The following is a 992,531-nucleotide window of genomic DNA, read 5'->3' as shown; positions in this document are numbered from 1 at the left end:
TATATCAATCTTGTAAATATAGGAAACTGGCGTGATCTAAGAATAAGTAGACATGATTTATTAAAAATAAAAATATTAAAATTTTATATTTTGCACATCCATTGCGGGTATTAACCAATCTATCTATGTTGATAACGATGCCCTTATATACTTTGACAATAAACTCTGTTATGTCAACTGTTCATATCTATAGGCGACTGTTACCACTTTCAATCATATTGGCCGTTAGCTTGTTCGTTATTCTAAATGCATAAAAAAAAAATAGATTTAAATATCTTTGCAAATTTCAATTTTTTTATTTCTTCGACTAATCTACCAGATGCTAAACTCCGATTAATATCTGTATTATCATAATAGTATAATTTTTTTATTTCAATTTTAATATAAAATATAAATATATATGTTAATATGGATTATTTAACACCGGAAGGTGTTCTCTACCAATCAAATATTGGGTAAACACATAAATGGGTTTTCGGTGAGTCAATAAGTTATAGAATTAGGTAATAAATCATAATTACGTGATGCATTTTAGAGAGTAGGCAAATATATTTGTTATTAACGTGTAGAATTATCAACATTCAAGTTATAACCTCAATTATTAAAAGGTAATGTGACAGTTATTGTAAGTTTTTAAAAAAAAAATTAAACTTGATGATTTTGTATGGAACCCCCTGATTTCCACCACCGTACAACCCGCCACAAGCTAAATTTTCATCCCAATCATCTGGACGAGTGGCGGTCTTCCACCATGCGTTTTTCAACGTGCACTTTCTTCCACGCTAAACCATTCTTTGGAATCAACTTCCAGCAGCAGTATTTTCGAACCGATAAGACAAGATAACCTTCGTAGTTAACCGGTTTCATTTATTATATACAGATATATTCCTTTTTAAAAGGGCGGCGGTAGTCACTTACCATCAGGTGAGCCGCATGCTCGTTTGCCCCCTGTGTTGTAAAAAAAAGTGTTTCTATAGATAGATAAACTTTTTATTTGAGCCATTTATGACACACGTAAATTTACAAATGAGTTTATACAGTCAAATTATTTACACTTTTCATATATACTTTTGGGTCTCAGAAGACTGTCTTATGGTCAGGTCCAATTATTCATTTGTTTACATTTCCATTAGATTTTTTTTTAATAGTTCTAAATAGTAATGCTGGTACAATCAAAATTTTAATGTTGTTAAACTGTAAAACTTTTTATTACGAAACTCTTTATAAAATTATCTGTATCGATCACGTCCTTTTGCATCTAAATTGAATGAAACGAGCTCTCACTCGCCATAAAGGGAACGTTACACAATTACGCAATTTCCGTTTGATGGTTCGTGTGAATTGGATTTATAAGGTAAATATGATAAAGGCCCATTCAGATGAAATCTACGAAGCGACACGCTGTATTCTCAAGTTGTGAGCAGTGTCAATGGAATTTAGACGATTTTGGAAGCCTTTTCTTATACGGTCGATGTATCTTTTTTGCTTTTAAAATACTAGGTTGCTTACATTGGTTTTAGAGTTAAAATGAAGGAATAAATATCAAATCCAATACTTGAATAAATATTTTTTAAAAGCGCTCTGGTATTGTAATGATAGTAGAATAGCAAGAAAATAAATTCAAATATTAGTTGCCACACTTGGCAAGTGGGTTAGCAGCCGCAGTTAGACTTTGCTGATGTTTTAAGAGGGACGCTGCTGCCTTTCCCTTAGCCAGTTCTTACGATGCGCACAGGAATGAAAGAAGTGGCCCATTCTATGTCGGGAGCACACGTTAAATTTTAATTGAATAAATATGTAAATACTTTTATAAATATACAAAAGTAATGATTTATTATATAAATATCAAACTATTTTGTTAGCTCTGAGTACAAATACCAGTGAACAATAAATTTAACAAACAAGTATTGCACAATTACTGCACTCGTTTGGTATTTGCGTGGGCGGAATTCTTTGATATTATCAGTTTAAAGTCACTTTCATATTTCTAATAAATGTTTTTTGTGATTCTTGAATTCTCTTACACTATTCGTGTAGTCGAATATAGTAGGAGATTTCAAGAACGCCCAATTGCAAGAAATAAAGACTCAATACAGAATATTCTGACTCAAAAATGTGAAAACAGGGGACAAAGAAGACATTATTCCCCGTGGGTTAGCTCATGTTTTGCATTCTAATAAACTAGTAGAATTTTATTGTTTCTTTCTCTTGTTTTACGACTTATCTTACTGAATTGGATAATTTTTGGATAAATTAATAATAGATATTACAGATTACACTAAAATTTATTTACACTAAAATTTCCTCATGAAATTAGATATAGCCCAAGCATTGGGATTTTCATATCACGTCTGAAGAATTATTACCTCTCATAATGCTGATGTACGTACTTATTATATTTGTGTAATATATATAATATATATCTATCTATTTATATGTATTTACTTATATATATTTTTATTTATTTATTTATACCTATCGACCTTTTCAATTGTAAAGACATTTTATTTATTTATTTTTAACCTTTAAATTGATCGGTACACATGTATGACTGTAACTACTAATGAACTGTCACTTTTCTCATATTGGGTTTGCTGGAAGAAATCTCTATTGGAGATAAGCTCGCCTTTGTGCACTATTATGTTTGTTTTTACATTTTAATAACCTTTTGTGTACAATAAAGAATAAAATTTATTATTTTTAATTAATAATGATAATAAATTAAGGTTCTTATATGAAACTCTAAGCTCTATATCAATATAGCCTTGGCAGGAACTGCACAAGTGCATATGGGTGTGCATTATGGGTACGCTTCGCAATATGGTATGTACACGTTGATCGTTGCAAAAACTCGATAAATAATGGTTGTTTAACAACAGCCACTTTGATGTTTGCTAATCGAAAATGCTAAGGCAATAATAATAATTTAACATAACATAACACATTTTCCTGGTATAGAGACCAGAGACACTTACTGTGAATCAATATGTAATCTATATGTATCTTGTAATTGTATCTATATATTTTTATTGAATAAATTATTATTATTAAAAAAAATTTGTTCTGCAAATTGCTAATATAAAATGAACCTACATTCATTAAACTTTAGATTTATTATTTAAATTAAAAATGTATCTGATACCAGCTTGGTGATACCAGATTACGTCAAAGAGAATATGGTAGCTTCGATCTTTGTTTTATAAGTGTGGAAAGACCTCTGCAGAAGTTCAGTTCAATAGCGTATGATAGCGTTGTTTTTCTGTATTAAAATAACATGAACTTCAAATTTTTATAAGCACATTCTTCAGGCCATCGTGAATCATATTTTTTTATTAATGGATGAAAATGACTATTAAATGGTAAATAGAAATTGGCAATTAAGAGCACACTGATTTGCCTGCATATATCGGACATACTCAAATCAAATTATGAATTTTTGATTAACATAAGTTTTATTTCAGATGGGATCCAAAACGGCGAATCACACCTACGGAAGCTTCAAGACATGAATTCGTCACGGGGTGCGCGTTGGGGACTTCTCCTGCGGGAGTACTAGCTTTACCTCGCCTAGCGCCACCCAGGCCCACTCGGAGCGCGTTGCTGCATTCGCAGTCAGCTGGCGATGTGGCCGCCATGTTGGGTAGGGCGTGACCTCGTGACATTTGAGCTAGAGTTGGTTCCGGCGGGTTATACCATAGATAATCATTTGTTTTTTTTTTTTAATTTAAATTAGGCAAAAGAGTTTCAATACATAGATATTATTACGACCAATATTTCAACTGGGAATCAAAGAGGCGCTATTAAGTCTACCCAGATCAGTTTCACATCATCAAACTAGTAAAAGATCTCGCTATGACATAACTAGATGTTTTAAACATTAGCGTTTAAATTTTTACGACTGATGAAGACCAATTCTAGATTCCATTATCATATCTACTACATAACAGCCATCCATTGTTTTAAACCGAGCCATCATTACTCAATATGCTGAGCTATATTAATCAAGATATAACAGAGGTATAAATCTGTTATGCACTACTTACAGCGACGCATTGACTATTGCCTAGTTTGCGATTACTTTTTAAACTATTACGAAAATTCGATCTTGAATTATATCAAGATTAGTTATTTGCGTGGAATATTATTGCTATTTAATTATATATATAAATATATTGGATTGGAAATAATATATCGGATATTAGCCATCAGACGTAAATTTCATTCTTGTAATGTATATCGGTATTGAAATAAAAAAAACAAAAATTGTTGACAATACTGACAAAAAGTGTTCCATTTCGTTTACTAATTGCATTAAAACTAAATTCGGTTGATTTTTAAATGTCTATTAAATTACGTATTTACATGTTGCAATGTTTTTGTAATTGGAAACGTGGATTTTTTTTTTATTTTTATTCATTTCAACTACGCATTCAAAGCGTGAAATAGAAAATCTTATTCCTTTTTTAAATTTCAGTGCCAAATTGGAAATTGTGAATTGTTGACTGACAGTGAACTGTGCGAATGTAAAACTAAATGTGGAAAAGTAGAACTACTGTATAGATTTTAGATAATGACGTATATCTTAAAAATTGCATTAATCTTGATTATAATATAGTACAAGATGGTATACGTCTCATTATATCATATCACTGTGAAATTAGGAATATCAGACATAGATATGACATTAGTCATATTTAAAATTACTATTAAACACCTACGAGGCGTTTCACATGATAAACGTCATCATTTATCTCTATTTTAGTGCCTGCATATACGCTATAATAATTGATTTTATTGTTTTAACAGAAAAATAGCTTATTTTATCAACAAGCGTAAATGTAGGTATTTATAAATGATTTACAAATAGTTTGCCCATTGCCATATTTATACGTTATCGTAGCACGGCACGGCACAATAAGAAACGATTTTATCGTCACGATACAATAGAAAAACATTATTTTCACACAATAACACATATTATATCGCAACGATAAAATCGCGCCGTGCCACGCCAAATTATAATACCTCTTTTGTTTACCTACAATACCGTATATTTAATTCAAATGAGTAACTTTAAAGAACACATAAGTTACTGGTCGTGTTAAAAATTAATATATACCTAGTATCATTGTCTTTGGTAAACTAAGTTGTCATGTATGAATTAAATATTAAAAATGATTTTTTTTTTTTGTTTTTGGTAGATGACAAGAACATATTAAAAAAGTCAAATTCCAGACAAATTATCTTACTAAAGACTAGGCAGCATGGTCTCCGACCTTAGCCTATTCCATAACGTACTAAACGTACTAAAAAAAATTAAATAAGTCAACGTGAAATAATGAATTTCAATGACAAAAAATGTGTACCTACAACTACATATACATTTATATCTATATTTTTAATTAAGTAGCAAATGTTTTGTCTTATTACAGGTTGATAATTGCCTAATTATGAAATATTGTTATTGAGAATTATGTAGTACAATATTTCATTTTCTCAATCGCTCGAGTTAATTGAATCGTGAAATACGTTTCCATCTACAACGTTCTAGAATAAAAGATAGGGTACAATAGACAAATTTGGGTATTTAGATTAAAAAGGTGTTAGTAAATGTACTTATATTATGTAGAATTTTGTAAAATCTTTAGATGAAATGTTTCTGTGGCTCATATTACGACGCACTGGAACTAGTTCCATTTTTCTATGAGTACATACATACATACATATCTGTCACGCCTGTCTCCCATTAGGGTAGGCAGAAACAATGGAACGCCAAATGCTTCGATTCAAACAAACCTCTTTCACTTAATCCACATTCATCAATCTTTTCATACACGCTCGCCGGTTAGGGGTACTTTTAATTTGGCCTTTCTTCAGCACGTCGCCTATTTGATCGACATACGTCCGTCTAGGGCGGCCCCTACCGACTTCTCCATTCGTTCTTGCTCGATAAATCTCTTTCGTAATTCTTCTTTCATCCATCCTCTCCAAATGACCAAACCAACGCAAATATTGCGAATGTTGAATGTCTATGAGTACAATCCTACAATTTAGAATTTTTGTTTATTGGCAATAAATATAAATATTTTTTTTTTTATATTGCAATTTTTTTACACTACAAAACTAGTTCTCGTGCATTGTAAAATGAATCATATTCGTTGCTTTAATATATGTATATTAGGACTCTCACACTGTCATGATGTTAGAAGTACTTAGATAATAAAACGTGTAAATGTTTAAACAAAGTAAAAACTAATTATTAATGTAATAGATTTGTTGCATGATAGAAATATCGATATTTACAAAAATAAGGGACCGATATAACCCGAAGGATCGGCATGCTGTAGTAGCGATCGGCCGACCATAGCTTGGCTTGAACCGATTAACGTGTTGAAGGTTGATGATCCCTCACCAGATGGAGTGACGACCGATACTTTAAAATATTTTAAATATTTAAACCTACATTTGGGAATTGTAAGTTATTAATAGGTTGATATATAAACATACTTCCCGATGTCTCAATCTAATGGACTCAAATTTCATACCTAGATCTCTCCGCTGTCCGAACTGAATGCATTCCCAGTTATAGCATAGAAAAAACTAGAAAAAAAAAGAATTGCAGAGTCAATGAATGCATAATGGATCAGGACCATTTATTGTAGCCATTTCCAAGGAATCCGTTGCTTTAATTATATTTTTTTTAATTTTTTAAGACACTATCTATCGTCTATGGTTAGAGTGAGAGGTCCGTAAAAATAGGTCAATACAGTGTTTACAATAACATGTCATAGACATTTATAGAGTAGGTATAATTAAAAAATTCTATTATTTTTCCAAAACTTTAACAGATCTAAATTGAATATATTTTTTTGTTTTAAATTGTTTTGTACTATATTAGATATAATAATTAACTTATTACTACCTATGGGTAGACTGTCGTCATAAAAAGATGTACTTAATCTAATGTTCAATTAGGTAAGATTCAATGCTTTAATAAAATGGTTAAATAATTCAAATGGTAGTTACATTATTTATATCTCAAACTTATATTATATAGATAGAGTCTCTCCGTAGAAATGCTTGGAGAAAAGTAAGTCAACTTTTTCATACAATTTGGCGTGATAAATAGTTATGAGTGATTCCTTTATAACTTCTATACTTATTTTGTCTTATAATTTTTGCATCTTTTTAATGCGTAAAAACTCTTTATTTATTAAACAATTAAATATAGATACGTCAAGATACATTGTGTGCGTAAGTATAAATAAAACGAGCTAGCTAATTTAACAATTAGCTGACAAAAAGTTGACTTGGTTTTGAGACTCAATATTCTATCTATATAATCTAAGATTTCAAAGTACTTGTTTTTGATAGCAAGTCACAATATTTCTTTAATAAATACCAAAGTAATACTTAAATAAAATTATCGAAAAACAATCAACTATTATATATAATAAGAGTTTTTTGTCATGTAGATTCTTTTAGTAATAATCAAAAGGATAGGTATTAGAATTTGTACTCAAATAAATAATTTAATTTTACGTAACAAACATTTTACAGATGGTACATATTATGATATTATTAATGTTTTCCAAATATCTTAGTTCTAATCTTAAGGTTTAACAACTCCACTTGAGTGATACGTAAATAAATATTAAACATAATTTAATAAATATACTTGGTTACCTCATAATACGGGCTACGTATTTATATGGAGTAACCAGGTATATTATTCATTTAAAATTTTTCCTGATCATTCAATGCCCCATTATTAAAGTAATTATTTTAAATTTATAATAATATATACGTACACGTGTATATTTAAAATCAATATAAATCAGTCTCTTGCGATTACTTGATCACTAATACACTCCCTAGCTTAATAGTGGTCAAGAGTGTGACTTCATACAAAATTCACTACATGAGTCTTGAATACCTCCGTAGAGGCATATTAATTTTGTTGTCAAGCAACTTACTTGTTACTCGCATGTTTCAAGTAAGATACGCCAGTGAAATTACTGTATACTGTGACTCATGATTTACCACGTCACAAGAGATAGCGAAATGCAAGATTTCTCTGGCTTTACAAGTATTTATAGATGTGGTAATCGATTATGACCAGGTGGATCTTACCTTAGTAGAAAAAAAGTGGGCATTTAAATACTCATTTAGTATAGTTAAGTAAATAAATGTTCATTTTATAACACATTAGTGTATATCAACATACACAAAAACATGTAATACACATCCATAAAACATGTACATGTTTGAATCGACTTCAAACAGAACAGAGTTTTTTAATTCGATTGTATATTTTTTATGTTTGTTTTCCATAAATCCATTAATTATAAACCAATTTGGAAAATTCTTTTTTCATCTTGAACTTACAATACCATAGAAATTTTATCAAAATCGCTTCCACAGAAGTTTAGTTTTTAAAACAAAATAACCGGTTATGCCACAATTGAAATCAAATTTCTTTGCAGAACACGATTTCAATTATAGCTATATAGGTGAAATGTTATTACATGTTTTATTACTTACATGTTTCATCATGATATTACATGTTTCTTTGTTTCTTTCTATCAACAAACATGTACCTAATATACGTTTTAAACAGCAGACTTGTATTTTGGTGGTAGGAGGATTTATAACACGAGTACGTAAATTTACAATTTTATCAACGAAATACAAAATAAACTCAAGTGAGAACACTATTCGACTGCAAAATGGTCTAAGATTGTGTACATAATTTTATTGTTTCGTAGATTATAAATAGGCCAAGCCAAACTGTGAATTGACGTAAGGGTTCAGTATAGTGTTAATGTATAATTTATTAGTGAACTATATTTGTGATTCTCATAAGACTAGCTTTAGAAAATGATTGTTAAACCTCAATATATAAGTATTTATCATATATGTATTAAATAAATGTTTGTTTCGATTGAATCGTCATATTAAAGTTCTTCCAAGTGATCCTGTATTGTTTTCATCATCATCCCCAGATCATCAATCACCAAGGGGAGACTTTGTGCAAAAGTCGATTGCTTGGGTACCTCTGTCCCATTCGTGTTTCTACCGTGAAGCAGTTGTGTTTGCATGGCTGTGTTTCGGTGTGAAGGGTGGGCGCGGGCGTGAATTTACAGGGTACAGAGGAATAACACCCGAGTCCGCAGGAATGGCAACACATGGGGGGTATCATGGGCGAAACATTATACTCTGTTATGTCCATGGTACTGCTCATGTCTATCTATAGGCGACAGTTACTACTTTCCATCAGGTGAGCCGTCAGCTTGTTTGCCATTCTAAGTTGTATAAAAAAATATCATATCAGCCCTTAACCCATTGCTGAACATAAGCCTCATTCTTGGTGATTTTTGCTAGTAGTTGCCATGGTTGGCAGACGGATTCGCAAATGCAGTTAGGATTTAAAGATGTTTTAAAAGGCATACAGCTGCCCATCTTTCGCCCTCTTAATCGCCTTTTACGACACCAAGGAAAAGAAAGGGCAGGTTCGGTCGATGCCAGGACCATACAGCCATTATCGTGTCATACTGATATCTATTATAAAGGAATATTTTCAATTATAATTCAAAAGCATTACTATGTATATAGTTTAGAATGGCAGTACGAAATTTATTATTTACATAATACCAACTTACTTAAACATTATCTATAATTTCCTATACAAACATAATCGAAGTATATTAACGTAAGTATCTAACCTATTTAGTATTTCAACATAACAAATTCCAAGCAATACGACTCTGTAATGTCAAAAAACCACAATAAATAAGGTTGCCACCTATAAGTTTTAATGTAACAATAATCTACATAATGACAATCATTTGGATAAATGCTGTGGTTGAATAAAGACACGGTCAGTATCGTGTTGTGGCCATTTTGTGTTTCTGTGGCACACGCATGAAAAAAAAATTGTTACTAATTGTATGCATTCTGATTTTGAATTTGTTTTTTTTTTTTTTTTTTTTGTAAATGTATCTTTTTTCTTTTTTCACTTTGCATTTGTGTCTTTTGTTGTTTGTGTGTGTAAGTAATGCAAATAAATTATTTATCTACCTATCTATCTATCTATAGTAACCCTCAGTACAATGACACAATTAATATGATATGAAACAATGAGTGGGTAGAAGAAAATACTTCTGCCTCCGAAATGGAGATATGACATCAGTCTTCTCGTGACCACGCCTCGTGTAACCCGTTTTGAGAGTCATCAAAGTGAACGAATGCATTAATTTCAATCTCTTATAAAATATAAAACATATGACGCAAAAGTGTTAAATTTAATATTTTATATATTTGAAAAATTTACATAAACTATCTTGCTCTAGTTTTTACACAACTAACTACAATTTTTTTTTTTTAAAGAATATTCATAAGTTTTTAGAATGAGATCTATATAACATGATTCCGGAAAAAAGTAAATAATCTAAGGTAAAATGGCTAGTAGTTATCAGTAATTATTATTCTACAATTTATATTTTTTTTTTTTTATTTAAAGAATATTCATAAGTTTTTAGAATGAGATCTAAGAATATAACATGATTCCAAAGGAAAAAAGTAAATAATCGTAAGGTAAAATGGCAGACTCTCGCTACGACTTTTAGAGCTGTAGAAAAAGTTATCAGTAATTATTATTCGGACTTGCATCATGGGAGTACCCAGATATCTAGTCTATTTGTTATATTAAAGATATCTCGATGTTTATACCTAATATTTTTTATTAAAAAAGTGGCTTCAATAGTAATAAAATAAATTTAGAATCGACATTTTATTTTATACAACTTAGAATGGCAAACAAGCTGACGGCCCACCTGACGGAAAGTGGTAACCGTCGCCTATAGACATGAACAGTAGCATGGGCATAACAGAGTATACTGTTTCGCCCATGATACCCCCATGCGTTGCCATTCTTGAGGACTCAGGTGTTATTCCTATGTACCCTGTAAATTCAAGTGAACATGAAAGTAAATGTACCATTTTCAAAATTTAGAATTGGTGTAGAATTGGTGTAAATATTGAAAAAAAGTTGAGTTAAACCTAAAAAATGAAAAGAGGGGACCCTGGTATTATTATTTTCATTATTATTTATTAACTAGCTTTTACTCCAGACTTTGTCCTTCAGAGTAACTCGTTAAGCAGTTAAAGCGCTATAAAGTGATAAACAAAAGCACTTTTACATTTATACATAAGGATATACAAAGGTATCGATTGACAGCCCTAGCTTCAAAAGCGACTTACTTCCTTGTTGAAATAGGCCCCGATGCGGTACCAAACCACAATGGGACGATGCTATCAACTGTTATTCAACTTGTCGTGGGCTTTTTCACACAACTAAAAAGGTTTCTTGAGGTGAATTGCTCGTTTACTATAAAATATATTTATTGTAATTAAAAATTTAATACTTTAAAAGTACTAATAAAATATGAAATATAATATATACTTCAATATTATTGTTATCGTAACTGAAAAAAATAAAAAAAATATCAGAAATGAGCTAAATATTCTAATTTTATACTTACAAAGTATTCATTTTTAAAACTATATGATTTGCATCGATTTATTAATAATTAACTTAGAGCCTTTGAAATGTGGTGCTGGAGAAGGATGGAGAAAATTAGCTGGTGATATCGAATTAGCAATGAGGAGGTCCTGCTTAGAGTTAAGGAAAAGAGACAAATTATTAGAACTATTGAGGACAGAAGGGGAAATATGTTGGGACACTTGATACGACACGATAAACTTATGAACATTATAGAAGAAGGTAAAATAGAAGGAAGGAGGGGAAAAGGGAGACCGAAGCTAGTTATATCAGGCAGATCAAGGAAGGAGTTGGTGTCGTGTCGTATCAAGAGGTGAAGAGACTCGCTGAAAATTGTAGTGAGAGGCAAGAGTTCCACAGACAAGAGCGCAGCTCTTAAATAGGATAGATAGATTAATAATTACTTAATGTTGTAAAAAAATTGCTCGAATCAGATTATATGTATAGATAGAGTGTCTCCATACAAATGCTTTGAGAAAAGTGGGTCAACTTTTTCATACAATTTTCCTTAATAAATAGATATAAGTGATTTCTTTATAACTTCTATATTTATTTTGTTATATAAATTCTGCATCTTTTTATAAACCGCAAAAACTCATTGTATTTATTAAATAATTAAATATAGATACGTCAAGGTACATTGTGTGCGTAAGTGTATAGAACACTAATAAAAAAACAAGTCAGCTAATTTGACAATTAGCTTTTTTTATATCCTACCTTTACGTGCTGATGATGAATTAAAATGTCGTTCATCTGTGTACTAAATTTTACTCAAATCTGTTCAGCAGTTTAAACATGATAGAGTAACAAACGTAATTTAAAAATTAATAAGATCTATTCTGTATATTATTATATGGTCCCGTGTGGTTCCGCCATAGAACAGGCTACCTCTTTTCCTGTGGGTGCCGTAAGAGGCGACTAAGGGAATACGAGGGATGGGCAACAGCGTCTCTCTTAAAACATCTCTAATGCCGAACTGTTGAAAAATTTTGAAAATCCGCCTGCCAAACGTGGCAACTACTATCAAAACCCCCCAATTGGGAGGCTTATTTTCAGCATTGGACAGTTAAAAGTTGTTATGTTAATAATTCTGTATATTTAGCGTTCACCCGAAGAGACCTTTTTATCATACAATGGAAATTGTATCTGACTGTAATTAAGTACTAATTGTCACTTGTTCAACGAATGCCGTAATTTAATTGGGTGTTGTGAAGCCATCGTTCTGCTATTCCAGTCACCTGTTTGTCTGTCTGTTGAAATATCTTCGTTTGCGTATGATGTTTAATAGTTACGCAAAATTAGGCTCAACGGGAATATAATGGAGACCTTTGTTAACACTTCGAGAAGAATAAACATCTTAGTTTTAGTTTTGCTTGGGCACCTCTGTCCCATTCGTGTTTCTACCGTGAAGCAGTTGTGTTTGCATGGCTGTGTTTCGGTTTTAAGGGTGGGATATGGCGTGAATTTACAGGGTACAGAGGAATAACACCTGAGTTCTCAGGAATGGCAACGCATGCGGGGTATCATGGGCGAAACAGTATACTCTGTTATGTCCATGGTACTGCTCGTGTCTATAGGCGACGATTACCACTTTCCATCAGGTGGGCCGCAAGCTTGTTTGCCATTCTAAGTTGTATAAAAAATGAGCAAAATTTTGTTAACAAACTAACTAATAAATTTTATAACTTAATAAATTTTATGTATATATATTTTCCCCGACAAACCAATGTTACATTTACCACAACTGCAACAGTCGATACCCACCGACCGTCTGATTAGAGGTTACAATCGTGACTGTATCATTTTTATTCCATTTTTAAAACGCTTAACTCCTCTTAAACAATTTTACAATGTCCACACATCGAATTGGAACATTCGTGAATATGTCATAACACATACTTTGTGATTGTTTTCTAAAAATAGTTATAATTCAATCTCGTGTGGGCATCCATCGCGGTTGCTAAATACAGAGAACGGATTTTTGATATTTCAAAACGCTACAGTTGCTTTTACTTTAGGATAGTGTTGAGAAAGAACCGATATTGTATTACATCGATTTCGTATTCGATTACGTGAAACTAAATATCGATACGGCCGACGGTTAGCAGCTCGTCGAGATAAGTACCTGACATAATATGTCTAAATTATGCCTATTATACTCTTCATCAGGTCTTTAACCAATGCGTGTTGCCAGTGAAGACTTACGGAAACGAAACGCGGTCCACGATTGCTCGTATGCAAAAGGTACAAGTGACTCAGCGGGCTATGGAAAGGGCTATGCTCGTAGTCTCTTTGCGTGATAGAATCCGAAACGAGGATATCCGAAAAAGAACCAAAATAACCGATATAACCCGAAGGATAAGCAAGCTGACGTAGCAATGGACTGGTCACATAACTCGAAGAACCGACAACCGATGGGGAAGAAAGGTTCTTGAGTGGCAACGGGTAAACGCAGTGTAGGACGACCCCTCACTAAATGGAGTGAGGACCTGAAATGCGTTGCAGGGATTCAATGGATGCAGGTGGCTCAGGACCGTTCTTTATGGCAGTCTATGGGATAGGCTTATGTCCAGCGGTGGACGGATAATGGCTGAAATGATCATACTCATCATCATCATCATTTGAGTAGTTAAATGTCCACTGCTAAACATAGGCTTACCCCATAAAGGAGGGGTTTTGTCAGTACTTGCCACGTTTCGCAGGCGAGTTGTAAACCGTAGTTTGGCTTTTAGTGATGTTTTAAAAGGGACGCTGCTGCCCATCCTTCGACCATTAAGTTCCCTTCGCCTCTTACGACACCCACGGGAAAGGAAGGGATGGTCCATTCTATGCCTAGAGCATACGGCAACACTATTATACTATTCTGTGTCAATGGAAACTTAATAAAAATGTAACCAATTTTTCTGGAACTTATCGTAGAAACACTCTTTAAATTAGTAACAAATAGAGATATCCGATCAATTAATAGCTTTTTGAACTGCACTGCTGTTGGACATCAGCAGTTTGTCTTAGCTCTCTTTATTAACTTTTTAATTAAGTTCTATTGATTGAAACAAAAAAATTGTTAATTGACTTTTCGGATTTTTATAGAATTCTCGCTATAATAAGTAAATAATAATATTATAATCGTCATATAAAAAGTATTTTAAACTTTAGAGTAACGTACTTTCGTTCGTTACATATTTATGTTACGTATACGTCCCTGTTTTGAAGAAAAAAAATCCACATAAGAAAATAATCACTTCTGATTTGGATCACGTGTGCGTGTGCGTGTGCATGCGCGTGCGCGTGTCCGTGTGCGTGCGTGTGCACCTGCGCGTGCGCGTGTGCGTGTGCATGTGTGTGTGTGTATGTTTTATATACGAACTTTTTTTTACAATGAGCCCAATAAGTCAAATACTTAATCGAATAAAGAATAATGCCACAATCTGATTTAACGGTAATATATTTCGAAACTAACTGCCTATCTTTTATCAAAACTCGCTCTTGTTATCAATTTGGACTACCTATTTATTGTACTTATAATGACTGATTAAAATTAATTGTCATAAATAATTGCTATAGAATAATTTATTGTCTATGCTATAGATAAAAAAAAAACATTAATTTTAATTCGTTCATTTTAAATTTCGAAACGCTCGTGCGCTCTGTCAAACTTTCAATGGCCAGTGACACGTTACATTATCAAGATGTGCCATGTTGTTATGGGCATATCAAGAACTGTTTCTTGTTCTTGTAGCTTAACATGACACGACTTGACAACCCTGATGACCATTAGTCGAAAAATTGGACTGGAGATTAGGATTATGAAGTAAGGGTATGTCCAAACTGTGAATTGTCACCTTCCAGCATTTTATCGGATGATTTTTTCCCACGTATTTAATATAATCATAGATTAAGCTTGCACGATTTTTGTTCACCTTGCATGTTGCTATAGGTATTTTATTATTATTCATTATTATCTAGACGGAATTTAGTGATTCTTATATACTCTATGGTTTCATGTTTTAAAAATACGTTGTAAACTGTCAATCAATAATTTAATTATTGGCAAACGCGCTGCTTTTCAAAACTATTATAATAAGGTCATCATTATTCATCGGTCATCACATTCATAGGTCATCATTATCATTGCGAATCTTCATTTCAGGTTTCTAATACAATTGAAAAATGCATATATTATAATTTTAGATTATATAAATAGAGCATCGAGCCTGAAAAATAATACAACTTTTTGTCAGCTAATTGTCAAATTAACTGACTTGTTTTTTTATCAGTATTCTTTATATTTATATATAAAATATATCTAGAACGTATTACTTAATAAATAAAATTACGCATTAAAAAAATGCAAAAATTATAAGACAAAATAAATATATAGAATTTATAAAGGACTCACTCACAACCATATTTATCACGCAAAATGGTATGAAAAAGTTGATCCGTTTTCCTCGAAGCATTTCTATGGAGATACTCTATCTATATACTCTAAGATTAGCTACAATGTATACAAAAATTTTAAGCTAATATGCACAGATGTATGTATATTTATAATATCTCAGTGATCTCAAAGAAATTTTTTATCGTTAAATAATTAATTTTTTTTTTTTAATTTTTTTAATTACTTGTTCTTGATATTATAATGATGTTAATTAAAGAACATCTTATATTTGAAGTAGGTTGAAATTGCTTTAGTTTAGTCACATAATTTTATAACAATATTATGTTATTTCTTAGATTTTATTATCTAATTCATTCATTTATTGATTACCTTACTATTAACGTACTTAATGTAAATAATTAACAAATAATCTCAATACTGTGACAATTTTTTACTAAGGCAATACATACTTTCTTTTATATTACGAGCATTTTCTGAAAAAGAATCAAATAAATTCTTTTTTATATAAAGCAGATTGTAGATATATAACTAATTGGATTTATAATATTTTACATACGGGATAAAAAAAAATGCCGCGAAAAATCAAGCGGTGAAAAACCATAAAGTGCAGGTCGACCTCCTCGCGGTTCTCCCTGGAAAGTATCATGGCTAATTCCTGATGAATTCATCATGATGGGCTAACTGGCCTGTTTTCATTCTCATCTATCACCCTTCACTGGTGCTCCGCCAGCGTATCCCGTTAGCGCAGGCGGGGCTACCAAACCTTTTTCACCCATCAAAAAAAAACCATAAAGTGCATAGACCCTAATAGAGTTTAAAAATCACTCAACTGTAAGTGATTGATTGAGATGACCGGATCTCTAACGTCGGGTCAAGGACTTTTTTACAAAGTGACAGTTCACAAGTAAATGCTCTTTTGTAATATTTTCTTAACATTTCAAAAGATTACTTACCTTTGTGAGAATTAGGAATAATTATATGTAGCAACAATATGCATATATAGATTCGGATGCGTGGGTTTAGTATTAACAAAGATACGCGAAACGGTAGATCAAAATTAATTGTGTGGGTGTATGTGCAAATACGAATTTTCAAGTACTTTGGCCGTATCATCCGGAATGAAAACTGTATGGAACGTCTAATTGTCCAAGGAGCGGTACAACGCAAACGTTCTCGAGGTAGATCACCAACGCGATGGACTGACCTCACCAAAACGGTCACACAGCAGTCTATTGTGGAATGCTCTCGCTCGGCTGTGAGCAGAAGATGGAGACGCATTGCGAGGACCTCAATCGCGAAGGAGGGCCTCATCGACGATCCACTATCATTATAAAAACCATGACCACTATGTCAAGAGTGTACGAAGAGATGATAATAAAACAAAATTTCCTGCAATTCGAAACGCGCACGCAATCATGTCCGTTCCCCAAGTTCTAAAAAACAAATCCGCCATGTAAGGTCCTCTTTTCTTATTTGCATTAATAGGCTTCAACAAAATCTATCCATCTATACCAGAGGGAGACTTTGAACAAAAGATGTTTGTTTAGGCACCTCTGTCCCATTCGTGTTTCAACCGTAAAGCAGTTGTGTTTGCACGGCTGTGTTTCGATTTGAAGGGTGGGATATGGCAGTGAATTTATAGGGTCCAGAGGAATAAAACCTGAGTTCTCAGGAATGGCAACGCATGGGGGGGTATCTTGGGCGAAACAGTATACTCTGTTATGTCCATGGTACTGTTCATGTCTATAGGCGACGGTTACCACTTTCTATCAGGTGGGCCGTCAGCTTGTTTGCCATTATAAGTTGTATCAAACAAAAATGTTTGTATGTATTTTACAGTATCGACTGAAGAAAATCGAATGAAATTTGGTACACGGGTAGATTAAATCCTAACTTAACAAATAGGTTACTTCATATACTGATTCCTGCGGCTTTCCCTGCGGAGAACTAGTTGATAATACAAATAAGGGACTACTCACATTTATTCAGCTATTCATTCGTGTTTCGCTGAACGATTTTGGTCACACATATACAGCCATATCAGCCGCGTACGGTGTCGTAAGAATGAGAAAAAAATCAAATCTGAAACAATACAGGCCGCAACTTGTCGACAAGGAGTCACGAAACAATCCTGTAAAGAGCTGTTTCGCCGCGTTCAACGGTGAATGCGGCGGAACAGCGCTGAACGCTCTCTATAGCATTTGCATGAAAATCGTCGTTTTCTATGGACAAAAGCTGAATAGAGCTGAATAAGTGTGAGTGGTCCCTAAATAGAGTTACTATCTAAAACAAACCCAACCGTTCGGTCACGAAATTAATTTGCTTATATTTGTAAAGGATTGTTTTTAAATATGTATGAAAACTAGGATAAAAGTATAACGAAAACAAAATAAATATACCTATTCACTTTCATATTACCTAAGTATGAGATTAATTCCGTCATATGAAAAACAGAAATTGACTTATTAAATAATTAGATTCCTATTGAAAACATAATGAGAGTAGAGATGGGCAATCCACCTGGGTGGGTTTAAAGTCTGGTGGGTAAAAACCGGGTGTTTTGGGTTTATTGTTTAAACCCCATAAACACCCAAATTTTTGGGTGTTTATGATTTTGTACTTCATCATCGTCATCTCAGCCGCAAGACGTCCACTATACTGGACATAGACAATATTATTATGCAGCCTACAGAATAAAAAACTTTTAATTTGATTTTGAGTTTATTAAGAAAGAGATGAAAGTAAAATGTAAAACTACAGTCAATCACTGTCAGATTCAGAGTTATTACAAGCGATGAATTGTATAGGTTCGATAGGCTCTATTTCGTCTAAACTGTTATGTTCATTTACTCGCTCAAAAGCTTCTAAGGTATTTTCTTCATTAAACTGAATGTCCTCGCATTCAGCTTTATGTTTAAGATTCCAGTTATAACAAATGAATGAAATTTTTTCAGTTCTTTCAGTTGTAAGTCGATTTCTTTTGTTATTATGTATGTAGCCTTGGATACTAAAGGAACGCTCAGTGGCTGCCGAAGTACAGGGAGCTGATAGAATACGAATCGCTACTTTGCTTAACTCAGTGGAACCACAAATACCTTTCCACCATATTAGGGGCTCAATGCTATCTAATGAGCTCCATACAAATCCTCCGGCCCAAAAGTTTTCTTTAGCTTTATAACACGCCAAATCTGCCATTACATTTGACAAACTTAAGTGTTGGCTTAAATTGTAGATAAACTCCATACCCTTAAGTTCTTCCTCTTGAGTAAGTTCGACTCCTAGAGTCCTGGGGTCTAGAATATATGCTGCAAAATGTATTGGCCTCATTGCCATATTGCATCTTGAAGATACTGATGTTAGAATCTGCTGTTTGCTTTCTTCGCTCAATGTCGAAATCTCATTTAATGCAAAACGTATCTTAGCTTGTACATCTCTAAATGTAATGTATGTGCGATGCAAACGATTCTGGTCGCTCTCTAAGTAAAATATGCTTTCAGTGACTGGTTCCAAAATACTTATACATTCCCCTGTCTTCGTCCAGAAATCATCACTTAGAATTAAATCTTTAATATCTCTTGAAATTACCACATCTTCTCTAACTGTTAATATTTGCAAAGCTATCTTATTTGCTTTCAAACTTTTTAACGAAGTAACATGACTTCCCCATCTTGTAGCACAAGGCAATTTTAGTGTTTGTGTAGAATCTTCACCCTGCCTTGATTTTATCAACAAGGAACTTAATCGTTGACTCCTTTTAACAGTTTTTATTATATTTATGGCTTGCATAATAAACACAGTTACTTCTTGTATCTTTACAATATCTTGGCACAACAAGTTAAGTTGGATATGTGCACAGCAACCGAGAGGAACAACATGTGGATATTTGAGTTTTGTTAATTCGAATGCCTTTTGTATATTTCTAGCGTTATCGCCAATAAGTACAAGAAACTTATTTGCTCCATACACTTTCATTACTTTTTCAACTTCTTGGCTAAGGTATTCACTAGTGTGAGGATTACTTTCTGTATTCAAACTTTTAACGTATGCAGGTTGAGGTTTTGATATAAGAAAGTTTATTATTCCTTCATTTCTTAAATTAGACCAGCCATCGCACTGAAGGTGTAAGTAACTACAAGCATTTAGTTCCTCATTTAACTCAAAACGCATTTCTCTATATATTTTATCTAAGTATTTTGTCGCTAAAGCTTTACGTGAAGGTATTTTAAATTTTGGTTGCAATTTTTCGAAAAATTGTATCCATAAAGGATGTTGCACCATCGATAATGGCGTCCCTGTTACAAATATAGCTCTTGCTAATTCTGTTTTTATATGATCATCGGTGTCTTGAAACTCAGCATTTATTGTAGTATTAGCAGACGACGAGGGGCTTATAAAAGAATCATTTGTCTCTATCTCTGACAGTCCAGACATTTTGGTTTTGGACGAGCTATCTTTTATAAGTTTCATAGAGTCTTTTAATGTTTCTGGAGATTTTGGACAAGTGATAAGATGTTGAAGCATTTTGGCAGCATTACTGAATTTGTAGACCTTATTACAAAGCTTGCAAGAAACAGACTTGTTTGGTAAAGTACGGTAGTGCTCCCATATGCGTAAATCTTTAGGTCTCCCCATTGAACCTAAAAAAATGAACGATGATTAGTTGGTCTGACGAAAATTCAACAATAGAGTGCCTATTTTTTTACAATGATTATTTCTTGTTATTTACAATAAATTTATTAAAAAAATAATAAAATAAATACAAAAAACCTTTGTAAAATTACATCTCCTCGGAGGATTAAACGCAGACGCTAGTTTATTATCGTATTGTTCTGTATTTTTCTCAGCAACTTCTTTAATTCGATTAGGTACTTACGCATATTATGTTAAAAATAAATATCTAGTACACATCTTAGGCTATCCACCATTATTATCCAATGACGACTCTCAGCTAACTATGCACTATCATCCAAAATAAACGTGTATGGAAAATTTTATCCCAGTCGGTTGAGGATTGAGGATAATTGCATCAACATACGAACATACCTACATACTTTTATTTACATAACGCAAGCTAAATAAAAGCTTGTAATAATACATCTAATTTTAAGTTAAAATTGTTAAGTGATCATGATATAATTGTATCATTCAAAAATCCACTTACCTTTAATTATTTCTTGTTAAGTATAAATATTATTTCAAATCTGCTCCCTTAATATGCACTTTTTTACTGCTTTTCCTACCTAACACGTTACCAGGAAGTCACGTTACCAGAGTCAGAGTAATAGTGAACACGTTTGACAGTGATTGTCGTCGCCTCATATTCAGCGTCGACGAATAGGGGGATCCCCAGTCATAATGTATTGCATGCGTGGCGGTCTTACTTCAAATCCATAAACAAAGAGATAATTACAGAACTCGATACTAGATGGCGCTGTTTTTGTTTGAAGAAAGTTTGCGGTTTAGCCCGCATAGATTTCATCAATGACTTCCACAAAGAACAACATTTCTGTTTTTTCTAAGTCCGTATCTCTTCCGTATATTTCATAAGATATAAGCTTGGGCTACATTGTTATGCAACGTGATTTTGTCGCTGTCTTGCTAGCAGGGTTGACAGATATACGATTTAAATCGTACTCATACTATTATTTGTCTATTTTTTAATGTACGATCGTAAAGATTATGATCGTAATTCGCACAAAAACATACGACTTTTTGGTTACCTGGCAACATTTTTATTATGAAACGAACATGCTCAGATCATCAGTCACATGCAACAATTTATTGGGGATTTCCCCTTCACATCTGGCAGTCCTGCTTGCTAGAATATAGGTAAGTCAGCCACAGTTACTGACGATCGATATTTAAAGGGTATTGTTTTTGTGCTAAATATTTCATAAAAACGTTATTTAATACTTTGTGGATTATTAATTTAGTTGATAATCACTGGAAGTAAAATGGATGCTAATTTGAGAGATCAAGATCTTCGTATAAAACAGTTAATAAAAGAAAATCTACGTAAGTACTCTTTTTATACCTAGGTAGGTAAGGTATAATAAACACAAAAGGTACTTAGATCGCGTGTGTTCGAAGCATTTATTCTAATAAATTTAATTTAAAATTGTAGAAAGAAAAAAATGTCTGCCAAGCCGTAGCCGAAGCCGATCTCCAAATATATTTGGCGATAGTGAGACCCAGTGTCCAGATGATTTACCCAGCGTCGTCGCAACAAAGAAAAAAACGAGGATAAAGTAAAAGAAAATTTACTGAAAGAAGAAACAAACTGTTCTAAATGCTTAATTTATGGAGAAGAGGATAAAAGAAATGAGTATTTCGGACTGTTATTGGCTCAAGAATTTAAATATATACGGCCATGTGTGCGAACGAGGTGTTATGAAGAAATTTTAAAGTATCTACGGGAAGCAAAAGGCCAACATGTTGATCAACTGCAACATGAAAACACTGAAAATTAATTACTTTCATTTTATTATATATAGATTTTTAAAATTTCCTGAAATATTATTAGTTAACGTTTTATTTAATATTGTAGAATTGATCAATACAATTTATAAAAATAATTTATTGGTATTACTTACATATTTTCAAAAAAATACGTAAAAACCTATTTTTTTGGGTGATTATGGGAGTTTATGGGTGTTTATTGGGTTTTTACCAAAGCACCGGGTTTAAACCCGGTGCTTTGCCCATCTGTAAATGAGAGCTCTTAGTAATTTGACATGAAATAATTACGTAACATATTACAAAATAGGTACAAAATACTAAGTACGAAAATTGTCGCCTATTGCTTTATTCCAGTATCTTATAGTTATACAAGATATACAGTATCCCTGGTCAATTGATTATTTATTTATTTATTTTTAGAAAAACATACAGCTGAATGGCAATCAATACATAGTCAAATGATATCTATGTTTTTTTTTTATGGATGAAAATGGTATGGTAACCCCGCCTGCGCTAACGGGATATGCTGGCGGAGCACCAGTGAAGGGTGATAGATGAGAATGAAAACAGGCCAGTTAGCCTATCATGATGAATTCATCAGGAATTAACCATGATAGTTTCCCGGGAGAACCGCCAGGAGGTCGACCTAGTTGGGTATATTGCTAGCAATGGGATTCTCAGTCTCCATTACTAACAATCCCTTTCCCCCCAAATGATATCTATGTTGAGCCATGAATAGTTTTCACATTTGCCTAATTACACAATTAATCGGATTTTTTTTTATACAACTTAAAATGGCAAACAAGTTGACCGCCTATAAACATGAGCAGTACCATAGACATAACAGAGTATACTGTTTTGCCCATAATACCCCCATGCGTTGCCATTCCTGAGGACTCAGATGTTATTCCTCTGTACCCTGTAAATTCACGCCATATCGCACCCTTTAAACCAAAACACAGCTATGCAAACACAACTGCTTCACGGTTGAAACACGAATGGGACAGAGGCACCCAAGCAATCGACTTTTGTACAAAGTCTCCCTCTGGTAAAAGTATATAGTACAGTATGCAAAAATGAATATATATTTTCAAATTTTGATGAGGCGCACCTTTTACCTTATTTTATAATAACAAAATAAAAGCAATATAAAGCCAAACAACATTATTAAAATAGTCAATTTAGTACAGCAGTTATTAGAATTATATAATTTCGCTACCATTACTATGTGTACGACTGCCAACACTAGAAGACTGATTACTATTATTATTACTAGAAGTTCCATAACCTTTCATTAGCCATCAATGGGCGTATGGAATACTCATGCTGTCCGTGCACCCCATTCATTTCTATCTCGTACATCTAGAGTCGTGGAATGAGCTCCCGTCTTCAGTTTTCCCTTTACAATATATTGTAATGGGGGGAAAGAGATTGTTAGCAATGGAGTTTCACAGCCCCATTGTTAGCAATATGCCCTATTAGGTCGACATCCATGTGGTTCCCCCTGGAAATCATCGTGAACAATTCTTGTTGAGTTCGTCATGATGGGCTAACTGACCTGCTTCATCCACACTTATCATCCTTCACTGGTAACCCGTCGGTGTATACCGATAGCGCGGGTGGGGTTACCATTCCATTCTCATCCATTAAAAATATATATATATATATATATATATATATATATATATTGTAATATGGGTAATTTCAAAAGGTCAACAAAGCGATTCCTTTTGTTGCACATGCTCATGGACGATGGTAGCCGCTTTCCATCAGGTGAACTGTCTGTTCGTTTGTCTCGTTAACAATAAAATAACTCCACCACCATTCCATCCACGCACGTTTTACGACACGGGTTTCACTTCTAAACTAGTGTTAACCGTTCAGAGCGTCCAAAATGTGAATGACTCATTTTAAAATATTTATAGAGCATCCTACACATTGTAGCTATCAATACAAAAATGCTGTGTCATGTTACAACAAGCTATAATTATATATATAATTATAGCTCGTTATATTATATTATAATTTATATATATAATTTATAAAATAACTAATTAACTACAATTACCATTTTCCATCAGATAAGCTGTCAGCTTGTCTGCCATTTTATGTTACATCCGATAAAAAAATATGATTTTTAGTTTAAAACTAGGTAGTTTATGCTAATGATGCGTTTGGCCTTGGCAGAAAGATTTAAAACACTGCTACCTTATTGCCTAAGTTTACAAAATTGTTTTCGTTAAAAAAAATAAGTATTGCATTTTTTTACTTATTTCAATGTTTTCTCATTTTAAAATCTTTAGTTTATTTCTATAATATTTTCTTTTTATAAACATCCCATATTTTACCAGAGGGAGACTTTGTACAAAAGTCGATTGCTTGGGTACCTCTGTCCCATTCGTGTTTCTACCGTGAAGCAGTTGTATTTGCATGGCTGTGTTTCGGTTTGAAGGGTGGGATATGGCGTGGATTTTCTGGGTATAGAGGAATAACACCTGAGTCCTTAGGAATGGCAACGCATGGGGGGTATCATGGGCGAAACAGTATACTCTGTTATGTCCATGGTACTGCTCATGTCTATAGGCGACGGTTACCACTTTCCATCAGGTTGGCCATCAGCTTGTTTGCCATTCTAAGTTACATAAAAAAACAATCAATATTATGCCATATTATTGGCAAATAACTTCACTTTAATAAACAACTTAGCTTACACTGAAAAATTTCTTAATTTAAAATTTGTAGATTTTTTATGCAATTTATGGAAATAAAGTAAATTTCACACGATATAGTGCAAACATTTAGTGCAATTTCTAATAAATTGTACGTTCGTTTATTGGCAAACGAGGTAATCGTATAAATAAGATTTATTTGTATACGATGAAATAAAGAGTTAATGACTTTATAATAGCTTTTAAAATGTTCTATTAGGTAACATTTACCAATATTATAAATGTGAAAGTCGGTATGTTTGTTACCTGTTTACGCTTTAAAAAATCTATCGTCACAAAATTTTGTTTATATTTTACGTACTATTTGGGACACGTTTAGCTTACACGTACTATTTGCGATTAAGAAGGATATAAGCAAATTTCTATTCCTGATAATTTAAAACAAAACAAATTTAGTTTTAACGGATATCATCGTTTTTTAATAATTATGTAATCAATGTTTTTGTTCCAAATAAAGAATTAATATTTTTTTTTATTTTTACCTAAATTCTCATCTCCCCTCTTAAGGAGAGGGGATGGCAAACTAACCCCCGGCAGAAGCACAGTCGGCCGGCGTTCAGGGCCCCAGGGAGAGAAACCGGCGTACGATGCGGGCAGTATCTAAGTATCTATTATATTTTTATTATGATTCTACACTAACAGATATCACTTTTTTCAATGGAATTAAAAAAAAAACGAGGTCCTTAATTCATCTGTGTTTTTTTTTATGTTTGTTACCTCATAACATGATTGTAATATGCCAATTTAAATTATTTTTTAAGAATATATTAGACCATAGAATTTTAATTAGCAGTTCAGTAGTTTAGTTTTGAAATTAAAATAATTAGTTTTATCACAATTGAAGTCGCTTTTTTTTTTCAGAACAGAGTCTTAAATTTCTTTAGATTTCTTTTTAGTTATTTTTTAAGAAACATACCAAGACATTACGCTAATATTAACCCTTAAATACCTGAAGTTTCAAATTCGATACCGGAGTTATAAATCAATCAATCGCATTGGGCGCCTACAATCGATTTTATTTTAATATTTGACTGTTTACATGTTACCAAATGTTTTTTTTTTTTTTTCAAAATAAATATATAAAAATATCGTTTTAATTTTTTTTACTATTTTTCCCCATTAGTAAACACAGTAAAGGGTACACTTATATTTTTTTAATTTGATTTAAAAAATCAGGCTTTTAAAAGTAAAAAAAAAAACAATACCTCTAATATATACTGATTTAAACATTGTTGTATTTAGAAATGACATTTCTGAAAAAAAAGGTACCTCTTTTTAATTTTTTTCTCTCTCAACGGTTGAATGAACTTTGAATGGAATTAATGAATGAGTATTCTATTGTATTACACAGTTTACACGTATGGCGTTAAGTAATCACGACCTACGCATGCTGAGTTGTATGGGACTTTATCACGGGCCCGTCATGTCCATCCGTCACTTTCTACAGCGACCTTGATGGTGAAAGCTTGGGAACAATCCGCGAAATGACGCGACCTCACCGCGTATGACGTGGAGGTAGACATTCCGTGCACATTACATAAACAAAATATATACTGTTGTATGTATGTGCGTATTTGATGTGTTTACCTTGTACCTTATATAAATTATATCAATTTTTTTTTTATACAACTTAGAATGGCGAACAAGCTGACGGCCCACCTGATGGAAAGTGGTAACCGTCGCCTATAGATATGAGCAGTACCATGGACATAACAGAGTATACTGTTTCGCCCATGATACCCCCCATGCGTTGCCATTCCTGAGGACTCAGGTGTTATTCCTCTGTACCCTATAAGTTCACGCCATATCCCACCCTTCAAACCGAAACACAGCCATGCAAACACAACTGCCTCACGGTTGAAACACGAATGGGACAGAGGTACCCAAGCAATAGACTTTTGTACAAAGTCTCCCTCTGGTAAATCATAGTCCTTTATCATAAAATAAACTTTAACACAGTGGAGGGAAGGGATTGTTAATAATGCGGATTACCAGTCCCATTGCTAGCAATATAGGGTATATTGCTAACAATGAGACCGGTAAACGACGGCTGGTATGGGGCAAGTCGACACTCTATCGAAAAGGTCGACTTTCACGTGGTTCCCCTTGGAAACCAACGTATTGAATTCCAGGTGTATTTATCTCGATGGACTTACTGATTTGCCTTATCATTCTCACCTATCATCACTCAGTGGTGCCCCGTCGGCATATCCCGTTAGCGCAGGTGAGATTAACATTCCATTATAATTCATTAAAAAACATATATACTTTACGTGAATACATTAAATAAATATTACTTACGAATACAAATATATATCACAATCAAGTTCAAACTCGTGGCGGCGTGGTGGGCCGGGTCGATGTGCTCCCTCTAATATGGTTGAGGGCAATGATGGCTGGCTCATCCGTCATACTCGTGAACGGGCGCTTGTGGGGACTGGTCTGTTTGGGTTACAAACACTGATTAGACTATTTGCTTTTGCAATAGCATATGCTAGTGGTCACTCAATTCTCCCATATTTGAATTTAAAAATGAATCTGTATTATTGTAAACATGTATAAAATTTATTTGAAAAGAGTACGAGCCGAGTTTCTTGTCAGTTCTTCTCAACTCGAAATCATTCTCATTCAATCAATCGATCATTCAATCATGAACTGACGGTAGATTTGACATATCATAAGAGCCTGCAAAAGACCTATAGAAATAAAGATATTTTGAATTTGAAATTTGCATTTTATAAAAACTATATGAAATATTTTATTGATAACTTTATTATATTATTATTGTGGTATTTTTACGTTACTCATTCTATTACATATTAACTTTTTAATTCGTCAGTGACCACTCTACAAGCTTCTTTGTTTTTCGTTTACACGAAGGAAAGAGAAGAATTCATGCGCCACTTTAACTTAAATAAAAATAATGTTGATCTTATTCAATCTATTAGCTGAAATTAAACCAGAAATTTTTGAACATCTCTGTAAACTATTGATGCCCATTAATTCTTCTCTTTCCGTGTCTAGGGAAAGTAGATAAAGTTTTATTTGAGAAATCAGTTCAGGGTACAATAGAGCTGATGTACCTGAAGCCCTTAAAACAATAAAAAAAAAATTGTTTATCAACTGATGTTCGAAAATAGAATAAATAATTAGTCATAGTAATTAGTCGCTAATTGTGTGCTTGTCAAACCAAACGAGCAGTCTCAATCGATGTGTCACAACAAATTCGGCCTATTACAAAGCTAGTTCCGTTTTGTTAAAACTGTGTCGTATCCGACACTCGGCCTGATTCATGCTCGCGTTGCACAATACCAAAGAGCTTGTCATCTGAACATCTCTGCTTATTGCTTACTAGCTCTATCCCGCGGCCCCGCCCGCGTGAATTAGTAAACGAAGTATTCTATGTTCTAAGTTTTTTTATACAACTTAGAATGGCAAACAAATACTACGGCCCACCTGATGGAAATTGGTACATTGTATTATTTTGTATATAGATATTGTTTTATTACCATGGACATAACAGTATTGTTATAATGTTTCGCCCATGATACCTCCCATGCGGATGCCATTCCTGAGGACTCAGATGTTATTCCTCTGTAAATTCACGCCATATCCCACCCTTCAAACCGAAACACAGCCATACAAATACGACTGTTTCACGGTTAAAACACGAATGGGACAGAGGTACCTAAGCAATCGACTTTTGTACAAAGTCTCTCTCTGGTATGTAGAGGGAAGCTTATGTTCACCAGTGGACAGTTAATACGATACGATGTTAATTTTATATCTTTTTCATATTTATCTCCAAGGAAGTTTCGTTCGATCGTTCGTTTAAAATATTTAAATTTGGAACTCATTACTCCAGTTGCATGGTTTTGATTTTGTCAACTGTTTATTATTCAAGCCTCAATAGAGGTGAAATTTCCCTTATACTAAATTTAAATTTTCGACCAATTAACCAACGGCGACGTAAACAAACGATCAAACTTTAAAATTACCTAAGAAAGCGGCCGCCGTCGCGCCGCTTCGAAATTTTTAATCACAAAAATTATTCATCGGCATAATAAAAATCAACAAACGTTCCACAATATGGCTAAACGCATAGATTTTAATGGGTGAAAATGAAATGGTAACCCCGCCTGCGCTATCGGTTTACGCTGGCGAGGCGCCAGTGAGAGACAATGGGTGAGGACGAAAGCAGGCCAGTTTTTTGTTAATGGATGATAATGGAATGGTAGCCTTGCCTGCGGTATCAGTATACATTGACGGGACACCAGTGAGGGATGATAAGTGAATATGAAACAGATCAGTTGGCCCATAATGATGAATCCATAAAAAAAAACAATCAAGAGGGGTTTTCAGGGGAAACCGCGTGTAGGTCGACCTGATAAGGTATATTGTTAGTTAGGCCTCTAGTTCCATTACTAACAATCCCTTTCCCCCTAAAGCAAGCCAGTTAGTCCATCGTGACGAATTCCGTTTCTAGGGGGAAGAACGTAAAAATGGACTTGATAAGGTATATTGCTGAGACTGAGCTATTTGACCTATCATTATTTGAACAAACACTCTTTTTACATAGATGTAGTATAACTAGTATAATAACTTGTATAATAACTTGTTCATGGATAGAGCCAGATGAAGTCAAAACTGTTACTTTTTTTATGCATTTTGTTTTTTTTTATATATGTTTTATTTTTTGTACATGTATCTTTTTTTATCTTTTTTCACTGTACATTTATGTCTATTGTTATTTGTGTGCTGTAAGTAATGCAAATAAATTATCTATCTTTCTATCTAAGTATACTTTTAGTTGCGTACACCTACACCGACTAGGCGGCTTAGTATACCTAAGATTTATTATTACCATATCATATAAGCCTTAAACTGTTCACTGTTGAACATAAGAATAGAATAGAATAGAATAGAATAGAAATCATTTATTCAAATAAACTTACATTGAGATATTTTGAAAACGTCCCATTACATTTTCTCTTAAGTCGCCTTTGGGGGGTTTTGAGAAAGGTAGTCATTCGTTTGGGACCATACTGTATTGACGTATATTATTATATATAATTATAAAAATATAAGTTTTTCCCCCATCTATCATGGTTAATTCCTGATGAATTCATCAGGTCGCCTCATTCTCATCGACACCCACACTGGTGCTCCGCCAGTGTATCCGTTAGCCAGGCTATACTACGTTTATATATATCAAAAAAAATATAAGTTTTATATTATACTACAAACTATGTTTTTTTTTTATAGACTGTAAATGGCAATTAATATGAACTAAATTAGCCACTCACTGACTACTACGGTACAGGCCTGCAAGCCTAGTGTAGTAATCACTGTATAATAAATTGTGTACCCTATTTTTAGCTACAATAAAGTTTATTATTATTAGTTTATTTTATAATGATTGTTGAAAAATGACTAATCGTAATTATTATTTATCACAATTATTTTTATTAAAGATAACATAGCATTAATTAATTAGAAAGTCTACAAATGTAATAACAAAAAAAAAATAACGAATTTTAAATCATTCGTAGATATGTTGGTAAGGACACATTCGAAAAAGTAAAAGCAGACCAGAAATGACTAGACCAGTCCATAGAGACCGTCATATAAAATGTTGCAACTCTGTGGTGTTCCATAACACTGGTCTAATCAGATCCGCATAGGTACGTTGATTAAATGTCATACTTTTCGCAATTTTTGTAGTCATTTCACGATATTGCTAAAATATAATCTAATTTATGAAACACGTAAACCATTACTTTATTGTACTATAAAATAAACGATTATTAGAAGCTGGTTGTAAAGTTGTGCAAACACTAAAAGCCTATATCCTATATTAGCTTTGTAATAAACGCAGATAGAGAATGCACAGACGCTATTCTTAATCTATGTCAATAGATATTGACGTAAGTTTAATTGTTAATGTACAAAATACATAAGACTTAATAGATTCACTTAATAGACTTCATAAGTACTGTTAAAATATTTCGAATAACTCTTTTAATAAGTCAATCCAATCTGTTTTATTTGGCATATTTAGTAAATTATCTTAATATGTCTATTTTCAAAATTAATCATTAAATAATAAGGCAGAGAGTAAAATAATATTAGAAACATTTTTTTTTATACAACTTAGAATGGCAAACAAGCTGACGGCCCACCTGATGGAAAGTGGTAACCGTCGCCTGTAGACAGGAGCAGTACCATGGACGTAACAGAGTATACTGTTTCGCCCATGATACTCCCCATGCGTTTCCATTCCTGAGAACTCAGGTGTTATTCCTCTGTACCCAGTAAATTCACGCCATATCCCACCCTTCAAACCGAAACACAGCCATGCAAACACAACTGCTTCACGGTAGAAACACGAATGGGACAGAGGTACCCAAGCAATCGACTTTTGTACAAAGTCTCCCTCTGGTGAATGTTTATTTTAAAATTAATCATTAAATAATAAGGCAGAGAGTAAAATGATATTAGACGCTAATTTCAGACTAAAAATTGACATAAAACTGACAAAAATTACACTTGCGACATCTATATGAAATAAGTCTACCATTATGCTACATAATAAGATTTGTCGATGATTCCACGCTACTAAGTGATATCGAACTCTTGCAACAAAACCTCACCTTGTCGTTTTGTATCCACTAGCATCAATATACCCTATTAAGTTGATCTCCATCGTTTTTACAATTCTGGAGATCTCGTCACGATGACCCGAGTTCAACCTGTCATCATTTATTGGTATCCCACCAGCCGCTATAGTATACCAATAGCGCAAAAGACGTTACCTTTCCATATTCATCCCATAAAAAGATTCCTATGTTTTCTACCAAGTTCATATTGGATTCTATGAAGAATTGTTTGAGATACGTAACACTCCTGGTATTTTAGAACTATAATAATCGTTTACCAATGGATAAATTGTATGATAGTTTGGCATCATTATGGCAAAAAAAATATAATAAATCAGTTAGGACTTTTATTTATGATAAAGTATAGTAAACACCTCTTCCTTTCCCGTAGATGTCGTAAATCTAAGTCAATTATTTGGAGAGATGGATGAACAAAAGTTACGAAATTACTATTCAAACATAAAAACGTACAGAACCGTAAATATAAATATTCAACATTTTATTTATGATAAAAATAAAAATTTCCTTTCCCGTCATGTCGAAATAATGCGAGAAATAGGCTTAAAAAGCTTGTCCTAAAGCCATTTATAGATCAATTTTCCAAGCGTGGCAATCAATTCTACAGAGGCTTATTTCACAACGGACATAAAAAACTGTTCAACCATAATACAAACTTTAACCATTTGGAGAGATCAATGAGAAACTAAGGAAAAATATTCAACACAACTTTTATTTATGAGATTTGAAGAGTTGTACGTAAATTACGTATTCAACACAATATTTGTGTTTTATTTGAGATGTCAAGTAGGCGATAATAATTTGTGAATTTGGAGAGATGGATGAGAAACTAGATATAATTAAAACACAACTTTTATTATATCCAAACGTAAGTTGTACGTAAATTACGTATTCAACACAACTTTTATTTATGATAAAGTATAGTAAACACCTCTTCCTTTCCCGTAGATGTCGTAAGAGGCGACTAAGGAAATGCGAGAAATAGGCTTAAAAAGCTTAGGCTTCTCTAAAGCCTAACTGCAGTTGCCAATCCGCCTACCAAGCGTGGCAACTACTGGCAAAACCCTCCTAGGGAGAGGCTTATGTTCAGCAGTGGACAGTAAAAAACTGATATCATGATGATAATAGTAAACTCCGTGTGGTGACAGTCAATAATATATTTTATTTTTCAAGGCTAGAATTACGTAATGATATGACGTCATAGCGGGATGCTAAGGAAAAAAAAAATAAACAGTCGAAATAAACAATTTTTCCATAACTTAAGCATTATAAAAATGTAGACTTAAGATTTTTTTTCTCCTTAAAAGAAAAGTAATCTATGGTCAGTAGAAGCAACAGGTCTTTGAAATTTCATAATCCCATAGATATTTGGGGTAATTATGATGCTAGATTGCATTTAAATTTTATTTTTTGTCTACAAAAAAGTTGTTTTTTCAATTCATTTCTAATCATATGTCAGAGAAGCATGGATTGAAAGATGGTGCAGTGACAATTATCGAAAAGGAATGTTGCTTTGGTTTGGCCATTTGGAGAGATGGATGAGAAAAGAATTACGAAAGAGATTTATCCAGCACGAAGGAAATGTCGGTAGGGGTAGACCTAAAAGGAAGTATGTTAACCAAATAGGCAATGTTTTGAAGAAGGGCCAAATTTAATGTAACTGGCAAGCGTGTATGAAAAGATAGATGAATATGGAGGAAGTAAAAAGGTCTGCGTTAATCGAAGATTTAGCGTTCCATTGTTTTTGTCTACCCCAATGGGAGACAAACGTGACAGATATGTTTATACAATGATATTATTATCATTGTATAAATTGTGGTGAATTATTTATATTGTATGTTTCATTAATTAATGAAATATATTATTTATGCATCATTTATGTAAGTATGTAATACATACATAATAATTTTATCTTTGACTGTTAAATTGGTTACACAGGTTACACTCTGGGTTTGTTGTACGCGTCTGTGTAGCCTAACTTCAGGCTGCAGTCAGTCTGCTGCTAAAAATCAGTGCTTTGCTTTTAAGCAAAACCATCACTGAGCTGTAGCCTGTTTGGGTCACTGCGACACACATGGCGAAACCATATTTTCGTATTTTATCTTTTGTTTTATATTAAAAAAAAGTGTTAATAATTTGATTGTATTATAAAACTCATTTGTAAATTTACGTGTGTCATAAATGGCTCAAATAAAAAGTTTCTCTATCTATCATTTGTTTCTTCTGTAAGTTGGCATAATATTTATAATATTATTCCTAAACACACTTATAAATACATAAACTATAATTCGTAGTCTAGTTAGAGATTTCAAAATTAAATAAAATAAATTGACTTTTAAAACTTAACTTTTTAGTTTGTTTCTTAAAGTAAAAAGACATAACGACCACCTGCAGTGTGTAAAATTAGATACCTAGTCAATTGTAACAATAACGTTGAGCGAACTGAAATTTAGTAATGCTACACAATTGGATTTCTACCTTCCAATATAAAATTTAATCCTATTTTACTCTCTCGCGTATTGACAAGATAAATTTAATTTAATAATATTTAGATTATTAATGTTATGTAATTGTATTGTATGTCCGATGTATGGGTAGGCTGCGTAAATTTTCTTTATCAGGTTATGAACAATTTACGTATGATTATAATGTACAGCTCACAATAAACATTTATTCTATTCTATTCTACTTAAAAACTTCTTCAATCTCAACGCAAAAGAATAACGAATCTGGTTTTACATTTGCATTCATTAAAAAACAATGATTGTATGCAAGTACTACCTATACGATTCTCCTTTCTCATCACATAAACATTAGCAAAAACTGTAGTCTATGCAAAAAGCAGGCAATACAATGAGCGCTGACTAACGATGGACGAAGATAACCCCGGGGCGTTGCAACACTTATTCTAGCGCTTTAAATGGTGTAAAACGATTGTTATAGCCCCAATTAGGCACTGTGAGACATATACCACTATTCTTTTCACTAGCCCATGGCACAATCTCCTGCTTTTCTGGCTATTGTGTTCATGGTACGTTAGGAACATTTCAAAACATCACAGATATCTCGCTTGATTAATGACATTACTATAATATTTCCACTATGGCCGGGTTTGCAAAAGGGTTGCGGACGGACGTTGATGAAATTTTTTGCTTATTATCCGCCATTTTGAAACCATAGACAAAGAGCTGTTTGTTAGGTGGCTGATTTTGTTATCCGAGATCCGAAATTTAAAATAGGAATCGTGATTGTTATTGAATTGGAGACATTAAGCGTAACGAAATGTTTTATAAGTACCTTGTTAAATATAGCGCCATTAATTTATTTGTATCTTCAAAATGAATGTTTTAATTTGATTGTAATTAAATTTATGATGTCAGAATTAATATGAAAATTCACAATAATTCTTATATCCTAAATTTAGTTTTTAGTCGTCAATACCTAATATAGTACATGTTTTAACTATCACACAAATTCATAACATTTTCGCTAAATTAATAAATTAAAATTTTAAAACTGGTGGGATTGGTATTTCAGAATCGACACAAATGACTTATTTCTTATGAATAGTTTTGTGTGATTCATCTGGATAGGTAATGATCACTAACCATATCAATGGTGAAAAAGCAGTTATGTGAGGTGCCTCGGCATGAAGGGTAAGATAGCTAGGGCAATATTTATAAGAGAATCAAATAAAAAAGATAAATGTTTATTTTATTATAAAATATCTAATAATTACAATAAAAAAAATAGGCATATACATATAAAGGCAAGTAAGAATATAGCAATGTGTTACATGTTCAGAAAAGTATAAGAATGGTAACGTCTTAATCCTTATATTATCACCAACCCACGAGGAGTGCCTGCCTTCGGCGGAGTAGCAAATCTAATTAACTTCAGTGTCAAACAAACACACAACCTGTTTATTATTAAACTGTTGCCAAATCCTGAGCATGCCAGCAACACCGGATATGTAATTTGTAGTTGTGTGTATTAATATTATATTTAAGAAACCCCAAAAAAATTATAACCCTGTGCTATAGAAAAATCACACTTCGTAATTTAAGCATTATTGGGATCAAATTCTAGTAACCATTTTAAGTTATTCTAAGGTTTAAGAACGAAGTGGCAAAGGGCCAGAGACACATCATCAATAATACCAAACTTTGACTCTGTAATACAAAATAGATGTATCATATTTATTATATAGCACCAATTTGAGTGCTAATAACTTTATCTCCATTTTCTAACCGACCTAAAACCGTAAATTCATTATCTACATTTTTATGTAATATTTAATTAACATCCCGCAATTACCACAGTGTATATTATGCTATAAATCGTTCTCATCTTCTTGAGTATCCTTTCGAAACATCGAGTAGGGGCGCCGCGTCCGGAGTAGGGGTGGTAAAACGGAAAGTCGACGGCCGCTCGCGGTACTGCCGCTTGGACTGTCGTCGCGTTAGCCCACTACCACGCGATTTAAAAAAAAAGCTCATCGTTGTTTATGGTCAATTTTAAATTTGGAAACTAGTGAGGTGCAAGTGCTCTGGATTGATTCGTGTAAAGTGCGAGGAGCTTTTTGTTGAACTGTGGTGTGTTGTGTGTGATGGTACTCAGCCGCTCTATTCGTTGAGAGTGCAGCATGAGGGGTACAGTTTGTCAGTTTCTGCTGTTGGCGCATGCGGTCTGTGCCATCACAGGACCTAGGGTGAGTGTAATTATTATATCTTTTAATATTTGTCATAATTATATATTTATTATATTCATTATATAATTTTGAAATTAGTAAATTTAATAAAATTTATAACAAGACATTTAAAATACATGTGTAGAAAGATAAGAAAATTTAATGTAAATAAAATATATATGTAATAAATATAAAAAAATATTACGTGTATTTAAAAAAATTACGTGAATATAAAAATGAGATATTTATGATCACTATACCTAATTATACATTGTACAATTATTGTCAGGGAAATACTTATATAAAAAATAATTATTAAAACTTAATATTCCACAAAACTGATAACAATACCATATAATTAATTATTTAAGGGATCATTTTAATCCTAAAACTCAGCAAAGTATGTACGAAATTTTATAAAACGAAAAAGTGCCTACAATTTTCTCATTTTAAACATTGTACGAGTACCTACTTTTTCTAAATTGTCGCAACGGAGAATCGATCGCGAGATCTCATGTCACGCAACATACTTGTACACGCGTTAGGCAGAGGCAACAATTAACTACAACATATATATCGATAATTGCAATTACTTTTTCTTTTTTCTTTATCTCTGTTGTACATCTCTTTGTTTTTTGTCTTTTAAAAAAAATAGAAATCTCTGAAAACATCACTACATTCTATAAAAAAAAAAACAAATTGTCTATGCTATTAAGCATAAATATTACCTTATAATGAAGCTGTTATATAGGTATTTGGTATTTTTAGTAAGTAAACTAAATATATATAAAATACTAATTTTATATTATATTACAAAATATTTTTAAATGAAGTGCAGTCGAGTTTGATGCCATGTCTCGACTAAATCTATATTTGGCTGTTGACTGTTGGTTAAATTAACATAAGAATCTGTAATGGCCTGATACTAGTAAGCATGACCAACTTTTACTCGCGACTTCATCCATTTTAACGGGGTTCACTGATAGGGACAAAAGAAGTCTTTATCCTTCTTCATCCCTTATAGTATGTGTATAACAAATTTCATAGTGATTGGTTAAGCCGTTAACTTGTTAAAAAGACAACAAACAAACTCACTTTCACATTTATAATATTAGTAAAGATAGTAAGGCTGGCCATATTTTTATTCGAAATTATTATCTGCCACAACCGCTGTGTGGTCCCGGCATAGAATGGGCCAATCTTTTCTTTCCCGTGGATGTCGTAAGAGATGACTAAGGGCACTTAACAGTCGAGGGATAGACAGCAGCGTCCCTATTAAAACATCACCAAAACCTTGCCAACTCGCCTGCCAAGCGTGGCAACTACTGACAAAACCCCCTAACAGATGATGTTTATATTCTGCAGTGAAAAGTTAACAGCTGATATGGTATGGTTTGATATATTTACCATAAATTAGATTTTTAATACAAATATTTTACCTAACCCCTATAAGAAGATGTAGCTCTCTACGGTACACAAACCGATAGCTTACCATAATATAAGTTTCCCTACTTTTAGAAAAACTCCCAGACCACATAAAGTACAAAGTCTATTCCCCTAGTTCCCTCTTGCGATATCCTGACAATTAAAAAGGAATAAGTCTGATTAAAATAGTTAGTATATATTTATGTTAATAGAAATTATATTTTTAAATTTATTATTACATTTAGCATATTTTTTTAATTAATATAATTATTTGCAAGTAGCTATACATTCAGTATTGTTAAATACCATTACATAATACAAACACTGCAAGCTCTCAGACTGTTATGTCAACCACGAGCGAGAGAGCGTCATATCCGAACACCCGCCATTTTATTTATACACCATTTATAAGCTGAAAGCAAATGGAATAAAAAGTAGTATTTTAACTTTATAATTATATCATTATATTTAATAAGATATAATTATAATGAAATAATGATACTATGCTTAATGTAGAATTAATTCGTAATTTCCGTTAAATTTATCGCTATGTTTTTTTTTTTAGTATTATGTAAATAATATATAATATAAAAAAATATAAATATAAAGTACGTAATAATTTCAAAAAAGTAGAAAATTAATTTGTAATTTAAAATACAACGTTAATATTGTTAAAAATAAGAGTAAGAGATAAGTGAGTGAACTTTGAAATTCTGTCCAAAAATTATAAAAAAATTATATATATATAATTATCTTACCATTTCGTAAACTAAAACGTAAAAGTAGTATTTTAACTTTTTAATTATATCATTATATTTAATAAGATATAATTATAATGAAATAATGATATTATGCTTAATGTAGAATTAATTCATAATTTCCGTTAAATTTATCGCTGTTTTTTTAGTATTATGTAAATAATATATAATATAAAAAATATAAATATAAAGTACCTAATAATTTTAAAAAATGGTCAATTTATTTCTAACGTAAAATATTATAACATGAAATATAATAGTAAGATATAAGTTAGTGAACTTTGAAATTCTGTCCAAAAAATATAAAATATGGGGTATTTTTACCATTTCGTAAACTAAAACGCATAGACAAACGTAAGATTTTTTTTTTATAATTATAATCAATGCTAACTCTGTAATAGATAACTTTTATTTTCGTGTAAATAGTCTTTTTATTTATATATTATATATACATATTTATTTATTTACCAGAGGGAGACTTTGTATAAAAGTCGTTTGCTTGGGTACCTCTGTTCCATTTGTGTTTCAACCGTGAAGCGGTTGTGTTTGCATGGCTGTGTTTCAGTTTGAAGGGTAGGATATGGCGTGAATTTACATGGTACAGAGGAATAACACCTGAGTCCTCAAGAATGGCAACGCATGGAGGGTATCATAGGCGAAACAGTATACTCTGTTATGTCCATGGTACTGCTCATGTCTATAAGCAATGGTTACCACTTTCCATCAGGTTGGCCGTCAGCTTGTTTGCCATTCTAAGTTGTATAAAAAAAACATTTGTCAATATTACTTACTAATTATACTTTCACACTTTCGTTTCGACTTTACAGTCATACTGTGTACAAGTATGTGCGTCGCCAACAGTTGGTTGAAAAGTCATTTTTTCGGACAGTTCTCAACAGTGGATAGTCCTTCTAGATATATACCTATATTGGCATTGTGGTCCCGGCATAGAATATGCGACCGTGGGTGTCGTAAAAGCCGCCTAAGAAAGGACGAAGGATGGACAGCAGCGTCTCTCTTAAAACATCTCTAAAGCCTAACTGCAGTTGCCAAGCGTGGCAATTATTGGCAAAACCCCCAAGGGGGCGTCTTTTTTTTTAATGGGCGATAATGGAATAGTAGCTCCGCCTGCGCTAACAGTATACACTGGCGGGGCACCAGTAAGGGATGATAGGTAAGGATGAAAGCAGGTCAGTTGGCCCATAGTGATGAATTCATAAAAAAATAATCAAGATGGTTTGCAGGGGGCACCGCGTGGAGGTCGACCTGATAAGTAATATTGTTAGCAATGGGGCAATATTATATTGTTAATATATTGTCAGCAATAGTCCTATTACTAACAATCCCTTTCCCCCCAATTGTAAGTCTTATGTTCAGCAGTGAACAGTGAAAAGCAGATACGGTGATGATGATGATATAACCTATATAGATTATTGACTTTTATTTTGGAAAAATTAAAACAAAATCGGATCGAATGTCATCAAAATTTGTTTAGCACCTTAAAATAAATTCAGTAAAATACACATGTATTTTTATTATTACGAAGAACAACATATTATAAGAACTAAACCTTAAAACTATGTTTAAAACTAAATTTTTTATTTAATAGCTCACCAAACTCTGAATTTAGATAGATAGATAATTTAATGGACGAACATCTTATATATATACACACAGACATACTTACAATCAACGTGCCTATTTAATTAACCTTGCTCTGTTGATACTTTTTTCCAAACTAATTAACCAGCAGTTGTATTCTTTTATTGCTTATTTACCACACGGTTACATAATTAAGAGATTAATTAAATTACAGAATTTACACTGTATATAAATAATTTAATTGTGACATTCGTAAAATCCTTCCCAGTGTTATAAAACAATCAACAATGGCGTCAGAATCCAGTTGATTTAGTCATAAACCATTCATAGACAATATCACAGATCTTTTTTTTCTGTAATAATTAAAAAAAAATCTCCTTGGTCTATGGTGTCACCTATTATGCATTAAACAAGAGTTTCAATTACTCGCAGTGTAGGGTCACATTTTTCGAGCTTTACAAGGCTAGACCGTATTTGATACGTACAAAATGTGTTAAGAATTGATCTATTGATTTTTTAAAATAATTGAACAATTTTCATTGTTTCTGATTGATTAATTATTTAAAAAGTTGCCATATAGTCCCGTCGTAGAATGGACCACCACTTCCTTTTCCGTGAGTGTCGTAAGAGGTGACTAAGGAAACTTAATAGTCAAGTAATGGGTAGCAACTACTAAACTATCACCAAAAACTTAACTTTTTTTTTTATAAAACTTAGCATGGCAAACAAGCTGACGGCCCACCTGATGGAAAGTGGTAACCATCGCCTATAGACATGAGCAGTACCATGGACATAACAGAGTATACTGTTTCGCCCATGATACCCCATGCGTTGCCATTCCTGAGGACTCAAGTGTTATTCCTCTGTACCCAGTAAATTCACGCCATATCCCATCCCTTCAAACTGAAACACAGCCATGCAAACACAACTACATAACTGCAGTTGCCACTCTGCTTGCCAAGCGTGGCATCTACTGGCAAAACCTTCCTTATTGGGGAGATTTATGATCAAACAGACAGAAAGTAATAAACGATTAAAAAATTACGTTACTTCTTTTATGTATTTTCATTTTTTTTTGTATATATATTTTTTTATTTCTTTTTTTAGATATGTGTCAATATCTGATGTTATTAGTGTGTTGTAAGAGATGCAAATAAATTATATATTTATTTATCTATGTAAAGTACTCTGTTAGCGAATTAAAACCTCTAGAATTTTTTTTTATAACATAAGGAACAAACAAAGATACAGCCCACCTGTTGGTAAGTGATTACCGCCGCCCATAGACAATCGCAATATTAGAGAAATTGCAGGCGCGTGGCCTACCATTTATAAAGGAATATTCTCTGCTTGATGGTTTCATTGTCGCATCTATTCTGCTGCTGAGAATATGTTCCGTACTTTGATAATGCGTATATGTGACACTTAAATGTGCCACTAACAAAAAAAATTGTGTTTATCTATATCTTGTTTTTGAATTTTGAAATACTGTTTTTATTAAATTTTCACTAATACTTTAAGCAGTTAGATCAATTTTGAAGTAACCAGAAATATTGGAAATTATTATTTTTTTAGATAGATAGATAGATACTCTTTATTGTTTCCTCCAAAAGATTACAACAGTAAACCTGCTATAAATATAAACAATTACAAGAAATAATCACAATGAGAAAACAATGGGCGACCTTATCGCTAAGAGCGATCTCTTCCAGGCAGCCTTTGGAGGGAAAGGAGTAACTATAAACTGTTTTAATTGGAGGATTGATTATTATTAATTGACAGTTACCTTTTTTTTTATTTAATGAATGAATGGAATTGTAAACCGGTCAGCGCTATCGATATATACTAGCGGTGCACCATCAAGAGATGATTAGGTGAGGGCGAAACTAAATCAGTTGATCCATCGCAACGAATTCAACTAGAATTAGCCGCGATGGCTTTCAAGGAGACCCATTTAGAAATCGGTCTAATAATATATATTGCTAGCAATGTGAATTTTAGATCTTATATACTAATAATCCCTTTCCCCCTTACGATTATCTTTGGCGATATATCGGCTCAATCAATCCACACGAAATTTATCATTATTTAACTTTACATTATTTCTTACACGTAACATGAGGAATGGAGAAGAAGGCTACTCTAGGCTACTCTTTATCCCAACCAGTGAATATATCCTAGACAGGAAGACGAAGTCGCGGATCACAGGTAGTAATGAAAATAAAAGAGATACACAACTTTGTCACATTGTTGGAGCATCACGTATAACACCCGAGTCCTCAGGAATGGCAACGCATGGGGGGTATCATGGGCGAAACAGTATACTCTGTTATGTCCATGGTACTGCTCATGTCTATAGGCGACGGTTACCACTTTCCATCAGGTGGGCCGTCAGCTTGTTTGCCATTCTAAGTTGTATAAAAAAAATCACGTGAAATCTCTCAATTATCGTGTTGGATATCATGTCGATATATTAGAATTGAAAGTTGGTCATTACAGTCTAATTAGAAGCGTCGCGGTAACGTAGCGCAATATAATTATGATGAACAAGTCTTAATCACCATTTTTATCGTATTTTTAAATGATGATCAAAAATATAACTAACTCATAAAAGTACACTATTATCAGAATAGCCGGTCTAGCAGTTCCTTCAAGAAAACTCAACTACCAGCTGACTGAATTCCCATAATGGGCGTAAATACGACCATTACCAAACCAGACACCAGCTGTCCCAATGGTGTACTGCAAGGTCACTTATATATATATATATATATATATATATATATATATATATATATATATATATATATATATATATATATACAGTGTCACACGATATACTGGCTGCGTGCCATGTGTCCTTAGTCCTCACGCCCTAGAGAGATAGATAAACTACTTATTTATTAAGAGATACACAAAAAAATATAATATAATATATATATATATATATATATATATATATATATATATATATATATATATAGGGGGAGGACGGATTGTTAATAATGGGGATTAGTAGCCCCACCCTGTCAGGTCGATCGCAGTTTCCCCCTGGAAACTGCCGTAGTTAATTCTTATTGAATTCGTCACGATGGGCCGACTGACCTGCTTTCATCCTCACCTATCATCTCTCACTGGTGCCCCGCCAGCGTATACCGATAACATAAGCGGTATTACCATACCATTTTCACCAATAAAAAAAGCTATTTATATAGAAAAAATACATATATTACACCCACAAGAGGCTCGGACAGTACATTTGAGATATTCGTGAAGGCACATAAAGTTCTCTTCACTTTTTTAATAGACTCTCATACATAATTTTCACGTTATTTAAAGCAAGCCAATTGCGGCCATTATCTAAATAAATTGTTCTTATGCCATTCATATTTACATTTTCCATTCGTTTGAATAACGACGCGTTACATCTCTATTCAAATATTGTGGAAACAAATTAAGTGGGTGTCCCCCATAAGAATAGCATATTTTCGAACATAACAAATTTTATTTATTTATTACATCCACTGGGTGAGCCTTACAGTCTTCCAATACGCTCACCCAGGAAAGCATGAGTACAATAACGTACAAAGAGGAATATTACACAAAAATTTTAAACAAAAAATAATACAAAAATACTCAACTGAAACAAAAAAACGTGTGAACACAAATACTCTGTGGTCACTTGACGAATTTATTGTTATTATTATAAAATAAAAAATTGTACTTACTCTATCACAAAAAACAAAAGTATTATAATAAATATCTGACCGGTTAAATTTAATTAAAACTAATAAATAATAATTTAATATTTTTTTAAATATTCCTCTCCATCCTAAGGTTAAGGTAAAAGAGTCAGTGGATGCAGGTGGCTCAGGACCGTTCTTTATGGCAGTCTTTGGGGGAGGCTTATGTTCAGCAGTGGACGGATAATGGTTGAAATGATGACGAATGATCCTACAGTTGCCTGGAAAAGATCGCTTTTTAGCGATAAGGCCGCCCATCGTTGCCTCTTTATTATGTTTTTATGTAATTAAATATCCATTTTATTTACACACATATTGTTAAAATTTATAATCTGTGACATTCTTTGAATGGAAAAATAAAGTGTTTCCATTCATTCAATAACTAATAAGAAACACCTGAGTCCTCAGGAATGGCAACGTATGCGGGGTATCATGGGCGTAACAGTATACTCTGTTATGTCCATGGTCCTGCTCATGTCTATAGGCGACGGTTACCACTTTCCATCAGGTGGGCTGTCAGCTTGTTTGCCATTCTAAGTTGTATAAAAAAAAATTAACTGTGTTTTTATTATAATTTGCATGATTTTAATACATAATTTATAAACTGACTAGATACTACGCATCTTAAAATTAAGAGTGTTTTGATGTCTAATAATTATAATACAGTTGTATTTAAATTAAAGATATTCGATATAAAACACTAGTTTACTTAAGAACTCGTGCATGGGGGATATCATGGGCGAAACAGTATACTCTGTTATGTCCATGGTACTGCTCATGTCTATAGGCGACGGTTACCACTTTCCATCAGGTGAACCGTCAGCTTGTTTGCCATTCTAAGTTGTATAAAAAGAGAACTAAAATATGTTTTTTCATGTAGTAGGATTCTTATTAACGTAACACTAAAACTGGCAATTAATGCTCCTCTCCATTCAGGATTTCCAGGAATAGATCTCTTACAGAGTTAAGCTCCAAATCCAAAGTAGAAAAGAGCATCAATGTCTGCTGATAGAGCGATGCACAATTTTTATACATATTACAAATATATTATTACAATATAATTATAAATAAACAATAATTAGGCTATATTAAATTTATTGATATTCTTGCTATTCTTATGGCGTGCCCCCTCTTAACAGAGCGGACATCTCGAATATGTGTTTATGTAAGAGCAAATTATGCGAGTCGCGGATGTAATGAATAAACATGCGCCTTGAACTTAAACAATGGCCGCGCTAGAAAGTTGAAGTGTTTGACGCGTAGAGATCTGTAGCAAACTAGCCGCCCCGCCCCGGCATCACACACCCGTACTTTTTTCCATATGATATTTCATTTTCTTTTAAACAAAATTTAACAACAAAAAAGAATTAGCACCCGTACTGAAGTGATGCGTGTGAACAGACATTTGGCAATTGATTTTTTTTTAACCTGTTTATAAATTTATTTACAAGAAGAAATAATAACAAAATATTACTTAATCCAATATAACATTAAATATTTAAAAATATATATATTTAAAGATAAAAAATTTCTTTGAATCACTGTGATGCGTACTTGTAAACAGACATTTGGCGATTGATCTAAAAGATATGGATTTTTATTTACTATATATTAGGCTTGGGGGGGGGGGGGGGGGGGGGGGGACTACCAGTCCCATTTCTAGCAATGTTTTGTCAGGTTGATCTCCACGTGGTCCCCTCTGGAAACCATCATACCGAATTCTATATGTATTCATCACGATGTGCTAACTGACCTGCCTTTTTCTACCTAATTCTCACCTATTATCCCTCACTGGTACCCCGCCAGCATATTCCACATGCGCGAGCGGGGTTATTATTCCATTTTTTTTTTGGTCGATGAAAATGGTATGGTAACCCCGCCTGCGCTAACGGGATACGCTGACGGAGCACTAGTGAAGGGTGATCGATGAAAATGAAAACAGGCCAGTAAGCCCATCATGATGAATTCATCAGGAATTAACCATGATACTTTCTAGGGGAACCACGAGGAGGTCGACCTGGTTGGGTATATTGTAACTCGCATTGGACTCGTTTTACCGTTAACTGTCCACTGCTGAACATAAGCCGCCCGCTTTAGGTAGTTTTGTCATTAACATAGTGTTACAAGCAACTGCCATACTTGGTAGGCGGGTTAGCGACTGCCGTTAGGCTTTGGTGATGTTTTATAAGGGACACTGCTTTCCCACTCTCGAGCATTAATTTCTTTTAAAATTGTGTACTCGCCTCTAACGACACCCACGGGAAAGGAAGGGGTAGCCTATTCTATGCTTAGACCACACAGTGATATAAATATAGATATAAATAAATACAAATATAGAAGAATGAAATGCATCTTATATGAAATCAACAAATAGGACGTATGCACCGAGTGAGATGCGCAGACGCAGCCGAGGGGTGAAAGTAGGTATTGTTCGCCGACGCACGCAAGCCGACAATCACCGAGTATTATCGACCATAGCTAAAATGTTTTACGCGATAACCATAAACAAATACTACGCGATTATCATTCTAGAAAAACACTGTGTGAAATATGTCAGTAGGTGAGTAATTGCATTTTAAAGTGATACTTAGTCCATCGCTGTCATGAGCTCAACTAAAAATAGTGAGTTGATTGATTAATTGATTATTTGGGATTCTAATTTGGATATATACATCCCAAATACTCCTATATTGGGGGGAAGGATTGTCAGTAATGCGCACTATATACCAGTAATACCAGAGGGAGACTTTGTACAAAAGTCGATTGCTTGGGTACTTTTGTCCGATTCGTGTTTCAACCGTGAAGCAGTTGTGTTTGCGTGGCTGTGTTTCGGTTTGAAGGGTGTGATATGGCGTGAATTTACTGGGTACAGAGGAATAACACCTGAGTCCTCAGGAATGGCAATGCATGGGGGGTATCATTGGCGAAACAGTATACTCTGTTATGTCCATGGTACTGCTCATGCCTATAGGCGACGGTTACCACTTTCCATCAAGTGGGCCGTCAGCTTGTTTACCATTCTAAGTAGTATAAAAAAAAACTACCAGTCCCATTGCTATTAATATATCCCTGTCGGGTCCCCTCTGGAAACAATCGTGCTGAATTCCAGGTGTATTCATCACGATAGGCTGACTTGCCTTTTCATTCTCATCTATCATTCCTCACTAGAGACCCGCCAGCGTATGCCTTAAATGCATTTTTAAATCGATTTGGAGAATTATTTTTTATCTGAAAGAACATACTTTCAGATTGATCTTATATAAATTTTATCATAACCGGTTCAGCAGTTCTTTTTTATTGAACTTTGTGTTGTTTTTTTATAAATCAAAATTTTAAATTACTAAGTTAGTTCAGCACAGCACGACGTAGAATTTGAAATCTCTATCTGTAGGTTGATTATTGAAAAAATGTTAATTTTTTTACTCTATCAAAGTATTCTAATTGTATTTGTACCTATTTGTTTTGTGTTGATTGACTATGCATGTATAGAAATGAAACTGTGTATTTTATGTAACCAACATATGTATATTAATATGATCGCTGTGCCCTTCCAGGGCTCATGTTAATACTGTACCTCTAATGCTTAAGACCTATATTAATACAACATACAAATGCAGGAGGGAAAGGGATTGTTAGTATTGGAGACTAAAAATCTCATTGCTAGCAATATACTTAACCAGGTCGACATCCACGCGGTTCCCCCTGGAAACATGGTTAATTCCTGATGAATTCATCATGATGGGCAAACTGGCCTGTTTTCATTCTCATCTATCACCCTTCACTGGCGCTCCGCCAGCGTATCCCGTTAGCGCAGGCGGAGTTACCAATCCATTTTCATGCAACAAAAAAAAAAACATGAAAATGCAATAAATGATTGAATTGAATTAAAAAAAAAACAATATTTAAGTCTATTTGTAATGATTTCAACTCCGTATTTCAATTGTTAAGCTATTACAATGTTGTTTATTAGTGAATATTGAAATCCAATGAAAATTAATCCAACATAAATAGGTACTTACAAAATAGAACGACACTCATTGTCCGATATTGAATGGCACTCGATCAGCTGTTTCGTAAACATCAGCGATGACGGTGAACTTCCACAAATTGTTTGAGCAATTTGTACTGTGGTTACGTTGATTCGCGACTGACTCTTGGCTTGGCCACAACAGAATATCAGTGTTTTGCTCTTTTGAGGGCAAAGCAATAAACTGAGTTGTGACCATTTTGTGTTACTACGGCAATAATATATTTTACTGTTTTGTTGCTTTTTTATTTTCAGTCTTTTATATCTTTTACTGTGTGACCATTTGTGTGTTAAATTATCTATGGCTTTTTTACACGAATGAAGGAAAGGAAAAAAAGTGAAATTGTTGATTTATATATTTTGCTTTTTTTTTTCACTGTCATATCCCACCCTTCAAACTGAAACACAGCCATGTAAACACAACTGCTTTTTTATTTTCATTCTTTTATATCTTTTACTGTGTATTATGTGTAAGTACAAAATGGGTTACGTTGTACCTAATACTATTGTTTAAATTAGCAACAAATAGATTTCATTTGTTATACATAAATACTTGTTCTACTTAAGTAGACCGTGCTCAATCCACGGTCACTTTCTGCCATCATACAGCTCACCACTTCAAGGAGTTCTTAAAAAAAAAACAAAGTATAAAAAACTAAATAACAAAATTAAAAAACATACTTAAGTATTTACTTATATTTGTTGTTAGTTGCAAAAAACTGATGGATCCAGTAGATCGTAAATAAATTATCTATTTTTTTTACATTACATTTTCATACAACTTACAATGGCAAATATATCAAATGATCAAATCCACCTGATGGAAAGTGGTAACCGTTTTTAAATATAACGTACAGAGTCTTTCTTACATTATGGTTTATATTTTAATTAATTTTTAATACATTACTTCTTTTATTACATTTTTTGTCATTTAAATATTCAATAACTGTATAATAGTATTTTTCTAAGAGAAAGTGAAATAACTTTGATTTAAATCTCTCTATCGGAAGATCCTTTATTTCTGAAGGTAACTTATTATTAAAATTAATCATTATATCAGCCTTTAACTGTCCACTGCTGCCTCCCCTTTGGTGGGTTTTAGTAGCCGCCGCGCTTAACAGGCAATTAGGCTTTAAAGATGTTTTAAAAGGGAAGCTGCCGCCCATCCCTCGCCTTCCCTTAGTCGACTCTTACGACACCCACGAAAAAGGAAGGGGTGGCCTATTCTATACCGGGACCACAGGACTATATATATATATATATATATATATATATATATATATATATATATATATATATATATATATATATACTATAAGTGTTGTCTAACACTTTCACCGGTATTATGTCGATTTGTGTGCAAAATATTCAACTCGACTCGTACACTTATTCGATAGTAAATTGCATCAGAAAAGCAAACACGTAAACGAATTATGTCATACGATTCGCACACGTCTTAAACGAGAAAAGAATATTTACATACGAGAATAGGTGTGAAAGTATTCTTGCACAGCGATGACGGGAGTTACATTAATATTCATAATGTAAACTTGTTTTAATTTTGCTTACAATTACTAGTATTATATCACTTTTTTTTTATACAACTTAAAATGGCGAACTAGCTGACGGCCCACCTGATGGAAAGTGGTAACCGTCGCCTATAAACATGAGCAGTACCATGGACATAACAGAGTATACTGTTTTGCCCATGATACCCCCCATGCGTTGCCATTCCTGAGGACTCTGGTGTTATTCCTCTGTACCCTGTAAATTCACGCCATATCTCACCCTTCAAACCGAAACACAGCCATGCAAACACAACTGCTTCACGGTTGAAACACGAATGGGACAGAGGTACCCAAGCAATCGACTTTTGTACAAAGTCTCCCTCTGGTGATTTATATAGCATTTGCGGTTTTTAATATTATTTCACGTCAAATAGTATTACTTAATACGCAGCTGTTTATTTTTACCCGAAGGAGAAATTACTATATGGGCAATTTTGGCCCTCCGAACAAAAATGTTATTAACCGCCTATTTTCAAAAGTCAGTCGTCCTAATTTTGCTGCTTCTCATTTTTGCCGTTCTGTACATTTGTCCATATTACTAACTTTCAACCTAAAATAATCTCACTATATTCCAGAATAACGGCCGTATGGTTCCGATATAGAATAAACCAATCTTTCCATTCCCATGGTTGTCGTAAGACCCGAAAAAAAAAATTTTATAAATTTAAAAATTGTTAAGACAGGTAAATTAACAATAAAATAATTAAAAACGATGTTTTTATTTTTTTTATTTTTTTATTTATGGCAACAAACAGTCATTTATAAAAATATTAATACAAAAATACATTAAAGTTTTGCAACAATCGACCTACAATACCAATGACAGTATTTTAAATATACCTATGTGTTTAATTTACAACAAAAAATTATAACCCTTCACTTTTCTAAAAAAAAAAAGAAAGTACTTATAAACGGGTACAACATGTTTGGATCTATACGGCACTTAAGAAAGTTTTCCTAATGTTTTTAATTCATAATTACAAACGTACCTATCTAAGCAATTTGGCGCCCAACTAGACTCGATTATAGCCCCGCTCGTCACTATCGAAGGAGAGGCAAAAGCAACCGGTACAAACAGCTTTCGGTTTCGACCGCGCACATAACGGTTACATTGTGGCAAAGGTCAGTGATTCCTGCCGTCATCAGAGATCGCACTTATGCTATTCATGTATTACTCTCACAGCTGTTTATGTCACGATTAGATAATTTTTGTTATACTTAGAACATGCATAACCAGTCACGACACTTTAATGTTTTTTTTTTTTATACTGACATTTTATCTTCGAATCTAATTCTAGTTTTATATTTATTAATTAGTTACTATAATAAATATGTTTTTATTAGTATAATTTAAGTTTTTCTGTCTAAAAATGTATTAACATATGTATAGGTTATTTTAGTATTTATTTTAATAAGATACTTTTGATAAACTATTTTTGAAAAAAAAAGTATGTTTTAAATCTAGCTAAATTCATGTTCTTTTAGTCGTAAAATTTTTGGAGCTCTGTTACGCGATTATCATTGACATCGTCATTTTTTTATCATTTAAGCCGTTAACTGTCCACTGCTGAACATAAGCCTTCCCCATGAGAGATGTTTTGCCAGTAATGACCACGTTTGACAGGGGGGTTGGCAATCGCAATTAGGGCTTTAGAGATGTCTTAAGTATCATTGACATATTTTAGATTTTACACCAGGATATTATCTTTAAAAAAGGCTTATGTATACTCTAAGACATATCTTTGCGCCCTGAAACCTTCACTCGTGATCCTGGAGTGGCCATAAACAATTTTGGGGTGGTCATACTCGCGCTTCCTTCTTAAATATTCTGTTTGAAAAAGAATGTAGTCTTTTCTCTCCACATAGTCTATATCTGATATAATAAAACCGTATTTAAAAGGTGGCTGTACATAAAAAATAAATAAAGGTAAAAAATTATACTATTTTTGGCTGTCTGTATATATTTTAATATAATAACTACCGGTTTAACTTTCGTGTAATTAGATCGAGAAAGTTCGACTAGTTTAACGTAAGTTAAACCGGTAGTTGCTACATAAAAATATAATGTCTGTCGATAGGTTAATTTCGGCATCACACAAAAAAACTACTACACGAATTTGGATGCGGTTTTCACAGGTGTGTCCTTGAATATCCAAAATACAATCTGAATGTTTTATCTTAAAATCCACGGAGGTAAGGTAGACTTCCAGAGGGAGACTTTGTAATACGAATACTTTTTTATAGGAATAACATCTGAGTCCTCAGGAATGGCAACGCATGGGGGGTATCATGGGCGAAACAGTATACACTCTGTTATGTCCATGGTACTGCTCATGTCTATATGCGACGGTTACCACTTTTCATCAGGTGATCCGCCATCTTGTTTGCCATTCTAAGTTGTATAAAAAAAAATATATAAAAAAAAGTATTTGATACAAAAATCACTTTTGTGTTTATCGTACATTTCTAATACAGAAAATTCAACAATGGCGGGCTACGTGTGATGTTTTATAATTATATGTCGTTTCCACAAATGATGAAAGTCACTTTCGATAGTCACCATGTTTATTAATGTTATTGCCTGTAAACATGTAGGTGTAGGTAGGTAGTGCCGCTTACAAATTGTCTACATTTATCGCTAGACATCACAATTCTTACTTACTTATTTATAAAAATGTTGTCAAATAATGTTGAGAATTTAATTTGGCTCATTGTTAAAACGACAACAAAAGGACTTAAAATATTTGCTTTTTATATACAAAAAAGCACTTAAAACTAGTTTTAAAGATTAAATTAAGCTACTCTATGAATTGGTCAAAGATTTTGTAATTCCTTAATCTTAGAAGTTGGCACTGAAAACTTTAAATACGTTATACCAAGTCTATGCTTAAAACATAGAGAAAAGGATTAGTTTGTGATCACGTGACCTACAGCTATAAAAATTTTTAAAAGTATGTAATAAACTTTTATTTATTATGTAATTTAGTAATATGTACCGTATGCAATTCAATAATAAAGTGACTAGAAATAGAGAAGAGTTCCCAAGAAATTCAAAGATCATACATTAAACATGTTATGTTACTAATATAATAAAATTGTAATCGACGATATCTAGATAAATAGAGATATTTAATGTCTTAATAAGACTTTTATTTAAGAAATAATACACGGAGAGTCATCTATATATTATTTCCAGCATCACACAAAACCTACGCAACAAATTCGATGCAATTTTCATACTTGTGTTTCTGAAGTTCTAACTTAAAATATGATGTATGTTTCATCTTGACATGTCTAAGGATAAACAACATAGAAGACCAAAGAGAGACTTTGTACTTAAATCGATTCCTTAGGTACCTTTGTCCCATTCGTGTTTCAACTGTAAAGCAGTTGTGTTTGCATGGCTGTGTTTCGGTTTGAAGGGTGGGATATGGCGTGAATTTACTGGGTACAGAGGAATAACACCTGAGTCCTCAGGAATGGCAACGCATGGGGGTTTTAGTATTTGAGAAATCCACGTACAGTAGTAAGAGAAAAGGCTAGTTTGTACATAAAAATAATAATGATAATTTTCCACTCCACAAAACCAGACTGCCAACGCATTATAATTGCTGGCATCAAAGGTACCTCACTCATAACTAGGTGGCATTTGCATTGTTTTGAATCGTCTTCTCATGTTCTTAAATTAAAATGACAGAGAGAGCACGATGACAATGCTACGATATTATCACTAGTCTTATTTTATCTTTTTTTATTACATTTTTTCACCTGTTTATTTCACATTCGCGCCAAAACAAGCACGGTTGACATTTTTTTTTTCTAAATGAATTTTCTCGAGGCTTTGACATCTCACATTGAATGTTTCTGACATCTGCACATTTATAACTCTAGCGTGATGTGAACTAATAAACAGTTAATTATGTGTTATTGAGACGTATAAATCAACTTCAAATTAGCTGTTATGGCTAAAATATTTTCATTATAATTCTATTCATTGAGTTATGGCGGTGAAATTACAGAGTACAGAGGCATAATAAAACCGTAGGTCTCAGGAATGCTACATATGGATTAACGTATGAGGTGCGGGGTAGTATTATGAAAGTTGCAATGTGTTTCATGATATCCACAGTCCTATCAATATTTATAGGGGACGGTTACCACTTTCCATCAATTGAACCTATAGGTTCTATAGGTTCTTTTCATTCTAAATTGTGCATATACTGTGACGGCCATAGTATGGCTTGTACATTATTATTCTTTGTCTACAGTGTTTTTTTTTTATGGATGATAATGGAATGGTAACCCCGCCTGCGTTAACGGTATACGCTGGAGAGGTACCAGTGAGGGTTGATAAATGAGAATGAAAAGGTCTGTTAGGTCAATGTAATGAATACACTTGGAATTCAGCACGATGGTTTCCAGGGGGGACCTCGTGGAGGTTGACCTGACAGGGTATATTGCTAGCAATGGGACTAGTAGTCCGCATTTCTAAGAATCCCTTCCCACCAGCACTACGGTATTACGCCTCCGAACCCTGTAACTTCACTGCCATATCCCACTCTTTAAACCGATACATAGCCATGCAAGTACAACTGCTTAGCGGCAGAAACACGAGTGAGACAGTGGTAGAAAAACGACTTTCATACAAAGACCACCTTCAATAAGGTTGTTAAAACATAAACGGAAATGGAGTATTCAATTTTTTAAACTATTTATAATAACTGTTGGCGCATATCAAACACCTCGGATGAAGATCGTACGCATCAGTAAGAAGAAAGCGCATTCCTGCGCCGGCGCAAACGAGATCTCCAATACTATGACGCTACCGTACATCATGGCGGTATACAATGCTGTTATGTTCAATTACTTATTGGAATCGTTGAAAGAAATTATGTGTCTGTTGTTTCTAATTGAGCTTGTTCATAAAACATCTCGTGTTTGAAGTAAAATTATAATACAATTTTGTTGTCTCTAAGCAATAGTCTAAAGAGTACATTAAGGTATATATATATTTTTTTATTATTTCATTTGATAAATATTTAAAAGTAAAAAATTAGGCACAAGAAGTACGCAATTGATGTTTACTTTCATTATCATATCGGTCTTTAACCGTCAAAATCAAATGTTCTGTTCCTTTCTAAATTCGCTTGAGTTAGGTGTTTTTATTGCTACTGTCGTTTCCCCGTTTTGTTCTTGGCAAAATACCCTAATATCGGGGTGAACGCCACCAAAGAGAGAAAAAAAAATGTTCTATCACATTTGAAGTCGGGTATTTTATGGGCACAATCTTTAATTATAATATTATACTTCGTTATAATGATGGCCCAGTTTACATTTTTACAGTCATCAAGTCAAAATTACATACAGAGATAACTAAATTATTAGTAATGGGGTCTAACTAAAAACCAGAGAGAGACTTTGTACAAAAGTCGATTGCTTGGACACCTCTGTCTCATTTGCGTTTCAACCGTGAAGCAGTTGTGTTTGCATGGCTGTGTATCGGTTTGAAGGGTGGGATATGGCGTGAATTTACTGGGTACAGAGGAATAACACCTGAGTCCTCAGGAATAGCAACGCATGGGGAGTATCATGTGCGAAACAGAATACTCTGTTATGTCCATGGTACTGCTCATGTCTATAGGCGACGGTTACCACTTTCTATCAGATGGGGCGTCAGGTTGTTTGCCATTCTAAGTTGTATAAAAAAAAACCACTGCTATCAATACATCCTATCAGATCGACCTCCACATGGATCCCCCTGGAAACCATCGTGGTTAATTCTAATAGTATTTGTCACGATGGGCTAACTGACCTGCTTTCATAGTCACCTACCATCCCTCACTGGGGTCCTGCCAGCGTATATCGATAGTGCGGACAGAGTTAGCATTCCATTATCACTAATTAAAAAAAATACTAAATTATTAGAGTCTACTATTCTTGCGGAACCCTAAAATGCATCCAAACCACCATATAATACAAATTCCATTAAAAAAGATGCAATATACATCTCTATTACTTGCATTATAATCAAACTTAATATTTTCACTTATTGACGAAACCTCAACACTTGTTTGCGAAATACGTCATTTGCTTGTGTCTGTCTGCTTCATAAATAGCCATTTCCCTTTTAATTCATACTTCTCTTACGTAAGTGTCGAAAGGAATTAACGCAATTGTATTTTATTATTGAAAAGTGCTTCCCGTTATATGAAGTAACAAAAGAGTCGGTACCTCTTAACTTTCAACTTAAAGTCGATTAAGTAACTTATCTTCGGTTAGAAACTTAGGGTTATTATGAAATGACATATTACTTCCATTAGTTTTGTATATATTAACTTTAAAGTTAGCACTTAAGTTATATGGTAATCGGTAAACTATGGCATTTAATTTATTTCATATTGGCACATTCCCATTTGATTAACAAATCTTTAATCACCAGAGGGAGACTTTGTACAAAAGTCGATTGCTTGGGTACCTCTGTCCTATTCGTGTTTCAACCGTGAAGCAGTTGTGTTTGCATGGCTGTGTTTCGGTTTGAAGGGTGGGATATTGCGTGAATTTACTGGGTACAGAGGAATAACACCTGATTCCTCAGGAATGGCAATGCATGGGGGGTATCATGGGCGAAACAGTATACTCTGTTATGTCCATGGTACTGCTCATGTCTATAGACGACGGTTACCACTTTCCATCAGGTGGGCCGTCAGCTTGTTTGCCATTCTAAGTTGTATAAAAAAAAAAAAGTATTTACATTCGCTTTAATTCATGAAAATATCAAATGTATTATAAATCTATTTTAGGTATTGAAGTGTCTTTTTCTTTTATGCTACATTCCCAATTTGAAAGACAGAGACAAAACAGTTCAATGGCTAATATAGATTTTAGTCTTTATGAATAAAAGGGTTTAATAATACTACTAGTAAAGTATATAGGGAGTCACTGGATGATGGTGGCTCAGGACCGTTCCTTATGGCAGTCTATGGGAAAGAACTATGTATAGCAGTAGACAAATAATGACTTTTTTATGCTACTTAGAATGGCAAACAAGCTGACGGCCCACCTGATGGACAGCGGTTACCATCACCTATAGACATGAGCAGTACCGTGGACATAACAGAGTATACTGTTTCGCCCATGATACCCCTCATGCGTTGCCATTCCTGAGGACTCGGGTGTTATTCCTCTGTACTCTGTAAATTCACTGCCATATCGCATCCTTCAAATCGGAACACAGCCATGCAAACACAACTGCTTCACGGTTGAAATACGAATAGGACAGAGGTTCTCAAGCAAACGACTTTTGTACAAAGTCTCCCTCTGGTAATGGACTGGGATGATGGCGATGATAGTATTATATTATCTGTGCTAGTACTTATATCTATGTTGATGCTCAATATTCATCACTTTCCACCAAAATCTGATGAACCAAGAAGACTTATGATTGTTATTGTATTCCCTTGTCTCTTTCTGTTACGCGAGGTTGGCTTTCGTAATCATACAGCCATATGTCTTTCACTAATCATCATCTTCCTACCCTTATCCCAATCATTTGGGGTCAGCATAATATGATTTTACCATATTACAAAAAGATTTGGTTTTTAGTTTTACGACCGGCCACCTGCCTGACGTCAACCCTCTTTTATTTCTTTCACTAATATGCATCACTATTCATTAGACTGAACTCTTTTATATCCTGGAGATTTGACATCCAGATGGTTTTATAATATTATGAATAATACGCATTGGTTATATGTATTTTAGTCAGCTGTATTAAAAAAATCAATTGCTCATTACAATTTTTATCTGATAATTACTTTTGTAATCGATGGTTATTTTTTTTTATTTTTTTATATATTTTTATCTATTGTATTGTAAAATCTCTATTGTACATAATTTACATTGGACACATTATTAAATCGTTTTTTAATATACAATAGCGGACTTGTCATAGGATAACTATTACAGTCAATCTTTGAGAAGCTGAAAGAAACTAATGAATGTTTAAGGATAAACATCATACCGCTAGTTATTTATTGTTCATTTTTTTAATTGTTAAAATAGTTAAATGTAAAAACTCTTATGAGTCTTTTTCCCTTGTTACAGTCAGAAAATGAGTACGATAGAAGAAGACAAGTATCACTGGGCCATCCAGGTTTCAGTGAACATCAAACGAGATTTGGCTTGAATTCGCCGCTGCAGAACTTCCAGTCGCAAGGCTCTCTACTCAGCAGCCCATCACCGAGTCCACTTCAGTTCCCTCAACCGATCTTCTCACAGCCCCAACCGCAGCCATCATTCGTGCCTCCACAATTCAACAATATTCTGCCCAATCCTGCCATTCCGACAAATGTTGGCATCCAAAATAATCTGCCCTTACCGAATAATAACGCGTTCCAATTCTCTCAACCACCAGTCAATCCACCTACTCTTCAGAACAACTTCCCTCCGTCGAATTTGAGACCACTACAGCAAAACCAAAATGTACTTCCGCAACCAGCTCCTACTTTGCCTACTTTCCAAAATAACGGGCCTCCCATTGCCCAAAATGCACCTTCTTTCAATCACAATGCTCCTAGTAATACAGTAAATATACAGCCAAGACCAACGCAGCCAGCTTTTCTACCAACAGTTCCAGAATCACAAAACCAGCCAATTTTCAATCACCCGAATCCTATAACTATTCAACCTGCACCTAATCTAGCCCCACAAAACTTAAATTTAAACAATGCACAAATCCCTTTCCAATCTAATTTAGGTCAAGCGCCGCTCTTCTCAAATGGACAGTCATCTCAAATACAAAATTTCTTTGAGCAACAGTCTAAAGAAAACCTTGAGAAACTAAAAGAGCTTCAAGAGAGACAAAGAATAATTCAAAAGCATCAGGAATTTGTACAAAAACAGCAACAGAAACAGCAAGAGAAAGTAGAGAAATTACATGAAGAGTTCTTAAGTAAACAAGCAACAAAAACTATACCAACTGTTTCAACGACAGAAAACTATCAGAATTTCTACACCCGTAGCCAAGATAAACATCGACCAATCTTACCTCATGAGACAGATTTATTTAGAAAAGCTTTGGAAATTTATGAAAAGGAGCATCCAACAACTACAACTACCACTACTACAACGACCACCACGACTACACCCGCACCGACACCTAGGTACAAACCTAGACAGAAGCCAAAGCCCAGAAATCCTCCACAAGATAGAAAAAAGCAACAACTCTACAATGAAATTAAGAATTTACTTGAAGAAAGCGAGACAAAAGGTTTTGATGATAGTTTAAGAGCAAAAAGTGTAGCTCTTTTACAGAAACCAGACATTCTCAAACAGTTAAAAGTAGCATTAGCAGAGAATCCCGAAGACTTTAACGAAAAGAACTTTACGTCACGGGAAATCTCTTTAAATGGTCAAAAATTTGAAGTGATTAGAACCACTAATCCTAATTTGATTCCAAAAGGAGCAATAACTGCAGACAGCCCAGCTAACTTGGCACAAATTGTAGCTAATACCCAAGCACCACAGAAAGAAAGTCGTATTTCTTTCGAAGATTTGACAAAAGGTGTATTGCCTCCTGGAGCAAACTTTGAGCTCATTAAACAATCCGATAATGGCAAACTTGAGGAAGTCTCCAAAATACCCAACACACTTCAAAATAAAAAGAAAGTTACATTTGTTTTCTTAGAAGAGCAAGACGATGGCTCTTTTAAAGTTAAAGGCGTTAAAGCTAATGGTCAACAAACAGAAGAAGGACCCGAAGTGGAAAATATTCTAAATAAAATAAAGAAAGGTGAAATACAGTTGCCTGGAAAACTATCAAATAGTATTTTAACTTCCACTACAGCTAATCCTACGACAGAAGCGAATGACTATGTAGCTGAACCATCTCATCTTCCTTCGAGTTACTCTAGTTTTATCACAACATCTAGCCACGGAACAATAGGTCATAATCTTGTATCACATACAACGCCAACTCCGAACACTTATCGAAGTAGTGTAAGCCAATCTACGAGACCCACTCAACCTCAAACACAGACATTCGCACCATCGACTCGAACAGTATCTACGACTGAAAGATATATCGCCAAATCGACTTCTCCTACCTACGATTTTACAGCGAATAGAAATAGTCACAGTTCATCATCACTTTCTACACCCTCATCTTCCTTCCCGAGCTCAACGTTTTCGAGTATCATCAGTACAACGCCGGCTTATCGACATAATACTCCAGAAGACCTTGTGGTAATAGGATCCAGTGTGGTTCCACCAACAGTGGAAATAACCAACGCACCTTTGAACTACGGAAGGCAAATCAATCCTGGACTTGTCGAAATCTTAAAAGAGAACGGCTTATTTGCGACTGCTAAATACTTGCGTCAATCTGGATTAGACACGATTCTGAACGAGACTGGGCCGTATACGATTTTTGCACCGACCGATAAAGCGTTCAGAACGTTATTGGTCCAACTTGGCGGTCCCGATAGAGCCGAAGAGAAATTCCGTGATAATCCACGTCTGCTCAGTGGCGTAAGTAAATTAATCTAAAATTTATAACAACAAAATTACATCTGTCTGTAACAAACTAAATAAACCTACAGTTTTCAAGTTCAATTATTAAAATTTAAAGTAATATTGCCCCTTTTTTTTTTGTTTATTTTGCTCATAGTCCAATAAATTTCATACCCCCGCTCATTTAATTTTAGTTTTCATATTTCAAATACACCAATGAAGCACTAAATAGCACAACGTGTTACGAAAATTAATGACCTATGAATAAAAGCTAAATAAAAAATAATCAGCATCTCATATTCCTTTTAGCTGCTCCTCCATCACGTGATTCCCGGTGCGTTCGATATCGCATCCCTACAAGACGAGATGACTGGGGTATCTCTGGCAGGAACCCAACTGCGTGTCAACCAGTACGATATGCATGACGTGGAGTGGAATGAGGTGCGAGTGACCACAATCAACGGTGCCAGGGTCTTGGAAGACAAGAAAGACATTCACATACCGCAGGTATACTATTTTGAACTCGAATTTTCTTTTCCAATCTAGGTACTATGCAAGTTTAATTTCATAACTGCAGTAGTTTAGGCTCAATTATTTATATATATATATATATTTTTTTACTGAAAGCTAATTGAATCGTAACCCTTCTATATAGAAACTGTTGGTTTACGCTGATCGGGGTAAGTCATGATAAGAGAGGATGAAATCAAATCAGCTGACCCATTGTACCGATATCAAGTAAATTTCATCTTGATAGTCTTCAAGATTGATGACGTAAATCTTGACCTGATAGAATATAATAACAATCAATGGAGTCACTAGCTTCCGTTACTAACAATCCTCTCTCTCTCTCTAATATTTAGATCTCATCAGCTGGCAACATTATAAGGAAGTAATAAATTTATATACTTCTTTGGTCTAAGTGAAGACCATACATACATAGATGTATCAATTTTTTAATGTTTACTATTCCAGGGCATAGCTCACGCAGTAGACCGGGTGATGTTCCCGCTGCCAGTCGGCGATCTCGTGCAGACACTGCAGGCAGACAGAGATAGGAGGTTCACAACGTTCCTGAAGGCAATACACGCGAGTGGATTCGCTGACACGCTTGCAGGTACATCAAATTTTTTAATAAATTTTATATAGAAAAAAATACTTTTAGATAATAGAAGTTATGTATATTTAGTTAGATTCTACGGTTTTTTTTAATGGATGACAATGACCCCGCTTGCGCTAACGGTATACACTGGCGGGGCACCAGTGAGGAATAATAGGTGAGATGAAAAGTTAAGTCAGTTAGCCCACTGTGAAGAAAACGCCAGGAATTCAGCACGATGGTTTCCAGGGGAACCACGTGGAGCCTCAACCTAACAGAATAAATAGCTAACTATGGAACTGGTAGTCTGCATTACTAACAATTCCTTCCCCCCAGATTCTATGGATAGGTTAGGTATTTATAATTTTTAGCGATTTTAGAGACTTTCTTAACAGATCAGTGCTAACCGTCACTGCCTTCATGTAAATTAAGACTTGCTAGTTCTTAACTTAAAAATTTATACCGATTTCAAGTTTGAATTGAAAAGAAGGGATTGTTAATAATCGAAACTATCAGTTTCATTGCTAGCAATATACAACACCTCATATTTACCGCCAATCGTGTTCTCCTGGAGATCATCATGATTAATTCCTGATGAATTCGTCACGATGAGCCGACTTTATCTTCAGATATTCTTTTAATGGGTGATAATGGAATGGTAACCTCGCCTACGCTAACGGTATAATGCTAATGGGGTACCAGTGAGGGATGATAGGTGAGGATGAAAGCAAGTCAATTGACTCTTCTTGATAAATTTGTGAAGAAAGAACCACGACAGTTTCGACTTAATTGTCATGTAAATTGACCGAAGAGGTTATATTGCAAGCAATGAGGCTGTTAAACCCCATTACTAACAATTCCTTTCTCCCCTATTCTCGTTTATTATCCCTTACTGGTACCTACCACACCATCAGAAAACACTGACTCAGACGCAGTTACCATTCCATAAAAAATATCAACTTTAAAGTTTATAATTGTCCCTTTATAAATGCATTTTTTTTTTGTACATTACAGAAAGCAAAACCTACACAATTTTCGCGCCAACGGACGCGGCGTTCGCGCGCCTACAACCGACCGAACTGTCACGGTACTCAGAGAAAGCGGCAGCGCGCGCACTCGTTGCTAGACATGTTCTGCCAGGCACGTTGTACAGTGCCGGCATGAGGTATTACCAACTGAGGAACTCCATGGAGGATGCCAAGCCGCTGACGTTGCAGAAGAACGCCGGTGAGTTCATGGTTACGTAAACGAAGTATATATATATACAATACTATCGATATATATATATACGAATTTGTAAATATATCTTTTCGGATAAAAAAAGAACTTTCCAAATCGGTTAAGATCGTTGCCTGGTTCCTTATACATAGAGTATCCTAATTTTAGAACCCGACCATTAGTCCGACTGTTTGATAAAAAAATAAATAAAACAAATCTTTAGAGACAAAATCTTTATTTCGCAGGTCGCATCAAAGTGAACAATGCACAAGTGATAACCCACAACATACCTGCAACAAACGGCGTCATCCACGCCATAGACAATATCCTGTGAAGTGCGCCCGCGCATCCACTCCCGCCAAATTAGCTTCAGTGAAGCTTTCAATTGTCTATTCTTCGAAATTATATTCTTATAACTTTTGTAAACAGAATTTGCAATGAGCGACGCTTTAATTTTATTTTTTAAAAATATAATAAGATTGTAAATATAAATTTTAGACTAAGAAATTAATTTATATACATGTTAATGTTTTTGTAAATAAATCTAATAATATTATTATACATTTGTTTTCTTTTTGAATATTCACCAATAATTAAAAAACTACCGCCGCTATTAAAATTGTTTATAGTACCTAAATCGCCCGCAAAATTTGTCCCGTAAAAAAATAGGAATAAACAAAAAAAAAAGAAGGAACAGAATAAGTGGTTTGACTTTGAAATATAAACAAGCAGACATGGATGACTGGCTGTATGGATTTTGCTCTTCGCCTGTCCATTTTGGACGAATTTTAAAAATACAACAACAGACATTCGTGTCTCTACCGTGAAGCAGTTGTTTGCATGGCTGTTTCGGTTTGAAGGGTGGGATGGATATGGTGTGAATTTACTGGGTACAGAGGAATAACACCCGAGTCCTCAGGAATGGCAACGCATGGGGAGTATCATGGACGAAACAGTATACTCTGTTATGTCCATGGTACTGCTCATGTCTATAGGCGACGGTTCCACTTTCCATTAGGTGGGCCGTCAGCTTGTTTGCCATTCTAAGTTGTTTAAAAAAAAAGAAATGGCTACTTTTAGATGGTAGATGAATATAGGCCATGACATGAGAGTATGGATGAATGGCAACAGAAAAAAAAACATTTATTCCTCAATTTAAAATTTATTAATAATCACACACACAACAATAAAGTTAAGTACACTTCTACACCATGGAGCGTCACGAACACACCATATCTCAGTGATTCTCAACCTTTTTTTTGTTGCGGCACATATTTAACGATTTCAAAATTTGGCGGCAAACAAAGAAAAAGATAAAAATTATTTACTTACTACAACACACTGCATAAATAGTTTATAACAAAAATTTTAAATATTGGCAAAATTTGGCGGCACACTTTTAAAATTTGGCGGCACACAAAAGTGACACAGTGGTTGAGAATCACTGCCATATCTATTCCAGTCTTAAAACTTATTAAATCGCTTACTTATAATGTATCCCGTGTAATATTTTCACCTGACTCGACTTCAGATTGCAAACTAGCAATCAATGCACGGTTATTTCGCGATCAATTGCTAATTGTCAAAAATAATCGTTTTACGTTACACGATTGTTTCCTTATTCTTTCTTATGACAATTAGAGCCACTAGCGTTCATGTCACAATAAAAAAAGACAAAATATCAATTTTTAATTATTAAGTCGCCAATAACAAGGAATTACATAGAAGGAATGATAAAATAAAAACTGTAAATCGTGTGGCCTCGTTTCTTCTTATGCAAATATAGTTAGTAAAAAGAGGACAAAAGATATACCATCAGTTGCTATTTTTCTCAATTCATAGCAGGCTAGTGTATAGAAAATTTTATAAGACCATATAATCCTACCAAATTTAGATACAGCCTGCTTGCATACTTTCTACATAAACTGTGTCGAATATATGATCTAGTAATGTAGAATTTGTTACTGACATAATTCTGATACCTTTAATCGGATAAATAAGAATGCTTATATATAATTATAAAATATTTGCGACACAGTTTTATATTTCTGCGGAAATCATCAGTTTTCAATAATATTGTATTAGGGGGGAAAGGATTGTTAGCAATGGAGTTTGACAGCCACATTGCTAGCAATATACCTTATTAGGTCGACCTTCACGTGGTTCCCCCTGGAAACCATCGTGAACAATTCTTTTTAAATTCGTCACGATGGGCTAACTGACCTGATTCATCCTCACCTATCATCCCTCACTGGTCCCCCGCCGGTGTATACCGATAGCGCGGGATAACCGTTACCATTCCATTATCATCCATTTAAAAAAAAATTTTATTAAATGTTTTTTTTTCCATATAAAGAATTATTATATTATAACTTAAAGATGTTTAATCTAATCTGCTTATGTTATCACTAACTCACAGTATTGTCTTGAATAGGCTGACAGTATTTTTGTCCAAAGTAAGGTAGAATAATGTAATTTTAGAATGATCTCACCGAGTTAGCGTTCGACAGATTGGATAATGTAAATTTTCTTTATTTGAGCTGTCTAAATGTTTAGTTAACAAAATTTAGCTCATGTGGGAATTCCTTCATACTACGCCGTGGAGTAATGTTATACAGTAAATAACTAAATCAAATTATTCCAATAATTTAGTCAAGTGACCAGTAATTTAGCAGCTCAACCAATGATGTAGTTAGGTAACAAAGGCCCTGACTGAGGCAAAAAATAAACCAGCCTAAGAATACAGGGGAGTTCCCCGCAAGTTTCAACAAAGATGTCTAAGACTTGTTGGGAATTCCCCTGTATTTTTTTTTCAAATGAGTTGCCATTATTAGAGTCCTGGAATTTGATTTATTTATATTCCGAAGTAAATTTACAGGATATAGAGGAATAACACTTGAGTCCTCAGGAATGGCGACGCATGGAGTTCATGGGCGAAACAGTATACTCTGTTATGCCCATGGTATTGTTCATGTCTATAGGCGACGGTTACCACTTTCTATCAGGTGGGCCGTCAACTTGTTTGCCACTCTAAGTTGCATAAAAAAAAGAACGCGCTGTGAGACTATTCGCTTCAGCGAATCAGAGTCTAAGGCTTATTAATTCATGTTATAACGCGTTCAATATCATTAAAATAAACATAGTGTAAATAAACAAAGTTTTTATTGTCTGTGGACTCTGTCTGATTGCCATTAAAAATAATTAAATTTAAAACATTCCGGTATTAAATATAATGACTAATTAATTCTTCTTTAATCTCATCTCAATCAGTAAACCTTAAACTGTACATTACCGCTAAGATTTAGAGTTCATTTTAGCCAGCATCATTCTTAAATGCGCTATTTCCTCGTCTTTAGCGGCCAACTCTTCTTTCAGCGACTTTATGGTGTCATCTTTGTTCTCTGATAAATGCTTGAGCTCTTCTAGCAGTTGGGGAGTATCTAGCCTCTTGCTGGGTCGCCTCTGGACCAGTTTGCCGATGATGTGAGCTATCTTCGGATAGTTGGCAGTGAGGTGTGCCGGTATTTGACCCTTGCGCAGGTCGGTGATGGTTTTCACTCGCTCCATGTCCGTACTAAAGGGTTCCACCATCTCGAGAAGTATTATTCCAAGGCTGTACATGTCACTCTGTAAAAAAAAAATTGAAATTTTGTTATTAATTTTCCAAAATGTCTCTCTGTAGTCAGCTACAGTGAAATTACTGGAGGGTTAACAACATAATGCTCACGAATTCACAAATGGGAACGCGTGAGGGAAACTATGGGTATAGTAATGTATTTTGCATTGTCTCTAATGACCAATAGACGCCGTTTATCACTTCCATCAGGTGAGCCGTAAGCTTCTTTACCATTCTAAGTTTTTAAAAAAAAAACCTACATTATATAACATATTACAATTACAATTTTAATCAATTAAGGTTATACTTATTTTTTGTTAATATCTTTACTCACTTGAAGATAGATAGATAGATGTATAATGGCGTGAATTTACTAGGAATAGAGGAATAACACCCGAGTCCTCAGGAATGGCAACGCATGGGGGTATCATGGGTGAAACAGTATACTCTGTTATGTCCATGGTACTGCACATGTCTATAGGCGACGATTACCACTTTCCATCAGGTGGGCCGTCAGCTTGTTTGCCATTCTAAGTTGTATAAAAAAAAAATATTTGCATTACTTACAGCACACAAATAACAAACATACACAGTAAATAGAGATAAAGAAATGCATAATACAAAAAAAAAAAGCAAAATATATAAAACAAGTAATAATAACTGAAGATTATTTTAATGTAAAATTTTAAGGACAAGTTTTAAATTAAACATTTTTACGCCATAAGGATGAATACCAAGATTCTGTTTTTAAATCAATAAAAACTTCTAATGTACGCGTATCCCTGTATACAAACAGATAGCCATTCATTCATTCAATATTTATCAATTAGTCAATGCTAAAATGTGAAACGAGTTTAAAAGCTTCTTTGAGAAATAAGTAGAATTATTTAATTGAAATTAAAATTAAGTTAATATTTATTTGTCAAAAACACTTTTAAATTGATGATTTGTACCAATTATACACTAGGCATGCAAAACTGTCGTGTAATTCAGAAATGCAATTAAGCCATGATGGTATATTAAGTGCTTGGCTGACAATTATGTCAGCTAATTCAGATTTGCAGTTGAAATATCATAATTAGAAATAGTTACATAAGGAAACTGTCTACATATACAAGCTACATAATGGCATATAATTTATATCCACTTTACCTTAGGATTACACTGGCCTTCCAGTTGTTCGGGGGCAGCATACAACTGCGTGCCTAGCGCCATCCCTCTATGAGACTGCTGCAATGGACACGCCAGACCAAAATCTCCCAGAAGCACTCTCAACTCAGTTGCGCTTTCTACCACGAAAATATTGCTAGGCTTAATGTCATGGTGAATAATCCCTCTGGAATGTATGTAATGCAATCCGCATACAAGCTGGGTGAACATCTCAATGAGCTTATCAATATGACTCCAAGAGGCTGGGTAACCAACGTCGGGGGATAACGGGGACTCCGAGTCGGAAAGGTACGAGAAATCTTCAGAATTCTTTCTCGAAAGTACCATTTGATTGTTGCGAAAATCCAACCACTGCTTCAGTGTTTGCGGGCAGAAAGTCATCTGGATGTACAACGTGGCCCATTTCAGGTTGACACGTGAGCAGTTTTCGAACTCCTTACTAGAATACAGTTTGCATACAGCATTCTCCTCGACTCCTGGATAATCGTCTTCACTGTCAGTGTCATCGATTTCGTCCGAAGAATTGTTGTTGTCCTCCAAACTGTTTGAATTCCTGAAAGATATAACAAAGTCCGAATAACTCTTCTTTGTTGTTAATTCTTTAGAGTTGTGAGTCTTGAACGACGATAAGGTCTTGGGATGGGCCGCCGACGACTTCGTTGGCATTACAGACAGTTCACTGTCACTGTCGGTGTCCATGCACAGCTTGTTTGCTTCCTTGATCGGCTGTATCAATGGCTCGAGCCATGCAGCTTTGTAATTCACGATATTGGGGTGATTGAGGCTGGCCAGTGTCTTAACTTCAGCTAAATGATTCATTATAGAGTTTACGTCGCAAGATTTTATATAGACCTTCTTCACAGCGTACTCTACTCCATCTAGCCTGTGCCTGGCCTTGAATACGCAACCAAAACCACCTCCCGCTATGAAGAATAACTCCTCAAACTCCCTGTGGTAACGAGACCACTCTAATGCCGACGGTTGCATGATTGGCCAAGAAGCAGGTATGCTTATCGGTATTTCTGATTCGTTTGTGACTGTCACCAGCTGATAGAGGGCCCTCTGGTACTGACTCCTCATGACCTCAAACTCTCCCATGGAATAGGAATTATCAATGAGATTCATGCTGTGCAATTTTTCACAGATAGTGTTATACAGCTGGTTGGCCCTCATTTGATCCTTCTCCAGTAGTGAACACAGCTGTTTAACCAGGGACTGCACCAAAAGGCTAATTGGTGTAGTGACAGTTGAGTTGAACACATCAATTTGTTGCCTGCTGTGATCGAATATGGAGTCATTGTGGCTGTTATATGAAACACCTGAAAAAATACATAATTTATAGATGTTATTTACTTTCGTCTGGTCTCACTCAACAAACATGATTGAATGTTATTTATTCAGGTTAATAGTAGCCGTAAACAAAACTATATATCTTAGAATTTTCTTAAATTTAAGAATTTATTTAGAATCTTTTTAAATTTATTTATTAAACTTTAATACACCTAGATATGGGTAAATGGCGCATTTAACACCATATGGCATTATCTACCAGTCGTTCGTAGACAGGAATAACAGAAAATATAATTGACAGTGCAACATAATGAATAATGTTGAATTCAAAAGTTATCCTACTGTTTGTTTGTTTATTTATTATTATTATTATTTTAATTTAGACTTTATTTAAACTGAGTTTAATTTAATTGCTTTCTATTTGTATAACTATTTTTTTATTTTGTTTTTGTTCCTTTTCTTCGTGTTTTGTGCGCTACTGTGTGGGTTACATGCTTCTTCAATTAAATTATTTCTTTCTTTCCATGTCATTTTCACCCATTAAAAAAAAGAAAACTGTATCCTTACATTTTTTAACTGGTCTACTTATTTCCTATTATATAATGCAAATAAAGTTTACTCATTCATTCATTTATTAAAATATATATAAATAAAATCTGTATTTTGTTAAGTCACATGCACTTAAGTTAAGTCACATACAACTGTATGCACATGACTTTTTGTATTTATATCTATATCAGTAAGAAAAACATCAAATATTTTAGATAACATTGTTTTGTTTATAATTTCAAAACCTAATTAAAAACAGATAGGCATTTAGTTAATAAATTTTATTTTATTGAAATAGGTATTTTTTTTTATGGGTGAAAATGGTATGGTAGCCCCGCCTGCGCTAACGGAATACGCTGGTGGAGCACCAGTGAAGGGTGATAGATGAAAATGAAAACAGGCCAGTTAGCCCATCATGATGAATTCATCAGGAATTAACCATGATACTTTCCAGGGGGAACTGCGAGGAGGTCGACCTGGTTTGGTATATTGCTAGCAATGGGATTCTTAGTGTCCATTACTAACAATCCCTTTCCCCCCTGAAATAGGTATTAACTACACTGAAGTACTGTTTCATCATAATTGTTTCAGCCGACAACTGTCCACTGTTGAACATAAGCCTTAAATTATGAGGGGAGATGCCACACTTGGCAAGAGGGTTGGTTATTTGAATAGAATGATTTATGACAGCAAGCAGATGGTGATCAATCTTCAGAGTGTTTGCAGTCACACAAATATTAATGATAGCGGAATTAAATGAAATAATTCTAATCAGATAACCAATGACAAATTATAAGCAAATTATGCCAATCAAAGTCAATTACATGCAATGAACATACATAAATAATTATAAAACCATGCAATTCTCCCTTAATAATTCTTACCATCTTTCCTTAATATTATAAATGTGAAAGTGAGTTTGTTTGTTACCTTTTAGCCAATCGTAACCAATTATGAAATTTAATATATACATACTATATGAAGAATCTAGTTTTCATTCCAGTCAGTAAACAATACAAACATACAGATCTTCTTTTTAAGATAAAGGTGTAAAAAAGCTAGTGCAAAATAAAATTAAACAAGAGAAGGATTTTTTTTTATTTATATATAGGTATTACAAACAGACTAAAAATATAATCTGTATCTTCAATAAGTGAAGTAACGTGTGGTTACTTGACTTCCTTGCAACATTAACAGTCTGCACTACCGATACAAAATAAATCTTACAGCACAGGGAATAAGAGTGAATGTAGTAAAATAATGTTGTGCTAGAAGTTTCTGCACACATGGCAACTGTGGTTTGGCTAACCACAAAACGTTAAGTTATTATAAAACAAAATTATATTTTCATACACTGTTTTGCTTTTGTATCAAATATAAAAAGAATTTAATTTTAAAATAAGTATATAGGTAGGTGGGATACAGCGTGAATTTACAGGGTACAGAGGAATGACAACTAAGTAAAAAAAAGAAAAATTATAATAGTGCATGTGGTGTTACACACAAGACTTTTACATTAGGCAAAATTATTTTTTGTGTTATTAAGTTGCATGTAAAATGTAAAAGTTATATGTGAACCTTATTAAATAAATAAATAAAAATAAGTCCTCAGGAATGGCAACGCATGGGGGGTATCATAGGCGAAACAGTATACTCTGTTATGTCCATGGTACTGCTTTTGTCTATAGGCGACGGTTACTACTTTCCATCAGGTGGGCTATCAGCTTGTTTGCCATTCTAAGTTGCATAAAAAAAAACTGATTGGGATATGATCACTGATTGAGATAAAAAATAGTCTATATCTTTCTCTATCCTTTATAGTATTTTTTTTTACAGATACACTGGCGGAGCACCAGTAAAGGGTATGTGTGAATGTGAATGTGAAAGGGACTCCATTTTCCGCACTTAGCCTCTCATTTGGGCGATTGAACCAGTAAAGGGTAATTGAAGAGAGAGATGAAAATTAAAACAGGCCAGTTAGCGCATCATGATAAATTCATCAAAATTAACCACGATGGGTTCCAGGGGGAACCGTGTGGAGTTTGACCTGGCTGGGTATATATACTAGCATTGGGATTCTCAGTCTCCATTACTAACAATCCCTTTCCCCCAGTGTATACCATTAAAGCAGGAGAGGTTACCATTCCATTATCATCCATTACAAAACTAACCTATCTGGGCACTTTTCTAATAGATGAAGATTTGCTCTGTGCTTAAGTGAATTAGTAAGTAGTATTGTCTGGTTATAATTATAATAGTAGATAACTTGTTTAGATTTTATGGGATTGACATGTTAAAAAACAAAAATCCCAAATTAAATGTAGATTAAAAAAAAAAAGAGGAAGATGGAATGGTGCACCCGCCTATACTAACGGTATACAATAACATTGGCATTGGCATTTCATTTTCACCCATTAAAAAAATCATACAAAGTATTTTAATGCAGCTCCCTCTGGTAAATGGTCCTATATAAGGGAGCTGATGTAAGGACATTGCATATTTATAATTAGCAAAGACAGATAATTATATGAAGCACTTGACAAAATTATGGTACTGGATTTTCTATGATAACCTGTAAATAAGGAAATCTATTATGTTGAATTTAAGAGGCGAATAAACTATTTATATACATGGAATAGAATAAACATTAAATCATTAATGAAACATTACCTAAATCAAAAGAAGTAACCGTCTCGAGAGCCTCCCATTTGTCCTTCTTCTGTTTCTCCATTGTGTCCTTTCTAATCTTGCTGACGACGATGTTGAAGCCAAGATCTCACTTCACTAAAGTCTATACAGACCATTTTCAAGCAAACACTATCGCGTATTTGCTATGTTTTAGAGAAGTAGGCATTGTTGAAAATACTATTTAGAAAATATAAATAAATAAAAATTATGAAATCAGTGACGATGATTGACCGTTGGTTCCAATAGTGTTGTGAATAGTAATCAATTAGTCGATTGAAATTATTCGATTAGGATCTTAAAAATGGTATAAAACATTCATTGTGTAATTAATTAAGAAAACAAAGAAAATATAAGATTATATATACATTCTCATATTTTAATTACATATATCTTTCATGTATTCTATAATTTATTGTTTACCTAAAACTACAGGTTGCTTTATAATGTTTTTGTTCTAAATTTGATTACTAGGTATTCTGTTTCATATAATTTGTTTCACTTATATATTACAACATATTTTAATATAATAATTATCCGTTTAATTTACGTGCAATTAGATCGAGTAAGCTTATTTAGTTTTGTGATCAATTCGTATTCCTTAGTCATGACTGACTGCCGTAGTATACGTACAATGCTTACAGTGTTGCCCTTTAACTCGACTTTCTTATTGACTATTGATAAAACGCGGAGAACAAACTTACAAACGCTAAGCGGGCCGAGATACGCAATCAGATTCACACACACATCACAATCGTTCATGAATAAGAATCCCAAATTGACCACAAAACTAGTTGAGCTTTCTCGGTGTAATTACTCATTAGTTAAATCGGTAGTTATTACATTAAAATATAATGTGTGCTTACGAAACTTTTAATCATGAAATAACAACACATGGGAAAGGAGATTGACTCCTGAAACGTAGGTTTTCATACAGGCCTAGGAAATTAAAGACTTTATATTTATTTGTGTCACTAAGTGAAAATAGGGGTGACTATTGCTATGAACATCAAAATCAAAGAAACATATTCTGATTAATCCTTTAATTATCACCTACCATATTATAATTTAGAGTAAAGTCTACTAATGGATAATGTTCACATGTTTTGAAAACTAATACATAACATGATAAATACCGGTAGCAGGGTACAAAACAAATTACTAATGTATGACATCATTATATATATATTTTATTTTTTTTATGGGTGAAAATGGTATGGTAACCCCGCCTGCACTAACAGTATATAAGGGTAATAGATGAGAATGAAAACAGCCCAGTTAGCCCATCATGATGAATTCATCAAGAATTAACCATGATAGTTTCCAGAGGGAACCGCGAGGAGGTCGACCTGGTTGGGTATGTTGCTAGCAATGAGATTCTCAGTCTCCATTACTAACAATCCCTTTCCCCCCGGCATCATTATATTGAAAAATAATAAAATGCAATCGAAACGATCGCATAGGTGTCTCCTGCCTACCTACGTCAATGTCATTATATTCTTTTTGTCAAATGTTAATGTCGAAAAAAGCGCGGGAAACGTTTAAAAAAGCGGGAGTGTTTTTTGATCTTCTTTAAATTAATTTTATATTTAATTATATAAGGATTAGTCTTTTTTATATATTGTGTATTAGATTGTATATTTAATTGTATATTTTGTAGTAATAGTGTTTGTTGCTGTAAATATTGGTAAGTAAATTACCTATATTAACATTATGGATCCACCTATAGACCCTGGGGGGACAACCCCCCAGGTGTCTGCAAATATAACTATTCCATTCAATAATAGTTTTGATATATTGGGTAAATCTAGTATGGACACAGATGGTTCTAGCGTTGCAAGTTCTAAACGTAAGCGAGTACGTGGTGAACGTCGCATTTGCAAACATTGCAATAAAAAACGAAGGAGGCACACCAAGGGTCTTGAATCTAAAATTAAAGATAGTGATTGTCAATGTATTGAAGATGAGAATCAAACTCAAGTATCAATACCAGTTGTAAACAATACCGAGTCTGTTAAACCTGCTTCTCCACCCAGTACTTTAAGCAGAACTTTGTACAATGCCGAGGATATAGCACCTTATGTCGTTCATGTACAAAAAAATGAAACACATCCTAATGATAACACTACATTACATCCTATTGCATTTGGTCGCTTTTTACACACTAATAAGATAAATAATATAGTGAATGGTAGCCTCAAAAGAATAGGAAGAAACCGTTTATCGCTTTCTTTCTCAAATTTTGAAAATGCAAATGCATTTTTAAATAATAGTAACTTAGAGACACATAATTTTAAGGCATTTATACCTTCTTTCCATGTAACCCGTATGGGAATTGTGAGGGGTATTCCTAAAGATTGGACAGAAGAGGAAGTAATCCAAAATATATCAGTACCGATAGGTTGTGGGAAAATTCTAAAAACCAGAAGAATAAAGAAAAAGACAATTAATGAAGGACAACCAAGTTTTATTAATACTGAAACCATTGTTATTACTTTTGATGGACAAATATTGCCAAAAAGAGTATTTATGTTTTACACATCATTAACTGTAGATTTGTACATTTACCCTACTATCCAATGCTATAACTGCTGTAGGTTCGGACATGTCAAGATGCAGTGTCGTTCAAATCCTCGGTGTTATAAATGCAGGCAAAATCATACAGGTGATAAATGTGAAGTAGATGAGGAAAATGTTTCTTGTATCTTGTGTAATGGTTCTCATTCAGCAATTAGTAAAAAATGTCCTGAATATGCACGTCAGAAAGCCATTAAAGAAACAATGGCCCATAGTTGTGTTTCTTATGCTGAAGCATCAAAATTTCATCCTCCAACTTCTAAACTATATTCAGATGTATTAACATCATCATCTCCTTCCAATAAATCTCATTTTCAATCTTCTTTCCTTAAAGAGAAATCATCATTACCACATATACAATCATCATATAAAAAAACAGTTACACTTAAACCACGCTCTCCTCAAAAAATACAACAAGGATATGATCGTTCTGCCCATGAAGCCATAGTTAAGGAATATAATATTCCTGCTCCCTCTAATGGTTGTGCATTATCATCAAATAATATTGACAATAATCAATCCATCATTGATATTATTCTCATGCTTATTAAAGTGTTATCGCAATCGAAAATGATACAAACAACTTTACCACCGTCCAACGATGCCATGTACAATGTATTTTCTCAATTATTAACTTCTCACAATGGATTACAAAGTCCAAATAATTCAGTGGAACTGTCGTAGCATAACAAATAAGAAATCAGACTTATTTTATTTGATTAATAAATATAATCCTTTTATAATAGCTCTACAAGAGACTTGGTTAAAGCCAGGATATCCTTTTAGGATTTCAGGCTTTACAAGTCTCCGTGATGATAGAGCTGACGGATATGGCGGTGTTGCCATATTGGTCAAAAACTCCTTCTTTTTTTCTTCTTTTTCGCTTCCTGTATATAGCGGCATTAATGCAGCTGCTATAATTATAAATGGTATCTGTTTTGTTACTTTATATATTCCTGATCCTACATGCCAAATATATTCACAACTAGAACAATTATTTTCAATTTTACCTAAACCTTTTCTCGTAATGGGCGATTTTAATGCTCAGCACCAATCGTGGGGCAGTTCTACTTCTAATTTTTATGGTGGAAAACTCCTGACGATAATTGACACTTACAACTTATGTATTATTAACTCAGATGTACCGACACGTAGAACTGCACCGAATGAAGGGTTTAGTGCTCCTGATATTTCAATATGTTCTTCTGATTTAGCTTCTTCACTGTCGTGGTATCCTCATTCCTCTACCTTCGGAAGCGATCACTTTCCCCTCATTCTTTCTTTTCCAATTTCCATTCCCTCAAGTCGAAAGAGTGGTCCTCGACTTAAATATAATTTATCAAATGTAGACTGGAATATTTACAAACAATATTTAGATAATAAAATATCGGAGTTACCTATTGTTTACCATGGAAATGAACATCATTGTTGTAATGACTTGATAATTAATATGAAGGAGGTTGCTGATTTATTATTTCCTGTTAAAAATAGTGCTTCAGGGAAAATTCCCTCCCCACCTTGGTGGGACAAAGATTGTACGGAAGCAATTAAAAATCGTAAAGAGGCTGAAAAAAATTATAATAATTACATGACATCAGAAAATTTTGAAATTTACACCGCAGTTTCACGTTCTACTCGAAAACTACTGAAAAAACAGAAGTTGGAAGGTTGGAGAAGATTTTGTTCTTCTATCTGTCCAGAAGTTAATTCATCAGTCGTTTGGAATAATATTAAAAGATTCAGATCTGCCTTTAGTGATCATACATCACGTTCTGCACTCGATTTAACTTTAGCGAATAAATTTTTAGATCGCCTTGCTCCTAGTTATGTGCCGGAATGCCTTTACAATATTTCTCTATCCGTCTCTGACGAATTATCCGAACTTGAGTCTCCTTTTACTCTTGTAGAACTTAAAGGTGTTCTAGCTTGTATTAAAGACTCTGCACCGGGAGAAGACGGTATACCGTATTCCTTTTTAAAAATGCTAGCGATGCGACATTAATTTACTTTTTAAATATAATTAATTCCATAATTATTTCGGGAAATATACCTACTTCATGGAAGTCTCAGATTATTATACCATTTCTAAAGCCTCATAAACCACCTTCTGAACCATCTTCATACCGTCCTGTTGCACTTTCCTCTGTCTTACTAAAGCTAGCTGAACATTTAGTGAAGAACCGTCTAGAATGGTTTTTAGAAAGTAATAACTTACTATCCCCGAACCAGTTTGGTTTTAGGAAAGGTAAGAGCACCTTAGATAATGTGAGCATTCTTATTTCAGATATTCATATAGCTTTCTCACAAAATTTGTCAATCCTCTCAGCCTTTTTAGATATAAATTCTGCCTATGATAATGTAATAATTTCTATTTTAAAAACTAAATTACAAGCTTTAAATGTACCGGTAATGCTTTCTAATTTCATTATTAATATTTTATCACAAAGAACAATACATATGGATCTAGATGAAGATACCAAATTATCTAGAACAGTATGGAAAGGCCTTCCACAAGGATCTGTTCTCAGTCCAATTTTATTCAACATATACACATACGATCTAGAATCATTCCTTGATAAATCCGTAAAAATTTTACAATATGCTGATGATCTCTTATTATATTTTATTGCGAAGTCCATAGAATCTGCTTCTGCCAAATTATCTGATTCATTAGATTTGTTAAAAACGTGGTTAGATGCAAATGGTCTTAATCTTTCTGTAACCAAGAGTAGTGTAGTTTTGTTTTCAAGAATGAGATCACCGCAACAAATTAAGGTGCTTTATGATAACTCATACATTCCTATAAAGACTGAAATTAAATTTTTAGGTATCGTGCTAGATAATAAATTAACAGGTCTGTCCCACTGTAATTATATTTCCACGAAATGTGAGCGTAACCTTAACATTCTTAGGTGCCTTGCTGGAGTTTGGTGGGGAGCACATCCCGTTTCACTAAAACTTGCTTATAATGGTCTTATAAGGAGTGTCATTGATTATGGAACTTTTTTGTTAGCTCCAGGAAGTTCATTTGCTTTTAAGAAATTGGATTTAATTCAATCAAAGGCCTTGAGGATTATCTCTGGAGCAATGAAATCAAGTCCAATCAATGCTTTACAGCTCGAAGTCGGTGATCCACCTTTGGTTTTAAGAAGGCAATATCTATCTGATCGCTTCTTTTTTCGTTGTTTACAATTATCTGATCATCCGCTTATTCAAAAGTTATCTCAACTACATATCTTTATTTCGTCTTCATCTTATTGGAAACATAAAAAACCTCCATGTTTAATACAAAGTTATGAAAAATATAAATCCATAGAGTCTCCCACTTTTACATCGTCCTGTTTTCCCATTTATAAATGCTCATATCAATCTTTAGTTTTATCTCCTAATATTAAATATGATTTTGGGTTATCAAAAAATGATTCAGAATTGAATGCCAAATTTATGTTTATAACTGACATTGAATGGAATGAATGGCACTACATCTTTACTGATGCATCAAAACCAGACAATAGCGGTTGTGTAGGTGTGGGTGTGTTTCATTCACAATTTAATATCGTTCAAAAAATTAAACTTCCACCGGAGTCTTCAGTTTTTACCGGGGAATGTTATGGTATTTTAAAAGCTGTAGAATATATACTTTTAATGAAATTACATAAGGCAATAGTTTTCACTGACTCTATGAGCTCTTTGCAAGCTCTAGCCAAATATCCGTTTAAATCAAAACCAGTTTATCCCATTATTTGTGACATAAGACAAAGTCTTTATCTTTGCATGTTGAGAGGTTATTCCGTTTCTTTTGTCTGGTTACCAGGACACAGTGGTATTAGCGGCAATGACAAAGCTGACCTTATTGCAAGAGAGGCTGTAACTTGTGGTGATATGTATCCGTATCATAATTACTGTAGTGACCTAGCTTGTCTCCCAAAAATATATTTAAGGTATGCCTGGAAGGAATATTGGGAAAAAACAAGTACAATAAAAGGAAGATTTTATCGCCTTATACAACCCGATATTCCTTTCAAACCATGGTTCTGTAAATTAAAGCTTGGAAAGACCGCAACAACTATTATAACTCGTATGCGTCTAGGTCACGTATGCACACCTTCTCATTTATACAAGCTTGGTATTGTACAAAGTTCGTCGTGTAATTGCGGTGCTGAAGTGGCGGACTTGAATCATATATTCTTCTCATGTTCTAAATTTGACCACACCTCCCTTTTTAATCATCTCCGATCCATCCGTGTTCCATTCCCAACTTCTATTCTTACTCTACTTTCTTCCAATGATTCTATTATCTATAAAATACTATCTCCATATATATATGATAACAATATTAAGATTTAGTTATATTACATGAATATATTTATAGTTGCATCAATTGCTTTTCCTATATATTTATAAGTATATTCTCATATGTACAAGTATATCCTTCATATCCTATAAATATCCTAGACCTAATCCTTATCCTTTCTAAATTCGTTTGTGTTAGGTATTTTTATTACTATTATCGTTTCCCCGTTTTGTTCTTGGCAAAATACCCTAATATCGGGGTGAACGCCACAAAAAAAGAAAAAAAAAAAAAAAAAAAAAAAAATGTTAATGTCAAAAAGTTGTCAAGTAGTCATTAGAATTTGTATTTACAATTTTATATGAAAAATAGCACATAAACATTTGTGGAAGTTTCATAATAATACTTTATTTCGTTTTGAAAATATAATCTCCATTATGAACCTGTTACCCAAAACTCACAAGGAATTCAGTGAAAAAGACTATTGGAATAAATTCTTCAAAAAGCGTGGCGCTAAAGCTTTTGAATGGTAGGTTAGAACTTTTATATTTTCTATAAATAACCTAAACATGTAAACAGAACATGATCATTTATTTTTTAAGGTACGGCGAATATCTAGAGCTGTGTGCACACATTCATAAATACATAAAACCGAAGGATGCTGTTCTTATCACGGGATGCGGTAATTCAAGCCTCAGCGCCGATCTGTACGACGTGGGATACTCAAATATAATAAATATAGACGTTTCAGAGGTCGTCATAAAGCAAATGACCTCAATAAATTCACACAGAACAGGAATGAAATTTGTTTGTATGGATGCTACGGACATGTCATTTGAAAATGACAAATTTAACGCGGTTCTTGATAAAGGAACGTTGGACGCTTTAATGCCAGATGATGGTGATGAAACCCAAAAGAGAATTGATAAATATTTTGCAGAAATAAAGAGAGTCTTGAAGCTTGGTGGTCGTTATGTCTGTATATCATTGCTACAAAGTCATATATTGGATAAATTGTTATCAACATTCTGTGACAAATCATGGATGTTCCGAATTGTTCGGTGCCACGAGGCCGAGGAGAAGAATGCAGAGAGCGGTGATGGTACAACATTACCAGTTTTCATTGTTATCGCTACAAAATTTAAAGAAATGCCACAACAAGTAAGTCTAGAATTGTTTCAAAATTTCACTTTAATTTTGTTATTGCATTTATCATAATGTTGATAATCAATAAATATCTCTGACTACCCTATTAGGGTTTATAGTCGTTATAAAGGAGATGTTTAAGAAACAATAATATGCAGGTTCTTAATAAGATCAATAGATGCCTTAATAATAATTTTTAAATGTAAATGTGTCTATCTATGTGTTTGTAATGGCATCACACAAAAACTACTGCACCAATTTGGATGTGATTATCACAGTTGTATTCTTGAAAGTCCAAATTAAGAACTGGTATCTGTTTAATTTTGATGTGATATCTAGAAGTGATTTATTTCTAGTTTTTATTATACACAAAAATTTATTAATTTATTAAAAGTTTAGTTTATTTATTATACACAAAAAAATATTTATTTATTAAAAGTTTAGTTTATTTATTATACACTAAAAATTATACTGTTGTAATTTATTTTGAATAATACAATAGGTAATATTAACTCTGTAAAAGATTTTTCCGCAAACCCTGATTGAAAAGAAGCATTCGTTACTAGTGTGCGTACAATAAGAAAAGAATATTTAAATTGAACAAAAAACCAATGACTTTAATTGATGTTTCTGCTTTTGGAGTCCACATGTATGCAGTAGCTGTTAAAAAGCTAGTATCTATATCTAGTGAAAGCAGATTGTTCTAGCTTAAAGCTCTTTTTCTAGTCATTTTGTTGAGTAAATCATTATTGTTCTATCCCTCATACTTTTGTTTAGATACTGGAAGTGTGCATGGCAGGTGAGAAGATGTTGAGGCTGAGCAGACCCGAGGAGGTGAGAGAATATGTGAAATCAGCACAAGATGCCGCTTTTGTCACCAATGGACTAGCGAAAACAAATCTAGATGATGATAATGAGGTAATCATAAACTGAGATAAGTATGCTAGTTTAATAGCTTTTACTTGTGACTTTGTCTATGCGGTAAAGATAAAAAGTAGCCTATATATATAATATAGTATGTTTATTACCATTTTTCATAGTATCTGTTTTTTTTTTTTTGGTGGGGGAAAATGGTGTGGTAACACCGCCTGCCCTAACGGGATACGCTGACGGAGCACCAGTGAAGGGTGATAGATGAGAATGAAAACAGGCCAGTTAGCAAGAAAAACTTCGACAATGAGTTCATTCCATAACCTGAGCATTCGTGGCAGGAAACATCTTTGAAACCGTGCTGTAAGGCAAACTGTACGATGGTTGAAAGTGGCCGTGGCCATCATATTTAGTAGAGGGAGACTTTGTACAAAAATAGTTTGCTTGGGTACCTCTATCCCATTCGTGTTTCTACCGTGAAGCAGTTGTGTTTCCATGGCTGTGTTTCTGTTTGAAGGGTGGGATATGTCAGTGAATTTAAAGTACAGAGTAACAACACCTTAGTCCTCAGGAATGGCAACGCATGGGGGTATGTCCATGATACTGCTCATGCCTATAGGCGACGGTTACCACTTGGTATCATGTGGGTCGTCAACTTGATTGCCATTCTAAGTTGCATAAAAAAATATATTGGACAATTCCTCGTCAGCATAATTCATTGTATAAACGGTAGAACACGCAGAGTGACGCAATATGTCTCCAAAGACTTGCCAAAGCTTTGGATGGAGTTACAATTGTATTACATTAGTAAGGTGTGATGGTATCTTGCACAGGTGTCATTGGACCTATACAAACCGGGCGAGGAGCTGCCGCGGTACACATTGTATGTGGTTGACCAGAAGGGGTCTCAGGCTGTCAACAAGTATGCAGTATTCATTGTGCCACAGGGCAGGTGAGTCATATTATCTATACTATATTATAAGAGAGTAAGAGGTGAAAGGTCGTGAATGTCTAAATATTGACGTCGTAAGCATAGAAATAATAGAACCAATTACTTGTCAAAATGAGGGTGGTAGGCCCGTATCCACTTCTTCCTCTTCCGTTCTCGCAATTTCGAATATGGATATGTCAAACTCACACGCATATAAACTCATACGCACACACGCACACACGCACACAAGCACACAAGCACACACGCACACACGCACGCACGCACGCACGCACGCACGCACACACACGTCTCTCTAGCTACACGTAATCAATAGTATGTACATTCACAAAATATTATTGTGTATTTACCACATTTTGTATTTTTTGTATTTATTTTTTTGTGTTTATTTTTATTTTTTGTTGTTCCTTATCATGATGGCAGTTAGTAATATATTACTGATGTTTGTTTCTGAGGAGGGGGGCCTGGTGATCTAAGATACAGGCAGCTCGCTGCCCAATTTAGACGCCAGTCTCCCACAACTGTGTGTACATTTATATTATTGTTGCCAATTAGTGTATAATATGGTTGTGGTGGAATAAAAAAAAAAAATCCGCTGACATACAAAACCAAAGATGGATACAGGCTGCTGATTGCAGACTTTCAAAATTGGCCGTACCTACGTTGAATCAACGACTATCAACACGTTTATTACATCTAGATAGAAAAAACCTCAAAATAATAATAGGGACAATAACGGGCCATTGTCCATTAAACAAACATTTATACACAATAGGAGCCACAGACAGCCCTCTATGTCGAGGCCGTTTCGACGCCGAAGAAACGGCTGCTCACGTAATCCTGGAATGTGAGACTGTGGCCCATCAACGTTCAGAAATTCTCGGAACGGTGAGGTCGCTCCGTGAGGCATGTGAAGAACCCAGGAAGCTTCTGCGCTTCTGGGCAGAGCTAGGTTGGCTGTACTAGCCACGAGTCACACGCACAACGGCCCAAATGAGAGGCTAAGCGCGGAAAATAGAGTCTTTTTCACATTGTTCATTTGTCTTGTCAAAGGCAGTTAGTTTGGTCTGTCAAATGTCTTAGTGGCCAGCGAGAAAATCGGTTGAACAGGTTTCAACAGGAGGATTGTTTGTTTATTTGTTTGCTTGTAACACTTTATTGTACTATTTTTCTTTCTAGTATTTTTTTTTATACAACTTTGAATGGCAAACAAGCTGACGGCCCACCTGATGGAAAGTGGTAACAGTTGCCTATGAAAAAGAAATAGTTCTTAATTCAAATATAGTTCTTCTATTGTTTTGCAGTTGTCTAAAATTTGTATCGAATATACGTTGATACGGAAATAATTCTTTGTTGTATTATTTCGTAAAATCACAGCCTATAGACATGAGTAGTACCATGGACATAACAGAGAGAACATACTGTTTCGCCCATGATACCCCCCATGCGTTGCCATTCCTGAGGACTCAGATGTTATTCCTCTGTACCCAGTAAATTCACGCCATATCCCACCCTTCAAACCGAAACACAACCATGCAAACACAACTGCTTCATGGTTAAAACACGAATGAGAGAAGAGTATGCTCTTTAAAAAATCATCTTGTGTATAGGTAATTGTGTAGCGCATTGGCTGTTAGATGTAACATGTTGGCCTGCAGGTTTGCTTGTTGTAGTGAAGAATTTTCCCCCTGGAAACCATCATGGTTAATTATTGATAAGTTCGTCATGATAGGCTATGACCTGCTTCATACTCACTTATCATCACTCACTGGTACCTCGCCAGTGTATACCGAAAGCGCAGGCGGGGTTGCCATTTCATTGTCATCCATTAAAAAAATAGCTACATTGCTAGCAATATAGCCTATCAGGTCGACCTTGGCTTTGATTTCTCTTGAAAAATCATCATGGTTAATGTACACACAATCCAGCACTGAACTATGGACGAGCGCCCTCTGGTATCGAAATAAAACAAACCGGTGATGTTGGATCATTGTACATGGGAAACTTTTTTATTCAATTATAATACATGTATCTAGTCTAGATAACAAATAAAATTATAGCGCCGTCTAACTTTTTGACAGCGCCATCTGTTATTAACCTTAGGTACTAAACAATTTGATTACAAACTTATACAGACGATAGGTTAAACTGCTTTAGCTCACTTATCATCTCTCACCGATAACGTAGGCAGTCCATTAGAGTATGTCCCAATTCCATTTTCACCCACCAAAAAAAAAAAAAAAAAGAACCAATGAAAGTGTAGTTCTGAAATCTTGAAAAGCAGTGTGTCGTTATGTCAACAACGCGAGCGTATCGTAGTTGTTGTGTCAACACGCAAACAAACAAAAATAGACGTACCATTTATAGATTTAGATAAAAACACGATTTTATCTTGATTACGGGATTCATCGTGAAGCGTGGGTTTTATATAGGAATGAAAATAACACGTAAACAACGCGAATGTGTTTACAAAACATGTTTAATAAAAATTATAATTAAGTCTCCGGCATTGACGTAAATCCGCGAACGAGTTGTAAAATGGGATTATAAAAAATTTCCCTTTGTGTAAGCATTTTTTTAATGCCCATTATCATGGACATTTCTTATATTGATATCACCCGGTCGAAGCCGGGGCGGGTCGCTAGTGTATAGTATACAGTTTTGATAGTTTAAGATCGAACTAGACTTTACGCCAACTATACGCGAAATACGAAGGAAATTTTGTCCCCGGATATATGTCTCAGTTATAACGGCCGTGATTCGATTCATTCGATTCGTGAGCCTGAACTTGCCTTCGTGCTTATCGATCCTGCGCCATAAGCGTTCGGGGCTACTCATGATTAAGGGTCCCAAACGGTCCTTAAACTACACATAGCCACTTATTCATAAAAACGTCAAACCTCTTATAAACCTATTTTAATTATTGAACAGTGTTGTCTCTTTCTTTTGTGCTCAATTCTTAATTTGAAAGAAAGTGACAAAACAGTGTAATAGTTAAAAGGTAAGTTTCTAGAAGGTATTACTTTTAATGAATAAGCGAGTTAGTCATTACGTTTATTTTTAATATAATATTTACATGCAAAACTTTTGGCCAAAATAAAAGCCCATTATCTGCATAAGTTCTAAAATACACTCGCATTGCATCCGCTCACTTTAGTTGGTCTATTTTTAAATCGCTTCAAAATGGAAGAGTTCTATTTAACAGTTTTTTTTTTCGTTTGATATCTTATTCCATCATTAATTCTGCGTAAAACAATATAAATTTTCCATAAGGTCAAAGCTGTTCTCGTAGGACCTACTAGCGGATGGTCACGTATGCTGTTGTGTATGTTTTGCAACAACGCCTCCAGAGTTTGGATGCCTGCCCATGATCACAACTGCGCCCGTAAAAGCACCAAACACCTCGCAGTCGATGGACGGACGGACACGCGGTTATTAGTGCAAATTATATTTTACATTTTTATTCGCAATTCGAAATTGGAAAAAAAAATATAATACCTATTTACATTGTTATTTGAAAATCGAATTTGGGAAAAATAAATTGTCTATATTATTATTTGAAAATCGAATTCAGAAAATATATTACGTACATTCTTATTTGAAAACGAATTTGGGAAAAATATTTATACAGGTAGGTATTTTTTTTTATTTATTTGAGTAGATTTTTCTTTTACTTGATTTTTTTTTTACATTAGTGGTTTCTAAAAGTAAAAACTCTTTTACACAATTGCAGCCTATATAAATTATCGAATAATAGAAGTGTTGTAAAATTTAAAAAAGTTATTTTGAATACGAACCGAAGTTAATTTGATACTATAATCAGTATTTTTTTTTTGTATACATACTTTTTTTATACGGTAATGATAACAAACAAGCGTACAACTCTGACAAATTAATTATTACTTGCAACGTGTGGATCTCTGTAGCACTAAATCAGTGTTTCTGTTTTTTTTTTTTAATATATTTTTTTATGAACATTTAAAAGTTAGAACAAACAATACACATTGGGGAGGAAGGGATTGTTAGTGTAGGTATTTAACAGGCCCATTGCTAGCATATATCTAGCTATCTGGTCGACCTCCACGCGGTTCCCCCTGAAAACCGTTCGTGGTTAATTCCCATGGAATTCTTCACACTGACCTGCTTTCATCCTCACCTATCATCTCTCACTGGTGCTCCACCGGTGTATACCGATATCGCAAACTGAGTTACCATTCTATTATTATTCATTAAAAAAAAAATCATTGAACATTTACAAAATTTCATTAAAATACGTTGAGCCGTTTCGGAGATTAGCGTCACCCAGAATCTTTATATATTAAGACTAGCTTTTTTTTATATGAAAAAGTTGGCAAGCAAGCGTACGGCCCGTCTGATAATAAATAGTTACTGTAGCCTAGGCTGGGACGCCTGCAACACTATATACTAGTTACATATCGCAGCTTTTCTTGCGTAAGTTTTTACTTCATGTTGCAAGTGTGAAAATGAGTTTGTTTATTTGTTTGTTACTCATTAAACTACTTATGTTTAATAATGGCCATAGAGTTTTTATAAAACTTTTTTGAAAGTCAAATTATAAAAAAAAATCATAAAAAAGACTCGTGTTTAACTTCTTAATAAAGAAAACACTTGTTTAATGTCCTCCGTTTTATTCATGTTTATGTTTTTTTTTTTTAATATGTATTTAGTTTTGAGGCCATGTTTGCCGCATGTAAATTCAAATTCAAATTCAAATTCAAAAATCATTTATTCATGTAGGACATTTTAGCCGCTTATGAACGTCAAATTTTTACATTATAATTTTATATTTACCCTACCGTCCAGTTCGGTATATAGATCCAATTGAGAAGAACTGGCAAGAAACTCAATTGAATTACTTTTTTTTTAAAGCCAGTTTATTTACAATGTATATTTATATAGGTGTCTATGTCTAACATTAAATGAAAATTCAGTGCATGAACAACTATTGCCATGCACACTCGTCATTCAAGTAATCGTTTAGTGAGTAATAGGCTTTGCTCAGTAAATATGATTTAACAGATGTTTTGAATTTATTTAAGGGTAATTCCAACATATCCTTTGGTATCTTATTGTAAATTTTTATACCTATTCCCATAAAAGACCTATTAACTTTTTCTAAACGATACTTGGGGACAGCAAGTTTGTCTTTAAATCTAGTATTAATATTATGAATATTGCTGTTTTTTGGAAATAAGTCAAGATTTTTATGAACATATAGAATATTTGAATATATAAATTGAGAAGCAACGGTGAGAATATTTGCCTCTTTGAATTTCTCTCTTAATGAGTCACGACTCTTCATACAGTAGATCGCTCGAACGGCACGTTTTTGTAATATGAATATATTCTTAATATCTGCCGCTTTTCCCCATAGTAATATTCCATAAGAGAGTAAACTATGAAAATAACTAAAATAGACTAATCTAGCAGTATCAGTATCAGTGTACTGTCTAACTTTACGCACGGCAAAAGCTGCTGAACTTAGTTTCGCTGCAAGGCTTTGAATTTGTGCACCCCATTGTATTTTATTATCTAGTGTGATTCCTAGAAAGACAGTAGATTCTATAAATTCGAGAGATTCGTCATTTAATTTAATATTGCAATTAGTATTGAAACTTTTAGATAGAAATTAACACATTTTGTTTTTTTAGCGTTTAACATAAGATTGTTAGTTGTAAACCAGTGCAGGAGACGCCGCAAAGCACTATTTACATCGTCATAATTATTAGTCATTCTATTAACTTTAAAAATCAATGAAGTATCGTCTGCAAACAATACTATGCCGCATCTATCCTGCATGGCATATGGGAGATCATTAATGTAAACTAGGAATAAAAATGGACCGAGAATAGATCCTTGAGGTACACCCATTTGCACAAGTGACCCGTCAGACGTAGCGTTGCTAATCTTCACTTTCTGTATTCTATCAGATAGATAAGATTTTATTAAATTTAAAGCATTGTCTTTGACGCCATAAAAAGCAAGTTTTTTTAGCAATGTATTATGATCAACGCAATCAAAAGCCTTAGAAAGCTCACAAAAAACACCTATCACATCCATTTTAGTTTCCCATGCAGCAAATACGTGTCTAAGCAACTCTGCACCTGCGTCTGTAGTTGAACGACCTTTGGAAAAACCTGTACTTTATATACAATATACTTTACATAAATAGAATAAATAATTTTATTCCGTTCACGTGGACGAAGCCGCAGGCTATATATATATATATATATATATATATATATATATATATATATATATATATATATATATATATATATATATATATAAAAAAAATAAAAAAAAACACATCTGGCAACCCTGGCTTTATACTACAACGCAATGCATCGTACGCGAACATAAACACGCCAGTGCATCTGTACTTATTATATTTAGACCATTCATATTAGACGTATTAGAAAACGTAAATATTGTGTTTGGTAAAATAACACTGGCTATTTTGATCTTGTTTTTGTTGAAATCTTTCATAAAATTCGATTACCTATCTCGTCTAAACCTTACACGAAATCTACGTGTGTAATCTACGTTTTTTTATATAACTTAGAATGGCAAACAAGCTGCCGGCCCACCTGATGGAAAGTGGTAACCGTCGCCTATAGACATGAGCAGTACCATGGACATAACAGAGTGTACTGTTTCGCCCATGATACCCCCCATGCGTTGCCATTCCTGAGGACTCAGGTGTTATTCCTCTGTACCCTGTAAATTCACTGCCATATGCCCACCCTTCAAACCGAAACACAGCCATGCAAACACAACTGCTTCACGGTTGAAACACGAATGGGACAGAGGTATCTAAGCAAACGACTTTTGTACAAAGTCTCCCTCTGGTTATTTTATTTATTTTGTCTTATAATTTCTGCATCTTTTTGCGTAACATTCATTCTATTTATTAAATAATACGTCAAGATACATTTTATGCGTAAGTATAATATAGAACACTGACAAAAAAAGAGGTAATTTGACAATTGTCTTATAAAAAGTTGATCCGTTTTTGAGGTTCGAGGCCCTATTTATATAATCTAAGGTCGGGACCTACACAGCTAAAGTGTTTGTAATGTAATGTATTTAAATTAAGTAGATATCATAATTCCGTATTCGCAGAGAATCCGAGTGGTTGTTCGGTACACCAGCCGGGCGGCGGCAGCTGCAGGACTCGGCGCGCTTCGGCCGTCTCGTGGTGGCCGTGCTGCGGAGGGGCCACCGCTTCGACAGCCTCGACGCCGTCAAGGACGAGTTGGCGCACTCCGCCAAGATGCTCATACCGTACGGCTTCGTTGGACAGGTACGAGCGACGACCGCGAGTATAGGCGTTATGGGGGGGGGGATTTGATAGATGAAAATGGTGTGGTAACCCCGCCTGCGCTAACGGGATACGCTGGCGGAGCACCAGTGAAGGGTGATAGATGAGAATGAAAACAGGCCAGTTAGCCCATCATGATGAATTCATCAGGAATTAACCATGATAGTTTCCAGGGGGAACCGCGAAGAGGTCGATCTGGTTGGGTATATTGCTAGCAATGGGATTCTCAGTCTCCATTACTTAACAATCCCTTTCCCTGCTAAGGGGAGGGGATACCCACCCCAGGACTTCTCAGCGTCGCAGAAAATGCCTAACATGACATATACAGCCTTTTTTTATTATTATTAAAATGATCTTAATACGTCAATGATTATGGTTAATTTTCAGCCGACTTCAAAAAAGGAGGAGATTCTCAATTCGGTTGTTTTTTTTAGTTTATTATCTCATAACTCCGTCAGTTATAAACGGGTATGGATTTTTTTTCTATCTAAATGGTGAATTATTTTTAGTAAGTTGACTGAATCAATTCAGGTTTAGGTTTTGTTTTTTTTTACAAAAAGCCGCCTTCAATTGTGGCAAAATAAATTATTTTTAATTTAAATACTAAACTATTTTGACTGACTTTGAAAAAAAAATCTATGGGACCAAATTGTATATCCATTTAAATAAAAAAAAAAAAATTATGAGGTAACAAATATAAAAAAATATTATCGAATATTTTTTATGTATATTTTATATATTTATTATCGAATATATAATAACGATATATTAATGTCGTTATTTTTATATATATTTCTATTATCGAATTTAGAAGCTCCTTTTTGAAGTCGGGTTGTCCCCCTCCCCAATCCGACTTCAAAAAGAAGAGGTTTGGTTTTTATTTTTCTGTCCATCTTTTATTTTGTAATTCTGTCATTGTATATATGTATCTTTATGTATTCCTACCGATGTAGACGAGATAAAAGAGAACTTGAATATAAAGCATTTTAATTATTTACCTGTTAAGAGAAACCACGGTGGCGGTCCTCCACCGTGCGTTTTTCAAGGCACTTTCTTCCACGCACAACCATTCTTTGGAATCAACTTCCAGCAGCAGTATTACCAAACCGATACGACAACATAACCTTCAAGAAAAGAGCATATTCCTTTTTAAAAGGCCGGCAGCACACCTGCAATGCCGCTGGTGTTGTGGGTGATCATGGGCGGCGGTAGTCACTTACCATCAGGTGAGCCGCATGCTCGTTTGCCCCCTGTGTTGTCAAAAAAAATTAAAAATACTTATTTTGATCGAATCCTGTTTGATAATATATAATTCTGTCGCCTTCAGATCCCGTTCGTGTCGCTGGGCAGCGACGTGGGGCGACGCGTGAGGGTGCACGAGGGCCGCTCGGCCGTCTCCGGCGACTTCGTGGTGGAGGACGTGGACGTGGAGGGCGCCACGCACCGCCGGCTCGTGTTCCTCGACAACCAGTTCCTGGTGCAGTCCGAGGCCAAGTTGAAGACGAGTGAGTTGTCGTGGTTTATTGTTGGACCTTTTATAAATAACGTTAGATAGGAGGGAAAGGGATTGTTAGTAAAGGGGTCAAATAGCCCCATTACTAGCAATATACTCTGTCAGGTCGACCTCCACGTGGTTCCTCCTGGAAACCATCGTGGCTAATTCTAGTTGAATTCGTCAGGATGGGGGCTCACTGACCTGCTTTCATCCTCATCAGTCATCTATCACTGGTGCCCCGCCATATCATTATCACCCATTAAAAAAAACTGACCCATTGCTAGCAATACACCCATCAGGTCGACCTCCACGCGGTTTCTCCTGGAAACCATCGTGGTTAATTCTAGTGGAATTCGTCACGATGTAGCCCATCATGACGAATTCTACTAGAATGCTATCTGAATCGTGACGAATTCCACTAGCACTGATCTGCTTTTATCGTCACCTACCATCACTCCATGGTGTCCCGCCAGCGTATACCGATAGCGCAAGCGGGATTACCATTCCATTATCATCCACTAAAAAAAATAACATTAGACATATCACCTAACGCCATCTAGTGCTAAATTAAGTACAACTTGTACTATGAGTCCTTTTTTTATGCAATTTAGAATGACACGGCGCACACGACTTACCTGATAGAAAGTGGTAACCGTCGCCTATAGACATAAGCAGTACCATGGACATAACACAGAGAGAACAACGACTTTCTGCTTTCATAGTGTCCTATCTTTTACCGCTATACCACGTCAATGTATACCAGTTGTGCAGATAGGGTTACCATTCCATTATCATCCATTGTAAAAATAAGGTGGAAATTTTCAATTTTCAGGGAGTAATGACACAATACTTACTGTGGATGACACAGTATCAGTTGCTTTGACACAGTATTCTTTGACGTATACGGCGAAATCTTTTTTATAATTATTTATAACGTATTTTTAATTTATAGCATTACAGTATTAAAGATTTATGTGAAGTGGAGGCGTCTAACACTCTTTTCTCTCTATCTACCGCGTTATTTCGTCTAGTCATATTATGGGCGAAAGAGAGAACGAGACAGCATCATTCGCCGTCTTTTTCAGTCTTTTTTTTTTTACAACACAGGGGGCAAACGAGCATGCGGCTCACCTGATGGTAAGTGACTACCGCCGCCCATGGTCACCCACAACACCTACGGCATTGCAGGCGCGCTGCCGGCCTTTTAAAAAGGAATATGCTCTTTTCTTGAAGGTTATGTTGTCGTATCGGTTCGGAAATACTGCTGCTGGAAGTTGATTCCAAAGAGTGGTTGTGCGTGGAAGAAAGTGCCTTGAAAAACGCACGGTGGAGGACCGCCACTCGTCTTATGCGTGAGCTAACGAAAACGTATCTACCAATCAGATATGTTTTGTCTAAAGAGTCTTAAATGTTTACTTGATTTTAATTCTAGTAAAAAAGAAGAACAAACCAAGAACGGTGGTAGACTTCGGCCACATATCGTTCTACCACTCGTTCATGTGTGTGGGCGTGCAGCTCTCGCGGGGCCCCTCCACCAGGGTGGCGGTCCTCGGGCTGGGCGGCGGCAGCCTCTGCATGTTCCTCAGGAAGTGCTTCGATGGCCTCAAGGTCACCGCGGTGGATATAGATCCTACTATGCTGGACGTAGCCAGGAATCACTTCGAGTTGACCACGGATGAAGATCTGCAAGTCCAAATCAAGGATGGCCTGGACTTTTTGAAGGACGAAGCCGTGGCTGGTCAGTTTATTTTCCTTATTGAACTGTTTGTATATATCATCATAGTCGTAGAATACTGACGGATCTGACGAATATTACATATAAAGATCCGTCAGTATTCTACGACTATGACGATATATGTGGTAAAAATAATGGATGCGTGGTAACATAGAGATCAACTCTAAACGAGGCATCTTCAGATAAATATTGATAGATAGATCACTGATCGAAGTCTAGTTTTAACATTAGTATCGCAAAACGTGCGTGGACTGAATAGCGGTCGGAGATTGATGGTTAATATGGTAGGTAGGGAAGGGGGAGATATACAACTTGTTTTTGTTTTTTTTATACAACTTAGAATGGCAAACAAGCTGACGGCCCACCTGATGGAAAGTGGTAACCGTCGCCTATAGACATGAGCAGTACCATGGACATAACAGAGTGTACTGTTTTGCCCATAACACCCCCCATGCGTTGCCATTCCTGAGGACTCAGGTGTTATTTCTCTGTACCCTGTAAATTCACGGTTGAAACACGAATGGGACAGAGGTGTCCAAGCAATCGACTTTTGTACAAAGTCTCCCTCTGGTAAACTTACTTGTGGTAATAGGAAGGAATTGTTTACTAACATGCGGACTACCAGTCTCATTGCTAGCAATATAGGTTGACTTCCATGTGCCCCCCCCCGCCCCGCTGGAAATTACCGTGCTGAAATCCAGGTGTATTCATCACGATGGGCTAACTGACCTGCTTTTTCATCCTCACCTATAATCCCTCACTGGTGTCCCGCCAGCGTATACCGTTAGCTCAGACAGAGATACCATTCTATTATCATCCATTAAAAGATAGAGCTTTGTACAAAAGTTGATTGCTTGGATACCTCTGCCAGCCTGAGATCCATACGATATTGAAATTCCTTGTTTATTTCATCATCACCGTTCCAGCCATTATCCGTCCACTGTTGGACATAGATTGCTATAACGAACGGTACGGAGCCACCTACATCCACGAACTCCGTGCAATGCATTTAAGGTCGTCACTCCATCTAGTGGGGCGTCGTCCTACATTGCGTTTGCCCGTACGGGGTCGCCACTCAAGAACCTTTTTTTCTCCGTCGTTTATCGGTTCTTCGAACTGTGACCAGCCTATTGCCACTTCGGCTCGCTTATCCTTGTTTCTTGCTTACTTGCAGGCAATCAGTACGAGGCGGTGATGTTTGATATGGACAGCAAAGACCGCACGCTCGGCCTCTCGTGTCCGCCGAAGCAGTTCCTCGAAGAGCACGTGCTGGACAATGTTAAGAGCATACTGACAAAAGATGGTATTTTCTTGTTGTATAAATTTTTTTAATCGACTTTAAAATGGTGGTTCTCAATTAGCTATATTTTTAAGTTTCATCATCATCATCATCACCATATCAGCCTTTAACAACCTACTGTTGAACATAAGCCTCTCCCTTGGGGGGTTTTCTAGTATTTGCCACGCTTGGCAGGCGGATTGGCAACCGCAGTTAAGACTTTGACGATGTTTTAAAAGGGGCGCTGCTGCCTATCCCTCACCTTCAAATATGAATAATTTTCCCCGTTTTTGCAATATTTTTCACTAATGCTTCGCTCCTATTGATAGCAACGTGATGCTATATAGTCTAAAACCTTCCTCGATAAATGGACTACCCGACACAAAAAGTTTTTTTTTTAATTCGAACCACTAGTTCCTGAGATTAGCGCGTTCAAACAAACAAACTTTTCAGCTTTATAATATTACTCGTAGTATAGAGGGGAAAAAGAATTGTTAGCAATAGAGTTTGACAGCCCCATTGCTAGCAATATTAAGTCGACCTCCACGTGGTTCTCCCTGGAAACCATCGTGAACAATTCGCGTTGAATTCGTCACGATGAGCTAACTGACCTACTTCATTCTCACCTATCATCCTTCACTGGTGCCCCGCCGGTGTATACCGATAGCGCGGGTGGGGTTACCATTCCATTATCATCCATTAAAAAAAATTAGTATAGATGATTTGCATGCATACTGCAGCACCTGTCTTCAATCGACGATTTTATATCCATCTATTAAAAAGCAAATTTTCTGTAATACTTCAATTAAACCTTATTGCATGATTTATGTTTTAATTCGCTGTCAAAGTATTTAAATACTAACCTTTTACTCGCTGATGCCCTAGTTCGTATAAGCTATATAACATTTAAAATGGGTTAAGGTATTTTCTGAATCTATTACAAACAAAAAAAAATTCCTTAATGTAAGTAAGTTTTGATGGTTCAGAAATATTGCAAAAATACTGCAATTTTTTTTTCATGTAACTTAGAATGACAGACGGCCCACCTGATGGAAAGTGGTAACCCTAGCTTATACACATGAGCAGTACTATGGACATAACAGAGTATACTGTTTCGCCTATGATACCCCCATGCGTTACTATTCCTGAGGACTCGGGTGTTATTCCTCTGTACCCTGTAAATTCACTGCCATATCCTACGCTTTAAATCGAAATACAGACATGCAAACACAACTGCTTCACGGTAAACACGAATGGGACAGAGGTGTCCGAGCAAACGACTTTTGTACAAAGTCTCCCTCTGGTAAAGTTAAAGCCATTATTGTTAATACTACCAAATGAGGGGTAGGCGTCATATATATATGTATTTATTATTATATTTGTTATCTTCACGCAAAATCTTTTATGGAGTAGGTAGAGTGAATTTGTGATTAATATTAAAATTCGAAATATTATTCTCATTCAATTTTCATTCTATTTTCAGGTAATTTTATACTGAATCTAGTGTGCAGGGACAAGTGTCTCCAAGAGTCCATACTTGAAACCCTAAAACAACACTTCACACATCTGGTGACGGTAAAATTGTATGAAGAGGTGAATGAAATAGTTATCGCCACGAATTCCAAGAGAGCATACTCTATGGACCATTTTGAGGAAGCCATCAAGAATCTCAACACGACAGCTAGAGAGAAGAGGCTAGTGGATGTCAGATGTGTTGATTTGAAAGACTTTATGCAGTCAGTCACTGTGATGTCATAGAAAATAAATTGTCTCCTAGTTCATAATGCACCTCATTGGCGTATTTAAAAAAATCCAGAGTGAGTTGACCTTGTAGACGAATGTTAAGCGAATCCATTAATGGTATTGTTTTATTATTATTTTTAAAATTTTTGAAAAATTCACATCTCTTAAGGAGAGGAGATGGCAAACTAACTCCCGGCAGAAGCACAGTCGGCCCGGGTTCAGGGCCCCAAGGAGAGAAACCGGCGTACAATGCGGGCAGAATCTAAGAGCACCGCTTTCTGCATCTTTCCCGGGAGTGAGCCGCCTCGGAATCCCAACCGTCTGAGATGTTGTTCCAGACTGGTTGGGATAAAACCATTCACCGACATAACGATTGGAATTATTTCGGCGGATGTCACCCCCCACATTTCGGTCACCTCGTGAGCCAGGTCGAGATATTTTCTCTTTTTCTCAGTTATTATTATTGAAAAACTAGATTTTTCAAACAGAATGATGTCACTGTGACATTTTCCACCTCTTTTGTGAGCCCTTTTTTAAAAAATCGCTGCTTTTCCTATCAATGATTATTATTATATTATTATTATTGAAAAACTACGCTTTTTATCTCCTCAGGATATAGTGTGTTTTCCAAAGGAGATATATTGTTTATGTATCAGTGGGCTACAGCCACACATTCAGTGCTGCGGCGTTTCTTTAAAATGGAATCATTATCAATAGCAAGTTCATGAGTTGGAATGAGACATCGGATGTTGCTATCTTTTTCTAGATCAGGGATTTAGAAACTCGTCTAGAGGGTAAGGTTTTGTAAAAAAGCACATTATAAACACAAAATTAAAAACTTTACCAGAGGGAGACTTTGTACAAAAGTTGATTGCTTGGATATCTGTCTCATTCATGTTTCAACCACAAACAGTTGTGTTTGCTGGCTGTGTTTCTTTAAAATGGAATCATTACTCGGAGGATAACAAGTTCATGAGTCCTCAGGAATGGCAACGACATGGGATGATATCTTTTTCGAAACAGTATACTCTGTTATGAAACTCATCTAGAGGCGATGGTTACCACTTTCCAAAAGGTGGGCCGTCATTATAAATTCAAAAAAAAAAACTTAGCTCGCAACTTGGGGTGGGAATGATTCTCCCCTTAAATACGCCTATAGTGTACATAGATATATTTAATATCTGTATAATATTATGTAAAAAATATTTTTATTGAATATAAATTGGTTCAATCAGCAGCCACACTCTTGAATCTAATATTGGTATCAACCCAATCTATTGCCAATGACAATTTTGTACTACACTCGTGAAACTACAATTAAAAATTAAGTTAGACTTGGGATCGGTTTGCAATAGTTTGCATTGGCCAGTTGCACTAATATGAATCTATCAGAACAACATGGAACCACTATGTCGCTAGTGTTGCAATTTGAGAGCGTGAAACGTTACAATTCTAATATCAATTTATTGTAATTTATTTCAAGAGTAACGCCACAGTACTTATTGTAAATTGCGTTCGAATATATAGTTTGTTTTCTATAGAACTTCTACATACATACATACATATCTGTCACGCCTGTCTCCCATTTCTATAGAACTTCTTTTAGAGAGTAATCAAGCGTTGTTGCAATTATTACAGAAACACCTTTGAAATTAAATTAGTAACAAATTGAAATGATCAATTAATCAAATTTTGGACCGACTTCTTGAAGAAGCAGGTTCTTAATTCGGGTATAAAATGGTTTGTTCTTATTGTGCTATTTGGATTTTTTTTTTTATTAAAATCAGTTTAGTAGTCCTTTCTGAATTAATATGACTAGTTTTGGCGCAACTGACGTTGTTTTTTTTTTGTAGAACATAATTATATTTGTACCAAAATTAGATATAAGCACTTTTCTATGAGTGGTGTTTAATTGTTCGTTTGTTTAAATATTTATTAAATTCTATTGAAATAGACTATACATAAATTCTTTTTAAAAAAAAAAAGGGAACAAAGATATTTTGTTTGAGAATATTGTTTCAATTTTGGAGAGAGATACAGAATCGACCTACACCTATTGATTTTGACAGCTTATTCTAATAATGTGATAATTCCATACAATTGAATGCGATATACAGTGATATCGTTAAAGGAAATGTTATGTGAAATCTCTGATCTCAAGAGAAAGTACTTTCTCTAGAGGTCATAGATATACCTCAGTATTTTCTGATATTGTTTAAGTTTTAAAATTGTATATTTTTGTACATACTTTTATGTTACTGTGATAAAATGAAATGAAACAAGAGAATAAATGTAATGCATTTAATGCCGTTTCTTTGTTTACCGAACATCCTCGAGACTAGCACTCGCATCCATCCACATTTATTGTCACACGCGCCTCCCCGGTCGCAGCCGGCACACGTATCACACCCGAGCAAACGTCACCGCATAAAATCAAATATAACAATCAATTAGGCTTCCTAATTTATCACAATTGGCACCTATAGAAAAGTCTAACAACAATACAAAATATGTTTAAACAATAATTTAAATGGTACAGTTAATATTCGCAGGGAAATAAATTACAATAGCTATTATCCGTTTACGCCACGCGCCACTAATAATACATAATTGCATATAATTCATTAAAACTAATAAAGTCCTCAAAACACTTTCCTCAGCATATTTTTCAAGCTTTTCTTCTTCTTGCTGCCGCCACTTTCGTTGTCTTGTTGGCCGTTTTGTGAGATTTCCGTGGACTCGGACCACAGGCTTCCAGTTGGGGACTCCGAGGCGGCCTTTTTGCTCATTTTCCCATTGAAAATTGGCTCCAAATTTCTCACGACCGGACTGGGCGTGCTTCTGCTGCTCTGTCTACTAAACGTTTTGAGAAAAGCCGGCGACGACAGCCGTCTCGTCTTCATCGTTTTCGTTTTCAAACTATTAAAGAATGATCCATTCGTTTTTGGTAACTCCTTTTTTGGTGGATTTGTGGCTGTACTCTCGTTGAACACTTTCGGTTCCGTTACAGGAGCGAAGAACTCGTCTTCATCCAGCGCTATGGGATTGTCTTGCAGTTTTCTAATGCTGTCTTGTCTGCCCCAGTTCGCTTTGGGGTCTTCTGCATTTCGGTGTATTATTGATGTTTTCCTTCTTCTATTCTTCCTAGCTACTTGCCATTCTCCGTCAAACTCGTCCACATCTTCTGCAGACTGGCGTGCTATCTGTAACGCCTCTTCGCTTGGCCTTCGCTTCTTCGCCGATGGCGTTGCGTGACCACTGACACCCTCTACAGATTTTCTTCTAAACTTGTCCTGTTTCTTTTTGGTTTTCTTCATGATTGGCACGAGTATCTGTTCCGGTTTACGTCTCCTTTTCATGTAGTAGAAGGCTCCAGTCATTATTAGACATTGGAATATGATAAACTTGAAGAACGTCACATTGCCAAACCAGCTGTCCCTGTCTTCCATGAGCGTGTTTAATGCCGACGCCATCTGTGTGAGTTGCTCCTGCAAGCTTGTCATCTGTTCTAGATACTTTTGTTCTCTCTCGTTGCTCTTTCGTCTTTCTTCGCTCATCTGCGCGACCGTCTTCTCGAAGGTCTTTTGCATTTCTTCGACCTGTTTCTTATATCGCCTGCTCAACTCTTCAAGATATTGCCCCGAAAGTGACATATTTCGCTCTAATGTCTGCAATAAAAAAAAAACAACAAAAAAATTAATGACAATCAAATGTTGATGAAACTTATTTCACTTCCATTTTCATTAATTTTACAAAAAAATCAGGCGTCTTGGTCAATTATATTTTAAAATATGACGACATACTAAAAGAATTTCAATAAAATATCAAAAATATTGACTTTGCATTGCTAAATTTCAAGTAAGAGATAAAAATGCTAAGATAAATACATAGTTACGAGGTCACAAATTAGATATAAGTTTGTCAATGACTTACAAACTTGGGCAATATTAAAATGTTTACCTCTATCCCATACGTGTTTCTCACGTGCAGCAGCTGTTTGGATGACTGTTTCGGCTTGAAGGGTAGGGTATGGCTGTGAATTTATAGGTTATGCCACACTTGGCAAGCGGATTGGCGCAATAAGGCTTTAGAGATGTTTTAAAAAGAACGCTGCTGTCAATCCTTCGCCCTCCCTCAGTTGCCTCTTACGACACCCACGGGAAAGTAGGGGTGGTCTATTCTATGCCGAAACCACAGAGTGTACCTACATAATAATTTAAAAAAATATTCTATCAAATACACACCTTAACCCTGTTTGACAACCGCAGGAATACTGATTCTTTCTGTAATGTAGCCTGAGCCTGGTTCTGATTCTGCGTAGTCTGACCTGCAGGCGTTGGATCGACTGCCATTTGGTCAAGTTCTGACATGAAATTATCGCTGTCAATCAAAATTTGATCATTTATATCATCACCGACATTTGGAAGTATATCCTTACTTCTTTCTGTGACAGACTCCACCTTACCGTTTTTTTCATTTTTTATAACAGCATCTTTGCTTTCATTCTCTACATTTACATCAGTAGATTTATCCGCTTCCGCTATAACAGTTTCTGTTGGTTGCTCTGAAATAACATCATCCACAACAGGTGTAGGTTCCTCTGCTTTCTCTTCCAATTTATCATTATCCCCTTTGGGTAATTCTATAGTTTTTGGATTATTGTCAATATTCTGTTCTGAACTAATCGGTTTTTCTTCTGACGGTAAGGTGTCGTTAATATCTTTATTTTCAGTAGAACTATTATCCTTACTGGGGACCAATTTAACTTCTTGTTCAGAATTTGTTTCACTGTTCACATTTTGTGGTGATTCGTCAATAGTTGCATTACTTGTAGCGTTTAATTCACTTTCAAAACTCGTATTTAATACAACCTTTTTTTCTTTAATAGCTAATATATTACACAGTGCAGCTAAATACTTTTTAGGAAATAAAGCGTTCATGTATGCGACGCGTTCTTCACTAAATTCAATAGTCTTTGTACTTTTAAAATCTAAACCGAAGAGTTGGCAAATTCCTGTACACTTTAAAGTCTCCCGTAGGAACACTTGGCGTACTAAACTGACTAACTTGTCCGAACTACAACTAATCAGTTCATACACTTCATTGTAAAGCGTCTCACTGCAATTATCACATACAATTATATGGCTGGGAGAACAACACCGTTTGTACATCTTGTCTGTTGATGTGTCGTTGTGTTCAGAAGACATATTTTTAGGAACTTCCGTTTTGACTAACGCTTGTGCGGCTTTCTTCATTATAGACATGACAGCGTCTCTCGCAGAGCCGAATAAATTTTTTGAAGGCTCCGTTTCCGCGGCAGGTAAGTCGGGAACGTCTATTATTTCATCGTCTTCGTCTTCATCAATGTGAGCTATATGTTGTGAACTTTCCTTCTCCAATACTTCGAATTCTGATGTGCCGTAAACTTTGAACAACGAAATAGGACAATAATGTTCGGAACCGTGATGCGATAACATTTCTACCTTGATGAATTTCCCAAACAAATGCGGGTATAAATCAAAACTTTGCACGTCTCTCATATCTTTGGCGGTAAACTGACCGACGCTGGCCCATTCCCTGGTTGGGAACCGATCGCTAAAATACACAGCGATGTCTTTGGGAGTAGAGGAGAACAACTCGAAATTAGCAATTTCTATTTTCTGAGCCTGAACAGCTTCGCAGAGCTCTACCACGAACCAAATGCGACTGTTGCACGTATTGAGCATATATTCATCTCTATTGGGAGATAAAATGGAACTGGCCGAACCAGCTTCTGGATTTACAGCTACAATTTTAGCGCCACAAACCAGCGAAGCATAATTTTTCGATCGTAATTTCGTGCTTTTACTACTAAAATTTGTATTACTATGACTAGGTTGACTCGAGTGATTGAGTACTGTGTCTTTTTTCTCAGCTTCTGCGAGCTGCTTCTGTGCCCATTCTGAGAAAGATGGGATATCTTCTTGTGGCGTCTCTGGTTTCACTGGAATGTTTTCAATGGCCTTTGGTTCATCTTGTTGAGATTCTGTTGAGCTTTCATCTGTTGACAAAGGTGTGGTAGTTTGAAATGCATCATCTGTTTGTCTCATTTCGTGCATAGATTTTGATTTGATTACAGGCCACTGCTCGGCGCCATCTTTCCCATCGTCTGTCTTGCTAATCTTTTCCTCCTCTACTGCATCCTTATCCACAATAATAAACGACTTCGTATCATTGTGTTGATCGGAATCGTTGACGAACAAAAGTTCGTCGGGATTCTTAAGTTCCAATTTGGCATTCTCTCCTAGAGAGATGAGAACGGGAGGTTGCCCGGTGTCAGGTAACCTGAAACAATTAAAATGCAAAATAAATAATAGCTTCGGATAAAAAAAAAACTTCTGATTTCTGAGTTAAATTTGTTAAAATGATGACAACTGCATACATTTACACTCTTACCCATACCTTTTATAAGTGATATAGTTACAAAATTATTCGAGTTTATTAAATTATTTGAGAAATATGTCGGAAATTACTCCTATTTATATTTTTAATGCCTTTATTATTTCGTAATGATCATACTATTTAATTGAACTATTAATTTTACATATATTTTCATTATTTCACAAGTATGAGGAAATTAACCAGTCATCACAAACGTTAGAAATACCTTCTAATTGTAACAATCTACATTAGACAGATATTTAAGAAACAACAAAAAATAAAGCCATTACAATCGGTTTTACATCGAAAACGTCAGAACCAACATTCCGTGGGATGAGAAGGATGCCGTGGACAAATTAAAATGTTTGTAATCGTGGCCAGTACTGCCTAGTCACTATCAACTATTGCGACACATCGTCGGGAAGGCCGATACCAATCAAGCATAACGCTTGTAATGAGTATAACTCGTAGATAGTAAATGAACATACCTAAAATACGTAAAAATATAATAACATAACTTGTTTTGACATAGATCCTCGTATTCTATTTGGTCGTTTTATTAGTAAAATTAATAAACAACTATAAGAAGCACAAACATCCAGATTTTCGAGCCGACAATGTGAGTATTTAGTGCCAAATGTTATAACCATTTCGATAATTGAAAGTTGATTTTGAAGACCCTAAAATGAGGGCTACGTAGAAAATCCTATCCGAACACTTTTCGGGAGTTCCAAATAAAGACGTGAAATTATTATATTATCTAATCATGTAAATAAATCTTAGACATATCTTCAAACATACCGGATAAAAATGGTAAATATGTACTTAATGAGTGCACTGTGATCATCTTAATGTATCCGAATTCTGAAATAATTACATTTTTATTGTTTAACCATGAAAGTCTACGAATGTCAATGGCCGTGTTACGTGTAAAACATATTAGATACCTATACATTCAGACGAAAAATGTTACGTCACATTTGGCACGTATGATGCTTGCGTAGGTTACAAGTATTCGAGATATGAATTTGCAGGAGAAAGATATATTAAAGATATAATGGAGGAATGGGGCGTGGAATGAAACTGACCTAAATAAGTAGCAAATGAAACTACCTACAGATACATTTGTATTAGGGCACGTATGGGAAGGAAAAAAGAAGGACGAATAAAATAAAAAAATTCATTTGTCGCTTATCTAGATTGTTCTCTAAAATATATCCAAAAAGGCAAACATTTTAAACACCATAAAACCTTATAAAGTTGTAAAGCGTATTAGTCATCCGTAACTGGTAGTACAGGCAGAAGGTCTGGGATCGTCGAAGACCAAGCCCTCTCAGGATAATGGAAAAACCAAGAGTGTCAGCGCAGCTTCTAGGCGAGAGGAGCAGTAGCTCTAAGCGCCAGATGACAAAGAGCGCCAAAAAGCCAAATACGAAAAACAATTTCCAACGCAAATAAATTTTGATAGCGCCTTTTGCGATGTCGGTATTTGCAATAAAAGTAGATTTTTTAAAGTTTGGAAATTATTATTTATTTAACATAAAACCCAAGTACAATTTGCGTGAAGTGACCAAAGGGCGCCGAAAGACAATCTTACGTTACCCTGATCAAGAGCTAGGGCCAGCGTAGAATGATACCTGCATAAAAGGATGCTTACGTGTAAAATATCTTGGTGAGTCCTTGGTGGCCACCGTACGACAGCAACTGACATATCAGCAACGCCGCCAGCAGCGCCCGCGGCGGCGACATTCTGCACACGCCGCCGCCGCATTGGCGACGCACCGATACACCTATCACGGCACAACAACGCTCGGACCACGCAAAACTCCCCTCACGTTACCTTTTCATACGCGTCGCACGTCACTGACCTTCACTTTTGACACTGTATGCGAACGCACTTTTTAGCGGGAACTCAACTGTCACAGTTTGACAGCTCGCTATTTTAAAACAATTCCAATTTCAAAATATTTGGTTTTATTTATACAACTGATATTTCTCGTAATAGAACGCTACAGCTACCTGAATAAAATTGTCTTCAATTTGCGTATATTGCGGGCGAAGTTCCAAAAACAAGATGCGCTGTGCACTGAGACGCTAACAATGATTGGTGGATGAAACTTTGGCGCCTTAGCAGCGTCACAAAAACAATGCTGGACAATGATCTCAATAGGATATTGAGTCAATTGTAGCGAGTAAATTGAACATACACTGTGATTGTGATAGAGCGAATAGTTAATTGGAGGTTCAATAAGGGTAAACGTCATTGTTCTGCATAACAGAGGGAGACAAAAGTCGTTTGCTCTGTACCATTCGTGTTTCAACCGTAAAGCTGTTGTGTTTGCATGGCTGTGTTTTGGTTTGAAGGGTGGGATATGGCGTGACTTTATAGGGTACTGAGGAATAACACCTGAGTCCTCAGGAATGGCAACGCATGGAGGTATCATGGGCGAAACAGTATACTCTGTTATGTCCATGGCACTGTTCATGTCTATAGGCGACGGTTACCACTTTCCATCAGATGGGCCGTCAGCTTGTTTGCCATTCTAAGTTGTATAAAAAATATAATATCAATAAACTCAAAAACTACTCAACTGATTTTAAAAATTCTTTCACTTATAAAAAGCTTGATTATCAGCGAGTAATATGGGCTTAATATTATTTTTGAAAATTTTATCTACTCGTGTGAATCCGGGCGCGATCACTAGTCGTTAAATATAGAAAATAATTGTCTATTGCTATACCATAGATCACCCTCGTATACTACCACAATATTAAAACTCAAACAAAAAATACCGGATTGTTGTTTTATTACACAAATAAAGCTATTAAGATTTGATATAATTTAGATTTTATTTTAATATGTTTTCGTATTTTTAATTTTAACGTATTCATAAAACATAATAATATGCCACGCGGATTTCCGCGTATTTTTTCTGTTCTATATCCAAAACAAATTTCGTATTACAAGTACGTATTGAGTTAATTTAATCTTTGGAACTAAGGGTGGGTACAATATATAGTAATATGTATATATTGTGGTTACAATATCTATACATATATTGCCCTAGTAACAGATATATTAACTATCGGTTATCCAATATACAGTATAGAAAATAACAACTCGCAATGAATATAAATATCTCAATATAATAGGTCATAATAACTCAGTATATAGATAATAGATTTTACCCGGAGACTTTATACAAAAGTCGATTGCTTGGGTACCTCTGTCCCATTCGTGTTTCTACCGTGAAGCAGTTGTGTTTGCATGACTGTGTTTCGGTTTGAAGGGTGGGAGATATGGCGTGAATTTACAGGGTACAGAGGAATAACACCTGAGTCCACAGGAATGGCAACGCATGGGGGTACCATGGGTAAAACAGTATACTCTGTTATGTCCATGGTACTGCTCATGTCTATAGGCGACGGTTACAACTTTCCATCAGGTGGGCCGTCAGCTTGTTTGCCATTCTAAGTTGTATAAAAAAACCCATTCCTATTTGTAACTACAGTTTTTATTTGATGATTTATGCCACTTAAAAATTCTATCAGAGCGACTTCAAAAAAAGCGACATTAAAAATGTGAAATCGCGTGATGTTTGTATTAAGTAAATATGCTTCCAATGTATTTTACTCTATATATTTTTTTATAATTAATCTATTTTGCAATCCACAGGATTTCCCACGTATTAGTTCCATTCTCTCAGAATTACAAATAATTGTATTTTATGCAGAGCAAAAATCTACCTGTGCAGCTCATAATTCAAAATTATCAATGAAACTTGTCTTAGGAAAATAAATTGTTCAAATAGAGACTGTGAGACAGATTAGATAGATACTGTTTTACTGTTTATTGTAGTATTATTGCTAGATCTCGTAAACTTAGTTGATAAAAATAATAACGTTAAAATGCCAATATGGCGCGTCAGTTTGAAGAGCATGCGTAACGGAACGCGCTGACGTTTACACGCGTCGTACTTTTTTTTTGATGGATGATAATGGAATGGTAACCGCCCACGCTATCGGTATACACTGGCGGGGCACCAGTGAGGGGTGATAGGTGAGGATGAATAGGCAGGTCAGTAAGCCCATCGTGACGAATTCAATGTTAAATTGGTCATGATGGTTTCTAGGAGGAACCGCGTGGAGGTCGACCTGATAATGTAAATTGATAGCGATGGGGACTAACCTCCTCATTACTGGGGGAAAGGGATTATTGGCAATGGAGTTTGATAGCCCCATTACTAGCAATATGCCTTATTAGGTCGACCTCCACATGGTTCCCCCTGGAAACCATCGTGAACAATTCTTGTCGAATTCGTCACGATGGGCTAACTGACCTACTCCATCCTCACCTATCATCCTTCACTGGTGCCCCGCCGGTGTATACCGATAGCGCGGGTGGGGTTACCATTCCATTATCATCCATTAAAAAAACCTCCTCATTACTAGCAATCCCTTCCCCCCACGCGTCATACTTTACGATGATTGTTAAAAATAATCAACTGTAGTCTTACATATATATTTATAAACAATTGATAATGTTATTATTTATTTATTTATTTACACTTTATTGCACCAAGTAAAAAGAGAAATAACAAATACAGTAAATATTAATGAGAAGTGATACAAAAGGCGGCCTTATCGCTAAGCAATCTCTTCCAGACAACCTTTGGGTAGAGGACATTGAGAAAAAGACAAAGAGTAGGTGGCGCACTATTATATAAATATTATCATATACAAACATATATAGATACATACATACATATATACACATACATATATAATATATACACATTTAAATATATACATAACTGTTCGCGACATTATTTGTATATATGTAATCGTAATTTATAGTTGTTAAGTCCCTAGTTAATCGTTTCTGTATTCTGTTATTTTATATAGATTTTACATAGATTTAAGATAGTGTAAGTTAAATAAAGTATTTCTTTGTGTGTTGTCATTATTACCTACGAATAGAAATAGAAATTGTAACAATAAATAGAATTAAGAAATTGTAAATTGCAATAAATAGACGCTATAGAGTACCGATCTGAAGAGACACGCGTCTCGTTCTTTCTCGCCCCGTCCCGCTCGCGCAGATTCGCTAACGCGAGTTGGAAACGTTATCATGCGAGCGGGCGGGTATAAAGATAGGCCGCCTCTCGTCGAGCGGCATTCGCTTCCGGGCAGCGACACACTACACTTGAGAAGAAATAGGACAAGAAGAAAAAATACTCTCTTCAGACGGTACCGGAGGCTTCAGAATAGTAATCCCTGTGTTTCACTCCAGCCTGAACCAACGCCCCTACAGTCCACGCTCACCGAACGGCAGTCCACACCGTTCATCGTGGTCCTTCGAGAAGCCGGATTGCTGGAGGAACACCGTTGGTACATCGAGAAGCCGGATCGCTGGAGGAAGACCATTCTGAAGCCGGATCGCTGAAATGCCGACTACGAGAAACATGAAGTCGTCGCAACAAAAAGTCGCCGTCACCGAAGCCACAACGTCCGCCGCCACGTCGACTACGGCCGCCGGAACGCTGTCCGTCGCTGCCACGCCGTCCGTTGCTGCCACCACGTCGTCTGCGGCTGTCAGAATGCCTTCTGTCGCTGCCACGTCGTCTACCGCCGCCACCACATCGACTGCGAACACGTCCGGCGATACGACGACCACAGGAGCCACGGAGACTACCGAAGCCACAGGAACGACAGAGGAGACAGCAAGGAAGAAGGAACCGAAGCACGGCACGGCACGCACGGTTCGCACCACGGCCTCGCAGAAGAAGAAGGCTCTGGCCAAGGCACGGGAGGAGCTACTTCGAAAGGAGGTGGAATTGGCTGCTGCACGTGTCGCCGCCCTGGAAGCCGAATCAGAGGACGACGAGGAAATAGAAGACGACGACGCTACCGTCAGAAGAGAACGAACGTCGGATTGGGTTCATCGAAGCACGCTAGCACTCACGATGGAGCCGCATGTACCAGAGATAGAAGAAGTCACCGGCAAGCGTCAGGGGTTCGTCCCATCGAGACCCGTTGAAGAGGATTCGAGAGCGCCGCCGCCACAGCCGAGCAGCGACGCACTTCACCGGGACCACGCACGCCACGTTGACCCACATGCCGCCATTCCTACGATAGCAGCAGCGATGCAGTCGATGAAGAAAGAAGAACCGGTGCTGAAGGTGGGCATCGATTGTAATGAGTTTGCGATCGCCATGCAGATGGCCGCTCGCAACATACTGCCCTCCACAGCGTCAAGAGTCACCGAGTTGCCAGTCTTCAATGGATCGTCGAGCGAGTGGTTACCATGGAAGATGGCCTATGAAGAGAGCGCAAGTCAACTCACAGAACAAGAGAACCTAGCAAGACTGCGCAGAAGCTTGAAGGGGGCCGCAAAGGACGCGGCACGCTCCCTATTCGTCGGGTCTACGACCGCAGAAGAAGTAATGAAGATGTTAGCCGCGAGGTTCGGCCGCCCTGGAGCACTCGTCACAGCCGAACTGAACAAACTCCGCGCGCTACCACGACTCTCGGACAACGCAAGAGACGTCTGCCTCTTCGCAAGCAAGGTGCAGAACGTCGTCGCCACGATACGAGCGCTGAACAAGAGTCACTACCTCTACAATGAAGAAATAGTGAGAAACGTCACAGAGAAGATGCCGTCGGTACTACGCTTCAAGTACTACGATTTCGCCAACGACCAACCGGAGGGACAACCGGACCTCATAACACTCTCTCAGTTCCTGCAAAGGACCGCCGCACGATGTGGAAACTTCGCCCCCGCCGAGGAGATACCGTCCGAAGACCGGCGGGAGTCCGCTCCTAGGAAGACGGCGAAGACATACACGACGCAGGAGAAACCCGCTACACCACCGTGCCCGATGTGTCGACGAGAGGGACACGCTCCATCGGACTGCAAGACGATGAAGGAAGCGGACACATCGGCGAGATGGGAGCTAGCGAAGACTCATAGGCTGTGTTTCCGTTGCCTCAAAGTGAGAAGATTTCGCCACGCCTGCAAGAGCAAGAGATGTGGAGTAGATGAGTGCACGCAGACTCATCACCCTCTGCTGCACACCACGCGACAACAGCCGGAGAATGAAGTAACAACACACGTCGTCGAGGACGTCCGCCGCAGTCACCGCATCGGCAAGGGAAAACGACAAGATCGCGTTCCTGAAGATCCTGCCGATACGAGTCACCGGTCCCACGGGAACGTGCGACACCTACGCGCTACTGGACGACGGGTCGACTTGCACCATCATCGAGACGACGGTGGCGGAGCGAATCGGTGCTACGGGTCCCCCGCACCATTCTACATGGAAGGTGTGGCCGGGGCACGGATCAACGCAGCTCAATCGACGCGTGTTCACTTCAAGATCCGCGGGCGGAATTCACAAGAATACACAATGGGGGCACGGACGATGGACAGACTGCAGTTATCACCGCAGTCGGTACCACGCAGCGTCATCAAGGGCTGTCCACATCTGCGGGACATAGAGAGGGAGTTGGTCTATGAAGAGGGCAAACCGACGGTACTGCTGGGGCAAGACAACTGGCACCTACTGCTGGCCCACGAAGTTAGAAGAGGATCCGACACGCAGCCGGTCGCATCACTCACCGACCTGGGATGGGTACTGCACGGTACGAGTCGCGGCAGGACAAGACAGCAGGTGCTCAGAATCAGCCACATAGTGACGACACATGAAGAGGAACAATCGATGGAAGAAATGATGAAGCAACATTTCGCGCTCGAATCGCTGGGAATCGCACCGAAGAGGTCTTACAATGAAGAGGAACGTCGCGCCCTACGCATTTTAGAGGAGAAAACTCGTCCGTTACCGGCGGGAGGATACGAGACGGGGTTACTATGGAAGAAGGACGACCCTGTGCCGCCGGACAACTACGAATCGGCAATGCGACGTCTCCAACTGGTCGAAAGGAAACTCGACAAGAATGAAGAAATTAAGAAGAGGTATGAACAACAAATGGACACGCTACTCAAGAACGGGTATGCCGAAGTCGCCCCGCCACGGAGTTCCCAACGGGTGTGGTACCTGCCACACTTCGCCGTCATCAACCCGCAGAAACCGGGGAAACTGCGGATCGTGCACGACGCAGCAGCCAAGACGAAGGGCATCAGTTTGAACGACATGCTGCTGCCGGGCCCCGACTTACTTCAATCGCTACCGGGGGTCCTCATGCGGTTCCGGCAACGACGGGTGGCAGTCACGGCGGACATAAAGGACATGTTCATGCGGGTCACCATACGGGAAGAAGATAGGGACATGCAACGGTTCCTGTGGCGAGGAGATCGACGAGAGGGTCCACCTGTGGAATATAGGATGAAGAGTGTCATATTCGTCACCGTGTACAGCGATCTACGTCAAGAACAAGAACGCAGAACAGTACAAGGAAGAGTTCCCGGAGGCAGCAACGGCGGTGGTCATGAACCACTACGTCGACGACTACCTCGCCAGCTTCGACACGGAAGAGCAAGCCGTACGCGTCTCAAGACAGGTCGCACAGATCCACGGTCGAGCCAACTACTGTCTCCAACGGTGGGCGTCGAACTCGCATCAAGTGCGCGCCGCGTTCTCCGACACCGGCGGGGACAGCGTGGTACAACTCGACGCGGAGAAGATACTGGGGATGGTATGGCGACCTTCTGAAGACACCTTAGGCTTCAACTTCAACGGACACAAGCTTCCGCCACAGATAGCCAGCGGGGAACAGACGCCGACGAAGAGGGAAGCGCTACGAGCGATCATGTCACTGTTCGATCCATTGGGCCTCGCCACTCCCATCACCATACAGGCGAAGAAGATATTGCAGGAGACGTGGCGTACCGGTATCGACTGGGACACCGAGCTGCAACCACGGGAAGCGGACGCCTGGCGGAGCTGGATGGACCACGTGTGACGGCTGTCCGCGCTGGAGGTGCCGCGGTGCTACCCGGAGGTAGCCACGGCCGATACAGCGGAGCTGCATACATTCGTCGACGCCAGCTCGGACGCGTACGCCTGTGCCGTGTACTGGCGGGCCGTAAGCGCGACCGGCGAGGTCCACGTGTCGCTGATCGCGGCAAAGGGACGAGTGGCCCCACTCAGCAAGGTGACCACGATACCGCGACTGGAGCTGCAAGCGGCCGTCCTCGGGTGTCGCCTATCGCGCACGGCAGTCGAAGAACACGACCTGAAGCCCGCTCGCCGAGTATACTGGTCGGACTCACGCACCGTGCTCGCATGGCTACGCACCGGTCCTCGCGCATACAAGCCGTTCGTCGCGCATAGAGTCGCCGAGATCGTCGAAGAAACGAAGACGAACGAGTGGAGATGGATACCGACGCGGCACAACGTAGCAGACGACGCCACACGCGACCCACCGACGGACTTCGGCTCGCAGCATAGATGGTTCCGTGGGCCGGACTTCCTGTACCTCCCCGAAGAGCAGTGGCCGCGTGAAGATAGTACGAGCGACGATAGTCAAGCGGAAACGGGAGAAGAACGCGTACACAAGCTACAGAACGCGACGCAGTTGTCTATAGCATTACCCGATCCGTCACGTTTTTCTAATTGGTTAAAACTTGTTCGCAGTTCAGCACGGGTATTGCAGTTCATCGACCTCCTGCGACCGACCAGTCAACGCTGTACCGCTATCCGAAAGAGAAACAAGAAGAAAGAGAGCGCCGACCCCACTTGGACCCGCACGAAGAAAGTCGATAGAGAGAAGACGAAGATGAAAATCAAGAACAGCAATAGTCCATCTGTGTGTTTCATCCCCATAGACACACACTACCTAGATCGCGCGCGACGGCTATGGATTCGCGCGATACAACAAGAGGCGTTCGGCGACGAAATCGCAGCATTGAAACATGGGAAACAGCTGCCGTCATCCAGTCGACTCATACAGCTGTCAGTCGTCATAGACAACGACGACATTCTGCGACTTCGATCGAGAATAGCAGCCGCCGCCGATTTGTCAGCCGAGCAACGAGAGCCCCCATCGTCGACGGAAACCACACCTGGGTGCGCCTATACATCGCATGGGTGCATCGGAAACTTCACCACGGCGGCTTCGAGATCACCACGAACGAGGTGCGACAACACTTGTGGGTGTTGCGCCTACGACACGCCGTCCGCAGTGAACTGAAGAGGTGTCAGCTGTGCCGCCTACGAAGAGCAAGACCGGCGCAGCCGTCAACGGGCAACCATCCACAGAGCAGGCTGGCGCATCATCAACGACCGTTCACGTTCACCGGCCTAGACTACTTCGGGCCTATGACCGTGACAGTGGGCCGCACTCACCAGAAACGATACGGAGTGCTCTTCACCTGCCTAACGACGCGCGCAGTCCACCTAGAAATCGCCGGCAGCCTCAGCACGGACTCCGCCATAATGGCCCTGCGGCGCTTCATAAGCCGCAGAGGGTGTCCCACTGAGCTATGGTCCGACCAAGGCACCAACCTCAAAGGTGCTGACGTCGAACTGAAGAAAGCAGCCGAGGAAGCCATCCAAGAAGAGTCATCAGTCCATTTCATCCGGTGGCGCTACATTCCCCCGAGCGCACCCTTCATGGGAGGTGCGTGGGAACGGCTGGTGCGTAGTGTGAAGACCGCACTAGCCGCTACGTTGAACGAGCGGGCCCCCAAGGAAGAGGTCCTCCACACTCTGCTGGTCGAGGTCGAGCACACCCTCAATAGTCGACCGCTAACCCACGTGTCAACATCGGCAGACGACGACAGCGCCCTAACCCCCAATCACTTCATATTGGGCGGTCCATCGCGCGTCCCACTGCCAGGCAGCTTCACAGAGAGCGACGCGGCGGGACACAAGGAGTGGCGTGCCAGCCAGAGGCTAGCTGACTGCTTCTGGAACCGGTGGGTGAAGGAGTACCTACCCGAGTTGCAACACCGGCGGGAGCCCCGAGCTACACACGGAGCCATCAAAATGGACGACCTGGTCCTGATAGCTGATGGGACCTTGCCTCGCAACACGTGGCCGCGAGGCGTGGTGGTGGCGACCTACCCTGGACCAGACGGCGAGATCCGAGCAGTCGACGTGCGGACGAACAAGGGCATCCTACGGCGACCCACTAAGAAGCTGATCATACTGCCCACATCGACATCGAGCGACGCGAACACGAGTTAACTCCAGCTACGAGAGCTGCGGCGGGAGATTATGTTCGCGACATTATTTGTATATATGTAATCGTAATTTATAGTTGTTAAGTCCCTAGTTAATCGTTTCTGTATTCTGTTATTTTATATAGATTTTACATAGATTTAAGATAGTGTAAGTTAAATAAAGTATTTCTTTGTGTGTTGTCATTATTACCTACGAATAGAAATAGAAATTGTAACAATAAATAGAATTAAGAAATTGTAAATTGCAATAAATAGACGCTATAGAGTACCGATCTGAAGAGACACGCGTCTCGTTCTTTCTCGCCCCGTCCCGCTCGCGCAGATTCGCTAACGCGAGTTGGAAACGTTATCATGCGAGCGGGCGGGTATAAAGATAGGCCGCCTCTCGTCGAGCGGCATTCGCTTCCGGGCAGCGACACACTACACTCGAGAAGAAATAGGACAAGAAGAAAAAATACTCTCTTCAGACGGTACCGGAGGCTTCAGAATAGTAATCCCTGTGTTTCACTCCAGCCTGAACCAACGCCCCTACAGTCCACGCTCACCGAACGGCAGTCCACACCGTTCAATAACATACATACATACATACACATACATACATAATACATATTATCTATATTTTAAAATAGTCTGCACTTTAATAATGAATAATAAACCGATAAATCAATGCATCAATGAACATTTTACGTTTATTATCGCAAATTTGTTTACATTTCTTTATATATATATATTATTTAATATTACATACATAGCGTGAATTTACTGGGTACAGAGGAATAACACCTGAGTCCTCAGGAATGGCAACGCATGGGAGGTATCATGGGCGGAACAGTACACTCTGTTATGTCCATGGTACTGCTCATGTTTATAGGCGACGGTTGCCACTTTCCATCAGGTGGGCCGTCAGTTTGTTTGCCATTCTAAGTAGTATAAAAAAAAATACATTTCATTACGAACTGATCAATGTATAAATATGACAACGGTGCCTTATATTAAAAAAAAATTAATATGAACCACAGTTTCCCAACCATTATTTTGGCTACAGCTCACTTTGCCAATGTGTTTTTTTTTTTTCTTGAAGCCCTTATTTTAAATTTACTAACCACATTTGCAAGATATATTAGACTATATTTCCTTTACCTATGCCCCCTTTCGGCATCTCAATTATGAATAATCTCATATTTCGTGCCTTATTTTTCACCGAGTCGACCTTCATGCGATCCCTACTGGAAACCATCATAGTAAACTTGTCATCTATCATCAAATACATTCTAGCGAAAAGCTATTTCGTCATATAATAATTCGCATAAACTCCAAACATTCCTATGCCGCGGTACCGGACGCAGGATTACAGTGCACTGCGATCAAAACTCGTTATTCCAGTCGGATATTTTTATGTTCTACAGCAGACTGGCTCGAAGTCTGCTCCATGTTGCTGCGAACAGTGTACCTATTGTAAATACATAAATAAATCACAAAAAGATTGTAAATCATAGTAAATCAAGGCAACAGTTCTGATCTTCGTGTTAAAACTTATTAAAAATACAAAGAGCCAACACTATTTTTATCTTTTAAATATCGTAAGAAACGGCTTGGAAACAATTCACTACTCGTATATATTTCACACTAGTGAGATCACCAAGAGAAGAAAAGTTTGATTAAATCCTGTACTAAAACCAACTACTTCCTATTCTTAATTACTTACCACATATATATTCCTGACTATCCATCCAGCTAGAGACTACGCTCAAGAAAGTTAACGGGTTTTTATAGTGAAGATTCTGATGCCATGACAGACAGAGGACGACTCGCTACCATCTGGTGGATTCGACAACCCAGAACAGATTCCTGACGCCGCAAAAGTGGGGAAGCCGACTCCGTATAAAATGAGAAATAGTTAAGGACAAGACTTTGATGTTGATATAAACATTACAGTATAAAAGATAGTTAAAATAATGTATAACAATTGTAAACTGTCATTTAAGAGTTCTATGTAGAACTAATGGCCTGTGAGCTAAATATCGTTCAAAATAAAAATAATGAAAGGTCTATCTACTGATTCCAAACCAATGATTTTTGAAAATTCGTGTATCTATGTGTATTATTTTTCGTGTATTATTTTATTATGATTATGTGTAAGTATATTTTTATTTAAATTTATCTTTAGCCTTTTTTTCTTCCTTTTTAGTCTGAATCTTATTTTTCTGTTACGCCTTGACCAAACAATTTTAATGATTCCTCTCCATCCTAAGGTTACCTGGAAGAGATCGCTGTTTAACGATAAAGCCGCCCATTGCTGTCTCTTGCTTTTATGTAATTAAGTTTATGTAATTAACAAATAAAAAAAAAAAACTGCCTCTTAAATTTTGTCACAATTGAAAAAGCATTTTTTATTCTTGAACAAATACTGCTTGTCATTTGACAAACAAATCGACAGCTCCCACCAAAATAAACCCGGAATTCAATTAGAAACACAAGCGATGACAAAATCAAGAACACGAAGCTGACAATTCCCAAATTACATATGATGGTCATCACCTGGTTAACAATGATAAAAACTCTTAGCATTAGCAAATTAGTACATGCCATGTGGTCCCGGCATAGAATGGGCACCCCTTCCATTACAGCGAGTGTCGTAAGGGACTAAGGGAGGACAAGAGATGGGCAGCAGCGTCCCTCTTAAAATATCTTTAAAGCCTGCGGTTTTTTTTTTTCAATGGATGACAATGGAATAATGACCCAGCCTGTGCTATCGGTATACACTGGCGGGGCACCAGTGAGGGATGATTGGTGAGAATGAAAAGACAGGTCAGTTAGCCCACTGTGATGAGTACACCTGTAATTCAGCACAATGGTTACTAGAGAGGACCACATGGAGCTCGACTTGACAGGGTATATTGCTAGCAATGGGGGATAAACTACCCATTACTAACAATCTCTTCCCCCCGCCTAACTGCGGTTGCCAACTCATCTACCAAGCGTGGCAACTACTGGCAAAACTCCCCAAGGAGAAGGCTTATGTTCAGCAGTGGACGTTTGACAACTGATATTTATTTTATTCCATTTTTTTATACAACTTAGAATGGCAAACTAGCTGACGGCCCACCTGATGGAAAGTGGTAACCGTCGCCTATAGATATGAGCAGTACCATGGACATAACAGAGTATACTGTTTCGCCCATGATACCCCCCCATGCGTTGCCATTCCTGAGGAATTAGGTGTTATTCCTCTGTACCCGGTAAATTCACGCCATATCCCACCCTTCAAACCGAAACACAACCATGCAAACACAACTGCTACACGGTTGAAACACGAATGGGACTGAGGTACCCAAGCATTCGACTTTAATATAATAATATTCCATATAATGATATTTAAAAAATAAATTAGTAAAGTTATTTACGGAACAGTACTAGTAATCTGGCTGTAAAGCGTAACGGTAACGTGTGTGAATCACTGAACGATTTAATTAGTAAGCGAGGTCGTTGCTTCACTGACCAACTCCAGTGTAGGTCAGTCACTCATTGGAATATGTTCCATAATAGTTACATAATGTAAGGATAGATCCTCGGAATAAAGATCAACCCCAACAATTGGTGAATCCTTAAAAGTTCTTATGCTTATTAACTTAAAACTTACAACTACTGCTCATGTCTATAGGCGACTGTTACCACTTTCCATCAGGTGGGCCGTCAGCTTGTTTGTCATTCTAAGTTGTATAAAAAAAATGCTCATAGATAATAATGACCTGAACAAACACGTGTCTACTTTAGCTTACTTGATGGAGGTTTTTTTTTTTTGATGGGTGAAAATAGTATGGTAACCCCGCCTGCGATAACGGGATACGCTGGCGGAGCACCAGTGAAGGGTGATAGATGAGAATGAAAACAGGCCAGTTAGCCCATCATGATGAATTCATCAGGAATTAACCATGATACTTTCCAGGAGGAACCGCGAGGAGGTCGACCTGGTTGGGTATATTGCTAGCAATGGGATTCTCAGTCTCCATCACTGACAATCCCTTTCCCCCCACTTGATGGAGGTTTGTATGCACTATATATATACATATAATACGTACAATATAAAATATTCCTTGTGTTTTTATAGATGTCACAATTGTTTCTACCAAAGCGTATGCATAAACATATCATGTTATGCGATGTTTAATTTGATGTGACCGAGGGTAATGACACACATAAATTATGGCTGACAGGTATAAATATATAAGAAGACAAAATACTGGGCCGACCTCAAATAACATTGCTGCAAGGTCATGACGATAATCTGAATGTAACAAAAGTAGAGATTTTTTTGTCCGTTTGTCCAATTACACGGATGCTTCTAGCTAGTTGGAAGTTAACAAAATTTGGCATGGATCCCATACAGATTCTGTGACAAACAATAGATCGATCGAAGCAGTTCTCAAACATTACTATTATGGTTAACATACCTAATATTTGTTTAATGTAACACCTACTAAATTTCATATTTTCATTTCATATGGAATTATAATCGATTACCCACGTGTATTGTGTATGTTTGTAATTTGTGTACTGTAAGTAATGTAAATAAATTCTCTATCTATCTACCCGTATTCAAAAGCTACAAGTTACTCAGCTGGCTATGGAGATGGCTTATTTTTTGATGGGTGAAAATGGTATGGTAACCCCGCCTGCGCTAACGGGATACGCTGGCGGAGCACCAATGAAGGGTGATCGCTGAGAATGAAAACAGGCCAATTAGCCCATCATGATGAATTCATCAGGAATTAACCATGATAGTTTCCAGGGGGAACCGCGAGGGCTATGTAGAGGGCTATGCTCGGAGTCTCTTTGCGTTACAGAATTCGAAACGAGGATATCCGCAAAAGAACCAAAATAACCGATATATCCCGAAGGATAAGCAAGCTGAAATGGCAATGGACTGGTCACATAGCTCGAAGAACCGACAACCGATGGGGAAGAAAGGTTCTTGAGTGGCGACCACGTATAGGTAAACGCAGTGTAGGACGATCACCCACTAGATGGAGTGACGACTTGAAATGCGTTGCAGGGATTCAGTGGATGCAGGTGGCTCAGAACTGTTCTTTATGGCAGTCTATGGGGGAGGCTTATCTCCAGCAGTGGACGGATAATGGCTGAAATAATGATGGAATGCAGGAAATAGGTTACTGTTTATGTCGGTCAATTATAATGTCACGGTAATGCAGACGTAAAAGGCACTAAATAATTTTCTTTTTTATACCACGGAGATGGCAAATAAGTATCTAATGGTAATATAACTATCTGATGGTAAACAGTTACTGTAACCCATGGACGCCTGCAGCACTATAGGTATCACGGGCGCGTTGCCGACCCTGAAGAAACCTTAATATAACCTACTGGGTACAGAGGAATAACACCTGAGTCCTCAGGAATGGCAACGCATGGGGGGTATCATGGGCGAAACAGTACACTCTGTTATGTCCATGGTACTGCTCATGTCTATAGGCGACGGTTACCACTTTCCATCAGGTGGGCCATCAGCTTGTTTGCCATTCTAAGTAGTAAAAAAAAACCTTTTTGAAAACCCCATACTGTTGTCTCTAGATTTATAAATAAAATGATAGTTTATAAAAAATCACCAATTACAAGATTAAATCAATTTTATATGTTTGAGAGAAAACACGATTTAAAAAATCCATTTTTGTCTTGGCCTTTCTACACACTCTAGATGTTTACGATTAAAGGTAAAATTGAAAGCAAAGAATGTTTTTCAATTAGTGAATGTAAATTTTTATGTTGTTAGCAAATCGGCCGCTCCCTAAATACCGACTATGTATGGTTAAATATTTATGCTGTCGCATAAAATGCCAGCGTGCAAACTGGGGGACAAGTCATATCGTAGCGATTCATTATGAAAGGACAGGACAGCTTTCTATTTGTAGCTCTGGAGCAACGGCCGTGGTGGGCGGGCGAGTGGCATACTGGGCCGCGCCGTGCTATGCCTTTGAAGGTATGAGTTGAGACTTCATTATTCTACTATTTTTTTTAATTTTTCACAAAAATACAGTATTACAGAAAGTATGTTACATTAGCATTCAGAAACCACGTAGGTTTATATTAATTTAAATTAAATTATATAAATAATAAATTAATTTATTTTAATACAACTTAGAATGGCAAACAAGCTGACGGCCCATCGGAAAGTGGTAACCGTCGCCTATAGACATGAGCAGTACCATGGACATAACAGAGTATACTGTTTCGCCCATGGTACCCCCATGCGTTGCCATTCCCGAGGACTCAGGTGTTATTTCTCTGTACCCAGTAAATTCGCGCCATATCCCACCCTTCAAACCGAAACACAGCCATGCAAACACAACTGCTTCACGGTAGAAACACGAATGGGACAGAGGTACCCAAGCAATCGACTTTTGTACAAAGTCGAAATAACTCGTTTTGCCACAATTGAAGCTGGATTTTTTTTTTTGTGGGACGCAATCTTAAATATATATTATATTTAAAACTTAACAGTATGTTTATATAATTCCCGTTGTGCGTGTATGTATATCCCTAATGATGTTACATGATTACGTCGCCAATTTGTAATTGGGTAATGTTAAAGCCTGACATATTAAATTTACATGTCATCTTTTTTTATTTTCATTTTTTTCTACCCGATGTAATATATAACAAAATTTTGTAGTTGCACAAATGAACTCTCTCTGTATAAATATTTTTCTTTAATAATATAAAACTACTTCTAACTGCTTTCGAGTTTTTATTCGCTCCACATGTCTTAAAAGACAGGTAATAGTGAAGGTAATAGTATCGATTTGTAGAAAAATATTTGATTTTTGAGTGGAAATTAAAAAGAGCGGCTGGCATCTCTGATCACACACTTGCTATATCAGAAGCAATAAGTTTGCCGACCATCGTGATAAACATCGTGAAAAACAGTGTCCAGTAAATATTTCACTGAACTAGGTGTTATCTTACTAAAGTCATATCACTGGTTATTTGATTAGAATTATATTATTTAATTCCGCTACCAGTTTCTTTTTTTTTTTATGGGTGAAAATGGTATGGTAACCCCGCCTGCGCTAATGGTATACGCTTGCGGAGCACCAGTGAAGGGTGATCGATGAGAATGAAAACAGGCTAGTTAGCCCATCATGATGAATTCATCAGGAATTAACCATGATAGTTTCCAGGGAGAACCGCGAGGAGGTGGAGGAGGGATTCTCAGTCTCTATTACTAACAATCCCTTTCCCCCCTCCGCTACCATTAGTATGCGTGCTAGTGATAACAATCGATGATTGACTATTATTATTATTACCAAAAGTTCTACAACCTTCAGCAATTGATACATTAATAGATTGCTTAGAGGGGGGAAAGGGATTGTTAGGAATGGAGATTGACACCCCTATTGTTAGCAATATACCCTATTAGGTCGACCTCCATGTGGTCCCCCCTGGAAACCATCGTGAACAATTCTTGTTGAATTCGTCACGTTGGGCTAACTGACCTGCTTCATCCTCATCTATCATCCTTCACTGGTGCCCCGCCGGTGTATACCGATAGCGCGGGTGGCAGGGTATAATACCATTCCATTATGAAGAAAGAAAGAAAGAAAGAAAACATTTATTGACAACAACAAAAAGTTACATACATTATGAATTAAAAAAAAAAAAACTTTACATTTATTATTGCCAACATGGTCACCACTCAGCATGTGCTGCAGCAATTTAATTGCTACAGCGCTGATATTCTGTGGTGCCCATACGTGACATTACGAACGACGACAGCAAACATATATATACACACATACACATATATATACATATATATACACATACACACACATACATACATATATACACATACACATATATATATATATATATATATACATATACATACATACACACACATATATATATACACACACATATATATACATACACATACACATACATATACATACATACATACACTTAACTGACAAGATATACCCATATAGATATGTACAACAATAATACAATAACAATACAACAACACTATACTATACAATGAAACAGCAAAGTTATGCAATCACAAGGAGTTACATGCTTTTTGTAGATTTAAATAATAGTTTTTAGCATATTTTTTAAAAGTATAAGTTGTTTTTAAATTTCGTATGGGAGGCGGGAGGTCATTCCAGATCTTGGAAGCTGCATATTTGAACCCTCTCTGAAAACTTGCAGTTCTATGTCGTGGTACCTTTAAACGTATAGAAGCTACTCTTAAATTATATATACTATGCTCTTGCGCCCACGATAATTTATCGTAAAGGTATTGAGGTTTACCTGTATTTATTATATTAAACACTAAACATGCAAGATGCAACTTCCTACGTGAAAACATTTTCATGATACCGGCATTGTTTAAGAAAGGAGTAACGTGATGGCGCGGAGGAATGTGATAGCAAAACCGGGCACATGCATTTTGTACTCTCTGGATCAGTCGTTCAGTTCTAGACAACAAGCAGGGGCCATACACTACATCACCATAGTTTAATTTGGATAAGACAAGAGCCTCACACAACTTTTCCCTAGTAGACACAGTTAGATATTTCCGAAATCGATATAGCAACTTAAGACGATAGAAACAGACTTTCACCGTTTGCATAATATATGTTTCAAAACGAAGATGAGGATCAATGACTAATCCTAAATTACGTGCTTCTTTTAATTGATCAATAGGTTTATTATTGATTTTAATACATGGTTTATGTCTTTCTATATCAGCTATCAACTTTTTTGTCCCAACAACCACAAACTTACATTTATTAGGATTAAGCATCAAACAATTTTTATCGGACCAACTGGAGATACGATCCAAATTTTCATTTAGTTTTTTAATGGCACATGCTATGTTACAGGGGTCAAAATGAATATAAATCTGGAAGTCGTATCACCCATTAAAAAAGGAATGGATTGCTTAGCAGTAAAACCTTAGTAAAGCCTTTTGCACTACACTATACTTATCGAAAATCCTTCAATAAATCCTGTAACTTTGGTGCACACTGTATAGTATTAAATAAAAAAAAAAAATTAATTAATTTTAATGTAATATCTACCGGTTAACTTAAGTATAAGTATAAATCGAGAGAGAGAGCTCGACTAGTTTCGGGAACAATTCGAGACCCTTAATCATGAGCGGCTGTGATGCGAGCGTGAACCTAACCAGTTGTTATTGCATTAACTAATTTAATTTAATTTAATGTCTAGTAATTTAACTCCATATCTTTCCCTTCAACCCGAAACACAGCGTACTAGCCATACTGCATATCGTCAGATTTCCTTAATCATTCACAAGGTAAATAATATATTTTTCCTCTCTTTCCCTCTACTGTAATACAGAGTGTTATTTTTAAGTGTATACAAAAAAAATCACACGAATAAATTCACAGATTAAGTTATATAATTTATCTTTATAGTATAACAAACACGGGTCAAGGTTTTTTATTTATATATGTACCTGCAAACACACCTACCGACTTATTTATATATAGATATAGACATTATCAGTACGAGTGTCATTGACCAACTGTACGTTTGTTTACGTTATATGCAATCATATTACTATAGTGAATTTACTGGGTACAGAGGAATAACAGGTGGGCCGTCAGCTTGTTTGCCATTCTAAGTTGTATAAAAAAAAAGTTAATAATAAAAAAAAAACAAAGCATTTATATTGTAACTAAATTATAGATTAATATTTTTTGTATGAAACTTACTCGTGGTGGGGAGGAAGGGATCGTTAGTAATGCGAACTATCAATCCCATTACTAGCAATATACCCTATCAGGTCGACCTCCACGTGGTCTTCTCTGGAAACCATCGTGTTGAATTCCAGGTGTACTCATCACGACGAGCTAACTAATTTGTCTTTTCGTCCTCAGCTGTCACCTCTCAGTGCCCCGTCAGTGTATAACGGTAACACAGGCGGAGTTACCATTCCATTATCATCCATGACGACGTATGTCTGTCATGTACGTAGATATACATTTTTTTTTCACAATTTTTATATTATTAGGAATATATCTAGTATAAAATAAAAAAAAAAATACCGTGTAGTCCCGGCATAGAATGGATCACCTATTTTTTCCCGTGGATATCGTGAGAGGTGAACTAAGGGAACGTAATGGTTAAAACATCAAAACCTAACTGCGGCTGCTAACCCAAGTAAGGCGGGGGGAAAAGGATTGTTAGTAATGGAGACTGAGAATCCCATTGCTAGCAATATATCCAACCAGGTCGACGTCCTCGCGGTTCTCCCTGGAAACTATCATGGTTAATTCCTGATGAGTTCATCATGATGGGTTAACTGACCTGTTTTTATTCTCATCTATCACCCTTCACTGGTGCTAGCGTATCCCGTTAGCACAGGCGGGGTTACCATACCATTTTCACCCATCGAAAAAAAAAACCCAAGTAAGGCAAGCGTGAAAACCTCCATTATATATATATATATAAAACAAAAAATTCGAACAACTAGGAAGAACTTATTCCTTCTTTCTCGATTAAAGAATCCATTTGCGTTCAGAACTAAAATACTCCTGTGGCGAGCATTAATAGTACCCAATACGGAACACAGGAGTCGAACCCACGGCCCGCCTACCGCCGCAGTGCCGTGGGCGAAATATAACGAACCGGGCGGCCAATGACAAGACAACGGCAATAACACTATATTTACCGACTATTGTCTCATACCAGCTAGTGATGTATCGAATCAATTTTTTCAGTATTCGAATACCTTGTACTAATTAGAAAAATAATCGAATCCAGACGCCAGTTTGAGGACTCGGATGAGTGCCTACTACTTTTTCTTTGTTATTAACAGTTAAGGGAATAATAAAACAGAAAAAAAAAACATTTTACAAAAACGTAACTAGAATTCGAATACCGTAAATATTCGAAACCTTTATCCAAATTTTATACATTAAAGTTGATTTACATATTTAGGCGCCATTTCTTATCGTTTACTTATTCGGTAGTTTCATGAAATTAGTTTCCTGGCTCTTCATAAATTAAATTTATAATAATTTAGACTTCAATCTATAAGAGAAATTTAGTTTATATTGGTCCTTACAATAAATATTTCGGTGTGGTATCAACTGAAATTTCAATTTTAGAGATAGGATTTAAAATATGCGTCCCTTGAATCGATCCCATTGTATACTCGAGTACCTACAAAGCATTCGAATCAGGGGGCCTTCCATGAAATGAAATTCCGAAGTTTCGGACTCAGTTTCGTGTTTTCGTTCATATCTAAATCGGCCCAGTAAATAGAGCTTAACATTTCGTTCCTCATAAATTCTACCATAAAAGTCCAAAGGAATAATTTTTTTATATTTTTAAACGGTAAGTATTATGTAATTTTAAAATCAAATTTGTGTTTCGTTTGGGCTCGAAATTTCGGAAAACATTTCATGGTAGACTCTCTGTACTCGAATCAGCCAGACTCGGTACAACACTATTACCAGCCGGTGGCGTAAGCGTGACTATCCACCATCCGCGGCGCGGTCCGCAACTAAGTTAATTAAATTGATACATTACACTGCCATTACTTGTGTATTGAGTTTGAATTGAAAATGAGATTTATTATCGACTTGTCTATCGCGTGGGACCGTAAATGATTATATTGAAAAATAACAACCATTAAATTCTAATTTTAAATCGTCTTTATTCAAACAGACTTGTTTACAATTTTTTTAAATATTTTTTATGCGACTTAGAATAGCAAACAAGCTGTCGGCCCACCTGATGGAAAGTTGTAACCGTCGCCTATAGATATGAGCAGTACTATGGATATAAGAGAGTATACTGTTTCGTCCATGATACCCCCCTGCATTGCCATTTCTGAGGACTCAAGTGTTATACCTCTGTACTCTGTAAATTCACTGCCATATCCCACCCTTCAAACCAAAACATAGCCATGCAAACACAACTGATTCACGGTAGAAAGACGAATGGGACAGAGATGCCAAGCAAACGACTTATACAGTCTCCCGTCTGGTAACTGTGTGGTTTACTTTGCGTTTATTTTTCAAAGCGCAAATTGAATTTTATTTTGCCTCTGCATGAGAGATTAATTCAACTACATTGTAAGGTAATTGAACCTGTGACTCATAAAAACAACTAAATTTCTCTTCTAAAAATACGCCTTCTAAAAAAACTCAAATCCATTAGGAGCCATTACCGCCTATGTCTAGAAAAGAAAACAATTCCCGTCTATTGCCTATTCAGATTTTAACTATCACTAAAATTAATAAAGTGAAATTACAAAACGCAGTAAAAGCAAACTTTCGCTGCGGATGATCAAACTAAACGCAACTATTGTTCGGAGACATTTATGAGTTCTGGGGGTCTACTACAAAATTAAATTCCGAATTTTCAGAATCAATTTCTGTGTTTCTGTTCATACCAAAATTAATACACTATCAATCCATAGAGCTCATCACATTAACATTTCGTTCATTATACATCCTACCATAAAATTCCAAAGGAACGAATATAATATTTTTAATTGTATTACGTAATTTTAACATGAAATTTGTGGAAACACAAATTTCATGTTAAAATTAAATGAGAGAAATCTCGGCCCTGAAATTTTGAAATACATTTCATGATCATGATTATTTCATTTCATCATAGATTCGAGATTTATTATCAGAAGCCAATACCGATGAGATGATATTACGACTGTTGCAAAAGAATAATATAATTTAAATATAAATAATAATTGACCTGACCTTGAGACAGTCTGGTGAATCAAACATTGAATCAATGAATTGACTGACATAGTCAATTCATTGATTCAATATTTGATTTGTAACTAATTTTATCTTAGTAATGTAATAAATTGGCTGTGTTGTCCCGGCAGAGAATAGACCATCCCTTCCTTTCTCGTGGGTGTCGTAAGAGGTAACTAAGGGAAGGCGAGAGGTGGGCAGCAGCATCCCTCGTGAAACATCTCGAAAGCCTAATTGCGGTTGCCAATCCGTCTCTCAAACTTGGCAATTACTGGTAAAACTCCCCCAAGGTGGAGGCTTATGTCCAGCAGTGGACAGTTAAAAACCGATATTATGATGATGAATGTAGCAAAATTTTTACTAAACGATGTCAATACATGAGAATAATTAAAGTAAAATAATTTTTGAGGTCTTAATAAAGCAAACAGATGGCAAAATATTAATTTTTCGAAATTTTGTCTATCCATGCGGGCATCAACCTTTTTAAAAAGCCGGCAGCACACCTGCAATGCCGCTGGTGTTGTGGGTGATCATGGGCGGCGGTAGTAACTCACCATCAGGTGAGCCACATGCTCGTTTGCCCCCTGTGTTGTAAAAAAAAAAATAAAAATAAAAGAACCACCAAATACGATTCGGTTTTCATAATAGTGTTCCTGAATGATTTCCTAGTTATGAAGCAAACGCGTACAAAGAAGCGGACATAAATTAGTTTATAATATTTGCTGTGATAATTTCAACAAAAATTGATTAATATTTTCTATTAAAGCAAAGTATACTAGAGTGAAGGGTAATTCACTCTTATATCAAGAGCGTCTAGGCCACTTTCGTCGTACACGAAGGCCAGTGACGTGTCTTCCAAAACACGAAGCGAGTGGCGATCGTTTTTAAATGTTCCAAATATGAATTTAAAATTTTTAATCATTTGAACTAGATTCGATGTTAGGAACCCAAGATCCTCCATTAGGGGTGTTGACCACAGCGCAGCGTCTGATGCTGAGGTGGCGATCCACTTCATTAAACCATACAATAATCCCCTTAACAGTAGATGTCGTGAGATCATTTTAGTATAAAATATTGAAATGTTTACTGTCTTTTCCTATGATTTTTTTTTTCTATTCCAATTGAGGAGTAAAGATAGTAAAAAAAAAAACTTCTATAGGGACGTGTGGGTTTTCGATTTTTAAAAGACTTCTTTGAGTTCCTCACCTGTCGTAAGTTTGATAACATAAGAGCAGTCTTAATTTTTTAAGCTGTCACTCTGAATAGATAGGTGGTACAGTCAAACCACTCTCGTATGCTCTTCAGTCAGGAATGCCGCCTATTCCCGCTACTTCTAGACTCCCAAGAAGAGCAATATATCTTTATTTTTGTGTGTAGGTCCGTTATGCAATATCTTCGCCAATTCTGAATTAATTTTGACAACTCTTGCTCTTCTGTGACAAATTCATTTTGCCACAATTTGAATTAGCTATATTTTGCTAAATCCTAAATTATTTACAAATCTAAATCTATGTGTCTTCACGAATGTGCGTCGGCCATGTACTAATTAACTTACAGCGTTCGTAAACCTAAATAAATAAATAATGTGATATCACTGACCTGATTACAAAATGAGAGTTTTGGGATGAGTCATTGGCCTAAATTATGTTAACACATTTCTCGACTTATTCCGAATCATCATCATATCTATTCATTGCTGAACATAGGCCTTTCCCATAGTTTGCCGTTAGGCTTTGAAGATGTTTTAAAAGGGATCCTGCTGCCCATCCCTCTGACCGGACAATCCGCGATTTCCGCGTGCAGTATCTAGTTACTAGTTTAATTTTATGCATAACGCGATTTCGACGTGTTCGCATTTTTTATGTTTATTAATGTTGTTATCTCGCGATTTTTTAGTAGATTAATTTTGTTTCTCAGAATATCGCTAGATGGCTAAATACTTGTACTACTATTGGTTTTCAAAGCGATGCGTGAAAATGAAACGAAAAAAAAACGCGGTCAGATGGTTAAGTTCCCTTAGTCACCTCTTTCTACACCCACGAAAAAGGAAGGGATGGTCCATTCTATGCCGGGACCACACAACATGTTACTATACATAATTTAATAAAATTGTTACTGGACGATGTCTGCACATGTAAGGTAATTTAAAAAAGTAAGTGGTTTTAATAGGAGTAATAGAAGCCAAGCAATAATTTTTAAAAATTTTGTCTGTCCGTTTGTTCTGGTATCGAGCAAAAATTATTGCACCAAATTGAATGCGGTTTTCACTGTTGTGTTCCTGAATTAAGTGGGTAATTTAAAAACTGGTGTTTGTTTTATTTTGATATACCATCTAAGTGGGCAAAAACTTAATTTCAATACTTCAGTAGGGTTGGTAAATTATTCTTAAATATTTTGTTTCAATATTATTTTTTTTTAATTTAAAATTCGTAATCACACTATCTCATTTATATCCAATCCCAATTAATTAGTCACACATGAATCACGAATTGATAGATTAATTAGATTATTTTGTTTTCAATAGACAATGATTGTCGATTTTTTAATCTAATTGTCATCAATAATAATAAATGTATAATTTTTAGATAATATTTTTTTTACAGTATTTTGATCACAGTATATGACTAAACTGTAATCAAAATAAATTACAACCTCATTATTTTAAAAACTAAAAATCTTTTATTTTTTAATATAATAATATATAACATTCCTAGCATCGATATAAAAATCAAATGTTTTCTCAAAGTGACAACCCTATTAATATTCCGCAGAAGCCAACGTGCGGCGGTTACATTTTGCGTGCATTCAACCTGGCATGAATAAATAAAGAACCATATTAGAGTGTTCGGAGGTCGTTAATATCTCACGACCTCAATACAGTTGTTTTCAATGACTTAAAATGTTCCTTTTAAAATAATTTTATCCGTTGGCACTTTTATAATAGTGTACACTTTAAATAACAGTAAAGTAACATTTACTGCAAAATAAGTATTTCTTATGGGGGTTAAGCAGTCACCAAATTGTACATATTGTAATAAAATAGGAGAACCTTTACATTTTCTGGTGGAATGTTTTTTATTTCTGATGGGTGATAATGGTATGGTAATCCCGCCTGCGCTAACGGGATACGCTTGCGGAGCACCAGTGAAAGGTGATAGATGAGAATGAAAACAGGCCAGTTAGCCTATCATGATGAATTCGTCAGGAATGAACCATGATAGTTTCCAAGGGGAACTGCGAGGAGGTAGACCTGGTTGGTTGCTAGCAATAGGATTCTCAGTCTCCATTACTAATAATCCCTTTCCCCCCAGTGGAATATGGTTAGAATTGTAATCTGAGACAGAGAATTCTGAGGGATATACCATTATATAACGGTAACGTCAATGTCATCCTTAGTCGATCTGGCAGTCGCAATGCCGTCTATATCTGTGGGTAAAGATGTCCCTGACGACTTGACAAACCTAACATTCAGACATTCCTTATGAGGCTGGCATAGTCACCTATGTATACTGAAGCCTCAATAAAAATTAAAATAAAAAAAAAATTAAGTATTTCACCTAAACATTAAACCATTTTCGGTGCTATACACACCTACCTGAGCTCTATGTCTTTTGTTAAACGATGATAATTAAAAAAAAAAATTCACTAATCGAATTCCCGCCACGCAGATACTAGTCCTTACTCTATGCCCCGTCACTATGGCTTATGAAACTTGTTAACTTTTATCATAACGCCCACCGCGTCGTGACGTTGTCGAACGTCAGCACATGTTACGCTCGGGTTTTCATACATAGAAGGAAAATCAGTAAATATGCTCACTAATGTATTATTAACAGGTCATTGAAAATAATGTTTCATGTCGGCAGTCACGTAAACAAGTCAAAACTAGCGACATCTGTCGCTAGTTAAAAATATTCACATTTAGAACGTGGAATCTCGTGTTTACAAATACATTTTGCCTCGGAGCAAGCAATTTTTTCTCAGAAAATATAAAAGTCATCTCCCATCGTAATATGTGTGAGACCAACACAAGAGTGAAACCTATCGGTTACGGAGGGAGGAGGGGGGGTGGGGGTGTTTGTAATGTGGAGTACCAAATCAATTGCTAGCAATATACTCTGTCAGATCGATCTTCATGTGGTCCTACCTGGAAATCATCGTGATGTATTCATCACAATGGGCTAACGGACCTTCCTTTTCATTTTCACTTTTTATCCCTTACTAGTACTCCGCCAGCGTTTACCGTTAGCACAGGCAGGGTTACCATTCCATTATCATCCATTAAAAATCTATTAATTGCAAAATTGTGTAATCGTGTAATATGAATCAATAAAAAATATCAGACTATATCAGAATACAGTCCCGAAACTAGTCGAACTTTCTCGACTACTTTCGGGACACGAAAGTTAATTCGGTTGTTATTAAAATATCGGACGAACTGGGGGCTTCATTTTGTGTGTTGCTTAATAAACATACGAGTTAGGAAAATGCATATCAGTCTCAATTAGACCTACTCATTTCTCTCGGAAGAAAGTTGTTTGGATTTATGGTTTATTCACTACAGGGTCGATTCCTATAATTCTAAAAATGGTACTCTCTAAATAACATATATATTTACCAGAGGAAGACTTTGTACAAGTCGTTTGCTTGGCATCTCTGTCCCATTTGTGTTTCTACCGTGGAGCAGTTGTATTTGCATGGCTGTGTTTCGATTTGAAGGGAGAAATAATTTATATGCATTTAATGAATATGGCAGTGAATTTACAGGGTACAGAGAAATAACAACTGAATGCTCAGGAATGGCAACGCATGGGGGGTTTCATGGGCGAAACAGTATACTCTGTTATGTCCATGTTACTGCTCATGTCTATAGGCGACGGTTACCACTTTCCATCAGGTGAGCCGTCAGCTTGTTTGCCATTCTAAGTTGTATAAAAAAAATTAAACAGTAATACCAAAATATACAGTTATTTACTGAGTATTTGTAATAGTTATGTATAACAACACGAGTCAATTCTGAAGCACTACTTTTATCTCTGACTCAAAAATTGAAAAAATATTTAATACTATAGCGAAATCTTTATACTGAGGATCAATATACACTAATTATAATAAATTAATATTTTTTTAGTAAAATTTCATCATAACTATTTAGGATTTAATTCTCGATCGTCCATACTATAACAACTATATTAAACATACATACATACATACATATCTGTCACGCCTGCCTCCCATTAGGGTAGGCAGAAACAATGGAACGCCAAATGCTTCGATTCAAACAAACTGACAACAAACAACTATATTAAACAACCTGATAAAAATTGTAATTCTAAAGAACTTTACTTCAGAACAGACTACACTTTCGAAATAATTTATATGCATTTAATGAAGGTTAGAATAGATAAATGTTATAATTTTTACATATATATTTACACGTTATCTACTGTTCTTGGGACTAAATGCGGGCTTATTTTAAACAAACCGCGATAAAGCCACTTTAATTGAGTTAAACTGATGATTACCGCCTATTTCCTGCTATTGTGCTTAAATTACATATTATACAAGATGGAGTTCGTGAACTCTCTTACTAGTTGCGTATGTAGTTACTACTTAAGAGACTACATTGTAGCCCAGTACATGATTGAGCATTGATGTAGCTTTTTAACACATTACCAAAAGAAAGGAGGGTAATGTGTTTATATTATATTTTTATGTCTATGGTTTTTTAGCGAAATGTTATAGCCTAAATTTTAATAAATGATAAATATTATAAAATTGTTTTCTTAGAGTTATATAATTATTAAAATAAACAAGTGCTCATAAACTGTAACGTGTAGATTGTGTTCCATAAAGAAAAAACATGATTTTTAATTGTTGCAAAATCAGTTATATTACTCTCTTTATAAAACCCAAAATAATAAACCGATTTTGATGTGACTTTTATAGAACGAATCTGAAAATAATTTTTTTATTTTGCAAAAACATTGAACAGTAAATTTTTGGAAGTTTCAAATCATCTTTATTCAAATAGACTTTTTTACAAGCACTTTTTAATCGTCTTTTCTTTAAATCTACTGCAGGGTTCAGAAAGTTGTTATCTGTTGAGAAGAGCCCGCAAGAGACTCAACAGTTACTCTTTTAAATCTCTGTTAACATTATGTGTATTTACTTAAATGTATTACGGCTAAAATTACATGGTCGTTAAAAGCCCATGCATGATCGACTAACACCATGCACATTTGTCATTCAAGTAATTCTTCAGTGTGTAATAGGCTTTGTTCAATAAGTTTTTTTAATAACAGTTTTAAAATTAGTAAAAAGCAAATCCGATTGTTACATAATCAGACATTACCAGCTGAATGGATTTCAATAAACCATAGAGCTCTGAATTTCATCATTCTGTTTGTATTAGTAAAGATAAAGATAAATTTATTTGCGCACATGTGTACATAGTAAGTGCAAAGACATACTTGTTGTTCATTGTAGCATTTGTATAGTTGTAACATGTTTTGCTAACATTAGCGTGCAAAATATTATTTCAAGAACAGTGGCAAGTAATATTATCCTGGCAATAAATAATCCGTGGGATAAATAACAATCGAAATCGACACGAATAAAGTCGGCAAAAGCTAATTACCCACAAATTCATAGAAGGCGTCGAGGCCAAGAACATTGATTTAAATCTACGAGTACGTCTGTGGTCTTGGCCTAGCCTTCTAGCCGATTTAATTTTACAACTAATACACCGGTGATTATAAGCATCGTTAACAAGCGACAGTAGAATCGCATGCACTACTTTGAATTTAGTTCCGCGAAATGTGAAATTTTTAGCCTAATGCCTTTGGTCGATATTTACAGAGCGAAAAGATGGGGCCATTTCGTTTAAATAAAAAGATTTAAGGGACTATGATAAACATATCTAAAAATGTTATCTTTACGGCCACCAAAGGGCACGTGTTACATGTGTCCATAGACTACGGAAGAGAGTATATCCGCCTTAGTACATACATACACACATAGATTGTGTTAAAAAAAAAAAAAACGACTTTAATTTTGGCAAAACCAGTTATTTTTCTTAAAAACTAAATAATTGAATACATTTTGATTGAATATCTTTTCAGATAAAAAAAAATATATGTAAATCGATTTATAACCGACGGCGTTTTGAGGTAACAAACATATAAAAAAAATTGTAATCGAATTGAGAACTTCCTTCCTTTTTAAAGTTGGTTGAAAAATAATTTAAAACACTGTCCATTGACACAGTTTATGATTAATAAATGATTAAATATTCTTTAATAGTATATATCTATTTTTTATTTTTATATCAACCCTTAACTGTCCACTGCTGAACATAGGCCTCCCCCATAAGGAGGAATTTGGCAGTAGTTGCCACGCTTGACAAGTGTGTTTGCAACCGCAGTTAGTCTTGATGATGTTTCAAGAGGGACGCTGCTGCCCATCCCTGGATCATTAAGTTCCCATAGTTCCCTAACGACACCTACGGGAAAGGAAGGGGTGGCATATTCTATACCGAGACCACGCCTCAAACGGTATTCACTGCCTTGTAATGGACAGATAGTTTATTTTTTTCATGAGCGTACTAGTCTAATTATATTCGTAATACAGTCAATTAATTCGAAGCAAGTCATGCCATATAATGTCAACAGTCGTGAGGGCATTGTATCCAAATAAGTATATAATTATTTTGTACATAAATTAATTTGAACAGAATAGTTGACTTTTGCGGAATCATCTCAGCAAATAACTACATTCCGAGCCCAGCGTAAGAATCGTAAGAGTTTGTAAATAAGTCTTGCAATAAAAATGATCTCTAATGTATTTTATTAATACATTTTAGATAGATTAGACAATGATTCAAAACCCATTCGTGTTTCTACCGTGAAGCAGTTGTTTGCATGGCTGTGTTTCGGTTTGAAGGGTGGGATATGGCGTGAATTTACTGGGTACAGAGGAATAACATTTGAGTCCTCAGGAATGGCAACGCATGGTAAGTATCATAGGCGAAACAGTATACTCTGTTATGTCCATGGTACTGCTCATGTCTATAGGCGACGGTTACCACTTTCCATCAGGTAGGCCGTCAGCTTGTTTGCCATTCTAAGTTGCATAAAAATGCTTCAAAATAGACTTTACAGTATCTCTTATGGTTAAATTTTTTTCTTGTGAGATTACATCATGGTAACGACCATCAACCTGTGTTAATTCTAAAATATATATACGGTCCCGTATTTTAATTATTATACTTAGTTAATAAAAAACATATATATATATTTATATGTCATATATGTGTAAGTATATTTGTTATTTATATATATTTATTCGTTTATATATGTATTTTTAGTACGTATGTATATTAATAATTAGTAGTACCGCATTCGAGTATTCTGACACTTCCCTATGGTTGACTGGGAGAGAATGCTTTTAGCATTAAGTCCGCCATGTACACATATTTGTACTAATGAATAAATAAATAAAAAAAATAAAAAAACAAATAAATAATTAAGTGAAAGAAAAATATACCATATTATGGTATCCTAAATTGGCATATGTACTTATTTCAAATGCCCAAAACATCTTTGTGAGTTTTGAGATAAACACATTATTTGTGACAAATGGCGTTCGTGAATTCTCATATTTCTATTTCAGTGCACAAATTATGAAAATATATTTTTCTAGGAAATATCGAAAATTTAGAATATTATTTTTCGCTTTGGCATTATTATTTCATAAATAAAAGACTCATTTAGGTCTAATATAGTATTATCACAATCACAGCGCTGAGCGATACGCAATGCAGTAAGTTAAAGCGGAATTTACTGTATGAAAAACTAAACAAAATACGCATATTGAAGAATATCAATCCTAACACTATATTACCACAATGTAACCAAGGAAAGAATCACAGCCAGATCCACAACCAAATAGAAGCAACTTGTATTCCGAAATGACGAGCACAAATTCAAAATAAGACTGTTAACACCGTAAAACACTTCGATATCCTGACAAAAACAAAACTGGATTTTCTTTCAAAAATAAAAATATAACATTTACGATCACGTATGCTAATAAAATTCGTCGTCAATGACACACGTCCAGTCCGCGCGGTGTCATGCGCTATACTGAATTATTTACCGATGCAAGTACACCGCTTGCTCGAGAGCGAAATTGTTTTCCGAACACTGTCCCTACCGTTTCGAATTAGACTTTGCGACTTTAAAATTACAGTCAAACTTACGATAACAAGGTTAGATTTTTCGCTAAACTAAGCAAACAGGTTCGCAGCTAGAAATCCACAATTCGCTGGAGAAGTTTACTTGTTAGTCTGTAGTAAGTTGACCGATAGTAACATGTGCCTACTGTAATGTAGAACGATTATACTAAGGTAATATTATGGCTAAAAACACTGTGAGTTAATACAAAAATGTTGTATCGGGACGAATCAATAGCAAGAGATGTCGCCATGATTGATTTAATATCGTATGAATAATGGAAGAGATAAATTTCTGTGCAGCAGTCCGTGAATCGATACTGAATTATAAATATCGGAAACCAATCACAGTTCCTCATCTCTTAATCCTTTTGCAATTAGCCGATATAAATATTTGAAAATCGAATCACTGTATAGAATGGTACCTAATACAATTCAATGAATACAAACTCAGAACTGCCAGCGATTACACAGCAATGCGTGATCATAATGTATACACATACATCGATGTAAACGATAAGACCATGTTATAAATTGATTTGTCACATACATGGAATACTAGAACATTCTTTTGACGCAAATTTTTATTTATTCAAATGTTCTTGAAGAGTTGAAATTTGATTGTCCAGTCCAATGAGTCTATTCAAAGTGAAAAGCGTAGTAGATAGATCTGATATTGTATATGGACAAACTATATTCCAAGCCGTTAGTGTAGTTGTGCATGAGTGACGTTAATAGTCTGTGGACTTGGGATTTTTTACAAACGAATGCGTCTATAACGATAATTGAACTCGGCGACGTGACAATATAAATAAATAGCGAGAATGAAACACGCGAGTGACTTATATTTGGATGAACGCAGAAATAATATTTACTTATTGAATTAACAAATTCTATATAGGTTCTTTTAGACTACCGCGTTGACAACAAAAAACAAGATCTGACGACCGATGGTATTGATTTACTATATTAATTTTATATATTTTCACCAAAATATAAATAAAATTTGTTGGCAACTGAGAAATTAGTGTTTCAAAATATTGTTAAGCATTATTTGGCACACGGCAAAGACCAAAGTTAAGACTACACGGTCTGGACATAGAATGAGCCACCTTCCTTTCCCGTGGGTATCACAAGAGGCGACTAAGGGAACTTACAGATAGGATGGACAACAACGTCCCTCTTAAAACATCACCTAACGCCTAACTGCAGTTGCCCACTCGCTTACCAAGCATGGCAAGTACTGACAAAACCCCCCAAGTGGGAAGTTTATGTTCAGCAGTGGACAGTTAACGGATTGTACAAATTTTGCACATACCAGATATAAACATCACAGATTATTCTCCTGGAAGACATCCAGTACTAGATTTGAAATGAATTCTATACCCGCCCTTGGCCTTTTGTTTTTCTTTGCCAAATTTACATCCAAAATCCAATGCAGTAGTGCTGCAGCAATAACGTCATAAACAACTCTCGCATTATCGCATGCTATAATAACATATTTTGAAGCGTACATTATAAATTATAACGTAATAAAAAGTGAAGATGTTAACATTCATCACACGTAACCAGTTATGTGAATAAACAATACTGATAGGTCGAATCCAGTAAACATAGTGGGTACAACAGTGCAAATGTTATATGTAATGCAAAATTACATTTTAACTGCGCCAGTCTTTCAAACTTTCGAATGTAATAAGCAAAACGTGAATATCTGTGCAGCCGGGGAATATATCAGCAGTCAACACCTAATGATAGGAAACAATGCTTTATGTAAGCGGTCACATGGCCTGACCTGCACTGTCTGGTTGCCATTAAAACTAGCTATAAAAGGAATCACTTAATGTCTAATGAATATTGTAGTTAACAATTTTATCGATGATCTTTTTACCGTGAGTGAAAAGCCTGTTATAATTAATCTGAAGTGAGAAGTTGATTTAAATGAAGAACGCGATGAATGATTAGTAAATTTTACGTCTTCCTAATTTAAAATCGTTCATACTGAAGTCTAGCATTGTATGGTAATGACGTCTGAATTATACATTAAATCCCACAAAAAACAGACTTCAATCCTTCCTTCTTTTTGAAGTCGGTTGATAACAAAAATTGAGTGTTGTACGTCGTGTATTTAAATTTTCTAAATAAAATAGTAACGTTAAATAATTTACAACATTTCGTACTTAACGATATCTCCCCCATGTCGTTAATTTCCATCACAATCCATAAGTAATCCCACATTTGGGAGAACACTATTTACAACAACAAAGCACTGTGAATTATCTAAGGATTTTCAATATATCTGAGTGATCATTTAAAAAGGTGATTCTCCCTTGGTCTAAAACGTTAATTGCAAAACTTAAATCTACCACATAAATGTACCAAAAAAATTTAGCAGCTAATTATTGCACTGCACAATCTAAAAAAGCACTTGCTCTCCTATAGAAAGTTAGTCGTTTATACACTCAACAGATTTTACTAAAATCGAAAGTCTGCAGTGATCGATCAACTAACTGGTCGGCAAACTCCCCTAGGAAAATTCCTAGCTACGACAATGTAGATGGCCTTTTTCACGTGTAGACTTAAAATATGGAAATTCTTGGAAAAGGAGACTATATTAGAATCCATGCTGATAATGTTAAATAGTTTCTCTAAGGTAAAAATAAATTGTAAATTGTAAGAAGATATGTTAACCTTATCAAACATGCAAGGTTACAAGATGGTAGATATTCAAAGAGCCCGAGAGTGATCTGATATAGTCTGCGGATCGGAAGGTCAGATAATCCATATCTCTTGTATCCCTGAGGTTAGATAATGAGATAAGAGCATCATTCAGATTATTCAGGAATAAGGCTACATTTTAATTTATTAATAGCATACTAGTGCATGTGGGTACAGTAGATGTAGTATGAAGAACTACGATAGAATTTTTAGGAAATCCTTGATCAAAATTATGAAAGTGAGTTTGTTTGTTAGCTTTTGATGCCTCAACGGCTCGACCAACGAAATTTGATCTACACCTATTATTGGGAATGTAGAGACATAGGTCATTATTTATTCCGGTCAGTAAAGATAATCCCGTCATGTGGGCAAAGTTGCGGGTAAAAGCTAGTAAACTCATAAATAATAATATAAATTGAGTTCATTGATGATATATCAAACTCCATACCAGTGCAAATATTTACTAGAAAAATGTTCCCACGCTCAAACATGTTATCCCATCCGTAAATTTAATAAATTCAGTAAAAGTTCAACATTTCGAGATTAAAACGGGTTTCTTGCAGTTTGCAGATCGACATGTAGAGTAAATAAATACAGCTATCTTGTAAGGATACCGTCTCGCGACGGTTTCCTGCGCTCAGTGAGCATCTAGGTTGCAGTTTATCCCACTCAGTGAATATGTCGTCTCTACTGCTTTAATGAGGTTTTTTTTATGGTCGTAACTTATATTCTGAGGTTTCGTTAATAACAGTGAAAAGTGTTATACCATAAAATTCTGCAGGTAAGTCTTTAGGCCATGTGTTTTACGTCACATGTTTTACGGCAGCAAAGTTCTATGAATCAATAACTTATTTTTCTTAAGTAGGTAGTTTAACTGATCACACACACACACATTTTACCAGAGGGAGACTTTGTACGAAAGTCGATTGCGTGGGTACCTCTGTCCCATTCGTGTTTCAACCGTGAAGCAGTTGTGTTTGCATGGCTGTGTTTCGGTTTGAAGGGTGGGATATGGCGTGAATTTACTGGGTACAGAGGAATAACACCTGAGTCCTCAGGAATGGCAACGCATGGGGGTATCATGGGCGAAACAGTATACTCTGTTATGTCCATGGTACTGCTCATGTCTATAGGCGACGGTTACCACTTTCCATCAGGTGGGCCGTCAGCTTGTTTGCCATTCTAAGTTGTATAAAAAAAAAAAAAAACACAACTTTATGGTAAAGAAGTATCTAATGCGGTACAAATATGAGAGACGCCGTCACGACCATTTATGATGTCTTGGGTATTGTCATCTTGACAGCTTGCAAGTGTATTTTTTCATTTTAGTTTTTCTAGTTTATTACTACTGAAGTAACTCATACAGTAAACCGTCGGGTCTCAAAAAAAAGAAATAAAATTATCTTTGTAATAAACTAAGAATGCCATAAAATAATTCCTTATTGTTTTACCTATTGAAATAGAAACATCTAGAAGCAAATAGTAAATAGGACACCAGTAGTTCCGTACACTATTACACTTTTGTAATATTAAATGTCAGAGTGTTGTTTTAATCTCGTGTTTGACATTTTACGCCACTCGATATAATTAGAACAGTATTAATTAAAATTTCAATTTATCATCATGATTGACGCCGTCAATTCGACACAAAATTTTCCAAGAAGTTTCAGAATTTAGGCACATTATTCAACGCCTTAAAATGACGTATCTGACGAGATTGAGAAACACTCACATATTATAATCGACATTTTAGCAAATACTTGAAGCAGTCGAATTGGGAATCAAAATCAAAATTAATTAACTTCAAATGGATATTACCTTATATTTAATAGAATCAGCAGGATAACATTCGGCGGCAATGACTCAACTTTTTAGTCAGTGCCCAAAGAATCCCGTTTGTACACGAGTATATATAAGTTTGCGGACTCCTACGTGAACCATATAGTAGTAGCGTATACCGATAGTGTAGGCGGGGTTACCATTTCATTTGCATCCATTAAAAAAAGTGCAACGCAACCGTTGAGAGTAGAACATTCTCTTTTCGGGTGGTCGTATTCATGGCCAGTATGCCCTGATCATTTAAGGACGGTATGGTAGTATGTCGTACTATTACAATAAAAAAAAATGGGATTAAATTGAAACCACATTGAATAGACTTAAAAAAGACGTGACATTTATTCTATGAAGTTGTGTAATAATTTAAGGATTTGCTACATTAAAAAAAACTTTAATCATAGCCAAAACATTTATTTTAAAAACTAGTAAACTGATTTTGATAAAAAATTCTATAGAACCTCTCTATAAGTATATACTTTTAAATAAAAAAAAATAAATTCCCAAATCGCTTATTAAATGACGAAGTTATGAGGTAACAAACATAAAATACTACAATCGAATTGCCAACTTCCATTTTTTTGATTTCGGTGTAAAATCACACTGTCGGTTCGTCTTGAGATCGGAAATCTTGTAGGATTTTAAATTCTAACCCAAACGTTCCGGTTATTACAATAGGTACACTATCGTACAACTTACGTTCCGGGTTCATATAACCGGGCAGTAAATATATTACAGTCATTGGTCAAAGCGTTCGCAAAATTATTGTTATTATACATCACATTATTTCCCTGATCATGATAAAGTCGAACGAGTGGGTAGTAAATCACTAATCTATTATGTACTAGCTATCTAGATGTATATCGTTGTGGCATTCATTATTTAGCTTTCGAATTTCTAATGGCTGCACACTGTGACATGTCATATTTTATTGAAAATTAACTACTGCAGTATATGGTGGGTACCGTATTGATTTTATAATAATAAATATTTCTTATGTTCCTGTTTCATGTTTGTAATATCAATTTGTCTAAAAAATGCTCTCTTTTTTTATTTCAGAGTTTCTTCTTGTCGGTGCAACTAATTCATTCATTTTCTTTCAACCAGATCCCATGTTTTGTCTTTGACTTCTCAAAAAAATGCAACGGCAGAATTTCTTATCCGTTTTTCTCAGCTAAAATTGCATTCTAAACTGAGCGGTATTTTAATAAAATTACTTATAATTAAGTTTAATTTCAATTTATTATTATTGAAAAAAAAATTGCATCTCTCATTTTAAGGATATACAAATAATATAAGGGGAGATGGCAAACAAACTCCAGGCAAAAACACAGTAGACCAGAGTTCAGGGCCCCAGAGAGAAACCGGTGTACTATGCAGGTACTATCCAAGAACATCACTTTCTGCATCTTTCCTGGGAGTGAGGTGTCTCGGAATATCAACCATCTGAGTTCTTGTTTCAGACTGATTGAGATAAAAACCGTTCACCGACAGAACGATCGGGTTGATTTCAATGGATGTAACTCCCCACATTTAGGTTACCTCGTGAGTCACGTTGAGATATTTCTTCTTCTTTGCTTTGAGTTTCACGAGGTCTATACAGTTTTCAAGTTCGGAAGTTTGTAAAGTTCTTCCACGTTTTTCATCCAACAAAATTCTATCAGGAACGAGAAGTTTTGTACATTGTTGTGTTATAATCTGCATCGGCCTCAGGCGGCGGGCCACGTTACTCCAAGCCACGTGCAACAACACGGGTGCAATCACGGGGCTTCTATCTTATTAAACTAGTAAAACAATTGTTACAAGTAGATTAAATTCTACAAAAAATAATACGAACTACCAGAAGGAGACTTTGTACAAAAGTCGTTTGCTTGGGTACCTCTGTCCCATTCGTGTTTCAACTGTAAAGCAGTTGTGTTTGTATGGCTGTGTTTCGGTTTGAAGGGTGGGATATGGCGTGAATTTACATGGTACAGAGGAATAACATCTGAGTCCTCAGGAATGGCAACGCATGGGGGGTATCATGGGCGAAACTGTGTACTCTGTTATGTCCATGGTACTGTTCATGTCTATAAGTGACGATTACCACTTTCCATCAGGTGGGTCGTCAGCTTGTTTGCGATTCTAAGTTGTATAAAAAAAAGAACTTCGATCGCAGCAAAACCGGTTATTTTGATTTAAGAACATAATTACTGAATCAATTTTAATGATATTTCTATGGGACCATTTGCAAATAATTTTAAATAAAAAAAATATCTAAATTGGTTTATAAATGAAAGAGTTCTTAAATAACAAATATAAAATAATTAAAGATTGTGTCCCTCAAAAAAAAAACGGACATATAACGTGACAAAAAAGTTATTTTGATCTAAAAACCGATTTAAATAACACTTCTATGCGACCAATCTGTAAGTATATTTTTTCCAAATTATTTCAAATCGATTTAGAACTGACGGAGGCACGTGGTAATAAACATAAAAAAATACAACCGAATTGAGACTTGATGTCCATTAAAAAAAGACTAGAAAATTTAAAATAAGCCTTCATCATCATCATTATTTCAGCTGTTAATTGGCCATTGTTGATCATAGACTGTAAGGAGTTCCTTAGAGCAAAGTCCCAAGTCATCTACATCGAATACTACATTCAACATATTTAAGATCGTGCTCGTGGGTGTGAGTAAATACAAAATATTTTTCCAAATTTAAATCTAAAACTATACAAAATGTTAATTGAAATCAATTTTAAAATCAACTATATGTTTATAGTTTATTCTCTCTGATTATTATCTCTTAGAGCATTAATTCTCGAATTTTCTACTTTCCATACAGTTCTGTATCCATGGTTGATAAAGTTCAGTATCTGCTGACGTAAATATATGTTTATCTGCTGACACGTGAAAAATTATAAAAGCTTGCACATGGACATATAACAATACACCATAATGAGGTATTGTTATTTATGAATAACTATTGACATTCATTATCATTATTTCAGCCGTTAATTATCTGCTTTCTGTAGACTGCCATAAGGAACGGTCTCGAGCCATTTGCATCCAAAAACTATAATTGCGTAACATTGCTATATATATTATAGCAAAATACTGCATCAGGTCGACGTACACGCTATCTCCTCATTATAGTTCAAACCAGTGTGCTTTATTCCCGGAGAATTCGTCAAAAAGGAGCCTACTTACTTATCTCCAACCTGACCTATAATCTCTCACCCTCAACTTACTGAAGCATACAAAAAGTGCGGAAACAATTCCCAATCTGTTTTCATCTCTAAAAAATTACTTCCTACAATACAATAGAAGAAGTCATCGCTTGATCTAGTGAGTATTGACAATTTTAATGATGAACCATTCAGTTCTTTATTGAATATCATCCCTTAAAGATCTTTCCTTGGCTCGCTATTGTATGCACGCAAGGATTTCCAAACGCATTGTGTAAATGGGTATTTATACAATGCGTTTGGAAATCCTTTTCTTACTTTTTTTGAACTATCTGATTGAATACAAATTTACGTTACAAATAAACTATTACCTTTAACACTAACAGCTATTTAACCTAATTTCGCTGATAGGTAATAAGTTTGAATCTATTACAGTTAATCCCAGTGTCAATTAATTAAACAAATCGAGTTCAATTATATAAATATTTACATAATACTACGTATGCAGCCATTTTAATTTCTGTAACCTTTGTTAGTTCAGATCTTGATTATACACAAGTGTCTGTGAAAGTTATTGATATATTAATTAATTATAGTATGGATATTATCAATATCATTATTGACGTAGGGGTTGCTATAGTTGTCATATATAGCAGGCGGATTGGCAACCGCAGTTAGGCTTTGGAGATATAGTCACCTTTAACGACATTGGTGTCGTCAGAAAGGAACGTCAAAAGATCCAGCAATATATTTTTTTTTAAATAAGAAAAAACATTAAATGTTTTGCCTGCACCAGAATACAAAGCAAACAGCACAATTAAACTCTCATTCAAAAATATTACATTCATTGACATTTGCTGTCTGGTTTTAAGCGCAAACATATTTACTGTATGTAATTAATAACATGTCGAAGTCTTGTTAGTATCTGACGAAATGTACATTAAATATTACGTATCCACTTTAGATCTATCACAATTTCGTCAGCGAATACTGTTTTTTACACCAACAAAATTATGCTCAACTTATCTATAGTATTCATATGTGAAGACTTCCAAGACATTCCTAAACAAGGTACTGCAAATCGCAGTTTGGGCGCGAAACGGATTTTTTTTAATGGGTGATAATGAAATGGTCACGCCTGCGCTATCGGTATACACTGGCGGGGCACCAGTGAGTGATGATAGGTGATGATGAAAATAGGTCAGTTAGCCCATCGTGACGAATTCCACTAGAATTAACCACGATGGTTTCCAGGGGGAACCACGTGTAGGTCGATCTGATAGGGTGTATAGCTAGCAATAGACGCCAAACGGTTAACACTGAGCTCCGAGCAACGATCTAATAATTTGCCTGAAGATACCTCTTTTAAAGGTGAAACACGTAATGCAAAACGGGCTTGAACAAAATAGCAGTGGGAGATTGATGGCTAAAATGGAAGATTTTGGAACTTGTGGTATTAATAGTGGTGGTCAAACTTCGAGTGTTGGCAGTAACACATACTAATGGTAGCGGAATTAAATAAAATAATTCTATTAAAAAAGCAGTGATTTGGACTTCCGCAAGATAACACCTAGTTAACAGTAAAACATTTGCGTATTACTTAACTGAAAGATAAGTTACTGTCTACATGTAGCTATCACCTCCATAAATTTAAACACGTATCCTATATCTTTAATTCTTTATTCTGTGTATACGAGGTTCAATACTGAGTCCAAAATTGTGTATGCTTTTTTCATGCAACTTAGGATGGCAAACACGCTGACGGCCGTACCATGGAGATAACGGAGTATAACTGTTTCACTCATGATATTTGCTAATGCGTTGCCATTCCTGAGGACTCAGGTGTTATTCCTTTGTACCCAGTAAATTCACTGCCATATCTCACCCTTCAAACCGAAACACTGCCATGCAAATACAATAGCTTCACGGTAGAAACACAAATGGGACAGAGATGCCCATGCAAACGCCTTTTGTATAGTCTCCCTCTGGTACATATTACATTTTCACATATTATCACATGTTATGTACAATAATTTTATGTATATCGCCCTTATAATGTTAAACAGTTTTTTTACTATTTTATATTTTTTTGTGTATCTCTTAATGTAAATAAAGTGTTTATCTATCTCTCTAGGGCGTGAGGACTAAGGACACATGGCACGCAGCCAGTATATCGATCAGCTGGTGACCTTGCGAGTACACCATTGGGACAGCTGGTGTCTGGTTTGGTAATCGACGTGTTTACGCCTTATGGGAATTCAGTCAGCTGGTAGTTGCTGTGATATATATATTGAGAAGTTGCTATAATTAGCATCACTTTAAAGCAGTGTTCTACTATAGAAGCTGAACATTTTCACCAAAGTACTATGGGTAGAAGAACGACAAAATTTTCCCCATAACATGACTAGTTGTAGTATTAAATTACCATGGGAGACTTAACAGCATAATTATCTCTGCCTGCGTTTATTCATTGATGGACATAGGTCTTCTCCAATGTCTTCCACCACTTAAATAATTAAGCCAATGTCAAAGGAGAGAGTACTGCTCCCTAACCAGTCCCTAACGTCCTTCAACGCAACTGGCGTGATTAGTGTCTTACATTAATTACTATAATTCCATTGCTAAATAAACTAGAAAAAGTACGAATGCAAGTAGCTTTTCCAAGAATCCGTGAATATGATAAATTTATTAGTATAAAAATATGTATACAATTCGTTGTATCAGTTACAGTGGAAAGATTATTTTGAAGAACAGAATGGTTTTTTTTCAAAAAAGCAGAATCTTTCATCGTGACAAAATTATTATAGGACCAACACTAGAGCACGGAGTTTACTCCAATGTTGCCAAAATAATTATCAAAATCGGTTTAGTATTAGTGAACATATGACATAACGCGGAATTCACTTAAAACCCATAACATACCAAACATTTTTTCTTTCACATTTCACGGTCTCAATTTGAGTGAAAAGGAGTGCATACTTGAACTAAAAGTATTTCATTAGACGTCATTATGTCAGTGGTCTCTAGTAGACCACATATTGCAAAAAGAGCACACCGCAGATGGACAGGCGGACAAACAATTATGGATAGATAACGAAAACATGCATACACATAATGGAGAATTTGGACAAGTGTCCCCATTCGATGCTGAGAAAACAAACAACATATTAACATGTAGATAGGCGTTAAGTTAATTTACAATGCAAAATAACGTCTGTAATATGTCTTTAGATATTATTGAACTACAATAACAGCTAGATAGAGAGAGACAGAAGATACAAATGTTACGATAACACATTTTGCTACAAAAAAAAATTGCTAACACACACAAATAATATTTATTGTTATGTTAATTTATATAAATAGGTAAATTAAATTTTTTGAACAAATTATGTTCGCCACCACGGCACTCGAACGCTTTCTGTTTTTACCTAATGGACAGCTAGTAGAGAATGCCATACGTTTATTACGTTACGACGTAAACATTTATGTATTTGTTGTAATGTTTTATGTATTTGTTGTTAAGCGTGTTGAGTCTCCCTTCCGAGAAATAGGTATTGGCGACCCGCACTCATGCGAAAGATAAAGGAGTTAAGGGGCCGCCTGAAAATCAGCGCTATATAGGTACATCTCGCTGGAGCTGTACATATATAGTAACAGCTGAGGCGGCTCCTATTACCAGCAACATTGTTTTTTTTTTCTTTTTATTGTTTTAATTTTTTATTTTCTTATTACTGGTAATAAAGGTTATCTATCTATCTATCTAACATTGTTATTTTACGCCGTTAACTGTCAACCGCTGAATATAGCCTCCCTTATAAGGGGGGTTTTGTCAGTAGTTGCCACGCTTGGCAGGCGGGTTGGAAACCGCTGTTTGGCTTTTGGTGTTGTTTTAAGAGATACGCTGTTCCCTCCACCATAAGCTTTAGTCGTCTCATACGAAAAAAAAAATAAAAAAATCGAGGAACGACTCAATATTTTGTAGATACCTTATGTTGAATAAACAAATTTATATATAACGCGGAATTGTGCAATTATATATAGATTTTGCTCCGCAAAAAACAATGTTTCGCTCCACGAAGAAAAAAGGCAACTGTAATCGTCACAATACAATACAATCTTACCAGAGGGAGAGTTTGTACAAAAGTCAATTGCTTGGGTACCTCTGTCCCATTCGTGTTTCAACCGTGAAGCAGTTGTGTTTGCATGGCTGTGTTTCGGTTTGAAGGGTGGGATATGGCGTGAATTTACTGGGTACAGAGGAATAACACCTGAGTCCTCAGGAATGGCAACGCATGGGGGGTATCATGGGCGAAACAGTATACTCTGTTATGTCGATGGTATCGCTCATGTCTATAGGCGGCTGTTACCACTTTCCATGAGGTGGACCGTCAGCTTGTTTGCCATTCTAAGTTGTATAAAAAAAATACTAGTATAAAACCAACGTGGGTTTACTATCTATGAGTAGTCGAATCCTAAATCGATAGGGTATTAAACCGAGGTAATAATTGTAAAAAATTCAAATGAAATGAAAATTGAAAAAAATTATAAAAGATTCAGAAATAGAGACATAATCGCGTACGAAAATCACCAAAAAACAGACTAATTCAAATTCTTCTTTTTGCATGTATATATATATATATATATATATATATATATATATATATATAACAAACTATAAAACGCTATATTTAAAAAAAAAAACTTTCGGAACTGTTTCCCTCCAAATCGAGTGTCGATTCTGTTCAAACAAATATCATTGACCGGCTTGAGCCACATCACTGAATTAAGAATATTAAAAAAAAAAAATGAACAAAATAATTACGCTGTAATAGTATAATTACGCAATGATTCATTATCATCGGAGATCGTGCAAGTGAAAGCTCTGATGATCGTCACTGACGAGTTGGTGCTTACTAAGATTAATGATTCGGAAATGCATAATGAATATGATGATTAGAACAGTTTGTCGACTCTCGTCATGAGTGCCGACTGTAATTGGTATATTACGGCAATTTTATTGGTCCATTATAATTTATAATATAATTAAATTAGATTGTATTACACCATAAGAATTGATTGGATTGCCGTGTGGTCCTGGCATAGAATGGGACACTCCTCCTTCTCCCTTGGATGTTGTTAGATGCGAGTAGCGTCCCTCTTAAAACATTGATATCTATGATAGACAAGCAAAACACAAAGTCTACCCCAGCTTGGATCAAAATGATAAAGTGGTCATTAATGATGGCGGTCAACGTCGTTTAATGAAGGTGGTGCAACAAGCAAAGGCGCCAAAGTCGTACATTTTAGAAGACGAGACTGGACGTATGTTTAGACGTAATCGTCGTCATATAGTTTGCAGGCGGCGCAAAGGTAAGGCACAAGCTACAGTCACAGGTACGAATAATACAGTGGAAAGGCCGGGGACTCCTGCATCCAGCACCACAGGCTGTGACGTAGAGGCGAGTACTTGTACAAAAGAAAACGCCATACAGACGTATACGCTGGCGAGGCACCAGTGAGAGATGATAGTTGACGATGAAAGCAGGTCAGTTGGCCTATCGTGATGAATTGTACTAGAATTAATCACGATGGTTTCCAGGGAGAACCGTGAGTAGGGCGACCTGATAGGGTATATTGCTAGCAATGGGGCAGTTAGAGCACATTACTAGCAATCCCTTTCCCCCCTGGTCCTGGTATTATAGAACGGGGTACTCCTTCCTTACGCGTGGATGTCGTAATAGGCTAAAGAGAAGAGAAGTAAGGGAATTTCATGCTCGAGGGATGGAGAGCAGCGTCTCTCTTAAAACATCACTAAAAGCCTAATTGCTGTTGCCAAGACGTTTGCCAAGCGTGGCAACTACTAGTAAAGCCCCCAACAGGGAGAGGCCTATGTTTGGCAGTGGACTTTTAACGGCTGATAACATGATGATGACACCATAAAAATAAACGAAGTGGAAGCAACAACCATCTGCTTTTTGTAAATACTGCAATGTCACCAAAACAAATATTATCTTCGGGCCCTGTATAAGTTGGTTTTTCTTTTAATGGATTGGTTACCCCGTCTGCGCTATCGATATACGCTGGCGGGGCACCAGTGAAGGATAACAGGTGAGGATGAGGCCTGTTTCGAATGAATTGAGACGACGAGGTTGGTAGAGACGTATATATCAGCTGACTTGTAACTAACTCTCAAATGACAATATTAACGGATTAAAATAATGTTATATAGTAAATATAAATGAAAAAATCAGGACATAAATGGTGGGGCGACACATAAACCTAGTACGTGCAGTGCTAAATCAACAATTATTAAACCTCTTAATAAATAAACAATTTCCTTACTGCGCTGCACGTGTAAACACAGATACGGCTCTATAAGATCAGTTGACACATCGTGATCAATTTATCAAAAAATAACCACAATAGTTTCAAGGGGGTGATTTGTCCTATGGGGTACGCGTATATTGCTAGTAATGGGCATATTAAATTTTATTACTAACAATCCCTTTCCTTTTTAGGATTGTCACAACTACACGCCGAGAACAAGAAGCGAGCTCTCACTGCAATATTCGTTGCTTGCAAGCCCTGAATAATTTAGTGCTTCAGAAGTGACCTACGACGCATTAGACATAAAGAATCTAGGGGGTGTTAATTTCTTTTAAACATAATATCTTTCCTAATTTTTACTCTATCACTACACAAAAAAAATGATAATACCAATGCACTAAGGTCATCAGCGAGCACTTTAAAGCGCAGCGCTTGTAGATTAGATAATTCTAATCTACGTATCAACGGCGCCCTCTATTGGCATTACAATCAAAATTATCAGTAGTTTGATTTTGTAGCAAACATATTGCGTCAATGAATTTTTATATTTATACAATTATAGTATAAATAATCGTCATACAAGCCTATAAGGCAATTACGCCCTTAATGGCGTAATCGAAGGTCGAACGTTTTACTTAGTTGTAGGAAGGATTACGTTGTGTTATAAAATTTAATCGGATAACTACAGTTATTCACATACAAATTTGTTAATTGATCTACATATCTAATTATGAGTGATTTGATGGTAAATGCGAAACACTTATATGATCATCTAATGTATTATTCATATTATTTATATCCGTGTATTATTTATGTATTTACGTTCTCTGAATTTACATATTTAAGATTTTGTTTCTCAAATAAAATACAGACTTCAACGCGGTAAAGTTAATATTACGAGGAATGGACACTATCGATTTAAAAAGAAAATCGGCGAAGACGCCTACTTGTAATATTTACACAAAAAAAACAAAACAGATAAATTGAGAACTTACTTCAGTAAAAGTTGTTTAGAAAATGTAGAAGTGTATATATAGGTCGGACGTCGAAGAGGCGATTTAGGAGGGCGAGGGATGGTCAGCAGCGTCCCTCTTAAACATCTGTCAAAGCCTAACTGCGGTTGCCAACCTGACTGCCAAGCATGACAACTACTGACAAAACTCCCCTTATGGAAAAGGCTTATATCCGTCAGTGAACAGTTAACGACTAAAATAATAATAATAATAACATAAAAAAAAACTATATTTTACATATGAGAAATATTTGTACGTACGCAATTCCGGGAAACTGATTCTAGAAGTAAAATGTATTAATTACTAATGAATGTATTTTATAGTAAACACTTCCCACTTATCAACATATGCAGGAGGTATAAATATTTACTTTCTAGATTCCACCGTGTGAGCGATAATTATAAGACAAGCTAAAATTATGGACAATCGTAAAAGGAATCGTAACGAGCCGGCCAACTCGGTAAACATCCGTCAAGACCTGGATCATTATAGTGATCAATCTAAATCATACGAATTAACGATCGCAAGTGAGCGTTTCATTACGGAAAATGGTACTCGGAGAGCGTTCTTATCGAAGTCTTGCAACTTCTGTATTAACGGTCAATTTTCAAAAATAGTTAAACTACTTTCGAGACTCTTGAACGTAAATTTGAAGAATAAATTTTTTAAGCCTTTTATTAATCGAATAATAAACATACATGATCCATAAAACAATTTCAAAGGAAAAGTAGAAAAACTCATAGATGTCTCTACAGAATAAAAAAAATCTATGCAGAACTGGCAGTATAATGGCGTAACACAATAACAAAAAAAAAACTACAGACAAAATGATAACCTTCCTTTGAAAGTCACTTTAAAATAAATGTTATCTACATACATCAAATGTTGAAAATGCAAAGGAACAACTTGATTGTAAAGCGTAGTAAGTCCGTGGTCAAATTTAAAACATTAAATACAAAAATATTAAAATAACGTAATCAGTAGATTTGATTAACAAAAAAAAAGTAGCTGTATTTAATAGAGAAATTTTATAGTAAGAAAAGCAAATATTAAACCGAGAATGACTTTGACGAGGAAACATTAACGAGCTTCTAATAATCATTAAAAATCTAATAATGCAAATATTATGAGATATGCAATTATGCAATGCTGAATCATGGTACCTACTTTCTTTTGTGTGCATTAACAATGATAATTGCATTTTGACAAGTCTACAATACATTACTGACGAGGTTAGTTCTATCAGTTAGGTGAGAGTTAATTAGGTAACACCTGATCAAGGTGTATAGATGTCTGGAGATAGCAAGACTGCCAATCATAACGGAGTAATACAAAAGAAAGTGCTAGGAAAGAATTTAAGAAACACACTTCTTATAGTCTACATTTCTTAATCAGCTTAGTAGGAATGGTAGGATAGATGTATGACAAATATAAGTGGAAGATCCTTTTTATGCAACCTAGTCTAAGTGACCTCTGAGAGTAATTTGTACTAAATATTAGGTAACCGCACTCTTAGTCCCCAAGATTTGGCCTGGTTTGGGAACTTATGGTAATGCAGACTTTTTCTGTTTCAATAATATATTGTAAAAGTAACGCATTTTGATAATTATCAAGTAGTATTTATTTAATATAAACTTGAATGTATATTTATATAATCATACTGCGCAGTAGTTATCCATTGCATGTGTTATGAATTGTAAGTCAATATGGATATTTTTTTATTTTAAAAAAAAAAAACATAGATATATATTTTTTTATTAATTGGGCAATGTGGTCCAAATATGAGGATCGCTATCACAGCAATTTGTTGACAATCACCATTTCGACAGTCTATAATGTACAAGTATTTTTTCACGACCTACTTAAATAACGCCATGTTATAAAAAGGAAGATAAATATTCACGATCTAACAAACTGACACGAAGGTATCTTATAAAATACACAAACAAAATATATGCTCAAAATGTCGATCGTTGAGGCCGATCCCGAAATGAAATTTCCTAAACTTACCTCGTAAACAAAATTTCTAATTTGACCAATTTAAAGTAGTCCCACTCGATTCTAATATAAATTTAGTTCATACTAATTCTGATAATTAAGATTTAGCTGTAAAACCAAATTAGAATCTTTAAGATGGGAAATAATAACGGTACCTTACTCCTACTGGGCATTTTATACTACAAGTTCAAATGTGCTAGTTTTTAGCAAATTTTTTTTCATACAGACTGGCCAGTACGTTTCATATTTCAACGTGATTATTGTAATCGTTGAAGCGTCAAAAAGTAACATAGATACAAATTCACTTTCACAGTTTATATTATAAGTTACACTCAGACAATAGACAATTATTAAATTAACTACAGTGGCACACATACGAAAAGAAAACATTATGTCATTTCTTTTATGTATATATACTTTTTTCTCTTTTATGTATGTATGTCTATCAGTCTGGTCTTATTATATATATATATATATATATATATATATATATATATATATATATATATATATATATATATATATATATTTGTGTGCTGTGAGTAGTGCAAATTCTAATTTCAAATTATCGGCACCAAAGACTAGAAACAAATTGGTCATATAACTTTTTACTACTTACAAGATCATAAAATAAAGCAATATTTCTCGGCGACTATGGCTTACGAGAAATTTATATTGCAAAATAGATGGAACTTTTAATTACAATGGATATTATCTTGTTTGGTCCACGATCGGCAGACACAATGAAGACCAAAGAATCAATTTCGCTTGTTGTATAATGAAAGAGAAACGGTCACTCCTCGCGATAAGAGCAAAGACAACTGTTTTAATTGTAATACTTTTATGTAACTTTGATTTAAAGATTTACTACGTTCAATATTATATATGTAGTCATAGACAATTTTAAAAGTTACTTAGAATTATAGACTAGATATACAATTTCATGCTTAAAATTTATTACATAGTCATTAAAACATAATTATTGGCATAACCGGTTTAGAAATATTAAAATTGATTATATATTGTAAATGTTATCGTGTTTATACAGTAAATATAATTTTAGTGAAAGTTTATATTTTAATTATGACTTTTCTTTAAGGTAGTCTTTACACGTGGTTTCGTCCGTGTTATATTTTTGATGAACTGCGATAAAAAGCAGCCTATATCCTTCTTTATCTCAAATGCCACGTCTATACCAAACTTCAAGAGGATTTATTAGACCGTTAAGGTGCAATTTTTATGTGTAAAAAAAAAAAAAACAAAATAATTTTACATTTATATAATTCCTCAGATTTGTCTATTCTAGATTGTCATTCTTTTCCCATGGGTGTCGTAAGAGGCGTCTAAAGGAACTTAATGGTAAAGGAATAGGCAACAGCGTTCCTCTTAAAACATCACTAAAATTGAACTGCGGTTGCCAACCCGTTTGCTAAGCGTGGCGACTACTAACAAAACTCTCATTATGGGGAATACTTATGTTCACCAATGAACAGTTATTTTTTTTTATAGAACTTAGAATGGCAAACAAGCTGACGGCCCACCTGATGGAAAATGTTAACAGTCGCCTATAGACATGAGCAGTACCATAGACACGAGCAGTACCATGGACATAACAGAGTATACTGTTTCGCCCTTGATAGCCCCCATGCGTTGCCATTCCTGAGGACTCAGGTGTTATTGCTCTGTACCCTGTAAATTCACGCCATATCCCACCTTTCAAACCGAAACACAGCCATGCAAACACAACTGCTTCACGGTTGAAACACGAATGGACAGAGGTACTCAAGCAATCGACTTTTGTACAGTCTCCCTCTGGTAAAACAGTTAACGGCCGATATGATGATGAATGTACCGAATAATGAGCGATTTCTCTAATAATCTTTTAATTGACGATAATAATTTGACTTTATATATTAACGATTAAAATAATCGAAATATTACTGAATAAATCAGAACAAATATTACGACTAACAATGTGTACGGTAAAAATCGATTTAATATGACAAATCGATTGATACATTTGTAAAGTGGAAAATTAGTTAGTATTTATTATTGGAAATACAATTCGATCCTTCGTATGGTAGTAGCACATTTTTATACCAGACTAAATATCGAATAAAGGAAGGTAGACTTGGAACAAATGTGCGTTCCAGCTCCGCAATTGGATACAAATTCTTTGGAGCGGTAGGTATTACGATAGAACTGTGGACAACTGTCTTTTACTCGTGATTCTAACGTGAATTGTACATAAGTGTACGTGAAGTGAACGTGATTCTTTGAAGGGTTGATTATGGCATTCAAATTATGGGATACGGAGACTTTAATTTTTTTTTATACCACAAAGGTGGCAACCAAGCGTATAGTAAACGGTCACTGTGGCGTATGGACGCCTCCAACACTGGGGGTGTCATGTGCACCTTGCCATACTGTAGTCTCTAGAAAAAAACCTCGGCAACCTCGAAAATTTCTCTGAAACCGCATTGTACGTGATCATTTAGGTTCAAGCGTGTGAGAATAAATTACCTGTCGATGGCAAGCGGTGCCATGTTTTTTTTTTAATGGGTGATAATGGAATGGTAGCCTCGCCTGCGCTATCGGTATACACCGGCGGGGCACCCGTGAGGGATGATGGGTAAGGATGAAAGCAGGTCAGTTAGCCCACCGTGACGAATTCCACAACAATTAACCACGATGGTTTCCAGGAGGAACCGCGTGGAGGTCGACCTGATAAGGTGTATTGCTAGCAATGGATCAATTAGACCCCATTACTAACAATCCCTTTCCCCCAGCTATGCGATGATAGGAATAGGTTGCTACTATTCCTTACAAAAAACTTCTTGAAAATGAGAGCGTCACCGTATATTCTGTGATATCAATGGGTCACATCCATAGGCAATGGTGTTTTTTAACGGATGATAATGGAATAGTATATCCCTTTAGATCGACTTCCTCTCTGGAAATCATCGTAAATTATTTTTGATAAATTCATCACGACAGGCCAACTGACCTCCTTCATCTTCACTTATCACCTCTCACTAATGCCAGTGTATACCACAGCGAGTGATGATAGTTGAGAATGAAAGCAGGTCAGATGGCCCATTGTGATAAAGGAACCGCTTGGAGATCAACCGGATAGAGTATACTGCTAGCAATGGAGCTATTAGATTCCCATTAATTAACTCCCCCCCCCTCCCCCCACAGGCGTATCACTAGCCATCAAACGGGCCTTTTGATTCCCATTCTAAATTATACAAAATCTTATGTCCAGCATTCTAGTGCAACGCGGAATCATCAAATATTTTATTAACGAAATATCGTAAAAAAAAAACATGGCAGTCATAAACCGTCAGAGAATTAATTTTTCACTGAAGTTTTTTGTATCTTTTTCGCGTACTTTTTTACGACTCCTCACGATGAGGAAAGGAATTTTTCTCTTAGCACGTGACGCCATAGATGCACATAGAGATAGACGAGGCAATAAATTCAATTTATAAAAAAAACTCAGAAGTAGCAGTTAAACTTGCATAAACTTGCATCGATGTTACGAAAGATATTTACACGTATTGATGACAGCAAACCCCTTTCCGCAATAAATTCCTTCGAATATACCATGCAGACAAAAAATTCTGAATTGAAATTAAGGTGGAGTAAATTGGACTATTATTTATATAGATATTTGGACAAGAATTGCTAGCAATAGAGACCATTGGAGGCAGTTGGAGGAGGCCTATGCTAATAAGCAGCAATTAAATATATAATTAGTTATAAAAAAAATGTTGTCTGAATAAAGGCTTATATTATTATTAAATTGGACTATAGTATTTAATTGAAGGTAGAATAGTATACAGGCAAAATTACTTTCAATTTTTATACATATATTCCTTTTAATTTGGCAAGAAGCAATGTCATGTAGCACAAGTACATGAAAAAAAAATACGAAAACTGTAAATTCTCAAAAAAAATTAAACCTGATGATTTTGTACGGATCCCTGGTTACGCGAGTCCGACTCGCACTTGGCCGGCTTTTATTTTATTTTTTATTAGAAAGACCGAGCACGTATTCTGATGTTAGCTGAAACGTATTAAGAGAAAAATGTGTAATAGTAACATATAAACAACAATTATGACATTTGTTTGTCCGTTTACGAAACAAATGTGATATGAACGCATAGCTACTTTCCAATATTAATATTTCAGCTTATAACATTTCACTGGTTAGTGTAAATTGTGATCTGAAAGGTTCATGAGAAAGTTAGACATACACTAAAGCAATGTCTACTTTCAAATAATTAGTTTGAAAGAAGGTGAAACGATTAGAGCTGACACATAATGAAATCGTTAAAAATGTCCAAGCGAAAAATCTATTCAATACACGACGGACGAGAATTTTCGGTACGGCATATAAATTATATACCCGTATTATCTATCAAATAAGTTTATCTTTATTTTATTATGGACTATATGTTGATGTAATTGGTAAAATTAAACAATGTGGTTAAAAGAAAATAACTGAAATCAAGAAAACTACAGAAGACAGACTCGACAGTAAGAAAGAGCAATGACTAATATAAAAACCAAAAGGTATAAAAAATTATAAAAATAAAATACCTAAAAAACTAAGGAGTTTGTAACAATACTAAATAAATACTTTAATATTCTTTAATGTGTACTGATAATTTCAACTCGAGAGACAGAAGTTTTTATATCGAAAAGAAAAAATGGAGCCAGTAGATGGCGGTAGAAAAAAAGACAACATTTTCAAGTCAGCTAGCGATAATATAAAATAAAAATGGACTAAAATAACTACATCGAATACATAATCCTGAATAATATTATAAATGTGACAGTAAATGACTTAACTAATCATTATAAAATTTGATATACACGTGCTATAAAAGAGGAAAGAGAATATAAGCTACTTTTTATCCCGTCAGTAAACATACCCCGGTCAAGCAGACGGAGTCGCAGGTAAAAGCTAGTAGAGTGTAAATAAATAACATAAATCGGATCGTCCCTAAATTCCATTCCACCGCGCTACAAATTTAAACAGACCTTACAAATCGAAACAGCGCACGTTAACTTGATATACGAGATCGCATCGTTTTAAGACGTAACTTATGCAGGTGCCAGTGAAATGAATTGCAAAAAGCCCCTCTATTTATTCTTCCATGTGGTGAGTGCCAATGAGGATGCATCACCATGATACAAGACCAAGGGTTCTCAAACTGTTGTGGTAGCAGATGAAGAATTTTACGGATGGCAGATGAAGATTAGCCCTTAAAATGTAAAAACCGTTTTCAGTGGCGATTTTGAAGAGAAGTTATAAGCTCGGAAAATAACTGAAAATATGTTTCGAACGCTGTTAATGTCACCCACTACATATTTCACCATATCGACAAATAGTTGAAAAGGGATAGATTTGTTAAAAGTATAACGAGAATGAAAGAAATGGTTAGTGTTTGCCATTGGTGCGGAAATACGCGAAAGTGTATGCAAATGTAACAGTGGTGCTAATTAGTGTTATCTCCAGCATAGCTGGTACTCTTTTCGCAATTTTGGGTAAGAATTTTTCTGTTCGCAAAGTTTTAGGGAAATAAATTCTTCGAGATATTTTTGAAAAAAACGATGCATGTAAAATGCGTAGAGGTATATAAGTAGTAAAACTAGAATGAAGGTTTTACCACCTTGCTTTGGAATCAATTTCCAGCAGCAGTATTTCCGAACGGATACGACATCGTAAACTTCAAGAAAAGAGCATATTCCTTTTTAAAAGACAGCTGTTGTTTGGATTGTTTATTTATTTTTTTATTTGAAAATTACTAATTTTGGTATTGTGGGTGCTCATTGGTACAGTGCTTACATGTTCGTTTGCTCCCTGTGTTATAAAAATGTATTATAAAAAGTAACAAAACTGAGAAAGGGATAAGAGAAGGTGAGAGTATGCAGGCTAGTAATTTATAATAGGTTTACTAATGTAATATTTTAAAAGAAACAATAAAGAGGATCTGTCTAAAAGTGAAAACAGATGGAATGCTTTTTTCCGTTGTTCGTTTTGTGGTAAATGATAAAACATACTACAAAATTATACAACATTTTGATAGGATAAAAGTCTTGATAATCATATCGATTTTTAGGAAAAAATATTTGATGTTTAGGGTAAAATCAAAATTCGCATCTGGCAATGCTCGTCATTTACTAGCTTAGTTTATTTTCGTTTTTGTTTAGCAACATTGTATGTATATCAATAATTAGTAGTACCGCATTCGAGTATTCTGACTTCCCTATAGTTGACTGGGAGAGAATGCTTTTAGCATTAAGTCCGTCATGTACACCTATTTGTACTAATGAATAAATAAATAAATAAACAAAACATTATAAAACAGTGTGTAAATTGATGAATTCTATTGCAAGTTAACTGAATCACGCAGTTTTACCTGTGGTCTTATATTGATAATGAATAGCCTAAAACCTTCCTCAGGAAATAAGCTATTAAAAGCAAAATAAATCTTTAATTAGCGCTTTCAAATTTTTCCGCTTTATATATTAGCATAGATTATTTCTCCAAAATTCACTTTTGGCATTATGGGATAGTTCTTTTGGACTCTCAATACGGTAGCTACTTCGCAGATGTCTTGCTAATAGGCATGGGTAATATGGATACCGATCCGATATCTATATATTGGGATCCTATATATGGATATTGATGGGGGGGAATAAAGGTATCCACGTATTTTGAAATTGCCCATATTGATCGGAGATCTATTTTCGAATATGTTAAAAGTGAGTTATCAGGTGGGCCGTCAGCTTGTTTGCCATTCTAAGTTGTATAAAAAAAAAAATCTATAATTATTTTTTTGACAACAGAATTTATTCGTTATTGGACCAGTATATAGATATTGTTACATATTAGCCAGCCCTACTTGCTAAACCCTGAGCCTTCCATAGTCCAGTTTGAGTATGTCTGCGCTGCCATCTATGGTGTGGAGTGTAGTTTTATGTTAAACAACGTCATTAAAACTCCAGACTTGTGGTGCATGAGCACAGAGCACAGATAGTTCATTGAGAAAGCGTTATATTTATTACTCTATCTCGAGCTTAGCCAACTGGCCACCTAGGGAGAGGTAATTTGAAATTGTTACTGTCAAACTTGCCAGTCATATCTGCTTGGATAATATGACGTTAACGGGATTAACTAACGAGCTACGACGCTGTCGTAAATTCACCGCGCAAAGGCATCCTTACTTTCTTAGTATTTCTAAGTAGCTTTCATCCGCGGTCTTGCTCGCTTTCTTTCTAATATTCTAACATTTTTTATTTTTATACAACTTAGAATGGCAAACAAGCTTACGGCCCACCTGATGGAAAGTGGTAACAGTCGCCTATAGATATGAACAGTACCATGGAAATAACAGAGTATACTGTATCGCCCATGATACCCCCATGCGTCGCCATTCCTGAGGACTCAGGTGTTATTCCTCCGTACCCAGTAAATTCACGCCATATCCCACCCTTCAAACCGAAACACAGCCATGCAAACACAACTGCTTTACGGTTGAAACACGAACGGGACAGAGGTACCCAAGCAATCGACTTTTGTAGTCTCCCTCTGGTCTCCATATGTATGTATGAATAAATAATGACGTCACACGTGCCAGTAACCTATCCTTAGATTTTAAACTAACTTTTTTATGTATTTTTAATGTCATTGACAAACACGCAGACAGAGCAATTGTAGAGTTTCACATTTATATAATGTTGGTACTGCTTATGTATTATAATTGAATTATAATAAATTATGGATTACTTATATAAATTCTAACCGGCATTCTGGACGAGATTATAGGAGTGGGGCACCGCGGGAATTTAACGTAACCGGTATAAGTTAAAGTTAACTGTAAACTTGAGTGATAAATATCTACTTCTCAGATATCAATAGGCTGGATGTATATTGTAAAACGTAAGTTGATGTTATCATTTACATTTTAACCGATTTCAAAAAGAAGGAGGTCCTTGGTACGGTTGTATTTTTTTTTAACAATTTGGAAATTTATCTTTTTATCTAAAAAGATATAATTACAGATTGGTGGCACAGAAATTCTATGAAAATCGGCTCAGTAATTTAGTTTTTAAATCAAGATAACTGATTTTGTTACAATTACCAGAGGGAGACTTTGTACAAAAGTCGATTGCTTGGATACCTCTGTACCATTCGTGTTTCTACCGTGAAGCAGTTGTGTTTGCATGGCTGTGTTGTATAAAAAGTTGTATAAAAAAAAATTAAACTAGTTTTTTTTTTGTGGATTGTGGAATACAATTATAAATTATATTAAATACATATTTGATAATTACTATATTACTATTATAACAGTCTTTAACTCTTAAGAGCCTGATTTTTTAAATCAAATTAAAAAATATATAAGTGTACCCTTTACTGTGTTTACTAATAGGGAAATATTGTAAAAAAATCAAAACAATATTGTTATATATTTATTTTGAAAAAAAAACATTTGGTAACATGTAAACAGCCAAATATTAAAATAAAATCGATTGTAGGCGCTCAATGAGATTGATAACTCCGGTATCAAATTTAAAACTTCACGTATTTAAGAGTTAACTGTCCACTACTGAACATAAGCCTCCCCCTTGGGGGGTTTTACCACATAACCGCAGTTAGGCTTTGGTGATTTTAAAGTGGAACGCTGCCGCTCATTCCTCGATCATTAAATTCCCTTAGTAGCCTCTTACGAGACCCATGGACAGGGAAGGGGGTAGTCCATTCTATGCCAGGACCACAAGGCAAGTATATCCTTTACGTAAAAAGTAATTTTCCAAATCGGTTTAAAACTTACGGAGTTATGAGGTAAAAAAAAAACAAAAAATCAAATCTTCTTTTTGAAGTAGATAGAAAATTGATATAATTAAATGATTGTTTTTAAAACCTCTGAGAGAAATTATTGAATTCCATTTACTAAACTAAAGAAACTAAAAGAAAAATAAACGAGACGCAAGCAGCGCGAACTCGATCCATTTCGCAAACTCGCGGCGCATCGACGACGATTGTCAACAAAAAAGACTAAGTGTAATGGAATCGTGATAAAAACTCGAGAAATTCTTACAAGGAACGCAGTTGAAATCGAAAACAAGAGGAAAAACTGTCGAGTACATACATCGAGTGTTTATTCGAATGTTAAAAAACCACAGAGCAAATAATCAAGAGTCGGCACTGCTGTCTGATGATAATAGAGATATGAAACTGAAAAATAAATCTGTGTAACCATGTACAAATAACAAGACAATAAATCAGACAAGACAAGATATAAAAAATAATGTAGTACAAGTAAGGTAATCGATAGTTATCATAATAGCTGCTACTTTTAACTGAGTTCTCAATTTGGTTGTATTTTTTAAATATTTTTTTACCTCATAATTCCGTTATTTATAAAACGACTCACGTCTTCTCTCGCGTAAACTAGTAATTAAAGTATCCTATGTGCTAAATTTCATTCTAATTCGTTCAGTAGTCTTTGCATTCAAGAGTAATAAATATCCATCCATCAATCATTTTTGCATTAATAATATTAATAGGATTTGGAAAATTCTTTCAGAATAATCCCACAGAAATTTTATTAAAATCGGTTCAGTTGTTTAGATTTTAAAGCAAAACTGATTTGTCCACGATTCAAGTCAGTATTTTTTTATTGAACAAAATATTTAAAAAAAAATTATATATAATAAAGTTTTCAAACTCAATTGGTTGCATAAATTTCATACAAACGTTTTTTGTTCGAAGTAACTCGGGCCTGGTTAACACTACAAAGTGGCCGCTACTAAGATTTATTAACGGTGCAGTGCTGCATATCGTTTCACTTTCAAAGTCTTGTTCGATTCGATACGTGAAACTCGAACAAGTGAGAGACGGTGGCTTGACACTGTTGTGGGTAAACTGGACATGACAGGAGTAATCGATACAATGTACAATCGGCACAAACTTTTTTTTTTAATTTATCAAGACTGATTGACAAGCAATTAGTTTAAATCGGCGTAAAAACATAAGTGAATTGGTAAAATACGTAAATACCAAATATTTGAAACTAGAATATTTAATAAATTCTAGATTCGAATACTCGCATTGATAAATATATAAATATCGAAGCAAAGAGACAAAATATTAGCTACACAATTAAAAAAAATATATATATATATAAAAATCTATTCAAAATTAATCGGCTTTGTCTCGGCATTTCCATATTGTTTGTTTATGACAGGTAAATTTTGTACAAAAGTTTTTTTATAACACAAGGCCTCACAGTGGCAAATGAGCATGCGGCTCATCTGTTGGTAAGTGGCTACCGCAATAAAATAAAATAAGGATTGACGTATACCTACGATAAATAAATCAAGACGGCATTTAATTTTGTTTTTCAAATGTATACATGCGAGTGATCGATACATTTGTGATTCGATTTAGTTTCCCTAGAATTAAGTGCATGTCGATTGTCGACCGCTTTCCCTTCGGACGTTCGTAAATAACGAATTCATTTCGAATAGCGCTACCATTGGTATTGGTGTGGGATGGATTACAGCAGGGGCAGTCGACAGGGCCGGACTACATGCACATTATTAGCTTTTAAAATAGACCAGCCCCCGTGGGCAAGGGCAAACGAATCCATCAATAGATATATTTCCACTACCGCACGTATAAGAAAGTAGATTTTAGACGTTGACGTACTAATCTCATATGCATGCGGTAACGAATACATATCTATCGATTTGTTTATTTTGTCTAAGAAAAAAGTCACTATTGATTGCGACGTAGGTAAAATTTCGCAATAACTATTCATAAATAAATAAAGTTTTTCTTCTCATCCTACGTAATAATATCGTCTAAAAATACACCTTGAATTATCTATTATTCTTATGGCAATACCATGGACATAACGTGAACATCTCTCATGCATAACCATTACTCTATCAGATATTGCACGGACAATTTTACTTTTCAGACCGAAACACTATAATGCAAGCATTTCTGTTTTACGACAAAAGCAGATAAGACGACGATATCTAGCTAAAATAATCACAAAAAACTGTGCGCAGTTTAAAACGTTATAAAACGTAATATTTTACTCGAACGTTAAAAAGAAAAATCTTTTTATAACCCACACAATACAATAAAGTCTAGTAATAACATAGTTTCAATCTCGCCTGTACACAAGCATAGCCCAGACCTTCTAGGCGTATTTTCATTAAACTTGCCTTTGCGTGGTAAAGGCCCGGAAATAAAAGGCTTCCATTAGTCGAAGTGTACACGAACTTACTCACCATTACATACCGCATTACAGAAAATAGATTTGCACATTTAAATTCTGGTGTAAGACCCATTACTCCAGAAAGCATAGGAACCTATTAACTCCTTACTGTTACCACATCTGTGACTGAGTATAGTCGTTCGGTTGTTTTATGGTGCCAACATCGACAGTCAGATTCGATTTTCATTAGCAGTAATCGCAAATTGCAAAGCAATTCAGCTGTAACGTACATTGTTGAGTGGTGAAAGGACTACGTAACTTAAGTGGGCATACGTATCACAGATCAATTACCAGAGGAAGACTTTTTTTTAATGAATGATAATAAAACTTTGAAGTTTTTTATGGAGTCTTCTCAACAGATAACAATCCTGTAGTAGATAATAAATAAAGATAATTTGAAATGGTAATCCGCCTACGCTAACGGTGTGCGCTGACGGGGCACTAGTCAGGAATGATAGGTGAGAATAGAGACGGGTCAATTAGCCCATCGTAATGAATACACCTGGTTTCCAGGATTAAACCCGGGGAGTTCGACCTGACAAGGTACATATATTGCTAGCATTGGGGCTAGTAGTCAGCATTACTAACAATCTTTTCTTTCCACTAGGGAAAGACTGTAACAATGTCGTCACAAGTGTCTTTATCTTGTATTTTTTTGCTACCAAGGAACTTTGTTTTTTCTTAAAACAGGATGTAGAAGAGAAAGGTGGGATATGACTGAAATTACGGGGTGCAGAGGCGCATCTCAATTATCAATATCTATTACGTAAAATGTCAGCGTGTTTGCTATTCCAATGTTAATATGCCCAGCCAAAACTACGCGAGCTAGAAATCTGACATTCTAGTCCTTAGTAAGGCAATATTTGTGGTAACCTTTCTATTGGCATACAATAATAGCAGTCGTCAATGGTGATAGATATGGTCAGAACAATGGCCTACTGCAGCCACCTTCAGAATATCTGTTGCTATTGTAAATTTAGTGCAAAGCAACAGTGTCAGCGCCCGCATTTACTTTATATTTTGTAATAGTGACCATATTTGCACTTCAGATTAAGAGGAAACTTTATAGTTTTACGATATATCATACAGTTTTACTTTCACTTTGCTCAAAGATGAAACTTTAAAATAAATGAGATCTAACCTCGACAATTATTTTTCAGGGCGACGGAATAAGGAACTACAATTTTTATCACAATTATACTCAAATGATAATGACGATAAACTTTTCTAGATCTGAAGTAGATAGTAATACTAATCTTTAATTGAGCTCACATCTAATTAGCTTCTCGCCCACTACTTCGTACACGTGGATTTCAGAAGTAGGAAAATCAATTAAATAAACTCCTTTTAGATGACGATCAAGATAAAACATACCTCGCACCAATTTTTAAGTTAGACCTTCAGGAATACATGTGTGAAAACCACATCCGATTTGGTTTAGTGGTTTTTGCACTTCGCAACAAATATATAGTCAGAGAGACAACATTACTAAAATTATTGTTGTAGCATTGGTATATATTATTACAAGCAAAAAAAAGGAATATAAGTTTTTTAAATAACTAACATGCACAGACATTGTTTAGTTGCAATTTTATTAGTAGGAATAATAGGATTTTAATTTCAAAGTCTACAAAGGCTTTCTTGTACTTACGCAATAAAAAAACTGCAAGCTGACAAATAGTCAATCAATAAATCTCAGGTTTAGATAGCCCAAACCTGAATACCTAATACCTATATACAATGCGAGGTATTTGGCCTAGTTACAACGCCCACTGCACCAGTTGGGCAATGGCTGAGAAATTATCATATGCCTTGTACCACTACAGTGTCAATTAAATAGCGATACATTCATCAAGCGAATGAATTATTTTTAATCTGATGCAAGCTGACGTGACAAAAGAAACAACCTGACGATCAATTGTAAACTAGTCGACAGATTGATTCTTTGTATCAGAGTTGAACGTTTGCAATAGCATCTATGGTACAAAGTGAAATTGAAACCACTAAAGTACTAAAGAAGTATTCTGGCTATGAAACTTGCACATTTTTTCCAAAGAAAAACCAATAGAAAAACGACATATTTAATAAAATATTTAATAAAACACATGTTTAATAAAATATTTGTCGTTTTTCAACACATAATAATAATAGCCGCACAATCACATTCAATTTGCTGGTTCTCAAATTAGTATACCGCGTATTATGGGGTACCAAACCAAGAATCACTGAGGCACACCCCAGAACAATCAGACACAAGTCCATTCAGAGAAGTTTGTTTCCAAAACTGTCCTAACCGAGATCAATCTTGGAACCATATTTACGCAATTTAAAATACTTTCATAAAAAGGTGTTAACGATTTTGATATAATCCAAAATAGCTTCAATGACGACAAAGACAAAGTTTGTTTTTCACTAAACAGACAAATTGTTTATGCAGCCCTTTCTTGCAATGATCTCAAAATAACTGCCCTCGTACCGAGCACTGCCAATGTCATATCATAAAATTATGATGTACTACACGCTTAATTTATATCTCTTATTATACACCTGCTCATTTCTGTCTGTCGTATCTTATGGAACTGACCGAGACATGTTTTAGCCAAAATACATTATGATACTAGAGGCATATCAATATCACCTTAATCGCCAGGAACGGCAACCCACGATGAGCGTTTTGGTAACACAGTATTTCACACACATATGGCTAGAGTTTTAAAAGATGCTGTGTGTCAATTATTAGTCTCCTTGACTAAAAAATATGAATGAACAAGTCAAATCTGCTATAAACCCGATCGTTAAACATGATCTTAGTTTTGTCCAAATTCACATAAAAACCGATGCATTGAAACAATTCTGCTAGGCTATTCAGCATTTGCTGTAGCTCTTGCAGCAATTCACACACAAACAGCCACACTGACAATATCGTTTGCAAACCTTAGGTGAGAGATGTGTTAGCCATTGATATTAATACTAATTTTTCCAGTCTAGCATTTCGAACATATCCTTCAAAGCGTTTGTAAACAGTTTAGAGGACATAACATCCCCCTGTCTCACTCCTCGTCACAGGTGGATATGATTTGGGGAGTTTACCATGAAATGTTTTACACAAATTTAATGTTAAAATTAAATATTACATACCGTTTAAAAATATTAAAAATGTTAAAATATCTTTCCTTTTAAATTTTTTTAGTAGGATTTATGATAAACAAAACATTAAGCTCCATTTACTGAGTAGATTTCGGTAAGAATGAAAATAAGACATTGAATCCAAAAATTCGGAATTTCATTTAATGGTAGACCCTCAGTTTGTTGGTTTTGTATTTGAACAGTCATTGTGACTTTAAGTCTTTATTTGTTCAAGCGCGGCCTCACCTCCATTGACCTTATTTTTATTTCAAATACATACTTGAATTTAAATGAAACATGCAAGTTACACTATTATTTATTGCTTTTATCTATAACTTTATAAAATAAAATTGAGTTATTGGTAAAAATTTTTAGAATACCTAATTGAAAGTTTCATTATATGGTCTAAGATAAGCATATACATTTCAATTTTCCTGTTGATGAAAAAACTTAATTTTTTTTTATTCAATTTTATTTAAGTCCACAAGAATGCCAACTACTACTAGTAGATTTATCAAAGCGATTGATTCAAAACTAGTTTCATTACAACGGTTTATAAAATCGATGCTAATTGGAGGTTATTTTTGAATTTTGGCGGGAACTGTATAAAAGGTAAATTAAGTACACGCTGTTGGTAGTACAGTGAGACACAAGATTCATTAATACTGCGTGAGCTGACTGTGTGTCAGATAGACACTATGTATCTGTAAACAATTTGGAATTTATTCTATCCGAGCCAGGTGTTTTCTTTACGGAAATGGATTAAGTACCTATTACATAGAAGACAATAAATTAATGGGATGTTCATTTACTAAAATTAATTATGTATTCTGTACTAAGTGCTTTATAATTTATTAAGAGCATCCATTTTTCAAGTTTAGCTTTCCAAATCGTGGTAATGTCGGAATTACGAGCATCTGTCAGTTTTCAAAAACAATTTAACAGTTTTTTATTACGTCTGACTTGTTATTTAAAAAATACTTTACTAGCGAGTTAATCCCATCTAAAACATAAAACGTACAAAAAGTCTGGCAACGCAGTTCTTCCAGTACAAAAAATTGTGAGGCCTCATGTAAAACCAAATCGGTTATTTCAGTTTGTGTCTATGGTAGCACCTACTCAACAACGTTGTTATAATTTGCTACCTAAATACTTACCTACCAAGATTTCTATAATAAGTACATTGTCTTTGAATACGGGAATATATTTTACGAATAAAATCTTACTAATTTAATATTTAGTAGTTTAATCAAATTTTGTATTACATTATTCTTTTTTTTTATACTACTTAGAATGGCAAACAAGCTGACGGCCCACCTGATGGAAAGTGGAAACCGTCGCCTATAGACATGAGCATAACAGAGTATACTGTTTCACCCATGCGTTGCCATTCCTGAGGACTCGGATGTTATTCCTCTGTACCCTGTAAATTCACGCCATATCCCACCCTTCAAACCGAAACACAGCCATGCAAACACAACTGCTTCACGGTATAAACACGAATGGGACAGAGGTACCCAAGCAATCGACTTTTGTACAAAGTCTCCCTCTTTATTTATGGTCATATAGACCAAAATTGACTAAATTACTGTAGATCTAACATGGGAATTGTCCTCATAGTATGCGGGAGAAATATAGACTGCCAATATGTTACTATAACTTCTAAATATTTATTATATAAAATATGTAACTTCTAAATTACGGTAATATTCAATAAAACAATTCAGTAATAAATAATTACAAATCGTTCACATTTGTCTCAATCTAAGACAGAACGTCACTGTAATAAATTGCACAACTACATTCTAGTGCCCTACGGGACGACCATAGAGCATAGACGCTGGGCGCCGACAGCGCGCCATATTTTAACTGTAATCCGCCAAAACTCCCACGCAAATCGTGAATGTAGGGAAAGCTGGGAAAATAAATCTATCTTCGAATAACAATAAGTAACTTGTTCCGTGAACAAACATCTGTTTAACTGACATTATGATTTTGCAAATAATTCTCCTTTATAATTCTGTAGGCAAATTACGAAAACGAAATCCTTACAATTTTGGTGTGACTTAAAAAAATATGCAGAAAGCTGTTTTTCAAAGAAGTTCCTTACGGACCGTTAGTAAGATCATAATTTTATATAGTCTATAATTTGACATAAAAATAGTTTAGAGATGAATTATGTAAGACTTGTCAACGATCCCAGATTTTAGATGCACGTACCGCTCGTAAAGCAGTACGTGTTTATAAGGCTGTAGGGAGATTTTTCATTGTGATTTTTTTTTACCATTTGTAAAACTATGTTCTACGGTATGGTGTATGATAATGCCCATTAATCATCATACCGTTCGCCATCGATATATAACTTACCCTCACAACATATAACCTAAATGGTCGCATGTGGGGACAAAGAGATTGTTAGTATTAGGGATCTAACAGCCTTATTGCTAACAATATACTCTATCAGGTCGACCTCCATGCGGTTCCTCCTGGAAACCATATTGATTATGGTAAATCTTCACTTTGCGAACTTATCTGTTTCATCCTTACTTATCAACCCTTACGCGTATACTGATAGTGCAGAAGGGGTCATTATTCCATTATCATCCATAAAAAGAAAAAAGAACAATCCCATTGCATATACCCTAACATGCAAACTTTAACGCGGTTTCCCCTGGAAACCATCGTGGTCAATTATGAATGAATTCATCACGATACACTAAATACCTAATTTCATCTTCACCTATCATCTCTCATTGCTGCACCGCCAGCGCATACCAAAAGCGCAGGCGCGGTTAACATTTAATCGCTAGCCTTTAAAAAAATGATCACAAGTAGTGCATACTCAGTTTCCTCCTTCGAACACTCATCGTATGGAAGCGAAGTTTTCAAAGATAAGAAAAGAATTTTTGCTCCATTGCATTTACGCTGTCACTTTAAAAATATGCGTGTCATAAATATTAAAAAAAAAAAACAATCAGGTTTTCAGTAAACACCAATTTATTACATAAATTTATACAAAATGTCTATAGAGGAAGTTCGACAGGCGATTGTTACGTAGGTACATAACAACTATATAAATAGCACGCTAATTTTCTCCGCAATGTCGACTTTTCAAGGTAAAATCAACTTCAAACTACGAGTAACGTGATGCTCGCGCGAAATACTTTTTTTTCATTATCTTTTACGATAGATGATTGATTTTTTTTTTTATTTGATGTTCGAAATTCAACTAAAAATATAAACACTGTTTTAATTTAAAAAAGATGTCTTATATTCGACTGATTTTAAACGAAACGAAGCAGGATTTACTCTCGTCACATATTAGGCCCATATTTTATAACTTTAAAGTTTCTTTGTAACAAAAAAAAATAGCAAAAACCGGCAATAGGGTCTTATTATTATTATTTTCTGTGCGTATACTATGCGATACCTTCGCCAGTGCTGAATCGATTTCAATGATTCATTGTATGTAATAATAAACAAATAACTTATTTTACGATAAGTGTGTTCATGAGATTTAAATTAAAAGTTATTTAGAGGGAGACTTTGTACAAAAGTCGATTGCTTGGGTACCTCTGTCCCATTCGTGTTTCAACCGTGAAGCAGTTGTGTTTGCATGGCTGTGTTTCGGTTTGAAGGGTGGGATATGGCGTGAATTTACTGGGTACAGAGGAATAACACCTGAGTCCTCAGGAATGGCAACGCATGGGGGTATCATGGGCGAAACAGTATACTCTGTTATGTACATGGTACTGTTCATGTCTATAGGCGACGGTTACCACTTTACATCAGGTGGGCCGTCAGCTTGTTTGCTATTCTAAGTTGTATAAAAAAAATCCTTTTTTAATAAATAAATATCAAATTACATTTTACGGTGAACACACTAGATTCTTTAAATGATCAATAATCTCAGATGATTGAGTCGCATTTAAACGGCAGTATCAATCCAGAGACCGACTGATTGATCAATATCGTATTACTTAACGTCAGCACGATCAATGCGCTTTTTCTATTTAATTGACGTTAGATTGATACGAGATTAATGTCAGCCAGTCCATAGAGTTTATACTAAAATTATAGAGAGGAGGGTTTGTTTGTTTTAAAAAAAAAAATTTTTTTTTTTACAGATAGAAAAGATTATTCTAAGTATGTTCGTCTCTTTTCTTATGTGTGTACACAAATTTCTCCTCTTTTCATTTAAGAGTTTCCTCTTGTCGGTGCACCTAATTCATGCATCTTCCTCCAGCCAGCTTTATCCCAGACCATATCCTTGATCTCCCTATACGACATGACACCTAGTGTTTCCTTTATCTTTCCCATGTAGTTATTCCTCGGTCATCCTCTTCCTCTTTTGCCCACAAATTTATTTTATCAGAAATCAAATCAAAGGAAAAACGTATGCCTATAGAAGATTCTATTAATACGTAATATATTTTTTTAAACGAAGTACATACAATTAAATCTGTTCTTAATAAACAAATTATGTATGCAACGCAATTAAAATTTATACTGGAAAATGTTAACTGCAGCGACAACACCACGTAATAGTACTTAACTAATTAGGATTATCGAAACTGCTTATGTAAAAGTGTATACATCTACAATTATTTCTTACATATTCATACATCTTTTGCTTCACCATTTTTACAAATCGTATTATAGACGCACGCTGATTATAGTTTTTTTTTTTATGTAACTTTGGCAAACAAGTTAACGGCCCACCTGATGGAAAGTAGTAAATGTCACATATGAACATCAAGAGTACCACGGACATAACATAGTATACTGTGTCGTCCTGTATACCCTTCAAGTGTTGCCATTTCTGAGGACTAATAACACGTAAAACATAACATGTTTCTGTAACCTATTTTGTATTTCTTTCTCCCTTAGATAGATATTTCTATTTGTAATTGTGACACTTTTAATTGGAAATTGTTTTATTGCCAGTAAATGTTCTCCACTCATTTATATTATATCATCATCATCATCATCATCAGTTATTATCTGTCTTATATATTATATAATATACAGAAAAATATATTACTTCTAATCCTGACAAAAGTAATGAGCGAAGACGAGTATAAAAGCTAGTCAATGATACCGAGAAACCTGATGAAAAGCCACCAATCCAGTCCACCAGCGTGTACAACTATTACTGGGCAGTTATAACATATAGGAACAGAAAGTACGCCCATTATGACTGTGCAACGAACGTGTTTTGACACAAAAAAAAATATATCCTGTTCTCTGAGATTGCAGGTAAAGTCTTATTAATTAAACAATCCTACAAAAATGACAATGATAGAACATTAAAAAAATCATTAAATCATCCTCTTTCAATAGTATTTTACCGAAAAAAACCGAGGAAACCGAAGAGTATTCTAAATTTCTTGTTATTTTTGGTTCTACACGTTTCTTTAGGATAATATATATAACGGAAACCTTAATATAACGGTGGGTAATATATAGTAATATCTATATATGGGGGGAAAGGGATTGTTAGTAATGGAGACTGAGAATCCCATTGCTAGCAATATACCCAACCAGGTCGACCTCTTCGCGGTTCCCCCTGGAAACTATCATGGTTAATTCCTGATGAATTCATCATGATGGGCTAACTGGCCTGTTTTCATTCTCATCTATCACCCTTCACTGGTGCTCCGCCAGCATATCCCGTTAGCGCAGGCGGGGTTACCATACCATTTTCACCCATCAAAAAAATCCTCACCTATCATCCTTCACTGGTGCAACGCCGGTGTATACCGATAACGCGGGTGGGTATACCATTCCATTATCATCCATTAAAAAAAAATACCCTGTCAGGTCGACCGACACGCGGTTCCACCGAGAAACCATCGTTCCCTTCCCTTAGACGCCTTTTATCATATCCATGGGAAAAGAAGAGGTGGCCTATCCTATACCGGAACCTCACGTCAATGAGTGATATAACAAAATTTAAATCCATTAAATTAATGTATAACCGAAACTACGTGGCCTTAACCGAAGAGTAAAACGCGGCATCTAGAAACCGAAAGTTCGTCTAAATATAAATTAACCGTTAGATCGATTCGTTTCATTTTCTTACGGCAGCGCACTTGTGTTTGTTCATTGTAGTAACAGGTACGGATTACGCAGGTCAGTGTCTATACAATTAAGACTGTATTCCAAAAAAAATCGACTTTAATTGTGGCAAAACAATTTATTTTGATTCAAAAACTAAACTAATCAAACGGTTTTGATAACATTTCAATTAGATAAACTTGTAAGTATATCCTATTGGACAAAAAAAAAAAAAAAACAATTTGGTATATAATTGACGGAGTTACGGGGTAACAAACATAAAAAACTTTGGGTTTGCTGGAAGAAAACTCTATCAGAGTTAAGCTCGCCTTTGTACTTTTGTTTACCTCTGTCATATTTTTATAACTAATGTGTACAATAAAGTATTAAATAAATAAAAATAAAAAATACAATCGAATTCAGAGGGAGACTTTGTACAAAAGTCGATTGCTTGAGTACCTCTGTCGCATTCGTGTTTCAACCGTGAAGCAGTTGTGTTTGCATCGCTGTGTTTCGGTTTGAAGGGTGGGATATGGCGTGAATTTACTGGGTACAGAGGAATAACATCCGAGTCCTCAGGAATGGCAACCCATGGGGGGTATCATGGGCGAAACAGTATACTATGTTATGTCCATGGTACTGCTCATGTCTATAGGCGACGGTTACCACTTTCCATCAGGTGGACCGTCAGCTTGTTTGCCATTTTAAGTTGTATAAAAAAAAAACCTTCTGTTTGGAGTCGGTTTGAAAAAAAAATAAGATTCAGTTAAAAGCGTTCGTAACTTTAGCTTGACAATGCGTGGTAACGTTACCATTATCTGACAATTTTTAAAAACAATCATATAATTTTCAATATTTTCCGATTGATCATTTAAAAAGTTATTTGACTAGAATTATTTTGTTCACTTCAGCTACAATTAGTATATGTATTTAACTATCAATACTCGAAGATTAACCACTATTATAACTACCAGAAATCCCACAACCTTCCATATTAGCCATCAATCTCCGACTGCCATTTTGTGCGTGAATGTGAATGTGAGAAAGACTCTATTTTCCGCGCTTAGCCTCTCATTTGGGCCGTTGTGCGTATGAGTCGTGGCTAATACAGCCAACCTAGCTCCGCCCAGAAGCGCAGAAGCTTCCTGGGTTCTTCACAGGCCTCACGGAGCGATCTCACCGTTCCGAGGATTTCTAAACGTTGATGGGCCACAGCAACGTGTTCACGCACATTTCGCAAAACGTATTTAAAAAGTGCTCTTATAACGAAGTGAACGTCAATCATGCAACAGTTTAACATCAGCCGTTAACTGTCCACTTCTCAACATAAGCCTCCTCCTAATTTTGTCAGTAGTTGCTACATTTGGCAGGGGCATTGGCAATCGCAATTAGGCTCTGGTGATGTTTTAAAAATGATGCTGCTGCCCATTCTTCGACTAAGTTCCCTTAATCGCGTCTTACTACACCCACGAGAAATGAAGGGGTAGACCATTTTATGCCTAAAAATTACATTTTCATTTTTGAAATAAACTCCTTATACTTATATTGAAAATTCGATAGCCTTTATGAATAAAAAAAAAAATACGGATATAAAATGTAGTTGTGCTAAATTTATCTTCAAGGTCCGCACAATCAGAAATGGATAACGACAGTATCGACACGCTGGCCGTATCTTGGCGGTTACGCCCTCGCGCGTGACGTACGTACTAACGGGGCATCGAATGGTGACACAGCCGCGAGCATTCTTTACTATCAATGGGCATACCATAACTATGTCACTATTAAAACGCAATTATTTCTTAATTTAAACGACTTCCAAGAAATTGTTGATTCATCTGTATTTTCCATAGACTTCAAAAAAGCAGGTATTATTGTGTGGCATCCCAGACAAACCTCAGTGGTTTTTGGTATATTTGTTCGTTAATTTTATTCATATAATAAAAATAAATAAGATTATATAGGTATATAGGAACAGGTACATATAGGAACAGGAAAAATACCAAAACATCTGGTTCAAAGATTCCGAATTCGGTTTTTTTATGTTTATATTTATGTCCATATGTGTTTTTATATAACTCCGTTAAATAACGGAAAAATAATATATGTTATTATAAACCAATATGGAAAATTCTTTTTATTTAGATAAATAAAAATCTAAAAGTATCACCTTACAGATTGGTCCCATAAAAAAAATCATCAAAATCGGTTCTGTAGTTTAGTTTTTAAATCAAAATAACTGGTTGCGCCTCGACTGAAGATGATGCTTTTTTTGTTGTTGAACAAAATTTTAAATTAGCTACACATTAAATTGATTTCTTTTCACAAACACATTAAAAACCTTAACCATTATGGTTAAAAAACAGGTATAAATCTTGTTATAATAAAACTATAAATATGGCGGAAGTAATAAATCCGTTGGAATAATTAAATACAAAAAAAAAAATAGAGAGAATCGTTTTTATTAACGATATCTGAGTTTACATATACAACATAATTATTTGACTTATTTAAAAAGAACACATAGGAATGACAAATATAATAGGTTACATAAACACATTAGCATTTTTTTATTCAACTTACGGCCCACCTGATGGAAAGTGGTAACCGTCACCTATAGACATGAGCCGTACCATGGACATAACAGTATATACTGTTATGCCCATTATACTCTCTATGCATTGCCATTCCTGAGGACTCAGGTGTTATTCCTCTGTACCCTATAAATTAACTGCCATATCCCACCCTTCAATACCAAAACACAGCAATGCAAACACAACTGCTTCACGGTAGAAACACGAATGGGACAGAGGTACTCAAGCAAACGACTTTTTTACAAAGTCGCCCTCTGGATTTTTATTCACGAAAATACAGATAAAAGAAAAATAAAACGTAAAAAATGTCACAAGACATTCCAGATAGAATCAAAAAAGTTGATAAAACACAACAAGTATACTAGTTACGTGTTTTATGAATATGTATAATTGATGCTAAATTAAATTGCGCGTAATTAGATAGGTACTTAGCGATAACAAGTGTCTAGCAGACATGGGGATTTCTTTGAAACAATCAGAGTATATTGCTTCATAAAAGAACACAATGATTTGAATATATATATATATTATGAATGAAAATAAAATGGTAACCCCATCTACACTGAGTTTACGCTGGCGGGGCAAGGTGGGGTATTAGGCTTGCCAGATGGCAGAGAAATCCGAGAATGTCTCGGAATTTAGCTTGTCCCATGTCTAGTTTAAACTTTATTATCCTGGACTCCAAGCACCTACTATTTTTTTTTCTTTTTTACAAAGTTATGAGAATAGCTTGTTTCCCTTTAAAAATACAACAAATAAAAACATTAACAAGGCTTACGTATACCTGTTTTCATATTATAAATTTATTACCATCTCTACAAATATACTACCATACCTCTAGAATTGTCTCACAAAAGAGCACCCTGCTATTCGCCTACCAGTCCCATTGCTAGCAATATACCCTGTCAAGTCAATCCCTCATGGTCCCCCCTAAAAATCAACGTGCTGAATTCCAGGTGTTTTCATCGTGATGGGCTAACTGACCTGCTTTCATCCTCACGTATCATTCCTCACTAGTACCCTACCAGCGTATAACATTAGTGCAAGCGGAGTCACCATTCCATTATCATACATTAAAAAAAACGAAAGAGTATGGGAATTTCATATATACTGTATTTTTATATTGTAAATTTTTTATGAGTATGTATGTTGCCAATACTAAATGGATTTTGATATTTTAATCGACAAAATCAGAATTCGTAGAATCCTCGAACGTTTCAAATCCATCATAGCGAAATCTTATCTCTCGTTTTCGAGGGTATTTCCAAAAACCATGTTTGAAATTAGAAAAAAATACCATGAAGAGTGTTTTGAAAATCCTTTTTCATAAAAACTAAAAAGACCTACAAACCTTATTTAACTATTAGAGTGTTTGATCCCTGACTTTCAAATTAAGAAATTAGTGCAAAAGGACAAAAGATTTCAATAGCAAAAATAGGTTCATGAGAGATTTGATATTTTTATGAATAAGGGGGTGAACAGAATCGTAAAAACAGCACCAAATATTTGCTTTTAGTACATAAAACCTGTGTAGTATATATATTCATTTATTCAAGAACAGTTGTTTAATCATAATAGTGTTAAAGCACATAATATTTATTTATTTGCATTCCATCATAACATTAAATGGAATATAGTGATCATAAAAGATTGTTAACATGTTTTTAATTACTTTTAAAAGTAATAGAAGTATAGAATTAATTTTATGTTTATTAAAAAAAAAATTAATTGTAAAAGTAACAATGGAAAAAGTATAATAAAAGGTATTAAGAATACTTAAGTGTCATTTCAATTATGTAATAGTCCTTGAGGGTGATATAATTAGAAAACTGTGTTATGTGAAACTAGAAATATACAGACAGTCTCAAGTTTATTATAAAAAACAAAGGAATTTTAGTTCATGTTTTGCAAGTCATTGTTCATCTTTTATTTATACTCAAACTGTACTAAAAATTTAAGAAGTATATATTGATATTACAATAATTTAAATATGTAGTTCATGGAATTTTGATAAACTTTGATATAAGGTGCTGATTCAGCACATGTTTCATAATGCCTAAATTAAAAACATGAATAATATGAAGAATAAAAATGTTGAAAAAATTTATGACATTTTAAATGTCATAAATTTATACAAATTTATTTATAAATGATTATTTATGGACATTCAAAATATGACCAGGATTAGACATCTAATGTAGGTGTTGTTAACAAATTATATTACAATTTAGTGTTACCAAGAAGACAGATAGCTGCACATAATAAGCACAAATACCTATCACTCCATATAAGACTTATATTAAAATTGATAGTAATTCACATTAATTGTCTATATAGACTTAATTTGATTCTAAATTATTTTCTTTCAAGTAAAAATGTCAATATTTTATCCTAATTTACATAGGAAATTTGACACATGATAAAATTATAAGTACTATTTTTTTTTTCTTTTTTTCTGTTTCTTAAGAGTTTATTATGAGTAAATACTATGTCATGCCAATAACTTACCCATCAGTTGTCACAGAATTCAGGGACAATGTCTCAGCAAATATCACCTCTTGTTCGCCAACAATTTTTTTCTGTGTTTCCACTTCTCTATTACTTCTGCTGATTTCTGGGGCTTCTGTTTGGGCATCTTTGTCAGCAGCTATCACTTTTTGACTGACGTTATGCAGTCCAGAGAGATCAACTTTGGTATTTTCACCACCCTCAACTTGGAGAGCCTCTGACACAACCAAGATGAAGAGAGCACAACTGTGGAATACCAAATCATGTTATAAACAATTTTATAATAATAATAAAGACTAAGTTACTTCTATGGTCAAAATTAATATTATGCAGACATAATACAATCATTTTATAATATTTTTCTTTCCTATTTGAATTTATTTGTTGATTTTAGGACAGGACAGAGGCTTTTGGGTGGTACAGACCTTCACCAATTCAATACAATACACTATGTTTCTAATTCTAATAACTTAAAACAAAGTGTACTCACCTGGAAATCACTGAAATAGTCAGCAACGACGTGTAGATGATACACAACCCACCCTTCATCGTAAAATTAGTGAAATATCCACAGTAAAGTTCATTTTGTGCAAAAACTTAACACATTTTCACAACTCTTTCGAGATTAACTATAGTATTGAATTAATTTAAATACACACAGGTGTCACAACATGATTACCTATTAGATTTTATGTCACTATAAAAAGAGTATATATCCCAGCAACGAAAGTTAAAAATAGGAGAATTCACTTTTTATAATTTCAATTTTTTTCTTTTTGCATTGAATTCAATAATTTGACAGTTGTGAAATTCTGTTACAGATCTTCTTGAAATGGGATTGGATGAAAATGACAAATATAATTGATTATTAGAAGTAACCAATAAGAAATAAACATTTAGCACAACGACTTGACGTTCATTGGTTATAAATACTTTGAATTGAAACAGCTGACGTCGTTGTACGTTCGTTTTTAAGCAAAATTACATTTACCCACTCACATGTTGAGTTTAAAGATATGAATTTCTTAAAAAACAAACCTATAATTAAAAAGTTTGATTCAGTAATATACGCTAATACACAAATGTTTTATTATAATATATAGCAACCAAATTAATATTAAATCTATCAATCACAATATAAAGATCACTATCAATTCCGTATAAAATAAAAGCTATCAATTAGTCGCTATCATCGGATAAAATCAACCGAGATGCAAAGTATTGCTATATTATTGGTTCTACCCATAAACGTAGCATAATGTATTCTACCACAAAAATTTGTGCTAATAAAATATACTCTGCTATTCGTAAAAAAAATTTAGTAGGCTTTATAAGGCATACTGAAAAAAATAAAATTTTTTGAATAGATGTTGCAAAGATTTGCCAACTTTTTCCTTAATTTCTACCACACACATATTAATGTCTGATTAATATTCAAATTACTTGATTAAGGAATGCGCTTAAGTTTTCAGTTGTCTTGTAATAATATAATAAGGGGAATTTAAAAAAAAGTACCGTACAAACATTTAAATGATCAGCAACGTACCAGCATCTTCTCTCGTATTGCAAATGTTCATGGGCGACGATAGCTGCATTCCATCACATGAAATGTCTGCTCGTTAGTCTCCCTAACAAGAAAATAAATATATAATAAAATTGTTTTATTATTTTTTCGGCTTTTGTCGTCTATATCAAATTTATTGTTACTGTTTTTTAAAATGTCCATTATTTTAAGTTTAAAATTTCTTTCCATGTATAATTATATTTTTTTAATTTTGTATGATAATATTTGTGCTTTTAGGTCGTGATGGTTTCAATTATTTTTTAATATAAGTAAATAGATTTTTGTCAAATATGCTTGGAAATGTTGACATTATTTTGACAATCTTCTTCGAGATAAATCAAAATTGCCGTACTGTCACAAGCAACGTACTGGCAAAAGTTGTATGAAAATCCATATATGTCGTGTTTTGCGGTCAGATAAATTACTATGTAAACTTATATCTGTCCTGTAATTTAAAAATGGAATGACCTTTTACTTCGAAACATGGCAACTAAGGAGGTAACTAATAAAAAGTTTTATTTAAATTTCGAACTGGCTTGCAAATAGAAAACTGTTTATTGAAAAAAAGAACAAAGGAACATTATGGCGCGTGAAAAATTATGATTGTTCGTTATTCGTCATTGAACTTAAAAAATAAAATTGTGTTTTTTATTTCCGCGCATTGTTTGAGAAAAGTACTATACAAGCCTTGGCCACAACTAGGCATTGATGGACACACATTTGCACGTTCGTCCATCAATGCCTCAGTTGCTGGCCGTTGCAGTAATGTATTATTATTCAACATTTTGATAGTTTAGGGTTATAACTACAAAATACATGTCGGAAGCTTGTACAACCTATTGTTATATACTATGTGTTTATAGTATATATTTTGGTGGCAACACTGAGTCACTTTAACTGTCATCAAATTAAATAAAATCGACCAACGTCAACAAAAATTGTCATAAATTGAACTTCGTTGATAGGAATTCGCCGGAATAGAAATAACACAAGTTTATTTAAAAATGGAAGCTTTATTTGCTTTACCATTCACGGTTCTAGAGATACCAAATATTAAAATTAAAAAGCCGTCATGGCTGCAAGCTCCATCGGCTATGACCACATTTTCTTTAGTATTACTTTCGTATTTTTTGGTCACCGGAGGTTTGTACAATTTCTAATAATTCTCTTATTAGAATTATAATAATATTAATAAGCTAATTAGCCTATATAATAAATGCGAATGTTTGTAACAGAGGACCAATATTTATCCAATATTGGTTATTCTTTAATACGCTGTGTAGGTCCCGGCGTAGAATAGACCACAACTTCCTTTCCTGTAAGTGTCGTAAAAATCGACTAAGGAAGCTTATGGTGGAATGGGCAGCAGTGTCCTTCTTAAAACATTATAAAAGTCTAACTGCGGTTGCCAAATCGCCTGCCAAGCGTGGCAAGTAGTGGCAAAACTCCCCTTATGGGGGAAGGCTTATGTTCAGCAGTGAACAATTAACGATTGAAATAATAATAATTAGTTATCCTTTTAAGCAAAAACTATTACCTATTAACAAAAAAAAAATAGGTAAATTATGTAGGTGAAGCTATGGAATACAGCAACATTTTTGTACATAAATTTTGGTATAGAATGTTTATTTCATTATTTTGATCAGACACGACATTTTTAAAAATTTGTATTCTGTGGATTTAGTTTCAATGTATACACATTTTATTATTTGGCTAATACTATGTCATGTTTCTTGGAAAGTAAAAAAGTGGGACTGAGTATAAACATCACCAAGACAAACAGCAAAAAAATTAAACTTGTAGTGGACGATCAAGAGCTTGAATATGTAGAAGAGTATACATATCTGGGTCAAATTATCTCACCTAAACAACAAAAGATGCTATGAGATACAGATGCTTAAAGAGATACAGAAAAGAATAAATAACAGTTGGTCTCTTTATTGGTCACTAAAAGAAATAATGAAAAATAAGTCAATACCAGTATCTGACAAGAAAAAAGTTTATAACAGTTGCATCCTGCCAGTGCTGACATATGGCTGTCAAACATGGGCTTTAACAAAACAAACTATACAGAAATTAAAAGTATGTCAGCAAGGTATGGAAAGAAGTATACTTGGCATCAGATTAAAGGACAAACAGCGACTCACTGATATTCGAAAACGAACTGGCATTACAGATGTGACTTAAAATAAAAAAGCTCAAATGGCGATGGACTGGGCATATCATGAGGTCATCAAAAAATAAATGGACCCAAGATTTAATTGAGTGGTATCCACGTGATGGAAAAAGAAACCGAGGTAGGCCAATAAGAAGATGGGAGGATGATTTGCCCAAAGGCTGGAGACAAACTGCAAAGAATCATTACCAATGGAGAAATATGGAGGAGGCCTATGTTCTAGAACAACCTGAAAAATAAGATGTTGCTGATGTCAACATTATTTATACATATTTACAATTAAAAAAAAATCTGTAATTCAGGAATAAAGGCTATTTTTATTTATTTATTTATTTTATGTCATGTTTCTACTGTTAAAGCAGCTGTGTTTGCTTGACTGTCTCTTTGTATAGTCTGTGATTACAGCCTATGAAGATAAAACTAATGCTCAGAAATGGCTGTGTGTACCATGGACATCATAGTATATACAGTGATATTTATGTCTATATATAGAAAGTTCCCATTTTCTACTGTTTGTTTTCTACGTCAAATTAAAAAATAAATGCTGTTTACTATTACAAATTAAATAGACTTATTCAGACAGTACATACTTACTGAAATGGTCAATGTCACCTTCTACTATTATTGTCTTTTTTTTTGTTTCAGGCATTATCTATGATGTCATAGTGGAGCCACCGAGTGTAGGTTCGACTACTGATGAGCACGGTCACAGTAGACCAGTGGCATTTATGCCAAATCGTGTCAACGGCCAGTACATCATGGAAGGACTGGCTTCGAGCTTCCTTTTCTCTCTCGGAGGTCTTGGCTTCATCATACTGGATCGTACGCACAACCCATCAACTCCAAAACTAAATAGAATTTTACTAATATCTGTTGCCTTTCTATGTATCCTTGTGTCGTTTTTCACAACTTGGATTTTTATGAGAATGAAGTTGCCAGGCTATTTACAAAACTAATTTATTAGCATGTAAGTAAATTTTTTGCAATTTGAAGTCTTTAGAATTTTTCCTATACTTATAATAAATATTTTTTATATTTGTCACAATTTTAATTTTGTTTTATTACCTATCAATCCTCATGCTACAGTCCTTACAGAGTAGGCCGAGAGAACGTAATAATAAAAAAGTTATATATCCTTAATTGTACACAGCCCCTATTAGTTTTTGGGGGAAAGGGATTTTTAGTAATGGGTCTAGAGGCCACATTGCTAATAATATATCTTATCAGGTCGACTTCCACGCGGTTCCCCCTAGAAACCATCTTGTTTCTTTATGAATTCATCACTATGGGCCAACTGATCCGCTTTTATCCTGCATTCTTCACTGGTGCCCTGCCAATTAGTGCAGCCAGCATTACTATTCCAATATCATTCATTAAAAAAAAAAAAAAACTTGTTCCAAACTAAACAGTGTGTAATTCAGTTTTGTTGTTGTTTACCTCAATGATGGTTGTTAGTTATGTTTAAAAATAATTTTGCTTGTAAAAAAAGGTATAATTGTGAATGCTGACTATAAAAACAGATGGAGTATATAATAGGTATATTTTTGGCAAATTGTTATTCTACAATAATAAATAAACTTATTGCTAATTAATATAAAAAAGTCCATGTAAGAGTATTCCATGTAAAACATTACAATATCCACCAATCACATATAATCATTATCCTAATAATAATCATACAAATAAATGTAGGAAGACAAGAAGACACTTCAAAAATATACATATACTAAAAGTACCACATATTACAAAAGAAAAAAAATATACAATCAAACATAACCTCCATCTTCTTTGAAGTCGGTTAAAATTAATACATTATATTGTAAGAGTAATGAAAAAATTACTGCCATTTTCAATTCTTATTCGAAAAGTCGCTTATTGTTATCCAAAATGGAAGTCCCTAAGAAAATTAGACGGATTTCCTACTTCGAAGTCAATTTTGGCTTTTGCCTTACCAAAAAGTTAATTTGCCCTACTTTAAACTTGGGTAGCTACGGCTGTGTGTGTTTTGAAACTATTTTTATATAAAACCATATATGTATAGTATGAGATTCAAATGTTAAAGACGTAGCATTATATATCATTAGTTATAATTAACAACTAAAAATTGAACATACATATTTTGATTATTTAAAAAAAAATATTTTGACATAAAACAGACTTCACTGCTTCACAGCCTTATTCTGAATGACCTGAAAAATAAAAGAATTAAAGTCTAAAATGGCCGACTGGTAGTTCGTCATAGATATTTCTTTAAATAGTATTATTTTGTTTAATTCTGCTACCATTAGCATATATGACTTGCCAACACTCGGAGATTGACCACTACTATTACTACCAGAAGTTCTACAACCTTCCATATTAGCCATCAATCTCCGACTGCCATTTTGTTCACGCACGTTTTGCGACACGTGTTTCACCTCTAAATGAAACATCTTCATCAAATAACCAGTGACATAGTGATATTAAAAATCTAACTGCAGTTGCCAACCAGCCTGTCAAGCATGGCTACTGGCAAAATTCTCCTTATGGGAGAGGCTTATGTCCAGCAGTGGACAGTTAACGGTTGATATGATGAAACAGTGATATGGACTTTCCTAAGATAAGACTTAGTTGTAAAACGTTCAAAAAGTAAAATATTTTGGTTGTTTTGTTAAGAGAGGGACCCCCGCTGTGCATAATGGATTCTTTTTTGCCTCATTTTTATAATTTATATTTTATATTGTAATTGTATGGCATAATTTTTCATCCTATTGAATCTTTTCATCTTTGTCTTTACGTGTTGATATTGATACTATTAATGCTTTTATATATATTCTACAGAAGAAAACATCACCTATCACAGTGTGTTTATGTAAATACAAGGCCATAGCTTCGTAGAGGTGGGGGGAGGGGGCATTGAGGGGCAAAAGACCTAAAAAGGGCAATGCCCTACCATAAAAAAATTAGACAGATTCGCTTTTTCGAAATCAATTATGGTAGACCATAAATAGCTAGAGCTAGGACCCTGTGTAAAAGTATTCTTTTTTTGTCTCAATATTATAAATCTACTCTTAAAGTTCTGCATAGATGAGGAACAAACATCAGAGTTAATTTTTCCCATAATAAAAAATAGAACATAGAATTTTGTCCGCCACTGATAAACTGTCACCTATTTGTGCAGATTTACATAATTATATTTGGCATAAAAGATAACTTACTGGCAAAAATCAGAACTTTTATCAATGATGTGTTCAAATTCCGCAAATGACAAAGCACCATCATCGTCAAGATCGGCCTCTTCGAGAACATTTTGTACCAATTGTTGTCTCTCGGTGTCACTAAGCTTCTGATCAGTGCCACAGAGTCGATCGATTACTTCTGATAGGTCAGAAACACCTATCATGTCATCACCATCAAAGTCTGGAAGATATTTAAAAAAAACTCTTATAAAATTGTCTCGTTTTATTTCAGTCACTGTTATTGCTTTGGATAAATACTTAGTAGATAAACTGTGCCAAAAATGTGACTAATTTGTAAGATTTAGCCATTTGTAAAAATGGTTAAAATTGCTAACTTTGGTAAAAATTGGCTAAAATAGCTACAATATTGGTGTCAGCGAAGATTGGGGGTTGTTACTAATACAGACTACCAGTCTCATTGCTAGCAATAGAATATCCTGTCAATTTAAACTCTACATGATCTCCCCTGGAAACTATAGTGCTGAATTCCATTTGTATTCATCATGATGGGCTAAGTTGCAATTTCATACTCGCTTTTCATCTCTTGCTGGTGCCCTGTTAGCGTATACCGTTAACGCAGGCGGGGTTACTATTTCATTATCACCCATTGAAAATACCTGACTTAATCCTCACCTATCATATTACCCTGACTGTCCTAATAGTGCAGGTTGGATAAGCATTCTGCCATCTATTGAAAGACATCTACAATAACTCACCAAATATTCTAAAAGCATGTTCAGCCTTAACTGCTTTGGGCGCCATTTCACTGAACACTGACATCATGTCCAGAAAATCTTCAAAAGTGCAGTCACCATCATTACTGGAGCTGAATACCTTACAGATCCTATCTCTGAATGGATTCACTCTAAGTTCTGGATATTGCAGAATTTTTGCCATTGGCAACTTGGCATTTTTATTGTGACCGACTTTCTCAGGGGCTAAAGCTTTGAATTTTTGATGTGCACTGGAATTGTAATAATAAGATTAAATTTATAATTAGTATCGCAATATTTAAAAGGCAATTTTTTTAATTACAATATTTAATTTTACCAAAAACCAAGAGTTTTTCATACAAACAAACAAGCATACAGCAGTTACCGTCACTTATAAGCGTCTGCAATACCAAGGGTATATGCGCATGTTGTTGACCTTGAAGAAACATCTTTACCCCTTTTTTAAAGAATCTCATGCTGTAGTCTCTTAGAAAAACCTTGACTAGAAGCTCATATGATGTTGTCTCTTTACATCATTGTGGTACAAATTACTGATTTTCATTTTTTTTTTTAGTTTTTTACAATCTACTAGCTGTATCCTTCACTATCAGTACATAAAGTATTATATGTGCAAAGTTAGGACATAATTTTTTTTTATTCTGCTTAGAATGGCAAACAAGCTAACAGCCCACCTGATGGAAAGTGGTAACCGTCGCCTATAGATATGAGCAGTACCATGGACATAACGGAGTATACTGTTACCCCATTATATCCCCCATGCATTGCCATTCCTGAGGACTCTGGTGTTATTCCTCTGTACCCTGTAAATTCACACCATATCCCATCCTTCAAACCGAAACACAGCCATGCAAACACAACTGCTTCATGGTAGAAACACGAATGGGACAGAGGTACCCCAGCAATCGACTTTTGTACAAAGTCTCCCTCCCTCTCTATATCAAATTTCAATCAAATTTGTTTAGTAGTTTTTATGGGACTAAGAATTGCAAACAAGCTGACATTCCACCTGATGGAAAGTGGTAACCATCACCTATAGACATGATCAGTAGTACCATGGACATAATAGAGGATACTGTGTTGATTTTTATGAGGTTTTTGTATGGAGGAGTAACAAACATTTGTCCATTCGTCTATCATTACAAACTTTTGCATTTATAATATTAATATTTGTGTATCTCTTGATGTAAATCTTTTATTAAAAGTAATAAAAGAGGCCACTGAAAGGTACTTACTATAGCACTTCTTTTTTTGTGAAATATGTAAGATCCTGCAATGTAATTATAATTGTGTTAATTTTATGTAGCAATTAGTAAAACTTGAAAAGTATGACACATATGATAAGTATGCTAAAGAATTTTGAATCATCATCATTATCATTTCAGCCATTATCCATCCACTGTGTCCAACAGTGGATGGATAATGGCTGAAATAAGCCTCCTCAAGAATTGAGAATAATATTTTTTAAATATTATTATTTTATATGTAACGGAATTTATATTAAAAATAAGTATATATTTTTTTTATGAAATGGTAACCCCGCCTGCGCTATTGGTATACGCTGGAGGGTCACCAGTGAGGGATGATAGGTGAGGATGAAAAGACAGGCCAGTTAGCTCATCGTGATGAATACACTTAAAATTCAGCACGACGGTTTCCAGGGGGGACCACGGGGAGGTCGACCTGTAAGGGTATATTGTTAGCAATTAGCAATTAATCCGCATTACTAACAATCCCTTTCCCCCCAAAATAAGTGTATTAGTAATAAAGAATTCTTTTGATAGCTGCAATAAGAACATGTAAGCATGAATATGTTTTGGAAAAAATAGATTCAATTAAATTAGTAGGTATTTATATTATTATATAATATCTTTTAAACAATGGCAAACAGAAATAACACGTTACCTCATAATCTTGGAGTTCTTCTTCAGTAAACTGACTTTTTCCTTGACCCATTTTATTGTTTTAGTAATGAAATTATAAATCGCTTAGGTATTTTATTATTTACAATATATAAATGTTTATAACTATTTTCTGCTCGATATGAATTATTAACTAGGAATTTTGTACTTGTCTATGAAACAAACAAGAGGATAGTACGAGTCGGAGATATTGAAAACATTGAAATTGGTAATCACTAAATTTTTACGTAGCCATGAATCACTCTTCTCGTTCACAGAACTTTCTTCCATTCAGGTAGTATGGAAAATTCATACATTATTGGGCTAGATGACAATAATAGGTAATAAATAAGGAATAAAGTTCGAATAACAGTTACGATTATGAACAAAAGCAAATAATATTTATTTATATTATTAACATGTTATTTGAAAGTAGTCACTATTCTTAGATTAATGAAATTGGAGCATTAATTTATGTAACCATCTAGCAGTAATATCACTATAAAATAAACAGATAATCAAGGTGTTGTATTTATTTATCTATAGCGATATATGTATTTTATATATATATACATATTATGGCAAAATAACTTTATAATATAAAATTTTCTAAATTAATAAGCTAGTTGGTTTCATAGCTTCATACAAATGCTATTTGGTTCAAAGTGACAAGACAACAGGAAACGGAATTACCTAATGTCAAATTATGTTTACAGTGCAGAAAGAAAATACTGAAAAAATTCGCAGGTACTATTCTTCCTCTATGACCTATAATAAAGTTATTATGGGTTGGCATTTTAAATATATCAAAGAACTGCAGTTTATAAATATTAATCCCTTATACTTAAAAAAAAAAAACTTGTAGGTGTCGCAATTGTTTACAAACTAGGTAGAAATTTTTTAATGAAAATGTTTTTTTTCTTATATAATTGCAAATTTGTATACCTTGATAGATGAGGTTGATCATAGATCACAATTTAAATAAATAAATGAAATAATTAAACCCCATTGTTAGCAATATACCCTCACGTGATCTCCTCTTGAAACTTTAATTCCTAATGAATTTGTTTCGAATAAGTTAACTAATTTTTTGTCGACCGTCATTTCACCTTTCATTGGTGTCTCGCCCTTATATACCGTTAGCATAGGTGAGTACACCATTCCAGGTATTCTATTATAAAAAAAAAAAACAGCCGAAATCAAATTGAAGAACCGTGACGGTTGGCGAAATGAATATGTTGGCGAACTGCACATAGACTATATAAAATACAAGTATTGTAGTTATAATCTAAGTTTTTAACTATACTAGTGTTTTGTCACTTTCTTTCAAATTAAGAATTTGGCGCAAAAAATTAAAATGTTAGATTTTTAAATATGAGGGCTACTTGCCCATTTATTTGTTTTAGGTGTGTATATTTAGTAAGTAAATACGTTTATTTTGGAATTTTGGGAATTAATTAATTTTTATCTGAAGTGTTGGTCTCATTTATTAGCTTGGTATCTGAAAAAGCAAATAAGAAAAAAAGATAATTAGTACAAAATAAAAATGAAATAATAAACAGTAATAGGATTTCCGACTCAATTGTGACTAAACCAGCTACTACTAACCAGCTACTAATTTAAAAATCAAACTGCTGATCCGATTTTGATGAAATTTCTATAGAATCAATCTGAAAGCATATTTTTCAAAAGAAAAAAAAAACTAAATTGAAGGCGCTTTGAAATAAATTAAAGTAAATATTATATAATAATAGTAAATCGCTTTAAAATACAAGAATTACTGAAAATATGGGTTTGAATACCATTATTTAGTTTCCTCGAAGCGAAAATGGATCCTATTTTATAAGGGCCTCCAGGTTTGAGTTCGCAAAGAATTGGATACTGCTTCTTACACGACGTGGACTTCCACGTTTTGTGTCGAGTGATGACGACACAGTCGTATTTGTCGTAGCGTCTTCTTGGATGGCCCGGTGCCCAAGCCCGATACGTTGTGCAGTCCAGTGCATCACATGTAAAAAAAATAAATTTTGACAAGAAACTGTTCTCAGTATGTTCAGAAAGATACCTATCTGTTTACTAAGATAAACATTCAGGTTATGGAATGAGCTCCCTGCAGAGGTTTTTCCAAGAGATTACAGCAAGTCAGGGTTGACGACGCGCGCCTAATTCTCCTGGTATTACAGGCGTTCATAGGCTACAGTAACTACTTACCATCAGGTGGGCCGTATACTTGTTTACCATCTCAGTGGTATAAAAAAAAAAATTAGTAGCCTTCATTTTGTCAGTCGTTAAATGTCCATTGCTGAACATAAGCCTCCCCCATAAGATGGGTTTTGCCAGAAGTTACCACACTTGGCAAACGGGTTTGCAACCTGCAGTTAGGATTTGCTGATGTTTTCAGAGGGACGCTGCTGCCCATCCCTCGAGCATTAAGTTCCTTTAGACGCCTCTTACGACAGGAAAGGAAGGGGTGGCCAACTCTATGCCAGGATCACACGGCCATAATTGGGATTATTGTTATTAAATGTGACTGTCAGGTAGATCTCCACGGGGTTTCCCTTGGAAAACACAATTATCAATTGCTGGTGAAATTCCATTCTCATCTACCATCCTTAAGGTACTTTTTTCCTAACAGTATAGTCTCGCTGTTCAGTTAAAACTATTAATGTCGAGTTTTATACGATTCTTACATACCATTGGTTCCGTGGAAGGTGCTCTCATTGATCCTCCTCAGACCAACCATGGCGGCGTCTACCTTTGTCCCTAAGAGCAACTGCCCAAGCGCTTCTGTGCGTTGATCACTGGTCACATCAGCCAGTACGCCACTTATATTTTTGCATGAGCTCTGACCTTCCGTATAGTTATATTTCTTTGAGAGCAAATAGAACATGCCTGTTGCTGGTACACACGTAGAATTCTCGTTTGCTGAAAACAATATATTTTTTTTATACCATTGAGGTGGCAGTCAAGCATACAACCCACTTGATGGTAAGTGGATACCGTAGCCTATGAACGCCTGCAATACCAGGGATATTACGCGCGTTTTGCTGACCCGTAGTTTTAAAGGACTATTTTTTTTTATTCTTACTGTCTGATGTTATAAATTGGGGGGAAAGGGTTTGTTAGTAACGGGTTCTAACAGCCCCATTGCTAGCAATATACATTATCAGGTCAACCTCCACGCGTTCCCCCCTGGAAACCATCGTGGGTGATTCTTGTTGAAATCTTTACGATGAGCTAACTGACCTGCCTGCATCCTCGTCTATCATCTATCACTGGTGTTCCGTCAGCGTATACTGATAGCGTAGGCGGAGTTACCATTCCATTCATCAGAGGGAGACTGTACAAAAGTCGTACGCTTGGGCATCTCTGTCCTATTCGTGTTTCTACCGTGAAACAGTTGTGTTTGCATGGCTGTGTTTCAGTTTGAAGGATGGGATATGACGTCGTTCCCCCTGGAAACCATTATACTGAATTCCAGATGTATTTATTACGATGGGCCAACTGATCTGCCTTTTCATCCTTACTAGTGCCCCGCCAGCGTATACTGTTAGCGCAATTAGGGTTACAATTCCATTATGATCCATTAAAAAAAAATAGCCTATAACCTTTTTCAAAACATGAGGTATTAAATTTAAAAGGATTTTTTCAAATCCGTCTGGCTGTTCCAATTATTAGCTCCTTTAAACAAATAAACTGTACTGTTTTAGTATAGACACGAGAAGATACCAACGTAACGGCTTCGCATATAAACTGTAATAGTCGAATCTCGTATCGTTTGTCAATGATGAACCGCCGTCAGCTTCAGCGCACTGCAATGCTTCACACGTGTAATCGAGAGGTTCCTTCGTAGTTTTCATAGCTTCAGGTGGACTGAAGTTTAAAGAAAGAGCCTTCTTCTCAATGCCAAGCCGTTGACAACTAATTAGAGATGTGTATCTAGCTTTAGCCGCCAATCCCAGTTTAGATCTATGGCATTTTTCCATCAGATGATACTTAGGTATTACTGGAGGGGATTCATTGGTACATCGCATATTAGTAAGAGCTGGCATGCATGCCAATATTGATAGAAAGATCCAAGCAAGTAGCATTTCTCTAAATGCGTAAATATCTGAAAACAAAAATACAGTTTTTTATATGCTAGCAATGTAAGTTTATAGTTAAATTGCTAACAATATAGGACAGCGTGGAGGATCTGATAGGATTAATTTATATACATGCATACTTGTAGGACGACCATCACATTTAATTCTTAGGAAATTCCTCTTGATGGGCCAACTGATCTGAAATTATCTGATTATGTTCACCTATTATCTAGGACTGGTACACTGCTAACATAGATTAATGGGGGGGGGGGGGGAAAGGGATTGTTAGTAATGGAGACTAAAAATCCCATTGTTAGCAATATACCCAACCAGGTCGATCTCCTCGTTGTTTCCCCTGGAAACTATCATGGTTAATTCCTGATGAATTCATCATGATGGGCTATTTGGCCTGTTTTCATTCTCATTGATCACCTTTCACTGGCGTTCCGCCAGCGTATCCCATTAGCGCTGGCGGGGTTACCATTCCATTTTCATCCACCAAAAAAAAACATAGATTAATGGGGCTTGTAGGAAATTGTATAAATAAACTAACGGCTTTATGGTAAATTGTAATTATTCATGTAATAAACAAGACAGTACGTACCTTATAAAGTTTTACTTTACAGCTCTGGTCATTGAACTAGCCTTCAGAAAGTAGGTAGGACTAATATAAGGTTTTATATCCCTTAAAGCTATAGTAATACTAAACTTGACGTTTATTACTTTCCTTCAATTAGTAACTTTTCTTCTTTTTTATTTTACACTTAAATATTATATTCCTTATCTGTATATTTCACATAAGTATTTAAAAACAAAAAGAACAAAAAACAAGATTAAATTATAAGAACACCATTACAGAGCGGTGTGTTATGGGGCAGAATACTTAATAATAGATATACGTGATGGGAACCGATACTTGTATTCTATTAAATTCATGTGGTCTAGTTTTCAACGGCCTTTGTAACAGCGGAAACGGATGACCATGTTATTCACTTGACAGTTATTATTGCCGTGATCCACTAACGTCCGAAAACTATAAATGGACACCTATGGCCATTTAGGGTACCTTATTTATAGCTATACAATGACATATATATGTACTAAATGGAATCATAATAGTTAGCATTTTTTTATAATACAGGGGCAAACGAGCATGCGGCTCACCTGATGGTAAGTGTCTACCGCCGCCCATGAGCACCTGCGAGATTACAAGCATCGTAACTGAGCTGCCGGCCTTTTAAAAAGAAATATATTCTTTTCTTGAATTCGATTCGGAAATACCGCTGCTAGAAGTTAATTCCAAAGCCTGGCTGTGGGGAGGGGGGGAAGGGCTTCTTAGTAATGGGGTCTAAGTGACCCATTGCTAGGAATACACCTTGTCAGGTCGATCTCCACGTGGTTCCTCTGGAAACAATCATGGTTAATCGTAGCGGAATTCGTCACGATGGGCTAACTGACCTGCTTTCGTCGTCACCTATCATCTATCACTAGCACCTCGCCAGCGTATACCGATAGCGTGGTACCATTCCATTATCACCCATTAAAAAAAAAAGAAAAAGCCTGGTTGTGCGTGGAAGAAAGTATCATGAAAAACGCACGTTGGAAGACCGCCACTTATCCAGAAAGTTGGGATGGAACTTTACTAAATTTTACGTTTATGGTGTGTTATACGATGGTGAAAATCAGCAGCAAATATTAATTCGGACAATTTGTTTTTTTTACCAATCTTTTAAAGCAACGTTTTTGCCAGTGAAAATGATAAATCCCAAAGAAACATGTCTTGTAAACCGACCAAACATTTTAAACTTCCTATGATGAATAAGGCATCCAACTATTAACTTTGAAATAAAAATTAATTTTCACTTATAAGATTACTTAAAAAAAGGCTACCTAATAGAAATTTTGTTTTCACTCAGTTCTTAGATGAGTGAACAATATGTTATAATGTAATAAAACAAATAGCTTTATAAGACTCTCCAGGGCTTTATAAATAATTACCAACTTACATATTGTTTGCGATCGTTCGCAAACTTTTTTAGAAAAAAAATAAAAAACGTAATATCCTATTTTGTACAAAACAATTTCTTTATTGAGATTGCTCATTTTTCTATTCACTTCTATAATAAACGCTGTCCCTTTACTTTCTCCTTTATGCTTTTTAATCAAATATTTCTACATAAAACACTTATTTCTGCCACATAGCGACAATCAGTATGCTATATAATGTAAATAAAAGTTCGTTTCTTAATTTGAACCAATTGAGAATCGAGCCTGTGCATTGTTATTTACATTTAAAATATTGAAGTTAAGAACTTCGCAATAAACAAACTATAATTGACCGAAAATTTTAGGACGTGAGAGCCGCAATTAAAAAAATCGACACAAATCTAGACGTCCATTCAAACAGCTGTCATTTATTTAGAAATGTCATTTAATAATTAATTATATAATCGTGTAATTATTTTGTTTGTGGACGCTATGGGTTGCTTCTACTCCAGGAGAATGGAAGACGTATGTAATTTGCATGTAATTCCAATTTATAATGGGATAGACTACGTTCCGTCTCCGAACAGATAGGCTCCGAACAGATGCTAGACTGGAGAGATATTATTGCTGCACTGTTAGAGGATAAATAAGCTGGCAAATTTATTGCCAGAAGTGAAGATATGAACATCATTATGATATTTCATTATTATATTAAGAACTTATCTTGCTGTGTGTGTATCCTTCTGACTAAAACACAGCAATGGAAAGATTTCTGTTCCGATGCAGAATAATAGGCAATTACTTGGTCAAGTCATTCAAAACTAAGACCACTTGCTAATTGTGTATCTCAAGAAGTTCAAGTTTGGTATGAATTTAACCCAGATACATATCGAGTTCATAAGATAATCGGAGTAAATTTCACAGGGATTTGAGGTTTTACTGACGGATAAAATCTCGCCTGCGGAAAAGACTTACTCTAACAAGGGTAAGGAATTATTCAGATGATAGGTGAGGATAAAATCGGGTTATTGGTCCATCATGATGGCATGGAAGGTATCGATATCACTCCAATATTTATATATTGGGTTCCTCCGATGATTGTTATTGGAAAAAGTGCATTACCTGTTTAGATGGATATCTTATACCAGCCATCTATATTAATTTTGATCGGAATTAAGGGGGGAGACGAGACTGTTAGGAATGCGGATTAGGAACTCTGTCAGGTCGACCGCCTCGCAGTTTTCCATGAAAACCGTCATGCTTATTTCTAAGTGAATTCATCTCGATAACGCAGGTGGAGTTACCATTTCATCTTCACCCATTAAATAAACGATATTTAATATATCCTTTATTGGGCCAATATTTTGATATTTCTATATATTACCCACTTTTAATCATGACGAATGTACCAGGGTCATAAGATCTATGACAATAGGTATATGATGATATCAGGGCAAATATTTAAAAAAATATATATAAAACTGGTTTAAAGTGATGACGTGGCGGTTATGGAAGTGGTAAGAAATCCTTAGGCATTTTTATTAATTTCAGGAAGAAACTGCTTACGACATGTCGCCCATCCGACATCTTCCCGTCATATTTGTGAACGGCGTACCAGGCGCTGGTAATCAGACAGTGGCTCAAACCATCTCTACTATAACAGGGTATACGGTGATCAGACCAGGAGATTTGGTAAGGGCAGAGGCACTGAGGGAAACAGCAAGAGGGCGAATGATTGCGGAAAAAATGCAAGCTCAAGAGGAAATCTCAGAGGTTAGATTACATTTATCAGCATCATTATCTCGGCCATTATCTGTCCACTGTTAAACATAGGTCTGCTCTATATTCTTCTTATTGCTTATTAATTTCTTCCAGACAATGGTTGACCCCCCACTAGATGGAGTGATGACCTCAAATCCATTGCAGACAGTCAGTGAATGTAGATGGCTTAGGACCGTTCCTTATGGCAGTTTATGGGGGAGGCCTTTGTTCAGCTGTGGACAAATAACAGCTGATATGATAATGATTTGTATTTTAATAACCCCTGAGTCCTCAAGAATGACAACGCATGGGGGGGTATCATGAGCGAAACAGTATACTCTGTTATGTCCATGGTACTGCTCATGTCTATAGGCGCCGGTTACCACTTTGCATCAGGTGGCCCGTCAGCTTGTTTGCCATTCTAAGTTGTATAAAAAAAATATAAAACATTAATTAAAGTTAATAATAAAATAATAATTAATTTATAAAATACAATTACATTATACAAAAAAACATAACAATTGTTCAGGTAAAAATCGCAACACTAATCAGTACTCTATTACGAGTAATTATACAATATTCGTATTTTACTTACATAATTTTAAGTCTGATACTAACAAAATGGATCTTGTTATCTGATAATAAATTATTTTGAATTTAATTTATTTATAATTTATCATTTATTTAATGTCAACTAATGTATCATTATAATCAACAGCAACTAACAGTGGATCTGGTAAAAGAGGCGATGTTGACAAAGCGGGACGCGACCGGATTCATCTTGGTCGGGTTCCCGAAGAATCCCAGGATGTCAAATATTTTCAACAGGCAGGTTAAGTGGCCAGAGAAGATAGTCGCTTTGGAAGTTGATAATGAGGTATAAACTTAAAAAATATATGAGCAATTAATTAGTTTTTTTTTTTTTTTAACTATTTTAGTGAAATCAACTCGAGAGAAAGGAAGAAATTCTTCTAAACACGGGACAAATGAATGTACGTTAGAATTGTTACTGTTACCACATACAAGAGATAGAATGATATAACAGTATTCTGCGTCTTCTTCTTCTTTGCGCACGTTACTTTCACGCTGAATTCCTTTCCCATTTGTTTAGGAAAAGTATGATTTTTTTTTGTTAGAATGGCAACCAAATTGACAGCTAAACAGGTGGAAGGTGGTAACTATTGCCTATAAACATGAACAGCAACATGGACTTCTCGGAATACACTGTCCACAACGGCATCCTTCATGTGTTGCCATTCCTAAATTTCCATATTTTAAATTCACTGCCATATCCCACCCTTCAAATCGAAACACCAAGTTTCCAAAATAGATATATATTATAGAAAAGAGAGGTGCATGAGTCAATTATGGTGATGAAGCGATTTCGTTCAGACTTAACTCTCATAATTAGGTACCTTTTCTCTTACATTTTGCGTATATAAAGGAGAAGTGGCACAACGAATCAATAATTAGTAGATGCTCTTTTTAAACCGATCATCAGGCTTGAACTGTCCACTGCTGGACATAAGGCTCCTCTTTGGGGGCTTTTGCCAGTAGTTGGCACGGTTGGTAGGCGTATTGGCGATCGCAGTTAGGCTTTTGGTGATGTTTTAAAAGGAACATTGCTACCCATGCCTGAACCAATAAAATCCTTTAGTTGCCTCTTACGCCTTCCACGGAAAAGGAAGGGATGGCTCACTGCACGCCGGAATCACATGCTACAGGGGGATTGTTAATAATACAGACTACCAGTCCCATTGCTAGCAAATGCCCCATCAGATATGTTTTAAGAGGGACGCTATTGCTCATCCCTCGCCCTTCTTTAGTCGCCTTTTACGATGCCCACGGGAAAAGAAGGGGTGGCCTATTCTACTATTCTATGCCAGGACCACATGGCTATTTAAAGGGATAATTATGTCGAATATATTTGTATTTAAGGTGGCTGCCACAAGACTTCAGAATAAGCTTTCGGAATTAGGAAGACCAGAATCTGAAATTAACGCCGCGAGACAGATCGTCAGGGAAGCGGCGCATAAAGTTAAGAATGTTCATAAGCGATTCGGAGGCCATGTTGTGACAGTGAGTGATTCAAAGTGAACTTAAAATCCCAATTCATTAAGATACTTTTTAATAATACTTAAAAAGACAAAAAATCTGACGGTCCAATTGATGGAAAGTGGTATCCGTCGCCTATAGATAAGGATAGTCAGGGGGGAAAGGGATTGTTAGTAATGGAGTTTGACAGCCCCATTGCTAGCAATATGCCCTATTAGGTCGACCTCCACGTGATTCTCCCTGGAAACCATCGTGAACAATTCTTGTTGGATTCGTCACGATGGGCTAACTGACCTGCTTCATCCTCACCTATCATCCTTCACTGGTGACCCGTCGGTGTATACCGATAGCGCGGGTGGGGTTGCCATTTTATTGTTACCCATTAAAAAAAAAGTAGCGCAGTCATCACAGAAAATACTATGTTCCTATGAGGGCTACCTTTCCTAAGGACTATAGAGTTGTCTGCGTACCTCGTTATTTTTTTTTATACAACTTAGAATGGCAAACAAGCTGACGGCCCACCTGATGGAAAGTGGTAACCGTCGCCTATACACATGAGCAGTACCATGGACATAACAGAGTATACTGTTTCGTCCATGATACCCCCCATGCGTTGCCATTCCTGAGGACTGAGGTGTTATTCCTCTGTACCCAGTAAATTCACGCCATATCCCACCCTTCAAAACGAAAGTCAGCACAGTCATGCAAACACAACCTCATGTGCTCAGCAATAAGGTGTTAATAGGTATCCATTTTTCAAACAGCTGGACAGCACAGGAAATCCCAAAGTACTCGCCTCTACGTTGAAGGAGATTCTATCAGATACCATGGAGAAGGCCCAGAAAAGGTTTATGCCCCCAGAAGCGTGCCCCCCCTCAGCGGTATCAGCGCCAGCTGTCGCCTATAACCAAAAGTGTCCCATGTGTCCCACTAACCCAATGGCGAGTGATACGTCACCAGCATCAGAGATAGAGGGAGAGAAGTGATCCGTAGTGTAATTTTTTATTGATATGTATTTTAAAATTTTGCTATATTAAATATAAATGGTTATAATACTGTTTTTGATCTCTAAGGAATTTACAAAAAGGTTAATAATAATTAAAGACTATATCCAACAAAAAAAAAAAACGATTACAACTGTGGCAAAAACAGTTATTTCGATTTAAAAACTAAAAAAAAAACAACTCAGGTAATAAAGAACAAACAAAAAAATTCGACCGAATTGAGTAACTCCTTTTTTGAGTTGGCAAAAAAAATGTTATAATAAATATCTGACCTGTTTCGCCGTTTAGAGTATTGTAAAAGATTATTTATAATAGTTTTCCCTGTTTAAGTGAAGAATAGTTGTAAATTAAAAGAAACGAATGGATGGCATTTAGTAGAAAAAAAAATTACCATATTGTCTCTGTCCGTTGAGAACGATGTGCTCAAAGATTTTATTCCTCGTACTTAGGTCGTGCTATAATAAAAAAAAAATCGTTATATTGACTCTAAGTGATAGTCAATATGCCCTCACATTGATTCCTTCCGACGTGATAAGAAATTAACTCACCGTTCTCATTAAGATTAATTTGTTTTTTTTTGTTGGTATTTCCTATAACTAGATAATTAGTAAGTACCTTAAATTCACACAGTTTTTGGTGTCCTTGCGGTTTATAAGTCATGATCAAGAAAATTAAAAATAGTAATTTAAGTCTAATGTAGGTACAAATTGCAAATTTTCATTTCCATGTTATATGAAGAAAATAATCACCTCTCCTTTAATCCACGAAATAGTTTGTAATCCTATAAATTTTGATTACAAAATCCGCACGTTCTTAATCTACATATAAAACATTGGCCGCTAATAAAATTCTTTTTTTGCAAATTTCAAAATTTTAATCATCGTGACAAGCGACAGTGCATGTCGTTGTCATTTGTCACAAAAGCGCATCGATTTTAAAAACAAAAACTATCCCATTTCAAATATAGACGCCCTAGTTTAAACATCTAAGATTTTAACATCATTGTATAAATAATAGTACAATAATTTAAATGAAGGTAGTCATATCTATGATAAGTAACGCATAAATCAGAGATTGGCAGTTGCTGTCAAGAGCCGGGTGGAGTGCGCGGGAATTACGGTTTCACTTCGTTCAAAAATTCACCACGCTGCGTAAATCCGTGATCAAAGTTATGAAGATCAAATTGCGTAAGATATTTTTTTAATAATCTTATGATAATCTTAAAAATAAATGCTAAACTTAAAATAACGAATTATTTAAGTTCTTTTTGCAATTACTAATAAATTTATAGCTCTGCATGTACTTATTACCTTGGACAGCATTTACGATATGCCAGAATTTTTATTTAATACATTATATAAATTAGAAGTATTGTTCTATTATATTAATATAAATTTATTTAAATATAAATTTATTTAAAGTGAAAGCAGTCTTAAACGAAGCCTATATGTTTACGTTTATTCTTTCATTTAATTTTTAGTCCAAATATATATCTACGACTGCCGTGTGATCCCCGCATAGAATGGGCCATTTCTTTCTTTCCCGTGGATATCGTAAAAGGCGACTATGGTTTATGTGGCAGTGAAATTATGCCTTTTTTTAACGGATGATAATGGAATTGTAACCCCGCCTGCGTTAATGGTATACACTGGCGGGGCACCAGTTAAAGATGATAGGTGAGGATGAAGCAGGTCAGTTAGCCCATCGTGACGAATTCAACAATAAATCAATTACGATGGTTTTCAGGGGGAACCGCGTGGAAGTCGACCTGATAGGGCACATTATCAGCAATGAAGCCACTAAGCCCAATTACTAACAAACCTTTTTCCTCCCTAAAATTACGCCTTGTTAAACAGTCATCGTGAAGCAGTAATGTTTTTTTATGGCTGAAAATGAAATGGTGACCCCGCTTGCGCTATCGGTATACGCTAGCGGGGCACCAGTGAGTGGTGATAGTTGAAGATGAAAGCAGGTCAATTAGCTCGTTGTGAAAAATTCCACGAGAATTAATCACGATGGTTTCCAGGGGGAACCGCGTGGAGTTCGACCTGATAGGGTATTGCTAACAATGGAGCTGTTAGACCCCATTACTAACAATCCCTTTCCCTCCGAAACAGTTGTATTTGCACGGCTGTGTTTCGGTTTAAAGGATGGGATATGGCAGTGAATTAAGAGAATATAAGTTATAACACCTTAGTCCTCAGGAATGGCAACGTATGGGGGTATCACGAATGAAACAGTATACTCTGTTATATCCAAGAGACTGTTCATGTCCACTGTCTGTCTGGTGGCCCGTCAACTTCTTTGTCATTCTAAGTTGCCTAAAAAAATTACCTTTATTTATTTATTTATCATTATCAGCCATTAATTGACATAGATCTCACCCATAATTGGAGGGATTTTGCCAGTAATTGCCATGCTTGGCAGGCGGATTGGCAACCGCAACCAAGCCTTTGGTGATGTTTCAAGAGGGACGCTGCTCCCTATCCCTCGACCATAAGTCCCCTAGATCGCATCTTACGACACGCCAGTGAAAGGATGGAGTGGTTTTGTCTAAACCGGGATCTATACGGCGAAGTAATAAATTTATTTATTGCTTATTAATCTTCTGCCTGATTTACGCGTCGGTCTATTACAGCCCGCGATCGTTTTCCGTCGACGTCGTCGACGGATGAGAACGAGAGCGGCACCGATTGGGACGTGGGCAGCGCACGGCCCCCGCCACTGCTGCACCAGCGCCAACCACCACCGCCGCAGGTAACTTTCAAGTATTTTAGCCCTTCTTTGCATGATTTTTTTTATTGGTAAAATAAACCAAGGTGATATAATTAATGGTCAAAATTAAAGGAAAAATGGTTAAAAAAATAAATTTGATAGCTGTTTTCTTTTTCCGCAATGGACAATAAAAAGGTATCCAGACACGATCAACTTAAAGTGAACTTGTTCTTTTATATAACTTTTGGGCATTCAATGTTATGATGGGAATTTCCACCATTATGCAAAGAAAGAAGGGTTAATTTTTTATCAAAACTGTTTTCGAATTAAAATCTTTTTAGAAATACAGTTGAGATGAGAATCTTTTTTAACCGACTTTTAAAAGAAGTAGGTTTTCAATTTTGTTGTATTTTTTTAAAGTTTGTTACCTCATAAAGCCGTCAATTTTAAACGAATTTACAAAATTATTTTTTTTATCTAAAAGGATATATTTAAAGTTTAACCCTATAGAAATTTTATCAAAATCGATTCAATAGTTTAGTTTTAAAAAAATTACTGGTGTTGCCACAGTCAAAATCGGTTTTACTTTGTGGGATACAATTTTTAATTATTTGTGTTTGTTACTTTATAACTTTGTCAGTTTTAAATTGATTTCGAAATTTTTTATCGGAAATATGTACTTACAGATTGGTTCCGTAGAAATTTTATTAAAATCGGTTCAGTAGTCTAGTTTTTATGTCGAAATAATTGGTTTTATCACAATTTTAGTAGTTTTTTTTTTGTGGAATACAATTTAATTATTAGAAATACAGTTGAATTGAGGATTCTTTTATATATAAAATATCGATATATATAAAAAGTATATTAAAATAATTATCTATATAAATATCTCGTGTCACGATGTTTGCGGTCGCACTCCCAAAGGAGGATAATCATTCGAGTCATTTCAAAAAATGACTCGAATGATTATCATGAAATCTTTTATGTATATTTAGTAGATATGAGAATAGGTCTTAAAATATATTGCATAATACCACAAGGTGATTAAGGTGTTCCTATGCCTTATTCATATGACAGAACAACGTTTGCCAAGTCTGTTAGCTGTATAATATTGATTTCGATGCAGTAACTTACTTTTACTTTGCCGTGTGGTCCCGGCATAGAATAAGCCAGCCTTTCCTTTCCCCTGGGTGTTGTAAGAGGCGACTAAGGGAAGCCGAGGGATAAGCAGACGCGTCCCTCTTAAAACATGTCTAAAGCTTAACTGCGGTTGCCTCTAAAGGTTAATCCGCCTGCCAAGCGTGGCAAGTACTGGCAAAACCCCCCAAAGGGGGAGGAGGATATTTATAGCATTGGACAGTTAAAGGCTGATATGATTAACTTATCACCTATTTACCTACAGTATCAGTACACATGCAGTATTAACTTACTAATAACTTACCCACTTCTATCTGTTCTCCTTTAAACAAAAGGGGGGTAAAGAGGTTTCTTCAGGTCCGGCAACGCACGCGTAATGCCTCTGGTATTGCTTGCGTTCATAGGCTACGGTAATTGCTTACCATCAGGTGGGCCGTATGCTTGTTTGCCACCTCAGTGGTATAAAAAAAAACCAAAGGTTGTCTGTAAGAAACTGCCCTAGCAGTAAGACCGCCTTTTGTACCTTTATGTATACATTTTAATCTGTAATTTATGTTTTTTTTTATTGTTTGTTATTACATATTTTTATGTTTTTGGTGCAATAAAAATAAATAAGTAAATATTCGTTCCCTAACAACTGTCTTGTAAGATTTCGCAGGCAATTATCGTGGGCTCGGTGCGCAAACGGCGCGGTAACTTGCCCAAGCACTCTGTGAAGATATTGAAGCGGTGGCTATACGACCACCGGTACAACGCGTACCCCAGCGACGCGGAGAAGCTGGCCCTCAGTCAGGAAGCCAACCTCACTGTGCTGCAGGTACGATATACTTTATATTCGAATATAATAAAATATATAACCCTGCATTTGGGAATTCAAAATTTTTTATGCAAATTAGAATGTTAAACAAGCTGACGGCCCACCTGATGGTAAGTGGTAGTTGTCGCCTTTAGGAGGGGGAGGGGTGGGGAGGGAATGTTAGTTAGTATGCTTACTGTCAGACTGACTCTACTGTTTGTTAAATGAGCATTTTAAAAAACCGTACATATGAACAGTACATTCTGTTTCGCTATGATACTCTTCATGCGTTGCCATTCCTGAGGATTAAAGTGTTATGCTATTTATAAGGTTGAAAAAATATCTTCCAACAGATTGATCAAATGAGATTCACATCCACATGTTTCTGTTATCCGAACCAAGTGTGTACCCAGTTACAGGACGTTTTTAAACGTCATTTTAACGTTATAAACGGCTTTTTAACGTTAGGGAAACTGATTAAAAATTTACCAACTGATATATTAATGAAAGATTTTGTTCTAATTAGATTTTGGAGTAAAAACTGCTACTTTTAGATAATTCATTAAAATGTTGCTAATGCCTTCAATATCATCATGTATAGACAAAAAAGTGAAGTTTTTTTGGTACAGTTTATTTAATAATGCAACTGTGCAATTGTTCTGAGGAATTGTTCAAATTGATACCTGCTGCTGATTTTCACCATCGTACAACCGGTCACATATGTAAAGTTTAGTAAAGTTCCATCCCAACCATCTGGATGAGTGGTGGTGCATTTTTCAAGGCACTTTTTCACCAGAGGGAGACTTTGTACAAAAGTCGATTGCTTGGGTACCTCTGTCCCATTCGTGTTTCAACCGTGAAGCAGTTGTATTTGCATGGCTGTGTTCTGGTTTGAAGGGTGGGATATGGCGTATATTTACTGGGTACAGAGGAAGTTATCCTTCTGTTCCTGAGGACTCAGGTGTTAACCTGAGTCCTCGGGAATGGCAACGTATGGGGGTATCATGGGCGAAACAGTATACTCAGTTATGTCCATGGTACTGTTCATGTCTATAGGCGACGGTTACCACTTTCCATGAGGTGGATCCTCAGCTTGTTTGCCATTTTAAGCTGTATAAAAAAAAATCTTCCTTGCACGCACAACCACGCCTTGGAATTAACTTTCAGCAGCAGTATTTCCGAACAGATACGACATGGTAGCCTTAAAAAAAAGAGCATATTCCTTTTAGAAAGCTGGCTGTTAACCTGCAATGGTGTTGCGAGTGTTCATGGGCGGCGGTAGTCACTTACATCAGGTGAGCCGCATACTCGTTTGCCTCATGTGTTAGTGTTATAAAAAAACATTCCCAGGTTTGCAATTGGTTCATAAATGCACGCCGGCGCATCCTCCCGGAGATGATCAGGCGTGAGGGCCACGACCCGCTACATTACACGATCTCACGCCGCGGCCGCAAGCAACCGAGCGCGATGGGCGGGGTCGGGCCCATGGTGAGCATGAACAGTGCATCCACATCGGGCATCGGTATGAACCCGTCCGGGAACATAACTGTTACAACGTGGGACGGCGTGATTGTCGAGGTAAGGTCGAGGTGAGGTCAAGGTAAATGCAAGTAATTTTCATCGTCTTCCACCAGTCACTAGAGTATTGTCGATATTAGAGCTTGATCAGTCGGCGCTGCGGTGTCTAGTGTCATTGCCAACATTCGCCTCGCGAATCCTCCCACCAACGCTGAGAATCTCGTCTTCGTCCAAAAATAGCGTCAATTGGAGAATTCGCGAGGCCAATGTTGGCAATGACATTAGACAGCCCAGCGCCGACTGACCAAGTTCTATCTACAATCGTATATGGGTATATCTGCTGTTGTATACGAGTATGATGCCGTGTGGTCCCAGCATATAATGGGCCACCCCTTCCTCTCCCGTGGGTGTCGTAAGAGGCGATTAATGGAACTCAATGGTCGAGTGATGGACAGCAGCGTCTCTCTTAAAACATCACCAAAAGTCTAATACGTTTACCAACCTGTCTGCCAAGTGTGGTAACACCTGAGTCCTCAGGAATGGCAACGCATAGAGGATTTCATGGGCGAAACAGTATACTCTGATATGTCCATGGTACTGCTCATGACTATAGACGACGGTTACCACTTTCCATCAGGTGGGCCGTCAGCTTATTTGCCATTTTAAGTTGTATAAAAAAAGTCACCTCTTACGACACCCACAGGAAAGAAAGGAGTGGGCTATTTTATGCCAGAATCACACGAGACTTTTAATAATAAATGGTTGAAATGATGATGACAGAAAAATATGAAGATTATTTTTTAAAATGTTTAATAAACTTAACACCGGGGGGAAAGGGATTATTAGTAATGGAGACTGAGAATCCCATTGCTAGCAATATACCCAACCAGGTTGACCTCCTCGCGGTTCCTCCTGGAAACTATCATGGTTAATTCCTGTTGTATTCATCATGATGGGCTAACTGGCCTGTTTTCATTCTCATCTATCACCCTTCACTGTTGCTCCGCCAGCGTATCCCGTTAGCGCAGGCGGGGTTACCATACCATTTTCACCCATCAAAAAAAAAAAAACTTAACACCAAAATAAATGAGACAAATCAATGTGTTCTATGTATTACCTAATAATGTCTGATTTTTTTTGAACTGATAATTGGTACCTTACCTACGTTAATAGTGGACTTTGGAGAGTAGTTGCAAATTATCTTCTGCTTGTTATCAGATAGTAATTTTTTTTATATCAATTTATTTGTTAGACGGATCTAAATTTATTATTAATGCCCACGCAGATGTGATTCAAAACAAACTGTCATTTATCAAGTAAGAGTCTAAGGCCCACAAGATATTTCTCGTAATTTTTTACCAGAGGGAGACTTTGTACAAAAGTCGTTTGCTTGGGCACCTCTGTCCCATTCGTGTTTCAACCGTGAAGCAGTTGTGTTTACATGGTTGTATTTCGGTTGGAAGGGTGGGATGTGCCAGTGCATTTACAGGGTATAAAAAAAATCTTTTTTATCTGAAAGGATATACTTTCGATACAAATCGTTTCAGTAGGTTAGTTTTTAAAACAAAATAACTGGTTTCGTTACAATTGAAATTGGTTTCTTATGGAGCACAAACATTAATTATTAGAGGAAGAAAAGTGAATAAAAATCGATATATACATATATAAGCCGGCAGTACATCTGTAATGCTTCTAATGTTGCTAGTAATCATGGGCGGCGGTAGTCACTTACCATCAGGTGATCCGCATGCTCGTTTGCCCCCTGTGTTGTAAAAAAAAATCAATATGTAAACACGCGATGTTTACAATATCTTATTATCAATGAAACATTATCGTTTATCGGTACATTCATAATTGAAGTCAGTTTTTTATGTAACTACCTAAGGTGACTTCTATTCGCATATGGTGAAGGTGCGAAGCTAAGCTGTTGCACGTCGACCCATCGGTATCTTTTGTGCTTCCCCCTGCCTTATACCATCATTTCATAGATCCTATATGTTATCCTAACGATATCCCGTGGGTTAAGATATTACAGATATCTTAAACCGCGGGATATCGTTAGGTCCCCTGGCTCTGGATAAGCCGTTCCCAGTAGACTCATACGCATGTTTGCCAACGAATCGTAGCTGCACAACAAGTGTTCCATCGATTCCGATTTCTCACCGCACAGTTTGCACAATGTGTCCGAGAATAGACCTATCTTGTATAGTATATGCCTTGTTTGCATATGCCCAGTTAAAGCACCCATGATCAGTTTTAACAATCTAAGGCAACAATATAACATTCTTTTGAAGAACCAAGCGGATATCCACAACGGCTATGGTGACGGGCTGTTGGTGTACCGAAGCGAGGGAGACGAGCTCGCGGACCACGAGGAGGGGTACTCGAGCGCCATCAGCGAGGAGGAGGTGAAGTACGACCCCTCCGTCTGGCAGTCCGTCATACGGTGCGGGCCGGAGGACACTGACCTGCATCCGGCTTCCAGGTATCATTTATATAATGACGTGGAACCACAAACAAGCTGACAAAACTCAATAGAAACCGATTGGCAACCATAACCTATACTGGGGAGAAGGGATTGTTAGTAATGCGGTAGTCCTATTGCTAGCAATATGCCTTGTCTGGTCGACCTCCACGTGGCCCCCCCTGGAAATCATCGTGCTGAATACCAGGTTTATTCATCACGGTGGGCTAACTGCCTCTTCATTCTCACCTATCATACCTCACTGCCCCGCCAGCATATACCGTTAGCGCAGGCGGGGTTACCATTCCATTATCATCCATTAAAAAAACCCTAGCCTATAGGTTGCAATACCACATTATCACACGATCCTTATTTGCATTGCCATTTCTGAAGCTGGGGTCAAATTTATATAATTTTTCTCTCTGTAAACAAAAACACAGATATTGGACGACAGAAATGCAATAGCCCTCAAGTTTAAGGCGAGACTTTGCCTCCCTTTGTTTGTTCTACCGCTTGTATAATGGATTGTGTTCTGAGGAATTATTTGGAATGATGCTCACAACCGCCTTTTATCATAGCATCTATATAGGGAACTCATCTTCACATGCATAAGGTTGCATACCTTAATGATCAAGTACAGTGCGATTTCAAAGAAATTTTCTCTCGCGATTATTGGGGCTATGCGAAGAGCACCCGAACTGTCGAGATTTTCCCTAGATACTACAATATGGGATTTTTTAAAAAGGGTATATTATGGTTTCTTCAGAAATACCGAAGTCAGAAGTACCCAATCAGACGACTTTGCGTAAAATCTCTCTCTGGTTATTAATCGTTCTTTCCTCCGCCACTTAATCTTTTTCTCCAAACTCGAACAGAACGGCATCTGTAGTAACTGTAACAACAACAGAAGAGCCTCTACAGCCAATTGAGACCAATAACGAGTCGTGGCATCCCCTACCGCACCCGCAGCTGGCACACCTCCCGCAGCTGCCGCACCCGCTGCACCCGCGCAGGATGCAGGTGAGCACGCCGCCACCACAGCCCCCACCACCAGTCGCTGTCGAGCTTGAGGTCGCCACCACTGATATGTGGTGCCACACATAAAGACAGGCCAGTGTTTCACTTGTAAGGTACAAGTTACCATGCAAGAGAGGACTCTGCAAACACTTGATTTGAAGGCGGCGTTGGAAGACAATTATGAGTCTCTGAGACGATGGCGTAGTACATTTACCTTTATTGAAATTCTAGAAATGCTCTTTTACAATAGTTAATAATGAAAATTAAAACTAAATAGGTATATTGCACGCACATTAAATATTTTAAATCCTATTTTGAAAGAGCATTGCACTGTAAGCGACGTCGGTGTTAAAACAATAGTTGATTTGTTATAAGAGATAAACAGTTAGTTTTATGTTTTGTTTTAGATCAAAGATCTTGTTTAGTTTTGTTCTGTAAATAAACGTTTGGAATATTCGTTGACTTTTATTCTCCTGTAGATTTTAGTATATTTTTATATTTGATACTTGTTTTAATACCGGCATCGCCTGACAATCTTTATTATCTAAAAAAATTCCACATACTTCTATTGTTTTCTAACGTGATATTAACCAAGCATTTTCTGTTTTTGCTGGAACTTTACCAGTCTCTTTTTGAAATGATTGTATAATAGGTAAATTATTTTTAAACCACGTTCCAACTTCAGGCGATGCCGAGGCTTAGTGACAGAGACCAGGACAAGTTCAAGTGCTTGTATTTGCTCGTGGAAACTGCGGTGGCGGTTCGTCAGCGGGAGAAGGAACAAGAGACGATACTTCCTGTCTAGTTTTCATTGCTATACATACATATCGTGTTAGGATAAGGTGGATTTAAAAAGATTCTTATCAGCGATTCTTTTACTACTACAGTATACTTTTACTATTACAGTATTCAATGTTTTTAAATCGAAGGTGTCAGAGGCTATTTGCAAAATGTTGATTATAAAGAAGTGTTCTACTTTTTTGACGATGCCATGACCTTTTTACCACTTGATCGTTTGAGCAAAACACTGCCTAGTTGCTTACACATTTATCTACCACCGATCATTATAGCATAGTATCGCATATTGCATGAGCGAGTTGCTTTGCTTGATTTGACCTGCTTGTTATTTGCTGCTTGTTAAAAGCAACTGAGGATGCCATATACTAGAGAAATTTCAGGTATGGGAATATATGAAGGATGTTTCCATGTCTATAAGCAATGATTACGACTTTCTATTAGATGAATTGTCAGCTTTTAACTATAGAAATTCCATAGCTACTCTTCCATGACGAAATGGTTCTATTGGTATAAAAAAATCTGCTCGTCATCTAATATTACGTAGAGGTTTTTTGTCAGTAATTTTGGAACCACGAATCATTACCAAGAAATATTTCACTAATAGAAATTTATCTATACCTGAGTACCTATAAAACTGACTTTCTACAGAACAAAAGATGCAGACAAAACCGTGTTATTAGAAGTACTTTAAGTTCTTATTTTTATGTTAAGCAAATATAATTTAGGTTTAAGGCATTGTACAGTCGTGTTTAAGTTAATATTTTCTAATAACTCATCAATCATTAAAATAAACTGATGTCTACATATTTTTGTTTCATTGATTCCTTTTCGTATGTGCCTTTTAGGTAATTGTTCTAATTTTGAACAAGTTGGTAATAATTAGCCCTTCCAGACGAGTGGATATCATGAGTCATTACATAAAAATCCTGTGTCCAAAACTATACAATCTCTCATCTCCAAAATTTTAATAAAATTTTAAAATATTTTGAGACAAAGCAATGTTTGTTGGATCAGCTAGTTATAAAAAAGTACTAGGGGAACAGAATCATACAGGAAAATAGTGTGACAGATTATATTATTATTGTTAGAAATAGGGAGTCTTGACCTTGTTATAATCACCTTCCAGATGTTTCCTCACGGGTTATTTACTAACAGATACAAGTATTGAGTGAGATCTAAGCACATAACGATTTGTTGGATGGGCATGTTGTTTTTTATCTTTAGCATGTTCATTAGGCTTATACTGATGCAAATATGGTAAGCAGCCCGTCTTATGGTAAACCGTTACTGTAGCTTATAGAATCCTATAACACCAGGAATGTTATTCTGAAGTAAATCTAATACGTCCTTTTTGAAGAACCCCTTAATTTAGTCTCTAAGGAAAATTTCGTCAAAGAGTTAATTCCAATCACGATATATCCAGCGATAGATTCGTTTGGGACTTGCTTATATATGTAGGACATGAGACAAGAAAGTATAATACTAGATAGTTGGTTTATTCAGTTAATTGGGGCGAGAGCGTCGAAGTGTCGACCTCGCTCATGATAGATTAGTTTTCTTTAAGGGGTGAAAATGGAATGGTAGTTCCGCCTACGCTATCGGTATACGCTGGCGGGGCACCAGTGAGAGATGATAGGTGAGGATTAAAGCAGGTCAGTTAGCCCATCGTGTCAACGCCCACAAGAAATAACTGCGATGGTTTCCAGAGGGAATGCGTGATGATGGTATTTTTTTTATACAACTTAGAATGGCAAACAAACTGACGGCCCACCTGATGGAAAGTAGTAACCGTCGCCTATAGACATGAGCAGTACCATGGACATAACAGAGTATACTGTTTCGCCCATGATACCCCCATACGTTGCCATTCCTGAGGACTCAGGTGTTATTCCTCTGTACCCAGTAAATTCACGCCATATCCCACCCTTCAAACCGAAACACAGCTATGCAAACACAACTGCTTCACGGTTGAAACACGAATGGGACAGAGGTACCCAAGCAATCGACTTTTGTACAAAGTCTCAGGTCGACCTGATAAGGTATATTGTAATGGAGCTGTTAGAACCAATTACTAACAATCCCTTTGGGACTGGCATTTGTAAGTTGAGTAAAATAAGTAATAAAATAAAAACATTAATTATTTAATCAATAAGTTATTAAAATTAATTATAAATATATGTACACATTGTCTATCTGTAGATTAGGTACTGGGTGTGCATTGCTCAGTTGACTACCAGTGGATCCAGGATCTTTTGTACTTCTCCGAAGATCACGTCAACTGATTCCTCTGCGTTTATCTGAAATAAAAATGAAAATATCAATCGTCTAGTTTTTATAGTTGCCATGGAGATAAGATCGCCTTTTGTACCTTTATGTATATATTTTAATCTGTACTTTATGGTACTGTATTTTACTTGAATTTTTTAATTTCCATTGTATATTTATATGTTTTTTTTTTTTTGGTGTAATAAAGAGTTAAATAAATAGAACAAGTCTACGACTGGATAACGCTGTGCAATTTATACCAAGCTGAAGGGACATATCCTTTTTCCTAAAGAGGTGTGTTAAACCTCTAGCTCATCAAGGTCGTTAATAAATACAGTCGAATTGATTTTATATATATATTTTTTTTTTATACAACATAGAATGGCAAACAAGCTGACGGCCCACCTGATGGAAAGTGGTAACCGACGCCTATAGACATGAGCAGTACCATGGACATAACAGAGTATACAGTTTCGCTCATGATACCCCCCATCCGTTGCCATCCCTGAGGACTCAGGTGTTACTCCTCTGTACCCAGTAAATTCACGCCATATCCCACCCTTCAAACCGAAACACAGCCATGCAAACACAACTGCTTCACGGTTGAAACACGAATAGGACAGAGGTACCCAAGCAATCGACTTTTGTACAAAGTCTCCCTCTGGTAAACACTTACACAGGTGATACACTTAAACAGTTAAATACTCGTAAAAGCATACGAACCCTCCTGAGCTTCTCGGGATACTGCGCGAGCACGAGGTCGTTGTTGTCGAGGAAGGTCTTCAGCCTCAGTTTGATGGTTTCCTCGTTGTCGTCAGCGCGGCCCGAGCTCTCGGCACGGCCCAGCAGTCGCTTCGTCAAAGTCTCTGATGAGGCTTCGAAGTAGATTATCACCTGGTAGTTCATAATGAAGAGTCACAAGTAACAATAATAAATGCTACACGATCTCTGGGCGCATATCCCAAAACACCCAGACACAAGTCGATTCAGAAAAGTTTTTTTTTTTTAAACTAGTCGGATTTATTGATATAATAATATTTTTTTATTAAGTAGCTGTGCCTGCAACGTTCGTTTACAATTTGTCATCATGGTCATACCATATCAGCTCTGTCCACTGCTGAACATAGACGTCTCGATAAGGTAAGTTTTGGCAGTAGCTGACACGCTTGACAGTTAGATTTTAGCGATGTTTTAAGAGGGACTCTGCTTCCCATCTTTCGACCATTAATTCCCCTTAGTCGCCTTTTATGATACTTACTAAAAAAGAAGGGGTGTTCATCTGCTTAAGCACCTTTGTCTCACCGCTGTGAAACAGCTATATTGCATGGTTGCTATCGAAGAAAAGGATATGAGAGGGAAATTACAAGGAAAGAGGTAACACATTCCTCAGAAACGAGAAGGCATGAGGAGTATTATGAACGTCATAGTGCATTGTGTGATGCCCACTTTACTACCAAAGACGATTACCGACGATTCAGATGAGTCGTCAGCTTGCCATTCTACGTCGTATACAAAAAGTGAACTTACAGTAACTGGCGCAATAGCTTGTTCGAAGGCGATACCCTGCGACTTCTCGCGCGGGTACCCGTCGATTAGGAAGCCCTTCGACTGGTCGGCGCGCGCCAGGATCGCCTCTTTCAGCAGGTCCAACACGATTTCATTTGGGACCAGTTCACCTTTAATATAGATAATTTTTATTTTAGTTGTTCCTTGGAAGGTGTTCCTAAGATGTTATTATCATATCATATCAGCTTTTAACTGTCCACTACTGTCCATAACCCTTGGGAGGTTTTGCCAGTAGTTGCCATGCTTGGCAGTCGGATTGGCATCCGCAGCCTTTAGAGATGTTTTAAGAGGGACGCTGTTACTCATCCCTCGCCGTCCCTAAGTCGCCTCTAATGACACCTACGGGAAGGAATGGCGTGGCCTATTCTATGCCGGGACCACACGGCCGACTGGTGGCATATGACAGTGAAATTACAGGGTATGAAGGCATAAAGATAAAATAAAATGATCCTCAGGAATGACAACGCATTAGCGTGAGAGAGTATTCTGTAAGATCCATATTCACGTTTATAGCCGATTTAGCCTATTTTCCGTTAGATGGACTTGTTTGCTGGTCTATCATAAAAAAAAAAAAAAAACTATTTACCCCGCTCCATGATAGCAGTAAGGCATTTCGCCCTCTCGGAACCGCTCTTCACCTCCGCTCTGAGCAAGTCTCCGGTGGACAGGTGGGTAAACCCGTACTTGGCAATGATCTTCTCGCATTGCGTGCCTTTCCCCGAACCGGGACCACCCAGGACCCATACGATCGGCTTCTTCGATGTGTCTATTGGCGCCTGAAAGAAATATACGTTTCCGATCAATATTTAGTAAACAGTCACTAAAGTTCTCGTTCTTAAACTGTAGTTAATTGTATTCCTCTGATATCGATCGCTTTTATTAATTTGAAATCGTCATTTTCAATATATTTCCATATCTATATAAAATCATGAAGCATCTATAATAATTGGAAGTCTCCTCCCACTGGATTCTTTTAACATAAGCCTATGTCTGTAAGCAAGTATGTAGGTATTATTTACCTGTAAAAGCTTTTTTATCGCGTTAAATTCCGAATGGATATATGAAAATATGTATGAATTGGGGGGAAAGGGATTGTTAGTATTGGAGACTGAGGATCCCATTACTAATAATATACCCAACCAAGTCGACCTTCTCGCGGTTCTTCCTGGAAACTATCATGGTTAATTCCTAATGAATTCATTATGATGGGCTAACTGACCTGTTTTCATTCTTATCTATCACCCTTCACTGGTGCTCCGCCAGCTTATCCCGTTAGCGCAGGTATGGTAATGGTATGGTAACCCCGTTACCATACCATTTTCACCCATCAAAAAAAAAAATGTGTGAATAATGCAAAAGTTAAAAATTTACTATAAACCTATGTTATTAATTAGGTCTTTTTTTATCTACTAGAGGTCAAGAAATAATATACTTTTTCGTCAGATTTCTTTCTTCGGAATATTTATAAATATCGGAAATATCCAATTCTAAGAATGGCATTATTTGTAAATTAACGAATAGAGTATCTTGCAAACGAGACTTGAATTTTAAGGAGTAGAGATATTTATTATCCCTAGAAAATTTGAAAACTGAGTGATTGATCTACGAAACTGAAATTGGAAACGATTCCTAATAAATTGCTTTTGTGCTGACTAAAAAACTCTGGGTAACAGCCAGTCAAGTATTATTTAGTCCTTAAATAGATGTACCTTTTTTTGGTAAGCTTTGCACTTAGGCGACATACATTGGAGGGGGCAGAGGGGTGTTATATCACTGATTGGCTGTTCGCATGGCTGACATTTTTTCTGCTCCATCATGATACAAGTACTGATTGTAAATAATTATTTATAATTCTATAAAGCAATTTATGATTTCCATCCATTGATTGATGACTAGAAATTTGACAGTAAATGACAAGTTTGCAATTGATAGGTAGGTCTTACGATATATATTTTTTTCTTTTGGAAATATAAAAACTTTGTTTTCGAAACGTGTCAAAATATTAAATTTATGTAATTCTAATAAGACCTCAACACTTGACTCTCTTTATGCTCTAAGAGAGACGATGTAAAAATAAATGTTGAATATTTACTGATAGATTTAATGCAGTGAATTAAATCTATAATTAAAATCAGCCAAATCAAATTAATATCATCATCGATGATGATAATGATATTGATTTGGCTTACTTGATCTACATGGAACGAGCGTAGCTAAGCTGCGAGTCTGTGACACAGAGTAGATAAGTACTGACGTAGTTGTGATTACTTACGTACCTAATAATGATTAAGAGCATACCGGAGCTTATAGAAGTGTGGGCATAACGGAATGAGGGGACTATTCTTCATCTATCACTGTGACTAATGATGAGTCTAGTAATTTTTTTATTATTATATTAGGCGTTATCTGTCCACAGCTGAATACAGGCGTCTTCTTTGGGGGGGGGGGGGGGAGCCATGGCAACCACAGTTAAGCTTAATGAAATTAAGCTTAGAGGGAAGCTGCTACCCATTCCTCGACCTTTAAGACCCCTTAGTCGTCTCTTACGACACTTACAGGAAAGAAAGGGAGGTAAATATGAAAAAAAAAATAATATGGGTGCCGTTAATTCTAGGACTCTTATGTGTACAGGTTTCAAAACCCTCACCAAAACACTGCTCCGATGATGACGGTCACGTCGATGCACGATAGAAAAATAAGTCTTCTGGCTTTTCCAAAGAATCCTTTCAGCTGACATTGTAAATTATAGACCTAATACGTACATTTCATACTTTCTTTTTAAGCTGTTTGGCATAAATTAGGTCAGTTCGACCGCTTTATTGATCATCTAACCTAAAAACTATGTTGACATTGTAGATGTAGCAGGTGGAAAGTTGAATAATTAAACAGAAGAAATGGGACCAGTTGTGTATTGAAATTTTATTGATTGCGGTTTTATTGATTGGTAACTTCTGATGACAAATGTATATACTTAGTTTGAATAAAACAAATTTGCAAAAAATACCGTTAGATATACAATATAATGTTACGACTTATTTTTATCCTGTGGAAGTCTTTTTTAGGTTTTTTTTTATGCAACTTAGAATGGCAAACTACTGACGGCCCACCTGATGGAAAGTGGTAACCGTCGCCTATAGACATGAGCAGTACCATGGACATAACAGAGTATACTGTTTCGCCCATGATACCCTCCATGCGTTGCCATTCGTGAGGACTCAGGTGTTATTCCTCTGTACCCAGTAAATTCACGCCATATCCCACCCTTCAAATCGAAACACAGCTATGCAAACACAACTGCTTCACGGTTGAAACACGAATGGAACAGAGGTACCCAAGCAATCGACTTTTGTACAAAGTCTCCCTCTGGTGAAAATTAAGTAATTACAATGAATTAAGAATTATCCATGATCGTTTAATTTATGTGGAATTCATCACGATGGGTTAACTGATCTGCTTTCATCTTCATCTATCATCGTTCACTAATGCCTAACCGCCGTATACTGATAGCGCGGGCGAAGTTACCATTCTATTGTCATCTTTTAAAAAAACCTTACTTATTTATGATTCTTCCAGTATCCTGTCAGCGCAAACTATTAGGGCAAAAGATTCCTATTCTAATTCCATCTATTAAATGTCTCTACTTGCTTACTCCATATAATCTCAATGTAGAAATAATATACCTCAGTTAACGTCACTGTGACGCCGCGTTCTAATCGTATTTTTAGCTTCGTCTAATTGTGATGGGACGATTTTACAGCAATCCCAGAGTTCAGGGTTTTTGTTGCTATTTCAATTGTATTTGGAATAGCAACAACAAATAAAGCAAACAATGTTGCCATGCAAATGTTGTTTGCTTGGGTAGGCACTTCTGGCTTACTCGTGTTACTGCCGTGAAGCACATGTGCTTACATGACTGGGACAATTCGAAGGATGAGATATGGCAGTGAAAATTATTTATTTGTTTATATATATATATATATATATATATATATATATATATATATATATATATATATATATATATATATATATATATACTTATCACTAGTTTTACAGGTGCTAAATAAAACAGTGTAACTATGTTAATTATATATATATATATATATATATATATAAATATATATAATTAATATGGTCAATATTTGCTGTAACGGAACGTATAATGAATGAGTAGGATTGACAGATTGAAAAGATTAGATTCGTTCTTGCTACCGGTGTTCTTTATAGATGTTTAACGGTGTTAAAATTTTTGATTAGGTAATTATAATTTTAAGAGAAGTTTTAAATACATAGTAACACGGAGCAACTAACTTTCATTTTGTAAACCCTTGATCTATATATATATATATATATATATATATATATATATATATATAATTTCAGTGTCAAATCCCATTACTGATTTTAATTTATTTTTAAATTCGTAGCGGTGAATAGACATAGTTTGATACAATAGTTAGGTGTAATGTAATTAAGGTTAAGACTGTCTGTTTTAAGATTTGACAGTGACCGCCAGCCAGCGAGCTACGATTGTTACATTCCTAACCAGTTACATTGTATTATATTTATTTTTACTAGTGGGCGCCCCCTGGTTGAGATTCGACCATAACATATATTATGTTATGGTCGAATTTCGACTACGTAATAAATGAATTTATTATGGTTATGTTTGATATTCAGTAAGACTATAGACAAATTATATTAAAGACAAATATTAATCTATGTATTCTCAATTTGACCACAGATTTTAACAATAAATTACAGAGTAGACATGGGTGTGTGTATCAAATACATGGCAGTGTGTGTAATGTTTTTTTTTTATTTATTTAGTATAATTTTAAAAAAAATAACATTCTGGATTCCTTCTCTATATAAACTATAAGCGTCCACGCTATTTTCATAAAAAAGAGCTAAAAAGTTTTTGCTTCACGTATTAATATATAGATTTCATATATATATTTTTAAAGAGTCTTTCAAAAATGGTGAGCCTTTGAATTTTACTATATTTCTCAATTCCGATTTCAAAGATGAGTTATATTTTTTTTGTATACTTACATGTTATGCGAAATCTTATACAATTTTGTATTATATTGTATTAGTCGTTAACTGCCCACTGCTGGATATAGGCTTCCCTCATAAGGGGGGTTTTGCCAATAGCTGCCACGTTTGGCAGGCGAGATGGCAATCGTAGTTAGGCTTTGGTGCTGTTTTAAAACGGACGCTGCTTCCTATCCGTCGACCTTTTATCTTATAAAATAACGATTAAATTATGTTGATTATTATTACGATGAGAAACTTTAGATTTATATATTTTTTTACATTGAAACGAATGGAAACTTGATGGAAAACGTCAACCGCTCTCTGTAGACATAATATACTGTGATTTCAGATGTTATTTTTGTTTTATATTATTCATTTTCTGTAGATATAATCCACATGATACACTTTGAATTCAGGTGTTATTTTTTATTTTATTTTATTTACTTTCTGTCGATATGAACCACATAATATTTAGTATAAAATTGTGCGTTATGGCATCACAGCTATTTCATCATCATCAACAACTATTTCACTATCATATATCATCCAGCAAACCAAAACAAAGCAACTGTAATGTTTTGGTATCAGAAAAATAAGAAAGATAGAAGAAGTATTTTTGCTTACGGCTTTGTATAAAGTTCTTCGGGTAAAAGGTTTTTCTTTTGATAACTCGCATATAATATTATTGGTATTGCAGGCATTAATGCTGCAACTGTTTATCAACAGGCAAGTCGTATGTCTGTTTGCAATATTAACAATATAAGAATTCTCATACCTTTTTGAAGAATGAATGCAACGTAATTTCAAGGTATTTGTATTTAATATCGATTCATATTTAATTAAACCTCCACTACCCGATGGCGTGACTAATTGGGAAAGTGACCTAGATAAAAAGTAATGTTCTTTACCTAAACCAATGTAACTTTAAAGTTTTTGTTTGGGGGGAAAGGGATTGTTAGTAATGGAGACTGAGAATCCTATTGCTAGCAAATATACCCAACCAGGTCGACCTCCTCGCGGTTTTCCCTGGAAACTATCATGGTTAATTCCTGATGAATTCATCATGATGTGCTAACTGGGCTGTTTTCATTCTCATCTATCACCCTTCACTGGTGCTCCGCCTGCGTATTCCGTTAGCGCAGGCGGGGTTACTATACCATTTTCACCCAGCAAAAAAAAAATGTTTTTGATTGGAAAGAGGGCATGGGTACTGGTAGTCTAATACGTATGGCTAGCAAGACTTATAGTGGTCTGTCAAAATGTCCAAAGTCCATATAATATGGCGGTGAGATTTTTTAATAATCTTCCAGATAATTTAAGAACCCTCTCTGGAGTGACGTTTAAAAAAAAATTGCACGAATGGCTAGTTGAATCGTGTTTTTACTCTGTTAGGGATTTTATGTCGGATTAAAATGGTGGAGATTTGTACGTATTATCGTTATATTTAATATATATCTTACTTATTGACTTTTTTATTTTTATTAGTACGTCTCATTTTTATTGTTGACCATCTGATATCCAATTGTTATATTATTTATTTTGACTATTAAAACTAATTGACTGAATAAAATAAATTTTATTACATTTTTTAATATTTTAATTAATGTTATTTTATTATTATATGATTTCGTAATGTTTAAATGCTATATGCTATATAATGATTTATAATTTATGTAAATATTTATTTTAACTTCTGTTTTGCACTGCCCACTCACTACTTCCTATGCCACTGTGTTAGGTTGGTGTGGAAAAAATCTCTAGAGATAAGTTCGCCTTTGCTAACATTGTTATTAACTTATTGTTGTTACTGTATGTTTTAGTGCAATACAGAATATATATATATATGCTACAAATTTTTTAAAATAAAATTATTGTAACTTTTGTTTTCAATATTTGCACGATTGACCTAAGTAGATTTTGTAAGGTACTTTTAATTTACAAGATCAAATGTTTTATACGCAAAATCATTGGAAATAAAATTATTATCAATATTATTAATGATCTCCACGCCTCCATCCTACCCCTTTTAAGTTAGATCTTCAGGATTACAATTGTGGCAACAATATATAAATTTTGCAAATTCAATATATTTTTATTCAAATAGACTAACTATAGAATGTCTACAAGCACTTTTAAATCGTAATTTTTTTTTTAATCTACTGCAGGGTTCAGAAGGCAGTTATCTGTTGAGAAGAGCTCGCAAGTAACTCTGACTCTAAACAGTTACTCTTTTAAATCTCTGTTAACATTGGGTGTATTTATTTAAATTTACAATAATTTACAATTTGGTGCAGATGTTTTTGCGTGATGCACAAAAATTCGTTTTGTCATCTATTGTTTTTTTTTTTTTGTATTTAGAAGAGACACAAAAGACTAACTACGGTTGCCAATCCGCCTACCAAGTATGGGAACTAGCGGCAAAATTTCCTTTATGGGTGAGACCTATGTTTAACAGTGGCCAGTCAATGGTAATATAGCTTTCAGTTTTATTATGTTGTTATTTTGTTAGAGAAATAAATATATATTTACATTTAAAATTTACATTCAATTGTAAGTTTTTTTTACTACACTTATTGCGTTGTGTTTGTGTTCCCAAAGTCAACTCCTACGTCATCACTCCATACAAAATATTATTAAAACCATATAGGTACCTGAAGAATGTGATTTATATCACCAAAACTGTTGATTTCACACCAAAGAACTAACACTAGAGTCAATACATAGATAAACAGCGACCAGTGCTTTAAAAGCTCGCTGTTAATGCAAAATTTCATTTAATAGTTGGTAACGCGACCTTGGCTGAAAACTAAACATAAAGGCGATAATGTGCCAACTGGCACCAACGCGATCACACCACGAGATATCTCGCCGTTCACTGGATGTTTTTGGAGAAACATCATTTTATATTTGGGATATTCGAGCGGGAATAGTCGACCTGGCTTGTGGATTCAAGTCGGAGATTTCTTATGAGATGTTGTTGGCAATGCATTGCAATAAATTTATGGAATACCTACTTACTTAGTGTTATTGTTTTCAACCGACATGAAATAGAAAAAGGTTCTCGATTCGGTTGTAATTTGTTTATGTTATGTTATTCATTACCTCATACCTCTGTCAGACAGATTTTAAACAGATTTGGAAAATTTTTACTTGCAAGGATATACTTACAGTCTCATAGAAATTTTATCAAAATAACATCAGTAATTCAGTTTTTAAATCAAAATAAATGGTTTTGTCACATCAAAATAAGTGGTTTGGTGACAAGTGAAAGGTAATCCATATAATAATAATAATAATTTATTTGGAACAAAAACATTGGTTACAATATTATTGAAAAACGATGATACCCGCAGAAGTATAAAACTGTGTCGCGAAATGTGATACATATGAATGTGGATGGTGTGTAGTGTAAAGAGGAAGACCCATAAAGAGATGGATGGACAGTATGAAAGGCAACATGACCAAAAAGGAAGTGAAAGGTGACATAACTTCAAATAGTGATGAATGGAAAAAAAACATGTAACGTTGACCCCAATTAAACACGGAAAAAGGGCAGAAGGAAGAAGAAGGTATATTATATATTTGGATAGTAAAATATACAATTTATGATGTTTGCATGTTTGTTACTCAATCACGCTTAAACGAATGATCGCATCCGAATGAAATTTGGTACAAAGGTAAGTTATTTCGTAACTTAAAATATAGAATATCTGTATATTACGATTTTTTTTATACAGCTTAGAATGGCAAACAAGCTCACGGCCCGCCTGATGGAAAGTGGTAACCGTCGCCTATAGACTTGAGCAGTACCATGGACATAACAGAGTATACTGTTTCGCCCATGATACCCCCCATGCGTTGCCATTCCTGAGGACTCAGATGTTATTCCTCTGTACCCAGTAAATTCAAGCCATATCCCACCCTTCAAACCGAAACACAGCCATGCAAACACAACTGCTTCACGGTAGAAACACGAATGGGACAGAGGTACCCAAGCAATCGACTTTTGTACAAAGTCTCACTCTCTCACGCGAAATCTTGGCGTATTCTCATCGATTTAGAGTTGTTTTTGCAATTAATATGGGGTTTACTCTCATATTAGTCCCATAAAAATTTTATGGCATTTAAATTATTTTTGTATTTGTTTAGATTAGATTATAAAGAGTTTTACAGTTCTGGGTTCTAGCCTTTTAGAGTCTATTTTCTCTAAAATCATACGATTATAATATGTATATATGTATGTTTAGGCTCAATTTCGTTCCCCCAACTTCCGCCATATGCAATTGTGGTGGTCGCTAACATATCATCTCTCTTCATTCAATTTTTTGTTAATTTAATATCTCTATAGATATTATACGACTTACAAGTGACAAACCTCTAAAAATCTATACATATAAACAAAATTGGAGTGTCTGTTTGTAATATTGAAATAACCGTTTTTTACTACATGTATATGAATATACTCGTATACATGGTACATACACCAAAATAACATTTTTTACAATTTTTGCCTGTCTGTCTATCTGTCTGTATGTTCGTTATAGAAACAAAAACTACTTGACAGATTTTAACGAAACTTAGTACAATTATTCTTCATACTCCTGGGCAGATTATAGTATACTTTTTATCACGCAACGAACAATAGAAGCAGGGCAGTGAAAGGAAATGTGTCTGTTACATCAAATCCACTGAACCGCGAGGAAGGACATAGGCTACTTATTTTACGAAAAAACGACCGCGTTATCTTTTTCATTACTTACTCCATTTTATCAAAATTTTACCCAAAATTTCAAAAAACATCCAACATTACAACGCTGACGTACACATAAATCCTTACTAGTATTGTAAATTTGAAAGTTTTTTGTTACATTATAGTGTTTTGATTGCTTAAGCAATCAAAACACTATAATGTATATTTACTTTTAGAATGTTCTTATTATTTGTAATTTAAATTTTATATTTTTTTACATACATCATATTGTCCTGTTCCTCGCTCGCTGTTTAATACATCTGTTTCGCTACTAAATTCGGTGTCTACATCATTTCATCGCCTCATCACAGTCCACCGCTCCGTAATATTGCCTCATAACTCCGCCAGTTGTAAATCAACTTGGAAAATTCTTTCTTTATCTGAACGGATATGATTACAGACTGGCCCCATAGAAGTTTAACCAAAATCGGTTCAATAATTTAGTTTTTAAATCAAAATGAATGGCTTTGCCGTAATTGAAGTCGGTTTGTTTGTACAACACAATCTTACATGTACCTACATTACATGATTCCTTATCACCTTACTGCATTCCGATAACATCATCGCAAAATGATTACTTTGACTAATATCATCATTGATAGTATTCGTAACGGAAATGAAAAATTTGCCGCATCTAAATAACGTATTGGTGACCTTGATGGCGGTCAAGGTCACCAATACCTTGTATAGCAATTTAGTACATTGCCAATATTTGTATGTGAATTATGAGCTTAGTTACTTACATAATCTATACTATATATATATATATATATATATATATATATATATATATATAATTGTTCAATATTATGAGATATCATTCCTTCCTTGTGGGTTACGTGAGAGGCGACTAAGGGAGGGCGAGGGATGGGCACTAGCCTCCTTCTTAAAACATCTCTAAAGTCTAAGAATTCCAATCCGCCTGCCAAGCATGGAAACTATTAACAAAACCCTAAGGGGTAGTCTTAAAATAGCAAACAAGCTGAACGCCCAACTGATGGTAAGTGGTAACCATCGCCTATAAACATGAGTAGTACCGTGAACATAACTGTTTCGCCCATGATACCCCCCCATACGTTGCCATTCCTGAGGACTCAGGTGTTATTACTTTGTACCCTGTAAATTCAATGCCCACCCTTAAATCCGAAACATAACCATGCAAATACACTACACGTATTTCACGGTAGAAACACGAATGGGACAGATGTGCCTAAGCAAACGACTTTTGTACAAAGGCTCCCTCTGGTAATTTGAAAAAAAATCTTCAATTTATTAAAAAAAAAAAAACCCTACCCGATAGCAAGAGGTTCTGAGAGCAGATAGAAAAACGGTACTTGTAGTTCTTTAGAGGCTATTTGATTCCGTCATCCATAACAGTATGCAAAAGCTTTAAAGTACTCAGTGAGTTATGGAAAGGGCTATTCTTGAAGTTTTTTTTGCGTGACAGAATGCGAATTAAGGATATTCGCAGAAGAACCAATATCACCTACATAGTTCGAAAGATAAGCAAGCTGAAGTGGCAATGGACTGGTCACATAGCTCGAAGAACCGACAACCGATGGGGAAGAAAGCCTCTTGAGTGACGACCGCATAGGGGAAATGCAGTATTGGACAACCCTCTACTAGATGGAGTAACAACCTCAAATGCATTGCAGTGAGTCGGTAGATGTAGGTGGCTAAGGATCGTTCCTTATGGCAGTCTATATTCAGCAGTGGAAAGAGAATGGCTGAGATGATAACATGATGAAGTCCTACCCGAAGGACTCCCGCTGAAAATTAGCGCTGTAACTCCTCGACTGTAGTATAACGCTGAGCGGGGACTATTTTGGTAAACATTATTTAACAACTTCACCTGTAACAGCTCTGGCGTTACAGGCATTCATAGGCTACGGTAACCCCTTTTACCGGGGGGAAAGGGATTGTTAGTAATGGAGACTGAGAATCCCATTGCTAGCAATATACCAAACCAGGTCGACCTCCTCGCGGTTCCCCCTAAAAACTATCATGGTTAATTCCTGATGAATTCATCATGATGGGCTAACTGGCCTGTTTTCATTCTCGTCTATCACCTTTCACTGGTGCTCCAGCATATCCCGTAAGCGCAGGCGGGGGGGGGGGGGGGGGGGGTGTTACCATACCATTTTAACCCATAAAAAAAAACCCTTTTACCATCAGACGGGCTATATGCTTGTTTGCTATCAAAGTAGTATAAAAAAAAATTATTTAGACATCAAAAACCTCACAGAAGTCTTTAAAAAAATTAAACAACACAAAAGGAAGCAAAACAATTTATGTAGATAATTGTATTAAATAATTATCCTATTACCTACTATAAATATATGAAATCATTGAACACCGAGATGGTCACACGATCGAAGTCGCAGGCAAAAGCTAGTGAACTATATTTAAAACTGTCCAGACAGGTGAGGCGTAAATAAAATATAATATCTATTTACTGTGTAAAACTTCGTGTCTAGAGTGTTTTTTTATACAGTATTTGTTAGAACATTTCGGCACATGACTACGTACGTCACTGGCCAGTTAGAAACGAATGCATACCTAATTTAGTTGAATGCTCTCTATTGTCTATGCCATTTTCAGACAATAAATGTAACATTAAAAAATTTAACATCAAGCAGAAATATAATATTATAAAAGTAGCATATAATAAAAATATAATATATAGTTTAAAATTATTTTAAAATACGTAAACCCTATATTTGGGAATTCTAAATTCCTATATTAAATATTCATATTTGTAAATCTGGAATCGATATATTGACTAAATATTTAGATGCTGTTTTTTTTATGCAACTTAGAATAACAAATAAGCTGACGGTCCACCTGATGGTAAGTGGTAACCGTCGCTTATGACATGAGTAATATCATAGTCATAACAGAGTATACTGTGTCATACTTCTCATACGTCGCAATACCTGAGGATTAAATGTTATGCCTCTGTACCCTATAAAATTCATTGCCATATCCCACCCTTCAAACCGAAACACAGCTGTACAAACACAACTCCTTCACGACACAAAAAAACGAATTGGACAAAGGTATTCAAGCAGACGACTTTTGTACAAAGTTTTCATTAATAAACAATATTTGATTCCAACATATTAATTTAAATTATAAAGAAGGATAGAAGGCAGTCCTTTGCTCAGCAACGATAAGTTATATTAAAAAAAAATGTGTATCTCAATTAACCTATACAAATTTATAATGATTTTGTATATAAATTTATTTGAATAGAGTCAGTGTTAAGTTTCTTGCGGGTTCTTCTCAATGAATAACGACATTCGGGGGGAAAGGGATTGTTAGCAATGGAGTTCGACATTGCTAGCAATATGCCCTATCAGGTCGACCTCCATGTGGTTCCCCCTGGAAACCATCGTGAACAATTCTTGTTGAATTCGTCACGATGGGCTAACTGACCTGCTTCATCCTCATCTATCATCCTTCACTGGTGCTCCGCCGGTGTATACCGATAGCGCGGGTGGGGTTACCATTCCATTAACACCCATAAAAAAAAAAAGAATAACCACATTCCGAACCTAGCGGTATAATAATGAAACAGAGACGAAGAGACGATTTAAAAGAGCTTGTAAACAAGTCTATTTAATAGTTAAATATAAACTTTCGCATTGTTGATACATATTTCAAATACGCGACGGCAATAAAAATCTAATATATAGGTATTATTTACCAGCAATAGCGTCGACTTAAGTTCCGATAGTGTATTTTAAATAAGTCTGTTTAATTAAAAATATTTCTGTTCCATTCATTTTCCCGCCACAAATCGTTTATCACAACGCGATCACAATTCTTGATAGGAAACAACTAGGTACTTAAACCATTGAGTTTTGTTTATCAATGTATGTGTTTTCAGATGTCTAGTTATAACTGAACTGCTGAGTTCGACACAAGTCTGTTAATTCAATATATTTTTAGAAATGCACAATCATGATGTTTCATACACTTGATATGTTAATAGGAGTCTTAGTATCATTATTGCATCTTGCATTAGTGTTTGTAAGGAATTTCGTTCGTTGAGGTTGTAGTTCAGGTTGTATCAACCGGAGACGTGTGAGCCTACAAGGGAATGGTGATATAAATCTAACACCATTATAAACACACACGCATCATTCAGCTATCCACAGACTAAATTTACAGTTACGTTTTTTTTTTAAGAATAGTTTATATTTATATCTCATTTAAAGATATCAAACTACAGAGGTGTGGTACAACACTAGTGTTACGTAAATCGACATGTCAAACGTTTTCTAAGAGATCTTTATTTTGAGAAGGTTACAAATAAATGCGATTTGGCTTTGTTTCAAGGTCATTGACATTGATAATGAATAAGTATTATCAAAATAAACGCGATACAATTCAAATAATCTATTATGTAAATTATAAAAAATCGAATAAAATAAATTTCATTTATTAACTTAATAACCATATTTTAAGATATTTGAATCTTCAAATATAATTGATATAAAATATCTGAAAGTGAAACAATTTTAAGTTTCTAAATGACCCAATCATGAAAATTAATTAAATAGAAAAAAAGATTGTAACTTTATCTCTCATTAGGTTTTTCCCAAAATAACACGGCACTGTTGTTTAGATTTAGACAAACAAATGTTCTATAACGTTAAAATAAAATAAACTTACCATTTTATTTTAAAAAAGCGCGAAAAATCCAATTGGGTGATCGATTTTAAAACGACTCACAGAACGTCCACCAAGCGCGAGGTATACCGCCGAACTGCGGTATGCCGTTGTCGGTCAAGGGCAAGGAAATTGTGCCAGGCAGCCAATAATCCGCCGCTGACAGCGCGGGAAACTTCAGTGCGGCGGGAAAATAACGTGCGCTGAAAGGAGGGCGCGACCGGCCCTCTGTAGGTGACATAATACGAACGTTATTGTGAATATAAAAATTTCGAATCACAGCTTTCGTTTACGCTAATTTCCGACCGGGTCAATCGATTTAAATGAATTTCTGTAAAGATTTATTGCTTGCTCCAACAAAGAGATAGGATTGTTTTTATCCTAATAATAAAAAAAAAACCCTGTAGATGGCGGTAGGGGCAGGACTACATTTGACGAGCTAGTTAGTAGATAAATTTTTTTAATCCTGCTCTAAGGCCAAGTAATATTGTAACTAAAATATGCTCGCGAATTAGTATATTTAAATAGATTTTCTTCATTTATGTAAAAAAAAGCAAACACTGAGTTTTGATAGAAACAAATAAAACATATTTGAAATACAAAATAATGTGCTTTATTTCAAAATTGTAAACAAATTCTACAAACACATAATCAATCTAAGTGTTTTTTTTTTTATGTTTATTTACTTATAATTTGGTCATTCCAGTATAATCAAACAAGTACAGACGAATAGAGAAAAAAAAACTGATCTTGTTTTCATAGATAGGTAATAAGCAGATAAAACATATGTGAAAGTAAGTTTATTACATTTTATAAATATTATATTATATTATATATATAAATATTATATAAATATATTATATAAATTTGTATACATTTATAATTTTTATCAAATAAATTTATTGAAACATTTTATTATTATAACAGCCCCGAATTTAAAATAACAAAATTCATTTCACCTGTACTTGTTTCGTAGGAAAGTTATAATAAATAAATACATATTTTGAACGCCATATTTAGAACAATCTCTTCACAGACTAATAATTAATATCGTATAAAAGTGGTGCATGTTGTTTACATGTTAACGTAACGTGAAAAAGTGTCAATATTCTAATATTTATTTTGTCTATGCTTTAATCTAGATTGGCCCCTGATTTGTGATATTATAACTACGTGATATACATACCTAGCTATATACGTACAATATCTACAACATACGTACTTGCTTATTGCTGAACAAGTAAAAAAAAAAAATTCGGATTTAAATGATCTGTTTTCACGAATCAAGGTTCTAGAGTCTCGGTGCATACAATTCATTTCAGTCTAAACTAGATCTCCGAGCCGTAAATTTAAAATAAATATCATCATTTCACGCTGATTATAGTATGGGTGCTTAGTGTGAGTTGTATTGACTTTGTATGGAAACAAAAGTTTCCGAAATCATTATTTTATTAATTTAATAGACTTTAACGTTATAAATGTAGTTGTATCGTAAATATTTCTGCAACTCACACTACATCCGCTCTGATTATCATTGATTAGAATTATCTAGATGAAACTATCAAATAAAAACGCAACAAATCTACATTCGAGAGCTACAATTGTAAAGACAAATATTTCAAATATACAACACAGCCTTTTTGATAGCTTCTTTTTTTATTTTTCTACTATTATTTTTGAATTGCTTTCATTTCATAATTGGCTTTTAAGAGAAAACCAGTAAAAGCTGCAAAGAAATAAAAAAAATAATGCTGTTACAAAAGGAATGAATGAATTAACAAAACGAATGTTAATTGCATGTGATACAAACAATTATTGCTTTATGTATTATTTTAGATGAATTACATCTAGATAGAACGTTTTTTTACAAATATTTTGACAAAAACAGCAACAATTTAAAAATGGCGTGTTTTATGTAGTAGTATAGTAGTATGCCAATCTTTTAAATTATGTATTTTATAATACAAACCATCATTTTATTATTTATTTCTATTCACTGGCGTATTTAAGATTATTTTTTAGCGAGAGGGGGTGGGAGCTGGCCGCTTAAAAAGACGCATTATCTTATTGTGCACTTTTTTTGCAAATTGCTAAAAACTCCACTCGTATCCGCCCCTCGCCCCCTTTAAATACGCCTATGTATTTATTACATTATCAGAACTATACTTTTAGAGTTTCACTTCAGTCAACATTTGGCTGAAGGTTTTCGTGACGTTTCTGGACACCCACGCTCCATCTAGATGTGAAACGTACTATTAACCAATGGTACTATAAAAATAGTACAAATTATAATAAATCATACATCACTGATAGGTCAAAGTACTTATTACTATCTACATTCGTGTTATCTCGTAGATTAGACAGTTTAATAATGACTAGATACGCTAATTTGTTGTTCTCTATAGAGAATATAATTATATATAATTCGATTGACAATTACTCTATACGCACAGACGGCACGAATAAAATTGCGTATAAAAGTGCAAACATTTAAATTTTTGTAAAATTTTAATATATACATATATATATATATATATGTATATATGAACATGTTAAAATTATAAATTTCAAATAAACACTTGTATAACAGACGTACATATTTTCTAAGATTTTTTTTTTCAAGTACAGTGATATAATTTAATAATTAACCTAAATATACATAACAATAAAATTATACAGAAAATTAGGTTATGAAAATTACAATTAAGTAATATATAATTTATTTTCTTATTACAACAGTGCAATATTATTATTAATATAATAATAATCGAGTTACATACATATAAACATATTATTTTAATAAAAATTAATTTAATTATTTTATTTTAAATAATTCCTTAAAGATATGTGTGCGTTTGTTTTATAAATAAATCTAATTTTATAAATTAGAAAGGTACTTATTCATAATTTGTATGTGGTCCATCCATTTACATTACATTAAATATTTAAATATTAAAAAAAAAAAGTTATATAATATTTTCCTTTAATTTATTAAATCGTTAATAAAAAACTTTTAGATTTTCGCGCTGCATGTTTCATGGTTTACAAGAGACGGGAAACTATGACAATTTACCTGAATTATCATTAGCCGTTTAGGTCCCGGCATAGAAAAGGCCACCCCTTCCTTTCCCATGGGTGTCGTAAAAGCAGGGATGGGCAGCAGCGTCCCTCTTAAATCATCTCCAAAGCATAACTGCGGTTGCCAATCCGCCTGCCAAGCGTGGGAGCTACTGCCAAGGCCCCCCCCAGGGGGAGGCTTATGTTCAGTGGACAGTTAAAAGTTGATATAATGACCTTGACGTTTCGACCAGCAGCCACACTCTTGAATCTAATATTGGTAACAACCCATTCTATTCGCAATTACAATTTTGTACAACACTCATGAAACTACAATTAAGAATTAAGTTAAAATTGAGATCGTTTACAATAGTTTGCATTGGCAAGTTGCACTAATATGCACCTAAGCCCATTGCTAACAATACACCCTATCAGGTCGACCTCCACGCGGTTCTTTCTGGAAACCATTGTGGTTAATCCTTTATGATTTCTTCACGATGGGCTAACTGACCTGCCTTCATCTTCACCTATCATCTATCACTGGTGTCCCGCCAGCGTATACTGATAACGCAGGCGGGAATACCATTCCATTTCCACCAATTAAAAAAAATGCATCTACCAGATGTCGCTAGTGTTACAATTCGAAAGTGTAAAAAGTCTCAATTCTAATATTTGTTATAATTTATTTTAAGAGTAACCCCACGTGTTACACGGGCCGTGGTCACGAGTAGACTGACGTAGCGCTGTCATGTCTCCGCTTCCGAGATAAAAGTTTTTTCTTCTACCCACACAAATTGTGTCAATCTATTGAGGTAACATATTTTAACTATAATTCAGGTAAATTATCATAGTTTATCTATATAATCGTATTAATTCCGGTTTCTTATAAACTTGTTAAAATTTAATGAAAATAGATATCCTCTCGGTATTAACTGTAGGTATTTATGTCTAGACAACACTACAGCGTACTGCGGGTGACAGGTTAAAACTGAAACGATAACAACAATGCCATTTTTAACCATAATGGATTCAATAGTGAAAAATTTATTAAACTTACGTACATTTCGGATTTAACTTTAATAAAGTAACTTTCCTAATATGACTAGAATAATAGTATAATTTAAGAGAAGATTCCACAAAAAAACCGACAATACCAGTTATTTGTATTTAAAAACTATATTACTGAAACTATTTTAGTAAAATTTTAATGACACCAATCTGAAAGTGTATCGTTTCAGATAAAAAGAGAATCTTCCAAATCGGTATATAAATGACGGAGTTATAAAACAATAAATAAAAACAAGATACAAACGAATTGCGTACCTCTTTTTTTGAAGTCAGTTGAAATTGTCAAAAAAATTTTTTATAGTATAATTGTCAAAATGTCAGCTGTCACATGCACCATGCTTCATTGCGCTTCTCTGAATGTATGGAATGAATGAATGAACGAAAACTCTTTATTGTTCCATTCAAACAAAGATACAGATAATAAAGATCAACAATATACAGCTATAGTCTGTTTCAAAAGAAAATATAAATAAATAAATAATTGACTCGACCATAGACAGTTTGCTGGTATCCAGTTAGGAAAAAAATTGGGAAATTAGGTCAATTGAAGTCTATGATCAATGTCCGTACTTGACCGCTTACGATGACTTTGATGACTTCTACAGGCGTTGATAAGACATAGCGAGAAATTAAGGTCAATTGATTGTCTCTGAAATGAGTGTTTTGAGTTGTGACGTAAGAAATAAATACATTGGTTAGAAGCAACGAGCATATTCTTTGTTTTGGAAATGACAATTCTGAGGCGACAATTTTCTAAACCTATCTTTCAAATTAAAATTTCAATTTGATATCACACCTAAATCTTTATCCTAAAGACAAATATAAATTAAATTTCTAATAGATTTGAGTTGAAATTATTACAAATTTAATTCAAAATAGTCCATCAAACAGTAATTTTCAAAAATTATAAAATTAAAAGTATGAAGTGATAAGTTTAAAGGCTCTTCAGAATCGATCCTAAGGCCCTCAAAATTTAGTCCTCTTCCCTTCAGACTCCGGATAGGTTGTAGGGTTATCAGAAATTTATTTTCATTTAATAAATAATTTAAAAAAGCGACCCCTTAGAATCCACGGAAGTGTCACGTTAGTGAACTTATTTATTTAAATGCTTTTTGTATATTCACTTTTAATATAAATACCAGGTTCTAACAAAAATGTTCACAGGCGGATTGATCCCTTGAAGAAATTTCTTTCAATTGACCTCATTTTATTCCGCTGTAAAGATTTTTTTTTATAGTTGATTAGACCTTCTTTAGTTACATTTTTTATATTTCTATAGAAAATATTCATACAATATCGTGTGGCACAAAGGAATCAACACCAATTTTTTTTTTAATTCAAGATAAGTAGGTTTAGTTATTTCACTCTATTAATATTATAATTGTCTGCGTTCTGTGACAAACAAATAAATTGTTTATCTTTTTATGTATCTATCTACTTACCATATAAAATGAAATCGACAGTAGGCAAGTACACATAAACTATAAACAAAAATATACTTAATATCCACTTAAAATCTATGAGAAAATAAAACTTAATATTACATTATCTTACCTTAATTATCTATACATAAAATTCTATAATTCGATAACTAATATTTCGCAATTTTTCAAAATTCTTAATTGATACTTAAACAAGTACTTATCTATATTAAATATAACGATATTTCGGCACTTTGTTGTCTCTTAGAGACCGTTGCTGGTATTTCATACCGTGTGTTCAATTTGACAGATTTCATTTACGTAATATTAACACTACAATAATATTATATGTGATTTATAAATATTATGGACGCCATTCTTTTTAGTTTCTCTAATTTTTGTATTTGTGTATCAACATCTCTTAGTTGTGTATCAACATCTCTTAGTTGTGTACCAACCTCTCTTAGTTGTGTATCAAACTCCCTTATTTGTGTACCAACCTCTCTTAGCTGTGTATCAACCTCCCTTAGTTGTGTATCGACCTCTCTTAGTTGTGTATCAAATTATCTTAGTTATGTATCAATATCTCTTAGTCGTGTACTATCATCCTATGTATTTCTATGTACGGATTACAATTACATTGTTATAATGTTCATTTTCGTATTCACTAACTACATTTTTCACAGTGTCACTTGCAATATATTCGCTAGTTAATAGTCACTTATAAACTAAGCCACAAACTACATATGAGTGTTCATAGTAACCTCGCCCGAACTCTGTTCGTACAAGCGCCGCACATCGTCCTGGGTCATTTGTGATATTGTTGGTATTTTTGTTACATTGTTCATATTCATTATGGGTTTTATCTGAAAAAAGATATAAAAAGTGTTCAGAATTAGATAGACAGATAGATACTCTTTATTGTTTCCTGCAAAAGATTACAATAGTAAACTTATTACAGATATAAACAATTACAAGAAATGAATATGTGTATATACATATATAGATTGTTTAATGGAGGGTTTTGCCAGTAGTTGCCATGCTTGGCAGGCGGGTTGACAACTACAGTTTGGCTTTTGGTTATGTTTTAAGAGAGACGTTGCTGCCCATCTTTCCATCATAAATTTCCTTAGTCTTGCGACACGCACAGAAAAAGGAATTTTAGCAGAGGGAGATTTTGTACAAAAGTCGATTGCTTGGGTACCTTTGTCCCATTCGAGTTTCTACCGTGAAGCAGTTGTGTTTGCATAGCTGTGTTTCGGTTTAATTCGGAATTTACAGGGTACAGAGGAATAACACCTGAGTCCTCAGGAATGGCAACGTATGGGGGGTATCATGGGCGAAACAGTATACGCTGTTATGACCATGGTACTGTTCATGTCTATAGGCGACGGTCATCACTTTCCATCAGGTGAGCCGTCAGCTTGTTTGCCATTCTAAGTTGTATAAAAAAAAGGAAAGGAAGGGGTGGCCCATTCTATGACGAGACCTTAAAAAAATGTATTATCCAATATTTATTTATTTATTTCATCAACTGGATGAGCTTTGCTTTTGGGAGACCCAATACGCTTACCCATGTAAGAAATTATAGAGTATAGAAAATCACCTTGTTGGATCCGATGAAGCCGTTAGCTGTCCCATTGGGCAGGGTCCCATTTTGAAGGCTGCCGTTGCGAAGCGCGCCGTTCGCGTACCCGTTGGGGACGCCGGTGCCCACCGCGCCGCCCATGCGGGACATCGCGTGGGCGAACTGCTGCACCGCCGACATATCTACAGTATTCGGTTCATTGCATTTATTCGTTGCTAACATAACAATTTAAGACTGTATTCCAGAAAAAACCCGACCTTTTTTTATACCAATGAGGTGGCAATTAAACATATACGGCCCACTTGATGGTAAGTGGTTGTCAGAGTCTATGAACGCCTGCAATAACAGGGGTATTACAAGCGTGTTGCCGACCCTGAAGAAACCTCTTTTTAAAAAACCCCATGCTATAGTCTCTTGGGAAAACCTCGGCAGGCCTCAATTAAGAAAAACTTGTTATTTTGATTTAAAATCTAAACTACCGAATCGGTTTTGATAAAATATTTATGGGACCAATTTGAAAGTGTATCGTTTTAGGCAAAGAAAGAAATTTCTAATTCGGTTTATAAATAACGAACTTATAAGGTAAGAGATATAAAAAAAGGCAGCCGAATTGAGAAGAGCCAAATTGTTTTTATTGTATTATATATTCCATTTTTTACTGAGTATTATTTAGTTTATCTTTAGCTGTACGGTTATTGCCCTTGTACATTCTACAGTTTTCTTTCAGCTTCTCAAAGGTTGACTGTAAGAGATCCCTTTATGGGATAAGTCCGCCATTGTGTATTGAAACATTTAATGTGTTCAGTATGAATTACGTACAATAAAGATTTTACAATACAATACAATGTTTTCATTTTCTTTATTCCATAATAACGAAGAGTTTATTTTTATTTTTAATTTAACTGCATTTAAAATTTTAATTAATTCTTTTCAAAATTATGACTATTGTTTTTCTCTCGTTTATAGGCAGATCTCGATTTTTTGGTATAGTCCTGCATATACAGTATGTACAAATATCACTGAATTCCCGCATATCCGTATATGAAGAGTTGGCAACCCTATCGGTGACCAAAGATACTATGAATACAGATAAAATGTTATATGACAACATCGTAATAACCATTAAAGAAAAAAGCAAAAGAATATTTGACAGCCAAATGTTACTATACGTTACATGACTATTACAATGATAAATATTAGACATGCAATTTAATTACTTTTATTGACATTTTTTTACATTTTATTATTAACATTGTTTTTATTGTTATAAGCTATTATTACTTTAATTTTATATTGTGCACGCCGATATGGTAGAATATGGAATAATGGACATGTAATTATTATTTTCATCTAATGTATGTACCCATATTCGTACAATAAATGATTTGCATTTGAATAAATTATTATAGCTGATGTTAATAAAAAAAAAAAAAAATTAAGTACCTGACCAGATTCGCCGTTTAAGGCATTTTAGACGGTTATTTTTATACTAGTTTTTTTCCTGTGCAATCAATTAAAAAAAAAATTAACCTTTTTGAGAAAAAATCAACTATTTCCTAATATTAATCAAGTTATGATTGTCATTATTAGAAGGTGCTATCTACCTGTGCGTGGAGGGGTTACAGGCTCTGGGGGTGACTGTGGGATCTCTGCCAGCGCCTCAGCCTTCTCCATCTCTTCAAGCAGTACCCTCGTGAATTCAGTCTGCACGTCTTCCGAGTCAGTATCACCGTCCACCTGATAATAATACATTAGTGATCAATTTTTTTATTTTATGCAATTTAGAAAGGCAAACTTTAATTAAAATTAAAAAGTTGACAGCAAGGGGATTTAGAGAATAAATATACTTCACATGGCACTCATTTTCAAGATGTTATGCCTGTGTATCCCATAATTTAATTCTTGTATCCCACCCTTCAAACTTGAAGCATAGCTATGCAGGCACAACTGCTTCACGGCAGTAATACGAGTGGAACATGAATTTAAATATTTCCTTTAGAAATAAAAAAAAAAAAAATACAAAAGTCAAACTGAAGATAAATTAAAACTATTTTTGATCGACCTATTTCTATTACCTTTCGTAAATAAAGTTAAAGCCTGATAAATCATTTATTGATGTCAATTTATACTTAACTTTAACTTTTTATACAACTTAGAATGGCAAACAAGCTGATGGCCCACCTGATGAAAAGTGGTAACCGTCGCCTATAGACATGAACAATACCATGGACATAACAGAGTATACTGTTTCGCCCATGATACCCCCCATACGTTGCCATTCCTGAGGACTCAGGTGTTATTCCTTTGTACCCTGTAAATTCACTGCCATATCCCACCCTTCAAACCGAAACACAGCCATGCAAACACAACTGTTAACGGTAGAAACACGAATGGAACAAAGGTGCCCAAGCAAACGACTTTACAAAGTCTCTATCTGATAACTAAGTACTAAGGTACTAAAGTCCAACGCACTTAAGATAGGACTCATCTATGTATGTACTCACTATAACGAGTCTATGATGCTGATCCAAATTCTTCAGCATCGGCAGACTGAGCTCCCGGAACACCTCGAGGCGCCTTCTGAACGCTGCCACGGAGTCATCACGCCTGCCACGCCCCAGCTGCAACTTGGAACAGTCCAAGAGCACCATGCGTGGGGACACACGGAACTGGAAATAGAGAAGAAGCAATTACAAAAAATATATTCATAATGAAAGAACTTTAGAACTCTGAAGAGTTAAGAGAAAAACAATATGCGCCCACTGGTGAGAAACAATAGCATAGAATGGGCCATCCCTTCTTTTCCTGTGGGTGTCGTAAGAGGCGACTAAGGGAACATAATGGTCAAGAGATGAACACCATCCTTCTTCAAACATCACCAAAAGCCTAACTGCGGTTGCCAAGCGTGGCAACTACTGGCAAAAAGCTCCCTTATGGAGAAAATCTATCTTCAGCTGTGGATAAACAATAATTGATATAATAAAATATTGCGACAAACAACGCGACGGTGGCGTAGTGCTGTTTGCGACATAGCTTCCATAGTTGTCGCAAGAAGCGAAGAAACGCGCTCATGAATAAGAGCTCCTATCGAGTACGAAACTAGTCGAGCATCCCAGAACTTTGAAACGTGAGTAAAGTCAATATAAACAATTACATTTAAATGCCCACTGCTGAACATAAGCCTCTCCCTTGGGGGGTTTTCCCAATAGTTGGTACGCTTGGCAGGCGGATTGGCAACCACAGTCAGAGTTTAAAGATATTTTAAGAGGGACGCTACTACCCATCCCTCGCCCTCCCTTAGTTGCCTCTTACGACAACCACTAAAAAGGAAGGGGTGGTCTGTTCTATGCCGGGACCACACGACCAAACAGCAGTTACAATACAGAAGAATAACTAACTTCTCTCTGGAAATTGTCCATCTGCTCCAAGTCCCGCGGGTAGCCATCCAGGACGAGCCCGTGTCCGCTCCTGGCCGCGTCGGTGACGGCCGCCCTGACGAGCTTCAGCACCAGGTCGTTGGGCGCCAGCTCGCCGCCGCTGACGGCCGAGCGGGCGAGCGCGCCGTCCGACGCCGGACCACCGCCAGCGTCCGCCAGCGTACGCAGGCGCTGGCCGAGGCTGTGTACAAATATCGCAATGTTTATTTATGACTAGCTTTTGCCTGCAACTTCGTCCGTAGATTACGTATCAAGATAAGACGTACGCCAGGTTTTATAGGCAGCGACTGGCTCTTGATGACAGCAGAATATCAGTGTTTTGCTCTTTTGAGGGCAAAGCGATAAACTGAGTTGTGACCATTTTGTGTTACCATGGCACACGCATGAAAGAAGGAAATTGTTGTTTTATATATTTGCTTTTTTTGTTACTTTTTTTTCGTTTTTCGTTCTTTTATCTCTTTTTATCGTGTATGTCTGTACTATTTATGTTTGTATTGTTATTTGTGTGCTGTAAGTAATGCAAATAAATGATCTACCTGTCTATCTACATCCTCAGCTATCTACACTCACTGGTGCTCTCCAGCGTATACCGACAGTACAGGCGGTTACTAAACCATTATTTCCAGTATTCAGAGATTTAAAATTTAATGTTATATGATAAATATTTTTTTTAATATTATTCCTTTTATTTGTGTTATTCCTTTTTTATATATGTTATTTTCATCGTGCCTCCCACCAAATTTTTTATAATTACTCCTCTCCATCCAAAGGTTGCCTGGAAGAGATCGCTATTAGCGATAAGGCCGAAATTTATATTTATAATAAGTTTACTATTGTAATCTTTTGGAGGAAACAATAAAGAGTATCTATCTATCTATCTATCTATTACACTGATTCTTTCCTGGGTGAGCGTATTGGGAGACAGTAAAGCTCATAGAGTTTATGAAATAAATAATATAAACATGAACAGCACCATGGGCATTGCTGAATACACTATCATGGCCATAGCATCCTTCATGCCTAACTCGTTTATTTTAATGTAGCGACCCGTGGAGCCTTACCTAAAGTGTGTCCACCCCTGGCGCTGGTTGACGGCGCGTTGGCACAGTGTCGCTTTGTTGCTGCCTGGTCCGCCGACCACCCATACCGTGGTCGGGTGGGTGACCGCACCTCGTACCCTGATCACCTCAGGCTGCAAATCATATACAGTTTTATTATATTTTCTATTTAGAAATGTAAATAATTTTTTAGAAATTTCCTCTGATATTAATTAGAAAAAAGTCATCTTCTTAGATACTTGCTTGGATACCTTTGTCACACATAGCCGATATTTTTGTCTTTTTACGTTGCATAAAAATAAAATAAATATATGTAAATATTAATACAGATATAATTATTATTTACGTACACCATAGAAACAACAGTCGACAAAGCCCCTCAATGGGATTCGAACTTAGAATTTCATCGAATCATGGTGTCTTTGGTTTATGGTTGAAAATGGAATGGCAACCCTAGCCTACGCTGGCGAGGCAGTAGTGAGAGATGATGCATAAGGATAAAAGGAGGTCAGTTGGCCAATCCTGATGAATTCCACGAGAATTAACCACGATGGTGTCCAAAGGAACCGCAAGGAATTCGACCTGTTACGGTATATTGCTAATAATGGAACTGTTTGGGGGGGAAAGGGATTGTTAGTAATGGAGACTGAGAATTCCATTACTAATATATAATTTTCAATTCAATTTCCAATAATAATAAAGCCAACCAGGTCGACCTCCTCGCGGTTCCCCCTGGAAACTATCATGGTTAATTCCTGATAAATTCACCATCATGGGCTAACCGGCCTGTTTTCATTCTCATCTATCACCCTTCACTGGCGCTCCGCCAGCGTATCCCGTTAGCGCAGGCGGGGTTACCATACCATTTTCACTCATCAAGAAAAAAAATGGAACTGTTTGACCCCATTATCGATCATTCCTTTCCCTATCCAATCATATCGTCAGAAGTATTTTCTTTTTGCCATAGTGTCCGAAATTAAATACTTTATTTATTTTATTTATTTATAATTTACAATGCAGTTTCATATTCAGATATCGGTATATTGGAATGCTGGCTGCTTTTTGCACATACTGGCTCGTATATTACATAATTGTATACATAATAATAATACACAATCACATACATGTATATATGTATGTGATTGTGTATATATGTGTGTATATATGTATATAATTTTTATATATTTTTAATCTGCAAAAGATGCTTTTTTAATTATAAAGCACTATTATACCTACTTGTACAACAATTAGTCCATTACCTTAAGGTTGTCTTGAAAAGTTTGTTCTCAGCAATAAGACCGCCTTACTGTACTTATACAATTGTATCGTTATGTTTGTAAATTGTCTTGTTTATATCCTATATTGTATAATGCAAATAAAGTATACTCATTCATTCATTCATTCATAATTATTATTGTACGCACACCGCCCGCTGGTAATTAATGCTCCTTTCCACTCAGGGTTTGCTGGAAGAGGACTCTTACAGAGTTAAGCTCGCCTGTTGTACATCTTTATTTTATATATATTATATGTTGTATTTTTTTGTGTACAATAAAGAATAAATAAATAAATAAAATAATTTATTACAGAATACAATCATCATCATGCCAGCCTTTAACTGTCTACATCAGTAGACAGTTCAGCAGAACATAAGCTTGCCCTTTGGGGGGTTTTGCCAGTAGTTGCCACGCATTGCTTTTTATGTTTTAAGAGGGACGCTACCGCTTATCCCTCGACCATTAAGTTACATTAGTCGCCTCTTATGAATTCTACCTGACCCATTCTATGCCGGGACCACACGGCTTACACTATACAATGCGTAATCATAATTGAAAGTTAAGCTCAAGTACAATGATAATAAATACAAATACGTACGCACGACGTTTTAAAATGCTTAGATAGAAAATTTATAGGAATTCATACTTTAATCTAACGCAGTACGTCTTTTATTTTCTATTTCCAAATCGAAGCTAATCCTTTGTTTAGGTTTATATCAAAATAAAAATCGGCACAGTCATTTTTATCATTACATTTATTCAAAGCCTGACAACATTATAATTGGACCAAATTTAGCGGGTCAAGGTATCCTAAACCATTGTCTTGTTGCCATAAATATAGCCAGACGTGTGGATTACAGTTGAACGATCACATACCACTAGATTTGGCCGATCAGTCTATGTCCTGAGTCAGGTATCTAATTTAATTATTAAAAAAGTATAAAATTATCTTTTTTTTTATTAATGCCTGGAGTTTTTATTGAACAAAATTTATCTATGTACGTATATAACGGGAAATGAATGATTGAACTGTATTTTTGTCGTTTCCGACAATTATTTCAAATTCATTCGGAAGCCTTTTTCATAGAACATTCGGCGCTTTGTGTCACAGAAACGCTTTCTGTCGAAACAATTGTCAAAAACGACAAAAAGACAGTGACTTTATAAATTTTCCGTTACCTATGTATATAAACAATGAATAAAAAATTAACTAAGTTTTAAAAATAATGTCAATATGTCTTTTTATTATTCTCCATCAAACCCATTACTAACAAAATACGTGGTGAGGTAAATGTAATAAAAAATGAATTCTTTGGTATCTTTTTCCAATATTTGTTGTATATCTATGTTTTTTATTAAACTAATTGCACTAAACGAAAGCTGATTTTAAGCAAAAATTGATTTTGATTTAAAGAAACTAAATTCGATAAAAAACTTGATTATTAAATGCCAAATGGAAAAAAAAAATAGATTACAGGTGGCCGTTCTCGCTCAAGTTAATTCTACAATCCCTGGATTTCTCCGTATTTTTTCGGCAAGTCACTCCGTTAAGTATCTGATACGTTTTTTTTATTGAATAGCCTATAGGTACGTGAATATCGATTACGGTAGGCAGGTACGTGTCTGTGAGCAATATACTCGTATATGTGGGAAATGACAACATTTATAGAAATTATATTAAATTCCTTTCGTATTAATCTTAGTAATATATTTTTTTTATACGAGTACAACTTAGAATGGCAAACAAGCTGACGGCCCACCTGATGGAAAGTGGTAACCGTCGCCTATAGACATGAGCAGTACCACGGACATAACAGAGTATACTGTTTCGCCCATGATACCCCCCATGCGTTGCCATTCTTGAGGACTCAGGTGTTATTCCTCTGTAGCCATATCCCACCCTTCAAACCGAAACACAGCCATGCAAACACAAGTGCTTTACGGTTGAAACTAGAATGGAACAGAGGTACCCAAGCAAACGACTTTTGTACAAAGTCTCCCTTTGTAAATTGTAACAAAACTATCTCTGTACATCAGAGATAAATGAGAAATATTTATATAATAAGAACAATAAAATAAATAAATAAATCTAATATTATTATTTTTGGAAAATTTACATCCCCCCTCTTAAGGAGAGATGGCAAAACCCTGGCAGAAGCACAGTCGGCCGGTGTTCAGGACACCAGGAAGAGAAACCGGCGTACAATGCGGGCAGATTATTATTATTACAGAAGCCGAAACAATAATCTATTTGTTTGTATGTACACCAAACATACCAAACTAGATGTGGCTTTAACAGATGTATTAAAAATTGGTATATGTTTTTTCTTCCTAGAGAGAATCTACTTCATTATTTTTACTATTTCCGAAATCAATTCGCATATATAGCTTTACTTACAAACTTTGCTCATATGAATTCTTCTTTAAATCCTTTTGAAAACCATGGTAGTCAATTTCTGATGAATTAGTCACGATGGGCCAATTGAAGTGTTCGACCTCACCCATCGTCAATTACTGGCTTAAAATTAGTCTTGACGAGGTTACCACTATCAGTCCATTTTCCGGCCATTAAAAAATGGAAGGAAGATGCCTTACTTTACCTTGCCTAAGATACCCATCTTAGGTAAGGTAAGGCATTTAATAAACAGCGATGGTATAAGAAAAATAAGAAGATACCTTTGGCGTAACAATTCTCTCGTTCCTGTTTTCTTGGACAGGTGGCGCCACTGGGACCCTAGGTAGTGCGACGGCGTCTCCTCTGTCCCTTTCTCTCACTTGATACTTCGGAGACGGCGCCGGCTCCACTCCCACTATCTCGCCAGGTATACCATCAGCACCAACTCCAACACCGTTGACGCCGTTGACAACTGTCTGATCTTCAAAGTTCCCCAGGATCTGGAGGACGGCAGCCCGGAAGTCTTTGTAGACCTCTTCAGGATTACGTTCGCCGTTTACCTGTAAATTAAAAGGTTTCTTTTTATAGAGATTACAGCATGAGGTTCTTCAAAAAGGTCATATTATGGTCTCTTCAGGACCGCAACACGTGCGTAGTAAACGCCCTTTGTGTTATGGGCGAATAATTGTTTTTTTTTTAATTCTTACATAAGAAAAGAAGAGAGAGACATAATTAACAAGGCCATCTAGTATCTAATTTCAACAACTAAAATTTCTATCTAACATATAAAATTCTCGTGTCGCGGTGTTTGTTACCAAACTCCTCCGAAACGGCTTTACCGATTCTTATGAAATTTTGTGTGCATATCGGGTAGGTCTGAGAATCAGCAAACATCTATTTTTATACCCTCAATGATAAGGGTGACCCACCTCTAAATATATTTTTTTTAATTTGTTGACAATTTTTTTATTTTCATTTTATTATGATTGAGCATTGTAATATACATACAAATTCTCATTCATCATCATTTCAGCCATTATCCGTCCACTGCTGGACATAGGCCTCCTCCATAGACTGCCATAAAGAACGGCCCTGAGCCACCTGCATCCACTGACTCCCTGCAATGTACGTCAGGTCGTCACTCCATCTAGTAGGGGAGTCATTTCAAGTTCTTTATAAACTTATATTTATCTAAGTTAAAAGGAAATGTCCGCGTGAGACCGACGGCTGCTACAGTTCCTGTATTTATAGGCGTATCAGTTATTCAATACCCATAATTAGTTTATAGATCTATCACGAACCGTCAAATAACACATGTTTTGTATCACAGGTCAGAAATTAAAAAATCAATCGATGCGGCGTAACGGTAAACTGTACCGGTTGTCTGTAAGAGATTGCCCTAGCGATAACACCGCCTTTTGTACTTTGTACAAAAGTATTTTTTTAATTAGTATCGAGAAATAATTCTTGTAAAAAGTAATGTACAGTGGTACCCTGCACTTTGGTTGTTTCGTTAAGACAGGGACTGGCTGAAAACCAGCGCTGTGCAGCTGTTCACATTGCGTTGGGACACTCACAGCATCAGCTGAGCCGGTTCCTTTTGCCGAGTATGGGACACTTTTTGTATATGTTATTTATATTGTAATTGTATGGTAATAAATGTTTCTATTCTATTCTATTCTATAATTTTTTCTTGAAACAAATTATTTATTTATTTACACATACACTAAACAAACTTTTCATTTAAATAATATCATTAATTAAATACAATCGCTCTTTAAGAAAAATAATATAAATTATACATATTATATATAACAAAACAACATCATAACAAAGATTACCCAATTATAATAATAACATTACTATTTTACTATGAATTTAGAATAAAAAGAAAAACATATAAAAAAAAAAACAAAATGAATGTAGCAGTGTTTGTGCAAAGGACCTAACTCAGCATATGTCGCAGTTTCAAATCTGAAGCTACGACACTGATTTTCGGTAGGCCCTAAATACGTAACTCACGGACACATGTGTGCAAGAGATGTTATGTATAAATATATAAGAATAATACATAAAACAGTGATAAATATATAAGATAAACTACGGGAATAAAGATAAGAGATATACATTAGAAATAAATCCAACGATATAGTGGCTTATAGTGCACAGCACCTATCCCTGTAAGCTGTAAGTCATATGGCTTTAAGATGAAAATTACATGTATATTTTAACCTGTACTTCACGCTACTATATTTTAGTTGAATTGTTTATATGTCATTGTTTATTTTTATGTTTTTGATGCAATAGAGAATTGAATAAATAAATAAACTTATGTGTAAATGATTCGGGTAGAGATATATTAAGTAGAACTTAAAGATGGCTGGCTCATCTGTCATACTCATGAACGGGTGGCGCTTGTGGGAATTGGTCTGCTCATGTTTGCTTGTTTATATTTAATCAATACATACAATAAATTCGTAACTGGTCGCTGTCTGTACATGGAAGATATATAAGAAAAACTATTATAGGAGGCTTTATAAACGCAATAGAACTCAAAACAATGGTTTTTAGAATTTTGTCTGTTTGTCTGTACGTTTGTGCACGCTAATCTCAGAAATGGCTTAACCGATTTGAATGCGGTTCATTACTGCGTTGCTGTTTGCTACACTTAACATTTAATGTTTGTTTTATTTCAATCGGTCCACAAATAAAAAAGTTATATCAATCTAAAGAATCACATAAAAATGCTATAAAATAACCGATCAGTTGAATTGGCTGAATAGGTTATATATCCAAAAAACTCATAGGATATTTTATATACCGATTCACATGAGCAGCGCTAGGTGAAACAGCTAGTAGTATATATAAATAGAACTTAATTCTAATTAGAGTCGCAATACCTATGCAGATGTAAAATTATCGTGACACCATATGTCCATTTGTTATCGTTATATTACAGTAACCACTTTTTAAAATGTTATAAAAATGTTAACCCGTGCAAAGTCGGGACGGGCGGCTAGTTAAATAATAAATTGTTTTTGATGTCAAACTGCGCTCCACCGCGCGGTCCGTCGGTTGGCGGCTGTTATGAATTTTTAGTTATCGCCTAGTTATATGTTTCGGTGACCCAAATATGTCATTTCTTATGCAATAATAGGTAGATGGCGATGAAATTGGGTTACAACGTTCGATTACAATGCTTCGGGGCTCAATTTTTTATTCACGTCACAAGGAAAAAAAAATAACAATTTTTTTTCGTGTAATAACCGGTTCAACTTACATGTATTTTAGTTTCGAAACCATCTAAGACCCTTAGTCATGAGTAGCTGTAACTTATTACATTAAAATATAATGTATAGTTACGAAATTTTTAACAAAATCTTTTTTTTTTAATTTTTTTCAAAAATCAATTATTATTATGGCAATAGATCCGTTTTATGGGTTCTCAAATAAAAATTATTATTATTTGAATATTAATTTTAACAATGTGTTTGCCTAACAGGCCATGTTAATTTTTTTTTTTAATAAATTGTTTTTTATACCGTGAAAGTGGCAAACAAGCATACAGCTTATCTGATGGTGAATCTGGTGGCCCTCTTTATAACATTAGTGTAGATGTAGATGTAGGACTGTATTGTGTCAATATATATTTATTTATTTGAAAATTACTCACCACACTTACAGTCTCCCAAAACGTATAGTGAGCCATGGGTTTATTTTACAAACTTAAAAATTTATTTATATATGTACACTTTATTGCACCATTTATAAAATAGTAAACACATTTAACTGTAATAAGAAATGATACAAAAGGCGGCCTTATCGCTAAGCAATCTCTTCCAGACAACCTTTGGGTAGAGAACATTGAGAAAAGAAAGAAAAAACAAAGGGTAGGTGGCGCACTATTAAATTTTAAACAACATTTTTAAAATATATGTATTTTGTCATTAATTATATAAATATCTGGCTGCTGAGCAATCAGTGAATTGAGCAGTTATTTATTTATTTATTTATTTATTTATTTACAGGATTACCAACATAAGACACAGCTACAATAAAGCTAAGTTTTAATACAATACACTGGCAGCTCAGATCTCACCGTTCTTACATTATAGGCAACCACAGCATGCCTTGTGTTTGACAAACATTAAAATATAATTAAATTATTAAATGAGTAAAGATATTAACAATATAAATAATAATATAATATAAATAATGGAAATTGTATTCAAATTATTATAAAATATAAATAAATATAATGTAATGGGGAGGTATATCAACACTTTAATTTAGTCATGAATACAAATATCGCTTATGGTTCAATATTATTATATTGAATAATAATTGAATGATGAATATAATAAATTAGCTGCGGAAAATTAATAGTTTTATAAGTGTCATAAACGTGTACCAAATGCTACACGTGGATCTGAAGTAATGAGCAGTATGTTATAGAATTACCGAATATTCAGACTTTTTTTATGGGTGAAAATGGTATGGTAACCCCGCCTGCGCTAACGAGATACGCTGACGGAGCACCAGTGAACGGTGATAGATGAGAATGAAAACAGGCCGGTTAGCCCATCATGATGAATTCATCAGGAATTAACCATGATAGTTTCCAGGGGGAACCGAGAGGAGGTCGACCTGGTTGGGTATATTGCTCTCATAGGATTCTCAGTCTCCATTACTAACAATCCCTTTCCCCCCCGGATATTCGGACTAAATAGAGACTTTGTACAAAGTGGTTTGCTTAGGTTACCTCTGTCCCATTCGTTTTAATACTAAGAGGCAGCTGTATTTCGGTTTGAAGGATGGGATATTGTAGTGAAATTACAGGGTAAGAAGCATAACACTTTAGCCTTCAAGAATGTCAAAGCATGAGGAGTGTTATAGGCGACACAGTATACTCTGTTATGTCTACGTTTATATATATAAACGACGGTTACTACTTTCCATCAGGTGCTAGCTTGTTTGTCATTCTAAATTGCATAAAAAAAATAAAAACAAAACATGAGCCCAGAATGGCATAAACGAGACGGCAAAATTCAGGGTGATTGACGGCCGTAGTTCTAAATTTTGCCACCTCTCATTAAAAACTCAAAAGGATCTGCGTCCAGAGCCGTAAAACATATTATGTAGGTAAAAAAAAAACAGACATTATCTGTCAATTATAATTGAACAATTTTCGACAGGTATTTCTAAATGATAATTAAAGTTTTTTTTTATTCAACTTAGAATGGCAAACAAGCTGAGGCTGACGGTCCACCTGATGGAAAGTGGTAACCGTCGCCTATAGACATGAGCAGTACCATGGACATAACAGACTATACTGTTTCGCCTTTGGTACTCCCCATGCGTTGCCATTCCTGAGGACTCAGGTGTTATTCCTCTGTACCCGTGAATTTACATTTACGCCATATCCCACCCTTCAAATCGAAACACAGCCATGCAAACACAACTGCTTCACGGTTGAAACACGAATGGGACAGAGGTACCCAAGCAATCGACTTTTGTACGAAGTCTCCCTCTGGTGTTATTAATTAATAAAGTTTAATAAAGTGTTCTGATATTCACTTTAAAAATGAAAACGTTAATCACAAAACAAAGCGTACAATTTTCTATTTTTCCGCTGTTTATTGATCTTTTCGTTCACTATTTAATAAACGAACAACCATTGGAAATTTTGCGCCTATTTTCTATTTGTTTTTGAAAACTATTCGACTATCAAAACCTAAATTTTCAATGACAGTTTAATAAGACACATATTGTAAGATATAATTTTAATTCGGTTAGAGTACTTTTTAAATAATCAACCAGAAATATTGAAAATTGTTAAATTGTATTTAAAAATTAACAGATAATTCCGTCGTTGTCAAAGGCTCAGTCCTTTTGCCTTTCGTATTGATAGAGAAAACAAAATAAAAAAAAAAATAAAAAATAAATGGCGGTAAATTTTCTATATTGGGCAGTGTTTGAGATTACAGTTGCGATCAATATTATCGATCTTTTAATTATAATATACATTTTAACGTTTTCCAATTTCACGTCCCTAAGAATAGGCAGTTGTGAAAATTGGAAGGAAAAAACAGCGTGAGCTATTAAATTTTAACGGCGTGTCGGAGACACTTGCTCTGTCCCACGCCACTACACTATATACTTGTAATACTTAGCACAAGGGTTACTCTGTAATTTACAGAATATAGGCTAATATAAGTCTGTGTTGATACAATGCAAGTCATTTTTATTTTATTTTACCTGTTCTCTTTACTTACACTGTTTGTTGTATATTTAATACTGATGTTTCTATGAGAGGAAGGGGTTGTTAGTAATGCGAACAAGCAAACGTATTGCTAGCAATATACTATGTCAGTTACCCACCTTGTGGTCCTCTCTGGTAACAATTGTGTTAAATTCCAAATGTATTCATCACGATAAGCTAACTGAGCTGCATTTTCATTCTCATCTATCATCTCTTACCACCACCAGTTTGCTCCACCATGTAGGCGCTGGCGGAGCTGGCGGATCAGAGGGAGACATTGTACAAAAGTCGTTTGCTTAGGCATCTCTGTCTCATTCGTGTTCCTATCGTGAAGCGTGGCTGGCTGTATTTCGGTTTGAAGGGTGGAATATGGCAGTGAACTTACAGGGTACAGAGGTATAAGACCTTAGTTCTCAGGAATGGTAACACATGTGGGGTAATGGCAAACATTCTAAGTTACATAAAAAAAAGTTATCATGCCATTATCAATTCTTATTCGCTTACTCGCTTTTGGCCACAATAGAATATCAGCGTTTTGTTCTTTTGAAGGCAAATTTAAAAATGTTAAAACATCGTTCCTTTTGACTTTTATGGTAGCATTTATTACGAACGAAATGTTTAGCTCCACTTACTGGACTGAAAATGAGAACACAAGCCTCCGCCTTAGGGGGTTTTGCAATTAGTTGCCACGCTTGGCAGGTGAATTGTTAACCGTAGTCAGGGCTTTAGAGATGTTTTAAGAGAGACGCTGCTGCCCATCCCTCGCCCTCTCTTAACCGGCTCTTACGACACCCACGGGAAAGGAAGAGGTGGCCTATTCTATGCCGGGACCACACGGCACGGAAAGTATTACAAACCGCACAGAAAATACAGTTTAATAGAAACATCTCCCTTTTAAAGTCGGTTAAAACATAAGTCACTTCAATGCAGATCAATATCCGTGTATAAAATAGTCAAATATTTATAATGGCGACAGCAATTGGTGAGTTTTATGTGACCAATCAATATACTCGTAGGTTGGTACTCCATACGTACACCTTTCCGGTTACACGGTAGCTCGTCATATTCATTGTAATGTAACAGAATAGAATAGAATAATTATATTATAATCTTTATATAAATGGATTCAATTTGAATGAATGGACACTTTTTTATTATTCTACCGTCCCGGAAAGCGGTTTTAGTGGGGAAGAATAGATTTATCAGAGGGCCTACCATGAAATGTTTTCCGAAATATCGGGTCCGAACGAACACTTTGATGTTAAAATTATATGATACATACCGTTTAAAAATATTAAAAATGCTAAAGTATTGTTCCTTTGGATTTTTATGATAGGATTTATGACGAACGAAATGGTAAGCTCCATTTACTGGGTCATTTTCGATATAAACTAAAACACGAAATTAAATCCAAAAATTACATAAAAAAGGTAATATTTATGTAATAAATAATAATACTTTTTTTATGACACAGGGGGCAAACGAGCATGTGGCTCAATTAAAGGTAAGCGATGACCGCCGCCCATTATCACCTGCAACACCGTTAGAATTGCATGTATGCTGCCGGCCTTTTAAATAGGAATATGCTATTTTCTTGAAGGTTACCATGTCGTATCGGTTCGGAAATACCGCTGATGGCTGTTAATTACAAAGCGTGGTTGTGTGTGAAAGGAAGTGCCTTGAAAAACGCATGGTGGAGGACCGCTACTCGTTCAGATGGTTGGGGTGAAACTTTAGTTTTTGGGTTGTACGATGCTGAAATTCAGCAGCAAATATCAATCCGAAGAATTCAAAGAACCTTAAATGCTTTACTTCTCTGAGTAAATCACATTATGTAGGTATGTATGTTTTGATAAAAATAACGATTATTATTATATACACTGGCCTTCCCCATAAAGAGAATTTAAGATTTAATAACCAGTAATAGCAATAGCCACGATTGTCAGGCGGGTTGGCAGCCGCAAGTGTTTTTAAAGGAATGCTGCTGTTCATCATTCGACTATTGAGTTCCCTTAGTCGCCTCTTACAACACCCACGGAAAAGGAAGATGTTGTCCATTCTATGCCAGGACCATATGATACATAGACATTTTGATAATAAAAAAATATAATCCCATTACCAATAAGCGTGCCAATGACGGACAAGATGTTTTGTAAACATCTTACATTTTAATTTACATGCCGTAATTGTAAGTCTTCGAGTATTATCATGTTTTACAATAAACAGAAAATTGCTCCGCAAAGAAAAATGGCTGCTTCATCACCATCTCCCTTATCATCATATTAATTATTTATTTAGAGTCGGTGTAATATGTTTTCCTCTTTTCATCTTTCTCTCATCTCTATTCATAGTAATTTCCGTGTCCACTCCATTTCTGTTAAAATTACCAAATTGTCTTCCAAACAAAAGATACAGAAGAAAGGCGACGTTAGTTGAACATTTAGCTTAAATGATTTAAGTAAAACTAATAAATAATTGACATGGCAATAACCCCCATCGATTGGAGGGGGGGGGGGATTATTTGTATGGACATTTAGCCTCATTACTACCAATATGCCAAAGTAGGTTAACCTCCACACGGTTCCCACTGGAAATCATATTATGAAATTCGTCATGATGAGTTAACTGACGGTAAGTTCTACGGTAACCACTTACCATCAGGTGGGCCGTATGCTTGATTGCCACCTCAGTGGTATAAAAAAAAACTGGTCCACATTCATCCTCATTTGTCATTCCTCACTGGTGACCAGCATCCTTCACTGGTAAACGTCAATGTGCATTCTATTTTTTATTTCCCAAACCCTATCAATTGCTAAAAGATTTATCAAGGTTGAGTAGTTCAGTTTAAGATTAAAATAAATAAGTTTTTTTTTTTGTTTTCGTGGGACACGATTGTTTAATTATAGTACAGTAATATTCTATACGAATCCAATTCGATACAAAGTCTCTTAATGTATACAAACACAAACTATTATGATTGTGGTGGGCATTATGTGATCACTTGGAAAAAAAAAAATTTAATCAAATTTAATTTCGTTAATGTGCCATAGCCGCCGGTTGGAACGGTCAGATTTTGTTGTCACTCGAGTTCGCGATGTCAACAGTGTCAAGTGTCCACTAATGGATTATGACATGTCGTCAGTAGCCATGACAAATCGATGGCCATCAATAAAGCATGGCCGACACACCGATCGATTCGGCCGGTCAACGGACAATGTCAGTGTGTTGTGACGCGACAAATGTAAGCAAAATATGCGCTGAACGTGGGGAGGAGGTTCTAAATTCGTCCGTTGCTTTTGTTTGTATGTTACGTGACGAAAGGAGGAAGATTTTTTTTGATGGGTGAAAACGGTATGGTAACCCCGCCTGCGCTAACGGGATACGCTGAGATGAGATGAGAATGAAAACAGGCCAGTTAGCCCATCATGATGAATTCATCAGGAATTAACTATGATAGTTTCCAGGGGGCACCGCGAGGAGGTCGACCTGGTTGGGTATATTGCTAGGAATGGAATTCTCAGTCTCCATTACTAACAATCCCTTTCCCCCCATCTTTTGTATGTTACTTCAATCATATTCTTTATATAACCTTTCAGATAAAAAAAAAAGAATTTTCCAACTCTGTTTATAATTGTCGGAGTTATGAGGTAACAAACATAAAAAAATACATCCGAATTGACAACCTTCTTCTTTTTGAAGTCGGTTGAAAGTTGTAACTAGATGATGCCTGTACATGGAAGATATTTAAGAAAAATGTATAAAATCTTAATAAGGAGTAGTACAATATAAATTAATAATTTTTAGAAATTTTGTCTGTCTGCACGTTTATTATCTCACAGAGGGAGACTTTGTACAAAAGTCGTTTGCTTGGGTACCTCTATCCCATTAGTGTTTCAACCGTAAAGCAGTTGTATTTGCATGGCTATGGTTCTATTAATTCGGATGCGGTTTCCACAATTGTATTTGCCGATGGTACAACTTAACATCTGGTGTATGTTTTATCTTAAAGCCTTAAAGTTCGTCTAATTTATTGGTATTCCTATTTCTAAAATCACGTCAGTACGAAGTATAACGGGCAATAAGTTAGTTCATATTAAAACTTTGTCTCTCTCTCTCTTTCACTCCGTTTGTGTTTTGTCTCTTTTTCCTGTTTTCATTTATTTATTCTATTTTTTTATAAGAGTTTTGTAGTCCATTTTAACGAATATTAATCAAAAAATTGTTCTAAATACATCTTAGGAAAAATTCATGCCGACAGTGTGGCAACATCTAAATTATATGTAATTAAAAAAAAATTAAGATTTTCAACATTTCTAAATGATTTATTTAAAAATTTCTTTCTCTCTCTCTCTTTCTTTCTCTCGCTCTGACAGCAAACTAAAATGTCACATATCACCAATATTTTGGGTTTTGATTTTAAATAGTATTTTAGATTTACATGGATAATACATAAAAATACTCTTTACAAGCGCTTATGAATTCAAAATTCAAAATTCAAAAATCATTTATTCATGTAGGACATTTTAGCCGCTTATGAACGTCAAATTATTACGAATAATTTACGTTCATGAACTCATTACAATAATAGAAGCTGGGGGGAAAGGGATTCTGTAAATTATTGTGGTTAATGTTAATTTGTGACGATGGGCCAACTGACTCGCTTCCTCACCTATCATCCCTCACTGGTGTCCCGCCAATTTAAACCGATAGCGCCTTTTGAATCCAGCCACCCAAAGAATATCAAGAAAAAAAAAATAATTTCAAAATTGAGGTCAAAATTAAATTTCTCCATACCTAAGCTGGCTAAATTCCTGCAATTTTTTTTATATAAAAGAAAATTTGAACTTTTACACAGGGCTAATTAAGATTGAATAGTTTTTTTTTTATCATCATCTTCCTACCCTTATCCCAATTATTATTTGTGGTTGGCGTAATATGGTTTTATCCATATTACAAAAAGATTTGGTTTATAGTTTTACGACCGGCCGCCTGCCTGACGTCAACCCACTTTGGGAATAGTTTTTTTATAATAGCTGTTTTTATTGACTTTCTGATTTCCATAGAATTAAAATAAAAAAAAAAAAAAACCATATCTCTGAACCAGATAAGATTTGATCGTCGGGAGTTCTACTCTCACCTTTGTAATGATTTATCCTACTAAATAAAAATATAAAAAAAGGACGCTTGTTTTTTGGGTCGAAAAACACATTGTGCGCATCAACTGTAAGATCATTATTTCATTCTTAGCCATTAAAAAACAAAACTGTGAACATACATGGCATCTATTCGTATGTGTCAATCGTAATAAGCAGGCCATAAACTGAAATATTAACAAGACATAATAATAGTGAAACGTACAGGAGCACTACTAGTGATTTCCTTATAAACTATGCAAACGGAATAGCTCCAACCGGCAATTTAATTAAACAACTACTGTATGTTTGACTAGTGAGTACCTATTATTTTATAAGACAAACTAACTATGACGGTCGATGGGAAATAGGACCTTTCGAGTTTAAATAAAATATTAACTTTACAACTAGTAATGTGCGCGTATACTGTAATATATATATATATTTATATATATATATTACTTTATTGCACTAAAACATACAGTAACAACAATAAGTCAATAACAATGTTAACAAAGGCGAACTTATCTCTAAAAGAGATTTCTTCCAGTCAACGTAACACAGTGGCATAAGAAGTAGTGAGTGGGCAGTAGTAGTACTAAACGGAAACTATAAATATGAAATAAATATTTACATAAATTATAAATCATTTGTTAGACTTAACTAACAATCCCTTCCCCCCCTCCCCCCTCCCTGTGTGCACATGTTATGCCACATTAACCTGACCAATATATTAGTGTACTGAAAAATTATGTTTTAAGTTTGTATCTATAAACTTCTGCTACATATGTGCGCGAAATAAATAAAATAAAATAAGTAGTCTTTAGTCCGCGGTTTTATATAAAAAAAACTCATAATATAAAATTAGCAGTACATAAAGATATGTATATTAATATATATATATATATATATATATATATATATATATATATATATATATATATATATATATATTTAATTTATATTTATATTTATATAAAAATAACTTTAAAGTAATGAATAATATATAAAAATGGAAAAAAAAGAGAAGTGGCCCATGAGAGGATCGAACTCATGACCTCCGCGTTATTAGCACGGCGCTCTAACCAACTGAGCTAATGGGCCGGTTGGGAGCGTATTCGAAATTCTTTAACAGATTCCCGTGTACATTTATTTGTATATTTAAATAAGATTAGAAATGATAAATAATGATATCCAATTTATTAATTACATGACATTGATAACAGAAAATTTATGCACTGTAATATCCATGTCCAAGTATTTATCAGAATTTTTTTTTATGGGTGAAAATGGTATGGTAACCCCGCCTGCGCTAACGGGATACGCTGGCGGAGCACCAGTGAAAAGTGACAGATGAGAATGAAAACAGGCCAGTTAGCCCATCATGATGAATTCATCAGGAATTAACCATGATATTTTCCAGGGGGAACCGCGAGGAGGTCGACCTGGTTGGTTATATTGCTAGCAATGGGATTCTCAGTCTCCATTACTAACAATCCCTTCCCTCCCAGAAATAATAGTAAGTAAGAAACATTGGTTACGTAACAAAAAATCATCATTACCTGCTTTCATAACTATTGTTACCTCATTGGTATTACTCTATATGGTATTATCCTAAAAGTAATAGGCGATAAATATAACTCGCTTATAATTGGGCATTTCATTCAGATGCTGTTCTAGTCGGCTGGCTCACATCTGAGTGAACTGCTTTAATTAATTTGCTTTTCTTTTTTACTAACATAGTTTGTGAGAAAACTGTTACTAACAAAATGGACCAAATTGTAGTCTGAATAATAAAGTATATTATTATTATATTATTACTATGTATTATATTATCGTGATTATGGTGTTTTTTTATGGTCCCGGATATTTAATTCCAGGTTTGTTATTTTATTAATGGAGTTTTTTGTCTTATTAATATTAGAAATGATTTTATAAACTACACCTATCCCCCGATTTACACGTACGTTTTGTACATTCTGCCTGACGTCAACCCACTGTTTTTATTGACTTTCTGATACGTAAGATTTGATCGTCGGGAGTTCTACTCTCACCTTTATAATGATTTATCCTACTAAATAAAAATATAAAAAAAGGACGCTTGTTTTTTGGGTCGAAAAACACATTGTGCTGTGAAAAACGTGTAAATCGAAAATTTAAAATTTTCAAGTCAAAACCGTGTAAATCGAAAAGCTTGCAGAAAATGCATAATTTTGCTATTTAACAGTTGTGATTTTTTTCAATATTTTTAGGTGAATATTAGAACAAATAAAAATAAAAATTTTCATTTGTTCTAATAGTTCTTATTGTAGCTTCGTTCATGTTATATGATTTTGCAACATCTACTACTCTATCTTCCTTTCGTAAGTGATCCAAAATTTCGATTTTAGTTTCTAAAGTAATAACTTTTCTTTTAACTTCTTTCGACATTATAAGCCTATATTTTTTTTTTAATTTATGTTAATTTATAAAAATCATAATTATGCACTCACTTGTAATTTACGAATATGAAAAATTAAATCTTTCTGACACTGTGAAACTTTCACTCAAATACAATTTTCCGTAGATAAAACTTTAATTTTATGCGAAGAAATACAGACACAGTGTGCATGTGCAGCAAGTCAGCACATAAGCTCGGGATTCCCCGTGAGATGTGTAGTTACACAGCGCACGTGTTCAAACACAGTAGCATTTATATATAAAAACAAAAAAAACTTATTTGGAAAACCGTGTAAAAGCGAAAACGTGTAAAACAAATACCGTGTAAATCGGGGGATAGGTGTACTTATTAATACATAACTAGAATTATTTAGTTTGCTTTATATAACTATCTACATTCAAACTAGGATATGTTTTATCTGGCAATACCATCTAGAAATAGTCTATTTCATATATTTTCTTATTTTTAAATCCACGCGTACGAACCAGCGGGCAAAAAGCTATTTTATTATCATTTCAGCCGTTAAGAGTTTTGCTAGTAGTTGCCACGTTTGGCAGTAGGCAGGTTGACAATCGCAGTTTGGCAAAACTATGTAGTTTATAATATTAGTAACGCTTGCATACAAACAGCCTAGAAATGAGAATAACTCAATCTGTTTGAAACTAGCCCTGAAAAATAATTATTTTCAATTACACAATAGATTTTGAATCTTATAACAACGAGAAAAGGTCCACTCATCTATATTTAATCATTGTTTTCAGTTTTTAGCTAAGTAATGCATTTTAAACCCAATTGCATCGAGATAAGGTTCACTCACCGATATTAAGTAATGCATTTTGAATTTAATTACAACGAAAGAAGGTCCAAACACCGAAATTAGTTTCTCTGACCTAAGTAATCGACGCAGTGAGGTAAAGCATTTTGAACCTTATAACAAAGAGAAGTAGGTCCACTCACCGATATCAGCATATTGCTCTGGTCGAAGTAGTCGGCGACGGGCATGACGTTCTTGTAAAAGTTGCTGAGCTCCATCCGGGCGAGGCTCAGCACTACGTGGCCGAGCCGCGCTCCATACTCGATCTGTCGTTCGAGGACTCGCTGCCGCCAACTCACCAGCACCACGCCGTTGATGGTCTGGATCTATGGGGATAGAGGATTTTTCAATAACAATCATTCTAAAAGAATTGTTTGCTTGTCCTTCGGGTTATGTCGGTCAGTTTGGCTCTTCTATGGACACCCTCACCATGTTATTCATACTTCAGTTTAAACCCTTATCCAAATAAATCATATTGTTTTCAAAACTGTTTCAATTTATGTAGATTACTTTTTGAATTATTCAAATCGGCGATTACATTCAATAGATATTACGAATTTAATAAGTCATAGAAATAGAAAAAATAACGCTGTCGCGTTGTACATGTTATTCACACCTATTTATTAATCCTTATCGAAATAAATTATTTTGTATTCAAGATTGTTTCAATATCTGCAGATTACTTTTTGAATTTTTCAAATCGTAGGTATATTACATTCGAAAGATATTTTTTTTTATTGGATGAAAATGGAGTGGTAACCTCACCTGCGTTAACGGGATACGCTGACGGAGCACCAGTGAAGGGTGATAGATGAAAATGAAAACAGGCCAGTTAGCCCATCTTGATGAATTTATCAGGAATTAACCATGATAGTTTCCAGGGGGAACCGCGAGGAGGTCGACCTGGTTGGATATATTGCTAGCAATAGGATTCTCAGTCTCCATTACTAACAATCCCTTTTCCCCCAGTCGAAAGATATTATGTTAAAAAGTGTAAAATGTTGTAATGATGTCCACCCGTGGGAAGCCGGACCGGGCGCTACTATGCGATATAAATGGAACATAAACGACCGCATTTTTGATTGCGTCGATTTAGAAGCTTGATTTTTCACTGCTTTAGGAGATAGCAGACCTAAGTGTATGATATTAATTTCAACATGATACCTCCACGCGTTCCTATGAAAAATGGTCTTGACAGACGGAAGGACAAACAGCGAAGTGGTAGGATCACAAAGGGTTTCGTTTTTTTCTTAGGTGGTACGGAACCCTAAAAACATTTTTCAATCAGCGCATCATTACTCAGAGTTCTTTCAGAAGCATGAATCATTCACTGGCTACATATATTGTTCAGGTAGGTTCTTTGATTGCCGCAACGGTGACTAAAAAGAGTTTGCGGATAATGCGACGAGCAGTGCGACTTGGTGACGTCAGCTGACAGTCTCATTCAAAGTGGATATAGAACGTACCAGGTCATAATAAAAGGTCTGTAGGTAAGGTTTAAAAGGTCTAAGATATAATTGACAACGGAATGGTAGCCTCGCCTGCGCTACTTCAATACAACTTCAAATTTGTAGTACGATAAATTACATACAAATTCAAATTTTCGTGCTTTTACGAACAACCCCTGTTGTTTATTCGCAATTGTCGCAATTTTTATATGCCGCAATAGGGTTGCAAGATGACAATCGAATATAATTGTAATACGATATATTTTCGATGTATAGTTCTAGAAATAATGTATATGGTAAAACAACGTTTGCCAAGTCAGCTAGTATATATATATATATATATATATATATATATATATATATATATATATATATATATATATATATATATATATATATATATATATACGAGTTCAACTTAGAATGGCAAACAAGCTGACGGTCCACCTGATGAAAAGTGGTAACCGTCACCTATAGACATGAGCAGTACCATGGACATAACAGAGTATACTGTTTCGCCCATGATACCCCCCATGCGTTGAAATTTTTAACAGTTTTAAATATTCATGTAAGTAAATAATTACTGGGGGTAAAAGCTGCTATTATACAATTAAGTAAAACGATTTATTCGAGTTACAATTACTTCTTAAATTATTATTTCAGCCTTCAACTGTCCACTGCTGGACATAAGCCTTCCCCATAAGGGGAGTTTTGCCAGTAGTTGCCACGCTTGGCAGGCGGGTTGGCAACCGCAGTTAGGCTTTTACAGATGTTTTAAAAGGGACGCTGCTGCCCATCCCTCGCTCTCCGTTAGTCGCCTCTTACGACACTTACGGGAAAGGTAGAGGGGCCCATTCTATGCCGAGACACATACACGATGAGCCAACTTCTACTTCTTAAATAATGGTTTTTAATTAATTAACGGTAATTGGATTAAGTGTGTTTACTGCGACCTTTTAACGAAAGATATCTATCAGAGAACGATACTGATCAACGCATATCTTCAACTTCAGTACAATTACATTACTAGAACACGTGCCCAGGGACTGTTCATAATGTAATGAAAATGAAATGGTTTTTTTATACAACTTAGAATGGCGAACAAGCTGACGGCCCACCTGATGGAAAGTGGTAACCGTCGCCTATAGACATGAGCAGTACCATGGACATAACAGAGTATACTGTTTCGCCCATGATACCATGGAATAGAATTTTATTGCTAACTGTGTACATACATATAGCAGTAACCATTGCTTTGGACTTGACATCAGTATCAACAGTCATACCCTATCAGGCGTGCAACAACTTAAGAACAGGTAATTAGCTAGCAATTACGAGTACATTAACATTGAAACATTCAAAATACTATTAACAAAGTAAATATGAAACATTTGGTAATACAATTAATAAAATAAAGAATAATAAAAAATCTAATTACAAATCGAACGTAAAATTATATAAATGCAAGGTAAGTAGACATAATTACGCTTTTTTTTTTTTTATGCAACTTAGAATGGCAAGCAAGCTGACGGCCCACCTGATGGAAAGTGGTAGCCGTCGCCTATAGACATGAGCAGTACCATGGACATAACAGAGTATACTGTTTCGCTCATGATACCCCCCATGCGTTGCCATTGCGTTGCTTACATTATTATTAATTTAATGAGTTTTAACATCAAAGTATTCATGTCGATTCTCAGGGTCGTACATTGGGCAGCGCGAGATCCCTTCGTTTAGATAGATAGATAGATACTCTTTATTGTTACCTTCAAAAGATTACAATAGTAAACTTATTATAAAAATAAATAATTACAAGAAATAATCATTTAGTAACTTCTATTCATTCTTCTAAATTCTATTCCTATTCTATCACTACCCAAGCTATCCGTCTCTGGAACTCCTTACCTCTTTCTATTAGATCAGCGCAATCTCTTGCCTCGTTCAAGAGGCTGGTACAATCTCATTACCTATCTCTCTAATTTGCTTTGACGTTTACTATGTGTGATTTATCTTGATCTATTTAGTATATTAATGTATTTATGTTTATGTATTATTATTTATATTATATATGTATGTTTATGTATTGTAATCTTATTTTTATATTTAAAATTTTTTGCATTTTGTTTGATTCCATTTATGTATTTACTGTGTCTGACTTGCGCCATCTACCGTTCTCTCTGTACTTATCCATTCTTTATGCCAGGTTGTCTGTAAGAGATTGCTTTTAGCGATAAGGCCGCCTTTTGTATATGCACATTCTGTATAAATACTCCTTGTATACATCTCTACTGTGCGCAATAAAGAGTTTATTATTATTATTAAAATATAAAAAAAAAACATTAAATAAACTGAAATAATAATAATAATGTGGCAAGTTTATCTTTTTATGGTAACACCGTTTGTGTAAACTCGAAACTCGTACATGTGCCCAATACGAGTATAACCGACAGTTACTTGTCCAAACAAGACGCAATCGATGTAGTAGTGTACACAGGGGACAATTTGTAATATTGAATACCTCCCTACTGCCCTTGACACAAAATTGTATTGTTACCGATTTTTGACGGACTGTCTTTATTGAATCTACTACCTTTTAGCCGCGACTTCGTCCGCGTGACCGGGATACATAGATAAAAGTAGGCTATATCTTTTTCCGTCGCATATGGCAGTCTTTCCCAAAGTGAGCGGTAACGCCCCCTTCTGGGGCTGTAGGCCTAAAGGGGGGCGGTAAGAGACCAAGAAAAAAAATGGGGGCGTTGTGTAGAGGCTTGGGGGGTGATTTGTTGATCTTGAAGTAATGGTGGTTTTTAAGTAGGTGAAAAAATGGGGGCGCTAAAAAATAATTTATTCTCAAAGTGGGCAGTAGACAAAATAAGTTTGGGAACCCCTGCCATAAGGGGTTACGGACTGTCTTTATTGAATCTACTACCTTTTAGTCGCGACTTCGTCTGCGTGACCGGGATATATAGATAAAAGGAGGCTATATCTTTCTCCATCTGATAAGAGTAAGTTTTTAATAGAGGGGAATGGATTTTAAGTAATGTGGACTACCAGTCCCAGTGCCCATTGGGAAAGGGATTGTTAGTAATGAGACTGAGAATCCCATTGCTAGCAATATACCCATCCAGGTCGACCTCATCGCGGTTCCCCCTGGAAACTATCATGGTTAATTCCTAATGAATTCATCATGATGGACTAACTGGCCTGTTTTCATTCTCATCTATCACCCTTCACTGGTGCTCCGCCTGCGTATCCCGTTAGCGCAGGCGGGGTTACCATACCATTTTCACCCATTAAAAAAATAATAATAATAATAAACCCTTTGTTGCGCAGAATATAGATGTATACAAGGAGTGTTTATATGGTATGTGCATATATAAAAGGCGGCCTTATCGCTAAAAGCAATCTCTTACAGACAACAAATATACTCTGTCAAGTCGACCTCCCCGTGGCCCCCCTTTTTTTTCGTATGGAAAATCTTCAGCAAGACCGTCCCATCTGCCGGAGGGAGGGCAGCTGGGGTGTGTGGGATTCGTACCCACTAAAAACCACACGACGTACCTTGAGGCGCTTATGTTGGATCCCGGGTTCCCGTTTGTACGATTACCGAGTATCGAACGCGACGGCCCGCCCTGTAGGTGGTGTAGGGCAGGCCTCCTCTCTTAGTTAGGCCCCCCTAGATACCATCAATAAAGACTGTAGATAAAACGGAGGCTTACCTTATCAGAATATTCCGCGACGTCCCTCATGGAGCGCGGGTACCCGGACACGAGGTACGTTTTCGCAGTTGGTGCCATCTTCATTTCCAGCATCAGCACCTCTGTCACCGTCTTACTGGACAGCGTGCCGAAGTCTTGCATATCTGTCGACAAACACTTTGCATAAGTCTAGCTACTAAGTTTTAAAAGGGACGCTGCTACCCATTCCTCTACCATCAGTGGCGTAATTATACCATTTGGGGCCTGCGGCAAATTCTTTTAATGGGGCCCTTTCATTTATTTTCAAGTAAAATAAAATACTCAGGTACAAGGGAAAAAAAAATTCTGAGCTCGCGGTCTCTTGAGCCAAGGCCCTTTTGGGTCGGGGGCCCGTAGCATTTTGCCAGCCCTGCCACCCTATTGTTACGCCACTGCCTACCATCAATCTCCTTTAGTCGTAGCTTATGACACCCACAGGAAAGGAAGAGGTGACCTATTCTATGTCGGGAATTTATTTATTTAACACTTTATTGCGCCAGAAACAAAAAATACACAATGTCAATAGAATAATTCAAATATGAAATACAATAACCTTTTTTTTTTATACAACTTAGAATGGCAAACAAGCTGACGGCCCACCTGATGGAAAGTGGTAACCGTCGCCTATAGACGTGAGCAGTGAGCAGACCATGGACATAACAGAGTATACTGTTTCGCCCATGATACCCCCCCGCCCCCCCATACATTGCCATTCCTGAGGACTCAGGTGTTATTCCTCCGTACCCAGTAAATTCACGCCATATACCACCTTTCAAACCGAAACACAGCCATGCAAACACAACTGCTTCACGGTAGAAACACGAATGGGACAGAGGTACCCAAGTAATCGACTTTTGTACAAAGTCTCCCTCTGGTGATATAAATACATATTGAAATATATACATACATAAAGGTACAAAAGGTGGTCTTATCGCTAGGGCAATCTCTTACAGACAACGTTTGGTTAAAGGAGAACAGATAGAAATGGGTAGGTGGCGCAAGAGTGAATTAATAATTTTTTCGTGTATAAAATACAAAAACTTGTAATACACAAAAATATCAATAACATATAATTTATTAATAATTAATAATAATAAATTAAATTATTAATAATAAAATATTACTATAACAATAATCGTGAATATATTCGTAAAAAAGAATCCCAGAGTTGATTTTTTTATAATAACAATTAAAAAAAACTTTGTTAAGCACAAAGAGATGTATACAAGGAGTATACAGAATGTGCATATACAAAAGGCGGCCTTATCGCTAAAAACGATGTCTTACAGACAACTTTTGGATGGAGAGGAGTTAAAATAAAGTTTAATAGGAGACACGATAGAAATTCTGTCATTTGAATCGTTCGTTTGTAATGGGAAAACTCAAAAACTATTTAACCGATTTTTTTACCTATAGTAAGCTACATTATCATCGTATAACATATATTTTACATTATTTTCTATGTACTCATGCGAAGTTGGGGCGGATCACTAGTAATATTATATATGCTATAATAAATTTTGCAACAATGGATGAATGGAGGTTTGTTCTTCTTTCGCCCAAAAACTACAGAACATATGTCAGTGAAATTTGGTACACGGGTAGGTCATACCCTAACTTAGCATATAGGGTACTTTATATATGATTCACGCGGGTAAAGTCACGGGATATAGCTTGTTCCCTAATAAAAATGACTTAGGTACTATTGCCTTTCCAGGATTTTTTTATGTAACTTAAATGGCAAGCAAGCCGAGGTGAATAAGTCACGCGGGTGAAGCCGCAGAACGCAGCTAGTATAATAAAAAATTTAAAAAATTACAAACTAACTAAATATATTAAAATCAAATAAGAAAACATAGTTAAAAAACAGAATCGTCTAGAAAATTATATCAAAATTATTCTTGGAATTCATTTATACAGTAATTGTGTATTATGGTACTCGAATATAACTCGAAAATATTATAATTAAATGAAAGGGAGCCTTAATCGCGAGGGCTCAGGGTACAAATTGTGCGAGCGCACGGAAAGTTTGGAGGGCCTTGAGACTGCACACTCGGCGATTCCCACGACTTGGAGTGCGTACTTTCTACGGCTAGATTAAAATGACGCTGCCAAGGTATGGGAGACCTGTAATTTTCTATTCATCAGTTCTACACCTGGCCATTATACATTAATACAATATACTAAAATATTCCGTAATAAAATATGCATTGCCTATTACCTATTCAACTATAAATCTATTTTGGAATAATTATTTTTAATATTGGGATCGATTCACGGGCGCCATACCGAAGACATCTATCGTAACTTGTTTCTTACTTCCTACACTTGCAATTCGTCTCGTGCATGCACTCTGGTTCCGAAGATTTTTTTTTATAATACTTAGAATGGCAAACAAGCTGACGGCCCATCTGATGGAAAGTAGTAACCGTCGCCTATACACATGAGCAGTACCATGGACATAACAGAGCCATTCTCAAAAGTTATCTCTGAAACAAGTGTATACCCACTTATTTAGCTATTACACACGACTTTATCCGTGTGGCCGGATGATAATGGAATGGTAACCACGCCTGCGTTAACGGTATACGCTGGCGGGGCACCAGCGAGAGATGATAGGTGAGAATGAAAAGGCAAGTCATTTAGCCCATTGTGATGAATTCACCTGTAATTCAGCGCGGCGGTTTCCAGGGGGGGGGGGCACGTGGAGGTTTTTTTTTTATACAACTTAGAATGGCAAACAAGCTGACGGCCCACCTGATGTAAAGTGGTAACCGTCGCCTATACATGTGTACTGCTGCTCATACTGCTCATGTGAGCAGTACCATGGACATAACAGTGTATACTGTTTTTCGCCAATGATACCCCCCATGCGTTGCCATTCCTGAGGACTCAGGTGTTATTCCTCTGTACCCAGTAAATTCACGCCATATCCCTCCCTTCAAACCGAAACACAGCCACGCAAACACAACTGCTTTACGATTGAAACACGAATGGGACAGAGGTACCCAAGCAAGCAATGTGGGGTTACTACTTTCCATCAGGTGGACCGTCAGCTTGTTTGCCTTTCTAGGGTGCATAAAAAAACCATTCATTTTCACCTATTTAAAAAAGAAAAAAACAACATAATGCATGGTATATTTACCACATGGCGTTATTGCGTGTTCATGTTGACTTTATGCTAATATCCCGTACAAAACATTTATGCCCGTGGGTAGCCGGTATTCAAATCACTCTACTTTTCAAGTGCATTGTCAAGGTCAAGCGAAAATAATTACATTGTCCTTACTAATATTATAAATGTGAAAGTTAATTTGTTTGTTACCTTATAGCGCCTTAACGGCTTAACCAATCACTATGAAATTTGATACACACGTATTATATGGGATAGATAGTAAAGCATAGGCTACTTTTCATCCCGATTCGTAAATATATACAGAGGACCTACCATGAAAACTCTTCCGAAACTCCCGATGCCGAACGAAACAAAAATTTGATGTTAAAATTAAATAATACATACCGTGTAAAAAGTTGCAGTCAAAAAGCTATTAGATAATTATACACTATTATATGATATATATATATATATATATATATATATATATATATATATATATATATATATATATATATATATAACAACGATGGTTTTCAGAGTATACCACGTGGAGGTCGACCTGGTATTGTGACCAGGTGTATTGTTATCAATAAGACTACGCTAGTTCCTATTACTAACATTGCCCTCCCCTTAATATCAAAGGGTGGTAAAAGATACATATTAGTATATTTCCCTCTATTCAATAATACACCGCCTACGTATTTCTCTGTTTTGCCCAATGGTTGACTGGTAGAGAACACCGTCCGGTGTTAAATCCGCCAAATGTACGTAATGTTTATATCTTATATGTGTATTTATGTATTATGTACAATTATTTCAGTATGTTACTATAATTATGTCACATATTTCTCACTAAAATACCCTGAATACGCTTTCCGTTTATACCTAATGGTTAGCTAGTAAAAATGCCACATTGCATTAAGCACGCCACTTGTACAATGTTTTATTGTGCAATTTAGAATAAATAAATAAACAATAAATCGAATCACTGATTAATCTATTTTTAATTTGGACTATTATTAGACATCATCGGACTGATTTATGATCGACTCAATTATTCCTTTGTTTATATTTTCATTAAGTTCTATTGCAATAGACAATAGATCTATTCTAGTGTGACTAATTCAAGGTCCCAATACCAGTGTTTGCTGGGGGCGGTGTAACATCGTGAGTACGTTTGTTTAGTGAACTGAACGTGTTTGCATGACATGCAGTCGTGATTATCAACACAACTGTGTATTCTGTGAAACTAATAAATGCTTTTAGTGGGGTTGCAATTAAATTAATTACCTAATATTAATGAAAATTCTGAGGAATGCAGTCAATAGAAAAAATACTAACATGTATCTTTTACCACCCTTTGACATTAAGGGGAGGGCAATGTTAGTAATAGGAACTAGCGTAGTCTTATTGATAACAATACACCCTGTCAGGTCGACCTCCACGTGGTATACTCTGAAAACCATCGTTGTTTTTTGTTAGTGCATTCGTCATGTTGGGCCTTTTAATCTGACTTCATTCTTATCTATGGAATGACAGGTGCCGAGCTAGCGTATAGCACAAGAGAAAGATTCACCACGATAACAGTTATTCACAAGATACAGTATCATTCGCAAGATACAGTAACATAAAAAACCATTGGCACCACGTTGTTGTGTTAACATTTCCCCATAAATGGAGGTTACAGCTGACCTAATTTAAAAAAAAATACTAGTGATGGACCTACCATTGCCGATGGCGTATTGTTGGAGCAGGTCGGTCATGTTGATGTGCACGACGCCGCGCCGCTCCTGCATCAGGTTATCGCAGTGTGTCACCTTGCCGCTACCCGGGCCACCTGTACAGTGAAATTAACTACATAAATGGCTTGCAATTGGAAACATTATCACCTTTTTAAATGAAAAGTTCCATAAATTTAGACTTCCGATATTAATTTGTTAAGTAACAGTTGGTAAAGAAACCTCTAAGGCCGGGTAATATATATATATATTACCCAGCCTTATATCTATGTATTGTAATGGCAATAATGGGATGTGGGGATGGGATTGTTAGTAATACGGATTACCAGAGGGAGACTTTGTACAAAAGTCGATTGCTTGGGTACCTCTGTCCCATTCGTGTTTCAACCGTGAAGCAGTTGTGTTTGCATGGCTGTGTTTTGGTATGAAGGTTCATATAAAAAATACCAGTTGCATTGCTAGCAATATGCTCAACCAGGTCGGCCTCCACGTGGTCCCTCCTAGAAACCATCGTGCTAAATTCCAGGTGAATTCATCACGATGGGCTTACTATCTTGCCTTTCCATTCTCACCTATCACCTCTCACTAGTGCCTCGCCAGCGTATACCGTCAGCGCAGGCGGAGTTACCATTCCATTACCATCCATAAAAAGGTAGCAATGGGATTGGTGGTCCAAATTAATAAGAATCCCTCCCCCCCCCCCCCCTATCGTTTACGCTATGTGTATGAACTGTGTAATGTGTATGACAATAATAGCAACGTGGATATAACAGTGTCACGAGAGGTCTTAGACACTGCGGGTGATATAAAATCAAAGGTGTTCAAATACGAATTCTCAAGTAATACGGCCATATTATCCGGAATGAAAACTGTATAAAACGTCTAATTGTCCAAGGGTACAAGGCCAACGTAGATCACCAACGCGATGGACTAACCCTATCAAAACGGCCACACAGCAGTCTATTGTGGAATGCTCTCGCTCGGCTGTGAGCAGAAATAGATGGAGACATTGCGAGGACCTCAATCGCGAAGAAGAACCTTATCGACAATCCACTATAATCATGAAAACCATGACGGCTCTGTCAAGAGTGTACGACTGAAGATAAAGTTATAAAATAAGGCTCGAGCCAGGGTCTTTATTTATTTTTTATTTATTTATTTATTTATGCTTTTGCATACATTAGAAAATGTGTACAGGGCGGACTTAATGCCTGTCAAACGTTACTCTAAACAGAGAGAGTAAATGGCGGTGCAAGGATTTAAAAAAAAATGTAAATTAAATAAATATTTTGAAAGATAACAATTTATGTTAAATAAACACACAAAAATATAGAATAATATACATACAAAAAATATACACACATAAATCACATACAATACATATATAAATAACTATACATAGTATATATTAAATTAATAATTATATAAATAATAACTAATTATATAACAGATTGAGGCTTTTCATTGTTGTGATAAATTGAAGTAATGTTCACGAAGGGACTTTTTAAAGGAAAATTTGGTATTTATTCTCCTTGATTCACATAAATATTGCCCTACGTTTAAAAAAAATTACCATTCTTTATCTTGCCGTATAACAGTGAAAACCTGGGGGGAAAGGGATTGTTAATAATGGAGACTGAGAATCCCATTGCTAGTAATACACCCAACCAGGTCGACCACCTCGCGGTTCTCCCTGGAAACTATCATGGTTAATTCCTGATGAATTCATCATGACGGGCTAACTGGCCTGTTTTCATTCTCATCTATCACCCTTCACTGGTGCTCCGCCAGCGTATCCCGTTAGCGCAGGCGGGGTTACCGTACCATTTTCACCCATCAAAAAAAAAAAGACCGTGAAAACCTAAATTCAATTCCTTGACATTGGATCAATAGTCATAAACTAATAATACATGATCAATTATGTATTGTAGTTTACCTTGTTGAAAGTTTATAAAACCAGCTAAATTGTTATAACTAATTGTCTGAGTTTCTATGTAGCTAGATTGTTATCTATACAATTGTATCTATATACTGAACAGTTTTTCAAGCCCGAAGTATGTAATTCTGGATTTCTAAATCATTTTCTCCCAGTCAATATTAGAAAAATTTCAGAATATTCGAATGCGGTAAATAGTAGTCGGTTTGAAGGGTGGGATATGGCGTGAATTTACTGGGTACAGAGGAATAACACCTGAGTCCTTAGGAATGGCAACGCATGGGGGGGGGGGGTATAATTAAACAAACAGTTATGTACATGGTAATGCAAATTTGGAAAGGCGACGATTACCACTTTACATCAGGTGGGCCGTCAGCTTGCTTGCCATTCTTATTTGTATAAAAAAAAAATGATATATGTACATACATACGTCGGCAGTCATACATAAACTAATTATAACGGAATAAATCAAAATAATACTAATCAAATAATATGGACTTTCGGAAGATAACACCTGGTTCAGTAAAAAAAAAAATTAAAAATATCAAACGTTAATACTTCTATTTCAATTAAAAAAAAGAAAGATCTAAATTTAACCGTGTTATTTATCTTGAATAAATCTTTAAAATCGCATACGAAATACTTTATTACAGTAACATACAAAAAAACGAACAACAGATTTCAAAGTTCAAAATTTTCTCAAGACCAAAAATGCACACACAGTGCATAACAAAAACACAGACAAAAAAGATAAAGCTATCTGCCACTGTACAGATACCATAGATTAAAAATGAATGACACAATATTTAACAAACAATATACAACAAACTGTATTTTGATGTGTATCACGGAGTTATTCATATCTTGGGCGTCCATCCGTGGGCGTCACAGCACGCTTTTTGATAGGTACCCATAATACCATTTATATGTTGCTATTCTTAAAAACTATGTTTTAAACCTACTTATATAACTCTTATAACTTTTATCTCACCCTTTACACCGAAACACAGCTATGTAACCATAGCTGCTTACATACGCAGAAATAGTTGGACTACAGTGGCGAATTCACTAGAAATTATGTTTCGAGTTTTTTTTCTCTTGCCACTGCATGTGAAAGAATCTGGGGGCATTCGATGTAGACAAGTTTGCAATTACCGAAGGGAATGGGGTTACTAAATCGTTTGAGGTGTTATATTATAAATAAACTGACTTATTCATAAAAAGATCAAACCTGTGTTAAACCTATTTTAACTATCGAACTGTTTTGTCTTTTTCTTTTTAGTTAAATTCCCAATTCAAATGTAAAATAGATCTGTAGAGGGTTTTAGTTTTCACGAATAAAGGTGATAATGTTATATAAAATGTTGTAAAACGTTAAGACAGACGGAAGGACGGACGGACAAAGTGGCACTGTAAGGGCTCTTTTGTACCATTTTAGTGACATAGCAATCCTAAAAACAGACTGTTAATTATTGAATAATCAACTTATTTGTTTATATTTTATTTAAAAAAAAGCCACATTATTAAAATATGCAAGCAATAAAGAGAAAATTATGAATAGCCCTCTGTTTCAGGCGTTAATAGATTTTGCTTTTGTTCTCATACCAAAATGCATATTTCAATGATTTTTTTTAGGAAAACGGTCTTAAAATATAATCTAACTAGCGACCCGCTCCGGCTTCGCACAAGTGCAATGCTGATATGTAAAGGGCCATATTGATCTACATATCGTCATAGTCGTAGAATACTGACGGATCTTTATATGTAATCTTCGTCAGATCCGTCAGTATTCTACGACTATGACGATATATTAAATGGACAATGTATTTAAGGTACTTAATTGGATAAAAATTAATGCTGTACAGCTTAAAATTACTTTGTAAATAAACCATTTTTTCCCGTAAAATGTAAAAGATAAAAAATGGTTATTGTAGGTTATTCTTAAGAGATAAACATATACCATCGCGGACCTTTTTGTTGACCTTTTTAAGGTGTACAATACTGTAATACATTATTTTGATTTATTTCGTGGGGTTCAGCCAACGTTTGCAATATAAGCGCAAAAAATGTGTTAATTTACAACATCATATTAGAAACCTCTAACTAAATTTATCAGTGTTTCTTTACAATATTATGCATGTACTATAATTACATACCGCTTCAAAATCCGTTGCGTAGTTTTAAAGATTTAAGCATACATAAGGACAGACAGACAGTGACAGCGACTTTATTTTATACTGTGTAGTGATGATGATGATGATGATGATGATAACAATAAAAAGTGACATACCGAGTACGAATATAACGGGCACATTTGGCGGTTCGAACTTGACGTGGCTCGAGTTCTGCATGGGGAAGGATGCGGCGGGCGGCGTGGCTCGGCCAACCCACGCGCTGTCGCGACCACTCTGCACCCCGCCTGTTGTCTCCAGCTCATCATTATTTTGTTCTGTACAGGAAATAAACAGTCATTATGCTATCTTTTTCTTATCTCTTTTTGGTAGTAAAGTAATAATAAAAAATTGGAACGCCTTATATTTAATCAATTTTACTAAACAACACCATCTAGCGACGAAATTATTATCGTGGTAAGGGCTACAACTGAATTATTCTTTATTATATAACATAGTTGAATTATTTAATTTATTAATTATTAAATGAATCCTATTTGTAAGGTGTAATAATTTGAATAGATGATAATTATAAGTTACAAATAATTAAAAATTATTCACAATAAAATAACTAATATTTTTTACTTCAAATGGCAGCGTAAGATAAAGAGCTATATTCTTTATTTTGTTGTTTTTTTTTTCTTTTAATTTGGTTTATTACTCTTTTACAGTGTAGTATCATCAGCATACTACCAGCCGATAATTGTCCACTGCTGAACATAGGCCTCTCCCATAAGAGAGGGCTTTGCCAGTTGTTGCCACGCTCGGCAGGCAGGTTGACAACCGCAGTTAGCCTTTGGGGATGTTTAAAGAGGAACGCTGCTGCTCATCCATCAATCATTAAGTTCCCTTAGTCTCTTACGACACCCATGGGAAAGGAGGTATAATTTATTATTTGTTTCTTCATGCTAACGATACAAATGATAGATTTTTTGTATGATTTGTTGACTGGCCCACAATATATTCAATAAAGCCTATGTAAATAACCTAATACAATAAAACTAAGATAGGTATAGCTATTTTCGCCAGCTTCTCGCATGTTCTACGAAAGTTCATAGAACCTTCAGTTGCCATTCAATGAGTTTAGCTGACAAATGGCATGACTGTTTGAAACTGTTTCCGAGCTCTGACAGTATTCAATAATAATGTGCAAAGTCAGGCTGATTCGAGTACTAACCGGATAACAACTCACATTCAAAGCACATAATTTAGATAAACAATACTCGAATACGAAGTACGAGAAGTATTCGAGAAATGAAATTATGAATTTTCAACAATTTTAAATTTAATAATCAAAAATTGGATATGGATAGCATGAATACACAGTATACTGTTTCGCCCATGATACCCCCCATGCATTGCCATTCCTGAGGACTCAGATGTTATTCCTCTGTACCCTGTAAATTCACGGTATATCCCAAACTTCAAACCGCAACACAGCCATGCAAACAAAACTGCTTCACGGTAGAAACACGATTGGGACAGAGATATCCAAGCAATCGACTTTTGTACAAAGTCCGCCTCGGGTAAAATTCGAGTTCATTACAATACTCGTTATATGATTAGTTTTATATTGTTGAATTCTGCTAACTTTAGCATGTGTGTGACTGCCACAAAACTGAAACTGACCACCCCTATTACTACCAGCAAGTCATACACATACTAATGGTAGCGGAATTAAAAAAAAATCTAATCAAATAACCAGTGATATGGACTTCAGCAAGATAACATCTAGTGCAGTCAAATATTTCCAATACAGTATTCGACTATATATTCCAAGTTCTATTACGAGAACCATGATTCGAATATTTTTAACGAGTATCAAAGTAATCGGATGGGGGAAAGGGATTGACATTAGCAATGGAGTTCGACATCGTGAACAATAGCACGGCCCACCTATGGAAAGTGGTAACCGTCGCCTATCAGGTCGACCTCCACGTGGTTCCCCTGAGGACTCAGGTGTTATTCCTCTGTAAACCATCGTGAACACAGTTCTTGTTGAATTCGTCACGATGAGCTAACTGACCTGCTTCATCTTCATCTATCATCCCTCACTGGTGCCCCGCCGGTGTATACCAATAGCGCGGGTGGGGTTACCATTCCATTATCATCCATTAAAAAAAAAAAGTAATCGGATACAAAAAGCTACCCGCATATTTATTTATTTTAGCCCAATGTAACTTTCAAATTCCATGGATGTTTCTCATATGGCGACTCCGTGTATACAAGAGTAGTGTAAGGCAATCCATGTTAGGAAGTCACTGTATATCTACAAGTGGAGTAAGATCGGACTTTGTGACGAAATACGAAGGAGATCTACAGTAGACGATAGATGGATTGTAATTATGATGATGATCAGGAAAACGGTGATTTAACCCGATGTGCCAGTAAGCTGTGCCATCAAACCCTGCTCGCTTCAAATTTTTGGAATACTACATTAAGTTAATATTGTAGGAATTAATGGATGTACGTAGGTATAAATTGTCTACAATCAGTCGAGGTTTTTTTTAAGAGACTACAGCATGGGGTTCTTCAGAAAAAGAAGAAGAAGAGATTTCTTCTGGCTCGGCAACGTGCACGTTAAGCTTTTGGTATTGCAGACGGTAAAGGATACGGTAACTGATTACCATCATCCGTATGCCTGTTTGCCATCTCAGTGGTATAAAAAAATAACAGAGCACGCCCCTCCAAACTCTAAAAAATATATTGGCGTAAATATTTACAAAGTTTCGACCAATGAATGTATTCATTGACAGGACCGTTACTGAAGATGTTTCCTTACAAACACAAACAGAGTACCACGTCTGTTTATAGTCACACACATTGAAATAAAAATTTGGAGGGGCGTGCCATGTTAACGTAGGCAAAATATACCGAAGGTGACGTATTTTGATTTTGACGATATGGACCTTATTTTAAAGGAGTCAAGAATCTCCTGTCATCTGAGTCCCCAGGAATGGCAACGCATGGGGTGAATCATGGGCGAAACAGTATACTCTGTTATGTCCATGGTATTGCTCATGTCTATAGGCGACAGTTACCACTTTCCATCAGGTGGGCTGTCAGTTTGTGTGCCATTCTAAGCTGTATAAAAAAAAAAAAACTAAGGGACACAACCCGAAACACCAAACCCGAATATGCATGCACGAGACGAATTGCAAGTGTACGAAGTAGGAAATAAGTAACGATAGATATCTTTGGTAGTCGGGACTCTCTGCCTATCCTGCAAATGATTCGGCGTAAAGATATTACGTCAGATTGTGTAAAATATTTATGGTCACTATTAGCTGACCTGGCGAATCTTATTTTGCCCCTAACGCTACCAGGACCATTTTTTATCCGGACAAGAACTGTCCTCTCTGAAGTCGGAACAAACAATACATTAAAAAAAAAACATAATCAATTAAGCGTTATAGGGGATTAACGTTAACTAAATGCCACGGGATTTTTATATATTAAGATAGGAACCTTGAAAATCAAGTACTGGACAATAGGTGTATGTCAATAAGCAAGGCTAACAAGTGGATCGAGCGCCCTGATTTAAGGCTCACGGTCGGCAAAAACAAAAACACCATTTTTATAGAACATGTAACGGCAAACAATTTTATCAGGGGAAAAGGGATTGTTGGTAATGGAGACATAGGAGCCCATTGCTAGCAATATACCCAACCAGTTCGACCTCCTCGCGGTCTCCCCTGGAAACTATCATGGTTAATTCCTGATGAATTCATCATGATGAGCTAACTGGCCCGTTTTCATTCTCATCTATCACCCTTCACTGGTGCTCCGCCAGCGTATCCCGTTAACGCAGGCGGGGTTATCATACCATTTTCACCCATGAAAAAAAACAATGTGACAGCTGATATAAAGTGGTAAACCTCATCTGTACGCAAACAGCATCTATGTAGGTACCATTATTTTCAATTCTAATAATCTTTGAGTAATGCTTGATACGTCGTCATGTATAATGCCTGAATAGCTCGTTTGAACATGTATAATGTGGAATATTCAAAAACATTTTGAGGGAAAACCCAAAAGAGCTGAGCTAACAAATAATTATCCAAATTACAAATGTTTTCTTTTTATTTTGTCTCGTCCGAGAATTGTGCTCGAAATATATATTTATTTATTTATTATTTTTACCATATTTTTCCCCTAATACCACCACACCACGGACATCGTATAAAATTAAACAAATAAATTCTCATATTGTCAAAAGGGACTTTAACTTGTGTTTAAAAACAAACCATGAACAACTATGGCGTGAATTTACTGGGTACAGAGGAATAACACCTGAGTCCTCAGGAATGGCAACGCATGGGGGGTATCATGGGCGAAACAGTATATGGTACTGCTCATGTCTATAGGCAACGGTTACCACTTTCCATCAGGTGGGCCATCAGCGTGTTTGCCATTTTAAGTTGTATAAAAAAAAACTAAGGAACACAACCCGAAACACCAAACCCGAATAGGCGCAACCGAGAATCGAACTCAAAAACCAACCTTAAACGAAACCAATAAATAGAATAGATCAGATACACGAAAATAGAATGGTTTGTTTACGACTACAATTAATCAACCATATCTTATTCAAGTGGCGCCCAACGTGGGACTTCCACTAACTGTTTTGATCCTAGGCGCTAATGTCAAATATAACTGACATTTATAGAGAAATTAACATAATTGTACTCACCAGTGTCTAAACAGATGCCCATATTCCATGAAGATACAAATTATATACAAATCTCTTCGGCGGCAAAGTGGACACTGTCTTTAAAATATTACAACGCTATATTTCAGATTGGCACTTATTGAAAACATAACATATCCAAAACACGCGTCCAGTTGTCTACCGGCCAGCAATCACACGCTGTCGCAATTAATAGTTTATCGATTGAAGGACACGCGACCTTCGTCAACAGATTTCAAAACAAACTAAACAAAACTCGTTGTATACAAATTAAATTATCTCATCTTATTTTTGTTTTAACTAATCAATTTATTTTTAATTATTCGAAAGTTGTGTCTTCGCGATAGCATTTCTGCTAGCGGTCTCGACCTAAATGGCATCGCGGGCCGACCGCCTCCCTTCACGTTCAACACGCAACTGAAACTTATATCAGCGCTTCGGAACTTTACATATCAAAACACAGTCCGTCCCGCTCGCGTGTAACGAATACAAAACAAAAGATAGAGACGGAAAATCAATTGAATAATTAACGCGACGTCCCCCTGAATGAAACGGCTACGTATGTAATTATCGTTCAAAATGCAAGGTTTCTTGCAAGAAATGCCTACGAATGACTGATGGGATATTTGCTCACAATAAAAACTTGTGCTTTTCTATGGCACCACCATTAGGGTCAGGACAATTTTTCAGTTGGACAGCTGTAGGTCGGATATTTTATTCATGTGCGTTACACTTACTGTAATTGATACGTTTAAAACTTACAAGACAAGGTTCTTAGAAATATAATGACACACAAATTATTTGTTCATACCAATTATTGAATACATATTTAGGTGACCAGCACGATTCTAGTTATGCGTTATGGGTATATCATTATCTCATTAAAACTTAACATTTAATTGATTCTTGACACATAGTTCAATGATTCATAACTGGAATATTCGGACAAAATCATCAGGAACTGTATGAAATCCGGTTCGAAGGACCATCTAAGAAAAAACATATTTTTCTTCATTTTTATTATTTATATAAAAAAAAACAAATTTCACTAACTGATCGGCTATAAGCGGATATTCTAAATAATATTAATATATGATGTACAATTTTCGGGTTAATTTATTGCAATGTATTTAAGTACATAAATTGTACGTTTAACTAGTGACATTATGTACTATATAATTTAAATAATAAAAAAAAAAACAATAATTTAAGTATCGACGATAAATTTATAAAAGATTCTAAGCTCGAGGTCATTTGAACATGTCACTTGAAATTAAGTAAGTACATAATATTACTTTTATATTACCTTATTATAAGTTAACATTTTCACTAATTTACAAATGCATCTTTTTATTACTATTTCAACGAGTAAATTTATTAACTTTATAAAAAAAAAATACCTACGACTAAAATCTTTAACATAAAGAAAATTAAGTATACTTTTTTATTACAACTAGTTTATTACATTATTTAGTTTCAAGTCAACTAAAGTTACACGGAAGTAACATAACAAAGTTGGCCCATAACTGAATAAAACATTGTCTATGACTGGGTCATAACCTGTTATCGTATATATACATTTATACAAATTTCTTGAAGCTTATATACATATAAAGATTTTATTAGTACCTAAAAATTGGAAGAACGTCACGTTTCTTAACACTACATATACATATTTATGTCACTACATTTTTATTGTATAATTGATATAGTTTAAATTCTACTATATTTAACTTACCCATAGCTATCGTTTCTCAATCTGTGGGCACGATTTGTAAACGAGTCAGGGCGTCAAATTCAATATTAAAAGAGGTAACGTATCCAGTAAAAAAGATTTGTATGGAAAATATCGACAAAAGTTTTTCATTGAAAAAAAAAACAAGTGTCAGAAAATTTGGTAAATTTTACACATTTAAATTAATAATTACAAAATAAATAATATATAATGACATTTAATTTTCTATATCTTTGTTTTCAATTCATAGCTTATCATTACAAATAAGCAATGTTTCGGTAATAACAGACATATTATATATTGCAGGGGGTAATAAATTTTTTTAACTCTTTGAGTTTTTAGTGGCAACACTTGAAGATTGAGAAACGATAGCATAGATTAAAAAAATATATAGAAATAAATTGGATACTTTATGTCAATTAAACACAATTTGGACCTTTCCACTAGTATTTAACGGAACCGGTATACAAATAAATTTTTGGGACAATTAAACAAATCAGCAATACTAAAAATATGTCCGTTACATTTAAATACAATAAATTTATTATTTAAACTAACATTTGATGCTACCCCATAACGGATTACAGTCGTGAACATATTTAATTATTTTGTTTATTTACTCTATTTGTCTTTTATATGGAAGAAATATTATACTATAACCATACCAGTATTGGCCAAATTGATATCTAAATATGCATATTACCAGATCTTACCAATTTAAAAAAATTATAAAAAAAAAAAACTAAGTAGATAAAAACTTGATTTACAAATACACAGATATTTGTAAATATAGAAATACGTAATAAGCGATGAGCCAATTGAAATCCATTATTGAATTTACATGTTTCCGATTGGTCGGTTATCACGCGATAGTCGTTACGGAAAGATTTTCTGTCCTTTTCTAACCCAATACACTATCCGCAGTGTTGTCATCAAACAATTAGGCGTAGTACATGAATATTTTGGATCATAATAAGCAGAATGCCGACAAATTACGAAATGATTTTCATTTTATATCATTTGAAGTGTTTATGTGTTTATAGTGCGTGACGGGAACGTTTTATTTTATAGATTAAATAAGCAAGTATCTGCCGTACACGCAAATCAATTTAGACTTTGAAGCTGTCCGTTTACTGTGGAGACTTCAAATGAGACGTTGTAAATTGAATAATTTAATACGTAAATATAATCATAACATTCCGCTTATGTCTCTTCCTATAAAGCTCTAGAATATTACGACGCCGGCCAGGCGGTTTGGCATACAGGGTTTCATCAGTTTTTCTTGTTTTGATGCCAATACATGGTTCTTTTATTTAATGGGTTTTTAAGACATTTTGAGAATGCAAAAGGGCCACACATGATATAATATATACATCTTAACTTCTTTTTTTTCTCACTTTCCCTTTAATCTTGCTGTTTACTCTGTTTAGAGTCATAGATTGTCGTTTGCTCTTCTAATACAGTTAATTGTCTGATATTGTAACATTTTTTTGTATTTATTACATGTATATATTTATTTATTTAACATATTATCTACCTACACTTATTGGTGCATATTTTTTTCTTTATTTAGGACGAAATCTTAACAGAGTTCATAGATAATGCAAGCATAACCGACCATAAACTATATATTTTCTTAAAGCCATTCATTAAATCAAATATGCATCTAAAAGATATGTTTTGTGAACGCATAGTCTGCTTTATCATTCTTATATAATTAAAAAAAAAAATGTTATTGTATTAGTTACATACATACAATTAAAAATAAAGTTTATATTTTATAAAAATGCTGGGGGTTCTTTATTTAGACCATTTAATTAAATCATTCCCGGGTTGAATCCCATTTTGTCCTTATTGATTAAAAAAACCGGTATTTTTTTATGTTTCATAACCTGACCAACAGGTTGATTTGTTCTTTTGATTCTTTAAATAATAAATATTAAAATAAATTGTCGTATCAAAATACTTATAACCCGACAGATTTTCGAAACTTTTTAAACAGTTTTTGTTCTCCATTTTTATGTTCTTCTAACGTAACAAGCCACAAGAATGTCGACACATTTACGCGCGTTTATTTAGCAGTTACTCATATATGCTCCATTTTAATTTTCTATTATGAGACGCCACAATACTCCCAATACATTTTCGCGTATTTTATCATTAGTTTACAAACGCCATAGTTATACTACATTGATGTGATAAGACAGAAAAATTACAATACATTTTTACACATTTTTTTTTTACAATTTATGGGCGCCATATTTATTTTCTGTTGAAGTGACAAGTCACAAAAATGATAATGCGTGACGTCAGATATTCTTTAATTTATGAGCGTCATGTCATAGTTTCATAAATTCTTCATAAAATCCTAAATATTTTTCGTTCATGTACTGTGAATCGTTTATGTACTGTGAATTAATTTAAAATGTCGGCATATTGTCTATAGCACACTCGCAATTAGTATCACAAACACATTAATAAAAAAAAAAAAAAAAACAACAATAAAAAAAAATCATTAAGATTGATTAATAAATGCGATACATTTACTAAAGCTGCTTAAAACGACCTTATTAATACAACGAATTATACGAAAGTTATAAAAAAATAATTATTGCAAAAAAAAAAGCATAAAAAATATAACCAAGCTGTAATAAGCGAAGGATGGATTTAAAAATATCACAATGTGTTAAAATAAAAGAAAAATAAATAAAAAAGATTATGCTGATACGCTTTCGGGGAAAAGCGGTATAGGGCTAAATCATATTTATTGGGATCCAGTTAGTCTAAGAGCCAATGACAGAAAATATCACAAAATGCCGTTAGCAACAAAACTTGAAGGCGTCTGAGATTTTACCAACCATCTACATCTAAGGAGTATTGTATGATATTTTTTGTATTTATGATAAATTTACTATCTTTAAATAATTTTAACGGAAAGCACAACAAAGAGTATCTATATATCTATGTTACAAAAAGTAATGGTTATTTAAAAAAAAACGCGTTCTAAATTTAAAATTTCACTGCGTTTTGAAGCGTCAAAAAACATATTAACATCCTTACATGGCTCAATAATTATTAATGAATCAAAATGTACAGATATTTAAAATAAATTTGATAAATAAAAAAATTAGCAAATAGTTTCTAATAAAAAGAAAAAAAAAACGAATACCTGATGAAAAGTTATATCCGTTCCCTATAGATAAAACAATGTACATGAAAAGCACATGACATTTCTTCATACGTTGCTATTCTTGAGAACTATAACAACCAATTTACATCTTATTTTGTTAGTAATTATTTTTTTTTTTTTATTTGAATTTGCATTCATATGTGAAATACCAAATACATGTTTTTCTATTTCTATTGTAATATAAGAACACACGGATCAATTTACGAGTACTATAGTATAGTTTTTTTTTTTAAATCAACAGCTGAGTTTCCTGCCTGTTCTTCTTGGCTGAAATTGCGTCCCGTATGGGCGGTAATGAATATAAATTACTATTATAAAAATTCTTAAATCTAAGTTTACTTGAATTAAAATATATATTTATTTATTAAACTTTAACACACCTAGATAGTGTAAATGGCGGACTTAAACACCATATGGCGTTATCTACCAATCGACTGTAGACAGGAATAACAGGAAATATAATTGACGGTACAACGTAATGAACAATATTAAATTAAAATAGTAATATGTATTTTTTCTTTCTTTCTTTCTTTAGTAAAAAATGCTCGACTACTTTCGGGCTTTGTTTTAATTATGTCAGGCTCCCGTGCGCATTACTTTTGCTTACGATTAAGGGTCCGGGGTGGTTTCAAAACTAGTCGAGCATTCTCGTCTAAAATACACATAAGTTAATCTGTGTATTCTTACATTAAAATATAATACATAAAAATGTTAAATCTCTCATAAACCTGTTTTAGTTATTGAAGTGTTTTTATTTTTTTTTTTGCACAAATTCTTAATTTGAAAGAAAGTAACAAAACACTCCAATAGCTAAAATAGTTTTATACGAGGTTTTAGCTTTTATGAATAAGGTTTAAGGACGATTTTTGTATAACGCTTTCATGCAATAATCTAGCTTCCTTTCGAAGTCTAGTCTTCAATATTTTACCTAACCAATATTAGACTTTAATGCTATTATATTATAGTTCGTAATAAAGATTTTTTTTTTTAATATTGTATTATAGGTCACAGATTCTTCAATTAACAGATATAATTAAGCCATAACTCGACTTATTACAATCATTTCTAATAGTCACGTGATTAGAAAATAACATAACGCTAGAATATAGAATAATATCATATGATTTTAAAGCCATAATAACCTGATATCCTATATCACTTAAGTTCTAAATATTTCTCTAACAATGGATTAAAGCTTGAAACATAATTTTTCGTACTTGCAACATAGCATGGTGTAATGGAAAAATCAAAACTAAGTTTACCAGAGGGAGACTTTGTACAAAAGTCGATTTGACAGAATGGGAATGGGACAGAGGTACCCAAGCGGTACCTCTGTCCCATTCGTGTTTCAACCGTGAAGCAGTTGTGTTTGCATGGCTGTGTTTCGGTTTGAAGGGTGGGATATGGTATGAATTTACAGAGTACAGAGGAATAACACCTGAGTCCTCAGGAATGGCAACGCATGGGGGGTATCATGGGCGAAACAGTATACTCTGTTATGTCCATGGTACTGCTCATGTCTATAGGCGACGGCTACCCCTTTTACATCAGGTGGGCCGTCAGCCTGTTTGCCATTCTAAGTTGTATAAAAAAAAAAAAAATTAAAAATATTACAAAAACTTAAATAGAAAGTAAGGATATATTACCCAATATATAGCCATATCTATATATCTTAGTTACAATATCTATATACTGGTCCAATAACGAATATATTAAAAATCTATTATCCAAAAAACAATATCGGATAAAAGACTTTTAACATATTCAAAAATAGATATCCGACTAATATGGGCAATATGGATGAGGACATTTTTTGCTATAAATGTCCCAAGAAACGCAATATGTAGATAATGGCACTGAGCAGAAACGTATTTAGTAGGGTGAAATTACTCTAAAAAATACAAGTGCCATAAAGTTTTACAAAAAGGAAAAAGGAGAAGGTATTTGAGATTTTTCGAGTCTGGTATGTGGATTTCCAAAAAAAGCATATTAGGATTCCTACAGGGACATAACGCGCACGTGTCAACCTGATATTAGGCTACAGAGACTGTTTACCATCAGACGGTCTATGTTTCTTTGCCACCTTTGTTTCTTTGCCACATAAAAAAAAAACCTTGTCTAAAAACAAATACTGGACGTGTCCTTGTCGTAAATTATAATTAGTTTAGAAAGGATCGTTTACGAACGTTCACGCGTTTCGTAAACAATCTCTGTATTGTCATTTTTGACATTTGTTTATGATATCGATCGTCTCACGCTTTGCTTTTGTGTTGAGTCATTCTTTGAAAAATAAAGTATTCACATTAAGTACTCGTCTTTAAATATTAAATTGAAATTCAAGTGGGGGACTCAAGAAAATACGTAACAGTCCTCATCTATGATAGATTGAATGTAATAATTCACAAATTATTTAAATAAATTTTTTTCCATGACACCATGCTAAGAAATTGTTAAATAGTAAATTTACAATTACAATTTACAATTGTTTCAAATGATATTTTACTATACGAAATAAATTAAAAGCCAGTAATAACATTACAGAGCTGTCTGAAATATCATTATTACGATAATACAATTAGAATTTAAAACTATTAGTGCCAACAGGAACTACATCTATTTAGTCCATTTTTAGTGTAAACTAAAGCAAATATAAACAGATTATCTACTAATATAGCAATAATAAATGATACAATATATATTTAACGGTATATATGTATTTAACGGTATTACGAGTATAAATATTGAATTGAAAATTTTAACTGATAACTCGATTACAAAGATTGATACCGAGTTACAATCGATTATAATTTGAAACGCCCAGATGACATGATACAGATTCGAAATCAAATAAATCGAGTCACTGTCGAAATAGTTGGTTTTGTTAGTGTTGTTTAATAATCGATTATCAATTGGTAGTGTTGCCTAATAATCGACTATCAATTAATCGACATTGTTCATCCAAAATAAACTAATTATCACCATTGTCATGTATTGACGTGGACATTAACTCAGAAGGAAATGGATAAACTTAGAGCCTTTGAAATGTGGTGCTGGAGAAGGATGGAGAAAATTAGCTAGAGGGATCGAATTAGCAATGAGGAGGTCCTGCTTAGGGTTAAGGATAAAAGACAAATTATTAGAACTATTGAGGACAGAAGGGGAAAAATGTTGGGACACTTGATACGACATGACGAATTTATTAACATTTTAATAGAAGGTAAGATAGAAGGAAAGAGGGGAAGAGGGAAACTGAGACATAGTTACATCAGGCAGATCAAGGAAGTAGTTGGTGTCGTGTCGTATCAAGAGGTGAAGAGACTCGCTGAAAATCGTAGTGACTGGCAAGAGCTCCACCGACAAGAGCGCAGCTCTTAAATAGGATAGATAGATAGATTCAATATTATTCGTATCGATTAATCGATTATATTAAATTATCGATTGTCAGATTTTCTATGGTTCTAATCGAATTATTGATTAATAATTGATACCAAACAATTATTAGGCAACACTAGTTAGAAGTTTAGTAAGATTTTTAAATGTAATGTTTTAAATTCCCAAATGATGGGTGTATTATTATGTTTTTAAACGTAAAACCATAAAATACTCATATCTATATACCTATCATATCAGTCATACATAAAACAACTTCCTAATGGAATGATTAGAGTATAAAAGTCCAACAAAGGCTACGACAGCACGTCCAACAACATTTTAACGACAGAAAATAAACCATAGTACCTGGTAACACAGTCTCATTTAGGCCGAATCTTTTCATAGAAATATGTTTGTGCAACTCCGTTATTCTCTCTCGACAGCAATTTCTTTTTGACAAACTTAAAGTGCTCTAATGCGAACTCGTAAAGTTCATTTTCCATCTTCCACACTGTAGACTCTTGTATTTTGTCTATGGTAGCTTGGCTCGGCTCTATCTTCGAGCTGGTCTGCCTGAGATGGGACTTGTTGCTGTTCAGGTAGTGCTCGGTGGCTCCTTTGAAGAGGCGTGGCAATGTGGATTCCAGTACTGTGATGAAATCCAGCATCTCCTCCGTAACACCAACCAGCAGGTAATGGTCGACTAGATTTCGTTTCGCTTGCTCTAGTGCCCAGAGGCTTCCAGGTTTCCTGTAACAATAGATAATTGTATAAACTTGTAGATAATTTTTCCTTTGTGGTTCTCTTTTTTTTTTATTATAGCACGACATGTGACCAAACCACCAGAGGGAGACTGCCTGATGTATAAAAAAAAAATCCGGACAATATAGTCAAATGCAACCATTTGAAAAGAGAATACCTATGTCCCATTCGTGTTTCAACCTTTTGCACGTTGTGTTTGCACAGCTGTTTCGGTTATACTATGAAGGGTTGTTTTGAGAGAGGCCATTCCAATTTACAGTTTACAGAGGAATAACATCGAAGAAATCCTCAGAAATGGCAACGCATGAGAACTTTGTCATATTTTCTCTCTCTCTCCATATATTTTAAACTACTGTTATTTCCATGGTACTAACTCATGTCTATAGGCGATGGTTACCACTTTCCATCAGGTGGGCCGTCAGCTTGTTTGCCATTCTAAGTTGTATATAAAATCCGAAACGAGGATATCTGGACGATATAGTCATATGCAGCCATTTGAAAAGAGAATAGTTTACTGGTCAATGGCTCGGAACCGCATTATAAAAAAGGTTCTCTGAATGGCTTTTGCACAGCTAAGTTTGAAGGGTCCCCCCAGGTTATACTATGACGAGGAAATGCTTGTCTCGAGAGAGGATGCATTCTACATTACTTTTACGTAAGGTTGAGCAGTGGAAGATAATCCCTTTAAAGATGAGTCCACCTGAGAACTTTGGCATATTTTCTCTCTCTTTCTCTCTCTTCATATTATAAACTATTTTTTTTTCTTACCTCTGTTGTACTAACAGGATTCACTTACATGTATTTTAGTCGAGAACTAATAGAAGATATATAGAGAATAAGCAAGCATGATACATACCAGCACTGTGCGGAATGTCCACAGAAAAATGGTACTTGCAACCACATATTCGTGGGATCGCAGTCTGGCTGGCTTCTCTCTACACACTCATCGAATGTCTGCAAGGAAGATAGATAGATTATTCTTTATTGTTTCTTTCAAAAGATTACAGCAGTAAACTTTCGGGAATTCCTGGGGGGAAAGGGATTGTTAGTAATGGGGTCTAACCACCCCATTACTAACAAACCCTTCCCCCCGCCTTGTCTTACTCATCATCATATCAGCCGTTGACTGTCCACTGCTGAACATAAGCCTCCCCCCCAGATTGCATCATCATTCCATTACACATCATCATTACTAATCAACCTTCACGCGGTTTCCCCAGAAACCATTGGGGGGAAAGGGATTGTTCGTAATGGAGACCGAGAATCCCATTGTTAGCAATATACCCAACCAGGTCGACCTCCTCACGGTTCCCCCTGGAAACTATCATGGTTAATTGCTGATGAATTCATCATGATAGGCTAACTGGCCTGTTTTCATTCTCATCTATCACCCTTCACTGGTGCCCCGCCAGTTTATCCCGTTAGCGCAGGAGGGGTTACCATTCCATTGTCACCCATCCCCAGAAACCATCGTGACTAATTTATCGTTGAAGGCAAGTTTGTTAATTTGCCTTTTCATCCTCACTGGTGCTCCATCAGTGTATACCGATACCAAGCGGGGTAATCATTCTATTGTTATTTATTAAAAAAAAAAAACTAAGACAAGACGAATTTGCACAAGTGGCTCATATCTAGGCACTGTTCAAATTAATTACTCCATTCATAACTGTTTCTTTTACAATACACGCTCATAAAAACATTTGTTCACAGAAAAATTATTGCTTAAAGGAAATTCAACATAATAACATAGGGACAGAGGTTCAATTTCAAATATCAAACATTTGTTAGATGCATTTCTTACATACATAGCACAAAATATACAGGTGTTTACATAAAAGTGCGTATTTTGTGCGTTGCTAGATTGTAAGGTAAAATAATAATATCAAATGTGGCGATTAAATGAAATAATCATTCATAGATTATATAGTATATGTAATACTATATAATCTATGACAATAATATGACTGTTGTAATTTTATATTTAAACATTTAGCTTAAAATAATTTTATCTGAAACAGATAAGTAAGAAAAAACAACAATATATATTTTTTTATTTTATAATTTTCAGCCACATTTCAAACAAATAAAATTACAGTAAGTAATAAAGTAAGGGTTTTTTAATGGATGATAATGGAATGGTTTATATGATAGATGAGTATGAAAGCAGGTCAGTTAGCTCATCGTGACGCGCATCATGTCAGATGGTTTCCAAGGGGACCACGTGGAGGTAATTTTATTGGTATACGCTGATGGGGCACCAGTAATAAATGATAGGTGAAAAAGTAGATCAGTTAGCCTATCGTGATATATATATATATATATATATATTAGTTTTATAATAATCCCTTTCCCTCAAAAAGTTGACCTGGCAAATATTGCTAAATTATTACTAACAATCCATCTCCACCCCACCTCCTACCCATTGTATACCGTTGACATAAGCAGGAGCATCATTACATCTTCGTCTATTAAAAAAAAAAAAACTAATACTGTTTCTATAGAAACTTACCATCTTATCTCCATGTTTTTTTCTCACCAAATGTGGTCTAAAATTGTCTCCATTTCTTAAAAAGTAGTAATAGGAGACCAATCTGTCCAGTGGTTTTCTGATTAAATTAACAAATATTGGCTTAGAGGATGTTCCTAACCTGAAAATGTAAACAAAAACAACACAGTTACAAATTTTGTACTCAAAACAATAAAACTTATATATAAATCACTAGTATATAGCTTTTCCCGCGTCAAATTAGTACATAAAGTATCCTTATGTACTAAGTTAGAATATAAGCTATCCACGTACCAAATTTCATTCAAATCTATTCAGTAGTTTATGCGTAAAAGAGTAACAAACATCCATCGATCCATTCATGGTTACAAACTTTAGTATTTGTAATATTATATTAATAGGATTGTTAACATAGAAGGAGAGCGGGGGGAAACGGATTGATAGCAATGGAGTTTGACAGCTTCATTGCTAGCAATATGCCCAGTTAGATCGACCTCCACGTGGTTCCCCCTGGAAACCATCGTGAACAATTCATGTTGAATTCGTCACAATGGGCTAACTGGCCTGCTTCATTCTCACCTATCATCCTTCACTGGTGCCCCGTCGGTGTATACCGATAGCGCGGGTGGGATTACCATTCCATTATCACCCATTAAAAAAAAAAAGAAAAAAAAAACATAGAAGTAGAACTAAATTACTCATTTTTATTACTGTCGAGATAATGCAAATTCTTTTCTTTTCATTCTTGTGTAGTAAATGCTTATGAATATAATTTACATTTACCAGATGGGGATTGTACCAAAGTGTAACTATAATGTAAAATTTGTATGGGTACTCATACTTCTGTCGCATTCATATTTCGTGTAATTTTTTTATACAACCCAGAATGGCAAACAAGCTGACGGCCCACCTGATGAAAAATGGTGTAGACATGAGCAGTGCCACTCATAACAAAGTATACTGTTTCGCCCATGATACTCTCACATTCATGTTTATTCCTCTGTACCCTGTAAATTCACGCTATTTTCAAACCGTGCAAACACAACTGCTTCACGGAAATACGAATGGGACAAAGGTGTCCAAGCAATCGACTTTTGTACAAGGTCTCCCTCTGAGAAGTCACCTCCTCCCTCCTTCCTTTCCCGTGGGTGCTATTAGAGACAACTAATGGATCTTATGATCGAGGTATGGGCAGCAGCGTCCCTCTTAAAATATCACCAAAGGCCTAATTGCTGTTGCCAATTTGTTCTACCAAGTGTGGAAACTACTGGCAAAAAACTCCAGGGAGGCTTATTATTGCGTTCCATCTCATCGCTTATTATGGTGTTCCATCATGATTATAACATTCCATCAGGTATGCAAATGGCTTGTTTACAATTCCAAGTTACATAAAAAGAAGTTAGTTTTAATCCTTCATTATAATACTTTTTTATAATTTTAGTATTATGCAATGTACTGATAACATGTATTTCATTTGCACACATATTAAATTGTTTTGATTATAGCCTTAACAAATTTATTATATGTTCTAATTCCCCTTTCTTTCCAGTAGGTGTTTATTTTATTATTTTTTAATGGGTGATAATGGTATGATAACCACACCTGCATTATCAGTATATACTGGTAGGGCACCAGTGAAAGATGACAGATGAGAATGAAAGCAGGTCAGTTAGGCCATCCTGACGAATTCCACTAGAATAGTGATGGTAGTTGAAACCATGATGGTTTCCAGGGGGAACCATGTGGAGGCCATTACTAACAATCCCTTTCTCCCTTTCCAGTAAGAGGTGACTAAGGAAGGGACAGTAGCATCCCTATTAAAACATCACCAAAGCTTAACTATATAATAAACTGCAGTTGCCAATCTTCTTGCCAAATGTGGCAACTACTGGCAAAGATTCTCAATTATGGCCTATTTTTAGCAGTGGACAGTTAATGGATGATATAATAATAATAATGTGTTCTAATGGCCAAATATTTAGCTTGGCATTAGAAAAGAATATTAAAATGTATTATCTTGAAAAGTTGATTTTTTAAATTAAAACTTAGGACAACTAAAATTAGACTATTATATATCTTAAACATATAATAAATTTTTATTTGTTTATCTCAAATTAATGCTGTACATGATTATATATATTTCCATAAATAACTATCAAAGATTAATAATTCTATTCATCATCATATTAACGTTAACTGTCCATGCTGAATATATTAATAAAAAAAAATATATAAAAAAAATTTTTTGTCTGTAATGACTTAAACTATGTTATGGAAAAAAATACAAAAATTTTATGGCTATAATAATTTTGACCCACAATAAGAGGATCGGGCTATCATATTTAAACTCATAAACTACTAAACAAAAGGCTAATTATAAACAATTATTCTTCATAATAAACTCCTAAACTACTAAACTAGTATACTTTTCATCATAAAATCAATATGAGCAGAGCAGTGATAATATATATATATGTGTCTGTTACATCAAAACCACGGAACTGATTTCCTATTGTTTTATGTTTTACATTCTGTGTGGCATAGTCTTTATGTTTTCCTACTGATAAAAGTGTGGTGAAAGAGAACTACAATATCTAGCATTTTAATTATAAACCTGTTTCTCTTAGGATATTAACATATTTATAAGAGAATGGAATTACACCTTTTATATTTTTATACTGATTTTCTATTATCTTATGTAACATAATTTATAAGAGAATGGAATTAATGTAATATTTTAAGTAAACTATTATAAATATACTTATATTAAATTAAATATAAGTGCAGACAGTTAATTTAATAAAAAATTCTGATTTTTTACCTTTCAAAATTAAGGAATGCCATGTGACCATGGTACAATGCTGGCTTCACATCTTGCCACCGCGTCACATTCTGCGCGAATTTATACTGATTGTTCAGTGACATCACGTGCATATTAGCAGTGATATTGATGTGCAGCACTTTAAAATGATTTTTCTTGCACAAGTCATAAGCTATGCCGACGAAACTGGTCGAGCCTGTCTTCGGTACTCTATTGTATATGACCACCAAATCATCGTCACCTTTTGCCAATGATTTCGGGAAAAACTGACGAGACTCCGAGTGTGTTTGAGCGAGTCTGTATTCTGTAAGTGGAACGAAAAATTTACTTATAAAAAGTTTACTAAGGTGTAAATGTGAGTGAATATTATTCCTCTATATTTACCTAGCTTTCGGTAATTGTCCTCTAAACGAGCTATTTCCGATTGAAAGTACAAAATTATAATTACAATAACACAGAGACCCGAAAACATCCATAGTTTGTGTACGTTCAACATATTAAACGCAATGGGTATGCTCTATTTTACGCTTAAACGAGCACTGACACAATTAATATTCATTATACTAGAAATAAACATAAGCCCAGAGGCTCAGTCTGTTTGTAACTCCTACAGGAGATAAATAAAAATATCACAAACACCGAATATCACAACTTCGAGTACCGTTGAGATACCTAAAATTGACATTTGATTTGACAAGGTAACAACATAGTACTGACATTGACGTTAACACCTTGATTGACTTGACTGACAAAACATTTGATTGTAAAACTTTCTTCCGTCCGCCGCCACTTTTAAATCTATCTATGATTAAAAGTAATTAAATTGTTTAAAAAAATCTACTTTAATTGTGACATTTTTTTTATATTTTTTTTTTATATTATTATATTATAAAAATATTTTATTTTTAAAAAAATACTTACTTGATTTTGATAAAATTTCTATGGGACCAATCTGTAAGTATATCCATTCAGGTAAAAGAAGAATTTTCTAAATCGATTTACAACTGACAAAGTTAAAGTCGGTTAATTAAAATAAACGGAACGGCCTAGTTTTTGTTATAATACTTAAATTGATGACATTGATTAACAACCAAACTGATGGCTCACCTAATTAAAAGTTGTAACCTTCTTTACAAATATTATAAATGTAAAAAAAGGTTTGTTTGTTCGTTTGATACCTCTAGCGTATTAGCGACTTAGTCAATCACTATAAAATCTAATGTACACGTACTATATGAGAACGAAAAGGATATAGGCTACTTTTAATCTCGGTCAATCAACATCATTCTCATCCATTGTCATTTCAAAACCAAAAGTGTATTTAAAGTAAAAGGGAGGTGTCATGGTCCGAACTCACACCAAACTCCAAGCAGAGTCCACCCCCTGGAAAATAATGTTAAACACGTTAATGTACAAATTTATTATTTTAATTTTTTTTAAACCACAAAGGTGGCTAACAAGCATATAGCCCGTCTGATGATAAACGGTCACTGTAAATTATGGACCTGTTTGCAACACCAGATGTGTCACGTGCGCGTTGCCGACCCTGAAGAAACTAATATAACCTTTTTGAAGAACCCCATATTGTAGTCTCTAGGGAAAACCTCGGCAGGGAGCTCATTCCAAAGCCTTTAAATTTCTCTATAATTTCACTACAATTTCCCACCCTAAGATTCCTCCCTTCGTGGCTCTTTAAACCGAAACAGCAATGGAAGCATAAGTATCTGGCTATTTCATGGTAGAAACACAAGTAAAACAAAGATACCCAAGCATATTTTATTTTTATACACAATGTAAATTGTGTATAAAAAAAAATATAAATATAAAAATAATCAAAAGTAGTTCTGATGATCTATCTAGTTAAGTCATATTTATAGAAAATATTGTTTTCCATATAAATTTAAATTTCGAATTTGTATTTAAAAAAATACAAATAGAAGAAATTAGCCAAGATTACACAATCTCAGAATCTAAAGCAACGAAACAGGCTACTGTGTAATTTATTTCGCAACCATGAATCGATCAACATAGTAAAACATAATAAAGTCAAACTGGAATGAATAAATCTACATGTATTGTATAAACAAACCGTAGTTCCGAATAAATAAATATCAGTTCGCGGGCCGTATAAAATCACATATAAAAAAATCAATGTCCGGCAGGGGACGAGTCTAATCAAATTTTCATGGGTACCTAGTATAGTTAGCACAAAAGTTCACATAACATTACCAGAGTGTAAAAATACTTTAGACTGTAATACTGCGATACATTCTGAGATACCATTCCCTAAACCGACTTATTTGGGGGAGAAGGGATTATTAGTAATGGGGATTAGTAGCTCCATTACTAATAATCCAATCTGCCAATTTGTCAAAAATTGCCAATACACTCTGTCAGGTCGACCTCTACGTGGTCTCCCCTGGAAACCATCGTACTGAATTCCAGGTGTATTCATCACGATAGGCTAACTAACCTGTCTTTTTATTCTCACCTATCATTCCTCATTGGTGTCCCGTTAGCGTATACTGTTAGCGCAGGCGGGGCTACCAGTCCATTATCACCCACCAAACGAAACTTACTTATCTGAAAAATTAAAATTTTAATTTAATATCATAGCAAAATGAGCTAAATTTCGAACATATAAATTTATGCCATTCCATTTTCATCCATTAGAAGGGACTTCAACTTTAACAGTATGATTTTCAGCGAGTCTCCTTCACCTCTTGATACGACACGACACCAATTTTTCCCTTAATCTGCCTGATATAACTGTACTTTGGTCTCCCTCTTTCCCCTTCTTTTTTTACCTTACCTGCTACTATGATGTTTATAAGTTCGTCGTGTTGCATCAAGTGTCCTAATTTTATGCAACAATTTACGTATCTAAAATCAAGTATAGCAGGGTTTCTTAAAATGGGGTTTACGGACCCCTTAGGGGTAGCATGTGTATCAGGGGCCCGTAGTAGTTCAGTTAACTGAAAAACATGAATGAATGAATGAGTATACTTTATTTGCATTATATAATATATGAAATTAGCAAGACAATTTATAAACACATCGATACAATTGTATAAGTACAGTAAGGCGGTCTTATTGCTGAGAGCAATCTTTTCAAGACAACCTTAAGGTAGTGGACTAATTGTTGTACAAGTAGGTATGATAGTGCTGTATAATTAAAAAGCATCTTTTGCAAATTAAAAATATATGAAAATTATATACATATATACATATATACACACATACACATACATACATACATATATACACATACATATACACACACACACACACATACATATACATATCAATCAAACAAAATTATTTATTCTTCTCTCATTGACGCCAAACAGCAGCATCCTTCACAATAAATTAGTAGTAAGTGAAACTACCAATGAAAGTTCATATTTTTTAATATAAAAAAGTCTTATTATTTCTCAATTTTAAAGCCTAAATAAAATGTTTTTTGATAAAGAACTATGGAATTGTTTAAACTGTAAAAGTGGTCCGTGGCTGCAAATAATTAAAAAAAACCCTGAAGTAAATCTAAATAGGTTTCGTATTTTAATACTGACTGTACATACCTACCTCATGTGAAAAGCCTTGTACCAATATGTTTGTAAAGTTCGAATTTATACCTTTATTGATTATTTTACATTACACAAATTGTTGCTCGCAGAATTATCTGCAAGTAATCCGTTTTTTTTTTATTTTTATAGTAAATATGTGTATTAAAGTCTAGTATATATACTTTTTAATGATCGATAATGGAATGGTAACCCCGTCTGCGCTTTCGGTATATATGCTGGTGGGGCATCCGTTAAGGATGATAGATGAGAATGAAACCAGGTCAATTAGGGGGAAAAGGATTGTTAGTAATGGGGTCAAATTGCCTTATTGCTAGCAATATACCATACCAGGACAACCTCCTCGCGGTTCCCCCTGGAAACCATTGCGATTGATGTATTATTAAATTCATCACAATGGGTTAACTGATCTGCTTCATTCTCACCTATTATCCCTTATTGGTGCCCCGCTAGTGTACTCGTATACTGATAGTGCAGGCGGTCTACATTGTCATTCATTAAAAAAAAAACCAGTAGGTCTAACATGAAATGATTTCCGAAATTTCGGGGACGAACGAAATAGAAATTTAAAATTATTAAAAATGTTAAAATATCGTTCCTCTGGACTATTAGGATAGGATTTATGATGAACAAAACGTTAAGCTTCATTTACTGGCTCGATTTCGGTACGAACAAAAACACGAAATTGAGCCCGAAAATTCGGAATTTCATTTCATGGTAGACCACCAGGTCAGTTAGCCAATCATGACGAACTCTACAAGAGTTAACCACGATGCTTTCCAGGAGGAACCGCGTGGAGATCGAGCTGATAGTGGATATTGGCAGAAATGGGGCTATGAAACCTCATTACTGAGGATATCTTTCACCCTTGATGAATATACCAGGGTTTAGTGTACTAACAACAGAGTAGAATAGTCCAGTTATCATAACAGATATGTTATGACGGTAGAATTATAGGGTTAGCAATCATAACACTTTAGTCAGTGCACGAGGACCTCTCATGCGCATCACAGTATATACTGTGATATCTATAGTACTAATGTATTTATCAACCACAAAATACAGCCAAACTTTTCAATTTCAATTTATTTATTGCATTCTACAATATTATTATAAAAGATGTTAGTAATTGATACAGTACATTGTAGACCCTGGTTGGGCATAGCAATTAGCAATGGGATTCTCTCTACATTACTAATAATCCCTTTCCCCCCAAAAAACTATCATGGTTAATTTCTGATGAATTCATCTCTAACTGGCCTGTTTTCATTCTCATCTATCACCCTTCACTGATGTATAATATATTAGCCGCTTGCACTAACGGGTTATATTTTTCATCCTACAAAAAAAAAAAAAAAAAAACTAACAAACCCTTGTGTTTATAACAGTTTACAATGAAGATAAATTAAATCAAAGATTCGTTCATCATTCAAACTACTAAGGCCATATGAATCACATAAAAATATACTTTAACGTATTTATTCGATTTATAATGTTTAATGCCACAATATGTCATTTTTTTATGTTACATAGATAATTCTCAAAACAGACATGTTTCAAGGTGAGTTCTTTAAACTGTAATCTCAGTTTCCAATCGTTTCCCGAGCCACACGGGCGGCTGCGCGCGAAAAATAGCACTGACATTAGTTTTGCCGCCAAAATTGGGTCAACTAGCGCGCTACTTTATGTGTTCGGAAACAAAACAGAAAAATAGCCTAAGTTTTCATAGAATTTCAACTAAAGTTTTCGTAGAACTATGTTTTCTTCTGTTATTATTTTAATAATATTTCTTTATTGTAAAAAGATTTAATTATCAATTTAAACTTTATCATCAATTAGAAGATAAATATTGAATACAAATAGAAAATATGAATATTTTCAGTAAACAGTAAGTGGTTTTTTTTTAATTTTCTTTTTCATTACAAAATACACTCCTCGCAAAAATTAAGGGAACATAAAAATTTTTGAAATTTTTGGGTGATTTTCAACAGGCTGTATTTCAATGAAAAATAATCGTACAGGAAATTTAAAAAAAAGGGTTTTGATCATTCAAAACTCTAAGGCTATAAAAATTTTTGAGCTCACCATAAAAATATAATTTTTTTTCTAAATTTTCTAGGTGTTTTTCACTCGATTAATAATTTTTAATGCCCATTGTATATGTCATTTTATTCAGCTTCAAAAATCGCTTTGGATTATATACGATAATTCTCCGAAAACAATGAAAAGCATGTTTCAATTCAACTCTTTAAACTGTAATCTCAGTTTCTTTATCTGCAAAAATTTTCTTGATTTTTTTCGATTTTTTTTTGATAATGAATTTTTAAAAAACAAAAAAATGCGCGTGAAAAACAAATGAAATTATTGATTTTTGAATGGATTAGGGTCAACTAGCGCGCAAAAACTTGTTCCCTTATTTTTTCGGAAACAAAATTGGTCAGAAAAACCGTTGAACCGATCGCTCCAGTTTTCATTAGAACAATCAACTAAAGTTTTCGTAGAACTATGTTTTCTATCTGTTATTATTTTAATGCCATAACCAAAAAAGGAGAAAAAGTAACTTTTTTCCACTTTTTTATTGTAAAAAATTTAATTATTCTTTAACTCTTGACTTTATCATCAATTAGAAGATAAATAGAAAATATGAATATTTTCAGTAAACAGTAAGTGTTTTATTTTTTATTTTTTTTTCATTACAAAACAATTACATAATTTCATTTACATAAAACATTATGGGTATCATAGTATATTTATGGAATTAATTTTAAAGATTATTTAGGTTATTATTTGTTTGTAATTCGTTTTGCTAATTTATTACACGTCAGTGTGACATTCGAATAAGTGTGTGTATAATTTAATTAAGTATATGCTAGTGATGATTGATGTTAAACTTGGTTTCACAAAATAAGAGAGCACTGATGCCTATAGGGAAAAAATAAAATTATAATGTAAAAATTTGACGTTCATAAGCGGCTAAAATGTCCTACATGAATAAATGATTTTTGAATTTTGAATTTTGAATTTTTTGAATTTTGAATAGCACAGGTGTAAAATCTAGTTTAGGCATACAGGGTCCTCATTTTACAAGGCGCCTGAATGAAATTGCTGTTTAGCGATGAGACCGCCCACCGTTGCATATTTATTTTACATTTGTATAATTATGTTTTGTTAATATTATTCTTTTTGTTTGTGCACATGTTGTTAATCTTTACAACTAGTATAATTTGTAATTTATAAACTCAATAAACGAATATTATTATTGATTGTTAAACGCAGCGTATCTACACAAATAAAAATTAATACACACATATATAAAGGCACAATACAGATCCCAAGTTTGACTCTCAGTTCTCAATTAAATACCTATTTTTAATACCTCATTTAAAAGTAGACCAATAGTGATAGAATTTAAAATAAAGAGGTTCCCAGAAGAATTTTAGTGACCGATATAGCTTGAGGGATAAGATTGATAATATATATATTTCAACAGAGGAAGACTTTGTACAAAAGTCGTTTGCTTGGGCATCTCTGTCCCATTCGTGTTTCTACCGTGAAGCAGTTGTGTTTGCATGGCTGTGTTTCGGTTTGAAGGGTGGGATATGGCAGTGAATTTACAAGGTACAAAGGAATAACACCTGAGTCCTCAGGAATGGCAACGCATGGGGGGTATCATGGGCGAAACAGTATACTCTGTTATGTCCATATCACATATTGTTTGTCATTCTAAGTTGCGTAAAAAAAAAGAATGAAATGGCAAAGGACCTTTACATTCTTTAAGTGTATTAAAGTGTAATAAATAAACAAGATCATATAACTCGAAAACTTAAAAAACAAACAATCGACGGATAGAAAAGATATATGCAAGTGTGATGTTTGACAAATCCCATCAGATTTTAATGGATAACATGGAACGGTAACCTCGCCTGCACTATCGGTATACTCCAGCAAAGAACCAACAAAATAGGTGAAGGTGGAAATTAGTGCATCGTAATGAATTTCTCAATCACGATGATTTTCAAGGAGGACCGTGTGGAAGTCGACCTGATACGGTACATTGCTAGCAATGAGCTGTTACAGGAGGAGAGGCTGCCTTAAAAAAAGGCCTCTCCTCTTACGTAGCTAGAAGTCAATGGTTGCGGATGGTTCAAAATCGTTTATTGAGAAGGGGAAGGGATTGTTAGTAATGCGTACTACTAGTCCCATCGCTAGCAATATAGCCTGTCGGGTCGACCTACACGTGATTCCGTTGCATTCCTGGTGCATTCATCAGAATGACTTGCCTTTTTATCACATCTATCATCATTCACTAGTGCCTCGCCAGCGTATACTGTTAGTGCAGGTGGGATTACCATTCCATGATAATATTTAGACGAACTTATCACAATTAATACCTAAATAAAAGTAGGTATGTACTTCACTACTATATGGTATAGGTCATGCATCATAGATTTAGGACAGTATCACGATCATGCATAGACAAAATAGAGTTGATTAACGTTGTAAACGTACAATGCAAAATGTTTATTAACCCCCCTTCCTGTTGCTGTGATGTTAATTCGGGTCGCTTTGCACGTGCACAACACAATTGCGCGCGACACCCAGATCGTTACCTTAGTGTTCCAATAATAGAATACTTCATTCATACAAACAACGAAAGTTTTATCATATCTTAACACGTAGCTCCATTTAATTTATGCCTATAACATGGCCTAGTTCTTTTTTTGAATTAGATTGTTCTATTTTGAAATGTTTTTAGTTTAGATATAGATATGAGATATTCACTATATAGGCATTTTGTGTTGTGGCGCACGTACCACTTTTTTTTTTATTTCCAACGTAATGGAAGCAATATTTTTTGTAAAACATTTTTATTTATAATAATAATAATAATAATTTATTTATTTGCTAGAAATGTGGTAATAATAATGGTCTTAAATATAATAGATTTTTGTACACATTTCGCCTTATCTAAAGGCATGCAAATTTAGTATTATAATTTAGTGGCTTACGTATATTAATAGCCTAGTAGGATCAATCCATAAATATTGGCAGCCGCAAATACTAGTGGTAGCAGACTTTGACAAATACAAACTAAACAAAAACAAATACATAACAAGTCAATAATATAACAAATGCCATACAATACAAGTTAATTACACATTTACATACATTCATTTAATTTTTTAAAAAGTCAGTTATTAAATAAAAATTGCATTCCAGTAACCATTTTTTTAACCGTAATTTAAAGTGACTTACTGGTAGTTCTCTTATTGATTTTGGTATTTTATTATATATTTTAATAGTCATTATATCACAGTTTTGTTGATACAGTGTGGTTCTGCAGATGGGCAGTTTCAACATTGTGGGATCTCTTGATGTGACTTCATTCATATTTGAAAGTTTTGTAAAAAGTTGTGGGTTTTGTTTAACAAATATTCCTACTTCATAAATATACATGGATGTAAGTGTTAATATTTTTAGTTTTTTAAATAATGGTCTACATGTATCTGTTGGTTTTACACCACAGATAGCTCTTACGCATTTTTTCTGTGCTATAAAGACCTTTTTCGACATTATAGAATTTCCCCAAAGCAGAAGCCCATATCTTAAAATTGAACCCACATAACCATGATACGCTATCAGTGCGGTTTGTTCATTGGCCTCTCTTTTTAATCGCCTAAGAGCATATACAAAACTATTTAAACGTTTCCTTACGATTAGTATGAGCTTTCCAGTCTTTTTATCCAAGGTAAATCCTAAAAATTTAATTTCATTACATTCAGTCACTTTTTCATTTTTACATTTTATAACAATATTTTTTGGTGGCATGGAATAATTAGAAAATTGCAAAAATTTGGTCTTAGATATGTTAACATTTAAGTCATTATCCTGAAGCCAAGATACTATACTTTTCACTGTGTTACTGTGTTACTGTGTTTCACTGTGTTGTTTATGATTAGACACTGGGCAATTGATATTTAAATTTGAAAACCGTATTCCAATAAATTATTAATTGTTTAAAACATTCCGAAGCGGGGGAGATTTGACCCTTATGGCGTAGAAGGTATGGGTGATAATTTTTGAAGTTTTATACAATTCTAGCAGCGATAAAAGTGTGGTTATACATTTTTTAAGTAATAAATATAGTTTGGTGCCTCTCTTGTTCCACGAACACTTAACTATTAAGATATCATTCACACATTGTTGACCACCTTCGTGACGTGAATATTTTGAGTAGGCAATTTAAACTTTAGTTTATACTTCATTATCAGTATTAGACACTAGATTTTACTTGCGCCTTCTACCGCGAGACAGATATGTTTACTGACTGTAATAAAAAATAGCCTACATGTATCCTTCGCCCTCTCATATAGTAGGTACATGTATACTAAATTTTAATATACTCCTTTTCTAGACAATGGATAGTATTATATTATCTGTGACAATGGTGAAAAAAGGTATCTGTGCAGACCATTTTTTTTATACGACTTAGAATGGCAAACAAGCTGACGGCCCACCTGATGGAAAGTGGTAACCGTCGCCTACACACATGAGCAGTACCATGGACATAACAGTACACACACATACTGTTTCGCCCATGATGATGAGAGAATGCTTTTAGCATTAAGTTCGCCATGTACACATATTTGTACTAATGAATAAATAAATAAATAAATAAATACCATTCCATTCCTGAGGACTCAGGTGTTATTCCTCTGTACCCAGTAAATTCACGCCATATCCCACCCTTCAAACCGAAACACAGCCATGCAAACACAACTGCTTCACGATAGAAACACGAATGGGACAGAGGTACCCAAGCAATCGACTTTTGTACAAAGTGTCCATCTGTTTCACTTGAGTCATTCGAAGTTATTCTAAAATGTTACTCAACCTAAGCTATAAACACTTTCGCTTAATTACTGTTCAGAATCCATTGACAATAATAATATTTTTTTTTACTGTAACATCCAAGAACCCCCAAACTTACGGAAATGGAATATGACAAGGGTAGTTAAGACGAAAATAGTATTATACGTATATGAACCGTAGTTACATCGTTTCAAGTCCATCCCATCCCTCCAGTGCTGGGAAATGGGACGTGACGTCACGTCACACTTGATTAGTGACTAGTCAGTTCCATAGCGGAGTTATTTGTCACAGCACTATTTATAGTCTATGGTGATAATTAGAAAGAGAAACATGTATTAAATTTAAAAACAAAAAATTGTAGCTTTATCTGAATTCAAAATTGATGATGGTACATATATTTCTCCGTGTTTTCGCTAATTTGCTAGCTTCTTTTTTAATTGAAAGTTTCGTTTCCAGGATACCGATTGTTATATAATATACCTAATTAAGTGTATTAAGTATTTTATTTTTGTATTAAATTTATTTTTTTGAAATTATTTATTTATTTCTTATTGCAATTCCATAATGTGATTAGTAGATAACATTTCAACTTCAATTATGGACTCTGTTAGGCACAGCAAGTAGAGAAGTTTTTTTTTTTTAAATAGGTATCATATTAAGTAGTTATTAATATTATATTCGGGACTTAGGTTTGCAATCAAGCATACGGCTCGCTTGATGGTAATCGGTCACTATATTCCACGAATGCTTTCACTCGCAACACATGGTTTTTGAGTCACAGTACAAAATTTCACTAGGTATTCACTGACATATTTTTTGTATTATCTTTTATTATTTCATACCAGTATTTACATAAGAACTCAGCAAACATATAAAAGGTGAATGTGGCAGAATTAATAGAATTTATTGATTGGTTTTGACAACGATAATACAACATATTGATATAAATAGGTAAATGAATGGAATTTAGGTAGACAGGTATTTAATAAAAATATTGTGTCCTATTTAGCATAAGCACAATCTCCACTACAAACTAAATTTTAGATGTATGAACTCCAACAAAACACTAATTATTACAAAATTAACTGCATCGGCTTTCATTCCTTTGCCTGTGAATAAACAAAACATATGGCCCACACACGTCCCCTTACTTCATTCAGTCAGTTTCAGTTAGAGCTGAGTCGTCTCTATGGGCACACGTACATTTTTAATAACCAATCACAAGTTACGTTTACGACATCGAGAATTTATAGTAAAAAAAAGTGTAATACATTTTTAAATTTGGAACATAATTTCATAATTCGAGCAATAAAAATTAAAAAAAAATATTCCAAATTAAAGCTAAGAGAATGAAACACAATTCCATAATCAAATAAAAATTAAAAAATGGAAGTCGATCGTATACTTTATATCTTTGGCAGTTTTACGAGAAAAAAGCAAGACAAGAGGAAATCTTTCGATCAATCGTCTATTAGTGCTGGCAATAGTCCGCTGAGATCACCAAGGATTCAACGGCCTCTTAGTCAATGCTTGAACATAGCTCCAAGGACGTCAGCGTATGAAGATGGAAGAAAGGAGACCTCCAAAGAGTGGGAATGCAAGCTGTGCAAGAAAGAGCTAACAGAACCGAGACTGCTAGGGTGTCTTCATAGTTTCTGCACAAGATGTCTTCAAGGTCTACACCAGGAAGGAGAGGCGGAGGTGTGGAGTGAAGTAGATGTAGGTGAGTAAACTAGTTCCATAAGTTTTCTATATTTTTTGTGCAACATACAATGGTAAAGAAACTTAACAAGGCCGTAGAAAATAATAACCGTCGCCTAAAGACATGAATGATGAAAGGATATCATAGAATGTTTATTCTATGATACCCACGATACACCTCATGCATTGCTATTCCTAACGAATACAGTTTTATGTCTTCTTACACTGGATCACTACATAGTATAAATCAAAGTCGCTGTCGCTGTCTGTCCGTCCCTATGTATGCTTAAATCTTTAAAACTACGCAACGGATTTTGAAACGGTTTTTTAATAGATAGAGTGATTCAAGAGGAAGGTTTATATGTATAATACAAGCATAATATTGTAGAGAAACACTGATAAATTTAGAGGTTTCTAATGTGATGTAAATAAACACATTTTTTGCGCTTACATTGCAAATAATTTACATTGCAGATAAATTAAAATAATGTACTACAGTATTATACACCTTAAAAAGGTCAATAAAAAAGTCCACGATGGTATATGTCTATCTCTTAAGGATAACCTATAATTACCATTTTTTATCCTTTACATTTTACGGGGAAAAATGGCTTATTTACGAAGTGATTTTAAGCAATACAGCATTAATTTTTATCCAATTAAGTACCTTAAATACATTGTCCATTTAATATACATCAATATGGCCCTTTACAGCATATAATTTAAATGAATATTTCCGAAGATATTACAGATTTAAAATGCAAGGACATAGCGGTGCGGTATTGCACCCGTGCGAAGCCGGGGCGGGTCGCTTGTATATATATATATATATATATATATATATATATAAACAATTTAAATACAAATTTTCTCGCTTAGAAAAAAATTGTCCGGTGCAGACTTGGTGATTTCATGTAAAAGTTTATATTTTCCAACAACAATCAGCAAGTTAAGGTTCTTTTAATGGGTGATAATGGAATGGTAACCCCACCCGCGCTAACGGTATACACCGGCGGGGCACCAGTGAAGGATGATAGGTGAGAATGAAGCAGGTCAGTTAGCCCATCGTGACGAATTCAACAAGAATTGTTCACGATGGTTTTCAGGGGGAACCACGCGGAGGTCGACCTAATAGGGCAAATTGCTAACAATGGGGCTGTCAAACTCCATTGCTAACAATCCCTTTCCCCCCAGCAAGTTAAGGTTAAACCATGACAAAATTGATACTATAACCAATACGGAAGTAAAACTATCGATAGCATTCAATATTATCAAAATCGATTCAATATTAATGAGGATATCGCGTGACGTACCGTACGTAATATAGATTGTTAGTAATAGCGACTGACCGCCCTATTGTTAGCAATGTACTCTACCAGGTCGCCCTTCATGCGGTGTCCCCTGATTAAATCATCATGGTTAATTCCAAATGAATTCGTCACGACAGGCTCACTGGTCTATTTCATTCTCACCTATCATTCCTCAGTGATGTCCCCTCCAACGTATACCAATACCGCAGGTAGAGTTACAATATCTATATATTGGGGGAAAGGGATTGTTAGTAATGGAGTTTGAGAATCCTATTGCTAGCAATATACAGTTACATACATATATACAGTTGTATAAGTACACACACACACACACACACACAGTTATTGCTGAGAGCAATCTTTATAATCAATAAAACCAATACAAACTAGTTTTAAACATTTATCAAAAACTATTTTATTAAAATATCATTATTAAAAATATCTTTTGATTATAGTTCAGAACCCTCGCAATGAAAATCCCGCTCTCACGTGAGAATATATATATATATATATATATATATATATATATATATATATATATATATATATATATATATATATATATATATTCTATAATGTATAACATTATTTATATTTTCATTAAATATCTACGAGTGCATGCATTTTATAGGAGAAAATTAATTATCTAATAAACTGAGAGGCCAATTAAATACAAATAACAATGACCGACCGCGTCCATTATCAACCCATAAATTTATAGTGCCCTATAAAAATACGTACTGGGCAAACTGATGAGCCTATTAACAAATACTTTGAAAACCATTTAAAATAGACCCCGCGATATTGAGGAATCACATTCAAAAATATCTCTGTATAGGGGACGTTATAAACTGGTTATTAAATTGATGTAAATAAAAGATGGTTTTATGGGTTTGTCCTACTAAACAGGGTCTGGAGTGCATCTGGAGTATGGAAACACTATTAAACTGTTAATATCTCATTAAATAATGTATCACAGTCTAAAGAATTAGGAGGAAGGGATTGTTAGTATAAGAGATGCTAGTCCTTATTGTAATGTACATTCTTAGGTCAATAACTTTTTTTTTATGCAACTTAGAATGGCAAACAACCTGACGGTTCACCTGATGGGAAGTGGTAACCGTCACCTATAGACATGAGCAGTACCATGAATATAACAGAGTATACTATTTCGCGCATGATAACCCCATGTTTTGTCATTCTTGAGGACTCAGGTGTTATTCCTCTGTACCCTGTAAATTCACTGCCATATACCACCCTTTAAACCGAAACACAGCGATGCAAACACAACTGCTTCACGGTTGAAACACGAATAGGACAGAGGTGGCCAAGCAAACGACTTTTGTACAAAGTCTTCCTCTGGTAATCTACCGTCTATTATTAATTTGACAGAAGGACGTGTAGTGTTAGTGAAGGAGGATCTATATTTTTTTTATATTATTTCGTTATTGACCTTTACTTTACCCATTGGCGTAGTAGACTTATTTTCCTTTGGGAGATATAATTTTTGGTATTTTTGCCATATCTAGAGATGTAATTTTATGTACCCATAACGGAAAACTCGCAGCAACAATACGGGGAATGACAGGAATGACAATTCCGCGGTATGTATCGTTAGACTTTTGAAGTCGCGCAAAATAACACTTTTTTATAGAGTAATAAAAAAACAAATACTCTAGTGATAAGCAGATAGAGGTGGGCGGAGGTTGGTTGATTAATAAGATTAAAGAAGCTAGGCCGGCCCGTCGTGACATTGAGGGGCTTCATGGCGGCTCGACAGCGTTGCATGTCACACTGTGATTGTGATCTGTTTCATTTTTATGCAAAATTGCGATAAAATTTTTTTTTATTATTCAACTTAGAATGGCAAACAAGCTGACGGCCCACCTGATGGAAAGTGGTAACCGTCGCCTATAGACATGAGCAGTACCATGGACATAACAGAGTATATTGTTTCGCCCATGATACCCCCATGCATTGCCATTCCTGAGGACTCAGATGTTATTCCTCTGTACCCTGTAAAATCACGCCATATCCCACCCTTCGAACCGAAACACAGCCATGCAAACACAACTGCTTCACGGTAGAAACACGAATGGGACAGAGGTACACAAGCAATCGACTTTTGTACAAAGTCTCCCTCTGGTAAAATGATGATGACGATGATGAGTCCGGTTGAGCAGTTATCGCTCTAAGCTGTTGATTTGAGCTGCAAGCGGATAATAATGAGACGTATTCACACTGAACGATGCGTACTCGCACACCGGAACTTGCTTAATGTGTTTCTATAATTATCCGCCACCCCGCTAGCAACGCGACACATACAAACAAACCGACGATCATATAGTGAAATAACGGTATGTGAATTTAACGTAAACAATCGTTACTTTAACCTTCTTGCCTTAGTGGACTGGAGCGTCTCTTCACATTTAGGAAATTATCAGTTCGATTCTACTTTTTTTTTTTTTTATTTATTTGTGAATAAATTAAACCATTAACTGTTCAATGCCGAATATAGGTTTCTTCCAAAGGGAGTTTTGTCAGTTGTTGTCACGTTTGGCAGGTAGATTGGCAACCGCAGTTAGGCTTTGCTGATGCTTCAAGAGGGATGCTGCTGCCCATTCTTCGACCAATACTGATTTCAAAGCATTAGATGGTATCCTGTAACGGGAATATTCCACTAGTGAAACTAAATATATATTTCAAAAATCGAAATTATCGAAAAATAATAATAATTTTTCAGGTAAATAGTATTAACTGCTATTGCTTCTTCCCTGTTGTGACCACGACGTGGTGAAATCCACGTCGAAACGACGGCAATAAAATAGCAAGTACTATTTACCTGTAAAAACTTTTCCTTGCGTTAAATGTCGATAGTAAATTTAGAATTTGTGTAAAATTTCGCGTTAATTTTAAAATTAACTATCTATCTATCTATCTATTCTATTTAAGAGCTGTGCTCTCGTCAGTGGAGCTCTTGCCCTCACTACGATTTTCAGCGAGTCTCTTCACCTCTTAACACGACACGACACTAACTTCCTTGATCTGCCTGTTGTAACTATGCCTTAGTGGAGAGAAAGGGATTGTTAGTAATGGAGACTGAGAATCCCATTGCTAGCAATATACCCAACCAGGTCGACCTCCTCGCAGTTTCCCCTGGAAACTATCATGGGTAATTCCTGATGAATTCATCATGATGGGCATGTTTCCATTCTCATCTATCACCCTTCACTGGTGCTCCGCCAGCATATCCTGTTAGCGCAGAGGGAACTATGCCTTAGTCTCCCTCTTCCCCTAAAAATTAATATATTTTTTTTAATTAACTAAATAAAACAATATTTGTACACAATTGAATTAAATAATTAGATGTTAACCGACATGTAACATCATTTACATTGTATATTCTAGCTGTAAATATACAAAACGGCTGCCAATAATTTTGCAACGATCAACCCATTCTAATTTCTGGCAAATGGACGTGTTCTATATAAAAACTCAATTGAGCGCCGTGACTCAACACTAAAATGATATGAAACAGAAACGGGCAGTTCAGTTTTCATTCATTACGCGTATGTCATAAGTACTTTATTATACTTTATTATACCAGAGGGAGATTTTGTACAAAAGTCGATTGCTTGGGTACCTCTGTCCCATTCGTGTTTCAACCGTGAAGCAGTTGTGTTTGCCTGTGTTTCGGTTTGATTCGTGTTTCAACCGAATGAATGCAGTTGTGTTTGCATGGTACTGTGTTTCGACGTTTTTCCATCAGAAAGTTGTATAAAAAAAAATACTGTAATTTGAAGCATACGGCCCGCCTGATGGCAAATGGTTACTGCAAACTAAGCTTCAGAAAAAGTTGTCCTTTCACCAGAAGCACATTATTTATAAAACTTGAAATGGCATACAAGATGATGCAACATTCTTTGCATCAACTAAAAATGCAACACAACCATATCCATTACTGTATACTGTGACTATTATTCTATTTTACCAGAGGGAGACTTTGTACAAAAGTCGATTGCTTGGGTACCTCTGTCCCATTCGGGTTTCAACCGTGAAGTAGTTGTGTTTGCATGGCTGTGTTTCGGTTTGTAGGGTGGGATATGGCGTGAATTTACAGGGTACATAGGAATAACACCTGAGTCCTCAGGAACACAGTATACTCTGTTATGTGCATGGTACTGCTCATGTCTATAGGCGACGGTTACCACTTTCAATCAGATGGGCCGTCAGCTTGTTTATTTCTAAGTTGTATAAAAAAAATGAGGGATGATAGATGACGATGAAACGAGGTCAATTAGCCTACTGTAACGTATTTAATAAGAATTAATCCCGATGGTTTCCAAGGGGAACTGTGTGGCGGTTGACCTGATAGGGTATATTGCTAGCCATGGGGATTAACGTCTCCATTATTAACAATCCCTCTTCCCCCCTATTAAATACCAAAGGGTAAATGACAGAGTATAGAACATTATATCTTCCGGTTTTTTTACTATAACTATTTCCGTAATATTTTGGCAATGATTTGGTGTTACAGAATTTCTTTCAAGACTCGACCTTGTATAGCCAATGATTCATTTAGTTATAAATAAATATATGAATGGTGCTTTAGTATTGCTGTTAGTTTATGAATTTGATTATATCACAAATGGTAGATCGTATATAAACATTGGCGTTCTTTTCAGAGGGCCTACCATGAAATATTTTCCGAAATTCCGAAATTTCGGACTCAATTTCGTGTTTTTGTTTATACCAAAATCGGATAAATAAATGGAATTTAACATTTCGTTCGTCATACATCTTATCATAAAAGTCCAAAGAAACAATATTTTAACATTTTAAATATTTCCAAACGGCATGTAAATAAATTTAATAGCAAATTGAAACATCCAATTACTTAATTTATTATTATCTTACTTAAAATATACATAGAACAATACAACTACTAGCCCATATATATAATTAGAGATAAGTAATTAAAAAAATTAAAATATATATATATATATATATATATATATATATATATATATATATATATATATATATATATGTATGTGATTTTAACATCAATTTTGTGTTCCGTTTGGCTCCGAAATTTCCGAAAACACTTCATGGTAGGCCCTCTGGTATTTAACAACTGAAGTATTTTATTATAATACATATTTAACTGGAGACGATCTTCTAAAAATATAACTCGTAACAAACTCCTATACCTATGAGTATTATAATATATACAAAGGAAGTGACAAGTCAGTTAATATGTTTGAGAGCATTTATCGTTTTAATATTTCTTGGCCCAACATTTCTACCGTATTTTTAACGTTAGTCAAGAATCTTTACAAATATTATAAATGTTCCAGAGGGAGACTTTGTACAAAAGTCGATTGCTTGGGTACCTCTGTCCCATTCGTGTTTCAACCGTGAAGTAGTTGTGTTTGCATGGCTGTGTTTCGGTTTGAAGGGTGGGATATGGCGTGAATTTATAGGGTACAGAGGAATAACACCTGAGTCCTCAGGAATGGCAACGCATGGGGGGTATCATGGGCGAAACAGTATACTCTGTTATGTCCATGGTACTGCTCATGTCTATAGGCTACGGTTACCACTTTCCATCAGGTGGGCCGTCAGCTTGTTTGCCATTCTAAGTTGTATAAAAAAGAAAATGTAAAAATAAATTTGATTGTTAGTTGACTTCTTTTTATTTTTTTTATGCAACATAGAATGGCAAATAAGCTGACGGCCCACCTTATGGAAAGTGGGAGAGATACACTTGATGTTTCATACACAAATAGAACTAAGTATCGTCATATCAGATTTTAACTGTCCACTGCTGAACATAAGTTTCCCCCAGAGTGGTTTAACCAATAGTTGCCACGCTTGGCATGCGGATTGATATCTGCTGCTAGGCTTTGAAGAAATAAGTATAATATAAAATAATTGAAAAGCTTAAAATTTTAAGTGTCTTACCTTCCAAGGTATAGAGATGCATCCTTCTAGAATCTAGACCCTTTTTCTTTTATTTTAGGATCGATCCAGTTGGAAAATGGGGAGTCATCAGGCGGTGTCTCAGCAGCATCGGGCTACGAAAGCGACCTCCACAACTCAGAGTCCGAAGACAGCTTGGAACAGAAACCTCACAAGTACGGAATATTAACCAGAAAGGTCAGTTGTATGCTACATTCAACTCGGAGTGGGAGAAAACAGAAAGATTCTTTTAAATCTTCTCTGAAAGATGAAATGATTTTTTGTACCACTTGATGTGAAAATAAGTTGTGAAAATTTTTCTTTTTAGTATACGAATTAGTTCATACGTATATAAGGATGGCATGTGACTTTAATTAACATGTAAAACTCACTCTCTCCTTCGCTGACCATCGGATGTACCATCCTGCGCAGAGGTTCGATATACTTAGATGGGGGTAAGGAATTATTAGTAATGAGGTCTCATTGCTGCAGCTCCATTGCTAACAATAGATCCTATCGGGTCGATCTCCCTGCGGTTCTCCCTGGAAACAATTGTGGTTGATTTTTGTGGTATTCGTCACGATGAACCAGCTGATCAACTGAGCTGCTTTCATCCTCATCTATCATCTCTCAACTGATGTCTCGCCAGCGTATACCGATAGCGGAGGCGGGGTTACCATTCCCTTATCATCCGTAAAAGAAATATACTTGGATAGTTGCCGGACCCTGTCTTTATTGTCAAATCTTCCATTTTTGTAGTACTTGTTTAGATTTAATTGCGTTAAACTTCACCTTTGTACTTAGGTTTCAGGTAAGAGCGTCCAGTTTCTGCTATGCCCAATATGCGGTTACGAAACGCCTCTCCCACTGGGAGGTATATCCGCCCTCCCTCTCAACTACGTGCTGCTGCGGAAGATGATGGCCGCGGAGAAGGAACGCAACAAGGCCAGCATATTATGCGACCTCTGTAATAGCGACACAAAGGTAAGATTCAAGCTTTCAAATGAATTAAGCCTTCATTAATGAAGAATAAAATTATATGATTAATAAAATGGTCTTTTGAGTTTCAAAATTTTTGTGGTAAAAAAAAGAAAAAAGTAATATCTACGTGTAATGATCAAAGTTACTTAGGATCTTTTGTTGGTAGTGTAAAATTAATAATAGGAAAATCAGACCTAAGTCTGTTTAGGAGTACTACTTCTTAGATAAGATTTACTTATATATATTCGTCCGTCCGTCCGTCTGTCAAGATCCTTTTTTATAGTAACGCGCGGAGGTATCATGTTGAAATGAATATCATATACTCAGGTCTCTTAAAGCAGTGAAAAAATCAAGCTTCTAAATCGAATCAAAAGATACGGCCATTTATGTTCCATTTATATCGCATATTTTGACATTCGCAAGGGAAATCAAAACCTATAGAGTACTTTCCGTTGACCTAGAATCATGAAATTTGGCAAGAAGCAATATTGTGTAGCACAAGTAAAGGAAAAAATCCGAAAACACAAAAAAATAAATGACTTGATGCATTTGTACGGACCCCTCGTTGCGCAAGTCCGACTCGCATTTGATCAGCTTTTTTCTTTTTCTTTTACAATTCTTTGTTCCTTGAGTCCTGACAAATCACAAGTAATAAATAGTCTCCAAATGCGCGAGCATTACACACTTCCAATTAATATCGAGGATTGACAAATACAGCATTGCTAATGAATCCTCGAAGATTAATGTCCATTGTGTGTCACAGGATTCTGTATTTTAAGAGAACATATGTTGTTCAAGTGATGCGTGGCGGTATCCCGCGGAACCAACGTTTCGAACGGATTCCCATAAGTTTCGAGACGCTACATTAAGTGTATACAGTGTATTTTTACTGTGTTGAAATTATAAGTTCATTAAATTACCTCATTATTCTATTGCTTATACCCCTAAAACTTTTTTAGCTTTTGAAGTAGATATTTATATGGACAACTGTAGATTTTTTAAAATTTTGTAAATGAAATGTATGTGAATGGTGGAATGGTTAACTTTGGATTTATTTATGCTTATATTATATTATGGAAATTTGTGAGAGAATAAATTAATTATATCTATTAGATTATTTATTTATTTATTTAACTCTTTATTGCACCATAAATAAAAATATACAATGACAAGTGAATAATTCAAGTGAAATACAGTAACATAAATACACATTGAAATATACACATAAAGGTACAAAAGGCGGTCTTATCGCTAGGGCAATCTCTTACAGACAACCTTTAGTTAAAGGAGAACAGATAGACAGTTTAAAGTTAGTTAGTTAGTAAAGTTTAAAGATTATTGTATATATATTCTTTATTGTACTTAAATTACATTGTTAATGCATTTATAAATGTTGTGAGCAAGGGTGGACTTATCTCTGACAGAGATCTCTTCCAGTCAACCCGATACAGTTAGCAATTCGTTAGCGGGCAACTAAAGTCCTACAACTATTCATATTTAAATATGTAATTTTAGTATGTATGTATATCAATAATTACTAGTACCGCATTCGAGTATTCTGACACTTCCCTATGGTTGCCTGGGAGAGAATGCTTTTAGCATTAAGTTCGCCATGTACACATATATGTACTAATTAATAAATAAATAAATAAAATAAATATTGTAATACATTTAAAGATAATTTTTTTTGCATCTTTTTATTGACCTTCAAAAGCATAATACACTTCCATACATACACTATGTATGTATGTAATTAGATTAATCATCATCATATCAGCCGTTGATTGCCCACTGCTGGACATAAGCCTCCCCCATAAGTAGGGCATTCGCCAGTAGTTGCCACGCTTGGCAGGCGAGTTAACAACCGCAGTTAGAATTTGGTGACGTTTTAAGTGGGACGCTGCTGTCCATCCCGTTCCCTTGTTCGCCTTTTACGACACACACGGGAAAGGAAGGGATGGCCAGACCACACGGCTAATAATATATTATAATTAGATAGATAGATACTCCTTATTGTTTCCTTTAAAAAGATAAAAAAATAAAGAGGTATATGCCTAGATTTCCAGATCTTTGACTAAACAGCTTTTGAAATTTTAATATGTGGGTTGTTTAGACCCATTTTACTAAGAATATTTATAGGTCACATGAGGACAAAATTTACTTCATAAATATTACAGGCAGAGAGCCGCTGTAGCCAATGTCTGGTCAGCCTGTGCAGCTCTTGTGTGGAGGCGCATCATAGGCAGAAGGCGACCTCCAGGCACTCACTGCACCCACTGGACCCGCTGCCCGTCAAGTTCTGCAGCCAGCATCCCAAAGCTGAACTCAGCGTGTACTGTGCGACGTGTCAACAAGTAACTGAAATAATTATTATTTGCCAAAAATAAGCTCATTCTGATTCTATTTTAACAATTAATTAAATGCATAGTTTCTTTTTATTCGAATTAAAAAAAAATAAGATTCTTGATTCGATTTTTTTTGTATTATGTTATAATTTTGTCATTTCTAAGAAAATTTTTATGATAAAATAAATAAATCAATTTTATAAATGTTTAAATGATATTTGGATATTTGTTATTCGATTAGATTTAAACGATTGAATGATCGACACGGATGAAGCCGCAGGATATAGCTAGATTGAAAAATAATGAAATGTTAAATAATGTATAAAATTGTTTATGCAACTTAGAGTTTCAAAGAAGTTGTTGGCCCACCACCAGATGGAAAGTGATAACCATCCCCTATAGACATGACCAACACCATGGACATAACAGAATGTTTGGTGTCACCCAAGATACCCTTCATACGTTGCCATTCCTGAGGACTGAAATTATATCTCTGTAGATATCTTATTATTTTATCTTGCCATATCCCACCTTTCAAATCGAAACAGATGTCAAACAATTGTCTCACCGGCATAAACACGAATGGGACAGAGGTATCCAAGCAGACGACTTTTATTCAGTCTCTTTGGACCTTTCACTAGGAAGACTTTGCAGAAAATAAATATATTTAAAATATTGTTTTAATAAGTCAGAGTTAGTAAACAATAAATAAAGAATAGAGTTGAAACGATGTTGGTGTATTATATCCATGAAGGTGATATGCCGGGACTGCTGCATCATATCTCACTCGGGTCACGCACTGGCGAATGCTTCTCGTGCCGCAGCCGAGCGGGCGAGGCTTCTACGCGACGCGTGCGAGCGGGCGAGACTAGTCCCGGAAAATGTAGAGCGAGCCACCAGGATATTGGACGAGGAAGCCTTCGAAAGTGATGTGAGATAACTGTTTATTATATGTTTTCTTTTATACAACTTAGAATGGCAAACAAGCTGACGGCCCACCTGATGGAAAGTGGTAACCGTCGCCTATAGATATGAGCAGTACCATGAACATAACGTTGCAATGCGTTGCCATTCCTGAGGACTCAGGTATTATTCTTCTGTACCCTGTAAATTCACACCATATCCCACCTGTAAACCGAAACACAGGTAGAAACACGAATGGGACAGAGGCACCCAAGCAATCGACTTTTGTACAAAGTTTCCCTCTGGTAAATTATTTGCCTTTGATTATTATTTAGTCATAAATAAAAAGCTAAGGATAAGTAAGTTAAGTGGCAATAGGCTGGTAACATAGTCCTAAGAACCGACAATCGATGGGGAAGAACGGTTTTCGAGTAGTGACTTCGTATAGGTAAATGCAGTATAGAATAACGTCGATAGAGTGAGGATTTCAAATAAATTGCACAGAGTCAGTGGATGTAGGAAGTTCGAGACCTTTATGGTAGTCTATGGAAGAAGCTTATATTTAACAATGACCAGGTAACGGCTGGTATGATAATGATGATGCATAGCCATATTATATAAAGTCAAACCATGCTAGGCATTTATAGTTACATTGTAACACGTTGTAAACTAAATATTATAGAGAACAGTGATTATTGGGCCAAGAATTGATCCTTGAGTGACTCCTCTGGATTTTGACCTGAACGTTTTATGTCATAATCATATTGAATTATTACAAGCTGTATTTATTCATATTTATGAAACCAAGAGTTTTGGGGTCAAATTTACAACATGATAGCTTCAATAATAGTTATACGTTAACTGTTTCGAAAGTACAAGACAGGTCTAATAAGATTTGATCTATACAGTATTCATGCACTGATCTAGAGTAACTTTTGTAACTAAGCATTAGCACAGTGAAAATGCTCTGCACTGAATGATGATTGGTATTGTAGTGTGCTCGTGTTGCCAATTTTCGGTAAAACTATCTCTCGAAATTTTGACGTCGTTAAATTTTTACCACGCGATGTTAAGGCGTAAAGTTTCACACGTCTCTAGTTATGTAACTAATATTGTTATTTTTATTAATATTTATAATAATGAAGCATGAGCACTTGCGCCATGCAATAAAAACCACGTATTTAAATCCACTTATAATTTTATTTTCTTTATATTTATACAACAATTTCCTCAGCCATATATCTTACATTTTTCACACACACCAAAGACAATCATCAAGCGCCCTCTGGCCTACTCTACCGCGACTACTCTTTCGTTGTCTATGCCTAATGGTGCAATTATTAAAAATAATAATTGTGGAGGCTGGAGACATAAAACAATTAAACTCAACAACTAATATGAGAACTTCAACATTTTTGTAGTTTATTGACGTTTCTTTGGAAAGGATTTAGTTAGTAGAATACTTCCTTAAATGAATGCTAACGCTGTGGCGTGGCGGCCCGCGTGCAGGAAAGCGCGGCACGCGTGGAACGTGAGGTGTGTGCGTGGGCAGAACGCTACGTACGCGCTGTATCCGCGCACGCGCGCGCCGTGCGCGCGGCGGCGGCGCGCGCTCGTCACGCGCACCGCGCGCGCATGCGCCGCCGCCGCCGCGCACTGCGCGACCGTGCGCTGCATGCGCATCACGCCGTCAACTTTGCTGAGGAGGTCGGTACCTACTAGTCTTTTATTCGCCACCAGAGGGAGACTTTGTACAAAAGTTGATACCTCTGTCCCATTCGTGTTTCAACCGTGAAGCAGTTGTGTTTGCATGACTGTGTTTCGGTTTGAAGGCTGGGATATGGCGTGAATTTACTGGGTACAGAGGAATAACACCTGAGTCCTCAGGAATGGCAACGCATGGGAGGTATCATGGGCGAAACAGTACACTCTGTTATGTCCATGATACTGCTCATGTCTATAGGCGACGGTTATCACTTTCCATCAGGTGGACCGTCAGCTTGTTTACCATTTTAAGTAGTATAAAAAAAATATTTATACTTTTGCATACCTTAAAATATGTCTAACAGAGCGAACTTAATGCCTGATGGCATTCTCTACCAGTCAACCGTTACGCTGAACGGAGAGAGCAAATGGCGGTGAATAAATTAAAAAAAAAATTAAATAAAATATTTTGAATAAGTCTTTTGGTTCATTTTTAACCGGCTTCAAAAAAAAGAAGATTATATGTTCCACTGTATGTTTTTTTTATTCATCGACCTTTTGGACCGATTTCAAAAATTATTTTTTATTCGAAAGAGTATATTCCAGAGGTGATCTCATCAGCATCAAGTCAAGGTCTGATAATGGAATCCCGAGAAAATCGAGGACAAGCCTCAAATTTTATAACCACATATATGATATTTCGTATTTTTCCAAAACATATTAATGAATGAGGGTAAAACACGTAGTAACATCACCTGCATTATCAGTGTACTTTAACGAAGAACCATTAATTGATAATAGATAAGTAATCGGACTGGTCCAGTACAGTCGTAATAAATTCACTAAAAATTTACATCGGTTTCTAGGAGGACCAGGCTGAAGTCGATCTAACTGTCTAATTGAATTATAAATAAATTAGAATCATACGTCCATGTCTACACGAAGAAATGATGAAAGCTGTCCCAATAATAAATGCGAGCCTTCCTATTCCTCCTGCCATACATTTGCGGGACGCACTGGGCAAGTCGTCACTCTCCATCCTGTCAGTTACTTTACAACCCTAAATAAACATAAAATAAAAGTTATTCAGTCTTGAAATTCAATCTCCATCAAGCATGCCATCTTTTTTTTTTATACAACTTAGAATGGCGAACAAGCTGACGGCCCACCTAATGAAAAGTGGTAACCGTCGCCTATAGACATGAGCAGTACCATGGACATAACAGAGTAAACTGTTTCGCCCATGATGCCCCCCATGCGTTGCCATTCCTGAGGACTCAGGTGTTATTCCTCTGTACACAGTAAATTCACGCCATATTCCACCCTTCAAACCGAAACACAGCCATGCAAACAACTGCTTCACGGTTGAAACACGAATAGGACAGAGGTACCCAAGCAATCGACTTTTGTACAAAGTCTCCCTCTGGCCAAATATTTTACCAATTCAAATAGTTTTAAATCATTACTGAGCCACCGAAACTCTTATTCCCAGCTCCTCTCAGAAGCCAAAGAGGACGAGCTCCTCTCCCTCAGCGGAGCTGTCCTTCGTCGCCTGGAGAGGCTCACAGAACTGCAATATCTATCAGAAGTACCCAAATGTGAACTGAGGTTCGCACCCACAGCACCGGCTGCACATGACCCCACCCTGGTGGGGAGATTATTGACTCAGGCCCCTGATCCTGATAAATGTGTACTGAATACTGATGGTAACTCTTTACTTACTAATACTATTTATGATACATCATACTGCTGATGATGATAAAAGATCATTGAACATTGATTAAAATAGATTGGAATTGAAAAGTAAGACAATCATCTATTACGAAAGAGCCAAGTACTTACCAATAATAATGCAATAACTTTCAGGTCTTCAAGATCTTCAGGTAGGTTGTCAGCACGAAGTAATATTAGAACTTCGCGACAGCAATGGTGAGCGTATATGGTGTGGTGGAGAACAGGTAATTGGTATTCACAATTATATATTTTACCAGAAGGAGACTTTGTATAAAAGTCGTTTGCTTGTGCACCTCTGTCCCATTCGTGTTTCTACCGTGAAGCAGTTGTTTGCATGGCTATTTCGGCTTGAAGGGTGGGATATGGCAGTGAATTATAACCGACTTCAAAAAAAGAAGGTTTCTCAATTCGATCGTATTTTTTTCTGTTTGTTCGCGGATAACTTCGTCGTTTAAGAACCGATTTTGGTGATTATTAAGATAATATTTCAAATGTGGCCCCGTTTTAAGGAAAGGAAATTAGGGCTTGATGATGGCAGACCAGATAAATCGAGGGGGAACTTCCAAAAATCGTAGGGGCGACTAGTGTGTTTGTAAGTTTAAATTAAGGAATAACACCTGAGTCCTCAAGAATGGCAACGCATGGGGGGTATCATGGGCGAAACAGTATACTCTGTTATGTCCATGGTACTGCTCATGTCTATAGGCGAGGGTTATCACTTTCCATCAGGTGGGCCGTCAGCTTGCTTGCCATTCTAAGTTGAATAAAAAAAAGTTTTTATATATATTTTTTTTATTTACTGGTTTTATTTATGCACTGGTCTTGTGTTTGTTATTCGGTGGCACTCGTCCAGGTGGCTGGGTTCGTGCGGCGGCGGGACGCCCGCGCCCGCCCCACCAGTGCGATCTCGCACGACCGCGGCGACGGCTCGTACGCGCTCGCCTTCACGCCGCCCAGCCCCGGCGGTTACCTGCTCGCCGTCACCGTCAACAACCGCCCCGTCAAGGTCGGTTCTAGCACTGATTGCCGCCGAAAATTAACCCTTCTTTCCATGAATTTTTTTATTGGTAAAATAAATCATAATTCATGTTTAAAATTAAAGGAAAAGTTGTTAAAAAAATTAATTTGACAGCTATGTTTTTTTTTTCTGCAATGGACATTAAAAAGGTATCCATACACGATCAACTTAAAATCAAATTGGTCTTTTATATAATTTTTGGGCATTAAATATTATGATGGCAATTTCCACCATTATGCAAAGACGGGTTATAGGTGACCATGAAAGCAGGTCTTTTTTTTATTGGATGATAATGGAATACTAACCTCGCCTGCGTTAACTGGCGGAGCACCAGTGCGGGATGATACGTGAAAATGAAAAGGCAGGTCAGTTAGCCATTGTAATGAATACATTTGGGATTCAGCATTATGGTCTCTAGGGAGACCACGGGGAAGACGACCTGTTATGGGTATATTGCTAGCAATGGGAGTAGTAATCCGCATTACTAACAATCCCTTTCCCCCCAGACTTTATATTGCTCCTTACTTCCTGCAGCAGACACAATTAAAAGAAGTTCCTTACCACTTTCCAATAACTTTTATCTATATATCTATATAGACAAAATGGTCACGTAATAAATTTAACAGATTTTGTAAATTTAAAAGAAAAAATAAACCAATGGACACGTGCGTGCTTGTGTGCGCCATGCGCGTGCGTGGTTCTGTGTGCAGTACGCGTGCGTGGATGTACTTGACTGTGTGCGCGAGCGTGACAGCGTGTACCGTGTACCTTGCGCGTGCATGATTGTGCTACACCGCGCGTATGCGTGCGTGGTAGCGTGTGCTGTGCGTGGTCGTGGTTGAGCGTGCGTGCGTCCGCAGGGCAGCCCGTTCGCGTGCGCGGCGCGCGTGGCGAAGCCGCACACGGGCGTGTTCCACTGCTGCGCGTTCTGCTCGTCCGGCGGCCGGCGCGACGCCGTCTGCGCCTGTGGCGCTACCATGCCCGGCGGGTACAAAGGTATGCAAACATTTTTTTTTTAATATTTGTTACTTAGTCCCGTTTATAAAATATTTCAATGATTCTTAGCACATGTTGGTTAATATCAAGTGAACAATTTGTTTGTATGCGCTCTATTTTCAGTACTGTTTTTAATATTTTACATTTTTATATAATTTTAATACTTTAAGATTTTGTTCCACAAAAATACCAATTTCAATCTTGACGAAACTCCTTATTTTGTTTTAAATACTAAACTACTGAATAAATTTTAATACAATTTCTACACCAAACAGCAAGTACGAGTATATCTTTTCAGCTAAAAAATAATAATATTTCAAATCAGTTTATAAACGAAGAAGTTATGAGATAATAAACATATGAAAAATACTATCGAATTAAAATCTAAAAAAAAGAATTTTAAAAAAGAAGGTACATATATACATACATATCTGTCACGCCTGTCTCCCATTAGGGTAGGCAGAAACAATGGAACGCCAAATGCTTCGATAAAAAAGGTTTTTTTTTTAAAAGAAACTTTAAATCAATCTGAGGTAAAAAAGTGCCTTCGAAATTCAAAATTTAATTGTTTTATATTTCAAAGATATCTACTTTTCCTACTTAAATTACATATAAATCTTTTCATAGATAAAAAATTGAAGCTCTAAGTTTTATTATTTTGTTTAATCTGTAATTTTGTTGATAAATGATGTCGCCCTAGGCTGCGGGCACGGGCACGCGGGCTGGCCGGGCGCGCGCCACTGGTCGTGCTGCGGCCGCACGCTGCGCGCCGCGCCCTGCTCGCCGCTCGCCACCGCCGCCACGCTCACCACACCCTCCACCACCACCGCTACCACCGCCACCACACCAGCGCCATCCGCCGCTCTTTATCAGTTCTCGCTCTAGTACTACCTACCACTCGTACCAATAAATTGTACCTGCATACGTTTTGTTTCATTTAAATATCACTAAATAAAAATATATATATAAAAAAAAATTATGTTGCCAATTGTCATAATAATTTTTTGACTAGGAAGCATCTGTCTTATATTATTAAGCACATTTGTTTTATATTATATTGTTCACTATATTATATGTAGTATGCATGTCTGTGTGGAGCACCCTCACGTGTGTGGGTGCCTGAAGTAAATAATTCTATACTCTTTGGGTTATTTGCCTTTTTTTTTTATCGTGGGGAAATACATCATGCAGACCCATATGCCCCGGGGGAAGCGTATGGGTACTGCCGGGCTCCTACCGGCTAAAACCATCACGGCATCACTCGCCGCGCTAAAGTGTCGGGGACCCGGGTTCCCTTTCGAAGTCCACCGAGCCCCAACGGCGTTGGCCCACATCGGCTTGCGGACCCCGACTCAAAATATGGAGCAGGCACCTGATGTTAAGTGCCCGGCTACTCTTCAATGGGAAGCGCGACTTCCCAGGGCCGTGTTGATTGGGGTGGGACCGCCTCCGCGGTCGCCACCCCAGCCCTTTGGCGAACGGCGGCTAGCCGCCCTGATCGCCGGAGTGGGACGTTGGACCTTGGTCCGTGTCCATCTCCTCTCTCCTGCGGCCTGTAGAGAGGGCCTGAACGGCTGGCCGCTTCGGCTGCTATGGGTTATTTACCTTAAGCAAGCACTGTCAAATTTTGTATATTGCGTCTATTGGTGAAAACGTATAAGTGACTTCATTATTCGTTATTTTTTATTTAAATAAATCTTGATTTTCCTTTCACAAATAAATAAATAAATAAAAAACATTTTTTCAATGTATCTACAATTTATTCACATAACGTTTCAATTCACTTACTTCTAACTAAAGCTATACTAGACAATATTCATTTAAATAAAAAATCTAGGATCTCCATCTGACAAAATATACAAAATTAATTTAATACAGTCCATATTTGACATTATAAAACATGCTTTTTTTATTTTAAAACTTATAATGTTCCGTACCTAGTATTAAATAATCTAAACTATGCACAATTAAAAATAAATCGTAATACATCATTCAACATCATACAATCATGAAATGAAATGAAATGAAATGAATTTATTTTGCTAGAATGCAGGTAATTTTAGATGATAGAGGTGTGATTGTCGAACAAAAGAACTAACGGACAAGGTGATAAAATGATTCGTCTATCCATTCAAATCAGCCGTTAACTGTCCACTGCTGAACTTAAGCCTCCCAGTATTGGGAGTTAAAAAAAAAACATAGAGTAGCTAAATAAGTCGTCCAAAAACAAAATAGTCAAGTTATAAAATCTTATCTTATCATAAAATGTCAAAGTTATAAAATAACAACTATAAGGTTTCTTTTTCTATACAACTTAGAATGGCAAACAAGCTGACGGCCCACCTGATGGAGAGTGGTAACCGTCGCCTATAGACATGAGCAGTACCATGGACATAACAGAGTATACTGTTTCGCCCATGATACCCCCCATGCGTTGCCATTCCTGAGGACTCAGGTGTTATTCCTCTGTACCCAGTAAATTCACGCCATATCCTACCGTTCAAACCGAAACACAGCCATGCAAACACAACTGCTTCACGGTTTTACTATATGGTGGTCGCCGTGTGGTCCCGGCATAGAATAGGCCACCCCTTCCTTTCGCGTGGGTGTCGTAAGAGGCGACTAAGGGAGGACGACAGATGAGCAGCAGCGTCCCTCTTAAAATGTCTTCAAAGCTTAACTGCAGTTGCCAATCCGCCTGCCAAGCGTGGCAACTACTGGCAAAACCCCCAAGGAGGAGGCTTATGTTCAGCAGTGGACAGTTAAAGGCTGATATGACGATGTTGAAGGCTACCAGGTTACAAAATGGTACAGTTCATATCACAATGTACGACTTTTATTTTTACAACAGATTTTTCGAAATTGTTAATTTTCATAAACTATCACAGACAAATATCACATTCGCTGATCCATTTTAAACATTTAAAATTAACAACTATTCAGAGGAGTCCACGATTACAATATCAAAGTTTCATATTACAATATCCATAGACAAAAGTTTTTAGCACAACGACAAGGTAACAGAATGTATTAAAATATTATACAAAAAAATAAAAAGATTTAACACATTCCTTGTATTAAAGGAACGTATGTTAAACAATCCAGATCTTAATATTAAAAAAAAAATCACAAAAAAAAAATACTAAAAAGACAGTTTTTCTGAGTTTTTCACTCACCACATAATCCAGAACGTGACGTCACAAAAGACTGAAGTCGAAGATTAATGGACTCATGTTTTAAAGGGACAGTAATTTTAACCAAAAATAACCGGTTGTCATTCAACAGAATACAAGAAATAACAGTTGGATAAACTGTTCGAGTACAGGTTATGTATGTACAAGTAAATGTGTCCACCAGAGGGAGACTTTGTACAAAAGACGATTGCTTGGGTACCTCTGTCCCATTCGTGTTGCAACCGTGAAGCAGTTGTGTTTGCATGGCTGTGTTTCGGTTTGAAGGGTGGGATATGGCGTGAATTTACTGGGTACAGAGGAATAACACCTGAGTCCTCAGGAATGGCAACGCATGGGGGGTATCATGGGCGAAACAGTATACTCTGTTATGTCCATGGTACTGCTCATGTCTATAGGCGACGGTTACCACTTTACATCAGGTGGGCCGTCAGCTTATTTGACATTCTAAGTTATATATAAAAAAAAAAAAAATTTCTTGGTCAATAATACTGGCCCTTTTCTAGTCACTCTGAGTTACATACTTATATCAGTCAGTTCTGTCCACTTAGTATCTATACATGCAATACAAGTTTAGTACTCGACCAAGCGATCGATCTTATAAGGGGCTGCATTCTGAGTGAACGAGCGAATTAGTAGGTAGTCTGGGATCAGTTAGTCCAAGGAAGCAACCACGTGACGTGGGGTCACTCACAACCCGAACAAACGATCACGATCTACACGAAAAATCTAGTGTAGATTCGTTAATTAAGTGACTATACATACAGCGAGTTCAGAGATCGGGCAGCTCAAAGCCCGAGCGAGTGGACGGGTACGTAGTTGGGCGGCGCGGGCGCACACGCCTGCCTCACGCTCATCTCCCACGCGTCCAGCAACTGACCCAACGAGCAGTTCTTTGGTAGACTGTAAAAAAATATTTATTTTAATCTCCACGCATTTCTACATTCATTTTTGTATAAAATTTAAATGTACACAGCTTGCACACATTTTTGATAACAAATGTATTTTCAATCCACCAAAGGATCAAGGTGTCACAAAAGTTTTTGGTCCTTCGAGCCGGATTTGAATAGTAACGTCCAAAATAATAAATTAGTTAATAATTGTCAATTTACTGAGCTGATGTATATGGATATGAATAAATGTCGAATTAAAAAAAAATATTATAAGGAATTATTCCATTTTTTTTAAATACAAAGTCAGTATTCCGATTCGTCTGCTTCGTATTAACGTGAAGTCGGGGTCGATAGCTAGTTGCCAATAGGCGATATATTGGGGGAAAGGGATTATTAGTAATGGGGTCTCATTGCTAGCAATGTACTCTATAAGGTCGACCTCTATGCGGTCTCCACTGGAAACCATCGTGGTTAATTCTCGTAGAATTCTTTGCGATGGGGTAACTGGCCTGCTTTCATCTTCACCTATCATCTGTCACTGGTGCCCCACCAGCGTATACCGTTAGTGCAGGCGGGGCTACCATTCCATTATTATCCATAAAGAAAATAAGCTTTTATAATAAGTTTTTTAAAGAAGTGGATCTTTTTAAATACTCTTCAAAACAAACTTATAAAAAAAAACTTTCTAAAATATTTCTTCAAAACCTTTAATTTTATTTTGTCATATCCATTGATATATATATATATATATATATATATATATATATATACATATACCCATTTAATGATGTGAACACACACATACATGGACGGACGCACGCACGCATGCACGCACGCACGCACGCCGCACGCATGCACACACGCACGCACGCACACACACACACACACACACACACAATCTAGTAACTATTGTTATGATATACTATAGTGTAGTTTTTTATTTTTATTTCCTTCAAAATTTTATAATTACTTTAGCCACGACAAATTTATATCGCTAAGCCAGTGAAAACCTGTTATTGGCTTCTTATATGGACAAGTTGTAATTGTTTGAAGCTATAAATTGTAAGGTTGTATTGTTCATGTGACCTGGCGAGGCGCGCGTCCATGGCGCGGTCGAGGCGCGCGAGGAAGGCGTGCGGCGGGCGCGGCGGGCGCGGCGCGCGTGCTGCGCGTGCGGCGCGGCGCGGCGGCGGCGCGCGGGCGGCGCGGCCGGGTAGCGGCGCGGCACCTCCACGTGCAGCGGCGGCACGCACGGCAGCCGCGCGTCGTCCAGCGCCGCCACCAGCGACACGGCGCCGCCGCCGCCCGCCAGCTGCATCGTCTCCAGCGACACCTGCCCCCCGCAACACACCCTATTATTACCACGTTCCGGACGACTTTTTCATGCAAACGAGCTCATAGCTCACCGTCACCTTTAGATGTAAACAGCACCATGGACATAACAGAGTGCACTGTTTCGCCCATGATACCCCCCATGCGTTGCCATTCCTGAGGACTCGGGTGTTATTCCTCTGTACCCAGTAAATTCACTGCCACATCCCACCCTTCAAACCGAAACACAGCCGTGCAAACACAACTGCCTTACGGCTGAAACACGAATGGGTCAGAGGTATCCAAGCAATCGACTTTTGTACAAAATCTCCCTCTGGTTGTTCAAAGTTAATTCTTCAAATTATATTAAAAAAAAAAAAAAGTTACCTTAAACCTGGAGTCGAGCCTGGCTATTTCACCCTGCAGCACGTCTGGAATGTCCATGGTTGGCTCTTCTACCTTTGGCGGTATGTAAGGTGGCGGCAAATTTCTGCCAAAATAGAGATGTATATTAATTATTTATTTATTGGATCACTCATACATATACATTTTATTTTTATTTTATTTATTTCTAAAAGACACACCAACAATATGCTCACAACAATTAAGCAGACAATATACAATGTTATTAGTAAGTAAAAGAGAAAAAACTACTATTACAAAATGCATAAATCTAAGTTTGAACAAAAACATCTCACTCCTCACTACCAAGCTTAAGGCCATATGAACACATCAATTAAAGGTGTATACAGCTCTCACAGATAAGCGTCAATGTACACTAACTAACAATTATACAATTAGAAAAGGCCCAACTACCAATCCATATATATCCATACTCATACATACTACATAGTATAAAACAAAATTGCTTCCCGTCTGTCTGTCCCTATTCATGCCTAGATCTTCAAAACTACACAACAGATTTTTTTAATAGATAGAGTGATTCAAGAGGAAGGAATTTGATCTATCTCGTAGGGTTCACTCAGCATTTGCAGTGTAAGCGTAAAAAATTGTTTATACTTACGACATCACATTAGAAACCTTTTTTTTTTTATACAACTTAAAATGGCAAACAAGCTGACGGCCAACCTGATGGAAAGTGGTAACCGTCGCCTATAGACACGAGCAGCACCATGTAAATGTATATTGCTGGCAATGGGGCTACTTATCCCCATTATTAACAATCTCTTGTCCCTCCAACACATAAGCACTAGGCGTGATAATAATTGTTACTAACTTGATCTCGGGGCCGTTGAGAGCATCGAGCGTGGAGCCGAAAGTGCGTTTCAGCGTGTGGTTGGACAGCGGAGACTGGAGGCAGTTGTTCACTACCTCTAGAAGAGGATTGAATATTTGCTCCTGTAACAATTAGGTACAATGTAAACTTTTATGTATCATCGGCGAAACAGTATACTCTGTTATATCCATGATACTGCTCATGTCTATAGGCGATGGTTACCACTTTCCATCCGGTGAGCCGTCAGCTTGTTTGCCATTATAAAATTCTATGATGTTTGGTTGAGCCGTTAAGATGGTAAAAAGTAACAAACAAACAAATAAATTCATTTCATAATTTATAATATTAGAAAATAAAGTAGTGTGGTCCCAGCACAGAATGGGTCATGCCTTCCTTTCTCATGGTTGTCGTAAGAGGAGGCTAAGAGAACTTCATGGTAGAGGGATGGGCAGACAGCACCCCTGTTAAACCATCACCAAAGCCTAACTGCGGTCGTTAACCCGACAACCAAGCATGAAAACTACTGGCAATACTCCCCCCCCCCCTCCTTATAAGGGAAACCTATATTCAGCAGCGGACAGTTAACCGCTGATATGAGGAGGGAAAGGGATTGTTAGTAATGGAGCTTGACAGCCCCATTGCTAGCAATACGCCCTATCAGGTCGTCCTCCATGTGGTTCCCTCTGGAAACCATCGTGAACAATTCTTGATGAATTCGTCACGATGGGCTAACTGACCTGCTTCATCCTCACCGATCATCCTTCACTGGTGCCCCGCCGGTGTATACCGATAGCGCGGGTGGGGTTACCATTTCATTATCACCCATAAAACAAACAAAAAAACAGCTGATATGATGATGAGGGAAACTTCCATTTACCTATTAATACTGCGGTTGTTAACTCAGAGAACTATGTTCCTATGACTATGTTCCTCCTGGAGCCAATGTTCAGCAATGGAAAGTTAATGACTAATATGGTAATATTAGTATTTCAATTATCACTTACCTTCCCAGTAGAAGGCATACCAACGCCGACGCCCTCACCTCGCCTGAAATCCAGCTTCTCCAGCACCACCTCGCATTTGATTAACGTCTCCAGAGGCATTCTCTTGTTTGGGTTAGACAGGATGTCCAGCAGATTCTTCATCTTTGTTAACTTCTCCACATCTATTAAAAAAAAAAAAACAATATTTAATATAAGATTTTTATAAAGGACTATAAACGGAGTCCATGGAATTTACACAAAACAAAATAATGTATATACTAAGTAATAATAATAACTTTGTTGCATAACCATGATTGTAACAAACTCAGCACTGGAAATTACAGTAAAAGTAGGTACGAATTCATTTGTACAATTGGATCAGTTTAAACATCTGTGTCTGAACTAGGTTATAAAACCTGTATCTCAGACAACAGCGCTCAACCCTCATTACATAGTATAATATTAGTTCACCTAAATATTTAGTGCTACATATAGAATGTTGATTTTATATAAATGGTCAGATATTTATGTATATCCATTATTAGGCAAATAAATAGATATTGTATCTAAAATACATAGATATTAATTACTATATATTATCGACCCCTAATATCAAGTTGTTTAAAAAATCAACTGATATGCGTGCATAAGACATGTTAAGAACGTATATGAAACTAGCAACCCCATCTGACTTCGGCTATACTTATCTAAGTAGAGGATATCTTTTTTTTTAAATAATTTATAACAATATTAAAGCCATTTTAGAGATTAGCCAGAACAAACAGACAGACATTTTACTTTATTTTGGTGTATGTCCCGTATATATATTCATATATATGTAGTAAAAAACGGTTATTTTAATATTACCAACAGACACTCCAATTTTATTTATATGTATAGATTTGTTGAGTTTGACGGTATGTAAGGATGTTATCCTTAATTATTATATGACTGTAATTAACGTGTGAAACTCACTCTCTCCTTCGCTGACCATCCGATGCACCATCCTGCGCAGAGGTTCGATATACTTGGACAACTGTCGGACTTTATCTTTGTAAGCCGCTTCTTCGCCGCTAGGGGACGCCACGCCAGCACCGACGGGAGTGTTCAGTGAGGAGGACGGAGACGCCACCATACCCATACCGACGCCTCTGGTAGAACAAAATTTGTAAATTTTATTATTTTATTTTACATTTTCTAAATAGAATCCCGGTTTCGGTTACTAATCGAAAACACGTACGTTAGTGAGCTCCGCAAAATATTTATAAAATTAATCACTTAACACAATAATCACTAGCAATTACAATCAAGAAGTGATCAAACTTATGCGAGAAAACTTCAATTATTAATTTGTCCTCATAACCTTTGAAGTGCAAATCAAGCGTTTTCAATCAAGTGAGTGCTTACCTACCCACAAATTATCGAGAAAAACATACATCAAACAGGTGTGACAGGTGACTTGTGAGAATTAACAATTGGATTAGTGTTGCTAACATAAAAAAAAAATCTTGCCTATTAGTGTGACCATAATTTAAATTACCCTAAATTGACATAAACGCTCAAAAATGGACCAAAACATTTTGAAGTTACTACTAACAAAACTTGAAAATTAAATCAAATAACTTATACAATTACCATAGCAGTTATAAAAAAACGTTATGGTGGCATAAGATGTAAAATTAAATACGCTAATTGAGGAAAATAAATATTTGAAAATTAAAGTAACATATTTAGAACAAAAACTTAAAATAATTAAAAAAGAAAAACGAATGAATAATTTGGTAATTTTTGGAGTCCAAGAAAACGGCAAAAGCGAGGGTGAACTTGTTGATTGTGTAAAAAAAATCATACAAGAATCGGGTATTCCCTTTAACAGTTAAGAAGTAACATTTACAGGATTAGAGCGCCATCTACACTAATGGAAAAAATTAAGGGATCAAAAAAAAAAATCAAATTTGTAGGTGATTTGCAATAAGTTGTAACTTGGAGAAAAATCATCGTAGAGACATTAAAAAAAGCAAATTGTAGCTCCGAGTGCCTAGTTTTTGAGTCTAAAATCTAAAAACATTTCATTCAATTTTTTTATAGGTAATTTTGAAAAAAAACTACTGATAAAAAGTTTAATATTTTTTTGTTTTTTTTTACCTCTACGGTTTTGAAAATAAAAATTTGACATATTCACCAGATAACTTGTTTCTTGTCAGACAACTTGTTTGCAGATAACTTGCAATGTGAAGCGCTTAATCAAAAATATTGAGGAAATCCCTTATGTTAAATATGCTTTTTACAGCTCAATATATTTACAAAAACCCCACAAAGTTTCAATTTAATCCATTCAGCCTTTTCTTTGTTTTACTCGATCAAATTTTTGTATATAAAAAAAATTTTTTTTTCAAAAAATTCAGAAAATATTACTAATTGATTTTTCTAATTAAATTTACATATTTTAAACACTGTTTGCAATAAAAATGTGCAAAAAGGCGAGAATTTTTTATTTCATTTTTTAAAGCTTTTTGGTACGAAAGGTGTGAGCCTTCAATTTCTTCAAAAATTGAAAGTGTCTCAGTGCAATGTGTGTAACTGTGCACATTGCACTGGGACACTGGCTAAAAACACAGCGTCGGTTTACAGCCAGTCCCTCTTTTAACAAAATAAAACAAAAATGCAAATGGGTATGACTGCAATATAAATCATACGTATATCATCATATCATCCCATAAAGTAATTAATAAAGCCTATAGAAACATCTTTTGTCGTGTGATTCAAGCATAAAATAAGCCACTCCTTTCTTTTCCGTGGGTGTCGTAAGAGGCGACTAAGAGCATTTAACGGTCTAGGCAGCAGGCAGCAGCGTCCCTCTCAAAACTTCACCAAAGCCTGATCGCAATTGCCAACCCGCCTGCCAAGCGTGGCAACTATTGGCAATAGCAAACTAATGACAATTCAGTGTCAATATGTGATATGATGATGATAAAATGGTAACCTCCATGACCGTTCCTTATGGCAGTCTATGGGGGGGGGGGGGGGCGAGGCTATGTCCAGCAGTGGACGGATAATGGCGGAAATGATGATGACGATAGAAACTTCTGTTTAACTGTTAACTCTACCATCAAATAGCTTGTTTGTATGCTGTTTCGGGTTTTAAGGTTTCTGCGAGTCAAGGTATTGATGTCACAGTGCCTAGCAAAAAGAAATAAGTATGGCAGTGAGAGTAACCTTTGGTGCGGCGCGACGTGGTGCGGCAGGTGCTGTGGCGCGGAGGGCGAGGGGCTGCCCACGCCGCCCACGCCGCCGCACGAGCCCAGCGCGCCCAGCGACATCGGCGACGGCATCGTGCTCGAGCCGCCCATCACGCCTGCCACACACACACAAACATATTATATCCTGAAACTGGTTAATAAATATTTTATTCTGGTACAACACGTTGTCGGGAGGAGGTACAACACGGTGGGGGGAGGGGGGATTTTTTTTTATACAACTTAGAATGGCAAACAAGCTGACGGTCCACCTGATAGAAAGTGGTAACCGTGGCCTATACACATGAGCAGTACCATGGACATAACATAGTATACTGTTTCGCCCATGACACCCCCATGCGTAGCCATTCCTGAGGACTCAGGTGTTATTCCTCTGTACCATGTAAATTCACGCTATATCCCACCCTTCAAACCGAAACACAGCCATGCAAACACAACTGCTTCACGGTTGTAACACGAATGTTGTTTGGCTCTCTTATTAGCTAGCCATGTCAATCGACTTCCACGCGATTCTCCTTGGACTAATAGTTGTTGAATTGATCATGATGACTTACCTGCAATATACTTTGTTAGGCCGACCTCCTCGTGGTCCCCTCTTAAAACCATCATGCTGAATTTCCGGTCTATTCATAACCATGGGCTAACTGACCTGCCTTTTCTTTCTCATCTATCATCCCTCACTGGTACTCCGCCAGCATTTACCGTCAACGCGAGCGGGTTTACCATTCCATTATCAACCATTAAAAAAAACTAACCTGCTTGGGGGGAAAGGATTGTGAATAATGCGGACTACCAGTCCCATTGCTCGCAATATACCTTGTTAGGTCGACCTCCTCGTGGTTCCCTCTGGGAACCATCGTGCTGAATTCTAGGTGTATTCGTCACGATGGGGTAACTGACTTGCCGTTTCATTCTCACCTATCATCTTGCACTGGTGCCCCGCCAGCGTATATACCTATAACGCAGGCGGAGTTACCATTCCATTATCATCCAAAATTTTTTTTTTATACAACTTAGAATGGCAAAGCTGATGGCTCATCTGATGGAAAGTGGTATCCGTCACCTATAGACATGAGCAGTACCATGGACATAACAGAGTATACTGTTTCGCCCAAGACACCCCCCATGCGTTGCCATTCCTGAGGACTCGGGTGTTATTCCTCTGTACCCAGTAAATTCACGCCATATCCCACCCTTCAAACCGAAACACAGCCATGGAAACACAACTGCTTCACTGTTGAAACACGAATGGGACAGAGGTACCCAAGCAATCGACTTTTGTATCTCTAAAAAAATACATTGTCTGCAAGAAAAGGTTTCTTGACAACAGTGGGAGTGTTTGTCCCTAATCCATTAGTTACTAGTAGTTAGGTAACTTGAAGCAAGTCATGCTAAATATAAGGTCCAGACTGGTGGGGGCGTGGAGGGCTGGGTTGCTACTTGTGGGGACAGGTCTGCTTATGTTTACTTGTTTATTTTCCATTATAGCCACAGTACCCATCGTCATCATATCAGCAGTTACTGTCCACTGCTGAACACAGATCTCCTCCATAAGAAACGAAACAATTCCTTATGACAACTTACCATTGGGGCGATTTTGCCATTAGCTACCCTGCTTACCCTACAGTACCCATACAGATGTAAAATTATCTTGTATATATAATAGTTTGAAAGGAGTAACTGTTGAGATTCTTGCGGATTCTTCTCAGCAGATAACAACATTCTGAATCTAACAGTAATTTTAGGTGAATTTACAGTACAGGGATAACACCTGAGAAGAATGGCAACGCATGGGGGGTTGTGGGCGAAACAGTATACTCTGTTATGTCCATGGTACTGCTCATGTCTATAAGCGACGGTTACCACTATCCATCAGGTGGGCCGTCAGCTTATTTGCCATTCTAAGTTGTATAAAAAAAAAGACTAGAAATTAGGGAAGATTGTTCATAGAGACTCCAATGACCCTATTGCTAGCAATACAGCTTATCGAGTCGACCTTCACAATGTCCCCCTCCCAAAGACATCTAATCTGACCATGTCATTTCTTATTAATCCTCTTTAGAACTTTGCCAGGTATTCACTGGTGCTGAACAAATGTGTACCCATAATGCACTTCTATTCCATTAAAAAAGGCATAATAAGGCTGTATAAATACTTTCCTTAGCCAAGCACATACTATTCTATACAGAATCATAAAGCTCTGGTCCCTCGTCTATATAATTTAAAACATAACAGTACATTTTCCATACAATTTTTAAAAACAGAACTCACCCATAGATACGGGACTAGGTCCGCCCATATTAGGAGAGGGCGCTGATGGTGAAGGGCTCTGCCTTAGGAACTGATTAGGGGGCGGAGCCCTGGCTTGTGTGTATCCGCTGAGCATACCGCCAACGACCTCTTGCTTGTTCTGCACCCGATTTTGCATATGTAACATATTCATACCAACAATTTGATTGTTGCCCATGCCACCAACTGCAAATAATTACGATAATTTAATATATTGTTTAAAAAAACTTCATAACAAAATTAGTATATAATTTTTAAACAAAAAACAGTAGTAATATGTTCTAAATATTAATAGTACGAAATAAAACATGTTGTGTAGCTTGAATCCACTTACTGTTATATTTAAAATGATGAAAAAACTAAAGATTTAAACTTAGCTTGCATCATAGAATACATCAGAATTTTTTTGTTGTGAGCATGGTCTACTTGGCCATCCCTTAAAATATTTAACACCATGTAGACTATTCTAAAAACCATAACCTAACCTAACCATACTGTAAGAAACTCACCCATTTGTCCTGCCATCTGTCCTTGCATCGCATTGGGCGCCATCTGTCCTCCCATACCCCCATTCACCTGATTACAGGGCATTTGTCCTCCCATAGTGTTAGCTGCACTCATTGGCACCTGCATACTATTTGACATCGACATATTTGGCATCATCTGTCCCTGAATACCTGGCCCGGACAACTGGTTCTGCAGCTGATTCCCCATAGGATTTCCCATACCAACCATACCGCCAACCATGTTATTCCCCATTTGCCCCTGATTTGGAACCATACCCATATTCCCACCCAATTTGCTCTGCATCTGCATATTCATTTGAGGTCTTTGTGTCATTGTTTGGAGTAGGTTAGTAGCTGTTTGAGCCTGAGGCCCCCCTTGGGACACTATGGGGCCTTGCTGCCCCATCTGAGGTTGCATGCCCATCCCTGGATTTGGGCCCATAACTCCCTGCTGCTGCATCTGTCCTTGTGGACCCATGTTCATCATCTGATTTCTGGAGCCCTGAGATGCTAAATTCTGCAAGGCATTGATTGGATCTGTGGTCATGCCAGACTGATTGCTGGGACCTTGCTGACCTTGGCCTTGTTGATTTTGCACTTGAGAGTTTGCTTGGTTCTGGTTACCTCCCTGCATAGAAGGACCTCCTTGGTTTGGCTTTGATTGCATGGCTGCAAGGATAACAGATAATAATGTCAAAACTGAACTAGTATTTATCCTATCATCATGTTTATTTGTACAATTTTCCTTCATTGTAATTATAATGAATAAGCAAACAATTTTAATAAGCAACAACATTCCAAACCTAGAAGTAGAATCATAAAAGATGATAATTTAAAACAATTATGTAGTAAACAAGTATATTTGAATAAAGACAATTTAATATTGAAGAAAAATATAATAAATCAAAAGTACAAATAAAGATTGAATATGGAATTTTATAAAAAATATATATTCCACAGATTTAAAATATGTATAAAAAAAATATTCTCTTGTTTATTATTATTAAAAAAAATATAATTTATATATTTGCTATAGTTATGAAACTTTGCTAAAACTTTGAAAATTAATGATAATATTGTTCATTTATTATATTTATACTGTAACATGTGAGATGCAGTGAGAAAAATACAGTAAAATAAAAAAAAAAAACAATAAAAAGAAATCTTATTGGGAAAAGTTGCTTATAGGAGAGAATAGGAGTATAAAAATACTTACCTTCTGGAAAATATTTTTACTTATTTTTTTACTAACTAAGCTATGTAGAATAAATAATTTATAAAGAATGTTACTAATATAGAGTGTTCACTGTATTATATACTTATTTAATCTTATTAAAAAATACAGTTAAAGCTTACACATTTCCCGAACGTGAAGTATAAGTTTGGCAATCATGTTCATATACTCTTCTCTAGTTTTAGCCTTAGAAAACACATGGTTCTCCATTTCACTACTATTACGTGCCACTTGCATTCCAGACCTCTGGATAACATCCTCTCTGAAAAAAAAAGTAATTTGAATAAACCTGTAGTGCTATTCCATAACGCCAAACCTGAATTAAATTAGTAGATACACAAGTGATTTTTATTTCACTTTGTACATTATTATATTATTATCATTTACATTTATCTTATTCAAGGTTTTAAAGTTTAGTTTAATGACCAGTCACTTGCCTGACGTCAACCCCATAGTTAATGCATTTGTTGGTGGTATCCATCACATACAGTATGAAGGAAAGTATTAAGAAAAAATAAAGTCTTTGGAAGAGAGTAAAGGAATTTGATAGAATGAGAATAAAGTGTTAATGGGGAAAAGGGGAAAAGAGACACTGCAATTGTGAAGGAGATACTGGTGTATAATACGTATATCCTTACTCCAAAACCAGACAGATGATTAGAGAACACTCCTGCCTTTGCATACTATTATGCTATATATTAGTAATATCCAAAAACAGCATCTATGCTTGAGATAGGTTCTACCAACTAAGATCATTTCACATTCTATTAAATTAAAAAACAATCAGATGAAACACTTACATTTTGGTCACAACGCCTTGTCGAAAGTTGGGCGTTCTCCAGTCGTCGTTGCCCATTGCATTAAAATTCTTTAAGTTATTATCCATATTTACTTAATATTATCACACAATTACTGTTTATTGCGTTTTTGTATGAAAATTTCTGACCTCCTTATCTAATTAGTGATACTTTCTGTTTCTGACCACGAATAGTACAGTGTAAAGTACTTGCCACTAAGGTGATTGAACTGGAGGTTAACTAAATAAAATCATCACTATTTCATCAGTCGTAGTTGTGAACTAAGGACACAAAATCAGAAATGAAGTTTATGACACATAAACTACACAACAATACAACCACAGATTAGAAATATTGAAGTAGAATACACACATAAAACGAATATACAAAATAGCATTGTAAAAGAAAATACAAAACGAACTAGGGTTGCTATTCACTATTTTTATTTGATTTAATCTATAATTTTTTTTTGTTGGATGATAATGGAATGGTATCCCCGCCTGCGCTAACGGGATACGCTGGGAGAGCACCAATGAAGAGTGATTGATGAAAATAAATAACAGGCTAGTTAGCCCATCATGATGAATTCATCAGGAATTAACCATGATACTTTCCAGGGGGAACTACGAAGAGGTCGATCTGGTGGAAATATTGCTAGCAATTGGATTTTTAGTCTCCATTACTAACAATCCCTTTCCCCCCAATCTATTAATATTATGACTTAGATTTAAATAAATTATGATTAATAATTTAATTGTAAAAGTTTACTCCCAATATCGTATCAATATATTAATTTTTAACCAAATAAATCTCTTCCGAGGATGTCGTAAAAGACGGTTAAGGAAGTTCAATGGTTAAGGGATGGTAAAGTGCCTTCTAAAATGCCACCAAAGCCTAAATGCGGTTGGTCCCCCCCCCCCCCCCCCCTTCATTATTATTTTGTCAGTAATTGGCAATTATTGACAAAATTCTTCAAAAAATGTAAGTATACTAATGTGTTATATATAATATAAACTACATATTTAATTGCGTAAATTTTATTATCCATATTATCGTTTTATTTCATTAATCAATTTATATTACATTTTAGGTAAAACCTACTGATTTACCGACAATATTTGAAAGAAGATAGTTGACCCGTGTCAAAACGCGAGTTCTCGACTTGTTGTTTAAGTCGAGATTATGAATCACTAATTTTGGGTTGAAAGACATTGACACTAATAATAGACATATTAACTGTCAATGTCAACATTGGCACTTCTATGTAATTATAGACTTATGTTTGATTTCCCTCCACAGTTTAGACAGACTATGTCTGAAGATTTTCCTGTTATTTGTCATTCTTTTACCTGCTTTGTTTATATATATACATATATATTTTTTATAATTTTAATAAATTTATAATAGGTAAGTGCTGAGATTTATTAAAATGACGACATCTACTGTATTAAGAGTTAAGCGTAGATTAGAAGATAATCCTCAAGATGCTCTGGTGATCATGTGCAAGCGTATGAAAACACAAACAGAAGAATTATCACCCTCTTTATTTGTATTCAGAGGCACTGTAAATACTCAGGTAATTCATTTGTTTAATTGCATTTTTATTATACTCATTGCCGCATGTAAGTCTGTTTATCCAATTGAAGCCGATTAATTGTATTTTTTTCTATATAACCTTATTACTTTTTTGCCAGCCATCACTATATCAGCCGTTAATTGTTCTCTGTTGAACATAGGCCTCCTTTTTGGAGGAGTTTGTCGGTAATTGCTACGCTTAACAGATGGGTTGGCAACTGCAGTTAGGCTTTGATGATGCTTTATATATATTATATTTATTATTATTTGCTTTATATTTATGTTATTAGAGATGTTGCTGTTCATTCCTTGACCATGAATTTGTCTTAGTCGCCTCTTACGACACCTATGAATGAAACTTCACTAACCCTAATCAGTCCTATATCAGACCAACCAATGAATTTCCACAATTAAAATATGTGTATGCTGCTAAACCATGTTTAACTAAAAAAGTATATATTAACTCATTTATTCATTTATTTATTGCTATTACATGTTGTAACAATATTGGTCTTAATTTACTAAAAGTATAGAATCAAACATGAACCCTGGAAGGGCACAGCAATCACATTAATAAATATTATATAAACTACATAACTAAATTTTTACATTATATATATGTATCGTCGATTAGTATAAAAAATAAAAAAAAAAAAATAATCATCATTAAATTAAAACAAACTCTCACTATATATCCTTCTCAAAGTAAGGTTAATGGATACTTTTAGGTCTTTAATGCAATAAAAATGTGTATTTTGTTGAATAAAGTTTTAAAGTTATGGAGAATAATTTATTAAAATTACTGTAATTACATTTTTATTACACTCATCATATTTTCATTATGAATTTTTGCCCTTATATATTGTTTTGTCATAAATATCTTGAATCTACTCTGTGGCTATTTGTATACATTATTTATTTAAAATATGTATAGAAAAATAGGTATATTTCCTAATTTATGTAACCAAAACAAAGTTTTTATGTTTTCCCTAGATCTGTGATCTAAGTCTCGATTTCTAAAATTCACAGGAACCAATCAATGTAAAAGACATAACACCAAAAAGTGATGTGAAATTGAAACCAACACACGACGTCAGTGAGATCATAGACAAAATTAGAAAAGAAAGAAAAGATGTGTCCAGCCAGAGTCGATATGAGGTAGTCAATTGCAGTAGAGGATTGAAAGAAAACAATAATGTAGATAGTGACCAACTTTATCATTTGGTCGACTTAGAAAAAGCAGATACTAAGGAAAATGATGTGAAGTATGCATATGATTTGTACATAGCAGCAAAGCAAGATTTTGATGTTTCAATGTTGGATAATATTGTTAGGTAAGTTAGTTTTTATAAACCACAAAGGTGGCATACAGCCTGTCTGATGGTAAATGGTTACTGTAGTCTATGGACACCTGCAACATTAGGGGTGTGATGTGTATGTTGCAGCCTCTGAAGATATTGTCATACTGTAGGGAAAACCTCGGTAGGAAGTGTTATTTATTCTACTTTATTTAAGACTAGCTTTTATTTCTGACTTCATATGCATGACTGGGATAAAAGTAGCCCATGTCCTTCTCTATCCGATATAGTATTTGTATACCAAATTTCATAGTGATTAATTAAGTTGTTAAGGTGCTAAGAGGCAACAAACAAGTTCACTTTCACATTTGTAATGATTTTAAGTCATACATATTTTTTGCTATTTACAATTTCTATTACTTAATACTGAATTTTTTTCTCATAGCATTTTGTTGGTTTTATTTTTATATTTTGGTCTGTAGGGTATGAATGCCGTTGCCAGCTATTTATGCAAGAGGCATATCATGGGCTAAATAGTATATTATATTCTGTACCATTCATAAGTTCTAGTTACCATTAAGTTTGTATGGCATTCCCAGTGGTGATGTTTTTCATCATCATCATCATTACAGCCATTATCCATCCATTGCTGAACTTAGGTCTTCTTCATAGACAGCCTTAAGGAATGATCCTGTGCTACCTGTAACCACTGACTCCTAGTGGTTTGAGGTTGTTACGCTTTCTAGTGGTTTTCCTACATTCCGTTTATCCATCAGTTATCAGTTCTTCAAGCTATGTGACCAGCCCATTGTCATTGGAGGGAAGGGATTGTTAGTAATAACTTCTAACAGCCCTATTACTAGCGATATACCCTATATATACTCAGCATATATTTGCAAGCCACAGATCTAAGATAATTTAATTAATTAAAAAAGTCTTTTCTGAATTACTTTAATCATACATAATTTAAAATCATATTATTATTATTTCAGCTATTTTTTTTTTAATAATAATAACTGTCCATTGCTGAACATAAGTCTTCCCCATAACGGCTATAATTTGGCTAGTAATTGCCACGCTTGGCAGGTGGGTGGCAACAGCTGTTAGGTTTTCACAGATATTTTAAAAGGGACGCTGCCGCCCATTCTTTCCCCGTAAGCTCCTTTAGTTGCCTCTTACGACACCCACGGGAAAGGAAGGGGTGACCCATTCTATGCCGAGACCTACACGGCGAAGTTTTAAATCATACCTAGGACCTTATTATCCTAAGTAATGCATATAATAACATCAGTATTGTACATTTAATTTATTTTTATTTATCACTTATGTTTTCCAGTATAGAAGATTATGAAACAGATTTAATATTTGGATCGCACCGTGACAACGGACGACGGAGTCCCTCCACAGACAATGATGATGACGAAGACGACTCAAATGATGAAAACAATTGGCGGAATGACTATCCCGATTCAGAGCCTAGCAGTATAGATGAAGAAGACATGATTAGAGCAGTAGAAAGGTGTGATCTAGGTAAATAGTTGACTTACCATAGATAAAGAAATTTTATGTGTTTCCGTGAGCATTTGCGGAGGTCTTTTTTCCTATTTTACTTTTTAGGAGTAATAAATAGGTATATTAAAATAGATAAGCTCCTTAGATAAGTAGCAAACAAACGCTAATTGATAAGGTTTCGTTATTTTGTATATGGGAAAGAAGATGCTGCACGTTGCTGTCTCGTTCTGTCTCGTGCATGAAGTAGCGAAATTGTTTCTAATTATTATAAAAAATCTACAGGTTGCCATTTTTATTTTATTCTCACGTACCTTCTTAATTTTCTCTACAGTATACATCTCTTCTTTTCATGTAGGCTTGTCAATTTCGGATACTTCTTATTTGACCTTTCTCCAATATCTCCAATTTGTAATGTGTTTTTCGTCACAATTGATTTGGCATTCAAATCATACTTTGTATGAAAGTTGTTTTTCTGTCCCATCCGTGTTTCCCCCGTGAAGCAGCTTGTATGGCTGTTTCGGTTTGAAGGATCTGGCAATGGAGTTACAGAGTACAAAGGCTTGACACCGTCATTCTCAGAAATGACAATGCCTGAGATCATGATACTGTCCATGTCTATAGACGACGGTTACTACTTTCCGTCAGGCGGGCCGTCAGTTTGTTTTGCCATTCTAAATATAAAAAAGGCATGTGTGACATCTATTTCGAGCTTATTTGAATTGGTTGCCATTTGGTCCCAATTCAACAATAGCAAATTACCCTGCTGATTGCTGTAAGTACTGATTAGTTGATTATTTTGTTTAATTCCGCTATAATTAGCATGCGTACTAATAATAACCTAAAGATGCCTTAGTGTTTTAGTAAAACACGTGTCGCAACATGTGTGTTGACTGTATAACGGTCGGTGATTGATGATTAATATGGAAGGTTGTAGAACTTCTACTAATAATAGTAGCATACTACTATTAACACATGCGTAGGGATAATATTTATATTATTATATGTATCACATCTCCCATATTTAGAATTAACAAAATTTTTCTTCGTGCCTCCCACCAAATTGTTTATAATTACTCCTCTCCATCCAAAGGTTGCCTGGAAGAGATCGCTCTTAACGATAAGGTCGCCCATTGTTTTCTCATTGTGATTATTTCTTGTAATTATTTATATTTATAATAAATTTACTATTGTAATCTTTTGGAGGAAACAATAAAGAGTATCTATCTATCTAATGATAGCGGAATTAAACAGAATAATTCTAATCAACCAGTGATATGGACTTTCGCTTCTCGTGTGGTCTTGGCATAGAATAGGCCACCACTTTTCCGTGGGTGTCGTAAGAGGCGACTAAGGGAGGGTGAGGGATGGGTAGCAGCGTCCGTTTTAAAACATCTTCAAAGCCTAACTGCGGTTGCCAATCAGCCTGCCAAGCGTGGCAACTACTGCCAAAACCCCCCGATAGGTGGAAGCTTATGTTCAGCAGTGGATATCCGTGTAATAACATCTAATTCAGCAAAATGTGCTGTGAGTACGTCAAGAGTTTTACCAATTTTACAATCGAACCTAAGATTACCTTTTGATTGCAGACGACGATCTGTCCAGTGACACGGGTGAAGATAAAATATATGATGAGCCACCGGATATTTTTAATGAAGATGTCAAAAGGTATGGGGCGGCATACGCTAAGTACAAAGCTAAGGTCCTATCCGAAGATCCTGATCTGGCCAATAGTAGAGGTCTTGTCCATTCAGCGAAGATCAAGGAATTGGATGACAATAATGGCTATAAAGATGATAGTGATGATGGGTTTTATTATGGCCAAGATGAAGACACAGAGCAGTATCGGGAACAATATGGCAGTGATATCTCAGAATCGGATTGAACTGGTTATGTCCAGTTTTAACTAGTTCTAAGTGAATATTATTAGATAATTTTAAATATATAAATTATTTGATATTTCGTGAGTTTTATTATTATATATAGTGCCTACCCTAGATTGTGCTCAGAGGAATTGTTCTTATATGATGCCCACAGCCACTTTCTACCATCGTACGGCTCGCCATCGACGGGGAGTTCACCCTCATACTTTACAAGCTAGATGGTCGTGTTCAACGCGATGTCATTCCAATATTATCCATTTAACCTAAATACGCGGGCGGAAAGGGATTGCCCATCACTAGGGCACTAAGAATCCCATTGCTAGCAATATACCCAGTCAGGTCGACCTCCTCGCGGTTCTCTCTGGAAACTATCATAATTAATTCCGTATTCCGCCAACGTATCCCGTTAGCGTAGGCGGGGTTACCATTCCATTTTCACTCATCAAAAAAAAAAACCTAAATACGCCAAAGTATTTTGCATCAAGAATGTTTACGATTTTCAGCAGATAACCTATATGTTATAAAATATATAATTTGAGTATAAATTTTTTATACTTTACATATATTAACAGTCGTAGTTTTTTGTCGAAATTAGAGTATCAGTGCCAAAATAAAAATTACTGGAACAAAAATATTTCTAATGTTAATTTATTTAGGTACTTATTATAGTTTAATTATTTGACTATTGTATTTTTTAATGATCAATTGAGATAAGACCACTTACCATCAGGTGGACCGTCAGCTTGTTTGCCATTGTAAGTTGCATAAAAAAAGACATGCTAAGATTGTTAAGTATGCTAAGTATAAAAAAATACAGATTATGTATTTTTTATGGATGATAATGGAGTGGTATTCCCGCCTGTGTTAACAGGGTACCAATGAGAGATGATAGGTGAGAATGAAAAGGCAGGTCAGTTAGCCCATCGTGATGAATACACTTGAAATTTTCAGCACGATGACCACATGGAGTTCAACCTGATACCACACTATCTACTACTAGTCCCAGGGGGAAAGAGATTGTTAGTAATGGAGTCAAATAGCTCCATTACAAGCAATATACCCTGTCAGGTCGACCTTCACGTTGTTCCCCCTGGAAACAATCGTGGTCAATTCTAGTTGAATTCGTCAGGATGGGCTAACTGACCTGCTTTCATCCTCTGTGCCAGGTGCTCTGCCAGTATATACCGATAGCGCAAGCGGGGTTACCATATCATTATCACTCATTAAAAAAAAACTACTAGTCCAAACTACCAAACCCTTCCCCTCCAGATAATGTATGTTTTTTTTTTGATGTGTAAAAATGGTATGGTAACCCGCCTGCGCTAACGGGATACGCTGGCGGAGCACCAGTGAAGGGTGATAGATGAGAATGAAAACAAGCCAGTTAGCCTATCATGATGAATTCATCGGGAATTAACCATGATAGTTTCCAGGGAGAACTGCGAGGAGGTCGACCTGGTTGGGTATATTGCTAGCAATGGGATTCTCAATCTCCATTACTAACAATCCCTTTCTCCCCAGACAATGTATGTTGGGATGTAGAAAAAAAAAACAAGTAGATCTAATATGTGATAAATAATTTATTGTCTGGCGTATTTATACAATATCATTGTAGGACTACTTCGGTTGAAATTTATTACACATGTTGTCATCAGTTATATTAACTTTAAGACTTTTACGCTGCATGTTTTATAAGAGACTTCAATTAACGCGATAATTTAGGTAGATTATGATAATTTATCTAAATTACCTCGACCTGCCAACCCGCTTGCCAAGCGTGGCAACTATTGGCAGTGGATAGTTAAGGGCTGAAATAATAATCTCTACATAATCTTGACGTAGCACTGTATAGCAGACATGACAGTCTACAATGTCCCTTATAAAACATCATCAGTTGATTACCGTTTACATTCAACACTGATTTTTTTATTGTATTCGTGTATTTTTCTTTTAATTTTAAACTTTAGCGGAGTTTATATTATACATGACTGTTTAAATACACTATTAGGATTTAACGCGACGCGATTATAAATAATTAGTGCTTACATACCTGATTTTTATTGCCGACGTTCCGACGTAGGTTGCATCACGTTATAGTGGTCAAAGAAGCTGCATGAAATTACGGAAAAACACCCAATCTGGCAACGCTGGCGTCTGGAGGGAAAGGGATTGTTAGCAATGGAGTTTGACAGCCCCATTGCCCTAATAGGTTGACCTCCACGTGGTTCCCCTGGAAACCATCGTGAACAATTCTTGTTGAATTCGTCACAATGGGCTAACTGACCTACTTCATCCTCACCTATCATCCTTCACTGGTGCCCCGCCGGTGTATACCGATAGCGTGGGTGGGGTTATCATTCCATTATCAGCCTTTAAAACGCTGGCGTCTTCTGGCAGCCTGCGCAGCTTCTTGGCCACTACGACGCGGTGCAATTCGCGTCGAAACGTCGACAATAAAAATCAAGTATGAAAGTACTATTTGTCTGCGTTAGTGTATTTAAATATATATTTACAGAAAACATTTATTTTTAAGCCCTCGTTCAAAGTTAGTATTAAATAGATTTCCTATAATACTCTTATTTTAACCGTCATTAATTATTGTTATGGTACAGTCAGCGACAAAAGTCGATTGACAATATAAGTCGTTGCATTTTTTATTTTATATATAATCAGAAAATATTTAATTTAAAATCGTTTTCATTAGTCGTAAAGCGATTTATCTATGCAACGCGATATTTAGGAGTTTTAAAAATATAAATGTGTTGAAATATCCTTGGCGCTGATCGTACCTAAAGGACCTGTGCAAATAGATGGATAGTACTCAGGAAACTTTTTTTTACCAACAGGATGGACCAGAAATCGTTAGCCCTCTAACCTTCTAAGGGAAAATGTATCGATAAATTATACACAGTATAGAATAGTTAAGATATCGGGGAAGGATATAAGTTATACTACAATGGGAGTGATGGATTAGCGATAGGTTTTGAAAGTAATATTTGAAAATGTGATTTGAGAGTTATCAGTGCGTACCCTAAACGTGACGTGACGATGGAGTAAAAAAGTTTTGGGAGGATTTTGATGCCTTTATATTAGAAATTACAGAGAGATGGGCATGATTATAGTTTATATATAGTAGTTTTTATGTATGAATGGGAAGTACTCGCTAGTTTAGAAATTCTGCCTCAAATTATATATAATTAGAAAATAATCAACAAAAACCACAAGTCTCGATTCTACTGCCATCTAGTACTTCGTGTCTCGTTTTGTTTAGTAACCAACCACTTTAACGTACAGCTAACGACTTCGATATGATCTTGTAGTGAGATTATGGTTGATGCATTTAGCTCCTTGAGTACTTTTTACGAAGCAATATATTTTTTTTACATATTTATTTTTTAGTTCAGGAAAAAATAAATACTATTATGGGCTTAAAAATAAATGGTCAGTTTATAGCTTGTTGAAAGTAGAGATATAGGTTTAGGTGTGAACTGTTATATTTTTTACATAGCGTCTTTTTACACAAGTTAAGGTGTGAGATGTTGCTACATAGTACAAGGTAAAATGACTTTGGGATTTGTACGACATGCGGTTATTAAACGATGAAAAATTTTAATGCTTCTATTTTATAATAAATTATATTATATTTTTTTTATTGGTAATTGAACATGGATTTATCTTTATGTCTGTAGTAAATTATAATAAGTATAGAAAAGGATCGTTTACGAACGTTCATGCGTTTCGTAAACAATCGCTGTATTGTCATTTTTGACATTTGTTTATGATATCGATCGTGTCACGCTTTGCTTTTGTCTTGAGTGACTCTTTGAAAATAAAGTATTCACATTAAGTACTTGTCTTTAAATATTAAATTGAAACCCAAGTGGGGGGACCTAATAAAATACGTAACAATGTCGCTTATTTATTTTATATGTCACCACTTTCTATGCTATGTAAAAAAACATAAGAGGGTTTATATTTACTTTTCAATCTACAGGTAACAAATTCTTTATAACTTTTTTAATTTTAGTGTGTAAGAAAATTAATGGAGAACATCCCAAAATGATTGTTTCAAAAGTATTAGATATTGATTAATTTTACAGAAATGACTAATTTAAATTATTTACTTAACACTTTATATTAGTTTTTACACCTGTACCTATACTCATCTTTTGGAAATATCGGTGTGTATATTCGAGATGTCATCTTAAACTACAAGATTACTTCATTGTTTGTTATCGAGAACATAGACGTATGGCACATCGCATCAGATGCTCTATTTACGGTTTTTTTTTATATATTAATGTCATGATCATTACGTCTCTATGGTGCGTACAGGTGTGAACAAAAGTGTTAACTAGTTTACTTTTAATTTTATCACAAACACTTTCACATACCTGTACTTATACAAACAACAACGTCACAATAGTTGGAAGATCAACATTATCATTTCCTTTTGCACCTTCTGGTATTGTTAGGGAAATTTGAGACTCATTCCAAAGACAGACAGACAAACACAAATGAATACACAAATCGTATTATACGTAGTTAATCTACGGAATAAGTCTTGTATTCACTTAAATCTATAATTAAAGTTAGTGAGATACCTATAAATGCAAATTACGATTACTCTAACGATGCTTTGGCATAGACAAAACATGGTACATATTTTGATATTATTATTATTATTATTAAACAGCATTTTATAATAATATATTCTGAGTATCCGATCACAATCAGGGATAGTCAGTGACTTAATCAGTAATAGGAAATCAAAAATAATTGGCCATAACAAATATATGGATACTTTAAAAAAAAAAACATTATCTTATATTTGTATTATTTTTAGAAAAACCTGTTGTCGTTACTATAAAGTCGTGAGTTATTCTCAAACTCATTATAAATTGGAATAAGTGTTGTCGCCCATACAAGCGGCAAACAAATCTACCGATAGACACGTTTTCGCTACCTGTGCACGAGTTTTCTTATGTGTGTGGTAACGGAAATGTATCTACCGATAGATTTTAGATTAGAAATGCAGCCATGATTGTTAATCTGGGTACAATAATGTCTATGAAAAGGAATCTGAAATATTTATTAGTAATATTGGTATAGAGTAATTTGCTTCAGCTCAAACTCAAGAAATCTGTAGTATCACAATATCTGTTTTATATAAGTAAATGGAATTGGGCTAGTCACATTTTATCTTAATACCATGTATGAAATAGAAATAATGTTGCCAGTTGACGAAGATTCAAATAGTGGTTGGAATTTATTGGTATTTACTTATATTTTATTGAACTTTTAGAAATTTAGAAATTCCCAGCTCGGAATTTTATTACATAAATGTTATTAAGAATTGTAATACTATGAAAATAAAAAAAAAAAAAAAAAATTGAGAGGCCACTGGCATGTAAAAAGATACTTCGATCAAGGAATGAGCATTGTACAGCTTTGCAAGACATACCTATATAATATTCACCTAAGAATGATAATTCATATTAAACAAAATTAACAACAAACTAAGAACAAATTCAAATGGTAATAAAATTTAGTTACAATGTAATAATATCTTTACATGTATTTACAATTTGGTAGTTTTAACGTATACTTACTAATACAAAGACAAAGGTTAACTTTTTACCTACTAATAAATTTACACAACAAGTTTCGTAACAAAATTCTAATAATAAACGGGGGATCGCATACAATATTAGCCAAGTCATTTATAATATCCATTCGTTCATTCACTCGATTCATTCGCACGATCACAATGAAATTTTGAAACATCGATTTGGCTTGATATGCAGTACGATTAATGTATCGATTTTCTTATTATAAGTACATTGTTTATTGCACATAATTTGATTAACAATCCGAAATGAGAGGATATACGTATTAATCTAATTTTATAATTACAAACGCTCTGGAAGCAACTGAAGCAGTAGAATGCGATATCTCAAGATTAAACGTCACAGTTAGTCCTTTTCGTATCGACTGTACGCAACCATCACTTGTAGTTTCATACCACGGGCGAGTTGGTTACTCTGGGCTGGGGCGCGGGCACGTTGTTGTTCGCTGCAGCGTCTTGGTCGTTCGCTTTGCAGTAGAACTGCTTGTGTGCTTTGTATGTGTTGACGTATTTGAATGATATGTCGCAGGATTTGCAGTAGTTGGGTGTCTCTTCTATTTCGGCGTCGGGTTCTTTCTTTATGTCGACAGGGATGGGCGAGGTCTGCTCCTCTTGTTCTGGCTCGTCGATGGCGTGGACGAGACGGCCGTGCCGGACCACGTTGCCCCTGTAGGTGGATGTGTAGGCGCAGCTCCCACAGCGGTGGATGCGTTCGCCGCCGGCTGCCGGACTAGGTGACGTCGCCTCCCGGCTGTCCTCTTCTAAAACGCACGCTATGTAGCTTTCTTCCTGGAATGGAAGCATATAGTTGTAGAATCTTATTCATATTATAAAATTGTAATTAAATGATGTCTGAATATGGAAGATTTATTTAAAAATGAATTTAAAAAAAGGGGGGGGGGGTCTTAGCTATATATCTGTATGTTTGTTTCGGCATAACGCAAAAACTATTCCATTAAATAAAACCTCTATACAAACAGCACAAACTTGTACGTTAAGCTTTTGTCATACCTAGTATTGTATTGGATTGTCTGCAGTTATATTCTTTATCCGACTGGTTCTCATTTAGTTTTATTTCTTTTTGTACGAAATGTTACGCAATATCTTCGTTAATTGTGAACTCATTTTCATTAGGTACAAAAGCGTTTAATTTCAAAACGTTTCTGTTTGAGTGTTATACTTTAACCACAATGGTCTGTATGCTGCAGTTTCACCCACAGAATATAATATAGCCTATATTACCGAAGCATGGTGTACGAATGATAATAAGTTTATAGAATCTGTTTAGTAGATAGTAACTCACCTGTAAATCAGCTGGTTTTTTATTATTGAAATGCATGCGAATATGTGTCCGCATTCCACGAAGAGTGTTCCCTCTATATCGACAAATGGTGCAGCGGAATGCTTTTACACCAGCATGGGCCTCCATGTGACGCTGGGCTGCAGCAGCAGTAGGCGATACCACATCACAGCAAGGACATTTCCATCCGCCTTCGGTCACCGAAGCAGGTCTCGGCACTTCAGGAACGCTTCGAGGTGACCTAGTTTCTCTTTTAGGACAATAATAAGACTGATGCGTCGTCAAATTATCTAGCGAGCTAAAGTGTATTCCACATGCTAAGCAGATCAGTTGGCGATACTGGGGCGGTGGGCCAGGCTCTGGCGGTGCAGGACTCGATCTTTCTTCTCCACCGCCAGAGGAACAGTAATGCCGTTTATGTATACGATAATTTTCATATTTGCAAAACACTATATTACATTCTTTGCACTTAGACACTCCCTGTTTGACTATAACTTGCGGTGAGGCGGTTGTCACGGGCAGATCACTCGCCAGCCGCAGTGCTAACGCTGGTAAAATTGGTGCTGTTACTGTAGGCGTGAACTTTTCTTCCACAGGTGAGGGTACATTTAGAGGTTTTGGAGTAGGGTCCCTGGAATTCCGCCGTCGTCTTTTTGGTGAACTCTCTAGACTTGGTGACGATGATCGTCTAGATGGTGATGGTGTTCTCGGAGATCCTGGTAGTGATGGAGCACAAACAATTTGTTCAGGAGTAGCTGACCGTATTCTATTTTCCTTTTCATGTTCATCAGTTGTCACGGATTCAGGAGAACGGCGTACGCTAAGATCTAAAGGAGTGGCGCCATCTCTTGATGGTTCACGCGGTCTATTAGCAGATTTTAATACTTCATTTTCTTTGCCGTCTGCATTTATATTTGATAACGCTCGACTTAGCGGTTGAAATGTTCCATTTGGCAATAGGAAGCACGGTGTATCAGGATCAGGTAAAGTCGCTCCAGGAAGTGTGCTTGCACTTCGTAATAATGAATACGGAACTATCAGAATAGGATTAGTAGGTAAAGCAAGTGCATATTGATTTTGAGCTGGCGGTGTAGCGCCAGGAGAAGGAGGTGTGGACCCTGATGTGGCTGACCCACCTCTCGTCATTGCCAAAGCTTGTTTGACTACTTGTCTAGTGCTACAGTAATGAGCTTTATGAGCTCGATATGTTTTAATGGAACTAAAGCGTATATCGCAGTCTGCACAGTAACGATCCTGTACCGGTGGACCTTCAGTACTTTCTCCATTTAAAGTTGGTGTTGGTACTGGCGTCCCGCTGCTAACGGGGGATGAAGATGAATGCATCCGCATATGGCGATTGAGGCTGACTTTTTTATCAGCACTGTATGAGCAGTATGTACAGGCATATAATTTAGCGCCTGGTGGTCGTGGTGTCTTTGCATCGCTACTCGATTCATCTGCGGCTGGGTCAGTAGACCCCTCAGTTCCTTCAACTGGTTTAGGTCTTCTATTGGAACAGTAATGTTCCTGATGCGCTTGTAAAGTGCTCAGAGAAGAATACCGTATGCCGCATGGTTTGCATATATATCCAGGAGCAGCAGTAGGAAATAATGCTGGAAAATTTGCTGTTAAAGCGAGGTAGTCTCTCGCTTGCGGTGCAGGTGGTGGTGGAGGTGATGGCGAAGGTGGTTCACGTTTCAAGGGTGCTGCTTGGGGTGCAAGCGCTGGATCTGTAGCAAGGCTGGTGTTAAGACGCAGACGTGGCGGTGAGGCTGCAGGGGAGCCGCCTGAAGCTGGCGAGGCACCCCCACTGGATGCTGCTCTTTCGCCTCCTGAGCTCGGTGTACGAGGTTCTCCCGGCATTGCCTCGCTCTCGTTTCCCCATTCCTCGTCCTCACCTGAAATGAAAATAATGATTTATTAATGGAACGTACTAATAAAAATAATTAGATACGCAAAGTAAAAGAAAAAGGACCAAAACTAATATCAGGTCCTATTAGTGTTCTTAATAGCAATGCGATGCTAAGTTGGCATGAGTTTCTCGCGATAGTCGTCACTCGTCACGTTTCGCTCGCTATCTGTTGACGTCAGTCAGATCCAGCCTCTGCAAGTCGAGGCATACATTAGCGCTCCTAATTGAGACGTGCTCGAGCTATGTAAATGTCGCCGCGTGGGTGGGGCATAGGCGATCGACTTCATAAAATGCGGATAAGTAAATTTGTTGCTACATTTTGAGGGATTCTCATGATCCGTCAATACGAACCGGTTGTAACAATACTCGTCCATCAATATCGCAAGCGTGAGCCGGCCTGAGGCCAAACAGAACAAAAACTTAACGGGCCCTTCATGTAATTGGATCTGATTTCCAGAAAACGTTCGCTCACCTTCCTTTTTGAGCGACAACGATCTCGAGCCAGCGAGGAATTAACCTATCTTTCGCGTTGCGATCTCGACTCAAAACGCCAATTAATGAGAGGCTCAACTTCATTCTCCTGGCCCTGTGAAGATCATTATATGGGCACGACAGCGAGATGGACGCGACGATTGGTGCCCGCGCGCAGACCGCCATCTCGCGGTAACGAATACGACTTAAATTGGATTGCGTTCGGGTCACGCTATCCTAGTGCCCGCACCACGTGATTGGTCATTACGATGCAGTGGTGACGTGCGATTGGTCAGGCTAATGTGGTTTTATCTCCCAACTTAATGTTAGCGTCATACCGAGTCCGGTTTATCGTCGTTCGTTAGAGTACCAGCTACTGTTTTCGCTAAATAAGTTATAAGCTTGTGATTGTTGGCCGGCAAAAAGGTTGAACGCGCAATCAGATAGATGGCGTGACTTGGTGTCGTTTATGCGGCGTTCGCGAAACTGAACGTCGATTCGTTAAATGATATTCATCTGTACCCTTTTTGTTTGTCTTTATAAACATGTCAAATAATGGCGATTTTACACAACAGCGCAGAATTGCAATTCATATTCTTGTTTTGTGTAGGTACCTCGTCAGTGCCCGCATTGTCTTGACTAGAAATTTGCAGAGATACACTTGTTGCATCGTTATATTCGCTTTGAATGTAAAAGGAGTATTCATGAATTAAGGTATACTCAACAATTTGTATAGCTAATTACGTCATCCTTGTTAAATTGGAATGAAAATTTACTTTAATGGAAATACATACATAAATTTACATATATTATTGTGTTAATCTTTAAGTGGTATAAATACAAAAGTAAATAAAATAGACATAGAGCTACACAATCTGTACTTTCATTGGACAATAGTGTATACGTGAGCGAGTTATATAAAAACGCCATTAAAATACCATTCAGTAGAATCAATAACACGACGGACAAGCGTCAAACACGTGCCTACACACTCGGAGGAAAAACAAAGCGGCCATCTTGTTTGACGGTTATCATATGGAAGATCGGGGCCCAATTAAAATAGTCGTGCATCGGTCGCGTCACAATCGCTCCGATATGCATCTTTGGCTGTGACGCCCGTGAGCGATCACCTAGTACTCATTGCTCCTACCGTGGCGCACGATCTCGATTGATCACTCCTTCTCGATCTCTCATCATAGATATTATCTTATTTTTGTCTGGAAAATGTAATTGTATTTATTTTAGTCGGTGAAGGTGAAAAACTAAATATTTTACTGATAATTTTGATTTCACTAATTATGAAAAAATGGAAGAACAAAAATAATCAATCAAATGGTAATGAATTAAACGTAAAACGTTAGTTGATCGATGGAATTAGATATTGAAGTAATGTGTGTATGACAGTTTTATTTTCTTTTTTATTGGCTATTCACCCCAATATTAAGGTAATTTGCCAAAAACAAAACTGGGAAACGATATTATAATAATAAAAATATCTATCAGACGCGAATTTGGAAAAGCTAAGGATTAGGTCTAAGGTATTTATAGGATATGTAGGCTAGAATATGTACATATGAGATATAATAGTTATTGTGACGTATTATTAAATAATCATGTAACATAGAACGTTCATAACGAAGAAATGCAATTATTAAAATTAACTGTCAAATTTCAAAAACATTTTAACCTTTTTAATTTTTTTTTATTGATTATTTAAAAAAGGCCCTGCTAGCGAACTGAAATTATAATCATGCAATAATATTCTTATAAAGCTGTCATTGAAAATTTGGATTTTATTGGCCAAAAATGTATTTAAAAAATTCTGAAGCGAAAATATGAAAAATTCTGAAGTATTCTATGATTCGCGCTTTAGTTCGGTAGCAGAGCATTTTTTTAAATATGCAATCGGAAATATTGAAAAATGTTAAATAGTTTTTAAAAATTGACAAATAAATGCAGTGTTGCCACACTTCGAACTAAGAATGGAAAATAAGTAACCAATTTAAATAATAGTCTTTTAGGCATGTATGTTCGATAGAATAAGTTCCACCAATGTACCTTTCCATTCCTGTTAGATGAACTGTTGCATTACTGTATATTGTTTAAATAATTAATTATTTTATTTTATTGTTATTATATTTATTTGCTTTTGGCCACAACAGAATATCAGTGCTTTGCTCTTTTGAGGGCAAAGCAATAAACTGAGTTGTGACCATTTTGTGTTAGCACAAGTACGAAAGGAAATTATGTATTTCTCTTTTTGTATATGTATTATTCTTTTTCTTTTTGTATCTATTTTTTATGTATGACTATATATATTGTGATGTGTGTGTTATAAGTAATGTAAATCGTAAATCTATCTATTTATGTATAGAATAAATAAATAATGTAGACATATGAAATCAATAGAAAAATCATAGTAGGGGCTATCCAAATGCCAGGTAACCGAGATACGCCTTGAAATAAGGCGATTGTCTGATATGTATGGTTGAAATAAAAAATGAATTCGCTCATTGAATAATAAAACATAATTGGTAGGTACCTAACCTACCTTGTTTATGTAGCATATCTCGTTGATTGTTATTTATCATGCTTTTAAATTTTAATTAAAGTTTATTTGCGAAGTTACTTTAAATATATACTTAATTAAGTAGGTAGTAAGTACAAATACAAGTCTACACCAGATTCATAGACAATAGGCATATATAGATAGATTTCGGATATTGATTCGATATCTATATATTAGGTTCCTCTTGACATTGATAATGGAAAAAAGGTCAACACCCATTTTGATATCGCCCATATCGGTCGGATATCTATTTTCGAATGTCAAAAGACTGTTATCTATTTTTTTTTTGATAACAGATTTCTATAAACATATATAGATATTATTATATATTTCCCACCCCTAATAGGCAACGGGCGGGGGGAAAGGGATTGTTAGTAATGGAGACTGAGAATCCCATTGCTAGCAATATACCCAACCAGGTCGATCTCCTCGCGGTTCTCCCTGGAAACTATCATGGTTAATTCCTTATGAATTCACCCTTAACTGGTGCCCCGGCAGTGTATCCCGTTAGCGCAAGCGGGGTTATCATTCCATTTTCACCCATAAAAAAAAATAGACAAAGGGCAGGCAAAATAAAATTCACTAAAAATATACTTAGACCTTTTACGTAAAAGGGGTCTACCACTTATTCGGAGTGAAATTTCAGTGGTATTAATAATATAATATCAGCAGATGTCAAAATAATATTTTTTAGAAATTTTGTCTGTCTGTATGTACGTTTGTTTTGGCATCACGCAAAACCTGTGGCACCAAATTGGATGCGGTTTTTACAGTTGAGCTACTTAACTTATAAGCTGGTTTATGTTGTATTCTGATATTCCATCCAAAAATTACCTACTTTAATGGTTTAATATTTTTGAATTCCACGCGTACGAAGTAGCGGGCAATAAGCTAGTTTTTTTTATGTAAGTTAAAATGGCAAACAAGCTGACAGCTCACCTGATGGAAAGTGATAACCGTCGCTTATAGACATGAGCAGTGCCATGGACATAACATATTTACGCGCATAATGTATCTTCACGTATCTATAATTATTTATTTAATAAATAAAATGAATTTATACGCAATAAAAAGATGCAAAATTTATAAAATAAATATAGAAGTTTATAACTTCTATATTTATTTTGTTTTATAAATTTTGTATCTTTTTAGTTTTAGGAATCACTCATAACTATTTTTCACGCAAAAATGTATGAAAAAGTTGACCGCTTTTTTCGATGCATTACCAAAGAGACACTCTATCTAAATTATCTAAGCTTGAGGCATATAATCTAAGCGTTATAGGTGCAGAGTTACTTTTTTTGGATGAGAATGGAATGATAACCCCGCCTGTGCTATCGGCATACGCTGACTGGGCACCATTGTAGGATAAAAGATAAGGACGAAAGCAGGTCCGTTGGCCCATGGTGACGAATGCAGTAGGAATTAACCACCATGGTTTCTGGGGGGGACCGTATGGAGATGGACTTGATAAGGCGTATGACTAGAAAAGGGGCCAACTCTCCATTACTAACATCCCCTCCCCCCCCCCCCGGGTATTTTTTCTGTTTTAATACAATGAGACGATTTAAACGAAGTATAGATATAGTTATTGCGTAGGTTGTTACAAATTAGCTCGTTACAGGGTTAATTGCTGTAGAAATAAATGTAAATGCTCCATTAGCTTTGATTCGAGTTATCGAGCATTTATTATGTACCGAGCATTTAGTATGTATAATTATGGACCGGCATTTGCGGAATGTCTAGATTCTCTTAAACCGGATTAAGGTCAAATTAATTATTGGGCATTAAAAATTAGATATGAAGATCAACACTTGAAATTGTAATATTATTTTATGTTATTAAAATAAAACAAAAAAAAAAAACTGTTAACTGACACGTATTTTTGTTTACAAATCAAACATTCAGTGTTGCTAGTAACAATAGTTTTATTTTATCTGTGCTAGTAAATATTTCCGTATTTACGTAAACATACTGTTTTATTACGAAAAATCAAAAATTGACCAAAATAATGCCGCGTCAAAGGTGTTTTGAAATTTTGCCGACCATATTAGTAGTTATCGTGGCAGCTACAAGTTTACCATCACTTCAACAACCATCAAAGCAGCCCGACCAGCATATACCGATAGTGCAGGCGGGGTTGTCATTCAATTATCATTCATAAATAATAATTAAAACTTTTGTTCCAAAAAAAAAAAAAACCGGCTTAAATTGTAACAAAACCAGTTATTATGATTTAATAACTAAACTACTGAACCGATATTAATAAAATTTCTATAAGACCAATCTGTAAGTATATCCTTTCACATAAAAGGAGAATTGTTCCAAATCGGTTTACAACTGGCGGAGTTATGAGGTAGCAAACATTAAAAAGTAGAATCGAATTGAGAACTTCTTTTTTTAAGTCGGTTAAAAAATCCACCACTGCCGTGTTAGTCGTAAATTTAAATTGACAAAGGTTTTCGTATCGACTAGAACTCTCGACCTTGAAGATCAATAAGTCGGTGAAGTGTATTACTGGACCATGGCACTTACATCGTTAAATACTTTGTAATTATTAGTACGTAATACACAATACTACTTTAGGCTTGTAACCTTCTTGTTTTATTCAACAAGTTTGACCTCATACGTAGAATCCTAGTTAAACTGGCAACTATGTATGTTTACTACCATATTCAACTATCTCTTAAAACAACTTTATCTTTACAACATATGAAAAATAATCTATACACTGTCAACTTAACGTCACTGCACTATGGCCGCCATTAGTGCAGTGTTGCTAGTTCAGAAATAAAAAAAAATACCGTTGAAGATATAAGTACACAAATACAAAGAGTTGAGTGACAAAGACGACGTCGATTATCGATGTGGGCATCTTGATTTATTTAAGTTTGTTCTGGTATAGAGTTTTGTTCATCTATCATACGTTTCGACGACACTACTAGAGGTTAAATGTGTGGGAATTACCCATGCGATTATCATCTCTTTCTCATGGCAACACAGGCTATTATACCTTGAACTTCACAACTCATGATATATAAGCATTGAAACTTTTTATCCGTGACAATATCGTAAAGGTGTTTAATAGAAGGCAATGTTGACTCGGTTTGACTTCTACAATTGTTCTATAAATGTCATGACTAATATTAAGTAGCGTCATTAAGGGAGGGAAGGTCGAAAGGAGCGGAACAAATTAAAACAATAGGCTACAAGCCACTCCACAATATAGGATTGTAAAAATATTACTGTGCTAAGTAATTATGACGGTATTTTGTAAGCTCTATATAAATATGAATATATAAATATATAACAAGTTGAATATATAATATATAACATTCCATTTTATAGTATTATGTTTTTTTTATTCAGTTTCGTTTTTTAAATATCGATTAATCCCGTTAATTATTTTATAAATATATTTAAAAGTATACATACATATAATTTGTAAACTACATATTAGGCATTACACAGTACGTTTGTACATGTACCTCTTGAAAGGTATTTTATTAAATAAAACTATTTTATTTTCCAAGTACTCTTTAATATTATAACAGGCTTTAGTAATTTCTTTTAATATTAATTAATAGGACGTTAATGGGTTGTTTATGGGTTGTAAGCAAGATTTTATGAGTCGTTAAAGGACTAGGGGAAGGGGATCGTTTGCGATGGGAACTTGCGGTCCCATTGCTGTACCCGAGTACACTTCATAGATAACACTTCATAATTTCGTCAGTTCTAACAAAAAAAAAAAAATTAAACGAATACAAAACCTTCTTTTTTTGTAGTTGGTTGAAAATGAAGTTTTGATAATCTGAGCTGCAACAATGACAGAATTTATAACATTTCTTTATAATAATATATGAATAATATAAAAAAAAACCAGCCACATATTAAGACGATCTGCAGCAAGTGTCCGCCGGACGAACGTCGTGCGTCACGATCGGACGCGCATTAACATATCGCGGATTCGATTCCGCTATCAAGCAACTCTCTGTGTCTTTGCATACTATTTATTGACTTGTGTTCATTTCTTAAAAAAATATATGACAGACTAGCTTTTTGCTCGTTGTTTCGTGTTCAATACGAACAAAAATATCGTAATGTAAACTATTTCATAATTGTAAAATACTTTTTTGTTTTTCTTTTGTTTCATGGAATGTGTCTTTTGTTCTTCTTTATTACTTCATCGATACATTTTTTTTATACAACTTAGAATGGCAAACAAGCTGACGGCCCACCTGATGGAAAGTGGTAACCGTCGCTTATAGACATGACCAATACCATGGACATAACAGAGTACACTGTTTCCCCCATGACACCCCCCACGTGTTGCCATTCCTGAGGACTCAGATGTTATTCCTCTGTACCCTGTAACTTCACGCCATATCCCACCCATCAAACCGAAACACAGCCATGCAAAATATAACTGTTTAAGGGTAGAAACACGTAACGGACAGAGGTACCCATGCAATCGACATCCATCAGGTGGGCCGTCAGCTTGTTTGCCATTCTAAGTTGTAAAAAAAAAATCACCCATCACTCTAGTTTTCATGCTGCGATTACATCTATAGCACACAGACCTCTGCCTGAACTGTCCAAGATAAAGTTGAATCGAATATATCAGCAGTGGCCGTGTAAAGTACTGTGGACACAGCAAAAACGTTGTTAAGCGTAGTACCACTAGTAACAGGTAGATAACATTTCCTTATGTCCAGTCCACGTCCTGTACAATGAGTCCGTGATGTATAAATCTTGATGTCTCCACGGTTGCGATAACACGACGTACTGTGGTATCGTTACGGTATAAAATAATAATGGATACTACCTTTACAATATAGTTGCTCTCTACCCCGAATGTCAGCTGTTGACTGTCCACTGTTAAACTTTCCCCTTGCAGGGCTTTTGCTAGTAGTTGCTACGCTTGGCAGACGAGTTGGCAAACAATTTTTTTTTTGGGTGAAAATAGTATGGTAACCCCGCCTGCGCTAACGGGATACGCTGGCGGAGTACCAGTAAAGGGTGATAGATGAGAATGAAAACAGGCCAGTTAGCCCATCATGATGAATTCATCAGGAATTAACCATGATAGTTTCCAGGGGGAACCGCAAGGAGGTCGACCTGGTTGGGTATATTGCTGGCAATGGGATTCTCAATCTCCATTACTAACAATTCCTTTCACCCTTTGGTGACCGTTTTAAGATGGACGCTGCTGCTAATCTAGCATTCAATTCCCTTAGTCGTTAAGGCACCCTCGGGACAGACAGGAGTGGCTCATCCTATGTGGGGACCACAACGGCTACTCTTAATCCCTCTTTGTAATTCAAATTTGTTTATTTATATTATTTTTGTTTAATACGTCACGCATGATGGGGCTACCAGACTTCATCCTCATCTATTACCATTCACTGATACCTTGCCGGCGTGTACTGATAGCGCAGGAGTTATCATTCCATTTTCCGGGGGGGGGGGGGGGGGGGCTATTTACAGAATATTAATGATATTATTTATATCAATATAGGTCAGGTCGACCTCCACACTGTCTACCTGGCGTGGTCGTCATCCCACGATCCTCATGGTTATTTCCTGGTGAAATCGTCACAATAGGCCGAAAAAGTGTACGTTACTTTTTTTATACTAGTGACATGGATCACGCAGTGTTTATATGGAAATATCCAGAAGTAGGTAGGAAGGTATCTACGCAATGTGTGAAATCTGAGTTTTTTTATTTGTTCTTATGTTTCATTGTTATTATAGGGTTGCCAAATATAAAAACTAATAGTAAAGTATTAGAAATGAGGGAGGGAGGGAGACTTTGTACAAAAGTTGATTGCTTGGGTACCTCTGTCCCATCCGTGTTTCAACCGTAAAGCAGTTGTGTCTGCGTGGCTGTGTTTCGGTTTGAAGGGTGGGATATGGCGTGAATTTACTGGGTACGGAGGAATAACACCTGAGTCCTCAGGAATGGCAACGCATGGGGCGTATCATGGGCGAAACAGTATACTCTGTTATGTCCATGGTACTGCTCATGTCTATCGGTTACGGTTACCACTTTCCATCAGGTGGGCCGTCAGCTTGTTTGCCATTCTAAGTAGTATAAAAAAAAATGGTAGAACAAAATTAATTGTCGATTGTTTTGTCTGTGTTCATTGATACTCTATACTTTATTTCTTATAACATAACAATAACATTATAATATAAATGACGTCCAATGACAAGTCCTCATCTCGCTTACGCAGGCAAGTCGAGAACTATAAATTTCTTTTTTATACAACTCTGAATGCCAAACAAGCTGACGGCCCACCTGATGGAAAGTGGTAACCATCGCCTATAGACATAAGCAGTATCATGGACATAACAGAGTATACTGTTTCGCCCATGATACCCTCCATGCGTTGCCATTGCTGAGGACTCAGGTGTTATTCCTCTGTACCCTGTAAATTCACGCCATATCCCACCCTTCAAACTGAAACAGCCATGCAAACACAATTGCTTCACGGTTAAAACACAAATGGGACAAAGGTGCCCAAGCAATCGACTTGAAGTAAGGTCTTTAAGTACACTCATACGAATCTTTAGACAGTTCATTAACCTACTTCCCCGTGTCGCGTTAACTAAATATCGTCAAAGCAACCCTTTCTTAACAAACGAGTGCGCGCGTTATCGTTCACTGAGATCTCGGCCTACGAGTATGATTGATGTAAAATGCAAGTTAATATTCATGAGGTGTTACCACATGTGACGACATGGAGTTATGGCTAGATTGTTGATTGGATGTGACATTTCCTGATAGCAAAACTGCACGATGTAGTACGGCAGAGAGAATTTAAATAGTCTAAGTTCAGATCGCAAGCTTCTGTCACTTTTCATTCTGATTATGCAAATCTTCACCAATAAATAGGAATATTATGAAAATATGAGAACGAGCTATGAGAATTGTCGATGATCCCAAGTTGACAAGCGGTATCGATCCCTTAAGTCTTAGGAGAGATTTTGCCTCACTCTGCGTGTTCTACCGCCTGTACAATGGATTGTGCTCAGAGGAATTGTTCAATATGATGCCCACAGCCACTTTCTACCATCATACAGTTCATCCTCATGTCCTACAGCCTCAATGGTCGCGTACTGCGCGGTTTCAGAGATGTTTCCTCCCACGAACATTCAGGTTGTGGAATGAGCTCCCTGCCGAGGTTTTCCCAAGAGACTACAGCATGGGGTTCTTCAAAAGGGGGGTTAAGAGGTTTCTTCAGGGTCGGCAACGCGCGCGTAATACCTCTGGTATTGCAGGTGTTCATAGGCTACGGTAACCACTTACCATCAGGTGGCCGTATGCTTGTTTAGCTAATTATAAGTATTAGTGATGTCATGTGCATTAGTTAAATCTTGTTTTTATTTGTCTTTGACTTTTTGTCTTTAATCTTTTCTTTTTAATTATGAAATTTTCTAGCTGTTGGTTTTTCTTTAATAAAAAATAATAAATAAGAGGGGAGACTTTGTACAAAAGTCGATTGCTTGGGTACATCTGTCCCATTCGTGTTTCAACCGTGAAGCAGTTGTGTTTGCATGACTGTGTTTCGGTTTGAAGGGTGGGATATGGCGAGAATTTACTGGGTACAGAGGAATAACATCTGAGTCCTCAGGAATGGCAACGCATGGGAGGTATCATGGGCGAAACAGTATACTCTGTTATGTCCATGGTACTGCTCATGTCTATAGGCGTCGGTTACCACTTTCCATCAGGTGGGCCGTCAGCTTGTTTGTCATTCTAAGTTGTATAAAAAAAATGTTATAAAAGTAACTTTTTTTTTTACCACAAAGGTGACAAACAAGCATATAGATGGTAAACGGTCAGTGTAGCCTATGGTCGCTTGTAACACTAGGGGTGTCAAGTGCGCGTTGTCGACCCTGAAGATACTACTTAATAGGTATAGTAATAGGTATTTATAAGGATTTTCGAAAATGTACTTTTTGAAGAATCCCATACTGTAGTAGGAACTGTTAAAATATAATTTCCGATTTTAATTTAATAAATACGGTATATATATATATATATATATATATATATATATATATATATATATATATATATATATATATATATATATATATATATATATTAACCGCTACACCACTGTGGTCATCAAACACCGCATCCAAACCGTTTCTAAGCTCCACGGTCCATCTACGGTAATCTACAATAGTGCGTATAATACGTGTAATAAATGAAAAAACACACTACACACATGAGATCGGCCGAGATAACGCCACGAGGGATATTAAAACAGTTTTTCATGTAGTAACTTTTCTTACCTAAATACATAATGACTATTTCGGTATTAATCTTCTCGTATAAAGGGCCTAATGGTTGCGGAGTTGAAATAATGTACTTTAACGTAATTCGTTAGTTCTAATCGACTTTAAAAAATAGGTTTTCTATTTCTTTGTTTTTTTTTTTAAACAGATTCTCAAATGGAGGTTCTTTATCTATATGTAGTTATATTAATCATCATCATATCAGGTATCGCTATAACAGAGGGCTGCCAGTAGTTGCCACACTTGGCAGGCGGTTTTACAACCGCAGTGAGGCTTAACCGGTTGGGAACCGCAGTTAGGCTTTGGTAAAGAGAAACGCTGATGCCAATTCCCTAAGCATTAAGTTCTCTTAATCGCCTTTACAACACCTATGGGAAAGGAACGGGTGGCCTAGTGGCCCGGTTCATTCAGCATATCTTTAATTATCCAGTTTCCCTTTGACTGGCATAAGGAACTACCCAGAGCTATCTGTATCCACTGAGTCCTTTTAACATATTTGAGTTCGTCAGACAGTATCTTTTCCATCGATTGTTGATTGTTAAAAGTTTGTAGGTGGTATGAAGCCACTTTAGATTGCTGATCCTTCAGGCTACATTGATTACATTTGTTCTTCTGTATATTTTAATTTTAGACTCTACAACGCATCAATACTCCAAATATAGTGCTCTCTAAAACTCGTTAGGGAATTTGGATCTCTTTCATACAATTAGCAGCTTAACAATTTTTTGATTATAGTTGGCAATACGCGCTGATTAAAAACATATATTGAAACTACGAAGTATTTCGGATGCGAAGATGTATCGATTCGAATTGAAAATCCCATGAATGTATTTATCATAAGTGTAATCAAAAACGGGCACCGAGTCAATCAATCAATGAGTAATTTACTTATTTATTCAACTCTTTTTTTCACCAGAAACATAAAAATATACAACGTTAAACGTAATGAGTTCTATGTGATCCTAATTTCCTTGCAAAGTCAAGAAAGCCTAATGCAAGTTCGTGTATGAATCCTTTTAATTTCCTGAGTTTTGATTCATATATCCTCGTGACATGCAACCTGCAATCGCAGAAACGTGCAAGTGAAGAGAAAAAAAAAGGGAAAATTTCAAAAACCTCTAATACTGATAGGCGCTGGCTCTATTACCGAGCCACGCCGTAACTCAGAAACAAGTAAACACGGCAGTCGAGACATTTGCATAACTATCGAGTTTTTAAATCTATGCAAAACGCGACGATACGCTGCACGGGCTCACGAGTGTGCTCCCCTCCCCCCCACCGCACTTTCAGTAAAAACACCTGCGATTTCATAATACGTCCCCCCATCACCCGACCCACGTGTGCCACTTATAATTAATCGCTTCGGATTGCGGACGACTCGATTCAAATGTAATTTGAATACACTTACGACTTTTTAATTGTCCGAATAGTTACACCAAAATGCTGGACAAAGTGAGCCGCGAAATGACGCCCTGATTAAGCGATAACATCGCCATTTAATAAATAAACAGCTTAAAAGTTGCGTACACGCAGCGCTGGAGGCGTCAAAAGTAGGCGGTACTTATGATGAATAACGTGACGGAATCCGACGTCCAATCGGATCGATCTCGATTTTAATTATACGAATCGAAAACATCGAGACGACTCTAGATCGAATATTAATATGTCGATTGCGGACACGGCGATAGCGACACACGTTCTTTGATTCGTCCGCCATTCGAATTTCGAATGCGTAATTTGATTTGCGGAACTTGCGACATTCCACGAAACCGATGCGAAATGATAATGGTTCTCCGCAAAAGATTGTTGATATTTTATTTATTACCACTGAGAGATATAAGTCAGAATTTATTATACGTTGTAACCATGATCATCCTGATCGAATTATATTTACTAGCATATTAAAGAACAGAAGAAGAAGAGACTCATCATGCGTTATAAATATTTGTACAGAAGAATCGAATATCAAAAATTTCTTTAGATAAAAGATAAAATAGTGATATGACCTATGTCGACTAAATAGCTGATTAATAGAGTATTAAATTTAAATCAACAATTCATTGTTACAATCAAACAATCACGTCAAAATGATCCATTTCCTTTTTGTAGAGCAGCACAATCTCGATAAACGATAGCATCTCGTACGAGCGCGGTACGCCTACGACACGAAAATAATTAACTCAGTTCGCCGTCAAACATCATGTTTAACATCGGCTACTCCCATACCAATTACTACCGACAATCGATCGACTACAGCGCGGACACAAAAACGGGCACCCAGCACTAGCCTGGACTGGTTTGAAAAAAATAAAAAAATATAAAAACGTCGCCTGCTCGGCATGTGAACGTGTTAACGAGTCTTTGATGGATCGAGCTACGATCTAATACGTTGTTCTTACATGTAACAAAATGTGTTACAATTTTCATGAGCGACTACCTTACGGTTTTTATTACTCTTTATTACCATTAACACCCCCTATAACATTACTAGATTGAAGCCGCGGACGAGTACCGAGCGACAATAACTGATCAAGCTGATAGAGGAAAAGAAATCTATTGAATTCATGAATAAATCGCATAAACCTGTCCAACGTTGTTATCAACGCGACGTAATATTTTTTACAGTGGTATCATCATGAATGCATTGCGAGAAAGCTCAGCGGACGAAGGCGACGCGATGATAGTCATTTATTTTTAATAAATTCCCATTTAGCCGTCAATCTGTATCCGCTATCTGAAAAATTGCTAGCGAGAACCGCCAGATGGCGTTGATATGCAAGCTCCACAATATAAATTGTGCGATTACAGAAAACTGCCGAGATAGCGATCAAAATTATTAATCGAAAAGGTAGTGGTACGTCATTAAGTTTATTTTTTTTATAGTTCGGTCTTTTTTTACAAAGTTGACCGATAGCGCTGCGCAAGTACCTATAGAATACAGTCGAGGGATAAAAATCGGATTGTTGCAAATAAAAAAGTGTGGTGTCGTTTCGATTGTGGCGGGCAAGCAGGGAGTTCGAGATTTGAAAATTAGCATTTTTGTCGAATAACTCTACGGCGGTGTCTCGTTGAGCGCCCGATACGAGGGCTGGTCGAAGCGGAGATTTTTCCGTTTTCAACGGAATTAACTTTAATACTTATTATTACAATCCTTCTAAAATTATATTTTAATTGCCACTCTATAATATATTTCTTGATCCTGACAATGTTCCTTGGAGATAACCCGACAATTTAAGGCGATAAATAATTAACGTCCAGAGCTGAGATAACGACTTTATTTTATATATACAACAACGAAATTTGACGCAAAACGTCAAGTATAATTGAAACCAAACTAACTGTATCTATTTGTGTAATACGATCATATCTATTTGAGAATTTATTGATACACGTACTACTCAGTTGGCGAGCAAGATTAACAACATTGTCGCAATTTAAATACTCAAGCATACTTCAAGAGCTAAATGTGAATTAATGCATTACTATCGCAAGAAATCACATCATTATCTCATTCTCATACAAATTGACATGAACAGAGAGGCGAAAACGACAGATTAATATGCGCGTACTTGTAGATAACTATTTTATAGTACCCGCCCATAATAGGCTCGCTTGACAGATTCGTGGAAAATTTGCCATCGACAAACTAGCTAAAGCGAAAACACCGTTCTAAAAAACCGTTGACCCTTTATCTTTTCTGTTCCAGCTCGCGCTCATTGGGCCAGAGCCGAATTTATGTCGTCGAGTAATCCGGGCCCATTTGTATAGATAATTTTTATTATTGCCATCTCTTCGGAGCCGGCCGCAGACGATAACCGCCGAAGGAAAGAGTTCGTAATGACAATTTAAATAAGGAAGATGTATTCCTTTCGGCGGTCGATAAGTTTGAATTTGAATTTAGAAAGAATTTGTGAGAAGAATCCGATGTTTTAAAAATGTAACTAGGGTTGTGCTAGAGTTAGTTTAAGGTGATCACTTATTTTTTATGCTTCATTACTTAATTATTGGATATTCAAAAGTAGATAGTAGATAAGATTACCTACTTAATAACTTAATATTGATATTAAAATAATTACAAATAGTCTAGTAATAATTTTATCCTATTATTATAATAAATACTGAAGTTTGTATCGAATGAATGTTTGTTACGTTTTTACGCAAAAACTATCGAACGGATTTGAATGAAAATTAATACACGAGTAGGTTATATTCTAACTTAACACATAGAATACTTTATATACTGGTTCACGTGGGTCACGTTAAATTTATAACTATACATAAATATCCTTATTCTATAAAAAAATATGAATTTATTTAGGAATATCTATGAAACGTATGCAACAAATACCAATTACTTTAGAGAAGTGTTACGTAAAATGAATAGATATCTACTATTCGAATAGTCTTGTTAGATATGGTTATGATACAAATTACTAGTCTGTAACCCTGTAACAGACAACTATGCGTGTAAACTATTTTTAACATGACCACACGGAGTTTATCTGCCCCCGCTCTTATGTCCGCGTTATCTCGCCCGGTGCATTAGTCTTCGATAATACAACGATAAAACAGATCGGTCGGCGCCACGCTCGATTCAGATTGTAGTTATTCGATTTAAAAGAAAAAGAATCGATGCCCTGAGATAAAGATGTTATGGCTTGTTGTCGTAGTTAAGTGACTTAATTGTAGATTCCAATGTTATGTAGGTAATAAATTTTGTTGAGTTAAAATAGTTTTAAAGTTATTTGTAGGTTGTAGTCTCGGAGGTGAATGATCTTTATAGGTATTTTGTTTATTCACAATGATGATCTCAGAGAATAGTAGGTAAATACCTATTACTTTATATAATATGAACTAACTCATTAAATGGATCACTTCTATTATATTCTGTAACTGTGGTACAAAATGGTCGTTTAATTTCCCTCCAAAATTAAGAGCCCGCATCGCACGTCGTTTTTCATCAACCTCATTTTAGTGGGTTTATTATTTATCGTGTTTTCCTTAAAACATCATTTACAACGTTTTCATTAGGCCGACGCACGTTGAAAGACTGAAAATTTTGTCTATTCGACAAAATAGTGCGATAACTGGTGCGCTAATGACGCCATCAAGGGCGCCATTTTGTTGGTGGCCATTTTGAATTTGTAACGTTTTGTTTGACAAGGCGTGTGAAATAACGTGAAAAGGTTAGGGGGTTTTTGGGTGTAGCTTGAATACTGATGTAGTTTTTGTTCATAGTAACTTAATAACATGAATAGGTTTGAATCTACTATCCTACTTAATAAATACGGGTATTATTAAAATGATCTATGAAACGATTCTTGTTTAAGCTCGAACGATATCACATCTCTTTATGATTTACCGGACAGAAACAATGTGTATTGAACATTCAAAAATAAAAACAACAATAAGATCGCATGAGCTGAAGCCAAAAGCCGAAAGCTGAATACAATCCCTCGAACAGTGGGCCGAAAGCGATCCAGATCTGGCTATCGGGATCTCAGTTTGTTCTCACATCATTACCCGCGCCGACGGCTACAAATTTACATCCAACACAATGGCTATCCACCATCGAGACATCATTAAGGTGATGCCGATAGCGCCAGCGTGGTCGCAACTTAAACGGATTAAGTCACTTTCAAAATTCGTCCAAAAATCGACTCTAGAACAAGGATAATAGAATTATTTTTGTGTGACACTAAATTGGTGTTTACGTGGAAAATGTTGAATATTTGTAATGACAGAACGTCATATAAGTTACAGCGAGACGAGCGATTATAAGCGTAAGAATGATAGTTGTAGGGTTGAATTTAAATTGCTTATACAAGATAATACAAGACTGCTGGAACGGTTTAGGAAAGGATCAGTTTGAGTCGAAGCCCCAGGCTATCGCAGCCATACAATAGAACTTATATTATGGGCGATAGCGGAAAAATTGGTAGTTTTTAGCGATGGTGACACTATGTATCAATTTTCCAGAAGAATATCGATGGCATAAATCAATTTAAAAGGACCCCTACCACTTAATTAGCGCGATATAACTATTTTGAACAGTTTAAATAGGTATAAACTATGGGAGACCAATTGTGGAGCATGTCAGTATTTTGCATACAATACGTGGTTCGTTACGATGCGATTGACGCGCGATCGACGTACGATTTGCGTCGCACTGAGACGCGCCACCGTCGCACTCGTATCGCTCGATCTCTCGCCCGCCCTAATTTGCTCCGTGCCTTATTCAGCAGTTCAGCACCTGTTTGATTGTTGTTTTTTTTTTATCACAAATACTCAAGTGCACTCACTTATATTTAAAGTCATACATTTTGTGCATATATTTAAAGTTATTGTGCATATATTTATATTAATAAATTAACAAAATTTGTCGTTATTATGGTAAATTGGAGGATAAAAGTTATAAGTAATGTCTAAAATCTCATTGTTAGTAATAAACTCTTTCTTTGAGGACCTTATGTCAGAATATCGGTGTTACTTGTCAGACAGTACCTTTGGTAATTTTTTTCTGCACTTAATATAGTATTTTATTTTCTGTGATTTTTTTTTGTGTCCAATAAATGTTTTCTATTCTAATAAGTCGACCTTCACGCGGTTCTCCCGAGATACCGTTGTGATTGTGAAATCGTCATGGTGGGCCAATTAACCTGCTTTCGTTCTAATTAATCATTTATCGAGATTGCTAGTAATGCTGGCTACTATCCATCCCATTGCTAGCAATATACCCTGTCAGATCGACCTCCACGTGGTCCCTCCTAGAAGCCATCATGCTGGATTCCAGGTGTATTTGTCACGATGGGCTGACTGACGTGCCTTTTCATTCTCACCTCTCATCCCTCACTGGTTCCCCGCCAGCGTATACCGATAGTGCAGGCGTAAAAATGTGACGTATTAAGAACAAAACATATCACTAGTAAATGGTATTTACAACTATACCATATTTCTATTTATCTCTATGATGTAACAAAAGGTGATCGAGAGAACAAAACACGATTCACTAGTACAAAAGAAAAAGGCTCGGTTCTGATTTTTTACTTCACATGGGTCCAACGCCTTCAAGATACAGATAGTTATATTCCATAGACACATTCAATCGATATAATTAAACACGAAGAAATTGCTGTAGGTATCATTATTGCGTACAAATAATGAACAGTCCTACACTCAAACAATCGGAACGCTCATTTATATCGCGATCACAACAGAACATTCCGCGATTACTATCGGTACATCACAACGTTCAAAAACAATAACAAGATCGCGATGACGAAAACTCGCCACAAAGGAAACAACCGACAAACGCGCTATTCGAATGCATAGAGATAAGTAAAACATGGCTACCGCGCAAAAATACGAGAGATAACGGCCCGATCGCATCTGTAAACAATGGTAGGGGTATCCACGCTCTCATTAGCTAGCCTTGTCGAGATACGCGCTCGCGGGGTCGGCGAATTGTGCAATTCTGCAGGAATAGACTAAATCGATCGCGGTGATTTGTAATCGATCGATTATGCCGCATTCATTGCCTACACTAAAGTTTAAAAATAGTAATTAATATTTTAATGTTTATTTTTTTTTTTTTATTTGAGAATAGTTTAATGAGATTCAGTATTGTTTTCTATTAAAATCAATTATGGTTTATAAATATACAGGTGTTTTGTTATAGAAAAAAAAAGTCTAGTAAATATAATATAATAAACTTTTTCTCAACAAATCATGAAATAATTACATTTATTTTTGTATATACAGGAATACATTTGGAAATAAACATGCACATCACTACAGGATTCGAACGCGACACGACGTACCTACACGGTTGCAAATCGACTACAAATTTTCTACAAACCGAGCATTCCACACATAAATACCTTAGCACGCGTCCATACGACGAACCAGCGAATAAATCAGCGCGAACGCCGCTTTAATGCACGCTTGCAGTCCTATGTTTGTATTTGAAAATATCTTTATGCATTTAAAAATAAAGTCTATTATTGATCTAGCATATTAGTCTTTGTATTTCACCGTAGTGGTGTAGAAATGTCAAGTATATTTCGCGGGGGCAATTAGGTGCACGTCTTTGTTGAATTAATAGGTAAGAGATATCGAAAGCGAAGACATCGCGCTCTCCAGATAATATATTGATGTATTTTCTTTAGTGATAAATTGATTTATATTCATTACTAGGAACTTATTACATGGGTAGTAAACACGTTATAGAGATATTTTCCCTTAGCATTAACACAAATAAGTTTTCGTACGTTCCTTTGCAATCTAAAATATTTATAAAAAAAACCTGAAGTAAATTTTCGGTGTTAGAAAAAATGGAATTTATTTGTACTTAGTTAAATTTATAGTTTTATTTATTATGCAATTTCAAATCATAAAGCTTCTTTCTTTGAAGAAAATGTGACGACGTCTACCGTTTTGTTGTCAAAAATAGTCTTTTTTTTATTTTTATACAAGAGAATTTCCGTCATAAATTAGTTACTTAGGTAACAGATAGTTAATAGAATACTTACACTATTCGCTAATGTGTGGGTGAAGATACCTACCAAAATGTAACACATATTACTTGTAACACTGACAAATGGCGCGCATGACTTATTTAAAAAAGCGCGTTTGTCAATATTTGGCTGATTATTTTTTAGAAATCGACATTCCAACTAGATATAATACAATAATGTACGGATAATTAATTATTCATATTTAATTTTAGGTTTAGCAATCTGCCATCGAATCATCGTTTCCATCGCGCGGGAATCCGATCTCTGGCGCGATATTATCACGCGAATGACAATAACCGTAGAGGTCGCGACGTTCGCCGCGATACTCGATGTGTGGCCGCCCTTACTTTTTTCTCGATTATAGATTGTATTGTTATGAATCGATATTTATTTTGTATCTGTGTTTTTATGCGCATTTCGCAGTTGAAATTGTATGGGCGCGCGCGATTAATGGTGCATTCTTTGGCTATTTGAATGGATTTAAAACGCATTTTGTTGTCGTTAGCGGCCGTCCGCTCTGTGCCTAGTGTCCATTTGTATTATGATGCAAACGTACGGCAGTTACCTTAGTGCTTGTGGATGCCATTTTGTGTAGTCACTTACCTGAAAATAGAGGATAGATATTAGTGATTTCTTATAGTTGAACACAATATTTTTCGAATAAAATATACGCATTCAGTAAATGGATATACCTATTATTACAATTAGTGGTATTTGAGTAATATTTACTAGTTTTTATTCTCGATTTCATCCTTGTTATCGGGATAATAATGTTTCTTAACCGGGACAAAAAGGAACTTTGAGTCCTTGTCCTTTAGTCATCCCATAAAGAAAGTGTATACCAAATTTCAGCGATCAGTTAAACCGTTAAGGCGCTATACTGCATTTTATATATATATATATATATATATATATATATATATATATATATGCACAAAATGCAGTAGAGTAGATAATACACATTTAGCCAATGCATACTATAATTTATTACATATTCAAATGACATACTTTGGAACTCCCAAAAGCGCGGCATAGTTTAGTAACTTGGATATTATCTGTGCTCGTATGTGACCATAGTGCATAGACACGAAACCATAGAGATCTGTATCGCGCACGCTACACTCTGTCAATAGTTGCTTTTTGTCAACACGCCCCCATGACGGTACCTGTGAATGTATTAGCCTAACCCATTTTCGTGGCCTCATAATTTGGTTGAATGATGTTTTTAGGTACAATATGGCGGTCAAACATACTTGCCTATATAGCTACGTAGAAATGTGGCAATAAAACATAGAAAAAAAATACAGTAGAACAAAGGACCTCTTCCTTTTTTGAAGTTGGTTAAACATCATGTTTTTTTTGTCAAAACCAATGGTGAAGCATTTAATTATAGTACAGTGTTATACCATCGATTGATTGTATATCACCATCATCATATCAGCCGTTAACTGGCCTCCCCCATACCCCTTATGGGGGAGGCCAGCGGTGGTTTTCCCACCACTTTGGTGGAGTTTTAAGAGAGACGCTTTTACCCATCTACTTGGCCATTAAATTCTCTTAGTCGCCTCTTACGACACCCACGGTAAAGAGAGAAAAAAGGGATTGTTAGCAATGGAGTTTGACAGCTTCATTGCTAGTAATATATCCTATTAGGACGACCTTCACGTGTTTCTCCCTGGAAACCATCGTGAACAATCCTTGTTGAATTCGTCACGATGGGCTAACTGACCTGCTTCATCCTCAACTATCATCCTTCACTGGTGGCCCGCCGGTGTATACCGATAGCGCGGGTGGGTTTACCATTCCATTATTACCCATTAAAAAAATCCACGGAAAAGAAAAAAGTGGCCGAATCTATGCCGACGGCGGGGGCGATAACACTGAATTGGTTTTTAAAGTATTGACTGAATGAGTACATCAAAAGAAGAGGCAAAATGCTGGGCCATCTTATACGACATGACGATTTTTAAAGAGCATAATAGAAGGAAAAATAGAAGGCAAAAGAGGAAGAGGACGACCGAGGAGTAACTATATGGGGCAGATAAAAGAAACACTAGGTGTCATGTCGTATAGGGAGGTCAAAGATATGGCCTGGGATAGAACTGGCTGGAAGAAGATGCATGAATTAGTTGCACCGACAAGAGGAAATTCTTAAATGAAAAGAAGAAAGTAGTATATCAAATTAATTTACCAGAAGGAGACTTTGTACAAAAGTCGATTGCTTGTTTACCCCTGTCCCATTCGTGTTTCAACCGTGAAACAGCTGTGTTTGCATGGCTGTGTTTCGGTTTGAAGGGTGGTATATGGCAGTAAATTTACAGGCTACAGAGGAATAACACCTGAGTTCTCAGGAATGGCAACGCATGGGGGTATCATGGGCGAAACAGTATACTCTGTTATGTCCATGGTACGGCTCATGTCTATAGGCGACGGTTACCACTTTCCATCAGGTGGGCCGTCAGCTTGTTTGCCATTCTAAGTTGTATAAAAAAAAATAAGTCTCAACATCTTTACATGTTATTCCACATAACTGAATACCTATCAAAATACGTGAAGTTAGTTTATACATTCCGAATAGAGCCGTAACATCGCACCGTACAAGTTACCGTCATAACTAATGTTACTGCGTGATACGGCAGGGAAACTATGCGGATGTATTTACATTAGTAACCTATTTAAGATGGTACTTCCTACATCGACGACAGCGAAATACGGGCAGTTTGTGTGTGGTGCAATTTATGAGCGACTAGCGAAATTGTTTATTAGGTACTGTTACGCAAAATAGTTAAAATTTAAGCTTATAATTTCATAAATAAATAAATAAATTGATTAAGTAATTAAAGAAACTTAAGTAGAAATATGTATTAAACTTCAGAAAAACAGAAACAAAGATTTTTTTTTCACATATCAATCCATAATGTAAAATTGTTTTTTTTTTTTTTAATTACTTCTTTCAACACAATTGCATCGGTAAAACTGCAGAAAACAGTTTATAATTAAGTAGTAGAGTTATATTATGTATGTATAATTTACTAGCTGTTAATTATAATTCACTTAATATTAACAAGTGATTAAAATCCCTTTAAATATTTTTTTATTATTTCAACCGACTTCAAAAAGAAGGAAATTCTCAATTCGGTCGTTTTTTTATGTTTGTTACTTCATAACTCCGTCGGTTGTAAATCGGTTTGGAAAATTCCTTTTTTATCTGAAAAGGTATATTTATAGATTGGTATCATAGAAAGTTTATCAAAATTGACTTAGTAGTTTAGTTTTTAAATTATAATAACTGATGTTGCCATAATTGAAGTTTTTTTTTCTGTGAATACTTTTTGTCTACACAATTATTGCATTTTATAATCATGCTACTACGATGTGGCTTGCCGAATGTTACGTTCACCATAACGAAAATACCTCTATCTGTTCTGTTAAAGGATCATATTTGTGATAATTGTTGGCCGTGTGATTCCGGCATAGAATAGACCACTTCTTACTTTCCTTTGGGTGCCGTAAGAGGCGACAAAGGAAAGGCGAGGGATGGACAGCAGCGTTCCTCTTAAAACATCTCCAAATCCTAACTGCTGTTGCTAATCTGTCTACTAAGCGTGGCATCTACTGGCAAAACCCTCCAAGGGGGAGGCTTATATGATTTATGGTAATATTTATTGATTTTATAACTTGTACCACACGTATGTCACAGGAAAAACCTTTTATTCGCACGTTTAGCTTTAGAAGGAGTTGCCGCTGTAAGTCGCGAGCTACTCGTAGCACGCCAGTGGAACGCGATACGTTTATGAAGTGCGCTGCATGGCATGCGTGTTATCATTACTTATCAGGTCATCACGTCACATATCACGCTAGCGTGACAAGAATATGGCTTGTGTCAACGCACCACGTTTCGTTTTATTATGTACGTATAAAACAAAAAAAAAAAAAACAACTCCCTTGGATTATAATACCAATTTATTGTAATATTATTGATTTTTTTTAGAGCGGCTTCACTACGCTCACCATCTCGTCAGCTTAGCCAGTATCATATACTAAGGTTGTACATTTTTAAATAAATAAGCAAATTGTGGGGTCGATGGTTTACAAAATGAAAATTGATAGCTCCGTGTGTATTTAAAAGTTTTTTTAAAATTATGACAAATCAAAATTATAATATCGTTAAATATCTATAAAGCATACCGTAGCCAGAGTGAATAAAATCTTTTTTTTTTAATCATATTCGTTCCTTCTCATTTATTATACGTTCCGTTACAGTAAATATTGACCACATTACAAATATTTTCTAAACAAATTAAAATCATTACGAAATAATAATTTTTCCGATAGAAACATACGCTAAAGAAATGATAAAACATTTAGAATTTCCTTTACTAATTTTGATAGTTGCATCATCATCATTATTTTCACTTTTGAACGATTAGGTCTAGGGATAGGCACTTCTTTAAATACTCACAGGAAAGGAAGTGGTAGCCTAGTCTACGCCGGGATCACACGGAATCTCCTTTTAAAGGGGAGAAATATCACACACGATTTTATTTTGTTGCGAAATATGAAGAAGATGTTGAATAACATTGGACGACAATGTTGAATAGGTCTTAATATTTTAATAATATTTTACCAGAGGGAGACTTTGTACAAAAGTCGATTGCTTGGGTACCTCTGTCCCATTCGTGTTTCAATCGTGAAGCAGTTGTGTTTGCATGGCTGTGTTTTGGTTTGAAGCAGTGTTTGATATGGCGTGAATTTACTGGGTACAGAGGAATAACACTTGAGTCCTCAGGAATGGCAACGCATAGGGGGTATCATGGGCGAAACAGTATACTCTGTTATGTCCATGGTACTGCTCATGTCTATAGGCGACGGTTATCACTTTCCATCAGGTGGACCGTCAGCTTGTTTGCCATTCTAAGTTGTATAAAAAAAAAGCGACAAATCGTTGCAAAAAATTAAGAAGTTAGTCGACGAAACTTAGTTATAATATAATTAAAAAAAAAAAACAAGATAATTAAATTAATTAAATATGTATAATTTGTAAAATCATTTTACAACATCAAATAAAGGATCATCGAACTGCTTATTATGTAATTTTAAACAATTAATTATAATTACACGCTCAACTGTATGTTCAAACGAGATAATCTTTTAAACTGGTTTGAAATTATATGTCATGCTATATGCAAATTATATGATGATGCTTTACTGTGTAGTGGACTAGTGGGCGCGCCCTGCCTCGCCTGTATATGGCGTGTATGTCAAGCAGATACATAATTACATGTTAATTAAAGTTTTATATTATCAGCTCGCTAGGTAAGTTAGTTTGGTTACATTTTAGGGCTGTATTTGCAGTGTATAATTGGGTGGGATATGGCAGTAAGATTATAAGGTATGGAGGCATAACACCATCATTATGATATCCACTTTTGGGCATAAGCCTCCCCCTTGGGGGTTTTGCCAGTAGTTGCCACGCTTAGCATACGGATTGGCAACCACAGTTAGACTTTAGAGATTTTTAAAGAGGGACGCTGCTGCTCGTCCCTTGCCTCGCGTAACACCTTCACGTACAGTCTTACACTTGAAGAGTACAATGTGGGTTACATGGTATATTTTGTGATGTTAATAGGACTGTTCATGTCTATAGGCGATGGTTACCATTTACCATCAGGTGGGTCATTAGTTTGTAATTTTTAATAATTATTGCTTTGGCTTCTGTTAATCTTATTAAGATATTGTTTAATATTGTTCATCCCAATCATCTGGACGAGTGGCGGTCTTCCAGCGTGCGTTTTTCAAGGCACTTCCTTCTACGCACAACCATTCTTTGGAATCAACTTCCAGCAGCAGTATTTCCGAACCGATACGACAGCATAACAATTCAAGAAAAGAGTATATTCCTTTTTAAAAGACCGGCAGCACACCTGCAATGCCGCTGGTGTTGTGGGTGATCATGGGCGGCGGTAGTCACTTACCATCAGGTGAGCCGCATGCTCGTTTGCCCCCTGCGTTGTAAAAAAAAAATATTGATATGGAGGGTCCATATTAATTTGTTTCAAATATATTCCACGTACAAACATTGTTTACATACAATTTTATTATATTACTAAGTTAAATATGTTCAGAATATGTATAGATTTATTTATATTATACTATTATGTATATCTTAGATTATAAACATAGAGCATCGAGCCTCAAAAACGGGTCAACTTGTCAGCAAATTGTCAAATTAGCTAACTCGTTTTTTTTTTTTATCAGTCTTTTTTATATATTTACGCATAAAATGTATCTTAATGTATTATTTAATAATTAAAATGACTGTCTACGTATTAAAAAAGATGTAGAATTTATAAGACAAAATAAATATAGAAGTTATAAAGGAATTATCAGTCATAACTATTTATCACGCAAAATTGTATGAAAAAGTTGACCCGTTTTTCTCGAAGTATTTGTATGGAGACATTCTATCTATATGATTTAAGTTAATAATAATGTACGCAATCGTATATATAAATAAACAGACGGACAAAGTGGAAGTTTTGCACATGAGCGAGCGGTGTGGGCGGACGGATAGCAATCTGCATTGTCGGACTGTCAGCGCTGGGTCTTAGGTTCGGTTCATAGATTCGAGTATCGGTACGTGTTCCCGATGTCGCCTGTCCTGTGAGATTTATTGGATACATTCAGCTGAATGCCGTTTTGATTGTTTGATAAATTGATAGATATTGCAAAAAAGAAACACAGTGTCTTCGTAATTCACGTAAACGGCGTAACCATTGCGATTAAATTGCTAGTGAATACACCATGTACCCTCTTTAGGCATTCCGTCACCCCTATCTAATAGTGAGGACAGGATGCCTTATTTATTTATTTATTCATTAGTACAAATATGCGTACATGGCGGATTTAATGCTAAAATCATTCTCTCCCAGTCAACCATAGGGAAGTGTTTGAATACTCGAATGAGGTACTAGTAATTGTTGATATACATACATACTAAAATTACATATATAAAAGAATAAATATGTATAAATAACAAATATACTTACACATATATGATATATACTATATTATACACGAAATTGAGAATAATATAAAGCACTTACTGCTCGGATAAAGTAAAAAAGTGAGCGTGAATGCCTTAAATACTGTACCGCAAACAAAAAAGAACACAGTGGCTTCAGTGGATAAGGTGAAGAAGTTTCAGGATCAGCAACATGTGCGTAATGCTTCTGGTATTACAGGCGATCATAGGCTACAGCGACAGCGTGACAACTAGTAGCAAATCCCTTCCATTTCACTGCTGGACATAGCTCTCCCTCATATATATATATATATATATATATATATATATATATATATATATATATATATATATATATATATATATATATATATATATATATATATATATATATATTCTTTATTGCACTTAAACAATACATACAACGATTAGTTTAACAACTTGTTAGCAAGGGAGGGCTAATCTCTGAAAGAGATCTCTTCCAGCCAACCCAGTGTAGTTAGAGAGAAAATAATTTAATTTGGGTAATCCAGTGCAGGAAAGGTACCGGTGAAAATAATGTAAATACAACAAACACAAATTGTGAATAAATAAATAAATAAATACGTAAATAAGTAAGATAGATAATACATATGTAAAAGTACATAGAATTATCATGTACTATTGATTAAAAGGCGTGATTTCAGTTTTCTCTTAAAGGAAGTAATGGAAGGACTATCCCGTATGTCATAGCAACAGTAGTTACGCTTTTGGTGATGTTTTAAGAGGAACTCTGCTGCTCATCCTTTGACCGTTGAGTTCTTTTAGTCGCTTCTACGACACCAAGTACTACACGGCGAAAATTAATATAGCCATTGTCTTTTAAGACATGTGGAGCAATAAAATACTCGAAATAGTTAGAAATAACTTTACATTAATAAGAAATTAAATATATTCACAGAACTAGTTCAAAACTGTAGTAAGTGTAGTATTGTAAACTATAGTTTTATAAGATTTTGACAATGGATAGAATAATAAAAAAAAATAGTAGAACGCCAACTTTTAAGTCCATCAAAAACAACGTTCGATGTTGCCATTTCTCTTTTGTCAGGCTTCAACAGTCACCATTATTTCAGTCAATTACAGTCCATTTTCGAATGCACAATTGCAGATCAGTAATATAACTGTATAAAAACAAATTACATTGCCTTCGGTGTGCAGACTAATATCGTTTATAGCGTCTAATCTAATACATTAACGGATGAACAATGTTGCGCGCGAGCTTATCTCAAGATACGTGTGTTGCGCAGACCAGATGCGCTAGATATAGCTTTTAGTTGCTAATCACAGATAAACTTCTAAAGTGTACCATTTATTTCAATATATATATATATATATATATATATATATATATGTTTATATATGATATGTAATATGTTTAAACATAATTAAACGTAGTTTAATTTAGATACGATCCCGTTTAGTGATTTTTAAGCTGGGGGTCACGGTTTTACTCGAGGGAATCACAAGGAATTGTGGGGCCTATGATCAGCCCTTAACTGTCCACTGCTGAACATAAGCCTTCCCCACAATTTTGTGGTAACAAATTCTAGGAAAGGATAATTATAGGACAACAATTGAGTGATAATCTACCAAGGCCGTAACAAATCTATATCAATAATTTTAAAGATGATGAACGTTTTTTCTTTTGAAAATATATTAATTTAAATACCTACATTTCAAGAGATATCAATGAACAGTTTTTTTAAAGTATAAGTAGGCACAACTTACTCGCTAAATTGTTTACTGTAATAGGCAATTATTGGCATAAAACCCCAAGGGGAGGTTTATGTTCAGCAGTGGACAGTTAAAGGCTGATATGATGATGATGAAGATGATATTCTAGAAGTTTGAGAAACACTGAACTATGTATATTTTATTATCTGTCTTCCTATGCCACTGTGTTAGGTTGACTGGAAGAAATCTCTTTTAGAGATAAGTTCGCCTTTGCTAACATTGTTATTAACTTATTGTTGTTATTCTATGTTTTAGTGCAAAAAAAGAATGTATATATATATATATATATATATATATATATATATATATATATATGATTAATTAGATCAGATTGATACAGCAATTAGTATTACTGCAGTTCTTTATTAAATGCATCAATTGAATTTTGTCTCACATACGACTAAGATACGAAGTTGAGCGTTGCACCAGGAGCGCAGGGGTGTGGGGTGGCGATGCATATCGGCTATTGGTCGATAGACGAGATTTATGGCAGTGTATCTGAACCGGTGTCTTAATTTACAGCGCCGCCACTGCCGCCTGGTGGTGGGATAAGGATATCGTTTTATATCTACTAATTTGTTTTTAATTTTTCTATTTTCTTTTTTTTTAATCGAATGGCAAATAAGTTCTCAGGAATGACTAGCCACGAGTTTGACAGTGCATTTCGCAGTGTCCATCCATGTTTATAGGCGTGTTACCGTTTTTTGGCAGTCCGCCATTAGATTTCTTGATATCGTGTTTTTTTATTACCTTTTTTTATACCACTATACGTAATCCTTTACTAATATTATAAATGTGAAAATGAGTTTGTTTTTTTGTTACTTTAGAGTGCCTTAACGGTTTAACCAATCAGTATGAAATTTGAAGAAATTTGAGAATACTATACTATTTATATTATTACATGTATCACATCTCCATATTTAGAATTAACAGAATTTTTCATCATGCCTCCCACCAAATTGTTTATAATTACTCCTCTCCATCCAAAGGTTGCCTGCAAGAGATCGCTGTTAGCGATAAGGCCGCCCATTGTTTTCTCACTGTGATCATGTCTTGTAATTGTTTGTATCTATAATAAGTTTACTACTGTAATCTTTTGTAGGAAACAATAAAGAGTATATAGTCATAGATAGAGTCTATCTATCTATCTTTTTTGATAACCCATAAAATAAACACATACCGGTTACGCGGACAAAGTCGCGGGACAAATCTAGTATTTTATATAATACCCCGTGCTTATTTATTCCAATAGAAAATTAAATTAAAAACTAAGTTATCTATCTATCTATGACAATCTTTGTAGACGGAAATACTCAAGAGTGGCTGTTCGTTCTAAAACAATGTAGAGTCGAGATTGTTGGACGGATATCGAACCCTGCACTTTCCGAGCTGTCGTCAAATTCGCATAGCAGATAGATAGACCTCCCACGTCACCGCAGATACCATGGGACATGTCGTGGGGCAGGGCCGCCTCCAGGGATGCGGTTATCAGTAATATAACTACAGGTGAAGCCGAAGTCACTTCAAGTATGTCTTGAAATTAAAAGAACTGGTATTGCCACAATTTAAATACTTTTTTTTGCGGAACATAATCTTAATTATTCTCAATAATATATGGGCCGATTTTACTCACAAAAGACGTATCCTAGAATCCTTACTAATAATAAAATACAAATGTGAAGGTGAGTCTGTTTGTTTATTCGTTTGTTACTTCTTGGCGATATAATGAATCGATACGAAATTTGGTATACATATAATATTTGGAATGGAGAAGAATGTAGGATATTTTTTAACCAACTGAAGAAAAGAAGGAAGTTTCCAATTTGGTTATATTTGTTTTATGTTTATTACATCATAACTTCATCAGTTGTAAACCGATTTACGAATTGGGACACAATTTTTAATTATTATTTCAATCATATTTTTTAGTTACGCAGACGAAGTCGCTGGTAAAGATTAGTACGCACTGATATTAATATAAAGGTAAACATTTAGTTTATTTTAATTTATTTTTAGTATTATTATTACTGAATATAATATTATAAAGAGGAAAGATTCGGTTGTTTGTTTGTTTGTTTGCAATGGATAAACTCAAAAACTACTCAACGGATTTTAAAAGTTTTTTTTTCATATATAAAAAAATACACTATCAGCGAGTAACACTAGGTATTATTGGTCGTATGGACCCGGCATAGAATGTGCCACCCCTTCCTTTCCTGTGGGTGTCGTAAGAGGCAACTAAGGGAGGACGAGGAATAGGCAACAGCGTCCCTTTTGAAATATCTCTAAAGCTTGACTGCCATTGCCAATCCGCCTGCCAAGCGTGGCAACTATTAGCAAAACCCCTCAAGGGGGAGGCTTATGTTCAGCAGTGGACAGTTAAAGGCTGGTATGATGATGATGATGATTAACACAGGACATATATACACTGATGGAAAAAATTAAGAGATAAAAAAAACAAATTTTTAAGTAATTTCTAACAAGCTGTAACTTGGAAAAAAATAATCGTAGAGACATTTTAAAAAACAGTAAATCGTAGCTCTAAGTGTTAAAATTTTTGGATCTTTGATTTTTCTCCTAGTTACAACCTGTTTTGAAAATCACCTAAAAATTTAATTTTTTTTTTATCCATTATTTTTTTCCATTAGTGTATATTATTTTCGGAAATCTTATCTACCCGTGCGAGGTCGGATCGAATAGCTAGTCTTTTATAATCTAAATAATTGGAATTTGTAAAAGGGTCGATACTGAAGCCTGCACTGTGATGAGCATCGTAGGACCCTAGGGCTGCGTAGAATGCAACTTGCAGATATGCGAGATAACGCCCACGCGTACAATGAAGTGTTGCATTGTCATAATATTATTTTTGATTTGATTTTTGATGGAGTTATACAATTGTGCAGTACAGTATACAGGTGTGGGGGGAAAGTGATTGTTAGCAATGGAGTTTAACAGCCCCATTGCTAGTAATATGCCTTATTAGGTCGATCTCCACGTGGTTGTCCCTCGAAACCATTGTGAAGAATTCTTGTTGAATCCGTCACGATGGGCTAACTGACCTGCTTAATCCTCACCTATCATCCTTTACTGGTGCCACGCCGGTGTATACCGATAGCGCAGGTGGGGTTACCATTCCATTATCACCCATTAAAAAAAGTATACAGATGTAGGGAGAAAGGGATTGTTAGTAATGAGATTTAACAGCTCCATAGCTAACAATACACCCTATCAGGTCGACCTCCACGCGGTTCTCCCTGCAAACCATAGTGGCTAATTCTTATTCAATTGATCACTATGGGTCAACTGACCTGCCTTCATCCTCACCTATCGCCCTTCACTGGTAGCCCGCCAGTGTATATCGATAGCGCGGGCGGGGTTACCATTCCATCTTTACTCATAAATATATATAAAGTTAGTAAAAAAAAAAACAACAGAAAAGACATATCGCTTATGAATACTGGTTTCAAAATTATTTTAAAAATAATATTCAAATTAAGAATATTCACTATTTAAAAAATTGTGCATTTATTTGTTGGTACAGTTTACTTAATAATTTAAGATTGTATTAAAAAAAAGACCAACTTCAATCGTAGCAAAGTCAGTTATTTTGTTTTAAAAAGTAAACAAATGAATTGATTATGATAAAATATCTATGTGACCAATCTAAAAGTTTGTTTTCAATTGACATAGTTAATAAGGTAACAAACATGAAAAAATGTACTAATACTGTAATGTACGATACTGAAATTGAGATATTTCGCACTCTCTAACTGCAATACCGGCTGACATTTATTATTATTATTTCAGCCCTAAACTGTCCACTGCTGGACTTTTAGTATAGTAGTAGAATAGTAAGCCTTCCCATACGGGGAGTTTTGCCAGTAGTTGCCACGCCTGGCAGGCGGATTGGCAACCGCAGTTAGGCTTTTAGATATGTTTTAAGAGGAACGCTGTTGTCTATCTCACGCCCTGCTGACATAGTGTTTCTATATTGTTCTAACAGATCCATAATAGTCTAATTTGTCAATAAGCCGATCCTAATTATAACCTGATCCCAGTTATAAAGCTAATTCCTAACTGTTGTTACATGAGTGCAGTATTAAATAGTCACTGGCAATAGATTTGGATTGATATCGATGTTGGATTCAAGATTAGACCAGTTCTTAATTTGAAGTTTGTTGTAAAATTTTTGGTATATTTTTCATTGAAACATTAAAATTGTTTCACTACGTTTCATGATGTAAGTAGTTGTTTTTTAAATTATTACATATGTTAATTTAATATTGCTTTAAAGTTTGAGTCACAAATAAAGTTTACGATTTTAATACGAAACTTCCGAACACGATTTGCATTGCAAGTTTCTTTTTATTGTAACCGACCATTCGTTTTACCTTTTATATAGAAACCTAGTTTTACGTATTTTATATTATAATTGTAAGTTTTAACCTGAATATCACTTGTGTTATGTAATCATTATAAAAGCCTGTCTGATACTGTCCACTGCTGACATACACGGCGGTATCCATATCACCTATGTCTACTCACTTGTTTCCGTGTCGGTCCCGGCATAGAGTGGGCCACCCCTTCCATTCCCGTAGGTGTCGTAAGAGGCTTGAAATATCTCAAAGGACCTAATTGCGGTTGCCAAACCGCCCGCCAAGCGTGGCAACTACTGGCAAACCCCCTAACGCTGTAAAGAAACGGTCCCTAGTCCCCGGTGGCTCCGCTATTCCTAGCAGGGAGTCAGTGGATACAGGTGACTTGAGACTGCTCTTTATGTCAGTCTATTGGGGAGATTTATGTCTAGCAGTGGACGGAGAATAGTTGATAAATGACGATGATTAGGCATCATCGTACAACAACATGTACCTATAATAAATACTTTTTCCTCCCTACCAGTTAAAACTACAGAAAAAAAAAACGAGGAACCAAATAAACAAACGAGGAAATAACAAATACTCGTAATTGCCACTATTAAGCTCGCAATACCAAAACCAATTACTACCCGCAAAACGGTCATAAAAAACCGAGATACCAATCTTATCGAAGCGAATGCGTACTCAATTTTATCTCCGGGTAATTTAGCAAATATACCTAATCACGATGCAAATCTTGGCCGTTAAAGCAACGACAGAAAAAAAAGGCATTAACTTTAAGAGCACATTTCATCCCATCCGCGTGTCACTTGTAGCATTAAAAACGTAACTTTATCTCGTATGATAAAGTTTTGAGTGCCGCACTATAAATAATAACAATGATAAATTACGTTCTTTTTTTATGACACTCATAATGGCAAACAAGCTGACTGTCAACCTGATGGTAAGTGGTAGCCGTCGCCTGTAGACTTGAACAACACCATGAATACACTATGATGGCCATTCCTCATGCGTTACCATTACTGAGGAGTTTTTATGCCACTGAGGTGGCAAACAGATATACGAATATTATAAGTATTGTTGGTATCATTAAATTTTATAGAGACTGAATCCGGAATTTTCGGTCGAAATCCTAAGTTATTAACATAATTTAAAACATTTCATGGTAATAAAATCGTTTAAATTTATATCTGTATAAATAAACTGGCTGTTCCCCGGGGCGTTTTTATACCACTGAGGTGGCATACGGCCCACCTGATGGTAAGCGGTTGCCGTAGCCTATGAACGCCTGCAATACCAGGGGTATTACGCGCCAGTTACCGATTCTAAAGAAACCTATTTCTTTTTGTAAAAAATCCATGCTGTAATTTCTAGGAAAAGTTTCGGTTTCTCATGTTAATCAATTTAAAACTCACCCAGTACGACTGTTTCTACTTTTTTATAGATAAATTAATTTAAAAAATAAGCATTATTTATTTATTTACTTAAACTTTAATATATAGTGTGAATACATATACATTTGGCGGATTTAACACCGGACGGTGTTCTCTACCAGTCAACCATTGGACAAACCGAGAAATAAGTAGGCGGTGGTCACTGGGCATTAATGTTTAAATAAATAATTAAAGGAATATAAAAATATACATAATATAAAAATATAATTAGATTATGTATTTATGGAAGTAACCATAAAATGTCTACACCGGATAGATACCCTATAATTTGATAGTTATGGGGGGGGGGGGGGCAATTAGAAAAATGGACTCGAAGCGATTTTAATCCTCTTGCTCCGGGCCATTTAAATGCAATGCTACAAGTAGATATCGGTGCCAAATATAACAAAAAAGTAAATAAAAAAATGCTGTAAATATTTATTAGGTATAATTTCTTTTGACGTTACTAAAATCTCAACTGGGCGATTAGAGTCAACTTTGTCGGGAAAAATTATGTATGGGGGCATAAAAATTTTAGAAATGTTCAAGTGGGGCAAGGCACAAAAAAGGTTGGGAAACACTGGTCTACACCATATTGCGGCTAGTCCATAGTTTTATATGAGGTTATAAGCGGAATAAAATGCGACAAACGGCCCGCGTGGCCGGCGGTGATAGCGCGCCCATGATGGATGCACCGCCGTGATAACACTGTTTTCACATCAACGATGGCTAACGTAAAATGGCCGGGTTATGTATGTACCTATATCATTGAAGATTATTTTAATATAATATAGGGTTATGTTTTACAAAAATTTCCGACTTCAATTGTGGCAAAACCTGTATTTTCGATTTAAAAATTTAAGTACTGATTCGATTTTATGAAAATTTCTATTGGGCCAATCTGTAAGTATATCTTTTCAGGTAAAAAATAGTTTTTCAAATTGGTATATAACTGACGAAGATATTAAATACACATACAAAAAATACCTACAACTGAATTGAGTACCTCTTTCTTTTTGAAGACAGTTTCAACTAACGATTTGGACGGGTAGATAGAATTTTTGAAAATCATATAAAAGCCTGTGTTAGTCGCCGATAATGTAGCTTTCTGTAAGTGAAATTTTTTTTTTAAAATCGGTCGTGTAATTTTTGAGTTTATTCGTTACAAACAAACAGTCAAATCTTTCTACTTTATAATATCAGTATAGACTATTTTTTTATACAACTTAGAATGGCAAACAAGCTGACGGTCCACCTGATGGAAAGTGGTAACCGTCGCCTATAGACATGAGCAGTAGCATGGACATAACAGAGTATACTGTTGCACCCATGATACCCCCCATGCGTTGCCATTCCTGAGGACTCAGGTGTTATTCCTCTGTACCCAGTAAATATCCCACCCTTAAACCGAAATACAGCCATGCAAACACAACTACTTCACAGTAGAAACACGAATGGGCCAGAGGTATCCAAGCAATCGATTTTTGTACAAAGTCTTTTGTCAAAGTTATATATTGGGCGTATACTATTTATCACCCAATAACATCATCATCATCATCATAGTCATTAATAAATTAAAACTAGACTTAAACAAACACGCAGAGTTGCATCTATGATGTGCATTGTTGGCTGCAGACGAGTAAAATAAACGAGAAGTGAAATCCGCGCTCGGCGTGGGGCACCTCGATAAATGTGCCATATATTGGTAGGTACATTTTTTTTAATTGCAGAGTCACATGCGTTATTGGTTCACGCTGACGGGGCACCAGTGAGAGAGGTGAGAATGAAATTAGGCCAGTAGGCCCATCGTGACGTATTTGCCGGGAATTAACCAAGACCGATTCCAGGGGGCTTTTTTATGGATGATAGTGGAATGGTTACCTCACTTGCGCTATTGGTTTACGCTGGCAGGACACCAGTGAGACTCTCGCTCTCCCTTAGTCGACTCTTACGGCACTCACGGGAAAGGGGTGGCCTGTTCTATGCCGGTACCACTTGGCATATGATATGAGATGGACTAGGAAGCTTGGATAGCCTGTGTTAATAGGAATTAGGCAACGTATATTTGGCAGCCAGAACACCTAGACACGAGCCTGTTCAGATATGTTTGTTTTCTAAATTGACCCGACCGGGATTCGAATTCAGAACCTCATTTATGCAAAGCCACGTGTCCACCACTGCGCCACGGAGGTCTTAGTTTTAAATTGAAAGAAAAAAAAAACTAAATGATCATTTCTCGTGATATTCTATTTTTGAAATTATGAATATAGATACGTAATACCAACTCATACATCACGCGTTCGAGATTTGCGTTGGAAGAGAAAAAAAAAATATCATAAAATCTCTTTTCTTAAATGGAACCGTGACATATCGAGATAAATCCACATCAGAGATCGCGACTTAAATCATACGCCGATTTTCGTTCGCAGCCTTCTGTTATCACTAAAAGCACTCCCGGTTATCTACTGGGGCGCAATCTCACATATTATGTACATATATTGGGTAAAGTTACTCACACACGAGCGTAGCAAATAAGGTGTTATTGGTTGAGATTGCGAGTAAGGATTTAAAATATTTTTATTTTTATATTCTACTGAATACCTAAATTAGTAACATATATACAAGAAACTAACTAACTAGTGAAAAAAGTTATATATATAGAATTGTTATATATACCATGTATTTTCAAGACAACCTTAAGGTTGCTCTCACCAATAAGACCGCCTTACTGTACTTATACTTATTTATTTATTTATTAATTTAGGCACAGCAACAGTATTACAATTCACATTAAATCGACTATAATAAACTTTATAACTAATTGTTTTAAAATTGTACACCGTTAATTGCTACGCACAGCGTTATTGTATAAGTACAGTAAGGCTGTCTGTTTTGCGTTGTGTTTGTAAATTGTCTTGCTTATTTCCTATATTGTATAATGCAAATAAAGTATACTCATTCATTCATTATTTTTTTAGAATTTTTGACCGTACCAAAATGATAAAGTTTCTACATACAAAAGAAGTATTTTTTTGTACGATTTCAAAGTTTAAGGTCGATATTTAAATTAGACATACATACAATTTATTTTTGGGGTGTAAAGGGATTGTTAGTAACGGGGTCTAAAATTTGCGATTGCTAGTAATATACCCTATCAGGCCGACCTCCACGCGGTTATGCAATTCCTCATGATGAGTTAACTGATTTGTTTTTATCCTCACCTGCCAACTGTTACTGGTGTTCTGCCAAGGTATACCGATAGGACAGGCCATTCATTCCATTAAAAATCTGTTTTTTTTTATATTAGCTCGTTAAGTATTTATGTAAACAATCTAAGCAAATTATTTTAAAGAACAATGAAATAATAGTTTAACAAATTGTTGTTGTTTAACAAGTTGAATTAAAGATTTTTTATTAATTTACATTTATCATTATATTTTCTTTTGTATCTTACTGTTTTATGACTAATTTCGAAAAACAAATACCGCAATTATGATATTAACTAAACATTTCAAGTATAAGTTAAGTCGATTTTTAATTAATAAAAAAAAATAACTAAACCATAAATACTCCATAATACGTAATCGATCAGACGCGACGCGCGGTGCCGTGTGAAGGGCCATAATACCATAATGGCAAAGTGATTCATTTGTCTCACCGCTATCCGAATGTTTTAAGCTTATCACGAGATAACGCGGATGGGGCACGAAATTAATGTTTCACCGTGAGCAAGTATCGACTAGATAAACATAGTTGCCATTAGGTGTTATTCAGGAATGTGTTTTGAAGTTAAGGCCAAGTAGGTAGTGTATGTACCACCCTTGGCCATTCACTAGCCATATAAGATTACAACAGGAAGTGTCGTTTTATATTGACGCTGGAAGAATACAAATACAATTTTTTTTGTATGGGGGGGATGGGATTGTTAGTAATGGGGTTTAATTTCCCTATTACTAACAATACACCATATCAGGTCGACCTCCACGTGGTTTCCCCTGGAAACTATTGTGGGAATTCGTCACGTTAGGCCAACTGACCTGCTGTTTTAGCAGAGGCGCTGCTGCCCATTTTTCGACCATTATGTTCCCTTAGGCGTCTCTTACGACACTAACGTGAAAGGAAGGGGTGGCCTATTCTATGTATTCTATGTACTTCTTTATATGTAATAAAAAAACAGAAAAAAAAAGCTACAAGTTGTGGAGTGTAAACGAAAATTTCTGTAATTTGCTCTGGTTAATTTAATCGATTCAGTAGTTTACTTTTTGTGGAGCAAAATCTTAAATTGTATTCAAGTAAATTTAATTATAAGTATTTTTTATTAGTCTTTTCTTATGACTTTATCGCCTATTCGAATAGCAAATTTTTAGGAAATTCAACTGTTGCTTTTTCAAATAAAAGTTGATTACAGGTACATCTTTTTTTTTATATATAAGATAAATATCTTGTACTAATGAATAAATAAATAAATAAAAATAAATAAATATTTATAAGATACGAGTATTAAGTGCGTATAAAACTAGATCATATTGTAAGAGAAGCGTAGATATTTGTTCCAGTAAAGGTAAAGATAATTAATTCATTGCTATAAGATCGGAGCTAATTACAATATTAATTAATATGAAAATATCTAAATAGATGTACGCATTAGAAGGATTATATATATATATATATATATATATATATATATATATATATATATACAGTATACATATCGTACCGGTATAGAGTGTTGGTGCAACAATCTTATCTCACGTACAGGGTTGTACGACGTTTGTGGTACATTTGCGCGACATTCTCGCGACATTAGACACAAACTAACATAACAGTTTAATTAGAAGTGCATCTAAAGCGTATTAGTTGCAACGACTGTCTTTGGGGATGCGGCGTTTAAGGCATAACCGGAGAGCGGATGCCAGGAAAGGAAAAAAAAACTAAACAAATGTACTAACATGATTTAAAAAGCAGAACGAGAAGTTACATTATATTTTCTGAGAATATCGTTATTGATTTAGCTGTAATCTAAGAGGTTATTTATATTCATTGATATGAAGTAAAATCTAAACAAAGTGATTTATCAATGTAACAGATTTTCCCATTTCAATGATTTGAAATATCAGACGCATGTGCATATTTACGTAGATTATAGACTCAGAAATTGATACTTTTAGGACAAATATCATCCAATTCATTCATATAATGATATTTCATCTGATATTTATCACCTAAGTAGACAGTTACTGATACGATATAATATTTATACAAAATAAGACATAAAATATTTATATAAACATTCGATGTGTTTTAAATAAATATCAGGAGGGGAATTGTTAGTAATGCGAATAACCAGTCGCACTACTAGCAATATTCTCTGTTAGATTGATCTTCACGTGATCCTCGCTGGAAACAATCATGATGAATTCCAGGTCTATTCATCACGATGTGCTAACGAACCTACATTTTTATTTTCATCTATACGTATCATTCCTCACTGATGCCCCGCCAGTATATATTGGTTACTATTGCACTGTGATTCATTAAAAAAATTATATCGCATCAATAGTTCATTGAAGTATCAATAAAATGTAGTATGTGTAAAAAAAAAACACAAACACAAAACATAAACATCCAAATAAGGGGAGGGTTATGATCAACAGTAGATAGTAAACGGCTGATGTATAAAAAATATAATGTAAAAAATGAATATATATATATTGTGTAAAAAGTAGGAAAAAATAATGAAAAAATTGCTTTGAATAGTCGATCGAAACTATTGTTTCGATACATTATAAACTAAATTTAAAATAGTATACTGAAATAAATATTATACGATTATAATTGGAATAACAAATTTATTATATTGTTTAACCCATTTTTTTTATTTTTTAAATTACCACACTCCAGCGTCGTCGCAATCAAACGGCAAATATAAATTCCGCTATACTCGTTTAACTTGCACCAGAGTACATTATAGAACTTTTGGTGGCTCGTATTGGATCTTGCAAAGTTGCCCGTATCTCTTAACGTATCGCACTCAATGTCTTGAATACTTCTCTGTACGGTTATGCGGTACAGTTATATATCTACATATAAGTTTTGTTACTATTATTATATCAAATCGTTTACTGTCCACTGCTGGACATAGGCCTCCCCTATAAGGGGAATTTGCCAGTATTTGCCACGTTTGGCAGAGGGGTTGGCAATTGCAGTTAGTTTTTAATGTTTTAAGAGAGATGCTCTTTCCCATAAATCGACCCATTAAATTCCTTTAGTCGCTTCTTACGACACCCACGAGAAAAGGATGGTCCATTCTATATCGGGACCACACGGCCATTTGTAACTATTCCCTTTGTACATATACTTATACATTTATGGATTCTATTAAGATGATTTCATATTATTTTTTCTTCTTAAATATCTTTTAGTAACTGACTCGGCGAACTTCGTATCACCTAATATTCTAAAATATTATTTTCTATATATTTTTCTACTTGAACCATTTATAGTACCAGAGGGAGACTTTGTACAAAAGTCGATTGCTTGGATACCTCTGTCCCATTCGTGTTTCAACCGTGAAGCAGTTGTGTTTGCATGGCTGTGCTTCGGTTTGAAGGGTGGGATATGGCGTGAATTTACTGGGTACAGAGGAATAACACCTGAGTCCTCAGGAATGACAACGCATGGGGGGTATCATGGGCGAAACAGTATACTCTGTTATGTTCATGGTACTGCTCATGTCTATAGGCGACGGTTACCACTTTACATCAGGTGGGCCTTGTATGCCATTCTAAGTTGTATAAAAAAAAAATAGTTATTCTCCTATTCGGGACGGAGACGAATCTAACAAACCATAGATCATCATAGAGTAGACCATAGAGTAACTCGACTTTATTTTATTAATACAGGCATCGTCTATTTACAATTTTATTATTTATTATTTTATATTACACTTTATTACTCCAAGTAAAAAAATAATAAATACAGTCAGTAAATATTAATGAGAAGTGATACAAAAGGCGGCCTTATCATTAAGCAATCTCTTCCAGACAACATTTGGGTAGAGGACATCGAGAAAAAGACATAGGGTAGGTGGCGCACTATTATATACTAATATATTCAAACATACATATATAAAAACAATATACACATATTTAATAGCACACATACAACAGAAGAAGAGAGAATGACGGAGAAAAATGAAGAGAGAACGCAGAAAAATAGTACCAAAGGAAGAGGAAGTAGGATTTAACAGTATTATTTCAACCATTATCCGTCCACTGCTGGACATAAGCCTCCCCCATAGACTGCCATAAAGAACGGTCCTGAGCCACTTGCATCAACTTACTCCCTGCAATGCATTTCAGGTCGTCACTCTATCTAGTGGGAGAGGGTCGTCACACTGCGTTTGCCCATATGCGGTCGCCACTCAAGAACCTTTCTTCCCTATCGGTTGTCGGTTCTTCGAGCTATGTGACCAGCCCATTGCCACTTCTTGCTTATCCTTCGGGCTATGTTGGTTACGTTGTACGAAAGATGTATTTCCAATATAAGTGTTAGTACATTTGAACAAGTAGCACACCGTTAGAGCAGTAGAGCGGCGTTTAAATTTAAAATCTCCTCGGAGTGATATCACGATGGCAACTCGAAAGTTCCCCCCGTGCCGTGATATGGCCAGTTGATACATTTATATATACAGAGCGATAAAGAGTTCTCGTGGAACTTTCAGATTTTAGTGAGACGTGAACGCTGGAGTAAACAGCGGGTTTAAACTTTAACTTTTAACTCGGCAACTTCGTGTTTTTGTTGTTACAACTATGTTCTGATTATATTTTAAAACTAGCCCGTACCAGTTTTGGATAAGTTGATAGGTAGAAGGATAAAATGGATAAAAATACAGTCGATGTTAGCCGCTGATAATGTAGCTTTCTATAGATGGAAGAATTTTTTAAATATGATAAGTTAATTTTTTTAATTTATGCACTACAAAAAAAATATTTTTTTAATTTACAAAGTGTTTTTGTTAAATTAATGCATCGTTATTTACTCTCACTGTTTAGCGTAACGATTAACTGGTAGAGAATGTCATCACGGATTAAGTCCGCCCTGTATACGTTTTAATACGTCCAAAAGTAAATAAGTCCAAAAATAAATAAGTAAATAAATAAAAATCAAACTTTCCCCTTTATAACAATAATAAATATAGGTAAAAAAGAATATATATATATAAAGTGCGCGCTCATGAATAAGGCCTCCTATTATACATACATTTATTGTTTAATTTTTTAAAATTTTTATAAATATTGTTGTTTACATTGCTGTCAAAATTAAAACTATTTAGGTACCTACTGCGACAACAAAGACAACTCTGGTCAAAGAGGCCAGTCAACATTTATATTTAAATAACCATCGCTATTCAAAAGAATTTTAAATAAAAATTAAATTGAAATAAAATTTGTTACATGCTCTAATCAATTATCTGTAAATTTACATATACATACAACATTTGTATGTACTCGTATGTATGTAAATTTATGTAGATATATCAAGCTAAGTGCAAACTTACGAGTTACTTTTACCCTTTATTTTTTCATTACAACCCCTTCCCCTTGCGAAATTAAATATTATTGGACAATTTAAAAAGGATGAAAACGTTAAGCAAGTGAGTAAAAGGGTCAGAGGATATTGCGGATCGTGTTTTTCTGCATTTACCAACCGGAGTTGAATGTTTGTGCCTAAATATATTTCCTACACAGATACAATTAAATTTCATTTCAAACGGTCTTTAGACCATTAAAAAAGGTACAAGAATATCCTGAATTAGCTTTCACCCGTGACTTTGCACGCGTATTGACAGTTCTGTGTATTTATTTACTTAAATAACTTTACTGACCAAAATAAAGTATGGTACAAAAGGTGGACTTAATGCTAGTAGCGTTCTCTACCTTTGGTACTATATTGTATTATACATATGAACATTCCACATTTTACCAGAGGGAGACTTTGTACAAAAGTCGATTGCTTGGGTACCTCTGTCCCATTCGTGTTTCAACCGTGAAGCAATTGTTTGTTGTTGCAGTTCTAAGTTGTATAAAAAAAAGAGAGTGAGTAAGTAATACACAATAAATTATCCACTAATAAACTCATACAATAGTTAACCTCTGTTCTGAAGTCGGTTAAAGGCACGAAATTCTGTTGTCGATAAACACCATTCAAACGTATTTAAACTCGCCCTTAACCGATAAAGATCGCAGGAAACATATCAGCCTTTCGACTCGAGAATAAATAAAGTGCGGATGCATTAAGTGCGGGGCGGCAGGTAGGTAGCCTTCCGCTCTGCCGCCCCGCCGCCCTGCGCCGTCCCGCCCGCCCTGTATCGCAGATAGCGGCCGTGGCGTCCGTTAGCGACCGTTAGCGACCGTTAGCGCCCATAACGACGCTGTTACACGCGTTCGCTTCCTCTCCCATTGTGATACTAAGGCCACCTTTCAGTTTTGTAACTCGTAAATTTCAAGATCGAGGATTGGATCTTTAAAGTTGTTGGACGTATTGAGAGATTTAAATTAAATATTTGCACCAACAAAAAATAAAATATTGTTAACAAGATTGTAGTTGTAATACAGTCAATGTAATCAATTTTCAATAATATTTCTTTAACAATTAGCAAATCTATACTTATTATATTAAATCTGTAGAGAGGTCAATTCTGTACATGAAATATATTTCCAAAATAACTATCAGGGGGTAATTAGTGATCGATACTGATGCCAAAAATGCAATCAGTAAAAGTTTTGCCTGTCTGTCTGTATGTTTGTTATAAAAACAAAAACTACTCGACGGACTTCAACGAAACTTGGTACAATTATTCTTCATACTCCTGGGCAGGTTATAGTATACTTTTCATCACGCTACGATCAATAGGAGCAGAGCAGTGAAGGGAAATGTTGGGAAAACGGGAGAAGTTACTCCATTTTTAAACTTCCGTCGCGTGCGCAGCCTTAATGGTCAATAACTACAAACAACTTAGCGATACTATATATCCAACTATTATCGTTATGTCATAATAACTACATTTTTTAAAATGTAAAAATGTCCACCCGTGCGAAGCCGGGACGGGCCGCTAGTAATAAATAAATGTTTATATTGAGTTACATTACCGTGAAGTCCCAGTATAGAATGGGCCACCATTTTCTTCCAATATACATCCCGTGGATGTCGGGAACTTAATTGTAGAGGCTTAAGGGAACTTAATTGTAAAGGTGTGGGCAGCAGCGTCCTTCTTAAAATATCACCAAAAGCCAAACTGCGGTTGCCATCCCATCTGCCAAGTGTGGCAACTATTGGTAAAGTTCTCCCAACGGTAAACTGCCGGGGGGAAGGGATTGTTAGTAATGCAGACTACCAGCCCCATTGCTAGCAATATACCTTGTCAGGTCGACCTCCACGTGGTTCCCCCTGGAAACCAGCGTGCTGAATTCCAGATGTATATATCGCGATGGGCTAACTGACCTGTTTTTTCATTCTCATTTATCATCCCTCACTGGTGCCGCGCCAGCGTAAACTGTTAGCACAGGCGGGGTTATCATTACATCATCATCCATTAAAAAAAAAAAAACAATAAACTGCCAAAAAGAATTGCCCCGTCCCTTGTCTATGGGGGCGGCCCATTTTTTTTTTGATGGGTGAAAATGGTATGGTGACCCCACCTGCGCTAACGGGATACGCTGGCAGAGCACCAGTGAAGGGTGATAGATGAGGATGAAAACAGGCCAGTTAGCCCATCATGATGAATTCATCAGGAATTACCCATGATAGTTTCCAGGGAGAACCGCGAGGAGGTCGACCTGGTTGGATATATTGCTAGCAATAGGATACTCAGTCTCTATTACTAACAATCCCTTTCTATTTGCCTTGTAGCCATGTAGGTCCCAGCGTAGAATGAGCCACCCCTTCAACCAACTTATGGTCGAGGGATTTTGTTATGGGTTAAAATGGCGTGGTAACCCCGTCTGCTCTATCGGTATACACTGGTGAAATACCAGTGAGTGGTGATACGTGAGGATGAAAAGGCAGGTCAGCTAGCCTATCGTGACGAATTCAATGATGATTCACGATAGTTTCCAGAGGGAATCGCGTGGAGGTCGACCTGATAGGGTATATTGATAGCCATGGGAACTAACCTCCTTATCACTAGCAATCCCTTCCCTCCTATGTTAGATGGATGGGCAGTAGCGTTCCTCTTAAAATATTAGCAAAAGCCTATCTACGGTTGCCAACCCGCCTGCCAACTGTGGCAAATACTGGCAAAATATCCCAATGGTTCTATGGAGGAGGCCTTTGGCCAGATAATGGCTGAAATGACGATTATGGATTTCTATTTATCATCAATCTTTTGTAAGAACTTACTTCATTAGCCATTTATTTAATTACAGATTTCGAACGAAAAATCTCTTTAATATTTACTCTCTTCACTCAAAACTCTCTTCAGTCGTCTGGAAATGCAATGAAAAATGTCTTACTTGGCTCTTGCAAAACAAAGTTGCTGAAATGTAGGTTTTTGTAAAGAAAATGGTAGAAAACTAGTGAAACAGTATATTTGTAGATAATAGTCGCGCTATCTCAGCCATTAGGGTGGCGGCACCTGCCCCGTATACATTCAATTAAGGGTGCCGCCAGGGTTGCCACAGAAAATATTTAATGGAATAGTTAATTTTTCTATGTGATTTTCTATATAATTTTTTGTTACTTTATCTGTAATTATATATGTATATTTTGAGCTTTATATTTTTATATTATGTTAATAATTTGTATCAGTTCAAAATTTTAAATTTATAAGAAAATTTTACAATTAATTAAAAAAGAGCAATAGTAAATTTCTTTCCTAAAAGTGAATAATATTTCGTTATGTTTATCTTTTAAAAAATATAACGATTCAAAGATAAATATAATAGTTATACACTTTACACAAATACATATAATAGCTTTTATACTTTGAATAATATATATTTGTGGTAAAAAAGATATTTGGGTAAATATTCTTTTATGTTATTTTTATTATTGTATCACGATTTTTTAAGTATAAATGCAATTTGTACATAAAACATAGTGCTGATGCACATAATCAGTAGTTATGGAGCTACGTATATTTTCCATAATATGTGTTTGTAATTTACGAAAAAAAATGTGCATAGCTACAAAAATACTTCAAAGATGAAAGTTATAGTGGATAAGCTTAACTTAGTAAAGAATAACGAGAAAAAGATATTTGTTTTTTCAAGTTAAAAAACAAATAGAGCAAAAATTTAATTAATTTAAAATCTAATTAATTTTTTGTTCCATTTGTGAAATATTTGTGGCAACCCTACGTGTAGATCTCATCTAGGAAGGGTGTTTATTGTGTACAGCAAAGGGTTTTAATTCGACGACTAGTACGTAGTCTTGTCCCCACAAAAGAAACACTAGTTTGGTTTTTCTGTCCAATAACATATTTTATAGGAAAATAATAAAAAAAAAAGAAAATCAAGACGGTTATAATTTTTACGCCATTACCATAATCATGACTAACTACAGTTGCACTGCTGGACATTGGTAGAGACACCATTTTTTTCTTTTTTTTTTTTCAATCACCGGCCCCGAATATTGATTTCCAGGCTTTTAACATTTATTATGTTTTTTCCAACTTATATAGGTACTATTAAATTTTTTTTTTATACAACTTAGAATGGCAAACAAGCTGACAGCCCACCTGATGGAAAGTGGTAACCGTCGCCTATAAACATGAGCAGTACCGTGGACATAACAGAGTATACTGTTTCGCCCATGATACCCCTCATGCGTTGCCATTCCTGAGGACTCGGGTGTTATTCCTCTGTACCCAGTAAATTCACGCCATATACCACCCTTCAAACCGAAACACAGCCATGCAAACACAACTGCTTCACGGTTGAAACACGAATGGGATTTCATTTGACTTTGGTTTGACTCCAATATTTGTATTAATGAATTTTATATTAAATTAGATAATCGAACGAAGTCAATTTTTCATCTTGAAATAAAATATGGTTACCGTAATTAGTGATGGGACATTACTAGGAGTCGATCGCGTCCGACTAGTGATGCGCCTGAATATATCGAATATTGTAAGTAATTTTTGTTTAATGTATCCATGTATATTTTTGTATATTTATATAATTATAATGTGCAATAGAACTCCACTGCTTGTGTTATAATTTGTAAGTCAATATGGATACGTACGTGTAATTTTTTTTTTGATGGGTGAAAATGGTATGGGTAACCCCGCCTGCGCTAACGGGATACGCTGGCGGAGCACCAGTGAAGGGTGATAGATGTGAATGGAAACAGGCCAGTTAGCCCATCAAGATGAATTCATCAGGAATTAACCATGATAGTTTCCAGGGAGAACCGCGAGGAGGTCGACCTGGTTAGGTATATGTTATTGCTAGCAATAGAATTCTCAGTCTCCATTACTAACAATCCCTTTCCCCCCCCCCCCCCGTAGGTGTAATTGTTAATCTACATCAATTTTCAAATTTTCACCGCATAATTACGTGTCTGTTTTGCCAAAGGTGGACTTGGAGCGAATGTTATATAGCATTAAGTCCGCCATTTGTACAAAAAAAAAAAATTGTAATATGGTTAATAAAGAATAAATACAAAAAAAAAAAAAAACAGTACCTTAAACATGTTTAGACCATAGACAATGATTGCATTGATTGCTCTTGACCGAAAAGACTAATACCACGCGAAACCAAAACAAAATGTTTTCTAAAGAAAAAAAAAAACTAAGTAACAAAACGTAAGCGTTGAAACTTGACAGAACAAATTGAGATTTCTCAGCGGCCGGTCACTTGTGCATCGATTTACATACGACTCGATTACACCTGGAGTTTATGCAAAATCACCGATAAGTGTGAATTGCTAAAAGCCTGTAACATTTACACGTATAATTTACTGTGTGCCTTGCATTTTGTTTATAGATTCGCTTGTTCTAAATTAGCCGGCCTTAAAAGCTTTATGCGAGATTCCAGTTGTTTCTGATTGTTGCCTCGTTTTGTTTGTGTGCTCTAGATGTTTACTGTAGGATGTATTTTCTTGGATAATTACTTAGATATTAAAATATTTTATTGGAAGTAATATATCTATGTATGTAGCTATATACCTATACATTGTTTCTGGGTAAAACCTTCTACTAAAAAGATACGCAGTTTGGATATGTGTGTGAATCCTTTATTTTTCTTTCTTAAAAAGCCTCCAATACACCAGCAATTTCTTCGACTTGATTACTTGTCATCAGGTGAGATGTCGCTCGTTTGCTCTGTGTTATAAAAAAAAGAATCTATCTACTATGTACTCACAAGTTTAATCTTTATGCAATTTGAAACGGCAAACAAGCTGACGGCCCGCCTGATGGTGAGTGGTTTTATTACTACTACAGAATATTCTACGATTTTCGTGTATACAGTTTGACTCTAGATTCATTGATCAATTTATATGTATAGGGATGTACTGTGGACGTACTTGCAGTATCGATAAAAACTTTTTGAACCTTTGAAGCAATTGTGTCTGCGTGGTTGTGTTTCGGTTGGAAGGGTGGGGATATGACAGTGAATTTACTGGGTACAGAGGAATAACACCTGTGTTCTCAGGAATGGCAACCCATGGAGGTATCATGGGCGAAACAGTATACTCTGTTATGTCCATGGTACTGCTCATGTCTATAGGCGACGGTTACCACTTTCCATCAGGTGGGCCGTCAGCTTGTTTGCCATTCTAAGCTGTATAAAAAAAACACTAAAATAGTGGATCTATTTGTAGTGGCCTATAAACATTACTAAAATATGTAGTACTTGCGGTATCGATAAAAACTTTTACAAAATTTCCTATACTTAAGGAATTAATTAATGCGATCACTATTTGGGTTACAAGGTAATAATAAAGACCTGGTTATATTTGCAAATATGTAAACATCTGAAAGTATAGCGCGACCCCCAGTGGAGTGACGATCTGAAATGCATTGCAGGAAGTCAGTGGATGTATGTGGCTCAGAACTGTTCTTTATGCAGTCTATGGGGGAGGCTTATGTCCAGCAGTGGACTAATAATAGCTGAAATGATGATGATGATGATGATCCGAAAGTTAGTGTCCTCTTTTTAGATATTCGAATAAAAAGACTACAGATAATAAAAGGGACAATAATTAATTGTCAATCGATTTCTTATAAAAAAAATGTTTGTTTCTTTTAAAAATCTTTCTCTGATTTGTTTTTTTTTTTTATTTTTTGTCTATATCAAATATTGTAAAAATGGCAGTTGATTGAAATATTAACGGTGAATGTTATTTAAAATAACTTTCCATTAAAAAGCAAATTAGATGCCTTAATCGGCAAGAAGTAGCGACGGTCACGAACATCGTCTCAGACCCAATATACCATCTTAATTTGATTCTACTTCAGCCTTCCGCGTTTATATATACAGAGTTAGTCGTAATGGGTGTACCAAGTTAGAATCCAGTGATGGAATTCATACAATTGGTCAAATTATTTAAGAAATATAGCGTTAAACTGAAAAGAACTTTTAAAATTTTCATTCTAGATTGATCCTTATGAAAAAGGAAATATTTTCAGCTTTTGTTTCTTTGAGGAAAGATATATGTATATTTTCGTGCTTGACTCTTTTTTTTTATACCACTGAGGTGGCAAAAAAGCATACGGCCCACCTGATGGTAAGCGGTTACCGTAGCCTATGAACGCCTGCAATACCAGAGGTATTACGCGCGCATTGCCGACCCTGAAGAAACCTCTTTACCCCCCTTTTGAAGAACCCCATGCTGTAGTCTCTTGGGAAAACCTCGGCAGGGAGCTCATTCCACAACCTAAGTGTTCGTGGGAGAAAGCATCTCTGAAACTCTCCTAGTATTGACTATATATTTGAGTTTAGCTGCTTACTATTGTGTCCGTTTGTATGACAGTTTAAAAGACCAGATTTAAATTTCTTATAAAAGAGACGTCTTACTTATTACGAGTAATCATTACTGTACCGTCTAGAGTAGGCGGCACAGTGTACACAGCTATTCCACGGTGCACATGTTAATCTATAGATAGTTAATATATCGCAAAACAAAGTTTTGAATTGGTACGAGGAGCCACTAGTGTGTAGTAGAAGCTATATACGATTACATACACATTTTTAGGAAGTTACACGACAGTGATAATGTAGTAGATGTACCAGGAGTCCACGATTGCAGTGACGATTACATTTTTTTTTTATACAACATAGAATGACAAACAAGCTGACGGCCCACCTGATGGAAAGTGGTAACCGTCGCCTATAGACATGAGCAGTACTATGGACATAACAGAGTATACTGTTTCGCCCATGATACCCCCCATGCGTTGCCATTGCTGAGGACTGAGGTGTTATTCCTCTGTACCCAGTAAATTTACGCCAAACATTTTAGAGAGACATTTGCTCAGCAATCTAATTCATAATTAGCGAGCGACTCGTATGTTATTTACCCTCAGTTGCATTGGATTCGTAGGTTAGATCTCAGACAATTAATAAGTACTAGTAATGTCTCGGAGAAATATGGTAGACATACCAGGAGGCTATGACTGCAGTGGTGAGTACATTTTAAGAAGGGATTTGCTCAGCAAGAAAAGAATATATTATATGTTATATATATTACGAATATGTGAATATCCTCCTCATATGTTTATCCACATTTAAATTGATAATTAGGTTAATGATCTCAGAAGTTAATTATAATAAGTACGAATAATACCAAGTAGTTTTTTTTAAAGGGTGATAATGGAATGGTAACCCCGCCTGCGTCAACGGTATACTCTGGCGGGATACCAACAAGGGCTGATAGGTAACAATGAAAGCAGGTCAATTAGCCCATCGTGACGAATTCCACTAGAATTAACCACGATGGTTCCAGGGGGAACCGCGTGGAGGTCGACCTAACAGGGTGTATTGCTAGCAATAGGTCAGCTAGACTCTATTACCAACAATCCCTTTCCTCCCAATACCAAGTAGTTAGTACGTAGTAATGTGGTAGATGTACCAGGAGCCCATGACTGCAGTGGCGGCTACGTTCCAGCGTTCGCTCAACTCGGATATAATGCGGGGTGTAGCAAAACAAAGGCCGAGCGGTTATCGGCGCGATAAAAAGCAGCAACTACCGTGTGACGTGTGGCTGCGAGGCGACGAGGCGTACGCTGTACAAACGTCGTTACCGCGTCGCTAAATAAATCGTTAGCGCCGCGTGAACGCCGCGCGAGATATGGCACGTAATGCCGCGGATACTGGCGCGGTGGAGACGGCACGCCCCGGAGCATACAAAGTATCCCACTGTGGATGACTAAAGATCGTGTCTCACAAAATAACCGATTTCAATTGTGACAAAACCAGTTATTTTAATCTAAATATAATCATCGAAATCGGTTTTCGGTAAGGATATCAACAAAAAATACAGTCAAATAGAGAACTCTCTCATTTTAAAATTCTCTTATAAAGTACTTAAACTATAGGTAATTAAGAATGTGTTCCACAAAAATCCGATTTCAATTGTGACAAAATTATTAAATTAATTAAATTAAATTAAACAAAATTATTAAATTAATTAAATTAAATTAAACGAAATTATTAAATTAATTAAATTAAATTAAACGAAATTATTAAATTAATTTCATTAATTAAACAAAATTATTTATTTTTTGTATTAAAAACTAAACTACACGTACTAAACAAAGTTTGATGAAATTTCTATGGAACCAATCTATAAGTATATCCTTCTAGAAAAAAAAAATCCAAATCGGTTATGAGGTAACAAACATAAAAAAATACAATCGAAATGCGAACCTTCTTCTTTTTGAAGTCGGTTTTTTTATATACAACTTAGAATGGCAGACAAGCTCACGGCCTACCTGATGGAAAGTGGTAACCGTCGCCTATAGACATGAGCAGTACCGTGGACGTAACAGTATACTGTTTCGCCCATGATACACCCCATGCGTTGCCATTCCTGAGGACTCAGGTGTTATTCCTCCGTACCGATTAAATTCACGCCATATCCCACCCTTCAAACCGAAACACAGTAAGAAAATGGAAGCAAATATTTTCGAACGTAAACATGTGTAACTATTGCAATGTGGTCTAAACGATGTCAGATTTTAATAATGGGGTACAATTAGATGCGTCTTATCCTTTTTTCCCGGTGAGTAAATATATCACGGTCACGCGCTCGAAGTCACGAGTAAAAGCTAGTGACTAGAGCTATAAATCATGAGGAAAATGTATTTGTTACTTTATTTTATAAACGGAATGTGATGAGTTTTTTTTTATGAATGATAGTGCAATGGTAACAGCGCCTGCGCTAACGGTATACGCTGGCGAAGCATCAGTGGGGGATGATAGGTGAGGATGAAAAAGCAGGTCAGTTAGCTCTACGTAATGAATACATCTGGAATTTAGCATGATGGTTTCTAGGGGGACCACGTGGAGGTCGACCTGACTGGGTATATTGCTAGAAATGGAACTGGTAATCCTTTCACCTAGGAATGTAACGTTATAATAATATAATTCAAGCTAACAAAGTGCCGATTCTATAGTTTAATATCCATGTTCCGCCTAAAACCGTCTCGCCTGGCCAAACAAGCTAACGCCCAGAATTATAGTGTTTTTCGTATTGTTAGCTTCTAATAACAAATTAAGTGAGGACTTATTTTAAGTTTGCGACTATTTTCCGAGTATTCAGCGCCCATAAAATGTATAAGATCACTCACTTTGTTGCGCGATTATAAAATAAAGTACTTTCGAATACTTTTTCTCGAGTACTTTTTTCCTCTTCATATAATGACAACTTTTTATTTTTATTTTTTATTATTCTCAATTTGATTTAAATAAAATATGGAATATGTTCTTGTATTTATTAAGTTTTTTTTTTTATACAACTTAGAATGGCAAACAAGCTGAAGGCCCACCTGATAGAAAGTGGTAACCGTCGCCTATAGACATGACATAACAGAGTATATTGTTTCGCTCATGATACCACCCATGCGTTACCATTCCTGAGGACTCGGGTGTTAATCTGTACCCTGTAAATTCACGCGTAATAGCGTCTTCTTAACTTTTAGAAAGGATGATTCAAATATTAATGTAATTTAATTATATATTCATCATTTATATATATATTTTTTTAAATGTCTTTTATTTTTATTTATAATTTATTGTACACAAAAATTACTGAAACTTTGTATTAAAAGAAGACGTACAATAGGCGAGCTTAACTCTGTAAGAGTTCTCTTCCAGCAAACCCTGAGTGGAAAGAAGTGTTAATTACCAGCGGGCAGTTTGTCTTTCCGTATTAAATTAATTAAAAAAAAAAGGTAATTTTCTATCTTTCTATATTCAAATCAATTTCTAGAATAAGTGAACATTTTAAACGATTATTTAATTCAATTATATATTCAATTTTTTTTTCTTGAACGAATATTTGTATTTATTAAGCAATATCCATTCGGAATGATAAAAATTATAATTAACCATGATTTTTTTATGTATATAAATAAAACAAATAATGTAAATAAATATTATTAAATAGTTATAAATATTGTTTAGGTAAGTTTATTTTTTCTGAGGTCATGTCATCCATCATAGTAACAACATTCAACAAACATCTCTGACAGCTCCGTTGTGTATTAAAGTCGTAAGTATATATATATTTTTTATATAACTTAGAATGATAAACAAGCTGACGGCCCACCTGATGGAAAGTGATAACCGTCGCCTATAGACATGAGCAGTACCATAGACAAAACAGAATATCCTGTTTCGCCTATGGTACCCCCCATGCGTTGCCATTCCTGAGGACTCAGGTGTTATTCCTCTGTACCTAGTAAATTCAAGCCATATCCCACCCTTTAAACCGAAACACAGCTATGCAAACACAACTGCTTTACGGTTAAAACACGAATGGGACAGAGGTACCAAGCCATTTTTTCTATTTATTATATTTCTGTTAAGTCTATGATAACCATAGATAATATAGAAAGGCCACACAAAGTTATGCCCTCAAGCAAGTTTTGCACGTATTTAGTGTAACATCGATATTATCTAGTTGCATTCAAACCTCAAGCATTGTGGGGGCGTTATTCCACCCTTTACCTAATAAATAATCTCTTACAATCCCATCATTACACTGTCAATCTTAGTTGAACAGAAATAGAATCTAATTTCTATTGAGCGTTAACCTTCACTTGCTTTTTATTCGTATCTTCGGAAATGACGCGGTGAGGTGAAATAGATCCTATTAGCAGTTTGCCCAAGAGTTAATTTTGTTTGTATGCGAGTGAGAAGTGAATTTCATTGCAATAGATTACACTGTTTCACAATTGAGATGTAAGTGCAGATTCCTCGAGTTCATAATAAGCATTTCACGACTTCAATATAGTAATACTCTTCAGACTATGTTCCTTGCGTATTTGTATTGCTTTGTTATCTGTAGATAAATATATTAGTTTGTTATAATTAAAATGCGAATTTAAATCTATTTGTTTCGATATACCAAAGGGAGACTTTGTACAAAAGTCGTTTGCTTGGTCACTTCTATTTCTTTCATGTTTCTACCTTGAAGCAGTTGTGTTTGCATCGCTGTGTTTCGGTTTGAAGGGTGGGATATGGCAGTGAATTTACAGGGTACAGAGGAATAACACCTGAGTCCTCAAGAATGGCAACGCATGGGGGGTATCATGAGCGAAACAGTATTATTTGTTATGTCAAAGGTATTGTTCATGTCTATAGGCGACGGTTACCACTTTCTATCAAGTAGGTCATTAGCTTGTTTGCCAGGGGGGAAAGGGATTGTTAGCAGTTTGACAGTCCCATTGCTAGCAATATGCTCTATCAGGTCGACCTCCACGTGGTTCCCTCTGGAAACTATCGTGAACAATTCTTGTTGAATTCGCCACGATAGGCTAACTGACCTGCTTCATCCTCACCTATCATCCTTCACTGGTGCCCCATCGGTGTATACCGATAGCGCGGTTGGTGTTACCATCCCATTATCACCCATTAAAAAGCTTGTTTGCCATTCTAAGTTCCATAAAAAAATGGACCAATTTGTAGAAGCCTCAAAACATTGGTAAAGTATTTATAAATTTCATTAAATTTTAATATTCAAATAACAAAGTATTTGTTGTAATTAAAAACTATACCTCGGTTAAATATCTCAAGTGAAAGTACATTATTGTTAATTTATTAACTAGCATGTTATGTTTCATTTAAAATGATTGTACACTATGTATAAATAGATAGTAATCTTAGCACTAAATGGTGTCAGTGTAACAGCGTGTGTTGCTGGGAGACCAAATAAAAATAAGACAAAATAAAATAAAATTTCAATCAATTTTAGTCAACACGTTAGCGAAATGTTGTACTCAACTTTATTTTAATGATTTTTTTTTTATAATATAAAGGGTAATTGGGTGTCCGGCTGAACTAATGTTGAGTGATTACCACCGCCTATCTTAAGATGCCGTCTCCTATCGAAGGTTAGCGGTCATCATGGGTATCTTGACCATATCCACCGCCATCCTGAAACTGGATCTGGTGATCATTCCGAACCACAGCCTCAGATTATTTAGCCAGGAAGTTCGGCATGTTCTCAGTCTTCGGCAACGTTGAAAGAACCTTTCGTAACATCAGAGAAATTGCAAGTATTGCTGGCTTTTAAAAAAGATTTACAATAGACAGAATGAGGGAATTTATATTATATTTACTATTATTGGATATATTATGTGCATGTAAGACATTTAACCGATAAAAATAACATTTGAAACAGAGCCTAATTCATCAGGACAACAAACACCATCAAAATCCATGTAGCACTTTCTACTCGACACATATAGTTACGTTCTATTTAAATTTTTATTATATCTAGATGTTTATTAATAAACAATAGTTAAATATACACAATACATATATAATAAAGAATTATCAAGAGTTAACATCAAAAGCATAAATTGCGGCACATATCCAGTTATAAAACTTAAAACGGTCGTCTGGGGCGGATTGATAACGCGATACCGGCTGGGCGGGCGTGATAACGCCGCCTGCCGCCCTCCGCACCGCTCCGCCGCCCTGCCGCCCTGCCGCCCGACGCAAGACAGTGCATCGTCGCAGCCGGGCCACCGTTATCGGCCCCCAACACGCGTCGTATCGCGCCCGTTGTATCTCCCGGGTTTTGTGTTCAACACTTCAATTTTGATAAAGAGACGCCTCTTGTACGTTGTAAGTTAATATTTTGTATTTATAACAGTGTTGAATATATAGATATTTTTTTCGCAAGCATATTAATAGGTATGTAACAAAGCAGAGTCTATTTAAAACATGATTGTTGCCAATGGTATGAGTAATATCCATCTCAATCTTAGCATTAGCAATTGATTTCATTGAAAAATTTACAGTACAGAAGTAACTGTTTCATAATACGAGCTTCTACTATTTTTAATGAGTTATGTAGTAAGGAAAATGAAATTGATATATTTAATAGTAGCAGCAGTTATATATGAAAATTTGTCCCAATATTATACACTCAATGACTTTAATGATGTTTAGTTTGTGTTTGCCCACTTATTATTGACTGTACATAATATCAATTTTCATTAACTATACGTGGTAGCTTTCAATTGGATCACTGTTGTTATATTATTAATAAATTATTATAGTTTTAAGCTGCCCTCAAAAATAAATAAATAATTATGTTTAAAAATATTCTGGTGGCACTATTTATATGACAGTAATCAAAAATGTAATAATTATAAATTTAGTAAAAATAAACATAATGATAGATCTTTAATGCTCTATTTACGTTTAGTCATCAGTGAGGTTGTCTATTTTCATAATCTGTACCTACATAGATTGTATTACACAATATAAATAGATCATAAAATATATTTAAATATGAAGGTTACACCAAAGTAGTCATTTATTCATCATCTTACACTAGAGGGAGATTTGTACAAAAGTCGATTGCTTGGGTACTTCTGTCCCATTCGTGTTTTAACCGTGAAGCAGTTATGTTTGCATGGCTGTGTTTCGGTTTGAAGGGTGGGATATGACGTGAATTTACAGGGTACAGAGGAGTAACACCTGAGTCCTCAGGAATGGCAACGCATGGAGGGTATCATGGGCGAAACAGTATACTCTGTTATGTCCATGGTACTGCTCATGTTACACCGTGTTACCACTTTCCATCAGATGGGCCGTCAGCTTGTTTGCCATTTTAAGTTGTTTAAAAAAAACTTGACAACATGAGATAGAACGTAAAAGTCAACGAGAAATCTTATTATATTAAAAGGCAATCTCTCACATCCTAATACAACACACATTCCATATCAATTTCCTTTAACCGCTCGATTCCATTTTACGACATTTATTTTATCGCAGTGAATCATAGAGCTGCAAGCGGTGGTGGTGCGGCTCCGATGCGGGAATAGTGCTTTCAGATGTTTATGCAACTAGAAGTCGGCAGTTTTTAAAAATAACTTGACCTAATTAATTTTCTACAAGATGTGAGTGATATTGTAAAAAAAACGTTATATGGTCTCAATTAATACATTTAAATTTGGATAGTATTTTTGGATATAGCAAAATCAATAGATATGTTGAGGTGAAGACATGATATAATTTTGTTACCAACTTCTAATATGGTGTATCAACTAATTATCATTTAATAAAGAACAATTAATGTAAATGTAAAAAGTTAAATACTATCTCTCATAAGATATTTTCAATTTAGCATATCACCGCACGGTATTATCATCACGCTTAACTTGTATAATAGCAAGTTTAAAAATCTAGTAGTATTGTGTTTTTAAAAAATAAATTTTTCAGGAAATATTGCCCGCTCTAACGGGCCAGGGCGGCAGCGCGGCAGGGCGGCAGCGCGGCAGGGCAGCAGGGCGGCACGGCGCGCCGTTATCGTTGTGCAGCACGCCCGATATCGCCAACGTTTATAAGCGAGGTCTATCGTCCGCGCCCACACATTGTCTTTGTATGCACTATCTGTGGAAACTAACTTTTGTTTTGGTGCCGGTACAAATAAAAATACCATACCGTATCAGCTATGACAACGTATATGTTTTTAATTTTGTTATCTCAAAGAGTTTAATTTTTGTATCTCGTTGAAATTTCACTTTTGTAGTGTTTTGTGATAATACCCATATAATAAGCTTAACCAGCTCCCCGACACTATTAAAAGACTCGTCATTCGAAAAAGGTTCAGGAATAAAAACTTACTAGCTTTAAAATACTTATACTTTGTTACTGCTGTAATTATACTTAATTACATAATGAGAATAAAAAAACATTATAGTTTTTAACCATTGATGAGTTATAATTTAAGATTTGGACAAATTTAAATTGGTACTTACACGAGAGTAAACGTTTTAGATAAAAAATATATCAAAATCAGTTACAGTTGGCAAACAACCTTATAATATACAAAAAATAAAGTTCATTCGACTAAATATTTTTTAATTTGTTCACGTAGTACTTAAGTAAATCACTTGAATTATAATATACTAGCTATACAGGCTTCGTACGGGTAGACAGAATTTTCAAAAATAATAAACAGATAACCAAGCTTTCTATAGGTGAAAACATCTTTATATCGGTTGAGTAGTTTTTATGTTTATTCCTTACAAATAAACAATCAAATATTCCCTCTTTATAATATTTCATTTATAGTATGTATATGTATATGGTATATATACTTGTTCGTCAAATTGAACATTATAAAACAAGCTGGGCGGAAAATCCCTTATCGCGCCGCGCATGCCTCCCAATCTCGCAGACTCGACGCTGATAAAACTGTTTCAGAGGCACACATTGTCTACCCTGTTTGATTACGTAGCTACGTCACGTACCTAGCTATACCTTACGCAGTTAATTAATTTATTTACTATGGATGAGATGAGAAAATTATATAAAAAGATTTTGATTCGTAAAAAAAACAGCAAATTGTCATTGTACACTATCCGTGCATCCGAGGTAGACCTTGTACATCTAGGTTATGGAATGAACATCCGTTTTTAGTTTTCCCTTCACAATACAATATACATCCATGCAAACATTTTAATTTTTTTATTTTAATTTTCAACTAACATAAAAAAGTGGAGCTTCTCAATAAATACTATATGAATATTTTTATGTTTATGACAATTTTGACCATACTGGGGGAAAGGGATTGCTAGCAATGGAGTTTAACAGTCCCATTGCTAGCAATATATCCTATCAGGTCGACCTCCACGTTGTTCCCCCTGGAAACCATCGTAAATAATTCTTGTTGAATTCGTCCCGATGGGCTAACTGACCTGCTGGTGCCCCGCCAGTGTATACCGAGGCGAGGTTACCATTTCTTTATGACCCATCAAAAAAAAACTTTGGCTATACTGAACTGATTTTCATTACTCTTTTTACAACACGTACAATGTACACCCATGTTAGCCACGATTGATGGTTACTTTTATGTGGAGTAAAATTGTAATATTACTGCTAAGGTAGCTAATGAAACGCGGTATCAGCTGCGCTCGGTTGCACACACTATCGCAAATTGTCAGCGCATTGTCTAGCCGCCCATTTATACGCTTGGACGCGCGGTACACTTGTGAAATGACCCTTATGTGTACACTTAATGAGTTTTCTAACGGTCAAATTAAAAAAAAATATATTATAAATTTCTCAATAGACAGATAGATAGATACTCTTTATTGTCTCCTCCAAAAGATTACAATAGTAAACTTATTATAAATATAAATAATTATAGAAATAATCACAGTGTGAAAACAATGGGCGACTTTATCGCTAAAAGCGATCTCTTCCAGGCAACCTTTGGATGTGATTATTAAAGTGTTTGTAGGCCAAACAGGCCAAGTGCGAGGCGAACTCGTGCACCGAGGGTTCCATACAAGTTATAATTGAAAAAAAAATTAAGCACAATTTACAATCAAGAAGAATGAAAAATAATGTATCATTCTTTTATTTAGAATAAGTTAATTTTAACAAACTAGTTGATGTATACGTAGGTATATTTTAATTCTTTATTTTTTTATTATTAATAAGGCTAATTAGCAGGCGGTCCACCTGATGAAAAGTGGCTACCGTCGATCGTGAACCGAGTGTTCCATAATTAAAATTATCCAAAATTATAATTTAATAAAAAACGTTAAGAACAATTTTTTTTTTTTATTTAAAACTACAAATTTATATTTTTCGAATTTATCCCTTTACTTGAGCTGTACGATATTATTTGTTGACAAATTTCATTATATTAGATCAGAGCTTAGTATCCTATATGGTTTTGATTCCCTTGATATTCAAAATACACGTTATAAACGGCTGCATTTTTTTTTATGCAACATAGAATGGCAAACAAGCTGGCGGTCCAACTGATGGAAAGTGGTAACCGTCGCTTATAGACATGAGCAGTACCATGGACATAACAGAGTATACTGTTTCGCCCATGATATCTCCCATGCGTTGCCATTCCTGACGACTAAGGTGTTATGCCTCTGTACCTTAATTACATTGACTTAGAAGTTTGTGTTTTCTTAGCATCAAGATATAGTAGACTTGAGCATTTGATATTAACTTCAGCTCAATACTTCCACGCGTTTCTGAGACACAATATCTTGACAGATGGAAAGACGGACGGATAAAAAAGTGATCCTGTAAGGGATTCGTTTTTCTTTTTAAAGTACGGAAGTATACACAATGTCGATGGCGTGGTAAACGCTGTTTATAAATATGAACAAGAGCATAAATAGTACAGATAGAGAAAATGAGCATAGACAAAAGACAATATGTAGTGAAAAAAGGATATGGCAATGATATTACAGGGTACAGAGACACTATCATCATCATAATCATCAGCCGTCTAAGGGAACTTAATAGTGAAGGGACGGGCAGCAGCGTCCCTGTTATAACATCTCTAAAACCTATCTGCAGTTGTCAACCTGCTTGCCAAGCGTGGTACCTATTAGCAAAACTACCCTTATTTTTTTTTACAGCACAGGGGGCAGTCAAGCATGCAGCTTACCTGATAGTAAGTGACTACCGCCGCCCATAATCATCCACAACACCAACGGTACTGCAGGCGCGCTGCCGGCCTTTTAAAAAGGAATATGCTCTTTTCTTGAAGGTTACGTTGTCGTATCGGTTCGAAAATACTGCTGCTGGAAGTTGATTCCAAAGAGTGGTTGTGCGTGGGAGAAAGTGCCTTGAAAAACGCACGGTGGAGGACCGCCACTTGTCCAGATGGTTGGGATGAAATTTTAGTTTATGGCGGGATTTAGTTTATACCCTTATGGGGAAGGCTTATGTTCAGCAATGGACAGTTAACGGCTGAAATGATATACTTATACACGCTAGCGAACTTGCTAAAAACTAATAAAATGTTATTTACACTATATGAAAATAATTAAAGACACACAAATTTGTTTAAAAAACAATAAAAATATTTCGAAATCTGTCCGACATCCCCACCTCCCCTCCCGGCCCTTCATCCGCAGCACAATAAACAGCTACCCACGACGCGACATTGTCGTGTCATTTCGCGAAATATCGCGCGCGTCCCGCGTCTAATCGCGTGGTAGAATCGCGCGACGCGCGGCCACCCTAGCTGCGATAGCCCGATAACGGCCGACAGTTACACCGATGCGAATAGTACTAAACGATATACTATGTAATGCTTGTTGTGATATTTTGAAAATAATTTAAATTATGTAACAGCTTCTATATTAGACTTTTGAATATGCTACTTTCTGATAAATATGATTTAATTTCATTGTTGCGCATAGCACTCTTTATACAGGCTCTTACGGAAGACCAGCGTCGGTGAGCCGTAAAGACACCCGACACATTCTGAGTAAAACTGTTTTTATTGGTACCTCTTGTAATGCCCATTTACGTAACTAAATAAATTATTTATAAATTTTTATAATTCATATTTTAAGTAGACAAGTTCTTAAAAGTTCTTATGAATTTGGATTTTACAAAATTAAAAATATATTAAAGAATTTCTCTTATACAATATGTCTAAGATTTATAAGGATTTATTCAATTTTAGATAAAATTAAGTTTGTTAATTACTATTTTATGACAATAATATAGAATAATACATTTTATTATGAAATATATATAATAGAAGTTTTCTTTTAATTAGAATTTTATGTATTTATTTATTTATTAAACTTTAATCCACAAAGAAAGTGTAAATGCCCAAATTAACACCATATGACTTTATCTACCAATCGACCGTAGACAGGAATAACAGAAAATTTATTTGACGGTGCAATATAATAAATTTATTCTGTGTCATTGGCAGTCGAATAAGCGTAATATTTTGACGATACACCTTATTTAATTGAAATAAGGTTTCTTTTTGAATAATTCGGATATATGATTTGTAGTTTGGCTTTGGAGGCTGGGAGATTTGTCTGTTCCGTAGAAACGAAGTCTCTCTGCACGACCTCTAACTAGTATCAATCTCCATAAATATATTATTATGCAAAATATCAATATAAAATATCTACAGATTCTTTCATCGTCATCGTTTCATATCACCCTTTAACTGTCCTTGCCAGTAGTTGCCACGTTTGGCAGACAAGTTGGCAACAGCAATTGGGCTTTGGTGTTTTGAGAAGAACGCTGCTGCCTATTTCTCGAACATAAATTCCCTTAGTCGCCTCTTACGACATTCACGGGAAAGGAAGGGACAGCCCATTTAATGTCGGGATTATAAGGCTCATTTTATGGGCCTTAAAAAACTCTATTGTCTATAGGCGACGGTTACCACTTTCCATCAGGTGGAACCGTGCTGTAGACTCTTAGGAAGATCTGGACAATAGCTTGAGCGTTTATGGAAGAAACCATCTGTGAAACTGCGATGTATGCGACCATCCAGGCTCTAAAATATGGAGGTGAATTTCCTGTCGCTGGCGAGTTGTATGATGGTAGAAAGTGGCCGTAGACATCATGTTAAACAATTCCTCGGAACACAGCCCCTTGTACAAGCGGTAGAACACGTAGAGTGAGGCATAATATCTCTTAAGAGTTAAGGGTTAATTACCATTTGTAAGCTTGGGATCATTAACAAATCTCATAGCACGTCGTTGTATTGAGTCGAAGGGTTCAAGCTGGTATCACCTAGTAGAATTTTCTCTGTATGTGTGTCTGTCGATTTGTCTATTTGTAGGTTAGCATTACACGTAAAATCGACTGGACGGATTGTTATTAAATTTGCACAGTACATTGAGTATAATACCGAGTATTTCGTGCTCTCGTCTTATGCTCTTTATTGTTTCTTCCAAAAGATTACAGCAATAAACTTAGTAAAAACACAAAAAGGAGTTCTAAAAAAGTCGCTATATATCTTTTATTACAAGGACAAGAAAAATTGTATATAAGTGTAAAAAAAAATAGAAATTTATGATCAATATATAGATTAGAAACTTTAAAAAATTACCATCCCCCCCTCGTCACTAGAGATTAATTAATATTACCCTCTAAAAGTGTATAAAAATGCTGAGCAGCGCATGCAAAATGTGGAAATAGCTACATACAACATCTAAGAAACTTACCTACATGAAAATTATATATATATATATATATATATATATATTCTAGAGAGATATATACACATATATATGTATATATCTCTCTAGAAATAAATACGGAATCAAACCGAAGCTCGCGTAATTAGGGGCAACATCGACTTACATTACCACCTGTTGCTACGCGGAGATAGCGCGGGACGTGTACAGCCAGTATCTGGCTCATTATTGCCGACCCTGGCCTCTGGCCGACTAACCAAAACTGTCCTCACACACTAATGGTTCCCATTCTATACCTGCAGACGTGAAGTAAAATAAAATACTAACATTTAAAATGATATATTTACAAAAATACCGATTTGATAATTTAACAAGTTTTGTTTCGGAAATATATTTTTTTTTATAACACAGGGGGCAAACTAGCATGCGACTCACCTGATGGTAAGTGAATTTTATTTAATTTTAATTTCTAATTAATAAAGAAATAAGAAAAATAAATAAGTACCACACAATCGCACCAATCGTCGAGACCTCAAGTTAGGTAACCCTGTCTGCGCTAATGGTATACACTGGCGGGGCACCAGTGAGGGATGATAGGTGGGAATGAAAAGGCAGGTCAGTTAGCCCATCGTGGTGAAAACTCTTGGAATTCAGCACGATGCTTTCCAGGGGGAACCACGTGGAGGTCGACCTGACATAGTATATTGCTATAAAGGGACTGGTAGCCCGCATAATTAACAATCCTTTCCGGGGGAAGGGAAAGGATTGGGAAAAGGGTGGAAAGGAAAAAATAATGAAGAAGAATACATGACAATACAATGTTTGCTGAATTAACTAGTGCTCTATAAAGAAAAAAAAAATTAAATCTAAGAATATTAGTCTTAAGTTATATTCGTAATGTTACTTAATACTTATAAACTAAATCGACGTCCAAATCGAACTTCGAATTATAGATTTTTACAAGTGCGATAACATAACTCCGCAGGCATCGGGCCAAAAACACGCGACGCGTACGACTTTGTCGGTGGAGTGCGCAACAGACGCGACGATCGCGCGATACCGCGTGACGGACTGGCGCGATAGGGTGCGCGGGCGCACGTCGCCGCGAGGGTGGCCACGCTGCTTGACACGACCGAGACATCGGGAAGTTATGGCTTGTTTGTGGTAACAAGTTTCCGAATAACTAACTAAAGGGGATTCATAAAAACTAAAATCTTCAAATTCATTTTAAGTATTACACTGTTTCGTCACTTTCTTTCAAACGGAAAATTTGATACAAAAGAAAGAAACAAAAGAGTTCAATAGCTGAAATATATTTATAAGATATATGAAGTTTTTATGAATAAGAATGTATAATTATATTTTTAAAATGATAGTTTATATGTCTGTTACTCATTCACACTTGGACGAGTTTGAACGAAATTTGTTGCTCAGGTAAGTGACTCATATAACACAGATACATATGGACAAAGCCACAGAAAACAGTTAAATAAAATGTAGTAAATTCAGATGATTAAAATGACCTGTCGTTAATATTCTTAGGCGATTTCAAGATTAGAAGATTTCAATTGGCTTGTATTTTTTTTTTGTCAGTATGTTGTACGATGTATTTTAATTGATAGATTTTATATACTATTACTATTTTATATTATATGATTATACTAACATTTGAAATTTGAGCTATTATTGATGCTGTAGCTTATCTTGGCTGTTTAGTTCTTCAACACTGTGAGCTTTCAATAACTTTTTTGCTCGCCCTTTCCTTAAAATTCGCTGCTTTATCTAATGACAGGAATATTAGTGTATTCTTGACATGATGAAACGATTTTGATATTGTTACTATTAGACGAGAGTCCTAAATTTCTCAAGTAATTAGCAATTAGTCGTCGATTACAAATTATTTCTTAAATTTCTTTATAAGTTTTTTTTTCTTTTCGCTGATAATTTTAATTCACCCTTGATCTGTAACAGTAATTTAGATTGCATAATAAACATATTTTTAATTAAAACATAAATATTATTCCAACTGAACACAAATCAAATTTTAGTCATAAGATTTTCTGAATAAAAAAATCGTTGTCAATTAATGACACACACATGGCCACCCTATCGAGGACGGAACAATAACGCGATAAACGAGTTGCAATATTTTAAAATCGATGTTTTTATGAATCGATAATTTGCTCGGTCCGTTTTGGCGCGACGTTTCGCGAGCCAATCGATTCTTATCTCGATGTCACAACGCTTTGTTTCGATTCGGTCCCAACATCGACCATGTTTCTCTTGAAATGTGTTTCTTGCTAACGTACGTTTTGATACTATCTTGTACACAGTTGCAATATTGCTTTCGTTGTTTCAAAAGAGAGTTGCTAATCGATTTTAGGCTTTCATCACTTTACAATAAGGGTTGTGGCTTGTTTTTAAATTCTGTTTAGAATTGTTAAATTATTTTTGTCTCCTTATATCTGTCCTCTTCATATGCATGCCAAGCCGTCTGGCTTCAGGTGTGTTCGATGTTTAATATTTGATACTTTCTTGTCGATTGGAGAAGAATCTCAGAATGCGATGCGGTGTCATTATACAAAATGGCATATCGTGGCAATGGTTCACGGAACAGATCAGTTTCAATGCGTTTCAACTGTGAAAGTATTTATATTGTTCAAGTTTACGGGTAATTATCGTTTCATTGATCCATTTAAACACTTTAATTGGGTATTGTTATAACACTATTACCTTCCAGACGCGTACGTGTTGATATTTTGTATGCCTTAACAACATTTTTAACACTTCAACACGGTATAAGTAATTGCAAATTTATACTGTAACAGTTATTAACAGCGAATTCAAGTGGCTCTCGTCAGGACCTGTTGTTCGCTTGTTCCCGTGGGAAACTCGGGAAGCCACTTTTTAATTTTCACCTACGTTATATCAGGAACACTTAACAAAAAATAATTGGTTCTAGATTTAGATTTACAGGTTTATAGTAAGAGATGTCTGTTAGCATTTTAAGATATGCTTTGTCAGTTTTTATTGATTTAAAAATCGGCTAACTTTTTAATTCGTTCTTATTTTTTTTATTAACTTATATAGGGGTTTTTTTTTTAACTTAACATTTGGGAATATTTCTTCTATGATAAAATTAGGAATACAGCCCCGATAACAGAGAAATGGGGGAGGGGGTTGTTAGTAATGCGGACTATTAGTCCCATTGCTAGCAATACACCTTATCAGGTTAACTTTCCCGTGGTTTCTCTGGAAATTATCGTCGAACTCAAATATACCTGGATGTATTCAGCACGACTGCTATTTTATTCTCATCAATCATCCCTCACTGGTGCCCCGCCAGCGTATACCGTTAACGCATGCGGGGTTACCATTCTATTATCATTCATAAAAAAAAGCAGAGAGATGTGTGTTCGAATCCGATCGGTGGATATTTTTTCAACCAATTAACAACAGATAAAGTTTAATTCCGTACACGACACGTTAAACACAATGGTTACAAGAGAAATTGGTGCTTTTTATGTGAAACAAAATCTTAAATTATATTTTATACATAATATATCTACAAGCCGTGTGGTCCTATCATAGAATAGGCCACCTTTTCCTTTCCCGTATGTCGTAAGAGTCGACTAAGAGAGGGCGATGGCAGCAGCATCTTCAAACATCTCTAAAGCCTGACTGCGGTTGTCAATCCGCCTGCCAAGCGTGGCAACTAATGGCAAAGCTCCCCAAAGGAGAGACTTATATTTAGCATTGGACAGTTAAAGGCTGATATGATGATGATGATGATGATACCTACAAACAGTTAAGTGTTAAACGGACAGTTAACGGCTCAGATGAAAATGAACCTACAAGAGTTTACAGTTTCGTCTGATATCTTTAAAGCAATAGATTGCCATATTTGCAGGACAAATATTCTTTAAATAAATATTAGATAAGCACTTCGAATTTTTTAATCAAGGTACCCAAACAATGAACATGATCAATCAATACATATAATAAAATCGTAACTGGTCGCTGTCTGTACATGGAAGATGTATAAGGAAAACTGTTATAGGAGGGAAGGGGGGGTTATGAACGCAATAGAACCCAAAACAAATTATGTTTTGAATTTTTCTCTGTTTGTCTGTACGTTTATGCGCACTCATGTCAGAAACGACAACCGATTTGAATGTGGTTTTCACTAGTGCGTTCCGGTTTGCTCCACTTAACATTTAGTGTTTGTTTTATTTCAATCGGTTTATAAATAAAAAAATACACCAATCACATATAAAACGCTATATATATATATATATATATATATATATATGTTCATGTTTTAACTCATAGGATATTTTATATACCGATTTACACGGCAACGCCGCGGGAAACAGCTAGTGTAACGTAATTTGTATGTTATATTCTATGGACAAAACCGTAAGCCAACGTGGGTGTAGTCAGCGAATAAATAAAAGCATATCGGCGTATCTCGAGATACGCGAGATAAAGCTATAGATCCACTTTATTTATACGCGGCTAGATACGAGAATATTACGGGACCATAAATAAAAACCGAGACAGATGGTTATCGTAGTTCGAATGCCGAAATTGGAGACAGCGTTCGCTGGGTAGCGGCTATACATACATACATACATACATACTTTGTATTGTTATATCGTCATATTGAAAAATTGTCGCGTTTTAATAATGTTTCACTAACTCTTCCCTGGGGATTTATTCGTGTGAATCATCATTAACGTCAATTCAGCCATTATATGTCCACTGCTGACCATAGGCCTCTCCCATAGACTGCCATAAGGATCGGTCCTGAGCTACCTGCATCCACTGACTCCCTGCAATGCATTTTCGGTCGACTGAGGGCAAGGGATGGGCAGTAGCTTCCCTCTTAAAACATTTCTAAAGCTTAACTGCGGTTGCCAATCTGCCTGCCAAACGTGGTAACTACAAAACCCCCTAAGGAGGAAGCTTATGTTCATTATATGTTATATTTAGTTTGAATTACTATAAATATTTTACAATACAGGAATTTATATATATATATATATATATATATATATATATATATATATATATATATATATATATATATATAGCTTCGTTGTGCATATATATACGTATTATATTAGTTGTATAATACGTACAATTATCACACAGAATTGTGTATTTTTTATTAGAATAAGGATTTACTTTATATATTCGACGATTTACAACATAAAAGGCGAGGTTTTATTATGGATACAATCATGGGGGGGGGGGGGGGGGGAGACTACAAGGGAAAGCATATATATATATATATATATATATATATATATATATATATATATATATATATATATATATATATATGATATTATCCCATTTTCTACAAAAGCAAAAAATTTATACTTATTCGTATATCTATATGTAATTTTAATATAAGTTTTGTCAGTCTCATGAAATTTTATTGTGACTGAATTCGGAATTTTCGGTCGAAATCCTAAGTTATTAATAAAACCACTTAAATGTATATCTATATAAATAAACTGGCTATTCCCAGGGGATTTTTTTTATACCACTGAGGTGGCACATGGCCTACCTGATGGTAAGCGGCTACCGTAGCCTATGAACGCATGCAATACCAGAGGTACTACGCGCGCGTTGCCGACCCTGAAGAAACTTCTTCATCTTCACTTTGCTTTGCTTTGGCAGGGAGCTCATTCTGGTATGGTATTTGCACATAGTATCGGGTTTCCTTTTTAAGTTGAAATCTTCAAAAGTCCTTTCTTAGCTGGTGCTTAAGTTATAAAATGAACGTATGTTTCAAATTTCAGTATTTTAGACTTAGTGTTTTTGGTTGTGCGTTCATAGTTTAGGTCAGGACAAAGGATCATACGGGTTTTTTTTTATCGTATCGTAATATAATCGATTGCTTTTTGCTCTGAACACATCTGTTGTGAAGCAATTTAGTACAAAAATAAGCTATATAAATTAAGATCTTTACGAGATAGGCCAGTGCAATGTGTTTGAACGGATATTGCCGGTTTATCGATTGGCCGGTTCGCTGCCCACCCCAAATAGATTATGTCTTGAATGTATTGTAATTTTATAAGTTATTGCTGCTACCTGTGTCTCTATACTATTAACAGGTGGCATTATGCATAACTATTATTTATTCTTTATTTAATATTTTTTTTTATTTTTTTACTTACTAGCGGCCCGTTCCGGCTTCGCACGGATGGACATTTTAAACTTCGACAAAAAAAAAATGCAATTAAAATCGTCAAAAAATGTTCAATATCGGTTACGTCAGCTGCGTAGAGAGCCGACCGCGCGAATGAATCTATCAACTTTTAAAATGTAACAAGTAGTTATTGTGACATAATAATAATAGTTGGACATATAATATGGCGAAGGTATAAATAAATAGACAGAAAATAAGAGAACAAGAAAACTAACTTTAATGAATGTAGAGAGAATGTGTATAGTCCTGTTTGGGACAGCAACAAGTGGCGGTCTGTTAGCTCTGCCTAATCCCATAAAAAAGCCGAGCTTTTTGGTGAAGTACGTTGAAATGAACCGGTGAAATGACCCGTTGCTATGGCAACACCAATATTTGGAACTGGTAAACCAATTTTTTTTATACTACTTAGAATGGCAATGGTAAATTCACTGCCATATCCTACCCTTCAAACCAAAACACAGCCATGCAGACACAACTGCTTCGCAGTAGAAACACGAATGGGACAGAGCTGTCCAAGCAAACGATTTTTGTACAAAGTTTTCCTCTGGTAAAAGTATAGTATACATTTCGACCTACGTTATTTTTAAAAGCAAAACATACCTATTTAAAATAATGCTAATTATTACGATTCCACCCTGTATTCAAGGTCCGGACATGTGCACATTAGAAAAATACACTCTCTTTTCTTTGCGCGGCGGGTTCCCCAAACACGAGTTAGCTAACGTTTAACAGCGATGATTAATGCCGCCGGTACATCATTCACGGGGCGAGGTGCGCAAACTTTTCGCGATAAACTTTTAAAGACTCAACTTGGCGCGGTTATATCGCGCTGAAAAATTGTGTATCAAGGGCCACGGGCCCTGAGGCCGGGAGATAAACGAAAAAATCGCGAGCGTATTTGTAAAGTAGACCAGATATTTGTCACTGGCGTGATGGGAGGAACTTTAGTAATTGCTCTCTGGGAAGCTGATTACGGGTCGCCGCCGCTCGCCCGAGCTCCGCGGTGGGTTCATATGATTTTTATTGCGGCGATTAGATAAGAAATTTGTGTTATTTCATTGTGTGATATATTTGGCAGGTGCATTATAATTATAGTATTTTTTAATTAAGCTATAAGGTTGCTTTTAAATTATCACGTTTTAAATAAATTGTAATATTCCATGTATTGCTAAAATAATTTGCACTCCGATATCAGGCACAATGTAAAGAGACTAAGGATGGGTAATATCTATATATTTTAGTTTCAATAACTAAATTATTGGTCCAGTAATATGTTAGAAACTTGTTATCCATAAAATAATATTAGATAACATATTCAAAAATAGATATCGGACCGATATGGGCGATGTCGAAATGGATTATGTCTTCTCTATGTCTTTTTACCACCATTAATTTCCACAGGAACTCAATATATAGACATCGGATCTATATTATCCATGCCTAAAAGGGACTAATATTTCTAAAATATGCACCATCTTTGTAATATTTATATTTAGCAAATAAAGTATTGGATTGATCGATTATTCGAATCAATGCTAGCATTATGTAGGCTTCTAAGATTTCTAAGTCGTCTTCATTTTATCTGGCGTAACTTATCGGACGCCGGTTTTTCAACAAATTCTTTGAATCAGGGAATATATATAACGGGGTTTTAGTACGCTTAAAAATTTTTATACTAAGAATTAAATATAGTGTTACCATAGTTAATTTTTGTCTACTTTTTTAGATTAAATTATTTGATGACTATGTCATCTGACAGATTTCAGTGAGATAAAAAGAGAAAAAAAAAAATGTAAATCCGATTAATCAATATCTCGGTTCGATGCCTTCCAAATCGGATAAATAGTTGACGAACGGCTACGTCAGATCTGACAAGTGTGACACGCTGAGAATGGTCTCCATTCATTAGTATGCATACATTATAATTGGTGGGTCAGTTTTGATCTGAGAAAGAAGTCATCCTTACTAATATTATAAATGTGAAAGTGAGTTCGTTTGTTACCTTATAGCGCCTTAACGGCTTCACCAATCGTTATGAAATAAGGTATACATATACTATACGAGATGAAGAAGGATATAAGCTACTTTTTATTTCGGTCAGTAAACATATTCCGATCGTGCAGACGAAATCGCGGGTAAAAGCTAGTGGGCTATACAGAATGAAATTAAAATCATTTGAATCCTTTTATGGAAGTGTTCTAAAAGAGAAACTAATATATTTCATTAATAAACATGTAGGCTTTCTTAATTATTGTATATAAATGTGATTGCAAAAAATTGCAGTTACATTTTAGACCCACATTTTTATAGTTTTATAGTAAAACAAAAACAAATCCAATAGTTAAAAATATACACTCAAACTTAACGAAATTAATTTATATCCCGAAGAAAAAAAAATCATCAAAATCTATTCATAATTGGCCAAGATAGCGTGTAACATATTCACAAAAAGATACAGTCAAATTGAGACCCTCATCCTTTTGAAAGAAAGTTGAAAATATTTACAACAACTTTCAGTACGGTGTCACTCACCGCGGGTAACATCACTAATCTGCGCGTACCACTCGCGGCGCGTCTGAACGACTTTATTAAACTTTTTTGCATTAGCTTTTTTCGAGTTCCTAGTACAGTCGCTGGATAAATTGTCTGGCGATAACTCAGCCGCGTCTAAACGAGGTTAATACATTAAACCGAGTTTAAGTGGAGTTTACGGTGGATGTTGCCGCGGGCGGTTGGCAGTTACGCGTGACGACCCGACCGCCGCGTGTTGGAGAAAATTTCGGTTGTATGAGTTTTGACTAAATCGTAGTACCTACATATGTATATGTTATTTATTTATTTATATGCTTTTGTATATTAATTTTTAATATAGATATTAGGTTATAACGAAAATGTACAGGGACGAACTTATTCCTAAAAGGTATTTATATGTGGGGCTTTGATATTTTTATAATATACAATACTAAAAGTAATTTACTTATTAAAAATATTGCAGCAAAAAAAACTAAAGATAATACTCGAAAATAATATAAAGTATATGAGTAACTTGCGTTTTAAGCGTCAAAAACTATTGGTATATTTTTGTTTTGTTTTTTTATTACTATTGAAGGATCTCGCGATTGATTACGATCTCACTTGATCGAAAGTGATGATATGGTCTAAGATGGATGTTTAAAAAAATTGTGAAAAAAAAATAAGACAATAAAGAACTAAAATAATTGTTAGTAACAAAATGTTTAACATAATAACTAGAATAAGTAATTAGTAACTGGTACTAGCAGTAATTATTACTAAATATTAATGAATAATATTGAGAATATTACTTGATATTTTTTTTTACAACACAGGGGGCAAACGAGCATGCGGCTCACCTGATGGTAAGTGACTACCATGGTCACCCACAACACCTATGGCATTGCAGGTGTGCTGCCGGCCTTTTAATTATCACGTGCATACAATATGTAAAATATATGACAAGATTTGTTGTCAAAATGATTTTATTAAACTAGGTTTTATGTTGCAGAAGTCCATCTTACTAGTTATTTGATTACAATTATTTTGTTTAATTGCTGCTATTAGAATAGCTACCAGCACTTGAAGATTTGAAAAATGTGCGTGAACGAAATGACAGTCGGATATTGATGACTAATATGGAAGGTTTTAGATTTCTTCAAGGTCGGCAACGCACGCGTAATACCTCTGGTATTGCAGGTGTTCATAGGCTACGGTAACCACTTACCATCAGGTGGGCCGTATGCTTGTTTGCCACCTCAGTGGTATAAAAAAAAGGTTGTAGAAGTAATAGTGGTGATCAAACTTCGAGTGTTGATAGTCTACATATATACTAGTGGGAGCAAAATTAAACAAAATAATTCAAATCAAATAACCAGTAAAAGTTATTTGAAATTAAGCACTAAAACTACAGAGAGAGCTAAATAAAGAAATACATCCTTTTTTCTCTGCAAACCCACTTAGAATCCTTTCTGTGTCTTTAAATATTAAAATGTATGTAAAGCCGTCCAGCGATGTCCCGACAATAAATCTACGGGCATCGCCTCGGTATCGCGACGTCCGTCATTAGCGACAAAAGTAATTGTTCAGATTTGTCTCCGGCGGTCGGGACGCGAGTGGGGGCCTTTATCTTAAGTTTTTTGACGAGATAACATGTTGGACGTATGAAGTTGGTCCGTGAGATATAATACTAGGCAAAAAGTTGCTAGCTTGTCCTTTTAATATAATAAAACTCTAACTAGATGTCTGTATATGGAAGATATTTAAGAAAAATTGATACGAACACTCTTACTAAGACCAATAGAGGTCAGAACAATATATTTAAGGTATTTTGTCTGTCTGTATGTTTGTTCTGGCATCACGTAAAATCTACTGCACCAAAATAGATGTAGTTCTTACAGTCGTGTTTCTGTATGTCTAACTTTAACTCTAATATACCTTTTACTTTGATACATCATTTAGATCATTTGGAAGTAGCCTATTAATTTGATTACCGATTTTTGAAAACAAAAAATTTAGTTTATAAATAAAAAAAACCCCTTGCTATGCTTATACAACTGTATCGTTATATTTATAATTTGTCTTGCTTATTCCCTATATTGTATAATACAAATAAAGTGTAATCATTAATTTATTTATTCAAAAACATATGGGTTGAATAAGCAAAATTATTTATGTCACAACATATATTGTTAGTAATGGGGTTCAGTGAACCGTTAGCTAGCATACCCCGTTAGTTTGACTTCCACGGGATCCTTTTTGGAGACTAACGTGGTTAATTCCTGGTGATTTCTTCAACTGACCTGACCAGACTTGACTTTAACAGAGGGAGACTTTGTACAAAAGTCGATTGCTTGAGTACCTCTGTCTCATTCGTGTTTCAACCGTGAAGCAGTTGTGTTTGCATGGCTGTGTTTCGGTTTGAAGGGTGGAATATAGTGTGAATTTACTGGGTATCATGAGCGAAATAGTATACTCTGTTATGTCCATGGTACTGCTCATGTCTATAGGCGACGGTTACCACTTTCCATCAGGTGGGCCGTCAGCTTGTTTGACATTCTAAGTAGCATAAAAAAAAGAAACTCCCTTCCCCCCTATAAAAAGAATTTAGACTCATAAAACCTTTTAGCTACTACATTAAAATACAGATTTATAAGCTAAATATCGGTGCTCAAATCGATCTCGTGAGGCGAATGGATTCACCCCGTAATAGGGACGAATTAGCAGATTAGCGGACCAGTGTGAGATGTCGCTCGGCGATTTGGCGTCGCTCGCCGTCTCTTATCTCGACGCTTCCCTAATCTGCTGGATTAACCGCGGAGATCTTTGAGAAAAATAAATGCTGTGCCGATATTGTGGAAACATTAAAATAAATATAGGCAAGCAATTTGAACAATAGTAAAGACGTGTACGATCGTCTCTTAATTTATATATTATATAAATACTGTTTTTGTTTTCAAATGATTGAAAACGACAAATATTTTAATTAATATATGTATTTATTTATTTATTTATTCTTTATTGCACAATAAAACTTTGCCATATGCGAGCTTAATGCCATATGGCATTCTCTACCAGTTAACCATTAGGTAAAAACAGAAAGCGTATGAAGGGCAGATGTGGTGAAAAATATGTGACAATTATAGTAACATACTGAAATAATTATACATAACAATACATAAGAAATACACATATAACACATAAATACTACTTATATTAATATTAAAGTAAGTAGTTATACTAATATATATGAAATATATACACACATATACACATACATACATACATATACATATATACACACATACATACATACACATATATACACGCATACATATATATACATACACATACATACATAAAAACTATGGTAAACATTATAAAATATAGTAACTATTGAGTAACTAATGTAAATATTCATTTGTAAGTAAGTACATAGATATAATTATATTTAATAGAAGAAAGAAATTGTTGCCAACTCAAATTTAAAGAATCGATTTGATTTGGGAAATTTTTAATCCATTTACTGGCAACATCGAAACAAGCACGTTTTGTTTAGATTAAAAAAAATAATCATACAAACGTCAAATTAATCGACTAAATTTGACACATTTGAATACTCAATGCTTTATCTATGTAATCAAGATGCCAAATTAAAAAAAAAGTTACAAATAATCTATGCACGCCTGAATAATGATTAGCAATATTTAGCACTTTCGAAACCTTCGTTTTGATATATTAACCGTCGTTTTAAATATGGCGCAACCCCTGTAATACGATTTTAATATCGAAACATATTAACTCGGTATCGAATATACCTAGTAATATATTACGACACACGAATTACAATGAGTTACACCATGCGAAGGGTAATGTTTCCTCTATACGTCTTGTTTGAAAATATATTGTAAATATTCTCTTAATGTGGGTAGTACAATACTTACTGATACAGATAACGTGATGTATTACTGGGACTTACCTGGAAAGGAATGTCTCTATTAATATTTTTTTCACATTACTCGTAATAATATTATTTATTGCACATAGACACAGGTCGACCTCCACGCGGTTCCCCCTGGAAACTATCTTGATTATTTTTTTATGAATTCGTTATTATGGGCCAACAGACCTGCTTTCATTCTCATCTATTATCTCTCACTGGTGCCCCGCCAGTGTATATCGATAGCGCAGGCGGTGTTACCATTCCATTATCACCAATTGAAAAAAATACACACTGTTAAAGAGTGTATTAGTATGGTGTATAATTATTCTATGGCACCCCGTAAGGGCATGGAAATATAGGCAGAGAGCCTGACAAATTATATTTAATTAATGTGAAATATATCTCGATTGAGTAACAGCCTTAAATGCATTGCAGCATAATGCTTAAATGCATTATAGCAGTCTATGGGGAGGCCTATGGTCAGCAGTGGGCAGATAATGGCTGAGATGATGATGTTGATGATGATACCTATATAATGTAATAGAGGCATTATTATATACTTTTGCACACATTAAAATACGTACACAGGGCGGACAAGTTTTTAATAGAGTTAGACAGCGTATTATATAATTTTAAAGACATATTACAGCTTTTTTTAGTAAAACAGATATATATATATATATATATATATATATATATATATATATATATATATATATATATATATATATATATATATAAAAAATTACTAGTACCGCATTCGAGTATTCTGACACTTCCCTATGGTTGACTGGGAGAGAATGCTTTTAGCATTAAGTCCGCCATGTACACATAATTTGTACTAATGAATAAATAAATATAATTTCTCTATTTTAAATTTTGAAATATTAATTTAGATTCTAGATTTAAAGCTTAATACAATACAAATTTATTGTACACTGTTTGTTTACATTTAGCTTCTAATTAATAATTTAATTTAAAATATAAAGACACACGGCGACTTTTTATAGATTTATATTTGATATATCTAAACAAATATAATATATTGTACTAGTGAATAAATAAAGTTCTTAATTTTATACTAGAGCAGTGTTTTTTTTTTGCGGATTAAATTAGCTTTCATCAATGTTCAACGTTTTTTTAAAATTGACAGATAATTAGAACTTTGGCGCACTTTTTTATGAACGCTCTAATACTATAAATATGTTTTTGACACTGAGTTAAATAGTTTAGTAATCAAGTCAATCATTTATTTGTATAAACATTGGTATTTAGTTACATAATATTATATATAAAAGATTAAAGAAAAATAAATAGAGGGTATGACTATGACATATCACAAAATGAGGTCTTAAATATTTAACGATAAGCAAAAAAGATAAAAAGATATAAAAAAAATACGGAGAAAATACTTGATACTCGTTTCCAGTAAAACAAAAAACTGCTTAATATAAAAAAAATGGACACGTGTCAATCCTCTCAAATGAAGTAGTGTCATTATACCATTATCTATGGTACACGATAAATTATAGTCGTTTCCAGGAAGCGTATGGTACAAAATGCACTCGCAGATTTGAGATAGCATCAATAGGGTTGGGATACAAAGGCACGCGTCACCACTTTACACTCTACTCTACATCCTACTTGGAGGCATTTTTGTTGTATTTATTAGGGTTAATACATAAAAATATGATGATTTTTTTGTACAAGTGACAACATAGCTTTGAAAAGACCTATATTTACATCAGTATCTACTAATTAAAAAAAAAAATTTGAAGGTTGACAATTTCTCGTTGTATAATTAAGATTGCGTTCGTTCGAAAAAAATAGACTTAATTATGGTTAAACCAGTTTTTTTTTTTATTTAATAACTAAACTTCTGAATTGATTTTGATAACATTTCTATGGGTGGTCCCAAAGAAATCTATAAGTACCTTTTACATAAGAAAAGAAATTTCCAAATCGGTTCACAAACTGACACGAGTTCTGAGGTGACAAATAAAAAAAAATACATCCGAATCCAGAATCTCCTTTTTAAAGTCGGTTCTAAATCAGTAAGATAGTTTTTAGGCAACATAATTGAGTCGAAATCGAAATCACATCGAATACTTGTAATTTATTCGATTGAATCCAATTCGATTGCATCATAATCACTACACAAATTCATACATTCTTCATAAAATTAATTACGTTACACGAACTAATAACCATTTAGAATCATAATTACGATCGTTAATCTTAAAAAAAAAATTAAAAACAATATCACGAACATGTTTTTTAAAACATTTACATGTAAAATAATCATTTATATCATAAAACATATATCACAACACCATCATAACATTTAGATTATCGTAATTAAGCACATACTGAAGTGATAGCACATTAAAATGTTCTAAAAACCAACAATATTCCAGAAAATGATGTTCATTTGACACCTAACCTCAAAATTAAATTACCATTCGGCCATCTTGCTGTGCCTGATGTTATCTGTATCTATGCATTGATAATAAAGACTATCGAATAACCAATGATTAGATCTTCACAAAACAGGATAAACTTACAGTTGGTGTGTGAATAAATTACATGTAAATTTATATGGCTTGTATGGTTTTATGTTTATTTACGTTTCGGTCCCACGACGGGAAAATAATTTTTTTATCCGTCGTCATTTTTTTTTTAGAATTTTGTCACAATTTAACAAAATTGATTAAGTTTAGGTCAAATAATTTTGTACCTAAATGGATATATTTATAGAATTTTTTTGGGAAACTAACAGTTTACTAGTTTTTTTTTTTAATACATTTATTCATGTATTATTAGTCATGTATACTAAATCACCACCCCTTTCTTTCCCGTGGATGACGTAAGAAGCGACTAAGGGAGGGCGAGGGATGGGCAGCAACGTCCCTTTCAAACATCTTCAAAGCCTAACTGTGTTTGCTAATCTACCTGTCAAGCGTGGCAACCACTAGCAAAACCTCCCTGAGGAGCCTTATGTTCAGCAGTGGACAGTTAAACGCTGATATGATGTTAATGATGATTAAATTGATTTAAGTTGTCTGGTATAGATTTTAGGTTTCATCCTATCCAAACATAAACACATAATTATTCAACGATTTAATTTTACTAGGATTTTTATTACTGGAGTATTTCTATTTTATTTATTTTTACCATTCCCTTTAAACAAAAACTTAGCAATCATTGGTAGTCTTAGTTACTTACAATATGTAATTAATAGAAAATTAAAAATAAGAATAAGCTTAATAAAAATTTAAATATTATTAAATTAAAAATTCGATGAAACACGTAATATTGAAATTCGAATCAAAACAACGATTCGTTTATCAAATGGGTATACAATATATCTGTAATAATGCAATAAAATATTCGATACCCAATCTAAATTCTCGTCTAAACGTAAGGGAATGCGAATGGTATCTTCTCTAGTTTTCTAATGGCCGATAAGGTGTCGACCATCTTGCTCTTACAACACAACAAGCCCACCCAAATATTTTAATCGTAATCGATTAGGAAAATCGATTTTCGAATGAGAAATTCGGTTGGTGCCCGATTTATCTATCGAATCTACTCCCGTTCAACATTATTAAAGTCGCCGACTTGATTTATATTAAATCGATTGAAATACCGAAATTATTTTATTGGTATTGTGACCAAATTAGTACAGCGATCAATAGGAAAAGATCTAAGACAGCATTGAATTTTTAACCGTAAAGTTTACAGTGTAAGGTACAAAAACCTTTATTTCAAACGTATGTATCATTGATATATTTTAGGAATTAAAACTCGATTATTGTATGATAAAATTTAGACTGAATTATGATGAAAATATTTAAGATTTTATCGATATATATTTAATGTCTGTTTTGTTATATAATGAGAATAACTGTTAATTTAATTTAATTTAATAAAACGACTTCAAAAAGAAGCTTCACTTCGGTTTGTTAGCTCATAACTCTGTCAGTTGTAAACCAATTCGGAAAATTCTTTCTTATTTGAAAAGATATACTTACAGATTGGTCCCATAGATATTTTATAAAAATCGGTACAGTGGTTTAAGTTTGAAATTAAAGCAAATTGTTTTATTACAATTGAAGTAATTTCCTCTGTCCCATTCGTGTTTCTACCGTGAAACAGTACGGGCAGCAGCTTCCCTCTTAAAACATTACCAAAGCCTAACTGCGGTCGCCAGCCCATCTGCCAAACGTGGCAACTGCTGGCAAAACCCACAATAGGAGAGACCTATGTTCAGCAGTGAATCATTAACGGCTATTATGATATTTGGTAATGTATGAGATGGAGTCAATGAACATACCCCGGACACGCGGACGAAGCCGCGTGGAAAAGCTAGTAATATTATAAATAATCACGTAAGATTATATTCTTATCGTTATCACTTAATGCAAGCACTGATAGTGAGTTAGATAACAACGATTGTAACGATAAGGTGATAACGGGAACGTAACGTCTACCTCTTACGCAATTACTGTATATTTTTATTGTGACAATTATAAAATAATGGAATAGTAATTCCGCCTGCGCTAACGGTATACGCTGGCGAAGAACTAGTGAGTGAGGATAGGTGAGGATGAAAGCGAATCAGTTTTTTTTTTTATGGATGATAATGGAATGGTAACCCCACCTGCGCTATCGGTACACACCGGCAGGGCACCAGTGAAGGATGATAGGTGAGGATGAAGCAGGTCAGTTAGCCCATCGTGACGAACTCAACAAGAATTGTTCACGATGGTTTTCAGGGAGAACCGCGTGGAGGTCGGCCTGACAAGGCACAATGAGGTAGCAATGAGGCTGTCAAACCCCACTGCTAACAATCCCTTTCCCCCCAAGCGAAACAATTAGCCCATAGTGACGAATTTCACAAGAATCAACCAGGACTGCCTATTTTTATTCACTCTATCTATTAAAAAAAACCTCACCTATCATCTTCCACTGGTGCCTCGTCGGTGTATACCGAGAGCGCGGGCGGGGTTACCATTCCATTTTCACCCATTAAAAACACCGAAACACAGCGTTACAAGCACAGCTGTTCCTTGACAGAAACATGAATGAGACAGAGGTACCCATGTAGTCACCTAAAAAAAATTACTATAACCTACGGAACACGTTTAGTGTTTTTTTTTTTTAATTAAACTATTATATATCGGTAATATTCAAGCACCTGTAATATCTATACTTGATTACAATCACTCTATAATAAATTAAAATCACTTATCAATAATTTATTATTTTGATGTTCAAGATAACAACATGTTTATCTTGCTCGATTTCCACCGCAATACGATAATGTATGTTGATATGTTAGCACATTACTCGATAACGTTCCTGATAGGTTAATTCATATGTAATTGTGAGTATTAAAATTCAAATGAAAATTTAAAAAAGATAAATTGCGAATTTTGTTCTTTATTGCAAATGAATAAATTGAATGCTTTTATACAATAATGCCTTTATATATTTATAACGTATAGACTGGTAATGATAAAGAGAAAAATATATTAACATATATGTTAGAGTGAGATAGACAAGTAAGTATGTAAGCTCAAAAATGTTTGGCAAGTGCTATGAATAAAAAAAATCGGAATATTTTTAAGGATAGTGTAGTCAAGTTTGAATAAATGTAGTTGGTTAAAGTTATGTTTCTTTTTATTTTATTTTTTTATTACATATTTTAAATGGAAGTATGCTTTTAACGTGTGGTTATTAAAATGTAATATAATAGAAATATAATAAATGTTTTGTAGAATATTAATAAAGAGAATTATAAATACTGAATGTGAAATATATGCAGAATTAGGAATCATAACACTATATTCTTGAGGGTGTGGTACGCACCACAGTACACGAAACCATAACACTATGGTTTCGTATTCGAAATTTCGAATAAAACCGAGTCTGCAATCGAGTACAGTCAGATTATGATATTTGGTTTCATCGAGTATTTTTTATTACGGGGGCAATCGGGTCACGTGCGTGCACGTCCTTATTCGATTGCCGATCGATCTTACAAAACATTAGCGAATCGATAATCGAACGATTCCTAGTTGTGGAACTACACGTTAGAAAACAAAACAAACTGTAGCCAGTAACGCAACGTTCGATAACGGTGGAGTGCGATAAGAAAGAAATCACCGTTATCGCTTCCAAACATGCGAAAATTGGAAAAATGCACGCTGCGGGCGATTCGACAAACGTTTGTCCAAACATACCGATGTTTGGACAAACGTTAGTTGAATGTGGTAACTCTAAAGTGAAACACTCATAAAATAATTTATTAAATTTAAAAACAGTCTGGACACTGTTACAAAAGTAGAATAGTCAGTGTATTCCAACTTTTTTTTATACAACTTAGAATGGCAAATAAGCTGACGGCCCACAAATTTTACCAAAATCCGTTTAGTAATTTACGAGTAGTTTTGAGATCAAAGTAATTTCTGTCCCATTCGTGTTTCAACCGTGAAGCAGTTGTGTTTGCATGGCTGTGTTTTAGTTTGAAGGGTGGGATATGGCAGTGAATTTACAGGGTACAGAGGAATAACACCTGAGTCCTTAGGAATGGCAACGCATGGGGGTATCATGGGCGAAACAGTATACTCTGTTATGTCCATGGAACTATTCATGTCTATAGGCGACGGTTGCCACTTTCCATCAGGTGGACCGCCAGCTTGTTTGCCATTCTAAGTTGCATAAAGGAAAACTGGTTATGCCATAGTTAATCTCGGTTTTTTTTTTGTGGAACACTATTTATAGTATTATTTGTTAAATTAACAGAAGAAACAAATAATATATAGAAAATCCTTCTATATTTAAAATCTTAAGCCGACTACTATTATAAAAGTGAAAAATTTGAAACCATATTAAGTACATTTAAGACCATACTCTTTTACACAACTACTGAACGGATTTTAATGAAATTTGATACACCCTTAGATAATATCCTATTTTAGCACATAATATACTTTATATGCCGATTTACATAGACGAATCCGCAGAATACAGGTAATAGTTTCACAAGACATTTCTATAAAGTGAAACAATTAATTTATAGGAAATAAAAATATTTGATCAGACATTTTACCAAATATACCAACATTTGTTTGACAATCGCCCGTAGAGATAACGACCCGTACAACTTTTATCTTTAGCTACTGAAACAATTTTACATATAGATAAATATATATATATATATATATATATTACAGACATTAATGTGAAGAGTGATAAGGTGATAAGACCAATTACACGGTTTTTACATGATGTTGGATGTAATTGTATTGTGTACCGGGCTATGTCTACCACTGTATGATCAAAAGACATTTTAATATTTCTCAAACACAAAGCATGCTGTGGTCGCCTATAAATGTAAGAACAGTTAGAGCTAATCCACTAGTGTATTGTATTGGAATGCTTGGCTGTATCTTTTTTTTTATACAACTTAGAATGGCAAATAAGCTGACGGCCCACCTAATGTAAAGTGGTAACCGTCGCCTATAGACATGAGCAGTACCATGGACATAACAGAGTATACTGTTTCGCCCATGATACCCCCCATGCGTTGCCATTCCTGAGGACTCAGTTGTTATTCCTCTGTACCCAGTAAATTGACGCCATATCCCACCCTTCAAACCGAAACACAGCCATGCAAATACAACTGCTTCACGGTTGAAACACGAATGGGACAGAGGTACCCAAGCAATCGACTTTTGTACAAAGTTTCCCTCTGGTAAAATCTTATGTTGGTGATCCTATAAATAAATAAATAAAATCGGTTAAAAAATGTACCAAGAAATTGCGTAAAATATAAAAAAAAAATACAGATGAGTCAAGAGGCTTGTCTTTTGTGAAATGGGTACTATTCTTTGAAAAAAAAGGACGAAAATGGAATAGTAACTCCGACTGCGGTATTTGTATACGCTAGCTACCTAGCTAGCTAGTTAGTGGGCTAAAAAATTAGCGAAGTAGCTACCTTTTTTAAATAACACGGGGGGCAAACAAGCATGCGGATCACCTGACAGTAAGTGACTACCGTCGCCTATGATCACCCACAACACCAATGGCATTGCAGGTGTGGCGCTCATTATCCTTCAATGGTGCCCCGCCAGCGCATACCGATAGCGCAGGCGGGGTTACCATTCCATTATCATCCATCAGAAAAAAAACACTAGTATCCAAGCAGCGATCTATTAATTTGCCTGAAGATGCCTCGTTTACAGGTGAAACACATGTCGCAAAACGTGCGTGGACTGAATAGCGGTCGGAGATTGATAATATGGGGGGTTGTAAAACTTCTGGTAACAATAATTATTGTCAATCTTCGAGTGTTAACAGACGCACGTATAATAATGATGGCGGAATTAAATTAAATAATTCTAATCGACTGAACAGTACTATAAATATAGCATGATATAAACGATTCAACTATGAGATTATATTTTATATACGATTATCATTTTAATCAAAGTAGATAACGTCCAATGGAGTTTGTGACGTAAACTTGGCTGATTAAAGTCTTAATTACTATTGTATATAACTATTTTAATTTGATAGTAAGTTACGGGTTTTCTGCGGCTCTGCGCAAGTAACATATCTGTCTCTCTTTCTTACGTGAATTTTGAATTTAGTAGATATATAAGTTAAATATAATTATATTGTGATCTACCGTTAAAAAACCGAATCTACTTCTGGCAAAACTAATTATTGTATTTTAAAAACGAAACTAACAGACCGATTTTAATAAAATTTCTATCGGATCAATCTAGAGGCGATAACTGCAATCATATTTTCTTTAACACCCCATTCCATATTACAATTTGATAATGAACACGAAAAAGTATGATGAAATGGCGCGAAATCGAAAGAAGTCTTTAAAATAATAAACGTGTTCTAAATTTAAAATAATTAAAAAGTTGAAAAAAAAGAAAAGTTTTTATGTAACAGTATTTATGGCCAGACTAGTTATAACTATAACGTTATAAACGTCAATTGTAGACCGATTTGGAAAATTATTTCTTTATCTGAAAGGTAACAAACATAAAAAAATAAATGTACAACCGAATTGAGACCCTCCTTCATTTTAAAGTCGGTAAAAACTGTTCTATATCTGTTCTTAATCATCGTCATCATATCAGACTTCAACCGTCCACTGCTGAACATAGGCCTCCCCCTTGGGGAGTTCTACCAGTAGTTGCCACGCTTAGCAGGCGAATTGGCAACCACAGTCAGGCTTAAAAGATGTTTAAGAGGGACGCTGCTGCCGGCTATCATCGTCGTCCCTTAATCGACTCTTACGAAACCGACGGGAAAAGAAGGGGTGGCCTATTCTATGCCGGGACCACATGGCCATCTGTTTTTAATACTATCAATAAATTTATTTCATAATTATCTGAACTGAAATATGTTTCTCTTTAATCTTTAAGCAGAAATAGATACGGAGTTAAAAAAAAATGGCTAATCTTATAAAAATTAGACAAGATAAGTATGGGGTATTTTTATTTTGAAATATCGAGATAATAATCGAGAATACATATGAGAAAGTAAAATTACTAACTAAATGGTCGAGGTATTAGCAGCGTCTCCCATAAAACATCACCAAAGCCTAAGCGGTTGTCAATTCGCCTGCGAAGCGTGGCAACTACTAGCAAAACTCCCCAACTGGGAGGCGTATGTCCAGCAGTGGACAGTCAATAGCTGATAGGATGGTAACGATGATGAAACAAATAATACATTTTCCAATTGGTATTAATACTAAAGATTCGAAAATATTTCTCTTTAAATATTTAATATAACTACATGGGACAGATAAAAGAAACACTAAGTGTCATGTCGTATAGGGAGGCCAAGGATATGGCCTGGGATAGAGCTGGCTGGAAGAAGATGCATGAATTAGTTGCACCGACAAGCGGAAACTCTTAAATGAAAAAAAATACGCGTGTCGTGGCGGGCTTTAATTGAGGCATCATTTTATAATGTAACCTTATTATCATGTATTTTAAGTAGATATAAATGTATGTTTTCTTGGTTGTTCTTAAATAAATAAATAAATATAGTTTTACATCTATTTAATAACAAATATTCGATTCGTGATTACCAACCATCGTAAATTTAATGACACGCAAACAAAAATGTACACTTAATATATTTAATATAAAAAATATGTTATTCATGTTACAATTTTAAACATAATATATGTATATCCTTACCTACGCATCCATATGTGCCATATACCGTTTTGAATAAAGTCGTATATCATAAACTATTCACTGATATTTGTTTGCGAACAAGCGATGCGTACGCGCAGCAATATAGGTACTAACCGATCCACAGCGGGCGCCAGCGTTGCCAGATGCAATTTCATTTTCAACATAATTTCAATTAATTTGCTAAATTGATAGATTTTTCATCGCTTTTACACCAATCACAAATTTATGTCAGTCTTACCATGTAACCACTGACGAATGATGGAAAAAATGCTCTCTCTCTGACTTTCACGTTGGTACTTTCTATAGTTTTATTTAAATGAAAGCAAAAAAAAAAACGTACCTAATAATTCCATGCATATTTTTTTTTTGTTTTTCAAAACAATTTATTCAACAATTTCATGTTACGATAATTTCGCGACTAGAAATTTTTTACCCAAAAATGGTGAAAAAAAATACGTAATCTGGCAACACTATCGAGCGCTTATCGCGGCAGCGATAACTGTTTAATCAAGCGCGATTTTTATGATTTTCCGTTATCAGCGACACGGTGGATTACACGCGCGATAAAGATCAAAAAATAGTATTCAAGTCGGACTTTCATAGATACACGATGTTTGTGTATTTTATCGACTACTGTTTGCGATATGTTTCTAGGACTCATTAATAGGGGTGTGTAATCTATACCTACTTATAATAAATCTGTAGAGAGGTCAATTCTGTACATGAAATATATTTCCAAAACAACTATCAGGGGGTGATTAGTGATCGATACTGATGCCAAAAATGCAATCAATAAAATTTTTGTCTGTCTGTATGTTCGTTATAGAAACAAAAACTACTCGATGGATTTTAACAAAACTTGGTACAATTATTCTTCATACTCCTGGGCAGGTTATAGTAAACTTTTCATCACGCTACGATCGATAGGATCGAGAGCAGTGAAGGGAAATGTGTCTGTTGCATCAAAACCACTGAACTGTAAGGAAGGACATAGGCTACTTATTTTCCGAAAAACTGGTGTGTACAATAAAGAATTAAATAAAAAAAAATAAAATAAAAAAATTAACCGAATCGAGAACCTCCTTCGTTTTGAAGTCGGTTGAAAATGAATGGAACCAAAAGAGTATATCGACATATCGACCTTTTGCACGCGTTGTATCGTCACGTCACCTGTCCGAGCCGAGATCCCAATCGTGATCCGTACGTCATTATGTTTGCTCAATCGTCAAAAATTCTTTTGTCCCCAAAAGATAAGCCACGCGCCGCCGGGGCACGCCAACCGTAGGCACCGCCACTATAGACCAATAGTGCTCGTACCGGGAGAATGTTTGAAAAGAAATAATGCGAAAGAACAAACCAGAGGGCCTACCATGAAATATTTTCCGCAATTTCGGAGACGAACGACACAGAAATTTGATGTTAAAATTACATAATACATACCGTTTAAAATTATTAAAAATTTTAAAATATCGTTCCTCTGGATTATTAGAATAGAATTTATGATAAACGAAATGTTAAACTCCATTTACTGGGTCGATTTTGATACAAACAAAAACACGTAATTGAGCCCGAAATTCGAAATTTCACTTCATGGTAGACCACCAGAGACTTCATTCGTTTCAGAATTAATACGACACTAATATGGTAGTAAATTCTATCAATCTTACTGGTACTAAAAATAAATTAAACACTGCTTATTGAAACAATGTTTAACAAAACTCTGTCCAAGTGATTAAGCATTGTTTAGTCGGTGTAGTAAACAATTACACGACTTGTAATTTTAAGTGTCAATATCTATGGATTATTATAATAAAATTTATTACTTTAAACACCTTTTATTTATAATAACACACACTTGCTTTTGTTTAGCTATAAATACGTGTTACAATTACAACACACTTTTGAAGAAAGATGTCTAAACATGTAATTAATATCTAATGCAAAATTTTATTTGCAAATATAACTTTTTTGTGGTTAGACTATAGGTAGTTAGAAGAAAATATGGAGATTATTCCATAGTTCTATACTAAATTATTATGATTGACATTCCTTTTCTGTTGTGAAACAACGTCAAATTTCATTAAATTATATTAAAAATTGTATTTATGGTTCTTTTAATCTAATTTCGAATAATCAGCTGTTAAATTATGGTACTATCTAAAAAAATATGTCAAAATTCATTCGTTCTTAATTCAAATGATGAAAAGTTTCATGAGTGACGTATCACGCGGCGGCAGACAGCTCAGATATAGAACGTTACCTGACGTGACGTCACTCCAAGCTAAGCCGTTCCCTCCGTACGGCTGTAAAAAGTTTTCGAGTGCTGCGTGCGATAGCGTGCCATTTGCACTCGAGTTAATGTCGTTTGCTATGAGTTAACGAAGCGTTTCTGCAAGCGTTCATACGATGCATACATCTATGTTTCTGTACTATAATATTTCTATTTTTTCTAGTTAGTAACCTAAACTAATTGGTTTACAGTTAATTGATTTGAGAAAACATCGATAATATGAAAATTCGATGGAATAAAATTGGTTGTTAATTGTCATAACACTGCGTAATATTATATACGATGCGCCGATAATGGAGTCTCTACTCGATGGACTTTCATTTCCGCGCGCACGTCGCTCGATAACAAAGAAGTGTTGACATATTTAGAACAAGCCTGAAATCGAACTGGCAACACGGCCGCCGGCGTGTTGCGCGCCCGACAGCCGTCACTGGTGCCAACGTTGCCAACTAACGCGAGATTTTAATTTTCGAATCCATCCCGCGGCTGACGCGCTCGCCTCCCGCGTTTTTGTTACAAACGTCAAATCGGAATCCCGATTGCTTCCTCCGCGCGCGAAGACTCCCTAATACTTTTTTAAACTGTCAAAGTTCGCCGATGATTGACGTGCAGTGATCGCGCCAGGTTTTACGCGAATAGGTTTTTTTTTTACTTGAAACTGAATTTATGGATTGATTGATTCCAATTGAACTTTAGACAGGCACTTGCTTTTCGGATCTTTCAGCACATTACTGTTTCCACACCAGTTAACTTGAAGGGGTAGATGGAGATAAGTAAATGGAGTCGTCTGCGGTTATTATGATATCCAAAAGCTTCCTATTACACAAAATCTATCTAGGATAAAATAAAAATTTCAGTATAAAATATTTACCGACAAGAACTTGGTATTTTTTAAATATGAATAGATTCACTACATACTTCTTCGGCCGCCCACAGTCCGTCAGTATCTGTGTTCCGCACGAGCGCGCTCGATACTCGCTACGATACACCGACTCGATTAAAATAAGAATAGTGAGCTCAACACTATTGTGGGCTATGGACCTTCCCAGAAGGTTAGATATCGGTTTTAGTGAATACGTGTTCACATGTGACAGTATTAAATATTCAAAATAAGAGCAAATAAAAAACAGATAAAAGACTGCGCATAGAATTAAAAAGCTGAAAATCAAAATATGTATTGTCATCATTATTATTATGTTGGTGAATATTGAAAGAATATTTATTTAGTACTTAAGGAGAGTAGTTTAGTAGCTAAAATCTGTTAAAGCAGTATAGTTTCAATCAATTTTAATTGATTACTTAATTTGATGAACACTTATATACGTCACTATTATTATGTATCTAGTACTTACGGCTACTAATTTACTACTTAAGGAGAGTAATTTAAGTATCTAGAACCAACAAAACTTCAATCGATTTTAATCGATTACTTAATTAGGTAAATACTTATCTATGAACCTATTTAAGTAAATTGTTTAATCATAATAAATAAATTAACGTTATAAAATTTGTTTATGGTACTTAATAGTTTTGGAATAGTTATAGAAATATTTTCGCTTTATTTCTAAAGTGTTGAAAAGAGAAAATGAAAACGGCAAACCAAAACAAAGCCGTCGAGACGCTTAATCGAAATAGAGACGCAATAATCCAAAATGGCGACTGCAATTCGACTGCAGATGCAATTGTCACGGGCCGGTGGTCTCCTGCTGCTCCTTGTTTTTACCCGATTGCTCGATTCTCGTTTTTCGTCGTGCCCGGGCGGCGATATCGTTCGCGTTCTACATTGAGACCTGTCATATCGAGTCTTTGTTCGGTGTATAGAAAAAAAAAAAACTAGAAAAAACGAGATAAAAAGTCTCCCTGAGCAAATTGGGCGTCTCTGTTATAAACAACGGAGGTGGAATGTTACGATAGCGGACAATAAATGTCCGATCCATTTGTACGATGTGAATTTGTTGATTGTTTCAGCCCACCGGTGCTTTGTTGCGGTAGTTTTGGCGCGTTTTTCTATGTCACTTTGACATTTCTCTTTTTTTTCGTTTATCACTTCATTCGATTGAACAGGGCAAAGGAAACAATACGATCGGATGTACTCGCGAATGCACAACTTGGTGTTATTTACGTTCGGTGTTCTCTGTTGCATCCTTAATAGGTATATCTGGACAACGTGCGGAGCCGTTATCTGAGAAGGAGGGTGCAAGGCCGGTGGTGGGGAGGTTTTGGGGGTGGCCGATATGAATCACTAGGAGTAATGGCTGCAATATCACGTAGTGCACTTTGTCAACTGGTTGTAGCCTCGGAGTAGCATAGATAATACTCAGATTGTGGCTCTAAGAGAGATGGTTGTTTGTTATCGATGCGCTCTGTGTATTCATTACTGTACTTTCAGTTTGTATAAGTAGGAATGTATGACACTACTAGTTGGAATATGTATAAGAGTGCAAATTTGAAAATTGTAGACTTCCATACAAACATTCGAATATAGATTAATTTTTTAATATTCCTTTTTTGTTTCATTCAACAAATCAAATAGTCAATGCTTGTTTATGATATTTGGTGTCCACATTAAAAATATTAATTTAAAAGCATTGAATTTTTTATTGCGAATTTTATCCAGAATATTCTATATCATATAGAAATGTATGACACTATACATACTGTGGAAAAAAGCGCTTAATAATAATATATTATTTATAGGTATAAAGAACTGCGCCAAATAAATGGCGACCTTAATGTAACACGCAATATGAAGTCAAGCAAGAATAAGCTGTATTAACAGAGTTTGCTTGGAACTTGTCGAATATTTGACGATTTATTCGTCAAATGTTGGACAAACTTCAATAACAATATTAATTTTTTTATAGATAATTTATTTATTTACAAAAAAAATCTATTTAATACAATTTAAACAAAATTAGAATAAAAACAGTAGATATATAAACTTGATACGAAAATCAGTTTGCAATTAAAGAAAATGTCGCTTAACATACACACTTGAAAACAATACAAAATATTCTAACAATTATTTTTTTTTAAGTCGGTTAAAACTAATCACAAATCTCTCTTCAGTCGGCATCATCGAAAATTCATCACAAACGAAAGTCTTCTTCCACTTGGGCCGTATCAATAACCCCTCGACGCGGCTTGGAAAGGCGCATCCGATAGTATCAGTGTAGCATCATCACGCCTGTACGTCGAGGGGGCAAGCGCGGCTAATCTGCGTCCGCGAGCCGATCAACCCTCTACAGAGGTTATTGGACAATTATTAGGATTGTGGGAGTATTCAGATCGTACTAAGTGGAACTTATTGATTTTGTATATGCTTTGTGAGCGGCTAGACTCGGGACGATTTTTTAAGAAGATAAATGGATTGGACCACAGAGTAATCACTATGTTATTTAAGAGTCGCCACTCACTTCGTATTGACGACATTGAAAAAGAATCTGTGCAACCATCCAACCAGTTTAGACGTATTAATATAGTAAAATTAATGAATATTATATAGTCGTGATTGCAACTAGTTTAAAATTAACCTTAAATCGCAAAACCGGTCAAGTATTTATTATAACACTTTTTTTTTGTGGAAAATTATAAGTATTTTTCTAATAATAAAGTACCTACCACTATTTAAAATACGCTTCTCAGTCCAAAATATCGACATTGATTGGTATTATGATAAATCTGGCTTAGATTTTATATAAACACTTTTTTCGACGTTAGGGATGTCACATAAGATATAATAATGATTATAGGGGTAACATAATGTATAAATAATTCCAAATTGTCAGTTTCAAAACCATCTCAAAATAGATGAGATGCATGAAAAGTCTTCTTTTATGGGGTCACTTGTACCCAGCAGTGAATCATAAATTTCTTGTAGCGATATAGAAGAATTGACATACAACACACAAAATCCATATCTAGAATAAAACATGTTAGACAATTCTATCTGAAGATAGAATTTTTAATTAGACTCCACCCATAGCAAAATATCTAATAGTACTGCTAATGCCAAACGGCGCGACGCGTGGGAATATCCTAGCATTTGTTGTAGATGTCTTGCGCAAGCGCAGCATTGGGATCTAATCGAATCTCAATCGATGCGCGCTGAACCGCTGTACATAATGAGCATAGGTAATAGATGTAATTGATAACAAATTGAATGTGATTGCTTAGTCTAAGACAATATTTATATAAATTTAGTAACTATAGAATAATTTATATAACACTGTTGTGACTCTGCTTTCTACTTCTAATAGAGTTAAGTCATTCTAACTCGCTCGGCCGAGATTTTGAACTTAACTCTTAAATAAACTTACTTAAATCGATGTATTTATTTTTTATATTAATACAGGTTAATATTCATAATTATTGTATTTTTAGATTTATCTATTTTATCTAAAAGTTTCTTCTCTTAATGAAATATCACCCTAAGAAGACCACCACCTTTTGTACTTTCTTCTGTATTAGAAATTCTTTAGTATTCTACCTCTATTCTATTTTCAATCGATATACAAAAAGAGAAGGTATTCAGTTCGCTGGTTATTTTTATGTGTATTATAATTTTGCCAATCATTTATCAAAGGTTGCATGTTAAGATTGATCTCATGAAAATTTTATATAAATAAATACAATAGTTTTAATTTTAAATTAAAATAACTTTTAAAGCTTAAATATGTGACTCAATTAATTGATTGTAATTTGTAACCTATATAATTTATTATTAATACGTAAATATGTTGACATTTATATAATATGAGGATATAAGTAAAATAGTAATAGCATAGCATAGTAGCAGAATTAAATAAATTTTGTACGCCAGATTCTGGTAAGAAGTGTGAACAATATTTAAATATTATATACCATCCTTTATACCACTTTTCAAACAAAATAAAGCTATTTGTATTTTATTTATATTTAGTTTTGCTACAATTGTTTTTTTTTTTTTTTTGTTTCCGATTTCTAATTATTATGGATGCGATAAGAAGTTAAATAAATGAAGTAATTAATCTGTGGAAAATTAAGAAAAAATTACTTTCACCTCATCAACAGAGCATCTTGCATAGATCCATCTCGTACTTACCTGAAAAGAAAAAAAAATATAAGTTAAAAATATAAGCTTATCATTATATATTACCATAGCAATCCTATTTCCCACTAATAGGCATTGATCTTTTAAGAGGAGAATCAATATTATATCATCTGTTAACTATTGAACATAAGCCCCATAAAAGGGAGATTTTGCCAATAGTTGCCACGTTTGGCAGACGGATGTGCAACCGCAGTTAGCTTTTGGCGATATTTTGAAAGATCCTGCTGTCTATCTCTCGACCATAAAGTTCCCTTAGTCGCCTCTTACGACACTAACGAGAAAGAAAAGGGTGGCTCATTCTATGCTGGGACCATACAGCAAGAGAAGGATACTAATTTACTGTTTCTAGGCTTTTTTGAGTTTTACTTCCTTGTTATACTGGCATATTGCAATTTGGAATAAATATATATGTATTTGGAATGAAAACGAGTGTTAGTACATTTTATTCTTACTCGCTCACCACACTGAGAACAAATTAAAACAATTCCACAACGCTAAACACATTAGAATTCACTCAACAATAAACAATACAACGTTAACTTCGCCGAAGATAAAACATTACAATACAACTGTCCAATCAGACCAAGAAATATTGTAAATACAAACTTTATGAATATAAAGTGCAATGAATCAAAAACAAAGCAATGTGATTATCCACTCGCGCTCTAGTGTTGGATTGCGGTGCAGTTGATAAGCGGGAGCGGTTTACCTGTATTTGTGATTAATATAAATTAGCGACATAATTGTATTTCTTTTTTAGTAAAGAACAGTTGACTAGTTTCACTAATTTTTCAGAGTAACCGAAATATATTATAGAGAGAAACATGTATGCCAATTTGAAGACGGTTCATCGAGCAATCAAGGGACGATATATATATAAAGTCATAAATAAAAATCAATCAATTTCTGTAAATCTGTAATAAATTCTTATTAGCCTATCATCTAATTTGAAAAAAAAGTTAATTTAAATCGACTACTCATATTTTGTTATATTTATATATACATGGCTGTGTTTCGTGATGGTTTCGGATATGAGAATAGATCAGAGGAATAACCTGTGGGTGTCGTAATGAGCAACGATTAAAGGAGGGCGAGAGATAACAGTATCCCTGTTAAAACATCTCTAAAACCTCATGTCTATAGGCGACGGTTACCACTTTCCATCAGGTGGAAACTACTGGCAAAACCCCCTCAGAGGGAGACTTATATTTAGCATTGGACAGTTAAAGGCTGATATGATGATGATGATGAGACATATTTTTTTTATATACACATATTGATTATAGGGCAAACGAGCATGCGTCACCTGACATAGAATCTATCACCCTTTCCTTTCCCATGTGTGTCATAACACTAACAGCAGAGATTGCAGGTATGCTGCCCCTCTTAAAAAGGACATTTTTTCTTGAAACCTATGTTGTCGTATCGGAAATACTGCTGCTGGAAGTTGATTCCAAAGAGAGAGACTTGTATTTAGAAATGGACAAACGTTAAAGGCTGCTATGTCCAGATGGTGATGGAAGACATTTTTAAAAAATATTTGAAAAACCGTATAAGAAAAATATCTGCAGTGAATCCTACATCGCTATCATCGCCGCTTATGCGTGTAGCTCAAGCCAGTCTCCAAGTTCGACAAGAGGCGAGCTCAGGAAATGAAGCGGCCCCGGAGGAGCCGCCGATAAATCCACGAGCACAGACAAAGAAGTTGCCACTTCTTGCAGCTTTATTAACTTGGATGTGACAAATTGATGCAAGCCGACGTCGGATGGGCCGTTTTGGATTTTTATACATTTGGAATAGAAAGGTATCCCGTAAGGTTTCGATTCCAATAAGTGAATTGTTATAAGGTATATCAATTGTTTTACGTTAAACACTAAATATTGCGTGCCGTGTTCTGCGTTTGTACTTAAAATGACGCTTGATTATTTGAGTATATAGTTATAGTTATATCTCAAATGGAACAAATATTAGGATCGGATTGAACATATGTATTTTCAAACAACTTCAAAAAGAAGGCGGTTCTCAATTCAGTTGTTTTTATTTTATATTTATATCCGATTTGGAAAATTCTTTTGGAAATTTCCAAAAGAATGATAATTTGGAAATTTATTTAAAATACTTGCCAATTGGATTCGTAGAAATTTTATCAAAATCAGTTTAGTAGTTTAGTTTTTAAATAAAAAATAACTGGTTTGCATTTTCTGGGATACTTTAATCATGCTACAAAAATATAAAGACAAATGGTATTACTTCTAACACGACCTTTGAAATAATTTTACATTAATGATCACTTCATTATTAAGAAAAAAAAAATTTTCTAATAAAATTTTGATATTAAAATTAAAAATACGCGCTATTTTTAATTTTACAGATTATTTTATTAATAAATAACGTTCAGTAAATTATTTTTTATATAAAGGTAAACGTATTGTGTTAAACTTTAACAGTTGCGTAGAAAAAAATCTATTTTTTTTTAATAATAAAATAAAGATTAATGTACCTTCCTGAATTGTAAGAAGTGAAAATGTTCAAAATATCGAGAGCAGAATTGAATCCTTTATCATGAATACAAAGTAAGTGAACTAAACACAGATGAAGGCTCATCCCGGCATTTCCTGTATTAAAATTGAAAGATAAATAAAGAGCAACGAGGCAAATCAAATCAAGCGTGCGCGACATCTTTGAATTAAATGAACACAATGAGTATTATTCCCCTTCCTTTTAAAACATCTCTAAAGCCTACGGTTGCCAAGCGTGGCAACTACTGGAAAAAACCTCAAGAGAGCTTATATTTAGCAGTGGTCAATTAAAGACTATTACGATAAAAAAAAGTGAATTACCTATCTATTGCTTACAACATTTTATTGTCTTGCAAATCTGTGACTCTGTGATTTTTGGCGTAGTTTCTTGCTTATTCATTTAAAAGTCATATAAATAATTTATAATATTATAAATGTAAAAGTCAGTTTATTTTGTACATTAAGGCATTTTAATTTTTCAAATTATTAAATTGAGATGGTGAATAACACAGTGTCTGAACAGTCCCATTCAAAAGTATTGGTTGTCCGTGCACCAAGACAGGAACATTAAAAAATGTTCTCTTGTTTTTATCTAATAACTGCGTTTGCTATATTATTTACTTTACTTTTTATACATTTTCTACATATTTTAATTTCTATGTTTTTTTTTTCTATGTTTTGATTGTCATATTTTTGTATGTTATCCGAGCACGTTGTAATACAATTGTACCTCTATGGGTTAAGTTAGGTACTTAATAATAAAGAATAATATTATTATTATAGACTACTTTGATTCCATAATCAATCTACGTATCTCAGTTGCATGAACGAAGTCGTGAGTAAAAATTAGTAAAGGACAAGACGAGTTTATTGATATTATACTAATATGGTAAATAAGATATGAGATTATAAAAACAATTAAAAAAAAAAACTTCGCCACAAATAATAGGTTCGATTCCTAGGCGATCCAATTGAAGACACTAACTTTTTTTGGGCTCGAGTATTGGAGTTCTTGGTTGTGCTACCATATTTGAATTGTTTGGTTTTTTATAATACAGGGTAGCTTGAGGAGCAAGCTATTGGTGTAATTTTATGATATTACAAAAATATACGTAATCTATTGGAGGAAACAATAAAGAGTATCTATCTATCTATCTACGTATATTTGTAATTGTCAAAAATAAATAACAATAAATAGATACATACAGACATACAGTTTATATTTAACGATTCATAAAACGATCGTTTAGTGTAAACAGATGTTAAAACGAACGGTAAACGGCGTGTCCCATCAGTTGCAGGAAATTAGCAGTGCTTCCTCGCTGGATTATAAGCGAAATAAGATATTGTTTACTCGATCTATTCGTTCATTCGTTCACTCGATTCGTTTGAATGAATGATGCTCCTTTGTTTCGGGCAAAATTATTCCGAGCCGAGAAACGATTGATCATTCTGATAGTTCTGTAATGTGAGTTGGGGTGGGAATTTATAATAGGGATTTATTTACAAATTGTTATCGAGTAACAATTCATTTTACCTCATCTGGGATTATAATGCGAGTATATATAAAACTGTTGATGTTAAGCTTTAAACATGTTTTGTTTTTTATACAACTTAGAATGGCAAACAAGCTGATGGCCCACCTGATGGAAAGTGATAACCGTCGCCTATAGACATGAGCAGTACCATGGACATAACAGAGTATACTGTTTCGCCCATGATACCCCCCATGCGATGCCATTCCTGAGGACTAAGGTGTTATTCCTCTGTACCCAGTAAATTATACATGTATTTTTTTATTTCGTCTATTAATTAATTAATAATAAAAATGTGAGATATTTGCAGTTCATTAGATTTAATTGGATTCCACCTATAATTATATTCAGGGTAATTAACTTTATTTTTAAATTGGTTAAAAAATAAAAAAAAGGAGAAATTCGTCTAACGTGGTGAAAATTAAAAATGGCCTTTACTACTACAACTTTGAATATTTACTTAAAAGAATGATGCATTTGACTGTTTACCATCAAAAGGGTTGTATGCTTGTTTGCTACCTTTGTGATATAAAAAAAGTTAATATAGTTTACACTATATTATATAAACTGGTCATTTTACATAACGCCTCGTAGATTACTAACAAATATTCAACGATACATTTTACAGATACGGATCTAGGCCGACAAGGGGCAAAAATGCCAAATAAACATCGACATGACATACAGACGGACGGAATAGGAAATTGGGAGACCGCCACGGGATCGGTACGTCACTGTGTTATTGAATATTCTGATTTTACTGATACTCACTTGATTTGAAGAAAGGAGTCCGTGAAATAAATATCTTTCGTTTTGTGTTTATTTTAAAGTTTCTTCTTTCCCTCACACACACACACACGCATATATGTAGATTTATTTTTTATTTCACGTTTATTAAAATTCCCCTTTTATTTATCATATCGTCCTATGCCACATTTGAAAAGTATATTTGATACTACTATATAAATATTTACAAATACCAGAAAATGGTATTGTCAGTTATAGCGAATAAAAATCGTTAATCATTAAAATATAAAATAACAATGTTACATTACAATATGCAATCGATATACTCGAAAATATGTTTTATCGTTTTTATTATAATACTAGCTGACTTGGCAAACATTGTTTTACCATATACATTATTTCGAGAACTATACATGAAAATTTATCATACTACAATTATTATATTCAATCGCCATTTTACAACCCTATTGCGGAATATAAAAATCGCGATTAAAAAACAGGAGTTAATTATAAAAGCGTGAAAATTTGAAGTTGCATGTATTTTTTATTTAAATCATAGTAAAATAAAAATAAAAAATTTTGTCGAAAAATTAAAAAAAAAATTTAGGAGTGGGTCACCCTTATCATTGAGAGATATGAAAAATAGATGTTGGCCGATTCTCAGACCTACCCAATATGCACACAAAATTTCATAAAAATCGGTAAAGCCGTTTCGGAGGAGTTTGGCAATAAACACCGTGACACGAGAATTTTATATATTAGATAATAAAATATTGTATCGTATCATAACAGCCATTAAATATCAACTGTTGAACATAGACTTCCCACATAAGGGGGCTTTGTTAGTTGGTGTCACGCTTAGCAGTCGGGTTGGCAAACGCAGTGAGGCTTTGATGATGTTTTAAGAGGGATGATCCTGCCCATTTCTTGACCATTAAGTTTCCTTAATAACCTCTTACGACACCTATGGGAAAGGAAGGGGTGGCCTATTTTATGGTAGGACCACGAGAAAAAAATATTGTGCAATTATATAATAATTCTGAATTTTAATTTCAAATGGCATTAAAACCATAGGCATATTTTCTTAATCGTTTACTTAAAATCTAAAATAACGACAATTTAATAATATTATTATTGTGGTCAGTTATAAAATGTACCAAAAAAAAATGGCTACGGCTATGACATCTATCGATCACTGCAAAACTATGTAAATATATTCTATAATACATTATGAGCAACAAAACAGATTTAATCTCGACATCGATAATATAGTTTCATAGAATTGAATTTAAACTAGCATAAGAAAATCTCATTAAACCGTAGCATACATCTCGTATCACACAACATCCGACCATAAAAGCACCCCAACATAACTCAGGGTGCACACACAGATTTTAATATTACGATAAGCGACGGACATCGACGCGGAAAGGCAGCGATCGCAAGATGTATGCGTCGTCACGACACCCGCCAATATCCGATGGAGAATTGAAATATCTCTGACCTATCCCCGCCCACTCTCGTCCCCTGGACCCGCGCCCGGAGTATGTAAACCTCATGTGCGAACAGCTTTAGTGCTATCACTTGTGTATTCAATAAATTTAAAAAAATATATACATATATAGGTAGGTGTTAGAACTTTTTAGAGTTTCGCGGTTGCCTTTTCAATTAATAAGCCCTGCGTCACTTCGAATAAAAAAACATTTGTATGAAATCATTGCAACCAATCTATTGAATACGAAGATTTTACTATAATATGGCTAAATCTTTAATGGTGACTATCGATATCGATATTTTGTACAATGGTAAAGGTAAATGTAATAAATACTTGTTGAATACTATTATTTCTTAGCCTTTTTTCTGTCATTATTTTTAAACGGTTACATAGATTTATATTCCAATTTCAGCAATGTATAAGCAGTGCCGACTTTTAAATTGCAATAATAATATTTACCATATACTCTATGTACTTAATATAAATTATCTTAGAATTGTCTTTCATTTGCATAGATTAAGAATAGTAATTGCGTACGTTAATCTAAGATAAGTATAATTGACAGATTCTTTTCGATTATTTTTTTTTACGATAAAAAAACTATAGTTTGTAATATAAGTTACATAAGATATTACATGTTAGTAGAATACTAACATTGTATAAAAAGAAAAAAAAAGAGAAACAAAAGACAATTACCAAATGATGTAAGCATAAAAGAGGAGATAATTTTGAATTACCTAAATAGTATAAGGAAAATAAACAAATAAAACTTGGATGTTTAGTAAATCGTTCAATAAACCGTGACGTCAAGCAGTTACTTTATTCATAGAAATAATTGTATTCATTCAGTAATTATTAATCTTAATGGAAATATATTTACTACAAAAAAAGTCGTTTGAGGAAATTTGTAATATGAAAATAAACAGTATATTGCAGAACTGGCATATAATAATTTGAAATGTAATGAGAGTATCTATTTAGGACGAATTTTCCTTAAACAAGAACGCTTTTTGTATAATTAAAAAAAAAAAAAAAACCTATTTCAATTGTGACAAAAAGTTGTTTGGGTCTAAAAATTAAACAATCGCACCGATTTTGATAAAATTTCTATGTGACCAAGCTGTTTTCGACACATGTTTCTTTAAGAAAAATATTTCGTTTCACTTGGTGAACTAAAAAGAAAGGCAATGATTTAGATTATTAATTTGTATAATTACAATTAATAAATCAATTCTATAAAAAAACTTCAATTGTGGCAAAACCATTTATTTTGATATCAAAACTAATGAACTAATAATGATTTAATTTCTATGAGACCAATCTGTAAGATAAAAAAAGAATTTTCCAAATCGGTTTACAATTAAGTTAGGAGGTAGCAAACATAGTTTGTAAGTTTGTAAAATAAATCTATCGCTCACTACACGTTTTGGGAGACTGTAAGTGTGGTGAGTAATTTTCAAATAAATAAATAAAGAAAATATATGGCAATATGGCAATAAAAAATTATACAACCAAATTGAGAACGTCCGTCTTTTTTAAATCGGTTGAAAAAACAACTTCAATCGTATTCATATATATATATTTAATAACTTTTATCCGCGACTTTATTATTTAATCAAGTGATTCGAATTTGTTATAGTGCTCATCGATTGCTGGTGATGTTGTTTACGCAAAAATCAAGCGGATGGTGTTAGGCGTCGAATAAATTCACGTTACACTTCAATTCGATTAGCTTTGTCACTAATAATTCTAAACCAATTTTGCAATATGGTTTGTTCCCGTGTAGGTCTCATTTTAATTCTACAATGACTGAGGCCAGCGTTCTTTACGGAGCAAAAAACTGTTTGTTACGAAATAAAATCTCTACATGTAGATTTTAATTACGTTCTAAATTTAAATATTTACAATACAATGTATCTACAAAACGTCTCGTTTATTGAAGTATCGATTGAAGTTAATTGTTAAGATTTTAAATTAAGTTAGGTAACTTTTTATTAAAATGTATTTTAAAGGATGATAATGGAATGATAACATAATAAATACGCTAGATATGCACCAGTGAAGTTTTATTTTTAAAGTGTGATGATGAAATGGTAACCCCGCTTACGCTATCGGTATACATTGGCGGGGCATCTGTAAGTGATGATAGGTCAGGATAAGTAAGGTCAGTTGGCTCATTGTGATGAATTCAACAAGAATTTTGAGTTTTGAGATGAGAACTGCATTGAGGAAGACTTATTACGATATTTCTAGTATTTTTTTAAAAAAATTATTAAAAATTAAAAAAATAATTTTGGAATGGGGCCACCAGGCCCCACCTCTAATATGTGGACAAAGTTACAGGCATAGATATCCTATTAACATTATAAATGAAAAGGTTTGTAGCGATTGATAATTTGATGGATAGATGTTTATTACTCTTTCATGCAAAAACTACTAAACGAATTTGAATAAAATTTGGTACACGGTAGGTTATATCGTAACTTAGCACACGTGATGCTTTATTTATTTATTATGCTTTTGTATATTCACTTATAATATAGATATTAGGTTATAACAAAAATGTACACAGGTGGACTTATTCCTAAAAGAGATTTCTCCTAGTCAGCCTTGAGAATCCGAAAGGAGAAAGTAACATATCTATAGGGTTTGCATATAAAACATAACATATATCTTTACTCATATAATGACATTTAATAATTAAATTCTATTTTAATGTTTATCAAACACAAGGCATGCTGTGGTTGCCTATAAATGTAAGAACAGTTAGATCTAATCCACTATTGCATTGTATTAAAATGTTTAGCTGTATCTAATTGGTTGGTTGGTAATCCTATAAATAAATAAATAAATATGGTGCAAAAATAAAATGATAAATAATATATATATATATAAGTATAATATATAATAAATATAATATATATTATATATATAAGACAATTGAATTTGTCAATTGTATTTTAAAATATTTTTGTTTGAGTTTCGAAGGCATGAACGGTCTGCGCCATTCTAGTATCGTTTGGAAGGGTATTCGAAAATATAATAATAATAATAATAATAATAATAAGCAGCTGGCACTCTCCCTGGGGCCCTGAAAAGATTTGATGTAGAAAACATAAATTAATTAATCAATATATTGTCCATGGCTTTTGCGCCAAAGGAGATCAAGAATGGAAATTGGTAATATATGTATATTGGCATATAAGGATCATAGAAGACTAGGGCCGTGAACGGAAGCAAAAAGGAAACAATAGAGATGCGTGTCGATTTAGAATTTGTTAATTAATACATGTAAAAACTATAAATAATATATGTGGCCAGTACTCCACAAAGATCAAACTTATTTACTTTACCAGAGGGAGACTTTGTACAAAAGTCGATTGCTTGGGTACCTCTGTCCCTTTCGTGTTTCAACCGTGAAGCAGTTGTGTTTGCATGGCTGTGTTTCGGTTTGAAGGGTGGGATATGGCAGCGAATTTACTGGGTACGGAGGAATAACACACCTGAGTCCTGAGGAATGGCAACGCATGGGGGGTATCATTGGCGAAAGAGTATACTCTGTTATGTCTATGCTACTGTTCATGTCTATAGGCGACGGTTACTACTTTCCATCAGGTGGGCCGTCAGCTTGTTTGCCATTCTAAGTTGTATAAAAAAAACTTATGAGGTAGACTTTATTTACGCGAGCAAAGCCGTGAAGCTAGTTTGCCAATAAAAATGCATTTCCAATGATATCCAGATAGCGTCCATTTATTTAGTTAAGAACACGGAATGAGTCACCGAATGACTGCACGTTGACTCACCGATGCACTGATAAACCAATATGTAAACAAACAACCCTATCTGCATTTTATATCGAAGTGCATTGAGCAAACAGAGATATAAAGAATAACTCCAGAGATATTTGTTCTTTCGTATTTATGACCTTAATTGGTTACAAATTATCTACAATGACGACTCGGTTATCCGGACTTTAGTTATGAATTTACGGTTATCCGGATAATTGATTTTATAGTTTAGAATCGTCATCATCATCATGTCAGCCATTAATTAACCACTGCTAAGCATAGGCTTCCCCTATTGGGGGGTTTGCCAGTAGTTGCCACGCTTGATACGCGGATTGGCAACCGCAGTTAGGCCTTGGTGATGTTTAAACAGGAATGCTGCTGCCCATCCTTCAACTATATAACAAGCTCCCCTAATAATAGCTATATATCTTCCATGTACAAACAGCGACCAGTTACGATTTTATTATATGTATTGATGTCAACTGATGTCAACTGACAGTGAGATACGTTATCAGGATGCCGTTAATCGGAATTTATTTTTGTTTGTCCGTGATAAATCACATGTGGGCAACAATCCACAAAAAGTAGACTCTTTTTTTTTTTAATAAACTAATTAATTAAATATACAAATTAATATTTAGAATCCAATATTTTTTTTCGGTTTATTTTTTATATTGTTTTTTTTTGTTTAGTGCGTTAATATTGGAATCTGGCAATGTCTGTATGGTTGACATTTTTTTAAAAACAAATAACTTTCTAGATAATTTATTTTAAAAGTTTTTTTTTTAAATGTGATCTTATAAGATATAAGTGAAGGATAATAAGTGACAATGAAAAGGCAGGTCAGTTAGCCCATCGTGATTAATACACCTGGAATTCAACACGATAGTTTCCTGGGGCGACCACGTCGAGGTCGACCTGACTGACCATATTGCTAGCAATGAGGCTGGTAGACTGCATTACTAACAATCTCTTCCCCCCAATACATGTAGATTAGGAACCGAGGAGGGTAGGGGGACGCAAAATTTTTCCATACTAAGGGGCTCACATTATGAAAAATTTTGGAAAACATTGCTTTAGCATTTCAGTATAACCTGCAGTATTCATGTTAAAAATTTTCAGGCAACAGTTATACTGTTTAAACCAATTCTGATGAGAAAAAAGTCACATTCCATGGGCGTCCAGCACGTACCTATTGTCTGTAGAACGTCTAGCCGTACCTCCATTGTGAACTACCTGCGCGTACGCAGACTGATTTTGATGACAACAAACTGTACAAAACTGTTACGTCATAAAACCATGCGTTCGTTACACAAAATTGAAACTTATAATAATAACATCAAAGTTTAAATTTGATTACACGATTTAAAAAGAGAACACAGAAGTTTGCTTTACAATTTGAAATTATAAAATTTAATTATTATTTTATTTAAATCAATTAATTCTCATAAAACATAAGTGTACGCCAATTTCGTTTCTATTAGTTTAAATGCTGAGATCGAATTAGTGTGATCGTTCTTGGCGGTTAAGTCATTTCATTATAAAGAGATGGGTATTGAAAAAGGCCGTATGCACGTGCATTGACTGCTGAATTTCAATCGCTGATCGCTAACGGCATTCGATGCGTGCGAGTCAATACTTAAAGGAAAAAGTAACTCAAAGACATAGATATAAAAATATCTTAGATTCACATTTCTATACAGACATTAACGTCAAGTGTCCTAAATTATAATCAAAGATTGTGTCCCGCGAAAAACCGATTTCGATTGTGACATAACCCGTTATTTCGATCTAAAACTAAACTACTAAACCAATATTAATAAAATCTCTGTGAGACTATTTTTTTATGCAACTTAGAATGGCAAACAAGCTGACGGCCCACCTAATGGAGAGTGGTAACTGTCGCCTATAGACATGAGCAGTACCATGGACAAACAGAGTATACTGTTTCGCCCATGATACCCCCCATGCGCTGCCATTCCTGAGGACTCAGGTGTTATTTTTCTGTACTCTGTAAATTCACTGCCATGTCCCACCCTTCAAACCGAAACACAGCCATGCAAACACAACTGCTTCACGGTAGAAACACAAATGGGACAGAGGTGCACAAACAAACGACTTTTTCAAATTATTCCTCTGGTAGACGACTAGTCTGTAAGTATATAATTTCAAATAAAGAAAATGGTATCATCCATGGTAATAGACAAAATTAATATGTTGGAAACATTCTTTGTGAATGTTGTCTATGTTGTTACTTCCTATATACCCATTGGTTATGGACAATGTTGAGCTGCTTTAATAAAAATATATTCTGTCTTTTGTTATTGAATCTGGGTATTTTAATTATATCTTTTTTTTTTTTTCATCTAAGAGTTTTTTTTTATACAACTTAGAATGGCAAACAAGCTGATGGCCCACCTGATGGAAAGTGATAACCGTCGCCTATACACATGAGCAGTACCATGTCCTCACAGTACAGTTTCCTCTTGTCGGTGCAACTAATTCAACTAATTCGGTAGTGTCAACAGGATGTAGTTGGAATCTTGATGGGACAAGATTACCTATAAAAAGCTACAAGAATCTTATGACGACACTTTGAGATGGCGAATAAATGCCGCCAGTAAATAAGCATTCCTCTGATATGGGGCAGCAGCCATATCAGTACTGGTAAAAGGCCGAAGAAGAGACTTCTGGAAGGGCTTCTAGTCAGCGAGTTCTAATCAGAGGGCGAAATATCGGTCTTTGAACTGCGGTGCAGAAAGCAAGATGGGAAACTACTGCACTATAATCCCATAAGTAGCAACAAATTTTTTTTTTTACACAACTTAGAATGGCATACAAGCTGAAGGCCCACCTGATGGAAAGTGGTAACCGTCGTCTAATAGTTTTCTTCTTACGAAACCTAATTTAATTGTGACAAACTACCAAAGTGCTGTGGCATTGGCTTGACATTTTCATTAGTCTCTAAAGATATTGCATCGACACGGCAACTTCACTACTGCAATCGATACCCACCGGCGCACGGACGTACAAACTCATATATTTTATTGTGTGCCAATTAAATTTATTGCTTTCCTCATTGTCTGTGGGAACAAATGCGATTTCTATTTCACTTGCGGCTTTTCGCGTGACAAACGTGGTCACTGGTCACTGGAGAATAATATGATATGTGTTGTTGGTGGAAGGGATTGTTCCGTGTCTGGTCGAAATATCGATATCGGCATCATTTCAGCCATTATCCGTCCACTGCTGGACATAAGCCTCCCCCATAGACTGCCATAAAGAACGGTCCTGAGCCACCTGCATCTACTGACTCCCTGCAACGCATTTCAGGTCGTCACTCCATCTAGTGGGATGTCGTCCTGCGTTTACCCGTACACGGTCACTCAAGAACCTTTCTTCCCCATCGGTTATCAAATATAACCGATGGGAAACATCGAGATAATTCAGGTTAATTACGTTAGGAGAAAAGGGATTGTTAGTAATGGAGACTGAGAATCCCATTGCTAGCTATACCCAATCAGGTCGACCCAATATCATGGTTAATTCCTGATGAATTCATCATGATGGGCTAACTGGCCTGTTTTCATTTTCATCTATCACCCTTCACTGGTCCCAGCGTATCCCGTTAGAGGCGGAACTATTTTCATTATCATAGTTTAAATCCCGTCTCGTATGAAACACATATCGACCGGTTCTTATCGACCGCTTTCTCATTTCTCTCTTATCAATGACCTTATCAAACAAAATATTATATCAAAGACATTTTTGTATTAGCAACGAACGGTTGTGGTTTTTCAACTGAAATTACTCTTGTGTTTGTGTTAATTGGGTACAATTTCACGTTGGCATGCTCGTGAACTAATGACGGAGACGATAACGACGCGATAACGGCACGATAACAAACTTATATATAAATGTAACGATTATTTAACTCCATACCCTATAGTACCCAGTTCACTATTGGTGATATCATATTAAAAGTCTAGATTAGAGATGATAGATGTACATTATGTCATTTTTTTTCTTATTTTTTACATATATCTACATTTATTACAATAAAACAATTATTACAAGTAATACAATAAATTTACAAAATAGAAAAATGTGAACAGAAGGGGGTAAAAAATAATTAAAATGTCACGCTTAACACTCAAGATTCGTGTTTCAACCGTGAAGCATATACACTAAACACAGGGGGGGAGGATTTGTTAGTAGTTTAATCATGGCTGTGTTTCGGGAGTTTGAAGATTGGATATTTAAAGTCGTGAATTTGATGATGGTACAGAAAATGGAATAAAAATGCAATTTGTATTTTTCTGAATCCTCAGGAATGGCAAGATAAAAAAAAACATGTATTATAATCAATTAATAAGAATTCTATTTACTGTTGCTATTTGTTTATTTTATGAACAGTTCCCTTGATAATAATATACCTGAAATGAAATGAAATGAAATGAAATGAGTTTATTTGCATTAAACAGTTTAAAATTATCTCTGTTATTTTGGCAGTTTAATTGCCAAAAGATGGCACTGCAAATATTTTACATTTTGTATAAAAAAAAAAACCGTTATAATTCGATTACATTATTTAAATTGACTTTACATATTAAAAGTCTAGATTATGGTACATTATGTCATTTATACATATATCTACACATAACAAGTAATACAATAAATTTATAAAATAGAAAAATGTCAATAGAAGGGCTAAAAAATAATTAAAATGTCACGCTTAACACTCAAGATTCGTGTTTCAACCGCCATGGCTGTGTTTCTTTGAAGTATGGCATAAAAAAAACACTCAAATGATATTCATGGGCTATATCTCTGTTATGTATATTTTTCCACCTAAAAGTATATTAATTAAATATGCCAAGTATAACATAAACCGATTGTACTACGCCTCCGAAACTCAAGGGTATGACAAGACGTAATGAGTCACAGCTAGATAATAGTAATAGTAAACAATACATTTCTATTTATATTAATTTGTTATTTTTTCCCCCCAATGATGCCAATTAATATGATAACCTAAAAATGTATTCGTGACATAATTTCTTATTCGTTTCCCAGAAAGATAAGCGTGTAGCAGATAAGAAGTTAAACTAAAAATTAACATATCTAATTTATGGTTCGAGATAAACGATTCACGATGTTAAGTAGACTCATTAATTTTTAATCGCCAAATCTAATGAAGTATTGAAGAGTAGTTTATAATATTTTTTCTCGTTCTCCTTTATGAGCAAATTTAGTTTTAAATATTTCTTTTGTGGATGAAAATGGTATGGTAACCCCGCCTGCGCTAACGGGATACGCTGGCGGGGCACCAGTGGAGGGTGATAGATGAGAATGAAAACAGACCAGTTAGCCCATCATGATGAATTCATTAGGAGTTAACCATGATAGTTTCCAGGGGGAACCACGAGGAGTTCGACTTGGTTGAGTATATTGTTAGCAATGGGATTTTATGGATGGGATTTAGTCTCCATTACTAACAATCCCTTTCCTCCCCTAGTTTTAAATATTGAATTGAAAAAAACCGTGTAGTTCTTATACCTGCTACAAAAAATCAACAATCAACCAGTTCAATCGCAGAGAGTACAGCATAGAGTTCTTAAAAAGGGCGTAATAAGACTTCTACAGAGTCGGCATCGCGGGTGTGATATCCCTTGTATTACAGGCGTCCATAGACTACGGAAACCTTGTTAACCATCAGACGGGCCGTAACTTTGTTGTTATTGTTTTATACAACTTAGAATGGCAAACAAGCTGACGGCCCACCTGATGGAAAGTGGTAACCGTCGCCTATAGACATGAGCAGTACCATGGACATAACAGAGTATACTGTCTCGCCCATGATACCCCGCATGCGTTGCCATTCCTGAGGACTCAGGTGTTATTCCTCTGTGCCCAGTAAATTCACGCCATATCCCACCCTTCAAACCGAAACACAGCCATGCAAAGACATGTTTGTCACTATAGTAGTATCTTCTTCTTTTCATTCAAGAGTATCTTCCTGTCAGTGTCACTAATTCATGCGTTCTCTTCCAGCCAGTAGTAAAGTAGTATAAAGAAATTAAATATTATAATAAAAAAACAAAAAAAAAAAAGAAAATAATATCAAAATCGCAGGCAAAGGACGTGGCGTGTAATGCCAGCGATCGCCGCGCCGATTCCGCACAGGTGCGGCCGCGGTCGTTTCGTGACAATATAATTGTGGCGCATACCTCATCCCACCTTCCTTAATTTATACCTAATAGCGAGATAATCTTATTCTTTTCTCCACGTCTCATTTACATTTTAGAGTTTTATCTCACTGTGTACCGTCCGCGTCGGCCGCGACTGTATTTATTTAATTCGCGCCGTTTATTTATTAAGTTAACGTTCGAACTTTGAATTATTAAAATAGGTAAGTGCCATTTTTGAAATTGTGAATTCTAGAATTTTCCGTTTTAAGTATTAAAGAATATGTGTTAATAGCATTATATGATATGGAAGTACAGCTAACGCGAATAAAGTTTAAAATTGACATATACAGCTAATGTTTTTTTAAATTTTTTACATAGATTTTTTTTATACAAATTATGCGATTATGTGACGATTTTGTAAGATTTTTTAATAAATGTTATTTCTTATTTTGTTTTTATTCTTTGGAAAAAGTATTCCATTTCATCTTTATACTTTATTTTAAGATATTTTTATTAAGTTTTTTTTTTATTGTACATATTGAATAAAAAGAAAGGTAAAGGACAAACCTGGTTCACGTAGTCCCCGCGTGTAGGTCTTTTGTACGCGTTCTCGTTCTCTCTTCAAGTTATCCAACACTTTTATTGATTCGTTTAAGTATCACTGTATGTGGCGCGGAAATCTCGGTTGATTGAATAAATCGCAACTGGCAGAGATTTATTCGTGATCTTAGCGGAACTTGATCAGCTCGACGCGCAGTTGGATTACAGACTGATTTTGTCCATCTACCCCCCAATGTGATCCCAGATTTGATAGGGAATATGGATAGGTAAGGGGGGTAGAAGGATATTGCGTTCGGAAATGTTTAATGCATATACAAATGATGAGATTATATTTACCAGTACAATAAAACTTTATATAAGTGGTGAGTTTAATACCATATGGCATTTTATGGCGTGAATTTACTGGGTACAGAGGAATAACACCTGAGTCCTCAGGAATGGCAACGCATGGGGGATATCATGGGCGAGACAGTATACTCTGTTATGTGCATGGTACTGCTCATGTCTATAGGCGACGGTTACCACTTTCCATCAGGTGGGACGTCAGCTTGTTTGCCTAAAGTATTATAAGATATAGTAAGATTCATTACGACGTTCTAATTCAAAAAGTAAAAGTGACATCTGGTGGAGAGCGACCTTCACGTGAAACGTTACGCGGTCAAAGGTTATCTCAAAGTACTGTTACATATTTTAAATCAAACTGGTTCGTATAAAAAGAAAGTAAGTTTGAATAAATTTAACTTGTATATTATTACTGTAATATGTATAATTTTGTTATTAACCTCACTAAGACGTGCCTATCCTTATCAAAGTTAAAATTTACTTAATAAGATACATCTTATCAAGTAGATTAGCTTTATGTAACATAGGGTAATTGGTAGTTGTTACTTATGAATGAATGAATATTTATTTGCAAGAAACATGGTAAGTAAACAGGTGTTAAAACAATAATAAATCCACAAATTTAGCCATACTTCTATCTGTCTATCCTATTTAAGAGCTGCGCTCTTGTCGGTGGAGCTCTTGCCACTCACTACGATTTCCAGCGAGTCTCTTCACCTTTTCATATATTTAGACTTGAAAAATTTAAAATACATAAGTAATGATTAAACTAAGTCTTAAACTGTCTTAATAATTATTGTTTAAAAGGAAAAATATGTCAAATACAATTTCATGTCAATTAATATTCTTCATTGTAAATAATTTAATAATTATATAAGTTACCTAATATTTTAGAGTTCTCGCAAAGAATAATTTATTTATTTATTTATTTAGGTTTACCAACAATTGTTTCCACAAAATAATGTAAATATATATACAATTATGGAGCTTAGAACTAAGTGTAACAATTTTTTATAGGCAAACACAGCATATATTAATACATGTATAACAATAAGTACAGAGAAATATATATAGCTTACAACTATTATTAAATACTTAACAACTAACAACTAATAGCAGATCCAGCAGCACGACTCATTTTATATATTTATAGATATTTCGTACAAAAACAATTGGAGTATCAAAATTAATATCGACCTGGTCACTGCAGCTATTTATAATCTTACAGAACCTTACCATTGGAGAATTACTACCCAGAACAGTTCTTCTAAATGGAGGTATTAGCGGAGTTATAGGTCCACGAGGTAATCTAGAAGGGACTCGCAATTTTACAAGGCTTAATAACTGAGGACAATGTAATTTATATGTTATAAGTTTATAATAACATATATCGGTCAGTTACTAGTGTAAATTTTAAATCTATTGTGCACAATTTATTATCTAACATATCTCTTATACTATATAAGAGATATAAATAACAAATTAACCATAATACAAATAAAAACTATACTGTTTTATTAATTTATTGCAAGCACTTTTTATATTTTACCAGAGGGAGACTTTGTACAAAAGTAGATTGCTTGGATACCTCTGTCCTATTCGTATTTCTACCGTGAAGTAGTTGTGTTTGCATGGCTGTGTTTCGGTTTGAAGGGTGGGATATGGCGTGAATTTACAGGGTACAGAGGAATAACACCTGAGTCCTCAGGAATGGCAACGCATGGGATATCATGGGTGAAACAGTATACTCTGTTATGTCCATGGTACCGCTCATGTCTATAGGCGATAGTTATCACTTTCCTAAACTATAACAAAATTTTTATGTATTTTCGTATCGTAGAGCGAGGCAATTTCAAGTTTTTTTTTTATACCACTGAGGTGGCAAACAAACATACGGCCCACCTGATGGTAAGTGGTTACCGTAGCCTATGAACACCTGCAATACCAGAGGTATTACGCGCGCGTTGCCGACCCTGAAGAAACCTCTTAACCCCCCTTTTGAAGAACCCCATGCTGTAGTCTCTTGGGAAAACAAGTAGTATTATAACCAAAAGGCAAGCAATTAAAACCAATAAGTACTATTTACATGAAAACACGTCGCATAAAGTCCCTAAAATACATTAAAATATCAACATACAAAAAAATATATTTTAGATAAAATGAACTTTTAGATACGTATTGTGTTTGTCAAAGATTTTGTATCAATTTTCCATTTGTAACAAACAATTGATTCATTTAATACAACTGTCGTTGCCGATCTTACAGGGAACAGTTGTAGAGTCAGTACGGTATATCAACAATGCATTTATACATTTGTTGCACTGTCCCTACCCAATGGGAGATGGGGGGTACAATAATGATATTGCACTTGCCGCGATCGCAGTGCCAGATAGTCGCAGCCGATAGATCGACTCTTGCGCACCTTAACGTTTATATTTCACTCGCGGGGAGGCGTGAGTGTTGCGCTTGTAAAGTTGGCGGGTTTAATTGGCGGGAATGGTCGTGGTTAGAGAAATGTACGGTTTGATATAAGTTTTGCGGGTAAGTGATATTTTCTCTGTGCCATTTTGTGGGAAGTTCGTTTTATGTCAAGCGTGAAATTGTTTTAGTGTTTAGAACGGATTTGTTGAAAGTTATGAACTCATAGCGTTACGGTTAAACGAATCGACGTGTTCGATTCTCAATTAGGTCAATAAGTGTATATCGTATATATTCTAGAAGATTTGGAAGGCCAGTAGACTGTAGTACTACCTTTTATTTGACAGACAGGCAATATTAAAACAGAAAATATAAATTGGAACACAGGAACATATAATACAGAGTGAAGCGAAAATATTAGCATGCTTTTATAGAAATTTTCTAGATAGAATTTCTAGATAGACAGATACTCTTTATTGTTTCCTCCAAAAGATTACAATAATAAACTTATTATAGATACAAACAACTACAAGAAATGTTCACAGTGAGAACACATGGAGCGGCTTTATCGCTACAAGCCGGTTCTATTCGAAAAATAACAAAAATATATTTTAGACTTTTCATATTAACATGCCACCTGTAATTAAGTTAGTATTTTTTTTTATACAATATAGAATGGCAAACAAGCTGACGGCCCAACTGATGGAAAGTGGTAACCGTCGCCTATAGACATGAGCAGTACCATGGACATAACAGAGTATACTGTTTCGCCCATGATACCCCCATGCGATGCCATTCCTGAGGACTCAGGTGTTATTCCTCTGTACCCAGTGAAACACAGCCATGCAAACACAACTGCTTCACGTTTGAAACACGAATGGGACAGAGGTACCCAAGTAATGGACTTTTGTTCAAAGTCTCATTTTTTAATTTTTGCGTTTGGGAAAAGATGTACAGTTTTAATAGTAGAATTAAGTGGGCATTAATTGTAATAATAAATATGTTCATTGCCATTTTTACAAAATATATTAGAAGTTATATCAGAACATGTATTATTAAATAAATTATGAAGTATTGTTATATATATTATTGCCAAATATACGGGATATTATATATATAAGTACAAACTCAGTTTTTGCTGGACTCATGTGCGTTCAGCGGTGATTTTCAATTCTCACCTATACGGGGCACCGTTTTATTACTAAATATTTACATATACGATATGTGTATGTTATACCAAGAAATATATACATAAATATATAAATAAAAAGTTAACACTAGTGTACAAAAAATTCGAACTTAATGATAAATATTTGCGCCGGCTTTTCTTACGTATTAACTAGACTGTTGCTATACTGTGGTGGTAATGATTTCCAATACACATTTTTATAATCTATCGTCGCGCCCGACGTGGCCACCTATGCGCTTCCCGGCCGTACTCGTATCTAGGCAGAGTCGCTCGCGTGCCCAATAAATCGTACCGCGGACGTGCGTACAAATTGGTGAGATGCGATCGGGACAACTCGTCGCCGCTCCGCTTGTTAACGCTTGTGGTGAGATCGCAAGCGATTTTATTGTCGCAACACTCGTGAGTACGCCCACGGTGCGACGAATAAATCGTCGAGTTATTGCATCGTTTGCGACGAGCTCTGGTGTTCTGTTTATGAAAATAATGATGGGAAATGCCGGTGTGGAGAGTTGGACTGAAACGAGACATCTTTATTATCATTATAAATGTAAGAGCTTACAATGAGTTGGGAATGATGTTCAATGTATGATAACCGAATGTAAAAAATAAAAACACAGAAAGAGAAGCCTTAATACAGAAATATAGTCTAAATAGAAAAGATATTGGATTATTTTTAAATATACTCGCAAATTCACTGTGTAATCCCGGCATAGAATAGGCCACCCCTTCTTTCCCGTGGGTATTGTAAGAGACGACTAAGGCTGGGCGAGGAATAGGCAGCAGCGTCCCTCTTAAAACATCAAGCCTAACTGCGGTTGCCAATCCGCCTGCCAAGCGTAGCATTTACTGACAATACTTCCCAAGAGGAAGGCTTATGCTCAGCAGTGAACAGTTAAAGGCTGACATGATGATAAAGAAAGTAACGCCAATGGTGTACAAGTTAAAGAGTAAACTTGTGTCCTGGTAGGATCACGTGATTCGCAGGGATGAGGAGCATGTTTTAAAGAAAGGTATTAAGTATGAATGTGGATGACTATGAGGGCAAAAGAAGACTTAAAACGTCATGGATGGACTGTGTGAAAGATGATTTGGCCAGAATGGAAGTGAATGTGGAAATTATTGCGAATAGAGAAGAATGGGAAAGAAAGACATATTGCGCTGACCCCAAATAAAAATCTGGTAAAGGGTTGGAGGACGATGATGATCCGTACTAACATCGGAAAGTAATTTGATTATAAAATTTGCCCCAAATTTTGTAATGTCGACTAGAACCTTTGCTATTGCGTAGTATATCACTGGGTTACAACTCTCTCTCTATTTTTACTTATTTTTTCTGTAAAATCAGCTCCATCTATCGGACTGGTGTGGCAATAATTATATATGTAGATATCAACGAATAATACAAATGTAGTAGCTAGGAAGTCGCGATAAGGATTCGACGCGGCTTCCGCGATGCGATAGCGATACCAGCAATAGGCACTTATTATTCTTCTAATTAAAATGAGGAATTAATTAATTTAATGCAAATTAAAATGAAAGAAATAGTAGGTAGTTGAAACAAATTAAACAAATAAACATAGTAACTAAGGAATCTTCTAGAATAATAAGTAGATAGTTTTGCACTGAAAAGTAAAAAAACTTGAAAGGCACTCATTTAAATTAAATATTTTAAAAGTATTTGGTATTTCTTTTTAAACCAACTTCAGTAGTCAAGGAGGTTAAGCACCTCCTTCGCTTATATTTTTTTTGCGTGTCATAACTCCGTCAGTTGTAAACCGATTTGGCAAATTCTTTTTTTTTATCTGAAAGGATATACTTACAGATTGGACCCACAGGAGTTTAATCAAAATCGGTCCATTAATAATAATAATAAGAATATTTATTTAATTGTTAAACTGAAATTACTAGTTTTGCCACAATTGAAGTCCGTTTTTTTTTGTGGTAAACAATTTAATTACTGATTTGTACTACTATTAGGCTTCAGTAGTATGTCTTATGGTCGGGTCAATCATTAATTAAAATTGAAACATCTCCAAGACCTAACTGTGGTTGCCAATCCGCTTGCCGAGCGTGGCAACTACTGGCTAAACCCCCTAATAGAGCCTATGTTCAACAGTGGACAGTTCAGTTAAGTTCAGTTATTCGTGAAAACTAAAACATTTCTACAAACCTATTTTATTTATGACACTGTTTTGTCACTTTCTTTTAAATTAGGAATTAAGTCCAAAAAAGAGAGACAGTTCAATAGCTAAAATAGGTTTATGAGTGCTTTGACGTTTTTTTTTTTTTGTAAATAAGGTTAATTTTTAACCTAAGGACAACTTAAACCACACTTGAGCAAGACACGAAATACCCCACTACAAATACAGGTTTCCTAAACATTAATTTTAGCCGTGTTTAAATTCAAAACCCAAAATAATTCTACATCGTTATTGGCAGGGAAATTTTTACTTTAAAATAACAGGGGCAGCGTTTATTTTTGTTTGCACAGTTTGTTCTGTTCGGTACGGGGCCCGGATGCGATATCCGAGGGGTCCGTACATCATAATGCGATAGCGATAGATAACCGATGCAAGTATCTGTGGCACGAGGTGCGGAACCCACCATTGCAGCACTCCTCTACGCTTGGGCGTACTACACAAGAACGATGGTAAAATATATATAATATACTACTTGAACGCTGCTACATAATAAATCTCAGATTTATTTATTTATTTAAGGAACACCAACAGCATATTGCATTATAACATATAGGTATAACAAACATTAAATATATTACAATATTAATGCACATGCCTGTTATAGGTTTTCACAGCATTCACTTCAACATAGTTGTACAGTGCGAGAAAATGAAGTAACATTTATAATGATTTATTTTTCAACTAGCGATTCGGCTTGACTTCGCACGGGTACCCGTTAATATAAAATACTCATTCTACTGAAAAATAATCTTTCCATTTAGATGAAAGGTTCCTAGAATTTCTTCTCATACACTATTTTCAAAAATTTGCTGGCTCCGGTGGGCCCCCTGCCATATTCCCAAAATTTGACAAAAATTAATTGATTTTATTGATTTTATTTTTATATATATATATATATATATATATATATATATATATATATATATATATATATATATATATATATATATATATATATATATATATATATATATATATATATATATATATTAACTATCTCTTCTATTTGCGTAAATAAAGTTTCTAAATTTAAAAATTGTAAATTGAATACCTTCCGGTCAACATGGAGAATATTAATTGATTGTGCTGTGAGTGAATGTCAAAGAAGTAAAGTTGGCCAATCAAAAAAGTGAGTCCATACAACTTTACTTTTTTTACATCTACTCACAGCACAAGGAACTAATCTATTCTGACTTATTTCATTTAGAAAACTCCCCATACAGAGTGGTGGGAATAAAAAGAAAAATAGTATATTTTGTTTATGCTGTATTTATTGAAATATGTATGTAATTATTACACTATTAAAATAATAAGATTATGTCTCAAAAAACACACACCAATTTCAGTTGTGGCAAAACCAGTTACATGTTTTCATTTAAAAACTAAACAGCTTGATCAATATAAAGGTATAATATCTTTTTAAATAGGAAAAAAGAACTTTACAAATCGGTTTATAAATGACAGAGTTATACTAGTAAGGTAACAAATATAAAAAAAAAAAATCAGTGAATTAAGAATCTCCGTTTGTGAAGCCGGTTGAAATATTTATTAATTTGTACAATTTAAAATAAAATTAATTTTGTTAAATCTTGGAAAACAATTGTTCTCAATAATAATATTATTGTAACAAATTAGAACGGCAAAAATAAAAAAAAAATAACCAATGCACCTGGATGGCTGTTTGCTTGATCCGCCATTTTAATTAAAAAAAAAAGCTTACTCCTAAATATAGTAAGAGCCCATATTTATCGTAAAAAAGTACAAAACGTTATCTAGGTATCCTAATTTCGTATCGCCGCGCCGCGTCGTTAAAACTAAATGGGGGTAAAAGAATTATCATTGCCCAACTGATATGGCCCGTATGGAGTTTACACGATAACGTCCCATGCGCATTATTATACATGTTTTGTTGTCAGACTACATTTAAAATACATGTAACCGCATCTTAGTGAACAGTAGTTTCTCACAAGAATCTTTGAATCTAGGTTCGATTAAAATCAAGAGATATAATTATATCTGAATTTGTAGCGCAGTTTGTATGACTCTAATACAAAAAAATCAATTACTGAAGTAATCAAAATAAATTATTAATGTAATTAATTTTATTAATAAATAAATAAAAATGAATCATTTCAATGGCTTTTTCTTATGGGTGAAAATGGTATGGTAACCCTGCCTGCGCTATCGGTATGCACTGGCGGGGTACCAGTGAGAGGTGACAGGTGAGGATAAAAAGGCAGGTCAGTTAGCCCATCGTGACGAATCCAATGAGGAATTAGTCACGATAGTTTCTAGGAGGAACCGCGTGGAGGTCGACCCGACAGGGAATAATGTTATTTTTTTTACAACACAGGGGGCAAACCAGCATGCGACTTACCTGGTGGTAAGTGACTACCACCGCCCATGATCACCCACAACACTGTCAGCAATGGGACTGGTAGTCCGCATTATTATCCAATCCCTATATATCAATCCCTTCCCCTTCTATACCACTGAGGTGGCAAACAAGTAACCCATCTGATGGTAATCGGCTACCGTAGCCTATAAACGGGTCATTACGCGCGTGTTGCCGAATTACTCCATCAATAATCACAGTAGTTATTTCATATAATGTTACTAGACTTTGCTGATTTCGAATGAATGATTTTAAAACGATATCGCCAGACGACACTGTAGATTTTTCTGGGAGCATGTCGGTATCGCGGAGTCGATCGCGCGTATCTCGCTCTTCAATCAGGAGCGTTTTCGGCGATAAGAGTACCCCCCTCCTTTTCCCATCGCCCTCGTCGCCTTTTGAAATGTGTTGGTATTATATTTTTATGTTTTTAGATGTACAGAGATAGGGAGGATGTCATGTTATGCATAGCGAAATATTCTAAGTTATATTTTTAAGTATTTATTTTATAGATCAAATGAGATTGAACGATTCGGTGACTGTTTTATTGAAATTCGTTCAACGTGCTCGGAATATTGATGTATTAATTTTTTATTTATATTTATTAAAATAAATAATGGAATTTTTTTTTATATTTATTTATTTAAGGCAAATAGACAGATGTAACAACATGAATATAAAAGAATTTTTACATGCATTATGTAGAGAACTTATAAAAGTATTTATTTATTTATTTATTTAACACTTTATTGCACCAACATAACATGATTTGTTAAAACAATTTTCAATACGTATAGTGTAGTACAAAAGGCGGTCTTATTGCTAAGCAATCTCTTCCAGACAACCTTTATATATATATATAATATGTTGTAATTTTTTGTGTACAATAAAGAATAAATATGTTAGTATTATTTTACATGTATTATTCAAGAAACACTAAGCACAATACAAGTAAAGGAAATACAGGAAAATAAAAAAAAATACTATTTAAAACTACAGAAACATTGTCAATAACAAAGCACAGGAATTAACAAAGCCATCCCGTAACAATGTCTGAATTATACCTTAACTAACTATTACCCGTGACTTCGTGAGTGTGAACGGGACAAAAAATAGCCTATATCCTTCTCCATTCCTTATATATCAAGTATAATTTTTTAATTAATTACTTACATCACATGTATGTACCTATTTCTCCCTTAGATGATAATTATAGACAAGCCAATGTTTAAAAGAAATAAAATTAATATTCGTTGAAAATTATGTATTTATATAATTATGTATACTAGAGGCCCGATACGTGCTTCGCTACGTATAAAGTGAAATATTAAAAAACAATAATTTTAAATGACCGCATGAATGACTTAACAACATGCTTCAACACTAAAAAAAGTTTCAATTTGACAGCACAATCATCATCTTAAAAAAAAAAGTTTGAATTCGACACAAAAATCCCCATTAACAAAACCATCCGCCATTTATTGAAATAATTTGTTACAAAAAAATGTAATAAATGTATAACCGCTCGACTGATTTTGTGCACACTTCACATAAACCATCTACTAAATAGTCCGAACAAAGCCTAAATATTTGGTTTGGATAAGTGAGCCCGTTCTCGAGTTATAAAATTACAAGGAAAAGTGGCATTAATTTTTATATATTTAAGATACATATTTCATCATCATATTAACCACTGACTGTCCACTGCTGAACATAAAGGAGGTTTTGTCAGTCGTTGTCACGCTTGATTGGCAGGTTTTCAAACGCAGAATTTGGTGATGTTTTAAAAGGGACGCTACTGCCTATCTCTTGACCATTAAGTTCCTATAGTTGCCTCTTACGACATCTACGGGAAAGGAAGAGTTTTTTTTTAATGGATGATAATGGAATAGTAACCCCACCCGCGCTATCGGTACACACTGGCGGGGCACCAGTGAAGAATGAAGATGAAGTAGGTGAGGATAAAGCAGGTCAGTTAGCCCATCGTGACGAATTCAACAAGAATTGTTCACGATGGTTTCCAGGGGGCACCACGTGGAGGTCGACCTAATAAGGTATATTACTAGCAATGGGGCTGTCAAACTCCATTGCTAACAATCCTTTTCCCCCCGGAAAGGAAAAGATGGCCCATTTTACTGGATCACACGGTTAACACCGTGTGATCCAGCAAAATTGTTAATTAAAGAAATCCAATATTTTAAACTAGTGTTCATTCTGTGAGTTTGGTCGTAACTTTATTAATATAACGTGAATTTGAAGTTCTTAGACATTACTGGCTTTCTCTTTTATACAATAAATCAATGATAAAACTCAATAAATATCTCTAATCGTGGCTGGGAGTGTTGCTTTGTTGCTATGCTCCTACAAATATGGATGTCAATACATAATTATATACATATATACTCCAGTATGCGCATATAGCTATTCACGAGTAGCTTTCATTATCATCTTTCTACCTTTGTCCCAATTATTAGGGTTGGCACTGGTTTGGCACCTTTGTTGTATAAAAAAAATACAAATTTTTTTATACAACAAAGGTGCCAAACAAGAATATACAGCTCGTCTGATGGTAAATGGTTACGGTTACGGCATATGGACGCCTGCAACACTAGGGGTGTCACGTGCGCGTTACCAACCCTGATAAAACCTTAATATTCTCGCCATTTGCACAAAGTTTTATTGAGCGATAAAGAATAAATAAATAATATTATATTGAATCTGTCCACTGCTGGACATAAGCCTCCCCCATAGACTGCCATAAAGAATGGTCCTGAGCCACCTGCATCCATTGACTCCCTGCAACACATTTCAGGTCGTCACTCCATCTAGTGGGAGTCTTTCTACATTGAGTTAACCCGTACGTGGTCGCTACTCAAGAACTTTTTTTTCTCATCGGTTGTCGGTCCTTAGAGCTATGTGACCAACCCATTGCCACTCCAGCTTGCCTATCCTTCTTATTCAATAATATAATCACCTTTAATCCATTGAAGATGACGTAACCCGATACCAGGCCCGTCACACCGCTGACACGTTACAATATAGCATTAAAGTCTAGATTACGAGGAGCGATTTTGAGAAGCTATAACCTAGAGACGCGTGTATCTCGGCGGGCGATCGGGCCTATCTCGCGCGCCGATCGAGACCGTTTTGGGCGATAAACTGATAACCGCCCGTCTCCCCTGACTCCCTCTCTGTACAGACGTATAACGTAAAGTTCGAGTGTCGAAATAATATTATTTATTTTATTATTTCAGCCATTAACTGTCCACTGCTGGACATGAGCCTTCCCCATAAGGGGAGTTTTGCCAGTAGTTGCTACGTTGGCAGGCGGGTTAGCAATTGCAGTTAAGCTTTTACGGATGTTTTGAGAAGGACGCTACTGCCCATCCCTCGCCCTCCCTTAATCGACTCTTACGACACGCAAGGAAAAGGAAGGGGTAGCCTATTCTATGCCTGGACCACACGGTGAATAATATTAGTAGGAACTAATAATACCCGAGGAGGAAACAAAATGATCGATACAACCCGAAGAATAAGCAAGCTGAAGTGGCAATGAGCTGGTCACATAGCTCGAAGAACTGACAACTGGTGGGGAAGAAAGGTTCTTGAGTGGCGATCCTGTATTGGCTATTCCTTATTCCCGTACTAGATGGAGTGACGACTCCAAAAGCATTGCAAAGAGTTAGTGGATGCGGGTAGCTGAAGACCGTTCCTTGTGGCAGTCTATGGGAGAGGTATATGTTCAGTCGCCGTCGGAGAAGTGGTGAGTGCGAAAGCGAACCCATGTCTCCGACATATGGCACCTCGAGGGGATATCGTCTGGTTTTTGGTGGGTACACCCCCACCTTCCGGGGGATTCCCACAGTACCCATTCACCTCCCACAAGGTGTATGGGTCTGCATAAATCATTTTCATTAAAAAAAAAATTCAGTAGTGGTCGGATAACGACTGATATGTAATGATGAATATATAGGGTGAAATCGAAATAAATAGCAAGATTTAAAAAAAATGTTCAATTTCACTTTCTTAAACGATATGACAATGTATGAAGATTTTTTGGAACGTTTATCACTCAACATATAAACTGTCAAAACAATCAGTTTTATTTTTATTTGTTTAGTTGTTTATTTTAATTTAGATTGAGAAAGCTCAACTAGTGCGATTGTGATCCGAGCGCGAGGCTGACAGCTGCTCATGATTAAGGGTCTCAGATTGACCCCGAAACTAGTCAAGCTTCCTCGAACTTATTACATATAATTTTTTTTATACAACTTAGAATGGCAAACAAGCTGACGGCCCACCTGATGGAAAGTGGTAACCGTCGCCTATAGACATGAGCAGTACTATGGACATAACAGAGTATACTGTTTCTCCCATGATACCCCCCATGCGTTGCCATTCCTGAGGACTCAGGTGTTATTCCTCTGTACCCAGTAAATTCACGCCATAAATTAAAATATATTATGTGTTTAAGAAACTTTTAACAATAAAATTACTTCTTGTTGTTGTATATTATAAAATAAACTCACGCCTTGTGAGCTGTACAAGTAAATTACAAAGCTATAGCACTTTCCATTTTAAATTATTACAACGATTATGCATAAATTATTAATCTCAAATATTTACACCATTACTCACATTTTACGTTCAACACAAAAGATATAAGTGTTACTATAAATAAATAATTCCAGACACTGGCAAACTCGTGCGCAAACAATATTAGACATTGATCTATTAGATCATAGATACCTATTCGCGCGTGTAATTATAATCACGCTCTCACACCGCAGCGAGCAACGTTCGCTTGTACGGGCGCAGCGCAGCGGTCGCGTTATCGCGATGGTGGCGCGCACTCTTATCGCGCGCCCGCTCCCCATCTTAGATAACGATCCGCTAAAATAAATGGAAGGTACGGGCGTGACGGTGTGATACGCTGACGAAATGTGATTGCTCGGTGCAAGATCTAAATAGTTGGATAGGTAGAAAACTTTACTTATAAAGGCCGTTACACACGCGCCGTTATCTAATCTATATCGTATATCGATGACGATCAGTCTTTATACAAATCAATAAACCGACTCACGCTAGATAAATATTTTTTTTTTAATAATTTGTTTGTATTGTATATATATATATATATATATATATATATATATATATATATATATATATATATATATATATATATATATATTATCATTTATTACTCGCCATCGACAGGGAACTTATCTTCACACGCTTGAACCTAAATGCTCATGTACAGTGCGGTTTCAAAGGAGTTTTCTCCCGCGAACACTCAGGCTGTGGAATGAGCTCCCTACCGAGGTTGTACCTAGAGACTACAGTATGGGGATATACCAGAGGGAGACTTTGTACAAAAGTCGTTTGCTTGGGTACCTCTGTCCTATTCGTGTTTCAACCGTAAAACAGTTGTTTGCATGGCTGTGTTTCGATTTAAAGGGTGGGATATGGCGTGAATTTATAGAGTATAGAGGAATAACACCTGAGTCCTCAGGAATGGCAATGCATGGGTGGTATCATATATATAATATGTATAATTATAAACTACACAATACATTAAATAACTATATAATACTAATTACAATTACAATATGAACAGATACACACCAATACTTAAATAATGAATAATAATAATAATACAGAAAATACGCACCTATCGTGATACAATTTCAATGATTGGATAATATTGTAACAGATTTTTAGACTATTTCTAAAGTGAAAAAAAGTGTTGTCCTCCTCTCTGGTACTTGCTGTGCCCAACAGAGTCCATAATTGAAATGTTATCTACTAATTATATTATGGAATGCAATAAGAAATAAATAAATAAATCCTCCATTGTTTACTGTGCAACGCACACTTTTCCCGTGGACTGTCAAAAAAGGGTCCTGCGATAGATTCCCTAGCAGTCCATAAATTATACTAATCGAGTTTAGTAAAACAATGGCTTAACTGGTAAGAGAACTGACCTAGGCATGGCGCAGAAGATACGAGTTCAAATTCTGCTCGCTTCGAAAGTTTTCAGTAACTTATTGATTTATTTAATTCTTTATTGTACCCACCAGTTACAAGGATATGACAGAGGTAATCAAATGTACAAAGGCGAGCTTAACTCTAATAAATAGAGTTTTCTTGCAGCAACACCCAAAGTGGAAAGGAGCATCAATGTCAGCGGGTAGAGCGGTGTGTGTGTGACAATTTTTTGTCACAATATCATTTTGCCTCTCACTTTTGTGCTAAATTCTCAGTTTAAATGAAAGTGACAAAACAGTGTAATAGTTAAAATAGGAGGTTTTATTTTTTATGAAGTGCTTAAACACTATGGAACCCTATAAACACATCCGATGCAGTCTTAGCCAGATTTTTATTACAGTAATGATGACTACTGCAACAATCACGGGTCCTTGGAGCGAGGCAACAGCGGAATATTAATATAATTACGATCTGATAACGAGCTATTATTGGAGAGATAAACATCGCAGATTGTTCAGCCGATAATCACCGCGCTGTAGATAACTCTGTGTACGTTTAGATCAGCAATTTAGATATGAATGGTCGACTATTCCAACTCTCCAATTTTCCTATCTTGGCCTGAGCATAGCGGGGTGATGTAATATGTATTTATTGGGGGGATAATGGATTGTCAAAGATGGGGATTCGTAGCCTCATTGATAGCAATACGCCCTGTCAGGTCGACCTCCTCGCGGTTCCCCCTGGAAACTGTCGTGTTCTAATTCAAGTGAATTAATCACGATAGGCTAACTGACCTGCTTTTTTGTTGTCATCTATATCCACCTTTGAGATCAATTTTAAACTATTTGTGCTGGCTATTCTCAGAACGAACCGAGAGGTACACTACAGTGTGGATCTGGCTTTACGCAATCAATTTTGTATCAACCAATTCCACTGGCCATGATTATGGCAACACTGCTAGTAAACGTTCACCAGAGGGAGACTTTGTACAAAAGTCGATTGCTTGGGTACCTCTGTCCCATTCGTGTTTCTACCGTGAAGCAGTTGTGTTTGCATGGCTGTGTTTCAGTTTGAACGGTGGGATATGGCGTGAATTTACTGGGTACAGAGGAATAACACCTGAGTCTGAGGAATGGCAACGCATGGGGGATATCATGGGCGAAACAGTATACTCTGTTATGTCCATGGTACTGCTCATGTCTATAGGCGACGGTTACCACTTTTCATCAGGTGGGCCGTCAGCTTGTTTGCCATTCTAAGTTGTATAAAAAAAAAGTAACGTTTATTGGGTGCTTTATAAAATATATTCATTAGAGGAGTTGTTACATTATCATTTATATATATAAGATATTATCAAAATCAATCTATCGATTCATTAATGACGTAAATACAATATCAATTCCTATGTTACACAATATCTTGTGTAACATAGACACTTATAAATTATGTACCTAATATTAGCTACCCGGGGGGAAAGGGATTGTTAGTAATGGGGTCTAACTGACCCATTGCTAGCAATACACCCTACCAGGTCGACACGCAGTTCCCCCTGGAAGCTGTCGTGGTTAATTCTAGTGGAATTCGTCACGATAGGCTAACTGGGCTGCTTTCATCGTCACCTATCATCCCTCACTGGTGCCTCGTTAACGTATACCGATAGCACAGGCGGGGTTACCATTTCATTATCATCCATAATTAATAAAAAAAAAATACTAGTCACCTGCCCCGGTATCATGAAAACTACAATTATGGCAAAACTAGTTTTCATTTAAGAACTAAAGAACTGAATCGATTTTGATAAAATTTCTATTCGACCAATCTGTAAGTATATCCTTTGAGATAAAAAAAGAATTTTCCAAATTGGTTTATAACTAACGAAGTTATCAAGTTTTTTTTTGATGGATGAAAATGGTATGGTAACCCCGCCTGCGCTAACGGGATACGCTGGCGGAGCACCAGTGAAAGGTAATAGTTGAGAATGAAAACAGGCCAGTTAGCCCATCACGATGAATTCATCAGGAATTAACCATGATAGTTTCCAGGGGGAACTATCATGGTTAATTCGCGAGGAGGTCGACCTGGTTGGGTATATTGCTAGCAATGGGATTCTCAGTCTCCATTACTAACAATCCCTTTACCCCCAGTTATCAAGTTATTACACATAAAAAAATACTTACGACCGAAATGAGAACCTGTTTCTTTATGAAGATGGTTGAAAATAAATAAATAACGATTTTGACGGGTACAAGTGATTAATCTGTAAGTATACGCTATGACTTAAAAAACAATTTCTAAATCGGTTTACAACTGATTGAGTTATGAGGTAATAAAAAAAAACAACCAAATTGAAAAAAAAGCCTCCTTTTTAAAGTCGGTTTGAATATTCGTGCCCAACTGTGGGACAGTATTGAGTTCTAATGTACACACACTTAATTTTTATTCCTCTTTGCATTCAAGTCATACTCTATCTATGCACCTATAATAAAACGTAGCAATATCTTTCAAACGTGTATGTAAAGGAATCAACAAATATACAATCCAAGTGTTATCACCGCTGGTGTGATATACAAAGTTGCCAATCACCTATTTCATCAACGGCACCCCGTCGCAGGCATCGAACCCGCGACCTTTCAATCGGCCCCGCCCCGCGTTGATCTCGAATCAATTAACGTGCGCGTGAGTGGACCGGCCCACTGGGCGCATAAATCGATAGTAAACGAGAACGTACCGAAACGTGGTTTAAACGTCATTCGCTAGAACAGATTGCGAGATTTTCAACCGACTTCTAAAAAAAGGAGGTTGAAGACGCTGTGACCAAAGCGCCAAACACCTCCTGAAGAAGACTTCAGGATGAAGTCGAAACACTTGTCAGATAAGATATAAATACAGTGAGTTCATTAGGAGTAATTTCCCATTACATTATGTATACACGTATAAGCAAGTTCTCCATTAAATTGTATTTTTTTTATGAGTCACTTCATAACCTCGTCAGTTTTTTTTTTTTTATTATAACGGCTGATATGATATAATATAATATATTTTGAAGTATTTTACTAGTAATATTAAACGATTTCCCCAAAGAAATAGTTTAAATAAAGATAAAAAAAAGTTGGTCCTCCCTTCCGGATGATAGCTGTTAATTCGATTTTTTTTCAACTTATGTTTCTTTTTTGAGAAAAATATTTTGTTTTATACGGACAACAATGCCTAAAAAGAAACGTAACTATTTAGATTATCAATTTATATAAATAATCATACACGAGCTTGACTACAATCTGTCTCAAATAAAAAAAAAAAAAATACTTGTGTTGTACAAAAAAACTGGTTGCAATTATTGTAAAACCCGTTATTTTGATTTGAAAACTAAATTAATGAATCAATTTTGACAAAAATTTCCATAAGACCAATTTGTAAATAAAAAAAATCCAAATCGGTTTACGCATGGGGAGTATCATGGGCGTAACAGTATACTCTGTTATGTCCATGGTACTGCTCATGTCTATAGGCGACGGTTACCACTTTCCATCAGGTGGGCCGTCAGCTTGCTTGCCATTCTAAGTTGTATAAAAAAAAATATTGAAGCACTAAAAGCTCAGTAGTACAGCGGCTAGATTAATATAATCTAATAAATAAATCGATTCACGCGAATTCATCGAGCGTACCATTCGCACATTTATCGAGATATCGAGATGACGGATAAACGAAGTAGGTCTCGAGTTTCAACACTGTAGGATTCCTTGTTAAAGCTGCATTTACACTCGATCTTAATTCGTTTTATCTACTCGTTTATTGGTGAATTGATAATCGAAAATTTTATGCATTTTGTACTACAGGAGGGTATAATAAAAGATATTATAGGTGGCACAGTATATACTATGACGTCCTTGGTATTTTTTATCTATCGTCGTTTATGAAAATTGTTTGATGTTTGTTTATATATTTATAATTTTATTTATTTATACCCTGTTTCTAACTACGTAGCTGCCAATAATACAATTTATTATTTATTATATTATTTTTGCTCCATAAATATTACGCTTTATGTACAAATCCTATAGACATTTGCTTCTTTCGGGTTCCCAAGGTTGACTGGAGAAAAACCCCTTTAGTGCATAAATCCGTCTGTGTACATTTTTGTTATAATCTAATATTTGTTTGTTTGCAACCTTATAGCTCTTTAACGACTTAACTAATCACTATAAAATTTTGTATACACGTACTATATGGGATGGAGAAGGATAGAGGCTATTTTTATCCCAGTTATGCGGATGAAGTCGCAGGTAAAATATAGTCTTAAATAAAATTAAAATTATTATGAAACAAACTACCTGTATGAAGGTAGTGCCATATGGAAAAAAAGGGATTGTTAGTAACGGGGTCAAGCAACCCTATTCTCAAGTCGACCTCCACGCGGTTTCCCCTGGAAACTACAGCGGTTGATTCTTAAATTCGTCACGATGGGCTAACTAACCTGCTTTCATCTTCACGTATCCTTTCTCACTTATAGCGTATACCGATAGCGCAATACGCTAGCGCCGCATAAGGATTACCGTTCCTTTTTCACCCAATAAAAAAAAGTATTAACAGAAATATTGACGGTGCGTGTTTATAATTTTAAAGGCAAAGCCATCAAACAATCCTTGTATAAACAACATGGAATGTTTAGTAATATTTTAGGCCACCATCCTTTATACGGTGCTTACAAAAAAGCGAGATCCCCGATAGCGGCATCAGCCGGCCGATATGAACTACTGATAAGGGGTTCGATTCCCCACCCAAGCGATGTTTCCTTTAGATAACCACGCGTTTGGGAAAAAGTGCTTTCGTATGAGACAATAGAATTTGTAGCCGTGACATGATATAATAGAGTAGAATATTTATTTATTTATTTATATGTGGATTTATAGGAGATATAACAAATATTAAATATACAATACAATATTAATGCATAGCCGTCTGGTCCCGGTATAGAATAGGCCACCCCTTCCTTTCCTGTGGGTGTCGTAAGAGTCGACTAAGGAAGGGCAAGGGATGGGAAGCAGCGTTCTTCTTAAAACATCTCTAAAGCTTCACTGCGGTTATTATATTTTTTTTTTTTACAACACAGGGGGCAAACGAGCATGTGGCTCACCTGATGGTAAGTGACTACCGCCGCCCATGATCACCCACAACACCAGCGGCATTGCAGGTGCGCTGCCGGCCTTTTAAAAAGGAATATACTCTTTTCTTGAAGGTTATGTTGTCGTATACATACATGTTTGTTTACTTGATATTTTTTTTTTATTTATTTATTTTTAAAAAGCATCAAAAATTAACACCATAATTCAGTCAGTCAAAAATGATTTTCAGTTGATACATTTAAAAAAAATTAAACCAACAAGTTCTCAATCTGTGAAATTTTCAATATCAGGTGGATTTTTTTAATTTAATCTTATAACAACTTTATTTTGACGTAATATAAATATATAGGGGGAAAGGGATTGCTAATAATGTAGACGGAGAATTCCATTGCTAGCAATATACCCAACCAGGTCGACCTCCACGCGATGCCCCCTGGAAACTATCATGGTTAATTTCTGATGAATTCATCATGATCGGCTAACTGGCCTGTTTTCATTCTCATCTATCACCCTTCACTGGTACTCCGCCAGCGTATTTCGTTAGCGCAGGCGGAGTACCATACCATTTTCACCCATCAATAAAAAAAAGTATATGTATATATATATGCCTGCTTACTACAGTTTTTTTTTTTAATGGGTGATAATGGAATGGTAACCCCACCCGCGCTATTGGTATACACCGGCGGGGCACCAGTAAGGGATGATAGATGAGGATGAAGCAGATCAGTTAGCCCATCGTGACGAATTCAACAAAAATTGTTCACGATGGTTTCCAGGGGGAACCACGTGGAGGTCGACCTGATAGGGCATATTGCTAGCAATGTCGAACTTTATTGCTAACAATCCCTTTCCCCCCGCTTACTACAGTTATAAAGTTCAACATGGCGGCCACTTTCATGTACATATTCTGCCAACGAATATCTACATATTTTAAGTTTTTTTTTTTCTTAGATACCAATCAAAGTAACTGTTGAAGATAAGAATCATTACGAATCATTATGATCATTACAAATCATTATGCTCTGTTTACCACATTGTTTCAAATGCAGACGTAAGATTTTGTATATTTTTATATTTTAATTAACCTTACAATATTTCCTAGTTACTAAGCAATAACTATATATCCCGAATATTATTACAGATGCATACATGGATGTAAAAAGTTGACCGCTTTTGGGTAAAACGTTTATGATAAAACACTTTGTCGACTTCAAAAAATAGGAGATTTTCATTTCAGTTGTATTCTTTCATGTCTGTTATTTCATAACTTTATCAGTTTTAAAACGAATTGAAAAATTTATGGTTTATCTAAAATGGATACACCTACTTACAAATTGACGTCACGTGTTCAAAATTTAATCAAAATTGGTTCAGTAAATAAGTTTCGAAATCAAAATAACTGGTTTTACTACAATTTATAGTTTGTTTGGACTAATATACACTCATCTTTTGTATATTATATTTAAGAACTATGAACTGTATATATAATGTATTGTAAATAATATTATCATAAGAAAATAAATTAAATATAAAAGATTACTGAACTTTATATTTCATTAAACACAACTTCGAATATATTTATAAAAATATATTTTATACCTACCTATATGTTTAAGTTTAGATATTGTTTACTTCAAAAGAACAAAAGAATCTCTTATCCGGGTTCGATAAGGAGAGATAGGTATACATTTTTCCTAATTAAAAGTGACAAACATCTGATTAGTGGCAATCAATATTATCTCGAAGAAAACGTTCCCAGAAAGATTTATACAAATAATAAATTAAGATAAATTTAAATTAAGATAAAAAAAAACGTAATTCAGTTGCCAGTGTCTTAATTGAGAGGTCAAATAAGCTGTTTTCTCAGCTATGGTCTTTGTAGAGGCATAGATAAAATAATAATATAATAGAAGGTTGTTACGACAATTGTAGAATTGAAAAATTTATGGTTTATCTAAAATGGATACACCTACTTACAAATTGACGTCACGTGTTCAAAATTTAATCAAAATTGGTTCAGTAAATAAGTTTCGAAATCAAAATAACTGGTTTTACTACAATTTATAGTTTGTTTGGACTAATATACACTCATCTTTTGTATATTATATTTAAGAACTATGAACTGTATATATAATGTATTGTAAATAATATTATCATAAGAAAATAAATTAAATATAAAAGATTACTGAACTTTATATTTCATTAAACACAACTTCGAATATATTTATAAAAATATATTTTATACCTACCTATATGTTTAAGTTTAGATATTGTTTACTTCAAAAGAACAAAAGAATCTCTTATCCGGGTTCGATAAGGAGAGATAGGTATACATTTTTCCTAATTAAAAGTGACAAACATCTGATTAGTGGCAATCAATATTATCTCGAAGAAAACGTTCCCAGAAAGATTTATACAAATAATAAATTAAGATAAATTTAAATTAAGATAAAAAAAAACGTAATTCAGTTGCCAGTGTCTTAATTGAGAGGTCAAATAAGCTGTTTTCTCAGCTATGGTCTTTGTAGAGGCATAGATAAAATAATAATATAATAGAAGGTTGTTACGACAATTGTATAATTTTAGTAAATTAATAGATGATTATATACGATATAGAGTAATGGGCTTTATACAAAGAATAAAATTGTATTTCACAAAAAAATCCAATTTCAGTCGTCCTAGTGATTTTGGCGTGAATAATAACAAATAGTGATAAAGTGGCGTGAATTTACAGGGTACAGAGGAATAACACCTGACTCCTCAGGAATGGCAACGCATGGGGGGTATCATGGGTGAAACAGTATACTCTGTTACGTCCATGGTACAGCTCATGTCTATAGGCGATGATTACCACTTTCCATCAGGTGGGCCGTCAGCTTGTTTGCCATTCTAAGTTGTATGAAAAAATAATTTAATTTTAAAACTAAACTACTCATTCGATTTCGATAAAATTTTTATGGGATTAATCTGTAAGTATATATTTTCATAAGTGTATATGTTGTTTGTGTTAAGAGATGATTCTAAGTTGACTGTAATTTTTGTTTTTGTGCATAATTTAATTTATATTTACATGTATGCATTTTATTATACCTACTATAACATTCAAATACAAGTTATCGTTTATGAATAAATAAAATAAAAAAAATATATAAAAATAGAAAAAAAAATCCAAATCCAACATTCAAAAAATATAATCGAAATAAGAACCTCCTTCTTTATAAAGTCTGTTGAAAAATCTGCACATAACATACATGGATAACTGAACTAACTATTATGTTATTCTTTAAGAGAAATGAGTACGCACGAATAAAGCTTCAGGGAAGAAAGAAGGTACATTAAATTTTTAGTAAATGAAAGAACAGAATAGGCATATTGCTAGCAATGTTAACAACCCCATTACTAACAATCCCTTCCACCCCTCCCCTCTCCTGATATGTGGTGGTATACAGACAGTATTCATAAGAACAGTGACATTTCATCAAATAGGTAATTTCCTTGTTTACCGGCAGCCTAAAAAAAAAACATAATCGTTAAAATTAAATTATAAGAAAATATAATTTGATAAAATTCCACATATTATTCTTAGTTAATAACACAACATGTTTACATTTTATTCCTTATGTCAACGCATAACGTAAACCAACATAACGCTCTCAGTATTGACAATAACAAAAAAATAAAAATAAAACCAACACACATAGATGGTAGTTGATAATGAACGTGAAATCTGTAACGAGATAACGCGTTTTTTCTCCATCCTTATCAGTAAATCGAGACGATCGACTGCGCGCATGGCTCATTCACTCACTCGTGTCTCTCACTTGTGGGTTCCTTACAAATTATTTGGAACGGTTTCGTGTTTATAATAACTGCTGAATGGTATGCTAACGACTCCCGCGCGTAAGTGCACATACGATACTTCAATATACATACATTGGACTGCAATTGTATGTCATAAATAATATGAGCCAGCAAAAGGACGCAAACAAGAAAATTTTTACATAATAAACTTTAATATTTACTTTAACATTTACTTTAATCCAGTTACCAATTGAAAAAATAGAAGAAGCGGAATTTTACAATGAACCACCCTATCGTAGCTCTGCATATAGTTTCTCAATGATATCAATCTAAATCCCAAATTCCAAAACTAAAAAAAATATATATAAAAATTTTCGAGAAAACTATTAAGTATACAAAAAAGGAATTGAGTTTGAGCTTTTAAAATACAATTAAACATATTAAACTAACGGTTTTGGAAAAAATAAACATTACACACATACATTTTATACACTGATAGATAGATAATCTGCTTCACGGTCTTGATCTCACCATCACAATACAACAAGACGGACATGCGCACCGAGAATTTGACATATTTGACACTGACAGCCGCTGTCAAAATACGAACAAACCACACGCTCGAGGCATTCCGTATCACGCCATCTTGTGTCATTAAATATCAACTTACGATATCATGACTTGTGTTTAACAGAAGTCATTATGTGTGTCCTTTAGTGTGTGTGGTTTGAGTTACATGTTTCATCAAAATATTGGAATGCAGTGCCTATTAATATAAAAAAAGTCCCTAACCAAATTTTCCTTCAAAAAGTCCCTTCGTGAACATTACTTCAATTTATCACAACAATGAAAAGCCTCAATCTGTTATATAATTAGTTATGATTTATATATTTATTAATTTAATATATACTATGTATGGTTATTTATATATGTATTGTATGTGATTTATGTGTGTATATTTTTTGTATGTATATTATTCTATATGTTTGCATGTTTATTTATCATAAATTCTTATCTCTTAAAATATTTATTTAATTTGCCATTTTCTTAAATCTGTGCACCGCCATTTGCTCTCTCTGTTTGGCGTGGCGGTTGACTAGTAGAGAATGCCATCAGGCATTAAGCCCGCCCTGTAGACATTTTTCAATGCGTGCAAAAGTATAAATAAATAAATATATGGTAACTTAGTTATTTTGTACATAATATCTATATATTAAATTAATTAAATAAAAAATATATTGTAAATAATAAACATTGGACAGATAAAATATTGAATATACAATAGTGGACTTATCCCATATATGTATGTCATAAATAATTCTCATCAGCCCAGCAGTGGGACGTTAATTGTTAAGAATATATAGTATTTTCCTATCTATGTAGTTTAGAGGCACCACAAACGCCATTAAAGACTGAATCCCAAGGAATGTTTTAAATGATTCCTAGGCTCAATATTAGCCCACAGGCTAATAATTTATTTATTTCACCAAATAATACATGTATTTAAAATTAATAACTATCGGTTTAACTTATGTGTAAGGATCACGGATTGATTCCGAAACTAGTCGTCAATAAATTCAATAAAAGTCAATAAATTTATTTTAAATATGGGAAAAAACGAGACATTGAACTATCTGTATATCTTCAAAGGAGTGCAGTAGCGTAAACGTAAAATAAATAAACTTCTCTATTTCAATTTATAAGTTATATTGATTCAAATTGAAATAATTAACACCCTTTCATGAGGCTTTTTTTTTGTTGGATGAAAACCGCGAGGAGGTCGACCTGGTTGGGTATGTTGCTAGCAATGGGATTTTTAGTCTCTATTACTAACAATCCCTTTCCCCCCTTTCATGAGGCTGTTCCAATAGTAAAATAATAGTGAAATCAAAAAATCTATGCTGAAAAGCAATAAAACATGTTGAGCCTTTTAATAGAACACACTACCCAATGATACTATGAATAGGGAAACGAAGGTATTGTCATTAATGTGAATTACTAGTTCCATCGCTACCAAACCCCTTGGTCACCCCTGGAAACCATCGTGCTGAATTCCAGGTCTATTAATCACGATAAGCTAACATACCTGCCTTTACATCCTCACCTAACATCTCTTACTGGTGCCCCGCACAGCATATCCCATTAGCACAGGGTATACCATTCCATTATCATCCATTAAAAAAAAGGTACAACGAGTACAATAGATCATGGAACGGTCGTAGTGTTTTTTTTTTGGCCTGAAAGAACTCTCTTTCAGTAATAATAATAAGTATTGTGTAAAATATAGGTTTTTGTATTTTACGTAGGTACGTAAATAAGATTTAATTAACTCTTGCGCCACCCACTTCTATCTGTTCTCCTTTAACCAAAGGTTGTCTGTAAGAGATTATCCTAGCGATAAGACCACCTTTTGTATCTTTACATATTATTATATTTTAATCTGTATTTATGTTACTGTATTTCACTTGAATTGTTCAATTGTCATTGTTTATTTTTATATTTCTGATCCATACATACATACATACATATCTGTCACGTCTGTTTCCCATTAGGGTAGGCAGAAACAATGGAACGCCAAATGCTTCGATTCAAACAAACCTCTTTCGCTTCTTCCACATTTTCTGATGCAATAAAGAGTTAAATAAATAAATATCCACTTAGTGTAAATAGATATTTAAACTGTCGAGAAATACGTCAAAAAATGTTATCGGACACAATTACAATTATTTACCGTGTTAAGTAAAGGACAACATAGTGAAATTATCATTCAATTTAACTATTTATCATTTACGCCAAGATAAAACATAACTACATAATGCAGTTAAACTCAATTTACTTTCAAACCAGTGTTAGTATCACACACAAACAAGATAAAATACTTAAATGTATCGTAACGACATTTTTATCATTTCCAACTGAAACACGATATTAACGTTAATACCAACAATTATATTTATAGGCATATGCGATATCTAGACTATATATATATATATATATATATATATATATATATATATATATATATATATATATATATATATATATATATATATATATATATATATATATATATATATATATATATATATATATATATATATATATATATATATATAGTTTTATAAGGGCGTTTACGCCAAATTACACTGTCACTTATTTACAAGTAATCTCGAGTTCATTACCCAACGATTTGTGTTACTTCAAGATCGTATTTGTAATACCAACTTTATTTAGTATATTGTTGTAAAAATGTAAGAAAATAAAGACAAATATATACACACACACACACACAGAGAGGGGCTTACGTCACAAGTTGCACTTTATCTAATGTAACTTAACTAAAACTATCGTTTAACAGAATAACGTAAACAAGTGTCGCTTAACAAAAAAAAAAAAAAATGTAAACAAGAACACTTACACATTGTTTTGACGTTTCCAACGCCACCTGGCGGCATTTCGGCCGCGCCGCTCGCAAGCTCCAGCTGTTTTAGGTAGCTCAACCACAATAACATCACAATACATCCAATTTTTCACTGTTTAATCACGAATATGTCATTATTTGGTGGTAAGAGCGTCGATTCGTCATACTTTAGCCGCGTTAACTGAGTGACTGTCGGTTGGCGGTCGCGCGCCCCTCTCCGCACACACGCTAGCCGGCAACACTGTACAGACAGGCCACGCACACTGAGCTCTTCGATCCCTTATCAGTTTGGTTTAACTAGCAATGGCTGGCCCCAGATGTTATCACGCGGAGCTCGCGGTAACGCTGCATTGAAAGATAACGTCTCCGATCCTATCGCACTGTTTGAATAAACTTGTATAAAATGTCAAATAAAAAAGCTGCTGCCATAAACGTCGTATCAGGGCGATTTTTTTTTCTGATAGCCAATCGCGAGGTCTCTAGTCTTGCTTTGATGTTTATAAAAATTATACTATCTTATTATGGTTTTCATACGATGGGAATGTTACAAAAATTTTACTTGATAAGTAAAATTTATGAAAATATTCACTTTGTAAAAAAATCAAAAATAAATTAACACCAATCTCTACATTGAGTTATTACAATAGAACTAATACGACGAATCTGACATAGAGCGATAACCGTCACCTATACACAAGAAATATATTGGTCCTTCGAACCGGATTTTTTTGTTAAAATATTTTTCGTTCTTCCAAAGCAACCCTATTTAGAATTAAGCTGATTTTATTCTATTCTAACTACCAACAATTGTAATATGATTAAAACACCAGTAATATCAATATAATGGTATAATAAAACTATAAGGTACGAAGATCTCAATTTTTTGACACCCAATATTTTTAATCCAGACGAATGCGATAATATTTTACCGAAACGAGGCAGTTTTTGTGATAAATAAATTTTATCTGTCTATTAGAATCTTAGCAGATAACTCTTGATAACCGATTGATTATTGAATGACTGATAACGCTTTTAATATCTTGGATATTTAAAATATTACGAATGTATCAGTAGTAAAGCACTTATTCCGGGATGTTGTTCTTAAGAAGGATATTTATATCACAATCTTTGCATTTACAACAATTTTCGTTGTAATTTTTAACTTATCTACTAATACGTCATAACTACCACAGTATTCAGGGTTAAGGACTAAAAATGTAAACTGTTCCCACGCCTCTTTGTCAACAGGCAGTTTCTTATAAGCTTTTAAAATTTGTTAGTTTTACAGGTTAAAATGAGATGTCCAGCTAATTGCGACAAGAAGCAATAATATAATATATACGTATTAAATTTAATCGATATATAAATCTGCCATGTGATAGAATGGCCTATCGAGCTGCCTGACCAGCGTAAGTGAATATAGATAGATAGATATATAATTTTTTATTTGCATTATTTACAGCACAGAAACAATAACAGATATAGATGCATAGTGAAAAAAGATCAAAGAATATATATACAAAAAATAAAAATAAATAAAAATAAAATGCATTAAATAAGTAACAATTTTTGCCTTCATACGTGTGCTACAATAACACAAAATGGTCACAACTCAGCTTATTGCTTTGCTCTCAAAAGAGCAAAACACTGATATTCCGTTGTGGCTAAAACCCAGCCGCGAAATTCCATAGAAAAAGTAAAAAAAAAAAAAAAAAAAGAAATAACAAATATAGATAAATAAATTGTGTATGTTCATTACATATATCAAGAAGTAATTTACAGTGGTACCCTGCACTTTGGTTGTTTTGTTAAGAGAGGCACTGGCTGAAAACCAGCGCTGTGCAGCTGTTCACATTGCGTTGGGACACTCACAGCATCAGCTGAGCCGGTTCCTTTTGCCGAGTATGGGACACTTTTTGTATATGTTATTTATATTTTATATTGTAATTGTATGGCAATAAATGTTTCTATTCTATTCATATCAATACAGCATAGAGTATTGTAAGATAAATCCTTCTCTTACGAAATTCCTAATTTAAAGGATTAAATATGAGTAGGTGCCAAAAGCCTAATAATTTTATTGCGCCCCAATTAATACAGTGCACCAACAAAGACGAGACGCCTACACAAAGCACCTAAACACAAAAAAAAAGTTCCAAATATAGCTTTACGTGACCAATGTTAATAATGTTATGACTATTTAATGCAAATACTTTATTTTATTTAATTTTCTTTACTTATCCTGTATCTAGTAGTAGATGTTAATAGGTTGTTATAGTATAATATGATCAAGATAAGAAAAGCAAGCAGAATCTAAAGACACGTCTCTATCTACGTGGTAGCGATATCAACATCGTTTTATGCAACCAAATAGTTGATGTCTAACGTAGTAAACAATCGTAACCTAAGAACAAGGAATGATAAAATAAAAACTGTGAATAATGTGGTTGCCTTCTTTCTTCTTATGCAAATATAATTGGTAAAAAGAGGCTGGTGTATAGAAAATATTTGATATGTCAATTATTTGTTAATAACAAATTTTACATTACTAGATTATATATTCGACACAGTTTGTGTAGAAAGTTTGCAAGCAGGTTATATCTGAATTTGGTAGGGTTATACGGCTGTATAACATTTTCTATATACTAGCTTGCTATGAATTGACAATTTTATCACTCCACCTATGTAATTCCTTATTCTTAGATCGTAATTGACACTTGTATTAGACATTAATAACACTATGGGTATCACAGATTATATATAGTCTGTCATAGCACAACTCTTTTATATTCAGGGTGAAAGTGAAATAATAGGCGGAGAGCTGATGAACTGTAACACTTTGAAGTAATTCTGTTAGTTACTTCAACTAAACTTGACACTTGTCATCATAAATAGACAAAGGCTAAAAATAAAAAAAAAATAGGCCTTCCAAAGTAACTTATGGTGGATACAATTGTGGATATAGCATATTAGTAGTCGTTCACTGAGTCATATTTCTTTGTACCTCAAAGAACATTTCCCAAAGAATATTCAGTTCCAAAAATATAAAAAATAAATTGGAAATTATTTCAATTCTACATACAGGATTTTCAATTTTCAGGATTTTCAATACTGTACAGGATACAGTATTTTACTTCTGTTTATTATCTCCAACTTACCTGAAACATAAAGAAAAAACTATTAACTTTAAATTTGTCGTCATATAGTCTACATTAGCAGACCCACTGTACTGATCTGGTATTTTAAAAGCTTTGTTCAGTTTTCAAGTATATGTATTACAAGGCAGAATGGCCTATGGTCGTAACTTGTCCAAAAGAACAAATCGAAACAAAAAAGTTTGTCATTATTTTTTAAGGGTCACGTCATCTGTGTTACGTCGCATATAAAACCGCTTGTATGAAATCTATGCAACCAGTTCATAAAGTTTGAGAATGTTACACTATTAAGTAGCTAGGTCTTTTATGATATCTATCAATATCGATACTTTGGTCAGTGGTATATTATTAATAACTAAATAATTAGTTGTAAAATGCTATAGATATTTATTTATAGTATTCTGTCGATGATTATTAGATGTTTTATTATTATTACTATATTAACCATTAGCTGTCCACTGCTGAACACGACTTTCCCCTTATTTTTGTTGCCAGTAGTTGCCACACATTGGTTTAGATTGGCAACCGCAGTTATGTATTGATGATGTTTTAAGAGCTGCTGACGCTGCTGCCCGTACCTCTAACGTTAGTTCCCTTAGTCGCCTCTTACAACACCCACGGGAAAGGAAAGGGTAACTTACACTATCCGTGACTATATGGCAGGATTTTAGATGGTTGCATAAAATAATTTTCTAATTTCGTCAACATAAGGGAGGTGCCGACTCATAAGTAACGTAGTGTAAATATATTTTTTTTCTGAACTCTATCAAAATTTAAAACTAAAGATTAAAAAAAAATGAAATTACAGTCTTTGTCATAATTTTATTTTTTCAATTGCATTATAACAACGGATATCCTCGCAACGGAGATTCTGTTCATATCGCCAGATATGTTAGCAAGGTTATGATTACCAGATACGGCGCAGGTGCCCGCAACTCAAGGCTAAGCGAGCATGCTCAGATCTCTGCTCTGATAACTTATCTCGACATCGCGAGCTCATGCAACGCTCATTTACATAAAACTATTATTTTTTTTTTTCAAACATTTGTTTTATCTTATATCATCTGTTATAATTTTTTTGGTATATTTTCCATTGCGTATAGCAGTTGTTAAGTTGAATGGCTTCCGAGCCAGATGAAGGTTGGACTATTTATTTTATTTTTGTGTAGATAACCAATGCAGGCACATTTTGGTGGGAAAAAGTAGCTGAGAAATCAACTGCAACAAAATATTAATTACACAAAAAATGACAATGGTTTAATAATAAGTATTTTATTACATAAATTATATTTTGATTCGCTATAAAAGGAGTTTTTCGTTTTGAAATCTGTCTATGAAATATGTCTCTGGTGTCTCTCTAAAAATTGTTCTTTTTTTTTTAAAAAACGGCTTTAAGTATTCTTGAAAATTATTTTTCATATTACTTGAAAAAAAAAGAGGGTTCTCAATTCGGTTTTATTATTTTAATTATGTTACCTTGAAACTACATAATTAATAAAGAAAAACAAATTGTTTTTTTTTATCAGTTAAGATATATTTTCAGTCTCATAGAAATGTTATTAAAATCCGGTCAGTAGTTTAATTTGTAAATCAAAATAGCTAGTTCAGCTATATTTGAAGTTAATTTTTTATGGTACATTTTCTAATATTTGTTATGGTATCAATAAAATACCCTCAAACTTTCATACAATGTGAAAATATAACGCATCAGCCAATTGATTATTTGCTTTTTAGGATTTTTTTCACAAACAACATCTAAAGTTTTTTTATTAGATATGATCTATTTAGAATTTTTTAAATTCCTCTTTTATGAAAATTTTCAGAAAATTCGAACATTACAAAAGAACGCGCTTAATAAGCTCTTGTAAGACAAATACGACAAATTACATATTACAGTATACAAAACATAGAAATACATAAAAAAAAAACTGTATTATCTATAATTGTAGAGACATAGTCGTGCCCGTTCACAACAAACGGAAGCCGCCGTAAAAGCAACCACCCTATCTCGTACATACTTCAAATTCATAAAAGTGACTGTAGCATCCGAAGATAGGCGGTGGCGCCATCTACAATATCCAGGAGATAACGCTGGTATAAATCAGGCCCTAGTGCTGATAGCTCGCTGCGATAAAACGTATTAATCAGTACAATTTCGTTTCGAGTTAATGGATTCTTAATGCGACAAAACAGCCGTCAAACGTTGAGAAGAGGCGGGTTCGAGGTGTACATACATCTTGTATGGTTGTATGATTAGCTATACGTTGCATACATCGCAGGATATTACAGTAATAAATAAAAAATAGGGCGTTTACGTTTTAGTGACAATGGAGGGTTGAAAAAACTGAGAGAGACTATAAAAAAATCCACGATTCTCTTAAAGAAGAAGGTAAGCTTCATTAAGTGTCGTAAAGACTCTGGACATTAGGGAGCGTTACCTCACATGAGTAGTTTTTTTTAATGGATGACAATGGAATGGTAATCTCGCCTGCGCTAACAGTATACGCTGGCGGGGCACCAGTGAGGGATGATAGGTAAAAATGAAAAAGCAGGTCAGTTAACCCATCGTGATGAATACACCTGGAATTCAGCACAATGCTTTCCAGGGGGGGACCACGTAGAAGTTGACCTGACAGGGTATATTGTTAGCAATCATCTTCACCCCCCCCCCCCCCATGAACTTACTATTAAAAATGCATTCACAATACCTATATGAAATTATGATTGAGAATGGAATTGCTAGTAATGGAGTCTAATAGCCCCATTGCTATCAAAACGCCTATCGGGTCGACCTCCACATTGTTCCCTTAGGAAACCATCGTGGTTATTTCTTGTTAAATTTATCACGATAGGCCAATAGACCTGCTTTCATCACGCCTATATTCCCCTACTCGTGCCCCCAGCGTATACTGATAACGCAGGCAGGGTGACCATTCCATTATCACCTATTAAAAAAACACAAGACAATGAGTTCACCATAAAGAGAAAGACAAAGTAGGTATCATGGTACTATGGTCTGAATGTCAAATGAGGTTAAAAGCAATAAAACAAATGTCGTGTACGCAATTAACACTAATTATTTTTATGGCAACATTAACTTAGCTGTCGGGAGTTGTACAGTAGTAGATTTAACAGAGATAGTGTTTATAATCAACTTTCTTTAACTCACTATTCCTTTTTCGATTTTCAAATTACGATATCATTTTGATGTTCTTGATTCGGTTATTTTTTTTTTAAATCTCGAACTTCGTAGTTCGTTCGTTATTTGTCTCAAAAGTTTATGATTTATAAACCAATTTGCAAAATATTTTTTTTTATTTGATAGAATATACTTTTGGATTAGTAACATAGACGTTTAGTTTTGGTTTTTATTTTATATTTTCGTTTTCCTACCATCTATCCACGCTAGATAGACCATGATACACCGCTGATACAGTCCACGTCCGCTGATCTCAAGACGGAGACGACCTTTGGCCGAGAAGAAACGCTCCAAGGCCCTGGACGCCAGGATTGCTGACAGCAGAGAGGCACTCTTGCGCCACCTACCCACTGCTACCCAGATTGCCCTATCGATAAGATCACCATTTGTACCTTTATGTATTATTATATTTTAGTCATATTATATTTATTATATATTTATATTATATATTATTATTTAATCATATTATAATTTAATTTTAAAATTTTAAAATAAGAATTAGTCTACCTGAGTCCCTTTAAAATGAACGTAATTCGAGTGTTTAAAATTATGCTGGTATATGAAAAAGGGGCACCAACACCACAATCAAACGAAATGACTTTTGATACGTTACGTTCATTGTTGATCAACGATAGGCGTCAATCGATACCTTATCAGTGACCCCGCGCCCCACCCTCGCCCCCTGGCCCCCAGCCCCCAGCCCCTAGCCCCCAGGTAGCGGTACCGTCGGAACAACAGCCTGGCGTCTTTTTGAAGGCATATCTGATACGAGATACGATTTATCGTGTGACAATTGTTTCACGTGTGACGGTTTGAGTTTGGAGTAAAATTCCATTATCCTTCCAATATTATATATGTGAAAGTTGGTAAACATATTTGTTCACGGCCAAATAGCTTTATTTTCAACTATTCAGCTAGAATGACAAACATTTCAGTGAATTTACAGAGTACAGAGGCATAAAACCCGAGTTCACAGGAATGGCAACGCATGGGGGGGCTGTGGGCAAAACAGTATACTCTGTTATGTCCATGGTACTGCTTATGTCTATAGGCGACAGTTACCACTTTTCATCAGTTGGACCGTCAGTTTGTTTACCATTCTAAGTTGCAAAAAATGGTCCACCTGATTGAAAGTAGTACACTGAATATACCGTTTCACCCATAGCCCCCATGCGTTGCCATTTCTGAGGACTCGAGTGTTATTCCTCTGTACCCTGTAAATTCACTACCATATTTGTACCTCTGTCCCATTCGTGTTTCTACCATGAAGCAGTTGTGTTTGCATGGCGGTGTTTCGGTTTGGAGGGTGGGATATGGCGTGAATTTACAGGGTACAGAGGAATAACACCTAAGTCTTCAGTAATGGCAACGCATGGGGGGTATCATGGGCGAAACAGTATACTCTGTTATGTCCATGGTACTGCTCATGTCTTTAGGCGATGGTTAGCACTTTCCATCAGGTGGGCCGTCAGCTTGTTTGCCATTCTAAGTTGTATAAAAAAAAAAAAAAGATAAGTATTGCTTTATTTTTCCTCTAGTCAAAAATGCACCGCCTACGTATTTCTCGGTTTGCCCAATGGTTGACTGGTAGAGAACACTGTTCGGTGTTAAGTCCCCAAATGTGGATAGAATTTTACTGTGCCTTAAAGTTTAAATAACTAAGTCTACCGCCCAGTTTGGAATGCAATTTTAGCAGAGAAGCACGGGCAAGGATCACAGCTGTTGCTTTCTTGAAAATAAAAGATACATTTAAAACATAAATGTGAATGGATACAATGACTATCACAAACTTCGTATTGATAAAAGAAAAGATAATAAAAAACAAAGTACAAAGCTACAGTCATTTACTGTATTCTTGAACAGACCAGTTCGTACTAGACGCATCCGTTCACGAGTATGACGGATGAGCCAGTCACCGTTGTATTCAACTATTTTATAGTGAACCTAACGATCCGGCCCACCGGACCGCTACCAAATTTCATAGTAATTGTTTAAGCCGTTAAGACGCTATAAGGTAACAAATAAACAAACAAATTCATTTCCAGATCAATAATATATTACTAAAAATAACTAATTTTGGTGAAAAAAAATCTAATATTAGACATTTTGTGATTCTTATGGTTTTTATAGTAAATAAGTACCTATAGGTTTTTATGTGGACGTTACACCATTGCATTTGGGCGACGACTGATGGCGATCATGATAACGAACGATCATATTACCACTCGTGGTGGTATCGGACAGTGAGCAGTACAGCTGTATGGTACCTACAGTTTTCTATATTATACAATTATATTTATAACAAAATTTTTTTTTATAACATCAGGCAAACGGGTGTCTCACCTGGGTGTCTACCATGAAATGGAATTCTGAATTTTCGGACTCCATTTCATGTAATTTTAATACTAAATTTGTGTTTCGTTCAGCTACGAAATTTTAGAAAATATTTCAATGTAGACCCTCTGACGATAAGTGTTTACCACCGTCCTTAAGCATCCGCAACATCAGAAGAATTGCAAACGTGTTGTCGGTCTTTTAGTAAGGTACCTTTTACAAGCTTTCTTCTTGACAGTTTAATTTAACTGAAAACTTAAAAAATTTGATATAATGAAATCAACAACATTTCATCAAAAAGCTAAAGTCTCACATACACGGAGTGATTTATCTCTTCGATCAATCTAAATGATAATCGTAACGATATATCCTTCTATTTAGGCCGGCCGTAGACGTACGATCTAATCAAACGACTTTCAGAGGAGAAAGTGTAATGGAAATGTTCGCGACTGATGTCCAGTGTTGAAACTGATAAAGAAAGATTTTGTTCCACAAATAAAAACAGTATTATCAGTCGTGAAAGATTAATATTGACAAAATAATCTCATTCTCCTTATAATTAATCAAATAAAACGCACTGTTGAATGATTGTATTTAAAATATTGGGATTTAGAACTTAAAATATTTGAATTTAGAATTCATTATAAAACGCACTACTGAACGATTGTATTTAAAATAGTTGGTATTTTCATTTAAAATATTTGAATTCCGAATTATAAAAATCAGATCTGGCAAAGATGTTGAATATAAAATACAGACGAAGGGAGAACCAACTTCTTTTAGAAGTCACTTTAAAAGTGCTAAACTTTTTTTTTATTGCTACCTAGCAATACCGTCTGCTCGTTTGCTTACCTAAGCAAACGAGCAGACGGTCTACCTGATGGAAATCGACTACCTTCATCCATGAACACCTGCAACACGAGACAAGTTGTCTGTGCGTTGCCGGTCTTTAAAATGTTTTGGAAGAGGTGCTAAAAAATTTCTATTAACGTACTCTATCAAATAAATAAAAGTTGCCAGATCTGGCTAAAAATTGGCTGAGTCGTATACGTTCGGGGTGTTTTAATCGAGCAATCGTTTGATCAATTTTTTTTTTTTATGTCATATAATCAGCTCTTTACTATTGTCGTTCCGTGTATAGACTCTCTAAGAAATGTCTAAATGCTACGTTGAAATTAGATGCACTCTAATGTGTGGTGTTCACGTGTCTACAAAAGGATTAATTCGTGTCAGTTGTAAAACTGGCGTTGGCCCACCGCGCGTCTACCGGCTGTCATCTAATTGTATTCACATAACGACCTACTTTAAAATAAAAAATAAAAAAAAAAAACTTCTGTTGAGATACTACAATTTCTTATACAGATTGCATCGAGGATTAAGAATGGATACTGTAAATATCCTGATGGATTAAATAGTGGTATGGTAGATACCCTTATATAATAAACAATATATGTGTATGTATATATATATATATATATATATATATATATATATATATATATATATATATATATATATATATATATATATATGCAGATTCATTACTAACAATCCCTCCCCCTCCACCACTTTTAAGTTATATTGCATTGCAAATATTTGTTGTGGTGCAAATATCTGTTATATAATGTTAACATAATAATATCTGTCTAAATAAATATTTTGTCACTTTATTCGAGTGTTTATTCTACGCTCCATTGTTTGTACAAAAATGTAGTTACACAACAATTATATATATATATATATATATATATATATATATATATATATATATATATATTTCACTGCTGAACATAGGCCTCTCCCATAATTAGGGGGGTTTCACCAGTAGTTTCCACGCTTGGCAGGCAGTTTGGCAACCGTAGTTAGGCTTTTAGAGATGTTTTAAGAAGGACGCCGCTGCATATCCCTCGCCCACCCTTAGTCGCCTCTTACGACAAGGGATGGCCTATTCAATGCCGGGGCACACATGCATTTTTTAAACATATAAAACTGTATTCCCAAACATGTATTTATTCATTCATTTATCCAGTCATTCATTCATTCATTTACATATTTATGTATTTTTTTCGTTCTTTTGTAATTAAATTTAGATATAATAACAAGAATAAACAGAATAGTTTTAGCCAACAATATAAGGTACTGGGGGGAAGGGATTGTTAGTAATGGAAACTAAAGGCCCTATTGCTAGCAATATACCCAAGCAGGTCGACCTCCACGTGGTTCCCCCTGGAAAACAATCGTGCTAAATTCCAAGTGTATTCATCACGATGGGCTAACTGACCTGCCTTTTCATTCTCACCTATCATCCTTCACTGGTGCCCCGCCAGCATATACCGTTAGCGTAGGCGGGGTTACCATTCCATTATCATCCATATAAAAAAAAAATATAAGGTACTTAAAAACAAAGAATCCGAAAAAAATTAATTATCAACACAGTAATTAGTGTATGTAAAAAGCTCAAAGAACAAAGCGGTGTCTTTGTTCTGCTACTAGCTAGTAACTGAACTTTTAGTATCTAGTTACTAACAAATATTAGTAACTAATTACTAATATTTTTTTAGTAAGCAAATAGAGAAGACATTAAATTTACTTGTAACAAGAGTTTTTGCATCATTTTTTTATGCAACTTAGAATGGCAAACAAGCTGACGGCCCACCTCATGGAAAGTGGTAACCGTTGCCTGTAGACATAAGCAGTGCTATGGACATAACGGAGTATACTGTTTCGCCCATTATACCTCCCATGCATTACCATTCTTGAGGACTCAGGCGTTATTCCTCTATACCCTGTTAGTTCACTGCCATATCCCACCCTTCAAACTGAAACACAGCCATGCGAAAACAACTGCTTCACGATTCACCAGAGGGAGACTTTGTACAAAAGTCGATTGCTTGGGTACCTCTGTCCTATTCGTGTTTCAACCGTGAAGCTTGATGAGCAAGTTGTGTTTGCATGGCTGTGTTTCGGTTTGAAGGGTGAGATATGGCGTGAATTTACTGGGTATAGAGGAATAACACCTGAGTCCTCAGGAATGGCAACGCACGGGGGTATCATGGGCGAAACAATATACTCTGTTATGTCCATGGCACTGCTCGTGTCTATAGGCAATGGTTACAACTTTCCGTCAGGTGGGCCGTCAACTTGTTTGCTATTCTAAGTCGTATAAAAAAAAAAAGAACAGGAATGAGACAGAGGAGCCCAAGCAAACGACGTTAGGCTTTGATGGTGCTTTCGATGACGAAAGTCTCCCTTTGGTAAATCTGGTATTCCCTGTAATATTACATTAAAGCCATTTACACGAACAGAACTCGCCTTAAACTCACAGGCCGTATCACACATCAAGCATAAAACTCGCAGTGAACTCAGAATTCCATCATAACTGTGCCTGAGACGGTCCATATTGCATTGTCGAGCTAATTGGATAGAGATGTTTATCAGAGCAGGCGATAAAATGGAATAGATAACATTCTGTAGTGACTTATTAAGGTCGTTCCCAGAATAATATTAGATGGTACGATACGCGGCTCGCAGGCCGTGTGTGCTTGCACGGGTACCATCGGCAGAAAAACGTGTCAACATACTCAAGCTGGGGGGAAAGGGATTGTTAGTAATGGAGACTGAGAATCCCATTACTAGCAATATACCCAACCAGGTCTACCTCCTCGCGGTTCCCCCTGGAAACTACCACGGTTAATTCCTGATGAATTCATCATGATGGGCTAACTGACCTGTTTTCATTTTCATCGATCACCCTTCACTGGTGCTCCGCCAGCGTATCCCGTTAGCGCAAGGCATACCATTTTCTCCCATCAAAAAAAAAGCATACTCAAGCTGATTGTGGAGTAATGGGGACGTTTGTACCCATTAGCAATACACCACAAGTCAATCTCTACGCAGTTCTCCTTGGAAAGCATCGTGTTTAATTCATATAATACAATATATACGTTTTAACATCACCAAAGGTAAGGTCACCAATCTACCTGCCAAGCGTGGCAACTTTTAACAAATCCCCCCTTTTTGGGGAGGCCTGTGTTAAGCAGTGGACAGTATACAAGTGATATAATGATGATGATGATGATGATACGTATTAATTTTGACCTTCAAGAACATAATTTTGAAAACCGCATCCAATTTGGTGCAGTAGATTTTGAGTAATGCTAGAATAAACATACTGATATGACAAAATTTAAAAAAAAAAACTTAAAACTATTAACTAAAATTCCCAAACAAAAAAAAAATACTCAAATATCTTCAAGTCCGTATTATTTTTCACCAAATATTTCTTTAAAAATTTCATTCCTCCAAAATTTTGCAAATAGAAAAAAATCACCCAAAATTACGAAAAAAATACCCAATCTGGCAATGTCGACTACAATTGTTATGCTGCCACTCCACAAACCCTATCAGCGATCTGTACAACGGATCGTGTTGTGTAGTTTTTGCGAAATTGGTCGGTCCCGATCGGATTTTATTCACTCCCAGTTGATTCCCTGAAACGTGCCAACTATCGAGACAATCTCTGTCGCGGGAACGCGACACTGCATGAAGTATTCATGTACTGTCACTTGAGTACCTTCAATCATTGCTATTCTCTATTTTATAGCTTCCTTAATTTATATAAAAGAAGCATCAAGTGTAAAAAACGGGATAAAATAAAAGCAACCTATTTGACATATATATTTTTTAAATCAAAACAATTCGCGCCATTTTTCTGTGTTGCAAGTAATTAAATTAAAAATTCCACAGAATTTGAATTAGGAACTATTATTAATATTTTCTGATATAATATAAAATATAAATAATGTGCATATTTTTTCGCAAACAAATACATATATGTATTAAATAAATGGCGGCTACTTTTACTGATTTTGAAACAAAACCATGTTTTGTGTCTTTTTTTTGTTTTTATACGACTTAGAATGGCCAACAAGCTGACGGCCCACCTGATGGAAAGTGGTAACCGTCTCCTACAGACATGAGCAGCACCATGGACATAACAATAATGTTTCGCCCATGATAATATATTCCTGAACTCAGTTTATTCCTCTGTACCCAGTAAATTCAGAAAAACTCACCCTTCAAAAAACACAGCCACGCAAACACAACTGCTTCACGGTTGAAACACCAATAGAACAGAGGTACCCAAGCAATCGACTTTTGTACAAAGTCTCAACTCAACTAAAATATTACAATATGAATTTGATTATATTTTATAATATAGCACATTATAATTTAGCAACTAAACCTCAATTATTTACCACTTATTTAAATAGTCATATATTCAAACAACCTTTATTTATTTATAAAACCCTTTAAACTTCAAACAAATTTATTTATAAAAGACACACCAACAATATGCTCACAATAATTAAGCAGACAATATACAATGTTATTAGTAAGTAAAAGAGAAAAACTACTATTAAAAAAATGCTTAAATCTAAGTTTGAACAAAAACATCTCACTCCTCACTACCAAGCTTAAGGCCATATGAACACATCAATTAAAGCTGTACTCGTATACAGCTCTCACAGATAAGCGTCAATGTACACTAACTAACAATTATACAATTAGAGAAGACCTAACTACCAATCCATATTATTAATAAGCCTAGTAAACTGCACGAAAGAATTACCAAAGATGTCGATATCATGGTCAACGTTTACGGCTTTATTATAGGATGATAACATTCTGTTGAGGGGAGAATTGGATCCTAAGTTAGTACGACAAGCGTATGTTAAAAATGTGTTAACTATTTTAGCAGATACATACATACATATCTGTCACGCCTGTCTCCCATTAGGGTAGGCAGAAACAATGTAACGTGGTACTATCAAGCGTATATCCTTAAGAACATCAGGTATCAAAATAAGGCCATTTAAAATCTTGAACAACATTATAAGATCTATAACCTTTCTACGCTGACTCAGTGACTTCATCCCGAAGAATTCCAGACGATCAGTATATGATGCAGTTATTGGATTCAACTTGTTTTGTGGATTGTTGAAATAAAATTGATATTATTTCAAAATTAACGATTGAACATAATTAACAGACGTATTTAGAATAAGTAAATGTGTATAGAATTATAAATATGGATATAAAATAATAAAACCAACCAGCCATCTGAGGATACGGTATTATTATAAACAATTAATTAATGTTTCAACAAAATCCAGAGTCGTGACTTTAAATGCAGTAGATAAATATCAGGAAGCGCCAAGGTGCATAAACTTAATTGGTGAAGTAAGATCCAGTTTTCTGATAATAAACTTTTATTATATCAGTATAGGTCCTCTATATATGTATCTACCTTTAAAGTTAATTGTGAACGTGGTTCGATTCTCGATCTGGACAATGGGTCAACGTTTTAGGCTTAGATTACATAGATTTAAGCCTAAAACGTTAATGGAGCACCAGATGGAGACTTTGTACAAAAGTCGTTTGCTTAGGTACCTCTGTCCCATTCGTGTTACAACCGTAAAGTAGTTGTGTTTACTAGGCTGTGTTTCGGTTTGAAGGATGGGGTATGGCGTTAATTTACAGGGTACAGAGGAATAACACCTGAGTCCTCAGGAAAGGCAACGCATGGGGGGTATCACGGGCGAAACAGTATACTCTGTTATGTCCATGTTACTGCTCATGTCTATAGGTGACAGTTACCACTTTCCATCAGATAGGCCGTCAGCTTGTTTGCCATTCTAAGTTGTATAAAAAAAAAGATTCAGAAACAGGTAAAATTTTGTCTAAATTAGCTGACTCATTTTTTTCATCAGTATTCTATATAACGCATAAAATATACCTTGACGTATTATTTAATAATTAAATTAAATGTTTACGCATTAAAAAGATGCAGAATTTATAAGACAGAATAAATATAGAAGTTATAAAGGAATCACTCTTAACTATTTATCACGCAAAATTGTATGAAAAAGTTGACCCGTTTTTCTCTTGTCTTTTGGAGACATTTTATCTATATGATCAAAGGTTTAAGAATGTAATAATATAAAAAAATCTTAATTTCCTTATGTGTATTAATCCCGCTGGTATTGCAGACGTTCATAGACTACGGTAACCGCTTACCGCATACAGGTATAACTTACAAGCTTACGGCCCACCTGATGGTAAGCGGTTACCGTAGCCTTTGCCACCGCGGTGGTATAAAAATAAATCCTTCGAACGCGCTTTATAAAGCCCGGAGTTATATACCTAATAACTAAACAAATACAATGTTATTTTATAGACCGGATTAGGCAACTAAGATCTGGGTTTATTATTTGTTATCATTTAAAGTACCTATAGTATTATTTAAGACTGTTTTCTGGGGTCAGTCAGACAAGGGTCTGGCCCTTAAAAAAGGCACGTATGTATATATATATATATATATATATATATATATATATATATATATATATAAGCAAAATCGCACCATAAGGATTCCTTTTTAATACGGGATCCCAATAACAAAAACATAACGCAAAATAACCGAACCCTTAGTTCGGCCATTTTGCGTCGTATGAGTCTATACCATGACGTACTTTTATTTCATTTCATTATTACAATCTAGTTTTATTTATAACTATGATTTTTAATTCGATGTGTCAACGTTTTAAACCCTAAATGTGATACAAAAGTAATACAATTATTTCGATTGACCGCAATGTGGAATCATTGAGTGAATCATTAGGTAGCGATCGAGGCCGCAAGTGACAAGGAGAGAAGATACAGCTGGTGCTTGGTGTGGTGTAAGTTGAGAAAGGTGAGCGATTTGTTAATGCACAACTGCTGATAAAAACCTTTACTAATATTGTAAATGAAAAAGTGTGTTGAATCTTAATATAGACGTACTCTAATAGATCGAGAAGAAAATAGGCTACTTTCTCATCCCGGTAAATAAACATGTCCTTTCACGCGGACAAAGTTGCAGATAAAAGCTAGTTATTCATATTTTTACCATCTTTCCTTTTGACGTCTCGCTATAGTGGTATATTTTTTTAGTCTTCTATATTTTTATAAAGGAATGACACATTTTTCTGCTATATGAAATTTTATAAGTAATTAAACTAAGTGTTAATTTATTTCATAATTACCACCATCAAATTCATTTTTACAACACAGGGGGCAAATGAGTATGCGGTTCATCTGATGGTAAATGACTACCGCCGCCCATGATCACCCACAACACCAACGGCATTGCAGGTGTGCTGCCGGCCTTTTAAAAAGGAATATGCTCTTTTCTTGAAGGTTATGATGTTGTATTGGTTCGGAAATACTGCTGCTGGAAGTTGATTCCAAAGAGTGGTTGTGCGTGGAAGAAAGTGCCTTGAAAAAATTTGATTATAATTCAAAATTTCATTCAAATGTAACGTAAACGTTTAATACTGTCTAGTTACAGTTTAATTGTACTTAAATATATAGATAACTTTATAAATAGTGTAGTATGATATGTACACAAAGTTTCAGTTAAGCTAAAAGAAATGATTTTTCGACTATTAGTGCGTGACGAATTTTTTATAACTAACTAAGAATTATACACATATTTTCTTAATTTTTATTGATACTAAATTTATTATGTTACCATAGAGCTGAAGATAAGAGTTATTTTGTAGCGATAAAAGATGGAAGAATCGAATCTATTCCCTTTTGCTTTTTCCTAAACACTTTTCAAGAAAAAGCAAAAGGATAGTTTCACCATCATCAACATCATCATCATATCAGTCGTTATCTGGAGACATTTTTAAACGATAATTATTTCAATAATATCAGATAAATGATATTTCGTAATGTCAATTAATAGTTTTAAATATTGACTAATTCGTTTCGTTATTAATAAAACTTCTTTTTAAATTATTCTTAATAAATGTAAACATATTATGTATTATTATACGTATTAGGCGGGAAGAGATTGTTAGTAATGCGGACTACTAGTCCCATTGCTAACAATAGACCCCGTCAGGTTGACCTTTACGTGGTTCCCTCTGGAAAACATAATGCTGAATTCCTGATGTATTCATCAAGGTGGGCTAACTAACCTGCCTTTTCATCTCACCTGGTGCAGTGAGGGATGATAGGTCAACGTATACCCATAGCACAGGCGGGGTTACCGTTCCATTGTCATCCATTAAAAAAAACAAATTTCTATTTATCGCATCGCTTATGCCTTGTATCATATAATAGGCCAGTGTTCATAAACGACTCCATTCTTTTTTGAATAAGAAAAATGGCTGAACAATATCGAGCCATAATAATAAAAAGATCTCACAGGGACGCTGTTGATACAGTGAGCGTTATGGTGTTTAACCATATGTCAAGTAGATATCAATTCAAATATGGTATGAAGGCAATTAAAGTAGTAGTGTAATGGAGAATGTACCACATAGATAAACAGTTGTTCTGGAATGGTAAATCGTCAAACCAAAGATTTTGTGTCAAATTATTTGCTTATTTGCTTGAAGTTTCCATTTAATTTTTTTTAATAACCAACTTTTACCGGTGACTTCGTTCGCGTAATCGGAATATAACCATATATCCCGGTCTGACCGGGATAAAAACTAGCATATATTCTTCTCCATCCCATATAGCATCGGAATAGCGCGTGAGGGGGGGGGGGGGGATTGTTAGTAATGGTTGACCTCCACGTGGAAAGGTTCTCCCTTGAAACCATTGTGGTTAATTCTTATGTAATTTGTCAGTATGGGCTGATTGACAAGCGGGTCTACCATGAAATGAAATTCCGAATTTTTAGACTCTATTTCGTGTTTTTGTCTATACCAAAATCGAATCAATAAATGGAGTTTAACATTTCGTTCGTCATACATTCTATCATAAAAGTCCAAAGGAACAATATTTTAACATTTTTAATATTTTCAAACGGCATGTATTATGTAATTTTAACGTCAAATTTGTGTTTCGTTTGGCCCCGAAATTTCGGAAAACATTTCATGGTAGGCCCTCTGCTTTCATCCTCACCTGTCATTATTGGTGCCCCACTAACGTATACCGTTAGCGCAGGCGAGGTTACCATTTCATTATCACCCATTAAAAAAAAATTAACTAGTAATATATCCCGACATCGCACAGGTACAATATAAACATTCTATAAAAAATATCTTAATTAATAACTGTATACGTAATATTTAGAATTGAGACGGACATAGGCTACTTTTTATGGGAATCAATCAATATTTCATATATCTCGGTTGGTAAAATTTTAACTAATATAATAAACGTGCAAGTGAGTTTGTTTGTTTATAGCTTTACCAATTACTACTATGAAATTTGGTATAAACTACATACATACGTATGACTATATGAGATGGAAAAGGATATAGCCTACTTTTTATACCGGTCGATGAACATATTCCGGTCACGCGGACGAAACCGAGAGTAAAAGCTTGTATATAATAAAATTTAATAGTCGAGGAATGGAGCAGCAGCGTCCCACTTAAGAAATCATCAAAGTCTAACTGTGGCTGCTAACCGTTGCAACCACTGACAAAACCCCTAATAAGGAGAGCCCTATTTTCATCAGTGGACAGTTAACAGGTGATGTCATGATGATGAATGACATTTTAAATATTGCTGCTGCCCTCATCGGAGTAGCAACCCAGCAATCATGGAATCCAATATCTTAAACAAGATACAATAATATCGACGCATGTTCGAAATACAACTACAATCCAGAGGTCTCATAATACAAGTCACTCGTTGGGTGGGCACTCGGACGACTCATTTGTCAACCGGCCCCACTACCACGATACGCTGGCCCTTTGTACTCGAGATTCCGATCTGTACAACAATGGCTAGTGTTTATACCTTTAAACTGTTTAACACATTTATAACTCCCACAAAGGTTGGCCAAGGCTTAATTTACGGCGCGGCTCAAGTTACTCTGGATCGTATCTCGTTTAGATATGATTCATAATGCGGTTGTCATTGGACTGTATCAAATGTACTTACAAGTACGATTTTAATTTATGATGCATATTGACCTATATGATAAGACGCAACTACGTCGTGTCATATCATTTTTATTCTGTTTGTTAGGTTTTGTTTTTATTTTTCATTTATTTATTCACTCTTTATTTCATTGCTTTACTTTTTAGGCACGCCATGTTTTATGGTTTATAAGAGAGGGGAATTAAAGCAATCATTTGGGGCAAATTATAATCTTTCACCTGAACTTTTCCTCTACCCAAAGGTTGTCTGGAAGAGATTGCTTTATGATTGGTGATATTTTAAGAGGGACGCTTCTGCCCATCCCACCACCATGCGCTACCTCAGTCGCCTCTTACGACACCCACGCGAAAAGAAGAGGTGGTCTATTCTATGCCGCGATGTCAAGGCTAATATACGTATATTTTGTATAGGCAAACGGACAAAAATTCTAAAAATCACAGGTTTATTGTAGCCAACCCCCCCCCCCCCCTATAATAGTTTTTCTTATATATCTTCCATATACAGACAGCGACCAGTTACGATTTTTTATTATATATATATATATATATATATATATATATATATATATATATATATATATATATATATATTTATCTTTTTATTGGGTGAAAATGGTATGGTATCCCCGCCTGCGCTAACGGGATACGCTGGCGGAGCACCAGTGAAGGGTGATAGATGAGAATGAAAACAGGCCAGTTAGCCCATCATGATGAATTCATAAGGAAATAACCATGATAGTTTCCAGGGAGAACCGCGAGGAGGTCGACCTGGTTGGGTATATTGCTAGCAATGGGATTCTCAGTCTCCATTACTAACAATCCCTTTCCCCCTATATGTATATATTACTTTTATGAAGTACAAAAGACGGTTTTATCGCTAAAGCAATCTTTTCTAGATAACCTTTGGGAAAAAGGAATGTTCAGGTAATTAATCATAGGTTGCATAAATGATCACGTTTATTCCCATCTCCTATAAACCATAAAACATGCAGCGCTAAAGTCTAAAAATTAATAAAACATACAAAAATCTAAACCTTTTTATAATATCAGGTTTAGAAGACAAGACTGCTCTCTTAGATATTTTTGATCACTTCACTCGGACGTATATGTAGGTGGTTACTTCAAAAATCAAATAACAACGATGATCAAGACGGACAGATAAGTACAACACTCAGTTAAATGTTTCAACCAGAAAACAATACGTTATTACATACAATAACGGCGATAATAAAGCGACATTACAATGTTGTTACAATACATTACACATTTAATGTGGAGCAGACATTTCTTTTTTCAAACAAAACCCACCGTGTACATCGAATGAATCGATAGAACATGTATCACAAGGAACGCGCCCGCGCCGGTAGTCGCAACACTTTTTTCACCCGATATCTTTTATCTCTGTCGCACTCATTTGTCGGGCCATTGTGGTGTGTTGTTTCGTGTCAGATCCTTTTTTGTTCGATCGATAATATTGTTCTGTGCAGTGGATGATAGTGATCTGGATTCTGTTACAGCTGTCCGACCAAAGTTCTTAGTGGTTAGAAAAAGATGATAAAGAATTGGTCTTTGTTTGATATTTTGACGGTGACGCATCTGTTATTTGCATAAGTTTCGTTTTATTTAAGATTTTTATCTGCAGAATTTTAGGGGAATCATTGTTAATCTTCTCAAGACAACATAAATGTAAAAATGTAGATGTAAATCTCAAATGTTGATCAGGCCTCGGTCCTTGTTTAGGGTTTGTGTCGAAAAAGTACGAAGGAATCTTAAGGTGCGACTTTGACCACCGTCCGTCATACATCAGTGAGTTCAACTCACACTTGACCGGATTTTTTTGCTAAGTAAATAAATGCCGTGTGGTCCCGGCATAGAATAGGCCACCCTTTCCTTTCCCGTAGGTGTCGTAAGTGGCGACTAAGGGAAGGCGAAGGATGTGCAGCATCGTCCCTCTTAAAACATCTCCAAAGCCTAACTGCAGTGCCAATCTGCATTTCAAATGTGGCAACTACTGTCAAAACCGACGTATTGCGCAACAAAATCCTTCGTATAAAAAAAAAACTTGTAAAATTTAAAAAAAAACAAACGCAATGTGGAAATTATTTTCAGCTTGTTATATTCCAGCTTCCAGTTCTTATTTTATCCCGTGCACTTGCTAACTGTACCTAGATTTTGGTATCTGCCATCGCTTTAATATACTGCTGGCATTAATCTGCTGACGGTACTTATCGGGGCATCTGTTATCGGTCGGAATTATCTGGCTAACGACCGCCGCTTATCAGCAACGAGCAACGTGCTACGAAGCTTTTTTTGTAGATTAAAAATTGAGGGAGGGGTGGCGGAGTTAGTTTTATAATAAAACTGGATTACATTCTCTATTGTTTAATGGTTAGAGTTTACCAGAGGGAGACTTTGTACAAAAGTCGATTGCTTGGGTACCTCTGTCCCATTCGTGGTTCTACCGTTACGCAGTTGTGTTTGCACGGCTGTGTTTCGGTTTGAAGGGCGGGATATGGCGTGAATTTACTGGGTACAGAGGAATAACACCTGAGTCTCAGGTCTCAGGAATGGCAACGCATGGGGGGTATCATGGGCGAAACAGTGTATTCTGTTATGTCCCTGGTACTGCTCATGTCTATAGGCGACGGCTAGCACTTTCCATCAAGTGGGCCGTCAGCTTGTTTGCCATTCTAAGTTGTATAAAAAAAGTAATGTTTTGAAATATTGCGGTTGTGAGTTCGATTTCTGAGTATTATTTTCATAGGTAGTCTAACTGTATTTTCAATCGACTTAAAAAAGATGGATGACTCTTAATTCGGTTATTTTTTCTTTTATGTTTCTTATGTCATAACTCTGTCAATTCTAATTATATATTATTCTCAAAAATTCTATCTATCCGTGCGAAGCCGCGCTGGATTGCTAGTTAACGATATAGCAAAACTAATATATAGGTATAAATACAAAATTTAACGTTCTAAATTTAAATATTTTCAATGTAGGTAACTATGAAACAGATGTGTGCGTATTCATCATTGAAAAAGTTTTTTTTACAAAGGAAAATATTTATTTTTTAAATTGCTCATAATCTTTACCATACGGAACTATTTAAGGTCAAATTATACTCACATAGGTAACTTTTTTTATTGATGGGTGAAAATGGTATGGTAACCCCGCCTGCGCTAACGGGATACGCTGGCGGAGTACCAGTGAAGGAAATCATGAAAATGAAAACAGGCCAGTTAGCCCATCATGATGAATTCATCAGGAATTAACCATGTTAGTTTCCAGGGAGAACCGCGAGGAGGTCGACCTGGTTGGGTATATTGCTAGCAATGGGATTCTTAGTCTCCATTACTAACAATCCCTTTCCCCCCTCACATAGGTAACTATGAAACAGATGTGTGAGTGTTCATCAGTGAAATCGCTTTCTTACAAAACAAAACACTTTTTTCTTTCAATTTGCCCATATTCTTAACGATACGGAACCATTTAAGGTCCAATCGTACTCACACCGATCTTCGTTTTATTTTACACATAATCACAGAGGTTTACGAGTCCACTAGAGATATTATTTAATGGGAAAAAAGGACGAGTCAAACCCACTAATAGTTATGGCGCCATGGCAATCTTCAAATTGATACAATATCAGTGAATTAAGCGCAACCTTATCGAATAAAAGTTGAAACTTGCACTGGAGTTTTATCTGATGCTATGCCCTTTGGGTTTAGTCCCTTCCACGCCCGCCCTCTGTCGAATTGTCGGCGACACGATAAAATCTTATTTCAAATCATCAGCGTTTTCGTAACAGATTTAAAATTGTTGATTTGAATTTATAACCTTAAAAATATGACGCTGTAATCTCGTATGATGTTATCAGTGGGGGTTGTTGAAAAACTACTGAACGGATTTATATAAAATTTGACACACGGATAGGTTATATCCTAACTCAGCCCATAGAGTAATTTAAAACGCACAGACTACGTATTTTTTCCGGTCAGTGATTTTTTTTTATACAACTTAGAATGGCAAACAAGCTGACGGCCCACCTGATGGAAAGTGCTAATTGTCGCCTATAGACATGAGCAGTACCATGGACATAACAGAGTATACTGTATCTAAGGACTCAGCTGTTATTCCTCTGTACCCTGTAAATTCACGTCATATCCCACCCACCCTTCAAACCGAAACACAGCCATGCAAACACAACTGCTTCACGGTAGAAACACGAATGAGACAGAGGTACCCAAGCAATCGACTTTCAAAGATTTTCAACATTTGTCAGTCATGTAGATAAAGTCATAGGTAAAAGCTGACTGGTAATAAATAAAAATAAATAGTTTTAAATTAAATATATAATTTAGTAAATTCGATCTTTAAAACATGGTTGTTTTAAAGGTTTAAATATAGAATAAGCGGTTATTTATCTACGAGAACCCGTCGAAATTTTTTGGCACAGATAAAGTATCGGGCAGTACGTTACGCGCGCGTTTTGGCAACTGCTCCCTTCGATACGGGATATAAGTTAGTTTCAAACCTGTTTTTGTTACTTCCTACAGGATTTAAACTTGTTGTTAAAACTGTATCAATGTCGTCTGAATAATCATCATTAGCATCTCAGCCATTATTCGTCCACTGCTGGACATAGGCCTCCCCCGTAGACTGCCATAAGGAACTGTCCTGAGCCACTTGCATCCACTGACTCTCAGCCATACATTTGAGGTCGTCACTCCATCTAGTGGGTGGTCGTTCTACACTGCGTTTGTCCGCATGAAGTCGCCACTTAAGAACGTTTAATTCCCCATCGATTTTCAGTTTTTTGAGCTATGTGACCAGCCCCTTTGCCACTTTCGTTTGCTTATCCTTCGGACTGTATCGGTCACTTTCGTTCTTTTGCGGATATGCTCATTTCCGATTCTGTCACGCAAAGAAACTCCTGTGTAAATGTGTTGTTTAATAATCGTTGGACATCGATTTATTATTCGATATTCCTATTAAGGTCACTAATATATTTTTTTATTTGATGATAGTAAAATGGTAACCCCGCCTGCGCTAACGATATACGCTGGCAGGGCACCAATGAGGGATGTTAGATGAGAATGAAACGCAGGTCACTTAGCCCATGGTTATAAATACTTCTGAAATTCAACACGATGGTTTCCAGGAAGGACCACGTGGAGGTCGATCCGACAGGGTATATTGCTAATAATGGGACTGGTAGTCCGCATTACTAACAGTCCCTTCCCACCTGGAGGGATTAATATTGTAATAAAAGATAACACTGCCGTGTGGTTCCCGGCATAGAATAGGCCATCCCATATTTTTTGGCCATTTACCCATGGAAAATACATTCAGTTCCCTTAGCAGCTACTAAAGGAACTGAATGTTTTTTATCTTTTTTCACTTTGCTTTTGTACCTTTTGCTGTTTGTGTGCTGTAAGTGATGCAAATAAATTATCTATCTATCTATCTATCTATCTAATGGTCGAGAGATGGCCACAGCGTCTTTCTTAAAATATCACCAATGTCTAACTGTGGTTGCCAACCTGATTGCCAATAGTGGCAACTACTGACAAAAGCTCCCTTATGGGGAAGGCCTATTTCCAACAGTAAACAGTTAACAGTTAATATGATATGCCGATGATGATGATGAGTATAATAAAATAAACGATAATTAACAATCTATTTGTTTAGATAAACTATAAAAGAGTACAGACCTTTATGTAATCGATAACTCGAATATTCGAATGTAGATATTCGATTTTTTATTAATCGTTCAATAATTGTTGGTATATATTTTTCGTCTATTATCAAAATTGCTATATCAGTTTGCAATATATTGCCAGGTGGTTAATAATAAATAAATATTTCAGACATATTCTGATACTAGTGATCTGACCCGGCTTCGCACAGGTAGATGAAATTTTCGAAAATAATACGAGTATATAGCCTATGTTACCCTCTGATAATGTAGCTTTATGTAGGTAAAAGAATTTATAAAATCAGTTGTATAGTTTTTGAGTTTATCCATTACAAACAAACAAACCAATAATTAAATCTTACCTCTTCCTAATATCAGTACAGAGTAACAATTAATCTATTTTTATATTTATGTTGATTGTAACAATTTTTTTTATATTATACTATGTTGGTTATTTTTAAAGAGCATAGTAGAAAAAAAATACAGGGCAAAAGTGGAAGGGCAAGACCGAGGTAACCACATAGGACAGATAAAGGAAACACTAAGTGTCTTGTCGTATAGGGAGGTCAAAGGCCTAGAACAGAGTTGGCTGGAAGAGAATGCATGAATTAGTTACACCGACAAGAGAAAACTCTTAAATAAAAAAAAAAATTACCTTGCTACTTACTACTGCTACTTTGGTTACTTAGTTTTAAAAACAATTAATTTAGACCATTTGATGCGCAGTATCACCAAAATATAGGCACGTATGCATTATCACAGTATTTATTTTTATCATAATACGAATTTAATTCGATATTAATCGAACACAATATCAAACTAATAAATCTAATATATAAAATTCTCGTGTCACGGTGTTTGTTACCAAACTCCTCCGAAACGACTTTACCGATTTGTATGAAATTTTGTGTGCGTATCGGGTAGGTCTGAGAATCGGCCAACATCTATTTTTCATACCTCTCAATAATAAGCGTGACCTACTTCTAGATATTATTTTTTGACTAAATTTTTTGTTTTTATTTTATTATGATTTAGCATTGAAAAATACATACAACTTCAAATTTTCACGCTTTTATCATCAACTCCTGTTTTTTAATCGCGATTTTTATATGCCGCAATATGGTTGCATGATGACAATCGAATATAATAATTGTAGTACGTTAAATTTTCATGTATAGTTCTCGAAATAATGTATATGGTAAAACAACGTTTGCCAAGTCAGCTAGTAATCTATAAGTATGTATGTATATTTATATATGTATATTTATATTTGTATATGCGTATTTTTATTACATATTTGTATGTGTAAGTAATATTTGTTTAATGTATTCATATATGTATATTTATATAATCATAGTGTGCAGTAGTTCTCCATTGTATGTGTTATAATTTTTTTTACCGTATAATAAAATTTCTGTTTAGCCAAAGGTAGACTGGGAGAGAATGCTATATTATACTATTAGGTCCGCCTTTTGTACCAGACATTTTTTTTTGTAATGTGGTCAATAAAGAATAAATAAATAAAAAATATGTTTCATTATTGTCAAATGTATATTGATTATTATGTGTTTTTAATATAAAATTCATCATCATCATCATCATATCTGTCACGCCTGTCTCCCATTAGGGTAGGCAGAAACAATGGAACGCCAAATGCTTCGATTCAAACAAACCTCTTTCGCTTCTTCCACTTTCATCAATCTTGTCATACACGCTCGCCGGTTACGGGTACTTTTAATTGTAAAATTAAGCACTGAATTTTAATTTCTTTCTTTTTTCTAATATATTTATTATAATAATTACTACTATTAAATATGTTTAACGATTAAACGTTTAGCGGCATTTGTTAGACCAACGCCTTCATTTACATGTCCTATTTCCTTAAAAGCCGTTTTCGACGATGTCGTGCTTACTGGACAATTATGGGGTCGCTTAAGTTATAAGCGATTGGCGAGAAACATTATTATATATGCAAGATATATAATTTTTTTTTCATTTAAGAGTTTCCCCTTGTCGGTGCAACTCATTCATGCGTCTTCCTCCAGCCAGCTCTATCCCAGGCCATATCCTTTATCTCCCTATACGACATGACGCCTAGTGTTTTCTTTATCTGTCCCATGTAATTATTCCTCGGTCTTCCTCTTCCTCTTTTGCCCTCTATCTTTCCTTCTGCTCTTAAAAAAATCGTCATGTCGTATAAGGTGGCCCAGCATTTTGCCTCTTCTATTCTTTATTATTTCAACCAATGTTCTCTTCTCGTTCATATATAGATACTGTGAATTAATTATGTATGTAACATACATATGTATTTATCTGTCACATCTGTCACCCATTAGGGAAGAAAGGAACGAAAGAAAGAAGAAGAAAAGAATAGAACTCTGCCATTTATAATGATGCAGCATTTAAAAGGCACATTTTTCGTATTTTCTAATTGGAATTTTAATCTTATTGTTGATGGATCGGAATAGAAGCGATATTTTAAATAGCAGGTATATATTTTCTAACCACTTGAAATAAAAAATTTGTACTACGATTTACCAATGACGAATAAATGTGTCTTCAACATTATATCAGTACTCGATACACATTTTAAAAATATTGATCATTTATACTATTTCCATTCTTTTGTCTACAATAAAGATTTTTAAACAAACGAATAAGAATGATTTATAAGATATAAATTGGACTTTAAAGAATCTTAAAAAATTGTTAAATATAATAGTGGATTAGTCTGTATCATAAAATATATATATATAAAAGTGTAGGACAAAGAAAAATCTTCAATAAATACGAGCAAGGCTGTATAGTCCCAGCATAGAATAGGCCACCCCTTTCTTTTCCCCGGGTCTTGTAAGAGGCAACTAAGAGAACTTAATGAATGAGAAATTGGCAGCAGTGTACTTCTTAAAACGTCACCAAAGGCTAACTGCAGTTGGTAACCGCCTGCCAAGCATGGCAACCACTGGCAAAAGCCCCCCTTATAGCGTTCAGCATAGCCCTATGATCATCAGTGGACAGTTAACGGCCATGATGAATACGAACAAGGATTCAGAAACAAGACACGCTACCGCTTATAACTCATACCGCGAGCGTTCCAATACATTTTTAGTTTCAACGCAGCAAATTGCACAAGAAATGTGCAGTTGTATCAGCGTATTAACATTTTTATGGGCCATATATTGCTTTAAACCGTTACTTTCAACAATTGATGGGTGTTCGCCGACGCGGGTTTAATGTCTTCTTTTTGGCATAGGTTAAGAGCGTAATTACAATTGTTTACATTGCAATTCTTCTTTAATGGATGATAATGAAATGGTAACCCCGTCTGCGATATCGGTTTACGCTGACGGGGCACCGAGCACCAGTGAGAGATAATAGGTGGGGATGAAACAGCTTTGGCCCATCGTGACGAATTCGATTCGATTATTTATTTATTTTTATATTTGTTACCTCATAACCCCTCTCTTTTCATTTAAGAGTTTCCTCTTGACGGTGCAACTAATTCATGCATCTTCTTCCAGCCAGCTCTATCCCAGGCCATATCCTTGACCTCCCTGTACGACATGACACCTAGTGTTTCCTTTATCTGTCCCATGTAGTTATTCCTCGGTCTTCCTCTTCCTCTTTTGCCCTCTATTTTTGCTTCTACTATGCTCTTAAAAAAATCGTCATGTCGTATAAGGTGGCCCAGCATTTTGCCTCTTCTATTCTCATAACCCCATCAGATACAAATTGATTTGAAAAATTATTTTTTTTATGTGAAAGGATAAACTTACAAATTGGTCTGTTAGAAATTTTATTAAAAATTTATTTATTTATTAAAAATCGGTTCAGCAGTTTAGTTTTTAAATCAAAATAACTGGTTTTAACCCAACCGGAGATCGTTTTCTTTTTTTTCTGTGTAATATAATCTTAAATTATGTGTATAAATAATATAGATATATTTCTAAAGTTTCTCCTGATTTTTAGACATATATATATATATATATATATATATATATATATATATATATATATATATATATATATATATATATATATAATTTACTTAAAAATAATTATTTCATTATTTTGTTAACCTCCAAATAAAACTATTAAACAAATTTGAAGTTTATAATATACAAATAACAGAATTACGTCGCTACGTTAATGTTAAATAACAGAAAACTAACTTAATTTCTTTTTTTTTTGTACGTTTAGATAATATAATAATAATGGAAATAAAACTGGATCGTGTCAAGGAAAAACTCAAGTTAAACGTGTTGGTTGGTTATACAGGAATCAATTATACACACGGCCGCCTAACGTGTGCAATTCAGATCACTTTTTAATGCTATAAAAGTGTTGTCGATTACTAATTAATAACTTAACTGTTCATATATGGATTGCAAGCAAAAACTACGTTCTATTTTAAATACACAATCGGAATTTGACGCGATGGAAAAACCTTTGCAGTTAAACTTTATAATTACACGTCACTATTATCCTCGGATAATATGTGAAGCAATTGATTTTTTTTTTATAACATATGGGGCAAACGCTTACCATCACATGAGCAGCATACAGCTGCTCATCTGATGGTAAGTGACCACCGTAATTACGCAACATCAGAGGCATTGCAGGTAGATAAATATTCAATAACTGCGTAATAGCATTTTTCTAAAAGTAAGTGAAATAACTTTGATTTAAATCTCTCTATCGGATCTCTTTTCATCCGATGTTATTTATTATTAAATATAATTACTGTTTTATCATAATATTATTTTTGTTTTACTATTTATTTGCTCGTTACGTTGCACCGTCAATTATATTTTCTGTTATCCTTGTCTACGGTCGACTGGTAGATAACGCCATATGGTGTTAAGTCCGCCATTTACACCTAGTATTAAAGTGGTGGAATAAATAAATAATGTCTATAAATTAATATTTACGTAAATTTATTTTTTACTATAAAAGGAGTGGTCCATTCTACGACCGTGTGGACCCAGTATAGAATAGGCCACCCCTTTCTTTCTCGTGGGTTTCGTAAGCGGCGATTAAGGGAACTAAATGCCCGTTCCTGGTAGCAGCGACCCTCTTAAACCATAACCAAATCCTAACTACGGTAGCCAAATGTAGCGATTATTGGCAAAATCCGCCTTATGGTAAAAGCCTATGTTGAACAGTGAACAGTCAACGACTGATAACATGATGATGATATGTTTTGAGTTTTCAGCCCTAAAAGAATAAATTAGCACGTAAATAAAACGTCCAGCACGCCAATCCAGACGTCCGTGTGTCACACAGACGCAGACTTTAGTAAAACAATGGCGCAAGCAAACGATAAGCTCCGCTTATAAATAATTGGTCTACGATAACTCTAATTAGCTGTGCTCGATGTAATCGTGCCCCGTATCTGGCCACACCGAGCAACAGGAAACGACGCCGATAATGGTTAGTGCGAATAATTTATTAATTAATTATTAATAAAGCTTGCTGACCCATCGACACGTGTGTCAGAACGCTTTGTAGGATCACTATTTATTTATTGTTGTTAATTCAGATTGTTTGTGGAGCAATAATAAATTAGTATTCATAAGTGCTTACGTTAAACATTTATTAACACGAGAGGTCAACTTCTATTTTGTAATTTTCCTTTATAGATAAGAGATGGTGCTAGTGGTTCTATATAGTTTTTTTTAAGAAAAAATTAATGATAAATTGCACAATTTGCAGTATGCTGACTAGGTACCAGTATTTTTTAATGCAACTTAGAATGACAAAAAAGCTGACGGCCCACCTGATGGAAAGTGGTAACTATCGCCTATAGATATGAGCAGTACCATGGACATAACAGAGTATACTGTATCGCCGATATAGCCTTCATGCGTTACCATTTTTAAGGACTAAGATGTTATGCCTCTATTTCTTGTTCAAATCGAAACACAACCATACAAACACGATTGCTTCACGGCAGATACACGAATGAGACAGAGGTACCCAAGCAAACGACTTTTGTACAAAGTCTCCCTCTTGTAATTTATTAATAGAATTTATTAGCCGTGTGGTCCCAGCATAGTATAGGCAATCTCTTACTTTCCTGTGGGTGTGGTAAGAGGCGACTATGGGAAGTTAATCCTAGAGGGATTGGCAGCAGCGTCTCTCTTAAAACATCACTAAAAGCCTAACTGCGGTTGTCAACCCGCGTGCCAAAAATGGCAATTACTGGAAAAACTCTCCTTATGGGGAAGGCTAACGTTCAGCAGTAGTCAATTAACGGCTGAAATTAAAAAATAAATGTCAAACAACAATAATAGGCCCAAACCAGACAAGCACCTATGTCTTACTCGAGTAAGTAAATAATAGAGATCAATAGAGCCTTTATTTATTCCATAAAAATCGTATTGCCTCTATATTTTTTGAGTACGTACACCACATCTTGTTGTTCGACCTTCGTATCTGTTTGTCAGTCCCGGCTGAGCTATAAAACTCTATCAGTATCTCCACAAAGAGATAGCCATAAATAGTTTTTATCTAACGTGCAGTTTTCGAACTGTTTGGAATAACACGTGCTTACTGCTTCCTGCTTTAAAATATGATATTTATGATGCAATTAAAAAGTATCTACCTATCATCATCATCATCATCATATGAGCCTTTAACTATTCACTGCTGAACATAGACCTCCCCCTACTGGACGTTTTACCAGTGCCATGCTTGGCAGACGAGTTGGTAGGTTTTTTTTACGGGTGAAAATGGTATGGTGACCCCGCCTGTGCTAACGGGATACGTTGGCGGAGCACCAGTGAAGGGTGATAGATGAGAATGAATACAGGCCAACTAGCCCATCAGGATGAATTCATCAGGAATTAACCATGATAGTTTCCAGGGGGAACCGCGAGGAGGTCGACCTGGTTGGGTATATTGCTAGCAATGGGATTCTCAGTCTCCATTACTAACAATCCCTTTCCCCCGAGTTGGTAGGTTGGACTTGGCAGTCGCCTTTTACGACACCCAAGGGAAAGGAACGGGTGAGCCATTCTATTTCATCCCGGCAAAGAAATATAAATAATACGTAGTCATTTTGTACATAAAAATTAACAAAAAATGAACAAAATTATCAAGTGATTAAAATCGGGAGTAATCATCACTAATAAATTGATATTGTTAAAATTTTGTGGTTTCTGGTTACCTCTATTAAAGAATTTATTTATTACTAGTCCTTGACTGAAACTAGTAAACAATATATGTGACATTAAATAATATAGCTCGAGTAACTCTCAAACACATCTCAACAAAGCATAACTCAAACTGAAAACCTCGTGCTGATAAGAATCTGCCCAGAATTTATATAGGGGGCCGATAAGGCGGGCGGGAGTGATAAGCCCGGAGCGCTGATAACGCCGCCCGCCCGACTGATCGTATCTGTGATTAAATAGTCCGCGCTATCAGGACCCGGAGTCGAGGATCTTGGGGGCCATAGACTTCAAAATAGTTTAGAAGCATTATAATAAATAATAACGCTACACTCCATACAGCGCCATCTATACTCTAACTTACAAATAATATAAATACCTGTTTTATATTTTTTTGTTTTAAATATACACATTATATATATAGAAAACACACAAATCAATACTTAGATATTCAAATACACACACATAAGGTAAAATAATTCAAATTCTTGACTATATAAGTTTTCATTCAATTGTTCAGTTTTTGAACAAACTTTTTCGCTTTTCGCCTAATTTTCTCTTTTTTTTTGTGTGTGTTTATATTAGACAATCGCTTTGCAATGAATAGAGCAATGAATAGAGCCGAGCTAACCTTCGAACAACCGTCAACCAATGCGAAAGAAAGTTATCGAGTGGTGACTTCGTATAGGCAAACGCAAGTTAAGTTTTTTTTTATAAAATTAATCAACGACCTCAAATATGTTAAAAGAAGTCAATAATACAAGTAGCTCTATATCTGATAGATCTATAGGTTACATTCAGCCATGGAAAATTTATTACTGAAATGATATTAATAATAATAATGAGTCATCAAAGAGAGATGATAAGTAAGAATTGCAAATTAGTTGACCAATCATGACAAATTCAACAAGAATTAACCACAATGGTGTCCATGTAGAACCGCGTGGAGGTCCACAACAAGACAATGAAGATTCTAGAACACCTTACTAATAATCACTTCTTCCCAAGATGTATGTTCAATGTTTAATTCAATAATTCATTTTCATCTCACACGTTATTATATAAAAATAAAAGTAAATCAGGTATGCAGGTGCTATTTACCTGTAATCGCGCGCATTAACTCCCGATCGTCAATTTAAAATATGTTGAATGTAACATATAAACATACTCGTACACGTCGCCTCTACGACTTCGTGTGTCTACATAAAATATGAATACGCAGCGTTGTCGGTAGAAATCCGTCAAACAGATGAGATAAGACGGACGTGAACTTTTGCTGTGTTTGGAACCCTCTCGCGTCTCGCCCACCTACCGCCTCGTCTCTTACCAACTCGCCCCGTACCAACTCGCCTCGTCTCCGCGCGTACTTACCAGGTGTCTAGTACAAACATTAATAAATGTCTTTGGATTATTAGTTTTAATAAGATAAGAAAGAGCTTAATTTCCACATTAGGTGTGAAACTGATTTCCGTTCAATTTCATGCAATGATGTTTTCAACTGATATCTAAATATATAAAATTCTCGTGTCGCGGTGTTTGTTACCAAACTCCTCCGAAATGGCTTTATCGATTTTTATGAAATTTGTGTGCATATTGGGTAGGTCTGAGAATCGGCCAACATCTATTTTTCATACCCGTCAATGATATGGGACCCACCCCAAAATATATATTTTTATTTTTTTGACAATTTTTTTATTTTTATTTTATTATAATTTAGCATTGAGAAAAACATACAACTTTAAATTTTCATCGTTTTACGATCAACCCCTGTATTTTAATCGCAATTTTTATATTTCGCAATAAGTGGTAAAACAACGTTTACGGGGTCAGCTAGTTATTATATATATGTGAAAGTTAGTTTGTTTGTTACCTTATAGCGACTTAACGGTTTAACCAATTACTATGCAATTTGGTTTACACGTATTATATGAAATGAAGAAGGGTATAGGCTAATTTTTATACTTATATATTTAGACAAAGTCGCGGGTAAAAGCTAGTATGTAATAAAAAAAAATGTGGAAAAAATATAATAGCTAATCTCTTATATTTGTGAATCGAAAAGTTTAAAATAATAACAGTATATATAAGTATATGTGAATATTCCATATAACAAAAGAAAAAAAAATCTTATTCAAGTAAAATTATATTTAAACATTTTTGAATAGTTACTTTTTTTCATTACAGCATACAAAACAAACTACATGTTGAAATACTTTTTTTTTTTGTAAAATAAAAAAAATATACAACCTATTTACAGATTATGTATGTGTATAACAGTGTGTGTGTAACTGTCAAAGTATGAAAGTAGATGTCGAAAAACTCGATCAAATGCGACCGGTTTTTTTTCAATTATCTTTAATTAATAATATTAATAGTATAAATGAAGTTTTGTTTATTTGTATTTATAACACTTCCTGATAATAGATCATTTGATTAGTTAGTTATTACCAGAGGGAGACTTTGTACAAAAGTCGATTGCTTGCCCATTCGTGTTTCTACCGTGAAGCAGTTGTGTTTGCATAGCTGTGTTTCGGTTTGAAGGGTGGGATATGGCAGTGAATTTACAGGGTACAGAGACATAACACGTTAGTCCTCAAGAATGGCAACGCTTGATGAGTATCATGGGTGAAACAGTATACTCTGTTATGTCCATAGTACTGCTCATGTCTATAGGCGACGGTTACCACTTTCCATCAGGTGGGCCGTCAGCTTGTTTGCCATTCTAAGTTGTATAAAAAAAAATTAAAATAATTAGTTTAAAAGTGCTTGTAAACACCCTGCTCCATTCGTATTTCAACCGTGAATCAGTTGTGTTTGCATGGCTGTATTTCGGTTTGAAGGGTGGGATATGGCAGTGAATTTACAGGGTATAGAGGAATAACACCTGAGTCCTCAGGAATGGCAACGCATGGGGGGTATCATGGGCGAAACCATATACTCTGTTATGTCCATGGTACTGCTTATGTCTATAGGCGACGGTTACCACTTTCCATCAGTTAAACCGTCAGCTTATTTGCCATTTTAAGTTGCATAAAAAAAACGTACGAGTATATTTTAATATAAGCTTTAGCTCACCCAGCGACGAAAATTTGCCTTTTTTTTGTTTTTTTTTTGTTTTTATCTTGCCGTGTTGTCCGATTTGACCAACAGATGGATTGAACACTCCAACGGCCTACTTACCTGCAAGAAAAAAAAAACCATATTAAATTACATTATAATATCATTACGAACAAACATTAGGTCACGACCCGCAATTGACCTGATATTATGGTACAAGATTTAGCGATTAAACGACGGCCCACTGATAACATTATTTATTGTTACATTGAACTATTATTTATCATAGACTGAACTGTGTCTATGATAACGAAACTGTCTCGATTTACTATTCCGTTTATGAAATACAAAGCTTTTGCCCGCGACCACGTCCGCGTGACCGGAATATGTTTAATAAATTATATGTGTTCGATATTTTTGTGCAATATAATAAATTAAGTAAAAATTATGATTTCACTCTTGCGCCACCTACCCACTTCTATCTGTTCTCCTTTAACCAAAGGTTGTCTGTAAGAGATTGCCCTAGCGATAAAACCGCCTTTTGTACCTTTATGTGTATATTTCAATCTGTATTTATGTTACTGTATTTCACTTGAATTTTTCAATTGTCATTGTTTATTTTTGTATGTTTCTGATGCCATAAAGAGTTAAAAAAATAAATATATTTACTGACCGCAATAGAAAGTAGCCTCTATCCTTCTCCATCCTATATGGTACGTGTATACTAAATTGCAGAGTGATTGTTTAAGCTATTAAGGTGCTATAAGGTAACAAATAAACAAACACACTTTCACAATTGTAACATTAATAAGGATAGGACAATAAATTCTCTCTCGATTCCTCCAAATCTTTTTCTTTTTTTTTTATTAAATACATTTTTGTTTTAGAACAAATTCAAGTCAAATAAATTCTTATAAAATAAATTTGTATTAATAAATTCAATAAATAGTGCTATATTATAAATAGCTATTTGTTTTCCTTAATAAATAAAAAAATAGTTAGTCAGATAAAATACGTTTTACGGTTATAATATACTGAAAAGGATCTAAACACGAGCATTATATATATATATATATATATATATATATATATATATATATATATATATATATATATATATTATAGCATTTTTTTTTTATTTTATTTTACATACGAGGTGACTTCCTTAATTATATTATTTGTTTTAGATATTTTATTATTTAATCTAATCACACCTTTTTTATAATATTATTTATAATTATTAATCCTGACAATCTTATATCTTAAAATCTCTCTTAGAAATATAGCATCCTATTTTGCTCTCTCTGTTTCTCCAAAACTCGCTCGTCGCCCATCACTTGTGGCACACAACAATAACCACATTAGTGTATCACGAAGTTTATATATGTTTTCTTGAAAAAAAATCTGCAGTATTATGCAAATTATTCCTTATCGCCACATCTAGAATTGTAGACTACACACGCTCTATGGCATGTCGGCTTATTATGTAGACCGTTCAAAGAAATAGGTACCTTCGTACATTTGATTCTAAAATGCTGTGTTTTTTGACATAAAGGCATAGAGTTCATTTTTAATATATGTAACATGCAAAACATTAGCCACGTCTGACCTGTTTAGTTAACAGGACTTATTTGTAGACATATAAAGTAGGTCAAAGTTTTTAAGGTTTTTTTTTTATGCAACTAATAATGGCAAACAAGCTGACAGCCCACCTGATGGAAAGTGGTAACCGTCGCCTATAGACATGAGCAGTATCATGTTTATTACAGAGTATACTATTTCGCCCATGATACTCTCCATGCATTGCCATTCCAGAGGACTCAGGTATTTCTCTGTACCCTGTAAATTCACTGCAATATCCCACCCTTCAAACCGAAACACAGTCATGCAAACACAACTGCTTCACGGTAGAAACACGAATGGGATAGAGATGCCTATCTATATATAGATATGTATAGAATATGATAATCATTTTTATAACTTAAACACAAAAATACTCACAACAGTAGAATTAAGGACTTCCTTTTTTGATGTCAATCAGAAAAGACTCGATTTCTATCATGTAAAATTTAGCTTTAAATCATAGTGCTATGGATAAAATGACTTACTCGCCCATCCAAATCCCCAAAAAGTGTCTAAAAAGACCCAAAACACCGGGCATCGGTACCCGAGGCGCGCTATCGGAACGCAGCGGCGGCCAAACATCGGTTTATCTCGACCACTTTTCACGTTTTTCACCAATCCACCCTCTACCTACCACCCTGGAGTAGGAGGCCGATACGAGCTTTATTGGTCTTTTAAAAAAGGAATTATTAAATTTTAAAAATTTAAAATGATCAACTAAAATTGTATTCTATTTTCAAATACAATAAGAACGTGTACGAGGGTCCTTATGATGCGGAAGCGATGATTCCAGAGACAAAGCCCTCCATTTTATAATTCCTTAAGAGCGATTCATAATTTTTGCTTATCGATGTGTAGCGACGTCAAATCTATCGATTTTAAAAAATAATTTAACCATTTTCAATGTTATCTGAATAATTATTATGAATGATTTCTTAATAGAAACAACTATACTGTTTCCTCCTATTATTGTACGCACACCGCCCGCTGGTAATTAATGCTCCTTTCTACACAGGGTTTGCTGGAAGAGAACTCTTACAGAGTTAAGCTCGTTGTACATCCTTATTTAATATATATTATATGTTTGTAATTTTTTGTGTACAATAAAGAATAAATAAATAAATAATTAAAAAAGTGCTCTGCTACCAAACTAAAACGTCAGTCTTAGAGATGTAAATTGTATGTTGCATATAAATCTACCACCTGCTTCATAATTTTTCCAATACATTTTTACTATCACAAAATCAAATTTTCAGTGACAGCTACATAAGGATATTATTAAAATTTAACTTTATTTATTTTTGGATAACAAGATACGTTTTGTTAGTAACAGACTTAAAATTATGTCAGTAAAGATTAGTTGACCTTATACCTGAGAGGCATCCGATTAGTACGGCAACGAACCAGGAAATGGTTATTTAGTATTGAAGAATCAACAAATGTGTGTGTATGTGTATGTGTATTGTGTGTGTGTGTATGTGTGTGTGTGTGTGTGTATGTGTGTGTGTGAGTGTGTGTGTATATAAACACACACACAGTAAACTCCATCAATTGCAAAAAAAGAATAGTCAAAATTGGTTCATAACTAAATTAAAAATTAATGCGATGCAATCCACATTGATAATGGAATCCCATTATATATTATTCATTGCAAATTGTGACAAAAATTCAAAGTCAAAACATTTATTGCACAAAAAAGGATACATACATTAGTGGTAGATTTCTTTTACAAATACATTATTCTATATTCTACCATATATTGGTATGCACGATATAAGTTAAAAAAAAAGAAATATACAATACATACATACATACATACATACATAAAAACAGAGTTCATTTGTGACAAAACCAATTACTTTGATCTAAAAACTAAACTACTGAAGCGATTTTAATAAAATTTCTATGAGAACAAAAAATCCAAACCGATTTATAAACAACGGAATTATTTATTTATTTTAGTTATACACTTTATTGTACCATTTATAAAAAAAAAAAAAAAAATACAGTACAATCTTAATGAGAAGCGTTACAAACACAAAAAAGAAAATCGAACTGAGAGCCAACTTTTCTGAAGTCGGTCGAGAACTGGTAAACATATCATTGGTTATAGTTGAATTAGCGCTACGTTATCGCACGGAGACGGCGTTTCGTTGTTAACAGACTGAATAACTATCGGCTAATGAGACTGATAGCGGCGCCGGGATCGAACCGGCACTACTGCTCCGATAGCGTTATCGTCCCACCTGCGGCAATTAAAACACGCTGTATTGTCATTGAATTCACTTGGTGTATGTATGTTTCATTATCAACCGACTTCAAAGAGAGGGAGGTTTTTTTTATACAACTTAGAATGGCAAACAAGCTGACGGCCCACCTGATGGAAAGTGGTAACCGTCGCCTATAGACATGAGCGTTACCATGGACATAACAGAGTATACTGTTTCACCCATGATGCCATGCGTTGCCATTCCTGAGGACTCAGATGTTATTCCTCTGTACCCAGTAAATTCACGCCATATCCCACCCTTCAAACCGAAACACAGCCATGTAAACACACCTGCTTCATGGTAGAAACACGAATAGGACAGAGGTACCCAAGCAATCGACTTTTGTACAAAGTCTCCCTCTGGTAAGTCTCCCTTGTCATTGAATTCACTTAGTGTATGTATGTGTCATTATCAACCGACTTCAAAAAGAGGGAGGTTCTCGATACTAATTACTAACAATCGCTTCCCCCTTGTTATCTCTGAGTAAAAGTATATAATAAATATACATATACTAACACAAATACTATTCTTATAATCTTTAACTGTCCACTGTTGAACATAAGCCTTCCTCTTGGGGGGCTTTGTACTTCGCTTCCAGTAGTACTTCGCTTGTCAGGCGGATTGGCAATCGCAGTTAGGCTTTGGAGATGTTTTAAAAGAGGCGTTGCTGCCCTTCCCTCGTCCTCCCTTGGTCGCCTCTTACGACATCCACGGGAAAGGAAGGGGTGGTTTGTTCTATGGCGGAACGATACGGAAATTTTATTAATAAATAACCATTATTTTATTCATTTATATAATTACTTAATTTAATAGTACTCTTACAATGTTATCAAGAAAAAACCCCGATTGTCCAAGGAGTTATTTATAAAATATTATTACTGCATTAAAATATTTTGCAATGCCTCGGATCCTGATTGCGTTCTAACACGAAACATTCACATACCTTTTGAGTTTAAAAAAAAACTATATTAACAACATTTTTACTGGCGAATAAGTTCATTAAAATACTCACTAATATTATAAATGTGAAAATGAATTTGTAGGTTACGTATGTTTTTTATTCATTTTTAGCGACTGAAATGTCATGAAATTTTGTATTTATTTATTTATTTATAGGATTACCAACATAAGATACAGCTAAACATTTCAATACAATACACTGGCAGATTAGATCTAACTGTTCTTACATTTATAGGCAACCACAGCATGCCTTGTGTTTGATTTATTTATTTATTATTTATTTAACTCTTTATTGCACCATAAATAAAAATATACAATGACTAGTGAATAATTCAAGTGAAATAGAGTAACATAAATACAGATTGAAATATACACATAAAGGTACAAAAGGCGGTCTTATCGCTAGGACAATATCTTACAGACAACCTTAATAAACATTAAAATAGAATTAAATTATTAATTGTCATTAGGAACAGATTGCCAATTAGCAGACTAGAAATAGAAAAAAAAAATTGTCATTAAATATGTATAGATACAGTATATACACATATATACTGTATGGGATGGTGAAGAACGCTCAACCAATTGTTATAAAGTTTAGTATATATATTTTGTATGAGATGGAAAAAGGAAATAGGTTTAAATAATATTTAAACCCGACAAACTAGGCAAATATAATATTCAATTCACATCACACTAAACGTAAAGAATTAAGAACGTGTTATAACCGATAAGAGCGTATAAAAAACGAACTTCATTTGTGGCAAAACCTGTTATTTCTATTTCAAAAGTAAATTACTGAAACGATTTTGATAAAATTTCAAATAGGACCAATCTTGAGAACATCATTTCAGAAAAAAAAAACTTTTCCAAATCGGTCTATAACTGGCGGAGTTATAATTTTATTTTTTATACGACAGAATGGCAAACAAGATGACGGCCCACCTGATGGAAAGTGGTAACCGGCGCCTATAGACATGAGCAGTACCACGGACATAACAGTACACACACATACTGTTTCGCCCATGATACTCCCCATGCGTTGCCATTCCTGAGGACTCAGGTGTTATTCCTCCGTACCCAGTAAATTCACGCCATATCCCACCCTTCAAACCGAAACACAGCCATGCAAACACAACTGCTTCACGGTAGAAACACGAATGGGACAGAGGTACTCAAGCAATCGACTTTTGTACAAAGTCTCCCTCTGGTATAAGGTGACAAATGTAAAAAAATGCAACCGACTTGAGAACTTTTATATTTTTGAAGACCGTCGAAAAACACAAGCGACCGCCCTCGACTCTAAAGAATATAATTCAACAACCCTGTATAGAGAGAGGTACGTACTAGAAAACTGAGTGGAAATCTCCAAGAGTACGGATCTCGTATGAACTCACACATGAAATATATTCAATCTGCGAGTTGGCGATAAGGCCCACCCCCGCCCCCTGCCGCCGCCCCAGGGGGCACCCGGCGACGCGCTAAACCCGATGCTGGCTTTGATTTTTGACGGTCACTCGCAAGTTAAGTTTTAAATTAAAAAAATAATGACGTGACAACGGAGTCGATTCTGAGGCGCAATTTCTCTAACTCTATCTTGTAATCTAAAAATTTAATTTGTTTATTTTGTGAAATTACTCCGTTCTCGTTCTGTACTTTTGATATATATAATTTATATATATATATATATATCCTTACAATAAAGATTACACTGTAATACCAAATTGATATATTAATTTTAAAGATAGATTCAAAAAATCAGATTTCGCTTCTGAATTGGCTTCAATGTCACAAAAAACTATTAACTCGTCGAGATGCCAAATGTGATGTTTGGTCTAATTTTCGACTATTATTTACGTGTTATAAATATTAAGTACTCGTACTAACAAAAAATTACTCATTAATAGCAATATACAATGTCAGGTCGACCTCCACGCGGTTCCCCCTGGAAACCATCATGTTTAGTTCTGGTCGAATTCATCATGGTGGGCCAATTGACTTGCATTCGTTCTCATCTATCATCTTCCACTGGTGCCTCGTCAGTGTATACCGATAGCGCGGGGGGTTACCACTCCATTTTCACCCATTAAAAAAAATTGTATAAACTCTCCTTGTTACCATTGCTTGCATGCAATAAATCTTTCCAATATTCTGAACAAAAGTCAACATATTGATAACTAATATAAACTATGATCAGTTGAAAATAAAACCATTTTGTGCCCTTTAATAATTTTTCTTAAGAAATAAAGAGACAATACATTCAATAGACAAGGTGCTTAAATAGGCAAAACAAAAGGAACATATTTGTGTGACCTTATGCTTGCCCTTTGCGTAAGAAGAAACATAATTAAAATTACACCTTATGTTAATTAAAATAGTAATTACTTTACCTGAGTACATTGAATAAAACTCACCATTTATAGCAACTGACGTGTCTGAAATAAAGTTTAATCACACTATTCGAGCCATAAACAAAGCGGTGGCAGCCCTAGATGGCGATAATAAAATTATTATTATTCGTACTATCAGGGCTGCCACCCGGCGATTTTATCGCGCGCTATCTCACAACGCCAGCGTCGCTTCACCCCCTTCTGTATGGCGAAGGGATTGTATGGTGTCGATGCTTCTGAATGTAATTGTATCGATAAAAATAATTGTAGAAAATGTTAACCACGAGCAATAATATGGGAAATGATATGATTTGGTCTGTCTATATATATTTTATATCATGTATGGAATTTTTAAAATACAAAATTGATTTATAAAGTCCTGTTAATGCAACCCCTTTATTCAAAAAAATGTCAAAACGTCATAAACGTATTTTACCTATCAAGGTGTGTTGTCTGTGTCTTTTAGGCTAATTTCTCAATATGGCATTAGGTAATTCCCAAAACTAATACTTAAAATAGGTTTGTTTGACGTTTTAGTTTTTATGAATAAGAGAGTAAACGTTTAACTAATGATTTTACTAATGAACCTAGTGAATCGGAATAGTAAGTCGTTGTTTAATATAGGTAAGTAGTTTAATAAATAGACAATACCTACTTGACTCATAGTAGATACTCAAGCAAATTTATCCCGAAAATGATTCATTTTGTCAAGGTTGCCATTATACATAAATTTCAACGAATAAAATTTTACTATAAAAGTTTTCTGACAAACAACCAAACGATAAATATTGCATACTATTAATATTTCGTAAGCGAAGATTTCAGAAGGTGGAAAAATCATTCAAAATTAATGAAAAAATTGACAAATTCTATAATTGCGTATCAAGATAAAACATACACCTAATTTTATGTTACACTTTCAGGAACATAACTGTAGAAATAGCATCTAATTTGGTATAGTAACTAACAAATGTACAGACTGTCAAAATAAGAAAAAACTATTGTTTTTGCATATGTTGGTCTTATTAAGAAATATATTAATTTTTCTTAAATATCTCCCATATTTAGTTAAGTTACAATTTTATATTTGATTAGTAAGATTACTAAGATAAGCAAAATACGTGTATTATTGTGAACAAATATGCTAACAGCCTATTTACTAAAATCACAATAATATCCATAGTCCCACTATAGGGTGTAAATATTTTCTAAAAGGAAAATATTCCATATTTTATTAATATCAAGCTGTCTAGGCAACCTACTATGAACTTTTATCTAGAGTTCTAATTCTCTTTTACTAGTGAATTTTATCCCTTAATTGCCTCTTACAACATACTTAGGACTAAAAGAAATAGTAACACAACATATCGTGTGTCGGAGCGACGTCACCTCATGGAAATTTACTAACGTTACTTACAAATTTATTAATGTTCCGATAAAACTTATTAACTCTTTGTTTATCGACAATTGTGTCATTGGTTAATCAACATTGGTTAGTGCTTTTTTTAATATACGAGTATGTACACGACTTGTTTTCGTTATCAAACACATTCTGTCCAAGGACGAGACACAGGCCAGATAATAATCACCTTACCTCTTACTACTTCTTCTAAATGTTTTGTTCTAGTAATATTTTATTAGTATCTCATCTTTGATCGGGTTTAAGTACACAAGATAAATATTTACAGCTTACTAGCTATATCCCATAGCTTTGTCTGCGTGAATCAGTAAGTATGTAAAATATCTTATGTGCTAAGTTAGGATATAACCAAACTGTGTACCAAATTTCATAAAAATCCATTTGGTAGTTTTCACGTGGAAGAGTTATAAACATCCATCTCTTTATTTTTCTGCCCATCCATACAAACTTTCACACATTTAATATTAATAGCATTGAAATCCTATATTTTTCCTCAACAAAAACAACACAAACATTTTAATTTCTTCAAAATTAGCACAATAAATTGTATAGAATCCCTCAACATGTCTGGTAATATTGATGCAATAAAGTGTCAAAAAGCGTGGCAACTACTGGCATGGTAATACGATGAAAGTGTTAAATAAATAAATAAATAAAAATATTTTTATCGATATTACAGTTACATCACTAGGGGTGTAACCTGACTTATTCCGGATAAGAATAAATACAGTGGCGTTCGCCGGGCGGAATGTGCTAATACATCCTTATCGGCCGCGACGCCCGCCATCCGCACACAATCTCGTTCGCGCGCACACACACACACACACACACACACATACACATATGTGCATACACACAAACACACACATGCAAAAACATATGTGTGTAGTTACATTTTAGTGTATTTTTATTGTAGAGATCTTTGAATTGTTAATGAATCTCACTTATATAAATTTAAGAAATACCTTTATAGAGTTATTTCTAAGGATTCAAGTATGACGTATCTGAAAGAGCTTTATTCTCAATTAACCGATTATTTCTTCACTAAAATCTTTCGCATTGGGGGATTACTTATAATTAGTATTAGTATTTAAGGAATTTTATATTAACTTTAATTTATTATTGTATTGTAATTAAAAAATAAATACTCGATGACATACCATTACATAAACAAAAAAATACCTATCTCTTCACTTAATATTTAAGTTTGACTGTTTCACAAAATTACTCTTTTATGGGCCTACATAAATAAAATTTTACATTAGGCTTATTATTTTTATTTATTTTATACACTAAGTTTTATATACAAACCCTATAGATACTTTCTCCTTTAGAGTTCTCAAAGTTGACGGGAAGGAATCTCTTTAAGGGATAAGTCTGCCTGTGAACATTTTTATTATAACCTATATATCTATACTATAAGGAATGTACCAAATATAATAAATTTATAATAGTTTTGACTTTAAATGCATTAGAAATTTTAAACTCTTTTTTAACATTAATAGTATTAATAAGGATTTAATTCTAAACAAGCACTCATTTGACGTTTTCAAAGCCAGGGACAAAATCACGATCGGACCTATAACATCTTAGTTTCGGCCTCTGTTGAGACGAGGGCGGACGGACGGGGTACCATTGGGAATCACCTCGCTTAACGTTTTAAACCGTACCGTACTCTATATTTATAAAGGGTGAAGTTTAAATTATTTATTAAAAAACTGGTCATTTTCTCGAAAAAAAAGAGATTTTTCACTGATTAGAGGAACTGGATTTTTTTATGCAGCTTGAAATGTGTCGCCGTGTGGTCCAGGCGTAGAAAAGGATTTTTTAATTTTAAAATTAGGATTAAAAGACGGGCTTTTTCAGGCAGAATAACCTGTGACTGTGACCTTTCCATGATCTTTTGTGTTCACACTTTTTTTTAAAGTTCACTGCTAATTCTTTTTATCTCCTCCTAAATTTTTTATCTCCTCAGGATACAGAGTGTTTTCCAAAGGAGATATATCGTTTATGTAGAAGACGAAGAAGGAAGGGAAAGAAAGGAGATTGTTAGTTTATATATTTTGTTATTTTTGTATTTTTTTTTTGTTTTTTCTTTTTTATTTTCATTCTTTTATCTCTTTTATTGTGTATTATGAGTATGCTTTTTTTATTGTAATTTGTGTGCTGTAAGTAATATAAATAAATTATCTATCTATCTATCTATCTTATGTATGAGTGAACTACAGCCACACATTCAGTGCTGCGGCGTTTCTTCCTCACTGTGACAAAATCTGCAAACACGTTTCGGTTATTTATTAGGAGATTTTATACAAAAGTCGATTGCTTGGGTACCTCTGTCTCATTCATGTTTGAACCGTGAAGCAGTTGTGTTTACATGACTGTGTTTCGATTTGAAGGGTGGGATATGGCAGTGAATTTACAGGGTACAGAGACATAACACCTGAGTCCTTAGGAATGGCAACGCACGGGGGGTATCATGAGCGAAACAGTATACTCTGTTATGTCCATGTTACTGCTCATGTCTATAGGCAACGGTTACTATTTTCCATCATGTGGCTCGTCAGCTGGTTTGCCATTCTAAGTTGCATAAAAAAAAAACTTTGTTCTTTGAAAAATCCTTTTTAAAATAAAGCCCATGTGCATTAAAACATATAATTAAAATAATAATTAATTAACGAGAGGATTTCTTTCGACTCACATGTTGATAACCGAAATTTTACGATAGTGAGTAGTGGAGGTTGGAGGCCGTTGCAACTTCCTACTGATACGGTACCCTTGTTTCAAACAGTTGACCTTCAGTGTACGATAGGCTTTAGCAGTAAGCAATTACAGATAATAACACGTGACAACCTGTTCTCGAACGGTTGGTAAACAAGTGACTTACATACATACACGCACGTAATAAAAATATGTGACAGATAAACATAGTGCAGTATAGCGATTGCTAAAATGGGTTCCGCGGTACCTAAGGGTTCGATACAAAAAATTAATATGGTTCCGCGGGGGGAAAGGAATTGTTAGCAATAGAGTTCGACATTGCTAGCAATATGCCCATCAGGTCAACCTCCACGTGGTTCCCCCTGGAAACCATCGTGAACAATTCTTATTGAATTCGTCACGATGGGCTAACTGACCTGCTTCATCCTCACCTATCATCCTTCACTGGTGCCCCGCCGGTGTATACCGATAGCGCGGGTGGGGTTACCATTCCATTGTCACCTATTAAAAAAAATAAGGTTCCGCGAAATTATTTGTAACTAGCTAACCCCGCGAACTTCATACCGTCTAACAGTCGATTCTTTTTTTTTTGTTTTTTAAATACTTATTCTACTATTCGGGACGCCGGGTCAACTGGTAAGATAAAAAAAGAAAAAAGAATGTTAATAAGTCAACAATTACATTATGTCAAAAAATTAAATAATTATAAAACACGCCGTGCCACAGTGAGTGACGTACTCATTTGTTTTGCCTTCCCGGAACCTCTCCACTAACACTTGAACTTTATGATATGGTATTAAAGTTCAAATTGACTTTTAAATATTATTACGAACCGTTTGTATGGAAGGAGTATGGAAAAGAGTTGTTTTTAGACTTTTTCAGGCAATTTTTAAAATTTTTCTCTCTGTAACCACCAATGTCGTACTTCAAGGAATATTCTAAAAAAAAGAATTAGCGAAATCGGTTCAGCTGTTCTCGAGATTTGAGTTTAGCAACACATTCAGCGATTTTTTTTTTGTTGGATGCAAATGGAATAGTAACCCCGCCTGCGTTAACGGGATACGCTGGCGGAGCACCAGTGAAGGTTGATAGATGAGAATGAAAACAGGCCAGTTAGCCCATCATGATGAATTCATCAGGAATTAACCATGATAGTTTCCAGGGGGAACCACGAGGAGGTCAACCTGGTTGGGTATATTGCTAGCAATGGGATTTTTAGTCTCCATTACAAACAATCCCTTTTCCCCCTCATTTTTATATTATAGATATACAAATAATATATTTTGATTTATACTACTATTATTTTTGTTAGCTGACAGTCTTATGGTCAGATCAATTATTACTGGCTTACATTTTCTTTATACTCAATTAAAAAAAACAAGGGTCATAAAAAAAAAAAACTTAAAAAATAACAGAATTAAGAGTCATTACCAATAGACGCCACTATCTATTCATTCATCTCCCACACTTTTATTAATTACAGCATTTGACGTGGGTGTGTCTCGACGTGGGTTTATGAAAAATACATATTTTTACAGCCGCCATATTGTTTTGTGGAAAATTAATTAGAAGAGATAACATCGCGTCCAAGGTGCGCCTGGACGTTTGTGATAACGTGCAAGAATATTAAGTGCTGAATAATAATTATTTATTTATTTATTTTTATATTATTTATAAGGGCGTATTAAGGTTTCTCAAAGGTTGGCAACGCATGGCATCCCTGGTGCTACAGACGTCTATAAGTTACGGTAACCCCGTTCACCATCAGACGGGCCGTATACTTGTTTACAATTATAGTAGTAAAAAAAAAGAGAGTAAAACTATTTTTAATCGATTTACAATCGAAGGAGAATCCTAATTAGTCTATTTTTTTACGAATAAGTCGCCAATTCTGAATCAATCATCATGACTTCTCCCATATTGGTGCTATTTTGGTATCATGATGATTGAAATCCATCCCCTCCATCCACTCTATCCACTCTATCCATTAAAGAGCCACACTGAAATTAGATGTTCATTCATTCAGTATCAACCTATACAATTTCAACAGCAGCAAAAAGTAGGAAAACCATATAAAAGTATTTAATTACACGATCTGAAGGTAATTTGGCGAATTACAAGGTAATTCCCGCCAGAGGGCGCTAGGGAACTGATAGAAGGGGCAATATCCGGAAAGCAACAGGCTGAAAGCAAGTTGAACAAGTGAAATCCAACTGTATTGACTGCACGGTAAAGTCTGGAATAGCTTATGGGACATTAAGTAGAGTAATTTGTGGATAAATGTTTGTTTATTTGTATGCTTTGTTACGATTGGTTACAAAGAATTGACGTGAGAATGTGGTGTTCACCTCGATTTTACACTTCCTACCATGTACTGATAATACAATCACCCGTGTACGTCGGATTCGTACTTGCTCGAACGTTTTACGGAGCTCTGCTTGACTAGTAGTCAAATTCAAAGGAACATATTTATGGCCTTAAATATATAAAAATTTAAACGTCTTACAAATCTAATTTAACAATTTTTTTTTTAATATGTGATAATGAAATGGTAATCCCACCTGCGCTATCAGTATATCCTGGAGGGGCACCAGTGAATGATGATAGGTGGGGATGAAAGCAGGTCAGTTACCATCGTGACGAATTCCATAAGAATCTTTTTTTTTATGGTTTGCAGTACAGTATTTAGGGCATCCCGTGTTCGTTATTGGATACGGGTGACGGAATGCCTATACAAGAGGGTACATGATGGGCGCAGTTTAGACGCAATATTTGAGGAGCATTAGGAAGCTAAATAAACGGTCAGATACTGCAACAAATGAGTACGTAGTCGGCCTCCGAACTGGCGACCTCTGTTGTTTACCGGTCTCTAATTCGAGGAACAAGAATCAACCACGATGGTTTCTAGGGCGAAGATACATTAGCGGGGCACCAGAGAGAGATAGATGGGAATGAAGCAGGTCAGTTAGCCTATCGTGACGAATTCAACGATAGTTTCCAGGGCGAACCGCGTGGAGGTCGACCTGACATTTATTGCTAGCAATGAGACTGGTAGTCCGCGTACAATCCCTTTCCTCCCAATGTAAAAGTAAGTTTATTTGTTTGTTACACTCTAAGTGTCTTAACGGTTTAACCAATCAGTATGAAATTGATAAACCAAATTGTTTATAATTACTCCTCTCCATCTAAAGGTTGCCTGGAAGAGATCGCTCTTAGCGATAAGGTCGCCCATTGTTTTCTCATTATGATTATTTCTTGTAACTATTTATATAATAAGTTTACTATTGTAATCTTTTGGAGGAAACAATAAAGAGTATCTATCTAATCTAAAATAATCTATCTATGAAATTCGGAATACACGTACTCTACGGGATGGTAAAGGTGATAGACTTTTTATCCTGGTCAGTAAGTACACGCCAGTCACGCGGTAAAAGTCACAAGTAAAATCTTGTATGATATAATTTAAAACATTAAAATATATTTATTTATTTATTCTTGACCATATTACAAAAAAATTCTGGTACAAAAGGCAGACTTAATACTATATAGCATTCTCTCGCACTCAAACTTTGGCCAAACAGAAATCAAAATATGCAGTGACAAAGCTTGAAATTTGTTGTAGATAATATAATAAATATCCGTTAGTTAAAAAAAAAAACAACAGCATACTCAAAAACTACCACCATTACCAACGACAAACGACAAGCGTTACGATTTTTTTTATACAACTTAGAATGGCCAACAAGCTGACGGTCCACCTGATGAAAAGTGGTAACCGTCGCCTATAGACATGAGCAGTACCATGGAAATAACAGTACACACACATACTGTTTCGCCCATGATACCCCCTATGCGTTGCCATTCCTGAGGACTCTGATATTATTCCTCTGTACCCTGTAAATTCACGCCATATCCCACCCTTCAAACCGAAACACAGCCATGCAAACACACCTGCTTCACGGTAGAAACACGAATGGGACAGAGGAGCCCAAGCAATCGACTTTTGTACAAAGTCTCCCTCTGGTAACACTGATTTACGCAGAGATTGCGTTTAATCTCTCCTAATGTAATGCAAAAGAGCGTTGATCGAACGACTACCCGGTTCCCGCCAAAACAGGTAGTAAGTGAGCCATTGAATAAAAAAACGATCGTTACGCGTCGAAAATTACTTTAACAAGATAAAAAGGCGGGAAAGGAGGAAAGTAAACGTGTAATGTCTCGAGGTGTCTCATTAAAGCTCAAGCAGTCAATTGAGCGTGAGGCTGGATAAGCTACGTGCTGGTATATCGAAGAGGGACACTCAGGAGTGTACCGCAACAAGTAACTATATTATGTTTTAATGATCACGTAGCTCACCGTTCTAAGCTGATGATGATCCCAATGTGTGGTATTTTTTTAACCGGTCCCGAATATTGATTTCCAGGCTTTTTACTTTATTAATTTTTTCATCTTACGTAATATTACATTTTAATTGTGTGTCATGTGTGGTGTTAAAGAAGGATAAAACGATAAGGATCAATTTAATCATTTCATCATGATTAATTCACCGAGAATTAATCACGAAGATCGTCAAAGTCCCCCTTGGACGTGGAGATACGAGGATAAATTTTGCTCAATAAAAAATCTTCAATCATAGTACATTAATTATGGAACCAATGCATGACCATGCATTATCTGTCATATACCCAAAAGCAATTTTTTTATGCAACTTAGAATGGCAAGTAAGCTAACGGCTCACCTGATGGAAAGTGGTAACCGTCGCCTATAGACATGAGCAGTACCATGGACATAACAGAGTATACTGTTTCGCCCATGATATCCCCCATGCGTTACCATTCTTGTTATTATTTAATTATCAGACATACACCCACACACGCACGCACACGCACGCGTACACGCACACGCATACAAATAGAGACAAATTGAATTACTCCTTCATATCAAAATCGTTTAATTGTATGTAATTTTTTTATACAATTTAGAATGGCAAACAAGCTGACGGCCCACCTGAGTGAAAGTGGTAACCAACACCTATAGACATGAGCAGTACCATGGACATAACAGAGTATACTGTTTCGCCCATGATACCCCCCATGGGTTGCCATTCCTGAGGACTCAGATGTTATTCCTCTGTACCCAGTAAATTCACGCCATATCCCACCCTTCAAACCGAAACACAGCCGTGCAAACACAACTGCTTCACGGTTGAAACACGAATGCGACAGAGGTACTGTGACGGTTCGCTTATAGGGAAATAGATTTAAGAGGGGAAGGGGAGTGCAACAGAATATTTGTAATTATCAATCCGGTAAACTCCTTGATAATTAGGGGGCCGGATGTGACGGTTCGCCTGTGGTACAATAGGTTTAATACCATAAGTACATAGAAGAGAGGCAGGGGTTCCTATGGGTGACCGCTGCGAGGGCTGAGCTATTTAGTATAAACAAGCTTTAAAGTCAAGGTTCACAATAGTATACATAGACGTTACCATATATGAAATATTGACACAGAGGGGAGACTCCTTTGATGTGTTTCAGAGTGTAGTGGATGTCACAAGAAAATTAAATAAATTGAACAAAAATATATTATATCTTATATATAACCAAGTTATAGTTTACCTTTTATCATCAGGTGTAAAAAGGATGCATACAAGACAGTTTAATAAGGTTTATGAGAGCCTTTAAAGTTTTATAAATTCGATAATCAATTTAATATAAAATACCAAAATACGTTAACATATAATTAAATTGAATTTAAAGAAAAGTTCAGTTCGAATAATAGGCTAAATCTGATTATTGAAATATCTACCCTTCGGTGACATAATCTATGACGTGATTAGAGAAAGAAAAGAATAAAAAAAAAAAAAAAAAAAAAGAGATCGGCGGGCGCGCGAGAGTCGCTTTTTAGGAATTGCGCATTAAAAGAAAACAAAAAAGAAAAAAAAATGGCGCGGGAGTCGTGTTTTAGGAATTGCGCAATAGAAATAAAAAACTAACTGGGATATAGATCTAGGAGGGACTGGATCGATGAAGGGGTTTGAGACCTTAGTGTATCACTATCGATTAAGAGTGTGAAATTAATCAATGGAAGACTGGAGAATCCGGTGAGCTTGTTCCATTTATTACTGCGTAGTTAGATTTTTGACTGTGATCGCAGGCAATGTCTATACTTAATATTTCCACCAACTATTGAAATACATATTTACTAGAGTCAATACAAGCTTAGGTAATGCGTGTTTAATCTTTAAATGTTATCACATTTGATAAAATTTTGACTTCAATATAACGATGATGATGAATAATCTATATGATGATATATACCTATGTTATTCTATTCATATACAAAACTCTAATTAGACATTTGTTTAGTAGAACTTTATCACTTTGATTCAGTGAAGCTGATGTAAACTTAGGTTCCACTATTACAAAATTGTTGTACTTGTTTAGATTTGGAGATTACTTTAGGAATTAACTATCAAGCTATTATAACACCTATATAAAGACAGCTTATTGTTTAATATAAAATTATTTATTGATAACGGTCAGGCAAGCAAGCAAAGTTATTATAGGTTGATCAGGGAGTTAGTGGATGCAGGAGTCTCGGGCCGTTCCTTGTGGTAGTGTGTGGGAATTGCCTGTGTTCAGTCGTGGATTAATGATGGTTGAGACGATGATGATGATGGAATAGTTGTATTTATTACACTATTACAGTGTTGGTTTGGAATTTCTGTGCATGCTTAACGTCCCATGGTGAAATGTTTTCATACCATTGCTCGGTCGACTGAACTAATAATTCTTTTGTATACTTCTAATTACCCATGATTACATGTGGGGATTTGTTTTACACCAGATGTACAAAGAAACAGCTTAACTGATGCATGTAATATTATGTGAATGTAATACTTTTAATACATTATTAATTGTGTTATTAGATAAATTCATGTGACTGTGGGGTGTTTATGGTAAACAAGCCTGTATTGTTTAAATAGATATTTTGTCTTGATTTATTATAAACTTTAATATTGATTTTATTGTAGTGAGCAAGCTGACAATAACAACTCTTTGTATATTACTGCTTTTAATAATATTTAATTATATTGATATTATGGGTGTGGATTTATTTCCTAATGGTAATAAATGTACTAAAGGATTCTCTGACTATAGTTATTCTTAACTAGGTATGAGATACAGTATAAAATTAGTACTAAATGACAAGTATGAGTTATGTATTTTACTCATATTTAGAAAGGAAGTTGTCCTGGCGATAAGATTTGTATGTGTGTTGTTTGTTCATGTTATATTGACTAGACAAGTTCAGACAGGGTTAAAATTAGTGAATCTTTATTGGATTTATATTTAATAGACATATTTTGAATATTTATGGGAATAGAATGGAGATATACAAGTAGTAAAATATAATATTAGTATTTTATAAATTTCATTATTGAGTTATATGTTTATGTCGGACTGTATCCAAGGAGATATTATCCTATTAATATCAAGTTAGGACAATTACTTTAAATATTAATAAAGCAAACACTAACACTGATTATTCACTTCTTTAATAAATTTACATTAGAGGTTAGGAATCAAATAGATAGCATATTGGGAAATCTTCACCACACATGTATTTGAGGAATGTTCTTGATAATTAGTACTGTATGTATATATTATTGCAAGTACAATTGCAATAAGAATGTTAAACTTCTAATCTTCTGTTCATTCTTGAATTTGAAAGTAAGCTTGGCTACTGATATGAATATAAAACTGCAGCATTACTGGATACTATTAATTATTTCTGGTGTAAACCATGATTATTTATGTCACTGATAATTTAGTTGTATATTACGGTTGATATATGATGATTTTATATTTAGTTATATTAAACAAATACAAATAAACAAACTTGCTAGTATTTGTTACGTTGACAGTTGTGATAGATAATCAAAATTCAATTCAATACATCAATACGTCATTCAATACGTCATTAATGTGACAGATGTCAAACAAAAGGAGATTATACACGTTATGATTCTATATCTAAGTCTATAGAAAATTTATATAATTTTCTGTTATTTTATAATAACTGTAGGGGAAATATTGGAATTATTTATATGAGAAATTTCACTTAAATGATATGATAATTATTTAAAGACCTAATTTCTTAGGGATTTAATCATGATGATTTAAACACTAAAACACTTGTTTATCTGAGAAATCCTCTTAGTAAATAGGTTTACTAAGACACTAAAAGGAAGTAGATATAGTATAACTATAGTACAGCTACAATAATTGTATGGGACTTACTGTCCTTTCTATACAAATATATATTTAATCTATATCTTTCACATTATAATTATGCAATATATTGCCTCTACTACTACAACAAACACAAATAGGACTTATTGTCCTTCCTATATACCTATATATTATATAATAATTGACCTGGCACTTTAATGTGTAATTTATCAGTACTTATGGCAACAACCAATTAGGACTTATAGTCCTCTCTATAAAGCTACATAATTATTTAATCTGATTATTTCACAATGTGATTAATCAAACCTCTACAAATATTACAAAAGATCTCTATTACTCTCAACACAATAATAGCTTGTTGGACTTAGTGTCCTCAAACTTATAGAAAACCCAACTGGTTATTTCACGAGACGTTGTTAACTTGTGATTAATCAGTGTCTTTTAAAGGACTTATAGTTCCTTTAGATATATCTCTCTGAATAAATAATTGGTTAATTCACAATGTGGTTAATCAACAATAATATTATATATAATTGACTGGACTTATAGTTCATTCAATAGCACTCATTACTTTTAGTAGCTCTCGACCTATGGGTTGGACTACTCGTTCTTAGGCTCTGGCCTAATCAACAGATGTAGCTTGAACCTTGAGTATTCTTGGTATTAAGTAAATAATATTAAATTGACAATGCTATGTTATGATATAGCAATTATCAACATGATATGGCTTGGCCAATTCCAGGGTGTGGAAGGTATCCCCTATCACACAAATCTTCATCTCTATCGGACTGTCTTCACAGGTGATCTCTAATGTCACATTATAGGGCCGAAGGGTTATGTCCCAACAAAGTAAGTTCTGGTGTCTGGGTGATCTCGCTTCTTGGTCTGATCTCTTGTGGAGCCGAAGGGAAACCCCATTGAGTAAGCTCATAACAGGGTGACGCTGGGAAACAGTTTCGTACTGTTAGTGGGTGATCTCTATGTCGCCATATAGGACTGAAAGGGTCATCGCCCATGAGTAAGCTCTCGTGTCGGAGTGATCCTGGGATTTCAGTTCCGATCCTTTTTCCTCTGGCAAACACTAATTTATACTGGAAGCATCGTGGGGCTGGTGGAGCCACTGTAATGTTGAAGTAAATGTACTTATATTTGGTTTGGAACTGAGAATACTCATTCCCTTATTACCATCAGAGTGCATTAATAAATAGTAATACCCTTCCCTACCTTTTTGGAGGAAGAGTTATAGATAGTTGGAAAGTCTTCCACTGGTCCGGGCGTGTGAGGGGCCCGACCGCTCCCCCATTTTTTATTATTACAGTTATACTGTGATTTACTATTAAATTAACATAACTTCCTAGTTACATGAATTATGAGTATAATTCATTAATTATTCTTAATCCTTAAAGCTTTATCAATTATCTTCATTATTTAACTCCTATCATATACCAATTAAAGAACCTTTTGGTTATTACACACACAACGGGTCCTACATTACTAGACGATCACACATTTATTTATCTGGCCAAATGATCAAGTGTTCTACTATAAGATCTGTTCAATATTATATGTTTATTGTAAAGGTTATATGATTCATAGGGTGTTTGGGGCATATAAGGCAATATAGGTATGGGGTTATATTGAGGGTGTTAGGCCATTCCTTAGGGTAGATTTTCATTAGATTTTCATGAGTTTTCATTAGGTAAAGCCTTCGTAGGCTTTTCTTAGGCTTTGTAGGTTTTCCATGTGTAGCTTAGTTTAGAGGGTAGTTAATATATAAAGGGGTACACATAGGCAAAAGGGGGGACCATCACAATTGGTGCCGTGACCAGGATATAATTGGTTCATGGCTATTTACATATCAGATCAATAAGAACACTTGGTCACAATTGGAGCTTGTGACTTCAGGGATTGGTTATTAAAATATGAAGGAGTATAAAGTTAAACAGTAATATCTGCTAATAGTATAACTCAAAACCAACTTTAATGATTATGACTAAATAATTCTACCGTCATAGATCTAGGATTTGGACCTAATTTCATGGGCTCTATGTCTATAGGTAAATAGCCTATTTTACTGTTATCTCATGTTCATAGGATTTAATTTATCAAATTCATTCAGTGGTTACCTATTGGAGTCAATTATACAACAAATTTACATGATTTAGTTTATATTTTATTTTACTCTATATCAATTGAGTAAATAATATTAAGTATTACACTAATAGGTACATAACAATAGTAGTGAGGATAGCTTACTAGGTTATATTCAGTTCACATTGATCTAATTTTATGCTATAGGACACATTTATTATTCTTTTGCTTCATTAATTCTCAATACTTACTGAACTATTAATTTAACATTATATAAATTTTATAAACAATAATTATGCTATAATGACTTATACATAAAATTTATTAAATTCTTTTTATTGTGAAAGAAATGATTTAAGATGAATTAATGACATTATTTATTTCTGAGGAAATTATTGACTTTTATTTCATAAACTTTTATGATGCAGTGACATTGATTATATATATAAAAAAAAAAAATTTAAATAATTATGATTTGATTTTGATCATCCTAAGATGTTTAAATAGCTTATATAATGTTTTATAGGGGGTTTCAAATTGAAAGTTAGACGTTTCATAAAATATCATTAAGGTTAGTTAGGGCCTTTAGTTACTTTATTTGATTACCTAAATTTTAAAATTTAATTAGGTGTTTTCATGTTGTTAAATTTAATTCCAACAATTTATTAGGATGCTATTATAATATTTTATTTATGGTTCTATACATAATTTCTTTATTCCACTTTACAATTATATTTCAGATTTTATTTGATTATTCGCTTATTTTGACTTAGACACTTATTATAAAAAAAAAAAAAAACTTTATACTTATATCAGAGGGAGATTTTGTAGGTTATTTATACATGTACACTCTTTACATGCCTAAGCATTTTACATACTTAGATGTTGCGCACACTTAGTTTATTTAGTTCTTTGTAGTTGCACATAACACAAGGCATCTGTATCTTTTGAAATAATAATTTATTGTACAAAATAAATTAATTGATGTATCTAATGTAGTTGTTTGTATTTGTGTTGGGTTTACTGTTGTGATCTTTTGGAGGGGGCGATGGGGGGTATCTATCTATCTAATGGGGTTACATAATATTTTATTATAAAACTTTGATCATGTTATTTCTGAGAGTATTAAGAAATAGTCACTGGTAATTTAAGTATATTAAAGGAATTTCTTATAATAAGAGTTTTAAACTATGGGGGCCGTTTGTATTATTTTATGCAACATATTTATAAGAGTCTTAAAATTGGGGGGCCGTGCAAAATTTGTCAAACAAGGGGGCCGGTGGTGATAAATTATTATTTATATAAGCTTTAGTTCTATGATTAAAATTAATAAACAAAAATTAAATTTATTTGAATTTTCTTAGGGACTGTTATATTTTTTTTTATTATTCAATGAATACTAGGTTTATTTCTTAGATAAAATATGTATTTGTGGTTAACTTAGACGTTTCATAAAGTTTTATTCATATTGTTTAAATTTATTTTAACAAATTTATTTGAACATCTTCACTTTAATATTTAATTATGTATTATTAAATAATTAAAATATTTTCAACTATTGGGATATTCTAGATATGCTTAGTTACATAGCAATTATCTTTCAATTGAATATATGTACTTGGGATTTTATTTAATCATTTATTTACACTTAGACAATTATTTTAAAATTCCTTTTTGCATTTATTACATTTTAATGCTTAGATTTTTCACTTCATTTCGCTTTAGGTTTCTATTTAGGCTCTTTCGCTTGTTGATACATTACACTCATACATTTAGGCTTTTATTCTGAACTTCCACTTAGATGTTTAACTTGTATCTTTAAATAGATACTTTATCTAAATTTACTGATACAAATAGAGTATCTATTAGGTTCTTTACTTGAAGCTCTTCACATATTCAGGTTTTATACATTTAGACTCATCACAAACTTAGGCTTTTCAAACATTTAGGTTTTATAGATTCCTTTACACACATTTAGGATTGTATTCATTTATGCTGTTTATGACATTGTAATTACATGCATTGAATTTATTACATATAAAACTTATCTTATTGTAATTATCAATCCGGTAAACTTCTTGATAATTAGGGGGCCGGATGTGACGGTTCGCTTATAGGGAAATAGATTTAAGAGGGGAAGGGGAGTGCAACAGAATATTTGTAATTATCAATCCGGTAAACTCCTTGATAATTAGGGGGCCGGATGTGACGGTTCGCCTGTGGTACAATAGGTTTAATACCATAAGTACATAGAAGAGAGGCAGGGGTTCCTATGGGTGACCGCTGCGAGGGCTGAGCTATTTAGTATAAACAAGCTTTAAAGTCAAGGTTCACAATAGTATACATAGACGTTACCATATATGAAATATTGACACAGAGGGGAGACTCCTTTGATGTGTTTCAGAGTGTAGTGGATGTCACAAGAAAATTAAATAAATTGAACAAAAATATATTATATCTTATATATAACCAAGTTATAGTTTACCTTTTATCATCAGGTGTAAAAAGGATGCATACAAGACAGTTTAATAAGGTTTATGAGAGCCTTTAAAGTTTTATAAATTCGATAATCAATTTAATATAAAATACCAAAATACGTTAACATATAATTAAATTGAATTTAAAGAAAAGTTCAGTTCGAATAATAGGCTAAATCTGATTATTGAAATATCTACCCTTCGGTGACATAATCTATGACGTGATTAGAGAAAGAAAAGAATAAAAAAAAAAAAAAAAAAAAAAAGAGATCGGCGGGCGCGCGAGAGTCGCTTTTTAGGAATTGCGCATTAAAAGAAAAGAAAAAAGAAAAAAAAAATGGCGCGGGAGTCGTGTTTTAGGAATTGCGCAATAGAAATAAAAAACTAACTGGGATATAGATCTAGGAGGGACTGGATCGATGAAGGGGTTTGAGACCTTAGTGTATCACTATCGATTAAGAGTGTGAAATTAATCAATGGAAGACTGGAGAATCCGGTGAGCTTGTTCCATTTATTACTGCGTAGTTAGATTTTTGACTGTGATCGCAGGCAATGTCTATACTTAATATTTCCACCAACTATTGAAATACATATTTACTAGAGTCAATACAAGCTTAGGTAATGCGTTTAATCTTTAAATGTTATCACATTTGATAAAATTTTGACTTCAATATAACGATGATGATGAATAATCTATATGATGATATATACCTATGTTATTCTATTCATATACAAAACTCTAATTAGACATTTGTTTAGTAGAACTTTATCACTTTGATTCAGTGAAGCTGATGTAAACTTAGGTTCCACTATTACAAAATTGTTGTACTTGTTTAGATTTGGAGATTACTTTAGGAATTAACTATCAAGCTATTATAACACCTATATAAAGACAGCTTATTGTTTAATATAAAATTATTTATTGATAACGGTCAGGCAAGCAAGCAAAGTTATTATAGGTTGATCAGGGAGTTAGTGGATGCAGGAGTCTCGGGCCGTTCCTTGTGGTAGTGTGTGGGAATTGCCTGTGTTCAGTCGTGGATTAATGATGGTTGAGACGATGATGATGATGGAATAGTTGTATTTATTACACTATTACAGTGTTGGTTTGGAATTTCTGTGCATGCTTAACGTCCCATGGTGAAATGTTTTCATACCATTGCTCGGTCGACTGAACTAATAATTCTTTTGTATACTTCTAATTACCCATGATTACATGTGGGGATTTGTTTTACACCAGATGTACAAAGAAACAGCTTAACTGATGCATGTAATATTATGTGAATGTAATACTTTTAATACATTATTAATTGTGTTATTAGATAAATTCATGTGACTGTGGGGTGTTTATGGTAAACAAGCCTGTATTGTTTAAATAGATATTTTGTCTTGATTTATTATAAACTTTAATATTGATTTTATTGTAGTGAGCAAGCTGACAATAACAACTCTTTGTATATTACTGCTTTTAATAATATTTAATTATATTGATATTATGGGTGTGGATTTATTTCCTAATGGTAATAAATGTACTAAAGGATTCTCTGACTATAGTTATTCTTAACTAGGTATGAGATACAGTATAAAATTAGTACTAAATGACAAGTATGAGTTATGTATTTTACTCATATTTAGAAAGGAAGTTGTCCTGGCGATAAGATTTGTATGTGTGTTGTTTGTTCATGTTATATTGACTAGACAAGTTCAGACAGGGTTAAAATTAGTGAATCTTTATTGGATTTATATTTAATAGACATATTTTGAATATTTATGGGAATAGAATGGAGATATACAAGTAGTAAAATATAATATTAGTATTTTATAAATTTCATTATTGAGTTATATGTTTATGTCGGACTGTATCCAAGGAGATATTATCCTATTAATATCAAGTTAGGACAATTACTTTAAATATTAATAAAGCAAACACTAACACTGATTATTCACTTCTTTAATAAATTTACATTAGAGGTTAGGAATCAAATAGATAGCATATTGGGAAATCTTCACCACACATGTATTTGAGGAATGTTCTTGATAATTAGTACTGTATGTATATATTATTGCAAGTACAATTGCAATAAGAATGTTAAACTTCTAATCTTCTGTTCATTCTTGAATTTGAAAGTAAGCTTGGCTACTGATATGAATATAAAACTGCAGCATTACTGGATACTATTAATTATTTCTGGTGTAAACCATGATTATTTATGTCACTGATAATTTAGTTGTATATTACGGTTGATATATGATGATTTTATATTTAGTTATATTAAACAAATACAAATAAACAAACTTGCTAGTATTTGTTACGTTGACAGTTGTGATAGATAATCAAAATTCAATTCAATACATCAATACGTCATTCAATACGTCATTAATGTGACAGATGTCAAACAAAAGGAGATTATACACGTTATGATTCTATATCTAAGTCTATAGAAAATTTATATAATTTTCTGTTATTTTATAATAACTGTAGGGGAAATATTGGAATTATTTATATGAGAAATTTCACTTAAATGATATGATAATTATTTAAAGACCTAATTTCTTAGGGATTTAATCATGATGATTTAAACACTAAAACACTTGTTTATCTGAGAAATCCTCTTAGTAAATAGGTTTACTAAGACACTAAAAGGAAGTAGATATAGTATAACTATAGTACAGCTACAATAATTGTATGGGACTTACTGTCCTTTCTATACAAATATATATTTAATCTATATCTTTCACATTATAATTATGCAATATATTGCCTCTACTACTACAACAAACACAAATAGGACTTATTGTCCTTCCTATATACCTATATATTATATAATAATTGACCTGGCACTTTAATGTGTAATTTATCAGTACTTATGGCAACAACCAATTAGGACTTATAGTCCTCTCTATAAAGCTACATAATTATTTAATCTGATTATTTCACAATGTGATTAATCAAACCTCTACAAATATTACAAAAGATCTCTATTACTCTCAACACAATAATAGCTTGTTGGACTTAGTGTCCTCAAACTTATAGAAAACCCAACTGGTTATTTCACGAGACGTTGTTAACTTGTGATTAATCAGTGTCTTTTAAAGGACTTATAGTTCCTTTAGATATATCTCTCTGAATAAATAATTGGTTAATTCACAATGTGGTTAATCAACAATAATATTATATATAATTGACTGGACTTATAGTTCATTCAATAGCACTCATTACTTTTAGTAGCTCTCGACCTATGGGTTGGACTACTCGTTCTTAGGCTCTGGCCTAATCAACAGATGTAGCTTGAACCTTGAGTATTCTTGGTATTAAGTAAATAATATTAAATTGACAATGCTATGTTATGATATAGCAATTATCAACATGATATGGCTTGGCCAATTCCAGGGTGTGGAAGGTATCCCCTATCACACAAATCTTCATCTCTATCGGACTGTCTTCACAGGTGATCTCTAATGTCACATTATAGGGCCGAAGGGTTATGTCCCAACAAAGTAAGTTCTGGTGTCTGGGTGATCTCGCTTCTTGGTCTGATCTCTTGTGGAGCCGAAGGGAAACCCCCATTGAGTAAGCTCATAACAGGGTGACGCTGGGAAACAGTTTCGTACTGTTAGTGGGTGATCTCTATGTCGCCATATAGGACTGAAAGGGTCATCGCTCATGAGTAAGCTCTCGTGTCGGAGTGATCCTGGGATTTCAGTTCCGATCCGTTTGCCTCTGGCAAACACTAATTTATACTGGAAGCATCGTGGGGCTGGTGGAGCCACTGTAATGTTGAAGTAAATGTACTTATATTTGGTTTGGAACTGAGAATACTCATTCCCTTATTACCATCAGAGTGCATTAATAAATAGTAATACCCTTCCCTACCTTTTTGGAGGAAGAGTTATAGATAGTTGGAAAGTCTTCCACTGGTCCGGGCGTGTGAGGGGCCCGACCGCTCCCCCATTTTTATTATTACAGTTATACTGTGATTTACTATTAAATTAACATAACTTCCTAGTTACATGAATTATGAGTATAATTCATTAATTATTCTTAATCCTTAAAGCTTTATCAATTATCTTCATTATTTAACTCCTATCATATACCAATTAAAGAACCTTTTGGTTATTACACACACAACGGGTCCTACATTACTAGACGATCACACATTTATTTATCTGGCCAAATGATCAAGTGTTCTACTATAAGATCTGTTCAATATTATATGTTTATTGTAAAGGTTATATGATTCATAGGGTGTTTGGGGCATATAAGGCAATATAGGTATGGGGTTATATTGAGGGTGTTAGGCCATTCCTTAGGGTAGATTTTCATTAGATTTTCATGAGTTTTCATTAGGTAAAGCCTTCGTAGGCTTTTCTTAGGCTTTGTAGGTTTTCCATGTGTAGCTTAGTTTAGAGGGTAGTTAATATATAAAGGGGTACACATAGGCAAAAGGGGGGGACCATCACAGTACCCAAGCAATCGACTTTTGTACAAAGTCTCCCTCTACATATACCAGGGTGGTAATATTCTCTTCTTATCAGAAGAGCCCAGTGCTCAGCGGTGGGCCGATAATGGATTGTCATAATAATTGATGGAATGTCTAAATATATATGATTATCACCCTGATTTATGACATCTAAAAACACCATATCAGTTACAAACAACCACAGAAAATCGGGCGATGTTATTTTAAAAAGCCTATTCACTGCGGCTCTAGATATCGGCCCGTTATCGTCACACACAATTTGGCTCGCTCTCGAGCATTCGTTAACGAGCGATTCCACGTCACTGATACATAAGCCAATGTTTATATCTTGGCCTATGTGTTGCTCATATTTTGCCATCGTTGCGGCACATAACAGCTATGATATTGGTGTGTTATAGTTTAAAAACTTTGTTAAAAAATATTTAAGAATATAGATTTTTTTTTATATATACAATTTAGAATGGCAAACAAGCTGACGGCCCACCTGATGGAAAGTGGTAACCGTCGCCTATAGACATGAGCTGTACCATGGACATAACAGAGTATACTGTTTCGCCCATGATACCCCCCATGCGTTGCCATTCCTGAGGACTCAGATGTTATTCCTCTGTACCCAGTAAATTGATGCCAAAAAAGATGTGGGCGCGACTTCACACGAACGGGATAAGAAAGTTAACCAAATTATTATCAAATTGTAATGTATGTCCAGAGATATCGAAATAAAAATGCAAGATTACTGTTACTTGTTTAGATATCGGTTACAGATTGAATGACATTTTATTTCTTAGTTACCTTCAATAGTGTAACTTGATACGCTCAAATACTACACAAATATATGTAATACCAATGTCAAGAAGAATATATGTCGACCAAACAGGCGACGTATTTTTATATGTTTTTTTAATGGGTAAACTGGCATGGTAACCCCGCCTACGCTATCGGTATAAATTGACGGGGCACCAGAGAGAGATAGATGAGAATGAAGCAGGTCAGTTAGCCCATCGTGACGAATTCAACGATAGTTTCCAGGGCGAACCGCGTGGAGGTCAACCTGATAGAGTATATTGATAGCAATGGAGACTAACCTCCCCATTACTATTAATGTCTCCCCCCCCCCACAGGCGACGTATTGAAGAAGGGTTAAATTAAACGTACCTATAATCGGCGAGCGTGTATGAAAAGATTGAAGAATGTGGAGGAAATGAAAGAGGTTTGTTTGAATCGAAGCATTTGGGGGTTTCATTGTTTCTGTCTTCCCTAAAGGGAGACAGGCGTGACAGATATGTATTTATATAATATAACGATTGGTTTAGTACTAAAAACTGTACGTACTAAGAAAATCTTATATTTTTTTTAATTACTCCCCCAGGACCTGTGTTGCCTAGTTTCTTATTACATTAGAGTAAATAGATAGATAGATGGAAATAGACACTCTTTTTTGTTTCCTCCAAAAGATTACAATACTATATCTAAAATAAATTATATTTAGGTACTTACTAATTGTAACTTATTACATGATACACTTACAAACAACTACAAGAAATAATCACAGTGGGAAAACAATGGGCGATCTTATCGCTAAAAGCGATCTCTTCCAGCCAACCTTTGAATGGAGAGGAGTAATTATAAACAGTTTGATCGGAGGTATGACGAAAATTCTATCATTTTCAAATATGGAGATGTTAATACATGTAATATTATAAATATAATAATAATTAATTAATAATGAGTAATTCTAATTTGATTTAGAGATTCGTTGTCAATATTTGGCATTTAACTAATTAAGTTTTCATTTGTATCTTTTTTGTTGCTATTTCTTCTACATTAAGTCAATAGTTTTGATTTTATTTCACGAGTGCTACCTTTCGATTGTCCTACTGAAAATAAGCGCTTCAGCATTTCAGCTGCTACTATAGTATGCGGGCATTATAATATCAATGTATTTTATGTAATTTATTTAACAATTAAATATTCTTAGAATAAAATATATTAAATAAATAATTATAAGCTAATTCCTAACTGTTGTTACATAAGCGCAGTATAAAATAGTCATTGGCAATAGATTGGATTGATATCGATGTTGGATTGAAGAGCTATCCTACTGTTTGTTTGTTTGTTTATTTATTATAATATTATTATTGTTTATTTTTTTGTTTTAATTTAGATTTTAATTGAACTGAATTTAATTTAATTGCTTTCTATTTGTATATTTTTTTTTTTGTTTGTTTTGTTTTTGTTTCTTCTCTTCTTGTTTTGTGTGCTACTGTGTGGGTCGCACGCTTCTACGATTAATTTATTTCTTTCTTTCAAAATAGTCATTAATTACTTTTGTTCAATTATTGCTGTATATTTTCTTTCTCACTGGTACCGTAAGAGGCAGCTAAGAGAATTTATTAGTTGAATGGGCAGCAGCGTCCCTCTTAAAACGTCTCCAAAGCTTAAACGTCACCAAAGCCTAACTGTGGTTGCTAGGGGGGAAAGGGATTGTTAGTAATGGAGACTGAGAATCCCATTGCTAGCAATATACCCAACCAGGTCGACCTCCTCGCGGTTCTCCCTGGAAACTATTATGGTTAATTCCTGATGAATCACCCTTCACTAGTGCACCGCCAGCGTATCCCGCTAGCGCGGGCGGGGTTACCATACCATTTTCACCCATTAAAAAAAAACTGTGGTTGCTAATCCGCCAAGCTCTGCCAAGCATGACAATTACTAGCAAAATATATTATGGGGATACCTATGCTTAGCAGTGGACAGTTCACAGTTGATATGAAAAAAAAATGACATTGCTTTATTTGTACTTGAATAAATGTTATTATTATTATTATCAGAACCAACGACCCAAGAGTAAAGAAATAACCACTAGCGACTTATGACAAATTGGAAATACGGAATTTTTAAATTTACTTTTTCTTTACAATATTATTATAAAAGGTGTTAATAATTGATACAGTACATTGTAGACCCTGTCGGGCACAGTGATTAGAAGCGAGGAGGGCGTCGATCCTTAAATTTTCATAAAGATTTCAATTGTTAAATAATTCAATTTCAATTTAATCAATGTAATTAAATTATAATTATAATCCAAATTAATTTAATGTTTTTTGTTTTCATATATTTTATTTTAATTTAATGCAATTTAATGTAGTTGTTCATCTTTTAAAAGGTCCCTCCCTATCTTTATTATTTTCATATCGAATACGCATTTCATTCTACTGAACAAAGGTTCCAAGATCATCGGGAATCGGCTTATCGCGATCGCAAATCGCCAAGCGTAGGTATACTGGGCGAAAAATCGCTCATGCCGTCAGGTGTGTGAATGGTGGAGATAACGTCACCGCTCACATGATCAATCTGTAGGCCCTTTTCACCGTAATCTCGTATGAAATATTTCGTGCTCCTTCAGGTATAACGCGATAGCCAGGACGCGGATCGACGAAAGAGAGCTGGACGGACGGCGATACAAGATCGGTGTGTTGCAGGAAATAGGTTGGAGCATCGGATATGGTTAGTAGAGGTGTCATGTACACAGTGTATGGTGCATAACAACTTAGTATTCGCAATTGGCAATGCATGAGGTTTTTTTAATGGATAATAATGGAACGGTAATTCGTCTACGTTAACGATATACGCTGGCGGAGCACCAGTGAGGAATGATAGCTGAGAATGAAAAGGCAGATCAATTAGCCTATCGTGGTGAAAGCACTAGGATTCATGATGATTATTCTCAGGGAGACCTCGGAGAGGACGACCCCTTTCTTACCAATTTCTATTAAGTAGGCTGTCAGCTTGTTTGTTGTTCCAAGCTTCAATAACATTTGAATTCATTAGGAATTGTCCAGAACAGAGTACTGATAGATTTCCAGTTCAATTTTGTTATTAAAAAATAACTGAGCTAAAAATTTTGACACTAACTGTAGACAGTGACTTTTCGGGTAAATTAAAACAACAATATTTACCCTCATGGTTAGCTGGTAGAGAATGCCATATGGCATTAAGCTTGCCACTTGTACAAAGTTTTATTGTGCAATAAAGAATAAATAAATAAATATTCTTTAAGACAAATTTAAAATATACTACATCTATGTACTAGATTTCATTCAAATCCATAGAATCGTTAAACCGTAATTGAATATTAAACCTAAATACATTTACCAACTTACATTGATTTAATAATATAACTCCTACTTTCAATGATCAAGCAGCACGAACCACCCAATTTTGCCATCTCCGAATCTTCTCACCTCTGCCGGGTGCGAGGGGTGAAAAAGGATAAATAATTTAGGTTGATCCGGCGCGCGCTGATACGATGAGAACAAAGGCACGTGGGCGCTATCGGCTCTCGCAGACTGCGCCCCGCGCCACGACACATGTGCGCGTGTCCATTTACTAACGGCGTATGATAAACTAAATGTGGGTAATATATTGCAATATCTATGTATTGTATTTACAATATCTAGTCCCATAACTGATATACTAAATATACAATATCGATTATTTAATGAATAATAACAAAATGAAGAACCCGATCGAAATGAAGATACATAGATATCAGACTGTTACCTACGCATATTCCCTTATACGCAGTTTACGTAATCCTTATAAATTGTTAAAATAACTTAAAAAAATTTGCCAATTAAAACATCAAGATCATACACAAATTATTACTAATATTATAAATGAAAAAGTGTGTTCGTTTGTTATTTATTAGCATTTATAAGGAATTCATCCTCACACGCTTGGACCTAAATGGTCACGTACAGTGCTGTTTCAAATATTTTCTCGTGAACGCTCAGGCTTTGAAATAAGCTCTATGCCGAGGTTTTCTCTAGAGACTATAGTATGAGTTTCTTCAAAAAGGGTATATAAAAGCTTCTTCAGACTTGGCATCGCTCACATACCCCTAGTTTAACAAGCGTCCATAGACTACAGTGACCGTTTACCATCAGGCGGGCTATATGCTTATTTACCAAATTCATGGTATAAAATAAAATCTACTATTGTTATCACTATTGTCACAATATTGTACACCGCTCTACCCGCTGACATTGATGCTCCTTTCTACTTTGGGTGTTGCTGCAAGAAAACTCTATTTATTAGAGTTAAGTTCGCCTTGGTACATTTGATTACCTGTGTCATATTCTTATAACTGGTGTGTACAATAAGGAATAAAATAAAATAAATGAAATACAATTTACATAGACTACTTTTATCCTGGTCATTAATATAGCCTGGTCACACCGACAAAGTCGCGAACATGCATTAGTCACAAACAAATGTCGTATAATAATGAAAACAAGCACACAAGGGGTGAGCAGAAAGCGAACTAAACGAGTCTCTTATGAAAATGCGATACAATACACAACTGATAGGAGTAAGATGATGGAATATGCGGTTTTGATGGCTAACATTCATGTATTCAGCCAAACTGAGAAAAGCTGATTATTTTTGTGGTAGAAATAAAGGCTTATACGACTAAATGATTCTAGTGTTAATGATTTGCTAGCAAAACTGTTTTGCTTTTAGAATCATTAAGTTCTGTCATAGATTTATTGTAAACTGGCTGTTACCCCGGTTTTGCCTGTGTAAATCGCTATGTTAAGTATGCTATGTTTTCAATTAGAATACAACCTACAAATTTTATATAAGTGTTTCAAATTTTATTCAAATCTGTCAATCTATTTAAGAGTAATTGAATAACAAACAAAAAAATATCTAAACATCTAAATAACTACACAATGTTTAAGATAATTAAAATTATAGGATTTAAGTGAAAGTTTGCAGAAATGGCTGAACAGTTTTGAATGAAATTTAATTCATAAATGGACTATATTTTAAATAAAGCCATATATACGATACCCTTGTAAAAATCTAGAAATTATATAAACATACAATACGAAAAAGATAAACATTTGACCAATTCGATGCAATCTCGGCAAGGTGAGAACTTTATCGCGTCCAAAACTCGAAGTTTCACGGTCCATTATCTATTACCACACAATTACCCCGATCGGAGATCCCAGACTCTCTGATATACCCGCTGGGGGGGCGGGCTGTGGGGCAGCGGGGCGGGTGCGGGGGGAGGGGGAGGCGTTATCAGCGATTCTCACGCCATTAACCCTTGCGATACAGTCGCACTCTGTGGAGTACGCACTAGTGATTTAATTGATACAGGTGGCGTTTGTTTACAAGTGGCTTGTATATGTATATTTTGTACCAATTGGCTGGAACGTTAAGTTCTATGAAATTCAACACACTAGCTACCTGCCCTGGCTTTGAACGGGTGTAGGTACTAATGAAAAAAGAGGCAAATCTCTCACTGACTCACGCGTCCACTTTTTTGTATGGAGATTTTTTAACCCAAAATTTTTACTTTTCCATACGACTATTTAAACAGTTTCTTTTATACGAACCTTATAATTATATACACAATTTAAAAAAATAGTCAAATAAGTAAGTGCAGCTGTTTTGAAGTAATGCAGTTACATACATTCGGCAATAGATTTTTATTAAATTAGATATTAACATTTACATAGTCTGATACTCTTTATTGTTTCCGCCAAAAGATTACAGTAGTAAGTTACAAGAAAACACAATTGTTTAATAGTAAAATATTCATATTATTATTTTACTATTTATAATAATATTATGGTAATTTTTCGTGTACTGTATGTTCATCACTAATATCCTCAAACGCTTTCTATTTTTACATTATGGTTAGCTAATAGGGAATGCCATACGGCTATAAGTTCTCCATTTTATACAAATTTTATTGTGCAATAAAGAAATCAATATAGGACATATCTGAGTCATCAGGAATAGCAACGCATGGAGGGTATCGCGGGCGAAACGGTATACTCTGTTATGTCCATGGTACTGCTCATGTCTATAAGCTACGGTTACCACTTTCCATCAGGTGGGCCGTCAGCTTGTTTGCCATTCTAAGTAGTATAAAAAAAGTTTTTGCAGTGAAAGAATAACAAACATCCGTCTATCCATACATCGTTACAAACTTTTTCATTTATTATATTAATAGGATAAAGTCTAACTAATCAATTATGCTACTAGATGGCGCTCTGAGACTTAATTAAGGAAATTCATTCGCAAACTGTAATATTAGAAAACTAACAGTATTATGCAAGTAATTTCCTCAATACCCTGTCACCTGTTTATCTGAACCCAACATAACATCTAACTGAATTGCCTGAAGCCCTGTTTAAACTTGGTTTAGGTAACACGCGTGCCTTATCATCCGTTGTATGGACGATTACAGAGTTGCACCGCCACAAACCATAATCTATGGAACATGTGTAAATAATGCCCGTGGTTTATGCAAGGCTGTTTAGAAAACTGATAAGTTGCGATTTTTTTTGCAATATTTTATTTATTTTACAACATCCTATTTCTATTCGTTTGGAAAATTTTACTTGATGAATGTGCGTGGACCCTTATCACAAATTCAATGCAATCTATTTTTATTTTGCATTAAATTTCACAATAATTATTTGATAAATCAGAATACAAATTAACGTTTAGTAAAGGTTTTTTTTTTTATATATTGAGATATAAAATAAAGCAAGATAGTGCGAACCACGTGGAGGTTGACTTGATAGGGCATATTGCTAGCAATGGGGCTGTCAAACTCCATTGCTAACAATCCCTTCCCCCCAAAATTAAACCATTGAACCAATTTTTATAAAATTTCTATGGAACAAGTCTGTAAGTGTAAAAAAAAAAAGAAAAATTATAAGAATTTTCTAAATCAGTACAGCTGACGGAGTAATAGGGCAACAAACTTAAAAAAAAAAACATATGCCCGAATTGAGACCCTCTTCTTTTTGAAGTCGATTTTTGTAAATTAATCTCCAATTAATCAGTGATCAGACTTGTTTACGTTAGATTCACCATGAAAATTCTATGTCGCACATAAACGGGTAATTAATAAATATACACTTAGTACACGAACAACACATTATCTATTTTACCAGAGGGAGACTGTACAAAAGTCGTTTGCTTGCGCACCTCTGTCCCCTTTGTGTTTCTACCATAAAGAAGTTGTTAAAGCATGGCTGTGTTTCGGTTTGAAGGGTGGGATATGGCAGGGAATTTACAGGGTACAGAGAAATAACACCTGAGTCCTCAGAAATGGCAATGCATGGGGGGTATCATGGGCGAAACCGTATATTCTGTTATGCCCATGGTACTGCTCATGTCTATAGGCGACGGTTACCACTTTCCATCAGGTGGGCCGTCAGCTTGTTTGCCAATCTAAGTTATATAAAAAAAATGTCTTCTATAGTACATACACGAACGGCACATCACCTACAAAATGGCATATCACTTTCTATAACAAGTACACGAACGGCATACAACCTTCTGCAATAATAGTGAAGGGAAGTATTTTTCTCATTATCGGTTAGCAGTTACACAAGTTGTTTACAATGTTGCCCGAGCAACTTGACAACTTGGTGTTGCCGCTTATCTTTAACTTAGCTGATTCGAGAACTCCATAAACTGATATGTATTGACCACTTTATTTCTCTGTTCCAATTAATTAGCTCGGTAATAAAAATATACTTACACAACTAATAAGTGCATACAATATTTTTAATTTTTATTTATTTTCAATCCAGAATCGGCACGAAAAAACTGAACAAAATGAAGAATTTCTTTTTTTTAAGTAAGTCGTAAAAATAGTTTGTACTAGCTATTTCGACTGCGTCACTGGGCACTGTTCCTGCCCGGGATAAAAAGTGGCCTATATCCTTCTCCGCAATTTACAATACTAATATACCAAACTTCATAGTGATCAGTCAACCGTCAAGACGCAAAAATAAAACTACTAAATCGATTTTCATAAAATTTCTATTATTGGTCCAATCTGTAAATATACCTTTTCAGATAAAAAGGAATTTTCAAAATCTGTTTGTAACTGACAGAGTCATGAAGTTAGATATGTAAAAAATCAATACAACCGAATTCAGAAACTTATTTTCGAAGTCGGTAAAAAAAAAAAAATTTCCCCACCCTGCCATTCCCATATCCTAAAAGATTGAAATGCATATTTTTTTGTCTCAACAAGCGAAAACTACAGGATTCGAACCCGCATCCCTTAACTGAGTCCGTGTGTATTATCTACTACACCATACAGGAATACTTCGTCATTTCATCATCATATCAGCCATTAACTGTCCGCTGCTGAACATAGACCTTCCTCTATAGGGGGATTTTGCTAACAGTTGCCACGCTTGCTTGCTTGGCAACCGCAGTTAGGCGGGGGGAAAGAGATTGTTAGTGATGGAGACTGAGAATCCCATTGCTAGCAATATACCCAAGCAGCTCGACATCCTCGCGGTTCCCCCTGGAAACTATCATGGTTAATTCCTGATGAATTTATCATGATGGGTTAACTGGCCTGTTTTCATTCTCATCTATCACCCTTCACTGGTGCTCCGCCAGCGTATCCATTTTCCGCCACCATTCCATTTTCACCCATTAAAAAAAACCGCATTAAAGAGGGACACTGTTGTTCATTTCTCGACTATTAAGTTCCCTTAGTCGCCTCTTACGACACCCACGATAGAGGAAACGGCGGCCCTTTCTATACCGGGAACACACAGTGGAATTAATACTTAGATACTAATAATATAAATGTTTGTTTATTCGTTTGTTCGTTTGGTATCTCTTAAGGCTTTAAAGACTCAACCAATCATCCTGAAATTTGGCACACCTGCATGTCATAGTATTTAGAATGGAGAAGGACATAAGCTACCTGTTACTCCAGTCAATCAAAAAATACCAATTAGACAGACGAGGTCGCGGGTAAAAACTAGCAGTAATCATAAACTATTGGATGGAAAATTTCTTAATAACTTCATAATCATTTGCCAATTGCTACTGACCAGTCCATTTGAGATTTTAGTCGTGATAATATGTATATTTATTTTATAAATATTAACTTGTTCGTGCTAACATATTTTTAGTACATCGCAAATCTGTGTTGCACGGGAATCAAACCCACAACAAGATGTCGCTGCGGCGCTGACACGAGCCTTTATTTATTGCAAATTATGCCCGCTATCCGCTCCATCTCCGACTCTCGATAATGGACTTCATACGACGTTAGAATTGTGTAGACAAGACGTTTATTACAAGTTTACATTTAACTCGGAATGTATGTTAGTTCGTGTTTTCTTTTTAATGCGTGATACTCGTAATGGAATAATAACCCTGTCTGCACTCACGGTATACGCTGACGGGGCACCATTGAGGGATGATAGGTGAAAATAAAATACAAGGAATACACCTGGAGCTCAGCACGATGGTTTCCAGGGGGACCACGTGGAGGTCGACCTGACAGGATACATAGATGTAATTTTTTTGTCTATATTTACATTCTATATATATATATATATATATATATATATATATATATATATATATATATATATATATATAATCCAAAACAAACTACCGTAGAGAAAGAATCGGATAATAAGTGACTTTTGTTTAATAAAATTCCCGAATAAAAATTATCTACCCAAACATCAGCGGAAATATATTAATTTACTTCTTGAACTATCCAGACAACAACCACTTTGTTGTTTTCTTTTTGAAAAAATAGTACAATTAGACGAATAAATATAGAACCATCGTATTTAAAGCAGAGCAAAAATGAATATTTGAAATATAATATTAGGGGTTATCCACACGTTGCGATCGCAGCGGCCTACCTCACAGCTATTGACAGAGGCGGCGTTACATTGATACCGACTGATTTATACGCCATTACACTTATTCCACGCCTTAACTGATTATACCGGGCGATATTAAAATTTTAAACCCCCTAACGACCACCCTTAGGGCGCGATCACACCCGTGCACATATTATAACAGCGCCATCTAGCGAAAATTTTTTAAAACTTGTACTATGTGTAGCTGTCAACTGGTAGACAGACATATTTTAATACTTTATTCTTCGTAAATGCATACATATTATATAGTTAAAATACTCAGACCAATAAAAAGAACAAAGTAAATGCAAATGTCTGTATTGTACAGAAATCAAACCTGCGACCTAAATGCGAAATTTTGTGAGGATATCCCTAATTAAACATGTATAACACTTTATATACTTATTTATGTGAACGAAGCCGCGGGATTAACTACTATTGTTAAATATCAATGTCCTTAACGAATCGTGTTTTTTAACCAACTTCAAAAAACAAGGTTTTATGTTTGTTGCCTCATAACTCTGTCAGCTATAAAACGATTTCAAAAACTCTTACCTGAAAGGATGTTTTTAGATTAGTTCAATAGAAATGTTATCAAAATTGGCTCCTTAGTTTAGTATTGCATTCTAAATAACTGTACTTTTTAACTAAAATAGTTTAGTTTGCCACGATTATAAAATATTTAAAGTTAAGAGATAACGCAAACGTTAGAGTTAGCTATAAACGCTCTATATATAATATTATTGGATATCTCTCTTGACGTTCACAGTATGTTCACCGCCAAGCTATGGCCACACCCTAACCGGCCGGAAGATTGTTAGGTGATTTATCGGATCAAGATTTGATTTAATTTCGATAATATAATATCGCCCATGAATAATGCGAGTCGTTACTTTAATTATGTACAACGCGCCATTGTCTCTGGTCTAATGTCATACGGAAATGTCGGATACATAGTTGGCCTTACTGTAGAACTAGAATGTAGGTAGGTATGTTTGTCTATATAAAACTTAAATACTATACTTTTTCGATCAATGACTAAAAAAATGAGGTTTTAAATTCGATTTTTTTTTTGGCTGATACCATAATAATAATTAATGACAGTTAAAATAAGAGTATAGGAAATTTATTTAATACTAACTTTGAACGAGGGCTTAAAAATAAATGTTGAAGACGCTAGCGTTTTAATGGGTGATAATGAAATGGTAACCCCACCCGCGATATCAGTATACACTGGCGGGGTACCAGTGATGGATGATAGGTGAGGATGAAGTAGGTCAGTTAGCCCATCGTGAAAAATTTAACAAGAATTAGCCACGATGGTTTCCAGGGAAACCACGTGAAGATCGACCTGATAGGGTATATTGCTAGCAATGGGGCTGTTAATCCCCTTTACTAACAATCCCTTTCCTCCCTTTAAATTTGATTGTAATTTTTTTTATGTCTGTTACTTTATAACACTGTCAGTTGTAAACCTATTTGGGAAATTCTTTTTTTATCTGAAAGGTTATACTTATACATTGATCCAATTGAAATTTTATCCAAATCGATTCAGTAATTTAGTTTTAAAATTAATATAACTGGTTATGTCACAACTGACCCTTTTTGAAGTGAGTTAAAAATTTACAATATTTTTATTTATATGTTACCTTTTGATGCCTTAACAACTCGGTTAACTGTAATAAACAATAACGTACATTGTTACACACGTAATATTTGAAATGGAGAAAGGCATAGCTACTCTTCCAAATTACTTGCAACACCAAAAAAAAAAATATGTCTCCCGAAAGACACCTTATAAGCTGATTGAATTTAGACGCTTTTTTATGTAACACTTATTCTCTAATGGCTGCGAGAAAATGGCCAGTTCTAATTGTCCCTACCAACATATGGGGTCTTAAATAAAAAAAAGTGACTATATTTTAGCCTTGAAACAATTTTATTTTAAATAGGAATTTTACCCATATCTAGCCCATCTACTGTATCCATCTATTTATCTATCTATCCTATTTAAGAGCTGCGCTCTTGTCTGTGGAACTCTTGCCACTCACTATCATTTTCAGCGTGTCTCTTCACCTTTTGATACGACACGACACCAACTCCTTCCTTGATTTGCCTGATGTAACTGTACCTTGGTCTCCCTCTCCCCCTTCTTCCTTCTATCTTACCTCCTATTATAATGTTCATAAGTTCGTCGTGTCGTATCAAGTGTCCCAACATTTTTTTCCCTTCTATCCTCAATAGTTCTTATAATTTGTTTCTTTTCCTTAACCCTAAGTACTGGGGGAAAGGGATTGTTAGTAATGAAGGCTGAGAATCCCATTGCTAGCAATATACCCAACCAGGTCGACCTCCTCGCGGTTCCCCCTGGAAACTATCATGGTTAACTCCTGATGAATTCATCATGATGGACTAACTGGCCTGTTTTCATTCTCATCAATCACCCTTCACTGGTGCTCCGTCAGCGTATCCCGTTAGAGCAGGCGGGGTTACCATTCCATTTTCACCCATAAAAAAACCCTAAGTACTGTACCCATGTTTAGTATAAATTTATACATCGGTATGTCACCTATAATATCAAATTAACGTCAACTGCACCTATTTACAAATACAAAGATAGATAGTCACTTTCTCTTTATCAACAAATAACAACATTATCGGGGACAATGCACTATCGGGTGCGTATTGCATCGGCGGATACATATCGTCAGGGCTGATTGTTAGTTAATTAATAAACATTGGCATTCACTGAATTTAAGGACACGATAAATTATACACGAACTTTTTAATGACCGTGTAATTTTAGATATAGTCATCATTTCAATATATTCAATATATATATCTAAATAGTTTTAGTTTTAAAAAAAAATACGATTTAAAAGTGCTTGCTAACAAGTTTATTTGATTTAAATTTGAATAATGAAACAGAGAAACAGTATTTAATGATGGAAGTGATTGTACGTTTTCCCCTAAGTTTTTTCCGCTCTCGACTTTGGCTAATCGAAATTAGAAAATTCGAGATCAAGAATGTATACAAGAGAGTTGCTATTTAAAAAAAAATTATTTATGACGAAGTACAGACAATTTGAAATATTATCGTAATACCACTTGGTATTACAGCAATATTATTATAGGGGAAAAAATAAAATAAAAACAAATCACTACATTAAAAACTATTTTTTCTATTAAATTAATTTTTAAATTTTACGCAATTTTAATATTGAATTTTCATTTCGGCGTGCAATTATTTAAACCTGATATGATAAAGATAAAGCTGAATAAGCTGCGCACTTTTACCTTTACTGCAGAAATAAAAAAAATACAATAGCAGGCGCGCATCATTTCAAACAAAATAGAACGTTTGTATGAAATCTATGCAACTAGTTTAATTTGAATGTTACTCTATAAAATAGCTAGTCTTTTAAGATATCTAGCCATATTGCTATATTAGACGAAGGCATTATGTAAATAGTTGTACAAGATTTCTATCTTGAAAAGGGTAAATGGGAAACGAACATTAATAAAAATTATAGAGAATAGAAGAGGCAAAATGCTGGGCTATCTTATACGACAGTACGATATTTTAAAGAGCATAGTAGAAGGAAAAATAGAGGGCAAAAGAGGAAGGGGAAGACCGAGGAATAACTATATGGGACAGATAAAAGAAACACTAGATGTTATGTCGTATAGGGAGGTCAAGGATATGGCTTGGGATAGAGCTGGCTGGAAGAAGATGAAAGAATTAATTGCACCGACAAGAGAAAACTTTTAAATGAAAAGAGAAAATAAAGTACAAGACAATGAATATTTATTTGCTTTAATAAGTTAATATATCTAGACAGTTACATAGATTCATTTTCTAACTTTACCAATATAGGGCAGTGGCGACTCTTAAAGACAACATAATAATTATTTGCCCTGTGTCGTGATTTGTTCTGTACTATTAATTGTCTATGCTTTTATATGTAAGTTTAAAAAAAAAAACATGTTAGTTTTCTTCGTCTTGGTCACAAGGATTTTTACAAATTGTCTATATATAGAATACTTACTAACCATCGGATCTTGGACCATTCCCAATATCTAAATACTTTTGATTTTGAAGACAATATAATACACTCCATTTTTTATTTGACAGCGGACTTTCTACTCTGTTTTAGTAAAGAAAATAGACACTTTTTGGGTAGGTTAGATAATACGACATTACAATAGGTACATACCTAGATATGCAATAATTTTCAGTATTATCAAGACATCTAGTCAGCTTGTGTCGGTAAGACCTTGACATCTTACCCAAACTGATCTCTCTCAGAAGATTATTTTAAACAACTTTAATTCAAGTTGATAGCAAACAAATTATGCCTGATAGAATTAGAATAATATCACATAGTCTTCAGAAATGACAATACAAGGTTTTTTATGAGGGGAAATGGAATGGTAACCTCGCCTGCGCTATTGGTATAAGCTGGCAGGGCACCAATGATAGATGAGGATGAAGGCAGTTCAGTTGACCCGTCTAAAAAATTCGATAAGTATTAACCATGACCTTTTCCTGGGGGAATCACGTGGAGATTGACCTGATAATGCCTCCCCCCCCCCCAGAGAGTTACCACGGGGGTCACAGTGCGTTTCTCATGGAACATTTGAATATCTACTGTTAAAATGCATAGTACTACTACTAACTATTAATTACAACGCTAGCAACATACCCTGTTAGGTTGACCTCCACGTGGTCCCCCTGGAAATCATCGTGCTGAATTTCAGATGTATTCATCACGATAGGCTAATTGACCTGCCTTTTCATTCTCACCTATTACCCCTCATTGGTGCCCCGCTAGTGTGAACCGTTAGCAAAATATTATTGCAATATGTATGTATTAAATTCCGATGAGTTATTTATTTTAAATTTCCTATAGAATAAGTTTTATTATTTGCCTACATTGTAACCGAACAAGAATGGACTATATTTTTTTTCTGATAATGACCTATAAAATGTATCTTTTCCTAATTCCAGCAAATAAATGTATTCTGATTCTAATAATTGTACTACTATGTAAATGACGCGATGCAAGCAAAAAGTGGCAAACAGGCTGCCAAACAAGTGCCATCATCATCATATCAGCCTTTAACTGTCCACTGCTGAACATAAATCTCCCCTTGGGGCCAGTAGTTGCCTCGCTTGGCAAGCGGATTGACAAACGCAGGCTTTAGAGATGTTAAAATAGGTTGTTGCTACCTATACCTCGTCCTCCCTTAGTGGACTCTTACGACACTCACTGGAAAGCAAGGAGTGGTCTATTCTACGCCGGGACCACATGGCCATGTCACGACCAAACAATTATTATTGCATGTATACACCCAGGGGGGGTATCATGGGCGAAACAGTATACTCTGTTATGTCCATGGTACTGCTCATGTCTATAGGCGACGGTTACTACTTTCCATCATGTGGGCCGTCAGCTTTTTGCCATTCTAACTTAGATAACATAAAAAAAAGGTAAAAAAATTTTGACCTGCCATACTAAGACAACGCGGTCACCTGATAAGTTATGATGATTTTATTGTATGTATTTTTTTTGATGGGTGAAAATGGTGTGGTAACCCCGCCTGCGCTAACGGGGTACCGGGGTACTGGTGTCCCGCCAGCGTACCCCGTTAGCGCAGGCGGGGTTACCACACCATTTTCACCCATCAAAAAAAAATACATACAATAAAATCATAACTGGTCTCTGTCTATACATGGAATATGTACAAGAAGAACTATTATAGAGGGGCTTTATGAACTCAATAGAAATAAAAACAATTATTTTAAGAACTTTTGTCTGTTTGTTTGTACGATTGTGCACGCTATTCTTAAAAAACGGTTTAACGTCTTGCATACAGTTTTCACTAATGCATTACGGTTTGCTCCATTTAACATTCAGTGTTTATTTTATTACACTCGGTTTTTAAATAAAAAAGTTATGTCAATCTAAAGAATCTAGTATAAAATGCTGTAAAATAATCGATAAATAATAATATAAATAACCCAATTGGCTGTATTTTTTTTTTTATTTTGTACTTCTGTCTACTCGTGCAAAGCCGGGTCGAATCTCTAGTTTTTAATATTAGATAGATAGATAGATAGATACTCTTTATTGTTTTCTCCAAAAGATTACAATAGTAAACTTATTATAAATATAAATAATTACATTAATTCATTTTTTTATATATAAATGAACTGCAAACCGTTGATCTATGAAATGAAATCAAAGAGGATGATAACCAATTATAATTAAGGTTGTATTTCATAAAAAAAAAAAAAAAATTAGGTGCTAAAATTTAAGTTTTTTTTTTTGTGAAACAAAAACAACCAGTTTTTTTTTCTCTATTTCTATCTAAAACCTAAACTATTGAGCTGATTTAAATAAAATGTTATGTGACCAATGTGTAAATATATACTTTGAGATAAAAAAAAAGAATTTCCCAAATCGGTTCACAATTGACGAATTTATGAGGTAACAAACATTAAAAAAAAATATAACCGAATCAGGAACCTCCTGTTTGAAGTCGGTTGAAAATCATTGGCAAATGAAAAAACTACTTATTAAAATTAAATATTTTCATTAAAGATACATATAAGTCATTCGTGTTTCTACCGTGAAGCAGTTGTGTTTGTATGGCTGTGTTTCGGTTTGAAGGGTGCGATATGGCGTGAATTTACTGGGTACAGAAGAATCTAAGTACTTAGGAATGGCAACGCATGGGGGGTATCATGGGCGAAACAGTATACTCTGTTATGTCCATGGTACTGCTCATGTCTATAGGCGACGGTTACCATCATGTGGGCCGTCAGCTTTTTGCCATTCTAACTTAGATAGCATAAAAAAAAGGCAAAAAAATTTTGACCTGCCATACTAAGACAACGCGGTCACCTGATAGGTTAGTATGGGAAACTGAATATTATTACTTTTTTTTTAATTTTCATCCGATTTAAAAAAAAGGAGCTTCTTAAGTTGCTTATATTTTTTTATATTTGTTAACTCGTAATTCCCTTAATTATGAACCTAGAGTAATGTCATCAAAATCAGTTCAGCAGTTTAGGTTTTAAATCAAAATAACTGGTTCTACCATGATTCAAGATTTTTTTGTGAAATAACATCTAGTAGGTATATTATATTAAGAAAATTAATATAAAAAAATAAACATAAAACAAGGTAATAAAACTAATAAAACCACACAAGCTTTGGGTAATTCCACAATACTAAGACGCAGTTGGCAACCCTGTATATCGAGCGAAAGTCCACGTCTCGATATCGAACAATGTGACACCGGCGATAGTGTAACGTGATCGCGGCGGTATCGCGCCGCTATCGCAGCGTTATCGCGCCGCCGCCGCCGCGTACTGATGCTCATTGCATTCTGTTATGTTGCGTTCTATTTATACATCTTACTAGCGTTCATACGAACCAATGTTTTGTAAACAATCAAACGAGTGATTCACATGACCGATGAAGTGTCTTTTAAGTTGAAGAATTATGCTAATGAATGCCTACTCTTTTTTTTTATAACACAGGGATTTTTTTTGATGGGTGAAAATGGTATGGTAACCCCGCCTGCGCTAACGGGATACGCTGGCAGAGCACCGTGAAGGGTGATAGATGAGAATGAAAACAGGCCTGTTAGCCCATCATGATAAATTCATTAAGAATTAACCATGATAGTTTTCAGGGAGAACGAAAAGGTCGACCTGGTTGGGTATATTGCTAGCAATGGGAATCTCAGTTTCCATTACTAACAATCCCTTTCCCCCTTGTAACACAGGGAACCAACGGGCATGCGGCTTACCTGATGACAAGTGACTACCGCCACCCAAGAATGCCTACTCGTGTTTTTTTATAATACAGAGGGCAAAAGAGCACGCGACTCACCTAATGGTAAGTGACTACCGCCACCCATGATCATCCACAACACTAACGGCATTGCAGGTGTGCTCCTGGCCTTTTAAAAAGGAATATGCTCTTTTCTTGAAGGTTATGATATCGTATCGGTTCGGGAATACTGCCTACTTGTTGAAATACATTTTAAAGAATACAATAGGGTAGAATGTAAACCTATATCTAAATTCCAAAATTTCATTTGTCAGACAAATTAAGATTGTGCTCCGCCAAAAAAAAAACTATTTCAGTTGTAGCAAAACCCGTTATTTTGATTTGACAACTAAAGTATTGAACTGTTTATGATAAAATGTCTGTGGGACCAATCTGTAAGTATGTTCTTTCAAGTATAAAAAAATCCAAATTAGTCGAATCGACAACTTTCTCTGTGGAGCAACATTATGTGCCTTTAAACGTCTATGAAGACTTACAAATTATGAAGGTTATTCATAAACACTAGCGCCAAATACGCCGAAGAATCTAATTTCAGAAATCGTTCAATAAAATCTTTTAAAATATTGAGGCACTTGACGACATTTCTCGCGTAGTATGGATACGTTAGTTTGCGCAAACGAGGTCCAGGACCTCGTTTGCGTTCGATTCCCGTACGGGCCAATTTAGAAAATATTTTTTTCCCAATTGCCTCGAATTTAGGTTGTGTTCCCAGACGCCTGGTTTCCCATAACATAGGGTATCCTAACTTGGGACCGGATATGGGGAAAAGAGATTGTTAGTCATACGGACTACCAATCCCATTGTTAGCATTATACCCTTTCAGGTCGAACTCCACGTGGTCTCCCCGGAAACCATCGTGCTGAATGCCAGGTATATTCATCCCGATGGGCTAGCTGACCTGCCTTTTCATCCTCACCTATCGTCTATTACCGGTACGCCGCCCGCGTATACCGTTAGCGTAGGCGGGGTTACCATTCCATCATCACTGATAAAAAAAAACTTGAAGACCAGGCAATTGGTGTGATTTTGAGATATTTATATTTTTTTTGCGCCAAATCTAACGAAAAAAATGCACTGAAAGAATTCTTAAAGATATCGAAAAACTCATCGCGGTTGATTCTTTTAACGTCGACCTTAAAAGATTTTTTTCCTGAACTCCTGTTTTATAATTGTCTTTTAATTTCAAAGCACTTCTGTTTAGTACTGTACCAGCCAGAAGGGTTGGCGACTACGTATGCGGACTGCGTGTCGCCCTTCATTTCCGTGGGGCGCCCGGCTCATGCTCGACCGCGCACCAGATAGATGGCGCTAAGGTGACACGTTTGTTTCACAATTCAAATTTTCGCGATAAGGATTGTGTTTAAGAGAGTACTTTGTAAATTTACTATATAAGTTCGTTTTTTTTTTGAAATTTGTTTACTCTTCAAAAGGAAATTACGTACCTACATACATATAAAACAGCCGTGTGGTCCCGGCATAGAATGAGCCACCCTTTCTTTTTCCGAGGGTGTCATAAAAAACACTAAGGGAACTGATTAAGGGATAGACAGTAGTATCCAGTATTAAATTATTTCTTTCTTTCTTTCATTTCTTAAAACATCACCATAGCTTAACTTCGGTTACCAACCAGCCATTTATGGGATAGGCCTATACTCAATAGTGAACAGTAAACGGCTGAGGGAATAGGATAGAACACAAAAAAGACTATTTCTAATTAAATCCGTTATACATATATAATGTTTTATACTTATTATTTTATTAAAATATTTTTTTTATTTATTTATTAATTTAAATATTTTTAATTAATCCTAAAGGTTACCACGAGGGTCATATTTTATTCTGTGACGTACTCATCATGTATATTTAAGCTACAGTTTTGTAGAAGTTCCCAGTAGCTACTTATAAGGCGCTACATTATCATTCCAAGTCATATATTAAAAAAAAAAAGAAAAAAAAAACAAAAACCACAGACTCGATAGACTCTAGTAAACAGACAATCGATTAAAAAAAAAGCTGCATTTCCACAGAACTTTCCATTAACCACATATGAGGCGGACAATAGCGTAGCGCATTCGAGATACCCCACTTCGTGTGTTTAAGCCGGACTAAACGAGCTTAACCATTGTTTAAAGTTGTCTCTTGGACATAATGCGCCGTATGAATGTCTGCAGATTAAAAAGTTTACAGTTCACGTGTCTCTGGTTTAGCCGTAGTTCTATATTTATGGTCTATTACAGCGATAGAAACGTCATAATGAGGGTGGATATGTATTTACAGTACGTCAATTAATGGAATCCAATCCTTTAACACAGTTTTAGTATTCATTATAAAGGTCTAAGAAAAAATATACTTTTTTCCTGGAAAAAAATTGTGAATAAAGATTGTGTCTCACATAAAAAAATAGACTTCATTTGTGACCAGTTATTGCAATTTGGTTAAAAATTAAAATATTACACTGATTTTGATAAAATTTCTAAGTGAATAATTTGTAAGTATATCCTTTCATATAAAAAAAAAGAATTTTCCAAATCGGTTCATAATTGATAAAGTTATAAGGTAATAAACATAATAAACATCATCATCAAGTACACACCTTATTCTTTGTATTTCTGTTGGTATAGATGCAGGTTGTTCTTTTTCCAGAATTTCAATTTGTTTTTAGTTTTTAGTAATATAGATGGTAGTTTTTTGAGGAAAAAATTTCAGAGACTATTAACAAACACTAACATTAGTTTTAAGGAATGGATTTCATTAATTAATTATATAATATTTATATATAATGGAAAAAATGTTTTTTTTTTCAAACTACTTCCAAAGAACCAGGTAATTCAGTTTTCAATACGGCAATATATTATTTTTTTGTGTCATCGTTAATTTTTAACTACCTAGTTAAAAGTTATCTTTTTTTGCAATTGATAAGTTTTACTCAATTTTTATTAATTATTAATTTAGATGCCTTTATTTGTTTTTTTTTTTGTTTACTTTTACGGTATTGACGATATTTTTTTATAAAAGTAATCTTTTATTAATATTAACAGTTTAGTAAATAAAAAAAATATATTAAACAAAAAAAAAATAAAGTAATTATCATATTTAAAATATTATTAATTAATGCATATAATAAATTTGTTAATTTATTAATTTAAATTCATAATCGCTATTCTCCTGTTTATAATAATGAATGTAATGCAGACGAGTTATTTTTTACAATACAGGGGGCAACCCAGCATGCGGCCCACCTGATGGAAAGTGATAACGGTCGCCTATAGCCATGAGCAGTACCATGGACATAACAGAGTATACTGTTTCGCCCATGCTACCCCCACGCGTTGCCATTCCTGAGGACTCAGATGTTATTCCTCTGTACCCAGTAAACACACGCTATATCACACCCTTCAAACCGAAACACAGCCATGCAAACACAACTACTTCACGGTTGAAACCACGGTAAGTGACCACCGCCGCCCATGATCACCCACAACACTAAAGGTATTGCGGGTGTGGCAGCACATCCTTTTAAAAAGGAATATGCTCTTGAAATTATATTGGAGTACAAAGATGCTTTGTTATGTAATATTTATCTTATTAAAGTATTAATGTTACTTTGCTTTAAATAAATAAATAAATAATCAACACAGAATACTCACCTGTACTCATAAGAAGTACATACGTTTTACGTCACAATCGTTAAAAACACACTACAATATGTACTCTCGGCCATGTAAACGGAATACGTACCTGGAAATAAAAAGAAAAAAAAATATTAACAGAGAACTAAATATAGGAAAAATTACTGACTGATAATTTTTAAAACATGCCTAATTTTAGTGCCTAATATTATATAAAAACTTTTTACAGTTTGAAGTAATATTGTATCTTCATCATCGCCATGTAAGCCGTTAATTGTCCACTGCTTTACTGATTTTTACCATAGGGAGACTTTGTACAAAAGTCGATTGCTTGGGTACCTCTTTCCCATTCGTGTTTAACAAGCTAACGGTCCACCTGATGGACAGTGGTAACCATCACCTATAGACATGAGCAGCACCATGGACATAACAGAGTACACTGTTTCGCCCACGATACCCCCCCATGCGTTGCCATTCCTGAGAACTCAGGTGTTATTTCTCTATACTCTGTAAATTCACTGCCATATCCCACCCTTCAAACCGAAACACAACCGTGCAAATACAACTGCTTCACGGTAGAACCAAGAAAGGGACAGAGGTGCCCAGCAAACGACTTGTTCAAAGTCTCCATCTGCTAAAATTAAGTAACACTATCACGAGACAATTTACTTTTTTTTAGAATATTATGAAAAAAAAAAATAAACACGTGTCCGAACAGAAATTAATTTAATGACAAGAAATATTACAACACGAAAGTCGTTAACGAAAAAAATCTATTTTTAATTAAACACTACGTTTTTTTTTCTCCTCACTCCCCTGCAACAGGACATTAGCTAAAATTGCAGGGGCATTAAGCTATGAAATATAAGACATTTGGACATTTCTCCAATTAGCTTAATTATATTTTTTCTCGTTTTGAATTTTGGACTGTACAATTGGAATGGAAAAGTATGAGTTATGAATTGTTTCGTTATGGAAATGAAAATGGAAAGAAAATTGATATTGGTGTAAAACTGCAGTTAACAATATCATTTAACGTGGCAAAATTAATATGGAAATAAAAAAAAAAGTTGGAATATTGGAACTAACATTTGCAAACCTTTGAATTTATTACACTCGCCATATGACGAACACTAGGGGCCATGCCATGAAATGTTTTCCGAAATTTCGGATCCGAACAAAACACAAATTTGATGTTAAAATTACATGATACGTACCGTTTAAAAATATTAAAAATGCTAAAGTATCGTTCCTTTGGACTTTTATGGTAAGATTTGTGACAAATGAAATCTTAAACTCTATTCATAGAGTCGATTTTGGTACAAACAAAAACACGAAATTGAGCTCGAAAATTCGGAATTTCTTTTCATGGTGGACCCCTAGTTCGCTGATTATCGTCATTGAAAGAAATTTTAATATATTCCTGACAGCGACGTTCTTTATCTCTCAACTAGCTTTATTTGCCAGGTCGACCTCCACGTGGTTCCCCTGGAAACCATCGTGGTTAATTCTAGTGGAATTCGTCACGATGGGCTAACTGACCTGCTATCATCGTCACCTATCATCCCTCACTGGTGCCCCGCCAGCGTATACCGATAGCGCAGGCGGGATTACCATTCCATTATCACCCATTAAAAAAAAAACTAGCTTTATTTCGCGTGTTTACCCGCGTGAATCAATATATAGGGTATTCTACCAAATTTCATTCAAATCCGTCCAATAGTTTTTGCATGAAAGAATAACAACCATCAATACATACATAATACATCCTTAAAAACTTTCGCAATTATGGATTATTAATATTATTTGAAACTAATGCTAGAAACTAACATTAATTTATTGTATTTGCATCTGGCAATTACAAACTTAAAAAATAACATTTTAATTTGTATATAGTAACACTACATAATCAATTTATAACAATGTCTGTAAATTGTGTTTGTTTGTCTCAATTAAAATAATAAATATTTACTCCACAAGCTTCTTTAATTTAATAACCGTCACTCTCTACTTAGCTAACCATACAACTAGAATGAATGAATGAATTTTATTGCAAAAAATGTGGTACAATAAGGTCACATGACAGTATTATAATGGTTTCACACATTTTGTCATTACTAACGTGCAACAGTCATTACATAAGTTTTGACAAAATAATTTTTTAATATGTAATAGTATAATAAAATAACATGTCAAATTTTTAAACGTTAATAATAATAATAGAAGAAGAATAAACTCTAATAAATGCAAAAAATATATATAAAAATCGATTCAATCGATTGATAATTGGCTAAGATATCACGTAACACACACATAGAAAAAAAAATTGTCGTATTAAGCGCCTCTTTTTAGAAGTCTCTTAAAAATAACGAACTAAGAATAATTATGTTTCCATTTTTAAAAGGGAAATGAAATTTCAAAAATGGAAGCAGCCAGTACGTATCGCCTTCGCTCTGTTGTTACTCATGTTGTTCTCCCGCGCATAATCCCTCCTCGGAGGTCGGGAGGTCGAATTTCCGCCGCGGCCTCGCCGGAACCGACGCCATGTTTACAAATCGCGCGCGAAACGTCATCGAGAATTTTAAGTACTTTATACATGATGAGTAAGGAAAAACTCGATACGGTTATAATAGGTCTATTTTGTAGAGCTGACGGGTAAACATCTCGTCGCACATTAAAAGTATACAAATATATAAATTTTATAATTAATATGACAAATAAGGGTTTTCTTAGATTATAGGTTTTTAGAATTTTTGTGTATATACTGACCCCCTTATTCATAAAAACGTCGAACCTCTCATTAACTTATTTTAGTAAATGAACTGTTTTGTCTCTTTTTTTACACTAAATCCCCTATATGAAAGAAAGTGACAAAACAATGTACGAGGTTTGTCCGGAAAGTACGTATAAAAGTTTTTTAAAAATTTTATTTTACAATTATTCAGGTAAATCAATTTTATCCCCTTCAAAGTACTCCCCCTGTAACATAATGCACTTGTGCCAACGCCGTTTCCACTGTGAGAAGGCTCCTTGAAAGTCCTCTGGTTGTAGGTTTCTCAGCTGCCCCGTCGTAGCTTTTTTTATCTCATTTATGTCCCCCAAATGCCGCCCCCGAAGTACCAATTTGGTTTTTGGGAACAAGAAGAAGTCACACGGGGCCAAATCCGGCGAATAGGGGGTGTTCGGTCACCGTAATGGAATTTTTACTCAAAAACTCACGGACAACAAGAGAGGTGTGGGCAGGGGCATTGTCGTGGTGAAGAATCCAACGCCCCTCTCGCGCCAATTCTGGACGAACTCGAGCTTTGAGGCGTCTGAGCACATCGACGTAGAATTTTCCATCAACTGTCTGGCCTGGAGGGACGAATTCTTGATGGACAATCCCCCGAACATCGAAAAAAACAATCAACTTGAACGCTTTCTCGGCCCTCTCTGAATCTTTTTAGCCACTTGTGGACGGTTGGTTCCTTCACAGCATCATCCCCATAAACTGTTCTGAGATCGGCAAAAATTTCACGGCCATTCTTGCCGAGTTTCGAGAGAAACTTGATTACGACGCGCTGCTCTTCAACGGAAGCGGGCTCCATGCCGACGGGGTTTCGTTAAGAGGTAACTTCACAGATGGCGTGACAAGCCAGTTCGCACCGCACGGCGGTCAGACCAGAACTGAAGCATTGTTAGGGACATAAGGAAGGGGTCCTGCGCTTACCTGGCCTCCCCACTCCTCTTTCTCGCATTCCAGAACACTTTTATACGAACTTTCCGGACAGACCTCGTAATAGATAAAGTAGATTTTATGAATAAGGGGGTTATTTTATATGAATCATGCCAAAATTGTTGCACTAATTTGTTATTTTTTTATATATCACAAAAATGGCAAACAAGTATCGATTACATAAGAGTTCTACATACATTCAAACATACAATGGGGTTATGTACGGATATATATCCTTGCAAAATTGTTTCAAAGTCAACCCTAACGATCCCTAGTTACCAGATCGCTTATAAAAACAATAATTCACAATGCCATTAAACCCGGACTCGTCCATTATTCGTCGTCTGGAGGCGTCAATCGACGGTATTAACCGACTGTGAAAAATGAGAGATTATGTGTAAATCTGTAATTTATATGCGTTGCCGCGGGTGAGGACGCCCGCGATGCGCTGCTAGGGTTGTCACGAACTTTGCGTATATGTATAACTATAAAACGTACAATCTTCGTATACGTAAAAAAGTGATTAGAAGGGACGAATAACTATATAAATCGTTTGGAATAGACAGAGACAAAATATTGTCGATTTATAAGACGGAGTCACACAATTCAGCAATGAGATAACATTAAATTTTTATATTTTTAATAGAACTTGTCATTAGATGAAAACAAGTTTTAATATAAAGTCTTAGGTTTTTAGTTTTAGTATGTATGTATATCAATAATTACTAGTACCGCATTCGAGTATTCTGACACTTCCCTATGGTTGACTGGGAGAGAATGCTTTTAGCATTAAGTCCGCCATGTACACATATATGTACTAATAAATAAATAAATAAATAAATATTGAAGGATTTAACGACCGAGCAATATGGTCTATGTTCTTTCCCTATCCGAGTTTTTTAGTGTAATGTTTTAGTTTCTTTAGTGTAAGAAAAGTAGATTTTCTAAAATATCAATATCGCCAACCCTAGTGAACCCCGCCCAATTTATTTCTTAATAACATCTCGCCAGCGTGTCGAGCGCCCCGGCAGGCGCTAATTTGTTTGTACAACAAATCGAACGCCATTGATGGGAGCGAACACGGAATAAATGACACCGCCCGTTACAAACAGGAGATCGAATTAACAAATTATTTTTAAAATAAACGGCTGCTTGTTTTCTTAGCGTTCTTTTTTTGAAATTTAACCTTCAGTGTTTACAAACATTTTGATGTGGCAAAAGAATTTATTTATACAGCCGTCTTATGAATTACTTTGATGTCAGTATTTAAGCAACATTATAAACATTAATAAGGATTGTGTCCCACAAAAAAATGTCTTTCATTGAGGCGAAACCAATTATATTGATTTAAAAACGAAACTATTGGGCTGATTTTGATAAAATTTCTATATAACCAATATATAAGTATATCATATACTAACAGATTGGTTCCACAGAATTTTAGGGACCAATTAGTAAGCATATCCTCTCAGATAAAAAAAATCCAAACCGGTTTACAATTGTGTTATGAGGTAACAAACAAAAAATTTAACCAAATTAAAAATATCCTTGATTTTTAGGCGGTTGAAAGTTAAATATGATACACACTTTTTAACATAACTTACTCAAGCAAAGCCGAAGGATATAACACGCACTATGTGAAATCATTAAAAAACTGACTTACCTAGCACTTTAATAAGCTTGAAATCCGCAAAAACAAGTTAAATATGACCATTATAAACACAAGCGAGCGAGACGCAAACACGACTCGTGATTGAACTAACTCGCCATCCATTGCTGCGTTATCACGAGGTTTTATCTAAATATCTTGTACAATCAAGTTAATGTACACTTTGTAAGGAAGTGCTCTCAACTAGACTCGAAGCCTGGAGGCGGGGCGAGGCCCCTCCTATCTGGCATACTGGTAACTGGTTTGACGAGTACCAGCCATGGTCGACTCCAATGAATCACATTCTGGCGTTTCCCTCAGTTCAAACAGTTTCTTTAGTGAGAATAGTATTTTGTATAGAATTCTAGTAAAAGGCAAAAGTTTTATTAAAAAAAATATTTCGATTTTAACAAATTTATTACGGAATCCAAAAGACCATTTTCAAAAAAGGCCATCAGTAAAATCTGTTCTCAATATTTTTGAAGACGGGACATAAGATACGTAGATATCTTTTAGCCTAAGAACCCGTCGCTAACTTCTCCAGGCATAGGGCTTTTTAATGAAATCTGGTTTTAACCTTTTTTATTATTTGAATTTCGAACTCATGCTCGTGGTCATAATTGTAAATCAGTGTTTTGCTTCTTAAGTAAAATTCCACATTGAACGAGTAGCCATTTTGCATTTTTTTTTTATACAACTTAGAATGGCAAACAAGCTGACGGCCCACCTGATGTAAAGTGGTAACCGTCGCCTATAGACATGAGCAGTACCATGGACATAACAGAGTATACTCTTTCGGCCATGATACCCCCATGCGTTGCCATTCCTGAGGACTCAGGTGTTATTCCTCTGTACCTAGTAAATTCACGCCATATCCCACCCTTAAAACCGAAACACAGCCATGCAAACACAAGTGCTTCACGGCAGAAATACAGATGGAACAGAGATACCAATAATATAAATATAATGCATGAGGTGTACCATGCGTATAATAGTGTATTTTGTAATGTCCATGGTCCTGTTCAAATCTACAGGTGACAGTTACCACTATCCATCAAGTGGACCATCTGCCTATTTGCCAATCAAGTGTCATAAATAAAAAGTAATTGATTACAAAAAATCCCTCTCTCCTTTACTTTAATAAATTGTGATGATTATGATCTATTGTTCCAAATTGCATACGATATGTCCAACAAAAAGTGTACAAGGAAACCAACTTACAAATAAAACCTTTGCTCTAATTAATCCTTTATTAAATACTATGTATTTCAGAGAATCACACGTTTTCCTTCAAGGAAAATATTTTCATTTATTAATCGTACGGCTTGTATCAATTTTGGAGCCATAAACAAGTCCATATCAAAGCATGATAAAAACAGGAAAACAATAACACCGTTTACACCATAGATTATAAATGTAACTTCTATAATTAAACGGACAATGGAACGGACCGGAAAATTACGCCGTAAACCGTATAAATATCGATAAATAAATAAAATCAATATTGTGTTACTGGTATGTCGCTGTTTAACGAGTTAATAGGTACGACTGTAAGTACATAATTCTTTTTCAAGATTCAATTATAATAGAGGATACCATAACATGGAATAATAACCCTAGTTGCGCTATTGGTTTACAATGTTAAGGTGCCACTAATAGGGGAATGAGTGCCATGTCGACAGAGATTACAGCATAAGGTTCTTCAAAAAAAGGGCAAAGAGGTTTCTTCAGCCTCGGCAATGCTCATGTAATGCCCCTAGTATTGTAGGCATTCATATGCTACGGTAACCGCTTACTATCATGTAGGTTACGTTATTTGTCACCTCAGTGATATAAAAAAAATACTAGGAATTAACAATAAGGGTTCTAAAAAATCAGCAGCACCGCGCAGTGGTCGATCTGGTAAGCTACTTAGTGTAATTTTCTAGGCTTTCCTACTCCTATCTTTTTTTTTTTACAAATTATTTTCTGTCTGATGATAAAAGGTTTTTATTGCTATGTCGTCTTCTGTTTGTCGCCTCTCATCCTGGGTATGAGAAGAAATGGTAACTCATTGTATACTTCATCAGTCAACAAATTCTGTTACTACTAGAATAAAAATATATTATCAATCTCTATTATTCTATAACATTATCCTGAAAGCAGTAGTCCAATAAGAGCAGGTAAAAAAACTAAAATTCTCTTTCTCTCGATTTCGACTTACATCCTTTCCTATTCCTCTATTAATAGAGCCTTTAATATAAACTCAGAGACACGTTATCTCTGATTCTATTAGAAACAATTTATTTAATTTCTCTTCATCACTTCAGTTGTCCTCCTCTAGAGACAACCATAGGTATAAAGAGCAGTCCTAAGCCACTTGTACCCACTCATGCAAATTCGTTTAATTATATGGAATTAACATCATTTACGTATTAAACATATCGCAATCATTTCTCCATACCGGAACACCCGCGTTCTCATAAGACATTCCAGGAATCTGTTAAACCACACAACAAGTGCTCGTCAACACAAACCCAATAAAAAGAGAATGCAATATTGTTCTTGGACATTGCCATCATTCAGATGCATCTCACTCGTTATTTAGTTAGCAGATCACCATTGTTGCTTAAGACTACGAAAAAAGCATGGGCGGGGCGGTTATCGGGGCTTGCATCTCGCCCGATGAAACATGCTGGCTATCGAGATACATGCCTTCGAACACCACTACACCCTCCAGCCGACAACCGATCTAAAGCACGCACAAATAAAACCCATTTTCAATTGTAAACACTTCGAAGAGCTTATTAAAGAAAATTAAATTTGCAGCCACGCGAAATCAGCACGAATCCGAGAAAGCAGAAGACCGAAACGTTTCGTGTTCAAGCTAATTTGATCCTTGCTGCGTATTAAGAAGTTGTCTATATTTGTTACGATTCCTTTCAGCTACAAAAGTGGCTTACACACAACAAGTGCAATAATCCCTTGATGTTTTTATAGGCTTTTGCTTCGTTTTGAATATTCGTAAGTGTTTATACAGTACGCACTTGTGTAGAGTGGATCGTTGATAAGAGTTGAACGTATTTTCATTTTATTACCAAATTACCGATGGCAGATTGCGTCGTGGACCGATTGTAACGTATCTGTAACATTTGCCAGCAGGTAATTGTCTTATTATTTACACACTATTGATACGTATTTGATTTCCAATCACGCCCATCTATTGATCGTCGATATACATATACTATATCTATACCTTTTGTAGTTTCTATAGAAGTGATTCCATTTAACTATTATATATTTATTTATTTTATTAAGTATACTTATACAAGTATACATAACAGGGTATAATATATAAAAATATATAAATCAATAGAATAAAAAAAAAAACATTTTTAGTAAAACAATGATATGAACTAGATTTTTACCCAGACAGATATACACACAGCATGGTTGACCCTTCTTTAAATGATTTTTTTTATTGGTAAAATAAATCAAGGTTATATATAATTCATGTTCAAAATTAAAGGAAAAAAGGTTAAAAAATAAATTTGAGAGCTATATGTTTTTTTTTCTGCAATGGACATTAAAAAGGTATTCATACACGATCAACTTAAAGTTAAATTGTTCTTTTTTTACAATTTTTTGGCATTCAATGTTATGATGGAAATTTCCACTATTATGCAAAGAAGAGTTAAAACAGTTGACAAACTAATTATTAATTATATATAAAAAGATACATAAATTTTTGGGTATTCAATGTTATGATGGTGGAAAATTCCATCATAACATTGAATGCCCAAAAATTATATAAAAGAACAATTTCACTTTAAATTGATCGTGTCTGGATACCTTTTTAATGTTCATTGCAGAAAAAAACACATGGCTGTCAAATTTATTTTTTTAACCATTTTTACTTTAATTTTGAACAAATATTATAAAAATAATAAAAAAAAAATCATGCAAAGTGTTTCGATCCGAAACATAGATTTATTTCCTTTACATTATTATTGTATAAAAAAAAACTATTTAAATATTACAATAAAAAAGTTATTAAAATGGCTCCGTAAGGAAGGAACAGGATTAATACGTGGTTTTATTTTATAAAATTTCCCGAAGTATCCACCTAATAGCCTGCGGAGACAAATTAACTATCTTCTTGGACTATCCAGAAGATTTTGGTCCTTCGATTAAAGTTTTAAAATAACAAGAACAAAACAGAAAAAGTCTGTTCTGCCTTTTAACTTTCTTCTTGGTCTATCCACCAAGGAGGGTTATATGATTACGGGGCATTGAAACCAAAAAATGCAGTTTATCTAACAACTCTCCAATTCAGCTAAATCATAACAAACAAACAGAGTGTAACAAAAACAAGAATTAATTACAAAGCGAGAGCAAGGTGTATTATCAACAGATCAACACGACCTTTCGTCGGCTCTTAAATCATAGAGGAACATTCGCAAATTGATCGACCGCACGAACTGGGCAGGCAATCACATAATTCAGAACTATATGACCAGAGTTGCATGGTCTCGGAACAGCGCCAGGCACACGGTTGGATACAATTGAAAATTTAGAATTGATACATGTAATATTATTATTTACCATATTATTTTTGCAATATATATGGTATTTTTTAAAGATAAAGATCGATTTATTTGATTTATATAGATCTAATAGGTTTTGCTAACATTAGCGTGTAAAATGTTCTTCCAAAGACAGTGGCAGTTTTGCCAGTCTTTTAAAGAGTGCCTTACAAAATATAATACTGTTTTGTGCAAATTACTTTTTTTTTATACAACTTAGAATGGCAAACAAGCTGACGCCCCACCTGATGTAAAGTGGTAACCGTTGCCTATAGACATGAACAGGACCATGGATATAACAGAGTATACTGTTTCGCCCATGATACCCCCCATGCGCTGCCATTCCTGAGGACTCAGGTGTTATTCCTCTGTACCCTGTAAATTCACGCCTGTAAATACTTATAAAACTATATACTTTTAATATTACTGTTAGAAGAGAATAATATTAACAAAATCATACAGTCAAATAAAATCCAAAAAAGTTCAAATCAAATGAATAGTCAAATAAAAATGTAAAGTCAGAAGCAAATGTCAAAACAAAAACATATTAAAATTTATTATAAATACTTAAAAATTCGTCAATATTATAATAACATTTGTTAATCAGGTTTTTTTTACTAATATTAATAGTTCTCCTTTTGGGTTCTCAAAGTTGACTGGCAGCCTGTGTACATTTCTGTTATAACGTAATTTCTATATTAAAAGTGTATGTACAAAAATATTAATAAACAAATACATACATACATACATACATATCTGTTACGCCTGTCTCCCATTAGGGTAGGCAGAAACAATGGAACGCCAAATGCTTCGATTCAAACAAACCTCTTTCGCTTCTTCCACATTCATCAATATTTTCATACACGCTCGCCGGTTACGGGTACTTTTAATTTGGCCCTTCTTCAGTACGTCGCCTATTTGGTCGACATACGTCCGTCTAGGGCGGCCCCTACCGACATCTTCATTCATTCTTGCTCTATAAATCTCTTTCGTACTATATTAATATAAGAAATCCGAAAGTCTGGATAAACGGATATTCATTACTCTTTCACGCAATCAGTACTGAATGGATTTAAATGAAATTTGCTAAGCGAATAGGTTATATTCTAACTTAGCTCATAATATACTTTATGTACTGATTAACGCGAGCGAATCCGCGGGATACATCTAGTTTTGTAAATAAAAATATTCGACGTAATCTCTTAAAAATAAAACCAATTATGTGTTTTCCGTGTAAAAGAAAGAAGTAAAAGAGTATCGATTAATTTCTGACAAATCTTCAATTTTATCGACTCGATCCAACAATGCTCGCGTGATACATGCGTAGAACTTTATTTTTTACGTTGCTCTTTTTTATGAAAATTGCGTTAAGAGGTTAAAAAGAACTCATTTTCACATTTATAATACTGATAAGGAGCACGAGCTATTACTAAACAGAATCGATTAAAATGCAAAGAGATTTTAAGAGATACATACTCTGAAGAAATCCAATGTGGAATAAATTTATTTTTGTAAAGACCCAAATTCCAAAGGCACTAATATTAAATTCATGGTCAGTCACAATGGGCTGACTGACTTGATTCTCATCTATCATCCCTCACTGGTACCCCACCAGCGTAAACTGACAGCGCAGGCTCCAACCATGTGGAGGCGAGGTCGACCACCACATGGTTCCCCCGAAAACCATCGTGATTTATTTATTGTTGAATTCATCACGATAAGCCAACCGACCTTCTTCATCCTCGCCTACTATCCCTCACTGGTGCCCCGCTAGTGTATCCATTGTAACAGGGTTACCATTCCATTATCAGCCATTAAAAAAAATTGTAGACTGCACCTTCAAAACGGATTAAATTGATCCACAATCAAATTCAAACACTAACTGGTAAAGAAGACAGGTACGATTATATTGAAGTGATAGCTCTATAAAGCCTGGTCGAAACAATCGTTGTAACAAACGCTTATAAATAAGAATAAGGCGCGCTGCGAAATTGCGCGCGCGCAACGATTTATTGCACCTTTGCGTAAACATAGATTTAGACGGGGCTTAACTAAAACTGATATGAAATGTATGGCAGTTTAATAAAATCCAATAAAATATCTAGAAATAGAAAACAAATATACTAATTGTTTCTATTAATTGGAAAGAAAACTTCAAATATTGTAAGTACCAAGTTAATCGTTTTTATGTGTTTTTTTTTATGGATGATAATAAAATGGTAGCCTCACCCGCGCTTTCGGTATACACCGGCGGGGCACCAGTGAAGGATGATAGGTGAGGATGAAGTAGGTCAGTTAGCCCATCGTGACGAATTCGACAAGAATTGTTCACGTTGGTTTCCAGGGGGAGCCACGTCGAGGTTGACCTAATAGGGCATATTGCTAGCAATGGAGCTGTCAAACTCCATTGCTAACAATCCATTTCCCCCATGGTTTTTGTGTTAGCACTCGAAGCCTAAAGCTCAAACACCTCAAACTTGAAAGCTTAGAAGCAGCAAATAATAACTGCTCTTGTTGCCTTGATTAAGGAGTTATTAGAAAATTGGTTTAAGAAATTAATTCTTTTGAATGAAAATAATTTGTATGTGTATTAACAAAGGTTCTCACTGAACACTGCAACTTAAACAAGCACATGGCCCAACTAGGCTTATGCCTAAAAAGTGTTTGCGGATTTTGTCCCAATGAGGAAGAAACACCGCAGCACTTAATTTGTGGCTGTAGCCCACTCATACATACACGATATATCTCCTTTGGAAAACACACTCTGTATCCTAAGGAAATAAAAAACATCGCTACAAATACATCTTAAAATTCCTATCACTGATAGGAATTAGGAGCGAACTTTAAAAAAGGGCGAGCACAAAAGATCATGGAAAGATCGCAGTGTTACAAGTCTTTCTGCCTGAAAAAGCCCGTCTTTCAATAATAATAATGAGTTTTAGTTAGGATCATCAGAAAATTTATGTAATCAAACATGTGAATAAACCCTAACAACGACAAAAAACAATATCAAAATCTATTCAGAATTGACGATATAACCGCGTTGTTCCATATAAAAAATACAGACAAATGTAAACCTCCTTTGATGGTCGCTTAAAAACCAAACAACATTAATCAATAGTTTTTAATCTAACATCATAAGTAACTCCGTGTTGTGTAAGTAACACGCCCAAATGGTATTCACTAAAACCCTATCTCTCTATCGAGTAGCCCATCGCACATTCATTTAATAGCGTGATTTAATCTCCCAAACTGTGACACTATGACAGGTTGCTGTTATTATAACATAGATACAAGCAATGTTATTAACACACAAATACACAATTTGACCTCTAAAACCTATGCGCTAAAGTTAAAAATAGTTTCACAACAGGTACGTGTAAGTTTGCCATGTCATTCAGCTTTGGTTTGACATCCGGCGCGCGCGCAACCGTAACGTTGATTACTCGATAATTTTCACAGATAGAAATCCGTTTTGACAACACTACTTATTTCAAAATACATAGAATGAAATGTTTAATAACGTGTTATGACGAATTGTCAAAATTCTGTCTATATTTTAATGACGATATAATTACATGGTCACAAAAATATAGTACAATGAATAAATATATACTATTAAACATCGCTAACGCCATCTAGATGAACTGTGTAATATGTGCAAACTAAGCTTAGCTTGTACTATGGATATTTTTTTTTAGGGATGATAATGGAATGATAGCCCAGCCTGCGCTAACGATATACGCTGACGGGGCACCAGTATGATAGGTGAGAACGAAAAGGCAGATCAGTTAGCCCATCGTGATGAATACTCGTTCACCTGGGATTCAGCACGATGTATATATATATACAAATACAAATACAGCAAACTTTGTCTATTAAATCACAAATCAAATATGGTCTTGAAAAGGTGAAATAACGACATTTTGACCAGCAATAAAAAGGCGACCTCTATAGCGAAAACACACTGAAGAATGACGAAATGTTTGAACAGTACTGAATGTACATTTTTATTGGCTTTTACCCGCGACTTCGTCTGTTTAAATGAAACATGTCGATTGACCGGTATAAATACGAATAGTAGCATGATCTTCTCCATCCCACAGTGTACGTTTATACCAAATTACATGACAATTTGTTGAGCCGTTAAGCCACTTTCATATTTATATAATTAGTAAGGATTTTACGCTCAATACTTTCCGTTATGTATACAAAATGATGCAATGATATTAACGATAAGCCATCTCATCATAATAACGTTACATAATATTAAATTCAAGAACTTTACTTAACAAATATTCAAAATCAGTCATATCCTTTTATAGACGACATCTGTGGTACAGTTTTCTTTAGATTCTTTGAGAAGCTGTATTTAATATTTTTTTATAGTTTACACAGAAATATTACGTCAAATAACAAGCAATGTACTATAATTTTTAATCTGTTCCAGACAGGTAAAGAAAAATTATAATAATAATATAATAATAATTATAATCCAGAGGGAGACTTTGTACAAAAGTCGATTGCTTGGGTACCTCTGTCCCATTCGTGTTGCAACCGTGAAGCAGTTGTATTTGCATGCCTGTGTTTCGGTTTAAAGGGTGGGATATGGCGTGAATTTATAGGGTACAGAGGAATAACACCTGAGTCCTCAAGAATGGCAACGCATGGGGGGCATCATGAGCGAAATAATATACTCTGTTATGTCCATGGTACTGCTCATGTCTATAGGCGACGGTTACCACTTTACATCAGGTGGGCCGTCAGCTTGTTTGCCATTCTAAGTTGTATAAAAAAAAGAAAAAAAAAGTTTTAAGAGGCAAGCTGCTAAACATAGGCTTCCCACATAAAAGGGCCTTGTCAGTAGTTGCCGTGCTTGGCAGGCGAATTGGTAACTGCAGTTAGGCTTTGGTGATATTTAAAAAGGGATACTGTTGCCCATCTCTCGACCATAAAGTTCCCTTAGTCGCCTCTTACGACGCCCACGGGAAAGAAAGGGGTAGCCCGATCTATACCGGGACCACACGGCAATGTGCGTTACGTAAACGAACATATTTTCCATGGCGACTGTACAACAGCATATTGTCTCGAACGATACAATCAGCACATACAAAACGAGCATTCCAAGTTTTGAACAATAGTGCGTGGGCGCAGATTAACTATCCGACTGGATCTAGTGCAAACCATACTTGAGCCGAGCCAAGTAATGGCTTAAGTTTAATACAAAATAATTTAATTTAAACAACAAAATTAAATTTATAAACACACTGTATATGGACATAAACATTGATTCAGATGAGAATAGTGAGATGAGCTGAACAGTTTTAATGGCATAAAAATAAAACGTAAACTCTGCCTGCAGTAGGGGGAAGGGATTGTTAGTAATGAGAGTTATCAGTCCCATTGCTAGCAATATACCCTGGCAGGTAGACCTCCCCATGATTCCGCTGCGTTAAAACCATTGTGCTGAATTCCATGTGTATTTATTACGATGAGCTAATTGACCTACCTTTTCATGCTCACCTATCATCCCTCACTGGTGCCCCGCCAGCGTATATCGTTAACGCAGGCGGAGTTATCATTCCATTCTTGTCCATTAAAAAAAAACTGCCTGCAATAGTTTCTTGATTAGATTGACTTAATTTATTTCCGCTACCATTAATATACATACCACTGTCAACATTCAAACATACTATTATTTTAACCAAAATTTCTATAAGTTTCCACATCAGCCTTCTATCTCCGACCGCTATTCAGTCCACGCACATTTTGCCTACAGTATCAGTATGCACAGGAGTTCCAACGAGAGATAACATATGAGAATGAACTAACGTCAATTGGTCCATCGTAACGCCAAGTATTAATCTCGATGATTTCCAGGGAAATCACGTCCCTGTTATTAATAATTGTTATGACTCAAAAACTAACCCTTACTTGGTTTTTAAGAAACTTCAAAATGGAGGGCATATCATTCTACAACACGATTATCTTTTAATTCGTATAAGATTAATTTACGCGCTAAATTCTAATTTAGACCTTTGTGTTAAAATAATTAAACAGACAACCGCGGGGCTCGATAAGTAGGACAATTCGACTCGAACAATGATCATTAATATTGCTAAAACGCATGCACATATAATTAAAGTAAAACGCTGTGTAGGATTTATCTAATCTCGGCATCGCACCATTAGCGGTCTGGTACAAAAAACATGCGAACGAATAGAATAAACTAAACGCACGCTGTTAATATGTGACACACTGCTGTGTACGATGACGAACATTTACATAATCATTATGTTCACACATTACATACACAAGTAATCAAAATGCTGAATACCTAAAATATTCATAATCAAAATTGAACAACTGAAAACCGATGAGGATGAAAGGTAATGAGTGGCGAACCCGTACGGGCAAACGTAGTGTAGGATGACCTCCACTAGATGGAGTGATGATCTGTATTGCAGGGAGTCAGTGGGTGCATGTGGCTCAGGACCGTTCCTTATGGCAGTCTATGGGGGAGGCCTATGTTCAGCAGTGGACAGATAATGGCTGTTAGACGAAATCATTTATTAATAGGTTTTTTTCCATTTATGTATGTCAAGTTTAAGTAACTGGCAAGAAATTAAACTAATTTTGTTTGTTTTTATTAATTTACAATCAGATATCTTATATTGTATATACAAATTCTTGAAATTAAAGTTTTTCTAAGCTTAATATGTACTAAAGAGTAAATTAAATAGGATATAACATGACTGCATTAAACTTTTCTTTTAATTTTGACAAGAATATTGATAACAAATTGTTGTGAACAAATAACGTCAGAGGCCATCGTGTACTTTCAACACTGCTTTTACATAACAGTAAAATCTCCATTATCCGAATCAAATAAAACAAGGGATATTCCGTATAATCGAAAATACGGATAACCGATTTCAAAAACAGACCAAACAATATATAATAAAATTTTTAATATCTTTTTAATTATGTAAAAATTTTTACGTACGTCATTTAAACAATACGATATAAAAAGTTACGAAAAATAGATAATGGATTACATAATATCTATTTATCCAATTAATACATAATGCCATTTCTAAATCGATAATTAAATATGTGAAGAATAAGTCCGAATAATTGAATATTTGTATAATCGATGTTCGGATAATCGAGATTCTATTTTATTAAAATTTAAACCAAATGATCTTAAAAAAAATACGAGTATATTATATTTTAAAAAGTGTAAATAATTTGATTGTATAAACTCATTTGTAAATTTACGTGTGTTTTTTTTATACGGCAAACAAGCTGACGGCCCACCTGAGTGAAAGTGGTAACCGTCGCCTAGAGACATGAGTACTATGGACATAACAAAGTATACTGTTTCGCCCATGATACCCCCCATGCGTTGCCATTCCTGAGGACGCAAGGTATTATTCCTCTGTACCCAGTAAATTCACGCCATATCCCACCCTTCAAACGGAAACACAGCCATGCAAACACAACTGCTTTACGGTTGAAACACGAATGGGACAGAGGTACCCAAGCAATCGACTTTTGTACAAAGTCTCCCTCTGGTAAATGGTATAAATGGGCATAAATGGCTCAAATAAAAAGTTTATCTATCATATATTGTAAATTTTAAGTAAGATACGACACAAAACATAGTAGACAAATAAATGCCTCTACCTCAACTTTGGCTGCAATTATAAGTGCATTCGCTTTTATAAATCAGTCAATATGTATGATGATGATGATGATATCTACTGGTACGGATTACTGCTGAGAATAGGCCTTCCCCTATTGGGGGATTTCGCAGTAATTACGCTTGGCAAGTGGGTTGGCAACCGCAGTAAGATTTTGGTGATGTTTTAAGAAGGAGTGTCCTTCTTTACTCGACTGTTAAATATATATATTTACATAAATATATATTGCATATAGTTATATTTTTTGTATTTGATAGGGTTACTTATAATCGAGACTTTGTACAAAAGTCGATTGCTTGGGTACCTCTGTCCCATTCGTGTTTCTACCGTGAAGCAGTTATGTTTGCATGGCTGTGTTTCGGTTTGAAGGGTGGGATATGGCGTGAATTTACTAGGTACAGAGGAATAACACCTGAATCCTCGGGAATGGCAACGCATGGGGGTATCATGGGCGAAACAGTTATACTCTGTTATGTCCATAATACTGGTCATGTCTATAGGCGATGGTTATCACTTTCCATTAGGTGAGCCGTCAGCTTGTTTGCCATTCTAAGTTGTATATAAAAAAAAAATCCTTAATGTTTTACGCTTTTAACTTTCTTTATTATATAATAATACCATACTTTTATAACAATTAGTCCATTACTCCAAGGTTGTCTTGAAAAGATTGCTCTTAGCAATAAGACTGCCTTATTGTACTTATACAATTGTATCATCATATTTATTGTCTTCCTTATTACTTATATTGTATAATGCCAATGCAGTATATTCATACATACATTCATTTACATATAATTGAACTTCTTATTGACCGTGTGTCCCTTCCGTTATCTTAGAATCTAAAACGTTCCACACAATCAAATAGTCACCCGTAACCATACACCGGCCGTCAAAATAAACTTCCTTGTGTAAGTGTCCTTACCAACACGTCATTACAAAACACTTATTGATAACGTAATAAAGTTCAAAATTACACCAACAGTAACCATTACAAGTATTAGTTTCTACAGATCGATCGATATCGAATACAAGTGTCAAAATCGTAACCGCCAAACTCGTCTCAAATTTATAACGATTAAAGAATAAATTCGAACGTCAAATCCGATTTGAGTACACAATCTAAACAGCCGGGGGCGAAGTGAATCGAATAAAACAATCGAGACTCTAGTGCGAGAAAATAAACGACAGAATCGATTGTATCGATTCACGAGAATCGAGAGGTTGTTAACAATTGACGCCTGCAATGTAGTTTATGCTTGAACGAGATGAAATGGATCGCGGGGCCGTAGGTCGAGACGGATCCGTGTACCGATCGAAAATCAACCTAATATTTGCGGGTGAGAGGTTAATTTGTATTGTTAGGGGTTAAAGCTAAGAAAGAACAATGGGGTGGAACAAGATGGGACAGGTGATTAGGTTACGAAGAACATCGTACTGGACAAGGGCTATTGAAGTGTTATATCACATGAAAATGATGTTTACAACTGATTCTTCTCAGTTTTTATGAACTTTTTGATGAACAATTGAGTTATTGAGCTTCTGACTTAACTGTGTCACAATCTAACCTTATTATTCTAGTGAAATTGTTAGTAATAGAGAAGTTAATCCCATTTATTTAATAATTAGTACAAATATGTGTACATGACGGACTTAATGCTAAAAGCATTCTCTCCCAGTCAACCATAGGGAAGTGTCAGAATACTCGAATGCGGTACTACTAATACATACTAATAATAATATACATACATATTAAAATTACATATATAAACGAATATATATATATGAATAACAAATATACTTACACATATATGACATATACTATATTATACACGAAATTGAGACTAATATAAAGTACTTACTGCTCGGATAAAGTAGCATTATTACATTGCTAACAATATAACACTATCAGGTCGACCTCCACGCGGTTCCTCCCGGAAACCATCGTGATTAATAATTTCAAATTCGTCGCGATGGGCCAACAAACCTGACTTCATCCTCACCTATAATCTCTCACTGGTGCCCCGCCAGCGTATACCAATAGCGCCGGCGGTGTTACTATATTATTACCGTCCATTAAAATACCCCTATTAATCCGAGAAAAAAGGAATTATCAATAATGTGGTATAACACAAAAACCACTAAACAGATTTGAATGAAATTTAGTACATGAGCAGGGTATATCTTAACTAAGCACGTAGAATACTTTAAGTATTGACTCACGCGGATAAAGCCGCGGGATATAGCTGGTAAATAATAAATATTACTAGCAAATCTAGGCATTGTATGTACTATTAATACTAGACGACTGACAAACATACTTGTAAATATAAATACTTATATCGCACGGACATCGAATCCACAGCCCTTGAAAGATAATGTTTTAAACCGTTACACCATTAAGGTTGTCTTTATATCAATATTAATATGTTCCAAATATGAAATAATTTAAAATGCTGTTCCACAAAATTATAAAAAAAACTTTAATTGTGTTATTTTAATTTAAAACTTAAACTAACCTATGAACCGATTTTGAAATAAAATTCGATGGAACCAATCTGTCAAATAAAAAACTATTATTTTTTTAAATCTGCTCATAATTGACGGAGTTGTGAGGTAACAAACATTAAAAAAAATACATCCTTATTAACAATTCTTTTTGAAGTTGGTAAAAAAAACAATATGAATAATTGTATCAAAGATATCAAACTATCAGCGCCATTAGCTTGCAGTCTCAAAAGTCATAACAAAGCACATATATACATGTAAAGACACATCGAACGGTGCGACCGTCCGACGGTGACGGTGACCACCCGCGAGCTACCGAGAACCTGATAACCGCACATGCTCCGGTATTGGATTACAATGCACCTGGGTTGTGCTACCCACGTAATGGTAGATAATTGTCGACCAAGATTGTAATGTTCAAATCTTTTATCACATGTGGGTATACATATATTTTTTCTCAAACATGCTTGGAAATGTGAGCATTATTTTGACAATCTTCACAGAGATAAATCAAAATTGCCGTACTGGCCAGATACATGCGGGCAGCGGCCGGCAAAAGATGTATGAAAATCCATATCTGTCGTGTTTTGCGGCCAGATAAATTACTATGTAAACTCATATCTGTCCTGTAATTTAAAAATGGAATGACCTTTTACTTCGAAATATGGCTACCAAGTAGGTAACTAATACAAGGTTTTATTTAAATTTCGAACTGGCTTGCAAATAGAAAGCTGTTTATTGGAAACAATCAAAGGAACATTACGGCGCGTGAAAAATTATTATTGTTCGTTATTCGTCATTAAACTTAAACAGTAAAATTGTGTTTTTGATTTCCGCGCATTCTTTGAAAAAAGTACTATACAAGCCTTGGCCACAACTAGGCATTGATGGATTCACGTATGTGTACCTCGGCTAGGCTTCGGCCCACATTTGCACTTTCGTCCATCAATGCCTCAGTTGCCCTTCAAACCGAAACACAGCCATGCAAACACAACTGCTTCACAGTAGAAACACGAATGTGACAGAGGTACCCAAGCAATCGACTTTTATACAAAGTCTCCCTCTGGTAAAATTTTATTTATTTTATTATTATTTTAGTTTATTTTCCGCTACAATGAGTATGTATGTGACTGTCAACTCCAACACTCAAAGATTAACCACCACTATTACCACCAGAAGTTTCAACCTTTCGTATTAAATATCAATCTCCGACTGTCATTTAACTTCTGGTAGTTCGACTGTTTTTTTTTATTGGGTGATAATGGTATGGTAACCCCGTCTGCGCTATCGGTATACACTGGCGGGGCACCAGTGATAGATGACTGATGAGGATGAAAGCAGGTCAGTCTGCCCATCCTGACGAATTCAACTAAGATTAGACATGATGGTTTCCAGGGGGAACCACGTGGAGGTCGACCGACAGAATATATTGCTAGTAATGGGGCCATTTGACGCTATTACTAACAATCACTTTCCCCCAGGTAGTTCGAGCGTTGGCAGTCACATACATACTAATGGTAGCGGAATTAAACAAAATAATTTAATACAAATAAACAGTGGTATGGACTTCTGCATGATAACATCTAGTTTAATAAAAATATTACTAATACATAATATAAATATGAAAATAAGTTTATTGACGCTTTGTAAATAATACATTTTGGAGCCGATTCAAAATTTGGTATGTGTATTATTTGGTATGAAAAATAAACATATTTCCATCTCAATCAATTAATAAATATATCCCAATCAGGTAAACGCAGTCACGTGCATAGTTAGTTAAATTCTATTCCCGACAAACACTATCGATTCTTTACTGTATCTGAACTTAAAAATAAACAACAATTTAATTAACCCAACAAATCTAATAGAATTATTACAAAATTTCCTTTCTCCATTGTTGTCCGAGACTTCGATCCGACGATGCGATAACCCGCCAAAAACAAATAGTACTAATTACGTTGGATGCTCAGTTAACATCGGGGCATCTCTAATCTGGCTGACAAATTGTCTGGACGTCAGTCAGGGCGTCGCTTCGACAAATTAGGCGAATTATTTTTTCGATTAAGGCACCATTGTTTAATCGCAGCGGTTAATAGGCGGCCAGATACGATCTGAAAGTGTACGGTGTGTGTATCCATTGTTATGTACGAGAGGAGATTTCCTAAACGATCTATTATCGTGGTAGTATAACAATCACGGTATATCGTTTCGAAAATTATTTGCATACAAAAATATATGAAACTGGATGACCCGGTGAACTTTGCACTACAACGCCATCTATTAAAGATAATCTGAATTAATGATGCCATACAAAATTACCTATTTTTAAATTTTAGATTTTTCAACTAAACTCTAGGGTAAATTGTTGAAACTTTTTTCTTTTAGACCACCGATGTATTATAAAGAACGAAACAAAAAAATATATCGATCGGTCGAACTGTTTTTAGTATTTTAGCCAGACTAATGATTTTTAGATTGACGATTTTTTACGAGCAATTGATTTTTATATAGAAAAATAGATTATTTTTATAAACATTTATTATAGTTTTGACTCCAATCTTCTTTCACGTTCTTGGAATATATTGATTGAGCTGGAAAAAATAATCACCATTCCAAATACACTACGAATTCATTGTTATAACGTTTGTTTGAGCTATTAACAAAAAATCATGCACATGTAACATGTATAACTACTTGATATATTTTTTTATTTGTGAAATATTAAATTATTATTGCAACTGACAGTAGAAAGAAAGAATACATGAAGAAAGTTAAAATAATATGTATTTAATTAGTTTTGATTGAAAATAAAAATAATTAATAATTAGTATTAATTATATTATGATAGACACCTATATGTTTTTGAGTTATAAATATATTTATAAAGATTTAATTACTGAAATCTTTAAATTTTAAAATTACATTCATAAATTTAATTCTTTAACATCAACGGTTAAATCAAATAACGGGACCTACGAAAGACTTCACAGGATATTTTTTATCGTAGTTCACCTAAAGGTAATGCTACGGGACAAAGCTAATGTCGTAATAAACAAACATAGCGTAAAAAACTTTAAATGAAGCGAATACTTTTTTTTGGTCTCTTTTCTTTTATTGATTTTTTTAAGGATTATATATTTATTCTACTACTAGTTTTATATCCGCTACTTAGTACAGTTGTATTGTAGACTACTGTAGGTGACTCATTAAAATAAATTATACACCAAATTTGAAGTTAGACCTTCAGGAATACAACTGTGAAAACCGTATTCAATTTGATGCAATAGTTTTTGCATGATTCCAGAACAAACATACTTACATATAAAACAAATTCGGCATCTATAAAAAAATTTCTTAAATATCTTCCATGTACAGATATCGTCTAGTTATCATTTTATTACATTAATTAGATAATTTAGAAAGAATAACAAGATAATAATATTATTTGAAGAATATAGAATAAAAAAAAAACATATAAAAAAAAACAAAATGAATGTACCAGTATTTGTGCAAAGGACCTACCTCAGCATATGTCGCACTTTCATATCTGAAGCTACGACACTGATTTTTAGTAGGCCCTAAATACGTAACTCACTCAGAATAGACACTGTTCTATTTTTTACCCATATAAAAACCTTACTATCACAATGAGTGAATCATCCCTCGATATAAGTTTGAAAATCGGTACAAATCACGTAGTATATTGGAAACAAACCACTATCCGGTGGAAAAACAGATTAGCCGCGCCATCTAATGCCTCCTGCGTGGCCCCCTATTTTTCATTAGATATTTGACTGACACGATAATGGTAAGAATTTTCTAAACATACTATAAACGTATAATACTAGAAATGTGGCGGGGAAGGGAATCGTTAGTAATGGGGTCTGAAAGACCCTTCATTGCTATCAGCTCGACCTCCACGCGGTTTCCTCTAGACACCACTGTGGGTAATTCTTGTCAACTTTCTCATGATAGGCCAACTGACCTGTTTCGTCCTCACCGACCATCTCTCCCTGGTGTTCTACCAACGTCTACCTATTGCTATTGCACAGGCGGGGCTAACATTACATTTTTGCCCATAAAAAAATACTGAAACTATCTGTTCATGTTTTATTCAATACTATCTTTATTAGAGACTTCGCCCATTAAATCCCAAATATTTGATGTATTAAGACGCTGATAGGTTTCTTTTTTATGGAACTTAGAATGGCAAACAAGCTGACGGCCCACCTGATGGTAAGTGGTAACCGTGGCCTATAAACATGAGCAGTACCATGGGCATAACAGAGTATACTGTTTCGCGCATGACATTCTCCATGCGTTGCCATTCCTGAGGACTCAGGTGTTATTCCTCTGTACCCTGTAAATTCACTGCCATATCCCACACTTCAAACCGAAACAAAGCCATGCAAGCATAATTGCTTTACGTTAGAAACACAAATAGGACAGAGGTGCCCAAGACAACGACTTTTGTTTAAAGTCTCCCTCTGGTAGTAATAAATAATCTCACTTTAGAAATAATGAGACTATATAATGAAAAATAAGACATACAAGACTTAAACCCTACCGAAAAGAATAGTTGAAACCAATGCAAACTACATTGTTTTCCATCCTTAAAACTACACGATAGGAGGAGAAGTAAATGTTAGTAATGGAGACTAAGAGTCCTTATTGCTAGTAATAATATACCCAAAATGTCCACCTCCATGCGGTCTCCCCTAGATATTATCATCATTAATTCTGATTGAAACCACCACGATGAGCTAACTGATCTGACTTCATCCTCATCTATCATCCTTCACTGGTGCCCTGCTACAGATAGCACAGACGGGATTACCATTTCATTTTTACCTCATTAAAACGCGATACCTAATTTCATAAATATTAGTTTAGGCGTTACAAACAAACCGACGCTCACATTTATAATATTAATAAGAATATCGAATATGTCATATGGAAGACATACACAGAGATTCATTACTACATCTTATCGACGGAGAGAACTGAGTCCATTAAGAAAACTATCTGGCGCTCGATAACAGTGGCTTATCTCACAGATATGGGGCTGACCAAATCGCTCCATAATAAACGTTGACGCAAACGTTTAAATTTATATTTAATTGTGAAATAATTAAAGTAATTGGATAGGTTTTTTGGTAAACATAGTTCCAAATTTAATTCTCGACAAATCATTGCGGTTAATTTTTGTTGAATTCATGACAGTATACAGATCTGCTCTCACACTTACCTATCATCACTTATCAGTGGCCAGCCAGCATATACCGATAGCGCCGGTAGGGTTACCGTTACATTTTCATCTATTAAAAAAAAAGCTAGTCAAGTGCGAGTTGGGTTCGCGCAACGAGGGTACCGTACAAAATCATCAAGTTTAATTTTTTTTTTTTTTTGTGAATTAACTACAAATTTACGATTTTCGGATTTTTTCCTTTCCTTATATTATTACATAACATTGTTTCTTGCCAATTCATGATTCTAGATTAACGGGAAGTACCCTATAGGTTTTGATTCCATTTGTAAATGTCAAAATATGCGACATAAACGGAACATAAATGGCCGTATCTTTTGATTGCATCTGATTTAGAAATTTGATTATTTTACTTCTTTAAGAGATTGCAGACCTGAGTATATGATATTAATTTCAACTTGATACCTCCACGCGTTCCTAAGAAGAGGGGTCTTGACGGACGGACAAAGAAGTGATCCTATAAGAGTTCCGTTTTTCCTTTGGAGGCACATTTAATTTTTTTCTACAACTTTAGAATGGCAAACAAGCTAACAGTCCACCTGATGAAAAGAGGTAACAGTCGCCTATGAGCAATACCATGGACATAACAGAGTAAACTGTTTCGCCCATGGCACCTCTCATGCGTTGCTATTCCTAAGTACTTAGATATTATTCTTGTGTACCTTATAAATTCACTACCATATCCCACCCTTCAAATCGAAACACAGCCATGCAAACACAATTGCTTCACGGTAGAAACACGAACAGGACAGAGGTGCCCAAGCAAACGACTTTTGTACAAAGTCTCCCTGTGGTAAATGACAGGATCCCTATTCCAAATCTCTTATGAAACATACAAAGCAATGTATGAAACCAGCCAATTTCAAAACAAAGTAATCAGATCGTAATACAACTACAATGTTGTCACATGCGTGCCTTATCGCTGGCTATCGACCAGACAAAGAAATACTGTGATGTAAACTGTATTGCAGTGACATTAGAGGAGCGTTATCTCTGTGTGTTATCGTTAAAAATATATTAGTTTACTGGCAATTACATACCGCTGGTATCCGGGTGAGGGTAATACATAGTTGGTATATATATATATATAAGATATAGAACTTGAGATAATTAATCGGGTATATGTTAACTGAATCAATGGCCGTGTGATCCCGGCATAGGATAGGCCATCCCTACCTTTCACGTAAGTGTCGTGAGAACCGACTAAGGAAGGCGAGGTATGGGTTTCTCTTAACTTTTCTTTGCATGATTTTTTTATTGGTGAAAATCAAGGTGATATAATTCATGTTCAAAATTAAATGAAAAATGGTTAAAAAATAAATATGACAGCTATGGTTTTTTTTTCTGCAATTGGCATTAAAAAGGTATCCAGACACGATCAACTTAAAGTGGAATTGTTCTTTTATATAACTTTTAGGCATTTAATGTTATGATGGAAATTTCCACCACCCTTTTAAGAAGGGTTAAAACATCTCCAAAGCCTAACTGCGGTTGCCAATCTGCCTGCCAAGCGTGTTAACTACTAGCAGAACCCCCCAAGAGGGAGGCTTATGTTCAGCAGTGGACAGTTACAGGCTGATATGGTGGTGATGTTATCTGAATCAAGTAACCATAAAAACTAACATAATACAGGCTTTTTTTAATGGCTGAGAATGGAATGGTAACCCCGTCTGTGCTATCGGTATACGCTGATGAGGCACTAATGAGAGATGATAGGAGATCAAAGCAGGTCAGTTAGCCCATCGTGACGAATTCCACAAGCATTAACCATGATAGTTTCCAGGATGAACCGCGTGCTGTACGACCTTACCTTAAAATCCATTTTATAACATTATCTTCCCCTGAACTTGTATAGTTCTACTATCCAAGTTTGGGGGTACAGTTGTATTTGTTAGTACTTTTTTTTATGCAACTTAGAATAGCAAACAAGCTGACGACCAACCTGATGGAAAATGGTAACCGTCGCCTGCAGACATGAACAGTACCATGGACATAACAGACTAGATTGTTTCGCCCATGATATTCCCCATGCGTCACCATCCCTGAGGATTCAGGTGTTATTCCTCTGGACTCTGTAAATTCACGTCATATCCCACCCTTCAAACCGAAACACAGCCATGCAAACATAACTGTTTACGGTAGAAACACGAATGAGACAGAGGTGCCTAAGCAAACGACTTTTGTACAAAGTCTCCCTCTGGTAACACTACTAAACTTAAAAGTAATAAGCAATAAGCAACGGTAGTATTATTAGTCCATTGTTAGCAATATACCTACCTTGATCTCCAAGCGGTTCCTCCTGGAAACTATCGTGGTTAATTCTTGTGGAATTCATCACGACGGGTCGAATGACCTGCTTTCATTGTCATATCATATATTTATCATCCCTGACTAGTGCTCTGCCAGGTATACCGACAGCACAAGCGGAGTTACGCTTCCATTATTACGAATTGAAAAAACAAAAGTTTTGTTTAGTTTGCCACTAGATGGCGTTATTAATAGATGTCTCGAATATCAAAGGAACTTCCTAATGTCATTACACGTACTCATGGACAGCACACATTGTATTAGAACATAATATTTATAAAATTAATGAATAAATATGATATGAATAAACTTTGATATAGTCGTTTAGTGATCATAAAATGTATGCGTGGGCGTTATACTGATTTGATTAATGTTCCGATGACATGATATTATTTGAGGCCAGTAATGAAAATATAGTACATATTGTGAGTATTTAATGGATAATGCAATGGTAACCCGGCCTGCGCTATCGGTATACAATGGCGGGGCAACAGTAAGGGATGGTTGGTAGGTGAGAATGAAGCAGTCCAGTTGGCCCATCGTGATGAATTCATCAAAAATTAACCACGATGGTTTTCAGAGGAAACTGCGTGGAGGTCGACCTGTTAGGGTATATTGTTAATAATGGGTTTGTTAAGTCTTATTACTAACAATCCCTTTCCCCCCACATCATCGATGGTATCACAAGTTTGACAGTGGAATGACAAGGACTTTCTTATATGTGTAAATTTTTTTGATGGATAATGACGAAATAGTCTTACTCACAAGCACTTTTAATTTTTTTTTACGAATACAGTGTTCGGAAAGTTGTTATCTTTTGAGAAGAGTCCGCAAGAAACTCGACAGTTAACTCTTTTAAATCTCTGTTACATACGTAACATTACGTGTATTTATTTCATTGTACTATATCTAAAATAACATGGTTGTTAAAAGCCCGTACATAATCGACTAACACCATGCACTTTTGTCATTCAAGTAATCATTTAATATGTAATAGGGTTTCTTTAATAAGTGTTTTTATAACAATTTTAATTATATTCAAATAATATACAGCAATTTTGAAAAGGCATTAAATAATATTATTATATTATTTTTATATGACCAATTTCGAAATTTCGAAAAAAAAACATCTTTATGTTTATTTCGAAATCTCTAACGCACCAAATTGGATACGATATTCACAGTTGTATTCCTAAAAGACGAACTTGAAATCTTGTATATATTTTATTGCGTACTCACGGACACGGAATCCATGCGTACGAAATCGCCTGCAAGAGTTACTATATTATATATTAGATAAATAAGGATTTAATACATATGTTTTTGAATATTTATATCATATAGATATCAATGTAGCTAGTTATTAGTTGTGCTCGGTACACAGTTCTTAGTTTTTAAACGTTAACCAGATAATGTTTGAACTGCGATAACTTCTGTAACGATCTGATAACGGGCTACGGACTGATGGCGATCACTGAATTGTATATACATATATGGCATTTTATGTGCATTACTTTGTAAGCAAGTTAATAAAAATAACAACAAAAGTAGCAAATTAGTTATTAATTAATTAATGTGAATTTCGCTATATCTTTATGAAATATAGATATTTGGATACCAACATCGTATCAGGCAATTAAACAGGTGCCAAACTTAATAGTGTGTTTTAATTAAATACTGTTTAATGCAAAAAAAAAATCATTTAATAATTCATTGAGCCTTCATGGCACAAAAAAATTAAATTAAAAAATACATAAAAAATATATTAAGCCGAAATACATCGGTTCTGGCATAGAATAGGCCACCCCTTTCTTTTCCGTAGGTGTCGTAAAAGGCTACTAACGGAACTTAATGGAAGAAAGATGGGCCGTAATGTCCCTCTTAGAAAATCAACAAGTCCTAACTGCGGTTGCCAACTCCCATATCCATGGTGGCAACTACTGGCAAAACACCTCAAGAGGAGGCTTAAGTTCAGCAGTGGACAGTTAAAGACTGATATGGTTACAAATGTCTTATTTCATTTTTGATGTCAAAATTGTAAGCTACAGACGTTTAAAATTAATATTTTGTTACGTTTAATACGTAATATTATGCGTAACTTATGTTAAGTTTTAGCCATAATATATGTTACTAAATACCAATATAAATAATATATATATAAATATAATAATAGTTGAGCGGAAATTTTTTATCTGTGAAACTTCAATTTTGTTTTTTTTTTTTATACGAGTACAACTTAGAATGGCAAACATGTTGTCGGCCCACCTGATGTAAAGTGGTAACCGTCGCCTATAAACATGAGCAGTGTCATGGACATAACAGAGTATACTGTTTCGCCCATGATACCTCCCATGCGTTGCCATTCCTCAAATAAACATAAGTCGAATAATTTAATATCCGAGAAAATTATCATAAAAAAAATATAGAATTCAATAGTAGTAAAACCAATTATTTTAATTTATAAAACTATCGAACCAATTTTGATAAAATGTTATCAAAATCACGTCTGTCTTTACAATATTAGTTACGGATTAATGAAAAGCGATCTGCATTGCTTCCTTCCTCCCTTATGGCAATCTACGGTGGAGGCCTATGTTATATGATGATGCATTTATTTGAAGCGAATAGTTTGAAAATGCATCTGAGTTTTAAAGAGATGTTAACAGTTTAGAGAGGGTTTGTTTTAATTTTCCATTTTTTTACGCAACTTAGAATGGCAAACAAGTTGACGGCCCACCTGATGGAAAGTGGTAATCACCTATAGACATGAGCAGTACCATGGACATAACAGAATATACTGTTTCGTCCCTGATATGCCATCCCTGAGGACTCAAGTGTTATTCATCTGTACCATGTAAATTCACTGCCATATCCCACCATTTAAACTGAAACACAGCTGTGCAGACACAACTGTTTCACGGTTAAAACGCGAATGGGACAAAGGTACCTAAGCAAACGACTTTTGTACAAAGTCTCTATCTGGTTGTACTTGTGTTGTACTGATGGTACCTTGCCACCTCAAGTGACCCAGCCTCTGACGGATTTATCTCAATATCGACTGTCAAATTCGACAAATTTAAAACTTTGGGCACACGTATATATTCTTAAATGATTTGTAATAAAATGGTAACCCCACCACCGCTATCGCGGGGTTACCGGAGTAGATGTTTGAGTATATCAATGTGGAATGATTAGGTGAAAAGAAAGTGGGTATATTGGCCCATCGTGACGAATACATTTATTTAGATATATTTTATTTATTTTATTTAATACAAAAATCCACAGCTCTCTTAAAAAATAACTTACACGCTAAATCTCTTATAAATGCAGCCAATAATGAATTTTCATTTTTGAAACAAAAATTACATGTCTAAAACAAGTAAGGCAAGTTAGAGAGGAATGAGTTTGAAGGGAATAATATAAATGAGTGCCCATGAAGTCGATTGATTAAATATATAAATCAAATAAAACCTTTGTTGCTGGAGTTCCTAATAAAATAACAGTTTCTATCCATTCTCTCTAAAACAGTTTACTATACAAACATAGGAATAATAAAATAATAAATTTTTATGGTAAATAATTATATAGATGCGTGGATCACGATGATTTGCTATTGTCTCGATGACGAGAGCTCTGGAATTCCCTCCCAAATGATACCAAAATGGTGCAGACCGTTCTTGCCTTCAAAGCTCAAACATAAAGATTTTACAATACAATTGACAGTTGAATTGCTTATACATATTATATGTATAATAGTTAATCTAAATTTTTATATATTTAGTTTTATCTATATATGTATCTATGTGTATACGTATGTATAATTATGTATATTTATAATTTTATTTATCCATACTTTATTACTAACTATATAGCTACTAATAATTTATCATGGTACTGCTCATGTCTATAGGCGACGGTTACCACTTTCCATCAGGTTGGCCGTCAGCTTGTTTGCCATTCTAAGTTGTATAAAAAAAATCATATATGTTATGCTTTATATACAAACTCTATAGACACTTTCTCCTTTCTCGTTCTCAAGGTTGACTGGAAGAAATCCCGTTAAGGGATAAATCCGCCTGTGTTCATTTTTGCTATAACCTAATATCTAAACTATAAAGAAGAATTACGAAAGAGATTTATCGAGTAAGAATTAATGGAGATGTCGGTAGGGGCCACCCTAGACGGACGTATGTTGACCAAATAGGCGACGTGCTGAGGAAGGGCCAAATTAAAAATATCCCGTAACCGGCGAGCGTGTATGAAAAGATTGATGAATGTGGAAGAAGCATCTTGCGCTTCTTCCACATTCATCAATCTTTTTTTTTAATGGAAGCATTTGGCTTTCCATTGTTTCTGCCTACCCTAATGGGAGACAGGCGTGACAGATATGGATGATGTATGTATTATACTATAAGTGAATGTACAAAAGCATATTAATAAATAAATAAACAATTCCCAAGGAAACCGAATGATAGTTGACCTGATAAGGTATATTACTAGCAGTGGGGACACTAGTCCCCATTACCAACGATCCCTTCTCACCCCGGCTCACGTATACAAATAGAACAGTCGTAATTCGAACGAGAGACCGTCGACAGCAGATGTTCTGTTATCAGCCGCGATACATTGGCGGATGCTGGCCGATAGCGGCCCCGATAATGATATATCTCATTATTTTGTTTTTTAATTTCGTTATGTACCAGATAACGGAGAGCGAGATGGCGATAGCGCGATATAGGGGCGGGAGAGGGATAGGCTTAGGCGTGATGGACGCATGGCACCGATATCACAGCGGGCTGATTATCGATGAAATAAATTCATATGAACGGGAAAGTTAGGATAACCTTTGTTTCTAGTTAAGTATTTGGTAGTTATTTGATTAGAACTAATTATGTTTAATTGCGCTACCATTAGTATGTTTGCAACTACCAAACAAAGAATATTTGGGAAGTTGAACATTGACTACTATTATTGGTGTAGGCGAAAGGACTGCTGGCTGAAGGCTGGTATGGAAACACGGTGTTTTAGAAAGATAATACAATTATATAAAATAATATACAAAGAAAACCATACATACATACATATCTGTCACGCCTGTCTCCCATTAGGGTAGGCAGAAACAATGGAACGCCAAATGCTTCGATTCAAAAAGAAAACCAACGGAGTGAAAAAGCGAACGAACCAAAAACTAAACTGACGCAGACTTCAAATTATAAACAAAATACCTTTTTTTAATAAAATTAAAAAAAAATAAAAACTAAAAAGGTGCATCGTGCACAATTGGCATGGCATCTTCTGCCTACTTGCATCTTCTTCACTGGTGCCAGCATGGCTGCCAGTGTATACCGATAGCGCAAGTGGGGTCACTATTTCATTGCCCCTCATTCAGAAGACTACATGTACAGTTTTTTTTTTTTATGGGTGAAAATGGTATGGTATGGCCTGCGCTAACGGGATACGCTCGCGGAGCACCAGTGAAGGGTGATAGATGAGAATGAAAACAGGCTAGTTAGCCCATCATAATGAATTCATCAGGAATTAACCATGATAGTTTCCAGGGAGAACCGCGAGGAGGTCGACCTGGTTGGATATATTGCTAGCAATGGGATTCTCAGTCTCCACTACATGTACAGTTTCCCTCTGGTATGAAATCCAGCCGTGTGATCTCGGCATGGCAAAACCCTCCAAAGGTTTTTTTTTTTACACTGCTAATGAGGCAAATAAGCTGACGGCCCACCTGATGGAAAGTGGTAACCGTCGCCTATAGACATGAGCAGTACTATGGACATAACAGACTATACTATTTCGCCCATGACACCTCCCATGCGTTGCTATTCCTGAGGACTCAGGTGTTATTCCTCTGTACCCAGTAAATTCACGCCATATCCCACCCGACCGAAACACACACGACAGCTTCACGGTTAAAACAGGAATGGGACAGAGGTGCCCAAGATAGGTGAAGCGTATGTTCAGCAGTGGACAGTTAAAAGCTGATATGATGATTAAATCAAGATGCAACCCATCATTATGTCGTTAAACTATTTAAATGTGAATTGGGAATAAACCGTTCCTGAACCTCATAAACCATACCCCATACCTGAACATCACCACAGATTTTTACGTACATAACATTAGGTTCTTTCTCGTGTTTATCTTCTTTAATCTTACAACTTTAGTAACATAACCAGGAGATAAACTCTAACTGAGAACGGTATAAGTTAACTACACGAAATCGGGCGCTAGCTTAGGAAGCGATCATTAGTTAGGCGATACGTAGCCGAAGATACCCGTATAGGCGAGCCGATCGCAATCGCCGCCTCGCCTTCGGTGCGCACTGTGACCCACAAATGAATCACGAACCGCGAGTGCTGTTTGTGACGTAGTACACTTATATTAAAATTATTGTTTAAGTTTGTTCACGCCAGTAATTGTTGGCACTTGGTGGAATTTGAAATTTTTAATTTGGTAATAAAATTTTTTATCTGTTTCCGCAACTATGGCACTATTGTAATCATAAAAATTAAAAATTCTCAATAGCTAACGGTTATTACGATGAAAAACTTCCATTGTTTATACTTTTAAATAAATTTATAATTAATTAAATAGATGTCAGTCAGTTTTGAACATTAATATTTAGATGTGTATTGCCCAGTTACTGTTATACAGTAATATATAAGCAATTGTTTTTTTTTTTTTTTATAGAACTTAGAATGGCAAATTGTTGGCCCACCTGATGGAAAGTGAAATTTTTATAATTTGGTAATAAAATTTTTTATCTGTTTCCGCAACTATGGCACTATTGTAATCATAAAAATTGCCATTTCTCAATACTCACGGTTATTACGATGAAAAATTCATTGTTTATACTTAAATAAATCTATCATTAATTAAACACAGCCATGCAAACACAACTGTTCACGGTTGAAACACGAATGGGAAGATTGTATTGCCCAGTTCGACTTTTGTACAAAGTATATAAGGTTTTGTGTTTGCATGGCTGTGTTTCGATTTGAAGGGTGGGATATGGCGTTAATTTAGTGGGTACGGAGGAGTAACACCTGAGTCCTCAGGAATGGCAACACATGGGGGGTATCATGGGTGAAACAGTATGACTCTGTTATGTCCATGGTACTGTTCATGTATATAGGCGACGGTTACCATTTTCCATCAGGTGGGCCGTTAGCTTGTTTGCCATTCTAAGTTGTATAAAAAAAAACATATATAATTGAAAACAACCTGAAAATAAAAGATTTATTATAATCATAAAAGAAAAATCCTTAAGGTTCGGAAAAATGGTGAGAAAATAAAAACAAAAAGTTCCTTAATTTTAAATTAAAAATTAGGAACCTTTCACATGCATTTCGATTCTTAAATATTCTTATACATATAAACCATCTCATCTAAAATTACAGCCAATATTTAATATAATAATATTTAATATATTAATTAATTATTATGCCAACAATGCAGTAGAAGCTCATCTTAATTTAAACATCCACAAGTTAGTAAGTGAACGTCTCTAGATGTCGCTGCGGGCGATTTATCTGCAAATCGGCATCAGATTTCAGCTCAGCTAATATTCGTGCCTTATCACTGAGTTATAGCGGGCGGGATTCGCCGCCTGATAAACTTCTCACGTCTTTCTATTGTTCATTTGTTAATCCTACCGTAGTTAGATCAGATGGTTTTATATTAGGAAAATCTATATTTATTTTTATATTTAATTTACAGGGTACAGAGAAATAACCCCTGAGTCCTTAGGGGGAAGGGATTGTTAATATCTAATAGCCCCACTGCTAGTAATGTACCCTATCAAGTCAACCTACCACGCGGTTCCCCCTGGAAACCAACGTGATAAATTCTTGTGGAATTATTCACGATGGGCTAACTGACCTGCTTTCATCCTCACCTATCATCACTCACAGGTGCCCCGGCAGTGTACACCGATAGCACATATGGGTTTACCATTCCATCATCTACCATTAAAAAAGAACTCCTGAGTCCTCACGAATGATAACGCATAGAGAGTATCATGGGCAAAATAATATACTCTGATATGCCCATGGTACTGCTCATGCCTATAGGCGACTGTTACCACTTCCATCAGGTGAGCCGTCCGCTTGTTTACCACAATAAGTTGCATATATAAAAAAAAAATTGTTTCGTTTACTTACTTACAAAAATAGCTTGTTAGCCTAATGCCTGATTTTCAAATTGCCAGAATTAATTTATTTCTTTTTTATTTATTTATTTAATACAAAAAACCACAGCTCTTAAAAATAACTTACATACTAAATCTCTTATAAGCATAACCAATAACTAATAAATAAAGTAATAAAATAAGTAAATAATAAATAAGTAGTAATGAAAAAATATTGACAGATAGATAGGCTTAAATATCTCCCCGCCCGTTGAAAGTAACTTTATAGATTATTTTTGCAGTAAGACCGATTAATATTAAAATTTTAAATATTACAATTTACCAGGTTCCCATATCATTTATCTTGATACCTTGAATTATAAATTAATATTTCAGCAATAAAGAACAAGATGGCGGCCCGCGTCGTGACCGCTGCATGAGAGCTAAACGACCTAACACCCAAGATACCGTCGATACCACGGGTTTTACAGCATCGATGCCAGCAATCTCTAAGCCTGTCCGGCCAACTATTGAACGAGGGACTCGAAAATACGAAGTGTTAATGAAGGTGTGTGTTGGGTAAGGCTTATAAAACCTGACTCCTGTGATAGCTAATAGTGTAATACAGTTTACTAGCAAACTTATTTACCTTACTACATGTAAAATGTTGACTTACTTTTTAAAATTACTTATACACCTAACTACCTACAATATATTAGACACTTAGATTACATAGATAGAGCACCGAATTTTAAAAAAGGTCAACTTTTTATTAGCTAATTGTCAAATTAGCTGACTTGTTTTTTTTTTTTATGAATGATCATATATTTAACGCACATAATGTACCTTGATCTCTATATTTATTTATTTAATAAATAAAATTTATGAAGACATACAGATTAAACCAATTGAAATTTTATCAAAATCCCAAATAAAGTAAATATATAAATATATTATTTTATATTACAATATTTTACTATAATAACAAAATTGTAACTAGACAATGTCTGTACATGGAAAATATTTAAGAAAAAATTATCTGAAGGTATTTATTAGGACCAAAACGATAATTTTTGAAATTGTATCTGTCTGTACATATGTTATTTACTTTATTTATTCATAGGAAATGTAGATAATACACATTAACATCTATTATATAAGTAGGTAGGTATTATATTTATTTATAGTATATGTATTTATGTATGTAAAAATGTTAGGACACTTGATACGACACGACGAACTTATGAACATTATAATAGAAGGTAAGATAGAAGGAAGAAGGGGAGAGGGAGACCGAGACATTTTACATTAGGCAGATCAAGGAAGGAGTTATTGTCGTGTCGTATCAAGAGGTGAAGAGAATACACATGAAAATCGTAGTATATAAGCAATATTTTATTATGACAAGATTTTATTTAAATGGATATTTGTAGATGTATTTATGTAATATTTTATTATATATCTTAATATTTTATTAACTGTATATTTGGTTATGTACTCGGAAGAGAACTCTGTCAGAGATAAGTCCACCCTTGCTCACAATATATATAAACAATGCATTTATATATATATATATATTATATATATATATATATATATATATATATATATATATATATATATATATATATATCCATATATATAAAATTCGTGTCGCGGTGTTTATTACCAAACTCCTCCGAAACGGCTTTACCGATTTTTATGAAATTTTGTGTGCATATCGGGTAGGTCTGAGAATCGGCCAACATCTATTTTTCATACCCCTCAATGATAAGAGTGACCCACCCCTAAATATTTGTTTAAATGTGTATTGTGTCAATTAGTTTTTATATATTTTTTTTTATATATTTTGTTTATTATTAGGTACGTAGAAAAACATTGATTCGGTTCTTGTATTATATATACTACGCACAGCGTCAGTGCTAAGCCGGCAAATGCTTGACGTTAATCGTTAATGACTCAAATATTACTCCTAGAAATACTGACGACACACAATTAACGAGAACGATAAGAACGACATTTATCAATAGCAGCAACAAAATATCGGTGGCACAATTGTTCAATAACTACTATCCGGTTCATATTATAGTTTATACATTTTGATATTTATCATTAATGACATTTAATTATTCTTTATTGAATTTATTTATAAAATAATGTGGTATTATAAAATAATGTACAGAAGGCGGACTTAATACTATGTAGCATTCTCTCGCAGTCAACATTTGAAGAAACAAAAACGTAATTTAATATAATATAAATATAATGGAGAAATAACTACACATTATGACCATATAAATATATTTATATACAATAAACAAACATTACTTGCAAATATACATTACATTCATTATAAAATATTTATTTGTATAAATACACAATAATACATTGTAGTACATATAAAATAATGAATAAAAAGATAACGCTGAACTACTCTTACGGCTTCTTCATAAAAAATTAATGGGTTTTTTTTAAAAGCAAACTTGTAAAACCCATGTCTCGTATCATTAACCTTGACATAACTTTGATCAAATTATATACAAAATAAATAAAACCACCTTCGTGGTTAGTTATCCACCTCCTCGGTGCAGTGGTGAGCACATTGCTTTGAATAAATGAGGCCACGGGATCAATTCCTGGTCGGGTCAATTTAAGGATTTTTTTCTCGATCTTTCTTCGGCTCGAATCTGGTGGTCTACGATGAAATTAATTTCCGAATTTTCGAGCTCAATTTCGTATTTTTGTTCGTACTGAAATCGAGCCAGTAAATGGAGCTTAATATTTTATTCATTATAAATCCTATCCTAATAGTCCAGAGGAACGATATTTTAACATTTTTAATAATTTTAAACGGCATTTATTATGTAATTTTAACATCAAATTTCTGTTTCGTTCGTCCCCGAAATTTCGGAAAATATTCCATGGTAGGCCCCCTGGATAGCTGTTCATAGACTGGTTCACCTTAACTATCCTATCTTCAGGACTAGGCCTTTGATGTGACTGAATAGCACTTATTTTTATAGGTGGATAATATAAAGCAATATCTGGCGTGAATTTACAGGGTACAGAAGAATAACACCTGAGTCCTCAGGAATGGCAACGCATGGGGGGTATCATGGGCGAACAAAATATTCTGTTATGTTATTGGTACTGCTCATGTCTATAGGCGACAGTTACCACTTTCCATCAGGTGGGCCGTCGGCTTGTTTGCCATTCTAAGTTGTATAAAAAAAACCATAATTTCCATCTAACACCATAAATATCTATTCTATCCATACAACTGAGAGGGAGATCTATGACGTCTGTCACTTTCTACATAATAACACTATCTAGTGACATTATTCTTTTAGGGACACCTAAATCGACAACTTCATCCCACATTCGCGACACATGCATCTGCGCGCGCGCATAAATCCGCCTACGGCGATACAATCGAACTGTTTATCAATCTGCAAGGGTATAAATTAAGTATATCAGAAAAAGCGATCGGCTGTTGAGGTAAAAATGTTTAATTGGATCGCATGATGAGTTACAATAAAAATTTACTGGTGGGTCGCGTCTCAGATCGATTGCTTTTTGCCCCCGATCATTTTTTTTTTTATTACAAGATGGGTTTGCACTTGATCTCACCTCGTCTGATGGTAAGTGACGATAAGATCTCAGATAGAGCGCGATTGTTCAGAAGATACTTATTTACAGTTAGCAATAGACTAAAATTCTCCTCTCATAGAATATTTATGGCGGTCAGTGCGATATTAATAGATTTTTTATGCAACTTAAAATGGCAAACAAGCTGACGGCCCACCTGATCGAAAGTGGTAACCGTCGCCTATAGACATGTGCAGTACTATGGACATAACAGAGTATACTGTTTCGCCCATGATACTCCCCATGCGTTGTCATCCTCGAGGACTCAGGTGTCATTCCTCTGTACCCTGTAAATTCACTGACATATCTTACCCTTCAAACCGAAGCAGCCATGCAAGCATAACTGCTTTACAACTTCTTCAAATTTTACTACACTCAATGTTTATGTACTTACCCTTCATAAGAACATTGTAACAACTCTACCTATATATTATGTACATGAATGCATTATATTAAATAAATAAACATTATCTGTATATACCACTATATCCTCTGTACTTTTTTTATATATATATATAAACTAGATAGTAAAGTAATATATAATGTACACAGTAGCCGACTTTAATAAATCGATTGTTTAACTATAGTTTGTACAGTGATCGATTAAAAAATATCGACTTACATAATACATGCTCGTATTCAGACGTTAAATCGAATTCATTGATTAAACTCGACCGGTCAATCAACTCGGATGCGACTGTCTCAATTCGTTTTTTCGTACAATAATGATCTTTGTTTCTATGCAGATAAAGTTAAGGTTAACTCACGACGTACGAGATTATTTATGATTCGAACTACGAGTACGTTCCAGTTCACCGTATTGTTAATGAAATCGGAATCAAAGCAACAGCTGTGTTTCTTGCCCGTTCTTCTCAGCTGAAATTGCATTCAGAACAGGGCGGTGGATTCATAGAAAAATTACTATTCAAAAATGTTTACTTAAATGAATTTTTTTTTAATATTATTTATTCATTAATTAATTAATTATAATTTGCATATTTATTTAATTCATAAATCATGAATTAACAGAGTAGGTATATGTCAACATTAATTTGTTCTCCAGGTACATTTTCTAAAACTGGGGAAATAGTCGATACGAATAGCAAAATCTTAAATCGATCCACGAGAAGACTGACGTCAAGAAATCGATCTTACGTAAATCGATTCCAATCTCACAAAAAGACGAAAATTAAACATATAAACATATTTATAAACTTTCAGATTTATAAAATTAATAAAGTTATATTAATCCTACATGACTGTCCGCTGCTGAATATAGCTCCCCCCCCCCCCAAAGACTGCCATGAGGAACGATCATCAGCCATTTCGATATCTCTCCCATATCGTACATATTACCAGAGGGAGACTTTCTATAAAAGTCGATTGCTTGGGTACCTCTGTCCCATTCGTGTTTCAACCGTGAAGCAGCTGTGTTTGCACGGCTGTGTTTCGGTTTGAAGGGTGGGATATGACGTGAATTTACTGGGTACAGAGGAATAACACCCGAGTCCTCAGGAATGGCAACACATGGGGGGTATCATGGGCGAAACAGCATACTCAGCTTGTTTGCCATTCTAAGTTGTATAAAAAATAAATAAAAAAAGAAATCGTCTGAATATCTCTTTTTAAATATGTTAAAAGTGTTATCCGATATTACTTTTTGGATAACAAACTTCTAACATATTCATTAGTGGAGCAGTATTTTACACATAGTATTTTGGAATGTAGAAGGGTCTACTTTTTATTCAGGACAACCAATATATTACGGTCACGCGGGCAAAGTCGCGTGTAAAGACTAGTGTTAAATATAAAATAATAATCGATGATCCGACAATAACAATCATTCATGTTATAACGACGCGAATTCATTCACACATCACATTCATCATCTATTAGAAACGTACCGTATAATTCATAGATATCTTTTAACTAGATAGGTACCTCGTACACCGAAGGTAGAAATTATAAATCTCCCACAAAGATAAACAGCGTTATCTAAATAGATATCTAGAAATCATCGATCAAACGGAATATCGACAAATCCCACTCACTGACGCGATTATATACAGAGATACCGATCAAATTACATGTATGTAGAATGTTTTCTACGGATTACGGTGTATGGACAGGCTGTGAATGCGACAACGACAATAAATAAATAAATATCGTATCAATAAAGAGCACATACTGCACAGCGCCATCTATGTTGTTAAAAATTAAACAGTGGTCGTACTAGAATAAAAATTATATATATCCGAAAAAAACTAGACGAAGCCCCACCCCGCTACCATCTACAAGAACAAGAGTTTTATCTTAATACGCCATCTAGAGTGATGCGTTTTCATGGTTGTCCTATCTCTTAAAACCACACATATGAAATAAAAGTACTAAATAAATAAACATTAGACACAGTGTCATTTAGTCCCAAGCGTCTTCTATATACTTAACAACCGATTCTCGAATCTCGACCTACCTTTGTGTAGAACACATTTTATGGACAATTTTCTCGATCGAGCTGCCCAATTATGGAACAAACTCCCTTCCCACATACAAGAGAGTCCTTCAATTACCTCTTTCAAGAAATGATTGAAGTTACATTTTCTTTCCCTTGAGTCATAATCTTAATTTTTCATTTTTCTAATTGAACTGTCAAACCTTAAAATCATTCAACTAAATTTCTATTGTAGGTAGCATATTCATTTAACATTTATTGTATAAGGAGGTATTATATTTATTTATAGTATATGTATTTATGTAATATTTTATTCTGTATTTTAATATTTTATTTTCTTGTAAATTTTTTATGTACTCTAAATATTAATAGTTGTAGCACTTCAGCTGCCCGCTAACAACATGTTTTCTAACTGCATTGGAAGAGAGCTCTGTCACAGATAAGTCCACGCTTGCTCACAATATTTATAAATGCATTAACAATTTAATTTACACGTGCATTAAAGAATTTATATATTATTTTTGCTATTGGGTAAAGTTTACTTCTGTGTAAGTCCTATCTATTGATGCTACTACATATGAAATTCGAATGTTTAATTAAATCTAAAATAGATTTAATTACTTGAATTTAGAACATCTATTATTATTTTTTTTAGTACGTTTGTTCCTTGTGGAACTGGCTAAGGTCGGAGACCATGCTGCCTAGTCTTCAATATGATAAATTGTCTGGAATAAACATCTATTATTTATTAAAAAAAATAGGTTTATTTGTAAAAAGAACAAATGTGCTAAAACATATTAATGAAAGATGATTACATTTTTAATGTTTTTTTTATTATTATGTTTAAATATTCATTGTTGTTGTTTTAAAATTTCTCCGAAATTAAACAAACAAAGAGCATTACTCATACAGCCTAGTCATAAGTTATTTTTATTATTGATTAAAAAGACCGATTAAACGACGATAATTTTTTACTTTTTTGTTTATTTTTTTTAAATTATACATGTTGACCGTACATTCTTGCAGCTATTCTTTTATTATCAGTAGCCAGTTATCGATAGATCGCTATCGTCTGAAACGAACGATATTAATCCACGACTAGATATTGCTTATCCAAGTTTTTTGATTAAATAATTATCAAGATAAAATACTGCGTAGGTAATATTTAATTGCCGCCAAAATTAGTTTTTTTTTTCTAATATTTTTTTTTAATATCTTTTTTAAGGGATGTAAATTTACTAATATTAGCTATAAGAACATTATTACTGTTTTTTAGGATATATTGCTAATAACAGAGTCGCTAATCTGTTAGACTATATTATTATAATTATTTTATTATATTAATATAGTCTGAAATGAATATCTAATATATAAAATTCTCGTGTCGCGGTGTTTGTTACCAAACTCCTCCGAAACGGCATTACCGATTTTTATGAAATTTTGTGTCCATATCGGATAGGTCCGAGAATCGGCCAACATCTATTTTTCGTAACCCTCAATGTTAAGGGTGACCCCACCTCTAATTTTTTTTTTATTTCTTTGACAATTTTTTTTTATTTTATTTAAATTTTTGCATTGAAAAATACATACAGATTCAAATTTTCACGCTTTTACGATCAACCCCTGTTGTTTAATCGGAATTTTTATATTCCGCAATAGGGTTGCAAAATGACAATCGAATATAATAATTATAGTAGATTTTCATGCATAGTTCTAGAAATAATGTTTATGGTGAAACAACGTTTACTGAGTCAGCTAGTATTGTTATAATAAAATAATTAAAATCAAATAATTTTGATTTATTTATATAGTGGTTAATCTCCCTCATATATATGATAGTAAGCAGGTAATGTATTCCAAACATTTATTTAAAAAAAATATTTTTTTTTTATACAAAACATGCCACAAAGATGGCAATAAGCATACAGCCCGTTTGTTGGTAAACGGTCACTGTAGCCTATATGATATAAAAAAAAACCTGTTTTTCCGATTTAAAAACTAACCTACTGTACCGATTTTGGTAAAATTTCCATAGGATCAGTTTGAAAGTATATACTTTTCGATAAGAAAATAAAATGTTCCGAATCGGTTTATAACTGACGGAGTTATGAGGTAAGAAACATAAAAAAAAAGTATTTACCACCGAATTTAGAACCTCCTTTTTTTTTGAAGGCGGTGACATAAATTGATTATATCAAAAATGTAATTCCTGTCAGCCCCTTTAACCGTTTAGGAACGCGTGTTTGTCTAACTGTATAATATAATTTAACGAATGGATCAATAATAACAGCGTGTTAGTAACTTAACCAAAAGATAACATCTAAGATTAGTTATGGAGCTATAAATAAACATACAAACACACAGCTTGATTTCGTTTTATTTTTTGTACCGATAATAGCCCGAGGCTGATTCATCGCCTATAGATCAGCTACCATATGTCGATATTAGATTTACAACCAGTTGAACGTACCCATCGATAAGTAGTCGGGAAGAAAATTTATTGAGTAGTGACCTCGTGTAGACAAGCGCAGTGTGGGGCGATCTTCACGGGATACGTTGTGGGCAGTCAATGAATGTGGGTAGTTCAGGATACCACTATGAGGCGAAATATTTGGTAAATACATACATATTCTCGCTGTATGCTGCGGCTCCATCCACGTGATTTAGTATACAAAGTATATTTATATAGAGGAATAACACCTGAGTCCTCAGGAATGGCAACGCATGGGGGGTATCATGGGCGAAACAGTATACTCTGTTATGTCCATGGTACTGCTCATGTCTATAGGTGACGGTTACCACTTTCAATCAAGATAGATCATGATATATATATATATATATATATATATATATATATATATATATATATATATATATATATATATATTATTGTATTTACTATGTCATGAGTAATCCGGTCAATGAATATCCATCAAACAAGGATACTATACTCGGAAAGATCCGTTATTTCCTCCTGCTTTCCTATGATTGGGATTCCCGGGAGTTACAAATGAAATAGTCAATGTTAATGTTCGATTAAGCGTATTGTTTCTACATATTTTGAACTAGTTTTAGGTAATTCGTACGTGTAGATTTTATAATTAGGAAAACCAATGGAATCAATCAAGATACGCCGTCTACAAGTAATTTAATTCAGTAACAAAATATAAAAGAAAATACAAGCGATTTGAGAAACTTTTTTGAAGTCGGTTTAAAAAAGCTTATAATATATGATACAGACGCAATATTACGGAGCGGTGGACTGTGATGAGGTGATGTATGATGAAGACACGGATTTTAGCAGAGAAAATATATTAAGTGTGATGTAAACATCAGGAGAAATGCCCTGTGTTGTTTCAATTCAGAAAAATTTATTTCCAAAATTGACCCGACCCAGAATCGAATTCGGAACCGCCTTTACGCGACGAAATGTGCCAATCACTACCCCACAGAAATCATCTAATTTTATACAACTTAAAATGACAAACAAGCTGACGGCCCACCTGATGGAAGTACATGAACAGCACCATCGACAGTATAGAGTACACTGTGACGCCCGAAATAATTCTCATGCGCTATCATTCTTAAGGACTAAAATGTTATGTAAATAAATTCACTGCTATATCCCACCTTTTATACCGAAACACAACCATCAAATACAGCACTTTGCGGCAGAAAAGAGTGGAACAGAGTTATGTATGCTTTTAGTACATAAAATAAATACCGGAATTTTAATGCCCACTTTTTAACGGTACCCTGTATTTATCCTTCTTGTAACTGATTTACAAGTGTCAATTTATGCGTTATTAAATTTTCCCTGTACATATTTACAAATTATACTCGTATATAACAAATCGTCCTAAATAATAAGTAAATAAATATATGTAATTTTCCTTATTTTGCATGGTGAATACATGAGACATCGTCTGGTGAGATATTTATGACAAATATACTCGCTATGTAAAATATTGTAGGTATATTAGGAAAATGAACGTTTTCAACCGACGCCGAAAATGGAGCTATGTTTTTATAGGTACTACTATGGTAGTATAATATTCTATTATGGTGGTAAACAAGCATACGGCCCGTCTGATGGTAAAGTGTGTCACCGTAGTCTATGGACGCCTGTACCACCAGGGACGTCACGCGCGCCTTGACAACCCTTAACAAACCTTAATGAAGAGTCCCATGCTGTAATCCCCACAGAAAATTTCAATTCCTCTAAATTTGGTGTGTGGTCCCGGCATAGAAAAGGCCACCCCTTCCTTTACAGTGGATGTCGTAAGAGGCGACTAAGAGAACTCACTAAAAGCCAAACTGCGGTTGCCATGCCACCTGCCAAGCGTGGCAACTACTGGCAAAACTCCCCTTATAGGGAAAGCTTACGTTCAGCAGTGGATAGTTAACTGGTATGATATAATCATGAAACAGCTGAACTGATTTGAGTATACTCGTAATATTATAACATGGGCGAAACAGTATACTCTGTTATGTCCATGCTACTGCTCATGTCTATAGGCGACGGTTACCACTTTCCATCAGGTGGGCCGTCAGCTTGTTTGCCATTCTAAGTCGTATAAAAAAAAATACATAGATAGAGATAGACCATGTCATAGAGTCATACTTCATATATCATCAAATATGAACCTAGTCTAACTACTAAACTAGTATTTAATCGCGACTTCGTCCTCGTGACCTGGATATGTTTACTGACCGGGATAAAAATGGGCATAACAGAGTATACTGTTTCGCCCATGATACCCTCCATGCGTTGCCATTCCTGAGGACTCAGATATTATTCCTCTGTACCCTGTAAATTCACGCCGTATCCCACCCTTCAAACCGAAACACAGCTATGCAAACACAACTGCTTAACAGTCGAAACACGAATGGGACAGAAGTACATAGTCTCCCTCTGGTCACTCATTCAACCCTAATAATGTCACTCGTAGCAAAAAATGTTACTTGGTCACTTCATCCCATTCGCTGACAGTACAAAGACCTTCCAAAGTCAAAATGTGACACGCGCTACCCGTGAGAACTTGGGGCGACATAACAAGAGAACATCAGAGGGTTAACACCCTAACCGCGAACAATATGGTCGTAAAGACCCCCTAGTGATTAAGGGTAACCATATCGTGATGGACTTATCGGACAAACCACAATAAAGCATTTTTTGTCGCTAATATTGCAAATAGACAAAAAAAAGTTATTACTGTATGTACTAAATTATCACGATTCGAATTATGTAATTATGTAAGAGATCCCTTTATGGGATAAGTCCGCCATTGTATACTAAATCATTTACTAGTATTTAATCTGACTTATGTACAATAAAGATTTTTACAATACAATACAATACAATGTACTGATTTAGAAAAAATCTTAAAAAAAAATGTTTTTTTTTTTCATCCGAGTTCAAAAAGAGGGAGATTCTCAATTCGATTATACATTTTTTTATGTTTGTTACCTCATAACTTCGTCAGTTATAAACCAATTTACCAAATTATAGATTACTTACTTTATAACTTAATTATTTAATTATTACACAAACACAACGACAAGTTGTCTGGTACAGTATACTCTGTTATGTCTATAGTACTGCTCATGTCTATAGGCGACAGTGACCACTTTCTATCAGGTGAACCGTCAGTTTGTTTGCCATTCTATAAAATATACTATATATAAGTATAAAAAAAGACAACGCCACAGGCGCAGCTTGTATTCATTAAAAGTTCCTGATTCATACAATGTTGGCTCCTAGAACGTTACAACATACTTGATAAGGCGAACAGATTAAAGTGTATTGCAATAATTTTAAAACACATTATAGTCACCACTAATGGTATAAGATAACATTATCATGTATATCTAATATATATATATATTTAATATCTAATATATATTTATATATATAAGCCAATAATAAACGAGTTATTGCTGCTTGTTACAAGATAATGAAATTAAATTTTCTGTAAAAATTCTTGTTATTCAAATTACAAGATAAAAAAAATGAATTCGTGTTACCAATGATGATCTATAGAACCGAAACATGGTCCTACAAGGTTTTTTTTATGAGTGAAGATGGAATAGTAACCCCGCATGCGCTATCGGTATACGCTGGCGGGGCACCAGTGATGGATGGCAGGTGAGGATGAAAGCAGGTCAGTTGGCCCATAGTGACCAATTGAACAAGAATTAACCACTATGGTTGGGGGGAAAGGGATTGTTAGCATTGGAGTTTGACAGCCCTATTGCTAGCAATATGCCTTATTAGGTCAACCTCCACGCGGTTCCCCCTGGAAACCATCGTGAAAAATCCCTGCGGAAATCAGTAGATAAAGTGTGCTATCTACTAAATTAGGATATAACCTATCCGTGTACCAAATTTCATTAAAATCCGTTCAGTAGTTTTTGCGTGACAGAGTAACAAACATCCACCCGTCCATCGTTACAAACTTTTACATTTTAAATGCAAAATCCACAGAATAGATAGATAAACAGATACTCTTTATTGTTTCCTTCAAAAGATTACAATAGTAAACTTATTATAAATACAAACAATTACAAGAAACGATCACAGTGAGAAAACAATGGGCGACCTTATCGCTAAAAGCGATCTCTTTCAAACAACCTTTGGATGGAGAGGAGTAATTATAAACAGTTTGATCACGATGGAAATTTTATCATTCTTAAATATAGAGATGTAATATAATGTAATAATGTAAACATATATTGAATTCGTCACGATGGGCTAACTGACCTGCTTACTCTTCACCTATCATCCTTCACTGGTGCCCCGCTGGTGTATACCGATAGCGCGGGTGGGGTTAATTAAAAAAAAATCACCCATAAAAAAATACTGCTAGAATATGCAGTTATTAATATTGATTCACTTAATACATACATATTATTGATACCAGATATTCCAATGTCATATTAAATAGACAGGTACGTAAAAACAAAAGAGTAAACAAGTAACAGCGGGCGGAATCCGGCAGAAAGCATAATTCTGGTGCACAATGGCGCGGGCGTCATTTGCTTACAAACATGCGCGCGCGCACAATAACCCTTTGATGACGCCGGTGATATTGCCGTGATCAGGTGTACTGTCCAAATGTGTGTTTGTTCGAAATCGCAATGAATATAGTATCGAATGTTAAATCGATTTATGTAATAAGTATACCGTAATTTTTTTACAGACTATATTTTTTATAAATTATAAATGGTAAACTAGCTGATGGGCCGTGTGGTTCCGGCATAGAATAGGCCACCGCTTACTATTCTGTGGGTATCGTTAAAGACGACTAAGAGAATTTAATGGTAGAGAGATAGACAGCAGCGTCTCTCTTAAAACATCACTAACAACCTAACTACAGTTGCAAATCCGTCTGCCAAACGTGGCAACTACTACTACTGTTGGCAAAACTCCCCGTATGGGGAAGCCTTATGTTCAACAGTGGACACTTAATGGCTGAAATGATGAAGTTGATGGGCCGAAAAATCTACTTCCTAATTTGGGTCCAAAACATTTTCTGTTTCTGATTACCAAACATAATCCAAGTCGGAAAAAAAGGTTGTTGGTAATTAATATAGTAATGTGCCGTGTGGTCCCGGCATAGAATAGGCTACCCTTTTCTTTCCCGTAGGTATAAGAAGCGACTAAGGTAGAACAATGGATGGGAAGCAGCGTCCCTCTTAAATCATCTCCAAAGCTTACCTGCGGTTGCAAATCCGCCTGCCAAGCATGGCAACTACTGGAAAAACCCCCCAAGGGGAAGGCTTATGTCAACAGTAGACAGTTAAGTGATGACATGAAATGATGAATATAGTATAATAATAATGTATGTTCACCACCACTACGTTCAAACGCTTTGTTTTTTCCTAACGGTTAGCTGGTAGAGAACGCCATACGGCATTAAGTTCGCCTATTGTACAAATTTTATTGTGCAATTGTTTAAGAAATGTATTTTCATATCGAAAATTTAGTTTGAGGACAGATACTAGACGGCGTTGTTAACAATGTACCTATAATTCGCCGTTAAGTTTTTCCTGCGTTTCGGTGATCTGCCCTTAGAGAGAATTACTCGTAATTAAAGTTTCCTATCATTCCTACCGAATTTTGGTTGTTCCATTCGGCACCATCGGCAGCAGACTTTTGACTCACGGTACCCCTAGTTGTTCACAAATAAATAGTAGCAGAATTACATAGTACTCGTAGGCACCTATAGATAAATAGCTCACAACGCCACGTGTGGTCAAAATTCGCCGCAGCACCACCCACAAGCCCGTGTGAACGGAGCCCGCGAGTCTCGACCGAGTCGAACAAGCGGGGGGGGGGGGGGGGGGGGGGGTTATCGAACACCATTAGATTCAAGTGGCGTACACCACTCCACACTATCGGTACATATTGAATAAAATCTCTGATAACACCAATTACATCCCGGTATCTCGCTCGGCGGGCGACTATATTCGATTCGCCAGTATTTACTCGGGTCGTTCAACTTCATACATAGAACCTTAGCACTTACAAAAGAGTCAGATAAAGGTACATAATACCTGGTCAATTGTACTGGGATGAAGACCGACCTCCAGACAGTCCCCCTGGAAACCATCATGCTGAATTCCAGGTGTATTCATCACGATGTGCTAACTGACCTGCCTTTTCATTCTCACCTATCATCCGTCACTGGTGCCCCGCCAACGTATACCGTTAGCGTAGGCGGGGTTACCATTACATTATCATCCATTAAAAAGTTACCCTGTACCTAAACTAACTTCTGACTTTTATCCTACGTATTTCATTACTTCAGTAATACTTAGTTAAAAGTAAAATTACTTTTTACATGCATACATACATATCTGTCACGCCTGTCTCCCATTAGGGTAGGCAGAAACAATGGAACGCCAAATGCTTCTATTCAAACAAAATTACTTTTTGTTTTAATTATTTAAAAATAATAATAATAGTTTAATATAATTAATAATGTAAAAATTTTAATTAATTAATTAAAAGGAAATTTTAATCATAATAACTGTAAACTATAGGTATATACCTGAAATAAAAGATTTATTATTATTATAAAATTTAAATTTTACAAAAAATTACATCTCCCCTCTTAAGGAGAGGAGATGGCAAACTAACCCCCGGCAGAAGCACAGACGGCCGGGGTCCAGGGCCCCGGGGAGAGAAACCGGCGTACAATGCGGGCAGAATCTAAGAGCACCGCTTTCTGCATCTTTCCCGGGAGTGATTATTATTCTATTATTATATTATTATTATTAACCCCGAGTGCTTGTACAAAATAAATTTTGTACATTACGTACGTAATTAGAGAGAGACCTATGTCCAGCAATGGACAATGGACTGGTGATGATATTGACGATCATGAATATTCTCCGTTGATTCTCTTTTTTGTTCATCCTATGATTACGTAATCAGCATTTATTTATATCTGCAACTCCTCTAAAATTGCAGGTGCTCGAGGGCGTTAGTCACTTACCATCAGCTTAGCCATATATTCATTTGTCCAGTGTTTTAAAATAAAAATCAAGATATATAATTAGTTTAAATCAGAACAAACAGCATCCATAAAAACAAAGATAATCAAAACTATGTGTTTACTTATACTTCTGTTATCGGGTCAAACGAATGATATAATATCGTTAACCCTTGCGATAAACGTAGGCACCACTTTCTAGAGAAATTTTATATTGGAACCACGACACATGTGTATTGTGAGTTACACGTACCTATTAATACAACGCAATAAGAGTTGGGTTTGTTAAATTACATATTTAACTGGGTATTAGATACGTATATGCTACTTTCCACTTTGGGTTCGCTGGAAGAGGGAGACTGTACAAAAGTCGATTGCTTGTGTACCTCTGTCCCATTCGTTTTTCTACCGTGAAGTAGTTGTGTTTGCATAGCTGTGTTTCGGTTTGAAGGGTGGGTTATGGCGTGAATTTACAGGGTACAGAGGAATAACATCTGTATCGGAAAGGGATTGTTAACAATGGAGTTTGACAGCCCCATTGCTAGCAATATGCCCTATTAGGTCGACCTCCACATATTTCCCCCTGGAAACTATCGTGAATAATTCTTGTTGAATTCGTCACGATGGGCTAACTGACCTGCTTCATCCTCACCTACCATCCTTAGCGTAAGTGGGGTTGTAATCTAATATAACGTAAATTGGACTCTCTTTTCCGCACTTAGCCTCTCATTTGGGCCGTTGTGCGTATGAGTCGTGGCTATTACAGCCAACCCCGTTCCGCCCAGATGCACAGAAGCTTCCTGGGATCTTCACAGGCCTCACGGAGCGACCTCACCGTTACGAGGTTTTCTAAACGTTGATGGGCCACAGCTTCACATTCCAGGATTACGTGAGCAGCCGTTTCTTTGGCATCGAAACAGCCTCGATATAGAGGGCTGTCTGTGGCTCCTATTGTGTATAAATGTTTGTTGGGGTTACCATTCCTTTATCACCCATAAAAAAAAAATCCATTATCACTTATTATAAAAAAAAAATAAAAAAATTACCACAGATTAAAATATCACATTTAATCTTAGTCCAGTTATTACCATGAGAGCAATTAACGTTATAATAGTTATAAAGTTATATTATCACTGCGACATTGATAAATAAACAATCGTAGAATACATTAATACACGATAACAGTTTAACGAACCCGCTCGCACTTTGATTTGTTCATACAAATAATTAAAGATTGCGTCCCACAAAAAAAAAACAGACTTCAACTGTGACAAAACCGGTTATTTCGATTTAAAAAAGTAAACTACAGCACTAATCTTGATAACATCTCTATCAGAACAATCTGTAAGTATATCCTTTCAGTAAAAAAAAAAGAATTTTTCATAACGGTTCGGAATTGACGCAGTTATGCGGTGACAAATAAAAAAAAAAATACACCCGAATTTTTAAAGTGAGTTGAAAAAAAATAAAATGTGACTTCTCGCGTGATACCTTTTTTTTATTACAACTTAAAATGGCAGACAGCTGACGGCCCACCTGATGTAAAGTGGTAACCGTCGCCTATAGACATGAGCAATACCGTGGACATAACAGAGTATACTGTTTCGCCCATGATACCCTCCATACGTTGCCATTCCTGAGGATTCAGGTGTTATGCCTCTGTACCCAGTAAATTCACGCCATATCCCACCCTTCAAATCGAAACACAGCCATGCAAACACAACTGCTTCACGGTTGAAACACGAATGGGACAGAGGTACCTTCGTGATAGATACTGTCTGCCCACTAAGTGAGGGGGGAAGGAATTGTTTGTAATGGAATCCCCATTACCAACAACCCTCCCCCAAAATCAACTTAGGAAAATTTGGAAATTGGTCGAATTGGGTCTAATAGCCTCATAACTAGCAATATATTTATGATATAACATATACGAGTATGTGAGGTCGACCTCCTCGCGGTCTCCCCTGTAAACCATCCTGATGAATTTAATGTATTCATCACGATGTGTTAATTGATCTGTCTTTTCATTCTCACTCGTCATCCCTCAGTGATGCTCCGTCAGTGTATAGCGTTAGCGCAGACGGGATTAGTAATATATTATAATCTATTAAAGAAAAAGTAAGTTAAGTTATGACTTTGCAGCATTATGACCTCACACCATAAGAATATGGTCATTTATTTTTATATATTTAATGCAAGTGCCCTATACATCATTTATATATATTTATATTATATATATTCATAATATATATTCATATTTATATATATTTAAAAATTTACAATATTTTTCCAAAAATAGAACACTCTGTCTAAACAGACAGTCTCGTCTGTCTAAATAGGCATTAACGTCTATGCAATCGGTCTAAAAATATTTATTTACAATTTTATTTTTAAAAATTTTAGATCATAAAAATAAAATTAATTAAATAATAAAAATAAAACATGCTTGAACATCTTTTATTTTTAATAGAACAAACGTTCTTATAAAAATAACTAAGTTCTGAAAACAGAATTAAATATATACATAGATTATTATTATTATATAAATACCAGAGGGAGACTTTGTACAAAAGTCGATTGCTTGGGTACCTCTGTCCCATTCGTGTTTCAACCGTGAAGCAGTTGTGTTTGCATGGCTGTGTTTCGGTTTGAAGGGTGGGATATGGCGTGACTTTACTGGGTACAGAGGAATAACACCTGAGTCCTCAGGAATGGCAACGCATGGGGAGTATCATGGGCGAAACAGTATACTCTGTTATGTCCATGGTACTGCTCATGTCTATAGGCGACAATTACCACTTTCCATCAGGTCGGGCGTCAGCTTGTTTGCCATTCTAAGTTGTATAAAAAAAAAGATTAGACAGGTGTTAGATTCGCTTTTCAAGTAAGACGTATAAACATGTGTTTAACCTTTGTCTGTCGCAAGTTAACTTTTTTTTGTGGTAACACTTAATCTGTTATTCTAACAACACTTCAATATAGAACTTTATAGCTTACAACTTAAGGTTTAAATTTACATTTTAGACGGCAAAACTGTATGTGTTTATTGGTGAACACATTTATCACGATTGGTACATACGGTACAATAGATACATTATCAGTTTAAAATAAATTTGTTGGTAAATATTTATCAGGACTAATTGCATGTATCTACTTTGTATTGTAACTAATTAAAATATACGAATTCTTACTTAATATTACATATATGAAAGCGAGTTTTTTTTTTATGGGTGAAAAAGGTATGGTAACCCCGCCTGCGCTAACGGGATACGCTGGCGGAGCACCAGTGAAGGGTGATAGATGAAAATGAAAACAGGCCAGTTAGCCCATCATGATGAATTCATCAGGAATTAACCATGATAGTTTCCAGGGGGAACCGCGAGGAGGTCGACCTGGCTATATTGCTAGCAATGAGATTCTCAGTCTCCATTACTAACAATCCCTTCCTCTCCCTATGAAAGCGAGTTGGTGCGTTATCATTTCGCCTTAACGACTTAACCAATCAGTATGAAATTTGGTACACGTGTAGTATATGGAATGGAGGTGAATAGGTTACTTTTTGTCCTTGTTAGTGAACATATGAAGACCACGCAAACGAAGTCGCAGGTAAAAGCTAGTAATATATATTTCTGGGAACACCTCTATACCTAATATTATATTTATATACTCATTAAGTATATAATACCGCAGTCAAGCTGTAGGAAGGCCTATTCTATAACAGTCCCTCTTAAAACATCTCTAAAGCCTGGCTGCAGTTGCCATTTCGCTTGCCAAGCGTGGCAACTACTGGCAAAACCCCTCAAAAGGGAGGCTTATGTTCAACAGTGAATGCTTAAGGGCTGATATGATAACATATAATACAGTAATATAAAACAATACTGTAAATAGGAAATAAATTAATATAAAATTTTTACAATACAGTTACAAATTATAAGAATAATATCACTTTAATAAAAAAAAACATGACTTTTTATAGAATGTTAAAAATATAAATATTATTTTGATAAAGTTTCAAAAAAAAATTAAACTAAATTTAAAAAAAAAAGATAAAACATTAAATTATAATAATAATAATTATTATTATTACATTATTCGTCATCATATATTATAACTTTGAGATATTTAACATATTAAAATTAATTATATAATATCTAATCGAAAAAAAAAAAACATTAAAAATAAAACATTTCAGTGTGAGACGCTATCTAAAAACTAACACTGTTATATTACTTTCAAGTCAATATAAATACTTCCTAATGTCCTTGCTTCTCCTTATTTCTGAATAGATATTACACTAGCATACATACATATATATATATATACATATATATATACGAGCGTATCTTATATTATATTAAATTATAAATTATATTATTATCATTAACAGAATTTGGTATAATAATATACCAGAGAGAGACTTTGTACAAAAGACGATTGCTTGGTTACCTCTGTCCCATTCGTGTTTCAGCCGTGAAGCAGCTGTGTTTGCATGGCTGTGTTTCGGTTTGAAGGGTGGGATATGGCGTGAATTTACTGGGTACAGAGGAATAACACCTGAGTCCTCAGGAATGGCAACGCATGGGGGGTATTATGGGCGAAACAGTATACTCTGTTATGTCCATGGTACTGCTCGTGTCTATAGGCGACGGTTACCACTTTCCATCAGATGGGCCGTCAGCTTGTTTGCCATTCTAAGTAGTATATAAAAAAAAAAATTTGCTGTAATTTTCAATAGTATTGTTTCTTTTTGTGCATTTCTTTCACTTGCGCTAAGTATGTATGCAAACTTCATTGACTGACAAATTATCTGTGTAATTATCATATGAGTTGATAAATCTGTATGTTTGTCTTAAATAAATTAACTAACCCAACAAACGTCCTGTCCGATTTACAATTTTTAATACCTCAAAACCATAATCCGACTATTCGGAATATATTACCAAAAAAAACAAAAGAGGAGAGTGGGGGTGAAAGGGATTGTTAGTAATGGGGGTCTAATGAACCCATTGCTAGCAATACACCCTATCAGGTCGACCTCCACGCGGTTGCCCCTGGAAACCATCATGGTTAATTATAGTGGAATTCGTCACGATGGGCTAACTGACCTGCTTTCATCCTTACCTATCATCCCTCATTAGTGCTCCGCCAGCTTATACCGATAGCGCAGGCGAGGTTACCATTTCATTATCACCCATTAAAAAAAACCGAAGAGGAGAGGGGGAAGGGATTGTTAGTGATGAAATTAACAAACACCCTATCCGACCTCCACGCGGTTCCCCTTGGAAACCATAGTGGTTAATTTTTTTTTAAATTGATTACTAAATAATTACATAAAAATTGGTTACTATGAGCCAACTTATCTGCCTACATCCTCACTTGTCACTCTTCACTGGTGCCCCGTCAGTGTATATACCATTCCATCTTCATGCATTAAAAAAAAACCAAAGAGGTCTAAAATAACCAACGAGCTATATTTGATTTTAATATAGGTACATAGGTTGATGTAAAAAAACTTTAGTTCTGATGGATGAAAATGGAATGGTAACCCCGTCTGCGCTATCGGTATACGCTGGCGGAGCATCGGTGAAGGATGATAGGTGAAGGTGGAAGCAGACCAGTTAGCAGTTGGTCCATCTTGTTTTCTACAAGAATTAACCATGATGCTTTCCAGAGGAAACTACATAGAGACCAACCTGATAAAGTTAAATAAGTTTAAAACTGTTATTAAAAAAAAAACCTATTGAACAAAGCCAAACACACTAAACGATTACCTGAACGACAAATGTGCATGATGTTAGTCGATCATGCATGGGCTCTTAACGACCATGTTATTTCAGACATAGTACATTTAAATAAATACACATAATGTTAACAGAGATTTAAATGAGTAATTTTTGAGTTTCTTGTAGATAGGCTCTTCTTAATAGATAACAACTTTTCGTAGTTTGAATTCGTAAAAAATGACGATTTAAAAGTGCTTGTAAACAAGTATATATGAATAAAGGTGATTTGAAGATATTGCCAGCAATAGGACTTTATTTATATCACACACAAGCCCAAGAGGTTTAAGTGGTACTAAAAATTCAGTTTTTTTTTTTTTTTTTTTTAATGTATTTATGCATGCTAAATAAATAAAAAAAAAATTAATTAACAAGAATCTCTTTTTATGCTTAACTTTGTATATTTTGCAGTACAAATGCTAAATTGAGATGTAATAACCTTAGTCTACTAGAGGGAGACTTTATACAAAAGTCGTTTGCTTGGACACCTCTGTCCCATTCGTGTTTCTACCGTGAAGCAATTGTGTTTGTGTGTTTCGGTTTGAAGGGTAAGATATGGCAGTGAATTTACAGGGTACAGAGGAATAACACCCGAGTCCTGAGGAATAGCAACGTATGGAGAGTATCATGGGCGTAACAGTGTACTCTGTTATATTGAAGATACTGCTCATCTCTATAGGCGACGGTTACCACTTTCCATCAAGTGGGCTGTCAGCTTGTTTGCCATTAGAAGTCGCATAAATTTTTTTTTAATTTTTAATTACATTTTTAATTATTTTGTCTTTTGTCATAGGTAAGTTGATAGGCACGGGCTATAATTGTGACGTTATCATAAATTCTTTATCAACAAATTCACGGGGCATCTAGTTATAAATAATTGGAACAGTTCAGAGGTCACAAATGAGTACAATCAACAAGGTAATTTAAATTTTAATACACTATATATAAATTATCTTGTTGATTGTAGCTATTTGTGACTACAATCAACAATGATAAGAGTAGGAAATTTTAATAATCGACCAACGTAACTATTTCTCACTCAACAGTTTTAAAAAGTAACTTTTTTTAATATTCATAATAGCTTAGTTTTTAACCCACTTCGAGAAAGAGGAGTGCAATTCAGTTGTATTTTTCTTTATATTTATTACCTCATAACTCCGTCAACTATATACCGTTTCGAAATTTTATTTTTTTCTAAAAACATATTCTTACAGATTGGGCCTATTGAAATTTTATTAAAATCGGATGATTTATTTCATTATTAAAACAAAACAATTGGTTTTGCCATAATTGAAATCGGCTTTTTTGTGAAACGTAATCTTAAATATTTTTTATTTTATGCAACTTAGAATGGCGAACAAGCTGACGGCCCACCTGATGGAAAGTGATAACCGTCGCCTATAGCCATGAGCCATGGACATAACAGACCAAACTGTTTCGCTCATAAAACTTCCCATGCGTTGCCATTCCTGAGGACTCAAATGTTATTCCTCTGTACCCAGTAAATTCACTGCCATATCCCACCCTTCAAACCGAAACACAGCTATGCAAACACAACTGCTTCACGGTAATAACACTAATGGGACAGAGGTGTCCAAGCAAAGGAATTTTGTACGTCTTCCTCAGTAAATTAGCTTGGTAAAGTGCAGAAGCTAGTAATTTATTCAATTAAATAATAATCTATAAATATTTACCCTCTAAATGTGTTTGTAAATCTTTAAATTTGATGACCCATACAGCTATAAGCATAATACGTACCTATATAACTACTATTATTTTATAGTCTGATATAAATACCAAATGGGCTACTAGTAAATAGATAAGAATCTACATATCTGTGTACATAATATTTCTTGTATTCAGTAATTATAATTCAGTTATCAGATAATCGAATATAAATAATTTTATAAGTATGTACTTACCTATTAACATATATATATCGTATAATACAGTACAGACACGTGGTTGTTATTACAAAAACTAGTTTCATAAACAAAATTACACGACTCGATGTCATAACAAAAAATAGTTTCAACAACTTTACACAAAAACTTTCAAACTCATGAAGTTGATTCGTTCTACTAATCAACTTCTATAAAAACAAATGAATAAACCTTAAAATCTTCAATTTGAACATTTACAATTATTATAAAACTTTTTTTAATAGTACCTATATACCTTCTGTATGGTGCGACAACTTTCGCCTAGTTTGCGACTTTTAAAATACATCGCATCAACTGGAACAAAACTAATTCGGATCGAATCAACTCACGTTTGAGTGGCTTCGGGTTGCTCTGCTTCCTTCGTGACATGACCTAGCGAGGTGCTCCTATTGCGCCCAACATGACACACACTACACTTGTAACGAACTTGTAACAACTTGGTACAGCGTGCACGAGACACGAACACATGTGACGGCGACCAGGTCGGGACTGAGGGCGTCGCAGCGCGGCCCGCGGCGGTCTCCGCGGTCTCGGCCCGCCACTGGCCAGGCTTCACTTGGCCCCGCCCTCTGTAGACCCCCTCCCGCCCGTAGCGCGTAGAGGCGTAGCGTCGTAGACTCATTTTTTTTAAGTATTTTCTTTTAAAGTTTCAAAAAGATAAATTTTATATTTAATCGAAAATATGGAAATAATAAGTGTATTGTTATGATAGTTTTAAGGAAATAACCATGTATTTTCATTTATGATACAAGAAGTCAATGCTAAACGGAAACTTTAAGAGCAATCACCTAACTTCAACTAGTAGGGAAAAAGTTATTAAATATATTTAAAGGTAACATTTTTCTTAATCACTTCCAACAGCACCAGGTCTTCAATTCGAATGTATTTATTTTTTAAGTTGTTATACCTCATAAGCCCATTGTTTTCTCATTGTGATTATTTCTTGTAATTATTTATATTTATAATAAGTTTACTATTGTAATCTTTTGGAGGAAACAATAAAGGGTATCTATCTATCTCATAACTCCATCAATTGTAAACCAATTTGGAAAATTCTTTCTTTAGTTGAAAGGATATACTTGCAGATTGGTTTTATAGAAATTTAATCAAAACCGGTTCAGTAGTTAAGTTTTTAAATCAAAATAACTGCTGTTTTGGAACACAGTCCTAATTATATGTGACATTTATACAAATGTGCATAGAATTTTATTAAAGTTTAAATAAATCGATAAATTTAAGCACACCTTTATGGTTTGTCAACTTTTTTATGTATTTACTAAGTACTACGAGTAAATTTATGTACAAAGATTTTATAAAACTATTTTGCTTGCTGTTAATTAAATAAGAAATGTTTTCTTTTTTATATATGCCTTATGTAAAATAGATAAGGTAGCTAACTTAATGGTCGAAGGATGAACAGCAGTGTCCCTCTTAAAACATCACAAAAGCCTAACTGCGGTTTCCAAAATTGCCTGCCAAGCGTGATAACTATTGTCAAAATCCACCCACAGTAAATACCAAGAAGAAGTAGCCCCCAGTCCCTGTACGGTGCCGCTATTTCTAATCAAGGCTTTGCAGGATGCCAGTAGATGCAAATGACTCGAGACTGTTCCTTATGATAGTCAATAGAGGAGGCCTATGTCCAGCAGTGGACAGTTAATGGCTGGTATGATGATGATGATGAAAATAGTGAACAATTGAGTCACGTGTGATCTATGATTTTTAACCAACTTCAAAATGAAGGAGGTTGACTATTCGGATGCATTTTTTTTATATTTGTTGACCATATAACTCCGTCAGTTGTAAATCGATTTTGACCTTTTTTTTATCTAAATGGGTACTGTAAGTACAGTAGTTCAGTTCAGTAGTTCAGTTTGCAGATCAAAATATCTGTTTTGGCCACAATTGAAGTTTTTTTTTATACAACTTAGAATGGCAAACAAGCTGACGGCCCACTGCCGAATGAAGCCCACCTGATGTAAAGTGGTAACCGTCGCCTATAGACATGAGCAGTACCATGGACATAACAGAGTATACTGTTTCGCCCATGGTATCCCCCATGCGTTACCATTCCTGAGGACTCAGGTGTTATTACTCCGTACCCAGTAAATTAACGCCATATCCCACCTTTCAAACCGAAACACAGCCATGCAAACACAACTGCTTTACGGTTGAAACACGAATGGGATAGAGGTACCCAAGCAATCGACTTTTGTACAAAGTCTCCATCTGGTTGGTCGATTCTTGTAGAGAACACAACCTTCAATTATTACAAATTATACGATAGATAGGTACTTACTATCCCTTTTTAAATTACTTCATGAAATATGTACGTATCTATTGTATACGTATCATATTCTATTTTCGACGAAAAAAGTTGTTCTTAAACATTCGAAATTCAAATTCAAATCATCAACTCTTTAATTTTTTTTTTATTATTATTGCGTTAACGAAATGGCCATTAATTTTAATGTAGACACAAGAGATGGATTTAATCCATGTACAAGAATTGACAATATATGTAACAAGGGGACAAGCAATTTTTAATAAAAACAAAAATAAATTTATCTAACTGAAAAGATTTTTAATAAAACTTAATACAGGACTTTAGGAAATTATAAAGTGATTGTTTCATTCAATTTCTCAATTAGTACTACAAATTTCTTGATAACAGACACAAATTTTACAGTTAAACTGGGAAAAAAATACTTTTTAATTAATTTCGTATTACTAATTGTTAGAAATATTCATAGTGGTATACTGAATTCATCATGATGGGCTAACTGGCCTATTTTCATCCTCATCGATCACCCTTCACTGGTGCCCCGCCAGCGTATCCCGTTAGCGCAGGCGGGGTTACCATTCCATTTTCCTCCAATAAAAAAAGAGTATCGGCTGATCTGTGATCCCCTGTCGAAAGCCGTACTGGCGAAACGCTCGGCCATATCTTGTAGCTTACTTAACACACCGATGGGCAGTGGCAATCAAGAATAAGGGAGAGACCTTAGCTGTTAGTCTGGATATTACGAAAGCCTTTGATCGGGCATCGGGATCGTGGCATAGAGCGCTGCTGTCAAAGCTACCCTCGTTTAGGTTGCCTGCGAGACTGTGCATTTGGGTCGCCAGTTTTTTCAAGAAACGTAGCATTAAAGTCGTAGTTGGCGGAGCATGCTCTGATTTAAAACCTATGAATGCTGGTGTCCCGCAAGGTTGTGACTATCTCCGACCCTGTTTCTTCTGCGTATCAATGATATGTTACATATCAGTAATATTCATTGCTATGCAGACGACAATACAGAAGATGCATTATACACCGGTCATGCAAAGATCTCGCGGACACATACCGATGAGTGCCGAAACAGACTTGTGTCTGAAATAGAAACTTCACTCGATAAAGTTTCGATTTTTTATCTTTCGGATTGATACCTGCTGCTAATTTTCACCACCGTACAACCCGCCATAAACGAAAGTTTCATCCCAACCATCTGAACAAGTGGCGTTCTTCCACCATGCGTTTTTCAAGTCACTTTCTGCCACACACAACCACGCTTTGGAATCGACTTCCAGCAGCAGTATTTCCGAACCGATACGACATCATAACCGTCAAGAAAAGAGCATATTCCTTAATTTAAAAGGCCAGTAACACACCTGCAATGCCTCTGGTGTTGCGGCTGATCATGGATGACAGCAGTCATTTCCCATCAGGTGAGACGCATGCTCGTTAACCCCTGTGTTGTAAAAAAAGCTCGAGTAATTCATGTAAAACCAGTTTGCAACTGAGTATGTAATTCACACAAGAACATTTAAAAAAGATTATTTTAAAAAGACTGTTTTATTTTATGGATTTGTTACATATATTAATGTCTTATTATATATTATATGGATTATTAGTAATGGGGTCAAAAAGCCATATTACTAAAAATATATTTGTATATCATACTACTGCATGGCAGCAATAACAGCATTCAGTGGGCATTGTGTAATAAATACGATAGCCCGATCCTCTCATTGTGGGTCAAAATTATTACAGGGGCCATAAAATTACTTTTGTATTTTTTTTTTCTACTAACATAGCTTAAGTCAATTATTACTAACAAAAATGGATCTTAGTAATCTGTAATAAAAAAATATTATTACATTATTATTATAATTGTTTCTGTTGTTTTGTTAGTTTTAATTTTATTAATGTGAAATCAATGTCTTAAGACAATGTCGTGTGGAAACTGGAAACCATCGTGCTGAATTCCAGATAAATTAATCACGATGGGCTAACTGGCCTGCTTTTTCATCCTCACCAATGATCTCTCAGTAATGCTCCGCCAGCGTATACCGTTAGCGCAGGCGGAGTTATCATTCTATTATCATCCATTAAAAAGTCATCTCTCTTCATCACCAGACGCCAGCCAGACCACTATATCGTCATAGTCGTAGAATACTGACGGATCTTTATATGTAATCTTTGTCAGATCCGTCAGTATTCTACGACTATGACGATATATTGAACAAGCGGGGTTAATAATCCATTTTCACCAATTAAAAAATCAATTCGACAATTATAATTCAATTTATTTTTTATTTTTTATACAACTTAGAATGGCAAACAAGCTGACGGCCCACCTGATGTAAAGTGGTAACCGTCGCCTATAGACATGAGCAGTACCATGGACATAACAGAGTATACTGTTTCGCCCATGATACTCCCCATGCGCTGCCATTTTTGAGGACTCAGGTGTTATTCAAATACACTATCATGAGAAGCTCGTCCACTATCAAATAGAATTAATATAATTTGCCGAGCGAGATACTACAAAAATCGAATTTTACATTCACCACAACGATACCAATCGACAAAATATCTCTGACTACCTCATTTACGATTGTAGTCTTTAGCATATTAAAATTATAATATTTATCTATACAACTTATTAAGAAATAAAACTTGTTTCTAAAAGATTTCAACGGCCGACGTTGATTGTATGTATAATTAGAAAATTACATATTTCAAGTTGTTTTTGTTGTGTCTTTATATTCATTATCATCATATCAGCTTTTAACTGTCCAGTGCTGGACATAAGCCTCCCCCTATGGGGGTTTTGGCCGTAGTTGCCACACTTAGTAACGACAGAAATAAGAGACGTGATGATAGAAATTTGACTGAATCGTCATATCAAATAATACTCCAGAACACAGTTCGGAAAATTATTGTTATTTGTCCATAGCTTTGTTTAATGGATATGACAATTAATCCTACGCAACACAAGCATTTAAACATATTATTACTGAATAGCAATATCATTATTTGTTTTTTTTTTTTATTTATTTTTTTTTTATTTTATTTTATACAAAAATCCACAGCTCTTAAAAATAACTTACATGCTAAGTCTCTTATGAATACACCCAATAACGGATTTTATTTATACATACAAAAATTTTGATTTCAAAGCGAAGTAGGCAAGTTAGAGTGGGTGTATGCGAGTAATATAAGCACATGTATGAATGAAACCATGTATAATAATGAGTGTCCATAAAGTTAGGTTAATTGATATATAAAATAATTAAAATCCACGTTGCTAAAGTTCAGATATTGATAGCAATGATTAAATAATACAAGTTCATGGTCACCAATTGTAAAGAGGTATAAATGTATGTGTGGGTGTATGTGTAGTGTGATATAAATAAATATATAATAGTGTGATATAAATAAATGTAAATATGTAATGTATATACGTACATGTACATATATGCAACATAGGTAATTATGATATTATCTCATCCATTATCACAGCCCTGAATGTATATCTACTGAGGTGGAATAAATCCACTGTTGAAAAAAGTTTATTATATGAATTCATTAGACGACAAACTATTGAGTTCTGAGAGTAATTGGTATCGCTGCTTGGAACTGCAAAAAGTGGAGTATTTCTGGTACGGATTTTAGGAGTACGGAGACGCAACACATTACACACAAGATCCGGGCAGTCTATACCATTATTACAAATATCTCTCAAGAACATCATATCAAGAAGAGAACGCCTATCTTCGAGAGAAATAAGATTGTACTTCTTACACATTTCATGATAATCAGTACTAGTGCTTCTTGTTTTATAATTTAGATGTTTTAAGAATTTTTTCTAAAGTCTGCTTATAAATTACATAGTTTGGGTTCCATATTATGCTGCAGTACTCTAAAACGTTTCTTACATAAGATAGATAAAGAGTTTTTATACAATCAATATCTGAAAATGGTCTGGACACGCGAAGAATGAAGCCAAAATTTTTGTTTTCATTTAAATCAGCAGTATTATGCCTTTATAAACTCATACAAACTCTAAATCAGCTAGTTGTAGTTTAGCTAGCCAAATTACTGCCCGGACCTGGTTTCTGCCCGCCGGCCTGCCCATTAAAATTAACTAGTTGGATTTCTCACCCGGGCTTAATAAAACCCTGAACTAAGGGTTTTGCGCATCGCGAATCAAGTGGACCTTCAAGTTAGTTGAAAGTTGCAGTATAAACTAAGTTAATGATAGAACACTGTATAAAAATATTTAATAACTAACTTTCGTTTGTGGCAAAGAGTTTTTTATACGACTTAGAATGGCAAATAAGCTGACGGAAAATGACAAATGACCTGATGGAAAGTGGTAACCGTCGCCTACAGACATGAGCTGTACCATGGACATAACAGAGTATACTGTTTCACCCATGGTACCCCCCATGCGTTGCCATTCCTGAGGACTCAGGTGTTATTCCTCTGTTCCCAGTAAATTCACACCATATCCCACCCTTCAAACCGAAACACAGCCATGCAAACACAACTGCTTCACGGTTGAAACACGAATGTGACAGAGGTACCCAAACAATCGACTTTTGTACAAAGTCTACAAAGTAGTTCTATGCTTGGGAGATTGGATGCAGTTTTCACAGCTGTGCTTCAGCTTACTGAAGGTCCATTTTAATATTTGGTCTACGTTTCATCTTGATACGCTATCTAGAAATAGTCTATTTCATTGGTTCTCATATTTCTAAAATCCACGTGTACATAGTAGCGGGCAGAAACTAGTAGGAAATAAAAGAACATTAGCAATAGACTTTATTTATTTACTTACTTTTTATTGTACCATTTAAAGAAAAATACAAATTTATCTTATTTAATTATTTAGTTTATTTATTTCTTTATTGCACCAGAAACAAAATTATACAATGACAATTGAATATTTCAAGTGATATACAGTAACATAAATATATTTGTTATTCATATAAATTTATTCGTTTATATATGTAATTTTAATATGTATGTATATCAATAATTAGTAGTACTGCATTCGAGTATTCTGACACATTCCTATGGTTCATCACGATGGGCTAACTGACCTGCCTTTTTTTCATTCTCATCTATCATCCCTCACTGGTGCTCCGCCTGCGTTAATGGTATACGCTGGCGGGGTTAACATTCCATTATCATGCATTAAAAAAAAACTCACTGAGTCGCTAGCAATGGCGATTCTATCGACGAATTCACTTGCCATTTGTCTAGAGGGCTTGACCTACTTTCATCCTTACATATCAGCTATCATTAGTGCCCCGTCATTGTATACCGATAGAGCAGGCGGGGGCACCATTCCATTTTCACTCATTAAAAAAAACATACAAGATGTTTTCTCTTCAAGTAAATTCGCAGGTTAAAGCTAATGAATAATAGACACCAATAATTGTTGTTGGAAAAATGCATATAAATATTTTAATGGGTTTTTTAATGGATGATAATGGAGCGACTCGCCGTATGTGCCCCGGCATAAAACAGGCCATTCCTTACTTTCCCGTGGGTGTCGTAATAGGGGACTAAGGAGGGTGAGGGATGGGCAGCAGCGTCCCTCTTAACACATATCTAAAAGCCAAAATGCGGTTGCCAATATGGATCCATGTGCCAAGCGTACAAACTATTGGCAAAACTCCCCATATAGGGAAGGTCTATGTCCAGTGAACAGTTAACAAATTTTAACAAAAATCCCGTCTACGCTATCGGTGAAGATGGAGCATGTCTGTTAATCTATTGTGACAAATTCACGATGGTTTTGCTAGTAATAGTGTTGCTAGGGGGGGAGGTCAGTTGTCAGTAATGCGGATTACCAGTCCCGTTAGTATTTATTGTATTCATGACGATGGGCTAACTAACCTGCCTCTTCATTCTGAGTTATCATCCACCACTGGTACCCGCCAGCGCAGCGGTGAGGGAAGGGATTATTAGTAATGCAGAATACCAGTCCCATTGCTAGCAATGTACCCTGGCAGGTCGACCTCCACGTGGTCTTCCTTGGAAACCATCATGTTTGATTCCGGGTGTATGCATCACGATTAGCAAACTGATCTGCCTTTTCATTTTCATCTATCATCCCTCACTGGTGCCCCGCCAGCGTATACCGATAGCGCAGGTGGGATTACCATTTCATTATCACCCATTAAAAAAACACCATTCCATTTTCATCCATCGAAAAACTTACTTCTTTGTAAAAACACGAAACTTCTTATAATCCTATTTAAGCTATTTAACTGTTTTCTCTTTTTTTTTTACTAAATGGCTAATTTGAAAGAATGTGACAAAACAGACCTTGTTACAATGAGTTTGTAGATTTTAATTTTTATTCATAAACTTAGACAGACAGCACCATCTATACAGTTATAAAAAATTTACAATTGCACTACTCGAACGACTGAAGACGATGGCGTCTATATTAAACAAATTAATATTTCTTAAATATACTAATAGATGGCGCTTAAAATGAATTTTAAAATTTTAATGTATTTTAAAATAAAATCATAAAATTATTTATTTGCAAGATTTTCTTTCACATTCTATTATTTTTTATTTGTATACTTATATACAAAGTATTAAAATTCTTTAATAATATCTATTATTTATCTTTGAAACTTAAACTGGGTAATTAGGTATCATGTGATATAAATAAATTACAATATTTAAGTAGAAATAAAATATATTATTATTCCAAATTTAAACGAAAAGAATGTTTGACATTACAACAATAAAAAACATTCAAATTAAAATAATAAAATGTTGGGTTCATTTTTATGCTTCGCTTTGATGCTCTCTGATATACCTTTAAACTTCTGTTACAAAATTATTCTGAACTACTCATAGATGTCGCTGTCAATAGTTACATTATTTTTACAACGCGATATTAAGATACTTTCTGTTTTGATGACTTCTGGTGCTAGATAACATATTTTTATCTCTGGTTTCCCTTCAACAACGGATAAATCTTTCGCCTTTTACTAAAGATTTCCGTGGTGGGGAGCAATCAAATGAGTCTTACTCAATTTTTTGATAGCTCCGCTTCGGCGGGGCTCATAATTAACTAACCTTCAAGAAATTTATTATCTGCTTACTAACTTACCAACAGAAATTGTCAAATTATATTATTTTAAGTTAAAAATTAGAGGATTTCGTTGATCTTTTTATTACATTCCTTACCTCATAACTCCTTTAGTAATAAACCGATTTGAATTTTTTTATCTGAAATTAGTTCCATACAAATTTTGTCAATAGTTTAGTTTTAAATTCAAAGTAACTGGTTTTACCAAATTGATAATCGTAAATCAACTGAAAAAAATCGTAATTCAATTGAACAACAGTTAATTCATATTTGGTACATTACAAATTATTGTCTCTGTGTAAGGTAACGATGTAAACATCTTTGAAGTTTAAGATTCCGTGATACCAGATGGCGCTGTCGGGTGCCCCTACAGTTTAAATTCTGTCTTCGTCTTTGATCATAAGAAAAGTTATAAATTTTTTTTAACAATAAAAACGAAACAAAATTACCCATTTTGTTTAATGGATTTTTTTTATACAACTTAGAATAGCAAACAAGCTGACAGTCCACCTGATGGAAAGTGGTAACCGTCGCCTATAGACATGAGCAGTACCATGGACATAACAGAGTATACTGTTTCGCCCATGATACCCCCCCCCCCCATTCGTTGCCATTCCTGAGGACTCAGATGTTATTCCTCTGTACCCAGTAACGCCATATCCCACCCTTCAAACCGAAACACAGCCATGTAAACACAGCTGCTTCACGATTGAAACACGAATGGGACAGAGGTACCCAAGCAATCGACTTTTGTACAATCCCTTTCCTCCCGCCACAGCACTATGAGGTTGTCAACATCGAAAGTCGAGACCAAAAATCCCATATGAAATTTAGGATAAACCCGAATACGTAGTCCTGTGCCCGCGGAGGAAAGGGATTGTTAGTAATGTGGTCTAATAGCCCCATTGCTAGCGATATACTCTCTTAGGTCGACCTCCACGCGGTTCTCCCTGGAAATCATCATGGTTAATTCTTGTCGAATTCATTACGGTGGGCCCACTGACCTGCATTCATTCTCACCTATCATCTTCCACTGGTGCCTCGTCGGTGTATACCGATAGCGCGGGCGGGGTTACCATTCCATTTTCACCCATAAAAGTACTGTGCCCGGATATGTTTGGCGTTCCCGGAATGTGAAGGTCACGGCAGTGACGTCATTCGGCTCGACCCCGGCTGAACTATTTGTTACAGCATTAACACGAGGCGAAAGGTCAGGTTGTGTCCTATTAAATATCATACTAGCTTTTACCCGCGACTTCGTTCGCGTGACCGGAATATGTTCATTAGCAGAGTTAAAAAGTAATCCATCCCATATAGTTAGAGAATAAAGAGGGAGACTTTGTACAAAAGTCGATTGCTTGGGAACCTCTGTCCCATTCCTGTTTCTACCGTGAAGCAGTTGTGTTTGCATAGCTGTGTTTCGGTTTGAAGGGTGGAATATGGCGTGAATTTACAGGGTACAAAGGAATAACACCTGAGTTCTTAGGAATGGCAACGCATGGGGGGTGTCATGTTCGAAACAGTATACTCTGTTATGTCCATGATACTGCTCATGTCTATAGGCGACGGTTACCACTTTCCATCAGGTGGGCCGTCAGCTTGTTTGCCATTCTAAGTTGTATAAAAAAAAACTTCTTCTATCTGAGTAATATAGAAAAAATTTTTGGTAAAAGGTTAAAATAATAATAAGATTAAAATCTTGTGTTACAATTGATTAACGATGAAATAGCCTGCCAAGCGTTGCTACTATTGGCAAAACTCCCCTTATGGGGAAGGCTTATGTCCAGCAGTGGACAGTTAACGGCTGAAATAATAATAATAATCCCAACTAAACAAGATTTCAGACGGTTGGGATTCCGAAGCAGCTCACTTGCGGGAAAGATGCAGAAAGCGGTGTTCTCAGATACTGCTCGCATTGTACGCCGGTTTCTCTCCCTGGGGCCCTGAACCCCGACTGATTGTGCTTCTGCCAGGGGTTAGTTTGCCATCTCCTCTCCTTAAGAGGGGAGATGTGATTTTGTTATAATAAAAAAAAATACTAATTGCTGTGTGTATTGTTCAAGTGCAATCAAAAATATATTATTATTTTTATCAAAATGGATTCAGTAGCTCAGTTGTTAATAAAAATAACTAGTTTTGTCACGATTTAGTCTTTTTTTTGTTTTTTTTTTTAGATAACTTAGAATGGCAAACAAGCTGACGGCCCGCCTGATGGAAAGTGGTAACCGTCGCCTATAGACATGAGCAATACCATGGCCATATCAGAGTATACTGTTTCGCCCAATCTTAAATTATCTATTATTTATGAATGAAAATTGTATGGACTTGTGCTATGCACTTTGTAATAATTAACAGTTTAGTTTCGACTAGGACAGCTTCGCCCACGTTTTCCTCATCTCAACCAATGTCATGTAGGGCCCCCATACGTCCGGGTTTTCCCGGATTTATCCTTCAAACATTTTTTATTTATTTATTCATTAGTACAAATATGTGTATATGGCGGACTTAATGCTTAAAGCATTCTCTCCCAGTCAACCATAGGGAAGTGTCAGAATACTCTAATGCGGAACTAGTAATTATTGATATACATACATATTAAAATTACATATATAAACGAATAAATATATATAAATAACAAATATACTTACACATATATGACATATACTATATTATACACGAAATTCTTTAGTGCAGTTTACTAGACTTATTAATAATATGGATTGGTAGTTAGGTCTTCTCTAATTGTATAATTGTTAGTTAGTGTACATTGACGCTTATCTGTGAGAGCTGTATACACCTTTAATTGATGTGTTCATATGGCCTTAAGCTTGGTAGTGAGGAGTAAGATGTTTTTGTTCAAACTTAGATTTAAGCATTTTTTAATAGTAGTTTTTCTCTTTTACTTACTAATAACATTGTATATTGTCTGCTTAATTATTGTGAGCATATTGTTGGTGTGTCTTTTATAAATAAATAAATAAATTGAGAATAATATAAAGTACTTACAAACATCTCGAACAAACTCTTTGGAATCAACTTCCTGCAGCAGTATTTCCGAACCGATACGACAACATAACCTTCAAGAAAAGAGCATATTCCTTTTTAAAAGGCCGGCAGCACACCTGCAATGCCGTTGGTGTTGTGGGTGATCATGGGCGGCGGTAGTCACTTACCATCAGGTGAACCGCATGCTCGTTTGCCCCCTGTGTTGTAAAAAAAATGGAAAGAGTTCCGGAAACTGTTTTTATTTTTGACTAAGTGCACAGAAGTAGGAATATATAGTAAGACAGATACTCTTTATTATTTCCACCAAAAGATTACAATAGTAAACTTATTATAAATATAAACAATTACAAGAAATAATCACAGTGAGAAAACAATGGGCGACCTAACCGCTAAAAGCGTTTTTGGGGGTAAAGGGATTGTTAGTAATGGAGGCTGAAAATGGTTTTGTATGATGTCTAACCAGCCTGGTTTTATTACTTAACTCTGATATACATTGGTACTTCGGTTATATCATATAGATTCGTATTATATATTAAAAAAGATACATTAACATGACTCTATAAAACCTATGTGGTAGGATGGGGGAAAGGGATTGTTAGTAATGGAGACTGAGAATCCTATTGCTAGCAATATACCCAGCCAGGTCGACCTCCTCGCGGTTCCCTCTGGAGACTATCATGATTAATTCCTGATGAATTCATCATGATGGGCTAACTGGCCAGTTTTCATTCTCATCTATCACCCTTCACTGGTGCCCCGCTAGCGTATCCCGTTAGCGTAGGCGGGGTTATCATTCCATTTTCATCCAATAAAAAAAAGCCGCTAAAAGCGATCTCTTCCAGGCAACCTTTGGATGGAGAGGAGTAATTATAAAATAATCTGAAGTAGTCTCAAATCAGACAAGTCTAAACTTCAATAAATATATTTTTAGTGGGATTGCCTATCAATCCCGCATTTCGGAAGTTATAAAAGATTATGTCCCACAAAAAACAACTACTTGAATTGTGACGAAACTAGTTGTTTTGTTTTGAAAATTAAACTATTGAACCGATTTTGATAAAATTTCTATGAAATCAATCTGTAATTGAAGAAAAAAAAGTGAGTAAGTAAAAAATTGAAAATTTAACAGAACTTTTCAGTCGGTTGAAACACCCGGCTGGTACAACGACCAGATTTATTAATTAATAATTAATATAATAAAATACTAATAATTAATTAATAATTTAATTTAATTCCGGCGATTCATGTCCTAGTTTTGTAGATGTTACAGTTGGCAACCCTAGTAAGCTCACAGTGTAATGTAGCCGGGAGCGTGGGTGTGGCGAGGGGCGAGGCGACCACCCCTGAAAAGTTTTTACGTCCAACGAAAGCCAACTCGGTTTTCTGTTGTGTTGTGACGTCATCGACTACAGCTCACTCCGCCAGAACTGCTTTGTTTCAATTCTGTGTATTTTTTTATACCACTGAGGTGGCAAACAAGCATACGGCTCTGATGGTAAGCGGTTACCATAGCCTATGAACGCCTGCAATACCAGAGGTATTACGCGCGCGCTGCCGGTCCTGAAGAAACCTCTTTACCTCTTTTACTTTAATGTAATATTACATTTATCTGTACCAATATTATAAAGAGGTAAAGTTTGTGAGTTCGGATGTTCTGAGTAATCTCCAGTACTGTTGAATAGATTTTAAAATTTCTTCCACTATTAATAAGGTATATTATCGCTGAGTGCTATAGACTACTGTTTATTTTGGTAAATTTATATTTTATAATTAATCATAATAAATGTATTTGAAGTCGGCATTAATTCTATAACATGGCGTGCGCTGTCTAAACGGTTTGAAATACTTTTTTATACAACTTAGAATGGCAAACAAGCTGACGGCCCACCTGATGGAAAGTGGTAACCATCGCCTATAGACATGAACAGTACCATGGATATAACAGAGTATACTGTTTCGCCCATGATACCTCCCATGCGTTACCATTCCTGAGGACACAGGTGTTATTCCTCTGTACCTTGTAAATTCACGCCATATCCCACCTTTCAAACTGAAATACAGCCATACAAACACAATAGCTTCACGGTAGAAACACGAATGGGACAGAGGTACCCAAGCAATCGACTTTTGTACAAAGTCTCCCTCTGGTACACTCTCAGAGAATATTAATTGAGTACTTTCACATATGTCAAAATACAAGCCTTACTAAAATGTATTGGACAGTTTAAGTTACATAAACAAATATTACACCCGTGCGAAGCCGGGGCGGGTCGCTAGTAATACACAAGCTAATATTGGAAATCTAATTATCTGTGTTGTGATCATGTAAGAAAGAAAGACATTTCTTTGTATATAATACTGTCTTGTACAATAGGTAGATATACGACATTTTGCGGAGTTCGAAAGGAGAGAATAATTTCAGTGAAGTATTTATCCCATAAAGAACTTTTTTTCCACTTATCGGTATCTATATTATCCATGCCTTCTATGGAACGGAGTGCATATCAACCCCCGCAAACGACACTGTTCGCCCACGTATTTGCTTTAGGAATTAATTCCGAATGTGAACATCGGAGAGCGTAGGTGTTGCCACTACGAATTATACTGTAATATATTTTTAACAAGCTTCATTCTACTGTTATTCTTAATTTCGGTTAAATACCTATAGATGATAAATTTTTCAAATACTTTCTGATATCTATGTTAATTTAAATCTTACTAATACAGTAAAAGTTTTTTATTTGCGGTGTATAAGTTCCGTGAATATACCGCAAATATAGAAACCGTGAATATGGAAAGCCGAACCAGTTATACAGCGGTAATAGCATTTGACAATATACTTTAGGCATAGTTATAATAAGGTCTGCTTTATATATATATATATATATATATATATATATATATATATATATATATATATATATATATATATATATATATATATATATATATATATATATATATATATTGTCGTTCGTGATGTCACACAGAATATCAGCGCTGTAGCAATTAAATTGCTGCAGCACATGCTGAGTGGTGACCATCTTGGCAATAACAAATGTAAAGTTTTTTTTTTTTAAATTGATAATTTATGTAACTTTTTTGTTGTTGGCAATAAATGTTTTCTTTCTTTCTTTCTTTACTTTTTCATTACTCCTTTTACCGACCCATTTACAAAGGACACCGAAACCTTTTTATTAATATGTACCGATTAGATCCGCGAATAACAAAATCTTCAGCTGCGAATATAGGAATTACGTCGCAATTTTTCAATCCGCGAAAGGTAAGTCCTTAAAAATAGGAACGCATGAGAGAAACGTTATACTGTTTTTTTTATAGATGATAATGGAATGGTAACCCCGCCTACGCTAACGGTATACACTGACGGGGCACCAGTGGGGGTGATTGATGATGATAAAAGCAGGTCCATCGTGACGAATTTAATGATAAGTTAGTCACGATGGTTTCCAGGGCGAACTGCGTAGAGGACGACCTGATAGGGTGTATTGATAGCAATGGGGTCTAACTTCCCCATTACTAACAGTCCTTCCCCCCCCCCCCCCCCAGTATAAATGTTATCGTGAAAAATATATTAAGATGCTAACAAAACAACAAATACAGTATACTCTGTTATGTCCATGGTACTGCTCATGGCTATAGGCGACGGTTACCACTTTCCATCAGGTGGGCCGTCAGCTTGTTTGCCATTCTAAGTTGCATAAAAAAAATGTTAATAAAGTATAAAGGAAGCGTGAAGACAATGTCTGTACATGGGAGATATGTAAGTAACATTTATATAAGAGTTCATAATAAGACCAATGGATGCCAAAACAGGAACTTTCAGAAATATTTTCTAACTGTTTGTTTGTTGGGCATCACGTAAAAACTACAGTTCCAATTTGGATGCGGTTTTTACAGTTGTATCCCTGAAGGTCTAACTTCAAATCTAGTGTATATTTTATCTCGATACATCATCTAGAAATGTTATTTTTTTATAAGTTTTCTTATTTTTAAAATCCACGCAAGCAAAATAGCGAGAAAAATGCTGAAATAATTTAAAATTTTCGGGAACACAAAAAGCACCGTTTTCAATTGTGTTAAAACTAGATAGACAGATAATTTATTTACATTACTTACAGCACACAAATTACAATACAAACATACACAGTAAAAGATAAAAGAATGAAAAAAAAAAACAAAAAGGAAAATATATAAAACAACAATTTCCTTTATTTTTTCATGCGTGTGCCATAGTAACACAAAATAGTCACATTGCTTTGCCCTCAAAAGAGCAAAATACTGATATTCTGTTGTGGCCAAGAGTCAGTCGCGAAATTCCTTATTAAAAATATTAAGAAATATGAATAAAATATATATAAAGATTGTTTGTATTGTTTCTGCCTACCCTAATGGGAGATAGGCGTGAAAGATATGTATGTATGTATGTATATATAAAGATATAAAAATATAAAAAGAAATATGAATAAAATGCATTGTGGAGTTTTAATACTGGCTGTTGACGTTGTGGTTTTTTAGAACAATGTATTATTTTTATGTTCGTTCTATGTCAGATTTTTATAAGATATGTCTTGTTTTTTTTTTTCACTAAACTTAATATTTTTGTATCACAAATACATAGGTATATGTTTTATTACTGCATCTTGCTATTTCCAACATAGTGTGTGTCCATTAGTGTTTTTTTTTTTTATTTTAAACGTACGGCAAAAATTTTTAAAAGTTTTTTTTAATGAGACTAAACTGAAAGATAAAAAAAATCCAAATCAGTTTAAAAACAGTTATGAGGTAACAAATATAAAAAAGTACAACCAAATTGTGAATCGCCTTCTTTTTTGAAGTCTATTGAAAAATGCTTGTCGTAAATATTGCTATTGTTAAAATTTAAGGCGCTTTATCTACACCGTCTATTAAGAATTAATAAAACTCCATCCAAAGGTTGCCTGGAAGAGATCGCTTTTATAATAATAATATTTCTTTATTATAGATTACAAAGATCCATTTTTGTTAGTAACAATAGTCTTAAACTATGTTAGTAGAAAAAAAAATACAAAAATCATTTTATGGCCCCTATAATAATTTTGACCCACAATGAGAGGATCGGGCTATCTATTTATTACACAGTGCCCACAGAATGCTGTTACTGCTGCCACGCAGTCGGTATAAAAGAGATGCGATCCGTTTGCGTCTGATGGCATAGAAGTCATCTGTCCATGCCGCTGCAAACATTGTGGATGCACTACAAAAACGTTGTAGCGATAAGGTCGCCCATTGTTTTCTCATTGTGATTATTTCATGTAATTGTTTATATTTATAATAAGTTTACTATTGTAATCTTTTGGTGGAAACAATAAAGAGTATCTATCTAATTAATTTTTAATAATTATTACGATTCACTCCTAATCACATCATAATATCAGCCTTTAACTGTCCATTGTTGTACATAAGCTACTTAGGGGGTTTTTCCAGTAGTTGCCACTCTTAGCAGGCGGATTTGCAACCGCAGTTAGGCTTTAGAGATGTTTTAAGAGGGACGCTGCTGTCCATCCCTCGCCCTCCCTAAGTCGCCTCTTACGACACTCACGGGAAAAAAAGGAGTCTATTCTATACCGGGACCACATGGTGATAAATATTAATAACAAGAAGGAGGGATTGTTAGTAATGCGAACTACCAATCCCTATGCTAGCAATATATCCCGTCATGTCGACCTCCACCTAGCCCCCCCTGGAAACCATCATACCTGAATTCCAGGTGTATTTATCACGTTGGGCTAACTGACCTGCTCTTTTAGGGGGGAAAGGGATTGTTAGTAATGGAGTCAAACTGCCCCATCGCTAGCAATATACCCTATCAGGTCGACCTTCACGTGGTTCTCCCTAGAAACCATTGTGGTTAATTCTAGTGCAGTTCATCACGATGAGCTAACTGACCTGCTTTCATCGTCACCTGTCATCTCTCAGTGGTGCCTCGTCAGCGTATACTGTTAGCGCAGGCAGGGTCACCATTCCATTATGACCCATTAAAAAAAAGACCTGTTCTTTCATTTTCACTTATCATCCCTCACCCCTCCGGCGTATACCGATAGTGCAAGCGGGGTAACCGTTCCATTATCATACATAAAAAAAAAATAACAAGACCTTAATTAATAGATAAATTTAATTTATTCATTAATCACTATTACAAATACTGATATAGAAAAATATTTTAAAATCCGCACACCAAATATATACCTATTCAAATATCCCTTACACTGGCTAAATTTAATAAAACCTGAGCATCTTTGAAAATAAAATTGTATATACTGAATTCGGGATTCTTATATTTTATTTAGATTGAAAAATGTAATCCTCGGACAAGAATCCAATTCCTGGATTATGAGGTAAGTATTTCAAATAATTTTAAAATCATGTACATACAATATGCAGCTCTGTTGCTGATAACCAAATTTTGCTTCTAATTTCATTTAAAGCAGTGTTTTTCAAACTTTTCATGGCGCGATACCTCTTATCTTAATATCTTAGATTATATACATAGAGTGTCCCCATACAAATGTTTTAAAAACAGAGAGTCATCTTTTTCATACAATTTTGCATGATAAATAGTTTCCTTTATAAATTCTATATTTATTTTTGCAACTTTTTAATGCGCAAAAACTTGTTTTATATATTAAATAGTTAAATATAGATACGTCAAGAGACATTGTGTGCGTAAGTATATAGAACACTAATAAAAAAACGACGTCAGCTAATTTGATAATTAGGTGACAAAAAGTTGACCCGTTTTTGAAGCTCGATGCTCTATCTATATGATCTAAATTAAAAATATTTTATGTTCGCCTACCCTCCGCGTTTCCAAATTTGTATGCCTTCTGTTGTATTACAATTATCGAATCCTTATTTTTTTATTTATTTTCATAGTTTGATATCAGCTAATTACAGTAAATAATACGTAATGAAGTACTTAAAACAGGCATAGATTATGCTGTAAAACGCCTCCATGGATAACGTAGGCTAATACAATTTTTGTTAATTTGTATGAGCCTACTCACAATAAGTATCCTTTATTGAACATGTTCTTAACAAAAATATTTTTATGAACATTGTTTTTATTACGACTTCGCTATCTTTCACGATCAAGGGGGTCGTGGTTTGGGACCCCCCAACGAGTCGCGACCCACACTTTGAAAAACACTGATTTAGAGTACATCCTTATAAAAATATTAAAAACTAGCGACCCGTCCCGGCGTCGCACGGGTGGACATTTTTAACATTTCCCTTCAATGCTTTGCTCCTATTGATCGTAGCGTGAAAAGTATACTATAACCTGCCCAGGAGTATGAAGAATAATTGTACTAAGTTTCGTTAAAATCCGTCAAATAGTTTTTGTTTCTATAACGAACATATAGAAAGTCAGACAAAAATTTTACTGATTGCATTTTTGTCATCAGTATCGATCACTAATCACCCCCTGATAGTTGTTTTAGAAATATATTTCATGTACAGAATTGACCTCTCTACAGATTTATTATAAGTATAGATGATGATGATGATGATTGTTTTTAACTCAGTCAGTTCTGAACCTATTTGGAAAATTCCTTTTTTATCTAAAAGAATATACTTACAGATTGGTCTCAAAGAAATTTTATCAAAATCGGTTCAGTACTTTGATTTTTAGATCAAAATAACTAGATTTGTAACAATTGAAGTCGTTTTTTTTGTAGGTAAATTTTTTTTTTAATTATGTTCTAAAATTCCATTTCACGACATTTGTTTCTACTTATTTCCGAATTGCTCAACTGAATTTACTCAAATTTTACAATTCATGCGCCACTTTAACTTAAATAAATTGAATGTTGGTCTTATTCAATCTATGTTAGCTGAACTTAAACCAGAAATTTTGGAACATCTCTGTAAATTATTGATGCCCATTAATTCTTCTCTTTCCGCGTCTAGGGAAGGTAGATAAAGTTTTGTTTGAGAAATCAGTTCAGGGTACGATAGGACTGATATACCTGAAGAAGGTAAAAGCCCTTAAAATAATATTTAAAAAAATATATATATGTATTATTTGTTTCAATTGGAGAAATTGGATATTCTTTATCTACATAAGAAGAAATGGACAAGGCAAATGGCAAAAAAGATATCATCATCATCATCCGTCATCCATATCAGCCGTTCACTATCCACTGGTGAACATTTTTCATAGTTTTGCAATTATTTGCACGCAACTGCGGTTGGCAATCGGAGTTGGACTTTGCAGATGTTTTAAGAGAGTCGCTACTCAAAAGCCCACCCCTTGAAAAAAGAAAAATACTTTTGCGGAAAAAAAAAATATTATAAAAAAAAATTTACGTACCATTCAGTAAACAGCGAGAGGATTTCATTGAGTGTTGAAATGTAAACAGTGCTGGCCTCGGCGCGGCATTGCGGCGGTCCGCCAATCGATACAGCCACGAATGTCAAGTTGAAGGGGGGGGCAGGGGGGGCCTCTGACGTCATACGCGCCCACGCTCTCCCCCAGCGAGCAGGGAAGGGGCGCGCCCGGTGGCACACCGCCATTCAACTTTGATGCTGCGGAGTTCTTTGGTCATTCCCGTTTGCAAGTCCAGAAAATAAAAATTGCTTCTGGAACAGCAACGAACACATTTCTCAACCGACTTCAAAATAGGAAGTTCTCAATTCGGTTGTATTTTTTTTTATGTTTCATCTCATTATCATCTCAGCCATTACCTGCCTATTTACTGCTAAACATAGGCCTCCCCCATAGAATGCCATAAAAAACGATCCTGAGCCACCTGGATTTATATTTGATTTATATTCATATGGTAAAGAGGTTAAAAACATTTTTTTAAAGGATATGTTTACAGATCGATTCCGTGAACATTTTATCAAAATCGATAGATTATTTTTTAAATCAAAATAAATGACACAATTCAAGTCGTTTTTTTTCTTTTTGTGAAACACAATTTAATTATTTGTATTATTTTCTAAGTGGTGCAAAAAAGAATTAATAAATAAATAAATGAACAAAAACAAAACCTTTAACTAAAGGTTGTCTGTAAGAGATTGCTCTAGCGATAAGACCGCCTTTTGTACCTTTATGTGTATATTTCAATCTGTATTTATGTTACTGTATTTCACTTGAATTATTCACTTGTCATTGTATATTTTTATTTATGGTGCAATAAAGAGTTAAATAAATAAATAAATAAGTGCTACAATTCAGTGCTGATATTCATTACTAAAGTTCCTATATATTATGGGATACCCAAGAATTAGCAATGAACATCTAGAAACACAAACCAGGACACTCAAATCCGACCCAAATTAGAAAGTGCCTTACCAAATTGGCCTCCAAGCGGTCCGCCTACTTAACTACCTACTATCGTGGTTAGTAACCGCCTGGTGTATTTGTCACGATGGGTCAACAAACCTGGTGGTCTACCATGAAATGAAATTCCGAATTTTCGGGTTCAATTTCGTGTTTTTGTTCGTACCGAAATCGAGCCAGTGAATGGAGCTTAACATTTCGTTCATCATAAATCCTATCCTAATAGTCCAGAGGAGCGATATTTTAACATTTTTAATAACTTTTAACGGCATGTATTATGTAATTTTAACATCAAATTTCTGTTTCGTTCGTCCCCGAAATTTCGGAAATCGTTTCATGGTAGGCCTACTGATCTCATTCGGCGTAAACCGTAGCGCTTGCGGGGTTGCTATTCCATTCTGATCCTTTAATAATTAAAAAATTGTCTCACTAAAAGAAACGACTTCATTTAGCAAACACATACTAATGGTAGCGGAATTAAATTAATTCTAATTAAATACCTAGTAATATGTACTTCCGCAAGATAACACCTGGTTCAGTAAAAAAGTAATTAAAACAGACTACAGATCCTCTTTACTCGGTTCAAAGACGGGGCGTGAGAATCTTTGACGATTCCAAGCTTCCAGGCGGTATCGTGCCCTTAAGTCTAAGGCGAGACTTTGCCTCCCATTGTGTGTCCTACCGCTTATATAACAGATTGTGTTCTGAGGAATTGTTTGAAATGATGTCCACAGTCACCTTTTATCATCGCACCGCTCGCCATCCTCACACGCTTGAACCTAAATGGTCACATACAGTGCGGTTTCAAAGAAATTTTCTCCCGCGAACGCTCAGGCTGTGGAATGAGAATTGTAAACGAATTTTCCCTAGAGATAGAGTATGGGATTCTTCAAAAAGGGTATATTAAGATTTCTTCAGAGTCGACAACGCGCACGTGACACCCCTAGTGTTGCAAGCGTCCATAGGCTACAGTGACCGTTTATCTGACATCAGACGGGCTGTATGCTTCTTGCCACCTTTGTGATATAAAAAAAGACTACAGATGTATTCGCATTTTTGAATAGCAATAAAAATAAGTACTTTTATCCAGGTCATTGTTTATCCCTGTAACACCGACGAAGTCGCAGATAAGAGGGAGACTTTGTACAAAAGTTGATTGCTTGGGTACCTCTGTCCCATTCGTGTTTCAACCGTAAAGCAGTATGCTTCGGTTTGAAGGGTGGGATATGGCGTGAATTTACTGGGTACAGAGGAATAACACCTGAGTCCTCAGGAATGGCAACGCATGGGGGGTATCTTGGGCGAAACTGTATACTCTGTTATGTCCATGGTACTGCTCATGTCTATAGGCGACGTATGAATAAATATGAAAGTTGTTAACTATCAGATTTTTTTTTGATGGGTGAAAAAGGAATGGTATCCCCGCCTGCACTAACGGGATACGCTGGCGGAGCACCAGTGAAGGGTGATCAATGAGAAAGAAAACAGGCCAGTTAGCCCATCATGATGAATTCATCTGGAATTAACCATGATAGTTTCCAGGGGGAATCGCGGGGAGGTCGACCTGATTGGGTATATTGCTATCAATGGGATTCTTAGTCTTCATTACTAACAATCCCTTTCCCCCTAATTATGGATTCCTTTTGTTTGTTTTAAGTTTATTTTATACAAAAGTTTAAATTTTTTATTTATCGATTAAGGCAGTACGAAGTCTACCGGGTCAGCTAGTAAAAAATATAAATCTTCTATGAACCTTATTATAACTTTACACTTTTTTATCACTTTCTTATCATCATCATATCAGTGGTCAACTGTCCACTGCTGGACAACAATGGTCCACAAATGGACTTACCTCATAAAAGGAATTTTGCCAGTAGTTATGTACCTTGCCAAGCTGGTTTGCAACCGCAGTTAGGCTTTTGGTGATGTTTTCCCATCCCTAGACTATTAAGATCCCTTAGTCCCCTCTTACGACACAAACGGGAGAGGAAAGGGTGGCCCGTTTTATGCCGGAACCACATCGCATTACTATACTCAGTTATATATAAATTATAAGATTGCAAGAGCCCGATTTTCTTAGATAAATGAAGCACATAATTGGATCGTGCGAGAAAGAGGGCCGGATATCACTTATGGTAAGGTCGGAAGGATGATTTTACTTTCCCATTAATCTACAAAGATTGAACATAATACTTGCTGATATGGAAATTTCTCGGTAACTAAGTTATGTTATGTTATAGCATACATATTTAGTATATAACTATATATCACCAGAGGGAGACTTTGTACAAAAGTCGATTGCTTAGGTACCTCTGTCCCATTCGTGTTTCTACCGTGAAGCAGTTGTGTTTGCGTGGCTGTGTTTCGGTTTGAAGGGTGTGATATGGCGCGAATTTACAGAGTACAGAGGAATAACATCTGAGTCCTCAGGGGATTCATTGGTAATCCCGTTTGCACCATTGATATACACTGATGGGGCACCAGTGAAGGATGATAAATGATGATAAAAAAGTTATTAATTCACCAAGAGAGAGAGAGAGAGATAGAAAGCGTGGAGATCGACCTAATTGGATAGATAGAGCTAGCATTGGGATCATCACTTCTCGTTACTAACAATTTCTCTCCTCTCTTTAAAACTCAGTCCTCTGTCTATCTCGCTAAGAACTTCGCGTGCAAATAGATATAATATAAATAGATAATCTACATAGTTTTCTCCAAGATTACAGTTCGAACTTATTATAGATACAAACAATTACAAGAGATGTTTATACTGACAAAACAATGTCCGGTCTTATCGTTAAAGGCGATCTTGCAGGCAAACATCGGATGCAGAGGTTTAATATAATATAACAATATTTGTATTCAAGTAAACTTAATTACCAGTCGCATGGTCCCGGTATAGAATGGACCACCCCTTCATTTTCTGTAGGCATCATAAGAGGCACCTAAGGTAACTTAAAGGTCGAGGAATAAGTAACAGTGCCTATCTTAAAACATCACCAAAGCCTCATTGCAGTTATCAACCTGTAAAACCCCCCTTATGGGGAAGGTCTATGTTTTGAATAATCATTGTTTTATGATTCTAACATCGTTAATGTATATATATATATATATATATATATATATATATATATATATATATATATATATATATATATATATATATATATATATATATATATATATATACGAGTATATATATTTATACAACTTAGAATGGCAAACAAGCTGACGGCCCACCTGATGGAAAGTGGTAACCGTCGCCTATACACATGAGCAGTACCATGGACATAACAGAGTATACTGTTTCGCCCATGATACCCCCCATGCGTTGCCATTCCTGAGGACTCAGATGTTATTCCTCTGTACCCTGTAAATTTACGCCATATCCCACCCTTCAAACCGAAACACAGTCAGAGGTACCCAAGCAATCGACATTTGTACAAAGTCTCCCTCTTGTAATATGTTAATAATATTATTGTATCTTTAATATTTATATAAAAAGGAGATATTTCTCCCACAAAATACATATTTCATTCATGAACAGATCCATAGCAAAGATTCATTATGACATCTACAGGGAATTGGGTATCTCCGAGGAACTTTGTAATTTCTTTTCGTATTATAACATGTGGGTCCAAGTCGTAAGACATGGCGGGAGTGCGACGCATCTGTAACATATTTTTTTTTTATTTTATACAACTTAGAATGGCAAACAAGCTGACGGTCCACCTGATGGAAAGTGGTAACCGTCGCCTATAGACATGAGCAGTAGCATGGACATAACAGAGTATACTATTTCGCCCATGATACCCCCCATGCGTTGCCATTCCTGAGGACTCAGGTGTTATTCCTCTGTACCCAGTAAATTCGCGCCATATCCCACCCTTCAAACCGAAACGCAGCCATGCAAACACAACTGCTTTACGGTTGAAACACGAATGGGACAGAGATACCCAAGCAATCGACTTTTGTACAAAGTCTCCCTTTGGTATATAAGTAATAGAACATGTTCAAGTGGTATTTTACATTTCCACCTTTAATACTAAAATTCCAAATTGATCTTACAACGATATTACTCTTTTTTTTTTACAACACAGGGGGCAAACGAGCATGCGGCTCACCTGATGGTAAGTGACTACCGCCGCCCATGATCACCCACAATACCAGCGACATTGCAGGTATGCTGTCGGCCTTTTAAAAAGGAATATACTCTTTTCTTGAAGGTCCTGTTGTCGTATCGGTTCGGAAATACTGCTGCTAGAAGTTGATTCCAAAGAGTGGTTGTGCGTGGAAGAAAATGCCTTGAAAAACGCACGGTGGAAGACCGCCACTCGTCCAGATAGTTGGGATGAAACTTTTATAGAAGAATATCATCATTTCGGCCATTATCTGTTCACTGCTGAATATAGGCCACTGCGTTTGCCCGTACGGGGTCGCCACTCAAGAACCTTACTTCCCCAAAGGAAAGAAGTAAAGTAAATGAAGAGTATGAACTGTATAGTTTAGAATTGAGTAGTACCTCTTTGCATTTCGTTATCGGCGATCCGTAATGTAAAGATTTCGGTATTTATCAAATTTAAATTTTATTTCTCTTAACAAGGTCAGAAGACATCTCAGAATCATTTAAATCTGGATTTATTCTTGTCATTATTATTATTAAAAAATTAAAAAAAAATATGTTTGTTTGTTAACTTATAGCGCCTAAACGCCTTAACGAATCACTATGGAATGTTTTTGATACGTGAAAATGGCATGGTAACCTCACCTGCTCATCATGATGTATTCATCATGATGGGCTAAGGATTTAACCATGATAGTTTCCAGGGGAAACCGCGAAGAGGTCGACCTGGCTGGGTATATTGCTAGCAATGGGATTCTCAATCTCTATTACTAACAATCCCTTTCCCCCCTATCACTATGCAATTTGGTATACATGTACTATATTGCATTGAGAAGGAAACAGATTACTTTTTATCCCAGTCAGTAAATATACCCCGGTCACGCGGGCGAAGACACGGGTAAAAGCTTGTATTAATATAATATACAAACTTACATTTAATTTATAATATTATTAATGATATTGAAAAGCACAAAACAAGAGCTAAAACCTATTAGGTTTTACTAAAAAAACATAATAGACTTTTGCTCCACAAAATACCACGATATTAATCGTGGCTATGTTAGTACAGTAATCCCACTAGTCGATAGTGGTCCCGATAGCCGAGTGGCCCCGACATAGAATGGACCACCCCTTACTTTCCCGTAGGTATCATAAGAGGCGACTAAGGGAACTTAATAGTCTAAGGATGGGCAGTAACGTCCCTCTTAAAACTTTTTTTTTTGTACCACTTATGTGGCAAACAAGCATACGGCCCACCTGATGGTAAGCGGTTACCGTAGCCTATGAACGCCCGCAATACCTCTTAAAACCTCACCAAAGCCTAACTGCGGTTGCCAACCCGCATGTCAAGCGTGGCAACTATTGGCAAAATTTCCAAATGGACTCGGAACCGTTCCTTATGACCGTCTATGGGGGATTGTTTAGTAGTGAACGATTAAGACCGACATGATGTAAATGATGAATCCGACTGAGTATTCCTATATTAAAAAAAAAAAAATTCGGATGAAAACCGAAGTGTTTTGTTAATTTAAAATATTTGAATTTAGAACGCGGTATTTCGTGTAACCAAAAAACTTTAGGGACTAATACTGTAGCGGTTCGCAATGGAGTTTCACAGGGAGCAGCCTCTTACACATTGCACCCCAGGCCAGAGCAGGCAACGTATCGACCAGGGGCGGGTATGAATGGCGTTCTGACGTCACTAGGGTAGGACCGAGGGGTGGGTAGGCAAACGCCACACCGCGCCCCGGCGAAAGCGAGGCGGCGAGGCGAACCTTGAACTTGCTGCATCGATTTTACTTCACACCGCTTCTGCACTTGAACTGCACCAATGGACTTGAGACAATGTAACGTTTTATAAGCAAGAGGAGTGGAAAGGAGCTGAATTACTAGCTGTATATGAAGTGGTCCTCCACGCGTTCCTTTTAGAGTCCACCGTGGTTAATTTCTAGTGAATTCGTCACGATAAAAAAAAGGATTAAAAATTTACACCCAATGCCTTTTTTATGATACTTAGAATGACAAACAAGCTGACGGCCCTGCTGGTGGAAACTAGTAACCTACGCCTATAGATGTAGGTTGTTTTAAGAGATTGCTTTTAACGATAAGGCCGCCTTTTGTATATGCACATTTTGTATAAATACTCCTTGTATACATCTCTATTGTGAGCAATAAAGAGTTTATTATTATTATATAGACAGCACCGTGGCATTACAAAATTTCGGAATTCTTCAACGTTTTCGTGCCAAATTTTCACTTCGCAGATTATATTTGTTTTTTTTTTTAGATTTTACTGTAATTTTAACTATATTATTTACACTCTGGCTTTTATCATATTCATCCAAAAAGAGCAAATTATCAATTCGACTGTATATTTTTAGATACCTTTTAGGCACTTCATACATGGAACCGCGTTTCTTTATAGGCACCATTCATACATTGACCGCGGTTTCCGCCCTTACCCTCCACCCCATTGCGTAGTAACATATTTAAATTGGAATTATATATTTATATTGTTACCGATGGAAGTGTTGGCCAGCATAAATGAAGGATGAAAGGCGACTGCATGTAGCTGAGATGCGAATATTGAGATGGATGTGTGGTGTGATAAGAATGGACAAAAATAACAATAAGTACGATATCAGAGAAAGTATTAAAGTAACGCCAGTAACAAAAAAGTTAAGAAGTAACCGTCTGTCCTGGTATGGGCACGTGATGCGCAAAGATTTTTTTTATACGACTTAGAATGGCAAACAAGCTGACGGCCCACCTGATGGAAAGTGGTAACCGTCGCCTATAGACATGAGCTGTACCATGGACATAACAGAGTATACTGTTTCGCCCATGATACCCCCCATGCGTTGCCATTTCTGAGGACTCAGGTGTTATTGCTCTGTACCCAGTAAATTCACGCCATATCCCACCCTTCTAACCGAAACACAGCTATGCAAACACAACTGTTTCACGGTTGAAACACGAATGAGACAGAGGCACCCAAGCAATCGACTTTTGTACAAAGTCTCCCTCTGGTGTATACGCATATGTTTGTTTTACAACACAAGGGGCATGCGGCTCACCGCGCGATGATAAGTGACTACCGCCGCCCATGATCACCCACAATACCAGAAGCATTACAGGTATGGTGCCGACCTTTTAAAAAGGAATATGCTCTTTTATTGAAGGTTATGATGTCGTATCGGTACGGGAGTACGGCTGTTGGAAGTTGATTCCAAAGAGTGGTTGTGCGTGGAAGAAAGTGCCTTGAAAAACGCACGGTGAAAGATCGCCATTCGTCCAAATGGTTGGGATGAAACTTTAGTGTCGACAATTAAAACTATTGTGTCGGTTTATGTGAAACAACATTTTAAATTTTAGTGAGCAGTGATAATATTGCCAATACAGCGTGTATAAAGGTACAGAGTAGAAGTAAACGTGTAAACAATAATTACACGTCTCAATAGACAGTTTAAGCACACGGCTATTAACAAAGTATCCAATATTCTAAGTTTAAACAAAGTAATTAATTTAGTGTAAAATTTATTTTGTACATAAATTTAAAATAATAAATAATCTTATATATAAAATTCTCGTGTCACGGTGTTTGTTACCAAACTCCTCCGAAACGGCTTTACAGATTTTTATGAAATTTTGTGTACATATTGGGTAGGTCTGAGAATCGGCTAACATCTATTTTTCATACCCCTCAATGATAAGGGTGGCCCACCCCTAAATATTTTTCTTTATTTTTTTTTATATTTTTTACTTTTGTTTTATTATGATTTAGCATAGAAAAATACATATAACTTCAAATTTTCACACTTTTACGATCAACCCCTATTTTTTAATCACGATTTTTATATTCTGCAATAGGTTTGCAAGATAGGAATCGAATATAATAATTGTAGTACAGTAGTAAATACCCAAGCAATCGACTTTTGTACAAAGTCTCCCTCTGGTAAGTCAAGTAAGTAAGTTATGTCCAGTAGTGGACGGATAATAGCTGAAATAATGGTGATGATGACTTAATCTAAATAGCCCAGAGTCCTTCCTTATGGTACTCAATGGGGAAGCCCTAATATTCAGCATTGCATTATAAGCAACTGAAGGAATGATGACGATATGTTTTTTTTTTGTTATCGAAGAATACAGGGTGCGTCTATATCGTTATCAACTCCTAGCTTTGACAAAACGTGACAAAAGTTCATAAATCAAACGTAAATGCGACACGCCATGGGATTTTGTGAGCCACCCTCACATTGTACTGTGGGAAACATTCGTTTGACGTCACACGGTGAAATGTCAACGATAGCTGTCATTTGCAAGTCTTGCAAGGGTACAAGTTAATGATATGCCTAGTAAGGAACAACACAAATTACATTTACAACGATTCTCACAAACAGAACGGTTTGAAGGGTGGGATATGGCGTGAATTTACAGGGTACAAAGGAATAGCACCTAAGTCCTCAGAAATGGCACGCAATATCATGGACGAAAAATATACTCTGTTATGTCCATGGTACATGCTCATGTCTATAGGCGACGGTTATCACTTTCCATCAGTTACCACTTTATATCACTTTCCGTCAGCTTGTTTGCCATTCTAAGTTGTATAAAAAAAAAGTTAGGCTTTGGTGATATTTTAAGAGAGACGCTGTCATTCCCTCGATTATAAAGTTTCCTTAGTCACCTCTTATAGGAACAGAAGTGGTGGCCCATTCTATGCCGGGACACCGCAGTCCCTACCAATGCCTGAAGCAAACCATCAGAGGTAACCATAAAATGCCATCTGAATTACGTAATAAGTGACGCGTCACTCATGAGTAAGATGACGCGTCACTCATGAGTAAGATGACGCGTCACTCATAAGTAAGATGACGCGTCTGTGTCAATGTATGACGTAATTATGCTCTATAATTGACAGCGCAGACAATCACGCGTGACGCGCGCGTCACTCCGTCATCGATAAGATAGTTCACAGTGTACATGATAGTGTTCGAACTTTGATACACAGGTTGTTTGTATATTATATACTGTTAAAAGGTTAATACCTCGGGATGTAATAGAAATCACGTTATCGTATATATTATATCACAGGTGCCTGATAGCTTATCAGTGAAATCATTCACTTACTGAATGATCACGACGTCTTGAATCTACTTACATTTTAATTAGGTCATTGGGTGTTAAGATTTACTAAGACAGTGTTTTTTTTTTTTGGAAATTCCTTTAAGAACAGAAGACAGAATCGGTTCCGTACGAGCAAAGCCGCGTAGTTTTGGTTCTAGTAAAGCATACAGTACTTTTATACTGAGTATTTTAAAGTAAGTACCGTGTGGTTCCGGCATAGAATAGGCCACCCCTTCCTTTCTCGTGGATGTCGTAAGAGGCGACTAAGGAAGGACGAGAGATAGGCAACAGCGTCCCTCTTAAAACATCTCCAAAGCCTAACTGCGGTTGCCAATCCGCCTGTCAAGAGTGGCAACTACTGGCAAAACCCCCCAAGGGAGAGGTTTATATACTTACATCCTCAACTCTGTACCTATCATTCCCATGGGGGTTTACTTCCGTGTTGACCCCACATCAATTGTCTCACGATATCACAACTGAAAAGTGATTCTGAATTCAATTGTATTTTTTTATATTTGTTGGCTCATAACACCATAAGTTACAAACCGATCTATTTTTTTTTAATTAAATCTGAAAGGATATATCCACAGATTGGTCCCATTGAAATTTTATCAAAATCGGTTGAGTAATTTTTTTGTGGTACACAATTATTTTTGGAACTATATCTCAAATTATTACTCCAGTCAATCATGTGTTATTTACACTTTATTGCGCCTCTTAAAGAAAAAAAACAAATATATATATACACACTTAAAAAGTACAAAATACAGTCTTATCGCCAAAGCAATCTCATCCAGATAAACGTTGGGTAGAAGAGAAAAAAAAAACACGCTAGCTATTTGGCGCAAGACTTATATCTAATAAAAAAAAACGATCATGTTAGTAAAACTTATGTAAATAATCATCTGCATACCTTACATATATCTAAGTACTTATAATAGTATATATTACATAAATAAATATATAATATACATAAAATACATTAATATAAAAAATATATAACTGGCCAATGTTTGTATAAGAGTAACAGAAGTTAAAACGTAGGTATTTTTTTTATTTTTGTCTGACTCTATGTTTATTCTAACATCACACTAAATTGAATGCGATATTCTTATTGTGTTTCAAACATAAAATCTTGCTACGCCATCTACCATAGAAGTAATTTATTAAAAATCTACTTTTAAAAACGACGCGCAAAAAGTTGCCCGCAAAAGAATAACTATATACTAAATATTAAAAAAAAAAAAAACTATGTACAAACAGATTAAAAAAAAATCTGAATACAATACAGAGGCAACCGCATTAACCGCAAGATAGTGGCACAAACCAATTGAATCGATAACAAAAACGCCCCGACCTTTTGTTTTGTTTTGTACCGTAGCAAGGTTTATAAGGGAAATAAAGATAAATAGATGCGCGCACGGATTCCGAGGCACGTAGGCAGTCACGCGAGGACACTAGACGATTTTAACGTACCTTCCGGCCCCTGGGCAAATAATAAACAAATCTATCGGCAGTATTTCGTAGATACAGAAGTATTGGAGAGATCTTGCCTCACTCTGCGTGTTCTAACGCTTGTACAACGGATTGTGCTCAGAGGAATCGTTCAATATGATGCCCACAGCCACTTTCTACCATCGTACGGCTCACCATCGGCAGGGAGTTCACCCTCATACCCTACAGCCTAAATGGTCACGTACAAAGCGGTTTTAGGGATGTTTTCTCCCACGAACACTCAGATTATGGAATAAGCTCTCTGCCAAAATTTTCCCAAGAGACTGCAGTATGGGGTTCTTCAAAAGGGGGGTAAAAGAGGTTTCTTCAGGGTCGGCAACGCGTAATACTCATGGTATTATAGGCGTTCATAGGCTACGTTAACCGCTTACTATCAGGTGGGCCGTATGCTTGTTTGCCACCTCAGTAGTATAAAAAAAAATCAGTGAAACCTAGTTAAGTGAGACATTAAGGGACCTGTAAATTTGTCTCACTTATAGAGGTATTTCACTTAGGCAGTATCTCAGATATCCAAGTATAAAGACATATCTGTCTTATGTACTGAGGGTTCCTCTGTTAAAAGTACACGTTACAGTTTTCCATGACCTTCAAAACAATGTGATTGAATTTTATCTTTATTCTAAATTATTCTACAAAGAGTTACATTAGAGTTAAGTTGGAACGTTAAATTCGACACAAACTTCATACCATGTCTTCTCACATTTATAAACGGATATTAACTTAAATTTTTCACGTACTGATAACAATTTGATCTGATAACACATTTTTTTACATTTGCTTTACTATCATACAGATAAACGACTATATGATAGTAAAGCAAAACTAAAACTGAAGGTCATTGAGGCTCATAATTAGTTAAGTGCGGAATTTGCGGGTAGAATAAGAATAAGTACTTAAGTAACAAATTTAAATGCAAAATAGCCCAAGTTAGAGAGGTGATAAATTGATGTTGTCTCAGTTACAGAGGTTAATGCATATAAAATTCACTCGCTGTCTCATTTATAGAGGTAACTATGAGTATAAAGTCGAAAGAACGTATCCCAGATATAGAGGTTTGCTTTGTACCATTCACAGAGGTAATTCAGTGCCAAAGTGTTGGGATCTCAGCATGAGTTCCAGTTATGGAGGTTTCTCAATTATCCGGTTACTAATATACCGGCGCATCCCCCGAGTGGTAGGGTACCCTATCTATCACCCTATCTTGAGAGAGGAGACCTGCTCTTATCATAGGGGGCGGGTCGCTGCCGTCGGAGATGTGGTGAGTACGAAAGCGAACCCATGTCTCCGACATATGGCACCTCGAGGGTATATTGTCTGGTTTTTGGTTGGTACACTCCCATCTTACGGGGGGATTCCCATAGTACCCATTCACCCCCTACAAGGTGTATGGGTCTGCATAAAGCATTTTTCAGATGTTAAAAAAAAAGGTCCCAGTTAACCAAGTTTCAGTGTAAATATTTCATCAAAAAACACATGACAAGGAACAAGCCGTCGAATCTTATTTTTTTTTAAATGGGTGATAATGTGGTGATCAGTATATGCTGTGAGATATGATAAAGTAGAAACCACGATAGTTTCCAGGGGTAATGGCGTGGAGGCCGACCTGACAGATATATTGTTAGAAATTGGGAAATTACGTCTCCGTTACTAACAATCCCTCTCCCCCCAGTTGCACCTTGTTATCTCGTTCTATTTCTAGTTCTATTTAAAAGTAATCGGTCGATAGATTCATTTGTCATTTACTTAGAAATACTGTATTGTGACGTAGTACGCTTTGGGACGTCTCCTAACGTTTCGGCACGTACTTGCGTTTTGAGAAGAATGTACATTTTAGAGATTCATACTTTTTAGGTCCTTTTTGACCTCCCTATATTTTGAGACATTTACATTTTGCGACGTACCTGTATACAATGTGGAATGTCAAAATTTTTGAAATATGTTACATATTTCAAAAATATCTACCTAAATTTCTTCTTACTCTTATTATATTTTGACCGGTTTAAAAAATTAGGTTATCAATCCGATTCCATTTTTTATATATCACACAGTCATCAATATCATCATCATCATTATTTCAGCCATTATCCGTCCACTGCTGGACATAAACCTTTCCCATAGACTGCCATAAAGAACGGTCCTGAGCCACCTGCATCCACTGACTCCTGCAATGCATTTCAGGTTCACTCCATCTAGTGAGGGGTAGTACAAAATCGTGTAGAACTATGTTTCGGTTCCATAAATTATCACTGACAACACACACATATTTTATTTATTTATTTATTCATTAAAAATAATTATAACATTATAACAGCAAAAGCCAAATCAATGTTATAAATCTAGTGTGCTAACATGCAAAGTTATAATAAATGTATTTAACCCGACTCTAAATATTTCTGAGCCGTTTCCAATATCTCTGGCTGGCTACTACTAAATATATCAATGATGTTTATAATATTATTTAATAACCGTTAATATTATCGTCATATATGCTGTTGCCTCTTTAATATGCTTTTATGTAACTAGTTGTATTTGTATAATTCAGGTATTCATTATGTTTTGAGTGCTTGAAACTGAGAGAAATTACTTCTGACTACCCTTCTTCTAAATAGCGAGTATAACGAACGCACACTATGTATTTGATCTATATTTCCGTGGTATATCGCGGCTCATTTTGGCCACAACAGAATATCAGTGTTTTGCTCTTTTTAGGGCAAAGCAAAAAAAATTTTATTATGCATTCTGATTATGTTTTTGGTTTTTTTTTTTAATCTTTTGTACATGTATCTTTTTTATCTTTTTTCACATTGCTTTTGTGTCTTTTGTTTGTGTGCTGTAAGTTATGCAAATAAATTACCTATCTTACCTATCTTACCTATCTATATCAGCCTGTAACTGTCCACTGCTGAACATAAGTTTTACCAGCATTTGCCACGCTTGATAGGCGGATTGGCAACTGTAGTTAGGCTTTATAAATGTTTTAAGAGAGACGTAGCCGCCTATCCCTCGTTCTTCCTTAGTCGCCTCATACGACACCCATGACAAAGAACGGGGTGGCCTATTCTATGCCGGAACTACACGTCTAACCATGCAATATATATTTAAAATAATTACATTACAATTTCCATTATTTATATTATGTTATTATTCATATTGTTAATATTTTTACTTATTTAATGACATTTAATAATTTAATTCTATTTTAATGTTTATCAAACACAAGGCATGCTGTGGTCGCCTATAAATGTAAGAACAGTTAGATCTAATCTACCAGTGTATTGTATTGAAATGTTTAACTGTATCTTATGTTGGTAATCCTATAAATAAATAAATATAAAGATATATTACGTAAACTTATATATAGGTATTGCATACATATAATAATAAAGAATGAAGGTAAAAAAATAACAAAGGTAAAGGAGGCCTGTAAAAATTATCTAATTAATAATGCTTGTAAATTAAGTATTAAGTGTTTTACGATAAAGCTTTGTTAAATTTTACAGATAAGATTAAGTGCCGCTCCCACGCTCCGTTTAGCATTTATCGTACTGTGAAAATGATAACTATTTTTAACCAACTGCGAAAAGACGGATATATGGAATGAAGTGATTAGAGAAAAAAAAAACAAAACACATATTCAATAAAACAAAAGAAAAACAAAAAAGTATTTTACAATTGTAAAATAGTTAGAATTACTATATTTTTGTTCGTATTGAACACTGGTCCCATTGAAATCTTATCAAAGTGGTTTACTTTTAAATCAAAACAACTGATTTTGTCACAATTGAAGTAAGTTTTCTTGTGGTAAACAATTTTATTTAATTGTACCAATTTATAAATAAGACAATAGAGCTATTATGCTCTCATAACGCATTTCCATTGCTTATTGTTCCACTGTTAGAGCCACACCCTCGAAATACCTGCACCTTTATTACCGAATATAATTTGCCTGTTTGATTTTGACACAGTTCGGACACACAACAAATAACATCTTTAGTTTAAATGTAATCACTACCGGTTTAACTTACAAACTTTTTTACTTCAACCTTCGTATATCTTCGTATGGACATTTTGTTAATGGAATAATAATAAAAAAATAACAATTTGAATTTGGAATGTTTAAGAACAAGTCTGACCCCGCCTGCGCTAACGGTATACGCTGGCGGGGCACCAGTGAGGGGTAATAGGTGAATAATGAAAAAAGGCAGGTCAGTCAGCCCATCGTGATGAAAACACCTGGAACTCGGCACGATGGTTTCCAGGGGGAACCGCGTGGAGGTCGACCTGACAGGGTATATTGCTAGCAATGGGACTGGTAACCCGCATCACTAACGATCCCTTTCCCCCGGGGTTATAAGGTAACAACCATAAAAAAAAATACGACCAAATCGCGAACTTCCTTGTTCATGCAATCACTTAAAATGAAAGTTTTTATTCTTGCGTCATTCATTGAAAGTGTTGTGTCATTCATTTATTGACACGACATGTCAATCGGCATACGTGAACTATTCCATCACGCTGCCAGCGCGTGCGCAGCTTCCATATCCGTCATTAGGCGTCATGTGATAACGCGATAAGATTAAGATTATATTATTAACATGTCACAACATTGATTAAGTTGTTACACTTACTTGTGTACGAAACTTAGGTATGTACACTCAAGCACACCTATGTGATATGAAGTTATCTATAACCGGTTATTTATCAAATACATACATATCGGTTTCCGATTGAGATAATTTTCTGAAAAACACACAGAATTTTCTAGAAATTAGGAAGGGCTTTGATTTTATTTAAAATGTTGATTTAAAATACGCGAAATCTTTGTTAAGTAACATTAACTATTATATTATTTATGTATTTATTCTTTACAAGCTGTTTGCCGCGGCGTTGCCTGCTTCTTACTAAGTACTTCCCATATATCATTCCCATTGAAACTCTTCATGAATCCGGTCTTATATTGTAGTATATACTTAAATGATAATTACGTACCTAATACCTTCATAAACATACATACATACATGTCACGACTGTTTCCCATTAGGGTAGGCAGTAACAATGGAACGCCAAATGCTTCGATTCAAACAAACCTCTTTCGCTTCTTCCACATTCATCAATCTTTTCATACACGCTCGCCGGTTACGGGTACTTTTAATTTGGCCCTTCTTCAGCACGTCGCCTATTTGGTCAACATACGTCTGTCTAGGGTGGCCCCTACCGACATCTCCATTCATTCTTGCTCGATAAATCTCTTTCGTAATTCTTCTTTCACCCATCCTTTCAAACGACCAAACCAACGCAACATTCCTTTTTCGATTTTTGTCACTACATCGTCTTTCAGTCCACACTTCCCTCTAATTACACTGTTTCTTACTCTATCTTTTAATGTAATACCACACATACTTCTCAAAGCTCTCATCTCTACAGCATTTATCTTACTTTCATGCTTCTTCTGCATGAAAGTTACATTATCTTATATAACAACAACACACACCAATAATACTTCTGACTATCCCCTTAAGGATTATAGTCATAAATATACCTTTTATGTCATATAAATAAATAAATTTATTTTTATAAACATCTTTTTTCATGACGTCAAAGTTAATACTGTATTCCCGCAGTTCCAAATTAAGCCTACTAAAAAGAGGCCACTGTCTAGGGTTGTCACTAATTGGATTATCCTTATATTTGAATTGAAAGTTTAAAAATATGTTGATCTAACTAGGTTAGCGTATTTATATTATACAATTACTATGGTACAATACAATTACTATATAGCTGTGTGGTCCCGGCATAGAATCATAAACTTTTTTTCCCATGAGCACCGTAAGAGGCGACTAAAGAAATTTAATGGTCGAGCGATGGGCAGCAGCGTCCCTACTAAAACATCAGAGCCTAACTGCGGTTGCCAGGGGTGGAAAGGGATTATTAGCAATGGAGTTTGACAGCCCCATTGCTAGCAATATGCCTTATTAGGCCGGCCTCCACGTGGTTTCCCCTGGAAACCAACTTGAACAATTCTTGTTGAATTCGACACGACGCTAACTGACCTGCTTCATCCTCACCTGTCATCCTTCACTGGTGCCCCGCCGGTGTATACCGACAGCGCGGGTGGGGTTACCATTCCATTATCATCCATTAAAAAAAAACTGCGATTGCCAACACTGTCAAGCGTGGCAACTACTGGCAACAGTGAACAGTTAAAATCTGGTATAATGATGATGACATGACGGTACAATACAATAATATAGAGTCTATATAAAGGTTCACATATCATTCCTTATTTTCAATACCATGTTCCCTTAAATTAAATATTTTTATTCTAGCAATAAATTAGCAGCCCTGTAATTATGTATGGACTTATTTATTTATCATCAAGTAGGTATATTATATACATATTATATTATTTTTATTATCTGATAAATTTCACACGGCGAAATAACATATTATCAAATTTAAATTAAATTTAAATTTGCGAGAGACAGCCCTACTGCACTGTTGCAAAGTTAGCCACATTGATTTGTATGAGGGTTGGCATATCTGCAAGGCTATTTCCATCCGCCCCTCTACACGAGCCCGTAACGTGGTGATTGGCCGAATTATTTTTATTTATAGACTTTTTTTACGTCTATTAATAGTCTTACTACGGCAATGGTGATTTGTTTTTTAACCCTTCTTTGCATAATGGTGGAAATTTCCATCATAACATTGAATGCCCAAAAATTATATAAAACACCAAGTTCACTGTAAGTTGATCGTGTCTGGACATCTTTTTAATGCCAATTGCAGAAAAAAAACCATAGCTGTCAAATTTATTTTTTTAACCATTTTTCCTTTAATTTTGAACATGAATTATATCACCAGGATTTATTTCACCAATAAAAAAATCATGCAAAGATGGGTTAAGGATTCTTCTGACGCTGAAAAAAAACCAATCATCATATCGTATTAGCCACTGCTGAACATATACCCCCCTCATAAGAGACGTTTTGCCAGCAGTTGCCACGCTTGGCAGACGGGCTGGTAACTGCAGTAAAGCAGCTGCCCATTCCTCGACCATAAAAGTTTCCTTAGTCGCCTCTAACGGCATCCACGGGAAAGAAAAAGATAGCCTATTATATTCTATGCCAGGACTACACAGCTAACCATATGTTATATATATAAATAATAGAATTTTTATAATTCTTATATCTTATATAAACGTTATAAAAATCTGCTCAATATTAGAGACGTTATCGCGTGACATAACTACAAAAAGTATTCATTAAAATTTAAAAAAAAAAAACTATTTTAGGAATAATTTAAAAATGGCAAGTGACGGACTTCCACCGTGCGTTTTTCAAGGCACTTTCTTCCACGCACAACCACTCTTTGGAATCGACTTCCAGCAGCAGTATTTCCGAACCGATACGACAACATAACCTTCAAGAAAAGAGCATATTCCTTTTTAAAAGGCCGGCAGCACACTTGCTATGCCGTAGGTGTTGTGGGTGTTCAAGGGCGGCGGTAGTCACTTACTATCAGGTGAGCAGCATGCTCGATTGCCCCCTGTGTTCTAAAAAAATAAATACAAATATAGCCATATTGAAATTGTTAAAAATGCTAAAAATATTGTGCCAAAGCGGCGGCTTTACGTTGCCTACTACAATTTATCATAAGACCTCAGTATGACCTTTCTTGCCTAATTTAAGTTAATTATTACACGAATATTTCATTATGAAATTTATCTCGTGTGACTACTCAACTGCAGGGGGAAAAGGGATTGTTAGTAATGGAGACTGAGAATCCCATTGCTAGCAATATACCCAACCAGGTCGACCTCCTCGCGTGTATGATTTCCTTAATAATACTCATTTACGTAATTGCGGTTAGTTTATTTGGATTTGTTTAAGGGGGGGGGGGGGGAGCATGACCCCTTAAAAAGGCAAACAAGTGCTCCTAGACAAGTCTTTTCTCATGACTGAAAGCTTCAAGTGCGCACCTTAAATACGCCTATGACAATATTAAAAATGAATGCTTGCAACGTAGCGACGTAGCGCTACGCATTTGCACACACGCTACGAATCTACGGCTACGTCTAAACAAAAAAATAAGATAAAAGATTATTATTCTTAAATTCAATGCTTTAAATTGCCTGCTGCTCATTGACCATAAACTCCCTTCTTCCACTCTTACGACAGCCACGGGAAAGGAACGGGTGGCTCATTCTATGGCGGGACCACACGGCTACTATTATACATTAAGTAGGTACTTACTAATATAATAAATGTGAAACTAAGTTTATTTGTTTGCTTGGTAATTTGGTATTAATTCAATCTTTAAGACGGAGAAGGACGTAGGCTACCTTTGTCTTGGTGGATCGATGTAACAACATTCCAATCCCACAGCAAAACCGAGAATAAAAACTAGTATTTTTTATTTATTTATTTTTATTTTATTTATACAGCTTAGAATGGCAAACAAGCTGACGGCCCACCTGATGGAAAGTAGTAACCGTCGCCTATAGATATGAGCAGTACCATGGACATAACAGAATATACTGTTTTGCCCCTGATAGCCCCCATGCGTTGCCATTCCTGAGGACTCCAGGTGTTATTCCTCTGTACCCAGTAAATTCACGCCATATCCCACCCTTCAAACCGAAACACAGCCATGCAAACACAACTGCTTCACGGTTGAAACACGAATGGGACAGAGGTACCCAAGCAATCCACTTTAGTACAAAGTCTCCCTCTGGTATTTATACTAATAAATAAACATATTGTTGTATTCAGAATTAGGTGTGTGCTTTTATTTATTTATTTATAGTAAAACAATACAATACAAATTAAATATATTAATAAAATAAATATTACATAAAACATCATCAAATGTTGTACTCCAATAACTCTCTGCTTACGTAAGAATAGCTAATATATATATATATATATATATATATATATATATATATATATATATATATATATATATATATATATATATATATATATATATATATATATATATATATATATATATATATATATATATATATATATATATATATATATATATATATATAATATAACAAAATTAACAGTTTTAATAATTACGAATATTTATTTTTTTATTACAAGATAAAAATAACTTGAAAAGAAAAACATTTTCAATGTAAAACATTGGGGGGTAAAGGGGTTGTTAACAATGGAGTTTGACAGCCCCATTGTTAGCAATATCAGCCCTATCAGGTCGACCTCCACGTGGTTCCCCCTGGAAACCATCGTGAACAATTCTTGTTGAATTCGTCACGATGGGCTAACTGGCCTGCTTCATCCTCACCTATCATCTTTCACTGGTGCCCCGCCGGTGTATACCGATAGCGCGGGTGGGGTTACCATTCCATTATCACTCATAAAAAAAAAATGTAAAACAATGGTTTGCTCTGTCTAGTGTAATAAAGTCTATGACTCGATAAAGAAGTCACATGGTAACATGTTATATTGGAATAAAAATTACTTCACAAACAGCTCGTTAATTGGGAGAGAATTGATAACTTGCTAAGTATGAAAAAAAATAAGTTTGTTTAATGTAATATCACGGTTATATTTATCTTCTTCTATATTTATTATAAATCTGTAGAGAGGTCAATTCTGTACATGAAATATATTTCCAAAATAACTATCAGCGGGTGATAAGTGATCGATACTGATGCCAAAAATGCAATCAGTAAAATTTTTGTCTGTCTATCTGTATGTCCGTTATAGAAACTAAAACTACTCGACGTATTTTAACGAAACTTGGTACAATTATTCTTCATACTCCTGAGCAGGTTACAGTATACTTTTCACCACGCTACGATCAATAGGAGCAGAGCAGTGAAGGGAAATGTTAGGAAAACGGGAGAAGTTACTCCATTTTTAAGCTTCTGTCGCGTGTGCAGCCTTAATAGCCACTTTTTAAAATGTAAAAATGTCCACCCGTGCGACGCCGGGACGGGCCGCTAGTCGTGAATATCTTTATTTACGCATAAACTTGTTATTTATATTAAAGACTTAATTTAGTGCAATCAGAAAATTTTTTAAGTAAAATGGATATACTCGTACTACCTACCGGTTTTTTTTTTTAATGGATGATAATGGAATGGTAACCCCACCCGCGCTATCGGTATACACCGGCGGGGCACCAGTGAAGGATGATAGGTAAGGATGAAGTAGGCCCATTGTGACTAATTCAATAAGAATTGTTCACGATGGTTTCCAGGGGAAACCACATGGAGGTCGATCTAATAAGGCATATTGCTAGCAATGGGACTGTCAAACTCCATTGCTAACAATCCCTTTCCCCCACTACCTACTGGTTTAACTTATGTGTAATTAGATCGAAAAAGATAGATAGATAAATAATTTATTTGCATTACTTACAGCACACAAACAACAATAGACATAAATGCACAGTGAAGAAAGATAAAAAAAGATACATGTACAAAAAAAAAACAAAAAATAATAACAAAATACATAGCGCACAAAGCAAAAGCACGAATAGTTTCGGAATCGATTCGTGATCCTTAATCATGAGCGACGGTGCAAGCACGAGCCTGACTGCGCGCTCTATGACTCTTTATATCGTCTATTAATACTGATTATAATATAAAATGTATTTTATGCGTTATTCTATCCACATTTACAATATCTATATGAATTGTTTTTTTTTATACAACTTAAAATGGCAAACAAGCTGATGGAAAGTGTTATTGGTGGTGGTATATATATATATATATATATATATATATATATATATATATATATATATATATATATATATATATATATATATATAAATCTACAAATGAACATACCATATTAGACGTTAACTGTCCACTGCTGAATACTGTATTAGCATCCGCATTAGGTATTGTCAACCACGCAGTTAAACTTAATTAACCGCAGTTAAAATAAATGAATTAAGAAGGACTCTGCTGCCCATCCCTCGACACTTAGTCGTCTCTTACGACACCCATGGGAAAAGTAGGAATGGCCCATTCTATCCGGAACGACACGGCTATTTTTAGTCCATCTTTAGTCGAACTTAACTTTTGTATTTATTTTATGTCTATTGAAACAGGAATTATATATTTTTTTATACCACAAACGTGACAAACAAGCATACAGCCCGTCTGATGGTAAACGATCTGTCTGTCTATATATTAATATTTTTTTAATTAATTAAATATTTCCGGTTATATTGTTTCTTAAATTACAAAAAAAAATCAATAAATGAAAACAATGTAGATAGCAAGAAACATTAATGGACGATTTACTAATTAGTGGTTGTTTGGAATTGAACAATGGAAATACAATGGGACCAACGAGGAGAATGAACTCTATGTAACATTATCCTTTCAGAGTTAATTGAATACATTTCAGAAGCCATCAATTTTGGGTACGCCATGTTTATTTCTGAGATTCATTTACGTCAACATAATCATCACTGCTAACTAGAAGTACCTCACGTTTCCTGTAAGCGTGGATAATGTATTGCAATACCTATATATATTGCAGTTACAATATCTATATATTAACCCAATAGCGATTATATAAATAGTACATTACTGCAGTGGCCAACAACTGAGGCATTGATGGACGAACGTGCAAATGTGGGCCGAGGCGTAGCCGAGGCACACATATGTGAGTACTTTTCTCAAACAATGCGCGGAAATCAAAAACACAATTTTACTTTTTAAGTTCTATGACGCATAACGAACAATAATAATTTTTCACGCGCCATAATGTTCTTTGTGTTTTTTTTTCAATAAACAGTTTTCTATTTGCAAGCCAGTTCGAAATTTAAATAAAACCTTGTATTAGTTACCTCCTTGGTAGCCATGTTTCGAAGTTAAAGATCATTCCATTTTTAAATTACAGGACAGATATTAGTTTACATAGTAATTTATCTGGCCGCAAAATACGACAGATATGGATTTTCATACAACTTTTGCCGACAGCTGCTCGCATGTATCTGGCCAGTACGGCAAGTTTGATTTATCTCCAAGAAGATTGTCAAAATAATGCTCACATTTCCAAGCATGTTTGAGAAAAATATATTTATTCTTTATAATTCAATAAGAGCCCTTATTCATGAGCGCAGTTCACGGCTGTGACGTGAGTAACGCCATGTGAGACTGTTTTTTTTTTTTTTTTGTTTGCAATCAATTGTTTTGTCTAGTATTTTTTATCACAGATATACAGACTATTTATTAACAAATAGATATGTATATCTCAAAATGATAAATTTGATAAACAAATCTTGAAATTTTCTACGATTGTTTTTTTCTAGGATATTATAAACAGAGCAATAAAATAATATATAATCTAAAGCTATAAACATTTAATACACGACAAAAACTGTTATTAAAAAACACTTATTGAACAAAGCCACTCTAAAGAACACTCTAAACGATTACTTGAATGACAGACGTGCATGACGTTAGTCGATCGTGCATGGGCTTTTTAATGACAATGGAATTTTAGACTTAGTGATCATTTAAATATATATATATATATATATATATATATATATATATATATATATATATATATATATATATATATATATATATATATATATATATATATGTTAACAGAAATTTAAAAGCGTAATAATTGAGTTTCTTGCGGGCTTTTCTCAATAAATAACAACTCTACAAACCCTGCAGTAAATTTAAAAAAAGACGATTAAAAGTGCTTGTAAACAAGTATATTTAAAGAAAAATTGTACCATAGATAGACATTACAAAAGCTAACAATAAAGATTGTTTGGATTTGAATTTGACAGCTTCACAGATTAAATTGAGCTGACCTGCAAGTTTATACAAAAGTCATAAGCAAAACAGGCCAGTTTGTAGTAACGTGATCTAAAATGTTTGTTATAAACCCCCTGCTCTTACTGAAGGTTAGAACACTCTGTCTGCTGTTCGAGAAACTTCGACTGTCACAATAAATCTCAATATGGCGGGCGCCAGATGGCTTAGTACGTAGTTTGGGTTTAGTTACAAACATTAGCGTGTAATTACTCACACTATCAATTTCGTGTATCATTAGTAAGGGCATGTCAGAAGGTCGCACTATGTCGCGCGGAGCCAGTGTTCTTGATAAGATGTTTACTCGGTTTGTACGTTCGTCTCTTGTTTACTACTATACCCACTCGGCTAATTATAGTTCAGTACTGATTTATTACTGTAAATATAGGTTATAAAATAAAATAAAAAAAAACAGCACGTTTCTCTTCAAGTATTTTTTTTCTGATGGGTGAAAATGGTATGGTAACCCCGCCTGCGCTAACGAGATACGCTGGCGGAGCACCAGTGAAGGGTGATAGATGAGAATGAAAACAGGCCAGTTAGCCTATCATGATGATCATCAAGAATTAACCATGATAGTTTCCAGGGGGAACCGCGAGGAGGTCGACTTGGTTGGGTATATTGCTAGCAATGGGATTTTCAGTCTCCATTGCTAACAATCCCTTTCCCCCTCTCTCAAGTATTGGCATCATAGTCATAATTGTAATTGGAGAAGGAACATTACAGAAAAATTGCTAAATATATAAGAACCTTAGTCAGCTCCAGGTAAAAAGGATCATCTTCTTCTTCATACTACTTCTACTTCTACTTCATCATCATTATATCAGCCGTTAACCGTCCACTGCTAAATATAAGACTCATCCATAAGGAAGGGTTTATCAGTAGTTGCCACGCTTGGCAGACAAGTTGGCAACCGTAGTTTTTTTATACCACAAAGGTAGCAAACAAACATATAACCCGTCTGATGGCAAAAAGGTCAATGTAGCTTTTGGACCCCTGCAACACTAAAGTAGTCACGTGCGCGTTGCTAACCCTGAGGAATCCTTAATATACCCTTTTTAAAGAAACCCATACTGTCTGCATTTGGTTATGTTTTAAAAGGGACCGTGAATTCACAGTACAAAAAAATAACACCTGAGTCCTCAGGAATGGCAACACATGGGGGGCATCATGAGCGAAACAGTATACTCTGTTATATTCATGATACTGCTCGTGTCTATAGGCGACGGTTACTACTTTCCATCAGGTGAGGCGTCTGCTAGTTTGCCATTCTAAATAGCATAAAAAAAAGACCATAAGTTCCCCTGGTCGTCTCAGTCGACACCCACGGGAAAGGAAGGAATGGCACTATCTGTGCAAGGACGACACGGCGACTCTAAACTTATTGTAATAAAAATATCACGGCATTCAGTTAAATATGGACCAAAAGGTTATGTAAAAGTCATTCAAAGTTTATCAGATTAAAAAAAAAGTAAATTTCATTATATAATAAACTAATATAGCAAAAAAGTTGTCGTATAAAAATTAACGAGAGAACACAAAGTTTTAAAAAAGAAATAAAAAGGCGACCCCTACCATCATCTCCATGTTCCATCATCATCATCATCATCATTCATGTTCCATAAATCTCTTTATTATTCTTCTTTCATCCATCCTCTTCAGATGGTCAAACTAACAGAAGATTATAAATTTAGTTTAGTATAAATTTAGTAACGAACAAAACGTAATAAAATGCCGCAAGTTGTTGTACCTAGAATACATAATGCGGAAGAGAAAATACAGTATTCTGCAGCTACAGTACAATATAATACAGGGAAAGATCTAAGGTTCCCGAAGACCGGGAAGACGCCGAACCTTCTGGTTAAAAAATTTAAGACAATGGTTCGAAATGAAAATTTCAAAATATTGGTGGACGAGATAAAGATCGCCATGATGATCGCCAACCTCCAATAGGAGATGGCACTTTAAAAAAAGAATGAAAACTGTTTTCAAACTAATCATCCAGCTAATCAACCAGGGAAGGGATTGTTGGCAATGGAGTTTGACAGCCCCATTGCTAGCAATACACCCTATCAGGTCGACCTTCACGTAGTTCCCTCTGGAAACCGTCGAACAATTCTTGTTGAATTCGTCACAACGGACTAACTGACCCGCTTCATCCTCACCTACGAGTATTATCCTTCACTGGTGCCCCGCCGGTGTATACCGATAGCGCGGGTGGGGTTACCATTCCATTATCACCCATAAAGAAAAAACTAATCATCCAGCCAGTAATAGTTGGTGTGATTATGAATTGTTAGCAGCATGATGCAAACATGCAAGTTTTTGTTGTAAACACTCATTATATCGATATAGAACTTACAGTGTGGGAGGCGCGTGGGGCAGGTCTCGACCCCCGATAAGGGAGCGGTTCGCACCGGATTCATAGGTCAACTAATACCTACCTCACGATGGTTAGTGCCGTGTGTGACGTCGCCCGAGATTTGTACAGTCGCGTAGAATTATATGTAAACATTGTAGTCTATTTTGAGGTGGCATTCCCTAAACCGATTGATCCATATGACGTCACTAATTGCATACATAATTCAACGTTTACGCCGTGCCGGGAGAGAGGTGTGCCGGGCGGAGGCTCTGTTATAGTATTTTTTTATGCTACTTAGAATGGCAAACAAGCTGACGGCCCACCTGATGGAAAATGATAACCGTCGCCTATAGACATGAGCAGTACCATGGACGTAACAGGGTATACTGTTTCGAAGTTTTCGAAGCAGATCATCCTTCTGTTATTGGGTTTCAGCTTGGTGTGACATTAGCGACTAACCTATCTTTACACAGCTACAATTTTTTATATTATTATTATTAATTTTGGTAACCCTGGTTACCATTTCATTGTCATCCATTAAAAAAAATTCGTCGGTGAATACAATAAATAAATACTAAACAAATTAATGTTTATTTATAAATATGTATTGTGTTTAGGAATATGTATTCCTACAGAATGAAGTCAAAATCAAAGCCATCAAGCGCTTTTAATGGAATGTCCTACAAGGAAAATTGAACCTTTTGAACTGCCTTTATAAAAGTTGATTTTGTTCTATATAAATTAACATCAACTTCAATATTTCCTACTACTTGCAAGTGTATCCTTTTACTTTTTAAAATTATATTCTTTCTAATTCCATAGACATCTTACCAAAGACAGATCAGTAATTCGGTTTTTAAATCAAGATAACCGACTTTGTAGGACAAATCTACCATCTTCCCAAAGAATCATGGGATTAATAACAAAAATAAATTTAAAGCCTCCTGTACTATCTGTCAAATTAGATATTATTATATCGTCATAATCGTAGAATACTGACGGATCTGACAAATATTACATATATAGATTCGTCAGTATTCTACGACTATGACGATATCAGCCATCTGACAGAAAAATCTTTAAATAAATTACGTGTCTGCCAGAACAACATCGCAAGAAGCATCTTAAACATAAAATTAAGAGATAAAATAACAATAGATTACATAAAAAAAAAAAAACAAAATTGAATGATGTGATAAAAACTGTAAAAGAACTCAAATGGAGGTGGACAGGACATATCGTCATAATCGTAGAATACTGACGGATCTGACAAATATTACATATAAAGATCCGTCAGTATTCTACGACTATGACGATATTATGAGCAGACAAAATAACACATGGACACAATCAGTCACAGACTGGTATCCAAGATATGGAACAAGAAAGATAGGACGTCGACAGCAGGAAAGTTGTGGTATAGAATAGCGAAAGATAGAGAAAAGTGGAAGGATCTTGAGGAGGCCTATGTCAAAGGACAAGCTGGAAAAGTCGATTAGAATTGTAGTGTTAAATGTTTGTAAAATGTAATACTTTCAGCAATAAAGGCTTATTATTATTATTATATCAGCCGTTACTGTTCACCGCTGAACATAGACGTCCCCCCATAAGGGAGGTTTTACCAGTAGTCGCCACGCTTGGCTTGCCAGCTGCTATCTAACATCATTTAGGCTAGGTGATGTTTTACGAGAGACGCTGACCTCTCGACCTGAAACCATTACCTCCCTCCTCTCTTGTGAGAATTTCAGGAAATCCGTTCCATTGTTATGGTGTATGAAAATAATATTTTGTTTCCAATAAATATTCCCTGTTATTTGAAAGACGATGTAGTGACAAAAATCGAAAAAGGAATGTTACGTTGGTTTGGTCATCATTTGGAGAGGATGGATGAAAGAAGAATTACGAAAGAGATTTATCGAGCAAGAATGAATGTCGGTAGGGGCCGCCCTAGATGGACGTATGTCGATCAAATAGGCGACGTGCTGAAGAAGGGCCAAATTAAAAGTACCCGTAACCGGCGAGCCTGTATGAAAATATTGATGAATGTGGAAGAAGCGAAAGAGGTTTGTTTGAATCGAAGCATTTGGCGTTTCATTGTTTTAAATGGGAGACACGACAGATATATATGTATGTATGTATGTTATTTTATATTGTTATTTACATATAATTTACTGTTGGTGTTGTGACTTCTTGATGGAACTTCAATATTTTAACAAAAAACAATACAACAAAGTACATGTATAATGAATAATATCATATAATCCCAGGATTGGGCCGGAACTTGGGTAATGACCACAAGCCCGAACTAATGCACCAGTTGGTAACGGTATGCGATGCCTCGCGAAGGCCTGGAGGGGGAAGGAATTTATTAGTAATAGAACTATTTTGTCTAGCAATATCTTTTTACTTGGAAATTTACATGGTCCCACCTAAACCATAAATAAGTTAATATTAAAACCGTAAGTTTTAATCCGATTATAATTCTACTATTAATTTTATTTAATTATTTATTAAAAAGTCGAAATAAGTAAAAACTAGTTTTTATGAATAAGACCTAAATTAGAAGAACTAATGAGAAATAAGAACTAATGCCCTAATGATATATTCTACAAACCTATTTCATCTGCTAAACTATTTTGTCACTTTCTTTCAAGTTGGAAATTTAGCACAATTAAAATAAATGGTATTTGAAGCAATAAACTCTATTATAATAATTTATAGATTTTTGTGCTTAAAATTATAAATAATTATTATATACTGTTATAATTAAATAATATTTCATTTCTTAAACAAATTAAACTCTGTTTAGATAGACCGTCTTTTCAACTATTCTTGTAGTTACACGATAGTGTCTATAAAATGTCACATCGTCGTCTATCAATCTCATTGACATTATTTATTAGTCATTATTAATTTTGATATAATTAAAGTCACAATTTTTTACGTACAAAAACTACTTGTTACTTTAAATATAACTTTTGAGAATAAAATTTCAATTATAAGAATAAAAAAAAAATGAAAGAAAACATTTCATTTATAATAAACTATTGACAAATTAGAAAAAAAATCATGTGGCCCATGAGAGGATCGAACTCATGACCTCCGCGTTATTAGCACGGCGCTCTAACCAACTGAGCTAACAGGCCGATGTTGCACACCCCCGAAATATACGGTCACTTTCAAAATATACTTTCTTTATCAAGTTAGTGATATAATTTTTGTATTATTTTAAAATAAGTACAAAAAAAGGAATTTCTCAATTCGTCTATGCTTTTGTGTTTATGTTACATCATATCTTGGCAATTTCTACTATAAATTATCTGAATTACTAATATTTGGAATAGTTTTTTTTTTTTTCAAATATTATTATCACATAATTATACCTCAATAATTGTTGTATATAAATCAGAAAAAATTTAATCACACTATTTATTGAAATATTAAATAAAAAAAAATATTTCATTGTATTACAAAAATAAATAAAATATTTTCTTACTTTTTTTCTATTATATATTCAAAAATTTCGTAAATTACTGATTTTTTGCAAAACGATTTATAATAATGATCTCGTGTTAATTTATTTTAATTACTTAGTACATACCAAAAGTCTGACGAATAGCGCAGAAATGATATAATACTAAGTCCTATATACCTTCTCATGATGAATGGTTATCAGCACAATCATTAAATATGTTTATATTTTGCGTACTTGTATATAATTTACATTTATTGATACTATATTTATTGTTAATCATTAAGAACAAAACAATTGTCTTTTTATACATTAAAGACTTATTGTAAAGCGCGCTAAGTGCTATTTTTCTTTGACGATATTTCTTGCTAAGAAAAAACAGAAAATAAATAGATTATATATATTAAGAAATTTCTCTCCGTACGATAAATTTGTATCAATAATCGTCCGTTCCGTGTTTCTATTCAGAGAGTTCCGTACATTATTAGCATTACATAAAAAAAACTACCTAAAATGTAAGCCAGTAAAATTTTTTCCATCAAATTACATCTCATTTTTTAATGGTAAGACAGCAAATGTTACACGATATTATGTAAAAGTTTTTTTTAGGAGATAAAAAAATAGATCCGTACGTATTTCGAAATATATACTGTACAGAATACGAATTTTCTTTATTTTCGACTTTTGAAAACAAAACTAGTCGGTAATTAGTAGATTAAGACGTAAATTCTATCAACGAGAATTACACAAAATTTAATTTTTTTCTTTGCAAAAAAAAACTATTGAAAAATTGTGTTTAATGTTTACACATCGATCGTATTTGAACTCACGAGTATTAAGATTTATAAGTCGTGACTAGTGTTTCTAAACGAATAGTCCATACAACGCTAAACCAGGAACACAAAAGGACACTTTAAATGACAGATGGCACAGAGCGCTGAAAAGTTAAATGAGAAGTACAGCGCTGAAAACAGCGCAAAATAATTTTTTTACAGCGCCTATTGATAGACCCGGGAGCAGTGTTGCTCGATCAGATTTATAAATCAAAAATTCTAACTTAATTATATATAATTATATAGCAGTAAAAGCTTTCTTAATGTCCAAGGAGAAGGAATATACCGATTAAACATACTTTATTTTAAATTCAATAAGTGTTGATATTTGCAATAAAAGTTATTTTTTGAGAATTTGGGACTTATTAATGTAACAACAAACCGAAGTAGAAGTTACATGAAACTAAAACGCCAAACAAATGGCGCAGAAGGACAACTTCTCTTTGCCTGTCTAGAACCAATGCTAAGTCCACAAAGGTTAAATTTCGTCATAGTTGTAGAATACTGACGGATCTGACAAATATTATATATATATATATATATATATATATATATATATATATATATATATATATATATATATATATATATATATATATATATATATATATATATATATATATATATATATCGACTTTTGTACAAAGTCTCCCTCTAAGTCAGTATTCTACGACTATGACGATATGTATTAAAGTTATAAAATAATAAATACAGAGATTTATAGAGGTTGTTACACAATATCTCTATTTCTATCCTTTACGCACTACCGTGACTCGACATCTTTTTTCTCTAATGGATGAGTTCAAATAAATAACATTTTACATATCACTTAATATTATAACGAATTGTATCATGTACATACCTATTGACATACAAAATAATTCAGCACCCAGTACATGGGTACCTACCAATCTAAACAAATACAAGCACCACCGTGACCCCAGCGCAGGCGCAGACACCTTATCTCGTGTTGACATTACCAATCTTGCTATAGCAGGAGGCATTTGCGTAAGTAGTTTATCAGAAACCTAAAACCAGTATATCATGACCCTTACTATATTAGCAACATCTTCTGTGCTCTCTTCAAATTGTATGATAACGCGGGGCGTGGTAGGCCAGCTTTCGTTGGCTGGTGTTATCACACAAGTAGTTAACGTGGGGGCTTCGGAATATACGTGCAGTCAGTCGGCGATGGATCGTCGCCGGCTGCGGACGTCTAGGGAGAGTCTTGCTGAATATCAACAAGAAATTGTATGCATAAAATAGGTAAATAATGTTTTCAACTATTTTTAAAAGATTACGAAAACAACATTGATAAATAGATAACAATGAGATGTTTATTGTAGATATTTTATAAGATTAAATAATAAAAAATGGCACATGTAGTTCAGTTTGTTTGAAAAATACATAATATTTCAACAATCATCACCCGTCTGGGTATGCCTACATCATTCAACCGGTGTTCGAGGGGATTTTCTTCTAATTATTAGAATATATAAAATCAGATTTGTAATCTCTCTAGAATTACGTTAAGTAATTTAAAAAAAAAAAAATTAGCATTATAGCTTCTTGTCAATAAACAATTTTGACATAAAACAATGAAAACTGTCACAAATCAAGTTGTTGAAAAATGTTCTGCCTTATTGATCTATCAATATTAATCAATAGTTTAAAAAATCGCTTGGCAAAGTAAGCAACTCATACTGTAAACATATAATCTTCATTGTCGACTATAGGTAATATTTTATTAAACAGTTAGTATATAATGTTTTCATAGTTTTCATCATACAATTCTCTATTACTTATCTAGTATACCTATAAACACATTACAAGAATAAAATATTAATGAAAACTTTTTTGTTTAATTAGCCTATCAGAAAGACGAGACAAAGAGCTACGGCAATTAACGTATTTACAATTCGAGATAAAACAGAAAGTTCCCACCATTTACGCATAGTTACAGCATTTAATAATAAAGTAGTATCAAATCAACACGTTGTAAATATGTGGGTGCTCTGTACTGTAATCTATATGGCGTACTGAGTAGGTACTTGGCTTCTGAGCAAAACAAAGCCACGCGGGCTGCGCGTGGTCGCCGCGCGACTACAAATTTAAAAATAGAATAGAACGCCGCGTTCAACTGTTTAACCAGTTTTAATAGATCCGCTCCGTAATTTTATCCTGCTAATTTTAAAGGCGCCAAAGGGAACTGGCTAAGGTTAAACGTAGGTCATGTGAAAATGGGCATGCCTGCTGTCAGCGTCACGTTTATAATGGTTAACTACAACGGCCACACCCTGCCTGTTCACGCCCGGCCATCGCACGTTCCAAATTCCAAATTGTTTGCAATATTTTGATGAGTTGCTGACAAGAATTTTTATGGATCTTATTTTTTTTTTTGTTTTTTTTTTATTGGCAAAGACAACTAATGTGTTCAACTAAATGTTTTTAACATAAACTAAATCATTGTCACTAGAAGGACTAAAAGGAGACTTTCTACAAAGTTCCTTTGCATTCTAAAACACCTGTCTTAAACATAAACACACCTCGAATTTGTGTCGTGAGACAGCAGTGCTTGCAAAGTTGTATTTCGATTTGAAGATTGGATTATGTATAGGATTGAAAACAATGTACCAAGACGTAATCCTCATAGGAATGAAATCACGCATCTTGGGCATCCCACAATATCCGGCTGTTCACATTAACCTTACTCTTCAAATTTTAGATTGTTGGCAATATTTTGACTATTTGCTAAAAAAAACTCTTTCAGGTTTCTTGTTAGCAAAGATGTATTTAACTAAATATATGCAGTTGTATGCAGTATTGATAGCTTGAATTGTATCATAATTTCAATCCTCATGTTCTAATAATCAGTTTATGTAATTGTCTTTAAAAATAAGGGGATCTATTACAAACTTTTAAAACCCCGACTGATAAAGTATTTTGGACACCTCTGAACTTTTAAAATCTCTTAAATCGATTGAATTTAGCTTGTTTATGGTTCTAGTAGCGATTTGTAGAGCAGGTTATTTTAATCCGAAAAAATTACAATTTAAGCCTTTAGCTTCTTTTAAATTTACGTTCACAAGTAGCATATATTCGGTACAGTGCTTCTGAATTTCCGGATACGAGAATTCACGTGAATCATATTGTTGATAAACATGTTAAAGTATGCAACTTACTATAGTGGTATGATGACTAATTTTGAATAACTGTACAATATGCAACATCCTATTATCATAATGGGATCTTCTATTGACAAAAATAATCTGTTTTCAATCACGTTGTCGTGCCCGAAAAATTTTTGCACTGTTGCATTATTCAAACAATAAATTGTATTTGCGAAGTAAACTGTGCATTAAACAAGCTAAAAACATTATGTTTGTATTGTATGAAATTGCGTTTTCTTTTAGTTTGGTATACTGTAACTGTCCCATTCTCGAGATTTTTTTAATGGATACAATTGTAACCCCACCCGCGCTATCGGTATACACCGGCGGGGCACCAGTGAAGGATGATAGGTGAGGATGAAGCAAGTCAGTTAGCCCATTGTGACGAACTCAACAAGAATTGTTCACGATGGTTTCCAGGGGGAACCACGTCGAGGGCGACCTAATAGGGCATATTGCTAGCAATGGAATCGTCAAACCCCAATGCTAACAATCCCTTTCGTCCCTGATTTGATGATTGCAACAGTCAAGGTTATGGTAAGCGAGTTTATGGCGTATACTGTTGCTTACGCATACACAATTGCAAAACTTATCGTTGGCTCAAGCACTAAGTAACATCTTAATTAGCATGACTCACATTCAGACCACATCGGAGGCCATACAATAAAATCGCCTCATTATAAGTATTTTAGCATTTTTCCTCTTTTATATCTTGATAGTAAACAGTCCTCTATTTGACTTGTACTCGTTAGTATTTCTGCAAACTAGATATTTTGTTAGATTCCTTGTTTTTCCTTAACACAGAATCAGTGATTTGGTACTTTAGTTACTACGCAAAATTCCCAAGCAAGACTTGTGAAGTGGTGTGAGAAATGAAAGGAAATTACGAGTATTATAACGAAGATTAAGATTCATGTTATATTTATGTTTATTTAACACCTTATTGCTCTAATAATTATCATATTCTTACTAAACTCATTGATTTCCCTTAACAATTTCATTTCTTCAACTTATATATTTTTTTTAAATACTCCAGTTTTATACCCATGGTCGCCAAAAGTCGCCTCTCAAGTAATACTGCAAATGAAAAATAGACACATTCCTAAGAAAACGTATTAAACGTAATGTTTTCCTGTTATTATTTTGTGAGATGTCGCTTTCCTGGTGATATTAAGCCACACTGATGAATCGCTTCTTTGAATTCTGCTCGCTTTCACTCGATGAGTCATATGTTGCTGCGTTGCTTCAAAATGTGGATGAATAAATTTGTTTGGAACAAGTATCAAGGTAGTCTTTGCGTACTATTTGAATTAAAAATTGTACATAAAAAACTTGCAAGACTGCCATTATTTAAATGGCAGAATTGTTGATTATAATCATCATCATCATCATCTATTATACGTCCACTGCTAAACATAGGCCTCCCCCATAGACTGCCATAAAAAACGGTTCCAAACTACCTACATCTACTTTTATTTATTTATTTTAATTTAAAAACACAATAAATAACAATTATAAACGTACATAGTTAATTATACACATACAAGATCTTTGACAAGATATGCAGTTAAATTAAAAATGACAACTATTAACAAAGTACTAAAACAATTTTATATATATATATATATATATATATATATATATATATATATATATATATATATATATATATATATATATATATATATATATATATTGTGTGTAGTTTTGATATTATAATTTTTTTAATCCCCTGTCTTTCTTTCTTACTATTTATATGTATAATAAATTAAAAGAAAGAGATGGACCTATATAAAATTATAAACGGCACTAAAATAAATTTTTTATTGTAATACTAATATACATCTAAGAATAATTATATCTGAGAATTGCATGATTACGAGTATTTATACTACTACTTACTACTGACTACTACTGACTCCCTGCAATTCAAATGGAAGTCGTTTATTCTCTATCAATCGTTGTCCTTATTTCGTAAGAATTAATTACTATTAATGTATCTATTTATTCATTAATTGGCACTATATTACGTTATCTCAAGGCGATTATATTTGGAAATTTTTGTAAAAATAAATTAAATATAATCAAAGGACAACGCCAATATAATTATTGTTCGCTGTTGACTGACCCTTGGGTCATCGAGTTTATCGCTGTAGGAACATTGAAAATTATTTGTGTCGAAATATTTATATTATAATCGTATCAGAGTCAAAACTGCATGTTCAATACTTTATCAAAGTGCATACTCAATATTTTTATATATTAACCTTATTGGTAGCTAGAGATGGTTAATATCCGATATCTATATAGGTATTGTATTCTGGACATCGATGACTAGGTACCCATTGCGATATCACCCATACCAGTCGAATATCTGTATTACTGGAGTGGTTTTTTATTCGATATTATATATTTAATGACCGATAGTTACTAGCGGCCCGTCCCAGCGTCGCACGGGTGAACATTTTTACGTTTTAAAAAAAAAAGCATTAAGGCTGCACACGCGACGGAAGCTTAAAAATGGAGTAACTCCTCCCGTTTTCCCAACATTTCCCGTCACTGCTCTGCTCCTATTGATCGTAGCGTGATGAAAAGTATACTATAACCTGCCCAGGAGTATGAGGAATAATTGTACAAAGTTTCATTAAAATCCGTCGAGTTGTTTTTGTTTCTATAACGAACATACAGATAGACAGACAAAAATTTTACTGATTGCATTTTTGGCATCAGTATCGATCACTAATCACCCCCTGATAATTATTTTGGAAATATATTTCATGTACAGAATTGACCTCTCTACACATCTATGTATAGATTAAACCAATATATTTATGGATATTGAAACCACAATATATGTATATTGCTATATATTATTATTTCAGCCCTTAACTGTCCACTGTTGAACATAAGCCTTCGCCATAAGGGGAGTTTTGCCAGTAGTCGCCACACTTGGCAGGCGGGTTGGCAACCGCAGTTAGGCTTTTACAGATTAGACAAAGAGGCGACTATGAGAGCTTATAGTGGAGGGATGGGCAGCAGCGTCCCTTTTCAAACACCTCCAAAGCCTAACTGCGGTTGCCAATCCGTCTGCCAAGCGTGGCAACTACTGGCAAAACCCTCCAAGGAGAGACTTATGTTCAGCAGTGGACAGTTAAAGGCAGATTTTTTGTATTATTTATACAACTTAGAATGGCAAACAAGCTGACGACCCACCTGATGGAAAGTGCTAACCGTCGCTTATAGACATGAGCAGTACCATGGAAATAACAAAGTATACTGTTTCGCCCATAATACCTCCCATGCGTTGCCATTTCTGAGGACTCAGATGTTATTCCTCTGTACTCTGTAAATTCACTGCCATATCCCACCCTTCAAACCGAAACACAGCTATGCAAACACAACTGCTTCACGGTAGAAACACGTATGGGACAGAGGTGCCCAAGCAAACGACTTTGTACAAAGTCTTCCTCTGGTAAATATATATGATATGATGAAGGACAATAAATACACGTGATACTAATTTTTCCATTTCATCGGTATTAAAATTTTTTTTGATAGGTCAAAATGGAATGGTAACCCCGCCTGCGCTAACGGAATACACTGACGGATCATCCGTGAAGGGTGATAGATGAAAATGAAAACAGGTCAGTTAGCCCATCATGATGAATTCATCAGGAATTAACCATGATAGTTTCCAGGGGGAACCGCGAGGATGTCGAGCTGGTTGGGTATATTGCTAGCAATGGGATTCTCAGTCTCCATTACTAACAATCCCTTTTCCCCCCTCGGTATGTCTATAAGTATGTATGTGTTACAGCTGAACTAATAGTGACGAATTTTCACAGTAGGTACGTGTACTGATATCTGCTTACGACCAGTTTTATTGACAGGTAAATAATATTAATGAAACGCGTGATTACCAACTTATATATGTACTATTTACTATTACATTATTGACATATTTATATGTATGTACTAATACATCTGACCAAATATTCCATTCATAGTAGGTTTACACTGGTTCACGTTTCTTGTGTGAGACTCTAAATTTTCCATAAACTAGTATATATATGTATGTAATGATATTTTATATATTATACGTGGTACGTACATATTTATTACTTCAACGTTTAGGTATGTCATTTTGTATTATTTTTAACCGATTTTAAAAAGAAAGAGGTTTTCAATTCGTTTTTACGTTTATTACCTCATAACTCCATCAGTTATAAATAGATTTGGTAAATTATTTTTTATCTGAAAGGATATATATATATATATATATATATATATATATATATATATATATATATATATATATATATATATATATCGTCATAGTCATAGAATACTGACAGATATATATATTTAATATTTGTCAGATCAAACCTTCTTTGAAAAACAGTTTTAATTGTAAGCAAGTGTGGGCTCATATCTGAAATAGGTCTCTTCCAGCCAACCCAGTGCAGTGGGAGAGAAAATGTTTAGCGGGTAATCTAGTCCACGAAATGTAAAAGAAAAAATACAAATGTAAATTTACTAACTTAGGATTATGAACCATTGCCAGTGGTAATCTATCAGGTCGGCCTCCACGCGGTTCCTCCTGAAAACAATAATGGTTAATTCTAGTGGAATTCGTCACGATGGACAAACTGACTTGCTTATATCGTCACCTGTCATTCCTCACTGGTGCCCCGCCCGCGTATACCAATAGCGTAAGCGAGGTTACCATTCCATTATCACACAATAAAAAAAAATACAAACTAAATAGAAAAAAAGAAACATACACAAGTTTAGTTTAGTTTGAAAAACAAAATAACTGGTTTTGTCATAATTTTTTATTTTATTAATTCATAAACAATCATTTGTATTTGAATGTACATAGTAGGTACAATAAAATTCATACAATATATAAAATATAAATTAAATTAAGCACAAAACAAAAATTGAAATCGAATTTTGTTTTTGTGGTAAACAATCTTATATTAAATCTTATATAAGTGGTAAACCACTTCAAACAAACAATGGCTCTGTTTTGTTCTCACAACGCGTCTCCATTGCTTATTGTTCCACTGTTAGAGCCACACCCTCGAAATACCTGCACGTTCGTTTCCGAATATGGTTTGCCTGTTTCATTCTGGCAAAATTTATGTATACAGACAACAAATAACATCTTTATTTTAATACAACAACTACCGGTTTAACTTGTAAACTTATTTACTTCGCCCAAATTACACGTTAGTTTAACCGGTAGTTGTTACATTAAAAAAAATGAGTGCTTACAAAACTTGTCGTTTAAATAACATTTAGCTATTTAAATTCACCTTGGTTCCCAATTTAATTACAATAAGAACTTTATAATTATTTCCCATTATTATTATGCTAGAAATTTTAAGAACAATTTCTTTTAAAACAAACCAATATTTTCATATAATATAAATATATACATAGGTATTTGAAAATTCTGTCTCACAAAAAAACTGACTTCAACTGTGACAAAATCGGTTATTTTGATTTAAAAACAAAACAACTGAATCAATTTTAATAAAATTTCTATGGGAGAGGGAGAGGGAGACTTTGTACAAAAGTCGATTGCTTGGGTACCTCTGTCCCATTCGTGTTACTACCGTGAAGCAGTTGTGTTTGCATAGCTGTGTTTCGGTTTGAAGGGTGGGATATGACGTGAATTTACTGGGTACAGAGGAATAACACCCGAGTCCTCAGGAATAGCAACGCATGGGTCGTATCATGAGCGAAACAGTATACTTTGTTATGTCCATGGTACTGTTCATGTCTATAGGCGACGGTTACCACTTTCCATCAGGTGGGACGTCAGCTTGTTTGCCATTCTAAGTTGTATAAAAAAAACTATAAGTATCTCCTTTCTGATAAAAAAGAATTTTCCAAATCGGTTTACAACTGAGGGAGTTATAAAGGAAGATACTTTAAAAAAAATACAACCGAAATGAGAACCTATTTCTTTTTTAAGTCGGTTGAAAATGTCACATCATCAACTTCTTAACCAACCGTTTATTTTTAGAAGTTATTTCAATCGTTTCAACTAAAAATAGCTGGTCGGCAGAGCAGTCCAAGTGTTTGGGGTCGTCCGCGGCATGGCATGGCGCATCGAAAGCCAGTGTCGGTAGCTAAAACACGGTATCTACCAACTACCAAACTAGTTCCGCCGGTGGGCGCGTCAGCCCGCGATCATGCAGGCGCGCCGTGGCGGAATGACGTCACCGCGCGTCATTGCTTCGTCAAAACAACTAGCAACTTTATTATACACCGCATAAGATAGTCAAACATTTTTATTGTGTAATGCAAGCCCGTCTGTACTTTTCCATTGGTTTGCGCAAGCTCGGACGAGTACGTACCTACATATTTGCGGTTTTCGATTATTGAAATTGAAAATGTTTGTTCGATGACCTATCTAATGATCGGACTCACACGTCACTGTGATCTTGCTTTGTTTTCATGTCGACACTTCGTAAATTTGCGTGGAAATATCTATAATCAATTCTTGATGGCTTTGTTTTTTTTTATACAACTTAGAATGACAAACAAGCTGACAGTCCATCTGATGGAAAGTGGTAACCGTCGCCTATAGACATGAGCAGTACCATGGACATAACAGAATATACTGTTTCGCCCATGATACCCCCATTCGTTGCTATTTCTGAGGACTCAGGTGTTATTCCTCTGTACCCAGTAAATTCACGCCATATCCCACCCTTCAAACCGAAACACAGCCATGCAAACACAACTGCTTTACGGTTGAAACACGAATGGGACAGAGGTATCCAAGCAATCGACTTTTGTACAAATATTAATAAATATAATTGTATTAATATTAGATGAACTCTTTTATTGCATATAATGAAACTTTCATAATTTCAACATAAACATTTTTAACAATTTACTCAACAAATGATAGTTTTTCAGATCATACTGTGCATCTTTTTATACGTGCAGTCTGCGAGTTAGGTATACCCAAAAATCCTACAGCGACCTTCATATTTAAAATAATAATGCATTCAAGTTGCTGTTAGGGTTGCCACAATTTTGTAGTACATCAGGGATGTTCACAGAAGATTGCTTTGATGCCACAATGCGTAAAAGATGCGTGTCATTGGTGCGTAGGGTACGAAGCAGGACCAACGGCATCCTTAATATGACTGCAAGCAGTTTGGACTGCCCTTACATTGGTCACTTTTTTTTACAACACAATGGGCAAACGAGCATGCGGCTCACCTGATGGTAAGTGACTACCGCCGCCCATGGTCACCCACAACACCTACGGCATTGCAGGTGTGCTGCCGGCGTTTTAAACTGCTGTGGGATCTCAAATGGGATGTTTCAACGGTGACCAAATTTGTTTATGGTCTCTTTTTTCTTTTATTGTAAGATGTACTAACAATAGTCTAAGATTATGTTACTAACAAATTGGGCCATTATATCCTGTTATAATAAAACTAATTATTATTAAATTTGACTTATATTAATGTTTATATTCATCAATTTAGGGGAAATAAATTAAAATAACAAAAACTATTTATATATAACACACGATACTATTTATCCATTCACGTAGCGTCAAACAGTGTTATCATTAAGTAAATAAACCGATATGTAGATCCAACCGAGACTATATAAGCGATTGTGACAATTATTCTTTGCCCAGTGCGGATCGCACGGGCACACTGGAAAGAGCTCACTCTGAAAACAGTCCACACTACCACATCTTTCACAATAGTTTATTTAAATGATAATATTAAATAACTATATTTAACATATGCCGTCATTATTGCATTAACCACATTTATTGATTATGAATCACAAATATAATATACACTGATCAATGATATGATAAATGCAATAAACATGATACAGGAAATTTGATAAAAACGTAAACAAACTTATCTGATGCATTAAAAGTGAACTAGGAAATGACAAATGTCATAAGGTCAAAATAACTGAAGAATTATAAATTAATTTTAACTGATTTTAAGAAGAGTCATTAAACAATAAATTATTTTAAACAATAATAATTATTTTAAACTATAAATATACTTATTATATCACAGACAAAAATAAACATAAAAATATTGTTTTCGATTAATAAATATAACAGTCAAAGATCACGATTTAAATCTATTTCGGATTAAATTAAATTATATTTAAAAGTACATTAGTGTTAAGCAAAATCTTAGATAAAATAATCAATTTACAAGATAACACGATGATACATTTGACATAGATAGTGAAAGAAATTGAATTAAATATAGGTCATGGTTTTATTTTTATTACCATGAAAAATATAATAAAAGTACAGTAATATTTTTTTATTATTAAAAATTAATATACATTCGAAGAATTTACTGAATACTTATCGTGAATCGTGACACTAGTAAATACGAATACTAGTACTCATTTAAATAGTTCCAGTAATAATTTAAGAATTTACTGTACAGTGAAGCGTTGCAAATTCGTATTAGATACCACTATACGTGATACAAATACGAAGTAAACAGAAGTCTTCATTGAGAACTGTATTTTGCAAGTGATAGTATTCATTTGTACAATTCACTAAAACTAGAAATGAAATCTTAATTTTCTGTTATGTAATATGGTAGTTTTAAAATGCTACGATCATTATTGTATTAATTAATAAACATTTGCAATAATTGCAAATTATTTAGTTTTTTTTTTTATACCACTGAGGTGGCAAACAAGTATATGGCCCACCTGATGGTAAGCGGTTACCGTAGCCTATGAACGCCTGCAATACCAGAAGTATTACGCGCGCGTTGCCGACCCTGAAGAAACCTCTTTACCCCCCTTTTGAAGAACCCCATACTGCAGTCTCTTGGGAAAACCTCCGCGTCGTTCGCGACCATTTAGGCTGTAAGGTATGTGGGTGAACTCCCTGTCGATGGCAAGTCTTAATCTTTAGCTATTAAAAGCTATATTTATTATATTAAGTTATATTTATATTGATATATATATATATATATATATATATATATATATATATATATATATATATATATATATATATATATATATATATATATATATATATATATATATATTAATTAATTATTTATTTTGTTTATGTAATTTTTAATCTTTATATTCTGTATCATTCTTTAAAGGGACCAATAAAGAGCGTTCATTCATTTATTCATTAATTTTTCTATAAACAATAATAGTTGAAGGTATCTTTTTTTATGGGTGAAAATGGTATGGTAACCCCGCCTGCGCTAACGGGATACGCTGGCGGAGCACTAGTGAAGGGTGATAGATGAGAATGAAAACAGCCCAGTTAGCCCATCATGTTGAATTCGTCAGGAATTAACCATGATAGTTTCCAGGGAGAACCGCGAGGAGGTCGACCTGGTTAGGTATATTGCTAGCAATGGGATTCTCAGTCTCCATTACTAACAATCCCCTTCTCCCCAGTTGAAGATATCTGCGATATGGTCGTGTAGTCCCGACATAAAATAGGCTACCCATTCCTTTCCCATAGGTGTCATAAAAGCCAATTAAAGAAGGGCGAGGGATGGGCAACAGCGTCCCTATTAAATCATCTCTAAAGTCTGACTGCGGTTGCCAATCGGCCTGCCAAGCGTGGCAACTATTGACAAAACCCCACAAGGGGTAGGGGCTTGTGTCCAGCAGTGGACAGTTAAAGGCTGATATGACGATATCTGCGATATATTTTTTTATTCTTAAAGAAAAGGAAAGTAACTGAAGCGTAATAAGTTTTGTATGATAGCAATCCGATAAAAGCAATGGCGGCTCTAAACCTAGCCCGCTTATTACAAGAGTAGCGTTATCTATCCATAACACTTATTATTTCAGCCTGCCCTAGAAAATAGAGGTAAACAAAGGAAATGTACTAGGCGACTAGCCAAAATTGATTAGTAATGAAACATTCTAAATTATGAAAGCAGGTGGATATAAAAATAGATACGTACCCAAAGTACGTCATTCGTGGACGTAAATTTGTACAGTGTCATTTCACAGATCTTAATTGTATATAATAATTAGTCTAACTAAAGTGTATTAGCAGTGTCCCTCTTAAAACATCTCCAAAGCCTAACCACGATTGCCAATCCACTTGTCAAAAGTGGCAACTACTGGCAACACCTCCCAAGGGCGAGACCTATTTTTTTTTCATGGAAGAAAATGAAATGAAAGCCCCGACTGCGCTATCGGTATACCTACGCTGGCGAGGCACCAGTGAGGAATGAAAGCGGATCAGTTAGATCATCGTGACGAATTCCACAAGAATTAACTATGATGGTTTCTAGGGAGAGCTGCGTGGAGGTCGACCTGATAACTAATCATTACTAACAATTCCTTTCCTGTCTATCCACTGCTGAACATAGGCCTTTGCCAATAGTTGCCACGCTTGACAAGCTGTTTGGCGACCACAGTTAGGCTTCGGTGATGTTTAAAGACGGACGCTACTGCACATCTTCCGGCCATAATATATATATAAATAAAAAGATATAATAATTATTAATGTTATAACCATCCATTAAAGGGAGGGAGGGTATTGTTTGTAATTTGGATTACCAGTCCCATTGCTAGCAATCAGGTCAGGTCGACCTCTCCGTAGTTTCTTCTGGACACCATCGTGCTGAATTCTAGGTGTAATCATCACGATAGGCCAACTGACCTGCCTTTACATCTTCACTCATCATCCCTCACTAGTATTCTACCAGCATATACTGTTAGCGCAGACGCAGATACCATTCTATTATAATCCATTAAAAAAACCGTCCACGTTTTAGAAAAAAGTAATTTATTAAATTAATAAAAACTTAAGACTTGAATCAATACATCGTGTTCTGCCTATAAAAGTAACAATTCTAAGTTTAGGAGATATCTAGCTTTGTCATTATAAAACCATTACTTTTTAGCGCAACTCCTCTTAATATCATCTGCTTGTTACATGATCGATAATACATATAAATTATTTAATTAACGTACAACGTCTGCAAATATACATCATACATACATACATGTATGTAATCTTATTCTTAAAAACAACAATTCTGATATTCGTGGTACTTATAATTTTAGGGTCAGCCAATATCTCACTTTAAACCTTGTTTATTGAAGTAAGTGTGGTAGTTAAAAAAATAGGTACTCACGCCAAACTCCGTCAATCAGATTACAGATCGTTGTGTAACAATTGTACATTTTTGTATAAACAATGGAGCGTAGAATAAACACTTGAATAAAGTGACAAAATATTTATTTAGATAGATATCAATATATATATATATATATATATCATTATATAACATCATGATGGGCTAACTGCATTTTCATCTATCAACAAATATATTCCGTTATCGCAATTTTCAATCTCACTTTAAACCTTGTTTATTGAAGTAAGTGTGGTAGTTAAAAAAATAGGTACTCACGCCAAACTCCGTCAATTAGATTACAGATAGTTGTGTAACAATTCTAAATTTTTGTATAAACAATGGAGCGTAGAATAAACACTTGAATAAAGTGACAAAATATTTATTTAGATAGATATCAATATGGATATATATATATATATATATATATATTTATATATATATATATATATATATATATTATATATATATATATATATATATATATATATATATATATTATATATATATATATATATATATATCCAACCAGGTCAACCTCCTCGCATTTCTCCCTGGAAACTATCATGGTTAATTCCTGATGAATTCATCATGATGGGCTAACTGGCCTGTTTTCATTTTCATCTATCACCCTTCACCGGTACTCCGCCAGCGTATTCCGTTATCGCAGGCGGGGTTACCATACCATTTTCACTCACCAAAAAAAAATCTCACTTTAAACCTTGTTTATTGAAGTAAGTGTGGCAGTTAAAAAAATAGGTACTCACGCCAAACTCCGTCAATTAGATTACAGATAGTTGTGTAACAATTCTAAATTTTTGTGTAAACAATGGAGCGTAGAATAAACACTCGAATAAAGTGACAAAATATTTATTTAGACAGATATTATTATGTTAACATTATATAACAGATATTTGCACCACAACAAATATTTGCATGCAATATAACTTAAAAGTGGTGGAGGGGGAGGGATTCCAGTTCCATTGCTAACAGTATATAACATATATATATATATATATATATATATATATATATATATATATATATATATATATATATATATATATATATATATATATATATATATATATATATATATATATATATATATATATATATATAACTCAAAATAGTTTCACAAGTGTCTCGTTCATTCTACTCTCGTTTCCCATGACCTCCAAATGCAGTTAATTCAACTGAGAGCAACAGCATTGATCGTAATTATACGTTCATATTTTTAGCGTTTGAAATCGTCATAAGGTCAGTTACTGGGTTGTTAATTGTACGTAAACTATGACTCATTTTTTTTATACTACTGAGGTGGGAAACAAGCATACAGTCCACCTTATAGTAAGCGGTTATCGTAGCCTACGAATGCCTACAATACTAGGGGCATTATACATATTTAATTATTGTTTTACTTGCTTTAATATGAATATGCCGAGTGGTCCCGGCATTGAATAGTCCACCCCTTCCTTTCCCGTGAGTGTCGTAAGAAGCGACTAAGAGAGGGCGAGGGATGGGCAGCAGCATATCTCTTAAAATCTTCAAAGCCTAACTGCGGTTGCCAACTCACCTGACAAGCGTGACAACTACTGGCAAAACGCCCCCAAGGAGGAGACTTATGTTCAGCAGTGAACATCTAAGGGCTGATATGATGAATATGCTTTAATATAACTATTTTAAACTTTATAAATAAAAAAACATATCGACAGTTAGAATTGGAATAACTTATTTTTTATTAAATTCAAAATTATTATAGGTAATAAAAGGAGTTCTTATGTGTTTCTTTCTTTCTAACATATTTCCCGGGGCAAAAGAGTAAAAAAGAAATCTAGCAAAATATTCTAAATTTTTATAAGTAAATGATTTTATAAATAAATTATTCTATGAATAAAATTTAATTTTAAATACTGCTCTAATGTCTGTCTTTCGGTTAGGAGTTCTCATTTCTACCGTGCGGACTTTGGAGTCCGACCCTGTAAAGACCCTTATAATCATCCCTAAGGGCCAATGAAGCGGTGGAGCATTAGGCGTAATTAAAAGTACCACCATACCTTCACATACATACGTATAATACAAGTATCTTTATTCAATGTCACCATTTTTTTATTAAAAATCTCTATAGATAGATAAACAGATAAAAGTTTATTTGTTTGTGTCTAAAGGACACAACAAATTACAGTTTAAAGTGAATCAACAATAGTATAAATATGGAACATAATATATAGCTTATAAATATATCTTCACGTGTGTGCCTCAGCAATGCAAAAAGGCTCAATGCTCAGTGTGAAATTTTACTCAAAAAGCAAAACTCTGATATTCAGCTATGATCGTAAAGATGAGTCCGAAATGCAAACAAAAAAATATTGACATAAGAAAGAGAAAAGAAATTGAATTGACAAATCAAGATAAGTACAGTACCAGCAAAATATGCTTGCGTTCGTGCATGCGTGTGTACGTGCGTGTGTACGTGCGTGCGTGCGTGCGTGTGTGTTGCGTGTGTGTGTGTGTGTGTGTGTGTGTGTATCTGTTCATGTGTGTGTCTATCCATTAAGAACACCAACATGATTGCTGTCGCGTTGTTAATCAATACATATAGTTATTATTATTTTATATTTATAGAACGCTATTTTGACATCATTAGATGTACAAATAATTACATAATATTTAAAACAATAATAAGAGCAATCTTATTAATGATTAAATTAAATTAATTGCATTATATTAATTACACAATAATGTCAAAAAATAAAAAAAAAATCTATTTACAAATGTGATATTAAAATAATGGATCTGTCAAGAAGGTGTCCAAATCGTAATAACATTTATTTATTTGAATTCTAATAGTTCTGAGTTATCTGGTAGTTTGTTGTAATTTTTTTGAGTATACTCTTTTGTTTTAAAATGGTATGGACATTGTATTACTTGTAAAATATTTTTCTTTTGAACTGAATATTGTGAATGATATTGTGACAGAGAACGCAGTGAACAATATTGACATGAATGAGTTCTATTTAAATTGTACCAAAAGAGTAAATGTGTTAAGGTTAGCGATGAACGATAGCTGACAGTTGCCAGAACTTTGAACATACCTAATGCTCAATATACAAACCCTTTACTGATTTGTTGACATTCACATATTTTTTTTTTTAATGAATGATAATGAAATGGTAACTCCGCCTGCCTTAACGGTATACACTGGCGGGGCACCAGTGAGGGATGATAGGTGAGATGAAAGTGAAAAAAAAAGAGATGATAGAAGAAAAGGTGAGAAGAAAAGTCAGGTCAGTTAGCCCATCGTGATGAATATATTTGGAATTCAGCACGATGGTTTCCAGGAGGAACCGCGTGGAAGTCGACCTTACAGAGATATTGCTAGCAATGGGGCTGGGAGTTCGCATTTAAGAAAAGAGTGGCCTATTTTATGCCGGAACCGACTAGAAATAAATAATAATAATATAACTACACTCCTCGCAAAAATTAAGGGAACATAAAAATTTTTGAAATTTTTGGGTGATTTTCAACAGGCTGTATTTCAGTGAAAAATAATCGTACAGGAAATTTAAAAAAAGGGTTTTGAAGCTTGAAAACTCTAGTTTTCAGATTTTTTGGTGAAAAAATTTTTTGAGCTCCGGTTTCCATGCAATTCTTAAACAAAGCTGAAAATAATTTTTTTCAAAATTTTCTAGGTTTCGTTTTTCACTCTATGGGCATGGAAAATTTTTTTCGAGCTACTCCATTGTATAGGTCTCTTAGCGTGTTTATTCAGCTTCAAAAATCGCTTTGGATGGCTCAATTACGACCATTTGTCTCCGAGATATCGAACTTTGAATGCAAAAGCATCCTTTTCCATTCAACTGCTAATATCTCTGGAACTACTGGTCGCACAGCAAGCGGGCGCCGACTTTCTTTATCTGCATAAAATTTTCTTGATTTTTTTTTCGATTTTTTTTGATAATGAAAAAAACAAAAAATTGAGTAAAAAGTGAAAAACAAATGAAATTATTGATTTTTGAATGGATTAGGGTGAGTTTAAGGGACAAAAACCTTGTTCCCTTATTTTTTCCAAAATTTCAATCAATTGGTCCGGGAAAAACCGTTGAACCGATCGCTCCAGGGATTTAGGGGGTTCTTTAAGGAACAATAGACTGTAAAATTTTCCTCAAACCTTAGCTTTCCCGCCCATATTAGCGAAGATACAGCCAAGTAACCAAAAAAGGAGAAAAAGTCACTTTTTTCCACTTTTTTCAATTCAATGTTAGAGGTGGAAAAAAAATTTTTCTTCACTAACTCTTGACTGTGCTTAATTGGAAATTTTATGCAGATAAAGAAACTCGGCGCCCGCTTGCTGTGCGACCAGTAGTTCCAGAGATATTAGCAGTTGAATGGAAAAGGATGCTTTTGCATTCAAAGTTCGATATCTCGGAGACAAATGGTCGTAATTGAGCCATCCAAAGCGATTTTTGAAGCTGAATAAACACGCTAAGAGACCTATACAATGGAGTAGCTCGAAAAAATTTTTCCATGCCCATAGAGTGAAAAACGAAACCTACAAAAAATTTAGAAAAAAATTATTTTCAGCTTTGTTTAAGAATTGCATGGAAACCGGAGCACAAAAAATTTTTTCACCAAAAAATCTAAAAACTAGAGTTTTCAAGCTTCAAAACCCTTTTTTTAAATTTCCTGTACGATTATTTTTCACTGAAATACAGCCTGTTGAAAATCACCCAAAAATTTCAAAAATTTTTATGTTCCCTTAATTTTTGCGAGGAGTGTATTAAACTAATAATGAACTTCGTAAAGTAAAACATCTAATATTAAGTATCTATGTGCAATAAAGATTTGGAATTACAACCAGCAACCTCATTTTATTAAACGCTTTTGTTATATTTATTAATATGTAATAAAGCAATTTAAAAATAAACAAACAGGTATCGACTTGGATGTTTTCTTTGTTTTCACGATAAATTAAAATAGTGCGCAGGTGCGGAGTGGCGCGGGCGCAGGCACGCCGGCGGTGACGTCAGATGCACGCAGCGCGCGCGTGGTCGTATCACGCCCACCGCGCAGGCGCTGCGCGGGTCGCAATACTATACACTGTACTGTACCGGCGCGGCGCGCCGTAGTAATTCCGTGTCCGTGCCAAATTATGTAGGGCTGCCACCGAACGTAATCGGAAGCGTTACAAGGACGTTGTACTACTTTGATACGATCACGTGCAATATTATGTAAACATTTTTCAATAGGTACTATGACAGTTACATTATTAACAGTGACTGTATTGTTGTTCTTAAGGGATATTGTGATAAGATGCAATTTATAAAGAAACGAACCTACCACATAGGTTTTTTTTTTTATGGGTGAAAATGGTATTGGTAACCCTGCCTGCGCTAACGGGATACGCTGGCGGGGCACCAGTGAAGGGTGATAGATGAGAATGAAAACAGGCCAGTTAGCCCATCATGATGATTTCATCAGGAATTAACGATGATAGTTTCCAGGGGGAAGCGCGAGGAGATCGACCTGGTTGGGTATATTGCTAGCAATGGGATTCTCAGTCTCCATTACTAACAATCCCTTTCCCCCTATCCTACCACATAGGTTTTATAGAGTCATTTAATGTATCTTTTTTAATATATAATACGAATCTATATGATATAACCGAAGTACCAATGTATATCAGAGTTAAGTAATAAAACCAGGCTGGTTAGACATCATACAAAACCATACAAAAATGAGAGCTTTAATGAGCTCTCATTTTTGTATTAGAAACATTCTACTAGCGTTACCCTCATCTCTTAACTTTTATACTTGTATAAACAAGTTTTATTGGGTTTAGAAACAGAAAATAAAAGACAGCAGTGGATATCACGATGATGATGATGATGATGAAAGAAAAAGAAAATAGAATAATAGAAAAAATATTCTTCACCAGTAAGGGTAATTAAATCGGCCGTGTGGTTCCGCCATAGAATAGGCCACCCCTTCCTGTCCCTTGGGTGTCGTAAGAGCCGACTAAGAAAGGGCGAGGGATGGGCAGCGGCGTCCCTATTAAAACATCTCTAAAGCCTAACTGCGGTTACCAATCCGCCTGCCAAGCGTGGCAACTACTGGCAAAACCCCCCAAGGGGAGGCTTATGTTCAGCAGTGGACAGTTAAAGGCTGATATGATGATGAAGGGTATTGTGAATGTGAATGTGAGAAAGACTCTGTTTTCCGCGCTTAGCCTCTCATTTGGGCCGTTGTGCGTATGAGTCGTGGCTAATACAGCCAACCTAGCTCTGCCCAGAAGCGCAGAAGCTTCCTGGGTTCTTCACAGGCCTCACGGAGCGACCTCACCGTTCCGAGGATTTCTAAACGTTGATGGGCCACAGCCTCACATTCCAGGATTACGTGAGCAGCCGTTTCTTCGGCGTCGAAACAGCCTCGACATAGAGGGCTGTCTGTGGCTCCTATTGTGTATAAATGTTTGTTTAATGTACAATGGCCCGTTATTGTCCCTAAAGGACAACAGATGAATGGTATTTAAAACATAAAGAAAGATATAACATTAAAATTAATCCAAACACCAAACTAAAAGTAGAAGTGTGTTAAATTGAAAATTGCAATACATACTATTATTCTTTTCTTACAGTTTATAATACAAATATTTTTAAAAATAAACCGTATTCTAGTACTGATAAGTACCAACCCTGATCATGAGCAACGAGCCAAAACGTTCGTGCACTCGTCATACCGTAATTTTACACGAAATTTTGACGTAAAAACTACTTGCCGCGTTTTTATGTATGCACAACGGGTTTCCAGCTTAGCAGGAAGTTGAATCTAATCATATACAATATTCAGCTTTAATGCACTTGTAAGTTTTTTTTTTTGTTAATAATAAATAATCTTTATTTCACTCTTTGTTACAATATAATTTGAAGTCCCTAACTTCCGAGGTAGGTATGAAAAAACCTGTTTTTCAGGAGTGTAAGTAAGTAATGCCAGCAACCAGTAGCCAGTCTAATCGCTAGTAATATACCCCGTCAGGTCAATTTCTCCGCCGTCGCCTCTGGAACCATTATGGTGAATTCCTAGATAATTCGCCACGATAGGCCTGCTGACCTAACTTTGTCTTCATGATTTTGATTAGCACCGGTGCTTCGCCATTGTTTACTATTAGCATAAGTATTTTCACTATTCCATCTTCATCCATAGAAAAAAAAGACGTAATGTCTCATATTTCTCTCATGTGGACGAAGTTGCGGGTAAAAAATAGTGGCATATAAATTTCTCACATTAAAGGATTTCCTAGTCCTTCAATAAACACATAGAGTAATAAATAAATAATCATAAAAACCAGTTGCATTACGCATAAGTAACATTGTTTTATGATAAATATATTAGTCACTGCGTTTGTTTGCTATGCAATATGCGAGGATGTGATAAAAACTGTGCAAGTATTAACTTACCTACTGTTCAGTTTAATATTTACAAGTATTTAGTTGATTCAAAGGTTATTTCACCTTACTTCCGAATACTTATAATAGACATTGTTGCCTAACACCGTAATGACCTTTTCGCCCCCATTACTAAAAATCCTTCCTCCCCTCGTGCTGAATTCCAGATATATTCATCAGGATGAGCTAACTGACCTGCCTTTTCATTCTCACCTATCGTCCCTCACTGATGCTCCGCCAGCGTATACCGTTAGCGCAGACGGGGCTACCATTCTATGATCATCCATTAAAAAAAACCCTTATTCATAAAAACTATAACCTTCTACAAAACTCCTCTATTTTATCACTTTCTTTCAAACTAAAAATTAACACAAAAGAAAGAGACAAAACAGTTCAATAGCTAAAATAAGTTTATGACAGGTTCGACGTTTTTATAAATGTACCATGTATGTACTTGTCTAATATTTTTATCAAACGCTCGTTGAAAATAGTCATTTCATTGAAATTCAACAAAGGAATATTCCATTATTAGAAGGTACCTAAAAACTTCTATCACTTGTCCTTCAAACAGATATAAATTAGATTTGTCAAATCAATGACTGGCTTAGATATAACAGAAATCCCTATTCATTATTATTATTTATACAAAACAATTCTATTTGCGACTTAAAATAACTTTCTTTGTAGTCACAATAGGAAAGTAGGTAAATATCCTTTTAATATAGACATTATACATAATAATACGTTATTCTATTGTTCAAGAATCCATACAATTGATTTTTTAATTTTTCTAATTTTATCTATGGTATTTTTATCATAGGCACCAGTCAAAATGTTAGGCTAAAAGTTGAAAATATCACAACACTGTGAAAAAGACTAAAATCTGTAATAAAAGTGAATGTCCAAAAACATTCAAATAAAGAAAGAAATAACATTTATTTATTCTAAGATTATGAAACTATCTTTGGTTCTAAGACTTGCAACACTTAAAAAACTGACGTACACTCTTCTTACTTTTTTGTTTTAAAAAAAATATGTATCAAAATTCGATCAACCAAAGTTATGCTTAACTGACTAAATTTAGACCTATTTTACCAAGTCAATACCTTATCTATATAAACTAATAAACTACATATAAAACAATTAAAAGTAGTAGGTATCATCTCTACTTTATTATATAAATTAAAATCAATTCACAATTGTCGAACAAATCGGTGGACATACATAAAAAAAATATATAGATGAACATAGAACCTCCTCCTCCATTGAAATAATGAAATAAAATAGTAAACACACTAATTTCCCGCCAAATGCACAGTGCGTAATCACTGCGTTATTTTAAGAGATGGCACTAGGTATAAGGGTAGTGTTATATATTATATACAAAACTGAAAAATGAATCTATGAATGTATCTATCACAAGCTAGAAATATCAATAAAGTATTAATAAATTAATATTCATAATATTGTACAACTATTTCTAATATATTGATAAGCTAACATATATCACGTTATAATTTTATAGTGAAAAGTTTTCAAATTTAGGGAACTGGTTGCATAGATTTAATATAAATGTTTCTTGCACGAAGTGACGCGACCCTGCCGCCAAATGCACAAAGTTCATAAAATTCGTAGCGCAGGTAATTCGCAGGTCTAATGTTTATGTTAAAGAAAAGAAAAAAATAAAAACATAAAAAAATAGAACAATTAAAAAGTATACAGGGAGGCAACGGAATCACGCACGGCACACCAAATTTTTACCGCGTGTCGAAGAATAGCATCACATTGCGTCACAGCTGCTGCTAACCGGCACGCGACCTGTGCGTGCTACACGTGTGCCATGGGATTGCGTTGGCCCCACGTCATTCCGGATAACTAAATGTTGGTACTTACAGACGACCTCCACATTCACACCATAACTCAGCCGATAATATAGGAAAATTTATAAAATCGTTCGGTTTTAAAAGAATTTTTCGTTGTTGCTCGAAATAGTCTCGATTATTAGATCTCCTCTCAGAAGTGAATATTTACTAGAATATGTAAGATTAAAAGGAAAACTATGATTTTTGATTAAAATCAATATCGACATTAAAGAATTCTTAACCGACTTCAAAAACGTAAGACCACGTTTTTTCTATCTTTACACACTGTTCGTCTAAAAATAAAAATCAAAATAAATTAATAAACTAATATTTTTGGACTACAATAGATAATAATGTAATAATATTGATTGATGTCATTTTATATTATAATTAAAATTGGTGTTTAAATATCTCCCTAGTCGATACACTCTTATCCGTTGCCTTTAATTAAAAAAAAAAACAATAATTTTTCTACAGACTTAGGTTAATTAAAATCAAAGGATAAATAAATTCCCATAAAGTAATGCATATTTAAAGACTATTTTAATAATTTAGTCGAGTGACAAGTAATTTAATAGCTATACATCTGTCAGTCCGAGTTACAATTTTAACCAATTTAGATAGCTTTTACATATATTCTCATGTATACATGTATCGTACATATCCTATAATTGCCCTAGACTTGATCATTATAATTCCCATATTCTCGTGAAATAAATATTTTTACCATTAACAGTAATGGTAAAAATATTTGTAACAAAATTGAAAAGGGGAAATGACAGCATTTCCCCTTTTCAATTTTGGCAAAATACCATAAATTCGGGGTGAATGCCATTAAAAAAAAAACTTTTCTGAATTAGATCGATTCTGGGTTTTCTGGATTGTGTATTAAGATTTTCGATGTCTAATGTCAATTTTGAATTTAGAAGGTCAAACAAATGATTGTGAATTTGTTACTTCTAAATTAGTTATTATTTATTTATGTTATCTAAATCTTATCACTGGACTAAAATATTGTTAAAATTAGTTGTTAGAAACGGTAAATATTTAAGTGTTTACTTTACTTAGAAACATTCTTCAGGAAAAAAATAACAGCTAAAATGGTTTTGTGGCATTATTTTTTATGTTCTGTTTAATATTACATATTCGGCCAGTGTTTCCGTAATCCAATGCCGGATTGCGACGCATTATGCCTGTTTGCCTCAATTCAAAGCATTACATTACATTTGTATATAAATGTGATACTATGTACATATACAGTTACCTAATTATATTTATCTAAGGGGAAAGGGATTATTAATAATGCGGACTGCCAGTTTCATTGTTACTGTATACCCTGTCAGGTCGACCTTCCCGCGGTCCCCCCTGGATATCGTGGTGAGTTCCAGGTGTATTTATCACGATGGGCTAACTAGCCTGCCTTTTCATTCTCACCTATCATACCTCATTGGTGCCCCGCCGGCGTATACTGATAGCGCAGGCGGGATTGCTGGCCTTTTAAATTTTTATAGGTTTATTAACGCCTTATAAATGCTAACGAATTTTTAAAATTTGTCAACATTTTTTTTTAGTTTATCCATTACGAAATTAAAATCAAATCTATCCTCATTACAGGTTTAGACTAACGTTTAGACGTTTATTTTTTCGTTATTTATATAACGACACGTTTTTTTTTTTATTCTTTTTATATAATTTAACAAGCTTATACGGGATTAAATAAGAAACTAATTAGTACAAAAATTAAATTACAAGAATTAAACTTTTTATAGGTATCTTTTAGTTTATTGTTTTCTCGCAAATTAGAGAAAAATACACTACAAGGCCCGCTGGGATAGCAATCAACTGTCTCGTTTAGTTAAAAAATTTATCTATCCAATATTACTCGGCAGTTAATTGCTTTATTTCCTTGACAGTAATGTGCCCATTTTTATTTCGGTTCAATTAAGCCAGTTAACTTACTTCCTTATAAATATTATAAACGTAAAATTTTGCTTATTTGCTTGTTCTGTTCTTACCTGTAGGCCCCGTAACTACTTAACCGGGGGGAAGAGATTGTTAATATTTTTTTTTATGCAACTTAGAATGGCAAACAAGCTGACGGCCACCTGATGGAAAGTAGTAACCGCCGCCTATAGACATGAGCAGTACCATGGACATAACAGAGTATACTGTTTCGCCCATGGTACCCCCTATGCGTTGCCATTCCTGAGGACTCAGGTGTTATTCCTCTGTACCTAGTAAATTCACGCCATATCCCACTCTTCAAACCGAAACACAGCCATGCGAACACAACTACTTCACGGTTGAAACACGAATGGAACAGAGGTACCCAAGCAATCGACTTTTGTCTCCCTCTGGTAGGAGGACTAAGGACTAATGACAACTAGTATCTCCATGGCCAGGTCGACTTCCACGTGGTCCCTCCTAGAAACTATCGTGAGTAATTTATCGTGAATTCGCCACGATGGGATAACTGACCTGATTTCATTCTCGTCCTATCGTCCTCCAATGGTGTCTCGCCATTGTACAGCTTTAGCATAAGAGGATGCATGATTCCATTATCACACATAAAAAAAAACTACTACTCAACCAGGGGGATGTAAGGGATTGATAATAACGGAGATTAGCAGCTCCATTATACCCTGCTAGCAATATTCCCTGAGGTCGACCTCAACACGGTCCCCCCTGAAAACCATCGTGGTTAATTTTTGATGAATTCACTACGAGCCAACTGGGCTGCTTCATCCCCACCTATTATCCATCACTGGTGCCCCGCCAGTGTATACCGATAGCGTAGGCACGGGTTTTTTTTTTTTTATGGGTGAACATGGAATGGTAACCCCGCCTGCACTAACGGGATACGCTGGCGGAACACCAGTGAAGGGTGATAGATGACAATGAAAACAGGCCAGTTAGCCCATCATGATGAATTCATCAGGAATTACCCATGATAGTTTCCAGGAAGAACCGCGAGGAGGTCGACCTGGTTGGGTATATTGCTAGCAATGGGATTCTCAGTCTCCATTACTAACAATCCTTTACCCCAAGGCAGGTCAGTTAGCCCATCGTGATAAATACACCTGGAACTCAGGTCGACCTCCTCGCGGTTCCGTCATGGTTAATTCTTGTGGATTTCATCACGATGGACTAAGTAAAGGATGATAGGTGAGGATGAAGCAGGTCAATTAGCCCATCGTGACGAATTCAAACAGAACTGTTCACGATGGTTTCCAGGGGGAACCGCGTGGAGGTCGACCTAATAGAGCATATTACTAGCAATAGGGCTGTCAAACTCTTTTGCTAACAATCCCTTTCCCCCCTAAGGCTTATGTTCGGCAGTGGACAAGTAAAGGCTGATACAATGATGATCTTTCCTCGACCCATACAGTACGTATATGTGTGTGTAGGTGTATGTATATAAATATAATAATGAGTAGGGATAATATTTATATTATTATATGTATCACATCTCCCATATTTAGAACTAACAAAATTTTTCATCGTGCCTCCCACCAAACTGTTTATAATTACTCCTCTCCATCCAAAGGTTGCCTGGAAGAGATCACTCTTAGCGATAAGGTCGCCCATTGTTTTCTCATTGTGATTATTTCTTGTAATTATTTATATTTATAATAAGTTTACTATTGTAATCTTTTGGAGGAAACAATAAAGAGTATCTATCTATCTATCTATCGTGTACACCAAATTTTACAATAAATGGTTAAGCCGCTAAGGCTCTATAAGGTGACAAACAAACAAACTCTTTTTTTTATACCACTGAGGTGGCAAACAAGCATACGGCCCACCTGATGGTAAATGGTTACCGTAGCCTATGGACACCTGCAATACCAGAGGTATTACGCGCGCGTTGCCGTCCCTGAAGAAACCTCTTTACCCCCCTTTTAAAGGACCCCATGCTAAAGTCTCTTGGACAAACCTCGGCAGAGAACTCGTCTTTCACATTCATAATATTGGTAAAGATATATATATACTGTTTATATACATATGTACTGATTAATAAAAATTATAATAACAAGGAAATAGCTCATATATACTATATATATATATATATATATACTATATACTATATATATATATATATATATATATATATATATATATATATATATATATATATATATTCTTTATTGCACTAAAACATACAGTAAATTCAATAAGTTAATAACAATGTTAGCAAAGGCGAACTTATCTCTAAAAGAGATTTCTTCCAGTCAACCTAACGTAATACCCAGCAGTACTGACCTTCCTCAACTTGTCGTTTATGACCAGGCCATAAAAATTTATAATTACAGTTATACAACTGTTAATTTTTTGCAATACCATTCTATATTAATCTATACTTATAATAAATCTGTAGAGAGGTCGATTCTGTACATGAAATATATTTCCAAAATAACTATCAGGGGCTGATTAGTGATCGATACTGATGCCAAAAATGCAATTAGTAAAATTTTTGTCTGTCTGTTTGTATGTTCGTTATAGAAACAAAAACAACTCGACGGATTTTAATGATACTTGGTACAATTATTCTTCATACTCCTGGGCAGGTTATAGTATACTTTTCATCACGCTACGATCAATAGGAGCAGAGCAGTGAAGGGAAATGTTAAAAATGTCCACCCGTGCGACGCCGGGACGGGCCGCTAGTACATCATAAAGCCGTAAATATTTTTGGACTAATTTTTAAATAATTTAAGCATCGTAAACGTAAAATTTGTGACTATATTTTTATCCTAACTATTCAGTTGGGTCATTTTTATCATTTAATTTGTATTCTAATGATAATTCGTAATCTTTAATTAAAAATTTAATAATTAAATCTTTTAGGTAAACACTTTTTTATTATTTATAAGTCTTTATTTTTTAATAGACTTCATAAATGGAAATTCGCAATTCGATTGTATTTCTTTTATGTTTGCTATCTCATACATAAGTCAAAATTCTTTTTTGTCTGAAAGAATATACTTACAGATTGGTCCCATAGAAATTTTACCACAAATCGCATTAGCAGTTGTGTTTTGAAGTCAAAATATCTAGTTTTGTAGCAGTTAGTCGGTTTTTTTATGAAACACAATTTAAAAATATTTTAGATAAACCTCAACCTTTTTTTTAACTGTTTGTGCTGTTGGCAGGATCTTGTACACCTTTTTATGGTAAAATCTTTAAACACATATCTAACACTCCTGTGTATCTCAAATTTAGCTTTTTATTGGGAGAAATGTTGAGGATTATGACGTAGTTCATCTCATATTGGCATTATTACATTTGTTTTCAAACACAGGGGACCAACGAGCATTCTGGTCACCTGATAGTAAGAGACAACCATCGCCCATGATCACGCACAGCACCAACGGCATTGCGGTGTGCTGCCGGCCTTTTAATAAGGAATATGCTCTTTTCTTGAAGGTTATGATGTCGTATCGGTTTGGAAATACTGTTGCTGTAAGTTGATTCCAAAGAATGGTTGTGCGTGGAAGAAAGTGCCTTGAAAAACGCACGGTGGAGTACCGTCACTTATCCATCGTTGGGATAGAACTTTAGTTTGTGGCGGATTGCACGATGGTAATAATCAGCAGCAGATATCGATCTGAACAATTCCTCAGTGGTCTGAGGAATATTTCTATGCGGTTTCAGTGGATCGAATCGGATAGTTAGGCGCTGATTACAGTTACAATTATTTCACTGTCTTTAAACCAAAACAAAAATAAAATCCCAAGCGTTCTTCAGCTAGTTACAATCACAGACACGTATCGCCATTCAGGTATGACGTTCAGTTTCAAGGCGGGGAAAAAATACTTTCGTGTCACCAGATAAATCCAGAATACTATTCCGTCATTGCGAAGCCCTTGAAAATTTGCCAGAAAAATTATCCCAGTACATTTCTTTTCCGCTAACAAGTGGGCTTTAAAATTCCGGTATTCATTTCATGTAGAGACTTTATACAAAAGTCGCCTGTATGCGTAATTCTAAAAAAGTATATCGATATAATACCATATTATAGGGGGAAAGGGATTGTTAGTAATGGAGACTGAGAATCCCATTGCTAGCAATATACCCAACCAGGTCGACCTCCTCGCGGTTCTTCCTGGATACTATCATGGTTAATTCCTGATGAATTCATCATGATGGGCTAACTGGCCTGTTTTCATTCTCATCTATCACCCTTCACTGGTGCTCCGCTAGCGTATCCCGTTAGCGCAGGCGGGGTTACCATACCATTTTCACCCATCAAAAAAAAAATACCATATTATATACCATATCAGCCCTTAGCTGTTCACTGCTAAACACAGGCCTGCTCCATAAGGAGGGTTGTACTAAAAATCGCCAGTTTTGGCACTCGGGTTGACAACCACAAACAGGCTTTGATGATATTTTAAGACTGAAGTACATCCCTCTACCATTAAGTACTTTTAATCACCTCTTACGACATCTACGGGAAAAGAAGTACCATATTCTATAGCGGGATCACACGGCATATCGATGTAATAATTGAATGCAATTAAAATAATGCAACAGTATAATAAATAACGCTGATTGCAACGCTCGTTTTATCTAGCAGTGAAATGAAAATCACTCTTAGAGAGCGTGACTGTGTACATGAATAAATAATCAACAGGTGTTCTACATTATTAAAAGATTCGTTAATGCATATAGTCTTGTATTTTTTGCGGTATAAAATATGAAACATGTGTGCTGCTCCTAATATTTTTTTGGTTTCTATATATTTTGGTATATCACAATCTTAGGTTATAGAGATCGAACCTCAAAAACGGGTAAATTTTATGTCAGATATTATCAAATAAGCTGACTCGTTTTGTTTATCAGTGTTCTATATACTTACGCACACAACGTATTTATTTTAAATTATTTAATAAACAAAATGTGTTTTTACTTATATTGTTAGCAATGGAGCCTCTAGTCCCATTACTAACAATCCCTTCCCCCCTCAATATGACCGCTTAAATAGGATGTAGGTACATTCTTATATTTTTTTTGATGGGTGAAAATGGTATGGTAACCCCGCCTGCGCTAACGGGATACGCTGGCGGAGCACCAGTGAAGGGTGATAGATGAGAATGAAAACAGGCCAGTTAGCCCATCATGAAGAATTCATCAGGAATTAACCATGATAGTTTTCAGGGGGAACCGCGAGGAGGTCGATCTGGTTGGGTATATTGTTAGCAATGGGATTCTCAGTCTCCATTACCAACAATCCCTTTCTCCCCTATTCTTATATATTCGAATGCCAACTGTTTATGTAGACAGTAGTGACAACTAACTATATGTATTTGAGGGGAAGAGATTGTTAGTATTGTGGAGGTTAATCTCCATTGCTATCAATGTACCCTATCAGGTTGACATCCACAGAGTTCCCCCTGGAAACCATCGTGACTAAATTATCGTTAAATTCGTCACGATGGACTAACTGACCTGTCGTTTCATTCTAACCAATCAACCTTCGCTGGTGCCTCGCCAGTGTATACCGTTAGCGCAGGCGGAGTTGCAATTCCATTATCATCTACTAAAATAAAAACCATATGTGTCTACATCTCATATTGAATCTACCTAACAATTTTGGTTTCATGGGTCCAGTACTTCTGAAATATTGAGACTTGTCAGCCAGTGAGTGTGTGGTAGTAAGTTAGGTACCTACTTCGCATTTGATAATGAGAGATAATTTTTTGTAGGCCTTATTACGAGAATCGTTAAATAAAAAATAATAAAAAAAAAAAACAATAAGATTATAAATTCGGTAAGATTTCCATATTTTTTAAAATTGTAACGATAAAAAAACAGAACAAGTGAAATCGCATTTTCTTTCGCTATAGTTACTCTTTTCCTTTCTTCGGTAACATTTTACTGGTTTCGTCATATTTCCTTATCTATACTATATTTATATATGTATGTATATGTAATATATATCATTTGTTTAATAAATAATAAAGATTTGATAGTTTTGTTGCATTATTAAGGTTTCGTATTTTATGCACGTAAAAATTATTAATTCACTCTTACGCTACCTACCCACTTCTATCTGTTCTTTAACCAAAGGTTGTCTGTAAGAGATTACCCTAGCGATATGACCGCTTTTTGTACCTTTATGTATATATTTTAATCTGTGCTTTATGCTATTGTATTTCACTTGAATTGTTTATTTTTGTTTCAAATGCAATAAAGAGTTAAATAATAAAGAAGTTTTACCAGTTTTGACCAGAAAATTAAACGAATAACTAAAACGGATGGAGGGTAACCGCCAATCGGTCGATATATATATATGTAGACTTTGTTCTACTTGCGTTATTTTCGTAGCAAAACACGATCACAGTTCATAGTCCGGTCCGTGTTAGGTATGTTTGCGAGATATTCTGGGCGCGACGGTGTATTGGAAATTGATTGAGCACTGTTTACATTAACTTCTGCCTGCGGCTTCGCCCATAGGATTTTTTGTAAAAAAAAAATTTACTTATAATCTAATCATATCAGCTATTAACTGCACGCTACTGAATTACCCATACCCCTACCCCATAAGGTGGTTTTTCCAGTAGTTGCCACGGTTGGCATGCATTGACTTGGATTGGAAACCGCAGTTAGGTTTTAGTGAATTTATTAATGGATAGCAATGGATTGGTAACCTCGGGGTACCAGTGAGGGATGATAGGTGAGAATGAAAAGACAGGCCAGTTAGCGTATTATAAATACACCTGAAATTCGACAACTTCCAAATCTCATTTGTTCGTGATATCTTGTAATAACACGATAACTCTTATCAATGGATTGTTTGCGATAAACTACAATCGATGTTTCCGCAGACAAAGTGGCGGGCTGGGTTAACTGAAGGCTGTGAAACAGAGAAGAGCATTTCAAAATCTGACTAATAGGTGATAGATCACTGATTCCGAATGAATGCATGTAGCTCAGAACTAGGGCTGCCATCACCTAAATTGCCGACACCGAATAAATACGACAAAAATTCCGGACATTTGAGCGAAATATGGTTTTTTCCCCGGACACTTATGAAAGAATATTATTTGTAACAAGAATAAAATCATTGTTATATAAAAACAAAGTTACTATGGTTGAATTTGTAACTAAGATTTATTTCAATTGATCGCCTACCTATAAAAAAAATGGATTTCCCCTGACAACAAAACCCCTGCCGGACGGCCCCCGGACGCCCTTCAAACTAGGACAAATCCGGGGGATTCTGGACAGATGGCAGCCCTACTCAGAACTATTCCTTATGAAAGTCAATCGTGAAGCTTATCACAATAGCTTTCTGTTCATCCGTCATCATTATTATTTTTTTTTAATAATGAGTGAAGATGGAATGGTTGCCCCGCCTGCGCTATCGGTATACGCTGGCAGGGCACCAGTGAAGAGTGACAGGTGAGTATGAAGGCAGGTCAGTGGGCCTATAGTGACCAATTAAACAATAATTAATCACTATGGTTTCCAGGAGGTACCGCGTGGACCATCATCATTATTAAAAGATGATATAAAGTGAATCAAAACCAAATTGAGATTGACTGCCGATATTTTTATAACGAAAATGGAATTGTCCCCCAGCTCAGATTAATGTTGGTAGGGTACAAGTGAGAAATGATAGGTAAGAATGAAGTCAGAGATCCATTAAAGCATCAGGGATTAACAGGAATAATTTCCAGGTTTAGACAAGTGGCAAGCGAATTCGTCGATGGAATCGACATCGCTGGCGAGTCCGTGAGTTGGAATGAGACAATCGACGTTGCTATCTCATTCTATCTCACAGATTCGCTAGCGATGTCGATTCCATCGATGAATTCGCTTGCCACTTGTCTAGAGGGACAGACGTTGTTTAAAATTTTTAAGTTTGTCAAATAAACCCATGACTCACTACTAATATACGAATATTGTAAGTGAAGTGAGCAATTTATAAATAAATAAAACTAAATAAATGGGCTAATTAAATCTCATTACTAATAATTCTTTCCCCCTAACTATGATAGTATCACTTAAGTAAAACCAACCACTCCATAATAAAAAACCAATGCCAATTGAGAATAAAACCTCACATAGCATCAATTAGATATATAACGATCTCCAGAATAGGGATCGATATCCGAGCAGACTAATTTAGAAAATGAACTATTCAAATTTTTTTTCGAATCTGAGTATTATAACTTTAGCCCTTAGAAATGTATTTTCTGGTTCCTCATAACACAAGATATCATTTGAGGACCAATCTATAATATAGACTTAACATTAACATTATGTACATAACTCAAATCTTGAAGACACTCCCGTTTTCCATATGTATCATTTATTCAGACGAAATGAAAATATTTTGGCTGCAATGTGAAATATACTTTTAGAACGTGCAGACAAAAACTTTTTGAAGTTCAAGATTGAAAAACTAATTTTTACATATAAAAAGACTTACACTGTCTGACTGATTAAACTATTAGCGCATAGCCTAACACGTAGAAGTATATGAATAAAACATTTAGTCACGATTTTAATTTAAAGATGCCATACCGTGCCATGGTACTTCGTATAATTCATGTACATTCGTAACAGCCAGAAATACGCTACGTAAATAATTGTGTCTCGATATTATTGTAACAGTTGATCGCGCTGGCATCATTACAATGGTAAACAAATTAATTAATCAAGATATAAAGTTTATTTAATGAACATTCCTATTAATGTGCATGAAGGTTGTGCATGACAGGAACACCACCCAATACGGAGCGGCGCGGCGGCCTCAAATGTGTTGTAGACATTCGATGGAACAGTGGGGCTTGGTTGTTGTTTTTAAAGAATTTACAACCGACTTCAAAAGAGGACGTTCTCGATTCGATTGTATTTTTTTTTTTATGTTTATTACTCTTAACTCCGTCATTTATAAACCTTTTTAGATTTTTTTTTTTTTTTATTTAAATGGATGGACTAGTTTCATAGAAATATTTCGATAATTTTATTTTTAAATCAAAATTACTGATTTTGCCACAATAAAGGTTAGTGTTTTATTGTAAATCGTAATTTATAATCCAAAGTAAACGAATTTAAGCCAGAAGAGACTAGACTAACTTATTATGAACGGATAGAGCGTGTTCTATCCGAGGATGAGTTAAGGATCTTCCAAACTGACATGTACAGAGGAGACAAGTTATGTAGGTACTTCAAACAATCAATGTACCTACATATGTATGAATAGAAGCATTTTACTCAGTTCTCTCTGTCTACCCCACTGGAGACTTGGCGTGTAGTTTGCAGTACATTAATTTCTTTAGATTTATACTTAGATTGTAGCGTCGTCATGACGCATGACTATTGTAGGTGACAGTCTCTCTTTTCATATAAGAGTTTCCTCTTGTCGGTGCATCTAATCTTTGACCTCTTTATACGACATGACCCCTTCCTTTATCTGTCTCTTGTTTTTACTCGGTCTTTCCTTTCCTCTTTTGCCCTCTATTTTTCCTTCTATTATGCTCTTTAAAATCGTCATTTCGAATAAGGTGGCGCAGCATTTTGCCTCTTTTGTTCTCTATTATTTTCTATGTATTCGTATGTAATGTATTAGTATTGGTATTTCCAATGTAAAATTTGACGTAAACACTTATTTTCCATACAGTTCTAAAAACTATTGCGTAGTTGAATCCATCAATTTGCTGCCTAAACAACTAATGAATTAAATTACGCTAAATAAAAACCAGCTAAAGATACTTATCGACACATCCGCTTCGACTACCGTAGCAACTAGTACACATATACCGTACTGACTACAAACACAGGGGGGAAAGGGATTGTTAGTAATGGGGTCAAATAGCCCCATTAGTCAGGTCTGTCAGGTCGACCTGCACGTGGTTCCCCCTGGAAACCATCGTGGCTAATTCTAGTTGAATTCGTCAAGTAGTTATCTAACACTGGTGCTCCGCCAGTGTACACCGATAGCGCAGACGGGGTAACCATTTCATTGTCACCCATTAAAAAAAATCCTCACCCTTCGTCCTTCACTGGTACAGAGCAGAGCATACCGATAGCGCAAAGGGGTCACTATAGTTTAATAGATCTGATAGGGTATTTTGCAATGCAGCTGTTAAACTCCATTGCTAACAATCCCTTACCCCCAAGGGTGAGGATTGACGAATTTAACAATCTATAACCACAATAGTTTTCAGAGGAAACGCATAGTGGTCGACTTAACAGAGTACAACTAGCAAGGCGACAGGTTGACCCCGTATAGGACAAGGGATTGTTAGTAGTCCACAATGCGTTCACAACATATGTCTATGGTGTAATTTATGTCTATAGGCAACGGTAATTACTCACTAGCAGGTGGACCGTTTGCTTTTTGCTATTCTTTGCCATTTTATAAACAAACTAAACTAACAATCCCTTCCCCCCAATGGATAGGTAATATCTTAGCATTTTTTATACAACTGGTAACTGGAAAGTGGTAACCGTCGCCTATAGACATTAGAGGTACCATGGACATAACAGAGTATACTGTTACGTCCATGATACCCCCCATGCGTCGCCAATCCTGTAGACTCAGATGTTATTCCTCTGTACCCAGTAAACTCACGCCATATCCCCACCCTTCAAACCGAAACACAGCTATGCAAACACAACTGCTTCACGGTAGAAACGCGAATGAGAAACGACTTTTGTACAAAGTCTCCCTCTGATGTATGATAAAATAATAAATACAGAGATTTATAGAGGTTGTTACAGAGTGACTCGACATCTTTTTTCTCTAATGGATGAGTTCAAATAAATAACATTTTACATATCACTTAATAGTGCCCAAGCAAAAGACTTTTGTACAAAATCTCCCTATAGTGTAGCATGTAGGATATTTTTAATTTACGCGGAAAAAATCAATAAATAAACAATCTTACTAGGAATCCATAAAACTATGTTATTTTAAAAATCATACGCTGCATTCGTGACTGGTGAGTGGCGATGCGATTTAATTGGTTTGTACATAATTACTAAATTACTTAAGAAATGATAACAACTCATAGGTTTGTGATCTCCATCACGTAGACACATAAAACTTTCTTATCGTACTTATAACTTTTTACACTGTTCTTACATACAGACTTAGATTATATACATACAGTATCTCAATAGAGATGCTGTCATCGTCAATCGACAAAAAGCGGGTCAACTTTTACACACCATTTTGGTGTTGGTAAATAGTCATGAGTGATATATATATATATATATATATATATATTATACAACTTAGAATGTCAAATAGTGATACCCCCCATGCGACTCAGGTATTATTCCTCTGTACCCTGTAAATTCACGCCATATCCCATAGCCATGCAAACACAACTGCTTCACGGTAGAAACACGAATGGGACAGAGGTACCCAAGCAATCGACTTTTGTACAAAGTCGATTTATTTTGTCTTATAATTTTTGCATCTTTTCAATGTGTTAACACTCATTTTTTTTATTAAATAATTTATCAAAATACATTGTATGCGTATTGTATACAGAACACTGATAAAAAAACGAGTTAGCTAATTTGACAATTAGCTGACGAAAAGTTGACCCGTTTTTGAGGTTCCATGCTCTATGTATATCATTCAAGATTACAGAATCAGTATTTTGTACACATGTGCCTTGTTCGGTTCAAAAGCCTAACTATCCTACTGGACTACGTACTAGTAATGCGGACTACAAATCCCATAGCTAACAATACACCCTGTCAGGTTGATCTCCACATGGTCCTCTCTGAAAACCATCGTGCTGAATTTTGGGTGTATTCATCACGATGGCTAACTGACCTGCCCTTTCCTCTCACCTATCATCCTTCACTGGTGCCCCGCTAGCGTATACCGTTAGCGTAAGCGGGGTTACTCTTCCATTGTCATCCATTAAAAAAACTATCCTACTGTGACTGGGGAACAATAACAAACAAACTCGAGTAAAACTGTAAATTTTACAACTAACAAAAAGAAGTGTCAAAATATATATAGATACATATAAAAAAAGTATATAAAAAAAAACTACACAAATATATAAAAAATGTCGGCTTGCCGTGTTACCAGCAACACCTACCATTATTTATTGTCTTTTTGCCACATAAACTTGTAGGTAACTACAATGCCATTCCTGTCCCGTCTCTCTGTCCCTTTCTTTCTTTCAATCCTGTCATTGGTTTTTTTTTTTTTTGATGGGTGAAAATTGTATGGTAACCCCGCCTACGCTAACGGGATACGCTGGCGGAGCACCAGTGAAGGGTGATAGATGAGAATGAAAACAGGCCAGTTAGCCCATCATGATGAATTCATCAGGAATTAACCATGATAGTTTCCAGGGGCAACCGCGAGGAGGTCGACCTGGTGGGGTATATTGCTAGCAATGGGATTCTCAGTCTCCGTTACTAACAATCCCTTTCCCCCCATCCTGTCATTAGTTACGTTATCAATATCCCCATGCGTTTATCAACTAAACATATAGTACTATTCAATTTTTTATATAACTGTATTTTCACTTTCTACTAGCGATCCAGCCATTCGCACGGATAGATTGAATCTTAAAATTTATTATACAGCTCATTCAGGGAATAAGCTGAGAATGTAGCATTATACAAGTGAATTTTTTTTAAAATTGGTCGTGTAGTTTTTGAGTTTACAAACAAACAATCAAATGTTTCAAATACCAGGCGGTTTGGTTAACATATATTATATTAAAAAAATAAAGTTTGCGACGAATTAATAACTTTTTTTTGTACACCAATTAAATAATAATACAAAAATTTATACATATTACACTTACGAAGGAAAACAAAAAAAGTTGGTAGCTATTTGGTGTAAGAAGTGTATCTAATAAAAAAATCGTCCCCGTTTATCAGAATAGAATAGAAAATATTTATTGCAAAAAAAAATTAATAATTACAACAGAACATATAAATATATTATATGTATAAGATATATGTATAAGAAGTATCTCATATCGTCATAGTCGTAGAATACTGACGGATCTGACGATTATTACGTATAAAAGATCCGTCGGTATTCTACGACTATGACGATATTAGGCAAAAGGAAATTGGTTCAGCAGATTGTGTGAGTGTCCCTGTGCAATGTGCACAGCGCTAATTTTCAGTCAATCCTTCTCTTAACTTTACATGACCTAATTAAAGTTGGTTAAAATTTAATTGTACCTACAAATTAATGAAATAAATTTAAATTCCTATTCTAACATAAATTATGAAGATACATGTTAACAAAGAGTAAAGTAACACAGCGCAACCCCTAGATGTCGCTGTTTGCAATAACGTTTTCTCTACAACGCGATATTAAGATACTTTCTGTTTTGATGACTTCTGGTGCTAGATAATATATGTTTATCTCTGGTTTCCCTTCAAAACGGATAAATCTTTCGCCTTTTACTAAAGATTTCCGTGGACGGGAACACTCAAATGAGTCTTACTCAATTTTTTGATAGCTCTGCTTCGGCAGGGCTCGTAATTAACAAAAACATTCCATAACATCCCAATAAACCGAAATCCACTATTTTTTAATGATTATTAACCATTACCTAATGTATGGTTTAAGGATTTCTTTCAATAGTTCCAAAATTCATATGTAACTGCTTTATTCTATTAATACCTATTATGAATTCTAAAGTTTAGACAGATTTTTTTTTAATTTGCTTCACACTCGTGTATAACCTACTCAGGTTATAACCTAATATTATTTAGTGGGGGGAAAGGGATTGTTAGGAATGGAGATTGACACCCCTATTGTTTTACACAGTATACCCTATTAGGTCGACCTCCACATGGTCTCCCTGGAAACTATCGTGAACAATTTTCGTTGAATTCGTCACGATGGGCTAACTGACCTGCTTCATCCTCATCTATCATCCTTCACTGGTGCCCTACTACTTACTACTACTACTACTAAATCTACTACATTCTGTAAGAATGTGCGTATTTAATGGTTTGCGGAGTTTGGTGGTCGCAAGTACAATTTAGAGAATTAATCATTTTAAATCTATTTAAACACGATCTATTTCCCTCGTGTCCAGTCAAAAAGTGAGTAATTGTCTATCCTCACTGGCTTTAAAATTTTATGTGCTTTTTTTTAATATCTGGTAAAAATTTCTTAGCTATACTTACGGTTTTGGTTTCTGAGTAAAACTGTTGTAATGTTTTGAGGAATTTTTCTCTAAGTTCTCGCTTAACGAGAGACAAGATATGAGGGTAGAATATAATTTTGTTGAGCAGCAGTTTTAACCAGGGAGTCTGCTCTTTAATTGACTGCTGGCAATATGCTCTATTAGGTCGACTTCCACGTAGTTCCCTCACTGGTGCCCTGCCCGTGTATACCGTTAACGCATGCGGAGTTGCCATTTCATTATCTTCCATCAAAAAGAAACCTATCCATTTACTAAATTTAATTCAAATTCGTTCACTAGTTTTGGCGTAAAAAAGTAAAACACATCCATCTTTTTTTACAAACTTTTGAATTTATAATAGTTATAATTGGATTTATTTATTTTACAATACACAAATATAAATGTATAAAAACATTTTTTTCCAGTCTAATTGATAGATAGATAGATACTCTTTATTGTTTTCTCCAAAAGATTACAGCAGTAAACAGTAAATAGCTACATACAAATATTAATACAAATATATATATATATATATATATATATATATATATATATAACTACATACATTATTGTGAGTTTTAAAATATTAACACAGAGCAGTCCTGTATTTGGAATCGAATAAATGAATTAAATTAATTATTCAATTAAATTCCGACGAGCCAGAAGGTTATCTTTTCAATTTTTAATGCGACGCTCGATCTACACTTTCAGTTGGGTAGCAGATGCGGGTTCGAATCTAATTCGAATCGACGAAGGTATTTATTTAACCAGAGGGAAACTTTGTACTGAAGTCGTTTGCTTGCGCACCTCTGTCCCGTACGTGTTTCTACCGTGAAGCAGTTGTGTTTGCATGGCTGTGTTTCGGTTTGAATGGTGGGATATAGTATGAATTTACAGGGTACAGAGGAATAACACCTGAGTCCTCAGGAATGGCAACGCATTGGGGGTATCATGGGCGAAACAGTATGTGTGTGTACTGTTATGTCCATGGTACTACTCATGTCTATAGGCGACGATTACCACTTTCCATCAGGTGGGCCGTCAGCTTGTTTGCCATTCTAAGTCGTATAAAAAAATTAATTTAAGCCATTATCCGTTCACTACTGGAAACTAAACTCATCGATAAAAACTCATCGCATCACAAAAGCCTTCTGATCAAAAGTAAAAAATTCATAACAGAATTGAAGACGCAATTTATAACGCTGTAGATAACTTATAATGATAACTTGCTCTGTGTCATCATCATCATCATTCCAGCCATTATCCGTCCACTGCTGGACATAAGCCTCCCCCATAGACTACCATAAGGAACTGTCCTGAGCCACCTGCATCCAATGACTCTCTGCAATGCATTTCAGGTCGTCACTCCATCTAGTGAGAAGTCATCCTACGTTTGCCCTTACAGAGTCATCGACACCACGCCGGCATACACATACCAACAGTGTATGCCGGCTGCATACCCAGTGACCCTGAGGTCGTCGCCTCCGGAGTAGAAGCCGGGGTAATGGGGTACGCCCCGAGACCCCTACCTCGCCCGCCGACACATCATCCGGCGGGCAAGAGAAGACAATGTTGTTGTTACAGGGTCGTCACTCAAGAACCTTTCTTCACTTGTTCCTATAAAGCCCTGTAAATTATTATTATTATAATAGTGTCATGACCTCGTCTTTCTAAGGTATGCTTAGCCATAAGATGATGTAAGTAATACATACAATACATTACAACGACCTTAGTATGCGTGTTGCAATTTATTGGTAACCTTTTCAATATGAGTTCGAGGGGGGAAAGGGATTGTTAGTAATGGAGACTAAGAGTCCCATTGCTAGCAATATTGGGTATATTGCTAGCAATGGGACTCTTAGTCTCAGTTAGCCAGGTCGACCTCATTGCGGTTCTCCCTGGAAACTATCATGGTTAATTGTGAATTCGTCATGATGGGCTAACTGGCCTGTTTTCATTCTCATCTATCACCCTTCACTGGTGCTCCGCTAGCGTATCCCGTTAGCGCAGGCGGGGTTACCATACCATTTTTACCCATCAAAAAAAATATATGAGTTTGATATTCTAATTTATTTATAGTTCGAAGGACCCGCTATACTAGAAATTTTCCGACCAAATACAGAGTAATATATCAGTGAGTGAGTTATAAATTTATATATAGGGAGTTACAAGGTTATAACTTGTAAAAAATAAAAAGGCATAACGCATAATTGCAGAGAAAAAATAGCATTAAAACAGAGTGCATGCGTTCTATGAAATTATGTATCATTTTCTACTATATTATACTATTATTATAGATAAACAAGCTGATTTTATTTTTATTTAGGCATTGAGTTTCATATATAATTGAGATTTAACGACCATGTATACATAATACATTTAAATACATATATGTAATGTTAAAAGAGTAACTGTTGAGAGCGCCACTATCTTATTTATAAATTGATTGTTTATATACTTGTTTATATATTTGTATTTGTACATTACAAAAGGTTTAATTAGGTTCATGTAGTTATTTGTTCGGAGATAAAAATATTGTTGATTTTTTTTAGTTCTAACGTTGATACTAGATGGCGCTGTTTCCTAAATACGCTGTAATTTAATTCCTTTGAAGTCAGGTTCTAGCATTGTAGATTTTTTTATACCACTGAGGTGGCAATCAAGCTTACGGCCCACCTGATTGTAAGTGGTTACCGTAGCTTATGAACGCCTGTAATATGAGGGGTGTTACGCGCGCGTTGCCGATCTTGAAGAAACCTCTTTACCTCTTGGATAAACCTTGGCAGGAACCTCATTCACGGTTCGTGAATGAGCTCGCTGTCTCGTATATATGTATAATATAATTTTGTCACTATTATTTTTCTCAATGAGACCCCGCCAGCGTAAATCACTAGCGGAAGCGGGCTTAGCATTTCACCGTTTTAAAAATTAAATAAAAACTGTAATTTATAAAATTAATATTTTTAAATTGATACTTTCATGAAAAAAATATTAATTTTTTAATTTTTATTTACAAAAATACCCAAACAACAAACTTAACAAATACGTGTTAGTAACAACACATGAATAAATCATTAAAGCGATTAAAAAGTAATTCTATAAAATATTTAACAATTAGTAGAAATTGATATTAAATGATTATAATATACACAAATATGATTAAATTTAATACATCCTCATTTTTTATATCGACTGAAATGTAATTAATTTTGTATAAAGAGGTCTGTGTCTCCGAAAAGAACGTAATCCCTTCTAAACGCTAAAGTTACTTGTATTCTTTACAGATTACACTTGTTTTGTATTATATCTTCACCACGCGTGTGAATACAGTTCGAAGTTGCAACGAATTATGACATTAGAACAATAACTCTTTATCAGTAGGTACGAAATTGTTCCGGCCCACGTCAACGGTCACGTATAGGTGGCGTGGTGGATGCCTGAACATTGCGTGTCCCCGAAGATCAGTAAATAGTTATAGCTAGCGTGTGCCTTTGACGTCACGACATCGAGGGGTCAGCAATTGACAGTGACGGATTTGATTGCGGTCATTTACGGTGACACTCAAGACCTCCCACATACTGTTGTCCTTTCTTTATGGGTTGTTACAGTAGGGAGAAACATTAATTGTCATTTTCATTGGGAGAAAACTATGTAATTGTACTATTTTTACTACAACTATATATACAATGAACTATTTTTACCCTAATCAATACTTTTGTAATTTTCCCCCCTTTGACTTATTTATTTTTATTTATTTAACACTTTATTGCACCAACATAACATGATTTGTTAAACAATTTTCAATACGTATAGTGTAGTACAAAAGGCGGTCTTATTGCTAAGCAATCTCTTCCAGACAACCTTTGGGTAGAAAGAATTAAAGCATAAATAAATAGGTGGCGTGTTAAAAAAAATAGATCTGTAAAAAATAATATCTGTGACAGCATAGTCATATACACATACATAATTAAACACATACATCCAAACATATACATATATATACATACACATACATATATAAATATATATACATACATATACATATATACGCATAAATACATACAAATATACCTACTAATACACATATATATATAACACACATAAAACTGGAAATACGTAGTAAGTGATTATAAGGATAGGTAGTGGGATTTAACTAAGTTTTAAAAATGGGCAACGATTGAGCGCACCGTATAGAGTTACTTAAGGGAAATATCCCCAACTCGAAGGCTTAATCTTGAATCCGCCACTGGTGATTGAAAATTTAATATAGTTGTATCCTAATACTTCCCCCTCACATAATACAATGTTAAAATAAAATTTATCACTTAAATTTGTCCATAATATGAATATTTTATTAAAGAAAATATAAATGTCAATCAATCGGATAAAAGTTAGAACTTCTGATAGACTGAAATTTATTGTATAACATTTATTTATTTATTTAAGGCAAACAAACAGCTAAAACAATACATAATTATATACTTAAATAGTAATTTGGTAGCCACTAGAATTTGCACAAAATAAAATACAAGTAAACGAAACACAAAATTAGACAATAAATACTAAATTAAACAAATATAAACAAAATTAAACAAACAAATACTATTGAAAACTATAGCAACATTGTCAGTAATAATGCTCAGAAGTTAATAAAACATTTTTTCAGAAAAACACATTATTTGAGAATAATACCTGTATAAACATTAAGAAAAATTGATAATTATTTATAATAAAAAAAAAAAAAATTGATATAATATAGAATACTCACTATGTAATACTTGTAGCTATAAATATTCTTTAAAAATTAATTCAGTCAAGCAATAAATAAGCAAATAAATAATTTTATTATGATATCTGTCCATGAATATAAACAATATTTATTTCTTCTATACTTATTATGTACCTATGTGATAAAGCAATTTCGAGCCAAAAATATCGGTCTTTTTTTTCTATATCTACGAATTTACTATCGACAGTAGGTAGGTAAGTGGGCGTAGCTGAAATGTGAGACAGAGATATCATCACAAATAATCACAACTAGCACAAGCTTATGAAGTGGAAAATTTTGATAATATATTTATCTATATGTGCATAATAATATTTCACGTAGGCGTCCATAAGCGACAATAGTTTTACAATAACTATATGTATGTACTAAATAATTGACTAGATTTTTCACAGTTGTTCCATGTAATCTCTGATTTTCAGTATTGGCAACTCTTTTACCGAAGTAACTACGAAATGTAAGTTTTCATACTAAAATCTGTTACCGTAATACATCAGTCGTTTAGTGCCCAGTGCTGAACATAAGCCTCCCCCTATTGAGGGTTTTACCAGTAGTTGCCATACTTGGCAAGCGGGTTGGCAACCACATTTGGGCTTTGGTGATATTTTAAGAATTTTGAAAACTTTGCTTATTCCTCAAATATTAAATTCCTTTAGTCGCCTTAAGAGGTGACGACACCCATAGGAAATAAAGAGGTGATCCTTTCTATGCCGTGACCACACGGCAAAATCTGTTAACGAAAATTTTTTAAATATCAAAGAATTCAAAATATAATAAAAATTAAATAAATGTTGCACTGTTCATCATGTTTTTTTTTTATTTTAATATCCAATAACTACTACTATTTTAATATCCAATAATACTTATGTATGTACTTTGTAAATCTCAAGTAATAAAAATTAGAGTGCCTTCGAATACTTCCTTGGCACCTACTTTTTTCTTTTTTCTTTTTTTTACTAAATAGTAACTTTCAGCATAGTTTTAAGATTTCAATAATAGAAATAATTCTAATATACAGACATGCATCAAAGTAGTTTTTGTTACATGTATATGCATCAAAGTAGTTTTTGTTACAAGGTAATTATTAAATACTTTTCGATGAAGGAATAGTAATTGTTACTATATACCTACGTTTTGACCTCAAAATATGATGCAATTCAGGTGATAAGTTACAGGTGAAAACTGTATTTACCTTCAGAAACAAGTTCACAATATTAAGCCTTGAACTTGTTTAAAGGAAATACAGAAACTAAAATTACGTAGCACATTTAGTACTTGGATAATATTGGATAGTTTATTAGAAATTCTTGAATACAGGGTATTTTTTTTCTATTTAATATCTTTGTTTATTTCATTTTATTCTTTTTTTTTCTTAGTTTGCTTTAGAAAATCATTAAATAAATCTGAAGGAGCTTGTAAACATAAGTTGTTTTCATTGATATCAAAGCGATAAGCCTTGCTGGTCTTATCAACAAACCGTAGTTGAGGCAACGGCGCACTGGGGCAGTCGCCCACTGGCTTTACGAGCAGGGGATCCGCCCTCCATTTCTACTACTTTATTTTCATTTACCAACAATCACTAGTACTCTTTAGCTTAATGTGTTTCTCAAAATCAAAAACTTTAGTGACGTGACGTGTTCAAAAAGAGAATCAATTATAATCAAATCGTTTTGTGATTGCGTGTTGTGTTTCCGCATCGGAGTAATTAAATTACGTGTAAAGTAAACAACTAGATTATTTAAATAATTTCCTTTTAATTATTTTTTTCTTCAAGCTTAACATCAGCCGTATAACATATTGACTTAAAGCTAGAAACTATTAAGTAAGATAGAACAGTCTTAAGATGAGTAGAACTACAACTAGGTAACGATCAATGAGATCTCAATCACAGTCGGGGCATTGCGCACTTTAGTGCACCGATGCAGACGAGGTTTGCACTGGCACCGGCACAGCGAGGGTGGGGGAAGGTAAAAGTCTTAATACAGGTTGCTGGGGTGCTCTTTCCTTTGCGTGCCTCTTCACGTGTTTCGCAAGATGATCTGACCGCATAAAACGACGGTTGCACACGCGACATCCGAATTTTTTCTCGCCAGTGTGCGTCCTTTTATGTCTGGATAATTCATCGGACCGCGAGAATCTGCGTTCGCAGCCAGGCCAAGCGCATCTGAACGGTCGTTCCCCGGTATGTGTACGGGCGTGTGCTTTTAAATGGGACGATTTAAAGTAATTTTTCCCACAGCCCGGATGGGAACACTCGTAGAGCCGTCTCCGTGCAGCTGGGGCAGGGGCAACCAGCCACAGGGCCGTAGTTGGAAGCAGAGCCCCAGGTACGATCACAGCTGGTGCGGGTCGCGGTGCTAGTGGCACCCACCCTGGAGCTGTAGCACTTGCAGCGGTCGGTAGAACTTGCGGGACGCGCTGCTCATCTTTGGATGGTTTCGGTTGGCAATCCATGTGAGGTGACGGCACACGGGCCTCATCGATTTTCATCGGAGGACTTGCGGGTTCAGATACAGGTGCACTTTGTGTCTGGCTGGCAATATATTTCACTTGTGAGTAACTGTGACCGCGGTTCATTTTAAATTTAAGCGTCTTCAAGATATTCATGTCTTTGGGTGGCGGTGGTGGAAGCGGTTCGGGGCTGCAGGTGCCGTCTTTATGCGCGCGCATGATGACGGACGGTCTGCTGCAGGGTTCTGGCGGCGGCGTAGTGAGCAGTAATCGCTCCAGCTCGCAACGGGATCTTTTACTGCATTCTTCTTCACTTTCCGAGTCGGATGGCTGAGGAGTGACTAAGCCGGTCGGTGGTGGTGACTCCCTAGCTCTCTTTACTGCAGCCTTCTTTAAAGGTAGCTCAACCTGTAGGACAAAGACATAAACACATAAGTAAACGGTCGCTAACTTGGCGCAGCACGCGCACACTGCGTGATCGCGCGCGCTCGCTTGTCATACTTTCGATTGCACCAACGGTTCAAGTAAATACGAAATAGTTGCCTATTTTTATTTATTTTCTTTAAATGAACCAAATATTTTTTTTTTATTCCAATTTTGTTTTATTTTTTCTTCAAAACAAAACATTTTTGAAGACACTCACTTTATGTTCTATTAACGGCGGCGTCGACGGTGGTGAGAGGGGACCACAAACTTCAAGCATGGTAGACATTTTAATTAATTTTTTAACATACAACTAAATAAAACTTTTTATTTTAATTCACAAAACTTCTGTTTTCCTTCCGCGCCTTAGCTCCAGAGAGCCGTGTGGTTCTGTTAACGAGCAGCAAGCGAATAAACCGCGCCGTGAACACTCGAGGTACGATGAACGGATCGGTGCGGGGCACAGGAGGAGGGTGGCCAATAGGAGCGGGCGGCGCGGCTGTGGCGGCCAATGAGGGGGCAGTGATCACGCAGGCAGCGCGTGCCAGCGCGTGGTGTTCACGTGCACACGGAGTGACGGCGGGCGAGGTCGCGGTGTGACGTCACCGGCGCGCCCCCGCATGACGTCGCGCGAGGGGCGCCGCCATGCAAGGTCGCTAGTCGCCGCTCGCTATTGCATCGTTTCAATCAGTGACACTGTGACACTCATTGCATCTAACTTCGCTGTTTTGACACTTGTGTCGATGACCTCGTAACTATGCAGTGACGGCGACACTTTACTTTCAACTTAACTCGCATCTTTATATCCGTTTCATCGACTAATTCCAAAGTATTAATGAAAACACGATGTTGATACGTGATACAAACATAAATATTATATATAGATCAATTAATACAACGTTATCTAGTTAAATCTTTAGGCGCTTATTGCTCTTGGTTGATAAATAGATTCACTTAATGACGGTTCTGATAAAAATCACGCATAATACACAGATATTTTTTGGTACTCACGTGTATATCTCTTTATATTGTTGTTCTAATATACCTTTTATTTTCAGATGCGATTTTCGATTTTATACATTTATTTCCGATAGAATATATGTATATATATGAAGAAAGAAAGAAATAATTTAATCGAAGAAGCATGCGACCCACACAGTAACGCACAAAACAAGAACAAAACAAATCAAAACAAAACAAACAAAAGAAAATAATATTTGTATACAAATAGAAAGCAATTAAATTATAATAATAATCAAGAAACAAACAAACAGTAGGATAACTCTTGAATCCAACATCAACTCAATCCAAATCTATTGCTAATGACAATTTAATACTGCACTCATGTAGCAACAGTTAGGCTTAGACTTAACGATTATTTAAAAACTACTGTAATGAAATTTAAAATTGCCTACATAACTATTACTGGAATAATTTTACATATTCTATATTTCTAAGTGTTAAACGCAGCATCAATTTTTCATCAATGACTCATATTTAAACAAATTCTACTTAATCTGTTATAATGATCTAGTAGATTTTATTTCAATAATCATTAATATTATCAATCTAATACTTATTTGATGTCTTTAAATCAAATAAGTAATAGGTACATAAAATACTCTTTTATACTTAAATAGTGTGTTAATATTATCGTGTAAAGTAACAAAATTACAGAGCAATTGGAGAGGGATTAATGCACATTGCGCAGTCATACACCGCTGGCTCTAACCCAAATAGGTAATAGGGTGAGGTTAATTTAATGAAAAACAAGGTTTCCTTCACCAATTACATTGAATATATTCGTATTAATATTATATAATTATTAACATCTCGTAAAAACAAAATATTTGAATATAAACATTTATTTATGAGTCACAATTACCTCTAAATTTAGTTAAATAATAAAATTTCCTATCAGCTCTATTTATTATTGAAATTTAGATAGTAAAATTTATTTTTATATGTGGGTCACTACAAAATATATGTCAACAACAGAATGTTTTTCTCATTTAGATAATTGTGTTTATTGAAGTGACTTCAAAATGGACATTTTAAATTTACTTCAATTTTTTCTGGATATGTTTATACATCAATACACGGTACCTTCGCTGTTTCTAAACTGGTTTTGATGATTCTTTTTTTTTAATCAATTAAATTTACTCCTGTATTTAATCCAATTGAATTTGTCATATCGTATTTGCTTTACGTAATTTTTAAAAATTGTCTCTAGCGATTCTATTGCTATTAAAAAATGCTTATTTTTATTTTATTTTTTATTTAATACTTTATTGTACACACTAATTATTTATATAAATATGACAGAGGTAATCAAATGTACAAAGGCGAGCTTCACTCTAAAAGAGTTCTCTTCCAGCAACACCCAAAGTGGAAAGGAGCATCAATGTCAACGGCTAGAGCGCTGTACAATATTGTGGAAATTTTTAAATAAAGAAATTAGACATTTAAATTAATTACATTATATTTAATCGTATAAATACACATATACATATTTTTTTTTTCATATTTTATATGTAACAGCAGTATTATAAATATAATATCAGTACGTAATACGTATAACGGTATGAGTAAGCCATACGATGCGCGCACACTGTATCTCGTCGCGTCCCTCACCACACCCTGCGCGTGAAAGTGGCAGAGGCAGACACGCGGCGCACGAGTGACCACAGATAGGATGGCGTGAGTGACGAATGACTACGTATTCAGCCACGATAGCGATTTTATAACCCCCTTAGGCGTTTTTACACGATAACTGTGACGTAAAAATACAGTCTACCATCCAATCTAGTGATTTTAATGGCATTTACAAGAACACCATTAGTCGTAATCACTTAATTCAAATGGGGGAATCCAGTTGACGGTGTATGCCTTTGAGTAGGCGACCTTCACAACGCTTGTGAAGTTATTTCTGGCAGATGTCGCTAGTAAGCCGTAGAGTTTCTTGCCTTTTACATTTTAAATTGGATATGGGACAAGTCCGTGACTGACGATTATATCCCTAAATTATTGAATATTTAATTACAATCCTATTTATTTGCTAATTGGTTAAATTTATAATTAATTTTACATTACTAGTTGAAGTATTATCCTAAATATTTATTTACAAATAACAAGAAAAAGTAATTAAGAATTTTAAAAATTATTTAAAGATAAAAAATTTCTGTGAGATCACTGCCAGCTGGTAGGGTTATATCTGCATTTCCACGCTGAATAGCAATTATGACCAAAGTATAGGCATTCTGGTCACCAGAGGTTTCCAACAGCCGGCGTGAAATCTCTTTGAAAAGCTTCATTGCTTCGGGGCCCCACGGACCCAGAGTATTATATATCCATTTCCAAGGGATGAATATTTACGTGTATATACATTTGGACGTACTAAGTTTTATATAACAATATTATGTGATATGTGTATATTCTTTTACTAATTTTTATATAAATCAATCTAATATATATAAAGCAAACAAACAAACATAAAGTATATTAAAAATTACATATTTAAGTCAATCGCATGTTTTATCTATTTAAAGAAATCCCTTTTTATCTGTAGATAAAAAAGTGATTTCTGAAGCTCTTATATTTCAATGAAATTACGTTGAATCAATTTATTTTATCAAATAATTTGTACTTCCACATAATTATAGAATTATAATAATTTAATATTAATCAAAATTTGCTAAACCATATGTCAATTACATACCTATCTGCAACTTTGTATGTATCCGTTTTTACTATATTATAATACTTTATTGTAGATTTTCCTTTTCTTTCATCCCTGTATATAAGTACGTACATATATGGTTCAATATTGTCAACTAACTACATAAACTTCTACTATTATATATGTTTATATATGTCGTTATCTATTTTTATATAACATGAAAAAAATTTTACTATAATTTTTTTAATGACTATTTGTATTAAAATAAAATAAAAAAAAAACATATAAAACAAAGTTATATTACAAAAGAAAATGCTTTATTTTCTTTTATTAAAACATATCACAAGCACATATAATATAATGCTATACTGTACTACAAAATATTATATTATATATAACGTAACAAATATAAACAAATTTCAATAACGCGCACAGTTTAACACTTGTACCATCCAACCAGTGTACACTTGTGTGCTCGTACGTTGAACTCCCGCATTACGTGTGTGTGGGTGTGTTTGGGAAATTTAATTACTGTATGACGCGGCATTTAGTAATGACCATGTTACTAATTATCGCCGTACTAGTGATGGATTGTTTAGTTCCACTTACTGTCCTCGTTATAATTATCTTACTAAAATTAGTCATAAACTGTAAACAAACATGTAAACAAATAAATAATTAACTTATCCGTAAAGAGTTATTTGTAATACAAATAATAAATTAATTGATTGGATCCTTCCATTTGTTTATATTTTCAACAGACGGCAACGCGTTCGTAGCTGCTTTGAGATGAATGGGATTGTTAGCAATGGAGTTTGACAACCCCCTTGCTAGGAATATGCTCTATTAGGTCGTCCTCCACGTGGTTCCCCCTGGAAACCATCGTGAACAATTCTTGTTGAATTCGTCACGATGGGCTAACTGACCTACTTCATCCTCACGTATCATCCTTCACTGGTGCCCCGCCGGTGTATACCGGTAGCGCAGGCGGGGTTACCATTCCATTATCACACAATAAAAAAAATACCCTTGCTGGCAATATGCTTATTAGGTCCTCCACATGGTCTGCAATCCACGCATACGAATTCGTCAGATGAGAACTTCATCCTCACGAATCATCTTAGGTGCCCCGCCGGTAGAATAAATAATCCATAAAAAAAATCAATGTATTCGGTGTGGTAAGATATTGAGCCATCAAGGTGCACAGTGGTAAACAAAAACACCAACTCGCATGTTTATTTTTATAACTATGTTGAAACAGAGGTCAGAGTTTACAAAGATGTTTTGAGGTTTGCCATTCAATGGTTGAGATTTGAATGAAACACGACAGAGAAAAGTTTTTATCATATTTTTTTATACAACTTAGAATGACAAATAAGCTGACGGCCCACCTGATGGAAAGTGGTGACTGTCGCCTATAGACATGAGCAGTATCATGGACATAACAGAGTATACTGTTTCGCCCATGATACTCCCCATGCGTTGCCATTCCTGAGGACTCAGGTGTACCCAGTAAATTCACTGCCATATACTACCCATCAAACTGAAACAGCAATGCAAACACAACTGTTTCACGGTAGAAATGCTGTTTCACGGTTGCAGGAATGGCAACGTATGGGGGGTATCATAGGTGAAACAGTACACTCTGTTATGTCCATGGTACTGCTCATGTCTATAGGCGACGGTTACCACTTTCTATCAGGTGGGCCGTCAGCTTGTTTGCCATTCTAAGTTGCATAAAAAACAAAAATTTTTAACAATAAAGCGATGATGAAACTGACGAGCTCAGTGCTAGACAGATGCAACGTCAAGGTCTTCCTCAGACAAAGCCAAGGCTACACTTTTAGATACGAAGTGACGTCTACTTTGTTGGCAATGTCACAAAAAATATTGCTCTATTATTATTCTTGAGAAAACTTACAGAAAGAAACATTTGTAATGTCAACAGCATATAGACCGGTGTTTTCCAAAGTGGAGCCCACGCCCCATAGGGTGGCAATTTGATAGTTAAGAGGGGGGTAATTAAAAAATGGACTTGAAGCGATTTAAACCCTCTTGCTCCAGGCCATTTAAATGCAATGCTTGTAGCATTGTAGATATCGGTGCCAAATTCAACAAAAAAAAGTAAATTAAACAAATGCTGTAAATATTAATTAGGTATAATTTCGTTTGACGTCACCAAAATATCAACTGGGCGATTAGTCGTCAAGTAAACTTTGTAGGGAAAAATTATGTATGGGGGCATAAAAAATTTTAGAATGTTCAAGTGGGTCATGATACATAAAAGGTTGGGTAACACTGATATAGACGAATGTTGGGTTTTTATTTTTTTATTTTTGTAATACTAGCCACTCTCTCCGATTTCGCACAAGTAAATATACAATGATAAATTAAATAAACAACAGAGCATGCTTAGATAATATAGATAGTCCCTCACAATTATATTTCTAATTTGATTACTTTAATATAAGCATGTCTCGTTGTATTTCACCGTGATGAATTGTGAAGAGAAAATAAATCTATTTATTTATTATTATTATAGAGTGTTTCCATGGAAATGCTTCGAATAAAACGGATCAACTTTTTCATACAAATATTGCGTGATAAATATTGCGTGATTCCTTTACAACTTCCATATTTATTTTGTCCTATAATTTCTGCATATTTTAATGCGTAAACACTCATTTATTAAATAATATCTAAAATTATATTTTAGGCGTAAGTATATAGAACACTTCGTAGGCTATGACTGCCTGTGATACCAGGGACATTACGTTCGCGTTGCCGACTCTGAAGAAATCTCTTTAGCCCTTTTTTAAAGAACCTAATGCTGTAGTCTCTTAGAAATACCTCGACAGGTGGCTCATTCCATTACCTGAATGTCCGTGGGAGGAAACATCTCTGAAAGCTCACTGTACCTTGTGTGTGTAGTCTAGAGCAGCATTTCTTAAAGATTTTTTTTTACAACACCAGGAAGGGTGAAACGAGCATGCAGGCTCACCTGATGGTCAAGATGACTTCATCGCCGCCCATGATCAGTTTCCACAACACCAGCTGGTTGGTTATTGCAGGTGTGCTGCCATTACTAACAATGGACTCCACTGACCCCTTAGGTGTACGTAGCGTGTATCAGGGCTCCATAGTAGTAACTTCTCATAAAAATAGTAAGTGTAGTGAAACTACCAATAATTTTTTTTTTTTATTATTATTATTATACAAATTCCTAAATTTTAGAACTTAACTAAAATAATTTTTGACAAGGGTCCATGGAATTGTTTATGGTAAACTATAAAAGTAGTCCGTTTTTAAGAACTTTTTGCGGTCAAAGTTTAAGAAACCCTCGTGTAGAGTGTTTCTTTAAAACTTGTTTAATTTTTCATTCATCATCACATCAAACTTGAGAAGTTTTGCCATGAGTTGCCACGCTTGGCAAGTGGATTCGCATTTAGACTTTGGAGATGTTTTCAGAGAGACGCTACTGCCCATCTCTCGGCCTCCCTTAGTCGCCTCTTACGACTTCTACGGGAAAGGAAGGGGTGGCCTATTCTATACCGGGACCATTTCATTAATGTTTAAAAATGTACTTGTTCTTTTTATTTACATTTTTTTTTATTAATTATATTATTTTTAAATCCAAATACTATCTGTTGACGTGATATATTATATTTTTTGTTTCAATTCGTTTATTTTAAAATTATATATATATATATATATATATATATATATATATATATATATATATATATATATATATATATATAACTATAATTGTCATAATATATGTAAAAAGTTTAATTTTGAACAATTAAATGCCATTGCAACAGTCTGTATGTCTGTATGGTACGTAACTACTTGTTTTCTTTTTTTATATGTCACAATAGATAATTAACCTAGAGAGAGAGGTCGAGAGGCGCGGCGAGTTCACGCGATGCATCCGCTGTGCTATATTTACACGTGACTCCGCGCGCCCACGCCCGTGTGGGGAGTGGTCCTACCGCTGCCCACGGCGAGGGATTACTTCGCATACTTTATTTATTTATATTCTCATCTGTCCAAGGTAGGAGTAGAACAACAATGTTTACAGTAGGCTTTTTTTTGACTTGGAATAATTCTGCTGACGGCCCAGCTGATGGAAAGTGGTAACCGTCACCTATAGATATACGTGACATTTTTACCAGAGACTGACTTTGTACAAAAGTCGTCTGCTTGGATACTTCTGTCGGTGGTTATTTTTTTTTCTTTTGTTACCTCATAACTCCGTCAGTTGTAAACCGATTTGGACCGAATTTTTTTCTGAATACTTACAGATTAGTTCCATAGAAATTTTATCAAAATCGAATAAATAGTTTTAATATCAAAATAACTGGGGTTTTGTCACAATTATACACATAATTAAAGAAAGGTTGGGGGAAAGGGATTGTTAGTAATGGAGACTAAGAATCCCATTGCTTGCAATATACCTGGCCAGATCGACCTCCTCGCGGTTCTCCCTGGAAACTATCATGGTTAATTCCTGATGAATTCATCATGATGGGCTAACTGGCCTGTTTTCGTTCTCTTCTATCACCCTTCACTGGTGTTCCGCCAGCGTATCCAGTTAGCGCAAGCGGGGTTACCGTAGCATTTTCGCCTATCAAATAAAAAATAATTAAAGATTGGTCCTAAAGAAATTTTGACACAAATCGATACAGTAGTTTAGTTTTTAAAAATCATTATAGCTGATTTTGTCACAGTTAAAATTGGTTTATCTTTGGAACACAATTTTTCATTAATTTCCTAAATTGAAAATACACAGAAACAAGTCTCTCTCGTCGATCTACTAATATGACCACAAGTATACAGCGAACTATTAATATAATATAATAAATTTGCCGTGTGATCCCGGCATAGAATAGGCCAACCCTTCCTTTCCCAAGGATATAGTAAGAGACGACTAAGGGCGAGGGATGAGCAGCAGCGTCCCTCTTAAAATATCTCCGAAGCCTAACTGTAGTTGCCAATCCGCCTGCCAAGCGTGGCAGTTACTAGCAACCTCCCCCCCAAGACAAGGCTGATATGATAATGATGAATATAATAAATACGATATAACGCCGGATGGATAAATATTTCTTACTCTTTCACGCATAAACTATTGAATGAATTTGATTGAAATTTAGTAAAGAGGTAGGTTAGGTACCAGAGACTTTGTACAAAAGTCGATTGCTTTCACGTCCCATTCGTGTTTCAACCGTGAAGCAGTTGTGTTTGCAATGTATTTGAAGGGTTGAGATTTATTGGGTACAAAGGAATAACACCTGAGTCCTCAGGAATGGCAACGCATGGGGGTATCATGGACGAAACAGTATACTCTGTTATGTCCATGGTACTGCTCATGTCTATAGGCGACGGTTACCACTTTCCATCAGGTGGGCCGTCAGCTTATTTGCCATTCTAAGTTGTATAAAAAAAAAAGTTATATTCTAAATTAGCACGTAGGACACTTTATGTACTAATTCACGCGGACAGAGCCGCTGGATACGACTAGTAGATAATTGATATATTGGCAACATAGTTGATTATTAAGAAATCACTTGTAGTCAACAACACACCAACATTGTCTGCGGAGCGTGTATGGCGGCCCGTAGTTTGGAATTGGGCCAAAAATACCAGCTCTTACCAGTTACAGTGAGTGGTATGCTGAAATCACTAGGCGATGTGAACTTTGAAACATTAAAATAGGTGCCAATTCAGTTATAATTGCCTAAAACACAAACAAACTTCGAACACTTCGAACTGAGTTCAAAAAACTGCGTCACATTTAAAAGTTATTAGTTTTGTAAATGTGAATGTTACTCTATAACACATAAACGACTGAAAGGATGTGAATTAAGTTTAAAATGCCGGATTTTTTTTCGAAATTTTCCATATTATATATATATATATTTATAACCATTTATTATCAGGTGGGCCGTATGCTTGTTTGCCACCTCAGTGAAATTGGCATAGTAATTCCTCCTTCACTATCGATATATACTGGCGGGGCACGCTAGTGAGAGATGATAGGTGTAAATGAAAGCAGGTCGTAGGTTTACTGGATGATAATGAAACGGTAACCCCGCCTGCGCTAACAGTATACGCTAGCGGGGCTCCAGTAAGAGATGATAGGTTCAGAATGAAAAGGCAGATCAGTTAGTCCATCGCGAGGTTTACACCTGGGATTCAGCATGATGGCTCGCAGTGGGACCATATGGAGATCGACATGACAAGATATATTGCTAGCAATGGATGAAAGCGACTTGCTTTGGTCATTGTGACGAATTTAACAAAATTTTATCACGATGGTTTCTAGGGGGAACTGCGTGGAGGTCGACCAGTGGATTTACTCTTAAATTCAATATCAATCCATACTATTGCCAATGACAATTTTTTATTGTACTCATGAAACAACAGTTAGGAATTAGGTTATAATTGGGTTTGGTTTGCAAAAATTTGCATTGGCAAGTTATACTAATATGAATCTATCAGAATAATATAGAACTATTATGTCACCAGTATTGCATTTCGTTCGAGAATGCGAAACGTCTCAATTTCATTATCAATTTATTGGATTTTATTTCAAGAGTAACCCAACTTTTTTTTTTATACAACTTAAAATGGCAAACAAGCTGACGACCCACCTGATGGATAATGGTAACCGTCGCCTATAGACATGAGCCGTACCATAGACATAACAGAGTATACTGTTTCACCCGTGATACCCCCCATGCGTTACCATTCCTGAGGACTCAAATGTTATTCGTCTGTACCCTGTAAATTCACGCCATATCCCACCCTTCAAACCGAAACACAGCTATGCAAACACAACTGCTTCACGGTAGAAACACGAATGGGACAGAGGTACCAAACCAATCGACTATTGTACAAAATCTCCATCTGGTGTGGTACCAACTAATAGGTCATATTACTAGCAAAGGTACCATTACACCCCATTAAGTCTACGATGTCTATCCGAGAACAGAACCAGAATATGAAACCCATCCGAGTGCAGTAAGGTGAAAATAGTAGAGTTGGGCCTCTGCTTCCATTTTCGAAGTCGGTTTAAAACGTGAATATCATCACGTGCCATATATAGCTTGTGTACACGTGAGGGCTTGCTAGTCCGCTACCCAACAAGCGCATTATGTTTAGACGGGGAGGCGAGGTGCAGCATCGCGTGACTCTACTGACGTCATCAACTCCCCGAGGGGGCGCATGTTCCTACCGAACACAGTGCCACTGACAGCTCTAAGGTTCCCGCAGACGTCGCACATTTTTTCTATTTTCTTAAATTTTCAGCTTTTAAAACGTGTATTTTCCAATTAGCTGCCTGTATTTTTTTATTAATGTTCTATATATGGTATTTACGCACACGATGTATCTTGACGTATCTATAATTAATTATTTAATAAATAAAATTAGTTTTTGCGCATTAAAAAGGTACGAAATTTATAAGACAAAATAAATATTGAAGTTATAAAGGAATCTCTCATAAGTATTTATCGCGAAAAAATTATATGAAAAAGTTGACACGCTAATCCCAAATCCTTTGTATGGAGACATTCTATATGTATAATCTAAGTACACACAATACAATTTTGCAAAAAACTTATATATAATATAGTTTATATTAACTTGTAACTCCGTCAGTTGTAAATCGATATGGAAAACTTTTTTTTTATATGCTTACTTACAGATCGTTGCCATAGAAATTTTATCAAAATCGGTTTAGTAGGTTAGTTCTTAAATTATAATAACGAGATTTGCCACAATTAAAGCCAGTTTTTTTTTTGGGAAACACAATTTCCAATAATTATGAAGATTTTATCACGTCTGGACTAAAATATCCCTCGCTGTCATAAAAAAAAATGTAGAAAAATAAGTAATCATCGTAGAGCAATTTAATAGGATTTTGTCTTTGGAGTCAGCTCAAAGACAGGTAAGTAACATCATTAACATTTTATTACTAAATTAAAATATTAAAATAAAATAAATAAATAATTTTTTAAACCTATGTACATAGCTTTGTGTAAATGAGGTTCCGAGTTCAAATCTAATCCGGGTCATTTTAAAAAATTAATTTGTCTGATCAACACAGGGTACCGGGGGAAAGGGATTTTTAGTAATGGGGTCAAATAGCCCCATTACTAGCAATATACCCTGTCAGCTCGACCTCCACGTGGTTCCCCCTGGAAATCATCGTGACTAATTCTAGTTGAATTCGTTAGGATGGGCTAACTGACCTGCTTTCATCCTCATCAGTCATCTATCACTGGTGCCCCGCCAGTGTATACCAATAGCGCAGGCGGGGTTACCATACCATTATCACCCATTAAAAAAAACACAGAGTACCTTCCAACCAGGTATGTCAATTATTATATTAAACTAGCTATGTCTTATATGAAATATACCTAATATTTAACCAAATACAGGCTGTTAATGTGTTTCAAAATGAATAAATATGAACTAATAGAGTAAATCTCCTCAATGATACATAATATTTTGTAATTCATAAACACTAAAACATCCTACAAACCTATAAATATTAGAATGTTTTGTAAAAGAAAAGAACAGAACACTTCAATAGCTAAAACTACTAGCACTTCAATGTCATAAAACTGTGGCATTTACCGGCAGCTTTCGCTATCAGGCCACGAAATGTTGGAATAATATCCCACCGCCCCTCAGAATAATGACATCTTTACATACGTTTAGGAAAAATATTAAAGAAATGCTATTAGAAAAACAAAAATCGGTGGCGGAAGCTGTCTCCCTTTGTACAGTACATTTTTATTCTTCTCCGTCGTAGTACTTAATACACCAATATATGCATACTCATATACACATATGTATTATTTATTTGCGTTTATCTTTTTAGTATATTATAAGTATTTAATTATTATTATGATTATATGTAAGTCTATTTTATTTATATTGTTTATAGTGTGTTTAAATTGATACTTACCCATTTTTTCTCTCATATTTTAGTCTTATTACTTTTCTGTCACACCTTTAACAGACACAATTTAATTCTCTCCATCCTTGGGTTGTCTGGGAGGGATCGTTGTTTGGCGATGGGCACGCCTGCTGTTGCCTCTTTAATATGCTTTTATGTAACTAGTTGTATTTGTATAATTTAGGTATTCATTATGTTTTGAGTGCTTGAAACTGATAGAAATTACTTTTGACTACCCTTCTTCTAAATAGCGAGTATAACGAGCGCACACTATGTGTTTGGTCTGTATTTCTTTCTTTTTTATTATTTTTTTTTAGTGGTGTTTCGCGGCTCGCTTTTGGCCACAACAGAATATCAGTGTTTTGCTCTTTTTAGGGCAAAGCAGGAAGCTGAGTTGTGGCCATTTTGTATTACTGTGGCACACGTATGAAGAAGAAAAATTTTATTATGCATTCTGATTTTGTTTTTGGTTTTATTTTTTTTTTTTTAATCTTTTGTACATGTATCTTTTTTATCTTTTTTCACATTGCTTTTGTGTCTTTTGTTTGTGTGCTGTAAGTTGTGCAAATAAATTTTCTATCTATCTATCTAAAATAGGTTTATGAGCGCAGAAAACATAGAAACTTATTCATGCTGAGTTTATTTGACGTTTTTATGAATAAGAAAGTTAGACAACTAACGCCATCTACGAACGCGTTTAAAATTATCAAAAATACTAGGTACTGAATTTAAGTAATGCAAGTACTTTTTCTGAAACGCATATTTGAAATATAAAATCGTACTACAATAACGAAATTAAATTAACATACATAATCTCATTAATCTACTTGTCCAAAAAAAAATGCATTCACTAATACGAATTTAAATCACTTGATAAATCAATAATACTCAAAGAAAACATGTTGTTTGTCGTAAACTGTGCCTACTTTTTTTTGCATAAGCATGTTTAGTATATATTGAGTATTTTCAAACATGTGGTCGAACGGCCTGTTAGCTCAGTTGGTTAGAGCGCCGTGCTAATAACGCGGAGGTCATGAGTTCGATCCTCTTACGGGCCATTTCTCTTTTGACATTCTTTTCGAAATTTTGTTTTGTTTTTTATGATTCTAACATATATCTTTTGGATTCTTTAACTCATTAATTTTTTTTAACATTTATTTTATCTTTGTAAACCATATCTTCATCTTTATTAACTACTTATGTATGTATGTATTAATATTGTAATAACATAATTAGAGATTAAATCCCATCGATAACAAAAATAATTATCAAAATCGATACACTATTTAGTGTAGATATCGCGTAGATAGAACGTATGTAACATACACTACAACAAATTGAGAACAAACGAATTGAGAAGCTCCTCCTTTTTGTAATACTTTGCAAAAATATCCAAAATCGAAATTGTTTTACATTTTTTAACATTGTTTTACATTATTCAGTGCACCAATAGACACCACGTGAAGGAATATGTTTACAAACGTATTTTACTACGTATTCCACACTATTAGTATACATAAATAAAATATAATACATATTAACTCAATAAAAACTAATATCTTACACAAATTTATTTTAACTATTCCAATGTTTTGTTACTTTCTTGCAGACTGGGATTTTAACTCTAAAGAAAGAGACAAAACAGTTCAATAGCTTTAATAGGATTAAAAGAGGTTTGACCTTTTATATAAATAAAAGGGAAAAACTGTCAGTTTTTTTTTTTCTGTGGCGGTCTATAGACAGCGAAGGTTCTAATAGTTCTTCAGGCTAAAGCGTGATTCTTTTACCATGCTTTTTGATTTTAAGTTTTTTTTTTAATTTTATTATTTTTTTTCCGTATCGTTTGAGAAATATTGCTGCTGGAAGTTGATTCGAAATGTTAAATTATGTTACATAATTTTTTTTTTCAAAATTCAACTTTTATTGCAAATATAACTGCACCCCGCTCCTCTCAAAAGCCGATACTAAAACTTTATTTTCGCTGTTGGCGTCTAAAGCGACCACAACTCGTGCACCAGGGTCTGAACTGTCTTCAGGTAAATCTAATATACACGAAGTAAACCAAGTATCTAGGAAGCCTGAATTAGCAATGGACAACATAATCTGGAGGAAAGGGATCGATACTAATGAGGTCTAACAGGCCCATTGTTAGCAATATAGCCGATCAGGTCGACATCATGGTTAATTCCTGTTAAACTCATCTCGATGAGCCAACCTGGTGACCATGATGACCTGCTTTCATCCTCATGTATCGTTCCTTACTTTTTTTTTATGGGTGAAAATGGAATGGTAACCCCGCCTGCGCTGACGGGATACGCTGGCGGTGCACCAGTGAAGGGTGTTTGTGAGAATGAAAACAGGCCAGTTAGCCCATCATGATGAATTCATCAGGAATTAACCATGATAGTTTCCAGAGGGAACCGCGAGGAGGCTGACCTGGTTTTTTTTTATAGGTGAAAATGATATGGTAACCCCGCCTGCGCTAACGGGATACGCTGGCGGAGCACCAGTGAAGGGTGATAATGAGAATGAAAACAGGCCAGTTAGCCCATCATGATGCATTCATCAGGAATTAACCATGACAGTTTCCAGGGGGAACCGCGAGGAGGTCGACCTGGTTGGGTATATTGCTAGCAATGGGATTCTCAGTCTCCATTACTAACAATCCCTTTCCCCCCTATCGTCCCTTACTGATGCCTTGCCAGCGTATACCGATAGTGTAGGCCGGGTTATTATTCAATTTTCATCCATAAAAATACGGTATAGCTTGAGGGGAAGGGATTATTGGTAATGGGGTATAATAGATATCATATCTAATAGCCCCATTGCTAGCAATATGACCTATCAGATTGACCTCCACGCGGTCCCCCCTGGAAACCATCGTAATTAATTCTTGTAGAATTCGTCATGATGTGCCAACTGACCTGCTTTCATCTTCACCTATTATCCCTCACTGGTGCCCCGCCAGTGTACATAGATAACGCTGACGGGGTCAGCATTCCATTATCATCCATAATAAACGTTATAGACTGAAATATTGAAATAAGTTGGATCTGTATCTCGTATACTTATTACCAGTATAAAGCGTTACTATTTACATATATTTAAATAAAAAATTTGATGTTACTAGCAAATTGTATATGTATTTTGCAAAGTTAAATTTAAAAACTAAGCAACAAACACGCCCATAATGACACACTCACGAGTTCATGATCTCAAACAAGCTATTAACCGGTTACGAGTCGACCTTTCGAATTACTACCTCGGCGCACGTCGCGTATACGTGACTATCTTGACACCTGTGTCTACCGAAAAGTAACCTTAGCACCTCTACATTAAGATAAAATCACCTTGGCAAAAATTCGACTATCAGTTTTCCGGCAAGGATGCCTTAGTGGCAAGCAATAAAGCTTATAATCCAGTGACGTTTAATAATTGTAAATATTACCCAAATAACGAGCACAACGAAGTACCGACCACTATATATTGATCCACCCCGTCTACGATTTACTACTCCAATTATAGACACTTATATGTTGGATTGTGTCAATCCCTGTCGTGTAATTTTTTAAAACCAGTTATATCCGGTTTGCAACATCACAGATACAAATCATAGCCTTGACTTTGACCTTGTATAAGGAAGGAAGGAAAAGAAAATACAGTTGCTAACGCAATTGAAAAATTCGTTTAGTGTGCGTCCATCCAAAATTAAACTTGAGCTTCATGATTGGTTTTTATAAACAATTCCTTACCTTCACCATGACCTCAATATAGAAGTAATATCCAGCAGTATGTGGGAAAAGGATTGTAATGGGGGGAAAGGGATTGTTAGTAATGGAGACTGAGAATCCTATCGCTAGCAATATATCCAACCAGGTCGACCTCCTCGCAGTTCCCCCTGGAAACTATTATGGTTAATTCCTGATGAATTTATCATGATGAGCTAACTGGCCTGTTTTCATTCTCATCTATCACCCTTCACTGGTGCTCCGCCATCGTATCCCGTTAGCGCAGGCAGGGTTACCATACCATTTTCACTCATAAATGCTCGTTTGCCCCCTGTGTTGTAAAACAAAAAAATTATATATTATATTGTATGTCAAAGAAAGTATATTCAGATATATGTAGTAAATATCTCATGCATAACTGTTTAGAAGCAGGCACGTTTGTCTTTAAAGTAAGAATAAAAAAATATGGTGTTTCAACCATATTTATTAGAAATTGTGCCAAATATTATATACTAGCGGCCCGTCGCGGCGTCGCATGGGTGGTCATTTTTACAACATTTTAAAAAGTGGTTATTGTGACATAACGATAATAGTTGGGCATATAGTATCGCGAAGTTTTTTGAAGTTATTGATATTTTCTTCAATATTGTAGAACATACTTTTGTTCCATCACCAACAGTTACCGCGGCGCACGCGACAAAAAATATTTTATAGCATTTTTTTAATTGCGTTACTAAAGTTTTAGTAAGGATGCCTAATCTTTTCTAGCAATAAATATAGCCTATGTTACTCAGGGTGAATGTAGCTTTCTAATGGTGAAAGAATTTTTTAAATCAGCGAAGTAGTTTTTGAGTTTATTCATTACAAACATACATACACACAAAAAATACAAATCTTTTCTCTTTATAATATTATAGTGTAATTTAGTGTAAATATGACACAATGGGAGTATGGCCAGTTTGATCATTGTCAATTTTCATGCAATCATTACAGGTTTATTAGTGAAATAGCATAAGAGATTGCAGTGTTGACCTTACTAACTAATATAAAACACAAAAGGGACAATATTTCTTTATTTATAGAGCAGTAACACAGGAGGGTCGTCACGCACCGACCTGTTATTAATTCGGGTCAGTGACGTCATTGGCATAGTCTGTGGTCGTCATATATCTACGGTGTTGCTATGTATATGTATGTATGTATGTATTACCACTATCCATCAAATGAACCCATAGGTTGTCTTTTCTCTCACAGTAATGTTTAAAAAAAAAGGTTCGTATGCATCAATTAGGCAATCTGTTGTTAATAATTAAAATTTTTTTTTTTAATTCATTTTAAAAATATTTACATGTGTAAGTATGTATGATGAGACATGGCGTACTCTAACCGTACTATTCATAAAAACTAAAACCTACAAATTACATTGTTTTGTCACTTTCTTGCAAATTGGCAATTTAGTATTAAAGAAAGAGACAAAACAACAATTAAGTAATTAAAATAGCTTTATGCAAAACTTGACGTTTTATGAATAAGGGGGTATTTATATAGAAGTTACTTTCATATTTATATATTTAAACTAATTTTCTAAGCGACTTCAAAAAGGTTTTTCCTTGTTACCGTTTGTATTGTTTTTTTATTTGTTGGCCATGAAGTATGTCGTCAGTTCTGATCTGAATTTTAAATTTCTTTTGGCAAAATGTTGATATAATCGAAATTATAACTGTTTTTTGTGGAACAAAATCTTAAAATTTAATAAAAACCATTAAGTATTAAGCCAAGGAGTGGAACTCTCTCCCTGCTTAAGTTTGTACATCGAAACATAATCTGTACCAATTTCAAGCAAATGTGAATAGACTGTTCGAGGGTCCGCGATATCTGTCTTACAGAGAGTACATCATCGCTTTCCATCGGGTGAGATCATCATCAATCACGAGGATCTTCAATAGTAAAAAAACTACCAGAGACTACAAAAGTCGTTTGCGTGGGCACCTCTGTCCCATTCGTGTTTCTACCGTGAAGCGGTTGTGTTTGCATGGCTGTGTTTCGATTTGAAGGGTGGGATATGGCAGTGAATTTACAGAGTACAAAGAAATAACATCTGAGTCCTCAGGAATAGCAACGCATTAAAGATATCATGGGCGAAACAGTATACTCTGTTATGTCCATGGTACTGCACTGCTCATGTCTATAGGCGACGGTTACCACTTTCCATCAAATGGGCCATCAGCTTGTTTGCTATTCTAAGTTGCATAAAAAAATGTAACTTGGCAGAAGGCAGAAATGTAAAATTATAAAGTTCAAATCGCACTAGAAATTTAATGCGCCAATTTTTTTTTTTCATTTGAAGTAAACGACTCAAAACTTAAATATATTAATATTAGAAATAAATAACCATTTAAAATCTTCATACACATTTTATTTAAATTTTTAAAATTAACCCATTATTGACAATATCTTACAGTAATTACATTCAAAATAACATAGGCACTTATAGCATAGTGTATTTTAGTCATACAATATATAAAAAAAAAACAAATATAAATTGTATAACGAGATTTCTAACTTCTCTTCTAACCAAAAATAATACAATAAATCATATTAAATGGCATATTGTCCTTAACAATCGTCGATTTTATACAAATATTAACGTTACATAATATATTTATGACGGGGGAAAAGGGATTGTTATTAATGGAGACTGAGAATCCTATTGCTAGCAATATAGCCCAACCAGGTCGACCTCCTCGCGGTTCTCCCTGGAAACTATCATGGTTAATTCGTGGTGAATTCATCATGATGAGCTAACTGGCCTGTTTTCATTCTCATCTATGACCCTTCACTGGTGCTCCGCCAGCGTATACCGTAAGCGCAGGCGGGGTTACCATACCATTTTCACCCATCAAAAAATATATATATTTATGACTAAAAAAATATTTATGATAGAAAGAATACTTACAAATAACACATTAGATGTACATATTTTATATATACATAAATCACAATTGCTTTCAACAATATTTTACATACATTTAATTAAAAAGAAAAATATGACACATTTTTACACGTGACTTTCAATTTTCGTTTTATCATACATTTTTACATATTTGTAATACTATTTTTTTTTTTTTTGATTTTCACACTGCATATTTTATGGTTTATAGGAGACAGGAATTAACCTAAAAATTTAGGTAAATTGTCATAATTGATGCCTATAAAATCAAAGGTAGCTAAACGCCATATAATCGATTTCATTTTCACTCTGTACTCTAATATAGAGGCAGTTCTATTAATTAAAATTCAAATTATTAGTAATATTCTAATTTTTTTTTCAATCTGGTTTAAAATATAAAATATCGTTCCATATCTTTTGTTCAGTTCCTTGCTGGTCGCTGGTTTTATTGTGGTTTAACTTGTACCAATATATACCAAGAATAAAATAAAAATAAAAATGAAAATGCCATGTATAGACGTGCATGTATGTATATTGAATGAAGTGAATAGAGAAGAAACAAAAGAAACATTCTTTAATACAAAAGAAAAACAAAAAAGTATTTTACAATTATGAAACAGTTTGAATTACTATAGTTTTGTTCGTATTGAACGTGAAAATGTCGTGTATAGACGTGCATGTATGTATATTGAATGAAGTGGCTATTCACTTCACGTGACGTGACGTGACCTGACAGAGAAGAAACAAAAGAAAAACAAGAAAGTATTTTACAATTATGAAACAGTTTGAATTACTATAGTTTTGTTCGTATTGAACGTGAATATGTCGTGTATAGACGTGCATGCATGTATATTGAATGAAGTGACTATTCACTTCACGTGACGTGACGTGACGTGACAGAGAAGAAACAAAAGAAAAACAAAAAAGTATTTTACAATCATAAAACAGTTTGAATTACTATAGTTTTGTTCGTATTGAACGTGAATATGTCGTGTATAGACGTGCATGTATGTATATTGAATGAAGTAGCTATTCACTTGACGTGACGTGACGTGACAGAGAAGAAACAAAAGAAAAACAAAAAGTATTTTACAATTATAAAACAGTTTGAATTACTATAGTTTTGTTCGTATTGAACGTGAATATGTCGTGTATAGACGTGCATGTATGTACTTGACGTGACGTGACGTGACGTGACAGAGAAGAAACAAAAGAAAAACAAAAAGTATTTTACAATTATAAAACAGTTTGAATTACTATAGTTTTGTTCGTATTGAACGTGAATATGTCGTGTATAGACGTGCATGTATGTACTTGACGTGACGTGACGTGACGTGACAGAGAAAAAACAAAAGAAAAACAAAAAGTATTTTACAATTATAAAACAGTTTGAATTACTATAGTTTTGTTCGTATTGAACATCTTTGACAAAATATTAATTTTTGTAGTTTCCTGAACGTTTGACAGACTTGGATGTAGCTGTCTGTGATCGTATAGGCCTCAATTTACCTGAATTCCATTTTGCGATTGCAAATGCGATTTTTATAGAGAAAGCAATCAAGCAATGCTTGTCCGCAGTCATTATTATATGTATTTAACATATTTATTAATATATTATAGGAATATATAATGGATGTATTTAAAAAAGTAGATATATATCATATTACGACAGAACAAGGTTTCACTTTTATGCAAATTGGAATGGCAAATAAGCATACAGCTAACCTAGTGGGAAATGCTGCCATAAACATTATAGTATCTTTGTGCATTGCCATTCCTGACAACTTAATTAATAATTTCACTCCTATATTTTCCCTCGCCAATACACTTAAACAACCATACGAGGCGGAAAGAGATTGTTAGTAATGTGAACTATCAGTCCCATTACTAGCAATATAATATCAGGTCGACCTCCACATGGAAACCATCGTGCTGAATTCCAGGTGTGTTCATCACGATGGGCTAACTGACCTGTCCTTTCATCTCACCTATCATCTATCACTGGTGCCCCGCCAGCGCATATCGTTAGCGCAGGCGGGGTTACCATTCCATTATCATCCATTAGAAAAAAAAACAACCATACAATCACAATTACTTAGCGGCTAAAATATAAGACAAAACCTCACAAATCTAACAGCGCAATGAACAAACTATTGGGTATACAAACTTGAGATTATTCACCATGTGACCTAAGCATCCCATAAGGAACGTTCTCTGTAAATAGCTCCCCGTAGTAGGGGATATATTTAAATACAATATATAATTAAAAAAGCAACCGATTCGTAATAATGAGCAACGCTATTCTGTAAAAAAAAAAAACATTATTTCATTTAACAGCAGTGAAAATGACATATTATTTCACTTTGTCTAAATGTTTCATCATCATCATCACCATTTTCAGCCATTATCCGTCCACTGCTGGACATAAGCCTCCCTCATATACTGCCATAAAGAACGGTCCTGAACCACCTGCCAGAGGGAGACTGTACAAAAGTCGATTGCTTGGATACCTCTGTCCCATTCGTGTTTCAACCGTGAAGCAGTTGTGTTTGCATGGCTGTGTTTCAGTTTGAAGGGTGAGATATGGCGTGAATTTACTGGGTACAGAGGGATAATATCCGAGTCCTTAGGAATGGCAACGCATGGGGGGTATCATGGGCGAAACAGTATACTCTGTTATAACCATGGTACTGCTCATGTCTATAGGCGACGGTTGCCACTTTCCATCAGGTGAAGCGTCAGCTTGTGTGCCATTCTAAGTTGTATAAAAAAAAACCTGTATCCGCTGGCTCCCTGTTATGTATTTCAGGTCGTCACTCCTACACTCATGAATTCGCTACTGACATTCTAATTTAACTTTACAGAACAGCGTAACTGTCTCTTATAATTGAAAAGCGAAATTGAACTTAACGACGTCGCAATACGGGTGGAAGCAGTGCGTGTTCAGTTGTCTATGACGAGCCACCGGTGCGTAGATTCCACTACTTGGGGCTGCAGCAGCGGCGTGCGCACCCTCAGCTTCACTTCCAGCGAGCCGCCCGCCGCCCTCCGCCCGTCCATTAGCTGTAGACATTCACAAGGGGAGAAAGGGATTGTTAGTGATGGGGTCTTAAAATCTCATGGCCCCATTGCTGGCAATATACTCTAGCAAGTCGTTCTAATTCGTAGTTCCCCCAGGAAATCATCATAGAATGGTAACCACGCCTGCGCTAACAGTGTACGCTGCGGGTCACCATTGAGGGATGATAAGTGAGGATGAAAAGGCAGGTCAGTCAGTCTATTGTAATGGACATATCTGGGATTCAGCACGATGATTTCTAGGGGGTAGCCAGGTGGAGGTCGATCTGACAGGGTATATTGCTAACAATGGGACTGGTAATTCGCATAAGCTATATCCTTCTCCATCTCATATATTACGTGTATACCAAATTTCATAGTGATTGGTTAAGACGTTACGGAGCTATAAGGTTACAAACAAATAAACTAAATTTCACACTATATATTTTTTATACCAAGAAGATGGCAAACAGGCATGTAGCCCGTCTGATGGTAAACGGTTACTGTGTACGAATAGGACAGAGGTACCCAAGCAATCGACTTTTGTACAAAGTCTCTCTCTGGTAATATTGGGTAACAGACTTTTAACATATCCGAGAATAAATATCCGACCGATATAGGCGATATCGAAATGGGTGACGACCTTTTTTTCCGCCATCAGTGTCCAAAGAAACCCAATATATAGATATCGGATCGGTATCCATACCACCCATGCCTAATGTATGTATGCTTTATCTGAACGTAATTAAAAAACTTACAGGGAAGGAGTCATGTATGGTGACGGCCGTCTCCAGAGGCGCCAACTTGACCACGAGCGAGCCGAGCAGCTTGTCGCTTCGGAACCAGCCGCTGCAACACAACAGCGCGTCACAACCGCCGCAGCAGCTGCGCGGACACACGCTACACTAGCGAGCTACACGCTACACTACACGTTACACTACACGCTACACCATGCTATGACATCGGTTACATGTAACAGTTACAGTAATGTAAAAGCGGAAATTCAATACGACTTTCGTAGCAGACTACAAGCGTTACAAGCTGAAGAGGGTGTAAGGGGAGGGGGGAAGGGGAGTGATTGTCAGGAATGGGGTCTAACGACTCCATTGCTATTAATATACGTTAATTATCGTTGAATTCTTTACGGTGGGCTAACTGACCTGCCTTTTCATTCTCACCTATCATCACTCACTGTTGCCCCGCCAATATATACCATTAGCGCGGGCGGGGTTGCCATTCCATTACCATCCATTAAAAAAAAAAGAACTGCTTTCATCCTATCATCTCACGCTGGTGCTTTGCTAGCAAATACCAATGAAATAGGTGGGGTTACCATTCCATTTTAACCCATTTAAAAAGATGCTGAATGAATTGGTCACCCAATATATGCACACAATACTATAGCGGTGCGAGCTCATCACAACAACGTGTCATAATCCCCGTAACAGCGCAATCTTATATTACACTACACGTTACATCATGTTACATGATTAATTACATGTGCGTATATATAACGTAATGGTCGTTTGATCCCTTCTTTTCCCGTGGGTGTCGTAAAAGACGACTAAGAGAGGGCGAGGGATGGAAAGCAGTATCCCTCTTAAAAACCTCCTAAGCCTGACTGTGATTACCAATCCGCCTGCCAAGTGTGGCAACTACTAGCAAAACCCTCAACGTAGTACTGTATCGCGAACTCAATGCAACAGTTCAGCATAAATGTTTTATACATTGTCAAGGACTGGTGAAACTACGAAGTCGAAACACTAATTTTGCACCAAAACATGTTTAATTATTTGATCAAATCCAAGTTACAAGCAACGATGAAATGAATATTTTAAGATTGAAGCCAAACAACACAACCACATTACTGTTATGTTACATGTTACAGGCTACACTGTTACAAGCCAAATTGTATGTACATGATTGCATGCATATTATAAAAAAAATATTTTCACAGAAAATACAGATGAAAACTAATAATATAAATACTAGTAAAAGTTAATAGATAACGTAGCAAGGAAGGGAGACATGAGTTATTTTTATTTACACAACAGTATATCTTTTTTAATGATACCTTAGTGACAAAAAAGCTGAGAGCCCGCCTGATGACAAGTAGTAACCTTCGCCTATAGACATGAACAGTATCATGGACAAAACAGAGTGTACTGTATCGCTCATGATGCCCCTTATGCATATCCTGTATTTTCATTGCCATATCCCACCACTCGATATGTCAATAAACACCATTATGGACATCACAGAATACCATGGTATCTCTCACGCATTGCCATTGCTGAAGGTTATGATGTTATGCCTGGCCGTGTGATCCCGGCATAGATAAAGCCACCCCTTCGTTTCCCGTGGGTGCTGCAAGAACTGACCAAGGGAGGGCGAGGAATGGGAAGTAGCGTCCCTCGTAAAACATCTCTAAAGCCTGACTGTGGTTGCCAATCCGCCTGCAAAGCGTGGCAACTACTGGCAAAACCCCCCAAGGGGGAGGCTTATGTTCAGCAATGGACAGTCAAAGGCGGATATGATAAATGCAATTTTGACGTCACTGTCTGCACACATAGTATCAAGACCATGTGACTCACCCCCTGGCGTATATCTCGAACTTGATCCCGTGCCGCTTGAACACTCGGAGGCAGGGTCGCGCCGAACGGTTGATTGTTAAGGAGAAGACCGCGTCGTACTGCGGACTGTTTGTGTCCTTCACCAGGCCCGTGCGGTCTGACACGGGCGCGTCCTGTAAAGACACATACGATGGAGTCAATTTTGAGGTACCACTCCCTAATTTCTCAAATTATAGTTTTAAGTCCGTATGGTATGGACTAACAATGTCGTATATATTTTTTTTCCATGAAGAAAGGGGGGGGGAATATGATGACAATGAAATAGTAACCCCGCCTGCGCTATCGGTTTACGCTGGCGAGGCACCAGTGAAGGATGACAGGTGAGAATAAAGGGGCAGATGAATACACATGGAATGCAGCACGGTGGTTTCGAGGATCCCTCCTGGTCCTCGTGGTCCCCCACGTAGAGGTCGATCTGACAGGGTATATTGATAGTAATTGGACTGTAGTCCACATTACTAATAATCCCTCCCCCCCCAATCTAGTGAGTTCTTGCAATTTTTTGATGCGACATATTTTTAGGACGGGACAAACTTTTGTTTGACTATAACAGCCAATTTACAGCTGTAAAATATTGTGTGCTGAAGAAGTCTTCAATATGATGCCTACAATCACCTTTCACCATCGTATCGCTCGCCATCAGCAAGGAACCAATCCTTACACCTTAGAACCAGAATGGTCAAGCGTAACGCATTTTCAGAGAAGCATACTCCTGTGAACACTTGTGTTCTCTTCCGTTGTGAAATAATCTTTCTACCGAAGCTTTCCCTAGCACGTTCTATACCGAAAAAAAAAACGCAGTTTCCTGTCTAGGCCGTGTCGGTCAGCACTGACCGCGTTGGCAGAGAACGTTCTAGAGACTACAGCGTGGAGTTCTTCAAAAAGGGCGTATTAAGGTTTCTTAAGGATCAGCAATGCGTACGTGACATCTCTAGTGTTACATACGTTCATAGGCTACGGTAACATCGTTTACCATCAGACGAGTCGTATGCTTGTTTACCACGATAGTAGTATAAAAAAAATATTTAAGTTACAATTACATTAATTTATTTTTGCACCATAACTGTTAAATTTCTAGCTTAGACTTCCACGAGATAAGCTTTACCTAGTATGGAGCCATAGTTATATTGTACCATAAGCTATCTTTGTTTAAGGAAATAGTTTATTATTATTATAAGTTTATTATTATTATTACATAAATATTTTAATCATAACTCACCTGTGGATACGGGAATTCAAATTTGACGTAAGTGTCGACTTCCTTCGGATTGGGCACGTTGTAGGCGATGCCGCGCACGATTGTCAACTCTAAATCGTTCTCGTTGAGGTCGGTATTGCATTGTATCACGGAGAACTGCCGCGACTCGTAGTGGAACTTTGGTGGGTTCGAACTTACACTGGAATAAGAATTTGAATTTTTTAAAATATTTTTTTTAAATGCTTTTTGTTAAAATTGGAATTTCACAGATTTCTTAAGTTAATTAAGCTAATATTAGCTGCCGGTGAGTTGTTCATTAAATTAGCCGCAAATAAAACATATATCTTTTTTTTTATACAATTTAGAATGGCAAACAAGCTAACGACCCACTTGATGGACAGTGGTAACCGTCGCCTATAGACATGTTTCGCCCCATGATACCCCCCATGCGTTGCCATTCCTGAGGACTCAGGTGTTATTCCTCTGTACCCAGTAAATTCACGCCATATCCCACCCTTCAAACCGAAACACAGTCATGCAAATACAACTGCTTTACGTTTGAAACACGAATGGGACAGAGGTACCCAAGCAAATGACTTTTGTACAAAGTCTCCCTCTGGTAAATCACTCACACACTCACTCACCCTTTGGCAACTATGACGACATCCAAGTCCTGTTTGACGGTGAGGGCCAGATGTTCGAACCGGTTGGCCTCGGCGACGTTGCCCATGGCCCGGTTGTGGTCCCGGTTGTCGAGGCAGAGTTTCAGCTGCGCGGTGAGCTGCTGCTGCAGCCGGCTGAGTACGTTCTCGTCGTCCGCCTCGATGGTGGGCGTCTCGTCAGACGGGCCGCAGTCCTCCGCTGATATTACGTCGAAGCTGGTGACATTTTTAAATCATTTTTATATTCATCATCATGTGAACCGTTAGCTGTCCACTGTTGAACATAGGCCTCCCTCATAAGGGGGGTTATGTCAGTAGTTGCCACACTTGGCAGGCGGGTTGGTAACCGCCGTCAACTTTTAGTGAAGTTTAAAGGGGACGCTGCTGTCTATCCCTCGACCATTAATTACCCTTTGTCGCCTTTTACGACACCCACGGGAAAAAGTAGCCCGTTCTTTGGTGGCATTTTTATAGTTTTTTTTTTTTTTTTTTTTTAAATATGAATGAATGGAGAAATTAGTATATCATATACTAGCGACCCGTCATGGCTTTGCACTGATAGATAGTGTAGAGATCCCCAATTTTTTTTTTAAATATTACCTTTATATAATATTAGTATAGATTAAATTCCCGACGGTCCAACCTGATAAGAATCCGAATGTAACACCATATTACTCGGCTTGGAGCCGAGTCAATTCCCAGTTACATGGCGTAAAGAATACTGTCAGGTAGCAAGCTTGTCATTTTATTTTTTATTTATTTATCTAACAAAATATAGTCCCATCCAAACGTCGTTAGATTTGTAAAACGAATTTTCCAAATCGGTTCATAAATAACGGGGTTATAAGGTAACAGACATAAAAAAATAAAAATCTAATGGAGGACTTTCTCCTTTTTTGAAGTTGGTTGTTAAATATATGGTATAATACTCACGTATGGTCAATGCGTTCCTTGGCCCTCGGCGGTAATGGTAACGACTTGAGGTCAACGATGAGGCCTCCTCTGGCCGCCTCTATCATGGGATCGAATCCCTTCGCAGCCCTGAGATATTCTTTCGCTTGTTCTATGTCACCTGTAGGAGTAGGTAATATATAGCAATATCTATATATTTTAGTTACAGCATCTATATACTGGTCCCATAACGAACATATTAAAAGTCTATCCAAAAAATAATATTGGATAATAGTACATTACTGCAGTGGCCAGCAACTGAGGCATTGATGGACGAACGTGCAAATGTGGGCCGAGGCGTAGCCGAGGCACAAATACGTGAGTCCATCAATGCCTAATTGTAGCCAAGGCTTGTATAGTACTTTCTCAAACAATGCGCGGAAATCAAAAACACAATTTGACTTTTTAAGTTCAATGACGAACGAATAACGAACAATAATAATTTTTCACGCGCCATATTGTTCCTTTGTTTTTTTTTCAATAAACAGCTATCTATTTGCAATCCAGTTCGAAATTTAAATAAAACCTTTTATTAGTTACCTCCTTGGTAGCCATGTTTCAAAGTAAAAGGTCATTCCATTTTTTAATTACAGGACAGATACGAGTTTACATAGTAATTTATCTGACCGCAAAACACGACAGATTTGGATTTTCATACAACTTTTGCCGGCCGCTGCCCGCATGTATCTGGCCAGTACGGCAATTTTGATTTATCTCGAAGAAGATTGTCAAAATAATGCTCACATTTCCAAGCATGTTTGAGAAAAAGACTTAATATATTCGAAAATAGATATCCGCCTGATATTGGTGATATCGAATTGAGTGATAACCTTTTTTCTGTCATCAATGTTCAGAAGAACCCGATATATAGATATCGGATCAGTATTCGTATTAACCTGTTAACCAATGTTATATTTTAGTGTTATATTGCAATCTGTAAACTCAAAAAATTATCTACCGATATTAAAAATTCTTTCTCCTATAGAAAATAACATTATCGGCGAGCAATATAGGCTATATATTATTTTCAAAATAATTAGAGATCCCTACGAAAATCACAATAATGTAACACAAAGTAACAGAAAGGTTCCTATTAAAATACTAATTTAAATTACTACGTGCGAAGCCGGGGCGGATCTAGTAGCTAGTACAGATTTTTTTTTATCAACGAAGGATCCCGCAATTGATCACGATCTCACCAGATGGAATGCGATGATGTGGTAAAATAGCCTCATTCACATTTGCCTTAAATTAGAGCAGACTATATTGGGGATGTAAAAACATAAGCAGGTAGAGAATTCTATTCCTTGCCCGTATACATGGTGATATTTTTAACTTACCACTCTTTTTAGCTTTAATGGCCGCCTCTTTAAATTGCTTCTGTCGTTGCAGCAGCAGTGCTAGCTGCTTGTCGTATCGCGAGGGAGGTGTGGGAGTTTGTTTGGGCGTTGGAGCTGGTTTAGGGGCGGTGCGCGGTGCGGGGGAGGACGAGGGGGCGGGGGAAGCCGCAGCCGCCGGTTGACCCTGTAAACAAAGTTTTAAACTATAAAAGTTACTCTTAATCATAAAAAAATACAGGCCAATTGACATTTTAAACTTGGCAAATAAGGTACATGTAGTACTAATAAATGTAGGCGACGCCGCGGGATGCAGTTAATATTATATATATATATATATATATATATATATATATATATATATATATATATATATATATATATATATATATCATCATATCAGCCTTTTACCGTCCACTGCTGAACATAAGCCTCCCCCTTGGAAGGTTTTGCCAATAAAATATATATATATATATATATATATATATATATATATATATATATATATATATATATATATATATAATACGTACAATTATGTAGATAAAAAAGAAAAGAGTGATGAAAGAGCAGTTTTAATGCAACGAAGCTAGCCTAGTATATTTTGACTAGAGGGCGCCACCGTCGCACGAGCTGTACTCACATGTTCGGGCAGCGGCCCGTAGCCAGCGGGCACGGGCAGGTCGTCGGTCGGCAGCGGCCGCCCGGCCGCGTGCAGCCGCAGCGCGTCCTGGTACTGCTTCACTATGCGGCCCATGCGGCGCGCCTTGGACGAGTTGCCGTCCTCTTTAGCCTTGGCCTCTTGTTGCTGGTATAATAATGATCCTTTTGATATTACAGGCGTCAAAAGATTGTAAAAACGGATGAATATTTGTTACTCTTTCACGCAAAAAGTACTGAACGGATTAGAATGAAATTTGGTATATGAGTAGGTTATGTCCCAACTTAGTACTTAGTGGTACTTTATGTACTGATTCACGGAGGACAAGCCGCGGAAAATAGCTAGTATAGAATAAATAATTTAAGACTTTTCCCGAGACATGTCTAACGATTGACAGTATACTTTGATAATTGATAAATTTATTTTATTTTTCATTTAATAGGTAATATTTCAATCCATAAAAATAAAGTTTTCACAATCTTGAAACAATATAAAATTTACACCTATATTGTGTTTTGACAAAAAAAAATACATCTTAGAATGGCATACAAGCTGAGGTGAATGTGATTGAAAGAAAGAAAAAAAAATTAATTCAGTTGACTTTGTTGTTGTTTTTTCAGACGTTAATTGCCCACTGCTGAACTTCTCCCATAAGAGGGGGTTTTGCCAATAGTTGCCACGCTTGGCAGGTGAGTTGGCAACCGCAGTTTGGCTTTTGGTGATATTTTAAGAGGAACGCTGCTGCCTATCCCTCCACCATAAACTCACTTAGTCGCCTCTTACGACACCTATGGGAAAGGAAGGGGTGGCCTATTCTATGCCGGGGCCACACTGTGACAAATAAATTTACTAATTAGTAATTAAAACTTTACGGTACATCCCGAATACAATTTCAAATAGAAAAAAGTGCAAGATCGAGTATCTTGCACTGTTGTTTTTCAAAAAGTTATTATTATTTCTCGTGTCAAGGTGTTTGTTACCAAACTCCTCCGAAACTGCTTTACCGATTTTTATGAAATTTTGTGTGCATATTGGGTAGGTCAATTGAGAATCGGCCAACATCTATTTTTCATACCCGTCAATGACCCACCCAAAAATATTTTTTTTTTATTTTTTTGACAATTTTTTTTAAATTTTATTTTATTATAATTTAGCATTGAAAAATACATACAACTTTATATTTTCATTGTTTTACGATCAACCCATGTATTTTAATCGCGGTTTTTATATTTCGCAATAAGTGGTAAAACAACGTTTACGGGGTCAGCTAGTTATTTTATAAATTACTAGCGACCCGCACGGGTCTCGCTTCGCACGGGTGGATAGAATTTTCTAAAATAATATATATCCTATGGTACTCGCTGAAAATGTAGCTACAGATAGGTGGAAGAATTTTTTAAACGCCCCACGTCAGCTTGTTTGCCAATCTAAGTTGTATATAAAAAAATACTTAAAATATAAAAATATAAATATAAAAAAAAATACTTAAAAATACTGGCAGGTGTGTTATAAAATCGTTACTAGTAAAAACAAGTTTACCTGAAAAGCTGCGAGTCTCTGCTTTAGGGCTTCTTCCATCGTAGACGCGGTGATCAAACCGCCTTCTGAAGCGGCCGGTGCTGGTTGTGGTTCTGTAGACACGATGTGTCATATCATCATCATCATCCGATAACTGTCCACTGCTGGACATAGGCCTGCCCCCTATTTGGGAGGTTTTGCCAGTAGTTGTTACGCTTGGCAGGCAGGTTGGCAACCGCAGTTTTTTTTTTTAATGAAATGGTTAGCCAACCTGCGCTATTGATATACGCCGGCGGGGCACCAGTGAAGGATGATAGGTGAGGATGAAGCAGGTCAGTTAGCCCATCGTGACGAATTCAACAAGAATTGTTCACGATGGTTTCCAGGAGGAACCACGTGGAGGTCGACCTAATAAGGCATATTGCTAGCAATGGGGCTGTCAAACTTCATTGCTAACAATCCCTTTCCCCCTGGCAATCACAGTTAGGTTTTAAAAGGGACACTGCTACCCATCTCTCGACCATAAAATTCCCTTAGTCGGTTTTTGCGACAGCCACGGGAAAGGGAGGGAGTAGCCCATTCTATGCCGGAATCACATGCTAATTAAAAAACATTTGACGTGACATTTACACACTTTTTTTAAATTGCATATGCTATTCTGTTAGTTCTACACTATTGTGTGTTTAACCATGACTGCTTGGCTTTATAGTAGTTGCCATAACCTAAATGCTGGACTCGAATCGGTAAGTTTATATAAGTACTTGATTTTATAAATATTTCTATGATAAATAATGTTAAAAATTTAAACTTTTGTTTCACATTCTATTTCTATTTTATTACTGTGGTAATATAAAATAAAATACATGGACAGTAACAAACACTCAAAACACAAAATGTCTGTCTTTTTTTATGTAACTTAACAAACAAGCTGACGGATCACCTTATGGAAAATAATAACCGTCGCCTATAGATATGAATAGTACCATGGACATAACTGAGTATGCTGTGTTGCCCATAATACCCCTCATGCATTACCATTCCTGAGGACCAAGGTGTTACATCTCTGTACCCTGTACTTTCACTGCCATATCCCACCTTTCAAACCGGAACACAACCCAAAACCCAACCGTTTCATAGCCGTCTACCATAATATAATAATTAAGAAATTTTTTTATGTTTATTTCTTTACGAACATTTGTTCTCTTAACCACATTTGATCACACCATGATGAATTTAATGAAGACACTAATTCCACCACCAGACCCTCACCTGTGGAGTTCTGTGTCTGGTCTTCCTCCTTCTGTTGCGATTTGAACGCGACCGCTATCGCCTCCACCGTCGGCAGCTCGCTGAGGTCCATCTCTTGTCCGGATTTGTAAGCGTCCACCACTATGTCGAACTGTTTCACGACTTTCAGATATTCCAGTGCCAGGGCTTTGTCGCCGGCGTATTTAGAGGATAATGCGGCCGCTTTGAATTCCTCTTTTCGTTCTGTGGGTAAAAGATATGTAAAACTGTTTATAATTACTGTTCTCCATCAAAAGGAAGGAAGATATCGCTCCCATTAGCGATAAGGCCGCCCATTGTTTTCTTAATTTAATCTTTTCTTGTAATTGTTTGTATTTATAATGAGTTTACTATTGTAATCTTTTGAAGGGAACAATAAAGGATATCTATCTATATAACTAGTGATACGCCCTGGTATGCGCATGAGTAAATAGATTTTTTTTATTGGATGATAAATGAAATGTTTTTTTTTATCCAACTTAGAATGGCAAACAAGCCGACGGCCTACCTGATGGAAAGTGGTAACCGTCGCCTATAGACATGAGCAGTACCATGGACATAACAGAGTGTACTGTTTCGCCCATGATACCCCCCATGCGTTGCCATTCCTGAGGACTCAGGTGTTATTCTTCTGTACCCTGTATGTTCACGACATATTCCACCCTTCAAACCGAAACACAGCCATGCAAACACAACTGCTTCACGGTTGAAACACGAATGGGACAGAGGTACCCAAGCAAACGACTTTTGTACAATGTGTCCCTCTGGTGGTATGACATGTTAACCCCGCCTGCGCTATCGGTATACACTGACAGGGCATCAGTGAGGGATGATAGGTGAGAATGAAAAGGCAGGTCAGTTAGCCCATCGTGACGTATTCAACGACAAATTAGTCACGATGATGTTCAGGGGGAACCGCGTGGAGGTCTTTATAAATTCAACACGCTGGGCCAACTGACCTGTTTCATCCTCACCTATCATTCCTCACTGGTGCTCAGCTAGTGTATATAGATAGCGCAGACAGGGTTACTATTCCATTATAACCCATTAAAATAAAAACAGCTTTTTTTATGCATGCGGTAGCGATAACGTACCTATCGATAGATTCGTTTGCCACTTATCCAAGCAAAGACATCTTCATACATAATGACTTCTTACAATACATTTATCATCACTCCAATTAGTGGATCTCATTACTCTATTTGTAGTAATTTTATATTATATTAAACTAAATAAGAAATATTTACTCACTTAATATCAATAAGAGCCCCTGCTGTTTTTCAGGGTCCACTTGCTCGGTTGGAGGTGGCGGAGGGGGGTGTTGAGGTTCTGGAAGACTTGGCGGTTGCTCGGGTTCGGGCTCTGGAGCACTAGGGGGTTCGATCGGGGTAGGATCGGGTGGAGGCGCCGGGTCCACTCGCGGCGGCGGCAGAGGAGCGGGGTCCGAAGCTGGTTTTCCTAAACTGACTGGAGGAGGAATATCTTCATCATTGATTGACTTTCCAGCTTTTGCCTGTTTAAGCAGGTCGTTAAGAGTTTTCAAGCCACGGCCAAATCTGAAAAAGAAATAAGTGTTTAATATTTTTTAAATAGTTATTAGACTAAAAAACTACTGACTTTAATAAAGTTTTGTATGGCATGACTAAGTTTCCAAAATCAAAGTTTATGAACAAAAGTAGGGCATCCAATTTGAAATAGGATAATGGTTTACTTCTGTCACAGTATGGGAAACGAAAAATACAGAACACTTTAAAGAAAGATAGCTTCAATAAAATTTGGGATCGGGATTGGAAAAATTGGGAAAAGATTGAAAAAATTGGGATTGAGATGGCATTTCTAAATGTCAGTTAGAGTAGTTTCACAGCAATACAACATCAGTTTTCAAACTCACACCCTCAAAAGCATTTAAAACGATCAGAAGCTCTCTAACCTCTGATGAATACAACTCAAGGTAGATAAAGTACTATTGTCTAGTCCATGTACCATAATAAAATACGTGAGATACCACACTAATTCTTTGAAATGGCAACACATGAGAATTGTTATGGATGTCATAGTTTAATTTGTATCTTTACAGTGTTATTCATATTCATTACCACATTCCATCTAGTAATTCAACTTGTTTAAATGTACTTAATATATATATAATTTAGAATGGAATGGTTACTCCGTCTGCGCTAACGGGATACGCTGGCGGAGCACCAGTGAAGGGTGATAGATGAGAATGAAAACAGGCCAGTTAGCTCATCATGATGAATTCACAGTAATTAAACATGATAGTTTCTAGAGGGAACCGCGATATTGCTAGCAATGGGATTCTCAGTCCCTATTACTAACAATCCCTTTCCCCCCATATATATTCTTATTTTATATATGCAGTCACCAACTACATCAGGTAATCACCTCCTTGCTCTGCTGCTATCGCCATTTTCCTTAGCCGTCTTCTCGGCTAGAACATAATTGGATATCCGCTCCTGGAGTAAAGTGACGGTGCTATTTTGTGCGATGGCAGCGCCGGGGGGCGGCGGCGCAGGGCGAGCGGCGCGGGGCGGGGGGGCCGGCGCCTCGTCATCCTCCACAGCTAAAGCTTGAAGCTCACTGAGGAGATCTGGGTCGTCGTCATCTCCTATTGTACAATAAACAAAATTAAATTATATATAATTATAATTTAATAATATATATTTTATAAATGTATATAATATAAAAATATATACATTTTACTCATTGATATTTTCTATGTTTTTGACACTGTAGACAGAATTTTTTTGATAATCCCTTATAAGTTAAAAAAATATGATGCCAAAATAAAAAAAAAATCACAACTGCAAGCGGTAACAGGCAGAGGTATTCAACACTGGTATTTTGATTATTGTAACAAACAACAAGAATAAGTTTAAACATAGAAATTGATGAATTATTAATACCCATCCAAACATTACATTCTGCATTTTCATACAATAAATAATATTAAAAAAATGGTAAAAAAATAAAATAAAGAATGATCCATACCAGACCCATCATCCTCATCCGAAGGTATATCTTTTAAACTTGCTGCTATCATAGCATCTAAATTAGCTGCTGGAATTGTAGAAGGCTTCTTTGGTCGTGATCGTCTACCACCTCCACCACTAATAGCTGCCAGTTCTGCTTCAAGATCCATATCATCATCTGAGAGGTCCATTGGCTCATCATCTCCATCATCCAAGTCCACATCCAGAAGTCCAAACTAAAAATAATTGTCTTTATAAAGAAGAATAATAAAAATACTTATTATTTCTATTTATTATTGTGAATGAAGAGGACAACCGAAGTGATGGTAAGTGGCCACCACAGAACATGAATAATAGCCATTGACATATTTAAGATTATTTATTAATAAGGGCCTGAATCCTTAAAAAAAGGTTTAAATTTCATTATTTATAGGATCACCAACATAAGGTACAGCGAAACATTGCAATACAATACACTAGTGAATTTGGTCAAATTTTTTTATGTTTAGAGGCAACCACAGCCTGCTTTGTGCTCGAAAAATATTGTACTGGAAATAAATTATTAAATGTCATTACAAGAATAAAGATATTAACAATATATGTAAATGATGGACGTTGTGATTAAATTTATTCAATATAATTTAAATTAAATTATAAAAAAATAAAATAAAGGACAGGCTCCTTATCTACCAGTTGAAGCCAGTATGCCATAAAAGTTTAGTCTATGAACAATGACCTTAACACTAAGATTGTATTAAAACAAACCACGAAGAATAAAATATTTTAGGGAACATGAATTTATGTTTATTTAAGCTTGAATTTATATGAATCCTATTGATTGTAAAAACAAACATAATAATAGGTGTAAAATTGCTTCAAATATTGCGTATTTCTAATTATTAATATATAAAATCTAATAAAAAAAAATCAATTGTATAAAACTATGTCTAAGGATTACAATTTCAAAAGTAATTAACAAACAGCTTTTGAAATGCAATTTATGCAATAAAATCATTCATTGTTCTATTACTTTTGTTTACAAAGATAATCAGCTGTTAATGACAATAACAAATTCTAATCTGACGAAATAGGTACTAAAACAATAAGAAAACCCTTATTATTTTAAAGTATTTATTGTTTAATTCTTAAATAGTAATTACTATCTACGATAAAATGTAAATAGAAGGGTTTTATTTGCAAACAATTATACTTGGTGACTCACTTGAGACAAATTTGTTTTTTTCCCGGATGTAGGTTTTTTATACATATTGGTTGGATAAAGATTTTACAAAACAATAAAGTTTTAACTTTTTTAAAGCTAAAAATCTTACTATTTAATCATAAAATTAATATATATATCACAATCACATTCATAACTAAAATGTAGAAAGAAAAATAAATCTATGTTATCACAATTCAGTATTCGATTGACTCGATGAAATATGATCGATTCCTATATATTAATTGGTATGGTTGACATAGGAGTACAATTAGGTATTGAATCAAATAAAAAACAAATTTTGGCTTTTGAACCATGTATCTTTATTTTTGAAGAAGATATCGCGATCAAGAATAGAGTAGTTTATTATAAAAAAATTATCGAATTTATAATTTAAAAAACTAAAAAAAAAAATTTTTTTTTAATTGGATCGATATAGTAAAATGTTTGTGTAGTTGTAGTTGTTAGGAGGAAATAAGTATTGCGACTAACTTTGTCTATTCATACATACGTACATATATTATATACAAAAGGTATTAATAAAAGAATATGTAGAAAATAATATATAAAAACGGAAATTAGAAGTATAAGAGGACAGCGATCGAGATGGAGAGAATGAAAGCATGAATATAAAAAGTAAATGTCGCCGTCATGTTTGTACGACTAGTCCGAAAGAAAGAGATGAAATATCTGATGTACAATTTTACTAACCCACTTGACAGAAAAGAAAGTAATGATGTTGATAAGTGGCTATAAGTTGAATATGTACAATATTTATTTACAGGCACCAAATAGATTTCTTTTTTTTGTAAAAAAAGATAATTTCTCTATATGATCGTCCTTGTAATCTAATCCAATATTTTAAACTGTTCTCTCACATTCGATTTGAAACTATCAAATTCAAATAATTTTTATTCAAATAGACTTCTTTACAAGAATTTTTAAATCATTTTTTTTTTCTTAATGAAGGATTTGACAATTTTTTATCTGATTTGACTAGAAGTGAACTGATTTGACACAATTAAAAGATTGATAGTTTAATCGAATTTAGCATCGATTCTGAAAACCGATTATGTTGGTGACATTTGTCACCATTAATTGACATAACTATCACCACTTATATCCCCAGCCACAACCGTTTATGGAGACCATTACAGAGTGTATTTTATGTCTATGTAAAATTAAATTTATTCTAAAAAAAAAACATTTTATTTTTATTTAATACTAATTATATACTTGTATTGTAAATATTATTGTTTTTAATATTTACAAATAATTTACATCTAAGTAATGTTGCTATCTTTTCGATTTGGTAGAAACAAATAAATAGACAAAATAACTTGTAAGAATGGCTATAATGAAAAATTGTATTTTTAAATATCGACTTTATTTATATCAATAAACTTCTTTAATTTTTTTATGACTTTAAAATTTTTAATAATTATAATAAATGTAACGTCTGATGAATAATTTATATTTTATCCAAAAGAATATTAACTACCATTATTTTTGTTCAGTTGAGGCTAAAAATAAGATATTGCAACACTTGTATCATCGCTAGAGTGACGTATGAACGGCCGAAGAAACGAAAACGAAAGAAAAGCCTTTCTGTGCCGTTGTTATCTTCTAAAATTACTGAAGAATGGAGACAAACGGCCAGGCTAATGGGCTTAAATCTAAAAAGAAAGAGAACGGCGACGCAAAGGATAATTTGTGGTAATAATTCACAGTTAGTTTTATGTGTAACATGCAGTCCCCTTCTATGGGATCCAATGTGTCACACCTACGTGATGTCAAGCTTCATACCTGAGAAATATGTGACCTAGCTGCTACGTCTTCCCTTTGTATGTAAAGTGACAGCGAAATCTCACTATATTGTAGCATCCACTAACATTTCTCCATACTATGTGGCATGCAGTTGAAGTGTTCTCATTCTTTATCGGAATTTACGATCAGTCTGTGCTCAAAATGAAACTATTATATCTTTTGCAGGTCTTCGATCTTAGAGGAAGTTCAAAATCAAGGGAACACAAAACTACCTTCAAATAAAAATGTTTTAGTTTTGGGTGATAATGAAACAGGCAAAACCACACTTGTAGCAAAATTACAAGGCGTTGAAGACCCCAAGAAGGGGTCCGCGCTTGAATATGCATATATAGATGTAAGAGATGAGTACAGAGATGGTAAGTATTTTATGCTATTTACAAACTTTGCCCACATAAATTGGAATAAAAGTATGCTGTAATTCCAGGATACAGTTTATTTGTTTACCAAAATTTAATTGACATTCATCTATCTCAATTGTTTGAGTAATAGACATCCAAACATCATTCAACACAAACATTACACACTCACAATTATAAAAATAATAGTTTTTTTACTTGCAGGACTATTTAGATCATTTAATTTGTTCATGAATATAAATTTATTATTTAAAAATAGTTTAATATCAAAAGAGTGCAATAATATTTCCATTTATTACTTATTCAATATATTCATGACATATTTTTTTGTTAATATTGAAGTGATATATTGAGTGGATACATATACATAACATATTATTACTGCTTTGTTTAGACTTAATAAATATATAAGTGAATTAATTCATTCAATATTTATTAAATTAAACTATTGAATTTCATGTGGTTTCATCTCTGCATATAACAACAACCTAAAGTCATCAGTTGAATTATAAAAAAAAAGAATGTTTTAAAAGAACTTGTAAACAAATCTATAAATAAAGATAAATTTTATTCTATTATAAATAGAACATGCATTTAGTTTGATGATTTTTTCTGTTTTATTTTTTTATTTAATATATATAAACTTTTCTATAGCAATATTCATACAAAATGATATTAAATATAATAAATTTTTCTATATACTGCATATTTACCAATAAATACTAATATTTTATACAATAATATCAATTGAAGGTAATTCTGAATACTTATGTTTAATGTTCATTATATAAGCTTAATATTACTCACCGGGGGGAAGAGATTGTTAGAAATGGGACTGGTAGTCCCATTGCTAGCAGTATATCCTGTCAGGGTGACTTTCATGTGGTTCCTCTTGGAAACCATCATACTGAATTCCAGATGTATTCATCACGATGGACTAACTAACCTGCTTTTTTATTCTCACCTATCATCTTACTAATGCCAAGCCGGTGTGTCCCAATAATACAGGCAATGTTACCATTCCATTATCATCTATTAAAAAAAGATTTTACCCTCCACCACATCAATATTTTTTTAATGAACTACATAGGGGGGGGGGGGGGGGAAGGGATTGTTAGTAATGGAGACTGAGAATCCTATTGCTAGCAATAGGATTCTCAGCCATTTATACCAGGTTGACCTCCTTGCAGTTCCCCCTGGGAACTATCATGGTTAATTCGTGATAAATTCATCATGATGGGCTAACTGGCCTGTTTTCATTCTCATCTATCATCCTTCACTGATGCTCCGCCAGCGTATCCCGTTAGCGCAGGGGGTTACCATACCATTTTCATCCTTCAAAAAAAAAACAAATGAACTACATAGATATTCTTTATGGATATGACCCACTGGTTATGATTCCGTAAACATAAACAAATTAATGTAACTTTTAGTTTTATACTAAATTAATCTATTATATATGATTTACTGAAACTACTCAATATGAAATACTTTATAATAAATATAAAATAATCACTAAAATAAATAATCTTTAATCTTATGCCAACAAATGATAATTGTCAAGAAAACCTACATGTGATTATTATTTATTTAAATGAATATTAAATACGCAATGTATTTAAATTTTCAAGGTTGTAATGAAATCATTAATATATATAGATATATATATAATACAAAACTCGATAAAACATTTTATTCCATTTGTTACTATTAATATTTTTAAATAAAGTTTTTATATATAGATCTTATGATGATTCACAAGCTCTGAAATTTAATTCATTAAATATTGACAAATTAAAATAGAAATGCAATGTTTGGTTTAATTAAAATGATCCTATGGCCCTTATCTATTACATTATTTCAATGATATGGTGACCATATTATTCCACTGTCATCCAATTTGGGTATAAAATGTGATTACTAATATTGGAATAGATCTTTTAAAAAACTTTTATTATATTACTAGTTATACTGTAAATAGAATTTACAAAATATGCTGGATAGAAATAAGATTTTTTTTAAATTTAGTATTATTTATAATTTTAAATTGCACAACATTTAGATAAACATATAGACAGATATGTACAAAAAAGATTGATTATTATATTGCATTGGAACCCCCTGCATGATGATTTAAAGCTTTAGTTCCCAAAGTGATTCAGGTGTACATCCAGGGGTCTTGGAAACTTGACAGTGGTCTATGTTAGCATGACAAAAAAATGGGGTTCACAGTTCGTAAGCGGGGTTCACGAAAATTCAATCATATTACAATGTAATATGATAACAATAATAATTAATAGTGTAATAAATATATATTTGACTAAATACAGTACAAAAAATATACTATTTTTTTTATTTTTACCACTCGAGTGGTGAGTTTTCTAAATGAAATATGTGAGAATTGATCGGTTCCTTGTGCTGTGAGTAGATGTCAAAAAAGTAAAGTTGTATGGAATCCCTTTTCTGATTAGCCAACATTAACTTTTTTGACATCCACTCACAGCACAATCAATTAATTAATTAACTAATCAAATCTAACTTTTTTCTTTTTGTAAACTATTAATTCATGGTTGGAACTCAGCTGCAATGCAAATTTCCATAGTTAGATCTAATCTTTACATTTTACGTCGAGTTTTGGGAATATGGTAGAAATGTAGCTAGCTGCAGGGGGTCCACCGGAACTAGCTAAATTTTAAAAGTGGTCTCTGAGAAAAAAAGTCTGGGAACCTCTGATTTAACAATGTAATTTTTATAATTTTTTGTTATCTGTAGATCACGTCATATAGTCATATTAATGTAATTTCACAATCTTCATGTGACCTATATTTTTATTATAATAAAATGCTTGTTTGATTATGATTTACTTACATTTTGTATTCAATCCCATAGGGACCTGCTCAATGTTGGCACGCTTGTAAAATTCCCACAATCCAATTAGCATAATAGGAAAACATTTATCTCTTTAATAATGTGGAATGAATTAAGAAACAGTTTTAGTCATTACTGAGCTAATTAGACCTCATTTAAATACAAAACACATGCTTGTTACTGTCTTGTGTGTACAGTAGTAGAATTTTTTTTGTTTGGAAATTTTCTGATTCATTTACAAGGAGAAATTGATTGACTAATCAACACATAGTTTAAACTGCTTTAAGAATGTTTCCAGTATATGATTTTTGACATAGTTGTTTTTTTTTTTATGTAAATAAATAAATAATCTTGCACATAGATAAGCGTCATCTAGCCCTGTATTAAGCAGATCTTATACTATGGGTACTAAACAAATATTTTTTTTTAATTATTTTTATTTAGTCTTTTATACTATAAGGATATGACAGCCCTATCATACTCTAATCTTAATTAGTTATTTTACATATTGCAATAGAGATAATCATTTATACAAAAATAGAGCAATGAAAGATTTGTCATTTTGGAATGAAAACAAAATAAATGAAAAAAAAAGGCATGAAAATAAACAATTGAAAGAAATATTATAATAAACTAATGTCTAAGGGGTGAGGTAATGACTAAGGAGTGGGTGACCATAATCTCCCCCCACACACACACACACACACACACTCACACAAGTTGTGAAATTACCTCACTTCTTTAGTGTTGAGAAAGAGAAGAGTTAATCTAGAAGTATCACCTGCACATCTGTAGGTGATACTTGTAGTATTTCAGGCATTTACAGGCATTACCTACAAACTATGTTTTTTTTATGCAGCTCAAAATGCTAAACAAGCTGAATGTTCACCAGATGGATAATAGTAATTGTTGACTAAAAGACATGAATAGCTGTATGCCTAATATCTACATCATTGTATACATGTATTTTTTATTTTTTTTTTTCAAAAATTGAAACTTAATTCGTCTTTTATCCATCAGATCACACTCGGCTCAGTGTATGGGTGTTGGATGGTGACCCAGGGCATACAAATCTGCTCAAATTCGCCCTCAACGAGGAAACATTCCCACACACGCTGGTCCTCCTCACAGTCGCTATGACAACCCCGTGGGGTATACTAGACCAATTGCAGAGCTGGGCTTCTGTGCTCGGCGACCATATAGATAAATTGGATCTCACACCAGGTAAGTGTTGTATATATTCTTAGTTTTTTTAAAGGTCAATGCACCCTTATCTAAGTTATAAATTCAGATGACCTCGTACATGCGTCAATAACAAATGGCAGCCCTGCAAAATATGTGTTGAACATAACATGGCATATCCCTATATAATACCATAACAATCCAAACCACAATAGGACCAGAGGGAGACTCTGTACAAAAGTCAATTGCTTGGGTGCCTCTGTCCCGTTCGTGTTTCAACCGTGAAGCAGTTGTGTTTGCATGGCTGTGTTTCGGTTTGAAGAGTAGGATATGACGTGAATTTACAGAGGAATAACACCTGAGTCCTCAGGAATGGCAACGCATGGGGGGCATCATAGGCGAAACAGTATATAGGCTCATGTCTATAGGCGACGGTTACCACTTTCCATCAGGTGGGCCGTCAACTTGTTTGCCATTCTAAGTAGTATAAAAATACAAATATTTGTGTTTTCGAAACAACCCCATGGCCATCGGACGGTGAAGCAGAGGACCTACCATGAAATATTTTTCGAAATTTCGGGGATGAACGAAACAGAAATTTGATGTTAAAATTACATAATACATGCCATTTAAAATTATTAAAAATGTTAAAATATCGTTCCTCTAGGACTATTAGGATAGGATTTATAATGAACGAAATGTTAAGCTCCATTTATTGGGTCGATTTTAGTATGAACAAAAATACGAAATTGAGACCGAAAATTCGGAATTTCATTTCATGGTAGACCACCTGTTTTAGATAGCTTCATAATATCAGCCTTTAACTGACGAGTTAACTCGTCACCAGTCAGCAAAATGTTAAGATTGTGGCCCACAACAAAACACCTACTTCAAGTGTGATAAAACTTCAATGAACACCAATTCAAGATGTTCGACATAGCCGATCCTCGTTGATCAATACAGACGAAACCGTACGACTGAGCTGTTTTTTGTAACATACGCGCAATGCATTAATTTCAACCGACTTCAAAAAAAGAAGATTCTCAATTCGATTGTAATTACAACAGATATAAAAGAAAGTCTCATAAATCCATCAGTTGAAAACTAATATGGAAAATTCTTTTTTTTATCTAAAATCTAGTTACAGATTGATTGGTCTGTAGATATTTTATCAAAATCCGTCTAGTAGTTTACTTTTCAATATAAATCAAAGGGGGGAAAGAGATTGTTAGGGGGAGAAAGGGATTATTAGTAATGGAGACTGAGAATCCCATTGCTAGCAGCAATATACCCAAACAGGTCGACCTCCTCGCAGTTCTCCCTGGAAACTATCATGGTTAATTCCTGATGAATTCATCATGATGGGCTAACTGGCCTGTTTTCATTCTCATCTATCACCCTTCACTGGTGCTCCGCCAGCGTATCCTCTAACAATCCCTTTCCCCCCACAGTTGAGAAGTTAATACATCCTTTTTTAAGAACCCCATACTACTTCATGTATAATACCGATATAGTTTAATAGTTAAAATTTCATTAGATAAAAATTGGACTTTAAAACTATAGTAGGAGATTATAATATCGTCAATTCACGAATAGTATTAGCAATACCGCAAGAATTAATCAATATCTTGAGGTCCCAAATGTTTATTTTTCAACTGTGACTCACGGACATGTTGTATTACGTCATTGTATTCGTAATGTAAGTAGACGCGAATTGAATATATAATACGTTTATCTTATATTTTATAGCGTTTGACATTTTTTTTATGTTTTATTTATACAATGACAATTTATAAGTTATATATGGCAACTTATTAAGCTAATAAAATATAATTTTTTCTAACGTGATATGTTCGTTTAAATCGAATTTTGTTAATTTATGTTCCACTAGCTATTCGCCTCGGTTTCGCACGGGTAAATAGATGGAAGACTAATATATTAGCTTTAATAGGTAATTGTTTGATACTTTGAGCTATATTATTGCGATTTTCATAAGGATCGCCAATATTTTTTTTTAAATTATCTTTCTTGAAAGTATTTTTAAAATCGGTTTAGTAGTTTTTGAGTTTATCCGTTACAAACAAATCTATCCTCTTTATAATATTAGTATAGATATAAAATTTATTCTGCAGGTTTTTTTTATAGAGCAAATTTTTAGATTTATTTATGGAGCAAAAATTTTTAAGACTATTACGCGATTACGTTTTGGAACCGATTTTGACAATGTTTTTTGCAATTTACCTAGTCCAGCCATAAGTTCTTTTACAAATGAAAATGCATTTTTTTAATGAAGTAATGTAATATTACTGAAATTTATACCTACATATTTATTAAACTTTCAACAATAAACAAAAAAATATATTCGAAATGGCCACCTTTTGGCTGGCTTTTATATAGGTCTTTAATTTGTCTGGCCACGAATCTATGGATTTACGCACTGGTTCTATGGAAAATTTCGCCACTGCTTGGTCCAAAGATTTTTTTAGAGACTCAATGTCGTCATGTTGTTTAGAACAGGCCATGTCCTCTAAAACTGACCATAATTTGAAGTCTAAAGGGTTGAGGTCTGGGCTAGATGAGGGCCAGTCTTTAGCTCTTACAAAGTCTGGGACGTTGGTTTCAAGCCAGACTTGAGTAGTTTGTGCCTTGTGACCAGGTGCAGTCCTGCTGGAAAATCCACGGTACATTTTTAAAAGTGTATTGCTGAGAGGTTTCATAACACAATCCAAGACTGTATCTTGATACACTTTGGCTGAAGTTTTCACTCCTTTATCACAAAAATGTAGTTTTGTATCTCCTTGATAAGACACGCTCCACCAAACCATCACTGACGCAGGATGATGACCACGTTGTACCTTTCCGATCGATCACTGCAATCCTATTTTCTATAACACCCCATTCCATATTGTAATTTGATAATGAACACAAAAAATATGTGAAATGGCGCAAAATCGAAAGAAGTTTTTAAAATAATAAATGTGTTCCAAATTCAAAATAATTAAAAACTTAAGAAAAGTTTTATGTAATTTATGGCCAGACTAGTTACTACATTATTCCCATGTGCTTTTATTAAGACATCGTCGTCGTGTCGCAAGATACTTAAATAAATTGTGCTAAATTCTATTGAAGTCGCACAGATTTTCTTCATATGCCTAAACAAATACATGCATTGCATTGGATAGCGTGTGTGCAATGTTAGTGCTTAGACTACGTCTATGCATTAGTCACAACATAACTGTATTTAGGTCTAGTTTTGAACAGCTCCGCGACTAGATAGATGCACGAATAATTTTACATTTCTCGTATTAATTATCTAGACAAGTATAAAATAAACATAATTTAAATATACTTGACTAGCGATCTAACGCGGCTTCGCACGAGTACACAGGTTTAGAAGATTATAGAATATCCTGTGTATTTCGCTGATAATGTAGCTTTCTATAGGTGAAAGAATTTTTAATATTGAAGCAGTAATTTTTGAGTTTATCTATTACAAACAAACAAATCTTTTTATAAAATTAGTATGAATAAGTTACTTTAAGTGGTATATTCTATTTTTCAATTTTGTTAATTCTATTAATTACAAATTGTTTAAATTTATTATTCGCCATTTTATTGAGAAGGTACAGTTATTGTTGTTTTTAAATTTATTTTTAAATGTACTACTTTAAGGGTTTTCTTTAAATGTGTAGGAAGTATAGGAATGACAATATGATATGATATATGGTACAGATTATAGAGTGTCTACAATAATATTTGTTTTACATTAAAATATAAATAAAATGGTATAAATATAAATTAAACGGTAATTTAAAAGCACTAAGTTTCTTAAGAGTGTTCATCACGAACCAATTTAGAAATGTTCATTTCAATATTCATATAAGCAAAAATCGAACACAGGACCAAAGTAATGATGTGCCCACTGCATCACAGAAATCGTATAGAGCAGTGTTTCCCAACCTTTTTTATGCTATGCCCCACTTGAACATTTTAAACATTTTTATGCCCCCATACATAATTTTTCCCGACAAAGTTTATTTGGCGACTCTGATCGTCCAGTTGATATTTTGGTAACGACTAACGAAATTATACCTAATTAATATTTACAGCATTTTTTAAATTACTTTTTTTCTGTTAAATTTTTGCACCGACATCTACTCCTAGCATTGCATTTAAATGGCCCGGAGCGAGTGGGTTAAAATCGCTTCGAGTTAATTTTTTAATTGCCCCCTTGTGGGTCGTGGGCCCCACGTTGGGAAACACCGGTATAGAGGTATTGATTTGTTATACGGTTTGTTTACAGAACAAAGACTACAAAGTAAAAAACAACAAGTACAGAAATGGCAGAGGTATACGGAGCCGGGGGACGAGTTGGAGCCGACCGCGTCATCACCGATGAAGAGGTCATCGCGGAACCTTTCCGACGACCTTGAGAACGGCGATGATGATGACAACCCGTTGCCAGAGGCCGTGCTCACCACCAACCTCGGCCTTGATATAGTTGTCGTTGCTACTAAGGTGAGTTTTTTTTTTTTAAATAGTGCAAAGAAAGTTATAATCTGTACCGCCTTTTAACCTCTAAATACGTCGATTTTCGTAGACATCATAAAGTTTTTAACACAAAAAAATATAAATACTGGTTAAAAAAAAAATTTGTTACATAATTTGCAATATTTTTTTTAATGGGTGAAAATGGCACAGTGACCCCGCCTACGCTATCGGTATACACTGACGGGGTACCCGTGAGAGGTGATAGGTGAGGATGAAAAGGCAGGTCAGTTAGCCCATCGTGACGAATTCAACGATGAATTAGTCACGATAGTTTCCAGGGGGAACCGCGTGGAGGTCGACCTGATAGGGTATATTGATAGCAATGGAGATTAACCTCCACAATACTAACAATCCCTTCCCCCCAATTTGCAATATTATAGAAAGAGAACTTAGTGCCTAAAACAATCCTTTCCAGAATCGTTGGTTCATATTGATAAATATACAAAAGTATCTACTGGATAGCTGATTAGAAATTTATTTTATTATAATTTTTTGTTCAGGAATAGATGTTTAATATGGAATGGTAGGATTTGTGGTAATAATAATTATCAAAGGGAAACTTTGTACAACTACGCTGCTTCTTTGTACAACTACGCTGCTTCTTTGTACAAAAATCGATTGCTTGGGTACCTCTGTCCTATTCGTGTTTTAACCGTGAAGCATTTGTGTTTGCATGGCTGTGTTTCGGTTTCAAGGGTGGGATATGGCGCGCGTTACTGGGTACAGAGGAATAACACCTGAGCCCTCAGGAATGGCAACGCATGGGGGGTATCATGGGCGAAACAGTATACTCTGTTATGTCCATGGTACTGCTCATGTCTATAGGCGACGGTTACCACTTTCCATCAGGTGGGCCGTCAGCTTGTTTGCCATTCTAAGTTGTATAAAAAAAAACTATGCCTTGACCATTAAGTTCCCTTAATCACCTAGTACAACACCCACGGGGAAGGAAGGGGTGGCTCATTCTATACCCGGGACTGTACGGAGCTAATTTAATAAGTATTTATTTGAAAATACTTACCACTGTCCACAGACTGACTACATGAGCACACTAGAGAAGGAGCACGACTACCGCGACGAGCACTTCGACTTCATGCAGCAGTGGATCCGGCGGTTCTGCCTGCAGTACGGCGCCGCGCTGTTCTACACCAGCGCCAAGGAGGACAAGAACTGCGACCTGCTCTACAAGTATCTCACGCACCGGATATACGGCCTCCCGTTCAGGACGCCCGCCCTCATCGTGGAGAAAGACGCGGTACTAATGTTAGTATACGTCTTTACATTATGTTTTCTTACTACCCGCTTTTGATCTTCGTTCATGCAATCCTTACTAATAATATAAATGTGAAAGTGTGTTTATTTATTATCTTATAGAGTCTTAAGGGCTAAGAATGCCTTTTTTGACAAATGTTTGGTTTAAGGTTTGTCAAAAAAGGCATTCTTATATGCTCATTTGCCATTCTGGGCATATACAGGGTATAGGGGCAGGTAGTCAAAAACTGAAACGGTGAATTCAGACCATTATTTTGAACTGAAAACCAGTGGAAAATCATTCCGGATAATATAATTTTTTTCCTATTTTTTTTTTTTTTTTTTATTTAAAATCATGTAATCTATGATATTATGTATTGACAAATAATAATAATTTATAGTGAAACATAGTGTACGTAGACATATAAAAGTAAAAATAACCGTTATAAAAAAAAAATAAGGTTAAAATAAAAAAATTAATGTATATAATACTACTACTATTAAAAGTACTACTGCACTGTTCTAATTATTATTTTTTTTTTTTTATTAAATTTAATATATTAATTTGTGTTCCAGTCCTGCTGGTTGGGATAGCATGAAGAAGATTAGCATATTATATGAAAACATGCAGTCGTGTAAGCCAGACGACTACTACAGAGATGTTATTGTACAACCCGCCATACGGAAAGTGAGTATTAAAATATTTAGCCAGTATATCAAGATTAAGATATATTTATTTCCTTAAGCTAAATTATGTATTAAATTATTAATTGAATTAGAAAAAAATTGAAAAACTTAAGAAAAAACTCGAGATTCTCAACTTTTCTGTATTTTTGTATGTATTGTTGTAAAGTATGTAGAACTTTTTTAAATAAATAACAAGCGAGTACATTTGCAGTGGACGCGGCTAGTTAAACAAAAAAAAAAAAAAATAGGAATGTTGTTTTTAAAAAAAGAATAACTATTTGTATAAGAATGAGAGAGTCAAATTTATTAAACTTCGAAATTTGAATCCTTCGTGGACGAACGTCACTGGCAGTGACAACACAAAATAGACGCAACTACGAACAAAAAATCTTTACGCATAAATTTATGCAATCTGTTTATTGAAATAGAAAATTAAAAGTTAGAAATAGTTTTTTTTATGATACCTATCAATTCCGAAATTTTGTGCCTGAGATATATGGTTGTACGATACTATGAATATTCTATTAAAAATGAATCTATACCAAAAGAAATATAAAAGTAGTGCCGACTCTTATAAAACGTAATAATGACTTGCTTTGTGGTTATTCAACATTCTAATTTCAAATTTTCATAATATGTCCTTTACATCATAAATATTTGAATTTAGAACATATTCCACATTCTAAATACAAATGTATATATATATATATATATATATATATATATATATATATATATATATATATATATAGATAGCCGTCTATAATCATTAAATTACATTACAACCATAGAGTAAGTAACGAATAACTTTTCGTGTATAGTATCTATGAAAATTTGGCCAGTTCCACTGTATTTGCGATTGTAGTTTTTTTTTTTTTTTTATGGAATTATATACTTATACTCGTACAGTAGATAGTATAGCGTGCGATATCGTTTCCAGAGCGGTGCGAGCCGCGAGGCGGAAGTGCAGGCGGAGGACGAGCAGGCGTTCCTACAGCGGCAGCTCGCCGCGCTGCAGGCCGGCGCGCCCGCGCCCCGCGCTGACTCGCCGCTACGTGCGCAACGCGCCGCCGCACAGGTACCTACACACACTGCCAACAATAACCAATGTTCTAATGCTCTTGATATGTCCCAAACAAACACTTGACAATTTGGGACGCATTATTTTCTCTAGGCACATGCTCAAATCTAACCAGTCATTCAACGACTTTTTAGAATTAACGAATCCAGAATCTAAAAAGATTGTGTTAGTACTGTTAAATAAGTCACAGTGAGTTAAATCGTTAGATAGTGAAAGGGGACAGTTAATTCGTACTTTGCGCTATCGATAGTAACATATTGAACATATTAATGCCACTATAATGTATTGATTCTGGTTTCTAGTTGTAGAAAAATAATGATCATATAATTTTATAGCAATTGAAGTATAAGTGCATTTAAAAATGGAACAGTTTGTTCCTTGTCCATGGACATCAGTATTCGGTTTTCAATAATCGTCAACTAACGGCCTGACCACTCGTTGCAGCTGGACGGCGCGAAGATCGGCATGGGCCCCGGCACGCCGGGCAACGAGGGCGTGCTGGCGAACTTCTTCAACTCGCTGCTGTACAAGAAGACGGGGTCGCCGAGCGCCCGCGCCGCCGAGCCGTCGCCGGCCGCGGCGGCCGCGCGCTCCGACGCGGCCGCCGAGCTCGACCGCCTCACGCGCGCCAAGCGGCCCGCGCCCGCGCCCGCGCCGCCCGCGCCCCCCGCGCCCACCGCACCCCCCGCACCCCTCGACCTCAACTCCTCCTCCGAGTGCTAGCCGCGAGCGAGCCAGGTCAGTGCCCGCGGCTCGACCGCCTCACGCGCGCCAAGCCAAGCCATCGCACCACCCGCGCCGTCCTTGAGAAAGGATTATTAGTAATGAGGATCTATAACTCCGTTGCTAGCAATATACCCTATTATGTCGAGCTCCTTGTTGTTTCCCTGAAACCATCTTGGTTAATTCTTGTGAAATATTATACTATCATCCCTCACTGGTGTCCCTCTAACATATACCGATAATGCAGGCGGGGTTACCATTTCATTATAACTTATTAAAAAAAAACCTGCGTCACCCGTACTGCTCGATTTTAACTCCTCCGAGTACTTGCGTCCGAACTAACCAGGTCAGTATCCGTAACGAGCTCGATCGCCTCACGTACGTAAACCGGCCCTTATAGCGTACATAAGAAAAATAAGGAGTGGTAATGTCGCAATTATCTGTCAATTTTCAAAAGCAATTACAAAATCTCGGCTACGCCTCGGCCCACATTTGCACGTTCGTCCATCAATGCCTCAGTTGCTGGCCGCTGCAGTAATGTACTATTACCGTCTGGGAATAGTACATTACTGCAACTAAAGAGAGGCATTGATGGACGAACGTGTGAATCCGAGGGGAACCCGAGGCACACATACGTGAGTCTATCAATGCCTAGTTGCGGCCAAGGCTTGTATAGTACTTTTCTCAAATAATGCGCGGAAATTATTCAAATTCACGTTATGTTTCATTAAAACTGTGCATTTTAGCATTGAATAGATGACCCAAAGCGTTGTAAGCTTCACTTTATTGGCGAGTTCGCCGAAATAAGCCAGAAAAACATTTTCGGATAAGGATTTCGATTTTCTTTCATTCTTCCATTGAACAAAATCAGGTGGCGTTAAAATAATTTCATTACACTCATTGTCTTCACTTGAACTCATTTTGTCAAATACAAAAGTATTTAAAACCAATGACGAAGTTGACGAACAACTAATAACAATAGTTTTTTACGCGCCAAAGTATTATTTTTTTTCACTAAACAGCTTTCTATGTGCAAGCCAGTTCGAAATTTAAATTAAACCTTTGATAAGTTACCTCTTTGATCGCCATGTTGCGGAGTAGAAGATCGTTCTATTTTTAAATTACACGACAAATATGATTTTACATAGTAATTTATTTGGCCGCTAAACACGACAGATATGGATTTTCATACAACTATTGCCGGCCGCTGCTCGACCAGTACCGCAAGTTCGATTTATCTTGAAGAAGGTTGTCAAAATAATGCTCAAATTTCTAAGCATGTTTGAGAAAATATTTTTACTTATTTCCTTTACTAACTAAGCTGGGTAGAATAAATAAAATATAAAGAATGTTGCTTATATAGAGCATTCACTGTATTAAAGAATCAAATAATATTTCCAGATACACAAGTGGCAGTCTCCCCGGGCGTGTAGTCGCGCCGGCGTGTGACGGGTTGGCGGCGCGTTGTATACTATACATGGCTGGCTTGTACTTTACGTGGACACGCGACTGTGCACGCACACGCCGCGTTGGTAAGCGTTTATTTATTTCAATCGGCTCGTTCCGTTGCCTGCTTCGATGTCTCGACGCGATACGCCTTTGAGATTCTTCCCGTGTGGCGTCATGGCCGTATTACACACGAACAAAGCACGTTTGTTCCCTTTATGTTACATTGCATAATAATTATAATTTTATATATATATGTAGTGTACCTATAAGAGAATAATTTATCTTGAAGTGCAATCGAATCGTGAAAGGACCGAACGTGCTTGACCGCTCTCGTATATGACTGACTCGACTCAACGGTTGTAAGTATAATTGGTTAACATCGCTTATTCTTCAACACGGCAAATAGCTTTAGTACACAAGCGGTCTTGGTGTTTTTTTTTTTTTTTTCATAATGTTTAGTCAGTCAAATAAGAGATTATTCGGCCAATAGTTACAGTGACGGCATTATTTGACACCAATGCGTTATACATCCGCAGTGTGATTACTATGTTATTTATACAGAAGAATAGATTTATATTTTTTAATGTAAAAGGATTGGGTACGGGGCATTTTGTGTGGCAGCTTGATTTGTATTAAACTATAACTAAGGCCAAATCTGTGCGATCAAAACTGTGGAGCTAAGTTATGTACGCGCGTTAACATTCTGGTGACTTGTAACAGGTTTAACATCTAGTATACCCACAAATAATATTGTTAAAATATTCTGCAAGTTATAGGTAGTGAGTCCTTAATTATTTGTGGTGAGAAATACATAAATATATAAATATACAATGGACACAGATAAATGATAGGAGGTTAATTTATAATTATTAATCGACATATTCGCGATTCCCACCACTGTCGAGTAGGTGTGAAGGACTATTTTGCGTTGCAATTGACGCAGCAGCGTTCTACAGTACTGACGTGCAGGTTTGGCCTTTATTTAAATAATATCAGTTTGACAAAATACTTGTAAAATGTCTAATTATTTACATGTAATATATAATACAATGTCAATATTGCTATGAAATATAAATTAAAGTTTCTACTATGATTGATGCACTCGATTTTCGCTCTTACTTACCATTATTTAAGTATATAATCACTTAACACTAGCATACAGATTTATAAGAGCTGACGATGCCCCTGTCCTTTGGATAAACACCCTTAGTGTCTATGACAAGAGGTTCAATATTCTCTGTCAATTTTTGATATAGCAAAATTCTAACTATCCTTTTCTACCTATTCGATAAAGGATTGGTGAGGAAAGAGATGGATAGATAATAAATATGGTATTCACATTCACACACTCATAAATACTGGTCTTGTAAATAAAGAAAAAATAAACCATAGACAAAACATGTTAAAAAAAGACGATTATAACAATTGAGATTGACCCTTATAGATCCTTTTGTTATAGATACTTGTGTGGTGACATTTCCATTACAATACGATCCCAATAACGAATTAATGTATGCGACTCATAATAAATAACCCATTCAATAAATGTACTATTACTTATAATGTTGTTTATGATATTAAAAATAAGTATTTATTTGGATAGTTGAGGATTGCAAAGGGACAGTGTGATAATGGGCGCGGTCTGGCAAATACAATTTTATCAATACATGGAAACTGAAATTTGAACCCTCTGTGCTTATTACACTGTGGTTTGCTGTCCGTTTGCCATAGTTTTCTCATAGTCACGGAATTACAAATGATGGTTAACAGATCGTAAACTATGTTCTAAATACGAAATCTTAATTGTTAGATAGTGAATTTTCAAGCTAATGTCGTTGACATAAGGTTTACTTTCATTTATTGAGCATAAACTAGTACTATAGCGCTAGTTGTTTTCCATTAGTCGCTATCCGTGACAGTAGCAAAACGGACGGTAAACGATCATGTAATAGGCGCCTTAGAGCATATAATTCACTCATTTCAGTTTTAATGTTTTGGTGGGCCGCGGTTCCGGCATATTTCTTAACTATTGTGGAATGTTGTAATGTCTGAGATTAAAGAAGTTCAGTATCATGTCATGTGATCTTCTGTGAAGACTGGCAGTGCAATGATGGGTGAAACATGCACAATGAAGTCACTATTTTGTACAAACCATTCACACATGGGTAATTTTATGTATAATGTTTTATTTGTATTTATTTATAATGGTAAATTGTGTTCTCCCCGTTTTATTCGATTGTAATGGTGGCCTTTATTATGTATCTGGAAATTATTTATTTAAAAATATAGTACTAATTTTTTCTTTTTTTTTTAAACATTATTTTTTTCACCCCAGACTGTATAGTGTTTTAATCTGTTGTGATTACTTACTTTTAGGGTGAGTATTCACCAATGACATTTGTATGTAATGTAATAACTTCAAAACGAGCATTACACCTGTGGATATGTTATGTAATACAGGGATGTATGCATGTAACAAGTAATGTTACATTACACCACATGTCCACGGTCAATACTCACCCTTAGAGATTGGTTTTTGTTCACTTGTGGTGCAATACAAACATTCCAAACGTGGTTTGGTGCTTATTATTTTTAGTAAAAAAAAATATTGAATAATACACTGCAGTTTCATTTGACATCGCTTGCCTGTTTGCTCTCTGCCTTTTCTAAAACGCGTTTTAAACTAATTGTAACAATTAAAGGTCACTATTATAAATATATTCTTAATAAAAAAATATAACCCATCATATCGTAGTGTACTTAAAAATCTAATTTTCATACAGTTGATAATATTCTGATAGTAGCTTCAAGGGCGTAGCTTTGCTGAATTCCCCTACACCTAAGTATTTAAATGAATTTATTAATAGAAGTACCTATCGGGGTTGATCTTATTAACTTGCGTAGTTTAGGCATTAATTTTAACCATACTAATGTAATTAGTATTGACAAACTTATTTAAAATTGCTACTAGATCGGCAGCTATTAACTTTGTAAACTAGATAAAAAAAATATACTAAAAATGTATGTCTAGATAACGGGCGTAAAATTAAAGGGAAAAATTGCATTGTATTTAAAGTCTATTATTATTATTTTACTCGACATACAAGCTCGAAGTGAAATAAGACTGCGATTCCATATTTAAACTAGTTCCAAAACAAGGATGGTCTCTTATTTTCTTTTCCCTCATGCAAATTTCTACATTATGTCAGTTCGTACAACGTTCAATATCAAATGTGTCATAATTAAAAGTATGCGTTATTTGAATGCGCTTCCATTTAGTCCAAAATATAGTGTCACTTTGTCCATAGGATCGGGTCCTATATCCAATGGTGGACATGAATATAATAGTACATATTACCTCTTTGTTTATAATATAATTATATAAAGAAAGAACTAAGAAAAAAAAATATAAATAATCCATTAATAACTATAATAATTGAACTAATTATACAACGTCTCCAATTCATCAATACACCGTATACAGTCTCGTGTACAGTCAGCTTCATATAAAATGTAATAAAATTATTCTAGGAGAACACAAATCCAAGTTTATGTATATCATAATCATACTGTACATTCCAACTTTAAATAAGACGATATAATTGACTTTTTTTTTTTATGAAGCCGACTGTACCTACTTATGTACCTAGGTACTTAAAACGATTCACAAGAAAAAATACATATTTTCAGAATACATAAATAGAAAAAATAAATACACAATAAAATAGACATGAAAACGTAAAAATGACAACATGACGAAAAAATTAAACTGCACAAGTAGGGAAGAGAAGGAGTGTTAAAAAGGCATTATGTATACTCATCCATCCTTATTGATTGGCACACACACCACGCCCCTGCTTTCAACCTCTTAAATATGCCTTACCTTGTTTGACACAACAACCTGTAAAGAGAAGCAAACATTTATACAAACTTAAAAATATTGGCTGGGACTTCCTATTGTAGTAAAATATACACCCTCTTATTCATAAAAACGTCAAGCCTTTCATAAACCTATTTTAGCTATTGAACTGTTTTGTCCCTTTCTATTATACTAAATTCTCAGTTGTAATAAAAGTGACAAGACAGTGTAATAGGTTTATAGATTTTAGTTTTTATATATATGAAAGATGGTCTCTAGTATCGTTATACCTTATCCGGACATACGTCATTCACTCTATACATTCATGGAGAATGAAGTTAAAGTAATTTTCAAATAAGTTTGTCAACAAATATATGGATGTATAATAATTACTCAATTGTATAAATACGAGGAAGTTGGCACGTTTTGATATGATATATTTGTACAAGATTGGACGATGAGACGGTTGACTATTTTTGTAATGGGGATAGTATGTTAGGTGGCTAAAATGCATAACTTTTATACACTAAGGTGTTATATTATATTCATATTTAAAATGTGGTTTCTAGTATCTGTGTTGATGATACGATCTGTATATGACTATTATATGATATTTAAAAAAAAAAAAAAAACAATGCTATTTTAATCGCAGAGTTGTGATAAATATGTATTATTTTGTTTAATTCCGCTACCATTAGTACGAGATTTTTAATATAGGCAACACTTGAACATTCATAATGCACACATACTAATGGTAGCGGAATTAAACAAAATAGAACTATTTTGTTTAATTCCGCTTTCTTTCGATTCGATTAGAATCGACTAACAAATGATATGGACTTCCGCAAGATAACACCTAGTTTAGTAAAATATTAACAATGGCATTTACAATTTAAAAAAAAGACACCCATAACTTTAGTTATATTATAATTATTTGTATTAATTAGGATAGAATTAATTTGTTTTATGTAGATGGACGATTTTTTGCTCAGATTCTAGATTGTAGTACTACCGTTCATAAATGTATTAATAATTCATATTCCATTAATAGTTGCGTTTGATTAATGAATAATTAATAAGCTTGACGTCGTGGCAACAATATCTTATTTAATATATAATAATAATTTAATTTTTTATTTTATAAATAATATTTCAAATAACATTCAACTTTACTAATAAATATAAAGCAATTATAGTCTCGACCTCCAAAAAAACTCGGAAATTTCATAATTTTTTCTCAAAATTTTCTTGCCTAATAAAGTCATATACAGCATTAGAACCAACACAGATATTATATCTATACTTAGGATATATATTAAAAAAATAGTATATAATCTATTATATTATTAATATATATATTTACGAGGTTTGTCCGGAAAGTACGTATAAAAGTTTTTTTAAAAATTTTATTTTACAATTATTCAGGTAAATCAATTTTATCCCCTTCAAAGTACTCCCCCTGTGACATAATGCACTTGTGCCAACGCCGTTTCCACTGTGAGAAGGCTCCTTGAAAGTCCTCTGGTTGTAGGTTTCTCAGCTGCCCCGTCGTAGCTTTTTTTATCTCATTTATGTCCCCCAAATGCCGCCCCCGAAGTACCAATTTGGTTTTTGGGAACAAGAAGAAGTCACACGGGGCCCAATCCGGCGAATAGGGGGGTGTTCGGTCACCGTAATGGAATTTTTACTCAAAAACTCACGGACAACAAGAGAGGTGTGGGCAGGGGCATTGTCGTGGTGAAGAATCCAACGCCCCTCTCGCGCCAATTCTGGACGAACTCGTGCCACACGAGCTTTGAGGCGTCTGAGCACATCGACGTAGAATTTTCCATCAACTGTCTGGCCTGTGTTCGTCGGAATGTGAAGTGGAAGGACGTCCTGAACGTGGGTCATCTTGATTTCTCGGCCCTCTCTGAATCTTTTTAGCCACTTGTGGACGGTTGGTTCCTTCACAGCATCATCCCCATAAACTGTTCTGAGATCGGCAAAAATTTCACGGCCATTCTTGCCGAGTTTCGAGAGAAACTTGATTACGACGCGCTGCTCTTCATCCATGCCGACGGGGTTTCGTTAAGAGGTAACTTCACAGATGGCGTGACAAGCCAGTTCGCACCGCACGGCGGTCAGACCAGAACTGAAGCATTGTTATAAGGAAGGGGTCCTGCGCTTACCTGGCCTCCCCACTCCTCTTTCTCGCATTCCAGAACACTTTTATACGAACTTTCCGGACAGACCTCGTATAATAGTATACTTTTAATATTGCCTAAATGTATTTCTTACAATTATTGTAACATGCCTTTTTTTTTTCAAATCGAAAGTTAGCAATCACAGACAAAACTTGTTGCTCAGTTAAATTATTTTTTATTCAAGGATCTGTGCACACAAGAGGATCTCGTTTAGTATTTGTATATAAGAGCAAAGTGCAAGTGATTATATCCTCTTTTCAATGGGCCACAAGGCTCAAAATCTCCGAGACTAAACCTGCCTGTGCACAGGCACCTTACATTTTATACTAGTCAAAGTAGCAGTTTGATTTTAATTTTTAATACATCTCTTTCTGTGATATACATTTTTTTTTTGTATAAAGAACAAAATAATGTGTTTTATGTATTAGCCACATAACATCCTCATATAAGTTTATGATACAAAACTGTCGTGATTAAAATATGCAATTGTATTATTTTATATTGAGATGATTTAATAATAAAAAAACAAAATTTCAAAAGACTATGTAATAATATATTTATGTATTATATAATTTTGTCTCCGTTTTTGTTGGGATATAACTGTGTATATATATAAAATATACCAATAAATACGTATGTTAATTTAGAAAGCCATTACAGCAGATTTTCGGCAATTTTTTTTTTTTTTATTATTTTTATTAAACAATTTCTGTTATAGATAGCCATTTTGTTGTAAACATAGATAGCGGAGATACAGCGAGCTCTTAAGGCTTAGTGATTTATTATTAGATTCTCAATAGTTTTGTTACGCTTCGCAATCGATTAGATTTCATATTTAATAGCGAATATTTTAGTTGTTAAATTTCATGGATTTGTCAATTTTTTGACTGGTTTCAACAGTATTTCTCATTATAAAAGGCGAAATTTAGTTTATTATTTTGATTGGTCCAGTATCTAGATTTAAAAAAAAATCTTCAGAGCCCATCAAATGAGGCTGAAGAGATTTTGTACTCTGCAAAAAACATTATAAACACAAAATGTTTAAATAAAATTTCTATTTGTGACAAAGTAGACATATACAACTGGCAGTCAAAAGATTGATTTGTTCATATGTTATTTAAATTATACTAATTATTATTATTAGTAGGCGTTTGTCATAATATGACCAAAACGATCGAACTACTTCTATTGAGTGTAATTAAATATTTAATACAGAATTGAAAAAAAAAAAAAATAAAAAACATTACAGACAGTGAGCATCCATTTTGTTAAGTAGGTTTTTTTTTACTATTACATGTAGAAATAGCGAATAAAATGTCTTTTTGCTCTTTCCAACACTCGTCTTTGTAAATAGGAAATTTTTACAAAGGAATAGAAGTGTCTTATACCTAAGTTTTATATTGTATTACAATTTAATTAAAACTTTTGATTTTTAATTTATTGGCAACATTGTATAAAAGATATTTGAAATAAATTAACAACAGAACTGTTCTGATCAATTTCGTGTTTTTTTTTTCTTTAATTTTTTTTCATAAGGTACAAGGTCAGCATATAATTTTTTTTTTTGTTAACTCCGCCTATGTCGTCAATATATTATGCTGACAGAATTATGATAGGTGGTTAGGTCAGTTGGTCGTGGTGTCGCCTAAACTCTATCGTATTTATTTCTTGGTGAATATACCACAATGGTTTCCAGGGATCACTACATGAAGGTTGATTTGTAGGGTCCACCATTAGCATTGTGCGTATTTTTTTAATGGGTGATAATTAAATGGTAACCTCGCCTGCGCTATCGATATACGCTGGCGAAGCATCAGTGAGGGATGATAGGTGACCATGTAAGCAGGTCAATTAGCACTGACAAATTCCACTAAAATTAACCACGATGGTTTCCAGTGGAGGTCGACCTGATATGGTGTATTGCTAGCAATAGAGTAGTAAGTCCATTATTAACAACCCCCCCCCCCTCTCCCTCACCGCTTTGAGTATATTAAAATTTTATAGTAACAATCCTTGTCCCACTCTAAGCTATGTTAAACATTTTTTTTAATATGATTAGCTTAAAAATTACGCCAAAAATTGTCTCGTTGAATTTTATACCTCGAGAGCTCTAGGAAACGAAGGAAAATTATACTGTCCTTTACACAGGCTATAAAAGTAATGTAGGATGAAATGTGAGGACTACTACTCTGGCCGTTTGTAGTAATAGACTAATACTTTTAAATTGAATACTATCGATTAAATAATAACAAAATTAGACCACATTAAATAATAACTCTCTCCATAGTCCATAGAAAAATGACTGCAAATCCTATTTTTAATCTATAGATCTGTCAGTTTTCTGTCATTCACAGTGTTAACAATTAAATTATCTGTGGCCTGATTTAGCTATTTTATCAAACTTTTAGTACTTTTTTAGTCCTACACTCAAAACTAGTCCAAAACAAATACATATAGAAAAATAAGAGAAAATGTGTTTGTTTATTTCATATTTCTAAAGTAAGTAATACTAGAAGACACATTACTAATTTTTATTCAAATCGAAGACACGCGGGAGAAACTTATTTAAAGTTATTAAAATCAAAAACTAAATTCTATTATGACTCCTGTGAAATCTAAATAATAACTATGTTAATCCTATATAGAGAATCACTATTGTTAAGTTAGTGTTTTTAAATCTAATTTTAACCAATTTTTATTCATCTGGACCTTCTGTTTTATTTAACTTTAAATCTTATATTTGGCACTAAAGTTTGCTTGAATAAAGAAAAAGTTCATGTTTGTAAAATATGTCACTAAAACTATATGAGAGAGTCATTAATCCTGTTTAATCCTTTTTTTAATTCTGTAAACCAAGATTCTGCATTTTATTTAATAATTTGGAACTGGTAACAATTTTACTTCCTTAATATCATTTCATAGAAAAGGTCGAACAGCAGTATTGTACTAATTTTAAAATTAGATCGATTAAAAGGGAAAAAATAATTATGATGTACTGGCTACACTGAATGGAACGTTTAAACTTGATTGACTGACAGTTTGATGCAGATAACATTGACATTTTAAATTTTCAGTTCTAACTTGATTGCATTTAATGTCATATCGTTGTCGTTGTGTGATTCTGCCTTTTGCCTTGTGTAATAAGTATTTATATTGTTTGTTGTGTTGTTGTAAGGAAACAAACGTTCTTAATATACTTTGAAGATAATTCTTATTGGATTATGTTATGAATTATCATGTGATATGATAAGCGTACAGTTGAGTCGAGTCGACAGTTTTAATTTACGATTGCCGTGTAGAGACGGTCATGGTCTTTGTACGTAATCTATTTTTTTTTCTACTTAAATGATATTCTTTAGTGAAGTAAGTGATTTTATGAGTTGATTATTGAGTTGGTGACACAATATGGGACAAAGTTCTAGTTCAGTGACGACTGGCAGACGAATCCCTAATACTTCAAACAGGAGGATGGAGAGACATAATTCCATTCGAAGTCTTTTGAGACGAAGTACGAAAAAGAGAAGTAAACTTAGTCATACATTCAATTTACCTTCGTCGAACGGGTCCGGATGCTCTACGGAGTACCAGGAGCAAATGAATGTGAACACAGCTACTGAGGAGCAACTTATGACTCTGCCTGATGTGAGCAGACAGCTAGCACAAGAGATAGTGCGACACCGGAAGGTGATAGGAGGTTTTAAGAAAGTTGATGATCTTGCACTTGTCTCAGGTAAATATCTATTAAATGACAGGATAAGGAGGCATAACTCTTTAGTCTTTAGAAATAGCAATGTATGAGAAGTGTCACAATGTATTCTATGCTGTCCACAGTGCTGTTCGTGTCTATAATTATCATTCTCCATCATGTGAGATGTCAACTTGTATGTCATTCTAATCTAACTTGCATAAAACAATTAACTTGCTGTTTATTTAACAACATATCTATTTATTGATCAATTTACTCTTAATAAATATCTACCTTATCTATATATATAAATAAAATTGGAGTGTCTGTTTGTAATATTGAAATAACTGTTTTTTACTACATGTATATGAATATATATATGTAGTAATGAATGTATATACACCAAAATAACATTTTTTACAATTTTTATCTGTCTGTCTGTCTGTTTGTTCCATCTTATCTTTGAAATGGCTGAACCAATTTTAACAGAACTTTTATTGACAGGTAGCTGATGTAATAAAGAGTAAATTAGGCTAAGTTTATTTTGGAAAAAATCTTTTATTAAAAAAAAAATAAAGTAATGTTGCAATGTCCAAGTACTGTCCAGTACTATGCGCAGCTCACATACATGCCACACCTATTGTCAATAAAAATATAACTTAATTTGGAATAAGTAGAAATAAAATCAAAATAATTAGTTATTGTTATGTATAAAAATAATGGGTAATTTGATTAAGTCAATTGATGTGGGTACCTGTATAATAGTTATGACAATTAAAATAGTTTTGCTTCCAATCTCAACCAAGTTGTATCTTTTAATGGCGACTGATGAAAATAAATGTAATTATGCGAAAATGACGTCAAATCTTACGAATATAGTGCTTCTGGGACATTTTAATCCAAAAACAGATAAATGGAGGGATTATAAAGAGCAGTTATTATGTGCACTCGATGCCGCGGGTTATGGTGAACAGAACATCGATAAAGCGCGTTCATTGTTTTTATCTCAGTGTGGAAAAGACACTTATGGCTTAATTGTATCTCTATTAGTACCAAATCGACCAACTGAAGTGGAATTTTCCCATATACTACATGTTTTAGACAAATTTTATGAACCGGAAATTAATGAAATTTTACAAACGGAAAAATTTCATAAACGTCATCAATTACAAAATGAAAGCGTGCAGGACTTTGTAGCAGCTATAAGTTTATTGGCTGTTAAGTGCAACTTTTCGGACTTGCAACGTCAGTTGAGAGACAGACTGGTGTTAGGGGTTTGTGATATACGCTTGAAAAGAGAATTATTGAAAACAGAAAAGCTAACTTATGAAAGTGCTTTACAAATGTGTCTCAATTATCAAGCTACATGTTTGGATTTATACCCTGATAACATCCTGCAGAAGCAAACTCCGTTCCATGTTACGGAACCTATGGAAATTGGTAGGATAAAGTCAAATGACTGTCGACATTGTGCAAGACTACATAAAACTGGTGAGCGCTGCCCGTTTGTGAAAGCAAGATGTTACTTTTGTAAACGTTATGGGCATATTGCATCTGCTTGTGAGAGGAGATTGGCGAAAGTGCATCAGACTACAGAATGTGGGGAGGGAAGCTGTAAGTCCTTGCCCGAAGAGATGTTGGGGGTGTATAATTGTACAGAAAAGTACCTTCCAGCAATTAGAGCTGATGTGATAATAGATGGTGTGAGCCTTTCCATGGAAATTGATTCTGGAGCTTCGAGAACAATTATTTCAGAGGAAACTTATTACAAATTATGGGTAACACCACCCCCACTGAATCCTACCAACATAAAATTAGTGACATGGACACGTGAACCACTGAAAGTGCTGGGACTGGCTAATGTACGGGCTAGTTTAGGTAACAAGGAGGCACAATGTGAGCTGTTGGTGATAACAGGCAAGGGACCAAGTTTATTAGGAAGAAATTGGTTCAACCCTCTGGATATACATGTTTCTGGATTGTGCTGGTCTAATGAAGAGTTAGCATCCTTCATAGACAAATTTCCTGATTTATTTAAGAATGATTTAGGAGAATATATTGGTCCAGAAGTTTCATTACATGTACGACCTGAGATGGCACCGAAGTATTTTAAAGCTCGACCAGTACCATTTCCACTTAAACAACAAGTGGAAGCTTCTTTGAAACAGATGATTAATGATGGCGTTTTGACACCAGTTAAATATTCAAAATGGGCCACACCAATTAGAGTTGTTAAGAAAGATGATGGCACACTCCGTATCTGCGGAGATTATCATGCCACTGTTAATGCTGCTATAAATACAGATACATACCCACTGCCCACATCAGCTGAAGCATTTGCAAAGTTAAGTGGAGGACGTGTGTTTAGTAAATTGGATCTTAAGCAAGCTTATACACAGGTGAAAGTGGATAAGGAGACAGCTGAACTGTTAACGCTTAACACTCCTATGGGACTCATGAGGATGAATCGTTTGGCCTTTGGTGTGAGTGCGGCACCAGCAATTTTCCAGCGATTAATGTCAGCAGCCCTTGTAGACATGGAAGGAGTAGCATGCTTGCTTGATGACATTGCTGTATGTGGGAGAAACATTGAAGAACATAATGAAAGGTTATGCAAAGTTTTAAGCAAATTGAATTCAATGGGATTTCGTCTTAATGTAAAGAAATGTGTATTTGCATCAGACAGCATTACCTTTCTGGGACATATGATTGATGGTGAAGGACTACATCCATCTCCAGTAAAGGTCAAGGAGATTAAAGAGAAACCAGCACCTCAGAGTAAGGTGGCGTTACGGGCATTTTTGGGTCTTTATAATTTTTATGAAAAATTCTTGCCTGACAAAGCGACGATTCTTGAACCATTGTATAGGTTATTAGATGCAAAACGACCCTGGATATGGGGTGAAGCCGAACAAGTGGCCTTCAACAAAGCTAAGAATCTTTTATCATCAGATTTGACATTAGTTGGATATGAATTAAACAGAACACTGTTATTAATTTGTGACTCCTCTGATTATGGTCTAGGAGCTATGATTGTCCATGTGATGGATGATGGATCAGAACGACCGATTATGATGGCTTCACGAACTCTTCAGCCACATGAGCGGCGTTATGGACAAATTGACAAGGAAGCCCTGGCAATTATATTTGGTATCACAAAATTTCATGAATATTTGGCAGGACGTAAATTTGATATTATTACGGACCATAAGCCGCTTGTTGGTCTGTTTAACCCTTTAAAACCTATACCTGACCAAATATCACCAAGAATGTTACGATGGTCGCTGAAGCTTGGTTGTTATAATTATAATATTAAATATAGGCCAGGGAAACTTATTGGAAATGCAGACGCCCTTAGTCGATGGACAGTGCCTAATACGTCTGCAGGGGAAGAGGAACGTCTAAGAGAAGTACTCTTACTTGATGAGCAGCCAGAGGGGTGGGACCTTGATGTAACACGGATTGCAGTAGAAACTAAGAAAGATCCAATTCTACAGAAAGTTATGTTTCATATACTACATGTCTGGCCCCGTTCTAGTCCAAATATGGAAGTGGAACCATTTTGGTCTCGCAGAGAGAGCTCTTTCTCATAGTAAAGGATGTTTACTATGGAGCAACAGAGTTATTATACCCAAAGCACTGCAGAGTAAAGTTTTGGAATTATTACATGCTCCCCATGCTGGCGTTGTTCAGACTAAGGCTTATGCTAGAGGATATGTTTGGTGGCGTGATATGGATCTACATATTGAGAGAATTGTGGCAGACTGTGTGCATTGTCAACAAGTGAGAAATAATCCACCGAAAGATCCACAGGCTTGGATACCGTCGGAGAAACCTTGGGGTCGGGTGCATGTAGATTTTGCAGGACCTTTCCAAGGTAAAACATTTTTTGTACTGGTGGATAGTTATAGCAAGTGGTTTGAAGCCGAGATTATTCCATCAATGAGCAGTGAGACAATTATTAATGTATTAAGGAAGATTTTCGCTGCACAAGGATTGCCTGATATATTGGTATCTGATAATGGCAGGGCTTTTAGTTCTGAAGAGTTTAACTCTTTTCTGAAAAAGAATGGTATAAAGCACAAGTATTCACCCCCGTATCATCCTGCGACTAATGGGCATATTGAACGTGCTATACAAACATTTAAAAATAAACTTAAGAAATTTTCATATGCCAATTGTAACATATCTTGGCCTGAAAAGCTATCGAAAGTATTGTATCATTTACGCACAGTACCGAATAGCACTAATAAAACACCAGCGGAAATTCTAAATGGCCGTCGATATAGAACTGCTGTTTCCAATTTACACCCTAATTGTGTACCAGATGATGCCCAGAAGCAACTTGAAGCTGTAGCCCAACAGTCTCGAAACAGAACGTTTAATATAAATCAAGCAGTGTTAATTCGGGTTTATGAGCCAGGACGGAAATGGCTCAGGGCTACCATTGTGGAGGTTGAAGGTCCAACCACATATAGGGTGAGAACAGAGGATGGGGAGATACATAGGCGCCATGTAGATCAGATTTTATCACGTGGTAGCAAAGAGCATACTATGCGCCAACATAGACCATCCTGGGATCAACCAGATGATATTGTACCTGAGGCTTCGCCTGAGATTGAAATACCAGACCCTGATTCCTGGCCAGATATAATTGGTATACCTAGGGAATTTGTGTAGCGTTCATGTGTTGTGATTAATATAAAGAGTATCTTAGTCTTAGGTGCTGATTTCTGTATTTGTAACTATTATAGATATTAATTGTACTTCAAGATTATAGGGGTGAGATATGTTATGTATAAAAATAATGGGTAATTTGATTAAGTCAATTGATGTGGGTACCTGTATAATAGTTATGACAATTAAAATAGTTTTGCTTCCAATCTCAACCAAGTTGTATCTTTTAGTTATCATAATAAAAAAAAAAAAAACTAAAAAATTAAGGAATCGACTGTTAGGTGGAAGGAAGTTTGCCGGGTCAGTTAGTCTCAAATAAATTTAGAGCTAAATAAGTACATGTTATTTATTAGTTAAGCATCACATATAAAATAGTAGTTACATATGTTTATAAAATATTTTTATTTATTTAACTGTTTATAAAGAATTGCCATTGCCGGATATTATAGTTTAGTGACAGTATTATCTGTAGTTAGAATTATGACATTTTTGGATGAAATTTTATTTTTTAAAATAGAGAATAGTGTTTCTTAATACATCCTATTATATAATGTTTTTTTATTACATGTTAATGAACTTCAGTCTTTATTATCTTAATTAGACCTCATTAACCTGTTATTTGCAATAAAAATGTTTTATTTGATAGGAGTAAATCTTGAGTTAGGTTACCAACCTTTTGTCTCCAATATAACAGACAATATAATTTTTATTTATAATTATAATGAAATAATGTCACTAATAGGATAACAGTTGTTATATTAAGTGCTTTGTTTACATTGGATTATTTACTGATACCAAAATCGAGACAAATCAATGCTGACTTGCTTTTTTATAATACAATGGCAAGCTGCTAGTCCAATTGATTTTTTTATACAACTTAGAATGATAAACAAGCAGACGGCCCACCTGATGGAAAGTGGTAACCATCCCCTATAGACATGAGCAGTACCATGGACATAACAGAGTATACTGTTTTGCCCATGATACTGCTGACTAATGATACTGAGGACTCAGGTGTTATTCTTCTGTACCCTGTAAATTCACGCCATATCCCACCCTTCAAACGGAAACACAGCCATGCAAATACAACTGCTTTACAGTTGAAACACGAATGGGACAGAGGTGCCCAAGCAAACAACTTTTGTACAAAGTCTCCCTCTGGTAATGAAAAGTAATCACTGTTATCTATACTTGGATACCACTATGGACATTACTGAATATACTGTAGGATATAAAAAAAAAATAAAAAATATAGAGTGTAGACCCAATGTCTGATTCTGATATTTTATTTTTAGGTTTAGGTGCTGAAAAACTAGAATTATTAAGGCCCGAAATATGTGTAAAGAAACAATTGTCACGTGCAAGCTCATGCACACAGTCACTAGATAGTGTAAGAATAACAGGCGAGAGTAAACTATGCTCCGTAAACTCTTCCAGTGTATTCCAATTACAATGCGTACCTGGCCTTAACCAAGAAATAGCTGCCAATATAGTAGACTACAGAAATAAGAAAGGACCCTTTAAGTCATTGGATGATTTAATAAAAGTAAGGGGAATGGACAATATAAAATTGTTAATTGCCAAACAGCATTTAAGTTTGGAGTTAAGAAAGTACGAGAGTATGCAGACACTGATGTACAGAAGTGCGAATGTTAACGGTTGGACAGAGCAAACGTCTGTAAGTGATATGACACCAAACGGAGGAACAAGCACACCAAAGAGTAGGTTAACTACGACAAGGCTACCAAATGGTTTCGCTACTGCACCAGTCAATGACATTCTAGAGTTGCTCTCAGCGTGCTCCCACAGACCATTGCCTGGAGAAATGTTTAATTATGAGCGATGTGGAGTTAGATGTTGCCGATTGGCATCATGGAATCTTCACCAGCTCAGTTTAGACAAAATATTCAATCCGGGCGTGAGAGAAGTGGTCTGTCTGACTATTTTAGAAAACAAGTGAGTTATAAATTTTTCGTAACATTATTAATATGCATGAGCTTATAATAATTATAATTATTGTATTCTCTAATTCAAAACAAGTAATTAAGTAGACATATGTAGTAGGTATATATATATATATATATATATATATATATATATATATATATATATATTTATTTATTTATTTATTTATTTATTCTTTATTGCACAATAAAATTTTGTACAAATGGCGAGCTTAATGCCATATGGCATTCTCTACCAGCTAACCATTGGGTAAAAACAGAAAGCGTATGAAGGGCAGATGTGGTGAAAAATATGTGACAATTATAGTAACACATTAAGGCAATACACAATATAAATATAATATACACATAAGAAATGCACATATAATACATAAACATTACTTTTAATATATATGGATAAACTAATACATATGAAATATATACACATATATACACATACATACACATACATACATACACATATACACATACATATACATAAATTAAAACAACGATAAGCATTATGAGATATAATAACTATTGAGTGACCTGTAACTAGAGCTGGTTTTGTTGACTCAACAAATAATTAAAAAGTCTTCTTTTAAAAATATCTTTACTTGATGCTCTGCGTAGATCTACAGGGATTTTATTCCAAAGGCTGATAGCGGTGACAGTAAAATAATTGGACATAAATCCGGAATGATGTGACGGGGTGATGAGGAGGAGATTATGAGATGACCGAAGATTAAGGGTATGGGAGTCTTTGAGATACTGAAATCTATCTTTCAAATAAGTAGGAGAGGAAGGATCATTGAGGATAGAGAACAGTGTGCAAAGTATACGTAAGTCTTTGCGGTTACGAATGGTCAACCATTTGAGTTGTGAGCGGAAATTAGAAACGTGGTCATACTTACGCAGCCCGAAGATAAAGCGAATGCAGTTGTTAAGCAAACGAATTATATATATATATATATATGTGTGTGTGTGTGTGTGTGTGTGTGTGTGTGCGTGCGTGCGTGCGTGCGTGCGTGCGTGCGTGCGTGCGTGCGTGCGTGCGTGCGAGCGTGCGTGCGTGCGTGCGTGCGTGCGTGCGTGCGTGCGTGCGTGCGTGCGTGCGTGCGTGCGTGCGTGCGTGAGTGCGTGCGTGCGTGCGTGCGTGCGTGCGTGCGTGTGTGTGTGTGTGTAGGTATAAATACTATAAGGTTGACTGGTAGAGAATACCTAAAGTATTAAGTCCGCCTTTTGTACCAAGTTTTATTGGTCAATAAAATTTAAATAAATAAATTATAGTGATAATTTATCACCAGTTATTAGATACCCACTCTTAATCCAATCTAATGCTTCTCACACTTCATCATTTCTTGTTGTACAAAGAAATATTTATCAGTTATGGAGTTATAATTATCATCTCTATTTATATCTATAATTTTTTTTTTATCAGTTATGTAAAAAACCTATTACAGATAATATTCTGGTTGATAATTTATATGTTTATGATAACTAACTATATTTACTTTTGTATATTTCTATTTCTGCTTATGTGATATCTCCACATAATTTTAAATCGATTTTTAACGTCAAACAAATATGCACCTTTACTGTGAAGTGTGTTTTGAATTATTTGACATTTACTTGGTAACAATAATAGTCAATATTTTTAATGTATAAAAAAAAATGGTGTGCTAATTCGACTCTCGCTTGACTGGTTTTTGTTGGAACTGATTTTTGAACAACTTTAACTGTCACACTCAGAGTTGCTTAAGTAATTCCTTGGTATACATATAAAAAGTCAGGTAATGATTCATTACCGGCGCATCCCCCGAGTGGTAGGGTGAGCACGCCATTCACCCTATCTTGAGAGAGGAGACCTGCTCTTACCATCAAGGGGCGGGTCGCTGCCGTCGGAGATGTGGTGAGTGCGAAAGCGAACCCATGTCTCCGACATATGGCACCTCGAGGGTATATCGTCTGGTTTTTGGTGGGTACACCCCCACCTTACGGGGGGACTCCCACAGTACCCATACACCTCCCACAAGGTGTATGGGTCTGCATAAAGCATTTTCCAGACGTTATAAAAAAAAAAAAAAAAAAAAAAAAAAGGTAATGATTCATTAGGGGCTGTTAACTGTAATAATGTCAATTAACAATTTAAATTCTCATTAACTAATACGTTATTAGTATTAACTTAGTGAAACTTCTCCGAGTGTGTCACTAACTGGACTATTAAATCAATTAATATACCTTTTTTTATTTTATTTTTTTTAAACAGATTATCACTAGTAGCCATACAAGATGTGATAGACAAGGGGGCCTTGAAAGAAATCTGTGATGAACTGAACTCGCCGGTGTTGCGACGAGTTAGAGAGTTTCAGTGCAATAGTCGTAATTGGGAATATTGCATACCCGAGCAAATGGAGAGGTATGTAAACGCCTGTTTAATTCATTATTATTATTATTATAATATCCGTCTTTAAATGCCCGCTGCTGAATATAGTCCTTCCCCATAAGGAGATATTTGGCAGTGGTTGCCACGCTTGGCAGGCGGGTTGGCAACCGCGGTTAGGCTTTAATTATGTTTTAAGAAGGACTGCATATCGGACGATCGCAGCGCGCCTCATCGAAGTTACTGGTGACATAAGAGCTGGTAGCTATATTGCCCAAAAGATAAGTTTGGCAATCCAAAGAGGTAATGCTGCCAGTATCTTGGGTACGCTGCCTCGGTGTGGTGCGTTGGGGGATTACTTATAATTAGTATTAGTATTTAAGGAATTTTATATTAACTTTAATTTATTGTTGTATTGTTTTTATATAAAAAGAGGGACTGTTGCCCATCCCTCGGCTGTTAAATCATTAAATTAATAATTGTTTTAAAATCATGTTATGCTCTAGGTTTGCTATCACCTTCCTGCCCTTGACCTTTGAGCATGTATAGTCGCATATAACGCGGTTTTATAGATGTGCCCTCCGATACTCAAATTATGAACTCCCTGTAGATGTTATGAGACTACAGTATGGGAGTCTTTAGAAATGGGATAAAGAGGTTTCTTCAGGGTTGGCAACACATTTGAAATATCCCTGATATCGTAGGGTTACCATTACGTGGGCCGTTTGTTTGTTTGCCTCCTCAGGGGTCATCTCAGTCTTTACTCCGTTTCTAGCCATGTCATTTTTCACATAAACTATCCATCACTTTTACATTTATGCCTATTCACATTAATACTTTCTTAGCAATGTTTTCTTCATCATCAGCCCTGCACATCAAATATCATACAATGATAAGCTATTATTTCTCAACCTCGCTTCGTCTAAAATACTCTATTTTAATTTTGTACTCTATTATTACACCACACATGCATCTTAACTCTTTTTCAACCGACTTCAATAAAAAGGAGGTTCACAATTTTTTTAACGTTGTTACTTTAAAACTGTCAGTTCTAAACCGATTTCAAAATTCTTTTTTTTTTTATCTAAAACGATTTACTTACTAATTGGTCCTATAGAAAATTTATCAAAATAGTGAATCTATTTTGTTATATAAAAAATATCAAAATAACTTATTTTGTCATAAATGAAGTTTGTTTTGATGATTATTTTTGAAATTTATATAAAGTGACTTCCCTGTTAGTCTCATGTTCATTTTGCTACTATTGAAGAATTATTTTGCCAAATATCTTATTTGTTTTGTTGCGATCTTTACTTATAAAATTACAAGGTTTCGGAAATCTCGAATCGTGAGTTCTGATCGCACTTGACCAAATTCCATTTATATGATCAAAGTGACCATAACTGACAACATTCCGCCACATTAATCCTTAAAAAGACTTTAAACCATTTTGAGTCAAATTTAAACCCGTCTCAAGAATTAAGACGTATGAAGGCTTAGATCTAGAATCTCAGATATCCAGGTTATTTTTAATATGATTTAACTAACAAAGTTGACGTCATAGAAAAATCCTTCTTATTTACAAAAACGTCAAACCTCGTTAACCTATTTTGCTTATTGAAGTGTTTTGTCCTTTTCTTTTGCGCTAATTTCTCAATTTGAAAGACAGTGACAGTCTAATAGTTAAAGTAGGTTTTGTAGGAGGTTTTAGTTTTTATATTGTCTTCAATTCATTTACTTTCTGTCCAATAAATCGAACAATATTAATAAAGGCAAACAATTATTAAAGTGGGTATAATTCTAATTTTAGGGTTTTTTTTTTAATGGGTTATAATGAAATGGTAACCCCGCCTACGCTATTAATATACGCTGGCGGGGCATCAGTGAGGGATGATAAGTAAAGATGAATGCAAGCCAGTTAGCCCATCGTGACAAATTCCACTAGAATTAACCATGATGGTTTCTATGGGGAACCGCGTAAAGGTTGGCCTGATAGGGTGTATATGTACTCCAGCCTAGTAATTCATAGTGGATACCAATAACTTATTAACTTATCAATAACTTATTATAATGTAAACAAAATAAACATATTATTAACACTATAAGATAAACACAGAGGATTTCGCTTACCTAAGTATTAAGGGCGCTGAGTCAGTAAAACAAGCGAGTCGTCTTAGCGGCGACAGTGGATTTAATGTTAGCATTTTAATGTCGCAAATACGGCGACAACGGAGTGCAAAGGGTTAAATTAGACCCCCCCCCATTATTTTCCTCCCAATTTTAGTGGTTATCAATCAATGGTACCCATTTACAATTCCCCTTAGAATTACAAAAGAAAACATTTTGCTGTTTTTAAGTAACTTTTAAAAGATTTTTGTTTCGGCTAAATTTTTTATGTGTGTTATGTGTGATATCTTCGTCAATTCTAAACCGATTTCTATGATTACTTTTGTAGTCGTTATCGTTAATGTTTGTTCCCATATCGGTTCCATATTTAGTGATAATAACATGGTAACCCCGCCTGCGTAAACGGTATACGCTGGCGGGGCACCAGTGAGGGATGATAAGTGAAATAGAATGAAATAACAGGTCAGTTAGCCCATCGTGATGAATCCACTCGGAATTCAGCATGATGGTTTCCAGGGGGGACCACGTGGAGGTCCACCCAACGAGGTGCTTTGCTAGCAATGGGACTAGTAATCCGCACCACTAACAATCCCTTCTCCCCACCCCCCCTCAATTATGTTAAGCAAATGCTCAGGTGACGGATTCGTTCTCACCTATCATCTTCGACCGATTCGACTTCGAAAAATAAACCCAGGCGACGTGAATGTCGAGTTAAATGAAACCAGAGCATAATAAAGACATCAATAGCACCGGCGTTATTATTAGCTTATTTCTTTTTATATCTCTTGCGTGTTATTGAGACGTTATTATTAAAGAGCGGTTGAGGAAATATTGTGGATAATTTTGCATTTGATATCATTATTTCATGGTTGTATACAACTTCTACTAGGATTTTTTTTTATGGGTGAAAATGGTATGGTAACCCCGCCTGCGCTAACGGGATACGCTGGCGGAGCACCAGTGAAGGGTGATAGATGAGAATGTAAACAGGCCAGTTAGCCCATCATGATGAATTCATCAGGAATTAACCATGATAGTTTCCAGGGGGAAGCACGAGGAGGTCAACCCAGTTGGGTATATTGCTAGCAATAGGATTCTCAGTCTCCATTACTAACAATCCCTTTTCCCCCCTCTACTAATAACTTGCCCCTTTTTGTATTCGGGGTCTTGATATTTTATATATTAATAGACTGTATCAATATGTAAAATTGTAGATAGAAGATTTAAAATCAATGTATATTCTGCGAAGACATCGTATAATATACCTACAAGGAATTACATAGAAGGAATGATAAAATAAAAACTTTAAATCATATGGTTGCCTCTTTCCTTCTTATGCAAATATAATTAGTGAAAAGAGGACGAAAGATATACAGTCAGTTGCTATTTTTCTCAATTCATAGCAGGCTGGTGTATAGAAAGTGTGTATGTAAAATTTTTGTTCATATTAATATATCAATTATTTGTCAATAACAAATTTTATATTAATAGATTATATATTCGACACAGTTTATGTAGAAAGTATGCAAGCAGGTTGTATCTGAATTTGGTAGGGTTATACGGCCAATTGACAAAACCAAGTGTCATATCTTGATGAATTTGACTTCTACGGATTAGTCAAAAGCCAGATGCAGATTTATATGTCTATCCCTCTCTAACGCATTGGCAATGTCATAAATACAACGCGCGATGCATTCCACCTATTCCGAAATCTTTGTTATATACATATATTATCGTTTATTGAGATCGCATTTATTGTTTTCTAGACTTTTTTTTTTTGGCAGTTATTACTTTTTCATTACAAATTTTGTTCAGCCAATATCATCTTAGTCGACACAGGTCTTGGCTTCAGTTTTACACAAAAAAAAAATATAAACAACATGTTCCGTTCGCATTGTTCTGTGGGATTTGCGAGTTACTTTTTGCAATCATTGTTGATCAATAGAATCGATAACATTCCTCAATGTCGCATGTCATTATAATCTATCGATGTATAAAGATAAAAAAAAAAATAGCAACCAAACCTGTGACCATAGTTCGGTATAAGAGCAGACGTTTCTTCGTTTTGTTTTCTTTAATATTATAGATGTGAAGATCATAAAGATCTAATCAAGTTTTGTTAATTATTGAATGAAATTAGTAATATTTGAATAAATTATCCTTATTGAGGTTTTCCCTATAGACTACAGTATGGGGCTTTTCAAAAAGAGTATATTTAGATTCATTCAGGGTCAGCAACGCGAACGTGACACATTGTGTTGCAGGCGTCCATAGGTTACAGTAACCGTTTACCATCAGACGGATTGTATGCTTGTTTGCCACCTTCGTAGTATAAATATATATATATATATATATATATATATATATATATATATATATATATATATATATATATATATATCGCTATGGAATTTGATATATGTTACGTACTATATAGGATAAAGAATGTAATGGATTACTTTTATCCTTGTCTGTAAGTATATCCCAGTCACGCGTAAGGATCGTTAGTAATAGGGACTGCCAGTCCCATTGCTAGCAATATACTCTGTCAAGTCAACCTCCCCGCGGTCCCCCTTGGAAACCATCGTGCTGAATTCCAAGTGTGTTCATCACGATGGGTTAGACCTGCCTTTTCGGGCACACCGGCGGGGCACCAGTTCACTGGATCCTTCAGGATGATAGGTGAGGATGAAGCAAGTCAGTTAGCCCATCGTGACAAATTCAACAAGAATTGTTCATGATGGTTTCCAGGGAGAACCACATGGAGGTCGACCTAATAGGGTATATTGCTAGCAATGGGGCTATGTCTAAGTATAAGGCAGGTCTAACCCATCGTGATGAACACACTTGAAATTTAGCACGATGGTTTCCAGGGGGGACCGCGGGGAGGTTGACTTGATATAGTATATTGCTAGCTATATACCGATAGCGCCAGTTGTTTATATGAAAGCTCTAAAATGTCAAAATACTTGAACTCAAGTGAATTTCACGAAATTTAAACTAAATAATCTATAGTATCTCATCTTACCTTATCTCACCTCACCTCGTCTCAACTCGCCTCATCTCGTCTCGCCTCACCGCAACTCATCTCAACTCGGGTCATCTCGTCTCAGCTCACCTCATCTCGTCTTAGTTCACGTCATCTCGTCTCAACTCACCTCATCTCGTCTCAGCTCACCTCATCTCGTCTCAGCTCACCTCATCTCGTCTTAGTTCACGTCATCTCGTCTCAACTCACCTCATCTCGACTTAGTTCACGTCATCTCGTCTCAGCTCACCTCATCTCGTCTCAGTACACCTCTCCTTTTCTCACCTCAATTCTGAAGTCATTTTAACAATTTTGTCACCGAGCTTCGAAATCTTACCAGCCATTTATTTACTATAACGATCGAACCACTGAAGTATTGAAATTTTGTTGCAGTGAAAATTTAGGCTTTATCTACGACGCTGGAGATAGGGGTATAAAGATTGAGCATATAACCGGCGACCATCCTTGGAACTCCCGGCCCGAGGCGAGCCCCGCTCGGAGGCTAGTTGTGGAGTTATCAGCATTGAGTAGCAAACGATTTACCAGCACTTCGGAAGGTCAGTACAATTAGCCTTTAGATCCTACGCGGAGAAGGAATTTTTAGCATGGATTTTCTTTTAATCCGTCAAGAAAGGTTTTTTATGTATCTTAGAAAGGCAAACAAGCTGACGGCCCATCTAAAGAAAAATGGCAACCGTCGCCTATAGACATGAGCAGTATCATGGACATAACAGAGTATACTGTTTCGCCCATGATAACCCCAATGCGTTGCCATTCCTGAGGACTCAGGTGTTATTCCTCTGTACCTTGTAAATTCACTGCCATATCCCATCCTTCAAAACACAGCCATGCAAACACAACTGCTTCACAGTAGAAACACGAAAGGGACAGAGGTACCCAAGCAATCGACTTTTGTACAAAGTCTCCCACTGCTGAACATAAGTCTTCTCCTTGGGGGGTTTTGCCAGTAGTTGCCACGCTTGGCAGGCAGATTGGAATTGGAGTTAGACTTTAGAGATGTTTTAAGAGGGACGCTGATGCTCATCTCTCACCTCGAAAGGAAGGGACGGCTTATTCTATGCAGGGACCACACGGCCATTCATATTACTTTAGTGAAAATGTTGTTTCACTGGTAGAATACTCCTTTATAAGATAATAGTAGTATTTTATAGCTGATAATGAAATGGTAACTCCGCCTGCGCTATCTGTATCCACTAACGGGGCACCAGTGAGGGATAAAAGGTGTGGATGAAGCAGGTCAGTTGACCCATTGAAACAAAGTCAACAATAATCGTTCATGATGCTTTCTAGGGCGACCGTGTGAAGGTCGATCTGATAAGGTATGTTGCTAGCAATGGGGTTGTTATACCCTATTACTAACCATCTCTTTCCCCCACCAATGTAGTAGTACAAGTAGTAATATACTAAACACTTTTATTCGTAAAAGTTCTCCTACAAACCTATTCAGGTTGTAGATAAAAAAAAAAAGACTCGAAATTGAATGAAGTGAAATTGTGAATATTGGAAACAATAGTATTATAAAATGAACTCACATCATGTACTTGGTAATAATATTAAACACCTACTAGAATTAGTCATTTATATGAAGACAATTACGTTGCGATTGACGAATGTATGTATCAGACCTACGAACTATCTGATCTTGCGTCTCGTAACATTTACATATCAATATCCTTGTTCCGCCCAAAGATATAGTGTACAGTAAAATCTCGATTATCCGAATCAAATAAAACCAGTGGTATTCCGTATAATCGATAATCCGGATACTCAATTTTAAAGTCAAATAAACAATAATTAATTTTTAATATTTTTTGTCACGTAAAAGGTTTTACATACGTCATCAATCACAAATCAGACAAAATGATATAAAAAATTACTAGCTATTTATTTATTTATTTGTTCTTTATTGACCACGTTACAAAAAAAATTTCGGGTACAAAAGGTGGACTCAATACTGTAAAGATAACGGATTATCTACCAATGCAATTTAAAATTTTGATTGCACATAATTAGTTATTAATCTTTAACATAATTCACATTGTTTCATTGTGACAAAGTCCCTTGCCCTTCAAATGTAACAACTATATGGGATCCAATTCGTTCAGATTTGTCCAAATAATATTGACATAATTGATATTCGGATAATCGTGATTCTATTGTATGTATTTTTAAAGATCAAAAGGAAAACGCATATACAATTAAAAACAACTTTAATACCTTAACAATAAGGCAATCCAATACATTTTCTGCAACAAAATACCGCGAAACCATTCATGAAAAAATATCAATAATAATCAATAGCAATACAATTGTCGTCAAACGAATGACAGCTGTCAAAGCTGTCTTCTTCTTTTACTGACATATTAAAAATATGAATATTTCGGCTCTGGCTTCCAGTTCTGTAGTTACATTAATAATCATTTTTATTTTTCCACCACAACAATATTACACATTAATTGGCAACAATAACATAAAACTAAACATAGTTGTGGTAGACTGGCGTCTAAATTGGGCAGTGAGCTGCCTATATCAATAATATATCACTAACTGCCATCGTGATAAGAAATTAAGCCGTTTAAGCACACTAAGGCGATCCTCAACTATTACATAAGTTGTCATACAATAAAAGTTGATAGTTAATAGTATGGCTATTTATTTGCGATTACCATACTCATGTCAGTAGAAAATTGCATGTAAAATTATGCAGTCGTTTTAGTGTAGTTTGCAGACATAAATTGAAAACATCTGTTTTCTGTTTGCCTTTGACTCTTACATGACCTCTTGCATTAGTATTTCTTAAATACTTATATATAAATATTAAATACTTAAATAATTTATATAAAATTACAACAAAACAATAAACAAGCTGAAGTAGCGATATGCTCTCACATAGCTCGAAGAATCGAGAACTGGAAGTAATGTTCTAGAAAGGTTATGCAGGCAAACGCAGTGTATATTACGACCTCCCACTAACTGGAGTGACGAATTTAAACGAATTGCAGGAAGTCAATAGATGCACGTTGCTAAGGATTGTCCCTTATAGTAATCTATGGGGGAAATCTGTGTTCAACAATGGACAATTAACGGCCTTTCCTATAATAGGAGTTTTATCAGTAATTGTCGCGCTTGACAAACGGGTTGACAACCGCGGTTAGGCTTTGGTGGCGTTTTAAGAGGAACCCTGCTGCTTATCCCTCGACCACTAAGGTCCCTTGGTCGCGTCTTACGACACCCACTGAAAAAGAAAAGGTGTTCTATTCTATGTCGGGACCACACGGCGATTTTTTTTTATTGAGTTGATATAATAAGCTTAATTTTTTTGTCTGTATAAATTTGCAAACTCTTACGCGAGATGTGCTATAAGATTGTGGAATGGCCTCTCCCATGATATGTTCCCTTCATCCTGTAACCTTGGATCATTCAAACGTAGCGTGAAAAAGCATTTAGTTGGCCAGCATAGTGTGACCAACCGTTGAGATAAGAATTTCCTTGTCCGCTGTTCATATTTATAGACCATACTGTCCCTGATCCCCGGTAGCCGTGTGGTCACACGTTTAGCTATTAAAAAAATATATAGAACTCTACCAACAATATATGTAAATTTTGCTAAAAAAACAAATAGCATATTCAATCGTGACAAAATAGACAAGTTAACTATAGGCATGGGTATTATGGATACCGATCCGATATCTATATATTGGGTTTCTCAGAATATCGATGGTGTAAAAAAAGGTTATCACGCATTTCGATATCGCCCACATTGATCGGATATCTACATATTTTCGATTGTGTTAAAAGTCTGTTATCCAAATAATAATATTGGATAACAGACTTTTAACATATTTGTTATTCGACGAGTGTATAGATATTGTAACTAAAATATATAGATATTACTGTATATATACTGATACGACACGACGAATTTATGTACATTATAATAGAAGGTAAGATAGAAGCAAGGAGGGGAAGAGGGAGACCGAGACATAGTTACATCAGGCAGATCAAGGAAGGAGTCGGTGTCGTGTCGTATCAAGAGGTGAAGAGACTCGCTGAAAATCGTAGTGAGTGGCAAGAGCACCACCGACAAGAGCGCAGCTCTTAAATAGGATAGATAGATAGACTGTATATTACCCACCATTTATTTACTAGTGGTAAAACAAATATTCTTATTATAATAAAATGCACTTTTGAGCACTGACGTTTCATGTATATAATTTTGTATTTAAAATATTTGAATGTGACCCCCAGTATTGTTTCTAAAAGTAGATTTTACTTCGCGACTATAGGTTTAATATGCAACAATAACCGGTTGCCTTGGTACAAAATTGCTATGAAATCAATACGAGAGTAAAGTCGATTGAAAAAAAAAATACAAAAATAAAAAAAAATATGCAGTCGAACATAAAACCTTTTTCTTTTAGAAGTCAAAATGGATATGACTTTATTTTATATTAAAAATCGTCATTTATATTATCTAAGTGCTGGAAATGTAAAAATCTCAAGGAAGGAAGTGTCTATGTAACAAAAAGTCAGTACCTGTTGAAAGCATGACTTCCCAGCGTTTGTTTGGAAGTAAACGTAAACAAATCACGTGGAAACGGAATGGATGGAACGTCGATTCATAAACATTTTTTGTGGCTAACTGCATCTGTTGTTTAATATTTAATATTCATCGGATTTTCATAGCGATTCATCCTCAACGTGCCTTAGACATGGTGTTTATCATGATAGTGAATAAAAAGAAACATGTTTTATACTTTTTCTTAATTTTTCCTTATTCATTACATTTTTTCTCTTGACTTTGTTTCTCGTGATTAATGGTGTCACATGTTTCTTCTCTGGCCCATCCATCCGTGAGTTTATGACCTTTGTCTGATCTCTGACTCAAACATAATAGATAAACAGTCACTTTGTTATTTATTCAAATAAATTTATTGACCAAAATAAAATAGGGTACGAAAGGTAGTAATGCTAGTAGCATTCTCCACCAATCAACTTTTGTGGTGAACAGTGAATCACGAACGCGGTACTTTATTTTTTAGATAGATAAAGATAAAAATGGTTAATAATGTATACTTATACATAATAGATGTGTATTGACTGTAATTCAGCTGTACGTTTTCCAAAAAATAAATAAATAAATAAATGGTAACCGTCGCCTATAGATATAAGCAGTACCATGGACATAACAGGATATATTGTTTCGCCCATGGTACCCCCTCATGCGTTGCCATTCTTGAGGACTCGGATGTTATTCCTCTGTACCCTGTAAACCCCACCCTTCAAACCAAAACACAGCCATGCAAACACAACTGCTTCACGGTAGAAACACGAATGGGACAGAGGTGTCCAAGCAAACGACTTTTGTACAGTCTTCCCCTGTCCTTTCTTAAGGCATATTTCGTTCAACCAGTAAACTCGGATGCTTCAAATGTAGCGTCAAAAAGCACTTTGAAAGTAGGCATAGTGCGGCCAACCGTTGAGAGTGGAATATTGTCTTTCCGATTTTTTTTTTGATGGGTGAAAATGGAATGGTAACCCCGCCTGCGCCAAAGGGATACGCTGGCGTAGCACCAGTGAATGGTGATAGATGAGAATTAAAATAGGTCAGTTAGCCCATCATGATGAATTTATCAGGAATTAACCATGATAGTTTCCAGGGGGAACCGCGAGGAGGTCGACCTGGTTGGGTATATTGCTAGCAGTGGGATTTTCAGTCTCCATTACTAACAATCCCTTTCCCCCCTGTCTTTTCGATTGGATCGCATTCATGGACCTTGTCGTCTCTGTATACGCTCAGGATGGTTTGGTCACATGTCGTGTTATAATAAAAAAAAATGATTCAGTTGAAAGTAAATTTAAATAGTACATTTCTACAATGAATTATAATTTTCATTGGAGTCACTGATAAACTCTTGCATGTTTTTTTATTGTTTCTCGTCTGCATTGGTTAATGACTTTTTAATGAGAACATCGTAAGGACAAGTTCTATAATCACTTTAGAAAAATGATATGTGAAATTTTATTTTGCAAAGAGGATTACAATTTTTCTTCTATATTTAGAACTAACTTATTTTATTGTTTTTTTTTTAAGTTTGTTATTTAATGACTCCGTCATTTGTAAACCGATTTGGAAAATTCTTTTTCTATCTGAAAAGATATACTTATGAATTGCTCCCACAGAAATTTTATCAAAATCGGTTAAGTAGTTTAGTTTTTAGATGAAAATAATTTATTTTGTCACAATTTAAGTCGGTTTTTTTTTTGTGGGACACAATCTTTAATTATTACGTGTATGTTTGAACCTTAGTAAACTCTAAACTGATTTTGGTCATTCTTTTTGAAAGTTTACTCCCCTGTTTATCAGAAGAAGAAGAATCTGTTATAGAAGTCGGCTTTTGCGCAGCTATATCTTAAATGACCTTTATGTATATTTACATTTCTAAAATGCCAAAGTCACTTATCCCACTAAGTCGGTGTACGAATAGACACGTGACTATACTGTAAATTTTATTTTATTTTTTATTTTTTTTATTTTATTTTATTTTATACAAAAATCCACAGCTCTTAAAAAATAAATGATCTAAATTACTGGTATTTAGTGTTTTACTTATTCAGGCACAACTATTGTCAGACATTATTTGTATGAATCCTAAGTAGGTTGCTATTTTTTGTTTTATTTGTTTGTAACAAACAAAGTGTGTACTGTATTGTAAAATCTATATTGTACATAATTTACATTGGACACATTAAAAGATTTAATACAATGGCGGACTTATCCCATAGAGGGATCTCTTATAGTCAACTTTTGAGAAGCTGCAAGAACTGTAGAATGTACAAGGATAAAAACCATATAGCTAAAGATAAACTCAATAATATCTAGTAAAAATTAAATATATAATACTGTATACACTTATATGTGTAAATAATAATAATATATATATATATATATATATATATATATATATATATATATATATATATATATATATATATATATATATATATATATATATATATATATATATATACGTTCGTGATGTTCAACTATTATCGTTATGTCACAATAATCACTTTTTAAAATGTTGTAAAAACGTCCACGCATGCGACGCCGGGACGAGCCGCTAGTCCTTAATATAGCCAATCCAGTCCAATGTAGAGGTCTCAGATCGTTAACCATATAAAGTGCAAGAGGTCAAACTATATATGACGCCGATACTAATATGCACTGGCTATTGGTCTCGAATTATTTATAACGATAGTGGCTACGCATTCGACTTTGTCCGCGTTTTAGTCTTGTTTAGCTTTATTCGTAAAAAAATGTGGCAATTTTATTAACTGTTTATTTTTTTTGTTAACATCATTGAGCTCCTTATAATATGGTTGAATGAGGAATCCGTTCATGAGTATGACGAATGTTGCAGGAAATTTTTATTAATTATGATTCTACTTTAATATGGATAGTTTATGACGAATTACTATTATATTGATTTTTATTTTTGTACCAAATACCATTAAAATAAAAAAAAAATACTTCTGATATTAGTAATATAATAAATGTTTGTTACTCTTTCCCACAAAAACTACGGAACGGATTTGAAATAAATTTGGTACACAGATAGGTTATATTCTAACTTAGCACATAGTTTGTATAATGATTCTCGCAGGTGAAATCGTGAGATATAGCTAGTGCAATATAAAAACAAAATAAAACAGTCGACTGCCAAGTTTATTGCGGATTCTTTTCAGCCAATAACGAACGTTCAAAACCCACCGATAGAATCATAAAAATATACGATTTAAAGGAACTTGTAAACAAGTCTATTAAAATAAAGTTAATTTTCCTTTATTTTGATGGGCATCCAATTAACGTTCTATGCGTCTTCATACAATGTCCCCATAATTGTATGAAGTTTTTAGAACAGTATTAAGCTGTATGCATGAATCGATTTTATTGTGTGTATGTGTAAAGTGTTAATGAGCCACCCCTTCTTTTCCCGTGGGTTTTTTTAATGGGTTATAATGGAATGTTAATTCCGCCTGCGCTATCAATGTACGCTGGCGGGACACCAGTAAAGGATTAAGGAAAATTTAGTCTATCATGACGAATTCCACTAAAATTAATGAAAATGGTTTTCAGGGAGAACCTCGTGGAGGTCGACCTGATAGGGTATATTGCTAGCAATTAGACCCCATTATTAACAAATCCCTTTCCCCAACCTTTTCCTGTGTCATAACAGGCGACTAATAGAATTTAACAATTATTATGGCAAAGTAACAAACAGTTTCACATTTTTAATAATAATAAAGAATTATACTATAGTAATTTACCGATATATTTGCATTATTATTATGTATTTTTTATGCAAAATTTGGTACAAAGTTGTCTTCAATTACGGTCAATTTGCTTAGGTATGGATTGAAAATTAAAAAAATGACAACACTGTCTAAATTGATATAATAATTACCAAGCTAAGATTATATAGATCGAGTGTCTCCATACAAATGCTTCGAGAAAAACAGGACAACTTTTTCATACAATTTTGTGTGACAAATAGTTATGAGTGTTTTCTTTATACCTTCTATATTTATTTGTTTTATAATTTTTGTAACTTTTTAATGCGTAAAAACTTATTTTATTTATTAAATATATAAATATAAATACATCAAGATACATTATGTGCGTAAATTTATAAAACACTGGATAAGAAAACGAGTCAGTTAATTGTCAAAAAGTTGACACGTTTTTGAGGCTCGATGCTCTATCTATAAAATCTAAGTTACCAAGTTTTAATAACAATACCATACCAACTTTATACTACTTTATTAATTAACTACGACCACAAACTACGACTCGGCTTTTAATAAACGGCTTTGGAAATTAGAATGAAATTTGTACATAATTTTCATGGGCGAAGTAAAGGTTTAAATGCCATCTTTAAGATAGGAAACCCGTTTATGTATGGTAATTTGAGAATCAAAATATATATCAAACCTTTAATTGGTTATAACTGTAACAGAATTCTGAAACCTCCAATTTTTTATAGGTTTTACTATAACTTACATAACAAATAAACACACAAATAATAAAATTGTGTTCCACTAAAAAAATCGATTTCAATTGTGCCAAAACTAGTTTTATTTTGATTTAAAAACTAAACTGCTAAACTGACGTTGATAAAATTTCTGTGTGACCAATCTGTAAGTATAAGAAGAATGTAAGTTTCAGATAAAAAAAGAATTTTCCAAATCGGTTTACAACTGACGGAGTTATAAGGTAACAAATATATCCGAATTGAGAGGGGGAAAGGAATTATTAGTAATGGGGGTCTAACTAGCCCATTGCTAGCAATATAACCTATCAGGTCGACCTCCACGGGGTTCCCCCTAGAAACCGTCGTGGTTAATTCTAGGGGAATTCGTTGGTGGACTAACTGGCCTGCTTTCAACGTCACCTATTATCTTTCACTGGTGCCCCGCTAGCGTATACTGATATCGCTGACGGAGTTAAAACTAAAAAAGATCAAAAAGAATCGTATCACTAATTTAAAAAAAGCGAATTGAGAATCCCCTTCTTTTTGAAGTCTATTGAGAAATAAATCTTTCTCCTTTGCAATATTACTCTCACTAGCTTCAAAACTTCTGTTAAATCCTATTGCCTCTCCCTTTAGTACTATTTCTCTGTGTTCTTTCTTCATTTTCCTGGGTCATTCTCTCCTGTTGTATGTGTGCTGTTAAATATGTGTAAATTTGTTTTTTTTTTATATGTATATATGTATGTTTGTATACATTAGTGTCTATGTAATAGAGTGCCAACTACCATTTGTCTTTTTCTCAAGTCCTCTACCGAAAGTTTGTCTGGAAGAGATTGCTTAGCGATAAGGTCGCCTTTTGTATCAATTCTCATTAATATTTACTCTTATTTTTTTTTATTTGGTGCATTAAATTGTAAATAAATAATAAAAAAAAGTAAAAAATGTCATGTTCGTATCCTAGTCGGTCAACGTGAGCTTGCTCTCCATAGTTTTTGAGCCACTTGCATGGAGATGGTTCATTAAACTTGAAACGACCTCGCCTCGTCGCCGAGGCTGGGTACGACCTTCAATTTATCGAACTGAATAAGGCAGTTTATACGCGGAACTTGTTGAAAACTGCGTTAGGTATATAAAAGAGAAAATATTTGGGAAGTATGTTTGTGTCCACTGTACTTACATCAGGTGCGTCGGCAAGTTTGTTTGCCATTTCTAACCGACTTCAAAAAAAAAGAAGGTTTCCAAATCGGTTGTATATTTTTTTTAAGTTTGTTACTTCATAACTCCGTCATTTCTAAATCGATTAGTAAAATTCTTTATTTGTCTAAAAGGATGTTTTTACAGATTGGTCTTATAGAAATTTTATCAAAATCGGTTCAGTAATTTAGTTTTTAGATCAAAATAACTGGTTTTGTTACAATTGAAGTTGTTTTTTTTTGTGGGACACAATCTTTAATTATAAGTTACATAAAGTATTGGTGGTTTATACCATAAAGGTTTCATCATCATCCAAATATCTTCCCCATAAAGAGAATTTTGCCAATAGTTGCCATACTTGGCACGCTGATTGGCAACCGTAGTTGCGCTTATAGTAATGTTTTAAGAGGGACGCTGCTATATATATGAAGGTATATCCCAAATATATATAAAGGTAGTTAGTGGGACAATACTAATAAATATATGTATATCAGTGGTCATTGGATGTCCTCTCTATTAATCTGTCCGATTGTGGAGTAAGGGCATACGGGTACGCAACCCCGGCCTCCATAGCTACTACAGTTACAAAACCTATGTCCTCTCCATAGCTGTAGTATCCCCCATTTTTCCTATAGTTCCTTTCCACTTATCACCTCCTTTCCTTATAACCTATTCCTCTCCCAATGTAACCTATTTCCTTTCCCTATCCGATGTTAAGAAGAGCAGTTCTTTTTCAAAATGATAAGAGAAATTAAAACGCAACTACCCCAGGAGGGTACCGGCACTGCCGGAGAATCCGTCCCTGAGTGCAACTCAGGCAGTCCCATCGTATCTGGGGGGACAAATTTCTCATCGACGGCGATGCGTTATGCCACGGGTCACGTCATGTCTCCCCTGTATCCCCAAATGGCAAAAAGAGGGCAAAGGAATGCCAAATTGCAACGATGAATGTTTGTGGAGGTATGGATAGTAAAATAGACGAAGTATGTGAGATGATGAGTGAAAGAAGAATTGATGTATTAGGAGTAAGTGAAACAAAAAAGAAAGGCTGCTCTATTACTACTTATGACCGATATACTGGGTACTGGTCCGGAGTTAATGACTCTGAAAGAAGCAGCCAAGGAGTGGGAGTTATTTTGTCAGAGAGAATGAATGCATCTGTTAAAGAATTTGAATTTGTAAGTCCTAGACTCCTCTGGATACGACTGAAAGTTGGTTTGATCCGTATTTTTCTCCTTTGCGCTTATGCCCCGGATATGTCCAAGCCACCAAAGGTCAGGGAGGATTTCTGGGATAGTGTAAGGGAGATTATGACTAAATGTAAGGAGAATGAAAGAATTATTTTGATAGGTGATTTTAATGGCTGGGTGGGAATCCGTCGCGATGGATATGAAAGGAACTTAGGAATGTTTGGAGATAAAAGAGTGAATGAAAATGGTGAAAGTTTATTAGAAGTATGCCTGGAGAGAAATCTGGTGGTGACTAATACTTTGTTTAGTCACAAACTGATTCATATGTATACATGGCAAAGGCAAACTGAGAGAAGTATGATTGATTTTGTAATTGTGGATGAACGATTGAGAGCGAAAGTGAAGGATACAAGAGTCTATCGTGGTACGAATGTCGGAACTGATCACTTTTTGGTGATATCGAGAATAGGTGGCTTATTCAATAAATGGCGACATCGTCCACGTGTTCGTATGTCAGAAATAGAAAGAGTAAGAGTAGAGAGACTGACAGAAGAACAGGTTCGAAATCAGTATCAAGAAAGATTGAATGAAAGATTTAGAGAGCTACTGAAGAAAGATAACTATGAGATAGAAGAATTTTGGAAGGAATTTAAATGCGGAATCTTTGATATAGCTACTCAAGTTTGTGGTGTAAGTAAGAGGAAGGATGTTAAGATGAGAATGAATGTATGGTGGGATGGCGAAGTGAAAGAAATGGTGGCTCTAAAGAAAAAGGCATGGATGGATTTGTTAGCTACCAGAGCTAATAAGAGAATGCAAGGTAATGTAAGTGACATTGAAAAAATTGCAAAAGAGAAGTATGATGTAATGAAAAAGAAAGTTAAAGAATTAGTAAGCAAAAAGAAAGAGGAATGTAAGGATGAGTATGAAAGGAAATTCTCTAGAAATTTTCGAGCTAATCAAAAGCTTTTCTGGCATTTAGTTCGAACAGCTAGAGGTAAAAAGAGAGATCCGAAAATGGGCGTGATAAGGGATATGGATGGTAATGTTATCACGGAACAAAAGGAAGTCTTAGATCATTGGAAGAGATATTTTGAAAGTTTATTTGAACGTGGAAGTGAAAGAAAGAATGTTGAAAATGAAATAATGGACGAAGAAGTTGACAGTGAAAGTGATATAAGTATGGATGAAGTAATGAATGCAATGAAGATTATGAAATTTGGTAAAGCAGCGGGATTCGATAGAATATCTGCCGAAATGCTTAAAGAAGGTGGAGAAATCATTGTAAACCTGCTGTGTCTGCTGTTCAATAAATGTTGGCGGTCCGGTTGTGTTCCAGGTGACTGGAGCAAAGCTGTTATTGTGCCACTATATAAAGGCAGCGGGTCACAGCAGGAGTGCAAAAATTTCCGCGGAATAAGCCTTCTTAGTGTTGTAGGCAAATTGTATGCTAGGATTTTGATTAAAAGAGTGATGAATGAGACGGAAAGTAAAATTTGGGATGTGCAAGCAGGGTTTCGAAAGGGTATGGGATGTACGGATCAAGTCTTTTCCTTAAGGTGCATAACAGAGAAAACCTTAGCTCAACATCAGAAGGTTTTCTGCGCCTTCATTGACCTTGAAAAGGCTTATGATAGAGTGGAGAGGAATGAACTGTGGTCAACACTGGCAATGTATGGGGTGAGCAGCCATTTGATACGGGCATTCAAATCTTTATATAAGGATTCAAATGCCTGTGTCAGAATAAATGGAGTCTATACAGACTGGTTTGGCATTGAACGCGGTGTTAGACAGGGCTGTGTAGCGTCTCCTTGGCTGTTCAACCTATTTATGGACAGTTGCTTGACCGATTTGAAAGGATCTAATTGTGGATTCAGGATGAATGAGTCTCTGTTTAAGACTCTTTTATACGCCGACGACCAAGTACTTTTTGCATCGTCGGAGTATGAATTACAACAAATGGTGACTATAATGAATGAAGCGTATGCAAGAAAAGGTATGAAAATAAATGCGAAGAAGACGAAGGTAATGGTTTTTGAGAGGAATGAAAGTTTAACGGCATGCCAGATTATGATAGGAGATGAAAAAGTGGAGCAAGTGAGTGAGTTTCTATATTTAGGTTCTTTGTTTACGAGGGATGGGAAGTGTGAAAGAGATATTGAGAGGAGAGTTAAAGCGGGAAACAGTGTTAACGGTGCACTGCTCTCGATTATGTCAAGTAAAAATGTATCGAGCAAAGCTCGCCTTGCTATAATTCAAGGAGTACTGACACCAACACTCATGTATGGAAGCGAATCGTGGGTATGGCAGAAGAAGCATGAAAGTAAGATAAATGCTGTACAGATGAGAGCTTTGAGAAGTATGTGTGGTATTACTTTAAAAGATAGAGTAAGAAACAATGTGATTAGAGAGAAGTGTGGACTGAAAGTCGATGTAGTGACCAAAATCGAAAAAGGAATGTTGCGTTGGTTTGGTCATTTGGAGAGGATGGATGAAAGAAGAATTACGAAAGAGATTTATCGAGCAAGAATGAATGGAGATGTCGGTAGGGGCCGTCCTAGACGGACGTATGTCGACCAAATAGGCGACGTGCTGAAGAAGGGCCAAATTAAAAGTACCCGTAACCGACGAGCGTGTATGACAAGATTGATGAATGTGGAAGAAGCGAAAGAGGTTTGTTTGAATCGAAGCATTTGGCGTTCCATTGTTTCTGCCTACCCTAATGGGAGACAGGCGTGACAGATATGTATGTATGTATGTATATCAGATGTCTAATACTCGATGCAGATTAATTGTAATTATAATAAGCTAGCGATTGACCTAACATTTTCTCTTAATGCACCTAAGATTAACGGGGGAAAGGGATTGTTAGTAGCGAGGTCTAAATTTGTAGCAATATACGCTATTAGTTTGACCTCTGGATACCATCGTAGTTAATTCTTGTGGAATTCGTCACTATAAGCCAAATGACTTGTTCTTATCATCACCTATCATCACTTACAGGTGCTCTTTCCGTGTGCACCGATAGCGCCGATGGGGTTATCATTCCCTTATCACTCATTGGAAATAAAAAAAATCTTTAAAAAGACCTAACAATGTCTGTATTTGAGGATTTGTACTTAATAATTCTGATGCTGATATCTGTAAACTAAATATTTCAAGGTTGTGCAATTTTAAGTTCTAATGATCGGTAATAAAGGAACAAATAGCTAGTAACGTTTGCATTCATGTACGTAATTGGCACAATTAGCTAATTCACCACTGATTCACTACAATGACGTTTGCGCTGCGATTTGTGCATACGAGTATGTACTTGTACTCTAATTCAGTTATCACAATTAATAAAAACGATTATATGTTAAAATTTTTGAGTTTCTTAGACTTCTAATAATACTTGGCAAAATATTATGCCTCTAATAGAAGATGTTGGGGGGCAAGGGATTGTTAGTAATGGAGACTAAGAATCCCATTGCTAGCAATATACCCAACCAGGTCGACCTCCTCGCTGTACCCCCTGGAAACTATCATGGTTAATTCCTGATGAATTCATCATGATGGGCTAACTGGCCTGTTTTCATTCTCATCTATCACCCTTCACTGGTGCTCTGCCAGCGTACCCCGTTAGCGCAGGCGGGGTTACCATTCCATTTTCACCCATCGAAAAAAAATAGTAGATGTTCGGGGAGGGGAGGATTGTATATACCTTGTCATGTCGACCCCCACGTGGTCCTGTCTGAAAACCGTCGAGCTAAATTCCAGGTGTATTTATCACGATGGGCTAACTGACCTGCCTTTTCATACTCACCTATATAATCCCTCACCGATGCCCCGCCAGCGTATACTGTTAGCGCAGGCGGAGTTTACCTTTTGTTACCTTTACATTTACCCTTTAAAAAAATAGTAGATGTTGAGTATATAACTTGTATATAGCGTGAATTTACTGGGTACAGAGGAATAACACCTGAGTTCTCAGGAATGGCAACGCATGGGGGGTATCATGGGCGAAACAGTACACTCTGTTATGTCCATGGTACTGCTCATGTCTATAGGCAACGGTTACCACTTTCCATCAGGTGGACCGTCAGCTTGTTTGCCATTCTAAGTTGTATAAAAAAAAAAAACTACCTAAATTTGTTTTATTCTTACCAGCATTTATCTGCAGTTTCATAGGTGTGAATTTGAAATGAAACATACCCGAGATTTTAAGTATAACCTTCAGGAATACAATTACGAAAACTGCATCCAATTTGCCAGTCCAATAGTTTTTGTGTGATGCCAAAACAAACATACAGACAGTTACAAAAATTCTAAAAATCATTGCTTTGGCTTCTATTGATGTTATTAAGAAGAGAAGATAAAGGCGTTTACAAAATTTTATTAAAATCGGTTAAGCGATTTTAGAGTTTAGTGTAAACGAACGTCATAATTGACATGACGGATTTTTTTTATCTATACTTACAAAATAATTTATTCCAACTGACAATGAATGTACAGACAAAACTAAATATAGAAAGCTGTAAGTTGATAAATAGGTTTATTTTATAACGTTAGCATCTGCTAAGAAAGGATTTTTGAACATTTCAACACGACGCCACGCGTGTAAAGCCGCAGGCAAGAGCTAGTATCGAGATATAGATAAAGCGTGTAATATCTCTTGTGAACGTGGGGTTTCAAGTGCTCTTTATTGATAGCCGACCACTTACCGCGTCAAACGTTCTTTCGAGGTAAATTTTTAATTTAAAAGAAAATGAAATATTACACTATGGTTCAGGTTGATTTATGGCATGTTTGACATTTTCACGAGTAAGCGGCTATTGTTGTGAGTGTGTATGTGTATACGCGTGCATGTATGTGTGCGTGCATTCTAACGTGCGTGTGAGTGTGAGTGTAGTGTTTTTATTTTTTGTATTATATTAAAAATAAATTTAAAACATGTGTTTATTGGTACTTACCAAAATCTTAAGCTATGCAAATGTATAGTTTGAGCGCACTGATTTGACATTTTTTTTTTTTTTATCGATTTAAAGAATAAATAAAAGTATTAACCGACATTCCGCGAAATGCTGCCTGTCTGCAAATTGAAATATATGAAAATGATTAATTAATACAACGCGCAAAAACTTGATTCAATCTAGGCTAACGACTTGAATTCGCGATCCTCAAGTCCTCGACAGCGTTATCCAAATGCCAAGTGAAGCGACAAGCATGCACGTGAAATGTGTATCAACAACATACTAGTGTCTGTTTGATATATCGATTATATATATATATATATATATATATATATATATATATATATATATATATATATAATTTGTATAACTATATAAGTTCTAGATGGCGTATAAAGATAAAATATACACCAGATTTTAAGTTAGACCTTAAAGAATATAACTGTGAACTATATACAATTTGTTGCACCAGTCTTTTCTTGATGCCGGGACAAACATACAGACAGACAGAAAAAAATCTAAAAATTACTGTTCAGACTTATGTATATTACCTGTATTAAACCTAAAACTAATTTAATACAATTTGTAACTAAACCTGTCTAGTATTTTTTTTAATAGATTATAATGGAATGGTAACACCGCCTGCGCTAACGGTATACGGTGGCGGAGCACCAGTGACAGATGATAGGTGAGAATGAAAAGGCAGATCAGTTAGCCCTTCGTGATGAATACACCTGGAATTCAGCACGGTGGTGTCCAGGGGGACTGAGTGGAGGTTGACCTGACAGGGTATATTGTTAGCAATGGGACTAGTACGCATTACTAATAATTCCTCCCCCTGACCTGTCTAGTATTATATTGATAAAATACTAGAAGTGATTATTGGACTTCTACTCACTACAACTACGCGGTATTTCGTCTCTTCGCCGTAGTGCCGACGTCATGGGTTTGCTTTGCATTCTACCGCGACCCTGGCAACGGGATACCACTTAGGTTCCTCCTCCTCACGTGGAAGGAGGACACTGCCCACATTGCACACCTTTAAGGGACGCGCTGAAACATTCACAGCTCATTAATACCTAATACTAATTTCCATGGCGGTGGCTCGTCAGTTGATTGCCATATATTTGTTCTTTACGGTAAATTTACTAGAGAGTGGTTTCAAAATTCATCTGTTTCCTGTAATTACAGTTATAAACCTCCGGTTTATAATATAACATTTTGATCTTCATGCTTTGCTACTTAGATCTAAGGTCAAAGATGAAAAAATTGGTTTACCCTAAGATATTTGTTCTTTGCCTTTATATGACTGACTTTCTCACTACACGGAATTAGAATTACACAGAATTACTCTAAGGCAGAAGTAGGCAACGTGGTGGTATCGGGGGGAAGAGATTGTTAGTAAATTACGAAGAGTTGTGACTCCATTGCTAGCTATATGTATATCCTATCAGATCGTCCTCCACGTAATATTTCCTAGAAACCATCGTCGTTCATTCTTGATGAATTCATTACGATTAGCCAACTGACCTGTTTTTATCTTCACTGGTGCTCCGCCAGCGTATACCGATAGTGCAGCCGATTTTACTATTCAATTAAAAATCCGTCAAAATAAATATATGATATCCGGTGCCACTATTTTTTTTTTTTTATTATTAAGAGTATTTTTTATATTCGTAAACGACTTTTAAAAAGAAGCTGTTCTCAAATCAAGTTTTAAAAGTGACTTCAAAAGAATGTTTTCGATTCTCTAATTAATTAATACCTTTCTAATTTCAAATGTTTATTATAATATCTTCGCTGTGTAGGAATCGATTTTGATAATCCTTTTTTGCAATTGATAGAAGAGTTTCTTCCTCGTATTGAGCTTATTCAATATAATTTTAAAATTTTTGAAGATTTTGTCCCGAACAAGATTAATGTTTTGAGTTTTTTGTTTTTTATCAGCCGTTAATTGGCCGAACAAGCCTCCCCCATAAGGGGGGTTTTGCCAGTAGTTGCCACGCTTGGCAGGTGCGTTGAAAACTGCGGTTAGGCTTTGACGATGTTCTAAGAGAGAAACTGCTGGCCATCCCTCGACCACTAAGTTCCCTAAGTCGCCTCTTACGACACCCACGGGAAAGGAAAGGGTGGTTCATTCTATGCCGAGACTACACAAAAAAAAAAACCTTAATATGGTATAATAACCTAACCTTAATCTAAATGGCCTTTATCGATTGTTGAAGATATCTCAAAAGCAGACTAATCTCCTGTAATGTTAAAAAAATATGTCATTCAATACATACACACAATGGTGGGTAAGTTTCCCAGCGAACAATACAAAATTGGTCGTTGAAAATATAACTCTGAAACAGGAAACTGACTGTTCAACATTAGGTATAATGTATGTTATGCGCATGCGCAAGCAACGATTACTAGATCCATTTATATTCATACTGACCCGACAAACATTCTGCTTGTTATATTAATAGTTTTTATAGAAATAATTGGTTAAATAAAATACACAATTTCACATGTTGACCGAATCTGTTTATTGTTTTTTTTTTTAAATCCTATAGCTGGCACCTATATGTACCTATATACACAACATTGCTGTCTACCGGGTCCATTTTTCTTACCATACTAAAAAAAAGATATCTTAAACCGCGGGATATCGTTAGGGTATTTGTAGCAAACTATTTTAATTTTTTCATTATGATATCAGCCTCCATTGCTGAATATAATCAGATTCAGTCAGTCAGCAATGAGGCCTCCCTCAATAAGGGGGGTTTTCCAGTAGTTGCCACGCTTAATGGGCGGATTGGCAAACTTTGATGATGTTTTACAAGGGACGCTGCTGCTGATCCCTCGACCACAGTTTATATAATAATGATGGGATATACTCGGATATACTCCGATATAAGTAAACTCATGCATAAATATAATTTTAATGAAGTCTAGAACTTATCGGTGCAAACAATAAACCTATCGGTAAAACAAGCGTAGCGTACCATTGTAATATTTATCGATATCGGCACACTACTCAAATATACAAGGTAAAATCGAAGTCGTTAGCGATACGTTAAACTAAGAATTCACCCATGCGATGGATTACTCGTATATTAATTAGGATAGAAATTTCGTGAAACATAAATTCAAATATGACAAAAATATTAACTCTCCCATATTTGTATGTATTTATGCGTATATATGTATGTATATGTGTATGTATATATTTGGATGTATTTGTTTATTTATGTATGTGTATATGACTATGCTGTCACAGATTTTATTTTTTACAGATCTATTTTATTTTAGCGTGCCACCTACCTATTTATGCTTTAATTCCTTCTACCCAAAGGTTGTCTGGAAGAGATTGCTTAGCAATAAGACCGCCTTTTGTACTACACTATACGTATAAAAATTGTTCAACAAATCCTGTTATGTTGGTGCAATAAAGTGTTAAATAAATAAATAAAAATAAATAAATAACCCAACAAAACACTCCTTTTAATTGATGCTAACTGTGAGCGACAAAGGAAACCAGGAATGGAAATTGGTAATATATATATATTGGCGAAAGGAACTTAGAAGACTAGGGCCGTGAAGGGAAGCCAAAAGGAAACAATAGAGATGCGTGTCAATGTCGAATTTGGTAAATAATAATATAAAAACTATAAATAATATATGTGGCCAGTACTCTGTATAACAGTCTCTTATATTCTTGTGCAGGCGTCATTGAACCCTTCATTTTTTTATTATTATTCTTTTTAGTTTTCGATATAAAAAAAAATATTACAAGTGTACATACACCTGTTCGTTATCAGTACGATATACATATTCAAATTTCATAACTTGAGATAATTATTGTTAAATCGGTCATTGACCTAGATGGGCCACTTATCAAGGTCTTCTGTGCTCAGTTTTTCATTTTCTTGATTTTACTTCTTTCTTTTAATGTCGTGCAGTTTAATATTAATAGTACGTATATTTATGGTAACAAATACCCTGATTTCTTTATGCCCTTTAATTTCTATTCTTTCTGTTCTCCTGTCGTATAATACGGAGTTTAATACTTGCTGTTCTATTCTATTTCATGAATCTACTACGTTATAATATACTAGTTTTTAGCCACTATTTCGTCCACATGTCCAAGAGCCAGGACATATATTTTTTTATCCGAAATGTCCCTCTCCATCCAAAATACTACATGCTTACCAAATCTTAGAGTTAGTTGAGTTATTAAAGTGCCAAGAGGTAACAAGCGAGCAAACTCACTTTCACACAATATTAGTAAGCATTGCCATCACACTGGACAGTTTTAACTGCGCCGGCCCTTAGCTGCAGCGCCTTATTTGGGAGTTGAGCGCGGTTTGCATTAAAGGCCGAGGTTGCAGTTCCGCTACAGTTAAAAAAACATCTGAATCGGAACTCGGTTACATTGTTCCGCGTGTAGTTGAATCCCTTCCTGTTTGTACAATGTTATTCCCCTCGGATCCTTCAAACGTAGTGTGAAAGGACTTAGTGAGTCGACAAATTGTTTGGCCAATAATAATATGGGGCCAACCATTGACTCTCTCTTTTCGGTTAATCTCATTCATGAAACTTTTTATCCCTGTGTTAGCTACGGATGGTGTACACCATACTTACATAGTACATACTTACATGTTGTGCTATTATGAAATCGCATCTTTACATAAAACATTATTTACATATCTCTATAATTAATATAAAAACAATAGAGAAAATAGGCAAAATGCTGGGCTACCATATATTACTTGACGATTTTTTAAAGAGCACACTAAAATGAAAAGTAATGGGCGAAAGAGGAAGGAAAAGACCGAAAAATAATTACGTGGTAAAAATAAAGGAAACACTAGGTGTTACGTCATGTCGTATAGGGAGGTCAAAGATATGGACTGAAATAGAGCTGGCTGGAACAGAATGCATGAATTGGTTGCCCCGACAAGACTTATAAAATTTTTCTTCGCTATGATTTTGCTCCCCAAAATTTTAAAAATGCGTTTAAGATTAGAGATTGGGTGACCAGAGAGATTTGACTATATTTCATTATACTACATTAGAACTCTAGACACGAAGGTCACTATCCACTCTCGTCTTTGTTTTGTCTCTGTTATAGAAAATATGGTATTTTTCTATCACTAGATATTTAGCGTCGGCAAGAATAAAACTCATGATTCCGATGTTTTGAAACGGGATAGTGACTATTGGACTACAAAACTAGTTAGTACATTTTTTTAGGTCACATCTTCTAAGAGGTGAACTAGAACCAATTGTTCGTAATCTATTTTAAAGAAATTTTATATCCACCTTTAGTTCTTGTAACAATACAATATGACGCCGCTACAAAATGGGCATCAAATTAAACGACTTTAAAAATAGGTAACGATAAAATCATCATCATCATATCAGCCGTTAACTGTCCGCTGTTGAATATTGGCCTCCCCCTATTGAGGGGTTTTGCCAGTAGTGTAGTTTTTTTTTTTTTGATGGATGGAAATGGTATGGCAACCCCGCCTGCGCTAACAGGATACGCTGGCGGAGCACCAGTGAAGGGTGATAGATGAGAATAAAAACAGGCCCATCATGATGAATTCATCAGGAATTAACCATGATAGTTTCCAGGGAGAACCGTGGGAGGTCGACCTGGTTGGGCATATTGCTAGCAATGGGATTCTCAGTCTCCATTACTAACAATCCCTTTCCCCCCGCCAGTAGCGTAGTTAGGCTTTGGTAATGTTTTAACAAGGACGCTTGCTGCCCATCCCTCGATCATTGAATTCCCTTAGTCATTTCTTACGACACCCACGGGAAAGGAAAGAGTTGCTCATTCCATACCGTACGGCAATTGCCTTTATTGACCCGCTGTCTTTATAGAACCGTTTTTATTATTTATACACGCTATCGGTTTCGAAACTTTGTTTTCAGGTGTACTTGTTTACTAGTCTACAAAAATTTTACGATAGTAATTATCTGTGGTGATACTGTAACTGGGGGTGGGGGGAGAAGGGATTGTTAGTAATGAGGATTAGTAGTCCCATTGCTAGCAATATACCCTGACAGGTCGATCTCGTGGTTCCCTCTGGAAACCATCGTAATTTAATGTTAGATTCATCACGATGGACGAACTAACCTGCTTCATTCTCATCTATCATCTCTCACTGGTGCCCCACTAGTGTATACCGATGGCGCAAGTGGGGTTACCATTCCATTATCATCCATAAAAAATGTAATTGTGGCGTAAAAAATAACGATCGTGTTGATGTTTCATCTATAATCCGCATCAGTTGTAAACTGCATGCAATGCCAAGGACATCACGCGGCATTGTTATGGGGACTAGATAACAATAATTGTTTTATAGCCACCTGACGTTTTATCACGTGTTTTAATTATTATAATGCCTTTTTTTTGTTTTACTTTGACATTGTCATGCGATCAATCTTACTGACTATTCAACGGTATTTAGGAAAAGTTGTTCCTAATCTTACTGTCTTACTAATATAATCAAATTTTAACTAGATGGTGTTTGTACATGGCAGATATTAAGGAAAAATAATATAAGGGGTTTTAACAAAAGCAATAAACGCCAAAACAATAATTATTAGAAATTTAAAATCGACAGATGCCGATACTATAATTTTTGGAAGTTTTTTCCGTCTATGTTTGTCGTCCGTGTGGTCCCAGCATAGAATAGGCCACCCCATACTTTCCCGTGGGTATCGTAAAAAGCGACAAAGGAGGGCGAGAAATGGGAAGCAGTGTTCCTCTTAAAACATCTTTAAAGTCTAATTGCGGTTGCCAATCCGCCTGCTAAACTTTGCAACTACTGGCAAAACCCTCCAATGGGAGAAGCTTCAGAAGAGATCGCTTTTAGCGATAAGGTCGCCCATTGTTTTTTCACTGTGATCATTTCTTGTAATTGTTTGTATCTATAATAAGTTTACTATTGTAATCTTTTGGAGAAAACAATAAAGAGTATCTATCTTATCTGTCTTGTTTGTTACTTTTGTAGTATAAAAAAAACTCCATGCTAATTGCAGAACTATTGTTTCAGTATTCTTAATCTGCGAGAGGCCGGTAGTTCTGATGAACATGCTCTGTACGGAGCGTTTGAACGATGAAGAGTGCATCGCTCTACAACGGGTGGCTGAGTTGGCGCTGAATTCCGGGGTACAGCTTGCACTGGTCGGGGAATTCTGTTCCTGGGACAACGTTCAATGTAAGTACTAAATTTATTGACTGAAGCACCGGTGGAATTTCTTGCCCGTTCTTCTTAGCTAAAACTGAATTCCGAATTAGATGATAGATTCTTGATGACTATTCAAAAATGCTTATAGATTAGTTGAAAAAAAATATTTGTTAATTTAGCTACAGAAATATTAGCGCCCGATCAATTTAGGAATTTACGAATTTCTAGATCAATTTAGCTCTATTATAATGTAATAAGGTTCAAATTCATCTACTTATATTTACATATACCTTCAACGTACTTAAAAAGGATCAAGTTCTCAATACGGTTGTATTTTTTAGGGTTTCGTTAAAGGAAAAAACGGAATCTTTATAGGATCATTTCGTTGTTCGCTCATCCGTCCGTCCGTCAGTCAAGACCCTTTTTCTTAGGAACCCGTGGAGATATCAAGTTGAAATTAATATCATATATTTAGGTCTACAATCTCTTAAAGCAGTGAAAAAATCAAGCTTCTAAATCGACGCAATCAAAAGATACGGCCGTTTATGTTCCATTTATATCGCATATTTTGTCATTCGCAAAGGGAATCAAAACCTATAGGATATTTCCTGTTGACTTAGAATAATGAAATTTGGCAACAAACAATGACATGTAGCACAAGTAAAGGAAAACATTTGAAAACCGTAAATTTGTACTTAATTCACAAAAAAAAAAACTTGATTTCGTACGGAATCCTCGTAGCGCGAGGTCGACTTACACTTGACCGACTAATTGCGTCTTTTTTGTAAAACAACTTTTTTTTTAAACAAATTCTTTAGTTATTTTTGACTATGTTATACGATTTTGTCGCCAATTCTAAATTGATTTATTTACATTCCATACTCTTGTAATAGGTTTTTTTTTTTAATTAGTTTTGTAATCGCCTATCTAATAAATAAGACTTACTTTCACTTCGATGTCATTTAAATTAAACGATAAACATTTTTTTATACAACTTAGAATGGCAAACAAGCTGACGGCCCACCTGATGGAAAGTGTTAACCGTCGCCTATAGACATGAGCAGTAGCATGGACATAACAGAGTATACTGTTTCGATGTCATTTTTCCTGAGGATCAAGTTTATTCCTCCGTAAAGTAAATTCACGCCATATCCCACCCTAAATCAAACACAACTTTCACGGCTCACGAATGGGATTGCAATCGACTTTTGTGCAAAGTCTCCCTTTGGTGCTAAAAGCGCTAAAACTAAATCAATTAGGCTCTATTGCATTTAAATTAAGGTCTAATATTGATACATAAAGTGCATAAAACTGTCACATCGAATCGATACCATCAATTGAAATCGACACCTGGTTACCTTTTATCATACAGCTGAGTTGACCTTACGAAGGAAACATAGGTATGTGCTATGAAAACCGATGTAAATAATTAAAATTGAAAGCAATCAACGTGAATTATACTTTGAAGTATCATTAATGAATTTAACTAGGTCGTGTAGTTAACTTCATAAACACGTGTGTGTGTGTGTGTGTGTGTGTGTGAGCCTTTGTTCTGAAGCAATAATAATAATCTTTAGGTATCGATTAACCAATAAGGTTCAAAATGCAATGTCATTTTATAATAAAATACAATGCAAATGAGAAATTCAAGTAACTACAGTTTGTATTTATAGAATTAATTAAAAAAAATAATTGCGCGATGGCTTATCTTGAAAAAAAAAAATTTAATCAATATAATTTGTCAATTAATTTTTTGTGTATAGTTTGATCATGTATTGAAAATGGTATGCAAGCCAAGAAAACATAATCAGCCGTTTCAAATACCTTATCAAAATCGATGAATTAGACCACTTGTAAAGTACATATCAAGATAAAACATACACTAGATTTTAAGAAATGCAACTGTGAAATCTTCATTCTATTTTGTGCACTTATTTTTGCATGATGCCGGAACAAACGTACAGACTGACAAAATTTCTAAAAAAAATATTGATTCGGTATTTATTGGTCTTGTTAAGACCCTTTATATTAATTTTTCTTAAATAACTCCCATGTATGAACTTTGTCTAGTTACAATTTTATTATTTATATTAAGCTTATTTACCAGAGGAAGACTTTGTACAAAAGTCGTTTGCTTGGGCATCTCTGTTCCATTCGTGTTTCTACCGTGAAGCAGTTGTGTTTGCATGGCTGTTTCGGTTTGAAGTGTGGGATATAGCAGTGAATTTACAAGGTACAAAGGAATAACACCTTAGTCCTTAGTAATGGCAACGCATGGGGGGTATTATTGGCGAAAAAGTACGCTCTGTTATGTCCATGGTACTGCTCATGTCTATAGGCGACGGTTACCACTTTCCATCAAGTAGGCCGTCAGCTTGTTTGTCATTCTAAGTTGCATAAAAAAAAAATTGAAGGATTCTAAGATACGTTATTCACATACACGGTTTCAAATAAATGTAGAAATATCAATAAAATTTCTTTAGAATGTCACGTTTCGTCTGATAACATGTACAATTACACATAGATAGTGCTTATTACAGAGCTATTAAATCGTTAATTAATCTTATCTCCGTTCTCATAAGTGGTTGCTACGTCGTTTGCCATCTGTGTGGATATAAAGATAATCTCTATGGTAGAAAATAGAAAATATTTTTACTTATTAGTTGATTAAAATGATTTTATTTAATTCTAAACGGGGCATCTTCAGGTAATAAATTTAAATTAATTTACCTAAAGATGTCTCGAAGGGAATCACGTGTTGCAAAACGTGCGTGGACTGAATTGTGGTTGGAGATTGCTAATATAGAACTTTGGGTTGTGATCATCGTTTCAGCAATTATTCGTGCACTGCTGGACATAAACTTCCCCATAGACTGCCATACACTAGTTATGATAATAGTAATTATCTTCAAGTGTTGGTAATCACATTATGTATACCAATGCTAGCAGAATTAAACAAAATAAATCTAATCAACTAACGAGTGATTTTGCATTTCCGCCAAATAACACCTAGTTCAGCAAAATTATTTTTAACCCAAAATCAATTTTGTTTTAAGCATTAATAAATAGTCATATTTATGATTTTGCTTCAATTAGACAGCAGTTTCGTCTGAGAGGAGTGAGGCAAAAAATTCAGCTGTTACTCACTCCTTTAAGGGGCAAACTATTAAACATATAATGATTTCTTTACAATCTTAAAGATTTCAAATTTAAAGTAAATATATTGTATGTAAATTATATGTATTGTATGTAAGTATTTATATAAGTATTACTATCTACGTATCTCTCTGACTGAAAATTGACAATATTTAAAAGTATAATTAAACATTTTTTTTTTATTTTCAGCTCTACCCACGTATGAATCGCTACTGAACGAGGATGTTAAAACGAGCGTCAACTCGAAAAATACAAGCCAAAGTTCCATATTATGTCCAGGGCCCATAGACAAATCCAGTTTCAATGGATATTCAGGAGCCATCAAGTCTGGACTCTGCCATTTGGCGATACCACGTGACTGGTCGTGGGGCGGCCCAGCGTCGCCATTTTGTCCAATTTGGGCCGAACTAAACGTCCCAGATTGACGAATGACGTCATCGGATCATGGTATAAATAATTTAGCTTATTATATACAGTCAGCTATGCTGATTCAATGCCTTGTGTTGGTGTTTTTGCAATTATTCTTTTTTAATTGAGGTTAGGCGGCCATCTTTGATTTGTAAATTTGCCGCCCTTTTCGGACATAGTCACAATTTATTCCGTCGTGTGTCTTAATTGTTGTATCTTTCGTTTAGTATTTGTGATATGAATGTAACACATTTATTTATTGTAGGCATTATAAGTAAAAAAGATCTAAGAAAATGTAAGTTACTTAAATATTTTTTTTATTAGAATTCTTATTTATCAAATGGAACTATTTTATGGAGGATATCTACAGTTATTTTAGCAATTATAGAATGTATCACAACCGTACCTATTATTAGTGTTATTGTACGATAGTACGTTAATATAATTTATGTAAATAGTATGTAATATTAAATATTCCCTCACTAATTCAATTTATTAATATTGAAATAACATTAAATCCAATATTGTGAATCCATTAAATAGTTTCAATTTATGGAAGACTTATTTTTTGAAATTCTTTTTTTTTTTTATATAATAAATTATATTTTTTATTCAAGTAACTTATCTTCCCCGCTGATAACATAAAAGCAGCCAAATTTTCTACTTCTAAAAAACAAATAAACCTAATTGTTGTACTGAATTTTTATAATGAATTTAAATCGATGTTCTTGAAAAAGCCCCTTGTACGCGCCCATTTACTATTTAAATTACAGATGCATTTCCACTAATGCGATTGGATGGTAGAGACCGTTAGGTGACGCCGGATGTAAGCTAATAATGTTCTTTATTATTATGCATTATAAATGCATAGCAAGCTTTACCGGGCGGCCTCGCTGTCAAGAGGATAGCCTGTTAGGCACACTGCACATTGCATATTGTATTAAATTTACAAAGAATCATGACCCACGCGGGGGTCAGGGATAAATAAAAATAACTAAACTTGGGTCACGGCAAATAAATCAGTGTGTTTAGTGCGAGTTGTGCAAAGATTTAGTTTTTTTTTAATGGATGAAAATGGATTGCTAGCCCCGCCCCGTTTGCGCCATCGGTACACGTTGGCGAGGCACCAATCACAGTTGACAGGTGATGATAAAAGCAGGTCAGTTATAAAGGAGTCTTATAAGGGGGAAAGGGATTGTTAGTAATGGAGACTGAGAATTCTATTGCTAGCAATATACCCAACCAGGTCGACCTCCTCGCGGTTCCCCCTGGAAACTATCATGGTTAATTCCTGATGAATTCATCATGATGAGCTAACTGGCCTGTTTTCATTCTCATCTATCACCCTTCACTGGTGCTCAGCCAGCGTATTCCGTTAGCGCAGGGCGGGGTTACCATACCATTTTCACCCATCAAAAAAAAAAAAAAAAAAAAAAAAAAAAAAAAAAAAGGAGTCTTATGTGGGAGACTTATTTTCAACAGTAGTTCAACAGCTAAAATGATGATTCTAAATCATCTGGTAGAGGTGCAGTTTTAAATACAAATTACTTCCGTAAACGTTAATCTATGTTAAACTCGCACTAAGTACTCTGTTGATTAGTGAAACAGTACCTTAACTAAATTGTTAATTTTTTTTGCATATTATAAATACGTTATACCTCCAATAAATAAATAAATATTAATTATGGTTTGTCACTTTCTTTGAATTTAACAATGTACCACTTATTTTTCATAAAAACATCAAATCTCTTTTAAATCTACTTTAGCTGTTGACCCGTTTTGTCTCTTTCTTTTATACCAAAATGTCAATTTGAAAGAAAGTGACAAAACATTGTAATGGATAAAGTAGATTTGCAGTTTTTATTTTTTATGAATAAAAGGATTAGCTTTTAAGAAAGAGACGATGTATATTCCATTAGGTTATTGGCCTTTATCATTTTATCAACTAAGCCTTACTTCGAGTATCAACATTTTGTCGTGGACAAAAATTCCCTTTGTATAAGCCGAGTACTTGCAGAACACATGTAATGTTGTGTACATTGCAAGTATGTTGTAAGTTTAGAAATACCTATTTTATTATGGTTGGAGTAAAATTAGAAACTAAATACGCAGAAAATAACTATGTTATTTAAATGCCCATAATAGAATGAATGAATGAGTCCTCAGGAATGACAACGCATAGGGGGTATCATGGGCGAAACAGTATACTCTGTTATGTCCATGGCACTGCTCATGTCTATAGGCGACGGTTACCACTTTCCATCAGTTGGACCGTCAGCTTGTTTGCCATTCTAAGTTGTATAAAAAAAAAGAAACCTTCGTAGTGCAGTGGTGGGCACGTGGCTTTGCGTGAATGAGGTCCCGAGTTCGATTATCGATCGGGCAGATTTAGGAGACGAACTTCTCTGAATTGGCTTCGGTCTGGAGTTCTGGGCTTTGCCCCAGATTTTTGTAACCTGGTTCCTCATTATACAGGATATCTTAGTTTAAGGATCAGGCTAATTTATTTTTATTTTATTTTATTTAAACTTTAATGCACAGTAGGCGGTGCATTATTGAATTGAGGAAATTTAAAAAGTAATATTTAATATATTCATATCGTCATAGTCGTAGAATACTGATGGATCTATATATTTTTTTTTATACCATTGAGGTGGCAAACAAGCATACGGCCCACCTGATGGTAAGTGGTTACCGTAGCCTATGAACACCTGCTATAAAACTCTGTCTATAAAATCTGATTGTCTATAAAACTCTTGGCATTTAAATTCGACATTAAAATTTGGACTTTCTTGCATCGGCAAATATAAAGGGAAATTTTGCCTCGTACAAACGGCAAAATGTCTCTCAGTAAGGCCATAGGTGGTTAGTGTAAATTATATAAAATGTATGATTTTAGTTTAAACAAAGAACTAATGGTTTCTAATAAAATTACGAAATTAAATTATTGTAAAATTAATATATTCATTTTATGACATTGATTTGATAAGTGTTGGATCTCTGCAAATGTATAATTATTCATGTATATTTTGTTTTATTTTATATGTGTAAAATTAGCAGATAAATCATTGTAAATATAGATCACGTTGACTTGCGTCCTTTATAGGAATTTATTATATATGTATGTTAAAATATAATTTGATGCGGTCATATTGACTTCACTTGCGTCCTTTATCAAAATTTATTGTAATTATTTTAAAAATTGTACATAATTAATTATATTTTGTTATTTTGTTGTTGTTTTTTTTTTAATGTATAAATTTAATTTTAAAGTTACCAACGGCGGTGATCGGAATTAGTCATAATAGTATTTATGTATTTTCCGAAATTATTAAAATTGTATCTACACATTTATTGTCTTTTAAATATTAAAAATTATATTTAATCTACAAAAAAACATTATCAAATATTTACTACTAACATTGTTTTCCCCTTTCCTGTGGCTGTCGTAAGAGGCAACTAAGGGAACTAAATGTTCGAGGGATGGGCAGCAGTGTCCCTATTAAAACATCACCAAAGCATGACTTAGGTTGCCAATCTGCCAGCCAAGCGTGGCAACTACTGGAAAAATCTCCCTTCTAAGGGTAGCCTATGTTCAGCATTGGACAGTTAAAAACTGATATAGTAATATGCTTCTTTTTTTTTATGCAACTTAGAACAGCAAACAATCTGACGGCCCGCCTGATGGAAATTATATAAATAAAGTAAAAAAGGAAAACTACCTAAATTTTGATTACAAAGTTCAGTAATTTCAGATTTTTTTCTTTTGTCTGGTTAATCACTACATAGTATAAAACAAAGTCGCTGTCGCTGTCCGTCCGTCCCTATGTATGCTTAAATGTTTAAAACTACGCAACGGATTTTGAAGCAGTTTTTTTAACAGATAGAGCGATTCAAAAGGAAGGTTTATATATATAATACATGCATAATATTGTAGAGAAACACTGATAAATTTAGAGGTTTCTAATGCGATGTCGTAATTAAACACATTTTTTGCGCTTACATTGCAAATGCTGGCTGAACCCACGAGATAAATCTAAATAATGTACTACAGTATTGTACACCGAAAAAAGTCAACAAAATAGACCGCAATGGTATATGTATATCTCTTAAGGATAACCCACAATAACCACTTTTTATCCTTTACATTTTACGGGAAAAATGGCTTATTTACGAAGTGACTTTAAGCAATACAGCATTAATTTTTATCCATTTAAGTATCCTAAATACATTGTCTATTTAATATAGATCAATATGATCCTTTACAGCATGTAATTTAAATGAATATTTTCGAAGATATTACAGATTTAAAATGTAGGGACATAGCGGTGCGACGATACCGACCCGGCCGGCGGCGCATGCCTATATAATAGCGCGTCAAAGGCCGCACTTCGCCTTATAGTACTTTATCATATTTGTATTGTCTAATGACAAAAAAGATGTAAACATTGTTTACAAGGACATACTGTAGTAGGTAGGTATATTTAGTATCAGCATTGCACCCGTGCGAAGCCGGGGCGGGTCACTAGTTACAATATAATTGTAGTATATTATATGGCACATTTGCATTGTTCTGGTTCAAAGTTTCATTTCACAACAGTTTTTATGAATCTAAATGTCGCAAAATTATATAAAAATAAAAAACATATTTTTTTTATTACAATCTACCACTTTTTTCTCTACCTTTTTCGATATATATATATATATCCGAGCACTAAGTACTTTATATTGTTCTTAATTTCGTGTATAATATAGTATATGTCATATATGTGTAAGTATATTTGTTATTTATACATGTTTATTCGTTTATACATGTATATCAATAATTAGTAGTACCGCATTCGAGTATTCTGACACTTCCCTATGGTTGACTGGGAGGGAATGCTTTTATCATTAAGTCCGCTATGTACACATATATGTACTAATGAATAAATAAATAAATATATTAATAATTTTATGTTATGTCTCGTTACACATTCATAATGTGTGTCCTTTGTAATAATACTAATCAGCGTTTGTAAATCTTTGTTACGTCGCGGGTTTTTACATTATCTTTTATTAATCCAAAAAGATATAATCACCTTGCATTAATCAAATAACCTTCAAGAAAAAATATATTCCTTTTTAAAAGGTCAGCAGTACACTGCAATTTGTTATTGATGCTTATGAGTGGTGGTAATTACTGTCAGGTAAGTTGCTTGCTTATTTGCCTCCTGTATTATAAGAAAAATAAACATTTTTTTTTCTATTTTATATCTGTAAGTTGTCTTTGGTCCGATATCTCAGACAGATCAAAGATGATAGATGAAAATGAAAAAAAGGCAGGTCAGTTAGCCCAACGTGACGAATACACTTGGTATTCAGCATGATGGTTTCCAGGGGGGACCACGGGGAGGTCGACCTGGTTGGGTATATTGCTAACAAATGGAGCTTTTAGTCACCATTACTAACAATACCTTCCCCCCGAATTTTGGGAGTAGGAAATAGACTGCCTCTAGATGACGTATCAAGATGAAATATACACCAGATTTTAAGTTAGACCTTTTGAATTATAACTTTAACAATCGCATCTAATTTGGTGTAGTAGTTTTTACTTTATGCCGGAACAAACAAACAGACAAAATTTCTAATTGTTTTGGCATCTATTGGTCTTACCAAGATGCCTCATATAAATTTACTATACTTATAAGTACCGTAGTGCAATAAACTATGTATTGTCTAAATGACATTTTTATCTATAACTATTGCGGTATGGAGATTTTAAAAGACTTTTTTTTATACAACTTAGAATGGCAAACAAGCTGACGGACCACCTGATGGAAAGTGGTAACCGTCGCCTATAGACATGAGCAGTACCATGGACATAACAGAGTTATACTGTTTCGCCCATAATATCCCCTATGCGTTGCCATTCCTGAGGACTCAGGTGTTATTCCTCTGTACCCAGTAAATTCACTGCGGACCAGTGATTGGTAAAGTCTGCGCACTCTTTTATATCCTTTGTTTGTTTTACGTAGGCAGTCTACGATAAGAGATGACGCATTCGTACATAGTGCAAACATATTATATATAGATATTAAATCTGGTATGTACTAATATTGAATGTAGTAACAGCGTGCGCTGTTATCTAATAATAGTTAATTGAAATATATGTATATTTATATTATATATTTGATTTAAATGTTAGAAAATACCGTCTATCTCATAATAATAATTATTAGATACTGTAATTAATTCATTACACTAGAGCCTAGACTGTATTTTTTTCTTTTTTTTTCAATGGATGATAATGGAATGGTAACCTCGTCTGCGCTAACGGTATACACTGGCGGGGCACCAGTGAGAGATGATAGGTGAGAATGAAAAGGCATATCAGTTAGTCCATCGTGGTGAATACACCTGAAATTCAGCACGATGTTTACCAGGGGAGACATGGAGTTAGACCTGATAGGGTATATTGCTAGCAATGGGACTGATAGTCCGCATTGTTAACAATCCCTTCCCTCAAGGACTGTACTTATTCTTATCAAAAATTTATCCGTTTTAATAAAAAATGCCACATTCATTCCACATATCCGTATTGATGGCACAATAGTAGGTACGGGTGGAAAAAAATCCATTCTTATACACCAATGGTTTTCCAATTGGTATGTAAGAATGGAATGAAATAGAAACGATGGTAGGGACAAATTGAAATGGACCATCTAATATCAGTAATATTTTAAATATAGTCATCATTTATAGGAAATATATATATATATATATATATATATATATATATGCCACGCGGACGATCGCCTAGTCGATGGTCGGACCGAGTAATCGCCGTTACGGGACTGTCAATTGCAGCTGCCCTGCGAGAGGCTGAAGACCGTGCACAATGGAATAACATCATAAGAGAGGCAACGGACACCTTTCAAGGACACGACCTTCAGTAATGAAGAGGACGAAGAGAGAGAGAGAGATATTAAAAGAGTAACTGTGTTTCCTGCAGGCTTTTAATAGATTTAAAAAAAATTGACGATTTAAAAGTGCTTGCAAAAAGTCTATTTTAATTTTAGGTATTACTAGATTATAATGTGAACAGACAGGAATCTTGTCAATTTAATTTCTATTTAATCCAGTTAGCTACCTGATAACAGCACAGATGTGCCATTCTGTGATAACGGGCGACGGTTGTAGAAATACTTGTAGATACATACTTATTTGTATTTAGGTTTCCGTATCCCCAAAGGAAAAAACCTAAATAGGTTTCTTTTTTTTGGGTGATAATGGAATGGTAACCCCACCCGCGCTATCGGTATACACCGGCGGGGCACCAGTGAAAGATGATAAGTGAGGATGAAGCAGGCCAGTTAGCCCATCGTGACGAATTCAACAAGAATTGCTCACGATGGTTTCCAGGGGGAACCACGTGGAGGTCGACCTGATTATTTATGTATTATTATTTGCACAAATTAGAATATGTCTATATGCCTGATAGCATTCTCTGCCAATCAACCGTTACGCTAAACAGAGAGTAATTGATCTAGAAAAATCAATTTGTAAATGAAATAAATGTTTTGATAAATAACAATATTAATACATTTTAAGATGAATAAACATACAAACATATAGAATAATATACTACCTATATAACATTGTATTTTTTTACTTGTTTTGACATAAAATCAACATGGCGGAAATATCAAATCTGTCTCACAAATTCGTTATTTCTGACACGTTGCTTTTGCCACATTTGTGACAAAAGCAGGTGTTTGTACGCGAATTTATTTCGTTAAATGTATTTTTGAGACTTTATTTTGTATCCGATATTATTAATTACTAAAAAAAAACTATACATAATGTCCAACATGAGACAAATAGAATCTATGCTTTTTAATTACGAGACCACTAGTCGAACAGATTTTAGAGATGGTGAGATTACGCCTGCAGTGAAAACTGAATATAAAAAGAAGCCAACTTGTCTTACGATTAGAACAAAACCTTTGAAATATGTACATACTTTGGTGGATTGGAAAGTACCAAATGTACCATTCGGTTTGATGACTAAACCGAAAGACATTGTTCGCACCAATCCTAGAGAGGTGCAAGTGTCGTATGTAAGTACCTAATGACGTAATATGCCTGAATTAATAAGATATTTACACAACCGACGTCAAAAAGAAGGTGATTCTTGGTTGTATTTCGTTAGTTCTAAACCGATTTGGAAAATTCTTTTTAATCTAAAATCTTTTTAATCAATGTCGGTTCAGTTGTTTAGTTTTTAAATAAAAATAAATGGTTTTGCATGTAAAGTTGTACTTTAAACATTTAAATAAGATAGAAATATATAATTATAATTTTAATTTATTATATTAATTGTATTATGACATTTATATGCATGTAATCTGTAGTCAATGTTGTGTACGCCTGCTATAGGTATGCATATCAGTATGCTACACAAAAAAATTTTGTTCGATTTATGATATAATATGTGTACTGTTGGTGTTCTTAATTCGAAATAAATAAAAAAAAAAATATTCTACAAAAACAACATCTTCAATTGTGCCAAAATCAGTATTTTGATCTAAAAATTTCTATGGGACCAATCTGTAAGTATATCCTTTCAGATTAAATAAAGAATTTTCCAAATCGTTTTTAAATTGATAGTTATGAAGTAACAAACATAAAAAGAAATACAAACGAATTAGAACTTCTTTCTTTTTCAAGTCTGTTCAAAAATTAAAAAAAAAATCGGTTTTCTCTGTCTACCCAGAAAAAAAGTAATTTTCACGCTACATACTACTATGTAAGCATATAAACAAGTTTTATTTTTAAATTTAGGAGAAACCTCCGGACCCGGTTTTGGAAGAAGTAAAGAGGACCAGACCGCGTCTGGTTATGACCCCCGCGGTCAGCTTTGATGACTTAGATGATGCGTAAGTCTTATATGAGATAGAAAAATTGTAATCTCTCTAAACATATTTTTTTTTTTCTCTTTAATAACCAGAGGAAAACTGCATAAGACTGCATATTGTTTGATTGGATACCTCTACCCATTCGTGTTTCTTGGCACAAGCAGTTGTTTCTACATGGCTGTGTTTCAGTTTGAAGAGTGGGTTATAGTAGTGAATTAACAGGGTACAAACACATAACACCCTAGTCCTCAAGAATGGCAACACATAAGGAGTATTATAAGCGAAACGATATACTCTGTTAGGGTATTCTTCCGTTTTAATAAAATCATTCAATCAATAGTATGTTAAAAAAGGACTCTGCCTATCCTCTATGAGATTATAGTCACCAGCTAATGTTATTTAGGTTTTTGTGCAGCCTTGTTGGCTGTAGAAAGGGTTTGTTAGTCATGGACCTGTTACTATACTCTATCTGATTGCGACGCAGTCCTTTTGAAAATTACCGTGGTTATTTCCTGATAAATACGTTTCGATGGCCCAATTAACCTGAGTTCCTCACCCATCATCACTGATTAGTATCCCGTCAGCGTATGCCGATAGTACCGGAGGGGTTTTTTTTTTGTTGGGTGAAAATGGTATGGTAACCCCGCCTGCGCTAATGGGATACGCTGGCGGATCATCACGATGAGAATGAAAACTAGCCTATCCCGTCATCGTATACCTATAGTACCGGAGGGGTTATCACCCTATAAACAACCTCGTTGGTTCAGAACCCGCAAGCTACTCCTGGACGACGTGTACACAACCAGTACAATGAAGGCAATGCGCGGGGTTGTTGCCAACGCTACTTACAGCAGTGTACGGACACTGTTGCCCGGCTTTCCTGCAAAAGCTAATCCTGTAAGTTGATCGTATTCCGATATGACTAACTAAAAGAAGGCAAGAAGGGATTGTTAGGAATGGTGATGGGTAAAGGAGGCTTAAATTTGTTTACTTTGATGGAATTTAAATAAATAAATCTTTTTATTGAACCATATACTACTGATGAGAAAATCCCTATAATTACACATGTTTTATTATGATTCAAATCTGATTATAGCCAGTAAGAAGGCTTGGCTGATAGACTTACCAGAGGGAGACTTTGTACAAAATTTGTTATTTGCTTGTGTACCTCTTTTCCAATAATGTCTCTACTGTGAAGCACTTGTGTTTGCATGGCTGTGTTTCGGTTTGAAGGGTGGGATTTGGCAAAGAATTTACAGGGTACAGAGGTATAACACCTTAGTCCTCAGAAATAGCAACGCATGGAGAGTATCATAGGCAAAACAGTATACTCTGTTGTTCATGGTACTGTTCATGTCTAAAATATAGGCGACGGTTACCATTTTCCATCAGGAGGATCCATCAGGATGTTTGCCATTTTAAGTTGCATAAAAAAAATTGTATTGGTAGTTTTTTTTTAAAGTATTTTACCTATTGGTAGTTTTTTTTCAACCTGAACGATATATTAAAACCGCGCGCAATTCATTTTTACTACTAAATAACCGATAGTGAGATTCTAAACCAGTCAATAAGAAATCATTTTAGCGGTTAGACAGGCGTCCAAAACACGACTGAGATCTTGTCAATCTATGTATGCTCTTATTGAGACCCCTATATTATTTTTTCTTAAATGTCTCCCATGTACAGACGTAGTATAGTTACAATTTCATTATTTTAATAAAATTTCTCTATCGTTCTTATCAGATAGTGCTACAGAAATTATTGCCCCCGTATGTATCACCCGAGTGGCGGATGGATTCAGTCGGTTGGGACAGCAGACAGCTGAGGACGCACTGCGACCCCAACAAGGAGTTTTGGCTGGCAAAAACAGCGCAGTAATATATAATTTAGCGTTTTTTTTTCGGCGGCCCATGTGATGGAAAGTGGTAACCGTCGCCTATAGACATGAGCAGTACCATGGACATAACAGACTACTATTTCGCCCATGATACTCTCCCATGCGTTGCCATTCCTGAGGATGGCGAGGAGGAGGACCTGTTGGTTCCGCACTATACAGGATATCCTAGGTTGAGGATGAGACGAATGGTGTAATTCTATGATACTGCATCATCATTGTCTTATCTTTTCTCATTTTTTCGGCGTTGTATGTGATACTTATTAATAAATATTTGACTACAAAGTACAAGAAATATAAGACCATTCTATGCAGTGTGGTTCCGGCATAGAATAGACCACCCTTTCCAGTCCCGTGGGTATTGTAAGAGGCGACTAAGGGAATTTAAAATGTCGAGGGATGAGCGATAGTGTTCATCTTGAAACATCACCTAAGCTTAACTGCGGTTGCCAGGGGGGAAAGGGATTGTTAGCAATGGAGTTTGACAGCCCCATTGCTAGCAATATGCCTTATAAGGTCGACCTCCACATGGTTCCCCCTGGAAACCATCGTGAACAATTCTTGTTAAATTCGTCACGATGGGCTAACTGACCTACTTCATCCTCACCTATCATCCTTCACTGGTGCCCTGCCGGTGTATACCGATAGCGCGGGTGGGGCAACCATTCCATTATCATCCCTTAAAAAAAAAACTGCGGTTGCCAACCCACCTGCCAAACGACTATTAACAACACTTCCTTTTGGGGGCAGCATATGTCCAGCAGTGGACAGTTAACGGTTTTTTAAATTAAAATAAAATCAATAAAACGCGTATGTCTATATTTATAGATGCCAAGAATACAATGATACAGCCGAAGATGAAGAAAAGTGAAGGATACAAAGAAAAAGTCGACATTAAAATTTGAAACTTGTATTGTCAAACATAACATTAAACACAAGGCGACCTCTGCAGGGATCAAGATAATAGTGGCCACTCAAACTCAAAATTATCACTCCTTACATCATAAATAATATTTTAGGAAAATACATAGCAATTTCACATACAAAAAGCGTCAACTAAGATACGAACTAACGAAAAATATTGTTTCCTAAAAAATTAAAACTTTTTATTGATAGATTAATGTTTTAGTTCGGTGTTAAAGTATTTTTAATTAATAATTATGAAATAATTAAAATCGGTTTTATAAACTGAAAAATAATAGAGGAATTGGAGTTGACCCTGAAGTGCCATTTTCACAAAATTTTATTTGGGTATACCAAAATTTTTTACCGTATAATTTCTGTTATACCAAAGGTTAACTGGGAGAGAATGCTATATATGGCATTAAGTCCACCTTTTGTACTAAACTATTTTTTTTGTAATCGTCAATAAAGAATAAATAAATAAATTTTAATTTTAGAAATAGGTCGAGAGAACAGCACCTCAGAATCGATTCCATTATAGAAAATTTGATGAAACAACTTCAGCCACATTCGTTATGTTCCCTGTCAGGTCGCAACTTAGAGATTACATGTGACTTAAACGTCTAGTCTAGCGTTTATAATAATTCAAAATCCAGCGATAATATTTATTAAACTGTATTCCATCCAGAAATCTTTCTAAAAATACACGAGATCGCGTGGTCGACTTTTGAATGGTTCAAAAATTAGTTTTTATATTTAAAAAATATGAAAGTGCGCGTGAGAACCTGGAAGTAACTCCAGAGGATCTAGAATGCAATGCTCCGTTACGACTTTATTGTAAATAAAACAGTTGTCTGAATGTATATGAAATATATCAATATTTTATATACGAGACTAAAGTTCGTATATAAGTGTTCTGGAATGCGAGAAAGAGGAGTCCAGGTAAGCGCAGGACCCCTTCCTTATGTCCCTAACAATGCTTTGTTCTGGTCTGACCGTGCGGTGCGAATGAATATCTGTGAATACCTCTTAACGAAATACATTCCGTTGAAGAGCAGCGCGTCGTAATCAAGTTTCTCTCGAAACTCGGCAAGAGATAGCGCCTGCCGATCTCAGAACAGTTTATGGGGATGATGCTGTGAAGGAACCAACCGATCCACAAGTGGCTAAAAAGATTCAGAGAGGGCCGAGAAAGCGTTCAAGTTGATTGTTTTTTTCGATGTTCGTTGTCCATCAAGAATTCGTCCCTCCAGGCCAGACAGTTGATGGAAAATTCTACGTCGATGTGCTCAGACTCCTCAAATCTCGTGTGGCACGAGTTCGTCCATAATTGGCGCGAGAGGGGCGTTGGATTCTTCACCACGACAATATTTATTAAACTCTTGTTGTCCGTGAGTTTTTGAGAAAAATTCCATTACGGTGACCGAACACCCCCCATATTCACCGGATTTGGCCCGGTGTGACTTCTTCTTTTTCCCAAAAACCAAATTGTTACTTCGGGGGCGGCATTTGGGGGAAATAAATGAGATAAAAAAAGCTACGACGGGGCAGCTGAGAAACCTACAACCAGAGGACTTTCAAGGAGCCTTCTCACAGTGGAAACGGCGTTGGCACAAGTGCATTATGTCACAGGGGGAGTACTTTGAAGGGGATAAAATTGATTTACCTGAATAATTGTAAAATAAAATTTATAAAAAACTTTTATATACTTTCCGGACAAACCTCGTACATTCAGACAACTTATTATAATATATATATATATATAATAAACGTAGTGGACGACCCCTCACTACTTGGAGTGAAATGCATTGTAGAGAGTCAGTGGATGCAGGTGGCTCAGAATCATTCCTTATGGCAATCTAAATCTATATCAATATATATAATCAATATATTGTGCGACTGAAAAAATTCCCCCCAAACCCTCCAAGTGAAGTTTGAGAGTCGAACAGTTTCTTCAATACTATCGCAGGATTTCGGCTTGCAATACCCCTTCCTTACATTACACCTCGTATATAATAAGTGAAAGGAAATATTAATTTAAATTTTTAATTCAATAAACTTGATAAGTGACACTAAATGACACAACAACAGTTCGCATAGGCACAAATAAATCCTTACACTTAGTTCTTAACTAACTAAATATCACCAAATATAAATGTTTGTAAGCTTGTAACTTCTAATGCTTTACAACACAACTAATATATTTTGTTAATTATATATAATAATAATTTTAAAGTTATTTTGATTAATTTGTTTTTTTTTTTTTATACTTTGGAATATTAATACTTTATATCAGAGTTTTTATTGCACAGTTTTTAATTATGTTAGAATCGTTTTACAATATCTTTAGATAAATATCAAACGTCCCATGGCGTAGGTATGATGGCATATCTAACTTCCTATAAATGGTATATTTTACCAAGTTTTAATTCAAATATAGCCTTAACTATTGAAAGCATATTATTGTCGATTAAATAATGTAACATACGTGAAATCGTAAGCATTATTTCCTTAATTTTTTTTTTTTTGAAAACGTTGCAGATATTAATTATATATTTATTATTATTATACTTGAGTGAAGCGATTCGCCATTTTAGTTTAAATATTGACACTTTTTTTAATACACAATGCCCACTTATTTCTATAATTTATAAGTAATATCAATAACTATAGGGTAACTCAATGTTGTATTTGAATGTGGATTTGAATTTATTTTAATACATTTTCATCAGTCTTAATACTAAGTTCGAGTCTTAAATGTTACAAGCAATGTCTATAACAAGAAAACTAAAATACAAGTAAAGATATACACAGTGTTGCCAGATTAAGTATTGTTTTCGTAATTTTAGGTAAAAAAAATCTGTATGTGGAATTTTGGAGAAATTAAATTCTTGGAAAAAATTGACAAATTTTTTGGACAGTTTAAAATGTATCAAGGTATATAAATACAATAAAATATAGTGAATGAATGTAGTAAAAATGGTATCGAAGGTACTGAATAAGAGGAGGAGAGGTTAAAATAAGGTAAAAGTAGAAATTAATAAGGATGTTATTTTTTCTTTTTTTTCACCATTCAATTTGTAGAAAATTGGTTGTAATCTGATAAAAGTCCTAAAAATGGTTTCGATTTGAAGAAAATAAAAAAAAAAATCATCTGGCAACCCTGGATATAAGAATTGTTAATGCAAATATGTGCAATTTCATAAGAACGAAATAAGAAAAGAAAAATATTGATATACTTTATATAATCTAGCTATTTCGTTTTAAAAATGTAAAAAAAAATTATTCATGTTTCTAATATATTATAATATCATCTATATAACAGTTAGTAATTATTCTAAACATTGGTATTACTAATAAAGTACTGGTAATAAAAGTGTTACTGCAATTCAAAAATATATATGATACTCATGTAATTATAATTTTATGAAGAAACACATAAAAACAATCACAGTGCTAATTAACATGGTAATGTTTCTAAATAAAAATACTAAAATAAAAAAAAAAGAACCAATAACCATAGACATACCAGAAACAATATATTTTGCACTGTCTTTTCTACTGAGATTATTCATAAATTTCATATGACGATCTAAACACTTAATCGTATTATTTTGGTCATGATTTTACTTTAAAAATCATTCACGTTTGCTAATTAATCAGTGCAAATGCTAAATTTATTTCTACACAAATGTCCATCTATATACAATTTGGATATAAGTTCCTTAAAGGAAATTTATATAAATTTTTCATTAGTATTTTCAAAAAGATAAATTGTACCTAAAATTAAAATGTAGCCAATTATTTGCTCAGTACATTCACAGCTCTGTTATCGACTCTCAGTATATATTTACCGCTCATAGTATCCACCTTCAAGATCATCCTATTGGGCCGTTTGCTCTGCAGTCATCCGGTGGCGCAAACCAAGCAGATGTTGGCGAGAGCCATGGCGGAATTCTGTCTCACCAGCGGGTTAGAATCCTTGATGAGTTGGAGCAACCTCGTCCGAGCGCTGCGGGTGATCTCCGCATCTAATTCGGTGTCCTCTACGTTCTTTTCTCTGATACGGTACAGTTCTGCGTAGAGAATACCTGAAAATAAATTTTAAATGGGAGGTAATCTAATAAACCTAAGACAGAATTATTTAAAACTAAAAAATTTAACTATAGACCAAAATGTTAGAAGCGTTTAAACCATAAATATCTTTTATATAAACAAAATTAGTGGACCAAGAATAGACCCTTGAGGAACACTTTATAAAAAATGTGTTTTGTTTTGTAATACTTTTTTTTGTTCAAAACAAACTTTCCTGAGAGCAAAATCAAATCAAATCTGTTGAACTACTGCACATATATACATACATATATATATATATATATATATATATATATATATATATATATATATATATATATATATATATATATATATATATATATACATGTGTGTCACTTTTAATACTGCAGAGTTAATTATTAGAACCAGATAAGTATTGACTGAATCGTCATATCAACCCTAAACTGTCCACTGTTAACCCCTCGAGCGTTTATGCATCATACGCTGTACCGAACAAAAATGTGGTACCGCGCGCTAATGCAAGTGTGTCTGTTGCATGACTCGAATTTACAGCGTCGTTTTCATTAAATTTATGTAAGTAATAAACCCATTTATACATAATCTGTAAATGAAATGTGGTAATTTAAAAAATCGGCGACGCAGTGTAGCGAGATAGCCTAGAGCCGATCCCTCCACGCTTTAAACATAGGCTTGCTGCTATGGACGGCTTTGCCAATAATTGCCGCGCTTGGCAGGCGGGTTGGCAGCAGCAGTAAGGTTTTGATAATGTTCTGAGAGGGACATTGCTGTCCATTCCTCGACTATTAAGTTCCCTCAGTTACTCTTACGACACCAGAGGGAGACTTTGTACAAAAGTCGATTGCTTGGGTACCTTTATCTCATTCGCGTTTCAACCGTGAAGCAGTTGTGTTTGCATGGCTGTGTTTCGGTTTGAAGGGTGGGATATGGCGTGAATTCACTAGGTACAGAGGAATAACACCTGAGTCCTACCATTTCATTTTTACCCATTAAAAAAAATCTATTGAAACAATTGGGATCTGACAAATACTAGTCCTAATTTTAAAATTATTTACCAAGCAATAAAGGCGGATGCGGTTTCATCTCCTCCCTCGCGCAGTACAGGTAGTTGACAGCGGTCTGCAGGCACTTCACCACGCTGGCGGGCATCTCATCAGCTAGTTGCCTCAGGAGCGCCGAGAGGAATTCGTCCAAATACAGCCTGCCTTCGTCCAATAAGTGGGTTTGGACTAAGTCATTCGACTTCTTGACATTGAATGTTTTAAATACTTGTTTTAATGTAAACTTCGTTGCCTGAAACAAAAAAATATAATACATTTTGCTTGTAATATTAGAATTTTATTTACAAAACTTAAAATGAAACATATTTTCATTTGGTTCATTAAAGTGTACAGTACTATTCGTGTGTATTTAATTACAAAATAAATTATCAAGCTAGTTTAAAGATTTTTAAATGTTGGACAAGAATTTCCAGAAGCAAGACAATAAATCAAGACATGTATGTAAATCAATATTGCCACTCTGAGACATAAAACTCTGAGACTCTGATAAATGAATCTATCGATAGATATGTTTACGCTACCACATGCTTGTCGGTATCTTAGCCTTTCTCATGCGCGTGGTACCGAAAACGTGTTTAAAGATAAATTCACTCTTGCCACTTGTCTATGATCTGGTCTTAAGCTCTTTGTCTATCCTGCAAGAAAAGTGATTTGAAAGATATGTAAATGTATGGAAATGGCTTATAAAGGTTGTATGAAGTACTTCTTACCCTCACAACTGCCGGGTTATGATCACACAGATGCAGCAGGAAGCAAGGCAGCGACGATACCGCCTGCTCGACGAGCGCCTCTGACTGCACCCGACCCGCTATAATCCCAAACAGCCGTATGGAATTCTCTCTCAGTTGAGAACATTCCGTGTTCATAAACGGACGTATCTTCTGCGATATGGCGAGAAGTTCACGCTCGAACTCCTTGTCCAATGTATCCATCTCGGTGAGCAATCGGCTGAGTCCTTGAATCGCTGCTAAGGGGACGTTGTCTGTCGAAGACCTGGAGGTAAAAAATTAAGGATTTGATATTGCGAATTTACGATGTGCTTTCAATGGAAGTTCAAGATGGGAAGCATCAGTCTTAGGCTATCTGGCACTCCTAGGCAAGTTGTTGATATCGATTTTTGAAGCTATTTCGATGATGCCCGCATCCACGTCAGGTCCACCAAGTTTTTTTTACTATAGAAGGGGCCCGCAATTGATCATGATCTCACCAGATGGAAAGCGACGGTATGGTATAAGATGGAGCTCTCTAGCCCACGAATAGCCTTTTCAAATTTGCCAAAAATTGGTGCATATTATATTTGGATGAAAAAACTAAGAATAACATATTCTAATATTTATGTTGAGTTTCTTGAAAAAAAATATAGTTGCCTATTTTGAAGTTACCCACACGGGGTCCATAGCGTCTTACTTGAATCTTAGCATCTCCGGGTTTTACCCGACCACTAGGACAACGTTCTAAGAAAAGTATCATGTATTTTTCTTAACTATTTGGAATCATTAATATACTCAATTACTGTAAGAATATTGACTTTTTTTCATTTATATTTCGTTTAAAATTATTATTGTTAACAGTTTGTAAGTAATTAGTGAAAATAAGGTAACAATGTAATTATTACAAACATAGAATATTATTTGGACAAGGACAGCATATAAATCATATCATAAAGAATAAATTATTCACTTATATTTTGGTGTAGAATTTATCATAAGGTCAGGGATTATCGTCGTGTAAAAAAATCGCCCGATGGCTATGTGAGGATTCACTATGGTGTGAACATAGCAGACTAAATATCTTTAGTAGTCCTTCGAGTCGGATTTTCGCTGTGTTCAAACTGAGGCCGATGGCGAAATGCGTGCGTACTCACTGTGCGGAGGCGGCGTCGACGCCCTGGCTGAGCGGCGAGCGCGGCGGGCAGCGCGTGGTGGCGCGCGGCCGGCGCCAGCCGCGCCACGTGCGCCGCGCCGCGCAGGCACGTCGCCCGCACGCGCGCGTCCTCGTCCTTCCAGCCCGTGTTGAGAGTAGCCAGCACTGTCTCTATCAGGTCCGTTTGATCGTTGCATCTGTTCAAATAACAGAATTGCCGTATTATGTATTTATATATCATTATTACCAAACTCTAGAATAAAAGAATAACAGCATTTCTTTGCGGACAACTCGCTACACATGATAGAGAGAAATAATCGACGTTTATAAATATAAATCAACGTCTGGCATCTCTCATGGATTGCCACTCCTAAGGACCAAGTTATACATTTATACCCAGTAATTTTATTGCCATAACCCACCCTTCGGACCAAAAAAAATGCAAACAGCTACTTGAAACAAAAGTGGGAGAAATGAGAATTCCTGGTGGTCGTTGCTATTGCTTATAAATCAATCGATAATACATATTTACTAGATGGTAAAATGTTATAAAAAAAACTTGATACGTAAGTAGATGACAGAAAGCCCCACGGTAACTTAACCTTCTGACCGCGTATTTTTTTTCCGCTTAATTTTCACACATCGCGTTGACAACAAATAGCAGTACGAGTTTTTAACCATTTAGCGAGATTCTAAGAAACAATATCAATCTATCAAAACAAATATCGCGGAATAACGACGTCAATAAACATAAACAATGTGAGCTCGTCGAAATCGCGGAATGCGTAAAATTAAAGCAGATACTGCAACTGAAAACGCGAGATTCTCGGTCAGAGGGTTAATAGTTATGAATGTGATTACCTATAGTTGAGCAAGTCGGCAAGCAAGGCGTGCGCGGCGGCTCGCTGCGGCGGCAGCGCGGCGCGCGCGTACTGCGCCAGGCGCGCCACGAGCCGCGCCAGCTGCGCCGCGCACGCGCGCGCCAGCGCCCCGCCCAGCAGCGGCGCCAGCTCCGCCAGCCAGCCGGAGCCGTCCGCGTGCTCGATGCTCAGGCACAGCGAGCACGCTTCCTTCACCTGCTCCATCCGAAACAGGATCATTTATACAACGTGAATCCTGGTCACGGCACTGATATTTTACGTTTCATCATATCATCATATTAGCCTTTAATTATGCACTGCTGAATATAAATCTCATTGGGAAATTTTGCCGGTAGTTGCCACGCTTGGCAGGCGGATTGACAATTGCAATTAGGCTTTACAAATGTTTTAAGAGGGCCGCTGCTGCCCATCCCTTGCCCTCCCTTAGTCACCTTTTGCAACACCCACGGAAATGGAGAGAGTGGCCTATTCTATGCCGGGACCACACAGCAAATTTGTACGTTTATAAACTGTTAATATTTTTTCATAAAGACAGATTAAAGTACTACTGCACACAATTTCCATTCGTCCTTCATACTTAGTGTATGTATGCACTAGTAGTCGCTAGAGTACAGAGCAAAAATTACATCGAGATATTAGACGTGATCAAGCGTGACCAGTTATCTATAAACTTCTCTATTTATTGAAATGTATTCGATGTAACGAATAAGAGAACTATCGTTGAATTTCAAAATATTACGTCATGTTATACATTATATACACACACTAAATATAATATACTTTATAAAATCTCACCTTGTGACAGCCGGCTCTATCCAGAAATGTGTAAAACGTATTCACAGTGATCCTGGCCGGTGACAGTTTGATAGCGTCCCGATTTGGTATGAACCCAAAACGCTCTTGCCCCTTATTCGCTGGAACTATGTACGCGGGCGGTTCTGCATCTATGTAACACGCAAGGGTCGTGTACAACACAGAGAACAGTTCGGAGAACTTAGCTATGCAGATGGATTTTGTGCTGTCCTCTTGGAGCATCTCTCCTAATGCACTTATTAGCTGAAAGTGATATAACACTCATATTAATGATTACTGTTTTCCGCGATTTTACCTACTTGCAACATAAAATATAGTCTATTTAGAAAAAAAAATCAAAATTATATATTACACGAACTATTAAATGATATTATTATTTTTTTTCTCAAACGTTATCGAGCGAAATATTACAAATCTGACTAGAGAAAAAAATCCGAATTCTCTATTGGTCCATAAAAAACTATTTACATTAAAAAGGTATACAGAAGTGTTAACCTAATTTCAATATTATTTTGTTTTAGATTTAAAAATTACTCTTTAAATTTTTATATTAAAATTAGATTATAACCATAAAAAACACTGAATACAAATTTATATTTTGTTGATCCGCCACTTCATGCACTTGGTAAAAAAACATAATATTTTATATAATTTCTAGACTTACTGTCAGAGGCTGGAGAGCGGCGATGTGGTTGTTGGTGATGTGATAAGGATCCTCGTACAGCTCTACGGAGGTCATCAAACGAAGGAAGTTGTCTAAGATTGCAGTGGACAGACCCTCGTCCTTAGCCAAGTACCGCCAGCAGAGCACAACGCATCTGTGACAAGTCGTTGTGCGTGAACAAATAGTATCTTAGCAAATACAAAGCAGCATCTAGATTCAAACTAAACAAATCTTGTACTATGGATACAAGACGATTGAACGACTGATACATAAATACTATTTTGTTTGTAAATACATATGTATTATACACATTTTCAGTGTATATTTCAGGAGTGCTGCTCCCCGTCCCTCCACCATTAAGTTCCCTTAGTCATCTCTTACAATACCCACGGTAAAGGAAGAGGTAGACTATTCTATGCCGGAGCCACACCCCAACAGATATAGATTATACATTATATACATACATTAACAATGACTACAATATACAAGAAACTATACTTACTCTTTCAGAGGTAACTTCTGAGACAGCAACACTGCAGTCACGGCGTTCGAATGGTACCGCGTTAGTGACGTAAGTGGCCGCATCAGTTTTATCCTGGACTCTTCCCGCACTTCTTCCATCGTGTGCAAGATCACTTCTAATATTCTCTCTATACTTTGGAATAAATCCTGTCCTTTCTTTATAAAAAATGCATCAAGGACGGCGCTGATACCAACGCTCTTGTACTCCCTGTTATCGTATCCTTCCAACAAACTCTCAATAAACTGCATATTGTGATGATGAGGTATTTTCATCGAAATTGTATCACATAATTCAACGCAGTAATCACTGATCATATTCAAGTCATTAGTTAGAATATTGTTCTGAAGATGATTAAGACTAGACATGCATTCGTCATTGGCTTCAATTGTGTGGCCTTCGTAAAGGTCCTGTATTTGAATTATTAGCTTAATACAGTCCACAGTTGTCAATCTCACAGGGAAATTGCTGTCAGCGACCCCCGGTACCACCAGACCTAATAAATAACCCATTTGCCCGAATTTGCTCGGAGTTTCGTAATTCAGTTTGACATTTTTTATGTAAGTCTCGAAAATCACCTGTAATATAAGAGCTGACGCTGTCCGAATCTCATCATTCTCGTGGCGGAGCCACTCACTTAATAAACTTATTAAATCATCAATGGTGCTCAAACATGTCGACTGAATAATTAGCTCCCTGATTAGTTGATGAAGCAGTGTCAAACTATCGTTTAAAGTTTTAGCGAGGAGGTCATTTTTATCCCCGTTGCCTTCAATTTCATACTTCTTTTTGAAGGATGATAACTCTCCAAAGATACTATTCAACAATACTCGAAGTATCGTGTTTCTTTCCTCAGGTAAAATACCTATTTGCAGTTTCGTGAGCGCTTTGGACGCCTTCACTATTATCGGGTATAGTTCGACGTTGCGTCTTTCCAAGTTAGTATTGTATATTTGCTCCAACACAGCGTTCAACAATTGCCAACGGTTTCTCAAAGAAACATTATGATGTGCCGCCGGCTGTAATGCCTTGCTTATGTGATATAACGTAGTGACGCTCGCCTTACACAAATTAAATGGTGGTGCCGATTTTAATATTTCGTACAAGATTGATGTAACGTTCTCGCCTAACCTCGCTAAAACATGGACGTCTAAGCATTCTTCAGCCACTTTACCGTAACACGTGATTAACGTGTATTTTACTGTGTTTAATTCTAATTCATTTTTAGAATTTCTCGAAGATAAGAAATTCAACAGCTTACTACCACGTTTTGACTCATTGTCTTTATAAATAGCATCTAGTTCATTTATAATGAACTCGCCATGCTGTCTCGAAGCTATTCCTATCGCTTTGCTCACGTATTCGGAACTCTCCATAGGTATGGATTTAAGAGCAAGTAAAATTATTTTTAAAACATTTTCAACGACCGCTGCATTGGATATGTGGCACGATAGGGTAGCCAAATATTGCAAGGAAACTCCTTTGATCATCGGCGTTTGTCTCTTAGACAGTACTTGTTGGGATATCAAAGTAGATATAACTTCCGCCCATTTATCATTGTTTACTTGTTCTATAGCAGAAACTAGAAGATCCAACAACATGCTATGCCACTGTTCTTTTGTTTCACTTTTATCAACAAACTTTAGTAATCTATGAATTTCTACAGTCCAAGAATTCTTCAAATTCTTATGCACGTCTCCTGAATATTCTTCTAAGAATATTAGCAAGTTCCTATTCTTTTCTACTTGTTCTGGTTCTACAATATGTGTTATGCACCTGACAAATACTTGATCAGGAGTACATTTCAACTCAACTGCCTTTTCAGCTTCTTCATCTACAACTATATCAGAGTTATTTTGTAACAATGACGTAAGGCAATGACATACTGTGGACATCGAAGCCGTGAAGTCTTCAACAGTAATAGCAGTCAGTAATAGATTTCTTAACTGAGTTCGCACAATGGTCACAGTATTGCACATGAGTATAAGAGAACTTTACAAGTGTCATGTAAATCAGTAAGCTCTTGCTTCGAAGCATTAGCTGAACCTTCGAAACTGCAATGTTTTATTATGAACTCGACCATAGTAAAATCTTCAGGGGTCGTAATGCAGTTCCTATATATTAAACCTACTATTGCTTTGACTAACAGCTTCTTCATCTTCAACCCTTGCTCCATTGTAGTCATAACTTTTAATAGAACTATGAATTTAATCGCGTAAACATCTATGAACAACTGGGAGGAAGTTGTCAAATGAGTAAGTATTATTACAGCTTTCATTCTATCTTTTTCTTGATTATTTTTGCATTGGTGTAAAAGACTTTCTATTGTTTGATCAGGGAATTGACCAGCCATATGGTCGAAACATCTTAATACTTCAAAATGATTTTTAACTGTCTGTGGCTGGTCAAAATCAGGCTCTAAGAGGACGAGGTTGAATAGAATATGATTAATAGAGTTGATTACACTGTCAGTCAAACTTAACTTTGGATTTAAAGGCGATGGTGACAACAAATACGAGATGCATTGACTGATGCAGTAGAAGTTTATCGTTGGTTTTCTATACAACGACAATAATGATATTACGAATTTGTTAACGGTCTCGTTAAATTGTCTCTCTGGTATGAGTCTGGTAATAGGACCAAGAGCTTCCAAAACAGACTCTGAAACTTTATGTTCGTTGGATGGGAGCCACTGGTTGTACAGTACATCAAATATAATAGAGAATTCCGTGACAAAATTATCCTTTATGGATGTTATGTTGTCGTTAGCGACGTTGTCTCCTATTTGCTCTGATACGGCGACTGCAAAATGGCCAAATGCTGCAGAAGAAGAAATTGGTAATATTAATCAACTTGTGCCCAGATATGTAAATTCCATAGACTATAAGGATAAATCTATTTATGCGTATAAAAGGAAAATAATATTCTATAACAGGAAAATATATACGACAGGCATGGGCTAATAAATGAAATCCGACTAGCCACACCTATGCATTAGTACATTTAAGAGGTGGTCGAGTGGGCCGTGCCAAACACAGAATTGCCTAGTACCTACTCCTGGATCCGAGCAAAGCTTTTAACTATGCGCAAAGTTGTTTGAAGGTACATAATATGAATTTTTATAAGGGACCAGGCCCCACTGGAAAATAACCCTAAATAGAAAGAATAATTATACTGATATATAATGATTGACCATAGACCGCTACTTGGATTTGCTAGTTGTCATGCTTGGTAGGCGGTTTGGCAATCGGCGTTAGGCTTCGGTGATATTTTAAGAGGAACACTGCTGCTCACCTCTCGACTGTTAAACTCTCTTAGTCGCCTCTTACGACACCAACGGGAAAGGAAGGAGTGACCCATTCTATGCGTAATCACACGGCATATAATAGGAAAAATAATACTCGAGTATTAATGTAATCTATGGAGGATGCCTATGTCCAGCAGTGGACGAATATTGGCTGAAATGATGATGATTAATGTAAACAAAGTCAGGATGCGCTTTTACAGTATAAATGATAATGTAAAATTTTACCGTTACAATATAATAGAAGAGCTAATGTATGCAATTATATGAAAATATTATTATCTTTCCGCAACGATATAATGTGTCAGTGTTAATTAATTTAGCCATTAAATAATTCATAAAGAATCTACTCTGTATATATACAGAAGATACTTTACAAAGTATGAAAAGACTACTAAATAACAAGCTTCTAATTATAAATAACAATTGCTTTAGCTTACCGTAAGCAAAGGCCTGCTTTACACCATCCTGCTTGATCAAGGACAGGAGAGGTAGCATTTTGCCAAGGATCTCTTTTACATGCGGCACAAGCCCGTGTGTATTGACTGCAGCCAATGTGCCCAGCGTGTGGGCTATGGTGTAGTGGGGCACTGACGCGGGAGACAACTGGTTGATGAGAGACCGGAGTATCTATATATATAAAAATCGTTAGGGAGAGAGGATTGCTAATAATGCGGACTACCAGTCTGTACCCTGTCAGGTCAACCTCCATGTGATCTCCCTTGGAAACCGTCGTGCTGAATTCCAGGTGTAATCATCACGACAGGTTAACTGACCTGCATTTGCATTTTCACCTATAATCCCTTAGTGTTGCCCCGCCAGCATATGTCGTTAACACAAGAGGGATTACCATTCCATTATTATTCATTAAAAAAAAAGAATATCGATGGAATTTTGAACATAAAATAGTAGTGCATCTACCAATGCTGCTAATGTGTACAATTCTGAAGCACCAGGGAGAGGGAGAGGGAGACTTTGTACAAAAGTCGATTGCATGGGTACCTCTGTCCCATTCGTGTTTCAACCGTGAAGCAGTTGTGTTTGCATGGCTGTGTTTCGGTTTGAAGGGTGGAATATGGCGTGAATTTACTGAGTACAGAGGAATAACACCTGAATCCTCAGGAATGGCAACGCATGGGGGGTATCATGGGTGAAACAGTATACTCTGTTATGTCCATGGTACTGCTCATGTCTATAGGCGACGGTTACCACTTTCCATTAGGTGGGCCGTCAGTTTGTTTGCCATTCTAAGTAGTATAAAAAAAAAGGCGAAAACAGGTTAGTTGGATCATTGTGACCAATTCATTGGAAATTAATCACGATAGTTTTTAAAAGAACTGCATAGAGATTGATCTGATTTCTAGAAATGGGGTCCTTAGTCTAATTTACTAATAAACTAGTCTTCCTTTTATATTGATTATTCCCTCTATCCACCCTATAATGGGTTGAAAAAATGTATGAAGATACATAGATTATAATATAAATTTTGCTTACAGTCACACAAAGAAATAGATAAGATTATATTTGTAATAAACAAAGAGTATTTATTACATACACCATACAAACATATCATTTATTCTTCACATATCATATTCTATTAGCAGAACAGATGTTATTCACTAAAAAAAAAAAAATACTATAAATATTGTATATTTTATCTACAATACATAAATTTGTGTTAAAACATGTTGCATATTTTAGGACAAATAATAAATGCTTAACAGTTGAACCCTTATCTATCTATACACAATGAATAAAAGTCATCAAAGTCTAAATAACAGTGTATATGTTATGTGCTTGCTTTGTTTTTTGTATACAAGTCGCATATAAATGGCTATACCGATAAATCTAAGTGGATAAAGGTGTTTGTTATACTTAGTACTGCAATGGGATCACCTCAATATTTATAATGAATATTTAAACAAAAAAAAAAAGTTGATAACTAAAACGTGTTGTATTGATTAAATTCAACACACACATCTACAATAAAGAAATAAAAGAAAAAATAAATATTGGGTTTGGTGTAGTCTAGTAAGAAAAATCCATTTGCCTATTTAATTCATTGCAACATATCAAGGCATAAAATGGAAATTTACATTAATAATTATAATAACTATGTATTTGATTTTCTATTTGCATAAAGAATAAAGAAATTATAAATTATTATTTATTAATTCATTGGAAGTTTGGGTTTCCAACAGTTAACACTAGGCTCCCAGCAGCAGTCTAATAATTTGTCTGAAGATGCCTCATTTAAAAGAGAAACACATGTTACAAAATGTGCGTGAACAAAATGGAAATCGGAGATTGATTGCTAATATATGGAAGCTTGTTGAACTTCTGGTAGTAATAGCGGTGGTTAATCTTTTAGTGTTAGCAGTCACACACATAGTAATGGTAGCGGAATTAAACAAAATAATTCTAATCAAATAACTAGTAATAATATGGACTTTCACAATATAACACCTAGTTCAATAAAATAGAATAAAGAAAAAAATCTTGAACCAACATGACCCTAATAATGTTAAGTGTAAACTGTGAGTAGGTGGCAGTTATATTAGTTTCTCAGGATACCTTTTATCCTGAATAACTAATATTTACACACATACACAAAAACAAAACTGTCATAGTCACACAGGTAAGCTGAAACCTTGACAAAAATAAAAAAAGAAAAATTTGATCACGATTAAACCTTTATGTTTTTAAACACCAACATACATATATATGTATATATCACCAAGCATATTGGAATAATTTTATTCAAATTAAAAATAAAAATTAGGAAAAATAAACATACCAAATCAAGGTTTTCATGACTGACAGCCACCAATACGGAGGAGGCACCCATTTGTACCACCGGCTCATAATTAATACTCTCAGTCATGGCACGGAGCATAGAGTTGACGAGTTGTGATGCTGTTGATGGTTCAAGCCTTTTCACTTGATTTACACATGTTTGTTCAAGGACTCTAAAATGTAAAAATAAAAGTATGCAATCTCGATATTACGATATCCCAACTGTGGGCAAGTAAAATAACATGTCATGGACATATATCATATAAGCAGACATGAAAAGAATACTAATAACTATATGTTACAAATGGTTTTTTATATGATGATAATAGAATGATAAAATAATCATGTTATGATGATATGATCCCAGCTATGCTATTGGTATATACTAGTGGGCCACCAGTTGATTATAATAGGTGATATGCTCATAGTCACCAGTTGGCCAATTTGTGAGAATTTTATTAAAAACGAACCATGAACAGTTTTCAGGAGAAATCATGCTCACACAGTTAAATTATGATGCTTAAAGATGCTTCGGATGGGATTTCATATCAATAAATAAATCTTTTATATACCATATATAATTAATGAGCAAATCTCTAAAACTATACACATGTTTTAGTATCATTTAGATCTGTTTATCGCTAGTAAGAAATAAAATAAAAAAAAAAAAATAATAAGTCTTTTCTTATTTAATATAAGATACAACTTATTTGAGATTAAAACAAATTACTCATTATTTACTTTATTGTCTTAAATTTTTTAAAGAGATAGTAAATAATAAATTAATTTTATAGCTATAAATTTATGTATCATTTATTAATTTGTTTGTTTTTATTGGTTCTATTGCAAAAAATGATACTTATTCCTGTCCTGGAGGATTTTACATGATGCTGTTTTCTTTTTTTAAAGATTTTGAAGCCCATAATTTTATAATTATGAAAATGAGTTTGTTTATTTATTACTCTTAGATGATTGATGATTCAACCAATTATAGAATTAAAATTTGCTATACATAAAATATTAGGTATAGAAAAGGACATAGGACATTTTTTTGCAGGTGAAAATAGATTTAATATAAGTTATTGACATAATTTAGATCAGCAGGTAGTGGGTGGATATATCAATTGCAATTATATTTTATAAAAAATTAACAAAAAATTTAACTTTATTGAAATTGTTTACAGACAGACGTGACAGATATGTATGTATGTACGTATATTAACAGATAGTTAAGCCTGACTTTTTAATTGGTGAAACTAAATATTTATTGTACTTACTTTATGATATTTCCCAACTGCGTGGTGTTTACTTTTACCGCATTCTTATAGAATTCACAAAATATCTCAATAAATTCATTGGGATACGAATTCGCTATTTTTGTCAAAGATTTGATGACTACATTGTTAACAGAATTTTCGTTATCACCTATAGCATCTATTAACACTGCCACGGTATCTGAAAATTTAATGAAAACATATTTTATGATAGGACAAAAAAATTTGCGATAAATATAAGATATTACAAATTTTTTACAACTAACCATTCAGACAATCAGTCTGTGTGGATGACATCTTTTAAAAACCATATGTATTTATTTTTACTTTATATTTCTTACAATATGTACTGTACGAATATGAAACAAGTCTGAAAAATATAATGAAAAATTGCAAAACAATACAGATTTGACAGCTGTCGACTAGTGATGTACCAACCTAACTCGAGTAGTGTACAAATATCAAGATAAATACTTAGATATAAACCACTGAGATGCGTTTCTTAGGCATCTCTATGTATTTAGTTTGTGACCTAGAATTTTTTGGTGTTCACCCCCGATTTAGAAGCGGAACTTTCACCTATGTGTATGCGTATATGAATATTGTTACAATTGATTCATCTTAATAATTTCTGAAATTTACTTTTAATAATCAATGTCAGTACATTGTACATTATATAAAATAAAGTCGCTTCCCGCTGTCTATCCTGTTGTTTTAAATAGATAACCAAGAGGAAGGTTTATATATATATATATATATATATATATATATATATATATATATATATATATATATATATATATATATATATATATATATATATATATATATATATATATATATATATATATATATATATATATATATATATATATATATATATATATATATATACATACATACATATTATAGTAGTGTAGGAAACACTGATAATTTTAAAAGTTTCTAATGTGATGTCGTAAATAAACACATTTTTGCGCTTATATTCAGCACTATCTGAACCCTATGAAACAGATCTAAATAAATGTAACTCGTGCGAAGCCGGGGCGGATTACTGGTAATATATAAATGTTCAATTAATTAATAACTTTGTATGTGATAAAGTAAAATGAGAGGAAACCATAAAATAGAGCAAACACTTTGATAAACATGTAACTAATACTTGAATACAACAAGTATTCAACACCTATAATCGAGTAAAGTATATTTGAATTCTATATATTGAGTGCTACTTAGATGGTATTCGAGTTAGTAACCGAATTAATTTACTACACCACTAATATTATCTATGGCACTATAATAATCATTTGATTTCACAGTGAAATCTTTATTCTGATGAGCAATATAAACTGAATACGTAATAAACTTAAGTCAAAACTATTGTGAAGCTCAATTTACGATAGTTTATAAATAATTTTTTTTTGCGAAATTAGAATTTTGATTTTAGAGCGAAATTAAGGAGATCCATTTGGTGACTTATCTCAAATTTATCTAAATCTGTTATAAAGAGATTTTTGGAAAAACTCACAAAAATATTTAAATTGTTTTAAATATGCTTTGATTTTCTACCCAGTATCATGGATTACATTTCATTAAAAAACATGCGAAATTTAGTTTTTATATCTAAGTTGCGCATGTTTTTTACATACAAACCTTTAGTGAAGTATCTATCAGCCGATATCTGTATTTCCGTTACTACGCGGATAGAAAAGAACAAGATAACGCATGTTGTTGTTATTTCGTTCTGTTTCACATATATGGAAGCGAAAACGTATCTATCGATAAATTTGTTTAAACAAAGTACTTAAAGGGGTGTCTATAGTATTTTATAGTATAGTCATTTGCTCAATGTTTAATTTTATTCTTAAATAATTGTCGGTGGATCGTAGTGTTCAGTGAGGGCAAGAGGTCCAATATCAATAAAATTCTCATTTTTCAAATATACGTCTGTGATGCGTAACGCGGTCTATTAGTCTATGCCCTTCTTCGACGGCTGACTGTACAAGCGATGACCGACGAGTTTCGCGTTCTCTCAAATCGCGGATTATATTTCGTGCGATTTGTTTGACGGACGCGATTTTCAAAGAGGAAATGAAAATAGAAGGCGCGATAAATAGTTTTCACATTGAAAATAAATTGACTTAATTCTAATAAGATAATTACTTTCACCGGATACCTCAGTAATTTGATTAACGAAATAGGCGCTTACAAAATTATTTCACATATCAGTGAATTGTTATTAGAATGTTTCCATGTGTATGACCAGTTACTGATTTAAGTGTGATGTACTGTGTGGTTCGTTTAAGTGACAAAGCAAAATCGTCGGCTCCCGTTCGTGACTATTATCCCATACGTGATTACGTTGGTCCGGGAACTGGCCACTTGGTTTAGTCGCCGCGGGGAGGCTAAAGCGGCAAATACGGAGGCGCAGAACTTGCATCGCATCATTTATCGTCAGAATTGCGGTGAGTGAACATACTTTTGTACGATTTTTTCATGCAATAAGTTTCGAGCGCACGTCGTGTGCGAACTTAACAGTTTCTTATTTGGCATCTGACATTGAAGTGCGCCAGATCAGCTGCCCAAAGTCTTAAAATAGCTATAAAATGTCAAGAGTGCCCTGGCAGCGCAACAATCAGCTGATACGTGCTGTTTTAATTATATTCAATTAGGTAACTGAGATTAGTTGTGACCGAGTAAAGGCTGGGTTATCACACACTCTGATTGCACTGTGTGAGATAAATCTTATCAGAGTGATGGAGTAATTGGATCAGTTGACAGTGATTTTTATTTCTATTACAGATTTAAAGATGGTGCAACAAGATTTGACTTAGGTGTGGATTTTTGGACATGAATGTGAGAAATGGCTCGGCGTGGCTCACCGGTGTGAGCTCGGTGTGAGCTTGGGACACTATTCGTCCAGTGCAGTGTAGTGTGTGTCTAGTCAGTGTGTGTGTTGAGTCGGAATGCCCTCTGCAATGTTGTCGGCAGTGCTTGAAGAAGAGCCTGATCTATATGAGGCGTTCCCACCTCATGTCGACCCCACCGGCATCACAATCTTGACTGATAGTCCACCAGGTAAAATGTTTTATTATAATAAAACTTATATATATACTCTTATCTTACATTATTGAAGGTACTAATTTAATAATTAGAATTTATAAGATTTTATTGGCAGTGTAGGTATTTTAATTTAATTAATATTTTATTTGAGATTTAATTATTCAATAAAAAGTATAGCCACATGTAAGTAACAAACCAAAATGAATAATATTGATTCAGTGATAAAAATATATGATAGATACTTTTACCACTTAAATTGTCTCTGCAAATTATGGACCTGAAATGATTTTCAATTTATGTCTGTCATAAAAAATATTATATATATAAAGTTATAAAAAATATCACAAAAAATAATTTAAGTTTTAATAATAATAAAAATAAATTAAAAATTTTATTACTTTTATTTCTCTAGTATTTTTAGATTTTATAATATTTTATTTTTTAGGAAATGTCCTCAATATAATAAATACTCTAAAGTTTAAAATGATATTAAATAAAGAATTTCCTAAGTGTTAATTTTAATAGATAACTCAGTTTTCTTTAATACATTGGTTTATTTTAGTTATCTCTCAATGTTAGATAATAATATCTTGTGTTATGATTAAATAGTAAACTCAAGTGCAAACATACTATGTTTGATTTAATTTTCTATCTTAGGATTATCATGTTTGGATAAGTGTGGTTAAAACATTTTTATTAATATAATCCTGTGATAAAAATATTGTTAAAAAAAAATGTTGGATAACATTCTACACTATGGTTAACAGTTAAAAAGTCTCTTTTGGACTACCCCATAAGATTTAACATTGTGAAAATATATTACTTAATTATTTTAAAAATGATATAATTTTCATCAATGATATATTTTTTAATGCATATGTATAATATTTTATTTATTTTTTCTCTGCAAAGTAATGTCACATGTATAAAAATATATCTTTGCTTGTTCTTTAAAAAAAAATTTTTAAAGTAATTGATTTTTTATATAAGTGAAGTTTCATTATCATCATCATCATCATTTTGTAAAGAAAACTTACTAGTATAATTTAGCTCCCATATTATTTTCAACATTAATTTATCTATTTAACTTTATTTTTTTACTGGTTGTAATCAGTAGCTTTGTCTCCATGATTTGAGATAAAATGTAGCTTACTTTATACATTATAATAACCCACAATATGGCCCATTTGTGTACTAAATTTCACTGAAATAAGTTCAATCAATTGAGTGTATTTGATTAACAAATGTCCAGACATTTTACAATTTACATATAATATTAGTTGGTCCTTGTGTCACTTATCCTAAACACAATATTATTATGGTTTTGCTTACATATTTGTAAAAAAATGCAATCAATTGTCTATGCAATTAAAATTATCATACTATTTTATTAAAATTTTAAGTGTTAAAATTTGACAGATATGTATATATATATATATATATATATATATATATATATATATATATATATATATATATATATATATATATTGTAAAACTTGTAAAGATATTTGGACATTTGTTACTCAGTCATCATACGAATTCACAGATTTTATATTAATTTGGTATAAGGATAGATTACATTCTATTCATATTTAATATAAGATTCTTATAGGGATTCACAAGAGCAAAACAGTGATACATAGTTAGAATTATATATTTGATATTTCACACAAATCTCTTAAAAAATATAATTAAACATTTTATTAATTTAAATCTCAATTTGTTATATATATATATATATATATATTATAGTGTAGCTTAGGATTACCATAGAGTAATGAGTAATTATGAAAATTTTTTTTGTGTAGTTGATAGTATTTTAACACCTATCACCAAGGTTTTGTTTTTAAAATATGCAAAGTATTATTAGAATCTATTGAAATTCAAATTTTGTCCTCCTTTATGTCATAGTTATTAAGTAAAATAAGTGTAAGTAAGGTTTTATGAAGTGAATAGATTTTTACTTACGCTTTTTTTTTTTTTGTAGGAGATACTGATTCCTACTATTTATTCTAGGGCCCTTAATTTTTTAATATTTCGTTTCTGCTTTTTCCCCTCACTTCTGCATTATAGAAATATCGATTTATGGATTTATTTGCTTATCACAAGTTATTTGAATCCTTCCCATAGTTGATTAACCTTTTTTAAACAAAAGGGAGGAAGTAATAATTTTTGTTGTTTTCTTTGTGTGCATGATACACTTTTAACAATTTACTCTCGTTTTTATTTTGTTACGAAAAAGCCGTTGTCTATTTTTTCTTGAGGGGCAGAATCTATTTAATTATAAAATGGGTATAAGAGTTATGGATAAAATTAGCTTCGTTTTCGACATAATTTTGAGCTGCGTGTGTCTTGAGTGTAATCAATACCGAAGGTAGTTCATCGTGCTTAATTTTATTTGATTTTGTTATGATAGACCAATTGATCTGGGGGTCTACCATGAAAAGAAATTCCGAATTTTCGGATACAATTTCGTGTTTTTGTTCATACTGAAATCGGCTTAGTAAAACAAGTTTAACATTTATTTCGTTATAAATCCTACCATAAAAGTTTAGAGAAACGATATTTTTAACATTTTTAATATTTTTAAACGCTACATATCATGTACTTTAACATAAAATTTGTGTTTCGTTCGGCCCCGAAATTTCGGAAAACATTCATGGTAGGCAATCTGACTTATTTCATCGTTTTATCTTTCATTGAAACCCTGATATCGTATATCATTAACATTCGGCGGGACCACTATTCCGTTTTAATCCACAAAAAATAGTACAGGTGGAGTTACGTACCATTCCATTTTCATACATTGAAACAATGTCAGCTTCGAAGTATCATTCTGCCTACAAATTCTACAATGGATAATTCATTTAATGTTCTGTCATTTGTGATGCGTTTATTGTCTAGTGTATAACTATTACGACATAGTAATTATCTATCATGTACAAAAGGCCTTCCTTTTGTATTATGTTAGTTATGTATTAAAATATTTATATATAAAAGGAAGTACGCGCGGTTCTGTACCTTTCAATATCTATGTCCCTGAATCTCAAACACACTAATCTATAAAATATATGGTGTTTTCACTGTTATGGTATTTTTAAAGGTTTTTGTCTTTTTTTCTAATTATTTGTGAACTAGCTCTATCCCGTAGCTCCGTCCGCGTGCGACAGTATGAAAAGTACCTAAGTGCCAAGTTAGGTTATAACCTACCCGCGTACCAAATTTCCTTCAAAGCCGTTTAATAGTTTTTGCGATAAAGAGTAACAAACATCGTTATAAACTCTCGCATCTATAATGTTATTTATTAATAAAAGAATTTTATGCGATACCCTCGGTAAGCAATTTTAATAATTGTTTTTCAGGGTTTATCGTGCTAATCTCATACCGCTTTTTTTTGTGATTGAAGATGGTTTATTAACTTTGAGCTTTTCAGTAACCTGGTCGAAACGTCGAGAAAACATTTTTATGGTTCCAATAAATATATTTTAATTTAAAAAAAAAAAGAATCATACTTTACCCAAACAATCTTGGTAATTCCCATCCCTTAAGTTTCCTGTTCACGAACTAAAAATATCATGGCATGATCGTAAGAGACGACTATTCGAACTAACCTCAATACAATAATACAAGAGAGGATATCTCGAAATAAATCCCTGTACTGAACTGCCTGCCCAGCGTAATAGTAGCACGCTGATGTCTTCCTCTTGGGAGGAAAGGGATTGTTAGGAATGGAGATTGACATCCTCTATTGTTAGAAATATGCTCTATTAGGTCGACCTCCACGTGGTTCCCCGTGAAAACCATCGTGAACAATTCTTATTGAATTCGTCACGATGGGTTAACTGACTTGCTTCATCCTCATCTATCATCCTTCACTGGTGCCCCGCCGGTGTATACCGATAGCGCGGGGGCCATTCCATTTTCACCCATTAAAAAAAAATGTCTTCCTCTTAATGGAGGGATTTAAACCCCCAATGGACAATAATGGGTTGTTATAGTGGTGGATATACAGGTTGAAGTCGCAGCGGCATCCTTTCAACCTTTTGACTCGAGTCCAAATGCAAAAAATTTCGAAATTGTGGGCGTCACTGTGTACTCTGTATTGTCCATGGTGCTGTCCATATCTTTAAGCGAGGGTTACTACTTATTTCGATGGGTGAAAATGGAATAGTAACTCCGCCTGCTGTATCGGTATACGCTGGCAGGGAACCTGTGACAGATGATAGGTCAGGATGAAAGCTGGCCAGTTAGCTCATCGCAATGGATTCCATAAGAATTAATCACGATAGTTTCCAGGAGGAACTGCGTGGAGATCCTATCAGATAGTGTATATTACTTGTTGTATCAGCCATTAACTGTCCACTGCTGAACATAGCCTCCCCCATAAGTGGACTTTTTCAGTAGTTGCCATGTTTGGGAGGCGGGTTGGCAACCGCAGTTTGGCATTTGGTGATGTTTTAAGAGGGACACTGCTGCCCATATCTCCACCATGAGCTTCCTTAGTTGCTTCGTATGTTGCTAGTATAGTGCTTGCAATAGAGCTATTTGACCCCATTTCTTCTCCAGTTCTCCCATATATTCTTCCGTTACCTTGTTTGATATTCAAAGTCACATAAAAAATACTACCTATTCAGGTTTATCGAATTTGGTTTTTTCGAATTTGAATTCTTTGCGTATGAAAGTGACGAAAATTACCGTTCTGTAACAACCATAGTGTTTTCCCTGAACTCACATAATGTTTCAGCGTTTGTTTGTGAAACGACGGAGACGTGTTGACAATCCCGCTGTCTAAACACCGTGGAACTGTAACAATAGAGCTGCCTTGCCATTCTCATTGAGATTCCATGCTGCCTATACTCATTTTTTAGAGTTCCGTACCAACATCGTGAAAAGGAACCCTTGTGGTGGGACTTTGTCTGTCTGGGAAACCTGCGAAAAATAAGCTGTGTGGTCGCGTTTATTAGGTCAACCATTTACAATTCTGAATATCTTGTTGCTTATTTGCCACATTTTAGATATGCTGAGATAGGTGGATAGTGTAATAAATGTATAGAAAATTAGACTTATTTGGAAGTTGCTAAATCTTTTTTTTTTATAACTTTATTGCTGAGGAACCGGTAAATAACTCAACAGTTACGTTTAATAAGTTTAAGAATGAGTATATTAAAGGAGGTCTGAAATTAGCTCCAGTAATATATTAATATATTCTTTATTGCACTTGTAAATTACATGGATTATATATAAATACACACATATATATAAATAGAAAAGTACTCGTAATACTTTATCTTGGTCTCGAATGAGCATGTAATGTGCGGAGATAAAGAGAAGGTTGTAAATAAAGTAGGATGATCATAAGTAGAGGAAAACCCACAAATATGGATGAACTGTAAGAAAGGTGACAGGACCAAAAGAAAGGGAATGAATACTGATGTGAATAGGAGAGATTAGAACCCAAATAAATACGGGAATGGGGCAGGAAAAGGATAGGACATACTTTCGTATTTTTTTTTTTTTTTTTAGGTTATTCAGTGGTGGTATATAAAGCGTGTGTACACTAAATAACCTGATTATAAATTTACCAAAGTACCACGTACCTATCAATGTTTGTAGTTGCTATCACCAATGAGAAACGCAAACACTCACATCTCGATTAGTGGAGTACCTATGTTATCGCTTAGATCTTAACGATAACACGAGTGGTTTATCTTGAGAGTTTCGGATGCTAAAATAAGCACACTGACATTATTTCAAGATTTTTAATTGATGATAACATAATTAATATGAGCAAACACGGCCCACGTGATAGACGTAGGGTTGCCAGAAAATGGCAAGAGGATAATATTTTTAATTTTTGTATGTTAAAATTCAATTGTGTTGTGAAATACAATCGTTAAACAAGATATTTCCTAAATACATTACAAAGAAAGTATTTGAATTTAGAACACTGAGGTGTATATCTACAAGTAAACTTTGCTTCGTATCAAGCGATTTTCAATCGACTACAAAAGCAAGAAGGTTCTTATTTCGGTTGTATTTTTTTTTTGTTTGTTACCTCGTAACTCTGTCAGTTATAAACCGATTTGGAAAATATTTTTCTTATAGATTAATTAACTTATAGATTAGTCCCAAGGAAAATTTTATCAACATGGGTTTGGTAGTTTACTTTTCTAATTAAAATAATTAGTTTATCTATAATTAAAGTCAGTTTATTTTTATGAAATACAATTGCCCTGCAAAGATGCTTTCAATCAGTATAAAATTTAAGTGGGAACAACGTAGGACGACAATTATCAAAATCGTTTCAGTTACTGTGTAATATAATCATAAAGCAGCCAAATTGAGTATATTAATTTACCAGAGGGAGACTTTGTACAAAAGTCGATTGCTTGGGTGCCTCTGTCCCATTTGTGTTTCAACCGAAAAGCAGTTGTGTTTGCATGGCTGTGTTTCGGTTAGAAGGTGTTTTGATATGGCGTGAATTTACAGGGTACAGAGGAATAACATCTGAGTCCTCAGGAATGGCAACGCAGGGGGGGGGGGTATCATGGGCGAAACAGTATACTCTGTTATGTCCATGGTACTGCTCATGTCTATAGGCGACGGTTACCATTTTCCATCAGGTGGGCCGTCAGCTTGTTTGCCATTCTTAGTTGTATAAAAAAATCTCCTTTTCGAAATTGCATTCCAAAAATATATTCCGCTTAGGTTCATAGCTGTAGTTGATAAGAAACTGTTATTAACTGAATCAATGTCTGTAACTAGTTGGCAGTTACAAAAACATGTTTGCTAGTAATAATGATTGACAATGACATGGTTTTGAGTATTTGATGACTTTGCTGTCATTGACAACTAGAATTAGATTTACGTGTATTAATGGTTATTAAATAAATTTAAATTCATGCAAATGGATTGCAGGAAGTCAATGGATGCAGGTGGCTCAGGACCGTTCACTATGGCAATGTACGGGGGAGGCCTATGTACAGCAGTGGGCAGATAATGGCTGATATGTTGATGATGATACGTCACATCGTGTCTATAGAACCACAGCCAATATGGACTGCTTCAGAAGGCGGTTTGATCACCGCGTCTACGATGGAAGAAACCCTAGAGCAGAGACTAATTTCGAAACGGGAATAACATGTCTTGCAGTAATAAAAAAAAAACATTAGTAGTTTCCGTGCCATATTCAGAACAAACTTTTACCTGCGACTTCTTCTGTGTGATCTATTCTTTGACTAGGATAAACAGTAGCCCAGCTCTTCTATTGTACGTGTATACTAAATTCCATAGAGATTGGTCAAGCTGTTAAAGTTCCATGAGGCAACAAACAAACAAGCTGACTTTTTTTTTATACAACTTAGAATGGCAAACAAGCTGACAGCCCACCTGATGGAAAGTGGTAACCGTCGCCTATAGACATGAGCAGTATCATGGGCGAAACAGTATACTCTGTTATGTCCATGATACCCCTCATGCGTTGCCATTCTTGAGGACTCACATGTTATTCCTCTGTGTACCCAGTAAATTCACGCCATATCCCACCCTTCAAACCGAAACACAGCCATGCAAACACAACTGCTTCACGGTAGAAACACGAATGAGACAGAGGTACCCAAGCAATTGACTTTTGTACAAAGTCTCCCTCTGGCAACAAAATTTACCATTTTATTCGTAAGGACATCAAACCTTTCATTAATCTAGCTATTGAATTGTTTCGTCTCTTTCTTTTACACTAACATCCCAACTTGAATGAAAGTGCCAAAACAGTGTAATAGTTAAAATAGGTTTGTAGAAGTTTTTAGTTTTTATGAAAAAGGAGGTATTAAGTTACATGCGGGTATAATAAGCCGCTTAAACAAAGTTAAAATGTATCTAGCATGTGTCCAGTCTGTTTCTTTTATCTATGGCAATTATAGGATGTTCCAATTGAATTTAATGTAAAATGTAAACAAACGATTAATCGATTTGATCACAGGACAGGTTTCTGCTGTACGACAGTAGAACAAATAAAAAATCGATTAGTTAATTGCTTGTTTTGATTTGTTATTATTTATTTATTTGTTCATTAGTACATGTATGTGTACAAGGTGGACTTATTTAATTTTTAATTTTTATCACCTCAACTTTGTTATTGACAATGTTGCTGCAGTTTTCGTGGGTATTATTTAATTTTTTGTTTCCTTCACTTGCATTATACATTTGTGTAAATTTTAGTGGCTGTTAAATTACTATTTGAGTAATTATTTATTGTTATAGCTGTCAGTTCGCCTTAAATAAATAAAATAAATAAATAAAAAAATGCTAGAAGCATTCTCTCCCAGTCAACCATAGGGAAGTGTCAGAATACTTAGATACGGTACTAGTATATATATATATATATATATATATATATATATATATATATATATATATATATATATATATATATATATATATATATATATATATATATATATATATATATTTGTTTATTATTACAAAAAATACATATATAAGATACACTATACACGAAGATGAGAATAATGGATAATGCTTAATATATTAAATAATACAGAAAATAAGTACCTATCGTGATACAATTTCAATGACTGGATAATATATTGTAACAAATTCTTAGACTATTTCTAAAGTGAAAAAGGTGTCTTCCTCTCTCCTACTTGCTGTGCCCAACAGGGTCCATAATTGAAATGTTATCTACTAATTATATTATGGAATACAATTAGAAATAAATAAATAAATATTAATTTTGTACAGAGAGTGTTTCTATAATAACAAACTTTGGATATCTTTTCTATATCTCATCTTAAGAAACTAGACCATAAAATCCAGGCACAGCGATGGCGTGAGTAGGTGTCGATCCGATGCTATGCGCACGCGCATGGTGGGGGCAACACGCCACCGGCGAAAGGCGTGTGATTATAGCCCCCATTAGGGACCAATGGCGTATTTCGTTTTCTTTTTAAATTAAAAGTAAAAGTGTTGGTTTTGGTGTAAGCATGCGTGTAATATTAAATTGCTTAAGCGTATATGAAATTGCGAGTACATTGTAAATTATATATAGCGAACTTCTATTTAACTAAAACCCCCTTAAAATGTAGAAATTGATAAGCGTTGCAACCACTCTCAAAAGCGAACAAATACATCGTTATTTAGACTCCAATAAACATTAGGTTTATCAGAGGGAGACTTTGTACAAAAGTCGATTGCTTGGATACCTCTGTCCCATTCGTGTTTCTACCGTGAAACAGTTGTGTTTGCATGGCTGTGTTTTGGTTTGAATGTGTTTTGATATGGCGTGAATTTACAGGGTACAGAGGAATAACATCTGAGTCCTCAGGAATGGCAACGCATGGGGGGTATCATGGGCGAAACAGTATACTCAGTTATATCCATGGTACTGCTCATGTCTATAGGCGACGGTTACCACTTTCCATCAGGTGGGCCGTCAGCTTGTTTGCCATTCTAAGTTGTATAAAAAAAAAGGTTTACTGAACTTTAAACACAATACTATCACAGAGTTGTAAATCGTCCTTTTAGAAAAAAAAAATAACAGAGATGATTCCACTATATCGTATTAAAATACTCTTCTAGTAAAATCGATAAACAAAAATGACTGATTACAACTTTGTTATATGTAATTTTTTTTCACTTAATTTAATCAATTATTAAAACGTACTTATTCATAAAATTATATATTTTTTTTTACTTTCCGTTTAACGAAAACTCTTTATAATGTATTAAAATACCCGGTCCCTTCCATTTTGTTATGTAGAGTTTTCACTGTACTTACTAATTTACTTACTAATTACAACGATCTAAGTCGTAACTTGATTTTGTAACGACTATGCACATAGATGAATGCCATTTATTATATCAGCCATTAAATGTCCACCGCAAAACGTAGGCTTTCCACATAAGAGAAGTTTTACCAGTAGTTGTCACGCTTGGCAGGCGCGTTGGCAACTACAGTCAACCTTTGATGACGTTTTAATAGGAACACTGCTGCCTATCCCTCGACCATAACGTTTCGTTAGTCGTCTCTTACGACACCCACGGGGAAGGAATGGGTGGCCCATTCTATGTTGGAACAACACGATAGAAATTTAATTGACAAATAATAATTATAATAAACAACTGATTATTGAAAGGTACTCATAATAATATCACTGAAAAAGTTAGACATATTATTATTACAATAATACAAAGTCCTACAATCACTCGTTGTACATGCAAAGGGTATATATAAACTGTATGTTAATAGTTATTTATTGATAACCAAAATAATAATGATATTATTATAATATCATAAACAGCATATAGGTACCTACTTTGTTAGCGGCAGGCCGGCAATTTTCCACAATAGTTGTTTTTCATTCATTAATCTTGGCAAGGTTTTATTAACCAAATATACGTATCGTAAATATATTATGGAAAGTAATAATTTTTTTTTATACAACTTTGAATGACAAACAAGCTGACGGCCCACCTGATGGAAAGTGGTAACCGTATAGACATGAGCAGTACCATGGACATAACAGAGTGTAGTGTTTCGCCCATGATATCCCCCATGCGTTGCCATTCCTGAGGACTCAGGTGTTATTCCTATGTACCCAATAAATTCACGCCATATCCCACCCTTCAAACCGAAACACAGCCATGTAAACACAACTGCATCACGGTAGAAACACGAATGGGACAGAGGTACCCAAGCAATCACCTTTTGTACAAAGTCTCCCTCTGGTCATCATAGAGATAAAGGCATAACAGTGTTGTCTATTCCCAAATATCATATACGAGTATAATGTTATATATAGTATTGCTAGCAATACTCTATCAAGTCGACTTCCATGGTGTTCCCCTTGGAAACTAACGTGGATAATTATTGTTGAATTCGTTACGATGGGCCAACTGATCTGCTTCATCCTCACCTATCATTCCTCACTGGTGCCCCGCTAGTGTATACTAATAGCGCAGGCGAGGGCACTATTTCATTTTCACCCATTAAAATAAATTGCTCAGATATTTTTTTTTTATTCGAGTTGAAATAGTGAACAAGCTAATGACGCAAAATTTAACGCAGTCATCGTCATCATCATAGCAGCCGTTAAATGTCCACTGCTGAACATACGTCCTCCAACACTTGGCAGGCGGGTTGTAAACGCAGTTAGGCCTTGATGATCTTTTAAAATATTTAATGCTCTATGTCTAATAAGTCAATAGTTCATCATTTATTCATTCCCATACGAGAATTCGACTAAATGCCCACACTGTGGTCCACGTTGCCCTACACAATATTATTGCTTCAAAGTATTTTCCCGAGGATTTCTATGAATCATTACGTTATATCTCGAGATAATTAATGACTAGTCTCCGCACGTCTATTCATAAATGGTTTGGGGAAAACCATGAACTCGTAAGTTACCGTAATCAGTTGAAGGCTGTACGCTCTGTATCGCCGGAGATATTGTAATAATTTTTTTATTGCCCAAAAATATAGAATAGATGCGACTACAAACAGGTCCTCAGGTCAAGGGTGGCCATCTTGATTAGACCCAAGATCTTTATAACGATTATTAACGAAACCCGTGGACGATATACCAATTACGTTGTGATTAGGATATGCCAATTTGGAGATTACATTGTGCAATCTGTTCTAGGTATTTTTACATATAAATATTATTATTAGATATATTCAATTAATGTAGTTATTATCGTGATTGACTGCCACTCCTTGTCATCTCTGGTCTATGTTATTATCATGTCTTTGTATTTCTTTGATGAATCTAAACATACTTTCTTAATAATCCTTTTTTGGTATTTAACCATAATTTAGTTTATGGAAAGTGTTGAGCCAATAAAAGAATTATAAAATTTTGCTTCGGAAAGAAAACAGCTGATTCACTGTTTCCTTTGCGGAAAAAAAAAATTGCTAACTCACAATTCCCCGTTCTAAACTCAAATATTTTAAGTCACTTACATTTCTAAAATCCATAAACATCATATATTAAGTAGCTAAACAAGATAAGTGCTAGAATTAGATGAACTTTGTACTTTTAATGACCGTTGCTGATCTTTTTTTTTATACAACTTAGAATGGCAAACAAGCTGACGATCTACCTGTTGAAAAGTAGTAACCGTCGCCTATAGATATGAGCAGTATCATGGACATAACAGAGTATACTGTTTTGCCCATGATATCCACCATGCGTTGCCATTCCTGAGGAGTCAGGTGTTATTCCTCCTATCTTACAAATTGACAGCAGTGAAATTACAGTCTACGGAAGTATTAACACCCTAACAGCTTTGTCAAACACCATTTCTTATTTCTCCCCAAATTCTAAACTTTTTCCTTTATAATACTACTTCCTTCATTTTTACCCAATCACAAACTTTTAATTGACTTTCTGGTTTTCGATATTTTTAATCGCATAACCACTCTTGCAAGCGAAGAAAAAAAAATTGTCTATGTTGGTCTTAGCGTAATGTTTTTAATGGATTATTTATTTATTCTTTATTGCACAATAAAACTTTGTACAATGAGCTTAATGCCATATGACATGGTATGGTATATTATATGATGGTACGTTCGGTTTCTAAATGCCAAAATTCTAAAAAAAATATTACATAAAATTCTTTATATCAGTTTTATTATTTTTCAAAAACTTGTTCAATTTTTCCAAATTTCCAAAATTTCTGTAATTTGGTAAAGTTGGCCCTTACGATCGGCAACGTGTGATGTTGCTACTGTAGATAAATTGTTTGATATTTTCATAATTTTTTTATACTAATACAATGGTGGTAGACAATCTTATGGCCCGTTTGATAGTAAACAGGGTTACTATCATGGTGATGGGTATGATTCATGCAATGATTTAGATTCACTGGCATTTTTCGGTTTAAACAAATAGTAAATATAAACCGTAGATAAGGAATGCGTTGCGCCACTTGTGTGGACTTTTGCGCCAGCTCTTCTAGAACTGTTTTTGGTGACGTAGTCGATTGCAAAATCTGACGTAATAAGTTGTCTTTATTTCAATTTAATCCATTCAGCCGTTTTTTTGTTTTTTTTTTTTATTTCATTTAAATTTAAATTACACGAGTATATAATTTTATGTCTATACTGCTTGATTACCCACAAAACTTGTATGTATATACATATCTTATATAATATAATAATAATATAATAATAATATTTATTTAATCAGACTACATAAGGCCCATTTTGTTAGTTATAAAGTGACTCAACCTATGTTAGTAAATGAGCCGTCAAGACGCTCTTGCATTGATAACTTGTCCCACCCAATATTTTAGTACGGGACAGTCCATTTTACCAGCAATTGTCTTCAGGACACTGTTTGAACTAAGAATTCGTTTGCGCCGTATTGCATATTATATTTATACACGTTTACTATTGTTTGTGAATAATTATTTATTAAACTAGCTATTTGCTTTCTACCTCGTACGTGTAGATTTTAGTTATTTTTTTTAAATTGGTAACAATGGAATGGTAACCCCACCTACGCTATTGGGATATGCTAGCGGGGCACCAGAGATTTCAGGAGTAGGAATAGTAATGAAATAGACCACTGCTGTGGTGGGGTATCAAGATAATACCTATACCAGATTTTAAGTTAAAATTACAGGAACACAACTGTGAAAACCGCATCCAATTTGGTGCAGTTGTTTTTGTGTAATGCCGGAACGAATATACAGATAGACAGACAAACAAGATTTCTAAAAAAATATTGTCTTGGCCACTATTGTTCTTATTAAGATCCCTTATGTTATTTTTTCTTAAATATCTCCCATGTAGTGACATTGTCTAGTTACAATTTTATTATATAAGTAAGATTTACATGTGTTAATGTAAATACATAGGTAAATTTGTAACTATTTGTACTTAGGAGAAAGGGATTATTAGTAATGGGGATTTAACAGCATATAAATTGTTGGTATAACTTAATATATCCTATTAAGTCGACCTTCATGCGGTTCCCTTTGGAATCCATCATGATTGATTAATTATCAATTGATCACTGCTAGCTGATCTGTTTAATTATCATCTATCATCTTTCACTAGTGTGTGGTCCCTGCAAAGAATAGACTACGCCTTCCTTTCTCGTGGGTGTCGTAACAGGCGACTAAGGAAGACTAAGGGATGGACAGTAGCGTCCCTCTTAAAACATATCTAAAGCCCATCTGAGGTTGCCAATCCGCCGTGGCCACTACTGACAATAACCCCCCAAGGGGGAGGCTTATGTTCATTAATGGACAGTTAAAAGGCTATGATGATGATGTTGATGATCTTTCACTATATATATATATATATATATATATATATATATATATATATATATATATATATATATATATATATGTGAATTTTATGTGGCAAATAAATATATAAATATATATTATATTGTGTTATAAATGTATCTATAATTTATTTATTAGTGATGAGTCAAAATACATTATGTATATGCATAATATATTAATTTATCCCACAAAGGTTAACTATTCTATTAGTAATTGGTATGAATAATATGGATACCGATCTGATATCTATATATTTGTTTCCTTTAAATATTGATGGCGGAAAAAGGTCATTATCCATTTCGATATTGTTCATATCGGTAGGTCGTATTTTCGAATATGTTAAAAGTCTGTTATCAAATATTATTTTTTGGATAACATACTTTGAACTTATTCGTTATTGGACCAATATAAATATATTAATCCCGTGTGGTCCCGGCATAGAATAGGCTACTCCTTTCCTGCCCGTGGGTGTCGTAAAAGGCGACTAAGGGAGGGTGAGGGATGGACAGCAGTGCCCCTCTTAAATATTTTTAATGCTCTTAATCTTTAAAGCCTAACTGCGGTTGCCAATCTCCCCTAGTGGGAGTCTTATGTTTAGCGGTGGACAGTTAAAAGCTGATGATGATATTGTACTCCTAAGTAATACATATATTTTGCTATATATTACCAACTCCTAATTGGTAAACGGTCGACATGGCAACTTATACAGGTTTTATATTGCAAAAATGATACGTTATCTTTTTGTCACGTGTTTGGCACGCTGCCTTAAAACATGAAAACACTATTTGTTCAAAACAAATAGTGTTAGGCATGGCCAATAATTTTTATTTATAATTAAAATGTAGAGGTTCTCTCAGTTAACTTATTTTGTTACAAATAAAGAGACTGCTTCCATGGCGCTGTGGTGGGCATGTTGTTGTGTGTAAATGAAGTCCTTGATATGAATTACAGTCGGAACAATTAAGGAAACGAACTGTTCTGAATTAGCTCAGGTCTGGATGATCTAGCAAAGAACTAGACATATGGGATTATGTGGCGTTCATAAAAAATAAAATGGAAGAAGAAGAAGAACCAACATGGGAGTAAACCCTATCGATTCTGATGAATATTGTAAAAATTGATTCCAATTTAGCGACATAATCGCGTAACATACAAACAAAAGAGTATACATAAGTTAAGATTTTACCTTTTCAATGAAATTTGAAAAAAGGAGGTCCTCAATTCTATTATACATTTTTATGTTTGTTTTTTTTCATAACAATAATTTTCCAAATCGATTTATAACTAACAGATAGTTATAAATCGATTTGGAAAATTATTTTTTTAACTGAAAGGATATACTCACAAATTGGTCCCATAGAAATTTTATCAAAATCTGTTTACTAGTTTAGTTTTCAAATCAAAATAACCAGCTTTGTCATAATTAAAGTCGGTTTTGTGTGGAACGCAATCTTGAATTATTGAAGTAGCTTTAAAATATATTCTTCCATCGGTGTAAATTAGGCCGTTCAAACAGGTTTCAATAGAAAAAGAAATCCAAGTCGTGACTGTCGTAGGCACGACCTTCACTGTAATATGTAAATTACACATCGGCGAATAATATGTATGAATGAATATCTGCGCTGCCTAAATGTATTTAAAATACTAAAATGGAGGGGGGCTTATCAAATTGGCTGTATTTAGTGAGCGTGTGTTTGTTATACGAGTATTTTGCATATGTGTGTTACGCACGCACACACGCGGTACATTCGCTAATTCGGAATCGAATTTAATATTGTTTTTTTTTTTTGCGGTCGACCCTCATTCATGTCATATTAATTTAGTTATTTAGTTATATTTTTTTTGAGAACAAAATTTAATCTGTGTTCAGATTCTTCGACCCTCAACATTTTTAACTTGATTCAGTCGTTAAATTTCATAAATAATAGTAATACTACCGCTAATATAAGATCCTAGTATAAGACCTAAAGGGGGGCGGTAAGAGACCCAGCAAAAAACATGGGGGCGCTAAAAATAATTTATTCTCAAAGTGGGCAGTAAATAAAATAAGTTTGGGAACGCCTGATATACGGAAACTACATACTTAAAAGCGAGCAACGCCGCGGGAAACGCCTAGTAAAAAATATATATATAACCCAGATGCTGCAGGCGGAGATCTGTTGCCATTGAACGTAAACGTAAAGTTACGCAAGGAGATGCGGTACTCTATTCGCTTCTGAACGAAATAAGCAGGCCTCTTATAAATGTGAATCATGTTGATTGATACATACGAGTACATACTTAGTACAGTATATGCAAATTGATAAAACAACATGTTTATTTATAACTCGATTATACCTCAGCAGTATGTTTTGATATTAAGGTTTTTTTTTTTGATGGGTGAAAATGGTATGGTAACTGCGCCCGCGCTAACGGGATACACTGGCGGAGCACCAGTGAAGGGTGATAGATGAGAATGAAAACAGGCCAGTTAGCCCATCATGATTAATTCATCAGGAATTAACCATGATAGTTTCCAGGGAGAACCGCGAGGAGGTCGACCTGGTTGGGTATATTGCTAGCAATGGGATTCTCAGTCTCCATTACTAACAATCCCTTTCCCCTGTTAGGTTATTAAGGTTTCTTCAGGGGTGGCAATGAATACGTGACACCCCTAGTGTAGCGGCGTCCATCTGACGGGCTGTATGCTAGTTTTTCATCTTCATAGTATAAAAAAATTCTATATGAAATGTACATTTTTATAGTTGAAAATGGAAGTGCACGTTAGCGAAGATAGTAATAACGGATGGTGGAGGTTTTTTTTATGGGTGATAAAGGAATGGTAACGTCGCCTGCGCTACCGGTAACACCGGCGGAGCACCAGTGAAGGATGATAAGTGAAAATAAAAGTGTAGGTCACTTAGCCCATTGTGATAAATACACCTGGAATTAATCTCAATTACTAACAATGCCTTTCCTCCCAGGAAAGGCATTGTTAGTAATTGAGACTAAGAATCCTATTGCTAGCAATATATCCAACCAGGTCAACCTCCTGGCAGTTTTCCCTGGAAACTATCATGGTTAATTCCTGATGAATTCATCATGATGGGCTAACTGGCCTGTTTTCATTCTCATCTATCATCCTTCACTGGTGCTCCGCCAGCGTATCCCGTTAGCGCAGGCGGGGTTACCATACCATTTTCACCCATAAAAAAAAATACACCTGGAGTTCACTACGGTGGTTTTCAGGGGGAACTACGTGGAGGTCGACTTGTCAGGATATATTGCTAGCAATGAGACTTCCGCCCAGATGGTGGTGGTAGGTGAGGATGAAGTCAGGTGAGTGAGCCCATAGTGACGAATTTTCTAGGATATAACCATGATCGTTAGAGGAGAGGTTTGTTGAATGAATGAATTACTTCACTTTTATTTTCATGAATAAAATAATATAATAAATACAAAATATAAGAATAAAAGAACATAAGCAATATAAATATATGTATATCAATAATTACTAGTACCGCGTTCGAGTATTCTGGCACTTCTCTATGGTTGACTGCGAATGTTTTTAGCATTAAGTTCGCCAAGTACACATATATGTACTAATAAATAAATAAATATTTGTTTTGTAAGTAAATCGGTTGGTAGATCGCCAGCGTGAACTAATAGCGCACGAGGGGAGCTATTTCAATTTCATCCACTAAAAAAAACTTACGATGCTTTCAATATATATTATATATTACTGATACATGATGAACATACATACATTTCGTACACGTCGCGCGCTAATGGTTTTCTCGGCGCGACTGCAGGCGGCCGTAGTAGATAACCTCGCGTTATCATAGTCTCTTGTTTACCTAACCCGTGAACGTTAGTAACAGGCCTGTTAGACCGAATGCTTCATTGATTTTAACCGATTAAAAAAAAAGGGGTTATCACATTGGTTGTATTTTTTGAGTGCTTCAAAAATAAGGACGTTCTCAATTCGACTGTATTCTTGTATGTATGATCTGGACCGATTTAACTTGTTTTTTATTTATATAATTAAATTTGTAATCGATGGGGTTAACTTTCGTGTTGTTCTCATATTTTGTTAAGATTGAAGTAGCTTTTGTCTTAATTAATTTATTATTTTTGCATTTGATGGGATATAATATGTAGTATACTCTCATCCCACATAGAAATCCCATATAAATTATGTCTTGAATAAATATGGGTTCACAATGATTTAATAACATTTGAACAATAGTATTTCACATTATTTATATTTTTATTATTATGAAAGTTGGAATAGCAAATAAGCTGAAGTCCTAGCGACGAATGCACAGCACCATCGACATCATCGAAGAAATATTCCTTAAGATTGAGATGTCAGAATGAAATATAGCTATGCTGGGAGGCAGAGAAACGACTGAGACAAAGGTATCTAAGCCTACAAAGTCTTCTGTTAGTGGCGAACTAACTTTACCAACATTACCTAACAGGATATCCCCAACAAACCCTCACATAAACATACACAATGTTTACATATTAGCTCTGTTATAAGCAATACCGTTTAAATAAAATTTATGAGTTTGAAATTTGGCTGCGGTGCTTGTTTATCGTGGCATCAGTTAAAAATGATTGCATGACAGGCATTCTTCCAATTGCGCTCGCAATTAGATTGTTCCCCATCTGAAATGCAGAAGTAAATATAGCTTCATCTCGCGTATACAATTTATTTTGACATCTCTGTCTGTTGCAGAGCTTCCCAAACGTTCGCAGATCGTTTACCTTCGTCTTTTCCTCGTCCCATCTAATTTGGGTCGGGTCTCTTCCTGTTAGTAGTTTGGGTCGGGTCACTACACTATACTTACAGGTGGATTGTTATTTCTTGATTTTCTCAAGAAATCCGCTGGAGTTGTTACTGATTTTGGTCTATATAGTTAAAGTACCTAATTACTACATTTTAAAAGAAATTGAACATGTGGCTTAAAAAAAAATATATGTTCTTTAAATCTTTCAAAACTTATGTTATTTAATAAAAAAAAACGGGGTTACTAAAGAATGTATTATCTATATCTCGCTTTTTTAGATCCTCTTTTAGATGTATTTTGTATCTAGTGTATTTTTATTTTTTCACCGATATGGTTCCAGAGATCAATTGGAGAACAATTGACCCTGGGGTCGTGTTGACTTCATCGTGCCACCTTATAAAAGTCTGTGCCCATCAACATAAAAATTCTTGAATAGTTGTGTTTTATGGATTAAGTGAATAACTTAGTACATACAATATTTGTCAATAGTAAGTAGTATGTTACTTGTTATTAATTGTTACTTATGTATTTTAATTTTCTTATTAAATATTTTATTTTAGTAGACGACGTCCTTTAATTATATGAGATGATTTTTTTTTAAATTCAGTTTCCCATCTCTTCATATGTGATATTTGACGAGATTGATAACTGAATCATATGTTGGTTTATTCCTACACTCGTCTCCTACATGTTTAGTTTAAAACTTATTAATATGTATGTATCTATATATCTATATTTGGAATACTATGCACAAAATGGCTCGCAACCTTCAATTACGTATGCACTACGAAAATTTCTTACAGTTGGCACACATCCAGGCCATTGCGTTTTCTCTTTGCTTTTATAACTATTTTAGGTCTTTGCACGCTGGCATGGTGTGCTATCTGGTGATCTGTTGTTTATTGGCGTAGGTTTATTTCCCTCCTAAAAGGCTACTGATAATATCATTAATGTTTCACAATGTAAACATAAAATCTACGTCATTGCCTTCATCAATAAAAAAATCATAGAATATTTTTAGATGACCTTCAAAATTTTTTTATCGAACAAAATTATCATACACATTTTTAATTACCTAATTTAAATTTTTAAGTTTTATATAAGTACCGGCGAAAAAAAATTTATCGATACGGTCTAATGGGCCGTAATCGCGTCACACGGTCAAACAAACAATCGAAGTGTGACAGTGTTCGGGCATACTATCGCATTTTCCGGAGGCTGGCAAGCTTGCGGCGGCGGACGGCAGTGCCGCCGGCGCACGCGCACGGAAAGCATGTGCTGCGCGTCACCGCGATGTATATAGAACCAGCCGCGTTCCGCGCGTCCAGCGCGGAGTCCCTCGCTGTCTCCGAAACCCCGACCGCTGTTTGGATACAGTGCTTACCCTCACCGTTATTCGCAGGCAAGAAAGCGCCCCTCAAAACCTACGAAGAGGTCCAGCCCCTCCTTCAGCAGGGCCGGAAGAGGGATCTCAAGATTCTCATAAGAGAGAACTCGTGGCCGATCAACAGCGCCGTCCGCGCGTCCCTCTGGCCAGCCCTCTGCAAGCAACACCAACATGGAAAGTCTATGCTCGACGGATTCTACTGGGACATGGTTACGCAGGTCAGTGATCTTTATGTTACGCAACCACACTTGACTGTTCAAGGTGCACGGCTCTCGATTGGATTCGTGGATTTTTTTTTCGTGACTGAAACGCAAAGCGACGACATTAAAAGGTGTCATCTCGAGGAGTAGGCATACTCTCAATGCTCTCAAGGTCATGTGTATTTACTTTGCACAACGCCGCCCAAATGTTTATCAGATAGCGCCCTAAGATAACGTACTGGAAGTCGATGAAATTTTGCTTTAACTATTGTAAATTAATATTTACAAGTATCCTTAAATAATTGGAATTCTTAATTATAGTATTTCTTTTTTTGTTACTTATTAATTGCTACATAACAAACACGTAGCTATTAATACTTTAGCAGGCGCAATTATTTGAACAGGTGTCTAAATAATTGTGTTGACGGATCTGTCAGTGACGGCGTCATCGAAATTCATGTTGCGTATCTCTTCAAAACCGATTTCTAACAAAACACTGCTCAGTGTTGTAAAGAGAATAAATGTAACCATGCACTGTATCTCCTTATACATATATATAAATTAACACTTCAATTTTGACAAATGTAAATCGAAGTAAATAAATCGTTAAAGCAACCATTAAAATCGGTTAACAATCTAAAACTAATATTGTAAAGACGAAAGAATATATTTTTGTTTTTAGTACTTAAATAAATTGAAAAATTATAAATCGATTTTAAATAATTATTTCATGTATAGAAAACTTCATTATTAACAGCGAGTAACATGGACTATATTTTATTTAAAAAAACATGTAAATATATTGCATAAGTGACATGTATTCGAATTAACCTCATGTTTTTTAAATTACGTGGTTTCCAAAACAATATTTTGATATTTGGTGCGAACACAACCGAAAAGCGTTCCAGTTGTTTACGCTCGCTGTGTCATACACACGGCAGGTCCTTGCTTACTTACGACATCAACGTGCGCGCGCGCATCCTCCGCGTCACAGTGGGAGCGTCCCGCGCATCTCAATTAACCGGCCGGTTAACAATAGCCAACTAATTATACCACAGGTGCGCTGCTCTGTAGATAATGAATGGTGGTGCCATGAAATAGTGGTTTTATTGTTTTCTAATGTTATATTTTATCAGTATTATGTTTATTTGTATAAGTGTGTGTTTAACACTCCTATGTAATCTATATATTAATACGTAAAGCAAAAACTTTGTACCTCTTTTTACGAAAATCGCCCAGACGGAGGAGTGTGAAATTTAGTACACTTCTAGTTTTTATAGAGAAGGAGTGCAGAATGCTACTATTTTTTTTAATTATGCATAAAAAAATCTTTAAATCAATAAAAAAAATTACACCATTGCCATGTATTTGACACACACATACACACACACACACACACACACACACACACACACACACACACACACACACACACACGCGCGCGTATATATTCTTTTGTTTATTGTTAAAGTTTGTGGTCAAATTGAGAATAGATTAATATTGTTTGTCTTTAATATTATTTGTCTATAGTCTTACTAAATGTCAAACATAACCATAATAAATTCATTCATTACAATATATGTTATGGTCGAATTTCGACCACTGGGCGACCACTAGTACTTATTAAATATTATACAATTTAACAGGAATAAACGTATATATCATCTGACGACCTGAAATAATGTGTTACAGTGGATGCAGGTGACTCAGGACCGTTCTTTATGGTAGTCTATGAGGAAGGCTTATGTCCAGTAGTGGACGGATAATGGCTGAAATGATAAAATGTATATACCACACGAAATCCTTAGAGGGCAAGTAGAGAGATAGCCTGTAAAGAATTACTGTAAGGATATTATCGCCAATTTTGGACACGGATATTATATCCATATGACGAATGACTTTAGCTTGTCACCATAACGCTGTCATGGCACTTCGGTTATAGGGTTTGATTTAGTTTTCAATCGACTTCAAGAATGAGGTTCTTCTTTCTATTGTTTTTTTTATGTTTGTTACCTCATACCTTACCTCGCGGTTCTCCTTGGAAACAATCGTGGTCAATTCTTGTTGAATTCGTTGTGAAGGGCCAACCTACCTTTTTTTTTGTTTAACGTGTGGAAAATCTTCAGTAAGGCCGTCCCATCTGCCGGAGTGAGGGCTAATGGGGTGTGTGGGATTCGTACCCACTAGAAACCACACGACGTACCTCGAGGCGCTTATGTTGGATCCCGGGTTCCCGTTTGTACGACTACCGAGTATCCAACGCGACGGCTCGCCTTGTAGGTGGTGTAGGACAGGCCTCCTCTCTTAGTTAGGGTGGGGCCAACCGACCTGCATTTCTCCTTACATATCATCCCACACTGGTGTCCTACCAGCGTACGCTGATAGCGCAAGCGGGATGTCCATTCCATTTGTACCCATTTAAAATGGAGAGAAATATAATGTTCAATTCTTTTCAACTTGTATAAATGTATTAAAAATCTTTAAAAGAACTGTATGTATAATTGGCACGTCATCAACTGTGCCTGTTCACCTTCGCTTGCTCATGAGCATAACTATTTAATGGTCGTGTAAGTCTTAACCTCTCAGATCTATTTACTGTCACATTAGAATCATAACAATCTGTTTTCAATTTGTATGTATTAAACATGGTTTGTTTGCGTAGTTATAATTTATTTGTAATCTAACATGTGAGTTTATTTTGAACCAATTTCAAAAAGGAAAGACAATTTGATGGTATACTAGTTATATATATATATTATATATAAATCTATTAAAAAATCTATTAAATATATAACTAGCGACTTGCTCCGGCTTCGCATGGATGCAATGTTGATACTACAGAATATAATTTCGAATATATATTTTTTAATTTATCGTAACGTACATCGTCGTACGATAAAATTATCGGTGTTTCTCTACTATATTATGCATGTATTATACATATAAACTTTCCTTTTGAATCACTCTATATATTAAAAAAATCCGCATCAAAATTCGTTGTGTAGTTTTAAAGATCTATGAATACATAGGGACAGATAAACGAGAAGCGATTTTGTTTTACATTATATAGTGATAGTGATATACAATTTTTAACCAATTTTAATTTTAACTACTTTAATTGTAACTGTTTTTTCGACACAGATTACGAGTATAACAGTTTTGTCGACACAGAAGTTAAACATTTCGATTAAAAACTAAGCCATCAAAAGATTTATTTTTAATCGATTTTTTTAGAATATGTTAAGGTATAACGTACTAAAACTATAATATAATAGATATCTACCCTAATATAACTTACCTGTAAGAATACACACAAAAATACACTATTGATTGTCTTTTTTTAAACTGATTTAAAAAAGAAGGAGACTCTCAATTCGGTTGTATTTTTTTTTATATTTATTACCTCACAACTCCGGCAGTTGTAAAGTGAATTAGAAAATTCTATTTTATCTACTTATAGATTGTCCACATAATTTTTGTCAAAATTCATTCCGCAGTTTAGTTTTTAAAAATAATTCGTAGTGCCACAATTGAAGTCGGTTTTCCTTTTTGGAACACAATCTTAATCATTATTTCTCTTAAAATCTCCTATAAGAGATATCAACAAAGAATAGACTTGTTTTCCTCAGTGTATCAACCGATTTTCCGGTGACACAGTGCGTTCCATGCATTACGATTTTCATTCAGGCTATATGATTCAGTTCATTGGGAGCTCACAACGTGCCGTCCAATGTCAAAGCGATAACCGAGCCAAATGTTCCGGTCTTCCAAGAAACTGAAGGAAAGTGGCACCCAAAATACTTTTAAAGTGTGATCATACTCTATTTTTAATTTTGTTTGTATTTTTTTTATGTTACTTTTGAATGGCAAACAAAATAATGGTTCACCTGATGGAAAATGGGAAGCTTTGCCTATAGAATGGCAATCGACACTTATAGACAGAACTATGGGTATAAACAGAGTATGCTTTTTCGCCTATGATACCCTTCGTGGGTTATCGTTCCTGAGAACAAAGGTGTTATGTCTCTGTACCCTGCGATTTTGTATTAATTTTGATGTGATATTGCATGTTTTATTCTCTGATCATTGTGTCAAACAGCTACATCGTCAATGTCACCATTTGTTATGCTGGTTTAAGACGCAGCATTCCGATAGTAGCGATTTTGATGTCTGCACAATACAAACATTTTTAGTCACATGTATGTGACTGTTCTTAAATTAAATGAAATTTGCATTAACACATACAAATAATTAAATTATGTTCCACAAAAAAGGCCGACTTCAATTGTGGCAAAACCAGCTATTTTTATTTCAAAACTTAATACTGAACCGATTTTGATAAAATTTGTAAGTATCTTATATATTCTTTTAGGTTTAAAAAAAAGGAATTTCCCCAAACGGTTTACAACTAACGTAGTTATGAGGTAACAAACAATAAAAAAAAATATATATACAACCGAATTGTCAATCTCCTTCTTTTTAAAGTAGGTTGAAAATACAGATGATTTGAGCCCACGTAATCTTTGGAAATTATTAAAAATAAACTCTTTTAAAAAGAATGGAAGAAATTTAAATATTTTCCTCAATGAATCAACCGAATTTCTCCTGAAAGTGCGATGTACATACAAATTGTATGATTCAATACACCGGGAGCTTACCACGTGCCATCCAATGTAACATTGAATGACAACGGAGCCAAGTATTCCCGTGTTCAAAGAAATCGAGGAAAAGCGACTCCCAAAATATTTGTAATGTGTGGTCATAGTCTTTATTTAGTTTTCTTAATTTTGATGTGACATTGGATGTTTCGTTTACTGATCATTGTGTCAAACAGCTTTAATAAGATACGCGATTTGACACAATTATCAGAAGGAGGTGAGGTACTTATTATTATATGTGTAGGTATTTTTAACATTTAGGTATTTGTTTATACTTTTTCTGGCTGTGTTATGCAATTATGTGTTATATTGTAATTATCCTTATTAATATTATAAAAATAAAAGGGATTCTTTTGTTACCTTATAGCTTATATACCTTATACAAATCAGTATGAAATTTGCTATTCACGTAGTATATGGGATGGAGAAGGATATAGGCTACTTTTTATCCCGGTCTTACAACGATGTTGTAAAAGCTGGGGATTATATATATGCCTCTACTCTGCAATTTAACTACCACATCCCATGGTTTAACACAGCCATTCAACCTCTGATTGGGTTATTTAAGCGTTATTGGGCATACACAATTAAACATCTTGAACGTAACACTCGACATACAGGGGGGAAAGGGATTGTTAGCAATGAAGTTTGACAGCCCCATTGCTAGCAATATACCCTATTAGGTCCACGTGGTTCCCCTTAGAAATGTGTGAACAATTTCTGTTAAATTCGTCACGATGGGCTAACTGACCTGTTTCATCCTCACCTATCATCTCTCACTGGTATATACCGATAGCGCGCGCGGGGTTGCCATTCCATTATCGCCCATTAAAAAAAAACAACAACCGACATACTCACATTTCTCCGAGCATAATTTAACGTGACATGGGCGAGCCTACAGTCGTCACTCGAGTTCATTTGTTTAGTTAATCTTTTGTTTCTTAAATTATACTATTATATGGATAGACACTGCAGTGTTTTGGAATCTATAGCTGGCACACGACCTGAATAAGTAACACAGATTCCCAATGTGACAAGTCGATCGATACATCAGGCATCTCAGCAATGCACGGTTCGGTCCGAAGGCGAGGGGCTGAGGGAGTGGCATGTTCAACTCTGATCCGGTGCCAACGACTCACGCGCCTTGACACCGCATCATTGTCACTAGGTGGTGACGATTACTTCTAGCTGTAGTTTTTTATACAATTTAGAGCGGCAAACAAGTGAGTTTTGCAAAAATGGCGGTTACGTTTGTAATTTTAGACACCTACCTATGTTTGATTAGTTTTGTGGGCATATTAGACTGAATACATTTGTATTTGGAACGCAGTTTTTTTTGTTGTTAGAGATGCAAAGGAGCTAACAGTTCAGCTGAAGGAAAGCGGCTATCCTCACCCATAAACACTTGTAACACGAAAGGAGTTATTTATTTAAAACACCAATAGATTATATGTATATGTATATTTGCCATATATTATATAAAACATAACATATTGCACTTGAAAAATAGATACAGCGATAAGTTTAACAACTCGTTAGCAAGGGTGGGCTTATCTCTAAAAGAGATCTCTTCCAGCCAACCCAATGCAGTGAAAGAGAAATTAAATTTTGAGTTTAGCATAAGCCCCTATTTGGGTTATTTTAATTATTATGGCAATATAGATGTCTAATATTGACACGGTTTACCATAGACTATTTAAAATATCTAACTTGCCTACGTTGCCCATTTCTAAAGATTAAAGTTTTACGTATTTGTAACTTACAATTTCCGTGTATATGTATTATACATTGTATTCTTTAAACTAAAGCCCAACCACACTTTGTCTTCTGTTGCGTTCATAAAGCCCCCCTATAATAGATTTTCTTATATATCTTCTATGTACAGACAGCGACCAGTTATGATTTTATTATATGTATTGTATATTACTAACTCGATCACTATAACATTAACGACTTGTAACAAGATTCAAACTATAAAAAAAACTATAAAAATATCATGGCAGGCTTCTTAATATAAAATTATGTTACCTGTATCGGCCAGCCTTTAACGTGTATACCAAATTTCATAGCGATCGGTTAAACTGTTAAGGCGCTATAAGGTTACAAACAAACTCGCTTTCACATTTATAATATTAATAAGGATACCAGTGTATGTTGTTTATTAAACGCACTCGTTTTTTTTTATCTATACTGAACTAATATTATAAAGAGATAAGTCTCTCTGACTCATTGTTTATGAAGTTCTTGTTACTTATATAAATTTTTTTATATAAATGTATATTTTACGGCTCTGGATACAAGCCATTTTGAGCCCCTTCTTACAAAGTTTCAAATATCGAATCTTGGCACTTATATGATATGTTGGCACTCTTTTTAGATCTTAGTTTTTGTCTTTCATCACTTTAAGAGCATTTTGAGTACTTATTTAGTGTTACTATTACTATACTCGTATTAATGAATTTTTTTTTTACTTATTTAATGTTCGCTTTTAAGCAATAAGCAAGGGGGACGTTTTAAATTATCTGTATATTTTAACCGACTAAAAAAAGGAGGTTTTCAATTGGGTCATTTATTTTTTGTCTTTGTTACATCTGAACTCGGTCATTTAAAAATCAATAACAAAAATATTAAAATCTTGTTTGGTTTAATACTTGTTTGGTTTAATAATTTGGTTAAATACTTGTTTGGTTTTTAGACTAAAATAATTAGTTTTGCCGCAATTGATGTGGATTTACACGATAACCGCTATTTTGTAATCGTTTTGATATTTTTTTGTAATCGATAGAGTTTACTCCAATGTTGTCCCATATGTATTTTGTGATGACTCAAACTGTTTTCTTTTTGATGGGTGAAAATGGTATGGTATGGTATGGTAACCCCGCCTGCGCTAACGGTATACGCTGGCGGAACACCAATGAAGGGTGATAGATGAGAATGAAAACAGGTCAGTTAGCCCATCATGATTAATTCATCAGGAATTAACCATGATAGTTTCCAGGGAGGACCGCGAGGAGGACGACCTGGTTGGGTATATTGCTAGCAATGGTTTCAGTCTCCATTACTAACAATCCTTTTCAGTGGGTCAAACTGTTTTCAATCGACAAAAAAAAAGAAGGAAGTTCTTAATTTGATTGTATGTTTTTTTTTTAATGGTTGTTACTCTACTCATAACTCTGTCAGTTGTAAACCGATTTCAAAATTCATTTTTTTATCTGAAAGGGTATATGTACTTACAGATTGCTCCCGTCGAAATTTAATCAAAATCAATTTAGTAGATTAGTTTTTAAATCGAAATCGGTTTTGTTACAATTGAAGTCTGTTTTTTTTGTGAACCACAATCTTAATTATTACTAATAGATTTTTTTTTATACAATTTAGAATGGCAAACAAGTTGACGACCCACCTGATGGAAAGTGGTAACCTTCGGCTATAGACATGAGCAGTACCATGGATATAACAGAGTATAATCTTTCGCCCATGATACCCCCATGCGTTGCCATTCCTGAGGACTCAGGTGTTATTCCTCTGTACCCTGTAAATTCACGCCATATCCCACCCTTCAAACCGAAACACAGCCATGCAAACACAACTGCTTCACGGTAGAAACACGAATGGGACAGAGGTACCCAAGCAATCGATTTTTGTACAAAGTCTCCCTCTGGTGATCTGATCTGATCAAAATCTCTTTGTAGTTATAAATATACGAATACAATTGGGCGGAGTCGCCCACGTCATCTCGCAATCTTATTACACGAAAAATCCGATTACAGCGGACAGAAAAGACGATGTTTCATTATACACGTTTCTAATTGAATCCTTGAAGGTTTCGGATTATAATATCTAATGAAGCAATTGTATGGATTCTTGGCAGGTATAAATCTTTATCAATACGCTTTATGTGTCATAATAGAGATACCATAAAAGTTCAATACAAATTATACTGACGAATCTTAATAAATCTAATCAATCAATACATATATATATATATATATATATATATATATATATATATATATATATATATATATATATATATATATATATATATATATATATATATATATATATATATATATATATATATATATATATATATATATAAAATCGTAACTGGTCGCTGTCTGTACATGGAAGATATATAAGAAAAACTATTATAGAGGGGCTTTATGAACGCAATCCAACCCAAAATAATGATTTTTAGAATTTTTGTCTGTTTGTACGTTTGTGCGCGCTAATCTCAGAAACGACTTTACCTATTTGAATGCGGTTTTTATTAATGCGTTGCGGTCTGCTCCACTTAACATTTAGTATTTGTTTTATTTCAATCGGTTCATAAATTAAAATGTTATATCAATCTAAAGAATCACAACAGACAGAGGTACCCAAGCAATCGACTTTTGTACAAAGTCTCCCTCTGGTATTGTGATTGCAACACTAGCGACATGATTCCATATTGTTCTGATAAATGTATATTAGTGTAACTTGTCAATGTAAATTATTGTAAAACTCCATCCCTCGACCATTAAGTTCCCTTAGTGGCCTCTAACGACACCCACGGGAAAGGAAGGAGTGGTCCATTATATGCCGGGACCACATGGTATGTATATAATCGGGGTTAAATCCTGATGGATTCGTATCGATGTGCCAACTGACCGGACTTCATCCCTCACAAGTACTCAATTGTATATACCTATAGAGCAGACTGAGTTACTAGTTTACATTTACTTTTCTTAAAAAAAAATATTGTAAGGTGGTAACTGTCGCCTATATAAACATAAACAGCACAAAAACAGCGATCCTCACTAGTCGCCGTTACTAATTAAATAATAAACATTTTAAACAAATTTTTACATTCAGAATATTCTCCAGGAGACCATTAGTGAGACCATCGAAGGTCTAGTTTAAAGGCTAGTTAGTTATATACATTATTTTTAAAGTCATAACTAGATAATTGATTCGACGTACATAGGTAAACAGCGCGCGGTGGCCGCGAGCCAATACTGAAATAGACAGCACTTTGCTTTTCTCACCTTCTGGTACCTATGTACTTGCATTGTGGTCACGCGCTCGTGATATATAACTTCACGCTAGCCCTGTTACGGGTTAGGTTGAAATGTCTTATCACTAGGTAACATGTAATGAGTACAATTTAACATCGACCGTGAAACCGGGACATATAATGGACTACTTACTCTTACATACGAGTCTCCCTCTGGTATTAGAGTTTCTATTCTCTGAAGATTGCCTGAAATACCAAAAGATAAACAAACGGATTCACATCATATAAGGAATGTACATTTAGTGCAGCTTTTAAATTTTTGCTAACATTATTAATGTAAAAGAAAGAGGGTAAACGTCAGGCAGGCGGCTGGTCGTAAAACTAAAAGCCAAATCTTTTTGTAATATGGATAAAAACATATTACGCCGATCCCAAATTATAATTGGGACAAGGGTAGGAAGATGATGATGATTAATGTAAAAGAAGTACCTCTTACCGCCTTAACAGCTTAACCAATCCCTATAAAGTTTGGTGTATACACATACTATATGGAATAGAGAAGGACATAGTGAATAGTTAGTGAATATATTCCGCTTACGCGGTCGAAGTCACGGGTAAAAGCTAGTAGTATATAATTAGGTATATAATTAATTTGATTTTCCCGTCAACCTATTTTTAATATTTTTTTTATTGAACCATTGTCAGAATGGTCATATTTGTGTATTATCAATAAAAATAATATTTTGTTAAAATTAGAAGACACCCTTAAATTTCTCTACTATTCGACTTGAAGTAGTTATATTGTTTTTCAAAATAGTAAATAATGTAGAAATGGTTGACTGCCTTCTGCAATAGAATGAATGATATTGTGGGGTAGCAAATAAAAGGTGCAATAGATAATGTAGTTCTAATAATAGACACAAAGAGCGCAATTAAAAAATACTTGTCCATGTATCATATTAGCTTGTTAACGTTCTAGTAAATAGAATAACGTGACTCTATAAGGTCATATAAAGTATGAACTTGTGTGATTCTAAACTGTAATTTTTTTTTTATTTCCAAAGGGCTAATGTTTCCCATTATGCCACCAAAATACAGGAAACGAAAAGGGAAATTAAAAAGGAACGGTGAGGATAAGTGTGTTGCTTATGTGATAGCTAGTCCACATTACTAACAATTCCTTCCTCCTTAGCGTAGACTGTTACGGAAACATACGCATGGGGTGTATCATGGGCGAAACAGTATACTCTGTTATGTCCATAGTACTGCTCATGTCTATAGGAGACGGTTACCACTTTCCATCAGGTGGACCGCCAGCTTGTTTGCCATTCTAAGTAGTATAAAAAAAAAATCAATGTGTATGAGAATAAAAGAATTCGAGATGTAAGTTTATAGGAAAATAATAAAGATATCATGCAAGGACAGGGTGCGTAACGAGACTGTTCTGCAGAGAATACACTAAAAGGCATAAGTAATATATGTTATAAAACGCTGTAATTTGCTGTACTCAGGACACATAATGCAGAATAGAAAATACAGTTTATAATACAGGGAAAGATCTAAGGTTCCCAAAGACCGGGAAGACGCCGAACCTCCTGGTTAAAAAGTCTAAGGCAGTGGGTCGAAATGAGCACCAAATCCCGTTTCAAGATGGCGGTGGACATAGTAAAGTTCGCCATGATGATCGCCAACCTCCAGAAGGAGATCGTACCTTAAAAAGATTGTCAAGTAGCGCTAATATTGTGCTTGATAATGATAACAATTGAATATTTTGGAAACGAACCGGGATTTTTTTTAATTATTTTTAACATGTATTATGTTGACCCACGTATAGCTTAAATAAAGTATCCTAAACCTATAAAATACATTCTTAAAAGTACTTTAATGTAAGACTTTATTATTACATGTATAGATTACCCGGTCTATGTCCTTCTCCATGCTAAATACTTAGCGTGTGCCAAATTTCATGATGATTAGTCGAGCCGTCACGGCGTTTAGAGGTCTATCTATCTTATTTAAGAGCTGCGCTCTTGTCGGTGGAACTCTTGCCACTCACTACGATTTTCAGCGAGTCTCTTCATCTCTTGATACGACACGACACCAACTCCTTCTTTGATATGTGGGCTCCATTTGTTAGGGAAGTTTCTGTATTCAGCGAAAAGCAATACTAGGACTCTTAATCGTTCTTTATTGCGAACTCCGATTCATTCTGGTCAAGCGTATTCTGACTCTTTTATTGTGACTGCAATTAGATTATGGAACACACTTCCTCATGAAATTAGAAATAGCCTAAGCATTGGGATTTTCAAAACACGTCTGAAGAATTATTATGTACCTCTATCTATTTATATGTATTTACTTATATATATATATATATATATATATATATATATATATATATATATATATATATATATATATATATATATATTTTATTTATACACAATGCTGATGTACGTACTTATTATATTTATGTATTATATATAATATATATTATTAGTATTTAGATACGTAATCTTCCAAGATTTTGGTCGTTAAATCATCATATCATCATCATCATCATCATCAGTCCTTTACCGTCCACTGCTAAACATAAGCCTTGGCAGGCTGATTGGCAATCGCAGTCAGGCTTTAGAGATGTTTTAAGAAGGACGCTGTTGCCCATCCCTCGTTATCCCTCAGTCATCTTTTACGACACTCACAGGAAAGGAAAGGGTGGCTTATTCTATGCCGGGACCACACGACCAGGTCATTAAATATATGTACGGAATTGTATTTTTTTTATCTTATGTTTTTTATCATCATGTGTTTTATATATGTATATATATATATATATATATATATATATATATATATATATATATATATATATATATATATATATTATTTACCTATATAGGGTTATCTCGGGGTTTCCATCGGATTACACGGGCCGTAGTAACGAGCTGACTGATGTAGCGACGTTATAAATAAATCATGCAACGCAAAAATCTTAAAGTTAATAATAAACAAAAATCATCAGTTTCCTGCCCTTTATAGCGTACTAAAAATATATGTGCAGGTAATAAAAAATACAAAAAGTGTGTAAAATTGTAACTTTACACCTATTATTATGCTTAATAATAATAATATTAAATATAATACGAGAAAAATGATATTGTTAAATAATGCGTATTAAAAATTCTTATTTAGGTTTACATAGTCGAGAGATAAATTTTTTAGATATATATAAACGTATCATTTAGATGTATTATGTAGTCCAGTATCAATGTCTTTTTTTTTTAATGGGTGAAAAATGGAATGGTAACTCCGCCCGCGCTATCGGTATACACCGACGAGGCACCAGTGGAAGATGATAGGTGAGAATGAATGCAAGTTAGTTGGCCCCACCATGATGAATTTGATAAGAATTAACTATGATGGTTTCCAGGGGGAACCGCGTGGAGGTCGACCTGAGAGTGTTTATTGCTAGCAATGCGGCTATTAGACCTCATTACTAACAATCCCTTTCCCCCAGTATCAATGTCGTGCTTGTGTTGTAACTGTAACACTTATTAATTTATTATTTTTAATTAGTTATTATTTTTTGTTTCCACTAATTCACTGTGGGCCAACTGACCTAATTTGATCGTCATCTGCCATCGCACACCGGAGCCACGCTAGTGTATACCGATAGTGCAGGCGGGTTTTTTTAATGGGTGATAATGGAATGGTAACTTCGCCTGCAAGGGGGAAAGACATTTTTATTTATTTATTTATTCATTAGTACAAATATGTGTACATGGCGGACTTAATGCTAAAAGCATTCTCTCCCAGTCAACCATAGGGAAGTGTCAGAATACTCGAATACGGTACTATTAATTACATTGTTAGTAATGAGGATATAACAGTCTCTGCCAGCTATATATCTTATCATGTCGACCTCTACACGGTTCCTTCTGGAAAACATTTTGGTTAATTCTTTATAAATTCGTCACTATGGGTCAACTGATCTGTTTCATCTTCACCTATTCAACAATAAATCTATCACGATGGGAACCGCGCGGAGGACGATCTGACAGGGCACATTGCTAGCAATGTGGCTGCTAATTCCCATTACTAACAACTCTTTCTTATCATCCATAAAAAGAACCATCTATTTTCAGCTGTCTTCTTAATGTCGTCGGCGCATTTAGAATTTGTGTTATTAGTTTAATTCTAATTTACGTTAATACTTGTACATACAATTTTCTCGCAATAAATAATATCAATTCCCCAGAGAATGAAGATTCATTGGGGATTTTTTCTTTGCATTGTTTAATGTACGCAATATAATTGAAATGCGCATAATTTTATTTTTTACTATTAATGTTTTTATATGCGATTTTAAATCAGTTGATATTGAATATTAATCGTGAAATTATTATATGGCATTCATATTGTTCTGCTTTGCGTAAAGTAAATAAGATAAAAATGAAATATGCATTGCAAAAAATATGTTTTCAATAGACCTATTACCGTTATTATGTACTTATCCAATGTTTGTTTAATGGTTACGTTTTCCTTATTTAACACAATAATGTAAGAATAGCCAATTAAATATGTACAACAAGGTATCGTAAATATAATTATCAAAATTATGTGGTGTTTTTTATGTATAATATTAATATATATATATATATATATATATATATATATATATACGTAATCCATTACCTTTATAACTCTTCATTTTTTTTATATTGTATTATCTAAACACAATGACATATGTTTATGTACCCTTGACGTACCATTTACATAATAAAAAATATTAATATTTAATTATGTATTATTCGATTTGACTTCGAAATCGATTATCCGGATTTTCAATTATACGGAATACCTATTTGATTTGATTTGGATAATCGAGATTCAACTATGTGCGGCGCTGTGTACTGTGCACAATATTATTTATTTATTATTTACTCGCTGTTACCAGAGGAAGGCTTTGTACAAAAATCGTCTGCATTCGTGTTTCTTTAAAGCAGTTGTGTTTGCATGGCTGTGTTTCTATTTGAAGAGTGAGATATGGCAATTAAATTACAATATACAGAGTCCTCAGGGATGGCAACATATGAAAGATCATGGATGCCACAGTATGTTCCGTTATGTTCATGATATTGTTCGTGTCTATAGGAGACTCGTTATCATTTTCCATTAGCTAGTTTGCCCTTCTAAATTACAGAAAAAAAAATAGCTCTCTTTACAATTGTTTCAAATCTTTCCTCTTTATAATATTAGTATAGATAAATATATAATCAAAATTTTCTTTTTATATATCAGTTTTATATATCTATTTATATTAGTTTAGATTAAAAGGCAATAAACCAGAAATAATATAAACGGTGTATGTGGAATTGGTTCTACGGTCGAAGACGCATGTCCTTGCTATGATTCAGATCGGATTGGACTCAAACCTTGGTCTTTATAACTGGTTATGACTAAGCCATCGAACCTGTGATAGGAAGCGGATGAAAGATCGACCTATTTCCTTTTTGTCTGGTTCCCCATTCGCTCTCTTTCAGCCTTGAATTTTTTTAAAGTTTATTTAACGTAGTAATATATGGGTCTTTTGAGCAAAATTATACTGTATGGGGCAAAATTTTACTAGAATAAATGTATAAGTAATATAAGATAATTTTGAATCGTTTCTAATTTAAAATGTTGATATGCAAAAAGAGTGACTTCAATCGGGACAAAATTAATATGGGAATATAACAGGAGCAAAAACTATGTACTATATACTATATAATATATACTAACAGAGAATTAGCCTCTGCTAATTCTGTGTTAACGGCTGATACGATGATGATTACGCCATATAGAGATATATTAATTATCCGTTGCTAGACATAGACCTAGGAGTTATGCCAGTAGTTGCTACACTTGGCAGGCAGATTGCCAACTGTAGTTAGGCTTTGGTGATGTTTTAAAAGGGTCGCTGCTGCCCAGCTCTCGATCATTGAGCTACCTTAGTCCCCTCTTACGACACTCATGAAAAAGGAACGAGTGGCCCATTTTATGTCGGGACCACCAAATAAAATACATAGACGAACTGAGAACCTTTTTGAAGTCGCTTTAAAATATGAAAATGAGTTACTGCGAATTTATTATGGATGTTTTACGCAATGAGCATTGTCGAGATACCGATGCATGGGAACCGGTTTATTTACATTTTAAATGTACGCACTGGCTCTGATTGAAACCGTAGTAGTCAGTGCAGAAACTATTGGGCAATTGGCTCGGTTATCATGGAAAAGTTGGATACGCGCCTGTAGCTACGTGACTAGTGCACATGTGCCTTAATTGGATTTTACTTTGTCAGTTTTTAATTGGATTGTGTGATATTACTGGGTACGGTCGAAAAACCGATAATAGTTGACTGTAAAGTTCCCTAGCGGCGATCTTATACAGGCAAATCTGATGTAGAACGATGTTCTATTACACTTCAAATGTGTTCCAGGGAGAATAGAGAAAATAGTTCGGGACTGTTTTATATGGCAGCATATAGGATCTATGAGTCTATGTTTATCAGTGGACTATTAAAAGCCAAAAGGATGATAGCGAACGAAATGACTGGATATAAAACAAAAATATAATTTTTCTCCTGGAATTGTTTGCGAATGTAATCGATTAAAAAAGAATGCTTTTGGCACACTATCAAGGTGAAGTTAGATCAAGCGAGCGAATCCTCATTCCTCTCCTACTCTTTCAATTTTTGTTTAGGGTAGACGTGTTGAGAGCATTTCGCGAACTTGCTCGTATAAGACATACTTTGTTGTCCGATTGCATCTGTAAATAATTCTGTATATTTTCTTTTAATCATCTTACACAAGCGCAGGTTCGGTTATAGGTATAACACGCAAGACTATTATATCCTTTAAAGCCTCATGCACCTCATTTTGTAATTTCTCAGTGTATTTTGATTCTATCGGAACATTTCTCTTGACAATTAAAACCGACGCTGTTGTAGTTTAAAGTTGGATTAGCTTACATTAAGCAAGCAAATTTTTGTTCTTCCTGTATTTCTTCAATTGTAGTATAATGTAAACATTTTAGAGCATTCCAAGAATATTCTTTTATTTGTTCATAAACAATTTTGTACATTGTTCTTGTGTTGTTGCTTTAGTGTAAATTTACTTGTTCTATCATGTCTATGTTCTGGATGTTGTAATCTTCTTTTTTTTTGTTTTATTCTCTTTGTTAGTTCTTTAGCTCCACCTTTTAGTCTTTAGTCTTAGATTGTTAATGCCTTTCATTTACAATTTTGCGGGTGCGTCGTAGTTGGATTAAGTGGTGTCACCATTATATAGTCAATTGAATAAAGATTAGATATTGTTCTTGGTGATATAATGCGTCAAAATATTATGTTGCAAGTTGTAATTGTTTGTTACCTCATCGGACATGATGTTACACAGATATCAGTGATGTAATAGATAGATAAAGCCTTTTTAATGCATTTAAATCGAATAGCACCGTTTTATCGATGATGTCATTGTTTAATTAGATTGGTACATGATTATTATAATATTACTCAAATAAAATACAAGTAAAACATTTAGAGTAAGTAAACAGTCTTACCCCTCAAAATGATTAATTTTAATGCCCATCAAGTATTACACCAAAATTACATCGAATGATGAAATCGTACTCTGACTGATGGAATCGGTCCTGTGATCAGCGTCGTCTACGGTGTTCAGTCGTTGCAGCCAAATTTTTTTTGACACGGTTTTTTTCGTGCCGATTACGATGTGAGTCAGCACGGAGCTTGAATAGCAATAAATTGCAATTATCGATGCTTCTGTATATGATAGACTTATTTTGTATTCTTTAAAATCCTTGCATTAAATTTTTTAATAGTGGCATAAAAAATTGTCGCAACATTTTACTTTTTGTATTGGGTGATTTTGAGTAGTAAATTAAACGCCCACAGTGGGTACTTACATAATGTACAAACTTTTAAGTTTTCTAAATTTAAAAGCGTAGTAGTTTTATAGAATAGACAGTATTAATTTCAAGATAGAAGGTCCATAAAGATTGGTACGGCTTGGCCGGTGATCATGCGAGATGGAAGCAGATGAAGGAGATCTTTATCTAGCAGTAGGACACCATAAGCTATGATTCATTGATTTGAGGTTTAGCTGCTTAACATGTTCGTTGTGATTGAAATTACTTTGTGTAGTAACGGAATAAGTAAACCGTAATGTATTATTTAAAGTGTGTAGTAATGGGTCCTTATTATTTTTTGGGTTTCCTAAGTCGTAATCAAGGAAAATTCGACATAAAACTCTATACCAAACTACCTGGCTAGCATATCATTAGTGGACTAATATTCTCGTCTAATGTAGAGAGAGAGAGAGAGACGGCCTAGCAGAAGAAGGACTTTATGATTTGTTATGGTTCTGGTAGACAAAGGTCGTTGGCACCCGATTCCCGGAACTTGAGACGAAAATAGTGACAGATTAATCACATTGATTTTTTCTAATGACATCTACGAGAGCACAGAGTACTCTCGGACATATTCATTAACAAATTAATAAATACATCACTACGCATTTTCGGGGTCTCTGAACTCATCAGGGTCGCGATATTTTGAATGTTATCAAGAATTATTGATGACCTGAGCTCATTCATTATTAAGCGTTTAATAAAATAAAGAAGTTCTCAGTTAGTCTGTATTTTTTTTGTGCCAGTGTTACGCGGTTATGCCGTCAAATTGGGAATAGATTTTTTACAGTTTAATGTATCTACAGATTATTTCGTCATTCACTGGTATATTTTGTTACAATTGTGTCGCTGTTTTTTTTAAAAAGTTAAATATCTTATATACTTACAAACATTTCTGTCATTGCTGTCTTCCGTTAGGAAAGACACAAACAATGGAACGCAAAACACTTTGATTCAAACAAACCTCTTTCGCTTCTTCCACATTTATCAATCTTTTTATACATGCTTACCGGTTACGGGTACTTTTAATTTAGCCCTTCTACGGCACATATTTGGTCGATATACGTCCGTCTCGAGTGGCCCCTACCGTCATCTCCATTCATTCTTGCTCGATAAATTTCTTTCGTAATTCTTCTTTTATCCATCCTCTCCAAATGGCCACCCGACGCAACATTCCCTTTTTGATTTTTGTCACTATATCGTCTTTCAGTCCACGCTATATACTAGTTACATACTAAATAATATTGAGTCTCTCTACTACCTACTGATTACGTTATCTACATGTAATAGTTTTATCTAAGTTATGACATATCTGATCAAGACGTATCTAGTACTGATCTGATATGTCATCCAAAACTTATTTGATTTGGGTATACAATCCATGAGTTATTCAGTATACATATCTACCAACTTTATTAATTATTCACTTTAAAAATTAAAGGTTCTCAACCTGAACTATTTTGGATATTTTTTTTTGCAATTGATGGGATTTACCAGACGGAGACTTTGTACAAAAGTCGATTACTTGGGTATCTCTGTCCCATTCGTGTTTCTACCGTGCAACAATTGTGTTTGCATGGCTGTGTTTCAGTTTGAAGGGTGGGATATGGCTTGAATTTACAGGGTACAGAAGAATAATACCTGAATCCTCAGGAATGGCAACGCATGGTGGTTATCATGGGCGAAACAGTGTTTCATGGACGAAACTTTGTTATGTCCATGGTACTAAATTGGTTCTATAGTAATTTTAACACGATAGATGTAGCTGTCTTTTTTGTATGCTAAGCAAAATTATATGTTTTTGTTTCAAAAATTAATCTTATCATTAATCCTATATTGCGTATTATTTAACATTAATAGTTCTATAACAAAAGAAGAAATCAGAAGTATTATTTAAAACATATTTCAGATAAATATCTTTTGTTTTTCATAGTCGGCATTCAAATTGGGAGGAGCCATACTGAACTCATGGGTGCCTATGTTGTGTAATGTTCGCAGTACCATGGGCACATTCACATCCGCGTCGGAGCAAAGAAACCGTTGCGCAATGAACCTATGCCGCGTTTCTTTATTGGGTCGATCTATTTTCGTTCGTTATCGCCGTGAACATTGCCAATATTTATTAACAATATTCGCTTAGAGATAAATATTCCATAAAACAATTTTAGGCACGGGACTGGAATGTTGTCCATTCGATGAATGGAATTTTTCTTGATTTTAGATTCATAAGAACAAGTATTTTTTATTGTTTATCGATCTCTTTTCCCAACTCGATCCCTTTTCCCTTCGGGGTAGTGAGAGATACTGAGATAATTCTTCACATTCTTATGTGAATATGGAGATGCCATGAAATGATGTGAATGTATGCTTTTTAAAAAAAACCGTTGGTTCTTTTTCTCTCTTTTTTTCTCTTGAAAAGTGCTGATATTTTTATATTAAGTTATTATCATTGGTTTTATATCTTTTTAAACCTTAGATTAATCTATCAATGACCTCATTTCGATAATGGATACGTCGATTACTTTTGTAAAAATAAACACAGATGACCCATACAATTTAATAAAACTAAAATTATCAGCACAAGAGAATCGTTTGAATGCTCCTGACGTGTGATAACCTCTGGCCCCCACTAATATCACATTATCAATCAAACTATGCACTGTAAACAGGTCTGACTGCGGGGTTATCGGATCTACTGTTTACAGCCAGCACGATACGGAAATTGTCTCTTCACTCACTTATTATCTAATTATTGTTATACTATTATGATTATCGAAATAGAACAGTGGAATTTGCCTAGACTATTCGATTTGTAGTTAATATGACAGGTTAACTAGTTATCAATATTAATGCTCATTTAAATTACTTCATTATAGTGCTATTACTGCTTCTTCACCCTTAAAAGCAAATATATTAATCTTACTGCATAGCTTTATATATATCATATACTATTCAAAGTATTGCTTATCAACTTCAAACGCCAACCATGAAGGTCGTTCTTATATGCACAGTCTATATGGTTTCACAAATTTCTTTCTATATCGTGTTTCTTTTGTGTTTATGTAAATGAACCTCCCGCAGCCTTTACTTCACACGTTTGTCACTAACGTGTATTGATTGCATTTACGAGCATTGCATATTTTAGTCTTTAAATGTTATCCAATTTACAGACAGTGTTGCACATTTCGTTTAAAAGAAAATTTGTAGGTATGTTTTCTATCATTTTTATCATTACTCGTATATAAATGTTGCGTTATCTCGTACTATGTTCTTAAGTGCTCAATGTCGTTTCACTCATATAGTACTAGTGATAACAAAACAGGAGTGTTATTCACAATCGACTCGCCACTGCGAAAGATTTACGTAGCATGTAGTGCGATGGTAAAATACAAAGTTATTTCCGACGGAATCCGCCTTGTGGATTTGCTCTGCCCAAAATAGTATCATCGATCTTATTCGCAACAGAATAACAACGGGCACATACGAGTATATATTTATTCAACGGCATATAGGAAAACTTTTGCCTTATTTCAATAGTTCATTTACATATTTATTCAAGTTGTGACCTCTCTTAATTTTATTAGATTTCTTTTTATTGAATTGTCTTCGTTAAATTGTACAGATTATGGGATTATAAAACTCAATTTATGTAATTTGATTTAGGAAAGCTTCAACTAGTTACGTGGCATATAATAAACATCAAATTCGCAATTCGGGTTTTGTCGGTCCACTTTATTCAATTAAGCGTTGATTGTCGGTGGCAAGAGGTCGCGTCGGGGTTGTGTGCGTACTAATTAGGGCCTTAGCGCTTCGCCCACGCACGTGCCTATTGTCATCCTCGCGTTTATAATCCGTGTCAGTTCACGTGATGTGTCGTCCATATAATACTATTGTAACTATTCTTGCTTGCATCAAACTGCGGAAATTATCAACAAGATATTTTATTTAAGCTTAGAAGAGATTTCTTTTATCTAATCAACAGGTTTGTGTGGTCTAAATTCCATGCGTTCTTTTTTCTGCTTTTTAGTTTTTTAAACTCTATTACATACGTACGAATAATATTAATATATGTAGCGCAAACTTGTGCTGAAAACATTCCAATAAAAGTACATTATTCATATTGGACATCAAGGTTAGATGCAAATGTGCAGTGTTGAAAATGGATTAGATCGAAAACAACAGCGGATTCTTATTGTATTGAAAGGCTCGACCGGAGGCCCACGCTCGCGCCCGCGGCCTCAATCCTAGCAACACAGACGCTATAAACACAAATACCTTGTTTATATTTGCATCTGTTTTGTTATTAGACGCTACCGAACAATTGCCAAGAATCACCGATGCGGTGTCCGTGTATAATTTCGCTTTCAGGAGCTACAATATATTTTGCTACTAGCGTCGTTGTCTAATACTCGCCTCTTTCGAACGTATTTATTTCATTTCAATCTTCAGCTCTCATCAGTGTCACGTCGATGAGCATTTGTATATTATTAAAATATAAATGTTATTCCGGTCAGGTTAATACAATTTAAGTAATTTATCTGGTTCTGATGGATAATAAAATTTATATGTACTTTTTTTGTAATGAGTGATAATGGAATGGTAACCCCGCCTGGTATCGGTATACGCTGGCGGGGCACCAGTGAGGAATGGATAATAGGTGACGATGAAAGCAGGTCAGTTAGCCATTCGTAACGAATTCCATAAGAATTATCAAAGACGATTTCCTGAAGGAACTGAGTAGACGTCGACCTGATAGAGTACATTGCTAGCAATGGGGCTGTTGGATCCCCATTACTTGCACTAACAATCTGGTATCGTGACGAATTCCACTAGAATTAACTACGATGATTTCCAGAGGGGATCACGTGGAGGTCGACCCGATAGATTCCATTACAAATAATCTCTTTTCCCCTCTATATGTACTTGATTACACGAATATCTCCATTGTTCGTTCTGTCAAGTTCGGTTCGATTTTGAGCAAGAATAAATAGAGTTGTCGGCAGGGGTTGCCCTAGAATGAACATACATGCAATGGACCAAATAGCCGATGTGGTGAAAAAGAACAAAAGACGAGCGTGCATGAAAAGATTGATAAATGTAGACGAAGCGAAAGAGGCTTGTGTGAATCGAAGCATTTGGCGTTCCATTGTTTCTGTTTACCTTAATGGTAGACAAATGTGAGAGATATGTATGTATCTATGTTCCATTATTTTGTTGTTCGATTTGGTATTTAATATCACTGCTTACTTATATTACTTTTAATTCAATTGAAGTTACATATGGAGTAAAATAGAAGTGTAGTGATATAAGAATACAACCCCGCCTGGTAGACGAGGATGAAAGCAGGTCAATTAGCCCTTCGTAACGAATTCCATAAGAATTAACAAAGACGATTTCCAGAAGGAACTGTGTGGACGTCAACCTGATAGAGTATGTTGCTAGCAATGGGGCTGTTGGATCCCCATTACTTGTACTAACAATCTGTTTACCACTCCAGTAATGTAAGTTAATAATATGTGACATTAAGATTGATCTAAGGTTGCAGTTTAATCATTGATATACATAGGTATACGCAGAGCATGAGGTAATACGAATAAACTGACCGAACACAGATATGTGATATAAATAAGTTAAAAAGTCACTCGTCTTCAAAAATATAATGACAAACAGGTTTGGAGGTTTCGTCTATAAACAAAACAGGCTGTTTAGATCAGGTTGGCACCGGGCACGTAAAGCGTGGGCGGCCTTGACAGAGCGAAGGACGCCCGGTGCGCGCGCGCAGGGGGCGTGGCACACACGCGAGAACCAGTATGGATGATTGCAGATTGTTTTTTTCTGCTATTTCAACATCATGACGACGTAAATCTGAGATTTTTATAGAGAGTTACAATGGAATCAATTTGCACGTGTAACAGTTTGTTGTTGTTTCTGATATGTCTGATATTATGTTTACGTTATTTTCTTGGACTACATCTGAATATTGGAGAATGCCAGAATCGATACAAGTTTGTGAAATGTCATTGTATAAAGTTAATACATTTTGGAGATTATTCATTATTTTGAAAGGCTCACCACGTTCACCACGTAGACCCGTTTTAGTCTTGGCGGTTGTCTTATTCTACTCAGGGATTATGATTAGAACAACAATTACTGCTGTCAGAGTTTGCAGTTGTCGCTTTATTATTTTCGAACTTCTGAACCAAAAAAAAAATATTTAAATGGTGTGATGGTGATGGTAATGGTAATTTTTTTATGCAACTTAGAATGGCAAACAAGCTGATGGTCCACCTGATGGAAAGTGGTAACCGTCGCTTATGGACATGAGCAGTACCATGGACATAATAGAGTATACTGTTTCGCCCATAATACACCCCATGCGTAGCCATTCTTAAAGACTCAGGTGTTATTCCTCTGTACCCTGTAAATTCACTGCCATATCCCATCCTTAAAACCGGGGAGAGAAGGGATTGTTAGTAATGGGGATTAGTAGCCCCATTGCTAATAATATACCTTGTCAGGTCGACCTCATGGTTCCCCCTGGAAACCATCGTGATTGGTATATTGTTAGATTCGTCACGGTGCACAGTGGGAACTTTGACTCCTTTTCATCTCATAAATCTATAACTTTCGTATTAATAAAGATATGTACATGATTTCTTTTTCCTGATAATCTTAAATATATATACTTTTAAATTATGTATGCGTTGTGAGTAAAAATTTATTTCTAATAGTTATAAATAATATAGGAATACAAGAAATATAAAATTTGTAGGCTTACATTTATGTCCTAAGAAATTTATACAGGAATAGGTAAAAGTATCTGCGTAAAAAACAAAAACTCTTATAAAGATAACTTAGAAGTCACTCAAGAGCTCCTTTACTTCATCAAAAAGTTCTAAATATTTTTTATTGGAAGGTTTTCTTAAACTTGTTATGTATGGGTCAGAGGTATATAAAAGTGCGTGTAGAACATCTTCGTTAGTGGCTACCCTCGAACATTGTCTTGCATAATGAAGCCTGAACTCTTTATAGTCTTTGTTCCGTGACTCTTGAGCATTTTCTGAAAGTTGCCCAAGAGGCAAGACAGAAAAGTAACGTATCACACTTTCATAATGAATCAACACCTTGTGATTTTGGCGGATAGCAAGATTCTGTAACTTCACGAATCAACTTGTATGATGGAAACAATAAGCAATTCTTTGCTATCAAACAACTCATCATATTTTCTTACTGTGCCTTGTTCAGATCCAATTCTACAAAAATGCTAAGATCTTCATCTTTTGAATATGCTGTTATATGTGTCGGTTCATTAAGAAAATTACTGCGTATTTCACTCTTTTTTTCTGATGGCCATGCTCGTAAAATATCAACAATGAATGCTTCATCTACTTCACCACGTGACCTTAAACCCTGTACATATGAGTTCAGTATGAAATCAAGTCCACAGGTATCAAGCAGTCCCTTGTTTTTTCGTTTCTTTGTACTCTCTGAACTGTCATCGTATCTTTTAGAAGGTCTTCCTCTTTTCTCTGTCGAAGTAGAAGGTTCAGGTTCGCATGTAGTTTTTTCTAGATTTACAGTGAAAATGACATTAAACCAATTGCTATTTTGATTTAAAAACTGTTCTTTCTTTCGACCACATTTCGTATAGCGTTGACGAAACTGAGTTATGAAGGACTTCTAAATACTTGATAATTTTGCATATTCGCATCTGAAGATTCGGTAATATTATTTCGTACATAGTTTGAGATATAATCAATATAATTTGTATCACTTTCAACAATAAGAGACTTAAGTCGCGTCCGGTACACGATCTACTCATTGCGGAGAGATAAGTAATTAACAATTGTTTAGAAATGACAAATGCTTATAAAGAACTGTAATATTTCATATGTAAATGCACTATTTTATACTTAATAATGATCATAGACGTGTGCAAAATTATTTGATTTAAAAAATTCATCATTATGCGGTTATGCGGTAAAGAATAGGTCTGTATGGAAATGGGAACTAAATGTATACTTGTATGTGAAATATTTGTTAAAAGTAACGCAGAAGATAAAATATATAGTAATAATTGAGACAAAAGTATTTTTTTGAGTGTCCAGACAGAGAATCTCAAATAAAGAAAAAAATCTTAATATACGTACTTAGAAAAAAACATTCTCACCATCATATTATACTAGATTTAAATATATTACGCAGTAAAACTGCAAAAAAAAATCTTTTGCCCTCAAATTACATTATATTTCCTAATAAATTAAACCAAAATCAGAACTTCGGCAAGCTTCGGCAACTGTCAAATCTCCAACTGAAAGTTTGAGAAAAGAAAATAATACATATAACGATATATGGTTCTTTGGTTAAGTAATATTGTACTAAACTAAATATATTTTTATTTTATAGTAAAGTACACATTCTAAGCATTTTAAAATGGTATCACACTATATGACTTCTATTGTTTTGATACTATAAAATTATACCAAACGAAATTTAAGTTTTATAATTATTTTTGTATTTTTTTCATTCCTTGACTTTAGATGCTCTGTTCTATGAAGTATGAATAGTGACAGATTTGAATCATACTTATAATAATAGAGTAACTCTTTAGCTACAATTTGAGGTATTATACATGCATATCCACAGAGTTTTAGAAAAAGTATTTATGAGATGGCTTTCTTAGGAGAGTTCCCACTGTGCGGTGGGCTAACTGACTTGCTTCCTCTTCATCTATTATCCCTCACTGGTTCACCGCCAGTGTATACAAATAGCGCAGGCGGGGTTACCATTCCATTGTCATCCATAAAAAAAACCCTTCAAACCGAAACCCAATAAAGATGATGTTGTGCAATTATTATGTAATGAATTATAATAGTTTCAATACATTGGAATCATGTCGTTATTTACATCTATAGGTAGATATGTATTTTGAAAAATTATTTATATTGTTCTTTATCCCATACTCTATCTTTTATAGCGTAGTTAGTAACGATGTTGTACGATGTTTTAAAAAATAGTTTAACAACGCCTAATACACTAAACACAGAAAACGCTAGTCAGTTGCGAAGCGTAGCAAAAACACTTACCGGTGGTTCATTATTCAAGGGGCCCACACTGCCGGAACGCTCGCTTGTACGTGGTAAAAATAATAAGTGATACTTTAGTATGCCAAGTTGCCTTCAGCTTTTCAGTGTCTGTAACGCTATATTATCACAGTGTTCGTTTGATTTAATTTAATTAAATAAATTAAATTCAATTTGAGCTCTATGTTGTAATTGTAGGTACAATAAAGACTCATTGTCCAAATTATTTGTATTAACATTATCTTTACTCTTTGTCATGAACGGTTTCAATAAGCTCGTTTGCCATTTTATGTTCCAGAAAGAAATCCTAATGATTCAATAATTATTTTCATTAATCATTAAAATAAGTGACATCGACTTCTGTGCTTTTTTATAATTCCTTATAATTTTTTATACCCCTGAGGCAGCAAATAAGCATATTGCCCGTCTAATTGTAAGAGGTTCCTGTAGCCTATAAACGCCTGCAATACCAGGGGCATATCGTGATTTATCAATTCTGTTTAATAACTCTTGCAGTATTGGAATAGTTGGTATTCTGTATTTTATATTAATTGTGAGTACATAACGCAGTTGTTTTATACATTTGTACAAATTGAAAAAATACGAGGCTTTTTATAATGTCCTTCTAATAGCTAAAAAGCCATTCGTATCTGTATGTGATATACTACTTCCCAAATTGTAGCTATTTCACTAATATAAAACAAAATCCATTCTAAAACTAATTTGTAGTTTTATTAAAATTGCATAGAGAGTATTTCTGTTCATACTTCACAATTTATTTCTTCCATGTAATCTAACCTTACTCTTGTTGGACTGTCTAAGACCATTTTCTACAAGTTGCAAAGATAATGTTTGTACTGTGTATAAGAAAAACAGCTAGATATCAAGGTAAATAATAGTTGATTATTCATACAGTTTAAACTGATTGTTTTGAAGGCGAGAGTCACATGGTACGAACATGGTTACAAACACATATACTTACTTAGTACTTAACTAGTTAAACATTCAAATTGTAAATTCAGTGGAGCTGTTTACCGCGGTCGCAGTTTACTTAGCTGACTAGATTTCTGTTTGTCATAACTTACGTGACGTTTGGCATTTGGATCTACATTGAGACAAAGACTAAAATTATCTCGCTCTGTATTCGAAACAATTTTATTATTGCAATCTAAATATTTTCATTGCGAATCCACGATGCCGTGTTGTCGTCTAAATATAGAAGCGACCTGGCATCGTCCGATGTTGGTACATCCCGGTTTTTGCCAATGATTCGCGGTGACAAACAGTTATTGGCCGTATTAATGTTATTTGTCATTCTTCCAATGCTCTATACAACCATTGGCCACGGTCATTGCTCCATAGTTTTATGCAATTGACTTACAGGTTTGCCAGCTGTACAGCCGATGTTGTTATCTTCCTATTAACGCCAAATTGATAATGTTGAAGCAGCGATATTTCTAAAATTGATGTAAATAATTTATTCTGATATAATATATACCATAACCAATATTTTATTATAATTTATAACCTTCCACACAAACGTATTCTAAAATTATTTAATACATTTTGTATTCTGAACGTTAGAATATTACGAATAATTTCCAAGTCTTGCGAGTAAGTTCCATTAAGTGTCAAAAATTAACACCAAATAGTTTTACGAGTTTTACAGTACAAAACATGAGATAAACCTGGCACTTTTGAATCAACATTAAGAATTATATATACTTTTTTTACTTTAATAAGTAAGTTATCTGATTTATATATTTATTCGTGTTTCAATACAATTAATTTTAATTCAACACAACAACAAGAAATCCTGTTTAAAAAAAAAATTACCCATACCAATGTGAAATTTAGATCATCGTTATTACAGCCGAATTGGAATTCTCATTCTAATTTAGATATTTACACAAATTTATATGAAAATGCTTGTTTTATTAAATGCATAGACAATAAATACATTATAAATAGTAAGTAACCTTTAAGGATTTCATAATGATCTCATGAGTAAACATTGTTTTTGTAATAATATCTACAGACATTCAAAGTTCCACCAAGTGCCGATATTCATGACTTTTAACGTATTAAAGATTTCGTTTAAACTTTAATTATAAGACTAATGGTTAATATCAAAAACAAATATTTTATAAAGTGGTTAGTCCCAAGAACCTGCAATCGTGTTTAGTAAACAGATCTCTTATTCAATCTGCTGCGGACATATTCTCGGGTTGTGCCGTGATTATCCACTTTGCGAGCAAGGCCGCAGTCTCAATAGAGTCATACAAAATAAACATTTCGCCCAGATACCTACTTTATAGTGCTGCTGCAACTCTTTGATAATTTTATAGCTCTTCTATGCTTTTTAAATTTGCTAATATATTTGAAAAAATATAATTTTTATACTTCTTTCGAGCTGGTCGTACTTCTAAAATTACTCTATTACGATTTTTTTTTATACAACTTAGAATGGCAAACAAGCTGACGGCCCACCTGATGGAAAGTGGTAACTGTCGCCTATAGACACAGTACCATGAACATAACAGTTTGTTTCGCCCATGAACCCCATTGCCGCGTTGCCATTTCTGAGGACTCAGATGTTATTCCTCTGTACCCAGTAAATTCACGCTATATCCCACCCTTTAAATCGAAACACAGCCATGCAAACACAACTGCTTCACGGTTGAAACACGAATGGGACAAAGGTACTCTGTTATGATTTGTATCAAATATTCTTTTTTATGAGAAAGGTTCTCGGCTCGCCAATTTTTACACCGTTGATGTCGATTTCGCTATTAAACCATTCTAAAGTAAATATTTCATGTTCTAAGTTCAAAAATTATTTTTATCCAGTGTATAATTTCTTCGCCACCGGTACTTTTGTTTTAAGAACACTGATACTCACGTCTCAGTGCTCTTATCATACTGAGTCTCACGTCATTGACTGACTGATTTTGTGATTCCAAGTTTTAAGATTACTAGTCAATATTAATTCTATTCATGATTGAAGTCATTCTCTTACAAAGCAAAATCTGTTTTTTTATGGGTGATAATGTAATGGTAACCCCGGCCGCGCTATCGGTATACACCGGCGGGGCACCAGTGAAGGATGATAGGTGAGGATGAAGCAGGTCAGTTAGCCCATTGTGACGAATTCGACAAGAATTGTTTACGGTGGTTTCCAGGGGGAACCACGTGGCGGTCGACCTAATAGGGTACATTGCTAGCAATGGAGCTGTCAAACTCCATTGTTAACAATCCCTTTCCCCCAGCAAAATCTATTTAATTTTCCAATTAGAATTAATTTTCATGATACGCTACAGCTATGAGTAGTATATCTAGAAAATTTCAATTACGCAATTTGAAGATAGAAACCGAGAGGTTTATCTTAAGTATTTCATCAAAATTCGACCTACATTTAAAATACTCCGGTACTATTTGAATTGTGGTTGTGATATAGCTCTTATTATTCACTGGCTTTAGTATAAATGCTGCAAGCTTTATATTATGGAAATCATTTAAAAAGAACGATCGCTCTACTCTTATTTACGATTGCTCGCATTTAGAACAGTAGATGATTATAAATCAAAGGCTGTAAGAACTCTATTGGAATAATATAACGGAATAAAATAATAAACTAAAATTTGTTCCGTAATAAATATATGGACTTTGGACAGAATTGATTTTAATTACATATTATGGAATTGTACCGTAGATAGATTTTCATTACATCTTGTATGAAAAATACATGTATCAAATGAAAGTGCATGCAGAAAATTGCAAATAGAGATAAATGGAAGAGGAAAACATATTACGTCGTCTCCAAATAATGGACAAAAAAACAGGAATATCATGAGTTATTTGTCTAATACTAGTGGTCGCCCAGTGGTTGAAATTCGACCATAATGTACATATATTGTAATAAACGAGTTTATTATGGTTATCTTTGACATTCGGTAAAACTATAGACAAATAATATTAAAGACAAACAATAATAAACTATTTTCAATTTGACTTTGTTTTGTCAATAACAGACAGACTTTGTCAATAAATAAAAGAGTATAAATGTGTGTGTGTTTATCAAATACATAGTAGTGTGTGTATTGTTTTTTTTTTATATTGATTTAATGTATTTTTTATGCATAATAAAAAAAAATTATTTGCATTCGGCACTCCTTCTCTGCATGTATATAAAATGTAAGTGTGCCAAATTTCATACTCCTCCAGCCGCGCACTTTTTGTAAGAAGGGGTACAAAGTTTATGCTTCACGTATTAATATATACTTAATCTAATATAGTAATTTCTATTGTATTGAATAATTATCTTTCCTTTCCAGGTTTTCGGCACAGTGGAACTGCCGGACAAGCCGATCATGCTGCCCCCCTTTGTGGAGGCGACACATTGCCTCGGCTACCACCTGACCCGCAAAGGGCGGGCGGTCGCTGATCGAGTGGTCTCCGTACTCGGCTATGCGTGCCCGGACATCACATACAGTCCCAGTTTGTACCCCATCACTGCGGCCCTGCTGCATTTTATGCCTGGTGAGTGTTTTTATACTTTTTTATTGTCGATACTACAAAACGATCTCGGGTACGTTTTAAGTCGGTTGTTAAAATGCAGATAGTAAAATTCTTAGATTGACATTCGCTCATTTACGATGTAGATTCTGTATTGAACACACTGAATAAACTGAAAAACTAAAAGCATATAAAATCAATAAGTATTTACTTGAATGATATAAAAAATGTATTTACGCATGTTTAACTGTATATACCTACATGGCTTTATTGATATGAATATTCTACGTGAATCAACCATAATTAATCTTCTAGTTTTGTATCATTTACTTTTATTATTCAAACGTATACCTGTTTCTCATGGACAAATATTTTAACATTCTCAGTACTCTCGTCACCACGACGTTCTCCGAAATTCAGGTCTAATCACATAGATAATTTGTATCTTTTTGGCGGTAACTTTTATGTCGACAGCTTTTGTTTTTATTCTTTCTAATCTATATGACTGTTGTCAATGTTTTGAACGATTAATAAGTTTCAGCCAAGGCCTTTAGGAAAGTTTGTTTCATAATTGCCGTATGTTTCAGGAGTATATTATTAAGGCAACGTTTTTTCATTGTTGTCTATAATTTGACATGAATTTATTAACATTTCAATAATTAGTTATAGGCGACGGTTACCACTTTAGATCAGGTGGGTCGTCAGCTTGTTTACCATTCGTAGATGCATAAAAGAAATAGAAAATACTAGTAGAAAAGAAAGTAAAGCTGGCTGATTAAGTAGTTTAATTTTTGTTTCGTTCTATTTATATTATGAATTGGCCATATGATCCTGGCATAGAATAGGCCACCCCTTCCTTTTCCGTGGTTGAGGGATGGGCAGCAGTGTCCGTCTTAAAACATCACCAAAGGCCTAACTGCGGCTGCCAATCCGCCTGTCAACCATTGCAACTACTGGCAAAACCCTCCAACTATGGGGGAGGCCTATGTCCATTGATGGACGGATAATGACTGTGATGATTGCCTTTATTTATTCAAATTTATAACTAAATTGTCGAGATGGTGTGTGTCTCTTGTGTTAAGCTCAATTAATTGTTCATGTAGACGTTGTACTCGTAGACTCATCCACTTGTTTGTACTAGATGTGCGAATGCAAACCGTTAACTTCAGGGGGGAAAGGGATTGTTAGTAATGGAGACTGAGAATCTCATTGCTAGCAATATACCCAACCAGGTCGACCTCCTCGCGGTTCTCCCTGGAAACTATCATGGTTAATTCCTGATGAATTCATCATGGTGGGCTAACTGGCTTGTTTTCATTCTCATCTTGCACTCTTTACTGGTGTTACGCCAGCGTATCCCGTTAGCGCAGGCGGGGTTACCATGACGACCCAACTTCATGACGTGGATCGTCTCGCTTATAAATTTTGCTATTAGGTATTAGGTCTATTAAGGCTATCAGTTCTCATTATCATTATTAAACAAGATTTCATTCGTCTTATTATGATGATGATATCGGTCGTTACTCTCCACTGCTGAACATAGGCCTTTCCCTATTGGGATGGGAGGGTTTTGCCAGTAGTTGCTACGCTTGGCAGCGTAGTTGGCAATCGCAATTAGGCTTTGGTGATATTTTAAGAGGGACGCTGCTGCCCATCTCTCGACCTTTAAGTTCCCATAGTCGCCAATTACCGACACCCACGAGAAAAGAATGGGTGGTCCATTCTATGCCGAGACCACATATACTTATGTTTGCTATTAATTTCGTCACGATTGAAGAACCCATTTTACTTTTTTGGGGAACAAAACTCCAGTCGCATTACTTAAGCTACTTGTACACATACGATACTGCGTTATCACTTCAGATAATTTAAATCTAATGTATCTGTGAATAATGCTGTCTATTGTCATTATTGAATTGACGATTTTTTTTTTTAATTAATATCAATATTTTAGTATTGCTTGATTGTTAACCGTTAATATCCTGATTATGTTTTTTAAGTTAGCTTTTACATTCATAGTAATGCCCTTTCTGTCAGAGGTTTTCTATTTTTATTTAAATCTAATAACTAGATTAATCAAATCAATCAGCTTCATTAACTTTTAAAATTAATTAATTTGTAAGTTGTTGTTATGTATAATACAAGTGACTAACTACGTAGTCAGGTAATAGCCGGTTACATAAAGCATCCTTTCAATTCTAGAGGCGTCACAAAATTTACAGTCGCTCTCGCCTTAATTCAGTAATAAGTGCGGGGGGCGATAATTGAACTCGGCAATAGGCAAATTGCCGGAGCATTCTGTCCCGTCCATATCTCAGTTATCAATCTAGATAGCTAGACCCATTGTGGCCTTTAATATCTCGCATTAAGATCTATTCTTCTTTATATTTTAAACACGTCCCAGACTAGTGTTATTAGAATCAAAATTGTTCTCTCGTCCGATGTAATACAGACTGAAATTCCGTTGCAGTGCTACCGAGCTGTCGTGATCACCCGACATACTTGTACAGACGTCGTCAGTTGCCGGTACGGCACAGATTTGCATTGCGTCCGTGCCGTCGATTTCGTACGTCTCACTTCCTCCGTCGCACGTTATCGTATAATTGATTGGAATGCGACCAGATGTATTCGGTATCAATATGAAATGTATTTTCGTAGATGCTGACTATGTTTGACAAGTTTTATTTAGGTCACACGACAAAACTCTGTGAACTACGAACAAGCGACATTTTATACGGACTGACCATTTATCACTAGACGCGTCGCTTGATACGTGAAGAGGCGGCTGAGGGCAACAGTGTCAATTTGGTGACCGGACGGCTCTAGAAGTGACAATTTCCTGCTCTTCCACCTTTGTTATTCTTTCATAACACGTATGACTAATTTTTGAGACTTCAAAACAAACATTTGTAAGGGGTTAGAAAGTCTCTATAGGAATAATATTGCAAGGGTCAAATACATCAGAGGGCCTGTTAACAATCTGTCGGTACCTATTCATTTAGAATAAAAGAAACCCGTTTAATATTGACTGTCATATATTAATGCACTTTTTACTAGGGGTGGGTAATATATATATATATATATATATATATATATATATATATATATATATATATATATATATATATATATATATATATATATATATATATATATATATATATATATATAGTCACATATATTGGTCTAATAACAAATATTAACTTATCAGTTATCCAGTTTATAATATCGAAGAAAAATCTGCTCGTAATGAATCGTTCATCAATCAAAAAGCTCGTGGTCATCAATGTCCAGAAGAACTTAAATATATAATATCGGAAATTACCTGTCTCTACATATACTCCTTAGAAATATTGCCACGAACTGTCACGTCAATATTTTCATATCCATGAACGTGTATATATATATTTGACTAAAGCGTTAGTAACAGCATTCACGAGCGAGACGAATTCAAAACTTCAACAAAGCAAACACGATTATGTTGTTATCATAGACACATCTCACTGTTTGCGTCATTATACTGTGTCGTTTTGTGACATTGTTCAACAGAGCGTTGTATTAGTCCAAATTATATTATAATGACGTTGTGGGACGTAATACAGTGCGACGCAGTCTGGCATATATTGTTTGTGTTTTACTATAGATATCCCCAATGATTGTCTTCTGGTTGGAGTATCACATCTGAAATATGTTATCTGTCATGTAACTTTTTTTTTAACGAGTAAAGAGGTTATCGATTCGTTTGAGTTTTTTTTTTGTATGTTACGCGACTATGTTGCCAATTCTGAATCGATCTTATTAATTCTTTTGCTATCGATAGGTTTTTGCATTACAACCATGTTAGTTTTGCTACGATTGAAGGAACTAGTTTTGTTTGTGGAGCAAAATCCTGCTTGTTGCGGATTAAAATTACCAAGTTTACATACGAGTAATAGTTTTTCAGTATAAAATGTCTTTTTTTTATACCACAGAGGTGGCAAAAAAGTATACGGCTCACCTGATGGTAAGGGGTTACCGTAGTCTATGAACGTCTGCAATACCAGGCTATTACGTGCACGTTGCTGACCCTGAAGAAACTTCTTTACTCTACTTTTGAAGAACCCCATGCTGTAGTATCTTGGAAAAACCTCGACAGGGAGCTTACTCCATAACCAGAGCGTTCATGGGAGAAAATATTTCTGAAATCGCGTTGTATACGACCATATAGGCTCTAGGGTAGGAGGGTGAAATCCGTCGATGGCGAATTGTACGATGATAGAAAGTGGTCGTGGACATCATATTGAACAATGTCTCTAAGCACAATCCGTTGTACAAGCGATAAAACATGCAGTGTGAGACAAAATCTCTCCTATCTATGAAATTATTGGTTTGAATGAAAAAATAGATAATAATAACAATTTTGTTTCAAATGAAGTCGTCGTTCATTTAGAAGACAAAATGTCCTTATCTGTAGATAATCTCACTGATCAAATGTCTTATGTCTGAACATCTGAAATATGCTACATGTCATGTAACATTATTTTGTTAGTACATGACTTTGGACAATTATGCAAGTATTTGATTTGTAAATTTACATATATGGAATATTTGAATATCGTGCGGAACAACGAATAATATGGTTTCAACGGGATTTGGATTTTACTTGCCTTTTATCACTAAGGTACATGCAATGCCACATATGCAATCCAATATTGCCGTGTACTGCCGGCATAGAAAGGGCCATCTTTTTCTTTTTCCGTGGCAATCGGAAGAAGTGGCTAAGGGAATTAAATGGTGGAGGGATGGGCAGTAGTGTCCCTCTGAAAACATCACCAAAGACTAACTGCGGTTGTTAACTCGCCTTCCTTCTTTTTTTTACAACACGGGGCAAACGAGCATGCGGCTCACCTGGTAGTAAGTGACTACCGCCGCCCATGATCACCCACAACACTAAAGGCATTGCAGGTGTGCTGCCGGCCTTTTAAAAAGGAATATGCTCTTTTCTTGAAGGTTATGTTGTCGTATCAGTTCGAAAATACTGCCGCTGGAAGTTGATTCCAAAGAGTGGTTGTGCGTGGAAGAAAGTGCCTTGAAAAACACACGGTGGAGGACCGCCACTCGTCCAGATGGTTGGTGGATGAAATTTTTCCTTACCTGCTGGTAATACTTCTAGAGGGACCTGTGAATTGCAGTGAATGATTAACGACTGATATGATGGTGATGATGATGTGATGGTTGTGTTTTATTATATTCAGCTGCATATGTTTGAAATGTTGTATGCATTTTGCTAATGTTATGTTGTATCTGTAATATACTACAAATATTCTTCTATCGACATTCAAAATTGCAATATTGTTTACAGTTTTTTTTTTGGTGCTGAAATTACAGGGTATGGACACCTTAGGTCTCAGTCGTATCATTGGCATCCCACTTTTTTGTGATATCCATGGTTACTGTTCACGTATATATATGACGGTTACCACTTTCCATTAGGTGGCCTATCAGATTGTTATACCAATCCGCATAAAAATGTAAAACTCCTTAATTTTTAAATTATTTTTATAAATATTGTAATTGTTGATTAATACTATAATTGTTGTGTTGATGATACCAATATTTTAAATGCGGTACACGCTCGTGACACGACCTTGGGTTATCAAAAGTCGTTTGACGGACAGACACAAAATAATTTACTAATTATTTGATTACTATATATAAAAAAAAGAAATAGAAACACAATATAAAGGGGTTTGAATGTACCTACCGACATAAATACGTTTTAATTTATCAAATATGAATACATACTCAGCCCGAGTATAAAATAAAATTAACTCTGCTCTTTGGAAGGTATTAGATTAGATTAGGCTGCTTCATTCCGACATTTTATTGTATCGAGTATGAATTTTTTATATTACAGCTCGACTTTCGATTTTTCGTATATACCTATCACAATCAGGTTACAGAAGTTAATGGCATTTTTAAGCGACTATCAAAAGAAATATGTTCTCAATTGGGCAGATTTTTTTATGAATATTGTAAGCTATTATATTGACTGAACCAACTTTAATAGTTATTTTTGTAATCCATAGAGTTTACTGGAGTAAACGAAAAAAGGCAGTATTGGTACAATATAAATTAAAAAGAAAAAGATGGTTGCGAAGCAAAATCTATATACCAAATTAAAAATTTAATTTTGAAATATATTTACGAAACATTGTTCTTTACCAGTACATATGTGTGTTCACTATAGTAGGTTGTTTCATTTTTGTGTGCTTCTCTGGAAACCGCTGGATGTAGAAATTGAAATTTTTGCACACGTTTACGTTTATACGTTTCTAGTCTTTTCATTTAGTTTCTGCGTTGAAGTATGACAGATACGTAGTGATTATTGGCTATACATGCCATGACATTCATCTTAGTCGACGCTTCTGATTTTCTACAAAGATGGAACCATTGCTGTCAAAATTACGCGTATTATTTATAATAAATTACTTATGAAATGGGGTGCTAGCTGGAACATTTGTACGTATTCCCTGTGCTACAGCGTTGGTACTGGCAGTGTAGTAAAATGTTGATATGTCGATAATTTAATAAAACAATAACTCTATAAACAGTAATAGATTATGTAGGGTGATTCTTAGCTTGTACAGGATCTATGTCACATGATAGTTCGCATGCTCGCTGACCTGTAATAATTCGTAACGTCCGCGCAGTGACTGGATTATACAATGAACTAAATATTACAGTCAAGGTCAATGTCAAAGATCTGGCAACGGATTAGAGCAATGCATAATCAAAGTACATAGCAATATTAATTTTTACGAGAAAAAATAAATTTAAAACGGCACGTGATTAAAGTCATCGACATAAATTCGGTTTTGGTCGTAGTTTTAGTGTTTGGCACCTCGCCAGTGGCTTTGTCGATTCAGGAACCGGCGCAGACTGTTCATTCAGTAATAAACTTATCAATATAATGCAAAATTTAAATAGTTTCTTCAAACTCTTAAACCATGTCGGTCAATGGTGATGTTTACATATCTGGTTGTCTTTGTTCTTTATCGGTACTTGAAATATATGAATATCTAGAGAAAGGGGAAAAGGGATTGTTAATAGTGGAGTTAATTATTGCTGAATACATCACGGTTGGCCAACTGACCAGTTTCATCCTCACCTATCATCGTTCATTGTTGCCCCGTCAGTGTATACCGATAGCGTAGGCGGAATTTTAAAGATCTTTATGGAATACTTTACGTTTCACCAACCATGTGCCTTTATCTAACAATACAAACTAATGCTTATCAATGATTATAAATACGATAAGTATGTACCTACGTGACGTTCACTAACTTAGCTTCGTAGGTGGATTTGTTGACTTCAATTCATTATGTATTTAACTTTAATTGCGTAGTATTAGATATTCTATGATTGTATGCTGGTATTCGAAACTTTTTGTGTTTAAAAACTAAGATAAACAAAGATTCAATGTTAAGTGATCCATTCCATTACTTGAAATTCAATTAATCCGTTACAAAGGACGAAAGGGTCTGGCAAAAAGCTTGAATCAAATCATTACATGCTGTTTGTTCGCGTTCAAATGCAGTCGAGTGTGACACGCCTTCCTGTTCCGCTCAAACACCTTATTTCTCTTACAATCACACGAACGCTTTTGATCACAACACTTTGTTGACAACATCACGTCTCATCTGAATCTTGAATCGCCTTACATTTATCTTCAATGACATGGTTTATGTCCTTATAAAAAAAATAATTTAGTGTTTCTACACATACTTTTACGATTTTATAAATTAGACCTAAAATTGGAAAGTTTTAGTAGAATTATAAGTGTATATTTGTTCAAAATGATGTCATATATCTATATATATTTATTTTTTTATACAACTTACATGTAGAATGGCAAACCAGCTAACAGCCCACATAATAGAAAGTGGTAACTGTCACCTGTACGTATGAACATCTAGAGGTACAATTAAAGTAATTCTCTTACTGTATGTGTGTTACGTTCTCGCCTTTACTGTCTTGCATTCATTAAAAACTTCAAGAGACAAAGTAACATATAGCACCAAATAAGTTTTCAAGTTACACCGACATAAAGCAGTGTTAAGTTTTATACGACCGTGTGAAAATCCAGAGTAATGGGACTGCTTCGTATCGCGCTTAACAAGTTCGCTAAAAGCCTCCCTGCGAAAGTGTTCCGCTCACAAATTCTCTTTATATGCCTTTTATATACTTGTATATGTTGCAATAATCTCGCCCATTATTATAATATCGAGATCCATGTTTATTAGGTTTATATACGTCCTATTTCATATAAAAATTCATATATTTTTTTTTACTATGACCGAATGTTAATTTTTATTGATAGTATTTGTCTTGGTTAGAGGTTTGTTTGAATCGAAGCATTTGGCGTTTCATTGTTTCTGCCTACCCTAATGGGAGACAGGCGTGACAGATATGTATGTATGTATGTATTTGTCTTTCTTTACGTCTGTGGCATGTTTCCCAAAGATTAATATCTATGTTTAATAAAACTTTATTTAGCTGTATAAAGATGATTATTTGTTTCCAAATTTAATATATAATGTAAATACAATGACAATCTTATTTCTGTGACTGGTTCACGGATTATCCGGATTATCCGACTCTCGTCAAATATTTGATGTTGTTGAGTTTGGTCTCAGTAATCAGTAATTGGTGACAAGCATGCTATTGTGAATTAGAGAGGTCAAAAAATCTGAGTTCAATTTAAAAATCTTGTTCAAATAATTTACAATACTTCATAAAATTATCCAAAGACATAATATTAACGTTACTATTATCTGTTACTTGATTGTACACATTAATATTGTTCACCGTGTACATATCATGTAATTCGTAAGGATACGGGTAATGCAATTATTGTTATCATTTCGTTTATGCTTCTTGTATTTGTCCGTCACAATAAGGCAACTCATTGCCTATAAAGTCGAAATTACATGTATTACGGGGACCAGTCACGAAACAAAACCCGTTTATTTCTATTTGTTACGAAGCGAGACCTTTTTATAGGCCTAATTCTATTAAATGGTTTTGTAAAAGAGCCTCATTGCTAGACATATTGATTTGAATTTGAAAACTTTGGTATTTAGAACTTACGGCTTTTCCAAGAAGTTTCTCTTTATATTAAATATTTAGCTGATGTGTATATGATAAATTTTCTAGCAATCGCCGTAGTCGAAATCGATTGGAAAAAGGTATTAGTTGATACGTTAGGTCTAGTTTTTTTTTCTATTTTAGTTCGTGTTCAGTTCGAGCGAAAATAATATTGTGTATTTTCAGTTTATATTGTTTATGCTTGTTACCACATAATTCCAGCTGTTATAAATCGATTTGGATATATTATATAACATATTAGTCCCTTAGAAATTTTATCAAAATCGGTTCAGTAGTTTAGTTTTAGAATTAAAATGCCGGAACAATTTTAAATTATCAGAATGTAGTTCATGATCAGCATTTGAACAGTGTGGTTGATAATGCCAAATAAAATTTCTGGAACCCACAATATATAGTTCATTAGGATATAAAATTAGATATTAGTTTACTAACTTAAGTATTAAAAATGTAAATCCAATCGGAGCACTACGGTATACAAGGCTAGAACTATTTCCATATGTGTAAAGGTCTATTTAACTATCACGAGTAACCCCCACGAGTGATATCATGCACAGCAAGGCTAGTGACTGCAAATATTTATAATTAGAACAAAAATGTTACGCCAACAGTGCAAGCCAAAATGAATCGGATAATAAACAAACAGTGCCAAGTAACCGAAGTAAACACAATAAAGTGCAAGTTTTAAATTGTTTCTGGACAGATAAGTTTATTGTTTCGACAAATGAATATATTACTGTCATCTCGTAATAAATTGTAGATCTCGACGTAATAATTCCACATCAATTCTGTCTGTTCTTACTGTAATAAACCCTTATTGCTCGCCTACAATGTATCACATGATACGATTCGACCTAGGCAAGATGGCACACCCACACAACTGTTGAATGCTCGGGCAAGTAACCTTTTACTCTTGACTTTGCTTCGTTATTGTATTTCGAAATGTGATTTTAAATTTGCCATATAACTTGCGTCTAGTTTTGCGATATCTTCGCCAATTTTGACCCGACTTTAATAATTCTTTTTGCATTCGGTAGAGTTTATGCCAGTGTTGTTCTCATATAAATTTTGTTACAATTGAAGTCACTAGTTTTTTCTTTTATTTGAAAAAGTCTTATATTTTTGATTAATAAAGGTATGAACTCAATCTGAGTTATTAAAGATCACTGAAAGTGAGTTTTTAAAAATCATCACAGTAATTTCGTTAGAGATCTACTCATATATATCGTACATTAATGGCAATAAAAAAATACGGATTAACTGAATTAGAACTAGAAACAAATATCGATATCACATCTTGAGTGAATAACGTAAGCTGTCTAACAATTGTAATGCCACTAGTATTTTAATTTCCTCTTTGTGTTGGAGATGATTTTATATATTTAAAACATGCTAGAATTTCTTCTGCGTCTCGTTAACTTCACGCGTTGATCTAGGTCAAGTTGTAATCATCTCTTGATGGCTTTTAATGTCTCTTGATGTTCTCGGTTCAGCTATTTTCAACGGCGTCCTTTCTTCATTATGTTCAAACAGATCTTGATTGCAAAATTTTTATCTTATGTTATGATAATAATCAATTCCAGATTACGAGTAATTTTGTAAGATCTACTTCAGAGATTACTCATAAGTCAACGTGTTGTTGCAATTTTCAAACATTTTCAAAAACTTTAATTTAACACATTTCTATTATGTTGCTGTATCCATTTATTTATTTATAGACATCTATTTCCTTATCTATATTTTATCATCATCGTTACAATCCTTTCATTGTCCACTGCTGAACATAGGTCTTTCTCCTCCTATTTCGTCTCAAAATTCGATTCCAGCTGCATTCATCTACAAGTACTTCGTATTTTACAAGAAAATAAATTTCTCGATTTTTGCAAAATTTTGTCTAAGATTGACTTCTTGATTCTTTTTGCTTTATTTTCGAAGTTCAACAGGTGCTTGCCTACAATATTGTAGCATTTGTTCGTTTTGTCTTTTATATCCAAGAGTCGCTGTGTGTAACTCCCAGTAGATTTTCCTTCATTTCAGCTTGCAAGTACTTTAACCTCGATCCCTGAACATCGTTATGTGAATTTAGGTCACGTCGCGAGTGCGACCTATTTCTCACTTCTCCGTTATTTTTTACTTTACTTTGTTCCATTGCATGTCTGCTGCAGTTAGTATTTACTTAATATACTATTGTTAATATAGCAAATTATTTAGTAGTCATTCATATACAAAGGTAATATTAAAGATATTTTTTTTTATTTTGTATTCATTTATCATGTATTATCTATATCTATTGATGCTTTTTATTGGTTTCAAAATAATAAATATAAGATTATTATATATTTTTTATCATCATCAGTAAAAGAATTTGTCCACGGGCGCCAGATTGGTTAAGGCCCTAGTCACGACTAAAGCCACTGTTTTTTTTGTGGAGTAAAAATTTTATTGCATTTTTTATTTATTTCTATTTAACCGTGTAGAATGTTGGATGTAATCGACTATGTAATATCTCAAAGATAAAACGAATCTGCAAAAAGCCAAGTCGTATGGCCTTGCATAGCAATATCGAGACAAAAACTCCACTCGCAGGCGTTGTAAACAGAGATGCCAGCAGCTCTATACATCAAAGCATCAGTTTTACGAGCATCAATGGAACCACCTATTGCGGCCATTTTTACTGCCGAGCTTGCCCGCGTTGCTGATCATTTAATGGCGTAGCATTTGTTCGCCAACTGGGTCTTGTTATTATAGCTTGCGTATTAAGAGAAACAAAAATGTTTTGCAATTACTTCAAAAAGACAGAGATTGTCAAATTGTTTGTATTTTTTTGTGGTCTACCTAATAATTCTAAATTGTTTTTGAAAATTTTTGTCAATCGATTATTTCTTATGTTGATCCTGTATTAGTTTTGTCATGATTGAAATCGCTTTTTTGAGCAGAAAAACTATTTGCTTTTTCTATTAAAATTACGACATTATGATCACGATTTTAATACATACGAGTATATAATCAAGAAATTTTATTTGAGTTTCAATAAATAGTCAATTTAAACTGCAATAGTATACAATAGCTTTTATCGAATGAATGCTATGCAGTATGACATTTTTTTTATCAATTTGGGAAAAAAATTCGAGCACTGATCAATTTCATTGTTTTTTTTTATATAGGGTGGTGTTATACAGTGAAGTTAAGATTAGTTAAAATGTAAGAACATAAAATAGCACAATGATACACACCTTAGCAAACCCAATATTATTATGAAACAAGTCACAAAAGTTATACCAATCCATACAATGTCTTTATGTAGTAATCTGTTTAGATTCTGTTTCAATTTCATCAAATATATCTATCCTTACTAATATTATAAATGTGAAAGCGAGTTTGTTTGTTACCTCTTGATACCTTAATGGATGTATCATCACATATTTCGGTCACGCGAATGAAGTCACGGGTAAAAGCTAGTGTTCATATAATGATCTGTTCATCGTTAATGAGTTATGCCGGTTCGTTATTAATAGCGACACCAATGCAATTATTTTCTTTTGAATATTTTTTATTCGCCATAGTTACTATGTTGACAATACCACTGTTTTTTAATTGGGCATTCAATTTAAAATTACTTAGTGTTTTTGTTACAATTCATAAAGGACTTGTAACAATTTGCTATTGTTCTATGCAATGTAAGAGTTTTAAGCAATAAATGCTATTGTAGTAATCCTAAAAGGTGTATCTGCTGTCCAGACATTGATATTAGTATTTACAAATATATTGATAAACTAGGGTCATGACTGATAACGATAAAGTTTAGATTATGTTTTCTGGTAAGCTTTTGACTTGATGGGTATCACGGGCGATAGTTACCATTTTTGGCGACGGCCCACCTGATGGAAAGTAGTATCTGCTACACGCCAAAGAGCTTGTTTGACGTTCTAAGTTGAACAAAGAGAAGGTGCCGAATTGTTCTTGTGTGTATGTCCTGTATTTGCCATTTCTGAGCAGATTTTGAGAATTGTTTTTATCTTATCAATTATATAGTCTAAATTATATTATATTAGTTATTATATTAGTTATATAATTTAAATTTTAACTCTTTTTGTACTTAACTATCCCACACTAATATCTACTCGAAATCTTACATTATCTAAAAACATTTTGCTATAATCAAGACTAGAATAACTGCTGTGGTTGTTATGGGTCAACTTTATCCTCAGTTCTTACTAATCATTATTATTATTAAGAATATGATGGTGAATTTGTTATCTGAATAATTTTTCTCTATTTAATCTATTTCTAGTTTTGAGAAAGATCACATTGTTAGGATTAGATTTTAGAATAGATTTAAAACTTATATTAGCATTTTCATCAACAGTATATTAATACTAAGGGTCGTAGTACCAAATATACGTTTATAATTTTATATTTTATTATACATACTAATAATATAATAATTTAACTCTGCAACAGTTCTCTTTCTGCAAACCCGAAGTGGAAAGGAGCATTAATATCAGTGATTAGAGCGGTGTACAATAATGTGAGAATATACAAACAAAAAATAACTAGACAAACTTAAGTTTATATACAGATTACCGTTTATTAGCTGTATGGTGTCAAAATGTGTCCAACATACTAGATAATAGATTATTCACGAACATTAAACAAATAAAATAATTTACATGTTTTCGATGCAAATTAACATGTTGTGTTACGATGCATTGATGGCATCAGTTTGCCACACCTATGATTACATAGATACCTATCTATTTACATACAAATGATAGATATAGTATAAATCCATATGAATAAATAAATAGGGCGAGACTGTAATAAGTAATAATGGCATAAATTCACTTTTTACTTGGTAAATATTTACTAATTTTATTAGGTACTTGGCCACGAACATAATCGCGTTAAATAATGACGTTTTGAAATAGGTCTTATGTGTAACTACTAAAAATACTTTATAATTCTTTATTCTTTCTTTATTCTTTATTGTACACAAAACATAATGTTAATTACAATGCATTTTAAAAAATATTGTGCAAATGTTTTAATAAAGTAGAAGAAAGTTCAAGTATTTCATACTACAAGTAGATGTATCCTTTTAGCTAAGTGTATCACGCACCTTAATTCGTATCATCACCTAAAATATCCTATGTGCTCAGTTAGTATATAACCTACTCGTCTATCAAATTTCAATAAAATCCATTTAGAAGTTTTTGTATGAAAGAGTAATAAACATCCATCCATCTATCCTTACAAACTTTCGCATTTATAATTATAATAGGATATTATCATACATTTGTTGCAATTAAATTCTCTTAAGAAATCACAATACATACAATATTTTAAAACAAATTATTTGTCTGTTATCTGGCTCAATTTTAACTAATGGTATTGAAATTTGGTATCTATACTTTTTATATATAACAGGGGCGTGAGTATATAATACATTTACTATTTGATACCAGAATTAATATATTATATACACACAACTTTTAAAATACCTACTCTTTTATTTAAAATTTTATTTTACCTACAATCTTAAAATAGCATCAAAATCTTAAATTATAAATTATCCATCTGTCACATTGTAACTTTGTCTTTTTAATAAATATTTATGATTTACCGCCATTTTTACATATTGAAATTTATTTTGTAAAGTTTACGGAATCCAATTTTGTACTTTATGGAAATCGCGGACATTTCGTTTCGTCCCACGACCCATATGAATGTTACTTCTCGAAAACATATTTTCTCTCTTTTTGAAATAGGTCATGCAGAAAGGTGAGAAAATTTATCTATATTTCTCGACTCGAGGATGGGTCGTCGTTTGCTACAGAATATTATATTTCTGCTATAAAATTTAGATGAGCTCGCGAAGTCATTTTCATTTTCCTTGAGATTGAGATATTTTACCCAAGAATGATGTTGTTACCTAGGTACTAATCATCAAAATCCACCCTATAACTTTTAATACGATGTCGCAGTTCATGTTAATATTCTTTTTACCTATTTTAGTAATTTTTCATCTTGATTACAAATGTCAATAGGTATTAAAAATCAACTGCTCATTGAAGATTTATTCTTATATATAAAAATGATCACTTTCACTATAATTCACTTCAATTCGACGAAAATGAATAATAATATTATTATATTAAAGATAAGAAACAATGACTCGACAGTGTTAAGATTTGATATGTTATATATAACGTGGTTGATTGCAGATCTCTCGAAATAACTTGCATGAATAATAATTCATTGACGGTATGACACCTGATCATCACGTGCAGATCCATATTCCACGACCCTAATAACACTTATAGTGCAAGCACTGTCACTTTTAATATTATTAATGTAATCGTTTATGGGTAGAAACTTATCACGATTTTTTTTTTATTTTTAACATCTTTGGAAGTTCTCAATTTGTTGATTTTTTTTTCCTATTCCAATTTAAATATTTCAAAAGAATATCTAAATTATAATGAAATATATTCAGTGTAATGTTTCTAGGGAACATATTTAGCCTGTTTCCGAATTCCGAAAAAGGCCGATTTATAAACTTCATTCCCTTGTTTTCTCACTTTCCCTTACTGGTTACTCTGTTTGAGTCATAGATTGTTTCATTTGTTCTTCCAATACAGTTAATTGTTTGTTATAATAATATTTATGTGTGTATATATGTATTTACTTAACATATTTGTATCTTTATATTTAGACTAATTAAATGTTTATGTATTTGCTTGTATTAGTCTAATTATATGTTTATAATACATGAATATAATAATGCGCCCCCTACTTATTTCTTGATTTGCCCAATTGTTGACTGGTAGAGTACACAATCTGGTGTTAAGTCCGCCATATGTACATATGTAGAGTTTTACTATGCATTAAAGTTTAAATAAATAAATATGATATTTTAAGATGCAATGGTTTTAATTCCACAATATTTTTAATATCTGTAACTTGTGATCTGATTCAAAGAAACAAGAGTTTTTTTTTTTAATAAATGTATGAAGGACACCATAGAAGCTACACTGTTATAATTTTGTTGGTTTGTTTACATTGTACGTTTAATACGTGTTAACCATAAGAATATATAGTTGTTTTTATGTTCCCCATATACGTAGATGAGGTCATTGTCTTCGTCGTATCTACTTTTAAAGCCTACATGTTATTTTATATAACCACATGCGTAGATTTGTACTTACGATTGTACAATAAGATAAATATAACACGTCATTGCATGTGGGTAACTGTAACATCTAATTAAAGCATGTAATGTCTAGATAGAACAAAAAATTAAATTAGAATTGATTTATTCCATGTCATTAAATAAGCAACAAATAGTTTGACTGTAATAATTATATGATATCTAATTTGTGTTTCATGAATTGCAATCCACTAATGTCTGAATGGATAAGACATGACGTGCATAATAGGATCAAACCGGAAGAAATATACCATGTTTTGTTTGTGCCTTTTTGTTTTATTCCAGTTACGCCATTGCTTTAATTAGAGATTTTATTATTATCACAATTACACCATTATTTTTAATTAGATAACGTGTTTTTATCAATATAATGTTCTTAAAGTTCTAACGTACTTTACCTTCCCATGTAACTGTGATATTTCTTATCTTTCTGTTTCCACTTCACTCACTTTAGCCTCATGTTAATGGTATTCATTATTTCCAAACTCAATCAACTTGTCTAATATAGCGCCTTGCAAAGTAAAGGCGAAGTTTCCAAGTTGCAAGCTTCCTTGTGTATAGCTAATGAGACGCCCTGTATATTGCTCCCTATGTAGTTGTTAATTCAGTTCCCAACTATTATACTTATAACTTGATAAGTCTTCCTTTGAATAGCATTAATTTTAACTAGATGAATTCAATTTTACAAACAACTTAATAGAAATGAACTACCAGAGGGAGACTTTGTACAAAAGTCGTTTGCTTGAGTACCTCTGACCCATTCGTGTCTCAACCGTGAAGGAATTGTGTTTGCATGGTTGTGTTTCGGTTTGAAGTATGGCAGTGAATTTACAGGGTACAGAGGCATAACACTTTATTTCTGAGGAACAACGCATGGGGATATCATCGGCAAAACAGTACATTCCACTATGTCCATGGAACTGCTTATGTTTAATAGGTGACGATTAGCACTTTCTATCAGGTAGGCTGTCAACTTATTTGCCATTCTAAGTTGTATAAAAAATTTGTTTATTAATCTCGACGAAAGTTTGGTACACTAATTAAAATCAGAAAGAGTAGTCAATGTTGCTGATTTGGTCTATTCTATTGTAAGAGAATTCCTAACAAAAAAATTTTTTATTTATCTGTTGGATACTAAAATACAAAAATAAACTGAGTCATATAACGATCTCACACGGCCACTTGAAATCTATATAATTTTATTGAAAATACTTTATAATTATTTTAAAAACTGTCATTTCCCAAAATTACTATATTCCAGAAATAGGGTTTCTATAATAATGATAAATAAATAAATTTAGTAATTTGTGTTACTTTTACAAGCTTATTAAAAATTGTGATACCTACCTAGTTGCTTCATACAGAATTTATTAAATGCTTAATTACTTTTTACAACGGTATCTCTTGACTGATAAATGGAACTACTCAGAGAATATCTGTGTCTAAAAAAAGTACGGTGAAAAATTGCTGCTATTGTGAAGTGTTCTTGCGCTGTAATTTATTAGATGTTCTCGGAAAGAAAAATTTAAAGACTTATTTTATTAACAATTCAGTCTTTGTGAATAGTACAGTACCAGGCGAGATAATGTGTATATATATAAAGTAGTATTATTAAACTTTATTCTCTAATAACCATGTCACGTTTTTTCTCTCTCTATGGTCTACCTACTCGAAATGTGCTCGTCTCAATATTTTTTTGTAAAACATTTTAAATGGAATTAAAAACGAATTTAAAGTCAAATCTTTATATTTAAATAAATTTGAAGTCTTCCGTTCCTGAATAATATACAACATTTGTAAATCTCCTTTCCTACATGCCAAACGGTACTGATGACTAACTGCTTCTGGCAATTTCACGGACTAATAAAGTGCCTACAGTTCAAACGAACCCCAAAATCCTCCTTCAGTGAATATCCGTTTGACTATTAAATTTGGCCGGCTGACCCGAAGGGGGTTTCTTTGTTAAGTGGGCGGTGTTGCTTGGCCCTTTAGTCCTTTACGTCGTCATTTAAGTCACCCGGGCTCAAGTCGGGGTCACGCCGCCTTTGTTGATAAACATCGTGTTAATTGAACGGAAATTGAGTATTGAATATAGTTATGTGAGAGATTCCAAATTACTCTGTCTGGTGTCTGATTTTATTGTGTTTTTAGTGAGAAGAGATCTGGTGAAAATCATTGTTAAAAATTGCTTTTAGTGCTATTTATTTATTTACTCATTTATTATACTAATGCTATTACATATTTTATATATAACAATAACTTGTTTGTCGGAGTGTTAAGGAGGATTTTTTTTTATTGTTTCATAGAAATTTTGTGATTTTATATATCAGTCAGGCATTTTGGCTAAACTTGTGCGTATATATATATAATATAGACTTACGTGTTAGTTTTATTAAAAATATAAATACATATATTTATCTAATAATATCAATATGTATACAAAGTTTTACCAAGTGCGTACAATCACGATTATTAACATACTAAGCCCACATGGTTTCCCAATGATAAGTAAATGTTATTTTTTACAGCAAATTTGTAAATTAAAAATTTACAAATTTTGAATTTTATAATAAATAAAATATATGCATTGGAGGATAAGCTTAGAAAAATTTAAGAAATTGTTTATATTAATTATCGTCTATATGTGTGTTGACTAAAATAAATATAACTTTCGCATTGCTTGTGAACACATTTATAAACTTAATAACGTCACGTACGTCATGATACAACAGCATCAAGTCGGATTAGCAAGCATTCAATAGTCGTCACGCGTCACGGTTCGACGTCACGCGTTATCGAGTTGTAAAGTTGACGTAAAACAACGGATTATGCTGTCTAGTGTTAGTTATCATTAATGTAACTGCTTACGATTTCGTACTTATACTCCTTACTTACACTTATGTGCGTTTTTTTCTATTTAAAAGCTGCGCTCTTTTCGGTGGAACTCTTCTTCTTTTTCACCTTTTGATACAACAAGACACCAACTCCTTCTTTGATCTGCCTGATGTAACTATGCCTTGGTATCCCCCTTACCCCTCCTTTCTTCTATCTTACTTTCTATTGTTTTTTCTATTGTTCGTCGTATCTTATCAAATGTCCAAAATTTTCTACCTTCTGACTTAAATAGTTTTTTAATTTTCCTCTTTTCCTTAACCCTAAGTAGGACTTCCGCACCGTGTATTATATCACCTATTGCTATCACAATTTTTTTTAAATACAATATGTGCATTATTGCGTTTTTATCTGAATCGTAAGAACCAATACAATACGAGTAGGTATCTCGCACAATTTACAATATCTTAGTCGTTAGAAGTGCTAATATATTAAGGAGTATCATCAATAAAGATTCTTATTCTGACATTTTTTGTTTCTAATCCCACAGCTTTATCATCGTTTTATTTTACCGTTTCATTACTTACTTCACTGGATTGTGTATCCGATGATTCGGGCTTCCATTTGCAACGCTAACGTTGTTGAAAGTTCAAACATATAAAGAACATTTCTTTATCTCAATAGAACGTTTAGTTTACTTGTCCATCGGTATCTTGTCCAATTAGAAGGTCTACTAATATTCTAGTTTACTTCTCTTCAGTACATTTGATTCTATCAACTTTCATATTGTCTGTAAGGTAAATTCTTAGTGCCTTTTTGTTTTATTATTAAAACACCGAGTATAAATATGTTTCTTAATAATACTCGTAATTATAGGCAAACCTTTTTTTTTTTATTTATAGTTTAAAGTGCATTTGTTCAGGTATCCCGTCCGCGCAATTTTTTTTTTTTTTATATGTGAAAATGGAATGGTAATTCCGCCTGCGCTAACGGGATACGCTGGCGGAGCACTAGTAAAGGGTGATAGATGAGAATGAAAACAGGCCAGTTAGCCCATCATGATGAATTCATCGGGAATCAACCATGATAGTTTCCAGGGGGAACCGCAAGGAGGTCGACCTGGTTGGGTATATTGCTAGCAATGGGATTCTCAGTCTCCATCATTAACAATCCCCCCCCCCCCCCCCGTCCTCGCTATTAGATACGGGTGGCGGGATGCCTGCTGAATTGGGCACACTGAGTATATAAATTTGGGGATAGAGTGCAAATTAGGGAACATAGGATAGGTTTACTATAAAGGAATAATGGATAGTTTATATGTAATGAAAGAATATAAAGAAGACTGCAACAGATATGTGGAGTTTACATCATAAAATCTGCGGTCTTTGAAAAGTTTATCTATCGGTTTTATGGGTACATTTAGTACAGTAGTCATTTACATTATTGTGCTAAACGTAAATTACTCTTTTTTACATAGTTGCTATATGACTTATTATAAATTTGTATTTACAACTTAACTATGCGTATTCAAAATTTGCTTTCGCATTATTTTTGTTTCTGCTTGCTATATAACAAGCCATTAACCCATGTCAGATATAAATCAACTTATGTTATATATACTTGTATTAGGTCTTATGTTGAATAACAAAAGTTGTGGACAATTTTTTGCCATTGTAAGAGAGATTTTGTAAAAATACTTTCTTTTTATTTATTTATTTAAATTTTATTGACCAATAAAATGTGGTTTTGTACCACATAATAGTATAGGTAGACTTAATAGGTATTTTCTACTAGTTAACTTTAGGATGTATTAAGGTAATGAGTTTAAGTTGATAATATAAAATAATATAATTATTTTACATATTTGTTTCGGCTTTGAAACACTTAATCTCGACACTGAGGTCAATTCTTTATGACTAAGCTCTCTATGAATATAGAAAGTGTCTATGTTTCTTGGTAAGTACAATCAAGGTTATTTTTCAGCTGTTTGTGCTTCTCACAAACAAAATAACTCCGTGCTGGGTATCACGTACACGTCTGTCGTGACTTGAGCAATTAACAGTGCCGTAACCAAAGTACCTACTTTATCCGTGCTACGATTTAACACCGGCTACATGATATTTGTCAAAGGAATACCTTTGGCTATAAATATTCAAATGACATTCGTCTTATATGCTCTTCTTTATATCTGTACCTGTTTTAATAATATTTACATTGTTATTTTTGAAAAAATTTGATAAAAAAAAAATATTGAAATTTTTCATATTTATATTTATTTTGTATGATTTGTTGTACATAATAAATGTACATCACTATATACAAATACACTTAATAATGCAAATTTATCCAAATAAAGCTTATTTGTATTGGTAACTATTTTTCGAAGTTTGATAGATTTCTGCAAAAACTCTCACAAGTTATAGGTACTCTACCTTCTTCTGCCTCAAAGCTTTATGGTTTTTAGAATTGCTCAAAGGTTTGAGAATATCTCAAGAGTGACAACAATCGTGTTGCATCCATTCGTAGTGTAGTTAAATGGATAAATACATATATATATATATAAATAAAAATTATAAAATAAACATAAATAAAAAAAAAAAGAATATAAATGAACGACAAAGCTGAACATCAAGGGAGTAAATATAAATAAATCGTTTGTCAGTATAATAAGAAAGCTCAAGACTGCTTAACAATATATACATGATCCTTATAACAAAATATTCGGTACCCTAAACCAGTCAAGCCCAAAACTACGTTTCTCAAATGCCAATTAGTGATAACTAACCCAATGTATGTTAGTAGGCCCAAAATAACAGTTCATACGAATTTCAAAATTCTCAAATTTCATAGTTATATTTACTTTATATTTCATATAAATCACTGTAACCTAAATATTATTGCGTTCAAACTATAAATTATAAATGTCGCTAGAGTAAACAGTTAAATGATAAATACTAGAGTCTGTTTCTTCTCATACGTCTTATTTTTTTTTAATAATAAATTTTCGAAGACATATTGATATTTTTTATTTTTACCTCTGGTCTGAAAAATTCCAAATTAGAAAGGTATTAAGTTTATAAAAGATAGGTTAGGTTATTAAAGGTGAGCTATTTATTAGGTAAAACTGAGTTTTTTTTTTCACGGACAATTTACAATTTCTATCTCAGCCATTGTACTCTTTCTTTTCTTAAGAACTCCGTGTCCAATAATTTAAGATTTCGCTATGTAATAGTGTTACAAACAAACAGATAAATCTTTGGCCTTGCTCAATATATTTCCTAGATGGTATGTAATTGTTACCGAAGTTTTGTTGTTATTGTCGCATTTAAGCGTGATATTGAAAATGATGTCGACATCTTAACTGTCGATATTTAATCCGTTCTCATCTAGTATAATCGTATTCTGCATATCGTAGTGATATATTTTTTTTTTCTATATTGTGTATATCGCCATGTCGTCCCGGTATAGAATGGGCCACCCCGTCTTTTCAAGTTGGCGTCGTAAGAGGCGATTAAGGGAACTTAATGGACGACGGATGAGCGGCAGCGTCTTTTTTAAAACATCATTAAAGTCTCATTGCGGTTGCCAACCTGCCTGCCAAGCGTGGCAACTACTGGCAAAACTCTCCAATTGGGATAGGCTTAGGTTCAGCAGGGGACAATTAACAACTGATATAACGATGATGATTGTTTATATATTTTTAAATGAATATGGAAGGGTAACCCACCAGCCCTGTCGACCAAAGTTCTCGGTGTACAAGTGAAGGATGACAGGTGACTATGAAATCAGGTCAATGCTCACTGACATTGTGACGATATCAGGAATCAATTACTATGCTTTCTAAAAGAAGCTGCGGGGGTGTCCTCTTCACTAAATATACCTACCGTATATTGCTGATTTCGTCTAGTCCCGGAATAGAATAAGTCACCCCCTTCTTTTCCCATGGGTATCGTAAGAGGCGACTAAAGGAGAGCGAGTGATGGAAAGTGTTAAAACATCCCTCTTAAAACATGCCCAAAGCGTAACTGTGGTTGCCAATCAGCCTGCCAAGCGTGGCAACTACTGGCAAAACCCCTCTAGAGAAAGGCTTATTTTTAGCAGTGGGCAGTTAAAGGCTGATATGATGATGAGGATATTGCTGGTAATAGAACTTTTAGCCCCTATTCAGTAATAAGGGCTTCCCCTTTTAATTGTGAATTAGGAAGACAACCAACTTCGATAGTTATTCCTTTGATATATTTTTCATATGTTTGTGGCCATGGCAGAATGAAATGTTTGAGCGCTAATGTGTAATTCGTGTTCAGTATTGAATGCTCATAAAGAACGATGACTGATGATTTCTGATTTTAGAAATTGATTAGCATCACGAAACTGTATTCATTTATCCATTTCGTTATTTTAATGTAGTATAATTATGGTTATTTGTTTGTGTCTGAAATGATAACAATATTAATATGGTAATGGATGTAAGAATTTGTAGATTGATTATAATTTTTTTTTTCTGTGCAACTTAGAATGGCAAACAAGCTGACAGCCCACCTAATTGGACAGTGGTAACCGTCACCAATAGACGTGATCAGTACCTTGGATATAATAGAATATACTGTTTTGTCCATTTTCATTGTCCCCCATACGTTACAATTCCTGAGAACTTAACTTATCCTGTAAATTCACTGCTATATCCCATCCTTCAAACCGAAACATAACCATGCAAACACAACTGTTTCATGTTAGAAACACGAATGCGACAGAGGTGACCAAGCAAATGACTTTTGTACAAAATCTCCCTCTGGTTTATTATTTATCACATTTTCATTAATATTATTTATAGAATAATACACATATTAATAAAATTTAAAATTAAAACATAATAATAGGGGACAATAAGAGTAATAGAAACCAAAACAAAAATTTTTAGAAGTGTTGTCTGTCTGTCTATGTGTATGTTCTTTTTTGGCATCACGTAAAAACTACTGCTCCAAAGTAGCACATTCACTTCGATTTCACAATCATATTCCTAAAAGTTTAACTTAAAATCTGGTATATGTTTTAACTATCGTCATCTAGAAGTACACTATGTAATTGGTTTTCCCACTTCAGAAATCTACGCGTACGAAGTAGCGGGCAGAAACCTAATATAAAATATATTCATAAGCTTTTTCAATTCGGTTGAAAATAATTTTCAACAAAACCCTACAGGTCGTTATTCCATAATCCTCCCATTACCTCTTATGAATGAAATATGAACATATTGATCAATTTATGACATTTATCTTTATCTAGCAAATCTGCTGTGATAGAGTATATAAGGAAGTACCTCCTTATTTATGTAATTTTATCGTAGTCTCATTGCAAGCTTTATCTGCAGGAAGTGCAAATGTAAATGGTCTAATTAATTTATAAATGGAATCGGAAGTCTAGCACAAACCTTTTATTGGTAACAATTTTCCATATAGGTTGCAAACAAAATTGTATAGTTGAAGGCAATGTGCCAAGGGTGCTTAAATTACTCAGACTATTCCATGGTACGCCTGTTAAAAAGACGCAGACGAGGATCTAGGGGTCCACCATGAAATTAAATTCCGTATTTTCGGACTCAAATTTCGTGTTTTTGTTCATACCGAAATCGGTCCAGTAAATGGAGCTTAACATTTCGTTTGACCTATATCCCATCATAAAAGTTTAAAAGAACGATATTATAACATTCTAAATATTTTAAAGCGATATGTATTATGTAATTTCAACATGAAATTTAAGTTTCGTTTGATCCCGAAATATCGAAAAACATTTCATGGTAGATTAACTGTTTAAAAAATTATGCAATAGCAAGAAGGTCCTGAATTCCTAACTTGGTTGGTCAGTTGATGAAACGCTTAAATGTATATCTAGCACTTAACGGATGGGCCCCGTAGATTTCCGATTATAAGTGCATAGTGTATAATACTAAACGCTGTAATAAATACTGTTATTAAATATTATAAAAAATGTAATTGATTTAATAAAGTTTTATTGTAGTCACAAATCTTTAAATTCAAATACAATCATGTTTCAAAAAATTCCGAAAACTAGGAAAGAAAGAGTAGATTCGACCCGTCCGTTAAGTGTTAAGAACCTAAAATGAAATCGTAGACCAAATCTAATACACAAATTCATGAATAAAAAATATATTGTCAATTTTTTCTGTCGAGTGCATATAAAACCTCGTTTAGTTAATCTCATTTATCCTTACCCAACAACAAAGCCGCTGAGACTTCCGTCAGAAGGTACCATTTTCGTAGCATCAGTAGCGATAACAATTGTTTAATTCGACTCAGTTATTTTAATTATTATTTAAATTATGATCAATATTAAAAACAAGTGTTTAACAAAACATAAAGTTTGTGACTGTCATCTTATAAATATTGGTTTAGTGACCAATACTTGCTTCGTATAATTAATGGGTCTTGGTAGCTACAATATTTGACAACTGATATGTTATATTGTTGTAAGCGTGTATTTTCAATGCATGTATTTTAAATCCGGCTCGAAGGACCACTTATTATATCTATAAATATGCTGGTTCTTTTTCTTATACATTTTTATTTATTTATTACATCAATTTTAAAAAAAAACTACTATTGTCTCTTGAAGTGATGTATTATATTTTTTGTTATTTTTTACAAAAAAAAACTATAATTGTCAATATCTAAAAAGTTTATTTTGAGCAAATAGTTTACTAGATAATCATTTGCGTTTTTATGGATGTGCTTTATGAAATGTTCACGTCACGATCCATTAAGTCTTATTTTCCGACAAGTATTTGCGCTACAAAGTGTAAATCATCATTTTATTATTTGGTATTTATTGATAATGCCATGTTGATTGATTATCTCATTATCACGATATGACAAAAGGTTGCGTGGCATATTTCATATCACAATATATCACAGATTGTTTATAAAAATTGATATGATTCTGAAAGAAATTATCATTATTGTTATTATTAATGATGAATGTGATGAATGAAAATATTAATGATGATGAACCACATGTGAAAGACATGTGGTTCATCTGTAGGTACTAATGGTAATTTTTATCAATAGAGTCAAGATAAAGATATTATGTTTTTTTTTTCAAATTATTTTCTTCCTGGCTTTCCTTTTGAGACATTCGTAAATATAAGATTGCCCTCCAAAACATACTCCATAATAGATACCTATGACGAAATTGCTTGAAATCTACTATCTGTCGTGTCGTCATTACACCACACTTCCTCAAATTGCGTGCGACTGTGATGATTCAGAACGATGAATTGCACATTTTATATGTAACAGGTGTTTTCCTGTTACTATGTGAGGAGATTTCTTTCTTTTTTTTTACGTGGTAGTAATTTATAGCACGCTGAATTTGAGTTTAAACTGTATAATATAGTTTGGATCGATAGATGTCTGGAGGTGATGTAGTATTCAGGCCCATAAAAATTGACATAGATAATTTATAGTTATGGAACATTATAGTAATATAGCTGTATACATTATGGCCTAATACCTACATAGGTATTATGACTGGCATATTACTGGTAAATTTTATATTTTTTTATTTTATTCATTTCGTTGAAACTAATCAATAATAATTTTGAAACGTTTGAAGTCGTTGTTTTTTTTTAAAGAGCAGCGTTGTTCTTGTTTATTAAGTAATGTTTCTAATGAATTATTATGATTTTAACAATGATCTTGAGTACACAAAGATCTCTGTACACATGTCGTTATGAAAATCATTAAATGAAACTAAATGTTTTTCCTTCAATAGTAATTACTTAACAATTGTAATATGGTAATACGCTAATGAAGTACCATTGTGAATGCCACAATAACATAGCGATTACATGGAAATAGATATAATTTTTAAAAATACTTACAGAGCCTTCTACTACTTTTTACTATATTATCAACAAACGTCAGTCTTTACCAGATAGAATTGATAATTCTTGTATGATATATAATCAATTAAATTAACGTTAATACAAATAAACACTTTATAATAATTGTTGTTAATGGAACAGTACAGATTGTATTTGCTAAAACGTATGCTCAAGCCATATTTAATTTTAGAAGATAATTTTCTATTGATTTTATTTTATTTTTATAATACTTACCTACTATAATTTTGTATATAAAACTGCAATTTTATTATATGACACGATTGCTATTTTTCATTTGAAATAAGATTTGTTTTTATTTTATTTGCAATTATAAATACACGATTTGACATTTATAGTTAGCAACTGTGTACTTCTACTTGTACTTAAAACTATCAAGTCTATCTCTAACACTATCGCTCTTAACCACAAAACAGTCAATTACGATCTGTTTCTAATGAGAAATGCAAGCGAGTTACATAATCAAGCTGCAGAACTTATCTAAAATAATATTCTAATATCAGTGGTGTTTTATGACAAGTTCAAAATCTATGAGACTGACATAATCTTTCATTTGAAATAAAATTTGCAATTGAATGTCCAATTAATAATCTAGACGAAGTAACGTTAATAATATAAATAAACTATAATAATGAGAAATATGACAGCTTCCTATCCTTCAATGAAACAGAAACTGGCTACAGTCTACGGGCGTTTACCCACGTTTTACGATGTAGATCGTTAATGTTTTACGAGATCTATCAAACGGGGCCCGAGCGAGATATACTAGCCAATATTTATACGCGAAGGTTAACTTTTGCGATTCTTCAATGCAAAATTTTCCTAAGAAAAGCTATGTTTTTTTTATATAACAACAGAATCCATACGACCTATAGAGCTATTACCTTGTGAGGTTTAGTTGTGACATATTTGCTACCAATATACTCTGTCACGTCGACTTCCATGTGTTCTTCTCTGGAATCCACAATGGTTAATTCTTTATATTAATTACCGACTTTACCTTCATCTATCATTCCTCCTAGTAGTCAGCCAGCGTAATCCGATAACGCAACCCGAGTGACATTCCATTTTCAAACTGTTACAGAGAAACGACTGGAGTCTCACATGTCCGTTGGCGACCTTTAAAAACCTTTTAACCTCTTTTTTTTAAAACCCCATACTCTCGTTACTGTACTCTATTATTACATCTGGTGTTACAAGGTCATTCATGATGACTATGCGGATGCTGCACGCCTTTACACGTTTGGCAAGACAGTGAACAGTTCAAAAATGTTTACGTTCAGACCATTTCATTGGTCAATAATAATATTCACCAGCAGGAAATTCCACGCTTCCATTGCGTTGAACTCGCTATCTGCCATTCTCAATGAGCTTCTCAATTGTTTTGTGTGTATGTTATACGATATCTTCGCCTATTGGGAATTTTGACAATTCTTTTTGCAATCGAATATCGAGTTTGCATATCAGTATTTTGGTGAATCGTGTAGTTCGAAGTATAAACAACTGAATATCTAATTTAACCATGTTTTAATGCAAATAAAGAAACTGAATCTGATAGAATTTACCTCGTGTTGGTGTCATAAATTTAATTTTGTCACAATTAAGTCAAAATATTAAACTGTGACCTTCGGTATGACGTGTGACGTAAGCAAGACGTCACAGATATGTTATAACTTACATTTTGACGTTTATTTGATGTGATTTCGATTTGATATCAATTCAATTGCCTCAAGTCATCCCGTCATATTATTTTAAACCTTAAATAATTATATGTGTATTTATATACTAATAGCAAAATTAATATATATGTTTATTTTATGAATGTCTATATTCCTCAGGATTGGTAACGCATGGGGAGCGTCATGGGCGAAACAGTATATTGTGTTCATGGTACTGCTCATGTCTATAGGCGACGGATACCACTTTCCATCAGATGGGCCGTAAGCTTATTTGCCATTCTAAGTTGTATAAAAAATGTATGTAATTAGCATCTTATACTAAAATATCAATAATTTAACAGATTTGAATTCATCTTTGTACAAAAGTATACATAGTATTAAGTCCACCTTTTGTACCTCACACATTTTATTGGTTAATATAGTTTAAATAAATAAATATAATACTAATGATTCGGCCCGGCTTCGCACAGATAGAAAGAATTTTCGAAAATAACGTAGGTTATTTACACGCTGTTAATGTAGCTTTCGTTATGTTGAGTGGTTTTTGAGTTAATCCACTACAAACAAACAAACAAATCTCTCCTTTTTATGGATTCAACGAATTGTCGCGTTATATCGCATAGTATCTTAAGTATAGACTGATACGATAATAGGTATATAAAAATATGATGATGCGTTTATGAAGTTTCTATGGTGACTTGTTAGTACAAGTAATCAATGGGCGAGGCTGGTAATAAACGTCCAACTGTTTTATACACGCCAATGTTAGAATAAGTAGCTTTTTATGTGCCATAGATAGGCATCGTTTATGGCACATGGTCTTTGTAGGTACAGACATGGCGCTCAACGAAACTTCGCGTAGAAAGGCTCGCATCTGAACGCCTTCAAAAATGTTTATTAAACAGCCGTCGAGTATATTTGATGTGTTTATATTTGTTATATTTTTGTTATTTGCAAAGGTAAATAAACATAGCAAATAACAAGGACCAAGTAAAGACTTGGTCCTTGTTATTTGCTATGTTTATATACTTTGTTTATATATATTTAACAAGTTAACACAGTATGCCAACTGCTTTAACTGGGTCTCAATCTAGTTCATAACATTGTTTTTAATTTTATTGATTGTAATCTATTATGATTTACCATAACATAGCACAATATCGTATGACTTTATTGCTGAATTTGAATTAATGATAAACTGTCATATATATTGTTTAGAAATATGTACTTTAAATTTTGACGTCCACTAATTTATAATAATTTTCGTCAGTAATAAAAATGTCTCCATACGATTGTATGTAGTTTGTCTCCTCCGTGTTACGGTAAACAGACTGTTGCCTATGGCTTTGTACGTGTAGTGTTGTCTTTCCCCTTTAAAATTTTCAAAACGCCTTTCTTACTTTATAAAATAAATCTATGTTCTCAACTTTCTAGACTTGAATAGTTTTGACTGTTCGTTTGATAGACAGTAAGGATAAACAATTGTGTAAGTACAGGTAGAAGAATTAATGGATGAAAATGAGTAGTAGGTATAGATGTAACAGTATACAGTATAAACACAAAAAAATGGATCAAAATACGATATCTTGACATGTTTCTCAGTGTAGTGATGCGAGTAACGATACCACTTGTGTCATGACTCTTTTATTTCAACAACAACACACAACACTACAACACAGTGCAAGAGAAAGAAAGTTGTAGTGAGGCTATAGTTCAGTTACCTAGTTACTCAGTTAGTTATTTAAGTTCTGACAATATTAATATGTGACCAACAATTATCAGTTTACAAGTAATGATATCACGTAACGTACAAAACGTAAGACGTAAGATGTAAAGACGAACTGAGGACGTCCACCTCTCTAGTTTCTTGAAAATTGGCTGACGTAGAGTTCAAGGACACAGATAGTGTGTGTCTCTAAATAAATGTATGAGTAAAAAAATGATAAAGTATGCTGATGATCAAATCATGTTGTCTTTGTAGATATGTTGATACTTAATTGGCTTCTTGAATTGTACAGTCACTTCACTTAAAATAAACAAATAAAGTCTCACAATCATTTACAGTATTAGTAATTTATTCCAAAATGTAATGGAAAAACATCCTCAAGACAAACATAATAAAAGTTTTATTTAAATTGTGTTCTACATTTGAAATTAGCTTCGTAGCCTTCGAGTTTATACGTATAAATGTACTCGTAATAGCGACGGAAAGTTGTGGGAGGTTACATAAAGTTTCAGTGACCGGGTGAACGATCTGAAATAGAAGCGACGCTCGACCATTGTTCACTTATTCATGGGCGCAACGTGGTCGGATGGTCGATATGCCGCGCACGCTAAGTGGCCGGCTCGTTTTCCGATTACATCATTAGGTGTTAGTTGTGGATCTTTCAACGTTGCAGAATTAATATTCCTACCTTTGAATTCTTCATATAATTCTCATATGAACTACAGGGACAAACAGGAGTATGGCTACGACTAGATTTATTTGATGTCTATTACGTTTACTAAAAATTGTTTGAGCCAAGAAATCCATTATCGTAAATAAATGAAAAAATCTCTATTCAATTTACAAGTAAGCAAGGTTATATGTAAGGTTATTAAATTCTACGGTACGTGCAAATTGTGTACGTTAAAGCCCTTTATATTAAAACCCATTCATTCTTGTGAGCAGAGACGTCAGTTCCGGGGTTTTGTATGGATAGATGAAGTTTAAGGCCTATTGATAGATAACCCGCATAAAAGATAGGCTCTCGACAGTCTGCTATCGGAGGATTCTTGGATACTTCGGACATGTTGCTCGACGACAGTCCGACAATCTTCACAAACTGATGGTTGTAGGCAAGATAGAAGGAAAAAGACCACAATACCAAATAACCGCTGTTACGGGACTGTCAATTGCAGCTGCCCTGCGAGAAGCTGAAGACCGTGCACAATGGAATAACATCATAAGAGAGGCAACGGACACCTTTCAAGGACACAACCTTCAGTAATGAAGAGAACAAAGAGAGAGATAGGTAACACGAAAATAAATTTTCGTACACACGTGGAAGGGATTAAGAAAGTGTCATATTAATTAACTTGCGCAAATCCTTTTAAATACTCGTATAGTGAAATAATTAATCCTAATAAATAAATATTATGTGCTATTAGTTGCCGACCCGCTTGCTAAGCGTGGCAAATACTGACAAAACCCTTCTTATGGAAGAGGCCTATGTTCAGATTTGGACAGTTAATAGTAAGTATGATGATAAAGACATGCTGTTAGTTGATACGATATGGTTAACAAAATATATATTTATAATAGACCAATTAAAAGTATTAGAAAAAGAAAAAAAACAAGAATTGAATAAGACAATGATTATGTATGGTATATGTATTTATGTAATATTTTATTATGTATCTTAATATTTTATTTAACTGTATATTTGTTTATGTACTCTAAATATTAATACTTGTAGCACTTCAGCTGCCCGCTAACAACATGTTTTCTAACTGCATTGGGTTGACTGGAAGAGATCTCTGTCCGAGATAAGTCCACCCTTGCTCACAATATTTGTAAATGCATTAACAGTGTAATTTACAAGTGCAATAAAGAATATGATATAATATGATTATTGGTAAATTTTACCTATCTTCATGCTGTAGAAAATCCAGTACCAACGACCTTTTTTTAATAGGTAATAATGGAACGCTTGCCCTATCGGTATACGCTGGCGGGGCACCAGTGAGCGATGATAGATGATGATGAAAGCAGGTCAATTACCCCATCGTGACGAATTCCACAAGAATTAACCACGATAGTTTCCAGAGGGTACCGTGTTGAGGTCTACATGATAGGGTATATTACTAGCAATGGGTTCATTCAATGACCCCATTACTAACAATCCCTTTCCCTCTCCTCCCAACGGCCCTCATAGCCGCGTTTGCCGCTTCCAGGGATACTGATTACTCATTCATTTATTTATTATTTAATTTACGCATTCATTTATTTAATTTACTTGTAACTAATGGTTTCTTATTATACGGGAACTAGAGTAAATTTCCAATATCGTGTTGTTCGAACTTTTGCATTTATTATTTTCTGCATCAATACTATCGTAATTACGACCTGTTTTATTCGAAGATGTTTTTCGCGACATATTTACACTTGGATATATAATCTTGTCAAATCAGCATATGCCACTCTTTCATTACTTCGACTATAGCCATAATTTCTTCCAGCAAATTACTTTGCTTATATTTCCCGAGGCCCGCGCTTCTTTTAATCCTGTCTCCCAGACGTATTCCTATTTACTATTACCGCCTTGCCTATTACGCGTTCATGATTATTTTTTATCTCTACAAGGACTTCTAATTCCCACTACCGCTCCAACCTCCCTTCCTGGGAATAAATCACTTAGCGTCTGGCTCGGTGGGCGTCCCGCAGGATCTCGTAATGCTATTATATACCAGGATATTGCTTTAATGTAAAAGCCCAATAAAGGGACTGGTGTACTTCGCACTGTTATTTGATTTTATAAATATATATTGGAATCTATATAACAGCGTGAAAAATGGATTTGATTTATTTGTATTGATGGAAATGATAAAGGAACTAGTGATCTATTTGATGAAAAAAGCACCAGTATTTACCGGACCATGAACATTTGTTTCTAAATTTGTGACGACGTGGTAAGTACTCTTCATGCGCTGTCTGGCGCTCTGTAGAATGTGTACTCTACCTCTGTGTTTGATATTGCATCTACTAATTTTACTTACAAATTCATACAATGTGAGGATAACAATATTAATTTTAAAAAAAATCTAATGAAAGTGTACTAGTAAGTAGACAAATAAACCCGAACAAACTCAATAATCATAACACCGCTCATATTGTCGCTTTTATGCTATTTACAGTACTTACAACTTGAATCCTGCATGAGTCATTATGTAAATAAATTATATATATATATATATATATATATATATATATATATATATATATATATATATATATATATATAGGTGAATTGCATTGTATATCAGTAATTTACGCATTTATAAATAAACGAACTGTATGAACGTTCAGGTTTGCCGTCTTTGTTCGTCAGTAACAGAAACCCAAAATAAAATCCTCAGTTGAAACACTACAACCTTCTTTGACCGTTGATATGACCCGATTAATTGGTAATGCGTGGTTTACTTCCACACTTTTTATTTATATTGTTTGCTTTGTATTTGCTTACTTTTGTTATATTTGAGTTTCAGTGTATTCAGTTGCTTTTACATATGAAACTGTAGAATGTTTTTCTCGCGTGCTTTGATGAGAAGGCTCTTAATTCGTCTGCATTTTTATGTTTTACACGATTATGTTGCTAATTATCAACCGGGTGTGTTAGTTATTTTAGCAGGTAAAACAGTTTAATAGAATAGAGTGTTGGTCTCATATTAATTTTTTGCCTATTGTTGCTGATATTTTTCTCTAATGAGCATTCTGTTTCAAAGTAAAATCTACTTGTGAAGAAACAGGTAAATTATAATTTAAAACCGAAACGTCATTAACTTTTAAATCATTAACTTTTGTATGATTAGCTGTTTATTATATTCAAGGATACGCATTTGTTAAAAAAAAATAACAAAGACCACGTTGCGTCTATTTGCAGTGAATGAAAATTATATTGGTGTATAAGCATTGCATAGCAGTTTTGATTGACACAATTTTAATTTATTTTATTAAAAAAAAATTTATTCAACATGTAAAAAATTATTTATTATATATTATTCTTCTAGTTCCAAAGTGAATACGTGAAAGAAAAAAATGTTTTTTTTTTTTTAAATTGTAAGTTGTTAAATTATATGATCTTTATTCTGCCCATGTATGTACGCCTTGTTCGTTATCTATATTTTTATCCCCATTAATGATGTTATAATACAACATACAGTGAAAGCGTAATGGCAACTTTGTTGTCGTATCGTGATACATTATGTCTGCATATTTATGATCTCCGTCGACATTGATAACATTCTAATTATTTTTAATGATAGTATTACTAATTTAAAACTGGCTCATTCTTTAAATAGTATTTATTATCATGCTACAATAAATGAATATACTGATATGAGCTTCCTTCAATAATAATTGTACGCTTTCATGGCTAACCTGATCTATCATGATCAATCATGTGCTGCACAAGGAAAGAGTTGAGAGTCTTTGAACCAATATATGCACAATAAAACCTTTGGTACACGTTTCATTCTACATTCATTCTACATTCAATATGTTTTGTTTTTTAACAGTCTTTATAAAAGGAAGTGGTTCTATGTTCGTTCGACTGAATATTTTTTATGGATGCCCACTGATTACTACGTCAATTGTGAACCGATTTCAATACAATTATTTTTGCAATAATAATTATTGAGACCCTCGAATGTCACTAGAATAAACTAAATTCTAATGTTCATTTTTGGTGTTTTATTTTATAATGATATTTTAGTTTTTTTGACGTCATTTCTTTATTATCATTAGCCACCTTAACGTTCAACAAGAAACATTTTACATTTTCACTGCGCAAACAAAGAGGTGTTGATACAGGTGTCTTGAGAACCGCCTTGTACATTGACCTGATTAATTTTAATTAGCCCAGACCGAACTTCTTCTGTATATGTTTATTACGTTTCACGTGTTATTGTATATATTACATTGCATTGAATATTTAAATTAGTTTATTGTCACCAAGGCATGTTTGTTGCGTAAGCTAATAATTGAAACAAAAGTAACGGAATATTTATGTTCATGTTCTAAATTTTAAGAACTTGATGATGAGTCATTTGATGAAAGAGATTACAAAAAAAAAATGAATAGAAAGAAAGAAATTTTTTTTTGCATTTTTGTAAAATTTATTCAATGTGCATTTGGACAATCATTATCTTTTTTAATTTTTTTATTACAAATTCTTATTATATTTGAGCTAAAGTTCTATTTGCTCCGCAAAATAAGGACTAGTCTAGTTTATGTTAATTTACATTACGTTACATTAACAGCGATAATACTTTTCAAGATGTCTCTAAAGCGAATATTTTAGATTATAGTTATTTATAAAATATTATTTAATTTCTTCTTATTTAAGAGTTTACTCTTGTCGGTGCAACTAATTCATGTATTATCTTCCAGCCAACTCTATTCCAGTCCATATTCTTGACCTCCCTATACAACACGACACCTAGTGTTTTTTTATCTTTTTATTTATTTAACATTAATTTAAAATTTATACCAAAATCAAAAACAACGTTATGATTATTTTCACAATCACAAAACTCAACGTTACCATAAATTCCTTAATCTGTTTCGATTGCACTGCAAATTAGTGCGCCGTCATTCGCATCCCATGCAACGTGATTGCTTGGCACCGCGCTAATATACACAGCTACAGACTGAATGAAAACCGTATCAACGAATACGTTAATTGGAACTGGTTTCCCCGCTTCTGTGTTATCAGCAAACATGTTAATTGCAACTGCTCTTCCAGCTTATGTTTCACTATTGCGACCATCATTATCATTATTATCATTTTAAGGAATTACATTGGCGTATTATAATACTATTGCCGTGTGGTCCCGGCATAGAATTTGTCACCCCTTCCTTTTTCGTGGGTTTTGTAAAAAGCAACTAAAGAAGTTAATGCTCTAGGGATAGGCAGTGTTCCTCTTAAAACATCTTCAAAACCTAACTGTTGCTAATCCGTCTACCAAGCGTGGCAACTATTGGCAAACCCCCCTTTAAAGAGGAGGCCTATATTTAGCAGTGGACAGTTAAAGACTGATATAATGTTGATGATGATTATAATACTATTGTTTTACAAACCCAAATAGACTTTTGCCTAGATAGTGACGATCATTTTAGAGATTTACATAGACTTATTGTATGATAATGCTTCATACGCTTTCTGTTTTTACATAATGGTTAGCTGATAGAAAATGCCATATTGCATTAAGCTCGCCACTTGTACAAAGTTTTTTTGTGCAATAAAGTATAAATAAATAAAATAATGAGTCAAAATCGTAACAAACAGTGGAATGACTGTCGCTATTTTATTATTTGTACAAATATTGTAACAACCAAATATATAACTTGCTGAAAAAGAGTCAAATAAAAAGATATAGAGATAACCGACGATTTATCTTGCGAACTTGTATCATCAAGAATATGTAGGAACTGAAAGAGATCCATTTGAATTCGAGTATTTACATGGCGTCTCATTGTTTACGAGTATGTCTTCCTTAGTGAGAGACAAGCGTGACTTGAATGGTGTTGTTCTTGTAAAACTCTTATAATATAATTTGTATGGAAATAATGAATCTGGTTCGAACCAAAACAAGTATGAAGTTATAAATGAAACAATACATATATAACATATATCGTACGCATACAGACCGACATCGCCTTAGTAATGGCCTATTTCACTCACGACCGCGGTGTCCGCTCTTTATTAACCACATCCGTTATATTATGAATGAAGTACACATAATCTCTTTAAACGTTTTCACACTCCATGTATCTACCTGATTGGATTTTAACATACACACCGATAACACAATATTAAATTGAATAACAACGGGTGATTAAGTTATTACACAACACCTACAACGATTAGTTCCTTTAAAATAAACAATGCTGATCTATTTTATTTTTTGGTTGGGATATTGTATAAAAATTAATTGTAACATTTGGGATAAGACATCATGCCCTTGCTGGCCATGGTTGTTTTCTCATAAAAGCAGGATATTATTCGATCGTGATAAACTTTGTTTTTGGTAAGATTTTATTTTCAATATTCCTTCTCTTGTTTCCACATTATGATTTATTACAACATCCTGAGGCTGTAACAGTGGTGAATTGGTGCCACACGATTTCTTTTTACTAATATACCGGAATATATGTCATTATTAAGGAGACATAATAATTTCCTTCAGTTTCTTTTACATTTCTACACTTTCTACTCACTTCGATTTTTTTTTTACTTAACCTCTATCGTCTCTCCTTCTTGAATATAAATAATCTTGATTACATTGTTATCTACAGTATAGCTATACAAGTATATATTTTTAAATTATTAGATAACTGTTTGCTTTTTGTTTTTAACCTTAATTGGATTGAGACCCTCTTCTAACCTCAATTAGAAAGAGGAATATGAAAAACTCATCAATTATTTATAATTCTGTTCTCGTATAATATGAGCTTTGGTGTAGCGTTACAGTAGCTGGCGATCGATTATTACCGACTCATATTTGAATGAAGATTACTCAATTTTTTCAGGAGGCTGTAAAATATGTATCTTTCAGTTAATATTTTTATTTCAAAGGATAACATTGTCATGTCACTTGTAAAGTCCATATTTTGTTTATTGTTATGCAATAAACATGCCGTTTGAACAATTAGATGTATTTCTGTATCAACGAAGAAATGTTGCCAAAACATATGGCATAATGGTTTAAGACTGTTAGTTTAGTAGGAAGAAGGTAGTTTGTTAGTATGTCAATATGATAGTAACAAAACTGTCGCTTTCTAAGTACTTGATGTAATGGCGATAACTGATAAATTACAGTTTTAGGACACTAGATAAATTGCAAGTGTGTCGAACATAATTTTTTTCTTAAATTGTTTTAAAATGAGTACATAAACAATCTATCTTTATAGAAAACTGACTGACCAATTTGTCCTTTGATTTTATCTTCTGAATTAATAGGATCTACCGATGATGTGCCAAATTGCGTGGCTTGTTGGCGCTTAAACTACGCAAACGTAATGTAAGGTAGGGCTTAGGTATTACAGATCTGTGTCATTGATTTTTAAATATTTATTTGTTAAATATTTATTTAAAAGTCTTTTACGCATCTGCAAAAAAAATTGTTTGCAGTGGTACACGTCGAGGAAATCTCAGAATTGAATAGAGAGAAATCACAGGCAGAGCAAAGGAAAATGTTAATATTAATGATAAGGACAAAAGAAGAGGTTTAAATGAATGATTCATTGTTACAATCACAGTACCTTGTAATGAAATGTATAGCCAAGAATTGCTCTGTCATACTAAATGATAAGGTACAAAGCTCGCCCAGATTATAAACTACGTGCAAAATAATCTAATCTCTGCTACGTGTCTACGTAGTTGTAATTTTGCATCTTTTCATTGCCCATCGAATGATAGTGGCAAGGTATATATTATATTGAAAATGAGGTTTCGGATTCAATTACTGCTTTGGTCAATTTATAAAAGGAAATTTCCTAAATTGTTTCGGTTCTCGTTGTCCCCGGTCGTCGATATCTTGGCACGCGAGGGATTTTAAATTGCGAGCTGGGAAATTATTGTCTAGCAACACAATCGAAAAGATTGTAATATTTGTTAAATTGGAAGGACTTTTCTCTAATATTTATTTTATTAGTAATATCATAATCATCATCATTGTATCTGCCTTTATATGTCCACTGTTGAACATAGGTCTCCACCATAGACTGTCATAACGAATGGTCCTGAGCCACCTGCATCTACTTATCAGTAATAAAATTTTTATTAGTGATAAGTATTCTGTTATGTCCATGGTACTGCTCATGTATATAGGTGACGGTTACCATTTTCCGTCAGGTGGACCGTCAGCTTGTTTGGCATTCTAAGTTGTGTAAAAAATATAACATTTTTTACAGACTGATGTCGTCATGTACTTTTTCATTTATATGGTTTATAAAAATTTGTTTTATGAAATGTCCGATTAAAAATACTCGTACCCAGTCTATGTTTTAATTCACTGTTTGTGTTGTTCTTCAGTTCTTGATGGCATTTTGTAATGTTAAATTATATTTATTTAGGTGTGTTATACTCTAAAATGTGTCGAAAAAATTACTGGTCGTGTACATTTGGATTTTTCTGTATCGATCATCTTAAATTTAGCCACATCGACAATAACACAATCTCGGTTAACAATTGTTTGCATATCAAATGGTCAGAAGTTGTATTTTTTTGTATAAGCATGACAATTGGCTTTCCCTGTTTATTCTCCCAGGATCGGTATCTGTAATATTAACCATAGATTTTTTATTGTTGCAGAGGAGGAGTGCTATCACTGCATGGCGAGTCTGGTCGCCTCGAAAGAGAAAATGTTCATCACACAAACTAAATTACTGAACGAAGTTACCTGGAAGACTGTTATGCAAATTGCGAAAAAACATGCCGTAAGTAATAATAAGTCTTCGTATTTTATATAAAGACGGAAAACATTCTAGTAATATATATCTTTACTTTTATTTATGATGAATCATAAAACAAATTAATGAGTATTAGAAATATATTTAAATGTGTTGTATAATAATAATAGGAGTAAATATTGGACATCGCCAAAAAACTTAATAGTTTTTTTTTTTTTGATAAAATTTTTCTAAAATCTGTAGATTCATAAAAAATGACGATTATGAAGTGCTTGTAAACTAGTCTTTTTGAATCATCTTGATTGGAGTTAAATTACATATACAAATTCGACCCTTGGTAAAACGAGAGTTTTATACATTTATTTCAATTCTGAAAGCCTCTCGAAAAATACTCCTTTTTTGAAAAACGTAAATTTTTAAAGGACTAATATTTTTTCAGGGTATTAATTTAAATTTATTTCGTCAAAAAGACTAAAGTAACGTAATTTACAGGCTTTACGGAATCGACTTAGCGTCAACTTAAACTTTTTATCAAACCACAGCCCTTGTATTTTCATTCTGTTAAGTCTATGCCCAAAGAACCTTGTCGTTCAAAGCTTATTACTTGCCCGACACTTTTTATTAATTCAACTTGTATAAATTGAAGTTGTTTATACTTAAACCCATTTATTGATCAACTGAGCGATTACATAAAATAGGTACACCGTCGTCTACTGTAAAACTATATATTAGTATAGATTTATATGACCATGAACGTCTTCATAACTATGTCGAGCGAAGTGAAACTTCGTAGTTTGAAGAATTGTTCCCGAGCGTGTTCCGCTGCATAATAAAGTCTTGAAACGATAACTGCAAAAGAGCGGACTCCAGAGGGAAATTTTGTACTAAAGTCGCTTGCATACCTCTTTGTTACTAGAGTTTTCGCCATACGTTTTTGCATAGCTGTTTTTCAGTTTGAAGGGTGGAATACCATATCATACCATATCAGTCGTTACTTGTCCACTGCTAACATAGGCCTCCCCCATAAAGGGGGGGGGGTTGCTAATAGTTTCCTCGCTTAACAAGCGGGTGGCAACCACAGTTGGGTTTGATGGTTTTAAGAGGAACGCTGCTACCCATTCTTTAACCATAAATTCCCTTAATGGCCCATTTTATGCCAGGATCACACGGCTTGAGGTCAAATATGGTAACGAAGTTACAGGGTGCAGAGATGAAGGCATAAAACTACAGTCCTCAGAAATAGCATCGCATGAAGGGAACTATGGGTACGATATAATACTGTTATCAGTATATTATGTAGCGTCTATGGTGCTGTTCACGTCTACAGGCAATGGTTGTCACTTTCCATCAGACCCGTCAGTTTATTTGCCAATTTACGTATCATTAAAAAATCGTTATAGTCAAGTATCAAGAAATTGTTATATTTATTATATATTAGTATTATTTATTAGGATAGAATTAGTAAATATTTTTAACAACACACGATAACACGATTCATGCTAGACATGATAATGTCGTGCAACTGTATTAGTTCAGCCTATTAGATAAGTCTATAACTTAGTATTAAGTATAATCAACCCATGAACAATAAAAATGCTTTTCACGCGTCAACTAGAACCATACATTAATCAACGCAGCTAATGAGGGTGATCCGTGATCGTGAGTTGCATTAACTGTATAGGTAATTATAAATACATGTGTCCGTTGGATTGTGTTATTTAAATTGATTCTAACATCTGTAAATTTTTTGGATATAGGTCTTTGTATATTATTTTGAAGGATTTCTCTGTTTCAGTTGTTTTCTGCATTATTCTAATTCTATTTAAGTGTAGTTGAATAACGTCTAATATTTTACTTTTTGTCTGATATATTGAGATTTTATGTGCTTAATTCTATTTTGTGATAATTAACTGATTCACATAATGTTTCTTAAAATTATTTGTAAATGAATTGTATTGTATTGTAAAATCTTTATTTTACATAATTCAAATTGAACACTGATAAATGATTTAATATACAATGGCGGACTTATCCCATAAAGGGATCTCTTACAGTCAACCTTTGAGAAGCTGAAAGAAAACTATAAAATATATAAGGGTAATAACCGTACAATTAAAGATAAACTAAATAATACTCAGTAAAAAATTTAATATATAATACAATAAAAACAGCTATATATACTTACATATGTAAATAATAAAAGTACATGAATAATAATATAACATTAATACATAAATAAATAAAAACTTACACACATATATATACATACATACACACATACACATATATACACATGAATATTATTAATAATTTCTTAATTCTTGAATTATTATTTTCTTATTGCATATCGCGATTTCTATATAAAAGTGAATCCATTCCTACTAATGTTATAAGTGCGAAACTCTGTAAGGATCGATGGACCGATGTTTGTTACTCTTTCACGCAAAAACTACTAAATAGATTTTAATGAATTTTGGTACACAGGTAGATTATATGTTTATATATATGAATATATCAAATATTACTTTATTTTTCCTCTATTCAATAATGCACCGCATACGTATTTCTTGGTTTGCCCAATGGTTGACTGGTAGAGAACATCGTCCGGTGTTAAGTCTGCCAAATGTACATAGAGTTATATAAAAAATTTAAATAAATAAATTATATTTCTAATTTAGCATATAGGATACTTTATGTACTAATTCACGCGGATAAAGCTGCTTGAGAAACTTAGTTCTTAAATAAACCCATCAATTTCTACACCTAAAAAGAATGAAATCTAATTTTTTTTTATACAACTTAGAATGACAAACAAGCTGACGGTCCACCTGACGGAAAGTGGTAACTGTCGCCTATAGACATGAGCAGTACCATTGACATAACAGAGTATACTGTTTCGCCCATGATACCCCATGCGTTGCCATTCCTGAGGACCCAGATGTTATTCCTCTGTACCCAGTAAATTCACGCCATATCCCACCCTTCAAACCGAAACACAGCCATGCAAACACAGCTGTTTAATGGTTGAAACACGAATGGGACAGAGGTACCCAAGCAATCGACTTTTGTACAAAGTCACCCTCTCCATTTACTTAAGTCTATAATATCTTAGTACTCGTATATATATAATGTGTGTATATATATATATATATATATATATATATATATATATATATATATATATATATATATATATATATATATATATATATATACATATTATTATCACATTTATACGGTTAAATTGTTGAAAACAAATGACGTATTACATCGTTTGCGGTAAACTACGGACACGCATGTAATGCGCTAAGAAACCCGGACCTAAATTTATCTGATGTACAAATACACAGATTTTCATATGCAATTAAACAATTTTTGATACGAATGTTTTCGTCTTAGGCCGGTTTGTTTTTTAACAAATTATTTTGGTTCAATCTAAACAACACGTGGTAACACGTAGTCGCAATAAACTTGAACTCTTTTGAACATAAATTCACCACGAGAATGTTTCCAGTGAAAATGACGTGGCATGAGTGTTCTGGCTCTTACTAGGCTGTTTCTTATTTAAATTTTTATTTATTATGATAAAAACAACTGAGATCATACACTGCCGTGTTGATCATTGTTTTTGTCAGATCTACATAACTAAGCATACACTGATTCATAACATCTCAGAGATAGCTAAGAAAATACAAATATTCGAAATTCAAAAATTTAAAAAATGGTACATTTAAATATCGTTCCATTGCAGAAAAGAAATATACAAGTATAAAGGAGTAAATTTTTTTTGATTGGCCATGAAGAAAAAACTATGATATTTTATTTTAACAAAGTTACAAGTAAGAGCTTTTACATAGCGTTGCGTGACGCCCGTGTTATCGGCTTTCCTTTACAAAGTAGCGACACGCAAGTAGGGGGACTTTATTCATTACAATTTAAGACAGTTGATGAGTACGTATGGAAATTTATTTAAATTAATACCATTCAATGCGTGGATACTGAATTAGCCAAATTAACGTGTGTCTAATTGTTAATCTGGCTCGAAGGACCAATGTTTTTGTTATGATTACATTGAAAATTACATTGAAAGATCTTATATTTTTATAATACTTTAAATACAAATGAAACTAATGGCTCAGCTGATAAAAATTGATATAGATTGTAGATACTGTGGTATATCATAGGCTTTTTATCATCAAAATGACCTGTCATGATTAACATCTGCCACGATTATATTAACATTAAATGATCTACATTTATTCTATGTTTTAATATTATATTGTTATTAAATAATTAATATGGAAAATAGCCCAGCTGATGTATTATTAAGACTGCCACTGTGTAATTGTGGTACAACAGATACGAACAGAACTAAGGATATTAAGATGTAGATACATATTATATTGCCCACGGATGAGTTCTTAAATACTAGGATCTCATCCCTCCGTAGTGAAATTGCTGTAATTTCAATGCTCACCACTCAAACTGAAATACAATCTCAATACTCATAGTGGTAACAGTAGGTCCCCTATTTCACTCTCTCATAAGGAGAAACATGTAAGTACTTGTCATCGTAACATTAATGTATTGTTATGACGATGACGGTTTTATAATTATTCTAATCGTTAATTCACAACGGCAAGAACATTTATGTTAACAGTATTTAAATGTAACAGGTCATTCAACCCATAAACTAAATATTGGCAGATGAAAACAAAACGGTCAGTTAATTGCAACATAAATCACCATCATAAACACAGAACCAATTAATTATAAGATAAAACTATTATTGGATGTCACGTGTCACCCAGAGGTCTTACAACAATAGTATTTGTTTTATTGGCGATAACATAAGTACCCATTTGATACATAACAGACCTCACATTAAACTTTGTTGTACGTCGTGCGATAGAATTTAGTTCTTAAGTCTCTGTCTATAAAGATGTGTCTATTTAAATATAACACTCTACTTATAAACTTTCACATGCAACTTTGTCCACAAGTATATATACTTGATCTAATCTGTTAATTGGACATAATGATACAAGTTTTAACATTACTAGAACTGACATAATCTCGCAGTGTTAATCAATACCTCGTGCTTGCGACTACTCTCTATTCATGTAGTTTTGTCTTTCACCTTATAGGTTTCACGAGTATGGAACTTATTAAAACAAACAAAACATTGTGTTTATTTTTATTTTGACATTTGAGTACAGAATACCTAACAGCAGTACTTTGGGCTTTTGTCCAACAGTGGAAAATATCTCTCATAGTGATTTTGTTTCGTATCTTGAAATCGTTGTTTACCAATAGAACGATATAAATTAAGAAAAAATTGTACGGCATGTTTTAATGCCGAGGGAATTGATGTAAATCAGAGATCATCAGAAACATTAAGGTTGAATATCTAGAATTTTATTTCATGATAAATATTAGTTATTTCAAATTATAATGACGGGCTAAATAGATGTGATAAAGGACTTTAAAAGTGATAGCTGAAAAACCTACAAGTAAACGTATATATTTAGATTGAATGTCCTAACCAGATGTGTCGGGGGAAAGGAATTATTAGTAATGGGATCGAACAGCCCCTTTGCTAACAATACATCCTATCAGCTCGACCTCCACTTGGTTCCCCCTGGAAACCATCATGGTTAATTCTTGTGGATTTCGTTACGATGGGTCAACTGGCCTGCCTTTTCAGTCTCACCTATCATCCTTCACTAGTGCCCCGCCAGCGTATACCGATAACACCGGCGGGGTTGCCATTCCATTATGATTGATAAAAAAAAATGTGTCGTCTGAGAAACAAAAAAAGATAAATTCGGGCAGTTTACCTTTAATAATGACTTCCATCACTTGAAGAAAAACAAAAGAAAATAGTGATTAATACGTTCTTAATTATTGCTACAATGAAGCACCAAGTAATAGGGACAAGTCATAATAAATTAATGTAGGTCCAGCGCAAAGGTGATTGATATTGAATCGATACATAACTACACTGTACAGGGTGAACGGACGGGGTTTTTAAAATCGATTAGGTATTCTTGAACCCTCGTATCGAGCGATGCGAGCGTGTTCGATAATAGAATGTAAACGTACCAGTAATTTGCTGTTTACGTGTTTAATAATACATCAGCTTCTACTAATAACAATATGTTTTTAAAGGATTTATTGTTATTAAAGAATATTTTAGAAAGACTATTTTATATTTTATATTAATTAGTTATTTCTTAATCGTTGAAAGTGATATGATATTGAGAAAACAAACAGTATTTTAGTGTAGTGTTTACTGTTATATCATTATTTTATTTATTATTTGCACATATACGATTTTTATTAATTTACAAATAAAATATATTTAAATTATGTGTGCATGCAAGTACATTAATGTATTGATCAGGTAAACTTGCCACAACATGTGCACACAGCATGATCCAATAATAAATGCGACTGCAACAAAGCCATTCAGTTGCAACTATTAGTGAAAAAAAAAAAAATTACTGTTAATATATCATGATGTAATCTATAATTTAGACATATACGATTTTTATTAATATAAATAATTAATGTTATATACTAATATAATGCTTTATGTATGTGCCTATTGAAACTACCGTTTATTTGCGTGGTTTTCATTTAAAACAATACTAAAATGTGTCTTTTGCACCAAGTCGAAGATTTGATTTTCTATAAGTCTAGTTTTATATGTATTCAGCTATGTATGTTTTATGTTTATTTGAATTCACATTCATTTATTTATTTCAACATGTCCATAGTCCACTGCTGAACATAGGTTTTGTCAATAGTTCGTCATAAACTACGCTCTTGCTCTAAAACTGTGGGTTGTCACTCCATCTCGTGGGTAATTAAGGCTTGTTTTTCATTACATTTGCTTAATTGAGTAACAAAGAGAAATTTTCACATAATATATGCGAAGAACGATGCATGAAAAGGCTGGTTGATGCATGAAAATCCTAGCACCTAATAAGAGGGATCCATCGGCTTTAGTATAATGGGTTGTTTATATTAATTATTGTGACAGTATGGCAACCTTCGTGGATTGTTTATATAAATTATTGTAATATATCTTCATTTAAATGACTAAACCCTTGCATCATATCTGAATCCACGCATATAAACAAAAGCCGTGTTTTGTACGTACCGTTTCTAATTGTAATAAGGTTTTAATGTTCGCATCTTGGGTTAAAGCCAATCTGAGATCATCGAAGAGAAAACACACGAAATTTTTCACTGCAGTTAATTTTAATTACACGTTTTTGAATTGCTTGAGTAAAATTTCAAGGAAAAATATTCATGCATCTTTACAAAATGATAACATTCCAGAAGTTTAAATGGACTGAATTGAGAATAAAAGAATTGTATTTGATTTTATTCCTAGCACGTGTTACCCAACATCATAGTTGGGAAAACAGTATTCGTAAAAAAAATGTTTTATATATATTAATTAATTATGTGTATTTAGGCTTTAACCGATAAAGCCTATTTATTTATACGAGTGTATACAATACAAGCCGTGTGGTCCCGACATAGAATAGGCCACCTCTTCCTTTCCCATGGGTGTAGAAAGAATCAACTGAGGGAGGGCGAGGGACGGTCAGCAGCGTCCCTCGTAAAACATCTCTAAAGCCTGATTGCGGTTGCCAAGTCCACCAAGCGTGGTAACTACTGGCAAAACCCCCCAAGTTGGAGGTTTATGTTCAGCAGTGGACAGTTAAGGGATGATATGATGATGATGTAGATACAGTATATATTTCCAAAATAACTATCAGGGGGTGATTAGTGATCGATACTGATGCCAAAAATGCAATCAGTAAAATTTTTGTCTGTCTGTATTTTCGTTATAGAAATAAAAACTACTCGACGGATTTTAACGAACTTTTTTAAAAATTTGGTACAATTATTATTTTCACTTCTGGGGAGGTTATAGTATACTTTTCATCACGCTACGGTCAATAAGAGCAGAGCAGTGAAGGAAAATATTGGGAAAACAGGAGAAGTTACTCCGTTTTTAAGCTTCCGTCGCGTGAGCAGCCTTAATGGCCACTTTTTAAAATGTAAAAATGTCCACCCGTGCGAAGTCGGGACGAGCCGCTAGTATGTAATAAGCATATATCCATTTTCAAATCCTAGATTTTATTGTACCAACTAAATATAAAAAACGCATTCTCTTACATAACATTTTGCAAACGACTCTCTCGCACTTTAATATGTAGTTATAGGTTAAAATATTCCTTCGCGTTATCTTCAAAAAGTGACTTTGATATGTTGTTGGAATGTAGCCATCTCTCTGTCAAATTATGACAACACTTAAATTATGTGGAAATTTTTCGCTAACTCAGTAGACTGTCGTTGTTTGGTCGAAACGTTTAAAAATAAATAAGTAGGTAGTAATTTCAAGAGAATTATGCACAATACCCATTTCTCTCTTCAGTCGTACTACATTATTGATGGAGGGATTGTGGTTTTATGATGACTATAGTGAACAATACCCATTAACGTCCCATTATTGGACACGGGTTTCTTTTCATAAGTGGAGAATATTGACCTAGACGCTATTATCGTCAGTTGGCTTGGTACATGGTTTTATTTCGAGTTTACTTCCTTCTAGCACTTATGGTTGTACCATGTAGTTTATTCCCTTATTACTTACATATTAATGTTACTAAGTGTTATGTATTCGGTAATATCATTGCCATATCCTACACTTAGAACGGAAACAAGTCATGTTTCAAACACAGTTGCTTAGTGGCAGAAATACAAGTGAAATAAAAGAAGTCAAGTCGACGTCTTTTTGTAAAAAGTCTCCTTCTAATAAATTTGCGTCTATACATTTGTACACTGAGTGAACTTGTTTGCAGAAGTCGGCGGCTCAACATCTGTCGCGGCTCTCGGGCGCCATCGGCCCGGAGCGGATCTACGCAGACTGGCAGTGGTGGATCCTCGCTGCGCTGCCCTTCCCGCACCTTGTAAGGGTGCTCGACTGCTTTTTTCATGAGGGCATTAAGGTAAAATACTAATGTTTGAATTCGACGAAACTCGTATCTTCCAACTTATTAATGTTAAAAAAGGGAAACAAGTTTTTGGAATCTGCTCTACTCCATATACTTTTTAAGGGGAAAGTTAATGAGTCTTAATGGACAAGCATAATAGGTATATATGACTTGAACATCTACTTCAGCTGATCGGTGTCGGTCATCAATAGTTTAAAATATTGCTTTATACAAAATCTAGATTTTGTAACACTGTAGTTTTTATAACAAAAAGATTGATTGAGAATCGGTGAAGGCATAGCGTTACTCGTGCATAAAAGATACAAACGAATTCACAAACTCCTCCTTTCTTTAATTCGCTTAAATTTATAAATATCTAGTTAAAGGTTTTCCGAAAACTATTTTGTCCATTATTTATTCACTGCATAAGAAAATATGCCTTCTTTATATTGCTATTAGAAATAAATTTGCCATATATTGCAGCAAAGAAATTTGTAAAAATCCTTCAATTTTTCATTAATCGATTCGCAGGTGTTCTACAGGGTAGCGTTAGCGATTTTAATCCTATTCCACAAGCACTCGACCAATCAAAACTCAGAGTGGTATGCTGAAGCCACGAAGAACGGCGTCGACCACGCTGTGGACAAATTCTGCAGGAATATGCCTGCATCGCCCACCAAGCTCTTACGGACAGCTTTCAGCATTAGAGCACTAAGGTATATAATCTTTACTGTATCCAATAATTTTAACTTTGGAAAATTTCGGCTGTAACTTAATAATTGCCTGTTTGTTCTTTAATCCTCTTATCCTGTTACAAAATTCAGTTTTTTCGCTATTTTTTGATTCCAAATTATAAAAGTGGTAAATATATTGTTACATAGTGTTGGTGCTTATAAAGACTAGGTTATGAAGATTTCTATCTCTAACTCTTTCTCTCTCTCTCTCTCTCTCTCTCTTAGTGTGTTTTCTCATCGGGTTGATTAGTCAGTTAGTAATTTGTCAGTTAGTTTTTTGTTGTAATTGGTTTAATGACATTGTTTAAAGACAAAAACTGTTTTGAGACCGAACAATTTATGACTTACGAAAGAAACAAAAATAATAATTATTGTTTTTATTTAATGGTATAATTTATATTCCAGTTCACAGTATATATCTCGAGTGTTCATAAAGACGGAAATGACGCTCAAGTCGAAGCAGGTGATCACCGGTTCCCGACTGGTGCGGTCACGGTCCTCCGACAATTTGCCCACCAGCCAGTCACAAGTTAACATTCAAATGATGTCACACACCCTGACCATACGCGAGGTAAGCATACCACCATAGGTGATCAGTAACTATAATTTATTACGAGAAATTTCTTTTAAACATAGGGTACTGTAATAACCATAAGATTAATCAGGAAAATTAATTTTAAATGAGATATGGGTAATGTCGACGTAAAAGCTTATGGGTATATCTCTAACCGTCACGAGGTTTCTAACTCCACAATCAACACAAATAGCACTTAAAAATTATAATTATGTACCTATATCGGAAATGATTTTATTCGTTTGCAGAGAATGTCTGAGGAAACGTGCAAACAGATGGTATCGTACAACTTAGGCGTGGCTTTTGGCTTTTATTTATCATTCGATCATACGATTGTGATTCTAACATGACTAACTTGAAATCGAATCCGATTACAAATTCGACACAACGAAAGCATTGTGTGTCAATTGTTAATTTGTAAGATACATCAACTTTAGTTCACATCGACTCCACGTTATGTTATTTTTCGTCTGTGTAGCGAGAGAACTGTGAATGATTATGTTGTGCTATACTCGATGTGATCATTCGACTTCAAACGATACTCATGAGATATTTTCGAGGAGTTAATCGATACTCATTTCATCGGCTTTTACTGTATGAACTTTTACTATGTTTCCTTAAGTGTTTAAGTGTGTTGTTTCTATTTTGTAAGATACATTATTTCCTATATTATAGCAATGAAATGAAACAAGGTGCGTTCAGATATTGAGCATGCGTGTGGGATTCGCTCGAATCGAAATTACCGATTGTAAATTTTGCAATGAATAACAACATTGAATATAGCTTGATGAGATATTAACAGTATTGTGAAGGAACTTCGAAACTAGTGATGTGACGAGTCGCATGTAATCGATTGTTTTGTGTAAGTGCTAACTGTGTGTCGATTTTCCGTTAGGGCTCGCACTCGCCCGGCCCGCGCGCCCTATCGATGGGCGTTTACCCTATACAAGCGATCAAGTCCCAGATACTTGACCAGAGCGACGTAAGCTACATATATAAGCCACAAATAAGTGTCGCCTCGTTACGAGCTTGCGACCTCTTGATGTTAGATGCACCGCTTGCCACGTAGGTTTTTTTTTTTAAAGGCAAAGGCATCATCGAGTTAGATGTTGCTTAATTTTTTTATTACTTTTATTTGCATATTTGGTGAGTTAAGCTAGAGTTGCATGATCAGCTATTTCTTTCGTGACTGGGTTATGATCGTTCGTTGTCGATGTTTGTTCAATATCTGTATTCATATTATAGATGTAGTATATAAATGCTCCAAATGTATTAGCTATATCATCCAGTTACCTAGTAAACGTGAATTGCCGGTATTTTGTCACCAAAAGAAAAAAAAATTGTGAAAATTGGGTCTGAAAGAAGTTAGATATTGTATAAAAGACGGTTATCAACCAGCATAGTTTTAAATTTGCTGCACTTCGTCTATTTTTTTGGGCCACTTGCACGTTTATAGCCGTGTCTTGCAGACGGGCTGTAACATAAATCACTGTTACTGTTTATGTAGAGGTTAATGAAGAAACCTGTTATACTTTAATTATTATTGGAACTAAAGTGAGAACGGAAATCGGGAACGTTATTGGAGAATTTCATTTACTAGACAAGATCAGAATTTCTAAAAGTTATTTCCTGTTACATTTTGCAGAATAGCTCGCATTGAATGGACAGATCGAAGTTTGTGTATGGTAATTTTATATACTCTTTAATGTATTTGCGAATATAATGTTATTAAGGCAGGTCGCGTGTGGTCTTTTGATTTATATCAAAACTTATCAAACATAATATTTAAATTAGAGGAGGAAGCTGGCTGGAGGAAGATGCATGAATTAGTTGCACTGACAAGAGGAAACTCTTAAATAAAAATGAATGAATATTTAAATTAGTGTCGGATAAAGCACTATCGCTTGACAAAAACAAATTATTAGCGCATTCTAATTTAACGAAATTTATTTTGAAATTTTATCTTTCGTGTGGTGTAGACTAAGAATACAATCTTTGTCTTCAAGATATCGAAATAGCAAGTTAGGAAAACAAAGTATTGTGCTTTGTAATTCAATACAACAACAGTAAAACTAAAAATAAAAATTTAACTATTTAACTGTAGTGTGGTAATTGATATTCTTGTCTTATAAGGAGAAACTCACCTATGGGAAGATGACTTTGATGCTTCCTATCGAGATTTTACCCAGAAACTTACAACATGAGGTTCTTCAAAAGCCACGTAATTAGGTCAGGTTAGGTTTTGCGTGCAGCGCGCGTCTGTTGTCTACAGTAACTGTTTAGCATCAAACCCTATGTTTACCACCGCTATGGTATAAAAAATTTGGAAAACTAGTAGAATACATTCACCATCAGACAGTCGGTGTTCGCAGAGTCCACGCTCCTCCCACTTGGCCCTGTGGTTCCCATTTCCTAACGCAGTGTTCAAGGATCAGCAACATCACACATCAGACCTAAGGCAGAAGGTTTGGAAGCGCTAAATTGGACTAATGGGCTAATTGGTGGCACACTGTGCATGTGATATCTCTCTACACCGACACTGTTTCACCAGTCAGCCGTAATGTCTGTTTTGGATGTAGTTCGTAAGGAAATAATAGTGGAATATTATAATTACTTGATTTAAGTATCCTGTCAAAATTTGTTTAATTCCGACATTTTTGTTTAATAGTTCAATTAAACTATTGCCGTTAAAATTTTTAAACTAATAGTGATTGATGCAGATTAGGGATGGAATTTCCGAGTCCTATCGGAATCTTATTTTTTTATGTATTTATATAATACAAAGTATATAAGTATTTTAAACATTTTTTTTAAAGTAATCGTCAATTTTATTTTAAAAAATTTCGCCAATGTTGGCAAGTTTAAACAAATTGTAGTTATTTTATCAATAAAATACTTGTTTACGTGTTTATACTTTTCAATATTTTTTATGCAATTTGTATTTGCGCATACAAGATGATGGTCCATTTTATAGAAGGAGGTATTCAACCCCTATAGATTACATGTCACAATGTACCTACTGTGGCGCTTGTAGTAACACCTCAAATGTTGCCATTTCCATTAAAGATAATTGAAATAAATATCAGTTTTTAATATTTATTATAATCAGAGAAAGATTTTGTACAAAAGTCGTTTGCTTGGGCACACACCACACCACTGTTGGTTTGAAAGATTCCCATCTTTGTCATGTCATCCCAGTGAATTTACAGGGTACATAGGAATAACACCTGATTCACCAGAAATGGCAACGCATGGGTGGTGTCATGGGCGAAACAGTATACTCTGTTATTACCATGGTACAGCTTATATTTATAAACGACAGTTATCACTTTCTATCAGGTGAGCCGTCAGCTTGTTCACCATTGAAAGTTGCATAAAAAAAAAAAAAACTAGATAATATCCACTATTATAACCATTCGTACTATTTTCCATTCAGACATGTTAACGTTGTATTAATAATCACTAGTTTATAATGAAATAGAGGAAACAAGAGAGGTATCGGTTATTGTAGGTATCTATTTATAATTGAATTTGTTTCGATGCCACTAAAACGATTTATCGATTATAATCGTATCAAAAGTAGCTTAGCCAGTCGTTTTTGTTCAGTAGTTTATATTATGTTCTGCTGTAGATGTATGTATTAATGGGAGGCGGATTGTCATCTTTAAACAAGTAAATAGTGTATATTTCATATTTTTTTATTAATCAATGTAACAGTTATTATGTAAATTTTATAACAATATTATTATTAAATTTACAAAATAAATAATAATAATGACAATAATAAATAACAATATTTGAAATATAAAATAAAATTAATGTTATAAATTAATTACCAGTACGTGTCAATGTAATAGTAATGTCATGTCAATATTGATGATTACAAGTTTTAAAATTAATTTTGACAGATTTATTACAATTAAAAATAAATAAATAAAAAGTGTCATAATATTATGTTTTTTAGACAATTTTAATTGGTTAAGATATCATTGGGAGTTGATAATAAAGGATATTTATTACTAACTTTTACACGCGACTTCGTTTGCGTGTTCGGGATACGTTTATTGATCAAGATAAAAAGAGATCTATATTCTTCCTTCTTCATTCCATGTAGTACGTGTATGCCAAATGCCTTAAGCTATTAAGGCGCTAAGGCGCTGTAAGGTAACAAACAAACTTACTTATACATTTATTAATAATTTAGAATAAATGCAAGATGTTAATTCAAACAATAGTGACTTTTTAAGATGTTAAAATTATGTAATATTTTTTTTTAAATATGTGTTATTGGACTTCTTACTTTTTGAAGTTTTGATCGAATAGTAATACTTGTGTCTCAGTTTAATTTTTTTTCTTAAAAATTGTATTAAAAATTGTAAATAGATATTTAAGTGACTACAAAAATGAAGTTTTCAGGCTGGGTGTATTTTTTTGTGTATAAATAAAAAGGTATAGCGCACGATATCTTCACCGATTATTATTATTCTTTTTCATTTATTACCCTTTAATTTTGTCAAGAATTTTTGAATTTTGAAAAATTCAAAATTGCCGTAGTAAAATTCTCTTATTTACACTTATACACAGTTTTTTTTATATTTTTATAATTCATTAATATAATTCGTCTCATGCATGTACGCCAAATCTGTAGATTCATTTTTTTTAATATTCCTTAGTAATATTTTTTTTTTGTAAACGAGAATGCGATTTTTATCTAACTTATTTAAAGATGTGAAATCGTCTCTCATATTATTGATATTGCATGCATTGTTGTTTGTCCATATGTATTATTATTCGTGTCGTGTAGGTACTCGTAGGTGTGCACAATGCACCTGCACTAGTAATACGTCAACTAAACAGTCACCACTAATACTGTGCCGTCATCTCACACTGTGGTAGTATTTTGTATGTTCTTTTAATTGTATTTCTATATTTGACATTAATTAATATCGTAACTACATTCTAGAATTAGTCCCAGTTCTATTTAGAATTATGAACATTTTATTTGATATTTTTCTTAATTATTATAATTTGTATCTGTATTCAGAAATGTTGTTAACAAACTGGCCTATATATTTTTTTACAATTCGAACTTTGTTATTCGAAATTTAAAAACTATAGAGAAATATTTTAAACAATCATTCTATATTTTTTTACAAATCGAACTTTGTAATTCCAAATTTAAAGACTGAATTGTAAGTCTAATTTTAAGTTTCAAATTTAAAAAGAATAAATTTATAAATGATGATTTCAAAAGTAGTACCTCAAAAATCGCTATTATCCAAACGTAATATCGACACCTGTGATTCCAGCTGTTCACGTTGTGGTCGTGGCTGCCCGTGCGCATCACCATGTACCAGCCGGTACTCCTGTACACAACTGAAGAGCATGGCTGCTCATTGACAACTTTCTATGTGAGAGTCGAACACCATGAACCCACTCTACTCATGATAAAAACGTGTAACAACGAGGTACGTAACAATGTCTAAATCATAGTTTTTCAAGAGTCCCTCATTTTCATTTTACTTATCTGCATTTTTTAGACTGGTTTATTTGCCCCCCCCCCCCCCCTCCGAACCCCTCTCTATTTTAGAATCTATTGCCTAAAGCATGATTTAAAACTTTGTATTTTCTATTACTCTGTTTAGATATTAAAAAAACTATGTAAAATGACAAAAGCTTGTTAATACGTAAATAAATAAATATCTAATGACGTTATCATGATGAAAACAGGTCACAGGAATTTCAGTTCCATTAAAATTAATCACAGTGGTTTCTAGGGAAACCGTATAGACGTCACCTGATGAAAGGCATATTATTAGCAATGGAGCGGTTAGATCATCATTACTATAATCCCTTATTCCCCTCTTTACAGGTGTTCGGAGCGTACTGTTCCACGCGTTGGTTCGAACGAAACCAGAAAGACGAACGTGGCAACAGGCAGGCCTACTTCGGCACCGGCGAGACATTCCTCTTCAGGTACGCATTCATATTATATTCTGAGTCATCGAGTATAATAGTCGAGTTTTGATATTTTAGTATAAATACTTTGTAATTTTTGAAAAATATTTACTTTCTAAAGGATATTAAGCTAGATTCATACTACAATATCGATCACGGATCGTTCTCGATCCGATCTCGGTCTGATGAAATGTCAAATAGAAACACTTAGAGATTGAGCGTGACTGACACGGAACTGGACTGTTACAGATAATATAAATACACATCTAAAATAAAAATTTCAATTTGATATTACAGCGAAATCTTTAAGGATCAATGTGGATTAAATTTCTAATAGATTTGATACAAAATTATTTATGTACCATCATAATTAATTATTATGATAGATAAAATATTAATTTTGGGAGACTGTCAAATTAAAATACTAGTTTAAGAGATAGGTTTAGAGAAGTGGTGCCTCAAAATTGACCCCAATGTTTCTCGTGTTATTGTTTTTTACTAGACCAAGATCGGATCGAGAACGAACCGAGACCGGCATTGGTGTGAATATAGCACTAATGCGATATTAACGCTTAAAGCTTTTTTTAATGTGCGCGTAGTATTATTATCTCATATTTGTCGATAACAATTTATTTAAGTATATAAGCTTCTTCTTCTAATAGTGTTAATAATAAGTTTTTATATATTAGAAATACCTATCAGCCAAGGAGTGTATCGAGTACCGATAAAAGATTGTATTGTGAACAAGAAATTAAAGCCGTTTTGAATTCTATCGACATTCGCGTGCCTTATTCCATTTTTATATCATAGTTAGATTTTTCAAGAGTAGTTAATGGAAGGAGATGCTCAACAGCAGTGAGATATCCTCCATCCCGTTTCCATTCAGCGGAAACGTCGCATTTAAAGTAAAAAATTATTGACCTCTGTTTTATGTTCATATAAAAAAATCTCTATTTGGTAAGCTTTGCTTACGGTATTCTATACAGGGTGGAAGGGACAGTTTGGCCAAAACGAAAACAGCTAATTCAGATGAATGGTTTAAATCTGATGGTAAATTATTTTCCCCACCGGAAATGCGCCACAGCTATATAATTAACGATTGTTAGTTTTGACGCCGCGCAATGTATTTGAAATTTTACGATCCACACGACGCGCGATACCTACGCCGCCCGAACAAAGGTGCTTAAGCTCGTAGGTAGTTTCGTACACTTATAGCGTTGACCTTACACAGCTGATTTTTTTTATACAACTTAGACGGGCAAATAAGCTCACAGTCCACCTGATGGAAAGTGATAACCGTCGCCTATAGATATGAGCAGTACCATGGACATAACAGAGTATACTGTTTCGCCCATGATACCCCCCATGCGTTGGCATTCCTGAGAACTCAGGTGTTATTCCTCTGTAAATTCAGAGGAATAACACCTCCACTCTCCAGTAAATTCACGCCATATCCCACCCTTCAAACCGAAACACAGCCATGCAAACCCAACTGCTTCACGGTTGAAACACGAATGGGATAGAGGTACCCAAGCAATCGACTTTGATACAAAGTCTCCCTCGCTTTGCGGTAAGATTTTAATACAAAAATTATGACATTATATCGTAAATTAGGTACTCAATTGTAAATGAAAAAAAGAAATTTTCCGGAAAGAATTTCCACTGATTTGTAGTTCAGAATAATAGTCTAAACTCGGTTTCAGTTTTTGCCAACCTGTCCCTTACACCCTGTATAAATTAATAGCGTTAAATTAAGACTAATCAAAAACTTATTTTCTATTTTTATTAATTAATTTATAATCATATATGTGTAATTTTGCTTTTTTATTTTATGTTCAAATATGTATTTTGTTTTTTTAGGAATATAGCGCCGTAGAAGATGTATTTTATAATTTTATATTCAGATTTGTCTTTGTTATAAAGCTATTCATAATATGTATGAGGATATTTATACATCCTATGTGTTTATTTACGTTCTAGAAATATTGAAAGAAATATTTTTCTCTTTAAATACTTACAAAAGAGAATGAATAGAAAATTTACTGTATGCCCATTGTAAATTAATTAGAGATGGGAGTAAGTTATATACATTATTGAAAAAGTTATTTATTGGGCAAGGTATTACATATATACAATTTAGAGAAACATGTGTAGATAGATAGAGAGAAGTATATTACATAAATAATATTGTACTGGAGTTATTCTATTATATTTCCATGAATTTAATTAAAAATAATTTAATATAGAAAATGTTTCCTTATATATATATATATATATATATATATATATATATATATATATATATATATATATATATATATATATATATTATATATGCTTTTAGTAAGTTTTTATATATCAATAGAGTAACTCTCATATAAAATGCTTTTTATTAGAATTGAAATTTTCTATTGTTCTGTCACGTTTATTTTTATATTTACATCGCCATCTAGTATACCAGTAATACTTTTATTACCGCTAGATGGCGTTATATAAAGAAATTTATCATACATATAGTCTCTGTAGTGCAGAGTTCTTTTTAAGTTACGATAAAAAATATGGGATTCAAATCCTTGTTTTTTCTTCATTTTAAAGTTACGTTCCTCAATGAAAAGCATCTTATTTTTTTTTTACTTAATTTAGGCTATTTCTATTATATATTTTGTCTACTGCTTTTTCTGTACTATTACTATTTATTTACTCTATGGTGCGTTCGGGTAAAAGCTTTTACTGGACACGACACGGCCGCTTTTATCATTTTTCGTACGTCGTTCATTTTATGTTAACACGCTTTGCACGGTAAGTACCATTGAAATTAATGCTATTAACAAAATCGGTTCGAAATAAGATATGTCGTTGTGCACTGTGCCCTTAACGTATTTCCTTAAGAACTATATACATAGTAAAATTTTATAAAACTCAACTTTTTTCCAAAGGCACATGTGTTGATAAACGACAAAAAAATTGAGACAATTAAATTTATTTAGATTTTTTTTTGCAATCTATTACCGTGTCGGTCTCTTTCTTTGTGGAATCACATTTGAAGTTACTTATAAATTAGAAATAGCAAAGTATTTCACTGGCCCAGTACATGGCGTATCGTATTATGAATAATTTATTTTTCCGCTTCTAGTTATTCTGTACACGTCAACCCTAGCAATATATGGTGAATAAATTAATAGAGAGATTAATATACATAACATTCGTAATCCTCGTAGAAGTCCACGGTATATGACTTATTGTAACATTAATATAAGAGTTTATTTGTTAATGAGCTATTAAATCAGTATTAAAAATTTTAACGAATAAATATCTGGGTATTATAATATCCTAGTATCTTGATACTACACTACCTAGAGATTCGCTTAAATATACGACCTTGGTAGTGTAACTATTTAACACTATTTCACCAAAACAAAACAAAAATGTTTATTTAAAGTGTAGATAGTTTATGTACTAAAAAATAAATCATAATATTTGCTCTTTATCCGAATTAATTACCGTGCATAGCTGCCGATAACAAGATTTTTTAACCCTTTGAGTGCGGACGAGCGCCATCGCGCTCGTGCGCATTGCAACTAAAAGTGTCACGAGCGTCATAGCGCTCGTGAAATGAGTCGCTGTTTAGCTTGCTGTAAAAAAAAAATATTAAAATTGGATAATTTTTGGAGGAGATACAGTTTTTTAGAGACAAGGGTAAATGACATCAACACGACAAAGATCTCTTTGACATTTTTAAGTAGATATGAGTAAAAATCAATGGCACTAAAAGGGTTAAATTCTGGCAACCCTAATTAAATTTAGAGCTTAACTAGCTTATAAGATATGCTTGCATAAACAAGGATATCTTATGGGATAATCATAAGATAATGTTATTTTCTGCATAACTAAGCCCATTTATTCAATTATCATAATGCCCATTTAATCTTTATATTTTTAATTTATTTTTTTATTTTGAAATATAAGTTAATGATACTGTGTCATTCTTTTTTTATTAGATTTTTTTTTTTTATAATATTGGCAAGGGCTAGCGTCGCTCATTATGACACTAATATTCAGGAAACGAGACGGGATATTAAAAACGTACTCGGAGGGTTTTGTTTTGGCACTAGTGATAGTTTTAATTGGATGTTATTATAAATTTATTATAAAACTTTGACGTGTACATAATAGCATTTTCTGTCCTTGTCTTGCAAAGCTATATCTATTCATATGTAGAAAGTGGCGTTTTGTTGTTCTATGTATAACTCTTAACTGTGCTAGTCACGCTTTTCTTTTAAATAATGCTTTTTTTCTTGTTTTTTTTTTATTTTTATTATTATTTTTCGATGTGTGTATCTACTAATGAATAATAATAATTTGAAAAATATAATAAAACATTTGTAATTAAGAATAATAATTGTTAATTTACTCAATGATATTTTAACAAAATATACTCACCTTTATTTTTGTGTTTGATTTGAAAGTATTTACAAGAAACATAATAGTCGTTCCGCAGACATGGAATTGTGGTTTGTTTCAAAGAACTTGGTAAAAATGTAAACACACGAGCTCAGGGCCATAGCTAGAGCCAAGTTTAAAGTAGGACAAAACAACTTTTTGGTAGAGCAGAGGCCATACTTTTTATTTATTTTATTTTTTTATTAAAAAAAAACTAACAGCTAGAAATTTCATAATAATAAAAAAAAATTAAAGACAAAAAGTCAATTACAATTTTTCACAAATAATAAAGTGACTTTGAAAAAGCAAATTTAATTTTCTTGGGGCCTTTTATTTTAAGGTAGAGCATTCAGCCTTTTAAGATAAGGCATTGCCCCTCAATGCCAAACTGTAGCCATTCATGAGCTACATATATATGATATAAGACTGCTGATCTCCAACAAACAAACAAACCAAAAATAGATTTGTCGGTTAATTGTTTCGATATGTTATTAATTTCATACGGAGCGTGTTACTGTTACAATTTCAATATAACTTGCTTACATTTTTATTGAGTTCTGTTGAAACAAATTGTAAAAAGATGCTGCATGTATTTTGTGTGCCGAATTTTTTTTGCATTAAATAACCTTAAATGATAGTCTTGGTGTCCCCTAAACTTTTACTTTTATTGTTATTTTTATTTTAAAGTTTTTTTTTAATGGTGATAATGTAATGGTAACCCCGCCTGCGCTATCGGTATACGCTGGCGGGGCACCAGTGAGGAATGATAGGTGACGGTGTAAGCAGGTCAGTTAATCCATCGTGATGAATTCCACTTAATTCAACCACGATGGTTTCCAGGGGGAACCGTGTGGAGTTCGACCTGATAAGGTGTATAGCTAGTAATGGGTCAGTTAAATCCCTTTACTAACAATCCTTTCCCACCCACATGGAAGTAATCCGTAACAATTGAAGTAATAATTGTTACAGATGACTTCCATGTGGGTGGATAACTATTCTATAATTGTTGCTCATTTCTCGCCCTCCCTTGGTCTCCTTTTACGACAACTATTTGTTATTATATATAATAATATATAACAAATTAATAATATAATACTATTGTCTACAATATATATGTATTGTTGACTAGTAAAAGTTGGGCAATTCCAACCGAGATGTTTGTTTGTAATTTTTTCTCAACAAATATTTTTTCGTAATTAAAGTTGTACTTTAGTTAATAATATAATACATAAAAAATATGTTGATTTTAAAATGATTTTGTCCTTGAATTTATTTTGAGTTTGAATTTATATTTCAATATGGCATGCGTGGTTTTAAATATATACGTGCATCATCTGTCTCTGTGTCTGTGGTTTTTGCATTGCGCTCATTGTTAAAATATCACTGACGCGACAATAACAAAACGCCATCACAATCTGACACGAGCGTCGCGGTGGTTCGTTGCAGCCTTTACCCGGAGCGCGCCAAGTACCCGTGGGTGGGTTGTTCGGCCAACGCGGACGGCAAGGCCGAGGAACGCGTCGCCCACGGCTCCGAGCTCTTCATGGCCGCCGACTCCAAGATGATTACCATCGGCGGAGGGTCAGTCTAACTCATATATACTTTCAGCCTACATCCAGTGCCGGCCAAGTACCCCTGGGTGGGATGCCTCGAGGACGACGCCGACGGAGACTCCAAGACCCCCCACGCTAACTCGCTCTTCATGGCCGCTGATAATACTATGATCACGATCGGTGGAGGGTATGTTGGCCCACCGGCCCTTCCCACAGTTTGGCCTGCTTGAACGTTATGTCTTTTGTGTGGACTTGAAATGAAGTTTTGGCAATGGTATCGTACAGGGTGGATATTGATACGGGGCAGTATGCTGTACTTTTAGAGTTGGCATATTCAGATAAAGTTGATTAATCTACAAAAGAAATAGTATGAACTGATATTAATGAATATTTTTAATCAATTCAGTTTTCTGCACATTTGCCGCTTCTGCATGTAGATCAGACACATTATTATAGACATAAAAGTGTCGACTTTTTAGAATGTTATTCTCATACTGCTCCGCTTTTAAAATCCACCCAGTATTATGTGTTGAATTGGGACCTCATAACTTACAGAAGAATGAAATGTGACGTCCATTACTAATCCTTGTGTACGTCCTGTCTAATTGGAGTTCAACAAAATAATCAACTGAAACATTCATAAAAATTTACAGAGACGGACAAGCGATATGGATGGACGAGAACATAAGGTTCGGTAAGACGGACCGATGCTCGACGTTCAACAACCCGCCCCTGTGCCCCAGCGGCGACTTCGAGATCCGCGTCCTCGAGGTGTACGGCTTCTCCGGAGCGTAGGCGTCTCGGCTGCACGTGGACGCGCTCCAAGATCTACATGGCTCGGACTCGACGCCATCCGGACATTCAGGAGTGATATAATCTCGAAGTGTTACTATTTGTTACGATAGTGTCATATCCTAGAGTGTGTTATTTGTTGTGATCGTCGGCGCTTGCGGAGTGTGCGTGCCGGCCGAGGCCGTCAATAGATTCCATACTGCACCCGCGATATTTGACCGCCATTTTCGCGAATTCAATCCGAATAAATCGCAGCGATCTCGCTACAGAAGTGCGAATTAAAACCCCCATTGTATAGTGCGAGCGGGTCGCGCGACTTAGCCCGCGATATTTTTGTCGGTTGATGTCCCCACGAGAAAATAATGAAATCTCTAGTTATGCGATGTATTGATAGCCCCTTGCCGTTTTAACAGACTGTGTAGATGTATTCCTATATTTATTCGTGAACGTTTATCTGTGTGTGGCCCCGGTAGCTATCCTGCGTGAACACAGCTGTCCGTTTACAGACAACGAAGACGGGGAAACTAGGTTGTTTATATATTATTCGTGTTTAGATGTCTGTGCGTAAGTACAAAATGGATTATCTATCGTACCTACTCGTAATGGATTTAATACGCTTATATAAAGCAATATGTGTTTGGGGCCTAGCCGTGTGGTGGAACGTTAGCAGTTTTGATCGTGTCGATGTGAACATTCCAGTGACTGGCCCTAAAGTGGTCTCTATGCACTCGGCCGGATTAAAACTTCATTTTGTAATCATGTGGGGTCGCCCCGAGGATGGGTATGGACGAATCAGCGACACACCGCACAATCTGAATGCGTTTTGCTCGAAATAGATATTTATCGTAATAGGCGTGCTCACACAATATTCAATGAAATATAACGCATTCGTTCTATGTCCATTCAAAAATCGTTTTTATTTATTGGCTAGTAAGATATGTTTCGGTCCAAACGACAGTATTTTGGTATGATGTATCTTTATTCGCTTAGACTTATCATCGTTATACTCAGTCTTAATCATTCGTCGTTGCTCACAAAAATGTACCAAAGAATTTATTATAGACTTGTTCGTTTACCTGTTTGTGTGTTCGTTCGTGTAACATTTACAATAGGAAATAATTCTTGGAAACAACGGGACTAAACTGCGGGTTTAGATTAGGAAACACTAAAATAGATGCTTGCATAGATCTATGCATATTATTTTTAATGACGATTTATATGAATTCAATTTAGATCTGGCAATTCGTTTGTTTTTTTTTTTCTATTTTATTTTTATGTTCAAACACCGAACAGGTAATCGAAGCCAAACGCCGCAGATATATGGCAATTTTATCAGTGAATACCTATCATTTTTGTTTTTCATATATTATGTATAATCATGTTCAAACGATCGGCCAGATTTTGCGGTCGTTATTTTGAGGTTACTTGTTAATTATCACCGATAAATATATACTCAATATATGCATAGTTATTTTTATTGTATGGATTATGTATATGACGGTAAGTACATTTATATTTGAATATGTTTTTCAACGTTTTTTAAGATCTGTAAGAAAGGTTATTGTCCTCTTTACTCATAAAATTGTAAAACATCAAATATTTTACTATCGAAGTGTTTTATTTACTCTATTTATATTTATTCGAACTCTGTGCTTCGATTTTTAAAGATTCTCAAACTTGTTTTACAAAATTTTATACTCGGTCAAGTTAGCGAAGTATGTTGCCCGACGCTTCCAAACTTATCGTAAATAATTTTCAATCTCGAATAAATTTAATTAATGAATCTTTTATACTGTTTCGGTTTGAAGAGTGGGATATGACAGTGAACTTACAAGGTACAGAGAAATAACACCGGAGTCCTCAGGAATGGCAACGCATGGGGGGTATCATGGGTGAAACAGTATTAGTATACTGTTTCGCCCATGATCATAACATAGTTTTTATGTCCATGGTATTGGTCATGTTTAGGCGACGATTACCACTTTCTATCAGATGGGCCCGTCAGCTTGTTTGCCATTTTAAGTGGTATAAAAAAACTTTGAGGACAATAGTCCATAGCATAGACAAACGGTATCTATAAATACGTGCTTATTGTATGTATAAAATAGAACGAGACTGCAATATCTGGTGTCTTGTTCTTTGGTTATCCGCTTGTCTATTGGTTTATTTATCATTAGGTATATCGTTCGTGTGATAATTAACAGTAACCCTGTTAAAATGTCAGTGGTAAGACACTGGCGTTTTACAATTATATAGTATTATTTTATATAGTAATGTGCCAAAATCGGACCATTGAATAAAATATGGCTGGATTTGAGGACGTTGAAGTATTCTCTTTGATTTTTACATTATGAATTTATAGTATTTATACCGGTTTACACGGCTGAATCGACGAAACGCAAGTGGATCGAGCGTTTGTAGATTTTTTTTTTATTTACAATTATTGTAGTGTTGTTACAAGTTCACTATTGGCCGTAGCAAAAATTAATATCGGCCTTATGTCACAATACATATCCCTGTCGGTACAAAGGGGTTACCTACGTTCATATCACCCGCGGCTCTTCCTGGCTACATTATTTTTATTTTCTTTTTGTAAATATTTTGTTTATGGTCCACTCGACAGGTGACCATAGAGTTCAGCTCCGTCCTCTATGGTCACCTTCCGTTGGCCCCAACGTAGCTTTACGGGAAAAATGTAATAGTGCATGCAGTATGCATGTTTATCAAAAGCCTAAGACTCGTTTTCAATTCAAATTATTTATGTAATTTATTGAGTAGGTAATATTAAATGTTTTATATGTATGTTAATAAGCGCCCCCGTGCGGGCGGCGGCTCGATTAGTTCACATTAATTTTAGTGATGTATATTATAAGTAATATGTTTTAGTAATGTTGGCTAAATGAGGCGTGGATTATCCACTTTGAAGATAGCGCAGGTGGCAGCGCCATAAGCTGTGTCTGGTTTGTGAATTGTGTATATTGTGTCGCCAATCAAGTGTACCGTCATTTGAAGACGAATTGTTTTTTAGGTTTTAGTTCAGGCCGCCGCCCGCACGGGGCCGCCACTTGCGAGATATGTTGTTATTAGAGAAGCTAACATTGTTCAGTGTAAAGTCTAGTCTTTATTCTGTTTTTATTCTCTAACTAAAAGTAACTAAATATTATCGAATTGATATTTAAAGATTTTCGCGATTTTGTTCCGCTTAAGGAACACGTAGGCTCATGATTAGAATTAGTTTATAAGTACATTTAATGTATACTGTTATTTATCTCCCTTTCAGTATTTGTGATGTACGTTTTTTTTTTATGTGAATATTCATGTAAAATGACAAGTTGTGTGACGGCTCGCTTGCTTGCAGCCGCTGAGTGGACGCGAGCCCTTGTTACGTTAGTATGTTGTTACAGTCGAATATAGTGTCAGCTGGTTGCGATTATTGAGAATCGTTTATGGTAATGCAAATTAATGTTGCTTTATTACCTTTATCAAATATATAATCCCATATACAATTGACGTTTTTGTTTTATTTTGTAACTATACGTTTTTGTTTAAAAGTTTTTTAAAAATTTTATTTTACAATTATTCAGGTAAATCAATATATAGCACTTGTGCCAACCCTATTTAATAGATTTATGTCCCCCAAATGCCGCCCCCGCATGTTATCAAATATATTTCGAAAATAAACTCAAACGATCTTGGCGCAAATTTTTTTCATTTGTTTATTTTTTTTTAAGCTCTTCAGCCACCTGTCACCGTTAAACGACGGTCCCCATTAACACAAGTTCGAATTCTTTCCACGTTTTCGTCGGAAAAGTGGAAGGACGTCCTGAACGTGGGTCATCTTGAACCCTCGGCCCTCTCTGAATCTTTTTAGCCACTTGTGGACGGTGCGTTCTGAGATCGGCAAAAATTTCACGCTTCTTGCCGAGTTTCGAGAGAAACTTGCGACGCAACGTGATGCCGACGGGTGTTATAGATGAGAAAGCCAGAAAACCAGAACTGAAGCATTGTTAGCCCATTATGATGAACACTTTTATACATTTCACAGAATAGTGAACCATTTAATAGATAATTATATCAATGGGAAAATGAACAACGGGATACGCTGGCGGTGCACCAGAGAAGGGTGATAGATGAGAATGAAAACAGAGTTAGCCCATTATGTTTGGGTATATGATAATTTCCAGGGAGAACAGCGAGGAGGTCGACCTGGTTACGTATATTGCTAGCAATCGGATTCTCAGTCTCTATTACTAACAATCCCTTTCCCCCCAGTACCTGTTTATTAGAAAATATCACAAATTTAGAATTTCCAAATCCAGTAAATAAAGTAACTGTTGTAATATTTTTCAGCTTATGTTCAATTCTTATAAAATTTTTACAAAATATAAAATAACTAATTCACCAAGTATTAACAAATGCTCACAAGAAAAATCGTTAAATTTTCGAATGATTTATTACCAAATGGTAAATATTGAGTCTCAAACATAAACCTTTACTAGTATTATAAATGTGAAAATGAGTTTGTATGTTATTTTATAGCGCCTTAATGGCTTAATCAATCACTATACAATTTGGTACACACATACTATTTGAGATGGAGTGTAGGCTATGTAGGTATGTATGTATGTCGGATATGTAGGCTAATTTTTATCCGGGTCAGTAAACTATATCCGTGTTACGCGGACAAATCTGCGAGTAAAAGCTAGTACTTATATAATATACTATATAGTGAGGCAGTATTTCATACCGGAACTCCGCTTGAAATTGTATAAAGCTCAAGTCAGGCCGCATATGGAATACTGTTCTCACCTATGGGTAGGGGCGCCACAGGGCGGCTCAAATAATTGATGATTAGCGCCTTACTATCCGATTCGACCCACTGAAACTGCGCAGAGATATTGTATCTCTGTGCATCTTCTACCAAATTTATCATGGGGAGTGCTCCGAGGAATTGTTTGGTTTAATATCTGCTGTTGATTTTCATTACCGTACAACTCGCCATAGAGTAAAGTTTCATCCCAACCATCTGGACGAGTGACGGTCTTCCACCGTGCGTTTTTTAAAGCACTTTCTTCAATGCACAACCACTATGGAATTAATTACCAGCAGCAGTATTTCGGGACTGATACATCATAACTTTCAATAAAAGAGCATATTCCTTTTTAAAAGGCCGGCAGCACACCTGTAATGCCGTTGGTGTTGTGGGTGATCATGGGCGGCGGTAGTCACTTACCATCAGATGAGTTGCATGCTCGTTTGCCCCCTGTGTTGTAAAATATATATATTTTAATATTTAAAAATTAGAATTGTATATTTCTCCCTGGTGTCAAAAGGCGCTATTAGCATTCTACCAGTGTTACAATCTATCGCCATGAATAAGTTTATATATTGCAAAGTATAAGTTACTAAGAAATACTGTGATGAGCGGTGTATAATGAATCGGCGAATTAGGAAATTAATATTCAAACAATGGTCGCTAGCGCTAAAAATAAAGTACAGCAATTTGGTGAAAATTACTCAAAGGTCATAGGGGTCAAGAAATATCTATACAACTTATTGCTACAATGAGTCATTAGGTATCAAGTAATACTACGAAAAAACAATGTTTAATTAATTTATTTTCATAAATAAACTATACTGAATGTATATAAAGGTTTTGTCTGTCTAATTGCTGTGCATTTGATATGGCTTATCATTTTAATTATTTAACCAGTATCAGAGATTAACATTGTTTTACATAATACACAAAGTAAAAAATTTGCTCTTATTATGAGTGTTGCTTAATGCAAAATTACAAAATATTGATTGAAACGGAAATGATGGTACCTACATAAGGTTTGGTTGTTAATATGACAATACAAAGTAGGTAATAATTATGTTATTACAATATTCGATTTATGAGTCAACATTTTCTTTTAATCTAGTTCTGTAACTGGCTGCCCTTTTCGTGACCAGATCCTTTATTTCTTTATCTTTGTTCTTAACTAGCTTTAGTATTTCTTCATAATCTGTGCCCACCTCATCCAATGCTTTCAGCAGATCCTTTTCTGAACAATTAGCTAAGTAAACACACATGAATGTGCTCAACGGTGATTTAAGTTGGTTAGAGAACTCTCGCAATTCCTCCTTGTCCTCTTCTTCAAAATTATCAACACCGTTTTTATCCTTTTGTAATATTGATTTGAGAGCTTTCCATATTCTGTAACTTGGTTCGAAGTATATTTCACAATCACTTAATTCACTTAAATGCATTATATTCAATATTGTGTTTGTTGAATCTATGACATCTATCAAATCAGAGTCTACTTCCTTTTGCTCAACAAATTTAGTCTCATAATATTTAAGTACAATACCAATCATGTTTGATACATTATCTTTGCTGTCTTTGAATACATCTGTCGATTTATCAAATCCAACTAAATTGAGAATGGTCTGCAGACTTATAACTAATACTCTCTCTAGTTCATCCTTCTCACATTTATCTTTCTGATTCACAGTGATTTCAGTAAATGCTGTTGTCAAAGACTCTAGAGCGTCATATGTGACAAAATGCGTAAAAAACTCAGCTCTGCACTTCTCTGTATTGCAATATGAACATATTGTGTTGATGTTTTCTAGAGCTGTCACCAACAGATCCTTATTAGAAGAATTTTTCAGTATAAAGTACAAGGCACTTGAATACTCAATCTTTTTGAACAGTTCCATCCAAATGCATACAGCTTCATGGTCTATAAGAAACAAACTTGAATTGATTAGTCGTAGCAGCTGAATCAGAACTAAGCTGTCGTCAGTTTTGATATTTTCAAGCAGAAAGTTTAAGAAATTGTCCATCTTGAGTAGTACATTAACAACTTCCTTCTGACAACACATGTTTCCCGTTATACCGATAAATATTTCTATAATACGAGGAGATTCTATGATGGGTAATGCGAAATTTAATAGATTCAACATGTTATGTTTTTGCAGAAATAGCACTACATCTCTTTCGGCAGTCATATCCCAAAGCGTGCAGAGGTCATCTTCGAAGGATTTCTCTTGAATTTCATCTTTTAGTGTATCCAAATTAGCTAATTTTAACAATATTTTCAATACAAAACGCTCGCTGTACGCAGTGTCTCCTATCACGTCACCGGTTATAGGAGCTGGTTCTCCCTCGGATGTTTCTTTATCAGGCTTCATTATATTAGACAAATAAAGACTTCAGCACTTTAAACATTGATTTACAACATAATAAAAATATAAGATTACTTGTAATTCGGTTAAATTCAACTTATAATTCTCTTAGTCCCTACACAATAGACTTTATTAATTACTTGTTTACGATACTTAGATAAGTATTAAACTTTTTGCTGTATCAACGAGGTTTCTTTACTCTATGCAAGTCCTGTAAAAACAGAATGCCAATTTTATAAACAACTGCCGAAATTAAGGAATGTGTAATAAAGGATGAACAAACCTCGTCAGCCATTATCAATCGACTAATATGACACAAGTTGTCACAAATGACAATGACATTTCCATTTTTTTTTCTTCTTTAATGTAGTTCCTCGTTCTTAGAGGCATTCAAATTAAGACATTCACGCCAATTTTTGGGTATTTTGCCAAAAACAGAACGGGTTTTTTTATGGATGATAATGGAATGGTAACCCCACCTGCGCTATCGGGATGAATTCATCAGGAATTAACCATGATAGTTTCTAGGAAGAACCGCGAGGAGGTCGACCCGGTTGGGTATATTGCTAGCAATAGGATTCTCAGTCTCCATTACTAGCAATCCCTTTCCCGCCAGCAATAGGAACTAACCTCTCAATCGATAACAATCCCTTGACAACAGTAATAAAAAAATACCTTTTTCACACAAATTCCAAAAGTAAGGATTAGGTCTAGGATATTTCGTCATAGTCGTAGAATACTGATGGATCTTTATATGTAATATTTGTCAGATCCGTTAGTATTCTACGACTATGACGATTTATAGGATATGTAGAATAAAACATATAAGAATATACATATAGATATTTAAGAGAAGCAATCAGTGGAACTATAAATGTATTCATATAAGTAAATTATTGTTAATTTTTTTTCCTGTTTATGTTACTTTTTTGTCATTTTTTTTTTGATAAAATATAGGAGAAAATGAATTTCTAATATTGGGGACTATCAAACCTATTGTCAATAATATCAAGTCGACCTTTACGCAGATCCCCTTAGAAACTGAAACTGATTATTGTTCAATTCGTCGCGATGGGCTAAATGATCTGCTTTCATGTTCACCTATTATGTCTAACCGATGCTTTAATGCAGGCGGTATTACCATTTCATTTTTATCCATTAAAAATAAACTGATATGAAATGAAATGTACATCGTTTGCATAGGCTTTCAAGTTAATACAAAGGTCTGGATTTGATTTTTAATGAAAATGGAGTGATTACCCGTTTGGGTCTATTAAATGATGCAAGTTTCTAATAAAAAATAAGTAAAAACAAGGTGAAGGTAATTAATTTCAATAGTTGATAATACAATGGTAACCCTGCCTGTGTTATCGGTATACACTGGTGGGGGCCTTAATAGGGGTGATAGTAGATCAGTTGGCCCATTATGACGAATTTCATAAGGAATAACCACGTTGGTTTCCAGGGCGAAGCGCGTGGAGGTAGATCCGATAGGATATATTGCTGACAAGGGTATTTTACTAGCATATGCTCATGATTT

The 992,531-nt window shown here is 34.9% G+C and overlaps 26 protein-coding genes and 5 non-coding genes across 59 annotated transcripts in view; 15 read left to right on the top strand and 16 right to left on the bottom strand.

The window, feature by feature from the left end:
• Positions 1-8,979, top strand: part of LOC113514590 (dual specificity tyrosine-phosphorylation-regulated kinase 2) — a 101,588-nt gene extending 92,609 nt beyond the window's left edge. For both annotated transcript variants that reach the window (XM_052901940.1, XM_052901939.1), the window contains exon 9: positions 3,462-8,979. In XM_052901940.1, coding sequence (XP_052757900.1) covers positions 3,462-3,651 — 190 coding nt within the window. In that variant the 3' untranslated portion in view covers positions 3,652-8,979. The remainder of the gene's footprint in view (positions 1-3,461) is intronic.
• A 6,696-nt stretch (positions 8,980-15,675) lies between these two features.
• Positions 15,676-21,406, bottom strand: LOC128202249 (uncharacterized). The gene is made up of 3 exons (XM_052901854.1): positions 21,127-21,406; positions 19,818-20,602; positions 15,676-15,717 (listed from the first exon to the last, which is right to left on the bottom strand). The coding sequence occupies exons 2-3, from the start codon at positions 20,595-20,597 to the stop codon at positions 15,676-15,678; spliced, it is 822 nt and encodes a 273-aa protein (XP_052757814.1). The 5' UTR covers positions 20,598-20,602; positions 21,127-21,406.
• Positions 21,407-36,281: 14,875 nt separating this feature from the next.
• LOC113513837 (uncharacterized) lies at positions 36,282-63,028 on the top strand. Its single transcript, XM_052901905.1, has 6 exons — positions 36,282-36,541; positions 57,747-60,170; positions 60,462-60,659; positions 61,128-61,269; positions 62,266-62,478; positions 62,715-63,028. Exons 1-6 carry the CDS (start codon positions 36,476-36,478, stop codon positions 62,801-62,803), a joined length of 3,132 nt encoding a protein of 1,043 aa, XP_052757865.1. The 5' UTR covers positions 36,282-36,475; the 3' UTR covers positions 62,804-63,028.
• Positions 63,029-65,614: 2,586 nt separating this feature from the next.
• Positions 65,615-72,043, bottom strand: LOC113515915 (eukaryotic translation initiation factor 2-alpha kinase 1-like). Its single transcript, XM_052901906.1, has 3 exons — positions 71,765-72,043; positions 67,238-68,574; positions 65,615-66,096 (listed from the first exon to the last, which is right to left on the bottom strand). Exons 1-3 carry the CDS (start codon positions 71,823-71,825, stop codon positions 65,764-65,766), a joined length of 1,731 nt encoding a protein of 576 aa, XP_052757866.1. The 5' UTR covers positions 71,826-72,043; the 3' UTR covers positions 65,615-65,763.
• Positions 72,044-78,979: 6,936 nt separating this feature from the next.
• On the top strand, positions 78,980-95,254 carry LOC113509996 (eEF1A lysine and N-terminal methyltransferase homolog). The gene is made up of 9 exons (XM_052901950.1): positions 78,980-79,176; positions 79,250-79,808; positions 80,571-80,711; positions 81,497-81,615; positions 88,759-88,939; positions 90,285-90,462; positions 91,885-92,190; positions 93,362-93,490; positions 94,950-95,254. Exons 1-9 carry the CDS (start codon positions 79,085-79,087, stop codon positions 95,222-95,224), a joined length of 1,980 nt encoding a protein of 659 aa, XP_052757910.1. The 5' UTR covers positions 78,980-79,084; the 3' UTR covers positions 95,225-95,254.
• A 1,931-nt stretch (positions 95,255-97,185) lies between these two features.
• Positions 97,186-178,263, bottom strand: LOC113516615 (SUN domain-containing ossification factor). 7 transcript variants are annotated; one of them, XM_052901945.1, is made up of 4 exons: positions 177,943-178,263; positions 177,453-177,698; positions 99,454-101,533; positions 97,186-98,877 (listed from the first exon to the last, which is right to left on the bottom strand). In XM_052901945.1, the coding sequence occupies exons 1-4, from the start codon at positions 177,999-178,001 to the stop codon at positions 97,852-97,854; spliced, it is 3,411 nt and encodes a 1,136-aa protein (XP_052757905.1). In that variant the 5' UTR covers positions 178,002-178,263; the 3' UTR covers positions 97,186-97,851. The 7 variants fall into 7 exon arrangements, with proteins under 7 accessions (XP_052757905.1, XP_052757909.1, XP_052757907.1 ...); XM_052901949.1 differs by lacking the exons at positions 177,453-177,698; positions 177,943-178,263 and adding exons at positions 103,287-103,648; positions 134,636-134,754; XM_052901947.1 differs by lacking the exons at positions 177,453-177,698; positions 177,943-178,263 and adding exons at positions 103,287-103,648; positions 134,452-134,716.
• Positions 178,264-179,917: 1,654 nt separating this feature from the next.
• LOC113519572 (oligosaccharyltransferase complex subunit ostc-A) lies at positions 179,918-182,237 on the top strand. Its single transcript, XM_052901942.1, has 2 exons — positions 179,918-180,159; positions 181,838-182,237. The coding sequence occupies exons 1-2, from the start codon at positions 180,021-180,023 to the stop codon at positions 182,146-182,148; spliced, it is 450 nt and encodes a 149-aa protein (XP_052757902.1). The 5' UTR covers positions 179,918-180,020; the 3' UTR covers positions 182,149-182,237.
• Positions 182,238-183,330: 1,093 nt separating this feature from the next.
• Positions 183,331-187,501, bottom strand: LOC113511411 (calcium and integrin-binding protein 1-like). The gene is made up of 5 exons (XM_052901941.1): positions 187,047-187,501; positions 186,377-186,411; positions 185,127-185,374; positions 184,390-184,591; positions 183,331-183,381 (listed from the first exon to the last, which is right to left on the bottom strand). Exons 1-5 carry the CDS (start codon positions 187,095-187,097, stop codon positions 183,360-183,362), a joined length of 558 nt encoding a protein of 185 aa, XP_052757901.1. The 5' UTR covers positions 187,098-187,501; the 3' UTR covers positions 183,331-183,359.
• A 740-nt stretch (positions 187,502-188,241) lies between these two features.
• LOC113519116 (uncharacterized) lies at positions 188,242-191,132 on the bottom strand. The gene is made up of 4 exons (XM_031907873.2): positions 190,776-191,132; positions 189,734-189,967; positions 188,845-189,048; positions 188,242-188,543 (listed from the first exon to the last, which is right to left on the bottom strand). The coding sequence occupies exons 1-4, from the start codon at positions 191,092-191,094 to the stop codon at positions 188,500-188,502; spliced, it is 801 nt and encodes a 266-aa protein (XP_031763733.2). The 5' UTR covers positions 191,095-191,132; the 3' UTR covers positions 188,242-188,499.
• Positions 191,133-193,525: 2,393 nt separating this feature from the next.
• LOC113513851 (adenylate kinase isoenzyme 1-like) lies at positions 193,526-198,062 on the top strand. The gene is made up of 5 exons (XM_052901933.1): positions 193,526-193,638; positions 194,665-194,886; positions 195,593-195,751; positions 196,813-196,953; positions 197,694-198,062. The coding sequence occupies exons 1-5, from the start codon at positions 193,606-193,608 to the stop codon at positions 197,913-197,915; spliced, it is 777 nt and encodes a 258-aa protein (XP_052757893.1). The 5' UTR covers positions 193,526-193,605; the 3' UTR covers positions 197,916-198,062.
• An 827-nt stretch (positions 198,063-198,889) lies between these two features.
• LOC113514081 (homeobox protein PKNOX2-like) lies at positions 198,890-209,182 on the top strand. The gene is made up of 7 exons (XM_052901908.1): positions 198,890-199,120; positions 200,572-200,690; positions 202,435-202,602; positions 203,932-204,159; positions 206,394-206,584; positions 207,439-207,583; positions 208,266-209,182. The coding sequence occupies exons 1-7, from the start codon at positions 199,105-199,107 to the stop codon at positions 208,383-208,385; spliced, it is 987 nt and encodes a 328-aa protein (XP_052757868.1). The 5' UTR covers positions 198,890-199,104; the 3' UTR covers positions 208,386-209,182.
• A 1,316-nt stretch (positions 209,183-210,498) lies between these two features.
• On the bottom strand, positions 210,499-226,838 carry LOC113509544 (adenylate kinase isoenzyme 1). The gene is made up of 5 exons (XM_052901968.1): positions 226,680-226,838; positions 212,796-212,985; positions 212,171-212,319; positions 211,367-211,537; positions 210,499-210,675 (listed from the first exon to the last, which is right to left on the bottom strand). Exons 1-5 carry the CDS (start codon positions 226,680-226,682, stop codon positions 210,601-210,603), a joined length of 588 nt encoding a protein of 195 aa, XP_052757928.1. The 5' UTR covers positions 226,683-226,838; the 3' UTR covers positions 210,499-210,600.
• Positions 226,839-227,279: 441 nt separating this feature from the next.
• LOC116412777 (uncharacterized) lies at positions 227,280-275,901 on the bottom strand. The gene is made up of 12 exons (XM_052901961.1): positions 275,468-275,901; positions 270,894-271,052; positions 266,655-266,765; positions 261,793-261,935; positions 256,769-256,951; positions 242,259-242,537; positions 238,309-238,439; positions 237,209-237,428; positions 236,315-236,479; positions 235,415-235,547; positions 233,829-233,992; positions 227,280-233,088 (listed from the first exon to the last, which is right to left on the bottom strand). Exons 1-12 carry the CDS (start codon positions 275,487-275,489, stop codon positions 232,963-232,965), a joined length of 1,836 nt encoding a protein of 611 aa, XP_052757921.1. The 5' UTR covers positions 275,490-275,901; the 3' UTR covers positions 227,280-232,962.
• Trnai-aau (transfer RNA isoleucine (anticodon AAU)) lies at positions 254,402-254,475 on the bottom strand. The gene has a single exon. It is a non-coding gene; the product is annotated as a tRNA-Ile (tRNA).
• A 574-nt stretch (positions 275,902-276,475) lies between the features above and the next one.
• Positions 276,476-290,510, bottom strand: LOC113512694 (heparin sulfate O-sulfotransferase). Its single transcript, XM_026896613.3, has 5 exons — positions 290,235-290,510; positions 289,851-290,154; positions 287,033-287,171; positions 285,380-285,477; positions 276,476-284,511 (listed from the first exon to the last, which is right to left on the bottom strand). The coding sequence occupies exons 1-5, from the start codon at positions 290,344-290,346 to the stop codon at positions 284,142-284,144; spliced, it is 1,023 nt and encodes a 340-aa protein (XP_026752414.1). The 5' UTR covers positions 290,347-290,510; the 3' UTR covers positions 276,476-284,141.
• A 4,408-nt stretch (positions 290,511-294,918) lies between these two features.
• Positions 294,919-319,887, top strand: LOC113510368 (tripartite motif-containing protein 45). 5 transcript variants are annotated; one of them, XM_052901964.1, is made up of 13 exons: positions 295,036-295,283; positions 296,072-296,097; positions 301,729-302,030; positions 309,344-309,480; positions 310,087-310,266; positions 312,441-312,617; positions 313,363-313,539; positions 315,021-315,218; positions 316,708-316,921; positions 317,082-317,173; positions 317,803-317,955; positions 318,828-318,963; positions 319,664-319,887. In XM_052901964.1, the coding sequence occupies exons 2-13, from the start codon at positions 296,078-296,080 to the stop codon at positions 319,846-319,848; spliced, it is 1,971 nt and encodes a 656-aa protein (XP_052757924.1). In that variant the 5' UTR covers positions 295,036-295,283; positions 296,072-296,077; the 3' UTR covers positions 319,849-319,887. The 5 variants fall into 5 exon arrangements, with proteins under 5 accessions (XP_052757922.1, XP_052757926.1, XP_052757924.1 ...); XM_052901962.1 differs by lacking the exons at positions 295,036-295,283; positions 296,072-296,097 and adding an exon at positions 294,919-294,995; XM_052901965.1 differs by lacking the exon at positions 296,072-296,097 and having other exon boundaries at positions 295,036-295,322.
• Positions 319,888-322,115: 2,228 nt separating this feature from the next.
• LOC113513708 (mediator of RNA polymerase II transcription subunit 15) lies at positions 322,116-335,019 on the bottom strand. Its single transcript, XM_052901937.1, is given in 12 exon segments — positions 322,116-323,057; positions 324,134-324,231; positions 324,234-324,380; positions 324,746-324,848; positions 325,596-325,717; positions 326,600-326,760; positions 327,554-327,729; positions 329,795-329,933; positions 332,107-332,310; positions 332,634-333,299; positions 333,987-334,126; positions 334,665-335,019. Coding segments are annotated over 12 exon segments (2,157 nt in total). The 5' UTR covers positions 334,751-335,019; the 3' UTR covers positions 322,116-322,942.
• Positions 335,020-335,956: 937 nt separating this feature from the next.
• On the top strand, positions 335,957-341,002 carry LOC113516695 (probable RNA polymerase II nuclear localization protein SLC7A6OS). The gene is made up of 4 exons (XM_052901969.1): positions 335,957-336,237; positions 337,266-337,570; positions 338,871-339,064; positions 340,633-341,002. The coding sequence occupies exons 1-4, from the start codon at positions 336,091-336,093 to the stop codon at positions 340,926-340,928; spliced, it is 942 nt and encodes a 313-aa protein (XP_052757929.1). The 5' UTR covers positions 335,957-336,090; the 3' UTR covers positions 340,929-341,002.
• A 1,486-nt stretch (positions 341,003-342,488) lies between these two features.
• LOC113516641 (zinc finger protein ush) lies at positions 342,489-634,061 on the bottom strand. Of its 8 annotated transcripts, none has more exons than XM_052901992.1 (4): positions 633,884-634,061; positions 370,199-370,236; positions 347,859-349,753; positions 342,489-347,344 (listed from the first exon to the last, which is right to left on the bottom strand). In XM_052901992.1, exons 3-4 carry the CDS (start codon positions 349,716-349,718, stop codon positions 346,946-346,948), a joined length of 2,259 nt encoding a protein of 752 aa, XP_052757952.1. In that variant the 5' UTR covers positions 349,719-349,753; positions 370,199-370,236; positions 633,884-634,061; the 3' UTR covers positions 342,489-346,945. The 8 variants fall into 8 exon arrangements, with proteins under 8 accessions (XP_052757952.1, XP_031763806.1, XP_052757955.1 ...); XM_031907946.2 differs by lacking the exon at positions 633,884-634,061 and adding an exon at positions 487,880-487,991; XM_052901995.1 differs by lacking the exon at positions 633,884-634,061 and adding an exon at positions 436,787-436,879.
• An 8,736-nt stretch (positions 634,062-642,797) lies between these two features.
• On the top strand, positions 642,798-642,916 carry LOC113517123 (U5 spliceosomal RNA). Its single transcript, XR_003402259.2, has one exon. It is a non-coding gene; the product is annotated as a U5 spliceosomal RNA (small nuclear RNA).
• Positions 642,917-684,329: 41,413 nt separating this feature from the next.
• Positions 684,330-684,403, bottom strand: Trnai-aau (transfer RNA isoleucine (anticodon AAU)). The gene has a single exon. It is a non-coding gene; the product is annotated as a tRNA-Ile (tRNA).
• A 40,168-nt stretch (positions 684,404-724,571) lies between these two features.
• Positions 724,572-724,689, top strand: LOC113517122 (U5 spliceosomal RNA). Its single transcript, XR_003402258.2, has one exon. It is a non-coding gene; the product is annotated as a U5 spliceosomal RNA (small nuclear RNA).
• Positions 724,690-731,866: 7,177 nt separating this feature from the next.
• Positions 731,867-733,434, bottom strand: LOC113516834 (Krueppel-like factor 10). The gene is made up of 2 exons (XM_026901310.3): positions 733,227-733,434; positions 731,867-732,991 (listed from the first exon to the last, which is right to left on the bottom strand). Exons 1-2 carry the CDS (start codon positions 733,293-733,295, stop codon positions 732,041-732,043), a joined length of 1,020 nt encoding a protein of 339 aa, XP_026757111.1. The 5' UTR covers positions 733,296-733,434; the 3' UTR covers positions 731,867-732,040.
• A 13,206-nt stretch (positions 733,435-746,640) lies between these two features.
• Positions 746,641-746,714, top strand: Trnai-aau (transfer RNA isoleucine (anticodon AAU)). The gene has a single exon. It is a non-coding gene; the product is annotated as a tRNA-Ile (tRNA).
• A 6,741-nt stretch (positions 746,715-753,455) lies between these two features.
• On the bottom strand, positions 753,456-770,033 carry LOC113517004 (coiled-coil and C2 domain-containing protein 1-like). 2 transcript variants are annotated; one of them, XM_052901989.1, is made up of 14 exons: positions 769,851-770,033; positions 768,648-768,864; positions 768,042-768,264; positions 766,890-767,194; positions 765,621-765,842; positions 764,373-764,464; positions 762,816-762,980; positions 762,176-762,359; positions 760,818-760,956; positions 759,867-760,100; positions 759,244-759,421; positions 757,986-758,137; positions 756,150-756,276; positions 753,456-755,397 (listed from the first exon to the last, which is right to left on the bottom strand). In XM_052901989.1, exons 1-14 carry the CDS (start codon positions 769,893-769,895, stop codon positions 755,278-755,280), a joined length of 2,403 nt encoding a protein of 800 aa, XP_052757949.1. In that variant the 5' UTR covers positions 769,896-770,033; the 3' UTR covers positions 753,456-755,277. The 2 variants fall into 2 exon arrangements, with proteins under 2 accessions (XP_052757949.1, XP_052757950.1); XM_052901990.1 differs by having other exon boundaries at positions 756,150-756,240; positions 769,851-770,032.
• A 1,350-nt stretch (positions 770,034-771,383) lies between these two features.
• LOC113516616 (cytoplasmic dynein 1 light intermediate chain 2) lies at positions 771,384-786,400 on the top strand. Its single transcript, XM_026901047.3, has 9 exons — positions 771,384-771,563; positions 771,840-772,030; positions 775,919-776,122; positions 780,384-780,598; positions 781,665-781,894; positions 782,459-782,570; positions 783,510-783,647; positions 784,095-784,388; positions 785,775-786,400. Exons 1-8 carry the CDS (start codon positions 771,490-771,492, stop codon positions 784,371-784,373), a joined length of 1,443 nt encoding a protein of 480 aa, XP_026756848.2. The 5' UTR covers positions 771,384-771,489; the 3' UTR covers positions 784,374-784,388; positions 785,775-786,400.
• An 8,551-nt stretch (positions 786,401-794,951) lies between these two features.
• On the top strand, positions 794,952-838,275 carry LOC113516773 (endonuclease/exonuclease/phosphatase family domain-containing protein 1-like). The gene is made up of 6 exons (XM_026901243.3): positions 794,952-795,597; positions 801,525-802,185; positions 804,442-804,591; positions 810,104-810,267; positions 833,158-833,322; positions 836,638-838,275. The coding sequence occupies exons 1-6, from the start codon at positions 795,273-795,275 to the stop codon at positions 836,871-836,873; spliced, it is 1,701 nt and encodes a 566-aa protein (XP_026757044.2). The 5' UTR covers positions 794,952-795,272; the 3' UTR covers positions 836,874-838,275.
• Positions 838,276-843,651: 5,376 nt separating this feature from the next.
• LOC113517060 (uncharacterized) lies at positions 843,652-848,712 on the top strand. The gene is made up of 5 exons (XM_031907955.2): positions 843,652-844,958; positions 845,683-845,777; positions 846,524-846,653; positions 847,500-847,630; positions 848,479-848,712. The coding sequence occupies exons 1-5, from the start codon at positions 844,701-844,703 to the stop codon at positions 848,519-848,521; spliced, it is 657 nt and encodes a 218-aa protein (XP_031763815.2). The 5' UTR covers positions 843,652-844,700; the 3' UTR covers positions 848,522-848,712.
• A 1,867-nt stretch (positions 848,713-850,579) lies between these two features.
• Positions 850,580-866,250, bottom strand: LOC113516785 (maestro heat-like repeat-containing protein family member 1). Its single transcript, XM_026901256.3, is given in 14 exon segments — positions 850,580-852,644; positions 853,704-853,941; positions 854,420-854,702; positions 855,574-855,609; positions 855,611-855,769; positions 856,434-856,648; positions 857,249-857,509; positions 857,931-858,084; positions 858,433-860,443; positions 860,446-861,270; positions 862,195-862,384; positions 864,552-864,723; positions 865,828-866,005; positions 866,091-866,250. Coding segments are annotated over 14 exon segments (4,938 nt in total). The 5' UTR covers positions 866,122-866,250; the 3' UTR covers positions 850,580-852,459.
• Positions 866,251-867,803: 1,553 nt separating this feature from the next.
• On the top strand, positions 867,804-987,328 carry LOC113517007 (GTPase-activating protein skywalker). Of its 10 annotated transcripts, XM_052901983.1 has the most exons (14): positions 867,804-868,289; positions 868,627-868,902; positions 889,387-889,589; positions 920,611-920,815; positions 960,653-960,777; positions 969,636-969,782; positions 970,299-970,483; positions 970,907-971,072; positions 971,324-971,353; positions 971,971-972,057; positions 976,385-976,543; positions 976,948-977,051; positions 982,920-983,054; positions 983,680-987,328. In XM_052901983.1, the coding sequence occupies exons 2-14, from the start codon at positions 868,791-868,793 to the stop codon at positions 983,819-983,821; spliced, it is 1,800 nt and encodes a 599-aa protein (XP_052757943.1). In that variant the 5' UTR covers positions 867,804-868,289; positions 868,627-868,790; the 3' UTR covers positions 983,822-987,328. The 10 variants fall into 10 exon arrangements, with proteins under 10 accessions (XP_052757943.1, XP_052757940.1, XP_052757942.1 ...); XM_052901980.1 differs by lacking the exon at positions 971,324-971,353; XM_052901982.1 differs by lacking the exon at positions 971,971-972,057 and having other exon boundaries at positions 867,805-868,289.
• A 2,088-nt stretch (positions 987,329-989,416) lies between these two features.
• Positions 989,417-991,314, bottom strand: LOC113517023 (uncharacterized). Its single transcript, XM_026901540.3, has 2 exons — positions 991,275-991,314; positions 989,417-991,202 (listed from the first exon to the last, which is right to left on the bottom strand). Exon 2 carries the CDS (start codon positions 990,995-990,997, stop codon positions 989,714-989,716), a length of 1,284 nt encoding a protein of 427 aa, XP_026757341.2. The 5' UTR covers positions 990,998-991,202; positions 991,275-991,314; the 3' UTR covers positions 989,417-989,713.
• Between the last annotated feature and the right edge of the window lie 1,217 nt (positions 991,315-992,531).

Source organism: Galleria mellonella, unplaced genomic scaffold (assembly GCF_026898425.1).
Source record: "Galleria mellonella isolate WM207_F2 unplaced genomic scaffold, CSIRO_AGI_GalMel_v1 utg83, whole genome shotgun sequence".
NCBI lineage: Eukaryota > Metazoa > Arthropoda > Insecta > Lepidoptera > Pyralidae > Galleria > Galleria mellonella.
The sequence above is the reverse complement of the archived record's forward strand: the minus strand, read 5'-3'. Positions and strand labels throughout refer to the sequence as shown.

Coding starts and splice junctions, on each gene's coding strand:
- LOC113510368 (XM_052901962.1), top strand. CDS start 294,934: ATGCCACAATATGTCATTTTTTTATGTTACATAGATAATTCTCAAAAC. Junction 310,267..312,440: donor TCTGTAATAGCGACACAAAG/GTAAGATTCAAG, acceptor TAAATATTACAG/GCAGAGAGCCGCTGTAGCCA. Junction 315,219..316,707: donor CCGTCAACTTTGCTGAGGAG/GTCGGTACCTAC, acceptor TCTTATTCCCAG/CTCCTCTCAGAAGCCAAAGA.
- LOC113516773 (XM_026901243.3), top strand. CDS start 795,273: ATGGGACAAAGTTCTAGTTCAGTGACGACTGGCAGACGAATCCCTAAT. Junction 810,268..833,157: donor ATTTACCAGCACTTCGGAAG/GTCAGTACAATT, acceptor CTATTGTTTCAG/TATTCTTAATCTGCGAGAGG. Junction 833,323..836,637: donor TTCCTGGGACAACGTTCAAT/GTAAGTACTAAA, acceptor TTTTATTTTCAG/CTCTACCCACGTATGAATCG.
- LOC113515915 (XM_052901906.1), bottom strand. CDS start 71,825: ATGGAGAAACAGAAGAAGGACAAATGGGAGGCTCTCGAGACGGTTACT. Junction 68,575..71,764: donor GGTTACTTCTTTTGATTTAG/GTAATGTTTCAT, acceptor GTATTTTTTCAG/GTGTTTCATATAACAGCCAC. Junction 66,097..67,237: donor AAGGCCAGTGTAATCCTAAG/GTAAAGTGGATA, acceptor TTTTTTTTACAG/AGTGACATGTACAGCCTTGG.
- LOC113513837 (XM_052901905.1), top strand. CDS start 36,476: ATGAGGGGTACAGTTTGTCAGTTTCTGCTGTTGGCGCATGCGGTCTGT. Junction 36,542..57,746: donor GTGCCATCACAGGACCTAGG/GTGAGTGTAATT, acceptor CCCTTGTTACAG/TCAGAAAATGAGTACGATAG. Junction 61,270..62,265: donor ATTCGCTGACACGCTTGCAG/GTACATCAAATT, acceptor TGTACATTACAG/AAAGCAAAACCTACACAATT.
- LOC113516641 (XM_026901087.3), bottom strand. CDS start 487,973: ATGTTATTGTGGTTGAGCTACCTAAAACAGCTGGAGCTTGCGAGCGGC. Junction 349,754..487,879: donor TGGAAACGTCAAAACAATGT/GTAAGTGTTCTT, acceptor TTTTCATTTCAG/GTGAGGACGAGGAATGGGGA. Junction 347,345..347,858: donor AAAAACCAGCTGATTTACAG/GTGAGTTACTAT, acceptor CTTCCATTCCAG/GAAGAAAGCTACATAGCGTG.
- LOC113512694 (XM_026896613.3), bottom strand. CDS start 290,346: ATGTTGAACGTACACAAACTATGGATGTTTTCGGGTCTCTGTGTTATT. Junction 290,155..290,234: donor GGACAATTACCGAAAGCTAG/GTAAATATAGAG, acceptor TTCCACTTACAG/AATACAGACTCGCTCAAACA. Junction 287,172..289,850: donor GCATTCCTTAATTTTGAAAG/GTAAAAAATCAG, acceptor TTACATTTTCAG/GTTAGGAACATCCTCTAAGC.
- LOC113516616 (XM_026901047.3), top strand. CDS start 771,490: ATGGAGACAAACGGCCAGGCTAATGGGCTTAAATCTAAAAAGAAAGAG. Junction 772,031..775,918: donor AAGAGATGAGTACAGAGATG/GTAAGTATTTTA, acceptor TTTATCCATCAG/ATCACACTCGGCTCAGTGTA. Junction 783,648..784,094: donor CGCAACGCGCCGCCGCACAG/GTACCTACACAC, acceptor CACTCGTTGCAG/CTGGACGGCGCGAAGATCGG.
- LOC113517023 (XM_026901540.3), bottom strand. CDS start 990,997: ATGAAGCCTGATAAAGAAACATCCGAGGGAGAACCAGCTCCTATAACC.
- LOC113517004 (XM_052901989.1), bottom strand. CDS start 769,895: ATGTATAAAAAACCTACATCCGGGAAAAAAACAAATTTGTCTCAA. Junction 762,981..764,372: donor AGAGACTCGCAGCTTTTCAG/GTAAACTTGTTT, acceptor TTATTATACCAG/CAACAAGAGGCCAAGGCTAA. Junction 755,398..756,149: donor CCATACATGACTCCTTCCCT/GTAAGTTTTTTA, acceptor GAATGTCTACAG/CTAATGGACGGGCGGAGGGC.
- LOC113516695 (XM_052901969.1), top strand. CDS start 336,091: ATGACGACATCTACTGTATTAAGAGTTAAGCGTAGATTAGAAGATAAT. Junction 337,571..338,870: donor ATGTTGGATAATATTGTTAG/GTAAGTTAGTTT, acceptor TATGTTTTCCAG/TATAGAAGATTATGAAACAG. Junction 339,065..340,632: donor AGTAGAAAGGTGTGATCTAG/GTAAATAGTTGA, acceptor TTTTGATTGCAG/ACGACGATCTGTCCAGTGAC.
- LOC113513851 (XM_052901933.1), top strand. CDS start 193,606: ATGGGTTGCTTCTACTCCAGGAGAATGGAAGAC. Junction 194,887..195,592: donor CTCAAGAGGAAATCTCAGAG/GTTAGATTACAT, acceptor TATAATCAACAG/CAACTAACAGTGGATCTGGT. Junction 196,954..197,693: donor TCGGAGGCCATGTTGTGACA/GTGAGTGATTCA, acceptor TTTTTCAAACAG/CTGGACAGCACAGGAAATCC.
- LOC113517007 (XM_052901973.1), top strand. CDS start 889,122: ATGGGCCGTAATCGCGTCACACGGTCAAACAAACAATCGAAGTGTGAC. Junction 920,816..960,652: donor CCTGCTGCATTTTATGCCTG/GTGAGTGTTTTT, acceptor TTATTGTTGCAG/AGGAGGAGTGCTATCACTGC. Junction 977,052..982,919: donor GGCGAGACATTCCTCTTCAG/GTACGCATTCAT, acceptor GGTTCGTTGCAG/CCTTTACCCGGAGCGCGCCA.
- LOC113509544 (XM_052901968.1), bottom strand. Junction 212,320..212,795: donor TACTGCTATCATGGAGCGGG/GTAAATAGTTTT, acceptor TCTATATTAAAG/GTGAACTGGTCCCAAATGAA. Junction 211,538..212,170: donor AAGCTATTGCGCCAGTTACT/GTAAGTTCACTT, acceptor ATGAACTACCAG/GTGATAATCTACTTCGAAGC.
- LOC128202249 (XM_052901854.1), bottom strand. CDS start 20,597: ATGGGGAGACCTAAAGATTTACGCATATGGGAGCACTACCGTACTTTA. Junction 15,718..19,817: donor TTGTTCCTCTCGGTTGCTGT/GCACATATCCAA, acceptor CAATTGTATTAG/AAACCTGAAATGAAGATTCG.
- LOC113517060 (XM_031907955.2), top strand. CDS start 844,701: ATGTCCAACATGAGACAAATAGAATCTATGCTTTTTAATTACGAGACC. Junction 844,959..845,682: donor GAGAGGTGCAAGTGTCGTAT/GTAAGTACCTAA, acceptor TTTTAAATTTAG/GAGAAACCTCCGGACCCGGT. Junction 845,778..846,523: donor TTTGATGACTTAGATGATGC/GTAAGTCTTATA, acceptor TCGTTGGTTCAG/AACCCGCAAGCTACTCCTGG.
- LOC113516834 (XM_026901310.3), bottom strand. CDS start 733,295: ATGTCTACCATGCTTGAAGTTTGTGGTCCCCTCTCACCACCGTCGACG. Junction 732,992..733,226: donor CGCCGTTAATAGAACATAAA/GTGAGTGTCTTC, acceptor TTTGTCCTACAG/GTTGAGCTACCTTTAAAGAA.
- LOC113519116 (XM_031907873.2), bottom strand. CDS start 191,094: ATGCCAGCTCTTACTAATATGCGATGTACCAATGAATCCCCTCCAGTA. Junction 189,968..190,775: donor TTTATATGCGAAGCCGTTAC/GTTGGTATCTTC, acceptor TATTGTTTTCAG/CAAACGAGAATTCTACGTGT. Junction 188,544..188,844: donor TTCGAGGAAACTAAATAATG/GTATTCAAACCC, acceptor TTGCTTTTTCAG/ATACCAAGCTAATAAATGAG.
- LOC113519572 (XM_052901942.1), top strand. CDS start 180,021: ATGGAAGCTTTATTTGCTTTACCATTCACGGTTCTAGAGATACCAAAT. Junction 180,160..181,837: donor GTATTTTTTGGTCACCGGAG/GTTTGTACAATT, acceptor TTTTTGTTTCAG/GCATTATCTATGATGTCATA.
- LOC113514081 (XM_052901908.1), top strand. Junction 200,691..202,434: donor GCCAACCACCACCGCCGCAG/GTAACTTTCAAG, acceptor CTGTCTTGTAAG/ATTTCGCAGGCAATTATCGT. Junction 207,584..208,265: donor TGCACCCGCGCAGGATGCAG/GTGAGCACGCCG, acceptor TTCCAACTTCAG/GCGATGCCGAGGCTTAGTGA.
- LOC113509996 (XM_052901950.1), top strand. CDS start 79,085: ATGAACCTGTTACCCAAAACTCACAAGGAATTCAGTGAAAAAGACTAT. Junction 80,712..81,496: donor ATCTAGATGATGATAATGAG/GTAATCATAAAC, acceptor TATCTTGCACAG/GTGTCATTGGACCTATACAA. Junction 88,940..90,284: donor CGTACGGCTTCGTTGGACAG/GTACGAGCGACG, acceptor TGTCGCCTTCAG/ATCCCGTTCGTGTCGCTGGG.
- LOC113511411 (XM_052901941.1), bottom strand. CDS start 187,097: ATGGGTCAAGGAAAAAGTCAGTTTACTGAAGAAGAACTCCAAGATTAT. Junction 186,412..187,046: donor AAGAACTCCAAGATTATGAG/GTAACGTGTTAT, acceptor ATTACATTGCAG/GATCTTACATATTTCACAAA. Junction 183,382..184,389: donor AAAAGTTCTGATTTTTGCCA/GTAAGTTATCTT, acceptor TTTATTTTTCAG/GTCATTCAGAATAAGGCTGT.
- LOC113516615 (XM_052901945.1), bottom strand. CDS start 178,001: ATGAAGGGTGGGTTGTGTATCATCTACACGTCGTTGCTGACTATTTCA. Junction 101,534..177,452: donor AATTCTGTGACAACTGATGG/GTAAGTTATTGG, acceptor TAATTGTTTCAG/GTTACCTGACACCGGGCAAC. Junction 98,878..99,453: donor GGTTGTCAAACAGGGTTAAG/GTGTGTATTTGA, acceptor TTTTTATTGCAG/ACATTAGAGCGAAATATGTC.
- LOC116412777 (XM_052901961.1), bottom strand. CDS start 275,489: ATGGGCATCTGTTTAGACACTG. Junction 256,952..261,792: donor TCGCGGAATATTCTGATAAG/GTAAGCCTCCGT, acceptor CTATCCCCATAG/ATCCAGACCATCAACGGCGT. Junction 233,993..235,414: donor TGTAACCCCTCCACGCACAG/GTAGATAGCACC, acceptor CGAATACTGTAG/ATATGTCGGCGGTGCAGCAG.